Below are 1,153,433 nucleotides of genomic sequence, written 5' to 3'. Positions count from 1 at the left end.
ACCAATGGAAACACATCCCCTTATTTATGACACTTTAAGTTTAAAATCATCATATAAAACACAGATGTGACTGAACGAAGTGAACATCTTAAATCATTTCCTGCCATTAAGACACTGGTGTGAATTGTTTTCAAGATGATTAACCAATCAAGGTTAAACAAATTTGGATTTGGAGTTTGATAGGTCAAAACTTCTTTGTTTTATATACAAAATCAGTTTCTCTGTATTTCACTTTTTATACTTAAAATACCATAAATGCAGTTGCCTACTATCATGATTTCATCTATCAGCCTTTAGGTTATTTTGAAATGCCTGCTCTTATAATATATTACATATTATTTCAAATATTTCATATTATACTTTACATATATTTCAAATTATTCTTGTTAAATTTTCAATAGCAATGAGCTCTGCATTTGGACCCAACTTTATGTACATTTTAAATTCAAATAAATATTATAAACTAGTGATTATAGCATGTCCTATTTCCACAAATAGTATTACCAAGGTTGTAAATTTTTCCCTCCCCTCATGCCCTCCCCCAGTCCCTATGGCTTCTCATCATTTTGATTTTCATTCATACACTACTGGCCACAGGTGAACAAAGGGGCAAAGGTGATGTGTCTCTGTTTCAGAGGAGAAAGGGCACAGTGGGCTTCACCCTCAACTGTGTGGATTAACCAGTTCTGCTCAAGGTTGCAGTTCTTCCCCAGAGATACTAGAAGCCGCTTGCCCACTGTACCCTGGACCTGCTGACTCTACTGGCTGAATCTTGCCAATGGGACCTTGGCAAGGAGAGGGGGTCACAGACTGGAATCAGACTATCAACTTTCCCAGTTCCTTGTGTTTTCTTCATATGTGTGCCCAAAGATAGTGGCCACAGTTGTTCTCCATGAACTTAAAAATAAATTAACAAGTCCAGGCTACATAGAAGGTAAAGGGGAAAAAATATTTAACTACTAAATGTGAATCAACCCTTTATTAAGTTATTTAGAATAAAACACAAGCAAAATCTACTAAGCGATCTACCAGTTCTTCCAAATGCTAATCTTAAAGTCTAAGTTCTGTGTGTGTGTGTGGCGGGGGCGGGGGGGGGGCAATGCTGTGGCATGAAGACCATGACTTCCCAGCTTGAAATGTGAGAAATTCCTTTTACCATAATTATATCAGGGAAGTTGTGTCCAGCCAAGCAGGCTTCACTTTCTTACATCATAGAGCTTTATAAGGTCAGGCAACATTTCAGAACAACTTAATCTCATCTTTCATCATCTATTGTGGTGGAGCTGAAGCTGTCTACTTCCAAATTCATATGCTTGTAAGTTTTTCATGTTGTACTAAAATTAGGCACCTATGTGTTTACTCTCCAGGTAATCTTGTGTGGAATATAGAAGTTATTCTTTTTTATAACTGAGGTAATATTGTCTTTCAAAGCAAATGTTATAACTCAGTTCAGACACCTTCATTGTTTTACAGACTGATGACAATCTAACTAATCATCCTGTTTCCTATAGCCCAGTTCATCTCTGATCCCAGACTCTTCCTCTGAACTACATTAGTACCCCCATCTCTCTATATCATCTTCGATCTCTGTGCTGTTGGACTTCCTCATCAATCTCTTAGCTATAGAGGGAGGGCAGAGGGCTGCCTTCTGACCCAGTACCAGGAGCAGAGTGAGCACTCTCTCCCCAGCCTTCTCCAGCAGCTCTGCCCACCTGCCCTTCAGCTGGCTCTGCAGGTGGCTAACAGTCAGGTTAACTCAATATTCCCAGCTGTGTCACAGTTCATGAGCTATTAAAATTTGAAACATATTTATTCTCTAGTTAGGAAGGTTCAGATTTCTGGTACTAATATTAGACTAAGCCTTAGGCAAAGGGATGGTATCTCTCTCCTGAAAATGGGGCACTGAGATTCTAGTACATTTTTCAGAGATAAGATTTCCTAGCTTGGTGTCATTTTAGCCATTATACCTGATTGAAAATTCTGTTATTTCATTTCCAGGTGCATCTTATTCTTGTGGACTTAAATGGCTTATTCACATCATTGCAGACTTCCCATAAAATAAATTAACAAATTCAATTCACTTGTTTACCCATCTCAACATTTAACAAGTGTTTTTTATCTGCTAAGAATAGTGGGAAATTCCTGGAATCTTATAATCTGCCAAAAAGACAAGTATATGCCTAAATATAACCAAGGTTTGAACTAGGAGAAGTATCATAAGAAAGACACAAAACAAATTCTATAGCCACTTAAACATCTCTTCCAAATTGGGACAATACAGATTTCATAAAAGACTCAATAAGGAGATACATGTATCATATGAAATGCACTTTGAGTAACAGGTTAGATTTTCACAAGTGGATATGTGTATTCAGAACAGGATGTTGTGTGGTTTCCATGAAAGAGCCTGATGGTAGAGAGATACAGAATCAATTTGGGAATAACACTTAGTCCTGCTTTCCTTAAATATAAAAAAATATAAAGGAAACTAGCAAAACATAAAATGGAAAAGTAGATCTGAGGCCCTTGAAAACCAGGCAGCAATTTTACCTTTTACATACAGAAATAGGAAGCTGTTGAAAGTTAATGGACCAATGAGACTGGGTCAAAGATGGCAGCATACAAAGATCCTGAGCTCACTCTTCCTACAGAGACAACAAATATAGAGCTGCATGTGGAATAATTTTCCTCTGGAAAGAATCTGACAGCTACTTGAATATTGCCTCCACAATGAAATATAAAAGAGATGCATGGAGATGGGCAAGAGAGCAGAGACAGAATCTCTCCTGGGACCCCACCTAACCATGAAGACCCACAACTGGAAGGGATCAAAACAAATATGGAATTCTCCTCTGAAGAGTGAAGGGACTGTGCCTCACATCAGGCACCCTGACCCTTGGATTTGATGCTGGGAAGATGAGGCCCCCAAGTGACTGTTTTACAGAATTAATGAGGATTAAATCTAGGAGAACCACAGGACTGTAGGGAATAAAGAACCTGCTGGGTTTTTGGGTTTTTAAAAAAAATCTTTATGGGCACTTGATTCAAATGGCCGGCAATCTGAGAAGACTGCAGGTTTGTACCCTAACAGACCATCTTGAAGAACCTGCTCTTAAAGGGCACATGCATAGAGCCTTTCACCCTGAGATTCAGTGCAAAAGCAGCAGATTGAAAGTACCTATGTAACAGGGTGCAGCCAGGCCCCCCCCACCCCCCGCCTGAGTAGGGATTTGTAGTCGAGTCCAGAACTCAGGGTGTCCAGGAAATATTAAAAAAACTATAGGGTGTCCTCACCCCCACATGGGGGATGGGACATATGGAGCAGGAGCATTGAGAGTTGTTCTGCATAGCAACAGTTTTGCAACTAACCTCAGGAATGGTCATTTAATACATCTATAACTTTTTACTGGTTTCATGGATATGTTAAATAGCTATGGCCATGCTTGGAGCCAGGGAGATAGGAGTGACCTCAACCCATGATGTAACAAGGAGGCGACTCCCCCTGGCTACAGTGCCTGCATGAGAGCTTGGAGATGATTGGCTCCATGCCTGCCCAGACTTATTATGGCAGCCCAGTAAAGCTGGAAAAATACAGGGATGCTGGCAGGTGTAGTCGATTGTGGGAGGAGTTGGAAATGGGGTTGCATAGGAAGATTGGCACTGGCATTTAAACTCAGGTGCCATAATCATGCTAGGTTAGGGCCCACATGGCTTTGGCAAGAAGAGAGAACCACATGGCTTTGGGGTTCCCATGACATGCAGTTAGGAAGCTGGGAAGCAAGGTATAGCAGCAATGTAGAGCTCTCTCTTAGCAGTTTGGAAGAATGCAAGAGAGATGCTTCAGGAAGGAAAGGGGTGAAAGGACTCTTGCTGACAGGCCATTAGAAGGTACCACTCGGGTCTGGATTAAGAACTGGAGATCATGGGGGTGACACAGCTGATGGTGCTGGGAACCAAGGGAGGCCTGCCATGGCCAACAACAGACTAGTGGGAAGAATCAGGGGCTACCTGAGCTTCTATTTCTTTTCCTGAGATACAGTACCCCAGACTGGGCAAACAGGGGAAGGAAGGACTGTGTGTGCTCATGGGTGTTTTAAGAGACTTTGGGATTTTAATGAAAACATTAAGTCATTACTCTTAAGTCTGTATAACTTTTGAATAGATCATTTATTTCCTTTTCACCAATCTCTGACACTGAGAGCTATAATTCCCTGGTGGCGGGCAAGGCAAACATAGTACAGGGGGCCCTGAAAGAAGGGGAGGGGAGTCCATTTGGTAATAGTATATCATTCACTACCACCCCGGGCCTGTTCTGTAACATCTAGACAATAAGTAAGGGAGACACACTTACTAAACTTACAGCAACTGCCAGAGAAAAAGTAATCTACTGGGGCTTTCTCCAAGGATAGAACTGCTGGTGAGTGCCATTTTTACAATGCCATCCTCACATGCTGGTAACAGAGCTGGCTGGTGCCATTTTTTGGTGACCTTCCTCTATGCTGCTAATACTGGAAGGCATTCTCCACCTACTCCATGCAGCAGCTAGGCTGAACAAGCTCCCCACCCCTGCCTGCCCCACGGTGATCCACAACACAACTGAACCAGGTGAATATCCTGAGCCCTGCTCACTCCACAAGGCAGCTGCACTGCCACCAGACCAGGGCAGTACACCATGGCTCATATTCCCTGTGCCACAACAGCTAGGTAAGCATACCATGTCCTATCCTCACTTAGCAACCATGCCATAAATAAGCAGGGAGAGCACACCAAGCTCACCACACTCAGGAGAAAAATGGATGAACATAGTGAGAACTTGAACAAAGAGATAGAAAATTTAAAACAAAAATACCAAACAGAAGTTATAACAGAACTGAACAATACACTAGAGGGGTTCCACAGCAGACTAGATGAAGTAGATGTACATATGAATCAGTGAGCTGGAGGACAAAATGATGAACATACCCAGACATAGCAGCTAAATGAGAAAGTAATTTGAAACAGTGTTAATATCATAAGGGGCTTCTGGGATAGCATCAGGAATAAAATTTGCAATATAGGTGTCCCAGAGGCAAAGACAGAGAGGATCAGAAAAATTATTTTAAAAAATAAATGCTGAAAACTTCCCTAATCTGGGGAAAAAAACAAACATCCAGTCATAGTGTAGGGTAAATGGAGGCAGTCTGGCTTCCTCACCCAGATGTCTGGGAAACTAAGATAAGCTGTGTTCCCACAGCCTTGAGACTGGGTCCAATAAGCTGTTCCCATAGCCTTGAGTGGGCCAGCATGTGCAGAATCATACTGTATTATACAATATTCTGGCTCTCTGTTGTCTTTGTGTACAGGTAGCCTATTAGGGAGTTAGGGGCTTCCTGCTGGGGGACACATGTGACTCACACAGTGGGACACATAGCTTGCAGCATATGTGGATCACCCACCCTTGTATAAAGAAAGACATGTCAAGCATCCCCACGGCTCCATGCATTTTCTTCTGTCCAAATCCAGGGTGAGTCTCTCTGGCCTTGAATGGTTGCAACACCAGGAAGCCCAGAGAGTTCCAGATAATATAAACCCAAATTGAACTACACCAAGATACATTAGAATTAAAATGGTAAAAGTTAAAAATAACCTTAAATGTTAAAAGACAAGAGAAGAAAAATGAACTAAAATTACAATAATTATTACGGGAAGCATAAAATAGAAAGGTATAAAATGTGCCATTGAAAATACAAAACTTAAGGAAGAAGTAAAAGTGTAAAGCTTTGGAATGTGTTCAAATTTAATTTGCTATCAACTTAAAAGAGACTGTTATATATAGGATATTATATGTGAACCTCACAGTAACTACAAAGAAAAAATGTAAGCACACAAAAGAAAAAGAAAAAGGAATCTACTACAGAAAGTCATCAAACCATAAGGAAAGAGGGAAGAAGAAAGTAACAAAAAGGAATTACCAAAACAGCCAGAAAATAATGAACAGAATGGCATACTTACTTTTCAGTAGTTACTTTAAATGTAAATAGTCCAAATTTGCTAATCCAATGAAAGAGAGTAAGAATGCCTGCCCAGTCCAGGTGTGGATCATTTGGTTGGAGCTTCATCTCATAACCAAAAGCTTTCAGATTCAATTCCCCATCAGGACACATACCTAGGTTGCAGGTTCACTCCCTGGTCTGGGTGAGTATGGGAGGCAACTTATTGATGCTTCTCTCTTGCATCAGTGTTTCTCTCCCTTTCTCTCTCTCTAAAATAATGAAAAAATGTCCCAAGGTGAACAGAAGATAGAGAGAGAGAGTGAGAAAAGAAGAAGAAGAAGAAGAAGAAGAAGAAGAAGAAGAAGAAGAAGAAGAAGAAGAAGAAGAAGAAGAAGAAAGAAAGAAAGAAAGAAAGAAAGAAAGAAAGAAAGAAAGAAAGAAAGAAAGAAAGAAAGAAAGAAAGAAAGAAAGAAAGAAAGAAAGGTAGGAAGGAAGGAGGGAGGGAGGGAGGGAGGGGGAGGGACGGAGGGAGGGAGGGAAAGAGGCTAAATAGGTAAAAAAATACACAAGATGGAAATGCCACCTACAAGAGACTTCAGAAGTAAGGACACACATAGATGGAAAGTAAAGAGATGGAAAAAGATATTCCATGCAAATAGACACAAAAAGAAAGCTGGGCCACTATACTTACATCAAACAAAGTAGACTTTAAAACAAAGACTGTAATATAAGATGAAAGAAGGGCACTATATAATGATAAAGGGATCAATAGAGCAAGAAGACTTAGGACATAGGACAAGCAAAGTATAGAAAGCAAATATTAATAAACTAAATGGAGAAACTAAAATCAATACAATAATTGCAGGAACTTTAATCCCCTACTTAACAGCAATAGATAGACCACCTAGACAGAAAATCAATAAGGAAACATGGCAGAAAATTATTCTGAGTTCATCTGGAGGCAAGAAGAGTTCAGAGTGAGGGCAAGTCTCTCAGTTCATGTTGACCCTTTTGCAGAAATGCTGAGTAGATGAGTTTTTAGTAAAAAGTAACATTTTCACAGGTATGCCTCAAAAGTATGTAAATCTGCATTTCTTAAATGATTAGCAGAGTACTTGACAGCATTTATCACCTGCATGAACAGAAATATTTATTGTGCGTGGCACTCTTCCAAGGTCTGGAAAGTTGTGGGCAAAGGTTAGTTTTAAAATTAACAGTTAAAAACTGGAGTTTTTCTCAGTTGTAGTAAATGCAACAAGGGGCTACTGGAAGCAAAAGTATTGAGAAAAATCAATGTTCCCTTTACTTTATTCTGAGAGTGGCTGGACATGCCACAAAATACTAATCATGACTATTAAGCAAACCTGTGTAGACTTAGCATCTATGTAGTGAACACCACTGTACTTCAGATATTGTGCTAAATGCTTTACGTATGTCATCTAACTTTGTCTATTTATTATCATTTTTGTTGTTGTTGGTTTTCCTTTTTGCAGAGTGGATAGAGCAAGTTCCTATTCCATCTCCCAGCTGCAAAAAGTTATTTAATATTATGTCCTCAGATAGAGGACATATCAGATATTAAAGTGATAAGAACAGATACTATACTTGATCTTAGCCAAAAAGGCCAAGAAGCAATTATTTATTACCAGTGTTGAATCTGAGATATACAGTGCTTATCTTCTTGAGTAACTGGTGGTTTCTGATTGTGATCTCCTGTTTTGGTCATTATCTGTGGGAGTCCTGAGTTCTAAATTGGATGTCTTTCCTTCAGAGAAGTCAACAATTAGTGGCCATCACCAACCATGAACCAATTCAGTCCCTTAAAAATCTTAGGTCAATAGGAGAGTCACGTGTTCAGCTTCCAGAGGCCTAAGCCTCACAATTTGCTATTGGTACCCATTCTCAAGGTGATATCTCACCTGGGTATCCAGTTCTCACTTTTGGGGGATTTTATTTTGGTTTTTATCAGAGAGAATGGATTTCCTGGAGAGATCAATTACTTCTCACATGACCAACATTTTCTCCAAAAGTGTGATTTCTCCAAAACTGGTGGTTCCACAAAAGAGAAATTAATGTGGAAGAGGATATTGCTAGGAAATTGGATAAAGTAGATAAACTTAAAATATATTTTGGAGGAAGAAACTACTAACTTTGCTAGTGATTTTATATGTAGGTTTCATGAAAGGAAATATTCTTAGGACTTCCAGAGTTCACCCCTGAGAAATTGGGATGGTGGTAATATCTTTATAGAGGCTTCCTGGGACTGCAGACAAGGGTTGCATTTTGCACACATTAATTTTGCTAGCTCCTGCTTTTATTCAGAAAAAGCTTTAATGTTAAGTGCCAAGACCAACTTTGATATTTAATTTTTACCTTGTAAATTGATGAGAAAATGTCAGTAATATCTTGGGAATACATGTATGCCTGTTCTCAGGGAATGCTGATACTTCGTCTCTTTTTTAAAAAAAATATTATCATCCTCACTTGAGGACATTTTTCATTGTTTTTAGGGAGAGAGGAAGGGAGAGATAAAGCAATGTGAGAAATATCAATCGGTTGCCTCCCATATGCACCCCAATCGGGGATCAAACCCACAACCTAGGTACATGGCTTGACCGAGGACCAAATCTGCAACCTTTTGATCCATAGTACAATACCCCAACCAACTGAACTACACTTGCCAGGGTGGTATTTCATCTTGCAAATAAAACTTGGTTGGCCTGCTTTTCTATTTAAGATAAAAAGCTAGTGAATATTTCAAGCAAGTATGATTAAAGGAGATAAATGAATGCAAAATCTTACTATTTTTTAAATCTTTGTGGAAGGATTTATGGAAAAAGGGCTGTGGAATTTGTCCCCAAAGACTGAATGACAGGGATTTAATGTAGTTTAAGCTGTCTCTCTGTATCTTTATTTCTTGTTTGGTTTTTAATTTCTTTTTTTAACCAAATTCTGCAACCAGGAAACATAATCTGTGTGAAGGATCAGTACATGCTCTCCAGTTCCTCCCTGGAACCTGCTCTTCTTGTTGGTGTATCATGTATAATATCAGTAAATGGGTTTTGAGTCAGCTGTGTTGACTTTGGTTTTCAGAGAATCTAGAAGCTCCAGGGTGTTGAAAGGAGGTCCATGCTCAGAGACAACATATGCCCACATTATCATAGCCCTGGTGAAAGGAGCTATGTTGTGACTTCCACTAAGTGGTCAATAAGATGTGAGGTGCCTTTGCAAGCAGCTTCCACTGGGTTCTTGCACAAATGAAGAAAAACAGACAGCAACCATTGACAAAAGTGCTCTTTCCTTTCTGCAGCTTCCCCTTCTGCCACAGTGGATGGGGTAGAGGTGGGAGGTCATTCTACTTCATTTTCCTGGACTCGCTCATACAGCTTATGTAACTGGAATGTGGGCAAGTGGTGAATCTGATAGGGGAACTCAAGAGTTAAAGATTTTAGCCTTAGTTGGTAGGCTTAAGTGACTAATACATATGAAAGCTGTTATTCCAGGAACTGGAATGCATGATTTCAGGAGGTTGACAAGCAATTCAACCTTTCTGTTCCAGGGGTCTGCCAGTGATGGAGATGGTATCTTAGCCATTGCCTTCCAGGGAAGAAATGGCTCTGATGAAGATAAAGAATGGTGGATCAATAGGTAGTGTAGTAATAGAAAAATCAATTCTGAACTGCAACTCTTATCCAATTAACCTTTTCTTCTAAACTTCTTACCTACCCTTCTATCCAATTAACCTTTTTCCAAACCCTTTACTGACCATTTCTTCTCCTTATAAAAATGTCAGCTTGAAAGGAGATGTTAAGATGGTTTTTAAGGGTACCTAACCTGCCATCTTCTAAGATCACTGGCCATCTAAATAACATACCCGTAAAGATTCAGTCCTTGTCTCTACTTATTGGTTCTGGTAGTGACAGACAGCACAAACTCCAACTTTTCTAGTTTCAAGTCCATTTGAAACCCTGGGATAATATAGCCTAGCTCTCCAAGTAGTATTTCCCCTTGAAAAAGGTAGAAACTTGGCCAGGTTTTCTCACATAGTTTATGTGTGTTCTAAACACACACTTACCAAACTTCTGCTTGTGTTATCTGCTGATGTCCCATTGGCTAAAAATGTCATGTGACCAAGCCTATCATCAGTATGGTGGGGGATCCATGAGGACATGGATTCCAGAAGGCAGCATATTCAATGGATCCCTGGTGGCCAGTAATGTGACCAAACCCAAAACCCTGACTCATTTCCCAGAATACACCAAGATCTTTTTCACCTCAGGGTGTTTTCACAGTCCCTTCTTTTATTCATTCAGCCAGTGTTTTGAAACCCACCAATACTGGGCAAAATGCTCAGTGCTCTGGTGAATCTTCCCTTCTGAAGAGGGAAAGCACACAATTAGCAAGAGCAGAAATAAACCAGGTAACTTTAGATGTTGAGAAAAGCTCTGGAGAAATCAATCAGGGTAGTGGGTAGAAAGCACTTGCCTGGCAGAGTGGAGAAGTGGAGTGAAGTGAGGTCAGGAAGGCCTTCTGAAGGGATGGCACTGAAGTCTGAATGATGACAAGGCTGTGTGGCATAGAGGCTGTGAGTTCCAGACAAGACCCAGCTCATGCCCCTGCACCAAAGCCCTCTCTCACCTGCCCTTTCCCATGTCCTCTTGGCACAGCTGGTAGCTTCTCCTCTTAGCCTCATGCTCTCTTCCTTCCTTAGGGTTTCTCTGTCTGCCCAATGGAAAGTGGCCAGCCTGTCCTCACCACTCCCCACCTCATTTACTCCTTAGGAGAACTTACTACAATTCTTTATTTAAGTCCCCAATAAACTATAATTCTGTGAAGATAGTATTGTGTCTGAATTTTTCTGAAATGTTTTCATAGATTATGCTTATTCAACATTCAAAATAATTGCTAATAGAAAGCATACATGCATGCACAGTTACCCCACAGCTGGAAGTGTGACCACAGGGGTTTGGAGTGCTGGGTGGAGTAGGTTCCTGTGTCTGGTTCCTGATAACAATAACTTCTGCTGCCCCTGTCTCCAGACTGGGTTGGATTCCTTCTGGAGGCTTCATTGCAGGGGCTCTTCAGAAATTCCCTGACTCCACATTTAAGGTCAGCACTGCCCAATAGTTTTCAATAAATTTAAATCCTGGAGAGAAAGCCTCAAAGTCTTGACCATTCTTCCATAGTGGACTTTCCTGGGATTCTTACAAAAAATTCCTAACTCTTTCTCCTGCTGCCTTCAAATACTTCATTAAAAAAAAGATTTAATGATGTTTCATTAGACACTACTTCCTGTGAACAATGATAGCAGTTCTCAATCATAGTATGCTTTCCACATACCAGACACATGAACCATATTATCACCTCCCATTACTACAGTCCTACAATGTAGAAGTTCTCTTATCCAGCTTTCAGATGAGAAGGCAGAGGCTTGCTGAGGTCCAGCAACTTCCACAATGTTATTCAAGAACTAAATGGTAGATGGGGCCTTCAGACCCTCATGAGTCTGGATCTGATGATCTTCCTACCACCCCCACTACTGTTGTCGTGACCCATTCAGCATAGGAAATGGAAATACAGACCACTGTGCCTTGATCCCAAATCTGAAATCCAAAACTTTCTAAAAACCAAAAGTTTTTTCTGCGGAAAAACGGACCTGACTTGACCTGAGCTCATTTTTCAGTAAAACCTGAGTGGATGCAAATCTCTTTATAGAAATGGCTTATTTCATTTGTTATGACTATGCATGCTTTTTCCCTCAAAAATATAATGTGTTAGGGACTTCCAGTCAAAATGGAGGCATAGGTAAACACAACCCACCTCCTCACACAAATACAGAAAAAAATTAAAACTAGACCACAAAACAAATATCATCCAGAGCATCAGAAAATAGAGCTGTCTGATAGCCAAGGATTTAAAGAAGCCACATTTATCCAGATGGGTGCCTTTTCTATAACAGACCATGCTACTAAGACAAGGAGTCAAAGCAGCTCTACCTAATACAGAGAAACAAACACAGGGAGGCTGCCAAATTGAGGAGACAAAGAAATATGGCCCAAATGAAAGAACAGAACAAAACCCCAGAAAAAAAAAAACTAAACAAAATAGAGATAACCAACATATCAAATGCAGAGTTCAAAACACTGGTTTTCAGGATTCTCTAAGAACTTATTGAGTACAACAGGATGAAATGAAGCTTACATTAAATGAAATAAAGAAAAATCTACAGGGAACCAACAGTGGAGGGGCTTACTTTCCATCAGGCACTTAATATACATCATTAGACAGCCTTACAACTCCATAAGGTTGCTTTTATTATTTCTGTTTTACAAAAAAAGAAAATTGAGGTTCAATAAGCTTAAATATCTGCTTCCAATTGTACAGACAGAGGGTTAGGGTGAGCACTGAGGGTCCAGGTCCTCTCTGGAGCTTCACAGTAACATCTTCTGAGATCAGCACTCCCTGTGGATCAGCTTCAGGAGAGTTGTGGGAAGAAGGTACATTCTTTCTGCTCTTCTATTCTTACTAGCATTAAGTGATAAGATGAAATATGTTTTTAATCTTAATACTCCTGAATGTGGTAGGAAGAGCCCTTGACCTGGAGGGATCAAATATCAATACAGCTACTCTGGTGTGTGATTTAAGACAAGTGAAAAAATATTTTGGCCTCAATCTCTTCATTTGTGGAACAAAGACCATTATATTCAGTCCCCATGTTGTTATGGGGATTACATTAAGTAAGAGGAAGACTAAATGCATAGACCACTTTTCCCTCCACATAAGGGTCACTATTAGAATCTTAGTAGAACATAGCTGAAAAGACATTGAAAAGAACAAAAATCTACATTTATAAGGTTTTAATATTATCACTCCTTCTTTATACAGTACTTCTTTTCTCAGTGCTCAGTAAAATATGCCATTAATTTCAACATTGTTTATAATGACTAGCAGTAACCTTAAGCCCACCAATGGAGATGGCTAAATAAAGAGTGGTGATCCATACAATAGAATATTGTGAAGTCCCTAAAGAAGTGTTCTTTAGGTAGTGATACAACCACATTGAGGAGACAAAGAAATATGGCCCAAATGAAAGAACAGAACAAAACCCCAGAAAAAAAAAGTCCCCAAAGAAGTGTTCCCAAAGACATGCTAAGGGGAAAAAGTAAAGGCCAAAAAGTAATTATAGTATTTGTGTTTTTGGTTTTTTTTTAATTTTATTTATTTATTTTTAGAGAGGGAAGGGAGGGAGAAAGAGAGAGAGAGAAACATCAATGTGCAGTTGCTGGGGGCCGGGGCCTGTAACCCAGGCATGTGCCCTGACTGGGAATCGAACCTGTGACACTTTTGGTTCACAGCCCGCGCTCAATCCACTGAGCTATGCCAGCCAGGGTGTATTTGTGTTTTTAAAATGAGAAAACAGATCCATTTATTGTCATGTTAGACATCAAATACCTCTAAAAGAATATGAAAGAAATTGGCTTGGTTCTCTCTGGGCTGGAGGAGAGAAGGGAGATGTTTTTATTTAGTAGCTTTTTATTCCTTTCAATTTAGAACACCATGAATATATTATCCATTAAGCATTAAAGTTACAAATAAAAATATCTGTACATGACTTTTTGTCACATGGAGAACTCCAAGCTCAAATGCTACACAAATACACAGTCTTCTCTCATTATGTGTCATTAGAGTGGCTCATAGCTAATGGGCTCTGTTCTTAGTTTCACTGTGTTCTCATTTAGGTTGGATGTTTTTCCTCCCATTTTGGTCACTGGAGAGCATGCTGCTGGGTCAGGCCAGTCTACACTGTCCTCTTGCTGCTGGGGTCCCCATGCAGTATTGTTCCTTGGCCTGAACTCTCAGCCTCTGGTCCAAGCAATCACCTGGGCCTGGACTCAACCTTTGGTCAGTGTCAGGTCACAGAATTGGGGGACAAGAGGAACCTGAACTTGAAGATGGGCTAGACTGGTAGGCAGGAGCCCTGAGGGTCTGTGGTGACCAAAGCCAAAGGCAAGGTCAGAGCCTGGGGTAGAGTAGGAGGAGAAGGACTTGGGCCAAGGTCCAGAGAGCAAAGCTGCTCAGATGGCATCAGACAGGACTGAAACCCAGCACAAAAGTATAGGTTTGTCATTCAAGCTGGTACTAGGAAGAGAGGTCAATTTCCAGAAAAAACAGCTTCACTGATGTCCACACCAGGACAGACTATGACACTGGCCCTGGACTGGCTTTAAGCACTTTTCCTGCTGAGGACACATGGGAGACACAGGATTTTGTAAGTGCACAGGTTACATGTAGCGAGACAGAATGACATTCTCGCCTCTCCTACATCCAGTGTGTCTAGCCCAAATTTTACCCCCTAAGAAGCCATTGGTCATGGTGATCTCAACATACCTTTACCATCGGTTCCTTGGAGTTGGGTTGAATGATTGTGGGTCAGCACTGATGGTTCAGGAGGCAGACTGGTGATTTCAGTGGCATTGTGTAATTGTGTCACAAAATAAATTCCACAACCTGTATTGTGGGACTGAAGGCAGTGCCCAACTGCCGTGGAGCCATGTGTTCTTTGTTCCTATTATGATGAAGGGATTTACGTTGTGCCCAATTTAGTCCCACAATGCAAATCCTCTGTCAGAGCTGTTTTTCAGTCCTCCTGGATTCAACAGCCATAGTCAGAATCTCCAAGGTGCATCCATTGATCATCAATCTTTATGCTGGTTCAATAGCAGCCTTAAAGTGACAAATACTATATCAGGTCCCACCTGTAGGCTCTCTGCAGAGGTAGTACAAATGCCTGGATTGTCAAGTTCAGGTTGAAGAGACAAGTGGGAAGGAAAATGAACACAGATCATCATAAATCAGTTGTTTTAGGCAGGACACCTGCCCCATCAGTCTCTGTGACATCCAAAGGAAAAAATGGTGATCTAGGGTTACCCTCAGGCAATGCCAGCAGCCACAGCACTGAAAGGTCATATCTATTACCATCAGCATTTCTCTCCCCTGGGCTGTTTTTTGAGTGGATGTCAGTCATACTTATCTCATGCAGAAGGCACGTTCATCAGGCCACAACATTGCTGCTCATATTTGGTCTGATAAAATGTCTTTCTTTCTTTATACCCTGTCTTTCTTTTTTTCAGAATTTGTTTAGCTGCTGTTAAAAGGTGACTCCTTTCTTCCTCACCACTCCACCTTTATGTTTAAAGGACTCAAGTTCTTAAGCCAAGTTTTATTTGCCTCCTATTATTTTAAAGTTAAAAATGATTATTTTAAAAACATTATAGTAACCAAAACACCTGGTACTGTCATCCCCATGTCCAGAAGGGATCCATGCTTTTCTGGAAGAAGCCACTGGCCTTTACTAATCATATCATGTTCAGCAGAAAACAATTTGGCACTCTGTATGTAATATCAGAAGTCAGGGGAGGGCTCCAAACACAATCTTCACCAAAAACAAAATCAAGACAGAAAAGCGCAGCAACTGCTGGTGCCAGCTGCAAGCACCACACAGCAGAACCCTTCCAGCTCCGTAGAGGTCTCTGAGAATGGAGCAGGCAGGAGCACAAAAGACACACTGTGACAACCTCCAATGGAAGCCAACTAGCACCCCAGGGCCGACCAACAGGAAGAATTGATAGCACTGTCTGGAATTCTCCACCCCCAGATCAAGTCAGTGCATACTCAGCCTATTTGTTCTGAAAAGTCTGCGCTCTATGTGGCATACCAACTGAAGCTTCATCCTTAGTCACTCAGGCCCTCATGGACCCCTGTGGACTCTATAGGTCTCCTCTTTAAAAGCATTATTGACATGAACCTGGGAGGTGATTTTCCTGGCATTCTTTCTCACCAGACTCATTCCAGCTCCCTCCTAGCTGATGATAGAAAACTTTCCAACATGTCATTCTCTCATTTTGTCATCCTTGGGCAGCTGTACAAAGGTTATATGGAACTTTACTTGCTAGTTAAAGAGAATCTAGGACAGTCTTAGAGGGTTTAGGAATATTACTGCAATGTCTGACCGTTGCCTATTAAGAAACTCTGCCCCAGGGCCAGATAAACTAGGTATAAGGGGAGGTGGTTAGGAGGCTTTTACTGAACACTTTCCACTCTAAACCCTGGAGGTTTGAAAGTCAAGACCTTTCAAGTCACAGTTGAGAACCTTTGCCCAAGCAATCTATCCAAAGTTTTCTAATTCAGAAGGTAAAGAAGCCCTCAGAAACCATGGAAGACCATGTGCCCTCTGTCAGAGATCTTTCAGAGTTCTTAAAATTCTTCACTTACTTGCAGCCAAACCCATCTCAGAGATCAGCTTAGTATAGCATATATTTTTAGGTATCTCCTACTTGTTTGGAATAACTTGGAAAACAAATTGAAAAACAGAGCAAACTCAGACTAAAACACATAGCCTCTACTAACTAAATTAATTGCCAGAGTAATCTTTTGTATAAGAGAGACAGGATCATAGAGGACTTTCATTAAAATCTTGCTATTTTATCTTTAGTTAAAAAGACAGCTATCTTGTATCTTCTCTGAAATCTTGTCATGAGACGTTTCATATAAACTTACCTTTTTTTCTTCTCTCCCTAGAAATAGAAGGAAGGAAGATTTATTATGTTGCATCCTGTGTTCTGATCCTTCACCCCAGGACTAGGAGAAATGAAGTTGATTTTTGTGGAAATATGTGTTTACCAACTGCACTGGACACAAGGAGTTTAAATTATGTATTGTTGGTTTCTCCACAAAAATGCTGGAGAGATGTATATCATGCTCCATGGGCCTGGAGAGAATGGATTTTGGGACACAAACACCAGAGTACGCACTCATTCAGGAGAGCTAATGGCCCACATCATACCTGGACCCCCATGGACAAAACCAAGTCCTGTCTGTGTTGAAGGTGCGGTGTTAAAAGTGTGGGGTTAAAGGTGTGTTTTAGGGAAATTACAAATGACTTTTTGGGGGTAATAGATCACCAGATCACTGAACCCTTGTAGTAATGAATTACAAAGTGATAGGATAAAAAAAAAACTTTTGTTAGTTTGATTTTTATAATTTGTCTAATTTTTATAATTAGTGGAATGAATGCTTGGCACCATTTGAAGACCTGATATTCTAACACTCACATCTGACCTTGGATAAGTGGCTCAGGGTCTTCATCTGTGAAAGCCTTTTTCTTCATTTTGTAATAGGAATGCTGATATTTATTCTACACACCTCTCCAAAGCCATAAATAAGATCATGTGAGCAAAAGTACAGTGAGTAAAAGCCCTCATTTGATGGGCTATTTTGAAAAAAAGAATTTCTGTCTACAGAAGGCCTGTAATCATTTCATTTACTTCTTACCCATTTCTTAGCAAAAGCCCTGGAGAGAATTATGTCCTATGCTTTCAAGGCTGATTAGGCAATCACTTCATCTATCAAAGTCTTGGCAGTTCTGACACAGCCTCATGTCCTCCTTAACTCTCTCCCACCCACTTAACCAGAGTCCATGTAGTTTTCCATTATTACCAGTATATTCAGTAAAAAAATAATAGTAGTCTCTAGTGGTATGCCTGTTAATGTGTCTTTCTGTCATTCTCATAAAATTCTCTTCAAGGTGAGTATTATTATTAATTCAGTTCACATTAAAGAAATAGTATTACCCAAAGAATGGGGTAGGCAGATAGAGAATTTTATACTTAATGGCAACACCTGAAAATCGCTAGAAAAAAAGATAGTCTTTAGAGATGAAAGGGTTACTGTGTATATGGCTTCATATCCATAGGTGTCTGTGTTCACTGTTTAAGATCAATAAACAAGACCTGTGTATAGTACTTCTGTGCACTCCACCATTGAATAACATGGTATTCTGCAGACCCTTGGTTCAATTAGTGCTCTGGCCCATTTTCTTTGATAGACCAACCAGGACAAGGATCAGCTAAGATAATTTCCTGCAAGTAGCAGTTAGTATTTCCACTACAAAAAGCATTTGGTTATTAAGCCTTTCTTGAGCATTTTATTCAAATCCCACTACTGAGCAAGTCAGCACTATGTATTTACCATGCTGACCCAATGGATAAAAGGGCATTACAAAAAATAAATGTAAAAAAGAATTTGTTCTCTGGAATTGGTTACTAGTAAAACTATTACAGAATTTAAGAAATATTATGAGGGAAAAATTAATTTAGTAAAACAGTATTTTTTTAAGTGGCTGTGAAAATTCAGTATTGTTCCTAAAGGAGAAAGCATGAGAACAATAACATTTTGGGTCATTAAAAACTGTTTGTAAAAGTAACCAAATGTGTTTTTAAAATACAACTTGAGAATGTTTGTCAAAAATACAGGTTCCCAGGCCTCACGTGCAGCAATTTAGATGCAATAGGTGCTATATTTACATATTACCTCAGTACAAATAATGGTTTTGTTCATATAATCTAATGCATAATAAGAATGCTTAATAGGGACTTCCAGCCAAGATGGAGGCGTAGGTAGACACACTGTGCCTCCTTGTATGACCAAAATAAAGACAACAACAGTTTAGAAACAAAAAAAAAACCAATACTGAGAGAAAATTGAATTGTATGGAAGTCCAACAACCAAGAAGTTAAAGTAGACACATTCATCCAGATCAGTAGGAGGGGCAGAGTGAGGCAGTCAGGTGCACTCGGGTCACAGCAAAGCAGTGGCTAGCGGACCCCAGGCACAGAAGGTGACTGTAGGTGTTCCCAGTGAGGTGGCAGAGTGTGGAGGGGTGAGGGGCACAAGGCAGCTGGCAGACCAAGTAGTCCCACATTCTCTCTCAGATAAACCAGGCAAAACCGGGCAGCGAGACAGACCACATAAACCAGGGTTCCAGTGCAGGGAAATAAAGCCTCAAATCACCAATTGAAAACACCTGTGGGGGTTGAGGTGCCAGAAGAAACACCCAGCTTCACTGGAGAGTTCGTTGGAGAGACCCACAGGGTCTAGAAAGTACACAAACCCATGCACCCGGGAATCAGCACCAGAAGGGCCCAATTTGCTTGGGGGAAATGGTGAAAGTGAATGAAATCTGGCAGAAAGCAGAGCAAGCACCATAGTTCCCTCTCGGACCCTTGCCCCACATACAGCATCACAACCCAGTAAGTGGGTTGTCCTGCCCTGGTGAATACCTAAGGCTCCGCCCCTCACTATGTAACAGGCATGTCAAGGCAAAAAAAAAAAAAATGGCCCAAATGAAAGAACAGATCAAAGCTCCAGAACAAATACAACTAAATGACGAAGAAATAGCCAACCTATCAGATGCACAGTTCAAAGCACTGGTGACCAGGATGCTCACAGAACTGGTTAAATTTGGTCACAAATTAGATAAAAAAAATGAAGGCTATGCTAAGTGAAATAAAAGAAAATGTACAGGGAACCAATAGTGATGGGAAGGAAACTGGGACTCAAATCAATGGAGTGAACCAGAAGGAAGAAAAAAAATATGCAATCAGAAAAGGATGAAGAAACAAGAATTCAAGAAAATGAGGAGAGGCTTAGGACCCTCCAGGACATCTTTAAACATTTCAACATCCAAATTATAGGGGTACCAGAAGGGGAAGAGGAAGAGCAACAAGTGGAAAAGTGATTTGAACAAGTAATAAAGGAGAACTACCCCAATCTGGCAAAGGAAATAGACTTCCAGGAAGTCCAGGAAGCTCAGAGAACCCCAAAGAAGTTGGGCCCAAGGAAGCACACACCAAGGCACATCATAATGACCTTAGCCAAGATTAAAGATAAGGAGATAATCTTAAAAGCAGCAAGAGAAAAGGAGACAGTTATCTACAAAGGAGTTCCCAGAAGACTATCAGCTGATTCCTCAAAAGAGACTTTACAGGCAAGAAGGGGCTAGAAAGAAGTATTTGAAGTCATGAAAGGCAAGGATCTATATCCCAGATTACTCTATCCAGCAAAGCTTTCATTTAGAATGGAAGGGCAGATAAAGTGCTTCTCAGATAACGTCAAGTTAAAGGAATTCATCATCACCAAGCCCTTATTATATGAAATTGTGGAGGATATTGGCCAGCAGTATCCATCGCTGAAGATGCTCATCGAAACACGAGAAGAACATACACATGGACAACTGAGTCCTGTGGAGAAATAGGTACAAAATGGCCACTCTTTCTAGTGGAGAATGCCCTGAGTCACCGCCTGAGCAGGCTTTTGTTAAGAATACAGACACAATTTGTGGATTACAGTCTGGCAGGGAAGATCAAAAGGAATAGGTAGCTTTCAAAGGTGGTGATAGATCTCCCGCTGGGATTCTGGGCAGAGTTTGAGGTTTTATCACTTAAAAAGACTACAGGACCTAAAAGGCTAGTTTTGTTTCCTGCCTGTGCCTTCATATTCTAATTCAATAGCATCCTCCAGCAAGCAGATCTCACAGGATCTTGCATATTCTATGTCCCAGGCCTGATTACCCTGGAGGTCCGCCAACTCTGGTCTGGACTGCATCACCCCTGTTATTTCTGCAAGCCTGAGTCAGGCAGAGGAGACAAAGGCAGCCAGGAGACTTGGATTTCTCACAACTAAGAATAAGGACTCAGGCTTTGACAAAGCTGAGGGGGCAGGGGTTGATATCGATCACCCCTTAATTTCCATAGGTCCCTGAGCCTCTTCCCTGAGGCCTCCCTGTGATCATGCCTATCTTAGATGATTCCCCCCTTGGGAAATCTTACCCGTCATTGGCTAACTGATCAAGCATTGGGGGCCAGCACAGAACAGGCAGCGTTCATGCCAGGGAAATAAGTTTTGTCTCCTTAGTGTCTCCTGGTTTGAAGGTCTCTTACTCAGCCTTCGCCATGGGGGGTTACAGCTTCCTGAGACCAGGCAGGGTGGACCCCAACATGAAATGTTAAAGGAACTTATCTAAGAAAAAGATGATAAAAAACATGTACAGTAAAATGACAGCAAACACAATTATTAACAACCACACCTAAAACAAAAACAAAAACAAACTAAGCAAACAACTAGAACAGGAACAGAATCACAGAAATGGAGATCCCATGGAGGGTTAGCAACAGGGGAGTGGGAGGAGGAGAGGGGGGAAAAGGTACTGAGAATAAGTAGCATAGATGGTAGGTAGAAAATAAACAGGGGGAGGGTAAGAATAGTATGGTAAATGTAGAAGCTAAAGAACTTATAAGTATGACACATGGACATGAACTACAGGGGGGTAATGTGGGTGGGAGGGTGTTTTCAGAGTTGAGGGGAGTGAAGGGGGGGAAATGGGACGACTGTAATAGCATAATCAATGAAATATATTTTTAAAAAACGGAAAGAAAAGAAAAGAATGTGTAATAGCATTCTAACCAGGATGTAACACCTTCAGAAGTGGCTATATTTGCCACTGGAGGGTTTAATACTAAATTAACACTGGAAGGCTTCTAATTTACTACAAAAGATTTGAGAAATAATTTTATTTTGTTTAATTTTTTATACATTTTTTAAAAATTATTTTGTTGTTGTTGAAATACAGTTGTCTGCATTTACCCCACACCACTGCCTCCTACGCCAGCCATCCCCACCTTTTTCTGCCACTTCCACCCTGCCTTGGTTTGGTCCATTGTCCTTTATAGTTGTTCCTGAAAACCCTTCCCCACTTACCCCCATTATCCCCTCCCATCTCCCCTCTGGCTACTGCCAGATCATTCTTAATTTCAATGATTCTGGTTATATTTTGCTTACTTGTTTGTTTTGTTGAGTAGGTTCCAGCTAAAGGTGAGATCATATGCTATTTGTCCCTCACTGTATGGCTTATTTCACTTATCATAATGCTCTCCAGTTCCATCCATGCTGTTGCAAAGGGTAGGAGCTCCTTCTTTCTGCTGTGTAGTATTCCATTGTGTAAGTTTACCAGTTTTTTATCCACTCATTTACTGATGGTCACTTAGGTTGCTTCCAGCAGTTGGCTATTGTAAATTGTGATGCTATGAACATTGGGGTGCATAGGTTCTTTTGGATTAGGTTTTCAGGATTCTTAGGGTACAATCCCAGCAGCATAATTGCTGGATCAAAAGGCACTTCCACTTTTAGTTTAGGTTTTTTTTTTCCGGGAAATTCCATACTGTTTTCCACAATGGTTTCACCAGTCTGCATTCCCACCAACAGTGAACTAGAGTTTCCTTTTCTCCACATCCTCTCCAACACTTGTTGTTTGTTGCTTTGTTTATGATGGCCATTCTGACCACTGTGAAGTGGTATCTCATTGTGGTTTTAATTTGCATTTATCTGATGGCTAGTGATGCTTACCATCTTTTCATATGTCTCTGGGCCCTCTGTATGTCCTGCTTGGAGAAATGTCTGCTCAAGCCTTTTGCCCATTTCTTAATTGGGTTGTTTGTCTTCTTGGAGTGGAGTCGTGTGAGTTCTTTATACATTTTGGAAATCAAACCCTTGTCTGAGGTATCATTGGCAAGTATGATTTCCCATATGTGGGGGAGCTTTGTCCAGCAGAGACCCCTGGCCATGGTGGATGAGAATAAGTTTACCAAGACATGATCTTCTTGGAGAGATCTGCTCTCATAGAAGAAGAGCCTCGAACCTGTTCCTCAGTGTGCTTTTATTGGGTTCAATTTGCACAGGAATACAAGTAAAGTTCATCAATTATTGTCAGGTAGGAATGATCAAACAATAGATAACATTTAAGGAACTATGAGGGCTTATTCTGAATATGGTCGGTTAGCTAAAGGGCAATAAAACTTTGGGAAACTAACTCATTTTATGCTTGTGTTCTTATCAGAAAATTGAGGTCATTCTTAGCAAATCAAGTTTCAAAGGATTTTATGCATTCTTTCTTAGGCCTGATTGCACCGGTTAACCATCCATTCCTGCCCAGGGCTGCACTGCCCTCTGGCACTGTTTCAGGCTAAGTCAGGCAGGGAGAAGTAAGGCAGCCAAGAGATTAGGAGACTTCTTGCAGACAGAATGAGGACTCAGGCTATTTCAAAGCCAAGTGGTGAGAGTCCATCACCCCCTTTTTCTATAGTCCCCTAAGTCCTTCCCTGATGGCCCCTTCATGACCATGCCTGTCTTAGGCCTTCCCTACCTTGAGGACTCTTTCTGATCATTGTTTAACCAGTCATCTACCCAGGGCCAACCAGGGTGAAGTAAATGGGGAAGAGGAGGCTACCCTGTGAGAAGATAAGCTTTCTCTCCTTAGTGGCTTATGGTCTCAAGGTCTTTTATTCAGTCTTAGCCATGGAAGGGTTACGCTTCTGAAACCAGGCAGGGTGGTTCCCAACACTCATATAGTTGGCTCTCTTCTCATTTTAATGCTTTTATCTTTAGCCATGCAGAAGCTTTTTAATTTGATGAGGTCCCATTTGTTTATTCTTTCCTTTATGTACCTTGCTGTAGGAGACATATTGATGAAAACATTGCTGTGTGGAATATCTGAGATTTTCCTGCCTATGTTCTCCTGTAGGACTTTTATGGTGTCATGACTTATATTTAAATGTTTTATCCACCTTGAATTTATTTTTGTGTATGGTGTAAGTTGTGATTGAGTTTCATTTTTTGGCATGTAGCTGTACAGATCTCCTAACACCATTTGTTGAAAAGGCTATTTTAACTCCATTTTATGCTTCTTCCCCCTTTGCCAAATAGAGACTCAGGTTTATTTCTGGGCTCTCTATTTTGTTCCATTGGTCTATATGTCTATTCTTATGTCAGTACTAGTCTGTTTTGATTACAGTACCCTTGTAATACATTTTGATATCAGGTATTGTGATCCCTCCTACTTTGTTCTTTTTTCACAAAAGTGCTGTGGTTACTCGGGGTCATTTATGGTTAAATATAATCTTTTTAAATGTTTGCTCTATATCTATGAAATATATCATTGGTACTTTAATAGGGATTGCATTGAAACTATAGATTGCTTTCAGTAGTATGAACATTTTGATTATGTTAATTCTTCTAATCAAAGAACATGGTACATACTTTCATTTGTTCATGTGTCCCTTAATTTCTTTCTTCCATGTTGTGTAGTTTTCTGAGTATAGATCTTTTATATCCTTGGTTAGGTTTATTCCTAGGTACTTTATTTTTCTTGTTGCTATAGCAAATGGGATTTTTTTCCTGATTTCTGTTTCTGATATTTCATTGCTGGTGTACAAAAATGCCTTTGATTTCTCAATATTGATATTATATCCTGCTGTTTTGCCCAATTCACTTATTAGGTGGAGTGGTTTTTTGGTGGAGCCTATAGGATTTTCTATGTACACTATCATGTCATCTGCAAACAATGACAGTTTTGCTTTCTCTTTTCCAATTTAGATGTGTTTTATTTCTTTTTCTTGTTTGATTGCTGTGGTTAGGACTTCCAATACTATGTTGAATAAGAGTGGTGAAAGCAGACATCCTTGTCTTTTTTCTGGTCCTAGTGAAAAAACTTTTAGTTTTTGCCCATTGAGTATGAAGTTGTCTGTAGGTCTCTCATATATGGCCTTTATTATGTTGAGGAATGCTCCCTCTATTCCCACTTTGCTGATTGTTTTTATCATAAATGGGTGCTGTTCCTTATCAACTGCTTTTTCCCCATCCATTGATATGATCATGAGATTTTTGTCTTTCATTTTGTTTATGTGATGTATTACATTTATTGGTTTGCAAATGTTGTACCACCCTTGCATCCCTGGGATGAATCCCACTCGGTTATGGTGTATGATCTTTTTAATGCATTGCTGAATGAGGTTAGCCAATATTTGTTGAGGATTTTAGTGTCTATGTTCATCAGCAATATTGTCCTGTAGTTTTCTGTCTTTGTTGTTTCTTTATTTGTTTTTTGGATTAAGATGATGCTGGCTTCATAAAAAGAGTTTGGGAGTCTTCCATCTTGGATTTTTTGGAATAGTCTCTGAGGATAGGGGTTAGCTCTTCCTTAAATGCTTTGCAAAATTCTTCTACAAAACTGTCTGGTCCAGGGCTTTTGTGTTGGGAGTTTTGTGATTACTGGTTCACTTTCATTAGCTGTTATTGATCTGTTCCAGCTTTCTGCTTCTTCTTCATTCAGTTTTGGAAAATTATATTTTTCTAGGAATTTGTCCATTTCGCCCAGGCTTCAAATTTCTTGGCATATAGTTCTTTGTAGCAATCCTTCGTATTTCTGTGGTATGATTGTAATCTCTCCTCTTTCATTTCTGATTGTGTTTATTTGGGCCTTCTCTCATTTTTTCTAGATTAGTCTGCTTAAAGGCTTGTTGATGTTCTTTATCTTTTCAAAGAACCAGCTCCTGGATTTATTGATCCTTAGAATTGTGTTTGTATTCTCTACGTCATTTAGTTCTGCTCTGGTCTTGATTATTTCCTTCCTTCTACTTGCTCTGGGCTGACTTTATTGTTGTTCTTCCACTTCTTGTAGGTGTAGGGTTAGGTTGTTTATTTTAAATGTTTCTATTTTTTTTAGATAGTTTTGTATTGCTATGAACTTCTCTCTCAGGTCTGCCTTCACTGTGTCACACGAGTTTTTGGTTGTTGTGAGTTCATTTTCATTTGTTTCCAGTAACTTTTTGATTTCTTCCTTAATGTCATTCTTGACCCATTCATTATTTAATAAATAGCATTGTTTAATGCTATTCAATCTCCATGAGTTTGAGTGTTTTGTTTTTTTTTGCCTTGAGATTGGTTTCTATTTTCAGTCCCTTGTGGTTAGAGAAATTCTTGATATGATTTCAATTTTCTTGAATTTGCTGAGGTTTGTTTTGTGTCCTATCATGTGGTCTATCTTTAAAATGTTCCATGTGCATTTGAAAAAAATGTGCATTTTACTTCTTTGGGGTGAAAGGTTCTCAATATATGTTAAGTCCATTTGATCTGGAACTTTGTTAAGTGCCACAATATCTTTGTTGATATTTTGTTTGGAAGATTATCTGTTTTTGACATCAGGGTATTGCAATGCCCTAGTATAATTGTGTTGCTGTAAATACCTTTTTTGAAGTCTTCCAAGACTTTCCTTCTGTATTTGGGTGCTCCTATATTGGATGCATATATATTTACAATGTTTATGTCTTCTTGATGGTTTCTTCCATTGAGTTTTATGAAGTAACCTTCTGAGTCTCTTTTTATGGCTCTTGTTTTGAAGCCTGTTTTGTCTGATGTATTTCTACCCTGGATTTTTTTTTCCTGTCTGTTTGCTTGGAATATTTGTTTCCACCCCTTCAGTTTCAGCCTGTGTAGGTCTTTTGTTCTGAGGTGGGTCTCTTGTAGGTAGCATATGGATGGGTCACGATTTCTTATCCACTCAGCTATTCTATGTCTTTTGAATGGAGCATTTAATCCATTTACATTTAAGATTATTGATAGGGACTGATTCATTGCCATTTTACTTCCTTTTTGTACCTGTTTTTTTCTCTCTCTCTCTTTTTCTTTTTCTTAAAGGAGACCCTTTAGCATCTCTTGCAGAGCTGGTTTGAAGGAGGTGTATTCTTTGAGGCTTCTTTTGGAAGTTCCTTATTTGGTCTGGCTGTGTAGACTAGTTTTGGTTTCAATCCTTTGTTTTATATTACTTGCAATATTTCTTCCCATTCCCTTCTGGCTTGGAGCATTTTCATTGAGAAGTCAGTTGTTAGTCTTATTGGGGCTCCCTTGTATGTTACCTCCTGTTTCTCCCTTGCTGCCTTTAAGATTCTTTTTTTGTCTTTGAATTCTGCCATTTTAATTATGGTGTGTCTTGAAGTGATCCTCTTTGGGTTCCTCTTGTCTGGCATCCTCTGTGTTTCCTGGATTCATATGACTTTTTCTCTCATGAAATCAGGGAAGTTTTCCATCATTATTTTTTCAAATAGGTTTTCTATCCCTTGATCTTCTTCTTCTGCTTCTGGTATCCCTATTATATGGATATTATTATGTTTAATGTTGTCTTGCAGTTCCCTTAACACCTGTTCATTCTTTTTGAGTCTTTTTTCCTTTTCTTTCTCTTTCTGCATATTTTTTTTCTACCTTGTTCTCCAGCTTGTTGATATAATCCTCTGTTTCATTAAGCCTGCTTTTGATTCCTTCTACTATGTTCTTCAATTAAGAAATTGTATTCTTCATTTCTTCTTGGCCCTTATTGATAGTTTCTATTTCCTTCTTCATGTTGATATAGTTTGCAGTGAGTTAATTGTAGATTCCCTGTAGTTTTTGGTAATTCTCTGTGAGCTCATCGAGTTTCCTTATGACCACTGCTTTGAACTCAGTGTCTGATCATTGACTTGTCTCTATTTCATTTAGCATTCTTTCTGAGGCTTCCTCCTTTCCTTTCATTTGGGTTTTGTTTGTTTGTCTTCCCACTGTTTGTGAAACTCTTCTTGTTAGCCTTTGCTTCTAAATTGATCTGTTCTGACTCTCTAGGTTTGTGGTGTAAACTTCTATGGTAGGAGATCTGTGAGATTCAGTGGTGCATTCTCCTTGATCTCCTGAACTTGCTGGTTTTGGGCTGTTGTTTATGTTGGCTCCCTGGATGTTGGTGGGCCTTTCTTTGGTGGGTCCTTCCCTCAAGCTGCTTAGCTGAGGGTCACTATGCCCACCATATCTTATATGCTATTGTGCAGGTGTGGACAAGTTGTGTCAAACCTGGTTCTTCTGTCTGTCCAAAGTTTTGAGGGTTCTCTTTCACTATGGTTCAGATTTTTGTTTTGGGTAATTTATCCAGTATTTAGTTGTAGTTCCAGATTGCTCTTGGGTGGAAGTTAGTGTGGCTTTCACTCACTCCTTCACCATCTTCCTTTATTATCTGTTGGTGGTTCCTTTGTTGGTGGGTTCTCTCTTCAAGAAGGTATATTGGTGTTCACAGTTCCCACCTACTCTTTTATGTGGTCAGTTGGTTGGGGAAGGCAAAATGGATTAAGACAGTGTGAAAGTATTGTATGGGATTTGAAGTACCAACACGTAAAGAAGAAATAGGAGATCCTTTGGATAAGTATAGTGTTAACCTTGATATTTCACCCAACTAGCCAATTTTTAGAAAGGGTGGAGAAAAGATAAGACTCTTGTTAGTGGGGGGAGGATTGTGAGTTTAATCCGGAAAACATTGAACTTGTGGGAGGTCAGATTATGAGATATCCTGAGAGTAAAGGATGGAGAATAGGTACAGTATGTGAATGAATAGAGTTAACCACAACAGTAATAAAGTTCTGGAAGACAGTGAAATGGGCTAATCTGGGAGGGGTACTGTATAGTATTTGCAATTGTATGGAACAACAATTATTTACAATAATATTTGAACAATAATCATATGACAGAATCTATATGATTTGAATAACAAAAATAGGAACTACACGACCTAGAGTAGTGTGCTATTGGAACAGAAGTGAAGTGAAAGAAGGAAAATTTAAATACAATATGAAAGAGAGAATAAGGAAAAGCAGTCAACAATGCAATTAAACAAACAAAATGAAGAAAGAAGAGAAAACAGAAAGAAGAGAAATAGAAAAATACTAATAAAATAAAAAGTAAAAATAATGAAAAAATAATAATATAAATGAAGAAAAACTTGCAAGCTCTCTGGAATAGCAAAGTGAAATTTTTCTCAGTTTTTCAGTTGTTGGGATGATCCTTCTTTCAGTCTGACTCTGGTCCTTTCATAGCTCTAGGTCTTATTTCTCACTTGTGGGTGAAAAAATATTAAGGAAAAAAAGCCTCTTGCTGGTTTTAAACAGGCCAAGGGAGTTCTGCTAGTCTTCCTGGCTGCAGCAGGCTCAGGCAGGTTGGGTTTCTATTTTCTCCCTTCCTATGGTTTTACTAGATGGAGGCCAGATCTGGGTGGCTCTATTCATAGTTGCCCATCCTCCAGCCTAGTTCCTTAGTTTGTTCCCAGGCCCCCAAGTATCCTTCTGCACCAAGCCTGTGCCTTCAGCCCACCAGTTGTGCTGTCCTTGAGGTGCACCAGTTAGGGGCAACTGAAACACCACCTTCTCACTCTTTGCTGTCCTTGGTGCCAGGCACTCTCAAAGTGTCTTCAGAGTAGCTCAGCTTCCTCACTGAGTTAAGTCTCTCTGGTGACTGCTAACTCCCTGAGCCCTGCTGCTCTCCTCTGTGGGGACTGCCTCCTCCTTCCTCTTAGAGAGCTAGTCTGGTCCCGAAGGGTGGGGGTGCCACCATACCTATGGTGGTGGGTGCAGGTGCATGCCGCTGGGGCTCCAGGTGTGGGCAGGCACCCTCCGCTTCTGTAGCTGGTTGGAGGGTAACGGTGCATCTGTGGTCATGGTGGCAGGGGTCGGCTGGTGGCTGAGGCTCTGTTGGCTTCAGGGGCACAGCCAGGGAGGTAGGTGGCTGTGGGCACTACGGGAGAGTTCCCTAAATAGCCATCGAGAGCCTTTTTTTTGTTTGTTTGTTTTTAACAAAATCCTCCTGTTCAAGCCTGCCGCTCCTAATAAGCACCCCACCTCTCACACATGCCAACTTTCTGACCAGATCAGACACTATCTGGGTCAGGGTCCATTGTGGCCCAACTCTTTTCCCTTCTCCAAGTGTCACCCAGCTCCCCAGTTTCTCTGGTAATGACCCAGCTGGTGTCCATAGTCTTAACAGTTGAACACTGCCCCCGTGGGTTTGCCACTTCATCTTTATTCCCCCCAGCGACTTCAAGCATCCAAGTCTATCCTGGTGTTGTTCTAATCTGCCTATTTGGCAGGGGAAAGAGCTGTTGATTTGACTCTCTTCAAAGAATTCTGGGGCAGGCCTGGCAGGCACCAGGCCTGGGGCTGCAGTTGCCCTGGTCCCTGTGCTGGTCCCAGGGACCTTACCATCCCAAAGCAATCTTCTTACCATTTGTCTTTCAATGTCCTCTACAGTTTTGGCCTCCAACCTTCATATATGCTAGTTTACCACTGGCTGTTCACTCTGTTCTTCAGAAGATCAGCTAGATGTTCCACCTGTGAGCAGGGGGAAGTGGACTGTGCTCCCACTTATCTCGCCACCATCTTTTCTTCTTTGCCAGAAATAATTTTATACTCACTAATGGTATCAAGAGTAGTGACTAACTAGGAAGAATTTGCTCTTGAATAAACAAGACACATGAGTGGACAAGTTCTGCCCTTGAATGACATTGCTGTAGCATGTCAATCTAGGCCCACAGGACCCAGCTGCCTGACTTGCAATCAAGATTACCAGCCCTGATGTCACCAAAGCCTATTTACAGTGAATCCTTCCTGCCAGGTGCTGATGGGTGAGCTTTACTTGCAGCCAGCCTTCCTGACAAGTTGAATGATTATTTTGCAACTGTTGGCTAAGAACAAATATATACTTGGGGAGTTTAGTCAAACTCAAGTTTGGTCTGCTTTCATTGAAATATATACCTTTGGCTAATTAGATTGTGGAGGTAGATGCATATAGCCCCCAGATATGTCTAAAAAGGCTACCAATACTTACTGAAAAAGCTTGATAATTGTTAGCCTTCCAAATTAGCTTGGGTCACTTCACAAAAGTGAAGGACTGGATAAGACACACATATACATTTTAATTCACACACATGTGAGTCTGAGACAAGTGATCTACCAACCAGATATTAAAAAATACTGGTTTAAGAAAGGTCACATTCAATTACAAATGAGTTTTAGAAATCTAGTCTTTGATAAAAGAGTTTGAGATCTCCAGAAACTTTTTTTAAATCTTTAGATAACTTTTATGTAGATGGACCCCAAAAGAGGTTGCACAAAAGATGTTATGTCAAGGTGACTGGTTTATCTGACCTTTATCTCCCTTAATATTTACACTTGAGCACTTCTTACATAGTTACATGGAAGATTTGGTTAAATCTGTAGCAAGCAAGTTTCTGTTATGCAATAGTTTGAATTTCTGGCCACATGTAATCATTTTAATTATTTTATTTTATTTAATCATGTATTTACTTGAAAGTTAAAATCAATTTCTTTTTGAGGGTGAGGGACACTAAAGTTGATCATTTATATCTGTGCACTATTTTGTGGTTTATGAAAGATTATCCATTTTTTAGATGAAAAATCATGCTTAATAATGTTATCTTTTATAGAAGGACTCATCAATTCCCCTAAACAGTCATAGAAGATAAGATACAAATAGTATTTTGGCCAGTTGTAAAAAATAAATGTAAAAATACAATTAACACTTTCAGGTAACCCATTCATCCAGTAGAAGACATTCCTAGTCATTAGCTTGAAATTTACCAGCCTGTACTCTTAGTGTCTCAGTATATCTGTCCAAGCAGTAATTTCAATAAACATGAGAGTCAACCAGGTATATTTAAAATTTAATGTTTGCATAGGCATGATATTGTAAGACACTGAGAATGCCTCTATGCTGTGGATTAAAATAGCCACCAATGTAGAGTTGACTTAGTTGTTAACAAAAAATACTCATCAGTGGATTTAAAAATTGCCCTAAAAATAAATATAAAATGTTCCAAAACAGGAAATATAAGGTTGAAAGTGTTAGAGTGATTACAGTGATAAAAGCCATAAATTTTTGAAATTCATGTCAAAAAGTTCAAACCACATTGTAGGAGTTAAGTTTTGACACTTACAAAGACCAACTTACCACTCTCCTGGCAATGAGTGACAAATACACGTGGGTCACTTCATCTTTCCCATGCATAGAGATGAGAAAGGAAAGGCTTTTTCTGTTGGGAACCGCCCTGACTGGTATCAGAAGCTGAAACCCCCGCCTAGCTAAAGCTAAGGGAATGCCCTTGGAACCGTGAGCCAGCAAGGAGACAAAAGCTTATCTCCCTGGCAGGAATGCTGCTTCTGCTGCTTTATTCATGACTGAACCCCCAAAAGCTTGGTTGGTTAGCCAAAGACGGGTAAGATTCCCCACGGGGGGAATGACCTAAGCCAGGCACGATCACTTTGGGAGGCCCCCCAAAAGAAGGACTTGGGGGGCTGCAGCAAAAGGGGGTGATGGACCCTCACTCGTCGGCTTTGACAAAGTCTGAGTTCTCAGCATCTGGAAGAAAATCTCCTTATCTCTCAGTTGCCTTAGTTCCCTTGCTCCACCTAAGCCTAAAACAATGACAGGGTAGTACAGCTCGGTACTGAGAAGTGCGGATTTCCCAGGGTGATCAGGCCTAAGAAAGAATATGTAAATTACTGTGAAACCTTCTTTGTTTAGAATGCTCTCAGTTGAATGAGAAGGGTCTTAGGAGGAAGTTATTTTGTTCCTCAGTCTTACAGCTCTTTGACCCCCCAACTCAATAGACCGGCAGAGTTCTTTGTTTTCTATAGTTCCTTACTTCCCCCTAATGAGTACTGTACTTTACCTGAATTATTATGCAAAAATGAGCCTAATAAAAGCAGGTATGGATGGTAAATCAGCGCGCTCCCCACTAGGGGGGGTGGCCATTTCGTCCCTACTTCCCCACAGAAACTAGTTTGTCTCTGTGCATGTTGTTATTTCTCGCGTGTTTATTGTCGAGCCATCCACAGCGTTCCGTGGTCACTGCTGGCCGGTGACCCACATGCAACATTTTTCCTTAGTTCCAAATATGAGCATGAGTTCACCTGCAGCAAATCTCATTCACAGGTCCACACATCAGTGTGTCACACATCCCTGAGTTCAGATTAGCAGATCTAGGCCATTGCAAGCCCTGAAGAACATTCTTCCCTTCTAAGTCTTTATAAAACATAATCATTGAATTTAAAAATGACTATTTAATCATCCCCTCTCTGAGTATTTATTGGGCACCACTGTTTTCCAGGCATATTATAAATCAAATGAACAGTGTTTAAAAATATACTGAAGGTCCTATCATTTTAGAGATGGTTATAGACATGAAGCAAGTAAATTAATTTCAAGATGCAACAAATGTTGTGGAAGAAATAATGAAGAATTGTATAATGGAGTTGTTGGGAGGTCACGAATGTCATCTCTGTGCAAAGATCTGAATTCAGAGCAATACAAAGGGGACAGCAAGTGCAAAAGTCCAAACATGGAGAGAAGCTGGTTATGGCTGGAAACAAACACATCCATTGGAAAAAATAAAGCTGGTAAGACATCTTGTACCTGTGAATAAAAAGATCAGTTTGAAGGAAATGAGAGCTGTGAAACCCAGGTAAACCATCCTACCACTGAAATCAATTCATGGGATTTCCAGCTGTCTCACTGCAGAAATGCCTAAGCTAATGTGGAATGTTGATTTTCCAAAATCTACTTCTCCACCAGAAAAAAAAAAGCTTTATCTCACCATTCTAAACAATACCACTTGTGATGGGGAAGGGAAGTTAGGGGGCAACATGAGAAGCACTCCAAATTGAAATTAAGAACAAACTGACAATAACCAGAGGGGAGGTGGAATGGGATAAAGGAGGAAGGGTTTTCAGGAACATGTATAAAAGACACAGGGACAAAATCAAAGGGGAGGTAGGATCAAGGGTGGGAAGTGGGGATGGCTGGGGTGGGGGAAAATGGAGAAAACTTTACTTGAACAACAATAAAAAATGTGAAAAAATATTAGTCATAAGATAAAAAAATAAAAGCACCTGCAACCCTTTAAAAAAAAACAAATTTAATCATTTAAAATGACACTTGGGTTCTGGCTGGGTGGCTTAGTTGGTTGGAATGTAGTCCTATGCACCAGAAAGTTGCAGGTTCAATTCCCAGTCATGGCACATGCTTGGTTTGTGGGTCTGATCCCCCATGGGGGTACTTGTGGGAGGCAGCCAGTCAATGTTTTTCTCTCACATTGATGTTTCTCTCTCTCTTTCTCTCCCTCCCTCACTCTCTAAAATCAATAAAAACATATTTTTTAAATGGCACTTGGTTTTTCTTAAGCGTATTTCCTTATTTCTAAACTAACCCTCACCCCTTAGCATAATGCACTATGAAATATTTCTCCTCAATAATAATAGTAATGGTAAATATGTTAGCACTCTCCATATTTCTTTTTGTTTTTATTTTTTGTAAAAGAATTTATTTACTTTGAAGGGAGAGGTAAAATTCTAGTATATGGTTTAAAGGTGGTTCTTCTTAGAATAATATATCAACAATTTATCTTTTAAATGTTTTCAGCAGTATTTGGCCTCTGAAATGCCTTTTCATAAGGTAAAGGAAGATAATTTATCTCTTTTTCCCCTTCAGCCTACTAATACATTTTCATCAAATTTTAAAATTAAACCAATGAAATTATTAAAATTAAACCATTCTATACACCATTCTTCCAACATTTAAAAATCTCCCTTTGCTAAAATCTTTATGCTTATTTTTCCCACTTTCATTAAAACATAATTGACATATAACTTGACACTCTTTCATGTTATTAATTAAGCAATTCTGTATCAAATTTATATATGTAGTTTTGCACTACTTTTAAAAAAATATTTGTGTTTTGTTTTGTTTTTTTTCAGACAGCCTGGTTGGTCCTGATTCTGTTTCAAGTACATATGGATTTATTTGGCCGATTCTATCAGAAAAAACAAAGAACCTTCCCTCCTCACTGTGTGTTCATGTATTTGAGGCCTTTCAGAAATAAACTGTTGAGAAGAGCAGAGGCTGAGAGGCTGAACTCCTCACTATGCAAAAGCTGTCTGAAGACTACAGCCCAGGACAAGAACTTGGGAGGGGCCACAGTAAAGGTGAATTGCAACATGAGAAGTTGAAATTTTGTATGGATTTTTAAGTTGAAAAAGGCAAAGTTTATAAGCAGAAAAAGGGGTAAAATAAAAAATGGGTAGGGTGTTAGGACTCTAACCCTAGTGCTCATTAAATTTTACACCTTCTCTCTAGGGTTTTATGGTATGGGGATACAGGCACACCTTGGGTACACAATGCATTAAAGGGTCATGGTAGTTCAGATTCAAAGTAATTGTGCCTCAACTTCTGGCCAAAATGGAGGCATAGGTAGATACACTGTGGAGGCATAGGTAGATACCTCCTCACACAACGAAAAGGACAACAACAAATTTAAAAACAAAAAAACAACCAGAACTGCCAGAAAATCTAACTGTATGAAAGTCCAACAACCAAGGGGTTCAAGAAGAAGCATTCATCCAGACTGGTAGGAGGGGCAAAGACAGGCAGTGGGGGTGGGAAAGACTCATGGCAAGACAGAGGCTGGAGTACCAGGGAATGTGGTGGCCAACAGAACAGAGGCACCTGCTGGCAGAGTGGGCAGTCTCACATCTGTGTGTGGATAAACTGGGAAAACAACTGGGAAGTGAGACAGATTGTGCAACCCATGGTTCCAGCGTGGGGGAAATAAAGTCTCAAAATCTCTGGCTGTATAAACATGTGGGCATTGTGGCAGTGGGAGAAATTCCCAGCCTCATAGGAGAGTTTGTTGGAGAGACCCACAGCATCTTAGAACATACACAAAACCACCCACATGGGAATCAGCACCAGAAGGCCCCAATTTGTTTGTGGGTAGTGGGGGAAGTGACTGAAAGCTGGCCAAGAGCTGAGCAAGCAGCACTGTTCCTTCTCAGAGCGCTCCCCCACATACAGTGCCACAACAGACCTAAATGGGTTGCCTTACCCTGGTGAATACCTAAGGCTCTGCCCCTTACTATGTAACAGGTAAGCCCAGACCTCCCCCAAAAATATGCCCCCAATTTAATCTGTCCCAAAAATAGATCAAAGCTCCCCCCAAAATAAAACTAAGTGATGAAGAAATAGCCAACCTGTCAGATACAGGGTTCAAAACACTGGTAATCAGAAAGCTCACAGAAATTATTGAGCATGGTCACAAAATAGAGGAAAAAGTGAAGGCTATGAAAAGTGAAATAAAGGAAAATGCACAGGAAACCGAACAGTGTTGGGAAGGAAACTAGGACTCAAATCAATGGTTTGGAGCAGAAGGAGGGAATAAACATTCAACCAGAACAGAATGAAGAAACAAGAATTGAAAAAAAATGAGGAGAGGCTTAGGACCCTCCAGGATATCTTTAAACATTCCAACATCTAAATCAGGGATGCCAGAAGGAGAAGAGCAAGAGTAAGAAACTGAAAAATTTATTTGAAAACATAATGAAGGAGAACTTCCCAATCTGGCAAAGGAAATAGACTTCCAGGAAGTCCAGGAAGCTCAGAGAGTCCCCAAAAAGTTGGACTTAAGGAAGCACACAACAAGGCACATCATAATTACATTACCCAGGATTAAAGATAAGGAGAGAATCTTAAAAGCAACAAGAGAAAAGGAGACAGTTACCTACAAAGAAGTGCCCATAAGGCTATCAGCTGATTTCTTAAAAGAGACCTTACAGGCAAGAAGGGGCTAGAAAGAAGTATTTGAAGTCATGAAAGGCAAGGACCTACATCCAAGATTACTCTCTCCAGCAAAGCTATCATTTAGAATGGAAGGGCAGATAAAGTGCTTCTCAGATAAGGTCAAGTTAAAGGAATTCATAATCACCAAGCTCTTATTATATGAAATGTTAAAGGGACTTATCTAAGAAAAAGAAGATGATAAAAAATATCAACAGTAAAATTACAACAAACTCACAACTATCAACAACTGAATGTAAAAAAGCAAAAACTAAAACAAACTAAGTAAACAACTAGAACAGGAAAAGGATAAGAGAAATGGAGATCACATGGAGGGTTATCAGTGGGGAGGGGGAGAGGGGAGAATGGAGAAAAAGATACAGGGAATAAGTGTCATGAATGGTAGGTACAAAATAGAAAGGGGGAGGTTAAGAATAGCATAGGAAGTGGAGAAGCCAAAGAACTTATATGTATGACCCATGGACATGAGCTAAGGGAGGGGGAGACACAGAATGTGGGTGGGAGGGGGACTATAGGGCTGAGGGGAATTAAGGGGAGAAAATGGGACAACTGTAATAACATAATCAATAAAATATATTAAAAAACAAAGTAATTGTGTCTGAAACTTTAAATGAATTACCATCCTGTATGAATGTTGGTGAATCACCATGTCATCATGTAATCAAAAAGGGGGTTGTCTTTTTTTCAAATATGTTGGTTAATATATTGGCTTAGCTTAAAGTTATTTTTTATCAAATATTAGGAGGGAAATCATTTGGCAAAGCATTGCTTGCTGCTGTTACTGTAAATGCTTTGGCCACCTGTGCCTGCAAGGCTGGCATGCAGTGAGCCTGAGGATTAAACTTGACAACTGCTCATGTGAGCCAGACCAAACTAGATCCACAAATTCAACCCTCTAGAAAACAGAGTCAAGTGCAGGCCAACAGGCATCTGGTGATGGTGGATGGTTAAGAAACAGCATGTGGTTTGGAATTAGAGAGATCTAGCTTTAAAACTGAGTCTTATGGGATGTCAGCCACCTCTTACATGTTGTAACCGCAACAAGGTGTCCTTGCTTCTGTAAAGTGTCAATGTTTTCTTATGTAGAATACAAATTTGAATGCCAAATTTGGTTCTTATGAGAATTAAATGAATGCATGTAAAGTTTTCAGCATAGCATTTGAGATATGCTGGGTCCTCAATAAATTGAACCTTAAAAATAAATGTTTCGTTTTCAGTCAACTAGTTCCTTCTGCCTACTAGGACATGAAGAAAAAACCAGCGTCTTCCCGCTCTGTTCATGAGGTATAGTCACTCCACATCCCAGTTGACCATGATTAGCCAAAAAGAGGCAAACGACATGTCTGCTCTAGCTTGGTAAAGATTGCACCAGCCCTCCTCATCCACCAGAAAATTTCTGAGCAAGAGAGGAGTTCTGACCACCAGGCACAAAAAGCATCACTTTATTCTCTGGTGCTGAGTCCTCTGAACACAATTAAAGCATTGGAAGTGAAGACCCACCCAGGTTACAGGCAGTCAGATAAAGCACAAGTCATTGTAGGTTCCATACGGTTTATTAGGAAAAGATTCAACACTTTAAAGAGCAAAGAGAGAATTCTGTAATGTTACTGTATATTCAGAAAACTCAGGAAGATTCCAAATATTTCCTGCTGGACAAAGCTGACTGAGTCTAATCAAAGAGAGCTGGAGGACAGTGCAGCCTGCCCAGAAAACTCCTGACAGGCAGTATATATTGTAACCCAATTTTCTGTGACTTGATGGACTTGTGTGATGAGCTCCTTTGACTCAAGGAGACAGAGGCCAAGAAGCTGTTCATACTAGTACTAAACACAATTGTGCAACAGTATCAGACCAGTTTCACTGGGAACTTCTCTATATGACTATCAGTCTTTGGTAAGAATGCACTCACTTTGCAATTCAAAGTATTAAAACAATATCTTCAGATTAATTCACATGGAAATAAAGACATATGATAGTGTTGTTAAAATGCTGCGGACACAATTCACTACAACAAACATTTACTCAACAATCATAATGTGCTAGGCCCACCAACAGTACCTTATTCCAGAACTCTCCTAATCTTACTTGTCATTTCCATTTCCACAGCTCTGTCAAGGTCATTGTTTCCCCTGGGATCATGGCTTCCCCAACTGGTGTCTCTGCCTCTGTTCTTGGCCTTCTCCTGGGCACGATTCAATGTAAAGTAGTTCCTCTCCTGTAAAAACCCTGTAGGGTCTTCCTTGGCTCTTACAACTTCCATCTCCCAACGTAATTCTCCTACTTCACCTCCCACCACTTTCTGGTAGTTTCCTGTATTCCAGACGTGTTTGAAATTCCCTGAACAGGCCACACTACCAAATACCTCAGTGCCTTTGCATACACTGTCAGCATCATACCCCACATGGCTCTGCTCCAAGGTGCAAACAAACATCTGCCTCATCTAAAAAATTCCTTGGTCCTTTAGGTAGTGAGTACACAGTGTTTCCCTCAGACCCAAGCAAGAAGGACCCTCGGTGGGGCCCTGCACTGAGGAGGCCTTCACACATCATAAAAACAAGTTCAAGAAAGAATAGACAGACACCTCTTTAAGGATCTGGTGCTCAGCATTGGGCAAGAGTCACAACCCTAAACGTCTGCTCTCAGGACTAGCATGACTCACGCTCCAAGGAAACACGGCTCCATCTCTATGTCCGTGAAGCATAAAGCACTTCAGCTGGAAAATGCAGAGGTCTGTGGGTTGTGCCACTGCTGATGTGGGAAAAACTGCTTCAGAATGTGGGGAAAATCTGATCAGCAATTTTGCTTAAGTGACCGAGAGGCCGCAGTCATTACGCTTTCCAGATAGCATGTGCAGTAGATTCTCACAAAAGAAGCTGTGATTCCCAGTACAGCCAAATTCCCATTTTCTTGTTTGGCTATGTGCTCAAATTTATAGTTCCACAGCTACTCATGAATTAGCAAGTATTCACAATAGTTGTACACAGCAAATAGAAATGTTTTGAAACTTTAAACAATTCACTTGACTCTTAAATTTGTATAAAGATGTAACCTGGGATTTATCAGTCTGATTAGCAACTACATGGACATTGGTTTCTACAATCCAAAATCATTTTATCTTTATAAAAATATTTAATAAAATTTACTTAAAGCCCTGGCTACCGTGGCTCAGTTGGTTGAGCACTGTCTAGCAAAGTGAAGTGTGACTGGTTTGATTCCCAGTCAGGGCACATACATGCCTGGGTTGGGGGTTCAGTCCCCTGTCAGGGCATGTGCAAGAGGCAACCACCTCACATCGATGTTTCTCTCCCTCTCTTTCTCACTCCCTTCCCCTCTTTCTAAAAAATAAATAAATAATTAAAAAAAATAAACTTTATTTACATTTTCAAAACATTAAATTAGAAATTTAAATTTAAATTAAATTTCTAATTAAATTGCCAATTAAAATTTGTGTTTTCTTTTATATTTTATTTTCATGTATAACTATTAATACCTCTCATAAAAATAAATTTTTGAAAAATTATGAAAATAATTTAAATTTTGTGCACTTGTTTTAATTTATAATTTGATGATTATATATTCAAATTTTATATGCTTTGAACAAAAATATATATTTAGGCACATAATATTTATTTACAAATATATATTTATACATGTTTATATATAAATATACATAAAAATCCATATTTAGACACATACTATATAATTAAGAGAATTTTTTATTATAAAATTATTAGTTATTTTGATAAAATTAAAGTCATAACATTCACTTGTGGGATAAATAAATTTTATTTATAAATTATTTTTATTTTTATTTTATTACTCAAACAGAGCCTTTCAACAAAATATAGAGACATGCCATTAATATTTAATTCAGTTGTCTTTGATATTCTGCCAACTTTTAGTAATAAAAATTCATGGATTTATGCATACTTTTGATTTTTTTCATTATAAAAAGCAGCTTTGTGAAATTCAACTTATAATTTCAAATATTTGGACACATAGAATGTGGTGTTCTACCTCTTCCCCAGACCCTCCCATCTTAAGAGTGGGCCTTTGGTTACACTGCATCTCCGCTCAGATTCCATAGCCACTATGTATGTGTCTTCTATTGATAGACAACATTGTCTCTTTTCCCAAATCTCTCTTTACCACCACACTAAGACTTTATCTTTGGAACCCAAGGGCCTAGGACAACTCGCAACACATGGTAGGAGTTAAGTAATTGGTTGAATTAATACATAAATAAAACAAGGCAACACTAAGATCATGAATTCCTAAATCTAATTGCCCAGGTAGGAATCCTGGCTCTGATTTTCTTCTAACCTGGAGTATTTACCTTAACCTCTCAGCCCCTCAGTTTCCTCATCTATAAAGTAGAAATGACAAGAGTGTTGTTAAGTGTTGGTGTTAGCATTGAAATAATAAATGAATTAATACATTCATTAATATTTGCAAAGACTTAGAGCTGTGGTTGCACATTTTTAGCTAAATAAATGCCCAGTGAAGTCATTTTAACACATTCTTAGGTTTCTCTAGAAACTAATTTTTAGTTTTTTTTAAAAGATTGTATTTATTATTAGAGGGGAAGGGAAGGAGAAAGAGGAGAGAAACATCAATGTGTGGTTGCCCCTCACATGTCCACGAATGGGGACCTAGCCTGCAACCCAGGCATGTGCCCTAACTTTGGTTTGCAGGCCCATACTCAATCCATGGAGCTACATCAGCCAGGGCTAGAAACTAATTTTTCTTAAATTATCATAAAAAGATTTTAAAGGAAAAACATATTTTGAATCTCAGTAACAAAACAATAAAAGTTTAGTAGGCAATAAGTAAAAAAAAAAGTCATTTTATTGCTAAGTGTGATTAAAAGCAATGAGCTTAAATATTAGCCCCTAGAAATGCAGTATGCTCCTAAATGATCTTGGATATTACAGTATTTTATGAGTACTATTGTACTTATTCTATGGTAAAGGAAGTACATGAGAATTATGAGTATCTTCCTGGTGAAAAAAATTATATGAAATTACTTCTGTCAGGTCATGTTCAGAGCTTAGATGATGATTTCCATGCTCCTTCCCAGAACAAATTAGAATTATTTTAGCACCATAGATGTTTGTGACTAAGTGACTTCTCACTGTTTCTATGCCATTAAGTTCATAAACTTTTTGTGAGACATTCTCTACCCACAAAAATGTTATAATCTAACAGGACAATAAAATCAACAGGCAGAGGTTTCATAAAATGTACCTGCTGACAGGGCCAGACAGAGGGGGGATTTAATTTTATAAATCCAGGGATGCTGCATAATTCTTTGTTCATGCTGGCATTCTGAACTCAACAGTGTAGTCAGAAAGACACAGTGGGAAGTAGAGGAAATGTCACTGGAGGAATCATGCATGGAAGGAGAGGACCAGCCGTTTCCCTGCTGAAGCAAGAACACTGCACATGAGATATGGTCAAGAGGATGATGTCATACTAGGAATGTCATAGATTTGTACCAAATCCATAAACTGGTCATTTACCTGCCTGAACTGTAGGAAGGATCCACAAAAGGAGCAGAGAGAACCCCAAGATCATTGCATCTTGAAATGCAATTTTTCTTCTGTGAGCACTTTATCCTGTTTATGTATTTACTGTATATTCTTTAAGAATTTGTTTGCTGTACTTAAAGTGTATATCATAGACCACAGAAGCACAAATAACAGTAACTTTTAAGAGGAGTCATTAAAGAAAGAGAAAGAGTGAAAGTAATCAATGTCCCCATGGAGTCCATCTCCCCAGCACTTGCCACATTTGTAATTACTGACTGGTATTTGTGATCTCCATGAGGTCAGGGATCCTATCATTTCACTGCCACATTCCAACTCCCTAACCCATAGTAGGTGCTCCATAAATATTATTCATTTATACAGATAATTCCTTTGTCAATAAGGTAAGTTTGTTTTGTTTCTGTTATGGGTGAAATTTTGTTGTTCTTGGGAGAGGAAAAAGTAAAGCAGATTTGTGGAAACAAACAGAAAATGTCTGCCAGAATTCTCATGGAAGAGTAAGAAGGCTTACATAGAAAATACACTATATTCCTTATTAACTTCCAAAATCTTCCATTTCCTAAACTTTACAAATGGAACAAGTACACTTAAAAGAACATGACCAGGAAAAGAGGATGGACTGGAGTGGGGCAAATTAGGAGGAGGGAAAACAGATTAGTAGACAGACTAAAGCAACCACCTGCACCTTATTTTCTAATGTGCAAACTGGGAATAATTATTTGAGATGAGTAATTTTTGAATATTCTAAAGAACTACATATTAAAGAACAAAATGCAATATCCATATTCAATGCATGCTTGTTCAATCTATTTAGTAGAAATATTGTCTTTTAAAAGAGATAGTCTTAGGAGAAAAAGAGAAAGTTGATTAAGTTTAGGTAAGAACATGGGTACAGAAAACTTTAAGAGCCCATTAGAATGACCTTGCTAAGAAATTCCCCAAATCCACCAGAAGTTCTTAATCATTTTCCTGTTTACTGAGATGAAGATATGCTTCTTTCCTTAAACACTCTCAACCCGATTGAGGAAACAACCTAATCCTTGTCTGCATAGTTTCATTTTTTAAACATCCTCCTCCATCTGTGTCCTGATGCTTTTAGATCTGTTGTATTTCCCTTCAGGACCTTCTGAATGGGCGACTCTGGAAAAACAGATTTAGAGACCAAACACTTACCTGCTCAGCCCAACCTGTTTCAGAAGTAACTTTAAAAATTAATTTTAAAAATGCCCACATTTCACTCTGTGGTATAACATATTAAAGTTCAGTTTTAGTACTTTATTTAAATCTTCTAAATGAATATAAAGATGAACTAAGAAGTAGTGAGCTCATTCCTTACCACTGTACCCTATTGACAGCCTGAGTGCAATTAGATCAGCTAGTGTCAGTGTGGAAAAAAGATGATTTGGACATTCAATTAACAAAGCAACTGAAAGATGATACTCTGCTGAAATGAACTCTGAGCCAGTGCCTTTGTAGAACATTAAAGTTACCATAACACTGTTTGCTTACTTCCTGAACACATAAGTCACGTATAAGAACTGATTCTGTTGGCAAGAGCTAGACTCTTTATCCAGCAAAGGTTTTAATAGTTGTTAGTAATCACACTGAGCTCTGAATTTGGGTGGGTGTCCCTTGTTAAATCATCTGGCATGGAAACATTGCCCTAATAATTCTGAGCTAAAAAAATGCAGAATAAAAGGTATCTGACAGCAGTAACTGTCAGCATTCTCCTTTTCCGTGAGCAAACTAGGATGATTTGTCATTGCTGAACCATCTTCATCTTGGGCATCTGCTGCCCTGTGGGATTCTATCTTGCTGGTCTTCTCTAGGAAGAATTCAGAACTCTTTAAAGGTTACCCAGAATGCTATGCTGTCTTCTGAACCTATGGAAACCTGGAGGTATAACATTGTAGATATGCAGAAGCCGCTCCTTTGTGAGTAGAAGTGTGGGATTTTCCAGGATGTGAGAGTGGAAGACATGGGACTGTAAACAAGTTCATTGTATAAAATTTATGAAGTGTAAATAATCTTATGAATGAATAAAACATGTCCATTATCCTACTACCCAAATATTACTACTAAGATTTTAATCTTTGTCTCCCTATTTTGTCAGGCTCCTTGTGTTTGTTCCTATATATTATGTAGAGCTGCTATGACTCCCTGTCTTGGTAGCATGGCCTAATGTAGTAGGTATCCTATAGGGTCCACTGGTACTGCCTTCCCTATCACCCAAGCTGGGTATTCTAGGTGCACCCTTTTGTGGATTGTGTACACCTTCCTTTTATAGTTAAGACTTGATTGCTTTTGATAGGTCAATGGGAGGGATTTATCCAGGCTAGTCAATTGCAAGGACTGGCTGTGACCACTGATCACCAACCACCAGCCTCCACCCTACATCGAGGATCAGCTGTGTAGAAGTAGGGAGGTGGTGCTCCAATGTGGTCTGTAGCTGTCCACTGGGTGTGCAGGCTCTGGGGTTTCCCCAGGTGGTACAGTCCAAAGTCAGCCCCTATCTGTGTTCTGCCTGGGGTCACCCTGCCTGAGCTATAAAGCAATCTGAGATGGCTGCTACTTTTACTGGGCTTAGAGATTTCCAGGTGAAGCTGTGAGCCAAGCTATGAATCTAGGCTGCCTGCTGCTAATGTTGGGCCTGGGAACACTTATAAGAGGTACGGGGACTAAGGGATCACTGAGGCCAGCTGTTGCTTATTTGAAAGGATTTAGGAAGTTGTGAAGCATGAGCCAAGACAAGCCATTCATATGGAAAAATCAGTTAACAGTTTGGGTAGGTGTTGCGCGTGGGTCACCGGCCAGCAGTGACCACGGAACGCTGTGGATGGCTCGACGATAAATACGCGAGAAATAACAACACATGCACAGAGACAGACTAGTTTCTGTGGGGAAGTAGGGACAGAATGGCCACCCCCCCTAGTGGGGAGCGCCCTGATTTACCATCCATACCTGCTTTTATTGGGCTCATTCTGCATAATAATTCAGGTAAAGTACAGTACTCATTAGGGGGAAGTAAGGAACTATAGAAAACAAAGAACTCTGCGGGTCTATTGAGTTGGGAGTCAAAGAGCTGTAAGACTGAGGAACAAACTAACTTCCTCCTAAGACCCTTCTCATTCAACTGAGAGCATTCTAAACAAAGAAGGTTTCACAGTAATTTACATATTCTTTCTTAGGCCTGATCACCCAGGGAATCCACACTTCTCAGTACCGAGCTGCACCACCCTGTCATTGTTTTAGGCTTAGGTGGAGCAAGGGAACTAGGTAACCAAGAGATAAGGAGATTTTCTCCCAGACGATGAGAACTCAGGCTATGTCAAAGCCAAGGAGCGAGGGTCCATCACCCCCTTTTGCTGCAGCCCCCCAAGTCCTTCTTTTGGGGGGCCTCCCAAAGTGATCGTGCCTGGCTTAGGTCGTTCCCCCTGTGGGGAATCTTACCCGTCTTTGGCTAACCGACCAAGCTTTTGGGGGTTCAGTCATAAATAAAGCAGCAGAAGCAGCATTCCTGCCAGGGAGATAAGCTTTTGTCTCCTTGCTGGCTTACAGTTCCAGGGGCATTCCCTTAGCCTTAGCTAGGCGAGGATTTCAGCCTCTGATACCAGTCAGGGCGGTTCCCAACAGGTAGGACTGTAAATTGACTGGGACAGAGTCTCAGGGGATCTCCAGGGTGGAGATAATCATATTAGCTAGGTTGATGGAGTATCAGATACAGCACCCACCTCTTGGCTCTGTAGCTCTGTCAGGGGAGGGATCAGAAAAGGGACAGTGCCTTCTTTCTGCCCACCTTTCTGTCTGGAAGAAAGCTCTCCTCCAGTTCCCACCTTGTTTCCACACACTTCAGTTCCTCCCTGTATGCCACTAGGTGCCTTTCAGGCTACTACCCTGGTGCTAGAGCTCAGAGAGAATGAATCTGAGGGAGTCTGTGTGTGGGTTCTTTAAAGGGAACTGCTTGGGACTCCAGGAGTTTCTTCCAGCATCTCAATTCCCACTGGCTTTTCCAGACAGAAGTTATGGGGACTAGTTTCTCTGGCACTGGAACCCTGGGCTGTGGGTCATGGTGTGGGGCTGTGACTCCTCACTCCCAAGATATCACTGTAGAATATTTATCCACCCCATATGGGTGTGGGACCATCCCCTTCCACATCTCCACCCCTCCTATCAGTCTGGATAGATGTGGTTTCTTCAGTTCTGTAGTTGTCAGACTTCCATTCAACTCAATTCCTGATGTTTCTGAGTGATGGCTGTTCTATATTTTAGTTGTAATTTTGATGTGATGTGGAAGGAGGTGAACTGTGTTTACCTATGCCACCATCTTGACTGGAAGTACTCTCTTTCTTCTACATATTATATACACTTTTCTATTGCACAAAATTTGTCCATCTGCAGTTTATTCTCTGTGCCTGAATCTCCTGCTAAAGGACTGGATTTTCCTAAAACAGAGTCAGAGATAGAACACTGGAGATATGAAGGTAACTGGGGGAGTCATAGTGAATGCCTGATAATGATTTAAAGTGCACAAAACTGAAGGAAATTGAGGGAAGGAATCCAACCTTAACATCATGGAAAGACAACTTAGTTTCCGTTCATGGTAGTCAAAAATTTTAGCAAGTGCTTGAAGTTTAAAAGCTTATTGGCACAACACCACAACGAGATACCACATTACACCTACCAGGATGGTACTGGGAGGATATGAAGAAATTAGAACCCTTGTGTATTACTGGTGATCATGTAAAAATATGCATCCACTGTGGAAAACTGTTATACTAAATATAAAACTACCATATGGTTCAACAACTCTACTCCTAGATACATATATACCCCATAGAATCGAAAGCAAGGACTCAGATGGATATTTGCAGGTTAGTGTTCATAGCTGCATCATTCTCAACAGCCAAAAGGTGGAAGTAACCCAAATGTCCATCAGTAATGAACGGATAAACAAAATATGGTTATACATGCAATGAAATATTATTCAGCCATAAAAAGAAATGAAGTTCTGATATATGTTGCAACATGAATAAACCTTGAAAACACTATGGTAAGTAAACAAATCAGACAAAAAAAGGAAAAATATTATATGAGTCTACTTATACAAAATATCTAAAATAGAGAAATTCATAAAAACAGGAAGTGGATTAGAGTTTACCAGGGCTGGGAAGAGGAAGAAATGGAGAATTATTGCTTAATGGGTACAGAGTTCCCTTTTGTGGCGATGAAAATGTTTTGGAAACAGTGGTTATGGTTACACAACATTGTAAGTGTAATGAATGTCACTAATTTTTACACATAAAAATGGTCAAAACCAGAAAATTTGGATATATATATTTTATCACAACTTTTAAAAATCAGTAATGCAATACCAAAAGATATTGAATTGTATACTTTCCACAGGGTAAATTGTATGGTGTAGGGATTATATCTCCATAAAGATAATTTTTTAAAGTTCACTCATAAAAATTCTCCCTCCCTGCATCTGAATTACTATGATTAGAAGACTTAAGTAAATTTGAAAAATACTTTTAGAATTATGTTTCAGTAGCTAATTCTCCTTTTTATACTTTCAGTTCCTGGTAATACAGAAAAATGACTTTCCTGCACTGTGTTATATTTTAACCATATTTTTTAAGTGTGCATATATATTCCTATATATAGCAGCTTAACTCATGTTATTCGAATAAAACAATAGCTGATACTATTGGTTTCCATCAGAGCTGGGCTTCCTGCTATGAAAAGGATGAAAACCACTGTAATGAAGTTAGAAAGTATTAGCTAACCTGAGGCTGCATTAACCCCCATTTAAAAATTTTTTTAAATATGTTCAAAACAGTTTTGAGAAAGTAATATATATTCACTTTTGTTCCATACATGTAAAAGAAAACCCAGATTTTGGAGAAAATCTTTCTTGTGTCCCAATACTCAAGGATATATAATAAGATTAGGAAAGAGAATGACCATTCTATGGTACAAACTATCTGCTTTGAGAATCAAAGAGAATCTTCCTGGTATTGTGGTAGCTTTGAGCCCTTTCTCAACTCTGATGGATGGAACATTTAACATCTTACCCCTAGTTTCTGTTAACTTATGGCCTGAAGTTTTTATCATGTAAAATAGAAATGATACAAACCAGGATACTTGTGAAGATCAAATGAGACGCTTTGTAAAGTGATCAGTAAATGTTAATTTTCAGCAATGAACTAGAAAAATCAGCTGAGGGGAATTTGTATGATCTTCTCCAGATTTTTCAGGCAGGAGCTGAAGATTTATTTCCTCCTTATTCCAACAGAACAGTCAGATCCCTCCAACTAACCCACTAGACAGAGTGGGAGCTGCCTGCCCACAGCCCCATGAAGAACCACAAGGAGATGTGCACTGCATCCTTCTATGCATCAGACCCAACTCCTCTTGTCAGGTATTTATGATTATTATCATAATACAGCCAATTACAAGTTTTCTGTTGCTACCATAAAAAATTAGCAACTCCTAGTGGCTTAAAACAATACTGATGTATTATCTTACACTTTTTAGGTCAGAAATTCTACATAGCTCTCATTGAGCAAAAATCAAATTATTAGCAGGGCTGAATTCCTATTTTGGAAACTCTAAGAGTGAATCTACTTATTTAACTTTTGCAGCTTCTAGAGGAAGCTGCAGTCATCTGCATTCTTTGGCTCATATCTGTTGCCACCATCCTTAAAGCATACAGACATACAAATGGCCAACAGGTACATAAAAAGATGTTCAACATTACTAATTATCAGGGAAATACAAATCAAAACCACAATGAGATATCACTTCACACCTATTGAAATAGCAATCACACAAAAGACAAGAGATAACAGGTGTTGACCAGGCTGTGGAGAAAGTGGAACTCATCTACTGTTGGTGAGAATGAAGACTGGTACAGTCACTATGGAAAATAGTATGGAGGTTCCTCAAAAAATTAAAAATTGAACTGCCACATGACCCAGCAAACCCATTTATGGATAAATATCCATGGTAATGAAATCAGTATCTCAAAAAGATATCTGCACTTCTACATTCATTGCATAATCATTCATAATATTTGGATATGAAAATAACCTAAATGCTTGGCAATAGATAAGTAGATAAAGAAAATGTGTATGCATATAATTAATAAATACAAGAATGACCTCTGTTTTGCATACTCACAACTATTTATGCCTACCCCTGTGTATGCCATATATAATAATGTACTGTAATTTATTCAACCAGAAAAAAAGAAATTCTGCCATTTGTGACAACATAGATGAACCTGAAGGACATTATTCTAACTGAAATAGGCCAATACAGAAAGACAAATACTACATGATCTCACTTTTATATTAAATCTAAAAAGGTGAACTTATAGAAACAGGGTCAAATAGTGGTTACCAGGGACTAAGGGGTGGGGAAATTGAGGAGATGTTGGTCAAAAAGTACAAGCTTTTAGTTATAGATGAGTGAGTTCTGGGGATCTGATATATAGTATGATTAATAATAGTTAATATAGCTAATAATACTGTATTATATACTTAAAATTTGCTGAGTAGCAATTCTTAACACACAAGCAAAAAGGTAACCATTAACTTGATTATAGTAATCATTTCATAGTGTATACATATATTAAATCATCACATTGTATGTATTAAAAATCACATTGCATAGCCCTGACTGGCATGGCTCAGCTGGTTGAGCTGATCCTACAAAGCTAAAGGTCACCAGTTCAATTCCAAGTCAGGGCAAATGCCAGGGCTGTGGGCCAAGTTTCCAGTTGAGACATGTGTGAGAGGCAAACCTTTGACTATTTCCTTTCTTTCTCCCTCTGTTTCACTCTCTCTAAAAATAAATAAATAAAATCTTTTAAAAAGTCATATCATATAACTTAAATATATATTATTATTTGTCAAACATACCTCAACAAAGTTAGGGGAATATAGTAAAAAATATTTTTTTATTCCCCTACACCCTGTACCCACCACCTACCATCATTCCCCCACCTTAGTTCATGTCCATGGGTCATACATATAAGTTCTTTGGCTTCTCCATTTCCCTTACTATTCTTAACTTCCCCTTGTCTATTTTGTACTTACAATTTATGCTCCTTGTTCCCTGTACCATTTCCCCCATTTTTTCTCCTTACCCCTCCTCACTGATAATCCTCAATGTGATCTTTATTTCTGTGAATCTTTTTTTGTTCTAGTTGTTACTTAGTTCATTTTTATTTATGTTTTTGTTTTAGGGTTCAGTTGATGGTAGTTGTGAGTTTGTTGTAAGTTTACTGTTGATATTTTTTATCATCTTCTTTTTCTTAGATAAGTCCCTTTAACATTTCATATAATAAGAGCTTGGTGATTATGAATTCCTTTAATTTGACCTTATCTGAGAAGCACTTTATCTGCCCTTCCATTCTAAATGATAGCTTTGCTGGAGAGAGTAATCTTGGATGTAGGTCCTTGCCTTTCATGACTTCAAATACTTCTTTCTAGCCCCTTCTTGCCTGTAAAGTCTCTTTTAAGAAATCAGCTGATAGCCTTATGGGAACTCCTTTGTAGGTAACTATCTCCTTTTCTCTTGTTGCTTTTAAGATTCTCTCCTTATCTTTAATCCTGGGTAATGTAATTATGATGTGCCTTGTTGTGTGCTTCCTTGGGTCCAACTTCTTTGGGACTCTCTGAGCTTCCTGGACTTCCTGGAAGTCTATTTCCTTTGCCAGATTGGGGAAGTTCTCCTTCATTATGTTTTCAAATAAATTTTTCAGTTTCTTACTCTTGCTCTTCTCCTTCTGGCACCCCTATGAGTCAGATGTTGGAATGTTTAAAGATATCCTGGAGGGTCCTAAGCCTCTCCTCATTTTTTTGAGTTCTTGTTTCTTCATTCTGTTCTGGTTGAATGTTTATTCCCTCCTTCTGCTCCAAACCATTGATTTGAGTCCTGGTTTCCTTCCCTTCACTATTGGTTCCCTGTATATTTTCCTTTATTTCACTTTTCATAGCCTTCACTTTTTCCTCTATTTTACAACCATACTCAAAAATTTCTGTGAGCTTTCTGACTGCCAGTGTTTTGAACCCTGTATCTGAGATGTTGGCTATCTCTTCTTTGCTTAGTTGTATTTTTTCTGGAGCTTGAACTGTTCTTTCATTTGGAGCTTGAACTGTTCTTTCATATATATATATATATATATATATATATATATATATATATATATATTTATATTTATATTTATATTTATATTTTATATATTGTATTTTATTTTTTGGTCTGGGCTTGCCTGCTACACAGTAGGGGGTGGAGCCTTGGGTATTCTCCAGGGCAGGGCAACCCACTTCATTACACTGTGGCACTGTATGTGAGGGAGGGGTCTGAAAGGGAATAATGCCTTTTGCCTAGCTCTCGGCAACTTTCAGTCACTTCCAGGGCTACCCATAAGCAAAGTGGGCCCTTCTAGTGCTGATTCCTGAGTGGGTGGGTTTGTGTATGTTCTAGGACCCTGTGGGTCTCTCCAATGAACTCCCCTGTGAGACTGGGAATTTCTCCTGCTGCTTCAACCCCCACGGATCTTTTCAGTCAAAGATTTTCAGGCTTTATTTCCCTGCACTAGAATCCTGGGTTGTGGGGTCTGTCTCACTCTTTAGTTGTTCCTCCTGGTTTATCTGGATGCAAATGTGAGACCACCTGCTCCACCAGCAACCATATTGCCATGAGTCTTCTCCACCTCGATTGCCAGTCTCTGCCCCTCCTACTGGTTTGGATGAATATTTCGTCTTTAACTCCTTGGTTGTCGAACTTCCATACAGTTCAATTTTCTGGCAGTTCTGGTTGTTTTTTAAATTTGTTGTTGTCCTTTGTTTGGTTGTATGAGGAGGCAAAGTGTATCTACCTATGTCTCCATCTTGGCTAGAAGTTCTATTTTTTAATTAAGAATAAATAAATCACTACTAGGAATGGTTTTCTGCTTTCAAAGATTTATGTGACTAGATAGGACCCACATGTAATAGTGAGATAATTTTCCACCTCAAAGTCTGTACCTTTATTCACATTTGTAAAGTCCCTTTTGCCATGTGAGGTAACTGAGTTGTGGCTTCTAAGGATTAGGATGTGAGCATCTGTAAGGGCCAGTATTCTACCTATCAGAATTTTGAGCAATTCAAGGATTTTTAATAAAAATGAGCAGAGAAACCTCCATACAATACTCACAGAGAACGCTTTTCCCTACGCCTATCCCATAAAGCTCTCTGACCTCAAACTGAATACCTAGTCTACACAAGCATTGCGCAAGTCATGGTTGAATTATGAAGCCAAAACTTACCTTTTTTGTCATTATCCAGGACAATTTTACAGATTCTCACGTCACACATTGACAGACTAAATTTCCATTGTGCCTGTTACTCTTTTCTGGATAGTGGTAGCAAAAGGAATCATATTTTTCTCAAAAAAACTCTATTGAACTTTAAGAAAGGAGACAAGGGAGCGAAGAAAGACAATACATTAAATTAGTTAATTAAAATAGTTGCAAATAACACCACAGAAAGATTGGTAAATGATATTATTATTTATACTATGAAGAGCTTATTGTTGCTTTGCTGAAAATAACTGTTGCTTTATCTTCTTAATAAACTCTTCTGATTCTCTAGTCCATCCTATGTCAATGGGTTTTCATGTTCACACTTGGAGCCAATACTCACTCCTATGGCCCAAAGAAGTCCACTTCCCTCTACTGTAGGGTTGACATTTGTGCCTACAATGTCTTCAAAGGCCTTACAGGGTCATATTGTCTCACATTGTGATACAATAGCTGGAACACTGTATTATTTTCCATACTCTTAAAAGAGCTCACTCTCAAAAGATGAGCAAAGAAAACTAACAGTACAGGTAAAGAAATCATGAACTATCTTAAGGGTTCCATCTGTACTTCTAGCAGTTCAATGCTATTCTAGAACATCAGCTCACACACCATGCAGATGTTACCTGGGCCATTTGCTGGTAAAACATTTGTCTTCCAAAGTAAAATCCAGATTATTGTGTTCATTCTATTCGCCCTTGGATTTTGAATGTTTGAATGTCCTCCTATTCAATATAAGGGCTGTCTTACCTCATTTCCTGAAGTTCCTGCTAGTCTAGTCGCCTGGATTATCTTCCTTCTGATGGGAAAGAATGATAGCTGTCTCTGCATCTGTACTTTTAGAGGGATTTATGACTTTTACCAAGTACCAGTTGACTATCTCAGGCTGTCCCTTTAGCTAACACAGTTCATTTATAGCTGGCTTGCTTGGCCCAACTCTAGTAAACTCTTGCTCTAAGCCTGTGAGATGAGCTGATACTAAAATAAAGCCTGATGCAAGACTCCTATGCTTACTTGTTAAACTCTGTCCATGACAATGCCACACATTGGTGCCAGGCTGTAGATTGCTGGGCCCACAGAGTCTGGGTGGGGCTGTGGCCCTGGAGGAAGCTGCCTCTCTTGGGTGTCCATTCCTAGCACCCCTGCTCTTGTCTCTCAGTCCAGGCTGTGGCAGGGGTGGCTGCTGTGGGAGGACAGTGCCACTCCAAATATCCAGGAGAAACACTAGGATTGCCTCCTTGCTGGTAAAGGAAAGAGGAATTGCTCTTAAACACACCTTTTCTGGGAAGTGCAGATGAGAAATTAGATGTCATCTATGTATTTTTGCTACTAACACTCTTAAAATGACCCTATCCACTCTAATTTCATGAAGGAAACCATCCAAATTTAAGAACATCTTTCTATTACAGAATAAATAAATGGCCATAATTCATGCTTATAAGCCCATCTCTCTCACAAGACTGGTGATTTCAACTCAGGAGCAATGTCTACTCATCTTTACACAACAGCACTTGTCACAATGCCTGGCAGAGAGTGGGGACTCAGTAAAAGATAGCCGAATATGTAAATAACAAATACTGGAGAATAACCGCTACTTACTTTTTATTAATATACCAGTAGTTATAACCTATTTACAAATAAATAAGTTTGTTCAATAATATTAAATGTGCATGAACACTACTATATGCCTGACAATATAGTTCTGGGGATGGAAACATGAAGTAGACCTGACATACACCCATCCCTGAGGAGCTGCCATCAGCCAAGAGTGGGAGAGGCAGCTAGAGGCACCTGTATTTAAGGTGGGCTGAGTGTGAACAAAGCAGTCAAGGCTGAGATAAGGAGCTGTAGCTCTGCCCCACGGAAACAAAGAGTAACCAGGATACTCAGAGGAGGCTGCACATACACTGGTTTCCAGGACAAAGTAATAGAGGAAGGGGATTTAATGGGAGAGGAAGAAGCATGTGTGAGAAGGAGGAGGAGGAGCAGGGTGTGTAGAGAATGGCAGGTGTGTCTGGACACAGCACAGAGGGCTAGTGCTGGGGACCCTGCAGGCAGGACCTCTGGAGAGTTTGGATTCTGCTCTGAGGCTGTGGCCATCACCAAATGTGTGACCAGGGAGCATCACTAGCCCTGCATCTTAGAGATGATGAGTTCAGAGGTGAGTCAGCAGCTGAAAGCAAGAGAGGTAGATGGTGACAGCCTGAGTGGGGGCCATGGGTAAGGGTGAATCCCTGCTCCAAGGAGACCTTCATGGTACACACAGTTCTGGGACCCAAGTGAATGTGTGAGTTTGGGGATTCTGTGGCCCTATTAATCCACTCCTGATTGTGCCCCACAGAGACAAACTTAACATAAAATTTTCTATGTGAAAGACAAACATGACCCCAGTTAAAATCTGGGCATCTTCTCAAACACATATTTAATAAAGGCATTCTTTCCTTGTTTGTGTCATCCTTACTGCTGGCATCTGTGGACACTGGAATGTCTCTGCTTTATGAGAAGAGAGATTGCCACTTTGGGGCAGTGTGTGACATTCCCCAACCTTGGGCCACCACCTTGCCCTGGCTGATGTCACCTGGAGATGACAGAATGGTATAGCTGCACTGTTCTTTGCTGAGCTCGAAGGCAGAAAGGCCAGCGAGAGGGTTTACATGCTTGACTGAGGAAAGTAAAGTCATGCTTTAGAAAGCAGCCCTTGCCCTTAACATTATCAAGTGCATTGGAAATTACTGCAAAATGTGGGATTCACAAGCATGGAGTCACATCTGATTTATCTGGTTCCTTCAATACTCCACTGCTTTATTCAATTCATAAAAAGTAAAAAAAAATACCAAACCTTTATAAGAGCAAGATGCACTAGAGATTCACTTTTTAATCACTGAAAGGCAAAATGATCAGAGTTGTTAATTGGTGTGGAAGTGAGAATATGAGTGATTTTATATTTTTTTTCTTGCCTTTAATGTAATGTTTTAAATCCACTAACTGCATGAGTTAAATACATTAACATTTCCTGGTAGTGCTCTGATGATTCAGGCATTCTCATCTGTAGAATGGAAATAATGGCAGTGCCCATGTACCGAACGTTCAATAAGTTGATTTGTGCACAGTGCTGAGAACAGTCAGCAGGTTTTAGCTGTTATAAGTAATATCATTACTCATTGGACTCAGTTGTCGTAAAAAAGAGAGAGAGATTCCATCTCTTTCACTCAGGGTGGTAGGTTCCTGCCCAGCTCTGTAGGCTGGAGTGGAGACACCCCAGAACTCAGCAGTTGTGGTGCTTCCACAGACCTACCCCTTTGTAATACTTGAGAAAATAGCATTTCCATCCTCAGACAGAGGTCTGAGTACCCCATATAGTAAGTACACTCAGTACAGGGATTCAAAGCTCCATCTCACATAGATCCTGACCCCAGGAATTTTTACTTTAGACTGTAGTTTTTCCTTTAACCTGATATAGATACACAGATCAGAGAAGGGACTTAAAATAAGGTTTGAATATGTAAATACATCGACTACATATTGAATGGGAAGAAGATTCCTGTTTAGATAATGCTACCTGCCATACAAATAGTCTTGTGCCTCCTAAGGATGTTTTGGTCAACATTGGGCCCACATACAATGATGCACCCAACAGACTGCAATGTAGTGAGGAATTTCTACATCTAGAGAGTCCAGGAGTGCTGATGTCACAGTCATGCTGACATCTTAACATCATTACTTACATGTTTGTGGTATTGTTGGTACAAAGAGACCTACTGCACTGCCAGTCATATAAAAGTATAACACATACAGCTATGTATACTACATAGCACTTGATAATGATAATAAGTAACTGTGTTACTGGTTGGTGTACTTACTATAATTTTGATTGTTATTTTTGAGTGTAAATTTGCTGTAAACAGTAGCTGTGTTATAACAGCAACAGCCTCATGCATCTCGTGTTTACCATGTCTCTCAATGACATTTTCTCTTGTGCTTTATTAATCTCATGTTGTTTGTACAGTAATGTGCTGTGCAAGCTTGTAGCCCAAGAGCAATGACTACACCATGTAGCCCAGGTGTGCAGCAGGCTAAAACATCAAGATCTGTGTAAAGCCTTTATGATGTTCACACAATAATGAAATCACCTATCAACGCATTTTTCTGAACTTGTCCCTGTTATTAAGCCATGTGTGAAGATACAGGGGTAGTAGGATACTTTATCTGTTTTTTTCCTCCTGTTATGCAGCTGTTTGCTAATGTCCCCTACACATCCACATCCAAGCCTTTAATTTCAGGGTCACATCAGAAGTAGCCAGCTTCTTAAATATAGCATTAGCATCACTTTTGTATCAACATCACTCAGTGACTCTGCAAAGTGCACTGGTAAACTTGCTGTCTAAATATGTTGATTAAAGCCTTACAGTTTTTCTAAGGCTGAGTCACCTTTAATGTAGTATTTAGAGAAAAGCTTCCAGGCTTATGTTCTTACCAAAGTAATCCCCGCTTTACCCTCTTTTTTCTTTAGGACTTTCTAAACATGACTTTGGGGAGCATCAAACATGAACAGTGACACCTAGTGCCCGAATCTAGAAGGCACCTGGAATTACTCAATTATTATTCTATCTTCCTAGTTGACAGGTACTGAGGGTGCCAGGGCCTATGAAAACTCTACTGAGTGCCCCAGCTCCTCTCAGAGGTATGACATGTTTGTTATGTTGATACTATTCTGCTTTGTGTGTATGTGTTGGGGTGGGGGGCAGGAAAGTGAGACCTGGAGCAGTGCAGAGACTCACCACCACTGCTCTTCCTCCTCCTTCCTCCAGATGAAAATAGGTACTTTCTTCTTGGCCACTGCCCTTAACCTCAGATCCAAAATCCTGCAGAAAGAAGAGCTTAGAGTTGGCCTTGTGGAGTCTGTGGAGGAGAAACAAGCCCCAGAGGAGTAAGGACACCTAGGGCAGGTGGCAGGATGCTCCCAGCAGGGATGGTGACCTGGAGATGCACTCGGGGGAGGTGAGACTACATTAGAGGACACCTAGTGTGAGCTGATTTAACTTAACCTTGAGCTCAAATGAGACATTCCCTGGGAACACTTGGGGGGCTGTCAGCACCCACAGATGGAGCAAAGCAGTGGTCACGTGTTAAAGGCCATGTTGTCCAGTTTCCTGCCAGCCAGTCCAAGCCAGTAGAGCAAACCAGCTTTTCTTTTCCAACAGCACTGCTTGTGATTAATGAAGGAACAACCTCCTCTTGTCTAACACCTTCCCTTTTCACCCTTTAGGGAGATTATGCTAGTTTTTCCTCTTAAAGTTTAATTCCTGTTAAAATATTCTTTTTTCTTTTGCTGCATATTCTCCTTTTCAAATAGTGGCTATTCACTGTGAGGACATCTTCCTCCCTATCCCCTTTTGAGCTTCACCCTGGTAGTATTGTTCTGGATGGTAAGGGGTCCATGGCAAAGCTACCACCTGACTATGACAACATAGCATTCACTGAATTATGAGTGAGCGTCTTTGAGTGAATCCACTGCCTGGTAGTAAGAGTTACACCTTTGAACACTGCAAGAAAATTTTTGGAAACCTTTCAAGGTACTAAAGCACTATTAAAAATAACTTGTGAAGGTATAGATATAGATATAGATAGTTGCACTAACATCATAAAGACTTCTTTCTAAAGTATTTTTAAGATATTTATGGAATTCTGCATACTCTATATAAAGCAAAGTTAATATACAATTATAACTCTATACCCAGTCTTCTACAGAAGCACAAAACTAAACCAGAAAATTAAAGGTTATATTGTCAATCTATTTCATTTTTGTTGAGATGTAATTGACATATAACACTGTGTAAGTTTAAAATGTACAGTGTGTTGATTTGATATCATTATCTATCACAATGTGATTTCCACCATAGGGTTAGCTACCACCTCTACCACTTCATGTAATTATCATTTCCTTTTCTGTGGTGAGAACATTTATGATCTAGTCTTTCAGCAACTTTGAAGTTTATAATACAGTATTATTGACTGTTATCACTAGGATGGGCATTATATCCCAGGACTTATTCATCTTCTAATAGCAAGTTTGAGCCCTTTGAACAAATATGTATGTTATGTTAAATGTACATGGAAAAATATTCATTTTCTCATTAAATATTTATTGATATCTATCATATGCCAAGCACTACTAGATGCTGGGAACACTGGTTAGAAAAATAAAATCCCTGTTCTTAACAAGTTACATTCTGGTGGTACAGACAGAAAGACAACATTAGAAATCGATAGCCTAATGTTCTGTGCTTTACGTTAAGTGCTATGGAAGAACATAAAGCAAGGTCAGGAGAAACAGAATAATAGTGCAACTTGGGAGCAGTTAGGGAAAGCCTCTTTGAGGAGTTGACATTAGAAGAAATGAGGATGAACCATGTGAAAATCCAGGTGGGGGGCTTCTAGCACAAAAAGTCAGATATGAAGGTCAGGAGGTCTGGGGAGGAAGGAATGTGGGGGTCAGAGACTGGAGCATGGGACAGCAGCCGAAAGTGGGGCAGCAGATGCACAGGCCATGTAGAGCCCTGTAAGCCAACTCAGGACTTGGATTTTCTTCTAGTGGTCACTGAGCAAGGAGCTATGAGGAAAAGACTAGGGAGCTGAGAGCAGCGGGGAGCCCTGGGGTAGAAGGGACCTCAGGTCTTGCTCACAGATGAATGTGGTTCAAAGACAGCGTTGAACATGGTTTTGAGTCTTGAAGATATGCTTATGCCATTTGCTGACACAACACTCCTGGGAGGGGGAGGTCGCAGGAATGGAGGTTTCTATGTGGATGGGTGGTTGGGTTGTTAGGTGTCTATCACACATGCCAGGGGGCTGTCCCAAAGGCAGCTGGATAGTTAGAAGTTCAGGGAAAGGTCTGGGGCTGGAGATATGAATATAGGTGTAATCAATATAGTGAATGTTATATAAAGTAATAGGTCAGAAAAAAATCACCCAGAGAGGGAATGAAGTGGAGAAAGAAGTACAAACCATAATGGAGCAGTTGGAGGGGAGGGAGGAAACCAGATATCTCAGCAGAGGATGGAAGAGGTGGAGATGCACATCTGCACTTACATCTGTATGGGTGCACGTGTGTATTATGCATGTCTGGTAAGTCATTAAATTGATGCATATGGTATTTCTTGGATTCTGTGCCAAGACTAAGGGGGACTAAGGGATGTGGAGAGGAGCAGCAGAGGCAACTTTGGCTTTGTTTATGACTTAGTTGCAGAGTATTCACAGGTAAGCTCACCTGTATGAAATTATCACAGAACAACAGCATTTGAGTCATTTGAAAGATATTACTTGACTTGGTGGTAAATTAACACATTTACAATAAACATTAATCAGAGGGACTAATTCAAGTATTTATTTTTGAACACTAGAAAATAATAGATTATCTCAGTTCTTTCTCTTATTAAAAATTTCAAATGGAGTGTGTCTCTATATCATTTCCATCTTACTAATTGTTAACAAGGATATAGTTTCATTACCCATGACAAGGAGATTTTGCTTGCCATAGGAAGTATATCCTTGTAATCAGAAAACAGAGCTCTCTGCTCCCTCTTTTACTCGATATTGGTCAGAAGCCTGATTCAACTTTGCTTTTTCTTAATAGAGTCCATTAAGTAGAAGAATCATTGGGGCTCAAATTTCAGACTCGTGGTGAGTGAGCAAATGGCTAAATGTGCACCTCTAGAAAGCTACAAACACAACAGACAATTTCCTTGTTTAGTTGGGAGCACTCCAAGCCCATGTATGTCCAGCATCAGTTTCTAAAGAAAAAAGCTCAGACAATAAAGTGATGACACAGCTCACAGGACCAAGTAGATGGGGGCTGGGGCTGTGTTGTTTCACTGCCTCACTGCAGATGTCTAATGGGCACAGTTGCCATGCCAAGAGAAAGGTTAGGTCAGTGATACTGGGGGGACCCTTGGGATCAGGGCTGTAGGAGTTTCGTGGATCCCAAAGATTCTTATTATATAACAACCCTGAAAATTGTCTTCTAAAGTCTCTATACCTGCAAAACATCTACCTGGTCACAGAATTGTGACTAGCCTGACTCAAATGGATCAGTCAATGCCTCTCATGTCATCTATCTTCTTGATTTTATCCTACTGCTTCTCATCTGCATCAAAAGGTAAGTTTTCCTGGAAGAAAATTCCCATGGGAAAAAAAAACACAGTGAAATGAAGAAACAGGCTATTAAATTATTTTAGGTATGCTATATCACTTTATTTTTTTCTATAAAAATTAAACACCATTTTTGATACTATAACATCAACATTGTGTACTTGGGGACTCTATTGAGACTTTCCAAAAAAAATCTGAAAATAAGAAAAAGAAGTTTAAAGTTCTATACATCAGCCAAAGAGCTCTAAGAGTTGGGTCTTATAATCTACACCGTACAGATAAAAGCAGACATGTAAAATTTTTCTTAAAGGTCAGAGCATCCTTTAGATTTGAAACTACTTGATCTGAGTGAGTGTATTGACACATTCAAAGAACCAGGGAAAGGTTGATTTGTTACAGAAGAATAGAAAATGGAAAACCACAGAAGTACATATTAATGGAGTTTATCCAAGCATGATCCAACATTAAGAAAACATTATCCAACAAACAATTTTAGTCCTCTTAGAAAAATAATCCATATTTTGGAGATAATGCTGGGAGGTACAGCCAACAAAATTCTATTTTTATGAAGTCACTTTGAAAATCACCCTTTGGTGAGTTGGTGTTTTCAGACTATTCCAGGTCTAATAATATAAAGCACTTACTTCTATTTGTATCCTTTGTTCTGAGTTCCATACTCACCAAGCCAACTGCTGATTCTGTTGAACTATCATGCTGATTGAAATATTCCAGCTAATGCATTACTCATTATGCATCAATAACTTGACTTTTACTCTATATATCAGACTTGTAAACTCAGTTATGGTGTCTGCACCTGAGAAAGGAATTTATTTTGCTAACAAATTAGGTTTCTGACCTTGCACAGGTAAGGGCTTAACTCTGGACCTGAAGTATTTTATCAAGATGTATTGATTTACAAAACTCCTTAAGAAAATAGCCCCTTGACTTACACCCAGACACACATTCCCTTTTGCATGTATGACCTAGTAAGTGTTAGGGAGCTTTGCTCACAGAGTCCCCCGTCCATCGAGGATGAGAATAAGTCTACCAAGACATGATCTGCTTGGGGAGGAAAGGTGGCCAATCTCTCAGAGGAGAAGGACCAAGAGCCTTTTCCTCAATGGGCTTTTATTGGGTTCATTTTGCACAGGAATACAGGTAAAGCTTATTAATCATTATCAGGCAGTAAGGATCAAACAATAGATAACATACAAAGAACTCTGAGGGCCTATTTTGAGTCAGGGTCAGATAGCTAAAGAGCCATAAAACATTTTTTTTTTAAGAGAGGGAAGGGAGGGAGAAAGAGAGAGAAACATCAATGTGTGGTTGCTGGGGGTTATGGCCTGCAACCCAGGCATGTACCTTGGCTGGGAATTGAACCTGTGAAACTTTGGATCACAGCTGGAGCTCAATCCACTGAGCTACGTCAGCCAGGGCCACGAGCCATAAAACTTTGAGGAACAAACTCACTTCCTGCTTGGACCCTTATCATTTAATTGAGAGCATTCTAAACAAAGCAAGTTTCACAGGATTTTACATATTCCTTCTTAGGCCTGATCACCCTAGGGAACCCGCCTTTTCTAGCACCAAGGTGCAGCCATTGCACCCCACTTAAAGGCTTAAGGCATTGTTTCATGCTTAAGTCAGACAGGGGAAATAAGACAGCCAAGAGATTAGGAGACTTCTCAAGACAGAATAAGAACTCAGGCTATGTCAAAGCCAAGGGGTGCAGGCCCATCACCCCCTTTTGCTATAGCCCCCCAAGTCCTTCCCTGGGGCCTCCCCATGATTGTGCCTATCTTAGATCATTCCCCCTTAGGGAATCTTACCCGTCATTGGCTAACTGATCAAGCATTAGGGGCCAGGAAGGGTTAAGAAAAAGGAGCAGAAGCAGCACTCCTGCCAGGGAGATAAGCTTTGTCTCCTTAGTGGCTTATGGTCCTAAGGTCACTCACTCAGCCTTATCCATGGAGGGGTTATAGCTTCTGAAACCAGACAGGGCGGTTCCCAACAAGCAAGAAAGCTAGCTCATCACCAATCTGCCAAGATAGATTATGGCTTTTTCCTGAGAGAAGGAGCCAGAACTTGAAGAGAGGGCCCTGGACACTCTGTGAGGGTAAAGGAGAGGGACAAGAGCAAGGGCAGTAAAATACAAGGTGAGACTGGGACAGGATGTGGCACAGAAACATGGAATTCCTGGTCAGACCATACAAAAATACATGATCAGGAAAAGGGAGAGGGCTGAGAAGGAGTTTTTAAAAACTGAGTGCTCAGAACAGGAGTGACAATATGCTAGAAGCAAACATAGGTGAGAGATTTATGTTGGCAAAATCCAGGGAACTTCTCAGCCAGGACCTTGAGTGACAACAGTTTGCACTCGAATTTAAGTACTTAACCCAAATTTAGAGAAAATGATACAGTTCCTCCAGAACCTAACCAGAAATTAACACAAATCGGTTGGCTTAGAGTTGATGTTGGGAAGTAAAGTGACAAGAAAGATGTAACAGTAAAAGTGAGGAAGGGCCAGAAAGGAAGAGTGAACCCACAAGTACCTGAAACAATAATTAATCCTGTGTCAGATAATGTGAGATGATGGGATTGTGATTCACCTTTTATAGTAAATTGCATCAGAAAGCAAGGAAGTGGAAACATGATGAAGGACACAGGCCAGCTCGAAGACAATCCTATTGGCCAAATTAAAATCAATCTACCAGTGAAAACAGATGGCAATAATGATAATAGACTAGAGTCCACTGAATTAAATAAAAAATGCTAATTCCATACTGGAAATAAATGAATAAATTAGAAGTTTAATGAGGTACAGGATTATTTACGTGGTCTCAGTGCACATCCCTGCACAAATATGTTTCCTACAGAGGATAAAATAGTAAGCACAGTGGAGAAGACCCACAGATGCCACCTTAGCCAGTGATGAAAGTGAATGTATGCTATAAGAAAAGTCTGAGGAGGTTTCCTGATCACAGACAGTGTGGGGGGTGCAGCATGGGTATTGCTTTGGGAATAGTCCTGCCACCCATGCATAATCATAATCTAATCCCAATGAAGCAGGGAACAAACCCAAATTGAGGGACATTCTATAAAATAACTGGCCTTGCCCTGACCAGTGTGGCTCAGTTGGTGGGGCATCATCCTGCAGAGCAAAAGATTGCTGGTTCAGTTTCCAGTTAGGGCATATGCCTGGGTTGAGGGCATTGCTGTGGTTGGGGTGTGTACAAAAGGCAACCAGTTGATGCTTCTCGCTTGCATCAATGTTTCTCTCCCTCTCTTTCTTCCTCCCTTCCCTGCTCTGTAAAAATAAATAAATAAAATCTTAAAAATAATTTGCTTATCACCTTCAAAAGAGTAGGGTCCTGAAAAGCAAAGACAGACTGAGGAACGGTACCTAGTTTCTAAGGAAGAAGGTGATGACAAGGCCAGTTCACCTCACGGTCAGCTGTTTCATGTCATGTAGGATAAATGTGCTAGCTCGCAGGACAGATATTCAAGTTTGTAGCAGCAGGTTGGCAACTTACTGTCAAATAATTCAAAACAAAAATGTTTTTTGCTCTGCTTGCACTTTTTCTGTGAATTTGATATTATTTTCTAAATAAAAAGTGTAAAAATGTAATCTCATTTTGTGTCTTACAGATACAGGTCCCTAATACAGTTCAAAGTTTGTCTTATTTTCTTTATTGTGGTTGAATCCAATTTAAATTAAAATACAAAATGCCTAACAAACATACATCCAGTATATGTTGTGGGAAACAAGATAGAACTCTACTAGCTTTTACAGCTCTTTAATAGTCTCAGAAGATAACAACTTGAACACGTCCTGACAGCTTTTGCCTCTGAGAGAGAAATAAATTAGCAAACAATCTTCAAGGTAACATTTTTAGTCCATGAAAATCCAATTTGTAGCATGGAACCAACCCAACACTGTAGCATAAACCACAAGTTACAAAGAGGTACCTCTCACACCCAGTAATTAGAATCCCCACCCCACACAGGTACACCCCTCCAAGTACAACTTACCTTCTCTGAGTATAAAACACTTCTTTCTCAGACTAGGATACTTCACAACATGTCTTTCTAAACTAAAGAAGTGCCTTCCCATTGGTATTTTTAAAACCATTAGAATGGCTGGTTACACAAGTAGATTTAGTAAGTATTCTTTTAAGAAGAAACCATTTTCAAGAGACAGCTCACATTTTACTTGTTACATTAACTTAGAGGGCATTGATCCCAAGCAGTAAGAGAATTACCAAAGATAAAATAAAATTAGAAAAAAATAGTTGATTCATTAGATATTTATTACATCATTAGAATTCTCTGCAAGGTCTCAAGCTGGATACTGGGGTGTGGGGGTGGGGAGGGTAAGAATCACAGTGACTAAGCTGTCAGCCTCAGTCTCCAGAAGCCTGTCTTTTGCAACCACATGCATCACTATTACACAATTTAATGACACTCAGTTACCTTGTCAGGAAGACTATCACAGAATATTTTCAATGACAAAATCTACACCCAGAAGAAGAAAGGTGTCCTAAACAAATCATCAAAATCAAGGAAACTTGGTTAAACTTCTCTCAGAAGATGACAGCATGTGGTCAGGTCTTCTGTGTGGCTACTAAGTTAATGAATAATGTTACTCCTTGTACCAGAAAGAGCAAAGAGATCCCCCACCCCATCCTCCTTCACCCAAAACAAATACAAATATACCAGAGTAATAGGTTAAAGTGAACATTAAGAGCCACCTTGCAAAATTACTTAAAGACTAAAGGACATGGTTAAGGGGAGATGAGTTTTGCCCCAGAAATGGATGGGTTTATGGACGGCTTATACATTTATCTAAGACTCAGGTAAGTTTTCCCAGCCATTGACAGAAGAATGAGCTGCAAGAGATGGCCATGCTCTGTGGCCAAAATGCAGGGCAGAGTGGGCCATGCATCAATATGTCTCAGCAGCTTGCACTGTGTCTGTGAGCTGCTCCTTTCTAAGGACCTCTTGCCCTGAGTTGGCCAGCACTGCGTCTCATCAGTCTTCAGCCAGTTTATCATTAACATCACCAGTAAATGTGATGAGCAACAATTCATTCAAGTTTAAACAGACACTTATATCCTGAGGAATTCTTCACCAAAACTGTGTGGGCTATTGCTGAGCATGTAGTAGACACAGGAAGTGGTTATATTCCACCACCGCTCCCAACAACTCTCATATTGTTCATTTTGCCAAAGGCATCATCAATCAGCAACATAATCAAAACCAAATTCTCTTTAAAATTGGAAATATTATCAACTTTTTATGAACTGGAGTGATACCAAGATATTAAGCAGAATCACTCATTTAGAAAAAGGTGTTCCAATTCTATCATTCTGGAAATGAATTTACGTTTTTCACAAACATCAGACAGACACAATCAATTTGGTCTATACAACCAGGGAAAATATTTCATACATTCTAAGATTTGCCTTGCCAGCATGTTTTCCCTCAGGTTGAAGAGGACATATTTTATGGGTTTTAACACACGTGACACAAGTGTTTCCTGCTTGAAGACCCAAGAGTGCAAATCTGAGATGGACAAGTCAAGTCGGTTTGATTAAAGGGATCTGATTTTCTTGGTGTTCCTGGAACTCACAGCACAATGGTACCTGTAAACTAGAATTCTAGAAAAGAACCATCAGTAGGAATTTTTGTGTCCCAATTGGTTTTGTTTTCTCTCTGCAGGCATGTTTGGGGTGGTCCACTGGCAGCACCATTTAGTAGAATGAGGCCCTCACTTGTCGGCCCTTCAGAGGCTGAGGTGGACGGTGATTGCTCAGCAAGAAGGTGGCTGCTTCACCCTCCTCGGTGCAGAGGAGGGTGCGGAATGTGGCCAGCTGTCAATGAGAAGAGACCGTGTCAACATACAACGTGAGCAGTGTTAGTGCAGTGACCTGCTCAGAAAGCTGAGAAACATCACCTTCCCTCTACCAGGAACTAAAAATATTATAATGAAAATTTTCTAAGTTATAGGTCATATCTGATAAAGCAACTGTTTCTCTAAATTCTCACCATTGTACAAATACAATGGATTAAAAAATTAAGTATATCAGCATTCTTCATTTGAAGAGCGAAGTCATGAGAGGAAACATTTGGAGTGTTTGAAGTATACATATCCAGAAATCAGAGTGTTACCTCAAAGGCAGAATGGGACAGTGAAACGGGGCTCAGGCTTTCTGAGCAAGGACCCAGGTCTGGTTCTGCCACAACCTACATGACCTAGGCTTCACCTTCCTCAGCATGAAGGTCACCTCAGGGGGTGTCTTCAGCTCTTGGAATCACACTGAACACTTATAAGCTCCCCAGTATCACCCAGGCCCAATTTTCACAAGAACCATGTTCATCCTGAAACATTTTGACTTTTATGTATTATTTTCCTTTAACTAGAAAATGTTGCTTATTTTCAACATGTTTGTGCCTTGTAAACAACTATCTGTGGGAAAAGCCTGAGGCCTTTCAACTTCTGATAATGTTTAAGCACAATTTCAGTAGTATACACATATTTCTTACCAAAAGGGATTAGTTTTTCTTATCATAAAAAGCATACTTACTTTACAAACTTCATACAATACCCAAGTATCAAGAAAAAAATAGAAATTACTAGTAACTGCATCACAAGATGTAACCACTGTTAACATTATAAAGTATTTTCCTATATATAAACACACACACATATTTAAGATGTTTTATTACAAAAAGTGAGCTTAGCAAAAATGTTCTTTTGAAACCTTTTTTTTTCTATGTACAGGGTATGAAAAAGTAGGTTTACAGGTATGAGTATGCAAAACACAAAGTTTATTCTTGTATTATTATTAATTACTCCATTATTTTCCATAAGAATTATAAATCTACTTTTGCCCCACCCTGTGCATATACATCTCTGCATATCAATAAATATGAATCACTGTCACTATTCTTAATTTCTAAAAATTTTGTATTATAAGCATGTTTAATATTATTTATTAGATTTAGCATAGGTCTACAGCAGTAAAATAAAGATAGGGTAAATGCCTTGAGTAATTTTACTCAAAATAACTCAGGTCCTGCACTTGAGGGGAGGTTTCTAAGTTTCCCCTTTTAAGCTTTCAACATGTTTAATTGCACTTTGTTCAATAAAGTTGTTGCATTCCAAAACAAACAAACAAAAAGTCTTAAAAATGTTCACCAAGCTCTGGTCAGCATGGCTCAGTTGTTTGGATATCATCCCATAAAGTGAAAGGCCACTGCACTGGTTCAATTCCCAGTCAAGGCACATGCTTGGGCTGCAGATTTTGTTCCCTGTCAGGCTGTGTGCAAGAGGCAGCTGATGGATGTTTCTCACATTGATGTTTCTCTCCCTCTTTTTCTCCCTCCTTTCCCCTCTCCCTAAAAATAAATAAATATTAAAAGAAATGTTCACCAAAAAGATATTGCCAGTTAATACAAGTAAGTTTTTGATATTTGTTTTGCTGTTTTCAGTGAAAACAAATAATTAAATTACTGAGAATGACAGCCTCCATTCTGTAAGTTTTGCTAGTCACTTAATCACTAAGTCAAGCAAATTCAGACCAGGACCCTTCAGTTAGGTTCCCACCATCATCATGAACCTAAACCATTTCTCACAGAGCACTTGCCAGACTGGGAGGAAGAGGCAGGGAGGGCCCTTCTTATAAAAGGCAGCTTATAACCACACTTTGTGGATGTAAATTCAGATCATGTACAAGCAGCTGTGCATTTCCATAAGTGATATTTTGGAGTGTCCTTTAAAAGGGTATAGGTTTGGGAAGGATAAGACAAGTATTTACAATTTGCTGTCATTCATGTGTCATTAGACCAAACCATTGCAGGTAAGCCAGATGAGACAGGTTATTCTTAGAAAAGTCAAGCAGCAGAGGCCACAGGGAAGACTCCCCCAGCTTAGAGCAAACCCCAGTAACCCTGGTCTGTGTGAAGCAGCCATTCCAAGTGAGAGGCTGTACAGGAATCCAGAATTCTGAATCAGGGCACTGCTGCACCAGCCTCACAGAGCACAACCAGCCTCCCAGGGAAACTGAAGAGTCTCTCAAAAACCCCCTCCCCCTTCTTACCACCCTGCAAGCTCACCATGGCTCCCTACCTCTCTGATACATTAGCCTCATGGGTCTCAGGCTGGAACTTACTCTAGAACTTTCTCTGACCTGGTTGCTCATTTTGGTAAGACTTCCTGAACCTGTCTTGATGTCCCATTAAACCCCTTCCCTTCCTCACTCTGGATCTGCTTCCCACTTACTTAGCCCAGTGAGGTAGGCCCTGCACCTGCCAGTCCCCACTTATATTTCTCCCAGCTTCTCCCAGCTCTGGTGTTGACAGGTTAAAGGGACATTAAGAATCCTCCCTGTTTATGCCCAAGCCATGATCTTTATTGGAAGAATGAAATATAGGCATGCTGTCTCTCAGGGAGAGCTGGCCCTTCTCCCTGGGAGATTAATACCTTTAATATTTAACTCTTCCTTCACAGAGAACTGGCTCTTCTCCCAGAGGTACCTGTTGGTTAGTTAAGTTACACAAGGCCTTTGGTGCATAGCCACTTTTGTCTAAAACATATTTAACCATACCCCAAAAGTGAGACTTTGGATTCTCACCCAAGAGAAGAACGCTTCGCTTGGAACTTTCCCATTCAGACCCTGAATGCTGTCTCTGGGATTCCCCAGCATCTACATTAGGGTGTTGATGATTTCCCACCTGGTGATGTATGATCTTGATTCTTGCTTTCACTTTGCTCTCACCTAATAAAGTGCTTAGCTATTCACCTTTGACTTGGGGTTTTTATTGTCTGCACATCCAAACCTCCAAGTTAAGTGGCCAGGATGTTGTACCATGCCCCTTAACTACACAGGTGTCCCCTGCCACTGCCCTGGCCTCGAAATGCACACCTTGGTCAGTCCCTAACAGTCTCATCCCTTTGGTGCCCTAGCTTCGTTAAGGCAAAAAATCTACTCCTCTGCCACTAAAGCTGACTCCGCATTTACCTGGTTCTGGGCAGGGGCCTCCCAGGTGAGCCTGGAGGCTCAGGTGGGTGTGACTTGTTTTGCTATTTTCTTTGGCTCAATACTGCAATTTTTATTTCTTTCTGTAGTAACCCCAGTAAACAGAAATACAGGGTGTAGCATAAGTAATGCCCCTCTTTTATTACAAAACCATAAGCATGTAATTCTGTAACATAACAATGTCACACTCAAGCACACCATATGACATTTCAAGTGAAATGTTTGAATAGCTGTCCATTTAGTATGAGACATAAGTATGGTACCCTACCAACCACACTCAAGCGTTACTTGTGCTGGACCCTGTCCTCTTTTCTAGTGCTTTGCAAATAGATTTCTGTCACTCTGGTGCTCAAATGTCTGCCAAAGTTGAATCATAATAAAAATAAGCTCTATTATGGAACATGGTGGGACAGGCACTGTGCTAAGTGCTTTACATTACATTATCTCAACCCCCCAAACAACCCTGTCAATAATGTACTGTTATCCCCATTTAAAGGTGAGAAACTTGCCCTGGCTGGCGTAGCTCAGTGGATTGAGCATGGGCTGCGAACCAAAGTTTCACAGGTTCAATTCCCAGTCAAGGTATATGCCTGGGTTGCAGGCCATGACCCCCAGCAACTGCACATTGATGTTTCTCTCTCCCTTTCTCCCTCCCTTCCCTCTCTAAAAATAAATAAAATAAAATCTTAAAAAAAATAAAGATGAGAAACTTGAAGGATAGCAAGGAAGGTTTGTAGACAAGTCATCTGGCAAACAAGCCACAGCACCTTAGTGCATCTCTAACTTTGTCTATTTTTTCCTTTTTTCCCCCCATTTTCCCCCAATCTCTTTTTATTTACTTTTTATTATGAAAACTTTCAAACATGCACAAATGTAGAATAATAAAGCACAGTGAACCCATCACCAGCTTTAACAACTACCTATCCACACATGGCCAAGTTAACATCATCCATACTCTCACCTATTCTCTCTCTCTACCTCCTGCCTGTCCAACTGGATTATTTTGATGTAAATTCCAAATACTATATAATTTCAGGTATAAATATCTCAAAGTATAACTCTAAAATAAGTGACATTTCTACCTCTATAAAGGCACTTGTTACCATGGCTTCTGAACATCTCTACCACCCAGTTCCAACTAACCTAGATTATCTCCGGTCACTTCTATACACATTTCCCACTTTCAGCCACATTGGTGACAAGTGGTCCCTGAACATGTGAATGAACACCTGAACACCTTTGGGCTATTTTAAAAATTCAGGTACCTAGATCATCTCCCAGAGCTTCTGAATCAGAATTTCTGCTAAGGCCCAAGGATCGACATTCTGACAAGCTTTCCTAGGTCATTCTTGCAGGCACTGAATTTTGAGAACCTCAGGTATAGATTCACCACTTTCCCTTTCCTGCTGTTTCTTCTTGAAATTCCCCCTTATCCCGATTCCCCCCAGCCCATAGTCATCTTCTGACGAGGCCACATACCAGGCCTTTCATGAAGTTTTTTTCCTGATTTTCCAGTGAAAAATCATCTTGCCCCTTCTGGACTTCCCATATACCTATGCTCTCTTCTAGTACCAGGAACAGCCATGTTGTCACAGTTTTTATGCATTCCTTTTATCTGCTCTGTTAGATTATAAACTACTAGAGGACAAGTGATACTTTTTAATACCTCTTTGTATCTCTTGCATGAATTAGCAATTATTAAACAATTTTAGAGTTAACTTGTACTACCTCCTGTAGTTTAGAAATTTAATTTCAAAGCTAATCATACAGAATTTTATATATTGAATTAAAATTAATGTTCAAGTAAATGAATTCTTTCCTCATTTCATAACTAGTCTAAAGGTGCAGAAGTAAAAAAACACATTATTAGGTCATTAATTATCACTAATATAAAATATAAAATTTTACTATTAAAAAATGACACTAGGAGATTTGCTTCCAGATTTGCTAGACTAAGACCCTGCAGACAACCTCCACATAGAAAACAACTCTAAAACCAGCTATGGTGCAAAAGAATCTGGCTGCTGGAACTGCAGCAGGAACATAAGCACAGGGACTCAGCAGTGTTCACACTCATGGGAAGGAGTGGTGGGAGCTGTACAGTAAATTCTTGTCTCTCCAGTTTATCACCAGGAGCTGGGTGGAGTCTGCAATGAGGACACCTGTTTTACAAAAAATGAGCCAGAGAGAAATCTCCAACTCTATACCCACAAACCATGCAGGGCTGAACTGAAACAAGACCTGCAGTACAAGAAAAAAAACTGCAGTTCGAGCCTAGCCAAGAAAATTATGTGCTAACACCAAGGAAACAATACTCATCAGAGAAAAATAACAGAATCCAGAAACTCTATATCTTAACATTCATAATACATAGAATACAATTAAAAAATCACTCAATATGAAGAAAATGAAACACATTCTCAAAAAAAGAAAAATTAACAGAGTCCGACCCAAGATGAACCAAATTTGAAACTTACAAGGGTGTTAAATTGGCTACATGAAATTAAACAAAGCATCTATTTGGATGTATGAGAAATCTCAGCAGAGTAATGGGAAGTCTCAGCAGGAAACAGAAATAATAAAAGAAAACCAAACAGAAATTTTAGAACTAAAAATATTTTAAAACAAAAAGTTCACTGGATAGACTTAACAGTCATATTGATATGCCAGAGGAAAGCAAATGAACTTGAATACAGATAGATAGAAATTATCCACAGTGAAGAACAACAGAGATAAAAAAATTTAATAGAGCTTAAAGGATGATATTAAAAGGTTAAATATAGGTGTAATTAGAATATCAGAAAGAAAAGAAAGAGGGAATAGGGGCGGCATACATAAAATTGAACTCATAAATAATCAAAAACTTAAATGTAAAAGCTAAAACAATGTAGAAAAATATTCTGTCATATATAGTTAGGGAAAAACTTCTTAAACAGAGTTATTTTGCACAAACTATAAAAGATAAGTAGATAGAATGGATTTAATTACAATGAAGAACTTTTCCTCTTCAAAAAACAAAGTAAAAAAAAAAAGCAATCCACAGACTGTGAAAAAACTTTTACAGAAACATGTATTGAAAAGGGGCTTTTTCAGAAAACCAAAAATGGAACTGCCTTTTGACCTGGCAATTCCACTGCTGGGATTATATCCTAAGAACCCTGAAACACCAACCCAAGAGAACCTATGCACCCCAATGTTCACAGCAGTACAATTTACAATAGTCAAGTGCTGGAAGCAACCTAAGTGCCCATCAATAAATGCATGGATCAAACAACTATGGTACATTTACACAACAGAATACTACACAGCAGAAAGAAAGAAGGAGCTCCTACCCTTTGCCAGAGCATGAATGGAACTGGAGAGGATTATGCTAAGTGAAATAAGCCAGGCAGTGAGGGACAAATACCCTTTAACTAGAACCTAATCAACAAAACAAACAAGCAAGCAAAATATAACCAGAGACATTGAAATTAATTTTGCCCTGTCGGGCCTGTTTTTCTTTCTTCTTTTTCTCTTTCATCCTGCCATTTTTCCTTTTTTCCCTTTTTCTTTTTCCTTTTCATCTCAAATTTTAATTTTTCTTCTTAGCCTGGTTTTCATTCCTCACTCTGTATTCCTGCTTCCTCTCTCATCTCAAAATCACTTCCCATTCCTCTAACATCTCTTAAGCCTTTCTCTCTTTCTTTTTCCCCTGTTATTCTCATCCCACCTATATTAATTTTAGCTCATTTGTTGTTGATAGTGCTGTGGCAGATCTTTCTCTCCAATTAGGCTCCTATATTTTTATCATTTATTTAATTTTTCCTTCCTTTTTCTTTCTATCACTTTATATTATGTTAATATCTGTTTAAACCTAATACGATACACTTTCCTCCTCCTATTCCAAACTACCTTCTTCATTCCCGTTTTTATTTACTTTACAAATTTTACTTTCTCTCTTTGCATTGGTCTGATTCACAACTCTTATTCATGCTCCTCCCTCTATCCTCTCAAAATCATTTTTCTTTTAGTAGTCATCTCATATTCACTCTCCTTGCCTATAATAATAGTCTTAATCTCTTTATACCCTTATTTTGTTTTAAATTGAATTAGATGATTTTTTTAAAGATTTTATTTATTTATTTTTAGAGAGGGAAGGGGCGGAGAAAGAGAGAGAGAAAAAAACATCAATGCGCGGTTGTTGAGGGTCATGGCCTGCAACCCAGGCATGTACCCTGACTGGGAATCGAACCTGCGACACTTTGGTTCGCAGCCCGCAGTCAATCCACTGAGCCACGCCAGCCAGGGCCCTCTTTACACCCTTATTAATACTGGTTAATTTGCTGTTGATAGTGGGATTGAAGGAGGGAGTTATTTTGGTGGGTGTGGGTTTGTTTCCTGGGCTTTGTGTTTTTTTTCTGGCAGTACCTGCACAAGAGCATACAAGATGTCATGGTGGGCAGAGTGACCATCAGTCAATCAGCTGGAGGGAAGGATCCACCAAACGACCCAACAATCAAAACCCAATTACATCTAGAAAGGGTGTAATGGTATAAAATATAACTGGTATAAACAGTTATAAACCAATATAAATTATATAAAAGGCATCCCAAGAGCATAAAGTTCAGGAGATGAAGAAGACCGCACCACCGAATCACACAGGTCTCCTACCATAGAAGTTCACACCACAAATTCATGGAGTCAAAACAGATCTCCCAAAAAAATGGGAAGGCAAAGAAGCAACTCCCAATCCAAAAAAAAGTAGAAATTCTCAGAAACAGTAGTAAAGGAAATAGAGGCAAGTCAACTATCAGATATTGAGTTCAAAACAATGGTTACAAAAAGGCTCAATGAGCTCAGTAAGAATTACCAAAAACTACAGGGAAGCTACATGGAACTTATTGTGAACTGTATCAGCATGAAAAAGTACATAGAAACTGTCAACAAGAGCCATGAGGAAATGAAGAATACAATTCCTGAACTAAGTAGAGGAATTAAAGAACACAGTAGAAGAACACAGTAGAAGGAATTAAAGGCAGGCTGGATAACGCAGAGGATTGAATCAGCAAGCTGGAGGACAAAGTAGAAAAAGATTCCTGGAAAGAGCAAGAAAAGGAAAAAAGACACAAAAAGAATGAATAGGGGTTAAGGGAACTTCAGGACAACATGAAATGTAATAATATCCACATAATAGGGATACCAGGAGAAGAAGAGTAGCAAGGGATGGGAAACCTGTTTGAAAATGTAATGATGGAAAATTTCCCTAATTTGGTGAGAGAAAAGGTCATACAAGTCCAGGAAGTACATAGGCTACCAATCAGGATGAGCCCAAACAGGCCAACTCCAAGAAACTATTTATATGATTAAATAGTTAATCGTAATTAAAATGGCAAAATCCAAAAACAAAGAGAGAATCTTAAAGGCACCAAGGGAGACATAGGAAGTAACATATAAGGGAGCTCTGATAAGGCTAGCAACTTACTTATCAACAGAAACACAAGCCAGAAGGGAGTTGGAAGAAATATTCCAAGTAATGAAAAGCAAAGGCCTGCAACCAAGAGTACACTACCCAGCAAAGCTCTCAACTAAAATGGAAGGTGAAATAAGGAGTTTCCCAGACAAAAGAAGGCTAAAAGAATACCCCTCCAACAAACCAGCATTAAAAGGTATCCTAAAGGGACTGCTTTAAAAAAATAAAGACAAAGAGTGTGTGTGAGGGAGAGAGAGGAAACCAGGTACAAAGGGGAAAAATGAATAAACACCTATAAATAAACCACAAGTGTAAACAGATTAAATGCTCCAATCAAAAGACATAGGGTAGCTGAATGAATAAGAAAACATGAGCCACAATAATACTGCCTACAAGAGACCCACCTCAGAACAAAAGACCTACACAGACTGAAAGTGAAGGGTTGGAAAAAAATATTCCAAACAAATGGACAGGAAAAAAAAAGCTGGAATACCAATACTTATATCAGACAAACAGATTTCAAAAGGAAGGCCATAAACAGAGACCCAGAAGAACACTTCATAATACTCAAAGGAAGAATCCATAAAGAAGGCATAAATATTATAAACATATATGCACCCAACATAGGAGAATCCAAATATATAAGGAAAATCTTGGAGACTTCAAGAAAGATATTGACAACAACACAATTATAGTAGGAGGTTTTAACACCCCACTGTAAACAATGGATAGATCTTCCAAACAAACTATCAATAAAGATATTGTGGCACTGAACAATGTCCTAGATCAATTGGACTTAACTGACATATATAGAGCCTTTCATCCCAAAGAAGCAAAATACATATTCTTTTCAAATGCACATGGAACATTTTCAAAGACAGATCACATGATAGCACACAAAACAAGCCTCCACAAATTCAAGAAAATTGAAATCATATCAAGTATTTTCTCAGATCACAAGGGTTTGAAATGAGAAACCAACCTCAGGGAAAAAACTCAAAATTTTCAAACACATGGAGACTAAATAGCATGGTATTAAAAATGAATGGGTTAATAATGAGATCGAGGAGGAAATGGAAACAACACATGACAGTCCAAAACCTATGGGACACAGCAAAGGCAGTCCTGAGAGGGAAGTTCATAGCAATACAGGCCTATCTAAAAAACAGAAAAATTTCAAATAAACCACCTAACCCCACATCTACAAGAAGTGGAGGAACAACAACAAACAAAGCTCAGGGAGAATAGAAGGAATGAAATAATCATGACTGGAACAGAATTAAATGACATAGAGAATAAAAGAACAATTCAAAGGATCAATAAATCCAGGAGCTGGTTCTTTGAAAAGATTAACAAAATGGACAAACCTTTAACCAGAGTCATCAAGAAAAAAGAGAGAGTACCCAAGTAAATAAAATCAGAAATGAAAGAGGAGAAATTACAACCGATACCACAGAAATACAAAGGATTGTGAGAAATTACTACGAACAACTGTATGCCAGGAAATTTGAAAACCTAGGTGAAATGGACAAATTTCTAGAAACATATTATCTTTCCAAAATAAATCAAGAAGCAGAAAGCCTGAACAGACCAAGAAAGGCTAGTAAAATTGAAGCAGTAATAAAAAAAAAAATCCTGGCACACAAAAACCCTGGGCCAGGAAATTTCACAGGAGAATTTTACCAAACATTTAAGAAAGAGCTAACCCTGATCTTTCTCAAACTATTCCAAGAAATCCAAGAAGAGGGAAGACTCCAATACTCTTTTTAGGAGGCCACCATTATCCTGATCCTAAAATCAGACAAAGACACAACAAAGAAAGAAAACTGCAGGCCAATATTGCTGATGAACATAGATGCCAAAATCCTTAACAAAATATTGGCAAACTGGATCCAGCAATACAGTGAAAAGATCATACACCATAATCAAGTGGGATTCATCCCAGGGATGCAAGGATGGTACCATATTAACAATTCAATAAATGTAATACATAAACAAAAGGGAAGACAAAAATCACATGATGATATCAACAGATAAGGAAAAGCATTTGATAAGGTACAGCACCCATATATGAAAAAAAACCTCATTGAAGTGAAAGTAGAGGGAGCATACCTCAACATAATAAAGGCCATATAGGAGAAACCTATAACCAACATTTTACTCAATGGGCAAAACCTAAAAGTTTTCCCACTAAGATCAAGACAACTGTGTCTGCTTTCACCACTTCTATTCAACATAGTATTGGAAGTCCCTGCCACAGCAAGCAGACAAGAAAAAGAGATAAGAGGCATCCAAATTGGACAGAGGAAGCAAAACTGTCATTATTTGCAGATGACATGATAGTGTACATAGAAAATCCTATAGACTGCACCAAAAAAACTGCTTGACCTAATAAAGAAATCTGGCAAAACAGTGGGATACAAAGCCAATATCCAGAAATTAAAGGCATTTCTTGTATACCAACAATGAAACATCAGAAACAGAAATCAGGAAAAAAAAATCCCATTTGATATAGCAACAAGTAAAATAAAATACCTAGGAATAAACCTAACTAAGGAGGTAAAAAAAAAGACCTGTACTCAGAAAACTACACAACTTGAAGAAAGAAATTAAGGAAAACTCCTTAAGTATATACCATGGAAGTATATACCATGGAAGTATATACCATGTTCATGAATTCTAAGAATTAACATCATCAAAATGTCTATAAAACCCAAAGCAATCTATAGATTCAAGGCAATCACAATGACGTATTTCACAGATAGAGAAAAACACTTCAAAAATTTATATGAAACCATAAACAACTCCATATAGCCACAGAAATTTTGAGAGAGAAGAACAAAGTAGGAAGGATCACAATACATGCTATCAAACTATATTACAAGGCCACAGTAATCAAAACTGTCTGGTACTGGCATAAGAACAGACACATAGCTCAATGGAACAGAATAGAGAGCCCAGAAATAAACTCATGTCTCTGTGGTCAATTAATATTCAACAAAGGGAGCAGAAGCATAAAATGGAGTAAAAATAGCCTCTTCAAGAAATGGTGTTGGGAGATCTGCACAGCTACATGCAAAAAAAAAAAAAAAAAAAGAAACTTGATCACAAACTTATACCATACAAAAAATGAATTTAAGGTTGATAAAAGACTTAAACATAAGCCATAACACCATAAAAGTCCTAGAGAAGAACATAGGCAGGAGACTTTCAGTTATTCTACCCAGCAATATTTTCCCCAATATGTTCCCTAGAACAAGGGACATAAAGGAAAGAATAAACAAATGGGACCTCATCAAATTAAAAAGCTTCTGAATGGCTAAAGAAAAAATCAGCAAAATAAAAAGGGAACCAACTGTATGAGAAAATGTATTTGCCAGTGATACCTGAGACAAGGGTTTGATCTCCAAAACATATAAAGAACTCACATGACTCCACACCAGGAAGACAAACAGTCCAATTAAAAAATGGCAAAGGACTTTAACAAACACTTCTCCAAGGAGGACATACAGAGGGCCCAGGGGCATATGAAAGGATGCTCAGTATCAGAAGCCATTAGAGAGATAAAAATTAAAACCACAATGAGATACCACTTCACAGCAGTCAAAATGGCCATCAAAAATATATCAAGAAACAAGTGTTGGAAAGGATGTGCAGAAAAGGGAATCCTAGTGCACTGTTGGTGGGAATGCAGACTGGTGCAGCCACTGTGAAAAACAGTATGGAATTTCCTAAAAAAATCAAAGATGTAACTGCCTTTTGACCCAGCAATTCTACTGCTGGGATTATAACCTAAGAATCCTGAAACACCAATTCAAAAGGACCTATGGACCCCATTGTTCAAAGCAGCTCAACTTACAATAGTCAAGTTTTGGAAGAATCCTAAGTGCCCATTAGTAAATAAATGGATCAAAGAACTCTGGTACATTTACACAATAGAATACTATGAATTAGAAAGAAAGGAGTCCTACCCTTCTCAACATCATGGATGGAACTGGATAGCATTACGCTAAGTGAAAAAAGAAAGGCGCTGAAAGACAAATATCATATAATCTCACCTGTAAGTGGAACCTAATCAACAAAACAAACAAGCAAGCAAAATAGAACTGGAGACTTGGAAATAAAGAACAACCTGACAGTAACCAGGAGTTGGGGAAGGGGAATTACAAGGGAAAGAAGGGAAAGGGTCATCAAGGAACATGTATAAAGGACCCATGGACAATAAAAATAAGGACAGAGGAGACTGAATGTGGAAGGTGTGGGTGGGTTGGGTGGGGGAAAGTAATCGGGTAAAATGGGGACAACTGTAATTAAACAATAGAAAAATGTCTTTGGGAAAAAAGAAGACAATATGGCAGTGCCTTATAACATCAAACATGAGTTTATCCAGTAATGACAGTCCTAGGTATTGCCAGAAGACATAAAAATGTGTTCACAGAAGTGTGTATATCAATTATTCCTAACATATAAATATGGATAGCTACATTCATAACATCTCCAAACTAAAAGTTACCATAATATTCATCAATTGGTAAACAGATTTTTTAAAAGAGTTATTATAATATTCATACTATAGAATATTAGTAACAAAAATAAATAAATTGGGTGAATCTTTAAAACACTATACTGAGCAAAAGAAATAAACACAGAAGTGTATATCTGTATGACTCTATTTGAGTAAAATTCTAGTGACAGTATCTCAGTGGTGTCCCAAGGCCATGGGTGAATGGAATGCAAAGGGGTATGAGGAAACCCTCTTGCCCAGGGATGTATTCTTTATCTTGATTGTAGTGGTAGTGGTTGCTTTATTGCATAGTAATATACAATAACCACAACCATGAACTGCACACTGAAATTCATGAATGTTGTTATATGCAAATAATATCACACCAAAAAAAAGAATTTTAACAAAGAAACCTAGAATTAAAGCCAAGTATCTTACACATTGAGTTTCAGCAAATGAATAAGCCAAAGTAGATAATTTAGGATAACCCCAAAGACACTTGGCAAGAAAAGTTAGCCTGCCAAAGAGAATGACAGGTCTGTTACCCAAAGTGTCAGAAAACAGAGTACCTGTTTCCTGACCTGGCAGTTAAATCAAGCATTTCAATCAAGCATTTCTGGGGAGAAAAGTGGACTTAAATCAAGAAAAAGAAAAACAATAGAATCTGCCCTTTAGGTCAAACAGTGGCTTGACAAAAAAGAGCAATGGGAAAAAAACTGGCACCAACTTACTAGAAAGTGAATTTATGGTTGGATTAAAAAATTTTAAAAATGGCCTGGTTGGTGTGGCTCAGTGGATTGAGTGCCATCCTACAAAGCAAAGGGTTGCTGGTTCGATTCTCAATCAGGGCACATGCCTGGGTTGTGGACTAGGTCCCCAGTAGGGGGTATGTGAGAGGCAACCACACACTGATGCTTCTCTCCCTCTCTTTCTCCATTCTTTCCCCTCTCTCTCAAAATAAATAAAGAAAATCTTTTAAAAAATTAAAAAATGACATTTTCCATCAACTTCAAAAATAAAGAGCTGCCATTATCAAGACTAAAAGTCATGTTCTGAAAAGTACTTCTTAGGTCAGTGGCATGCACAAAAGACATTTTCATTTTATTTTATATAAAAGAGACTGGCAACTGAATAATCTTATCAACCCTCTTGTGTTTTGGATTTTTAAATGTATTTTTATAACAGTTTTAGGTTTACATAATTATTGCAAAGATAGTACAAAGGTTTCTCGTATACCTCACAATTTATTCTATTTTTACCATTTTTTATTAGTATGTTACATTTTCAAAATTAATGAACCAATATTAATCCTATCCTTAACTACTAAATTCATCCTTTATTCAGATTTCCTTTGTTTGTACCTAATGTCTTTCTCTGCTCCAGGATCCCACCAGGAAATAGCATTACACTTAGTAGCCATGTCTCCTTGAACATTTCTTTATTATGATGATTTCTCAGACCTCCCTTGTTTTCTGGTAATATTGACAGTTTTGCAGAATGTTCCTTACTTGGGTTTTGCCTGATGTTTTTCTCATGGTTAAGACTGGGATTGAACTTTTAAAATTTCTTTTTTTTTTAAAGATTTTATTTATTTATTTTTAGAGAGGGAAGGGAGGAGGAAAGAGAGAGAGAGAGAGAGAGAGAGAGAGAGAGAGAGAGAGAGAGAGAGACAGAGGGAGAGGGAGAGAAACATCAATGTGCGGTTGCTGGGGGTTCTGACCTGCAACCCAGGGATGTACCCTGGCTGGGAATCGAACCTGGGACACTTTGGTTCCCAGCCCGCGCTCAATCCACTGAGCTACGCCAGCCAGGGCTGAACTTTTAAAATTTCAATCCTTTATTCTTATATTGTTTTATCTTTTCCTTTATTCTTGTCTTAAAATCACTATAACATTACATTGTAGTAATTTGGATTATTACTCAGATAATCATTTTAATCTAGTTACAAATAAAAATGTCTGAAAGTGTTTCTGCTACTGCAGGTTTAAGTGAATGCTTGAAAGTGAATTATCAATCACACTAAAGTGCTAAAATTCAGCTATTATTTTATGTACTGTATTGTACAAAAAACAAATTAATAATTAACATTAACTAATTGAGCCTCAAAAAAGATACAGTAGTAAATCCACAGCCAGGCAACCATAATTTCAAAACTTGCAAAAAGTTACTCTTGATTAGGTTAACTTTATGCCTTTTAAGAGACAAATATATATTTTGATATATCTCTTTCAAATCCCATGTAGGTTTTTAAAAAGCTATTTTCCAAATGGCTTTAAGAAATAAAGATACCCTTGAAATATCAGAAAAAAACATGACCCCTTTACTGTTACTGCCTTGATATTATAATGTTTTAACTCTTACTATTTCTCTAACTCTTCAAATTTAACAATGAATTGTGAAAGTAAACACTTTGGCACATGACAGAGATAAAATAAAATCCATTAGTAAGGCCACTGACTCACTGACAGGTGATTATTCTCATTACACAACTCTCTTTATAACAGAATAAATTCACAGGAATTTTTGTGTCAGTCAAACTCTGGATTTCTATCCACACCTTTGTAAAATTTTTAATTAAGTATGTCCCAAGTATTATTTGGCTTTTATCCTAAAGACAAAGTCAACAGAATTTGCATGTGTTCCTCACACAAGGGGAAATATTCCCTCACACTCCCTTGGTAAATATCAACTAGCTCTAGCCTTTGGGGGAAAAGTAGACAGGTAGGCAGATGGGCCAGCCCCAAACAGAAGGGCTTTATTAGCTGCAAAAATTACTATACTATGTTCTTGCTATGGTTTTGTGCACATAATTCAAAAGGGAAAAAAATAAAACCTACTAAGCACAGCATTCCAGTATACATAGCATCTATCTGTCAGGTGGGTCAGCCACAGAGTTCCCAGCCCCTGAGCAGAGCCTCTGGGCAATGGCATCCTGAAGCTGCAGACTTACCAGAAAAGTGAGTGGGGAAGTGTTTTCACAAGAAGAGCACAAGGGGCCACCCACAACCTCTTAGTAAATGCTTAATGCTCCTGAGGCAGCCACACAGTCAACAAAGGGCAAAAAATCACATAGATTTCTTCTTATACTCAGCGGGCACCCACATTTGTGGCTGCTCTCACTATCTGTTCTGAATGTGAAACCTGTAGGAGGGGCAGGTCTAGGGACAGGTCGAAAGGAGAGTGCCACCTTTTAAGAGCAGCATCTCTCCTTATTTTTCTTTTATATCAGCCCCTTTATTTCCCAGGCCAAACAAAAGGAAGCAGAAGTAAAAAATGATGCCTTCAGCGAGGTGCCTCACTTCCACCAGTGTGCCCGTGGACATGGCATCTCTGAGAGGTGGGGAAGAAATCACCAAATCCCAGAAAGTCAAAAAAGAACAGGACATAAATCTCATCTGGTGCAACCCCATTTAATTAATGAGGGGAAAGCACAGACTTCATCTTGTAGCAGAAATTAGAGCAGAATTGAAAAAAAATCAGCCCAGTTTCTTCTAGGGCGATTTTCAACTGGTATGCCACAAACATCTTTAAAGTATGCAATACCTGATAACTTAGCCAGGGGCACTGACCTCTTTTCCCTTAGACTGTCAAATAATGAAATGACAACATCCAACACAACAATAGCCATCCAGTGGGAATAAATCAAAATTACACCCATTTTTTTGTTAGATTAAAAAAATATATTTTTTGGTGTGTTGCAGAATTTTAGTAATTAGTTTATGTGTGTCATGAGATGACAGGGTTGAAAATCGCTCCTCTAGGGGATTAGATGATCCTGGAGAAGTGAAGTACCTGTTGAGAGCTGATACTTATAGGTTCTTTTAAAATGATCCACGTGACACTCTCAAGAAGAGGTGGGACTGTAAGAGACCCAGGGTAAGTCCAGTAATCCCAGGATGGAGGAAGCAGACATAATGGGTCAAAATTCGTGAATCGAGTTTGTTTACCCTGGGGCAGAAAAGAAAATGCCACAGATTACATTGCGAAAACTTTCCAGAGACCTCAAAAACATACACCCAATGAAATATAATTTCACTGGAATTTATTAATTTATGGAATTATTTAGTGCTGCCTTTTGTATTTTGTAAATATATTTCATTGATTACGCTATTACAGTTGTCCCATTTTCCCCCTTCACTCCCCTCCATCCTGCATACCCTCTCCCACCCACATTCCCCCTCTTTAGTTCATGTCCATGTGTCATAAGTTCTTTATCTTCTACATTTCCCATACTATTCTTGCCGTCCCCCTGTCTATTTTCTACCTACTATCTATGCTACTTATTCTCTGTACCTTTTCCTCCCCTCTCCTCCTCCCACTCCCTTGTTGCTAACCCTCCATGTGATTTCTATTTCTGTGGTTCTGTTCCTGTTCTAGTTGTTTGCTTAGTTTGCTTTTGTTTTAGCTGTGGTAGTTAATAATTGTGAGTTTGCTATCATTTTACTGTACATGTTTTTTATCTTCTTTTTAGATAAGTCCTTTCAACATTTCATATAATAAGGGCTTGGTGATGATGAACTCCTTTAACTTGACCTTGTCTGAGAAGCACTTTATCTGCCCTTCCATTCTAAATGAAAGCTTTGCTGGATAGAGCAATCTGGGATGTAGGTCCTTGCCTTTCATGACTTGGAATACTTCTTTCCAGCCCCTTCTTGCCTGCAAGATCTCTTTTGAGAAATCAGCTGACAGTCCTATGGGCACTCCTTTGTAGGTAACTGTCTCCTTTTCTCTTGCTGCTTTTAAGATTCTCTCCTTCATTTTAATCTTGGCTAATGTAATTATGATGTGCCTTGGTGTGTTCCTCCTTGGGTCCAACTTCTTTGGGACCCTCTGAGCTTCCTGGACTTCCTGGAAGTCTATTTCCTTTGCCAGATTGGGGAAGTTCTCCATTATTTGTTCAAATAACTTTTCCACTTGCTGCTCTTCCTCTTCCCCTTCTGGTACCCCTTATAATTCATATGTCAGAAGATTTAAAGGTGTCCTGGAGGTTCCTAAGCCTCTCCTTGTTTTTTAAAATTCTTGTTTCTTCATTCTTTTCTGTTTGGTTGTTTCTTTCTTCCTTCTGGCCCATTCCATTAATTTGAGTCCCAGTTTTCTTCCCATCACTATTGGTTTCCTGTGCATTTTCCTTTATTTCACTTAGCATAGCCTTCATTTTTTCATCTAATTTGTGACCAAATTCAGCCAATTGTGTGAGCATCCTGGTCACCAGTGCTTTGAACTGTGCATCTGATAGGTTGGCTATCTCTTCGTTGCTTAGTTTTAATTTTTCCAGAGCTTTGATCTGTTCTGTCTTTTGGGCCATTTTTTTTGTCTTGATGACGCGCCTGTTACTTAGTGAGGGGCAGAGGCTTAGGTATTCCCAAAGGTGGGGCAACCCAGTTGCTAGGTTGTAATGTTATTTGTGGGGGAGGAGTCTGAGAGGGAACAATGGTGCTTGCTCTGCTCTCTGCTGGATTTCAGTCCCTTCCACAACTTCCCCCAAGAAAACTGGGCCTTTCTGGTGCTGATTCCCATGTGGGTGGGTTTGTGTATGTTCTAGGACCCTATAGGTCTTGCCAACTAACTCTCCTGTGAGGCTGGGAGTCTCTCCTGGCACCTCAACCCCCACAGTTTTTCAATTGATGTTTTGAGGCTTTATTTCCATGAGCTGGAGCCCTGGATTGTGCGATCTGTCTCGCTCCCCAGTTTTACCTGGTTTATCTGCACTCGAATGTGGGACCACCTGGCCCACCAGCTGCCTTGTGTGCTGCACCCCACCACAGTCCACTGCCTTGCTGGGCTTGCAAGCTGCCACCCCACACCCGGGGTCTGCCAGCCGCTGCCTGTGTACCTCGTGTCCACCAGCTTTTTTTGCCGTGACCCCTCTCTGCCCTGCCACCCGACTCCACCCCACCTACCATTCTGGATGAACATGTGTATTTTAAATTCTTGGTTGCTGGATTTCCATACAGTTCAATTTTCTGTCAGTACTGGTTGTTTTTTGTTTCTAAATTTTTGTTGTCCTTATTTTGGTTGTGTGAGGAGGCACACTGTGTCTACCTATGCCTCCATCATGGCTGGAAGTCTCTAGTGCTGCCTTTCATATTTTAAAAAGAGAATTTGCCTTAATCTAAACAATTTAGAGGAAGCTGAGTATCACTTAGATTTATTTGAAAAGGACAAGATTTTTTTTCATATAAGTGGTTTTAAAATGTGTTGCAGCTAAAGGCTTATTTTGTAACACTCCAATAACAGAAACTAATTATTCATAAATCGATTTCAGGAGATAAATGGTGACAGATTACTTCTGCTCTATTGGTCAAGGTTGCTCCAACCTGCATCAAAGAAGGCAGCACATATGTCATCTCAGGCCTACATTTTTAAAAGGAGATAAGAGAATTCAGCTGAAAACAGTGAATATATTAGTCATTAGTCAACAGGAATTAATTTTACCTTTTCTTTAATGGAATCCAAAAGGTCAATAATCTTTTGCAGTTGGGGATTAAATTCACCAATCTGAAAACATGAAATTTTATAAGAAGTGGTTACTGTCTCAGATCAGATCTGAATTATTCCATTTCAGTCATTATTTTAAAATTCCTTAAAAAACAAAACACATAAAACAAAACCAAGCCAGCCCAGAACAAACACTGATTATTCCATAATGAAACTCTCTTTCTACTTCTGGCCTTATCCTGCTTAAAGAATCTGAACAAGATAATATTACAGGGGCTTCCTGGACAAACTATAAGTTTCATTCCCAAACTGGTAGTAACAGCTTCCTATTTCTTCAGCTTCAGATGCAGGTGACCTTGAGAGAAGCCTGGCTTAGCAAACTCTCATCATACCTGCACTTTGAAACCAGGTGTGACTTTCAGACCCTCCACCCAAATGGACTATTGTGACATCAAAACATTAGAGAAAAAACTTCTCCCACATTCATCCTGAAATGATTGGAGGTCCTGAATCAAGGCAATGTGTCATCCTGAGCAGAATTCCTCAGAAAAATATATGTACTTCTTTCCTGTTAGAGTGGGTGTTGGAACAAAAAGGAACACCCTACAAGAATGTGGTCCCAGTAGGAGTAGAGTGACCGCACCCACCCACAGGTATGACCACAGCAACACCTGTCTGACCACATGTGAATAAGACACAAAAAAATACAACCAAAAAAATGGTCATTGCATTTGGGACAATAAGCCATTGTGGTCAAACCAGTGCTTCAAGAATCAGGGAGTTAAGCTCCACTCTCCCCTATGTCTCTAAATGCTGTGCAATCAGAAGAACCTAGAATAAAGATTTCCTTCTTGGGGGCTTAGTTGTTCCTTTGGGCACTACTGTTGTTGCTGCTAGTCAATAAAAATGATCAGTGGACAACAGGAGGGATCATAAGACAAAGTTCCCAGGGCAGTTCTGGGCCCTGAGATGAACTATAAACATATAGAATTTTAATATCCACTTCACAAGAAAAACATTAAACCTAGAACTAGTTTGCTATTAAAAAATAGTAGAATGTCTGCTCCATGACTGTAACTCTACCCGACACAGTTGATTAATTATTTCAAATGAAACCAGTGGGTTCTCACCTGTAAAAATACTCCCAAGACAGCTAGTCCATCAGGCTCATGAGCTGCCTCCACAAAGCTGGGGTATTTGTCAGAATTCCAGTGAACAACATGGAGCTGAGAAGGAAGAACACAGCTTCACTCCAACATTATTTTTTTAAAACATTCTCAAAAACATAAATGTAAATGAAGCATATATACAGATGTTCTGGGGCTGTGCATTTATATGTATAATGTACTATATACATTCATGTCTACATTGCTGTTTAGAAGGGCTACAAAGCTTCCTGCCACACCCCTGGAGCCCAAACAGTCTTCAGCCATTGTTCTGAAGTGACTTAGGGCTCCCACATATCCCACACCCAGGACTGTGATCGGGCAGCCTGAGATCAGACCCCAGCTAGTGGCAGAGTCAAGGCTGAGAGGCAGGTGGGAAGGTCAGTGGGTACCCAGGGACAATCCTGCCATGAGGACAGTGCCAGTGGTTCTTGGGACTGCCCAGTCAGATGCTCATCACTGTAGCTAAAGACTTTTTATGACTTGAAAATGTGAATTCCTCACAGGAGTAACTATTTTAAGTAGTATTCACATACTTACTACCTTCTTGGACTATGTTCAGATTCTTTACTAAGGTCACATTTTAATAGGGAAAAAGAGGCTTTGGGTCCTGGAAACAGCAGTGTCAGAGGAAGAAAAGGAGAGGCAGCTGCTCCTACTGAGGAAGGGGGAGAAAGAAGGGGAGGTGGGCAGTGGAGAACCTGGAACTCTAGAAAAGTGGCTTCACCAACTTCCAAACTCATCCCCACTGCATCTGGCCTTCTGCCAAACCCAAAGGTGTCCACATGTCCTCCCACCATATGCAACACAGTATCCTAAAGATATGGACAAGAGGACAGGCTACAGAATAGTACACATTAAGGCAGATAGCCATTCCTGGTAAGCCTGCATTCCTGGTTAAGGAAAGGACAAACTGAAATGGAAGCCACAGGACAATGTGACACATCCCAATGATGTGGCCAAGGTCATGACCAAGCCATGCTGTCCAAGGACCTGTGAGAGGGACCAGTTTAGATGAGACATCCTTCAAGTGACTTCTCTGGCCCTTCAGGGAGGAAACATGAAGGGCTTCAGGCACAAATCACCTTTCTAGCTAACTGTTAGAGAATTTAGCATACTCAGGCATGTTTTTATCTCATTCTTTAAATATAAATTACATCTTATGGGCAACTAATATGGGGGATTTCTGAATAATGAAGAATGACTATAAGCAGTGAACTATAAAACTATGAAACAGTGCACATTCCCCACCCCAAACAGTGGAGGAAGACTGGCTACCCAGACAGAGAGACAGTGTTTTCCATCTTCCAAGTTGTGAGACAGTGGGAGGAAGAAACCCTGAGATACTGGATAATGAAACACACTCCACTCAGCTCACAGAAGATAGGTAATGCTCCACCAGGAGGGCTAGGAAAGGATGTCAATGTTGATGCCCATGCACTAGCACACTTGGTAAGAGATGACACCACAGACAGAAACATGGGAAGCAACTTCTTACTTCATGACCACCACTGATTAGAAAATGAACATGTAACCAAAGAGAGAAGAACCTATATCCTTCCACTGGTTCAAGAGCAACGACTGTTTGAAACATTATGGGAAACTAGAGCAAGAAAAATCTTTTGTTTGTTTTAAATGAGTCCTTCTCTCTCCCACATACCTTGCTTAACTGTCTCCAATACCTTCAGAGGAGCTGGTGTCACCCCCATTAGCATTTGTGTTTGAACTGAGAAAGAGCCAACTCACATTTCCTGACTAACACTGAAAGCTGAAATGATTTGAGCTATAGGACAAGAAGTTATTGTAGCCAATGCAAAAATAGAAATGATTAAGATTCTCCCCTATTTGAAAACAATTTCTGAATAACAGTATCATTCACCTTGAGTATTTTTAAACTGTATTATTGACACAGAATATGCTTAGTATGCCAAAAATCACCATAATGTTGAAAACATAATTTTACGCTCAACTACATATTTAACATACTTATGTATACTAGGCATAAACTGTAATCAGATCAAGTTCCAAACATGCTGTGACTGTTAGCTTACTTTTCCTAGAAGTGTAACTCTTGGAATAAAGCTTTTTAGGATTTACATTCCGTCAATCTGTCTATAGCATCACAAGCCATCAGATTTGGCTCCAAATCAAATTTTAATATGTTACAGCTTTAAATGGTGTTTTCCTTTTGTTTTTTCTTTTCTTTTTCTTTTTTCTTTTCTGTTTATTAAGAGGACACAACATGATGATGGTCCTGAAGTCAGGTACAAAAGTAGCTGGAAAAACTGCTTCCACAACCTTCTAATCTTGTCTCCAGAGTTCCCAGTTAGTCCAGCCTCTTCTCCACAGAGAGCTAGTTGTGTTTATAAAATGTAGAGCATAGCACTGTCACCCCCCTGCTCAAAATCTCCCATTGTCTTTTCCCTGCTACACCTTTATGAATGTTTCAGATGGTTAACCCTAACTGCTTGCTGGGCCCTACACAGCTGACATGGCATGGCTCCATCTTCATCTCTAGGACATGGCTATGATTTTTATCCCATTAATTCCAATCCTAGAAGCCAACAACTTTGTCTTCTCAAAAATGCCAACCTCATTCCTGCCCAAGAGCACCTGTACCTACTATTCTCTCTCTTGCTGGATTTTCTCAGAGTGGCTTCTGGTCATTCTGTCTCAATTCATATAGCGTCTCAAAGGGACCCTTCCTAAGCACTCAGCCACTCTACAGGATCACATGGTAATGCTCCTGTCAGAGAATTTACCCTTTACCATTCATGTGGTTACTGTCTACCTGTAGCAGCATGCCAACCCTGAGCTGTCACCAGATTTCTCCCTCTCTAGCAGCATCCCTATGTCACAGCATACACCTGCCTCCTTCCTCTGTCACCCTCAAATCCCATCAACCAATGGATCCCATGGATCCTGCACCTCTTACCAGCCATCTGGCCACCAGCACTGTCACCTGGACTCCCCCAGAGCTGTGATCATTTTTTCACTTTAAAATACCATTCAAATCTTTTAAGTGCAAAAATAGGTGCAATTTAAAGACAGTCAGTGACTTAGTACAGTTCACAGCCCTACCAACCTCAGCCACTGAGCCTCTGCCACACCCACTATGGTCTGTGCTCTAATCACACTGCATTCTCTCTTTCCAGTGTATGGACTTTCTCCCAGCCTGAGTCACACATGATTCTGGGCAAGCCCACTGCAGTCTGTCCCACTGCCTGTCTCACTCCTGCTTTTCCAAGGGAATGCATCCCTGCCCATCCCCACTTCTGCCAGTCACTCCCTTTGGGACAAGCACAGAAAGCTGGGCAAAGGTGGGGGATGACTGGAATCTCAATGAGTTCTTGGAGTAAATGAAGGAATGCAGGAGTTCAGAGACAAATGAACTAATGAAACAAGAAAAATCTTCTAATGTACATTAAAGCCCAGTACGCAATTCCAGTTAAAGTCTTACCCACTTCAAAAGGAATCCCACAAAGAGTCCTTGCAAGTCAGAATTCTGAGCCTCTAGGCACAACTAAGGATAATGAGGTCATTCTTGGGAGACCATGTCAACTCAGAATAACCTCCCTGAGTGTTCACATTCAAGTGTGTGGAAGATGGAAACACTTTTCCAGACCTGCTTCAGAAAATGAAAAGTCAGTGACTCAAAGCCAGAGCTCTTCTGCCCCACAAAAGGTTTTGAGGTGTAGAATATGTTAAGTTTAGACACAACACTTTACAAAAGCAAACATAAAAACTACCTGACAATATAAACTGAGGCACCATACGGACTCAGGGTCCCACTTTCCACATTCTGGACATCTCTGTTCATTGTCACAGAGTAGTTCCCATACTGGGAGACCCTGGTCTCAAACAAACTGCTTCAGGAGGCAAGTGGACCTTTGGTTAATAGCCCCAAACAGCACATGTACATGTGCTACAAAGCAGGGTTTAACTTCTAAGTTCAGTAACCCTGAGAAAATGAAGGAACCTGCCTGGAACATCCTCTGTCTGCCTAGATGGCCCTCAGGCTATATGATTCTCTCTGAAATAGCCTTAGCTGAGTCATATGATAATTCACTTGTATCTCAGTCTCATGGTAAAGTTAGGGGTTAACAGTATCTAACTGTATTAAAACTTGAGCATAGTATGATTTTTCTTTTAGCCAGAGGATTAGAAAAAGTAGAATATGCTTAATGAATATAATCATAAAAAGAAAGAGCAACTTCCCAGTGAAAAAGAAGTCAGAGACACTTTATTGTGTTCTGTTTTACTGGCAACTAAATGATTCACAGAGATCCCATTTCATACTTGTAAATGTAGAGGTAATGGAGGGTTGAAGAGTTCATGTCTTTGTTTTTTTTCTCTAAGAGGAGCTTTGCCATTTATTTTCACCTCTGTAATATGGACTTTATCTGATATAAGCATATATCTGTGTCTAGACCAAATATGCACACATCTGGACCTAAGACAAACATTTCCCTTCTCACTGGTCTTTCAGGAAATAGGACAAACATTGTAGAGTCTATAACTGGTATCAGACAGACCTGATGCTTCCTGGATCAGTTACTTAATCTCCCCTAGTGTCTAGTTTGCTCATTTTTACAATGGGCACAAGACCCCAACTCTCAGAGTTGCTCTAAGGCTGGGAAGGGCCATTCACAGCTCTTACACTGACAAACTTTTATACTGATGGAATAAAGCAATTTCATAGACTGAGATACCTAATAGGCTTGGAACCTATTGGGGGTCGAGTAAGTCATTCTCCATGTCCCTTTCCTCCCACCAGAAAGGACATCCCTGAGTCATAAACCTGCACTGGATGGCTTACCTCGGCAGCATACCTCACTCCATCCACCACATGCTCCGAGCCGTGGTCATCAGCAGACCCCCAGTGCAGGTGAAATTGTCGCAACCTATATTTTCCAGTGAGTGGGCCCCCATGCAGAACTAAACATGAACATATTTTAAATTGTTAACAAGATAAAGTGTTTCTGTGTGCTCCCCAACCCACAATATCTCCCTGAATTGCTCAACATGCCCATGTCCTCCGAGGAATGTTTTACAAATGTGCCATTGAGTTTGCTGACAAGCATCCAACTTTTAAGTGTATGAAGAGTGAAAACAAACATTTTAAAAAGTGAGAGAGTTCAAAATATGGGTTGTATGGAACATGTGGTTAAGAATTTATTCTGCTTACTGGAGGATGTCACACTTTGTGCATAAGGACATGATATGCAGGGTTCATCGTGAACTCCATGGAGCAGCCCAGCTCTCCAAGATGGTTCACAGATAAATAACTTGAAAGGTACATATTCCTAAGTGATGGCAAACAGCCCGGATGCACCAATTGTTAAGTGAAATCAACACATTGGTTGTCCTGTTTTTTCTTTTCTGTGACACAATAAGATCTGAGCTGAGCCAGAAATTCACCATTTCACAACTAAAACCTGTATTAGATTGGATCAAGTAATCAGTGTGGAATTGACTTTGGGAGAACACATGAACAAGCTGGCTCTGGAGAAACACTGTGATACCAAAAAAAACACATCATCAGAGGAAAGTCCAAGCATCATGGCTGATCTCTGGCAAGCCTGCTTTGAATCCAGAGTTTAAACTCAGATTAGCACAGCTCCACTTAGTTACGCAGAAAAACTTGCCTGGCACTTTACATAACTGGACTCCACATGTGAGTGTTTCCTCTAAAATATCCAACTTATGACCATGACTGGAAAATGCCTAATGTGAAGACTACCTCTCAGAGCAGGGCTTTGTACAGGGTGGGGAAAATGAGTCAAAATATCATGGTTAACTCAGGACTAACTTTGAGATAGTTTGTAATAAAACAGTTAAACTATGGTATAAAATAAATAATGGTGGCAACATTATTTTTAGTGAGAATTATTTAGTGCTGTCAAGTGTCAATTCATCTTATTATCCAGCCTAGATAAGTAAATATATATCACTGACTCCATCTTAAGCCTAAAAATAAGAAATTATTTCTCCAAAATCACACTTGGCATACATATAGAGTTCACTTACCATTTTATTCAGAATTTTAAAAAAAATCTATTTCAAATAATGCACTCAGATAAATAGGGCTACACAGGTTAAGAAACCAGGGTTAAATGCCACAAAAGATTGGGAAACATGTAATATCATAGTAGAAGGGTCACTGTTATTTGCTATATGCCTCAAAGTTCAACAATGTTGTGATACTAAAAACATGTGTGGTACTCGATTGCATTTGACTTTTTCTTTTTATTTATTTAAAATTATATTTTACTGATTATGCTATTATAGTTATCCTGATTTTCCCCCTTTGCCATCCTCCACCAAGCACCCCTACTCCCTCAGGAAATCCCCCAACCATTGTTCATGTCTATGGGTCATGCACATAAGTTCTTTGGTTGCTCCATTTCCTATACTGTATGGTACATCCCCATGACTATTTGATACTACCTATTTGTACTTCTTAATCCCTTCACCTCTTCAACCATCCTCCCACACCACCTCCCATCTGACAACCATCAAAATATTCTCCATATCCATGATTCTGTCTCTGCTCTTCTTGTTTGCTTAGTTTGATTTTTACATTCAATTTTTTATAGATAGGTATTCTAGCCATTTCACTGTTCATAGTTTTAATTTTCTTTTTCTTAAATAAGTCCCTCTAACATTTCCTATAATAACAGTTTGGTGATGATAAACTCCTTTAGTTTTTTCTTGTCTGGGAAACTCTTTATCTGCCCTTAGATTCAAAATGTTATCTTTGCTGGGTAGAGCAATTTTGGCTGTAGGTCCCTGCTTTTCATGACTTTGCATATTTCTTGCCAATTCCTTCTAGCCTGCAAAGTTTCTTTTGAGAAATCAACTGACAGTCTTATGTGAACTCCTTTGTAGGTAACTCTCTGCTTTTCTCTTGCTACTTTTAAGATTCTCTCTTGATCTTTAACCTTTGGCATTTTGATTATAATATGTTTTGAAGTAGGCCTCTTTGAATCCATCTTGTCTGGGACTCTGTGTTTCCTAGACTCTCATGTCAATTTTCTTCACCAAATTAGGTAAGTTTTCTTTCATTATTTTTCCAAATAGATTTCCAGTGTCTTGTTCTTTTTCATCTCCTTTCTGGCACCCCTATAACGAAAATGTTGGACCTCTTGAAGTTGTCCCAAAGGCTCCTTACACTCTCCTCATTTTTTGGATCCTTTTTTCTTCTTGTTCTTCTGATTGGTTGTTTTTTGCTTCCTTACATTCCAAATCATTGATTTGATTCTTGACTTCATCCACTCTACTGTTGTTTCCCTGTAAATTATTTTTTTATTTCAATTAGTGTACCTTCATTTCTGACTGGATCTTTTTTTTATGTCGCTAAGGTCTTATTATGTCCCTTGAGCACCCTTATAACCAGGGTTTTGAACTCTGCATTTGATATATTGCTTATCTTCATTTCATTTAGCTCTTTTTCTGGAGTCTGATCTGTCCTTTCACTTGGGCCATATTTCTTTGTCTCCTCATTTTGGCAGCCTCCCTGTGTTTCTTTCTATGTATTAGGTAGAGCTGCTTTGACTCTGTGTCTTGGTAGTATGGCTTAATGTAGTAGGTCCTGTAGGGTCCAATGGCACAGCCTCCCCTATCACCCAAGCTGGGCACTCGAGGTGCGACCCTTATGTGAGTTGAGTACACCCTCCTCTTGTAGTTGAGCCTTTGTTGCTGTTGGCAGATCAATGGGAGGGATTTACCTAGGCCAATCAGCTGCAAAGATTGGCTGTGACCACTAACCACCACCCTCTGCCTTCCAAGGAGAATCAGCTGTGCAGCAGTAGGGTGGTGGTACTCTGATGTGGCATGTAGCACACTGGAACACATACAAGGCAGTCTACTGGGTGCACTGGCCCTGGGGTTTCCTGGGTAGTGCAGGCCAACGTCAGCCCCCTATCTGTGTTTTGCCCACGGACACCCTGCCTCAGCTATAAAGCAATCTGAGATGGATGCTGGGCTTGGAGATTTTCAGGCAAAGTCAAGCTGTGAATCTAGGCTGGCTTCTGTTAGTCCCAGGCCTGGGTGTGAAGAGGCAAGCAAGATAATGTGTGCCAAGGGAGTTGGAAGCAGGCCTCGGGTTCAGCACAGCTGCCCTAGGCCATGGACGACTGCTTGATAGATTATTCTAAGGAAAGAATGACTTGGCTGCTTGCTATATCACCGTACCAAGAAGGAGCAGCAAATATTCTTAAAAAAATGTAGCTAGCCTTGCGGTTTGTCTTTTTCATGCTCCGCTTCAAAGCTTACTCAATATATACAGCCTGACTTCACCAATAAACAGTTCCCTCCTCTGCATCCCAGAGAAGGGACTCCACCTGACCCCGCTTTGACTTTGTCTCTTTATTTCTTAATCCCCCATTGCCTTCCCTCAGGACCTGACCTGACTGATCCAGCCACGCAGATTGCAGCACCTGGGACTCACTGAGGCAAGCTGTTGCTTGTTTGAGAGGATTTAGAAAGTTGCACAGCATTGTGCTGCATGAGCCAAGATCAGCCATTCATATGGAAAAGCAGCTTGAGTGGGGGCAGAGTCTCTGGGGATCTTCAAGGTGAATCAAACAGCATTAACCAGGTTGATGGAATCTCAGATATGGCACAAGCTTGCTGGGTAGGTTTTAGAAAAGGGGCAATGACAACTGCTTGTCTTCATGCCAGATACTTCATTTTTCCCAGTATGCTGGTGCCATTTAAGCTGCTACCCTGGTTCTGGAGTTCAGCAGGCATGAGTCTGAGTAGGTGAGTCCATGGGTGGGTTCTTTAAGAGGAAGTTGTGGGGACTTACCTTCCTGGCACTGGAACCCTGGCTGAGTGGCCTGGTATGGGGCTAGGACTCCTCACTTCCAAGATATCCCCCTGCCCCCCGAATTTTTATCCACCATACTCAGTGTAGGACTAGACTGTTCCACATCAATGTCCCTCCTACCAGTCTGGATGGATGTGGTTTCTTCAATTCCATAGTTGTCAGACTTCCATTCAACTCAATTTCTGGCAGTTCTGAGTGATTGTTTTTGTATATTTTAGTTGTAATTTTGATGTGGTTATGCGAAGAGGTGAGCCATATCTGCCTATACTGCCAGCTAGACTAGAAAACTCTCATTTGACTTTTAACATTGTTAGTAACTTGCAAATCCTACTCATTTTCTGAAACTATATTGTAGTAAGCTGCCTTAAATAGTAAGCAAGGCTGGCAACACAATCAGAAAAAAAATAATTTAAAAACCACCACATTTGTGTCTTCATACAACTTCTGTCTATCCCATTAAGATACAAACTCCGTTAAGGTGGCTCTATCTTGTTCCTTTGTGTCCTCAATACCTAGGACAATAACCAATCAATTAATACACTGGCATAAGTGCAAGGTTGCTACTGAAGTGACCTGGGAATCACCAAAGAGCATACTCTAGGACCAGTGACAGTAATGGTGAAGTACAATCTAATCACTTCTTATTCTAGAACTAGCAGTGTAGCCTCAGTTTTTTTTTTTACATGTGAGATATTATAAACAGTATCCAGCTATGACTGTGGGTGGTGTAACTTTATATTGAAAGCCTTGGACTACTTATTGTATGACCACATCTATGAGCCCATTACATCAACCATCTCTATTAACTCAGATTCAAATGAGTGTATAAAAAAGACAATTGCACATATGAAAAGCAAGGTCCCTCCTCCCCCCAAAAGTTGAAAATACCAAGTGTTAATCTTTGTGCATTTTTGCAATGCTCTGAATAATAATGATCACTTTTACAAATTTGACAAGTATGAGGAAGAAATTTTATGGGCTTATAATTTTTACTAACAATATAGCATTACATTAATATAGGAAATATTTATGTAATTATTAAACCAAAGTTGAGCTTAGTAAGTGAAAACTTTCTTCCATTTAAGAATTAAAAAAATTTAACTATGTGTATCAAGTACGGCAACTACAGTGTCATCCTAATATTAGACTAAAAGTAAAAGTAATTTGTGAGAAGCCTTAAAATATTATTCTCTCTAATCTTTCATCTTGCTTTTAAACTCTGTAGCATCTAGTTCTCTGGACCGTAGCTCTGCTTGAAGAAGGATTATTTATTTTAAGGAAATACTTTTTTCTACTTCATTTAGCTAATTTGTTATATATAAATAATACTAAAGTTTTACTTGGTCAGTCCATTATTTATTGACAGTGTAAAAGACACTGTCCTATGAACTTCAAACAGAACTTTTATTATAAGTTCCAGCAAAGTAAAAACAAGGCCATACACTGCATAGGTGTTTCAAATATGAGAGAAAAGAAGGTATCATCCAAACACCCAAGTTCCTCATTTCTACCCCCAAAAAGCCAACCTGATTTGTCCTCCATGTCATCAAAGTCAACGTTGAAGGAATGGCCACTGTTACTGATGATTTTTGCTGAGCTTGCGTCATACTTGATACAAAGTGGTTGGAGGGAAGAGTCATACTTCACTTCCTTGGTTTTAATCTCAATTGGGGATTGCTGGTCCCCATCAGCAATAGGGAAAAGTTCATTCCAGTGAACAGGACCTTGAATACAGGGGGCCAAAAGAAAAGGACTAAACAAGTGATTTCATTCAACAGGTACTTGTTGCATGCAATGCATTGTGCTTGAGATTGAAGAGAGAATAAGGATTAATAAAATAAGATTTTCATGTTCAAGACCTTCACATTTAATTGTGTTGATGTTTTTAAAAGACTAGTTGCTCTTATTATAGGTATGGAAACTTCCTGGTTTACCTTCATTCATTTTCAGAATTAAACAAATCCTTGCAGACAAAAGAGCATGTACACTTTATAAGGTACTTTCCAAAGGTACTGTTCTACCAAAGCAAAAACAATAGCACAATTCTTCACTGAGAACAATGAGGTTCAGTCTCAGCTCCAAGAATGAGCTGTGGTAGCTGCAGAGCTCACCAAGTTTATGACTGAAAGAATTTAAAGACCTGAATAAGCACAGAGGGTGTGAGTTCTTAAGAATGCCTCCTTCTTTCTTCCATCACTTGGTGGTATCTTCAGGTGTCACCCAGCCCTTACTCAATGACCTGTGATATGCAACAGGCAACATATAAATTCTCACATGGGATAATCCAATACAATGGCTGCACCATGTTAGGAAATGTAGTATTGTAGATGATCTGCAGTGCAGTCAGGTAACAATTTATTATTCTTCTTCTACATTTCAGGATGTCCTTCTGTGGTTATTTTGCCTATGCTACATTTGAATTCCAAAACACAGGACAATGATCACCCTGATCCTCTACTCAAAGGCCAAAACTGCATCAAGTTCCCAAACCAGACATGTTTGGTAAATTAATGTGAACCAATAGGCCAACAATTCCCTTGTCTGGTCTCTGCATTTCTCTGGGAAAATCAGTGTGAGTTCTGCCTCTCGGAAGCAACAGCAAGGTGGCAGGCAGCTCTACATAAGCTCCAGGTCCATGGACAGAGCCTCATCATTCCTAGTCAGAGGGTATTGTCTCCTCCACTGATCTGTAGCCAAAACAGCCACCATCAGCTAAGAAAAGCTAATGGCCATTGGCTAAGCTCTTCTCTTCTTACCAACCAACTTACCTGGTTTCTCCAAAACTCAAGTACTTGTAAAAATGACACAGCATGACAATTAGCTAAACATTGGTGATTAACAACACAGATATTTTTAAAAGATAAGGTTAAGAATAATATTTCATGAAAGGTAAAAATATCACAATTAAAGATGGAGACATAGGTATACACACTGTGCCTCATTGCACAACCAAGATAGGGACAACAATAATTTAGAAACAGAATAACAACCAGAACTGACAGAAAATTCATCTGAATGGAAGTCGGACAACCAAGAAGTTAAAATAGACACTTTCATCCAGACCGGTAGGAAGGGTGGAGTCGGGCCACCAGGCTTGGGTTGAAGCGGAGAGCAGAGAGAGTTGAGACCGGGCACGTAAGGCATCCAGGGTGCACAAGACCGCAGCAGGTGGACACTGAGCATGCAAGCAGCAGCTGGCAGACCCCAGCTGAGAGGTGGCAACCTGCAGACCCAGCAAGGCGGTGATTGTGAAGCAAGGCACTGCGCGCAACCCAGGATCCCAGCGCTGGGAAATAGAGCGTTGGGCCACTGAATGAAAACACCTGTGGGGGTTGAGGAACAGGGCAAGACTCCCAGCCTCACAGGAGAGGTCCTTGGAAAGTCCCACGGGGTGCACAAGCTCACCCACATGGGAATTGGCACCAGAGGGGCCCAGTTTGCTCGGGGGAGGCAGAGGAAGGGACTGAGGTCTGACGGAGAGCAGAACAAATGCCATTGTTCCCTCTCAGATCCTGGCCCCACATACAACATCACATCCCAGCAACTGGGGTACCCTGCCTTGGTGAACACCTAAGGCTCTGCCCCTCATATGTAAAAAGCGCGACAAGACCAAAGGGTGGGGGGAGATGGCTCAAACAGAATTGAAAGGTCCACAACCAGTACTTTTAAGTGACCGAGAGATAGCCAACCTATCAGATGCACAGTTCCGAGCACTGGTGACCAGGATGCTCACAGAATTGGTTGATTTTGGTCGCAAATTAGATGAAAAAATGAAGGACAAAAAAAAAACATACAACCAGAAAAGAATGAAGAAATAAGAAATCAAGAAAATGAGGAGAGGCTTAGGAACCTCCAGGACATCTTGAAATGATCCAACATCTGAATTATAGGGGTACCAGAAGAAGAAGAGGAAGAGCAACAAGTAGAAAACTTATTTGAACAAATAATAAAGAACTTCCCCAATCTGGCAAAGGAAATAGACTTCCAGGAAGTCCAGGAAGCTCAGAGAGTCCCAAAGAAGTTAGATCCAAGAAGGAACACACCAAAGCACATCATAATTACATTAGCCAGATTAAAATGAAAGAGAGAATCCTAGAAGCAGCAAGAGAAAAGGAGACAATTACCTACAAAGGAGTGCCCATCAGACTGTCAGTTGATTTCTCAAAAGAGACCTTACAGGCAAGAAGGGGCTGGAAAGAAGTATTCCAAGTCATGAAATGCAAGCACCTACATCTCAGGTTGCTCTATCCAGCAAAGCTTTAATTTAGAATGGAAAGGCACAAAAAGTACTTCTCAGATAAGGTCAAGTTAAAGGATTTCATAATCACCAAGCCCTTATTATATGAAATGTTAAAGGGACTTATCTAAGAAAAAGAAGATAAAAAAAAAAGTACAGTAAAATGACAGCAAACTCACAATTATTAACAACCACACCTAAAACAAAAACAAAAACAAACTAAGCAAACAACTAGAACAGGAACAGAACCACAGAAATGGAGATCACATGGAGGGTTAGCAACAGGGGAGTGGGAGGAGGAGAGAAGGGGGAAAGTACTGAGAATAAGTAGCATAGATGGTAGGTAGAAAAAAGATGGGGGGGAGGCAAGAACAGTATGGGAAATGTATAAGAAAAAGAACTTATGACACATGGACATGAACTAAGGGGGGGAATGTGGGTGGGAGAGGGTGTGTGGGTGGAGGGGAATGAAGGGGGGAAATGAGACAACTGTAATAGCATAATCAATAAAATATATTTTTTTAAAATGTCACAATCAGTAACAACTTCGATCTCTAAATCTCATATCCCTGATTACTCATTTTGGCAAAAAAGGAAGCATAAGTGTCTTCCTTTACATAAGCTTCAGGTACAAAACTTCCCAACATGAATACATACCCACACACGCAAGTCAAAAGTTGTTCTCTCATGAATCTGACATTTTGGACTTCAAGGCAACTTGAACATTGGAAGTTCTTGCTTACAACTTACTACAGAAAAAATTGCTATTCCTTATTTATTAAGTATTCTCACATACCTTTCTAGTACTCTCAATGTCTACAATCTAGTCTTTTTTTATAAAAAGATTTTATTTATTTAGTTTTTGAGAGAAGGGAAGGGAAGGAGAAAGAGAGGGAGAGAAACATCAATGTGGGTTGCCTCTCGCGTGCCCCCTAGTGGGGACCTAGGCATGTGCCCTAGACTGGGAATTGAACCAACTACGCTTTGGTTTGCAGGCCTGTGCTCAATCCACTGAGCTATACCAGCCAGGGCTAGTTCTTTTTTTTTTTTTAACGCTCAAGTTTTCTATCTCACAGCCATCAAGTATGACTTAACAGAGAGAGAATTAGATTTCAAATATGCAGTGCACGTGTCACAACATGTTGTTGACTTTTTTCCAGTCAGGAAACAGTTTTTTTCGCCTCCTAATTACTTTACTCTCCTCTTTCCAGTTCTTTATAACCAAAACCATTTTGAAATACTCAATTTTAAATATTAACTATTAGGGTAGGTTCATTTCCCTGCCTTTTAAGAGACCCCTTTTTAGAAAGTTTTTCAAAACTTTCAACTTTAAAAACATTTAAACATGGTTCTTAAGGAGAGATATATGAGGTCTGTCCAGAAGGAATACAGCCATGTAATATGAAAAACAGAGACATTTATAGAAGATACAGGATATAAGAAACATTGTACATAGGGCAATGTCACCGCAGTCTCCTTCAAAGTAGGCACCTTAGAGCCTCACACAGTTCTCCCAGTCAACATCAGCTGCCGTATCAGATTTTCATGAATCTCAACAAAAGTCTGAAATCACTTCCCTTTCAAAGCTCATTTTGGCTTTGGGAAAAGCCAGAAGTCACAAGGCCCCAAATCTGGGCTGAATCTCCTGGGTGATTTGATGTTTTGCCAAAAACTGTGCATGAGATGTGATACATGAGCAAACATTTTGTTGTGATGAAGCTGCCAATCACCAGTTGCCCATAGCTGCAGCCTTCTGAACCATCAAAATAGTTTCTGCAGAGAAATGTTCAAGTTTAACACAAAATTTGATGCAGATTTGTTGCACTACTTGCTCAGTCATTTTGAATGTGATGGACACACAGTACACATGCTCACTCAATGGCATCTATCCCCCCACTGACTAGTACAGTGAAGCTGCCATTTTTCACACATGCACATTCCACCATTCCAGTCCAGTCTCCTTGGTTGACAGGTTACACTGATATCCCAGAAACAATTCTCGTTATATTAACAATGGCTGGACATTTTCTGGACAGACCTCATATGTTGTTTCTTCCTTTTATTCTGGAGCTTTTGAATATCCATAGTGATATATAGTTTTCAGTAATTGTCACACTTTCTAAACTAAGCCAATAAATCTTTCTAAGTTTAGTGGAAGATATTCTAAGTTGTTTGTGAAGGTGGTTGCCCCCTTCCAAAGCCTCGTGTCACCTGCTCATTCATGGCCTTTGCCAGTCTAAGCAGAAAAAGATAAGACCCACCAGCCAGGATGTATAACTTCCAGCACGATTTTTGGCACAGGTGAGCCTTTGGAGTGCTACTTCTTCTAAAGCAGGGAATGGCCCAGCAATTCGTAGAGAACTATGAAATCAGTCTTTGCTCATGGCTTTCCTGAGGATTTTTAAACTTTCTAAAGACAGCTTCAACGTTTTCTAACATATTAGAAAGTAATGAATACTCATTGATCAAAAATATTTTCCTAACCATAATTACTATTGTTGCATAGTAACTATTAATTAATAATAATAATACAACCCTAGCCAGGTGGCTCAGTTGGTTGGCATGTTGTCCAAAAGGTTACAGGTTCCATTACTGGTTATGGTACATACCTAGGTTGTGCCATACAATCCCTGGTTGGGGTACGTATGGGAGGCAAGTGACCCATGTTTTTCTCTTACACTGATGTTTCTCTGCCCCTCTCCAATCTCTCCCCCTCTCCCACTCTCTCCCCCTCCTCTCTCTTTAAAAATCAATAAACATATCCTAGGGTGAGGATTAAAAAGATAATACTACAAATTTTTCCAACAGAGAGGAAAATTTTTAAAAATTCAAACATAAATTAGAAATTAGCAAAATGTAAGATTATAATTGTAGCCTTTATCAAAAGTAATCTATCCAAATTATTTGTTTCATTTTTAAAGTCTTAAATTTTACCTGCTGCCATTTTTAATTGGCAAGTTAATCATAATTCAAAAGGCTAAAGTTAGAAGTGAAACTTTTCTGCCCTGGTCAGTGCAGCTCAGTTGGTTGGAGCTTAGTTCTGGAACTAAAGGGTTGTGGGTTTCCAGACCCAGCACATGCCTGGGTTATGGTGTTCGATCCCTGGTCCAGGTGTGTACAGGAAGCAACCAGTGGATATTTCTCTCTCTCCCTTCCTCTGTCTGTAAAAAGCAATGAGAAAAAATGTCCTCTGGTGAAATAAAAAAAAGAAGTGAAAGTTTCCTTTTTTGTGTGTGAAAGTTTTTATAAAACTATAGTATAGAGTACCATTCAATAATAAACACATTAGTCAAAAAATATTATTATCATTATGATTCTTAGGACTAATTTTGAGAGTGATTCACTATAAGGCTTTGTCGGTGTCACTTTGCAATTAGTTTAAATAAACAGTATTTGAAGCAATAAGTTTGGTTCAATTTAATATAAAAATAAGGAAATGTTTTACTTTCGATAGTTTAAAATAGATAAGAAGTATTGTACATGCCTAATTACTGCTGTACCCATCAGTAAATGCATTTTGCCCACCTGTTTTAATTTCAATAACACTTTGCTGATCATCAGTGTCCACAGGGTGTATGCCAAAGGAGAGAAAGGGAAGACTGGAAGAAGTCTGAACTCCTTCCAGAGAGAACCTAAGTCTGAGTCTGAGCCAAGTAGGGACTCAGGGCCGTGGCCAGTGTCATAGTTAACCCAGAAACCAGCAGCCTTGGGGTTCTCAAGAAGGCAGGCTGAATTTTCAGAACTGCAATTCAAGTTATTCAAATTTCTTAAATATATTTCCCCATGTTTCCATTATTTGTTTCCCCGGAGTGAATAATGAACTTACAAGACTGAAAGGAAAGTTGTCCTCGAGTCATTAAAGTGTGTCCTCAGACCAACTTTAACCCAAAGGTGCTGTCACTAGGGCAAGTCCCCCCACACAGTCCGCTTCCGAAGGGCAGTGCACGGACCAAGGTAAAGTTTGGGGTCTGGTAACCCCTGGCAGGCTGTCATCCCTGTACTAACACCCCGAGAGCCACCCCCGCACGCGGTCCGCGAGGGCCTCAGGGCAGGGGACCCTTGTGTCCTGGCGACTGTGTGCGCTAAGTGGGACTCCTAGCCCCCAACCCCCTGGCTCCCCAGGCCGTCTGTCAGCGGGACACTCACCGTTGTGCTCTGCATACCCCCAGCTGAGCCGAGACATGGTCCTGGCAGGAGGTTGGAAGGGCGGGATAGCAGGGAGCTTGGGCGGTGCCGAAGAAGTGGGGGTGGTGTGCATACGTGGCCGGTAGCCTGAGTGGTGGTCGGTCTGCTGCCAGGGGACTCGCACAGGGCTGGCTGAGCCAGGCGCCTGGGTCCCATGCTGCTCTGAACCCAGAAAAAGGTGGGTGGTGGGGAGGGGAAGGCAGGAGGAAAAGGACTCTGGGGACTTCCTGCCTGCTGCAGGAGTCCCGGGAAATGGAAGCACTGCCTGTAGGCTACACCAGATGGTGAGTCACAGGAGGTGGCCCTGGTGGGGGTTTAAGCCCAGAACTAGGACGGTGGCAAAGCCCAAAAACAACAGCAGTATTCATGAAGGGGACGCTCAGGTCAGGCCAGCACATTTATCCACATTTTACAAGACATCCTCCCAGCATCTGCTGAGGAAGATACGCCAAATGCCAGAGTCAGAAGGGCTCAGTGACCGTTTTTTGGCCCTATGGGGCCTGCAGGTCCCTCCCACACCCACATCCCATTGGCTCTCTGTCATCCTTTGCATTATTAGGCACTGGGTGCCTAATAATGCTGCCCTTTGCATCCCACAGGAGCAGGGTGTTCAGGCCTCTCCTGGATGCTCAGTGGCCTTGCTGCCCTGGACAGAAGTGAACTTTCTGTCTTGGAAGGTTGGCTGTGCTGAGCTCCCAGTGAAAAACAGACACAGTGTGATCTGCTGGGATTATAATTACTGTCCCAGAGATTAAGGCTTTGAGTTTAGTCCCTTGGAAATTTCAGACTGAACTCTGTAGTTTTTTATGAATAAACTAGTGCAAAGGGCTTCTTGATGGCCTGAAACTTCGATTAAGATGGAAGAGTGGCTGTTTAAATACCATCTTTCCTTTCCTCTTGAGGGGGGAGACAGCATAGGAAGAACTCTGAGACTGCAGTACTGTTACTGACCAGCATCTGGCATCCTGGTTGCCAGGGAATGCCTTTTATCACTTAGGTAGAATGAATAGTAAACTGAGGCAGGGAGGAGGAAGGAGACATGTCTCACACACTAACTCAGCAGTCCTGAGCCTGGTCTGATAATATTGCCAGGTGTTCCAGCATCACAAGAGACACTATTTTAGCAAGAAAGAAAGGAAGTCCTTGAAATTCTATGTAGTGTTCCCACTATCTGGGAAAGAAGGCCTCGAAAGTGTGCTTTCATCCCAAGGCCTGTAATGTGGGAGAGGGTACCCAGTGTCCAAAGAAGAAGCCCATTAAACAACTTTGGTTAATTGTCTACCTCTGGTCACTATCTGTTTTATGAGGGAGTCCCTGATGCTTACAGAAAGAGCCCATAAATAACTTTGGAAAGTGCCCCAATTTTAATTAACTGCCTCCTGTCACATATTTGTTTTACAATGAGATGAACAAATGGGGTCTGGAGCAAGATAAGGATTTGGGCTAACAGACCCCCACACATACCTAAGTTTAGGTAGTCACATTACCCCAGGAAAGCTGGCACCACATTTACTTGTTAATCAACATGTAACTCTTTTTCCCTCCTATTCCCACCAGCTATATAAATCCTCAGAATAAAAGACTTGTTCTCTCTCTTGGGGGTTGGGGTACTCCTGGTCTTCTTAGCTCTTGGGCCACGGGACCTCTGGCCACCTGGCCTTGAGCCACTTGGGGGCTTGCCACCCTGGTCTTCAGCTGCTCTTCCATGTTTGCTGCCCTTCTTTACCCTGAAACTTTGCCTTTCACCTGTCACATTTAGAAATGATCTGTTCCCATTCTATTTCATGGGAACAGATCACTAATAAACTGATTACATGCTAATATATTTGCTGTTCTATAATTCTTTACATGCATCAGCAAGAAGAACCAAGTCTCTCCCATCATACTCTTGCCCTCCACACAGCAGCTGCACAATGTGGTAACTGCATGTACCAGTAGGTACCTCTTTTGATACTGCTGTGTTGTTTAGGGATGACTAAAATAGGCTCAATTTGAACTATTCTTTAGATTTCACCTGAACATCTCATAGTGCAGCCTGCCTTCCTTCTTCTGCTTCTGTGATTATCACTGGGGTTATAGCACGGCAGGAGGAAAAGTTTTCTACAGAACTAAGTACAGTCAACTTCATGCTCCTCTTGCACCTAAGGAAAAGTCCTGCATCCTTCATCCACCTCTCTGGCACATTTGGGTTCATTTGTGCCAATATAATAGGAACCAAACTTTGAGGAATAAGTTTGAATATATATTAAAGGACTTATCCAAAATTACATAAAAACTCTTAAAAATCAAAATTAAGCAAACAAACAACCACTTGGGCCCATATAAAAATAGGCCAAAGACCTTAACAGATACCTCATCAAACAAGATACAATACACAGATGGCAAATGCGCATATAAAAGATGGTCCACAGCACCTGTCATTAGGGAACTGCCAATTATAACAACAGCAGGATCCCACTACACATCTATCGGAGTGTCCAAAATCCAGAACACTGACAACATGAAGTTCTGACCAGGTTGTGGAGTATCAGGAACACTGACTGACTCATAGCTTGTGGGGATGGGAATGGTTGCAGCCACTTTGGAAGACAGTTTGGTGGTTTCTTACAAAACAAAACATACTTTTTCTATGATCCAAATGAGCTGAAAACTGTTTATAGCAGCTTTGTTCATAATTGCCAAATCTAGGAAGCACCCATGATATCCATCAGTAGGTGAATGGCTGATTAAATTGTAGTTCATTGAGACAGTGGAATATTATTCAGCACTAAAGAGAAATGAGCTATTAAGTCATGAAAAGACACAGAGGCACATTAAATATATATTGCTAATTGAAAGAAGCCAATCTGAAAAGGCAACATACTGTATGATTTCAACTATGTGACATTCTGGAAAAGGCAAAACTATGGAGACAGTAAAGAGATCAGTGGTTGTCAAGGGCTGGGAAGATAGGGGATAAATAGAGCACAAAGGATTACAGGACAGTGAAAATAATCTATATGATTATTTGCATCTATAATGATGGATGCATGTCATTATGCATTTTTCCAAACCCACAGAATGTACAGCACCAAAAATGAACCTAAGGTAAGTTATGAACTTTGGGTGATAATAAGACATCAATGTAGATTCATCATTTGTAACAAATGTACCCTTTGGTGGGAGGAGTTAATAATAGAGGAAGCTATGCATTCATAGGGGCAAGGGGTATATGGGAAATATTCTGTATTTCCTTCTCAATATTCCCATGAACTTAAAGTTATTCTTAAAAAATAAAGTTTTAAAAAAAGGTAAACTCACAAAAAACTAACAGGGTCATGTAAAATATACACCTACACAGGAGCTAGATTATAAGAGGTCCCATACCAAATTTGGGATCATTCGGCTATCAAAAAGAATAATAATTGTAATAGATTATAATATCCTACCCCAAAAATACCCATGAGGGGGGAGGGAGGGAGGGAGGGAGGGAGGGAGAGAGAGAGAGAGAGAGAGAGAGAGAGAGAGAGAGAGAGAGAGAGAGAGAGAGAGAGAGAGAGAGAGGATGCTTCTTTATGAGAGAATGCCAACTATTGGATACAGATGAAATGATGAAATTTTAAAACAATCATTTTTGCAAGGCCAATGTAATATCTGGTTCAGGCAAAGCTCAGTCATGGGAGCTAAACCTTCTGGATAAAAGGTTATAGGCAGACAGGATATTTACACAGTCTAAGGTTCAGAGACAAAATATACATAAAAACCAAACACGATGTGTGATTCTCAGTTAAGTCCTACACTGGTAAAGGGGGTGGAGGGAAGCTAAAATAGGTGCTTTGGGTCAACTGGAGAAATGTTGATATGGACAGCATGTAGGTGGCCTCATTGAATTGATGATAATTTGTAGGTGCCATGATGTGCTGGGGAGACTGTAGAATATGAATGCCGAAGCCATCAGGCTGAAGTACCCTGGTGCCTGCAACTGACTCACATGTCTTGGTCAGTAACTGATGGATCCAACTGAAGGATATGTGGATGCTCAAGAGATTATTTTTATAATTTTTCTGTACATATTAAATTTTTTCAAAAAAATTTGGAGTCAATTAACTCATTAACTTGCTAAATAACCCTTCATAATTATTTGTGGGTTTTCTTCTTAAAAAAGAACCTGTTTTCTGATTCACAACCATCAAGTACAAACAAATAAAAGACTAACACTAACCAGTGAACTCAGGATTCCTGACCACGGTCATCATCTCCACTTCACTCTTGAACTGACTGGATCCAGCCCAATCTCTGTGCAGCAAACATGGTTAATCAGCTCTTCAAAGCATCAGACACTATGTTGTAAGCTGCACTCATTAAGTTATAACCTTTCATATAAAAATATTTAATGAAGTGTACTAATATAGTAAGGGAAAATCAAAGTGATGTTGTTGATACTGATGAATTGATCCTGTTTTATTAGAGCATATGCACAGGCTCTCTGAGGTGCACATTTTCCCCAAGTACTCCTTTTGGAAAGCCTAAATGTGAACCCAACTGGCTATTTTCATCTGATTTTACCAAGCAGAGAAATAGCTGAGTAAGATTCCTCAGTTACCCAGACAGGCCAGCCACACAGTGGGACATAGTGCCAGTCTGCAGAGTCCCAAGTCCAAGGTGCTCTCCAGTAGTGCCTGTTTCTTGCTTTCATTGTGTCCTGTGATTTGTACAGCTGGGACTTATTAACCACAGGAATGTCTTATCGTTTGCTATCTTGTGAAGGCTGTTGATTTTATGGAGCTGACGTATGGAGTTTCTATTATTTTACCTCCCCATTCTTCAGGTTACCCTACCATGGGGATGCATAATGCAAGCTGCCTAGGAGAGATCTCTCTGACAGATTGCACAGAGGCCCAAGGGGCCAAAGGACTTACTCAATGACCAAGGTTTCATGTCAGAAGGAGAATTCTCTGACCAAAATTGAAAGGGTAACTCCAGTGAATCATGGCTCAAGACACTTCTCAGATTCCAGTTTTAGAAACTGGAGGCAAACATTTTGTCAGATAAGAATACAATCATTGCTAAAACCCTACATTGTACATTTCTATTCTGTTTCTTCTCATACAGTTTTTAAATAATTTGTCCAAATCCTATTTTTAGTGTTTCATATCTTATTTGAGCATATCGCAAAAGTAAAGTATGAAAAATAAAAGGAGATAAGATTATTTAAAAGGAAGTGAAGTTGTATAGACATCAGATCAATGTTGAAAAGCCCTGATAATTCAGGCCAAAATAATCCAGCTGTCAAAGAATTTAGTTAATTATTCCCTGGATTCAATAAATAAGTCAGTCTTATTCTATGGCTATATTATAAATGTTCATAACCTTACATCATATTCCCAGACATGCTCCCTACAAAGCTTTATTTAAAATGGTGTTCATCATAATGGAGTTATAACAGAAAAAATCTAGAAACAGAAATGCAAATGGTAAGAATTGAAATAACTTATTGTATATCAAAAAGAGGTAATTTTAGAAAGACATGAAATACTGCATTTAAAAGTACACTTATTTGTGTTTATATTTATAAATTTTTATCTAGAGAGATAATTCTCATTTTTCATTAACAACATAGTATACTGCATAGAAAAAAAGGCTGCAAAGAAATCTATTTTTAAAAATCTGAGTGATGGAGTATCTTCATTGTTCAAAAATATTTGTTGGGTTCTCTTTATGTGCTGGCACTGTTTCCAGCACAGGGGCATAGCCAGCCCCTTGTGGCATCTCCTTCCTCCCTGAATTGGACTGGCAAGTTGACAGTGCGTGACTTCTGCATCCAAGTTACAAGAGACATTGCAGTGTCTTCCTCTCCTGGATCCTCAGTCTGGAGGCTGTCAGCTTCCATGTCATGGGGACACTCAGGCCTGCAGAAATGTCCTTCTAAAAGGAGTCGGGTACTTGGCAGTGGCCAGTGCCAGTGGCAGCCCTGAGCAATGTGCTTGGCTAGCCAATCCCCATCCCCAGCTGAGCCTTGAGGCGACTGCAACTCGGCCAACATCTAACTGAAACCTCATGAAAGACCTGAACCAGATCCATCCAGACAAGCCCCTTTCAAAGTCCATCCCCACAGAAATTATGAGATAATAAATGATGACTATTGTTTTGAGCAACTCAATTTTTAAGTGATTTGTTACACTTTAGAAAACAAATATAGCAGAAAACAAAGCCAGATAGAAAAGTTCTGCCTTTATGGAGCTTACATTCTAGCAGAAGACAGATAATAAGCAAAATATATAAACTATATGCGATATAATAATGGCATAGTAGGATGGGGGTAGGGGAGTAAGAGGACCCCTGATTTTACAGAGGTACTCATGAAGCCCTCTCTGAAAAGATGCCTTTTGAAATAAGACCTGAGAGGTAAGGGAGGAGCCTAGCAGATATTTAGGGGCAAATGCCCTGGCAGATGGTCCGGAGAAGCCGGAACACTCAGGTGCCATGATTAGAGGACAGTGAGAAACCAGTGGGGGTTGATGCATCAGAGGGGCCATAGAGGGGCTGCAGGCCCTTGTAAGTATTTGGCTTTTATTCTGAGTAATGTGGGAGCATCAGAAGTTTGGAGCTGATGAATGACATGATCTGATTGCCATTGCAGCAGGACTCTGGCTGGTGGGATGGGTACAGATGAAAGCAACCAGTTAGGAAGCTGTTACAACAATCTGAGTGAGACAAAGAAGATGGTGAGCTAGATCTGAACCCAGTCATGTCATGGCTGGTGGTGCATTTCTTTTTTATGCTTTTTTGAATTTCCAAGTTTCTAAATGACTCTCCATGACTTTTATAATCCAAAAGGAGAAAAAGAAGTTTTTAAGGAGCCACATGTTTGTTTTTGGTTCTATGTAATCACAGTATAGACACCCATGTAATTCTTAACAAAATTTCAGCACAACAGGGTTCTAAAACACCACAGAAGGTCAAAAACTGTTGACTTTGGTCTGTGAAAACTAACAATTTTAACTGAAAAACAAAATCACTGTTGAGCTTTAGAAAGTTTGAATGTTGACTTATCAACTAAACTTGATAATTACAAAGCACAGCATCTGCTTTTTTTTCTTTGAACACTGCTGAAAGGTCAAATTGAAAGGTCAAATCTTAATTTAATAACACACATCCTTCTCTGCCCTTGCCCATTTTCTGGGTTTTAAACACGTACCTGCTGCTTCACAATTCCTGTCCTTTTTTCACATTACTTTCATTTTAACCAAGCATCATAAAAAATGTGAAAGGACTTTATGTACCCTTTAAATATTTTTATGGCCTTTGTGATATGTATTTGATTGTTTCCAACCTTCAGCTATTGCATACGTCCTTGGTGACTGTCATTAGTTCAGATTCTGGATTTCTAGGTATTAGGCCAGGAGATTACTCTGGATAAAACCTGCTTCTTTAAATTGGAAACATATTTGTGGAGCACCAATCACTTGAAGGAACAGAGATAAAAAGAAGTATTCCTCTAGGTATTTTAGAGTCATTTTCCATGGACTGGCTACAGTCCCTGTTTCTTACACATCAGAGGATTTTCTGTCATTGAGGAAATGTTATGTCACAACTCTATGCACTGGAATTACAGAACCCTGGGTGGGATACAAACATGGCATAGTAAAAAACCCGACAGACTGCATGCGTGATTGCAGACAGACATACAGGTCATGTGATGTTTGAATTATAGAAAATGCAGAGTGATTCCAATTCTTGGCTATTGCAAATAACACTGCTATGAACATAGGGGTGCATAAGGTCTTTTGAGTGGATTAAAAAACTGTGGTACATTTACATAATGGAGTACTATGCAGCAGAAAGAAGGAATTCCTACTTTTTGTGACAGCATGGATGGAACAAAAGACTATCATGTTAGGTGAAACAAGCCAGTCAGTGAAAGACAAATACCATATGATCTCACCTATAAGGGGGACCTACTGAATAAAATAAACTAATGAGCAAAATAGAACCAGAGGCATAGAATCACAGAATAGACTGCTGGAGGTAGGAGGGGAGGAGGGAGGGTGGGGGGCTATTTGAAAGAAGGTGAAGGGATTATTAGTCAATGAACGTACATGAAAGACTCATGGACATGGACAATGGGGTGGGGATTGACTTTTGGAAGTTGTGGGGTGGGCTGGGCAGAAGGGGACTGAGGGGAAAATAATTGGAACTGTAAAATAGTAAAAAAAAAAAAAAAAGAAACAAAATACAGAGTGAACAGCTAACACCTGAGACCTGTGTCCTGTGGAAGGGAGTCATTTTCCTTCACTACAAACAGCTAACTGTTTTCTATTCAAAATGAAATCAGTACCTGTACCTTTGTTTGAAACCTGGCTTTTCTATGACAGTAACAAGGGAATTAGCAAAACACGTGACACTTTAATGCAGAGATGCTCTTGGAAGCATGGTATCACTTTCCTAGAAAAGTCAACCCAGAGGTCTTAACTGGGAAGTCTGCACACACACAGCCAGAAGGCAGACATCATCGGAATTCAGGCTGCCTGTCATGCACAGAATCCAATAAGCTGAGGCAGGGATTGAATTTTTAAGGGCGCTTTATTCAGATGGCCAGCAATCTGAGATGGAGGGTTTGCACCCTAACAAATTGTCTTACCTTTTCTTTCCAAGCCAGTGTTTTTATAACAGGGAATAAAGAAGGTGTGGTGAGTGTTCTTGAAATGCAGGGAAAATTTAGGTGAAAGAAACTGCAGCATTCTCGTGCCGGGCAGTTAGCTGTACCCATGGGGCATGTGGTTGTCTGTCTCTTCCTGGAACTCCATGGCCTGGATGCCTCCACCTGTTTCCCAGACGGTAATCTCTAACAGTACCCCAGGAAGTCGGCTGTCTCTCCTGGGAGTGGTGGGCCTTATCTGCAGTTCCTGAAACAATAGCTTTAACATATGCATTACCTCCTAGACTTATTAACTACTTACCTTAAACTAAAATTTTCCAATTCTTGAGTGGCCTATCATTTCCTGGGCGTTTTTGAAGCTCCCTGATACTCGTTTGACAACATCTTCAAAACGCCCTACACTCCTCCCCTGTTGCACACAGAACTCTGAAGCAGGGAAACAACCCGGAAGAAAAACACCTTGGCTCCTCCTGTGCGCCCACCGCCGGGGGTAGCGCGCCCACGACCGGACGAGAGCTTACGTCAGGGAGCGGAAGGCGCAGAAGGGCGGAAACAGGTCCGTTTTATTAAAGGGCGGGGTTTCATTTACAAGTTGGGCCGGGATTGTCTCCTAGGGACTGGTAGGACTTCGCTTTGTGGGCGGGGCACTTCAGGGTGGAACCACAAACTAAGAGAGGAAGCTTAATTGGCTGCCTCTCCTTAAACTTCCTGAATCCGGCGCGTAACGGAGTGCTGGGGCGACTGTTAGAGTCTCTGCCGTCAGTCTGGTGAGAGGCAGGTGGGTAGTTTCAGGGCCGGGGAGGGGCTGGCTGGACTCGCATCGCTGCAGCCCGAGGTCGGGATCCGCCGCGCTCCTTCAGGCTGTTCTCTTCAGGGGCGGCCCGGCCTGTGGGCCTCAGCCCTGGGCCAGGGATCAGTTTTTGGTTGTGTCTGTTGTATAATGGTTTCCATGTGGTTGGCAGGGATATTCCCCGTCCCCCCTGGATAGAATATGACCTTCTCCACGAACCTGCCTTTGATAGATCCTGTCATGTGTGTGCCATACCTGGTAAATAATAGTAATTGATTAATGAGTACTAGATGAGTGGTTGGATTTTGGTTAATATTGGGAGGATTGTAGATCATTTAATTTAATTTATTATGTGTATGTTCTGTTTCTTCTATATTAATGTATTTTTATCGTGTTCGTTATTTTTAAGTACTGTTGGGGTCAAAAGCGTTGCTGTTACGTAGTTGTCTGAGGTCAGACGTGGAGGATGTAAACTTTAGTCAAGAGATACAGTGTGAGCAAAGGGAAGAAAATAAGAATGTTCAAGTATCTTCAAAGAACAATATGCAGAGCAGGTGGGTGCAAATGGAGAGGTAGCAGGGTAGTGTGACAGATGTATTGTGGATCCGTGGTTCCAGCAGTAAAGACAGAGCATATTGCTTCTTGTGCCCTGGAGGAGCTGTCACAGGTTTTTAACATTGGAAGGTTCATTCCATAGATTATGCTGGACAGACTTTAATGCATGTGGCTCATGTCAGAGGTGAGCAATCTTTCTGTAAAGGTCCAGATAGTAAATACTTTAGGCTTTGTGGGTCACAGTTGTAGCAGGAAAGCATCCGTAGACATAATCGATTGGTCATAGATGTATTCTAATAATATTTTACAAAGACGGGTACCTGACCTGCTTTGGACTATAGGTATAGCTTGCCCAGCCAATTCTAACCAAATATACCTAGGGACTATAGCAGTAACCCAGTAAATATTATGTCATATTTTTGTATTGCATTTTTACTTATATAGGGTTGACCAAAGGCAGGTTTAGTTGTCTGTGGAGAAAATAATACAATAATTAATAAATAATACAAGAATAAATTGTCTCACATACTTACAACTGTAAACCTACTTATGCCCCTCCCTGTACAGGAGAGGCCACTGGGTCTACCTTTGAAACTTGACATTACCCGATTATTCCCGGTGTGATAATGGGCACATTAACTTCCCTTCACATCAGTTTTTCTTTTTTGTTAATTTGTAGAATGGGAATAAACAGTACCCTCAAGAAAGTTTTATGAGGAGTAAATTAGTCAAAACACATAAAACATAAGCATGGTACACCTAGTAAAAGCTCAGTAAATCTTAACTATTAATATTTTTAAATATATTTTGATTATGCTGTTATAGTTGTCACATTTTTTCTTTTATTCCCCTCCACCCAGCACCCACCATCATTCCCCATCCTTAGTTCATAGCCATGTGTTGTGCATATAAGTTCTTTGACTTCTCCATATCCTACATTATTTTTAACCTCCACTTGTCTACTTTGTATATACAATTTATGCTTCCTATTCCTTGTACTGTTGCCCCATGCTCCCATGCCCCCTCCCCACTAATAACCCGCCATGTGTTCTCCATTTCTGTGATTCTCTTCCTGTTCTACTTGTTTGCATAGTTTTTGTTTTTGTTGTTATTGTTGATAGTTGGGAGTTTGTTGTCACATCACTTTTATTATTTGTGATCATCTTTTTTTTTCATAGATAAGTCCCTTTAGTATTTCATATAATAAGGGCTTAGTGATGATAAATTCCTTTAACCCGACCTTATCTGGGAAGCACTTTATCTGCCCTTCTATTCTAAATGATAGCTTTGCTGGATAGAGTAATCTTGGATGTAGGCCCTTGCTTTTCATGACTTTGAATACATCTGTCCAGCCCCTTCTTGCCTGCAAGGTCTCTTTTGAGAAATCAGCTGATAGTCTTCTGGGAACTCCTTTGTAGGTAACTGTCTCCTTTTCTCTGGTGCTTTTAAGGTTCTCTCCTTATCTTATTTTTCTAAATATATTTTATTGATTGTGCTATTATAGTTGTCCCATTTTCCCCCCTTCATTCCCCTCCACACACTCTCCCACCCACATCCCCCCCCTTTAGTTCATGTCCATGTGTCATAGGTTCATCTTCTACATTTCCCATACTATTCTTGCCACCCCCCCGTCTTTTTTCTACCTACCGTCTATGCTACTTATTCTCCGTACCTTTCCTCCCTCTCTCCTCCCCCCACTCCCCTGTTGCTAACCCTCCATGTGATCTCCATTTCTGTGGTTCTGTTCCTGTTCCTGTTCTAGTTGTTTGCTTAGTTTCTTTTTGTTGTTGTTTTAGGTGTGGTTGTTAATAATTGTGAGTTTGCTGTCATTTTACTGTACATGTTTTTTATTTTCTTTTTCTTAGATAAGTCCCTTTAACATTTCATGAAATAAGGGCTTAGTGATTATGAAATCCTTTAACTTGACCTTATCTGAGAAACATTTTATCTGCCCTTCCATTCTAAATGAAAGCTTTGCTGGATAGAGCAATCTGAGATGTAAGTCCTTGCTTTTCATGACTTGGAATACTTCTTTCCAGCCCCTTCTTGCCTGCAAGGTCTCTTTTGAGAAATCAGCTGACAGTCTGATGGGAACTCCTTTGTAGGTAATTGTCTCCTTTTCTCTTGCTGCTTCTAGGATTCTCTCTTTCATTTTAATCTGGCTAATGTAATTATGATGTGCTTTGGTGTGTTCCTTCTTGGATCTAACTTCTTTGGGACTCTCTGAGCTTCCTGGACTTCCTGGAAGTCTATTTCCTTTGCCAGATTGGGGAAGTTCTCCTTTATTATTTGTTCAAATAAGTTTTCTACTTGTTGCTCTTCCTCTTCCCCTTCTGGTACCCCTATAATTCAGATGTTGGAATGTTTTAAGATGCCCTGGAGGTTCCTAAGCCTCTCCTCATTTTCTTGATTTCTTGTTTCTTCATTCTTTTCTGATTGTATGTTTTATTCTTCCTTCTGGTCCATTCCATTGTTTTGAGTCCCCGTTTTCTTCCCATCACTATTGGTTCCTGTGCATTTTCCTTTTTTTCACTTATCGTCGCCTGCATTTTTTCATCTAATTTGTGACCAAATTCAGCCAGTTCTGTGAGCATCCTGATCACCAGTGCTTTGAACTGTACGCCTGGTAGGTTGGCTATTTCTTCATTGCTTAGTTGCATTTGCTCTGGAGCTTTGATCTGTTCTTCCATTTGGGCCATGTTTTTTTTTTTTGTTTGTTTGTTTTTTGGTCTTGTCACACCTGTTATGTATGAGGGGCAGAGCCTTAGGTGTTCGTTCACCAGGGTGGGGCAACCCAAGTCACTGGGTTTTGAAGATGTATGTAGGGTCGGGGTCCAAGAGGGAACAATGGTGCTTGATCCACTCTGTGGGATTTTAGTCCCTTCCGCAGCTTCCCCCAAGCAAAGTGGACCTTTCTGGTGCAAATTCCTGTGTGGGTGGGCTTGTGTACGTTCTAGGACCCTGTAGGTCTCTCCAACTAACTCTCCTGGGTGGCTGGGAGTCTCTCCCTGCGCCTTAACCCCAACACAGGTGTTTTCAATTCGTGTTTTGAGGCTTTATTTCCCCACGCTGGAGCCCTGGGTTGTGCGGTCTGTCTTGCTCCCAAGTTTCACCTGGTTTATCTGCGTGTGAATGTGGGACCACCCAGTTAGCCAGCTGCCTTGTGCACCATGCCTTGTTTCACACTTGCCACCTCACTAGGTCTGCCTGCTGCCACCCTGTGCCCGGGGCCTGTCAGCCACCTGGGCACCCAGGGTCTACCCACTGCTCTCTTGCATGCCTGGGGTTTGTCATCTGCTGCCTTGTGCACCTGGTGCCACTGCTTTTTTGCCTCAACCCCTCTGTGCTAGGTAGCCCGACTCCACCCCTCCTACTGGTCTGGATGACTGTGCCTATTTTAACTCCCTGGTTGTCAGACTTCCATGCAGTTCAATTTTGTCAGTTTGCTTGTTATTTTGTTTCTACATTGTTGTTGTCCTTATTTTGGTTGTGGGAGGAGGCACAGTGTCTACCTATGCCTCCATCTTGGCTGGAAGGTCTCTCCTTATCTTTAATCTTGAGTTATGTAATTATGATGTGCCTGAGTGTGTGCTTCCTTGGATCCAACTTTGGGGCTCTCTGAGCTTCCTGGACTTTCCAGAAGTCTATTTGCTTTGCCAGATTAGGGAAGTTCTCCTTCATATTTTTTTCAAATAAGTTTTCAATTTCTTGCTCTTCCTCTTCTCCTTCTGGCACCCCTATGATTTGGATGTTGGAACATTTAAAGGTGTCCCAGAGGTTCCTAAGCCTCTCCTCATTTTTAAAAAAGTTTTTATCTACTTTGAGACAAGGGAGGGAGAAAGAGAAGGAAAGAAACACCAATGTGTGGTTGTTTCTCACACTCCCCTTACTGGAGACCTGGTCCGCAACCCAGGTATGTGCCCTGACTGGGAATCAAACTCGGGACCCTTTGGTTCGCAGGCTGACACTCAGTCTACTGAGCCATACCAGCCAGGGCCTTCTCATTTTTTTGAATTCTTGTTTCTTCATTCTGTTCTGGCTGAATGTTTATTTCTTCCTTCTGCTCCAAATTGTTGATTTGAGTCCTGGTTTCCTTCCTGTTACTGTTGGTTCACTATTTTTCTTTATTTCACTTTGCATATCCTTCACTTCCTCCTCTGTTTTGTGACCTTACTCAACCTTTTCTGTGAGCATCCTGATTACCAGTGTTTTGAACTCTGCATCTTGTAGGTTGGCTGTCTCTTCCTTGCTTAGGTCTGTTTTTAGATCTTTGATCTGTTCTTTCATTTGGGCCATTTTTTTTTGTCTTGGGGTGCCTGTTACGTTCTAAGAGGTGGAGCTTTAGGTATATGCTAGGGCAGGGCAACCCACGCCACCGAGGAGTGGTGCTGTATGTGGGGAAGGGGTCCAAAAGGGAACGATGTCTCTTGCTTAGCTCTGGGTCACCTTTCAGTCACTTCTCCTGCTTCCCACAAGCAAATCAGGCCCTTCTGGTGCTGAATATGGAGTGCATTGGTTTGTGTATGTTCTAGGACCCTGTGGGTCTCCCCAATAAACTCTCCTGTGAGGCTGGGAGTTTCTTCTGCCTCCACAGTTCCCACAGGTTCTGAGACTTTCTTTTTCTCCACCAGAACCCTGGGTTGTGGGCTGTCTTACTCCCCAGTTGTTCCTCCTGGTTTATCTGCATGTGAAAATGGGACCCCTGGGTTGACCAGCTGCTGCCTTGCCCACGTGGTCCTCCAGCCGTTGCCCTGCCCTGCATCCTGTCTGCCCTGTCCGCCCATCTGTGCCCCTTCTACCAGTGTGGATGAGTGTTTCTTCTTTAACACCTTGTCAGACTTCCACATAGTTTGATTTTCTGGCAATTGTAGTTTTTTGTTTTTATATTTGTTATCCTTTTGGTTGTGGGAGGCGGCGAAGTGTATTTAGCCATGCCTTCATCTGGGCTGGAAGTCCTTAACTATTAATATTTTAAAAATTATTCCTCATGTTCATTGCTAGATTGGAGAGCTGTGTCTGAGGTTGAATTTACAGGCTAAGTGCACATTTGGCTATAAAGTGAAGAATATCTGAAGTTTCAAGGCAAGAGCTTTACACAGAGAGGTGACCTGAAAATGGTGAAAGTAATTTAAGGGAGGGGAGGTAGGAAATGCAAGATTAATTACTAATTTTGAGGAGGGGCACACAGGAGAGGATGTCAGGTAAGTAGACAAGAATGGAAAGAAAGTAGGAATCAGTCCTAGGGTATGATGGGCACCAGGGTGATACAGTAGCATGTGAACTAGCAGGATGGATAGTGATGGTGCACTTGGTTGGATGTGCTGCAGGGAGCGGAAAAAACAATTGTGTTGATGTTAATAATTCAACCAGCAGAAATGAATGTGACGTCTTCTATGGGCCAGGTGCTGGAGATGCAGAAAAGACTTAGATACATACTCTGCACTCCAATAGCAGAAAAGACATGGAAATAATTTCATATATACAGCAAATTTAAAAAAAAAACAGAGTAGCCCTCACTGGTGTGGCTCAGGGGATTGAATGCTGGTCTGGAAACTTAAGGGTCGCCAGTTTGATTCCCAGTCGGCATGTGCCTGGATTGTGGGCTAGGTCCCCAGTTCGGGGCGCACGAGTGGCATCCACACACTGATGCTCTCTCCTTATCTTTCTCCCTCCCTTCCCCTCTCTCTAAAAATAAATAAATAAAATGTATTTATTTATTTAAAAAAAATAAAAATAATCAGCAGTGAGATGGAATTTTTTTTAATTTTTAATTATTGTTCAAGTAGTTTTCTGCCTTTTACTCCCATCCCAACCCCCCCCCCGCCCCGCTCTCCCTCCCTCCCACCCACCCCCCACCTCTTGTTTTTCTCCATGTGTCCTTTATACTTGTTCCTGCAAACCCCTCCCCTTTTCCCCTGAAATTTCCTCCCCTCTCTCCTCTGGTCACTGTCAGCATTTTCTCTATTCAGTGTCTTTGGTTATATTTTGCTTGTTTGTTTTGTTGATTAAGTTCCTGTTAAAGATGAGATCATATGGTATTTGTCTTCAACCCTAGTTCATTGTTGGTGGAATTTCTTAGATTTTAATTGGTCTCTTTACTCTAAAAACTCTGATTTCGTCATAAATGTGGGCAGCTTAATTGAGCTCCTTTTCTTTTCTAGACAATGGCTAAGAACAAACGAAAAGGGCAGAAGTCCAGGAATGTATTTCACATAGCCAGCCAAAAAAACTTTAAGGTTAAGAGTAAAGCAAAACCAGTTACCACTAAGCTTAAGAAGGTGAGTATTAAGCATCCTGACTTGAATGTTTACAAGCAAAGCATAATGGTCAAGCTACTGAGAAACTGAATGCTTTTATTTAAAACAGGTTGTTAGCCTTTCCTACGAGGGCAAGAGTATTTTAAACATTTGTTTTAAAAAATGGAGAAGAATAATGTCCCTTTCTTGAATCCAAATGTACAAAAAGAAAAAAATTAATTGTGAATCTGTGAGGCTGCAAATAACAGTTTGAGCACTTTATTAGAATATAGAAAAAAAAAGAAACCTGGTATCAGAACCAGTTCTTATCTCTGAACTCACATATTCAAGAACCTGTCAAATGAAGATAAAATATTGTTTCTTAAAATGCAAAATCTGAAAAGGAGCGTATCTTCTTTGTTTTTACTGAAAGTATTTGGGAAATGGGAAATTTCTTCATTAAGATATAGTATATTACTCAAGAAAATGTTTTGAAGTTTCAGTAATATGTGGTGGCAGCTCATTGGGTCTTGGTAATTATCATAATGGCCCACTGAAATGTAACATTTTATTTTTCAGTTTTCATGAACTAGTTAGGTTCAGCTTTCTGACTAAGCAGTTTTATGACTGGAAATCCTATAAAGGAAGTAAACCTGGGTAATATGATGGGGGTTTGGAGTGACAGTTGTCTTCCGAGTTGACACTGGAGCCAAGACCTGCGGGATATAAGGAGCTAGTGGTGCAGAGCAGGGAGGTGCTGGGAGCAGCATTTTCCAGGCAGTGGACAGCAAAGGTCCTGAATATTATTTCATTAGGTGAAAGTGCTGGAAGCTTCATGTATGCTGGTGGGAAACAGTGGAGAGGGAAGTCCGTGGGTAGGCAGCCTGATGGTGGTCTCTTAGAAAGGAGCCTAATTTATGAGGGGAGTGCATAAGGTTACCAGGCACCATGTAAATGGTAAGTTGAAGTTTGTGGCCATGGATTTAAAGAGAAGCCACTCACCTAATTAAGATTTTCTATGGCTTCCGTTGTAGGCTCAGGAAATTCTGAGAGTTGACTAGGTTGCCAAGCAAGTATGACTAAGGAAGAGAAGTTAAGGAAAGTTAAGTGATTGGTGAAGTAATGGTCATGGAGTTTGTGCTGGCTAAAGGAAAAAGTGAGGTGAGGGTAGGGAAGTGAAAAATAATGGAATTGGAGGTTTAGTGAGATTTAAGAATTGTGAATAAACTAGGTGAACAAGGATAGGAGATGAGCACCCAGAGAGGTGACAAGGCCATAGGGTTAGGTTTCTGCTGAAGCCACTAAGCAGTGACATCAGGCCTGAGAGATCAGTGAGCTGAGGTTCAACAACTTTCATGAAGGAACAAGTAATTCTGGAGTTTGCAGGTGACACTGGGGAAAGAGAGGGTAATAGGTCCGGGGGTGTAAGGTACACAGGAGGTGAGTTTTGAAGGAGAAATGGCTTGGGAGCAGCAGGAAGAATAGGACCACTATTCCACTGTTCACATTTAATAGAGGAGGGCTGCCAAGGTGGTTGGCTTGATTGCCAAGGACTTCTATCAGGCCAAGGCGGGGCTGAGAGGTACTGTTAGCAGGACACTAAGCATGGGATCTAGGCTCCTTATTTCACAGGTGAGAGATGACAGCTCTATCTAGAAAAAGTGTAGTCCATGCTTTGGTCTGCTTATACCAGTGAAATCAAGGTATGGGGTATTCCACATAATTCTTTTAAAAAATAGAAACTTTTGTCTAAAATTCCCCAATAAGACTAAGAGTTTTGGTGCAAATCCTCCCTGCAAATTGGTATGATTAAGTTTTTTTAGATTTTAGGCTAAAAAGGTTAAATTAAGATTGAATATATTTTAAGTTTAATGGTCAGGAGATCATGGATTAATGTTGTTTTTTCTTTTTAAAAAAGATGAACATTATGAATGATGAAAAAGTTAGCAGAATGAATAAAGCTTTTGTTGACATACAGAAGGAGCTCGCTCACTTCTCAAAAGGCCTTTCCCTCGAACCTCTGCAGAAACAGCTGGTGGGTAGAAATCATTTCCTTTTTTAAACTGAACACTAATAAATTAAATCTCAAATTTCCTAAGCTATAAGTTGCATGTAATTTTCAGTACTTGGTTCTCTGGTATACATGGCTATACAGTTTGTATAGCATATTCATAAACCATTGAGTGTGAACATGAGAACTTACTGTTCTATTTCCAAAGGTATGACTATAAGAAATTAAATTGGATAATAGATCATATGTCATTTTGTCCACCATTCTTATCTAAACTTCTAACTATTGTATAACGCTTTCCTCCCTCCAGATTCCTCAGCAGTGTCATGAAAATGAACCAGTTAATGTTGAAGAAGCTACAAGATTAATGGCTCAGTTGTAATGTACTGGCGATGCATCAAATTCCCCCAAAACACCAATAAATTAAGTATTTTATACATTTTTATTTTAAAAAATCTTGTTAATGTATAGGCATTGGCACATTTTAAAAACAAACTACATAAACAGATCTTTCCTATAATCTAGGAAAGTAGAATACCAGAAGTCAACCAAACGTGATAAACTTAAAGTGCTAAAATAGAAGGCACTTCACAAACTCTGTTCATGGAAACAGTGACTATATTTTAGTCTACACCCTTCACTTTATATGTGGCAGTGAATGTCTGTCTGGATTGGAACACAGAAATATGGAAAGTTTTGTGGCAGTACAAGCATAACACAAGTAAGTGATGAGTCCTTGGCCAACACTTTCATTTTTTGATGACCTTAAGCCTATTTTAACTTCCTCTCATTAAAGTAAGAAACAGGAGTCAGAATTGTAAGAAAAACTGAAGTCCCAGAATGCAATTACTAGAGGATGGGGTGTGTGTGGGTATTAAATCACTTTCACCTGAAGCAATAGAGCCCTTTGTGTTCATGGTTGAAGTTTTATGAAGAAAGTATTAGAGAAGGAGACTTAAAAATCAGCCAACTAAACAGGTGTTATCTTCATTATAAATACTTAGGTTATTAGGAAGTCTACAATATTACACAGTTAGAGGTAGATAACAGTCCCGAGTTTCCATGGAATCTAATAATTTAGTATCTGCACATCGAACAGGTCGCACACTCCTTCATTATCATCTAAATTAAAGTTGTAGTCATCCGCTGGGGTTGGAGAGAGCCGGAGGAGAGGGAACACTGCAAATAGCATAAGTTCAGGGTTAATGACAGCTTCTCCAAACACAAAACACAAAGCCGTCCATTAAATTATGGTTTCTGTATTATACAAGAATTTAAAATATACACTGGGAAAAGCAATTACAAATTATTTGTGTTTAATGTGTATTTGGGAAGATTGTTTAAAGATAATTATGCATTGATTATAAGCATAAGCTTGAGAAATAGGTTACAATTTTCATTGGTTGACTTGTCACTAAAATAACGATTAAAAAACATAAGTCCAAGTATGTTCTCTGATCTGCTAAATGAGCTACTACTTTGAAAACAGAATAAAGTAGGCTTAGGTTAATAAGTGTTGGTCTTCTCTTCAGAAATACTGAAGGAGTCCAAGTGGTACAGTTCAATCGGCTAACGTAACAATTGCTCCTTCTCAGGTCTCGACTATAGTTGTTAGGGGCCAGGACTCTAAATCCAAGAACTTACAGAAAGGTGAAACCAAGAGTAATCAGTGAAGTAATTACAGTGTTGTAGCTGTTGATTTTTACGAAGGATTTTAGATTAGATGATAACATGGCCTGTGTCAGGAACAGTGTAGTCACTTCATATCCCATGGTAGTGGGGGTGACTTACAAAACTGTTTTCCCCCCTTCACCTGAGGCCATTTTTTTCATCGTTTTTAGAGAGGAAGGGAAAGACAGAGAAACAATGATGGGGGTTGCCTTCTTGTAGGCACCCCCAACTAGGGATCAAAACCCATGACCTTTGTCTACAGTATGATGCACCAGCCAAGTCATACCAGCTAGGTCATAAAGCTGGGTTTTCAGACTGGTTACCTGTTGGCCAGATTCTTGAGGAGTGAAAGGGCTAGTGTGCCACCCACTTAGCAGTTTACTCAGTGCAGGGTAAGTGTCCCCTTATGGAGTCTTCCCTTGAAACAGAGGCAAAGACAAATAAATGCAAGAGGATACCTGTAATTTACTCTAAAATGTTATTAAAGGAGAATTTTTTATGACTTGTCATACTAAATTAAGTAAACAATAAATTATGTGCCATTATAAAGTCCAGAAAAACATTAATGATAAGGAATGATAATGATAAGGATAATGATGAATGATTAATGATAAGGAAGTTAAAATTACTTACCATCAGAAGACATCAACTCATCAATAATATCTCCACTAATAGATCCTGCTGGAAAGAGAAATGTGATAAATGTTCTGTGACATTTCTGTAATAGTAAAGGCAGTTAGTTGTATTTCAACACAGTATATACTAAACATAATTATATTTAATCAGCAGCAGCTTAACAGCACAAAGTTACGTACTAGAACTTTATGGAAAGATATCTTCATTCACACCTACTCTGCTTTTAAATTTACAAACTCAAGACGTAGACCAAAAGCCTCATCCTCCTCCTAAAACAGACTCCTGGGTTTTACAGTCAGTGGTACTGTAATTCTCTATCACCTGACCTTGAGCAGTTGTCACTTTCCATTCCTCCTATTAGTTTCATCTCCAGATCTCACACATCAGATAGTACTTATTTTGCCTAAACAGTATTTCTCACCTGTTCTTTCTCTTTCTACACCGTCACCATGTTACTTTGGCCTTAAGGTTCTCTGCCCTGTGCTTCTCAGGTACCTTCTCCCTCATCATGTCTGTCTGGCGTTCAGCACCCTGTGTAGTCCTCCACAAGCTACTTCCCTGGTCACAGACCCTCACTAGCTATCCACTACCTCCTCACTCAGTCTCACATATAATGCCCTCTTCAATCCAGCCCCAAATTACTTTCCTTACTATTTCCAAATACAAAATCATATACAGAAACTAACTACTCAGAATTTTTTGAATGCTAGTGGAAGCCGATGTACTAACTGGGTCTGAGTTAAACCTTACAAAGCTTGCTTGTTTTCTTCACCCCCTTTGGATTATACTTAAGAAGACAGGCTTTTTAAGGAGCATACTTGCTTTTGTGCATCCCCATGGCCTAAGGTAGAAATTCTTACAGGGAGCATAGGAGGGATGGTGTGGGAACACTATGCTGAGTGACATCCCATGTGCTGTCAGACCCTTACAGCCTCACACTGCACTACCATGAACAGCCAGGGCAGCAGACTCCTGCTACAACCCAGGACATGTTCCAAGGTACAGATAAAACTGGACAGTGCAGGTTGGAATAATCTGAAGCACTCCAACTAGACGGGCATTGATTGTCATTCACCGAGCAAGTATGCTCTCCAGATACAGCAATACAGACTGAAGGAAGAAGAGGCATATGTCACTGTATACTCTATAGCCTGACTGTTTTTCAAGATGGTTAGAGCACATGTCAATAATTTGTCCTCGAGGTACTGAGAGAGAACTGTACAAAGTAAACCTCAGATAAAAGCAGATGTGTAAATAGTAACAGGGATGCTGGCTACTTCTGAAAATGAAATCCTAAAGAAAACTGAGCTTTAGACCCATTAATCATCATTCTCTTGCTGAGTATTTACAGTTACATTCTACCACATTGTGTGTTTCTGAATACACAATCAGATGGTGTGTGTATAAAAAATATGTATCTTAAATCTGTAGTAATTAAAAAATATGATAATACATATAATTACAATCAAACATATAATAAATAATATAGCCTTGGCTGGTGTGGCTCAGTAGATTTGAGTGACGGCCTGTGACCCAAAAGGCTACAGGTTCTATTCCCAGTCCTGGCACATGCCTGGGTGGGCCAGGTCCCCAGTTGAAGGTTTGTGAAAGGCAACCAATCAATGCATCTCTCCCACATCGATGTTTCTCTCCCTCTGTTCCCCTCTCTCTAAAAATAAATAAAATCTTAAAAATATATATAAAAGACAGGTTTTTAAATCTCCCTAATAAAACCTGTCCCCATGCTGAACACATATAGTGTTAACTAAATTAACACATGTTGATTAAACTAAACTTCCTACTTTCCTCTTCTATCAGATAATAGTCACATAACAAGCTATGACTTTCTAAAATAAAGGTTCTGGGCCCACCTGAAGCTAAGTCCGTGGCTGGCATGTGCTGGGAGCCCTGGTCCTTTTCAGGTGTGGGCTGCTCAGGGGGGCTCCGAGTGGCTGGGCTGGGCTTGTGCGAAGTCCGGGGAGTGGAGGGCCGAGAGGAGGGCTGTGTGAGGTCATCCGGTGGGGGAACTGGGAAAACCACAGGTTGAGATGAACTGGACTCTTTATTTATAAGCAGCACGTGGATGGGGCCTGAATGACTCTTTAGGTTGATCTGGTATTTCTTCTGTCCATTCTGACCCTTGAAGTTAAGTATAACCAAATGAATAAATATTAACATTAAAAATGAGATCAAGTTACTAAGGACTAAGTAAATTTGCACAACAAAAGAGAGGCAGTAAATCAAGACACAAGAGTGGAGACCAAGAGTAGGACACGATATTAAGGCTCTAAGCCACCTATCTGAAAGCACGCTTTTTTTCAAAAATAGCATCAAAAGCTCTCAGTTGTAGAATTATGGCAATCTTCCATTTTTAATGTAATCACTCCTCACATTCTCCTTATATGTGAATACCACCCCGGCGGTTGTAGGCTGCTGTGGATGTGATCATCTCAACACGCTTTATTAAATGGCAACCATTTCACAAGTCAAACTCTGTTTTATAATCAGCAAGCATAAAAAACACTGGTTTTCCTACAGACATGTTGAGTGTACCATCCCTGTATTTTAAAAGATTATCTGCATCCTAAGGCTTCAGAATCTAGTCATATAAATGCTTAAAAACAAACCTCTAGAGTAGCTGAGGCAAGGAGGTAAATGAGAGTTACTATCTTTTTCCACTCCCTTCTTTGGTTGGTACAGCTTTCAAATCAGTTTTAGAAACTCTGAATCCAAAACTAAAATCATGAAATATATATTACACATAGTCAATATTATTTGACTCAATAAGCCAAAAAAAGTTTTTAAAAAGGCCTGATTTAAAGCAATATATTATTGTTATTTAAATTGAACTTCTTCAGTCAGGATTGGTACATCAGTTACAGATATAGTGAAATGAATTTTTTGTTTTAAGATTATTTATTATTTCTTGACTCATTCCTGTAGCCAAATAAAATCAAGTTAAAAATAAAATGTTATATAATTCATTCAGTCACATCTACAATTTCACTAAAGTAATGAAGACAACCCAAATTTAATATCAATACCCTAAACAGAAACCTGATGGTGTTCACACACACTTAGCTCATGTTCAGTGAAAGAAAACACATTTGTATCTCTTGAGACAGCAGGTTCATTGTAACAAGTCCCCCATGTACCATTTCTGGAATAGGAACCTCCAGTTGTGTACCAGAAGGTGCCTGAATGGCCAAAAGTGTGTCACCTGTCAAAAAAAAGAAATAGATTTTCACATTGTAGGAAATACCATCGATCCAGGAATAGAGTGGCAACAAGGTAGATCTTGGAGTCAGAACACTTGGGTTTACATCCCAGGCTCAGGCATGGGTTCCTACAGGGCATATGACTTACTGTGTAGGTTGTTCTGAGGATGATGAGGTCATAGATGTAGTAGATCTCAGAACAGGGTAAACACACAGTTAGATCTATTATTATTAATAAGTTCACTTCAAGTTAATTTTGCTTTCACTCAGTCTCATGTTAAGTTTGGGACTCTGGAAACCTTTTAACCTCAAGTAAATCACATTGTTTACTTGATTTAAACTACTTAAATGACTGGGGACATCATAGATAAAGTGTGACACACTGAAATCTTGAACTTAATTGAACTTACTTGTGAAGCCAAATTCTATAGCTGTCTCTGAGGAAGACTAAGAAGACTTCCCCCATGGTGGCCAAGTGGAGCAATAGCCATAAATCTGCCTGGAAAGTCAGTGACAGGCTGTGCTCTTGACAGGCACGATTAAATAAAATGTGCATGCACAATTTCATTTATTTGTGTTAGATACAATTACTGGCGAACAGCCCCACCCTTTCAACTATTAATCCACTATGTTGTCATTTCAGGGGAGATCACAAGGTGGAGTGGATGGGGTAAGGAATGGTTTTCCTGGTTATAAACCGATTCCCTAACTGTCCTCATGCTGTGTTCCATTTGTAACCAGCACACTCGCTGCAGTTTCATAAACAGAGCTGATGAGCACAGTGTTCATATTCAAGTTCTACCACTGACTGTGAAACTGTGACTTGAGACTATTGTTGCTTCATTCTTCTCTGACTTGGCTGCCCCTCCCACCCAGTTTATGGCCACCAATGCAGACAGTGATGTGACCTGTAAAAAGCAGTTACTGTCATGGAAACAGAAATATGAGTGGCCTACGAATACGGCACAGTGAAGAGTGAGATGAGATGTCCACTCCTGACAATAATGACTGGGGAATGCAAAGGATTCGGAGTCACTGCAGTGAATGGGCTGAGCAGAGAAGAACGTAGTTACCGTTAAAGCAACTGCAGATATCCTCATGAGTTACGTAGGAAAATGTACTGTCATAAGAGTTAAGGAACAATATTTGTATCAAAGTCTAGGCATTTCCATTAAGATAATAAATCAAAGGCCAAAATAAACAAAATGACAAATGCTTGTGGGGCTGTCAGCCATGGTTAGACTAAAAAGAACAGAAGTCTTCAGTCTGAAAAACCAAAGACAAACAAAAGTCCCCAAAAGGAAGATTCATCCTGGGCTCTGAGAAGAAGCCACTTTAGAGTTCTGTGATATCTGATGATCCTTGGGAGATAGATGGAAAACCTATTCATCAAAGAGACAGGCTTCTGGGGGAAAGGTACTGATGGGGAAAAGGAAGCTACAACCACAGAAATCTCCACATCCAAAACCTTCTTAGGCTGTGATTTGGGGAACTGGGAATGATCAGAACCTTGCAAAGCAGTGCAGCAAGGTCCAAGATCAGCTAATTCAATGGGTTTTGAACCTTGGGGATACACAGCACCCATCCTGAAAACCCACTGTTATAAAACTTAAGGAGCTCTTACCCACAGAAAGAAAATAACAAATGAGATCATGGACTTGTGCACCCAGGACAAGATAACATAAAACATAACTGTATACCTTAATCAGGAGCTCATGAAGGTACAAGATGGATGCAGTTAGGTGTTCCACAGAGCACAGGTATGCTCATGAATCATGAGCTTCACAGATATCCAAGAGAACAGCAATTGTAAGAAACATGGAGTGTATCACCCATCTTTCCAAAGATGACAAGATAACCATAGCCTTGGAACACTACCATCGTAGAGTTAGTATCAGGCTGAAAGTATCCTGGGTTGATTTCAAGGCCATGATATTTCATCTTCCAACCAACATTAATTTTTCAAAACTTTGAGAGTTGCTGACTGCCACTTCAGAGCATGGAACATAATGATTTAATGATAACCTATGTACTTCACAATGACATCTAAAGTTCACAGTCGCCCTGAGCATACTGGCGTGTGTATCACATCCTATCAATGGGTAGACCAAAAGTAGATGGAATGTTTTTTCTCAATACAATACAAGGATGATGTTACTAGATAAGACTATATAACAGAAAAAGATAAAATCTTTAAATTATTAGAAACATAAAACTAAAATGTTATATTTATTTCCTAAACTACATCTCTAAAAAAAGTACAACAAAGTACCCAATCTTCGACCTGGAACAATGTCAGGTAACATATCGTCTCTGGCGGTGTGTGCACGTGTAACTTATGGAAAAGGATATCTATTGTTAATGGAATCATCCATCACATTTTTGATGCTTTGCTGAAGCCATGCCTTCTGCTGATCCAGTTCTCTTTCCTTCAGTTCCAGGTCCTCAATCTCAGCTTTGAGATCTCGCAGTCTCTCCAGGACCTCTTTAGTGTTGCAGCCAGCACCTACACCTCTTAAAAAGAGGTGAGAATCAACATCCCCCTATTATACCCAGGTTAACATCAGTTGCTTTTTATAGTAATAAGATTGACTTAATTAGCAATGTATTCAAGACAAAAACCTTTACACTCTTCTAAAAATTAAGGATTAAAAAATTTAAATACCATACCTCTGAATGTGTTTGCTTAGAGTATTTTTTGGCAAGAACAACAAAACTACAAAAATTCTCAATATTTTAGAGTGCTTTTTGTCACCAGGAAGGTCGGGCTGGTGACAGATGCACCAAAAAGATGTCATGGCCAAACAGTCACACTGGGACATCTCATAGGTACACTGAGATACAAGTAAAATCAATTATGATATTTAAATATTAGAGTGAGATTTTGACTAATGAAAAAACAAACAAACAAAAAAAAAAACTAAGGTCAAAGGAAACAAATTTGCAAAACAGAAAGTATTTGTCACATTCAAAAGTACTGTAAAACCACACCAAAATTAACAGGACAAAATGTGTTTCAATCAATTATTATTTATAAGGTCCATATTTCTACATATTAAGATGCAGTTCCTGCTTGCAAGGCATTTATATTACTTAACTGGCCAACAAACACTTAGGGGGAGAGGGATTAAGAACACAAAGCAGTGTGCAGGGTGTGCCAAATGAGGGCTACAATTTGAATTTGGAGAGTATAAACTAAACAGCAGAGAGCAAGGGAATGGCCTAACTGAGCAGCAACAACATATGGGGACGTGCACAGAAGCCCTGAGAGGCAGGTCCCTGGAAAAGTGGGACCTAGTGTGTGGCGAGAGAACTTAGGAGACACAAACAGGGGAACGCCGGATTTTACAGAGCACTGGGAAGATAAAGCAGGGTTTCAGAACAGAACACTGATTTATAACTTACTTCCACTGGATGCTATTTTTTGACTTCTTTTCAATCAGGTCAATTCCTTCCAAGACATTGGTGATATCATAAATTCTTCTTTTTTGCCTCACAGCCAAAGTATCTGCAGCCTGTTTTAAAGAAAAATGGGGGGGGGGGGGGGGCATGGCACAAAGACCAATAACATAAATTACAATTCACATTTTAAAGCCCAAAACATTGGTTACTAAGTTCACAGCACCAGAGCCCAATCCCAGATCTAACCCAGGCAGCTGTTGGGAATAAGAGCTGGGTGTGTTCAAAAGCAGCTCTCACACCCTGGGAAGACCATAGAAATTATTCCATTTAAAAGCCAGCAGATGTTGAAATGGAAAGAAAATAAAGAAGTCAGGACACAAAGCCCACAGAAATGAAAGAACAGTGAGAACACTTCATATCATCTCATGGACTAATCCTGGGGGCTGCAAACTGCCGACCTGTCATGTCCTATCTCATTTCTCTGTTTATAAAGTCTTGTCTAGAGACAGCTTCAATTCTTCTTGGGAAAGTTTGAACAATCATAGCTCAGCAATTTTTTAAACAATTCAGTCCACTTATTTGGTGGCAAATTCTGAAGGATGGATACTTACATAGTGAAACCTTGAAATACACTATCAGCATTTTTTAAACTCACAGTAAAAACTGAACACACAGCATCATGCTCTAGTCTGAGATGGTACCAGCATATGGTACACAAGAGCTTGGTATTCTCACTCATATTTGACAAGTTCAATAAAAACATTCAAGTTATGACTGAATTCAGGAATGCTGACAGTTCCTCTAACTAGTTTTCACTCATATTTCTGACACTTGTTTCCTAAGATAATGAATGGAAACTTAAGGGGGACCCTACAGCTCTTTTTCAGTGGATTAGGCAAGAGCCTACCTGAAAGTGCAGTCACATTCTCAAATTCATGGCAGTCATGAAAAAACACCTTTGTGTACTTACTGACAACAGTTAGCAAGTTATTTAAATTAGTGAATGGTAATGGGCTTCATGTACTGGTTTATCAGCCATCTGAGGACATCACTACTTTCTTGATTACATAAAAAAGCAGCTCCTATAAAACCCAGTTTTGCAAGCTGGACCCTCCCTCCATGGGAGCATGTGTGACCAACAGCTCACCTCACAGGTATCTGGAGCCTGTAAGTGCAATGTCAGTCCTAGCAATCTATTTGTTGTGCCACCAAAATGTCCAGGTTACTCCTGCCCAGTCACTCAGGTCTTCAGGGAGGGGATCCATGCCTCAAAGAGTAGGCAGGAGAGTCAGCAGGATGTGGCAGAGACAAGGGAGGACCAGAAGTGAGGCTCTTCCATGCAGATAATTGTTAAGTAGGACAAAGTCTGGTCTCACTGGTGCCCTCTTCCCTTGTGTTCAGCAATCCCTTTCTGTTTATCTGCCTTCACTAGAGTTTCTGTTGTGTAGTGTGAGGCTGTTTTCCTGAGGAGCAGTAGTCACTGCCAAGTTAAACTGTAGAAATTGGAGTTGTGGGTACATTTCTCCCTTTCCTCCGATGAGGGCCCTTGAAAGGGAGCCCAGGCCTCCCAGGCTGCTGGGTCATCTGCATCCAAGTGCTCAAAGAGTATAGTGCTATGGCCACCCCATAGTTCACTGGTTAGAGCACCAGGACATGTTTGCATGAATCAGACTACAAGAGCTGTCCTAGGTCACTAGGCAAAGGGCCATCAGTTGTCACTTTTTGCCCAATCTTTAAAATTTCTTACTGCTTAACAACTATCAAGGTTAACCCTTGATTTCTAAAACTCAACATTATTTCCTAAATATTCTTCTAAGCACATGAGCATATAAATGGCCAACACGTATGCCCAAAGGCACATCACTTGGGTAGGACCTGTAGGAGGCTTGCACATTAGCAGCCATACCAGCGTTGGGAAGTCAGGTTGAAGCAGGGCATGCTAAGGTGTCCAAGTGTTGACTGGGGGAAACAAGGGGCAGCTGGCCCTAAACTCAGAGAAGGTGAGAGGTCCTAGAAGCCCAAGGGAAGAGTAAGAAAAGATAAATGCCTCAAGAACTGCTGTCAGGGAGTCAGGAGCACTGACAACTGATCCCTGGAGAGGACTGTGGAAGGACCACTGAGGACCATGTCCTAGCTGGACAATACCAGGGGCTCTTGGGCAGCAGCTGCAGGGAACTGTGGGGTCTCTCTCCACTAAGTGCTCTTTCAATAAAGATGCAGGTATGATGGTAGACAGGTATGGAGAGGTAGGATATCTCCTTGTGGTGGCTTTTTATTTTCTCATCAGTGGGAGTGCAGTGAAGGGAGAGGGGAGGTAATGGCTGAGAACACAGTGTGTAATTCCCCTATAGGAGCAGGAGGGAACAACAGAAGCAATGCTGGGCCCCTGCTGGGCTTCGGTTATCCCTGTAGTGAACTGCACTGACACCCCAGCATCACTGGTTTTCTCCACCCCTGGAGATGGGCCTGGGTACTGATGAGGTGTGCACAAGGCAGAGTGGCACATCCTCTTCCCACTCTGCCAGTCATGTGCTTCAGGTTTGCTTACAAAGGTGGTTATTTGAGTTACAGGATTTGACTTACACAGCCATGACGGAAGCATCTAATTGAACCACACTAACTCCACTTTCAGGGAAATATACAAGCAAATGTAACCCTCAGGAGGAACAGATCTCCCCTCCAAACATTAAATCCTGTTCTAATAGTGTCACCAGTGGTGAACAAAGTGATGTGTACAGGCAGAACAAAATCCGATCCAGGGATGCTGCTAGGAGTTGGGCAAGACAAAATTAGGAGAGGAGATCCCTTGTAAGGGCTAACAGGGCTTTCCCCCTTGTGCATTTTAAAGGAGCCCAGTGTGAGCTCTGGAAGAAGGGACAGATCCCAAGGTAGCTTTATTTGTTTAGGATTAGTTGCAGTTCATTTGCTCAAGGATGTTCAGATGGCATGAGGTCCTGAACATGAAAGAGTAACTAGGGAAACATCCTGTCTCTCAGGTTCTGCAGTGCAGGTCAGCTGTTCTCTGGAACTACAGCTGTCAGTACATGTGCTCTCAAGTATTTGGGCTACTGGATCCAAATCCACAAACAAATGTGACTGCATCCAGATCCACAAACATGCAAACAAATGTGACTGCATCCAAATCCACAAACATGCAAAAAGACACTACATATGACCAATTTGTTACACACACACGAAGTGGTGGTCTGGAAAGAAAGGTGGTATGACTCCATGTAACACAGCAAGACTGCCCATGAAATGTGTGTATAACTTTATATATGTCTATTTTATATACATATATTTTTAATCCTTATCAGAGGTTATGTTTATTGATTTTAGAGACAGAGGGTAAGAGGGGGACAGAGAGACAGAGACAAACATGGATGCGGAAGAAAAATATGGATCAGTTGCCTCCTGACAGGAGATTGAACCCCCAACCCAGGTATATGCCCTGACTGGGAAGCAAACACACCTTTCTGGGGTACAGGACGGATGTGCCAACGAACTGAGCCACCTGGCCAGGGCTGTCCATGAAATATTTTAATGAGAATTTCAAAAACCCTGAGTGAACACATTTTCAACTATGTCCCACAATGTGTTATGTCCATCTCAGGATTTTAGCTAATTTCAAACACAGAGAAATTAATATAGAACTTTCATAAGCCAGTAAAGGGATAATCATTATAGATCTTTCATAGATATTACTTAATTCAATGGTCACAACTGCTTTGTAAAGTAGCCATTGTTCTATTTCAGAGGAAACAACTTCAGAAAGTTAATGAATACTCAGGTACAATCTGGCATTAATTATATATTTGTGGAATACATTTGTGGCAAAACATTTTCAAATGGGCTTCCATAGTTTCAAAAACACTTAAACAGGTATGCAGTCAAAAGTTCCCCAGCTATTTAACTGCCCTGAAGGAGCAGTTCAGGTACCACTGATCCACAGGTGCTTTCGCCTGGAGTGTATGAAATAGTATGAAAAAGGAGCATTTTTATTTCCACTTATTTATTCATTGAAAATAATAAACAGTAACAAAAAATTGTATGTATGTCTAAGGCTTGGGGCTATAGTGACAAGTTGTACAACGAGGTTTAAAAAATTAACAGTCTCATAAAAAAAGAGGTTAGATGGAAGCTAATAAGAAAGAGTTCCTGGAAGAGGGTACTATGTGCTCTCAATTGAGACTATAGAGATGGAACATTAATCAGATAGGAAATTAAAAACCAAGAAATAAGCTTACTTCAGGGGCACAAAGGCTCCCCCTAGAAGCAGCACATTGTTTTAACTCCAACTCAGCACCCAGACCCACAGGAATCTCTCCTAGAAATGTAATCAGTGCATTCCCTACCACTGGACTCAGGATTTTTGAAATGCATATGCTTTAAATTTGCTCCATTTTTTATTTCTTGATTTATTTCTTGAATAAACTGCATACGCTTTTACAATGGAAGTTCATTTTTATTGTCTTACTCTTCAGTAGTATTGTATAGGTCACAAGTTAGAAAAGAAACTACATCCACATGGTTTGGGATATTTTATGTATCCAAGATATGTGGATATGAAGGTTGTTATAATTTTCATATTCATGATATTCACAAAAAATGATGCTTCTTTAACAGCTTCTTTAAAAATACCAAGTATATCCCCTGGCTGGCGTAGCTCAGTGGATTGAGCGCGGGCTGGGAACCAAAGTGTCCCAGGTTCGATTCCCAGCCAGGGTACATTCCTGGGTTGCAGGCCATAACCCTCAGCAACCACACATTGATGTTTCTCTCTCTCTCTCTCTCTATCTCCCTCACTTCCATCTCTAAAAATAAATAAATAAAATATTTAAAAAAAAATACCAAGTATATAACTCAAAAGTGTCAGTAACCTATGATGAAATAGACCCCCTCAAAATAAAAATGTAAGAAGAAATGTGATTTTTTACATTAGAGGAAACATCAAAAATGTGTTAATTATAAAAAAAAATTTAATGTGTTAATGATGTTTTACTATGGTACACAGTAAGAAACATCATTGGAAAGATTTTAATATAAGATTTTTAGACACATAAGATTTTACACACACATATATAAATGAATGAAAAATATATGTAAATGACATTTTTTCATACAAATGTGAAAGATTGTTCTCTAGAAGAATCACTAATAAGACAATGTTATTACAAAAACCTCTGAACTTTTAGGAAACTGAATAAATATCAAATCTCGTTCCTGATCACTGGCCCTGTGACTCCAGAGAGCAATTTCATGAAACCAAAGAACCCCCAAGGGCACATGGGTCTCAGCTGTGTCATATTCCCAGGCAAGTGGAGAGAGAAACCCTCCAAGTCAGCACTCAGAGTTCAGTTCGATCTGGAAAACCCCAAACTCGTGGTATTCCTTTTTCTCAAGTCACAGGCTACAGCTAAATTTCTAGATTTTCAACATGAGTTTGTAAGTTGTGTTATTGAAACATCCTCACGACTGTGAAATTTTTTAAACAGAATGCATTATTGCTCATGACCATTTTATTATGGTGTATTTGCCACAAAGCCATTTAGGGAGAGAAGGGGCTGTGGGAAATGAGAACAGGAATTTGCACAGGTGGGAAGGAACCTCAAGAACAACGCTTCATGCAAAACACGTGCAGTAGGCCCATTTGTTCAAAGCAGAGACAGAGACAGGTCACAGCCACTATCTCAACACGGAGGGCACCAAGGGAAGCGAGGACCTGAAGATACCCCACCCAGGGCAATCTCGGGTGTCAGTGGATATTCTGGTGGCCACAGTCACACTGTCCAGCCAGGTGGGCATCCTGGGCTCCCATGGGCGCGGGTAAAACACTTAGTGTTAGCCCAGGCTCACGACAGTGCCTCGGGCGGGGGGAGGGTGTCTGAAGTGACTGCGACAGATTGCTTAGTACTTAGTGTCATTTGTGTGTTTACAGCCTGGTTCTCACTTAAACTTGGCGCTGGGTGACTTTTCACTGTGGCGGTCACCTTGTGTCCCTGCGAGCTGTTGCATCCTGGCAAACTCTGGTTGGGGCGGTCAGGTCGCTGCGTGTTACCACCGGCCTTCCGTGCATGTTGTGGTTTGAAGGACCCGCGCTGGAGCCTAGGACAGGGAGCGCCCCCACGACACAAGCGACTTCGAAGGAACAGAAGAGCCCTTCTCGAGACATGGAAAACCCCACCTTAGAGACCTGCGACTGATGCCGAAATACGTCACACACCGAACGTTCCCCACAACTGCCGGACCGTGAAAAGTGGACGAGGAAGAGGATTTCGTCACCATTATTTTAGTGGGCAGGAGGGGGGAGGTGTTACATTTTTTCCTTCTTTCATCCGGAATGGATGGTTAAATAGCTTTTGTTTTTGTTTTGAGCAAGGCGGGGACGGTGGCCATCAGAACGGCCCATGGAAACCACCTAATCCCAACAGCGGTGACCTCGGGACGCGGGCCCGAAAAGCGGGACAGCGGCTCTTTGTGGAGCGCGGGCCGGGCTGTGGCCACGCGGCGGGTCAGGCTCCCCGCCAGCATCCCCTCCCCCCGCATCCCGCGGCGGTATCCTCACCGCCTTGAGGTCCAGCACGCCGTCCTGCGCCTCCTGAAGCAGCGACACGAACTTCGCGGTCAGCAGCCCCAGGCTCTTCTCGTGCCGGCTGCTCCCGCCCGCCGGGCCCCCGACCTGCGGTGGCGGAGCAGGAGACGAAGGGGGCGGCCGGTGGCTCTGCCCCTGGCTCTGCTGCGTCGCCTGCCCGGTGCTCCCGGGCTCGGCCGCCGCCATCCCTGATAGCGCCCCGCCGACGCCGAGTTTAAATGGCAGGAAGTGACGCCAACCGAGGTTGCTGGGAGACGCACGGGCGGCGGGGGTAGGGGCGGAGAAAGAAGGCGGGGCCTTGAGGAGGGGGCGGAGCCAGTGTCTCCACCTGCCTGGCCCGCAGCTCCTCAGCTCCACAGCTCCCCCACCCCCGCTCCAAACGAGTCGTTTCCAGATCGTTGAATTCCATCAATGAGCACATCCATCTTTATGCCAGTGACAGTCTCGGTTACTGGTTTTTCCAGTAAGTTTTGAAATCAGGAATGTGCGTTTCTCAACTTTGTTCTCCTTTTTCGACATGGTTTTAACTACTTTAGTTCCCTTTGATTTCTTTGAATTTTAGGATCATTTTAGAAACTTCTGCAAACAAGCTAGCTGGGGCTTTGATAAGGATTGCCCTGAATCTGTAGATAACTTTGGGGAGGATGACCATCTCAAGTCTTCCAACCCATGAATAGCTTTCTAACAATGTTTTGTACTTAAGATTCGCCCTTCCTTTGTTAAATTTAACCTAATAACTTCCTTTTTGATGACAATGCCAATGAAATATTTTTAAACCACTTCATTTAGGTAAAATTGGCATGTAAAACATTCACATATTATTCTTAATGAGTCATGAAATTATCACCGTGAAGACAATGAACATAGTTATCAACTCCCACTTTCCTCCCATCCCATTATTATTATGTCCTTGTTTTCATTGCTGATTGTGGTGACTTGAGTCTTGCTGGCTCCTCAAGCTTGGGGGAGAGGCTGTCAGCTTGAGCAGTCTGGTGACTGACAGACTGAGTGGATGGGAAACCTATCTTCTTGGCCATAACCATCCACCAATGAATCTCCCTTAGGATGAGCAGAAGGTGATGGGAGATGCATATGGTTCAGTGCTTCAGGCTTTTGCTGTTGACAGAGATTTAGTAAGTCTTATTCAATGAATGTCTTTACTTGCTATTGCTCTTAGGACAATTTTCAGAGTTTTTAAATAGGTGTTTTAAAATCTTCGGCAGATAAGGTTGTTTTGCTGGGAAACAGGCCAGCAGAGTTCCTTGTGCTCCTTTCCAGAAGTGGAATCTCCTCTGCTGACATTTTAACTATGATTACAATATGTATTTTAATTTATCAGTCTTCTTCAGATCAGTACTAATTTGGTAAAATAAGTTACTACAATATAGCTTTATTTCCCTCTTCCAATTCATGCTATTTTTTCACATATCCTATATATGCTATAAATCCAAGTGTTATAATTGCTTTACATAGTCTTCCAGTGGAAGAAAAATATACTTAAGATCTCATGTAAAAATTTACCCACATATGTTTCCAATATCCTTTATTTCTTCCAGTGGACTTGAGTTAGTGTCTGATAACATTTCCTTTTAGCCTTTAGGACAGTCTTTAACTTTTTTTTTCAGGCAGTTTGGCTAGCAATACATATTCTCTTTCCTCTGAAGGATGTAGCATTCTAGACTGACAGTTCCTTGTCTTTCCACACTTCAGGTATGTCATCTTCTATCTTTGGGCCTCCACTGTTTCTGATTAGGTCAATTGTTAATTATATTGCTCCTCTATATGAGATAAACCATATTTCCTTGTTGCTTTCAAGATTTTCCCAACAGTTTGACTATAAAGTGTGTAGGTGTGGTTCTCTTCCTGTCTGTCCTGGGTTTTATGGAAACTCTTAGGACTGTAGGTTGATCTTTTTAGGTTATTATTTTACCAAATATTTCTTATGTCCTCCTCTCCCCCTAACTTCCATTCCTCCTTGGTATGCTCAGTGCTGTCCCACAGATGTCAGTGTGAAGCTTGCCCATAATGAAATGTGATTCTCTCTTTTAGAAGCATTTACATTGTTTTCTGATTCCATCTAATTTTTAAAACTTAGTTCACTCAATATTTGTTAAAAACATAGTATCATATTCTTTTTCAAAAACAGTGAGGAGAATAGTATTTAGGTTTTTGTTCTGTATACATAGGAACGTAAGAAATGACAAAAGCAAAAGAGTAATAAATGACCAGACTAATGAAAGAAAATTGTTTCCAGTTGCAAAATAAGAATTCCCTTCATATATATAATGATTAAAAGGAAAAATGAAACAATAGAGGATGAAAGAGTAGTGTTCCTCTTGAGGAATAGACAATGTTTATGAAAACTTAAATGTAATGTTTAATAAAAAAGTCATATATATCATAAAAAAGGGGTCATTAGGAGTAATATGGAGATGGCAATATACGCTTTCTTATCAGTGTCACATCTTTTGATCATACAGATTTCAGATACCTTTTGGCTGTACGTATGAGCATTTTGAAAGAATGGAGCTACATCAACTAAAAGACAACCAATGAATATAATTAGTTCTTCATCAATACAATAAGGCAACAATTGTTAAAATACTTTCCCTAATATAGTTAAAAGCTAACGTAATGTTCATTTACATATTTATAGGCAAATGTGTAATTATCACACAATGTATAGCACAGAAACAAAGTGTCTTAACGTCTAGTTATTTTGATAGGTTTTTCTAATACACATATTTATAAACAATTTGTTATAAAAATCTACATATACAATTAAATACTTTTTCAAGTCTTTTAAAATATCAGAATGAAATGTGTAGAAAGAGACATTTCAAAGTCGTAGCAGTTACTACTATTACAATATTTAATCATTTTTACAATAGGTCAGCTGGTCCATTTCAATTAAATTCATTCTCAGAACCATTACAAGTCTTGTTGAATTTCATTTAGTGCAAAAGCCAGTTGCTTAATTTTTGCTTCCATTGCTTTTTTGTTCTTGCAGTTTTCTTGCAGAAGTTCACGCATTTCTTCTTCAACCTGATGAACCTAAATCAAATATAAATTTTACATTTAAATTTCTTAAATAGATTTTAAAATGCATTCTGAAAGAAAAAGGTCAAAAATTGATTCTATGCACTTTGCAACTGTGACATTTATTTAAAGCCAAGAAGTTGTAAAAGGTAACTTGTTCAAATACTAATTGGGAGTATGATGTTTATGCTGGATACAAAGTACATACGTGTGCATTATCTATTTCTCATAAGTTCTGGTGATGAACACATGGTAATTTATTTAAACTCTATTATAGAGCTTTAAAAAATCTGTTGAAAGTTGTGCAGCTTTCTCAGTACCATGTCTGGACAGAAAGTCTTCTGGCTTAATCTTTGTACTGTCCTGTGGTGCAGTGAAGGCTGAGACATGAATTTACCTTAAACACGAGACCCTTAAGGACTTTCAAACCTGACATAACCTCCCCTCCCTAATACTATAGTAAAGTTCCTTACTGCATTTCTACAGTTGCTGTTGGTGGTTATAAAGTACCTTCTATTCGAGAGGTCATCATTTATTCCTAACCTACACTTTCCTAGAATTTTCTGTAATTGATACTATTAATTTCTTGTTGAAATTCTCTTCTATGATACATAAAGCTCTCCCAACAGAACTATCACAAGGCCTGTCACTTTTCCTAATCCCTAATATAGATTTCCTATTCTTTATCCCGCAGAAAGCTAGTATTTCTCCTATTTTTCTTTCTTGTCACATGTAAGTTCTGGTGCCATTAATCTAACTCCTAAACAGACATATCCCTTTAATATTACACTGTATCAGCAGGAGGGGTCCAAATCAGAACTGTTTTCCCTTTAGCCAAGGGCCTAACCTTATGCTTTATTTAGCACCTAATAAACCCTAGCCAACACTCCTCATATTTTAAATAAAACATTTAAATCATCTGTTGACTTGACATGAAATAAAGAATTCTGAAGAAATTATACTTCCTTATTAATTGTGATTATTTCCAAAGCCCTCATCCATCTACCTTCACAGGCTCCTGAGGACAATCAATATCCACTAATAAAACCACCTTGATTATAATGATATGGAGTATGCCTTTCCCCTTCTGTTGTTTGACTCTTCCATCTGCTCATTTCTGAGTCTCCGATCTTACAGAAGACAGTCATCCCACTTATCCATGGGGATACCGTCCATGACCCCCCCACCGTGGCTGCCTAAAACCACAGATAGTACCAAACCCCATATATGCTACATTTTTTCCCTATATGTACATATATATGATAGAAGCTTAATTTATAAAATAAGCACAGCAAGAGATTAATAATAAAATAATCAGAGCAATATACTATAATAAAATTTATGTGATGTGATCTCTCTCAAAACATCTTACTGTACTGTACTTACCCTTCTTATTCTTGAGATGATGTGAGGTGATAAAATGCCAAACCTATTCCTGAATCTGTAACCATCCCTCACTTGCAGTAAATGGCCTCATGTCACTCGTTTGAGGGGCTCCCTTGCTGAAGTCCTCACACAGGCTCAGTGCTTTCTGAGCAACATGTTGCCATCAATCAGAACACATTTTCTGTTCATGTCTTCCACCCACAAATTTAATGCCTTTTTCATCTTAGCTAAGCACTCATCACACACTGTCGCTGTAACTTTTGCAGTTTGAGGTACAACAGCAGAACTAGTACAAATTTCTTTTTCCTTCTTCAGAATTTCATGATAGAAGATTCATTCTTAATGTAGATTTCAGCAACCTCAGCATACGATTTTTTTCTTTCTTTATTAAGTCCAGAATGTTTACCTTTCCACTTAAAGGAAGCTCTTTATGGCTTCTCTTTGGCATGTCCGAGTTGCCAGCATCACAACTCTTGCACTTTGAGGCCATTATTAAGTAAAATAAATGTTACTTGAACACAAGCACTGTGATACTGCGATATCATAACAGTCAGTCTGATCACCAAGGTGGCTACTAATGCTAATGGGAAGGGAGTACACGCAGCATGGAGACGCTGGATAAAAAGATGATTCACATCCAGGGCAAGATAGATTTCATCATGCTACTCAGAATGGTGCTCAATTTAAAACATATGAATTATTTCTGGAATTTTTTACTTACTATTTCAAACCACAATTGACCATGGGTAACTGAAACCTCAGAAAGCAAAAGGGTGGATTTGCATAGAGGGGACTACTGTATTTGTTTCTTACTACCACTTCAAAATCAGGGAAATATAAAATTTCGTAACTGTCTGCTCAGCTGGCGGATCTCAACATAGGAGTCACATCTGAATCAACTGTTGAGTTTTAAAAATACCTAGATCTGGCCTGGCTAGTGTGGCTTAGTGGATTGAGTACCAACCTGTGAACCACAGGGTTGCGGGTTTGATTCCCAGTCAGGGCACATGCCTCTGTTGTGGGCCAGGTCCCTGGTATGGGACACACTAGAGGCAACCACACAGATGTTTCTCTCCCTTTCTCCTTTCCTTCCCCTCTTTCTAAAAATATATAAATAAAATCTTTAAAAATAAATAAATAAATAAAAATACCTGGATCCGCTCCCAGACTTAGTAAACAAAAATTTCAGGGGGAAGCTCATGCACATGTATTATTAAAAGCTCCTTTGTAAGTGATATTAATATGATAAACTTGATAGTCCTGAACCCTAATTATTAATAAAATACTTCTTGAGAATTTTTCCAGAGTAGTGATGGATTGTACTTGATACATTCAATTTTCACCCTGCTTATGTATAAGCAAATGGGCTTTGCTCTGAGACTGGTTAGGGAGATGGCAATTTTTATCGAGAGATCACAGAGCAGGTGCACACGAGAATCAAACTTTCAATTTTGGTTTAATTAGAATTCTATTCTATAACCACTTTAAGAATTACCAATATTTTGGCCTGGCTTCATGATAGTCTTGGCAACATTCGTCACATTTATTTGGTTATTAAATGATGCTGCCTTTTTTCTTTATAATTCTCAATTTATTTAGCTGTTACAATTCAATACTCATAATCAAAGTGCATTTTACTTACAGTACCTTTAAATTTGCAGAATCAATATATTTCTGCTTTTCATTTTCCAATTGTATAATTTCAGCTTGATGAGCTTCAACAATTGCTTCAACTTGTTTTTTAAAGGCATCATCCATACTAGAAAGCTTCTCCATAGCATCCCTTAAAAACAGAAAAAAAACCACACATCTCTGTGCATAAAAGTTAGGATGTTTTTCTTTTACTTCTGAGATGGCAGCTTGTATATTCATTTTTTAAAAATACATGCCTGAGAATATATTTATTGATTTTAGAGGGAGAGAAACATCAATCGGCTGCCTCCCATACCTGCCCAGAATGTGGACCGAATCCACAACCTAGGAATGTGCCCGGACTGGGAATTAAACCCATGATCTTTTGGTGCACAGACTGATGCTCCAACCAACTGAACCACCTGGCCAGGGTAACAAGCATATTTTAATAGAAGCATAACTCCATTAAATAGCAAAGGGTTATCTATCTCAGGTAACTCTGGGGAGATATGAGCAGTTCACCACACAGGAGGACCAGTTAGTAGCAGAATAGGATAGGGTAACCTCTGCATACCCACCCTCTGAAAGTTTTGAGTACTCTGGTTCTCATTTATTCTGAGTCTAAGGAAATTGTTTATAAGCACCTTCACAGATATCTATCATCACTTCTTTTTCCCTCCATGTATTTGTGGTGTGATAATAATTTGAGAAGTAAACCACAGGCAGGTTTACATTTATAAACAGGTATGTCTGGCTTCCCTGTGCTAATACTTATTAGATAAAACCCTAGGTTAATAAACACACTAAGTAGTATTCACAAAATTTTAGTGCTAAAAGCTTGAGCCAAAACATCAATATGAATGATTATTAAATATGAATGATTTTATGTAAAAAGTTAAGTCCACAATGAAACATTTTCTGGTTTTGGCATCACCCATAAAAACAGCAGATTGAACATCAGGACCACAAATCAGAGCCTCTTTTATTCCCAGTTACAACACAGTAACCATGTAACTGAAGGGAAGTTAAACTCTCCAGTCTACACTGAGGTTGTTCACTATAAAAATGGAATAATCCTGCCAACCTCACTGCTGGGTTAAAAAAATACAAGAAAAAAAGTCAATTTATATATTAAAAAGCTATACAAGTAAAAATGTTTTTATTAACAAGAACTCATTTTATTAAAATTCCATTGAATTAAAAATCATATCTACCAATCTTAGTCATAAAGGTATTAACACATAAAATCAAGTCTATTGTTTTGCCATGAATGAATAACACGCTCAACAACGTAATGTAAGGGATTCTAAAACTTGTCAGGCTTTATGATTTTTATTAAGTTTAGGAATTGCTATTTATAAGGATGATTCTTTCTTACAGTATCTAAAGGACTGCCAATTGCAAAGCTCTGACAGGCAGGGGAGAGAGTTGAACAGGTTCCAAGCTGAGGACTCTGGAACAGTTGGTTAAAAACAAAGTATAACAGGGTGTGTTAGCAGACAAATGAGTAACTACTGTCAATCAATCAATCAAATCTTTCTGGAGAGGATTAACACTTTTTTTAAAAGATTTTATTTATTTATTTTTAGGGAGGGAAGGGAGGGAGAGAGAGAGAGAGAGAGAGAGAGAGAGAGAGAGAGAGAGAGAGAAACATCAATGTGCGGTTGCTGGGGGTTATGGCCTGCAACCCAGGAATGTACCCTGGCTGGGAATCGAACCTGGAACACTTTGGTTCCTAGCCTGCGCTCAGGATTAACACTTTCAATTACGTGGAGTTAAAATCTGAGGACTCCAACTCCAGGTCCTATGAGGTATGCTAGAATGGGGACCACCCCTATGTGAGTCCGTGTGCGCTGCTGTCTATACCACTCTATATCTCAACATGAGACTGATGGTGAAACTGCACTACCTATTTCCAAGGCAATAAACTTTATAAATTATTTTAAAAGATTTAGCTATAGATCTTAGAAGGTAAAACCTGCATTTCCTCTAGAGCATTTATGAAACCCACACAACCAGAACCTTGGAACACATTTTCTTCCCCTTTGAAATCAGCAGTTGCTTCTGTCACTCAGTGCCTGCGGAGGTCAGGCGACTTACTCCTCTGAAGCCCACACACAATGGCCAAAAATACCACTGGCTACTATCAATCAAAGAGCATGAAAACATATGGAATGATAAAAGGGAAAGAAAGTATTTGCCAAATAACTGCCTCCAACATGATTTTGAGGCAGGAGACAGCATAGGAAGAACTCTGAGACTGCAGTACTGTTACAGACCAGCATTTAGCACCCTGGTTATAAGGAAATGCCTTTTACCAATTAGGTAGAATAAATAGTAAACTGAGGCAGGGAGGAGGAAGGAGACAAGTCTCACACACTAACTCAGCAGTCCTGAGCCTGGTCTGATAATATTGCCAGGTGTTCCAGCATCACAAGAGACACTATTTTAGCAAGAAAGAAGGGAAGTCCTTGAAATTCTATGTAGTGTTCCTACTATCTGGGAAAGAAGGCCTCGAAAGTGTGCTTTCATCCCAGGGCCTGTAATGTGGGAGAGGGTACCCAGTGTCCAAAGAAGAAGCCCATTAAACAACTTTGGTTAATTGTCTACCTCTGGTCACTATCTGTTTTATGAGGGAGTCCCTGATGCTTACAGAAAGAGCCCATAAATAACTTTGGAAAGTGCCCCAATTTTAATTAACTGCCTCCTGTCACATATTTGTTTTACAATGAGATGAACAAATGGGGTCTGGAGCAAGATAAGGATTTGAGCTAACAGACCCCCACACATACCTAAGTTTGGGTAGTCACATTCCCCCAGGAAAGCTGGCACCACATTTACCCGTTAATCAATATGTAACTTTTTTTCCCTCCTATCCCACCAGCTATATAAGTCCTCATAACAAAGGACTTGCTCTTTCTTGGGGGCTCAGGGTGCTCTTGGCTCTTGGGCCATTGGGCCTCTGGCCAGCCGGCCTCAGGCTGCCCAGGGGCTTGCCACCCTGGTCTTCAGCCACTCTTGCTTATGTCACCTGTTTTGCCCTGAAACTTTGCCTTTCACCCCCTACTCTACCCAGTCCTGTTCTCTTCCATGGGAATGGGCCACTAATAAACTGATTACATGCTACTAGATTTGCTGATATGTAATTCTTTACATGAATCAGCAAGAAGAACCAGATCTTTCCCCTCAACCATTTCAGCTTCCTCCCTCCTTTCCTCCCCGTCCCTTTTTCTTTTTATGCATTTCACTCATCCCAATCCAATGTTTCCATTTAACAGAGGGCTCTGCCACTTGAGGACTTAATGCTTACTTTTGTAGTTCAATACTTTTGTCTCTCTCCGCTTTGAGTTTCCTTTCCTTGTTTTCAAATTTCTCTTTTACTTCCTTTACTTGCATTTCCAGATTACAGAGAAGTTCCCCTTTATCATGCCACTTTTGATTAAGTGTACTGAATGAGAAGAGATAATGTTAGAGATAAAACCGGTTATACAAAATTATTAAGGCACATTTTACTTCTCAATGGGAAACACTGTAGAATACCTGTAAGCTTTTCTAATTTCTTCAAGTTCTAATTCCTTTATTTGCAACTGCTGTTTTAGTTTTTCTTTCCTTTCATTGTGTCTTTCTAGTTTCTCAATTATGTCATCCAGTTGTGAAGATTTTTCATTAAGTTGTTCTTGAGTACATTTCTGTATTTCAGTGATCTTTTCCTGTAATATTTTGACTTGTTCCTCTCTTTCCTGTAAACACTTCAAGAAAATAATCAATACGTTATTAATCCAGGGTGTCTCATTTCCTAATTAATTAGATATGGTTTAAGATTGTTATAAAAAGTACAAGTTAGAAATAAATTGAATGTTCAATGTGTGTTTTAGAAAAGACTTACAGAATATTGTTTATCACCATCACTAAGAAACATCACTACTACTTTAAGTGCTATTAACAAAGAAAATTTTTGTCCTATTCACACTTTCCACTTCATGAAGTTAGTAACTGTTACCCACACAGGGAGTAGAAGGGAAAGAGAAAGCAGCAGAATGAAAATTTCAATTAACATTATCTTGCATTTGAAAGAATCTGTGTTCTCATGACAGGGAGAGAAAGAAAACCCTGCTACATGGCTGATAGCAATACAACAAAGGCTGATGGTCATTGGATGCAATGGTATAAATCAAACTATTTCTATTGTGCAAATACTTTGAAATGATGATTTCATTGCTACTAAAATTTCACATGCAAACAGGCTTTATATCTCCCCAAACTTCCTTTTATTATGTCTTCTGTAATGTGAGTCAGACTCATAGGAGGATCAAACCACCTGAAGCTCTGTGCAATGTTGCAGATTCTAGGCCTCACATAGGCTGTTTATCCCAATGAACTTGGTCTTCTGAATCGGGCTCTCTGGGCCTCTGGGACAGCCTGCTGCACACTAGCATTGGGTTACAGGTGAGAAGATGGAAATGGATCTTACTTTTGCCCTTATTCTTCCCTGCCCCCCTTGCCTTTGCCTTTTGTTCCTCTTGGAAAGATGGAGGCAAACAAATGCTGGGCAAGTCTAATTGAAGTACAGATTCTTAAGTCTCATACAGAATGTGGTTCAGTTTCTCACAATGTTACAGAATTAAAAAATTCTGAGCAAAGGTAGTCAGGTAGTCTTGATCAACATTTGCATAAGTCATGAATTGTTTATTTTCTCGCATAACTCCCTGAACTACTTAGGAGTGAGCAGTCTTGGTATATATTACCAAGAAACCACAAAAGCCATAAAGGATTCTTATAAAATAACCCTATTAACAATAACATTGCAGCATCAGAGTCTTATGATCCATATATGCTGAAAAGTACCAAAATAATACATGGAGAGGAAACAGAATTTCAAAAAATAGATCTGTTTCTGACTTCCATAATCAGAAGCTAACTATACAATTTACTTAGTTGAAAACATCAAACTCGAAATTTTTCTGATTAGGTCAATATCCCTTTAAGTTATTAGTTATGTTGACTGTTAGAATGTACTGGGACCTGGGCCTAACCCATCACCAGCTAAACACCTGACCATGAGATTCCCCATATCAGAAGCAACTGAGGCACAGCCTCTAGCTTCCTGCTGGAAACCAGTTGAATCCTCTCTGCCTTCTCCCTCTCTTCTTCTACCTTTCTACAGAATAAGCCCTCCCTGATCAGATACCCAGGACACCTGGAGCAGATCAGCAGGATGACTCATCCTCCCCCCAAAGGTCCACTACATACTTTAAGAGCTCTTCTACTTTTGCCCTTGGGGCTGCCATCCATTCAGACCCAGCCTGCCTTGAATAAAAGCCTTTAGCCCTTAATTGGACTTTTCTGGTTCCAGGTCTCTTCTTAGCCACCTTGGCTACCTAACACTGACTCTACTGCTGAAAAAAATTATGCCTGGCTACCTCTGTATGTTATGTGATTATTTGGAAGTACCATTAACACTCATATCTTTGAGGCTGACAGAATGTTAGTTAAAGTAAATGTATTAGATTGTGGAGAAAAAATATTGGGTAAAAATCTAAAAATCTTTTGTATATTTTACTAAAAATCTAAAACTAAATCTATCTTGTTGTTTGGCTCCACTGTGTCATTATGTCATTTTCTTCTAAAACTCTGCTCAGATTGAGAAGGCATCAGTCTTACTGTGTGGTTAAGTCAAACACAATATACTATGCCAAATGTATCACCTGCTTTGCCTTGTGAAACTTAAATACAAATCACTAGCCTTTCTGTTTCATATATTACTTTAATTCAAAAGAAAATAAGCTTGGCTAGATTTCTAAAACAAGAAAAAAGGCCTACTTCTAAAAAAATTTATTAATTTTCAGTGCAGTTTGGCACAAATGACCAATATATTTGAAATACTGACTATACTGAGACCAAATTTTCAACTGAGTTAAGGATAGTTCAAGCATTCATACCTATATCTAGCTATGGATAAAGCAATATGGGGATAAATAGGTTTCTTTATTTTCTGTACTTGATGATGTTAGCTTCTCAAGAAGTTTCTTAAAAATGACTAAGGAAAAAATCTTAGGTAGTTATAATTTCTCTAAAGAGTGAGTTCCTAATTTTATGAGTGATAACCCCATTAAGAAGTTTCTTAAAAAAATCCCCTTTCAGTTATTTTTACACTTTAAGATATAACCTCTAGAAGAAAATTTTGAAATTCAAGTTTGATTTAATGCTCAAGATTATTTTCAGTAAATTTCTCTGGAGAATTTTCATGTAAGATGCTTTGAAACAAGCGATATTTGTTAGTATTCTCTCAAGATAGGCCCAACTGAAGAAAAGGGTATACACAGTGTCCTTGGGAACTAGGATGAATCTTGTAATCTATTCATATACCTTTAAGGAGAGCAGGTTTGTCATACCTTTGAGAAGTGAGTTAGCAATATTGAATGATACTAAACAATGCTTTTAAAGAATATTTTAAACATATAAAACATTATTGACACTATTTCCAGTTATTTCAAAGGATCCTAAAAACATTCTCCATAAAATTTTGAAGTGAAAGTAATTTTAAGTTAATAAATGAGTGCCCAATACCACTTTTAAAAGTAAAGGGGCAAATACTGCAAAAGGAAACAAATGATAATCTGTCATAAAAATCACAATGGTTGGGATTCAGAGACAAGCATTAATTGGATATTCTGATCCACAGAATCAATGTTTTTCAAACCTGCCATACGCCCTTTCCCCAAAATAAAACATCAAACTTACAACTTTTAATTTTCTGATAGTCTCAGTTTGGTCTTCTATGATTTTGCACTTAATTCTTAACGTGTCACTGTCACGTTCATTTGCCTTCCGCAGAGATTCATTTTCTCTACATAAATTTTCAATCTGCTCCTCTAGTTTCCCATGGTCCTGGGCTAGAGAGGATCCTGAGAAACAAACATCACCAGTAACAAACTTTAGAAGGCCATGGAGGATTTGTATTTTATAAACACACACATTTTAACAATGCATAATAGAGTAACACAAAAGAACTGATTAAAAAAAGAAGATAGATTAGCACAATATGAAGAGGAAGGGCCAGAGAATAAAAAGGCCTTTTAAATACCTGTAGCTATTTGAAAACCTCAAACAACAAACTGAGAACAAGTAACTCAGGCAGATACTATCACATTTAATTAATCATGTTATGGCACACAACCAACCCAAACCACGTGAAAAATATTCTTATGTGGAATGACAGATGAATCATGCTCCATTAAAACCAATATCTGTCAACTGTCCATGAAAGTCCTAAAATGAGCCATCTCCTGTTGTACTGCGATTGGAAAGGGAATGGACTGAAGGTAAGTTTACCTAAGCAGACAGTGGTTTTCATCGATAGACCATTTCACATTTCTCCATGTATAACAAGATAACTATTACCAACATTTTTAGAAAAAACCTGAATGCTGTTGCATCTGTACAAATATTCAAAATCACTGTATAGGAAGTAATTATTTTCAACAACTCATTCAACAGATAGCACTCTAGAGGTAGACCTGTTGAGAAAAGTAACCCAATTATACTGGGAAGAAAAGCAACAACAAAAGAATCAGAGTGATAACCTATAGTTGGTATAATAACCTATTTCCTGTTCCCAAGAGGTGCATAGAGAATGTGGCCATGGCTCTTGGTTGTAGGAGCAGGAAAGCCCTTCCTTTTCTCTCTAATACACAGATTTGTTCCTTTAGAAAAATGGGCTATTTTCCCATTAAAAATTTGAGAATTTTACCCTGTTGTGCCAGTTCATGTCCCCACACTTTTCTTTCTGTCCTTAAACCATAAATTAGTGATTCCTTGGCTGCTAGCTCAGAAATAAGCTGGACCTTTTCATGCTTGAGAAGTTCAATTTGGATACTCTTCTGCTTGTCATCTTCAATCAGGATTTCAAGGGTGTTGATTTGATTCTGTATACTCCCCAAAAACATTGAAAAAAATGCAAAATAATCATTATATTTGAATCCTTTATTTTCTATTTTTGCATTTTATAAGAAAAAGTGTTATTTAAGCAAATACCAAGTCAATGTTCCTCAGTTTTATATAAGAAAAAGTTTTAGTTTTATTAACTAAAGACAAATGTAGGTGAGGAAATAAAAAGTCAAATTAGAAGAGGCTACTCCTTCTAACACTCTGAATTTTATTCTAATACCCTAAAAGAGGAACTAGACCTGTAACACTAAAGATTTCTCAGCATTTATATCAGTAGTCTAAAGGTTACCTGCAGGAAGGAAGTCCTCTTGGGCAAAATATCCCTAAAGTTTAAAATGGCGATAACAGAAATTAATTTAAAAAGTATTACAGTAGTTATACTAAAAAGCTGGCACTACCACAAAAGTAGTTCTAGTGACTCACTGGCTATTTCCCAAACTTCAACTATTTGAGTATTGCCATCAGAATTTTTGCTGTCACTGTGCAACTGCCACCTATTTACTATGTTTCTTAAAATTAATTCACTTATTTTATTTAAATACTATTTTAGTGTAAACAGCATGTTCCAAAATCACATTACTCTCCTAGTTTTATTATTTTTCTCATAGGCATCAAATACACAATTAGTATTTGTTAAAACTGTGCACTTCCTAAAAATTACTTCAGGTCCTTGAGAAGATGAAACAATTTGAAAAGAAAGTGTTACAATGTCTTACCTGCAAATTTGCTGCTGTTTCCTGTTTCAATTTGGAAACTTCTGCAAGTTTTGTCTTCTGCTCCTTCACCATGCAAGTCAGATCTTCAATTAAAGAGGAAGACTCGTTTTCTTTCCGTTGAGCCCAAACAAGAGCATGTTTGCTCTTTGCTAACTCAGTTGCAACACTTTCAAAACCATCTTTAACCTATATTGCAAAATTGCATTATAAATAGAAGTTCTCCAAATACTTAGAAAATATTTGTTTCTGGAAACAGTTTACTTGTTTTATGTCTAGAATCACACAAGTTTAGCATAAGAAAAAAATTCACAGATAACTGGATTTGCAGGCTAGGCCAGGTGATCTGTGTTGACAGTACACAATAGCATAGCTGTTTTCTAGTAACACTTGGCAAACGGAGGCCAAAGCTGGGGTTTAGTATGCCAATGTCTGCTCTACAGAAACCACAGATTCAGGTTTCCAAATCCTCTCTGTACCTGACCATTTACAATCTCACTGACTTTGAGAACAGCTCTGACAAGAAGTTATTATTTCAGCAGAACAACTAAGGCTCTAAGATTTTAAGTGATCTGCTTAAGGTCAGATAGCCAACATGTCAACAAAGCTAGAACTCTAAAGTGTGGTTCTCTCATCAAACCATATGCTGCTGGTTCTGTTTTCAATAAAAACCTAAATACCAATTCTTACGTCTTTAAATCTTCTGGCTTCAAGAGTTAAAGCTATACGAAATTCATTCTCTAAATCCAGGTACTGCTGGTTTAATGTGTCAATTTTTTCTTGGTATTCTTTTATCTCTTGCTCATGCTTTGTCTCTTCTTTAGCTACTTCCTTGGCTAAGGCTTCCCGGAACTCAGCATCACTAAAATACTCCCTTGTTTCAAGTTCTTTCCTAGAATTAAAAAAAAAAATCACAGGATGTTGTTCCCCTGGAAAGTACACTTTTAAATGTCTTTAATTTTTTTTATTTTAATTGTTGTGAAAGTACAGTTTTCTGCCTTTTACTCCCATCCCAGCCCACAACCCAGCACTCCCCACCTCCCTCCCATTTCCAACCCCTTGTTTTTGTACATGTGTCCTTTATACTTGTTCCTGTAAACCCTTCCCCTTTTCCCCTGAAATTCCCTCCACTCTGCCTCTGATCACTGTCAGCCTATTCTCTACTTCAGTGTCTTTGGTTATATTTTGCTTGTTTGTTTGTTTTGATGATTAGATTCCCACTAAAGGTGAGATCATATGATATTTGTATTTCACTGAGTGGCTTACTTCGCTTAGCATAATGCTTTCCAGTTCCATCCATGGAATATTGCTGTTGCAAACGGTAGGAGCTTCTTCTTTCTTTCTACTGCATAGAATTCCATTGTGTAAATGTACCATAGTTTTTTCATCCATTCATTTACTGATGGGTACCTCGGTTGCTTCCAACACTTGGCTATTGTAAATTGTGCTGCTATGAACATTGGGGTGCATAGGTTCTTTTGGATTGGTGTTTTAGGGTTCTTAGGATATAATCCTAGCAGTGAAATTGCTGGGTCAAAAGGCAGATCCATTTTTAGTTTTCTGAGAAAAATTCCATACTGTTTTCTGTAGGAGAACTTTCTGCGTGGCGTGGGCCCAGCTGCCACTTGGAGATGCACAGGACCCATGCCCGTGGATAGGATCTCCCGTGGGGAATCAGGCCTGCAATGTGCCTAGGCCACTTTGAGTCTTGCTCTTGTTAAAAAACTCCCTCAACCCTGAATTGAGGACATTTACTGCAGTTAACTTCCTAAACTCCATGCTAAACGTTCCAAGGATTAGTGTAACCAGTTCAACCACTTTTGCATTTTCATTTGCAAATATTCCTCTTCTGTGATTAGCAGCATTGGCTCCTTGGTTTTCAATAAAAGGTAACCACCTAAAGCGAACCTGTGCATAGTAAATAAGGACCATCATGTAATCTGCTGAGAAACCCAATAAAGGCTGGTCACGGCAAGGACCAAGGCCTTTGCTTCCCTTGAGAGAAAGGCCATGCTGTCCATTTTTCTGAACTGGAATTGGTAGTCGTCCATGTTAATATCTCATTTCGTCCATAATGACGTGGACACTGTTGGCCAGAGTCTGCATCAGTTTTCTATAGTGGTTATACCAGTCTACAATCCCACCAACAGTGCACTAGGGTTCCCTTTTCTCCAGAACCTCTCTAACACTTGTTTGTTAATTTGGTTATGATGGTCATTCTGACCATTGTGAAGTACTGTCTCATTGTGGTTTTAATTTCCATCTCTCTAATAGCTAGTGATACTGAGCATCTTTTCATTTGTCTCCAGATACTCTGTATGTCCTCCTTGGAGAAGTGTCTGTTCAAGTCCTTTACCCATTTTCTTTCTGTTTTAAAAAATTTCTATTTAAATTGTTGTTGCAATACAATTTCCTATCTTTTACTCCCATCCCAACCCACCCTCCCAGCCCTCCCCTCCTCCCTCCCATTTCCACCTGCCCCTAGTTTTTATCCATGTGTCCTTTATACTCAGTCCTGTAAACCCTTCCTCTTTCCCCCTGAAATTCCCTCTCCTCTCCCTTCTGAACTCTGTCAGTCTATTCTTTATTTCAGTGTCTTTGGTTATATTTTGCTTGTTTCTCTGTTTTGTTGTTTAGGTTCCTGTTAAAGGTGAGATCATATGGTATTTGTCTTTCAGTGCCTGGCTTATTTCGCTTAGCATAATACTTTCCAGTTGCATCCATGCTGTTGCAAAGGATAGGAGCTCCTTCTTTCTTTCTGCTGCATAGAATTCCATTGTGTAAATGTACCATAGTTTTTTCATCCATTCATTTACTGATGTGTATCTATGTTGCTTCCAACACTTGGCTATTGTAAATTGTGCTACTATAAACATTAGGGTGCATAGGTTCTTTTGGATTGGTGTTTTAGGGTTCTTAGGACATAATCCTAGCAGTGAAATTGCTAGGTCAAAAGGCAGACCCATTTTCAAATTGGGTTGTCTTCTTAGAGTGGAGTTGTGTGAGTTCTTTATATATTTTGGAGATTAAACCCTTGTCTGAGGTATCGTTGGAAATGTTCTCCCATACAGTTGGTTCTCTTTTTATTTTAATACCGTTTCTTTAGTCATGCAGAAGCTTTTTATTTTGATGAGATCCCATTTGTTTATTCTTTCCTTTATGTCCCTTCCTTTAGGGGACATAACTGAAAATGTTCCTGTGTGAAATATCTGAGATTTTCCTGCCTACGTTCTCCTCTAGGACTTTAATGGTGTCATGACTTATATTTAAATCTTTTATTCACCTTGAATTTATTTTGTGTATGGTGTAAGTTGGTGCTCGAGTTTCATTTTTTTGCATGTAGCTGTCCAGTTCTCCCAATACCATTTGTTGAAGAGGCTATTTTTAATCAATTTTATGTTGCTGCCCCCTTTGTCAAATATTAATTGACTGTAGAGACTTGGGTTTATTTCTGGGCTCTCTGTTCTGTTCCATTGGTCTATATGCCTGTTTTTATGCCAGTCCCAGGCTGTTTTGATTAAAGTGGCCTTGTAATAATATAGTTTGGTATCAGGTATTGTGATCCTTCCTACTTTGCTCTTCTTTCTTAAAATTGCAGCAGCTATTCGGGGTCATTAATGGTTCTATATAAATTTTTGAAGGGTTTGTTCTATGTCTGTGAAATATGCCATTGGTACTTTAATATATATTGCATTGAATCTGTAAATTGCTTTAGGTAGTATGGACATTTTGATGATGTTAATTCTTACGATCCATGAACACGGTATATGTTTCCATTTCTTTGTGTCTTTCTTAATTTCTTTCTTCAGTGTTATATAGTTTCCTGAGTACAGGTCTTTTACCTCCTTGGTTAGGTTTATTCCTACGTATTTTATTTTTCTTGTTGCTATATCAAATGGGATTTTTTTTTCTTGATTTCTGCTTATGCTGTTTCATTGTTGGTATACAAAAATGCCTTTGATTTCTGGACATTGACTTTGTATCCCACTGTTTTCCCAAATTCATTTACTAGGTTGAGAAATTTTTTGGCAGAGTTTATAGGATTTTCTATGTATACTATCATGTCATCTGCAAACAGTGACAGTTTTGTTTCCTCCTTTCCAATTTGTTGCCTTTTATTTCCTTTTCTTGTCTGATCATTGTGGTTAAAACTGCCAAAGCTGTGTTGAATAGAAGTGGTGAAAGTGGCCAACCTTGTCTTGTTCCTCACCTTAGTGGAAAAGATTTTAGTTTTTGCCCATTGAGTATGACGTTGGTTGTAGGTCTCCCATATATGGCCTTTATTATGTTGAGGAATGCTCCCTCTGTTCCCACTTTGCTGAGTGTTTTTATTATAAACAGGTGCTATACCTTATCAAGTGCTTTTTCCGCCTCTATTGAAATGGTCATATGATTTTTGTCTTTGTTTTTGTTTATGTAATATATTACACTTACTGATTTGTGAATATTGTACCATCCTTGCATCCTTGAGATAAATCCCACTTGGTCATGGTGTATGATCTTTTTAATTTATTCGTGGATGTGGTTTAACAATATTTTGTTGAAGATTTTAGAGTCTATGCTCATCAGTGATATTGGTCTAAGGTTTTCTTTTCTTGTTGTGTCTTTTTCTGGTTTTGGGATTAGGATGATGCTGGCTTCATAAAAAGAGTTTGGGAATCTTCCATCTTTTTGGATTTTTTGGAATAGTCTGTGAAGGATGGGGGTTAGCTCTTCCTTAAATATTTTGTAGAATTCTGTGAATCGGTCTGGTCTAGGGCCTTTGTGTTGTCGGAATTTTTTGATTACTACTTCCATTTTCTCAGCTGTTTTTGGTCTGTCGAGGCTTTATGCTTCTTCTTTATTCAGTTATAGATTATATTTTTCTAGAAATTTGTGCATTTCACCTAGGTTTTCAAATTTCTTGGCATACAGTTCTTCATAGTAATTTCTTACAAATATTTGTATTTCTGTGGTGTCAGTTCTAACCTCTCCTTTCATTTCTGATTGTGTTTATTTGGGTCCTCCCCCTTTTTTTCTTAATGAGCCTGCTTAAAGGCTTGTTGATTTTGTTTATCTTTTCAAAGAACCAGCTACTGGGCTCATTGATCCTTAGAATTGTGCTTTTAGTCTCTATGTCATTTAATTCTGCTCTGGTCTTGGTTATTTCCTTCCTTCTACTTGTTCTGGACTGTCTTTGTTGTTGTTCCTCGTGTTCTTGTAGGCGTAGGGTTAGGTTGTTTATTTGAAATGCTTCTATCTTTTTTTTTTTTTGGTAGGCCTGTATTGCTATGAACTTCCCTCTCAGGACTGCCTGCAATGTGTCCCATAAATTCTGGATTGTTGTGAGTTCATTTTCATTTGTTTCCCAAAATTTTTTTATTTCTTTCCCAATCTCAATTTTGACCCACTCATTGTTTAATAGCATGCTGTTCAATCTCCGTAATTTTGAGTTTTTTTGTTTTTTTTTCCTTGGGGTTTGTTTCTAGTTTCAGTCCCTTGTGATTGAAGAAAATGCTTTCTATGAGTTTAATTTTCTTAAATTTCTGAGGCTTGTTTTGTGTCCTATCATGTGGTCTATCTTTGAAAATGTTCCATGTGCATTTGAAAAAAATGTGTATTTAACTTCTTGAGATGAAGGTTTCTATATATATCAGTTAAGTCCATTTCCTCTAGGGCATTGTTCAATGCCACAATGTCTTTGTTGATATTTTGTCTGGAAGATCTGTCCATTTTGACAGTGGGGTGTTAAAATGCCCTACTATAACTGTGTTGCTGTCAGTATCTTTCTTGAAGTCTTCTAACATTTTCTCTATGTATTTGGGTGCCCCTATGTTGGGTGCATATATATTTACAATGTTTATTTCTTTTTGGTGGATTCTTCCCTTGAGTATTATGAAGTGACCTTCTGGGTCTCACTTTATGGCCCTTTTTTTGAAGTCTAATTTGTCTGATATGAGTATTGCTACCCTCGCTTTTTTTCCTGTCCCTTTGCTTGGAAAATTTGTGTCCAGCCCTTCACTTTCAGTCTGTGTAGGTCTTTTGACTGAGGTGGGTCTCTTGTAGGCAGCATATGTGTGGGTCATGCTTTGTTATCCATTCTGCTATTTTATGTCTTTTGATTGGAGCATTTAATCCACTTACATTGAAGGTTACTACTGATAGGTAGTTATTCATCGCCATTTTCATACCTATGTCCCTCTCTTTCTCTCTCTCTCTTTTCCTTCTCTTCCTTAAAGCAGTCCCTTTAGCATCTCTTGCAAAGCTGATTGGGTGGAGGTGTATTCTTTTAGACTTCTTTTGTCTGGGAAGCTCCTTATTTGGCCTTCTACCTTGACTGAGAGACTTGGTGGGTAAAGGAGCCTTGGTTGCAGGCTCTGGTTCTCATTACTTGGAATATTTCTTGCCATTCTCTTCTGGCTTGGAGCATTTCCATTGAGAAGTCAGCTGCTAACTTTATCGTGGCTCCCTTTTATGTTACCTATTGTTTCTTCCTTGTTGCCTTTAAGAGTCTCTCTTTGTCTTGGAATTTTGCCATTTTAATTATGATGTGTTTTGAAGTGGGTTTCTTTGGGTTCCTCTTGACTGGGGATCTCTGTTTTTCATGGATTTGTGTGACTTTTTCTCTCTTCAAATTAGGGAAGTTTTCCATCATTACTTTTTCAAACAGGTTTTCTATCCCTTGCTCTTTTTCTCCTTCTGGTATCCCTATTATAGGGACATTATTACGTTTCATATTATCTTGCATTTCTCTTAATTCCTCTTCGTTCTTTCTGAGCCTCTTTTCCCTTTCTTGCTCTTTCTGGTTGTTGTTTTCTACTTTGTCCTCCAGCTCACTGATCCGATCTTCTGCTCCATTGATCCTGTTTGTGATTCCCTCTACTGTGTTCTTCAGTTCAGAAATTGTATTCTTCGTTTTCTCGTGGCCCTTGTTGATAGTTTCTATTTTATTTTTCACGATGATATCATTTCCAGTGAGTTCATTGTAGTTTCCCTGTAGTTTCTGGTTGCTCATTGTGAGCTCATTGAGCTTCCTGATAACCATTGCTTTGAACTCAATATCTGATAGTTGAGTTGCCTCTATTTCCCTTAGCAATCTTTCTGAGGCTTCCTCCTGTCCTTTCATTTGGGGATTGTTTCTTTGTCTTCCCATTGTTTGTGAGACTCTTCTTGTTAGCCTCAGCTTCTTAAATTGGTCTGCTCTGGCTCTCTGGGTTTATGTTGTGAACTTCTAAGGTGGAATATCTGTGAGCTTCAATGGTGCAGTCTACTTGATGTCCTGAGCACACTGGTCTTGGGCTGTATTTTAAATTGGCTCTGTGTTGTCTTTGGGTTTTGATTGTTGTTGGGTCTTTCTTTGGTGGGTTCTTCCCACCAGCTGATTAACTGAAGGTCACTCTATCCACTACCTCTTGTATTTTGTTGTGCTGGTGTGGGCAGGTTGTGTTGAAGTTGTTTCTTCTGTGTGTCAAGATTTGAGTATTCTCTCTTGTTCTTGTTCAATTGTTTGCTCTGGGTAATTTCTCCACTATTTAGCTGAATTTCCAGATAGGTCCTAGATTGAGGTTAGTGTGGCTTCCACTCCCTCCTTCACTTTCTTCTGTTTTAATCTGGTAGTGGTTCCTTTGTTGTTGGGTTTCCTCTTCCAGTTGGTATCCTGGTGTTCACAGCTTCCACCTACTCTTTTTTATGATCAGTTGGAGGGGGAAGGCAAAATGGTTTAAAACAGCAAGAGTGTATTCTATTATATTTACAGGAGCAGCCAGTAGAGAAGAGATAGGAGATCCTTTGGTTATGTATTGTGTTAACCGTGATACTCCACAAAACTAGCCACTTTTTAGAAAGGATGGAAAGAAGATAAGACTCTTCTTGGGGAGGGAAGGATTGTGAGTTGGATCTAGAAAGCAGTGAGGTTGTGGGAGGTCAGATTCTGAGGGAAAGTGAGAGTAAAGGATAGTAAATAGTTGTAGTGTGTGACAGAATAGAGTTAACCACTACAGTAATAGAGTTCAGGAAACCATGAAGTGGGCTAAGATCTTGGGAGGGGTTTTGTGTAGTATTTACAATTGTATAAAACAGCTATTATTTACAATAATATTAGAGCAAGAATCATATGACAGAATCTGTGTATTCTGGATAATAAGAATAGGAAAGTCAGACCTTGAGTAGTGTGCTCATGAAACACAAGTGAAGTGAAGGACAATAATTTAGCAATACACTATGATAAGAGAAGAGGGGAAAACTTTCAAATGATATAATATAACCAGCCAAGCAAAGAAGACTAAACAGAAAGAAGAGGAACACAAAAATACTATTAAAATAAAAGATGTAAGAATAATGAAAAAATAATATAAATATGCAACAACTTGCAGGTTCTCTGTAATAGCAAAGTGAAATTTGTCTCACTGTCTCAGCTGTTGGGATGACCCCTCTTTGGGTCCAACTGTGGTCTTCTCACAGTTCCATGTTTTTTTGTCTCACTTGTGGGTATTTTTAAAAAAAAAAAAGAAGAAGGAAGGAAGAAGAGATAAAATTTGAAAGGCAGAAGGAATAAAACAATAAAGAAGGAAAGAGAGAAAAAAGGAATTGAGACATAAAAAAATAATAAAAAGCAAAAAGTAAAGAAATACTTAAAATAAAAAATCCTCTTGCTGGTTTCCAACTCTCCAAACCGGTTCTGGTGGTCTTGCTGGCTGCAGCAGTCTGAGGGGCGATTAGTTTCACTTTTCTCTCTTCCTGATCCACACTCAGTCAGCCTCAGTTACACACTCTCCCCAGGGCTAGCCAGGCGCCTCTCCTTGGGGCTTTGGGTGTGGGATCCAGGCCTTCCTCAAAGCGCCCTCTCCCCAGGGTTACATGTGTGGGCTAGGGGTCCTTCTGCCACTTTCCTCAGTTGCAGGCACATGAGCTCAAGCAGGCTGCCTCTGGTCTCTCAGGTTTGGGTGCGTACCCTTACCAGGGCTATGGGAGTGCATGCAGGACCTTCCACGCCACCTCAGGAGTGCTGCCTGGCTGAGCTGGGAGGAGGCCGGAGTGACTAATGCAGGAGAATTCCCCAAACAGTGTATCTTTTTTCACTTTTTCTTTTTGAAAAATTCCTCCTACTAAAGCCTGCCACTCTGTACAGCGGCCTGGCCTCCCACACAGCCCGATTCTCCAACCAGATTGAGGACTCTCAGGGTCAGGGCCCGTCACAGTTTGACTCTCAACTCTCCCGAGCTGGTGTCCACAGACTCCGTGGGTGCTCACAGCCCCTGTATGTTTGCCACTTAGTCCTTATTCCCCTCTCTGCGACTTCAAGCAACCAGGTCTCTCCTGGTGCTGCTCAAACCTTGTTTGGCCAGGGTGGGAGCAGTTGATCCAGCTCTCTCCCAAGAGCCCTGTGGCAGACTTGGCAGGTGCCAGGCCTGGGGCTGCAGCTGCCCTGATCCTCGGGACCTTATTGTCCTGAAGCACTCTCCTTACTGTCTGGTTTTTTAATGTCAGCTACAATTTTTGGTCTCCTATTTTCATATATGTTGCAGTACTGTTGGCTATTTGCTCTGTTCTTTAGATCAGCTAGGTTTTTCTCCCATGTATAGGAGGGAAGTGGAATCTGCTCCCTCCCTCCTTGACACCATCTTCCTCCCTTTTAAATGTTTTTAAATAGTAATTAAATAGTCTATATTTCCTAATTTTAATTTAAGATGAGCTCTTCACTTTCACACAGAAACTGGGATAGGATAGAGAAGGAATATGAGTTTTACTTGACTGAGTGTTCAGTGGTGATGGGGATCAGAGGTGTACCCCATATCTAGGTTCATAGAGATAGTTCAAGGTCCCTGAACTATTACATTTTCTTTAAATGAGAGCTCATTCCTTAGAGTTCTCCATTATTTTTCTTGATTAAATCAAACCCATAAAACAAAATCCATTGTTTCTGGTTTGGGTTTCTTTAAATTAGAACAAGAAGTTAAAAAATATCTGTAAATGAAGCTAAGTACAAAATTTTAGATTTTTAAATTATTTCCCTCAATATTTTGCAGCTATTCTGCCCACACATAGGATATCAATTTTCACCAGAGCATCTACATTTAATTTATACATGAAATCACAGAATTAGCTGATGGTATTAGAAGATAAGCAGCTGAAAGTGTTCCCATCACTAGGGACTCAGAGCACAACAGGTACACTGCAGCCCATGGACCCAGATGGCCTGTGCCCTTTTCTGGAAACAAACTTTTATTGGCACACAGCCACAACATTCTGTCTTACATTCTGTCTGGCTTACATTCTGTCTACAGTAAAGGCAGTCAGGTGTGCAATGCAAAGCCTGAAATACTTCCTATCTGACCCTTCACAGAAAAAGTCTGTTAATACCTGCTTCACAGGAGTAAAAAGCATGGAGTAACTGAACATGCAGTGACCTGAAGGTCCATTAAAATAATTTTGTGTTGGGTTTGCAGAAATGCAAACACATCTTCCTTGTTGCAGCCCACACCTCAGTAATGTCACCTGTGTATCTGTAAAGTATTGGCTACAGTAGAAACCGACTTGGACAAGCACATCCCTTTCGGAGCTCCACCAATGGCCTTTCCACTGCTCAGTCCCTAGCTAGTGTTTGGGGATTGGGGAGGAATCAAGTGGCTTCTTTCCTGTACATGAATGACATTTCCTCATTTGTTTTCATTTACCTGTGCTCTTGTTCTTTCAGTGCAAGAAGCTCATGAAGCTGCTGTACTTGCTCCTTTTCTTGATGAAGGGAAGTTCGCAGTAAGCTTATTTCTTGGTCAGCAGCTGCAGCTTTGAGTTCCACCTCTTCAACAAGTCGCATCTGAGTAGAAGACACACAATTACATTCTTCAGATTCCTTCTGCTTCTATTTTAATACCAGTTACCCAAAGAAAGTTCCTTTTAAATAATGGAACCTAGTGCCCAAATTGATTTTCAAAATGTCATAGGAGAATGATGCTGTGATCACATGAGGTACAGCCTCAGACGCATCAGACACACTCTTGTTTTCACATACAGATCTTACCCAAAATCCTCACTCAGAAAGGTGAAATAACTTCAGAACAAAACAGAAATAGGCTCAAAGATACAGAGAACAGGCTGACAACTGTCAAAGGAGTGGGGGGCTGATGGATGGTATTAGAAAGTTGAAGGAATTAAGCAAAAAACAAAACAAAAAGAAACAAACAAACCTCATGGACAGAAAACAGTATGGTGATTACCAGAGGGAAAGGGGGTAAAGGGGATAAGTAGTGAGGGAAGGAGGCTTGACTGTGTGTGGTGAAAACACAGTACAAAATACAAATGGTGTAATATAGAATTGTACACCTGAAACCTATATAATTTTATTAACCAATGTCATCCCAATAAATTCAATAAAAACATAAAAGAAATATTTTGGGGTACCATCAGGTACCCCAAAGAGACTTTAAATACCGGCTCTTGGAACACAGCCCAACAACTTGCAATATGTCCACCAAGTCTTCTGGTTGCCTCGTGAATACCAATTGCTTTAACTCAGAAGTAACTCCACAAACTAAACTGCCATACTATTTAATTCTTGCACACTCTAAAATCTCAGTCTACCATATAACCAGAGTTGTTTCAGTACACAGCCAGGATTGGGTGTTAACTCAGTGACTAACAGACAGAACAGAGAAATACCTGGGCCGCTTGCTGCTGTCCTTTCTGCCTCTCCATCTTTTCTAATGCTCTCTCCAGGGCTCTCAAGTGTCTGATGTAATTTTCTTGCTGATCTCTTGCTTTAATTAATTCAATAGTTAGTTTTTTAATTTCATTTTGAAGTCTGTGAACCATAATTTCGAGTTGCACTTTGGAATTTCTTTCTTTAAAAATAATTTCCTTTAACCTAAAGTAGAAATCAGACATGTACATTATACATAAAAAAGGACAAAAACTCTCCTTTTTTTGTGTATAGTCAACATCAAAGCTCACAGTAGATAAGAAGATTTGAAGCATGTTTCTAACTCATCAAATTAAAAAAAAAAAGGCTGAAAAACAGAAAAACATGTCTCTTGCCCATTCCTGAAACTAACATTGTGTCAAAAGGAAAAACATTCTACCTGAGTTAATGAAACTTTATCTTATGTGAACTTTATTCAATTGCAAAGCTTTACTTAACATTTGTTTCAGGCACTGTGCTTGGTGTGGGCTTAAAAGTCAATAGCATGAGCCCTGGCCGGGTGGCTCAGTTGGTTGGAGCATTGTCCCATACACCAAAATGTTGCAGGTTTGGTCCCCGGTCAGAGTACATACCTGGATTGCAGGTTCAATCCCCAATCAGAGTGCATAAGGAAGGCAGCCAATCAATGTTTCTCTTCCTCTAAAAATCAATCAATATATCCTTGGGTGAGGATTAAAATAAAAAAATAAAATAGCCAGTAGTATGAATGAGGAACAGCCTGTTCCTTCAAGGAACTCTTGCTGGCTTTACTTGGAAGACTTACTAATCTGTCTGATGCCTGTAGCTAGAGGGCTGAAATAAATGTGGCCTGAACTCTTTATTTATGCAACAAGTTGATGAAGCACTAAATCTTTAAATACAATTAGTTCAATTTGAACTGAAACCACATACACCATAGGTGGCAAACACAAGGCTCTCGGGCCAAATCTGGCCCTCCACCATGTTTTATCTGGCCCAGCACCTTGTTTCTGCCCAGTGGCAGCACCAAGCTTTTTGCCCTTGGTTAAGGAGTAGTTACATTTATACAATCCTAAAATTACATTTGTCCCTTTGAAGGCAACCATGGGGCTGATGTGGCCCCTAGTGAAAATGAGTTTGACACCCTGACATATACTGTTTTAGTCTCACTACACTTGGTTTAAACAAAGGTGTTCCAGCTGTCAGTTCACTGTTGTTTGGGTGATAAGCTAGCTCCAGGTGTAGACCTTCCCCTCACCTATTTGTGGTGAGTAGAGCAAGGCTATGGATATCTTTCTTTTCATTTGCATGTTTATGTAGTTCATCAATATAATCCATAAGTTTCTTTTCAGCTTGTTCAGCTTTCCATCTCTTCTCTCTCTCCTGGTCTAGTTGTTCAACAAGTATCTGAAAGAAAATAGTAGTGTTATGTGAACTTGGAAAAGTTACCTAATCTCTCATTGTCCCAATGTTCTCATTTACAATACGAAAATAACAGCATCTCATTCAGAGGGCTGTGAGAGAATTAAACAAATTAAGGTAAGTGAAGCATACATAACAGTGACCATCACTGAATGACGACTCAAGAAGTGTTAGCTGCCACTACTACCATAATGACAATTACTGTTGTTTCTCTGAACATTAAAGCCTCTACACTGGAGAATAAAAGGAGGAAATCAATAGCGTGAAAAGTGAGAAATAGCTTAAAAAGCAATTATGATATTGGAAGAGTGCACGTTTCACTCAAAACCAGTACTTCACAAATAAAATTAGGGTAAGTTAATAAAATCACAAAGAAATCAATGTGTACTAAAAATTCTTAACACTTGAGAATGATTAAAGCAAATACTGAAGAATTTTTAAATCCTTAAATGCCTCTTAATCTGGAATCCATGGGTCCAAAACTGGGTTTTGGGAGAGTCTCTGACTTTACACACATTTTGTGAGTGTGCATAAAAGTAGACTTCTCTGAGAAGACCAATAGATTTCCTTAGATATTTAAAAATGTCCAAGGCCCAAAAGTTAGGAACCACTGCTTAATAAACAGGAATTTGAAAATTTAAATAAGTTTCTTCCTCCACAATTATTTAAATCAATTTCACTGAAATCTGATCTTAAATGAACATGTGATTTCCATTCCTTTATAAATTATTAAAGTACTAATATCACACAAAATCTAGAAACCAGGAAGAAAAAAATAAACTAACCACTCCAATAGAAATGCATACAATCTTTTGTGCTTATAAAAGCACAAAATATTTTTCTGAGATTGACTTCATTTAAAACTATTCACATTAGCCCTGGCTGGCATGGCTCAGTGGGTTGAGCATTGGCTGCAAAGCCAAAGGTTGCCAGTTCAATTCCTGGTCAGGGCACATGCCTGGACTGAGCACCTGGTCCCCAGTTGGGGCACTTTCAAGAGGCAACCAACAGATGTTTCTCTCACACACAATGTTTCTCTCCCTCTCTTTCTTCTTATCTTCCCCTCTCTCTAAAATAAATAAATCTTTTTAAAAAGAAGATTATTCACATTCATTTTTCCTCAATCTCTTGAATCCTACCCGGTACGTGTTGTCTTCAGGGCTGCTGTTGTCAACTTTAATTAGTTCTGTCTTCTGCTCTTCAGCTTCCTCTAATCTGTTACAGTTTGCTAGAGATGATCTTATATACAATTCTTTAAAAAAAGGCTGTTTCATTTTACGATTATAACTGCAAAGAATAAAACATAGACAATAACCCAGAGAAATGGGCAGTGTTTATGTCTTTTACAACAGAAGGACAATCTATCACAGATAAAGGGAGCTTTCTGTATAAATTTATAAGAATATACTGACCACATCTGAACTGGCAAGGCTGAAACTTATATCACTGGCATTAGAAGAGTAAAAAAATATCAACCACAAGATAACTAAGAAAGAAGCCAGAACATTAACTTCTGTGCACCTTATTTCAATTTCTAAAACTGAAACACATACCTTATAAATGGGTTGTTGTTTTTATTGTGGTGCTTAATAGTCTGAATTGTTTTGGAATAATATGGGATTTTTGATCTTCTAGGAATTTTTCTATTACATTCTTTTCTGTTTCCATAGTCACTTTCAGAAGTCATATCTGTGTCTCTTTTTGGTCTCAGGTCTTTCTCAGGAACATTATCTATTAAAGAACTAGAAGTCTAGAATTGAAAAACCAACATGGTTTGTTAAGAGGTTGATATGGTATAAAAGACTAAAATTTGCCCTGGCTGATGTGGCTCAGTGAATTGAGCACTAGACTTTGAAGTAAAGGGTCTCTTATTCAATTCCCAGTCAGGGTACATGCCTGGGTTGTGGGCCTGGGTCCCCGGTGTGGGGCATGTGAGAGGCAACCACACATTGATGTTTCTCTCCCTCTCTTTCTCCTTCCTTTCCCCTCTGTCTAAAAATAAATAAATACAATCTTTAAAAAAAAAGACTAAAATTTGAGATCTCCTAAAATATAATGACCTTTTACATGATTAAGGGTTTATAAAGTATGTTTGGAATTAAATACAGGGATTCTGCCTCTTGTATGACAAGTAAGTTCTTGTATGACAAGGTTGACTCTCTCACGGTAACAATGATAAACTCTGGGAAAAATACAAACAAAACCATGAACAAAAACTATTTGGAGGCCCTAAAAAGTGAACAAAAATAGGTTTATTCTAGAGAAGAGTTGACACTTTGGAAAATAACCAGAATGAGGTATTTCTGTCTTTCTGGTATTTAGCCTGAGAACATATCACAAAGCGTAGTTCCATGCAGGGGTGTCCAACCTGCAGCCTGCAGGCCACATGAGGCCCAGGGTGGCTATGAATGCAGCCTAACACAAAATCGTAAATTTACTTAAAACATTTTTTTTGCTCATAGTTTTCATTAGTGTTTGTGTACCTAATGTGTGGCCCAAGACAATTCTTCTTCCAGTGTGGCCCAGAGATGCCAAAATGTTAGATACACCTGATAAGAGTCTTAAATTCAGGTGGAAAAACTAGGTTTCAGGTTCTAAATAGTCAGAGGACAGTACAGAAATGGCAAGAAGTCCCATAAAGGACAAAATTCAGCAGCCCAAGAGACAAAATAATAGTTCAAATCAAAGCAAGCGAAATGCTTGCCACAACAAAAATACTGAACTCTTTGGAGACTCATAACAGTATCAGGTCTCCATAATGTAATGTTCACAATATCAGGAATAAAAGCCAATGACACTCACCATAGGAAGAGCCAGGAAAGTATGACCTACTCTCAAGAGAAAAGGCAATCAATGAGACCTAACCTGGGGGAACCCAAATGTCCAAATAAGAGATGATGACTTTAAAATAGTAATCATAGCTCTGCTCAATGATATAAAAATTATGCTTGTCATGAATAAAGAGAGAAGAAAATTCAGCAAAGAAATACAAATTATTTTTAAAAAGAGAATTTCATAGTGAAAAATAAAATGTCTGAAGTAAAAATTTACTGGCTGGGCTTCACAGAAGAATGAGTTAACAAAAATAAGAATACATGAACTTGAAGACAATTCAGTGGAAATTATTCAATAGGAAGACTACAGAGGAAAAAAGTTGCTAAGATACATGTTTACCGTCTCAGGGATCTATGGTTCAATATCAGAAGATCAAGTGGGATCTGAATAACAGGGGGAGAGAGAATGGGGCATGAAAATATTTGAGGAAATAATGTCCACATTTTCCTAAATGGATAAGGACATAATTTAAAGATTTAAAATGCTCAGAGAAACAAACCTTAGGCCGGATAACATGAAGAAAATCATCCTTAAGTGCAATAGTCAAACTGCTAAAAACCAGGAGTAAATGTTAAGAAAGTTAAAGGGACAAATAGAAAAGACAAATCCACAATCATAGTTGGACATTTTAATATCTCACATACAAACAACAGAACTCAAAACCAAGTCAGTAAAACATGAAACATCTGAAAATACTATCAAGCATCCTATCCTCATGTCACAACTGCAGGACACACATACTGTTCAAGCACACAGATAATAATCCACCAAGATAGGTGTATGCTGGACAATGAAAGAGGTCAGAGCAAATCAAATGACAGATATTACCCAGAATATGTTCTCTGACAAAAACAGAAGTAAATAAGACACTTCAAAATAATTCTTGGATAAAGTAAAAGAGCAATTGGACAATATTTCTAGCTAAAAAATAAAAGAATAATCTGTCAAAAGTGGCTCAAGCAGTGCTTTAAAAGAATATTCATCATTTTAAATGATTAAATTAGAAAACATGTCCAAAATCAATAATGTAAGCACTTACATTATGAAGATAGAAAATGGAATTTAATTTGGTTTCCAGCCAAGATGGAGGGGTAAGTAGATACACTGTGCCTCCTCACACAACCAAAAGAAGGATAACAACAAATTTAAAAACAAAAAAATAAGCAAGCAAAAATGCCAGAAAATTGAACTATATAGAAGTCCAACAACCAAGTAGTTAAAGGAGAAACATTCATTCAGACTAGGAGGAAGGGCAGAGATAGGCAGCCAGGGTAGAGAGGACGTGTGGCAAGGCAACGGCTGGCGGTCTCACTTTTTCATGTGGATAAACAGGAGGAACAGTGGGGAGGGAGACAGACTGCTCAACCCCGGATTCCAGTGCCAGAAAAGAAAGCCTCAAAACCTTTGGCTGTAAAAATTTGTGGGAATTGTGGCAGCAGGAGAAACCCCCAGACTCACAGGAGAGTAGCTTGGAGAGATCCACAGGGTCTTAGAATGTACCAAACTTACCCACCCGGGAACAAGCACCAGAAGGGCCCAATTTGCTGTGGGTAGCAGAGGAAGTGACTGAAAGCCAGCTGAGAGCCAAGCAAGAGGCATTGTTCTCTCTCTGGCCCCTCCCCCCACATACGGTGCTGAAAGGAAGCCAAGTGGGTTGCCTTGCCCTGGTGAATACCTAAGCTCCATCCCTTACAATGTAACAGGTGTGCCAAGACAAAGAAATATGGCCTAAATGAAGAACAGAGCAAAACTCCAAAAACAGAACTAAGTGATGAAGAGATAGCCAACCTCTCAGATGCAGAGTTCAGAACACTGATAATCAGGATGCTCACAGAAAAGGTTGAGCATGGTTGCAAAATAAAGGAAGAAGTGAAGGCTATGAAAAGTGAAATAAAGAAAAATATACAGGGAACCAACGGTGATGGGAAGGAAACCAGGATTCAAATCAATGATTTTGAGCAGAAGGAAGAAATAAACATTCAACCAGAACAGAATAAAGAAACAAGAATTCAAAAAAATGAGGATAAGCTTAGGAACCTCTGGGACACCTTTAAATGTCCAACATCCAAATCATAGGGGTGTCAGAAGGAGAAGAGCAAAAGGAAGAAATTGAAAAATATATTTGAAATCATAATGAAGGAGAACTTCCCCAATCTAGCAAAGGAAATAGATTTCCAGAAAGTCCAGAGAGTGCAGAAAGTCTCAAAGTTGGACCTAAGGAGGAACACACCAAGGCACATCATAATTACATTAGCCAAGATTAAAGATAAGGGGAGAATCTTAAAAGTAGCAAGAGAAAAGGAGACAGTTACTACAAAGGAGTGACCGTAAGACTGCCAGTTGATTTCTCAAAAGAAACTTTGCAGGCAAGAAGGGGCTAGAAAGAAATACTGGAAGTCATGAAAGGCAAGGACCTACATCCAAGATTACTCTATCCAGCAAAGCTATCATTTAGAATGGAAGGGCAGATAAAGTGCTTCCCAGATAAGGTCAAGTTAAAGGAGTTCACCATCACTAAGCCTTTATTATATAAAATGTTAAAAGGACTTATCTAAGAAAAAGCAGATGATCAAAAATATGAACAGTAAATGACAACAAACTCACAACTATCAACAATTGAACCTAAAAAAATACAGACAAAAACAAACTAAGCAAACAGCTAGAAAAAGAACAGAATCACAGAAATGGAGAACACATGGAGGATTATCAGTGGTGAGGAGGCAGAATGGGGGAAAAGGTACAGGGAATAAGAAGCATTAATGGTAGGTACAAAATAGACAGAGGGAGGTTAAGAATAGTGTAGGAAGTGCAGAAACCGAAGAACTTATATATACAACCCATGGATATGAACCTGGGAGGGGAATGCTGGTAGGAATAGGGGTGCAGGGCAGAGGGAAATAAAAGCATGAAAAAATGGGGCAACTGTAATAGCATAATCAATAAAATAAAATCATTTTTTATTTTTACTTAATAAAAATAAAAAATAAATTTAATTTGAACAAAAAAGCTAGAAAATGAGTAAATTAAAAGCGGAAGAAATAATAAAATGTAGAAATTGACAATTTAAAAAAGGTACATATAATAAACAAAGTTGATCTCTGTAGAAATCAATAACACCTCCAGCTAAATTGACTAAGAAAAATAAAGAGTTGCCTTAGAGTTAATAAAGAAATTGAATTCATTATTAAGAACCTCCTAGGCCCAGATGATTTCGCCAGTCAACTCTAGAACATTTAAGAAAGAAATAATTCAAGTCTTACAAAAACGCTTAGAAAACAGGAGGAAATGGTTCTCAACTCATTTATTTAGGCAGCGTTAACATATAACATTAAAACTAAAGACCCTACAGTAAAAGCATAAATCAATGTCCCTCATGAGCAAAGCCCAACAAATTGAGTTCAGGAGTATATATAAAAATATAATATGTCATAATTAAATGAGGTTTATGCCAAAAATGCAATGTTTAACATTAGAAAATTAATCAATGTAATTCACCCTATTAAATGAATACAGAGGAAAACCACATGATCCCTTCAATAGATGTAAAAACATTTGAAGAAAAAAAATTCAACATTATCAGAAAATTCAGCACATTGAGAACAGAAGTAAATTTAATTTGATGAAGAACATTTTTGCACAACATGCAACTAACATCACACTGAATGGTCATATAGACAGACCATGCTCTGGAACCAGGAAAAGTGCCCACCCCACCATTTTTCTTCACACTGCACTGGAGACCCTAGCTGTTGCAATAAAGCAAAAAGGAACAGCATAAAAATCAGGGAAGAATAACTAGTCTCTAGATGATTGTTCATGCAGAAAATAATAAGAAATATATAAAACAAGGACCAGAACTAATAACTTTAGCAAGGTCACAGGATACAAATTAAGTATACGGGAATCAACTACATTTTTACATACAAGCAGCCATCAATTGGGACACAAAACTACATAAATTATTCAGTTACAATCATGTTATAAAACAAAATTCTTAGGAACAAATTTAATAAAAGATGTGTAAAACCTGAATGTTGGAAACTACTGCTGAAAACAATGAAATGAATCTAAACAATAGAGATATGTTCAGATTTAAGACTCAGTATTAAGACATCAACTTTCAAGAAACATACAAGCTGATTCTAAAGCTTAAAGAAATTCAAAGAATCTAGAATACCCAAAGTAATTTGGAAAAAAAAAAAGAAAAAATTGGAAGACTTACATTACCAGACTTTGAAAAGTACTGTGAAGAAACAAAAATCAAGACAGTATGGTTCTGCCATAGGATCAAAATATGGATCAAAGAAACAGAAAAAAGGGATCAGGGATAATTCTGTAGTTTGTGAGGTCATGTGATTTTTTTCAACAGAGGCATCAAAATAACCCAGGAAAGAAAAGCCTTTCCAGCAAGTGGTGCTGGGAGAACTGAATATCCACATGGAGAAGAGCAGATTCAACCTTGCCTCATCGCAGACACAGACCTCAGTGCAAAAGTAAAACCATAGCTTTTTAGATAATAACACAGGGGAATATCTTTGTGAGTTGGGGATACACAATAGTTTTAAAATTCACAGAAAGCAATAATCATTAAAAAAGATAAACTGGGCTTCAATAAAATAAATGAATATGGAATTCACAATTTGAACAAAAATATTCATAAATATTTGACAAATATCTGACATTAGAATGCAGAAAATATAATGAATTCTTTCAACCCAGTAATAGACTAACAACTCAATAAAAATATGGGCAAAAAGTTTGAAAAGACACTTCACAAAAAGTTTATGAATATTCGATAAGCCCATAAAAAGTGCTCAACACTGACAATCATTAGTGATATTCAAATTAAAGTCACAATGAATACCCAAACATACCCAGCAGAATGGCTAAAATAAGATCAGTGCTTACACCCACACTGGTGAGGATGTGGGAAACTGGACAGTCACTTCTACACTGTTGGTGGGATTGAAATGTACTGACCATTCAGGTAATCTCTGGAAGTGTCTTATCTAACTGTATACACACCTAGCCTAGAATCCAGAAATTCAACTTCTAGCTATTTACTGAAGAAAAATGAAGACATAAGTTCACAAAAAGACTTGTACAGTGATTATCATAAACTGAGAAATAACTCATTGGAACCTCAAGAGGTTAATGTAAAATAAATGCTGTTATTCAATAGAACAACAGCTGTTGTTACTCAAAAACATGTTGTTATTCAATACATTCAATAGAACACTACACAGCAAAACCAAACTAGGGATAAACATATTCTGTGCATTGGTTTCAAGGTCATTGGGTAGGGTATCAGGAGATTTGGGATTGAAGCTCAATTCTATCTTACTAACAAAGAACTCTTAGATAAATTCCTGGGTTTCTTTTCCATGTAACAAGAACACTGACATATTAACTCCTACCAACTTGACTGGGTTGTAGTAAGAATGACATGATAGTGCAAGAGAAGCTACAAAGTTTACTTCAAATTTAACTTAAGCTGAAATATTAGTTTTGACACTGGTCAAAGAGTTGGCCATTAGACAAGATGGAGAGGAAACCTGAGGAAATGAAAGAGTCAAAAAGCTTAGCAATATGTCATCAGTGATGTCAAAGAACATTATGCCAGCACTGTTCCCCAGCTCTATCACTGTCTCCATCTGTAGCCCCAAATGAAATAAATCTCTGGGCTCTCTGGCATGAAGAATCCCTGCAGTCTCAGTCAGTCACTCACTCACTCACTCATCTACAGCAGATCTTGTTTATTTAGCATTATTAGTGTCAGACCTATGAAAATAGTTCAGGATGATTAAAAACCCACCGAACTATAAACAACCCATAAGCATTTTGTTTCTCATCCCCACCCTATCTTCAGAAAAAAAAAACATTAAATATTAAAATTATAAATTTGGAGGTAAAACTGATATTTGACTAACAGCCTAGCCTTTCTGGCCTATCCATAACCTTTCTACCCTATATCCAGGGAGGGGATAAAGTAATAGTCTGCTGCGTGCTGGGAGGTGTGGTGGTCAAGACAACATCTGCCTGTCAGAACAAGATTGTTGGAGCAAAAGCTGCAGACCCAAACAGCAATAAATTCTAGGAATTGTAGTTCATCCACAGGTTCAAAGATTCTAAAGTCAGTGTAAAGGGTAAAAAAGAATGAGTATCTTAGGGAAGTAGAGATTAATTTGGGGAAGGTCTACTGGAAATAGAAGTTGAAGCAGAAAGTATATAAATGAACTTGAATTCAGCTTTGAGTCCCAGAAGTGGTTTTGACCACCAAACAACTGAAGAGATAGGAGAGGTCAAAAGTGACTCATAATTCCCCATGTTAACAGACATAAATCCAAAGAGTTCTGTTTCCTTCAGTTTGAAACAATATAGGTAGGTCATTGGAAATAATGTGAAGTACAACAGAAATTACATAATGAAGGTTTGAAGGAGGATGACAAGGAAAATGAGGGAAGAAAGGGTGTCACCTTTTCCTACCACTAGTACTATAACAATTCCATTTCTAGAAAAGACAAAAATATGTATACACATGGATGCAGCAAAGACACTCCTAATTGGTCTACTTGTACCGATTTTTTGTTTTAAATTTTCTGAACTACTATTTATTCAACAAACACACTGCTTAGAAAAATAGAAAAAATAGTTACTTCATTAAGAAGCTGTAAAAACTGATCATCTAATTTCTGAAGTTTCATCTCATTCTGAAAATCGCCTTCATGATTAACCTTCTCTGGCTCAGAAGATGGACACACAGACATAAAGGACGGCAAACCAGTGTCAGTTGGTGTACTGGCAAACTGATCCAGGGGGGCCATTTCATCGATGGGGGCTGTTTCCACTGGCATGATGTCAATGATCTAGGACAGACACAACCCAAATCCTTAACATTTGTATTTACTAGTTAAAAGCTGAAGTTACCTTCATATTAGGAAAAAACCCAATACTGTACCTCGTCTTCACTTATATTTAGGGGAGAATCAGATGAAACTAAATTATCCAAAAGACCTTCAAAACACTGTAGACTCGATGAATTTATTTGTGACAGATTTACTGGTTCACCAAATATGTTCTTGCAATCCAGGATCCGAAGCTGTGGCAAGGTTTGGAGCATAACTGCTCTGTACCCTTAGTAACAAATCATTTAAAAGGAAAAGTCAGGCATTAAAAAACATTAATTACTTCTAGAATCAACTTGACTCATCAGCTACCAGATGCATCACCTACAGCGGCAATGTTGTACTATAAAATATATCATAATGACATAATTTAATTTTGAGGCACTTGGTTATCAAATATAGCTGTCTAAATATAATTAATCTGTTCACACTGTTTTTCTTTTAACAGCAATTTAATTTGTCTAAATGAAACAATTTATTTGCAACTATATTTTTCCAAATACATAAGAAGTTACAAAGCTTAAGACAAATAAAAGCAGGTTAGAACACCAGTTGCTTTGAACACTGTTAACAAAAATTTGAACATTGTTAGTTGTTCCCACCTGGTACACGGCAGACGGGATTATCCTCGCTATCCTTCTCCAGAACAAGATTCGTCAGGAAGTGCAAGCCCACCACACACTGAAGTAAATGATGAATGCTGTCTATGCAGTTACTGTGCAGGTCAATGTATCTAAGTTTATGTTTGATTCCATGAAGGGGCATCAAACCTGCAAGCCAAAAACACCCTGCTAATGCCACAGCAGCAACTTCCCCAACAGCTCACTAAACATCTGTATGTGGGTTCTATTTCGAGAGGCAAAGCAGTAGCATGAATGATGACTCGCTGTGAAAGCTGATCTCATGAGGAGGGTTCAGATGAGTCAACTGTTGTTTTTAAAGAACAGAAGTTCTTGGAGTCTGGTTCTCTTCAAACAAAACAAATGGGCCTCTCTAGGCCACACAGGTACTTACAGAACAGCATAAACGATGGCTCCAGGCTCCTTTTTCATAAGCAGACACTAACTACACTTCAATTTCTGGTTTGGGCATAAAATACAAACAGCAACCCTTTGATTTAATTCCCTGGTAATATCTGTAGCCCCTGCTTACCTAGTGTATGGTGATGCTAGGAATTCCATCTCTGGGCAGCCTCTGACTTGGCTCAGCTGTGGTGCCCCTGGGCCTTGCACCTTGCCTGTGTACCCCCGAAGCACTGGCTGTTTCTCTATTTTGCTTGCTAGTCCATTTTGTTCATTAGATTCCACATATGAGTGAAATCATATGGTACTTATCTTCCTCTGACTAGCTCATTTCACTTAGCACAATGTTCTCCAGGTACATCCATGCTATCACAAAGGGTAAGATTTCCTTCTTTTTTATGGCTGCGAACTATTCCATTGTACCACAGCTTTTATATCCACTTCTCCACTGATGGGCACTTGGGCTGTTTCCAAATCTTGGTGGTTGTAAGTAATGCTGCTATGAACATAGGGGTGCAACTGGCTGTTTCTCTCCTGCCTCAGAACTTGCTTCCAAGTGGAGCTTGCTGAGCAACAGTGCAGCATCTAAGTGTGAGGGCAACAATGCCTGCAGGGCTCCCTTCAGTCCTAGAGAAGGGATGTTGTCAGTGGACCACTGCCCCAGCCTCCCTTCTTCCGGAAGGCCCACCATGTCATGTGTCGGGGTCTCCAGCCCCAAATCCTGATTGCTCCCCCACCACACACGTCTAGCAGACTTCTCAACACCTCATTTTTATATTTTCCTTCCCAATCATCCCACATCTGAAAGCAGTCCCATCATCCGCCTGTGACTAGAGAAAACTTGTGTTCATTATCTTTGACACCTTTTCCTTCATTCCCTAATCTTATTCATCAGCAAGTCCTGTGATGTCTATCTGCAAAACATATTTACCAATCTCCACTGTCTCCACCCTAGTCCAAGTCTCCTTCATCTCTCTTCTGGACACTGGAGCAGCTTCCCACTGGACACCTGACTTCCATTCCTATACTTCTAAAATCCACTCTCCCTCCCTGAGCAGCCAAAGTAACCCTTTAAATACACACAGTATGTCACTTGTTTAAAACTTCCAATGGCTTCTTATTGTACCTATGAAAACAAGTAAACTTCACTCTTTGCCTAGTTCCTCATCTTTCTTCTTGCACACAAACCCCTTACTTGTTGTGCTCCAGGCACACTTCCTTCAGACCCTCTATCATGGCAAGCTTGAGCAAGCCTTAGTGTCTCTACATGCTGTAGCATATAAACTGCAATTATTTATCAAGGTGCTTCTGAACAAATAAAATACTACCATTCTAAAAATCATCTATTAGAACTTCTAGAGTGGACTACTACATTTTCTTCATATTCCTTATCATTATTAGTCACAAAAAATGCACTTTCACCAACATACAGTTGTTTAACCACTGCTATGACTGAGATATAGAATTTCTACCACCCAAACTGTTACAGCCCTATGTAACAATTTTCTCTCCCTATCTTCAAGCCCTGACAACTAATGATCTGACTCCTGCCTTTATAACTTTGCCTTTGTCAGAATGTCATATAAATGGATTCATACAGTATAGCCTTTTGGGTCTGGCTTTCACTTAGTATAATTCTTTCTAGATTTATCCATGTTGCTTCATGTATCAATAGTTCATTCCTTTTTATTGCCAAGTAGTATTCTATTGTGTGGATACATCACCATTTATCTGTTTACCAGGTGATAGATAGTGGGTACTTTCTGGTTTTTGGAGATTATATATAATCATAGAAACATGATGATATGAAAAGCTACATAATGATATAAATACTCATAAGTACAGGTTAGATTAGACATATTTTTATTTCTCTTTGGTAGATGCCTAGAGTGGGACTACATGATATGATAAGTTTACATTTAACATAAGAACACTTCAAACTGTTTTCCAAAGTACTTGTACCATTTTGAACTCTACCAGCAACTTACATAACTCCTAGCTGTTCCACAACCTCACCCGCACCATGTGCTATAGTTTTTAAAGCTACCTATTCCAGTAGGTGTGAAATGGGTCTCACTATGGTTTTAATATGCATTTCCTTAGTTACTAAGGATGCTTTTCATGTGCTTACTTGCTATTTGGAAATCCTCTTGGGGAATCATCTGCTCAAATATTTTGCCTATTTTGGGTGGCTGACATGATCTTACTTTTCTTCCTCACTACAGTATAAGCCCTGTAACAAGAACTTTATCTGTTTGATACGATGATTTTTAATAAATATTTGTTGAGTAAATAAATGAACTAGCTTATCCAACATTCACATTTTTCAGATAAGGAAATTGCATCCAAAAAGTAATAGCTCTACTCAACAGTATACAGCAGTGACAGACCTACAGCCAATACTCAATCCTAATACTTTCACATCTTTGGAGAAAAACGTTTAAAAAATTAAAATACTACTGCTACTCAGACTTAAGGGTAGGGATAAGATCATTTTATTTTTTTGTATAGTAAACATCTAATGTTGGGTAGCATTTTTCTAGCAGGGAGAAAACAAACAAATGAATAAGGCCGTTTCAAGTATTGATAAAGATTACAAGATAATTAGAGGAACTGAAGGGTCTAACTGGTTATTTGAAGAATAATTATGAATGCTAAAGTCAAAAAGAAAAATATATATATTCAGTCTTCAATTAGCCATAGCCTTTGGGATGCTATACACATATACTGTCCAATATGACAGAACAACCATAGGTGGCTTTGTAATCTTAAATGAATATTTTATTAAAATAAAATAAAATGACAAATTCAATACACATATACTGTTCAATATGACAGAACAACCATAGGTGGCTTTGTAATCTTATATGAATATTTTATTAAAATAAAATAAATGACAAATTTAATTCCTCAGTGCACTAGTCACATTTCAAGTGCTCAAAAGCCACATCTGGCTATTGGGTATCATCCCAGATGGCAGAGATATAGAATATTTTCATCACTGTAAAAAGTTCTATTGGAACTCTTCCTCTCTCTATATATAACAATATATTCATTAATTATCTAAGACTAAAATATTATTTCCCCCAAATGAGGTCCTTCTTATCCAAGTATTTCTGTTATGGATCACTCTAGTTTTTGTTCCAATTTTTCATTCAGCTGTAGCTGTGGCACCAATACATTCTCTAGATGAGGTTTTTGGTCAAAAATTGGACTATTCAGATTTTTGACATGCTGAGCTCAATCTAACTCACCACATGTGACAAATATTCACCATTATATAAAAATTAAGCACATCTACTTACCACTAAGATCATTTATGTGGTTATAGGATAAATTCAGTCTAGTCAGATTAATTAGTGCTTCAAGCCCTAAAATAAAATAAAATAAAAAATAAAATAAAACTTTTATAGGTTTCAAATAATTAATTAGAGCTACATAATACTATAATTCTAGTTTGCACTCTTTTGAAGAGTCTGTACAGTCTCAAATTAAATAATAGTAAAATCCATTTTATTGGTATTTTACAAAATACTCTTAAAAAGACTGATAACTTTGCTAGAAGTAAAAATTTTATACAATAAATTTGAGTCAGTTTTCAAAAGTTTAATGTTCATCCCATTCTTTTGGGAAGGAAAAGAAATGGACTTAAATGATCTTCCTTATTCATGTAAGATTACATGAAAATCACAAACCTTCTATTCTTGTGATCAAATTGCAGGACAAATTTAAAGTGCGTAGTTTTGTCAGTGTGCTTAGCCCTTCGATTTGATTTATTTGATTAGATGACAGATCTAAGTGTTGCAAATTCCAAACATGATCAATGGCTTCGATCTTCGAGATGTTGTTGCAATGCAGATTGATGGCATGGAGGGTTGAATCTAAGGATAACTCTGATATGCTATAAAACAAAATATGTGTTATCAAAAACAAGTAAAAATGGATTTTGAAATCATGACCAAAAAATTAAAATTAACCCAACAGCATGTCAATAAGTGTGACCTCTACTCACTCTATAATGAAATCCTTCCTACTTGTAGTAGCCTTGAAATGTCTCATAAGGTATAGTAATTTGTATCACAAACCAGCATTTTGGACCATTTACATAAACAAGAAACCCACTCAGCAGAGGCAAGTAACCCTGGGCACTTCTAGCTTCTCTATGCAAAATCATCAACACCCTGTAAAGGCATCAGTGTAAAAGCCCTGGATCCTAACAGCCCAGCTCAAATCTGCACTCTACCACTTCTGCAGTTATTTGAGTAAATGACTTAACCTCTCTAAGCCTCAGTTTCCTCATCTCATTCAATTCTTAAAATTCTTAAGAGTAGGTATCATAAGAAAACTAAAGTTTACAGAAATTAAGTAATGTGTCCAAGTTATTGTAGTTATTACCTAACTGAGCCAGTATAAATCCAGATTTGGCTCTGGAGTTTGTAATCTTACTTCACTGTCCACAATGGCTACTTAACCCAGAGTGTAGTTAATTTCTAAAAAAACCCACTAGGTATTGCTATTTCTACTGAAAAAGTGCCTATATTCCCTCTTGGACATTTGAAGTGTACCACCCCTAAATGGAAATTATCTTTCATTCTCTCAATTATTGTCATTTAAACCAGAACCTCTCTGAAGACAGCAGTTCCAGGAATATAAACTATTACACATAGTTGAGGGGAGTTGGATAGAGGTACAGTCAGGAACCAGGACACACAATGACATGTCATCTGTTCCATGTTCTGTGTACCCTTGAATAAAAAGATGCAGCATTTCTACAAGTCAAATTAGCAATCTCTACAGGTATGACTGAAATTTTCCCAATTATCTAGCATCTGTCATTTACTGAGCTATTTTTTAGTCCAGACTTTATGCTATTAACATGTGCTCTTAATGACCATTTGCTTTCTGAAACATCAGAGTTTCTGGAAATTAGTATTGTACAGATCATATGGCAGAGTAGAAAAAGCAGACAGGGAAATTAGAAATAGGTGTAAACTCGAACTCAATCGCCCATCGGGTGCATTAGGCTGGAAAAGTTATTTATATTCTCTGGGTCTCAGATTTGTCATTTGTAAAATTAACACCTTGCAGAATTGTTGTTGAGGACCAGTGATAATATATGTAACATGGGCACACAGATGACATTCAGTATATAACAGCTGCTATTAAATATAAATATTCCTTTGAAAAAATGTCTTCCTGGGGTCTTCTGGCAAATTTTAGGCCAGGATCCAGGGCAAGATGCTTTAGTTATGAGCAGTCAGGCTTGCAAAGGAACAGCACGTGCAAAGGAACAGAAGAGCAGAGGCTGGACCTGCTATCATTCAGCCCGGCAAATTAGACAGTTGGTGGGAAAACGGTTAAGAAAGAAATCTGGCTGAACAGCTGGGCAGGGGCCAGTTAGTAACACACAGAAACGGCCAGATACGCCATGCACAAGACTGGGCTGCACCAAAGAGGGAATCGGGGACCTCAATAGGGTTAAACTTAGTACTTGCAAAAAGCATGAGGGCACAAGCATCGTGGGGCTCTGCAAAGGAGGAATTGGAACCCAGGGAAAAAAGACCCCAGGCACAGCCAATGAAGGGGAGGTGAACGGGGCTCCTCAGCTGCCGGTGGCGTCAGGGTCAAAGAAGGGACAGCGCTAGGACAGGCAGGAACAGCGGAGATGGGGGAACTGGCAAAGCAGGGAGGATGCCAAGTGTCTGCCAAAGACCAACACGTCAGAGGTTGGAAGGGGAGCGATTCCCGAACCTCCGCGGGCACTTTCGGAATAAGTCCCAGGTCAGACGCCCGTCCCCAGAGCCCCCTTCACCTCCGCAGGCCTTTGTCCATGCAGCACAGGTCCCCGTAGCTGCTGTCGCCATCCTCATTCTCTACTTCCGCCTCCCCTGGTGCCTCCATGGACGCGGAGCTGTGTTTCAACCGGCGCCTGGCTCTGAGCGTGATCGCCGGAACAGGCCTCCTGGTGAGCGTAGGGGCGGCCTGCGGGGCGGGGCCAGGGCTCCCCCTAACCGCCGGCTGCACAGTCCCGCCCAGTCGATGCCGCTAAGCCGGAAGTCGAGGCTGGAAGTTGCGGCCTCCACGTCAGAAGCTTCCCTTCCTTTAACGGCAGACTTTGACACCAGGCCTCGAACTTGTCTTAAAGCGGGCAGCTTTTGGTGTGCAGTGCGGGAAACAAATGAGTCCTTTATTTGGCTCTTCTGTATCTTTTCTTCGTGTTGCTGGCACTGGCTTCTGGAGACGGTTTCACAACAGCTTATCTTTGCTGACCTAAAGTCTTACACATGCAAAAATTGGCCTCCACTGGCCACTGTTAACGTTGAAGATGCCTTCTAACGCCTGGCCTGCCCTCTGCAGCAGGAGACAGGGAGCCGATTTTTGCCCTGGGAGCTTTCACAATTCAGTGGGGGAAACAGTCAGATGGGGTGAGCACTGATGAAACGATGTAGGGGTGATGTAGTCTCTACCCTGATTGAAGGAATGAAAGTCTTATAAGCCTGACCATGACTCCTTACTTTCAGTAAAATTACAAGAATTTAACCTAAGCATCCTTAATGGAAAGAATGTACAATGACATCCTTTCTTACCATCAGTTCTGCAAAATAGTTATTTCGTCCAATGGTAACTAGAATGCTTGTGCAAGCATTATTTTACAGGCCTTTCAGGTGGTCCATTGACCATGGAAAACACCTTGTGACTACTTGGGGATCAACTTTAGTCTGATAATGATTACGGGACAATTGACCTCATCCCCATTCCCAGCCCTAAACTGATTCCAAGGCCCCTGTATAAGCCATCCACAAAATCTCTCAGAGAGTTCAACTTCGCTCCTCTGTCTGACTCTCTTGTGCACAAGCTCTTTTCAATTAACTCTATCTGCTTGATCTTGTACTGAATTCGGTGCTCATTTTTATCACATTAAGACTCAAGAACCTGGCACTGAAGGTCAGGTAACACTAGGAAGCATTGAAGCTGACTGCAAGTGCTATGGGTAGTAGGGTTAGTGCTATGAAAGGAAGTTACTGATGACTGAGCAGAGTCCTGCTAGGTCAGGGGAGCACTGACAAAGCATGATATTCCAAAAGGAAGAAAATACCTGAAGAAAGTCAAAGAACCTCCTCATTAGATTGCTCTCTGAGTCCAAGTTGTAGCTCAACTCTGGAGCTGTCACTACTGAAATAATATCTGATGTACCCCCTCATTACTTATCAAATAAAGGCCTCTCTCAATATTGAAAAATTTTACAGGCTTAACTGTTATTAGTTCATTGTTTAGCTGGCAGTTCTCTGCTTCTAAAATCACTACTGGTCATTCAGGAATAAATTCAAAAATTGGAAATTTTCTAAGTGTTCTTTATTGTCAATAAACTTTTATTGAATATCTGCTACGTGCCAGGCACTATGAGAAATGCTGGAGCCATAGGGATAAGCAATGCAGACATGGCCCTGTCCACATGCAATTTACTGGCAACAAGAATTCAGAAACAAAACAATGATTACAGATGATAAATTGGAACAGTTTCAAATACAAAGTTTGTGAAAAGACTTAAGATGCTACTGGGATTTAGATCAGGATATCTAGCACAGACCTCATGAAGGAAGGCTTCTGAAGAAGTGAGGTCCACTCTGGATCTGCAAGATGAAGACTGGCAAAGCAGCTGGTTGAAAACATGTCCTTTTAAGGCTGAGAGATGGGGGAGGATGTGGAACAGAGACAAGGCCTGCTGCCACTCCAGGAGCAAAAGTGGGTAGGGGAAGAGTGGGATACAAGGCTGGTGAGCTTCCCAGGGTCCTATTATGAAAGGTCTTGGGTTGAGTCTAGGGCAGGTGGGTAGCTAAGAATTATTGTGAGCACACTAATCTTGTGATTGCATTTACATTTTTTAACAGATAACTGTTGTCACCCTTGCAGTATGATTAGATCTTGTGAAGTTTCCAACTATTCTCAAGTTGCTCAAATCATTGGACTAAAACTGTTCACCAAAGAATAACTGAAATCAGTATATAGGAATAGTGGCTTTTGGGGTCTAACTTAGATCTAGTGACAGACAGGCCTTGGTTAGTGTAGCTCAGTGAACTGCAATTCCCAGTCAGAGCACATGCCTGGGTTGTGAGCCAGGTCCCCAGTATGGGGTACATGAGAGGCAACCACACATTGATGTTTCTCTCCCTCTCTTTCTCCTTCCCTTCCTCTGTCTCTAAAAACAAATAAAAATCTAAAACAAAATTTTTTTAGAGCTAGTGAGAAATGAAGAAGCTCCCAAAGTGAAACAATCAAAAGAAAAATTGGAAGAGGAATATGTATGAATATATAAATATACAAAGCATGTATAAGTATGTATAAATGTGTGTGTATATATGTATATACATACATATAAACACATACCATGGCTAAATGTTCATGGTCGATGTGACCTTTATTATAATTATTTTTATTTTCCTAATATTACTTTATCTTCAATTGATATTTGGTTGGAATTATAAGATATGAGGGATTCAGAATGAGTTAAATTGGCATGGCTTTGCCTACTTTTTGTCATTTCTTTTATATTATGGATAATATAATGTTTTTCTCTGCTATGAATCTATAGTAGTGTAGCCTTTATCATTGGAATCTTCCTTTAGCCTACATGAAAAACCCAAGCAATAGGAATACGTTGTATAACTTAATAGAATTTTGAGGGTTTTTAGAATTTTACATCTTAGTGATCATATATTTGGTGGATTTCACACTGTGTTTTGTAGAATCTTAAGCAGTTCCTTGAGGGTATCTCACAGTTTACTGGGAGGCAGAGGAGGGTTCAAGCTGACAGTACTCTGCCTCCCCTTCAGGGGAGGAGAAGGCAGGAGAAGCCCTGTTTATCTGTTCACCTTTCAAGCAACATTTTCTTTGAAGAGAGTTTTATGCTGTTACAAAGTTGGAAACACTCTGATCTCATCTATACACCCATTTTCATGGAGGACACTGAGAGCAATGTTGTAAAAGGATTTCCCAAGCTTTTCCCGGACATCTAGTGTAAGCAGCTCTCTAATTTTATGTCCCACAGGTATGCTGATATGAAATGAATTTATTTGAGTTATTTTATTGAGAAAATCCAATCATTTCAATAAGAAACAGAATTTCCAGAGGAAACTGGAATTTTGAGTTGATAATAGGCCCATGGGGAAGGGGGAAACATTACACCAGTGTGTGATAAAATAGTTTTATTGTTTCAACTGTGATGCTCCGTTTAGCTCTATGTTTATATATAATAGCTTTTACTATAGTCCCTTAGAGATAAATAAATGTCCAGTAAAAAATTTCTGGCTCTTTTTAGAAGTATTTAGAAGGAAGCTGCACAGGAATTAGTAGAAAAGAAGTAGCAAAATATTTTTCAGTTCAGAATTGGCAGAATCAACTGCAACCTCCATTGACTGCTGTATATCATTTTATAGTCATAATGCAAACATAAGGACATGGATGACATTTTCAGATTAATAAGACGTAAGTTTAAATGCTGTTATAACAGGATGGTTAAGAGCACCATGAAAGGTCAGTGGAGGCAACCTGTGGGAACGATTACTAACCACTGTACTTAACCACCAGTAGAATGTGGAAATAAAGCAGTTAGACTAGTTGTGGGTTATGGGGCTGGAAAAGGGTTTGGGGGCTTCTCTGCTGTGTCAGATATTATCACTTAAGTCGCTGGAATGCCGGGTTGGCTGGGAGGGATAGGGAATTTAGGACAGTAACCATTTACCAGTAGTATGAAAGTATTTCAATGGACTGGTGTGTGTGGCTGAGAGTTAGCCTTTGTTATGAGAATAAAGGCTCTCTCTTTGAAGAATATGGTGCTGGAAATTCACCTCAATCTCCCAGATTTGTTTCTTAACTCTCTGCAATTCCCATTTGTGCAATTTGTGCACTCATGCAAAATTTTATATAGATTTACTCTTTGGATTCAGATATCACTGTGGCTCATGATCTTATCTTGATCTCCCTTGCATTCACTGATATTTCAACCTTTGATGTATCAGCTATCTTTGCTTTTCCTTGTGACAGACCTCAGTTTATTGCTGTTGATCACTTTGCTAAAATTTTGGTGTTTCAAAGGATGCTATTGCACTATACAATATAACTTAACAAAGGTACAGAGATAACATAAGGATCTTAAAAATTTAAAAGGGAGGTGGAAGATGGAGGCCATGTAGATGGAAGCCAAGTCTATTTGCTCCTGCACCCGACTTGGACACTTAGGTAATTTTCTGAAAAATTAAGTGAACAGTCAACAGAATCTTAGCTGATATGAAGTTTGGAAGCCAAAGAGTACAGAAGACTCTAAACAGGGAGCAAGGAAGCTTTATGGGTGGTCAGGGAAAATCCCCAGACATAGAGCCAGTAGTCCCAGTGCTAGCAGCTATGTAGTGCATGTAGCTGGGGCACCTACATCTGTCATAGATTGTAGCTTAGCAGCCCCTTCTCTTCCCAGGACAGGGAATCCTCAGACCTGGGCCAGGAGCAACTTGGATATAAAAAGTCATTGGGAAGAACCAGGCTGTACACACACACACAGCTAGCTGCACACTCATAGCTGCAGCAGTAAATACCAACCAGGAGAGTGCCGGAGGGTGAGAGAGATACTATCTGCACCTGGATCTGGTGAAAGAGGAGGACCACAGCTGGCCATGACAGTCAAAGACTTTTGAATTTTGGAGAGGTGGTGTCTTGCAGCATTTCAAGGCCAGGCAGCTTCATACAGGATTTGGACAGATGGGAGAAAATTTGTAGAGATGTGAGAATGTCTGACACACTTTTATTCAAGGGTGGGGTGATCCATGCATGCCACAAGCCACTTGTTGCACTGCAGGAAGTCCCAACTCTCTTTTACACAAAAAGCACACAAAGTCAGCAGGATGACAAGATGTTATATAACAAAGCATCATTCTGCACACGTAGGCCCATTCTTAAGGTTATGGGAATACTGCTTCTCTTAGTTGCCTGGACATCCAGGTGAGGGAGCCTGAATGATTCTATTTCCCCTACAGGTGGTGTGTACAGGAAGCCAGACAGTAAGATGGAGCTACAGTGGGAGCACCCAGAGACACTTTTTTAAAAGGGGAGCTGAGGCATCCTAGCACCCAGACCATGTATGTACAGCTGCCCTGCCAACAAGGAAAAATGATTATGGATGTGATTTTCTCCCACTCAGTACATTTGGGTACACTGATCAAAAAGGTGCAAAGTGAGATGATTTCTTGGCCCCAGCTCAGTGCAGAGTGGAGAGTATAGGCCACTGTATGCTGTGAGGGCAGTGGGCTGGGAGGGACATACCTGAGATTATTTAAAACCTGACTGAGCCACCTTCCTTGGTGACCACAGGGAAGGGAAGGTTGTACCTAGCCCCCACGTCCTGCAGGAGTGGAGGGCAGGAGGCAGGGGATAGATGATGTGCAAAGCCAGCTGAGCAGGCTTAACAACCCTGCAAGAGGCATTTCCTCCACAAAAGAAAGAGACCAAGAGGAATGCCTAAAAGGGCCCATTTTGAAATCCTCACAGGGAGACAAAGTACAATAGGCTCCTAGGAAGGAGCCTATTTCACTTAGGCCATCAAAGCAAAAAGCTCAGAATGTGTACAGAAAGGGGAATTCAGGGCTCTGCCCAGCCATGGCTTGCACACAGAGCTACAGACCACAGCAAGTAGGAGAGAGCTGACACTTTTACACAGATTGTCCTCCTCCCCTGACCACCCACTGTGAAAAGGACAGCTATTTAATCAGAAACTATACATTATTGAAAATAAACTGGGACAGACCAAGATGGAAGCTGTAGGGGCATGTGGAACACACCCACAATTTTCCTAGAAGACTGAACAGTGCCTCCCATGGGAGACACAGAGGCCCCACCCTCTCAATCACAATAGACAATCCCTCTAGAGACAGATGAAGTAGATACAGGTTGTGTTGCCAGAAGTTGGATGACCCATCCTGGGACCTTGAGTTGATGAAAAACCAGAGATGGATCCAGAAGGTAGTCAGAAGATGAACACCAACAGCTGAGATGGTTTTCACCTTGGTCTTCCTCAGAACTTCCGTGGTTTATTTTTCTCTTTTCCTTTCATATAGCCTTTTAATATTTTTTTCTTTTGCTTCAGTTGCATTCCAACTAACTCATTACTCTTGGTCTTTTATTTTGTATTCTTTATTTAGATTATATATTTTTTTCATATTGTTATTTCAAATCCCATATTGCACCCTTCCCTGGTCTTACTCCATTTTGCCTTCTGCCCGACCTTTCTCATTGTTGTAAACTTTATTTTCTCCCACATTATGCTATGTTCCTATTCCTTACCCTTACTCTTACTATTTCTCCTCCATCTATCCTCGTAAAAGCATTCTTTCTTCCAAGGTCAGCTCATATTCTTCCCCGCCCCCCCCTTACATTAGTCTTATTCCCTTTCCACCTTTATAAAATGTAACTAGTTGGGAAAGGATATCATGGTCACTTCTGTTCTACTCCAATGGTATTCCTATTTGTTCACTATTTGACTGCAGTTCAAATCCCGTAAGATGCTCCCCCAGTCTTACTCCATTCTGCGTCCCCCCTGCCCTTGATCAGTTGAGTTAGGAATTTTATCTTAATTTTCCTCCTTTTTTAGTCTGGGTTCTATTCCTTACACTTATTAGTTTTCCTCCATCATCTATTCAAAATCATTTTTCTTTACTGTAGACATCTCACTTTTCTCCTTTGAATAATGTTCTTATATTCTTTCCACCTTTATTAATCTTCACGAAGCTGTCGTTATTGACTCTGCTGTGGTTTTTCTGCAATTTTGTCCCAGCTGGTTCAATAACTTTTTAATTTTACTTCAAACTTCATAGTATACTCTTCCCTTTTCTTACTCAATTTTTTCCATTGTTCTTCCCTGTTTTACCTACATTTTAAACTTTATTCTCTCCCTTTCTTTGCCTCGTTTCTACCCCCTACTCTTGTTATTTCTCTTCCCTCTACCCACTCAAAATCACTTCCTCTTTTAGTCATCTCATGTATCCTTTTTCCTATCTTATTCTTAATCTTTCTTCACCTTTATTAATCTTTGCTCAATTGCTATTGATATTGTTGGGGTGGTAGGGAGTATTTTTGCTGGCATGTGTTTGGTTTTCTGACACTATTGCTTTGTTAACCAATACCTATATAACAGCATCCAAGACAGAGCAGGAGTTATGACTACCAGTAATCCAGCTGTGGGGGAGAATCCACCAATGAATGAACTATCAACAAGAAGAGCTCAAGTACAACAAGAGAGGCTGCACAAATGGAAGAAGGGGGAAACCTAGAGCATCCAGATCAGGATATCAAAGAGACTACACCACTGAGTCACACAGAACTCCCACCACAGAAATCCCCCACACAAAAATGGGCAGGCAAAGCAGAGCATCCTGAGACACAGAAACAAACAAAGTCATCTAAAATTGGGAGACAAAGGAAGGACACCCAATTGAAAGGAATAAAGGAATCCATAGAAATGGAGCTAACTAAAATTGAGGCAAGCAATCTATCAGATGTAGAATTAACAAAAATAGTTATAATGATGCTCCAGGAACTCAGTCATAGCTACAAGCAACTAAGTGGGAATAACAACAGCATGAAAAGGAAAATAGAAACTATGAACAAAGGCCAAGAAGAAAGGAAGAATGCAATACCTGAAATGAAAAATATACTAGAAGGAATTAAAAGCAGGCTGGATGAAGCAGAGGACCAAATAGGTAATCTGGAAGACATGGTAGGAAGAAATACACAGGCAGAGGAAAAAAATGCAAAAAGACTCAAAATGAATGAGGATAGTTTAAAGGAACTTAAGCACAACATGAAACATAACAACATTCCACCATAGGAATATGAAAAGGAGAAGAAAATGAACAAGGGATAGAAAACCTGTTTGAGACTTCTGGGCAAGTTGGAGGCATAGGTAGATATGCTTTCATTCCTTGCACAACCAAAAGACGGAGAACAACATATTTAAGAACAAAACAAAAAACAACAACCAAAGCTGCCAGAATATTAGACTATATGGAAGTCTGTCAACCAAGGAGTTAAAGAAGAAACATTTATTCAGACTGATAGAAAGGGCGAAGGTGAGCAGTGGGGGTGGAGAGGACATGTGGCAAGGCAGCAGACCAGGAGGGTGAGGAGGAGCCTGGCAGACCTGGTGGTCCCACATTCATGTACACATAAGCCAGGAGGAACAACTGGGGAGTGAGACAAACCATGCAATCCAGGGTTCCACTGTGGAACATTTAAACCTAAAAACACCTGTTTGTGAAAAACTGTGGGGGTTGTGGTGGTGGAAGAAACTCCCAGACTTACAGGAGGGTTCATTGTAGAGATCCACAGGGTCCTAGAATGTACACAAACCCACCCACCTGTGAACCTAGGAATCAGCCCCAGAAATGCCAGATTTACTTATGGGTAGCAGAAGAAGTGGCTAAAGGCAGGGCAAGAGCGGAGGAGGCAGCACTGTTCTCTCTCTCACCACTCCCACAATGCAGCAAAGTGGGTGGTCCTGCCTTGGCAAATACCTAAAACTCTGCCCCTTATAATGTAACAGGTATGCCAAAACAAAGAAATATTGCCCAAATGAAAGAACAGGTCAAAACTCTAGAACAAGAACTAAGCAATGAGAAGATAGCCAACCTATCAGATGCAGAGTTCAAAACACTGATAATCAGGATGTTCATAGAAATGGTTGAGTACAGATGCAAAATAGAAGAAGTGAAGGCTATGCAAAGTGAAATAAAGAAAAATATACAGGGAACCAACAGTGAAGGGAAGGAAACCAAGACACAAATCAATGATTTGGAATAAAAGGAAGAACTAAATATCCAACTGGAACAGAATGAAGAAACAAGAATTTAAAACAATGTGGAAAGGCTTAGGAACCTCGAGGACAACCTTAAACATTCCAACATTCTAATCATAGTGATGCCAGAAGAAGAGGAAGAGCAAGAAATTTAAAAATTTTGAAAAAATAATGAAAGAGAACTTTCTCAATCTGGCAAAGGAAATACACTTCCAGGAAGTCCAGGAAGCTCATATACCCCCAAAGAAATTGGACCCAAGGAGGGAACACACCAAGACACATCATAATTAAATCAACCAAGATAGAAGTTAAGAAGAGAGTCTTAAAAGCATCAAGAGAAAAGGAGTTATCTACGAAAGAGTTACCATAAGACTACCAGCTGATTTGTCCAAAGAAACCTTACAGTCAAAAAGGGTTTGAAAGAAGTATTCAAAATCATGAAAAGCAAGGACCTACATCCAAGATTACTCTTTCCAGCAGAGTTATCATTTACAATGGAAAGGCAGATAGAATGCTTCCCAGATAAGAACAAGTTGAAGGAGTTCATCATCACTAAGCCCTTATTATATGAAAGTTTAAAGGGACATATCTAAGAAAAAGGAGGAGATGAGAACTATAAACAGTAAAATGACACCAAACTCATAACTATCAAGAACTAGAACATTAGAAACAAAACAAAAACAAAGAAAAGAGGTAGAACAGTAACAGTAACACAGAAATGGAGATCACATAGAGGGTTATCAGGGAGGACAGGGAGGGGGAGAATGGGGAAAAGGTACAGGGAATAGGAAGCATAAATGGTAGGTGCAAAATAGAAAGGGGTAAGTTAAGAATAGTATAGGAAATGAAGAAGTCAAAGAACTTACATGTATGACCCATGAACATAAACTAAGGTACAGGAAGGATGGTAGGAGGGGGTATGTAGGATGGAGGTGAATAAAAAGGAGAAAAAAATGGAACAATTGTATTAGCATAATCAATGAAATGAACTTTAAAAAAAGAAAACCTGCTTGAAAAATTAATGACTGAATACTTCCCTAACTTGGTAAGTGGAAAAGTCATACAAATTCAGGAAGCACAGAGGATCCCAAACAAAAGAACCTAAAGAGACTTATTCCAAGACACATCATAATTCAAATGCCAAATGTTATAGACAAAGAGAGACTTTCAAAGGCAGCAAGGGAGAAACAGCAAGTAACACACAAGGGAGTTCCAAAAAAACCATCAGTGGATTTCTCAACAGAAACACTACAAGCCAGAAGGGATTGGCAGGAATATTCCAGATAATGAAAAACAAGGACCCATAACCAAGACTGCTCTATCCAGCAAGGTTCTCATATAAAATAGATGGTGAATGAAAGAGCTTCCCAAAGAAAAGAAACCTAAAAGAGTTTCCACAAAGCCACCACTGCAAGATATGCTAAAGGGACTGTTATAAAAAACAAGAAAGGGAGAGAGAGACCAAGAGAGAGGGAGAGAGAGAGGCAGAGCAAGAGAGAGGGAGAGAAATAGAGAGCAAGAAAGAAAAGAGAAACACGGGTATAGAAAATGGCAATGAATAAGTACCTATCAATAATAACCTTAAATGTAAATAGATTAAATTCTCCAATCAAAAGTCATAGTATGGTTGAATGGATGAGAAAACATGAGCTACATATATATTTCCTACAAAAGACCAACCTCAGAACAAAAGACCTACACAGACTGAGAGTGAAGGGTTGGAAAAAAAATAGTCCAAGGAAATGGACAGGAAGAAAAAGCCAGGGTAGCAATACTTATATCAGACAAAATATACTTCAAAACAAAGAGCATAAAAAGAGACACAGAAGGACACTTCATAATACTCAAAGGAAGAATCCATAAAGGAGACAAATATTATAAACATATATGCACCCAACTTAGGAGCACCCAAATATATAAGGATAATATTGAAGGACTTCAAGAAAGATATAGATAGCAATATACTTATAGCAGGTGATTTGAACATCCCACTGATAACAGTGGACAGATCTTCCAAACAAAGAATCAATAAGAGTTTTGTGGCACTGAATGCCACACTAGATCAAATGGACTTAATTGATATACACAGAACATTTCACCCTAAAGAAGCAAAATACACATTCTTTTCAAATGCACATGGGACATTTTCAAAGATAGACAGCATGGTAATGCACAGAACAAGCTTTAGAAATCAAGAAAATTAAAATCATATCAAGCATTTTCTCAGACCATAACCGCTTGAAACTGGAAACCAAGCACAAGGAAAAAACTCAAAAACACTCAAACTCATGGAGATTGAATAGCATGCTATTAAACAATGAATGGGTTAAGAATGAGATTCTTATTATTATGAGGAAATCAAAAAGTTTCTGGAAACAAATGAAAATTAACTCACAACAATCCAAAACTTATGGGACACGATGAAGGCAGTCCTCAGACAGAAGATCATACATAGTAATACAGGGTTATCTAGAAAAAGATAAAAAAATTCAAATAAAGAGCCTAACCCTACATCTACAAGAAACAGAGGAACAACAACAAAAACAGTCCAGAGCAAGTAGAAAGAAGAAAATAATCAAGATCAAAGCCAAATTAAATGACATTGAGACTAAAAGAACTATTCAAAGGATCAATAAATATAGGAGATGATTCTTTGAAATGATAAACAAAATGACAAGCCTTTAGCCAGACTCATCGAGAACAAAGGAGAGACCCAAATAAATAAAATCAGAAACAAAAGAGCATAAGTTACAACCGATACCAAAGAAACAAGAAGGATCATAAGAAATTACTACAAAAAACTATAGGCCAAGATATTTGACAATCTGGGTGAAATGTGAAAATTTCAAGAATCATAATCTTCCAAAACAGAAACAAGAAGAAGGAAACCTGAATAGCCTGATAACAGCTAGGGAAATTGAAGCAGTAATCAAAAAACTCCTGGTACACAAAAGCCCTGGATCAGATGGCTTCACATGAGAATTTTACAAAACATTTAGAGACGAGCTAACCCCTGTCCTGCTCAAACTATTTCAAAAAATGCCAGAATAGGGATGCCCCCCAAACTCTTTTTATGAAGCCAGCATCATCCTAATTCCAAAACAGATAAAGAAAAAACAAAGAGAAAACTACAGGCCAACATCACTGGTAAACATAGATGCTAAAATCCTCAACAAAATATCTGCAAACCAGATCCAGCAATACATTAAAAAGATCATACAGTATGATCAAGTAGGATTATTCAGGGATACAAGGCAGGTACAATATTTGCAAATCAATAAACATAATATATCACATAAATGAAAGGAGAGACTAAAATTATGTGAGCATATCAATAGATGCTGAAAAAGCATTTGAAAAAAAATCAGCTACCATTTATTATAAAAGCACTCAGCAAAGTGGGAACAGAGGGAGCATACCTCAACCTAATAAAGACCATACACAAGAAACCTATAGCCAATATTATACTTAATGGGCAAAAGCTAAAAGTTTTCCTTCTAAGATCAGGAACAAAACAAGATTGTCTGCTTTCACCACTTCTATTGAACATAGTATTGGAAGTCCTAGACACAGTGATCAGACACTAGAAATAGAAATAAAAGGCCTCCAAATTGGAAAAGAGGAATTAAAACTATCATTATTTGCAGATGACATGATAGTGTACATAGAAAACCCCATAGGTTCCTCCAAAAAACTAAATTTGGCAAAACAGCAGATACAAAACAAATATTCAGAAATTAAAGGCATTTTTGTACACCAACAGTGAAATATCAGAAACAGAAACTAGGAAAAATTCCAATTTACTATAGCAACAAGAAAAGTAAAGTACCTAGGAATAAACCTAACCAAGAAAGTAAAAGAACTGTATCAGGAAACTACACAACACTGAAGAAAGAAATCAAGGAAGACACAAACAAATGGAAACATGTACCATGTTGGGAACCGCCCTGACTGGTATCAGAGGCTGAAACCCCCGCCTAGCTAAGGCTAAGGGAACGCCCTTGGAACCGTAAGCCAGCAAGGAGACAAAAGCTTATCTCCCTGGCAGGAATGCTGCTTCTGCTGCTGAACCCCAAAAAGCTTGGTCAGTTAGCCAAAGACGGGTAAGATTCCCCACGGGGGGAACGACCTAAGCCAGGCACGATCACTTTGGGAGGCCCCCCAAAAGAAGGACTTGGGGGGGCTGCAGCAAAAGGGGGTGATGGACCCTCACTCCTTGGCTCTGACATAGCCTGAGTTCTCAGCGTCTGGAAGAAAATCTCCTTATCTCTTGGTTGCCTTAGTTCCCTTGCTCCACCTAAGCCTGAAACAATGACAGGGTGGTACAGCTCGGTACTGAGAAGTGCGGATTTCCCAGGGTGATCAGGCCTAAGAAAGAATAGGTAAATTACTGTGAAACCTCCTTTGTTTAGAATGCTCTCAGTTGAATGAGAAGGGTCTTAGGAGGAAGTTAGTTAGTTCCTCAGTCTTACAGCTCTTTGACCCCAACTCAATAGACTGGCAGAGTTCTTTGTTTTCTATGGTTCCTTACTTCCCCCAAATGAGTACTGTACTTTACCTGAATTATTATGCAAAATGAGCCTAATAAAAGCAGAGATGGACGGTAAATCAGCGCGCTCCCCACTAGGGGGGGTGGCCATTCTGTCCCTACTTCCCCACAGAAACTAGTCTGTCTCTGTGCATGTGGTGTTTTTTCTCGCGTGTTTATCGTTGAGCCATCCACAGCGTTCCGTGGTCACTGCTGGCCGGTGACCCACACGCAACAGCTGGCGCCCAAACGTGGGGCAGCGATTCGGGACCACAGAGGTGGAACCCCGTTCGAGACCACTTGGAACCAGCGGCTACGAGCCGTCGCTGTGGACAACGCATCAACTTCGGGTGGATTTGCGCGCTAACAGCCCAGGTAAGGGCCGACGACCCCGAACTCTTTCTTGGGCATGTCGTAGGATGCGTTGAATTTTCAGGGAAGTAGGTCTTTCTTTTCTAGGTCGTTTCTCTCTTCGCGACCGCCTATAATTGGGTAAATGGTAATTTAATTCTCAAGTTTGGAAAAACAAACGATTTGCCTTGAAGAAAGTAATCAGGTGATTTGTTTTGGCCAATTAAAAATAAGTAAAAGGAAGCTTTTTCTTTAAAAAAAAAAAGGAAGGTAAACACGGGTTGTAATTTATCTAAAGGGCAGAAAGCTTTTCTGCGTATATTACAACAAGTTCTTAAAGAAGCAAAATATAAGGTGAAAGAAAAACATTTGGTTCAGCTTTTGCAATCTATAAGAAAACATTGTCCTTCGTTTCCTGATAAAGGGACATTAGACATTGATGTTTGGGAAAAAGTGGGTGAAAGGTTGAAATCTTTGCAAAACAGTGGTATATCTATTGGTGCACACACCTTTGTAACCTGGAGGCTTGTCAGGGATTCTCTTGAGTTCATTTGGACAAAGAAAACAGAGTTAGATGATGAGGAATATGATTCTGACAGTGAAACGGTGTGCAAATTGAGTGAGCAGATCACGGAGGCCCCACCTTCACCCCCCACAGAGAAGGATGGATTTTGCTCTGTATCTGCTCTGAAAAAGAAATTGAGGATTCCAGGGAAGGTTGAAACTTCACACTCTAGGAATGTAAATGGGAAACTGTAAAGATAAATGGAAAAGTAAAAGTTTTAGGAAAGCAGTTATGTGATGTTAGTTAATAATTGAAGGTATAAGGCATGGAGATGTAATCTTGGTGAATTTCAGAAGGGTTATGAAAGAAAGATTAGAAGGTTTGTGAATGTTGCAGAAAGTCTTTGGAAGTAAACGTTTTAAGAAAGAATTATGTGGTGTGTGTTAATAATTGAAGGTATAAGGAATGAAGATGCAATCTTGGTGGATATCAGAAAGTGTATGAAAAAGAATAGACAGTTTGTGAATGTTGCAGAAGGTCTGTGGAAGTGAAAGTTTTCAGAAGCCTGGTAGATATCAGAAGGAAAAGGATTTTCCTTCACACTTTATATTTTTCTCCCTACCTGATCCCTCCAGAATTTGGCATTCTAAAGGAGTAAGTAATGACGTAAGGTTTCTTTGCATAAATATAACAAGATCAGTCATTAATAGTAGTTATGATTTAATTGTGCCTTCCAACTCTTTCCAAATCTGTTATCTCCAGAATATGACCAAAAAATGAATGAATCCAAATGGCATTATAGCATTTAACAATGCACTGCTCTCCTTATGAGTCCGATAGTTCGTTAACACCTGGTTGCACTTATGGTTTAATCAGTGCTACTTTAGAATTAGTCCAACAGGTTCAATAGATCAGGAGATCCTGACCCGCCTTTCTGCAGTTGAATCAGCACTGGACTGGATTGGCGAACACCAGGACGCTCTCGTGACTTGTCAGCACCTAACCTGTGACCCTAGTTTCTCCAGACTGTGTGTCACACCGCTGCAGTGGCATTCCAGCCAACATACTTGGACTGATATACAACATCGCTTGAGGGGAGCTTTCTCCACTAACTTAAAAGGACAAATTGATAAATTGCAGTTGGAGTTACATCATCAGCTGCAGGACATTCAACGTTTAACCAAACAGGACATTTTTTGAGCCCTTAATGAAAATATTAATTGGCTGAATCCTAAAACATGGTTTGATGGAATTAATTTGAGAATTTGGGTTTTTGGGGCTGCTGGTTGTTTACTGATTGTGATATTGATTTGTGTACTTCGGTGTATTTGCAAATTGTTTTCCCAGGGTCGTATCAGAGACCAGCAAGTAGCCACCTTAATGGAACCCTTAGCAGTCCTAACTGAAAACAAGGGAGAAGGTATGAGAAACCACTCTGGCAGGCGTAAAATTAAAACTCAACACCCACATAAGAAAGTAGGTGATGAGTCGGTGCGCAGAACTGCACCTGTTAAGAAATCCTCTCATAAGAAGTCAGGCTTGCATTATGCTCAAACTGCCATGTGATTTGCCTTTCCTGATATCTATGTAATTTCTCTCAAAGATTGAAATGTAATCAGACCTATTACTTTTGTTTTTCCCTTAATATGTTTTCTTGCACTGAATTTAGAAATTTAGGTATTCACAACCCATAGAATTTAGTTTCTTCTTTATATTTCTATTATTGCCTTATGATGTATGTAGATGTTGCTTTTCTTCTGATTTGCATTCGAAAAACAGCAAAAGTAGGTTTCACAGGCTTAACAACCACAATTGATTTTAAAAACTAAAAAAGGGGGATATGTTGGGAACCGCCCTGACTGGTATCAGAGGCTGAAACCCCCGCCTAGCTAAGGCTAAGGGAACGCCCTTGGAACCGTAAGCCAGCAAGGAGACAAAAGCTTATCTCCCTGGCAGGAATGCTGCTTCTGCTGCTGAACCCCAAAAAGCTTGGTCGGTTAGCCAAAGACGGGTAAGATTCCCCACGGGGGGAACGACCTAAGCCAGGCACGATCACTTTGGGAGGCCCCCCCAAAAGAAGGACTTGAGGGGCTGCAGCAAAAGGGGGTGATGGACCCTCACTCCTTGGCTCTGACATAGCCTGAGTTCTCAGCGTCTGGAAGAAAATCTCCTTATCTCTTGGTTACCTTAGTTCCCTTGCTCCACCTAAGCCTGAAACAATGACAGGGTGGTACAGCTCGGTACTGAGAAGTGCGGATTTCCCAGGGTGATCAGGCCTAAGAAAGAATAGGTAAATTACTGTGAAACCTCCTTTGTTTAGAATGCTCTCAGTTGAATGAGAAGGGTCTTAGGAGGAAGTTAGTTAGTTCCTCAGTCTTACAGCTCTTTGACCCCAACTCAATAGACTGGCAGAGTTCTTTGTTTTCTATGGTTCCTTACTTCCCCCGAATGAGTACTGTACTTTACCTGAATTATTATGCAAAATGAGCCTAATAAAAGCAGAGATGGACGGTAAATCAGCGCGCTCCCCCACTGGGGGGGTGGCCATTCTGTCCCTACTTCCCCACAGAAACTAGTCTGTCTCTGTGCATGTGGTGTTTTTTCTCGCGTGTTTATCGTTGAGCCATCCACAGCGTTCCGTGGTCACTGCTGGCCGGTGACCCACGCGCAACAGTACCATGTTCATGGATTGGAAGAATTAACATCATCAAAATGTTTATATTACCCAAACCAATCTATAGATTCCAACATAATCACTATGAAAATACCAGTGAAATATTTTACAGGTATAGAAAAAACATTTCAAAAATTGATATGGAACCATAAATGACCCCAAATAGCTGCACCAATTTTGAGAAAGAAGAACAAAGTGGGAGGGATCACAATACCTGATGTCAAACTATATTACAAGGCCACTGTAATCGAAACAGTCTGGTATTGGCATAAGAGCAGACTCATGGGTCAATGGCACAGAATAGAGAGCCCAGAATAAAGCCATGTGTCTATGGTCAATTAATATTCAATAAAGAGAGCAGAAACATAAAATGGAGTAAATGGTCCTGAACCTGTACAGATACATGCAAAAATATGAACATAGACAACCAACTTTCACCATATACCAAGATAAAGTCAAGATGAATGAATGACTTAAATGTAAGTGGTAGCAGCATAAAAGTCCTAGAGGAAAACATAGACATTAAAATATATACCCTACACAGCAATATTTTTGCTGATATATACACTACGGTAAGGGATATAAAGGAAAGAACAAACAAATAGGACTACATTAACTTCTAAATATTCTGCATGGCTAAAGAAAACATCAGCAAAATGAAAAGAGAACTAACTGTATGTGAAAATATATTTGCCAATAGTACCTAGGACAAGGGTTTGATCTCCAAAATATATAAAGAACACACATGACCACACTTCAGGAAGTCAAAAAATCCAGTTAAAAAATGGGCAGAGGACCTGAACAGATACTTCTGCAAGGAGGACATACAGAGGGTCCATAGACATATAAAAGGATGCTCAGCATCATTAGCCATCAGAGAGAAGCAAATTAAACCACAATGAGATGCCACTTCACACCAGCCAGAAAGGCCATCAAAAGCAAACCAACAAACAACAAGTGCTGGTGATACTGTGGGGAAAAGGCAATCCTACTACACTACTGGTAGGAATGCAGACTGGAGCAGCCACTGTGGAAAACAATATGAACTTTCCTCAAAAACTAAAAGTGGAACTGCCTTTTGACTAGCAATTTTGCTGTTGGGATTATACCCTAAGAATCCTGAAACACCAATTTAAAAGAACCTATGGGCCTCATGTTCATAGAAGCATTATTTACAATAGTCAAGTGCTGAAAACAGCCTAAGTACCCATCAGTAAATGAGTGGATGAAAAAACTGTGCTACATTTACACAATGGAATACAATGCTGCAGAAAGAAAGAACTCCTATGCTTTGCAACAGTATGGATGGAATTGGAGAGCATTATCCTAAATGAAATAAGTAAGGTGGTGGAAGGCAAATACCATATGATCTCACCTATAATTGGAACCTAGTCAACAAAACAAGCAAGCAAAATAGAACCAGAGACATGGAAATAAAGAGAAAACTGACCATGACCAGAGGGGCAGGGTTAGAGGTATAACAGGGAAAAAGAAAAGGGTCATGCCAAGGAACATATATAAAGGATCCATGGACAAAGACAAAGAGGGGGTTGGAATATGCCAGATGGGAGGTGGGTAGGGCAAGAAAGAGTAAAGAGTAATGGGGGAAGAATTGGGACAACTGTAATTGAACAATAATAAATAATTTTTTAAAGGTTTAATTAATTAATTAATTTTTTAGAGAGGGAAGGTGTTACAGAACAAACAAGGGGGGCCTGGGACGATATAAAGAAGCCCCCAGGTCCGTTATGTCCGCCGCCAGAGGAAAGACGTCTCTCAATGCCAGAGATTTGTGTAAAGGAAAGGAAACGTTTATTTAATGCTATACAAACTTAAAGTAGGGACCTAATGTCTTCACCAAAAATCCTAAAGTCCCTTAAAGCACCCACAAACAGACACAGTCCTTCCTTCCTTCCCCCTTTGCCCAGTCCAGAGTACCGTATCTCCTAAAGCTGCAGGGGTCCCTACTCTGGCAAAGGCATGTGGTCCTCTCTCCCCGGACCATGGGAGTCCCCACTCTGCCAGAGCCACGTGGTTCTCTCCCTCAGGGTCACAAGAGTCTTCACTCTGCTAAAGCTGTGTGGTTTTCTCTTCTAGGGCTGCACATGATTCTCCCCCTCAAATGGCTGCCATGTCTTGGTTTAAATCCCAGCACCAACCTTCCTCTGAAGCCCCATTTCTGGCTCCTCTCACAATTGGCTACAGCTGCAAGATTCTGGGCAGGTGTGGCCCTGTGGTGTGGAGCCAATTATCTCCAGGGTCTTCTGGATCTTATTACAGATCCCTATTAGGCTCCCCTCTTGGCTGCACCCTGTTACAAAGGGAGGGAGAGGGAGAGGGAGAGGGAGAGGGAGAGGGAGAGGGAGAGGGAGAGGGAGAGGGAGAGGGAGAGGGAGAGGGAGAGGGATCTGGAAATACAACTAAATGGTGGAGAAATTACCCAGAACAAACAACTGAACAAGAGCGAGAGAGGAGCCTCAAAAGCTCATGCATACAGAAGAATCAGCTTCAATACAACCTGTCCACACCTGCACATCAGAATACAAGATGCGGTGGATGGACTGACCCTAAGTTAACCAGCTGGAGGAAAGTACCCACCACAGAAAAACCCAACAACAATCAAAAGCCAAAGACATACACAGAGCCAACATAAACGACAGCCCAAGACCAGCGAGCTCAGGAGGTCAAGGAGACTGCATCACTGAATCTCACAGGTCTTCTACCATAGAAGTTCACACCACAAACTCAAGGAATCAGAACAGATCAATTTAAGAAGCAGAGGCTAATGAGAAGAGTATCACAAACAATGGGAAGACAACGAAACAATCTTTAAAAGAAAGGAAAGGAGGAAGCCTCAGGAAGATGATAAATGAAACAGAGGAAAGTCTATGAACAGATATTGAGCTCTAAGCAATGGTTATCAGGAACCTCAATGAGCTCACAGAGAACCACTAAAAACTACAGGGAAATGACAATGAACTCACTGAAAACAATATCAACATAAAAAAGGAAATAGAAACTATCAAAAGGGGCCAAGAGGAAATGAAGAATACAATTTCTGATCTAAAGAACATAGTAGAAGGAATCAAAAGCAGGGTAGATAAAGCAGAGGATCATATCTCTGAACTATAAGACAAGGATAAAAAAGCACTCAGAAATATCAAGAAAAGGAGAGGAGGCTCAGAAAGAAAAAGAGGGGTTAAGGGAAATGCACAAAAACATGAAATGTAATAATATTGGTATAATAGGGATAACAGAAGGAGAAGAAGAAAGCAAGGGATAGAACACCTGTTTGAAAAAGTATTGATGGAAAACTTCCCTAATTTGATGAGAGAAAAAGTCACACAACTCCAGGAAACACAGAGAGTCCCACACAAGAGGATCCCAAAGAGGCCCACTTCAAGACACCTCATAATTAAAATGAAAAATTCTAAGACAAAGAGAGAATCGTAAAGGCAGCAAGGAAGAAACAGGAGGTGACATACAAGGGAGCCATGATAAGGTTAGCATCTGACTTCTCAATGGAAACACTCGAAGCCAGAAGAGAATGGCAAGAAATATTCCAAATAATGAAAACCAAACACCTGCAGCCACAACTAGTTTATCCAGCAAGGCTATAAATGAAAATGGAAGGCCAAATAAGGAGTTTCCCAGACAAAAGAAACCTCAAGGAATCCAAAACAGGCTCTCCAAACAAGCTCTGCAAGAGATGTTAAAGGGTCTGCTTTAAGAACAGGAAGAAAAGGAGTGAGAGAGGAACACAGGTAAAAAAAAAATGGCAATGAATAAGTACCTATCAATAATCTTAAATGTAAGCAGATTAAATGCTCTAATCAAAAAACATAGAAAATCTGAATGGATAAGAAAACATGACCCACACATATGCTGCCTACAAGAGACCCACCTCAGGACAAAAGACCTACACAGACTAAAAGTGAAAGGCTACAGACAAATATTCCATGCAAATGGATAGGGGAAAAAAGCTGGGGTAGCAATACTGATATCAGACAAAATAGACTTTTAAAAAAGATCCATAAAATGAGACCCAGAAGGTCACTTCATAATACTCAGGGGAAGAATCCATCAACAAGACATAAACATTGTAAATATATGTGCACCCAAAATATGAGCACCCAAACACATAAAGAAAACCTTGGAGGACTTCAAGAAAGATATTGACAGCAACAAAATTATAGTAGGGAATTTGAACACTCCACTGTCAAAAATGGACAGATATTCCAGGACTTCTGGTTAAGATGGAGGCATAGGTTGATACACTGTGCCTCCTTGCACAACCAAAAGAAGGACAACTACAATTTAAAAACAAAAAACAACCAGAACTGACAGACAATTGAACTGTATGGAAGTCTGACAACCAAGGAGTTAAAGAAGACACATTCATCCAGTCTGGTAGGAGGAGCAGAGATAGGCAGTGGCAGCAGAGAGGACTTGCAATCAGGAGGTGGCTGGAGGACCAAGGTGGTCAAGGAAGCAGTGGGTGGACCCAGCTAGGCAGCGGATTGAGGACTTGGCAGTCCCACATTTGCATGCAGATAAACAGGGAGAAACAAATGAGGAGTGGGACAGTCAGTGCAACCCAGGGCCTCAATGAGGGAGAAATAAAGCCTTAAACCACTGATTGAAAACATTTGTGGGGGTTGAGGCAGTGGAAGAAACTCCCAGTCTCACAGGAGAATTCATTGGAGAGACTCACAGAGTCCTAGAACACACACAAATCCACCCACATTGGAATCAGCACCAGAAGGGCCCAATTTGCTTGTGGGAAGTGGGGGAAATGACTGAAATCTGGCAGAGAGTGGACAAGCACCATTGTTTTCTTTCAGACCACTTCTTCATGTACAACTTCACAACACAGCAACATGGGTTATCCTGCCCTGGTGAACACCTAAGGTTCCACCCCTCACTATGTACCAGGTGCATTAAGACAAAAAAAATGGCCCAAATGACAGAACAGATCAAAACTCCAGAACAAATACAACCAAGTGATGAAGAAATAGCCAACCTATCAGATTCACAGTTCAAAACACTGGTGGTCAGGATGCTCACACAATTAATGGAATTTGCTCACAAATCAGATGAAAAAATGGAGGCTACACTAAGTGAAATAAAGAACAATGTACAGGGAACCAACAGTGATGGGAATGAAACTGGGACTCAAATTAATGGTGTGTACCAGAAGAAAGAAAGAAACATCCAGCCAGAAAAGAATGAAGAAACAAGAATTGAAAAAAATGAGGAGAGGCTTAGGAACCTTCAGGACATCTTTAAACGTTTCAACATCTGAATTATAGGGGTACCAGAAGAGGAAGAGGAAGAAAAACAAATGGAAAATTTATTTGAACAAATAATAAAGGAGAACTTCCTCAATCTGGAAAAAGAAATAGACTTGCAGGAAGTCCAGGAAGCTCAGAGAGTCCCAAAGAAGTTGAACCCAAGGAGGCACACATCAAGGCACATCATAATTACATTACCAGACATTAAAATGAAGGAGAGAATTCTAGAAGCAGCAAGAGAAATGGGGACAGTTACCTACAAAGGAGTGCCCATCAGACTGTCAGCTGATTTCTCAAAAGAGACCTTGCAGGCAAGAAGGGACTAGAAAGAAGTATTCCAAGTCATGAAAGGCAAGGACCTACCTCCAAGATTGCTCTATCCAGCAAAGCTTTCATTTAGAATGGAAGGGCAGATAAAGTGCTTCTCAGATATAAGGTCAAGTTAAAGGAATTCATTGTCACCAAGCCTTTATTTTATGAAATGTTAAAGGGACTTATCTAAGAAAAAGAAGATAAAAAATATGAACAGTAAAAAGACAGCAAACTCACAGTTATTAACAACCACACCTAAAACAAAAACAAAAAGAAACTAAGCAAACAATTAGAACAGGAACAGAGCCACAGAAATGGAGATCACATGGAGGGTTATCAACAGGTGAGTGGGAGAGGGAGAGAGGGAGAAAAGGGTACAGACAATAAGTTCCATAGATGGTAGGTAGAAATAGAAAGAGGGAGGGTAAGAATAGTATAGGAAATGTAGGAGCCACAGAACTTATATGTGTGACCATTGGACATGAACTAAAGGAGGGGAATGTAGGTGGGAGAGGTTGTGCAGCATGGAGGGGAGTGAAGGGGGGAAATGGGACAACTGTAATAGCATAATCAATAACATATATTTAAAGAAATAAATGGATATTCCAAACAGAAGATCAACAAAGTTATTGTGGCATTTAACAATACCCTAGATGAAATGGACTTAACTGACATATATAGAGAATTTCATCCCCCAAAAGCAAAATTCATTTTCTTTTTTTTTAAATATTTTATTTATTTATTTTTAGAGAGGGAAGGGAGGGAGGAAGAGAGAGAGAGAGAGAGAGAGAGAGAGAGAGAGAGAGAGAGAGAGAGAGAGAGAGGAAACATCAATGTGCAGTTGCTGGGGGTCATGGCCTGCAACCCAGGCATGTGTCCTGACTTGGAATCGAATCTGCGACACTTTGGTTCGCAGCCCGCGCTCAATCCACTGAGCTACGCCAGCCAGGGCTAAATTCATGTTCTTTAAAATTGCACATAGAACATCTGCAAAGATAGACCACATGATAGGACACAAAACATGCCTCAAAAAATTATAGAAAAGTGAAATCATAGAAAGCATTTTCTCTTAGCACAAGGGACTGAAACCAGACATCAATCTCAAGAAAAATAAAACCCAAAACACTGAAGTCATAGAGACTGAAAAGCATGCTATTAAACAATGAATGGGTCAAGAACAAGATTAGGGGAAAAGTCAAAAAGTTTCTGGAAAGAAAGGAACTCATGGCAGTCCAAAACTTATGGGACATAGTGAAGTCAGTACTCAGAGGGAAGCTCATAGCAATATAGGCCTACCTAAAAAATATAGAAACATTTCAAATAAACAATCTAACCCTATGCCTACAAGAACTCGAGGGATAACCCAAACACAGCCCAGAGCAAGTAGAAGGAAGGAAACAATCAAGATCAGAGCAGTATTAAATTCCATAAGAGACTAAAGGCACACTTCTAAGGATCAATAAGTCAGGAGCTGGTTCTTTGAAAAGATAAACAAAATCGACAACCCTTTAAGCAGACTCATTGAAAAAAAAATAGAGAAGACCCAAGTGAATGAAATCAGAAATGAAAGAGAAGAGATTACAGCTGATACCACTGAAGTGCAAAGGATTGTAAGAAATTACTACAAAGAACTATATACCAAGAATTTTGAAAACCTAGCTGGAATGGACAAATTTGTAGAAAAAACATATTCTTCCAAAACTCAATGAAGAAGAAACAGAAAGCCTGACGAGACTAGTAACAGCTGATGAAATTGAAACAGTAATCAATAAGCTTCTGACACACAAAAGCCCTGGACCAGATGATTTCAGAGGAGAATTCTACAAAGCATTTAAGGGAGAGGTAACCCCCATATTTCACAGATTATTCCAAAAAATTCAAGAAGATGGAAGACTCCCAAACTCTTTTTATGAAACCACCATCATCCTAATTTCAAAACCGGATAACGACATAACACAGAAAGAAAATTTCAGGTCAATATCGCTGATGAATATAGATGCTAAAATTCTCAATAAAATATTGGCAAACTTCATCCAGCAATATGTTAAAAAGGTCACACACTGTGATTAACTGGGGTTTATCCCAGAGATGCAAAGATGGTACAGTATTCACAAATCAATAAATGTAATACATCACATAAACAAAATGAAAGACACAAATCACATGGTCATATCAATAGATGTGGCAAATGCATCAGATAAGATACAGCACCCATTTATGATAAAAATCTTAGCAAAGTGGGTATAGAGGGTATATAGGTATATAGTTCCTCAACATAATAAAAAGGCCATATATGAGAGTCCTATAGTCAACATCATACTCAATGGGCAAAAACTAAAATCTTTTCCACTAACATAAGGAACAAGACAAGGTTGTTCACTTTCACCACTTCTATTCAATATAGTATTGGAACACCTAGCAATAGCAATCAAACAAGAAAAGGAAATAAAAGGCATCCAAATCTGAAAGGAGGAAGTAAACCTGTCATTGTTTGCAGGTGGCATGAAAGTATACATAGAATATCCTATAGACTCCACCAAAAAACTACTTGACCTAATAAATGAATATGGTAACACAGTGGAAAACAAAGTTAATATTCAGAAATCAAAGGCACATTTGTACAACAATGAAATATCAGAAACAGAAATTAGGAAAAAACCCATTTGATATAGGACAAGAAAAATAAAGTACGTAGGAATAAACCTAACTAAGGAGGTAAAGGAACTGTACTCTGAAAACTACAGAACACTCAAGAAAGAAATTAAGGAAGACACAAACAAATGGAAGCATATGCCATGTTCATGGACTGGAAAAATTAACATCACAAAAATGTGCATACTACACAAAGGGATTTATAGATTCAGTGCAATCCCTATTAAAGTACCAATGTTATACTTCACAGATATGAAACAAATATTTCAGAAATCTATATGGAACCATAAATGACTCCCCATAGCTGCAGCAATTTTGAGAAAGAAGCACAAAGGAGGAGGGATCAAATTACCAGATATCAAACTGTATTACAAGGGCACTGGAATCAAAACAGCCTGGTACTGGCATAGGAAAAGACAGAACAGAACAGAGAGCCCAGAAATAAAACCCAAGTCTCTATATTCAATTAATATTTGACAAAGAGGGAAGAAGCATAAAATGGAGTAAAAATAGCCTCTTCAGCAAATGGTGTTGGGAGAGCTGGACAGCTACATGGCAAAAAATGAAACTTGATCACTAACTTACGCCATACATAAAAATAAATTCAAGGTGGATAAGAAACTTAAATGTAAGTTGTAACACCATAAAAGTCCTAGAAAAAAAACATTGGCAGGAAAATCTCAGACATTCCATGCAGCAACATGTTCCCAGATATGTCCCCCAAAGCAAGGTACATAAAAGAAAGAATTAACAAATGGGACCTCATCAAGTTAAAAAGCTTCTGCATGGCTAAAGAAAACAGCATTGAAATGAAAAGTGAACCAACTGTATGGGAAAACATTTGCCAATGATACCTTAGACAAGGGTTTGATCTCCAAAATATACAAAGAACTCATATGACTCCACTCCAGGAAGATAAAAAAAAAACAATTAAAAAATGGGTAAAAGTCTTGAACAGACACTTCTAAAAGGAGACCATATGGAGGGCCCAGAGACTTATGTAAAGATGCTCAGCATCACTAGGGATCAGAGAGATACAAATTAAAACCACGATGAGATACTACTTCACACCAATGACAATGCTCATCATAAAAAAACAACAACAAACAAGTGTTGGAGAGGATGTGGGAAAAGGGAACCTTAGTGCACTGTTGGTAGGAATGTAGACTGGTGTAGCCATTGTGGAAAAAAGTATGGAATTTCCTCAGAAAACTAAAAATGGAACTGCCTTTTGATCCAGCAATTCCACTGCTGGACTATATCCTAAGAGCCCTATATCCTAAGAAACACCAATCCCACAGAACCTATGCACCCCAATGTTTATAACAGTACCATTTACACTAGCCAAGTGCCAGAAGCAACCTAAGTGTCCATCAGTAAATGAGTGAATCATAAAAATGTGGTACATTCACATGATGTAATACTACACAGCAGAGAGAAAGAAGGATCTCCTTCCCTTTGTGACAGCATGGATGGCACTGGAGTGATACAGACACTGGGCCACAGTGTCAGTGTCATTATGGGTGAAATGAGACATTCACACAGACTACCGAGTCTGGTGGAGAAAAAGGGACAGCATGGCTTTTCTCTCAAGGGGAACAAAAGCCTTGGCCCTGGCTGTGACCAGCCTTTATTGGGTTTCTTGGCACCATACATGATGGTCCTCATTTACTACGCACAGATTCACGTTAGGTGGTTACTTGTTACAGAAAACAAAGGAGTCAATGCTGCTAATCACATCACAGAAGAGGGATATTTGCAGATGAAAAGGTAAAAGTGGTTCAACTGGTTACACTCATCCTTGGAAGGTTTAGCATGGATTTTAGGAAGTTACTTTGCAGTAAATGTCCTCAATTCAGGGTAAGGGAGTTTTTTAGCAAGAGCAAGACTCAAAGCAGCCTAGGCAACTTGCAGGCTTGATTCCCCATGGGAAAACCTGTCCATGGGCATGGGTGTGAGTGGGAGCTGCATCCACACCATGCAGAATGGTCTCCTACACTGGAGAGAATTATGCTAAGTGAAATAAGCCATGTGGTGAGGGACAAATACCATAGGATCTCAACTTCAACTGGAACATAATCATTTAAAGAAAAAAGGAAACAAAATATATCCAGAGACAATGAAATTAAGAACAATCAAACAATAATTGGGGGAAGGGGACAATGGGGGAAAGGGTCTTCAGAAGCTATTATAAAGGACACATGGACAAAACCAAGAGGGAGGGTGAAAGCAAGGGAGGGAGGGTGTTTTGCTGGGGTGGGGGAAATTGGTGGAAGGAAAATGCAGATAACTGTAATCGAGCAACAAAATAATTTAAAAAATTAAAACATTAAGATGGCTAAACAAATCAACAAAATGAAGAATTATAGTCACATGGTCATCAAAAAGTTGCAGAAAAAGCATTTGGCAAAAATCAATATCAATTTATGATTAAACGACATTCTCAAATAAATACACAATGAAAATCCCTCAAATTGATAAAGGCTATATAGAATAAGCCCACAGCTATTATCATATGCAATTGTGGAAAACATGAAGCTTTCTTTTTAAGATCAGAAAAAGAATAAGAAATGTTCACTCTCTCCACTCTGTTTTAACATACTGCTAGAACTTGTAGCCACAACATACTAAAAACAAACAAAAATAATCAATGCATTTACTCTATAAGTGTAAAAGTAAAACTGCCCCTTTTTGCAAGTAATACCAGTATAGAGAAACCCAGAAGAATAAAAAAATTGATAGAATTCAAAAAACAAACTTAGTGAAGTATCAAAATACAATGTTGACATGCAGAAATTTGTCACAATAGTATTCACAAGTAACAAAAAATCTGAAGAACCCCGACTAGTATTACTCAGTGGGTTGGGCATCTTCTCAACAACTGAAAGTTACTAATTCACTTCAAAGTCAGAGCATGTGCCCACAATGCAGGCAAGGTGCCCAGTTGGGTATGTGTCAGAGGCAAGTGATCTATGCTTCTCTCACACATTGACGATTCTTTCTCTCTTCCTCCCTTTTCCACTATCTAAAAATTAACAAATAAAATTTAAACAAAAAAATCTGAGGAAGAAATAGAGGACATAATCGCACTTCCAGCTGCGTCAAAAAGAATCAAATGCTGGGAAACCAATGGAATTAAATATGCGAAAGTACTCTAGAACCCTAACTATAAGAAAACGAGTAAAAATTTGAAAAGGACACAGAAAAATCATGCTAATAAATACAAAAGGTTAGATTACTAAAAATGACCATACTTTCCACAGCAGTTTACAGGTTTTATGCAATCTATCATAATACAAATTTCAGTCCTCTCACAACCAGAATGAATAATTCTAAATTTTATATGGAACCAAAAAGACTCAAAATTGCCAAAACAATTGAGAAAGTAGAATAGAGTTGGAAAAGGTCAGAATCCTAGATCTCAAACCACATCACAAAGAAATGCTAATCACAACAGTATGTTATTGGTACAAAATGTCCACGAAGATTAATGGAAATAAATAGAGAGCCCAGAAATAAACCTTCACTTTTATGGACAAGGAATGTATGACAAACGATTAAAAAATATACACTGCAGTAATGACAGTCTCTTCAACAAGTGGTCTTCAGGAAATAGAACAGACCCATGCTCAATACAGACCTAAACAATCTCTCAAGGAAAATACAAGAATATACCTAAACTGCTCCAGCCCTACACAACTTTCCCAGAATTACAACTGATGCTAGCCCTGCTCACCACTTTTTGTCTTTAAACTGATGACAAAATTTCCACACCTGTTTATCTTCCAGCTGATACCAACCCTGCTCACATTTCTGAAATCCAGCTGATGATCTCCCTGCCTTCCATCTGATGCCAGCTCCACCTGTCTTATCCGAGACCTGCCTTCTGTTCTAATGTTTCTTTACACACCTCATTTTTCAAAAACTCAACACCTGGGATTACAAGTGATAAAGAATACCAGAACTGCAACACACCTATTCTGACTGAAGCCTGACCTGACTGTTTGAGATCTTCAGAGAAGATGTCTCAGAGAAGCACATTGGAGGTTCTTTTGGTTTCTAACACTAGGTCTTATGGCTTCAGCTCTTTCCAACTCTCCACCTGGGACTGCCACTGCCTCTCTGGCTACTGGCACCTGTAACCCACTAGTAACTTTTCTACCTTCCTGAGTCTCACAGCTTTCATGCTATATCTACCAAATTCAAAGTGAGAAAATGTAGCAACTCAGAAATGTTTACCAAATGTTCCTCATGGATGACTCAGCTTTGATTCATCATAGAGCTATATCAACAGCTGATGGTGCCTTCAAATGCACACCATATATAAATATTTTTGAAGACTAAAGAAGAGAAAACACTTAGTATGCATCTACATTATGGTTTTCAAGTATAGTAGCTATTGACATTCTAGGTCATGTATGCTTGTTCTGGGTGGCTGTCTTCTGAACCAAAGTATATTCATTAGCATACTGTCCTCTACCTCTTCAAAAGTCCTTGTAGTCCCACAACTTCTGATATAGATATAAAAAAGGAAACAGAGACCGGGAGAGAAACAATGAGAGACAAAACAAGAGACTGAACCAAAATAAAATAAGAAAAACAACTCAAATAGTAAATAAAGGTGGCATTTTCATTAAATATATCTTGTGTGTGACTTATCACCTTGGCTGTTGTCTGTTGTGGAGGATCTGGTTGGTGACCACTTAGTGGTGACACAAAGATGGACATATCAAAAGGTAAGGCTTACTGAGAGCCAAATAGGTGGCTGCCCACCGTGTACCCTTCTTTCAGGCACAAGGCCTGATGATAAATATAACAAGAGGGCATAAAATGTATGAAATAAATAACATCTTTGTCTTCTTAACTTTAAACTCTTTAAGGGGAAGAGCTAAAAATGTGGCCTAGTGTAGTATGCCTTTCTCAGGATCACATTGCTGAAATTCAAGCCTTCTTGTTATTTTGCCATCTCTGAGTTTTTGCATCAAACAGATGTAACAATGGCCCAGAGATGGTATAGGTTTTTTGTTATATGCACCTAACACTGTCTCTAGGAAATAGTTTCTTGCATCATCTCCACTGTGCAGCTATGGTTACTCAGGAGGTTCAGGAAGACATGTGCATTATGCAGGAAACTAAATGAATCAGATATCAAAGGTCTAACTGCAGCTCTCTCTCCTGAAAGATAGGATCATGGCTTCACTATTGAGAAGTCATGAGGAGGGCTGGGTTGGAAATCTTTGTATATTTATGGAGGTATTGTAAGTGAGCAGGTGCCCTGAGTGGTTTACAGGTAAGTCTTTTAAAGGAAAATCCCCATGGAATAGAATGTTGAAGAAGTTACTTCACTTCTTTGGTGACCAAACCATACAGACCTTAGAACTCTGGTAACCAGGTACCACATTTCTGAGACTGGCCCCTATTAACTTACTTGACTGAAGAGAGTTGAGAGAGCAGGATGTTTTTCCATCATCTCCAGAATTTCTTAGACTTTGACTTTTGGAAATCCTATACTAAAACTGTTTCACTCACTATAGACAGTGGCTCTAATCTCTTCTTTAAGGACTGAAGTCAATCAGCAGTGTGGAGCCTCAGGTCAGCTATGACAGCCCAGGGCAGACCAACCAAGGTAACACCATGACTGTGATCCCAGGTGAGAATCTTACCAGTCCTGCCACTTCTCCTGCTCCTGTGTGTGTTGGAGCGGATGAAACTGTGAGTAATTGTTCACAGCTTTCTTTAATGATTCTTATCTGTTGTGTCAGTTAAAAACTTTTTAAAGAAGTTATTTTTTAAAAAATTATTTATTTATTTTTAGAGAAGGAAGGGAGAGAGAGAGAGAGAGAGAGAGAGAGAGAGAGAGAGAGAGAGAGAGAGAGAGAGAGAGAGAGAGAGAGAGAGAGAGAGAGAGAGACATCAATGTGTGGTTGCTGGGGGCCATGGCCTGCAACCCAGGCATGTACTCTGACTGGGAATCGAACCTGCGATGCTTTGGTTTGCAGCCCGCGCTCAATCCACTGAACTATGCCAGGCAGGGCCTTTTTAAAGAAGTTTTGTTTATTTATTTGTCTTTCCCTGCTTGACAAGTTACAAGAAGCAGGTAAATTTTAAACTTTTTTCGGAAGAATTAGCACTTAGTTTCATTACCTGTTTCTTTGTATCCCAATTGTATTTATTTGTGCTCTGATATATGTTCTATTTATTCTTCGACGTGAATTGTTTTTTATTTTCTCTGGTTTCTTCAAGAATAATTTGAAATGGGTTTTTCATGTTTTCTCCTGTTGATATGGTCCTGAAATGTATACATTTTTTCTATAAATACTTTCACTCTGTTTCAGATTTAGTTGTTTTTCTATTTTCATGTGTTTCAAAATAGATTCTGTGTTGTTTGTTAGTATCTATAATTTATTGTTTGTTTAAAAAATGTTGGTTAATCTTCAATTACTTGTGTTGTTTCTGGTTTGTTTTCTTGATTCTAGATTTCAATTTCCTTATAATTGGGGTGAGATAACATGGTAGATATAATGTGACATGTTTTTAATTTACTGGGACTTGATATGTTGCCCAGTACAAGATTTGTCTTAGAAAATGTTCCATGTACACAAAAAATATGCATAAAATGTAGTTTTTATTTAAATGGGCTATAGAGGTCTTCAATAACATTCTGGTTCAAAGTTGTAGATAAGGTCATTATTATCATTTTAAATATTTTTAATCCTCAAATGAAAATATATTTTTCATTGATTTTGGAGCGTAATGAAGGGTAACAGAAATGTGGAGAGAGTTGTAGAGAGGGAGAGAGACAGAGAAGGAGAGAGAGAAAGAGTTGAAGAGAAACATTGATATTAGAGAGAAACGCTAATCAGTTGTCTTTCCTGTGCACATTGAGTGGGGTTCAAACCTGCAACACACGTATGTGCCCTGACCAGTTGAACTCACAATCTTTTGGTACAACACTTAAACCAGTTGGGCCACCTGGCCAAGGGGAATTCTTAAATGGCTAACAATACAGTATTTAGAAAATAAGAACTATACTTGAACAACAATAATAAAAGTAAAAAAAAGTAAAAAAATAAAATAACATTTCTTTAAAAACACAACTCATACCACATTAACTTTGATGGGAAACATTAGGTGACTTCACTTGGTGTGGTGGTCACAACACAAAATACATATGCCTTTTAGCATTATACACTTAAATATTTATAATTTTAATAATTATGCCACACCAATACATTTCATTTAAAATGTTAAAACATGACATTTGAGGTGTTTCTTAATCATGTTCTTATTAAAACATTTGATTGTCTTTATTATTATTCTATTTTAAAGGCTTAGGAATAAATTTAATAAGCATAAGGTGGATTAGAAGACCTTTTCTATGATCATCACAGTTTCTGCATAATGTCCCAGCGTGTGAAGGTGGCAGCATTGTCTGGTACCCAAGTTTTCACATTGACAACTCACAGGCTCCAGTAGCACCATTGCATGCAGAGTACAGAGCCTTGAAAAGCCAGAACTGTGGTGCTAGAATGCTGCTTCTGTGCAAGCATGTGCTTCCCCCCGCAACAAGTGTCAGAAAAAAACTGTAAGTAAGAAGCTTCTTTAAATGCTGCTCCAGTTGACAAGTGTTTCAAATGTTTTATCATCTCACTGCATAGCTTGTGTGCCCTGGACAGAATTCTTGACTATGTCATTCCCTAAAGAAACCCTAATATAAGAACAATAAAGAAGAAAAAAGAAATGTTGCTGCTAAAAAGGATTGTATCCTATAGGAAAAATAAAAGGGAGAAAAATGATGAAAGCTTCTGAAAACCATCATTTCTTTGGTTTCTTTTGTTTAACAGAAATGACAAAAGGATCCACAACTTGTGCCAAAAACATCTAGGTTGCCCCTTTTGCTCTGCTCTGTACCTTGGGTGCTTTCTGCAATCATATGTGAAATAAAGACTGAAAGACACAAATATCAGAACAAATAAGCATCCAGCTGTATATCCTTTACCATATGCTGCCAGACAGAAGGAAATATCAAAAGTCTCATCTAGAGATTGTTCTATATACAGCTTTTGCAACTAGTAGCAAACTAGAGCAAGTGTGATCAACTAGCTATAAGTGGATTTAATATTGTTTAATTAGAATGCCATTCACACTCCCCATTATCTCTCCTGTCCAGGTCTTCCCTCATAATTGTAGTTTTCATAATATCTCCTTTATTTATTCTATGGAAGATAATTTAAGATACTTTTTCTCTCCTATCTTGAATATTTCAGTTCAATATACAGGCAACTATCCAAACATTTTCTCTGTGTGCTGATGGCTGTTACCTAAATACACAAAATAAACTATTGTGGCACAGATTCTGTTTCTAATTCAGAAATTTCATAGAGTGAAGTTTCCTCTCTAGGGTTTATTTTATTTCCCACAAGCATATCACACATAGTGGAAATTATATTCACATTCAGTTAAGGTGTACAAATAGGGAACACATAGATGAAAAATTTCCCCTCTATATTTGAGGCTGAAAGAGATTAGGTCTTCAACCTGTTGATGATGCCCTTCTTAAATATGAAGATACAAATAATAATGACAGTAGTTCACCTTCCAAATAAAGTACTGTTTTGGGCTTGGATCCAAATGAGAGACCTCAGAGAAACAGCCTCAATATAAGTATAAACTAGCTTCATAATAATTAAACATATATATATATTTATTTATTTATTTTTATATATCACACAATAAAAAATAAACTGTTTTGCAGCCTGGGAGCATTTTCCCATCACAAATACAAAATATGGTCAAAAAGTGAGGTAATGAGGTCAACCGAAGGGACAATATGAAGCGGTGGATTCAGGGAAGTGTCTATTACTAGACTGAGGATGAGTCCTAGTTCCTTGATAAGCACATGCCCAAACATTGCACAGTGCACCGCTATAATACAGATTTCTATGTTCAAGTGGCAGATAAGTGAACATGCTCAACACACACTTGAGAAATAGAAATGCATGTTTCTATTTCCCAAAAGAGGAAATAAACTCCCAGGGGAATGCAAGACCTCCATGAATCTACAATACCTGGGTTTCTGAGGGGATCGGTGCTGCTCTCACTTAGGGGCAGCTGTGGCTGCTCAGAAGTGATTAGCCTGAGAAACCCAGTTTGGAATACAAGGGAAATGCCTCCTCGTCTCAAAGGTGGAAGAATTGTAGGAACTGTCATTGGAGATTTCTGACTTCAATTACTTGATGATGACACTTAATCCCAAGAGTTCAATGGGTTGTTTTTTTTTTTAAAGAAAATAGATTTTGGGGGAGAGCTATTTTACCTGAGGTTTTGGTGTTTGAATTACAAAACAAGAACCAGAGAAACATGTGGAGTTTTTATTTATTGTGTATTGAATTTATAGAGATGATGTGGCATAATAAATCAATAAGGGTTTCAAGTGTACAATTTTATAACACATTATTCATCTATATTATTGTGTTTTCATTATCCAAAGTCAAGTCTTTTTCTATCAATACTTATTTTTTCCCTATTCTACCTCTTCCCTTCTTTGATTATCATACGTTTTTCCTTGTCTATGAGGATTTTTCTTTCTATTTTTTCATTATTTCTTAAGAGCTTTCAAACCCATTTCTTCTGATATCTGTCAGTCTCTAGTTTCCATGATTCTGTTTGAATTTTTGTTTGTCTATTTTGTTAATATTGTACTAATAAATGAATCTATATTGTCCTTTTCTTCCTCTGCCTTATTTCAATTAGCGTTATATACCATACACCCATTGATGCCACTACAAATCACATCTTTTTTTTTTATGGTCAAGGAGTATTGAATTATGTAACTTTCTTCATGAACTTCTTTTTCAAAAGATTTTTATTTACTTCTTTTTAGAGATGGAGCAGGGAAAGAAAAAGAGAAAGAGGGAAACATCAATGTGTGGCTGCCTCGCACAAGTCCCCCACCAGTGTGGTGGTCAGCAAAACAGGCATGTGCCCTGACTGGGACTCGAACGGGCAACCCTTTGGCTTGCAGGGTGGTGCTCAGTCCACTGAGCCTCACCAGCCAGGGCCACATACACTATTTTGGGAATGTTAATTACTGCAGGAATCATAGAAAATTCTAGGTAGTTTCTTCAAAATATTAAAAATTAAATTGCCTAATGACCCACCATTCCCACTTCTGGAATTGTATCTGAAGAAACTGGAAACATTAATTGAAAAAAATATATGCACCCCTGATACAGATAGATCTGATTAAGATAACTCAGATCATTGGGGAAGTAAAGAGGGGCAATAGGATGTGTTTGCAAGGACAATGCTGGGTATTCAAGGACAGGATTGTCCAAGAAGCTGAAAGCTTCTAGAGCCAGTGGGAAAAAATGAGCACTGATTCTCTCTAACTGGGAGGTTCTAGAGCTTGCTGAAATTCTCTGGCTCCTGTGGTGGGGCTTTCTGTCTTGCACTTTTGGACTGTTTCTCCAGAAGTTGGCCTGAATGATTGTGCTGGAGCTTCCTAAATTTCTCAATGCATAACATTCTTTATGGGTAGGAACTCAGGGCAAACCTGAGGGTCTGGCTGACCTGGCAGAGGGTAACAGGTTTATTTTTTTGGTATTCTGCAGGGAGCAGGCTCTGAGGCAGAAGCCTGCCATTCTTCCAGAGTTGTGTAGTTTTTGTATATTATGTTATTTTTATTTTGTAAGGCAACCTTGTGGAAATAAGACAACTATTGAAATTAACAGAGAAAAGATAAGACAACGCAGGTATTAGAGGTTAGCTATACTTGGTGGGCTTAAGCGATTAAAGCTGTGATTTGATAGGCTTCAGTATCTGATTTCGAAAAGAGGCCTTTGCCTCTGAAGTTTTTGCTTCTGGCTTGTGGCAGTGGGCAGCAGAACCTAAAGTGCTGTTTGGTAACACCCCTATTTATTGTCATGTGATTTACATTAGCCAAGATTCATAGGCAGACTTAAAGCTCATCAGTATATGAATGGGGAAAAAAACCTGAGAAATTCTGTTTAAGTTATGCTCCTTCACTTATTTTGTTTACAATTATGGTGTTTCCCAGAAAACACAGTTTGTAGCAATAGCAATTATGTTTCAATTTTCCATTTCTTATATAGCTGATTCTAGTTTCCTACAATTCTGGCCATTATTATCTTAGTAATATTTTTTAAACTCAGTACCTTAAAATAAAACTATTGTTATTTAACCATTTTATTCCACATTGAACTGTCAAAAAAGCCCTCTAGGAAAAGTGCTTTTTAGCCCTGACTGGTGTAGCTCAGTGGATTGAGTGTGGGCCCTCAAACCAAAGGGCTGGTATAGATCAGTGGACTGAGTGCAGGCCTTCAAACTAAAGGATCGCGGTTTGATTCCCAGTTGGGGTATATGCCTGGGTTGCAGGCCAATTCCCAGCAGAGGGCACATGAGAAGCAACCATACATTGATATTTCTCTCCCTCTCTCCTTCCCTTTCCCGCTAAAGATAAATAAATAAAATCTTAAAAAAAGAAAAGTGCTTTTTAAAATCTCCTTATTAGAGAAGAAAGAGGCAAAATGCGACTTCTGTACTTTGTGGCAGTTTCAAGATTCTATTGTGAAATTTTCAGCCACATGATGCCTCAATATCTTTTTTAAACTGTAGCAAAAAAAACCTCATAGAGTGCAGAAACTGTGGGTAAAATAGGAATAGTCTTCTGAGGGATCTCATAATATTTTGTACAACTGTCTTTGTGGAGTTGAACTTCAGAGACTCTGCCCTCACAAACTGGTTGGCACAGGCCAGAAATAAAGAATCTGTGTGTGAAGGGCACAAGATCAAAGCCATCAGCTACACTGAAAAGGATAAAAAGAGTCCATGTCATAAGAGAGGCTTGGGCAGAATCCAGACTGTGGCTAGGACATCCTCACTTGCAGTGCAAGGCTTATCTTTCCAGCACATGCTCCGTGGTAACATGAAGCCCTTTTCCTAAAGTCAAAGCTTAATCACATTGTTAAATGTTCCTGTGATCCATCATTCTCGGCTGCGTTGGGAAAAACCCTTGAGGTACGTAGAAGGCTCCAAAGATACCATCTGTGCTACATGGAGAAGAGAAACATATGATGCCTATTTCCTCTAAATTTCTAGTAAAACTGAAGCTCCAGAATAGTGTTCATTTTTTTCATGAGTTATGCTGTGCCACAGAAAGTGCCTTCAGCTAGCATATCAAACTATGTTTATATGTATATATGTATATATATATGATTACATATATACACATACACACAGGCATATATAGGTAGTTGATTATATATGTAGTTGAATAAATATATATTTATACACATATATACATATGTGTGTGTGTGTAGCTGAATAAACTCCATGCAACATTGAACCAAATATGTGAGTTAGTTTGGGGCTTCTCTGCAGCCCCCAGATATTTTAACCTGGCCCCAATAAGGACAAAATCCATGATGAGAAAATTAGCATATATAATTTCTTCACAGGTTGCTTTCCAGGTGCTTTTCCAAAGTCTGAATGGCCACGGGTCAGTGAAGAAAAAAGGCAGAGAGCTTCTTATGACAAAGTGGAAAGTTATTAATGTGAAGAACCACCATATTTCCATCAGGATATTATGTACAACAAAGCACCAGCTATAGTGGTCATGGCTGATACAATTAATCTCACTAAAAATTACGCAAACTTTATTTAACTACTCACTTTCAGAGAGGCAAACTGAAGCTCAAAGAGATGATGAATATTCCCAGATAGAAGCTAAATGTAGATAGGGACATCTTGTGCTGTTGAGAAATCACCTAGTGAATAGCTGGTCCATGATACACTGTGTGGTATTAAATGCCATTTAGTTGAACAGCTAGGTAGTGATGTACATGGTTGTTCTACATTGAATGGTAAGTACTAGAGATACATGGGACACCATTTTCTAATCCTTCCTGGATAGCCCTTAAGGTGTAAGTTTTATTCACAGATAAGCTGGTGTTATCTTCAAACTAAGTAAGTAGAAAACAGACATAATGCGGGCAACATCCCTAGGAACCACCAAAAGGATCATGGTATGAGCATCACCCAGAAACACTGAGTTCCTTATGGACATGGCTGAAGGAATGGAGATTTTTAACATAAAAATATTCTGAGCAATAAATGTACAATTTCTGTTTATTGGTTTGAAAAAATACATACATGCATTTTTTCCTATACATGGAGATCACATGGAGGGTTATAAACAGGGGATTGGGAGGGGGAGAGTGGGGGAAAAGGTACAGAGAATAAGTAGCATTAATGGTAGATAGAAAATAGACAGGGGGAGGGTAAGAATAGTATAGGAAATGTAGAAACCAAAGAACTTATATGTATGACCCATGGACATGAACTAACATGGGAGGGTGTGGGTGGGAGGGGATGTGCAGTGGGGTGTGAAATGTGGAAAATGGGACAATTGTAATAGCATAATCAATAAAATATATTAAAGAAAACTTTTGAAGGTGAAGTGAATAAAGAAAAAGAAAAAATACATACAATTATTTTTACAGGGCATTTTGTTAGGTGAGGAACAACAGATCTTCCTGTAGGAAATGTGCCTTAACAGCATTGTCCCAGTGAGTCTGCAAGAATCACCCTGAGTATAGAGACTAGAATACAAAACCTTATGGATTTGAATGGCTGCTCAAGCTCCTTCATGTAAGAACTGACAACCGCCTAAAACACATCTCTCCACATTCCCTTTACCTTCTGAGGCTTGATCTGACCCTGACATGAAACAAAATGATCTGCAAGATGTTATCCTTTTTCAGTTTGGACACATTGTGCAAAAAAAAAGGACACATTGTAATAACTTTTAACATTTCAAGTAAGTATGTTGATTGTTCTTCCTTTTGCATTAAATCAATTTTTAATACCATCATTACGAACATTTTAGATTTAGCAAAGGGGTAATTGGACAATTCAGTTGGCAAGATAGTATACTACAGGGAAAGAATTTGAGCCAATAACACAGGAATAGAGAAGCCTTTATGTCGTCACTGAACATCTGATAAATCCTTACAATATTGATGGAATAAGGGGTTATGAAGGAGCACTGAGGGAGCATGAACAACCTGACACCAGGTAGGTTTAAAACTAAAACAATAATTATGCCTGCCTTGTAAGTCAAGTCCCTACTAGGGGGTGTGTGAGAGGTAAGTACATATTGAAGTTTCTCTCCTCTTTCTCCCTCCATTACCTTCTAAAAATAAAGAAATAAGACCTTAAAAACAAGAACTCAGAACTAGATGAATATTCCAGCCAAGATGGAAGGATAGGTAGAAACTCTTCACTTCCTCACACAACCAAAAGGAGAATAACAACCAAACTAAAATCAATAAGCAACCAGAAGTGCTGGAAAATCAAACTGCATGGAACTCTGAAAACCAAGGAATTAAAGAAATAGTCAACCAGACCAAGCAGAGCAGTGAGACAGTTGGATGGAGAGAACCTATGGTGAAGGTTTATAATGCGTGGGTGAAGCAGGCCTAGAGAAAAGTGGTATGGAAGTGGACCATGTGGGTGAGGCTGGATAAACTGGAAACTGAGACTCAGACCTGACTGTGGAGTATGGTGGGAGTTGCCATGATGTGAGAAATTCCCAGTCTCACACAAAGGTTCCTTGGAAAGTGAGCTATGGCAAAGAAGGTGATCTGCATGGTTCCCTCTCTGGTCCCTCCCATACAGGATGGCGAGGCAGAGATGGCAGGGACAGTGGAGAGTTTTAGCAGAAAGGCATTGGCTGCAGTACTAGGGCAGGCAAAGCAGTGACTGGTGGACCAGGTGAGGCGGTGGCTTTTGAAGCTCTTGGTCCCATATTTTCATGTGGATAAACTAGGAGGAACACCTGGGAAGTGAGACAGACTAATCAACCCACAGTTCCAGCATGGGAAAATAAAGCCTCAAAACCACTGACTGCAAAACCTGTGCAGAGTGAGGTGGAGGGAGCAACTCTCAGACTCACAGGAGGGTCCATTGAAGAGACCCACAGGTTACTAGAATGTGCACAAAACTACCCACGTAGGAATCAGGGCCAGAAGGGCCCAATTTCCTTGTCAGTAGCAGAAGTGACTGAAAGCAGCCGAGAATCAGGCAAGTTGCATTGGTTCCTCTTGGAACCCTCCCCAACTTACAGCCCCACAACACAGTGATGTGGGTTATCCCACCCTGGCAAACACCTAAGCCTCCACCCCTTACTACATAACAGGTGCTCTAAGACAAAAAAAAAATCTTCCTGAATGAAAGAACAGATCAGAGCTCCAGAAAAAGTACAACTAAATGATGAAAAGATAGCCATCTAGCAGATGCAAAGTTCAAAACACTGGTAATCAGGATGCTCAAAAAAATGGTTGACAATGGTCACAAAATAGAAGAAGAAGTGAAGACTATGCAAAGTGAAATAAAGGAAAATGTACAGGGAATCATCAGTGACAAGAAGGAAACTGGGACTCAAATCAATGATTTGTAAGGAAAAAGTGAGAAATAAACATTCAACCTAAACAGAATGAAGAAATCAGAATTCAGAAAAATGAGGAGAGGCTTAGGAACCTCCAGGAGAATTTTAAACATTCCAACATCTGAATCATAAAGATGCCAGAAGGAGAAGAGGAAGAGGAAGAAATTGAACACTTATCTGAAAACATAATGAAGGAGAACTTTCCTAATCAGGTGAAGGAAATAGACTTCCAGGAAGTCCAGCAAGCTCAGAGAGTCCCAAGGAAGTTGGAGCCAAGGAAGCACACACCAAGGCACTTCATAATTACTTTAACCAAGTTGAAAGACAAAGAGAAAATCTTAAAAGCAGCAAGACAAAAGGAGACAGTTACCTATGAAGGAGTTCCCATAAAACTATCAGCTGATTTCTCAAAAAGAAACAAACAAACAACAACAACAACCCACAAACATATGGGCAAGAAGGGGCTGGAAAGAAATATTCAAAAGCATGGAAGTCAAAGACCTATAAGGTAGACTACTCTACCCAGAAAAGCTATCATTTAGAAGGGAAGGGCAGATAAAGGGGTTCCCAGATAAGGTCAAGTTGAAGCAGTTCATCAACACCAAGTCTTTATTATATGAAATGTAAAAAGACTGATCTAACAAAATGAAGATGAAAAATATGCACAATAAAATGATTAACTTACAACTAACAACAACTGAACCTCAAAACAAAAACAAAAAAACAAACAAAGAAAACAGCTAGAACATGAATGGATTCACAGATATGGAGATCATTTTGAAGGTTATCGGGAGGGGGTGGGTGGGAAGCAGAATGAGGGTAAAGGTAGAGGGAATAAGAAGCATAAATGGTAGGTACAAAATAAACAGGGAGAGGTTAGGAATAGTATAGGGAAAGGAGAAGCCAAAGAACTTACATGTGTGACTAATGGACATGAACTAAGGCTGGTGAAAGGTGAGGTACAGGGTAGAGGAGAATAATAGGGACAAAAAAATGGGACAACTATGATAGCATAAGCAATAAAATAGATATAAAAGATGAAAAGGAAAATCTCAAAGGATGCCACAGGTTAAAAATTCATGAAAAACATTATGAACAATTGCATACAACCACGTTTGATTTTCTAGATAAAATGGAATTTCCTCAATAATATAGAGTCTCCCAAGGATCAAGTAGAAACAAACAGCGAAAGTCTACAGAGCTGTTCCCAGCAGTGAAAGTGAAACCATAATCAAAACTCCCAAATAACAAAATCCCAGGACCAGATGGCTTATAGGTGAAGTCTGCCAAATATTTAAATAGTAATTAGTACATTTTGTCTTCAAAGTATTTTAAAAACCATAGAATAACACTGGAGAGAGTGTATGAGGGCATTGTTACAGTGGCTTTGTGTATAAAGCATTGAGAAGGTACTAGGACCTCATTTTTGGTGAATCCTTCCATAAATCTTCCCTACTGCTGTGCTTTGATCCCCAGCCTCACATGTTCTGTCTGTACCCTGGGATCATTTCCTTGCATGGCATGTGGGTGTGGACCAAGTTACTTGCCAGATGGCAATCTGAACTTATTCTCATCCTGTCTGGGCAAAGAATCCACCAAATAAATGGGAACAGGTGGATGTGTAAGGGGTCTTCAGAGGCTTTCAAGGGAAATAATTTAGAGTGTCTCAGAGAAATGTGATGTCTGGGGGAGGTAGCAATGTCACCCAGTTTTGACATCACTAACACTTTATCTTCTGTTCCCTCAGTGACTGGGTGTCCACAAGGTGAAATGTGCAGATTGGCCCATGATCATATCAACGTGGTTGGGAAAAGAAAATGGAATTTGCCACTACATCTGATAGGAGTTTGACATCCAAAATTTATAAAGAATGTAGAAAATCAACACCAAAACAGTCGCTATGAAATTTAAAAAATTGGAAAACAACATGGAAAGACACTTCTGCAAAGAGGGCATTAAAGGTTAATAGACATATGAAAAGATTCTCAGTACCACTAATCATTAGATAAATGCAAATTAAAAGCTGTTAATATTAATAGTCCAAGGACTTGTGTTTTGAAGTGCTTTTTTCTTTTAGGTAATAAAACTTACACAGGGATTCACATAGTAAATTATTAAGCAAAGTCTTTTTATTAAAAAAATAGATTGTGTTTGTTTACTTTTAGAGAGAGAAGGGAGAAAGTAAGGGAGAGCAACATAAATGTGTGAGAGAAACATTGACCAGTTTCTTTTCAAGTGCTCCCAAAATGGGACCTGCATCCCAGACATTTGCCAGTGACCTTTCAGTTCACATGGACACTCATTATAGTGAGCCACACTGTCTAAGACAATAAAACCCTTTATAAATATTTATGATGTTAAGTGTTTTCATGTGGCAGTTAAGGCCAATATTTATAATTGATTTATTAACATAGAGTATTATAAATGAAAATTACTGCCCTTTAAAAATTGTATTCCATGTTTATTATCCCAGGGACATTTTGAGACAAGTCCATTTTAATCTCAGTATTTCAGATAAAAATCACAAAAGATAAGTTTTGTACATTGAAATGACCACCTATCTGTGGCAGTTCCAAAATTTTAGACTTGGAACTATGTATATTTTCAGCTCTTCATATCCTCTATAAATGTAGAAAACAACTCAAGGAGAGTTTGGATAAACCTGGAAAAGAAATGGGCTTTCTCACCAGTGGTTCTAACCAGGTTTTGTACCTGGTTAGACTCTGTGCAACTGGACTTTACATAGTCTGGCCACATGTATTCTTATGGCACAAACCAATGATGGTGAAGGTAATGATGATGGGTACTCTGTGAAGCCAGCACCTGAAATGAGATCAAATAGAAGACACAAAAATAGGATGGACTTGGACCAAATCTAGGATTCTGCCATGCCTTCCTCACCCACAAAGTAATGCTCTCCAATTAAGCCTATGTTCTGTAGAAACACAAGGTTTTTCTTCTGGAAACAAAAAACACTCCCTTTGTATATGGTCCTGTGATCCATCCTCATCCATCCCTCTAGTCACCACTTGAAAAATGCCACCAGATGCAACAAAGACTATGAAAATACCATAAGTGACCTATAGGAAGAGATTTTAAATAATGTCTTCTGTAAATGTTTACTCTCCTACTGAAACTTAGGTTACCAGATTTTGTCCTGCCTCCTTCACTAGTGTTGTAAGTTGTCTCAGAATGTGTATACATTAGCAGATGTATAATATAGAGTTTTATGAATGAAGTGTATTGAAAATCATATGAAAAATCTGAGTGGGCCTTGGGAGTTTGGCTGTCTGCATGAATGCCTTATCTGGCCAATGCAAAACACAAACCAGGACCCCTTAAATTGCATCAAAAGCTCCTTGAGGGTTGCTTTTCATGTACTTTTTAAAACTCATAATGGCCACAGGTAAATAAGAAAAAAGGTAAGTGATTCTATGGAAAGTTGAAATTTATGAAATACAATCACAGCTGGGCCAGCTACATATTCTGCAAGAAGAAGCATAAGGGGGGAAACCTGCCATGGCTGCTCCAATTAATACATCTAAAATTACACAAGGTTTATTTTACACTACCAAATTCTCAGACATGCAAAATGTGTCTCATGCAGATGATGAGCTACTCTCATGACACAAACTAGATGTTGGCAGAGCCACCTTGAGCCAAGGGGATGACCTAGTGCCCATTTTCTGAAAATCAAGTATGGAATGTGTTGTTTGGTGTTACGCCAGATAAGTAAGCATGTAGGTAGTCATGTAAGCAATGGTTTTACACAGGAAGGTTGGTATCATACAACACTTTATGTCAATAAATTCACTCAGAAATTGGGCTGTGCATAGAAAGATAGCCAGATGAAATGAAATTATATATATATGCTATAGCTTGATTCAAACTGGATAGGCTGGAGTTATCACATTGTTATCTCTGTTTGATTTTAGCTACTTTACTGAAAATGGCCTGTCAGTGAATTTATCATTCTTTTAAATGGAAACAGCCCTTGTGTACTAGTCCTCAAATGTGTTTTTTCTTTGGTCATGGATGAGCACTTCTTTTAATGATACTTTGAAGCACCTGTAAGCTGGGTTACCTGCAAAACAGATTTCTTCCCATCCTGAATCATCATATAGATTTCTTGTTGGAATGTGCTATTTCTCTTTGTGAAATCATTAAGTATTCGCCACTTTTAGCAATTTGGAATCTCCATAATAGAGGTATCAAAATTCAATTTAAAGTAAACCAAAAGCAATCTGTATCTTCATTTGAGGTCAAGAAGGCTCTCGCTGTGTGTGTTGTTCCTGACACTGTCTCTGGATTGGGAAGGAAAGGCATTCTGCAGATATTTTCCTCTGTTTCACAGGCAGATGAGGGTTCAGAGCTTCATCCAAATATGATTCTTCCAGACTTTAGGGGGTTTGTAATTCTGAGCTGTAAGCCTTTGAGGGACAATTTGAAATCTTGAGGCCTCTCTTTTCTTTTTTAATAATCTCTAAGCCTTTCCTTTTTATTGTACTCTTTATTCATTCATTTTTAATTTTATTTCATTCATTTTTATTGTTGTTCAAGTACAGTTGTTTGCCATTCTTATTTATATAATCAGGTTGTTGGTTTCAGACTCACTGGGACAATGCTCTTGATACAGACTACCCATAAGGGGGCAACCAGTTGTTCCTCAGCTAACAAAATGCCTTGAAGATAATCATTGAATAATTTTCCTCACCATTAAACTCAAATTATACATTTATAGCTGAGAGTTTTTTTGTCTTGTGTACATCTGTCCCTGCAAAATATCTTTGATGTGCTGAGTGTTCCTGGGTGACATCTGGAACTGTATACTTCTACTCGTTAAACGTAATGTGGCTGACATTTATGTCCCTTTTTGTATCATTTATTGTGAGCATGACATTATTTTGCCTGTGGATGAGGCTTGCATATTGAGGTCTCTCTGAAGGCATAATGGTGAAATGCCCATAGTGTCCATGGTACTAAACTTCACATGTAGGACCTTTGTTTCCATGACTGCCTACCTATTTTCTTTTCTGACATCCAACAGCACCCAAAATATCCTGGGACAGGTTTTCTCTAGGTGACCACTGGTCAACTTCATGTCACATGGTGACACTGCCCATTTCTAGGATTTGCCATGAGTCTACACCCTTATCTTTCTGAGCCTCAGTTTGCTTCTGTGAAAGTTGTTAGAAAATATATCTTATATGTATTTGGATGGATATATTGGATCAGCCATGGCTGGTGTTTACCTGGTACTTGGTTTTGGAGAACACATTGCTGGACCTGCTGTGCTTGTTCATTTTTGTAAATTTCCACTCAGACATAGAAGGCCTTCTGCCTCAATCTTCTCTTGCCCATGGCCTTCCAAAGTTGAGGATAACACCTTCCAAAGTTGAGGATAACACTGCCAAGGGGTTTCAGATGCCATTTATCTAGTCCAGGTTTTGGTTTTGGTGTGGCCTGTTTAGGAGTTTATAGGGGGGAGCTGAAAATCCCAAGGCCCACTCAAGATTTGTATCATTTTGGATGCAGTTCACTCTTTCAACTCTATATCTTATATATCTCATTGAAGCAAGCCCTCCCTGAAACACTTCCCATATCTCAGTAAAAAGAACAAGCAGACACAAGAATTGATCTTCACTTTTGATCAGAAGAGGATCTGGCAGTCAAACTATGCATCACTGTGTGTTTCCTGAACATATTTCTTTCTTTCTTTTTTTAAAGACTTTATTTATTTATTTTTAGAGAGAGAAGGGAGGGAGAAAGAGAGAGAGAAACATCAATGTGCAGTTGCTGGGGGTCATGGCCTGCAACCCAGGCATGTACCCTGACTAGGAATCGAACCTGCGTTACTTTGGTTCTCAGCCCACGCTCAATCCACTGAGCTATGCTAGCCAGGGCTAACATATTTCATATGTGGTATTTTCTTAGAATGCTTGTGTCTGGAGACATTTCCGAAATGTGGACTTGAGTGAGGAATTACAAGATAATAGATATAGGTTAGTGATCTTTGAGTCCAGAGGAAGCACCTCCATTTTTTAGTACATGTCCTGAGGAGGAGAGAATCACATATGGGTGAGGAGGGCATGATAGTAACCTGGTTATGGTCCATCCCCTTTCTAAACTCATTGCCACTTTGCTAATTTTTTACACTTTAACTGCTGCCCTTGTTCTAATATCTTTGCATGATCAACTGTATGATCTTCATCCTGTGCTATACAGACAATCTGTGGCTAGACTCTGTGAACTTCAGACCCAGAGAATCAGTTGTAAAAATACTGCTAAGAGCCCTTTGCTAGAGCCACCTAATTCACTTTTCCATCCATCTTGCTAATATTTTTAAACTTCTGTACTATATTATTACTAGATATAGATGGCTGAGGAACAGACAGTTTCTGGATGAAAAATTGGAAATCCTACTAATGGTGTGAATTTAAAATAGCTAAAAGGCCTTTTACTTTCCTTGTCTGTAATGCTGAGGTAAAAAAAACATTTATTTCAAGGGTTCCTTAGAGAATTAAATGTCCTATAGATGATTAAAGAAGAGTAATAATATTTTCAAAAACTGTGTTTTAGAAATTAAAAAAATAATATTAGATTAACTGCAAAAGAGGTTTCCTTGATAGATATTTATAGACCATTGCATGTAAAACTGCAGGCTACACATTTTCCTCTGTTTCACATGGAAAACTTTCCAAGATAGATCTTGTACTAGGAGAAAATTAACCCTAAATATATTCAAAAGTTTAAAGTTATGTGAACCATATTTTTGTTTTCTTTTTAAAATGCCTTTATTAATTTATTTTTAGAGAGGAGTGAGGGAAGGAAAAGGAGAGGGAAGGAAACATCAGTGTGTGATTTCTTTGCATCCACCCCCAGCTGGGGACCTGGTTTGCAGCTCATGTACGTGCCCTGAGAGGGAATCAAACTTGTGATCCTTCATTGGCAGGCCAGTGTTCAATCCACAGAGGAACACCAGGCAAAACTATATTAACCATATTCTCTGCTCACAGCGGTAAGTATCTGGAAATGAACTGTAGGAAAGAAAACAAAACAAACGATACATTTGGAGATTTATCAACATATTACCAAATAGACAATAAATCAAAAATTAAAATAAAAAGCTCTGGCTGGTGTTCCTCAGTGAACTGAGAGCTGGCCTGTGAGACAAAGGGCTACTGGTTTGATTCCCAATCATGGTACATCTAGGGTTGCAGTTCCATTCCCCTGTAAGGGACATGTGAAGGCAAAAAATACATTGATGTTTCTATCCCTATCTTTCTCTCTCCCTTCCCCTGGTCTAAAATAAATAAATAAATAACATATTTTTAAAAATTAAAGCAAACAGAAAACCCATAACTACACTTATGTTACAGAACACAACAAGGGGGGGCCTGAGACAATATACTATTATTGAAAGAAGGCCCCAGGTCCGTTATGTCCGCCACCCTAGGAAAGACGTGTCTCAATGCCAGAGATTTGTGAAAAGGAAAGGAAATGTTTATTTAATGCTATACAGACTTCAAGTAGCGAACTAATGTCTTTATCAAAATCCTAAAGTCCCTTAAAATACCCACAAACACAGTCACAGTCCTTCCTTCCTTCCCCCTTTGCCCAGTCCAGAGTACCGTATCTCAGGAAAGGAAATAGAAGTCCACGGCTCAGGCAGTCCTCTGGTTCTTCCCAGTTAGTCCTCCACCTTGACTGGGAGACCTGCCTGGGTTCCCGGCACCCTCGGCTGAGTCGCCGGGATCTCTGCTAAAACCAGGTGGTGGTTCCCCCTTCTAAAGCTGTGGGGGTCCCCACTCTGTCCAGGCCTCATGGTTCTCCCTCTCAGGGCTGTGGGAAGGGGAGAGTCCCCACTCTGCCAAAGCCGCGTGGTTCTCTCTCTCAGGGTTGCGGGAGTCTCCAGTCTGTTAAAGATGCATGGTTCTCTCCTCAATGGCCGCCAAGTCTGGGTTTTAAATCCCCGAGGCCAATCTTCCTCTGCAGCCTCATTTCCGACTCCTCCCACACTCGGCTTCACTTGCCAGAATTCATATCCTTCCAGCTTTACTGGGCTGCCATCATGAGTCTGGGCAGGTGTGGCCCCATGTCCTGGAGCCAATCTTCTCTGAGCTCCCACACAGGCGCTGTAGCTTGGGGGATCTGCCCCCAGTCACGTGTTGGTGGGGAAGTTACTTCCATTCCCCTGGCTCAGAGATGATCACAGCTATTTAACATATCTAAGCGACCAGCCAAAGGCTATAGATATGTTAAATGACCACGCCAGAGGGTAGCTGCAAGGCTGTTGCTATGCAAAACAGATCTCAATGGCCCTGCTCCATTTGTCCCTTCCCCCAACCCACACCCTGGGTGGGGGGGGGGGGGATGGAGACATCTTAAAATCTCCTGGACACCTTAAGTTCTGGACCCCATTTCAAATGCCTATTTGGGGTCCCCCCTCTTGGCTGCACCCTGTAACAATCCCTCCTTTCAGATATACACCCACTTTAAATTCTTTTAAAGGACAATGGACGAAGATCTCATCTTCTTGTAACTGCTTCCAGCTGGGAATGGACGTTGTTTTACCCACCCATGGGTCAGGGGTGCCCTGAAAGGGGAGGGGGGTGCAGCACAGAGGGAGTCCTTCCTGTAAGGGGAAGGACCTTACAGAATCCTGGTCAGTTGGCCATCACCAGGAAGTCACAGGCTCAGTGTCCAAAGGCTGGCACCACTGGACTGTTGGCATTCTGGTCATATTCTGGAGGTGACAGATTTGGAAAGAATTGGAAGGCACATTTAAATCATAACCACTAAATGACAAAGGCAGGGGCTTAGGTAAGGAATGGCTTATCAGGAGGAAGGTGTACAAGGCATGCTACACCTATCCGAAACTCTGGTGGCCCACTATACTTCACTCGGGCTGAGGGGAATATGTTAGGATTTCCCTCCTTTCAGATATTTGGGCCTTTTCTGTCCAAGCCATCGAGACAGAAAAGGCAAAATTAGTTCTAAAGTGAAGCCCACAGACCGCCCAAACCATTCACCAACCCAACCACTCAGTTCAGCCAAACCGTTGAGTCTCATGGGGAGATGATGAAAATGGGCTCCTTAAGCGAGGTTTATATTCACTCACTCATTCAACCAATTACTCAGGTAATGAAGTCATAGGCATATGCCCTATGAAAACGGAAGAACACACAGGTTAATTCACACAACAATCCCCAAGCCAGTCTCTGTGCCTGTGAGACTGTCTTTTGGGAAGACATTTAATTGCAAGGTTTTTCCTGTAATAACATTTAGCAATGGCAACTTCACAGGTCCTCCGTACCGCTAAATTGTACATGTTTGGTGACATTACAAACTCAGTTTCAACTTTCAAATGAAAACAAACTTTCAAGACAGTTAGCTGCACCATTCTGATGTCCAATACTAAGCATTGTGATTTTCCTTGAACCACAATTTTTCTCCTTAAGATCACCCTCACTGTTATTAAAGGACTACTTTGAGTTCCACTTTTAATTTTGACTGTTCGTTTGCATAAACACACCAAGAGCAGCCTGGATCACTTATGATCCTTGAGTCTACCTTGCTGGAACTCACACAGGGAGCCTTTAGATTGACTTCTCAGTCCACCCCTCTTGGGGCACCGAAGCAGAGCCACACATCTGCCATCTGGCTTCACCTGTACTAGTTGTTTCCCTCAAATCCTTGAGGATTCTATTGTGCTTACAGGTTCCTTTTGGCCATCTTTCAGGAAAGCAACCTTTGTTCCTTCCCTGGAAAGACTGCCATGAACCACACAACCAACCAAAGTACCAGGCTTTTTCGTGGGCTTACGCTAGCTTCGCAAGTCAATCCCAGGTCCTCAGGGCTTTCTGGTGATGACCAGAACCCATACATGCCTCCTTCAGGCGTGACATTCCAGTCAAAGTCTTGGTTAACAAAACCACTATTAAGGACCAGTCTTATTGGTTTTATGCAAAGAAACCTTATATTATCACTCACGCCTTCAGAATGCCAAATTCTGGAGGGATCAGGTAGGGAGAAAAATACAAAGTGTGAAGGAAGATCCTTTTCCTTCTGATGTCCACCAGGCTTCTCAAAACTTTCCTACAGAGTGTGAAGTTTCAACCTTCCCTGGAATCTTCAATTTCCTTTTTAGAGCAGATACAGAGCAAAATCCAAAACATAGAGTTCCAGAATAATACACAGGTAGAAGCATTCTCTGGCACCAATGCGTCCATCGGTGCCTTGCAGAGACATGCTCCTTCAGGTCCTGTCTCTTGGCAGAGACACGCCCCCTTTGCCTCTGGCTGAAGCACTCATCAGCCCCAAATGACCCTTCCTGGGTCCCGCGTGGCAAAGGCATGCTCCCCAGCTGGTTACAGGTGACCTTTCCTAGGTCTTCAAGTGACCTTAAACAGGTCCTCAAATACAGGTTTCTGATCAGAAACAAAACCAATGTGAGAAATTTGCTCTTTTCCCGTGAAACCATAAAACAAGTAGTTCAGGTTTCCTCTACTCCAGGTTTAAAATTTTCACAACCTTTACACATAATTTTACTCATCCAGATTTAACCATCAATCTCTTTTAACCCTGGTTCCTTTCCCACACTGGGAAGGACTATACTTAAACTCAGTACTTAAACTCAGCATATGGCAGCTAAAAGTCCCTAACACTACAGGTACCTTCCACTAAAAGTCCCTAGATTCGCAGGGACATCCTGCAGCTTTCTGAAGCTTAGATCTTGCAAACACCCTATATATCAGATGGTTACCTTTGGACCTCAGTTCATGACCTTCAGAACCAGAGCCATTCCAATCAGAACCAGTTACACAGAAAACCTGACTGATGCAATGCCAACACAGTAGGAGCACACAGCCCATAATCTGAAGAGAGCCCTTGGCCCACCACCTTGTCCAGTTCCAAGATGGTGGCACCCATGCATGCCAGGTCATCCAAGATGGCGGTGCCCATGCACAACCCACCCTCCACCGTGGGGTACTCACATGGCTCATCCTCCATTTTACCCAAAATGGCAACACACCCACATGGTTTGCTGTCTGATCCCCACCATACATGCAGGCTCGGCCTACAGAGCCCAGGGGTTTGCTTCCTCCCCAAACCTGAGTGCAGGTTCCCTTAGTGCCCCCTGGGCTCACCGAAACTGTAAGTGAGCAGACAGGGGCAACCTGGGAGCAGCACGCTAACCAAACTATTATCCACAGCTCCATTATTCCAAAACGGTGTTCAGAAACCAGTTTTCAACCAAACCATTTTCACATTTCTGCTCGCTCCCCGTTTCATTTCCCTTTCACCTTTCCAGGCCTGATAGGCAGCCGATGCCCTCAGGAGGAGTGCAGAGGAATTCTCGAGATGGGGAAACTCTGAGGTCTTGCTCTCTCGCACCTGAGGGGGTCGGTCAGCCACGGACAATTATTGTCCCATCTGGGTTGCCAAAAACTGTTACAGAACACAACAAGGGGGGGCCTGAGACAATATACTATTATTGAAAGAAGGCCCCAGGTCCGTTATGTCCGCCACCCTAGGAAAGACGTGTCTCAATGCCAGAGATTTGTGAAAAGGAAAGGAAATGTTTATTTAATGCTATACAGACTTCAAGTAGCGAACTAATGTCTTTATCAAAATCCTAAAGTCCCTTAAAATACCCACAAACACAGTCACAGTCCTTCCTTCCTTCCCCCTTTGCCCAGTCCAGAGTACCGTATCTCAGGAAAGGAAATAGAAGTCCACAGCTCAGGCAGTCCTCTGGTTCTTCCCAGTTAGTCCTCCACCTTGACTGGGAGACCTGCCTGGGTTCCCGGCACCCTCGGCTGAGTCGCCGGGATCTCTGCTAAAACCAGGTGGTGGTTCCCCCTTCTAAAGCTGTGGGGGTCCCCACTCTGTCCAGGCCTCGTGGTTCTCCCTCTCAGGGCTGTGGGAAGGGGAGAGTCCCCACTCTGCCAAAGCCGCGTGGTTCTCTCTCTCAGGGTTGCGGGAGTCTCCAGTCTGCTAAAGATGCATGGTTCTCTCCTCAATGGCCGCCAAGTCTGGGTTTTAAATCCCCGAGGCCAATCTTCCTCTGCAGCCTCATTTCCGACTCCTCCCACACTCGGCTTCACTTGCCAGAATTCATATCCTTCCAGCTTTACTGGGCTGCCATCATGAGTCTGGGCAGGTGTGGCCCCATGTCCTGGAGCCAATCTTCTCTGAGCTCCCACACAGGCGCTGTAGCTTGGGGGATCTGCCCCCAGTCACGTGTTGGTGGGGAAGTTACTTCCATTCCCCTGGCTCAGAGATGATCACAGCTATTTAACATATCTAAGCGACCAGCCAAAGGCTATAGATATGTTAAATGACCACGCCAGAGGGTAGCTGCAAGGCTGTTGCTATGCAAAACAGCTCTCAATGGCCCTGCTCCATTTGTCCCTTCCCCCAACCCACACCCTGGGGGGGGGGCGTGGTTGGAGACATCTTGAAATCTCCTGGACACCTTAAGTTCTGGACCCCATTTCAAATGCCTATTTGGGGTCCCCCCTCTTGGCTGCACCCTGTAACACTTAGATAAATAAAAATTTGAATATGGTCTTAGAAAACCTGCATGGACCATAAGCTCTTATAAAAGGAGCCTATAACAATAGAGTTATAACTAAAGAGTAAAAAAATTACAACAAAATCATTTGAGTTTCTAAATACATTAGAAAAGAAGTAACTAACCAAAAAGTAAGTTGAAATAAAAATAAAACAAAGATCACACCCAATTGAATAATATATTAAAATGATTATACATCCTGATCAAGTGTGAATTATACCAACGATGCAAGAAAGGTGCAACATCCAGGAAACAATTTATTTGATTCAACACATCAAAAATAATCATACAAATATTCAAGAAATAAAGAGAAAAAAGTTGAATACCATATGCATTACTGAAAGACCAGCCACCTGAATCCTTGTGCTTAGTCAACTCCCATATGCAGCAGCCAACCTGCTCAGGCAGACCACTCCCAAGCAGCAGCCGCCTGAAGGGATACAATAGCCACAACCCTAGGAGGAATTCTGCCCCACCCTACGGGACTTAAGCCTGACTGCTGAGTTCAAATTGACTAATTAACAACTGAAAGAGACAACTACAGACCACAGATCTCTGGTAGTCACTGAGCAGGCTATCTAGGTCAGAGTCAACATCTGACACCACTAGAGCAGGATCCAGATAGAAAAAAACAGTGCTAAGTACTGAAGGCTACCGAGATGAAATTGACTGTGGTATTCTTGATAATTAGTGATATTTTCTTTCTTGCATAGCTTTTCAATGTTCATTTCTTGTCCGGCAGTTAGTACATAGTAAGTCACTAGAATTTATACTATAGGTTAATTCTCTCCTTTCTTATAATAGTCTTAATCTCTTAATACCCTTATCAATACTTATTCATTTGCCATTGACACTGATAGTGGTGGTGAGATACTTTTGTGGAGGTGGGTGTTTTCCCTGGGACAAAGCAATTGATAGATTCAATGCAAACCCTATGAAAATACCAATGACGTATTTGACAGATATAGAACAAACATTTCAAAAATATATGTGGAACCATATATGACCCCAAATAGCTGCAGCAATTTTGAGAAAGAAGAGCAAAGTAGGAGAGATCACAATGCCTGATATCAAACTGTATCACAATGCCACTGTAATCAAAATACTCGGGTAGGGGTGTAAGCACAGACACATAGACAAGTGGAACAGAGACTGAGCCCAAAAATGAACCTAAGTCTCCATGGTCAATTAATATTTGATAAAGGTGGCAGAAGCATAAAATGGAGTAAAAAGAGCATCTTCAACAAAGAATGTTGTGAGACCTGGAAAGCTACATGCAAAAAAATGAAACTTAATTACCAACTTACACCATACACAAAAGTAAATTCAAGGTGGATAAAAGACAAATATAAGTCCTGACACCATAAAAGACCTAGATGGAAACGTAAGCCAAGAAAATCTAAGATATTCCCTGCTCAATATCTTCACCAATATGTCACCTAGAGCAGGGAAATAAAGGGACATATAAAGAAATGGTATCTCATCAAAATAAATATCATCTTCAGGACATAGAAAACAGCATTAAAATGAAAATAGAACCAATTTTGTGGGAAAAAATATTTGCCAATTATTCCTCAAACAAGGGTTTGATCTCCAAAATATATAAAAAACCCACGAGTCCCCTTGAAGACAAACAACAAAACTAAAAAGTGGGCAAAGGACTTAAACATACAATTCTCCAAGTAGGACATACAGAGATCCCAGAGACATATGAAAAGATGCTTAGTATCACTAGCCATCAGAGTGACGCAAATTAAAACAACAGTGAGATACTACTTCAGACCTGTGACAATAGCCATCATAAGCAAATCAATAAACAAAAGTGTTGAAGAGGATGTGGAAACAAGGGTGGGAGGTGGGTTTTGCTGAGTTGGGGGGTACTGGTGGGAGGTAAGTGCAGACAACTCTAATGGAACAACAATGAAATAATTTAAAAATTATGAAAAAGAGGATGTGGTGAAAAGGGAATCTTATTGCACTGTTGGTTCGGAATGCAGACTGGTGCCTACACTGTACTTAACAGTATGAAATTTCCTCAGAAAACTAAAAATGGAACAAACTTTTGACCTCGCAATTCCACTGCTGTAATTATACCCTAAGAACCCTGAAACACCAATTCAAAAGAACCTATCACCCCAATGTTCATAGCAGTGCAATTCACAAAGTCAAGTGCTGGAAGCAAACTAAGTGCCCATCAGTAAATGAATGGATCAAAAAAGCTGTGGTACATTTAAACAATGGAATACTATGCAAGAAAGAAGGAGCTCCTACCCTTTGAAAAGTGTGGATGGAACTGGAGAGCATACTGCTTAAGTGAAATAATCCAGATGGTAAAAGACAAATACCATAGGATCTCACCTATAAGTGGAACCTAATCAACAAAACCAATGAACAAACAATATAAGCAGAGACATTGAAATGAAGAACAATGTGACAGTAACCAAAAGGGTAATGGTGGGTGAGAAGGAAGGGTTTTCAGGAACATATTTACAAGACACATGGACAAAACCAAAGAGGGGTAGGATCGAGGGTGGAAGGTGGGGACTGTTGAGATGAGGGGAGAGTTGGAGGGAATTTGGGGACAAGGATTCTTAAACAAAAAAGAAGGAAGAAAAAGAAATTCTGTACAGAGTATCATGTCATTTACAATTGCTGACAGTTTTCTTTCTTTTTTATTTTGATGCATTTTATTGATGTTCCCTTTTTGATTGCTATGTCTAAGTATTCCATTATTATTTCTAATAATAGTAACAAAAGTAGATATTCTGGACATGTTCTTGGTCTTTAAAAATGTTTTCATTATTTCACAATTGAACATTATGTTAGCTGTGAAATTGACATATATAGCCTTTATCAAGCTGAGACCTTTCCTTCTATTACATTCTTTGAAAAATTTTTATCAGTAATGCATATTTAGTTCCTCAAAGGCTTTTCCTATAGCTCTCAAATAAACATATGATCTTTGTTTCTGCTTTTTGATGTGATGAATCTCATTGATTGTTTGCTGGATGTTAAGACATTCTTGACCCAGTGGTAAAATACACAGTTGATAAATGTACATAATCATTTAAAAAATTTTTGACCTGGACTTTTACTTTTATCAAAAATATAGACCTGTAAAACTAATTAACTAACTCTCTCTCTCTCTCTCTCTCTCTCTCTCTCTCTCTCTCTCTCTCTTCTTGCAGTGTCTCTGTGCAGTTTTGGTATCAGAGTAATGCTGGCCTTGTAAATTAAATTTGGTAGGGTCCTTCTTCAATTTATTAATTATTTTAAAATAAGTGTTAGAATTCTCCTGTAAATCTATCTGATCATGGGCTTTTCTTCATTGGGTATTGTGATTACTGCTTCAAATTTGTTGCTGGTAATTGTTTTGTTAAGAATATGCAATTTTTACTGATCTAGCATTTAAAGGGTGTATTTTCTAAAATTTCCCCATTTTCTTAAATTGTCAAATTAATTGAACATAATTGTTGGTGGTATTTCTCAAAATTTCTTTGTGCCTTTGTGGTATCAATAGTAGCTTGTACCTTTTCCTTATTTTATCTATTTATGTTTTTTCTATTAACTGCTTGATGAGTCTTACTAGGGGGTTTTCAAATTTATCATTTCAAAGAAGGAGTCATTGCATTGGTTTTATTAGTCGTTTTTATTATTTTTATACTTTATAATGGTAGTGATCTTTGTTTTATATCACTTCAATTTACTTTTTGTTTTGTCACTTCATTTTTAATATATTTAGAAATAAGTTCAAATTATTTTATTGAAAATTTTCAGCAATTTAGTTAGAATTGTATATGTATAATGTTTCTTGTTATAACAGCTTTTGCTAAATCCAGGTTTCCTAAGACTGTGTTTGCATTTTTATTTCTTTTAATATAGTTGCTGATTTTCAATTTTTATTTTTGATTTATTGTGTGTTTGGTAGCCTGATGATTTGTACTCTTTTTCTGTATTTGATTTCTAGTATCTTACTATTGTGGACAGAAAATGTGGTTAATATAACTTTAAATAGTTATAATTTAATGAGGATTGTTTTTCCTCCTAGCACAGAGCTATCTTGAGAAGTTCTGAATGTAAACTAGGGAAAAATATGTACCCTGCAGTTTTAAAGGCAATGCTCTATAAAAATTTATCAAGTAACACAGCACTTGAGTCTATTTATATTTTAATTCATTCTAAAACAGTATTTTTAACTAAAATTACTTTTCCTTAATCATCTCATATGCCACAAATATTTTTAAATGACCCTTTCATAAATGATTTAATAAATGATTGATTTATTTAATCATTTATTGATGATTTAAATAATGATTTTTCATCTCAGCATTAGAGATAGGAAAGTGAAAGGCATTACATCTGAAGTCACAACAGTTTTCAGTGTCCTTTCCAGTTTTTCAACCTGAAGCAATCTATTTCCCCAGCCATCCCTTGAAGGGTACAGAAAGGACATTTGAAAAGATTAAGAGAAAGCTGGAAAAGAGAAGGGGTTCTCAGCAAGGGACTCCGACTAGAGTCTCTACAACGAACTCTGTGGGTCTGAACTTCACAGTGTCTAGCTAGATATTCTCTGTAGGCACAGGATGAAGATAGTACAGTTTATGGTGAACCTGCATAATCAAAACACAATCATTTAAAGGAAATAAAACAAAGTGGCAACAATTTTGAAAGTTTCTTCAATAAGTGGTCTTCAAAAATCAGAAAATAATACATGCCAAAAATAAATGTGGGCAATTCCATAACAACATTAACAAGAAAAATAAAACTAATGTCAGGCCTGCCTCCTGTACCAAAATTTCAACAGATGGAAATTCAATGCACCTTAAATTTATTTCTTATTCATTCTAGCCCTGTCTAACTTCCATTTCTTCAACCTGACAGCAGCACCATCCCTCTCCCTGCCTTCCAGCTGATACTATTCCCACCCACCTGTCTTTATCTTCAAACTGACAGCAAGTCCACACACCATATTTAGGGGTTCAATTACTCCAGCCCCGCATACTTCTCCCTGTCTTCCAACTGAATCCAATCTCACCTATGTCTCCCTACTTCCAACTTGTGAGTGTCTCTCCTGTGTATGCTTAACTTTCAGCTAACAAGAGCCCTATTCATTTGATTCTTACCAGCCCTGTTTCTACTGAATTTTTTTCAGTAGAAAAAATTTCAGTGAGTGAAAAAATTTCAGTGTGTGCCTTCTTCAAAAGCACACAATGTGAAAACAGTTGAAATTGATGAAAACAACTGATGGAATCAGGTGGAAACAACCCAGTACTGGCTCCCCTTTATTCTTTCTGAAGACTGAGCTTCCTCAGGTGAGAAATCCAAAGAGGATGCCGAAGCAAGACACATCAGAGACTCTTGCTCCCAGTTCTCTAAAACTGGGTCTATTTTTATACTTAACTCTTTCTAGCTCTTTACCTAGCATGTATTTCTTTTTATAAGTCCCAATGCTTCCTTCTGAATGCTTCTATGCTTCACAGCCTAACATATCCCATGCAATATTTATTACATAGAATAGGACAAAATGTAGTAAAAGTTCTTTTCACCAAATGCCTCATAAAGGACACACCTTTGGTTCATCAGAGGCCACATCCACAGTTTACAGCATCTCAAAACACACATCACATATAAATATTTTGAAAGCTAATCCCGAAGAAGCACAGTGCATGAATCCATAATGGGGCTGCTGATGTGCATAAATTATTGACATTTTAAGTCAAATAATTTCTTTTTCAGTTTCCCTCCATATCAAAAATATTTGTCAGGACCTTGTTCCCTACAGAATAATCACCTCTAGAAACTCAACCCCACAAAGAGAAAGAGAAGAGAAAGATACGGATAAACCAAGAGAGGAAGAGGATAAGATTAAGTTGAAAACAAGTAGAGCCATGACTGATATGGCCCAGTGGGTTGGGCATCATCCTGTGAACCTAAATGTCACTAATTCAATTCTAGTCAGTGTTCATGCCTTGGCTGCAGGCCAGACCCCTCTTTGGATAATGGAAGGGCGTGCAAATTGATATTTCTCTCTCTTTTTTCCCTACTTTACTGTCTCTCTAAAAATAAATAATTTTTAAAAAAGCTGAAAATATTTAAGTGGAACCTAGTCAAAAAAAAAAGAGAAAGAAACAAGCAAGCAAAATATAACCAGAGGCATTGAAATAAAGAACAACCTGACACTAACAAGAGGAGAAGTGGTAGGGTATAATGGCAGGAAAGAAGGGAAGGGTTTTCGGGAATTTCTATAAAGGACACATGGACAAGAACAAAGGTGGGTGGAATCAGGGGAGGCAGGTGGGGATAGCTGGGGTGGGGAGCAGTGGTGGGGGGTAAATTTAGACAACTGTACATGAATAACAATGAAAAAATTTTTTTAAGATTTTTATTTATTTTTAGAGAGGGAAGGTAGGGGGAGAGAGAGAGAGAAACATCAATGTGTGGTTGCTGGGGGTCATGGCCTGCAACCCAGGCATGTACCTTGACTTGGAATCGAACCTGCAACACTTTGCTTCGCAGCCCATGCTCAGTCCACTGAGCTACGCCAGCCAGGGACAATAAAATAATTTTTAAAAATAGAAGAAAATATATTTGCAAGGTGAAACCCTTGAGGTCTCATTGGCAAATGTGTTTTCTCACACAGTTGGTTCCCTTTTCATTTTGCTAATGCTTTCTTTATCCAGGCACAACTTTATGTTCAGATGGAGTCCCACTTGACTATTCTTTCCTTTATGACACTTGCTCTAGGGGACATATTGGTGGAAATATTGCTTTGTGGAATGTCTGAGATTTTCCTGCCTATGTTCTCCTCTAGGACTTTTATGGGGTTGTGACTTATTTAAATCTTTTGTCCATATGGAATTTATTTTTGTTCATGGTTTAAGTTGGTGGTCGAGTTTCACTATTTTGAATGTAGTGGTGCAGATCTCCCAACACCATATTTTCAAGAGGTTATTTTCACTCCATCTTATGTTTCTGCCCCCTTTGGTGAATATTAATCGACCATAGAGACCTGGGCTTATTTCTGGGCTCTCTATTCTGTTCCATTGATCTATGTTTCTGTTCTTATGCTACTACCAGTCTGTTTTGGTTACCATGGCCTTATAATATTGTTTGATATCAGGTTTGTGATTCCTCTGACTTTGTTCTTCTTTCTAAAAATTGCTGCCAGTATTTGGGGTCATTTATGGTTCTAAATAAAGTTGTGAAATGTTAGTTCCATATCTGTGAAATATGTCACTGGTATTTTAATAGACATTGCATTGAATCCATAAGTTCCTTTGGGTAGTATGGACATTTTGATGATGTTTAAACAACCTACTTGTAAAGAATTAATAGATGAAAGAGGAAAACAAATAAAAAACTAAATCCACCATGAGACTCACAGATATTGAAAGACAACTGAACAAAATCTAGTACGATGAAAAAACATTTAAAAGAGAAAAGAGTATTGCTATATTGGGCTAACAAAAGAGAAGGAAAATAATCCACAAACCTGCTAAATTTATCCCTGAATTATCCAGAGAAATAAAAACTCACAAACAAATGAATAGAAGAAAATCTATAAGAAAGATCTGAGTACAAATAAGTCCAATGAAAATATAAGATAAAGACTAAAAAAGCAAAACCTGAATCACTAAAAAATAAATAGATGATCCTATAGTAAGACTCATCAAAGAGGGAACAAAAAATGAATAGAGCCAAAAATGAAAATGAAAATCTCAACCAATGCCACAGGGTAAAAAATCATTAAAAATATGAACCGTTACATACCAACACATTTGACCATCTAAGGAAAATGGATTTTTGGAAAATGGATTTTGCATAAAAAAATACAGTCTACCAAGGCTCAACTAGAGAGAAATAGAGAATCTCTATGGGTCAATTCCTAGCAATAAAATTGAAGCAGTGGTACAAACTTCCAACAGAACACAGACTCCCAGAACCACAACTTATAGGTGAAGCCTACCAAATCTTTAATTAGTAATTAGTACATTTTCTCTTCAAACTATTTTAAAAACCATACAATAACCTTCCAAATTCATATTCTGAGGACAGCATTAATCTGATACAAAACAAACACACAAAGACATATAACAAAGGAAAAGATTACAGGCCAATATTCCTAACAAATACAAGTGCCACAATTCTTAACAGAATAATAGCAAACTGAATTTATCAGGGTGTTCAAAGAATTATACATTATACTGGAGTAGGAATTAGACCAAAAGTACATATCTAGTTCAACATCTTTTAAACATTGAGGTGACTTATCAAATCAACAAAATCAAGAATTATACACACGTGATCATCAAAAAGTTGCAGAAAAGACATTTGGAAAAATTCAATGTCAATTTATGATTAAAAAGCACTCAAAAATGAATATACCATGAAAATTCCTCAACTTCGCAGGTTCGATTCCCAGTCAGGGCACATGCCTAGATTGCAGGCCACGGCCCCCAGCAACCGCACATTGATGTTTCTCTCTCTCTTTCTCCCTCCTTTCCCTCTCTAAAAATAAATAAATAAATAAAATCTTAAATAAAAAAGAAAATTCCTCAACTTGATAAAGGCTATATAGGATAATCGCACAGCTATTAGCATACTCAATTGTGGGAGAAAAGGAAGCTTTCTTTTTAAGATCAGACAAAAGAAAAAGAACATCCACTCTCTCCACTCTAATTCAAAGTAGTGCTAGAACTTCTAGCTACAGCATACTACAAAGAAAAAAAAGCAATACATTTATTCAATAAACAAAAAAGTCAAACTCACTTTTTGCAGCTTATACCAGAAGAAATAGAGAAATCCAAGAGAGTCAAACAACAAAATGGGTACAATTAATAAGACAAATTTACTGAGGTATTGAAATTCAACCTTAAAATGCCAAAATTTTTCACATTTCTATACAGAAATAACAAAAAATCTGAAGAAACATGAGTAGTGTGACTCAGTGGGTTGGGCATCATCTCAAAAATTAAAAGTCACCGATTCACTTCAAAGACAGGGCACGTGCCCAGAATCCAGGTAAGGTCCTAGATTGGGTATGTGTGGGAGGCAAGTGATCCATGCTTCTTTCATACATTGATGATTCTTTCCCTCTCTTCCTTGTTGTGGACACTGGCCTGCAGTGTCCGTGGCATTATGGATGAGACAAGACAAATTCACACGGACTACCGATTCCTGTGGAGAAAAAGGGATGGCACAGTCACTCTCTCAAGGGGAGAGCTCCCAAACCCTTGCCTTGACAAGCTTTTGTTGGCTTTCTAATGACATACATCAAAAAAGGTTTTCATTCATTATACTTAGGTTTGCTTTAGGTAATTAATTTTTACAGATAGCAACGGAAGGGATGTTACTGATTACTTCTTACAGATTAACAAGGAAAAATGTTGCAAATGCAAGGGAACAATAAGAATAATTGGTCTGGTTACACTTTAGTCCTTGGGAAAATTAGCACAGACTTCAGGAATTTACTTTAAAGATATGCAGTAAGTATTTGCTACTTCAACTAGGGTGAGAGAGTTTTAGCAAGAGCAAGTCACAAAATAGGCCTGATTTCCTATGGGAGAACCAATCCATGGGTTTTGCATCCTGCATGTCACCACACACTTATGTATTTTACCATAGGGCTGGGCTGCAATTGCCATTGCCAGGCAGATCAGTTCCCTACACTTCCTCCCTCCCCCTCTACCAGTGATGCAAGAATGGCTCAACATCCAGCAAACAATGTGTCATTTATTACATCAAAAACCAAAACAAAGAATCATATGATTATTTGAGAGACAAGAAATGCCTCTTAATAACTAAATATGCATTACTGATAAAAATATTTCAAAAGAATGCTAATAGAAGGAAAGATCTCAGTTTGATAAGGGCAATATATGACAACCTCACAGCTGACATAATACTCAATTGTGAAATAATGAAAACATTTTTAAAGGTCAAAATCATGTCAAAAATGTCTACTCTCATTATTATTACTAAAAATAATAATAGATTATTTAGACATGACAGTCAAAAAATAAATAAAATGCATCTAAATAAAAAAGAAAGAAAACTGTCAGCATTTGTAGATAACATGATACTCTGTACAGACTTTTTTTTTCTTTCTTTTTCCTTTTTTATTGTAGTTCAGGTGGCTCAATTTTCCCCAACCATTTCCCTCAGTCCAGTCATCCCCACCTTCCACCCTCAATCCTATGTCTCTTTGGTTTTCTCCATGTGTTGTTTACATATGTTCCTAAAAAACTTTCCCCATTTCCCCATCCACTATGCCCTCCCACCTCCTCTCTGATTACTGTCACATTGTTCTTAATCTCAATGTCTCTGGTTATATTTTGCTAGCTTGTATGTTTTGTTGATTTGGATCCACTTATAGGTGAGATCATATGGGATTTGTCCCTCAAGTCCTAGCTTATTTCACTTAGCATTATGTTCTCCAGTACCATCTGCACTGTCACAAAGGGTAGGAGCTCCTTCTTTCTTTCTGCTGTATAGGATTCCATCGTGTAAATGTACCATTGGTTTTTGATCTATTCATTTACTGATGAGTACTTAGGTTGTTTCCAGCACTTGGCTATTATGAAGTGTGCTGCCTGGAATATTGGGGTGCATACATTCTTTTGAATTGGTGTTTCAGGGTTCTTAGGATATAATCCCAGAAGTAGAATTGCCAGGTCAAAAGGCAGTTCCATTTTTATTTTTCTGAGGAAATTCCATAGTGTTTTCCACAGCGACTTTACCAATCTTCATTCCTACTAAGAGTGCACTAGGGTTCCATTTTCTCCACATTCACTTCAACACCTGTTGTTTGTCGATTTGTTTATTATGGCCATTGTCTCTGATATGAAGTGGTATTTCACTGTGGTTTCAATTTGCATCTCTCTGATGGCTGGTGATGCTGAGCATCTTCTCAAATGTCTCTGGGCCCTCTGTATGTTCTACTTGGAGAGGTGTCTGTTCAAGTCCTTTTCTCATTTTTTAAATTGGGTTGAAAGTCTTCCTGTTATTGAGTCATATAACTTCTTTATATACTTTGGAGATCAAACCCTTATCCAGGATATCATTGGCTAATAAGTTTTCCCATGTGGTAGGTTTTCTTTTCATTTTAATGTTGTTTTCTTTAGCTGTGCAGAAGCTTTTTATTTTGATGAGATCCCATGTGTGTATTTTTTCCTTGGTTTAGAGGACATATTGGTGAAAATATGGCTGTGTGGGATTTATGAGAATTTCCTCCCTATGCTCTCCTCTAGGACTTTTATTGTGTCATGACTTAACGTTTGTCTTTTATCCACAGTGAATTTATTTTTGTGTATGGTGTAAGTTGGTGATCAAATTTCATTTCTTCTGCATGTAGTTTTCCACCTCTCACAACACCATTTGTTGAAGAGGCTCTTTTTACTCCATTTTATGCTTCTGACCACTTTGTCAAGTATTAATTTGCCATGGAGATGTGGGTTTATTTCTGGGGTCTCTAATCTGTTCCATTGGTCTATTTGCCAGTTCTTATGCCTGTACCAGAGTGTTTTGACTATAGTGGACTTATAATACAGTTTGATATCAAGTATTGCTACCACTCCTACTTTGTTCCTCTTTCTCAAAATTGCTGCAGCTATTTGGGGTTGTTTTTGGTTCCATATAATTTTCAAAATGTTTCTTTTATATCTGTAAAATATGCCATTGGTACTTTAATAGGGACTGACTTCAATCTATCAATTGCTTTGGCCCAGGGAACAAACCCAGCTCCACAAAAATATCTGCCACCACAATCTCAGGATCAATGGCAAATGAACAGATATTAATAAGGATGTAAAGAGATTAAGGCTATTATTTAAAAAGGAGAAAAATAAACTGTGGTATAATTTCTAGTGACTTATTATGCACAAACTTGCTGGACCAGAAATGGACATTGAAGAGCAATGCAGAAATGATTATATCACTAATCATGGAGAAGACAAAAGTCTATTCAGTCTCAGTAGCCTTTAGCACTTAGCACTGTTTTTTTCTTTCTGGATCCACCTCTAGTGGTATCAGATGTTGACCCTATCTGACCTTAGGCAGTCTGCTCTAATACTGACAAAGATCTGCTGTTTACAGTTGTCTCTTTCAGTTGTTAGTCACTTTGCACTCAGTAGTCAGGCTTAAGCCCCATAGGGTTGGGCAGAATTCCTCCAGTGTTTAGGGCTATTGTTTGGGTACTCTCTCTGCACTCTCCTCAAAGGTTCCATCCCCAGTCTCTCCTCAGGTATCTCCATGTCGTCTCTTCCTATATTTGTTGCAACCCGGGTAAGTGACAGCAAATAAAAATTTGTGTGTTGGTCCTTTAAAGAGTTCTTTGTGTCTCCAGCCATCTGTCTCAGGCAGAGATAACTCTGTTGCTTTTCATTGAAGGTTGTTATCTGTATACCTTTTTGGCTCTGGTGTTCTACACTGGGCATCCCAGCTTATGGTTTAGATCCCATTCTTCTCATGGGAGGTCTAGTCTGCTGCTTAAGTATCCCTCCATTGCTGCCACCTCTGGGCACCCAGCAAGCACTCCCAAGTCTTCAACACACTCCTAACCAGACAGGTTGTGCTGAATATTATTTTTCTGTATGTCCAAGGTTATAAGGATTCTCTCTCATTATTCAGTTGTTCTGGGTAATTTCTCCACAATTTAGTTGTAATTACAGATTGGTCCTGGGAGGAGGTTAGTATGGCCTCCACTCATTCTTCTGCCATCTTGCTGCCCATCCATGATTTCTTAAAGAATTGAACAAAATTAATAGAATTAATAAAATAATTAATTAAGCAATGAAATACAAATGGAATGTACAGAAATCTGTCACATTCATAGCACCAATAAACAATGAAAGAAGAAGAAAAGTAAGTAATCCCATTTACAACTGTGTGGAAGAGAAATAAATGCCTTTGAATTAAAATAAACAAAGAGGTAAAGTACCTGTGCTCTCAAAATTAAAGGACATTGAAGAGAGAAAGTGAAAAGAACACAGAAATGCAAAAATTATTCCTATACAAAAATTATTCCTATACAATGGGAAGATTAAATTGTTATAATTGCAATATTTCCTATGGCCATTAGTTTAATTCACACCTTATGAAAGTACATCTCAGAAGAAAAAAATCCTTAAAATATATACAGAATCACAAATACCTTAAATAGACAAATATATTTGGACAGGAAAAAACAATGTTGGAGATACCATACTCTGTGTTCTTGTAACCAGAAAAGACACTGGCGTTCGGGCTGCCTGTCACTACCAAACCCAATAAGCAATGACAGTGATTGAATCTTTGATAGGCGCTTTATTCAGATGGCCGGCGATCTGAGAAGATGGCAGGTTCATACCCTAACAAACTATCTTACTCTTTCTTTCCCGGACAGATGTTTTATAAGGGGGTTGGGGAAGACCAAACAAGGTGTCAGCGAAAGCCTTTGAAATTCGACAGTTGCCTCCAAGGGGGGAAGAGTGGTCACTTGCATCTTCCTGGTACAGATGTCTCCAGGAGGTCAGCTGCTTATTCTCAGGTGCCAGGATGGGCCTTATCTGTAGTTACTGAAACGAAAACTTAACATACACATTACTTGCTAGATTTATGACTATTTACCTTAGGCTAAATTTTCCCAAGTCTTAGCCCCTATCATTCTCACTGTTCTATAAAAGTATACTTTAATAAATATATAGTATGAATTATATATAATTTATGTATGTATAATTATATATAATAAATATATAATGAAACTATAATAATAATTTAATATTATAATAAAGTATAACAACAGAAATATATTGGCACAAAACAGATTTCTAAATAAACAGAACAGTAATAGAGAATTCAGAATTAAACCCTCTTATATGAACAAGTAATCTATGATAGAGAAGGTAAAAATATACAATGAAGAGTTGACAGATCTTTCTCAAACTGGTCTTGGAAAAACAAAGTTTATGCATGCAATAAATTTTTTCTATATTCTTACACCATATACAAAAATAAACTGAAACCAATAACAGCTCTGCCCACCTCTTCCATATTTTCAACTGACACCAGCCCTGCTTCCCTCTTACCTACCTCTCCCTGCTTTGCCATTGAAGTCAGCACCTCACAAATCCCAGACTCACAGAAAATTGTAGACTACCCAGCTCTATTTGCCTTCCAGCTGACTCCATTCCTTCCTATATTCCCTGCTTTCCAACTGATGTCAGGCATGGTTAAATCTCCTTGTTTTTTAATTTATGCTAGTTTTGCTCCTCATTTTCAGTGTTCACCCTCTCCCTATTATTATCTTTCATTCAGCTCCTTTTCCTTCAACAGCTCAGAACCTGAGAACAGGAGTGTGTAAGAACACCTGTGTTTGCAGAATTTCATTGGGGCTGAAGACTGACCTTGCTCAGGTGACACCTTCTTAGATGATTTTGGAGCTTTACAACTGGGGCAGCCACTGTCTCTCAGGTTACTGGCCCCCAGGCCTTGCCCTGAACATTTCTATTCTTCTGAACCTCATATTTCCCTCATGCAGTAACAAGACAAAATTTAGCACCTCAGAGTTTTTTAGCATACAAGTCATAAAGAATGCACATCTGATCCAACAAAGAGGCCACATCCACAGCCTTCAGTGCTTCCAACCACATACCACATATAAAGAATCTGAAAACTAACACCCAGTAAGTACTTCATGTGCTTCAGTGTTGGGCCTGTAGTCATGTGTTAACCATCGACAATTTAAGCCAAATCACTTGTGTTTTGGGTGATGCATTCTTCATGGTAGGACATTTGGTAACATTGTCCACAACCAAATACATGCCTATAGAACACCAATCCCCTAAGGATATATATAAAAAGGAGAAAGACAGTTAGAAAAAGAGAGTGGTTAAAACAATATTAGAGAAATATAAGTATAATATTCAAGGAAGTAGATAAGTAAAAAGTGACATTTTTAAAAATAATTTTTTAAATCTTTATACAGAGATATATTTTATTTATTTTTCAGAGAAAGAGGAAGAAAAAGATAAACAGAGAGAGAGAGAATAACTGTATGACAGAGAAACATTGATCACTTGCTTTTTTGTATATCCTCCCTTATCAGAGATTGAATCCCTGACTGGGGACTAAACCAGCAACATTTTGGTGAATATTGCAACCATTCACCAAAATGATGCTGTAACCAACTGAGCTACCTGACCAGGATTACATTATTTTTTACTTGGAACACATATGTGACTTCACATCACATTGACTTTATTGTGGAGAAGCTGGTTCAAAATCACTTAGTGTTGACACAGACATGTTCATATTGACAGACACCACCCATGGGAAACCAATGTTAAGGCTGCTCACCATGTAAGCCTGTATGAGCAGAAGGTCTGATTCGAAGCATAATAGGAGTCCATGGAAAGTTATATGGCAGAAGTAATAACATTTAAATCTTCTCTCAATGTTAATCCCATGAAGGTGAGTACCAAAAAAATGTCCAGAGTAGTATGATTTTTCCAAAATCATATTGATGAACCTGAGACCTGATTTAATTAATATTTTCATCTACATTTTACTTTTAGAGGGATAATTTTATCATGTCTGATATTTTCCACCATACACATATAGCACCAGCCCACAGTGTTTTTGGTTGTATATGATACACCTGTGACAATGTCTCTAGGAAGTAGTTCCAGTCCTTATCCCCAGTGAGACAGGAGACTCCAATGAAACACAATGCCACTAAACTGACCAGAAAACAAATGTTTGAACTCAGCTCTTCCTTCTGAAACCTGGGACCCTTGTCATCTTCCTAGGAATCTGGGAAAACCTGTGCCTGATGCATTTGTATATTAGTGGAGGTGTTCTGTGTGAGCAGTCAAGAGCCCTGACAAACCTTTCAGCTAAATCTAGTTAGAAAACAGCACCCATGTAATGCAACTTTTAAAAAGTTGGCTTACTTCCTCATTGAGAGAACAAAAGAGGAGGAATCTGGTAATTAGACACCCACATTTTAGAGACAGGTCCATATCAAGTTTACTTTTCTGAAGATGGTTGAGAGAACGAAATGTTTGCCAGTTGTCTCGATACTTTCTCTGGATTGTCTTTTGGGAAAGGTCATAGTAAAACTGTTTCCTTCACTAGAAACAGTGAACCTGGCTTTCCCTCTAACAACTTTGTTCCTTCACCTGTGAGTATTCTCAGGCAATTTAGGCCATTACTGTGATTCCATGGGGGCAGCATTGTAGTCATTGCCAATTTGTTGTGTTGTGGGGAAAATGTCAAGAGAAGAGGGTGGCTTTCCTGGTCTGCCATTTGTGTTCCTCATGTCATGGCTTGCAGAATAAGAAGGAAGTGCTGGAGAACTTACTAATCTACACTTTTATAATCATAATGTACTGAGGTACCCTTTGGTTTGTTTTAAGGTTGGAAGTTTATGTAGTTTTTCCTCTGTGCCTGATCAGAATAAATTTTAACAAATTCTATCGGTGGTCCATTCTGTGGCACTGCCCAGGCAGCCCCCTGAAGTTACTTAACTGAATACCACACAGCATCTTTACAGAGCTCCATATAGAAACTCACAGTTAAGCAGTTAGACATGTACAAACTCTCTATAGCCTTAGACAGGGGGCAGGTACACCAAAACAACAACAGTCAAAAACTGTCAGAAGTGATTGTGTACACAAAAAGTCTGTACAGCCCAAATCTTAAGATGACAAGGGTTAGCTCATATCCAAGACTACAGTCTATGCAGTCATTGGGACACTCCCCGAGTCTCACATTAGGCATCACACTGTCCCACTCCCAATGAAATCTGAGCCTCCATTCTCTTCATCAGCAGCTGCTAAATGAAAGTGCAGAAAGTAAGTTTCCACGTATTTGTGGGAATATTAGAGAAAATGGTATGTTGTTTGACTTCACAGCAAGCCATAAACATCTTGCATTTGGCTACAGTTTTCATGGAACTCTCTTCCTAAGGTGTTTGTGTAGCAGTCACCTCCATTGTCCTTTCTGCCTTCTTAGACACATACCTACCATCACACCTAATAGCATCATTTATACATTTATACACAAAATGGTAGATGTGAAAAAGTTATTGCCACAGTTTTTGTGCAGCTTGTCTCATAACAAACCTAGAGCCCCAAGTCAGAAGCTACGACCTCACTTCTTTTCATGAATTCCCACAAGGGAGAGCATTTTTCACAGGGTCACAATCTAACAATGCTGCTATACTATGACTTGATTACATTCAGTTGCCATGTCTTCAGTTCTGCCAAAAAATATCTAAATTGTCTCCTGATAAGGAATATTAGTTTGCTTGTACTGTCAAAATGTAGTGCTATGTTGGCAAGTGTAAACAACATACCTCCTAACTTACAGTTCTGCAACCTCGAATTTGAGATCAGGTTGTGGGCTGGATTGTTTTCTCCTGAGGACCCTTTCCCTATCTTTCAGGTGAACATGTTTACAATTCTTGTTTTCAGATGTTTCCTCAGTACTTCTCTGTGACCTGACCATTTGGTAAAGGCTCCACTTTTACTGGATTAGGACACCTTCAAATTAACTCATTTAACATTATTCCCCTAAAAACTATCAATCCAAATACAGGCACACTGTGAAGTAAAGGGCCTTTAGACTTCAAATTGTGAACTTGGAAAACACATTTGAGCTCTTAACGCATGCCACAGCTTGGCTGAAGAGACTTACACAGAAATGAGGCTGCAGGTAGAAAGATATGCATATGTAATATATTCATGTGTTTCACAGATACAGCCAAATCTGAACCAAAAATTCTTTCCCAATGACATCGCCACCAGTAGTCTCTGATGGTGGTTGCTTTCTGAATCAAGCCTCACTTAAAATTAATAATTGTTTCAGACTCTATCTTCATGGTGTCAAGTTATCCAATGATATCATGGTTGTCATTGATGTACACAATTTTTTTTACCAATATTTTGTGTCAGATGTCAGCCATTTAGCAATGATGTGGATTTTTTATTTTACAAGTCATGTGATCAGATACTGTCCCTGGCAAAGGCTATATATCTTCTTTAAATGTCCAAGTATTTGTCTCTTTACTAAGTCTGTAATTTCTACAATGAAGGCATCAAAACTTGATAAAAGAAAAAAACACAATCACAGCCTTTGTGTGGAGAGCCAAGCAGGATGGTATGTGCCAAGGGAGTTGGAAGCAGGCCTCGGGTTCAGCACAGCTGCCCTAGGCCATGGACGACTGCCTGATAGATTGTTGTAAGGAAAGAATGACTTGGCTGCTTGCTATATCACTGTACCAAGAAGGAGTAGCAAATATTCTTAAAAAATAAAATATAGCTAGCCTTGCGGTTTGTCTTTCTCACGCTCTGCTTCAAAGCTGGCTCAATATATACAGACTGACTTCACCAATAAACAGTTCCCTCCTCTGCATCCCAGAGGAGGGACTCCACCTGACCCCGCCTTGACTCTGTCTCTTTATTTCTTAATCCCCCATTGCCTTCCCTTGGGACCTGACCGGTCCAGTCGCGCTGGTCCTGGCAGGTGGCACCTAGAACAGGGACCCGAGTACAAAGGAACTCCTCAGCCAGAAGACTAGGGGACACTCCCGAGTGGCCACGGTACAGTAAGTGGGGAATGAAAAGGATTTATAGCAACAGGTGTAAAATGGGGAATTCTGGGTATGAGGAGTGTCAGCTGTATATATAAATGCTGTGCTCCATGTTACTTGCACGAGGCACTCAAGTCCCTGCCACACAGCTGGAGCAATTCTTAACCTTTGTACAGCAAACTTGTCCTTGGTTTCCTGAAGAAGGTACAGTAAATGAACATATGTGGGCTCCGGTAGGCCTGAAAGTTAGAGAGAGAAATACAGCTGAAGGGCCTGGGTGCATTCCAATCTTTGCTTTCACTTTGTGGACCCTGATTAGGGAAGCTCTAGATCCTGAAAAAAGAGGAAGTTAGGCTGCAAAAAAACAGTAGCTGAAACCTTCGCTACTATGATAGAGGGATTTACTACTTTGAAGGCAACTGCTCCCCTGCTAGAGCCCGATGATGAGCCATTGCCGCCAGAGTTTGGACAAGAACTGAAACGGGAAGCTGCTGGGGACCAGAAGCAGAGAATGCAAGAGGATGAGTCCCCTAATAATTCTGATGATGAGCATTCAGTAGTAGGATTAGTAAAGCAAATATCTTAACTACCCTCTGGAGACCAAGCTAAACTCACTGAATTTCTTCCACTAATCCCTCATCTTTGAAAGCTCCTGCTCCTTATCATAATCCAGTAGGACCACCAGAAACTACTCCCTTACAAAAGGCTTTACTAAAAAGCTGTGGATCTGGGAGAGGACATACAGGGATTTATGCTATTCCTTGTTTGAGATAGCTGATCCACAAAATCCTAACAACAGACAAAGCTATCACAAGGTCCTCTCCTATAAAACTTTAAAAGACTTAAAAGCTGCTTGCAGTATGTATGAGCCAACACTCACCTCTTTCCTTGCTCTTCTGGATACCATTGACTCTGAAGCCATGACACCAAGAGACTGGATTGTGCTAGTCAAGTGCAGTAGTGAGAAGGGGGGAAGACTAGAAGCGAGAATTGAATCTGTAACTGACTGTGACAATCAATTGAGATAACTCACTACCTCTGAAATTTTTACAATGAAGGCGTCAAAACTTAATTAAAGAAAAAAATTAGTGCCTTTGTAAAAGAATCAAGTGGATTGCTCTCATGTGTATGTCCTATACACTGTCTTTAAATGGCAGAGGCATAAATTCCTCCACAACTTGTCCTTTCATGGCAGGGGAGGCCAAAGCTCAGTAGCTCAGAGGGAATGTGGTGTTGCCAGAATTTTGGTGGTTCTTAGTACTGGCCTGAAGAAACTTGAGGACCATTTGACATATTTAAGTCTGTGTTTTCCCATCCATGCATTTGGGTTATTTGTTGTGGATTCCCTAGGGAAATGCTCTTTATACAGACTATTCATACTTAGGAACAAGGGAGGTCTCTTTTTCCTAAGCTAAAAGTTGGGAACTGCCCTGCCTGGTTTCAGAAGCTGTAATGCCCCCCAAGGGCAAGGCTGAGTGAGCAACCTTCGGACCACAAGCCACTAAAGAGACAAAGCTTATCTCCCTGGCAGGAGTGCCGCTTCTGCTCCTTTTACTTCATCCATAACTGGCCCCCAATGCTTGGTTGGTTAGCCAATGACAGGTAAGAGTCCCCAAAGGGGAGAACGATCTAGGCCAGGCATGATCATGTGGGAGGCCCCCAAGGAAGGACTTGGGGGGCTACAGCAAAAGGGGGTAATGGACCCTTGCCCCTCGGCTTTGACATAGCCTGAGTCCTCATTCTGTCTGTGAGAAGTCTCCTAATCTCTTGGTTTCCTTACTTCCCCTGCCTGACTTAAGCTTAAAACAATGACAGAGGTTGGTGCAGCCCTGTGCTAGAAAGGGTGGGTTCCCCCGGGTGATCGGGCCTAAGAAAGAATATGTAAAATACTGTGAAACCTGCTTTGTTTAGAATGCTCTCAATTAAATGAAAAGGGTCCAAGCAAGAAATAAGTCTGTTCCTCAAAGTTTTACAGCTCTTTGGCTATCTGACCCTGACTCAAAATAAGCCCTCAGAGTTCTTTGTTATCTATTGTTTGATCCTTACTGCCTGACAATGATTAATGAGCTTCACCTGTATTCCTGTGCAAATGAACCTAATAAAAGCCCATTGAGGAAAAGGCTCTTGGCCCTTCTCCTTTGAGAGATTAGCCACCTTTCCTCCCCAAGCAGATCATGTCTTGGTAGACTTATTCTCATCTGTGGCAGCCAGGGCGGGGCCTGTGGGTGGATACCCCCCACAGCTAAAAAATTGCCTTGAAAAGAATGATCATCTAATTCCTCTTCATTGAGTATCTCATGATAGCTCATTTAAAGGTCAGAAATTGTTTCAGTTTGGGCACCCTGTCTTTATACATGTGTCCCTGAAGAACTTTGAGTTTCTGTAGAAACTCCACATTATCATTCTTTCTGTGGGTTTTGGTGATGTTGTTTTACATTGTGTCCCTTTGTGTTTAACTAAATATGAAGGTGACATCTGACCTTGTGGATCCTGTAGAATGCATAACACAGAGTATTTTCATAATGTCCATGGTAACAGCCCACCCCTATCAAAACATTTTTAAAGTGATGACCTGCCTCTTCATTAGTCTGGTATTTAGTACAGTACAACATATCCTCTACCAGCTTTTTACTATGTGAGCATTGGACACTTCCTTGGCATCATATGACTTTTTCCAACACCAGGTTGTGTCCTGGAAATATCCTTTATCTCTTGGAGACTCTGTTTGCTTATATACCAAAGGGTATTAGAAAGCAAACCTTGTATTATTCTGGTAGGATCAACTCGATCAGCCATGGCAGGTGCTTACATAGTACCTGGTCTTGTAATATATATTGTTAGACCTTTTGTGAGTTTTCATCTAAATAAATTTTCACTCTCCCATAAAATGTGTTCTGCCTTCTTCCTCACTGCCTTTGGGCCCTGTGAGGTAGAAAAAGAGATAGAATGCAATTTTTAAAGGAATTTGAGATGGTTTCCATCTGGTCTTAACGTTTGACCTTTGTGACCAGAAAAAAGACCTATCAGGGCAGTAGGTAAGTGTAACACCCACAGAGGTAACTGGTACTATTTTGGGTGAGCTTCACTCATTCAACTCTATATGATACATTTGGTGTGTTGTGACCATTCAAGGCCAGACAGGTCATGAGATTCTGGCAGATGGAAATATATTCATGGAGCTGTTGGGATGTCTGACATGCCATTATTCAAGGATGAGCAAAGCACACATGCTGCAAGCTGCATGTTCCACTGCATGGCACCTGTCCCTTTTGTGTAGCAACCCAGAGTGGCACCCAGTGTGAACCACTGCATGTGTCTCATCACCCAGTGTGGCACCCTGAGGGATCCACTACATACTTAAAAACTAGATTTTAGACAAAGCTGGCAAGGTGCCAACAGAATTATGCAACAGAGCTTCATACTATGCATTCAAGCCCACTCAAGGCTATGGGAACTGTGTATCTGACCCAGTCTCAAGGCTACAAGAACAATGCGTTTCAAAGCTGTTCTCAACATTATGGGAAACTACTTCCCTTAGTTGTCCAAACACCTCTGTGAAGAGCCAGTGTGCCCCCATTTACCTCACATCTGGCATAACTTAAGACATAAGGAGACTTAACCATGCCTGAGATCAGTTGCGAACCAGGGAATATATGCAGGAATGGAGTCAGTTGGCAGGCAAAACATGGCGGGTGGGTCTAGAATTATCTGTGAAGCAGGGAACATTGGGGTGCTAACTTCTGTTGAAGGCAAGCAGATGTGGGTAAAAGAGAAGCAGGGCTGCCATCAGTTGAAAATGTGGAGAGGTGGGTGATGCTGGTATTTAAATTTATTTTTGAATATGATGTAAGAGTATATCCTGTGTTTGTTGAATATATATATTTTGTTTTTCCAGGATGAGCTGCTGAAAAGTCTGTCAACTGTGCGGTGTATATCTTTACCTTCTCTGTCATACATTAATTGTACATGTAAGAGGGTTTAATCCTGGGCATTCTATACTGTTCCAATGTTTTACGTGTCTGTTTTGTGCCAATACCTTTCTGTTTTGATTATTGTAGCTTTATAGTATTGAAAACATGGGGAGTGATATCTATAACTTTGCTCTTTCTTCTCTAAATTTATTTGTTTATTTAAGGTATTTGTTGTTCCATATGCCTTTTAAGATTTTCTTTTCTGAGAAGAATGTGCGTAGTAGTTTGATAGGATTTCAGTTGAACCAATTGATTGTTTTGGGACATATTGCAATTATAACAATTTAAACATTCCAATATATAGGAATGGTTTGTCTTCCCATTTTTTGGTGTTATTTTCAATTTCTTCAATGTCCTATAATCTTGAGAATACATATCCTTAACTTCTTTGTTGATGGCAATTCAGAGGCATTTGTTTATTTTTTATTCAATTGTCAATGGCATTGCTTTCTTTACCTCTTCTTCCTGTGTTTATTATTGTATATGAATGTGAAAGATTTTGTATAGTTTGCATTATGTTTTTACTGAATAACATTATTAATTCAACTCTCTTGAATTCTTTAAGAAATTCTATATAGAGTATCATATCACCTGTAAATAGTGGCAGTTTTAATTCCTTTTCATTTAGATGTATTTTGTTTGTCTTCCCCCTCTTATTGTTATTTAATTATTCCAATCTCTTTCAAATGATAGTAATGAAAGTGGACATTTTTTTATGTTTTTCATTTTAAAGAGAACACTTTCTTTATTTCACAACTGAGTATACACTTAGTTTTGAGTTTGACATATATAATCTTTGTCTAGCTGAGATTTTTTCCTTCTATAAGTGTTCTTGGAAATATTTTTTATCAGTAATGGATATAGTATTCTATTTCTTTTTCTGTATCTCTTGAAAATTGATATAATTTTTTGATATGGTGAATAACATCAATTGTTTCCTGCATATTGAGCCATTTTTACATCCCTGGTATAATTCATACTTGATCAGGATATATATATCTATATATATACATTTATATATTGATTTATTACAATTTTTGAAAATTGTTTTTCAAGAAGAGTTTTCTGGCTTTCCCCCAACACTTCCCACCACCCCAAAACTTCCCGCCTCCCTCCCCCATTTCCACCCCTCCCTTGCTGTTGTCCACATATCCTTTATAATTGTTCCTGTAAACCCTTCACACTTTTCCTACTTTATCCTCTCCCCCTCTCCCTTCTGATCACTGTCAGCCTGTTCTCAATTTCAATGTCTTTGGCTATAATTTGCTTGATTGTTCGTTTTGTTGACTAGATTTCTGTTAACGGTGAGATCATAGGGTATTTGTCTTTCATCGCCTGGCTTATTTCACTTAGCATAATGCTCTCCAGTTCCACCCATGCTGTCACAAAGGGTAGGAACTCTTTCTTTCTTTCTGCTCCATAGTATTCCATCCTGTAAATGTACCATTGTTTTTTCATCCATTCATTTACTGGTGGGCACTTGGGATGCTTCTAGCGCTTCACTATTGTAAATTGTCCTGCTATGAACATTATCTCTACCCATTAGAGAGATGCGAATTAAAACCACAGTGAGATACCACTTCACACCAGTCAGAATGGCCATCGTAAAAAAAGCAACAAACAACAAATGTTGGAGAGGGTGTGGTGAAAAGGGAACCCTAGTGCACTGTTGGTGGAAATGGAAACTGGTGCTGCCACTGTGGAAAACAGTATGGAATTTACTCAGAAAACTAAAAATGGAAATGCCTTTTGACCTGGCAATTCTACTGCTAGGATTATATCCTAAGAGCCCTGAAACACCAATCCAAAAGAACTTATGCACCCCAGGATGTATAATTATTTTAATATATCATTCCATTTGGTTTGGTATAAGTTTTTGAGAATTGCAATGTGTACATTTATCCAGAATATAGACCTGTAGGGCTCGCTCTCACGCACGCTCGCTCTCTCTCTTTCTCTCTCTTGCAGTGTCTCACCTTAGTTTGAGTGAACTTCATCAATTTATGGATTAGTTGAGAAGTATATGTACTTCATTTTTAAATATTTGTTAGAATTCCTGTGTAAATCTATCTCAGCTTGAACTTTTCTTTTTGGGTGCTTTAATAACTGATTCAAATGCATTGCTAGTAATTGGTTTGTTCAGATAATGTGATTTGTCATGATTAAGCCTTCAAAGGGAGGATGATTTAAAATGTTTCCATTTTATGAGATGGTCAAATTGTTGTATATAGTTGTTGATGGTATTCTTTAAAAGTTCTTTCTGTTTTTGTAGTGTTGATTGTTTCTCACTTTTCTGGTTGTACTTATTTTGTTTCATCTCTTTACTGCTTGATAGGTTTTATGAGAGCCTTTTCAAATTTATTTACCATTTCAAAGAAGGAGCCATTAGTTTTATTGGTCTTTACATTGGTTCTCTTCCTTCTTTATTATGGCACTGATGTTTATTTTTTCAACTTACTTTTTGTTTTGTTACTTCTTTTTCTACTGCATTTAGAAATTGAAATGATTTTATTGAAATTTGTCTGCTCTTTAGTTAGAACTGTATAAGTATAGTCTCCTCTTATAAGAGCTTTTCATAAATGCAGATTTTCTAAGACCATAATTGCATTTTTACTTGTAGTTGTGGGTTTTCTGTTTCTTTTAATTTAAAAAAAAATTTTATTCATTTGCCCTGGCTGGCTCACTCAGTGGATTGAGCGTGGGCTGTGAACCAAAGTGTCATAGGTTCAATTCCCAGTCAGGGTGTTACAGAACAGAACAAGGGGGGGGGGCTGGGACAATATACTATTATTGAAAGAAGGCCCCGGGTCCGTTATGTCCGCCGCCCTAGGAAAAACGTCTCTCAATGCCAGAGATTCGTGAAAAGGAAAGGAAATGTTTATTTAATGCTATACAAACTTCAAGTAGTGACCTAATGTCTTTATCAAAAATCCCAAAGTCCCCCAAAACACCCACAAACAGACACAGTCCTTCCTTCCTTCCCCCTTTGCCCAGTCCAGAGTACCGTATCTCAGGGAAGGAAAATGAAGTCCATGGCTCAGGCAGCCCTCTGGTTCTTAGTTAGTCCTCCTTCTCGACTGGGAGACCTGCCTGGGTTCCCGGCACCCTCGGCTGAGTCGCCAGGATCTCTGCTAAAACCAGGTGGTGGTTCCCCCTTCTAAAGCTGTGGGGGTCCCCACTCTGCCAAAGCCGCATGGTTCTCTCCTCCTAAAGCAGCACGGTTCTCTCTGGGATGCAGGAGTCTCCACTCCGTCAAAGCCACGTGGTTCTCTCTTCTCAGGGATGCGGGAGTCTCCACTCTGCTAAAGATGCATGGTTCTCCCTCTCAGGGCTGCGGGAAGGGGAGAGTCCCCACTCTGCCAAAGCCGCGTGGTTCTCTTTCCTATGGCTGCCAAGTCTCGGTTTTAAATCCCCGCGGCCAATCTTCCTCTGCAGCCTCATTTCCGACTCCTCCCACACTCGGCTTCACTTGCCAGAACTCGTATCCTTCCAGCTTTACTGGGCTGCCATCACGAGTCTGGGCAGGCGTGGCCCCATGTCCTGGAGCCAATCTTCTCTGAGCTCCCATGCAGGCGCTGTAGCTTGGGGGATCTGCCCCCAGTCACGTGTTGGTGGGGAAGTTACTTCCATTCCCCTGGCTCAGAGATGATCACAGCTATTTAACATATCCATGCAACCAGCCAAAGGCTATAGATATGTTAAATGACCATGCCAGAGGGTAGCTGCAAGGCTGTTGCTATGCAAAACAGATCTCAATGGCCCTGCTCCATTTGTCCCTTCCCTCAACCCACACCCTGGGTGGGGGGTTGGAGACATCTTAAATCTCCTGGACACCTTAAGTTCTGGACCCCATTTCAAATGCCCATTTGGGGTCCCCCCTCTTGGCTGCACCCTGTAACAAGGGTACATGCATGGGTTGCAGGCCATGACCCCCAGCAACCACACATTGATGTTTCTCTCTCTCTTTCTCCCTCCCTTCCCTCTCTAAAAAACAAATAAATAAAATCTTTAAAAAAAAGATTTTATTCATTTTTCTTTTTAGACTGAGGAAAGTTAGGGAGAAAGAGAGGGATAGAACATCAATCAGTGGTTGCCTCTCACATGCCCCCTACTGGAGATCTGGCCTGAAACCCAGGCATGTGCTCTGATTGGGAATCCAACCAGCAAACTTCGGGTTCACAGGCTGGCACTAAATCCACCGAGCCACACCAGTCAGGGCTGTTTGTTTTAATTTTTGATTTCTTTAGTGTTTGATAGTACTTCGAATAAATTTTAAGTGTACTGTTTGTTTTTGTTTTCTTACCTAAATTTGATTTCCAGTTTCTTACAATTGTGGTCAGAAAATGTGGTTAGTAGAGCCCTAGCTGGTATGGTTTAGTGGATTGAACACTAGCTTGCAAATGAAGGGTCACCAGATAGAGACATAGGCCTGTATTGTTGAAAATTTTCCAGGTTGGATGTGGTTTGCCAGTATCTTGTTGAGGATTTTAGTGTCAATGTTCATCAGCGATATTGGCCTGAAGTTTTCTTTCTTTGTTGTGTCTTTATCTGGTTTTGAAATTAGGATGATGTTGGCCTCATAAAAAGAGTTTGGGAGTCTTCCATCTTTTTGGATTTTTTGAAATAGTCTGTGAAGGGTAGGGGTTAGTTCTTCCTTAAATGCTTTGTAGAATTCTCCTGTGAAACCATCTGGTCCAGGGCTTTTGTGTGTTGGGAGTTTTTTGATTACTGCTTCAATTTCTTTTGCTGTTATTGGTTTGTTCAGGCTTTCTGCTTCTTTTTTATTGAGTTTTGGAAGATTATATTTTTCTAGAAATTTGTCCATTTCATCTAGGTTTTCAAATTTTTTGGCATACAGTTCTTTGTAGTAATTTCTTACAAATCTTTGCATTTCTGTGGTATCTGTTGTAATCTCTCCTCTTTCATTTCTGATTGTGTTTATTTGGGTTTTCTCTCTTTTTTTCTTGATGAGTCTGCTTATAGGCTTGTCGATTTTGTTTATCTTTTCAAAGAACCAGCTCTTGGATTCATTGATCTTTAGAATTGTGCATTTAGTCTCTATGTCATTTAATTCTGCTCTGATCTTGTTTATTTCTTTCCTTCTGCTTGCTCTGGGCTGTCTTTGTTGTTGTTCCTCGAGTTCTTCTAGACATAGGGTTAGGTTGTTTGTTTGAAATGTTTCTAACTTTTTTAGGTGGGCCTGTATCGCTATGAACTTCCCTCTCAGGACTGCCTTGGCTGTGTCCCATAAGTTTTGGGTTGTTGTGAGTTCGTTTTCATTTGTTTCCAGAAACCTTTTGATTTCTTCCCTAATAACATTCTTGACTCATTCATTGTTTAATAGCATGCTATTTAATCTCCATGAATTTGAGTGTTTTGAGTTTTTTTCCTTGGGGTTGGTTTCTATATCCTAACAACACTGAAACACCAATACAAAAGAACCTTTGCACCCCGATGTTCATAGCAGCACAATTTACAATAGCTACATGCTGGAAGCAACCTAGATGCCCATCAGTAAATTAATGGATCAAAAAACTATGATACATTTACACAATGGAATTCTATGCAGCAGAAAGAAAGAAGGAGCTCCTACCCTTTGCAACAGCATGGATGGAGCTGGAAAGCATTATGCTAAGTGAAACAAGCCAGGCAGTGAAAGACAAATACCACATGATATCACCTTTAACAGGAACCTAAACAACAAAACAAAGAAACAAGCAAAATATAACCAAAGACACTGAAATAGGGGACAGACTGACAGTGACCAGAGGGGAGAGAAGAGGGAATTTCAGGGGGGAATGGGTAGGGTTTACAGGAACAAATTTGGAGGACATACGGACAAAAACTAGGGGTGGGGGGTAATGGGGGGAAGAGGGGAGGGTTGGGTGGGTGGGCTGGAATGGGAGTAAGTGGGAGAAAACTGTACTTGAACAATTATTAAAATAAAATTTAAAAAAATTTCCAGGTCAAAATTCTCAAAAAAAAATGTAAACAAATTTTAATAATATTTTTACAGGATTATGCACCCTGATCATTTATGAATTTTACCTCTAATACAAGAATGGCTCAACATGCAGGAAACAATCAATGTAATCCATCACATTGAAATCCAAAAACAAGAATCATATGATTATTTGAGAGATACAGGAAAAGCCTTTGAAGAACTAAATATGCATTACTGATAAAATGTTTCAAAGAATACTAATAGAAGAAAAGATCTCAACTTGATAACTGCTATATATAACAGCCTCACAGCTCACATTGTGGCAGGAAAACAAACTGCTCTCTGTAACACTTGCAAGTTTTGTCAGGACAAAAGCTGAGTAAAAGTTATTCTTAGGTAAGGAGCCAGCTAGCAGAGTTGCTAAGTAACGATGTCTGAAGGTCACTATGCCCCTGCTTCTGAATGCTTGCTTTCAGCAGCTGGTGCCCCCTCCCTTTCTGCCTGTGTAACTAGTATATAAAAAGGACCCCTAACCCAGCCTTTTTGGCTCAGGATTTGGGAATTGACCCCCTTGAGCCCTGCATGCGTAATAAAGTTTGTGCTTCATTATCTCCCGAGTGTGGGTGGATTTTCCACAACATTTTGGTGCATTGGCTGGGAAACCCCTCACGCGAGCAGGTATTTTGCCTCTGGTGAAGGCGACTGGGGGAGTCGGCGGGGGAGCCCTGCCGCATGGGAGGAGCACGTGCCCTGGTGATTCCAGGCTTCCCAGGGCAGAGACTCCGCATGCCGCATCCTCTACCACTCTAACACCCTGGTGGAGGGGAGAGACGAACCACGAACTGTCGGAGGCGCCAATCAGGTATCAGTAAGTGCCCCAGGGACCAGACTCGAGAATCAGGGAGGGGCTGATCACCCCTCAACTGGAAAATTCAGGAGTCTGGGCCAAGACCCAGACCATTGGACTCCTTCTCGAGGGAGAACTGTGTGACTGACTGTGTGTGAATGTGTTTGTGACTCCACGGAGGTGGCCAGGCTTACAAAGTCTGACTGGGCCCCCCACCTGCGGCGGGCATGTGAAAGATCCCCTTTTCCTTTGTTTGTCTGCGTCAGTTGGGAGAATTCATCATGGGTTGGGGGGACGGGTTTCTGCCACAGTACTATATTGCAGGTAAGTGGGTGTGCCGCCATTTTGGGTAAAATGGACGACGAGCCACGTGAGTGCCCCCTCCAGGGTGGAGGTGCACGGTTCTCGTCATTTTGGATGATGGGTCACATGAGAGCCCCTCCATCTTGGAAATGGGCAAGGTGCCAGGCTAAGGGCTCTCTCCAGACTGCATCAGTCTGGTTCTCTGTGTGACTGGTTCTGATAAGAATGGCTCTGAAGGACATGTACTGAAGTTTAAGGAAAACATCTGGTCTGTAGAGTGTTTGCAGGGTCTGAGCTTCAGAAAACTGCAGCCTGCAGTGCCAGGGACTTTCGGCTGTCCTTCCCAAAGTGGGAAAGGGACCAGGATTCAAAGAATAATGGTTAAATCTGAGTAAGTGAAATTATGTATAAAGAATGTAAAGTTTTAAACCTGGAGTAAAAGAAACCTCAACTATTTGTTTTCTGGTTTTGTGGGAAAAGAGAAGTGTTGTTTCTGATCAAAAACCCTCTGTACTTAAAATCTGTTTAAGGTTGCCTGTAACCGGTTGGGGAGGATGCCTTTGCCACTCGGGACCCAGGAAGGGTCATTTGGGGCTGATGAGTGCTTCAGCCAGAGGCAAAGCAGCATGTCTCTGCCAAAAGACCGGGCCTGAAGGAGCATGTCTCTGTGCGAGAGAATGCCCTACCTGTGTACTGTTCTGGAAACTCTGTGATTTGGGTTTTGCTCTGCATCTGCTCTGAAAAGGAAATTAAGGATTCCGGGGAAGGTTAAAACTTCATACTCTGTAGAAAAGTAAATAATTTTTATATATATATATAAATGAAGAAGGTCTGTGAGAAATTGTAAAGATAAATGGAAAAGTAAAAGTTTTAAAAGGAATTATGTGATGTTAGTTAATAATAAAAGGTATAAGGCATGGAAATACACTCTTTGTGGATATCAGAAAATGTATGAAAAAAATAAAAGGGTTGTAAATGTTGCAAAAGTCTGTAAAAGTAAAGGTTTTAAGAAGCCTGGTAAATATCAGAAGGGAAAAGATTTTCCTTTAGGCTTTGTATTTTTCTCCCTACCTGATCTGTACAGAATTTGGCATCCTGAAGGAGTAAGTGAAAACATAAGGTTTCTTTGCATAAGACCAATAAGACCAGTAGTTAATAGTGGTTTTGTTATAACCAAGACTTTGACTGGAACGTCACATCTGATAGAGGCATGTATGGGTTCTGGTCATCACCAGAAAGCCCTGAAGAACTGGGATTGACTTGTAAAGCTAGGGTAAACCCACAAGAAAAGCCTGGTACCTTGGTTGGTTGTGCAGTTCATGGCAGTCTTTCCAGGGAAGGAACGAAGGTTGCTTTCCTGAAAGATGGCTAGAAAGGAACCTGTGGGCACAATGAAAACCTCAAGGATCTGAGTAAAACAACTGGTACAGGTGAAGCCAGATGGTGGATGTGTGGCTCTGCTTCTGTGCCTTGAGGGGCAGACTAAGAAGTCAATCTGAAGGTTCTCTGTGTGAGTTCCAGCAAAGCAGAATTAAAGATCATAAGTAATCCAGGCTGCTCTTGGTGAGTTTATGCAAACAAACAGTCAAAATAAAAACCAGAACTCAAAGTAGTCCCTTTAATAACAGTGAGGGTGATCTTAAGGAGAAAAATTTTGGTTCAAGGAAAATCACTGTGCTCAGTATTAAACATCAGAATAACACAGCTAACTGTCTTAAAAGTTTGTTTTCATTTGAAGGTTAAAACTGGTTTTGTAATATCATCAAAATGTACAATTTACAGGTATGAAGGACCTGTCAAATTGCCATTGCTAAATGTTATTGCAAAAAGGAACTTGCAACTGAATGCCTTCCCAAAGACAGTCTCACAGGCACAGAGACTGGTTTGGGACTATTGTGTAAATTAACCTGTGTGTTCTGTTTTCATAGGACATATGCCTATGACTTCATTACCTGAGTGATTGGTTGCAATATAGGCCTCACTTAAGGAGCCCATTTTCCATCATCACCCCCTGGAGCGCAATGGTTTGGCTAAACTAAGTGGTTAGGTTAGTAAACAGTTTGGGCGATCTGTGGGCTTCACTTTAAAACTGATTTTCCTTTTTCTGTCTTAGTAGCTTGAACAGGAAAGGTTTAAATATCTAAAAGGAGGGAAATCATAATATATTCCCTCAGCCTGAGCAAAGTATAATGGACCATAAAAGCTTTGGATAAGTGTAGCATGCCTTGTACACCTTCCTCCAGATAAGCCATACCTAAGCCCCTGCCTTTGTCATTTAATGGTTATGATTTAATTGTGCCTTCCAACTCTTTCCAAATCTGTCACCTCCAGAATATAACCAGGATGCCAATGGTCCAGTAATGTCAGCCTTTGGACACCGAGCCTGCAACTTCCTGGTAACAGCCAACTGACCAGGATTCTGTAAGGTCCTTCCCCTTACAGGAAGGACTCCCTCTGTGCTGCACCCCCTTTTAGGGCACCCCAGGCCCATGGGTAGGTAAAACAACGTCCATTTCCAGCCAGAAGCAGTTACAAGAAGATGAGACCTTCGTCCATTGTCCTTTAAAAGAATTTAAAGTGGGTATATATCTAAAATGAAAGATTGTTACAAGGTGCAGCCAAGGGGGGGGACCCCAAATGGGCATTTGGGACGGGGTCCAGAACTCAAGGTGTCCAGGAAATTTTAAGATGTCTTCACCCCTTCACCCACAGGTGTAAGTTGGGGAGGGACACACAGAGCAAAATATGTGGGGCTGTTTTGTACAGCATCAGCTTTGCAGTTGACCCATGGCATGGTCATTTAACATGCCTATACCCTTCGGCTGATCACTTGGATATGCTAAATGGCTGTAGCCATGCTCTGGGCCAGGGAGATAAGGAAAGACTCCCCTGCCCAGGATGTGACTGGGAGGCAGGTCCCCCGAGTGGAAGCTTGAAGAGTTGGCTCCATGACATGGGGCCGCACCTGCCCAGACCCATGATGGTAGCCAGATGGGAGCGGGTACCGGCCTGTCCAGGATCTGAGGGCTGTTTACGAAGCAGCCAATAGCCACCACCCAGTGGTCCCGAACCCGTACACCCTCCCGAGCCAGCTTCCCCCAACAGCAACGTGGTATACCTGCCTTAATCTGAAGGATGCCTTCTCCTGCATTCCTGTGGCACCTTCCAGCTAACCCATTTTTGCCTTTGAATGAAAAAGATCCGCACACAGCGGTCAAGACTCAGTTAACCTAGACTAGACTGCCCCAGGGGTTTAAGAACTCCCCAACCCTATTTGGCAAAGCCCTAGCAGGAAACCCCTAACTAAGGAGAGATGGACCTGAGGATTCTGCTGTACATGAACGACCTCCTCCTGGTGGCCCTATCCCAGAAACGGTGCCAGGAGGGAACACACATGCTGCTAAAGTGCCCCCTACAGCCATCTGTGCAGACCTCTGTCATGGCCCTTCATGGTGCACGGTGCTCCATCGGGTTCGCCTGCCCCAGTGGCCTGCAAGCTCCCCTGGGGCTCCGGCAATGTCTCCAGGTACAGAGCTCAGCAACCAGGCTTGCCGGAAGTACTCACAGTGTGATCAGGGGCGAGGACAGAAAATGGCAGAGTTGCCAGCACCCTCCAGAACCTTGTCTAATTTCTGAGGAAAATGCTCGTTCTCCTGAGGAAAAGCCAGCCTGCATTCTGCGGCTATGGAACTCGGCCCTACTAGCAGGCTTTGAAGGGTCCAGACATTAAGAAAAAGCCTTCCAAAATATTAGGAGGTGCCTCAGTAATGTTCCTGCCCTTGGACTGTCAAAGCCGGGGCAGCCTTTTAATTTGTACACCCACAAGAGAGACAAGGTAGCCCTTGGGTCCTGGCCCAGCCTCTCAGACCATGGCAACACCCGGTGGCTCACCTGTCTAAACAGTTGGACCATGACACCACCGGCTGGCCACCTCATCTGAGGGCAGTCACTGTTGCCATAACCCTCTTGCAAGGGGCATAAGTGGCTGTCGAACCCCAGACTGACTCAATACCAGGGCATCCTCCAAGGAAACCCGAGGGTGCATGTTAAGACCATGAAACAAGTCAATCCAGCCACCTACTTACCGGCAGAACTTAGAGAGCTGGACCAAGACTGTCTTAGAGTAACCAAAGAGGTCCACGCCAGCCGGCCAGACCTCTAGGACCAGCCCCTGGCCCCACCTGATGTTGATGTCACCCACTACATGGATGGAAGCAGCTATATGGTTGAGGGGAAAAAAGTCTCTGAGTTTGCAGACCAGAAAACTGGACTGCCCTGGACAAACTTACTGCTGCAGGAGTCACCCCTTGGATCTACTACAGCTGGGCCAAGACAGCAGTAGATCCCGAAACCCCGAGGACTAGGCCTGTGCCAAAAACCCACGCTAAGACGCTGGAGGACGCCAACCAGTAAAAAAGACGCCAAGAAATAGACTGTTGTTCCACAGGATACCTGACTTTAATTGGCACCTTCACAGGAGTATTGACAATTGGACTAGTGACTGTGGCCCCTGAGGAATGGAATCCCTGCAAAGCGGGTCACCCTAGAAATAGTTTGTCTATGTTTAATCTCTGTATTTGGGTTTATTGTATGCTTTGCTTAACAAATGCGGCCCCTGTCTCAGCCCCAGCCTGCAAATGTAATACCCCCAGGCATAGGATTGTGCTCAGCGGTAAAGTGTTCTCTTACTATCTCCCAGGGTCAGCTTTCAGCTCCTCCACTGACATGCCATCGGGTTGCATTCAGTCACAGCAATCCCTCTGCACTTGGGGAGGAAAGGTATACTGGACTGGAGTAACATCCAGGACCATAAAGTACCAGACCCGGAGGTGTCAGGCATATAGGACCCTGCATCCTCTGGACATTAGTCCAATACCTAGGGCTACAGTGATTCATAGGGCAGTCGCCCCAGTGCTAGCCCTCCAGTGGTATCAACACCAGTATCAGCAGTTGTAACCTTCCCAAGGACCTCAGCCTTATAGGCAGGTATTAGTGATGCTAAAAGGGATAAAACACCTTATAGCATCAAAGAGGGGAATGTGGCAGGAAAAGAAACTGCTCTCTGTAACACTTGCAAGTTTTGTAGGGACAAAAGCTGAGTAAAAGTTATTTTTAGGTAAGGAGCCAGCTAGCAGAGTTGCTAAGTAAAGATATCTGAAGGTCACTATGCCCCTGCTTCTGAATGCTTGCTTTCAGCAGCTGGTTCCCCTTCCCTTTCTGCCAGGGTAACTAGTATATAAAAAGGACCCCTAACCCAGCCTTTTTGGCTCAGGATTTGGGAATTGACTCCCTTGAGCCCCGCGCTCACATAATAAAGTTTGTGCTTCGTTATTTCCCGAGTGTGGGTGGATTTTCCACAACAACATAATACTCAATTTTGAAATAATGAAAACATTTTTAAAGATCAAAAACATGTCAAGAATGTCTGCTCTCATTACTATTATTAAAAATAATAATGGAATATTTAGACATAGCAAAAAATAAATAAAATGCATCTAAATAAAAAAGAAAGTAAACTGTTAGCATTTGTAGATGACATGATACTCTATACAGAATTTCTTTTTCTTTTTTTTATTGTTGTTCAAGTACAGTTGTCTCCATTTTCTCTCCACCACTCCCATCAGCCCAATGATGCCCACCTTCAACCCACTTTTGGTTTTGTCCAAGTGTCCTTTACATATGTTCCTGAAAAATCTTCTCCCTTTTTCCTCCTCTTATCCCATTCCACCTCCCCTCTGGTTATTTTCACATTGTTCTTAATTTCAATGTTTCTGGTTATATTTTGCTTGTTTGTTGATTAGGTTCCACTTATAGGTTAGATCATATGGTATTTATCTTTCACCTCCTGGATTACTTCATTTTGAATTATCCTGTCCAGTTCCATCCTCACTTTTGTAAAGGATGGGAACTCCTTATTTCTTTCTGCTGCATAGTATTGTGTCATGTAAATGTACCATGGTTTTTTGATACACTAATTTACTGATGGGCAGTTACTTTGCTTCCAGCACATGGCTTTGTGAATTGTGCTTCTATGAACTTTGGGGCACATAGGTTTGTTTGAATTGGTATTTCAGTGTTCTTAGGTATAATCCCAGCAGTGGAATTGCCAGGTCAAAAGGCAGTTCCATTTTTAGTTTTCTGAGAAAATTCCATACTGTTTTCCACAATGGCAGCACCAGTTTCCATTTCCACCAACAGTGCACTAGGGTTCCCTTTTCTCCACATCCTCTCCAACATTTGTGACTTGATTTGTTTATGAAGGCCATTTTAACTGGTGTGAAGTGGCATCTCATTGTGACTTTAATTTACATCTCTTTGCAAATTAGTTAGTGATGCTCATCATCTTTTCATATGTTGCTTGCCCTCTTTACTTCCTACTTGGATAAGTGTCTGTTCAAGTCCTTTTCCCATTTTTTAATTGGGTTATTTGTCTTCTTCAAATGGACTCCTGTGAGTTCTTTATATATTTTGAAACTCAAACCCTTGTCTGAGGTATCATTGGCAAATACACTTTCCCATATAGTTGGTTCTCTTTCCATTTTAGTGCTGTTCTCTTTAGCCAACGACAAGTTTTTTATTTTGATGAGATAGTATTTCTCTTCACTTTGTTTATGTCCCTTGCTCCAGGGAACATATTGGTGAAGATTTTGATGCATGGAATATCTGAGATTTTCTTGTCTATGTTCTCCTCTAGGGCTTTAATGATTTCAGGACTTGTATTTAAGTGTTTTGTCCACATTGAATTTATTTTTGTATACGATGTAGGTAGCTGATCAAGATTCATTTCTTTGTATGTAGCTTTCCAGCTCTCCCAACAGCATTTATTGAAGAAACTCTTTTTATTCCTCTTTATGCTTCTGCCCCCTTTGTCAAATATTAAATTTCCATAGAGACTTGGGTTTATGTCTGGGCATTATATTCAGTTCCATTGGTCTATGTGTCTATTCTTACAACCCTACCAGAGTGTTTTGATTACAGTGGCCTTATAATACAGTTTGATATCAGGTACTGTGATCCCTATTACTTTGTTCTTCTTTCTCAAAATTGCTGCAGCCATTCAGAATCATTTATGGTTCCACATACATTTTTGAAATGTTTGTTCTGTATCTGTCAAATATGTCATTGGTATTTGAATAGGGTTTGCATTGAATCTATCAGTTGCTTTGGTCCAGGGAACACACCCACCTCCGCAAAAATATCTTATCCCCACAATCTCAGTAACAATGGCATATGAATTACTATTAATAAGGGTGTAAAGAGATTAAGACTATTATAAGAAAAGAGAGAATTAACCTATAGTATAAATTCTAGTGACTTACTATACACTAACTGCTGGACAAGAAATGAACATTGAAAAGCTATGCAGGGAAGAAAATATCACTAATCATCGAGAATACCATAGTCAATTTCATCTCTGTAGCCTTCAGTACTTAGCACTGTTTTTTACTTTCCAGATCCGCCTCTCATGGTGTTAGACATTGATCCTTTATGACCTTAGGCAGCCTGCTCTGTGACTACGAGATATCTGCTGTCTGTAGTTGTCTCTTTCAGTAGTTAATTACTCAATCTGAACTCAGCAGTCAGGCTTAAGTCCCATAGGGTGGGGCAGAATTCCTCCTGGGGTTGTGGCTATTGTATCCCTTCAGGCTGCTGCTGCTTGGGGGTAAGAAGTAGTCTGCCTGAGCAGGTTGGCTACTACATATGGGAGTTGACTAAGCACCAGGATTCAGGTGGCTGGTCTCTCAGTATTCTATTTTTATCCCTTTATTTCTTGAATATTCATATGATTATTTTTGATGTATTGAATCGCATCAATTGCTTCCTGCATGTTCAGTCTTTCTGCCATCGCTGGTATAATTCACACTAGATCAGGGTGTATAATCATTTTAATACATCATTCAATTTGGTTTGGTATATTTTATTGAGAATTTTGTTGTTAAATGTGCATTTATCAAGAATATCGGCCTGTAAGTCCCTTTGTTTTGCAGTCTCTTGCATTATTTTGGGTATCACAGTAATGGTGGCCCAGAAAACAAATTTGTAAGTGAATTTCATCAATTCATGGATTAGTTGAGAAGGATATGTACTGATCATTTTTAAAATATTCGTTAGAATCCCCCTGTAAATCTCTCTGGACCTGGGCTTTTCTTTTCAGGTGTTTTAATTACTGATTCACATATATTGCTAGTAATAGGTTTGTTCAGGTAATGCGATATTTCATCATTGATTCTTCAAAGGTGTATGTTTGGAAATTTTCTATTTTAAATGGTTAAATTTGTTGTATATGATTGTTGATGATATTCTTTAAACATTCTTTGTGATTTTTATAGTGTTGATTGTTGCTTCTCTTTTTCCTGTTTTATTTATTTTTGTTTTCTCTCTTTAGTGCTTGATGGGTCTTATTAGAGGCTTTTCAAACTTATTTACCATTTCAAAGGAGCCTTTAGTTTTATTATTCATTACACTATTTCTTTTTCTTTCTTTATCATGGCACTGATCTTTGTTTTATTTTTATTTCAGATTACTTTTTGGTTAGTCACTTGTTTTTCTAGAAACTCAAATGATTTTTTTGCAGTTTTTTTGCTCTTTAGTTAGAACTGTATTCTGATAGGCTCCTATTATAAGAGCATCTAATAAATGCAGGTTTTTGAAGACCATATTTGATACATTTTTTTGTCTGAGTGTAGTTGTGGGTTTTCTGTTTGCTTTCATTTTTTAAAAGATTTTATTTATTTATTTATTTTAGACCAGGGGAAGGGAGAGAGAAAGATAGGGAGAGAAACATCAATGTATTTTTTGCCTTCACATGTCCTTTACTGGGGAACAGGACTGCAACCGAAGCATGTGCCATGATTGCGAATCAAACCAGCAGCCCTTTCATTCACAGGCCAGCTCTCAGTCCACTGAGACACACCATCCAGGTCATTTATTTTAATTTTTGATTTGTTGAGTGTTTGGTAGTATGTTGATTAATTTCCAAATATATTGTTTGTCTTGTTTTCTTTCCCATATGTCATTTCCAGTTACTTACTACTGGGGGAAGAAAATATGGTTCACATAGCCCTGCCTGGTGTTCCTCTGTGGATTGAGCACTGGGCTGTAACTGAAGGATCACCAGTTCAATACCATGTCAGGGCATGTACATGGGCTGATGACCCGGTCCCCAGCGGGGGGTGCATGTGAACCAACCACACACTGATGTTTTTCTCCCTTTTTCCTTCCCTTTCACCCTCTCTAGAAATAAATGAATAATATCACTTAAAAAAGAAAACAAACATATGGTTCATATAACTTTAAACTTTTAAACTTATTTAGGGTTTTCTCCTAGTATAAGATCTATCTTAGAAAGTTTTCCATACAAAATAAAGAAAAATGTGTAGCCTGCAGTTTTAAATGCAATGGTCTACAAACACCTATCAAGGAAACCTCTTCTGCTGTTGGTCTAATATTATTTTTTTAATTGTCTAAAACACAGCGCTTTAAAATGTGAGTATTCTTTAATCATTCCATTCCACATTTAATTCTCAAAAGGAACCCTTGAAATAAATGGTTTTTCACCTCAGGATTACAGACAAGGAAAGTAAAAGGCTTTTAACTATTTTAAATTCAAAACACAATTAATAGGATTTCCAATTTGTCATCCAGAAACTGTTTCCCCAACCATCCATATCTAATCTAGTAATAATATAGTAAGAAAGTTTAAAAAGATTAGCAAGATGGATGAAAAAGAGAATTAGGTGGCTCTAGCAAGGGGCTTTTAGCAGTAGTTTTACACTTGACTCTGTGGGTCTGAAGTTCACAGAGTCTAGCCACAGGTTGTCTGTATGGCACAGGGTGAAGATCATACAGTTGATCATGCAAAGATATTAGAACAAGGCCAGCAGTTAAGGTGTAAAAGAATAGCAAAGTGGCAACGAGTTTAGAAAGGGGATGGACCACAACCAGGGTACTATCATGCCTTCCTCACCTATATGCAATTCTCTCCTCCTTAGGACATGTACTAAAAAAATGGAGGTGCTTCCTCTGGACTCAAAGATCACTAACCTATATCTATTGTCTTGTGATATTTCACTCAAGTCCACATTTGGAAAATGCCTCCAGATACAAACCATTCTAAGAAAACACCACATATGACATAAGTACAGGAAACATACAGTGATGCGTAGTTTGACTGCCAGATCCTCTGACCAAACCGAAGATCAATTGTGTGTCTGCTTTTTTTTTTTTTACTGAGATATGGGAAGTGTTTCAGGGAGGGCTTGCTTCAATGAGATATATAAGATATAGAGTTGAAAGAGTGAACTGCATCCAAAATGATACGAATCTTGAGTGGGCCTTGGGATTTTCAGCTCCCCCCTATAAACTCCTAAACAGGCCACACCAAAACCAAAACCTGGACTAGATAAATGGCATCTGAAACCCCTTGGCAGTGTTATCCTCAACTTTGGAAGGTGTTATCCTCAACTTTGGAAGGCCATGGGCAAGAGAAGATTGAGGCAGAAGGCCTTCTATGTCTGAGTGGAAATTTACAAAAATGAACAAGCACAGCAGGTCCAGCAATGTGTTCTCCAAAACCAAGTACCAGGTAAACACCAGCCATGGCTGATCCAATATATCCATCCAAATACATATAAGATATATTTTCTAACAACTTTCACAGAAGCAAACTGAGGCTCAGAAAGATAAGGGTGTAGACTCATGGCAAATCCTAGAAATGGGCAGTGTCACCATGTGACATGAAGTTGACCAGTGGTCACCTAGAGAAAACCTGTCCCAGGATATTTTGGGTGCTGTTGGATGTCAGAAAAGAAAATAGGTAGGCAGTCATGGAAACAAAGGTCCTACATGTGAAGTTTAGTACCATGGACACTATGGGCATTTCACCATTATGCCTTCAGAGAGACCTCAATATGCAAGCCTCATCCACAGGCAAAATAATGTCATGCTCACAATAAATGATACAAAAAGGGACATAAATGTCAGCCACATTACATTTAACGAGTAGAAGTATACAGTTCCAGATGTCACCCAGGAACACTCAGCACATCAAAGATATTTTGCAGGGACAGATGTACACAAGACAAAAAAACTCTCAGCTATAAATGTATAATTTGAGTTTAATGGTGAGGAAAATTATTCAATGATTATCTTCAAGGCATTTTGTTAGCTGAGGAACAACTGGTTGCCCCTTATGGGTAGTCTGTATCAAGAGCATTGTCCCAGTGAGTCTGAAACCAACAACCTGATTATATAAATAAGAATGGCAAACAACTGTACTTGAACAACAATAAAAATGAATGAAATAAAATTAAAAATGAATGAATAAAGAGTACAATAAAAAGAAAGGCTTAGAGATTATTAAAAAAGAAAAGAGAGGCCTCAAGATTTCAAATTGTCCCTCAAAGGCTTACAGCTCAGAATTACAAACCCCCTAAAGTCTGGAAGAATCATATTTGGATGAAGCTCTGAACCCTCATCTGCCTGTGAAACAGAGGAAAATATCTGCAGAATGCCTTTCCTTCCCAATCCAGAGACAGTGTCAGGAACAACACACACAGCGAGAGCCTTCTTGACCTCAAATGAAGATACAGATTGCTTTTGGTTTACTTTAAATTGAATTTTGATACCTCTATTATGGAGATTCCAAATTGCTAAAAGTGGCGAATACTTAATGATTTCACAAAGAGAAATAGCACATTCCAACAAGAAATCTATATGATGATTCAGGATGGAAGAAATCTGTTTTGCAGGTAACCCAGCTTACAGGTGCTTCAAAGTATCATTAAAAGAAGTGCTCATCCATGACCAAAGAAAAAACACATTTGAGGACTAGTACACAAGGGCTGTTTCCATTTAAAAGAATGATAAATTCACTGACAGGCCATTTTCAGTAAAGTAGCTAAAATCAAACAGAGATAACAATGTGATAACTCCAGCCTATCCAGTTTGAATCAAGCTATAGCATATATATATAATTTCATTTCATCTGGTTATCTTTCTATGCACAGCCCAATTTCTGAGTGAATTTATTGACATAAAGTGTTGTATGATACCAACCTTCCTGTGTAAAACCATTGCTTACATGACTACCTACATGCTTACTTATCTGGCGTAACACCAAACAACACATTCCATACTTGATTTTCAGAAAATGGGCACTAGGTCATCCCCTTGGCTCAAGGTGGCTCTGCCAACATCTAGTTTGTGTCATGAGAGTAGCTCATCATCTGCATGAGACACATTTTGCATGTCTGAGAATTTGGTAGTGTAAAATAAACCTTGTGTAATTTTAGATGTATTAATTGGAGCAGCCATGGCAGGTTTCCCCCTTATGCTTCTTCTTGCAGAATATGTAGCTGGCCCAGCTGTGATTGTATTTCATAAATTTCAACTTTCCATAGAATCACTTACCTTTTTTCTTATTTACCTGTGGCCATTATGAGTTTTAAAAAGTACATGAAAAGCAACCCTCAAGGAGCTTTTGATGCAATTTAAGGGGTCCTGGTTTGTGTTTTGCATTGGCCAGATAAGGCATTCATGCAGACAGCCAAACTCCCAAGGCCCACTCAGATTTTTCATATGATTTTCAATACACTTCATTCATAAAACTCTATATTATACATCTGCTAATGTATACACATTCTGAGACAACTTACAACACTAGTGAAGGAGGCAGGACAAAATCTGGTAACCTAAGTTTCAGTAGGAGAGTAAACATTTACAGAAGACATTATTTAAAATCTCTTCCTATAGGTCACTTATGGTATTTTCATAGTCTTTGTTGCATCTGGTGGCATTTTTCAAGTGGTGACTAGAGGGATGGATGAGGATGGATCACAGGACCATATACAAAGGGAGTGTTTTTTGTTTCCAGAAGAAAAACCTTGTGTTTCTACAGAACATAGGCTTAATTGGAGAGCATTACTTTGTGGGTGAGGAAGGCATGGCAGAATCCTAGATTTGGTCCAAGTCCATCCTATTTTTGTGTCTTCTATTTGATCTCATTTCAGGTGCTGGCTTCACAGAGTACCCATCATCATTACCTTCACCATCATTGGTTTGTGCCATAAGAATACATGTGGCCAGACTATGTAAAGTCCAGTTGCACAGAGTCTAACCAGGTACAAAACCTGGTTAGAACCACTGGTGAGAAAGCCCATTTCTTTTCCAGGTTTATCCAAACTCTCCTTGAGTTGTTTTCTACATTTATAGAGGATATGAAGAGCTGAAAATATACATAGTTCCAAGTCTAAAATTTTGGAACTGCCACAGATAGGTGGTCATTTCAATGTACAAAACTTATCTTTTGTGATTTTTATCTGAAATACTGAGATTAAAATGGACTTGTCTCAAAATGTCCCTGGGATAATAAACATGGAATACAATTTTTAAAGGGCAGTAATTTTCATTTATAATACTCTATGTTAATAAATCAATTATAAATATTGGCCTTAACTGCCACATGAAAACACTTGACATCATAAATATTTATAAAGGATTTATTGTCCTAGCCTGTGTGACTCAGCATATTGAGCTTCAGCTTGTGAACTGAAAGGTTTCTAGCACATGTCTTGAATGCTTGCCAGATCCTATTTTGGGAGCACTTGAGAGGCAACCAGATCAATGTTTCTCCCACATATTTATGTTGCTCCCCTTTTCTTTCTCCCTTAATTACCCTCTCTCTAAAACTAAGTAAACACAATCTTTTTTTAAGAAAAGACTTTGATTAAAAAATTACTATGTGAATCACTGTGTAAGTTTTATTGTCTAAAAAAGAAAACACTTGGAAATGCGGCATTTGACTATTTATATAACAGCTTTTAATTTTTATTATTCTAATGATTAGTGATATTGAGAATCTTTCATGTCTATTAACCTTTTATGCCCTCTTTGCAAAAGTGTCTGTTCAGGTTCTTTTCCAATTTTTAAAATCTATAAATTCTGTTTTGGTGTTGATTTTCTAACATTCTTTATAAATTTTGGATGTCAAACCCATATCAGACATAGTGGCAAATTCCATTTTCTTTTCTCAACCACATTGATGTGATGATCATGGGCCAATCTGCACATTTCACCTTGTGGACACTCAGTCAGTGAGGGAATAGAGGATAAAGTGTTAGGGATGTCAAAACTTAGTGACATTCCTACCTTCCACAAAGACATCACATTTCTCTGAGACACTCTAAATTATTTCTCTTCAAAGTCTCTGAGGATCCCTTACACATGCCCCTGTTCCCATTTTTTTGGTGGATTCTTTGTCCAGATAGGATGAGAATAAGTTCAAATTGCCATCTGGCAAGTAACTTGGTCCACACCCACATGCCATGCAAGGAAGTAAACCTACGTAAAGACAGTACATGGGAGGTTGGGGATCAAAGTACAGTGGTAGGGAAGATTTATGGAAGGATTCCCCCAAAATGAGGTCCCAGTACCTTCTCACTGGTTTACACACAAAGCCCCTATGACAATGCCCTCATACACTCTCTCCAGTGTTATTCTATGGTTTTTAAAATACTTTGAAGACAAAATGTACTAATTACTATTTAAATATTTGGCAGACTTCACCTATAAGCCATCTGGTCCTGGGATTTTGTTATTTGGGAGTTTTGATTACGGTTTCACTTTCACTGCTGGGAACAGCTCTGTAGACTTTCGCTGTTTCTACTTGATCCTTGGGAGGCTCTATGTTATTGAAGAAACTCCATTTCATCTAGATTGTCATATGTGTTCATATGTAATTGTTCATACTGTTTTTTCATGAATTTTTAAACTTGTGGCATTCTTTGAGGTTTTCCTTTTCATTTTTATATCTATTTTATTGATTATGCTCCTACAGTTTTTCAACTATTTTGTCCCTGTTATTCCCCTCCACCCTGTACCCCACCTCCCACCAGCATTCTCTCACCTTAGTTCATGCCCGTGGGTCATATATGCAACTTCTTTGGCTTCTCCTTTCCCTATACTATTCTTAACCTCTCCCTGTCTATTTTGTACCTACCATTTCTGCTTCTTATTCCCTGTACATTTAACCCCATGCTGCTCCCCACCCACCCTCCTACTGATAACATTGAATATGATCTCCATTTTTGTGAATCCATTCCTGTTCTAGCTGTTTCCTTAGTTTGTTGATTTTGTTTTTGTTTTGAAGTTCAGTTGTTGCTGGTTGTGTGTTTGTCATTTTACTGTGCATATTTTCAATCTCCTTTTTCCTAGATTAGTCCCTTTAACATTTTATATAATAAGGGTTTGGTGTTGATGAACTGCTTTAACTTTACCTGTCTGGGGAGCGCTTTGTCTGCACTTCCATCCTAAATTATAGTTTTGCTAGATAGAGTAATCTAGCTTGTAGGTTTTTGACTTTTATGACTATGAATACTGCTTTCCAGCCTCTTCTTGCCCATGTGGTTTCTTTTGAAACAACTGAGAGTTTTATGGGAACTTATTCCTAGGTAACTGTCTCCTTTTCTCTTGCTGCTTTGAAGATTCTCTCCTTATCTTTCATCTTAGTTAATGTAACTATGATGTGCTTTGGTGTGTGCTTCCTTGGGAACAACTTCCTTGGGACTCTTTGAGATTACTGGACTTCCTGGAATTCTATTTTCTTTGCCAGATTAGGGAAGTTCTCCTTCATTATGTTGTTAGAGAAGTGTTCAATTTCTTCCTCTTCCTCTTCTCCTTCTGGCATCCCTATGATTCAGATGTTGGAATGTTTAAAATTCTCCTGGAGGTTCCTAAGCCTCTCCTCATTCTGCTCTGGCTGAATGTTTATTTCTCCCTTTTGTTCCAAATCATTGATTTGAGTCTCAGTTTCCTTCCTGTCACTGTTGGTTCCCTGTACATTTTCCTTTATTTTGCTTTGCATAGCCTTCACTTTTTCCTCTATTTTGTGACCATACTGAACCATTTGTGTGAGCATCCTGATTACCAGTGTTTTGAATTGTGCATCTGATAGGTTGGCTATCTATTCATCTCTTAGTTGTACTTGTTCTGGAGCTCCGCTCTGTTCTTTCATTCGGGTAGTATTTTTTTGTCTCAGAGCACCTGTTATGTAGTAAGGGGTGGAGGCTTAGGTGTTTGCCAGGGTGGGACAACCCACAACACTGTGTGGTGGGGCTGTACATTGGGGAGGGGTTCAAGAGAAAACAATGACACTTGTCTGATTCTCAGCTGCTTGCAGTCACTTCCTCTGCTACCCACAAGCAAATTGAGCCCTTCTGGTCCTGATTCCTACATGGGTGGTTTTCTGTATGTTCCAGGACCCTGTGGGTCTCTCCAATGGACATTCCTGTGAGTCTGGGAGTTTCTTCCACCACCTCAACCCCCACAGGTTTTTCTAGTCAGTAGTTTTGAGGCTTTATTTCCCCACACTGGAACCCTGGGTTGGGTGGCCTCTCTCACTCCCCAGGTGTTTCTCCTGGTTTATCTACATGAAAATGTGGGACCACCAGCTTCAGAAGCCACCGCCTCACCTGTTCCACCAGCCAATGCCTTGCCTGCCCTGATACTGCAGCCAATGCCTTTCTGCTAAAACTCTGCACTGTGCCCACCATTTCTGCCCCTCCACCCTGTATGGGAGGGACTAGAGAGGGAAACATGCAGCTCACCTCCTCTGCCATAGCCCACTTTCCAAGGAACCTGCATCTGAGACTGGCAGTTTCTCCCACCATACTCCACAGTCAGGTCTGAGTCTCAGTTTCCAGTTTATCCACTTCACCCACATGGTCCACTTCCACACCACTTTTCTCTAGGTTTGCCCCACCCATGCGTTATAAAACCTCACCATGGATCCTATTCATCTGCCTGTCTTACTGGTCTGCTTGGTCTGGTTGACTATTTCTTTAATTCCTTGGTTGTCAGAGTTCCATCCAGTTTGATTTTCCAGCACTTCCAGTTGTTTATTGATTTTAGTTTGGTTGTTATTCTCCTTTTGGTTGTGTGAAGAAGCAAAGGGTTTCTACCTATGCCTCCATCTTGGCCAGAATGTGCCCCTATTTCTGAGTTCTTGTTTTTAAGGTTTTATTTCTTTATCTTTAGAGGGTAATGGAGGAAGAAAGAGAGGAAGAGAAACTTCAGTGTGTGGTTGCCTCTCATGCACCCCTAGTGGGGACTTGACCTACAAGGCAGGCATAATTATTGTTTTAGTTTTAAACCTACCTGGTGTCAGGTTGTTCATGCTCCCTCAATGCTCCTTCATAGCCCCTTATTCCATCAAATAAGTATTTGTCAGATGTTCATTGACCACATAAAGGCTTGTCTATTCCTGTGTTATTGGCTCAAATTCTTTTCCTGTATTGGACTATCTCGCCAACTGAATTGTCCAATTACCCCTTTGCTAAATCTAAAATGTTCATAATGACAGTATTAAAACTTGATTTACTGCAAAAGGAAGAACAATTAACATCCTTACTTGAGATGTTAAAAGTTATTATAATGTGTCTTTTTTGGGGAGGGAGGCACAGTGTCTTCACATTGGAAAAGGATGACATCTTGCATCATTTTGTTTCATGTCGGGCAAATCAAGCTTCAGTAGCTTAGAGGGAATGTGGAGAGATGTGTTTTAGGCGGTTGTCAGTTCTTACATGAAGGAGCTTGAGCAGCCATTCAAATCCATAGGTCTCTATTCTAGTCTCTATACTCAGGGTGTTTCTTGCAGACTCAAGGAAAATGCTCTTAAGACAGACTTCCTACAGGAAGAACTGTTGTTTTTCACCTAACAAAATGTCCTGAAGGGAATAATTGTTTTATTTTTTCTAACCAGCAAACATAAATTTTACATTTATAGTTCAGAATATTTTTATGTTAAAAATCTCCATTCCTAGCCCTGGCTGGCGTAGCTAAGTGGATTGAGCGCGGGCTGGGAATCAAAGTGTCCCAGGTTCGATTCCCAGCCAGGGTACATTCCTGGGTTGCAGGTCAGAACCCCCAGCAACCACACATGAATGTTTCTCTCCCTCTCCCACTCTCTCTCTCTCTCTTTCTCTCTCTCTTTCTCCCTCCCTCCTTCCCTCTCTAAAAATAAATAAATAAATCAAATCTTTAAAAAAAAAATCTCCATTCCTCTACCCATGAACATAAAGAACTTACAGTTACTGGGTGATGTTCACACCATGATCCTTTAGGTGGTTCCTAGGAATGTTGCCTGCATTATGTCTCTTTTCTACTTACTTAGCGTGAAGATAACACCAGCTTATCTGTGAATGAAACTTTTACCTTAAGGGCTATCTAGGAGGCATTAGAAAGCTGTGTGCCAGGTGTCTGTAGTACTTACGATTCAATGTAGAACATCCACCTATATGACTACCTAGCTGTTCAACTAAATGGCATTTAATACCACACAGTATATCATAGACCAGCTTTTCACTAGGTGATTACTGGCTTTCTCCACAGGACAAGATGACCCTGTCTACCTTGAGTTTCTATCTGGGAATATTCATCATCCCTTTGATCTTCAATTTACCTCTCTGAAAGTGGATAGTTAAATAAAATTTGTGTAATTTTTAGTGGAATTAATTGTATCAGCCATCGCCAGTGCATAAGTGGTAATTTTTTGTGCATAATATCCTGATGGAATATGGTGGTTCTTCACATTTATAACTTTCCACTTTGTCATGAGAAGTTCTCTGCCTTTTTCCTCACTGGCCTGTGGCCATTTGGACTTTGGCAAAGCACCTGGAAAGCAGTCTGTTAAGAAATTATATATGCTGATTTTCCCATCATAGATTTTGTCTTTATGGGACCAGATTAAAATCTCTGGGGGCTACAGAGAAGCCCCAGACTAATTCAGGTATTTGGTTCAATGTTGCATGGACTTTATTTATTCAAATACATATATACACACAGATACACACACACACAGGATTCTTTATGCTAGTTGCAGGCTGACACAGACCTCAGCTCATGGGGTCTATGGAGTTATGGATGAGACTCGAGGCAAATTCACAGGGACTATCGAGTTCTGTGGTTGAAAAAGGATGGCACAGTCACTCTCTCAAGAGAAGAATGACTCAACCTTTGCCTTGACAACTTTTATTGCTTTTCTGGGCACATTATGTTGGTGATGGTCCTCATTTATTATGCACAGGTTTGTTTTAGGTGGTTACCTTTTAGAGAAAACAAAGGACAGGATGCCAGTAATCACATCACAGAAGAAGGATATTTGCAAATGCAAAGGGAAAAGTGGTTGAACTGGTTACACTCATCCTTGGAAGGTTTAGCATAGATTTTAGGAAATTACTTTAAAGATATGCAGTAAACATTTTCTGCCTCAATTCAGGGTGAGGGAGTTTTAGCAAAAAGTAAGTCTCAAACAGGCCTAGGTACAATGCAGGCCTGGTTCCCCACAAGAGAACCTATCTATAGGCATGAGTCCTGTGCATTGGACCTCACTTTCCACTGGTCTTACCGAGTGAGAGCTGGGCCCACACCACATAGGACAATCTCCTATAGCAGGCACTTTCTGTGACACAGCATAACTCATGAAAAAATTGTACACGATTCTGGAGCTTCAGTTTTAGTAGAAATGTAGAGAAAATAGGCATCTTATAATTCTCTTCTCCATGTAGCCAGATGGTATCTTTGGAGCCTTCTATGTATCTGGAGGCGTATTCCCAACACTGCCCAGAATGATTAATTACAGGAACATTTAACAATGTGATTAAGCTTTGATTTTAGAAAAAGTGCCTCTTGTTACCATAGAGCATGTGTTGGAAAGAAAAGCCTTGCATTGTGAGTGAGGATGTCCTAGTCAAGTCTGGATTCTGTCTAAGCCTATCTTATGGCATGTACTGTTTTTATCCTTTTCAGTGCAGCTGATGGCTTTGTTCTTATGACCTTCACAAATTCTTCATTACCAACCTGTGCCAACCAGTTTGTGAGGCCAGGGTCTCTGGCATTCAGCTCCACAAAGACAGTTGTACAAAACATTATGAGATTCTTGAGAAGAATACTCCTATTTTCCCCACATTTCCTGCACTCTTGAGTTTTTCTGCTACAATTTAAAAAAGATATTGAGGGACAATGTGGCCGAAAATTTCATGTTAGAATCTTGAAACTGCCACTGAGTACAGAATTTGCATTTTGCCTCTTCCTTCTGTAATAAGGGGATTTAAAAAGCACTTGTATTAGAAGGCTGTTTTGAGAGTTCAATGTGGAATAAAATGGTTAAATAACAATAGTTTTATTTTAAAGTAATGAGTTTTAAAAAATATTACTAAGATAATAATGGCCAGAATTGTAGGAAACTGGAATCAGCTATATAAAAAAAGGACAATTGAAACATAATTGCTATTACCACAAACTGTGTTTTCTGAGAAACCCCATAATTGTAAACAAAATAAGTGAAGGAGCATAACTTAAACAGAATTCCTCGGACTTTTTTCCCCCATTCATATACTGATGGGCTCTAAGTCTGCCTATGAATCTTGGCTAATGTAAATCACATGACAATAAATAGGGGTGTTACCAAACAGCACTTTGGGTTCTGCTGCCCACTGCCACAAGCCAGAAGCAAAAACTTCAGAGGCAAAGGCCTCTTTTCAAAAACAGATACTGAAGCCTATCAAATCACACCTTTAATCACTGAAGCCCATCAATTAAGGCTAAATTCTAACTCTACAGTTGTCCTATGTTTTCCCTCTTAGTTTCTTTTTTTTATTGTTCAAGTACAGTTTTCTGTGCTTCCCTCCACCCCTCCCCACCATCCCAGTGCATTCCATCTCCTTCTCCTCTTTCCATCCCCCTTGTTATTGTCCATGTGTTCTTTATCATTATTCTTGTAAACCCTTCACCCTTTCCCACCATTATTACCTCCCCTCTCTCCTCTTTTCACTGTCAGCCAATTCTCAATTTCAATGTCTGTGGATATATTTTGTTTGCTTGTTTGGTTTGTTGATTAGGTTCCTGTTAAAGGTGAGATATTATGGTATTTGTCCCTCACCACCTGACTTATTTCACTTAGCATAATGCTCTCCAGTTTCATTCATGCTGTAACAAAGGGTAGGAGCTCCTTCTTTCTTTCTGCTGCATAGAATTCCATTGTGTAAATGTACCATAGTTTTTTGATTCTTTCATTTACTGATGGGCACTTGGGTTGCTTCCATGACTTAGCTATGGTAAATTGTGCTGCTATGAACATTGCAGTGCATAGGTTCTTTTGGATTGGTGTTTCAGGGTTCTTAGCATATAATACTAGCAGTGGAATTGCTGGGTCAAAAGGTAGTTCCATTTTTAGTTTTCTGAGGAAATTCCATAGTGTTTTCCACAGTGAATGAACCAGGCTGCATTCCCACCAACAGTGTACTAGGGTTCCCTTTTCTCCTCAACCTTCCCAACACTTATTGTTTGTTGCTTTGTTTATGATGGCCATTCTCAATGGTTTCAGGTGGTATCTCTCTGTAGATTTATTTTGCATTTCTCTGATGGCTAGCAAAACTGAGTATCTTCTTATATGTCTCTGGGTCCTCTGTATGTCCTCTTTGAAGCAGTGTCTGTTGAAGCCTTTGACCACTTTTTAATTAGGTTGCTTGTCCTCTTACCGTGCAGTTGTATGAGTTCTTTATATATTTTGGAGATCAAACCACTGTCTGAGGTATCATTGGCAAATATATTTTCCCATAGGATTGGTTCTCTTTTCACTTGAATGTTGTTTTCTTTAGCTGTGCAGAAGATTTTTATTTCGATGAGATGCCCTTTGTTTATGCTTTCCTTTATGTTTCTTTCTGTAGTGGATATATCAGTGAAAATCTTGCTCCATGAAATATCTGAGATTTTCCTGCTTATGTTCTCCTCTAGGAGTTTTATGGTATCATGATTTATATTTAAATCTTTTATCCATTTTGAATTTATACTTCTGTATTGTGTATGTTGGGGATCAAGTTTAATTTTTTTTTTTGCATGTAGCTGTCCAGTTTTCAAAACATCATATGTTGTAGAGGCTATTATACTACTGCCCCCTTTGTCAAATATTAACCGACCATAGATTCTTTGGCTTATTTCTGGACTCCCTATTCTGTTCCATTGGTCCATGTGTCTGTTCTTAAGCCATTACCAGGCTGTTTTGATTATAGTGGCCTTATAAATCTGTTTGATATCAGTATTGTGATCCCTCCTACTTTCCCTTTTCTTTCTCTGAATTGCTGCAGCTACTCAGGGTTGTTTTTGGTTCTATATACATTTTTGAAGTGTTTGTTCTATATCTTTGAAATATGCCATTGGTAATTTAAGAGGTATTGCATTCAATCTGTAATTCACTGTGGGTAGTATTTACATTTTGATGATGCTAATTTTTCTGATCCATGAACACGGTGCATGTTTCCATTTGTTTGTGTCTTCCTTAATTTCTTTCTTGAGTATTCTGTAGTTTTCTGAGCACAGGTCTTTTATCTCTTTGGATAAGTTTATTCCTAGGTATTTTATTTTCTTGTTGCTATATCTAATGGGATTTTTTTCCTGATTTCTCTTTCTGATATTTCATTGTTGGTATACAAAAGTGCCCTTGATTTCTGAATATTGACTTTGCATCCTGCTGTTTTTCCAAATTAATTTGTTAGGTCGAGCAGTTTTGGGGTGGAGTCTATAGAATTCACTATGTACACTCTCATGTCATCTTCAAACAATGACTTTTTTTTCCTTCTCTTTCAATTTGGATGTATTTTATTTCCTTTTCTTGTCTGACTGCTGTGTGTAGGACTTCCAATACTATGTTAAGTAGAAGTGGTGAAAATAGACAACCTTGTCTTTTCCAGATCTTAGGGGGGGAGATTTTAGATTTTGCCCATTGAGTATGATGTGGGCTGCAAGTCTCTAGTATATGGCCTTTATTAGGTTGAGGAATGCTCCCTCTATTCCCACTTTGCTGAGTGTTTTAATCATAAATGGGTGCTGTACATTATCGAATATTTTTTCAGCATCTTTTGATATGATCATGTGATTTTTGTCTTTGTTTTTGTTTATGTGATGAAATACATTTATCAATGAATATTGTACCTTCCTTGCATCCCTGAGACAAATCCTACTTGATCATGGTGTATGATCTTTTTAATGTATTCCTGGATGCAGTTTTTAAATATTTTTTTTGAGGATTAGAGCATCTATGTTCATCAGAGATATTGGACTCAAGTTTTTTTTTTCTTTCTTGTGCCCTTACCTAGTTTAGGGATTATGATGATGCTGGCTTCATAAAAAGAGTTTGGGAGTCTTCCATCTACTTGGAATTTTTGGAATAGTCTGAGAAAGATAGGGGTTAACTCTTCCTTAAATGCTTTGTAGAATATCCTGTGAAATCATCCAGTCCAGAGCTTTTGTGTGCCAGCAGTTTTTTTTTATTACTGCTTCAATTTTGTCAGCTGTTATTGGTGTTTTCAGGATTTCTGCCTCTTCTTCATTGAGATTTGGAAGATTATATTTTTTTCTAGAAATTTGTCCATTTCACCTAGGCTTTCAAATCTCTTGGCATATAGTTCTTCATAGTAATTTCTTAAACTCCTTTGAGTTTCTGTGGTATCAGTTGTAATCTCTCCTCTTTCATTTCTGATTGTATTTATGTGGGTCATCTCTCTTTTTTTCTTGTTTCTGCTTAAAGTCTTGTCAATTTTGTTTATCTTTTCAAAGAAACAGCTTCTGGATTTATTAATCCTTAGAAATGTGCTTTTAGATTCTATGTCATTTAATTGTCCACTGATCTTGGTTATTTCATGCCTTCTATTGTCTCTGGCTCTCTTTGTTGCTTGTCTTTAAGTTCTTGTAGATGTAGGTTTATGTTGTTTACTTAAAATGTTTCTATCTTTTTAAGGTAGGCCTATATCACTATGAACTTCCTTCTCAGAACTGCTTTCACTGTGTCCTGTAAGTTCTGGGTTGTTGTGAGTTCACAGTCATTGGTTTCCAGAGACCTTTTTTTTTCTTCCTTGGTCTCATTCTTGAACCATTCATTGTTTAATAGCATGCTATTCAATCTCCATGAGATTGAGTGGCTTTGAGTTTTGTCCTTGAGGTTGTTTCTTAGTGTCAGTCTCTTGTGATCTGTTGGGAACCACTCTGCCTGGTATCAGAAGCTGTAACCCCCGCCAAGGCTAAGGCTGAGGGAATGACATTGGACCATAAGCCAGTGAGGAGACAAAAGCTTATCTTCCTGTCAGGAGCACTGCTTCTGCTCCTTTTACTTCACCATGCCTGGCCCCCAATGCTTGGTCAGTTAGCCAATGACGGGTAAGATTCCCCAAGGGGGAAATGACCTAAGACAGGCACGGTCACGTGGGAGGCCCCCAAGGGAGGAGTTTCAGGGCTGCAGCAAAAGGGAGTGATGGACCCTCGCCCCTCGGCTTTGATATAGCCTGAGTCGTCATTGTTTGTGAGAAAATCTCCTTATCTCCTGGTTGCCTTAGTCCCTTTGCTCCACCTAAACCTGAAACAATGACAGAGGGTGGTGCAGCCCTGTGCTGGAAAGGGCAGATTTCCCGGGTGATCAGGCCTAAGAAAGAATATGTAAAATCCTGTGAAACCCGCTCTGTTTAGAATGCTCTCAATTAAATGATAAGCGTCCTAGCAAGAAGTAAGTTTGTTCCTCAAAGTTTTACAGCTCTTTAGCTTCTGACCCCGACTCAAAATGAGCCCTCAGAGTTCTTTGTTATCTATTGTTTGACCCTTACTGCCTGACAATGACTAATGAGCTTTATCTGTATAAATGAACTCAATGTGCAAATGAATCTAATAAAAACCTATTGAGAAACAGGCTCCTAGTCTTTCTCCTTTGAGAGATTGGCCACCCTTCCTCCCCAAGCAGATCATGTCTTGGTAGACTTATTCTCATCTGTGGCGGCTGGGGGGGCCCTGTGGGGCAGAGCCCCCCACATATAGTCTATAAGTCTCTCTCATTTTTTTTGGAGTTTCTTGCATTAGTTTTTGTATCAAAGTAATGCTGGGCTCTTAAGTTAAATTTGTGAGGGATATGTACTAATCATTGTTGTCATATTTGTTACAATCCCCCCATAAATCTCTGTTGGGCTTGGGTTTCTTGGGTGTTTTAGTTACTGATTCAAATGTATTTCTAGTAATTGATTTGTTCAGATAGTGTGATTTGTCATGTTTTAGCCTTCAAAGGGAATAGGATTTAATAATTTTCCATTTTATTAGACGGTTAAATGTGTTGTATATAATTGTTGATGGTATTCTTTAAAAATTCTTTGTGTTTTTTCCTAGTGTTGATTGTTGCTTCTCTTTTTTCTGCTTTTATTTATTTTGTTTTCTCTCTTTACTGCTTGATGGGTCTTCTTAGAGGCTTTTCAAATTTATTTATCATTTCAGAGAAGGAGTCATTAGTTTTATTTATCTTTATTTTTTTCTATATTTTTTCTTATGGCACTGACCTTTGTTTTATTTTTAATTCAACTTACCTTTTTGTTAATTCTTTTTGAATGTATTTAGAAATTCAAATGATTTTATTGAAATTTTTCTGGTCTTTAGTTAGAACTGTACAGTTATAGTCTCCTCTTATAAGAGCTTTTTATAAATGCACATTTTCTAAGACCATATTTGCATTTATATTTGTCTTAGTGTAGCTTTGTTTTTGGTTTCTTTTAATATTGTATTTATTTATTATGTTAGACTGGGAAAATTCGGGAGAAACAGAGAGAGAAACATCAATGTGTGGTTGCTTCTCACGCACCCTCTCCTGGGGATCTGGCCTGCAACATAGGTATGTGCCCTGATTGGGAATCCAACCAGCAACACTTTGGTTCACAGGCTGGCACTACATCCACTGAGCCACACCAGCTAGGACCTCTGTTTTTATTGATTTATTGAGTGTTTCATATTATATTGATTAATTTCCAAATATATTGCTTGTTTTGTTTTCTTTCCTATATTTGATTTTCAGTTTCTTACCATTATCGTAGTTAACATAGCCCATGCTGGTGTGGCTCAGTGGACTGAGCATCAGCCTGTGAATGAAAGGGTCACCAGTTGGATACGCTGTCAGGGCACATTCCTGGGTTGCAGGCCAGGTCCTCAGTTGTGGGCACATGAGAGGCAACCACACACCAATGTTTCTTTTTCTCACTTTTTTCTATCTTTTTGCTTTCTCTAAAAATAAATGAATAAAAGTTTTTTTAAAAAGCAAAGGAAAATATAATTAATATAACTTTAAAAATTTAAGTTTATGGAGGGTTGTTTTTCCTCCTAGTACAAATCTGTCATGGAAAGCATTCCATATGAGATAGAGAAAAACTGTGTACCTGGCATTTTTAATGCAATGGTCTATAAATATTTAACAAAGATACCTGTTTTTCAGTTAGTCTAATTTTATGTTTTTAATCATCTAAAACACAGTGTTTTAAAATAAGATTATTCATCTTTAATTATCTCATATTTTATTTAATTTTCAAAAGGAACCCTTGAAATGAATGTTTTTTTACCTTAGCATTACAGACAATGAAAGCAAAAAGCCTTTTAGCTACTTTAAAATTCACAACACCATTAATAGGATTTCCAGTTTTTCATCCAGGAACTGTCTGTTTCCCCAGCCATCCATATCTAGTAATAATAAGGAACAGTAAGGAACTTTAAATAGATTAACAAGATGGATAAAAAAGAGAATTAAGTGGTTCTAGGAAGGGGCTCTTAGTAGTATATTTAAAACTGACTGTGGGTCTGAAGTTCACAGAGTCTAGCCACAGATTGTCTATATGGCACAGGATGAAGATGAATCAGTTGATCATGAAAAGGCATTAGAACAAGGCCAGCAGTTGAAGTGTGAAAAATAACAAAGTGGCAACAAGTTGAGAAAGGGGTTGAACCAAATCCAGGGTATTTCCAGGCCCTTCTCACCCATAATGGCATTCTGTCCTCCCTAGGACATGCTATAAAAATGGGAGCTGCTTTCTCTGGATTCAAAGATCACTAACCTATATCTATTGTCTTGTGATTTTTAACTCAAGTCCACATTTGGAAAATGCCTTCAGACACAAAGCATTCTAAGACAATACCACATATGACTTATGTGGAGGAAACATCAAGTGATATGTATTTTGACTGCATAGTCCTCTGGCCAAAATTGAAGATCAATTGTTGTGTCTGATTTTTTTTTAACTGAGTTATGATAGTGTGTAAGGGTGGGCCTGTTTGAATGAGACATATAAGATATAGAGTTGAATGAGTGAACTGCATCCAAAATGATACCAAACATCTGAGTGGGCCTGGAGATTTCTGCTGCCCCCACAAATCCCTAAACAGGCCACACCAAAACCAAAAATCTTGACTATATAAACTACATGTGAAACTCCTTGGAAGTTTGCTTTCCAGGTGTTTGTTTCTAACTTCGGATGGCCATGGGCAAGTGAAGATGGAGGCAGAAGGTCTTTTATGAGTGAGTGGAAATTTATAAATATCGACAAGCACAACTAAGTACCAGGTAAACACTAGCCATGGCTAATCCAATATATCCATGGAAATTTATATAAAATATATATTCTAACATCTTTCATAGAAGCAAACTGAGACTCAGAGAGATGAGGGGTTAGCCCCAAGACACATCCTAGAAATCGGCAGAGTCACCATGTGACATGGAGTTGGCCAGTGCTCACCTAATGAAAAACTTCTCCAAGATATTTTGAGTGCTGTTGAATGTCAGCAAAGAAAAAAGATAGGTAGTCATGTAAACAAACGTCCTACATGTGAAGTTTTGTAGCGTGGACACTGTGGGCACTTCAAGCACTGTGCCTTTTGGAGGTTCCTCAATGTGCAAGCCTCATCCTGAGACAAATTTATGTCATGCTGACAATAAATGATAAAAAAAGGAACATAATGTTAGCCACATTACATTTTTAAACAGAATACTAAACTTCTGATGTCCACCCAGGAAAACTCAGCACTTCAGAAATGTTTTTGCAGGCAAAGGTATGCACAAGATGAAAAAACTCTAAGCTATAAATGTAGAATTTGAGTTTAATGGTGAGGAAAGTTATTCAATTATTGTTCTCAAGGCGTTTTGTTAGCTGAGGAACAACTGGTCCCCTTTTATGGGTAGTCTGTATTAAGACCATTGTCTCAGTGAGTCTGAAGCTAACAACCTGATTATAGAAATAAGAATATGAGACAACTATATTTAAACAACAATAAAGAAATGAATAAAATATAATTAAAAATAAATAAAGAGTACAATAATAAAAACCTAATGGCTTAGAGATTATTAAACAAAGAAAAGGTAGGCCTCAAGTTTCCAAATTGTCCCTCAAAGGCTTACAGGCCAGAAAAACAACCCCCTAAAGTCTGGATGAGCCACATTTGGTTTAAGCTCTGAACCTTCATCAAACATGAAAAGGAGGGAAATGTCTGCAGAATGCCATTCCTTCCCAATCTGGAGACAGTATTCAGGAACAACATGCACAATGAAAACCTTCTTGACCTCAAATGAAAATACTGATTGCTTTTTGATTTACTTTAAATTGAATTTTGATTCTCCTATTATGGAGATTCCAAATTTCTAAAAGTGGCAAATACTTAAGGAAGAGATTTCAGGAAGAGAAATAGTACATTCCAATGAAGAATCTGTATGATAACTCAGGACAGAAGAAATTTGATTTGCTGGTAAACCAGTTTACAGGTTCCTCAAAGTATCATTAAAAAAACTGCTCATCAGTGACAAATGGAAAAGCACATTTGAGGAGTGGAACACAAGGGTGGTTTCCATTTAAAAGAATGATAAATTAACAGTCATTTGTTTGCAATAAAGTAGCTAAAATTAGAGAGAGATAATGGCAATGTGACACAGCCTATTCAGTTTGGAATCAGGCTATAGCTATAATACATATAAATATTTCACCTGCCTATCTTTCTATCCACATCCCCATTTCTGAGTGAATTTATATAGTGTTGTATGATACCAGCCTTCCTCTGTACAACCAGCATTTACATGACTACCTACCTGCTCACTTATCTGGCATAACACCAAAAACACATTCTGGACCTGCTTTTCAAGAAAGTGGGCACTAGGTCATCCCCTTGGCTCAAGGTGACTCTGTCGACATCTCGTTAGTGTCATGGGAGTATCCCCGTATCTATATGAGACTCAGTTTGCATTTCTGAAAATTGGGATGTATAAAATAAACCTTGAGTAATTTTACATGGATTAAATGGATCAGTCATGGCAGGTTTCCCCTGATGCTTCTTCCTGCAGCATATGCAGCTGGCCCAGCTGTGGTTCTTGTATTTCATGAATGTCAATGTTCCATAAAAATCACTTGCCTTTTTTTTTTCACTGACCTGTGGCCATTATGAGTTTTAAAAAGTACATGAAAAGGCAACCCTCAAAGAGCATGTGATGCCACTTATGGGGTCCTGGTGTGGTTTTCTGTAGCCAGATTAGGCATTTAGGCAGGAGGCAAAAATCCCCAAGGCCCACTCAGATTTTTCATATGATTTTGAATACACTTCATTCATAAAACTATATATTATACACCTGATAATGCAGATACATTCTGAGACAACTTGCAACACTAGTGAAGGAGGCAGAACAAAATTTGTTAACTTCAGTTTTATTAAGAGAGTCAGGCAATTGTAGAAGACATTTCCTGAAATCTCTTTGCCATAGTTTACTTATGCTATTTTCTTTTCTTTCTTTTTTTTAAAAGATTTTATTTATTTATTTTTAGAGAGGGAATGGAGGGAGAAAGAGAGAGAAACATCAGTGTGCGGTTGCTGGGGGTCATGGCCTGCAACCCAAGCATGTACCCTGACTGGGAATCGAACCTGTGACACTTTGGTTCACAGCCCATGCTTAGTCCACTGAGCTACACCAGCCAGGGCCATACTTATGCTATTTTCATAAATTTGTTGCATCTGGTGACATTTTTCAAATGGCGACTAGAAGGGTGGTCAGGATGGGTCACAGGACCATATAAAAGGGGAGTGGTTTTTGTGTCCAGAAGAAAAACCTCATGTCTCTACAGAACATAGGATTAATTTGAGAGAATTAGTTTGTGGCTGACAGGATCCTGGATTTGCTCCAAGTCCATCCTAATTTGTGTCTTCTGTTCTCACTGGAGGTGCCATTCCCACTCTGATGTCCATCACTATTGCCTTCACCATCATTGTTTTGTGCCATAAGAGGACATGTGGCTAGACTCTGTAAAGTCAAGTTCCACAGAGTCACTTGTACAAACCTAAGTAGGACCACTAGCAAGAAAGCTCATTTCTTTTTTCAGGTTTGTCCAAACTCTCCTTGAGTTTTTTTTTTTTCTAAACTTATGGAGGATATGAAGAGCTGAAAGCATACATAGTTCCAAGTTTAAAACTGTGGAACAGCCAGAGGTAGGTGGTTATTTTAATGTACAAAATATACATTTTGTTTCTTTATCTGAAATACTGAGATTAAAAGGGACTTGACTGAAAATGTCCTTGTGATAATAAACACAGAGTGAAATTTTTCAAAGCAGTAATTTTAGTTTATAATTCTATATGTTAATAAACAAATTAAAATAATGACCTCAACTGCCACTTTAAAATAGTTGACATCATAGATATTTACAAAATATTTTTTTGCCCTGGCTGGTGTGGCTCAGAGGTTTCAACATCAGCCTGTGAACCAAATGGTAGCTGGCACATGCCTGGGTTACATGCCAGGTCCCCTTTTGGGAGCTCCTGAAAGGCAAAATATCAATGTTGCTCTCACACATTTATGTTACTCTCCCTCCCTTCCCCTCTCTCTGAAAGTAAGTAAACACAATCTTAAAAAAAGGCTTTTTTTATTAACAATTTACTATGTGAATCAGTGTGTAAGTTTTATTGACTAAAAAAAACACCTCAAAACAGCTGGCATTTGACTTTTATTATAACAGCTTTTAATTTGCATGTCTGTAATGATCAGAACCATTGAGATTCTTTTCAGTCTATTAACCTCTATTCCTTATTTGCAGAAGGGTCTATTAAGATTCTTTTTCTATCTTGTAAATTGCATTTCTGCATTTTTGGTGTTGGTTTTCTATGTCCTTTGTAAATTAAAGAAAGGGATATCAAACCCTTATCATATATATTGCAATCTCAGGGTGCTGGGAACTGCCCTGCTTGGTTTCAGAAGCTGTAACTCCCCATGGCTAAGGCTGAGTGAGAGACCTTAAGCCACTAAGGATACAAAGCTTATCCCCCTGGCAGGGGTGCTGCCTCTGTCCCCTTTACTTCACCCTGCTTGGCCTCAAGTGGATGATCAGATAGCCAATGATCAGGAAGACTCCTCAAGGGAGAGATGACCTAAGACAGGCATGGTCACAAAAGGGCCCTCAAAAAAGGACTTGGCGGGTATAAAAAAAAGAGGGTGATGGACCCTCGCCCCTTAGCTTTGACATAGCCTGAGTCCTCATTCTGTGTGCAAGAAGTCTCCTAATCTCTTGGCTGCTTTACTTCCCCTGCCTGACTTAAGTGTGAAACCATGCTGGAGGGTGCCGCAGACCTGGGCAGGAACTGGCACTTTCCTAGTGTGATCAGGCCTCAGAAAGAATACATAAAATCCTGTGAAACCTGATTTGCTAAGAATGCCCTCAATTTTCAGATAAAGGTTCAAACATGAAATCAATTTGTTTCCCAAAGATTTATAGCCCTTTTGCTAACTGGCCCTGACTCAGAATAAGCCCTCATAGTTCTTTGTATGTTATCTATTGTTTGATCCTTACTGCCTGACAATGATTGATTAGCTTTATCTGTATTCCTGTGTAAATTGAACCCAATAAAAGCCCATTGAGGAAAAGGCTCCTGGCCCTTCTCCTTTGAGAGATTGGCTACCATTCCATCCCAAGCAGATCATGCCTTGGTAGACTTATTTTCATCCATGGCAGACAGGGAAAGACAGAACATGTGAGGCTGGGGATCAAAGCACAGTGGTAGAGTAGAGTTATTCAAGGATTCCCCCAAAATGTGGTCCTAGTACCTTCTCACTGCTTTGCACCCAAAGCCACTGGGACAATGCCCTCATACACTCTCTCCACTCTGTCACAGTGCATGAGAGGCAGTGTGGTGTAGGAGAAAGCATTGGCAGTTGGTCACCCCAGACCTAGTGGGACTAGGCCATTGGCCATATGCTTCATTTTTGCTGCTGTGTCATTTTAAGCAGATCCTTTATTGCATATATACATTTTTAAAAATTTTTATTTTATGAATTTAAAGGTTTGGAGAGAGAAATGTAGAAAGAGAGTGAAAAACATCAGTTTGTTGTTTCACTTATTTAGGTATTCTTTGTTAAATTTTTGTATGCTGACTGTGGGCATGAGGCATATACAAAACCTACAGCCTCATAGGCTAGGGATGATGCTGTAACCAACTGAGCCACATTGACAGGACCAGATCAATTGATTTTTAAGTTTCAAGGAAGATTTCATCACTTATTTACCTTATTTCAAACACACATAATTCACACATTGCTCTCATGTTATTGTTATGGTAGGTAATGCTGAAATCCACGACCAACCGACATTGCACCAACATTGCCAACATCCATCCACTTGCTTTCTTTGGGCTTTGTTGTGGTATATGCAGAGATGGATTTCTCTTAAAAAGAATTTATTTATTTTTAGAGAGAGGGGAAGAGAGGGAGAAAGAGGGGGAGGAAAGCATCAATGTGCAGAAGCCTCTCCCCACCCCATAGTGGAGACCTGGCCCACAACCCAAGTAAGTCCCCTGACTGGGAATCTAACCAGTGACCCTTTGGTTTGCAGGCCAGTGCTCAATCCACTGAGGCACACCAGACAGGGCAGGTTTTTCTTAAAATTTTATGGGGTCTGGTTTATGGTTGTTTACCTATATGGCGTCCATTATCATTTGTATGCCTTGGAAAGACCTCCTACCTGTTCTGGATGTGGTAGATTTATGGTGGGATGGGGGAAACCAAAGACAACAAAGGAAAAACATGGGGATAGATCAGAAGGAAAAGAGACCTTATAACTTGTGCAGTGAGTGATAGATGAGGTTTCTTTGAGCTGTAGACTTAAATATCTATAGGGGTTTTTAGTTTTTAGGAGTTCCATAGAAGGATTCTCTATTCTGCTTTATTACTTTCTTTAAATCTGTATGTTTTTTTAATCAATGCACCTCCCCCAAATTCAATATTTAAAAGAGAAAAAACTAAAAGTAAAACCAGAGAATGGTTCTTCCGTTTGTTTTCCAGTGAATACTCACCTTGTTTAGGTCTTAGAGTCCCCAGACACATAAATTTTCCTAGGTGCACCTGGGAGCCCAGGAATAGCTGGTGTCCCACTGGGAATCTTGGGCCTGCATGAATCAGACTTCAGGGAAATCTTTCCAATCCATGATGCCTGGTTGATCCCCTGTTGTGACTGCTCCCCCAAAGAACCAATGATTTTCCATGTCCTCCTTTCCCCACTATGGTCACAATGTGCCAGCAGGGAACTCTCAGGTGGACTCCCCACCACCCACCAAGGGCTGAGAAACAAGATCTCAGTTATTTGGGGATGAGATCAGCCTGCAAAAAGGGCCAACTGGTTCAGTCCCACTGACATTCAAGCCTCTTGTTGTGCGACACCTGTTGGCTGCTTGCATGTTCTTTTCCTGCAGAGCCACGAAGGAGGTGATTTGGCAATAGTGGTGGAGAAGGATGACTTCTAGTGCACTAGTAGCACTGGGGCGATCGTGAAAGTGGTACAGGACATCAGCGCTCAGCCTGTGTTCCAGAGATTGGACCTGTAGGACTATTGAGAGACTGGTTCACTGCATCTCCAAAGACACCTGGATGGGTTGGCCTGCACTCGTTGATGCTGCCCCTTCTCCAACTGAAACCCAAAGACCAAATGGTGACGCTGCCTGACAACAGCAGATGTTGATGCCTGGAGTCTGCTCCAGAGGTGCCTATGGGCTCTGGGTGTATGGGGTGGATGGACAGGGTGGTACATACCTGGCCCCTTTTGTGCCTGGGGTCCTTCCCTTCCTTGGAAGCACCTCTAAAATTTTTCTAAGTCCTGATTTGAAGATGTAAAGAGAAAGGCCACACTCTGCCTACATGGGTTCCAGCTGATGTCTACCCAGTCAGTGTGTGTGTTGGCCTGGGTTCTGGTCACCAAAGCAGACTTTCTTGCCGAGTCAAGTTCCAGAGGTGGGGACAGCCATGGGCTCTGCATGGAGGCCCTCAGAGGGTGAGTTTGTTTGAACATGGGTAAGGCTGGGTCTCAGCCATTGGACTCAATTTTTCTACACTGTTTTCTCCAAAGTCTCCAATTTTGGGAGTATAGTGAAGCTGTCCTGTGGGTGAGGAAGGCTGGACACTGCTCTTGTCTTATCTGTTTTCTGCTCCCCTTCTTCCTATTCCCACATCCTTCCTAGGTGTCCAGCAGAGTAGGTGTCCACACCTGGTTCTCCAGTGCCACCCAACCATGGCTTTTGACTTTAGAAGGTGCATCTCTGGATGGCTTGATGACTGTTTACCTAGGTACTGAAGTTGACAAATTGACCAGTCCTGGACTTATACTGGTGGGCACAGCAACTGGATAGAGAAACTGACCTGTTAGTCTCATGCTTGCCAACTTGCTCACTTAAAAATACTGCTCATAGGATGGTTAAGCTTTCTCCAAGTGGAGGGGGATGGAAGGAAGAGGTATAAATGCTAAGTAACACTTTTTATTTTTTGCAAATATGGATGATAAAGAACAGCCTGTTACTTGCAGTTGTATAATACAGTGATTTGACATTTACCTTGCCTATAGTGCAATCAGCCCATAATATCTGTTCAGTTGTCACCATGCAATTTATGATGAGATTATTAAAGTTATACCTCTCTTTTTTAAAGAAGAGTAAACACATGACCATGTATCATATCATTATTGCCATGATTGCCATTCCTATAACTGCCTAACGTTAAAAGATGTTTAACAGTGGCATCTGCTACTACAATACAAAGTGTCTCCAGTCAAGTTTCTTTGCACACAAAGGGTACCCAGTTGACCCCCTTCTTTGAAGAAATTTCTAAATTGGCACAGAACCAGTTGTCCCAGGTGGCAGCCCTGTGTGACTTTTCCAAGTTCACCAAACTTGTATTCAAACAAAATTTTCAGTGGCCTTGTATTGCCACCGTGGAAGCACAGGGTAGGAGTCATTCCTTGACATGGTGAACATCCCAGAACAAGTGGTGTTAGAACAGGAACAAGAAAGGAAGGAAGAAAGGACAGAGGGAGACAGAGCAAGGAGGAGAGAGGAAGAGAGAGAATAAAGTTTTCAAAGTCCCCTTCTGCTGCCATGATACTAGGGGGAGACCTAGCTGCTGAGTGTCTGGCCATGTTTCCAACATCAAGGGCTCAGTATGGAGCCCAGTCGTTAATCCCCACTAGACTGATGGTCACTTTTATAGCTTCAGGAGGAAAAAGGTGGACTACATGGCTGGGCTGAGAGTGACAGAAGATATGGAGGGCTGATGGAGGCAAGCAGGGAAAGAGTACAGGGAATAAGGGGAGATGGGGGTGCACATTGTGCAGTGGAGAGCAGAAAGCAGTTTAGAGGTTAATGGTAGGTACCCATAACAGCCATTGCCATTGTTTTAATTTATTCACATCATTTAGAAGTAATATATAGAAGTAACTCAAATATAAATTTCCTTCATGTACATGTGAAATGAGGTCACATCACTTTCAGAATATTGATGCCTGGTACCTGCAGAAATGTAAATATGTGATTACTTCCCATTCCTCCCCCTGCTTTCACTTTTATTTTCTGCAAAACTCCAGTGGCAGTGTAGTGGCTGACCTTGCTTAACTCTACAGGTTATTTTTTCTTAGGTTCCAGGGAGAGAAAACATTAAAAAAATAAGCAAAGCATTCAGAATAATACCCACTCCTAGTGTCATTAAACACATGGCTTGTATGTTGCTCTCACTCTTCCTCCATTCCTGTTTCCCCTCCTACCCCATCCCAACCCATCCTACCCCACCTCACACCACATCACTATCACCAACACCGCCACTCTCCCAGTGCCAACTCCAGCACACTCAATCTGCTGTCTCACTCTAGAGTTTCACTCTTCTGGCTATGGCATAGGAATGGAATCATACTCTCTCATCTTTGAAGACTGGGCTCATATCATGTAGCACAAGGTTTATTTACATGTAGAGTCACCCACGTTTGTGGGTGATACAAAGCATGTATCAGTGCTTTGTTTCTTTGTGTGGCTTCAAAATTTCCCATCATAAGGCTTTCATCTAAAATAAATAGGTGATGGATTTTTCCACATGCTACCAAATCTGAGTCCCCCTTCTGCCTTTGAGAAAATGCAAGTCAAACAACCTGATTATAGAAAAGAGAGAAGCATAAAGATATCAGATGGCTACACGTGGTCCTAGAGGCCAGCACTGAGAACCCTCTTTCCTTTAACCACATTCCCTTTATGCTATGAGGCTTGATCTGCTTCTGACATGAAGCGGAATAATCTGGTGAATGTCACTTCTCCCCAATTTGGAGACAGTGTGCAGGAACAACACACACAATGAGAATGTTATTTTTAAATAAAGATACTGCCTGTTCTTTCTTTCACTTTAAGCTGAATTGTGATTCTCTCTTTTTGGATATTCCAGACTTACAAAAGGGATAAACACTTGAAGATTTCAGGAAGACAGCCCATTTCAGGGAAGGAATTTGAGATGACTCAGGAAAAAGCACATCGTTTTGATGTCAAATGCCTGACAGATGACTTAAAGTATCATTGAAAAAAGTGCACATAAGAACCACTGTGGTAGAATGGATCTTGAGCACAAGAGTAGTTAAAATTTAAAATAATGATAAATTCAATGTCAGGCTGCATGCAAGAAATTAGCCACCATCAAAGAGGGGTAATGACATTGTCACAAATAGGTATGTTTTCCTCAGGTAACATAAAGCTTTGAAGAAAATAATTGAAGAATATACCCACTAACTCATCTAAAATTGTAGTTTTCTAAGTCAGATTATTTTTTAATTCAGGATTTCATGTGTGTCAAAAACTAGACATTTCAGGGTGAGCACCGGATATTGGTTCTTTAAGGTGGTTTCTGGTGGTGTTCCTTATGTTCTGTTTTATTTCTCTTAGTGTGGGGAGCACATCAACTTGCTTTGGCTGAGGCTTGCATTTGGAAGGACCTTCAGAAAACCTAAAACCAGAGTTTTCTGCAGTGTCCACAATACCATCCTCTCATGCAGAACCATTGTTTTCATGACTACCTACCTGTTCACTTCTCTGACATTCAGCACCATCCAAAATGTCTTGTAGAGACTGGTTACTAAGTGAGCACCGTTTTGCTCCTCAGCACAAAATGACACAGCCCATCTCCAGCTTCTGTCTTTGAAATATCCCCTCATCTCTTTGAGATTCATTTAGATTCTCTAAACAAGTTTATTCTCTAAACAAGTTTATTTATTCTCTAAATAAACTTTGAATATATTGTGTAAATTTAATTGGATTAGACATGGCACGTGGTTCTCTGAGCCTCAGACTATAAAATATACTGCTTGACCCACTGTGTCTGTTTATCTTGTGAATTTTCCTTCCCCTATTACAAGCCTTCTTTGTCATTGGCCTGTGGTCATTGTGATTTTGGAGAACCTCATGGAAATAAATGTGTCCAAAGTTCATGGTGCCATGTATCTGGTCCCAGTTTGGGTTTTTGGTATGACAGATTAGAGATCTATGGCTGCAGCAGAGAAACACTAGGCCCACTCAGAGTACTTGCAGTGATTTTGGATGGATTTCATTCATGTATCTAGTATTTAAAATACCTGCTACCTGTGTTACTTTCTGTAACATGCAGCATAACTCAATAAAAGATGCAGAAACAAGCCTAGAGCTTAGTTTTGTCAGAGGGTCAGACAGTCACATTAGAAATTATTTGAAGTCACTTTTCCATTTAGATGCAGATGTTATTTTTATGATATTCTCTGCGTTTGGAAACATGGTATACATTATGGCCAGATTGACAAATCATAGGACATTGAAATGTGTGTGACCTTTGTGTCCAGCAGAAAGGCCTCATATATCAAAAAAGTCCTCTGGGTGGGGGAAGAATTTGAGGTGTTGGTGAAGAGGACCTGGCAGAAATTTAAATGTAACCCAATTCTGTCTTAAAGTGTGGACCTTTTATTCTTTTCCAGTAAAACTTCCTGCCCCATCTTGCTGCCCTTCACCCTCAAATTCACCATCACTGACCTTTGCAATACAGAAGGCATGAGGCCAGACTCTGTGAAAGTTCTACTGCACAAAGTCAGTTGTGAAAATTTGGTGAGAACACGTGACAAAGCTCTCCATTTTTTTCAGCTTTCTGCTCCCTCTCATTGAATTTTCTTTCTATACTTTATATTGATGTGGATTGATAAGGAACACTTTCAGGTCAAATCTGGAATTGCCACAAATAGGTGATGTGGCTTGAAAGTAGCAAACTTGCCTTTTGAATTCTTTATAAGTAATATTGTGTACTACAGAGCAATGATCCTACAGTGTTATTTTTCTAGCTAAATGTGGGAAATGTATTTATATTTTAAAATATTGTGTTTTAAAAATTAATAAGAAAATACTGGCCTACAAGCCATATTAGATCAGTTTGCCTTGACAGATATTTTTAGAACACTTCATCAAAAAGCTGCACTTTCACATTTTTCCAAGTGCACATGGAATATTATCAAAATAGATAATTTACAAAGTGACAAAACAAGACCCCCCAAATTAAAAACATTTGAAATTATATCAATATTGTTTTCTGAACATAGTGGTAACTAAAATTCCAATATAGGTAACAAAAAGCCAACAAAAATTATGAGAAAATTATACACCATGCTTCTAAACAATGAATACATCAGAGAAGAGAAAAAAATTTTAAAAATGAAAACATTCCTTGATACAAATGAAAAGGCTAATAACCTTACTAAATCAGAGATACATCATGAAGAGTTGTGGAAAAAAACCCACAAAGCTTTACATCTGTACAGGACTGTCAGCAGCATAAAAAATAAAAATCCTAGTGAAATATTTTAAATTTTCTAATAAGAAAAGCATACAAATTAAAAAGAAAGAAGAAGAAAAAGACACTAAACATCAGTGCAGAATGTAATGAAATTTAAAAGAAAGAAAGCTTATTACCCATAAGGATGGTTGTTTCAAAATATAAATACACTGACAAACAATAAGATTCATCACAGGAAAAGAAGAAGAGCTCAAATTAATAAAATCAGGAATTAAAAAAGATAAACTACAACTAACAGCAAACATAAGAAAAGGATCTTTAATGAATACTATGATCAGGGACAGGAGAAGGAAGCTCACTGTCACCACTAATATTCAACATAGCACTGTATTTTTCTGGCCATAGCAGTCAAACAAGAAAAATAATTTAAAGACAACAAAAATGTGGACAAAAATTGTCATTTTTGGCAAATGACATTGTAGTATAAATAGAAAACCTTTGAAAATCCCCCAAATTAACATAATTATGAAAGAATTCCATAGACCTGGCTGGTGTGCCTCAGTGCATTGACTGCCAGTTGGTGAAACAAAGTGTCCCTGGTTCCATTAACAGTCAAGGCAAATATCCGAGTTGCAAGCCAGATCTCCAGTAGGGGTTGCTCAAGAGGCAGCCACACATTGATGTTTCTCTCCCTCTCTTTCTCCCTCCCTTCCCCTCTAAAAATAAATAATTAAAATATTTAAAAACAAAATTCAGTAAAATAAAAAAAATAATATCTACCTATCTGTCATGTTTGTATACAATAATAACAATCAGGAGAAGATGGTGGTCACATAGGTGGGAGCAGAGTCCACTTTTCCATGCACACCACTGGAACACCTAGCTGATCTTCTGAGGAACAGTGTGAACAGCCAACAGTATGCCAGCATATATGAAGATTGGGGGAAAAAACTATAGAGGACATCAAAAAAATCAGATAGTAAGGAGAGTGCTTCAGGAAAATAAGGTCCCTGGGACCAGTTCAGGGACCAGGGCAGCTACAGCACCAGGCCCAGTGCCCACTGGGTCTGCCACAGGATTCTTGGGAGAGAGCCAGGCCAATGGCTCCCACCCATGCCAAACAAGTTTTGAGCAGCGCCAGGATGGACCTGGATGCTTGAAGTTACTGGGGAAAATAAGTACAAAGTGGCAAACACACAGGGGCAGTATGCACCTGCTGAAACTGTGGACGCTGGCTGGGAAGAGTTGGGCTGTGACAGACCCTGACCTGGTCAGTCCCCAGTTTGGAGAGGTAGGATGTGGGAGAGGCCAGGCTCGTTTGGAACAGCAGGTTTGAATAGGAAGAAGTTTTCAAAAAGAAAAAGAAAAAAAAAACAGGCACTCAGCAGCTGTTTGGGGAATTCTCCTGCAGCAGCTGACCCTGCTTTCCCCATCTGTGCCTGTGCAGCATCCACAACCTCAGCCATGGTCCCACCTCTGCTTCCAGGACCACAGTGGCAACACTACTCCTGGCTGCTGTGGTGGAATGAGCCCAAAAGTGCCCGCAACCACAGTGGTACCCCACTGTCCCACTGCCCCCACACCACTTTGGCTGCCACCACAGTAGCAGAGGCTTCTCAGGAACACACTGCCACCTGGTGACTGCACTCTCAGGGGAGGCATGCGACTCATCTATCACAGCAGCCATGGTGGTGCCTCCACCCTGTACTTTTGGCTGGTTTGCTAAGAGGAAGATGAAGATGCCCTCTTAGAGGAGAGCAACATGGATCAGGGAGTCAGCAATCCCCAGAAAGATTTAACTCAGTGAGCGGGGGCAAAGTACCCTGAAGAGACTCTGAGAGTCCCTAGCATCTAGGACAGCAGAGAACAAGAAGATGGAGTGTGAGTTGCCCCTAATTGGTGCAACTCAAGGACCTCACAACCAGTGAACTGAAGGTGTAGGCTGGGGGCAGAAGGGCATTGGGGGTCTAGCACTGAACTGAGGAACTGTCCTGGAGGCTGGGCAACTGCAAAGAGTGTGGTTCAGACTTGGCCCCCATCCCCCCCAAAAACACAGAAAGGGATAAAAGTGAAACCAATCCCCTGTCAGCCTGTTGCAGCCAGGAAGACCAGCAGAACTGGCTTGGCTTGTTTAAAGCCAGCAGGATGCGGTAACAGCTGCTGCTGCTGCTTCTTCTTCTTCTTCTTCTTCTTCTTCTTCTTCTTCTTCTTCATTTCTCCTTCATTTCTTTCCTTCTTTCTTTCTATTTTCCTTCCTTCCTTCCTTCCTTCCTTCCTTCCTTCCTTTCTTTTTTATTCCTTCCTTCCTTCCTTTGTTTTATTCCCACAAGCAACACAATAAAACCTGAAGCTGTGAAAGCACCAGAGTTAGACCCAAAGAGGGGTCATCCAACAACTGAGACAGTGAGACAAATTTCATTTTGCTACTCCAGAGAACTTGCAAGTTATTGTACATTTGTATTATGATTATTTTTTCATTATTTTTACATCTTTTATTTTGTTAATATTTTGTACTTCTTCCTGTTTAGTCTTCTTCACTTGGTTTGTTAAATTGCATGGTTTGACTGTTTTTCCTTGTTCTCTCTTCCAGTGTATTTTTAATTTTCTGTTTTTCTCTTCACTTGTGTTCCACTAGCACACTACTCTAGGTCCTGTACTCTCAATTCTTGCTATTCAGATCACATAGATTCTGTCATATCATGGTTGCCCCATTACTATTGTAAATAAATGCTGTTACATACAATTGTAAATACTACACAGTGTTGGGAACTACCGTGCCTGGTTTCAGGAGCTGTAACCTCCTCATGGCTAAGGTTGAGTGAGTGACCTTTGGACCTTAAGCCACTAAGGAGACAAAACTTATTTCCTTGGCAAGGGTGCCACCTCTGCCTCTTTTACTTTGCCCTGCCTGGCCCCCAGTGCTTGACCAGTTAGCCAATGATGGGTAAGATTCTTCAAGTGAGGGACAACCTAAGACAGGCATGATCATGGGGGCCCCTAGGGAAGGACTTGGGGGCTACAGAAAAGGGGTGATGGATCCTTGCCCCTTGGCTTTGACATAGCCTGAGTCCTCTTGTTTTTGAGAAGTCTCCTAATCTCTTGGCTGCTTTACTTCTCCTGCCTGACTTAAGCCTGAAACAATGCCTTAAGCTTGAAACAAAGCTGGTGGTGGGTGCAGCCCTGTGCTGGAAAGGGTGGGTTCCCCAGGGTGATCAGGCCTAAGAAGGAATATGTAAAATCCTGTGAAACCAGCTTTGTTTAGAATTCTCTCAATTAAATGATAAGGGTCTAAGTAGGAAGTGAGTTTGTTCCCCAAAGCTTTATGGCCATTTAACTATCTGACCCTGACTCAAAATAGGCCCTCAGAGTTCTTTGTATGTTATCTATTGTTTGATCCTTACTGCCTGATAATGATTAATAAGCTTTACATATACATCCTGTATTCCTATGTAAATTGAATTCAATAAAAACCTCTCAAGGCAAGGGTCGGGGCGCTCTCCTCTTGAGAGAGTGGCCGAGGTGCTCCAAGTCTTGCTCTGCCCTTGAGAGAGAAGTCACACCATCCCTTTTCCTCCACAAGACTCAGTAGTCTGTGTGAATTTATTTCATCTCATCCATAATACCGAAGACACTGCAGGCCAGTGTCTGTGTCAACACAGCACCCTTCTCGGATCTTAGCTCACTTCACTGTTTTTGAAACTTTATTACTGTTGTGGTGAACTCTATTCTCTTGCACACTATACCTATTTTCTATCCTTTACTCTCACTTTACTTCGTAACCTGACATTCTACAAGCCCACTGCTTTCTAGATCCAATTCACAATCTCTCACCCACAACAATAGTTTTATCTTTCTTCTGCCCTTTCTAAAAAGTGGCTAGTTGGATGAAATATCATGGTTAACACAATACATATCCAAAGGATCTCCTATCTTTTCTGTATAGGTTGGTACTTTAAATGTCATAGAATACACTCCCATTGTTTTAAGACATTTTGCCTTCCCTCTCCAAGTGATCACAAAAAAGAGTAGGAGGGAGCTGTGAACACCACTATCAAGGCTTGAAGAGGAAACTGACCAAAAAAGGAACCACCAACAGATAACAGTGGAAGAAGGTGAAGGAGGGAGTGGAAGCCATAGTAACCTCGACCCAGGACCAATCTGGAAATACAGCTAAATCATGGAGAAATTACCTGAAACAAATAACTGAACAAAAGCAAAAGAGAAACTTCAAAACCTCATACACACAGAAGACCAAATTCAATACAACCTGTCCATACTTGCACAACAGAATAAAAGATGTGGTGTAAAGAGTGACCCTCAGCTAACCGGCTGGAGGGAAGGGCCCATCAAAGAAAGACCCAATAACAACCAAAAACTAAAGACAAACAGAGAACTAACATAAACAACAGCTGGTGAGTGCAGGAGATCAAGGAGGCTGCACCACTGAATCTCACAGATCTTCTACCATAGAAGTTCACACTATAAACCCAGGGAGTCAGAACAGATAAAATTAAGAAGCAGAGGCTAACAAGAAAAGTCTCACAAACAATGCATCTAAAGCATTGTCCTATGCATCTATTCACTCACTTGCTGACGGAAAAGTGATTTCGGTAGCTTTCACAATTAAACTTACCAAGGGAGTGATCATCTTTCAGAAAGATACTTCAACCAAAGTGCTCAAAACAGTATGTATTGTCTGAGACAACATTCATTTCATCTTCTATAGAAATTATTACTTCTGTATGTCATTATAAATGCTACAGATGGGACTACCAGAAAACCTGCTTCAAAAAAAATCTTTGGATACCTGAGTGAATTTGTGGGATTCAAACTTCTCACTACTGTATTATCAGAGTGAAATGCCTTTGGTGCACTGAAATAGAAATGTTATGTTCATATTCACTTTCACATTCATAAGCCTGTAAAGTCGAATTCAGGTAGTATACTGTACATGCATTTCTTAGTTGGGCTATGCTTTTCTGCTAGAAAGACTATATTAGAGAAAACTGTGGTTTAGGAGCTAACTCTATTGCAAATATGACATAGTACTATGCATCTAGTCACTCATTTGCCTATGGAAGAGTGATTTTAGTAGTTCTTTTGCTATTATAATTCCATCTGAAATGATCACGTACTGAAAACAGTACATATTATCAGAGACACCATTCATTTCTTTTTCTACTTAAATGAATATATTCACATGGCATTATAAACACAGCATATGACTTTTTGTACCTAATACAGTAGTGAACTATATCCCTCTATATCACTTGGGAAAGAGAATATTTTATGCAAAGTGGGTTTTCAACAAAAGCCATTTACAGTGTTTAATGCCATGTCAATGTACTCACTTTAGTAGATTAAATGAGTGGTGTCTCAGATAATACATATGGTTTTCAGCATTCTGTGAAAGTATCTTTCTGAAATATGATCACTTCTGTGGTAAATTTGATAGGGAAAGAGTTGCTGAAATTGTTTTTCGTCAGCAAATGAGGTACTGAATGTGCAGGACTATGTGAGATTTGAAGGAGAATAAGCTTCTATACTACAGTTTTCTCTAATGTATTATTTCCATTAGAAAGGTGTAGGCCAGATAAGACATGCATGTAAAGTGTACTACGTGACTTGGACTCTATAGGTTTGTTAATGTCTACGTGACTATGAACCTAACAGTACATTATGGGAGCTCCAAGTGTGTTTAATTCTAATAATACAGTAATGAAGTGTTTGAAGTCCTCAAAAAAAATCTGGAATAAGAATATTTCATATGAAGCAGGTTTCCAGCAAAAGCCATCTACAGTGCTTAATGGCATGTCAATGTACTCATCTCAGAAGATGAAATGAGTGGTGCCTGAGATAAGACATAGTGTTTTCATCATTCTGTTGAAATATCTTTCTGAAATATCACTTCCATGGAAGTTTGATAGTGGAAGAGCTACTGAAATTATTTTTTCCATCAGCAAATGAGTGAACACATGCATAGGACCATGTGATCTTTAAAGGAGAATAAGCTTCTATAGTAGAGTTTTCTCCAGTGCATTCTCTACATCACAAAAATGTAGCCCAACTAAGACCTGAATTGGACAGAAGAGTTTTGTGAATGCCAAAATGAATATGAACCTAAGAGATCACTTTCTCTCACCAAGTGCATTTCTCTCTGAGATACAGAAAGGAATTGTTTGGACCCTTCCAAATCACTCCAGAATGAGACTGCTTTGTATGAAGTGGGTTTCAACCAAACACCTTCTGCAGTGTTTAAATCATCAGGTCAATGTACTCATTTCAGTTGAAGATGAAATGAATGACATCTCCAATAATACATAATGTCTTTAGCACTTCTGTTGAATTATCTTTCTGAAATATCACTTTCGCTGTAAGTTTCATAGCAAAAGAGCTCCTGAAATCACTTTTCTGTCCTCAAATTGGTGAACAGATGCATAAGACTATGTCATCTTAAAAGTATAATCAGCTTCTGCAGTACAGTTTCCTCCAAAGTATTCTTTCCTGTATAAGAACATAGGGAAGCTAAGAATGCATGTACTGTGTAGTACCTGACTTGGACAAAACAGTTTTGAGAATGTCAAAATGAATATGAAGCTAACAGTCCACTTTGTGGAACAAAGTGAATTTCTCTCTGATAGAAGAGTAATGACTTATTTGAAACCTTCCAAATCACTCAAGAATGAGGATATTTTATACAAAGCAGCTTTTAAGCAAACTGTGTCTACAGTATTCATAATGTTCAGTCAATGCACTCCTTTCAGTGGAAGATAAAATGAATGGTTTCTCAGGTAATATGCACTCTTTACACTTTTTAGCACTTCAGTTGAAATACGTTTCTGAAATGTCACTTTCATGGTATGTTTAATGGCAAAAGAGCTAGAGAATCCTTTGTCTGTCAGCAAATGAGTGAATGCATGCACAGGACTATGCCACCTATGAAATGGAATAAGTTTCAATACAACAGTTTTCTCTAACGTATTCTTTCCAGGAGAAATGCACAGCCTAACTAAGATATGCATGTATATTGTAGTACATAACTTAGACTTTACAGGTTTGTGAATGTCTAAGTGAATAAGAAACTAAAAGCACTCCTTTGGAGCTCCAAGTGAATTCTACTCTGTTAATACAATAGTGAAGAGTTTGCACTCTAAATCACTCAGGAATGAAAATATTTTGTACAAAGTGGGTTTTCAGCACAGCACTCTACACTGTTAAACACCCTCTTAATGTACTAATTTCAGTAGAAGTCGAAATGAATAATGTCTCCATTTATATATACTGTTTTTAACACCTCTGTTGAGTATTTTTTTGAAATGTCACTTGGGAAGTTTCATAGTGAAAGAGCTACTGAATTACTTTTCTGTCAGGAAATGAGTGAAGTCATGACAGGACTATCTCATCTATTAAATAGAGTAAGACTCCATACCACAGTTTTCCACAGGGTATTCTCTACAGGTGAAAAGCACAACCTAACTAAGAAATTCAGGTATACTGTTCTACATTACTTGGACTGTACCTGATTGTGATAATCTTAGTGAATATGACCCTAAAAGTACACTTTTGGGGCTCTGAGTGCCTTCCACACCGATAATACCCTAGGAAAGAGTTTGCATTCCTCTAAATCACTCAGGAATGAAAATATTTCATATGAAGCGGGTTTTCCACACCCTATTAATGTACTCATTTCAGTAGAAGTTGAAATGAATGGTGTCTCTGTTTATATTTACTGTTTTCAGCACTTCTGTTGGAGTATTTTTATGAAATGTCACTTTCTTGGTAAGTTTAATAGCACAAGAACTACTGAATTACTTTTATGTCAAAAAATGAGTAAATACCCTGGCTGGCATAGCTCAGTGGATTGAGTGCAGGCTGGGAACCAAAGTGTCCCAAGTTCAATTCCCAGCCAGGGTACATTCCTGCGTTGCAGGCCATAACCCCCAGCAACCGCACATTGATGTTTCTCTCTCTCTCTCTCTCTCTCTCTCTCTCTCTCTCTCTCTCTCTCCCTCCCTCCCTTCCCTCTCTAAAAATAAATAAATAAAATCTTTTAAAAAATGAGTAAATGCATGCAAGAACTATCCCATCTAGTATATAGCATAAGCCTCTATACCACAGTATTCCCCAGTGTATTCTCTGTAGGTGAAAAGTGTAACATAACTAAAAAATGCATGTATACTGTACTAGGTTACTTGGACTGTACTAGATTGTGATGGTCTTAGTGAATATGACCCAAAAAGTACAAGTTTGGGGCTCCAAGTGCATTCCACACTGATAATATAGTAGTAATGAGTTTGCACTCCTCTAAATCACCTGGAAATGAAAATGTTTTATAAGGAGTGGGTTTTCACCAAAGCAAACTACACTGTTGAATGCCTTATCAATGTACTAATTGTATTAGAATGTGAAATGAGTGGTGTCTTAGATAGTACGTACTATTTTCAGCATTCTGTTGAAGTATCTTTCTGAAAGATTGAGTCCATGGAGATTTTAACAGCTACTGAAATCGTTCTCTGTCAGCAAATTAGTGAAGCTAACAAAGAACTCAGTGATCTTTGAGTGAGAATGAGCCTCTATAGTAGAGTTTTCTTGAATGTATTTTTCCCAGCAGAAAAGCGTAGCCCCACTAAGACATGCAGGTACAGCCTACTACCTGATTTATAGAAAACAGATTTGTGAAAGTCAAAATAAATATGAAGCTAACAGTCCACTTTCTGTAACCATGTACATTTCACTCTGATAGAGCAGTAACAAATTCTTTGAACCCTTCCAAATCACTGGGCAATGAGCATGTTTCATAGAAAGCAGGTTTTAAGTAAACGCTTTCTATGGTGTTATAATGCTTCAATGTACTTATTTCAGTAAAAGTTGAAATGAATGGTGTCTCCGGTAACAGTTACTGTGTTTAGCATTTCAGTTGAAGTATTTTTCTGAAATGTCACTTTCATGGTATGTTTAATGGCAAAAGAGCTAGAGAATTCTTTGTCAGCAAATGAGTGAATGCATGCATAGGACTATGTCATTTAAGAAATACAGTAAGCTTCTATACCACAGTTTTCTTCAATGTATTCTTTCCAGGAGAAAAGTGTAGCCTAGGATATGCATGTATACTGTAATATATAACTGGGACTCTACAGGTTTGTGAATGTCTAAGTGAATATGAACCTTAAAGTACTCTTTTGAGTCTCCACATGCATTCCACACTGTTAATAGAGTAGTGAAGATTTTGCACTCAAAATTACTCAGGAATGAGTATATTTTGTACCAAGAGGGTTTACAACACAGCAGTCTACACTGTTGAATGTCTTATCAATGTACCCATTTCAGTAGAATTTGAAATAAGTGGTGTCCTGGTTATATATACTGTTTTTAGCACTTATGTAGAACTATTTTATGAGATATGACTTTGCTGGTAATTTGGTAGCAAAATAGCTTGTGAATCATTTTTCAGTCAGGATATGAGCGAATGCATGCACAGGACTATGCCATCTGTGAAAGAGAGTAAGCTTCTCTACCACAGTTTTCTCCAATGTATTCTTTTTAAGAGATAAGTGTAAGAAAAAATAAAATAAAGAATAAAAGCATAGCCTAAGAAATGTATGTAGGAGAGGAAGAGGGTGGCAAAGTAGGAGGGAGCAGATTCCACTTTCTCCTACACACCAGAGAAAAACCTACCTGATCTACAAAGGAACAGAGCCAACAGCGAACAGTACCCCAGCATATATGAAGATAGGAGACCAAACATTATAGTGGACATTGAAAAACCAGACAGTAATGAGAGTGCTTCAGGATAATAAAGTCCCTGGGACCAGCACGGGGACCAGAGCAGCTGCATCCCTAGGTCCGGCGCCTGCCCTGTCTGTCTCAGGGTTCTTGGGAAAGAGCTTGGTTGATGGCTCCCTCCCCTGCCGAACAAGGTTTGAGCAGCACTGGGAGAGACCTGGTTGCTTGAAGTAGCAGAGAGGGAAATAAGGACTAAGTGGCAAACACACAGGGGCTGTGAGCACACATGCAGTCTGTGAAGCTGGCTGGGGAGAGTTGAGAGTCAGGCTGTGATGGGTCCTGACCCCAGCAGTTCCCAGTCTGGTTGGAGAATTGAGCTGTGTGAGAGGCCAGACTGCTGTACAGAGCAGCAGGCTTGAGTAGGAGGAATTTCTCAAAAAGAAAAAGTGAAAAGAGATATTGTTTGGGGAATTCTCCTGTAGCAGTGGTTCCTGCTTCCTCCCCACCCAGCTGAGCAATACTCCCAAGGTGGCTCAGAAGGCCCTGCATACTGGAGCCTGAAAGACCAGAGGTGGCCTGGACGAGTGTGAGTGCCTGCAACCCGGTGAGAGTGTGCTCTGTGGGAGGCCCTGAGGCCACACCCAAAGCCCCGGGGAGAGGTGCTCAGCTAGCCCTGGGGAGAGTGTGCACCAGAGGCTGATGGAGTGCAGATCAGGAAGGGAAAAAAGCAAAACTAATCACGCATCAGCCTACTGCAGCCAGCAAGACCAGGAAAACTGGTTTGGCCAGTTTGAAATCACCAAGAGGCTTTTTTTTTAAAAGCAATTCTTTATTTTTTATTTTTAATCTCTCAATTCTTTCTTTCTTTCATTTTATTCCTTTTTCCTCTCTTTCCAACTTTATCTCTTCTTCCTCTTCTCCTTCCCCTCCTTCTTCCCCTTCTTATTCTTCTTTAAAATACCCACAAATGAGACAAAAAAACCTGGAACTGTGAAAAGACCAGAGTTGGACCCAAAGACAGGTCATCCCAATAGCTGACACAGTGAGACAAATTTCACTTTACTATTACAGAGAACCTGCAAGTTGTTGCATATTTATATTATTATTTTTTCATTATTCTTTTATTTTAATAAAATAAAAATTTTATTTTATTTTTTATTACATCTTTTATTTTAATAGTATTTTAGTATTCCTCTTCTTTCTGTTCAGTCTTCTTTGCATGGCTGGTTATATTCTATTGTTTGGCGGGTTTCCCCATTCTCTCTTTCATAGTGTATTGCTAAATTATTGTCCTTCACTTCAATTGTGTTTCATGAGCACACTACTCAAGGTCCAACTTTCCTATTCTTATTATCCAGAATACACAGATTCTGTCATATGATTGTTGCTGTAATATTATTGTAAATAATAGCTGTTTCATACAATTGTAAATACTACACAACACCCCTGCCAGGCCTTAGCTCACTTCATGGTTTTTGAACTCTATTACTGTAGTGCTTAACTCTATTTTCTCACACAGTACACCGATTTACTATCCTTTACTCTCACCTTACTTCAGAATGTGACCTCCCACAATCTCACTGCTTTCTAGATCCATCTCACAATCCTTCCATCCCCAACAAGAGTCTTATCTTCTTTCCATCCTTTCTAAAACATGGCTAGTTGGGTGGAATATCATGGTTAACACTATACATAACCAAAGGACCACCAATATCTTCTCTACCAGCTGCTATTGTAAATATCATACAATACACTCTTGCTGTCTTAAATCATTTGCCTTCTCCCTCCAACTGATCATAAAAAAGAGTAGGTGGAAGGTGTGAACACCAGGATACCTGCTGAAAGGGGAAACCCAAGAACAAATGAACCACACAAAGATAACAACAGAAGAAGGTGAAGGAGGAAGCAGAAGCCACATTAACCGCAATCCAGCACCTACCTGAAAATTCAACTAAACAGAGGAGAAATTACCTAGAACAAACAACTGAACAAGAGCAAGAGAGAATCCTCAAAACCTTGTACACACAGGAGAACCAGCTTCATACAACCTGCCCACAGAAGCACAACAAAATATAAGAGGTGGCAGACAGAGTGACCCTCAATTAACCAGCTGGTGGGAAGGACCCACAAAAGAAATACCCAACAACAATAAAAACCCAAAAACAAACACAGAGTCAACTTAAATGAAAGCCTGAGACCAGTGAGTTCGGGAGATCAAGGAGACTGTACCACTGAATCTCACACAGGTATTCTACCATACAAGTTTACACCATAAACCCAGGGAGCTAGAACAGATAAATTTAAGAAGCTAAAGCTAACAAAAAGAGCCTCACAAACAATGGGAAGACAAAGGAACAATTCCCAAATTAAAGGAAAGGAAGAAGCCTCAGAAAGAATGATAAATGAAATAGAGGCAACTCAACTATCAGATATGGAGTTCAAAGCAATGGTTATCAGGAAGCTCAACAAACTCACAGTGAATTACGAGAAACTGCAGGGAAACTACAATGAACTCACTGCAAACTATATCAATATGAAGAGGAAGTAGAAAGTACCAGAAAGGGCCAAGAGGATAAGAACACAATTTCTGAACTGAAGAACAGTAGGAGGAAGGAAAAGCAGGCTCAATGAAGTAGAAGATCGGATCAGTGAGCTAGAGGACAAAGTAGAAAAAAACACCCAGAAAGAGCAAGAAAGGGAAAAGAGGCTCAGAATGAAGAGGAATTAAGAGAAATGCAGGACAATATGAAACATAATAATACCCATATAATAGGGACACCAGAAGGAGAAGAAGAAGAGCAAGGGATAGAAAACCTGTCTGAAAAAGTAATGACAAAAAAATTCCCTAATTTAAAGAGAGAAAAAGCCAAGCAAACCCAGGAAACACAGAGAGTCCCATTCAAGAGGAACCCAAAGAAGCCCACTTCAAGACACATCATAATTTAAATGGCAAAATTCCAAGACAGAGAGAAAATCTTAAAGGCAGCAAGGGAGAAACAGGAAGTGCCATACAAGAGAGCCCAGATAAGGTTAGCAGCTGACTTCTCAATGGAAATGCTCCAAGCCAGAAGAGAATGGCAAGAAATATTCCAAGTAATGACAACCAGAGGACTGCATCCAAGGTCACTTTACCTAGCAAGGCTCTCAATCAAGATAGAAGGCCAAATAAGGAGCTTCCCAGACAAAGAAGTCTACAAGAATACACCTCCACCAAACCATCTCTGCAAGAGATGCTAAAGGGACTGCTTTAAGGAAAGGAAGGAAAAGAGAGAGAGAAAGAGGAACACAGGTATGAAAATGGCAAAAAATAAGTATCTATCAATAATAACCTTAAACATAAATGAATTCAATGATCCAATCAAAAGACAGAGAATAGCTGAATGTATAACAAAGTATGACCCACACATATGCTGTCTACAAGAGACCCACCTCAGGACAAAAGACTTACACAGATGGAAAGTGAAGGGCTGGAAAGAAATTTCCCAAGCAAATGAACAGGAAAAAGAAAAGCAGGGGTAGCAATACTCATATCACACTAAATAACTTTCAAAAAAAGGGCCATAAAGAGAGACCCAGAGAGTCACTTCTTAATACTCAAGGGAAGAATCCACTAAGAAGACATAAACATTGTAAATATATATACACCCAACATAGGAGCACCCCAATATATAGAGAAAATCATAGAGGACTTCAAAAAAGATATTGACAGCAACACAATTATAGTAGTGGGTTTTAACACCCCACTATAAAAAATGGACAGATCTTCCAACAAAATATCAACAAAGATATTGTGGCATTGGACAATGCCCTAGATCAAATGGACTTAACTGATATATATATATATATATATATATATATATATATAGAGCCCTTCATCCCAAAGAAGCAAAATACACATTTTTTTTCAAATGCACATGGGATATTTTCAAAGATAGACCACACGGTAGGACACAAAACAAGCCTCAACAAATTCAGGAAAATTGAAATCATATCAAGCATTTTCTCCAATTATAAGGGACTGAAACTAGAAACCAATCCTAAGGAAAAACACCCAAAACCCTCAAAATCATGGAGATTGAATAGCAGGGTATTAAACAATGAATGGGTCAAGAATAAAATTAGGGAAGAAATCAAAAAGGTTCTGGAAAGAAATGAAAATTATCTCACAACATCACAAAATATATAGGACAAGTGAAGGCAGTCCTAAGAGGGAAATTCATAACAATACAGGCATACCAAAAAAGAGAGAAACATTTTAAACAGGGTTGTTACCTAACCGTACACCTACATGAAGTCAAGGAACAACAAAGACAGTCCAGGGCAAGTAGAAGGAAGGCAATAACCAAGATCAGGGCAGAATGAAATGACATAGAAGCTAAAAGCACAATTCTAAGGAGCAATGAATCCAAGAGCTGGTTCTTTGAAAGGGTAAACAAAATTGACAAGCTTTGAAGCAGGCTCATCAAGAAAAAAAGAGAGAAGACCCAAATAAACACATTCAGAAATAAAAGAGAGATTACAACTGACATCTCAGAAATACAAAGGATTGTAAGAAATTACTATGAAGAACTGTATGCCAACAAATTTGAAAACCTAGGGGACATGAACAAATTTCTAGAAAAATATATCTTCTAAAGCTCAATGAGGAAGAAGCAGAAAGCCTGAACAGACCAACAACAGCTGAGAAAATGGAAGTAGTAATCAAAACACTCTTGCCACACAAAGGCCCTAGACCAGACCATTTCACAGGAGAATTCTACAAAATATTTAAGGGAGAGCTAACCCCTATGCTTCACAGACTATTCCAAAAAATCCAAAATGATGGAAGACTCCCAAACTCTTTTTTATGAAGGTAGGATCATCCTAACCTCAAAAACAGAAAAAAGACACAACAAAGAAAGAAAACTTAAGCCAATATCACTGATGAACAAATACACTAAAATCCTCAACAAAATATTGGCAAATCGCATCCAACAATACATTAAAAAGATCATAAACCATGACCAAGTGGGATTCATCCTAGGGATGAAAGGATTGTACAATATTCACAAATCAGTAAATGTAATACATCACATAAACAAAAGCAAAGACAAAAATCACATGATCATATCAATAGATGCAGAAAAAGCATTTAATAAGGTACAGCACCAATTATGATAAAAATACTCAGCAAAGTGAGAATAGAGGGAGCATTCCTTGACATAATAAAGGCCATATATGAGAAACCTATAGCCAACACGATACTGTATGGGCAAAAACTAAAATCTTTTCCACTAAGATCTGGAACAAGACAAGATTGTCCACTTTCACCACTTCTATTCAACATAGTATTGGAAGCTTTAGCCACAGTGATTAGACAAGAAAAGGAAATAAAGGGCACCTAAACCAGAAAGGAGGAAACAAACCTTTCATTGTTTGCAGGTGACATGATAGTATACATAGAAAATCCTATAGACTTGGCCAAAAAACTACTCCATCTAATAAATGAATTTGGCAAAACAGTGGGATACAAAGTCAATATCCAGAAATCAAAGGCATTTTTGTATACCAGCAATGAAATAGCAGAAGCAGAAATCAAGAAAAAAAATCCCATTTAATATAGCAACAAGAAAAATAAAATACCTAGGAATACAGGTAAAAGACCTGTATTCAGAAAACTACATAACACTGAGGAAAGAAATCAAGGAAGACACAAGCAAATGGAAATATATACTGTGTTCATGGATTGGAAGAATTAATATCATCAAAATGTCCATACTACCCAAAGCAGTGTACACATTCAATGCAATACCTATTAAAGTACCAATGGCTTCTTTCACAGACATAGAACAAACACTTCAACAATTTATGTGGAACCATAAACGACCCTGGATAGCTGCTGCAATTCTGAGAAAGAAGAGTAAAGTAGGAGGGAGCACAATACCTGATACCAAACTGTATTACAAGGCCACTGTAATCAAAACAGCCTGGTACTGGCATAAGAACAGGCACAAAGAGGAATGGAACAGAACAGAGAGCCCAGAAATAAACCCAAGTTTCTATAGTCTAATATTCAACAAAATGGACAGCAACATAAAATGGAGTAAAAATAGCCTGTTCAACAAATGGTGTTGGGAGAACTGGACACCTACGTGCAAAAAAATGAAACTCAAGCACCAACTCATACCATACACAAAGATAAATTTAAGGTGGATAAGAGATTTAAATGTAAGCTGTGACACCATTAAAGTCCTAGAGGAGAACATAGACAGGAAAATCTCAGATATTTCACACAGCAACATTTTCATTCATATGTCCTCTAGAGCAAGGGAGATAAAGGAAAGAATAAACAAATGGGATCTCATCAAAATAAAAAGCTTCTGTGCAGCAGAAGAAAACAGTATTAAATTAAAAAGAGAACCAACTGTGTGGGAAAACATATTTGCCAATGATACCTCAGACGTGGGTTTAATCTCTAAGATATATAAAGAATTCATACAACTCCACTCTAAGAAGACAAGCAACCCAATAAAAAATGGGCAAAGGACTTGAACAGACATTTCTCTAAGGAGGACATACAGAGGATCCAGAGGCACATGAAAAGATGCTCAGTATTGCTAGCTATCAGAGAGATGGAAATTAAAACCACAATGAGTCCTGGCTGGCGTAGCTCATTGGATTGAGCACGGGCTGAGAACCAAAGTGTCGCAGGTTTGATTCCCAGTCAGGGTACATTCCTGGGTTGCAGGTCATGACCCCCAGCAACCACACATTGATGTTTCTCTCTATCTGTTTCTCCCTCCCTTCCCTGTCTAAAAATAAATAAATAAAAATTTTAAAAATGAAAAAAAAAACCCACAATGAGATACCACCTCACACCAGTGAGAATGGCCATCATAAACAAAGCAATGAACAACAAGTATTGGAGAGGTTTTGGAGAAAAGGAACCCTAGTGCACTGTTGGTGGAATCGCAAACTGGTACAACCACTGTGGAAAACAGTATGGAATTTTCACAGAAACCTGAAAGTGGATCTCCCTTTTGACCCAGCAATTCCTCTGCTGGGATTATATTCTAAGAACCCTGAAACAGTAATCCAAAAGTACCTATACACCACAATGTTCATAGCAGCATGATTTACAATAGCCACATGTTGGAAACAACCTAGGTGGGCATCAGTAAATGAATGGATCAAAAACCTATGGTACATTTATGCAATGGAATTCTATGCAGCAGAAAGAAAGAAGGATCTCCTGCTCTTTACAACAGCATGGATGGAATTGGATAGCATTATGCTAAGTGAAATAAGCCAGACATTGAAAGACAAATAGCATATGATCTCACTTTTAACAGGAACCTAATCAACAGAACAAACAAATAAGCAAAATGTAACCAAAGACACTGAAATAGAGAGTCAGCTGGCAATGACCAGAGGGGAGAGGAGAAGGTATTTCAGGAGAAAAGGAGAAGGGTTTGCAGGAACAAATAGAGAGGGCACATGGTTGGAAACAAGGGGGTGTGGAAACTGAAGGGAGGTGGGTGGGCTGAGGGGTGGGCTGAGATGGGAAAAAGGGCAGAAAACTGTACTTGAACAATAATTAAAATAAAAAAATAGAAAGAAATGTATGTAAACTGTACTACGTAAGTGGACTCTACAAGTTTGCGAATGTCTAAGTGATTATGAACCTAAAAGTACAGTTTTGGCATTCCAAGTGAATTACACTCTGGTAATACAGTAATGAGGATTTTGCACTCCTCTAAATCAGTCAGGAATGAAAATATTTTGTAAAAAGTGGGTTTTCAACAAAGTAATCTATACTGTTGAATGCCTTTTCAGAGTACTCATTTCAGTAGAACATGAAACGAGTGGTATCTCAGATTATATGGACATATGTTTTAGGCATTCTGTTGAACTATCTTTCTGAAGGATCAATTTTGTGCAGTTTGTGATAGTGAAAGAATTACTGAAATTGTTCTCTGTCAGCAAATGATTGAACACTAACATATGACTTTGTGATCTCTGAAGGAGATTAAACCTCTATAGTAGAGTTTTCTGGTATGTATTTTACCCGGCAGAAAAGCATAGCCCACTAAAACATGTGGTACAGCCTACTAGCTGATTTGAACAAAATGGTTTTGTGAAAATCAAAATGAATATGAAGCTAACAGTTCACTTTCTATGACCAAGTACATCTCACTCTGATACAACAGTAATGAATTCATTGAAGCCTTCCAAATCACTTGGCAATGAGCATGTTTTGTAGAAAGTGAATTTTAAACAACCTCTTTCTTCAGTGTTATAACACTGGGTCAATGTACTTATTTCAGTGAAAGTTGAAATTAAAGGTGTCTCCGGTAATAGGTACCTTGTTTAGCACTTCAGTTGAAGTATTTTTCTAATTTGTCACATTCCTGGTAAGTTTGATGGTGAAAGAGCTACTGAGTCATTTGTCTGTCAGCAAATGAGTAAATGCATGCACAGGACCATATCATCTGTGAAAGAGAGGAAGCTTCCATACCACAGTTTTCTCCAATGTATTCTTAACAGGAGAAAAGTGCAGCCTAAGATAGGCTTGAATGCTGTAGTACATAACTTGGACTTTACAGGTTTGTGGAAATCTAAGTGTGTATGAAGCAGGAAGTACTCCTTTGGGAATCCAAGTGAATTCTGTGATAATACAATAGTGAAGAGTTTTCACTCTAAATCACTCAGGAATGAAAATATTTTGTATGAAGCAGATTTTCTTTTTTTTTTAATATATTTTATTGATTATGCTATTACAGTTGTCCCATTTCCCCCTTCACTCCCCTCTACCATGTACACCCTCTCCCACCCATATCCCCCCTTTAGTCATGTCCATGTGTCATACTTATAAGCTCTTTAGCTTCTACATTTCTCATACTATTCTTACCCTCCCCCTATCTATTTTCAACCTACAATCTATGCTACTTATTCTCTGTACCTTTTCCCCCTCTCTCCTCCTCCCACTCACCTGTTGATAACCCTCCATGTGATCTCCATTTCTGTGGTTCTGTTCCAGTTCTAGTTGTTTGCTTAGTTTCTTTTGGTTTTAAGTGTGGTTGTTAATAATTGTGAGTTTGCTGTTCTTTTACTATACATTTTTTAATCTTCTTTTCTTAGATAAGTCCCTTTAACATTTCATAAAATAAGGACATGGTGATGATGAACTCCTTTAACTTGACCTTATCTGAGAAGCACTTTATCTGCCCTTCCATTTTAAATGAAAGCTTTGCTGGATAGAGTAATCTGGGATATAGGTCCTTGTCTTTCATGACTTGGAACACTTCTTTCCAGCCCCTTCTTGCCTGTAAGGTCTCTTTTGAGAAATCAGCTGACAGTCTGATGGGCATTCCTTTGTAGGTTACTGTCCCCTTATCTCTTGCTGCTTCTAGGATTCCCTCCTTCATTTTTACCTTGGCTAATGTAATTATGATGTGCCTTGGTGTGTTTCTTCTTGGATCCAGCTTCTTTGGGGCTCTCTGAGCTTCCTGGATTTCCTGGAAGTCTATTTCCTTTGCCAGGATGGGGAAGTTCTCCTTTATTATTTGTTCAAATATGTGCTCAATCTGTTGCTTTTCCTCTTCCCCTTCTGGTACCCCTATAATTCGGATGTTGGAATGTTTCAAGATGTCCTGGAGGTTCCTAAGCTTCTCCTCATTTTTTGGAATTATTTCTTATTTCTTCATTCTTTCCTGTTTGGTTGTTTTTTTCTTCCTTCTGGTTCACTCTATTGTTTTGAGTCCCAGTTTCCTTCCCATCACTATTGGTTCTCTATGCATCTTCCTTCATCTCTTTTATGGTAACCTGCATTTTTTAATGTAATTTGTGCCCCAAATCAACCAATTCTGTGAGGTTTCTGATCACCAGTGTTTTGAACTGTGCATCTGATAGATTGGCTATCTCTTGGTTGCTCAAAAGGATGAGCCCGGGGGCTCTGATCTGTTTTTCTGTTTGAGACATCTCTCTCTCTCTCTCTCTCTCTCTTTTTTTTGTTCTGGTCGCTCCCGTTAAGGTGAGGGGTGGAGCCTTAGGTGTTCAACAGGGCCGGGCACCCCAGTCACTAGATTGTGACGTGTATGTGGGGGTGGGGGCACAGGCAGGAGGGAACAATGGCGGTAGCTCCACTCTCCTGAGACCACAGTTCCTTCCCTGGGATCCTGGGCTGCATGCTCTGCCCTGCTCCACAATCGCCACCTCACTGGGTCCTCCAGCTGGCTCACATACTCAGGGTCAACCCGCTGTGATCCTGCGCGCCCCGGATGCCTCACACACTCCTGGTTGCCTTATGCGCCCACTGCTCTCCGCTCTCAGTGTGCCACGACCTGCGCTGCAACCGGTGCCTGGCTGCTTGTTTCTGCCCCTCCTACCGGTCTGGATGAACAGGTCTACTTCAACTTCTTGGCTGTCTGACTTCCATTCAGATAAATTCTCTTTCAGTTCTGGGTGTTATTCTACCTCTAAATTGTTGTTGTTCTAATCTTGGTTGTGCATGGAGGTATGGTACTTCCACCTATTCCTCCATCTTGCCGGAAGTCACCTACTGAAGTGGATTTTCAATGATGCAATCTACACTGTTGAACACCCTATTGATGTATTCACTTCAGTAGAAGTTGAAATGAATGGTGTCTCCAGGCATATGTCTGTTTTTAGAACTTCTGTAGAAATATTTTTGTGAAATGTCACTTTTGTGTTAAGTTTGAGAGAGAAAGAGAAACTGATTCACTTTTCTCATAGCAAGTGAGTGAACACATGCAAGGACTATCTAATCTATTAAACAGAGTAAGGCTCTGTAGGACAGTTTTCCCCCAGTATACTCTGTATAGGTTAAAAGTGTAATGTAGCTAAGAAATGCATGTATACTGTACTACATCACTTGGACTGTACATGATTGTGAAGGTCTTTGTTAATATGACCCTAAAAGTACATGTTAGAGGCTACAAGTGCATTCCACACTGATAATATAGTAGTGATGAGTTTGTACTCTTCTAAATTACTAGGGAATGAAGATGTTAAGTACAAAGCAGGTTTTCAACAAAGCAATCTACACTGTTGAATGCCTTATCAATGTACTCATTTCAGTAGAACATGAAATGAGTGGTGTCTCAAATAGTATGTACTGCTTTCAGCATTCTGCTGAACTATCTTTCTGAAGGATCAATTCTATGGAGTTTGTGATAGTGAAAGAGCTAATGAAAGTTTTCTTTGTCAGCATATGAGTGAACACTAACACAGGACTCTGTGATCTTTGAAGGAGAATAAGCCTCTATAGTTGAGTTATCTGGTATGTATTTTTCCTATCAGAAAGCATAGCCCCACTAAGAAGTGCAGGTAGAGTCTACTACCTGATTTGGGACAAATGCTTTTCTGAAAGTGAGTATGTATATGAAGCTAACAGTCCACTTTCTGTAACGTAGGGCTTGTCACTCTGCTGGAGTACTAATGAATTGTTTGAACCCTTCCAAATCACTTGCTAATTAGCATGTTTGGTACAAAGCAGGTTTTAAGCAAACACTTTATGCAGTGTTATAACTCTGGGTCAATGTACTCACTTTAGTAGAAGTTGAAATGAATGGTGTCTAGGGGAATCAGTACTCTTTTTCCACTTCAGATAAAGTAATTTTGTGAAATGTCAGTTTCATGGTAAGTATGATGTCGAAAGAGTTCCTGAATCACTTGTCTGTCAGCAAATGAGTGAATGCATGTATAGGACTATGTCAACTATAAAAGAGAGTAAGCCTCTATACCACAGTTTCCCCCAGTGTATTCTCTACAGGTGAAAAGCATAACATAAGTAAGAAATGCATGTATAGTCTTCTATGTTACTTGGACTGTACATGATTGTGAAAATCTTGGTGAATATGACCCCAAAAGTACTCTTGTGGATCCAAGTGCATTACACACCAATAATACACTAAGAAAGAATTTGCACTTCTGTAAATCACTTGGGAATGAAAACAGTTTGTACAAAGTGTGTTTTCCACAAAGCAATTGACACTGTTAAACACCTATAAATGTACTCATTTCAGTACAAGTTGAAATGAAGAGTGCCTCTGGTCATATGTACAGTTTTTAGAACATTTTTTGAAGTATTTTTGTGAAATGCCAATTTCTTGGTAAGTTGGATAGCTAAAGAGATTCTGAATCACTTTTCTGTCAGGAAATGAGCAAACACACCCACAGGACGATGCCATCTGTGAAACACAGTAAGCTTCTGTACCACAATTTTCTCCAATGCATTCTTTTTAGAAATAAAACATAACCTAACTAAGAAATGCATGTAAACTGTACTACATATCTTGGACTCCACAGGTTTTTGAATGTCTAAATGAATATGAACCTAAAACTACAGTTTTGATGCTCCAAGTGCATTCCACTCTGATAATACAGTAGTGAAGTGTTTGCACACCCCTAAATCACCCAGGAATGAAAATATTTCATATGAAGTAGGTTTCCAATGAAAGCCATCTACACTGTTGAATGCCATAACAATGTAGTCATTTCAGTAGAACACGAAATTAGTGGTGTCTCAAGATGTGCATACTGTCTTCAGCATTCTGTTAAAGTAGCTTTCTGAAATATCATTTTGGTGGAGTGCATGATAGTGAAAGACCTACTGGAATTATTTTCTGTCAGCAGATGAGTGAATGCTAGCATAGGTCTCTGTGATCTTTGAAGGAGACAAAGCTTCTATGGTAAAATTATCTTCTGTTTTTTTTCTCCATCAGAGAAATGTACCCAACATGTGACATGCATATACAGCCTACCACCTCATTTGGAGAAAACAGTTTTGTGAAAGTTGAAACGAATATGAAGCTAACAGTTCCCTTTCTGTCATCTAGTGCATTTCTCTCTGATATAAGAGTAATGAATTGTTTGAACCACTCTACACCACTCGGGGATGAGAATGTTCATGTGAGGCATGCTTTTATCAAAACAGTTTGAAGTATTTATCATGCCAAGTCAATGTATTCATTACAATAGAAGTGTGAATCAGTGCTATGTCTGAAAATATATACTGTTTTCAGCACTTGTTTTGATGTATCTTTCAAAAACATGATCATTTCAGAGGAAAGCATGGAAACAAAAGAACTGAAATTACTTCTTGATGGGCAAATGAGCAAATGCATGCATAGGACTGTGTCATGATTTAAATTGAGCTAGTTTCTATACCACCATTTTCTCCAATGCATTCTTTCTAGGAAAAAAGCAAAGCTAAACTAAGAAATGCATGGACAGTGTACTACCTATATTGTACTCTACATGTCTGTGAATGTCAAAGTGATTATGAACATAACATTCCAATCTCAGTGCTCTGAGGGTATTTCACTCTAAAAATACAGTTGTGTGGAGGGTGAATCCCACAGAATATTCTGAATCAATCAGGAATCAGAGTATTTTGTATGAAGCAGGTTTTCTGGAAATATTTCTGATGCACTTATAGTGACACGTGGCAGTAGTCATTTTAGCAGAAGATGAAATGAGAGGTATCTCGCATAACATGTACTGTTTTCAGTCCTTCTCTTTAAGTATCAGTCTGAAAGATGATCACTTCCATGGTAAGTTTGATAGTAAAAGAATGACAAGAATTTTTTTCCATCAGCCAATGAGCAAGTGTATGCACAGGACTCTTTGGGCTTTGATGGAGAATAAGCTTTTATAGTACAGTTTTCTTTTCTATATTCCTTCCACAAGAGAGGGGGAGCTGAGTTAAGACATGCATGTACAGTGACCTATGTGAGTAGAACTCTACAGATTGGTGAATGCCTAAGTGAAAATGAATGTCACAGTGCATTTTTGGAGCTTCAAGTGCACCTCACTATGACAATACAGCAGTGAAAGGTTTTTATCCCTCATAACACCTTGGGAATGAAAATATGTTCCATGAAGCAGGTGTTCAACAAAAGCCATCTACTGTGTTTAAAGCCATGCCAATGTGCTCATTTCAGTAGAAGATGAAATGAGTGGTGTCTCAGATAATAAGTACTGTTTTCAGCATTCTTTTGAAGTATCTTTCTGCAAAATCACTTGTGTGGTAAGTTTGATAGTGAAATAGCTACTGAAGTTATTTTCCATCACCAAATGAGTGAACACATGCATAGGACTATGTGATCTTTGTAGGAGAATAAGCTTCTTCACCAGAGCTTTCTGTAATGTCTTCTTTAAAGCAGAAAAGCCTAGCCTTGATGAGACAGGCATGTACAGTTTAGTACCTGATTTGAACTCTTCAGGTTTCTGAATGTCTAATTGAATAAGAACCTAACTGTACCCTTCCGGGGCTCCAAGTTCATTTCACTGTGATAATACAGTAGTGAAGTGTTTGTATCCCTTCAAACCACTTGGGAATTAAAATATTCCAGGCAAAGCAGGTTTGAAACAAAAACCATCTGTAGTGTTTAACATTATGTTAATTTTTACTCATTTCAGTAGAAGATGAAATGAGTGGTGTCTCATATAGTACATACTCTTTTCAGCATTCTGATGAAGTGTCTTTCTGAAAGATCATTTCCATGGAAAGTTTCACAGGAAAAGAGCTACTGGAACCACTTTTCTGATGACAAATGAATGAACACATGCATAGGACTATGTCATCTATGAAATACAGTAAGCTTATATACCACTGTTTATAAGTATACACCACTGTATATAAACTTATATACAGTGGCCATGTAATACAGTCTGATATCAGGCATTGTGATCCCCCCTACTTTGTTCTTCTTTCTCAAAATTGCTGACACTATTTGGGGTTGTTTATGATTCCATAAAAATTCTTTTTTAAAATATATTTTGTTGGTTATGCTATTACAGTTGTCCCATTTCCCCCTTCACTCCCCTCTACCATGTACACCCTCTCCCACCCATATCCCCCCTTTAGTCATGTCCATGTGTCATACTTATAAGTTCTTTAGCTTCTACATTTCTCATACTATTCTTACCCTTCCCCTATCTATTTTCAACCTACAATCTATGCTACTTATTCTCTGTACCTTTTCCCCCTCTCTCCTCCTCCCACTCCCCTGTTGCTAACCCTCCATGTGATCTCCATTTCTGTGGTTCTGTTCCAGTTCTAGTTGTTTGCTTAGTTTCTTTTGGTTTTAAGTGTGGTTGTTAATAATTGTGAGTTTGCTGTTCTTTTACTATACATTTTTTAATCTTCTTTTCTTAGATAAGTCCCTTTAACATTTCATAAAATAAGGACATGGTGATGATGAACTCCTTTAACTTGACCTTATCTGAGAAGCACTTTATCTGCCCTTCCATTTTAAATGAAAGCTTTGCTGGATAGAGTAATCTGGGATATAGGTCCTTGTCTTTCATGACTTGGAACACTTCTTTCCAGCCCCTTCTTACCTGTAAGGTCTCTTTTGAGAAATCAGCTGACAGTCTGATGGGCATTCCTTTGTAGGTTACTGTCCCCTTATCTCTTGCTGCTTCTAGGATTCCCTCCTTCATTTTTACCTTGGCTAATGTAATTATGATGTGCCTTGGTGTGTTTCTTCTTGGATCCAGCTTCTTTGGGGCTCTCTGAGCTTCCTGGATTTCCTGGAAGTCTATTTCCTTTGCCAGGATGGGGAAGTTCTCCTTTATTATTTGTTCAAATGTGTGCTCAATCTGTTGCTTTTCCTCTTCCCCTTCTGGTACCCCTACAATTCAGATGTTGGAATGTTTCAAGATGTCCTGGAGGTTCCTAAGCTTTTCCTCATTTTTTTGAATTCTTATTTCTTCATTCTTTCCTGTTTGGTTGTTTTTTTCTTCCTTCTGGTCCACTCTCTTGTTTTGAGTCCCAGTTTCCTTCCCATCACTATTGGTTCTCTATGCATTTTCCTTCATCTCTTTTATGGTAACCTGCATTTTTTTATGTAATTTGTGCCCCAAATCAACCAATTCTGTGAGGTTCCTGATCACCAGTGTTTTGAACTGTGCATCTGATAGATTGGCTATCTCTCGGTCGCTTAAAATGATGAGTCCTGGGGCATTGATCTGTTCTGTTTGAGGCATGTCTCTCTCTCTCTCTCTTTAATTAATTAATTAATTAATTAATTAATTAATTTTTTTGTTCTGGTTGCTCCTGTTACAGTGAGTGGCGGAGCCTTAGGTGTTCACCAGGGCTGGACACCCCAGATGCTAGATTGTGATGTTGTATGTGGGGGCTGGGGCGGGAGGGAACCATGGTAGTAGCTGTGTTCTCCGTGGGACCTCAGTCCATTCTCTGGGATCCTGGGTTGCACACTCTGCCCTGCTCCACAATCGCTGCCTTACTGGGTCTGCCAGCTGCCACTTGCATACTCAGGGTCCACCACTGTGATCTTGGGTGCCCCAGATGCCTTACATGCCCCCAGTTGCCTTATATGCCCAACTCTCTCTGCTCTCCTCCTCGCGCCCCGTGCCGAGACCTATGCCCAGCTGCTTGTCTCTGCCCCTGCTACCAGCCTGGATGAACAGGTCTACTTCAACTTCTTGGCTGTCCGACTTCCATTCAGATAAATTCTCTATCAGTTCTAGGTGTTATTCTGCCTCTAAATTGTCGTTGTTCTAATCTTGGTTGTGCATAGAGGTACAGTGTGTCCACCTTTGCCTCCATCTTGGCCAGAAGTCCTAAATTCTTAAAATGTTAGTTCTATATCTGTAGAATATGTCATGGTACTTTAATTGATATTACATTGAAAATATACATTGCTTTGAGGAGTATGGGTATTTTATTATGTTAATTCTTCCAATACATGAGCATGGTACATGCTTCCATTTGTGTCTTCCTTAATTTCTTTTTTCAGTGTTGTATAGTATTCTGAGTACAGGTCTTTTAACTCTTTGGTCAGGTTTATTCCTAGGTACTTTATTTTTCTCATTGCTATATCAAATGGGATTTTCCCCCCTGATTTCTGTTTCTGATATTTCATTGATGGTGTACAAAAATGTCTTTGATTTATGACTGTTGACTTTGTTTCCTGCTGCTTTGCCAAGCTCACTTATTAGGTCGAGTAGTTTTTTGGTGGAGTCTATAGGATTTTCTATGTACACTATCATGCCATCTGCAAACAATGACAGTTTTGCTTTGTCCTTTCCAATTTGGATGCTTTTTATTTCTTTTTCTTGTTTGATAGGACTTCCAATACTATGTTGAACAGGAGTAATGAAAGCAGACATCCTTTTCTTGTTCATGATATTAGTGGGAAAGATTTTAGTTTTTCCCATTCAGTATAATATTTGCTGTAGGTCTCTCATACATGGCATTTATTATGTTGAGGAATCCTCCCTCTTTTCTCATTTTGCTGAGTGTTTTTGTCATAAATGGATGTGGTAACTTATCAAATGCTTTTTCCCCATCTATTGATATGATCATGTGATTGTTGTCTTTCCTTTTGTTTATGTGATGTATTACATTTATTGATTTGTGAATATTGTACAATCATTGCATCCCTGGGATGAATCCTACTGGATCGTGGTATATGATCTTTTTAGTGTATTGCTGGATGTGGTTTGCCAATATTTTGTTGAGGATTTTAGCATCTATGTTCATCGGTGATATTGGCCTGTAGTTTTCTTTCTTTGTTGTATCTTTTCTTCTGGCTTTGAGTTTAGGATAGGGCTGGCTTCATAAAAAGAGTTTGGGTGTCTTTCATCTTTTTGGATTTTTTGGAATAGTCTATGAAGGATAGAGGTTAGCACTTCCTGTAGTATTTTGTAAAATTCTGTGAAACCATTCAGTCCAGGGCTTTTGTGTGTTGGCAGTTTTTTATGACTGTTTTGATTTCATCAACTGTTATTGGTCTGTTCAAGCTTTCTGCTTTTTCTTCATTCAGTTTTGAAAGATTATATTTTTCTAGAAATTTGTCCATTTCACCCAGGTTTTCAAATTTCTTGGCATGTAGTTCTTCATAGTAATTTCTTACAATCCTTTGTATTTCTGTTGTATTAGTAGTATTTCCTCTTTCATTTCTGACTGTTTTTATTTGGGTCCTCTCATTTTCTTTCTTGATCAGTCTTCTTTAAAATTTTTGATTTTGTTTATCTTTTCAAAGAAACAGGTCCTGGATTTATTGATCCTCAGAATTGTTCCTTTAGTCTCTATGTCATTTAATTGTGCTCTCATCTTGTTTCTTCCTTCCTTCTACTTGTCTTTGTTGTTGTTCCTCCAGTTCTTGTAAATGTTGGGTTTGGTTGTTTATTTAAAATATTTGTATCTTTTTTTTAGGTAGCCCTGTATCACTATGAACTTCCCTCTCAGGAATGCCTTCACTATGTCTGATAAATTTTGGACTGTTGTAAGTTCATTTTCATTTGTTACCAGAAACTTTTTCATTTCTTCTCGATCTCATTGTTCACCCATTCATTGTTTAGTTGTATGCTCTTCAAACTCCATGAGTTTGAGTGTTTTGGAGTTTTTCCTTGAGGATGGTTCCTAGTTTCAGACCTTTGTGTCAGAGAAAATGCTTGATATGATTTCAATTTTCTTGAATTTGTTGAGGCTTGTTTTGTGTCCTATAATGTGGTCTTTCTTTGAAAATATTCCATGTTCATTTGAAAAGAATGTTTATTTTGGTTCTTTTGGATGAAAGTTTCTATATCGAAAGTTGAGTCCATTCGATCTAGGACATTGTTTAGTGCCACAATATCTTTGTTGATATTTCATTTGGAAGATGTATACATTTTTGACAGTGGGGTGTTAAAATCCCTTACTATAATTGCATTGCTGTCAATATCTTTCTTGAAATCCTCCAAGATATTCCTTAAATACTTGGGTGCACCTATGTTTGGTGCATATATGTTTATAATTTTTGTGTCTTCTTGATGTATTTTTTCCTTGAGATTATGAAGTGTCTTTCTGGGTCTCTTTTTATGACCCTTGTTTTGAAGTTTTTGTCTGGTCTGAGTATCACTACCCCAGCTTTTTTTTTTTCCTGTCTGTTTGCTTGGAATATTTTTTCTCAAAACTTCACTTTCAGTCTGTGTAGGTCTTTTGTTCTGAGGTGGGTCTCTTGTAGGCAGTATATGTGTGGGTCATGTTTTCTTATCCATTCAGCTACTCTATGTCTTTTGATCAGAGCATTTAATCCATTAACATTTAAGGTTATTATTGATAGGTACTTATTCATTGCCATTTTACTTCCTTTGTACCTGTGTTCCTTTCTCTCTCACTCTTTTTCTTCCTTTTCTTAAAGCAGTCCCTTTAGCATGCCTTGCAGTGTTGGTTTTGCGGAGATACATTATTTGAGCCTTCCTTTGTCTTGGAATCTCATTATTCGGCCTTCCATTTTAATTGAGGGCCTTGCTGAATAGTGTAGTCTTGGTTGTAGGCCTTTGTTTTTCATTACTTGGAATATTTCTTGCCCTTCCCTTCTAGCTTGTAGTGTTTCCATTGAGAAGTCATCTGCTAGGCTAATTGGGGCTCCCTTGTATATTACCTCGTGTTTTTCCCTTGTTGCCTGTAAGATATTCTTTGTTTTGGAATTTTGCCATTTTAATTATGATGTGTTTTGACTGGGCCTCTTTGGGTTCCTCTTGACTGGGATCCTCTGTGCTTCCTGGATTTGTGTGACTTTTTCCCTCATCAAATTAGTGAAGTAATGATGAAGTTTTCCATCATTACTTTTTCAAACAGCTTTTCTATCCCTTGCTCTTTTTCTTCTCCTTCTCATTTCCCTATTATGCAGATATTACTACATTTCATGCTGTCCTGTAGCTCCCTTAACACCTGTTCATTCTTTCTGAGTCTTTTTTCCTTTTCTTGCATTTTTTTAGGTATTTTTTTTCTATTTTGTCCTCCAGCTTGCTGATTTGATCTTCTTCCTCATCTGACTTAAACAGTTTTTAATTCTCAAGTGAAGATAACTTTAATTATTAGGAATAGACTTCTAAATATAACTCAATAGACTTTCCATACTTACTAGACTTGAAAAGAAATGAATTTTTTTGTTCCAAAAATAAAAGGCTACCAAAAGGATGAAAACTTTCCACCACTACATTCATTTAAAAGAATGTGCTACAGACTTAGAAAGTGATTCTAAAAGGGGCACATAAACAGCTTGAACATGGGAAGTATTTCAGGATTGTGTGTGGTGGGTAGACATCATTTTCTTTTCATCTGATGCCACCTGACTTCCAAAAGTTTTGAGAAAAGCTAGCACATTTAGACATACACTTTCTGATATTTTAAAAAAGACAGTCACATTACCTTATTACACTATTATCATACCTATACCATGAGAAACTTTACCATTCCACATTAATGAGACAAATGCAACCAATTCATTCAGTATATTATCCTTCTTTTTTGTTTGCATATGGATTTATGGAAAAAGTGTTTATTGATACTTTAAATAATTGTATTTTAAATTATGTTTTGGGTGATAATTTAATGAAGTGATTCATCTTATTTGTTTTCTTTCACCTAACAAAAATGATACATTCATAGAAATACCACTTGTAAAACATCAGAGTACAACTTCCATTAAAATGGTAAATTACTATAGTTTTACTAATAAAATTACTTGAAAGAAATCCCCTTGAAAGAATCATACTAGTTTTCAGTCATGGTTCAAAGATGTTCTTTTAGGATATTCAGTGATTTTTTGAAATAAATTCTGGAGCTCCACTTAGCAGCCCTGAATTTTCTGTTTTTATATAATCAGTGAAAGGAAAGCCTTGATTAATGAGGTTGTCCTCCTGCCCTTTGTCTCACCTGTGACACTGAAATAGTACATTTTTCCAAGTTTTCCAGCCTCCCCAAGCTTAATTGTTAACAGACTAAATTTCTGTGACTGCTTCAAAGCAATTAAGGCAGATAAGAGTAGTTCTCTGCCACTTTCTAAGTAATAATGTATAGTCACTGACCCACACTAATAAGACACTACTCTACTTACAAACTTCATGGGTTTTTAAGAAATGCACATTCTTCAAAAATTAGGGTGTATACTCAGAGAACTCATTCTGGTAGGTATCACACTGTAGAGTTAGGAGGATATAACACATCTTATTTAAGAATGTATGGCTTGATTTAGAACTTTATATATTTAGATGTGCGCTTGTAAGTTTATGCTACTACTCTTCCCCAAGTTCTCCAAATATTGGGGAAGTCAGATAGTTGGTCCTATTTAGAAATTCATCTTTCAAGTCCAAACAAGAGATATGCTTCCTCACATGTCTTGGGCTTTGTATACACTACTCTGTTTCTTATTTGAAGATTTCATTTGATATCTGCTATAATTAACTCTAAAGGGCATATCTTGTGACCTTAGAAAGAAAATGCATAGTGATATAGGTTATCTATTGAGCTATTCAGATGACTTCCATTCCTGACTTTGGGAAAATTTGACAGGACCTCCCAGCCTCAACTTTAGTATTAATACCCAAAGAGCTGGAGAAACTGGCTGGAGCTTAGGTTTTTGGATCCTAGGGAAAGATTTTAAATTTTGGAGGTTTAACATGATGGTTTTTCTATGTTGAGTCCCTAAAGAAAGGCAAGAATAAAAACAACTGTGTTTTTTAAAGAGAAATGTTTATTTTTAATCTTTAAGTATATTTTGATTATGCTATTACAGTTGTCCCATTTTTCTCCTCTTTTCCCCCCTCCTCTCTGTACCTCCCCTCCCTCCAGCATTTCCCCCCTTAGTTCATGTCCATTGGTTGTATATATAAATTCTTGGCTTCTACATTTACTATACTATTCTTAAGCTCTCCCTGTCTATTCTGTACTAAATAATTATGCTTCTTATCCCCTGTACATTTCCCCCCCATACTCCCTCCTTCCCCTACCTGCTAATAACCCTCCATGTGATCTTCATTTCTGTGTTTCTGTTTCTATTCTAGTTGTTTGCTTAGTTTGTTTTGTTTTTTATGTTCAGTTGTTGGTAGTTGTGAGTTTGTTGTCATTTTACTGTTCATAGTTTTGACCTTCTTTTTCTTAGGTAAGTCCCTTAAATATTTCATATAATAAAGGCTTGGTAATGATGAACTCCACTAACTTGACCTTATCAGGGAAACATTATATCTGCCCTTCCATGCTAAGTGATAGCTTTGCTGGATAGAGTAATGGATATAGGTCCTTGCTTTTCATGACTGTGAATACTTCTTTTCAGTCCCCTCTTGCCTGCAAGTTTTCTTTTTAGATATCAGTTGTTAATCTTAAGGGAACTCTTTTGTAAATAACTCTCTCCTTTTCTCTGGCTGCTTTTATGATTCTCTCCTTATCTTTCATCTTGACTAATGTAATTAAGATGTGTTTTGGTGTATTTATCCTTGGATTCAACTTCTTTGGGTCTCTATGAGCTTCCTGGACTTGTGTGTCTAGTTCCTTTGCCAGACTGAGGAAGTGTTCCTTCACTTCCTCAAGTCAGTTTTCAATTTCTTGCTCTTCTTTTTCTTTTTCTGGCACCACTATGATTCAGATATTGGAATGTTTAAAGTTGTCCCAGAGGTTCCTAAGCCTCTCCTCATTGATTTGAATTTTTGTTACTTTAATCTGTTCCAATTGAATGGTTATTTCCTCATTCTATTCCAAATCATTGATTTGGGTCCCAGTTTCCTTCCCTCCATTGTTGGTTCCCTACATGTTTTTCTTTATTTCACATTGCATAGTCTTTACTTCTTCCTCTGTTTTGTGATAGTACTCAATCATTTATGTTAGCATCCTGATAACCAGTGTTTTGAACCATGCATCTGATAGGTTGGCTATCTCCTGTTGCTTAGTTATTTCTCTGGAGTTTTGATCTGTTTTTTCATTTGGACCATATTTCTTGGTTTTGTTGCACCAGTTACATTGTAAGGGGTGGAGTCTTAGGTATTCACCAGTACAGGGCAACCCCCTTCACTGTGTTGTGGTGCTGTGTGGGGGTAAAGGCTCAGAGAGAGAACAATGACACTTGCTTGGCTCTCGGCAGCTTTCAGTCACTTTCCTGACTTCCCATAAGTGGAGGGAAGGGACTATCTGTATACTTGCCCTCAGAAACAATAGTATCTCAATAACAACCAGTTTTCAGAATGAAAGTAATTTACTGGTAGAATGATTAGAATGATTGTATTGACATCTTCAGGATAAGGGGGAAGAGAATTATCCACCAAAGAAATGGAAGGTGGGTAGGGGACAGGGGGCTGCCAGCAAATCTAAAATGATCAAGCAATAACTTTTCATGAAGGATTTTTACAACTTCTGCCTCATTGATTTTATCTATGTTCACCCAGTATTAAGTAGTGGTTTACTTTTTATGTGTATGCCATTATATATTTTTCTTTTTTTTTTTTGCAAATGTTATGGAATGAATGATTCAATTTTTAAAAAATAATATTGTCTAAGAATTGATGTACAAGAAGAAATAAAAATGGCTGACTGCTATTATACTGTCCCAAAGGTTCCCTATCTATTATCCACAAGATAGATTACCAACTCAATTTTCAAAATAATGTATATTATGGGTTGCTTTGAATCTATAAATTGCTTTGGGTAGTGTGAACATTTTGATGATATTAATTCTTCTCATCCATGAACATGGTATATGCTTCCATTTATTTGTGTCTTCCTTAATTTCATTCTTCGATGTTGTGTAGTTTTCTGAGTACAGGTCTTTTACTTCTGTGGTTAGGTTTATTCCTAGGTACTTAATTTTCTTGTTGCTATAGCACATGGGATTTTTTTCCTGGTCCAAAGTGGGGTAGGATTGAGGATGGGAGGTGGGCATGGGTGGGGTGGGGAAGCGTGGTGGGGGGAAATGGAGATAACTTTACTTTAAATAAAAAAATGTTTAAAAAGGAGTTGACTTACCTAACAGTATGACAATAGGAAAAATTAAGCAGAGATGTTAACCATTGTCATTGTAAATTCTTCCCTGTGAAATAGAATATGGAATGACTACTATTATATAACTTTTCTAAAACAAATTGTGGAACAACATATAGTAAATAGAGTTGCTAGTAGGATACAAAAAATATGATCATTTTCTCTTAAATCTAACAGGTCAATATTTGATATGTGAGCTGCCCACACTGTGCTTGAGCGTAGAATTTAGAGTTACAATTTAGATGAAAAATGAAAGATTCCTCAGAAGTTTTGTATTTCTACCTGGGAGCTGAATTCTGTATTCCTGAGACTGTAATTCCCCTAGAACATAGCTTTGGTGATGCCTTCTTATACTCTTAAAATACTGAGGTCCCTTTAGAGCTTTTCTTTGTGTAGGTTATTTCTACTGATATTTATTCTTCTAGGAATTAAAATAAACATTTAAACTATTTATATATTGATTCATTTAAAAGAAACAATAATAATCCCATTGCAGTTAACATTTTGACTAAAAAACCTACATTTTCCCAACAAAATAATTTTAGTGAGAATGGTAGTACTGCGCACTTTCATACACCTTTTTAATGTCTGGTTGAACAGAAGACAGTGAATTCTCAGGCATTTAAGTTGTTGCAATGTGGTGTTTTGGTTGAAATACAGGAAGATATTCTGAATGTAGCTTATGAAGTATAGAAAGCATTTGAAAAAGATTCTGAAGAAAACATGATGATCTGGGAGGACTGTAATAGCACACTTTCATTACTAAAAAGCACTAAGCAATGTTACATTGTGCTAGAAAAACCACAGGGTTTGGAAATGAAAATGAGATTATAAGAAAATGAGATTAGAGATATAGCACTCAAAATTCAATGACAACAAAAACACTGGATAGGAATCTGAAAAGCATCAGAGCACAGATGTAAACATTAAATGGTTAAAAATGAATAAATACTACAATAAATTGAGCACTCTACCATGAAAGAGACCTGAGATTTGTTTGTTGAACTGAGTGCCTACCAGGCCTATTCACCCAGCTCCCAGCCCCACCACCCCATGGCTGAGGAGAAAGAGAGAGAGAGAGAGAGAGAGAGAAAAAAGACATGAAGACAGAAAAGAACACAGAAAATAGAAGAAAAATACAAAATAGGCTGAGAACTTTTGCGTAGTGGTGGTGGCTGGTGATGTGAAGTCAACCGGAACACTGTGACAGTGGATGTGGACCAGGTGTCTCCGTGTTCCTGGGATATGTCCTTGCATTCCACATGGCTCACTTCAGCGGGGTACAGTTTCTACATTCATCTAGTGGTTCTTGATGGAATAAATTCAGATTTTTAAAACAAGCATTGAAATTGTTCTGACTGTGTTTTTGTACCCTTTTTAGATCACTGTGGATACTTTTTGCTTTTACACAAAAACTCAGTAAGTGATAGGTTCTTAAAGGATACCTCAATGTGGAATCTGAATTCATATCAATGAGTTTTTCTACTCATTTATCAAAATCTACAACATAGGTCACACTTTGGAAGTTTTTACCCATGTGTGATTTTGTAATATATTTTGGGCTTTTGGAAAGTTTTGGTTCATTGAGTCATGCAGATTTTCCAAATGGTGACATATTTTATCATACAATATTTAAAAAGTCACATTTGTTAATATCACCACTAAAACTGAGTTCACCAGAAAAGTCATTAGTGGAGAACTACGTGGTGGGAGACCAAATTTGCCCCAAATATTAATATATCCTTTCAATAATATACAAAAATGCTAGAGAGTTTTAATTGATATGTATTCAAGTTCATTATTTTACCACATCATCAAAACATTCTTTGGTGATACTGTTTCTTTTTTTTTAAGTTTAGAGTGTGTAAGTGTGAAGAAAAGATGAAGCTCATGCCATTGCCTTGATTCAGGCTGAAGAAGTGAGTTCTCACCCACCATTGCTTTTAGCACCACCTGAATGCAAACATCAAAATGTTGAAAAAGATCAAGAATGTCTTAGTAGTTTCATGAAAATATTTTTGAACTTTAGATCCCCAGAAAGTATCTCAGAGTTTGCAGAGTGTAATTTTAGAGCTGATGTTCCGTACCAAAGGATCTATAGCACAATCATTTATCTCTAAAAGTATACACATTGGAAGAAGCTCTGAAGTTACAGAATTTCCTAAACAGTTTTAAATAGCCACAGGAAATTCTTAGGGTAGTTTCCGGTCAATTCTTTCCAATCAACCATCTTGGATATTAGAAAAGAGGATAATAGAATATTTTTTTTTCTTCCAATCAAAGTAGTTTCAAAATTTAAAAATAAGTGATGTGGAAAAATGTTACATGTGCATATTTTATGTGAATATTGAATTTTAACAGTTAAAAGAAAGTATTTGATTTCATTGATGAGTTATCTCTGTTTAAGTTGACATTTCAGAATGTCAGTTGGCTTAAGTTTTAAGAAAAAGGATCATGAATGGTGCTTTGAAATATCACTTTCTCACCCCCACCCTATAACCACTGGTTATCATGACAGTAGACTTCCCAGAAACATTGTGTTAAAGCTGGAAAAAGTAGTAGAATGTCACCTAGGAAGAAGAAAGACAGACAAGAAAGAAAACTTTTTAGTAATCTTCACTCTCTGTTAACTGATACTTAATTAAAAGAGAGACAGGGGACCCAATAACCCCATCCTGAATAATTTCAGCCCATGTCTAACATTGGAGAGGCAGGACTATCTCAGTTCCCATAGTTTGTGGGGGAAAAACAACCCAGGTTTTTGTGGATTCTTGGCAAAAAGCTAGAACCTGGAAAAAAAAAAGCATGACCTCTGTAGGCACAGGACTGGTTACGGCCTGAGGACATGGTTTATATTCGGTAGGTGCAAAATTAATCTGTGGGCTTTGCAAGAATGCAGTGTCAGCAATGGGCAATTCTACAGGTTGCATAGGACCTGGGAATCTCTGAGGGTCTTTATTCATCTCACAACAACATCTAATGCTTACAAGGTTGTGGATAAGTGCCTTTTAAAGAGATTTTATTTATTTATTTTTAGAGAGAGGTGAAGGGAGGTAGAAAGAGAGGGAGACAAACATCAATGTGTGGTTGCCTCTCATGCACCCCCTACTGAGGACCTGGCCCCCAACCTGGGAGTGTTCCTTGACTGGGAATCAAAATAGTGACACTTTGGTTCACAGGCCAGCACTGATTCCACTGAGGTACACTAGCCAGGGCTGGAGAAGTGTTTTTATGGGCCAATATGGCAGTATGTAGAAAATGCAAAATATTTAGACTTTTGACCCAGTAATTTAACTTCTAGAAATTGATCTCATAGTAAAGGAGATAGATATAATGTAGAAGGATGGTTACATTTATGAGGGAAAAGAAGAGAAATTGTTAGAAGCATAGGGAATGGAATGAAAAATAATGTGGGGCCTGCTGGGGCTGTTACAGCTGTGACCATGATGAAGACTTTCACTTCAACCTCCCAAAATTTGCCCAAGTTCCTCTTTTGTCTCAAAACTTGCAGGGAAGGGCTCCTGGAAACATAATTTTCATTTTTAATTATGTGACACAAGTAAAGGGCAAACTTCTGCAGGGATGTACAAATTAAAAGTGAAACAGAAGTGAAATTTTATTACACAATTAATGGAGGCATAGGTAGGAGACCTAGGAAGTAGCACTGAAGGGATTCAGTAGTTTTATTTCATAGACAAGAAGGGTTAATAAAGTGATCTATATTCATGTACAGCTTAGGAGAAAGAAAGTAAGCCCTGCCTGTGACCTGAGGTTAACAACTAAATTTCTTCTTTGGAAATTGAATGTAAAACATAGGAGAGCCAAATTATGGCTTTTATGTATTCTGCCACTGACTAGCTCAGAATAATTCAACATATATTTGTGAACCAGATTTTATGTTTGACTAAAGATGTTACCCAGGTCTTCCTTCCCCTCTTACCAGGTTTCACCTCCAGAAGACCAGGTCACTGTGTTATCCAGTGTTCTCCATAGAAATGGAACCAAGAAAACTATTTTTATATTTTTATAAATGGCTGTATTATAGATTTATATACAAACATGCACACGTATAAAATTTCAACATTATTACTGTTAAGGAACCTTGACCTATAATACAGGGGCAATTTGAATATCAGTTTCAGCCTGCTGAAAGAGTTATCTCTTTTTTTTTTTAATTGAAAAAACATAGCCCTGGCTGGCGTAGCTCAGTGGATTGAGCGTGGGCTGGGAACCAAAGTGTCCCAGGTTCGATTCCCAGCCAGGGTACATTCCTGGGTTGCAGGCCATAACCCCCAGCAACCGCACATTGATGTTTCTCTCTCTCTCTCTCTCTCTCTCTCTCTCTCTCTCCCTCCCTTCCCTCCCTAAAGATAAATAAAAAAAATCTTAAAAAAAAAGAAAAAACATCAAATTGATATGATAAATGATTTCAGGAGCTAAACATGAAAATGAAAGTAGACCAGGTAGGACATTTTCAACAAAGAGGGATTCTCATAGAGATGACCATAGGCAGTCAGTGCTTTTAGAGGTCATCTTCCCCATTTTTAGGGAAGATGGTGGTTAGGTAGGTGGCAGTGGAGCCCACCTCCTCCTGTGCACAGGTGGAACACCTAGCCAAGCTTCTATGGAACACAGTGAACAGCCAACAGAATCCCAGCATATATGAAGGTTGAAGGTCAAAATTGTAGAGGACATCAAAAAACAGACAGTAAGGAGATTGCGTTGGAATGGTAAGGTCCCTGGGACCAGTGTGCAGGCCAGGGCTGCCACAGGAACATGGACAAGAGCTAAATCAATACCTTTTTCCCCTGCCAAACATGGAAGACAATGCTGCACCAGGATGGACCTGGATGCTTGAAGCCTCTGGGGGAGGGGGGGACATAAAGAGGAAGTGGGAGAAACACAGGGATGGTGTTCACCCGTTGGGACTGTGGACACCAACTGTGTCATTACCAGAGAAGTTGAGTTGAGGATCTGGGTGACTCCTGGAAAAGGGAGAAGAGTTGGACTGTGACAGACCCTGACCCAGATAGTTTCCAGTCTGGTTGGAAAGTAGGGCTGTGTGACAGGTTGGGTGCTTGTTAAGACTGGCAAGCTTGAACAGAAAGATTTTATAAAAAAAAAAAAAGGCTCTCTGTCGCCGTTTAGACAACTTTCAGGCAGCCTCTGCCCCTGCCCCCTCCCACCATCCCTACCTCAACATAGCCTGGCTGGCTCCATTCGAGGAAGGAAGAGGCATCCCTTAGCAGAGTGAGAAGCAGGGATCAGGGAGTTAGCAGTCCTCAGAAAGACTTAACTCAGTGCGGGGGGGATGAACTACCCTGAAGAGACTTTGAGAGTGCCTAGCACTAGGACAGCAAAGAAGGAGAAGGTTGTGTGTGAGATGCCCCTAATTAGTACACGTCAAGGACAGAACAACTAATGGATTGAAGGGACTGGGCTGGTGCAGGTGGGCAGTGGAAGCCCAGAAGCTCATTGAAGACATAAGCTGGAGGCTGGGCAACTGTGAACATTGCTACCCAGATTTGGGTCCCATTCTTGCAAAACTGTGGGAAGGGAGAAAAGCAAAACCTAGTCCCCCTCATCCTGCAGCATCCAGGAAGACCAGCAGAACTCCCCTGACAAGTTTAAAGTTAGCAGGAGACTTGTTTTTGTTTTTTTATTTTTCTCCCTCAAGTGAGACAATAAGACCTAGAGCTGTGAAAGGTCCAGAGATAGACCCAAAGGGGGAACTCAAAGATAACCCCAACAGCTAAGAAACAGATAAATTTCACTTTGCTATTTCTTAGAACTTGCTTGTTATTTTTTATTTGTATTATTATTATTTTTCATTATTTTTATTTCTTTTATTTTATTAGTATTTTTCTATTTCTCCTCTTTCTGTTTAGTTTTCTTCATTTTATTTGTTTGTTTAGTTGCATTGTTTGGTTTTCCTTGTTATCTCTTTCAAATTGTAATTTAATTTTCCTTCTTTTATTTCACTTGTGTTCCAATACCACACTACTCTAGGTTGTGTACTTCCTATTCTTGTTATTCAGATCATATCATCCCTGTAATATTATTGTTGTTCCAGTATTACTGTAGATAATTGTTGCTCCATATAATTGTAATACTACACAGCACCCAACCCTGATCTTAGCCCTTTTCACTATCTTCTGGAGCTTTATTACTGTTGTGGTTAACTCTATTCTCTTGCACACTAAACCTATTTTCTATCCTTTACTCTCACTATATCTCATAATCTGATCTCCCACAAGCACTCTGTTTTCTGGATTCAGCTCACAATTCTTCCCCTCTCTAACAAGAGCCTTATGTCTTTTCCACCCTTTATAAAAAGCGACCAGTTAGGTGAAATATCATGGCTAACACTATACTTATCCAAAGGATCCCCTATCTCTTCTCTATGTGTTGGTACATTAAATCCCATAGAATACATTTATGCTGTCTTAACTCATTTTGCCTTCCCCCTCCAACCAATCATATAAAAGAGTAGGTGGAAGATTTGAATACCAATATACCTGCTGTAAAAGAGACCCACCAACAAAGGAACCACCAACAGATAATAAAGGAAGATGGCAGATGAGCGAGTGGAAGTCACAGTAACCTCCACCCACGACTAATGTGGAATTACAACTATATGGTGGAGAAATTACCCAAAACAAACAACTGAACAACAGTGAGAAAGAAGCCTCAAAACCTCGGACAGAGAGAAGAATAACCTTCAACACAACCTGTCCACACTGGCACAACAGCATACAAGATGTGGTGGGCAGAATGACTCTCAGTCAATGAGCTGGAGGGAAGGACCCACTAAAGAAAACACCCAAATAGTCAAAACTCAAATATATCCAGAGAGTCGACATAAATGACATCCCAAGAGCAGCAACTTCAGGAGATCAAGGAGACTTCACCATTGAATCTCACAGGTCTCCTACCATAGACGTTCACACCACAAACCCAGGGAGTCAGAACAGACAAATTTAAGAAGCTAAGGCTAACATGAAGAGTTTCACAAACAATGGGAAGACAAGCAAACCCCAAATGAAAGGAAAGTAGGAAGCCTCAGGAACAATGCTAAATAAAATAGATGCAAGTCAACTATCAGATATTGAATACAAAGCAATGGTTATAAGGAAGCTCAATGAGCTTACTGAGAATTACCAAAAACTACAGGGAAACTAAGATGAACTCACTGCAAACTATATTAACATGAATAAGGAAATAGAAACTATCAACAAGAGCTAAGAGGAAATGAAGAATACAATTGTTGAATTGAAGAGCACAATAGAAGGAATCAAAAGCAGGTTAGATGAAGCAGTGGATCAAATCAGTGAGCTGGAGGACAAGGTAGAAGAATCACCCAAAAAGGGTAAGAAATGGAAAATAAGACTCAGAAAGAATGAACCAGTGTTAAGGGAACTGCAGGACAACATGAAATATAATAATATCTGTATAATAGGGATACCAGACCCAGAAGAAGAAGAGCAAGGGATAGAAAACCTGTTTGAAAAAATAATGATGGAAAACCTTCCTAATTTGGTGAGGGAAAAAGTCACACAGATCCAGGAAACACATTAGATCCCAGCCAAGAGGAGCCCAAAGAGCCCCACTCAAAGACACATCATAATTAAAATGATAAAATTCCAAGACAAAGAGAGAATCTTAAAGGTAGCAAGGGAGAAATAGGAAGTAACATGCAGGGGATACGTGATAAGGAAAGCAGCTGACTTCTCAATGGAAACATTCCAAGTCAGAAGAGAATGGCAAGAAATGTTCCAAGTAATAAAAAACAAATGCCTGCAACCAAGATTACTCTATCCAGCAAGGCTCTCAATTAAAATGGAAAGCCAAATAAGGAGTTTCTCCAACAAAAGAAACTCAAAGAATGCACCTTCACCAAATCAGCACTGCAAGACATGCTAAAGGAACTACTTTGAGAAAAGGAAGAAAAAGAGTGAGAGAGAAGAACACAGGTACAAAGGAAGTAAAATGGCAATGAATAAGTACTTATCAATAATAACCTTAAATGTTAATGGATTAAATGCTCCAATCAAAAAACATAGAGTAGCTAAATGGATAAGAAAACATGACCCACAAACACGCTGCTTACAAGAGACCCATCTCAGAACAAAAGACCTACACAGACTGAGAGTGAAGATTTGGAAAAAAATATTCCAAGCAAATGGACAGGGAAAAAAAAGCCAAGTTAGCACTACTTATATCAGACAAAATAGACTGCAAAACAAGGGCCATAAAAAGAGACTCAGAAGGTCATTTTATATTCAAGGGAAGAATCCATACAGAAGACATTAACATATGTACCCAACACAGGAGCACTCAAATATATAAGGAAAATCTTGGAAGACTTCAAGAAAAATATTGACAGCAACACAATTATAGTAGGGGACTTTAACACCTCACTGTCAAAAATGTATAGATCTTCCAAACAAAATATCAACAAACATATTGTGGCACTGAACAATATCCTAGATCAAATGGACTTATTTGGTATATCTAGATCTTTTCATCCCAAAGAAGCAAAGTACATATACTTTTCAAATGTACATGGAATATTTTTAATGATAGACCATATGATAGGACAGAAAACAAGCCTCAAAAAATTAAAAAAAAAAATTGCAACCATATCAAGCATGTTCTCAGATCACAAGGAACTGAAACTGGAAACCAACCTCAAAGAAAAAACTCAAAAACACTCAAACTTATGGAGATTGAATAGCATGCTACTAAACAATAAATGAGTTAATAATGAGATACAGGAAGAAATAAAAAATTTTCTGGAAAGAAATGAAAATGAACTCAGAACAATCCAAAACTTATGGGACACAGTAAAGGCAGTGCTGAAAGGAAAGTGTGTAGCAATACAAGCCTATTTAAAAAAGATAGAAACATTTGAAAAAAACAACCTAACCTTACACCTATAAGAACTCCAGGAACAATAAAGACAGCCCATAGGAAGTAGAAGGAAGGAAATAACCAATATCAAAGAAGAATTAAATGACATAGAAACTAAAAAAAACAATTCTAAGGATCTATAAATCCAGGAGCTGGTTCTTTGAAAAGATAAACAAAATTGACAAGCTTTAAGCAGACTCATCAAAGAGAGAGGGGGGGGGGAGAGAGAGAAAACAAATACAATCAGGAATGAAAGAGGAGCGATTACAACTGATACCATAGAAATACAAAGGAAAATACACTTTTCCAAATGGAATGAAGAAGAAGCAGAAAGCCTGAACATATCAATAACAGCTGATGAAATTGAAGCAGTAATCAAAAAATTCCCGGCATACAAAAGCCCTGAACTGGACAATTTCACAGGCATATTTTACAAAGCATTTAAGGGTGAGCTAACCCCTATCCTTCACAGACTATTCCAAAAAATCCAAGACACATAACTCCCAGATTCTTTTTATGAAGCCAGGATCATCCTAATCCCAAAACCAGATAAATACAAAACAAAGAAAGAAAACTGCAGTTAATATTGCTGATGAACATAGATGGTAAAATCCTCAACAAAATATTGGCAAACCATATCCAGCAATACATTAAGAAGATCATACACCACGATCCAGTGGGATTCATCCAAGGGATGCAAGGATGGTTCAATATTCACAAATCAATTAATGTAATATGTCACATAAACAAAGGGAAAGACAAAAATCACATGATCATATCAATAGATGGGGAAAAAGAATTTGATAAGGTACCTCATCCATTTATGACAAAAACACTCAGCAAAGTGGGAAAAGAGGGAGCATTCCTTAACATAAGAAAGGCCATATATGAGAGACCTACAACAAGCATACTCAATGGGCAAAAACTAAAAGCTTTCCCACTAATATCAGGAACGAGAATAGGATGTCTGCTTTCACCACTCCTGTTCAACATAGTTTGGAAGTCCTAGCCACAACTATCAAACAAGAAAAAGAAATAAGAGGCATCCAAATTGGAAAGGACAAAGCAAAACTGTTATTGTTTGCAGATGACATGATAGTGTACATAGAAAATCCTATAGACTCAACCAAACAACTATTCAACCTAATAAGTGAATTTGGCAAAGCAGCAGGATACAAAGTCAATATTCAGAAATCAAAGGCATTTTTATATACCAATGAAATATCAGAAACAGAAATCAGAAAAAAATCCATTTGATATAGCAACAGGAAATAAAGTACCTAGGCATAAATATAACCAAGAATGTAAAAGACCTGTACTCAGAAACTACACGAAACTGAAGAAAGAAATTAAGGAAGACACAAAGAAATGGAAGCATCTACCATGTTCATGGAGTGGAAGAATTAACACCACCCAAATGGCTATACTACACAAAGCAATTTATAGATTCAACACAATGCCTATTAAAGTACCAATGGCATATTTCACAGATATAGAACTAACATTTCAAAAATTTATATGGAATCATTAAGGACCCTCAATAGCTGGAGCAATTTTGGCAAAGAAGAACAAACCAGGAGGACTCACAATATCTGATACCAAACTGTAATACATAGCCACTGTTATGAAAACAACCTGGTACTGGCATAAGAACAGACACATAGATCAGTGGAAGATAATAGAGATCCCAGAAATATTCCCAAGTCTCTATCATCAATTAATATTTGACAAAGGTGCAGAAGCATAAAATTGAGTAAAAATAGCCTCTTTAGCAAATGATGTTGGGAGATCTGGACACCTACATGCAAAAAAAATAAACTTGATCACCCACTTACACCATACACAAAAATAAATTCAAGGTGGGTAAAAGACTTAATTATAAGTCGTGACATTATTAAAGTCCTACAGGAGAACAAAAAAAGGAAAATCTCAGATATTCCACATAGCAATATTTTCACTGATATTTTCCCTAGAGCAAAGGACATAAAGGAAAAAAAATAAACAAATGGAATCTCATCAAAATAAAAATCTTCTTCACAGCTAAAGAAAAGATCATTACAATGAAAAGAGAACCAACTATATGGGAAAACATATTTGCCAATGATAACTTGGGCAAGGGTTCGATCTCCAAAATATATAAATTACTCACTTGACTATACTCCAGAAAGACAAACAACCCAATTAAAAAATGGGCAAAGGACCTGAACAGACAATTCTCCAAGAAGGATGTAGAGATGGCCCAGAGATATATGAAAAGATGCTCAGCATCTCTAGCCATCAAAGGGATGGAAATTAAAACCACAATGAGATACCATTTCACACTGTTCAGAATGGCCTTCATAAACAAATCAACAAACAACAAGTGTTGGAGAGGATGTGGAGAAAAGGGAGCTCTAGTGCACTGTTGGTGGGAATGCAGACTGGTGCTGCCACTGGGGAAAACAGTACAGAATTTCCTCAGAAAACTAAAAATGGAACTGCCTTTTGACCCGGCAATTCCACTGCTGGGATTATACAATAAGAGCCCTAAAACACCAATTCGAAAGAATCTATGCACCCCTATGTCATAGCAGCACAATTTACCATAGCCAAGTGCTGGAAGCAACCTAGGGGCCCATCATTAAATGAATGGATCAGAAAACTATGGTATATTTACACAATGGAATACTATGCAGCAGAAAGAAAGAAGGAGCTCCTACCCTTTGTGATAGCGTGGATGGAACTGGAGAGCATTATGCTAAGTGAAATAATCCAGGTTTTGAAAGACAAATATCATATGATCTCACCTATAATTGGAACTTAATCAACAAAACTAACAAGCAAGCAAAATATAACCAGAGACATTGAAATTAAGAACAAACGGACAGTAAACAGAGGGGAGGTGGGAGAGGATAGTGAGGGTTAAAGGGGGAAGGGTTTTCAGGAACAACTATAAAAGACACATGAACAAAACCAAGTGGGGGTGGCATCAGGGGAGGGAGGTGGGGATGGCAGAGATCAGGGTGCGTGGTGGGGGAAAATGCAGACAAATGTACTTTAGCAAGAATAATAAAATAAAAGATCATCTTCCCTCCAAAGTTCACTGACTTGTTTTTCCATTTGGTTTACCAAGTCTCTCTTTGTTTGCTTAGTGTGAAAGCAGACCAATTGTCAGCCTTTGACAGGAAGTGCTCTTCTATTAATAAGCACTTTGGGAAGGGGGATCCTTTCATGTCAGTTACCAGGAAGCTGGCCACATGAGCAATTTTCTAGCAGTAATGATGGTCCACTATCTAGGAGTGATACTTGAATACCAAGCACGTGTGTCCTCTAAAAAATTTCAGGGGTGAAGTTTTACAACAATGGCCACTTCGAGGACCAATGCTCTTTCTGGTGGCATTTCTAAGGGCAGCTGTTCCAGGAGGATGTGTGTAGGGATACTGTCACATTTCCTGTCCACACTTTAGTTCACCATTGTTTCCATTGTTTCCTCCACCACACACACACACACACATACACACACACACACAGTGGTGCTTAGGTTGTGAATGTCTAGTTCCATAACCAAAATAACAAGTAAGAACATTATAGAAAAAAAGTAATCCTTTATAGAATAATAAGATTTTAAAACCATTATATTTTGGGAATGCATATCAGTGACTCTTCTTTTTAATGCAAGGAACTAGATAGTTGGAAAGGTGGTCAGTTTACTTTGTATGGGGCAACAGGCAGCATTTCCTCTTGTGAATTTATAGTCTCTAATGCCCTAATTTAATAAATTGGAGAGATACCAAGGTTATCATCTAAGTATTTTGTTTATGCTAACAAAGGGTTTCTATTTTACAGTTCATCTAAAATTAAAAGTTTTTGTACTTATGTTTTGATAGAACAGTGTCAATTGTTTTAGGCTTATTATGGAAAGGGCTGTATTGTAGATTTCTATTCTTGAAAGTGGAAATACAGATAGGCAAGTCATAAAAATACCAAAGAAAATACCCTCAATATGGTTATTGGTCACTAAAAAAGATAAGTTTATAATTGAGGTTCTTCTGAGAAATGAAGACCTGAGGATTTTAAAATGAGATAGTTTCTTCTGCTATATGGCAGGCTTCATTTTTACAAGTTCTGTTTTAATATACATATGGGTTATTTCATTCTCAGTTATTTTATTTCTACTATCTAGGGGACTATAGTATTTCATCTTTGAAAGTGACTGTGTAATATCTTGATAAATTTAAAATTTTCTATATTATGGTGTTAGCCATGTAGAAAAGCACATAAGTAATTGAAATTTCTTCTCTTTAAAAGAAGACATTGTATTATAATTAGATCATTAACTGCAGTGAATTGGTCATATTTACAGGAAAAAAAAGGAATTTATTTTTTCTTGCTCATGAACTTCTACTTTAGACCTAGACAAAAGAAATTGGACTTTTAATATTTTTTTCTGACCATCCTGATGAAAAATGTGGTCCCTCTGTGTCTTCTTGTACAACTATTTAATTCCAATGAATAACCATTAAGTAGTTGTCTATAGGTCACCTTTATAGGAAGCTAGGTACTTCAAAAATGCATTTTTGTCCCTGAATTACTTCACATTTTGGAGCTGATTTGAGGCAGTATTGTATAGTGACAATATTCAATTGGTGACAGCAACGTAAAGAAAAAACATTGTTTCCTGGATTCTTAAACAAATATTTACAGTCACTTCTAAAGAGGTGCCAACCCTCAGAATCCTCTACTCTTTGCAGCTACTATTACCATTGTTGGAGGTCAGAGCATCCTTGATGCATTTTCCTCAAGACAATATCATTTCTTTAAAAGAGTGAAGGCCTTTTCTTGCTTTGGGAGTTTGAAATGTCTGGCTTCACTGTCAACAGATTTTGCATTTGTCAGCTGATACATTATATGACTTGATTTACGTTAGTGAGAAGTTAGGGCTTGTCAAGTGGTTCCCATTTCAACTGTAGTGTAACTTCATTCATTTTAAAATTTAATTTAATTTTTTCCAAAAAGTTTTTCAAATGTTTAAAAGATGAGCTTCACTATTAAGACATCTACTAGCGATTGCCATTTTTTGGTATAGATTAGCTTTTATATTTGAGATAATAAAAGGTCAAGTTGGCACTCTAAAACATGCTCTTTGAAGGTTTTCTAACAGCATGCAACAATGAGGGGCCTGAATCACTGGGTTGGTTCTAATATGTGCAAATCTGAAATTTTACTACATATTGAGTAATTGTTCTCCACAGAAGTTTGGTAATTTCCACTTCAACCACAGTAGCTATTATTCATTCCCAACATCAACAGACATGGTACTGTCAAACTTAAAATGCTCTTTTTTTTCAGTATAATTAGAAGTAGCAATCCCATATTGTTTAATTTCTATTTTTAAAATACATTTACAAGACATTCTATGTTTTTCTATGAAAGGTCTATTCTTATGCTTTAACCTTTCTTACATACACTGTTGATCTTTTCCTTTTTGTTTTGTAGAAGCTTGTTTTTAAACATTATATGGATTACAAAAAATTCTCCTATATCATCACTTGTCTTTGAATAATTTCAGTGGGGACACAGAAGATGGCATGAAGTAGATGGGAGCTGAGGCCACATGCTCCTGCACCCAACTGGGACACTTAGCTGATCTTCCAAAACACAAAGTGAAAAGTCAACAGAATCTTACCTGATATGAAGTTTGGAAGCCAAACTGTGCAAAGGATGCTTCAAAACAGGCAATAAGAAGATTGTGTCAGTTGATGAGGAAAGTCCCCAAGCACAGTGTCAGAAACAGTGGCTGGGGCAGAGACTCTACAGGAGGAGAGCTGGGTAAATGACTGCACATTAGCAATTCCCTCCCTTCCTAGGGGGAGAAAATCCAAGACCTGTGCCAGGACCGACTTGAACATAGGTAAAGTCATAGGGGGGCAAGGGAAAAAGAATAAGCACACACAGCTGGTGGTGCACCTAGTCTGGGGTGGCAGTCTCAGGCTGGGACAGTGCCAAAGAATGGGCAGGGGGACCCTGGAGGCACCTGGAGCTAGGAGAAGTGGGCCATGACTGGCCATGACTGAGACAGACTCTGGACTTGCCAGAGAGTTGGACTGTTTGAAAAGCTGGGCAGTGGCTCAGAGTGGCAGCAGTGCCCACAGAGACTTTTTTCAAAAGGGGAACTGAGGTACACTGGGTAGGGACAGACCTCACATGTGCTGCTTCTAGGCCAAAAAGGAAGTAGGATTGTGGGTGCAATTTTCTCTCACTTAATGCACCTCACAGATTGATCAAAGGGGTGCAAAGCAAGGTGGTTTATGGGCACCAGCCCAGTGCAATTGAACAGAGTAGAGAATGTGGGCCTCAGAGTGCTCTGGGGGCACTGAGGCTGGAAAATGGGCACATGTGATTATTGTAGCCAAGACTGAGCCCCCTTAGTTGCCAAAACATCCAAAAGGGAAAACAAAGCCCAAACCCCTACTGAATGAGGGTGTCAGGAAGACCTGTAAAACTGGCTGGGTGGCCTTAAGCATCTGGGAGCTTTTTTTTTTTCAAGAGTAAGACAGAAAGACTGGAGCTGTGAGAAAACTAGAGACAGATCCAGAAAGGAGTCAGAAGGTGAATACAACAGCTGAGACAAAGTTTACCTTGCTCTTCACCAGAATTTGTGTTTTTTAAATTCTCTTTCTATTTTTTTTTTAGTTTTTTGTTCATTAGTTTGTTTTTTCTCTTTCATGTTATATTTTAATTTTTCTTCTTTCATTTCACTCATATTCCAAATAACTCACTACTCTTGGTCTTCTACTTTTTATTTTTTTATTCTGATTATATATTGTTTTATCATATTATTTTTATTCCAAATAATACCCACAGAGTACCCTTCCCTGGTCTTAATCCATTTTGTCATCTTCCTGAGCTTTGTTACTGTTGTAAACTTTATTTTCTCTCACACTATGCTATGTTCCTATCACTTACACTCACCATTCTCTTCCATCTAACTTTGCATAAGTGCTCTTCTTTCTTAAGTCAGTTCATATTCTATTTCTCCCCTTACAAAGTATTATTTCTTTTCCACCATTTATAAACAGTGGTTAGTTGGGCAAAATACCATGGTTATTACTATATTTCTTCAATGGAACTCCTATTTGTTCACCATTTGTTTGTACTTTAAATTCCATAGAATACTCTCCCCATCTTACTCCATCCAGTTCACCTCACTCTGCCCCTGATCAACTGAGTGAGGAATTTTATTTCATTTTCCCCCCTCTCTCAACCTGGGATTTACTCCTTCCTCTTATTAGTTTGCTTCCCTCACCCTCTCAAAATCATTTTCCTTTACAGTAGACATCTTGTATTTACTTTTTGCTCTCATAACATTTATATTATACTTCATTCAGCTGTTGTTGCCATCAACCCTGCTGTGGGTTTTGTTTTGTTTTTGTTTTTGTTTTTGCAATTTTGACCTTATTGGCCTAATACCCTTTCAATTTGACTTCAAACCTCATAGTATTCTCTTCTTTTTTCTTACCTCATTGTTCCCATTATGTTTTCTGTTTTAATTACATTTTAAATTTTGTTCTCTCCCTTTCTTTGCTTCAGCACTATCTCAATTTTTACCAATCTTCCCCCTCTTACCACTCAACAATATTTTCCCCTCTTTCAGTCATATCATATTTCCTTTGTCATAGCTTATAATAACCATAATCTCTCTTCAGCTTTATTAATCTTTGCTCAATTATGATTGGGATTACTGATGTGGTAGGGAGGTACTTTTTGTTGGTGTAGGTTTGTTTGTCTAGTAATAATGCAATACCTGTATAACAGCATACAAGACAAGGTGGGCATTGCGACTACTGCTAAGACCACTAGAGGAGAGAACCCACCAGAAAAGAAGCAACCAACAAGTAAAACCCAAGTACAACATGAGAGCCCACATGAATGGAAGAAAGGGCAACTCTAGAGCATCCAGACAAGGAGATCAAAGAGACCCAAAGAAGACCCACAACCCATGGAGTCCCACAGAATTTCTAACACAGAAGTCCACCCCATGGAGATAGGTAGGCAAAGCAGAGCATCCTGGGATGCAAAAACAAACAAAAGGAGTCACCTAAAGTAGGGGTCAAAGAAAGAACACTCAGTCAAAAGGAATGGAAGAATCCTCAGTAACAGAGTTAAAGGAAATTGAGACAAGCAATCTATCAGACATAAAATTCAAAAAAGTGGTTATAAGGATGCTCATGGAACTCAGTGACAACTACAAGGAACTTAGTGGGAACTACAACTGCATGAAGAAGGAAACAGAAGTTTTGAACAAGAATGAGGAAGAAATGAATAATACAATATATGAAATAAAAATACACTAAAAGAAATTATAAGCAGGCTGAATGAAGCAAAGGATCAAATTAGTGAGCTGGAAGACAAGGTAGAAAGAAATACCCAGGTGGAACACCACCATGAAAAAACACTCAAAAAGTATGAAGATAGATTAAGGGAATGTCAGGACAACATGAAACTTAACAACATTCATGTCACTGAAATATGAGTAGGAGAAGAAAAGGAGCAAGAGACAGAAAACCTGTTTGAAAAAATAATGGCAGAAAAATTCCCTAACTTGGAGAGGGGAAAAGTCATGTAAGTTCAGGAAGCACTGAAGATCCCAAACAAGATGAACCCAAAAAGACCTACTCCAAGGTACACTATAATTAAAAGGCAAAATTTTAAGACAATGAGAGAATTTTAAAATCAGCAAGAGAGAAAGAGGATGTAACATACAAGGGAGCTCCAATAAGGCTAGCAGCTGGTCTCTCAATAGAAACACTACAAGCCAGAAAGGAATGGCAAGACATATTCCAAGTAATGAAAAGCAAAGGCCTGCAGCCAAGACTAATCTATCCATCAAGCCTCTCAGTTAAAACAGATGGTGAAATAAAGAGTTTCCCAGAGAAAAGATGGTTAAAAGAACACACATCCACTAAACTGGCATTACAAGATATGCTAAAGGGACTGCTTTAAGAAAATAAAGAAAAAAGAGGGTGAGAAAGTGCAAAACAGGTACAAAGGGGAAAAAGAATAAGTACCTATCAATAATAACCTTAAATGTTAATGGATTAAATACTCCAATCAAAAGACATAGGGTAGCTGAATGGATAAGAAAATATGCCGTGCACATATGCTGCCTACAAGAAACCCACATCAGAAAAAAAGACCTACACAGACTAAAAGTGAAGGGTTGGAAAAATATTCCAAGCAAACAGACAGTTGAAATAAAAAAGCCATGGTAGCAATAATTAGACAAAATAGATTTCAAAACAAAGGCCATAAAAGAGATGAAGAAGACCATTTCATAATTCAAAAGGGAAGAATCAATCAGGAAGCTATAAACAGTGTAAATAAATATGCATCCTACATAGCAGCACCCAAATATATAAGGAAAATCCTGGAGGACTTCAAGAAAAATATTGACAGCAACACAATTATAGTAGGGGATTTTAACACCTTACTGTCAAAAATATATAGATCTTTCAAACAAAATATCAACAAACATTGTGGCACTGAAAGAATGGGCTTAACTGATATATAGAGAACTTTTCACCCCAGAGAAGCAATATATACATTATTTTCAAATGCACATGGAACATTTTCTAAGATAGATCACATGATAGGACACAAAACAAGCCTCAACAAATTCAAGAAAATGGAAATCATATGGAGTATTTTCTCAGACCACAAGGGTTGAAACCAGAAACCAACTTCAAGGGAAAAACTCAAAAATAGTCAACAATATGGAGACTGAATAACTTGTTATTTAACAATGAATGGTAAATAATGAGATCAAGGAAGAAATCAAAACTTCCCAGAAAAAAATGAAAAGGAATACACAACAGTCCAAAACCTATGAGACACAGCAAAAGGCAGTCCTGAGAGGGAAGTTCATAGTGACACAGGCCCACCTACAAAAGATAGAAATCTTTCAAATAAACAACCAAACCAGACATCTACAAGAACTGGAGGAACAACAACAAACAGCAAACACAGAGCAAGTAGAAGGAAGGAAGTAATCAAGAGCAGAGCAGAATTAAAAAACATAGACAGTAAAAGAACAATCCAAACAATAAATCTAGGAGCTGGGTCTTTGAAAAGATAAATAAAATGGACAACCATTTAACCAGACTCATCAAGAAAAAAAGAGAGACGATAGAAATAAATAAAATCAAAACAAAACAGGTGAAATTATATCTGATACCAGAGAAATACAAAGGTTCATAAGAAATTACTATGAACAACTATATGCCAAGAAATTTGAAAAACTGGGTGAAATGTACAAATTTCAAGAAACACATAATCTCCCAAAACTGAATCAAGAAGGAGAAACCTGAATAGACTGATAACAGCAAGTGAAATTGAAGCAATAATCAAAAAAACCCCAGCACATGAAAGCCCTCAGTCAGATGGAATCACAGGAGAATAATACCAAACAACTAGATAAGAGCTGACACCTATCTTTCTGAAACTATTTCAAAATATACAGGAAGGCCGAAGACTCTGAAACTCTTTTTATGAGGCCTGTATTATCCAATTTCAAAACATAACAAAGAAAGAAAATTACAGGCCAGCCCTGGTTGGTGTTGCTCAGTGGATTAAATGATGGCCTGCAAACCAAAAATTTGCCTATATGATTCTCAGGGCACATGCCTGGGTTGTAAGCCAGGTTTCCAGTAGGGGGTGCATGAGAGTCAACCACATATTGATGTTTCTCTCCTTTCTTTCTCCCTCTCTTCCCCTTTCCCTGAAAATAAATAAAACCTTTAAAGAAAAAAAGAACACTACAGGCCAATATTGCTTATGAACATAGATGATAAAATCCTCAATAAAATATTGTCAAACCGAGCCCTGGCTGGCATAGCTCAGTGGATTGAGCATAGTCTGTGAACCAAAGTGTCACAGGTTTGATTCCCAGTCAGGGTACATGCCTGGGTTGCAGGCCATGACCCCCAGCAACAGCACATTGATGTTTCTCTCTCTCTACCTCCCTCCCTTCCCTCTCTAAAAATAAATAAAAATCTTTAAAAAAATATTGTCAAACTGCATCCAGTAATACATTAAAAATATCATGCACATGATCAAGTGGGATTCTTCCCAGGGATGTGTGGATGGCACAATAGTTGCAAATCAGGGACATCAGGCCAAGATGGAGGCATAGGTAGACACACTTGCCTCCTCACACAACCAAAAGAAGGACAACAATAAATTTAAAAACAACAACAACAACAACAAAAAACTCCAAACTGACAGAAAATTGAACTGTATAGATCTGACAACCTAGGAGTTAAAGAAGAAACATTCATCCAGACCAGTAGAAGGGGAGAGATGGGCAGCTGGTCAGAGGACTTATAGCAAGGCAGGAACTGGAGGACTGGAGTGGGCAAGGCACCTCATTGGTCCACCAGTGAGGTGTTAGATTGAAGAATAGGCAGTCCCACACTCCCATGGAGATAAACTGTGAGGAACAACTGCAGAGTGAGACAGACCTCGCAACCCAGGGTTCCAGTATGGGGAAATAAAGTCTCAAACCTCTGATTGAAAATGCCTGTAGGGGTTGAGGCAGCAGAGGGAGAAACTCCCAGCCTCACAGGAGAGTTCATTGGAGAGACCAACAGGGTGCTAAAATGTACACAAGCACACCCACCCAGGAATCAGCACCAGAAGGGTCCAATTTGATTATGGGTAGTGGGGGGAGTGACTGAAAACTGGCAGAGAGCAGAACAAGTGGCAATGTTCCCTTTTGGACCCCTCGCCTATATATAGTGTCACAATGCAGTGAGGTGGGTTGCCCTACCCTGGTGAACACTTACTACATATCAGACACACTGATACAAAAAAAAAAAAAAGAAAGAAAGAAAAATGGCTCAAACGAGAGAACAGATCAAATCTCCTGAAAAAAATAAAACTAAATGACAAAAGAGATAGCCAACCTATCAGGTGCACAGTTCAAACCACTGGTAATTAATAATGCTCACAGAATTGGTTGAATATGGTCATGAATTATATGAAAAAATGAAGGCTATGCTAAGTGAAATAAAGGAAAATGTACAGGGAACCAAGAGTGATGGGAAGGAAGCTGGGATCAAATCAATGATGTGGACCAGAAGAAAGAAATAAACAGTCAACCAGAACAGAATGAAGAAATAAGAATCAAAAAATGAGGAGAGACTTAGGAACCTCTAGGACATCTTTAAATGTTCCAACATCTGAATCATAGGGGTGTCAGAAGGAGAAGACGAAGAGCAAGAAATTGAAAACTTATTTGAAAACATAATGATGAAGAACTTCCCCTATCTGGGAAAGGAAATAGACTTCCAGGAAGTCCAGGAAGCTCAGAGAGTCCCAAAGAAGTTGGACCCAAGGAGGAACACAAAAAGGCACATCATCATTACGTTACCCGAGATGAAAGATAAGGAGAGAATCTTAAAAGCAGCAAGAGAAAAGGAGACAGTTGCTTACAAAGGAGTGCCCATAAGACTGTCAGTTGATTTCTCAAAAGAAATCTTGCAGTCAAGAAGGGGCCAGAAAGAAGTATTCGAAGTCATGAAAGGCAAGGACCTATATTCAAGATTACTCTCTCCAGCAAAGCTTTCATTTAGAATGGAAGGGCAGATAAAGTGCCTCCCTGATAAGGTCAAGTTAAAGGAGTTCATTATCACCAAACTCTTATTATATGAAATACTAAAGAGACTTATCTAAGAAAAAGATAAAAAATGAACAGTAAAATGACAAAAACTCACAGTTATTAACAACCACACCTAAAACAAAAACAAACTAAGCAAACAAAACAGGAATAGAATCACAGAATTGAAGATCATGTGGAGGGTTATGAGTGGGGGAGTGAAAGTGGGAGAGAGGGGGAAAAGGTGCAGGTAATAAGTAGTATAAATTGTAGGTAGAAAATAGACAGGGGGAGGTAAAGAATAGTGTAGGAAATGTAGAAACCATAGAACTTATATGTATGACCCATAGACATGAACTAAAGAAGAAGAATGTTGGTGGGAAGGGGTGTACAGGGCAGAGGGGAATAAAGAGGGAAAATGGGACAACTGTAATAGCAAATCAATAAAGTATATTAAAATATTTGCAAATCAATAAACAATACATAACATAAACAAAAGACAAAAATCACATGATCATTTCAATTGATGTGGTAAAAGCATTTGAAAAGTTACAGCACCCATTTATAATAAAAACACTCAGCAAAGGGAAACAGAGGGAGCATACCTTAACATAATAAAAGCCATATATGAAAAACCTACAGCCAACATCATATTCAAAGGAAAAACCTAAAACTTTCCTGTTAAGACCAGGAACAAGACAAGGGTGTCCACTTTCACCACTTCCATTCAACATAGTATTTGAAGTCCTATCTACAGTGATCAGAGAAGAAAAAGAAATACAAGGCATCCAAATTGGAAAGGAAGAAGTAATTCTGTCATTGTTTGCAGATGACATGATAGTGTATATAGAAAACCCTCTAGATTCCACCAAAAAACTACCCGACCTAATAAGTGAATTTGGCAAAACGCCAGGATACAGAGTCAATATTCAGAAGTCAAAGGCATTTTTGTTCACCACCTACAAAATATCACAATCAGAAATCAGGGGGAAAAAAGTTCCATTTTCTGTAGCAGGAAGAGAAATAAAGTACCTAGGAAAAACCTAACCAAAGAGGTAAAAGATCTGTACTAAAAATACTACACAACACTGAAGAAAGAAATTAAGGAAGACAGAAATAAAAGGAAGCATTATACCATGTTCATGGATTGGAAGAATTAACATCATCAAAATGTCCATACTACCCAAAGCAATTTATAGAATCAACACAATCCCTATTAAAATACCAATGACATATTTCACAGATACAGAACAAACATTTCAAAAGTGATATGGAACCATAAATGACCCTGAATAGCCACCGCAATTTTGAGAAAGAAGAACAAAGGAGGGATCGCAATTCCTGGTATCAAGCTTTATTAAAAGATCACTTTAATCAAAGCAGTCTGGTACTGGCATAAGAACAGACACATAGACCAATGGAATAGAGATCCCAGAAATATTCCTTAGTCTCTATGGTCAATTAATATTTGACAAAGAGGTAGAAGCATAAAATTGAGTAAAAATAGCCTCTTTAGTAAGTGGTGTTTGGAGAACTGGACAGCTACATTCAAAAAAATGAAATTCAACCAATGACTTAAGCTGTACACAAGAAGAGACTCAAGATGGATAAAAGACTTAAGTATGAGTCGTGACACCATTGAAGTCCTAGGAGAACATAGACAGGAAAATTTCAGATATTCCATGCTGCAGTATTTTCACCAATACATCCCCTAGGCAAGGGATGTAAAAGAGAGAATGAACATGGGACTACATGATATTCAAAATCTTCTGCACAACCAAAGAAAACATCAAGAAAATGGAAAGGGAACCAATCATATTGGAAAATATATTTGCCAATGATACCTGGAGCAAGGGTTTGATCTCCAAAACATATAAAGAACTTACATAACTCTACAAAAGGAAGAGAAGCAATCTAATTAAAAAGTGGGCAAAGGACCTGAATAGACACTTCTCCAAGGAGGACATACAGGGGGCCCATGGAAAAAGTGCTCAACATCATTAGCCATTAGCCATGCAAATTAAAACCACAATGAGATACTACTTCACACTGGTCAGAATGGTCATCATTAAGAAGCCAACAAATAACTAATGCTGGCGAGGTTGTGGAGAAGGGGGAACCCTAGTTCTGTTGGTGGGAATGAAAACTGGTGCAGCCACTGTGGGAAACAGTATGGAATTTCCTCAACAAAATAAAAATGGAACTGCCTTTATATCTAGCGATTCCATTGCTGGTTCTATGCCCTAAGAATCTTGAATCACCAGTTCAAAGGAACTTACACACTCTAATGTTCATGGCAGTGTTATTTACAATAGCCAAGTGCTGAAAACAGCCCAAGTGCCCATCAGTAAATGATTGGATTAAAAAACTGTGGTACATTTATAAAAGGGAATACTACACAGCAGATAGAAAGAAGGAGCTCCTGTCCTTTGCAACAGCATGGATGGAACTGGAGAGCATTATGCTAAGTGAAATAAGCCAGGTGGTGAGGGACAAATATGATATCATAGTGATCAGAGAAGAGAAGTTAGGAGGGTAATGGGGGAAAGGAGAGGAAGGGGCAAGCAAGGGAACATAGAGGGCTCAGTAGGGGACTCTATTGAGGACTCATCAATAGAGGGCTCAGGGGCATGGCCAACGGGGTGGGACTGACTGTGGGAGTGTTGGGAATGGAGTATGAGTGAGCAATGGAGAAAAAGACAGGACAACTGCAACTGAACAGCAATAAATAAAAACAATAATTTTCAGTGGTGTTTATTTTCTTATCTTGTTTTATTGCATTGGCTAGTGTTGAATATTGCAATGCAAAGCTAAAACCTCTTTGTAATATTGACTAGAGATGAGGAAAAATACTTACCTAGGCTTTTAATAGATGTTCATTGTCACATTAAAGTTAACTTTGATGAGTTTATATTGTGAATAAATATCCTATTTTCTCAGTTTTTTCTTAATTGAATAATGTGGCCATAGGATATTTCTTCTAATATTTTCAAATGTTGAATTATATTTTCTATTTTAAAGTTCTTGCAATACAGAGAAATACCCTATGTGGTCATGATAAATTTTATATAATTTGATTTTTAAAAAATTTAGTTATGTCTTCCTTCATATCTGTTTCAGAGATGGCTAAGTTTCCACTAAAAAGTGTGCTCACTTTTCTTTTATGTGGAATTTTCTCTGGGAAGTGCCATTCTAGCCCCCTTGTACCTACTTAGAGTTCTGGGACTAGTTTTTTTTTTTTTAAGATTTTCAGATTTATTTTTAGAAAGAGGGGAAGGGATGGAGAAAGAGAGTGAGAGGAACATCAACCTGTGATTCCCTCTCATGTGACCCCCCACACTGGGGACTAGACCCACAACCTAGGCATATGCCCTGAATGGGAATCAAACCAGCAATCCTTTGGTTTGCAGGCTGGAACTCAATCCACTGAGCCACACAAGCCAGGGCTGGAATTAGTTGTTGTTAGTGGAATTTAAGCAGTATAATATAAGTCACCTATGAGTCAAGCCAGGATTTTTTTCACTTTATCTTTTTTCTTCTAGCATGTAGATCAGAAGTAGGAAAATATGGCCTATGCAATAAATCTGGTCCTTGGTTAATTTTTGTCATTTGTGAATTAAGGATATCTTTTATATTTTTAAGACTTTAAAAAAGGAATATGTAGCAGATGCCATAGGTCAGCTGCAAAGCCTGAAATATTTAGTATTTGACCCTTTAAGAAAAATATTTAGTCTATATGAAGAAGACTCACAAGCTCCTGGGGACGTTAGAGCTCTGAGATGGAGGACATCCTCCTGACCAGAATGATTGCCTTAGCTGGAAGAAACTTACTTTGCTAAGTCATTGACCTTTTGAAGTTTATTAGCAGTGAGCATTATCTAAATAATAAAATTGTTATTGTTAATAGAGCTAATTTATTGTTTTTTGTATTGATCAACCATGGCAAAGATTTCTCTGTTTTATTAATATTTTAAGAAACATCTGTGCTTGATACTATCCTCTATCATTTGTTTGCTTTCTATTTCATTAATTAAAACTGCTTTCAATATTTATCTCTTCTTATTTGGGTTTAGTCTTTTGTCTTTTTTTAAAGTCTTGAATTGCTTGCACAGATCATAATTCACAATATTTATATGTTTACACACAAATATATACACACATATACATACATATACATGTGTGCATATGTATATGTATATGTATAAGGGAGGGAGAGATAGAAAGAGAAACTTTGAAGTGAGAGAGAAGCATCTATTGGTTGCATTCTCAAAAGTGCCCTGAGGATTGAATCTGTACCCTCAGTATGCGCCCTGTTTGGACATCAAACCTGTGACCTTTTGGTCTGTAGGATGGCATTCCAACTAACTAAGCCACCCTGGCTCGGGCTATTTGTTATATTTTAATATATGCATTCAGGCCTATAATTCACCTTTAAATATTTAGTTGTACTTTATAGGTAGTTCTAATTATTTAGTAATAGCCATGATTTTAACCCATGTGTTTGTTATTTTTCTAAATGTATGAGCTTTGGAGGCCCAATTTTGTTATAGCTTTCTAGTTATAGTATACTGTGTTATGAGAAAAAAATAGTGTTTTTATTGAGGTTTGTTTTGCGGCCTAAGTCCTAGTCAGCTTTATAAATGTTTCATGATTGCTTCCAAAGCATAAATGTGAAGACATATTTATTAAGGGCTTTTTCTCTGACCCAGGGATCTGTCAGTATCAATACAATAATAACAGGCAAAATCATTAGAGTAAAATCTGAGACTTTTCATAGGCTGACTCATTTGTCATTCCCTCTAAATAAATTCATTAATAAATTATGTTTTTATTAACATGAATTAGCATTTTTCACTTTTGAAATGTGATCTGAAGGCATCAAACTTTAAAATGAAGTGTATTGACTGACTTACAGTTGAAATTGAGAAACAGTATTAAATTTACTGTGGGTTTATTAACAACTGGGTGTAGATAGATAAGCACTTGAGCTGGTGGAGTGGGCAGCAATGACTCAGTAATATTCAAACACTCTGGGCTAATGCAGTGATATAAATTATCCTGTCCCTTTTCTTTCTTGCTGTAGTCATCCAAGGTACAGTAGATAATTCTAAGTTCATTTAGTGACTTAAAAGAAGAGATTTATTTCACCTTTGTACACATTGATCTCCCCAATGAACTGCTGAATTTTCTTTCTATTCATTCCAGAATACCTTCTATAACTCTATTCTAAATACATTAGCTTTTGTATTATTTAAGATAAAAACAAGTAATTTATTGTAGGTCTATTAAAAAACTGCTTTTTAAAAATTGATGTTTATGGGAAAGAAAATAACTATAAAAGTAAAAGATTTGGAGATAAAAGACACTGTATTCACTGTGACATACAGTCTTTCTTGTATCATTTTCTTGTTTTGTTTTTAGTTTTTTAAAATAAACATTTAACCCAAATCATAAAAATAAAATTAGTATAATTAATAAGATAAGTATATTTTTAGATGTTAGTGAGCCTATGAATAGGACTGAAACCAAATTAATAACATATTCATATAGTGTTTACTATTTGCCAGGTCTTCCAGACACTGATGAAGAAATTAAGGCACAGAAGAGTCAGGCAAATTGTTCAGGTCACACAGTAAGTAAATGGACAAAGTTCTGACCTGAGGGTCCATATTCTCATCCTCCTCACTATGTCACCTCTCCCCCATTTCCTTCTATTCCCACATAAGAAACAAACAAAAAATACAATCTGCTTCTATCTTTCTGTCACCCTACATTAAATAATTATCATATACCTCAATCTACTTCCCTTTCCTCAAAAAAGCTGTGTATTTTCTTCAATTACAAAGTATTATAACTGAACACAAAACTATGCAGGGTATATTAATGCAAGACTTTAATAAAGATGAAGGATATGGAACAGCAGGGGAAAGATAACACAGGAAATATCAGAGGGAGTGAAACTCTCAGGCACAGCTCACACAGCTTTTCCTTTACACAAGAAAGGGCTTCCAGATTATAAACCACGAAAGAGAGTAATAATGCTTTGTCCCAGGGGAGCCAACACATGAATTTATCATGGGGTCATGGTATCATTTACAACACACTTGTCATGCACCTAAAGCCACTGGTCATGTAACTAAAACCAGACTGCATAAATGGTTAAACCAGGTACAAAATAATAATATATCCTGATGCAGACACCGGCCTGCAGTGTCCAGGTCATTATGGATGAAATGAGACATTCACACAGACTACTGAGTCCAGTGAAGGAAAAGGGACAACATGGCTTTTCTCTTAAGGGGAGCAAAAGCCTCAGCCTCCACCATGACAGGCCTTTATTGAGTTTCTCTGCCCATTACATGATGGTCCTCATTTACTATGCACACATTTGCTTTAGGTGGTTACCTTTTTCAGAAAACAAAGGAGCCAATATTGCTGATCACATCACAGAAGAGAGATATTTGCAAATGAAAGGCAAAAGTGGTTGAACCAGTTACACTCATCCTCGGAAGGTTTAGCATGGATCTTAGGAAGTTACTTTGCAGTAAATGTCCTCAGTTCAGGGTAAGGGAGCTTTTAGCAAAAAGCAAGACTCATAGCAGTCTAGGCACATTGCAGGCCTGATTCCCCATGGGAGAACCTATCCATGGGTGTGGGTCCTGTGCATCTCCGAGTGGGAGCTTGGCCCACACCACGCAGAATGGCCTCTACAATATCCTTTTAAAAATATATGAAAATGATGGAGATTTCTAACTGATATGTGTTCAAATTCACTAATCTTCTCTTTAACAATGCCTAATTTACTGTTAATCTCATGTGTATTTTTCATTTCAGATGTATTTTTTCTTTTCTAAAAGTTTGAGTTGGGTATTTAAAAATATTTTTCATGTCTCAACTTAGCACATTCAAATTTCTTCTAGCTTCTTGAACATAGGGAATAAAATAACTATTATGATATCCCTGTCTGAAAATTTTGTCATTTGTATCATTTTTTGGCTCTATTTTATTTATTTTTTTCCCATTTATTTATGGCTCATATCATCTATATTTTTTAAAATGTGTTTTTTTATTATACTATTACAGCCCCCATTTTCCCCTCTTCATTCCCCTCTGCCCTGCATACCCCTTCCCACCCACATTGCCTCCCTTTAGATGATGTCTGTGGATCATATATACAATTTTTTTGACTTCTCCATTTCCCATAATCTTCTTATCCTCTCCCTGTCCATTTTGTACCTACAATTTATGCTTCTTATTCCCTGTACCTTCTCTCCCTTTCTCCCCCCTCACCCCTCCTCCACTGATAACCCTCCATATATCACAATTTATGTGATTTTTTTTCCTGTTCTAGTTGTTTTCTTAGTTGATTTTTGTATTTGTTTTTGTTTTTTAGGTTTGGTTGTTGATAGTTGTGAATTTGTTGTAATTTTATTGCTCATATTTTTAATCTTCTTTTTATTAGATAAGTTCCTTTAACATTTCATATGATAAGGGCTGGGTGATGATGAACTACTTTAACTTGACCTTATCAGGGAAGCACTTTGTTTGCCTTTCCATTCTAAATGAAAGCTTTGCTGAAGAGAGTAATCTTGGATGTAGGTGCTTGCCTTTCATGACTTGGACTACTTCATTCCAGCTCCTTCTTGCCTGCAAGGTTTCTTTTGAGAAATCAACTGACAGTCTTATGGGCACTCCTTTGTAGGCAACTGTCTCCTTTCCTCTTGCTGCTTTTAAGATTCTCTCCTTATCTTTCTTCTTGGGTAATGTAATAATGATGTGCCTTTTTGTGTTTATTCTTGGGTCCAACTTCTTTGGGACTCTCTGAGCTTCCAGGATTTCCTGAAACTCTATTTCCTTTCCCAGATTGGGGAAGTTCTTCATCATTATGTTTTCAAATAAGCTTTCAATTTCTTGCTCTTCCTCTTCTCCTTCTGACACCCCTATGGTTCAGATGTTGGAATGTTTAAAGATGTCCTGGAGGTTCCTAAGTCTCTCCTCATTTTTTTGATTCTTATTTCTTCATTCTGTTCTGGTTGACTGTTTATTTCTTTCTTCTGATCCACACCATTGATTTGATCCCAGTTTCCTTCCCATCATTGTTGGTTCCCTGTACAGTTTCCTTTATTTCACTTTTCATAGCCTTCACTTTTTCCTCTATTTTATGACCATACTTAACCATTTTTGTGAGTATCCTGATTACTAGTTTTTTCAAGTGTGCATCTGATAGGTTGGCTATTTCTTTGTCTCTTAGTTGTATTTTTTCAGGAGATTTGATCTGTTCTTTCATTTGGGCCATATATATTTTTTTTTTTTGCCTCAGCAAGCCTGTTACATATTAAGAGGCTGAGCCTTAAGTATTCACCAGGGTGGGGCAACCCCCTTGCTGTGTTGTAGTGCTGCAAGTTAGGGAGGAGTCTGAAAGGGAACAATGGCACTAGCTCAGCTCTCTGTCGGCTTTTAGTCACTTCCACTGCTACCCACAAGCAAATTGGGCCCTTCTGGTTCTGAGTCCCATGTGGGGGTGTTTGTGTATGTTCTAGGACCCTGTTGGTCTCTCCAGTGAACTTTCTGGTGAGGATGGGAGTTTCTCTTGCTGCCTCAGCCCTCACAGATTTTATCAGTCAGAGGTTTTGAGGCTTTATTTCTCTGCACTAGAACCCTGGGTTGCACGGTCTTCCTTGCTCTCCAGTTGTTCCTCCTGGCTTATCTTCATGGAAATGTAGACCACCCACTCCATCAGCCTCTGCCTTGCCCACCATGGTCCTCTATGCGCCACCTTGCTGCAAATCCCTTCCACTCTAGCTGCTTGTCTTCGCTCCTCCTACCGATTTTGATGAATATTTCTTCTTTAAATCCTTGGTTGTCAGACTTCCATACAGTTCAATTTTCTGTCAGTTTTTTTTTTAAATTTGTTGTTGTCTTTCTTTTAGTTGTGTGAGGGAGCATAGTGTGTCTACCTATGCCTCCATCTTGGCTGGAAGTTTTCTATACTTTTTATGGCTGATGATTTTATTTAATGTCAGAAAAAGTTTGATGTTCTGAGTCTTCTTATAACATTTGTTAAGTGACACCAGACTAGCATTGAGTCCCAGGTTAATTTTTCCCCACTGCTGAGGCAAGATCCTTTTTAATACTGTAATCAATATCCAGTGGATTCTGAAGTTCCCCACTGTAACTGTTGGATATTGGCACTGTTAGTAGCACTAGCGTATTTCCTGGCACCATTCCTTTTTTGTGTGTTTCTTCAAGGTTAGGTAGTTACCTCAGACACAAATGTTGATCAGCTTTAGACCCAGCACTTGAGGAAGAGCCTCTGGTGATCTTTTACATACTCTCTGTGTGTAGCTCTTTTATCTTGTACATAGCTCTGTAAATAACCATTTTGACTTTCCAGAACTCCTAGCTCTAATGACTTCAATTCAAGAAGTCTAGCTCAGGGTTCTTCCTGGGTACCCCCTCACTGTCATCACCTTGAAACTATCTCCAAAGATAGCTGGAGCAATTGTAGGACTCACTCCACTTCTTTCTTGTATCTCAATGATCACTGTCTTCATTTAGCTATGTCCAACATCTTTCAAGCTATTGTTTTACATATTTTGTCAGATTTTTTGTTCCAATCCCTGGTACTCTATCATGGCAAGAGGTAGGAATTTATCCATCTTCAATAAGCAATGTAGACAAGCTAATACAGAGTGCCTCAGAAATTTCAGATGAAACAGCTAGTTTAATCACTGGTTAGCAAAACTTCCTCCTTTCTTTTTAATTGAATTTATTTGGGTTACATTGCTCAATAAAATTATATAGGTTTCAAGTGTACAAGTCTACAATATGTCATCTGCACATCGCATTGTGTACTCAACATCCAAAGTCTAGTCTCCTCTTGTCACCATTTATCCTTTTGACCAGGGCTTCTCTGGAGACAAGAATGGAATTACTACAGGGAACAAATTCAAACTACCTTTATGCTTGCATAGTTCCCTGGAAATGCTATTGTTTCAGACCTTCATATGAATGTAATAATGGGGAATTGTAACACACCCCACAATTCTTTTGACATCATTTCAGTAAATCTTGACACTGACTAATATGTAGCTTGCAAATAAACAGCATTTTTGCATAAGTATTCTAGGAACTCCTGAAAAAGATACAGACACTGACCTTCAGTCATCCCAGACCTGGGAGATTTGCTGACCTACATAAAATCAGGATGTTGTAAAACTATGAGGATGAAAACCAGGATGACACACGCAAGACCATTGCTTGACCAGATTTGAGGTCGTTATCAGAATGGACTGTGCTGGTCTGCCCATACAGCAATTTTCAACATCCTTCCTTGATCTCTTTTTGTCTTGCAGCCATTCAAGGGTGGGCAAGTTCATATGGGATTTCGGAAGATGGAAGAAAATTCATGGAGCCACTGGGATGTCTGACATGTCTTTACTCTAGGGTGGAGTGATCCATGCATGCCACAAGCTGCAAGTCACCCTGAGGGAAGTCCCAACTCCCTTATATACTAAGTGTACACAAAGTCAGCAAAGTGCCAATACTGACCTTTAGTTATACAACAGAGCTTCATTCTATGCATGCATACCCTTACTCAAGGCCACATGAACACTGCCAAGCCACAGTCTCCCAGACATCCAGGTGCAGGAGCCTGACTGACTTCATATTTTCTATAATCCACTCCTTTCAGGGTTCCTCACCATACACTCTATGTGGGTGTATTCCATGAGGGTTCCTTGGCAAGGAGGGCAGGGCCCTGTACCCATATACCACACAGCAGTATAGACTACAGCAACAAGTGACTAGGAGACAGGCACTGCCCCCCCCACACCAAATAGCAAGGACCCACCACCAGTACAACAGCCAGTTCAATTTCTGGGCAGGTAAGACCACCCATGTGAGCACATACCCAAAGGGCCCCAGTAGGAACTGCAGCCCATGTGTTATTACATACCTCCTAGTCATGCTTAAGAGTACACTTCTGATACAGACCTGTTGGAGTCTAGCACATTTGGGCTTTTCCTTTGAGGTTCTCAGTACGGAGGGGGGTTGGTCCAGCCAAATCCATGGCCTCAGCTGTAAGTCACCCTGAGTCATCCCATATGGAGTAGCTGACTAACAGCCAGGGCTGTCATTCTGCTGCTCTGCCCCAGCATAGATATCAGTCCAGGTCATATTCCACAAGGCATGTGTACTGTTCCACTGGAGCTATAACCAAGTCCAATTTGAGACAGAAGCTGGAAAGATGCATCATGGGAGGCCAGCAGATGTGCTCAGGGGAGTTCAGTACAGACCCAGCGTGTTGTTGGTTAGCCACTGAGGCATAGGTATGTACCCAGTCCACTAAGGTCCTAATTTACACCCTAGGGATGAAAAGACAATGCAGTTATTAAAACTAACAATGGCAAGTCACAACTCTCAGGCAACATTCAAGCAAGTTTCTGTTCAGCCGATAAGACAGTGGCTGGCAGAGGGAGCCTTTCTGGGTGCAAATACCATACCTTTTGTGCCTCAACTGAGGGGTCAGCATCTACTTACAACAACAATGGAGAACTCATAATGGTCCATAAGGATATCACAAAGGTGCCACAGAAAAGCATTTCATGGTCTGCTGATCCTGGGTATGTCACCTTTAAGATTGGGGGCTGTGTTGCGACCGTTCAAGTTGAGGAAGGTTCATGGTATTTGTGCAGATGGAAAAATATCCTCAGAGCCATTGGGATGTCTGCCATGCCTTTATTCATGGGTAGGTGAGCCACGCACACTGCAAACTGTGTGTCTATCTGCGTGTCTCTGCATGGCACATGTCATAGCCCTTTCTCCCCGGTGTGGCACCCATTGTGGCACCTGTCCCCTTGTGTGTGTCTCTCTCTAGTGAGAAGCCCCTATTTGTTTAAGTACTAGAGGGGAACAAAGCTGGAAAAACGCCATGACATAATATAGCATAACATAACATAACATAACATCACATCACATCACATCACGTCACGTCACATCATAACATAATATATAACATAACATAACATCATAACATAACGTAACATAATTCTGTGCATGAAAGCCCACTTCATGATATGGGAACCGTTTATTGGACCCAGTCTCAAGGCTATGAGAGCACTACTTAGGTCCATTCCAGGCTATGGGAACACTTAGTTACCCAGGCACCTGGGTGAGGAAGCCAGACTGCCTCAATGTACCATAGAGGGTCCATGTCCCAATCACCTAGGGCACTATTTGCAAGTTTCTCCCCACACCTTCTCTCCAAGGGGCAACAAGAGCCACCCAATGCATATGGGGGGCCTTTATTTCTCAAGGCCACTAGCCACATGGCTCACAGTTCTGCCCACTGGCTACTCATACCTACTCCAGTATCTAACCCGATTGTATCTGTTTCTGGTTGGATTGCTATATCAGTCCACATGGCAGGCTGGCCCCTGCTGGACCCATCAGTATACCATTCATCTGAGGGAGTAGGTGCCTGCTTTTCACAGAAGGGGCTAGCTTCCATTTCTTCTATAGTAGCTGAAATATCCTTATGTTCTTCAGGCAGCCAGTATGGCTTCACTGCCATAACTGTTGTAGGGATGGCACCTGTGGCAGCACTCATCGTGGTGAATGGGGGATGCTCAGAATGCCCCTGCAAAATATCTTTTACCACTTGAACTCTCAAGCAGAACTCCCTCACAGTGGTTTGCAGCCATAATTCTTGGAGCACATCCATGCCTAGGATATACTCAGGAATAAGGGACACATAAACAGTATATTTATAGGGGGAGCAAATGCCCAATACCCAGAGAGAACTGCATGGCCTTCACCTTTATACTAGGCACCCTGTAACCATCAATAGAGGCCTCAGGCCCTAGAAACTTCTCAGGGTTTCCATACACTAGCATAGACTCTGCTCTGGCATCTACTATAGCCAGGACCCATTGGACATTTGTAGGGGATCCATGGATGGCCAATTCTACATGCAGCCTCCAGTCCCTGTCCATCTCCTGCAGATGAGATCCTCAGCCCTCCCCCTATTCAAATTTCCAATGGATATCTCCTCCCTCTTCTCAGGAGGTTGGCATAGCCAGGTGGTCCTCCAGGTGAATAAGATAGGCCCCTTGGGTCACGTCCCCAGGTTTCTCCTTTCTCTCCTTCTTCTTCTGGGGTTGCAGGAAACATTGGTCAGCTTGCAATTGTTTCCACAGTTCTAAGAAGTAAGCATTTGGCTTCCCATAAATCTTATTTTAATTTACTCCAGCACCTAAAAGATCCACCCACATCAGAGTGCTAGTCACCCACATGGGTTCACTTGTTGGCTAAGGGACAAAAGGGGCTCAAGACGCTGTCCCACCTGCCTGCTAATGCATCCCCTTTGGCTGTCCTGCAGCCACAGCCACTCTGCCTCTGTGGTTCCAGCCATTGCCCTGGGCTCTGCCACCACCTCCATACCCCATCAGAGCACTCGGCATAGAGCTTTCTGGGTGCTGGCGCCACCATAGCCAGAGCACTGAACTTGGGCTGCAGCCCTCTGGCCCAGTTGCTCCAGGCAAATTTATTCCAGGTCTGGAATAAAGGAAGATTACTTTGTTTAATATTCACCACAACCCAAGAGAAAGTTAATATAACTCCATTAAATGGAGTTTCATGCAGAAACTCAATTTATTTAACAGGTCCCTTTCTCTTTTATGTCCATCCACATACTCGTAACCATTAAGCACTTAGGACATTAGATTCTGGTCAGCATCGAACAGTCTTAAGAACAAAGCCTCAGGTCTGTTGACCACAGAAACAGAGTTTTGGTCAAACTAGAGATAACAACTTGGCCTCAGTTGTGTTTCAGCCTTAGGCCCATGAAAGCAGACAAGCATTCGACCACACTCTCATGAAAATGGAAAGAACAATGCCATGGCTGACAGGAAGACCTGAAATAACCATCAACTATCCCTATCCCGAGTCCAACCAGTCAGTAGAGCCTACAATTCCAACCCCCTTAGCCACCATGATTAATCATTTTTCCATATACAATCTGTTTTTGTGTGAGCCATCAGGGAGCTAGGTTTTAGAGCAGGGGCATCAAACTCATTTTCACTGGGGGCCACATCAGCCTTGCAGTTGCCTTCAAAGGGCCAAAATAATTTTAGGACTGTATAAATGTAACTACTCCTTAACTGTTAAGGTGTTGAAATTACATTCAAATCTTGGAGGCAACTGCAAGGCTGATGTGGCTTCTGGTGAAAATGAATTTGACACCCCTGTTTTAGAGCATGAGCTCACCTGTGTCTCCAGGCTTGCTGCCATTCCTTAAATAAACCTTTATTTTCTTTGCTGCAAACTCCTGTTCACATATGGTTGCACATTTATGTGCTCATGCAAACCAATTCCTTTAGTTTGGTAACACTATGGGAACACATACCTTTTCAGATATCTCTGCTTTCTCTTATCATACCGTCAAACCTATATTGATATAGGAGAAGCTGCTTTTTGAAACCAATTGTGGTGTTAGAAATGTTCAAACCTGCAAAGATTTTTTATAAGAGTTTGAGCCAAACTAACAACATATGCTGGGGAGCAAGAGCTCAAACAACCCAGAGAATAACAATTTTGCACCAGCTTTTATGAATTTGAAATTAAGGTGAGAACTTAAGAAAGATTACATAAAGATGGGAGAAAGCAAAGCATGGATTGGATTACAGGTTAGATCACAAGATTATGTGTTCTTTTGTGGGTGATTACAGTTTATTCCAAAGGTGTGTTAACCTAGATTCACAGAAACAGTGGCCAGGGCTTGCTTAAGGCAAAGATAAACCTTTCACTAAAAGGGTTTATGCCCAGACGACACACCATTATCTGTCTATTTATAAATTTATGATCAGATAACCCTGCAAGGTTACTTTCCAGAGAATCCCTCTTTTTTTTTTGTTCACATAATAAACAAAATACAATGACTGGAGGCCAGTCACTACTTTCACAACACACGCTGATCCATAGCTTGGAGCTCAGACAGATGTAGTCTCAACAAAGGAAAAGGCTATGTAGCATAGCCTTTGATGTACGCTATGCTACATCAAAATTGTATATGATGACTGCTTTGTTAAGCCACCAAAAATAAGCATTTTACATAGCATTTTGCTTCACAGGTTTACCCACTTCTCAGTCAGGGCCTCACAGATCACCTGTATTTGAATCACCTGCCTCCACATGGAGGCTTCCAAGCAGTAACATGGCATTTTACCACAGTGTGTTCTAACACCTGCTGAAACTGTCATTCAGTAATCCTGGGAGGTAACAAAAGTGAGAAAAAAATGTTTTGTAACTGAGTCATCCTCAGGCCTCCCAAATTGTGAGGTCTTGTGTGCAAATGTGGGGTTTTCAGAAGTGAGCATTCAGTTGGTCCTCATCCTTTTTGGCTAGCCTTTAGCTTTAAGGTAGAAGCTGAATTTCTTTCTTGACATACTGATTTCAGGTCATCAAACACTGATATCCTTGGCTGTTGCACACTTCAGACATAGAAAGAAGCCCTTTTCCTGGAATATGAACTGAAACAGTCTTTACTTATTATATGTTTTCTTTTAGGCTATAGCTTGAACTCTTCTTTGAACTGCTTTTCAGTATTGGTCCATTAGGTAGGGATCTACATGAAACAGGTATTCAACAAATGCTCATGGACACAGCCTCACTGCTGTATTTAAATTACACATAGACTGCAGGTTAAGATAGGAAACATGCTTTGCTTCCCCACACAACTATAGAAGAAATTACAATCAGACCTAAAACAAATAACACCCAGGACCATCAGAAGATTGAGCTGTGGAAGTCCAGCAACCAAAGATTTAAAGAAGCCATATTCATCCAGACAGGTCAGAGGGGCAGAGATGTGGAGATGGTGGAAAAGTGTGGAGACACAATGTGGCATAGACAGATGGTGGACTGGGTAGTCCCTCATTCACATGTGGTGATTAAAAATCAGGAAGGAAGGATCTCAGTTAAGGGAGACCACACAGTCCAGGGTTCCAGTGCCAGGAAGACAAATTCCTATAACTTCTGATTGTAAAAACCAGTGGACGTTGTGGTAGCAGAAGAACATGCTGGATTTTCAGGAGACTGCTGAAAAGGCCCATATGGAGTTAGAACTTACACAGGCCCACCCCCTCTGGGATTCAGCTGGAAGGGCACTAGTTGCATTTGGGGAGCAAGTGAAGTGACTGCAAACAGGGTGAGTAGTGAGAAAACCTCCAGAAGCAAGGCAGTGGCATTGTCCCCTCTCTGAGTCCTCCCCACACAAAGTACAACAAAGCAGTGAGGTGGGTTGACCTGTCCTGGAGATTACCTAAGGCCCTGCCCCATACAATTTACAGGTACTTTTTCTACAATAGGCTATGCTACTAAGACGGAAAGTCAAAGCAGCTCTACCTAATTCACAGAAACAAACACAGAGAGGCTTCCAAATTGAGGAGACAAAAAAATATGGCTCAAGTGAAAGAACAAAAGAAAACACCAGAAAAATAACTAAACAAAACAGAGAACCAACCAACAGATACAGAGTTCAAATCACTGGTTATCAGGATGCTCAAAGAACTCGCTGAGTAGGGCAACAGCTTAAAAAAGACCCAGGCAGAAATGAAAGTTACATTAAGTGAAATTAAAAAATCTACAAGGAATCAACAACAGAGGGAATGATGCCAAGATTCAAATCAATGATTTGAACATAAGGAAGAAATAATCATTCAAGCAGAACAAGAAGAAGAAAAAAAATTAAAAACAAACAAATAAGGATAGCATAAAGAGCCTTTGGGACATTTCCAAATGTACCAATATCTGAATCACAGGGATATAGGGAGGAGTAGAGGAAGAACAAGAAATGGAAAACTTATTTGAAAAAATAATGAAAGAAAACTTCCCCAATTTGGTAAAGAAAATAGACATGCAAGTCCAGGAAGCACAGAGAGTCCCAAGCAAGTTGTATCTAAAAATGACCACGTCACAACACATCATAATTAAAATGCCAAAGGTTAAAATATAATGAGAAAAAATTTTAATGTAGCAAGAGAAAAGCAGAGTTACCTACAAAAGAGTTCCCATAAGACTGTCAACTGATTTCTCAAAAGAAACTTTGAAGGCTAGAATGGACTAACAAGGAATATTCAAAGTGATGAAAACAAGGACCTGAAACCCAGATTACCCTATCCCAGCAAAGCTATCATTTAGAATGGAAGGGCAGATGAAGTGCTTCCCAGATAAGGTAAAGCTAAAGGCGCTTATCATCACCAAACCATTATTACATTAAATGCTAAAAGGACTTATTTTTAAAAAGCAGATCAAAACTATGGAGATTAAAATGGCAATAAATTCACAACTATCAACAACTGAATCTAAAAACCAAACTAAGCAAAGAGCCATAACAGGAATAGAATCATAGATATAGAGATCATTTGGAGAGTTATCAGCTGGGATGGGGAAGAGGGTGGGGGAGAATGGAAGAAAAGATACAGGAATTAAGAAGCATAATTGGTAGGTAGAAAATATACATGGGGATGTTAAGATTAGTGTAGGAAATGGAGGAGCCAAAGAAGTTATATGAACAACCCATGGACATGAACTAAGGAGGGATTGTTGGAGAGAATGTGGGTACTAGGTGCAGGGGGGCAAGGGAGAATACTGGGACAACTGTCATAGCATAATCAATAAAATATATTAAAAATGATTTAAAAATTACACATAAAAATGAAAATGACAGTTTAATTGGCCTATGAAAAAGAGGAAGTTTACTATGTGCCAGCTCTGCAAACTCTTGAAAGGATGGAACTTTTGTTGAGTATGTGATGAAAGAGTCTAATCTCATTCATTGTATGTGATCTATGAGCTTTACAATAATTGTAACATTATTGTAATATTACAATTATTGATAGGTGTTTGTTAATTCATGTCTTAGTCATTGGGTCTGCATCTCTGCATGGTTTGAATCCATGTGTGAAAGGTGACCTTGTGAAAGGTGACCTTGAAGTGAAGTCCATATATAGGCTAGGCTTACACTTAGTATAAAATAAAAATATGAGCATAAGTCCTAGCAAGAAAGTTAAAACCGCATCCCCGGACCTGCTACAAACCAGTGAGTACACACACAAGCCCAACCAGGAGAGGATCCTGGTCCTTGGGATCCTGGTCCTTGAGATCCAAGTTACAAGAATGAATAAACAATGATCAACAGTGCCCACCTTAGGTCCTAGTGAAATCTAATGTATATAGATGTATGTGCACAAATATAGTTTTACTAAATAAAAATGAGCATTGATGGCTGCCAGAGCAGAATGTAGTTTTCTAACCAGATAGTGTATGTTATAATGCCTATTTTATGAATATTTAAAATATTTTTTCATTCTGAAATCAGAGGTTATCATGTTTTCATCTTTGCTAGCAACATGGAAGTAGGGAAAGAGAAGCCCAGGTGTATAAGTTGATTCCAGATATTATGGACCTTAAATTATGAAGGAATTTAACATTCTGGAGTTCTGGAGGAATGAGTCATTACCTTAAATTGAGGATTTAGGTAATAGCAAGCCACTGAGGTTTTAAATTGTAATTTTTTTCTTAAACAAGGAAACTGATGTAATGACATGTGTGCATTTGAGATATTCAGGCGGCAAGAATCTATGTTCTGTTTAACAGAGAAGGCTGCATATTGGTAAGCTGAAAATGTGCTGAAATAATATACGCCTCTTTGATGCCAGGCTGAGTAACTTACATGATGTTGCCAGACAGACAAGGTAAAAAATATCAAAATGAATAAAAGTCAGTAAAATTTCATTTGGTTTCTGGGAGTTTTATCACAGTTTTAACACTATTTAGAAGATAAAGCTTTTTATAATAACTAAAATGAACTAATCTTATTTGAATTGTTTTGAATCCTACAGTTGTCAGGAAAAAAATTTAATTTCTTAGCAAAAAAAAAAATCGGGAAAAGAAAGAGAAAGAGAAAGTGTTCTGCATAGACTTAGGATGAATTGTCAAAGGATGGCAGCCCCAAGGTTTTTTTTTTTTCATTTGTCTGTAAAGAGTAGGTGCTTTCAACCTTAGCACCGAATGATGAAAATTGCTACAAAGTTATTAATACTTTCTCCCAAGTGTAAGGATGAAACTAGAGTTTTTAAGATATCTAAAATTAATGTAAACAACACAATGCATGAAGGGGAATTATGCCTCTGGGGATGATTTTTACATCAAAACTTCTTTCACTGGAACAGAAAATTGACAGCCAAGCTGATCACATGGAGATGCTCTCTTTGTTTGTTTGGAGGCCATTGCAGAGGGGAGAAGCTGAGAGAACCAAAGCACTCTGGATTACCTGTTGTTTTTAAATTTTTAAAATTCGTCTGGCTCCAATAGTAGTAATGCTATACAGCAAGGAGTCAAAAAACTGTGAAACCTGTGAGTAGCTGTTGGTCACAATTTGCAGAGGAGTTTGGTGTTAGATTACTGGGCATAGGCAGAGTTGCAGATAGAACTGTATTTAGAAGGCACATTTTGAGCAGACTTCAGGTTACCTGGCATATCATTGATGAACAAAATAGGCAGGAAACTATGTTGCTCATCGGGCTAGTTTCACATATAGACTAGACCCTCTAGGAGGTGTGTAATCTGGTCATGCACCTGTGACAAGCTAAAAATTTGGACATTTTCTAATAGATGATCAGTAAATATTTCTGTGTGTGTGTGTGTGTGTGTGTGTGTGTGTGTGAAGGTAAATGAAGGAAGAATGGGGAAGGATATCTAGAGATTGAAGCCTCGCTTGATTCTTTCTTGAGCAGAAGAGAAGATCTAAAGTACTAGGATGACACCCCATCCTGTATTACTGCTGTTAGTGCATCCAGTTCTTTTTTCCAAGAGATGTCATGATCAACAAAACAAACTTTCTCCCATTTCTGATAAATAAGCTTAGCATATTTTATGGATTTTTGCCTTATTGTCTTGATCTCTTTTCTCACCCTTTAATTTAGCCCTGAACACCAGTGAATATGGCCTTTATCTACTCAAGATTACACTAAGTGGACTTCCAGCCAAGATGGAGGCATAGGTCTCTATACTTTGCCTCCTTGCACAACCAAAAGAAGGACAACAACATATTAAAAAACAAACAAACAAACAGAACTTCCAGAAAATTAAACTGTATAGAAGTCTGACAACCAAGGAGTTAAAGAAGAAACATTCTTTATGTTTCATCTCAAAGGGCAGAGATGGGCAGCTAGGATGGAGAGGACTTACAGCAAGGTAGTGGCTGGAGGACTGGGGCTGGCAAGCTGGCAGCTGGTGGACTGGTTGAAGTGGAAGCTGGAAGAGAGGGAGATCCCATATTTGCATGCAGATAAGCCAGAAGGAGCAACTGGGAAGCTAGAAAGACTGCTCAACCCAGGGTTCCAGTGTGGGTAAATAAAGCCTCAAAACCTCTGACTGAAAAAAACCTATGGGAGTTGAGGTGGTGGGAAAAACTCCAAGCCTCAGAAGAGAGTTTGTTGGAGAGATCCACAGGGTTCTAGAACATATACAAACACCCCCACATGGGTATCAGCACCAGAAGGGCCAAATTTACTTGTGGGTAGTGGCAGAAGTGTCTAAAGCTGGTAAAGAGCTGAACAAGTGCCATTGTTCCCTCTTGGACTCCTTCCCCAGACAGCACTACAACATAGCTAGGGGGTTGTCTCACCATGGTATATGCCTGAGGCTCTGCCCCTTTCTACATAACAGGTGTACCAAGACAAAAAATGTGGCCTAAATGAAGGAACAGATCAAAGCTCCGCAAAAAAATACAACTAAGCGATGAAGAGATAACCAACCTATCAGATGCATAGTTCAAAACACTCAAAATCAAGATGCTCACAGAAATGGTTGAATATGGTCACAAAATAGAGGAAAAATGAAGGCTATGAAAAGTGAAATAAAGGAAAACGCACAGGGAACCAACAGTGATGGGAAGGAAACTGGGACTCAAATCAACAGTTTGGAGCAGAAGAAAGACATAAACATTCAACCAGAACAGAATGAAGAAAGAAGAATTCCAAAAAACAAGGAGATGCTTAGGAACAAGCAGGTGCTAACTTTAAATATTCCAACATCCAAATCATAGGGGTGCCAGAAGGAGAAGAAGAAGAGCAAGAAATTGAAAACTTCATTGAAAATATAATGAAGAAGAATTTCCCCAAAGTGGCAAAAGAAATATATGTTCAGGAAGTTCAGCAAGCTCAGAGAGTCCCAAAGAAATTGGACCCAAGAAAGCAGACAAGACACATTATAATTACATTAGCTAAGATTAAAGATAAGGAGAGTATCTTAAAAGCAGCAAGAAGAAAGGAGACAGTTGCCTACAAAGGAATGCCCATAAGACTGTCATCTGAATTCTCAGAAGAAACCTTACAGTCAAGAAGGAGCTGGAAAGAAGTATTCAAAGTCATGAAAGGCAAGGACCTACATCCAAGATTACTCTCTCCAGCAAAGCTTTCATTTAGAATGGAAGGGCAGATAAAGTGCTTCTTAGATAAAATCAAGTTAAAGGCATTAATCATCACCAAGCCCTTATTATATGAAATGTTTAAGGGACCTATCTAAGGGAAAAAAGATAAAATATATGAACAGTGAAATTACAAAAACTCACAACTATCAACAACTGAACCTAAAATAAAAACAAAAACAAAAACAAACTAAGCAAACAACTAGAACAGGAACAGAAAAGGAGATCACATGGAGGGTTATCAGCAGGAGGGGTTGGGGGAAGAATGGGGGAAATGGGACAGGGAATAAAAAGCATAAATTGTAGGTACAAAATAGACCAGTAGAGGTTAAGAATAGTATGGGAAATGGAGAAGTCAAGGAACTTGTATGTATGACCCATGGACATAACTAAGATGGGGGAATGGTGGTGGGAGGGGTGACAGGGCAGAGGGGAAAAAGAGGGAGAAAAAATGGGACAACTGTAATAGTGTAATTAATAAAATACATTAAAAATAAGAGAAAAATTACACTAAGTGTTGATTGGTTTTCAAAGAGAAATTAGGAAGTAGGAATTGAGGTTGAGATTTGAGAGTCTAAAATGGGTCATCCTAGAAAAGGTTAGGAAGGTGGTGCATTGTAATCTGTGTGAAATGGAAACATTGTTTGTGATGTCTCCAATACAAGGAGGACTTCATCTAAAACATTTAAGAATACTTGCAACAATTTATAGCAAACTGTTGAAGTCTGCTGATTATTTTTCCTAATAGATCACTTACCCAAATTATATGGATTGTTATAAGATGACCATCTCTAGTTCAATAAAATGGTTTCCAGTTCAGTGAAACCAACTTTTTCCACTAATACATGTGGTATGGATATTGTGGGTACATGTTTGTATTTTGGTCACCAACTACCTTTTTCATTCCTGCTAGTAAACTTTGAAGAGGTTCTAGGCCCTTGGTCCTCTCTGTTCCCAGTTATTGGTGGTTTTGTTCATTCCTTCAGCTTTTCATGATGTCTCTGTGGATTATTTCCAATACAGCACTTTAAGTTCTGGTTACTTGCATAATATTTAGCCCACTTAATGCTGAAATTTTCATATTGGATGTGTTGATAGTCTCCTACCCCCAACATGTCTAAAATAAAATACATTATCTCCCAATCCCTTCTTGACTCACCATTTCTGTGAACAATACCACCTTCTGGTGACCAAAACCTGAATATATTCAAAGTGCAGAAAAGTGTAAAGATGGAGGAAAAAAACAGTTATAATTCCACAATTCTTTTTCTTTTTATGGGTGAAGGAATCCTGTATATATAATTTTTATCCTTCTTTTTTCCTAAAGTTTACGCCATTTCATTAGAAGTTCTACATAATTATAATTTTAATAGTTACATAATTTGTTAATGTTCTTGAAACATATTGTGATATATTGTCAAATTCATTTCCAGAAAGTTTGCCAATTATTGCTTCCACTAGCATTTTATGGGACTGCTTAAACACAAGAATTTAAGAGTTTAACCCCCACTGACTCCTAGCCACAACTGAGTATTATTGTTCTTTAATATTTTCTATTTCATAGTGGTAAAATAGAATTTCAGTGTTACTCTAATTTGCAGTCTTGTGTTTATTAGCTATTTACTCATTGCAGGATTGCAGATGACACAAATACATTGTTGAATAGTCCCAATCTGGCCAAGGGTACAGAATATATCAGAAAAAGATGGCTACCCAGAGCGAATGTAGTTGCAATCATGTCCATGCTACTTCCTCATTAATCCTCATGCAGTTGTTACTAGCTATTATCTAAAAGACCCTAACATTTCTCAAAACTTAATGCCACCAGCTATGCTTGCCTACAGGAAATGAAAAGGATTTCTGACCCAAAATGAAGAGAGCTGAGTACAATGACCAAGATGGAGATAGGGCATTGTGTACAAAGAGGACTGTGAGCAAAAGGGCCAAGTACAACACAAGAATGACTAAGCATCTGAAAGAATTAAATCACCATTGCTTCAGCCTATGAAGTGAGAGTATGAGCTAACTCTTCTCCATTCCTTGATCAAAGAATAAAGTTTCTGCTGTTTTAGTGAACTCGGCCTTGTTCTATTGGTGCCAATGCACTGGGCATTTGTTTGGGTCCCAATGCTGAAGGGTTGTTAACACCTGTGGGGCTGATGATCATAGTTTTTTTTCCAAAGGGGAGAAAGCAGAATTGTTACTTCACCAGTTTCTGTTAGCCTCAGAATTATATCACCATTGTTAAAGAATCATACTAACAATGTTTCTATAGGATTATATAGAAAAATATCAAGATTTTTAACTTTACCTGGATAAAGGGTTTCATCTCTTTTCTTCACTGATGTATCCTAAAGACCAAGAGGAGTGCCTGACACACAATATATGCTCAGTCACTGTTTGTTAGGTGAATTGACCTAGATAGTATTGACATAAGAAATGTCCAAACTTGTAGAAAATTTGTATTCATTTACTTATCCAAATTGATAACAATTGCTGGGAAAAAATCTCTAGAGACTGAGGAAATGCTCCAGAGAACAGCAGTTTTGCACCTTATTTTTTACAGTATAATTAAAGGAGGAGGGGTAAAGGGGTTACATGAAATCCATTGGGGGTAGGTAAGGGAGGTGGGAGAAAGCAAAGCAGTGGACTCTGTGGGGTTGGATAAAAAGTGAAAAGAATAAGCAAACACTTCTTTTACATTGGTGGGTTTAGGATAGTTAAAAATTAATGTTGACAGCACATAGAGAAGGTATGCAGGGAACAAGATATCAATGAGGTTCCATGGTCTCATGTTCTGGTGGGAGGTTGTACATTGAAGGGTATGGAGAAGGAGATTACTCTGATTTCAAAGGTATGTTATTGTAGATGCAAAAAGATAAGAAGAGACTCAGTTAAAGATTGATCTTTGCCAAGGAAGATATTGGCCTAGGATGTGACTACCCACCATGACTCACTTTTAGTTAGGAAGTTTTAATTTCAGACCATCCTAGGTGGTTACTTTAGGTCTCTGAGTTTATCAAGCCTGTCACACAGGCCTCCCCTGAGCTTGCCAGGTTCAGTATGTGACCCTTTTGTTGTCCACAAAAGGATTCTTTTAACATATTTCCTTCTCTTGTCTTCTCTTAATCAATTGTATTAACTCAGTTTGAAATTATAAAGGCAAGTTGTTAGCTGTAATTATATTTAGCTATAAATCATATTTTAAAGAATGTTTCTGTTTGCTATTTTATATTCCACTTTATAAATATCATTGTAAAAATTATGTATATGCAACTCTCATTAAATTGAGGTCTTCATTAGATATTTTTTCTAAAAATGTTTCTTGTACTTTGTTTTTAATCATGTGGTATAATATTTCAGGTAAATTGTTTCATAATGTTCTTAGGATTTCAGTATGAATAGTTTATGGTCTAAGTCTTTATATATCTGGTGCCTTCACACATTATTGCAAGTTTGCTGGGTGTAGTGCTTTTGAGCAGAATTTTCTCTCAGAACTTCAAGTTCCCCTATTTTGGAGAGACAGGAAATTTTCAAAGTAATATATCTTTAGTTTTATGAAAACTTGTTAGCTATTTGTTTGATTCAAAACATTTGATTTAATCCCTGGCTGGCATAGCTCAGTGGATTGAGCATGGGCTGCGAACCAAAGTGTCACAGGTTCGATTCCCAGTCAGGGTACATGTCTGGGTTGCAGGCCATGACCCCCAGCAACCGCACATTGATGTTTCTATCTCTTTCTCCCTCCCTTCCCTCTCTGAAAATAAATAAAATCTTAAAAAAAACATTTGATTTAAATATTTTACTAATAAATTAAATGTTATGGATTTTATTGAACACCCCTATTCTATTGTCTCTTATCTCACCAGAGGTAATCCTAAATTTGTTGCTTCTCATTACTGTAAGTTTACTTTGTAAACTTTTACAACTATTAAATCTTAGATCAAAATCACAGATATAGTTTCATTCACCTAGAGATTCTTATTAAAACAAAACAAAGTAGGATAACTCATTTGAAACTCTGGATGTCTACCTTGTGTTGAAAAGTCAGGAGACCTGACCAGTATAGGTCTGAGTTTCTGAGTCAGGCAGTCCCTGGAATGGAGAGCTGGCCGTCTCCTCATCCACACAGATGCATTGAGTGTCCACTAACTCATTTCAGGCACGGCTCACTAATTTAAATTTTTTATCTATTGGCATTTGCATTTGTAATTCCTGTTCTCTGAACTTTAAGCCATTTAAAATAGTTTCCTCTTTATTTTCTGCTTCATTTCTATCTAAATTTATTGTGTGTTTGAAAACTATTTTGTTGAAGATAATGTAAGCAAAATTGGTATTTTTCCCTTCACATTGTTACTAGTGACCAGTTAACCTGACTTCCCAAGTGGTGGCCTATTTTCCCACTTTTTTTTTGAACTGAAAACAGTGAATAATACCCCTTTGTTTTCCTTTAGCATTTTTGTTTTATGGGGCTAATTGTATTTTGTTTTATGGGACTAATTGCATTTTTAGAAGTCCATGCTTCCCTCCTCATCTCTTAAAAGCTTCCTTTTACCTTATTAAACTAAACCTTCAGGGACGGTAATCCCAAACAATCTATGTTCTGTTACTCTGGAATATATATTATTCCACCTTTGTCATCAAAAAGAATTCTGAAGTTAGGAATTGGTAACTATACAGGGAAAGACCCACCATGTCCAAAGTCAAGGCCTGATAGGAGAAAGTGAACCCCAATAATGGAGAATGATTTTACACATTTTAATTATTTATTTCATTTTGAGAACAGTTAATGAATGTCTGGGAAAGTATTATACTCTAAATTTATAATAATGTCATATTATAATTGTTACATTATTTATTGATTACCACGAGGACAGACAAGTACCATGTTGGGAAAAGTATCCACCTATGTATTTGGTAACGCTTAGTACCTGTGACACACTTCCTCTCTGGAGCAGCAGGTCATCTCAGGCACATGTATTTGTTTGGCAGAAAACCAAGAAATCACTCAGCTGATTTTATTATCTTATAGGAATACAAGTTCTCTTCATCTTGAGAATTCAGTCATAGCAGTCACAAATTCTTGCATCTTAACTATAACCGAAAATAATGTACACATTATGGTTTTCATATTTCCCTAGAGGGGAAATCCTAGAATCAAGGCCTTAAATTTTAGTGTGCAAATTTCTAATGAATGTTTTTACTATTTCAGTTTTTTGTAATAACTTTTAGTGGATGAAATTGTATAATTTTCATTATTTATATTTGAAAGACACAGAAAAAGATTATAAATTAGCTTAAAAGAGATTAAAGTACAAAAATAAAACATATCAATCTTATCTTACACTCAATATTTTTTTTTTGTTAAAATGAGGCCTCAATCCAACTAAGTATCTTGGTGACATTACATATGTTCTCTCTGCTCTTTAATGAGAAACTTGCAAATATAGTGGTGGAGTTTGGGTTGGACATAAATGCCTATGTTGCCATAGTTTTGCTTTCTATCCAGAATAGTTTTCTTAACTATTAAGAAAATAGTTTTTTTTTGCTTTCATTTCTATGTTTGGATTAAAAAAACATGCATTATAGAAGAAGTGTAAATTAGAGTGTGACTTCTATCAAGGACTGAGGGCTGCCACCTGGCTTTCTATCCCATGGCAAATTCACATGTTCCACAAGTCACTCAATGAAGAGTGTGGGCATATCAGACATATATATTTTAGTAAACTTACACTACTTTCATTACTGCACTGATATCCTGGCATTACAGTGACTTAAAAATAATCCAAACTGAACATTAAAACTAAGGGCACACCAAAAGAAAGACACACACCACCTTTGTTTGGAAAGAAAAATTTATTACAAAATTATACACTAATCAAAACAGTCTGGTACTGGCATGAGAACAGACACAGAGATCAATGGAACACAGTAGAGAGCCCAGAAATAAACCCAAGTCTCTATGGTCAATTAATATTTGACAAAGGGGACAGAAACATAAAATGGAATCAAAATAGCCTCTTCAACAAATGGTGTGGGGAGAGCTGGACAACTACTTGCAAAAAAATGAAAGTCGACCACCAACTTATATCATACACAAAAATAAACTCAAGATGGATAAAAGACTTAAATATAAGTCGTGATACCATAAAAGTCATAGAGGAGGAGATGGGCAGAAAAATCTCAGATATTCCATGCAGCAATGTTTTCACTGGTATGTCCCCTAGAGCAAGGGACATAAAGGAAAGAATAAACAAATGGATCTCATCAAAATAAAAAGCTTCTGCATGGCTAAAGAAAACATTAGCAAAATGAAAAGGGAACCAACTGTATGGAAAAACATATTTGCCAATGATACTTTCAGACAAGGGTTTGATCTCCAAAATATACAAACAACTCACACGACTCCACTCAGGGAAGACAAACAATCCAATTAAAAAATGGACAAAGGAAATGAACCAGGCATTTCTCCAAGGAGGATGTACAAAGGACCCAGCAACATATGAAAAGATGCTCAGCATCACTAGCCATCAGAGAGATGCAAATTCAAACCATGATGAGATACCACTTCACACCAGTCAGAATGGCCATCATAAACAAATTAACACACAATGAGTGCTGGCAGGGATGTGAAGAAAAGGGAACCCTAGTGTACTGTTGGTGGGAATGCAAACTAGTGCAGCCTCTGTAGAAAACAGTATGGAATTTCCTCAGAAAGCTAAAAATGAAACCGCCTTTAGACCAGTGTATCCCACTGCTGGGATTAAACCTTAAGAATCCTGAAATGCCAATTCAAAATAACCTATGCACCCCAATGTTCATAACAGCACAATTTACAATAGCCGAGTGCCGGAAGCAAACTAAGGGCTCATCAGTACATGAATGGATCAATAAAATATGGTACATTTACATAATGGAATACTACACAGCAGAAAGAAAGAAGGAGCTCCTGCCCTTCACAACAGCATGGATGAAACTAGAAAGCATTATGCTAAGTGAACTAAGCCAGGCAGTGAAAGAGAAATACCATATGATCTCACCTATAAGTGGAACCTAATTAACCAAATAAACTGGCAAGCAAAACATAACCAGAGACATTTAAATCAACAACAAACTGACAGTAACCAGAGGGGAGGGGAGAGGGAAATAACGTGGGAAAGAAGGGAAAAGGACATAAATGAACCTGTATGAGAGACCCATGAATGGAGCTAAGGTAGGGTGGGATTGTAGGTGGGAGGTGGGCATGGTAGGGTGGGGGAAAGTGGTGGTGGGAAAATAGAGACAACTGTACTCGAACATCAATAAAAAAAAGTTAAAGAAAAAATTTTAAAAAGTTATACACTGAATTCTCCTACAGTCTGTGAAGTTGAGGCCTTTTCCATAGTACAAGACAACAACTAGGAGTTTCTTGAAAACACTTGTGGTGCTCAAGGATGGAGAACTCCTTGTCACAGGAGATGGAGTGAAGGGATGTCCACACTAATTTAAATGTTTGGATCCAAAGACAAGACCATCCTTTACTTTCTCACCTGCATTAACATGAAAATCTGTCCATGGAATCTCCCACCCCAACTGAAGTACCAAGTATCAATAGGGTCATTACAGTTCAGTAAATCAGAGAATACTGAATTTAATCACAGGTCAAACTGACAATCCTATAACTCTTGAATCACATCTGAAATATTTATATTCTTTATTAATAAAAATGATGCTTATAGAAGGCAGAAATATAACCTTTTCAGTATTTTATCCTTATTATTTGAAGTCCTTTATACTATAAATTAAAAATAAATTATAAAAACTAGCATATGATGTATCTTTTCTTACATAACATTGTTGGAAATAAGCTTTAAACATAGAATTGCAATATCACCTGACTTTGTATATGATCAATGGTAAAACATGCTAGTCATAAAAATAGCTTTTACAAATATACATTTGTTTACAGTGTCTCCCTTATTATTCATAATATCTTTCACATTTTAAGACAAAAAAACTCCAAGCATAATTAGCAAAGGGAAACACACATTTACAATTTAAACCATAAAAACCTGACAATTATATAGCTTAGAACATAGAAGAAATAAAATTTCTAAGATCGAATAATACCGTTCTTATTATTTATTTAGGTATTTATATAACTTGAGCCAAAGATGCTGCTATCCAGTAAGGAACCTCCTTTCACATTTCTGGGGGTTGTCAGTTTCTCTTTTGTGTTTGCATCATTCAATTCAGATCACTTTACCTGTAGAAACTGAGAAAAGATAAAAGTATTTTAAACTATAGAATTTTGTGCTTCATTGTTGGTAGCATGCATATGTGTAAGTTAGATTTCAAGACTGCATCAGGAGAAGGATAAAAGAAGAATTAGATCTTTAGAGAACTTTAGGTTTTAGATCCTTTGTTGAAGGCAATACTAAGATCATTTATATGTATAGCATGCTATGATTTTTTTTAAAGTCCAGCTGATTTACTGCCTGCAATCAGCAACTATTTTTTAGCTTGAGCTCCTGTCCAAACCAGAGCAAAAATCTTGAAATTCTAAGCTTAGGGTTAGAACTGTGGGTTGTTCAAGAATGTTTCCTGTTCCTAACAAGAGCGACCATAGAGTGCTTTTCCTCTAAGAGGCTTTGAACAGTGCATCCCCAGACCTATGCAGAATAAAATGCCAATAAAGGTCCTGATATGAGCAATAGAATCTTGGTAGCAAACAAAAAAAGCTAGAGACAGGAAGGGCTGTGAAGGTCTCATGATGCAACCACAAGTAAGAAACACCATATAGGACCCAAAATTCAATTGGTTTCAGAATTGAATTGAAAAATTGAAGATCAAGACAAAAATAAAATAATGCAAGATTTCTGTAGTGGGGAAAGGTATTTATTGATCTTACAGTCTTATCAAGTTCCAGGTCTTTCTATTTAGGTAAAAAAATAAGTACACATTATTCCATTAACTTCAAAGGACTTCAGGAGTTCAATTGGAAATCTATCTTTATGTTTTAAGAGTCAAAGATACACAAATCAAAGAATCAGTGGAGACTGGAGTTGCTGTTGAGACTAAAATCTTATATCAGTTATCAGCCTTGGGGGGCAAAATATGGTATCCTGGTTGTCAGTCTCAAGGGAGGACCCCAAATATTGTATTTTGGTGTCAGAGTTCTGAAGGAAAACATAACACGGTCAAGTGTTGTGTGGAACAATGCTGACAGCTCCAATACTGTGTGCTGGTCCCTCACAGCTAGTTCCCCGCAGGCATGCAGGGTATTTGGCCAATGTATATCCCCCTCTTGCCACAGTAGGACCACTCCCTGTCCCTCATGGGGTTTGAAATACTGAAAGCTGGAAGCATGTTTGAGGGCCCTTTACATACACAATTAAGCAGAGCAAATGAGCACTCATTTAACTCAAAATAGGGAACAATACTTTCATAAAAGGTGATAAGAGCACCATAGGCTGTCTGGGCTCTGTATTTCTTGGAAGGAAGTTTTCCAGGCCCACCTGACTGTTGAAGACTGCCAACCATTGCTGGCTTCTATGAGTAATCAGATAATTAGGTAACTTGACCTTTTATTGCTATTCTGAAGCCTGTGATATAGAGATGATGAAAAACACTAGTATTGAAGTTGAGGTGGTAAGACTTGTTCTGGATGTCTGCAGCTCAAGGTCTCATGCCTGGCCAAGATCTCAGGTTGAAAGGAATTCTGTGTAACTGGATGGTGTTTTCCTCATGGGTGTGTAGCTTTCACAATTAAGAATATATATATCTCTAACTTTAGTTAATTGGGATTTATCTCCTTTAATTCTAGGAAGATTTAGGATTGAATGCAAAATGTTTACCAAAAGAGAAACCAGAGTACTAATATTTTTGTGTTAAGAAAAATAATCTGTGAACATTTTATATACCATAAATACTTGTATTACTTAAGAGAATTTAGCTTATTCATGTAGCAGTCTTGTGATTTCAGTCTAGAATATGCAGTTAAAAATTGATTGCATAGACATTGACATGTCTATTCAGGATCTCTTGTGATTTCATACAAATTTTAAAAATTCTATTGTAACTTTGATGGGGATTGCACTAAATCTGTATGCTGCTTTGATTAATATGCTCATTATAACTATGTTGATTCTTCCAGTCTGTGAACACAGAATATCTTTCCATTTCTTTGTGTCTTCTTTAATTTCTTTAAATAAATGTTTATTAGTTTTCAGGGTATTTGTCCTTCACTTCCTTTGTTAAGTTTATTCCTAGGTATTTTATTCTTTTTGTCAAAAATGCAAAAGAATGTTTTTTTTTTCATTTCTTTTTCTGAAATTTCATTTTTAGTATATAGAAATGCAATAGGTTTTTGTACATTGATTTTGTATCCTGAAAGTTTACTGTGTTTGTTTATTATTTGCAATAGTTTTTTTTTTGTGGAGTCTTTATGATTTTCTCTATAAAGAATCATGTTGTTTGCAAAAAGTGACAATTTTACTTTTTCATTTCCAATTTGGATGCCTTTTATTTCTTTCTCTTGCCTGGTAGCAGCCAGGCCAGGACTTCCCGTACTATGTTGAATAACAGTGGTGAGAGTGTCTGGTTCCTGATCTCAGAGGAAAAGCTCTCAATTTTCTTATCATTGAGTATTATATTAGCTAAAGGTTTGTGATATATGGACTTTATTATGATATTGACATAAAAACAGACACACAGACCAATGGACAGAATTGAAAGCCCAGAAATAAATACACATGTATATGGGAAAATAATTTTTGATAAAGGATCCAGAAGCATAAAATGGAGAAAAGAAAACCTCATCAATAAATGGTGCTGGGAAAATTAGAAAGCCACATGCAAAGAATAAAACTAGACTGCTATTTGTCACTATACACAAAAATTAATTCAAAATGAATCAAAGACCTAAATATAGAACTTAGAAGAAAACACTGAATCTAAATTTATAGAGATTGGTCTTAGGATTTGATGAATTTCACCTGAAAGGCAAGAGAAGTAAAAGCAAAGATAAATGGATAAGACTATATTAAACTAGAAAGCTTCTGCACAGCAAAATAAATCATTAGCAAAACAAAAAGGCAATCAACTTAATAGGAGAAAATATTTGTAAACAACAGCTATGATAAGTGGTTATTATCCAAAATATATAAAAAACTCATACAACTTAAAAACAAAAGTATACAATTAAGAAATGAGCAGAGGACCTGTACAGACACTTCTCTCAAGAAATACAAATGGCCAACAGATATATGAAAAAATGCTCAACTTTACTACTCATTAGGGAAATGCAAATCAAAACTACAGTGAGCTAATACCTCATACCTGTTAAAATGGCTATTATGGACAAGTCAAGTAATAAGAAGTGCTGGATGTTTGCAGAGAAAACAAAACCCTCATTTGCTGCTGTTGAGAATATAAGCTGGTACAGCCACTATGGAAAACAGCACTGTGGCTCCTCAAGAAGTTAAGAATAGAGTTACTCCATGATTCAACAACCCCTCTTCCAGTATCTACGTCCAAAATTTGAAAACATTTATTTGTAAAAGTATATGTACCTTTATGTTCATTGCATCATTATTCATGATGGCCAAGACATGGAAACTGAAGTGTCCTTCAATAGATGATTGAATAGAGAAGATGTGGTGTGTATATACAATGAAATACTACTCACACATAAAAATGATTAAATCCTGCTATTTATAACAACATGATTAGACCTTGAGAATATTGTGCAACATGAAATATGTCAGAAGGAAAAAGTCAAGAACCATATGATTTCACTCATACACAGCAAACAAAAAATTAATAAACAAGACAAACAGACACAAAATATTCATAGACACAGACAACAACATGGTGGTTACCAAAGAGAAAGGGGTGAGGGGAAGATGAAGAGGGTAAAGGGGGTCAAACTTATGATGATGGAAGGAGACTAGACTTTGGGTGGTGAGCACATAGCAATATACAGATGATGTGTAGCAGAACTGTACACTAGAAACTTATGTAATTTATTAATCAATGTCACCTCAATAAATTTATTATCAGATCCTCCCAAAACCCCCCAAAAGAGGCTTTACAAGAAAAAAATTGATTGAGATATAAGATTTAAAAACATTTTTAAAAACATTTTATTTTTATTTATTTTTTAATAAATAAAAGAGGAGAAGGGAGGGAGAAAAAGAGGGAGAGAAACATTAATCAGTTGCCTCCCATTTACCCCAAACGGGGGACCTGGCCCATAACCCAAGCATGTGCCCTGACTGGGAATTGAACTAGTGACCTATTAGTCTGTGGGACTGATGTCTAACCCACTGAGTCACACCAGTCAGGCAGGATTTCAGTTTTATGATTTGAAGTCTTATGTCAAAATCTTATGTTTGTACATGATATTGGAAAGTCTAGGAAAACTTTAGGTCATCATATTGATACATTTAAGTTATTGGATTTTAAGAATTATTTTATTCCCAGAATAATTTTGTTAAACCAGACAAATGGAGCACTTAAAAACACAATATAAAATTTACAAATGTCATTTACAATGTTTGAATGCATTAAATGAACTAATTTGGGACAATCATTTTTCAAAGTACTCCTAGAAGTACTTTGTAAATGTGCTATACTTGTAAATAGAATTCTAATAATAAATGCCTAACAACTTTGATTTTCAAACTTTGACAAATTAAGCAATTAAAAATAAATGGAATAAATATCATTAATAGTTTTTTCTCCAGTCACAATCATTAAAAACCTTGCATCCTTAGATAGAAAATTTTCATGGATAATGCTGAGTACAGTTTGGTATTTTGATGTTTTCTGTCACTCTATTTTTCTCTCCTTCCTCTCATCGTCCCTACCTTGATACTATGCTATATATGAAGTCTGTCTGGAAAAAGTGCAGCTATTGTTAATATAATAAGAACAGTTGATGTGACATCAATGTAATCTGGCATCCAAGGAGAGTGGACAGAATGTATATGTATGAACAATGATGACTTCACTGTACTAGTCAGTGGGGGCAGTAGACACTACCATTGAGTGGGCATGTGTACTGTGTAGCAGTCACATTCAAAATGATGGAGCAAGTAGAGCAACAAATCTGCATTAAATTTTGTGTTAAGCTTAAACATTCCTCTGCAGAATCTATTCGGGTAATTCAGAAGGCTGCAGCTACGGGCAACTCGTGATTGGCAGCTTCATCACAAGACACACATGTGCTCATGCATCACATCATATGCAGACTTTTTTGGTGAAACATCAAATCACCTAGGTGACTCAGCCCCCCTATAGCCCAGATTTGGCATCCTGGGACTTCTGTTTTGTTTCCACCAAAATAAAATCACCTTTTCAAGGGAAGAGATTTCATCCTTTTGATGAGATTCAGGAAAATATGATGGGGCAGCTGATGAAGACTGGGAGAACTGTGTGAGGTCCCAAGGTACCTGCTTTGAAGGAGTCTGAGGTGTCATTTTCCTATGTACAATGTGGTATCTTGTTCAATAAATGTCTGTATTTTTCATATTACATTGTTGGATAACTTCTGGAAAGACCTTATACTTTCTGATCACACGTGTATATTTTTAAAAATGAAACTTTATTTAAATGTGCTCTTCATAGAATGAATTCCAGGGTCTGTCCATGTACATGAGAAGTGCTGATTAGTCTTTAGAGCACAAAAGTTCGAACTTACATAACAAAGTAGTTGTGCTACCTTTTGTGTAGCATAAAGGAAGTTTTATACATTTCCTGTATGCATAGACCCCAACATATTCATGATCAATGTTAAAATGAATACCTTAGCAAATTAAATTTAACCTATAGAATGATGTGGACATGTAAACATCAGACCTTGTGACTTTTGGGTTTTGATTGATAGTGCCTATGTGCAGGACGGATCTAAGGCTTGTTATCTTGCAAATATATTCTTTCTCTAAGGCCTCAGTAGATTGCTTTCCCTATAGATGGAAGATGCTTGAAATACTATGCCCACTGTGTAGGTAAAGTTTACTATCATTGTGTTTCTTTGAGTTAAATCATGTCAAGTGATATTAACTTAGTCTTCTACTACTCTGATAATCTCAAAAGAGTGTTTGGCAAATACCTATCCTGTTAAAAAGAAAACAATATTCTACTCTTTTTTAATGCATATTCCATTACCCCAGTATGATTTCTCTTACCCCTACATTTGCTCCTTGATTATAAATACATAAAATCACTCTCCTGGGAAGAAGAATAGTAAGTAGGTTTGAAAATAATTTATTGTAGTATTATTTCCTCATCTAAAGCTTCAAATGATTTTTTTTGCATCGGGAGTAGAAAACAAAAGCTTCATGTATTATGCCTTGTCTAGTAGGTGCTGCTAATCATATGGCTGCACATCGTGACTATTATTTTCCTTACCTGAAAACTGGAAAATATATTCACCAAGCTTTCCGTAGAACTTCTAGTCTAGAGAAAGGCTTGCTGTTTGCTTCTAATGCTCAGACCAAAGAGGACAACTGTGATATTCTTGTTGCCTGTTTCTCAAGAATGACAGTCACTTAAGGTGCTGATTGGTTTGGTATAATGTGAAGTTAATTGTGCTTTCCTTCTCCTGTATAGTGGGTAATTTATCTGCTGGCTGTACAGGAGCCTGAATGCTTTTAAAACAAAATTTCCTGATAACGAATGTTTTTTGAACTCCCAATCTCTCCCATTTCTGAAAAACAACAAAATATGAGCCCCTCATTCAGCCTAGATTGTATTGAGTCAAGTGATTTACTTTTATTTTACAAAGATAAAAAGGATAGTATTAATCCACAGAGAAAACACATTTAATTTCAAACCTCATACATTAACATATTTGAAGTACAACAGGTGCAACAGAATGAGAAATAAACACATCTTATTTACAGCTCTATCAAAAAACCATATTTTAAAGAAGTCTTGTGACTTCCTTAACATCAGAAATGTTATGTCCTTTTTTCTAATTGAGATTTATAACTAATTAGTAATTTTAAAAGTATAGATAACCTGTATTTTTATATACCATCTACTTATAACAGCAAAAAAACATAAAACAAAGGAATTATCTGTATTCATTTTTACCACTGTTGATCTTAAACACATGGACAGCCAGATATTTCTCCAGCAAAAATACATTTGGGAAAAAAAAAGAATTGCAATTAGGCTCATGCATTCTGATAGTAAACCAGATATGAATCTGGAGGAAAAAAGAGAAGAAACTTTTATAGAGGGAAAAGAGAAGTTGGGAGGGTTATTACAACAGAGTTCTTCAAGTTGTGCTCTGATCCAAGTAGGGCATGACATCTTCCCCTATAGGCTCTCCCAATGCCAATTTACATGATATTTCTGTTTATTAAGTTTTACACTACTGATCATGTTTACTGAGTAATTGTTTAGCCATCCACTCATTATAAACAATGTGAATACATTTGTCTTTTAAAAAAATCTCTCATTACAAATAAGACACAATTCAATTCAAATTTCTAAATAACATACGGATTTGAAGCTGCTGCTCTGCATTATAACTTACAGCTTACCTTCTATTAATAAGCTCTTGGAACCAAAATTGCATTCTATGTTTAGACTAAAAGAATCACATCACCAAAACTGTAATAGAATGAAAAACAAGATGGCTAGAGACTTACTGGAATGGTGACAAATGAAGGCATCAGTTTTGTTGTATAGTTCTTGGTGGCTTTGATGGCCATTTGGGGTATAGGGGGAGGGGACAGGGAAAAAAGGAGAAGACAAAAGTGTAGTGACCTGCCACACACTTGGAAAGTAGCCCATCAGGCGTTTACTAAGATTTTAACTCTAAAAATCAAGATTGAAGTGACCAGAGCATAAAAAGAGCATGGCACTGAGAGGCTAAAGGATTCTGGGTCTTTGAGATTTAACTAGAAAATAACAGAAGCTCTGGCTTGGTTATCTCTGGGGACACAGAATTTGACCACACAAGGCTCCATGTAGATCGTCATGGTTAGAAAATAATTTGCTACCTGGAGTCTAAAAACTGCCAAACGTCTGAATTATATAAATTGAGTCAAAACCTAGAGAGCCCTAGAGAGTGTGGAAGACAAGGGGGGCAGCCTAGCAGAATTTGGGAAGAATGGAGTTACCAGGAGCATCTGTCTTTGGGACATGAATTCAGGTCAAAGTTCCTAAGATGGTGAAAGAGAGGGGAAGGCAGTCATCAAGTTCAGGGAAAGTGGATTGCTATTAGAACATTGATACAGACCCCAGCTTGTTGGGTCTGTGGCATTATGGATAAAATAGGACAAATTCACATGGACTACTGAGTCCTGTGGAGGAAAAGGGAAAGCAGAGCCACTTTCTCAAGAGAAGAGCATGCTGACCCTTGCCTTGACAAGCCTTTATTGCTTTTCTGGGCACATTATGTTGAGGATGGACCTCATTTACTATGCACAGGTTCACTTTAGGTTGTTACCTTTTACAGAAAACAAAGGAGAGGATGCCCACTAATCACATCACTGAAGGACATTTGCAAATGCAAAGGAAAAAGTGGTTGAACTGGTTACACTCATGTTTGAAGGTTTAGCATAGATTTTAGGAAGTTACTTTAAAGATATGCAGTAAAGATTTGCTGCCTCATTTCAAGGTGAGGAGTTTTAGCAAAAAGCAAATCTCAAAGCCGCCTAGGTACAATGCAGGTCTGATTCCCCATGGGAGAGCCTATCATGGCCGTGGGTCCTGTGCATCAGACCTTGCTTTCCACTGGCCTTTCCAAAATGGGAGCTAGACCCATGCCACACAGAACAGTTTCCTATAAACATTGAAGCAGGAATCTGAAGAATAAGACTTTGTTGTTTTGATTTATTTATTTGTATTTTGGAGGGGATCCCTTTTGTTCTCAATAATAAAGCAGGACACAGTTATTAGAATAAACCTACAATAATTGTAATAAGCTTGCAGCAAGTGAAATGGCAAGAATGTCTTAGAGTTCAAAGCACCTGAATTTCTTAGCTGAGGCTTCCTTAATTGTCTCTAAGTTTAGATTAGGTTTTAGTTACTCTTAGAATCTGGGCTAAGATGTGGGCAGGGTCATAGTCATCACAATAACTCCTGTTGATATAGTGTGTGGAATATTTTACATGTATAAAATATTTTTATGTATATTTTCATTGCAAACCAATGAGGCAGGTGGTTGGGCAAGAATAATCCCAAGGTTAGTTATTCATTAATTCTTGGATCATAGAGTGTCAAGACTAATTTCAACCCAGGCTGCTTTATTGAAGACAAGTGTTTTTCCTAATATTCTCTTTGCCCAGTTGTGGCAATGAGAACAGTAGGGAGGCAGGCTGGGCCCAGCAGTAACTATAACACAGATGAACTCATCTGAAATGTGAAAATATTAATACATAGGTTACATAGGTGCCTGATGATGAGTGGGAGAAGAGGTGTGGAATTACTGGGGAACTGCGAGGATTTGCATATGACTTATCACTTGCCCTTCCCTGATGTATAGCAGAACTGCCTAGATTTTTTTAATCCTTAACCAAGGATATATTTTTGTTGGTGAGAGATAGAGACAGAAGTAGAGATAGAGATAGAAAGATAGAGAGAGAGAGACATCAATTGGTTGCCTGTCTCCTGTACATGTACTGACCAGGGATGGAGCCGGCTATCTAGGCATGTGCCCTGAACAGGGATTGAAACACACCTTTTGTTAGGTAGAATGACACTGCAACCAACTAAACCATCTGGCCAGGGCAGAAGTGACTGGATCTTTTTAAAAGTTCTATTTTGAACCAATTCAAAACTATTTTAATTAAACTGGTTTTAAGCATCTATCTAAAAGAGACCTTTTATGTTGTGAAACTGAATTCAATTAAGAAAAAAATAACTTTAGACTAAAATTATTTAAAGTATGTGATATAATTTTATTTAAAATGTCTATATAAAAACTTAATTCATTTAATACTAAAAAATTTAATCACATTGGTCAATTTTATGATTATCAGAACTGGCATGTACTGTTACACATATGTTAACATTTTTAGATTTTTTTCCCCAAACTATTCCCTGATAGTTTTTGAAGATAATTATGACTATGTTTGAGGGTTTTGGGCTCACTGACAATCATAGTTGACTAGTTGAATTGCTAAATTATAGTAATTTTATTTGGTGCATAACATGTTTTATCAAGCATTTATTTATGCTTTGTCATGCTGATTTATAGGGTGGGGCAAAAGTAGGTTTACAGTTGTGAGTACTTGAAACAGTTTATTCTTGTATTATTGTTTATTAATTATTGTATTGTTTTCCATGTGAACAACTGGAAACCTACTTTTACCCAACTCTGTATAATGTCTAGCAATATTTACTTATTCTTAATGCTGGAAATGGTAATGATAATTTTCAGATAATAATCCAGATTGCTTAAGTTAATTCCAGTACTAGAAGCCAAATGATGATTAATGCTAAGATTATTGTAAACTTTAAAATTTTACCCATTTTACTGCTTTCCACAGTTCTTTGAATAATTGGTTTTGCCACTAAAAAAACCACTTTAAAAATCATTTTATATCTATCAATAAAATATGATTTAGAATTGATTTATAGGTTTACTTTTAAAAGCACTTGGAAATTTTGTAATTCTTCATTATTCAGAATAGCTTAGTAGAGGTGGTTATGACTATTTAATAATTCTCATTTAACTTAATTAAATTTAGTGTATATATCAGTCAAAAATTAGTATATAATAAAATAAGTTCAACTTTAAACTTGAGTGAAAATAATCTGAAAGTGTAAGTAAAATAGTTAAGAAATAAGTATGCTATTATTCTATTAATAAACCTTTACTTTTTATCAGTGTATTTCAGAAATATTGTTAATTTCAAAAATTATTAAGTTTTAATGCTTTGGAATATTGTCAAAAACTGTAAGCACTCAAATCATTCTGGATATAAAAGAATCCTGGATTATTCAAAAGAGATTTCAGAGTCTTATACTTCCTTGGATTTTCACGATTATTAAAAAGAATTCTAGAACTGTAACAGATGCCTAAGAAATTGAAAATTGGATGTCCTCTGTCTTATATATGACCAATTCTGTCATATCCTTTGGTGGTAACTTTTTCAAATAAAGATTTTGAAATATATTATGGGCAAAGTGGGAATAGAGGGAACATACCTCAACATAATAAAGCCCATATATGACAAAACCACAGCTAACACCATACTCAGTGGGCAAAAACTAAAAATGTTTCCTTTAAGATCAAGAACAAGATAGGGATGTCTGTTTTTCACTCTTATTCAACATAGTACTGGAAGTCCAAGCCACAAAATCATACAAAAAAAAAAGAAATAAAAGGCATACAAATTGGAAAGGAATAAATAAAACTGTTATTATTTTCAGATGACATAATACTGTATATAGAAAACACTAAAAGACTCCACCCAAAAACTACTAGAGCTGATAAATTAATTCAGTAATAACAGAATACAAAATTAATGTTCATAAATTGGTGGCATTTTTATGTACCACTAATGTACTATCAGAAAGAGAAACTAAAAAAAAATCCCATTTACAATTACAAAAAATAAAATAAAAAAGGTAACTAGGAATAAATTTAACTAAGGAAGTAAAAGACCTATACTTGAAAAAATATAGGACATTGAAGAAAAATTGAGAAAGAGTCAAATAAGTTGAAACACATACTATGTTTATGGAATGGAAGAATTAACATCATTAAAATGTTCATACTATCCAAAGCAATCTATATAGCCAACACAATACCTACTAAAATACCAATGGCATATATCACAGAACTGAGACAAATATTCCAAAAAAATATATGAAACCACAAAAAACCCTGAATAGCCTCAGCAATCGTGAGAAAGAAGAACAAAACTAGAGGTATTATCTGTTATCAAACTGTACTATGAGGTCACAGTAATCAAAACAGGCATATAGATCACTGGACCAGAATAGAGTCCAGAAGTAAACCCATGACTTTATGATCATTTAGTATTTGACAAAGGAGCTAAGAACATAACATGGGGTAAAGACAATATATTAAATAAATGGAGTTTGGAAAAATTGGATAAATACATTACAAAAAATGAAACTAGAACAGTTCCTTACACCATACACAAGAATAAACTCAAAATGGATCAATGACTTAAATGTAAGGTTTGAACCATAAAAATCCTAGAAGAAAGCACAGGCAGCAAAATCTTGGACATTTCTCATAGCAATAGTTTTTCTTATGTGTCTCCTTAGGCAAGGGAAATAAAAGAAAAAATAAACACAGGAAACCATCACTTCATATAACACAGGAAACCATCAACAAAATAAAAAGACAACCCACTGAATGGAAGAACATATTCACCAGTGATACATCTAATAAGGGGTGCATTTCCAAAATTTATAAAGAACTATACACCTCAACAGCAAGAAAATCCAATTTAAAAAATGGGCAGAGGACTTGAATAGACACTTTTCCAAAGAGGACATACAGATTGTCAATAGACATAGGAAAAGATGCCCAGCAGCACTAATCATCAGAGAAATGAAAATTAAAACCATAATAAGACTACCTCACACTTGTAAGAATGGCTACAATAATGGTGATCAATAAATCAACAAACAAGTGTTGGTGAGGATGTAGAGAAAAGGGAGCCCTAGTCCATTGTTTGTGAGAATGCAGACTAGTCCAGCCACCATGGAAAACAGTATGGAAGTTTCTTAAAAAATTAGAAATAAAACTGCCTTACAACCCAGCAATTCCACTTTTGGGAACCATAATAAGACTACCTCACACCTGTAAGAATGGCTACAGTAATGATGATTAATAAATCAACAAACAAGTGTTGGTGAGGATGTGGAGAAAAGGGAGCCCTAGTCCATTGTTTGTGAGAATGCAGACTTGTCCAGCCACCGTGGAAAACAGTATGGAAGTTTCTTAAAAAATTAAAAATGGAACTGCCTTATGACCCATCAATTCCACTTTTGGGAACATATCTGAAGAAACCTGAAACACTAATTCAAAAGAATATATGCACCCCTCTGTTAATAGCAGCTTTATTATTCACAAAAGCCAAGATCTGGAAGCAGCCCAAGTGTCCATCAGTAGAGGAGTGAATAAAAAAGCTATGGTACATTTACACAGTGGAGTACTATTCAACATTAAGAAAGAAAGAAATCTCATCCTTTGCAATAGCATGAATGGACCTGAAGGGTATTATGCTAGCTAAAATAAGACAAAGACAAAAACCATATGATTCCACTTACATATGTGTTGGGGACTGCCCTGCCTGGTCTCAGGAAGCTGTAACCCCCCATAACTTAGGCTGAGTGAGAGATCTCCGGACCAGGAGCCACTAAGGAGACAAAACTTATTTCCCTGGCATGAACACTGCCTGTTCTGTGCATGACCTCCTAAACTTGATCAGTTAGCCAATGATGGGTAAGATTTCCCATGGAGGGAATCATCTAAGACAGGCATGATCATGAGGAGGCCTCTGAGAAGAGATACGGGGCTGTGGAAATGAAGGGGTGATGGACATCAACCCCCGCCCCCTCGGCTTTGTCAAAGCCTGAATCCTTGTTCTTAGAAGTAAGAAATCCAAGTCTCCTGGTTGACTTTTCTCCTCTGTTGACTCAGGCCTGTGGAAATAACAGGGGCGGTGCATCCCAGACCAGAAATGGTGGACCCCCTGGGTAATCAGGCCTGGGACATAGAATATGCAAGATCCTTTGAGGTCTGTCTGCTGGAGGATGTTATTAAATTAGAAGATGAAGGCACACGCAGGAAACAAGACTAGCCTTTTAGGTCCTGTAGTGATAAAACCCCAAACTCTGCCCAGAATCACAGCGGGGGATCTGTCTGCACCTTTGCAAGTCACCTACTTCTTTTGATCTTTTCTGCCAGACTGTGAATCCACAAACTAAGTCTGTATTCTCAATAAAAATCTGCTTGGAAATGGAAACGAGGCACTCCCCACTAGAGAGGGTGGCCGTTCTGTCCCTATTTCCCCACAGGACCTGGATGTCTCTGTGTATGTTTTTCTTGTGTTTTCGACCAGCATCCACAGCAGAGGTGGATACTGCTTGCTGGTATCCACCACACATATGGAATCTAAAGAAAAAATAAATGAATAAACAAAAGAGAAACAGACTCATAGGCACATAGAATAGACTGACGGATGTCAGAGGAGAGGGGGTTGGGGGCTACATAAAAAAAAAACAAAGGAATTAAGCAAAACAAAAAGAAACAACAAAATAGACTCAGACAACAATGTGATGATTGCCAAAGGGAAAGGGGGATGGTGGTGTGACAGGACATAGCTGAGCAGCAGCCATTCTTAGGTAGGAGCTGACCAGCAGCCATTCCCAGACAGCAGCCATTCCCAGATAAGCAATTATCTCAAGGTCATATGCTAATCCCCACTTTTAGCTGCTGCATTCCTTACCCTCCTCCTTCTGCCTGTGTAATAAGCATATAAGGAAACTCCAGCTTAAGCTCAATGGCCAGAATTTGGAATTTTATCTCCTCTGGGTCCACATACGTGAATAAACCCCACTTTGTAAACTCCCAGGCCGTCTGAGTCATCTTTTCCATAACACTGGGAAGGTGGAAGAGGTCAAAGGGGGGATAAATGGTGATGGAAGAGACTTGACTTGAGTGGTGAGTGCATGATGCAGTATGCAGATGATGTGTTATTGAGTTGTACACTTGAAACCTGTATGGTTTTATTAATCAATATCACCCCAATAAATTCAATAAAAAAGAATATGTTTTGGATACCTATTCACTTGTGTATGTTTTCCTTTGTCTATGGTAAGAGAAAATACAATTTAGAAATGGTATCAGTTACATGATGATTCTTGTATGAATCATGATAAATAGGAGCTTGTAGCATCTTAATTTAATACATTGATGACATCATTTAACATAAGCTGAGTTCTCTCCTAGAGGATTTCTGTGAACAAATCTGTCCCCAATTCAGAAAAAAAACTTTTTATTTGACGAGATTTTCCTTTGTAATCAGATTCCTCTAGTAAGTCACACTTTAAGGGCCTGAACGGAATGCTTTGAAACATCATCTGTTCATTGATGTGACTTTGTGGATACCATGTCTGCCTGGTTTCTGTTTTATCACCTACACCTGGCAGGGTTAACTGAGTAAACACTGTGTTTTATGACTGGGCACATAAGTATAATATGTCCTACATCTGCACCCTACTTCTGAAACTAGACATTACTGTTACAGCATTTTATACGCACTCATCACAATGGAGAGAAGCCAAAGCACAAGGAAAGACAGCTTCTTGCCCAGGGTGTTGTTGAAAGTGGTTACATAAGTCCAGTCCAGAGCAGCAGTCACCTGCCCTGACTTGAAGACCACGTTAAGATAAATACTTAATTAGAAAGAAAACATCACAGAACAGACACACAGGTATGGAGGGAGACAGCCTGCTTCTAAGACACCTGGATCCTTGGTGGGAAATAGTGGTTCTGAGGAAGGTTTGGACAGAAAGTTTCAATTGACTTATGGGCCTTTGGAGTTGCATTTGGTCTAAAGGGGTTTTGGTAGATGAGTTTCGGGGCGTTGATAGGGAGGACACCTAGGACACTATTTTGGAGATTTATTTTGCTGCTGACAATATAGGCAAGTGTAAGAGCACAGGGAATTAGCTTCTGGGTCACAAAGAAGAATTGCAAATATTTGCTTGTATATGTGCATGTAGCCTTAATATATTTTAAATGAACTTTATGGACTTATTTTTAGGGGTTGATGGACAATGTTGTTTTGTAACTGGATTTCTATTTCAGTTTTTTTTTTTTTTACCTACAGGTTTATAAATGCCTTCAGACCTATAAAGCAATAATAACTGCTAACAATTATTGAATTTTCTAGTATAATTATTTCATTGTCAAGACCCATTTGGGCTATGAAAGGGAATAACCAATTTATCATTTTACAGAACTTAAGAAAATACTATACCTCATGGAACGAAAAAATCAATAATATGGCTGAACTTTTTCAACCTAATTAACTTCCAGATATACTCATTTTATGTTTACAGAGATAGTTCAATGAAAAACATCTTTACTTAGCATCAGTACTAAAATTTTCTCCTGACTATACCTGGCTTCTTTAAGAACTCTTGTCACTGTTTTACTGTTTTTTAGGTTTGATTTATTTGGTTAAAAATTAACATGTACTGAGGGCTTAGTGTATGCCAAGCACTCTTTTAAGTACTTTTAAATGCTTTATCTCATTTATTGCTCACACCAGCAAGAGGAGGATAGTGCTATTACTATCTCCATTTACAAATAAGGAAACAGGGAAAGAGAGGTAAATCACTTGTTCAAGTCACATAGTGGCTGATACTAACTCAGGGCTATAGCTGTGCAGCGTCGACACTCGTTAACTTTGTGCTATGGACATTCTCTCCTATTTTGTTTAAAGTAACTCACATCATGCCTAAGCTCTCAAAATCATTTTTGCCTGGATTGTATTATATTTCAGCAGCTAATGCTCACTCTATTTCTGTGTTATACACAGAAAGTTTATACAAAAATCAATCATATATGTCAGCATTTCTGGAGTCATTTATTCCCATTTCCTTTGGGCAGATATATGACATCCCTAGGAATGTTGAGACTTCACATCTGTGTAAAGGTAACACTAACAGGCCTCTAAAAGATATTTATGAACATCCAAGAGCACTTGGACATCAGGCTAGTAGCTTCTTCATATTCTACAGAAACAAATATGTGTAAAATATTTACATCTGTCTCATTTTCAAGTGTTGTTTTTCTTGTATCACAGATTTTCACTACAGAAAATGAGGAGATCTGAGAAGGCAATGTCCTATTTTGATGACTATAATTTGGTATTTCCTTAGCACATGTCCTAAAGAGAGGCCAGGTGAGGGGTTCCCTGCTGCCAGCCAATGGGAACCAAAGGGCATTTGACTCGTGAAATTGTCTGGGCATGAAAATGCACTTGCATTCTTACTAATTCTGAGGTCTTAAGTTCTATAAAATTTGGCACTTTCCGAATGTGAGCTAATCAATTTGCATGCAGAGTTGCTGCCAACTTCAAATACAAAGGTATGCAAGGCAGTGACTCCAGAAGGGTGACACCTCAACAGAATGCCATTTGGAGTTACCACTGCATCAAGCATGAGGTGTAGGTCAGCATGATGGGGCTCTGAGTTCCCAGAGTTGTGCGCACACTGCTGGAGGGCCAGGATGTTGTCATGTGGAAGCTGCATTCAGAACACTGGAGAGGGAGAGAATGACCCTTTTCAGGGCTCTGATTGCATTAGAGAGTTTCTGTTTATGCATGTCCTGAGAGAGACAGACAGATGATGGAAACTGGGTTTTTTTGGTCATAAAAACTACTAAGCTATATTTAAAAAAGTTTTGCCTTTTTTAATATTAATTTTAACTATACCACCTACTTATCCAACGAATACTTGGTTTTTCATTTATTGGGATGAATTAAAGTTTAGTTCTAAAAACATTTAAGTAAAAAAAGTCAATTTAATATAAAAATTTAGGCTAAAAGTACTACCAGTGATATATAGACATGGCAAAATCATAAGGGTATAACCCAAATTAAAATTAATAAAATTGATAAACACTAATGTGAAAATATGTAATGGTTCTAGGATCATATAGACCCTGCTGAATCTAGATTTTGCTTTTTATTAGCAGCATAACCTGAGGGATGTTAAGCTTTCTAAAATCAGTTATTTGTAAAATACCTACTCCCAAAGGCAGCTAGGCAATAAATGAAATAACGTACCTTAAAAAAACTCTGCATTATTCTTGGAAGGTAGTAGAAATGGAAGAAGTATCATTTTTGTCTTAGAGTGAAATTAAAGTCTCTTCTGTCTTTCCATGTGGTGTATAGGTGTGTGTGTGTGCGTGTGTGTGTGTGTTGTATTCTGTTGTATCATACTTTCTCAGCTTTCTGCCTTTCAGATAACTGTTTTACCTTTTTAAAGATAAGCCATTTTTCCATATTTCTGAGACAACAAAGGCCCAAACCAATTCCACCACTTAATACATTTCACCCACTTTAAATGGCAAGGGGAGCTGTTACTTCCAGTAGACAGACCCACAGACCCTAAGCTAGCTAAGTCTGCTTTTAGAAAATGTTACCTATCATTATGAAAATGTATTACTAAAAATGCAGCAAGAAAGAAAATATCAAACATGGAAATGGGATCCAGAATACTTATCTGGTTCTGTTGGATAAGAATTCTTATCACCTTTCCAAAGGCCTGAACTGTGATTTCCTCTCAAGCTACCTTAGAGCTTGTGGTTGTTCCATATTCAGAGCCACTGTAGAGACAGCCACGGTTTATGAAGGAAGATCCTGAGTGGAGTATGGCTGCTGGGAGCCTGGTCTGCACCTGTTTGAGGTTTAATGCAGGGGAGCAGCAGACTCAGTTCCTGGCTATTTGGGAGACAAAGGCTCACAAAGGAATTGGGTGAATTGAGAAGCCTCTTTGTAGCTTGAACACTACCTGGATAAACCTTTGTGCCATCCTAGGAAAATGCTTTTTTAAAAATTTAACTTCCAGAATATGGGAAAGAATTGTAAAAGGTCAGCACCATTTACACAGTTATTCTCTTTTCCACTGTGATTCTGTGAAGCTATGAATAAAATTGAAAATGTCAAGCCACTTTTTCCTTTCTTTCAGTTTCTGATTTAATGAAATGCTTTCCTACCTTCTGCCATTTCTCTGTCACAGATTATTAGATTCAGTGCAGTGAGCAGGTATGACATTATTTCCAACAGAAGTACTGTTGTTAATGACTTTCTTAGCTTGCTTGAATACAGAGTTCTTTTTTTATAGTTGTTCAAGTACATATTTCTTCCACTGATATTTATTAAATAAGGAGAGTCTTTTACTTATTTATTTCTTTTTATTTTGAGGAGCTTTTTAAGGCTAATCATATTTAATATTTTTAAAAGTAGCTAGAAAAATAACCACTAAAATATTATACTGGGTAATAAATCAACTATATTTGAAGGATTGAAAAATCCAAAACTTAAAAAAAATTGCTAGTAATTTGTCAGGACACTAAGTTCAATGCCCTCTGAAAAAGGCAATCAGGGGAGATCAATGTCTATAATTAAGTAACCATTCCCTGAAAACAGTGCTAACCTATCCAGTAAATACAATGTTGTAAAATCATCCTGCATTATTTTAATGTGTTAAAACACTTTAGATTAATGAATTGCCTGGTACATCTGAGAAACAGCTTTTATAGTGCCATATGGAATTTTGCTGTGCCCAACATTTTAGATTCAGAAAAAAACCTATATAACTAAAGTTTCTAGACTTTTTATAGATTCAATATTGCAAAAAATAGGAAGTATGACTAACACGAAAGTCTAGAAGGAAAATTATGATAATTTAAAAATAAATTTAGTATTCATATAATGTTTGTGCCCAAAAATTCAAGAACTAAATGAGTATTGTGTTAGGGCCCCAACACAACTAAACAGGATGAAGGCAATGGCATCTATGAGAATTCCTCAAACCTACCTCCTTTGGCTTTGTCCATGTGTCCTTTAGACATGTTCCTTGATGGCCCTTCCCTATTATCCCTCTTCCCCCTCCTCTCTGGTAACTGTCAGTTTGTTTTTTATTTCAATGTCTCTTGTTGTATTTTGCTTGCTTGTTTGTTTTGTTGATTACATTCCACCTACAGGTGAGATCATAAGGTATTTCTCTTTCACTGCCTGGCTTAGTTCACTTAGCATAATGCTTTCTAGTTTCATCCATGCTGTTGTGAAGGGCAGGAGCTCCTTCTTTCTTTCTGCTGTGTAGTATTCCATTATGTAAATGTACCATATTTTATTGATCCATTCATGTACTGATGAGCCCTTAGTTTGCTTCCAGCACTCGGCTATTGTAAATTGTGCTGTTATGAACATTGGGGTGCATAGGTTATTTTGAATTGGCGTTTCAGGATTCTTAAGGTTTAATCCCAGCAGTGGGATACACTGGTCTAAAGGCGGTTTCATTTTTAGCTTTCTGAGGAAATTCCATACTATTTTCCACAGAGGTTGCACTAGTTTGCATTCCCACCAACTGTATACTAGGGTTCCCTTTTCTTCACATCCCTGCCAGCACTCATTGTGTGTTAATTTGTTTATGATGGCCATTCTGACTGGTGTGAAGTGGTATCTCATCATGGTTTGAATTTGCATCTCTCTGATGGCTAGTGATGCTGAGCATCTTTTCATATGTTGCTGGGTCCTTTGTACATCCTCCTTGGAGAAATGCCTGGTTCATTTCCTTTGTCCATTTTTTAATTGGATTGTTTGTCTTCCCTGAGTGGAGTCGTGTGAGTTGCTTGTATATTTTGGAGATCAAACCCTTGTCTGAAAGTATCATTGGCAAATATGTTTTCCCATATGTTTGATTCTGTTTTAATTTTAATGCTATTTTCTTTAGCTGTGCAGAAGCTTTTTTATTTTGATGAGATCCTATTTGTTCATTCTTTCTTTTATGTCCCTTGATTTAGGGGACACATCAGTGAAAATATTGATATATGGAATATCTGAGATTTTCTTGCCTATATTCTCCTCTAGGGTTTTTATGGAGTAATGACCTATATTTAAGTCTTTTATCAACCTTGAATTTATTTTTGTGTATAGTGATCAAGTTTCATTTTGTTTTTTTGCATGTAGCTGTCCAGTTCTCCCAACACCATTTGTTGAACAGGCTATTTTTACTCAATTTTATGCTCCTGCTCACTTTGTCAAATATGAATTGACCATAGAGACTTGGATTTATTTCTGGGTTCTCTATTCTGTTCCATTGATTTCTGTGTCTGTTCTTATGACAGTACCATATTGCTTGGATTACAGTGGCCTTGTACTGTAATTTGATATTTGGTATTGTGACCCTCCTACTTTTCTCATCTTTCTCAAAATTGCTGGTGGTATTTGGGTTCATTCCATATAAATTTCTAAAATATTTGTTCTGTATCTGTGAAATATGTCATTGGTATTTTAATAGGGATTGCACTGAATCTGTAAATAGCTTTGGGTAATATGAACATTTTGATGATGTTAATTCTTCCGATCCATGAATAGAGTTTATGCTTCCATTTATTTGTGTCTTCCTTAATTTCTTCTTCAGTGTTGTATAGTTTTCTGAGTACAGGTCTTTTACCTTCCTGGTAAGGTTTATTCCTAGGTACTTTATTTTTCTTGTTATAGCTAATGGGATTCCCCCCCAGCTCCCCGATTTCTGATTTTGATCTTTCATTGTTGGTATATAAAAACACCTTTGATTTCTGAATGTTGACTTTGAACCCTGATGTTTTGACAAATTTGCTTCTTAGATTGAGTATTTTTTGGTGGCATCTATAGGGTTTTTTATGTACATCAAGCGTACAATTCTTTAATACATCATCTGTATGTCGTATTGTATGTTCACCACCATAAGTCAAGTCTCTCTGCATCACCATTTACCAATCCCCACCCCCCTTTCCCTGTGGTATTCACCATACTGTTGCTATATGTGTGTATCAGTTTTTTTTAAAAAATATTCTTATATACCCTTAATAAACTGTTTATTTAAAATATACATCATATCATCTTCTTCAGTGAATTCTTCATATTTTAATTGGCAAATTCAAATTTAAGTAATAGTGATGGAAGCAACCTAAGTGCCCATCAGTAAATGAGTGGACCAAAAAACTATGGTACATTTACACAATGGAATACAATGTAGCAGAGAGAAAGAAGGAGCTCCTACCCTTTGCGACAGCATGGATGGAACTGTAGAGCATTATGCTAAGTGAAATAAGCCAGGCAGTAAAAGACAAATACCATATAATTTCATTTTTAACTAGAACCTAATCAACAAAAGAAAAAAGCAAGCAAAATATAACCAGAGACATTGAAATTAAGAACAATCTGACTGTAACCAGAATGGAGGTAGGAGGGGATATTGAGGGGAAGGGTTTTTAGGAACAACTACCAAGGACACATGGACAAAACCAAGGGGCAGGGTAGAAGCAGGGGAGGGAGGTGGCGTTGGCTGGGGTGGGGCGGAGTGGTGGTGGGTAAATGTAGACAACTATAACTGAACAACAATAAAATAATTTAAAAAATAGTGAAGGGTGTTTAACAATGAAAAATCAAGTATGAATGAAATTAATACCTAGTCATTGTGTTATCTTTATGGAAGTTGTTCATATTGAAGGCTAGGTTTTAGAATGTAAGTCTTTAACTAGAATATAAGCTTCCATCTGAGAATGAAACACCTTCCAACCTAAACATAGGATTTTTCTTTTTTATTCAGAGCCTTTCACTACTGTTTAGAATACTATGCGGGCATAATAATAATTTAATAAGTATTTGTTGGCTGCCTGAATAAAACTGTCATAAATGAAAAAACAGCTAGAGAGGGAAGATGGTGGCTTTGTTGGAGGGAGTGTAATCCCCTTCTTCTATGCAGGGGAGAGAAACTCGAGGATCTGCAGAGGAACAGAGCAAGGGGCCTAGGATATTGCTATATTTATGAAAGCAGGACATCAAAAATTATAGCAGACATTGAAAAACCAGATGGTAAGGAGACTGCTTCAGGATAATAAGGACCCAGGGATCAGCATGAGGACCAGGGAGGTTGCAGATTCCAGGCCTGGTTCTCCCAGGTCTGCTTCAGGGCACCAGGGAGAGCGGAGTCACTGCTCCCTCCCTGGACAACAAGGATTGAGCAGCACCAGGAGAGGACTTGTTGCTTGAAGGGGAGTGAGACTGGAAGACAGTCACACAGGGGTTGGGAGCACCCACGCATAGCACTGGGAAGGGTGAGTGTCCCAGCCTGCTCGACCAGGGGTGGCCTGGCTGTGTGCCCGCGCCCACAACCTGGTGAGAGTGTGGTTCTGTGGAAGACCCAGACCCCACAGCCCTGAACAAGGAAAGGGCACGGGTGTTTGTGGGTTTCTGGAGCCTGTGGTGGTGAACTTGGTGGAGCACATGCCCCTTCAGGACTCCCAACTCTCATGCTGTGAACCTGGAAAGGACTCAGCACTTCCTGGGTTCCTGGAGCCCTCAGCAGGGAAGTTGGGGGAAGAGCACAATCCCTCACGGGAGCTTACACCCTGAATCCGGAAAAGGTTCGGGTGCTTCCCAAGAACACAGAGCCCACCGAGATGAAATCTGGGGGAAGTGCATGCCCCCTCGCAATCCCTGGAGCTTGCACCATGAACCTGGAAAAAATATGGACACTCTGCGGACCCTGGAGCCAGGGAGAACTTGGCAGTGAGCTCCGGAAAGTGTGCTTGGGAGTGCTCATAGCTGCACCCAGGGTCCTGTGGGAAGGCATTGGATCGCCTTTGGGGAAAGCGCTGGCCCTGGGGACAATATGGGAAAGACTGACTGAGTTCTGACTGGGAAGAGTGAAAAGCATTCTAAACGTCCCTCATCCTGCTGAAGCCAGCAAGACCAGAAAAACTGATTTGGCCAGTTAGAAACCAACAAGAGGTTCTTTGTTTTGTTTTTTTGTTTGTTTGTTTGGTTTTTTTTTTGGCTGTTGTTGTTTGATTGTTGGATTTTTCTTGTTTTTTAAGTGACTTTTTATTTTTTAATTCTTATTATTTTTATATCTCTCAATTCCTTATGTTTCTCTTCCTTTCATCCTAGTATTATTCCTTCCACTCCAAATTTATCTCTCCTGCATTCCAGCTTCTGCTCCCCCCCTTTTTTTAATCCTGCAAGTTACTGCAAATTTTTATTATCTTTTCCTCACTTTTCTGACATTTTTTATTTTGATAGTATTTTGGTATTCTTTTTCTTAATGTATAATTTTCTTTGCTTGGATGGTTATACTGTCATTTGATAGGTTCCCTCTGTTATCTCATTCACAGTGTGTTGATAATTTACTGTCCTTCATTTGTGTTCCATTAGTACACCACTCAAGGTTCTATACTCCTTATTATTGTTATCTAGATCTCTTAGATTCTGCCACATGATTGTTGCTTTAATATTAGTGTAAGTTACAATTGTAAATACTACACAACACTCCTCCCAGACCTCAGCCCACTTCGCAATTTCCTGAACTCTATTATTGTGGGCATTGTCTCTATTCTTTTACACACTACTCATATTTACTATTCTTTATTCCTATCCTACCTCAGAATCTGACATCCCACAGCCTCACAGCTTTCTAGATCCAACTAACAATCCTTTCTTCCCCAATAGGAGTCTTATCTTCTTTCCATCCTTTCTAAAATGTGGCTAGTGGCATGGGAGATCATGGTTAACACTATACATAGCCAAAGGATCTCCCATCTTTTCTCTACTCGCTGCTACTTTAAATATCATAGAATACTGTCTTCCTGTCTTACACCATTTTGCTTTACTCCTCCAAATGATCACAAAAAAAAAGTAGGGGGAAGCTGCGAACACCAGGATACACGAAGGAGACTGCGCCACTGAATCTCACAGGTATTCTACCACAGAAGTTCACACCATAATCACAGGGAACCAGAACAGATCAATTTAAGAAACAGAGGCTAACAAGAAGAGTCTCACGAACAATGAGAAGACAAAGAATAATCCCCAAATGAAGGGAAAGGAGGAAGCCTCAAAAAGAATGCTAAATAAAATAGAGGCAACTCAACTATCAGATATGGAGTTCAAAGCAATGGTTATCAGGAAGCCCTAAAAGCTCACAGTGAATTGCCAGAAATTACAGGAAAGCTACAATGATCTCACTGCAAACTATATCAACATGAAAAAGGAAATAGAAACTATCAACAAGGGTCAAGAGGAAATGAAGAATACAACTTCTGAACTGAAGAACACAGTAGAAGGAATGAAAAGCAGAATGGATGAAGTAGAAGACCAGATTAGTGAATTGGAGGATGAAGTAGAAAAAAAAACACCTAGAAAGAGCAAGAAAAGGAAAAAAGGCTCAGAAAGAATGAAGAGGGATTAAGACAAATGCAAGACAATATGGAATGTAATAATATCCGTATAATAGAAATACCAGAAGGAGAAGAAGAGCAAGGGATAGAAAACCTATTTGAAAAAAGCAATGATGGAAAACTTCCCTAATTTGAGGAGAGAAAAAGTCACACAAATCCAGGAAACACAGAGTCCCACTCAGGAGGAACCCAAAGAGGCCCACCTCAAGACACATCATAATTAAAATGGCAAAACTTCAAAACAAAGAGAGAATATTAAAGGCAGAAGGGAGAAACAGGAAGAAACATACAAGGGAGCCCCAATAAGGCTAACAGCTGACTTCTCAATGGAAACACTCCAAGCCAGAAGAGAATGGCAAGAAATATTCCAAGTAATGAGAACCAGAGGTCTGCAACCAAGGCTACTTCACCCAGCAAGGCTCTCAATCAAGATAGAAGGCCAAATAACAAGCTTCCCAGACAATAGAAATCTAGAAGAATATACCTCTACCAAACCAGCTCTGCAAGAGATGCTAAAGGGACTGCTTTAAGGAAAGGAAGGAAAAGAGAGAGACAGAGAGAGGAACACATGTATATAAATGGCAATGAATAAGCACCTATCAATAATAACCTTAAATGTAAATAAATTAAATGCTTCAATCAAAAGACATAGAATAGCTGAATGGATAAGAAAAAATGACCCACACATATGCTGCCTACAAGAGACCCATCTCAGGGTAAAATACCTGCACAGGCTGAAAGTGAAGGGCTGGAAACAAATTTTCCAAGCAAATGGACAGGGGAAAAAAAGCCGGGGTAGCAATACTCATATCAGACAAAATAGACTTCCAAAAAAGGGCCATAAAGAGAGACCCAGAAGGTCACTTCATAATACTCAAGGGAAGAATCCACCAAGAAGACATAAATATTGTAAATATATATGCATGCAACATAGGCGCACCCAAGTACATAAAGAAAATCTTAGAGGACTTCAAGAAAGATATTGACAGCAACACAATTATAGTGGGGGATTTTAATACCCCACTGTCAAAAATGGACAGATCTTCCAAACAAAATATCAACAAAGATATTGTGGCATTGAACAATACCCTAGATGAAGTGGACTTAACTGATATATACAGAGCCCTCCATCCCAAAGAAGCTAAATACACATCTTTTCAAATGTACACAGAACATTTTCAAAGATATACCACCTGATAGGACACAAAACAAGCTTCAACAACTTCAAGAAAATTGAAATCATGCCAAGCATTTTCTCGGATCACAAGGGACTGAAGCTAGAAATGAACCCCAAGGAAAAAAATTCAAAACACTCAAAATCACAGAGATTAAATAGCATGCTATTAAACAATGAATGGGTCAAGAATGAAATTAGTGAAGAAATCAAAAGGTATCTGGAAACAAATGGAAATGAACTCACAGTAACCCAAAACTTATGGAACACAGTGAATGCAGTCCTGGCAGGGAAGGTCATGGTGATACAGGCCTACCTAAAAAAGATAGAAATATTTGAAACAAATAACCTAACCCTGCACCTACAAGAACTCAAGGAACAACAAAAAAGACAGCCCAGAGCAAGGAGAAGGAAGGAAATAACAAAGATCAGAGCAGAATTAAAAGACAGAGACTAAAAGCACAATTCTAAGGATCAATGAATCCAAGAGCTGGTTCTTTGAAAAGATAGACAAAATTGACAAGCCTTTAAGCAGGCTCATCAGAAAAAAAGAGAGAAGACCCAAATAAACACAACCAGAAATGAAAGAGGAGAGATTGCAATTGATACCACAGAAATAAAAAGAATTATAAGAAATTACTAGTAAGAACTGTATGCCAAGAAATTTGAAAACCTAGGTGAAATGGACAAATTTCTAGAAAAATATAATCTTCCAAAACTCAATGAAAAAGCAGAAAGCCTGAACAGACGAATAACAGCAAAAGAAATTGAAGCAGTAATCAAAAAACTCCCAACACACAAAAGCCCTGGACCAGATGGTTTCACAGGAGAATTCTACAAAGCATTTAAGGAAGAGGTACCCCTATCCTTCACAGACTACTCCAAAAAAATCCAAAACGATGGAAGCCTCCCAAACTGTTTTTATGAGGCCAACATCATCCTAATTCCAAAACCAGATAAAGGCACAACAAAGAAAGAAAACTTCAGGCCAATATCACTGATGAACATTGACACTAAAATCCTCAACAAAATACTGGCAAACCGCATCCAACAATATAATAAAAAGATTATACACCATGACTAAGTGGGATTCATTCCAGGGATGCAAGGATGGTACAATATTTGCAAACCAATAAATGTAATACATCACATAAACAAAAGCAAAGACAAATAATACATGATCGTATCAACAGATGTGGAAAAAGCATTTGATAAGGTACAGCACCCATTTATGATAAAAACACTCAGCAAACTGGGAAGAGAGGGAGAATTCCTCAACATAATAAAGGCCATATATGAGAGACCTACAGCCAACATCATACTCAATGGGCAAAAATTAAAAGCTTTTCTACTAAGATCAGGAACAAGAAAAGGTTGTCTACTTTCACCACTTCTATTCAACATAGTATTGATAATTTTAGCCACAGCCATCAGACAAGAGAAGGAAATAAAAGGCATCCAGATTGGAAATGAGGAATCAAAACTGTCATTGTTTGCAGATGACATGATAGTGTACATAGAATATGCTATAGACCTGGGAAAAAAACTGATTGACCTAATAAATGAATTTGGCAAAACTGTGGGATACAAAGTCAATATCAAGAAATAAAAGGCATTTATGTACACCAACAATGAAACAGCAGAAGCAGAAATCAGGAAAAAAATCCCATTTGAAATAGCAAAAAGAAAAATAAAATACCTATGAATAAACCTAATGAAAGAGGTAAAAGATCTGTATTCAGAATACTACACAACACTGAGGAAAGAAATCAAGGAAGACAGAAGCAAATGGAAACACATACCGTGTTCATGGATTGGAAGAATTAATATCATCAAAATTTCCATACTACCCAAACAATTTACACATTCAGTGCAATACATATTAAAGTACCAATGGCTTCTTTTACAGACATAGAACAAACACTTCAAAAATTTATATGGAACCATAAATGACCCTGAATAGCTCCTGTAATTTTGAGAAAGAATAGTAAAGTAGGAGGGAGCACAATACCTGATACCAAACTGTATTACAAGGCCACTGTAATCAAAACAGCCTGGTACTGGCAAAAAACCAAGCACATGGACCAATGGAACAGAACAGAGAGCTCAGGAATAAACCCGAGTCTTTATGGTCAATTAATATTTGACAAAGGAGGCAGCAACATAAAATGGAGTAAAGATAGCCTCTTCAACAAATGGTGTTGGGAGAACTGGACACCTATGTGCAAAAAAATGAAACTCGAGCACCAACTTACACCATACACAAACATAAATTCAAGGTCGATAAAGGACTTAAATATAAACCGTGAAACCATTAAAGTCCTAGAGGAGAACATAGACAGGAAAATCTCAGGTATTTCATGCAGAAACTTTTTTACTAACATGTCCCCCAGAGCAAGGGACATAAAGGACAGAATAAAGAAATGGGACCTCATCAAAATAAAAAGCTTCTGCATGGCTAAAGAAAACAGTATCAAAATAAAAAGAGAACCAACTGTATGGGAAAACATATTTGTAAATGATACTTCAGACAAGGATTTAATCTCCAAAATATATATAGAACTTACACAACGCCACTCTAAGAAGACAAGCAACTCAATTAAAAAATGGGCAAAGGACTTGAACAAACACTTCTCCAAGGAAGGCATACAAAGGATCCAAAGACACATGAAATGATGTTCAATATCATTAGCAATCAGAGAGATGCAAATTAAAACCACAATGAGATACCACTTCACAACAGTCAGAATGGCCATCATAAACAACGCAACAAACAACAAGTGTTGGAGAGGTTGTGGAGAAAAGGGGACCCTAGTGCACTGTTGGTGGGACTGCAGTTTGGTACAACCACTATGGAAAACAGTATGGAACTTCCTCAGAAAACTAAAAATGGATCTGCCTTTTGACCCAGTAATTTTACTGCTGGGAGTATATCCTAAGAACCCTAAAACACCAATCCAAAAGAACCTATGCACCCCAATGTTCATAGCAGCACAATTTACAATAGCCAAGTGCTGGAAGCAACCTAGATGCCTATCAGTAAATGAATGGATCAAAAAACTATGGTACATTTACACAATGGAATTCTATGCAGCAGAAAGAAAGAAGGAGCTCATACACTTTGCAACAGCATGGATGGAGCTGGAAAGCATTATGCTAAGTGAACTAAGCCAGGTGGTAAAAGAGAAATACCATATGATTTCACCTTTAACAGGAACCTAAACAATAAAACAAAAAACATACAAAATATAGTCAAAGACAGTGAAATAGAGGACAGGCTGACAGTGACCAGAGGGGAGAGAAGAGGGAATTTCAGGGGAGAATGGGAAGGGTTTACAGGAACAAATTTAAAGGGCACATGAACAAAAACTAGGGGGAGGGTGGTAATGGCAGGGAAGTGGGGAGGGGTGGGTGGGTGGGCTGGAATGCAAGTAAAAGGGAGAAAACTGTACTTGAACAATGATTAAAATGAAATTTTTTTTAAAAAAGAAAAACACATATATAGGTTAAATTGTTACCATTGCACAAAACTCTTTAACATCATCAATACCCTCTATCCAATACCCTCTGTCCTTCTTGCCCTTTGGAATTTGAGAAAAATTTACAAGCAGAAAATTATGTTTTTGTCTCTTAGAATATAAGAAGAGTTTACTGATTTAATGTTGCTTGGCTAGACAATATCAGAACTAGGTTTGGGGTTCAACCACCTGCACAAAATAATGGTGTTCTAAAAAATCCGTATGTGTGGGCTATTTTAAAAGCCACATGTTGCAATATTAGTATCTAACATCTTCTTCAGCCTCATGGGAACAATGGCAGTTACCTCTTGGGCAGCCAGAATATGACAGCTATAACCCATAGAACTTATAATAAAATGGGTGTGTGTTTGATCAATTGGGAATCCTTCCTCATCAATAATCTGGTCTCAGATCAATGTGAGAGGATCAACACTGCAATGGTGAGGGTTGGGGGTAAGGAATGAGTGATATTCAAAGACTAAAATACAAAAATCTAGACTTTGTTAAGTCTGTGTATGTATGGTGAAATAAATGATAGACAAGTCCTTCTCTCTAAATAGGATAATTATGTTCCCTCTTACATCTTCTTGACCAGTTCATTTCTTTCTAGTTTTCCCATGAAAGTCATTCCCCAGCTGAAATCAATTGTAACTTTTCTCAGACATTTCAAATGGTTCCCTTAGCCTACAAAACCCTGTGCATCAGGTCAATGAAGATTATCTCAGAAGAGTATGTTGAGGTGTGAGATAACATTGCTAATAGAATGTGCTGGAATTTTAAGACAATGAACTTCACAAGGATATGTAAAAATAGCATAATGAAATAATTTAATTGTTTTCCTTACCAAGTTATTAAAATTTTCTACAACTGGCATTTCCACTAAAATTTATTTCTCGAGGAGAGAGATTAAGTTTTCCATTCACATAAATTTATAGTAGAGGTTTTTTATAAACATGGTCTTATTTAATCATCTTATAATAACCTGCAAAAACTTCCTTTAACATGTGTGGAAGTGAGCCTCTGAGACTCAGTGATTTGCTTTAAGGTCCTACAGCTATTAAAAGACTTGTCTATCTGAATCTAAAACCCATATAACTTTTCTTTGAACTGAATTGCTAAAGTTAAATAGTCACTTTGTAAAGTATTTATTTTATTGAATCTATTGGTTTGACATTGGTTAATTAAATTATATAGGTTTCAGGTATACAGCTCTATAATAGATCATCTGTATATTATATTATGTATTCACCACCTCAAGTCAAGACTCTTTCTATCAACATTTATCCACTTCTACCTCTCCCCAACATCATTTCCCTTTGGTAAATGCATTATTTTTTTCCTTTGCTTTTATCACGCAGGCCCCAACACCTTTACTGTCTAATAAACAAACTAACAAACAAAATAGAAACAGACTCATAGTTACAGAAAACATTTGCAATTTTAAGGGTAAATGAGAAGGCTCTTCTTCATGAAAAAAAAAAAGGCAGAGACCAATTTCCCCCTGCTCCTTTCCTTAAAGTGTCTCTTTGGGTCCTTCCTCTCACTTTTGATTTGCCAATGTTTATGGTGTAGAGAGAATAGGCCCAAGATCATGGGCCAAATAAATCTCTCTGACATATGATAATGTTGAATTTTACCTGTCCTCTGATCTTGAAAAAACAGTGAAGATTGAGGTTCACCCCTATTCCACCCCTTTTATTGTGGGAAATGGTGTAGGGTGAAGAACCATCCTTTCCCATATGGCTCAGGTAAGACTCACATAGTTAAACACAGATTTCCAAATTCCCATTCTTGGTCACATAATTGATTAGATTAATTGTTTTATCCCTGTTGATTAAAGAGAATAAAATGCTTATTCACCAATCTTTGGTTAAGCTTCTCTCTATCCAGGACCTTGCACCCCCCCACCCCTTGACCCATGTACAGCACTCTGGAAGGGCCCCTTCTGGAAAACAGGCTGGAACCAGAGTCAAACATGAGATGGTCTACTATCTAATATGGAATCAGTTCACCACACTTCTCCATGTCCAGTTCATTCTAGCCTTGTTTACACCTCTCTATATAATGAAGGCTTTCATTATATAGCTCAAAGGCTATATAAGTTCAAAGGCTTTTTGAGCCCAACTGTTGAGATGCTTATAGATCCTAATGTCAATGTTCTGAGTTGCAAGAGTCCCATCCTCCCTTGAAATAATCTTTTGACTAAAGCATCTTCTGACTAAGTCCCTATTTGTTTTTAATTCATCATATGCAACCACGTAGTTCTGAGATGTCTTAGGAATTGTGAAGAAGAATGTATCAGTTTTTTGTCTCTTGGGAAATAATTGTTCTACTTTGCTGTATAAAATGTGTGAGATTCTGTCCTAAAAACCAAGATGACTTTAAGTTATCCTCGGTGTGACTAAACATTAGACAAGTTTCTTCCTGACTATAGGCCTTCAACCTCCATTTTCTCAGACCCTGACTTTAGATAACTTGAAGTTGTAAATTGTTTCTCTGCCCCTTTTATAGGTAAATCTTCTCCCTGCTTTTTGCCAGTTTTACAACTCAGGTATTGCTTTCTTAAGGGCCTGGGAGCCATCCTTTTGAAATATGTTCATTGCAGCATTATTCATGGTGATCAAGACATTGAAACAACCAAAGTATCTTTCAATTGATGAATGGATAAAGAAAGTGTGATACATATATAGGGTGGGGCAAAAGTAGATTTATAGTTGTGAGTATATGAAACATAGAGTTTATTCTTGTATCATTATTTGTTATTGTATTATTTTTCACATAAAAAACTGAAAACCTACTTTTGCCCCATCCTCTTTACAATGAAATACTACTCAGCCATAAAAAAAAATGAAATACTGCCATTTGCTACAACAAGGATGGATCTGGAGAATGTTATGCTAAGCAAAATAAGTCAGACAGAAACAGTTAAGAAACACATGATTTCACTCATATGTGGGATATAAAACTCAAAGCAACAAATGAACAAATAAGACAAACAAACAGACAACTTATAATGTAACCAGAAGGAAGAGGGATGGGGGTAGTAAAGGGTAAATGGGTCAAATATATGTTGACAGAAAAATGGCCCAAGTGAAAAACAGTTCAAAACTCCAGAAAAATAACTAAACAAAATGGAGAGAAGCAATCTATCAGATGCAGAATTCAAAGCACTGGTTATAAGGGTGTTCAAGGAAATTAGTGAGAACCTCAAAAAAGATCCAATCAGAAATAAAGGATACACTAATTGAAATGAAGAACAATTTACAGGGAATCAACAGTAGAGTGAATGAAGCACAGAATCAAATCAATGATTTTAAAATAAGGAAGAAAAAACAACTAATCAAAACAGCAAGAAAAAAAAAGAATCCAAAGAAATGAGGATAGCATAAGGAGCCTCTAGGACAACTTCAAGCATACCAACATTTTCATTACAGGGTGCCAAAAAGAGAAGAGAAAGAACAAGAAATTTGGAATCTATTTGCAAAAAATAAGAAAGAAAAATTCCTTAATTTAGTGAAGGAAATAGACATGCAAATCCAGAAAGCACAGAGAGTCCCAAATAAAATGGACATAAACAGGTCTACATCAAGACATATCATAATTAAAATGCTAAAGATTACAGATAAAGAAAGAATCTTAAAAGCAGCAAGCAAAAAGCAGTTAGTTACCTACAGGGGAGTTCACATAATACTGTCAGCTGATTTTTCAAAAGAAACTTTGCAGGCGAGAAGGAATTGACAATAAATATTCAAAGTCATGAAAAGCAGGGACCTACAGCTAAGATTGCTCTACCCAGCAATTCAATTTAGAATTGAAGGGCAGATAAAGAGGTTCTCAGAGAAGAAAAAGCTAATTTATTTAGTGATGAAATTTATCATCACTAAACCATTATTATATGAAGTGTTAAAGGGATTTATGTAAGAAAAAAGATCAAAATTGTGAACAATAAAATGTATTTGTCAATAATTGAATCTAAAAAAACAAACTAAGCAAACAAGGAAAACTGAGACAGAATCATGGATATGGAGAGTGTTTTGATGATTGTGAGATAGGAGGGAATTCAGGGGAATGGATGGAGAGGTAAGGGGATTAAGAAATACAATTAGGTAGTTACAGAATATTCATGGGAATGTAACATACAGAATAGGAAATGGAGTAGTCAAAGAACTTATATCCATGGCACATGGACATGAACAAAAGTATGGAGATTACCTGAAGGAGTATGGGGTGCTGGGTGGAGTGGGGCAAAGGGGAAAAAATTGGGATAATTGTAACAGCATAATCAATATAATAAAATCAGTGTAGTCACTTTGATGCTATCTAATACACATGTAAATATGTGAATGTTTACTGAAATTACTGTATTTATATACAATATTTTATAGAATATTGTACTCTATTCTATTTTGTCAGGAAGGGCTTTTTGTTTTGGCAGAATTGCTTTATTTATCCAACAATTTTCATAACTAGACTTCTGAAATTTGACCTCATTAACACTTCAGATTTTTCTATTTACCTCTATCATTTCTAGGAAAGTAGCTCATTTTCCTTTTTTAAGTGTGTTTAAGGATTACTTTTGGGCTGCTTTATTTGCAAAGGACTTCAGAACATTTCTATTCTCTTCCTCTTTGTTTCTCTCTATATAGAAATTGTGGGGTTGTAGAAATATTTTATTTTGTTTGAATTTATACTCTATATTTTCTACCTTTTAACATCATTAGAGCACTTTGGAAATTGCATGGCAACCACAATACCTTTAACATTTCAAAAGCCCTTAGGTCTAGAGTCCATTTTCTAATGACTACATTGTTCTTCTGCCTGCATTTGGGGTCATAGGCTCTGCCATACATATATGGGCATTCTTTAATTCTGAATTTTCTAAGGTTTATTTTCTTATGAACATGTGACTTACAGCTTTCTCTAAACTGTTTGGGCTTAAAAACTGTGCCTCACAAGTGAGAGAGAGGCTTACTTTCTAGTTTGTTTTATAATTCAGTGTTCTAACTTTGCTAACTAAATTCAGATGACTTTAAATTTGCATTCGTATTACTCATGGGAGGTAATGATGTAAAACCAACTACACAACAGAGTCAATTCTGCTGTGTGGACTTGGATGTGCTGATATAAGCCTCCCCTTTCTTGTCAGTACCTCTAAGATGCAGGCTGCTGCTTGAGTGACCTGGTGAAGTTACAACAAAAGCTCTTTGCTTCTCTGCTTTGTATAAGAATCCTTTAAGTCACAGTGGGCATGCATACAAAAAGTAATATTTAGAACATGATCTGATTACAATACACAATAAAATGTGCTTAAAAATGAAGAGGGGGCTGAGCACATTTTCCTCTCTTTCTTTAACAAATATTCATTAACATGTGCTAAATACCATACTAAGGAAAAAAAACCAAATAAAATTAGCTCTGAGAAATTCATAAACCATTGAGAAGAAAGAAGGGAAATCACTAATTATAATAAAGCAAATTAAGTATGATGAAGTATGTACAGAGTATGGTCTAAAGAGAGAAGCAAACCCAAAATGACCAGGACAGGTTGGAGACCTTGTTCAGGGATGAATGGATGATGAGTGACAGTGGTATAAAGGACACAGGATGTATTGACCACTCAAACAAAATAGTGAGTGAAGAGAGTATTCAAGGAAGAAGAAAGAGTGTGTGCCTGCAGGTATAATACAGTGTTCAAAGCCCACCAGGTAATCAGTCTCCTTTATCCCCCATGCCTGACCATGTGCTGGAAACTGTGCTTTGCATGAGGTATCCCAAATCAAGAGGTCATCCAGCCTGTGGGAGGTTCTTAGTGTAGCTGGAGAGAGAGACATTTTTTTTCAAGTGTACAATTATAAAATACATCATCTGTATATGACATCATGCACCCAGCACCCAAACTCTAACCTCCTTCATTACTATATGTTTGACTCCTTTAATATTCTTCCCACCCCCTTTCCTTTTGGTAACCACCATACTGTTGTCTGTGTCAGTGCATTTGTTTGTTTACTTGTGGCTTTATGTTTTATATGGTTTTTGCGAGGTAGACATTTATAAAAAGTAGTAGCCATAAGGAAGTGAGTGTGCTCATAGGGGTTTGTGTGAGTTGTGACGATATCAGGGAGGTTTCTAGAAGGGTGTAGTATTAGTGATGGGTATTAAAACCAATGTGGATGCTCCCCAACATGAGAAAGAGAATGACATTGCAGGAAGATTAACCCCTGCCCATCACTCTCACACTCCAGGCAGCTCTGTTCATTTAAATGCAATGATACCATATTATCCTCTTTTTGCAAGTCTCCTTTTGCAAGCACACTGTTGAGATCATTCCATGCTGTTGCATGGCTCAGTGGTATGTGCCCTTTTACTGATGAGTAGTGTCTTTTGTATGAATAAAAACACACTGCATATCCCTTTCCCGACTGGTGAGCGGTTTCCAGTTTTTGATACCAAGAGTAAAGCTGCTAAAGCACTCTTATACAAACACTTTCTATACATATATTTTCATTTCTCTTGAAGACTCTGGAGTTGAACCACTGGCTCATCATGTCTGGTTTTATAAGACATTGCCAGACACTTCTGAGTGGTTGTAGCATTGCATCTGCCCACCAATAGTGTGGAGAGTTTCAGTGCTCCACATCTCTGCCACATTTGCTCCTATCATTCAACTTTGGCCATTCTGGAGGGTGTGGAGTATTACCTTATTGTATTTAAATTTCTATTTTCCTGAAGACTAATGATTTTGAGTGGTATTTCCTGTGCTCACTCTTTTGGTGAAGTATCCACCTGCACTTCTTCTTCATGGATCATGACCTCTATCTCCAGAGTTCTCAATCCTGGTTCTACACACAAAAAAAATCTTTGGACTTTTGCTTGGACCCCACACCCAAGGATTCTAATTTTATTGTTACAGCTCAAGACGCCCTTTTATGAAAAAGCACCTTGGTGATTCTCTGTGCATCTGGGTTTGAAAGCCCTGTTACTTTAGTCCACTGGTGGTTCTTAAACTTTAGTAGGATTCAGAATCACCAAGAAACACAGCGTCACCTGGGTGGCTTATTAAAACACAGATTGCTGAGATATATTCTCACAGTTTCTGATTCAGTGAGTCTGGGGTAGATCCTGAGACTTTGTTTTTTGTTATTTGTTTTTTTTTTCCTGAGAATTTGCATTTCCAAGAAGTTTCCACTGATGGGATGCTGCTGGTTCTGAGACCAAACCCTGACAACTAATGCTTCAGTTACACTAACCAGCCACTTTCTCAACAGATACCAAGTTCCTTCCAGCCTTCTTTACTGGAATGTTTTATTATCTGGTGGTGATGACATCTAACCCTTCGTTTTTCTCACACATGTTTCTTCATTCTTTAAGAACCAGCTCAAATGCCACAACCTTTGAGTAGTCTGTTCAGCTTCTGTCATTTCACCTCCCACACAGTGTTGTGATGTTTCATCTGATAATTGCACTTTTCACAGTTTTGTTAATAATATCTGTTTCTGTGTTCTGGTTTCAGCATTCCCTCTCCTGCTAAAGTTCTATAAAATCAGAAGCTTCTTGATCTTTGAGCCTTTAGAGGCTAAATATCTGGCACATTACCGAGTTCCCATTATTTTATTAAAATTATTTTTGGCTGTTGTTTTAATAAATGAATTGCTCAGTGACTGTAGAAAATGGGATACATAAGGCTTCTTACATGCTCAGATTCTTTAAAACCACAACTGACCATCTATTACTAAGTTGGCAGCTCATGTTACTAACATGAGCAAGAGAGCAAATCTATAGCAAAAGCTAAAATTAAAGCCATATATTATCACAGGCTACATTAGCATTATCTTTTTTATAAGTCATAAGAAGAAAACTTGAAAAGGAATTCTTTTGAATTGACTAAGTCAGCAAGTATAAAATGAAAAGAAAATTAACAGGATGAATATTACATTTGTTTCCTGAAGGATTGCTTATTAAATAGAAAGTGCTTCTTAACAAACTTGAACCTCTAGAGACTCTAAAGATACAAAATTCCATAAGAAGGTTATATTGCTGGAAATGTAATGCTTTATTGAAAGCTTCGTTTGCAAAATGAGGTGATGATAATCAGAATAAGGATAATAATGGCTGTAAAGTCTTTGTCCACATTGTGTCAGAGTATTTAGTGAAGTTCATTTAGTCCTTCCAAGATCCCTGGGAGGTGTGCATTTATTCCAGTTTCACAGGTGACAACACAGTCTGGAAGAAGTTAAAAATTTTGTTCAAGGCTAGTATTCTAAAGTATTTCTGTGGAGAGTTACCAGATATATTGCAGGAAGTCCAAGCTGAATTTGAGTTTCAGAGAGATTACACTTTCTTTTCTTAGCAGTATGTCTTGTAATATTTGGGACATGAATATGTTAAAAAGTAATCCTCATTGTGGTTTTAATTTGCATTTCTTTGATAATTAGTGATGTTGAGCATCTTTTCATATGTCTATTGGCCATCTGTATGCCCTCTTTGGAGAAGTGTCTATTCAGGTCCTTGTCCATTATTTAATTGAATTGTTTTTTTGGTGTTAAGTTTTATAAGTTATGATATTACTTCACACCAGTCAGAATGGCTATCATGCCTAAATCAACAAACAAGTAATGGTGAGGATGTAAAGAAAAGGGAACACTTTTGTACTGTTGGTGGTAATGCAAATTGGTGAAGACACTGTGGAAAGCAGCATAGAGATGTTTCAAAAAATATACTGTCATATACTATCATCTTCACCATATTTTCTTTCTGTCATTGTCTTCCTCCCAGTGTCATCATCACTTACATTCATGAACTAGTGGATTTTGATTCTAAGTGTGATAAAAGCACTGTAGGTTTTCAAGCAAGGGAGTAGTATTATTGTTGGATGCATATTTTATAAAGATTTTTTATACTTCTTGTGTGGAGAATGGATTGCATGACCGACATGAAAAGGGGGTTAGCTTTGGGCTGTGATTTGGAAATAGAATTAACAGGGAAGGTGGGGAGAAACAGAGGTAACCCTAGTCTTTTTTGGTGTTAATCACTGCATGGGTGATGATATTTTTACAAGAATGAGGAAGATGGGGGAGAGATAAGTTGGCTGGGAAAAATCAAGACTATTTCGGGCATGTTACATTTCAGATGTTTATTGGAGATCTGTGAGGAAATGGGCATTTAAATGCTTGAGTCTAGAATTCCAGGAAGAGATAAGAAATAGAAATCTATATTTAGGAATCTTTGGCCTACAGATAATATTTAATGCTCTGGTATTTGATGAGGTCACTTTGGAAAAGTATGCCAAAGGAGGAGGTGGCTCAGGACAAAGCCCTGGGCTGCTCCAGTCTAGAGGGAAAGTTTCTAGCAGAAGAAAGTGAGAATGAGCAACTTGTAACCAATTCTCAGCCAAATTCTGCAGTCAAATTAATTAAAGTAAGAACAGAGAGGTAACTATCGGAAATGGCAATATGGAGGCCTGAAGATACTTCAGTGAGAGCAGTCACAATGGAATGGCGACAACACAAGTCTGAAGAAAACAGATTGAAAAAAAAAACTATCCTGTGTGATTAAAATTCTGCTTAAGGAGAAGTTGAGAAACTTAGTCCTTCATTCATTCTAGTCCTGTTTCAACAGATTCCTATAATCAAAGAAATTATAAGAAAGGAACTTAAATCCTTCAGACTAATGCAGACTTTTGTAGAAATAAGGATGGTTCTTAAAAGCTCCCCTATTGGAAAAGTTTAAATGAAGGTACTGTGCAATTTAAACAGAATTGAAATGTGAAAATCAATGTTGGAGTGCAAGGGGAGACCCCCAAATCCCTGGTATTTATTTATAAAAATTGTGTATTTATTTTCACGTTTTAACTTCAGTCACCTTCAAAGTACTCCCCATTTGATGCAATACACTACTTAGACATTTTTTTCCACTGCTCAGAAGAGTTTTTAAACTCATCAATTTTGATGCCTTTTAGTGTTTCTGCTGTTTTTTTTTGTTTCACCTCTTCCACATTGGCAAAATGTTTCCTTTTGAAGATGTTTTTCATCTGGGAAAACAAAAGGTAGTTGTTTGGAGTGAGATCTGGTGAATAGGGAGGCTGGGGCATGGCAGTCATGTTTTGGTCAAAAACTGCTGAACACTCATTGTGGTGTGGGCAAGTATGCTCATAAATCACCCATTATAAAACAGGCAAATGTGTTGTCTTAAAAAAAATTAACTGGAGCTGAATGCATCCCCCCACAACATTGCCAGTTCGTACACTGATACATATGAGTTGTTAGAATGCTCACCTGACAGGGTAAGCCTGTACGACAAGGGACCTGCACTCCATAAGATAATTCCTTTTTCTGGGGGGATCCCTTTTGTAGAGTTATGCAAGTTAAACTACTAATAGGGTGGTTGTCATGACAAAGCAACAACTACTATGACAAAATTAGTAAGTGATAGTAGCTATCATAACAAACTAGGATCCGATATTACCTGGGATAAGTCAAGTTCAATGATTCTTTCATTGATATTTGAGAGTTGGCAGACACACATACACATATGCCTACCCTCTCATCATTATTGTTAGTCCCTTAGGAGAGAATGATTAATTTCATGGTTGATAAAATATGAGAACAAGCATCTTCATCAGCATATATTTACCAAGTCCCCAGTGTGTTATAGAGAAAAGGACATCTGGAAGTGAACACTATAATGATGACAACATTGGGAGAATAAAACATGTAAAGAATAAAGCTGCAGCTAATTCCCTGACACATAAGTACTGGTTATTCAGCCTCACAGGCATAGAAAATGTGACCTGGCCAGGTACCACGGGGTCAGGTTAATGAGCAGAGTACAGAAAGGACTGCTGGCCAGACAATGACCACAGACAGTCATTCACTGCAAATGATGCTGTTAGATGAGTCAAGGCACCAGGTAACTTCCTGTAAATGGTCATATTACCTAGATTTTACATCCATGTAAGTTCACATGTAATTGTACAAACACAAGATTCCTTTCATGATGGAGCATTTGGGGAATAAATCTTCTACTTGGAAGTTAAAGTATACCTAATCTCATATACAATATTCCTATTTTTTTCATTTGTCCCCTTGTATTTTAGGTTAGCAAAGATGTATTGAGCACTTATTATGTGCAAAGCACTGTACTGATTTCCTTAAATAAATTCATAGAAGAAAGAAATTAGCCCCAAATATTTAATCTTTCTTCTAAAATGAATAAGCTGCTGACATGCTTGTGCTACTCACAAAAGGTGTGGACACCAAATATTTTGTTCCTACCAGCTCATGACCCCCATCTTCATCGAAGTCCTCCTCTATCCCATCAGTCATCTCTTCTCCATCCATGTCTGGCCCTCCTTCAGCAGGCTCCTCTGTAGGATGATCTGCATTTTCTGACACACATTCATCTTGGATCAGCTCTATACTTTCTTCCAATTGCTTCTTCTGAGCTTCTGGTGGGGGGAAAAAGCAAATGACTACTACCTTGGGTTGCTCATGATCCATTTGGATAAATCATGAAAAAAAACCAAAACAGTCTATAAAAGAGTAAACTCTGCGTACTGTAAAGGATGTGAGAAAGATAAGGCCATATTATATTTCAGTCTAATTTATTCAGTCATGCATATTATTATATATCTATTTCACATGTATGCTTAATTATTTTTAATTGAATTAGAGAAAATGGGGGATCCAGCTGATACTAGTAGATAGAGAAGTAAAAATGTACAAAGATACATTGATCTTTCTAGCTATACAAGATGGGGGAAAAGGTTTAGCTTATTTTTGTGTGATTACTTATTAATTATTATATTATTTTACATGTGAACAACTGTAAACTTACTTTTGTCACACTGTGTATATAGTGCTTTCTAATAAGAATATTCTCTTTGAGGAGAAAATATACCAAAGAAAGAGAAGGGAGAGAAAAAAATCAGTTAAAGCACAGAACTTGTTCATTTGAGAAAAGAAGATGAGAAAGCTCAGTGACAAGTTCAAATCTATGTGAAAAGGACAAAATCTCATTGAAGAAAAAAATCATAAAGCCAAGTATGTTATTTTTCAGATAACATGTCTATGTGGGCAATCCTTTGAAATTTTAGTATAAATTCTGTTGGCAGATGTTGGTCACTGCAGTGGTTGAGAGTAAAATTCTGATATTAGCGGGCCTGGGTTCAACACTGAACCTCCTCCTTTTTCATCTTTGTAATGTTATGCAGTGAAATGTGAACCTTCCATGAGGCTGTTTTCTCATCCTTACAATTAGGAACTGCATAACTTTCAGGGTTAGAGTAGTAAATCAAAGTGCCTAGTACAGTGATTTGCAAACAATAAGTGCTCAAATATGTAAAGCAAAGAAAGTCATCTAAAGTGGTTATTAAAAAAATTAACCAAGATTTTTTTCTGAATCTAGAAAATTATCATCCAAATTACATAGGGAAATAGGAAGTTAATTTTAAAAAATGGTCTAATCTAGAGAAGATGACCCAGTACCTGGATTAAAAGAAAGGCAAATTAGGCAAAAGATATAAACCCCAAATATCCTAAGTTTAATTGCTATTGATCTTGAGCACATTATACTAAGTGAAGTAAGTCAGAAAGAGAAACACAAGTACTGGATATTACTTATATGTGGAATCTAAAAAGCCAAACTTGTAAAAACAGAGTAAAATGACCATTTCCAGAGGCCTGGGAGTGGGGGAGAAGACAGGACAGATGTTGTTTAAGCTTACAAATTTGCAATGAGTAGTAAATAAGTCCTAGAAACCTAATGCACAATATAGTAAATAAAGACAATATTGTATTACAGTCATCAAACTTGCTAAGAGACTGGAACTTAATTATTCCAACCACTAAAAAGAAAAAGAGCAAATGATAGATAGTAGGAGGGGGTGATTAGAAGTGGAGGATTTGAGCAAAAAAACTTAAATTTATACCATGTTATGTGTCAAATATATTTTAATAAAAACAAACAAACAAACAAACACAATCTCCCAGACAAAATTGCTAGGTTTCATTTATCTCATCTCCCTTCCACATATCATACTGCCCTCTACAATTTTAGACCTTTAACTTCTGCTGGTTGACCTATACACCCATGACCAGAACTCCCTGAGAAAAAGATGTGATGGACAGACTGGTTTGAGCACTGAAACCTTTGGAATCTTCTCCCATTAATCACATCTTTTGCTCTACCTTGTTACCTCTGCCATTGTTCATCCTTTGGACTGTACAATGGTTTGGATACTCTGGTTTGGCCCTCCACTCTCTTCTTCCTAAGAGTGTTTTTTGTACTTATTACCTGACCCCCTCATTTCTAGCCACTCTAGGTGATCATGCTGCTTGTTCAGATGCCCTGGATCTCAATTCCTAGGGTTGATATTTCAAGAAAGAGAGAGACGTGGAAGTTGGGGATCAGACAATTATTCCATGCAGTTGACCCTTGAACAATACGTGTTTGAAATGTGTAGGTCCACTTATAGGTAGATTTTAAAAATAAACACATACAATACTGTAAATGTACTTTATCTTTCTTATAATTTTATTAATAGCATTTTCTGTAGTTTATTCTATTGTAAGAATACTGTATATAATACATATAACATGCAAAATATATGTTAACCATTTGTGTTATAGGTAAGATTTCAATCAACAGTAGGTTATTACTATAGCTACAGTTTTTTTTTAATCCTCATGCAAGGATATATTTATTGATTTGAGAGAGAGAGAGAGAAACATTGATGTGAGAGAGAAATAGCAATTGGTTGACTCCTGCCTAGAGACCAAACCCACAATGTAGATATGTGTCCTGACCAGAGATGAAACCCACAACTTTTTGGTGAACCAGACAATGCTCCAACTAACTGAGTCACTCAGCCAGGACTATAGTTAAGTTTTTGATGAGTTAAAAGTTACATGTGGATTTTTGACTGCATGGGGGGTGGTTACTACCTCTACTCCCTTCATTGTTCAAGGGTCAACTGTAAATTGAAAACTGTTACAAACCTTACAACTCTTCCTAAAGACCAACTTTCTAAATTTTAGTTTATTGTGTTTTTTTGTCAATAACATAAATGGACTCTTGCTTAAAATTGATATTACATTGGAAATTCAGTTGGTATACATACTCATTTCTTCTCTAGTAGTTTCATAAATATTTTTCTGAGAACCATCATTTTTTGAAGTTGAAAGCAATGCTCCTTTTTTTTCCTTCTAGAATAATCTCTAGCCAAAGCAGTATAACAGATTTTCAGAGAACCTATTGGGACTAGACCTTAAAGATGCATAGGCCTCATTTAGTTTTCAGTATGAATTGTTTCAGTTATCTCTGGGGTTCAAGCTAACTTTGCTGATCTTGCAAGCTGGATTCACTCTCTCCTCCTTTGATCAATTGAAGCCCAGATCAAATGCTCTTATAACTGGTTCTATTGTTGTCTTTTGTTTGCTCATTAGTGTTGAAGTTTCCTTGAAACCTGAGCTATTGCCTTCAAAGGAGATGGTGTAGGTGTCGGTCTTTTGTGAAATGAAAACTACAAGTCAATTTTCAGACATATTTTGATGTGCTCTATAGCCTTCACTGAATGCTTTATAGAGAGACGGGATAATATAACATATTAGGGTATAGGGTTTGAGATAAATACGTTTGTTAATTATTAGCCCTGTTAGCTGTAGTTTTCTTCTCTAAAAGATGAGCATGAGAAATCCTTCAGAAAGTTGCGATATTCTCAAATGAAGAACAGAGGTGAATGTTTTTATACTATAAAGACCACATGAACATGTTATTATAAAGGCTCTAAATAGTTTTTGAGTTAAATCTATATTGATTACTTCTCAGGATAAATTGTGCATGTCAAAATAATTCATTACTATTAATCATCAAGAATCATATATTCTGGACTCCACTTCCCCCTACACATGGGAGAAAAACCTAGCCAATCTACGGAGGAACAGATCAAAGAGCCAACAGTACTCCAGCATATATGAAGACAGGAGACCAAAAATTGTAGGGGACATTGAAAAACCAGACAGGTAGGTGGGACCTGTGAACAACAGGATACCTGCTGGAAGAAGAAACCCACCAACAAAGGAATTACCAACAGAAAACAACAGAAGAAAGTGAAGGAGGGAGTGGAAGCCACACTAACCTCAATCCAGGATCTATCCGGAAATACAACTAGATGGAGGAGAAATTACCCAGAACAAACAACTGAACAAGAGCAAGAGAGAATCCTCAAAACCTTGTACACACAGAAGAACCAGCTTCACACAACCTACCCACATCAGCACAATGAAATTCAAGAGGTGGTAAACAGAGTGACCCTCAGTTAACCAGTTGATGGGAAGGACCCACCAAAGAAAGATCCAAAAACAATCAAAGCCCAAAGACAAACACAGAGCCAACATAAATGAAGGCCCAAGACCAGTGAGCTTGGGAGATCAAGGACATGGCACCACTGAATCTCACAGGTATTCTACCATACAAGTTCATGCTATAAACCCATGGAGTAAGAACAGATCAATTTAAGAAGGTGAGGCTAACAAGAAGAGTCTCACAAACAATGGGAAGACAAAGAAACAATCCCCAAATGAAAGGAGAGGAAGAAGCCTCAAAAGAATGCTAAATGAAATAGAGGCAACTCAACTATCAGATATGGAGTTCAAAGCAATGGTTATCAGGAGGCTCAATGAGTTCACAGTGAATTTCAGAAACTACAGGGAAGCTACAATGAACTAACTGCAAACTGTATCAACATGAGAAAGGAAATAGAAACTATCAACAAAGGCCAAGAGAAAAATTAAGAATACAATATCTGAACTGAAGAACACAGTAGAAAGAATCAAAAGTAGGATCCATAAGCAGAAGATTGGATCAGTGAGCTTGAGCACAAAGTAGAAAAAGCACCCAGAAAGAGCAAGAAAGGGAAAAAAGGCTCAGAAAGAATGAACAGTTGTTAAGGGAACTGCAGAACAACATGGAACATAATAACAGGGATACCAGAAGGAGAAGAAGAAGAGCAAGGGATAGAAAACCTATTTGAAAAAGCAATGATGGAAAACTTCCCTAATTTGATGAGAGAAAAAGTCACACAGACCTTGGAAACACAGAGAGTCCCACTAAAGAGGAACGCAAAGAGGCCCACTTCAAGACACATCATAATTAAAATGGCAAAATTCCAAGATAAAGAAAGAATCTTAAATGCAGCAAGGGAGAAAGTTAAAGGAACGTACAGAGGAGCCCAGATAAGGTTAGCAGCTGACTTCTCAATGGACATGCTCCAAGCCAGAAGGGAATGGCAAGGAATATTCCAAGTAATGAGAACCAGAGGACTGCAACCAAGGCTACTTTACCCAGCAAGGTTCTCAATCAACATAGAAAGCCAAATAAGGAGCTTCCCAGACAAAAGAAGTCTAGAAGAATACACCTCCATCAAACCAACTCTGTGAGAGATGCTAAAGGGACTGCTCTAAGGAAAGGAGGAAAAGAGAGAGAAAGAGAGGGACATAGGTATGAAAATGGCAAAAAATAAGTACCTATCAATAATAGCCTTAAACATAATTGGATTAAATGCTCCAATCAAAAGACATAGAATAACAGAATGGATAAGAAAGCATGACCCACACATATGCTGCCTACAAGAGACCCAACTCAGGAAAAAAAACCTACACAGACTGAAAGTGAAGGGCTGAAAACAAATTTTCCAAGCAAACACACAAGAAAAAACAAACAAACACCCGAGGTAGCAATACTCATATCATATAAAATAGACTTCCAAAAAAGGGCCATAAAAAGAGACCCAGAAGGTCACTTCATAATACACAAGGGAAGAATCCACCAAGAAGACATAAACATTGGAAATATATATGCATCTAATAGGAGAACCCAAATACATAAAGAAAATCTTAGAGGACTTCAAGAAAGATATTGCTAGCAACACAATTATACCAAAGGATTTTAACTCCCCACTGTCAAAAGTGGACAGATCCTCCAAGCAAAATATCAGGAAAAATATTGTGGAATTGAACAATGCCCTAGAGGAAATGGATTTAACTGATATATATAGAGTCTTTTATCCCAAAGAAGCTAAATACACATTCTTTTCAAATGAGGACACAAAACAAGCCTCAACAAATTCAGGAAAGTTGAAATCATATGAAGCAAAAATGAAAATCTCTGACCACAAGGGACTGAAACTAGAAAATAATCCTAAGGAAAAATTTCTAAAACACTCAAAATCATGGAGATTGAATAGCATGCTATTAAATAATGAATGGGTCAAGAATGAAATTAGGGAAGAAATCAAAAGTTTCTGGAAACAAACAAAAATGAACTCACAATAACCCAAAACTTATGGGAAACAGCAAAGGCAGTCCTGAGAGGGAACTTCATAGCAATACAGTTCTACTTAAAAAAGCTAGAAACATTTGAAACAAATAACGTAACCCTACACCTACAAGAACTCAAGGAACAACAACAAAGAAAGCCCAGAGCAAGGAGAAGGAAGGAAATAACAAAGATCAGAGCACAATTAAAAGACATAGAGACTAAAGGCACAATTCTAAGGATCAATGAACCCAGGAGCTGGTTCTTTGAAAAGATAAACAAAATTGACAAGCCTTTAAGCAGGCTCATCAAGAAAACAAGTGAGAGTACCCCAATAAACACAATCAGAAATGAAAGAGGAGAGATTGCAACTGACACCAAAAAATACAACGAATTGTAAGAAATTACTAGTAAGAACTGTATGCCAAGAAATTTGAAAACCTAGGTGAAATGGACAAATTTCTAGAAAAATATATCTTCTAAAACTCAATGAAGAGGAAGCAGAAAGTCATTAACAGCAGATGAAATTGAAGCAGTAATAAAAAAACTCCCAACACACAAAAGCCCTGGACCAGATGGTTTCACAGGAGAATTCTACAAAGCATTTAAGGAAGAGCTAACCCCTATCCTTCACAGACTACTCCAAAAAATCCAAAATGATGGAAGACTCTTAAACTCTTTTTATGAAGCCAGCATCACCTTAATCCCAAACCCATATAAAGACAAAACAAAGAAAGAAAACTTCAGGCCAATATCGCTGATGAACATTGACACTAAAATCCTCAACAAAATATTGGCAAACAACATCCAAGCATACATTAAAAAATCATACACCATGACCAAGTGGGATTCATCCCAGGGATGCAAGGATGGTACAATATTTGCAAATCAATAAATATAATACATCACATAAACAAAAGCAAAGACAAATATCACATGATCATATTAATAGATGTGGAAAAAGCATTTGATAAGGTACAGCACCCATTTATGATAAAAACACTCAGCAAACTGGGAATAGAGGGAGAATTCCTCAACATATAAAGGCCATATATGAGAGACCTACAGTCAACATCACATTCAATGGGAAAAATTAAAAGCTTTTCTACTAAGATCAGGAACAAGAAAAGGTTGTCTACTTTCACCACTTCTATTCAACATAGTATTGGAAATTTTAGCCACAGCCAACAGACAAGAGAAGGAAATAAAAGGCATCCAAATTGGAAAGGAGGAAACAAAACTGTCATTGTTTGCAGATGACATGATAGTGTACATAAAAAATCCTACAGATTCAGCCAAAAAACTGATTGACCTAATAAATGAATATGGCAAAACTGTGGGATACAAAGTTAATATCCAGAAATCAAAAGCATTTTTGTATATCAACAATGAAACATCAGAAGCAGAAATCAAGAAAAAAATCCCCTTTGATATAGCAGCAAGAAAAATAAAATACCTAGAAACAAACCTAACTAAGGAGGTAAAATACCTGTACTCAGAAAAGTACACCACACTGAAGAAATAAATCAAGGAAGACACAAATAAATGCAAACATATACTGTGTTCATGATCGCAAGAATTAACATCATGTAAATGTCCACACTACCCAAAGCAATGTACAGATTCAATGTAATACCTATTAGGTACCAATGGCATATTTCACAGACATAAAACAAATCCTTCAAAAATGTATATGGAACCATAAATGACCTTGAATAGCTGCTGCGATTTTGAGAAAGAAGAGCAATAGGAGGAGGGATCACAATACCTGGTTCCAAACTCTATTACAAGGCCACTGTTATCAAAACAGCCTGATACTGGCATAAAAACAGGCACATAGACCAATGGAACAGAACAGAGAACCCAGAAATAAACCCATGTCTGTACAGTCAATTAGTATTGGACAAAGTGGGCAGAAGCATAAAAAGGAATACAAATAGCATCTTCAACAAATGGTGTTGGGAGAACTGGACAGCTACATGCAAAAAAAAAAAAGAAACTTGAGCACCAACTTACACCATACACAAAAATAAATTCAAGGTGGATAAAAGATTTAAATATAAGTCAGGACACCATTAAAGTCCTAGAGGAGAACATGGGCAGGAAAAATCTCAGATATTTCACACGGCAATATTTTCACTGATATGTCCCCTAGAGTAAGGGACACAAAGAAAAGAATAAACAAATGGGATCTCATCAAAATAATAAGCTTCTGCATGGCTAAAGAAAACAGTATTAAAATAAAAATAGAACCAACTGTATGATAAAACATATTTGCCAATGATACCTCAGACAAGTGTCTAATCTCCAAAATATATAAAGAACTTACATGACTCCACTCTAAGAAGACAAGCAATCCAATTAAAAAATGGGCAAAGTGCTTGAACATAGAGAGGATCCAGAGACACATGAAAAGATGCTCAGTATTGCTAGCTATCAGAGAGATGCAAATTAAAACCACAATGAGATACCACTTCACACAGGTCAGAATGGCCATCATAAACTAAGCAACAAACAAGTGTTGGAGGGGATGTGGAGAAAAGGGAACCCTAGTGCATTGTTGGTGGGATTGCAGACTGGTACAACCACTATGGAAAACAGTATGAAATTTTCTCAGAAAACTAAAATTATATCTGCCTTTTGACCCAGCAACTCCACTGCGGGATTATATCCTAAGAACCCTGAAACACTAGTCCAAAAGAACCTATGCACCCCAATGCTCACAACAGCACAATTATCATAGGCAAGTGTTGGAAGCAACCTAGGTGCCCATCATTAAATGAGTGGATCAAAAAACTATGGTATATTTACCCAATGGAATTCTATGTAGCATAGAGAAAGAAGGAGCTCCTACCCTTTGCGACAGCATAGATGGAACTTGAAAGCATTATGCTAAGCCAAATAAGCCAGGCATTGAAAGACAAATACCATAGAATCTCACCTTTAAAAAGAACTTAATAAAAAAACAAACAAGCAAGCAAAATATGACCAAAGACACTGAAATAGAGAACAGGCTGACAGTGATCAGAGGGGACAGGGGAGGGAATTTCAGGGTAAAATGGAAAGGATTTACAGGAACAAGTGTAAAGGACACATGGACAATAAGAAGGGGGGGTAGAAATGGGAGAGAGGTGGGGAGGGCTGCAGGGTGGACTGGGATGGGGGTTAAAGTGAAAAAACTGCACTTGAACAGCAATTAAAATAAAATAAAATAAAAAATAATCATATATTCCAAAGACAACTTGGACTTTGAGGTAACCCCTTTATAGGGCACTGATCAGCATGGCATGGCAATGGCAATGTAGCCCAGTACTGACCCAGAAAACCAATCAATATGAGGTGGCACACAGGAGTCAGGTGAGCAGATCAGCTTTCCCATGGGGAATCAGGCCTGCATTGTGCCTAGGCTGCTATGAGATTTGCTGTTGCTAAAATTCCCTCACTATGAGCTAAGACTGCAGATGTTTAATGTATGTCTCTGAAGCAACTCCCTAAAGTCTGTGCTAAGACGTCCCAAGGACAAAATGTAACCAAATCAATCATTTTTATAGTTCCCTTGCATTTGTAACTTTTTTTCCTTTTTTATTATCTAAAAGTAGATAAGAACTAATCACTTTGTTATGTAAGAAGTAATCACTTAACTAAATCTAGAAATAATGAGAACCTTCTTTGATGTAACGTGACTGGAAACCAATAAAAGCCTGTCCAGGCAAGGGTCAACATGGCTCATAGGCACTCTCCCCTTGAGAGAGTGGCCTTGCTGTCCCTTTTTCTCCACAGGAATCGGTAGTCCATGTGAATTTGTGTACCACATGCACAACACGCCGACTCCAGAGTGCTGGAGTCTGCATCATCTGGCTCTAGGAACGGGGACCCAGAGGCTATGAGCTGTTGTTGTGGACAACACACCAACATGGTTGGAATGCACATCAGCCCAGGTAAGGGTCAATGACACCAGGTGATTTTCAGTAAGGTAGTAGGGTGTGTTGGATTTCAGAGGAAAAGCGTATTTTTCCAAGGTTGCTCTCTTTTGTGACTGCACTCTCTTTAGTAAGCAGAAGCCTTGCTCTCTCTCTCTGGCAATTGCTACACCCCGTGGGCATGGGTCAAGCATTTAAGAGCCACGAGGGCGCTTACTGAAACAAAGGCACTTGTGGGAGGAGGAGTTGGACGTGGACCAGGAAAGAACACTAGGTTTCCTGCCAACTGCAAGCAAAAGTCCATGCAACGAGAAGCACACTGTAAAAACACTCACAAGCGCATCCCTGCAGCACAATCCCTAATTAGGTTTTAAGCTTGGGAGAGAAAGCAATGCACTTTCCTTTCAATTAGCTTTTTTTCCTTACAAGCACCTCTGCACATTCTTTCTTTAAAAGCTGCTTCTTGTAGCCCTTTTGATTTTGCCTTTTCCCTCTGCCTGTTTGTAAACAGAAAAGCAGATAGATAGTAAATGACTGTTTTGGTTTCAACTGGATTCCGAAGATTGCTTTTAGAACTCAGTGATAGTTACAGGGTTATTTATGAGTGTTTCAGCTTCTTGCTGAAGCACTGAAGATCAGAGGCATTCCTCCCTCCACTTGAGCTCTCAGACATTCCTATGGTAGTAGGGGCCTTAAGGAGGTGTCTGAGGTCAATCCCCGAGAAGTAAAGGAGCCTCACAGGGAATCCCAATCATACTAATTTAACTCTTGGCTCATCCAGGGAATTGCGATATAAATGTTGGTCATCTACTGCTTTGAGACACTCCCTTGCAGTGTTTTACACTTGGGGGAGAACCTGAGACCCATAAGTGGGTTAGGGTACCCAAAATATTTGGCAGTCCTCCCTGAAGGTTTTTCACCAACAGCACATTTTTGACCCACCACACTATATCCTCCAACAGCTAGCTAGATAGAATTCAGCTTAAGCGATGGAGTTTGAAAGGATACAATTGAAAGTAAAAAGGAACCTCTTAATAACAAGAATGGGCTCTGGTTTATCTAAAGAGCAGGAAGTTTACCTGCATGCATTACACCAGCTTCTCCAGGGATCACGCTGTGCCATGAAAAAATGGCATCTCATTCTGCTTTTACAAACAATAAAGGGATATTACCCGGCTTTTCCTGATAAGAGAACCTTAGATATTGAGGTTTGGGAAAAGGCAGGCAACAAGCTAAAATCTTTACAGGACAGTGGTGCTTCAGTCAGAGCTCAAAACTTCTTAACTTGGGGACTATTCAGGACTACTCTCATGCCTATATGGGCTAAAAAACCAGAGTTAGTCATAGAAAAGGATAAGGAGTCTAGTTCAAAGGAAGAAGTGATATATAATGTAATAGGAGAACGGGCCACAGAAGTTCTGCCTACAGTCCCACTGAAGGACCTGCTGTATAGTCATTATTCTTTGTCCCAACTCTGGGAGCATTCCTCCTCACAGGGTGCATCGCCACCAAGAAAGCAAGAAAACTCACACAGATATCCTATCAGGTCTATGCAGCAGTGCCTTCGGCAGACAGTGGGGATTTAGATGACCTTTCGGCCTTCCCCATTATAATGAAGGGCTAAAGAAATGTCCATGAGCTCCTTCCCTTTTCTCTTTATAGGGACTTAAATAAAAGCATTAAAGAAAATGGGCTTCAGTTTCCTTTTACTAACTGGCTATTTCAAGCCATTACTGACAGTTATAAAATGGCCCCTTATGACTGGATTGCCCTCACTAGGACTGTTTTGACTCCTGCTCAATTTACTATCTGGCATTCAGAATACTCTCAAGGGGCCAGCACCCAAGAGGTTGAGAATGCACAAATGAATAATCCTGTCACCCTCCCTATGCTGCTTGGGTCTGGTGAGTTTGCTACCGCTGCGAATCAAGCCAGGCTTAACCTTCATGCTATGGTCAGAACACTCTGATTGCTCTCAGAGCCATGAAAGCCGTGCCTGATGCTCAGGCCAGGGAAACTTCTTCCTTCACCAATATCCATCAGGGTGCTATGGAGGCATATATTGACTTTATTGATTGCCTCCAAGAAGCTATTGAAAGACAAATAGATAATGACAGAGCAGCCAAAACTCTTTTGTGGCAGCTAGCTTATGAAAATGCTAATAAGAACTGCAGGGCCATCATAGGACCCCTGAGAACTACCACCAAAGACATCAGTGAATTTATCAAGGCTTGACAAGATGTTGGCACACAGCAGCATAAGGCCTTTCTCTTAGCTGCTGCAATTAAGGGAGATCCCAACTGTTATAATTGTGGAAAGCCTGGTCACCTACTCAAGGACTGTTTGTCCACACTAGGAGGGGGAAAAGGTAATTACAATCTTCCCCTAAAGAATTTTCCACACTGTGGCAAAGTCAAACATTGGGCAAATAAATGCTGCTCTAAATTTGACAAAAATGGCCAGCCCATTCAGGGAAACTTCCAGGGGGGCACCTGCTCCAGCACCCCCAACATCAATTGGAGCTTTCAGAACAGCAATCAATATCAGAGAATGCAGGGAAGTGCAGTTTCCAACCTTCATGCAGCCACCTGTGGAAGTGCAAGTCTGGACTTGGTCACCACCAATGAGCTCATCTTAAAGGAACAGGATCAAGTAATTGTAGCTCTCACTGGTGTCTGGGAACCTCTACCCCTGGGAACAGTTGGTCTAATTTTAGGGAGATCCAGTATTACTATGAAAGACATTTTTGTTCAGCCAGGAATCATTGACTCAGACTATCAAGGGGAAATTAAAATTATGCTTAAAGAATCTGGCTATCATATTATTCCTGCTCAAATGTGCATTGCCCAGATGCTCCTAACCCCCTACAAAGTCTCAAAGACTCAAAATACAGTGAGGAGGAATGAAGCTTTGGCAGTATAGACAATCAATCAGTTTTTTTGGACAGAATCAATTGAGTTAAATAAACCAATTTTACAAGTAAAAATAAAAGATAAAACTTTCCATGACCTCATAGATACAGGAACTGAGACCTCCGTTATCTCAAAACAATTTTGACCTCTTGAGTGGCCTTTAACAGACAGCGGAATGCCTGTCATAGGCATTGGGGGAGTCTCTCAACCACAAGTCAGCATATGGTCTCTTAGATGTTATGGGCCAGAAGCTCAGGTAGGGAGAATTCGACCATATATCTTGCCTATGCTCCTTAACATTTGGGTCTGGGATATCCTCAGTCAGTGGGGAATGCAAATCTCTCTTGCCACCTTTTCTCAAATAGCTACTGCTCATATAACTCCCCTGCCACTTACCTGGCTCTCCAAAACACCGGTATGGGTTGATCAATGGCCACTTAAAGGACAGCGACTTGAACAGACCTACTTCTTAGTTAAACAACAATTAGAAGCAGATCATATTGAACCCTTTAACAGCCCCTGGAATACTCCTATTTTTGTTGTACCAAAGAAATCTGGCGAATGGAGGCTTATTCATGATCTCAGAAAAATCAATGAATCCCTACAGTCCATGGGCCCCTTATAGCCAGGAGTCCCAAATCCAGCTTGTATTCCCAAAGACTAACAGCTTTTAACTATTGACCCAAAAGATTGTTTCTTTACGGTCCCTTTAGCAGAAAAGAATCGGGAGCATTTTGCATTTTTCCTCCCAGCCATTAATAACTCTCAGCCTTTATAGCAGCTTCAGTGGAAAGTTTTACCTCAGGGAATGCTTAACAGCCCAACTATCTGCCAGCATTTTGTTCATACAGCCATTCAGCCAGTAAGAGATCAGTTCCCTAATTCTATTATCTATCATTATATAGATGGCATTCTGATTGCAGCTCTCTCATAAAACATTCTCGCAAAAACTACCCCTTTCTTAAAAGCTCTGTGGCCTCTGCTGGACTAGTAATTGCTCCAGAAAAAATCCAAGATTCAGAGTCCTGGAAATATTTAGGCTATATTCTTTTTAATAGGACAATCCGGCCTCAAGTCCTTCAAATTAATCCATGTAAAGATTTAACTCTCAATCGCCTCCAACAACTCCTAGGAGCAATCAAGTGGGTGAGACCCAGCCTTGGAATACCTACCCAACAGCTAACTAATTTATTTAATGCCCTTAAGGGGGACCCTGATCTTGATTCCCCCAGAGAATTATCCCCTGAGGCTTTACAAGAATTGACTATAATAAATCAACATATCCGACACAGACAACTAACTAGAATTGATCCACAGTCTCCTGTTAGGCTTTTCTGCTTTTCAACCCCAGGTATTCCCACAGGCCTTATAGGACAATGGTCATCCAACTTAACTATGATAGAATGGCTTTTCTTGTCTCACCAGCCACAACGCACTATTACCACCTATGTAACTGCATTGTGCCATCTCATAATAAAAGGATGTGAGTGAGCACAGCAGTTATTTGGATATGATCTTGCCTTTATTCACATCCCCTTAACTCAGGTTTATTTACAACAGTTAACAGCTCAATCTTTAGAATTTCAGTGTGCCATAGCTGATTTTATAGGAGGACTGGAGATTAATCTACCCTCAGACAGACTGCTTCAAAACATCCCATCCCTTCAGATAAGGCTAGCAGAAAAAATCATCCCAATACCAATAACAGGAGCAAAGACTATATTTCTTGACAGGTCCGGAAAAACTGGACGGGCTGCTGTTGCCTGGAAAGAAGGCAATAGCTGGAAAAACTTTGTATCCTCAGGACATTCCTCTACTCAGACAGCGAGCTTTTCACTGCAATTGTGGCCCTGCGGCAATGGTGCCAGGAAGCTCTAAATATAGCCTGTGACCCAGGATATACCTTTTATACTAATCTGCATCTAGATCAAGCATTAATTAAAACTTCTATTGATTCTAATCTACTTAACTTATTTTTAACCCTAAAGTCTCTCCTTGATAAGTGAGAACACCCCCTCTTCATTACTCATATTTGATCTCACTCAGGCCTGCCTGGCCCCTTGGTGGATGGAAACAATAAGGCAGATGTCTTACTGTGTCCTTACTGCCTTTCAGCAGGCAGCAGCTTCTCACCACTTTTTTCATCAAAATAGCCAGGCACTCTGAAAGCAATTTAACATTCCTCGCTCCAAGCTAAGCAAATTATTAACGAATGCCCTGACTCTCAAGCCTTAACTAAGGCACCTCCATCTATAGGAGTTGACCCTTGAGGACTAAGTTCTCAAATGATTTGGCAAACAGATGTCACTCACTACTCTCCCTTTGGAAAACTCAAATACATTCATATTTCTATTGATACTTATTCCGGTGCCTTATACTTTACACTGTAAAGCATTCGCTTTAAGAGGAGAATCAGCAAAAAATATACAAGCCCATTGACTTGAAGCCTTTAGTCATTTAGGATGGCCTCAGCAAATTAAAACTGATAATGGCCCAGGATACCTTGCCTATTCTACTCAGGTTTTCCTTCAGTGTTGGAATATCCAGCATGAAACAGGAATACTTTACAATCCAATCAGTCAGGCAATTGTTGAACGGGCGCATCATACCTTTAAAAATCTACTTAAAAAACAAAAAAGGGGGAGTCAAGAGTCTACCCCCCAAATTTGATTATGTTAGCCATGTTCACCTATAATTTTTAAAAAATTGTGATGAATCACTCTGTACTCCAACTGAGAAGCATTTTCAGGGAAAAGAATCAAAACCACCTTACCCTTAAGTCTTATATAGAGATCCACTGGGAGATAGCTCTTGGAAGGGCCCTGTAGACCTCCTAACATGGGGAAGAGGGTATGTATGTGTTTCCATTCTTACAGGTCCTGTCTGGTTACCAGCTAAAAGAGTAAAGCCTATCATGAGTGGGATAGATGTGAAGCTCCACTACCTGGAGACAAGAACCAATCAACTTGCAGCCCAGGTGGCCCAGCGGACACTGAAAAACCAGAAGGAACACGAACACCCACGACGTCACACATGGGTGTGGGTCCACCAATGGAGGAGGATGGGGCCTGTCCCAATGACCGGGGTTGAGGCTCAGGCACCTCCTGTGGAGGGCAACAACTCCCCAATATCCCATAATGTTCCCTTTAAGCATGCCCCCACTTTGTGGGGGGACATTAAGGCTCTTAATGTTCGAGCTGAGGAAATTCTTACTGAAACAGGAGTAGAAACACCCCAGAAAACAGGTTTATTGCTTACCTAGTAGTGCTGTCAGCCAATCTGGTTAAAACTTTGCTTTTAATTGACATTCTACTTTGCTTAGGGGGGCAGGGCCTGGCTATGGAGGCTAATTCCTCTTGTATTTATTGGGCCCACATTATTGATACACCAGTATTTAAATTGCATACCTGGTGGAATGTTGAACCTCCCTTTTCCACTAATGATACTCAGTGGACAGGAGGAGTATGGATGCCTGCTGATGGCCCATTAGAAGAAAACAAACACTGGATACCAGTGCCAAACAATGCTGTTTGTGTTGATGAGTATTTACCAGTTTGTTTTTCTGTTCTTACTGACACTTTGTGCTTACCTATAAAAGAGCAGTTTTATGCTGCAAGCAAAGAGAAGTACAGTAATTACTATCAACTCTCCATGGTAACCACAGTGGGTCTGCATACCCAAAAGGAAGCTTATCATACTTTCAATCCCCTTCTGGTTCCTCCTTGCACCTTAGACACTAGCTGTAAAGACTCGGTCTTCTGGCCTTTACGCTAAGGACTGCATGCCACTATTGCTTATCTCTCCAAAAGTCCTTTTGTAGTGGAGAATTGGGGAGCTAACTGGAGAATATTAGCTAAGCCTGATAAAACAATAGTTCTGGCTCTACCTCTATTCGTACAAACTAATATGTAGTGGGAGGGGCCCAGCACCAGAGCACCTATTATCAGAATTGTTTCTCCTAACCACACTAGCCCGTGGCATTACAATTCTTGGAAAATGGGCTTGCCTTTTATTACTAGAATGCATCTGTATATAAGAATTGTATGTGACCCTAAAAGTGTCCAAAGATGTTTTTATCAAATTTACCCTCTGGAACAGAATTGGGTCACGGTTTGTACCTCTCACCCCTACTTGTTTTTAGCAACTCCAGGGACAGCTCAGATCTTTTATAATAAATCTGCAAAACTTTATTCTCTGCCTGTCCCTGCAGGTTCTGTATACGTCAGCTGCCTTACCTGTCTCAATGTTACTCTGTTAAACCTCACTAAAGTTTACATAGAACACAAACTCAAGAATGGGTACCATTTGATGTAACCAGAGAATGGGAAGATCCCAATGATATAATAGTATTTAACAATGCGCTGTCCTCCTTACAAGTTCAATGGTGTGTTGGCACCCTAATTGCATTCTTTGTCTCTGGTATAGTTGTTGCAGCTACTGCTGCCATGGCAACCGCTGCCCTCGTTGACTCAGTTTAAGCTGTTCATACTGTTGACGCTCTTGTTACCAATACTACCTTAGAAATGCTTCAACAGGCCCAGATTGATCAAGAGATCCTGACTAGCCTCTCTGCTGTTGAATCAGCATTCAACTGGATTGGCGAGCACCAGGATGCACTAATTACCTTCCAGCAGCTGACCTGTGATCCTGGATTCTCTAAGCTGTGCAACACTCCACTCCAGTGGAACTCCAGCCTGCACTCCTGGAGCAAAATTCAATATCACCTAAGGGGGTCTTTTTCTACCAATTTAAACAGACAAATTGATAAACTGCAGCTAGAGCTGCATCAACAGCTGCAAGATATTCAACGCTTGACTAAGCAAGAGGTTTTCCAAACCCCCAGTGACAATCTCTGTGACTTAATCCAAACTATTAGTTTGATGGACTTAACCTGAGAGTGTGGGCCCTTGGAGCTGCCAGTTGTTTATTGATTCTAATAATGCTCTGTATACTTTGCTGTATTTACAAATTATTTTCCCAGGATCGTATGAGAAACCAGCAAGTAGCAAGCTTTGTAGGCCTTGCTTCTGTAGCAGCCCTAACTAAAAACAAAGGGGGAATTATAGGGAACTGGTCAGCATGGCAATGGCTAATGTAGCCCAGTACTGACCTGGAAAACCAATCAATATGAGGCGGCACACAGGAGCCAGGTGTGCAGATCAGCTTTCCTATAGGGAATCAAGCCTGCTCTGTACCCAGGCTGCTATGAGACTTGTTTTTGCTAAAACTCCCTCACTATGAGCTAAGACTGCAGATGTTTAATGTATATCTCTGAAGCAACTCCCTAAAGTCTGTGCTAAGATGTCCCAAGGACAAAATGTAACCAAATCAATCATTTTTATAGTTCCCTTGCATTTGTAACTTTCTTCTCCTTTTTTGTTACCTGTAAGAAGTAATCACTTAACTAAATCTAGAAATAATGAGAACCTTCTTTGATGTAACGTGACTGGAAACCAACAAAAGCCTGTCCAGGCAAGGGTCAATGTGGCTCATAGGCACTCTCCCCTTGAGGGAGTGGCTGTGCTGTCCCTTTTTCTCCACAGGACTCGGTAGTCCATATGAATTTGTGTACCTCATCTACAACATGACTACAACAGACTCCGGAGGGCCAGAGTCTGAATCACCCCTTAATTTCTGTTTAGACAGATATAGTGTTTCCAGTTACTCTCTTTTTTGTATTAATATATAACCTATATGTAAATTTTCTGATAGCTTATTTCAAAAATGGTTGCATTTTAATGTGCTTCATTGCAACAAAAATCCTGTAATTCAGTCTCATTCACCCATTCATTAACTTGAAAGCTAAATGCATGGAAGACATTATCTGGATTGAGAAAAAAAGCTTTAATTAAAATGGCAATCAATTAGTAAAAGCTTAACAGAAACACAGTCAGCCTTTGCTTTAGTAACATGTGGATTCACAGACTTGTATCACTGCCTCAATGGGAAATGCTATATTACTGAGCAAATAAGTTCCATGAACAAAATCACACATGTTTATTAAACTGCTGGTTCAGCCTCATGGAGGGTTTGATCTGGTAATTATCTTGTTCAATAAAAAGAAAAAAGCAACTTTTTATTTTTTATGAATAATTATGTAACTTTACTTCCACTATAAATGAGGAATAGTTTTTGTTTATTCTTAACTTCACAAGCTCTTTATCTTAATATTTATCATAATATTTTATTATCATAATATTTTTCCTACTTTCACTTTGACTTTTTATTGTATGAGTGTGAATGTATTTTGTGTATGTGCACACATTTATGTCTCTACTGGTAAAGCTTTTTGGAGGGCAGAAACATGTTTATTTATCTTTACATTCCTGGTGGCTAACTCAGATTCTTACATGCAAATTAAATATTTGCTGAATATATTCATAAATTGTGAAACTAAAATATAAATGTCTGGGTGTCAAATTATTTTCATAGAGTTGAAGTGATTACTGAATCCAAAAGGAAGTTAAAAGAAACCTCCTTACAGTGTTCTATAGCACAGCTGCATACCACGAAATCGAAGTTAAATGTGGGATCTGAGAATGTTGTAGAAGAAAATCCTAAATTATGAATTTCAACAGAAAAAAAGGTTTGTTATGGTTGCAGGTTAGCAAGTGCATACAAAATGCTGACTGTGCAAAACTCACTACCTTTAGGCCTTGCAACATCTTGCAGGGTAGGTTTGTTTATTACCTTATGGATGGAGAAACTGAAGCATATATCCACCTAGTAAGGTGTCCATAGTTATACAGTTAATAAGTGTGAAAGTGGAAATTTCCACATAAGGTTTTTTGAGACATTGAAAATGTTTTGGCTTGCTTCTGTAATAAGACCATTTTAAAATCAAGAATGAATTAGTTGGTTGCATTAGGGGCACTTGTTAGAGCTGAACTATAATTGTCAAAATGGAAGATGTGAAAGTTATTAGTGCTCTGGCCAGGTAGCTCAGTTGGTTAGAGTATCATCCTGATACACCAAGGTTGTGGGTTTGATTCTTGGTCACAGCTGTGTAAACAAGTGGAACAACAAATTGATGTTTTTTTTTCTCTCTCTCCCTCCCTTCCACACTCTCTAAAAATCAACCCATCAATTAAAAAAAAAGAAAACAAAGTTATAGGTAGTACTCTATGTAATGGATAATGCCTCAGGCTCTAAAAAAGCCATAAAGAGTGAGAATGTGATCTTAAATTTCAGTCTTCATGGTGGACTTTTTTTTTCCTGCACCACTCATTTCTATTTCAAAAGCTACATATGATTTAGAAAACAAGTTAGAATTATTGGAATTTATGTTCAAAACATCTTTATAAAATTCAGTTTGCTGCATAGCTATTATCATTAATATAACTGAAAATTGGTTGATGGCAATTAAGTTTTTTGACATACTGGCTTAATTGCTAGCTAAATTGCACTTAGCAGATAGTTACAAGGAATGTTGATACAAAAAAAGTCACATTTATTCATTGAAACTAAGCTAGTATCCCAGAACCACTGGTTTTGCATACCAGTATCAACTATATTTTTAAAAATTCTACAACACCTGTATATAATCTGAATTTCACTCAATAATGCCATTTAGAAAGATGCCACTTATTATGGCTGGTTTGCTAGCAAGAACATAAATGAGCAGCAGGAAAGTTATATGGAGTAACATATCAATTACCTAAGCTCATTCTTGGAGAAAATGTTCTCCAACTTGTCCACACAGAATGCCTTGGATTGTTGAGGTCACCACAAATTCAATGTAAATTATTCAGAAAATTACTGAAATATTGCTTGAATTTAAAGGATTATGTATTAATTTTCCCCATTTTAATAACTTATACAAGTTGTGTATATGTTGTGCAGCTAGAAAATTTGGGACTAGATGCATGGTAGGATGTGAGCCTATTCTGTTTGGTTCCTAAGACCTCAGAAGTGTCTTCCAAGAGGAAGACAAATTAGGAAACAAAGGAACAATGAGCAGTGGAGACACCTGGTGATGCTTTGGGGGTGAAAATGTGCTAACTGACTTGTGGTGATGATTATACCACTTGATAGAATTACTAAGTCACTGAATTGTACTCTTGAAAGAGGCAAAATTTACACTGTGAGACACACCTCAATAAAGTTGTTGAAAAAAGGTGCAACAGAGCCAGCGAAAGTTGATGAGGGTTTTGAGTACTGGCAGTAACTTTGAGAAAAACAGAGAGCAGTGGAGTAAAGAGAAACCAAAGGTAAGATGTTGTAACATTGGCTATAGAAGAAATTGAAGTGTTGAGGTTGGCAGTTTGATTGGCAGGGTTTAAGTCATTCTGACGTGACAGAGGCAGGACACAGACAAGACTATATTTAGCTGAGAAAATGAGGAAAAAGCCCAATTTTGAAAGACTGTGATACAGTTACTCCCAAGGGCCTTAATGTTGCCCTCAGCCTGACTAAACTTATGGCAGTTTTCTTCCTGACTGTAGGTCCTGACAGCCTTTTTCTTCGAGCATTTACTTTAGAGAACTTGCCATTGTAAATTCTTTCTCTGCTCCTTTGAGATGTAAATCTTTTATAATTCAGACATGTTTTCTCAAGACTAAGAAACCATCTCTTTGAAATGAAACTATCAAGAAAGGGCACTGCCTCCAGTATCAGTGGGACAGTAGAAGCCTAACTTCCATGAGTCACTTAGCAAACACAAATGCCCTGGACCTGTTGACTAACCTCCTTACTGATACTTTTCTCCAATACTTTTCCATTAGCTTTCTCCAGTGTTTACAATTTCTCCTGCCTTTTCTATTAGTGGAGTGGAGTTCAAGTTCTATCCCTATCACAATAGCCTTGACCTCTATGCAAAAGTTTGGAATCGTCTTCCTTGCCACTTTTTAACAAGTCCAGTTCAATTTTTCTTTTATAGTTATCTGAGGAATAGCTATAGGAAGCTCTCCATAGCAGTTGGAAAAGTTTTGATCCAGTTATTAAAGACAAATAAATTTCTTCCCTGCCTCACCTGCAAATTTAGTTTCTTTGAAACATTTAATTTTTATAGTCCAATATTTCTGTGGGAGTTGCTATAAAAATAACACTCCTGTTCCTACCTGTGCTTCATTTTCAGGTCCTTAAATTCTTTCCACTCAGCTGATTTTTAAAATATATGCTTATATAATTCTATATAACATGTTTATATTGCTAATTCTTTTTTTTAAATTCTTACCCGAGGACATTTTTTTTCATTGCTATTTTAGAGACAGAGAAAGGGAGAGAGGAAGGAAGGAAAGAAACATGGATGTGAGAGAGAAACACCAATTTGCTGCCTTCCATATGCACCAGACCTGGATCGTACACACCTGGACTGGGGATCAGACCCACAACCTAGGTGTGTGCCCTGAATAGCAATTGACCCTGCAACCTTTTGGGTATGGGATGACACTCTAACCAACTGAGCCACACTGGCCAGGGCTATATTGCTACTTCTTGATCAGTTCTGTGCACTATTTGTTGACATTATACTTAGGAGGCTGAGGATTCAGTTCTCTGTCACACAGTCCCAACTTACTTGCCTTCTATTTTCCATTTCTGTTTTCTTCTATATTTTCTGAGAGAATTTCTCCAATTTATCTTCCAGTCCTGTGTTGAGTTATTTATTTGTTCCATCATATGTCAATTTCTGAAAAGCTCTTTACCTGCCTTCTGAACACTCAGTTTATGTTTCACGTACTTGTTTCATGAGTGTGATCTCTTCTCTTTTCCTCAGAGGGTATTAATCAATGGGTTTTATTTAAAAAAAATTTCCTGCACACTCTTGGTTTCTTCCAGTTTATTTGTTATTTATTGGTATTTGCTTTTTATGTTATGTCTCTTCTCCTGTCTGATGATTCTTGTCGGTGCATGGTTACAGTGGGTTATGAGAGTATTGACTAGCAGTGTTGTAAGCATGGGTGATCTGGTTGAGCATTTCCTTGGGTGGCACCCATGCCAGTATCTTTAAATCTTTTCTCTCAGGCTGCTCATATTCCCAATTAAGATCCCTTCTAGTGTATGCCCAGAATCTGACTCCTAAAGGGGAGAAAACACTTGGAATTTCTACAGTAATGGTCTAAAAGATATTTCCCCAGCCTTCTACTGGGTCAGGAACAGTTGGAAGGACAATACTAGAATCTGTTTCCTCAACAGACTTTCTGCCATTTTCTCTCTTTGTTCTTTTTTTTTTTTTTAAGATTTTATTTATTTATTTTTAGAGAGAGGGAAGGAAAGAGGGAGAGAAACATCAATGTGTGGTTATGTCTCACATGCCACCTACTGGGGACCTGGCCCTCAACCCAGGCATGAGCCCTGACTGGGAATCAACTCTTTTTTTTTTTTGCAGACTAGTGCTCAGTCCACTGAGCTTCACCAGCCAGGGCTTCTCTCTCAGTTCTTGAGGAATATGATGCCTTCAATGCTGAAATTTTGGGGAATTCAGTGACTAAGATGAGACATGTATTTTTCAGATATGCTAAGTCAGGTCCACTTCCCCATCTACTGTGTGGTTTCTTTAGCTTTGTGTCCATTCTCCTTAAAATGAGGGGTTTTCATTTTAAAAATCCCATCATAATTTGAATGCAGTTTCAGAAGGGAGCAGAACTCAATATATGTGATTAGTCCAACATCTCTAACCAGAAGCATCAACAATTGATCCAAACTGTAAATGGTAGTAAGGTATCAGAACAGAAACATAGTTGCATTATAGGCAGCAGCCAGGTCACACTGGAGTGGCATCTTCCCTCTTACAGCCACAATCTGTGGTCGGCAAATACAGAATGGCCAGAGAAGAGAGATGGTGGTGGTTCAAGATGCAAAACCCAATTACTGAGAAGCAACTGAAGGAATTACTGAGATTTACCTGGAGAAAAGATGTGGGCAAAATTTGAATGCAGCTAAGTTGGCAATCTGTGGGCCAATTAATTATATTGACTTTCTGTTCAAAGGTTGTGGAAAGGTAAGGATGTTATAGCTATTATTAAATATTTAATTGGTTGTTGCATTTACAACAGATTAGATATTAAGGTTGGTTTCCAGGGACATGAAAATGATAACTGAACCAAGTGAAATTAAATACCTTTGGCTCAGAAAAGAAAATCTACCACAGGTATTTGAGACACAGGTGTGACCATGCAAATGACATCAATGCATCCACTGGAGGCATAAAGATATTAGTGAACTGAAAAGTGTATACCATATATAAAGTGAGTAGCAGTATTGAAAGTCCAATGTTTCTAAAGAAATTATATATTTAAACATTTATTTATAATATTCCATTCTTGGACATTGATGTACTTGATGTCTGAGACATCAAGTACTTTGCGTCTGTATCAATTATGTATCTTTTACTAAGCATATGACAGGATGAATCTATCCAATAGGACTCTGGTAACCTCTCTAATGATTAGGTCTAACATTAATATTAACATTATCTATTATCATTGGAATTGTCCAAGAGAGATTGACTGGCCATATATTAGGCATACCCCTGAGCATAAAATAATGTCTAATCATCTTTTAATAGCAAATACTGTATGCCTAAAAGGTGATTTTTTTAAAAAATGTGGTAACCAATGGAATAATTAATTGTTTCCACTGTATAATACCCAGTCTTTAGTTTTCCTTTTCTCTCCTTTCACTCTTTTAGGTCATTTAACATCATTGTGTAAACCACAAAAATGTGGTAATTTACATGTGGTTCTTTTACAAAAAAAATCACCTAGCTACAATTACAGGGTAACCTGATGTTAAGTGTAATTTGTATTTGTTGTTTTCAATAAATAGTTACTACATTCCAAAGTTGTTATTTGAATTATCCAATGGAAAAAATAACAAAGGTATGGTGGATTCACACTAATTATAATTTAACAGTTGGGAATACATTTGACTCTATAACCCATTCCTCTAGCTTACACAAGAAGGCCTTGAGACCTCAAGAGAAGTCAAAGACTTGCTCAGTCCTGCCTAGGATGTGGTAGATGGTAGGGGGAGAGTTAGAAAGAAAGAGAAGACATGACATTTTTCTTGGTAAGTTTCCAATCCTGAAGGAAGAAACTGAATGCCATACTAATATCTATTAGAAGGAGTTTAAGGTGCAGAGAATCCAAAATATTGTAATTACACTTCTTTATAATTATTCCTGCTAACTTAGGAATTCGCATACAACAAAAAAGAAGAAAAGCTGGCACTCTGAAACTTGAACTCCAGGAAAGGTCTGTGTTGGGTGGCTTACCACCCAACCTCCTTCCTACAACTACTTCTATGCTGAAAACTTTCATCATTAAATGACTAAGAGTAAATTGGGAATGAGAGATAAATATAACAGTAATAATAAAAGTCAATGTTAGCTACCAAATAGTTAAATTGCAACCAAGTAAGCATGAAAATAAGTGCTCCTTAAATTTAATAGGTGGATACTGAGTCTTTTAAAGAATGTTATTATATTTCTCTCCAGCTTCCATAATGTAGGCTTGACTTTTTCATACAATCATGATTTCTTTTTATAAATAAATAAATATGTGTATATATATAAAATATATATTTTATATAATATATGTAAATATACCTGTCTATATATATAATGGTTATATACATATACACACATATACATATATGTATATATATATGTATATATATATATATATATATATATATATATATATATACGTGTGTGTGTGTGTGTGTGTGTATAAAATTGGTTATCTTAACTTCACAAGTATGAAATACTGTTCAGGACACAATTAAGAGAAAGGAATGACCCATTAAATAATTCCACTTTCTTCCTAACATGTGAAAGTAACAAGATGTTAGTATCACAGGACAAAGCTTTTCATTTTTAAAAAGTAACTGTTTCATGATCAGGAAAGTTTGAACATGTACAAAAATAAGGTGACAGCCTCTTGTGAAAAGGAAATGCAAGCTTTGAATTTTAGTGTTATGTTTACAGAACATTGCCCAAGAAGAGCTGTGGAAGGTATTATTCACTTCAGGAAAGCAGATGGTCTAATAAGATGGACTAAAGTATCATATTATCTCTTTGAGGTGATTTATATTTAAATGAGTTATCCACAATCCTTTAAACTGAAGTGGAAATTGCTTATCAATGTCATTTGCTGCAGGGGTTGTTTTACATAACAACAAATTTCACAGAAGTTTCTCAAAGGAAAATATTGATTTAAGGAACATCACAGGATATTTTGGCTCCAGAAATGCTTTAGATTACTGCCACAGACAACACGTGACAAACTTCCTAAAGCCTACATTTCTCTAGTAAGAAGTGTAGGCAGTGTATATTTGCTCAGTAGAAAATACATTTAAAGTAGAAAATTTTAATAAACATGACTATTTCTTTTCTTGTTCGTCATCCATATGAACTCAAAACAAGTCAGGGAGACTCTGCCACGTGCTGGGTAGACAACTGGCGGAAACATGGCAGGAAATGCTCATTTGCCTGGATATGTCTGTGTCACCACCAATCCCAGGTGTCTCCCACTGGAGCCTTTACCCAGTGTATGACTGTGAGACAGAACTTCCATAGGATGCCTTGTCATTTCTTACAGTGTGAGGCACAGTCACTGTGCTCATTTGAGTGAGCCTTGGGCAGTGGTGGGAGGCATTTGAACCCTAGTTTATTACTATCTCTCATAGGCCCCATGTGCCTCATCACTGAAGGTCTGCTTTGTCCTCAGCCCTCAACACAGTCAACAGAAGGCTGGTTCCTCTGTGTCATAGCTCAGGGCCCACATCCTAGCAGGTTCTCCCTAGGGAGGACTTCCCAGGTAGCCTCATGGTAGTGCAATCCTGGGACAAGGTCCTGGTAGCATCTGAGATTGACACTACAAATGGGAAAGGAGAGTGGGCTTACCCACAAGATCTGGGCTAGAGACCAGGTCTATCTTTAACTGGTTATGTGGTTGTGGTCATTAAGTGGTTTCTTCCTTGAGCTTTGTTTTCTCTTGGGAAAGTGAGGTGGCTAGAGTGCAGCAATGGCTTTCAAAACTGTATTATTTGTTTTTTAAGTGAAACTTTTTACAAATGAAGTTGTATGTTGAATCTGAGTAGATAAAACAGGTGGAGGTGACTCTACCCAGCTGGGAGCAAAGGCTGGACTGGAGGGACACAAGTTCATCTACCTCCTGTGCCCTCTAACCTCCTCTCATCTCTAAGAAGCCTCAGAGGATCTAAGGCTACACAGCAAAATGTCAGCCTGGGTACTGGGTCACCTCCAGGTTTATCCCAGTTCTCATATTCTGTGATTCTAAACAATATCTGTAGACACAGGAAAAGGGCATTAGAATTATATGAGAAGACAACTAGAAATTAAGGTCAGGGTTGATAATTCAGAGGAGACGTGATGTGGTAAAACATGTAATCAGTGACTTGGCTGGGAGTGGCCAGGGACACAGGGACACTGTGGGTGGTGAAATTCTAAACTGGGTCCTAAAATTTTTCAGGGTTGCAGTGATGGAAGTTGACCTTCATAATCATGGTTGTGAAACCTGTTAAATCTTGCTGCAGTTAATTTAATCACACAGAATTTTATTTGTAGCCTGATAGCATTAGTTCATTAATTTGCTTTATTTTCTTAAAGATTATTTGATATTGAGATATCAACTTCCAATTAAGATCCAACTATTACTTATTAACATCAACACACATTTTTACTTTTCCTTTTGTTAAAATATAAATTTTAAACAAATTTGGCACATGTTCTCTGAAAAATGAAAGACCATATCCCATTGTTGCAACCATAGCCTTATAAACTTTATGGTGGATCTGTATTAAAGTCTATTAAATCCTGCCAGTGCCTCTGGCTCTACATGTCTCTGTGATTGACAGTGTCTCTGGTTTCATTCTGACACATCTGTGGCCACACCCTGTTTACTTACCTGCCTCTGCCTTCTGCTGCTTTTCGATCTTCTCCAGACGCCCTAGCAAGGAGTCAATTTTAGTTTTGATCTGCGTTAACTCTTTCTTGATTGTCTGTAACTCATCTGATTTCACTGAAAAGGGGAAAAGGGACAGAAAGCAATAGAAATTCAAAGGTACCACACTCAGCATACATCTCCCAGTCACCCTGTGTTTTCTCCAGATGGTGTCAAACCTCAAATTGTACTTTTCACGTCTTATCAGATCCTCATTACCTTCAGCTTATTCTAGAATACCAGTAACTTGATTACAAATAGTGTTTCTCTGTGATATAAGCACCAAAGTTTATGCAGAGATAGAGGGATCTAGAAATATTTTTAAAAATATTTTATTTTTTTTAGAGAGAGGAGAAGGGAGGGTGAAAGAGAGGGAAAGAAATATCCATGTGTGAACATTGATGTGTGGTTGCCTCTCACGCTCCCTCAAATGGGGACCTGGCCCACAACGCAGGCATGTGCCCTGACTGGGAATCAAATTGGTGACCTTTCAGTTCACAGGCCAGTACTCAACCCACTGAGCAATACCAGCCAGGGTGGAATCTAGAAACATTTTATAAAATAACTTTGTTAATTCAGTTTTGGCCAATAGTTGAGTAATTAAAATAGACTCAGATTGAGGGAGGATTAAAGCATGACAGGTGTATTAGTGCTACTTTTAGAACCATGCTGTAATGTGTATTTTAGTAGTCAGTGATCTTTTTAAATCAGTTCTTTGATGATTGATTGAAGTCAAGATACCACATTTATCTTCTAAAGTGTGTTAGATGCTAGAGAAGTTTCTCCAGCTCACAGAACCCTTGCTATTTGACCTCTTAAAATCAAACAAAGATACAAAAAACAACATGGTAGTGGGTTATTCCTGTTTCTTTAATCCCTGATGCTAGAGGGAAAGAAAATTCACTGAAGTTCCCACTAATATTTTTGCAGTAATGGTTCCCATTCCAGGCTTTTGCTGTTTACTGTGATTTCAAAGATTAAAAAAAAATGAGACCAACAGAAGATTGACAATTTTTCATTTTGCCAAGTAAGAATGTAAAATAACAATCTTAGCAAACATTCTACTATCAACTATAATCATAAATAAAATTGTTTAGGAAAAGGACAATTTCATATTTACCAAACATTCCATTAAATGAAATATGTTAATGTTTATGAAAAATTTACTGCACCATCCTTGTTTTCTCACTTTGGTTAGAACCTTTGGAAATGTTGTTATAAACCCACAATAACTAGATCCTAAAGATCTTAAACTTGTCATTAAGGACCAGCTACACCTTCCCATGAGCACTTACTAGGTCGGTGGGATGTCTGTACCTCAGCAGAGAGCTATGCCCAAGGTCTGGGGCACAGATCTTGATGTCAGCAACTACACTTCTCTGTTACTTTTCCTTTCAATTTTATAAAAATCTCAGCTTGTATATTCCCCAGAAATTTTGGAAGAAAATAAGTGTTTAGCTTGATTCTTTAGTCTTCAGGAAATTTATTATAAATAACAAAAACTAAGTGCAATCTTTATTTGCTTGAAATAGAATTATTTGTCAACTAGGATACAACATAAAACATACATAATAAATTATGCATTAACATAAACTAATTTCTCAAGGAAGAACAGTTTTTGCAATATAAAAATAAAACATCCTTTTCTGTTATAAAATCACAAATTTTTCATAAAAAACAATTTTACTTGTAAAGTAGTTTACAAAATAAAAACTGCAAGAATCAGGGGCCCCATGGAGTGTTACTATTCTAGAAAACCCAACCTAAAGTAGAACATAGTTTAAAATAGAGAATTGCTCCTTAGATCAATTATTTCAGACATAAAAGTTCCATTGTTGAATTGTAGCTAAATTTGAAAAACATCATCTGTTAGAACTGAAAACTGATTCTTCTTTGAAGAATTATTTCCATTCCTTCTGATGAAAGAACATCATGTATTTTTACTTAAATCTATCAAATTTAACAGAAGATATTTTATCTTATGGCATTAGCTTTTAGTGCAGGAGAAATGAGGCTATGGTTGGAAAGTAACAGACTAGATTTCTTAGTAAGTGAAGCCACTCCTCAGCCCAGGACTAACTTTAGTTTATCTCCTTGAAAACATAAACAAATAAACTACAAATGTCCAGTTTTACAGAAACTACATTAAAAACCAATGAGAAATCTGGACTAACCAAGTAAGAACTTCTAAGTGTGCAGGCAGTTAAGGTTTCCTTTGTATAGACTCATGTCCACCACTATAGGAACACTTTTGATCAAAGCCCGATCATTATGAAGTTGAAGTCTAACTAGTTAATACTCTTTGAGCTTAGAGACAACAAGGATGTAACCACACAGGTTTTGTCTCTCTGTCCTGGCCCTTACCACGGCATGGTGAATTGATCTGCAGCCCTGTGTAGGTTGCCTGGTTCCTTTCTTGGAATGACTAGTAGCAAGTACTCAGATAGCCTGGAGGGTTCTGCTCTTGTGCCTGGATTCCAGAAAGGATCCCTAGGATGAGCCATCTCTGTGTCTATGTGCTTTTTCTCTAACTCTTCTCTGCCTTTTTTCTACTTTTTTTGACCCCTGTTAACAATTTCTCTATTGCTTGGTGGATGACAGTAATTCCCCACTGGTTTTTACCTACTCCATCAAAATTGACATACTTTGTGACACACTTCTGAGCTTAGAATTTTAAAAAATGTTTGCAAATTTGATTTCTGATATATTTTTTTAAAAGTCAGTTTAAAATTCAGATGAGTCTTAGGTCCAAAGCATCCCTGTCAAATTTTTTTTCTGATTTCTCATGCATTTTAATTGCACTGATCATTGGGTTTCTCCTTTCCATCTGCTGAGCCTCTTGTATGGGCCCTCAGATAATAAATACATGTGATAAGCCTTTCCTGCAGAAAATTCCAAACGTCCAAAATTTTATATGAAAAATACCAGAAACACTCACATGTGCACAAATCTCTCTAAACTAGTATTCACAGTCTACTCCAAAGGATATAATTCCAGGTATGTATTCTATTTTCTTTCATAGCAAACTCTTCACTTGAACAGAAAAGTTAGTGCTACCCAATGAGTTTGTGGAACCTGATAGATTCTACTACACATCTATGTCCCTAGGGGAATCACTTGTAACAGCTCAGATTTTGGTTCATCATCTACAAATTCCATTCTTGTTGTAAGAACTCAAGGAGATAATGCACATAAAGCAATTAGCACCCTGCCCACAACATTATCAGTGCCAATAAGTGGTAGAAGCAGAAGATATTTTTTCAATTATTATATTTATTTTTTATTTTTAATACATTTTATTGATTATGCTGTTACAGTTGTCTCATTGTTGTCTCCCCTTTATTCCCCTCCACCCTATACCTGTCTCCCATCATCATTCCCCACTTTAGTTCATGTCCATGGGTCATACATAGAAGTTCTTTGACTTCTCCATTTCCCACACTATTCTTAACCTCCCCATCTATTTTGTACCTACCATTTATGCTTCTTATTCCCTGTACCTTTTCCCTCCTCCCTCCCTCCCCCCTCCCCACCATTAACCCTCCATGTGATCTCTATTTCTGTGAATATATTCCTGTTTTAGTTGTTTGCTTAATTCATTTTTGTTTTGTTTTTGTTCTTTTAGGTTTGGTTGCTGATAGTTGTAAGTTTGTTGTCACTTTACTGTTCATAGTTTTGATCATCTTCTTTTTCTTATTTAAGTCCTTTTAACATTTCATATAATAAAGGCTTAGTGATGATGAACTCCTTTAACTTGACCTTATCTGGGAAGTACTTTATCTGCCCTTTCCATTCTAAATGATAGCTTTGCTGGATAAAGTCATCTTGGATGCAGGTCTTAGCCTTTTATGACTTCAAATATTTCTTCCCAACCCCTTCTGGCCTGCAAGGTTTCTTTTGAGAAATCAGCTGATAGTCTTATGGGAGCTCCTTTGTAGGTAAGTGTCTTCTTTTCTCTTGCTGCTTTTATGATTCTCTCTTTATCTTTAATCTTGGCTAATGTAATTATCATGTGCCTTGGTGTGTGCTTCCTTGGGTCCAACTTCTTTGGGACTCTCTGGGCTTCCTGGACTACCTGGAAGTCTATTAACTTTGCCAGATTGGGGAAATTCTCCTTCATTTTTTTCAATATCTAGCTTTTGCTTTTCTCCTTCTGGCACCCCTATGATTTAGATGTTGGAATGTTGAAAGTTGTCCTGGAAGTTCCTAAACCTCTCCTCATTTTTTTTTTTGAACTCTTGTTTCTTCATTCTGTTCTGGTTGAATGATTATTTCTTCTTTCCGCTCTAAATTGTTGATTTGGTCCCCATTTCCTTCCCTTCACTGTTGGTTCCCTTTATTTCACTTTTCATAGTCCTCACTTTTTCCTCTATTTTGTGACTATACTCAACCAATCCTGTTGAGCATCTTGATTACCAGTGTTTTGAACCCTGCCTCTGAAAATTTGGCCATCTCTTCCTCTCTTAGTTGTGTTTTTTTTTTTTCTGGAGCTTTTATCTGTTCTTTCATTTGGGCCATGTTTTTTGTCTTGGTGTGCCTATTACTTAGTATGGGGCAGAACCTTAGGTATTCCCCAGGGTGGTGTAACCCACTTTGCTGTGCTGTGGTGTGGCATGCATGTGGGGGAGGGGGTCTGAGAGGGAACAGTGCTGCTTGTTCAGCTTTCTGATAACTTTTAGTCACTTCCTCCACTACCCACAAGCAAATTGGGCCCTTATGATGCTGATTCCCCTGTGGGTAGGTTTGTGTACATTCTAGGACCCTGTGAGTTTCTCCAAAGAACTCTCCTGTGAGGATGGGAATTTCTCCTGCTGCCTCAACCCCCACCGGTTTTTTCAGTCAGAGGTTTTGAGGTTTTATTTCCCCAAGCTGGAACCCTGGGTTGTGCAGTCTGTTTTGCTCTCTGGTTGTTCCTCTGGGTTTGTCCACACACGAATTTGGGACTGCCCACTCCACCAGCTGCCACCTGGCCTCCAGTACTCCAGCCTGGTTGCTTGTCTCTGCCTCTCCTACTGGTTTGAATGAATGTTGCTTCTTTAACTCCTTGTTTGTTGGACTTCCATACAGTTAAATATTTGGCAGGTCTGGTTATTTTCTGTTTTTAATTTGTTGTTGTCCCTCTTTTAGTTGTGGGAGCAGGCAAAGTGTATTTACCTACACCTCCTTCTTGACCAGAAGTCTCCTGCTCCATTCTTAGTAGGACTTAGCTCAGCATCTTGAACACAGAAAAGGCTTAGCAAATATCACACAATCTGTAGGTATGTGTATATAGCTACAGTCACTACATGCCAATTTCAAGCAGACCAACAAAAGTGGTTAAAAGCTTTGTGTATGTGCTGGGCACTAAATTGGAGCTGACTATGTAATATGAAGTTAGATAAGCAAACAAAAAGTGCAGAAAGAAACTTAGTGTGGAAATACTTTTTTTCCATTTTCATAAGCACTATGACAAGAGTCAGAAAAGAACACCTGCTTTTGGCAAACACCATTTTGCATTTTTTCCCAATTCTACCTCAACTATTCAAAATCCATACTTCTGGTATTTAAAGACACATCACATTGACTAGAACACCTTTTTTAAAATGTACATCAAAATTAAATTAAATTAAATCTCGATAGCATTAGATATTGAGAGCAAGGAGTATTTCTCTTACTAAGAATAATACTGAATACTTTAATTGATTTGCTGTTGTACAATTGTTGTGTAACAGTCCCCTGATGTAGAGAAGTGGGGAGACTGGGCAATTAGAAATAATTATTAGATTATGAATTTTTCAATTTAAAAATTATGAGTGTGAGGATATGAGATACCATTTTACTTCTCAGTTGGCTCCCAGTCTTTTCCCCTTGCCTACTCCTCTATGGCTGTGGCCACAATGCTCACAAATCCTTTTCTGTGTCATATTTTTAGCATCCAGACTTTTGTTTCTGTGGTTTTTATTGGTCTGCTCCACTCTCTCATTCTTCCTAGTACATGCACTTTAATTCTTAAAGATGCAGCTCAAATGTTACCTCGGCTTTGAAGTCTCTCTCCATGCTTGGTCCTCTTCTTCACCATACTCCACCCCACCCATACTCCTTTCAGATGACACTTTGAATGACCATTTCTTTAAAGGTCTTTCTCTGACAGAGCTGACCACACCAGTCTTTTCTACATGCTGGGGTAGATAGTATAAAGTTACCATGTAGCTGATTCTACACAGTTGAGCTGCACTTGCTGGAAAAAAGCTCCTTAGGGAATATTTCCATAGTAATAAGGTATTTCTATTTGGTACAAAGGCTGAAGCTTGCCATTGGCATTTGTATGTGGAGATCAGGGATGTAAGTGTCCTGTAAAGCCAAGAATACTCTTACACAATGAAAAATTGCTATGGCCAATGGACCATTAGTGTTTCTATTGATAAACTTTGTCTTAAAACTGACCTCATGGCAAAGAATCCACAGACATTTGATATTTCTGCTTGAAATTAAGTTAATATTTCTATAGTAGAAAAAATGTTCCGTAAACCTAGAAGGCAATTCAACATTTAATTTTTCACAGCAAGAACCAAATTCAAGAACTTTTGTTGCTTTTGACAATAATCTGAAAGCATATAACACTGGTTGTGGATTACTTCTGAAACCATTTTCTTTTATTACTAAGACTCAGAAAGGGAATTCTTATTTATCTACTCACAGAACAGATAGATAAATGGGTAGATAAGTACATAACAATCTGTAAATCTATTTAATTTGCTATTTAGGTGATAGTAGCTAAGTCAAATTCTCAGTCACATTCTGAGAAAACTAATCTTTTGTCAGAGTTGCCAAACCATTGGTGCTTTCTTTCTCCCTGAACTACTTTTTGGACATTTTCATGTGAAAATGAAGTATTTCAGCAGTGATTCTGTCTTGGCATTTCTGATAGTACTGAAAGGTAAAGGGCAGTGTTCTACAGTAGACATAGCATATAGTATAAGAAGAAAGAGGTCCAGGTTGCAGTCTTAGATCTACCATTTACTAGCCATGTGACATCTCTGTGTTTACTTATCAATAAATTGGGATAACAGTGTTTGCCTTACATGTCTTAAAGGGTTGAGATGCAGAATAACCACAAAGTCCCTACAAGGGCCTCCCAAGCTGCACTGAATCTTGCCTCCTTCTATCTCTTTGCACTAATTATCAGTTACGGTTTCCTCCCTGGCTCTGCTGCACCCCACTGGCTCCTTTGCTGTTTCCTGACTATGCCAGTTTAACATGTTTGTTCATCATTCTCTCTGCCTAGAATGTTCTGCTATGATAGCTCCAGAGCACTCTCATACTGTGCACTTTCCTGAGGTCTCTGTTCACATATCAACAGGTCCAAGAGGTTGTCACAGTCTCTCCTATGATGTAGAGTTCTCCCAACTTTCTCTGTTGCTTTATTGTACTTTATTCTTGGACATAGTGATGATCTACCCTACATTATCTCATATCTTAATTTGTTTGCTTATTGTCTGTCTCTTCTTTGCTAGAATGTAATCTCAAAGAAGGCAGGATATTTTTCTTTCCTTTCCTTAGGAATAATATTCTAATAACAAGTTAGAATTTTTCCTGAATCAGTCTATGTAAAAATTTAGAAGTGTGTTTAGTTAGACATTTTGTGTCTTTTTAATAATGTAAAGTTATGTAAATATCATTTTATTTTTATGACATTAAATATGTTTTCAGGCACATAACTCTCAAAATAATTTTAGAATAGCATGACAAGATGCTTTTAAAATCTCCCCTATGTAGTTTGCCTATATTAATTATCTTAATGTATTTTCAAATACTCATACCTGCACTAATTTGGCATATTGTTTCTATGAAAAGTAACATGTATTTTATTCAGAAGTGAAATAATTTATTCACTGAAATTGGTATGTTCTATTTCAGTACTTTAATATATCACAAGCTAAGTTAGTAAACAGCTCATTATTTGCTCAGATAAAACAGTTTTTAAATTGGTCGTGAATTATCATCAGTCATATTTGTATCTATTTCCTCCCCTTCCCCATGTATTGTGATAGGAAGCAGATACCATTTCTTATCCATTTTATATTTTTCTAGTATTTTATACACAGCAGACATTTCATCATTGTTTGGTTATCTATTGAATATAGGCATCCATGAAATGATATTTATTTCCACCCTTCTTTAAAAGAAAATAAAGTAGATTACTTACATTTAGAGCCTGATGAAGAGGAACCGCTGATGGTAGATCTCGGTCCCCCTTTCATGGAAAAGACTCCTTTTCCCCGGCGTGTTGTTGTGACAGCTACCCTGGGGCGCTTCAGTGGGATGACCGCACGGGGAGGTGGAGGAACATGGCCATGGTAATCAAATAACCTGCACCAAACACAGATGTAATAAGATATGCTTATGCCTTAGTATTGTACCAAATATGGGAAATGATTAAGAGAATGGCCTTGTAGAAAATTTTAATAAATGTTTTGGTTATCGGTGTTCTTTAATATTTAGAAATGGGTATTGTTGAAAGATTAATTTTTCAAAAGAAATAAAAATATAGCCTATGCTTTGTGGACATTAGTATCTTACTCACCAATATGAGATCATTTGTCATGTACAAAAGGCCATATACACATCATGTGATTTATTTAGATTATACTGATCTTATATCAGCATAATTTGTTTTCTTGGTTTCTCCAATTTACCCTTCTTAGGAACAGAAATCTTCCATTTACATATCAGACACCTAGCAGCACACTAGTGTGTAAACAGGAAAAGATCATGGAAAATCAGGAACAAAGAAAAGTTTTTTCCAGTCAGAAAATAGCTTAGGAACTTCCATTCAGGATGGTGGCATATGTAAACACAGCTCATCTCCATGCACAACCACATCAGAATTGTAACTGAAATACAGAAGAACCATCACTCAGAACCATCACAGGTCAAGCTGAAAACTACAGAATTGAGGAAATCACATCCATCCAGAATGGGAGGAAGGAGGTGGAAACATGGAATGGGCAAGTCCTACATCTATGTGTGGTAGGTAAAAATTTAGGAGGGATATTTCGGCAGTGAAGAGTCCCGGCCACACACCAGGTCCCCTGGCCCAGGGCTCCAGTGCTAGGAAGATAAATCCACATACTTTCTGGCTGAAAAATCCAGTGAGGATTGTGTTGGTGAAGGAAAATGCTGGATTCTCACACAGTTGTTCTTAAAGAACATACAAACAGACCTGTTCCCTCTGAGTTCTAACATCAGGGTAGCAGCTTGCAAGGCACAGGTGGCATATGTGGAGGAACTGAAGTGTCTGGCATTGGGGTAAGAGCTGGGGAACATCTTTCTTCCAGACAGAGAGGTAGGCAGAGGCCCTTGTCCCTTTTCTGAGCCTTCCCCCCTGAGACATAGAGCCAGCATGGGGTACCATATTTGAGACTTGTAGAATAAGTAGAGTCAGTCTGGCTTCCTCACTCCAGTGTCTGGGTAGCTAAGGAAAAAAATGTTCCCATAGTCTTGGAGGGGCCTAATAACTAGTGTTCTCATAGCCTTGAGACTGGGTCCAATAAACTGTTCCTATAACATAAAGTGGGCTTGCATGCACAGAATTATGTTATGTTGTATAATTTCTGGCATCTTGCTGGCTTTATTCCCCTCTAGTACTTAGACAGGTAGGGACTCCCTGTTGGGGGCAATGATGATGAGAGACACACAAGGGGACAGGTGCCATGCTGGGGAGCAGGGGCCATGAGATGAAACATGCAGATAGACATGCAGCTTTCAGTGTGCATGGCTCACCCACCCGTGAATAAAGGCATATCAGACATCCCAACGGCTCTATGGATATTTTCCATCTGCATGAATACCAGGAACCTGCTTGGCCTTGGAGGGTCACAACACAAGATTCTATCAACCTGGCTAACACTCTTTGCCCTACCCTGAAGATCCCCTGAGACTCTGTCCCACCCAAATTATGAGCCTACTTAAATTGTTAACAGTGACTTTTCCATATGAATGACTGGTCTTGGCTTATGCTTCACACCTTCCCAAATCCTGTCAAACAAGCAGCAGCTGGTTTCAATGAGCCCTCAGTACCTGTACCTCTTGCTAAGCAGCCCCAACCTGGCATTAGCAGCAGCCAGCCTAGACTGACACCTTGACTTCTTTTGGGAACCTTCAAGCCCAGTATAATTAGCAGCCATCTCAGATTGTTTTAAAGCTCATATAGGGCAGCCCTAGGTAGAACACAAGTGGGAGTGGACCTTGGTCTGCACCACCTGGGAAAACCCAGAGCCTGGACACCCAGTGGACAGCTACATATCATGTCAGAGTACCACCACCATGCCCCTAAACAGCTGATTCTCCATGGAGGGCAGAGGTTTGTGGTCAGTGGTCATAGCAAGTCCTTGAACCTGACAGGCTTGGGTAAATCCATCCCATTGACCTTCCAACAATAATCAAGTCTCAACTATAAGAGGAGGGTGTACTCAGCCCATACAAAGGGTTCACCTCGAGTTCCCAGCTTCAGCTTGAGTGATAGGGGAGGCTGTGCTACTAGATCCTATAGGACACCTACTATATTAGGCCATGCTACCAAGATAGGGAGTCATAGCAACTCTACCTAATACATGGAAACAAACACAGGCAGGCTGCCAAAATCAGAAAACAAGGAAACATGGCCCAGATGAAAGAACAGAACAAAACTCCAGAAAAAGAACAAAACAAAATGAATAAAAGCAGTTTACCAGATGCAGAGCTCAAAACACTAGTTATAAGGATGCTCAAGGAACTTAGTGAGGACCTCAGCAGCATAAAAAAGATACAGTCAGAAACAAAGGATACACTAATTAAAATAAAGAACAATTTACAGGGAAATCAATAGTAGAGTGGGTAAAGCTGAGAATCAAATCAATGATTTCAAAATAAGGAAGCAAAAAAACAACTAATCAGAACAAGAAGAAGAAAAGAGAATCCCCACCAAATAATACCATAATGTAAGCAGCCTCTGGGACAACTTCAAGCATTCCAACATGCTCATCACAGTGGTGCCAGAAGAAGAAGAGAAAGAGCAAGAAATGGGAAATCTATTTGGAAAAAATAAGAAAGAAAAATTCCTTAATTTAGTGAAGGAAATAGACATTCAAGTCCAAGAAGCACAGAGAGTCCCAAACAAGATGGATGCAAAGAGGCCCTCACATATCACAGATATATATGAAACATATCATAATTAAAAGCCAAAGGTTAAAGAAAAAAAAAAGAGAATCTTAAAAGCACCAAGAGAAAAGAAGCTAGTTATCTACAGGGGAGTTCAAATAAGACTGTCAGCTGATTTCTCAAAAGAAACTTTGCTGGCCAGAAGGGGTTAGCAATAAATATTCAAAGTCATGAAAAATGAGGACCTACAGCCAAGAATGCTCTACATTAGCAAAGCTATCATTTAGAATTGAAGGGCAGAAAAAGAGCTTCCCAGACAAGAAAAAGCTAACGGAGTTCATCATCACTAAACCATTATTATAGGAAATGTTAAGGGGACTTATTTAAGAAAATGTAGATCAAAACCATGAACCATAAAATGGTAATAAATACATGTCTATCAACAATTGAATCTAAAAAACAAACTAAGGAAACAGGAAGAACAGAAACAGAATCATGGATACAGAGAACATTTTGGTTGTTGATAGATGGGAAAGGGTGTGGGAGAATGGCCAAAGAGGTGAGAGGACTAAGTATAAATAGGTAGTTAAAGAATAGCCATGGGGATGTAAAGTACAGAATAAGAAATGGAGTAGACAAAGAACTCATATGCATGACCTATGGACAGGAACAATTGTGTGGAGATTGCCTGAGGGAGTGAGCAGTACTGGTGGAGCAGAGCAAAGAGGGAAAAATTGGGAAAACTATAATAGCATAGTCAATAAAATATAATTAAACAAGAAAAATAGCTCAGAAGGAAAGAAAATGAGAAGATGAGCTTAAAGAAAATGGCTTTAAGAGATGAATCAATAAAATGTGTACCTCTCTATAGGCCCAGGGTGTCAAACTCATTTTCACCAGGGACCACATTAGCCCCATGGTTGTCTTCAAAGGGCCAAAATAATTTTAGGACCGTATAAATGTAACTAACTACTCCTTAACTGTTAAGGAGTTGAAAATACATTCGGCCCTTTGAAAGCAACTGAGAGGCTGATGTGGCTCCCAGTGAAAATGAGTTTGACACCCCTGCTCTAGGCATTTTTAAGAGAGGGAATGCTCTCCTGTAGTAAAAAGGGGACTGAGTTTGACTGGAATGATCTAGCATGAGACAAAACTGTTGACTGAAATACTTGTGGAAATATTCATCAGGAAATCTTTTTATTATTCTGACCACCTGTTACATGTGCTAATGGAGATTTAGAGATATTTGTATGGTTGGTTATTGAAAATTTTTCTAACAAGTAAGTATACCACTAAAACTCTTAGAAGATTTTGTTAAATGGTGAAAAATCATATGCACTGCAATTAAAACATTTCCATTAAATAATGAAAGGAATAAAAGTATGATATTTACTCACTTGTATAAATATGCAGTTCATAGATTCAAAAGCTTCTGATTATTTATATTGCATACACAAGTTTTTGCATGATTTAGCACATTTGAGAAGTATAAAAATTCAGAGGAAAAATAAAAGGATACATTTACTCATTTATTCAAAACTATATGTCCATGAAGCACATGTGTTATTATGTTATGCATTATACATAAAATAGTGTTATCACTTTAGGATGATGATTGTTATATATTTACTATAACACTGTTATGCAGGTTATATTCTCATAATTTCTTTAAAATGATCAATAGAAATAATCCAGTATAAATGTTAGAAATGAGAAAACTAAAATAGGAAGAGAAATTTTTTTTTAATTTAGCAACATACATTTTTAAATTTTTTTTAAGATTTATTTATTTATTTTTAGAGAGGGAAGGGAGGGAGAAAGAGAGAGAGAGAGAGAAACATCAATGTGTGGTTGTTGGGGGCCGTGGCCTGCAACCCAGGCATGTACCCTGACTGGGAATCAAACCTGTGACACTTTGGTTCATTGCCTGCGCTCAATCCACTGAGCTACGCCAGCCAGGGCTTAGGAAGAGAAATTTTAAGAGCATTTTATTATAAGTTCTTACATAAAATTACATATTTACACTTACAGATAAAAATGGAATAATTGTTTTTGGAGAATAAGATATAAAATACAATAACAATTGAGATAGGCAGATTTTCAAATATTCATTCAGTTGTGGGAAAAGAAGTAGCACATTTCTTTTCATTCAGTTGTGGGAAAAGAAGTAGCATAAACAACATTTAAAACAGAACTTAGTGTGGGGAATGTACACCACATGAAGGCTAAAATGTTCAAAAACATTTTGGAAACATACTATGGAAAAAACTAAAATATACCTAGAAAGGAAAAGACATGAAATGAGAGAATTCAAGGGAGGTGCCATCCACTGCCAATTAGCTAAAACCATTAAAGCCAAAGAACTGCTCTCCTTCTCATAAGTTTTCCTTCTCCAATGTCTATTTTAAAATAAAAACTGTAAAAACCTAAAAATACCCTTTTTCCCCTAATATTTACTGATAAAATAAATAATGGTTTACAATAAAGCCAAACATAATTTTTCCTTCTCCACGGTCTATTTTAAAATAAGAACTCTAAAGACGTCCTCTCAAGCATTAAATAAATAAATGTAGTTATATTTCAATAAAAGCAACCCTTGGAGGAAATTTGAGGATTTAAGTTGTTCTTTCTCATAAATATATCTACTTTTCATGTGCCCACTTCTTGTTTGGAATTTTGTTTGCTTTAATGATATTAGAAACATGTAGTTTTTATTATATAGCAAAAGTGAAAACTGGTGTATAATTTTAATATTGATTTACTTGATAAAATAAACATAACTTGTCTCTGGAAAAAATAAGGACATCAGCTATAAGAAATAGCTGTGTTTTGGACAAAGGCAACTTAAGTACTTGTTGACATAAAATGAATGAAAGTTTGATTTTTTTATTAAAAACTTGTTATTAGTTAATGTTAGCAATAATAAAGTGACATTTTAGGAAAAGTACATAAAAATAAAAACAACTCCCAGTCTCACACTGTGAAACAACTACTAGTATTCTCTAATCTTTTTTCCACAAGTATCCATATTTTTCACATAATTAAAAACATAATATATTTTAGTAATGTTTTACATGACTGAACATGTTTTACATGTTTTACATGACCACAGAAAACATTAGTCATGTTTTCTGGCTAATTCTCTTTGGCCTATACTAAAACATTCTCAAGCCTGCTCAATGGTCTTCCTAAGATTATTTTAATTGCTGTGATGCATTTTCTCAGGTAGATAAACCACATCCTAATAAATCATTGCCTGGTGGACTTTTAACCAAATGTTTATTTTTCACTGTCAGCTAATGCAATTTTAAAATTTAAGAAACAAATTTGAAAATGCAATACTTGCATATATTTTTGTCACTGAACACCAAATTTTTATTTTATATAAATAGTGAGCTTAAGAATTGACAATTACCTGTTTTTTTCTAAATTTCCTTCATGAAAAGAGTTCTTAATTTTTCTTATTTAAGAATCAAAGCTTATAGTCATTATGTGCTTAATGTCAATAAAAATATGTGGACTGGAGCAAGGGCTAAATAACTGGGCTGCCCAGAGTCAAAACCTGAAAACAGGTTCAGTGGCCATGTTCTCATTGGGGCCTTACAACACGTATGTAATGAATAACCAGGGGACCAAGGATGATCTTTCTCTGTGAGTTGATTCAACCTTGAACACTCCTCAGGACTGCATAACTTCTGAGATGTATGAGGCTTTTCTGGGAAAAGTCCAGCCATTATTAATATAACAAGAATAGTTTGCATGGCATCAATGTAACCTGGAAGCCAAGGAGAGTGGACTGGAATACATGTGCCTGCACAATGATGACTTCACTTTAGTAGTCAGTGGGGGCAGTAGACACTGTTGAGTGAGCATGTGTATTTTATGGACATTGCACTCAAAATGATTGAGATAGTAGAGCAACAAATCTGCATCAAATTTTGCATTAAGTCTGAACATTCCTTGGTGCAAACTATTCAGATGATTCAGAAGGCTTTTGAGGACAATGCAATGAGTGCAGTGCAAATAAAAATGTGGTATGATCATTTTAAATATGGTTGACAATCTATGGAAAGTGACCCATGTTCTGGAAGGCCTGCAACAAGCAGAACACCTGAAAACGTTGAATGTGTACAGGCTACAAACAACAAAAATCAATGACTTACAGTGCAAGAACTAGAAGCTGATCTGGGGATTCCCAAAACTACTGTGCTCAAGATTTTGACACAGAATCTTGTCATGAAATTTGTTGTAAAATTTGTTCTGTGGCTTCTGCTTCCACAGCAGAAGGGACATTGCACTGCAATGACTAATAACTTTTACCCATGAAAAAGATTTCCTCAAGCAGGCCATAACCAGAGATAAATGGTGAGTCTACAGCTATGATCTGGAAATGAAGGCTCAGTCATCCCAGTGGAGGTCACCTGGTTATCCATGATCAAAGAAGTCTTGGCAAACCCACAGCAAGATCATGACTGTGTTAACTGTGTTTTTTGTTTGGTGTTGTCCATCACGAGTATTTCCCTCCAAACCAAACAACTAATGAGTACTACCTCAGTGTTCTTCCTTGACTGAGAGATGCAGTATAATGAAAATGGCTACAGCTATGTGCAACTTGTGATTGGCAGCTTCATCATGACATGCCTGCTCACACGTCAGGTCTTGTGCAGAGATTTTTGGCAAAACATCAAATCACCCAGGTGACTCAGTCCCCTTACAGACCAGATTTGGTGCCCTGTGACCTCTCGCTTTTCCCAAAACTAAAATCACCTTTAAAAGAGAAGAGATTTCAGACCATCAATGAGATTGAGGAAAATACAATAGAGCAGCTGATGATGATTCCAACAAAGGATTTTGCAGAGTGTTTTGAACAGTGGAAGAGATGGTGGAAGAACTGTGTGAGGTCACATGGTGTCTACTTTGAAGAAGACTGAGGTGTCATTGTTCTATATACAATGTTTCTTGCATCTTCTTCAATAAAGGTCTCTTTTTCATAGTGTGTGGCTGGATACTTTCTGGACAGGCTTTGTGTGGTCTATAAAACCAAATTAAGATGCATATTTATTTTTAAGCAAGGATATATTTGAAATCCAGATAAATGATTTTTATAGCCTTTTAGTATATCTTCTTTCTCTACTCAAATTTCATAAATTCTCCTATAATTTCTACTGTGACTTCAAATAAGTTTTTGGTTACAACTGATCAGAAAACAATTTTTAAAGAATCACTTTGCTTTAGACTGGTAAATAAATAATTTATATTTGTTTTTTGTCTTTAAACTCTTTCAAGATTTTCACTGAGGTCTCCATTTCCCAGGTCTTTTGTGAATACTTCTTGAACTTGTATTTAAAGGCAAGCTTATCAAAATCTTGAATCATCATTCTTGCAATATTTTTACCTTAACATACCATTTATATTTTGTGAATTTTGCTATCTGCTATTGTTTGTATACAGCTTTGGGTAATTAAATAGTTAATATATTCAAATAGTGATAAAATAAATCTTTTATTTAAGCTTTATAATTCTGCAATGTAGTTATTGTTGAGCCATTTTGCCCATGAAGGAAACTTGCAAGAAAACTAGAATGTGACTTGCTCAAATTTAAGCCATCAATACATGCACACGTAGGCCTGCAACTCAGGTCTTTTGCCTCCAAATCATACCTTTTTTCAACTGTACTATACTGCTATTTCCAAATGTTTTCAGTGGAAGACCACTTTACCAGCTGGTAATTTAAATTTGCATAATGGCATAGTTCTTGCCTCTTGCTAATATGTTTTCCCAGTATTTATGAATGTAGACTGTGCTCTACAATCAGTGGTCTGAAATAACTGCAACCTGGAATTTTTTCATGAACCACAATTCTAGCAGCTTCTCTTCCATTAATGTATATGAGGTCGAAGGATTCTAGAGTTGAGCAATGCCCACTTGAATCATGGTCTAGCACCTCTGGTATTTCTTCTGTCTGTCTTAACAGTTCATTCATCCCTGGAATTTAAACTGCTTAGTGTTCTGCCTGATGTTATTGAATAAAGGCTGGTTTAAAAACTGCAAACATCTCAGAAATTGAAAACAATCCCTGGGGGGATTTATAATTTTGCAAACATCTCTTCTGTTGCTTTACTTAGAAGGATATAAATATTTATATTTATATTTTGTTTAATGACATGTAATGTCCTTCATTTAGAGCCATACTTGACCTTTTAGAAAAAAAATGTCAACAAATGCTGTAAATTACTGCTCAATGCTTTGTGTGATATAAAAAGATTCAAGTTTAGAATAACCACTCAAGTCTTATTTAATGATACTCTTCATCATTCCTGAAATTATGGATAGATATTGAAAGTTACTGCTGGGCCAGTATATCAAAACAACCACAGTGAGATGGAAATTTGTGTAAAGAAGTTTTCTAGATGTTTAAAACTACTGAAGGGTTGAAAATCCCCAAGTATGTATCAGAATCCCCAAATGGGGCAGAAATCAGATGACAGTACCATGTGGATGTAAGTTAGTTTCCAAGCTGCTATCTCTAAGCTTTAGTCATGTCTTTAGCCACAGCTGGGCTGGTACTCTGCAAACCATACCAATAAGGGACATAAAGGGACACAGCAAACTGGAACAGGAAGAGAGGATGTGTTGCTCCCTGACAGCTTCTTTTCTTTGCTTTGGTGTCCTGTTCTTGTCATCATCACTCTGGCCTTATTTCTTCACCCTGATAGCAATCATTCATTCCAGCAGCAGTGGCTGAGTCCAGTTTGTATGATTCTGCCCCACTGGTTGGCAGAAGAGTCTCTTCATGCCCCTGGAAGAGGCAGGAGTTCTCTTCTGGGCTCAGACATAGCAGGGTGCGCTGAGCAGAAGCCCCACTCAGCCCTAGCCTGAAAGTCCCTTTTTCCACATTAAGTTGTCAAAATCCCAACCTCTTTCTCCATTCTATGAGCCATAGAGGAGGTCAATGCTTCCTATTGTTGCTAACTCCATTGTATCACAGTTTCCTTTTTGTTTTTTCAGTCCCTTCATACCTAGCCAATCAGTTTTCACATACAATCATACCTGTGAAATGTAACAGTGTGATTTCTGTTTTCCTGACCCCAAACAAAGATGTTTCGAGTTAATGGAGATAGCTGAGACCTCTCTCTCTGCAGGTCAATTGAACTGAAGTGCTCTGGGAGCAGAAGGGGAAACTGAAAACTGATCCAGTGTGTTATAATGGACTGTTAGGGAAAGATGGCAGACCAGCCAGCTTGTTTCTCCATTCCTGGGACTTTGCTACTTGAACGTTAATATAAGAAATCCATTCACCACCATTGTCAATGGTTACTGATAACTGTCCTTAGTAGCTAACACTGATGAAGCTCTAAAAATATACCAGAAATAGCCCTGGCTGGCATAGCTCAGTGGATTGAGCGCGGGCTGGGAACCAAAGTGTCCCAGGTTCGATTCCCAGCCAGGTACATGTCCGGGTTGCAGGCTATAACCCCCAGAAACTGCACATTGATGTTTCTCTCTCTCTCTCTCTCTCTCTCTCTCTCTCTCTCTCTCTCTCTTTCTCTCTCTCTCTCTCCCCCTCCCTCCCTTCCCTCTCTAAAAATAAATAAATAAAATATTTTAAAAATCTTTAAAAAATAAAAAAATTAAAATATACCAGGCATAATGCTGATTGTTATACATATGTCACTTCATTTAATCCTTAACACAGTCTTATGAGGCAGGAATTAATTTCATACTCACTTCATGAGTGAGACAATAGGGTTAGTGTTATTAAATAACTTGTCCAAGTTTGAACAACCAATAAAAAAGAAAAAAAATAACCATATATATAAGCAGAGTATAACTGATGAGGAATCACTGTGGATAAAACTATTAGCACTGACTTTGTGAGCTATTTCTCTTGTCTGACCTCTTCACTTCTAGGAATCTGTGTTCACAGGGAATTCCTTACTCTACCCTGTATGGTAGGTACTTATGTCTTTCTCAGGCAAGTGCAAAAAAATGGAAGACAAACTAATGAGAGCACAGACTTCTCAGTCTGTTAGCAATGCAACCACACCAAACTTCTGCACACTTACATGCCAAACAGATTTTATTTAAGGCAAATAGGTTATTTAGAAATTGTTCAGAGTTAGCTATTTCTTTGTAGTAGAGAGTTATCTGAAAGCATCAGACTCTATAATTACTATATATCTATCTACTTATTTATCAAATGATACCAATTTATTTAATAATTTTATTGATCCCTTATTTATACACTGATGCAGCCACCGACCAGCAGTGACCATGGAACACTGTGGATGGCTCGTCGAAACACGAGAAAAACATACACAGAGATAACCAGGTCCTGAGGGGAAATAGGGATGGAGTGGCCACTCTCTCTAGTGGGGTGAGCCATGGCCACCCTCCCTAGGGGAGAGCGCCCCTAAGGAAGAGCACCTCGTTCTCCTGCCTGAGCAGGCTTTTATTCAGTTCCTTTACATCAGTATTCAGGTAAAGCTCATTACTCATTGCCAAGAAGTAAGGATGGAACAATAGGTAACAAGGAAGTCTGGGGGCCCATTTTGAGTCAGGATCAAAGAGCTGTAAAAAACTTTAAGGAACAAACTTACTTCTTCCTTGGACCCTTATCATTCAACTGAAAGCATTCTAAACAAAGCAGGTTTCACAGGATTTTACAAATTCTTTCTTAGGCCTGATCACCCGGGGAACCCGCCCTTTCCAGCACAGGGCTGTACCAACCTCTGTCATTGTTTTAGGCTTAGGTGGAACAACAGAAGTAAGGCAGCCAAGAGATTAGATTTTCTCGCAAGCAATGAGGACTCAGGCTTTGTCAAAGCCAAGGGGCGAGGGTCCATCACCCCCTTTTGCTGTAGCCCCCAAAGTCCTTCCTTGGGATCTTCCCACGTGATTGTGCCTGTCTTAGATCATTCCCCTTTTGGGGAATCTTACCTGTCATTGGCTAACTGACCAAGCATTGGGGGCCAGTTATAGATGAAGTAAAAGGAGCAGATATGGTATTCCTGCCAGGGAGATAAGCCTTTGTCTCCTTGCTGGCTTACGGTCCAAGGTCGTTTTCTCAGCCTTAGCCTTGGCGGGGGTTACAGCTTCTGATACCAGGCACGGCAGTTCCCAACAATACATGGTAAAAAAAATGAAGATCTTGTCTTCCTTTTAAAGATGATAGAACTAAAAACTTGACTACTTGTCCAAAACTTGGATCTCTTGCTATCTAAACTAAACTCCATTTAACTAGAAATTCTTTAAACGTGTAAGGAAGTCACATTAGAAAATACTTAAGACATTATAATGCTCAGTTTCATACTGACAGACTAAAAGACAATGTATATTGATTGAAAACTTCATTTACAGCAATTAGGACAGTGTTCTACAACTTGAAAAAAGCTATATTAGAAATGTCTTTAAAATTGTTAAACACTAAAATTTTCAAATAGTTTGAAGACTATCTAAATGTTATGTCTCCTTAATAGCAAATGAATTATTTTAACACTGTCAGAACTTCACATCATTTTTAGGGCAAGTTATTACAAGGTATTTAATATTTAAAATAATATAATATATTTTATAGAAATAATATAAATTATTTGAGAAAATAATTCTTTTTTAAAAAGATTTTATTTATTTATTTTTAGACAAAGGGGAAGGGAGAAAGAAAGGGGGGAAGAAACATCAATGTGTGGTTGCATTTCATGTGCTCCCAACTGGGGATCTGGCCTGCAACCCAATCTTGTGCCCTGGCTGGGTATTGAACCTGTGACCATTTGGTCCACAGGCCAGTGCTCAATCCACTGAGCCACACCAGCCAGGGCTTGAGAAAATAATTCTTAAAAATTCACATTTGGTCATGAAAGGATATTTAGTGAAGTAGACATGGTGGTCACAAAGGTGTTATTGTGAGTGTGGTTTCCACTTAGGTAAGGCTTCCTCCTGTTATTTAACTCCACTCTGTTGTTCATATTCATATAGGGGGTTATTGAATCTAAACTGATAGGTTGTGATTGCAGTTTTGTCACTCATTAACTGTGTGACTTTGGGAAAACCAGTCTGTTTAATATAAGAAGATGACTTAATAGCACAAACTGGGTTTCCATTGTGTGTTAGATTTCATGAAGGCACCTATGGATACAAAGATAAGTAAACCTGAATAAAATTTATAATTTAAGGCCTAAGAGGTATTTATGTCATTTTGGGGGCTCTAATGATCTATGTACAGTGAGTTCTTGCTTTGAATATTTCTGAATTTCAACCAATGGTTAATTAAATAACACCAGTCCCCCAAAAGCACAAATTAAATTTCAGTTTCCACAATATATGGTCTGTGAGAAATTTCAAAATGTCCAAACTTAGCTGCTAGGTTTTCAGTCCATAGATCATGATGCCTCCTGATCAGCCATCAGTCACATCACTTCTTTTAAAGGCTATCAGTGATGGGTTGCTGTCATCTCTCACTCAGGTCACATAGACAGGAGATGTTAGATTGTACTGTCTCCTGTCTCCTCATAACAAATGAATCAGGGGACATTTTACAAAAATGGATTATCAAAAGAGGGAACTAGTCAACAAAGATGAAAGTGCATCAAGAACTGAAGAGTATACCATTGGCAGTGAAATTAAAATATGTAATGGAATTATAGGACAAAAACCTAATATCAGGGTGGTTGACCTGCTTCCAGTTGAAACTCTAAATGTGGAGCTACAAAAATTTAGCAAAAGCAAACATATTGACATAAGTAGTAAAGTGGTTGTGATGTAATGAAAATTAAGAGAGATATCCCAGAAGAAGTGACAAAGGGAGAGAATTCCTCATTAAAGAACTGGGACACAGTTCTCAACACTGATAAATCCTCCAAGTTGATCCACTCTTAGGAGATGTACAACTCACCAGGCATGAAGCAGATGCTGGCTCCATACTGTAAGTTACACAAGAAGAAAACATTGCTCAAACTACTTTGGATAAGTATTTTTTACAAAAAAATAAAACACATTAACTCTTAATATTTTTAATGTTTTAAATAATAGTGTACTAAATAACTATTAGTTTTATACTTTTTCCCTACATAGTTATAACCTATAATAGGAGAGTTTTTAATGTTTTAACAAACATTTGTAAAGACCATGGAAAGTCTTATTTTTTTCCCCACTGATTATTAACATCACTTTGCATCATTTCTTTTTATGGTCCCACACTACTATGCATATCAAGTATATAGTATATTTTGCTGAATCTAACCAATGTAGCATTTTTGATGTGTTATGTGAAAACAGATGTATTTTAGAAGGTTGAAGTCATTGTCTAAGCTTAAAAAACTATCTTGAGGAATTCTAAGTCAACAAAGGACCTAGAAAATAATATTGGTTAATTAAATCTTTGAAATATTATCCAAACATCAGACACCAAATTATAGGCTTAAGCACCTCCAAATTCTTAAAAATCCAAGTTTTACTTTATTTTTTAATTATTTTGCTGTTCTATTATAGTTGTCTCAGTTTTTTACCCTTTGCCCAACCCACCCTTGACTCCCACAGTCAATCACCACCCTGTTGTCCATGTCCATGGGTTATTCATATATGTTCTTTGACTAGTCCCTTCCCCTTCTTTCCACCCTTATTCTCCTCCTCTCTCCCCTCTGGTCACTGTCAGTCTTTTCCCTCTTTCTATGCCTCTGGTTCTATTTTGCTCATTTGTTTTGTTCATTAGGTTCCTCTTATAGGTGAGATCATATGATATTTGTTTTTTACCATCTGGCTTATCTTACTTAGCATAATATTCTCCAGTTCCATCCATGTTGTCATGAAAGGTTAGGGGTTCCTTTCTTTCTACTGCATAGTATTCCATTGTGAAAATGTATGACACTTTGATCTAATCATTCATTGGTGGGTACTTAGGTTGTTTCCAGCACTTAGCACTTACCTCAGTGAATACAATGGAAAAAGGAAAATCTGTTTAAGTCATATTTTGGGGAACTTAGTATTTTCTTTTAATTTTTACTATAAAATGTCATTTTAAGTATATCAATGAAGAATATCTGTGAGTGAATGTACAAAACACTTAAAAGATAATTTAAATCAAAAGGAAACAAGGAGGAAAATTTACATACCGATTGTAGAAGTCATCTCTGTAGAATTCGTAGTCAAAGATGTAACCACTAAGGGGGAAACAAAGAATTAGTTGATATTTGTTTCAACCACATTGATTTTGGTGCTAATTTATGATGTTTTATCAATCAATTTAGGTCACTTAACGACTTATATTTCAATGTAATTATGTATCTGAAGAGTTTTACATGATGTTTCATTGGATAACATGCCACATCAAAGTACTGTCATGTATCTGATAATGTAGATACTGAAAATGGTTGGAATAGAAGATGAGAGCATGCAGCAAACTACATTTTTAAAATACCTGTAATTAGCCTTGGCTGGTGTGGCTCAGTGGGTTGAGTGCCAGACTATTAACCAAAAGTTCACCAATTAGATTCCCAGTCAGGGCACATAATTGGGCTGTGGGCCAGGTCCCCAGTAGGGAGTGCACGAAAGGCAACCACACATTCATGTTTCTCTGTCTCTCTTTCTCCCTCCTTTCCCCTCTCTCTAAAAGAACGAATAAATGAAATCTTTACAAAATACTTGCAATTAAAAAATTGAAACTTTTTTTTCTACACGAGATACAATATAGTTGTCCCTTCTTCCAAAGGTATGTACAATGAGGTTAAACAATGAACAAAATATATAGAAATAGCATAAATGAAAAAGTTTATTCACTCTAAGAATGGTAACTAAGAATGTGTTTCCTAAGAAAATTACCTTTTTTTTAAAGATTTTATTTATTTATTTTTAGAGAGGGAAGGGAGGGAGAGAGAGAGAGAGAGAGACATCAATGTGTGGTTACTGGGGGTTATGGCCTGCAACCCAGGCATGTACCCTGGCTGGGAATCGAACCTGGGACACTTTGGTTCCCAGCCCACGCTCACTCCACTGAGCTACACCTGCCAGGGCGAAAATTAGCTTTTTTAAAAAAAATTCTATAAACTATGATTTAATATTTTTCATAGAGAAAAATATGTTTAAAGCCACTTTGGCTGAATCTTACCAATAATAACAATATTATAGAGAATTTAAATAGCAAGTAATAAGTATATTTTAGTGATAAGTTTTTCATGACTAAACACCTTAAAGGACTATATAATACAAATTGCCCCCATGCACTAGTATAGTTGTGCGAGTTTATAAAGCACTTTCTATGCATTATTTCCTTTTAATTTTGTCCTCAAAACAATTCTGTTGGATACTGTAACTGGAAGAAACTAAAGCACAAAGGACCTCAGTGACTTATTCAAATATTTACTACTAGGAAGTGATCTAGCTAAGACTGGAGGAAAAAAATCTTTGAATTCACATATGGAGCTTTTTATGGGACTGTGTAACCATGTCCAAGGTGTTAGACATTTAGTCTCACTGTGAAGAGAATATCTGCTCTATGAGGAAGTGATTATTTTTTAGTGTTTAGTCATTTATTTTAATAGCCATAAATTTTACCATCTTAACCCTTTTTAGAAATATTTTATTTATTTATTTTTAGAGAGAGGGGAATGGAGGGAGGGAGGAAGAAAAACATCAATGTGTGGTTGCCTTTCATGTGCCCCCTAATAGGGACCTGACCCACAACCCAGGCATGTGCCCTGACTGGGAATCGAACCAGCAACCCTTTGCTTCTCAGTCTGGTGCTCAATCCACTGAGACACACCAGCCAGGGCTAACGCTTTTTAAGTATACAATTAAGTCTCATTAAGTACATTTACAATGTTGTGCGGGAAACACCTCTATCCACCTCCAGAATTTTTCATCATCCCAAACAGAAAACCTGTACCCCCTCTTTCCAGCCCCTGATAACCTCCATTCTACTTTATGTCTTTATGAATTTGCCTATTCTAGGTTCCTTAATAAGTGAAATCATACAGTGTATTTTTTGTCTGACTTATTTCAGTTATCACAATGTTTTCAAGGTTTATCCATATGATAGCACGTAACAGAATTTCATTTCTTGTTATGACTGAATAATATAACACTATATATATATATATACACACACATATATATACAGTGTTATATATACATATACATATATATGTATATATATGTATATAGGCATACACAACTTTTTGTCTAAAGTCATAGTACTTTTACTCATATTCATCACAACTAATCATCATTTTATCTTATGTTTGAGTATTTTCAAGAATATGTTCATGTAATAACTTGAAGTCTGTACCCTTGGACCAAGGTCTCCCCATCTTCCTCATCCCTGGGCACTACTGGCACCATTCCACTCTCTGTTTCTCAGATTATTTTTTCTGATTCCACATGTAAGTGAGATTGTAAAGTACTTGATTTTCTCTGTCTGACTTATTCACTTAGCATAATGCCCTCGAGGTCCATCCATGTTGTCACAAATGGCAGGAGGTTCTTCTTTTTCATGGCTGAATAATATTCCATCGTATATGTACCACATTTTTTATAGCCATTTGTCTGTTGACAGACACTTGAGAAGTGATAATTATGTTTTGTAATCTTTTTCTTCTGAAACCCTTTTTTCCCTATTATAACCTCAAACAGCACAGTCTAACAGCTAGACAAAACTATGACACACAAACCAATTAATGTTTTCCTAATGTGGATGACAGTGATAATTCATTCCACTCATGTTTTTTCAACCTTTAAGAAATATTTCAATAATTGAACAGCCTTCTGGTAACTTAAAAAATCACGAGAAAAAAAATAATCTGTTTTTATATTTCTTTGTGGCTACTTAAATTAACTTGCCCAATCTGCTTATACATTTTTTTTTTATCGTTACTGCTAAGGCATATTTACAGGAACAGGTGACAGCCAAGCCTCTAGAATTGTTTGACCTCCAAGCCCCATCATCTGCCATTATGAACTTATTTTACCTGTCAATTTAATAATGAAATGAAATGAAAAAACAGGCTTGTCTTTGTGATCACAACAAGCCTACTTTTGTCTTACTGGTTTGAATTTTGAGCAGACACACCAGGGATGTTGCTGGTTCAGGTCATAAGCTATAAAATCAGGTTGGGTTCTCAAGGAAATGAAGACATCTAAGGATATGGGTGAAGAGAGAACACCCTGGGGCATATCTGATGCCTGTTCCTTATACTTTGCTGGATATTTCTGCTGACCTCCTGAATTCATTTATTTGTCTTTGTGTTTTCCTCCTACAGATTGTATCTTTTTCACAAAAATCCCTCCTTTTTCTTTCTATGTAAATCTCTACTGAAAATTAGCTATCAAAAAATGGCATTTTCAGGAGTCACATTTAAATTTCTAAGGTATTTTATGTGTCTTAGAAATTTACTGTCAGAAAAAAAACTTGTCTTTCATATTTAAAAATATCCCCTTTTCCCTTTATAAGCCAAGAGTTGTTGCTGTTTTGCTTGGGGCTAATCTCTTTTGTTTTTTCAGGGAGAAACTTTGGCAAATTTCATTGCAGTAATTTTGTATGCCAGTCTGGTTATCAGTTTACTGAAAACAAAATGATAGTAAGTTAGATAGTTTAGGGCATTGTCCAGGAGATATCTAAGTCCAGTAAATATCAAAGTTTTTGTTGTTTTAGGGTAAGGTCAATAGCAAGGGTCAAGTATTTGACTTTCTGGAAAAGTGAAACAAAAGTTTTAAACATCTAACATAAATATTTTGTATTTTCATTCTTAAATCTGGTACACATTTATGACTTTTATTGTTCTTTTCAATATATCTTTATTCTGTTGCTCAGATTCCTTCAAAATTTAATGAGAAATCAGAATTGGTAAAGTAATTGTTAAGAGTCACACACACACAGGGACACACATAAATTTTCTTTTATTACTGAAGGTTAAATGAGACCTAGTAATTTTCCTGGAATTTCATCTAAACTTTTTCATTTATAGAAGAAATAATCACAACTCATTGGATTGTGCAATATATGAGACCAATTTTTTTCTAATCCCTTTGAATTCATAAACTAGCTTCATATGGGTAGACTAATACACAAAGTATTTCTTGTTATTTTCCATCACAAAATTTCATTAAAATATAATCTAAAGGTGATTCCATTTTTAGTTTCTTGAAGGAATTCCATATTGTTTTCCACAGAGGCTACCCCAGTCTGCATTCCCACCAACACTGTACTAGGGTTTCTTTTTCTCCACAACCCCACCAGCACTTACGTTTTGTTGATTTGTTTATGATGGCCATTCTGACCAGTGTGAAGTGGTATCTCATTGTGGTTTTAATTTGCACCTCTCTGATGGCTAGTGAGCTGAATATCCTTTCATATGTCTCTGGGCCTCGTATGTCCTTCTTGGAGAAGTGTTTGTTTGGGTCCTTTGCCCATTTTTTAATTGGATTGTTTGTTCTTAGCAGCACAATTTACAATAGTCAAGCACAGGAAGCAGCCTAGCTGGCCATTAGTAAATGAGTGGATCAATAAAATATGGTATATTTACACAATGGAATACTATGCAGCAGAAAGAAAGAAGGAGCTCTTACCCTTTGTGACAACACAAATGGAACTGGGAAGCATTATGCTAAGTGAAGTAAGCCACGTGATGAAAGGCAAATGCCATATGATCTCACCTTTAAGTAAAACCTAATTAACAAAACAAACTGGCAAGCAAAATATAGCCAGAGGCATTGAAATCAACAGTGATCTGACAGTAACCAGACAGGAAGGGAGAGGGAAATAACATGGGAAAGAAGGGAAAAGAACATAAATGAAGCTATATGAGGTACTCATAGATGGAGCCAAGGGGATGTGGGATTGAGGGTGTGAGGTGGGTGTGGGTAGGGCAGGGGAAAGTGGTGGTGGGAAAATGGAGACAATTGTATTTGAACATCTATAAAAAATTGAAAAAAATCTAAAGAATGTTAAACTGTTTAGGACAAGGAAGGAACACATTAATGATTTCCTAACAGATATTGTGCCAATAATGACTGTTACTGGAGTCTTCTTAATTACTACATTGAGCTCTCTAAAGTAAATTGAATAATCAATTATTGAGTACTTCCTGTAGGCACACTACTGGGAGTTGTTTATAATATTGGCAGAATATGGCTTCTAAATGTGAGGAAAGTCATCCAAACTATAAGGGATCAGACAAATACACATATTACCATAATTCAAAGCAGAATTTGATAAGTGCCAAAATACAAATAAAAACTACTAGGAGAGCTTATAGGATGTGGTTGGTCAGACACAAGGATCAAGCAAGGCTTCATGACAGTGATGGCATTTGAACTGGTCCTTTTGAATGTTTAACAGGTAGTCCTCCTAGATGACCAAGCATTAGCAGTAGAATAATGTGAAGCAAGCATGGTGAATGTAATTTAGGGAGTTCAATTTCTCTCTTTAGTATAGGTCTTCTTCACCATACCCATGGGAGAAATGAATGCAGATATGATGACATGGGCTAAATAACTGACTGTACATCCAGAGCATACTTCTCCATGGGTCAGGAAGTGTCCTCAGATGCACCTACACATTCTGCTTCTAACTTGTCATAAAATTTGGTGTAGGTTTCCAACTTTTAGAGTATACAAGGTATGTCCAGAAGGTATTGAGCCATATAACATGAAAAATAGAGACATTTATTGAAGAAGATATAAGAAATATTGTACATAAGAAAGTAGTGCTACAGTCCCCTTCAAAGTAGGCACCTTGGGATCTCACACAGTTCTCCCAATCTTCATCAGCTGCCCCAACATATTCTCCTGATCTCATTGACAATCTGAAATCTCTTCCTTTTCAAAAGTGATTTTAGTTGGAAAAGCCAGAAGTCATAGGGCACCAAATCTGGTCTCTGGGGAGGCTGAATCACCTGGGTGATTTGATTTCACAAAACATCTCTGCACGAGATGTGATGCATGAGCAGATGTGTTGTCATGATGAGGCTGCCAATCATTAGTTGTCCATAGCTGTGTCCCTCTTAATCATTGGAATAGTTTTTGCAGAGGCATGTTCAAGCTTAATGCAAAATTAGATGCAGATTCATTGCTCTACTCTCTCAGTCATTTTGAATGTGACAGCCACATAGTACACTCGCTCACTCAATGGTGTCTGTCACCCCCACTGACTAGTACAGTGAAGTCATCATTGTTCATGCATGTGCATTCCAGTCCACTCTCCTTGGCTGCCACATTACATCAATGTCCCCCAAACCATTCTCATTTTATTAACAATGGCTGGGCTTTTTTCAGACAGACTATGTATAAATTTGTTTGAGTATATATATAATTGAACAAATTTATAAACTTCACCAAAACGATACATAGAAAACAATCTGTCCATTTTCATTTGTATAAATAGTAAATTTACATTGGAGTCTGTGTATATGTGCAGTAGTTGCATAATCATACATAGATTTAAAATTAAAAAACAGTGAATTAAGTTGTTTAGTCTAAATCTCTTTGACAAAATACTTGATTTATTACCAAGGACCTTTGGATGAGGGAAGAGTCTAGCAGGAACCTAAAGGATTTGTAAAACTCCAGGCTGATTGTGAACCAGGACCTGACAAGTGACTGAGAAGTTCAAAAGATTAAAATAAGCCACACAGCCCATGTAAGAGTTCTGGTCTCTTACATGCTAGGAGTCAAGTTTACTGTCTCACACACCTAAAGGATGATTACTTTGATCCGAAGATATGTGAACAGTGAATTCTGGGAGCAAGGGAGAAAGAGAAGAAGAAAAATAATTCTTTTCTCTTCTGGATCAGTTAATACAGAGATTCTGATTTTGGAAGTATCACCCTATTCAGGGTGTTTGTTACCATTCTCTATGCTATGTTCTCTTAGGAATAACATTACATTTACACATGTAATTCCAAAACTGTGTTTAGTTTTCACTTCTGCCTTCTCGTCTAGAATGAATGAAAAGAAATAGATGTGTATATATACAATATAATCATCTTCAATTCATGATTACTTTATAAAGCTATCATGAGAATGAAAATTTATTTTTTGTAAACATCTTGACACATTTGATGAGAGAACTATAAATATGAAAATAGGTGAACCAAATATCCAGTTATTTTGAAGGCCTAGCCTAAAGATATATAGCTTGCTTGAACTGTGGCAGGAAAAGAAACTGCTCTCTGTAACACTTGCAAGTTTTGTCGAGACAAAAGCTGAGTAAAAGTTATTTTTAGGTAAGGATCTGGCTAGCAAGACGTTGCTATGTAACGTTATCTGAAGGTCACTAAACTAACCTTGCTCCTGCTTCTGAATGCTTGCTTTCAGCAGCTGGTTCCCCCTCCCTTTCTGCCTGTGTAACTGGTATATAAAAAGGAACCCTAACCCAGCCTTTTTGGCTCAGGATTTGTGAATTAACCCCCTCTTGAGCCCCACAAGTAATAAAGTTTGTGCTTCGTTATCTCTCTGAGTGTGGGTGGATTTTCCACAACATTTTGGTGCATTGGTCAGGAAATCCCTCACGCGAGCAGGTATTTTGCCTTCAGTGAAGGCGACCGGGGGAGTCAGCAGGGGAGCCCTGCCGCAGGGGAGGAGCACGTGCAGTGGTGATTCCAGGGTTCCTGGGGCAGAGACTCCCCGTGCGGTGTCCCTGACCGCTCTAAAACCCTGGTGGAGGGGAGAGACTAACCATGAACTGTTGGAGGCGCCAATCAGGAATCGGTTAGTGCCGGGACCAGACTCGAGTACTGGGGAGGGGGGGGTTGACCACCCCCCAACCAGAAAATTCAGGAGTCTGGGCCAAGACCCAGACCATCGGACTCCGACTGGAGGGAGAACTGAGTGACCTACTGTGTGTAAATGTATTTGTAACTCTATGGGCCGGCCAGGCTTACGGAGTCTGATTGGGCCCCCTACCTGCGGCGGGCTTGTGAAAGATCCCCTTTTCCTTTGTTTGTCTGCATCAGTTGGGAGAATTCATCATGGTTTGCAGGGGGTTTCTGGTCCAGTACTATTTTGCATGTATGTGGGTGCGCCGCCATTTTGGGTAAAATGGAGGACGAGCCATGTGAGTGCCCCCCCCAGGGTGGAGGTGCATGGTTGTCGTCATCTTGGATGATGGATCACGTGAGAGCCCCTCCATCTTGGAACTGAGCAAGGTGCCAGGCTAAGGGCTCTCTCTCCAGACTGCATCCATCTGGTTCTCTGTGTAACTGGTTCTGATATGAATGGCTCTGAAGGACATGTACTGAGGTTTAAGGAAAACATCTGGTCTGTAGGGTATTTGCAGGGTCTGAGCTTCAAAAAACTACAGAATGTCCCTGCAAATCTAGGGAATTTTAGTGAAAGGTACCTGCAGTGCCAGGGACTTTTGGCTGTCCTTCCCAGAGTGGGAAAGAAACCAGGATTAGAAGAATAATGGTTAAATCTGAATGAGTAAAATTATGTATAAAGAATGTAAAGTTTTAAACCTGGAGTAAAGGAAACCTCAACTAATTGTTTTCTGGTTTTGTGGGAAAACAGAAGGGTTGTTTCTGATCAAAAACCCTCTGTACATAAAATCTGTTTAAGGTTGCCTGTAACCGGTTGGGGAGGATGCCTTTGCCACTCGGGACCCAGGAAGGGTCATTTGGGGCTGATGAGTGCTTCAGCCAGAGGCAAAGCAGCATGTCTCTGCCAAAAGACCGGGCCTGAAGGAGCATGTCTCTGTGTGAGAGAATGCCCCTACCTGTGTACTGTTCTGGAAACTCTGTGTTTTGGGTTTTGCTCTCTATCTGCTGTGAAGAGAAAATAAAGGATTCCAGGGAAGGCTAAAACTTCACACTCTGTAAAAAAGTAAATTATATATATGTGTGTGTGTGTGTATATATATATATATATATATATATATATATATATATATATATATAGTAATATATTACTATATATTACTATATATAGTAATATAGTTCTCTATATATATTTACTTCTATATATATATAGAAGGTCTGTGGGAAACTGTAAAGATAAATAGAAAAGTTTTAGAAAGGAATTATGTGATGTTAATAATAAAAGGTATAAGGCATGGAAATACACTCTTGGTGGATATCAGAAAATGTATAAAAAAATAAAAGGGTTGTAAATGTTGCAAAAGTCTGTAGAAGTAAAGGTTTTAAGAAGACTGGTAAATATCAGAAGGGAAAAGATTTTCCTTCAGGCTTTGTATTTTTCTCCCTACCTGATCCCTCCAGAATTTGGCATTCTGAAGGAGTAAGTGAAAACAGACCAATAAGACCAGTAGTTAATAGTGGTTTTGTTAACCAAGACTTTGACTGAAACAGCACATCTGATGGAGGCATGTATGGGTTCTGGTCATCACCAGAAAGACCTGAGGAACTGGGATTGACTGGTGAAGCTAGTGTAAGCCCACGGAAAAAGCCTGGTACTTTGGTTGGTTGTGCAGTTCATGGCAGTCTTTCCAGGAAAGGAATGAAGGTTCCTTTCATGAAAGATGGCCAAAAAGGAACCTGTGGGCACAATGAAAACCTCAAGGATCTGAGTAAAACAACTGGTACAGGTGAAGCCAGATGGTGGATGTGTGGCTCTGCTTCTGTGCCCTGAGGGGCAGACCGAGAAGTCAATCTGCAGGTTCCCTGTGTAAGTTCCAGCAAAGCAGAATTAAAGATCATAAGTAATTCAGGCTGCTCTTGGTGTGTTTATGCAAATGAACAGTCAAAATAAAAAACAGAGCTCAAAGTAGTTCCTTTAATAACAGTGAGGGTGATCTTAAGGAGAAAAATTACGGTTCAAGGAAAATCACTGTGCTCAGTATTAAACATCAGAATAACGCAGCTAACTGTCTTAAAAGTTTGTTTTCATTTGAAGGTTAAAACTGGTTTTGTAATATCATCAAAATGTACAATTTACAGGTATAAAGGAACTGTCAAATTGCCATTGCTGAATGTCATTGCAGGAAAGACCTGGCAACTGAATGCCTTCCCAAAAGACAGTCTCACAGGCACAGAGACTGGTTTGGGGATTGTTGTGTAAATTAACCTGTGTGTTCTTCTGTTTTCATAGGACGTATGCCTATGACTTCATTACCTGAGTGATTGGTTGCAATATAGGCCTCACTTAAGGAGCCCATTTTTCATCATCCCCCCCTGGAGCTCAATGGTTTGGCTAAACTAACTGGTTGGGTTAGTAAGCAGTTTGGGCGATCTGTGGGCTTCAATTTAAAACTGATTTTCCCTTTTCTGTCTTAGTAGCTTGACAGGAAAGGTTTAGATATCTGAAAGGAGGGAAATCATAATATATTCCCTCAGCCTGAGTAAAGTATAATGGACCACAAAAGCTTTGGGTAAGTGTATCATGCCTTATACACCTTCCTTCAGATAAGCCATACATAAGCCTCTGCCTTTGTCATTTAATGGTTATGATTTAATTGTGCCTTCCAACTCTTTCCAAATCTGTCACCTCCAGAATATAACCAGGATGCCAACAGTCCAGTAATGCCAGCCTTTGGACACCGAGCCTGCAACTTCCTGGTAACAGCCAACTGACCAGGATTCTGTAAGGTCCTTCCCCTTACAGGAAGGACTCCCTCTGTGCTGCACCCCCTTTCAGGGCACCCCAGGCCCATGGGTAGGTAAAACAACGTCCATTTCCAGCCAGAAGCAGTTACAAGAAGATGAGACCTTCGTCCATTGTCCTTTAAAAGAATTTAAAGTGGGTATATATCTAAAATGAAAAATTGTTGCAAGGTTCAGCCAAGGGGGGGGTACCCCAAATGGGCATTTGGGACGGGGTCCAAAGCTCAAGGTGTCCAGGAAATTTTAGGATGTCTTCACCCCTTCCCCATAGGTGTAAGTTGGGGGAGGGACACACAGAGCAAAATATGTGGGGCTGTTTTGTGCAGCACCAGCTTTACAGTTGACCCATGGCATGGCCATTTAACATGCCTATACCCTTTGGCTGGTCACTTGGATATGCTAAATGGCTATGGCCATGCTCTGGGCCAGGAAGAAAAGGAAAGACTCCCCTGCCCAGGATGTGACTGGGAGTCAGGTCCCCCGAGTGGGGGCTTGAAAAAATTTGCTCCATAACCTGAGGCCACACCTGCCCAGACCCATGATAGCAGCCAGACAGGAGCAGGTACTGGCCTGTCCAGGATCTGTGGGCTGTCTACAAAGCAGCTGACAACTGCCACCCAGTGGTCCCGAACCCATACACCCTCCCGAGCCAGCTTTCCCCAACAGCAACATGGTTTACCTGCCTTAATCTGAAGGATGCCTTCTCCTCATTCCTGTGGCATCGTCCAGCCAACCCATTTTTGCCTTTGAATGAAAAGATCCGCAGACAGCGGTCAAGACTCAGTTGACCTGGACTAGACTGCCCCAGGGGTTTAAAAGCTCCCCAACCCTATTTGGGGAAGCCCTAGCAGGAAACCCCTCACTAAGGGGGGATGAACCTGATAATTCTGCAGTACATGGACCACCTCCTCCTGGTGGCCCCATCCCAGAAACAGTGCCAGGAGGGAACGCACACGTTGCTGAAGTACCCCCTACAGTCATCTGCACAGTCCTCTGTCATGGCCCTTCTCGTTGCTCTGTTGGGGTCGCCTGCCCCAGTGGCCTGCAAGCTCCCTTGGGGCTCTGGTAATGTCGCCAGGTGCAGAGCTCAGCAACCAGGCTTGCCGGGAGTACTCACAGTGTGATCAGGGGTGAGGACAGAAAATGGCAGAGTTGCCAACGCCCTCCAGAACCTTGTCTAATTTCTGAGGAAAATGCTCGTTCTCCTGAGGAAAAGCCAGCCTGCATTCTGTGGCTATGGCAGTCGGCCCTACTACCAGGCTTTGAAGGGTCCGGACATTAAGAAAAAGCCTTCCAAAGTATTAAGAGGTGCCTCAGTAATGGTCCTGCCCTCAGACTGTCAAAGCCGGGGCAGCCTTTTAATCTGTATACCCACAAGAGAGACAAGGTAGCCCTTGGGTCCTGGCCCAGCCTCTCAGACCATGGCAACACCTGGTGGCTCACCTGTCTAAGCAGTTGGACCATGCCGCCACCGGCTGGCCACCTCGTCTGAGGGCAGTCACTGCTGCCATAACCCTGTTGTAAGGGGCATAAGTGGCTGTCGAACCCCAGACTGACTCAATACCAGGGCATCCTCCAAGGAAACCCGAGGGTGCATGTTAAGACCATGAAACAAGTCAATCCAGCCACCTACTTACCGGCAGAACCTGGAGAGCTGGACCAAGACTGTCTTAGAGTAACCAAAGAGGTCCACGCCAGCTGGCCAGACCTCCAGGACCAGCCCCTGGCCCAACCTGATGTTGATGTCACCCACTACATGGATGGAAGCAGCTATATGGTTGAGGGGAAAAAAGTCTCTGAGTTTGCAGACCAGAAAACTGGACTGCCCTGGACAAACTTACTGCTGCAGGAGTCACCCTTTGGATCTACTACAGCCGGGCCAAGACAGCAGTAGATCCCGAAACCCCGAGGACTAGGCCTGTGCCAAAACCCATGCTAAGACGCTGGAGGACGCCAACCAGTAAAAAAAGATGCCAAGAAATAGACTGTTGTTCCACAGGGTATCTGACTTTAATTGGCACCTTCACAGGAGCATTGACAATTGGACTAGTGACTGTGGCCCCTGAGAAATGGAATCCCTGCAAAGCGGGTCACCCTAGAAATAGTTTGTCTATGTTTAATCTCTGTATTTGGGTTTATTGTATGCTTTGCTTAACAAATGCGGCCCCTGTCTCAGCTGCAGCCTGCAAATGTAATACCCCCAGGCATAGGATTGTGCTCAGTGGTAAAGTGGTCTCTTACTATCTCCCAGGGTCAGCTTTCAGCTCCTCCACTGACATGCCATCGGGTTGCATTCAGTCACAGCAATCCCTCTGCACTTGGGGAGGGAAGATATACCAGACTGGAGTAACATCCAGGACCATGAAGTACTAGACCCGGAGGTGTCAGGCATATAGAACCCTGCATCCTCTGGACATTAGTCCAACACCTAGGGCTACAGTGACTCATAGGGCAGCCACCCCAGTGCTAGCCCTCCAGTGGTAGCAACACCAGTATCAGCAGTTGTAACCCTCCCAAGGACCTCAGCCTTATAGCCAGGTATTAGTGATGCTAAAAGGGATAAAACACCTTATAGCATCAAAGGGGGAAATGTGGCAGGAAAAGAAACTGCTCTCTGTAACACTTGCAAGTTTTGTTGAGACAAAAGCTGAGTAAAAGTTATTTTTAGGTAAGGATCTGGCTAGCTAGACGTTGCTATGTAACGTTATCTGAAGGTCACTAAACTAACCTTGCTCCTGCTTCTGAATGCTTGCTTTCAGCAGCTGGTTCCCCCTCCCTTTCTGCCTGTGTAACTGGTATATAAAAAGGACCCCTAACCCAGCCTTTTTGGCTCAGGATTTGTGAATTAACCCCCTCTTGAGCCCCACAAGTAATAAAGTTTGTGCTTTGTTATCTCTCCAAGTGTGGGTGGATTTTCCACAACAGAACCAGTGAGGTTATTTCCCACCCTGAATTCCTGGTCTTAAGTATCTCCTCCTCTTCCACACACCATATAGGCTGCTAATGACTTAAAAACATTCTTTTACAAAGTGTCAAAATAAAGAACAACAACAGCTCTCCAACTACCTCACATGGCCTACAGGTAAGCTTCAAACTCTTCAAACTCCATTTGTCTCCAAAATGCAGCTGTTCCTTCCAACATTCTTTAACATTTTGTTTGATTACTCTAAACATTCAGGAGTTCCCAGCACCTACTTTGTCTGTGGCCCAAAGAAGCTCCTTGCTCTCAGAGAGAGGTCCTCCTCTCTCTACATAGCTTTTTTGTAACAGGGTGCAGCCAAGAGGGGGGCCTCAAATAGGGATTTGGAGTGGGGTCCAGAATTCAAGGTGTCCAGGGAATATTAGAAAGATATACAGGATGTTCTCCCCCCTACCCCTCCCCCCCCAGTGAGAGCTGGGGGAAGGGGCACATGGAGCAGGAACACACAGAGCTGTTTTGTACAGCAACAGCTTTGCAGCTAACCCCTGGCATGGTAATTTAACATATCTATAACCTTTAGCTGGTTTCATAGATATGTTAAATAGCTGAGGCCATGCCTTGAAGCCAGGAGGATGGGAGTGACTTCCACCCAAGATGTAACTGGGGGGCAGCTCCCCCTGGTTACAGCACCTGTGTGAGAGCTTGGAGAAGACTGGCTCCATGACATAGGGCCACACCTGCCAAGACTCATGATGGCAGCCCAGTAAACCTGGAATAATACAGGAATGCTGGCAGGTATAACTGATTGTAGGAGGAGTCAGAAATGGGTGTGCAGAGGAAGGTTGGCTCGGGGATTTAAACCCAGACTCAGCAGCCATGCAAGGAGAGAACCATGCAGTTTTGCCAGAGTGGGGACCCCTGCAGCTTTGATGGGGGAACCATGCAGCTTTGGCCAGAGTGGAGACCCCGCAGCTTTGGGGTGCTCCCTTTGGCCACATGGCTTAAGAAGTAGGAGAGACTTTGCCTGGAAGAGGGGTGCAAGGACTTTTATTGGTGTACCATGAGAAGGTGCCACATGGCTTTGGATTAACTGAAATCCTGGTAGGGACACAACTGATGGTGCCAGGAGCCTGGATCACAGACCTCTACTTTTCCTAAGATAGTGTACCCCAGTTTAGGGCAGAGGGAGAAGGAAGCACTGTGTGCATCTATGGGTATCCTAAAGGACTTTAATATTTTAACAAAGACATTGGGTCACTACTTTAAGTTATATAGCTTTAAATAAACATTTCCTTTCCTTTTCACAAATCTCTGGCATTGAGAGATGTCTCTCCTCTCGTGGCAGACAATGAAAACCTAGTGGGGGTACTTTCAGTAATAGTATATTGTACCCCCCTTGGATCTGTTTCTGTAATTTTTCATTAACTGGACTGGCTGCTCAAAAGAAAGTTTCCTATTAGAGGCTTTGCTCAGGGACTTTGCTCAACATGTATACCTGTCAATGTGTTGTGTTTTTTTTTTTTTTTGTGCTGAATATGCATCCATCCTTAAAGGCCTAACATCTTCCTCAATTAAAAAAATGTGTTGAGTTAGACTAAATTCCACCTATTATGCTATTGCTTATTTTTATTGTTTTATTTGTGTTATTATTTTTTAATTTTATTTATTTTTGGAGACTGGAAGGGAGGGAGAAAGAGAGGCAGAGAAACATCAATGTGTGTTTGCCTCTCATGCTCCCTCTAGGGGGGCCCTGACCTGCAACCCAGGCATGTGCCCTGACTGGGGAATCAAACTAGTGACCCTTTGGTTTGCAGGGTCACTAGTCAATCCACTGAGCCACACTGGCCAGGGCGTGTTTGTGTTATTATTTTTGTGTTTTTGTATTTGTATTGGACTCATGCTTGTCAGCTGTCTGCTGTTCCTATCACATAGCTATTCTATATAGATTTATTTCTGTTAGCCTTTTCTTTCACAAATTAATCTCTCTATTCCATTAATCATTCCTATCTTCCTTCTTTGAACTTAATCTAATTTGTCTGAGTTTTTCTTTCTTTCTCTTTCTTTCTTCTTCTTCTTCTTCTTCTTCTTCTTCTTCTTCTTCTTCTTCTTCTTCTTCTTCTTCTTCTTCTTCTCTCTTTCTCTCTCTCTCTCTCTCTCTCTCTCTCTCTCTCTCTTTCTCTCTCTCCCTCTCTCTCTCTCTCTCTCTCTCTCTTTCTCTTTCTCTCTCTCTCTTCTTTCTTTCCTTTCTTTCTTTCTTCACATTGAAGTTTACAGAGTAAAATATTCCAAAAGGACTCATGTCAAAATCTGGGAACAAATGATCCATCTCTTTGTGTTAACTGAACTTAGTCATAAATGTGCAGATCTCATTCTTATTGCTTCTCATGCACACTTCTAGCTGAACATATTATATATAATTGTCCATTTACACTCTACCTCACTAGATGGGGAAGTCTGAAAAGACAGGGTGTGTATAGTTACCCAGGAGACATTTTTTGATTTAAGTGTTACACGTTTGTGGAACTTTCTGCTATAACATTTACTATTATTATTACTTTTGTAAGAAAACAAAGTATCTACACTAGAATTTTCAAACACCTGAATATTACTATTAGAATTTTAGACCATTACAGCTGTCTCGTTGAGTTAGACCTTTCTTCCAGTAAATATCAATTTATTGCCTACCATCTCTCAACCCACTTTTCTTGTTGTTGTTCTTGCTTTGTGATAATGGGACTGGATCTTGTAACTCCAGTTAGCACTACTAGTGTCTGCCAGGGGGTGCTAGAGGGAACTGAAAGGCACAGAAAAGGATGGGCTTCTATTTTCCAGGTTCCACGTGCTTTTCTTCTTGTTCTTCCTGCATGGGGTCAGCACCATGTGGAGGACCCATTGATAGATGCTCACTGACACCCTAGCAGGAGGCTCCCTACTAATTAACCTCAGCCTGCCAATACCACAACAAACTCCCCCCAAACCCCCACCCCACCCCCACAGTAAGCTGCAGCCACACACCCTCTTTAGTGGGCTGTGACCCTTAGCCCAGGAAAGAGGCAAACACCCCTGGTTTATTCCTTCTTTGGTTCTCTCCCTCAGCCACAGAGACAGTAAGGGTTCCCTCATTTGCTTTTCTTTTCCTTTCCTTTCTTTTCTTTTCTCTGTCTTTCTTTTCTTTTTTAACCCTCACTTGAGGATATATTCATTGATTTTAGAGAGGAAGAGAGGAAGAGAGAGAGAAAGAGAAACATTGATATGAAAAAGAAACATTGTTTGCCTCCCATATGTGTACTGACTGGGGATTGAATTTACAATTTAGGGAATCAAACTCACAACCTTTTGGTGTACAGAATGACACTCCAGCCAACTGAGCCACCCAGTCAGGGCTGGTTCCCTACATTTTCAATTCTGATAGACTTCTGCTATCTCTCTTACCTTTTTTAAGTAGCTAACCATATTTTACTACTTAATAATTCCTCATACTAAATTCTCCTTTTAAAACAACTGATGTGGTGTCTGTCTGCAGTTTCCTGACTGGACCTTGAGTAACATAACCCAGTGTAAGAATTCTTATAGTCTACATATTTGTGCCCTGGCTGGTGTGGCTCAGTTGGTTGGAGCATTTTCTCATAACTGAAAGGTTATTGGTTCCATCCCCAGCTAGGGCATGTACAATCCTTAGTCCAGGTGTATATGGGAGACAATCAACCCATATTTCTCTCTCACATCAATGTTTTTCCCTCTCCCTCTCTCTCTCCCTTCTCTCTCTCTAAAAAGCAATGAAAAATGTTCTTGGGTAAGGATAATAATAATAATAACAACAATTATAATAATGTTAACAGTGAACACTTGCTCAATAGTTAGCATTTATCAATAACTGTTCAAGGTTCTTTACATATATCAAATTATTTAATTGTCTTAAAAATCCTGAGTTTGTATTAATATTATCTTGAGAGAACCAAGGCATCAACAGGACCTACTGAGGTCCAGAGCATAGCTCGTATCGTCTGCCTTACCAGATATTGACTTAAGAAATATTTAGGCATTTTTTGTCAATATTCACTACTAAGATTTCACTACCATAAAGCTAATGGAGATTAATTAACTTTAAAGAGGAGATTAATTATTATACCGGACTTTCACTTTTGAGGCATCCTTGGAAATATTTAGCTTAGTGTATTTCAGGAAAGTTTCAGACATGTTTTAAGCAACTGGAATACATGAAGATAAAGGAACTTAGAATGGCAAGCGGTTTCAAAGCAATGACCCTATAATGAAGATGGTTGGATTAAACAAGGATATTTGGTCTAGAGAAGAGAGGCTTTGGGAAGGAAGGCAGTCAATTGTACAGATATGCAAAAGGTTGGCTAGTGGAAAAAGCACTGAATTTGTTCACTGTGGCCCCAGATACAGAATGAGTATTAAAGAGCAGCAATGACAAGGAAAAATATTACTACTAAACAACCAAGACATAGAAGAATGCATTCATAATACCTTGAGCTGCTCAGTTTGGGGTAGAGATAAGAATCAGTAGAGAATCATTAGAGGCAAAACATCATGTGATCTAGCACAACCGTGGGTAACAGGCATGCATACCTCAAGAAGAGCCTTAAGATTATCTGCTATGGATGTCATAGAGCAGAGAATTAATACAATCAAATTACGAAGATCAAATTCCATTGTCAACATGGAAAATTGTGCTCTTCTCGTGCTTGGTTAGAAGTGGGTGACAAAGTCTGGCACCCTCTGTCTTTGGCACTAGTACCAGTCTTTTGACTCCTTTCAAATGGATACAGGATTCAAGAAGAAATCAAATGGAACTTTTATATTATCTAGGAAGAAATAAGAACACTTATTCTAAAACCTACGGGACACAATGAGAATCTGACTCAGAAAAATTAATAGTTTTACATACTTTAATTGTTAAAGAGGAAAAATAAAAAAGAAATGAACTCAGCCTTAATCTCATTTGAAAAAGAGCAACATCAGAAGTAAATCTCAGCCAGAGAGAGAAAATTAATATTGGGTTGAAGTCTGAACATCTATAAACATAATCTGGGACTGAAAGAAACAAAAGGAAAAAAATATGATTTTTTATCAGTAGTAGATTTTTATTTTTATGCTAAAGAGTCATTTGATGAAATTTGAGACATTCCTTATAGTATATTTTAGGTAAAAAAAAACAAACTTAAAACTAGTTAAACAAAATACATATGGTTCCAAAACAAGAAGAAATTATTGTCTAAACAAAAAATAGTAAAATTGTTTAAATTAAAATTAGGATGATAGCTTTGTTCACATTTATTATTCAAAATATCTTGAAGGTTTTGGCAATCTTAAATACTGTGTCTATGGCACACATGTCCTTGGTTTTTAAAACTTATTATTAAATTATTATTCTATAACCACAATTTTCTTTTTATTTTTTTGAAATATAAATTTTATTGATGTCTTTTAAAAATTATAACATGTTTGAAAGTTTTTTATTTAATTGAAAATTTTAAATGTAGTGCTATAGAATTGTTAATGTTATCTTAACATCATTTTAATATCTAAAATTTATGTAGTGCTGAACCCTTTTTCATTCCTTATAAGTTAATTGTACCTATTCTACATCAGCCTTGCTAGTGATCTATTAACTTTATTAGTCTTAAAAAACAACTCTAATTTGTTGATATTTTTTATAATTTCACTAATTTATAGTTTACTCTTTCCAATCTTTACATTTAGTTTGGGTTAATTAGCTTTTTTTAATACTTTGATTTTCATTGTTGTTCAAGTACAGTTTTCTGCTTTTCCCCCCACCCCTCCCCATCACCACAACCTTCCCCACCTCCCTCCGCTGTTTCTACCACCCTTGTTATTGTCCATGTGTCCTTCCTAGTTGTTCCTGTAAACCTTTTACCCTTTTCCCCCTTTACCCCCTACCCTCTCCTTTCTGGTTGCTATCAGCTTATTCCCAATTTCAATGTCTCTGGTTACCTTTTGCTTGCTTGTTTGTTTTGTTATGTTCCAGTTAAAGATGAGATCATATGGTATTTGTCCTACACCGCCTTGCTTGTTTCACTTAGCATAATGCTCTCCAGTTTCATCCATGTTGTGGCAAAGAGGTAGGAGCTCCTTCTTCCTTTATGCTGTGTAGAATTCCATTGTGTAAATGTACCACAGTCTTTTCATCTATTCATTTACTAATGCACACTTAGGTTGCTTCCAGCACTTGGCTATTGTAAATTGTGCTTCTATGAATATTGGAATGCATATCTTTTGGATTGGTGTTTCGGAGTTCTTAGGATATAATCCCTGCAGTGGAAGTGCCAGGTCAAAATGCAGTTCCATTTTTAGTTTTCTGAGAAAATTCCATATTGTTTTCCATAGTGGTTGCACAAACCTGCAATCCCACCAACAGTGCACTGGGGATTGCTTCTCTTTCAACAAGTGTTGGCACTTGTTGTTTGTTGATTTGTTTATGAAGGCCATTATGACCAGTGTGAAGTGGTATTTCAGTGTGGTTTTAATTTGCATCTCTCTGATAGCTAGTGATACTGAGCATCTTTTCAGTTGTCTCTGGACTCTCTTTATGTCCTCCTTCAAGAAGTGTCTGTTCAAGTACTTTGCACACTTTTTAATTTGGTTGCTTTTCTTCTTACAGTGGAATTGTGTGAGTTCTTTATATATTTTGGAAATCAAACTCTTGTCTGAAGGTATCATTGGCAAATATGTTTTTCCATACAGTTGGTTCTCTTTTCATTTTAATGCTGTTTTCTTTTTTTATAAGATTTTTTTTTTTTAGATTTTATTTATTTATATTTAGAGAGGGAAGGGAGGAAGAGAGAGGAACATCAATGTGTGGTTGCTGGGGGTCATGACCTGCAACCTAGGCATGTACCCTGGCTGGGAATCGAACCTGCGACACTTTGGTTCGCAGCCTGTGCTCAATCCACTGAGCTACGCCAGCCAGGGCTTAATGCTGTTTTCTTTAGCTATGCAAAAGCTTTTTATTTTGATGAGATCCCATTTGTTTATTCTTTCCTTTATATTCCTTGCTCTAGGGGACATATCAGTGAAAATATTGCTGCTTGGAATATCTGAGATTTTTCTGCCTATGTTCTCCTGAAGGACTTTAATGGTGTCATGGCGTATATTTAAATCTTGTATCCACCTTGAATTTATTTTCTGTATGGTGTAAGTTGGTGCTTGGGTTTTATTTTTTTGCATGTAATTGACTGGGTCTCCCAATACCATTTGTTGAAGAGGCTATTTTTACTCTATTTTATGCTCCTGCTCCCTTTGTCAAATATCAATTGACCATAGAAACTTGGGTTTATTTCTGAGCTCTCTGTTCTGTTCCATTGATCCATGAGTCTGTTCATATGCCAGTACCAGGCTGTTTTGATTACAGTGGCCTTGTAATACAGTTTGACATCAAGTATTATGATCCCTCCTACTTTGCTCTTCTTTCTCAAAATTGCAGCAGCTATTCGAGGTCATTTATGGTTCCATATAAATTTTTGAAGTGTTTGTTCTATGTCTGTGAAATATGCCATTGGTACTTTAATAGGTATTGCATTGAATCTGTAAATTGCTTTGGGTAGTATGGACATTTTATTATGTTAACTCTTCCAATCCATGAACATGGTATATGTTTCCATTTGTTTGTGTCTTTAAGATCATATTTATTTATTTTTAGAAAGAGAGGGAGGGAGGGAGAAAGAGAAGGAGAGAAATATCCACGTGTGGTTCCCTCTCACATGCCCTCTACTGGGGACCTGGCCTGCAACCCAGGCATGTGCCCTGACTGGGAATCAAACTGGCGACCCTTTGGTTCACAGGCCATTTGAGGCACACCAGCCAGGGCTGTTTGTGTCTTTCTTAATTTATTTCTTCTGTGTTGTGTAGTTTTCTGAGTACAAGTCTTTTACCTCCTTGGTTAGGTTTATTCCTAGGTATTTTATTTTTCTTGTTGCTAAATCAAATGGAATTTTTTTCTTCATCCTTTTCTGTTATTTCATTTTTGGTATACAAAAATTCCTTTGATTTCTGAATATTGACTTTGTATCCCATTGTTATGCCAAATTCATTTATTAGGGTGAGCATTTTTAGGAGGTCTGTAGGGTTTTCTATGTACACTATCATGTCATCTGCAAACAATGACAGTTTTGTTTCATCTTTTCCAATTTGAATGACTCTTATTTCTTTTTCTTGTCTGATTGCTGTGGCTAGGACTTCCAATACTATGTTGAATAGGAGTGGTGAAAGTGGACAGCCTTGTCTTGTTCCTGATCTTAGTGGGAAAGCTCTAAGTTTTTGTTTATTGAGTATTATAGTGGCTGTTCATTTGTCATATATGGCCTTTTTTATGTTGAGGAATGCTCCCTCTATTCCCACTTTGCTGAGTGTTTTTGTCATAAATGGTTGCTGTACCTTATAACATGCTTTCCCCCCACCTATTGATATGATCATGTGTTTTTCATCTTTCCTTTTGTTTATGTGAGGTATTACATTCACTGATATATGAATATTATACCACCCTTGCATCTCTGGGATAAATCCCACTTGGTCATGGTGTAGGATCTTTTTAACTATTGCTGGATGTGGTTTGCCAGTATTTGTTGAGGATTTTAGCGTCTATGTTCATCAGCAATATTGGCCTGAAGTTTTCTTTCTTTGTTGTGTCTCTTTCTGGTTTTAGGATTAGAATGATGCTGGCTTCATAAGAAGACCTTGGAAGTCTTCCATCTTGGATTTTTTTGAATAGTCTGTGAAGGATGGGGGTTATCTTGTCCTTAAATGCTTTATAGAATTCTCCTGTCAAACCATCCAGTCCAGGGCTTTTGTGTGGTTGAAGTTTTTTGATTATTGCTTCAATTTCATCTGCTGTTATTGGTCTGTTCAGGCTTTCTGCTTCTTCTATGACCACAATTTTCTAATGTTGAGAAGTTTGATGTTATCTTGTTAGATATTTGTCTTTGGGTGTGGCTTTAATTTCTGTATTTGAAGGTTTAAGATACTCATTTTAAAAAGTATTTATTGGCTTTTAGAGAGAGAAAGGAAGGAACGGAGAGGGAGAGAGGAAAAATGAGAGAAATATCTATTTGTTGTATATGTGCCCTGGCTGGGGATCAAACCCACAACTTTTATGTATGGGGATGAGGCTTTATCTAACTGAGCTACTCCACCAGAGTTTAAGGCCTTCTTATCCATATTAATTTATTTACCTTCATTTGAGTTCTGTTTTTTCTCACTGTGCTGAGTATTTCTCTATGTGAAAACTTCCATCTTTCAGTTTTAGGGAATTTCTCTCATTACTTATTTGATAATGTCCTGTGTTTTCTCTTTGTGAAAAAACTATTACTAGACACTGGCTTCCTGGAGTTAGTCTCTAATGGTTTTAAGTAATTTTACTTCTTTTCATGTCTTTGACAGTTTCATATTTTAAGTTCCTATTCCACACTTTTATTGAATTTTTCATGTATGCTATAATGTTTTTAGTATCTAAGAATTTTTCTTATTATCCATATATGTATTTTTAATAATATACTTGTCAGAGAAATATGACATTTTCCTATCTCCAGGGATATTATAGGTTTTTAGGGTTTTTGTTTAGTTTTATGCTTTCTATTTTTCTTTATTTGTGTGGAGTTATGATTTAATCTGAGGTTTCTTTCTTTCATGTCAGAGGATTTTCTCAAATAGCTGTCAGTTTTTGGTTGGTTGGTCATATTTCTGAGCAAGGCAGCAAATATTTGAGTGGAAACTCTATGTATGTGTGTATGTGTGCAGGCCTTGGTAACTATTGTGTCTCATTGGAGTGTGATGATGGGTTAGTGTCCTAGTGGTTTATTGAAATCTCTAGGTCTGGGATGCTCAGTTTTCTTACAGAGGGTAAACTGATATGTTTTAAATAAGGAAAGGACTCATTTTGGTTTAATGTTGAAAAATAATGGAAACTTTGGGTCTTCCTTATTTTTCTATAGTTCATTAAGATAGTGATAGATTTTTTTCTTAACTGTGGTACTAGAGGACAGGTTGGAATTGATGTGATTTTTGGTACCTAGCAAACATGTCACATATATTAACTTTCTTTCTAAAGGTGAAAATTATTGCAAAACAGAAGGGGTAGCAGAGGACCAGTAAAGAGGGCATAAGCTCCTTTTTGAAGACATCATTTTAAAAATGAAAGACAAGAAGTAAAAGGAGAAGGCAGGGGAGGGGAAGGAAGAACAGAAGGATGAAGTAGGAGAACTAGGAGGAAAGAGAGGAGGGGTGGGGAGAGTGGAGGAGAGACGGGATAAAGAAAGGTTGAAATGTCACCAGGGCTGTCTAGTCTCCCTTGATGTGGTCATTTTTTAGTTTTTCAGTTACGTCATCCAGTGTCTCTTCTAAGGTACCCTTTGGTGCAGGCCAGTGGAAGTTGCAGCTATCTTCAGAGTAGAAACCAAACCTGCCTGACCATGTTCCATCATGTGTTAATAGTCCCATGACTTTTGTTCATAACTTATCTCCCAAGAGCTATTAAGTAATAATGCCTTGTATTACAGAAAACAGCCTTTTAAAATTTGTCTTCCTTGACACAATACATAGAGTTACCAAACAATGCCTTGTGTAACAGATGACAACTTATTTGTTTTTATCCTCTTCATTAGATTCTAACGTCCTTGAAGGCAGTGACTTGGTCATGTCCAAGGCTTCTCAGTTTATTGTGGTGAAGGACCAGGATTTTATTTTTAAAATTTCCAGTCCAACTCAGACTGATAATTTCATAAAATACAAAATTGTACATGTAGACATCAGCAGTATCAAAATGCTATAAAGTTTCTCCTTTCTGCACTTCGGTAGCCACAAATGGTAAAATCTAGTTCACTGTTTTACTAGAGCTATGTGTTCATAGCTCTAGCCAGAGCTCTAGGCTCTGGCCTTTCCACCTTGATGTCATGCTTTGCCCTGGAGATGGGACCTGAACAGAATTCTGCACTGAATAAATCTCATACAAGAATAATTGATATTCTGAAATAAAGATAAAAATACTGAAAATGAAGTCTTGATTAGAAAGAAAGGGCATCACAGCATTCACTTCCTGTTTTCAACCCTTGGTTTGTTTGTTGAAGGTTTAAATGTTAAGCAATTAACTGTACCCCTAAAAAATAATGTGAATTGCAGAATTTTTCAAAAGATTAGATATTTAAGTTTAAATAATTTGGCACCACCCTTCACCTGTATTTATCAAAAATCAATGTCTAAACCCTTTACTAAACTCCTCAGCAGTGATAATTCAGTTTAGTGATCTTTATAATGTGGAAGGAAGCTCACCACTGAACTGTAGTACCAGCAAATAATTCCTGTCTGGTTTATAGCAGCCACTGTCTTTGTCATCACAGACTATTTTGCACACACATTCATGGTGCCCTTGTTCAAATAATGAATTGACATACTTCGTGAAACTGGACAACTGCTCATTGTACAAAGAGAAGAAGTGTTATCCAATTCTTGCCCACGAGCTCCAAACCAAATTCTGGACACTAAAGGAAGTTGGGGATGAATGCTTTAGTTCTTGGGGCAGCCCTCTGATCTGTGACTTGGCAGTTTCACATGGAATATAGAGCTCTTATACTGGCAGGGGCCTACTGACATGAATGTTGACAATCAAAGGCCCAGGATTAAGGAACACATTTTTTAAAGTAACTTCTCTAGGAAGTTTACTAAAAGCTTCACTTTTTAAAGGCTTTCAAAATTTGTGATATCCAATTGAGCTGTAACATACCCTTTACTGAAATATTGCTAGTGTGACATAATAATTTGATGAATATCTGGGAAAAATTTTTTCTCAAGTGTTTTATTTTTTGTTTTTCACTGAGGTGAAGGGGAAACTAGATTCGAGAGTTTCCTATCAAGGGTCTCCAAAATGACATGAATCAAACCTGTCATGTCATTTTGAAGCTGAACATGACCTTCAGGATCTAATGATGACTTCTGAATGTGACCCAGTAAAATTTTCACCAAAGAAACAATAAGATTTCTAAAACTGTGAAACATTTGGTGGCTGATTTTTTCCTTAATATCTGCCTTAGTTGGCATGCCGAAATATAGCTAGCTGCTCAATGTATTTTTTTCCCCTGATAAGCTCTTCAAGTGCAAGTGATGGGCTTTTGCTAATATTTGGCAGCTATCAGTGAAGTGAGTCTTCAAAACTTTTGCAAGCACTTTTATATACAAATTAGATATCTACAATGACTCTAAAAGCAGTAAATAACTTTTTGTGTACATAATTATTTTCCTGAGTAATTAAAGCCATTATTTAGACATTCATGATGATTGAAGTAAATACAGAACTCTTAAGAGTTCATAAAGTAGAAGAAAGATGGTGTCTGGGGTGTGGGATGCAGCTCAAGAGTCATGAAGGTTGTACCCCTCATATTTCTCCCTAGAGCCACTAACCCAAGTCTCTCCTCAGGCAATTCTAGTCAGCTCTGACCTCCCTCTGTAGGAGCCCAGGTATGAAAATGCAGATCTTACAAAGAATGCCAGATTCATGAAGTCAGTGAAAATGATGTTGGGGAGTCACTCCAATTATCAGCAAAGCCATTTGAATATGATGTGGAACAAAGAAAAGAGAAATCAATGAAGTGAGATTATTTGCCAGATCAATTTCAAAAAATGGAATAACTAGATCAAATTATGGCAAACATGGCCAAACTGCCTGTCCATCAGTAGGAGACTGGTCAAAAAAAATTCGGAATGTTCATATTAGAAAATATTATGCAACCATAAAAAACAATGAGGAGACATTTAACAGGCTGATATGGATACCTTCTGTCATATGCAGGTAAGCTCAACACCCACTGCATTCAGTGATATAGGGCTGGCATTATGCCCTCCTGGCCTCCTGACTCCCAGCCCTTCTTGTCTGAGATGTTCCTATTGTGTCTCTGAGCTGCTCCCCCTGTGTCTCTGGACTCCAGGAAAGACAGTATGGGGCTGAGTATTGGGAAGAAATGCCTCCTTTTTGTAGAGCTGGCTACAAAGGCATAGAGAGTTCCTGTTACAGCAAACATCACCTGGTTGTGAAATATTGTCCATAAACTGTATAGTCACAACATATTTATTGACTGCCACCAAGTACCATATTTACCTCCAGTAATCCTGAATTAAGCCCCTTGGTGTGAATGCTGAGGCCACCTCCCTAGGCTTGCCGACACCATTTACTCAGATATGGATCACTAACTGCAATGGTCTCCAAATCCTTTCCTTCATTTTTGACACCCATTCCCCAATCTCTCTTCCCAACTCTTTCTAAACATCAGTCAGATCATTGTGTCACTCTTCTGCTTAAACCCTTCATAGGCTGTTCATGGCAGAGTCTCAGGGATGCACCAAAAGACTCTGTGCTGGACTCAATAGAGAGACACTAGGAGAGAGAGATGGGGCTTGAAAAAGCAAAAGGTAACAATGTCAGCCCTTCCTCTACAGAGGCACATGCTGAAGATGACTTGGAGGTAGGAGACTGTCCCTATGGCAGCCTTGGGGCCATGAACTGAGGGTTGAGGGGCCATATTTGGGAAGGAGCCTGTGTCCCTAAGTCACCTCATCCAGAAATACTTAGTTTAATGGGATAAACTGGCTTCACACAAAAGCCATGAACTTGTAAGACTCGTGACTGGGTTCTTCTGAATCCTCATAATTGAATGGTCTCTTAGTTCACTTAGAGAGACCCTCCAGTCTTCTGTCACTACACGAACATTGACCAAACACAAGGACAGAGGATGGAGTCTTAGAGAAAGGCGATTCCTGACACCTTTATAGAGAAGATCAGCCTTCCCAGTGACAAAAGGAGCCTTGAAATAAGGAGAGTGAGCCTGATCCAAGGGTGAGGACTTACCACTCTGCTTCAACATGCTCACATGCAGAGGAAGGGGTGTGAAACAGCCACTGTGACTCTCTAGGTTTGCTGGACAGATCCATACAACCCCTAGCTGCAATCCACCCTGTCTACCCTTCAAAGGTATTGCATAGGTAATATCACTTCCTATGTGCACCATGAGCACAGCAGTTAGAAAACACTGTTTTCTAGGATCTGGATGGCCCCTCCTCCCCCAGTCCTAATAATGGTTTACTCCATTTGCTTAGCATTGGTTCATGTAAGCGATGGAACACTCTTCAGGGTTTTGTATGGTCATTTGTGGCCCAGAGGACAATGGCAATCAGAGGAAGAGCTCTGTTACCTGGGGAACTGGGGAAGGCTTGCTACTTGCTACCAATATCTCTGTACTGATCCTGGTGAAACTGTGAGATGTCCCACTGGTTGTGTCTGAAACTTTGAGACAAGACCCAGATATCTTGGGTATCCCTGGGAGATCCTGTTCTGTGTTACTCTGGTGGTTTTCATAATACAGAGTTGGTTAGAAGGTAGTCTAACCAGAATGAATTCCATGGAAAAGTCTGGAAAAAGACTGGACTGATAACACAAACCTACAAAGAAGCCCTCAAGACCTGTGGTGGTGGCCGGTTCTCCCAGGTTACAAACCCTGTGTTTGCTGGCACTGAATAAAAACCTGGACACATTGCCACTTGATGTGGAAGACTTCCTGGAGAAAAGCAAAAAAAAAAAAAATCACAACTGACTGATGATGGATCACTTTCAAGAAGGGATATAGTCACTGCCAGAGACATTAGAATCACACCAATCCCAAGCGACTAATGCAAAACACATCTTGAAAACACCTGAGAACAATGTTCAACACCTTCAGAAGAAAATCACAGGTGGCTTGAATGTACATATTCATTCATTCATTCTAGAGTCTAGAATTGCTCTTCTCCAAATGTGAAGAATGCAAGTGAAGGATGTAGGAGTGAATGCGTCTGAGTGCCCAAAGAAGAGGTGCAACAGCAACTGATTGAGAAAGAGAACCACTTCATTTCTCTGGCTGGAATCCAGCTGAAGGCTATCCAGAGGCCCCAGCTCCTGAAAGAAGGTCCTGTAGAGGCTGGCACCTTGGAAGCAGAGGAAAAGAGAGATACAGGAAGTGACCATCACCCCACCTCCCAATTGGAAACCAATGTGAAGACTATAATATTGGCTGCTAATTTAAAAGTGTACAAAACAATAAGATGGTGGTCAGATAGGTGGGAATCTACTTCCCACTGCGCACAGATAGAACATGTAGCCAATCTTCAGAGGAACAGAGTGAACAGCCAACAGTATCCCAGCATATATGAAGGTTGGAGGCCAAAATTGTAGAGGACATTGAAAAATCAGATGGTAAGGAGATTGGTTTGGGATGATAAAGTCCCTGGGACAAGCATGAGGACCAGGGCAGCTGTAGCCCCAAGTCTGGTGCCTACCAGGCTGGCCACAGGATTCTTGGAAGATAGCCAGGTCAACAGCTCCCTCCCTTGCCAAACAGAGAGGTTTGAGCAGCACCAGGATGGACCTGGATGCTTGAAGTTGCTGGGGGGGAATAAATATGAAGTGACAAACACACAGGGGCAGTGTGCACCTGCTGAGACTGTGGATGCTGGTTGGGTCATTACCAGAGAAATTAGGAAGCCAAGTGACACCTGGATAAAAGAGAAAGTTGGGTCATGATGGACCCTGACCCAGATAGTCTGTGGTCTGGTTGGAAAGTTGGGATGTGTGAGAGGCCAGGCACTTGATTGGAGCAGCAGGCTTGAACAGGAGGAATTTTGTTTTTATTTTTATATTTTTTTATTTTTTTTAAGATTTTATTTATTTATCTTTAAAGAGGGGAGGGAGAAAGAGAGAGAAAAACATCAATGTGTGGTTGCTGAGGGTCATGGCCTGCAACCCAGGCATGTACCCTGACTGGGAATCCAACCTGCAACACTTTGATTCGCAGCCCATGCTCAATCCACTGAGCTATGCCAGCCAGGGCTTAGGATTTTTTTTAAAGGTTCTCAGTTCTCAGTGGCTATTTAGGGAATTCTTTTACAGAGGAGTTCTCCCAGAGTGCCACCCAGACTCCCCTGGCTGCACCCCTGCCTGCTCCACAGCCTCGGAAGTGTCCTGCTTCTGCCCTCCCCTGGCCTCAGCAGTGGGGGTCCCACACCCAGGCCTGTGGCCCCAGTGGTGCAAGTCCCACCCAGCCATTGCCAAGGCTATGCCTCCCTACCCCCACCACAGTAGTAGAGGCCATGAACTCACAGCCAGAGCCCCAGAGGCATGTACCCTTATCTGCTGCAGCAGCTACTGTGGCATTCTCATCCTGAGGGGCCAGACTCGCTCCCTAAGAGGAAGATGAATGTGCCCCACACAGAAGAGAGCATCAAGGTTGAGGGAGTAAGCAGTGCCCAGAAAGCCTTAACTCAGTGGGGGGCTGAACTACCCTGAGGAAACTTTGAGAGTCCCTAGCACCTAGGACAGCAAAAAGCAAGAAGGTGGTATGTGAGTTGCCCCTAATTGGTGCACGTCTAGGACCACACAACTGGTCAACTGAAGAGATAGGCCTGGCGCAGAAGGGCACTGGGGGCCTGGCAGTGAACTGAGGAGCTGGGATGGAGGCTGGGCAACTGTGAAGAGTGCAGCTCAGACCTGGCCCCCCTCAGCACAAAACCACAGGGAAGGAGAAAAGCAAAACCCAATCCACCTTAGCCTACTGCAGCCAAGAAGATCAGCAGGACTTGCTTAGCTTGTTTAAACCCAGCAGGCTTCTTTATCTTTCTTTCTTTTTTCTTTCTCTCTCTTTTTTCCTCACAAGTGAGGCAATAAAACCTGGAGCTGTGAAAGGACCAGAGTCAGACTCAAAGAGGAGTCATCCCAGCAACTGAGAAATTGAGGCAAATTTCACTTTGCTATTCCAGAGAATTTGCAAGTATTATTATTTGCATTATTATTATTTCTCATTATTTTTACTTCTTTTATTTTATTAGTATATTTCATTTCTCTTCTTTCTGTTTAACTTTTTCCCATTTGTATGTTTAATTGAATTGTTTGACTGGTTTTCCTTCTCTTTTTCATAGTATAATTTTAATTTTCCTTTTTTTAGTTCACTTGTGTTCTAATAGCACACTACTCTAGGTTGTGTACTTCCAGTTCTTGTTATTCAGATCACAGAGATTCTTTCATATGATTGTTGCTCCATTACTATTGTAAATAACTGGTGTTCCATACAATTATAAATACAATGCATCATCCCTCCTGGGTTTCAGCTCATTTCACTGTTTTCTTTATTACTTTATTACTTTTGCGGTTAACTGTATTCTCTGGCACACTACACCTATTTTCTATCCCTTACTCTCACTATATCTCACAATCTGACCTCCCTTAAGCTCACAGTCTTCCGGGTCCAACTCACAATCTTTCCCATCCCAACAAGAGTCTTATCTTTTTTCCACCTTGTCAAAAAAGTGGGTAGTTGGATGATATCATGGTTAACATCATACTTATCCTAAGGATTTCCTATCTCTTCTCTACAGGTTGCTACCTTAAGTCCCATAGAATACATTCCTGTTGTCTTAATCTATTTTGCCTTCCCTCCCCAACTGATCACATAAAAAGTAAGTGGGAGTTGTGAACACCAGTGTACCTGCTGGAAGAGAGAACCCACCAGTAAAGGATGCACCAACAGATAATAACAGAAGAAAGTGAAAGAGTGAGTGGAAGCCACACTAACCTCCACCCAGGAGCAATCTGGAATTACAACTAAAAGGTGGAGAAATTACCCAGAAAAAACAACTGAACAATAGTGAGAGAGAAGCCTCAAAACTTTGGACAGACAGAAGAAAAAGCTTCAACACAAACTGTCCACACCTGAACAACAGAATACAAGACATTGTGGGTGGAGTGACCCTCAGTTAACCAACTGGAGGGAAGGACCCACCACAGAAAGACCCAATAACAATCAAAACCCAAGGACATACAGAGAGAAAACATAAATGACAGCCTAAGGCCAATGAACTCAGGAGATCAAGGAGACTGCACTACTGAATCTCACAGGTCCCCAACCACAGAAGTTCACATCGTAAACCCAGGGAGTCAGAACAGATCAATTTAAGAAGCAGAGGGTAACAAGAAGAGTCTCACAAACAATGGGAAAACAAAGAAACAATCCCCAAGTGAAAGGAAAGGAAGAAGCCTCAGGAAGAATGCTAAATGAAATAGAGGTAAGTCAACTATCAGATATGGAGCACAAAGCAATGGTTATAAGGAAGCTCAATGAGTTCACAGTGAATTACCAGAAACTACAGGGAAACTACAATGAACTCACTGCAACCTATATCAGCATGAAAAAGGAAATAGAAACTATAAATAAGGGCCAAGAGAAAATGAAGAATACAATTTCTGAACTGAAGAACACAGTAGAAGGAATCAAAAGCAGGATATGTCAAGCAGAAGGTTGGATCAGTGAGCTGGAGGACAAAGTAGAAAAAAACATCCAGAAAGAGCAAGAAAAGGAAAAGAGGCTCAGAAAGAATGAAGATGAATTAAGAGAAATGCAGGGCAATATGAAATGTAATAATATCCATATAATAGGGGTACCAGAAGAAGAGCAAGGGATAGAAAACCTGTTTGAAAAAGTAATCATGGAAAAATTCCCTAATTTGATGAGAGAAAAAAGCCACACATATCCAGGAAGTACAGAGAGTTCCAATCAAGAGAAACCCAAAGAGGCCCACTTCAAGACACATTATAATTTAACTGGCAAAATTCCAAGACAAAGAGAGAATCTTAAGGGCAGCAAGGGAGAAACAGGAAGTAACATGCAAGAGAGCTCCGATAAGACTAGCAGCTGACTTCTCAATGGAAACAATCCAAGCCAGAAGAGAATGGCAAGAAATATTCCAAGTAATGAAAAACAATGGCCTGCAACCAAGACTACTCTATCTAGCAAGGTTCTTAATTAAAATGGAAGGTGAAATAAAGAGTTTCCCAGACAAAAGAATCCTCAAAGAATACACCTCTTCCAAACCAGGTCTGCAAGAGATGTTAAAGGGTCTGCTTTAAGAAAAGAAAAAAAAATGAGTTAGAGAGAGAGGAACACAGGTGTGAAAAAAATGACAATGATTAAGTACCTATCAGTAATAACCTTAAACATAAATGGATTAAATGTTCCAACCAAAAGTCATAGAGTAGCTGAGTGGGTAAGAAATCATGACCCACACATATGCTGCCTACAAGAAACACACCTCAGGACAAAACACCTACACAGACTGAAAGTGAAAGGCTGAAAAAATATTCCAAGTAAACAGATAGGGGAAGGAAGCCAGGGCAGCAATACTCATATCAGACAACATAAACTTCAAAACAATGACCATAGAAAAAGACCCAAAGGATATTTCATAATACCCAAGGGGGAGGGGGAGGGGCAGGGGGTACATACAGACAACTATAATTGAACAATAATAAAGTAATTTTTTAAAAAAGGAAAAGAAATATTTATAGAGCTGCACACTGTCAGATGTTGTCTATAAATTCTTCACACACTTATATTCACTCTTCTGTGTGTGTATTCTACTTAATTCAAAGTGTGTGTGTGAAAAACATAAATGAAAGCATACAAAACAGAAAATATATCCATAAAACTCTGTGATAAAAATAAATGAATGACATGGTAGTGGGACAAAGGGACCATCTCCAAACAGAACAAGAATCTCTGGAGTCTGAAATTTTGAAGTATAACAGAGACCCAGAAACTCTGGTTGCAACTTCAGATGCAGCCAAAAATACACCAAAAGTACATGTAGCAGATTCTGAGATAATCAGTCAAAGGGCAAAGGCACTGCCTGGAAATTGAGAAGAGGTGTCACCAGGTGTATAGATACATGAAGTATTCCCATCAGAAGAAGCTCAAACTCTACTGGAAGATGGAAGAACTCATGGCAAAGGGATTGGAGAGAACCATCTTCTGTCAAAACAAGATTCTCTTCTATGAGGAAAGAGCTCAAGAAAAGTGGATGACACCTTGACTAGTGTGGCTCAGTGGACTGAGCATTGGCCTGAGATCCAGAGGATTGCTGGCTCAATTCCCAATTAGGGCACGTGCCTGGGTTGCGGACCAGGCTCCTGGTGGGAGGCATGCGAGAGGCAACCACACATGTTTCTCTCTTTCTCTTTTCACTCTCCCTTCCCCTCTCTCTAAAAATAAATAGATAAAATCTTTTAAAAAAGAGAGAGAAAGGTTGATGGCACCTGTCAGTCTAGAGACAGCTCAACAAGCTAAGAAAATGATCACATCAGAGAAATACTGGTTAATGTCCTGTTCAAGTCCATCCCTTTCCCAAATGGACATTTTGCATCTGATGTTACCCACACAGTCCATAGAGGTCCACAAGTACCACAGGATCCCCTGGGATACCACCCCTAGGAAGGAAGAAGATAATGTTGGGAGGGCTGAAGGATCAGGGTTCCCATGGAGGTTTAATGCATCTTTCAGAACCTCTGGACCCAAATATCCACCACCTTGGCAAGGCAGAGGCCTGCATCTTCTTTCTATAAAAGTATTTTGATTTTTTTCTCCATAATCTTACTTCTGTTATTCAATTGATGCTACCATGGCTCAATTTTAAGTTGAATAGGATTATAATGCTTAGGTAGTAGTCTTTCAAGTATAGATTTATGTAATATAATTTTTAGATTGCATTTTTTCATGTTATTGGACTGTCTAAAATTAAATAGTATAAGAATTATATTTTGATTTCAGTAAAATGTCTACTTTTATCAAAACCATCATTTAAGTTTGACATGGAGACTTTAAAGATTACAGAAAGATTACTTTCTGCATACTAAAACAATTAATAAATAAATAAGAATAGAACATAAATTGTCAGTATGCATGAAATTGCAGCTTTTTAGACAAGATCATGTACATTCAGGGTGGTATGGCTATAGGAAAATTGAAGCTTTTCAGGCAAAAGCTTCAGGCTTGACTCCATTCCAGAATGGCTACCAACATGCTATGTGTTGTTATGGAGGTTTCCCCACATCTCTGTGCCTCAGTTTTCCAGTATTAAGAGTTATAAGACTTATACTACCTGTTTTCTTTACATAAAAATCAGTCAAGAGTCATCAAACAACAGGAAATAAAGGCTAATCAATACTTTGAGCCCTCTAAGAAGAGTGCTGTTTTTATTGTCAGAAAAATATTTAGATAATCAAATATGACTCGATTGGAAAGTCAGTGTTAGGTACATTTTGTGAAGTTAAAATAAGGTGAAATTATTCTTTCCAAGTAAGCTTAATTTTCTTTCCTTTGAGGTGAATTGATTTCAAATAAAGAAATCAAAACACTTTATTTTGTAGACTAATTTCCAGTGAAGGATTGTTTTTAGAACAGCTTTTAAAAGTACATGACACCAAGATCTTAGTTAAAATTAAATCAACAGCACTCTCTTCATGCATTATTTCTACATATAACATATAAATAATCTAAGCCATCATTTCTATGTATATCATTCAATAAATATACCTTTCATCAGTCAGACTTCAGGTGTCAAGTCACCTGAAAAAACTCATGTTTCTTGAAAGCAAAGCTCATGTCACAAAGGAAACAGTGGTCCTAGTGTAAGTTAATACACCCATCAAATCTTCCATTGTTTTAGGTATGATTCCATAACACGTCACTTCAGAGTAGATACCATGAGTGAGACTCTACTTATGTCAAGTTTAGTTATTTATTTTCATACATAAAGATATCTATAAATTAAGACTTTCAGCTAAGATGGAGGCATACATAGATACACTGTGCCTCTTCACACAACCAAAAGAAGGACAACAACAAATTTAAAAACAAAAAACAACCAGAACTGACAGAAAATCAAACTGTATGGAACTATGACAACCAAGGAGTTAAAGAAGAAACATTCATCCAGACCAGTAGGAGGTGTGGAGATGGGCAACCAGGTGGAGAGGGCTTGTGGCAAGGCAGCAGCTGGTAGACCAGGCAAGGTGGTAGCTGGAGGAGAGGGAGGTCCCACATTTGAGTGCTAGTAAGCCAGGAGAAACAACTGGGGAGTGAGACAGACCACACAACCCAGGGTTCCAGTGTGGGGCAATAAAACCTCAAAACCTCTGACTGAAAAAGAAAACATGTGGGAGTTGAGGAGGTGGGAGAAACTCCCAGCTTCACAGGAGAGTTCACTGGAGGGACCCACAGAGTCCTAGAATGTACACAAAGCCACCCACCTGGGAATCAGCACCAGAAAGGCCCAATTTTCTTGTGGGTAGCAGGGAAAGTGACTGTAAACCAGCAGAGAGCTGAACAAGTGGCACTGTTCCCTCTTGGACCCCTCCCACACATATGGTGCCACAACACTGTGGCGTGTGTTGCCTTGACATGAGGATTACCTAAGGCTCTGCCCCTTGCTAGTAACAGGCATGTTGAGAAAAAAAACAATGGCCCAAATGAAAAAATAGATCAAAGTTCCAGAAAAAAATCCAATTCAGCAACAAAGAGATAGCCAACCTTTCAGATGCAGAGTTGAAAACACTGGTAATCAGGATGCTAAACAGAATTGGTTGAGTATGGTCACAAAATTCAGGAAAAAATGAAGGATATGAAAAGTGAAATAAAGGAAAATGTTCAGGGAACCAACAGGGATGGGAAGGAAACCAGGACTCAAATCAACAATTTGGACCAGGAGGAAGAAATAAACATTCAACTAGAACAGAATGAATAAACAAGAATTCAGAAAAATGAGGAGAGGCTTAGGGACCTCCAGGACAACGTTAAACATTACAACATCTGAATAATAGGGGTTCCAGAAGGAGAAAAGGAAGAGTAAGAAATTGAAAACTTGTTTTAACAAATAATGAAAGAGAACTTCCCCAATCTGGCAAAGGAAATAGACTTCCAGGTAGTCCAGGAAGCTCAGCGAGTCCCAAACAAGTTGCACCTAAAGAAGCACACACCAAAGCATATCATAATTAAGTTACCCAAAATTAAAGATAAGGAGATAATCTTAAAGCAGCAAGAGAAAGGGAGACACTTACCTACAAAGGAGTTCCCATAAGACTATCAGCTGATTTCTCAAAAGAAATCTTGCAGGCAAGATGGGGCTGGAAAGAAGTATTCAAAATCATGGAACGCAAGGACCTACATCCAAGATGACTCTATCCAGCAAAACTATCATTTACAATGGAAGGGAAGAAGAAATGCTTTCCAGATAAGGTCAAGTTAAAGGAGTTCATCATCACCAAGCCCTTATTATATAAAATGTTAAAGGGACTTACTTAAGAAAAAGAAGAAGATAAAAAATATGAACAGTAAACTCACAACAAACTCACAACTATCAACAATTGAACCAAAAACAAAACAAAACAAAATAAAACCAAACTCCAAAACAAAAACAAACTAAGCAAACAACTAGAGCAGGAGCAGAATCACAGAAACGAAGATCACATGGAGGGTTAGCAATGGGAAGGGAAGGGGATGAATGGGGGAAAATGTACAGGGAATAAGTAGCATAAATGGTAGGTAGAAAATAGAAAGGGAGAGGTTAAGAATAATATAGGAAATGTAGAATCCAAAGAACCTATATATACGACCCATGGACATGAACGAACTAAGTGGGGGGCGGGGAATGTGGGTGCGAAGGGGTGTGCAGGGCAGAGGGAAACAGAGAGGGGGAAATGGGATAACTATAATAGCATAATCAATAAAATATATTAAAAATAAAAATAAATTGGCAGTTACTTAAAAAAAGAAAAAAGATATCTATAAATTACTTTGGCTAATTTACAATCATGTGATATAAAGTGATCATAAATCCCCCAGAGTTTCTAAAGGACTTCTTATTAGACTTTTATTTAAAAAAATAATTAAGTAGTGAGATTTGCTATGGCTAAAATTTTAGGGGTGCAGCTAGGTTCTTTAGCCAATACTATTTAAGTTACAATTTTGACACCATTTTATCTTAAATACACATGGAGTCTGTATGCAACTGGGTTGAATTAATTTAATGACTAAGTAATGCCTCCCCCTCTCTCTCTATACACACATATATATATTGGAATATATGTGTATATATATGTATTATATCTCAAATGATAAATTACTTTTTAAATACCTTAATTTTTGATGATCAGAGATGCCATCCAAATTTGGGGGTGAGGTTGCTTGTGATATGTAATGATTTCAATTCTCCAAGTAAAAATGATATGGACTGTGACATTTGACTAAATTGTGACACTTTATTGCATGAACAAATGAAGTAGTATGGAAGTGCTGATGATACTATTTTAAAATATCATCAGCTATAAAATCTTGCACCACTGCTTTCTTTACATGCAGAACTTAGATAAATCTATTTAACAATGCTATGTATTTTCTTCCCTCTGAGTAAGATTCTTCCTACCTGCGATAATTGGCAATTACTTCCTTTCCTTGAGGAGAACATTTCACAGGAGAAATAAAAGTTGTTTCCATCACAGTCAGGTCCACTGTTTCCTAAGACATTTTTAAATTGGAAGGACTAAGGAAGGTTGTGTTTGATAGCTCTGCTGCACTTTATTATTGAGGAGCCATGATTTCTTGCTTCTGAGAAATGTGTCCTAGCACCCATGTATTCAAGACCCTACTGCCAAAATATACACATACATGATTGATTACCCAATTTATTGGTGATATTGTATATGCCATCAAGTGCAGTTTAAATGATCTTGACAAGTATAGAAGAGTATCACTGACAGGTGCAGCAATACACATCTGGCTTAAGATTTCACGTGTTTTTATAGCATTTGATGGAGTGGCAGGTTGATAAATTAAAATGACAATTGTAGCATCAGGCTTGAAAGCTTGACCACTTTAGATAACAGAAAATCTGTGCACTCGCCAGAGAAGCAGCCTGCAGGGCCTTGGAAAAATAACACAAGCACTGTTGCTGAAGGAATCATTAATTTTGTGATGGCACTGTCTAAGTCTAAAAAGTAAGAAAATAGGTTTTTAGAAGAAGAAAATGGCTTTGTCCTCTAATATTTGTTTCCCTGGAGACCTAGAGGAAATTGAAACCACACCATAAAAAATAGGCATTAAATTGGCCACTGGTGACTCCATAATGGCAGATGGGTGTGTTTAAAGCCTAGGGACAGTTTCTTGTTACCCTTCCCTTAGTTTTGAAACTACATCTGGATTTCAGCATGTCCTATGGTCACCATGATCCCACAAAGTTCAATTGAAAAACCTCTAAGACATCACCCCATCACTCACTAATTCTGATATTTTTAAAGAAAATATTTTATCAGGCATCTTATTTATTTTTTACAGATTTTATTTTTTGACAAGTGAAAACTGTATATATTTAAGATATACAATGTGATGCTTTTCTATACATACATATTGTGAAATGATTTCCACAATCAAGCTAATTAACCTATCCATCACCTCACATAGTTCATTTTTGGGGGGTGAGAACACTTAAGATTTACTTAAAAAAAACAAGTTTCAAGTATAAAATATGGTGCTATTAATGATAGTCACCATGCAGTAGGATAGTTACCAGAACTCAAAGTTTCAGTGTATAACTGAACTTCATCTTCCCAATTCCCCCACCTCCCTGGCAACTACTGTTTTACTCTCTGGTTCTGAGTTCAGCTATCTTAGCTTCCACATGTGAGTGAGATCATGCAGTATTTGTCTTTCTGTGTCTGGCATCTGACTTATTTCATTTACTATAACGTCCTCCAGGTTCACCCATTTTATGACAAATGGCAGGATTTCTTTCCTTTTAAAGGTTGAATAATATTCCATTATATAAAAATAGCAGTCATGCCCTCTGGTTTTGACTGAGTGGATAGGTCTCAGAGATCAGGAGATCAGGCTTTGCTGGGCCAGGATCAGCTCACTCACAGAGCCAGTGCCTCAAAAGAGTCAATATAATTATTGGTATTTGCATTCTGAATGTATTTTTGAATGCCTGTCAGCCAAGCTTGAAAACAAATATATTCTGAGCTATATCAATAGAATTTTTAAATTAGTCTGAATTATTTAAATTATTCTAATACAGATAAAAAGCCTGAAAAAGGTTTTTGCCCATGCAATAAATAATCATTCTCATAATAAAGCCACTTATACAAAAATTCATCCACTAAAAACTCATGTGAATCAAAGTTTCAGTTCTAAAATACAACCAACTCATATCAAAGTCTTCTCTTAGAAAGGTCAACTTCAGCTAAAGAGGTAAGAAGAAAGAATTTACATGTAGATTTTCTTTTAATGCCTTGAGTATATTTTTTAAGTGGCTCAGGGTTTACAATGTCGACAGCCACTTGTACTGGAAGAAGACTCAGGTACTGTCCCAACACGTACTTTTACACTGTGAATCTTGGATAACAAAAGAATAGGAACTTCCTTGTCCCTTCCCCGTATTGTTCATTAAGAGACTGTGAAAAGCTTTTTCAATGCAAAACTGGTTTCAAACTAAGATTTAGAGTCTTAACTGGAACAATTACTCCATTCTTGTTCACTTCTATAAATGCAAACTTGATGCCTGTTTTCACCCAGCTTACTTCCAAAATCTGAATCTATCTGATGCCACATAAGGGAAAGTGCTTGCCAGAAGAGTTATTATAATTGCTTTAACATGTAATGGTTGGAGGATGAGCAGAATATCAGCCACTTAATACTCATCTAGCATACAAGCCTACACTCTATGCTGAAATTCAAGGCTGTTCAGCTGGTACTTTTTACTGTTAGGTGAGATGGGAAAAAGCTTCCATTTTTAAATCTTTTCATTAAATTTATTTTATTTATATAAAAGTATTTATATTGTACATTTGTAATAAATAATATATGTAATACATATTAAAAATATATTTATAATAATTTAAAATATAAACCTATGCATGGCTGTAAGGGAATGATGGGGAGGATACAAAATGATGTAGACAGCGGTTTTCAGGCCTGACTGGTACCACAATTGCTAGCTATTCCAGAAAGACACTGCATGTATTGACACACCCTGAGAAACAGAATCAGACTGTAGGATGATCCTTTATAACTCATGCTGGACTAAAGTTTATATTTTATTTCTCCAATGACATTATTTTATTAATCACTGACTTGTGCATATAAAAGTCCTTTTATCAACATAGAGTTGAAGGTCGGAAATCTGAGATTTCCTTTCACATTTCCCTAACCTTTTCCATAAGCCAATATTTCCTTGCGTTTTAACTGTCTTTGACAAATTTGTTGATTGGTATATTCAGATTGAGTTTATGTTGTGACATTTAAAATGGTATTTCATAATTCCTATAGCACATTTACACACAGAGAAATTTTGCTCCCATATTTGCATTAGGAAGAGATGCACATCAAAATTTATCAATATTTCTTTTCATTCAAAGAATTTAAATAACAATTATTAGCATTAATTATTGAAATATGAAACAACATCTTTGTTTATCTTGATAGCTGGTTTCATGAACAAGTATTTTTTTCTCTGCTTTGTAAAAACTTCGTTTGGTTTCCACAAGTAACTCAAAGCATGGCCTGCAGAAGTATGGAATTTTATTCTCAGATTGACTTTTTAGAATATAACACAAGAATACACCTCTAGAACAGTAATAATAGGTAACATTTATGAATAATTCCTGTGTGTCAAGAACAGTGCTAAATACTTGATCTGAATTTTGTTATTAATCCCCATTTCAAAAGTAAGGACCAGAAGCTTGGGAGTTTAAGTAACTGCCTAAATTCATACAGCTAGTTTGTAAGGGTCAGAGCCTATGAGGGTGAAAGAAATTCCTAAAAGTACATGTTAACCAGTTTTTAAGACACTAGCAGGCAATGGACTGAAGTATGAAATATTTAGCACTGAGTTTTTCATTAATATATCTTTTTTATTCAACATAGGATTAAAATAATCTACAGGAGGTATGAAAAGTCCTGGAAGAACCCAGTATTATATATTCATATGCCCGCTAATATCATAGACTATATACACCATGCATTTATTCCCTTTGGCAAACAACTAAGTAAAAGTCACAACTTTGAATAATGGTTCTGGCTGTAGATTACCTATTTCCTGGTAGGATCCTGTGTGTCTTTTATGGTCATGATTACTCTGTTCTCCTACTGAAAAGGGTCATGAGAAAGATTCATAAATACTTTTGGACAATTTTATTTAAAATCATTTGCTTGGAGGGGAATGGAGAAATTTCTCTATGACATAAAAAGTCCAGTCAACAGAAATCTTTGGGTGTTTCGTCCCAATTTACTTTTGAGTCCTATCTATGTCCAATATCTCAATCATACCTCAGTCATACCTAGGTCATATCTAAGTCATATCATCATCTGTCAAGTCAGTTTTCCCATTTTGAGTACTTGCTAAGTTATAAATCATTCTTCTTTGGAGACTTTTTCCTCAGGGCTCTACTAGTGAGTTCTAAAACCTGATAAATTTAAAACAAAGATTACTGAGGGTGTGCAATAAAAAATGACTTCAGAGTATTTGGAGGATAAGGAATGCCTCTGAGAAACCATACTAGGTGAAGAATAAAAAGAAGCTATTTCAACCCCCTTGATTGGAGGGCAGGACATGCATGCATTCCAAATAAAAGATTTCCTCCATGGGTGGAACTGGAAAACATTATGCTAAGTGAAATAAGCCAGGCAGTAAAAGAGAAATGCCATATGATCTCACCTTTAAGTGGAAACTAATCAATAAAACAAACAAGCAAGCAAAATATAACCAGAGATATTGAAATAAAGAAGACTCTGACAGTAACCAGAGGGGAGGTGGGAGGCAATAACAGGAGGGAGGGGGAAAGGGTTTTCAGTAACAACTATAAAGGACACATGGACAAAACCAAGGTGGGGTGGAATGAGGGGAGGGAGGTGGGGATGGCTGGGATGGGGCAAGAGTGGTAAGGGGTGGAGACACACAAATGTACTTGAACAACAATAAAAAAAAAAGATTTCTTCAGGCTTAAAGATTTTTAACAATAGCATTGGATGACCAATGAAAGAAAGAAGCATGCTCTAACAATTTCTTTGGACCAGATCAACTTGACATGCCATTTTTCATGAACTCCAATAAATCACCTGCTCCATTTTTCCCCAGTATCCCAAACAATTATTTCAATTCCCGTGATTCAAATGGCTTCCTATGATGCTTTCTACAGAGTAGAAGGGGGCAGGGAACCATGTGCTCAATGAGTGACAGAAATATTCAAAGGCCACAAACAAAGTCATAAAAGAAAATTAATATGATAGTTTAAAAATCTAACTCCATCCACGTTTTTGGTTATTGAGCATGGGTACAGTGACTGCCTAGGTGTCATTTTTTTTTTTAAATAAAATACCACATAACTTCTTCAAAGTCAGACATCCCATCATTGTCCAACATTTTCTGAAACTTTGCAACATTGACCATAATGCTGAGCATGCAGAAGTCCTGTAAGTGGACATTTTAATGCAGTAAAAGGATTATTGGATAGAGCTGATAAAAAAAAAAAACTTTGCTCATTCTTAACTAGTTCTAAATGGCTGAAAATTGTACATGTGTTCTTGTCCACAATATATTATTATTAGATCATGTATTGTGACTTGGGATGATACCATCAGCTCTGTGTTCAGACAGGCCATCATTGTGAGTGGAATGGAGAAATAAAAGTGAAATGAGAAAAGAGAGAACAGATAGAGATTTGGGAGGTAGATTTAGAGAAAACAGGAAAAGAAATACTGAGTAGAAAACACTGAAATAAAACTGCAAAGATAAGTAAATGGATTAGGAAACAGTGAAGGTATAGTTCAGAGGAATTTTTAGAACCAACCTGAGCATATGTTTATATGATGAGAATACAGATAATTACTGTCAATGCTGTTGGTTGCATATTGATGATACACAATTTTTATACATTCACTAGCTGAATTTCTGAGGTCACAAAACAGGTCAGGATATATGTTACTTAAGTCTTTATAAAATGCAGATTACAAAGTTGCAGAAAGGTGGTGCATTTAATGGTATGTTATGGATCTGAATATGGGATTAAATGATTGAAATACCATATCAGTAAATCTTGTTAATTTGAATTAAAAATTGATTAAAGAATTGAGATTTAAAATATTTAGACATATACTCACCCAACAGATAAGAAAGACTCCTTTGACTCAAGTCTGTGAAAAAATATTTTTAAAATATTTTAATATAACAATATGCTATGTACTTAAAAATTGCTTTTGCATAAATCTGACAAAATTATTATACTTGTTGGTATTAAAATACACAATTTAGTACTAGTAAAAAGCTATCAATAATATATTAAGATCTAATCTAGACTAATTCAAATTCTAACTGGATTAATGGAGAGGGTAAAAAGAATGAGAGAAACTTAGTATAGAATGTGGCATTTGAAGGTTGCATTAGGATAATATTAGTCTAATTCTGATTTGCACCTTCAAAGAAGCAGCTCTTGGATTCATCGATCTTTTGTATCATTTTTAAAAACTACTTCCTTTATTTCTGTTCTGATCTTTATTATTTCCTTTCTTCTACTCACTTTGGGCTTTCTTTGTTATTCTTTTTCAAGTCTCTTTAAGTGTAAAGTTAGATTGTTTATTTGAGCTTTCTCTTGTTTTATTTCTTTATAGGTCTGTAATGCTTTGAATTTCCCTTTTAGCAGTGCTATCCCTGTGTCCCATAGGTTTGGGGTTGTTCTTTCATTTGTTTCAAGGTATTTTTTGATTTCTTCCTCAATCTCATTGTTGACCCATTAATTGTGCAATATGTTATTTAGCTTCTATGTCTTCATGTGTTTTTCAGTGTTCTTGTGAATGATTTCTAGTTTTATAGCACTATGTTCAGAGAAGATGCTTGATATAGTTTTAATCTTCTTAAATTGGTTGAGACTTGTTTTGTGTCCTAACACATGGTCCAACCTAGAAAACATTCCATGCGGACTTGAAAATTATGTATATTCTGCTACTTTGGGGTGAAATGCCCTGAAGATAACAATTAAATGCATTTGATCTAGTGTGTCATTTAAGGTCCCTGTCTCCTTGTTGATTTTCTGTCTGGGAGATTTATCCATTGAAGTCACTGAGGTTTTAAAATTCCTTACTATCACTGTATTTCTGTTGATCTCTACCTTTGTGTCCATCAAGATTTGCTTTACATATTTAGATGCTCCTATGTTGGGTCCACAAATTCTGAATTGTTCCTTTGATCATTATGTAGTGTCCTTCTTTGTCTCTTACTATAGCCTTCATTTTAAAGTCTATTTTGTTGAATAAAAGTATTGCTACCCAAGTCTTTTTCCCATTTGCATGAAATATCATCTATCTTAGTTGGGTTTCTGTGGATTTTATTTTCTATCCATTCAGCTACCCCATGTCTTTTGGTAGGAGCATTTAAGCCATTTACAGTTAAGGTGATTATTGATAGATATGCATTTATTGCCATTTTAATTTTTAACTATTTTCCTATGTTTCCTTCTTCTTCTTCTCCTTCTTCTTCGTTTTCTTAAAGCAGGGATGTCAAACTCATTTTCACAGGGGGCCATATCAGCCTCATGGTTGACTTCAAATGGCCAAAATAAGTTTAAGGTTGTATAAATGTAACTACTACTTAACTGTTAAGGAATTCAAATTACAGCTGGCCCTTTGAAGGCAACCGTGAGGCTAATGTGGCCCCCAGTGAAAATGAGTTTGACACCCCTGTCTTAATGCAACTTTTTTTAACATTTGTGGCAGCACTGGTTTGATGTTAACAAACTCCTTTAGCTTTTCTTGTCTGGGGAGGTCTATTTCTCCTTCAATTGTAAATGATAGCCTTGCTGGGTAAAGTAGCCTTGGTTGTAGGTCCCTGCTTTTTATCACCTTGAATATTTCATGCCAATCCCTTCTGGCCTGAAATGTTTTTGTTGAGAAATGAAATGACAGTCTAATTGGAGCTTCTTTGTAGGTAACTACCTAGTTTTCTCTTTCTACTTTTAGGATTCTCTCCTTGTTTTCAAGCTTTGTCAATTTATTTATGACGTGTCTTGGTGTAGGCCTCTTTGGGTCTGTCTTGTTTGGTACTCTCTGAGCTTCTTGGACTTGTGTGTCTTATTTCTTCACCAGATTAGGGAAGTTTTCAGTCATCATTTCTTCAAATAGGTTCTTGACCCCTTGCTTATTCTCTTCATCTGATATTCCCATGATGTGGATGTTGTTACACTTCATTTTCTCCCAGAGTTTTCTTAAGCTCTCCTCCTTTTTTTAGAATTATTTTTTCTTTTTGTTGCTCTGCTTGGATGTTTTTTTTCCCACTTTTTCTTCCAAATCACTGATTCCATCCTCTGCTTTAGATGTTGCATTCTTTATTTATGATTGCTTTTTAAATTGTTTCTGTATTTTTTCAGTATACTTACAGTCATTACTCAATTACATATCTGATGCATTGCTTGCCTCCATTTCATTTGGTTCTTCTTTTGGGGAAGTCTCTTATTCTTTCATTTGTGGCTGCTTCTTTGTCTTCCCATTTTGGCTGGTTCTTTGTACTTGCTTCTGTGTGTTAGGTATATCTGCAAAGACTCTAGTGTAATCCTATGACAGATGCTGCCTGTGACTGGCCCTGGGCAACCTGTTTGGAGCTATCAGCCATTCAAAACTTGTGGCTCCCTGTGCTGGGCCTGCATGTATGCAGAAAGAACCAAGCTGTGCACCAATACCACCTTTTACTAGCACCAGGCCTAGGGCAGGGTCAGGTAATGTCTCAGAGCTCCCAAGGATCCACCTTTGCTCTTAGACTTCATCACTAATCTAGTCTCCAGGTCTACTCAGCAGCTTGGCTGAAGGTCCACAAGGTGGGACCAGAGGAATATTTGTGGGCAGGGATATTGCTTCCCCTCAGACAGATGCCACTTAGAAGGGAGTTCTCTGTCTGAAAAAGATGACTTCTGCATTATGGGGAATGACTCAGCACAGAGATCCTAGGAGCTTTTTCTTCCATTCTCTCCCCAGAGCTACCAAAACCAGACTTTCCTCATGTATCTCTAGTCCACGCTACCCTCCCTATGGTGGAGGCTAGGGTTAAGTGGCTGCAAATGAGATTTTGTGCATTGGTCCTTCAGGGGGCTCTCTCTCTCTCTCTTTCTTCCTGGAAGGCTAAAACCCCTCTTCTTTTCACAGTTGGATATTATTAGTGTTCCTTTCCCAGTCCTGGTGCTGTAGGCTGGAGAACTGAGCTTGGGGTTTAGACCCCACATTTCTGAGGGGCACCCTGCCCAAAGCCACTAAAATATCCCTCTGACACTTTATCTGCCACCTGTAGGAGCCCAGCCAGTCCTCTCATACCTCTTCTGCACTCCCTACCACCTCGTAGTGGTGAAGTAGTTTCTTCCTTCTGTTCTTGGTTATAAGGCTTCTCTCCAGCTACTCTTTAGGTGGTTATTCAGGATGATTTTTCTATAATTTAGTTTGATTCCAGTTTGGTCCTGGAAGGAGATGAGTAACTTTCAATTACTTCTCCACCATCTTAACATCCTCCACACTCTCTATATTTGCTTATTTTCTGTTTTTTTACAGTGTTTTTTTTGTAGAAGTTTTTATATATCTATTTGTAATTATTGGAGTATTACAGTTCATAATGCAGTTGGCTACATATTAATTGAATAATTTATTTCCAGTAAGTCTTTCAGCAAGAAGATCTAAACATCATGACATTCACGGTCACTTAGTGGCAACGACACCACCCAGGGAAGGAGGAGTCAGGTCACAGATGAGGGTCTTCTTGCCTCCTTGTGTCCTAAGAACCAGGTATATTTTGTAGCTCTCATATATTAAGGGAGAATATAATTTTGAAGTCTCTGCTTGGTTGTGGCATCCTGAGCAAGCCACTTAATAAATATTCTAGGGCTTACTTTTCTCATTATAAAATAAGGTAGAATTGCATCCAGTGCATTTTCTTTTTTCCTAAATTAACTATATACCCTTTTAAAAGGTAAATCAATCAGAAAATTATTCACTTCTAAATATTTCCTAATTAATAGTTAAGGATACTGGTTGGTAGTTTATATATTGGCCACTTTATTTTAATGTTTCTTGTCATATGATTATAGGTTAAATGTAGGCAAATATTGAAGACATTTTTATCTAAATCCCGATGCTTAAGATTTTTAAAAAAGCCTTCATGCTTTAAAATATCTTGTTTACGTATATGTCACCACCCCTGTAGGGTAAGTGGAGGCAGTCTGGTTTCCTCACCCAGGTGTCTGTGTAGCTAAGGGAGGCAGTGTTACAATAGCTTTGGAGGCACCTGATAACTAGTGTTCTCATGGCTTTGAGACTGGGTCTGATAAACTGTTCCCATAACATGAAATGGGCTCATGTGGGCAGAATTATGTCATATTATGTAATGTTCTGGCATCTTGCCAGCTTTGTTACCCTCTAGTACTTAAAACAGGTAGAGACTCCTTGCTGGGGGCAATGATGATGAGAGACATGGAAAGGGACAGGTGCCACAATGGGTGCCATGCTGGGTGCCACACTGGAGAGCAAGAGTCATGACATGAGACATGTAGATAGACACGTAGCTTGCATCATGCATGGCTTGCTCACCTGTGAATAAAAGCATGCCAGACATCCCAACGGCTCCATGAATATTATTCTGTCTGCACAAATACCATGAACCCACCTGGCCATAAAGGGTGGTGACACAACCCCTCTTGACAGTTTCAATAACCAAATGATGATGCCAAAACTTATACTTGTCATATTAAAGCTCTCCACAAACCTCAAGTTTCCATGTTGTTCATTATTGCTTCTCTTACCAACCACTTTATTGCAGGAAATTTGACTACTTATTGTGTGAACAGATTTGGCTTAGCTTTGACTTCATGTCTTTAGCATTCCATTTCTATATAAGTACTGATTTTTTCCCCTTTCTTTCCCTATGTATGATCTATTTATCTTTTGAGTTTCTCTAGCACCTTCTTAAAGCCAATCTTGACACCTTTATCTTATGGGGATAATTCTGTCTGCATTTCTGTTACTTTTATTTCCATCACTATGACATATTCTCAAGACAAGAGTCCTGGATTAAAAGGTTAACTGAGAGTTCCATAAAAACTGATAAGAACACTAGCCATGCCTCTATGCTTAGACAAGAAGCTCCTGACAGTTTTGTGTTAAGCCTTCTAATAGGTCCAGGTTGGGGAGCTTGCTGGCACTCTGTGAGCTGAGCAGAAAGAAAAGATAATTATCCAGTGAAGACAAGCCCCAGGTGCTAGGGCTCACAAGAATTTTCAGTGGTGACATAGAACAGAAAATATTAGTGGGAAGCCACCACCAGGCCATTCTACCTCAATCTCATCCTCAGAAATGTGACAAGTGACCCACATTGAATCATGTTCTGCTTTGTAACCAACTGCTTATCTGTGATTCATTAATTTCCTTAGCCTTGAGAAGATTCAGAGATGTTTACATTTTTCTCACTATTATATAACAAACATCATAGCCAACTCAAGGGGCTATTGTGAAGAACATTAAATTATGTATTTAGAACAATCTGAAGGGTTCCTGGCACAGAGCTGGCCAGGTTGGCCACAACTGTACCAAAGTTGGGTCATAACTCTAAGAACTAAAAATGGCTGGAACATAGAAAAAACTCACTTTTGTCATTTTAGTCCTGAAAAGTGAAAAGAATAAGTAAAAGAAGAAAACTACTGGGAGGAACATCACTTTGGAGAAAATTGTTCATCAGTTTAAGCCTTAGAAACAGATAGTTACATTCCAATATATCCAGAGAGAACCTTTCTGAGTTTTTAATAAGGTACTTGTTTTGTGAAGAAAATAACTGATTTCATCTTTCCTAAGATTTACTTTTTATAGGAAATAGGTAATGAATTTAATAATACTTCATTCAGGATCTGCTAGCATTATGAGGAGAGTAACAAAAACAAACCATAGCCTTCCAAAACATAGGCACAGTAGAGAAATAAAATAGAATACAAAATTAAGATCAATATTTGGGGCTAAAGGATTTATAATATTATATATTTAACTCCAATGAAAAACTAAGCTGTATTTACTGAGAACCAGGCATTACTCAAAATGCTTTATAAACATTGATTTATTTAAGCATCATGATACTCTCTGAGGTGGATTTCATTGTACAGACGAGGACACTGATACCTAAAGATACTAAGTGTCTTGCTCAAGGCCACAGAGTTAAAAGCTGGTGGAGACAGGATTTGAATTTAGGTATTCTGGCCCCAAAGTTCATGAACTCATGTCTAAGAGGTGCATTGCATCTAGCCAATTTGTTTTGCTTGCTTTGTTTACAGGTTCTTGATTGCATTCCCATATGTCTTCGTCCATTCTTTTGTAATTCTACTGAGAGATATTTTTTCTTGATAACATTTTTCTTTAAATTTTAATTGTTGTTCAAGTAGAGTTTTCTGTCTTTTACTCCCATCACAGCCCAACCCCTCAGTGCTCCCCACCTCCCTCCCATTTCCATCCCCCCTAGTTTTTGTCCATGTATCCTTTATACTTCTTACTGTAAATACTTCCCCTTTTCCCCTGAAATTCCCTCCCCTCTCTGCTCTTGTCATTGCCAGCCTGATCTCTATTTCAATGTCTTTGGTTATATTTTCCTTGTTTGCTTGTTTTGTTGTTTAGGTTCCTGTTAAAGGTGAGATCATATGGTATTTGTCTTTCACCGCCTGGCTTATTTCACTCAGCATAACACTTTCCAATTACATCCATGTTGTTGCAAAGGGTAGGAGCTCCTTCTTCCTTTCTGATGCATAGAATTCCATTGTGTAAATGTACCATAGTTTTTTTTGATCCATTTATTTAATGATGGGCACCTAGATTGCTTCCACACTTGGCTATTGTAAATTCTGCTGCTATGAACATTGGGGTGCATAGGTTCTTTTAGATTGGTGTTTCAGGGTTTTTAGGATATAATCCTAGCAGTGGAATTGCTGGGTCAAAAGGCAGATCGATTTTTAGTTTTCTGAGAAAATTCCATACTGTTTTCCATAGTGGTTGTACCAGTCTGAAATCCCACCAACAGTGCACTAGGGTCCCCTTTTCTCCACAGTTGTTTGTTGCTTAGTTTATGATGGCCATTCTGACCAGTGTAAAGTGGTAACTCCTTGTAGTTTTAATTTGCATCTCTCTGATAGCTAGCAATACTGAGCACCTTTTCATGTGTCTCTGGATCCTCTGTATGTCCTCCTTGGAGAAGTGTCTCTTCAAGTCCTTTGCCCATTTTTTTCCATATAGTTGGTTCTATTTTTATTTTAATACTGCTTTTTTTTCAGCAGTACAGAAGTTTTTTTTTATTTTGATGAGATCCAATTTGTTTATTCTTTCCTTTATGTCCCTTGATTTATGGAACATATCAGTAAAAATGTTGCTGCATAAAATATCTGAAATTTTCCTGCCTATGTTCTCCTCTAGGACTTTAATGGTGTCACAGTTTATATTTAAATCTTTTATCCACCTTGAATTCATTTTTGTGTATGGTGTAAGTTGGTGCTCGAGTTTCTTTGTTTTTTGCACATAGGTGTCCAGTTCTCCCAATACCATTTGTTGAAGAGGCTATTTTTACCCCACTTTATGTTGCTGCCCCCTTTGTCCAATATTAATTGGCCATAGAGACTTGGGTTTATTTCTGGGCTCTCTGTTCTGTTCCACTGGTCCATGTGCCTGTTTTTATGCCAGTACCAGGCTATTTTGATTACAGTGGCCTTGTAATAGAGTTTGGAACCAGGTATTGTGATCCCTCCTACTTTGCTCTTCTTTCTCAAAATTGTAGCAGCTATTTGGGGTTGTTTAAGGTTCCATATGAATTTTGAAGTGTTTGTTCTATGTCTGTGAAATATGCCATTGGTAATTTAATAGGTATTGCATTGAATCTGTAAATTGCTTTGGGTAGTATAAACATTTTGATGATGTTAATTCTTCCTATCATGAACACAATGTATGTTTCTATTTGTTTGTGTCTTCCTTGATTCCTATCTTCAGTGTTGTGTAGTTTTCTGAATACAGGTCTTTTACCTCCCTGGTTAGGTTTATTCCTAGGTATTTTATTTTTCTTGTTGCTATATCAAAAGGGATATTTTTCTTGATTTCTGCTTCTGCTGTTTCATTGTTGGTTCACAAAAATGCCTTTAATTTCTAGATATTGTCTTTGCATCCTGCTGTTTTGCCCAATTCATTTATTAAGTTGAGCAGTTTTTTGGTGCAGTCTATAGGATTTTCTATGTACACTATCATGTCATCTGCAAACAATGACAGTTTTCTTTTCTCCTTTCTGATTTGTATGCCTTTTATTTCCTTTTCTTTTCTGATCACTGGGGCTAAAACTTCCAATGATATATTGAATAGAAGTGGTGAAAATAGACAACCTTATCTTGTCCCTGATATTAGTGGAAAAGATTTGTTTTCCCATTGAGTATGATGTGTTAGCTTTGGTCTCTCATACATGGTCTTTATTATGTTGAGGAATACTCCCTCTATCCCCACTTTTCTGAGTAGTATCATAAATGGATGCTGTACCTTACCAAATGCTTTTTCTGCATCTATTGATATGATCATGTGATTTTTGTCTTTCCTTTTGTTTATGTGATGTATTACATTTACTGATTTCTGAATATTGAACTATCCTTGCATCCCTGGAATGAATCCTACTTGGTCATGGTGTATGCACTTTTTAATGTATTGTTGGATGTGGTTTGCCAATATTTTGTTGAGGATTTTAGTGTCTATGTTCATCAGCACTATTGGCCTAAAAATTTCTTTTTTTTGTTGTGTCTTTTTTTTTGGTTTAAAGATTATTAATTTACTTATTTTTAGAGAGGGAAGGGAGGGAGAGAGAGAGAGAGAAAGAGAAACATCAATGTGTGGTTGCTGGGGGTTATGGCCTGCAACCCAGGCATGTACCCTGGCGGGGAATTGAACTTGTGACACTTTGGTTTGCAGCCCGTGCTGAGTCCACTCAGCTATGCCAGCCAGGGCTTTTTTGTTGTGTCTGTATCTGGTTTTGGGATTAAGGTGATGCTGGCTTCATAAAAAGAGTTTGAGAGTCTTCTATAATTTTGGAGTTTTTGCAGTAGTCTGTGAAGGATAGGGGTTAGTTCTTCCTTAAATGCTTTGTAGAATTCTCCTGTGAAACCATCTGGTCCAGGGCTTTTGTGTGTGGGAGTTTTTTGATTACTGCTTTAGTTTCATCTGCTGTTATTGGTCTGTTCAGGCTTTCTGCTTCTTCATTGAGTTTTGGAAGATTATATTTTTCTAGAAAGTTGTCCATATCACCTAGGTTTTCAAATTTCTTGGCATACAGTTCTTACTAGTAATTTCTTACATTTTTTTTGTATTTCTGTGGTGTTAGTTGTAATTCCTCCTCTTTCATTTCTGATTGTGTTTATTGGGGTACTCTCTTTATTTTTCTTGATGACCCTGCTTCAAGGCTTGTCAATTTTGTTGATCCTTTTAAAGAACCAGCTCCTGGATTCATTGATCCTTAGAATAGTGTTTTTAGTTTCTATGTCATTTAATTCTGCTCTGATCTTGGTTATTTTCCTCCTTCTACTTGCTCTGGGCTATCTGTGTTGTTATTCCTGGAGTTCTTGTAGACGTAGGGTTAGGTTGTTTGTTTGAAATGTTTCTATCTTTTTTAGGTAGGCCTGTATCACCATGAACTTTCCTATCAGGACTGCTTTCACTGTGTCCCCTAAGTTTAGGGTTGTTGTGAGTTCATTTTTTTTGTTTCCAGAAACTTTTTGATTTCTTCCCTAATTTCATGCTTCACCCATTCATTGTTTTATAGCATGGTATTCAATCTCCATGATTTGGGGTGTTTTGGATTTTTATCCTTGGGGATGGTTTCTAGTTTCAGTCCCTTGTGGTCCAAGAAAATGCTTGGTATGATTTCAATTTTCTTGAATTTGTTGAGGTTTGTTTTGTGTCCTATCATGTGGTCTATCTTTGAAAACGTTCCATGTGCATTTGAAAAGAATGTGTATTTACCTTCTTTGGGATGGAGGGCTCTATATATCTCAGTTAAGTACATTTGATCTAGGGTATTGTTCAATGCCATAATATCTTTGTTGATATTTTGATTGGAGGATCTGTACATTTTTGACAGTGGGGTGTTAAAATCCCTTGGTATAATTGTGTTGCTTTCAATATCTTTCTTGAAGTCCTCCTATATTTTATTTACATATTTGCATGCCCCTATATTGGGTGCATATATATTTTAATGTTTATGTCTTCTTGGTGGATTCTTCCCTTGAGTATTATGAAGTGGCCTTCTGGGTCTCTCTTTATGACCCATTTTTGGAAGTCAATTTTGTCTGATATGAGTATTTTTACCCCGGCTTTTTTTCCTGTCCATTTGCTTGAAAAATTTCTTTCCAGTCCTTCACTTTCATTCTGTATAGGTCTTTTTTCCTGAGGTGGGTTTCTTGTAGGCAGCATATGTGTGGGTCATGCTTTCTTATCTATTCTCCTATTCTATATCTTTTGACTGGAACATTTAATCCATTTATGTTTAAGGTTATTATTGATAGGTACTTATTTTTTTGCCATTTTTGAACCCGTGTTCCTCTCTGTCTCTCTCTTTTCCTTCCTTTCTTTATAACAATCCCTGTAACATCTCTTGCAGAGCTGGTTTGGTGGAGGTGTACTCTTTTAGACATCTTTTGTCTGGGAAGCTTCTTATTTGGCCTTCATTCTTGATGGAGAGCCTTGCTGGGTAAAGTAGCCTTGGTTGCAGACCTCTGGTTCTCATCACTTGGAATATTTCTTGCTATTCTTTTCTGGCTTGGAACATTTCCATTGAGAAGTCAGCTGCTAACCTTATCTGGGCTCCCTTGTATGTCACTTCCTGTTTCTCCCTTGCTGCCTTTAAGATTCTCTCTTTATCTTGGAATTTTGCCATTTAAATTATGATGTGTCTTGAGGTGGGCCTCTTTGCATTCCTCTTGATTGGGACTCTCTGTGTTTCCTGGATTTGTGTGGTTTTTTTCTCTTATCAAACTAGGAAAGTTTTCCATCATTGCTTCTTCAAATAAGTTTTCTATCAGTTGTGTTTCTTCACCTTCTGGTATCCCTATTATATGGATATTATTATGCTTCATATTGTCCAGCATTTCTCTTGATTCCTCTTGATTCTGAGCCTCTTTTCCCTTTCTTGCTCTTTCTGGGTGTTTTTTTTCTACTTTGTCCTGCAGCTCACTGATACAATCTACTTCATTGAGAGTGCTTCATTCCTCCTACTGTGTTCTTCAGTTCAGAAATTGCATTCTTCATTTCCTCTTGGTCCTTGTTGACAGTTTCTATTTCCTTTTTCATATTGATATAGTTTGCATTGAGTTCATTGTATCTTCCCTGTAGTTTCTGGTAGCTCATTGTGAGCTCATTGAGCTTCCTAATAACCACTGCTTTGAATTCCGTATCTGATAGTTGAGTTGCCTCTATTTCATTTAACATTCTTTCTGATGCCTCCTCCTTTCCTTTCATTTGGGGATTGTTTCTTTGTCTTCCCAGTTTTTGTGAAACTCTTCTTGTTAGCCTCAGATTCTTAAATTGATTTGTTCTGGCTCGCTGGGTTTATGGTGTTATCTTCAGTGGTAGAACACCTGTGAGATTCAGTTGTGCAGTCTCCTTGATCTCCCGAGCTCACTAGTCTTGGGCTTTCATTTATGTTGGCTTTGTGTTTGTCTTTGGGTTTTGATCGTTGTTGGGCCTTTCTTTGGTGGTTCCTTCCCATCCGGTGTTTAAATGAGGGTCACTCTGTCCACTACCTCTTGTACTTTGTTGTGCTGATGAGGGCAGGTTGTGTTAAAGCTGGTTCCTCTATGTGTCCAAAGTTTTGAGGATTCTCTCTTGCTCTTGTTCAGTTGTTTGTACTGGGTATTTTCTCCACTATTTAGTTGTATTTCCAGATAGGTCCTGTATTGAGGTTTGTGTGGTTTCTACTCCCTTCTTCACCTTCTTCTGTTGTTATCTGTTGGTGGTTCCTTTGTTGTTGGGTTTCCTCTTCCAGTGAGTATCTTGTTGTTCACCCCTTCCACCTATTCTGTTTGTGATCAGTTGGAGGGGGAAGGCAAAATCGTTTAAAGCAGCAAGTGAGTATTCTATGATGTTTACAGTAGCAGCCGGTAGAGAAGAGGTAGAAGATCCTTTGGCTATGTATAGTGTTAACCGTGATCTTCCATTCAACTAGCCACTTTTTAGAAAGGATGGAAAGAAGATAAGACTCTTTTGGGGGAGGGAAGGATCATGAGTCATATCTAGAAAGCAGTGAGTTTGTGGGAGGTCAGATTCTGAGGTAAGGTGAGAGTAAAGGATAGTAAATAGGTTTAGTGTGTGAGAAAATAGAGTTAACCACTACAGTAATAGAGTTCCGGGAACTGTGAAGTGGGCTAAGATCTGGGAGGGGTGTTGTGAAGTATTTACAATTGTATGGAACAGCTATTATTTATAATAATATTAGATCAACAATCATATCTATGATCATATCTTATTTAGAATCTATGTGATCTGGATAACAAGAATATGGAGTATAGGACCTTGAGTAGTGTGCTAAAGGAACACAAGGGACATGAAGGACAGTAAATTAGCAATACACTATGAAAGAGAGAACAGGAGAAACCTGTCTAATGATACAATATAACCCAGCCAAGCAAAGAAGACTATACAGAAAGAAGAGGAATACAAAAATATTATTAAAATAAAAGATGTGTGAATAATAAAAAAAACAGTAATACAAATATGCAATAACTTTCAGGTTCTCTGTAATAGCAAACTGAATTTTGTCTCACTGTCTCAACTGTTGGGATGCCCCCTCCCTCTTTGGGTTCAACTCTTGTCTTTTCACAGTTCCAGGGTTTTTCTGTCTCACTTGTGGATATTTAAAAAAAAAAGGAAGAAGAAGGGAGGAAGAAGAGATGAATTGGAAAGAAAGGAAGAAGGAATAAAAGAATAAAGAATGAAAGAGAAGAAAATGATATTGAAAGATAAAAGAATAATAAAAAAACAAAATAAATAAGAGATTACTTAAAAAACAACAACAGAAAAACAACCCTGTTGTTGGTTTCAAACTAGCAAAACTGGTGTTTCTGGTCTTTCTGGCTGCAGCAGGCTGAGGGGCAATTGGTATGGTTTTTCTCCCTTCCTGCTCTGCACTCAGCCAGTCTTGTGCCCACTCTCCCCAGAGCTAGCCTGATGCCTCTCTCCGAAGGAGGAGGAGTGGCTGTTACAGGAGTATTCCTGAAACAGTTTTTCTTTTTGAGAAATTCCTCCTACTCAAACCTGCCACTCCATACACCCCAATTCTCCAGCCAGACCAGTGACTATCGTGGTCAGTGCTCCTCACTGTGTGACTCTCAACTCTCCCAGGCCTGCGTCCACAGACTCTGAGGGTAATCACTGCCCCTGTGTGTTTGCCACTTTGTCCTTTTCCCCCTCTCTGCCACTTCAAGCAACCGGGTCTCCCCCAGTGCTGTTTAAACCTTGATTTGCCAAGAAGGGAGGGAGCAGTTGATCTAGCTCTCTCCCAAGGACTCTGTGGCAGGCCTGGGGGTGGATGCTAGGCCTCGGGCTACAGCTTCCCTGGTTCCCGTGCTGGTCCCTTGAACCTTATTGATCTGAAGTACTGTCCTTACTGTCTGGTTTCACAGTGTCCACTACAATTTTTGGTCTCTTATTTTCATATATGCTGGGGTACTGGTGGCTGTTTTCTCTGTTCCTCCATAGATCAGTTGGGTTTTTCTCCTGTGTGTAGGGGGAAGTGGAATCTGCTTCCTCTTACCCCATCACCACCTTCCCTTCTATTGAGAGATCTTATCTGATTTCAAATATTTCCAACATTCTGGATGTTTCCAAACTTCCATCTCTGGCATTACTCCATTTATGAAGCATGCCTACATATGACCCTCAACACATCCTGAAATAAATTCCTTGCTTACCTCCCTCATTGTTCTCTTTACCCCCTACTCAAAGGCATCATTAACCCTTCAGGTGACTAAGCGAGAAAGAGTAGAATGTTTCTCATTAACTCCTTGCCAATAACACTCACATACAGCAGACTCCCCTAGTTCCATTGTTTCCACTGCCAAAGTTCTTTTGGTCAACCTCTTAGTTCCTATCATTATAGTCCACATGCTCGTTATCTTTCATGTGGGCTGTTAGAGTCATCTCTCCAGTGACCTTCCTTCTGCAGTGTGCCCTCATAGCAGCTGCAGATATTATTAGTAGAACCATCCCTGAGATGGTGTCCAGGTTGTGACAGGACATAGCTGAACAGTAGCCATTCTTAGGTAGGATCTGACCAGCAGCCATTCCCAGACAGCAGCCTTTCCTAGACAAGCAATTATCTCAAGGTCGTACACTAACTTTTGTTTTCTGCTTGCTAACAGCAGCTGCCTTCCTCCTCCCCTTTCTGCCTGTATAACAAGCATATAAGGAAGCTCTAGCTTAGGCTGGGTGCCCAGAATTTGGAATTTATCTCCTCTGTGTCCACATGTGTGAATAAACTCCATTTCATAAACTCCCAGGCTGTCCGAGTCTTCTTTTCCGTAATATTTTGGTTCCCTGACCGGGAAGTGACTCACACAAGCAGGCTGCCTCTGGTGAAGGTGGCCTTGGGAAGGCTGGCAGGGCCCAGCAGTGATAAGGAGGCGTGTGCGCCCCTGTGATTTTGGGTCCTGAACATCCCGGGCTGCGCAGGCTCGGCCCCTGGACCACTCTTTGACCCAGGCTGGCAGGGTGCAAAACTGGTGGAATCTGGAAAGGTGTCAATCTGGTAAGTGCCCCCGGGACCAGGAGCCTGAAAACCAGGCCCACTCTTGGAGTGGAAGGAGGGACTGATCACCCCTCAGGCCGGAAGGCCCAGGCAGGGCTCCCACAGTTCAGACAGGTGGGAATGTAATAAACTTGGTGTGTTTGTGTGAATGGCTGTGTTTGTTGCCCCCCAGGTGGAAGCCTATGGAGCGTGAGTGAGCCCTAACCTGCCGTTCCTCCGTCTATCATACAGCATAATGGCTAGGAGTTTAACCTGAATTCTATATGGGCAGCCTTAGATAAGACAGACCCTAAGTGCCTGGAGAGGGGAGAGGCCAGGTGTGCAACCTGAGAGTCCTTTCCCTTGTCTGTCAGCGCCAATCGGGAGAATTCATGGGGGGGCGGGGTTCTGCCACAGTACTATTGCATGTATGTTGGAGATCGGACAGCAAACCTTGTGGGTATGCCACCATTTGGGGTAAAATGGAGAACAAGCCATGTGAGTACCCCACCATGGAGGGTGGAGGGTGCATGATTGTCACCATCTTGGATGATGGATCACGTGAGAGCCCCTCCATCTTGGAACTGGGCAAGGTGCCAGGCTAAGGGCTCTCTTCAGATTATAGGTTGTATGCTGCTGCTGTGTGGGCACTGCATCAGTCTGATTCTCTATGTAACTGGTTCTGATAAGAATGGCTCTGGTTCTGAAGGACATGAACTGAGGTACAAGGGTGAGCATCTGACATATAGGGTGTTTGCAGGGTCTGAGCTTCAGAAAGCTGCAGGATGTCCCTGCAAATCTAGGGAATTTTAGTGGAAGGTACCTGCAGTGCCAGGGACTTTTGGCTGCCAAATACTGAGTTTAAGTATAGTCCTTCCCAGAGTGGGAAAGGAACCAGGATTAAAAGAGAATGACGGTTAAATCTGAATGAGTAAAACTATGTATACAGAATGTAACAGTTTTAAACCTGGAGTAAAGGAAACCTCAACTATTTGTTTTCTGGTTTTGTGGGAAAAGAACAAATTTCTAACATTGGTGTTGTTTCTGATCAGAAACCCTCTGTACTTGAAGACATGTTTAAAGTCACCTGTAAGACCTAAGAAAGGTTCACTGTAACTGGTCAGGGAGAATGTCTTTGCCACTCAGGACCCAGGAAGGGTAATTAGGGGCTGATGAGTGCTTCAGCCAGAGGCAAAGGAGCATGTCTCTGCCAAAAGACCAGGCCTGAAGGAGCATGTCTCTGCAACACACTGATGGACACATTGGTACAAGAGAATGCCCCTACTTGTGTATTGTTTTGGAATTCCGTGTTTTGGATTTTGCTCTGTGTCTGCTCTAAAAGGGAAATTGAGGATTCCAGAGAAGGTTGAAACTTCACAGTCTGTAGGAAAGTAAATAAAAAATATAATATATATAAATGAAGAAAGTCTGTGGAAAACTGCAAAAATAAATAGAAAAGTAAAAGTTTTAGAAAGGAATTACATAGTATTAGTTAATAATAGAAGGTATAAGGCATGGAGATGCAATCTTGGTGGATATCAGAAGCTGTATGAAAGAAAGAATAGAGGGTTTGTGAGTGTTGCAGAATCTCTGGAAGTGAAGGTTTTGAGAAGCCTGGTGGATATCAGGAGGGAAAGGATTTTCTTTCATGCTTTGTATTTTTCTCCCTACCTGATCCTTCCAGAATTTGGCATTCTGAAAGAGTGAGTGAAGACATAAGGTTTCTTTGCATAAAACCAAAAAGACCAGTTGTTAACAGTGGTTTTGAATGGAATGTCATGCCTGAAGGAAGCATGTATGAGTTCTGATTGTCTGACCGTCTGACCAGAAAACCCTGAGGAACTGGGATTGACTTGGGAAGCTAGTGTAAGCCCACAAGAAAAGCCTGGTACATTGGTTAATTGGGCTGTTCATGGAAGTCTTTCCAGGGAAGGAATGAAGGTTGCTTTTGTGAAAGATGGCCAAAAAGGAACCTGTGGGCACAATGGAAGCCTCAAGGATCTGCGTGAAACAACTGGTACAGGTGAAGCCAGATGGCGGATGTGTAGCTCTGCTTCTGTGCCTTGAGGGGCGGACTGAGAAGTCAATCTAAAGGTTCCCTGTGTAAGTTCCAGCAAAGCAGACTTAAAGACCACTAGTGATCCAGGCTGCTCTTGGTGTGTTTATGCAAACGAACAGTCAAAATGAAAAGCGGAACTCAAAGTAGTCCCTTTAATAACAGTGAGGGTGATCTTAAGGAGAAAAAATATGGTTCAAGGAAAATCACAATGCTCAGTATTGGACATCAGAATGATGCAGCTACCTGTCTTTAAAGTGTCCTTTTGTTTGAAAGTTGAAACTGGTTTTGTAATATCACCAAAGATGTACAATTTACAGGTACAGAGGACCTGTCAAATTGCCATTGCTAAATGTCATTGCAGGAAGGACCTTGCAACTGAATGTCTTCCCCAAAGACAGTCTCACAGGCACAGAGACTGGTTTGGGGACTATTGTGTGAATTAACCTGTGTGTTCTTCTGTTTTCATAGGATGTATGCCTATGACTTCATTACCTGAGTGATTGGTTGCAATATAAGCCTCACTTAAGGAGCCCATTTTTCATCATCGCCCCTGAAACTCAATGGTTTGGCTGAACTAAGTGGTTGGGTTGGTGAGCGTTTTGCGCGATCTGTGGGCTTCACTTTACAACTGATTTTCCCTTTTCTGTCTTGATGGCTTGGACAGGATGGGTTCAGATATCTGAAAGGAGGGAAATCCTAATATATTCCCCTCAGTCTGAGTGAAGTATAATGGCCACAAGAGTTTTGGATAGGTGTAGCATGCCTTGTATATCTTCCTCCAGATAAGCCATTCTTTACTTAAGTTCCTGCCTTTGTCATTTAGTGGTTATGATTTAATTGTGCCTTCCTACTATTTCCAAATCTATCATCTCCAGAATATGACCAGGATGCCAATGGTCCAGTAATGCCAGTCTTTGGACACCAATCCTGCGAGTTTCTGGTGACAAGATTCTGTAAGGTCCTGCCCTTTATAGGAAGGACTCCCTCCGTACTGCATTGATGACCAGATTTCTGTAAGGCCCTGCCCTTTATAGGAAGGACTCCCTCCCTACTGCACTACCCCCCCTTCAGGGCACCCCTGACCTATGGGTAGGTAGGACAACGTCCATGTCCAGCTGGAAGTAGTTAAAGAAGAAGAGACCTTCATCCATTTTCCTTTAAAAGAATTTAAAGTGGGTGTATATCTGAAATGAGAGATTGTTATAGGGTGGAGCCAAGAGAGGGGACCCCAAATGGGCATTTAAAATGGGGTCCAGAACTCAAGGCATCCAAGAGATTTTAAGATGTCTTCACCCCTTCCCCGACAAGTGTGAGTTGGGGGAAAGGGACACACAGAGCAAGAACATGAAGGGCTGTTTTGTACAGCAACAGCTTTACAACTAATCCATGGCATAGTCATTTGACATACCTGTAGCCTTCAGCTGGTCACTTAGATATGCTGAATAGCTGTGGCCATGCTCTGGGCCAGGGAAATAAAAAAGACTCCCCCTGCCCAAGATGTGACTGGGAGGCAGGTTCCCCAAGTTACAGCACCTGCGTAGGAGCTCGGAGAAGACTGGCTCCATGACATGGGGCCACACCTGCCCAGACCCATGATGGCAGCCGGACAGGAGTGGGTACCGGCCCGTCCAGGATCTGCAGGCCATCAACCAAGCAACCGTCATCCTCCACTTGGTCGTCCGGAACCTGTATACCCTCCTGAGGCAGCTTCCCCCAACAGCAACATGGTTTACCTGCCTTGATCTGAAGGATGCCTTCTCCTGCATTCCTGTGGCACTTTCCGGCCAACCCATTTTTGCCTTTGAATGGAAAGATCCACACACAGCAGTCAAGACTCAGTTGACCTGGACTAGACTGCCCCAGGGGTTTAAAAACTCCCCAACCTTATTTGGGGAAGCCCTAGCAGGAGAACTGAAGCCCCTCACTAAGGGGGCCAGACCTGATGATTCTGCAGTACATGGATGACTTCCTTCTGGTGGCTCCATCCCAGGAACAGTGCTGGGAGGGAACACACACACTGCTGAAGTGCCTGGCTGAATTAAGGAAAGAACACCAGAAGCACATCCTGAACACACTTCTACTCTTCACGTCGAGTTGCAGAAGGCACGCGTTGTGTATCTGAAGTGCCCCCACAGCTGTTCATGCAGTCCTCTGTCATGGCCCTTCATGTTGCTCCATCGGGTTCACCTGCTCCAGCAGCCTGCAAGCTCCCTTGGTGTTCCAGCCGTGTCACCCAGTGCAGAGCTCAGCAACCAGGCTTGTCGGAAGTACTCACGGTGTGATCAGGGGTGCAGATGGAAAATGGCAGAGTTGCCAACACCCTCCAGAATCTCATCTGATTTCTGAGAAAAATGCTCGTTTTCCTGAGAAAAAGCCAGCCTGCACCCTGCTGCTGTGGAACTTGGCCCCTCTACCAGGTTTTGAAGGGTCTGGAAATTAACCCGCTGGAATGGGCAGAAAATGAAGAGAAAGCCTTACAAGATATCAAGGGGCACCTCAGTGATGTTCCTGCTCTTGGAGTGCCAGATCGGGGGTGGCCTTTTGATCTGTATACCCGCAAGAGAGACAAGGTAGCCCCTGGGTCCTGACCCAGCCTGTTGGACCATGGTAACACCTGGTGGCTTACCTGTCTAAGCAGTTGGACTATGTCACCTTGTCTGAAGCACTTGCCAAAGCACTTGCTAAATGTGTCCAAAAGATGATAATTTTGATCAAAGAGAAGCCCTTGTGATTCTTAGATGCTTTCTTTTACTGAACATTTTGCATATTAAAACATCTCACAATTCTATCAGTATCCTTAAAAATTCATTTATTGTTAAACATTAAAACAAGTAAAAGTCTTCCTTGTGTCATGGGGACAGACTATTCATAGATAACTGTAGATGGATTTTTTGTCATCCTGTGAAAATTAGAATCTGTCTTTGGACTCTCCTTTAATCATCTGAAGAGAAAAAAACAAAAGCAAAAGCAACCCAGTCTTCTACTGTAAGGAGCAAGGAACCTCTGAGAAGGACAAGTTTCCCTGGTGCTCATTGTGTGGAGCAGCAATGGCCATTATGGGCACTACATGCCCACCTGCCCAAGGAAGTCTGAGCATGATTCGGTGACCAAGAGTTCAGTTATAGAACAGTCCCTGGCTCGTAAAGTACAGCATGAGGAACAGAGTCAATAAAATCATAATAACTATGCATGGGGCCAGGTGGGTACTGGAAATACCAAAGGAACTCTCTGCAAAGTACACGATCGTCTAAAGTACAGCATATACTATGCTGTATATCTGAAACTAATACAGAATTTGAATGTAAACTAATTTAAAAAAAGATGCTTAGTTCAATGGCCATGATCAGGCACTCTGAGGGCATTCTTGTGGCAGATAGAGCCCTTTTCCAGGTGCAGCTACATACAATGGTACCGTGTTAAAATAGATATCCAAGGATTACCCCAACTGTAGCTTGTTATTGTATCCTGTCAACCACATTGAGATGTTTGTGGCAAGACAGAGCTCTAGGAGACCATGAGAGCAATCATTTCCTTAAAATCTTGTATGCTCTGAAGCTGAGAGGTCAAAAAGGTTTTAATTTTTGTGTCAGTTTCTAACTAATTGATGCTGGCTGCTGGGAGCAACATGTTGACAAGAATTTTAAAACCTACTCAGGCCCACAGGTGTAAGAGGGCTGTAATTAACCCATGTCTGCTTCACAGATAGGAAAGCAAAGGATAAGAATGTATATTTACCAACTCTGGGCTGATGGATGCTACAGAAAATCCCTCCAACTTACAAAGGGAATAGAGAGGGATAAAGTCTGCAGGAGAAGCTAGATTTCTAGGCATATGGTTCATCTGCCAATATGTGCAAATCATATTGTATACTTAATGCCTCATATAATAGTCAATATTAGGAATTTGACAAGCTAGACTAAACATTTTAGTACATTTAATACTCATAATCTCCCTATGATGTTGGTACCATTATTATCTCTATTTTTTAGATAGGAAACTGAGGCAGAGAAGGGTTGAGTAACTCTCCCGAAACCTTAAAGGTACAAAGTCATAAAGGAAGACAATGACCTGGGCAGTCTGATTAAGACCTTGGCTTCTTAATATTATAGTTTATTTAGAACATTTTTCTATATGATATTTGTTAGCCATTCAAAGAACATCAGAGTCACCTTGAAGGTAAGGATTTGTCCACAACAGATTCCATTTGCCTGGAGGAAAAGCAGCTGCTCCTCCATTTCCTGGGATGCATTTTTCCAAGGGCTTGTGTTGCTTAGCTGAAATGCCTGCTTCCAGCTCTCACCAGGCCCCCAGGAAAGTTCCATTTCCTGTCACCACTGTCTGAGCTCCTCACTCCCAGTGACAGGCTAAACAGGTGAATCTCCCTGAGATGTCAGAGAGAATCTTGGTGTGGTGCTAACCTGCATAATCACAAATCTCCCATGCTGGAAATGGACACTGAGGCATTCATCTCCCATGTACTCTTCTAACTTTCCCAGAAAATAAATTGCAGGTAGAGGAATGGATATGAAGGGAAGAGAAGGCCCTCCTGGCAAGAAAAAAACTAAGCACTGTCAGATTCCCCAGGAAGACTAGAAACTTAGTCCAACAGCCCAGGGGCATGGCTGTGGTAGGGGTGGCTAGGGCAGAGGACAAAGTCACCCTTGCTGTGCTGTGACTCCAGAAGTAACATCACCACCCCTCATGCTGGAAGGGGACTCACACAACTCTGTTCACCTTTCCATTCATATAAGAGAAATTATTTTTTTAAAAAAAGAACTTTCAAATTCAATTATTTGAACATTGGTGGATTTGCTTATCTCAGTTCCAGCCCTATGTGGTGAAAGGAAGTAAATTTATGACACACCAGCCAGTGGCTGTTCAGCTGTCTTTTACTTTTGTCTCAAGCTGTTCTTGGCTAATAGCTGGTAAATCCAGTGGACACCTGGCACCTGCCAAGAGCGCTGACAGAGGAAGATGGTCATTAGTGAGTCATCCCATTTCAGATTTCAATCCATAGTCCTGCTCTTTGCAGAATCCTGAGGTAATTTATTTTGTTCCTCTATCCCACTATAAGGCATCAGAGTCAATAAAATCCTATGTAGTCTTCTGATGGCCAGTGGTAATATGTTGTACAGTGTGAATGGTGCTAAATGACATAAAATACGTATTCATATGGCAGCCCTAGTAAATTGATATGACCAGTTGACTTTGGTCCTCACCTCCTTCACCCAATCCCTCCCACATCCACATCTTATACCAGTGTCCCACACTAACAACTGTTTAGGTTCCAGGTGTAACCACACTCTCCTCCACATTCTTTTTTTTTCATACTTTTTAAAAGTATATTTTAATGATTATGCGGACTTCCGGCAAGATGGATGCATAGGTGGACGCACTACACCTCCACGCACAACCAAGATCAGAACAACAACAATTTAGAGGCAGAATAACACCCAGAACTGATAGAGAATTTATTTGAATGGAAGTCGGACAGCCAAGAAGTTGAAGTAGACCTGTTCATCCAGACCAGTAGGAGGGGTGGACACAAGCACGGGTCCCAGTGGCGGAGTGCGGGGAGAGCTGGGCACCTAAGGCAACCAGGAGCAAGTAGGCCATCCGGGGCACGCAGCAGGTGGACCCTGAGTATGCAGGCGGTGACTGGCGGACCCAGTGAGGCTGCAGTTGTGGACCAGGGCAGCGCACGCAGCCCAGGATCCCAGGGAAGGTACTGGGATCCCAGGAGAGTGTGGCTGCTGCCATTGTTCCCTCCTGCCCCTGCCCCCACATACAATGTCACAATCTAGCGACTGGGGTGCCCAGCCCCAGTGAACAACTAAGGCTCCGCCCCTCACCATAAGAAGAGCAACCAGACTGAAAAAAAAGAGAGAGAGATCGCTCAAATAGAAGAACAAATCAGTGCCTCAGAACTCATCCTTTTGAGTGACCAAGAAATAGCTAACCTATCAGATACACAGTTCAAAACACTGGTGATCAGGAAGCTCACAGAATTGGTTGACTCTGGGCGCAAATTACATGAAAAAATGCAGGTCACCATAAAAGAGATGAAGGAAGATACACGGAGAACCAACAGTGATGGGAAGGAAACTGGGACTCAAAACAATAGAGTGGACCAGAAGGAAGAAAAAAAAAACAAACAGGAAATAATGAAGAAATAAGAATTCAAAAAAAAAAAAAAAAACAAGGAGAGGCTTAGGAACCTCCAGGACATCTTTAAATGTCCCAACATCCGAATTATAGGGGTACCAGCAGGGGAAGAGGAAAAGCAACAGATTGAGCACGTATTTGAACAAATAATAAAGGAGAACTTCCCCATTCTGGCAAAGGAAATAGACTTCCAGTAAATCCAGGAAGCTCAGTGAGCCCCAAAGAAGTTGGATCCAAGAAGAAACACACCAAGGCACATCATAATTACTTTAGCCAAGGTAAAAATGAAGGAGAGAATCCTAGAAGCAGCAAGAGATAAGGGGACAGTAAGCTACAAAGGAGTTCCCATCAGACTGTCAGCTGATTTCTCAAAAGGGACCTTACAGGCAAGAAGGGGCTGGAAAGAAAGATTCCAAGTCATGAAAGACAAGGACCTGTATCCCAGATTACTCTATCCAGCAAAGCTCTCATTTAGAATGGAAGGGCAGATAAAGTGCTTCTCAGATAAGGTCAAGTTAAAGGAGTTCATCATCACCAAGCCCTTATTTTATGAAATATTAAAGGGACTTATCTAAGAAAAGAAGATAAAGAAAAGACATGTACAGTAAAAGGACAGCAAACTCACAATTATTAACAATCACACCTAAAGCAAAACCAAAAGAAACTAAGCAAACAACTAGAACAGGAACAGAACCACAGAAATGGAGATCACATGGAGGATTAGCAACAGGGGAGTGGGAGGAGGAGAGAGGGGGAAAAGGTACAGAGAATAAGTAGTATAGATTGTAGGTTGAAAATAGATAGGGGGAGGGTAAGAATAGTATGGGAAATGTAGAAGCTCAAGAACTTATAAGTATGACACATGGACATGAACTAAAGGGGGGAATGTGGGTGGGAGAGGGTGTACAGGGTGGAGGAGAGTGAAGGGAGGAAAATGGGACAACTGTAATAGCATAATCAATAAAATATATTTAAAATGATTATGCTATTACAGTTTTTTCCCAATGTCTCCCCCTTTATCCCCCCTCCACCCTGCACCCCCAACCCTCCAGCATCCCCCACCTTAGTTCATGTCCATGGGTTCCACATATAAGTTCTTTGAGTTCTCTGTTTCCTATACCATTTTTTATCTCTCCCCATCTATTTTATGCCTACCAATTAGGTTACTTCTTCCCTGTACCTTTCCCTCCTATTCCTCCCTTCCTGCTCCCCACTGAAATCTATCCATGTGGTGCCCATTTCTTTGATTCGGTTTCTGTTCTAGTTGTTGGCTTAGTTTTTGTTTTCATTCTTTTTCTTTTAGACTGATTTGTTGATAGTTATGTTTGCTGTCATTTTATTGTTCATATTTTTTATTCTCTTTTTCTTAGGTAAGTCCCTTTAATATTTCATATAATAATGGCTTGGTGATGATGAACTCCTTTAACTTGACCTTATCTGGGAAACACTTTATCTGTCCTTCCATTTTAAATGAAAGCTTTGCTGGATAGAGTAATCTTGGATATAGGTCCTCGCCTTTCATGACTTCAAATACTTCTTTCCAGCCCTTTCTTTCCTGTTAGGTTAGTTTTGAGAAATCAGCTGATAGTCTTATGGGCACTCCGTTGTAGGTAACTATCTCCTTTCCTCTTGCATCTTTTAGGACTCTTTATTTATATTTAATCTTGGGTAACTTAATGATGATGTGCCTTGGTGTGTTCCTCTTTGGGTCCAACTTCTTTGGGACTCTCTGAGCTTCCTGGACTACCTGGAATTCTATTTCCTCCTCCAGATTGAGGAAGTTTTCCTTCATTATTTGTTCAAATAAATTTTCAATTTCTTGCCATTGTTCTTCTCCTTCTGGCACCCCTATAATTCGGATATTGGAACATTTCAGGTTGTCCCAGAGAATCCTCAGCCTCTCTACATTTTTTTGAATTCTTGTTTCTTGATTCTGTTTTGGTTGAATGTTTATTTTTTTCTTTTGATCCAAATAGTTGCTTTGAGTCCTGGTTTCCTTCCTGTCACTGTTGTTCCCTGAATATTTTGCTTTATTTCATTTTGGGTATCTTTCAATTGTTTTTTCATTTTTTGACCAAGTTCAATCAGTTCTGTGAGCATTTTGGTTACCAGGGCTTTAAATTATCCATCAGATAGGTTGGCTGTCTTCTCAACACTTATCTCTCTTTCTGAAACTTTGCTCTGTTTTTTCATTTGGGCCATATTTCTTTGTCTCAGTGCACCAGTCTGGTTGTTCTGGTTGACTCTTTCTTTAATTCCTTGGTTATCAGAGATTGATGCAGTTTGACTTTCTGGCACTTCTGGTTGTTTATTGATTTTAGATTGGTTGTTATCCTCCTTTTGGTTGTGTGAGGAAGCAAAGGGTTTCTACCTATGCTTCCATCTTGGGTGGAACACTCCTCCACATTCTTTTAGTGAAACACATAAAAACTAGTTAGCCTAAGATGTAGTTAATGTCTAATACAGGCTTGGAAACAACTCATTTTTGCATGTGTCTTGCTTAACTCTATGGCTGCCCCCTTCCTAGTGACACATATGACTAACAAATTAATCTCCCATCCAAGTTCCTATTTGGGTAACCTCAGCTCCTTTCAGATCCAGCGTCTTTTACCCACACCCAATGCCTTCACTCAGATCTTTGGAAAATTAAATCCTAGAACTAAAAGTCAAAATTTAATGACTTCAACTGCCACATGCTGACAAAATTGTATGATGCTGATCACCTACCTGGATTGCTCTTTATTACCACCTCCAGAGCATGCTGATAGCTCAACAAGACTGGTAAGGGGCTGCATGTTAGTGTCCTTCTACCCCTGTAGGTACAGGTGTCTCACAAAAGCATAGGTTTATAATTCTAGGAAACATTCCCTTCTGGGCTGCTCCCTAAGTTAGTTGTGAGGCATCAAGCATGAGCCATGACCCCAAACCTGATAGATACAATCTTGTCAAAGTCTCTAATCCTGAGAGTTAATTCACAATTTATAATACCAAGATAAATTGTTAGTTAATATGAACTTTGGAGACTGCTTGGCCAAATTAATTACTTCTTCCTGCAAACACGTTTGCCACTGGGTTTCATATTACTCACTTTAGCTACCTCTTTAGTTGTCTTCTGGCACTTTTGCCAGTTCTTGACTTCGAATACCAGCGTGTTCTACAACTCAGTCCTTGGATTTCTTCCCTTTCTCTTTTGAATTACTTCATTTGAGTTTGTTCTCCTCCAGTCTTCTGGCTGCAAGTACCAACCACATGCTGGTGACTCACAAATGAGCATATCCAGTCCTACCATCTCCCTGAACTCCAGGCTGTGTCAACTTTTATCTTGATATCTCCATTCAGCTATCTAACAGATATCCTGGCTTTAACATGTTTAAAAGCTGAACTCATTTCCACCTCCCACCTGGCCTGCCCCAACCTTTGCTGCAAGTACTACTCATCCCATGTAATTGCAACTTCATATATTCAGATGCTTGGTCTCCAAACCTTGGAGATACCTGTGGTGGACAGTCCAGCCATAATGAATTCTTTCCCCTCACTGATCCAGAGATGAAGTCCATTTGTCCTCATCTTGTACATGGACTAGACTTATAACTTGCCCTCAAATGTGATATTGTGGAACTTCCACCCTAGGTTTTTGGAGGGCAGGCAGCTGCTTCTTCCTTCTTTAACTCAGTCACTATGTAAAACTGATCACTCTGAGACCACTGTACTGTGAAGGCATTGAAACTAACCATGTGGAGATACCACACAGAGAGAGATGCTTGGCCCAGAGCTGTTCCAGGCATCCCTCACTGGGGCACTTGAGGTATCAACACGGAGACAGTGTTGGACACTTCACAGAGTAGAACTGCCCAACCAAACCCAGCCCAGGCTGCTGGACAGGACAAAGAGGAAGGTTCATTTTTAAGCCAGTAAATTTCATCAAGCAGTAGATAATATCCTTAACCCTGTTCTTTCTCCCACAGTCCACATCCAGTCTGTTAGCAAGTTTGTTGGCTCTATTTTCAAAACACATCCATGACATAACCACCAGTTTCTCCATAGCCACTACCTGAGTCACCATCACCTCCTGCCTGTTTTCCCCTGTTCCTCCCTGTTCTTTCCTAACCTATTCTTAACACAGAGCTCAAATGATCTCTAAAATGTATGTCCTGCCACAGTACTCTTTTGCTTAAAATCTTCCAAAGGCTTCCCATTTCACTCTAGTAAAAGCTGAAGTACTTTGTCCATAAGGTTTTACATGGTTTGACAGCCCCATTACATCTCTGCCATCACCTGCTCACTTCTTGTAGTTCCCCAGCTTTGCCTGACTCAGCTTCAGAAATACTGGCCTTCTGCTTTTTATTAAACATGTGGGTATGCTTCTACTTTAAGACCTTTGTGCCAATAGTCCCTCTTCCCAGAATGCTTTTCCACCAGGTAAAACCTTACCTGCCTGCTCATCACTTCCTTTAAGTCTTGGCTCAGTATCACCTTCTCAGCTTGGTCTTCACTGAGCACCCTATTCAAGATAGCAATACCCTCATCTTCCTAGTCCCTCTGCTTAACACCTCCCACATTCTCACAGATGCTTAAGTTAATTGTTTAGTTTTGTTTATTATCACTTACCTCACACTTGAAGGTCAGGAATTCTTATTCATTTTGTTAACTGGTATAGCCTCAGTGCCCAGAACAATGTCCAGTAGGTGCTTAATAATTGATAAATGACTAGTTACTGATTCTCTGTTATCTTCTCCTCTACCAGATCCAGAGAATCTAATACAGGCTGAGTGGTCAATCCCTGAGTCAGCATTGTTTATAGAGGCTTAAAGTTAAGTTATCTTTGTGGGCTTGAGATTGTGTAGTCCACTCAGAATTGCTGAGACAGAAATTCTTCTCTAAGTCACCAGCTCTTTCACAGACCCTCCAGGCTGACCTCAAGAGACCTTCATTTCTCTTTCTACTAATTTGTTGTTATTTTCTCTCTACCAATTTCTGTTGCCTCACCTTTACTAGGAGGTTCTTATGGTTGCCAACCCAAGATCTGTCATGCAGAGCAGTTGACCAGGTTGCCTGGCTTCCTTCCCAGCCCTTTTCACTCAAATTGAAGGCCTGGAGCTTTGTTTTGAATCTGGGTCTACAGCAAGGGACCTGGAACTCACCAACCAGCCCTATGATGACAACTCTTTCCAACTAGACTGAGTGCAGACTGTCTAATACCTGGTATCCACATTGTACCCCACCTACACATAGCACTACTTTCCTTGCTCTTTGTTTTTTTGGTATCACATTATAAATATAATTCCCTCTAAATATGATATTTGCAATATTGAGTTAAGATCATAAACAGTTAGAAAAATGAGGGAAGGACAATCTTCAGTATGGTTTTGTGAAAAATGTCACCCCAATAAATTCAATAAAAAAGACATAAGTATAAATAAACAAGACATTTTCAGAAGTGAAAAAAAGAAATTAGAAGTTATAATGCCACTGGAATTCTTCTATAATTCCCACTAAATTACCATGATGTCTTCAACATCAGTTGTGGACAATTTTAGTAAGAAAAGACTTGAAGTGCCTCTAACAGCTGCTCAGCAATCCAACTCAAAATACTATTTCACACATGACTTCTGTATTTCATGGTTCATCATCTATTTCCATTTCAAACTGAGCTATTGGTTGGTGTGTCACTTTCTTAAAAAGCACATTTTGATCCATTTACTGTCCTCAGACCCTCAGCATGGTTTGTTCTGCGGCCACAGATTATCACCGCTAAGAGTTGAGGACATAGCCCTGTTCTTCTTTCCCAGTTATGTGTATGCCCTGTCCATTATGCCATTTCAAAGCAGCAGTGGAAAAAAACTGAGCTTTTGATACAATGGAGGGCAGTTACTCTGGAGCAGGTGCCACTGTCATTACTGACTCACTAATCTATAATCAGATCTGCTATCACCCTATGTTCCTGATTACTTATTTTATTGCACAACTTAAGGGCTCATGAATTTTGACTTTTTAATTTTTGAAGATTAGATGATGTCAGTTGCTCCCCCTCCCCCTGCCCTGAGCTCCTGACCCTGCTGTGTGGTGACTGACAGTGACTGCTTCTCCACACAGGGCTGCTGGACCAGACAGACTCATGTTAATAAAGTTGCCCTTTCAGAAAATCAACTTTTCTAATAAACATGGTGACTAAAGGAGTGTAGCACTTAGATGAAGGGCTATATCTGTTGAGGTGGTTTGTACAGTAATGACAAAGGATCCTCATTGTTGCCCATATGAGTGCTTTTCTGGGATGTTTATTGGTTACAACAGGAAAAATCTAGCTTTTAAATCTCTCTCTCTTTTTTTTTTTATTTTGGTTATAGAATTCTCATTAAATAAAATGTTCACTAGTTATTGAAATTACAAAAATTATCATCCATATTCTCCATGTTCAAAGACAATGAGAGCTAATAGTTTGAGCTCTATTTTTTCTCAGTATGTTTGTTTCACTTATTAAATAATTTTGGTTTTCTGTTTATATAACATGTACTTTTATACAATTATATGTTGTTCATATATTTTTTCTTTTTTTGGTTACTCAAATTGTAAAACTTTCCCATGTCAGAATGAACACCTTATTTTAAATATTTCATCTAATAGAAGTGCCATACCCACTATTGTATGATATTTTGGTCAGGTTAGATTACTCAGTATTATAAATAAAACTGCAAAGAACATTTGGAGAATACTTTAAATATTTTTTTACATTTTTAAAATAGGATTTTTTAGATACATTTTCAAAAATGGAATTGCTTTTTGAAATGGAAAGATATGAATATTTTCAGATCTTAGATAAATTTGAAAGAAAAAAAAGGGGGTAGTCTCAATAAAGAAGCAGCTGTCCCTTACATTAGTCTCTGGATTGGAAAGCCAACAGCAGAATTCCAGAATGTCAGAAATGGGAATACACTAAGGAGTGGCTTAGCTCTACTCCTTTGTGTTATGAGAAAGCTGGGCTTAAAAGAGGTTTGTTGCTTAAAAGAAGTTTGTCAACTAGCTGGCTTCCATACTGTGGATGCAGGTTTCCTGATTTCTAATCCAGCTCACTGTGATGACCATTAATGTTTTCTGGGACTGAGTAGTTCTAACAGAGATTTTCCCAAAGAGAAGATGTTTCAAACAAATATTGAAGTGCAAATGTTGTAGCATCTAGTTTCACTCAAATAAGCCCCTTGTGCTTTTATTCAATTTCACAGACATCCATGAACTCCATGTCAACACTAGGGTTTGGAAGATCCCTTACACTCCCGAGTATTCTGATTTTTAACAATATCAACAAGGATAAATTATCAATCATGGTATCATTTCAGTAAAAAGAAATTTTGAAAGTTTTATAGAGTTAGTGAATTTCTTCCAAAAAACCCATTTTGAGTAGAAGCATTCATCATGTATGGCTGACATAAACTAGTGAGACTTGGCTGCTTCTTTTTCCTTCATCTATCTAGACTTTGAAGAGTGAGGCATTTTGCTTTCCTTTTAGTACTTATAACTAAATCAGAAAATTACAAAGAAAAGAAGTAGTTTAAATAATTTTTATTAAAATGTGTAATCTGTCTTCTAATCAATATATTTAAAGCCACCCCAAAATAACAAACTTATAAACCACTTTTTAATTTGCTCATAATTAAAACTTCATAAAGATCTTCTTAAAATCAGTCTTTTAGCTTATGATTGTGATCAGTATTTTCACACTTGAATTGACCCAGGAAATACAATTTTGTAAAGATAATAGAACTAGTACATTTTATAAAATAATGACTGTCTAGTTTCTCATTAATCCACTACATCCATCTATAGGACAGATATTCAATCCATCTTTTCTCCTCTCACATTTTGCATGGCTCAGACATTCTTCTACATCATGACACATTTCTTATTTCTGTAATTCCCAGTTGTTAGAAGAGAAGCAGTCAGCGTGACCATGAAGCGTCCTCGTGTGTGTGATAGTAACATGACAAGGGAGCCAGTGCTTAAGAGGAGCCATCAGTAAGATGGCTCAAAACCTCATGCTCTGGGAAGGAGCTTAATAAAAGGAATTTCTCATCACTCCTTAAATACCAGTCCTTGAAAAACCCAGTCTTTAAATACCACTTTGCTTTAAAAAATTTTCAGACAAAAACCTAAACACTTAAAACTTAATACTTTCTTAGAAGTAAGGGAAGAGATTTCCTCCTTCTCCTTTTTCTTTAGTTTAGAAAATTTGCATTGTGAAAACTTTATCCTCTCTTTGAAAAAATATAAATACTTTCAAAGATTAGATAGGCTTTCACGACCCAAGAATGTCTTTTCTTGAAAATCTAGAGGCCATCTCTGAGATGTGGGCATTGGGGAAGACAGAACCCCATTTCCCAGTCTCCATGGAAGAGCAGAGAGTGAGGCCTGGTTTTGGTGGACACCTGGCTTTAAGTTGCAAAATCACTACCTGTCCTAAAGATACAAAATGTTAACTTTCCTCTGGATAGAGCCATCTGCCAATTGGTTAAAACAGATGGTCACCCCAATTACCAGGTGAGTCTATGGTGAACTACATGTGGTAAAGAGTGCTGTCCAGTTCTCTAATTTTGAGGACTGGCTATTGTTTACCTTGAGAACATGTGTGGACTGGGTTATATTTGTTTTCCTATATCAAAGCATGAGACTTCTGATTTTTCTTTTTCTTTTTTTTTTTATTGTTGTTCAAGTACAGTTGTGTCCATTTTTACCCCACCACATCCCCTGCCCCACACAGCCCCTCCTCCTACCCTTGAACCTCCTTGCTTTGGCTTTGTTCATGTTTCCTTTATACATGTTCCTTAATGGACCTTACCTTTTTCCTCATTATCTCTCTCCTCCTTTCCCTCTGGTACTGTCTGTTTGTTCTTTATTTCAGTGTTTCTGGTTATATTTGCTTGCTAATATTTGACATTAAGGAATGGCACAATCCAGTCTCCTTTTACCACCACCACGTTCTTCTCATATTCAAGAAGGCATTCATGGATATTTGTGTATAAAAACATAATAGAAGACTGCAAATTGGTCATTCTTTAACCTAACAGGGAAGTACATGCAGCATGTCCACTTTAATGGGTATTGTGTAAGCATTTTTTCAAGCATTTTATTTTTGGGCTTTTTTTTTTACCTCACATAATTTTTGTATTATATTGTAGTTTTTAAAAATATTTTTATTGATTATGCTATTAGTTTTCCCAATTTCCGCCCTTTTATCCCCCTTCTACCCCGTACCTCCCAACCCTCCAGCATTTCCCCTGGTTCATGTCCATGTGTTGTACATATAAGTTCTTTGAGTCTTCTGTTTCCTATACCATTTTTTATCTCTCCCCCTTACTAATTATGCTTCTTCTTCCTTGTACCTCCCCCCCCCCCCGCATTTCTTCCCTCCCACTCCCCACTGAAATCCCTCCATGTGATGTCCATTTCTCTGATTCTGTTCCTTTTCTGGTTATTTGCTTAGTTTTTGTTTTCATTGTTTTTCTTTTCTTTTAGGCTCATTTGTTGATAATTTCAATTTGTTGTCATTTCACTGTTCATAGTTTTAATCATTCTCTTTTTCTTAGATAAGTCCCTTTAACATTTCCTATAATAAGGGTTTGGTGATGATGAACTCCTCTAACTTGACCTTATCTGGAAAGCACTTTATCTGTTCTTCCATTCTAAATGATAGCTTTGCTGGATAGTCATCTTGGATGTAGGTCTTAAGCCTTTCATGACTTCAAATACTTCTTTCCATCCCTTTCTTTCCTGTTAGGTTAGGTTTGAGAAATCAGCTGATAGCCTGTGGGCACTCCTTTGTAGGTAACTCTCTCCTTTCCTCTTGCTTCTTTAGGACTCTTTATTTATATTTAATCTTGGGTAACTTAATGATGATGTACCTTGGTGTGTTCCTCTCTTTGGGTCCAACTTCTTTGGGACTCTCTGATTTTCCTGGACTTACTAGAAGTCTATTTTCTTCTCCAGATTGGGGAAGTTTTCCTTCACTATTTGTTCAAATAAGTTTTCAATTTCTTGTTCTTCTCCTTTTGGCACCCCTAAAATTCAGATATTAGAATGTTTCAGGTTGTCCCAGAGATTTGTAAAACTCTCTTCACTTTTTTGAATTCTTGTTTCTTCATTTTGTTCTGTTTGGATGTTTATTTCTTCATTTTGTTCCAAATCATTGCTTTGAGTCCTGATTTCCTTCCTGTCACTGGTTCCCTGAATATTTTGCTTTATTTCATTTTGGGTATCTTTAATTTGTTTTATCATCTTTATACCAAGCTCAATTAGTTCTGTGAGCACTTTGATTGCCAAGGCTTTAAATTCTCCATCAGATAGGTTGGTTGTCACCTTATCACTTAGTTTCTTTTTGAGGTTTTGGTCTATTCTTTCATTTGGGCCATATTTCTTTGTCTTGAAGCAACTGATAAGTTGTAAGGGGCAGGGCCTTAGGTATTCATAAGGGCAGGGCAACCCTCTTTGTTGCACTGCTGCACTGCCTGTGGGGGAGGGGCCAGAGAAGGAACAATGCAGCTCACCTGCTGGGCTCTAGCATACTTTCCAAGGAACACTTGGACTCTTGGGTGAGACTGGGAGTTTCCCCCACTGCAGCAACCACCATAGTCCACAGTCAACTCTGAGTCTCAGTTTTGCCTTCAGCCAGCCCCACTCACCCAGTTTGCTGCCTTGCCACGGTTTTTCTGAGTTGGCCTGTGTGGTCTGCTGCCTTACCAGTCTGGTTGTTTTGCTTGATTTTTTCTTTAATTTCTTGGTTGTCAGTGTTCCATGCTGTTTGATTTTTCTGGTGCTTTTGGTTGTTTATTGATTTTAGATTGGTTGTTATCCTCCTTTTGGTTGTGTGAGGAAGCAAAGGGTTTCTACCTGCATCTCCATCTTGGCCAGAATTCTTTCTTCAAGCATGCCAAATTAAAAGGTTTATAAATTACATTTGTTTATGTGAAATGTGTCTTTTAAAAAATCTTCTTTAGGCAATTATAGGAACTGCTGATTTGTTTACTTGACTGTGTGAATTTTAGCAACATTATCATAGCCCAAGGCTCATTAAAAATAATTTCTTTAAGTATTTTATTATCAACCTTTGAATAATCATCAGAATGAGAGTAACTAAAACTTGTAGAACATCTGTAACAGATCCAGGCTCATTAAATATATCACCTTTCAGGAAACTTCTATTCTGTCTTTAGGTGCCAGGCATGTCTAACACTCTTTCCACCAAACACACTCATTTAAGACATTTGAATAATTAAAACTATCCAAAAAAGAGTAAGTGGGACCTTTTCTGCTTTAACAGTAGCTCATATTCTCTTGGGAAGTGTGAATTAAAGGGAACTAACTCACAGTTACTTAGATGTATAAATATTCAGCTTTAAGTGTTAGAAGTGGACTTTTGTTTTTTGTATTTTCTCTTGCAGATATCAACAATCACACTTTTCCATACCTGTAATTTGGTTGAAAATATTGGATAGGGAGCAAAAAAGAGACTGTGGTTGCTACACAGACCCTTCAACAACCTACTTTAAAATATTATATGCAACCTTGAGAAAGAATAACAAAGTTAGAGGTGTTATGCTACCTGATATCAACCTATACTACAAGGCTATGGTAACAAAAGCAGCATGTTGCTGGCATAAAAACAGACACATAGAGCAATGGAACAGAATTGCTCCAGGGAGCCCAGAAATAAACCCACACATATATAAGCAAATAGTCTATGACAAAGGAGGTATGTTTACAACCTACAATGAAGTAAAGATAATGCATTTAATAAACAGTGTTGGGATAGACAGATACAGAAAAAATGAAACTAGACCACTTTCTTACACCATATACAAGAATAAACTCAGAATAGATTAAAAACTTAAATATAAGACTTGAAGCCACAAAACTCCTGGAAGAAAATCCAGTACACACTTTGATATCACTCTTAGTAATATTTTTTTGATATATCTGCTTATGTAAGGGACACACAAAAATAAACAAATAGGACTACATCAAACTAAAAGTTTTGCACAACAAAGGAAACCATTAACAAAATGAAAAGACAACTTACCAAATGGAAGAACATATTTGCCAATGATACATCAAATAAGGGGTTAATATCCAGAATATACAAAAAACTCCAACAGTCTACTTTCAAATGACGTTCATGGGTGTGTCAATGCTAAGGCTTGTGTCCATTTCAGAAGGACAGGATTTAGTGCAGGGACAGGAGCAACATTTCCTTGATGTCCTCACACTCCATTTAAAACTAGAGTGTACCCCTGGATTGCTTTCTGAGTGGGCCCACCTGACCAGATAGGTGAAGTGAAGCTGTTACCAGTGCAAAGGGAGACATTGAAACAGAAAGCATGCAGCTTCTGAAAGTGAATGTGTATTATCCTTGATATTATAAAAGGAGATAGAAAGTACTTAAAGTAATCAACAAGTAATTGGTAAACATTTCTCAGCACGCAGAGCAAGTCAATGCAGCAGAGGTGTCCAGGAGACTTTTCTTCCATATTGATTTTTGCTACTTAGCATTAGCTGAAATCAGCTTCTATTACTTTCATTTCCATTCAAGGTTGTAGGGGAAATTTTGGGTCCCCTGAGGATTTCGTTTCCCATGATGTGACAGAATCACCAGGAAAGGTGATAAAAGACTTACAAAGGTCAAGTGTCAAATCACCAGAGTTTGCTGAACAGTTACCTTGCTTGGCCTGTGTTTTGAAAGTTTTTTAATCACTGAAGTTCCTACAACATAACCCCACTTATGGCTACTACCACCAATTGTGGTGACCTTAAAATGATGATACCATAGTTTATCTTGTGACAATCTTGATTTCCATGGTCACCTTTCTTGGGTGGGAAGGTTGCTATGAAAAGTATCTATAGAACATCATAGACCACATTTGGGAATGATACTGAGTAATATCCATGCAATGAGTGGGATAAAGTGCTATGTTTTCTATATCTTTCTGAGCTAGGATGGCTGCACTTAGGTGAATGAAAACCTGATCTTGCTCAGCTTTGATAAATTGTCAGCTTTTCTCAGAGATGAAAGGCCTGCCTCCTCTACAAGCAGAAGTGAAACCATCACATAATTCTTCTCATTCAGCAATGATTTAGCACTAATTAGAAGTTAGCATGCTGGTAAACTCACTTTCTGGGGGATCATCATTATTTTGGAACATCACAGACATAGTATGATGTACACAGCAAATTTGAAGCAGCCAGTTATTAAAAGTTACAATATTATTTCCAGAGAATGCTTTTACTGTTCACCATTAAGACAAGGTCCAATATTTATGGAATGTACACAAAGGACTAATTATCTTTCCTATACAAATGGCCTCTAATGAGAAACATTTTTATTTCAGTTGCTATATTCATGAATTGTTTGTCTTTATGAATTCATGTCCAAGACAGAAATCATTTCTTTTCCCTCAACCTCAACCCTACACTGCAGACTGCTGCTTATCACGTCTTTCTTATTTCTTTCATCAGAGCCATGTGATCATTCCCCCGGCTGCCTAAGCTGGAAACCTTGGATATGTCTGTGACTTTCACTCATCCTACACCCTATTTCTACTCACTCACCACATTCAAATGGCTCCTTGTTGCCTGTGGAATAAAAGCTGTATTGCTTTCATCTGATGTGCAGGCCTACAGGGATCCAGACGGGCTGGGTCACCATAACATTCCAGTTACTCATTCTTTGCAAGTGGTCTATCTTAGCTCCATCACAAGAGACTCTTCTTGATCTCTGTGCCTGGGCCCTGTGCATACTCTGTCTCATGTGTTCTCCCCTTTGTCTGCCGAGTGACTGCCTGCTTGTTCAGAAGCCAGCTCAAACGGTCTTCAGATTTCCCACTTGCTTCTCTGCTGGCAGAATCAGTACTGCTCTCATTTGTTTTCTTACAGCATGGAATGAATTTATGTTAATTAATGTACCTTATTTATAGGTACAACACCTGTCCATAAAGTATCCAGCCACACATTATTAAAAATAGGAACATTAATTAGAGAAGATACAAGAAACATTGTACAAAGGATGATGATGCTTCAGTCCTCTTCAAAGTAGGCACCTTGGAACTTCACATGGTTCTCTCACCATCTCTTCTACTGTTCAAAACACTCTGCAAAATCCTTTGTTGGAATCTCCATCAGCTGCCCCATTGTTATTTTCTTAAATCTCACCAATGGTCTGAAATCTCTTCTCTTTCAAAGGTGATTTTAGTTTTGGGAAAAGCCAGAAGTTACAGGGTGCCAAAGATGGACTGTAGGGGGCTGAATCACTTGGGTAGCCACACTTTGTTGATTGCAGCCCATACATGTTCAACATTCTCAGGTGTTTGGCTTGTTGCCTGACTTCCAGAATGTGGATCACTTTGAACAGATTCTTGACCATCTTTGAGGCATTTATGCCATAATTTTATCTGTGCTGCCCTCATTGCATTGTCCCTGAAAGCCTTCTGAATCATCTGAATAATTTCTTCAGAGGTCAAACTTAATGTAAAATTTGATGCAAATTCATTGTTCTACTTGCTCAGTCATTTTGAATGTGAGGGCCACACAGTACACATGCACACTCAATGGCATCTACCACCCCCATTGACTAGTACAGTGAAGCCATCATTGTTCACTCATATGCATTCCAGTCCACTCTTCTTGGCTGCCAGGTTACATCAATGTTCTATAAATCACTCTTGTTTTCTTAACAATGACTGGGCTTTTTCTGTAGAGACCTCATATACCTAATTCATGTATAAGACAAGAAATATTTTACAGTTGCACTATGTTTTAAAAACATTTTGTGTCTTCTCTGTATACCATGTTAGTTCAGCACATGGAAATTGCTTAGGACACCCTGTTGGGCTAAATCAAAAGCTTGATTACTAGAAGTAACAAGGCAAGTGATGTCTCAGTGGATATTTGATGTCAATATTGCTTTGTGGTTGATGATGGTAAGGAAATGGACATTAATAGGGAGGAAAGTCTGACGGCAAGCCATTTCCATCCCCAACTAAGCAAATGGATACAGAGGCATAAATCAGAGGTTTCCAATAACCATAAAATTAATTACTCTTATTTCATTATCTTCTCTCTTTGCCCTCTGCAACCTAGGCATTTTTTCTGTGCCAAGAAAATCAGCTACGACAGTGCTCAGACTAGAAGAAATACACAATAAATATGTCTTATATGAGTGAATGAATGAACAAATGACACCATTCCAGCCCTTTCACTTTATAGGTAAAGCAGACCCAAAGATGCAAAGAACAGGAAAGCAGAAAGCACCTCTCTTCAACTGCTAATGTGGCAGGAAAAGAAAACTCCAAAAGTTTCTTATGCTCTGTAACTGTAACACTTGCAAAATTTCACACAGGACTGTAGAAGCTGACAAGTCCTAACCAAAGCAACGGCCAGTTACTCAAGGTCATACACAGACTCCCATGATAAGCTCCTGTGCTCTTTAGCTTCTGCAAATTCCTCCTGCGTTTTCTCTTTGTCTCCCATATAAGGTAGCTGGACCTAACTTCCGCATTTGGCTTCTGTAACCTTGCTTCACCATGTAGGTAGGAAGCCCGGGACTATTTAAACCCCAGGAGAGTGAGGATCAGTGCTCAGAGGATTTGGATGTTAACCACCCCTTCTGGGCCCCCAGGTAATAAAGTTTGTGCTTCATTATCTCCCCGCGTGTGGGTAGATTTTCCACAACACTACCACCTTCTCATTCCCTACACTGAGTTTCACCCTACCAAGAAAATTATCCAGCTATTATGTTAGATAAAGAACTTGAAGCTCAAAGCTGTGCTCTGTGCTCAAACAAATAGGTGGTAACACATGTTCTTATGTGACATACAATGTAGTCATGGACAAAAATATAACTGATTAAGTGTTTTGGTTGGCAGAAATCTCTGCTTTTCATAACCGGTGCTGTTTAGATGATAGTAGGTGAGGCGATAGCTATAAGCTAGTAGCAAGATCACCAGACTTTAAGGCTGTCCACCAGAGTTCAGTTCCTGATCTTATTACCTGACTCCAGGTAAATCCTTTCTTTTCTCAGAAGCTTACTTTTCTCATCTGTAAAGCCAGGCACATAAGACCAACCTGGAGTTTGGTGGTGAACAGATAAATAATAACTATGAAAACACAGTTAGTTTACACAACAATGAGATATTGTTCTTATTAAGCTTATGTAAGGATGAGAAAGCATGAGTGAAAGGCTTTCTCAGAGGCACTCTCCCCTCTTTGTTCCTTTTGTTTCCAGTCGGCAATTTCAGTGCATCTCAGAATTTGTGTGCACAGATAAAAATAGCATTAATATGTATTTCCCCACTGTTGTGGTTTGTGTACAGTATGTCCGATTGAAATGAAGTTCTGGTTCTAATTCTTTTGAATTCACAATTCAACATAACAGTAATAGAGAAATAACAGTTACAAAGATATTTATTTCTTCTCATAAGCATCTATTCTCATAAGAAAATCAAATCACTCTAAGAACAGGGAAAATGGGAAAATTAACATCATTGCATGGATAGTGGTAACTCTGATAAGAAAGAAGTCCATTGATTTTTTTTAATAACTTAAATATTAACCTTTCAAATATTCTTCATTAGATGCAGTTTTGTGCATCTATTTATAAATGAACCTGATCAGAAAATAATTTCCATTTCTCAGCTGTATAAACATTTCCTTTGGTTGGTAACTTTACCTCCTACCTTTCATGGCAATACTGCCCTATGACCAATTATCAGCATTTGTTAATTCCTGTTGCTTTCCATTTTATGTTAAAAAATTAAGTTAAAATAAATAAATTTACACAAATAAAATAATAAAATCAATTAAGGTACATTTCCAAAATACCTTTTAAGATTTCTGATGGTCATTCATTAGAGAGCATTGGGGTATCAGGCATGAATAGAATCTCAGAAGTCACCTGGTTCTGACCCTTTTGTTTTATATAGTTTGGAAAATGAGGCTGTGAGTGGCTAAAAAAAAAAAGAAATGCTGGTTTTCAGAAAACAGGGTAAAGCTCCCAGCTGTCTTTTGAGCACATCATATTGTATCCGTTGTGATCACACATAATCAATTGTGACATGTATAACTCAATTCTCCTTTATCCAAATGATATCGGGAAAAAGGGGCCTTGTTCAACTTTTGCATTAGCTCATTGGATGTGGGCACTGATAGAGTGAAGATATGAATCTGGGAGAGGCCTGAATCAATTGGATTATAGGAGATTTTAATAGCCTGGGACAGTTGGCTACATTTAGCAGGGAATTTAGCAGAGAGAGATGCAAAGTCAGTACTTACAGCACAGAAACCAATGGAAAATGTACATTAAGTGGGGCACATGACTTAATAGTAGAACATGACTTTTTTAAAAATGGCTGTTTAAAAAAAAAGTGCCAAAAATTTATTTTTGTTTTCTTCCCCAAATTGACCAAATTTTATTTAATTTAAGAAAGGTACACCCAGAACAATAAAGCTGCTAAATATAGTGTAATCTATCCAGCAGGTATTGAGATTATAAGTCTGGGCACTGATAAATAGAAGGGGACAATAGTGGGGGAAACCAGAATGTTAAATTGACTCAAACCAATGAATATTAGGAAACATTAAAGGAATCAAAGCTATCTCTCTGGAAAAGTGAAATACTGTATTGTTTGGAGGAAATGAAAATGCAGGGAACATGTACTTTGTCACAAATGAGGCTGATGACCAGGTGGATAGAATTCAGGGTGTGGTATTGGAAAGCATGAGTCAATACTGGTGCCATCATTTCCCAGTGGTATGGCCAGGGGAATCTCTCAGACACTGCAGATCAGCTTCTTAATCTCTAAGATGAAAGTTGCAATATCTCCAATACAGCATTGCTGTGAACAACTTGTGTGAAACTACAGTACAGACATGTGATAGTCAACAAATGCTGACCTTTGTACTTGTCAGGTAGTCATGGGAGATTTGTATTAGATTTTATTAATAAAATATCTTGTAGAAGTTTAAGTGATGAGAAGTTTAGGCATCCAAGATCCTAGTCAATGCTGTGTGATATATTTGTGTTGACCACCAGAATTTTGTTGTACTTTATGCCAGTAAAGATTTTTCCTGTTTTGATTCCTTATGGGTTATATGTATTGCCTTTTAAAGTTGGTCAACATTTTCACTACTACATATTGAAACATAGTACTTACTGACTCACCTATAAAGTGCAGAAAGGGGCCTCTTGTTTCCAGGTTTTGGTCTGTAGGGTTTGGGTTCTCCTGCCATGTTGATATCTGGAAGCATAAAATTAAATATCATGGGTTAAGAATACATGAAACCATTTGATGAAAGTAAACCATGAAGTTTGATTTTTCTTCCTGCTATTTGTTAGTGCAAATGTTATATGTCATTTATTCATTCAACAAGTATTTATTGAGCGCCTACTCTAGGCCAGGCACTATTTGAGTTACATTATGTACTGAGCAGATTAGATCCACAGCATTGTAGAAGTAATCTTCTACAGGGGAAAATAGATTTGTAGGCAACAGACATAATAATTAAGAATAATGCATAACATATCAGAAGATTATAAGTAGTTAAAAAAAGAAAATATTGAACAAGGTAAGGGAATGAAGAATGCTAACTAAAAATGAAGAAGGACAGCAAGAGGGGAGAGAAGAGAGAAGGGAAATAGAGAAACACATATTTTGCTATAGGAACTAAAACTCTGACAAGTTCTCAGGCCAAAACAAGAAGCTTAAACACATGACAAAAGAGTATTTGCATACAATTGACCAGTATCAATCTTTAAAAAAATGTGTCAAACATAAGAAATTGGAAAGTTGAGTGACAAAAGTTGGAGAAATGACATAAACCACTCGATTTAATACAGTTAACATTTTCAAAGGATGATAAAAAGGAAAATCTAAAAGAGACAAACTTAAAGAAAAATTTGAAAGAAGTGAGGGACATTATTTTACAAGAAAAGAAAGAGAAGACTTCTATTTCTTGTGGAGTGGATTCAATATACTGTATTAAGGATGGTTGAGCTACCCATAGTAAAGACAACCAAAGTTTCTAGATAAAATACATTTCTTTTTGAAAAGCTACCAAGAAATATCCTTACAAACATTGAATGCTGTTCAAAGGCATAATTTCCCTTTGAGTATATGGACATTTATTCTAAAATATGCCAATTAATATGTTTTACACTGCTTTACTGGCCATCATCCAAAATCTGAGTGGACAGGGATGAGGGTGAAAGGGGTTGATTGTGGTCAAAGGACAAAGGACAGCAGGCAGGGAGCTCAGTTAATCAGTGAACATAAATTCTTGCTAAGGATGTGATGAAGGAGCATTTCCTTTATATTGAAATTTATGAAGACAGAATTTAATTGTGTCTTCAGAATGACCCAGTTTCTTTAGAAGACAAAGCTTAGGTCATCATATCTCAAGAGCTATTGGCCTTAAAGAGACCATAAAAACTAAGTAAATGGCCTCTTAACAGTACACTGTGTGGTTGGTGACAGAGAAACCACTGAGACTTTCTTCTTTGACTGTCCTGGTAGTCTGTAAATGACTCAGAGGTGAAGCAAGAAGAAAGACCAAAGTTCCATTTTTTTTCCAGTCTGATAAGATAAGGCAAGGGTGTCAAACTCATTTTCACCAGGGGCCACATCAGCCTTGTGGTTACCTTCAAAGGGCTGAAATAATTCTAGGACAGTATAAATGTAACTACCCCTTAACTGTTAAGGAGTTGAAATTACATTTGGCCCTTTGAAGGCAATCATGAGGCTGATGTGGCTCCTGGTAAAAATGAGTTTAACCTCCTGAGGTAGGGGCTTTGGAGCAGAATGTTAAGGTACAGAAGTTAAGATGTCATTTCTTAAATTCTTGAATTTTCAAACAGATTCATACCAAAATACTAATATTTAGAAATCTGATAGTATCCTCAAAAAAAGATGTGGGTTAAATCATCCTCCACAAATTCTTTTGAGATAGTCCACAAAATTCTAGTTGTATTCTTATGTGTTATACAGAAGCACCTCTGGAAGTATACCAAGCTGATGGATTCTAGTCTCTGAGTATTAGAATCATATTTTTGTAGAGAAGGTTGGCAAAACTGGGTAAGCACCATTAAAAGCAGTCTTTTGAAGAGTTTTTATTTGGGTTCATTTGTGTGGAGAAACTGCCCGGACCCCTTTCCAGGCACAAGGACAAAGCAGGGGAACTAAAGATTTGCCCATGTTCAGGTGATGACTGGATATAGCAGACTTCCACATGGAGGGAGGACAGGCATGTGACATTATGAATCTATGTATGGACCAACTTGGAAGCTTATAGAATGGAATATATCTATTTTGAGGTTCCAATATTTCAAGTTAACATGAAAAAAAAACATGGAAAAGATAAAATTTAATCCAAAATTATCCTTCTAATACTAAACTTCAGATTCAAACTTTTGAAAAATATTTTGTTGAGGGAGGTAGAAGAGGGTAAAAGGGAGATAAATTGTGATAGAAGGAGACTTGATCTAAGGGAATGAATACACAATATAATATACGGATGATATATTATACAATTGTATGCCTGAAAACTATATAATTTTATTAAGTAACATCACCCCAATAAATTGAGTAAAAAAGTAAAAAAAATATTCTGTTGGGCTACAAACTATATCTTTTCAGGGTGAATTGCTTAAAATATATTAAATGTTCTAAAAATTTTAATGAGTTTTCTTTTCTTCTTTAAACTAAATAAGCAATATCAATATACCATGGCAGAAATAACTAGAAAGTTATAGACTGGAAGAAATCAATAAACTGAACTTCTTAGGATTTGAGGTACGTGAAACACAGCAGAGGGGAGTCAGGTATTTTGAAGTGTCATCTTCAGGAATGACAGCCAACATGTGGAAATATGTTTACATGGCTAATTCTAGGTAACATACTACTAGAATTGATAGAGCATTTCATTGTTTTATGCTTTGACTCAGGAATATACCTCCAATTCTACACCCAAGCAAGTAAGACTCTCCTCTCTGCTCCCCCATTTCACTTATTCTATTGTTCCAACGGCACTGACTTGACTGTTCCTTTGACTTAGGATTTCTAAAGGGAAGTCATCATTTCACCCCACTTCTTATACCCTCAGTCTCCTGCCAAGTGTTGTTTGTCCAGCAGGTGCTCAATTGTTACAGAACAAACAAGGGGGGGCCTTGGGACGGTATATTATTACTGAAAGAAGCCCCCAGGTCCGTTACGTCCGCCGCCAGAGGAAAGACATCTCTCAATGCCAGAGATTCATGAAAAGGAAAGGAAATGTTTATTTAATGCTATACAGACTTAAAGTAGTGAACTAATGTCTTGACCCAAATCCCAAAGTCCCTTAAAACACCCACAAACACACACAGTCCTTCTTCCCCCCTTTGCCCAGTCCAGGGTACTGTATCTCAGGAAAGGAAATAGAAATCCATGGCTCAGGCAGTCCTCTGGTTATTCCCAGTTACCACTCTAACTCGACTGGGAGACCTCCCTGGGTTCTTGGCACCCTCAGCTGAGTCGCTGGGATCTCTGCTAAAGCCAGGTGGTGGTTCCCCCTTCTAAAGCTGCGGGGGCCCCTACTCTGGCAAAGGCACGTGGTCCTCTCTCCCAGGGCCATGGGAGTCCTCACTCAGCCAAAACCGAGTACTTCTCCCTCTGCACAATGGCTGCAACAGGGGGATGTCGCCACTCTGCCAAAGCTGAGTGGTGGTTCTCATCTAAAGCCTCATGGTGATTCTCTCTCACAGTGATGCGGGAGTCTCCACTCTGCTAAAGACAAGTGGTTCTCTCTCCTCAATAGCTGTGATCCTCTCTGCACTTCCACAGCCCCATGGTTCTCCCTCTCAATAGCTGCCGCCTTTGGGTTTAAATCCCCGTGCCAGTCTTCCTCTGCAGCCCCGTTTCCAACTCCTCCCACACTCGGCTTCACATGCCAGAACTTATATCCTTCCAGCTTTACTGGTTGCCATTGTGGGTCTGGGCAGGTGTGACCCCATGTCATGGAGCCAATCTTCTCTGAGCTCCCATGCAGGCACTGTTAACTCAGGCGACCTGCCCTCCAGTTACATCTTGGTGGGGTAGTTACTTCCATTCCCCTGGCTCAGAGCAAGGCCACAGCTATTTAACATATCTAAGCGACCAGCCAAAGGCTATAGATATGTTAAATGACCATGCTAGAGGTTAGCTACAAGGCTGTTGCTATGCAAATCAGCTCTGAAAGGCCCTGCTCCACTTGTCCCTTCCCCCAACCCACACCTGGGGAGTGGGAGTGAGGGCAGCTAAAACTCTCCTGGACACCTTGAGTTCTGGACCCCATTTTAAATGCCCATTTGGGGTCCCCCCTCTTGGCTGCACCCTGTAACACAATGAGTCTTTGAGTCAACTCAGACCAGCAGGTGTATCCTTGCATGGTTTGTTGTGAGGCTAGCCAGACATACTTGGTAAGCACTTTCCTAGTGTGGTATTTATCTGAACAATGTTTGAAAGATGCTGTTAGGTATGTTAACAAACAAATAAATTGTGATAAAACAAGTTGTTAAAAATGTCATAATATATCCTTTTCTCAGTTATTTATAATGGATATTAAAGCATAAGATTCTGGAAGAAGAACCATTCTGTTACCTTTCACTCAAATATTTTTATATATTTGTGAACACAGAGATATTTTGGGACAGCGCTCCTATTTAATATCCAGCCAAAAAGAATACCCTTGGAACCAGCCCTTGGAACACCAGTTTATGAGACACCTTGAAATATATAGAAAAATATTTAACATTTATTTCTTTGCCAAGTATTCAATCTGGAATATCCTCATTTAAAAAGTCAACTTAATCTTTTAAATCACCTATTATTTACACTGTTACAATAAATGAGCACTTGCTATCCACCTTTATCACTTGTGGTCTCTGCAGGCATCTGTCATGTCTAGAGAAATTTAACCTTGATATCAAAGTGAAGTCTATGTCATGGAATAATAAAGCATCCACATTACAAATATGATGTTTAGATGCACAAAAAAGTTAAAGGAAAAAATTTTCTAAAGGAATTAGTGAAAAGAAATATTATTTTTGGAATTTTTCTGTTTTGCTTGCTTCCCCAGGATCAAATAAATGTTTAAATAATTCAGCCATGGCATAGAGATTGCCAGAAAAAAAAGTCATTTAAAGTATTTTTATTCACATTTGGAAGATTTAGGGATTCATTCCTGTTCCATTGAATAAAAACTCAGGAGATTTTAACAGACTGTTAAACTTGACAAGTCTTAAAACCATATATTACACTAGTATAAGCACCACACCATTAAAATGTGGTTTTTAGTTATTATTAGTTTAGATCCTCACAACAATCCTGTGAAATAACCAGAGTGGGGATCATTATTCCCATATCATGTATAAAGATGTTTGAGAGACAGAGGAATTAAATGGCTCCCATAATGATGTCATTAGTTCATTTTATGACAACTGCCTATTGTTGAATTTGGTCCATTGCCAGGCACTGAACTAATGAGAGAGGGGAACTCTTCTCTGGGAGAGGACAGTCCAAGCATCAGCAACAACCAGGAAGCATAGCACCATCAGACTCAGTCTAGAACATTCTCCACTGTCTTGTGGCTCTTAACGAAATTTGGATATCACATTTTCTCTTCCACTCACACCTAGCCTCTCTGTGGAAAGCAGCATGTACAGTAATGTGCTCTGAGTTCCAGGAGTTCTGGCATCATGGGAGGCAGTATGATTGAAGGAATGCTATGGGAGATTTTCTGGCAGCAATGGGGAAATCCATCTGACTCTCAGCTGAGCTGCCTGAGATTTCTTGTCTAGGTAGGTTCACAACAGTATGGTTAGATAGGGCTGCCTGGAGGCGCTCTTACCCTAAGGAAAGAATGCACCAGACTTGCAAATGCAAGCTCAGCTCACCCGATGCTCTAAAAGGGGAACATTGCAAGCATTTTGAGCCTGAAGCTGAGTGAGAGTAGTGCCAATTTTGTACCAAAGCAAATGGCGTTCTAACCTTGTTGTTTTTCCCTTTGCAGAATCAAAGCTAGTTTTAACATCTGAAATATGTTCTTAATGGCATGTTAAAATATCCACTGTTATGAGACTGAAATTGTAGTCTCATTTTACTGGGCAGTCACTGAATTGTGACCATTTTAATGAACATTTGGACATAGTTTCATAAATTAGTTGTGACTCAGCACTACAGCAGGATGGCCTTGGTTATTAGATTGCTAATGTAAAGATCACTGGTTGGCCAGACTCCCATTTGTTACCAGAAAATGTGCTCACGGGCTCTGTGTGCAAGGACAGATAAAAGTGGAAACTTGAACTTCTAAATAATTACATGGTAAGCTGATCATTGCCTGTGATTGCTTTCTCCCCAATCAAAACTGAAGTAAAAAGAAGTGTGCATGTATCCATACTTAGCTGCCCTTTTAAAATTTATTGTCTTTTGACAACAATAAGGGTCCATTCCTAGTGTGTGAGTTGCTGGTTGTGAGTAGTACCATAGACTCACATCCATCAGCCAACTCTGAAAAAGCCTCAGCTCTATCTGTTGAGCTAGAGAGACCTGTTTCTTTTATTTTGTTGCTTTTATTTTTTTCCCATTAAATCTGCCACTAGCCAATTGTCAAAGTACCTTTGATTGGCCTTGAAATGTAATTGGCAATGAAACTGAATAAAACTCTGTGGCTTTGGTGCATGTTTGCTCAATGTCTATTTTAAAGTGAATTAACAAAGAGCATATGCACACTTTCCCACAAATACAAACCAAACATCAAATGGGAATAACTATCAAGTGTGATTAATTCCTAAAACTTTTCATTAGTATCACATTTTCCCCTATTCTTTGGTCTCTTATTTTATCTGGAATAGAGTTTTTGAAGAATGCTTTTCTACATTTCATGAACATCTCTCAATTCTTTAAAAAAGTTGAAGGACATGTTTTGTTGAAATAAAACCTCTAGGTCAGAAAATGGTGTTGGAGTAGGAAGGAGATTTAGCATCACTCTGCGCATGGGAGAGAATCCTGGCCGATCTATGGAGTGGAGAAGTAAGCAACCAACACACCTCAGCATATGTGAAAATAGGGGACCAAGGATTGTGGCGGAACCAAAACACCAGTTGGTGAGAGGAGTGCTGTAATGCAGTAGGGTCCCAGGGACCAGTGTGGGGCTGGGGGGCTGCAGCCCCAGGCCCAGCGCCCATTGCTGGGTGTGCCACAGTCCTTGGGAGAGAGCCGGGACAACTGCTCCCTCCCCAGCCAAACAGGGTCTGAGTGGCACTGAGAGGAACCCAGTTGCTAGCAAACACACAAGGGCTGTGACCACCCTCAGAGTCTGTGGACACCGGCGGGGCTGGGTCACACAACAGGCCCTGACTCCCACGGTCACCGGTCTGGCTGGAGAGTTAGGTTGTGGGAGAAGCTGGGCCACAGTATGGAGAGGCAGGCTTGAACAGGAGGAATTTCTCAAGAGGAAGGAGTGAAAAGACAGACACTGTTTGGGGAATTCTACTACAGCAATCTTGGCCTCCCTGCCACCCAGCCAGGCAGCCATCTGAGTTTGCACAGAGGGTTGTGCTTGTGTGGAGGACCTGCGCACCCCCATAGCACTGGGAAGGGTGAGGCCTTGGCTGAGGGAGCACACACTCGCTCACGGGAGTGCATCACAGCACCCCAGTCCACAGCAGTAACCCTGCAAAAAGACCTGATTCCCACACCCAGGGTGCAGGGCCCAGGAGCCACCATAGTTCCCCAGAGAGTGGGCACCGCTGACCCAGTGCTGATTCCGAAGGAAGAAAAGCCATACCAATCACCCTTCAGCCTGCTGCAGCAGGAGAGACCAGAAAAAACAGTTTGACCACTATGAAGCCAAGAGACTTTTTAATTTTATTCTATATTTTTAAAACAATTCTTAATTTTTTAAATTTTTTATTATTTTTTATTCTCTTTTAATTTCTTTCTCCTATCTTTCATGCTTTCTTGTTTTATTCCTTCCTCCTTTCTTTCCTCCAATTTTATCTCTTCTTTCTTCCTTTGTCTGCCTTTTTTATTTTTATTTTTTTAAATACCTACAAGTGAGACAAAAACCTGGATCTGTGCAAAGACCAGAGTTGAACCCAAAGAAGGGGAATCACAATAGCTGCGACAGTGAGACAAATTTCACTCTGCTATTAGAGAACCTGCAAGTTATTGCATATTTGTATTATTATTTTTCTATTACTCTTACATCTTTTTAAAATAGTATTTTTGTATTCCTCTTTTTTCTGTATAGTATGCTTTGCTAGGCTGGTATATTGTATCACTTGACAGGTTTCCCCTGATATCTCTTTTATAGTGTGTTGCTAATGTACTGTCCTTCACGTCACCAGTGTCCCATTAGCACACTACTCAGAGTTCTGTACTCCATATTCTTGTTATCTAGATCTCATAGATTCTGTCATATGATTGTTGCTCTAATATTATTGTAAATAATTGCTGTTCCATGCGGTTGTAAATACTTCACAATACCCCTCCCAGATCTTAGCCCACTTCAAAATTTCCTGCACTCTATTACTGTAGTGGTTAACTCTATTCTCTCACATACTACATCTATTTACTATCCTTTACTCTCACCTTACCTCAGAATCTGACCTCCCACAACCTCGCTGCTTTCTAGATCCAACTCACAATCCTTCCTTCCCCAACAAGAGTCTTATCTTCTTTCCGTCCTTTCTAAAAATCAGCTAGCTGGGTGGAAGATCACGGTTAATACTACACATAGCCAAAGGATTTCCCATCTCTTCTCTTCTGGCTGCTACTGTAAATATCATACAATACTCTCTTGCTGTCTTAAACCATTTTGCCTTCCCCCTCCAACGGGTCACAAAAAAGTGTAGGTGGAAGTGGTGAACACCAGGATACCCACCGGAAGAGGAAACCCAACAACAAAGGAACCACTAACAGATAACAACAGAAGAAGGTGAAGGAGGGAGTGGAAACCACATAAACCTCAATCAAGGACCTAGCTGGAAATACAACTAAACAGCAGAGACAGTACCCAGTACAAACAACTGAAGAAGAGCAAGAAAGAATCCTCAAAACCTTATACACACAGAAGAATCAGCTTCAACAAAATCTGCCCTCACCAAAAGAACAAAATACAAGAGGTGGTGGACAGAGTGACCCTCATTTAACAACCGGGTGAAAAGGAACCAACAAACAAAGATGCAACAACAATCAAAATCCAAAGACAAACACAGAGCCACCGTAAATGACAGCCCAAGACCAGTGAGCTTGGGAGATCAAGGAGACTGCACCACTGAAACTCACTGGTATTCTACCACAGAAGTTCACACCACAAACCCAGGGAGCCAGAACAAATCAATTTAAGAAGCTGAGGCCAACAAGAAGTGTCTCACAAACAATGGGAAGACAAAGAAACAATCCCCAAGTGAAAGGAAAGGAGGAAGCCTCAGAAAGAATGCTAAATGAAATAGAGGCAACTCAACTATCAGATATGGAGTTCAAAGCAATGGTTATCAGGGAGCTCAATGAGCTCACAATGAGCTACCAGAAACTACAGGGAAGATACAATGAGCTCAGTGCAAACTATATCAACATGAAAAAGGAAATAGAAATTATCAACAAGGGCCAAGAAGAAATGAAGAATACAATTTCTGAACTGAAGAACACAGTAGAAGGAATCAAAAGCAGGATTGATGAAGCAGAAGATCGGATCAGTGAGCTAGAGGACAAAGTAGAAGAAATCATCCAGAAGGGTCAACAAAAGGAGAAGAGGCTCAAAAGAATGAAGAGGGATTAAGAGAAATGCAAGACAATATGAAACATAATAATATCCGTATAATAGGGAGACCAGAAGGAGAAGAGAAAGAGCAAGGGGTAGATAACCTATTTGAAAAAAAATGATGGAAAACTTCCCTAATTTGATGAGAGAAAAAGTCACACAAATTCAGGAAGCACAGAGAGTTCCAATCAAGAGGAACCCAAAGAGGATCACTTCAAGACACATCATAATTAAAATGGCAAAATACCAAGACAAAGAGAGAATCTTAAAACCAGCAAGGGAGAAACAGGAGGTAACATACAAGAGAGCCCCAATAAGGTTGGTAGCTGACTTCTCCATGGGAACACTCCAAGCCAGAAGAGAATGGCAAGAAATATGCCAAGTAATGAGAACTAGAGGCCAGCAACCAAGGCTACTTTACCCAGCAAGGTTCTCAATCAAGATAGAAGGCCAAATAACAAGCTTCCCAGACAATAGAAATCTAGAAGAATACACCTCTACCAAACCAGCTGTGCAAGAGATGCTAAAGGGATGGCTTTAAGGAAAGGAAGGAAAAGAGAGAGAGAGAGAGAGAAACAAAGGTATGAAAATGGCAATGAATAACTACCTATCAGTAATAACCTTAAATGTAAATGGATTAAAGGCTCCAATCAAAAGACCTAGAATAGCTGAATGGATAAGAAAGTATAACCCACACATATGTTGCCTACAAGAGACCCACCTCAGGACAAAAGATATGCACAAGCTAAAAGTGGAGGTCTGGAAACAAATTTTCCAAGCAAATGGACAGGAAAAAAACAGCCAGGGTAGCAATACTCACATCAGACAAAATAGACTTTTTTGAAGTCTATTTTGAATAGACTTCAAAAAAGGGGCCATTTAAAGAGACCCAGAAGGTCACTTCATAATACTCAAGGGAAGAATACATCATGAAGACTTGAATATTGTAGATATATATGCACCCAACATAGGAGCACCCAAATACATAAAGAAAATCTAGGAGGACTTCAAGAAGGATATTGACAGCAACACAATTATAGTAGGGGATTTTAACACACCACTGTCTAAAATGGACAGATCTTCCAAACAAAATATCAACAAAGATATTGTGACACTGAACAATGTCCTAGAGGAAATGGACTTAACTGATACATATAGAGCCCTTCATCCCAACGAAGCTAAATACACATTCTTTTCAAACTCAAATGGAACATTTTCAAAGAAAGACCACATGATAGGACACAAAACAAGCCTCAACAAATTCAAAAACATTGAAATTATACCAAGCATTTTGTTTGACCACAAAAGACTGAAACTAGAAACAAACCCCAAGGGAAGAAACCCAAAACACTCAAAATCATGGAGATCGAATAGCATGCTATTAAATAATGAATGGGTCAAGAATGAAATAAAGGAAGAAATCAAAAAGTTTCTGGAAACAAACAAAAATGAACTCACAACAATCCCAAACCTATGGGACACAGCCAAGGCAGTCCTGAGAGGGAAGTTCATAGTGATACAGACCTACCTAAAAAAGATAGAAACATTTCAAACAAACAACCTAGCCTTATGCCTACAAGAACTCAAGGAACAACAACAAAGACAGAGCAAGCAGAAGGAAAAAAATAACCAAGATTAAAGCTTTGGGAATGGGAGAATGGAGCCATGACGAAAGTACGGTGGAAACCTCCAGAAGCAGGGAAAGACAAGGAAGTATCCTTCTAAGAATCTCCAGATAGAAACACAGCCCTGCTGACATCTTAGCTTTTGCACTGCAAGACCTGTGTTAGATTTCTGACCCACTGACCCGTAAGATACTAAATTCAAATGATTGTATTAGCCACTAAGTTTATGGTAATTTGTTCTAGCAACAAAAGAAAACTAATACAATGCTATGTCCTCTGCTTGGGTGTAGGATGGATTTAGTGACTCACTTCTAGTAAATAGAATGTGCAGAAATGAGATGACACTTTCTGGATTGGGTTATAAAAATACTGGATTTTTCATTTTGGGCAAATTCTCACTTTCCCTTGGATTTGCCTCTTACACTAAAGGATCCAAAGACATGTCATCAGGCACCCTGTGGACAGGCCGCATGGTGAGGAACTGAGCCCTCCCAGCAACCACATGGATGACTTGAAAGAATATCCTGATCCTCAAGCCCTTAAGTGATTGAAGCCCCACCTGTCACCCTAATGGTTTCCTTGCAAGAGACTCTAAGCCAGAACCAGCCAGGGAAGCAAGTAAGATACCCTGAGATTTTCAACCCACAGAAATTGTGAAATAATACATGTTGTTATTTGGGACTGTGAAGTTTTGGGATAACTTGTTGTGTAGCACCAGATAACTAGTACAATTCCTCTAAATTTTATTTAGCTACCAAAAAACCCCCAGAAATTAACCAGAAAAGAACAATAATTAGGAGAGTATTGCTTTAAATAAACTCTGATGTGAATACACATTCCATCAAAAGTTATGAGAAAATCTTCTAATATTTTACCATACCAATGCACACATATAAAAGCTGACACATCTATAAGTACAGTCAGATTTTTTTTCAAATTAAAAATGGAATTAAAACTTCAGTGTTGAGAATAAAGTTTCTCAAAACACACAACTTTACTCAGAGTACACTCATTTACTTTTACACATATTTTAATGGATCAGAGCTGTCAAAACTGCTGTGAATCAACAGAGGCAATTAACCTCTATTTTTCCTCTGTTCTTTTTTCTCTTATATTTTTGCTTTTCCTGTGAAGTCTTTACTTCATGGAACAAAGCATATCACAAACTGAGATAAATTAATGGGTTCCTTAATTTGTTATATAGAAATATTCTCTAGATTGTAATTTATAAAATTTAATGATTTTCATTTATATACATATCTGCATAACTACTAAATAACAAAATTAACCACTCACTTTATAATATTTTTATGTTAAATTTCAACTTGAGAATGATTATTAAATTAGAGTATCTTTTTCTCTTTCCTTTATCAGTGTAATTTGTCTCAGCTAACCAAATATGTGTACTAGCCACACTATAGTAGAGGACAAGTAGGCAGGTTCTCTTCCCACATTTTATTTAATTTTACTGACATTCAGATCACAGCTTCTTTTAAATTGAATTGTTAGTTAATCAAATCCATGCTCCTGCATCGCTAAAATATAATTCCCCAAATCCAGTTTAATGTTGACTTGTATATAAATCATCTCAATGGGCAAATATAGAAGAAACAAGCAAGTTACAGACTACGAATATTTTCCCCATGAAGTTGAATGAATTTCCTTTCCTAAATGTTGAAATAGGGAAAATTGTCTTTTTATAAATTAATGTCCATCATTATTTTCTCTGTGAAATCATAACTAGTTTTATCTTTTGAGACTAACTTCTAAGGAAATTTGCAGTGGATAGAGATTATGTATTTTTATTTTGTAATGGCCTCTTTTGTGATAGGGATATTTGCTATCACATATTATCAAAAGTATTTCTACAATCTACTTATATTCAACAACAACAGTTTAGATCCTTGTTTTTACATAGAGAATATGGAATTTTCCTTATCAAGAGCCAGTTTTCTCCTTAAATTTTCCTTCATTAGTGTGTAAATCCATATATCATTGTTACAGAACAGACCCGGGGAATGTGTGTATGACATACTATTACCGAAAGGATCCCCACTTTTTTCTCTGGGGGATCCTCCCCCATACTAGTTTTGCTTTGCCACCAGAGGAAAGACATCTCTCAATGCCAGAGACTAGTGAAAAGGAAAGGAATTATTATTTATTTAAAAGTTATACAGACTAAAGTTCTTTAGAATACTCACAAATGCACACAGTCCTTCCTTCTCCCTCTGCCCAGTCTCGGGTACCATATCTCAGGAAAGAAATAGAAGTCTATGATTCAGGCTCCCAGCACCATCCACATGGCAAAAAGGGTGCACTTCCAAAGCTGCGTGGTCCTGACTCTCACCCAAGCTGCATGGTCCTCACTCTGCCACAGCTGTGTGGTCCCAACAAGATGCCAAAACAGCGTGGTCCTCCTCTACTATGACTGGTGTGCCTCAGTTTAAGTCCCCATGCCAGTCTTCCTCTGCAGGCCCATTTCCAATTCCTCCCGCAATCAGTTACACCTGCCAGCATCCCTGTATTCTTCTAGCTTTTCTGGGCTGCCATAGTAAGTCTGGGCAAGTGTGGTCCCATGGAATGGAGCCAGTCTTCTTCAAGCTCTCACACAGATGCTGTGACCAGGCAGAGTTGCTTCCCAGTTACATCTTGGGTGGAAGTCACTTCCATCCCCCTGGCTCAAAGCATGGGCACAGCTATTTAACATATCTATGCAACCAGTTAAAGGTTATAGATATGTTAAATGACCATGCCAGGGGTTAGCCACAAAGCTGTTGCTATACAAAACAGCTGTGAATTGTGTGGCTTCATGTGTCCCATCCCCCAGCTCAGACTTGTGGGAGTGAGGACATCATTCATATATATATAATATTTCCTGGACACCTTGAGTTCTGGACCCCATTATAAATCCCTATTTGGGGTACCCCTATTGGCTGCACCCTGTTACATCATCATTACCTCATTAAGAGGGGAACAAGACATAGCACAATAGGAAATTTCAAATAAGAATAGTTCATATTCACTATCCCTTAAGTAAGAAATGGGGAAAGAAGAAAAATAATTTTTGTACATTTAAAAAAGAGAATAGTAATTGTGATTTAATTCACAGAGTAATCAAAATATGTTTCCATTTTGGTGAGGAAATCATGCCCATCTGCACATTAATTGCTTCTGCTGATGAAATGCTGGAACAGTCTTTTATAATGTCATTGCCTGGCACATGAAGTGTAGATAAATCATGACAAGAAAACCTCATCAGTAATATGAATATGAACATAAAACCATAATTAATTATGCACACTGCTCTTCTCATCAGTGTAGGTGATGGGGACTCAAAACTTAGAAAATTTTAGCTTAAGGTAAAAAGCTGTAAATCTAACAAGTAATCTGTATGTTAAGCTTTTGTTTCAGAAACTACGGATAAGGCCCATCCTGGCTCCTGGGAAAAGCAGTGTACCTCCTGGGGCACTAACTAGAGATTACCGCCTGGGGACATGTTGGAAGCACGTGGGCCTTTTGTGTGACATCCCCCCCCCCCCACCCCTTGGGAACAGCTAACTGCTGAAAACAGGAATGCTGCAGTTTTGCTCACCTAATCCTCCCTGAATTTCAAAGCCCACACTGTACCTTGTTTGTTCCCCCCCATCCCATTATAAAAGATCTGGCCAGGAAAGAGAAGGCAAGATGGTTTGTTAGGGTATGAACTGGTCATCTTCTCAGATCGCCAGCCATCTGAATAAAGCATCCATAAAAGATTGAATCGCTGTCATTGCTTATTGGATTTGATAGTGACAGGAAGCCTGAATGCCAGTGTCTTTTCCGGTTACACAGGCTCCAGGATCAACATGAAATGTTATATAAATTATGTTGTTAAAAGTTTGACTATTGGGAAGACTGGCATGTGTTATAGTGGCTTCTTAAAATACGCACATCAAGTGGCATTAGCCATCAATATTTATTCTTAGAAAAGTGACAATTCAAAAATGGCGAAGCAATTATTTTTCTATCATAAAAATGGTTCGTGACTAGTATTTAACTGTCATTTTGTAACAAGGTGCTGAGCTAGAAGGCTCATTGGGAACCTGGGAAATGGGCAGGACTTTAACCTTTGATGCAGCCAGAGTTGGTCCTCTGGTGGCTGTGCCTGCACAGAGCAGGAAGGAGTTTATCCTATGTTATAGAGCCAAGCCTGCCCAGACTAACAATGGAAGCAGAGAAAGGCAGAAGAAACCAGAGTACTGGCAGGTATAATACTTTGTGGGAGGAATTAGAAATGGGGTTATGGAGGAGGAGCAGGGTGAGGATTTAAACCCAAGCACAGGGTAGCTATGCTCTCTTAGCCATATGGAGGTCTCTGCCATGCAGCTTAGAAAGGAGCAGAATGGCAGGATGTGGTATCCATGCAGGGATCTTGGCCATGCTGTTTGAAAGGATGCAGAAGGACCCTCACCAGCTCACCACAAGGAGGGGCCATGTGGTTTTGGATTAAGAGCAGGGGCCTAACCAAGAATGGATGACTATGAGAAGCTGGAACATTAAAATGGGAATCTGCCTAGCTAAGCTACAGACTTCTGTTTCTTTTCTTGAGAGATGATACCTCTGACTGGCCTGGTTTGGCAAGGGGAGGCAGGACTGTGTGTGTGTGTGGCATTTAGTTTTAAGGGACTTGGGATCTTAAAACAGAATTCTGCCATGGTTCTGAACCTGTATAACTTTAAAATAAATAGCTCTTTTCCTTTTCATAAAACTCTGGCATTGGGAGTCATGTTTTATTTTATCGGCATCAGGCAATAGAACTCAATGGTTCTGTTTCAGTTTGAATGTATTAACATATGTTAGCTTCTATCTAAGGAAAGGAAAGGGACCACCATTGAGGGACTACATAGTTCACTTAAGTTGTCAGGGTGGTTTTGGAGGATGATCCCACAATCTATCACTTCATTTTGAGGGGTACCTATCAATAAATTTGTACTTCCCTACCTCAAACCTCTGTTATTTTGTGAATTCTATTTCTTTTCCTTTTTATTAGAATTTACTCATCTAAAAACATATCTGACATATTTCATCACTCCACACTTTAACTATCCCTATTGTTTTTTATAGAGTTGACCATTGTAGATGCCATTGGGGTAATAAAATTCATGGCATATTGGCCCAGGTAATGTAGTCCCTATGCTTTATAGGTATATTACTAATTGTAAACATTCATAAAAATGTTGGTTGCTTCTATTTGCTCATGGCAACAAAATATAACAAATATCCTGTAATCCCTTTTGGAAAAGCTCAGCTTAACTACAGCTCACATGATTTAAAACTCTGTCTTCAATAGTTTTAGCTTAATGACATTGTCAAATGTTAAGAACGTTTGGTAAGAGGTTTTTTTTTAAACAATGTACAATATATTACCTTTTTTATGATAGCTGTCAAGCCAGAAAACACTTGTAGTAAAGAGTAAATAAACTAAGTGCTTTAGAAATTTAGTCTATATATCATAGAACTAGAATCATCTTGGCTTTCTACTATGGCCACATAATTTCATTACCTTTGTAATAATATTTAAATATCTGTGCTTTAATATTACAAAACAACCTAAGATTGACTGATAACTTACTATTTCCCCAAAAGGAAGTTTCATACAGAAACAGTACTTACACACTAATTCAACCATGTTACAAAATCTACTAATTCTGTAAACACAACTCTTTGCCAGTTCTATCTAGAATATATTAAATGTTTTAATTAGACATGAAAGGCTAAAGCCCAGTTTATTTATGGTGACAGCAGACATGCTACACAATGATACAGTAAATATAAAATGGGGACTATTGAGATTTAAAGGACATGTTATACATTAGTGTCCTTGATGCCTTGAGAAGATGCTTCTGTTGACAGTATGTGATCCATGTGTATAGTTGATACAAAAAAGACTGATATGGGGTCAACAAGGATCTCCACAGCATGTCTACACAAAAAGATTGCTACTCAGTTTAGGAGACAGCATCTGTTTGTAGAAGATACAGCTGCTTCCTTATCTGATGAACCCCACCAGTATTTTATTCTGTTCCCACCCCTATTTCATAGTTTAATAGAAAACTTATGTGGCTTTGCCTGATTGCAACAGCTTTTTACACTTCAGGTCTACTCTCTTCCTATGTCACCTTGACAGTTGTACTTCAATGTTCCACAGTGCCTAAGCATCAATATATTCATAGTTGGTCTTAGGACAAGGCTTGGGTCAAATTCTAGCTCAGTACTTATTATATTGTAAAAGGAAAAATTACCTAACCTTATCCATCAAAAATTGTTTTACTTCATAATGCTGTGGGGAGGAATTAAATAAATCAATATGTGTAAAACACTTAGATCTTGGCATAGAATATACTCCATAGTTAACTGTTTTGGTTATTCTTATTTTTACTATGTCATCTACCCTTCCAGGTCTACTGGATGCAATCCAGCACTCCTTCCTTATTTCTCTATCTCCAATTCAAGAAAAGAGAAACTATTGGGATAGGTAGAGTTGCCTTTGGGGTATACACCTCTTATGAACCATTCTCTCCTTCCATCTTCATATTGAGAAAGGAGAGGCTGCTACCCAACTGGAGATATCAGAAAATTACTCATGAAGTGAGAGGATTTTGATGTAAAAGGAAGATTATATTCAGCTCCCCTCCTTGAATGATGACTTAACCACTTAACTTGTCTGATCTTCCTGGTGCTACCTGCAGAGTAGACAGGGAGCTGGGAGGATGGTCAAGTTGAGTGGGCCAAGAATTCATAATTTCAATCCAGAGTCTTATGGGCTCACCAACAAGCATGAGTTAGCCATGAAGAGTAGTGATATTGGTGGCCCTAGGATTGACTGAAATGTCTCAACATGGGGGCAAAAAGGTACACATATCAGAATATTTTGGAGTGATGCATTAACTAGGTATCAGACCAAAGACCCGGTCTCAACAAACACTGAACTCCTTGTCAAGAGAGCTATTTTAGGCCATCACTTATATTTATCATGATCACCTAAAATGGGCTAAAAAGCAGACCAATGTGTCTATAGTTCTTTTGTCTCCTCTCCTCCTCACATAAGCAAAGTAAATGCAGGGAAGAAAGAGGAGGCCTGAGAGCAGGTGGGCCATGCCTCACCCATTGGCTGGAATGACTAAGTGACCATCTTTAGCCATGAGCAGAAGCACAACATTCTAGGGGTAAAATAATGGTGAGAGAGAAAGTGCCTATGTCCCCACAAGTACCAAATCAGTCCTGACAGCTGCACTCAGACTTCCACGTGTGAAAGAATTTCTGTCTTGTTAAAATCACTGCAGGTTGCCCTGGCTGGTGTAGCTCAGTGGATTGAACATGGGTCTGTGAACCAAAGGTTCAGTTCCCATTCAGGACACATGCCTGGGTTGTGGGCTAGGTCCCCAGTTGGGGGCGCATGTGGGGCAACCACACATTGATGTTTCTCTACCTCTCTTTCTCCTTTCCTTCCCTTCTCTCTAAATAAATAAATAAATAAATAAAATCTTTAAAAAAAACACTTCCTGTTTTTATAGTTGCCTAATCTGTAGTATAACATCAATAAGTCATTTTAAAAAAGATCATTTTCTTTAACCAATTAACCAAAATTTGATTTTAATAATGTTAAATAAAAAGGTTTGTTTGTTTTTTTTTTACCATATTACAGATGTTATATAGATACCCAATGATACTAAGTCCTTTCTCTTACTAATTTGTGCCCTGTGATTTTTTTTGGCCTCATTAGTTGAAAATTCAGTTTAGCTTAATTGCCTGTGGACAATTTTTTTCCGACTTCTTAGTAAGGATTCTTTACCTACTCTGTTTGGATTTTTTGTTCCATCATGTAAGAACATTATATACATTAGTGACCTTCTTTAAGAGACAGAGCCTAATGGTTCCTCAGCACATAATAAGTGCTCAAAAGTGATTTGTGAAATAAGTGAATACATACCTGAAAAGGATAACAGATTCATAATTGTATTCAAGTAAAGTGATGTTGCCACAAGACTGGAGGGAAAGTGCTATGATCAATCCATTAGACAGAGACATCAGTTAAGACACTATTAAAATAATGTGGATGGAAGTGAAAAGGTTTTAACAGCTATAATGTCTGGGGTAAGGAACATTGAAAAAAGGTTATGATACTTACTTTCTTTCACTTCCCATGACCTGCTATCAAATAGTTCCTCTGCCTATATTTCAATCTCCATTTCACTGAACATATGGCACATAAACTTAGTTTAACTTTATCGTCCCCCTTAACTACCATATTTTGCTGTGTGTAATGCACACCATGTTTTTGGCCCATACTTTGAGGAAAAAATGTTTTAATTTTTTAATTCAATTATTTATTGATTGATTGACTGATACTTGTTTTTGTATTATAAAGGAATTTTAGCATTTATTTTTGAACATATTATGGTATGGAAATTTTATGTAACAAATAATTATAAAACACAAGAACAGATGTATTTTATTGCTTTCTAGAGTTACACTTTTAATGCATACAGGTAAATAAAATAATTAAAACTATTTATATAAAATAAGAATCACTACTACTCATATATAATGTGCATCTTTATTTTTCCCTCAAAAATTTGGGCAAAAAGTATTCATTATACATGGCAATATATGGTAGTTATTAGACAATGGGGAGGTTAATTCATTATGCAGGTCCAGTGTCAGAGCAGTGTTGATGCCATCACAGAGAATTCTCATTTCAGAAAGTAGCAAAAACAAAAATGATCCTGTTAATGGCAAAAAGGCAGATGTTTGGGAAGTTGAGGATTACTATGGGAAGTAGACAGGAATGAAGGACACAAAGGACAGAAGAGAAAACTGGGGAGAATACCTGCTCAATGATATTTTGCATTAAATCAAATTTGTATCAAAATACAATTAATAAGTTAAAAAGTGATGTCTTGTGTTAGTAACAGTATTTGGGAAATTTTGATCATGGTTACATAGTTTTCTATATTATCAAACAATTATTAATTAAACATTTGTACTCAAGCAGGAGCAGATTCCAGATTCTGAAGACAAGACTGAATACTAGCATAGTTGGTCTGTTTGAAGTGATCCATTCATTTAGAATGATAACAAGAGACAGAGAAGTTTTGCTGCAAGCTATACTTTTTTTTTTTTTTTTTGCTATAGTAGCCACTGGCTTCAAAAATGTTCAGGAAAATATATCACTTCCTTTGTTTTGTAAAGTAGATACAAGAATTTCAGATATAGGTCCATGGGGCAGGATTATAAGAGACCATCTTGTCCTTAAAGATTTTCCCAAAGATGAAAAACCAGACAAGAACTAGACTTCAAATTTTATCTGAGTTTCTCCTCTCCTTTCTTACACATCTTCCTTCCATATTATCCAAATATTATTTAAGCTCATACAATGGTGACTGAAAGCTGCATTTTTTTTTACAGTTGAGAAAACTGTGCTTACCATTCCATTCCAGACCTACCATTTCTACCTGCAAACATATGCTTCTTTTCATCAGTTGTCTGTTGAATCATGGCCAAGTGTTAGAAGAGAAAAATACTGTCACAAGAAATCAGAATCCTGCAGGAAGTAAGAAGATTAGATGAATCCCTTTCAGGGGTTTAGGATTTACCTGGAACTTAAGTGGGGTTATAAAACTATGCTTCCCTACTTCATCAACTAAAATCAGCTAACAAAATGAAGGTACAACAGGACAAAATGGTTCTTTAAGTTGTGAAACTTATTTTCTGCTAAATACATGGACTTTGTTTTTGACCTACCATTTAGAAACCAACTCTAAATTTCAGGATGTTTACATGTAATTTGGCTAGAACTTGAAATAATGTAGGGTCCAAGGTTTCTCTTTGGTCTCAGATATGTGATTATAAGATAAATAAATATATATATCATCATCTTGGATTCTGTCTACAATCAAAACTTTGTTCTCTTTGCCTAAGTATTTTTAAAATACTGAAAAGATTAAAAAATAAGTAGAGAAGTAACAAATGAAATCAAGCTATAACTACTATTTTTCTGTTAACTTTAAAGTATTTAGTGTTGTCTTTTTAATTTGTTATTTATTTGAAATGACTATATTTTAATAATGTTTATGGGAACTGCTTACAAAAAATTTGCATGCTAGGTTTATAAGTCTTCTCTTTCTGGTATTTAAAATATTAAGAGAATTAGTGTTACTAAAGTTATAGATCTAGTGTCAGTCATAAATATTCAAGAAAATATAATTAACTGTAAATGTGGTTAACTTTATAAGGAAGTTTAATCTCTTAAAAGATAATTAGTTTGAACATTAATCAAATAACATGTAATCATCTTATTTTAATATAATTACCAAGTGTATAAATTGAATTTAGAATATCTAAGATGAATGAAACTAAGTTATTCAGAAAATTAAGACTTGAATGTGTAACTTTAATAAAAAGAATACTAACTTAAATTAAATATTAAAAAAATCTACCAAAAACCCTCAAATTAGACATTAAAATCTTAAATAATAGCCTACTTTTAGGTTATTAAGTACATTTTGTAAATTGTTTAAATGACTTGCTGCTGAGTGTATGAGATTCAGGTATCTTCTGACAGATTTATAAATATTCCTTCAGGTTTATGCATTGAGTTCATTTTTTGCAGAGCTAGTTTGGGGAACCATTAGACCATGTTAATATTATTTCTTAAAAGGGACTAAATAGAATGTACTTTTCTAAGAACAACCTGTAAGAACAAGAGTGGTGTGTGGTGGTACAGTCAGATAAAACACAAAGGACTCAGGACCGTCCTCATGGATCAGCATTGGTCACTTCTCTTGACCAAATGCCATGCTTGGGCTATGACTGGATAAACAATTGCTATGTTCTTTCTGCAATAGAAAACTACTCTCAGCAAAATTGTTGGATTTGAATTAGAACTTTAGAAAGGTAATATTTTTCTCAGTGTGCTCAAAGCATCATTAACATTTCAAAGTTGTATATGTTTTCCAATGTTTATATATTTTTCCTTTCTGATAGAAAATTTTGTACCTATGCCAACCCAAAGAGAAGGTCATATACCTGTAACAGAACTAATATTTGTTGAAAACATTAATATTATAACTTAACATTTTCTTCTGAGTGATGCCCCTCATTCTATGAAAGATATCTACTGCTTTTGGAGAGGGTTCTCTTTGCTACTACAGGAGTGTAAAGAGAAAAACAGCCCACTTTCACATTTTGATATCCGTGGTAGGATTTTTGAAACTGTAGCCAGAAAATAATCTTGAACATCAGGTTTTGTTCAGGGATAAAAGGATTTCCTTTATTCCTTTACTCTTAGTAAATATTGAGACATACCTGCAGACTCATCCTCCCATAGCTGGAGTAGTTATTTTCCCATGAATCTGCCTTAATCATGAGGCTGGTTGCCAATGGAAGAGGAATAATAAGAGGAAAAGTTCATGCCAGGTAAGACAGAGAAAATAGTGGTTTATCCCCAGGAGGTATGGGAAGGAGGACACAGGAACAGAAGTAGGAGGTAGGTAGTGATATACACACATCATAGAGACAATAACTGGGTTGAAGGGAAAGACAAAATTTCAGGGTTTTGGCCAGTTTTGTTTGGGATTCTGGAAGGATAGCGCATGGAAGGCCATCCGTAGCCTAAGTGAGTTGCCTCACAACAGTGGAAGCCTCCGCAGAAAGTGGAAGCCTTATGAAGGCGACTGAAGAGTTGTAGAACAATGAAGGAGCCACTGGGCTTTGGGGAGTGAATTTCTGTCATAGCACTTGTGTCCCTGATGTCATTGTATTTGCCATGTGACACAATTGAACTACAGGGCTTCTGGAAAAATTGCATAACACTCAACTTTACCAGAGATCCATTAAAAAAAGATCCTAATAAAACTGATAGCACTATTTCACACATGAGAAACTTAAGAGATACATAAGCATTATAGTAAATGTGACACTGTCTTCAAAAAAGGCCTGACACTTATTTGTGGAAGGTGGCCTTTGAAGGGGGCAGCTTGTGAGGTACTATGAGGTGCTGAGGTGGGGTCAGAAATCATAGGAATGGTTGTGACATCAGATAAGGATGGACTGAGGTGGCTGCTGACTGAGAAAGTGATAGATATTTAAGGGGTGTGTTTGAGATGCGTGTGTGTGTTTGGGGGTGATGTGTGTGTTTGTGGTATATTTGTGTGTGTTTGCATGGGGTGGTATGTTTTCAGGGGTGGGCTATGTTTCTATTTGGCTCAGCTCTCCTGGGTGAGTTTCTATGTCCTCTAATATTCCTCTAAATGAACTCACTTGCGCAAACAGAAACATTCACACTACTATGCTTAATTCCTCTCACTCTATTATTTCCTGTGGAACAGAGCAGTTTTGCACCAGGAACCATGACTAAACTGCCTGTATCTCAATGGCCCTAATGCCACCCTCTGCCCTTGTACTAAGGTACTAAGACAGTACTAAGTACTTAGTACTTAGAGTACTAAGAGTATTAAGACAGTACTCTTCCAGGTCTCTGCTGCCTCACAGGAGGTGCCTCGTCCAATTTCAACATCAGCAAAATAGACGGCAATCCTGGACCACAGGTAGTGACACTCCTTTAAAAACCTTGAATGAACTTGATCTTATTGTGTGTGGTGTGAATTAACAATTCTCAAAGTGTGATTCATAACAACACTTGACTGAGCTGCATGTTTAGTGAGACTGCTGTACAATCTATGGAATCTGGTCTTCCCTACTGAGGTGAGTGGCTGGTGCTCTTAGTGTACTGGGCTAAGTTTACCTTTTTTTGGCTCCACAGCCTAGTTTCCTGCTTTGCTTGGCTGGGATCTACCATGACGAGAAAATGTCAGGCTCCATTCAGCAGCACTTGGTTTGTGTCTGGGTGTCACACAGTGGGGCTCACACTGTCCCCTGCTCTTGTCTAGTCAGAGTGGGACCAGGATCTGTGGGGTCAGGGCTGTCTTAGAGCTTGGAGCTCAGAATGATGGGTTGCATAATGAGCAGTAGCTAAGGAATTATCTACTGTTTCTTCCATCCTTCTCACAATTCTTCAGTATTCTTCAGTATCACTCTCATTTCCTTTTATTTTCACTTTTTATGTTGTGATAATATGTATGTAACCTAATATACTATATTAATCATTTCTAAGTGTGTAATTTAGTGGCATTAAGTACATTCACATTAATGTGCAATTATCCCCACCATCATCCCCAGAACTTTTTCCTCTTTCCAAATGGAACACCATACTCATTCAACACTAACTCTCCAGTCTCCAGCCCTCGGCCCTGAAAACCCTTATCCCACCATCTGTTTCTAAGAGTTTGAATACTTCGGTAGCTCTTATTAGTGGAATTATACATTTTTCTTGTTTATTTAACTGAGCATCATGTCTTCAAAGGTTCACTTATGTGGTTGCCTGGGTCAGAATTTTTTAGCACTGAGTAATATCACTCTGTCTGATTTTATTTTGATTAGGAACTAAAAAGTGCGTACTTATTTCTAGACATTTTATGTTGTGGTATTCTGGATTACAGCACTTGCATAAAGTGACCCAATACTCTAAGTTGTCTTAATAAGCTTGGGGATCTTCAGTTATGCTTCAAACTATTCTTCTGTAGCATGTCTAAGACAGTACTATTGGGGAATCTCCAACTATGAATGAAACTGGTGACCAAAACATTGGAACACTTTTCTTAGACCAATGTATCTTTAAATATTGAGCAGAAATCAACAATGTTTCCAAAGAGACACTTTTAGCTTAGTGAGGGGAAGAAATCAGCAAAAAAGCTGAAAAGATATTTCCTTTGGAGTATCTTTGATTTTTCTGATACAATGGTCAAATTCTGTTTCAAATGATGGAGGCAAGAAGAGAACTCAGCTGCAAATGACCTTTGAAGCAGAGGAAAGAACAGAGTAAAAACCATCTCTATTTAGTTTTATCCCATGTTGGGGAAATAGATCTTTAAGACATAGATCAAAGTATTTCTCCTTGAAAAATTTCTAAGTGCTAGAAGCAACTTATATGGCCATAAGTAAATGAGTGGATCAAAAAATTTGGTATTTACAGGATGGAATACTATGCAGCAGAAAGAAAGAAGAAACTCATGTTCTTTGTGATAGCATGGATAGATCTGAAGAGCATTATGCTAAGTGAAATAAGCCAGGTGGTGAAAGACAAATACCATATGATCTCACCTATAAGTGGAACCTAATCAACAAAACAAACAAGAAAGCAAAATATAACCAGAGATGTTGAAATAAAGAACAAACTGACAGTAACCAGAGGGAAGGTGGATGAGATAGTGGGAGAAAAGGGGAAGGGTCATCAAGGAACATGCATAAAGGACATATGGACAAAACCAAAGCAGGGAAGGATTGAGGATGGGAGGTGGGGATAGCTGGGGTTGGGGCAGTGATGGGGTGAAAATGGAGACAACTGCACTTGACCAACAAGAAAATTTTCTCTAATCCATATCTCTTCATATATATACATACATACATATATATATATATTTCATTTCCTTAGCATTTGTCAGGTTTTACTTATCTTATTTTACATGTTTCTATTTGCTCTCAATTTGTACTGATTTCTTTCATACTAAAATATGACCTCTTTAATTAAATTGGTTAACTAATAGCTGAGATAGTTCTCTTTTCAGTGATAATACAATGTGAAGCATTTGATAATTGATCATGAGCCAAGAAAAGCATTTGATAATTACTTAGGAACCAATAAAAGGAAAGCATAGCATTAAGAGCTGAATATTTTCAGCCAAGTGTAACAGCCCAATGAGCTTAATTCTCAGTGGGAACTACAGAAGAAGAAACATACAAATTTAAACTCTCAGAATAAAAATTGTGCCCTTTTAATGGACTTCTACTAAATTTTCAAATTTCAATTTTTTAATTTTATTTATTTTATACTTAATCTTTATTGTATTTTTTCCATTACCATTTACTCCCCTTATATCCCTCTCCCCCAGCAATCACCACATGGTTGTCCATGTTCATGAGTCCTCTTTTCTTTTTGTTTAATCCTTCCATTTCTTCATCTGCCTTCTCCCACTAGCTGTCATCTTGCTTTCCATGTATGTATCTGTTCGCATTTTCCTTGTTAGTTCAGTTTTTTCATTTAATTCACTTATAAGTGAAATCATATGGTATTTGTCTTTCTCTGACTAGCTTATTTCATTTAGCATAATGTTTTCCAGGTCCACCCATACTCTTGCAAGGGGTTGAATTTTCTTCCTCTTTTTTTTTCATAGATGAGTAGTACTCCATTGTTTAAAAGTCCCATAGTTGTTTTATCCACTCATCTACTGATGGATATTTGTGCTATTTCCATATCTTGGCAATTGTAAATAATGCTGCAGTGAACATAGGGGTGCTTATGTCCTTTCTAATTGGTGTTTTGGGTTCATTTGCATATATTTCCAGAAGTGGGATCTCTGGGTCAAAAAACAGATCAATTTTTAATTTTTTGAAGTTATCTCCATACTGCTTTCCACAGTGGCTGAACCAGTCTGCATTCCCACCAACAATGCAAAAGGGTTCTCCTTTCTCCACATCCTTGCCAGCACTTGTTGTTTGTTAATTTATTAATGATAGCCATTGTGATAGGTGTGAGGTATATCTCACTGAAATTTTTATTTGCATTTCTCTGATGATTAGAGACTTTGAGAACATTTTCATATGTCTTTTGGCTTTCTGTATGTCTTCTCTGGAGAAGTATCTATTCAGTTTTTTTGCCCATGTTTTATTTGTGTTATTTTCTTTGGTGTAGAGTTTTGCATATTCTTTATAAATTTTGGATATAGTCAACTATCATGTGTATCAGCAAATATATCCTTCCATTCCATGGGTTGTCTTTTTATTTTGTTGATGATTTCTTTTGCTATGCAAAAACTTTTTAGTTTGGTATAGTCCTGTTTGGTTATTTTTCCATTGTTTCCCTTGCTTGGGGAGATACATCGATGACATATTTCTACAAGCAATGTCAGAGATTTTGCTACCTACATTTTCTTCCATGATATTTATGATTTCAGGTCTAACACATAAGTCTTTTTTCCATTTTGAATTTATTCTTGTGCATGGTGTAAGAAGGTAGTATAATTTCATTTTTCTGCATGTTTGTGCAATTTTCTCAACATGGTTTATTGAATGAACTATCATTAGCCCTTTGTATGTGCTTATTTCCTCTGTCAAATATTAATTGACTATAAAGGTGTGGGTTTATTTCTGGGCTCTATATTCTGTTCCATTGATCTGTTCCAATGTGTATGTCTACTTTTATGCCAGTATGATGCCATTTTGATTACTATGACCTTACAGTATAGTCTGATATTAGGGTAGCATGATTCCTCCAACTTTATTCTTTCTCAGGATTGCCGTTGGTATGTGGGGCCTTTGGTGGTTCCATATAAATTTTTGAAATATTTGTTATACTTCTGTAAAATACCTCATTGGAATCTAGGTAGGAATTGCACTGAATCTACAGATTTCTTTAGGCAGCATGAACATTTTCATGATGTTGATTCTTCCTAACCTTGAACATAGTCCTTGAATAGCAAGAATTCTTCCTATTCTTTATTCTTCTGCTTCCACTTAGTTGTATATTCTTCTATTTCTTTCTTCAGTGTCTTATAATTTTCCAAGAACAGATCTTTTACATCCTTGGTTAGGCGTATACCTAGGTATTTTACTCTATTTTAGCAATTGTGAATGGGATTATTTTTAAAATTTTCCTGTTTATATTAGCATATAGAAATGCAACTGATTTCTAGATATTAATTTTGTATCCTGCTACTATGCTGAATTCATTTATCAGTTCTAATAGTTTCTTAGTGCAATCTTTGGGATTCTCTATGTAGAACATCATGTCATCTGCAAATAATGGCAGCTTTCCTACTTCCTTTCAATTTGGTTGCCTATCATTTCTTCTTCTTGTCTGATTGCTGGGGTTAGGACTTCCAGTGCTATGTTAACAAGAGAGGTGAAAGCAGACATCCCTGTCTTATTCCCAGTCTTAAGTGGAACACATCAAGTTTTTGCCCATTGAGTATGATGTTGGCAGTGGATTTGTCATATATGGTCTTTATTATCTTTAGGTATATTCCCTTTATTCCCAGTTTGCTGATAATTTTTATCATATAGGAACTTGATTTTACTAAATATATGGGTGCTGGAATTCATCAAATGCTTTTTGTGCATCTATTGATATGATCATGTAGTTTATATTCTTCATTGTGTTTATGTGGTTAATTATATTTATTGATTTGTGAATGTTGTACCAACCTTTCATTCCCAGGATAAATCCCACTTGATCATGATATATGATCTTTTTGAACATTGCTGTATTGAATTTGCTAATATTTTATTGAGAATTTAGTGCCTATCTTCATCAGGGACATTGGTCTATAATTTCCTTTCTTTGTAGTATATTTATCTGGTTTTGGATTTAGAATAATGCAGGCATTACAAAATGAGTTGGGAGCTTTCCCTGCTCCTGAATTATATGAAATAGTTTGAAAAGGAAAGGTGTTAGTTCTTCTAGGAATGTTTGGTAAAATTCATTTGTGAACCTTTCCGATCCAAGGCTTTGGTTTGTAGGGAGTATTTTTATTACTGCTTCAATTTTATTACATGTAATCTATTCATATTTTCTGATTTAGTTTAGTTTAAACTATATCTGGTTTAATTTAGGAAGGATGTATGTTTCTAGGAATGTGTCCATTTTGTCCAGGTTGTCCAGTTTGTTGGTGTGTAATTGTTCATAATATTTTCTTACAATGTTTTGTATTTCTTTGGCATCAGTTGCTATTTCTTCTCTTTCATTTCTATGTTTATTTATCTGTGTCCTTTATCTATTTTTCTTGATGAGCCTAGTTAACAGTTTGTCAATCTTGTTTATTTTTTTAAAGAACAAACTCTTGGATTCATTAATCTTTTGTATCATTTTTTATACTTTACTTTGTTAATTTCTGCTCTGATCTTTATCATTTCCTTCCTTCTATTCACTTAGGGATTTTTTCAGATTCCTTTAAGTGTGAACTTAAATTGTTTATTTAAGGATGTGTGCTCTCTCTCTCCTTCCCTCTCATTCTTTCTTCCTTCCTTTTCTTGATAAAGACCTCTAATGCTATGAATTTCCCTCTTAGGATTGCTTTCCTAGTGTCACACAGATTTTGGATTGTTGTCATCATTTTCATTTGTTACACAGTATCTTTTGATTTCTTTTTGATCTCATTGTTGACCCATACATTGTTTAATATAATGTTATTTAGCTTCCATGTCTTCATGTGTTTTTCAGAGGTCTTCTTGTGACTGATTTCTAGTTTCATAAATTGTGGTCAGAGAACATGCTTGATATGACTTCAGTCTTCTTAAATTAATTGAGACTTGTTTTGTGTCCTAAAGTGTTCTACTCTAGAAAACACTCCATGTGCACTAGAAAACTGTGTATATTCTGCTGCTTTGGGATGAAATGCTCTGAAGATATCAATTAAATCCATTTGATTTAGTGGGTCATTTAAGACCACTATCTCCATGAGATTTTCTGCCTGGAAGATTTATCCACTGAAGTCAATAGAGTGTTAAAATCCCCAACTATAACTATATTTTTATCTATCCCTTTATGTCCATCAAAATGTACTTCACATATGTAGATGCTCCTATATTGGGTACATAAATGTTTACTAGGGTTATATCCTCTTGTTTGATTGTTCCCTTTATTATTATGTAGTGTCCTTCTTTGTCTCTTACTATAGCCTTGGTTTTAAAGTCTATTTTGTTGGATATTAGTACTACTATCCCAGCCTTTTTTTCTTTTCTGTTTGTATGAAATACCTTTTTCCATCCCTTTACATTTAGTCTGTGTGTGTTTCGATTTGAGATGGGTTTCTTGTAGGCAGCATATATATGGGTCTTGTTTTCTTATCCATTCAACTACCCTATGTCTTTTGGTCAGAGCATGAAAGCCATTTACATTTAAGGTGATGATTTTTATTTATTTATTAAAAAATTTTTTTTTAAGATTTTATTTCTTTTTTAGAGAGGGAAGGGAGGGAGGGAGGGATGGAGAGAGAGAGAGAGAGAGAGAGAGAGAGAGAGAGAGAGAGAGAGAGAGAGAGAGAAACATCAATGTGCGGTTGCTGGGGGTCATGGCCTGCAACCCAGGCATATACCCTGGCTGGGAATTGAACCTGGGACACTGTGGTTCCCAGCCCACGCTCAATCCACTGAGCTACACCAGCCAGGGCTTATTTTTTTTAATTTTATTTTAGTCATTGTTCAAGTACAGTTTTCTGTCTTTTATTCCCATCCCAGCCCACCCACCCATCCCTCCCCATCTCCTACCTATTTCCACCCCCCCTAGTTTGTGTATGTGTCCTTTATATTTGTTCCTGTAAACCTTCTCCTTTTTCACTGAAATTCCCCTAAAATTCCCTCTCTCTCCCCTCTGGTCACTGTCAGCCTGTACTCTATTTCAGTGTCTTTGGTTATATTTTGCTTGTTTGTTTGTTTTGTTGTTTAGGTTCCTGTTAAAGGTGATATCATATGGTATTTGTCTTTCACTATCTGGCTTATTTTGCTTAACATAATGTTTTCCAGTTATTTATTTATTTGTTTGTTTGTTTGTTTATATTCAAGTACAGTTGTGTCCATTTTCATTCCATCACACCACCAACCCAATCCATCTCTGCCTCTCACCATTGAACCTAAACCTTTTGGCTTTGTCCATGTGTCCTTTACATGTTCATTGATGGTCCTTCCCCTATTTTACCCCATTATCTCTCATGCCCCTACCCTCTTTTTAGTGTCAGTTTGTTCTTTATTTCAATGTCTCTAGTTATATTTTGCTTGATAATTTGTTTCCAGTTACAGGTGAGATCATATGTTATTCATCTATCAATGCCTGGCCTTTTTCACTTAGTATAATGTTCTTCAGTTCCATCCATGCTGTCGTGAAGAGTAGGAGCTCCTCCTTTCTGCTACATAGTATTCCACTGTGAAAATGTACATAGATTTTTTTATCCACTAATTTACTGATGGGCACTTAGGTTGCTTCTAACACTTGGCTATTGTAAATTATGCTGCTATGAAAATTGAGATGAATAGGATCTTTTGAATTGGTATTTCAGGATTCTTATGGTATGATTCAATCAGTGGTATAACTGGGTCAAAAGGAAATTCCATTTTTAGTTTTCTGGGAAATTCCATACTGTTTTCCACAGTGGCTGCACCATTTTGGATTCCCACCAATGCAGCACTAGGGTCCACTTTTCTACTTGCCAGCACTTGTTTGTTGATGGCCATTCTGACTGGTGTGAAGTGTTATCTCATTGTATTTTTAATTTGCATCACTCTGATGGCTAGTGATATTGAGCATCCTTTCATATACATCTGGGCCCACTGTATGTCTTCCTTGGAGAAGTGTCTGTTCAGGTCCTTTTCCCATTTTTAAATTGGGTTGTTTGTCTTCCTGGAGGGAGTTGTGTGAGTTCTTCATATGTTTTGGAGATCAAACTATGGTCCAAAGTATCATTTTCAAAAATACTTTTCTGTATGATTGCTTCTCTTTTCATTTTACCAGTGTTTTCTCTAGCCACGCAGCAACTTTCTATTTTGATGAGGTCCTATTTATATATTATTTCTTTTATATCCCTTCCTCTAAGGAACATATTAGTGAAAATATTGCTGTGTGCAATATTTGATATTTTCCTGACTATGTTCTTCTCTAGAACTTTTATTCTATCAGGACTTATATTTAAGTCTTTTATCCATCTTGTAATTTATTCTTGTGTATGATACAAGTTGCAGTCAAGTTTCATTTTTTTTTTTTGCATGTCACTGTCCAGATCTCCCACCAGCATTTGTTGAGGAAATTATTTTTACTCCATTTTATGCTTCTGCACTTTTTGTTGAATATTAATTGACCATAGAGACTTGGGTTTGTTTCTAGGCTCTCTGTTTTGAGCCATTGGTCTATATGTCTGTTTTTATGCCAGTATCAGACTGTTTTGATTAGTATGGCCTTGTAATATAGTTTAATATCAGGTATTGTGATCCCTCCTATTTTGCTTTTCTTTCTCAAAATTGCCGTGGCTGTTTTGGGTCCTTTATGTTTCCATATAAATTTTTGAAATGTTTGTTCTATATCTGTGAAATATGTCATTAGTGTTTTAATAAGGATTGGATTGAATCTATAAATTTCTTTGTGTAATATGGATATTTTGTTGATGTTAATTCTTCCAATCCATTAAAATGGTACAAGTTTTCATTGATTTGTGTCTTCCTTAATTTCTTTCTTCAGTGTTGTGTAGTTTTCTGAGTACAGGTCTTTTACCTCTTTGATAAGGTTTATTACTAAGTATTTTTTCTTGCTGTTATAGAAAATGGGATGTTTTTGCTGATTTCTCTTTCTGATATTTCATTGTTGGTATACAAAATGCCATCAGTTTCTGAATATTGACTATGTATCCTGCTGTATTGCCAAATTCATTCATTAGGTAGAGTACTTTTTTGGTGGAGTCTATAGGATTTTTTATGTACACAGTCATGTCATCTGTAAACAATAAGAGTTTTGCCTCCTCCTCTGCAATTTGGATGACTTTTATTTCTTTTTTACTTTTTTGTCAGACTGCTGTAAGTAGAAGTTCCAATACAATGATAAATAGAAGTGGTGAAAGCAGACATTCTTGTCTTGTCCTGAAATGGGAAAGGTTTCAGTTTTTGCCTATTGAGTGTGATGCTGGCTGTAGGTTTCTCTTACATGGCCTTTATTATGTTGAGATATGCTTCCCTTACTCCCACTTTGCTGAGTGTTTTTATCAGAAATGGGTTCTGTAACTTATGAAATGCTTTTTCTGCATCTATTGATATGATCATGTGATTTTTATTTTCCTTTTCTTTGTGTGATACATTATGTTTATTGATTTGTGAATATTGCACCATCCTTGCATCCCTGGGATGAATCCCACTTGATCATGGTGTGTGATCTTTTTAATATCTTGCTGGATGCAGTTTGTCAATATTTTGTTGAGGATTTCCATGTCTATGTTCATAAGTGATATTGGCCTGTAGTTTTCTTTCTTTGTTATGCCTTTATTTCTTTTTGGCATTAGGAAGACTCTGGCTTTATAAAAGGAGTTTTGGAGTCTTCTTCCTTCTTGGATTTTTTGGAATAGTCTGAGAAGGATAGGGGTTAGCTCTTCCTTAAATGCTTTGTAAAATTCTCCTGTGCGACCCTCTGGTTTTGGGCTTTTGTGTGCCAGGAATTTTTTGATTACTTCTTCAATTTTGTCAAGGGTTTCCTTTTGTTCAGGCTTTCTGCTTTTTCATCATTCAGTTTTGGGAGATTATATTTTTCTGGAAATGTATACATTTCACCCTGGTTTTGAAATTTATTGGGACATAATTGTTCATAATAATTTCTTATAATGCTTTGTATTTTTGTGGTACCAGTTGTAGTCTCTCCTGTTTCATTTCTGCTTTTGTTTATTTGGGTCCTTTCTCTTATTTTTTCTTAATGTGTTTGCCTAAAGGCTTCTTCATTTTGTTTTATTTTGAAAGAACCAGCTTTTGGATTTATTAACCTTTTGGATTATTCCTTTTGTCTGTATGTCATTTAATTCTATTTTGATCTTGGTTATTTCCTTCCGTCTACTCACTCTGGGCTTTGTTTGTTGTTGTTTTCTCCAGTTCTTGTTGATGTAGAGTTAGGTTGTTTATTCTAAATGTTTCTATTTTTTCTAGGTAGGCCTATATCACTATGAACTTTCCTTTCAGGACTGCCTTCACTGTTTCCTGTAAGTTTTGGACTTGTGAGTTCATTTTCATTTGTTTCCAGCAACTTATTGGTTTCTTCCTTGATCTCATTATGAATCCCTTTGTTGTTTAATAGTTTAATAGCATGCTATTTCATCTCCATGAATTTGAGTGATTTTGAGTTTTTTCTTTTAGGTCGGTTTCTTGTTTTAGGCCCTTGTGTTCCAAGAAAGGGCTTGATATGATTTCAGCTTTCTTGGATTTGTTGAGGCTTGTTTTGTGTCCTATCTTGTTGTCCATCTTTAAAAATATTTCAGGTGCATGTGAAAAGAATGTGTATTTTGCTTCTTTGTGATGAAAGGTTCTCTCTCTCTCTCTCTCTCTCCCTCTCTCCCTCTCTCTCTCTCTCTCTCTCTCTCTCTCTCTCTCTCTATATATATATATATATATATATATATATATATATATAACCTTTCATATATCATGAACTGTATATATATTATGCCCATTTAATCTAAGGCATTGTTCAATACCACAATATCTTTGTTGATATTTTGTTTGCAGGAGCTATCCATTTTTTATAGTAGGGGGTCAAATTCTGCTAGTATAAGTGTGTTGCTGTCTATATATCCCTTGAAGTCCTTCAAGATTTTCTTTATATTTGGGTGGTCTTATGTTGGGTACATATATATTTACAATGTTTATGTCTTCTTGATGGATTTTTCTCTTGAGTATTAGGAAGTGTCCTTCTGGGTCTCTTTTTATGGCTTTTGGTTTAAGTCTATTTTGTCTGCTACAAGTATTGGTACCCCAGCTTTTTTTATCCTGTCCATTTTCTGGAATATTTTTTTCTAACACTTCAATACGTCTTTTGTTCTGATATGTGTCTCTTTTAAGCAGCATGTGGGGGTCATATTTTCTTATCCATTCAGCCACCCTATGTCTTTTGATTGCAGCATTTAATCCATTAACATCTAAGGTTATTATTCTAGGTAGTTATTAATTTTTCCCCCTTTGTATGTGTGTTTCTCTCCATTTCACTTTTTTCCTTTGTCTTTTTATAGCAGTCCCTTTGGTATATCTTGCAGTACTGGTTTGGTGGAAGTATATTCTTTCAGTCTTCTTTTATTTGGGAAACTCCTTATTTGACTTTTCATTTTAATTTAGAGCTTTTCTAGATAGAGTAGTCTTGGTTGCACACATTTGCTTTTCATTTCTTAGGATATTTATTGCCGTTTCTTTCTGGCTTGTAGTGTTTATGTTGAGAACTCAGCAGCTAGTCTTATTGGAGCTCCTTTGTATGTTACTTCTTGTTTCTACTTTGTTGCTTTTAAGATTCTTTCTTTGCCTTTAGAACTTGGAATTTTAATTATGATGTGTAGGCCTCTTTGGGTTCATCTTGATTGGGACCCTCTGTGCTTCCAGAACTTGTGTGGTTTTTCCCCTCTCCAAGTTTGGAAAGTTTTCTGTCATTATTTTTTCAAACAGGGTTTCTATTCCTTGCTCCTTTTCTTCTCCTTCTGCTATTCCTATGAGTCAAATGTCAAATTCCTATGAGTTCCTATGTTGTTGTGTTTTATGTTATTTTGGAGATCCCTTAAGCTATGTTAATATTTTTTTAATCTTTTTCCATGCAGCTTCTCTACCTGGGTATTTCTTTCTATCTTGTCTTCCAGCTCACTAATTTGGTTCTCTCCTTCATTCAGTCTCCTTGTAATTCCTTCTAGTGTATTTTTTTATTTCACTAATTGTATCCTTCATTTCTTCCTGGTTGTATTTTATAGTATATATTTCCTTTCTCATATTGTTTTAGTTCTTAATTCTCTGTAGTTGTCTGTGAATTCCTTGAGCATCCTTATATATATCTGAATTGTGTGTATATATGTGTGTGTATATACACAATTCATTTATACATGCATATATATGTGTGTGTATATATATATATTTGAATTCTATATCTGATAGTTTGCTTGTCTCCATTTCATTTAGCTCTTTTAGTGAGGAGTCTTCCATTCTTTTCAATTAAAGATTCTTTCTTTGTCTCCCCATTTTAGTTGAGTATCTTTGTTTGTTTCTGTGATTCCCTATGCTCTGCTTTGCTAGCTGTCTTCACAGGGTGAACTTCTATGATAGGAGTTCTGTGAAACTCAGTGGTCTGCTCTCTTTGATTTTCTTGTGGATGCTCTAAGGTTGCCCTGTCTTCTGTTTGTGTGGGCTCTCTTGTTATACTTGGATTTTCCCTGCTGGTGGCTCCTTTGTTGGTGGGTTCTTTCCTCCAGTGGATTTACCATATTCACAACTCCCACCTTATGTTGTATGTGATCAGTGGTAGGGCAAAGGTGAAATGAATTAAGACAGTTGGACAGTATTTTATGGGATTTAAAGTACCGGCAAGTAGAAAACAGATGAAAAATCCTTTGGAGAAGTATAGCAATAACCATGATATTTCACTCAACTAGCCGCCTTTTATAACATGTGAAAAAGAGCTAAAACTCTTGTTAGAGGGGAAAAAGAATGTGATCTGATTTCAGAAAGTAGAGTGCTTATGTGAGGTTAGATGGTGAGACATAGTGAGAGTAAGAGCAAGAAACTAATAGCGTGTGAGAGAATTAAATTAACCACAACAGTAATAAAGCTCAGGCATATAGTGAAATGGACCAAGACCAGGGATGGGTGCTGTGTGGGAACTGGAACAATAATAATATGACAAAAAATACATGATCTGAATAAGAAGAATAAAAATTAGGACCATAGTGGCAGCAGCCCCAGGCCCAGGGCTTGTAAGGTCTGCCGCAGGGTTCTTGGGAGAGAGCCAGGTCAACCACTCCCTCCCCAGCCAAACAAGGTTTGAGCAGCACCAGGAGAGACCTGGTTGCTTGAAGTTGCAGGGAGGGGAATAAGGACGAAGTGGCAAACACATGGGGACTATGTGTGCCAACTGGGAAGAGTTGAGAATTGGGCCATGACAGGCTCTAACCCAGATAGTCCCCAGTCTGGTTGGAGAATTGGATTGTGTGAGAGGCCAGGTCTTTGTATGGAGCAGCAGGCTTGAGCAAGGGGAATTTTTCAAAAAGAAAACATTGAAAAAGAGACACTAGGGGGGATGTTTGTGGAATTCTCCTGCAGCAGGCAACTGGGCCTTCACCCCACCCAGCCATGTAGTGCTCCCATGGTGGCACAGAAGGTCCTGCACTAACACCTGAAATCCCCAGGGAGAGTGCGCAACTTGGAAGGCCCCACACCCACACACAAAGCCCTGGGGAGAGTGTGAACCACGGAAGTCCCTGCACATAAGCCAGCAGCACTGGGGACAGTGTGAACCTGAACTTATGGGACTGGCAGCTGATCATCCCTCCACACCTGCAGACCCTGGATGAAGTGCACCTGACCCTGCCACCCAGAGACAACTGTGCCCCCAACCACTGTGCATCCAACCCATGTGTCCCCAGGGAAACAGCACAGGAGGCACACACTGGCATCTGCAGTGGCAGCCATGGTGGCACTCCTGCCCTGCAGGGCCAACTGGCTCTCTAAGAGGAAAGTAGGGATCCCCCTGAAGAGGAGCACTGTGGGGCTCAGGGAGTCAGCAATCCCCAGAAAGCCTTAACACAGTGGGGGTGCTGAACTAGCCTGAAGGGGCACTGAGAGTCCCTAGCATCTAGGACAGCAAAGAGCATGAAGGAGGTGTGTGAATTACCTCTAGCTGATAGACCTCAAGGACAGCGCAACTGGTGGACTGAAGGCCTAGGCTTGGTGCAGAAGGGACATGGGACTCCTGCAGTGAACTGAGGAACTGGGCTGGAAGCTGGGCGAGTGTCACTCAGGCAGGGAGAAAAGCAAAACAAATTCCCCCTCAGCCTGCTGCAACCAAGAAGACCAGGAGAACTTGCTTGGCCAGTTTGAAGCCAGCAGGAGGATTTTTTTTTCTTCTAAAGTATCTTTTTTCTTTTAACTCCTTCTTTCCTTTCTTTCTTTCTTTCTTTCTTTCTTTCTTTCTTTCTTTCTTTCTTTCTTTCTTTCTTTTTTATTCCTTCTTCCTTTCTCCCCCTTTTTACCTCTTCTTCCTTCCTCCTCTTTTTGAAAAAAATTCCAACTGTGACAATAAAACCTAGAACTGTGATAAGAGCAGAGTTGGATGCAAACAGGGTTCATCCCAACAGCTGAGACAGTGAGACAAATTTCACTTTGTTACTCAAAAGAACATGCAAGTTATTGTATATTTGTATTATTATTTTTTCATTATTCTTACATCTTACATTTTATTAGTATTTTTGTATTTTTCTTCTTTCTGTTTAGTCTTCTTTGCTTGGTTTGTTAAATTGCATTGTTTGAATTATTTCCCTTGTTCTCTCTTTCACAATGTATTTTTAATTTCCCATCTTGTTGGGAACTTCCCTGCCTGGTCTCAGAAGCTGTAAGCTCCCCCCCAACCCCCACCCCATGGCTAAGGCTGAGTGAGCGACCTTCAGACTATAAGCCACTAAAGAGACAAAGTTTATCTCCCTGGCAGGGGTGCAACTTCTGCTCATTTTACTTCACCCTGCCTGGCCCGCAATGCTTGATCAGTTAGCCAATGATGGGTAAGATTCCCCAAGGGGGGAATGACCTAAGACAGGCACGATCACATGGAGGCCCCAGGGAAGGACTTGGGGGCTATAGCAAAAGGGGGTGATGGACCCTTGCCCCTCGGCTTTGACATAGACTGAGTCCTCATTCTGTCTGCAAGAAGTCTCCTAATCTCTTGGTTGCCTTACTTCCCATGCCTGACTTAAGCCTGAAACAATGCTGGAGGTGGGTGGGCTGTTTGCTGAAAAGGGCAGTTCCCCAGGGCAAATAAATTCAAGGTGGATAAAAAACTTAAAAATAAGTCGTGACACCATAAAAGTCCTAGATGAAAACATCATCAGAAAATCTCAGACATTCCACACAGGAACATCTTCAGTGATATGTCCCCTAAAGCAAGGGACATAAAGGAAAGCATTAACAAATGGGACTTCATCAAATTAAAATGCTTTGGCATGACTAAAGAAAACAGCATTGAAATGAAAAGAGAACCAACTATATGGGAAAACATATTTGTCAATGATACCACAGACAAGGGTTTGATCTCCAAAATATATAAAGAACTCACATGACTCCACTCTAAGAAGATAAGAAACCCAATTAAAAAATGGGCATAAGACTTGAACAGACACTTCTTCAAGGAGGACATACAGAGGGCCTAGAGACATATGAAAAGATGCTCAGCATCACTAGCTATCAGAGAGATGCAAATTAAAACCACAATGAGATACCACCTTACACTGGTCAGAATGGCCACCATAAACAAATCACAAGTGTTGGAGAGGATGTGGAGAAAAGGGAAGCCTTTTGCACTGTTGGTGGGAATGCAGACTGGTGCAGCTACTGTGGAAAACAGTATGGAATTTCCTCAGAAAACTAAAAATGGAATTTCCTTTTGACCCAGTAATTCCACTGCTGACATTATACCCTAGGAGCCCTGAAACTCCAATCCAAAAGAACCTATGCACCCCAATGTTCACAGTAGCACAAATTACAATAGCCAAGTGCTGGAAGCCACCTAAGTGCCCATCAGCAAATGAGTGGCTCAAAAATCTATGGTACATTTACACAATGGAATTCTATGCTGCAGAGAGAATGAAGGAGCTTATACCCTTTGCATGGGTGGAACTGAAGAGCATTATGCTAAGTGAAATAAGCCAGGTAGTGAGGGACAAATACCAAATGATATCATCTTTAACTGGAACTTACTCAACAAGAGAAAAAAGCAAACAAACTATGACCAGAGACATTGAAATCAAGAACAATCTAACAACAGCCAGAGGGGAAGGAAGAGGGAAAAGTGAGACGTGTTTTCAGGAACTACTATAAAGGACATATGGAGAAAACCAAGGGGGAGGGTTGAAGCAAGGGAAGGAGGTGGTTGTGGCTGGGGTAGGGGGGTGGGGAGAAAATGCAGACAACTGTAATCAAACAACAATAAAGTAATTTATGGAGAAAAAACTTAAAATACCAAGAGTAGTGTGTTAATGGAATACGAGTGATGTGAAAGAAATTAAAATGCAGTATGACAGGAAGAACAAAGAAAACCAGTCAAACAATGCAATCAAACAAAGAAAACTACATGGAAGGAAAAGAAATAAACAAAATAATAATAAAAATAATAACAAAAAGTTAAATATGAAAAGTAAAAAAATAAAATGCAAGTTCTGTAGGATAACAAAGTGAATTTTGTATCAGTTGTTGGCATTAATCTTTTAACCTCTCTCTGAATCTGTCTTTCACAGCTCCAGGTTATTATTTTACACTTGGAAGAAGAAAAAAAAAAGCTTCCTGTTAACTTTAAACCTACCAAGTGGGTTCTGCTAGTCTTCCTGGATGCTGTTGACAGAGGGGGACTGGGCTTCATTATTTTTTCCTTTCCTATGGTTCTGAGTTGGTGGCTGCATTTGAGCTACAATATTCACAAGTATCCAGTCTCCAGCCCAAGCCCTCACAGCATTGCGTGGCCCCACTGTCCATATGTGCCAGGCTGGCATCTTTAATCTACCTCATTATTCCATCCTTTTGATTAGTCCATGAGATGCACTGAATGGGAACAACTCACATCCCTCCTCCCTTTTTGCTGGCCCAGCAGAGGCACACCAGAGTTCCTTGTACTGTGCCTGAGAGCTTTTTTTCAGTGAATTCCCCTTGTTTGCAACATTCTGCTCTTTTCATACAGACCAACTCTCTGACCAGTCCCAAGACTATCTGGATCAGGGTCCATCGTGGCCCTACTCTTCTCCCATCTCCAAGCATCACTCAACTCCCCAATTTATCTGGTAGTCTCAGCTGGCAACCCCAGTCCCAGCCGGGCAATGCTGCCTCTGTGGGTCTCCCACTGCATCTTTACCACCCCCCCTCCATGACTTAAGGCATCCAGGTCACTCCTGGTGCAGGATGGGCTACCCTGTTCTGGGAGGGAAGGGAGCTGCAAAGTTAAAATCATGGATCCTGCTCTCTTCCAAAGCTCTTGCAACAACTGTGGTCCCTTGTGCCAGGCCCAGGGACCACAGCAGCCATAATCCTGAGGCATGTCCCAGGGACCTTCTTTGGCCTACACAATCTCCTTACTATCTGTTTTTTCTTTCTTTCTTTTTTGTTGTTGTTCAAGTACAGTTGTCTCCATTTTCCTTTCTCCACTCCTCCCCACCTTAGCCATCCCCACTTCCCATCTTTGATCCGACCCACCTTTGGCTTTGTCCATGGGTCCTTCACACATATTCCTTGACAACCCTTCCCCTTTTCCCCCCATTATCCTCTCCCACCTCCCCTCTGGTTACTGTCAGTTTGTTCTTTATTTCAGTGTCTCTGGTTATATTTTGCTTGTTTGTTCATTTAATGTCCTCTGCAATCATTGGCTTCCAAAGTTCATTTAAGCTGGGATTCCACTGACTGTGCACGCTGTTCTTCAGAAAGTCAGCTAGGTGTTTCAGTTCAGTGGATAGGCAAGTGGGTTCAGCTCCCATCTACCTCACTGACATCTCTAAGGTGTTTATTGATAGATATGTATTTTGTACCATTTTATTGTTAGAGTATTTTCCTCTGTGTTTTTTTTTCTTTCTCTTTTTCTTCTCCTTAGAGCAAGCCCTTTAACATTTGTTGCAGTACTGGTTTTGTGTTAAGAAACTCCTTTAGCTTTTTCTTGTCTGGGAAGCTCTTTATTTCTCCTTCAATTTTAAATGGTAGCCTCACTGGGTAAAGTAACCTTGGTTGTAGGTCCCTGGTTTTCATCACCTTGAATATTTCATGCCAGTTTCTTCTGGCTTGAAATGTTTCTGTTGAGAAATCAGGTAACAGTCTAATTGATGCTCCCTTGTAGGTAATTATCTTCTTTTCTCTTGTGGCTTTTATGATTCTCTCCTTATTTTTAAGCCTTGTAATTTTAATTATGATATGTCTCCATCTAGACCTGTTTAGGTCCAAATTGTTTGGGTCTCTCTGAGCTTACTATACTTCTGTGTCTTTATCCTTCATCAGATGAGGGAAGTTTTCAGTCATTATTTCTTGAAATAGGTCCTTGATCCCCTGCTTGTTCTCTTCTTGTTATTTAATTCCCATGATGCAGATGTTGTTGTTTCATGTTGTGCAAAATGTTTTTTAAGCACTCCTCCTTTTTTAAAACTTCTTTTTTCTTTCTGCTGCTGTGCCTGGGTGTTTTCTTGTACCTTGTCTCCCAAATCACTGACTCAATCATCTTCTTCATCTACCCTACTGTTTATTCTTTGAAGTGTATTATTTATCTCAGATATTTCATTCTTTATTTCTGAGCAGTCTTTTTATGGTTTCTATGTCTTTTTTCATGCTCTTGAGTATTCTTATAATCATTACTCTAAACTAACTGATAATTTGCTTGCCTCCATCTCATCCAACACTTCCTCTAGAGAATTCTGTTGTTGTTTCATTTGGTGTCTGTGTCTTTGTCTTCACATTTTGGCTGCTTTATTTGTTTCTATGCATTAGGTATATCTGCAAGACTCTGGTGAATACCTAAGTGAAACCCTGCCTGTGACTGGCCATGGACAATCTTTTTGGAGCTATCACTGATCCATAGCATCTGGCTTCCTCTGCTTGGCCTGGGCATATTTAGAAGGCATGAGGGTGCACATTAAGACTGGCTTTTACTACCACAAGGCCCAGGGACATGCCAGCTGAAATCTCAGAGCCACCAACAATCTGCCTCTGCCTGTAGGCCTTCTGTAGAGCTAATCAGTGAATGTCTTCCAGCTCTTCTCTTCAGCAGCAGGGCTTAAGAACCACAGTGTGTAGCAGAATAATTTCTGTAGGTATGGCTACTGCTTCCCCTCAGGCTAATAACACCTTTCTCTCCCTGAGAAAGGTGGCCCCTGTGGTATGGGGAATGACTCAGCACAGGAAATCTGGCAACTGTTCCTTCGGCTCTCTCCCTAGAGCCACCAGTCCTAGACTCTCTTCAAGTGTTTCTAGTCTACTCTGCCCTCCTTCTGCTGGAGCCCAGGGTAAGTGGCTGCAAATGGAATTTTATGCATTGGCCCTTTATGTCTATGTGTCTCCAATCTTCTCTCCCTGGCAGAAAGAAACCCTAATGCTTTTCACAACTGGATGTTACCATTTTCCGGTTTTTGTGCCATAGGCTTGGGAGCTCAGATTGGTGTTTAGACCCCACACTTCTCAGGGGCAACTCCCCAGCCACTGAAAACCCTTGCAGGACTTCAGGTGTTGCCCGTGGGATCCCAGCCATCCCTCTTTTGCTTCCTCTGCACTACCTACCAGTCATGCTGTGGTGATGCGGCTTCTTCTGTCTGTGGTTGTAAGACTTCTCTCCAGCTAGTGTTAAGTTGATTATTCAGAATGATTTTTCTATAATTTAGTTGTAATTCCAGATTGGCCCTGGGAGGAGGTTAGTGTAGCTTCCACTTACTCCTCTGCTATCTTGGGTTTCTTAACCTCTTTAAGACACAATTTCCTCATCTGTAAAATGAAAATTGCCTTTGTACAGAATCTGGCCACTAAGTACTCCATGAATTTAGTCTTATTTTAGTACTAATTTTAGGATCTCTCTGTCTTTCAAAATTTGGAGAAAAAAAATAATGAAATATTTATTTCAAAAATACTTTCATATTAGGAGTTGGTGAAGGGATATTTGATGTCTTTCATGAAGTAGATAACATGAAGAACAATAATTTCTCTAAACATTAGGTGAAAAAGCTTACAACTGTAGACACTAAAATACAATAAAATGGTTGAGTATTTTTTTAGAATACATAATGTTTTGAATCAACAATCATATTCAATTGTAAACTTCCTGAGAATGGACCTCTAAGTTTTCATTTGAGGGAATTATAGTTCCATGAAAACAGAAACAATTACCTAATAACATTCAGAGATGGTAGGTGATATGAAAATCTAAGCTATTCGTACACACTTTGCATGTTTACTCCATATTTCAATGGACCCATAAAGCTTTTTCAATCTCTTACTTTCTATAATACAGAAATATTACTAAAATTTCCACTGGTCTGTAATTGTGTCTTATACTGTCCATTTGCTTGCTTTAAGTAATTCCCCAAATTGTAATTTCTAAGTATAGATGATGGGCTTTTATGTTATCTTCTTATCATAAAAGATACAGTAGTTTGGCTACTGTATGAAACACCTTGTGCAGAGCTGGTTGTCAAGATACTTAACATATACTTTTTATGCTGATGTGGAATTCAGGCTTCTTTGGAAAGAACACTAACTCTTCCCAGTATATGAGTATATTTACTGCACTGAGAAAAAACAAATTGGAATAGGGTGCTAATTATTGTACTTACTTGTTCCCTATTCAATGAAAATGAACTGGTCTCAAATCTGCCTTCCATGTCTCTTACATTGCTAGGAATGTCTCTCTAGTTAGTGTTTCAGTATTGCAGTTTTGGGAGAGTATTTTAGGAAATAATGTTTCAATTTGTGCTATTTTGGGGCTGACTGATAAGCTCATCTCCAAGAAGCAAGGTCAGAAATAAAATTGCAACATCCTGAGTAACACCCCTGAATGCATATTTTCTCTTTCTGTATTTGGGTATTGAGCAAAGGAGCAAGCTTTTTACTCTTAGTTGAACAGCATCATCCTCTTTTTAAGGAAGGTTGATTCAAATTCAACCCAAAGCTTAAATAATGGCTGGAGAAAACCTCATTGTGTGAGGTCCTGATAAAAAGGGTATAATGTCAGTGTTCCAGTCAAGCACACCAGCTAAGAAAGGAAGTGGAACATTAAGGTATAACCAAGTTAGAGGTTAACTTGTTTAGATGAGCAGGTGCAGATGGGCTGAGGTTTACTTGGGAGATGGCACTTGGGAAACTCCTGTTGGGATAAAGGGTGACTGATACATAGTGCAACTGGGTTCTCTTTGATTTTAGGAGCCATGGATGGTAGGATTTGTATTAACAAATCCTATTAACAGGGATTTATAACAGGGGTAACAAATATATTAACAGGGATTTAAAAAGTTCTTCATGTATGAGTTGTGCTGGTTTTCAACTCAAGAAACTCCATTATGAGTTGGACAGGATCTCTCTCCTCTGTCCTTCATTAATTTAATTGTATGACCCCTTTGTGGCAGACACTGATACAGGTGAAGAACTTGCAACAATATCACAGGCAAAAGTACAAAGAATTCATTATCCAGGCTGCTGACATCCGGCTAATTTTGGAGGGTCATTGTTCCTCTTAGCAGTGAGGAGTGTCTGAGGTGTTGATGCACAGTCCATTAATATGACAAGTGAAACTTTGCTTTTGCCCTTTTGTGGCCAGTAAAAAGGTCACTGAACTTCCTGAAAAATGGGATGTGTTATATATACATATAAAATCTCACATTGTGTATTATATTGTTTTAAGCCATGACACATACAACAACATATTTACATTAGTCTTCTCTAAGCCCATGTGTTTTATTTAAAATTAACTATTTAATGTTAGCTCTTTCCATGTTTATTCCTGGGTACCTTGGTATAACTAGTACTATACTATAGTACTTCCAAACCATTCATGTTTTTACACTTATCTGTACCTTTAATATTAATGCTAATTAAACCGTCATACATCATTTCCCCTATTTCAAAGACAGCACTATTTGCAGGTAGGACAGCCAAGATACAGGGACTCTAATTGGATTATTCTAATCAGAATCATCAACATGTCTTTAGTGGCCGACAAGAGCAGAATATCACAAAACAGTAGAATGCATTTTGGCATTCCAGGACTAAGTATATTGCTTGTAAAATTCTATTATATACATGTAATGAATGGCATAAACCTTTTTGCTCTGGAATCTTGATATTTATATCCATAATACCCCAAATATAACTGTGTTATATTATACAATTTTAACAATAAAGAAAAGGTCAGTGAAAGACTTTTATGAGGTTATATCTTGAAAATGAAAGAAAAATTCATTGTCATAAATATATATTCTCTTAGGGTCAAACTAATAAAAACAGAAACTATAAGCAAATTTGTTCTTTTAGCCAATTATTATTTTTTAAAGATGAGTAACTTTTTCACTTTAAATTGGTTTGTCAGAGATTTAGGTTATGTGGTGATATTCACAATGGGAACAGAAAATGGAATTAACAATGAAACTGATTCCAGGATAGGCAGGGATACATTTGGCTCCCCACTGGCTGATTCAAAAAGACTATACAGAAATTGCATATTATACTTAGTATTTCATAAATCATGTAGTTCCTACAAAAAGGGTAAGACTTATTTGCAACAATGTCCTCAAATAAAATAATGGCATTTATTGTGAAATAAACAAATGAACAAACAAAAAACCACTTTGTATATATGTCAAAACTCATATTGATTTTGCAGCAACAGCTAACAGTGGTTTTGCCTTTTTAATCTGTTAGTGTCCTTTAAGTATTTATTCCAGAGGTGGGTGATACTTTATGTGCAGGCTCATCACTCACATCTCTTGCATGTGGCTGAATGTCCAGACCAGGGGTTTCTGTGCTGACTGCCATTTGTTAGCTGGTCACTGTGGCTGTGCACAGGACTAAAGGTTTTACAGCTAACCTGTAAAACCTTTAGAGGTTTTGTTAGATGATTTTCTCATCTAACAAAACCATCATATGATGAAAACCCTGTTGTCATTACTACTATACAGATGAGGAAACAGGCTAACAGTGTACAGAGGGATTCAAACTTTGGACCACTCAATTCCAAGGCCAGCACTTTAAAGCTCAGGTTAAATTTTAGGGTTTCTTTTTTTCTCTTGTAAACGCCGCTGTATCATTTTCCTACTTGCTGCATCTTTAAAACTGATTTCATCACTCTGTTTCCAGTTTTAAAACTAATATCACATTTTTTTCATGATATACCTTCACATAAAGCATTGTGGGATCAATTCAACATGATGTGGTACACAGATCAGGGATAAAACCACAGCTGTCAGAATAGAAGGGAATGCTACAGTTAGGCTAGGTGAAATTTCTTAATTTGATGACATGAGGAACTTTTTGGATGAGATAAGTGAATGAGAAAGTATATCCTATAAAGAAGATATGTGAATATTACTCAGCCATAAGAAAAGATAAACTGGCATCTGTGACAACATGGGTAGTTCTTGCAAGTATCATGCTATACAGGGAACTGTTACGCATGGCGTGGGAATGTAGCCCAGCTCCTACTCAGAAAAGCCAGTGGGAAGTGAGGTCTGGCACACAGAAGCCAGGCCCATGGATAGGTTTTCCTGTGGGGAATCAGGCCTGCATTGTACTTAGTTTACTATGAGGTTTGCTTTTGCTAAAACTCCCTCATCCTGAATTGAGGCAGCAAATGTTTTCTGCATGTCATTAACTTCCTAAAATCTGTGTTAAACTTCCCAAGTATGGAATGTAACGAGTTCAACCAGTTTTCTTCTTGGTCTGCGACATCCTTCTCTTTGAAGTAATTAGCAACATTCTTTCCTGTGTTATTTGTAAAAGGTAATCACCTACAGCAAACCTGTGCATAGTAAACGAGGACCATCCTCAATGTAATGTACCCAGAAAAGCAATGAAAGCCTGTCCAGGCAGGGGTCAGGGCCCTCTATCTCACTTAGAGAGTGGCCATACCATCTCTTTTCCTCCACAAGACTTCTCATTGCAGCCACACACAGACCCTGCTAGCCAGTGTCTGCATCAATGCTACGCAAAGTAAGTCAGACAGAGAAGGACAGGAACCATTTATTTCACTCATATGTGGGATACAAAACAGAAAGCAACAAACAAATAAAACAAACTCATAGACACAGACAGCAGAGTGGATGTTACCAGATGGGAAGGGGAATGGAGAGGTGAAAGAGTGTAAAGTGGAAATTTATCCCCTTTTATCCCCCCTTTATCTCCTTCCATCAACATTTAGGTGATGGAGGGAGAGGTGATGTGGGGTGGTGAACACACTACAATATACAGATGATGGATTGTAGAACTGTTTACTTGAAACTTTTATAATGATAATAAACAGTGTCACCCCAATAAATTCAGTTTTTTAATAAGTAACTCCTGAGGTCTGACACAAATAATATACAAATGCCAGGACCAAAGCTGAGTGCTTTGGTTTATTGCCCTAGATTTGCATTCTGAACCAAAGCTAGTGGTTCCTCTGAATTCTTCTCACAACATCTGTTTCCTTGATAACAGTAGCATCACTATATCAAAAAAATCACTTGGTAGTATGGTGGGCTAGTTTCCATTTTTATTGGTCATTCTGAGTTTTCCCTAAATTCATATCTTACTCTTGGCCCCAAAAGGACCAGCATAGAAAGTGTATTAATTTATCAAAATAAGCATTTAAAAATTATGATTATTAAATTAGACTTGTCAAGTACAGTACATCTTACCCTTTTTAGGCACTACTTAAACTTTAAAATATTTTATCTTTTAAATATATTTTATTGATTATGCTAATAGAGTTGTTCCAATTTTTCTCTTTTTGTCTCCCTCCACTTGGTAACCCTCATTCCCTTTAGCAATCTATCCTCTTAGTTCATGTTCATGGATCATACATATAAGTTCTTTGGCTACTGCATTTTTATGCTATTCTTAACATCCCCCTGTCTATTTTGTATCTACCAATTATGCTTCTTAATCCCTGCACCTTTTTCTCTATTTCTCCTTCCACTTCCCAACTGATAACCCTCCAAATGATCTCCATATCTATGATTCTGTTCTGCTTGTTTCATTAGTTTATTTAGATTTAGTTGTTGACAGGTGTGAATTTATTGCCATTTTAATGTTCACAGATTTTTATTGTTGTTCAGGTACAGTTGTCTCTATCCCCCTACCACTACCCCCTACCCCAGCCATATCCCCCTCCCACCCTCAATCCTGCCTACCTTTGGCTTTGTCCATGTATCATTTTACATGTTCCTTGACAATCCTTCCCCCAATCTCCCCAATCTCCCCTCTCACCTCCTCTCTGGTTACTATCAGTTTGTTCTCTATTTCAATGACTCTGGTTATATTTTACTTGATTGTTTTGTTGATTAGGTTCATAGTTTTGATCTTCTTCTTTTTCTTAAATAAGTCCTGTTAACATATCATGTAACAATGGCTTGCTGATAATGAACTCCTTTAGCTTTACCTTGTCTGGGAAGCACTTTATCGGTCTTTCCATTCTAAATGATAGCTTTGCTGGACAGCATAATCTAGGCTTTAGGTCTTGCTTTTCATCACTTTGAATACTTCTTGCCAGTCCCTTCTAGCCTGCAAGCACCTTTTTTTGAGAAATCAGCTGACAGTCTTATGGGAACTCCTTTGTAGGGAACTCTTGGTTTTTCTCTTGCTACTTTTAAGATCCTTTCTTTATCTTTAACTTTTGACATTTTAATTATGATGTGTCTTGGTGTGGTCCTTGTTGAGTCCATCTTGTTTGGGACTTTCTGTGCTTCCTGCACTTGTACACCCATTTCCTTCACCAAGTTAGGGAAGTTTTCTTTCATTATTTTTTCAAATAAGTTTTCAATTTTTTGCTCTTTATCTTCTTCTTATACCTGCATTATTTGAATGTTGGTATATTTGAAGTTGTCCCAGGGGCTCTTTAGCTTATCTTTATTTTTTTGGGTTTCTTTTTTATTCTTGCTGTTCTGATTGAATGTTTTTTCTCCCTAATGTTCCAAATCATTTATTTGATTCTGAGCTTCATCCACATCACTGTTGTTTCCTGTAAATTTTTCTTCACTTCACCTAGTGTAACCTTCATTTCTGCCAGGTCTTTTTTATGTTGTTGAAGTACCCAAGTGGTTCCTGAGCATCTTAATAACCAGTGTTTTGAACTTTGCATCTAATAGATTGCTTATCTCCATTTTTGTTTAGTTCTTTTTATGGAGTTTTGTTCTATTCTTTCATTTGGGCCATATTCCTTTGTCTTCTCATTTTGGCAGCCTCTTTGTGTTTGTTTGTATGTATTAGGTAGAGCTGCTTTGACTCCCTGTCTTAGTAGTGTGACCTATTGTAGAAAAGCATACCAATAAATTGGATGAAGTGGATTCTTAGGTAGTCTCTAAAAAGGGTAACCCATGTCAACCAGGTTGATGGAGACTCCGATATGGTGTTGCTGCTCTGGGGCTCAGAAAGGGGACAATGGCTGCTTCCTGACCTCTGGTGTTTTTTTTTTTTTTCCAGGAGGAAGCTGTCCTTTGGTACTTTCCCTGATGCCAGACATCTCAGTTTCTTCCTGTATGCCACTGGTGCCCTTCCAGCTACAGATCTGGTGATGGAGACCAGAGGAAGTGAGTCTGCATAAGTCCTAAGTCCATTATGGGCCCTTTAAGAGGAGATGCTTGAGAATACCTGTTTCTTCTGCTGTCCCAATCCCCACTGGTTTTTATAGCTGGAAGTTATGCAGACTTACCTTCCTGGCACTGGAGCCCTGGGTTGGGGCCAAGATCCCTCACCCCTGAGGTATCCCTCCTGATTTTTACCCCCCACAAGTGGGTGTGGGACAACCCATTCTGTGTCTCCATGTCTCTACACCTTCACATCTCCTCCTCTCCTACCTGTATGAATAAGTGTGTCTGTTTTATTTATTTATTTTTGTTTTTTAGACATCCACACAGATAAATTTTCTGATGATTCTTGGTGACAATTGTTTTGTAGTTTAGTGGTAATTTTTGCTGTGGTTGTGCGAGGAGGCAAGCCATGTTTAGCTACACTTCAATCACAAATCTGCTTTTGTGTTTCATTCTGTACCCTCCTTCCTACATCCAAGGACCACAGTCTTCCTGTACTTCAAGCTCTAATACTGAGGCAAAATAATCTTATTCTATCAAGACTGTGAGGGGAACTTCCAGCCAAGATGGAGGCATAGGTAGATACACTTTGCCTCCTTGCACAACCAAGATAGGGACAACAATAATTTAGAAACAGAATAACAACCAGAATGACAGAAAATTGATCTGAATGGAAGTTGGACAATCAAGAAGTTAAAATAGACACATTCATCCAGATAGGTAGGAGGGGCAGAGCCAGACAACCAGCTTGGGTCGAGGCACAGAGAGCAGGGAGTGTTGGGACTGGGTGAGTAAGGTATCCGGGGCACACAAGACCACAGCGGGTAGACCCTGAGCATGCAAGTGGAAGCTGGCACACTCCAGCTGAGGGGTGGCAAATGGCAGGCCCTTGTGAAGCAAGGCATTGCATGCAACCCAGGATCACAGTGCTGGGAAATAGAGCCTTGGGGCACTGATTGAAAACACCTGTGGGGGTTGAGGTGCAGGAAGATACTCCCAGCCTCACAGGAGAGATTCTTGGAAAGTCCCACAGCATGCACAAGCCCACCCACATGAAAATTGGCACCAGAGGGGCCTAGTTTGCTCAGGGGAAGCAGTGGAAGAGACTTAGGTCCTACAGCAAGTGGAGCAAGTGCCATGGTTCCCTCTCAGATCCCGCCCCCACATACAATGTCACAACCCAGCAACTGGGGTGCCCCACTCTGGTGAACACCTAAGGCTCTGCCCCTCATATGTAACAGGCATGACCAGACCAAAGGCGGGGGGGACTGGTTCAAACAGAATTGAAAGGTCTGCAACCAGTACTTTTAAGCAATCAAGAGATGGCCAACCTATCAGATGCAGAGTTCAAAGCAATGGTGATCAGGATGCTCATAGAATTGGTTGATTTTTGTCGCAAATTAGATGAAAAAATGAAGGCTACACTAAGTGAAATGAAGAAAAATGCACAGGGAACCAATGGTGATGGAATGAAAGCTGGGTCTCACATTAATAGAGTGGACCAGAAGGAAGAAAAATACATACAACCAGAAAAGAATGAAGAAATAAGAATTCAAAAAATGAGGAGAGGCTTAGGAATCTCCAGGACATCTTTAAATGATCCAACATCCGAATTATAGAGGTACCAGAAGGAGAAGAAGAACAACAAGTGGAAAAGTTATTTGGACAAATAATAAAGGAGACCTTCCCCATTCTGGCAAAGGAAATAGACTTCCAGGAAGTCCAGGAAGCTCAGAGAGTCCCAAAGAAGTTGGACCCAAGAAGGAGCACACCAAGGCACATCATAATTACATTAGCCAAGGTAAAAATGAAGGAGAGAATCCTAGAAGCAGCAAGAGATAAGGAGACAGTCACCTACAAAGGAGTTCCCATCAGACTATCAGCTGATTTCTCAAAAGAGACCTTTCAGGCAAGAAGGGGCTGGAAAGAAGTATTCCAAGTCATGAAATGCAAGCACCTACATCCAAGATTGCTCTATCCAGCAAAGCTTTCATTTAGAATGGAAGGGCAGATAAAGTGCTTCTCAGATAAGGTCAAGTTAAAGGAGTTCATCATCACCAAGCCCTTATTTTTATGAAATGTTAAAGGGTCTTATCTAAGAAAAAGAAGATAAAAAACATGTATAGTAAAAGGACAGCAAACTCACAATTATTAACAACCGCACCTAAAACAAAAACGAAAAGAAACTAAGCAAACAACTAGAACAGGAAAAGAACCACAGAAATGGAGATCACATAGACGGTTAGCAACAGAGGAGTGGGAGGAGGAGAGAGGGGGGAAAAGGTATGGAGAATAAGAAGCATGGATAGTAGGTAGAACATAGACAGGGGGAGGGCAAGAATAGTATGGGAAATGTAGAAGCTAAAGAACTCATGACACATGGACATGAACTAAAGGGGAAGAATGTGGGTGGGAGGGTGTGTGCAAGGTGGAGGGGAATGAAGGGGGGAAATGGGGCAACTGTAATAACATAATCATTAAAATATATTTAAAAAATAAAAAATAGAATAAAATAAAACAACAACAACAGCAACAACAACAAAGACTGTGAAGTAATTTCCTGCACCAGTTTATATTGTGTTTGTGTAAACTTCTTGAGGATGGACACCATCTTATGTATTTAGCGCCCTTACAAGGACAAGCAAAATGCATTTCTCATTCAATAAATGTTTGCTAAACATATGAATGAATTTAATGCTTTTATCATGTAAAAGCTGAGAGGATTTTGGATTGGAACTATAAAAAGTACCTGGGGAAAATCTGATAAGAGGAGAAAAAATATAAAACATTTTTGAAATTGGCTATTTTAGACCATGAATAAGAAAGTAGGTTATTTTTTAAAATATTTTTTTTTCAGAGAGAGGAGAAGGGAGGGAGAAAGAGAAGGAGAGAAACATCAATGTGAGAGAGAAACATAAATTGGTTGCCTTTTGCTTGTCCCCAACTGGAGACCTGGCCTGCAACCCAGACATGTATCCTGAAAGAGAATCAAACCGGCAACCTTTTGTTTTGCTGGCTGGTGTTCATTCAACTGAGCCACACCAGCCAGGGTGAAAGTAGATTCTTCATACACCTATTTTTTGGGTATTTTATATATAGTACACATTCTGTTTTCAAATGTGGATTTAAGCCAATTTCTGTTTTGTACATCTTGTTGGTTAATATGGTTTAGAGCTATTTTTCTCTTTCAAAAGTCTAAATAGACCTCTAATGATGTTACATTAGTGATTATCCATGAGTTATAGTCCACAAAAGCAAATAAACTGCTAAGCAGTAACTAAACACCTCTTTTGAACTTCCTTTATTTTTTCAACCATTATCGGTAGGAAAGACATTACAAAGGACTGAAATTCCAAACATACAGTTACATAAGTGTAATCTTAAATCAATTATGGTACCCGTGAGAAGCTCATCTAACTATGCAGTTATTGAAAATGATGGTTGCTTAAGGATTTGTTGATTGTATACATTTAAGTTGTTCTAAGACCATTTCACATATCTGAGTTTACTTTTATAGTAAATATTTTAGTTGTCTTAAAATTGTTGTGAGTTGTTAATATTTTATTGTTCTATATCCTATGAAAATATAAACCTATGTGCTTGTGAAGCATAATTATTTCCATAATCCTCATTTTATATTTAAAGGAGATTGAAGACTTCAAGCTATGATTGCTTAATATTAATAAATGGGTTTGCTATTCCTATATGCATCCAGGATAAAAACATAAAATATATTCATGCAGGTTGTTTAAAGCTAGATTAAGCTTTTCATCATTCCAATGTTTATGAGCAGAGTACATAAAAATTTGTATTATTCATTATGTTTCACATAGCTGGGTTTGGCAACTTTATTATCTCTCAAAGTAATTCATATTTCTAAATTAAGGACTCATAGATATATTTTACATAGTATTAACAACCAACTAGAACATGGTGAATACAAAAATTATTAAATAAATGGAAATCATGATTTTTAAAGGAACATTCTTTCATGTGTGAACAGATACATTATCCTCTACTAAAGATATTACAAACATGGCTTTGCTTAATGCGTGCACCAAACTAATTAATGTATTTTAGTAGCTCATTCCAATCTTGTCAAAATTCTTGTTTAATACTCTCCTTTCTCCTTGGTGAACTGACTAGATTGATTGGATTTATAGTTCAAAAAAAATTAACTACCATTATCACATCACATTTCTACAGTAATGGGAAGAGAAACAAGTGTGGCCTAGGTCCATTCTTGATTGGTTTCTGTCATGACAATGTGTCTTCATATATTAATTAATGACCTTGGTATTATATTATATATAGAAGGAAAATAAAACACAACTGTGCTTAAGCCACCTCCTGAAAGATGAAAATTAGATTTTTTTTTTTGACAAAACATAGTTTAATAACATTGCTACTCAGATGATTAAAGAATGGTAGTGGTTTCAGTAGATCTTAGGCAGTGGAAAAATCATAGAGTATTATAATTATACATAATATATAATTATATGTATAAGAATATATAATAATATTATAATTTATATAATTATATAAATATATAGAATTACATAGAATCATGTAAAAGAAATTTATAGAATGATAAATCATAAACTATTACAATATTCTTATATATTCTTATACATATAACTACATAGTATAATATATATAATTATAATAGTATATGATTTTCCCACAACCTAAGATCTACTAAAACCACTACCATTCTTTAAATCTATAAATCATAGAATCTTTAATTATATAAATCATAGAATATTATAAATATATATAATTAAAGTACATATAACCATTTTAAGTGCCATAAAATCTAGAACATGATAAACAACAGGTTGATTGTTCATTAAGAAAAAAATGAATGAAACTATGCTTCATAATTAATAGGTGATTTCAAGATAAAATATTCTTAAATCTCACAATATCTTTCCAATTATGAAAATAGCATTGAAGTGTTCCATTGGGGAAGATTAATTAAGCATTATAAAATATACAGAGTTCAACTTAGAGTTTAATTATACACTATTGATTTGAAAGTCATCTGGTGAACTTCCAAGCACAAATTCCAGGGAAGTAGGAGACTTGTGAAACTATTTAATGTACATAGTGTAGGGGGAAATGAAGAAATAGAATCCAAAGGAATAATTGAGAATTTTGGTTGTTACATTGATAAAATATGGAGGAGGAGGGGTTTTTTTGTTTGTTTATTTTTGGCTTGGCTTTAAAAAAATTTGCCAAGGGACAGAGATGAGAACAAAACAAATTTCTTGAGAATTCCCCAGAAAACCTTGAGGCTTTGAGTGAACAGAGATCTAGGAGATGGACCTAAAATGTATGTCAAAGGTGCTACTTTTTCAGTTTTCCGGCAATTGGAGCAGTAAGTCAAGTGACTTGGACATTTTTCCTAGAAAACACATAAGTGTATAACTAACTGAATACCTTTAACACATGTGCTTAGCACTCTAAAGAGGTGAACAAGTGATGATGAATTATTTCTAATTAAGATATGAAAACTACGTTTTATATGGTCACTGAAAGATAATGTGAACTTTTTAAAATGATGTACTTGCAATACTCATTAGATTGCCAACCCACAGAAGAGTGTAGGTTTAAACCTTTGTAGCCATGTGCATTTTTAGACATTACCAAAAATATTGTGGGACAATTTTATTAGAAAGATAAGTATATGTGTTAATACATCCATATTACTGAAATGAATCAAGATAAGTTTAAAAATATAATAAGAATAGAAGATAAACAACTAAGGCCACAGACTCAAGAATATTAGTGAATTTATTAATTTACTCACTCATCAAAGGCTCATTGAGTGCCTACCATGGAGCCAGGAACAGAGCCAGGTAAGGCAATACAATAATGTAATGTTAATTTTCATAGTTTACCAGAGAGATCTATGAAAAGAAAGAAATAGGATTCACAGTATGGTACACACTTTAATAGAGATGACAGACAATGAAAAAGAATATAGGAAAGAGTGGTGTGGGGAGGGTGAGTAGAGACAAAGAGGCTGAAAACAGGAAGATAGAATATTGGAAAAGAAAATGAACTACTTGAAATTTGATATTAATTATTAAAATATAAGAATAGTGTCATGTGTATTTCTATTAAACCTTAGATTTTTCATAACAACATTATCATTATTATTTAAAAATGAAACAGTGCAGAATAAACTCTTAGTCCCCCAAAGAAGGGGGTGGGCAGGCACATTGATCAGTATCCACTTCTGATGGGCATGAAATAAACCCTGCCCTTCTCTACCAAATGTGGAAGTTAACCTACATAGTTCTGCAGTGTTTTTGCTTGACTCCACATCATTATTAGGTTACATTTATTAAAACATGAGCATAGAATCAAGTGGAAGTCCTAACCATTCTGTCCAACTGAATCTAAGTTTATTAAACACTGTGATTAAGTGTGATGCATGTGATAACTTTATGCCCAAACTCGAAATAAATCCATAGTTCATGGTTTACAATGTTAGTAGGAGTGTAAGACACATGCTTAATAAAAAAAATATGCCATGGTACACTGTTGTCCCAGCTAGATAAAATAAAAAAATTTCCTGTGAGTTCTACTGAAATCAGTCCCTGAACCCATTTGAATGAAACAAACCTTACATTCTCTCCTGGTTAAGAAAGTAATATTTCTTAGTATATGTGCTGCAGAAACACATCTCACAGAAATTTAATCACATTCAGCTGCCTCTGGGAAGGGCAACATACTTTACTAGTTCAGTGTCCTTTAAAGTTACTAAAATTTAATGTATGCCTGCTAAAATGAAAAGATGAAAAAGGAAAATTGAAACTAACTTTTCATCCCTCTGTGAAGCAAGCTATTTTGAAATTACAGATATTTTATATTCTACAAAATTCCAAGTGTATAAACCTGACACTTGATCAAAAAGAAAGCTAAGCTGGCTGAATTTTGCCACTCTAACAAATTAAAATGAAAACCAATAATAGTTTATTCAAACATAGGTGTGTTCTTTTTTGTATCTAAAGGTGACACAGACAATATGACACAAATTATATGTAACATATAATACATATATTTACTTAGAACAGCAATATATTCACTTTGAGACACTGAAGTTATGGTGACAGAATACTGGCCCTAGTCTGGTCTGTCTTCCCTCTTTCATTAGCTGCTATCTAAGAACCAGGTCCTTCTTTGAAAGACAAGCTGGTCATGGTGACTACAGTGGTCCCTGATCCAGAATGAGAGTAAACCTCTCATGCCCCACAGAGTTCACACCTGTGACCTTGGATGCATTAGCTTGGTGCTCCAACCAATTCAGGAAAGAAGTCTGAAATAAATGTACCAAGCATATGATATTTTGCTTTTAATTCTTTATTAAATTCTTTATTGCTCCTCTAAGAGTTTTAACTTTTTTCAATTACCAAGTCTAGGAGGTAAAATGACTCCATAAAAATTCTTGAAAAGTTCCATTATACTAAGAAAAGAAAAGTGTTGCATGGGGATCCTTTCCATTTCTCTGCACTAGTCTAACAGTTTTCATTTTATTCTAAGCTTTTATGTCAGAAACTTGCCAATATGAAAAAAAAGTTTGTACTATATCCATTCAGGTCAATTTAATGTATGGTATTTATTATTGGCACAGATTGTACATACATTTTTGGAACAGTGAAAGCTCATGAGACAGCTGTCACCTGCAATGATTTTAAATGCTTTGGAAATGAAGTCACTTCTAGCTATCATTTAAGAATTTCCAGTTGATACTAATACTAGGTAGCAAGAATAAAGAAAAGAAGAATGAAAGAAGAGAATAGAAATTAGGCAGTGAAGCTACTTTATATGACCATTCTAATTATATCCCAAAATTTAAAAGTGGCATAATGAATTAGTGACACAGATTTATTATATATGTCATGAAGTCTTAATTTTCATAGATTCAACCAGTATGTCCTGCACTTGGTTCAAGTTACTCCTTCTAATCTATGTCTTTGTGATGTTGAGGTCTGAAAAAAATCAATCACTGAGTTCCCATTGAGATTAATAGCTACAAATCTGCAGAGAAACAAACAATTTATTCCTCTGATACAAAATTTATTTAAGGAATAATGAAAGCTAGCAACAAAGCAGTCCTGGATGGGAGAGACACTGATCATGTAGAGAGGCAAGCTTTCGTTCTGAATGTGTTATCAGCCATAAGTTTTCAGTTCTTAAAACATAATACACAGCATCTAGAAGCTTTAAAGTAACTAGAAACCAGCCTGGTTGCTCAATGATTATTGCAACAAGAATCTTTTGGAGAAAGCCATGCTATGCATCACATGTTCCTAAGTGTACCTTAAATTTTTGTTAAAGACTGTTCAATCACTCAGCACACAGTATAAGTATTTTAAAAGTATTTTTAATACTTCTTATGAAATAAGGAAAATAGAGGTATTATTAGACAATATAATCATAAAAGCTGAGAACAAAAAGACCTTAGCAGATGAACATCATCTTTGGAGATTTATGAATATAAAAAGGCTAAAGATATTTTTTCAATAGACTATGCCATATGTTTATTTGGGGCAAGTGGCTGAAATTTCTAGTTGCTGAGAAATGTTCATAAGTAATTATTATTCCTTTCAACCCTCGGCAACTGTGGATCAAGGACATCCTAGTACCAGACCACACTGGGGACACACAGGGGGATCTGTCTTCTGGGGGTGTAACCAAATAACTGAATGCATTATAGTTCACATACAAGACACTCATGGGGTACAAAGGAATATATAGAAAGATAAACTCTACTAACCACTAGGAGCTTAGAGAAATCAACTTTCTCTAAGTTGAGGTGATTATCTTAGCTGGCACCTGAGGGATGAGAAACAGGAGTGTCCAACCTGTGGCCCATGGGCCCCATGCAGCCCAGGATGGCTGTGAATGTGGCCTAACATAAAATCATAAATTTACTTAAAACATTATGAGATTTTCTGTGTGTGATTATGTGACACAATATACTTAATGTGTGGCCTAAGATAACTCTTCTTTTTCCAGTGTGGTGCACAGAAGCCAAAAGGTTGGCACCCCCAAAAGCAACCTAAGAGGATAATGATGCAGAACAGAAAGAAAATTTAGCATCATACACTAAACTGGAATACAGAAAGTAGAATGGCAGCAAATGAATTTGCAAAGTAAGATAATACCCAACCAAGAAATGTCTTCTAAATCTTTTTAAAGTCATAAAATTAGTCAGTGTTTACTAATATGTTTTTTGTGCAATGATGGAAAATTTGTTCACTATGACAACTAATTAGATGGGTAAATAACATTAAGGCTTTCCATTAATACCAATGTAGGGATTGACCCAGAATAACTTAAAGGAATAACTAATAAAACTGTTACTCAATGACACAAGAGATGATGCTTACTTATTGACTGAGATTACCTCTAGACTTATTAGTTTATCAGGATATTTGGCAGTTAAATTTTGTTTAAATTAGGATAGGTAATGGAGATAAAGTATACTGCCATCCAAGAAATGCAACAAAATTTTAACAAGTAATAACCTGACTGAAAGGTCCTACTATTTTACATATTTGGATGGAAGATAATAAAATACCCAAAACATAACAATCAAAAGAATTCTATTTCTTATTTCTATTTGTCATGTTAGTCATGACAAATAAAGATAGGGGAGAAGTTTATAATTTTCTTTAAGTCATGCCCTTATGTGTAATAGTCATAAACACTCCCTAATGACTGAAAGGCACATATGACTTCATAAAGAGTATGTCTAACTTACTGCCACATAAATATATCAGTGGTAGGTATCTGTGATAAAGCTATACTGATCTTAAGTACCTGAAGAGCTACAACAATGTACAAAAAAAAACTTCACTAGACAGTCTCCAAAGCTAAGAACAGCTGAAAATTCTATTTCCAGTCCAGTCTATGCCATTGATTGGGGTATTAGTCTCAGAGATGAATGGGACAGTCATCGTTGCCTCATGCCTTATGCATTTTCAGATGGAATGATCCTGGTCCCAGATGAAGTTACATTGACCTGATGTAATTACACTGAATGACAATATTTAGAATATGTTCTTGAAAACAGTACAAATATTACAAACAGTACAAACAGTACAAAAACAACAAATATTTTATCTAATATTTGTATCTAATTAACATGAGTAAATATTTGTAATTAATATGAGTAATATTTGTATGTAGGTTAACATGAGTAAAATTAATAATGCAAGCAACTTACTGAGAATTTCAATCTCCAAGCCACTTGCTCCTTTAACCCCCAATAAACAAGGCAAGACTTACTTCCTCGTGCTTAAAGTATATGGTAAATTACTACAACTGTTGATTTAATTCTTGTCAGTAGTAATTGAGGAGAAATGGTATTACTAATGATTAGTAGCCTCCCTAAACAACTAAAATTTGAGATAATTGTTTCCATAAGACAAAACCAACTTAGAGTGACATTAACCTGATAGACAAATGTTTTTTGATATAAGAGAACTGGTTAACTTCACATGGCTACAGTTTTTATGGGCCTATTCCCATAGACCCAAAAGAAAGTCTTAGAAACAAACATCTATGATCTGCATGACACATTTTCTTTTTTTCTTCTATTCATACTTATGTTTATATTTTATATTGTTTTTCAAGTATAGTTGTCTCAATTTTCCCCTCACCACTCTCCCTCACCCCACCCATCCCCATCTCCCACCTCAATCCTACCTGTTTGGTTTTGTCCATGGGTCCTTTATATATGTTCCTTGATGACCCTTTCCCTTTTTTTCCTATTATCCTCTTCCTGTCCCCACCTCTGGTTACTGTCAGTTTGTTCTTTAGTTCAATGTCTCTGGTTATGTTTTGCTTGCTTGTTTGTTTTGTTGATTAGGTTCCACTTATAGGTAAGACCATATGATATTTGTCTTTCACTGCCTGGTTTATTTCACTTAGCATAATGCTCTCAAGATCCATCCATGCTGTTGCAATGGGTAGGAGCTCCTTCTTTCTTTCTGCTATGTAGTATTCCATTATGTAAATGTACCATAGTTTTTTTATCAACTAATTTACTGATGGGCACTTAGGTTGCTTTCAACACTTGGCTATTATAAATTGTGCTGCTATGAACATTGGGCTGCATAGGTCTTTTGAATTGGTGTTTCAGGATTGTAAGGGTATAATCCTAGCAGCGGAATTGCTGGATCAAAAGGCAGTTCCATTTTTAGTTTTCTGAGGAAATTCCATACTGTTTCCCACAGTGGCTGCATCGGTCTGCATTCCCACCGATTGTACTAGGGTTCCCTTTTCTCCACAACCTCACCAACACTTGTTTGTTGATTTGGTTATGATGGCCATTCTGACCAGTGTAAGGTGATATCTCACTGTGGTTTTAGGGATCATTTCTATATTTTGTTGTATGATACTACTTTTATATCTTATTTCTGTGATTGATTATTTACTTCTTTCTTAAATATCCAAGTAACAAAGAATATATAGGGTTTGGCACAAATAATACCCCTCTTTACTACAAAATCCTTATTACAAAATCATAAGCATATAATTCTATAACATAACAATATCACACTCAAGCACACCATATCAGATTACCACTTACAAAATTCAAGTGACCATTTTTCTCTTACCTTAACAAAGCCAAAACAGAAAAAAAAGTAAATAAATTTTTCATGCCTCAATTAAAAATAAATGTTTTCTGATTTTGTGTAAGTGAATTATTTGATTATAAACTATCCCCTCATTAATTACTGACACTATTAATTAGCCAGAACTAGATGTTCCAGGTATCCTGTGTGCATTTACAAGCATCATATAAGTTTGATATATGATTTTATGTTGCATTTAATGATCATTTAAAATAAAATAACAAAAATGTTACATTCTGAATGTGTAGGGTAAAGGATAAGTTATGACTATGTGCTGTACATTCAAAAACAAATTTGCATTGAAGGATTCTGTTCAAATATGGAAGGAAAAGAAAAGGTAGAAAGTAAACATCCATAGCAGAGGACTTCAAAGTCAAGATTCCCATCGCCTGTGGAGCCTATTAAGAATACAGATACTAGCAATTTGAAGAACAATGTGTGTTTGTTTAAGGAAATATTGAATACATCCAGCTGTTCTTCTAAGGCTGTTTCAAGTTTACTAGAGGTCAAAAAATCATATAATATAAAGTCTACTTATAACACTGTCCAATGATAAGCAGCCTAAGGCATGAAACATTTAAAAAATATGTGCCGCACTCTCTATAAGGAAGTTAAAGAAACAGATGTGGATTTTATCTTTATTTTCAACACAAATGAAGTTCTAGAGATAACATAATGTCAATGATAAGATATTATTAAGACCTTGAGCTAACATTAATGCATATATAACATAGCTCTATATAACTGAAGATGTCAGAAATTCCATTGTCAGAATGAGAGTACAATTCAGAAAACAATGCCAAAAAAGTCAATAGCTATGACAGGAAAATGAATCAGTTTATGCCATACAATTTAGCTGTTAAAGACCAAGAAGGGGATCACAACTCACTATGATCTATTAAATCACCACAGAGCACTTTGCTCTTTGAAGTTCTGGAAACTTTCTTTTTACATAAAGATAGCATATTAGTCAAATGTATTCATAGGTGAATGTTTCATTTGCATACATGTGTGTAAAACTTTTCCTCAGGATTTTTTTCTGTTTTTATATGATTCAGAGAATAGGGTGAAACAATATATTATACAAACAATATATTTTGACTTTTAAGATTAATTTTTAGAGTATATTTTATTGATTATGCTATTAGAGTTGTCCCAATTTTTTCCTCCCCTTTATCCCCCTTCCACCCTGTACCCCTCCCAACCTCCAGCATTCCCTCCACTTAGTTCATGTCCATGGGTTGTACATATAAGTTCTTTGGCTTCTCTATTTCCTATACTATACTTAACCTACCTCTGTCTATTTTATGCCTATCATATATATTTCTTATTTCCTGTACCTTTCCCCACATTCTCCTCTAACACTCCCATTGATAACCCTCCGTATGCTCTCCATTTCTGTGATTTTGTTCCTAATCTAGTTGTTTGCTTAGTTTTTGATTTTTAAGTTAAGTTGTTGATAGTCATGAGTTTATTGTCATTTTATTGTTGATAGTTTTGATCTTCTTCTATTTCTTAGATAAATCCCTTAAAGTTAAAGGAGTTCATCATAACCAAACCCTTATAATAAAGTTAATTTCTTAGTTTCCTCAAGGAACATATAAGTTTATTATCTCAGCAAGGCAAATATATATATATATATATATATATATATATATATATATATATATATATATATACACACACACACACACATATACACATATATATGTATTTAATCTAATTTTGTCTACATATATTTATTCTAATCACATAATATATGTCTATATATATTTAATCTAATCATATATGTATATATATTTAATCTAATTTTGTATTCAATTTCCTAGAAATTAGATAAAAATTATAAATAACATTTTGAAATTGCAATAAAATTAAAAGTGACATAAATAACTAATTACTTTTATATGTTTGATTATTGCTCTGTTACATAAATTAAATTAGTCATGTATAACAAAGTACTTAAAACAGTACTTGATAGTAGGTTTCAAGAAATATCAAATGGCCCTGGCTGGCATAGCTCAGTGGATTGAGCTTGGGGTGTGAACCAAAGTGTCATAGGTTCAATTCCCAGTCAGGGCATTCCCAGTCAGGGCACATGCCTGGGTTGCAGGCCACAGCTCCCAGCAACCACACATTGATGTTTCTCTCTCTGTCTCTCACTCCCTTCCCTCTCTAAAGATAACTAAATAAAATCTTTAAAAAAAAAGAAATATAATATGTTATTTTTATCATTTTTGTTTTCCTATTAATTCATTTACAGGTGTCCCACTTGCATTTGGATGAAACCAAAGTTCAAATTAAAAAAAATTATGTAAAATTAGAATTGAAATTCTTTTCTTTTTTTGCATGTTTTTTATTGTTGAAATACACGTGTCTCCATTTCCCTACCACTATTTTCCCTGCCTCACCCACCCCCACTCCCACCATATATCCTTCTCCACTTTGGCTTTGTCCTTGGCTCCTTTATACCTGTTCCTGAATGACATCTCTCCTTCATTCCCCCATTATCAGCCTCACCCCTCCCCTCTGGTTACTGTCAGGTTGTTCTTTATTTCAATGTCTCTGGTTATATTTTGCTTGCTTGTTTGTTTTGTTGATTAGGTTCCACTTATAGGTGAGATTATATGACATTTGTCATTCACTACCTGGATTATTTCAGTTAGCATGATGCTTTCCAGTTTCATCCATGCTGTTGGGAAGGGTAGGAGCTACTTCTTTCTTTCTGATACATAGTTTTCCATTGTGTAATTATACTGTAATTTTTTTATTCACTCATTCACTGATGGGTGCTTAGGTTGCTTTCAACACTTGGCTATTGTAAATTGTTCTACTATGAACATTAGGGTTCATGGGTTCCTTTGAATTGGTGTTTCAGCATTCTTAGGGTATCCCAGCAGTGGAAATGTTGGGTCAAAAGGCAGTTCTATTTTTAGTTTTCTGAGGATATTCCATACTGTTTTCCACAGTAGCTGCACCCATCTGCATTCCCACCAACAGTGCAATAGGGTTCCCTTTTCTCTGCATCCTCTCCAACACTTGTTTGTGATTTGTTTATGGTGGCCATTCTGACCAGTGTAAGGTGGTATCTCATCGTGGTTTTAATTTGCATCTCTTCCATGGCTAGTGATGCTGAGGCTTCTTTCATATGTGTCCAGGCCACCTGTATGTCCTCCTTGAAGAAGTATTTGTTCAGGTCATATGCCTTTTTTTTTTTTTTAACTGGATTGTTTGTCTTCCTGGAGTGGAGTTGTGTGAGTTCTTTTATATATTTTGGAGGGCAAATACTTGCCTGAGGTATCAAGCAAATATGTTTTTTCCATACAGTTGGTTCCCTTTTCATTTTGCTGATTTTTTTAGCCTTACAGAAGCTTTTTAATTTGAGAAATTCCATTTGTTTATTCTTTATGCCCCTTGCTCTAGGGGACATATATGTGAAAATATTGCTGCATGGGATATCTTAGATTTCCTGCCTATGTTCTCTTCTATGACTTTTATAGTGTTGAGGCTTATATTAAAGTCTTTTATCCATCTTGAGTTTATTTTTGTGTATGGTGTAAGTCGGTGGTTGAGTTCCAATTTTTTTTTTTTTGCCCAGATATCCCAACACCATTTGTTAAGAGGCTATTTTTACTCCATTTTATGCTTCTGCCCCTTTGTCAAATATTAATTGACCATAGCAACATGCATTTATTTCTCACCCTCCCTTCTGTTCCATTCATCTATGTATTTGTTTTTATGCCAGTACCTGACTGTTTTGATTACAGTGTCCTTGTAATACAGTTTGATGTCAGGTATTGTGATCCTTCCTACTTTGTTCTTCTTTCTCAAAACTGCTTCAGGTATTTGGGGTCATTTATGTTTTCATATAAGTTGCTGAAATTTTTGTTCTATATCTGTGAAATATGTCATTGGTATTTTAATAGGGATTGAGTTGAATCTATAGATTGTTTGGGTAGTATGGACATTTTGATGATGTTAATTCTTCCAATCCATGAACATGGTATATGCTTTCATTATTTGTGTCTTCCTTAATTTCTTTGTTCAGTATTGTGTAGTTTTCTGAGTATGGGTCTTTTGCCTCCTTGGTAAAGTTTATTCCTAGGTACTTCATTTTTCTTGTTAGTATAGCAAATGGGATTTCCCCCCTGATTTCTGTTTCTGATATTTCATTGCTGGTGTAAAAAATACCTTTGATTTCTTAATATTGACTTTGTATCCTACTGCTTTGCCAGATCCACTTATTAGGTAAAATACTTTTTGGTGGAGTCAATAGGGTTTTCTATGTGCACTATAATGTCATCTACAAACAATTACAGGATTATTTTTCCTCCTTTCTGATTTAGATGCCTTTTATTTCTTTTTCTTGTCTAGGTCACTGTGGGTAGAAGTTCCAATACAATATTGAATAGAAGTAGTAAAAGAGGATATCCTTGTCTTTTTCCTGATCTTAGTGGGAAAGCTTTTAGTTTTTGTCCATTGAGTAAGATAATGAGGGTAGGTTTTTCCTATGTAGTCTTTATCATGTTGAGGAATGCTCCCTCTACCCCCACTTTGCTGAATGTTTTTTATCATAAATGGGTACATTATCAAATGCTTTTTCTGTATCTATTGATATGCTCATGTGTTGGGAACTGCCCTGCCTGGTATCAAAAGCTGTAACCCCACCAAGGCTAAGGCTGAGGGAGTGGCCTTGGACCATAAGCCAGCAAGGAGACAAAAGCTTATCTCCCTGGCAGGAGCGTTGCTTCTGCTGCTTCATTCATAACTGAACCCCAAAGCTTGGTCAGTTAGCCAATGATGGGTAAGATTCCCCAAGGGGGTAACGACCTAAGACAGGCATGATCACGTGAGAGGCTCCCAAGAAAGGAATTTGGGGGCTACAGCAAAAGGGGGTGATGGACCCTCGCTCCTCGTAGCCTGAGTCCTCATCTTCTGGGAGAAAATCTCCTTATCTCTTGGTTGCCTTAGTTCCCTTGCTCCACCTAAGCCTGAAATAATGACAGGGTGGTGCAGCTCTGTGCTGGAAAGGGCGGGTTCCCCGGTGAGGTGATCAGGCCTAAGAAAGAACATGTAAATTCCTGTGAAACCTTCTTTGTTTAGAATGCTCTCAGCTGAATGAGAAGGGTCCAGGGAGGAAGTTAGTTTGTTCCTTAAAGTCTTACAGCTCTTTGACCCTGACTCAAAATAGGCCCTCAGACTTCCTTGTTATCTATTGTTTGATCCTTACTTCCTAGCAATGAGCAATGAGTAATGAGCTTTTACCTGAATTCTTATTCAAACGAAACCAATAAAAAGCCTCTCCGGAGGGGAAATGGCATGCTCTCCCCACCAGGGAGGGTGGCCAAGCAGTGCACTCCCCTCATGAGGAGTGGCCATGGTGCTCCTATTTCCCCACAGGACCTGGTTGTCTCTGTATGTGTTTCTCGGGTGTTGAACATCTGCAGCCGCGATGGATACTGCTGGCCAGTATCTTCCACACTTGTGGTCCAAGGAAATACTTGATATGATTTAAATTTTCTTAAATTTGTTGATGCTTGTTTTTGACCTACCATGTGCATTTGAAAATAATGTGTATTGTATTTCTTTGAGATGAAAGGTTCTGTATATATCAGATAGGTCCATTTGATCTAATGGGTTGTTCACTTGCACAATATCCTTGTTGATATTTTGTTTGGGAGATCTATCATTGCTGACAGTAGGGTGTTAAAATCCCCTAGTATAAGTGTACTACTCTATATTGTTCTTGAAGTCCTCCAAGATTTCCCTTGTGCTTTTGAGTGCTCCTATGTTGGGTGAATATCTGTTTACAATATATATGTATTCTTGATGGATTCTTCTCTTGAGTATTATGAAGTGTCTTTCAATGTCATTTTTTATGGCTTTTGTCTTGAAGTTTATTTTGTCTGATATAAATGTTGCTATCTTGGCTTTTTTGTCCCTGTCAATTTGCTTGGAGTAAATTTTTACCAATCTTCCACTTTCAGTCTGTGTAGTTTTTTGTTCTGAGATGGGCTCTTATATGGAACATATGTGCAGGTCATGTTTTCTTATCCATTCAGCTATTCTATGTACTTTGATTGGAGAATTTAATTCATTTACATTTCAGGCCATTATTGATAGGTACTTAGAATTCAAATTTTTATAATAACCATTTAAGTTTGGTGTAAGATAAACAATTTCTAACATTTTGATGCTATTAAAGACTAGTTAGATAGGTCACTTGCAAAGGAAAAGTCATCTAATTAGGCCCTGGCTGGCGTAGATCAGTGGATTGAGCGTGGGCTGTGAACCAAAGTGTTGCAGGTTCAATTCCCAGACAGGGTACATGCCTGGGTTGCAGGCCATGACCCCCATCAACCTCACATTGATGTTTCTCTTTCTCTCTCTCTGTCTCCTTCACTTCCCTCTCTAAAAATAAATAAATAAAATCTTAAAAAAAAAGAAAAGTCATCTAATTAATCTAAGTGGATAAGCCTCAGTACATACTTTCTATTCCTTTGAAGTAGATTTAACCTTACACACCCAAAAGAACAGCAGCGAATACATATCCTTACCTATGTTCTTTTAGTGCACCGACTACTCACCCTTAGTTTAACTATAAATGCCCTTGACTTTGTTTAGTGTGAAATGAAATGAAAACTCATATATTGATAGTGGAAGTATAAAATAAAATATGCTATAGATAATGCCACATTTTAGCATCATTGTCAAGAGCTTTGAAGCTTAATAATGTTCAATAAACAGTTAAATTAATAAAAGATTTATATAAGGCCTTGAGTTTTAATGCCAACTAGTGTTCATGTGATGACTTTTCATTTAGGTAAATCCCTTTTTTTGGCTGAGTTTTGTGATAGCTTGTATTTATATTTAATGATATGAAACTACTAATTTTCACTTACAAAAATGATAATTTAATGTAGCTTAACCAAATAGATAGACTGTTCAAAAACATAATTACACCAGACCAAGGCTTTTAAGAAAGTTGCTTTCTAAGCTTCTCAAGGCAGGTTATGTTAGACTCCATAAAGACTCCTTCAGATGTTTCCCCTCTCTATCACAGTGTTTGAATGGCCATCTTGTCTTATCAGCATGTAAAAATCTCTGCACATGTGTCAGGATTTAAAAAATATACATTGATATCTACTTCAACACCAATCTTATTCTGCTAAGAGTTTAGTTGCTTCACATGTATCATGTGTTCTCAAAAAATGCAAACCCCTAACATTTTTAACTGTAACATTCTTTGAGAAGTAGATGCCTTTATGTAGAGAACATTAATCTGAACAACTTGGGTAGGAGGGGCAGGGTCAACACCAAGGTTTCTGTGTAGGTCTAGATAAATGTGCATCGCAGATTCTCAGAAGAGAAAAACTAAACAAGCAGTTGGTGGATGAGAGCCTAATTCAAAGGAAATATACAAATGGTCACCTTCTACAAAAGTGAACTTTGACTATTGGGATCATGGTGAAATAGGAAAATACATGGAAGAATAAGGGTGAGAGTGAGAACAAGCGAGAGAGAGAATATAAAAGTATTCTTTCAGAGCACCCAGTCACAAGCTGGAACCTGTAAAAGCAGAGGACATGATACAGAAGGAGAGGCAGACTGGTATGTATCAGGGGTTTCATCAACCAGTATAGGAGACGGCTTCATGTGGCATGGGCCCAGCTCCCACACAGAGATGCACAGGACCCACAGCTATGGATAGGTTCTTCCGTAGGGAATCAGGCCTGCACTGTACCTAGACTGCTATGAGACTTCCTTTTGCTAAAACTCTCTCACCCTGAATTGAGGCAACAAACATTTACTGCAAAGTAACTTCCTAAAATACATGCTAAACCTTCCAAGGACAAGTGTAACCAATTCAAGCACTTTTTCCTTTTCATTTGCAAATATCCATCTTCTGTGATGTGATTAGCAGCATCCTCTCCTTTGTTTTCTGTAAAAGGTATCCACCTAAAGTGAACCTGTGCATAGTTAATGAGGACCTTCATGTAATGTGCCCAGAAAGACAATACAAGCTCATCAGATCAAGGGCCAAAGCTTTTGGCTCCTTTTGAGAGCGAAGCCATCTACCCATTTTCTCCACAGGGTTCGGTATTCTGTGTGAATTTCTTTTGTCTCAGCTACAGCACCATGTACCCCACGAGTAGGGGTGCGCAACAAGCCAACCTTTGTACATCTCTGCTTCCAAACTTCAACTATGGTTCCATCAAGCATGCTTAACCAGACCATCCTGATTCTATCTGTGCAGACTTGAGTCCATGGAGTAAAGTACAACATTATAAGTTCTCAGTCTATACCAATTATAGATTTCATATAAGGAATTTGAGGGAAGAAAGCTTGAAGAAATTTCAGATGTCAGACCATAGTTTTCAACAAACATTAATAATTTAAAAATCAAGGATTGAATTTAATAGAGTCCTCTAGAGAACTTTACCTGTTAAACCTCAAATCATTTGTTTAGTGTAAATTTTAAAAAAGTATTTTTAACCTAGATCATATGGCTCTTTAACTAGTTTTGTAATTAAATAATATCAACATTTGAGATGTGATCTAATTAGGGAATAAAGAGTGATGTTTACTTTCATCTGCACAATTACATGTGTTATCAACATAAATATTTGTTTTGAATGATAATCCATTTTTATATTAGTTACCCTATTTTTATTAATTTCAAAAAATGCTTCAATTAAGATTTATATAAAGTGGAACGTAGTAATAAAGATGTATGTGGCAATCAAGGCAGCCCATATTCCAACAATTCCAGAACATCAAACCAATTATCCAGCTTGACCACTAACACATCAATTCTGTACCAATTAGGAGTTTCTTCCTGCCGATGCTTTAAGAAAACATACAACAACTCCATCAAATTATGAATTTATTTGTTTTTCATAGCAAGATTTTTAGTAAGAGAGAGGGTTAATATATCAAGAATATACAAATATTGATAAAAAGATAAATCAGAAAATATTCTTGTTCAGATAATATTTTCTGGGTCTGGATGACCATAGTTCAATTCTCCTTCAATTAATATCAGACGCTTTAACTAGTATAAAGTGTATTTGTTTTAAAACTTCATTTTTATTATTTTCATTTTAATAAAACTATTTCATAGTCATTTAGAAGAACCTAATCAACAAAACAAACAAACGAGCAAAATAGAATCAGAGACATGGAAATAAAGAACAAACTTGCAGTAACCAGAGGGGAGAAGGCAGTGGGATAATGGGGGTAAGAAGCAGAAGGGTCAAGACAAGGAATATTGTATAAAGGACCCATGGACAAAGACAACAGTGGAGAGGATTGAAAGTGGAAGGTGGGTGGGTGGGTAAGACAGGGGAGAGTAATATGGGGGGTGGGGAATGAGGACAACTGTAACTGAACAACAATACATTTTAAAAAAGTTAATAGATACATATTATGTCTGGATTTGGTTACAAATAAATGTATTATTCCATTTAATTCTATGTCTTACTCTACCCATCCAATGGCCTGGTGGTTTATGATGTCATATCTTTTCAGTAACTCTGTGTGTTGACTCCTCAGTTGTCCTCCAATATCCCAAGAACCCCAGGGACTTTGCCCATACTGTTTATGCCTGGACCTATTTAGGAAGAAGCATAACTCACTACTTCATTTTTTGTGAGTGTCTGATCAAATGTCACCTTAATCACAGAGCCTTTTTCTATTTATCTTATAGAAAAGAGCAGCTCCCCACTCTACCTTCCCAAGTTGTCTTTCCCTCTAGCTTGCTTTGTTTTTCTCCATAGTACTTAGCATCACATGGAATATTATACATTTACTCATATTTACATTTCACTTTCCTTCCCCCAATAGAACTTTGGTTTGTACATTGCTACAGTCATAGCATAAGAGCAGTGTCTGGAAAGTAATATAATAGGTGATCAATAACTATTTCTTTAAGTGACTAAACTTCATTAAACAGATATGGATTTTTATGGCCAAACCATTGGACTATGCTCTGAGGACACTTCAAACAAGAATAAAATAGAGTGAAGAGGAGAATCAACACATAAATTTCAATGTACAAGAGAGAATCATAGAAAGTATAAGAAAATTATAATTATCTGAAAAGAGAGAAGAAAAAGAGAAAATTGACTTGGAAATGGGAGAGACCTTTAAGAAGGATGTGGCTTTTGAGTGAAACGATTTCTCTTCATGAAGATGTCGATGAGTTTGTCCTTTAACAAGAGATGTGTGAGCAAAACCAGGAACAATTGCATAGTCTGATAAAGCCTAGAACTAGGGGACATCAGGGAGGCAGTATGCAGTGAGTGATGATGATGCAAATGTCTGTGTGATAATGTCATGCTTGCATTTGATTTTCCAGTTCAGTGAATCTTAATATTTGGGAATACAAGAACAACTTCTTTAAACATTTAAACATAATTATATCTAATGTGATGTATTATTTTAAATAAAATATAAAATATATGACATACTTTTACAAATTTAGTACCACCTTTTAAATATATTTGATTAAACATATCACTTTAGAAGCAACATCAGTCTATGTCTATATATGTGTGTGATACATATGGGTATATATACATGTAAGTATATTTTTCACCATTATACAGGCAATGAATAATGTTTTTATGGATTCTAGGACCTTCTGCAGTAAGTCCATGGCCACATGCATGTGAGAACATGGGCCTAGAGCCCCAGTCTAGGCAATGAAAACCATACAATGTCTTTGAGGAAAAGACTCATATAATGAAAACTAGGTTGTGGAAATGCTGACCATTAGAGATGAAGACACTTTAGAAAACATCTGTACATTGTCCACTGAAGTTATGGAGGAAAATATTGCAACCATCAGAGATAACAGGCATTGGCCACAATTACAGGGAGAGACCAATGATTGGTATTCAGGTTCCTGAAGTGATCTCATCAAGTATTCCCATAATAAAATGGATAAGGTCACCTAAAAGTATCATTAGCAATCAGAAAGCAATATCTGCTGCTATTTAGTAAAATAAGATAAAATATTACACACCTAGAATTAGAGGTACACTGTTCACTGTGGTATGGGGATTGCAGCATTTTCAAAAATCTGTATCTATATCCTACTCTAATGCTTCTCTAAGTATATATTTAAAAAACATACTCATTTTTAAGAGTTTATCCCTATGTATTTTTTAACTTTTTAAATTGTTGTTCAAGTAGTTGTCTCCATTTTCCCTTTACCTCCCCACAATCCCAGACATCCCCACTTCCTACACTTGATAATACCCCCCTTTGGTTTTGTCCATGTGTCTTTTATAGTTGTTCCTGAAAACTTTTCCTCCTTTTCCTCCCATTATCCCCTCACACCTCCCCTCTGGTTAATGTCAGTTTGTTAAAAAAAAACAGATATTTTCTCAAGGTCATCTGGAATTTCATCAAGTGAAGTTACAGGTATACCTTGTTTTATACATGACATGAGTTTTTGAAAGTGTAAATACAAACTGCACATTTTAATAAATAGAATTATGTAATATATGTGAAAAATTCCATACTTAAACTTTTAAAGAAAGTTATACAAATGATGACTCCACCTCAATCTAATTTGTAAAAACAGGTTTCCATATATTAAAGTTTCTTAAAGTGATTTCTACCTATTTGGCTATGGTAAAAACAATGTCTGGCATAAGCAAATATTTTTTAATGCCCACCCTCTCCACCCTGTTCTGTATTTAATCGACAGTCATTATGCAGTTACACACCAGAAAGGTCTGCCATCTGAATGAACATGGAAGCTGTTTCATTTTCCATAGCAATTGCTCCAATCTCCCCTTTCCTGTTCCTCCTCAGAGAATTATAAATAACCAACCTCAATAGGAGGAATGGATTTCAAAGTCCCTCATGAATTTTCAGAGGCTTCGTGCAGTTTATATTTTAAAATATCTTTTATAAGAGTATTTGTTCTGCCCCCCTTTAAACCTCTGGCAGAGCCCCAGGCACCTTTGCTACTCTCTTGTCAGGTTCTCTCAAAGAAAGTTGTATTATTTTTACTAGACATTATCATATTAAATCTTTATAGAATGAGAATATTGAAAAGTTTATTTATATACTTTTTCAATTTTAAAGAAATCATAAGAATACTTTCTTTCCCATATTACATTGAAATTTTAAATGTACAATTATTGCTGTAATTGGATTAAAATTGCCTCTAGAATAGTTTGTGCCTTTACATGAGCAAACACACATAAAATATATGATTTAAAATGGAGATGCTCTGGATTTAGTGAGGGGATAATTCAAATATGTTATATATCCACTGGATAGTAAACAGTTGCATTACATTCTACTTTTGCAAATATTGTTAGTGTAAGATAGACATTTATTTAAGGTTTCCATTTGTTTTTGTTGCTAAGCATTCTTTATAATTTAATTTTATTACATTTCTATTGTCCAATATTTTATATGCTCAGAATATAGAACAGTTAATGCAGTATAATACAGTTATCTGATACAGTTAAACATAAGTAACACATTGGATTTTTTAAAAAAACTAAACCATTTAGTACACCCTCCTGTGTTCTAGCTGTATAATTATGTATCTTCTGACTTGCATCATGTAATCATCATTTCTTCCTGCTGCTTAATCTCAGATTTTAGTAAGCATACTTTAGGGAGAGAGACAGCACAGTTTTTCTGTTACTCTGTGATTTTCCATGTGCATTAAAGTGATGATTATCCATATGGAAAAAATGAGGGAGTGTATAAGTCATGGGAGAAAAGGGGCATTACTTAGATTCATTCTTATAGAAGGAAATCACAAGGAAATAGTCAGCAATAGCCTTGTTTGTTTTGCACCAATCATTTTGTAAGAAAAAGTAGCTGTTATCATACATTTTTCCTCAAACACAAGAAAGAAAAGGAATAAGGCATTGAAATCCAACTGGCAGTCCTAGCCCTCAGAGCACTCTGTGGCACATAAAACTTCTTTCAACAAGAGAAATATTGGTATTCAGGTTGTAGGTGACAATGGATGAAAGAATACATTGTCACACTAAAATAATACTGGGTTTCTATTGTTGTTTGGCCTTGATAGAGTAATTGCTGCTGATGGTCTTTCTATGTTTTAAATATATGATAACACCTAAAGACTTCAGGTTGAATACAAAGAATGTCAACTTTGACAATGGGACAAGTTGTAGTTACCTAAGACAAGCAGACACAGTCAGTGCAGGACCACTGAGCTCAATAGGCAACATTTACTTTAGACACCACAGAAGATTAAGTGATAAAAAGCCAGGCTTGTTAGAGAGATGTGTTGGAGAGTTTTTCCTAACATGCACAGTGCTTTACCATAAAACTATTATTATAAAACTCTGATTTTCAGGTAAATCTGAATGCCTGCCAGTCCCATAAGCATCTTTGTTCTGGACTTTCAGCCAGAATAACTGTGATACTTCTGTCAGAATCAGCCCCTTTAGGGTAGATCACAGCTGACTCCTTTTAACCTTTTGAAATAGTGCCTGTTGTGAATTATGGTACAAATATGCCCTGGACCAAAAAGTTTGACAATGAATAATATCCTGTTAAATATTCAGCCTATTGTTCATAATGAACAGTCTCCCACCATTCTGGAGTTTTTTGTTTCCTCTGAGAGTTATAACTGAAATTGGATGAATAAATAGAAGTTTTAGGCTCACTTCCCAAACCTTTCAATAGACTTCTAGGATACAAAATCTATCACTCCTATAAAAGCTGAGATAGGCGGGGGTAGCGGGAGAGAAAGAAAGGGAGAAAGAGAGAACTACTTAGTGATCATGCCTGAATAAAGGTTGCAGACCTGGATTGAAATTGCATTTGAACAGTTTCTCTGTTGATTTTGTTACCCTTTCCAAGGGTTTCCATAGTAACAAGTGAATTCTCCCTTCTCTTGCCCAGCATCTTTCCAGCATGTAACAGGGATGAAGATAAAAGCTAGTGTGATAAAAACTACAATATCTTTTCTACTCCTAGGAAATATCTGAAGAAGTCATGGTTAGTCTCCTAACAAATCAAGTATGTTTCTCCCACCACTGTCTCATGAAAAAGTTGGGTCAGAATTTACTTACATCTCTGATGTCTGCGTTTGCTTCTGTACATGGTCATTCTGAAAAAAATCCGACTTTATAAGGAATAATTGCTTTGCCCACACAGACAAAGAGCTGGGTTGGGCTCGTGCTTTGCAGTATGACTGTTGCTCACTGACAGGAGGCACCAGGGATCACACAGTGAAAGCCAGGGTAATACCATTCTCATAAAATTACGGGGGTGATGCCACTGCCTGTCATCACTATATATAACACAAATCTTCTGGAGGAAAATGGCATTTCCTTCACCCAACTGATATAAGTGAGATTCTCTAACAAAATCTGCACCATTCAAGTGCTATGCTTGAAGCAATGTTATATTGAGACCAAATTCATATATTTAACAAGAACATGAAAATGGGAAAAATCCAAATCTGAAATCAAAATGCCCTTGTTTGATATTTACAGATATTACAAACTATCCTTTGGGTTCCTATGTCTTGCAGCCACTCTAGAATATTTCAGTTTTTGTTTTATTTTGAAAATCTGCTCAATTCTTTCCATCTCTGAGCTCCAACTGCTTTGCATGTTTACTTATCAAAGCAATTATCACTTTTAGGTTTTTTTAACTTTTTAAATTGCTGTTCAAATACAGTTTTCTCCATTCTCCCCCCGCTACCATTCCCCCAACCCCAGTCATCCCCACTTCCCACCCTTGATCCTACCCACTATTGGTTTTCTCCATGTGTTTTTTAGGGATCTTCCTGAAAACCCTTCACCCTTCTCTTCTCATTATCTCCTCTCACCACCCCTATGGTTATTGTCAGTTTGTTCCTAATTTCAATACCCCTGGTTATATTTGGCTTGCTTGTTTGTTTTGTTCAGTGGGTTCCATTTAGAGGTGAGATCATTTGGTACTTGTCTTTCACCACCTAGTTTATTTCACTTAGCATAATGCTTTCCAGTTCCATCCATGCTGTTGCAAAGGATACAAGCTCCTTTTTTCTTTATGCTGGATAGTATTATCTCTTTATCTAGATTGACTGCTTCTCAGGCAAAGCAGGAATGACATATTTTCATGATACCCCAGGCCTGTCTGGGTGGGATGCATAGTGTGGTGTCAAGCTCAGGGAGTGCCTAGTGTGTGCTGGGCACTTTACCCCCTCCTGGGGGAGGCTCATCTGCAGCCACTGCCTCACTGGAGTCCTCAGAACTCTATTTTCCCAGTATTTGGATCACCTCTATTGGACTGTATAGAAGTTCTGTCTTTGTGTCTTGTCCTCTCCACTCGAAGAGTGATACATACCACTCATATACTCCAAAAGTGCATGATTTCAAATCTCCTTTATGGGCAATTATGGTGTCTGAAACACAGTTCTTAGTTAAAATGCAGAAGGACTTATACTAAAACTTCCTGATTATGCATGAATTTTCATCTTGTAGCTAAACACAAAAGACATATTTGATGGCCAACATTGCTTTCTGGTGAAACAAACTCAGTCATTAAATTGATAATAGGAGAAATTATCTCCACAACCCTTCTTACTAGAATTTTTTTCAGTGTCAAGAATATTTTTATGCTTAAGTAATCGCTATATTTCATGATCACATATATTAAGAATAGTTCAACAAGTTTTTGGCAGGATTTCCATCTAATTTCATTGACTGGGGATGAATGAGCCACACTGTTTAGTAATAGTGGGCCTTACCACTGTGCTTGTATCTTACTCTAAGTCATTGTCAGTATCCGTATTTATCCACATACAATGTAAAGCATGACAAGAATTTTCCTTGCAATTTCTCTACTACTGAGATTAAAATACTTCAATAAATCAAATAAGTAGTACTTTTATAATTAACACATAATATACCTCACATTCCACAAGCCCCTCCCTGCTTCATTTTTTTTCCACAGTGCTTTATAATCACCTGAAATAGTCTGTATTCACTTGGCTTTTCTTTGTTTGCCTCTGCCTATCAAAACACAAAATTTCTGAGAATTGGGGTATCTTTTCCTCAGAGATGTCTGTCCAAGGTCAGATATCTGCAGGCACAAAGGAGGCTCTCAGTAAATATTTTCCTGAATAAATGACTTTTTACAAACAAGATTTTTTTGCAAAGTAGAATTTTTAAAAATTAATATTTATTGTATTTTTCCATTACTATTTAGTCCTCTTATACCCTTTTCCCCTAGCAGTCACCACACTGTTGTCCATGTCCATGAGTCCTTTTCCTTTTTGCTCAATCCCTGCATCCCCACCCATTCCACTAACTAGCTGTCATCTCCTCTCCATCTATGAGTCTGTCTGTTTTGCTTGTTAGTTTAGTTTGTTCATTAGATTCCACATATGAGTGAAATAATATGGTGTTTGTCTTTCTCTGACTGGTTTATTTTACATAGCCTAATGTTCCCTAGATCCACCCATGCCATCACAAAAGGTAAAATTTTCTTCTTTTTTCAGCCAAATAGAATTCCATTGTGTAAATATCCCATAGTTATTTCATCCACTCACTTACTGATGGACACTTAGGCTGCTTCCATACCCTGGCAAATGTACATAATGCTGCAATGAACATAAGGGTGTTTATGTTCTTTTGAATTAATGTTTTGGGTTCCTTCGGATATATTCCCAGAAGTGGGATTGTTGGATCAAAAAGTGGATCCAATTTTAATTTTTGAAGCACCAGTCTGCATTTCCACCAACAGTGCAGAAGGGTTCCCTTTTCTTTACAACCTTACCAGCAGGTTGTTGTTGATTTATTGAAGATAGCCATTCTGACAGGTATGAGACGATATCTCATTGTCGTTTTAATTTGCATTTCTCTGATGATTAGTGACTTTGAGCGTCTTTCTATATGTCTATTGGCCATCCATATGTCTTCTTTGGAGAAGTGTCTATTCAAGTCCTTTGCCCATTTTTTAATTGGGTTGTTTGTTTTTGGGGGGTTTAGTTTTATAAGTACTTTATAAATTTTGGATATTAACCCCTTATCAGATATATCAGAGAATATGTTCTCCCAGAGTGTGGGTTGTCTTTTTATTTTTTGGTGTTTTCCTTTGTTGTTCAAAAACATTTTAGTTTGATAAAGTCCCATTTGTTTATTTTTTCCTTGGTTTCCCTTGCCTGGGCTGATATATCCAGTAACAAGTTTCTATGAGCAATTTTGCTGCAAGATTTTGCTACAAGATTTTGCTGCCTATGTTTTGTTCTAGGATTTTTAAGGTTTTGGGTCTAACATTTAAGTTCTTGATTCACTTTGAATTTATTCTTGTGTGGGGGGTAAGAAGGTGGTCTAGTTTCATTTTTCTGCATGTATCTGTCCAATTTTTCCAACACCATTTATTGAATAAACTGTAGTTAGCCCATTGTATGTACTTGCTTCCTCTGTCAAACATTAATTTGACTATAAAGGTGTGGGTTTATTTCTGAGCTGTCTATTCTGTTTCATTGATCTATGTGTTTGTTTTTATGCCATTGCAATGGTGTTTTAATTACTATGGTCTTGTAGTATAGTTTGAAATTAGATAATGTGATTCCTCCAACTTTGTTCTTCTTTCTCAGGATCACTGTTGCTCCTCGGGGTGTTTTGTGGTACCATTTAAGTTATTGAAATATTTGTTATACTTCTGTGAAATATGTATTGGAATCTCAATGGGAATTGCATTGAATGTATAGAATGCTTTGGTAATATGGACATTTTAATGATGTTAATTCTCCCTATCCATGAACAGGGTATGAGTGCTTCCCTGTACTTGTAGCTTCTTTGGTTCTTTCTTCAGTGTCATAATTTTCCAAGTATAGTTCTTTTGCATCTTGGTTAGGTTTATTCCTAGGTATTTTATTCTTTTTGAAGTAATGTGGATGGGATTGTTTTCTTAATTTCTCTTTCTGTTAGTTTGTCATGGCATATAAAGTGCAAGAGATTTATGAATATTAATTTTGTATCCTGCTACTCTGCTGGATTCATTTATCACTTCTAGTAGTTTCTTGGTAGAATTTTTGGGGTTCTCTATATACAATACAATGTCATCTGGAAATAAAAATAGTTTTACTTCTTCCTTTCCAATTTGGATATCTTTATTTCTTCTTATCTGATTGCTATAGTTAGGACTTCCAGTACTATGTTGAATAAGGAAGGTGAAAGCATATATCCTTGTCTTGTTCCTGACCTTAAGGGAAAACTTATAGTTGGTACACCTTGAGCATGATGCTGGCACTGTGTTTATCATATATGGCCTCTATTATGTTTATTTACGTTCCCTCTGTTCCCACTTTGCTGACAATCTTGATCATAAGTAGGTGCTGGATTGTATCAAAAGCTTTTTCTGCATCTATTGATATGATCATGTGGTTTTTATCTTTCATTTTGTTTATGTCATGAATCTCATGTATTGATTTGCAAATGTTGCACCTACCTTTCATTCCCAGAATAAATCCCACTTCATCATGATGTATTGTCTTTTTGGTGCATTTCTTTATTCAGTTTGCTAATATTTTGTTGAGGATTTTAGCATCTTTGCTCATCAGCAATATTGGCCTATTATTTTCTTTCTTTGTAGAATGTTTATCAGGTTTTGGAATTAGGATGAAGCTGGCCTCATAAAATTAATTTGGGAAACTTCCCTCCTCTTGAATTTTATGAAATAGTTTGAGAAAGATAGACTCTAGTTCTTGGAATGTTTGTTAAAATTCACCTGTGAAGGCATCTGGTCAAGGGCTTTTGTTTGTTGGGAGTTTTTTTATTACTGCTTCAATTTCACTAGGTATAATCTGTCTATTCAGATTTTCTGATTCTTCTTGATTTATTTTGGAAGTCTGTATGTTTCTAGGAAAGTATCTATTTTGTCCAGGTTGTCCAGTTTGTTGGCATATAGTTGTTCATAATATTTTCTTACATTCCTTTGTATTTCTTTGGGGTCAGTTGATATTTCTCCTATTTCATTTGTGCTTTTATTTATTTGTGTCTTTTATCTTTTTTTTGATGAGTCTGGTTAAAGGTTTGCCAATTTTGTTTATCTTTTCAAAGAACAAGCTCTTGCATTCTTTTGCTTTTTGTATCAGTTTTTAGACTCTATGTTGTTTATTTCTGCTCTGATCTTGATTATTTCTTTCCTTTTACTCACTTTGGGCTTTGTTAGTTGTTTGTTTTCAAGTTCTTTTAAGTGTGAAGTTAGATTGTTTATTTGAACCTTTTCTTGTTGTTGTTTTTTTTTTTTTTGGATAGGCCTATTAATGCTATGAATTTCCTTCTTAAAATGATTTTACCAGTGTCCCACAGATTTTGGATTGTTGTGTCTTCATTTTCATTTGTTTCAAGGTATCTTTTTATTTCTTCCTCAATCTTGTTGTTGATCCATTTATAATTTAATAACATGTTATTTAGCTCCCATGTCTTCATGTGTTTTTCAGTGATCTTCTTATGATTCATTTCTAGTTTCATAGCATTGTGGTCAGAGATGCTTGATATGATTTCAATTTTCTTAAATTTATTGAGACTTGTTCTGTGTCACAACATGTGGTCTACCTATCCTAGAAAATGTTCTACATGTACTTGAAAAATATGTATATTCTTCTGCTTTGGGTTGAAATGCACTGAAGATATCAATAAAATCCATTTGCTCTAGTGTGTCATTTATGCCTGGAAGATCTATCCATTGAAGTCAATGGGGTGTTAAAATACCCAGCTATGACTGTGTTGCTGTCTATCTCTCCTTTTATGTCCATCAAGATTTGCTTTACATATTTAGGTGCACTTAGGCTGGGTGTATAAATATTTATTTAATTTATTGGGTGGGCATATAAATATTTACCAGGGTTATGGCCTCTTGTTGAATTGTTTCCTTTACCATAATGTAGTATCCTTCTTTGTCTTTATTATAGCTTAATTTTAAAGTTTATTTTGTTAGATATAAGTACTGCTACCCCAGCTGTTTTAATTTTCCATTTGCATGAAATATCTTTTTCCATCCCTTTACTTTTAGTCTGTGTATATTTTAATATAAGATGGGCCTCTTAGAGGCAGCAAACATATGAGTCTCATTTTCTTATCCATTCAGCTACCCTCTGTCTTTTGGTTGGAGCACTTAAGAGCTTGGAGCACATTTACTTTTAAGATGATTATTGATAGATAGGTATGTAGTGCCATTTTATTGTTAGACTATTTTCCTCTGTTTTTTTTTTCTTTTTCTTTTAAATATTTTATTTATTTTTTTTTTAGAGAGGGAAGGGAGGGGGAGAGAGAGAGAGAGAGAGAGAGAGAGAGAGAGAAACATCAATGTATGGTTGCTGGGGGTTATGGCCTGCAAACCAGGAATGTACCCTGGCTGGGAATCGAACCTGGGACACTTTGGTTCCCAGCCCGCGCTCAATCCACTGAGCTACACCAGCCAAGGCTCTTTTTCCTTCTTAAAGCAAGCCCTTTATCCTATGTTGCAGTAGTTGTTTGCTGTTAGCAAACTCCTTTAGCTTTTTCTTGCCTTAAAAGCTCCTGATTTTTTCTTCAATTTTAAATGATAACCTCACTGGGTAAATTAGCCTTGGTTGCAGGTCCTTGTTTTTATCACATTGAATATTTCATGCCACTCCCTTCTGGCCTGAAATATCTGTTGAGTAATCACATGGTGGTCTAATTGATGCTCCCTTGTAGGTAATTGCCTGCTTTTGTGTGTTTTAGTATTCTCTCCTTGTCTTTAAGCTTTGACATTTTAATTATGATATGTCTAGGTATAGGCCTGTTTGTGTCTAAGTTGTTAAGGACTCTCTGAGCTTCCAGGACTTGTGTGACATTTTCCTCTAACAGATTAGGGGTGTTTCTCATTTCTTCAAAGAAGTCCTTGATCCCTTGCTCACTCTTTTCTCCTTTTCATATTTCCATGATGGTATTCCCATGATGTTGTTACATTTCATGTTATCCAAATGTTAAGCTCTCTTAATTTTTTAAGTTCTTTTTACTTTTTGCTGCTCTTCCATTGTGTTTTTATACCATGTTTTCCAAAATACTTACTCTGTCCTCTGCTTCACCTAGCCTACTGTTTATTCCTTCCAGTGTATTGTTTACCTCAGATTTGCATTCTTTATTTCTGAACAGTCTTTTTTTATGGTTTCTATGTCTTTTTTTATGTTGATGAGTATCTGTATAATCACTACTGTAAACTATCTGATAAATTGCTTGCCTTCATTTCATCTAGTACTTCTAGAGATTTCTCTTATTTTTTCATTTGGGGCCTGTTTCTTTGCCTCTCATTTTGGCTGCTTCTTTGTATTTTCTGCCTTAAATCCTAAATAAATCAGCTGCTTAAAAATGATTTTCTGTTAATCTACTCAAGCTGTGACCAGCAGTTCAGTTTAAGCACCACAGGCTCAGGCAGAATAATTCCTGTGATCAGGGCTACTGCTTCCCCTCAGGGTGATGGCTGTTGGAGTGGAGTGCTTGGCCTGAGAAAGATGGCTTCTGCAGTATGGGTGATGACTCAGCATAGGGTTCTTCATAGCTGTTTTTTTCAGTTCTCTCCCCAAAGACAAAAACTCAGAATATCCTCAGCATCTCTGGTCCACTCTGCCTTCCCTCTGCAGGAGCCCAGGGTAAGTGGCTGTAAATGATATTTTTTGTGTTGGCCCTTTAAGAGTCCCTCTGCATCTTCCAGTAATTTCCCCCTCATAGACAGACACCCTGTTGCTTTTCACAGCTGGATGTTATCTGGGTTCCTTTCCAGCTCTTCTGGAAAGTCCAGCAGAAAAGTAATCTAGCTGGAAAGTAGGCTGGGGAGTCCAGCTTGGGGTTTAGACCTCAAACTTCTAAGGGGGAACGTCTTGACCCCTGAAATATCCCTTCAGGACTTTAGCTGCCACCCCTGGAAGCACAGCCAGCACTCTTGTATCTCCTCCATGCTCCCTGCCAGTCATGTTGTGCCAAAGTGGTTTCTTCCAACTGTCCATGGTCATAAAGCTTCTCTCCAGCTGGTGTCCAGTTGGTTATTCAGGATGATTTTTCTATAATTAAGTAGTAATTCCAGATTTGTCTTAGGAGGAGGTCCATGTAGCTTCCACTTACTCCTCTACCATCTTGGATCACAAAGAAACATTTAAATTATAAAGACAATACACACAGTTTATTTTTCAGTGATTTCAGATAATGGTCAAATTCACACTCATTGACAGAAGTTGTTTTCTTACTTAAACCAAATACCTGTTATTTTCTTTCTATCTTTAGGTCCTAGGGTTAATTTGAGTGAGTTCACTGGTTTGAATATTGTATATATTCACAGATATAAAGGTGTATTTTAAATTTACTGAACCAAAGTCACAACCAGTAAGCAAAATCTCCTTAATAAGTTACCTTTGTCATAAACTAATAAACCAAAACCTAAAACTATTACTCATTAAGTGCTGAAAGCCATCCTATTATGGATGGATGAATGATTATCATCATCCTTATTTTAGTATTATTGTCCTCATTTTATATTTACATCAAGTGAGGATGAGAGATGAAAGCTTCTGACAAAAGTCTCACAGGAAGCAAGAGAACACACCATGCTTGAAAATGCTGACCCCTCTCCAGAGCCAGCATGGCATGACATTCCACAGGAGGTTGAAGGGCCTCAGGATGCACAAGGGACAAGTCTTCTAAGGGTTTTGTGGGAGCGGGGTGGACATTCAAGTTTAGAACTATAGCAAACCTCTTGGAACCACAGAACTCCATGCAGCTCTGCAGCAGGGGGGACATATCACCTAACCTGCCTCTTCTCATACCCTGATCCTTGTCCTTTACTCCAAATAAAACATGAAAATTATATTTAAAGACTACCCTAGAGTATCAAATATTAGCCCATTCACAGTTATCAAATTCTTTTCTGATTTAAAAATTATAATCTTGCTCCTGGCTGGGTGGTTCAGTTGGTTGGAGCATCCAAAAAGTTGTGGGTTCAATCCCTGGTCAGGATGTATATGGGAGGCAACCAATCAATGTTTCTCACTCTCATCCCCCTTTCTCTAAAAGTCAATAAAAACATATGCAGGTGAGAGTTAAAAATTATAACCTGTGTTGCTTTTGATCATTTTAAAAGAATTATATCAAACATAGAACATAGACTGTATAGAAATATTTAACTTGAACCATGTGATATTTACATTTTAGAAACATAATGAAACAATAGAGAATTAAAACTGAACAGGTATAAAGAAGGTATGTTGCCCTCATTCCTCATTTCTTGATGTCTGAAATCCAACACACAGCTCTTAACACATTTGCTGGATGAGACTGCAAATCCGTTAGGGGCAGGATCTCAAGCAATCAATTTGAACCAGGCACTCTACCAGAGGCTCAAGTGTAAGGGGTCCCAAGAGTTATCTCAGAGATTTTCCCTCTGAACACATTACCCCTGAAATTATGTCCTTAAGTGATACAGGTGATATCTGAACTTTTCTTTGGGCAGTTTTTCTCAGGTTGGACAGAACATGACCCAAATTAACCTTTCTCTAATGTCATTCTCTGATGATGAATGAACAGAGTGAACTTCCTCTTCCTGTCAGGCCAGCTGTCCCTGTGGTCACTCTGCCTTTTTTCCTCTCAGATACAAATTCTGTCTTTACTGAAACAACTCCTTGCTAGTACAACACCTATAAATTCCTGACAAAAATTCTTTCCTCTGGTATTTTCAGGGATAACAACCAAATACTTTTAAACCCTAGTATAATCACCAATACATCTCTTTGATAACTAAAAATATATCTATAATTTTTTGCATGTTTATGTTTAGCTGCTGTTTTGTCAAATGCCTCTGGAACTGCACCCACATTTATTTGCCAAAGTCAAGTGCTCTCCTGTTAGTGGGCAATATAAAAATAGTTATTTATTAAAATATTCAATGGCTGTCATATTAACATACTAAATCAAAATTGAAATGTAAGGTATTTTATTTTAAAAGGTAAACATTTTCTTGCCATTTCATCCAGTACTTCAGTTTATTAGTATACTTATGATTGTTCTTTTTTAAATCTGAGGAAACAAAAATTTCTAATGTTTGGTCCAAGTCTTCATTTGTAATACTGGTTCAAATTAGAGAAAGAAGCATCATTCTGGACTTTTCCCCCATAGTTGGTTCATTAAATGTTTTTATGTATCTCCAAAAGACTTTTCTAATTTTTTTGTAAATCATAGTAGGCTCATATTAATCATTATTCATTTCTTTTGACTTTCTCTAGTGCTCTGGCCTCAAAGAAGTCTTTGAAATCATTATTTTTTGATGGAACTGGAGAGCATTATGTTAAGTGAAATAAGCCAGGTGGTGAGAGACAAATACCATATGATCTCACCTATTAGTGTAACCTAATCAATAAAACAAACAAGCACGCAAAATATAACCTGAGACATGGAAATAAAGAACAAACTGACAGTAACCAGAGGGGAGGGAGAAGGGGGATAATGGGGGAAAGAAAGGGAAAGGTTGTCAAGGAACATGTATAAAGGACCCATGGACAAAGCCAAAGGGGAGTAGGATTGAGGGTAGGAGAAGGGGGTGTGTGGGGTGGGGGAGTGTGGTGGGGGGAAATGGAGACAATTGTACTTGAACAATAAAAAAGGAACTGCAAAAAAGAGAAATCATTAGTTTTGAAATATTTAATACTTACAAATATTCAACATAGTTGAAATGTTTCTCCACTATAACTCAATTTATAATGGATTGCATTTCACTGAGCTGATGGTCATTGTTTTGGGGTATTCTCCATTTTCCTGCTTCCCTTTCTTTGTACAGTTTCTTTTCCATTTTATCTTACTTTTATATTTCCTTTATATCTTACTTTTATATTTCCTTCCCTTTATAACTTTGATTATTCAGACTTAGTTTTATCTTCTTGACAATATTATTTTCACATTCATATCTGGATAAATTTGCATGTGTTAAGGGAGTGACCTTATATCTTTTTTTAATCACATCCATTGCCTGGGTCTATTTTATTTTATTTTATTTTATTTTATTAAATTCATTGGGGTGACATTGGTTCATAAGGTCATATTATAGGTTCAAGTATACATTTCTATGATACATACACTTTATATCACATTGTGTTCTCACCACTCAAAGTCAAATCTTCTTCCATCACCATATATTAGGTCCACTCCACACCTGACCTGCACTCTTTTCCTTTTGGTAACCACCATGCTGTTGTCTGTCTGTGTCTGTGAGTTTCAGTTTTGTATCCCGCATATAAGTGAACTCATATGATTCTTAGCTTTTCCTGACTGATGTATTTTGCTTTGCACAATATTCTCAAGATTCATCCATGTTGTCACACATTACAGTATTTCATGCTTTCTTATGACTGTGTTATACTCCATTGTATATATGTACCATATCTTCTTTATCCAATCCTCTATTAAAAGAAATTTGTTTGTCTCCATGTCTTGACCACTGTGAATAATGTCACAATGAATATTGGGGTGCATATATCTTTGTGAATAAGTGTTTTTAATTTTGTGTGGTAGATACCCAGAAGAAGGATTGCTAGGTCATATGGTAACTCTATTCTTAAATTTTTGAGGAGCCACTATACTGTTTTTCATAGTAGTTGTACCAGTCTACATTTATAGCAGCAGTGAATGAGAGTTCCTTTTTCTCTGTAACCTCTCCAACACTTGTCATTACTTGTCTTGTTGATAATGGTCATTCTGTTACAGGGTGAAGCCAAGAGGGGAGCGCTGAATAGGGATTTGGAATGGGGCCCAGAACTCAGGGTGTCCAGGAAATATTAGAAACACATGTAAGATGTCTTCACCCCTTTCCCCTTCAGGTGTGGGTTGGGGGAAGGGATAGATGGAGCAGAGCCATTGAGAGCTGTTTTGCATAGCAGCAGCCTTGAAGCTAACCACTGATGTGGTCATTTAACATATCTATAACCTTTAACTGGTTGCATAGATATGTTAAATAGCTGTGGCCAGGCTCTGAGCCAGGGGGGATGGAAATAACTTCCCCCCAAGATGAAACTGGGAGACAACTCCCCTGAGTTACAGTGCCTGCATGAGAGCTTGGAGATGATTGGCTCCATGAAATGGGGCCATGCCTGCCCAAACTCACTATGGCAACCCAGTAAAGCTGGAAGGATAAGAGAGTGCTGGCAAGTGTAGCCGATTGTGGGAGGAGTCGGAAATGGGGCTGTAGAGGAAGATTGGCTCGGGGATTTAAACGGAGATGCAGCAACCATTGAAGGGAGAACCATGCGGTTTTGGCAGAGTGGAGAATCCCACAGCCATTATGCCAAGAGGACCATGCAGATGTAGACATGTAAGAGAACCATGCAGTGTTCCCAGAGTGGGGACCCCCACAACTTTAGTAGGGGGAACCACCACCTAGCTTTAGCAGAGATCCCGGTGACACAGCTGATGGTGCCAGGAACCAAGGGAGGCCTACCAGCAGAGCATGGATTACTGGGAAGAACTGGGGGCTGCATGAGCCATGGACTTCTATTTCTTTTGCAGAGTAACAGTACCCCAGACTGGGCATAGGGGGAAGGAAGGACTATGTGTGTTTGTGGGTGTTTTAAGGGACTTCGGGATTTTGATGAAGACATTAGGTCGCTATTTTAAGTCTGTACAGCATTAAATAAACATTTCCTTTCCTTTTCACAAATCTCTGGCATTGAGAGATGTCTTTCCTATAAGGTGGTGGACATAACGAACCTGGGGGTATCCTTTTGGTAATAGTATATCACCTTTGGCCCCCCAACCCCTTGTGTTCTGTAACAATTCTAACGGGTGTGATGTGGTATTTCACTGTAATTTTGATTTGCATTATCCTAATAAGTGAAGTTAAACATTTTTAATATATCTATTGGCCACTTGGATATGTTTTTAGGAGAGGTGGCTGTTAAGGTCCTCTGTCCATTTTTTAATTAGATTGCTTGTTTGGTTTTGAGTTGTATGACTTCTTTATATATTTTGGATATTGACCCTTTATTGAAGCTGTTGTTTGCAAATATCTCCCATTCTGTTAGTTGCCTTTTTTTTTGTCAGTTTGTTTTATGTGCAGAAGCTTTGCAGTTTAATAAAGTGTCATTTATTAATTTCTGCCTTTACTTCCTTTGCCTTTGGGGTCAAATTGTTCTCTATCAAAGTCTATAAGTTTATCACCTATGTTTTCTTCTATGTACTTTATTGTTTCAGTACTTTATGTACTTTAGTCTTTAGTACTTTAGACTTTCAGTCCTCTATGTACTTTATTGTATCTTATGTTTAGGTCTTTGATCCATTTTGAATTAATTTTGTTTCAAGGGAACAAACTAACCTAGTCTCATTTTTTTGCATGTGACTTTTCAGTTCTCTCAGCACCATTCCTTGAAGATTTCTTTTCTCCATTGTGTGTTTTTTTACTCCTTTTCAAAAATTATTTACCTATATACCTGTGGCTTTATTTCTGGGCTCTCAATTCTGTTCTACTGATCTATGTATCTGTTTTCTTGCCAACACCATGCTGTTTTGATTATCATAATTTTGTAGTATTATTTGAAGATAGCGTTACACCTCTAGCTATGTTCTTTTTTCTCAGGTTTGCTTTGCCTATTTGGGGTCTTTTGTGGTTCTATACAAATCTAACATTTATTGTTCTATTTCTTTAGAAAATGCCTTTGGGATTTTGATAGAGTTTTTATTAAATTTGTATACTGCTTTGGGTAATATGACCATTTAAATTATGTTGATTCTTCCAATCCATGTCATTTTGTCTTTTTAAATCTCTTTTAATAATGCTTTGTAGTTTTCAGTATATATATCCTTCATATCCTTTGTTGAGTTTATTCCTAGACATTTTATTCTTTTGTTTGAAATTCCAAAAAGGATTTTTTAATCATTTCCCTTTCTGAAGTTTCATTGTTAGCATTTAGGAAAACAGTGAAATTTTATACATTGATTTTGGGCCCTGCAACTTTACTGTATTTGTTTATTGTTTTTACTACTCCTATAGTTTTTTGGTGGTCTTTAGGATTTTCTATATACAGAATACTGTCATCTGCAAGAAGGTGACACTTTTACTTCTTTCCCAGTTTGGATGCCCTTTATGTCTTTCTCTTGTGGAATTGCTCTGTCTAGGACTTCCAGAACTATATTAAATAAGAGAGGTGAGAGTGGGCACACTTGTCTTGTTCCTGATGTTAGAGGAAAAGCTTTCAGTTTTTCACCATTGAGTTTAAATTTGGAGATGGTTTGAGGCAATGCTTCCTAATGCATTTTATGAGGTTAACATAACCCTCATACCAAAGGCTGACAAGAATAACATTAGAAAAGAAAACTATAGACCAATATCTCTGATGAACATGGATGCAAAAACCCTAGACAAAATACTAGCAAACCAAATACAACAATACATTACAAAATAATGCCTGATGGTCAAGTGGAGTTTATTTAAAGGGGACAAGGATAGTTCCACATATGCTAATCTATCAATGTAATGCACCACATTAACTAAACAAAGAATAAAGATCATATAAAAATTATAAAACATATAATATTTAAAATAGACAAAGCCAATGCTTAGATGTGTGATTCTTCATAGACTTTTAAAACATACTACCTAAATATAAATTTCTATTTATGGATCACATTCAGCATATTTTGGTTTCTAATGATTCTATCATAATTGTTATTCTAAAATTTCTAATAATCTCCAACATAAAATAGCTTAATATGTATTAATTTTGTTCATTTCAGCCTGTCTACAGAGAAGAATCTACAGTAGTCCTGTTCTCCTAATTCCTTTTCTGTTCATATTTAATTATAATTATCACATTGATGAGCTACTTCAGCCTGCTGAGTTGAATAGACTAAGTTTTAAGGTATAATTTAGCATTGCATAGCCAAGGGAATTTCATCCTGCTCCCATCCTCATTTTTGTGTGTATTTGTCTCTGCTAATGGACTTGAGACCACTTGGATAGTCTCTGACCTCTCATATGTGTTCAAGGACAACTATTTGAATAAACTCTGCACTGGTCATCACTAGCATAGAAGTATGTGAACAGGAAACATGTAAATGAAATTCACGATTCTCTTACTGTTAAAAAAACATTTTTAGATGTTTATCTAAATGACTTTGGATATAGAAACAGGAGCTATGAGTGGAAGAGAGTCTCAATTTTATTTCCCAAACTGTCTCCTTTAGTTGGGTGAACACTGTATCTTGTGTTATCTTTAAATCACACCTTGAAAAGCTTTAGAAAGCCCACTTGGGCTGCACAATAAATATTTAAATGAGTTGTTAGTGGGCTCACAAAATATGAACACAAATGTAGCATGTGAGAAAGTGGTTATTCAATTTTAGGAAGCTTTTGTTTCCAACTTCTAAGACTATCAAATGAAATGTTTGTAGGAAAATAATATAACAGAAAATGATCTGAAATACCAGCTTTTAACTACCTGACCTTGATTCAATGAGAAAAAATTCTGTGTTTTGCTTTTACTATATTCTGACGGGGGTCAGTGGATGGTATGTGTTTCCAGTAATATAAATACCTAGGTTCCTACCTGGATCAGATTAACCTGACTCATTATAAAATTTAGGATTCTACCTATGATTACTCATTGAAGTTAAGTTAATTTAACATTTTTCATATATCCAACACATACACTTTGTGCATTCACATTATGCATTTAGATTATGTAATCACATGACTTTTATTTTAGTGGGGAATACAGGCATTAACGGAAAGACAACATGACAAAATGTAACCAAAAATAAGTGCTCTGAAAGTATATGCATGGTTCTGAGAAAATAACATTGTACTAAAAAAACACCCCTTTACTCAAGAGTTGGGCCCTCTTCCCTGAGGCTATGTGACTGAGTGTTGTGGAGGATTGCTGAAAGAATAGAATCATGGGTAACCAGAAAGTATTTGTGACAGAGTTACTGAGATCTGTGGGAAGCTTACAGAAATATGTTCGTGTCTAAATGGATGATGGTACACAATTGGTATTCAAGAAATCATGTTGATAGATGTTATTCTTAGGTTGTTTGTTACCAATTTTAATCATACTCCAAACAATTGCTCATTACATAAATTAAGAAAAAGAGAGTTAATAGAATTCTATGCCTCATTACTCTACTCCACAAATACTTGTTGAGTGCATACTTGTACCAGATGCAAGGAGGCAGAGGAAGATAGGCAGTTGTGGTCTAATCTTGAAATTTTATTTACTAATAGATGCTATGTGAATTCAAAAGTTTTAAAAAATGTTTTGATGAAAATAGCAGTTAAAATATCTGTCCATAGCAGGGAGGATAGATGTATCCAGTATTCTGTTACACATGCTAGTTATAGTTTTGAAAAATGGCAGTGAGTGATGTTAGAAAGTGAGGTAATACTCCAGTAAAAACCTGACAAGACCTCATTCCATTGATATCATTGGACAAGACATCCTGAGAAATTTCACTGGAAGCAAAATGAAGTATATCAGGCTTGGAGGACATCATAGAAATGCAAGCCAAGATCAATCTGAAATTAACTTGTAGGTAGTACTGCAATTCATCTGGAAGTTTCAGAGTAGAATCAGGTGGATCCATTTTCTCACTTTTCCAAGCTTCTAGAAGCTGCTAACATTTTCCAACTTATGCCTTCTTCCTCATCTACAATGTGCAGTGGGTTTCATTGTCGTATGTCCATCTCCTTGCCTCAATCTCCTGTCCCTCCTGCCTCAATCTTATAAGAACATTGTAATTATGTGGTCCATGCAGATAATTCAGGAAAAGCTTCCCACATCCCCAAAATCTTCAATCTAACCACACACGCAAAGTCTCTTTTGCCATTTATGTTCAGATATTTACAGGTACCAGGGGTTAGGACATGGATGTCTCAAGGGTAACATTGTTCTGTCTATCACATTGAGGGAGTGATATACCACATTCAAGTTTTCCACTGCTCCTTCACCCATAACTTGTCCCATTGTTACTAATTTACCAACACATCTCTCTTATGTAGGTTGCTCCTCTCCATTACTATTACCACCACCCTTCCCCATGCAAATCTATCCACTAGTAATGTAGAGGGCTCTCAGCTCCATTGTTTCAATTGGTCAAGACAGTTTCACATTGTTTCCAGAATGTTCTTTCTAATACCCTCACATCTAAGTACCTTGTTTAAGTGGCCTCCAAATAGCTAGATAATAACATTTAAAATTCTTAGCCTGACATTCATGATCTTCCATAATCTTGTCTTAACCATCTTACCTTTCCACATTGTCCACCCTATTAGCATAGGCAAGGCACAGAGACTTAGGATGTTCCATGAACCTAATTGTCTTTTAATAATATTTCTTCAGCAGTAGAATTGCCAGGTCAAAAGGCAGTTCCATTTTTAGTTTTCTGAGGAAACTCCACACTGTTTTCCACAGTGGCTGTAGCAGTCTGCAATCCCACCAACAGTGTACTAGGGTTCCCTTTTCTCCACAACCTCTCCAGCACTTGTTGTTTGTTAATTTGTTTACGATAGCCATTCTGACCAGTGTGAGATGGTATCTCATTGTGGTTTTAATCTGCATCTCTCTGATGGCTAGTTATGTTGAACATCCTTTCATGTTTCTGGGCCCTCTATATATCCTCCTTGGAGAAATGTCTGTTCAGGTTCTTTGCCCATTTTTTAAATGGGGAAATCAAAGAATCATTGTACCCCAATGTTCATAGCAGCACAATTTACAATAGCGAAATGTTGGAAGAATCCTAAGTGCCTATCAGTAAATGAGTGGATCAAAAATCCATGGTACATTTACACAGTGTAATACTATGTGGCAGAAAAAAAGAAGGAGCTCCTACTCTTTGCAACAGCATGGATGGAACTGAAGAGCATTATGCTAAGTGAAATAAGCCAGGTGGTGAAAGACAAATACCATATAATCTAACCTATAAGTGGAACTTAACCAACAAAACAAGCAAGCAAGCAAAATATAACCAGAGACTTTGAAATAAAGAACAAACTGACAGTAACCACAGGGTAGCGGGGAGAGGGATAATGGAGGAAAATAGGAGAAGGGTCATCAAGGAATATGTATAAAGGACACATGGACAAAGCCAAAGGGAATAGGGTCGTGGGTAGGAGGCAGGGATGGGTGGGGCAGAAGGGAGTGCTGGGAGGAAAATGGAGACAACTGTACTTGAACAACAATAGAAAATATTTCATTATGGTGTTTATTTTGGAAAGGTGTTTTATTCAATATTATTCAACTCAAACAAAACATCTGTCTTAACTCTTCAATACTCTCATTTTGTAATCTCCCTCTTTTATACCTACGTAACAATTTATTTATAATATTGACCACAATATACAGTAACAAACTATAGTGTGTTTTTTGTAACTAAATGTAAATATTTATGTCTGCCTTTCCCACCATATTATAGGGTCTTTGAGGATAGAGAAGCACGGGGAAATAAAACCTCAAATCACTGATTGAAAACACCTATGTGGGTTGAGGTGCTAGGAGAAACTCCAAGCCTCACAGGAGAGTTCATTGGAAAGACCCCCAGAGTCCTAGAATGTACACAAACCCACTCACATGGGAATCAGCACCAGAAGGGCCCAATTTGCCTGTGGGACATGGAGGAAGTGACTGAAATCTGGCAGAGAGCAGAACAAGTGCCATTGATCCCTCTCAGACCCCTTCCCCACATATAGCGTCACAACCCAGCGATGTGGGTTACCCTGCCTGAGTGAGTACCTAAGGCTCTGCCCATCATTACATAACAGTCACATCAAGACAGAAAAAAAAGGCCCAAATGAAAGAACAGATCAAATCTCCAGAAAAAATACAACTAAGCGATGAAGAGATAGTCAACCTATCAGATGCACAGTTCAAAACACTGGTAGTCAGGATGCTCACAGAACTGGCTGAATTTCTTCACAAATTAGATGAAAAAATGAAGGCTATGCTAAGTTAAATAAAGGAAAATGTACAGGGAGCCAATAGTGATGGGAAGGAAATTGGAACTCAAATCAATGGTGTGGACCAGAAAAAGAAAGAAACATCGAACCTGAAAAGAATGAAGAAACAAGAATTCAAAAAATAAAAAATGAGGAGAAGCTCAGGAACCTCCAGGACAATTTTTTAAACATTCCAACATCTGAATTATAGGGATACCAGAAGGAGAAGAGGAAGAGCAACAAGTGGAAAAGTTATTTGAGCAAACAGTAAAGGGGAACTTCTCCAATCTGGCAAAGGAAATAGACTTCCAGGTCGTCCAGGAAGCTCAGAGTGTCCCAAAGAAGTTGGACCTAAGGAGGAACACACAAAGGCACATCATAATTACATTACCCAAGATTAAAATGAAGGAGAGAATCCTAGAAGCAGCAAGGGATAAGGAGACAATAACCTACAAAGGAGTTCCCATCAGACTGTCAGCTGATTTCTCAAAAGAGACCTTACAGGCAAGATGGGGCTGGAAAGAAGTATTCCAAATCATGAAAGGCAAGGACCTACCTCCAAGATTGCTCTATCCAGCAAAGCTTTCATTTAGAATGGAAGGGAAGAAGAAATGCTTTCCAGATAAGGTCAAGGTAAAGGAGTTCATCATCACCAAACCCTTATTATATGAAATGTTCAAGGGAATTATCTACGAAAAAAATATAAAAACATGTACAGTAAAGTGACAGTAACCTCACAATTATTAACAACCACACCTAAAACAAAAACAGAAACAAACTAAGCAAACATCTAGAACAGGAACAGAAACACAGAAAAGATCACATGGAGGGTTATCAACAGGGGAGCGGGATGGGGAGAGAAGAGGAAAAGATACAGAGAATAAGTAGCATAGATGGTAGGTAGAAAATAGAAATGGGGAGGGTAAGAATAGTATGGGAAATGTAGAAGCCAAATAATTTATAAGTATGGCACAAGGATATGAACTAAAGGGGGGGAATGTAGGTGGGATGGTGTGTGCAGGGTGGAGAGCGGGAAAACGGGACAACTGTAATAACAATCAATACAATATATTAAAAATCATGTTAATAAAGTTTTTATTACTTCTGCAGTGTCTGTGACATCCAATGTAATAATGGATATGAGTAGACATTTTCTCTCTCTTGATTTAGGGCAAAAAGTTTCAATAATTTACCATTAAGTATGACTTTGATGTTGTATGAATATAGTTGATTTTTAGGGACTCCTTCTTATAGTAAAGATATTCCCTTCTATGTTTAAGAGTTGGTAACATGATCAAATCTTGAATTTTGTTATATAGTTTTCTACATTTATGGATTCCTACTTTTTTGCTTAGTTTTTCTAAAATGTTTTGGTTGATTTTTCAATGTTGCACCAGACCATCATTTCTAGAAGAAATCCAATGTGATCCTGATACATCATCCTTTTTATGGTTCTCTGCACTTGATTTGCTAATATTTCTTTATTTAGATGTCTGCATCTATGCACATGACAGAGCTTAGACATTGCTTTCCTACTGCACTGGTATTAGCATCCCTGCTATGCCTGTGCTTTCTTTCTGTGTACCACCCTCCCGGCTTTTTCCCCAGGAGAGTTAGAGCCGCCCATTCTGTGGTTTTCACAGCACTTGGGCTTTCATCCCTCTGTGATAGTCCTCCCATCTCCCCACTAGTCTTTGGGGGACCAAAACTGCCAGCATCTGTAGTTCAGGAGGTGTGCTCCTAAGCTTCCTTAAATTAAATGGAGCTGAGCTCAATTCCTTAGGGATATAATAAGATAATAATTTAGAGGTCTTACTCTTCACTTTTGAGTCTTATTATAGCCTTTCTTAATTCACTCTCACTTCAACTACTTAAGAATGAATATAAACTGTTCTCATGAAAATGCAGAATTTAATTTTCCTCCAGCAAAGAGATTCAGAAAGCCAAAACATAATCTATACTTTCAGCTAGCCAGAGATGGTTAGACTGCCCCAGACTAGATCTTAAGAGAGCTCTGTTGAAAGAAATAAATCTCCTTGAAATCAGAATACAATACTTTATCTGTGACAGAAACCACAGTCGCTTTGGCTTTCCTTCAGGGGCAACAGCTCATCACAGAACATTTATCATTTTCAGATCTTTTATAAAGTTATCCTGACAAGGAATATAAAATGTCTGCACTCCAATAACACTAAAGAAAGTAATTTCAACTTTGAGATTTAATAAACACCAGCCATGTGGAAATTCTCCACACAGTGCTTTTCCCATGTTGTTAAAAATGTCCTAACTATAAAATGCTTACAGATGCTGGACAGCTTTCCCTTTAACATCCAAGATCATTTTTAAAAGGATAAGAATTCTGGCAATCACACTATTTTAAAGCAGTTATGTCTTTTTTTTCTCACCAGAAGATTTAACTTTATCTTCCTTCACTGCACTGATAAATTCATAAAAATATATGAAATAACAGATGCTATCTCTAAAAACTGAGTCTTTTACCATCCGCATTTCATATAATTTTCTTGTATTTGTTTTAGTCATTTGATATTCAGCTGTAAAACTTTAACACTGATTCCATCTTCTCCTTTATAAAATATATATTATTGTTCTTTTACATTAGTAATTTCTGGTTTACTTTATTTGCATCTTATTCTTGGACACATATTTGACTTTTTTTGTACCTTTCAAGGTCTCTGCCACATAAATTCTATACAATGCAATATGTCATATTATTGGAAACATGAAGGTAAGCTTTATCTAGCATTGTTTTATTTCACAAACATTCATTCTAAAGCTAGAGGGAAAACATATGAGGAATAGAGAAGTAGCTAGGTTAATCAATGGCTTTTGGAGGGAAAGCCTGGATAAATGAATGAATGGAATACTTAGAATTCTCATTTATCCATTTTAATCCTTTTTCTTTGCTGTATCCTGATAAAGAGTAGTAAGATTAACTGATAAGAACTTAATATCTTTCTCATATTGTTCCCATATGTAAAGTACCCAAAATGAGCAAAGTGAGATATGTGAAATAAGCAACAGGACAGGTGGCAGAATGAAATGGAGAACCAAATGTCTACACAATAGCCCTTGGAGGATAAAAATTGTCTTAGGGATTTCTGTAAACCAAGTGTCCTTGATTTTTTAATGATGGCGATTTTGGCAGGTGTGAGGTGATATCTCATTTTGGTTTTAACTTGCATCTCTCTAATGGCTAGAGTTGCTGAGCGTCTTTTCATATGTCTATGGGCTATGTCCTCCTTGAAGAACAAGTTCTGGAGAGGATGTGGAGAAAAGGGAGCCCTAGGTGCACTGTTGGTGGGAATGCAGACTGGTGAAGCCACCATGGAAAACAGTATGGAATTTCCTAAAGAAACTAAAAATGGAACTGCCTTTTGACTCAGTGATTCCACTGCTGGTAATATACCTGAAGAATCCCAAAACACAAATTCAAAAAAAATTTTTGCACCCCCACATTTATAGCAGCACTATTTACTATAGCCAAGATTTGGAAACAACCTAAATGCCCATTATTAGATTAGTGGATTAAAAAAAAAAACCCTGTACATCCTCACAATGGAATACTATGCAGCAGAAAGAAAGAAGGAATTCTTACCTTTTGCCACACCATGGATAGAACTGAAGACTATTATGCTAAGTGAAATAAGCCAGTTGGTGAAAGACAAATACCATATGATCTCATTTTAAGAAGACTCTAATGAACAAAACAAAGAAAAAGTAGAACCAGAAGCATAGAATCTTTGAACAGACTGATAGCTATAATAGAGGAGGAGGGAGGCAGGGACTGATTGAAATAAGGTGAAGGAACTAGTCAAAGAACATATATGAAGGACCCATGAACATGGACAATAGTGTGAAGATTGACTATGAAAGTGAGGGGTGGGCTGGGTGGAGAGGGGCAAAGGTAGAAAATTGGGACAACTGTAATAGCATAAACAATAAAATATTTAAAAAACAAGTGTCTTTGAGATGTAGCTAGAGAATTAATGAATAAGCAGAACAATAACATAGTACACAATTTTTTAGAAAATAAAAGGAAGCATCTAGAATACTGCTGTAGAATACATCATAGACCCTACAGGACACAATGTATGACATGGAGTTTGAAAAGGCACAGTGGTTTTGCTGACCATGCAATACATGTTTTCATTATCACAGTACTTTGTATCTCTGGTGACTGCTCCATCCATTAAAGATATTGTCACTATGAAGTTATGGAAGACTTAGATTACAATGTCCTCAAAGGATTACACTCTAAAAAATTTTGATTATCCATGTGAAACAAAAAGACCATGTCTATCAGGAAATCAATGAACACAGTCATTTGAGTAAATAAAATAATACTGATTTACATTAAAGTATTTTTCACATTAGGGTGCATTCATCAGAACAGTACTGAGTACATACCCACCATACTCAGCACAGAAGGTTGCACTAGAAATAGTAATGTATGAATTGAAATAAAATAGAATAACAGTCCCAAAGATCATATTGTGACAGACATTTAATAAATGGTTGTTAATTGATTTAATACATTCATGTAATATAAGAACAAGTTATTAACTTGTAATAGAGTAAGTTAAATTAAACCCCCAAGAGCAATATTTCTTTGGTAAAATTGAAAATTCTAACATTAATTTTGGCCTTCAGTTTGTATTATTCCAGAATATGGATAAAATGAATACAGATTACCTATTAACTGGAATTCTTAAAGTTACCATTTTAGTCATTTCCAATATATGAATGTTGTTGCTTATTTTTGGACCTGGTAGGACTGTTTCTAATATTTTACATCCAGGCACACCAATTTAGTTGTTAGGAATAAAGGCATTTGCAATGTTGCACTGGTGAATTACACAAAAATAAAAGGAAAATAATTTACTCCAAATTATGAAAAATGAAGAATAAAATGTTGGAAAAAGGGACAAATTAGGGCAACTACTAAGAAAAAATAATTTTCAGAAAAGAAAAACTATAATTAATTAACAGGGAGAATCACACATAGAACAACTGGACAAACATTATATTCTCTTCATGCCTAGTTCCCTTCCTCTTCTCTGCCAGTACATGCTTCAAAACTTGGTCATGTCCTACCTTTGTGACACTTTTTCTAACTGCTCTGGGCATGATTATACTCTGTTCTGCTATGTTGCTTGCTTTGAAACTGTGAATTTGTTCCAATGTGATTAATATAAGTGACCAGTCTGAGAATGCTTATGTGTGATTTCCCTCATTAGAAACATTAGGTGAACACAAACAAGGGCACCTACTGAGCTGGAGGCAGGTGGGAAAACACCACTCATCTGCAAAACCCAGACATGCTCCCTCAGTTCCTGTGTTCAGCTCCCCATCTCTTCTCTCCCTCCCAATCAGTCACCACTCACAACTACAATCCTTCTAACTCCAGGAGCAAATTGAAGATGTATGATAATAATTCCCTGTTGCATTATTTATATATCCCCTAACTATATACATATATATAATGTATATTAATACATAAAATACAGTACATATTAATTATATATAATATGTAAATCATATATAATGTACACATCACATATAATTATATATTATATACATTATATATCATGAACAGGATATACAATATAATGTATATTATATACATTATATATAATTATGTTTTATACATTATATAATGCATATTATATACTAATATACATATATTATGTATAAATAAATGCCTGGTGACTCCTGGAAAGCTTTAGATATCCATCTCAATTTCTGTTTCTTCATTTTTTTTTTGTTCTTTTAACAGGCCTGTCCCTATGGGTGGTGTCTAAGAAATAGAAATGCCTTGGTTTTGTGTTGATTGAGCTGACAGCAGCAATCAGTTTTATGCAAAGTAGGCCCATATAGGGGCTCCTGATTGGTGGCTGATGGCCTCTCCCATTGGCTTTGGCCAGACCATACACTTAACATGGTTTTACATGTTTCTGTGCAATTATAAAATTCATTTATAAAAGCAGTAAAGCTATCTATCTTTGAAACTGTATATTTTGTAAATAAAGATATTGCTCCTTTTAGGCTCCTTTTAGGCTTCAGATGTTTGTGTTCTGTGCTAAAGGACAATACTACCATTCTTATTTTTCATTAGGTTCTTATCACCTTTTAAAAAAATGTCATTAATGAAATTTTTGAATGCTGTGCTCCAAACTCTGAATTTCTCATTAGTGCTATGTTTGTTTGTTTTTTCTTATTGCACATTTTTGCACAGTGCAGTGATTTGGAGAAAGTATATGCTGTGTTTCAGCGGCACTGACTGCACTTCATTCCTGACTTTCTCTGTGATTCAGGAGGACTGAGCATGTTGGGTTGTATTTGTGTACTTGTTTTATCCACAAGGATATGCATACACCCTGTGTGGGAAAGAAACATGCAGCACCACTATGGGTAGAGGTGCAAGGAAGGTCAGTGGGGGAGGGCTGGGTAAAGTTCAGAGAACAAACCAGGACCAAGACCAGTGCAGCAGTCTCTTTTAGTAGCCTGCAGTTGATGAATGCAATGAAGATGGGGGAAAAAATGGATTGCTTTTTCTCTCTCAGTTCCCATCAATTAACCACCAAAACCCATTGATTTTACCTTGTAGCTCCTATTTGTTCTTTCTATGAACCTTATCAGCTCCAGTTCAAGGCTTCATTATTACTACCCTTTATTATGACAGTGGCTTTTTTCTCTCCTGTTATGAAGTTGTATGTTAAACCCCTAACCCCAAATGCTATGATATTTGAAGACAAGGCCTTTGGGAGATGGTTAAGATTGGATGAGCTCACAGTGTGGGGCCCCATGATAGGATTAGGTTCCTTATAAGAAGAGACACAGGTCCTAGCTGGTATAGCTCAGTGGATTGAGTGCGGGCCTGTGAACCAAAGGGTTGTCGATTGGATTTCCAGTCTAGGACACATGCCTGGGTTGCAGGCCAGGTCCCCTGTAGGGGATACGTGAGAAGCAACCACACATTGATGTTTCTCTCCCTTTATTTCTCCTTCCCTTTCCCACTTTCTAAAAATAAATAAATAAAATCTTTAAAAAAAGAAGAGATACCACATAGATTTTTCTCCCTGGTCTCAAGAACAAAGAAGAGGTCATGTGAGCACATGGTGGTTGTCTGAAAGTCAAGCAAAGAGGCTAGTAAATGAACCTGCCATGCCAGTACCTTGATCTTGGATTTCCCAGCCTTCAGAGCTGTGACAAAATAAATGTCTGCTGTTGAAGGTTCTTTAGCTATGTTAATTTGTTTTGGCAGCCTTAGCAATCACATCCCCACAAATACACACTCTACTCTGACACAAGCAGAAGATATATGTATGAACAATGCAGAAACTTTGAAGTTTTGATTAGCTTCCCAAACCTATATGATAAAGTTTAAATACCTTAACATGTCATCCCAGTTCTCTCACAATTTTAACTTTACATATCTTTTTAACCTTAGTTTTGCCAGTCCCAATGCTCCCAATGCCAAATTCTTCATAGTTTCTTAAACGCATATATTTTCCCATCAATAAATTTGTTTACACAGTTGCTTAGATTACATTGTCATTTCTCTTCATGTTAGGTGCAGATCTTCTAAAGTTATCCTTTAATACATAGCTCAGTCCTAAACTTCTCCAGAAAGCTTTGCCTCAGACAATTCTATGATTTTATAATTCCCATTGCATATCTTTATATGGCCTTGGACACATCTTTCAATATTAGAAATTCTCTGAGGTCAGTGATCAACTCTCTTTTCCTCATTCCTTCTGTACTACATGGTGGGTAGTCAATAAGTATTTATTATAAATGTACCCCACATGGGGACTTGGCACAAGTATCAAGTTCTCAATAAATGACAGTGGTTACTATTACTTCTTATATGTGCTAATGCTAGTTCAGGAAATGTGAAAAATAAGAAAAGAGATTCAAGAAAGAAGCACTTGTTCAAGTCGATTCAAATATTATTTCTGACTTTTTGTGTTCTTCCTTTAAATTCTTTATTACACATGTGTTGTTGGTTATATTAAAAAGTGCCACCTGCCATGCAGACTAGGAGGCCTTTGTGTGGGAGGCAATTCATATACTGACAATGTGGCCATGGTAATCAGGAGTTGTCCTTCTTCATAGAGACAATGTTTAAAAAAAGGAAAGTAAAGATGCTCTTGTGTAATTTACAAGAATTTGAAATTTGAAATTTGGTAGAATTTGAAATTTGGAACTAATTATGTTCTTTCTGATCATCTGGTAATTTGAGAAAAAAGTAGTATCACTTGACTTCAAACTGAAGCACATATTCTGAAAAATCTATGGTTCTGGAAGTTCTAGTTGTTCAACCTCCCCCAAATGAAGAAAAAAAAGAGGCTTTATTGTCTGCTTGTGCTGTCTGTGCTTATTTCTTCCAAAATTCTATCTGAAGTGGGTAAAGTGAAGGCAGTTTAGGTCAATATTTGAGACTATAAGCACATTGAAGGTACATTGAAAAAAGTCACCTCATGTGGATGAAGCCAGGCAAGCTATTGCTCTGAGAAGTTTTCCTTCAAAACAGATTTGAAAAAGTAGCTGAAGTAATTGCATCTTTTATTGAACAAAATATCAATAAATACTACTGACTGTAAGGGTTTTCCATTTAGAAAATATCTTTATTCATTTCTATTTCCAGATTTATCACCAGTTTAAATCATTAGATAGAATATGTTGTAGGCACACTTCTCAGATTCAAAAAGCCTCTGAAAAACATTTTGTTGTGATCATTAAGGAATAGGTAAATTACTTATTTTTGATATTACAAAATACTGTTTCTTCATAGGTAATCTATTCTTATTCCTACATACCATACTTTTATTTTCACTTAAGGTAATAGGTAGTACTTTGAAAAGTTTTAAATGCTTATCATTTTCAACCTATATTTAGTACTGTCTAAAAATAACTGAACCACATTATTTATAATGCACTTACAATGCAACAATTTGTAACCCTTTGTTAGTCTACTTAATAAAATTTTATTTTATCCAGGACACCTGACAGCTAGAGAAAAGCAAATTAAGCTTTTGAGTCTTAACTCAAATGGCTTCATCAACATGAATTTTTTTGCTTGTTTATTCTTCTACTTCCTCACTTGTTCCTCCAGGTGCAAGAGTCCATCAAACTTAACCATGTATATGTAATTAAGTCTGTGCAACTGAAATCTTAATTCATAATTTAGTTTTGGAAATATTCTGCAACTTTAGGGTGGTAATTTTGTTAGTTATAAAACAAATTTCATATTAATATTTGGGGAATTAGGCAATTCTATTCAATTTCCCCATATCATTATTTAAGGAGTATTTTGTAAGACTCTATTAAGACAAATTACTTTAAAAAATATTAGTGGAAAAACAATATAATTAGTAAATTGATTATATTTGAATATACTTTTAAATCTGTTTTTTAAAAAATTATTTTTGTTCAGCTACAGTTGTCCCACCTGTTTTCCCCTTGCTCACCCTAAACCCCATCTCCCCTAACTCCCACAGCCAATAACCCCCACATGAGTCCTCTACTCATATTCCTTGACTTTCTCCTTCTCCTTCTTTCCCCCATTGTGGGGGACCAATTTGTGTGGTTTCGGAGACTGTAGCCCTGCGTGAATCAGGCCTTGCCTATAAGTCTCGACCAGAAAGGTGGGAAGGCTGGTGGCAGGCATAACCCGATACTAACACAGCTAGTTCCCATGGGAAATCAGGCCTGAAGATTACATAGTATCCTTTGAAACTTGCTATAGCTCTACTGGTGTAAGCCAGATGTTGAAATTCAAAGCATAAGGAGTGAACTCCTTAACTTAGGAAATACACCTTAACAACCATCTGGCACCAGCAAGTCTAACCAACCCTGACCTGAGGCCGATCTCTGTGTCTCTTCAATTATCTTCAATAGATAATATCAGTTTTTTTATAACTATAGCCTTTGGACATTGATTGATGAGCTATGCATATATGCTGTATATCTCTACACATACTGATTCCAATAAAAGCCTTTTTGGAGAAGCACTTGGGTGTCGGGAACCACCCTGCCCGGTATCAGAAGCTGTAACCCCCGCCTAGGCTAAGGCTAAGGGAATGCCCTTGGAACCGTAAGCCAGCAAGGAGACAAAAGCTTATCTCCCTGGCAGGAGCGCTGCTTCTGCTGCTTTATTCATAACTGAACCCCAAAAAGCTTGGTCAGTTAGCCAAAGACAGGTAAGATTCCTTAAGGGGGGAATGACCTAAGACAGCCACGATCACATGAGAGGCCCCCAAAGGAAGGACTTTGGAGGCTACAGCAAAAGGGGGTGATGGACCCTCGCTCCTCGGCTTTGACATAGCCTAAGGTCTCTTTGGCTGGGAGAAAATCTCCTTATCTCTTGGTTGCCTTAGTTCCCTTGCTCCACCTAAGCCTGAAACAATGACAGGATGGTGTAGCTCTGTGCTGAAAAGGGTGGATTCCCGGGGTGATCAAGCCTAAGAAAGAACATGTAAATTACTGTGAAACCTGCTTTGTTTAGAATGTTCTCAGTTGAATGAGAAGAGTCCAAGGAGGAAGTTAGTTTGTTCCTCAAAGTCTTACAGTTCTTTGACCCTGACTCAAAATAGACCTGCAGAGTTCCTTGTTATCTATTGTTCCTTACTTCCCCCTAATGAGTACTGTACTTTACCTGAATTATTATGCAAAATGAGCCCAATAAAAGCAGGTTTGGACGGTAAATTGGCACGCTCCCCACTAGAGGGGGTGGCCATTCTGTCCCTACTTCTCCACAGAAACTAGTCTGTCTCTGTGCATGTTTTTTCTCATGTTTTGACGAGCCATCTGCAGCATTCTGTGATCACTGCTTGCTGGTGACCCACACATCACTTGGGGCATTCTCCACTAGAGGGAATCCCCATCCCCTTTCCTGCCAGAACGACAATTGTTTCCAGGACAACTTATTCTCATCCATGGCAGCTGGGAGAGCTCTGTGAGCTGGAGTACCCCACACACTGTTACATCCCTCCCTCATTCCCCTATTGTTACTGTTATTATTTTTTTATTTCTAAGTCCCTGGTTCTACTTCACTGATTTCCTTATTTTGTTGATTATGTTGCACTTTGGTGAGATCATATGGTATTTGTTTTTCACCACCTGGCTTATTTCACTTAGCATAATGCTCTTCAGTTCCTTCCATGCTGTTGCGAAGGGTGGGAGCTCATTCTTTCTTTCTGCTGTGTCGTGTTCCATTGTGTGAATGTCTCACAGTATTTTTGTCCACTCATTTACTGATGGGCACTTAGACTGTTTCTGTCACTTGCTTTGTAAATAATGCTGCTATGAACATTGGGGTGCATAGCTTCTTTTGCATTGCTGTTTCAGGATTCCTAAGGTGTAATCCCACAACTGGAATCACTGAGTCAAAAGGAAGTTCCATCTTTAGATTTCTGAGGAAATTCCATAATGTTTTCCACAGTGGCTGCACCAGTCTGCATCCCCAACAGTGTACTAGGGTTCCCTTTTCTTCACATCCTCACCAGCACTTGTCATTTGTTGATTTGTTAATGATGGCCACTTTCACCAGTGTGAAGGGGTATCACATTGTAGTTTTAATATGCAACTCTTCAATGGCTAGTGGTGTTCAGCATTTTTTTTCATTTTTTCATGGGTTGTCTTGGAGAAGTGTCTGCTCAGATCCTTTGCCCACTTTTTAATTGGATTGCATACATATTTTCTTTAAAAATAAATCCCTTAATGTTATCACTAAAACACCAAAATTAATAAAAATCACACAATTACAAATAAAATAGTTAAAAAAGCATACCTAAGAACTTTCATGGAAAATGCAAATTAATTTTCAGTTGAAATATTTATTTGCTAAGCTCTCAGAATAACATTTTACTTAAATATTTCAGAACTAGCAGTACAATAAATCTTATCTGTTATGGGTTTGACATTTTAAAAGGCCTTCATTTTAAATATTTAACTAAGCATGTTTATGTATTGAGAACTCAAAGGTGAGAGAGACAAGATGGCAGAGGAGTGAATGAAAGCCACATTAACTTCCTCACAGGACCAATCTGGATTTACACTTAAATTGTGGAGAAATCATCCAGAACAAATAACTGAACAATAGCAAGAGAGAAGCCTTATAATCTTGGACAGACAGAAAAATCATCTTTGGCACTGACAGGTAAGGAGTGTGGTGGAGACTTGAGAGGGCTGGCTGGGAACCCACAGGCAGCAGCACTGAAGGGATAATTAAGCAACTGGTTGGATTCCCCTGAGAAGTGTGGGGTATAAACCCTAACTGGGATCCCCAGCTTAGAGGACTAGAGTCCAAAAAGTACACGGATAACAACAGGTGGCAAAAAGCTGCACAGTTGCTCTCTGCCAGAGATGGAAAGCTGGAAACTCAAAGAGCCATTTAAAGGACCAACACACAGATTTTCATTTGCAGCTACTTACCCATGGTTCTGTCAAAGGTTGGGGCAGAGTGTGCTAGAGACACCCAAGGAGAGACTGGGGATGAAAACTTTGGGGAGAGAACTGAGAGAGTAGCCACCAGGATCTTGGTGCTGAGTCATCCTCCATATGGCAGCAGCTATCCTGCTCAGGCAGACCACTCTCTTCTGAGCAGCAGCAGCATGAGAATAAACAATAATCCCAGTACCAGCAAGGATTCTGCCCCACCCTATGGGGCTTAAACCTGACTTTTGAGTGAATAGTGACTAGATTAACAACTGAAGGAGATAGCCACAGACAGTAGATACCTGTCAGTCTTGGAGAAGGCTATATAAGGTCAGAGGTGATCAACATCTTATATCACAAGGAAAGAAAAACAGTGGTAAATACTAGAGCCTACCTACATGAAATCCACTGTCTTGTCCATGATTAGTGATATTCTTTTCCTCCATACCTTTTTAATATTTTCTCATCCATCAAGCTTGTGCATATTAAGTCGCTAGATTTTATACTGTAGTTTATTTCTCGCCTTTCTTATAATAGTCTTACCCTCTTTATACCCACATTAATACTGGCCCATTTGCTGTTTATAGTGGAATTACAAGAGGGAGCTATTTTTTCAGATGTGGGTCTGTTCCCTGGGCTTTGTCCTTTTTTGTTCTTGCAGTACCTGTAGAAGAGCATACAAGATGTGGTGAGTGCAGTGAACCAGCTGGCAGGAAAATTCCCCCCAAAAAACTCAACAACAATCAAAACCCAGTTACATCAAGAAAGCCAACATAAATGGCCTAAAGGGCATCTCATGGGCAACATGTTCTGGAGATCAAGGAGAGTGCACTACTGAATCTCACAGGCCTCCTACCATAGAAGTTCACACCACAAACTAAGGGATACAGAACAGATCAATTTAAGAAGCAGAGGCAAACAAGAAGGGTCTCACAAATATGAGAAAGAAAAGAAACAACCCCTAATCCTAAGGAAAGGAGAAATCCTCAGAAACAATACTAAATGAAATAGAGGCAAGTCAACTGTCAGATATTAAGTTCAAAACAATGATTATAAGGCAGTTCAGTAAGCTCACTGAAAACTACCCAAAACTACAGGGATCTACAAGGAACTTACTGTGAATTACACTAGCATGAACAAGGACATAGAAACTACCAACAAGATCCAAGAGAAAATAAGGATACAATTTCTGAATCTCAGAACACATTAGAAGGAATCAAAATCAGGCTTGATGAAGCAGAGGATCAAATCAGTGAGGTGGAGGACAAGGTAGAAAAAAACTCCCCAAAAGAGAAAGAAAAGAAAAAAAAATGACTCCAAAAGAATGAAGAGGGGTTAAGGGAAATGCAGGACAACATGACACATAATAATGTCCATATAATGGGAATACCAGCAGGAGAAGAAGAGAAGCAAGGGATAGAAAACCTGTATGAAAAAGTAATGTTGGAAAACTTCCTTAATTTGATGAGGGAAAAAGTCATACAAATCCAGGAAGCAGAGAAGGTCCCAATTAAGAGAAAACCAAAGACACCTATGCCAAGATATACTATAATTAAAGTGGGAAAATTCCAAGGCAAAGAAAGAATCTTAAAGGCAGCAAGGAAGAAAAAGGAAGTAACATACAAGGATACCCTGATAAGGCTAGCAACTGACTTCTAAACAGAAACACTACAAGCCAGAAGGGAATGTCAAGAAATGTTCCAAGTAATGAAAAACAAAGGCATACAACAAAGACTACTCTATCCAAGAGGATCTCAATTAAAATGGAAAGTCAAATAAAGAATTTCCCAGACAAAAGAAAGCTGAAAGAATATAGGTCCACCAAACCAGCCTGCAAAATATGCTAAAGGGATTGCTTTAAGAAAAGGAAGAAAAAAAAATGAGAGAAAGTGGAATACAAATATGAACGAAGTAAAATGGCAATGAATAAGTACCTATCAATAACAACCTTAAATGTAAATGTATTAAATATTGCAATCAAAAGTCACAAGTTAGCCAAATGAATAAGAAAGCGTGACCTACACATATGCTGCCTACAAGCGACCCTGCTCAGAACAAAACACCTTCACAAACTGATAGTGAAGAGCTGGAAAAAAATATTTCCAGCGAATGCACAGAAAAAAAGCTGAAGTAGCAATACTTATATCATACAAAATAGATTTCAAAACAAAGGTCATAAAAAGATACCCAGAAGTTCATAATACTCAAGGGAAGAATATATCAAGAAAGCATAAACATTATAAATTCATATGCACCCAATATAGGAGCACCCAAATACATAAGGAAAATTTTGGAAGACTCCTAGAAAGGTATAGACAGAAAAACACTTACAATAAGATATTTTGACACATCACTGTCAAAAATGGATAGATCTTCCAAATAAAATATCAACAAGGATATTGTGGTATTAATGCTGTAGATCAAGCGGACTTAAAGATATATAGATATATATCTATAGAAGCAAGCAAAATACACATTAATGCACATGGAACATTTTCAAAGATAGACCATATAATAGGACACAAAACAAGCCTCAACAAATTTGAGAAAACTGCAATTATATCAAGAATTTCTCAGACCACAAAGGCTTGAAAATAGAAAACAGCCACAAGGAAAAATGCAAAAACACTCAAACTCATGGAGATTGAATAGTATGCTATTAAACAATGAATGGGTTAATGATGAGATCAAGGAAGAAATCAAAAAGTTTCTGGCAACAAATTAAAATGAACTCACAACAGTACAAAACTTATGGGACACAGCAAAGGCAGTCCCAAGAGGAAGTTCATAGTGATACAGGCCTACCTAAAAAAGATAGAAACATTTCAAATAAACAACCTAACCCTACATCTATAAGAAATGGAGAAACACTAACAACAAAGCCAAGAATGAGTAGAAAGAAGGAAATAACCAAGATCAAAGCCAAATTAAAGGATAAAGAGACTAAAAGAACATTTCTAAGGATCAATAAATCCAGGAGTTGGTTCTTTGAAAAAATAAACAAAATTGATAAGCCTTTAAGCTGACTTGTTGGGGACTGCCCTACCTGGTCTCAGGAAGTTGTAACCCCCTGTGACTTAAGCTGAGTGAAAGACCTCCAGACCAGGAGCCACTAAGGAGACAAAACTTATTTCCCTGGCATGAACACTGCCTGTTCTAATGCCTGGCTCCCTTTGCATGATCAACAGTCAATGATGGGTAACAATTCTCTAAGAAAGAGAATGAATCTAAGACAGATGCAATCATGTGGGAATGCCTTAGGGGAAGAGACACAGGGCTGTGGATATGAAGGGGTAATGGACATCAACCCCTGCCCCTTCGGCTTTGTCAAAGCCTGAATCCTTGTTCTTAGATGTGAGAAATCCAAATCCCCTGGCTTCCTTTGTCTCTGTTAACTCAGACCTGCGGAAATGGCAGGGGTGGTGCAGTCCAGACCAGAAACGGTGGACCCCCAGGGTAATCAGGCCTGGAACATAGAATATGGAAGATCCTGTGAGATCTGTTTGCTGGAGAATGTCATTACATTAGAATTTGAAGGCACAGACAGGAAACCAAAACTAGCTCTTTAAGCAATATGTTAAAACTCCAATCTGCCCAGAATCACAGCAGGGGTTCTGTCTGCACCTTTGTAAGTCACCTACTTCTTTTGATCTTTTCTGCCAGACTGTGAATCCACAAACTAAGTCTGTATTCTCAATAAAAATCTGCTTGGGAATGGAGACTTGGCGCTCCCCACTAGAGAGAGTGGCACCTCCATTCCTATTTCCCCACAGGACCTGGATGTCTCTGTGTATGTTTTTCTCGTGTTTTCGACGAGCGTCTGCAGCAGAGATGGATACTGCTGGCTGGTCCACCACACTGACTCATTAAGAAAAAAAGAGAAAGGACCCAAATAAACAAAATAAAAAATGAAAGAGGAGAGATTACAGCTGATAGCACAGAAATACAAATGATTGTAAAAAAAAAAAACTACGAATACCTATATGTTAAGAAATTGGAAAACCTGTGTGAAAGGACAAATTTCTAGAAAAATATAATCTTCCAGAACTGAATGGAGTAGAAGCAGAAAGCTTGAACAGGCTGATAACAGTTGGTAAATGGAAGCAGTACTAAAAAACAAACAAACAAACAAAAACACACACAAAAAAACTCCTGGCACACAAATGCCCTGTATTGTATGGTTAAATGAGAATTTTACAAAACATATAAGGAAGAGCTAGCCCCCCTCCTTTAGAGACTATTACAAAAATCCACAACAGAGGAGTATCCCAAACTTTTTTTTTTATGAAGCCTGCATTATCCTACTCCAAAAACAAGATAAAGACACAAGAAAAGAGAAAATTACAGGTCAATACTGATGATGAATATAGATGCTAAATTCTTAAAAAAATTGGCAAACCGCATCCAGCAATACATTAAAAAGATCATAGACCATGACCAAGTGAGATACATCACAGGGATGTAAGGATGGTACAATATTCACAAATCAATAAATGTGAAACCTCACATAAGCAAAAGGAAAGATAAAAATCACACAATCATATCAATACATGTGAAAAATCATTTGATAAGTTACAGCACCCATTTATGATAAAAACACTCAGAAAAGTGGGAGTAGAGAGAGTATATCTTAACATGATATAAAGGCCATATAAGAGAAACCCACAGCCAGCATCATACTCAATGGGCAAAAACTAAAAACTTTCCTACTATGAGTAGTAACAAGACAAGGATGTCTGCTTTCACCACTTCTATTTAACATAGTATTGGAAGTCCTAGCCACAGTGATAAGAGAAGAAAAAGAAATAAAAGACATCCAAATTGGCAAAGATGAAGTAAAACTCATTGTTTACAGATGACATGATAGTTTACATAGAAAATCCTATAGACTATACCAAAAAACTATTCAATCTAATTAATGAATTTGGAAAAACAGCAGGGTACAAAGTCAATATTCAGAAATCAAAGGCATTTTTATACACCAACAATGAAATATTAGAAGCAGAATTCAGGAAAAAAGTCTCATTTGCTATAGCAACAAGACATTAAGTACCTGGGAATAATCCCAACCAAGGAGGTAAAAGACCTGTACTCAGAAAACTACTCAACACTGAAGAAAGAAATTAAGAAAGACATAAGCAAATGGAAGCATATACCATGTTCATGGACTGGATGAATTAACATCATCTAAATGTCCATACCACCTAAAGTAACTGATAGATTCAATGAAATCCCTATTAAAATATCAATGACATATTTCACAGACATAGAACAAACATTTCAAAATTTATATGGAACCATAAAGGATCCTGAATAGTCTCAGCAATTTTGAGAAAGAAGAACAAAGTAGGAGGGAACACAATACCTGACATCAAACTATACTACAAGGCTACTGTAATCAAAACTGTCTGGTACTGGCATAAAAAATGACATGTAGATCAATGTAGCAGAATAGAGAGCCCAGAAATAAGCCAAAGTCTCTATCATCAATTAATATTTGACAAAGGGAGGCAAAGCATAAAATGGAATCAAAGTAGCCTCTTCAACAAATGCTGTTGGGAGATCTGGACAGCTGAATGCAAAAAATGAAACTCAACCACCAATTTAAACCATACACAAAAATAAACTCAAGGTGGATAAAAATCTTAAAAATAAGTCATGATACCATAAAACTCCTAGAGGAGAATGTAGACGGGAAAATCTCAGATATTCCATGCAGCAATATTTTCATCAATATGTCCCCAAAAGCAAGAGACATAATGGAAAAAATAAACAAATGGGATTTCATCAAAATAAAATGCTTCTGTATGACTAAAGAAAACCACAGCAAAATGAAAAGGAAACCAACCATATGGGAAAATGTATTTGCAAATGAAACCGCTGATAATGTTTTGATTTCCAAAATATATACAAAGGACTTGTACGATTCCATTCCAGGAAGACATATAACCCATATAAAAAGTGAACAAAGAACCTGAACAGACACTTATTCAAGGAGGACATGCATAGGGTGTAGGGACATATGAAAGGATGCTCAGCAGCTCTAGCTATCAGAGAGATGCAAACTAAAACCACAATGAGATACCACTTCACACCAGTCAGAATGACCATCATGAACAAATCAACAAACAAGTGCTGGAGAGGTTGTGATGAAAAGGGAACCCTACTTCACTGCTGGTGGGAATGCATACTGCTGCAGCCATTGTGGAAAACAGTATGGAATATCAGAAAACTAAAAATGGAACTGCCCTTTGACCTGGCAATTCCAGTGCTGGGATTATACCCTAAAAATCCTGAAACACCAATTTAAAAGAACTTATGCTCCCAATGTTCATAGCAACATAATTTACAGTAGCCATTTGCTGGAAATAACCTAATTGCCCATCATTAAAGGAATGCATCAAAAAACTATGGTACATTTACACAATGGAACACTACACAGCAGAAAGAAAGAAAGAGCTCCTACCCTTTGTGACAACATAGTTGGATTTGCAGGGCATTATGCTAAGTTTAATAAGCCAGGTGGTAAAAAGCAAATACTATATGACGTCTCCTGTAAACAAAAAAGCAATCAAAATATAAACAGAGTGACTGATATAAAGAACAAACTGACAGTAACCAGAGGGTTGGTGGGATGAGATCATGGTGGGAGATAGGGAAGGGTCAACAAGGAACATGTATAAAAGGCACATGGACAAAGCCAAAGGGGGTAGGATGAAAGGTGAAAGTTGGGGATGCCTGTGGTTGGGAGGCAGTGGTAGGGGAAAAAGAGAGACAACTGTACTGTAACAACATAAAAAGAGAGAGTGAAAGAAATTTTAAAAAGTGAAAAGAAAAAAGTTCTGAAGTCCACTTAAAATTAGATAGTACTGAATTCCATGTATTCCTTTTTTTTCTAAAGCATTAGTATATACCTTGTTATCAAATTTTAAGTAAAAATAAGTGAGACTAAACCTAAGAAACAATTTCAGTCAAACTGTGTTTACTCTGAAGACAATCTTCTGTGATCTTGAACTTCTCTTGTTTTCTTTTTCTTTTTTTAAATGCATTTTATTGATTATGCTATTACAGTTGTCCCATTTCCCCCTTCTCTCCCCTCCACCCTGTACCCCCTCTCCCACCCACGTTCCCCACCCTTTAGTTCATGTCCATGTGTCATTCTTATGAGTTCTTTAGCTTCCACATTTCCCATACTATTCTTGCCCTCCCCCTATCTATTAGCAACCTACATTCTATGCTACTTATTCTCTATACCTTTCCCCCCTCTCTCCTCCTCCCACTCCCCTGCTGCTAGCCCTCCATGTGCCCTCCATTTCTGTGGTTCTGTTCCTGTTCTAGTTGTTTACTTAGTTTCTTTTGGTTTTGCTTTAGGTGTGGTTGTTAATAATTGTGAGTTTGCTGTCCTTTTACTATACATGTCTTTTTCTTTATCTTCTTTTCTTAGATAAGTCCCTTTAGCATTTCATAAAATAAGGGCTTGGTGATGATGAACTCCTTTAACTTGACCTTATCTGAAAAGCACTTTATCTTCCCTTCCATTCTAAATGAGAGCTTTGCTGGATAGAGCAATCTGGGATGTAGGTCCTCTTTCATGACTTGGAATATTTCTTTCCAGCCCCTTCTTGCCTGTAAGGTATCTTTTGAGAAATCAGCTGACAGTCTGATGGGAACTCCTTTGTAGGTTACTGTCCCCTTATCCCTTGCTGCTTCTAGAATTCTCTCCTTCGTTTTTACCTTGGCTAATGTAATTATGATGTTCCTTGGTGTGTTTCTTCTTGGGTTCAACTTCTTTGGGGCTCTCTGAGCTTCTTGGATTTCTTGGAAGATTGTTCCCTTTGCCAGATTGGGGAAGTTCTCCTTTATTATTTGTTCAAGTACGTGCTCCATCTGTTGCTTTTCTCCTTCCTGTTCTGGTACCCCTATAACTCGGATGTTGGAACGTTTAAAGGTGTCCTGGATGCTCTTAAGCTTTTCCTCAATTTTTTGAATTCTTATTTCATCATGCTTTCGTGCTTGGTTAATTCTATCTTCCTTCTGGTCCACTGTATTGTTTTGAGACTCAGATTCCTTCCTTTCACTATTAGCTCTCCTCCGCGTATCTTCCTGCATCTCTTTTATGGTAACCTGCATCCTTTCATCTAAATTGCGCCCAAAATCAACCAATTCCGTGAGCTTTCTGAACACCAGTGTTTTGAACTGCGCATCTGATAGATTGGCTAATTCTTGGTCACTCAAAAGGATGAGTCCTGGGGGACTGATCTGTTCTGTTACGAGAACTTCTCTTGTTTTCTGATAAATAAGAATGAACCACACACTACAGGCAGAAGTGTGTGGTCATTTAATTTATATTAATAGAGTATCCAGTACATGCAAAAAAAAAAAAAGAATGCTAAGGATAAAAGGTACATTTTCTTATCCACTAGGATTATTCAGTCTTGATGAGATAATGGTAATAAAAACAATCTTTATCATACTTATCCTGTGCAATCATCTGATGGTACAGCCCAGCCCTGACAGAAGTGGGGAGGCTGGAGGGAACCACAAAGTGGTATTTGGATGGATTATGAAAACTGTGGTCAGAATAAAGAGCAGTGTGCAGGGACCAGGAAACCTGCATAGGACAGAAGAGCTTAGCTTTCTGTAGACCTCAGTTTCATCACCTGAATAATGAGAAATTTAAACTGTCCAAAATCTAAGATCTCTTCTCATTCTAAAAATTCTGTAAAGCAAGATCTGTGCAAATTTCCTCAAGAGTATTAGATGAACACAGTCCTAGAAACAAGAACTTCTTGGCGAGAATAAATTATTAAAATACTAATGTTTTTGTAATCATCTCTTTAAGAAAGATCAGATTCCTGATGTTTCCTTCCCAGGGCCCCTTCTAACTGGTTTACAAGCATTTTATTCAAAATAAGTTGAACGCCAGTCAGGAAGAGTTATGGATAATTTTTTAAATTAGAAAAATAGAAAAACAATTCAAAAGACTCTTGAAGTCCTTTAAGTGTCTTTTCAGGAGAAAAAGTCAGAACTGATCCCAGGGAGAAATCCATAATTACAATCTTAATTGCTGTGGGAAGTCAGGGTGAAAGAGAAGATGGCGTCATTATTTTTCATCAATGGAAAATAGTTAGAGGAGATGCCAGAAAGTGAAAAAACTACACCCTGCTGTGGAGGCACAATCTCTCAAATGCCAAATAAGCTAGAATCAGCACCACATGCCTGGGGGTGTTTTCAGACTAAATAAAGAAGATGAATATAACCAGAGCCTGAAAGGACTAAGAATAAGGTTTAGTGCACTCTTTTAGTTTGTGACCTGCTCTATTTACAGATATGCATTAAGAAATAAAGTATTTAACTTTAGTATCTGGTGGAAAATAAATGAAGTTATGTTTATTTAATAAACACATTTAAAAAATAATTTGTCAGTTACTAATCTATGGTATGGAGCAAAGTTAAACACATCTACTGCACTGATAATGGGAGCACAGTCTTTACTTAAGGCCTGGACAGTACAGGTGACCTGCTATACCATCCTGGGCAGGTATTATTAATTACTGACATTTCCTTTGGGCAGAGTTGATCAGAAACATGCTCAAAAGCACAAGTGTTTGAAATGGAAAATTCCAAAAAGGTCCTGTCAAAGCAGAGACTATGCATGGTCTACTAGGATATCAACATTTAACAAAGTAGGCAAATATCATGATACCTTTTATTTAAAATATAAAGTCAAAATATGGCCATTTTATTTTATAATTATTTTCCTGTTTGTTTTTTTTCTTCTTCATCTTCTTAAAGCAAACCCTTTAACATTTGTGGCAGCACTGGTTTGGTGTTAACAAAGTTCTTTAGGTTTTTCTTGTCTGGGAAGCTCTTTATTTATCCTTCAATTTTAAATGACAGCCTCATTGGGTAAAGTAGCCTCGGTTATAGGTCTTTGCTTTTTATCACTTTGTATATTTCACACCATTCCTGGCCTGAAATGTTTTTGTGGAGAAATGAGATGACAAAATTGGAGCTCCATCATAGGTAAATAACTACTATTCTCTTGCAGCTTTTAGAATTCTCTCCTTGTCTTTAAGCTTTGCCATTCTAATTATGATGGGTCTCAGTGTAGGCCTTGTTGGGTCCAACTTGTTTGGAACTCTCTGAGCTTCCTGGACTTGTGTAACTCATTCCTTCACAAGATCAGGGAAGTTTTGGAACATTATTTCTCAAATGTTTTCTCTATCCTTTGCTCACTCTCTTCTCCTTTTGGTATTGCTATGATGTTGTTACATTTCATGTTGTCCAAAATGTTTTTTAAGCTCTCCTCATTTTTTTTTTCTTTCTACTGCTCTCCTTGGGTGTTTTATTCTACCTTCTTCCAAATTGCTGACTCTGTCTTCTGCTTCATCTAACCTACTGTTTATTTCTTCCAGTGTATTATTTATTTCTGATATTGCATTTGTTTGTTTCTGACTGGTTCTTTTGTGTGGTTTATATATCTTTTTTCATGCTGTTGAGTATCATTATAATTATTATTCTAATCTCTATATCTGATAGATTGCTTGTTTCCATTTCATTTAGTTATTCTTTGTAGAATTCTTTTGTTCTTCCACTTGGGATCTGTTTCTATGTGTTCATATTCTGGCTGGTACTTTGTATTTGTTTCTGTGTATTCTGGTTTTCTGCAAAGACTCTGCTGCTGACCTATGGCAGACACTGCCTGCAACTGGCCCTGGGCAACCTGTTTGGAGCTATCAGTGATCCACAGCTTGTTACTCTTTCTGCTATGTATATGTGTGCAGAATGAACAAGGCTATGTAGCAAGTCTGGCCTTTACCAGCACCAGGCTGGAAAAATAGTCAACTGAAGTCTCAGAGCTCCCAGAGATGTGCCTTTGTTGTTAGGCTTAATCTCTAAATAGTGTCCAACTGTACTTAATAGCCTGGATGAAACTCCACTGGTGGGGCAAGAGTAACTCATGTGGTGGGACTAAAGCTTTTACTCAGGCTGATGCAACTTTGAAGGGAGTGCTCTGCCCAAGAAAGATAACCTTTGCAGTTTGGGGAATTGACTCAGCACAGGGTTCCTGGTAACTGATCCTTCAGTTCTCTCCCAGAGCCACCAATCCCAGACTCTCCTCATGTGTCTCTAGTCTACTCTGCCTTCCCTCTGCCAGAGCCCAGAGTAAGTGCCTGCAAACAAAATATTGTTCATTGTCCTTTAAGAGACGCTCTTTATTTCTAGCTGTGTCTCCCTAATGGGCAGAAACTCTGATGTCTTTTACAGCCAAGTGTTATTTAAGTTATTTTCCAGGTCTGGTGCTCTAGGCTAGGGAGCTTAGCTTGGGGTTTAGACTCCACACTTCTCAGTAGGAATCCCCTGACCCCTGAAATATCCCTCTAGCACTTCAGCTGCTGCTCTTGGGAGCCCAGCCAGCTTTCTCATGCCTCTGTACTTCCTACCATTCTTATTGTGGTAAAGTGGTTTCTTCTGTATGTCCTTGGTGATAAGGCTTTTCTCCAGCTACTGTTCTATTAGTGATTCAGGAGGATTTTTCTTTAATGTAGTTGTAATACCAGTTTGGTTCTGGGATGAGGTTAGTGTGGCTTCCACCTACTACTCTGCCATCTTGGTTCTCTGTTGCCTATTTTTAATTGGGTTGCTTATTTTTTCTATTGATGTTTTATAAAAAATATATTTCTAATTATAACCCTTGTCAGATATATAATTTGAAAACATTTTCCCCAATTCTGCAGATTGACTCTTTGTTGATTATTTCCTTTCCTGTGCAAAAGGTTTCTAGTTTGATGGAGTCCCACTTGTCTATGCTTGAGGTTGTTGCCTTGCTTTTGGTGTCATACCCAGGGAGTAATTGCCAAGACCAATGTCAAGAAGCTTCTCTTTGTTTCTTCTAGGGGCTTTATAGTTTTAGGTCTTAAGTTTAAGTCTTTGATTGATTTAGAGTTCATTTTTGTGTAAGGTAGAAGATAAGGGTCCAAATTAATGCTTTTGCAGGTAGGTACCCAGTTTTCCTATTTGTTGAAGAGACTGATTGTGTGTTCTCTTGCACCCTTGTTGAAAATGAGTTGACTATATATGTGTGGATTCAATTTTGGGCTCTCTATTCTGAACCATTGGTCCATATGTCTGTCTTGCAACCAGTTCAAAACCCTTAAAGGCAACTAAGAAAATAATTTCATTTATAATGTTTCAAAAAGATAAAATACATAGGAATAAACTTGTGAAAGAGTGAAAGCATTGTACACTGAAAACTACAAAACATTTATGAAAGAAAGACACAGAAAAATGGAAAGATATCCCATGTTCATGCAATGAAAGACTTAATATTGTTAAAATGTTCATATTTCCCAAAACAATTCACAGATTAAATGCAATGCTTATTAACATTTTTATGGGATTTTTTACAGAAATACAAAATACAATTCTAGAATTCATTTGGAACCCCAAAGGATCCCAAAGTGCTAAAACAGTCTAGAGAAAGAAGAATCAAGCTGAAGGCATCACACTTCTTAATTTCAAAGTATATAATGAAGCTACAGTAATTAAAACAGTCATTTTTAGCTCTTGATAATACAAACATTTACATATTTTAATCTTCTAATACTATCTGAAGCTCCTTGTTTATTAAAAAATGTAATCTAATGTGCAGGGTTTTTTTTCTGCATTGTAGGATTTAATTCCTTGCAAATGCAAATGAGTTTACTAAATATTTATTGTTCCCTGTTAATATTTGCATTTCTGTTCCCCTTTGCAGACTGACATCACAATCATGACCCCTTGCTTCCTAGTTTAGTAAAGAAACTGGAGCAAGAAAACATTGTCTCCCCAACACCAGTTCTTATACTTCTTAATGTGAAGTTGAGCTTTATTGAGGAAAAACATGGACATAAAATGGATATTGTATCATTCATCTTTTCCACTTTTAATGAAGTTCAGTGGATCCTTGAATGAGGTCATTCCTTTCCATATATTTTCATTATAATGTTGAGTCAGAAGTGAAGAAAACTGAGAAAGACTGATCTGAAATGTCGCAAAAAAACTGAGAACACCATGTCAGAGGAAGAAAGTAACCTTATGCACATTGATGGGAGACTCTGAGATTAAAAAACTAAAAAATGTCCATTACTCTGTCAGTCTGGCTACTGTTGGTGAATTCAACAAGACTTCTTTCTGGACAGTGATGAGGTAGACCTTAGGTGACAGTGACATCAAGAATGCAGGTATAACCACTGAGGCTTCCTCCAAATAATGCATCACACAGAGATTTTACCTAGCAGAGAAATACCAGGGTCCAGATTCTGAGCAGACAACTGGGAAGTCTTGTGGTCTAGAGATGACATCTTTCCAAAGGGACTGCCTGCTTAGTCAGAACAAATAGGATTCTTTGAACTGGGGATTGGAATGATGAATTTTCATATTTTAGAAGTCCTTGTTAGGTTATTCAATCCAGTCCCCAAAAGATAAGAATCATGATCTATTGCAGCAATAATTTAAAAGAATTCTAACATATTTAGGTTATGAATAAAGAACAAGGGTTCTCTGGGGATGGTATAAACATACGAGCTGAAGGGAAGTAATGCTACTAATTTTCAGTTTGTTCCGAATATGTTAAGACTTTAAATTTTCCCTGGAGTAAGGATTTTATGCATCCTCAGCTTCACATGAAATAAAGCTTGGGATACTGCAAAAAAATAAGGTGCTTCACCAAACAGATGTCATCATTATTACTTATATAACCCATTACTCATCAAAATGCAAAGCCTCATATTCTCTGGTAAATACATTAAAACATCGAAGAAACATACATCAGTAAATGTCACTTGATATATTTGTGTACAATTACTCAACTATTTTAAATTCTAAATTCAAAACTTGATTTAAACAAAGTTTGTATTAAATCAATCACTAGAAACAACATTCTGTTCTCTATCAGTTATATATTTGTGCTTTCTTGGTGTCTCTTTTCAGAATTTTGAAAAACAATGCTTCTAAATTAATTAATAATTTTCAGCAATGTCAAATTTCATCAGAAATAATATGCTGCTGTTTGTGAATATTCACTGAATTAATTTTCATTATCTTTGTTAATTGGAACCTAATTTTTTCAGAAGAATATTCAGATAGATTAAATATCTTTATTTACAGCTAGTCTACCTGGACAGATTTTCTTGAAACTCAGAACCTGGGAAGGTGGAACAAGTGAGCCCTCGTGTGGTCAGAAAGTAATAATACAACAGCAGTAGAGCAAGTGAGCCAATTTTCTATGTTCTTAGGATATTTCAGAATTTTACTGACAAATCCTTCAAAGAGTAAAGTGAGGAAGAATTAACACAATGCAGCTGCCTGGTGGCCTGTCCTGGAATTCCTCCATGCTCTATATGTCAATAGTCTCATCATTAAGTCAGTTTCTGCCCTCCTGTGTGCTCTAACCTAGTGAACAAAAATGTTTCAAAGATCATTTGCAATTCATAATTCTGTGTTGCCACCCTCTCCTTAAACCCCCTGAGAATTTTTTCCCATACACTTTCCCAAAAGGACAGCAACCAAAGTTGGTAACAATCTCAATATTAAGAGAATATAAATTGACTTTTGCTCACTGTTGATGACTTACCTCTAGGCTACAAGAGACCTCAGTGGTAAAATGTTAATAAAAATACTAATTTGGGGGGCTTCCAGCCAAGATGGAGGTATAGGTGGATGCACCGTACCTCTACCCACAATCAAGTTGGAACAACAACAATTTAGAGGCAGAATAACACCCAGCACTGATAGAAAATTTATCTGAATGGAAGTCAGACAGCCAAGAAGTTGAAATAGACCCATTCATCAAGACCAGAAGGAGGGGCAGAGACAAGCAGCCAGGCACTGGTCACGGCACGGGAGAGCAGAGATAGTTGGGCACATAAGGCAACTGGGAGCGTGTAAGGCATCTGGGGCACGCAAGATCACAGCGAGTGGACCCTGAGTATGCAAGCAGCAGCTGGCAGACCCAGTGAGGTGGCAATTGTGGAGCAGGGCAGAGCACACAACCCAAGATCCCAGGGAAGGGACTGAGGTCCCACGGAGAACGGAACTACCGCCATGGTTCCCTCTTCACTCCGCCCCCACATACAACATTATAGTCTAGCAACTGGGGTGCCCTGCCCTGGAGAACACCTAAGGCTCTGCCCCTCACCATAACAGGAGTGACCAGACCAAAAAAAAAAAGAGGGAGAGATGGCTTAAACAGAAGAACAAATCAGTGCCCCAGAACTCATCCTTTTGAGCGACCAAGAGATAGCTAACCTATCAGATGCACAGTTCAAAACACTGGTGATCAGGAAGCTCACAGAATTGGTTGATTTTTGGTCGCAAATTAGATGAAAAAATGCAGGTTACCATAAAAGAAATGAAGGAAAATGCACAGGGAACCAATAGTGATGGGAAGAAAACTGGGACTCAAAACTATAGAGTGGACCAGAAGGAAGAAAGAAACAACCAAACAGGAAAGAATGAAGAATAAGAATTAAAAAAAATGAGGAGAAGTTTAGGAACCTCCAGGATATCTTAAAACATTCCAACATCTGAATTATAGGGGTACCAGAAGGGGAAGAGGTAGAGCAATAGATTTAAAATGTGTTTGAACAAATAATAAAGGAGAATTTCTCCATTCTGGCAAAGGAAATAGACTTCCAGGAAGTCCAGGAAGCTCAGAGAGTCCCAAAGAAGTTGGACCCAAGAAGGAATACACCAAGGCACGTCGTAATTACATTAGCCAAGGTAAAAATGAAGGAGAGAATTCTAGAAGCAGCAGGAGATAAGGGGACAGTAACCTACAAAGGAGTTCCCATCAGACTGTCAGCTGATTTCTCAAAAGAGACCTTACAGGCAAGAAGGGGCTGGAAAGAAGTGTTCCAAGTCATGAAAGACAAGGACCTATATCCCAGATTACTCTATCCAGCAAAGCTTTCATTTAAAATGGAAGGGCAGATAAAGTGCTTCTCAGATAAGATCAAGTTAAAGGAGTTCATCATCACCAAGCCCTTATTTTATGAAATGTTAAAAGGACTTATCTAAGAAAAGAAGATAAAAAAGAACATGTATAGTAAAAGGACAGCAAACTCACAATTATTAACAACCACACCTAAAGTAAAAACAAAAGAAACTAAGCAAACAACTAGAACAGGAACAGAAGCACATAAATGGAGATCATATGGGGTTTGGCAACAGGGGAGTGGGAGGAGGAGAGAGGGGGAAAAGGTACAGAGAATAAGTAGCATAGATTGTAGTTTGAAAATAGACACGGGGAGGGTAAGAATAATATGAGAAATGTAGAAGCTGAAGAACTTACAAGTATGACACATGGACATGAACTAAAGCGGGGGGAAGTGGGAGGGAGAGGATGTACAGTGTGGAGGGGAGTGAAGGGGGGAAATGGGACAACTGTAATAGCATAATCAATAAACTATATTAAAACAATAAAAAACAAAAAAACAAACAAACAAAATACCAATTTTGGGAGTCATCAATGTCACAAACACATTTACCCTCACCACTAAACTTCCCAGTAATTTGACTCATTAATTCTGTTCCCACTGAAGGTTTTTTAAACAATGAAACAGAAGAACAAATTGAGCTTCACACATAGCCAAGTGATGGACCTGAGCTGATATTTGATGATGGAGTAAAACTAACAAAGATTCTCTATTTGGGGTGGCATCTAAATTTCAGTGAGATCCATAATTTTAATCCTATGTTTGTAAGAACTGTGCATGTTATAATCATAGCTGACTCTGAGTTAATCATTAGCTTCTTAAATTTTTAAGCATATGTGAGGTGTCCAATTCTTTGCACTGCTATATAGAAAAAGAGACATCCAATTAACTTTGAAATGACTGTCTCAAAAGATATAGAGTTTAATTCTTACTTTTATAAAAGACTTCACATCTTACGATGATAAATCAATCTATTAATAGTTTTTAAAAATACAGTTAACATGAGATAAATACCTCAAATCTTACAATTTGAAACAAGGGTATGCCTATTCAAACTGAAAGTATTTCTGCTGCTTTCAATTCCATTAATTCTTTCATGGACTGTCTGTGACCCTGGGGATGTGATGTTGGAAGAGTCCACACACAACACCGAGGCTCCGACATTTCCGGTGGGACAGTGAGGCTGTCAGACAGGGTTCAGTTTATGGCCTTTAAAGAGATTTGTCTAGACTAATGACACAAATACCCACAAGAGACTGCTGAGCACGTAACCTGACACCATGGACACATTAATCCCAAAGACATTTTTCTCCCCATGTTTCCAAGAAATGATAGCACACTGTGTAAAATCCTGCTCAGAGTTCAATGGCCCCAATTAAGTTCTAAAATGTTTCAATGTCTGGAACACAGTCAGACCAAATAAATAACTGTTTGTGTATGGGACTGAATTGTGAACATACACACACAAAATACTCTGGGGTTTATTTGACATCAGCCATGAAGCAAACACCTTTATATTCTTCCCCACTGATTCTCCCCAGGTTGGATCCTCTTTCCACCCCAGCCAATCCTCACTGCTTTCTGGCTTCAAACACACCTTTCTTCCCCCTCCTGCACCAAACAGCTCCATATTCGCTCACTGCTCTGTCTGCCTTCAATTGTCTCCCCACAATAGCCAGTGATTCTATCACTAATTCAAGAATATCAACTTGTTTCTTTCTGTAGCAGAAAGAAAGAAGGAGCTCCTACCCTTTGCAACAGCTTGGATGGATCTGGAGAGCAATATGCTAAGTGAAATAATTCAGGTGGTGAAAGATAAATACCATATGATCTCACCTATAAGTGGAACCTAATCAACAAAACAAACAAGCAAGCAAAATATAACCAGAGACATTGAACGTAAGAACAAACTGACAGTAACCAGAGGGGAGGTGAGAGGGGATAATGGGAGAGGGAAAAGTTGTGAAGGAACATGTAAAAAGGACACATGGAAAAAGCCAAAGGGGGTAGTGCCAAGGGTGGGAAGCGGGGATGACTGGTGGGTGGGGAGTGATGAGGGGGAGGAATGGAGACAATTGTACTTGAACGACAACAAAAACAACAACAAAAGAATGTCAACTTGCTGTGGCCTCTCCTAGTTAATGTGATGCCTCTGCAATTTTCACTCAGACATTTAAATGAAAGTACTCATATTATTAATAATAATTATGTAGCTATAATCTCATAAGTGACATGCACTCTGACTAGAGCAGCCTTTGCAAAGGTTCACAGTAAAGAAATTTCACAGAGGAAGGACTGGAAAATCATGGCTAAATCAGAAGTGCGAGAATTCAGGAGTCCACCTAGGGCTGACACTGCATGTATTAGTATTGTTAATAGTAACTTCTTGGCGGCGGACTGGAATTGAGACCCACCCTGTCTTTGCATTCTTGGGGTCATTGCTACCTGCAGCCAAAATCAATACATCAAAGGCTGATGTCATTAGACAAATGTTTTAGCAATGAAATTGTTTTTACAAAGCTCCTGTATGTTATGAAAGTTCTAGATTCATGATCTAGTCATGTTATCATAGAATATATTGATTTAGAACTGTAGTAGATTATTTAAGCTGATGAGTCAAACTTGACTTAACTCTATAACACTTTTGTTGAGAGTTTAGGCAGTTGTCATTCTTTTCTGCAATAAGGTAGTATACAAATTCATGGCAAGATTGACTGCTTATCATGTGTAAAGTTTCACACTATGACACTGTCTGGCTTTCTCTTACCTTTTTCTCCTTTTATTTTTCTTTGAGTGTTTTTAACATGATAGCAGGAAAGAGGGCTCCTTAATGCTGATGGAGTTGGGAAATAAGAACTAATAAGAGGGATAGAATCCATAACAGTTCTTTGAGGCAACTTAACTTAGGCAAAATTAACTAAGTTTTGTAAAGGAATAGAGTAAAAGAGTAATTATACATTTTAGAAAAATAGATATAAAATTTTACAAAGTATGTTAATGTGGAACTTTATGAGATGGTTCTACTTAAAAGGAAATGTGCTTATGCTTACTTGTGAAATATTTCTAAGACCCCTATTATACATCAGGGACTGTGAAAAAGACTAGAAATATAACAGCAAATAAGAAAATATAATCTTCTGCTTCCACAACAGATTTTATAAGAATTTTTTATACTCTCACCTAAAGATATGTTTATTGGTTTTAGAGAGAGAGGATGGGAAAGAGAGAAACATTGATGTGAGAAAGAAACATTGATTGGTTTCTTCCCATACACACCCCAACCAGGGATCAAACTCACCTTTTGGTGTACAGGTTGACACTCCATCCAACTGAGCCACCCAGACAAGGCTGATGTTTTTTGCTGCCATTGTTTAAGGGCAGATGTCAGGGAGATGTGTTTTTATTGAGGTTGGGAAACACCATGTGTGACATCCACGCCACACCCTCCTTGGAGCTAAAATATGTCAATGTCCCTGGTAGCTCTATTATTAATTTTTTGAGAAACCAACGTGCTAATTTCCATAGTGGCTGTGCCAGTCTACATTCCCACCAGCAGAGAATGAGGGTTACATTTTCTCTGTAACCTCTCCAACACATGTCATTCACTACCTGCCGTGTTGATAATAGCCTTTCTAATAGGAGTGAGGTGGTATCTCATTGTAGTTTTGATTTGCATTTTCTTAATAGCTAGTGAAGTTGAACATCTTTTCACATATCTGTTTGCAATTTGTATGTCTTCCTGGGAGAAATGTCTGTTCAGATATGAGTGTCTACCTGAAAAATTTGAAAACATTTATTCTTAAAGTTATATATATGTACCCCTACATTCATTGCAGCATTATTTGTGGTAACCAAGACATGGGAGCAACCAAAGTGTCCTTCAGTGGAGAATTGGATGAAGAACATGTTGTACATACATTCAGTGGGATATTAGCCATAAGAAAAGATGAAATACTGTTATTTGTAACACCATTGATGGACCTTGAAAATATCATGCTAAGGAAATAAATGAGTCAGAAAAAGCTAAGAGTCATATGATTTCATTCACATGTGGGATATAAAACTGAAAGCAATGAATGAACAAACAAGAAAAACAAAAAAAACTCATGGACACAGACAACAGATGGTGGTTATCAGAAGGAAGGTGGTAGAAGGGTAGCAGCAGGTAAAGTCGGTCAAATATATGGTGATAGAAGATGATTTGACTCTTGGTGGTGGGCACTCCAATGAAACATAAAGATCATGTATCACAACATAGTACATTTGAAACCTATGTAATCTTTTTAAACAGTGTCACCGCAATACACTTAAATTAAAAATAAATAAAATATGTAAATGTTTCAAAAGAAGAAAAGGGAAGAAGGAAAGAGGGAAGAAACATGTGACCATGATCTCAGCTCTTTCATTTGTAAGCATACTTGGATTTCTCAGCATCAGCAGAAACTAAATGACACTTAAGGTCCCCCCCAGACTCGAACATCTAATAATGTATAAACTATTTCTCAGGTAACTTTAGCAACTTCTCCTGGGGGAAGGTCAACGGGCCCAGCCAAGACTCTACCTGGCAAGTTTTGTTAGACAAAAAGCAAGGACCATCCCCTCCAACTTTGTGTCTTCAGATTATGTAAAGTAGCCTCAAGCCAGGAAAGACCCATACTGAGTGGTAGCCTTTGTGAGTTTGTTCTTAATTTTAGCACCAAATTTGAGAGTAGAGAGAATCACTTTTTCTCTGTCCCTGTAAGATTAATTCTGACACTGGCATTAAAACATACACTGAGAATAATACTAATATTAATAACAACAGCAACAGCTAAGACAAACTGAGTCCCTACTATAAGCTGGACATAAAGATAGTGCTTCAACTTTATTACCTTTGAAAAGTAATTTTAACAAACAATAATGTTAATATTGAGTCTATATGGTAGGTACTATTAATGGTCACTTTTACAGACAAAAGTACTGAGGCTTAATGACTAATTGGGGACAAAAGCTCATAAATTGTTCACCTTTAACTTGAAAGGGAGGGCCCTAGCAGGGAAGTTGGCACAGCAGGCATATGAACTTGAGCTTAGTATAACCATTGCTCTTACATTATGACTTCACTACTACCTTTTGCTCTTTTGAAAATATTACTAAGATGTTCAAGGGCTGAAAACTTGCTTTGCCAAATATGCTATCAAATACATCACTGCTTTGTTTTAATAAATAATGTTTGCCTAAGGCTAGTCATATATAAAAATGAGTTTCTTCTTTCCTTTTTAGTATGGTGGATCCCTCTTTCATTTGGAGAGAGGTTGTAAGCAATTTTCCAGTGTTTTTCAATAGGACATGAGTTTTCTCTGGAAACAAAACCTGTCCAGACAAGCTTCTACCGAACACACTTGAGTGCAGGAAACTGTTCTCCATCCAGGAAAAAGCCACTCAAATATCTAGGGGCGCAGCCCTGTAAATCTTATTTTAATAGTATTTTCATCTGTAATTCTGTTACATAATATAGTTAAACAATCATTGCTCTAAGAAGGGTCTGTAGCCATTAAATGCAGTTTCATGAGAGTGAACAGTTGGGAAAAAAATCCAAGCAAATGGACAGGAAAAAAAGCTGGGGTAGCAATACTTATATCTGACAAAATAGACTACAAAACAAAGGACATAAAAAGAGACACAAAAGGACTCTTCATAATACTCAAGGGGAGAATTCACGAAGAAGACATGAATATTGTAAACATATATGCACCTAACATAAGAGCACCCAAATATAAAAGGAAAATCTTGGAGGACTTTAAGAAAATTATAGACAGAAACACACTTATACTAGGGGATTTTAATGCCCTACAGTTAAAAATGGATAGATCTTCCAAACAAAATACCAACAAGGATATTAAGCATGAACAATGCCCTAGATCAAATGGACTTAACTGATATATATAGAACCTTTCACACCAAAGAAGCAAAATACACATTCTTTTCAAATGCACATGGAACATTTTAAAAAAATATACTACGTGATAGGACAGCAAACAAGCCTCAAAATTTCAGGAAAATTGAAAATAATATCAAGCATCTCTTCAGACCACAAGGTCCTGAATCTAAAAACCAACCTCAAGGTAAAAATTCAAAAACACTCAAACTCATAGAGATTGAATAGCATACTATTGAACAATGAATGGGTCAATAATGAGATCAAGGAAGAAATAAAAAAGTTTCTGGCAATAAATGAAAATGAACTCACAACAGTCCAAAACTTATAGGACACAGTGAAGGCAGTCCTGAGAGGGAAGTTTATAGTGATACAGGCCTACCTAAAAAAGATAGAAACATTTCAAACATGAACTGGAGGAACAACAACAAAGAAAGCCCAGACTAGGTAGAATGAAGGAAATAACCAAGATCAGAGCAGAATTAAATGACATAGAGACTAAAGGCACAATTCTAAGGATCAAGGAATCCAGGAGCTGGTTCTCTGAAAAGATAAATGAAATGAACAAGTCTTTAAGCAGAGTAATGAAGAAAAAAAGAGAGAAGAACCAAATAAGCACAATCAGAAATGAAAGAGGAGAGATTACAACTGATATCACAGAAATACAAAGGACTGTAAGAAAATTACTACAATGAACTATATGCCAAGAAATTTGAAAACCTATGTGAAATGGACACATTTCTAAAAGAACATAATCTTCCAAAATTGAATGAAGAAGAAGCAGAAAGCTTGAACAGGCTGATAACAACTGGAGAAATTGAAGCAATAATCAAAAACTTCCATCACACAAAAACCCTGGAGTGTACAGTTTCATGGGAGAATTTTACAAAATATTTAAGGAAGAGCAAGCACATATACTTCTCATCAATTCTAAAAAATCCAATAAGAGGGAAGACTCCCAAACTCTTTTTATGAAGCCAGCATCATCCTAATCCCCAAACCAGACAAAGACACAACAAAGAAAGAAAACTACAGGCCAATATTGCTGATGAACATAGATGCTAAAATCCTCAACAAAATATTGGCAAACTAGATCCAGCAATACAGTGAAAAGATAGTACACCATTATCAAGTGGGATTCATCCCAGGGATGCAAAGATGGTACAATATTCATAAATCAATAAATGTAACACTTCACATAAACAAAAGGAAAGACAAAAATAATATGATCATATCAATAGATGTGGAAAAGGCATTTGATAAGGTACAGTACCCGTTTATGATAAAAGTGCTCAGCAGAGTGGGAGTAGAGAGAGCATACCTCAATACAACAAAGGCCATATATGAAAAACCTACAGCCAATATCATACTCAATGGACAAAAACTAAAAACTTTGCCACTAAGATAAGGAACAAGTCAAAGTATGTCTGCTGTCACCACTTCTATTCAACATAGTATTGAAAGTCCTATACTCAGCAATCAGACAAGAAGAAATATAAAGCACCCAAATTGGAAAGGAGGAAGTAAAACTGTCATTGTTTGCAGATGCCATAATAGTGTACATAGATAACTCTATGGACTCCACCAAAAAACTACTCAACCTAATAAATGAATTTGGCAAAATAATGGGATACAAAATCAATATTCAGAAATTGAAGGCATTTTTGTATACCAACAATTAAATATCAGAAACAGAAACCAGGAAATATGCCCCATTTGCTATAGCAACAAGACAAATAAAGTATCCAGGAATAAACCTTACCAAGGAGATAAAAGACCTCTACTCAGAAAACTACACAACACTGAAGACAGAAACTAAGGTAGAAACAAACAAATGGAAGTGAGTACCATGTTCATGGATTGGAAGAAATAACATCATCAAAATGGCCATACTACTCAAAGTGATTTATAGATTCAATGCAATTCCTATTAAAGTACCAATGTCATGTTTCACAGATATAGAACAAATATTTTAAAAATTTATATAGAACCATAAATGACCCTGAATAGCTGCAACAATTTTGAAAAAGAAGAGCCAAATACGAGGGATCACAATACCTGATACCAAAATATATTACAAGACCACCGTAATCAAAACAGCCTTGTACTTGCATAGGAACAGACACATAGACCAATGGAACAGATTAGAAAGCCCATACATAAACCTAAGTCTCTATGGTTAATTAATATTCAACATAGGGGGCAGAAGCATAAAATTGAGCAAATATAGCCTATTCAACAATTGATGTTGGGAGAGCTTGTCAGCTACATGTAAAAAATAAATAAATAAATAAAGCTCAATCACCAACTTACACCACACACAGAAATAAATTAAGGTGGATAAAAGACTGAAATATAAGTTGCGATACCATAAAAGTCCTAGAGGCAAGAAATCTCAGATATTCCATACCACAGTATTTTCACCAATATATACCCTAGAGTAAGATACATAAAAGAAAGAATAAACAAATGGGATCTCATCAAAATAAAAAGCTTCTGTATGGCTAAAAAAAAACAGCATTAAAATGAAAAGAGAACTAATCATATGGGGAAACATATTTGCTAATGATCTCCAAAATATATAAACAACTCACATGACTCCACTCCAGGAAGACAAACAGCCCACTTAAAAAAATGTGCATAGTACTTGAATAGACACTTCTCTGAAAAGGACATACAGAGGGCCCAGATATATATGAAAAGATGTTCAGCATCATGAGCCACCAAAGAGATGAAAATTAAAACCACAATGAGATGACACTGGTCAGAATTGCCATAATAAACAAATCAAAAAACAAGTGTCGGAGAGAATGTGGAGAAAAGGGAACCCTAGTGCAATGTTGGTGAGATTTCAGACTGGTACAACCACTGGGGAAAACAGTATGGAATTTCCTCAGAAAACTAAAAATGGAACTGCCTTTTACACAGTAATTCCACTGCTGGGATTACACCCCAAGAAACCTGAAACATCAATCCAAAAGAACATACACACTGCAATGTTTATAGCAGCAGATTTACAATACCCAAGTGCTACAGGCAACCTAAGTGCCCATCAGTAAATGAATAGATCAAAGGACAGTGGTACATTTACACAACAGAATACTATGTAGCAGAAAGAAATAAGGAGCTCCTACCCTATGCAACAGCATGGATGGAACTTGAAAACATTATGGTAAGTGAAATAAGCCAAGTGAAGAAAGACAAATACCATATGATCTCACCTATAAGTGGAGCATAATTAACAAAGCAGACAAACAAGCAAAATATAACCAGAGACATTGGTTATATTTGGTTATAACAAACTGACAGTAACCAGAGGGGAGGTGGAAGGGGATAATGGGTGGGGGGAAAGCTTGTCAAGGAGCAGGTATAAAGGACACATGGACAAAACCAAAGGGGTGTAGGATCAAGGGTGGGAAGTGGGGAGGGCTGTGGTGGGGGGAAGTGGTGGAAGGAAAATTGAGACAACTATACTTGAACAACAATTTTAAAAAGTTAAAAAATAAAAATGAGCTAAAGACCTGAACAGATACTTCTCCAAGGAGGACATACAGAGGGTCCAGGGACATATGAAAGGATGCTCACCATCACTATCCACTAGAGAGATGCAAATTAAAGCCACAATGAGATGCCACTTCACACTGGTCAGAATGGCCATCATAAACAAATCAACAAACAATAAGTGCTGGCAAACTTGTGGAGAAAAAGGAACCCTGGTACATTGTTGGTGGGGATGCAGACTTGTTCAGCCAGTGTGGAAAACAATATGGAATTTCCTTAAAAAACTAAAAACAGAGTTGCCTTTTGACCCAGCACCTTACCTAGGTGCCCATCAATAAATGAGTGGATCAAAAACTGTGGTACATTTACATAATGGAATACTACACAGTGGAAAGAAAGAAGGAGCTCCCACCCTGTGTGACATTATGGATGGAACTGGAGAGCATTATGATACGTAAGCCAGGCAGTGAAATACAAATACCATATGGTTTCACCTGTAAGTGGAACCTAATTAACAAACAAGTAAGCAAAATATAGTCAGAGACATTGAAATTAAGAACAAACTGAAAGTAACCAGAGGGGTGGGGGAAGGAAATAACGTGGGAAGGAATGGAAAGGGTGATAAATGAACATGTATAAAGGACCCATGGACAAGCCAAATGGGGCTAGGATTGGGGGTAGGAGATGGGGGTTGGTGGGTGAGGGAACATGGTGGTGAGAAAATGGAGACAACTGTATTTGAACATTAATAAAAATATCAAAAAAGTTGATTATCATAACTTTTTTTCCTTCTGGACAATTTATATATTTGTATACAATTAGTAATCAATAAATAATAAGTATCCTTCCAAAAATATAAATGCTGTTTCAGTGATTCAGAAGTAATAACTGACAATCTGGAAAGATATATGTATAATGCTTTTTTGGATTGCACTAGCCAGTAGCTCAGTTATACTCCTATCTCGTAATTATTTTCCCAGGGTTATAAAATGTAATTATATAATTTATTTATTGGGACCAATTACCAATTTTCTACAATGAACTGGTGTCTACTCCATTACTCAGTGACCTCAGATAACTTACTTAACCTCTCTGTGTCTATATTTTGTCATCTTAAATGGGAATAATGGTAGCACAAGGACTCAATAAGGTACCAAGTAAGAGTCAGTGGCTTAATCACAATATTCTGTTATTATGATTTTCATCCTTAAAGGTCAGAAAAATATCACATGAGTTTTCTGCCAAAACATTTAGGATCAAAGATTTCTTGAAATATACAATACACAGCAGAAATATCATGGATGTGCTGTATCCAAATAAGACTTTACTGTGCCAAAATTGACTTTTTTAATGGATTTGTTTTTAGTTCTTATAAAAATAGAGGCTTCAGGGTGTCTGACATAATTCTGTAAGACAAGCATAATTCTGCTCATTTTAAATCTTTTATATTGAAATTCTGTGTTTGCTCAGTTATTTTATATTTCCCAGCATTTTAGTAATGTTATTATCTAATGCTACTCACAAGACCCTAGCCTTTTCAAGAGCCTTTCACTCCATGAACTTGGATCATAGCAAACACACTTTGGAAACACCTTTAAAGGGAAGAGTGCACACACTTCATTTTTCACTATAAATTTTACTACTATAACTACGTTGTATTTAGTGGAAAATGCAAGCAATCTGCATGCAGTGACAGTTTTCTTCTTTGTACAGTGTCACTGTGGAGTCACAAATGTCCATTTTAAAGGGACATAGTCCATGTTGCTCCAAGTGAATTGAATGCAAATTGCCTGACTCTGTCCCTTGTTTGTTTAGAGGATTTTAAGTGATTTTTGTAATTTCTCCCTTTACACCAAATCACATGAAGCAATACTCCCAAGTAGCACAAAGTATACATTTTCCAAAAGTTTTTATATTGTAATAAGACTAAAATTAGATATCTCAAGTAAAAGAATCATAGTCTCTCAAAAAGGAATCCTGATGCCTATTAATCTTTAGATTCCCTGTATGTCCCCCTTCTGAACTATAGTGATAGGCTGAATCTATATTCTTTCTCACAGCTGCTAATCAGCTTTCTTCAATTCATTAGTGGTCTTGTTCTGGCTCATGGGTAAGTTCCATGCAGACTATTAACAAAGCATGCAAACAGGAGATGTCAGCACAGGAACTGTGCTTGTCTCTGTGACTCTGATGTTTGCCATTCTGGTAACTGATGCTGCTAGGTGTTGATGACTTAGGTGACCACAGACAACTCATGGGCCACTCTTTTACCGTTTATATAACAAGTAGCATTTTATAAGTTTCACAAATTACACCAGAGCCAGAAACAATAAGAAAATAATACATTTGACTACTTGAAATGAACAGAAACACAATCCCACATATGGCTTCCTTCACCCCTAGAATGAATGTGGATGAGAGGCTCCAGGCCTTTAGAGCTGGCTTAGGACTTCCTGAGAGGGAATATGTGGGTCCTGAGAATGGGCATTGTGGTTTAGAACACTGCTGTTCACTTTCAGCCTACTATTTCTTATTGGAACTTGAGGCAATAGCTATAAAAAATTAAGAGTAAGAGCTTGGAAACAGGAAGAAGGAAGATGGCATCAGAGTAGGAGGGAGCAGATTTGGCTTCTCCCTGCACATGGGAGAAAATCCTGAAAATCCTGGCAGATCTACGGAGTGGAGGAGCAAGCAACCAACATACCTCAGCATATGTGAAAATAGGGGACCAAGGATTGTGGCAGAACCGAAAAGCCAGATGGTGAGAGGAGTGCTGCGATATGGTAGGGTCCCAGGGACCAGTGAAGGGTTGGGGGGCTGCAGCCCCAGGCCCAGTGCCTGCTGCTGTGTTTGCCACAGAGTCCTTGGGAGAGAGCTGGGACAACTGCTCCCTTCCCACCCTAACAGGGTCTGAGTGGCACTGGGAGGAACCCAGTTGCTAGCAAACACAAAAGGGCTGTGAGCACCCTCAGAGTCTATGGACACCAGCGGGGTTGGGTCATGCAACAGGCCCTGACCCCCATGGTCACCAGTCTAGCTGGAGAGTTAGGTTGCAGGAGAAGCCAGGCCACAGTATAGAGAGGCAGGCTTGAATAGGAGGAATTTCTCAAGAGGAAGGAGTGAAAAGACAGCCACTGTTTGGGGAATTCTCCTACAGCAATCACCAGCCTCCCTGCAACCTAGCCAGGGAGTGATCCAGAGTTTGCACAGAGGGTTGTGCTTGTGTGAAGGACCTGCACACCCCCATAGTGCTGGGAAGGGTGAGGCAGTCTGGCAGAGGGAGCGGTGCAGGAGTGCATCCCCACACCCCAGTCCACAGCAGTAACCATGCAGAAAGACCTGATTCCTACACCCAGGGCTCAGGGCTCAGGAGCCACGATATCTCCCTAGACACTGAATGCCACTGACCAAGTGCAGATCCCAAAGGAAGAAAAGCCATACCAATCACCCCTCAGTCTGCCACAAATGGCAAGATCAGAAAAACCAGTTTGGCCACTATGAAACCAAGAGACTTTTTAATTTTATTCTACTTTTTTAACAATTCTTAATTTTTTAATTTCTATTATTTTTATTCTCTTTTAATTTCTTTCTCTTCTCTTTCCTGCTTTCCTGTTTTATTCCTTCATCTTTTCTTTCCTCCAATTTCATCTCTTCTTCCTTCCTTTGTCTGCCTTTTTTATTTTATTTTTTTAAATACCTACAAGTGAGACAAAATCCTGGATCTGCGAAAAAACCAAAGTTGAACCCAAAGAAAAAGCATCACAACAGCTGCGACAGTGAGACAAATTTCACTCTGCTATTACAGAGAACATGCAAGTTATTGAATTTAGTATTATTATTCCATTATTCTTACATATTTTTTAAAATAGCATTTGTGTATTCCTCTTTTTTCTGTATAGTATGCTTTGCTAGGCTGGTTATATTATATCATCTGACAGGTTTCCCCTGATACTTATTTCTTCCTGTATTGCTAATCCTTCAACTCACCTGTGTCCCATTAGCACACTAGTCAAGGTTCTATACTCCATATTCTTGTTATCCAGATCTCATAGATTCTGTCATATGTCTGTTGCTCGAATACTACTGTAAATAATTGCTGTTCCATGCAATTGTAAATACTTCAAAACACCCCTCCCAGATCTTAGCCCACTTCAGAGTTTCCTGAACTCTAATACTGTAGTGGTTAACTCTATTTTCTCACACACTACACCTATTTACTATCCTTTACTCTCACCTTACCACAAAATCTGACCTCCCAAAACCTCACTGCTTTCTAGATCCAACTCACAATCCTTCCTTCTACAACAAGAATCTTATCTTCTTTCCATCCTTCTAAAAATCAGCTAGCTGGGTGGAAGATCATGGTTAATACTATACATAGGCAAAGGATCTCCTATCTCTTCCCTACTTGCTGCTACAGTAAATATCATAGAATACTCTCTTACTGTGTTAAACCATTTTGCCTTCCACCTCCAACTGATCACAAAAAAGAGTAGGTGGGAGTGGTGAACGCTGGGATACCCATTGGAAGAGGAAAGCCAACAACAAAGGAACCACCAACAGATAACAAAAGAAGGTGAAGGAGGGAGTAGAAATCACACAAACCTCAATACAGGACCTATTTGGAAATACAACTAAACAGTAGAGACAGTACCCAGTACAAACAACTGAACAAGAGCAAGAGAGAACCCTCAAAACCTTAAACACACAAAAGTACCAGCTTCAACACAACCTGCCCTCACCAACACAACAAAATACAAAAGGTGGTGGACAGAGCAACCCTCATTTAACCAGCTGGTGGGAAGGAACCACCAAAGAAAGACCCAACAACAATCAAAACCCAAAGACAAACACAGAGCCAATTTAAATCACAGCCTAAGACCAGTGAGCTTGGGAGATCAAGGAAACTGCACCACTGAAACTCACTGGTATTCTACCACAGAAGTTCACACCACAAACCCAGGGAACCAGAACAAAACAATTTAAGAAGCTGAGGATAACAAGAAGAGTCTCACAAACAATGGGAGGACAAAGAAACAATCCCCAAATGAAAGGAAAGGAGGAAGCCTCAGAAAGAATGCTAAATGAAATAGAGGCAATTTGACTATCAGATATAGAGTTTAACGCAACGGTTATCAGGAAGCTCAATGAGCTCACAGTGAGCTACCAGAAACTACAGGGAAGCTACAATGAACTAATTGCACACTGTATCAACATAAAAAAGGAGACAGAAACTCTCAACAAGGGCCAACAGGAAATGAAGAATACAATTTCTGAACTGAAGAACACAGAAGAAGGAATGAAAAGCAGGATTGATGAAGTAGAAGATCGATCAGCGAGCTAGAGGACAAAATAGAAGAAATCACCCAGAAGGAGCAACAAAGGGAAAAGAGGCTCAAAAATAATGAAGAGGGATTAAGAGAAATGCAAGACAATATGAAACATAATAATATCCATATAATAGGGATACCAGAAGGTGAAGAAGAAAAGCAAGGGATAGAAAACTTATTTGAAAAAGTAATGATGGAAAACATCCCTAATTTGATGAGAGAAAAAGTCACACAAATCCAGAAAACACACAGAGTTCCAATCAAGAGTAACCCAAAGAGGGTCACTTCAAGACATATTATAATTAAAATGGAAAAATACCAAGACAAAGAGAGAATCTTAAAAGCAGCAAGGGAGAAACAGGAAGTAACATACAAGAGAACCCCAATAAGTTTAGCAGCTGACTTCTCAATGGAAACACTCCAAGCCAGAGGAGAATGGCAAGAAATATTCCAAGTAATGAGAACCAGAGGCCTGCAACCAAGGCTACTTTACCCAGCAAGGCTCTCAATCAAGATAGAAGGCCAATTAATGAGCTTTCCAGTCAAAAGAAGTCTAAAAGAATACACCTCCACCAAACCAGCACTGCAAGAGAAGCTAAAGGGCCTGCTATAAGGAAAACAAGAAAGAGAGAGAGAGAGAGAGAGAGAGAGAGAGAGAGAGAGAGAGAGAGAGAGAGAGAGAGAGAGGAACACAGGTACAAAAATGTCAAAGGAATAAGTACCTATCAGTAATAACCTTAAATGTAAATGGATTAAATGCTCCAATCAAAAGACATAGAATAGCTGAAAAGATAAGAAAGCATGATCCACATGTATGTTGCCTATAAGAGACCCATGTCAGGACAAAAGACCTACACAGACTGAAAGTGAAGGGCTGGAAAGAAATTTTCCAAGCAAATGGACAGGGAAAAAAACTGGGATAGCAATATTCATATCAACAAAATAGACTTCAAAAAAAGGGCCATAAAAAGAGACCCAGAAGGTCACTTCATAATACTCAAGGGAAAAACCCACCAAGAAGAATTAAACATTGTAAATATGCACTCAACATAGGTGTACCCAAATACATAAAGAAAATCTTAGAGGACTTCAAGAAAGATATTGACAGCAACACAATTTTAGTAGGGGATTTTAACACCCCACCATCAAAAATGGACAGATCTTCCAAACAAAATATCAACAAAGATATTGTGGCATTGAACAATGTCCTAGAGGAAATGGACTTAACATACATACAGAGCCCTTCATCCCAAAGAAGCTAAATACACATTCTTTTCAAATGCACATGGAACATTTTCAAAGAGAGACCACATGATAGGACACAAAGCAAGCCTCAACAAATTCAAGAAAATTGAAATTATACCAAGCATTTTCTCTGACCACAAAGGACTGAAACTAGAAACCAACCCCAAGGGAAGAAACCCGAAACACTCAAATTTATGAAGATTGAACAGCATGCTATTAAATAATGAATGGGTCAAGAATGAAGTAAAGGAAGAAATCAAAAAGTTTCTGGAAACAAATAAAAATGAAGTCACAACAACCCAAAACTTATGGGACACAGCCAAGGCACTCCTGAGAGGGAAGTTTATAGTGATACAGGCCTACCTAAAAAAGATAGAAACATTTGAAACAAACAACCTAATGCTACATCTACAAGAACTTGAGTAACAACAACAAAGACATCCCAGAGCAAGCAGAAGGAAGAAAATAACCAAGATCAGAGCAGAATTAAATGACATAGAGACTAAAAGTACAATTCTAAGGATCAAGGAATCCAGGAGCTGGTTCTTTGAAAAGACAAACAAAATTGACAAGCCTTTAAGCAGGCTCATCAAGAAAAAAAGGGAAAGGATCCAAATAAGCACAATCAGTATTGAAAGAGGAGAGATTACAACTGACACCACAGAAATACAAGGGATTGTAAGAAATTACTATGAAGAACTATATGCCAGGAAATTTGAAAACCGAGGTGATATGGATAAATTTCTAGAAAAATATAATCTTCCAGAACTCAATAAAAAAGAAGCAGAAAGCCTGGACATACCAACAACAGCAGATGAAATTGAAGCAGTAATCAAAAAGCTTCCGATACACAAAAGCCCTGGACCAGATGGTTTCACAGGAGAATTCTACAAAGCATTTAAGGAAGAGATAACCCTTATCCTTCATAGACTATTCCAAAAACAAAAAACAAAAAACAAAAAAAAAAAAACCAAAATGATGTAAGACTCCCAAACGTTTTTATGAAGCCAGCATCATCCTGATCCCAAAACCAGAATAAGACACAACGAAGAAAGAAAACTTCAGACCAAAATCGCTGATGAACATAGATGCTAAAATCCTCAACAAAATGTTGGCAAACTGCATCCAATAATACATTAAAAAGATCATACACCATGACCAAATGGGGTTTATCCCAGGGATGCAAAGATGGTTCAATATTCACAAATCAGTAAATGTAATACATCACATACAAAAGCAAATACAAAGATCACATGATTATATCAATAGACGCAGAAAAAGCATTTGATAAGGTATAGGACCCATTTATGATAAAAAACACTCTGCAAAGTGAGAATAGAGGGAGCATTCCTCAACATAATAAAGGCCATATATGAGAGACCTACAGCCAACATCATACTCAACGCATAAAAACTAAAATCTTTGCCACTAAGATCAGGAACAAGACAAGGTTGTCCACTTTCACCACTTCTATTCAATATAGTATTGGAAGTTTTAGCCACAGCAATCAGACAAGAAAAGGAAATAAAAGGCATCCAAATCAGAAAGGAGGAAACAAAACTGTCATTGTTTGCAGATGACATGATAGTGCACATAGAAAATCCTATAGACTCCACCAAGAAACTGGTTGACTTAATAAATGAATTGGGAAAAACTGCAGGATATAAAGTCAATATCCAGAAATCAAAGGCATTTTTGTGTACCAACAATGAAACATCAGAAGCAGAAATCAAGAAAAAAAATCTCATTTGATATAGCCACAAGAAAAATAAAATACCTGGGAATAAATCTAACCAGGTAAGTTAAAGACCTGTATGCAGAAAACTATACAACACTGAAGAAAGAAATGAAGGAAGACATAAATAAATGGGAACATATACCATGTTCATGGATTGGAAGAATTAACATCATCAAAATGTCCACACTACCCAAAGCAATTTACACATTCAATGCAATACCTATTAAAGTACCAATGGCATGTTTCACAGACATAGAACAAACATTTCAAAAATATATATGGAACCAGAAACAACCCCAAATAGCTGCTGCAATTTTTAGAAAGATGAGCAAAATAGAAGGGATCACAATACCTCATACCAAACTGTATTACAAGGCCACTGTAATCAAAACAGCCTGGTACTGGCATAAAAACAGGCACATGGAACAAATGAAACAGAACAGAGAGCTCAGGAATAAGCCCAACTCTCTATGGCCAATTAATATTTGACAAAGGGGGCAGCAACATAAAATGGAATAAGAACAGTCTCTTCGACAAATGGAGTTGGGAGAACTGGACAGCTACGTGCAAAAAAATGAATCTTGAGCACCAGCTTACACCATACACAAAATAAATTCAATGTGGAAAAAAGACTTAAATATAAGCCATGCCACTATTAAAGTCCTAGAGGAGAACATAGGCAGGAAAATCTCATATATTTCACACAGAAACTTTTTTACTGATGCGTCCCCCAGAGCAAGGGACATAAAGGAAAGAATAAACAAATGGGATCTCATCAAAATAAAAAGCTTCTGCACAGCTAAAGAAAACAGTATTAAAATAAAAAGTGAACCATATGAGGTATCATATGAGAAAACATACTTGCCAATGATACCTCAGACAAGGGTTTAATCTCCAAAATACATAAAGAACTTACCCGACTCCATTCTAAGACAAGCAACCCAATTAAAAAATGAGCATAGGACTTGAACAGACACTTCTCCAAGGAGGACATACAGAGGATCCAGAGACACATGAAAAGATGCTCAATATCACTAGCTATCAGACAGATGCAAATTAAAACCACAGTAAGACACCACTTTACACCACTCAGAATGACCATCATAAACAAAGCAACAAACAACAAGTGTTGGAGAGGTTGTGGAGAAAAGGGAACCCTAGTGCACTGTTGGTGGGATTTCAGACTGGTACAACCACTGTGGAAAACAGTATGGAATTTCCTCAGAAAACTAAAAATGGAACTGCCTTTTGACCCAGCAATTCCACTGCTGGGATTATATCCTAAGAACCCTGAAACACCAATCTAAAAGAACCTATGCACCCCAGTGTTCATAATAGCACAATTTACAATAGCCAAATGCTTTAAGCAACCTAAGTCCCCATCAGTAAATGAATGGATCAAAAAACTATGGTATGTTTATGATGGAATACTCTGCAGCAGAAAGAAAGAAGGAGCTCCTACATTTTGCAACAGCATGGATGGAACTGGAAAGCATTATGCTAAGCAAAATAAGCCAGGTGGTGAAAGACAAATACCATATGATTTCACCTTTAAAAGGAACATAAAGAACAAAATGAAGAAACAAGAAAAATATAACCAAAGACACTGAAATAGAGGACAGGCTGACAGTGAACAGAGAAGAGAGAAGAGGGAATTTCAGGGGAGAATGGGAAGGGTTTACAGGAACAAGTATAAAGGGCACATAGATAAAAACTAGGGGCGGGTGGAAATGGGCGGGAGGTGGGAAGGGCTTGGTTGGTGGGTTGGGATGGGAGTAAAAGATAGAAAATTGTACTGCAACAACAATTAAACAATTAAAATTTTAAAAAAAATGAAAAAGAGCTTAGAAAATCATAGCCACTTGACCAAATAATTTTATGCCTTCAGAAGCTAAGAATAAAACATTAAAAATTTACAATTTATATTTTTAAAAATGAATTTTATCTTCCTAGAAGTTTTTTTTTAATTGTATTTTATCAATGTTTTGACTGTCAACTGAGTGGGAAATGAAGACTGGTCCTTCACCTTAATCCTAGAGAGTCTGAGAAACATCTGTTGAGAAGTCAGATGCAGGTTCCAAGTACCCACACACTCTGGATCTACAGGTTCCTCACCAGGTGAGGAGAAAAATAGCTTGTTGTCCAAGGAAGGTAAATCAGCTGCCCTCACTGACTGAGTGGTCTGCTTCCTACAGTTCCCCAATGGCTGTGAGCAGAGCTTACACCACCGTGGGGATTCTGCCCAGCTATGAGTTTAGGGATGTTAGGACACTTTTGAAAAAATTGTTGGATATCTGTCCTGATTGCACATTTTATTTTTTAAGTATATTTTATTGATTCTATTACAGTTGTCCCATTTTTTTCTCCTCTTTATCCCCCTCCACCTGGCAGCCCCATTCCCTCTAGCATTCCCCACCCCCTTAGTTAATGTCCATGGATTGTACAAATAAGTTCCTTGGCTTTTCCATTTCCGACACTATTCTTAACCTTCTCCGGTCTATTTTGTACCTACTAGTTATGCTTCTTATTCCCTGTTCCTTTTCCCACCTTCCCATCGCTACTGATAACCCTACATGTGATCTCCATTCTGTGATTCTGTTCCCATTCTAGTTGTTTGCTTAGTCTGTTTTTTTTTTTTTTTAGGTTCAGCTGTTGATAGTCATGAGTTTGTTCTCATTTTACCGTTCATAATTGTTATCTTCTTTTTCTTAGATAAGTCCCTTTTACATTTCATATAATAAGGGCTTGGTGATGAAGAACTCCTTTAACTTGACCTTATCTGGAAAGCACTTTATCTGCCCTTCCATTCTAAATGATAGCTTTGCTGGATAGAGTAATCTTGGATGTAGGTTCTTGCCTTTCATGACTTTGAATACTTCTTTCCAGCCCCTTCTTGCCTGCATGTTTTCTTTTGAGAAACAAGCTGATAGTCTTATGGGCACTTCTTTGTAGGTAACTCTCTTTTTTCCTCTTGCTGCTTTTATGATTATCTCTTTATCTTAAACCTTTGGAAATTTCATTATGATGTATCTTGGTGTGGCCCTTTTAAAGGAAAATATGCTTGCTGAAATAACTTTTGTTAACCACATAATTTCTTACCAAGTGCACGTGCCTGAATTGGCCTCATCTATAACTATACAAAGGAAAAAAGGTCTCAAAATACAGGTATTACTATGATGTCCTCAAAACACTGGTTCTGAATCGAATAAGCACCCCAGCATCACATAGCAGTTAACATTCCATGATGTGGTATCTCCAAGCCATACACCCAACAGCTTCAGAACAACACTGTTATCTTATTTTTGCTATTGACTGATGGTTTGCAATTTCTCTAACAGTCTACCTTTTAACATTTCTCTAGTTTGATTACAAATTATGCAATTATACATATTTTCATGCTTTCTATGGGTTTTATATTTATGTGTATGCATGTATATGCATATAAAACATTTCCTTAAAATTGGCTTGTCACTAGTGTTTCAATCTTTAGCATAAATAACTCACATTTTTTACATTTACTGAATTTTACTAATGTACTGAGTCAGTCATTAACTAAATATATGTTTAAATTAAATATTTAAATAGAAGTTAAATAGCCTTAGGAGGTCTGTTTTTCTTTAAACATAAAATATGTTTTGTTTAAAAAACCTGAATGTAGATATATTTTTCAGAATCTTTGATAAATTTGGAAGGAGCAGGACTTGCTGAAGCTGTGAAAAATTAGAAAATAGTATCACACAAAGGTTTCAAAGTTATGCATCAAGAATAAAGGTAAGATTATTAGTTTCTCTTAATATGCTGAAAAATATATTCTAAATTATACCCTTCTCAACTTTTATAATTAATTATATTATTAGAGGACCTCTTCTAATAATATAGAGGTTTTTGAAGGCCATTCAGATGTACTGTATCTGTCAACTTTTATTCTCATAATAAAACTGGCTAAGACAGGTGGAGCAAACATTTACAATTCTATATTTCAGAAATTTAAGAAAAATTGTCAGCCAGGGACCTCCCAGACAGGGAACTGCCCTAGGGAGCCACCAACACCTCCCCCAGGACTGCTGACCTGACCAGTGTTCTTTCTCAACTTCTGCAAAGTTTCCTTCTTCCTGACTTATCATTTTGCTAAATCACTGTTGTTGTTTTTGTCTTAACCTAGAACCTGAAATGTATTTCTCAGATTCAAAAATCTATCAGGAGTCCTGAATTTGTATTTAATTACTGTCCAGCCAAATTTGCTTTTGGATGTTTGTAAAGTTAGTGTCAAATTACTGCCATTTATATCTATACTCCGGCCTGAGAGGCTCTGAAGGGAAATTAAGCAACTGGTCTATGAAAATGTAAGACTCATGCTTCTATCCCATAGTTTATTGCTTTCTAGGAGGAAAGAGAGGTAAGAGAAGAGAAGCAGAAGAGGAGGAAAAAGAAAAAATGGGAGAGACATAGGAAAGCATAAAAAGGAGTCAGAAATGCTGTTTTAGTTTTACTGAATTAAAAATTGAGTCATTATAGAACAACTAAAATATAGCAGTTGTGTGTATGACAATTCTGACTCTTTATCTTTAATTACACACACACACACACACACACACACACACACACACATACACACACATAGCTCATCCAGATGAAGAGCGCTCTTTTCCCAATCTACAAAAAATTTTCCCTGATATAAAATACTGATAAGTTAGGGGTAGAATTATAATTCCATTCTGTGATTTCAAATCTTCCCGCTACCTTGCGCTGAGTTTTTCTACCTTAGTCATATGTACATACACTATATTGTCCTTTAGTGACTAATTTTTTTTATACCCTTCTTGCAAAAAATTATGCATTATCACAGGACAACACCCTCTTGGCTGTAAAAAAACAGGCCATATATGGGTCTCTGGCTATGTACCATCAGGTTGAATAGACATTTAGAAGTATATACCACCCATATATGATTATATGACTTCAATGCAAAGACCCCCAAATTTTGTAGAGAAACACTAAAAATACACTGGTACCCTCAAAGGAGAGTTCAAATAAACAACACTCAACTAAATTATTCAGGACTTTGTTATTTTCTGCATACAGAGCATGATACCAGGCTCTAAATATGTTCTTGTGCTTTTTAAGTTAAAACAACATAAATATATCCCCAGTTTTTTCACTTTCAAGAGTTTAGACACATATGCAAACAAACACTAAATTTATGGATATTCTCAAGAGCAAAGTGTCTAGTATGTGTGGCATGTTCCTGCTTAAATGATTCAGGGTGTTTGTTTTTGCTGGTGGTGATATATTCTATTTCCTATGTAAAGTTCTGAATCAAACCACTGTACTAGGGGTCACTTTGGGAAAAATGGGGAGAGCAGGCAGCAGCATTTTGAACAGGGAGGTGTCTGACACCTGTGAGAGTGAGGCAGCCTCACGTGGGGAGAGCTGTCCTGCCACGGAGAGCAGAGGTTACCTGGGTTAACCTGGGTACAAAACCCACTGTGATGTCCACAGCATGTACTGAGGATTTGTAAGATAGAGGCTAGATCGGCACAATAAAGTGGGCTTATGCAGGGAGCACCTGCCCACTAAGGAACCTGCAAGTGCTCTTCCTAGCAAGTTTGTCTCTGGCAGGCTTAACTTGGCATTGGGGACATTTCAGCAGAAGGATTGATATCAGCTGACCACAGGCACCCTAGTTCAACTTTTCAAATGAGGTCAGAATCCAGGGTTGGGCTCCTGCCCAGTGGGGGATGGTCAGAAGGCAAGAGTTCATGCTGCCTGTGCCAACCGCATAACGGGGAGAATAAGAGAGATAGTGTACCTGGGTGTTCACAAGGGATGTGCCAGTACAACAGACTCTAGATTTGGAGCAAAAGGATTAGAAATGCATCCCAGGTACAGAATGATACTGCAGCTGATGATGTGGACCCTGACTACCCTAATGGGGATCATCTGTACAAACTAACAGGGTTGACCCTGTGGATGGAGAACATTTGTGGCAGGTGGGAGGCTCTGCAGAAGGTAGAAGCTGGTACTGGCCAGCAATGGGCAGTGAGGAGGGGGTCTCAATGGAAGAAACTGCAAACAGGTGTTAAAAGAATGAAATTGGGGTTTATCGTGGTGGTTGCAGCATCTGCTACCAGGGGTTGCCAGAAGGATTAAATATTAGTTTCAATGGGTTGCTTAGAATAGTGCCTCTTCCTACAATAGTTAATTAGCCACATTAATGTTCTTAAATAAATGCAGTCAGAGGAATGACAATTTATTAAATGAGAACACAGGTTTGCACTAAGATAGAAACCCAAGTCCAAGCTGATTTGTTTTATAATAATCTACCTTTTCAAGGATGATGGGAAACTGGATTTTAGGAAGGTGATTGAACAAGAATTATGTAGTGGAGTTGGAACAAAAAGTCCCATGATAACTTGGAAAATACCAAATGACCACAAGGTGGCACCCCAGTGCTTTGCAAAGGTTTCCCCGCTTGCCTTCATACAAGTTGTCTTTGCTGTTCCTCCATCACCTGTAATAAGAAAAAGCTATAAAGCATTCTTCACCCCCAAAAGGGAACAACAAACCTGACAGTTAAGTTTCTCTTGGTAACGAATCCTGAATATGATACACCCATGGATTTCTAATTGATGTGAGGCTAAGGTAGGGAACAAGAATAGTTGGATAATAGCCCTATAAAATGTGCTACAATTTCAAAGACAATGCTCTCTAGAAGGGTGTGTACTGAATCTCTGCACTGGCAATATATTTGGAGAAATACAGCAAATGATTGGCAGAAATTCAAATCAGAAGTACGAGGCTTTCTTGTGTGGAAGCAGAGTAGTCCCTGCTGGAGAAGCAGTTCTGAGAGACAGTGTCTATGACCTGAGGGGGAGGGGCACAGACAGTCTCCAATGCCTCATACATCAAGTCACATGTGCACAGAGGGCAGTCCCAATGAGCTCACTGCATTGTTAACACCTGCCCTTCATTGGGCAGCAAAGGCTTCAAATAACGTGGCTGAGATAAACAAAGATGCAGCCAATATGGAAATTCTGTGCTGATGGACAAAAAGCTTCACATGGCTTAGTTTATTTTTTCAGCTTTCACGGTTTAGGAGCAACCCAAAATAAAACATTAGAGTAAGGACATGAACATTCACTGTTTATTGTTAGAAATTTGACTGGATTAGTTTAATGCTGCTCTGTTGGGAGAAGGGCACTCTATAAAAGGAGGAAAATAACCACATGATTTCCAGGTGGTCATGCAGGATGAAGAACTAGGTATTGTCTTTGTCACTGACATCATTGGCTCCATAAACATATTGAGTTCCCGGTTCTGCTCTTATAAAAAGTAGGCCAAGGAATAGACAATGCCAAGTAGGGAGGCATGATATTACAAAAAAAAAAAAGCTGAGAAAGAGGGACTAGAGCAGGGAAGATGAGTTTCCCTTAATGTGGACTCAGGAAAAACATTTCACCAGAGGTGACATTTTAGCACAGGCCTGAATGAGGTGACAGTGAGATACACAGATAACAGCTTTAATCAAATGATAACAATAAGAAACATATATGTAGCTCACAGTTAAATGCCCTGTTTGTAGGAGATAAGGTTATTTAGTATGAAGTCTAGTTTTCACAATGAGAGGTCATTTGCTTGTGGCCAGCCATGGGGGTGTCATACCTCTGCCCTTTCTCTCCCTCTGGCCAGTTGGGTGGTGCTTCCTTTGGCTCACTTGCTCCCTGGGCTCTGGAGTGTGGAGAAGGACAGCCTCACCCCATAGACGCATGTGATCCACTTGAAGTCATACCCACAGCAAGTCCTTCCTTCCTCTCCCCCTTGTCTCAGATTCTTCTAATATTTTCTCAATATACAGTACTGAAAGTACAATGTCCACATTTTTCATTCATTCATCCATTTACCCAACAGGCATTCATTAGGTTCTAATTCTACCCTAGGTTCTCTGCTAGACATCTTTGATTTAAAGATGAACAGTGTGGAGGCTCCTCAAAAAATTAAGAATAGAGTTACCATATGACCCAGAAACACTTATTCTGGGTATCTACCTTCAACATTTGGAAATATTTATTTGCAAAGATATATCTATGCTTATGTTCATTGCAGCACTTTTCACGGTGGCCAAGACATGTATACAACTGAAATGTCCCTCAATAGATGATTGAATAAAGAAGATATGGTACATATATACAATGGAATATTACTCTGCCATAAGATGAAATACTGCCATTTGCTACAACATGGATATATCTTGAGAAAATCATGCTAACTGAAATAAGTCAGACATAAAAAATTAAAAGCTGTATGATTTCATTCACACATGGGATATAAAACTGAAAGCAACAAATGAACAAACAAGAAAAACAAACACACAAAAACTCATAAACACAGATAACTACATGGTGGTTACCAGAGGGAAGAGGTGGGAGGCTGTAAAGGGTAAAGGGGGTCAAATATATGGTGACAGAAGATTTGACTTTATTTGGTAAACACAATGCAATATACAGATCATGGATCATTGAGTTATACACTTGAAACTACAGAATTTTATTAACCAATGTCACCTCAATAGGTCCCATGATAAGTATACAAAGAGGGTAGTCTAATGGGGGAGACAAAAAAATAATTACACTGGAATATGTTAGTTACTATTCCAGTTGTTCACAACATGATGTGAGCAGATAGGAAAGGGGTACCTAAGGAATTTGAAATGGCCTCTGCAGGATCCTCCCCTGTAAAATTGGTAACCTGTTATATTAAACTGAGATCGTATAGATCTCAGTTTAGTGTACTTTAGTGTACTTTAGTGTAGTAGTAATATAGAGCACTAAGATGTAAGTGATATCAATATTCACAGGATTCTATTGGGAGACATCAAATGCATTTATGTTATTCTCTGAATACATCTGAGCCCTGCTGTGTCAAGTGTGGAAACTTCTTGAAGGAAGAAACCACTCTAAGATTTTCTATAACTTTGCTTTATCCATTATACAAATTCAGAAAATATTTTTGGAATCTTTTGTTAAGTTTAATCAAGTTCCTGATGATAGCACAGCACCATGGTGGCAACACCCCAGGATGCCAATTGTTGAATGGAAACACATAAAAAATGACCTCTAATACCTTCCAGACACAAAGGCATATTTCAACTGGCCTTGTTTGACGTTTATTTCTAATATCATGTAGGCAATTAGCTCAGAATGGCAGAATCACCTGTGTCCCAACCATGAGGTCTGCAGTCAAAACAAACATGAACTATGAAAGTAAGTTTTCCAACTCCCTCTCCTTCCTTTCAGTCATACCCATACCAGCTTGGCACAAGTTTCCTCTGAGGATGGGCTGTGCATAGAATGCCAGGGGCCACCAATTCTGACTGTGCATTGGAAAGGAAAGCAAGTGTCAGCAATGAGGATCCTCCTAGGAAAACATTTGCCTCAAATACCAACCTCTCTTTTCCTACTAACAGATTTTTCCACACAGAGTGCAAAGGCCACAGTATATGTTTGCAGGCCAATAGCAGAGATGGGATAGTCACAAGATAAATGACTAGATTATGCAGAGAAAGAGTCAAGCAGAAACCAAACATGTAGGAAAGAACTCACCATCAGTCTGTGACATGCCTGTGCATAATGGAGCCAAATACTTCAGCTCAGCCCCCAGAGAGGCATTATTATTTTACGTAGTTAAAAAAAGATTGCATTGGGTGAACTGAGGATGAGTCCTACTTAGGGGAAAGAATGTAACTAAAGATTGCAGTAGCTGTTTTGTCTTTAAAAAAGCAAAATAATAAAGCTAATATTTGATCAAAAGAATAAGAGCAAGTTTACAAATGAAGAATTTCAGGAATAAATGAGTCAAATAGTGATGAAAACATTGTAGCAACCCATGAGTGAACATATTTAGGATATTATCCATCAACTTAGCAGAGATTGGTAATGTAAAGATTAGAGTGAAAACAGAAAGCAACCCCATCCTCAAATGAGATCAGGCCATGAAAATTAATGGGGTTTAAGGAGGTAATGACAAAGGAAAAATATTTCTATATATCCTGCTAAACTTTGGACCTATTTCTCATATCACTTTGCAACAATGAAAACAGAGTGTGTGTTTAGAGCAATTAATATGAAGGAGAAGCATTTTTTTTCATATCTGAAACAAAGTTTTCTTTTTTAAGAAGCATACTTTCACATGTAATTGGAAATCTACTTTTCTGGAGAGGGTAAGAGAAAAAATAATGATTAAAACACTTAAAACATGCCATCATAAAAGATAAGGGTTCCTTTTTTGTATACTACTGTGTAGTATTCCATTGTGTAAATGTGCCACAGATTTTTCATCCACTTCCCTACTGATGGGCAGGCACTTAGGCTATTTCCTAATCTTGGCTATTGTAAAAAATGCTGCTATGAACATAAGGATGTATATATTTTTTCATATTGTTTTTTTGAGATTCTTAGGAGACTATTATGCCAAGTGAAATAAGCCAGTGAGTGAAAGACAAATACCATATGATCTCACTTATATGAGTACTCTAATGAACAAAATAAACTAATAAACAGAATAGAAACAGAAGCATATACACATGAAACAGATTGACAGCTGTCGGAAGGAAGGGGCAGGGAACTGGATGAGAGAGGGTGAAAGGATTAGCCAAAGAATATATATGCAAGATCTGTGGGCAGGGACAAAGATATGTGTTATAGAAAGATCAAGTAAGTCATAGATTGGCCTGTAAAGAAAGAATTAAGAAAGTGAAGAAAAGGAAAGTGTAGGATTATGAAGGAGAAGGGTAAGAAGGAATAACGGAAAAAGATAGACACCATATTCATGTATGGCATGGAAAGAAAGAACATTAGAGTAAATAACTAAAGAAGGGAAGTGGATGTGGAAAAGAAATAAGAGGAATAATAAGCATCTAAGTCTTTTTGAAACACTGCAAATTCTAGACCTAGGAACTACCAGGTTCTGAGAACAATAGAGTAATTAACTCCCTGCTCAAACTCATTGCAGCTTGCAGAAACAGCAGGGACACAGCAGTGTCTTTCCAAGCAGACACTTATTGGGTGCTCCATAGGTCCCTCCACTCACTGGGGAATCAGCAAAGAATGTTAGAGCTCATTGGCTCGAGGCTTTCAGCCTCAAGTCCACAAGAAATCAAGAATGATAATGGCCCAGGATATATTGCATAAGACACTCCAGCTTTCTTAGAAAAATGAGGAATTCGGCAAAAAACAGGTATCCCCTATAATTCTACAGGTCAAGCAATTGTTGAAAGGGCTAATCAGACCTTTAAAACATTATTAAACAAAAAAAGTGGCGGGAGTCAGGAAACATCCCCCAGGAATTTAACCATGCTAGCAATATATACATACAATTTTTTGAATTGTGATGATAATATGAAGTCACCCATAGACAAACACTTTCTGCAAAACAGTCCTGCAGGCCCATACTTTTTGGTCTTATACAAAGATCTGTTAGGGGAAGAAAGATGGGAAGGCCCAGTTGAACTATTAACTTGGGGAAGAGGGTACGCTTGTGTTTACTCTCCATAAGGACCTTTGGAGATGTTGGCAAAGAGGGTGAAGCCATATCATAGAAAAGCCTTCTCTGGTCTTGACCCACCTCTGTTCCATTGGACTCCCCTGATCCAGACTTCCCTAAACTGCATGTCACACTTTGAAGTGGAATTCCAGTCAACATTCATCATCGCCTATAGGGTGTGTTCTCTACCAGTCTCAAGGGACAGATTGATCAGCTCAGCGACATCAAACACCTCACTGAATAGAAGATGTTTCAGACCCTCCATGATAATCTACAATGGCTGAACCCTAAGAACTGGTTTGATGGGCAGAATTTATGAGTTTGGGTCATGGCAGCCCTTGGGTGCTTCCTTGTCTTTCTCTTTATCTGTGCTTTACGTTGTATATGGATGTAGTTTTCTCAAGATTGCATTCAGGAATAGCAAATAGTAGGTTTCACAGGCTTAGCAATTACAATTGCATTCACAAACAAAAAAAGGAGGAGATGTTGGGAGCTGCCTTGCCTAGTTTCAGAAGCTGTAACCCCCCATTGCTAAGGCTGAGTAAGAGACCTTGGGACCATAAGCCACTAAGGTGAAAAAGCTTATCTTCTTGGCAGGGGTGCTGTCTCTGTCCCCTTTTACTTTATCCTGCTTGGCTTCAGGTGGATGACTGGTTAGCCAATGGTGGGTAAGATTCCTCCAGGGAGGGACGACCTAAGACAGGTGTGGTCATGAAGTGGCCCTCAGAGAAGGACTTGGCGGTTTTAGAAAAAGGGGGTGATGGACCCTGGCCCCTTGGATTTGACATAGCCTGAGTCCTCATTCTGTCTGTAAGAAGTCTGCTAATCTCTTGGCTGCCTTACTTCCCCTGCCTGACTTAAGCCTGAAACAATGCTGGAAGACTGTGCAGTCCTGGGCAGGAATGGGTGGTTTCCCAGGGCAATCAGGCCTAAGAAAGAGTGCATAAAATCCTGTGAAACCTGCTTTGCTAAAAATGTCCTCAATTTTCTGATAAGGGTCCAAGCATAAAATGAGTTTGTTTCCCAAAGTTTTATGGCCCTTTAGCTAACTGATCCTGACTCAGAATAAGCCCTCATAGTTCTTTGAATGTTAAACTATTGTTTGATCATTACTGTCTGACAATGATGAATTAGGACCTTCCTTGAGGTAATGCTCCCAGAAAAGCAATAAAAGCCTGTCCAGGCAAGTGTCAGGGAACTCTCTCACTCAGAGAGTGGTCATGCCACCCCTTTTTCTACATAGAACTTCTGCAGTCTGTGTGAATTTATTGATAGCATCCACAACACCTTGGACGCCACTGGTCAGAGTGCACATCAGGTATGGGGATTGCCTGGAATGGGGTTGGGTGGAGGTGGGCAAAGGGGGAAAAAGTGGGGACAATTGAAATAGCATAAACAATAAAATACAATAAAAATGCTTAAAGAAATCATTGGATTTCTTTCCTAGTTAATTATCAAAGGAAGTAATTCTTTTTTATGTTTCATAATTAAGAGTTCATATATATCATTTTAGATTTTTAAATGACATTTAACTGATATTTAAATTGTGATGTATTTACTGTGATTATTTTAGTAATTACTATGGGACAAAGCTGGTTATTTTGAAATACAATTTTTTTTAGGTTTTATTTATTTATTTTCAGAGAGGGAAGGGAGGGAGAAAGAGAGAGAGAAACATCAATGTGCAGTTGCTGGAGGTCATGGCCTGCAACCCAGGCATGTACCCTGACTGGGAATCAAACCTGCAACACTTTGGTTCACAGCCCATGCTCAATCCACTGAGCTATGTCAGCCAGGGCGTAAAATACAATTTTTTGATTTACAAAATAAATTTAAGGTAACACCAAGAACTTTAATGCTACCACACTAAATCTTTTCTCCTAGAAAAGATTATGCATATAAATTATTTCAACTACATGAGGTTTCCCTCCTCTATTTATAATCATAAAACATTTAAGAAAATTTTAATGGACAGTGATACCTGATAAGTGATAATGGCAAACTGATTTGTTTAAATATTTATTGTGTCATTCAGGCCTATGATAAAAATTAATTTGCATATAAGTAATTTGGCTTGTATTTATATGTTTCTTGCTGCAATGTCCTCAAACTGAAAACTATCTTATCTGTAATATTTTATCAAAATTAAATGTTTGTATATAATTTATGTTACATTTTTGTTATAGAATATTTTAAAAAATTATATATGAAGTCATCTTTTAAACCTAGTTTTGTTACTTTATTTGTCAGAGATCTTAACTTATTCAACAAAGACTGAGCCAATATTAAGTGTGAGACATGGTGATACTGAGTACACTAAGGCCAGGTAGCTTAGCTGGTTAGAAGGTTGTTCTGTTACGCTAAGGTTGTGGGTTCTATTCCCAGTCTGGACACATACAAAAATCAACCAATGAATGCATAAATAAGTGGAACAACAGATTGATGTTTTTCTCTCTCTCAAATCAATTTTTAAAAAATAAATAATAAATAAAGACCAGATAATAGGCTTGAAATCCAGAGCTTGGTACTTAGATCTGCAGAAATCAATGTTTATAAAATAGTGTGGTGTGTGGACAACAGTTGTTAGAGAGAACACATCCTTGTGCAGGGAGGTCTAGAGAGAGTTCCTAAAGGAGATGACCTCAGTTTTCCTTCTAATGGGATGGGAAAAATTTCACTCAGCAAAAAGAGAAAAGTATGGCATTTAAGGGACATAACAAGGATGGTGTTCCCAGTTAGCAGAAGGCAATGTCACCAAGAACACTGAGGCAGAGAGACATAGAGTTCAGGAAGCAGAGGTCTACATGTCATGCTCAGGAGCTGGGGTGATCTTGCAGGTGATGGAAGATGATCAAAAGTTTTTGAGCAGAGGAATGATGTGTTATCTCTATGCTTTAGAGCAGGGGAGGGCAAACTTTTATACAAAGGGCCGGATAGTAAATATTTTAGATCCCATGTATCCCCTGGTTTCTGCTGCAAATGCTCATGTCCACTGTTAAAGCACAAAGATACTCACAGACAATAAGCAAGCAAAGGATGGTGGCTTGTTCCAGTAAAACTATTTATTACCCTGGCCAGGTGGCTCAGTTGGTTAAACTGTTGTTCTGTACACCAAAAGGTTGAGGGTTCAATTTTCAGTCAGGGTGCATACCTGGGTTGAATATTCAATCCCTGGTTGGGGTGTGTATGGGAGGCAGCCTTTCAATGTTTCTCTCTCACACTGATGTTTCTCTCTCTCTCCACTCTCTAATGTCAATGAACATATCCTTAGGTGAGAATTAAAAAAAAAAAACTTTATTCATTGATAGTGAAATCTGAACTTCATATTGTTTTCATGGGTCACAAAATATTACTCTTCTTTGAGTTTTTCAAAGCCATTTGAAAATGTGAAATTCATTTTTTCCCATGGGTTCTACAAAAGTAGACAGAAGGTCAGATTTGGTTTCCAAGTGGTAGTTTTCTCACCTGGTTTAGATACATCACTCTGGCCAGATCTGTGGAGTGTGGATTTGCATGAGATGAGACTGGGGTCATGGTGATTTATCAAGAAGCATTTTCAGGCACTTGGTATAAGAATTACATGAGTCTGAATGAGGTTATTGGTAGTAGAGGTTAAACAGAAGGCAAAAAATAATAAAATAAAATAAAATAAAATAAAAACCCAAGAATGTTTGGGCAATAAGTCCGTCGAATTTGGTGATTAAGAGATAAACAAAGGAGGAATTGCAAAAAATATATAGGTTTCTGGAGTGAACTAGGTAGATGGTAGTATCACCAAATAAAAGTGATAATTAGAAGAAGCCACTTCAGGGCTAAAAATGAGAGAATTCTGAAACCTATAGGGACCTGGATATCAAGCTTATTCCACTGGACTAACCACACTCTTGTTTTACTTGAGAAAGCTTTGATTTTAAATTTACAAATGCACTTCACTATCTTGGACAATCTGCATTATTTCAAAATTTTATTTCAGAGAAACTAGCTCTTAAAATGGTTCATTTTTCCTATTGAAGCTTATACTCATTTTATCAAATCTGTAGCCTCTTGTTTTCTATCTTTTTATTTACTTTACATTATATTATTTCAGCTTTCATCCTGCTTCTTTAAGTGATAGAAAGAACCTACCAATCTCTCCCTTTCTGCTCTTTGATCCATAAGAGTTTTGCAATTGCTTGACACAAATCAAATCCCAGGGCAGAGTGGAGGAAGGAAGCTAGGGCAACTGCAAAGCAAAGAAAATCACTGGAAGAAAAAAATGCTGTAAACCCAGAATTCCTTTCTTCTGTACTCCCCAAATGTATGATTCGGGATTATGCAAGGGAGATTGGACCAGTAAATATTTACCTGTAGTTACCAGTGAGCAGCTTGGAGAGAAACTACAGACATAACCATAAGGAACTTATTTCTGCTTCTGGAATTTGGTCAGGTTGGCTTCACTGTGACCCTTGCTCTGACAAGTCAGTTTCTCCACAAGAGGATCAGAAAACAACAAAGCTATTAAGGTCAATGAGTGTAGTGTTGCTTAAATTAACTAGAAGCAGAGCTTAAAACATATGGTGTTCTTTGCTGGGCCAGACTCTTAACTTTGGAAAACATGTAGTTTCAGCCCAGGTTCTCCTGAGAATTTAGAACCAAGTGTCAGAGGGCCATCCATAATGAGACTGTCAGGAGACGAGAGGCATGCTTTCAAATCATTGTGTCACCAAAACAAACAAGCAAACAAACAAACAAAACCCAACTTCTGAAAGAGCAAAATATGGGTCAACAAAATATAGTAAGTGATGTGACTACAAAGCCACATTAACTGCCAACAACAGGACAAAGGGCAATTGTATTCCACAGTGATTGCACAGACCTGTTTAAGGTGACAGCACATTTGTGTTGAACCCAAATATCCTGAGTTGTCCTTGAATTTTACACTGAGGCAAAGTAAAGAGAATTGTGACTTAGGTGTCACAACTACATAGCTGATTTTGTTGGTCCATTCCATTGTAAACTAATAGGATACCTAAGAATTCTTAGCTGAGCAAACTCTCATGTCAGTCCAAGGAACATGTGTGATGTTTATGTAATGTAATTATTAGGAGGAAAGAGTGGGTGTTTTGGGAAGAATTTCTGAGTTTTCCCAACCCTGCTCTTGGAAGGGTTACCTGTGCTAAAGATCTCTGCTCAGTTTTCATGAAAATTGTTATTTTCTATTTTGGAGATATGCCTAAAACATTGGACTCATAGTTTAATTCCTCCTTGTTCTTATGTGTTGGACACCCAAAAACATCTGAATTTTTTTCAGGTAACTTAGCCTTTATTTATATATTTTTAATGTTATTAAATTTATTGATGACACTGGTCAATAAGATTATATAGGTTTTAAATGTACACTTCTATGATACATCATCTGTATATCCTGTTGTGTGTTCATTTAAAATCAAGTATTCTTTTTTCACCACATATTTGACCCCCTTTAACCTTTAATACTTCCCCCACTTTACTTCCCTCTGGTAACCACCATCTTGTTGTCTGTGTCCATGAGTTTTTGTTTGCTTGTTTATTTGATTGAAGTGTTTTTTGATAGATAAAGAAAATGTGGTACCTTCATTCAATGGAATACTACTCAGTCTTAAGAAAAGATGAAATAGTGCCATTTGTAACAGCATGGATGGATCTTATCCAACATCATATCCACAATATGATCTCACCATATGTGGGATATAAAACTGAAAGCAACAAATGAACAAACAAGATAAGCAAAGAAACAAAAATCTGATTTTATCTTACTCTCTGTAATTTCACACAGAGGAAAAAAGTGCTGGGGCCAGAATGTGGGATTTTCTATGGCCTTTGATAGTTAGGTTTTGTATTTTATTGTCACTACTTATAGAGGGACTCTGTTTTAGACAGAGTTACACACATATAACATTCATCTCCGTGAAAGCACATCATTCACACTTTAAAGGGTTAGTGGAGATTAAGACATTTAACCAAACAGAAATCATTTTTGAGTGCTGTTGACAAGATTTAAATCTGGATATACAGGGCTCCAAATCTGCATTCTAGCTACTCCATCAAGTGTCAGTCAAATCAGTTTTCCAGTAAGTATTATAGTCCAGTTAATTCTGAGCACAAAACTACAGATCAGGTAAATCACATGCAAAGAGTGCCCTTCTCCTAATGCCTAAAGAGACAAGACATACAGTTAATTGCATGTTCCAGATATTTTAAACTGTTCATAAACATGTTCCAAAAATTTATTAACTAGAGATGTCTTGATTTGGTGGAAAAAATAATCATTGGGGAATTAGCGTTTTTACCAGTGTTTTTCTTTCCTTTTTTTTAGAGTTATCAGTATGCATTGTGTCCTAGAAGCTTTCCAATGGCAACAACTTCCTACTTACAGCTCTGTGAGTTACCCAGCTCATGTATTTAAATGTGTACATTGTTAATTTTGTTTGTATCTGGGGAGGTTATGTACACAGTTAGTTTTAATTCCCATACCCTAGCTTGTCCATGATATAAAATGTAACCAGAGGGGATCTCTCTCTCTCTCTCTTCTCCCCCTCCCCTTCTTTCTCTGTCTCTGTCTCCATCCCCCAGAGCAACCGTGTTCTAATAAAACTCAAGGTTAATAAAAGTATTACATGAAGACCAATTTTCTTTTTTTTTATAGTTTCTTTTTTTTTTAAAGATTTTATTTATTTATTTTTAGAGAGGGAAGGGAGGGAGAGAGAGAGAAACATCAATGTGCGGTTGCTGGGGGTTATGGCCTGCAACCCAGGCATGTACCCTGGCTGGGAATCGAACCTGGGACACTTTGGTTCCCAGCCCGCGCTCCATCCACAGAGCTACGCCAGCCAGGGCTGAAGACCGATTTTCTAAACAGAGATGGTTCATTCATATTGAAATATTAACTTGATAGATATCTTGAGTTTAAATGTCATTTAATGAAATAAATCAGTTTTATTTGAAGATTTAGATCTAGGATCAATAGTTTGGAATCACTTAAGTTAAAAAAAATCTCAGGGATGTGAACATGAAAATGTCTCCTTGCTTATATTAGCTAAAAGCATATTTGGTTTTAACTATAGTAACGATCATGGCAGGCAGGAGAAATAATGTTTTGTGCTATAACAGAAAATTTATTCTCTATGAAAATAGTCAGGGTGATTGTTGTTTGCACATTTTTAAGAAAAAGTAGAATGCTTCATGCATTTACTACTCAATGTTTTTTCTATTCCTCACCTGAAGATACGCTTATTGATTTTAGAAAGAAGGGAAAAGAGAGAGAGAGGGAGAGGGAGAGAGAAATTAAGAAAGAGACATCATGTGATTGACTCCTATACATTAACTGACTAGAGATTGAACCTGCAACTTAGGTATGTGCCCTCAGCAGGAATTTAACCCAGAACATTATGGTGTACCACCCAACCAACTGAGCCACCAGGCAAGGACTTTCCTCAATATTATTAATACAAAATATAAATATTCTGAATATTGAAATTTTAACAAATTATGTTCATTTTTATGTATATATGGATTTCAAGATATTCTGTTTATAGAATAAATTCCTAAAAATCTTTCTAATTAGGATCAAAGAGAATAACTTTTTTGTCTTATGATGGATAATTTAATAATTTAGATTTTTAGTATATCACTAGATGAAACATGATTATATTGGTGAAAATATCCTTTGTCTAATTTATTGTACATTGCACTGTGATACTTACCATCCATGACTGGAAGTTATTGAGAGTAACAATTTCAGAGATATTTTTGCTTTATAGGTTTTGGGTTGATTGACAGATGATACTGAAAGGCTGGGAAATTAGAAGCCTAATATACAAACTGAATAAGGACTGGGGCTTATATATGGATATAAAGGAAGTTAAGAAGAAAATGTTGAGATCTGTAAGAAATTATAATGGTGTATGGTGTAAATTGGTGGTCTAGTTTCATTTTTTTTGTATGTATGAATCCAGTTTTCCCAACACCATTATTTAAAAAGGCTACTTATACTCCATTGTATCCTGGTGCTTCGTCATATATTAATTGACCATAGAGACATGGGTTTATTTCTGGGCTATCTATTATGTTCCATTGATATATGTGTATGTTTTATGCCAGTAGCAGACTGTTTTGATTACATTGGCCTTGTAATACAGCTTTATATCATGTATTGTAATCCCTCCTATTTATTCTTCCTTCTCATAATTGCTGTGGCCACTCAGGGTCTTTTTGGTTCCATATAAGTTTTTGAAGTATTTGTTCTAGATCTCTGAAGTATGCCATGGGTACCTAATAGGAAATGCATTGAATCTATAGATTGCTTTGGGTAGTATGGACATTTTGATGATGTTAATACTTCCAATCTCTGAATAGGGTATATGCTTCCATTTATTTGCAACAAACTCAGTTTCTTTCTTCAGTGTCTTGTAGTTTTCTGAGTACAAGTCCTTTAGCTCCTAGATTAAATTTATTCCTAGGTACTTCAGTTTTTTGTTGCTAGAGTAGGGGGAATTTTTATCTTAGTCTCTTTTTTTCTTTTAATTGTTGTTCAACTACAGTTTTCTGCCTTTTACTCCCATACCAGCTCACCCCACAGCCCTCCCCACCTCCTTCCCATTTCCACCCTCCCTTGTTTTTGTCCATGTGTCCTTTATACTTGTTCCTGAAAAACCTTCCCCTTTTCCCTCTATAAATCCCACCCCTATCCCTTCTGGTCACTGTCAGCCTGTTCTCAATTTCAGGGTCTTTGGTTATATTTTGCATATTTGTTTGTTTTGTTGATTAGGTTCCTGTTAAAGGTGAGATCATATGGTATTTGTCTTTCACCACCTGGCTTATTTTGCTTAGCAAAATGCTTTCCAGTTCCATCCATGCTGTTGCAAAATGTAGGAGCTCCTTCTTTCTTTCTGCTGCAGAGTATTCCATCATAAATATACCACAGTTTTTTGATCCATTCATTTACTGATGGGGACTTAGGTTGCTTAAAGCATTTGGCTATTGTAAATTGTGCTGTTATGAACACTGGGGTGCATAGGTTCTTTTAGATTGGTGTTTCAGGGTTCTTAGGATATAATCCCAGCAGTGGAATTGCTGGGTCAAAAGGCAGTTCCATTTTTAGTTTTCTGAGGAAATTCCATACTGTTTTCCACAGTGGTTATACCAGTCTGAAATCCCACCAACAGTGCACTAGGGTTCCCTTTTCTCCACAGCCTCTCTAACACTTGCTGTTTGTTGCTTTGTTTATGATGGCCATTCAGACTGGTGTAAAGTGGTGTCTTACTGTGGTTTTAATTTGCATCTGTCTGATAGCTAGTGATATTGAGCATCTTTTCATGTGTCTCTGGATCCTCTGTATGTCCTCCTTGGAGAAGTGTCTGTTCAAGTTCTTTGCCCATTTTTTAATTGGGTTGCTTGTCTTCTTAGAGTGGAGTCATGTAAGTTCCTTACATGTTTTGGAGATTAAACCCTTGTCTGAGGTATCGTTGTCAAATATGTTTTCCCATATGGTCAGTTCTCTTTTTATTTCAATACTGTTTTCTTTAGCCATACAGAAGCTTTTTATTTTGATGAGATCCCGTTTGTTTATTATTTTCTTTGTGCCCCTTACTCTAGGGGACATATCAGTGAACAAGTTGCTGCATAAAATATCTGAGATTTTCCTGCCTATGCTCTCCTCTAGGACTTTAATGGTGTCATGACTTATATTTAAATATTTTATCCACCTTGAATTTATTTTTGTGTACAGTGAAAGTTGGTGGTCCAGTTCCATTTTTTTGCATGTAGCTGTCCAGATGTCCTAATACCATTTGTTGAAGAGGCTATTTTTATTCCATTTTATGTTGATGCCCTCTTTGTCAAATATTAATTCACTGTAGAGACTCAGGTTTGTTTCTGGGCTCTCTGTTCTGTTCCATTGGTTTGTGTACCTTTTTTGAAGCTAGTACCAAGCTGTTTTGATTACAGTGGCCTTGTAATACAGTTTGGTATGAGGTATTGTGATCCCTCCTACTTTGTTCATCTTTCTCAAAATTACAGCAGCCATTTGGGGTCGTTTATGGTTCCATATAAATTTTTGAAATGTTTGTTCTATGTCTGTGAAATATGCCATTGGTACTTTAATAGGTATTGCACTGAATGTGTAAATTGCTTTGGGTAGTATGGACATTTTGATGATAATTCTTCCAATCCATGAACATGGTGTATGTTTCCATTTGTTTGTGTCTTCCTTCATTTCTTTCTTCAGTGTTGTATAGTTTTCTGTGTACAAGTTTTTTACTTCCCTGGTTACATTTATTCCTAGGTATTTTATTTTTCTTGTAGCTATATCAAATGGGATTTTTTTTCTTGATTTCTGCTTCTGCTGTTTCATTGTTAGTGCACAAAAATGCCTTTCATTTATGGATATTGACTTTGTATCCTGCTGTTTTGCCAAATTCATTTATTAGGTCAAGCAATTTTTTTGGTGGAGTCATTAGGATTTTCTATGTACACTATCTTGCCATCTGTAAACAATGAAAGTTTTGTTTTCCTCCTTTCTGATTTGGATGTCTTTCATTTCCTTTCCTGTCTGATCACTGTGGCTAAAACTTCCAATACATTGTTGAATAGAAGTGGTGAATGTAGACAACCTTGTCTTGTTCCTGATCTTAATGAAAAGATTTTAGTTTTTGACCATTGAGTATGATGTTGGCTGTAGGTTCCTCATATGTGGCCTTTATTATGTTGAGGAATGCTCCTTCTATTCCCACTTTGCTAAGTGTCTTTGTCATAAATAAATGCTATGCATTATCAAATACTGTTTCCATATGATCTATTCATCTATTCATATGATCATGTGACTTTTGTCTTTGTTTTTATGTGATGTATTACATTTACTGATTTGTGACTATTGTACCATCGTTGCATTCCTGGGATAAATCCCTCTTGGTGATGGTGTATGATCTTTTTAATGTATTGTTGGATGCGTTTGCCAATATTTTGTTGAGGATTTTAGCATCTATGTTCATCAGTGATTTTGGCCTGAAGTTTTCTTTCTTTGTTGTGTCTTAATCTGGTTTTGGGATCAGGATGATGCTGGCTTCATAAAAAGAGTTTGGGAGTCTTACATAATTTTGGGTTTTGTTTTTTTTTTTTTTTTGAATAATCTATGAAGGATATGGGTTATCTCTTCCTTAAATGCTTTGTAGAATTCTCCTGTGAAATCATCTGGTCAGGGCTTTTGTGTGTCGAAGCTTTTTGATTACTGCTTCAATTTCATCTGCTGTTGTTGGTATGTCCAGGCTTTCTGCTTCTTTTTTATTGAGTTTTGGGAAATTATATTTTTCTAAAAATTTGTCCATTTTACCTAGGTTTTCAAATTTGTTGACATACAATTCTTCTTGGTAATTTCTTACAATCTTTTGTATTTCTGTGGTGTCAGTTGTAATCTCTCCTCTTTCATTTCTGATTGTATTTATTGGGGTCCTCTCTCTTTTTTTCTTTATGAGCCTGCTTAAAGGCTTGTTGCTTTTATTTATCTTTTCAAAGAACCAGCTTCTGGATTAATTGATCCTTAGAATTGTGCTTTTAGTATCTATGTTATTTAATTCTTCTCCAATTTTGGTTATTTCCTTCTACCTGCTCTGGGGTGTCTTTGCTGTTGTTCCTAAAGTTTTCATAGGTGTACAATTAGGTTGTTTGTTTGAAATGATTCTATTTCTTTTTGGTAGGTCTGTATCATTATTAACTTCCCCCTCAGGACTGCCTCCACTGTGTCCCATAAGTTTTGTTTTTCTGTGACTTCATTTTTATTTGTTTCCAGGAACTTTTTTATTTCATCCCTAATTTCATTCTTGACCCATTCATTGTTTAATAGCATGCTATTCAATCTCCATGATTTTGAGTGTTTTGGGGTTTTTTTCCTTGGAGTTGGTTTCTAGTTTCAGTACTTTGTGGTCAGAGAAAATGCTTGATTTCAATTTTATTGAATTTATTGAAGCTTGTTTTCTGTCCTGTCATGTAGTCTATTTTGAAAATGTTCCATGTGCATTTGAAAAGAATGTGTATTTAGCTTCTTTGGGATGAAGGGCTCTCTATATATCAGTTAAGTCTATTTCATTTAGGGCATTGTTTAATGCCACAATATCTTTGTTGATATTTTGTTTGGAAGATATGTCCATTTTTGACGGCGGGGTGTTAAAATCCCCTATTATAATTGTGTTGCTGTCAATATCTTTCTTAAAGTCCTCTAAGGTTTTCTTTATGTATTTGGATCCTCCTAATTTGGATGCATATTTACAATGTTTATGTCTCCTTGGTGAATTCTTCCCTTAAGTATTATGAAGTGACCTTCTGGGTCTCTCTTCATGGCCCTTTTTTTTTGAAGTCTATTTTGAATGATATGAGTATTGCTATCCCAGCTTTTTTTCCTTGTCCATTTGCTTGGAAAACATTTTTCTAGCCCTTCATTTTCAGTCTGTGTAGATCTTTTGTCCTGAGGTATGTCTCTTGCAGGCAACATATGTGTGGGTCATGCTTTCTTATCCATTCAGCTATTCTATGTCTTTTGTTTGGAGCATTTAATCCATTTATGTTTATGGTTATTTTTTGCAACTGTGTTCCTCTCTCTCTCTCTCTCTTCTCCTTCCTTTCCTTAAAGAAGTCCCTTTAGCATCTCTTGCAGAGCTGGTTTGGTGGAGGTGTATTCTTTTAGACTTCTTTTGACTGGGAAGGTCCTTAATTGGCCTTCTATCTTGATTGAGAGCCTTTCTGGGTAAAGTAGACTTGGTTGCAGGCCTCTGGTTCTCATTACTTGGAGTATTTCTTGCCATTCTCTTCTTGCTTGCAGCGTTTCCATTCAGATGTCAGCCTCTAACCTCATCTGGGCTCCCTTGTATGTTGTTTTTTTTTTCCTCCTGTGCTGCCTTTAAGATTCTTTCTTTGTCTTGAAATTTTGCCATTTAAATTATGATGTATCTTCACCTGGGTTTCTTTGGGTTCCTCTTGATTGGGACTCTGTGTTTCCTTTATTTGTGTGACTTTTTCTCTCATCAAATTAGGGAAGTTTTCCATCACTACTTTTTCAAACACATTTTCTATCCTTTGCTCTTCTTCTTCTCCCCCTTTTGTTATCCCTATTATACCGATTCATTACATTTCATATTGTCCTGCATTTATCTTAATCCTTTTTCATTCTTTCTGAGCCTCTTTTCCTTTTGTTGCTCTTTCTGGGTGTTTTTTTCTACTTTGTCCTTCAGCTCACTGATCTGATCTTCTGCTTGATTGATCCTGCTTTTGATTCTTTCTACTGTGTTCTTCTGTTCAGAAATTGTATTCTTCCTCTTGGCTTTTGTTGATAGTTTCTGTTTCCTTTTTCATGTTGATATAGTTTTCAGTGAGTTTATTGTAGTTTCCCTGTAGTTTCTGGTAATTCACTGTGAGCTCATTGAGCTTCCTGATAATCATTGCTTTGAACTCAACATCTGATCATTGAGTTGCCTCTATTTCATTTAGCATTCTTTTTGATGCTTCCTACTTTCCTTTCATTTGAGGATTGTTTCTTTGTCTTCCCATTGTTTGTGAGACTCTTCTTGTTATCCTCAGCTTCTTAAATTTATCTGTTCTTACCCCTGGGTTTATGGTGTTATCTTCTATGGTAGAATACCTATGAGATTCAGTGGTGCAGTCTCCTTGATTTCCCTAGCTCACTGGTCTTGGGCTGTCATTTAAGTTGGCTCTGTGTTTGTCTTTGGGTTTTGATTGTTGCTGGGCCTTTCTTTTGTGGGTTCTTCCCACCAGCTGGTTACCTGAGGGTTACTCTGTCCACCACCTCTTGTATTTTGTTTTGCTGATGTGGGAAGGTTGTGTTGAGGCTGGTTCTTCCATATGTACATGGTTTTGAGGATTCTCTCTTGCTCTTGTTCGGTTGTTTGTTCTGGGTAATTTTCCACTATTTAGTTGTATTTCCAGATAGATACTGGATTGAGGTTAGTATGGCTTCTACTCTTTCCTTCACCTTCTGTTGTTATCTGTTGGTTTCTTTTTTGTTGGGTTTCCTCTTTCAGTGGGTATCCTGGTGTTCACTGCTTCCACCTACACTTGTTTTGATCTTTGGAGGGGGAAGGGAAAATGGTTTAAGACAGCAAGAGTGTATTCTATGATATTTATAGCAACAGGTGGTAGAGAAGGGTTAGGAGATCATTTGGCTATGTATAGTGTTAACCATGATATTCCACCCAACTAGCCACTTTTTAGAAATGGTGGAGGGGAGATAAGACTCTTGTTGGGGTGGGAAGGATTGTGAGTTGGATCTAGAAAGCAGTGAAGTTGTGGTAGGTCAGATTTTGAGGTAAGGTGAGGGTAAAAGATAGTAAATATGCATAGTGTGTAAGAGAATAGAGTTAACCACTACAGTAATAGAGTTCAGAAAATTGTGAAGTGGGCTACGATCTGGGAGGGGGGTGTCATGTAGTATTTACAATTGTATGGAACAGCTATTATTTATAATAATAATGGAGCATCAATCATATGACAGAATCTGTGTGATCTGGATAAAAAGAATGGGGAGTATAGGACCTTGAGTAGTGTGTTAGTGGAACACAAAAGAAATGATGGACAGTAAATTAGCAATACACCCTGAAAGAGAGAACAGGGGAAACCTGTCAAGCAATACAGTTTAACCAGCCAAGCAAAGAAGACTAAACAGAAAGAAGAGGAATACAAAAATACTATTAAAATAAAAAGTATGCAATAACTTGCAGGATCTCTGTAATAGCAAAGTGGAATTTGTCTCACTGTCTCAGCTGTTAGGATGACCCCTCTTTGGGTCCAACTCTGGTCTTTTCACAGTTCCACATTTTTTTTTGTCTCACTTGTGGGAATTAACAGAAAAAGAAGGAGGAGGGAAGAAGAGATAAAATTGGAAATAAAGGAAGAAGGCATAAAACAAGAAAGAAGGAAAGAGAGGAAAGGAGTTGAAAGATAAAAAATAGTAAGAATGAAAAATAAAGAATTACCTGAAAAAAAATCCTCTTGCTGGTTTCAAACTGGCCAAACCAGTTTGCTGATATTGCTGGCTGTAGCAGCCTGAGGAGTGATTGGTTTGGCTTTTCTCCCTTCCTGATCCACACTCAGTCAGCCTCCAGTCCAATCCCCAACAGCCTATGTTCTACCAGATTCCACAGGTTTGGGCACACACTCTCCCCAGGGCTAGCCAGTGCCTCTCCCTGGGTCTTTGGGTGTGGGATCCAGGCCTTCCTCAGCGTACACTCTCCCTGGGTTTATGGGTGTGGGCTCAGGGCCTTCTGCAGAGTGCACTCTCCCTGGGCTGCCCATGTGCGCACTTGTCCAGGCCGCTTCAGGTCCCTCAGGTTCGGTAAGCACTCTTCCCAGGGCTATGGGGGTGCGCAGGACCCTCTGCACCACCTCAAGTGTGCTGCCCAGCTGGGTGGAGAGGAGACTGGAATGGCTGCTGCAGGAGAACTCCCCAAACAGTCTCTTCTTTCACTTTTTCTTTTTGAGAAATTCCTCCTACTCAAGCCTGCTGCTCCATACAACTGTCTGGCCTCTCACAGTGCCCAATTCTCCAAACAGACCAGGGAGTATCCATTTTAGGGCCCATCCTGGCCCAACTTTCAACTCTCCCCAGCCAGCGTCCACAGATTCTATGGGTGCTCACAGCCCCTGTGTGTTTGCCACTTAGTCCTTATTGCCCTCTCTGCGACTTTAAGGAACCAGGTCTCTCCTGGTGCTGCTCAAATCTTGTTTGGCCAGGGAGGGATCCTTTGACTCAGCTCTCTCCCAAGTACCCTGTGGCAGACCTGGCAGGCACCAGGTCTGGGGCTGCAGCCACCCTGGTCCCGGGGACCTTATTGTCCTGAAGCACTCTCCTTACAATCTTGTTGTTCAATGCCCGCTACAGTTTTTGGTCTCCTATCTTCATATATGCTGGGGTACTTTTGGCTGTTTGCTCTGTTCCTCCATAGATCGGCTAGGTTTTTCTCCCATGTGTAGGGGAAAGTGGAATCCACTCCCTCCTACCTTGTTGCCATCTTCAGTTGCCTGTCTTAGGTTCTCTTTATGATAGTTTATTGTTGGTACAGAGAAATGCCATCGATTTCTGAATATTGACTTTGTATCTCATTACTTTGTTCCAAAATAAAAATTGATGAAAGACTGAAAGACTGAAACATGTCATGATACCATAAAAGTCCTAGTGGAAAAAATAGGCAGTAAAATTTCAGATATCTCACATAGCAATATTTTTTGCTAAAATATCCCCTAGGACAAGGGAAATAAAAGAAAAAAAATAAACAACTGAGACTACGTCAAATTTAAAAGTTTCTGCATGGCTAAAGAAAACATCAGTAAAACAGAAAGGGAACTGACTGTATAAGAGGACATACTTGCCAATAGTACATCAGACAAGGGTTTAATCTCCCAAATATACAAAGAATTTATATCACTCAACACCAGGAAGACAAAGAATCCAATAAAAAATGGGAAAAGGACCTGAATGAATACTTCTCCAAGGAGGACATACAGATCACCCACAGATATATGAAAAAAGTGCTCAATGTTACTAGCCAACAGAGAAGTGAAAATTAAAACCACAGTGAGATACCACTTCACACTGACCAAAATGGCTGTCATTATTAAATCAACAAACAAGTGCTGGTGAGGATGTGGACAAAAGGGAACACTAGTGCACAGCTGGTAGGAATGCAGACTGGTTTATCCACTATGTAAAACAGTATGGAATTTCCTCAGAAAAATAAAAATGGATCTGCCTTTTGACCCAGCAATTCCACTGCTGGGACTATATCCGAAGAGCCCTGCAACACCAATACAAAATAACCAATGTACCTCAATGTTCATAGCAGCATGATTTACAATAGCCAAGTGCTGGAAGCAACCTAAGTGCCCATCAGTAAATGAATAGATCAAAAAACTATGGTACATTTACACAATGGAATACTATGCAGCAGAAAGAAAGAAGAAAGCATTCCTGTCCTTTGCAACACCATGGATGGAACTGGAAACTATTATGCTAAGTGAAATAAACGAGGTGGTGAAAGACAAAATCATATAATCTCACTTATAAGATGAATCTGATGAACAAAATAAACTAATGAACAAAACAGAACCAGAGACATGGAAACAGGGAACAGACTGACGACTGCCAGAGGAAAGGGGAGAAGGAAAATGGTGCAAAGAAAGGGAAGGGATTAGTCAAAGAACATGCGTGAATGACCTGTGGATGTAGACAACAGTGTTGAGATGGACTGGGGATGCAGCGAGTAGGCAGAACAGTGGGGAGAAAAAGGAGAAAAATTATGACAACTGTAATAGAATAAAATATACATAAAAAAGAAATTATAATTGGAGTTGGTATAATAAGAGCTAAAAAACATTAAAATGGACAAAAATTGTACAGTGACTGAGAAAGTGAGCCACAGAAACATGGAAGATGAATATGAACAGCATAGAGTGGTGCACATATGGGTGCAGTCAATCTAGGAAAAGGTAGTGAGGACAGAACTGTACTCACAACTATGAAGGAAGATGCTCATTGTGCAAAGGAAAAGTTACATCTGAAACCAAAGAAATACATGCAGCATTTCCTTATAAGCCTAAGGTAAAGGTGAAAAATCTAACCTGGTGTCCATTTGACATGAATCAGCTTGGTGACAGAAAATACAATCTATAAAACTAGACATGATGAGTGTAAATCAGAGATTCACACTGGATACATCAAACCACAAATGCCTGAAATGTGTGAAACTTACTTTCTAACATGTCTATGACTTCTGCTCTGAGAAGACACATGGCTACATGTTATTCAGTATACTAAATGTCCACATCCTGTTTCATATAGTCCTCTATCTAGGAGTAAATGCAAAAAGTATGTAACTTCACTGGAGAAAAGCCAATTGATAAGCTGCCAGGAATCTTTTCAACAGCTCTACCCAAATAAAGTTCATGGTATTTAGTGTCAGCCAGATTTTGCTTTTCAGGACTCAACTGAAGATTGAAGATTGAAGATGCATTAGGAAATTTATCATTTGATAGAACAGAAGCCAAGAATCCTTAAGACAGAACACAGATAATATCAAACAGCCAAAAACTTGAATTTCAGAAACTATGAACAAAAAATAGAAGTTATGAGTGAGCCAAATTCATGATGTAGTGATCTGATATTGGAGAGTGCAAATTAGACAAGAGCTATAGAAAGAGAAAAATTTATTTGGACTTCTACCTTACACTATGTACAAAAGTAACTCAACATGGATCAAATATCAAAATGTAAGAGCTAAAACTATTAAAATCTTAGAGAAAAACAGATGTAAATCTTTTTGATCTTGAATCAGGCAATATGTTCTCAGATATGATACAATGTACAAGCAACCAAAGAAAAATAGAAAAATTTGACTTCATCAAAATTAAAATTTTTGTGTTTTAAAGGACACCACTGAGAAAGTAAAACGTCAACCCACAGAATGTGGGAAAAAGTTAAATCATATATCTGATAAAAGTAAGCATTTCCAAAAAGAATAGGTGAATGGTCAATAAGTGCATTAAAAGATGCCCAACGTAATTATCTAGCCAGAAGAAAAATGCAAATTAAAATAACAATGAAATACCACTTCATTCTGCTAGCATAGCTATAATCACAGACAGTAATAAGTGTTGACATGGATGAGAAGAATTGGAACACATACATTGTTGATAGGAATGTAACAAAGAGGCACTTTAGAACACAGTCTGGTAGTTTCTCCAAAAATTAGGCATAAAGTTACTATTAAAGTCAGCAAACCTATTCCTAAGTGTATACCTAAGAGCAATGAAAAAATGTGAACACAAAAATTTGTACACCCATGTGTATAATTACATTATCCATAACAGCCAAATAGTAGAAAAACCCAAATTTATATCAACTGATGAATGCACAAATAAAATGAGGTATATCTACATGCTACCTGATGGATGAAACCTGAAAATATTATGCTAAGGGAAATAAGTCAGTCACCAAGACCACGAGTTATATGATTTCATTTATATAGAATGTCCACAGATAAAAAGTAGAATAGTTATTGTCTAGGAAGAAGGCTGCTAAAAATATGGGCTCTCTCTCTGGGTAATGAGAATGTTCCAAAATTAATTATGGTGATAATTGCACAACCCAATGGATATACTAAAAAATAATTGGCTTGTATTCTTTATATGGATGAACTACATGATATGTAATTATATCCCAATAGGCTATCATCATCATAAAAAAACAAAAGGCTGGATTATATCAATTTCTTAATGACTTTTAAGTGTTTTCAATATAGCAAGATTTTTTTTCCTGTTTTCTTGAATTCTGGCTTTGTAACAAACACCTATCCAAGACATTCTCTCTTGTTGCAATGCAAGAATCACCCTTGTTGCCACAATTATTTGTTTGTCTCTAGTATATGAATCTAAAACATGTTTGGAATCCAGAAGTTTTGCATGAAAATGTCTGTAATTTCACAGTATACACTGTCTCAGTGTCTTACAAGTTTATAGCATTATGCAGAAAAAGCTATAATACAAATTAAAGGGAAAATCTCAAAATCTAAAGAGGAGAAGCCATTCTTCCTTTGGGTGTCAGCAGTAAGTGTCCAACAGAAAGCTTCTACAGGCTTCACTGGGGCAGGAATTGGTTAAAGTGGGGATTCTATTATTATTATATAATTTTAAAATTACATAATTTTTTCATGAGTTTTCTTTTTTAAATCATTTTTATTGTTATTCCATTACAGTTGTCCTAATTTTCCCCCTTTACCCTCCTCTACCCATCCCACCCCCACTCCCATGCTTAATTCCCATACTGTTGTCCATGTCCATAGGGTCATTCATACCTGTTTTTTGTCTAGTCTCTTCCTCTTATCTCTACCATTATTCCCCTCTCCCTTCCCCTCTGGTCACTTTCAGTCTGTTCCATGTTTCCATGCTTGTAGTTCTATTTTGTTTGTTAGTTTATTTTGTTCATTAGATTCCTCTTAATTAACAAAACAAACAAGTAAGCAAAATATAACCAGATACATTGAAATAAAGAACAAACTGACAGTGACCAGAGGGGATGGAGGAGGGAGATAACAGGGAAAGAAGCGGAAAGGTAGTCAAGGAACATGTGTAAAGGACTCATGGACAAAGCCAAAGTGGGGAAGGATTGAATATGGGAGGCGGGGGTGGGTGGGGAGGAGGACAGTGCTGGAAGGGAAATGGAGACAACTGTACTTGAACAACAATTTTTTAAAAAGAAGATTCCTCTTACACATAAGATCCTGTGGTATTTGTCTTTCACTGACTGGCTTACTTCACTTAGCATAACATTCTCCACAAGTCTTTATGGTCATTTAATATCTGACAAAGGGGACATGAGCATACAACAGAGTAAAGATAGCATCTTCAATAAATGGTGTTAGGAGAAATGTAGTGGTACATGCAAAAAAAATGAAACTAGACCACCAATTTATATGATACACCAGAATAAACTCAAATGGATAAAAGATTTAAATATAAGTCATGACAATATGAAAGTCCTAGAGGCAAACATAGACAGGACAATTTCAGATATCCCACATAACATTATTTTTGCCAATATATCTCCTAGGCCAAGTGAAATAAAGGAAAAAATTAACAGGACTACATCAAAGTAAAAAGTTTCTGCATGTCTAAACAAGTCATCATCAAAATGGAAAAGGAAAAAAATTACATAATTTTTAAAGTTACATTAGCCTTGGTTAAAGTGAAGATTTCATTATTATTATGTAATTTCAAAATTTTACTTGTTAAGAAAGAATCAATCTATCAATACATATTATAAGCATCTCTCTGGACTTCTTTATTAACAAATTAAATTTTGATTAAATAGCTTAAGAAACTAGCCTGAGTTTCAATATTCATATTGTCAATAGCATCTTATACTAAAATGTTGAGTATCTAGACCACAAGTACAAAGATGTTTCTGTTTTTTTTAAAGTTAATTTTAAAAGTTTTTTTATGTGTGTTTAAAATGATGTTATGCCCAACTGTTTTCTTAATATAAAGTAAATATACCAACACACATGGAGAAAAGACCCTGAAACACTCAACAGTGGTTTTTAGTATAGTTAACTATGATTTTCAAGAAATATCTGTCTTTGGTTTTCTGGTACTGGAACTGAAAACTCTAACTCAGCTTTCTAGTTGTGCCTATTAGGGCTTGAAGTGTGTCCTCCAAACACATATCTGTGATATGAAAAAATGTGCTGAGGTCAAACCCCTAGTACCTGGGAATGTAACCTTATTTGGATATAGGGCCTTTGAACACGTAATGAGGTTAATGTGAGGTCCATAGAATGAGTCCTAATCTGATATGACTGGTGATCTTGTAATAAAAGACAGACAGAGGCAGGAGAATTCCATGATAAAAGAATGCCAAGGACTGCTGCTGTCACCAGAAGCTCAGAAGGATCCAACCCTGTTCACACCTCAATTGCAGACTTCTAACTTCCCAGAACAGTGAGAAGATAAAAATTTTGTTTGTTTGAAGCCACCCAGTTTGTGGTACTTAGTTATAGCAGCCCTAGGAATCTAATCGAATGCCCAAAGGTGACATATTTGACATGTATAATAAATCTACTGTGGCCTCAACTTTCTTTCAAGGACCTTATTTCACCTCAGGAGTCCTGAGATTTATAGTTAGACCATTCTTTAAAACTATGATATTGAAGATATCACAGGAAAAGGTCTATTATATAATGGTGTTTTATGTGAGCATTTTCAAAGTAAAAAACTTTCAAAATATCAAACATTTGCTCAGTAAATGCTTTCTCTGTCATGAGTATACAGATAATTTCAGATGCAGAGATAAATTTTTAATTATATGGCATGGCAAAGAATACATATTTTTAGAAGCAGATGTATTCTGTAATCTTATACTGGTAACAATCAGCCAATTCTGAAAAGAGCAAAAACATTTCTTTCCCTTGGGAATAATATAGGGGAAGATTATTTGAAAAGCTGAATCTTTGGAAATAATAATTCATAGATCATAAATTTAAAGTATTCTATCCTGTTCATTATCCATTGGGCTGGACACAGGTCATACAGGACTGGGGAAGGGACCCTTATTGTGACACAACCAAGAGATGGCCATTGTTGGTTGAACGAGGTAATCCACAGTTTAACAAAAAAGTCAAAGGCAAAGATAACAGACTGAAATACAAACTGATGACTGTTCTAATAAAACTGTTTGCAAAATATTGTGACCTTACTGAGGACCTTTAAACTAACTGTGACTGTGGAATTTCAGGAGAGAATCACATAAGAAGGGACACTTTATGAATTTCTTGGAGAAGGAAGGTACATTCCCCACAACATGGAAGAAATGAAGCAGACTAGCTTATTTATAGTGTAGCACTAAGTTGCAGAGATAGAAGTTACTTGGGGGTCTTTTGATTATAGCTAAGAAAAAAAAGTGTTTGATGCCGTTCAGATGAGTCTTAGAGGTCCCAACTTCAGTTGGAAGACCACACGGAAGATCCTTTGGAGAAGCCAACCCAACTTTTTTATGAGCAAAAGTACACAAGATGAATAGAAATATTTTAAATAGACACTAAGATATTAATATATGAGATAATAATATGACTTTAAATTTTTAAATCAATACAGAAAATCAATGTCCAATTTTATCTTGTTCATCACACATTTTGTCAGTGGAATGGATGGATGATGGCATATCATGTGTTCTCCTGTTAAATAAATGACTAAGACATTGTCCTCTCATTCTTTATAATCTCAGAAAGCAAGAGGGATAGATCAGATATATTAGCAAGCCCCAAATTTATAAACATGTTGGGACACAAGAGAAAATGCCATCTGGACTTCTGCAGAGTACAGTGGTCCTGAAGCCATTTACTACTTATATGCATATGTATGAATCTCCTCCACTGAAAAAAATCTGTACTTACGACCTCAAAAAATAGATGTACATTTTATGAAAATAGGTAATTATTGAGTCATATGCTTCCTATTTAAATTCTAAATTTCCTCTCTCGTGATTTTTTTCATTAAAGATACTAGAGACACCACTGAGTACCATTTTTCATGCCAAAAGGAGGGTCTCTAAACTACTTTAAGTGTTAAATATAGTATCAAATAATGTCTAGACTTTAAGAGACAATTAAGTTCACAGTGTAAATGTTTGGTCAATGGCCTTTAACCATGTGGGGCTCTTTTTGCATATCAAGAGCTGTTCTTAAAAAAAAACATGGTCTGTATCTGAGCTTGAATTCTGTTAGAAACTGTGGTTCCTGTCATACCCTAACCCTCATTCTTTATAGTCATAATCTCAGTGGAATCCAGGTTGTGGAATCTGTCTCTGTCACTGTCACTGTCTCTGTATTCTCTCTCTTTGTCTCTGTCTCGCTGGTCTTTATCAAGGGTCTAGTTATTAAATGGGAATGAGAGCCAGGAGAGTAGCAAGACTGTGCATGAAAAGTTTGCACTTACCTTGGTATCGGGTCTCTGTCATGAGGGTATGGTATACATTCATGATCATACATCTGTGTTCTAGTCCTCAGGCTCCACATACTCAGTGGCTTTTTAAAAATTGCATTAGAAAGATGGCAAAAGTGAGCAGAATCATAGGCAATACCAAATGAGGAGCTCCAGGTAAAAATCCAGAGCAGAATTTGCACATAAAATCAGTCTAGAAAGGCCTTAGAGATCATATAATCTAACCTTATTTTTAGAGTTAAATAAATTAAAACCTATAGAAGCTGAAATCATACAATTTAATATGCTCAAATGTCTGTGCTCCATCCTTTGCCTATAAGGTCTCCTTTGATATGTATGACCCTAATATGGTTGGTAACTTCACTATCAAACAGAATGATTAAAAAGTACAAAGCAGTCACAAAGATATAAATTACAGCATAGGAAATAATATTATAATAACTGTGTATGGTGCCAGGTGGGCATTGGGCTTATCAGGGGTAACACTTAGTAAATTATATAGATTTTAACTACTATGCTTTATACCTGAAATAATATAAAATAATACTGAAGGTAAACTGTAACTGAAAAATAAATAAACCAGAGAAAATGGGATTAAATTGGAGTGACTAATTAATTTGCCATAGGTCACACAAAGAATTACGGGTAGAGTTGGGGTTGCATAACTGCCTTTTCTCCAATGCTTGTGCTCAGAACCATGGCATTTTACTGCAGGGATAGGGGACAGTTTATAGGTCTGGGACCTCATTCTGGTCTTTAAACACTTCATTTGTTTCTTTGGAAATTAATAAAATATTCATTTAATTATATTTATTTGAAAGCAAAAGGATAAGCTCCAAACAAGTGCATTTGAAATTTCACTGTAAGGAGATGCTGTTTAAAGCAGTCATGTGTGATAATAGATAGAGTCTGATGCTGAGTTCTCTGTGTAGTTCTGGAGTTCACTGATGCAGCCCATTCCCCCAGGAACATGCCTCAGTGACTTCCAAACAGCCTGTAGGCCAAACATGTTTCTATTAACATTATAATAAGCAATGTTTGCTATTAGGGGACTATATTTATCCTTGGGTGAAAATGAGAGAACTGTGAAGGCAGAAATGACAAATGTAATAGAAGAATATGACATTCGCTTCTTTTTATGATTGTTGGAAATGTTTACAAAAGTTGTAATTTTTATTGTTTGTGGTCAGAAATCTGCACAATTCAACCTGAGTTATGGGGTATTTCCTGTGTTCCAGGTAATATTGTGGGAGAATATATGTCATAATCACCTCCTTGATTTTGGTATGTATTAATTACCCTTGTTCAATAGCATTTAAAAGCCCACATTCAATTAAGTACTCTATAAATAGCATTTGATACTAATGATGACAACAAATTCAGTGAGATTAAAATTAGTAATTAATTATAGCAAAAAGTTCTATAGCATTCAAGGTAATTTAGACTATATATTTCAGATATTCTAAATAGATCTGTATCAACTTACAAACCTCCTATCTACAGAGGGAAAAAAAGGGAAGGAACCAAAATGGTTATTTTGATTAGAGTAAATCAAAATACTTGGTTATTTCTGAATAGAGTAAAAACTGTTATTTTCTTTAAAGAAACTTGCTATCTATAAAACTTTTAAAGCAAAACATAATGTTTCATCCCTGAATATTTCCATTATAATATCTACCACATATTTTTATGGCTTTTAAATAGAATTGCTGCTGGTCTCTGGGATATGGAAACCAACCAATTTATAATAATGTTTCTCGAAGACTTGACTTTTTGAAAATTACATTTTATAGGTCAATTTTTAAAAAGTCTTCCATCCAGGTTTGATCACCTTCTCCCAAAATGCACTGGCTAGCTGCTCACCAGTGTGGTTAGTAAAATAAGATGAACAAAGGTAGAAAAGTAACAATTTAACAACAAGAAGAAAGAAATGATTGTAAAATTAAAATTAGAGGTGCTCTACAATAGATAAAATCCACTGATCTTATCAGAGTCAGTAGATAGCTGCTGTCTGTACACCATGCAAATTTTTTATCTAGAAGGAATTCATAATCTTGAGGTCATTTCTAAAACTCTGGATCTACAAATGTCACTTTCCATGTGCTTTCATTTTTCCCATCACTGTCACACATCAAAATCTGGCACAAACACTGGCCTCTTTCACTCACAATGTAGAAGTGTGTTATAAGTGATACTGTCAGGAGAAGATTCTCTGTGGGTCTCTTGTGTTTCTGTATGTCTTGTGAGAGGAACTAGCTAAATTTTATTTGAATTATCTTTGCAAAGATATTTATATAGCAACAGCCTATGAAGATGGAGATAATTTCTCCCTTTGAAGCAGACAAAAACATGGTTACTACCCATTATAAAATATTTGAAGTTTCCTATGCAAAGGTCAGGTTCCTGTCCTATAATACAGTCCACCGAGCATGTGTACACCATCTCACCTGCATTATCTCCTGAGATCTGGGGCAGGGGCACAGACTCATATCTGTTGATGCTCACCCTGTTAGCTGTATTTTGAGTAATCAAGTTCTTTGTCTCTAACTCAGGAATCTTGGCTCTTTTGGCAACATTTATGAGGCTGTGATATTCATTGATTCAAGAATCTTGTATGCTCAGGTTAGGTGGGCTAATCTGTCAGCATGCAAGTTAAGTAAAACCTCATATTCTTCAGAGTTACTGAAAATTATCTCTCATAAAAATGTTATTTTAATAGTATAGTAACTATTTCTCTCACATGTCATTCATTAAAGTACTATTATATCCATATATTGATTTTATAATATACTCCAATTGTTTTGGTGCATGTCTCTGTTTAAGGCTTCTAGGCCTCCTGAAGGAGAGAAGAATGTAAGTAAAATGCAGTTGCTAATCTTATGAAATTTTCTATTTAGGAAAAAATCTAGCAAGAAACTGAACATGTACATACATATGTAAAATTAATAAGACAAGATAAATGTTAATGAGAGAGATGATGGGTTATGTAAGTGAAAAAACACAATCCAGGAATCTTAAAATTAGAAGGGACCCTAGAAGTAACGTCATCATTTCTTTCAGATTTGATTGCACAAATGCCTTTTATATAATCAGCTTTCCTGACATAGTTTATCATCATTGGTTGGAAATAGCCAAGGATACTAGTGAGAAAGCACTCACCATCTTGCAAAGCAGTCATTTTTATATTTGATGGTTCTGGTAGTAAACATGTTATTTCTTGAATTAAAATGCGTCTAAAAGGAAATTCTATAGTTTTGCTTCCCTAAAGCTCTAATTCTTTTTCCACATGAGCTTCCTTCACATGTTCAACATTCTCATTTTAAACTGGGCTCCTATTCAGACCTTCACTTGTCAGCATGTGTCTCCTTGAGCCACATTTGCATCAAAGATCATTTAAGCCCAATGCCCAAGTTTTCATTTCCCTAGTTAAATTTTGTCTTACTGGTTTCACCCCTGAAGTCCAGCCTGTTGAAATAATTTTGAATCTTGATTCTGTTTCATGGTGATGGAAGGTTACAACATAATTTTATGATCACAAGAAATTACTGAATGAGTTTTATGTGTTGAACCAATCATTTATCCACAGCTTAATGTTTGTTACCAACCAAAGATTAGCAAGGACCAGAAAAAAATTGAAGTATGAAACCTCTGTTCACCATTGAGTGGATCATGTGATATTCTCACTTGCTATTTTTAGGAGGATGACAAATTAACTATTTGACCTTTCTCTAAAGAAATAGGACAACCATATGGTCTGAAGTGTTCAGAACAGGTATTAAACCACACAGGGTTAAGTGTTATTACTGATAATATGTGGCCATTGGAGCTAAAGAGCTTTCATATATCTTCACTTCTATAAATAATTGGATCCTCTCATTAGAACAAAATCAATTTATCATGTTCAATATACAGATAATATGATGATTGATGTCTTTGCAACCAGCTATATGGTATAGAAACATTATATATAACTTTTTAATAATTTTGCAAAACAAAGTATCTGAGTTTAGTTCATATTCATGTGTTTCTTTTACCTTTTAACATTCTTATTGTTCTCCTAAAATTTGACACGGATGGTTAAGTTTAGTTGCCATTAGCTTTGTGGTCCTGACATTACTAGATATGATGAGCTGCATATGAGTAATATAATAACTGGGCTTTTAGCTATGAATTTGGATAATAAAATACAAGACTAGCTATTTAAAAATATTCTCCTGATATATAAGCTGATGTTCTAAAATACATATTCTTACAGTACATTATGTTCATTAATGTTTCACAAGCTAATATATATATATATGTATATATATGATAATAAATTATTCACCTGTATGTGAAACATATGCTACTTCTAAGTTTGTGGTGTAATTAACCACATCTGAAGTTAGTAAATTTGTGTTATTTTGGTTAATTAATATAATAATTTGATAATAAAACACAAATTTAAAACAAGGAAATTAAACCTAATATCTCTCACTGGCATATTGGACAGGCTGAATCTAACAGTACATGATTAGCAAAAGACTTATTTTCCACAAATCCATACATTTCCTCTGGCCTTTGGGGAACTTGTTAGACCCCCTGGAAGTCTTTCCACGGACTTTAGACCTTCATGGCTGGTGGCTGTCAATCATTAGAACAAGTGTCATATCAGGGGGTGAGGAGGCCCAAAAACAAAAACAAAAGCCACCATTAGTTACTAATAACTGTAATCCTAAATAGTCAAAAATTCACATTTGCATTCAGTTAAAGGTCCTTCTTCCCTTTCATCTTTGTCCTGAACCTTGGGTCTGTACCACAAGTGGGGAAGAGTGTGGTTTAATCATTAGCTCCCCTGTGCCTCTGTCTCTGAATTTTTCAGGGTCCATGCCAGCAGGAGGGGCAGATGTGAAGTTTTTCTGTAGTCCCTCTTGGCTAATACTGGCTGATTGTCATGCCTTTCATGACCACTAATCTACAAACACTGGTTTTTGTGGGCACATTTGTGGTTTACATAACACTCTACCTCTGCTCAGCATTGCACATTCCCCTCATGTGGTTAGGTCTCCCTAATGCTCGTTTTGCCCTAGCCACCATCCCAGGGGTGCACCACATGCTTCCTTCTCCTTAGCAGGTAGCCTTTATACTCTGGCTGTCCTGATGATCACTGGGATCCACTGGCCCACTGCAAACTCACACATGCAACATATTCTGGAAATGCAGAAACACACACCTCTTTTTTTACCCTGTCTTTTTTTTCCACGTAACTGCCCACAGCTTGGAAAAGCTGAGGTGTGAGAATCAGGTACTAGTCTCTGTGTCCCTAGTAACCTATTTAATTTAGTAACCTAGATAAAGATCTTTTGAGAAATCTCTTGCTGAGTGTCCCTCCAATGCATGTGTTAGTACTGCATATTTCTATAGCTCTGTACCTCATCAGTCGAGGAGACTGAAGCCACTTGGACCTCTGTGAAAACCTTGATGTTTGAATGTGGATCAAACATCCACATTCAATGTGGCTGAGAGGAGGGAGCAGGAATCTCCTCCTGTGTGTGTGCATGTGTGTAGTGTGGGTGAGGAATAGGAGAAGTACACATATGAAATGACATAACATTCTTCATGAGTCTGACAACTTCACTTTCACAGTTTTGTAACACCATCCTGCTGAATTTCTGGCCTCGTCTTATGTGTACTGAAGGAGAGTTAAAAACTGCTGTCATCTTGTATTCAGTTATTAGGAAATTGCTAGCCATTCTTAGTAGACTGTGGGCTAGTTATAATCTGTTATTTTCAGTTTTGGATTTTCAGCAACATTCTGAGACATCCAGAAAGTCCCATTCAGCTGGTCCTTATGTTTTATATAAATACTTAATTTAAAATTTCAGTTAGTACCTATAGCACATTACACATATTATAGTACTTTGACTATAAAGTCTTTTTTTGGATTTCAATCATAAAATAGCAACTCAGGTTGGAAATGCTGCATACTATAATGGTTCTTAGGGAGGTGAAAACTTCTAAAAATGGATACTGAAAAAATACTTATTTAATTTTATTCACACAATTCAATATTTTTTTTTCTACATAAACTAGTATTACATGTCTTACGGAACTAGTATCTCTGGAACACAATTTGTGGAAGAGACACTTAAAAATAACATTTAAAAAGTAATGTAAAGCATTCTGAAGTTCCATGGGATTGTTCTGAAGAGAGAACTGACTGTGGGACACAGTCTGTTACCAATGCCTGAAGAAGTCAGTGACTTTCTGGGACATACATTCTTGCTATTGCACTTCAAAGAAGCTTGCAACCTCAAGTAAATCCAGGAATTAACAGAAAATCAAGTACTCTAATATTTAGCTGAAAATGCTATATTTCAGTTTTGCCATTGTAATGAGTAGGGAAAAGGTCCCTTTTTTATTGTTTCTTTATTTCATAGCCCTATGTTCTGTGGATAGAACAAATAAACAGCAAATAAAAACAAATCTGCAGTTAACAGGGCTATATCCATGATTTTTTCTTCTCCATCATTGAGTACTACTACTTGAAGTATGAGCTGTTGTGTGTAATGATACGTTCAGTAAGAATCCATTTTTCAGCCTCGGACAGCTGAGACACCAATGTTGCTCTTTAATGCAGATGAAGTGAACAAAAGTGAGTCCTATAATTTTCTTATAGTGATGTGGGGATCATAAAAACACATTATGTGGCACTGTAACAATACTAAGTCACAGTATAAGAAAAGTACAGAATATTATCAGGTCAGGAATTTTTCTTTTAAATAAGAAGAATGAGATTTACCTCTAGCCTCAGTACCATACAGAAACCTCCAAGGGACTTTTTTTTTTAAAGAAAACACTATGTAGTGTGATCTTCCAGCTTAACTTTACCATATTAGCTTGAGACTAAGCATTTAATCTTCTCTGGATAACAACTATTAGTAATTCACATTATAGGTTCATTATTCATCCATTAATACATCAATGAGAGCAGGCTTCTAATTGTCTAATTAGTTAGAACTTAAGGCTTTATTTAGGGTGTCATTAGGAGATAGAAAAAATTCAGACCTTAGGCATGATATTGACCTGGGTTCAAACCTCTCCTGTGTGACCTTGGGCAAAGTAATCACAAATTTCACTAAGCTGTAGAGTTCTTATATAAAAACGGAAAACAAATACACCCTCAGGTTCTCTGATGCTTAAATACAAAGTAGTTCTCAACAGGGTCAGTCACCTTTTGGAATCAGGAAAGCATCTTAAACAGCAAATTTCCTAAAGAATTCCTCCACACCTTTCTCCTTACCACACCTGAGAGCGTGTTTCAGCCTTTGGCACCATGGACAGCAAAGCTTCTGCTCTTCCACATGCACATCATCCAATGTACAACTTGGAGACATGAACTCTTTCTTCTTTCTCCTTTGTCTCCAATACACAACAGAGTATTCAGTTAACTTAGCATATATATTAATGTATAAATAAAAGGCATTTCTGAATAACTCAAGTGTCAGTGCAAACCATATTTAGATGTATTTTTCTTACTTTAATGATTATATTAAATTAAATTATATTCAAATGAAGCATAATATGTATATCTAATAACTATTTTCTATTATTATGTGGATGTGAAAAACAACAATTTTGAATATATATACACACATATATACATATGTGTATGCTTATACATATAATATATACACATATGTACAAAGTATATACACATTAACTGTATCCCCTCATTAATGAAACTTAGGTCTAGTTACCTCCTTCTGGAAATAATCAATGCTTATTATTATCACTACTATTTCTTTTAAAGATTTTATTTATTTATTTTTAGAGAGGGAAGGGAGGGAGATAGAGAGAGAGAAACATCAATGTGTGGTTGCTGGGGGTCATGGCCTGCAACCTAGGCATGTACCCTGACTGGGAATCCAACCTGCGACACTTTGGTTCGCAGCCCACGCTCAAGCCACTGAGCTACGTCAGCCAGGGTCACTACTATTAATCAATAACATTAACTAATAATGTTGACAATATCCATTAATTAATATTTACTGGGCTCATGCAGTGACTTTAGAATACACATGACACCAAAATAGACTTTTCTCAGAGGGCTTTTATTTCAAATTAGATAGACAGATCAGTCACAAACACAGAGACTGAAGGTTAACATATTCATGGAAGAATGAATGACATCATGACATATACATCAATACCTGATAACTTAAGAGTAAAGTGAGAGATTCTAAATTGCTAACAACTATGGGATACTACTCAGTGGTAAAAGAGAAAAAATATATATCCTCTGCAAAACATGGATAGGCCTGGAGATCACTACACTAAGTGAAATAAGCCTGTCAGAGAAAGACAAATAACCAAATTATTTCACTCATATGTGGAATCTAAGGAGCAAACAGAACTAAAAAGCAAAATAGAGACAGACTCATGGATAGAGAGCAGGATGACAGCTATGTGGGGGACTTTAGGGGTTAGAGGGATCAAACAAAAAAGTAAAAGACTCATGGACATTGACAAGAGTGTGAAAATTGCAGGAGGGGAGGAGGATATAAGGAGGCTAAATGGCAACAGAAAAATACAATAAAAATAAGTTAAAATGTGAATTGCTCAATGAAATTTCATCACCATTATCAAAACTACTCTTAACAACCACACAGACTCAAGCTCCCATTCTGAGGGAATGTGGACCAGAATGTCTCAAGTCAAGGAAGGACCAGATACACCAATCATTGGAGAGCCAGTGATGCTGAAACAGGGTTAATTCATTCTAGACTGAGTAACATGGCACAGAACAGAGGTGCTCTATGGAAAGCCGTTCATAGAAAGTTTTCACAGGAAGTAAAAAGCCATTTGTGTAGCAGTTTCTTCATGATCCTAAAACAACATGAGGAGATGGAAAAAGATGTGTTTTAGTGGATCTATTATCTCTATGTTATTGTTATTGTCTCTTTTTTTAAACTCATGGATATTAAACTTTAGTCAATTTTCTTTGCTTCTGCACATCTCAGAGGATTATAAAATGATATTATTTTATGGAAAAAGAAGCTTGAAAGAAAATACACTAAAAGCTTCATAACTTTTAAAAAGAATAACAAATAATCAACATTATTCAATCCCTATCAAATATATTTAACTCCTAAATATTTATTAAACATTAAATCATTGAGGATATTAAAAGGAGGTATAAAACTATGTGAATGTGACACATTTATTTTAATAAATTCATCTGTGTTCTTTATCTGTTCTGATATCACCTAGATTTTTTCCAAATTAAAATATATTTTAATTTATGTTTTCCAGTTTCATCAGATACATGGGTAAGCTAAGCTTTGCAATCAGGTTATACATAGGCTCTAAACTTTTCTGGCTGAATAACTTAACTATTTAAAAGCTTTTGTTTTCTTGGCTCTTCAAAAATAACCTATATCACCTTTTGTTGCTAAGATTGAATAATGCAAAGTATTTTAGCTTCTATGTAATGGCTGGCATATATTATGCCATCAAAAATGCTAGGTTTTGCTCTGGCTGGGTGGCTCAGTTTATTGGAGCATTGTGCCATATGCCAAAAGTTGCAGGTTTCATCCCTGGTCAGGGAACATACCTAGGTTGTGGATTTGATCCCAGATCAGGTCATGTACAGGAGGCAACGTATCAATGGTTCTCTCTCACATTCTTTCTCTCTCCCTCTCTCTCAAATTAATAAACATACCCTTGGGTATGGATAAAAAAATGTTAGGGTTTTTTAAAATAAGTTTTTTAATTGTGTAGGGATATTTCTTTATTCTTCCACATATATAATACAATTATAGACTACTGTAAGATCTAAAAGTAGACAGATGCAGCTTTCATCAATTAATTTTATTACTCATATTAAGGAATTTAAGAATTAATTTGGAAAACCTTCAAACTCAACCCTCTGCAGCCACTTTCAGCCTAACCAGCCACAATTCTGACATTGGTAGGGTCACATTTAAACTAAAGGGGAAGGGGAAGGGTCATCAAGGACATGTATACAGTACCCATGGACAAAGCCAACAGGGGGTAGGATTGAGTGTGAGAGGTGGGGGTGGGAAGGCCAGGGGAGTGTGGTAGAGAGAAAATGGGAACAACTGTTGTTAAACAACAATAAGAAAAGAAACAAATATAAATCTAAAAAACAAAAAGTAAACTGAAGTGTAAATAGTCTATATAATGTTACTTTATTTTATGGAAAGAGCATTGTTATTTATCAGAAGATCAAAAAATGTTGGATCAGTTTTTACCAGAATAATAGAACATAGGGACAAGGAAGCCAAAGAACAAATCAGTATCATTGATCTCTCTTATTGAGGCAGCTCACTGTCTCTTATAATGTGGAGAGATGGAGTTAGGAAATAAGTTAAGAATATCATCAACAATTTAGAAATTAAAAAAAAAAACAACCTTTAGTGTTTCATAGTATCCCAAACTATATGTAGTCTTTTTAATCTATAAAACTGTATTTAATATTGGTCATTACAATGAGATACAAATTTGTAGCATATTTTATGAAATCAAAGACATTTGCAGGTTCTGGATCATACCAATGGCTATATACCAAACTACCCTGAAGGGGCTAGAGCATACTCAAAATCAGCCAGTGGACTAACAGGTAAAGGAGGACTGGGGCACATTTTCTGTTACATTGTGGGGAAAGGAAAGAGCACCAGGCTGAGAGACCATTTGCAACATGGTATGACTCACTATTCAGAAAATAAAAGTAACATTCAAACAAAAGTCCAGGTTACATTCACTGTAACAGAAATTATCATTACATTTAGAATACTCCTCAGTATTTATTGGTAAAATTAAGCCATTTTGAATTTTGATAGCCATCGCTGGAGTATGAAGTTATGATTAAAACATATATGAACACCAAAACCATTGGCACTTTCTTAGCAACTTAGAAAGAATTCAGAGAAACTAAAATTTATAGACCAGGAAATCACAAGGAAACTTTGTATGGAACTCTTTTTTCTCAATATTTTATACTAAGGTAAAAATTAGTCATGTACAAAGATACCCAGTTATCCTAATTTCACTTAATTATAAATGTTTTAAATAGAGGTAAAATGAATATTAATATTAATCTAGAAATTTACTTGATTAGTCTTTAGACTATTTTAAGAACACAAATGATCTTATATAATAAAATATATAATTAATCTGCTTCAGAATTGTCCTGTCTCTATGGATTGAAAGAAAAAAACTAACACTTCCCCTATTTTTTTTTAATTTTAAACATTTTATTATTTTAAATTTAGGTAAAATACACATAATAGAAAATTTACCACCCTAACCATTTTTTCTTTTTTTAAAATCCTCACTCAAAGACATGCTTATTAATTTAATTTTATTTTTTATTAAAAGTCCTTTGTGAAATAATCCATGGAGAAATTTGTTGGAGTTATGAACAAATATTTATAAAATACTTGACTGAAGATGTATCAGCAATATCATAAGCATTTTATACAGATATTACATTTAATACTACTAATATCCTATAAAATGGACTATTATTATCTTCATTTTTTACAAAAGGGAAACAGAGACTTACAGAATTCAAGTGATTTAAGGGACAATGTGTCACAAATGCTGCAGCTAGAATGCAAAGATTTATTAACATGATGACCATTGTGGAGCATCCACAGTATGCCAAGCCTTTGTGGATACCTACTATGTTACAGTTAATGCAGTCCTCACAACTCTTCACATTAATGTGTACAATTATATCAGACTTGGGGTATCCAGAAATGAAATCTCTAATGTCCAATCAACTCTGCAGCTACAGCAGATACAGACTGAGAAGCACTCACAGGTTACACGTAATGTGGATATGGCAAAGATAAGTATTCAGAAAAAAAATTATATGGTGTTTTTCAAACATTTTCTCTAGTCATTTCACACTCAAGTGGAGAGATGAGGTCTACATCACCTCCATTTGCATTTGGATTGACCTTAATGACTTACCTGTAACCAACAGAAAGGAGTGAAAATGACATCTGTAGGACTTCTAAGGCTGAGTCCCATAAAACAATGAAACTTGGATCTTATCTGCTGGCACACCTGCCTTCAGAGCCCTGAGTCCCTTGAGAAAAGCCGAAGTACCCAGGTGCCAAGCTGTGAGGAGCCATGCCACGTGGTGAGAACATATGCAGCAGCTATGGTTGGTGGCTCTCATCTGAGTTCTCCCTGGTTAGGCACCAGACTTGTGACTGAACCAAGATTCTAGATGACTCCAGCTGTCCAGTCTCCAATTCAAGGCCCCAGAAATTGCATATTAGAGACTCCTACTCTTCCCTTTTGAATACTGACCATGGGATCTGAGTATAATGAATTGGTTGTCTTATCCTGACAAAATCTGGGGTAATTTTGTTATATAAATGGAACACATTCAATAATTTTAACAATATTCATAATGATAAGATATGTCTGAAATATACCTCCAATAGTGCCCAACTGCAGCTGAATTAGAATATTACCAAAAAGTATCTGAAAATACTGTCTAGTACAGGGGTGTAAAACTCATTTTCAACAGAGGCCACATGAGCCTTGTGGTTGCCTTCAAAGGGCTGAAATAACTTTAGGACTGTATAAATGTAACTACTCCTTAACTGTTAAGGAGTTGAAATTGCATTCTGCCCTTTGAAGGCAACCGTGAGCCTGATATGGTCCCCAGTGAAAATGAGCTTGACACTCCTGGTCTAGTATATAATATAGACTTTAAATACACATCTGCCATTAATTAACATGTCACATAGGGATTTCAAGCACACAGTAACTGAATGAGTGGAATGAAGGTAAATGATCCAAAGCTGTGCAGCTACCTGTGGCTGTTGATGAGATATGGAACTGTGCTAACTATAAAATATTGCACTAGCACTGGAAAGCTAGCATTTTTCAGATTGAAACTACTTTTTAAAAAAAATCTCAGTAGTAATTTTATTTGTTTAACCATCCAAATAATATTTTGAATATTAATCAATAATTTTTATATTGATTATATGTCTAAATGGTAATATTTTGGGTAGTGGTTTAACTAGAATATGTTACAAAGTAATCTCACCTGTTTCTTTTTACTTATTTTTGTTAAATTTGACTCCTAGAAAACAGAATATTTAATTGTAGTTCATATGGTATATTTATGATATGACTAAACTAAACTATTATTATTTCTTAAAAATTATTAGCTGCTTTCTAATGAAAGAAAATGAGACAGGACTTAATTAATAATTCTCATCTTGACACAATTTTCTCCAAATCTAAAAAGCAAGAAGCCTGATTTTAGTTTATTCAATAATTTCTGTTATCCAAGTCTCTGACATATAAACTTTAATTGCTAATCATTCCAAAATGAGAGGAAAATAGGACTTGGTATTAGAAAGACACACAGTAAAGCTAATGGTGTCACAGTAGATGCTGATTTTATTAAAGTAAGGATGCACCATTTACTATTTCATTGTGTTATTTAAAATTCTGGTTATTTTAAATTATTTTCTTTATTTCAAACCAAAAACCATGCATCAAACATTTTCAAATATTTTCTTTATTTTTTCAGTAACTTTAAATTTATTTTCTCTTCTCTCTGACCTCTTATCAATGTAACTTATTTCCATCTTACTAGATTTTCATACCTCTTAAAGAAAAGAGATAAAAATGTAATAAATAAAATCATCTTTAAACAAAGTCTCAATATCTTGGGAACTGTTTTTTAAAAAGGAAATTTATACAAACATTTTAAAAGTAAGGAGATTTGAAGTTTTATTTTAGAAAAATCATGGAAGTTTTTCTTTTGAATGTTGAAATAATTGTACAAACATAAATGAGTCTTTTCTACTCCAGTCTAAACTCACAACAGTAACTGCAGGCAACTTTCTTTTCTGCTGTTAACGTTGCTCTGCACTATGTGTGCCCTCTGTCACTGTCACTCTCAGTTCTAAACTCCACTCCATTGCAGGCTGCCAGAGACCTGACACCAGCTTCATCCTAAACCCTGACATTTAGCCTTTCCTCCTCTGCTTCAATCCATCAACCATTTGAACTTTGTGAATGTACCTTGCAAAATAAGTGGATAGTTTCAGCCTGACTAAGCATTGTGATATGGACTGTGTCCTTCTCCAGGAAGTGTGTGATTGTGCCACCTGCAGATGCTGGCCTGCCCATCATGCACTCTCCTCAGAAGGACCTGAAAACTGTCAGATAACACCTGTGGGGAAACACCTGTCAGCTTCTATGTATAGTCAGAAGTTCAGTGAATAAGTAGATAGTCTAAGTGGAAGAATTATGAATGGAGAAGTAGGTAAGCAGCAGTCACTAGGATCTGGAACTGTGTAGAATACTGCCTAAGGTTGAGAGCTTCTCTCACAAAGTCCACTGTATTTAGGTACAGGCAGGTGAGTGTTTTTGTGAAGAGGCTGGATATTATTATTACCTCTACTGTGCTTTTATGGTCATGGCCACTTTGCTATGTGTCAGGTATAGATTAAGCAATATATATACATTCATTTAAGTTTACAGAAATGCTATAAGGTAGATACTGTGCTTCTCTTTATTTTGCAAATAAAATAAACTAAGGCAGAGAGCAGTGTGTCAAGGCCACACAGTGAGCAAACATGAGATCAAGTTTAATCTGTCCACCACTGGAGGCTGTACTCCTACCCTTAGGTCACACTACTTTGGGGATTGGTGGCATTTATGTCAACCTGAAGAGCAAATATATTGCCTGGAAGCATTCAGTTTGTTCACTGAAAACAAATGTATCTGCCATCCAATTCAGTGACTAATTTGTCCACAATCATAAGGAAAATAAAAGTTGGCACAATTATTTTAAATTCCACCCATGTGTTCTCATGCTATGTGAAATTACATATAATATCTCAATTGTGAAACTGAGTTTTAGTTTTAGTAATCAAAACAATTAGTTTAAAAAGTTCTTTCTATGTTTATGACTTCCTCATAATATCCCTGACTACTAAAGCTCAGTGTCTGTTTTATTTATATGTCTAAAGGAAAGGAGAAGCTAATACAAATTTCTCATGAATATAAGAAAAAGTTGTTCACTTTCACAGCCTACAATAGAGAGATTTAAGGAGTCTTTTTTTCCCCAACCCAACAAGTAAATGACTGATGGGAAAAAGAAAATGTTGGCTCCTTATAGTCACTCATTTCATGGTCAAATCTATGCCTCTGACACTGTACTTCTCATACTAACTGTTGGATAAACAATTAAAAATAATCTTCTTTTTATATAATTAAGGAAAAGTATGATAGAAGCATCATGTGTTTCACACCCACTGTTTGCATCTGTGAAGGCTGTAGGTGATCCAAGCTGGGGCTGCTTCCTGACACTTGTCTTAACTCCTGGATATGCAGTGAGGGAATCATTTCCCATCTGATAGACCCAAATCATAAAAGAAGGTTATGTTCATGTCTGTGTTCAGCTGGCATGTATGTAGTCAGTGGTATACCTGAGCATTAAGCATGAGCTCTTGTGGCCTTCAGCAGGACAAGCCCCAAAGAATGATGCTTTATTGACTGAATTGTCCTTCTGCATTTTGGAGGGAGAATACCTTCCATGCTGCACTAGACAATTATCGACCAGCAATTACTGATGCCTACAAATGTAAGCTAAGTTGTTTCCTGGAATAATTTATTCTTAACCCAAACTAAAGCATAAATAAGGATACCCCTTCTAGGATTCTACAGAAGGAAGTCTTTCAAATGATCTTTAGTTACATTTTTAAATATGAGCTCTCACTATTTTGTATAAAGGCACATACAAAAAAACTATGGAATATTATGGAAAATGATGGAATACTGTGCAGCAGAAAGAAAGAAGCTCCTACCCTTTGCCACAGCATGGATGGAGCTAGAGAGCATTATGCTAAGTGAAATAAACCAAGAAGTGAAAGACAAATACCATATCATCTCACCTATAAGTGGAACCTAATCAACAACAACAAAAAAAAAGCAAGCAAAATATAGTTACAAACATTGAAATTAAGAACTAACTGACAGTAACCAGAGGGGAGGTGGGAGAAGATAATGGGGGTTTGGGTTGTCAAGGAACATGTATGAAGGACACATGGACAAAGCCAAAGAGGGGTAGGATGGAGGGTGGGTAGTGGGGATGGCTGGGGTGGGAGTAGTTGTTAGGGAGAAAACGGAGACAACTGTGCTTGAACAATAATAAAAAATATTTTAAAAATTAGAAATAAAACCAATGTGGTTTGGAAAGAAAAGAAAATAAATAAAGTAAATATATATAGAAAAAGGCATATATTTCAAGCATGCTACTTTATGTTTATATTTGATTATAAAAACAATAGAGACATTTTTAGTTTTAACTTATAAATAAGAAACAGACATGCATGAAATTTTAATGGGAGATTAACTGGAAGATTCAGAGGCACTGAAATAAAGAAAAAAACTTTTAACTTCCACTACTGAATATCAATGTAATGCTTTTATTTTAATCCAGCGCATTTTTTCCCCTTTTAAATTTGCAAATCTGAGCTTTCTGTATTATCAGGGGTGTGAAGCAAAAGCAAAACCTTGTTGTGATTATTGTGGCGCTGGGTGAAAGTACCCAGGATTTTCTGCATTCAAGGATCTTTTACCTTACATGTCACATAAAGCACGGTGGTTCCATTGTGGACACAATAATAATAATGGTATGAAAATCCTTAATTAAGTTTCGGTCTTATGACAGACAAAGGAAGACATATCCAAATACTTGGCTTTGTTGACACTTTTTAAAATGTATTTATTTTTTGAGAAACAGGAAGGGGGAATAAAGAGAGGGAGAGAAACATCGATGTGCAAGAGATATATCCATCGGGTGCCTCTCCCACGCCCCCATCAGGGGACCCGACCACAGTTCTGGCATGTGCCCTGACTGGGAATCAAACACATTACCTTTCAGTTTGCAGGCCAGAGCTCAATCCACTGAGCCACACTAGCCAAGTCTGTTGATGGTTTTAAGCAAGAAAGTAAAGCATTATTTACTCCAATTTTCAGCCAAGACAATTACTGAAAATCACCTCACCCCATTGCCATAATGGAACTGATGAACAACATACATGAAACACACAGGTTCAGACACTGAACAGTAGACAACATAGCATCAAGAACACAGAAAAGAAAATGATAGATTCCTATGATACATCACAGTTATATATCAGGGGGCATATTCCAGATCACTGAGCAGGGGAGGTGGGACAAAGGTGCAGCTGAGCAGAGTAGGTAGGCTTGTCGAGTCCATGAGGTATAGACACATTTGGGAAATTGAGGCAGCTTGGATACCCTAGGCAAAGGAGTGAAGGACATGTAGCTATGAGGATAAAGAGGCCCAAAATCTGCATGGGGTGTCCCTAAAGGTGCTGACCACTCTAATAGGTGTGGCGTGGCATCTCATTATACTTTGCATTTCCCTGATAACATATGACATCTCTTCACATCCTTTTTAAATTTTTGTTCTATTATAATTGTCCCAGTGTTCACCCATTGCCCTTCCCTGTCCCACCCACCTCCTGCTCCCACAGTCAATCCCACCTTGTTATCCATTTCTGTGGGTCATTTATACCTGTTCCTTGACTAGCACTTTCCTCTTCTTTTGCCCCTTATTCCTCTCTCCTCACCCCTCTGGTCACTGTCAGTCTGTTCCTTGTTTTCATGCCTACAGTTCCATTTTGCTCATTTGTTTGTTTTGTTCACTAGGTTCTTTTCATAGGAGAGATGATATGGTATTCGTCTTTTGCCACCTGACTTATTTCATTTAGCATAATGTTCTCCAGGTCTATCAATGCTGTGGTGAAGGGTAGAAGCTCCTTCCTTCTCTCTGCTGCATAGTCCATTGTGTAAATGTACCATGGTTTTTGATCCATTTTTTTACTGGTGGGAATTTAGTCTGTTTCTAGCACTTGGCTATTGTAAACAATGCTGCTATGAACATTGGGGTGCATAGGTTCTTTTGAATTGGTGTTTCAGGATTCTTAGGTTATAATACCAGCAGAAGGATGCTGTATAAAAGGCAGTTCTATTTTTTTAAGGAAATTCTGTATTATTTACCACAGTGGATACACCAGTCTGCATTCTCACCAACAGTGTACTAGGGTCCCTTTTTTTCCCATCCTCTCCAGCATTTGCTGTTTGTTGATTTACTAATGATAGCCATTCTGACTAGTGTGAGGTGGTACTTCATTGTGGTTTTAATTTGCATCTCTTTGACAGCTAGTGATGTTGAGCATCCTTTCATATACTTGTGGGCCCTCTGTTTGTCCTCCTTGGAGAAATGTCTGTTGAGGTCCTTTTCCCATTTTCTAATTGTATTGTTTGTCTTCCTGATGTTGAGTTGTATGCATTCTTTATATATTTTGGAGATCAAACCCTTGTCTGAGGTATCATTGGCAAATATGTTTTCCCATATAATTGGTTCCCTTTCCATTTTGCTGATGTTTCCTTTAGTCATGCAGAAGCTTTTAAATTTAATATAGTCCCATTGGTTCTTTTCCTTTGCCCTAGAGCACAGGTGGCAAACACAAGGCCTGTAGATCAAATCCAGCCCTTCAACTGTTTTATTTGGCCTGACACCTCATTTCTACCTGCCAGCAGCACCAAGCTCTCTCTCAACTGTTAAGGAGTAGTTACATTTTTTTTTTTAACATGGAGGGAAGTTTCATGTTTATTTTTATTTTTAAACATTTTTATTGTTGTTTAAGTATAGTTTTCTGCTTTTTCTTCATTCCTCCCCATTGCCCTAGGCCTCCCCTCCTCCTTCCCCTGTTTCCACCCCTCCTTGTTATTGTCCATGTGTCCTTTATAATAGTTCCTGCAAACTCTTCACCTTTTCCCCGTATAATCCCCTCCCCACTCCCCTCTGGTCACTGTCAGCCTGTTCTCAGTTTCAGTGTCTTTGGTTATATTTTGCTTGCTTGTTCATTTGTTGATTAGGTTCCTGTTAAAGGTGATGTCATATGGTATTTGTCTTTCATCACCTGGCTTACTTCACTTAGCATAATGCTTTCCAGCTCCATCCATTCTGTAGCAAAGGGGAGGAACTCCTTCTTTCTGTAGCAAAGGGGAGGAACTCCTTCTGCTGCATAGAATTCCATTGTGTAAAGGTACCATAGTTTTTTGATCCTTTCATTTACTGATAGGCACTTAGGTTGCTTCCAGCACTTGGCTATTGTAAATTGTGCTGCTATGAACATTAGGGCACAGATATAGAACAAACACTTCAACAATTTATAGGAACCATAAAGGATCCTGGATAGCTACAGCAGTTTTGAGAAGAACAAAGTAGTAGGGATCACAATACCTGATATAAAACTGTGTTACAAGGCCACCCTAATCAAAACAGCCTGGTACTGGCATGGAAACAGACACATAGGCCAATGGAACAGGATAGAGAGCCCAGAAATAAACCCAAGTCTCTACGGTCAATTAATATAGGGGTAGTTACATTTACACAGTGCTAAAATTACATTTGGCCCTTTGAAGGCAACTGTGAGGCTAATGTGGTTCCCGGTAAAAATGAGATTGGCACCTCTGCATTAGAAGATATATGGGCAAAATTTTGCTGCATGGGATATCTGCAATTTACTACCTATGTTTTGCTCTTGGACTTTTATGGTGTCATGGCTTATGTTTAAATCTTTTGTGTATTTTGAGTTTATTCTGACACATGGTAATAAGTTGGTCTAGTTTCATTATTTTCATGTACCATTTTAGTTCTCCAAATACTGTTTGTTGAAGATGCTATTTTTACTCCATTTTATGCTTCTATTTCCATTGTCAAATATTAATTGACCATAGAGACATGGGTTTATTTCTTGGCTCTCTATTCTGTTCCATTGTTCTGTGTTTGTCCTTATGCCAGTACTAAGGTGATTTGATTACAGTAGCCTTATAATAATATAGTTTGAACCAGGTATTGTGATCCTTCCTACTTTGTTTTTCTTTCTCAAGATTGCTGAGGTTATTCAGGGTCATTTTTTGTTCCATATAAGATCTTGAGATATTTGTTATAAATCTATGAAATGTGTCATTGGTATTTTAATAGGGATTGTGTTGAATCTATAGATTGCTTTGGGTAGTATGGGCATTTAATGTTAATTCTTCCAATCCATGAACATGGTATATGCTTCCATTTATTTGTATCCTCTTTAATTTATTTCTTCAGTGTTCTGTAGTTGTACGAGTATAGGTTTTTACCTCCTTGGTTAAAATTTATCCCTAGTTACTTTATTGTTCTTGTTGCTATATTGAATAAGATTGTTTTCCCTAATTTCTGTTTCTGATATTTCATTGTTGGTATACAAAATGACTTCAATTTTTTATTTTGACTTTTTATCTCAGAGTTTTGCCACTTTCACTTGTTAAGTCAAGTAGTTTTTTGGTGAAGCCTGTAGGGTTTTCTATGTACACTATGATGTCCCGTGCAAATAATGAGAATTTTCTCTTTGAAATTTGGATGCTTTTATTTATTTGTTTGTTTATTTATTTTACTGTTGTTCAGTTACAGTTGTCTGCATTTTCCCTCCACCTCTCCCCCCAACTCCAGCCAAACCCATTTCCCTCTCTTGCTTCTACCCTCCCCCTTGGTTTTGTCCATGTGTCCTTTATAGTAGTTCCTAAAAAACATTCTCCCATTGTCCCCTCCCCCTCCCCTTTGGCTATTATTATATTGTACTTAATTTCAGTGTCTCTGGTTATATTTTGTTTGCTTTTTTCTTTTGTTGATTATGTTCCAGTTAAAGGTGAAATCATATGGTATTTGTCCCTCACCACTTGGTTTATTGCTTTTTCTTTCTTTTTCTTGTCTGATCATTGTGACTAGAACTTCCAATATTATGCTGAATAAAAGTGGTGAAAGTGGACACCCTTGTCTTGTTCCTGATCTTCAGGGGAACACTTTTATTTAACAGCATGTTATATATCTCCATGAATTAGAATTTTTTGAGTTTTTTCATTGAGGTTGGTTTCTAGTTTCAGGCCCTTATGATCTGAGAAGATACTTGATATAGTTTCAACTTTCTTGAATTTTTTTAGGCTTGTTTTGTGTCCTACCATGTAGTCTATCTTTAAACATGTCCCATGTGCATTTGAAAAGAATGTATATTTTGCTTTTTAGGGTTGAAAGGTTCTGTATATATCAATTAAGTCGATCTGATCTAGAATATTTTTCAGTGCTACAATATCCTTGTTGATTCTTTGTTTGGAAGATCTATCCAATGTTGACAATGGAGTGTTAAAATCCCCTACTATGAGTGTGCTGCTGTCAATATCCTTCTTGGAGTCCTCCAAGATTTTTCTTATATATTTGGGGGCTCCTATGTTGTGTGAATATATGTTTACAAGGGTTATATCTTCTTAATGGATTATTCCCTTAAATATTATGCAATGTCCTCCTTTGTCTCTTTTTATGGCCTTTCTTTTGAAATCTATTTTTTCTGATGTAAGCAATGCTACCCCAGCTTCTTTTTTCATGTTCTTTTGCTTGGATTATTTTTTCCATCCCTTCACTTTCAATCTTTGTAGACTTTTATTCTGAGATGAGTCTTTTATAGACATCATATGTGTGTCATGTTTTCTTATCCTTTAAGGTATCTTATGTCTTTAGATTGGAGCATTGAATCCATGTACATTTAAGGTTATTATTGATAGGTACTTATTCATTTTCATTTTTACTTTGTACCTGTATTCATCACTCTTTCTGTTTCTTCTTCTTAAAGCAGTCCCTTTAGCACATGTTGCATTTTTGGTTTGGTGGAGATGTATTTATTTAGCCTTTTATTTATTTACTTTTTTGAAAAATTATATTGCCTTACATTTATAATGAGGGACTTGCTTAGTATAGTAGTATTTGTTGTACGCCTTTGCTTTTCATTACTTGGAATATTTTTTTGCCATTCCCTTCTGTCTTGTTATGTTTCTGTTGAGTAGTCTGCTGACAGTCCTTGTATGTTACTAGCTGTTTCTCACTATCTGCCTTAAAGATTCTCTCTTTGTCTTTAAAATTTGCCATTTCAATTATGATGTGTCTTAGAGTGGGCTTCTTTGGGTTCATCTTGATTGAGACTTTCTGTGCTTCCTGAACTTGTACGACTTTTTCTCTTGGCAAGTTCGGGACGTTTTCTGTCACTTTTTCAGACATGTTATCTCTGCATTACTCATATTTTTCTTCTTCTGGTATGCGTATGATATGTATATGATTCTGTTTCATGTTGTCCTGTAGCTCCCTTAACCCTCTTTGTTGTTTTTGAGTTTTTTGTTTTGTTTTGTTTTATTTCTCTGGGAATTTTTTTTTTTCTACCTTGTCCTCCAGTTCACTGATTCAATGCTCTGCTTCATCCAACCTACTTTTAATTACTTCTATTGTTTTATTCACTGCAGATATTGTATTCTTCATTTCCTCCTGGCTCTTATTTATATGTCCTTTTTCATGCTGGTATAGTATGCATTAAGTTCCTTGTAGCTTCTCTGGGGATCTTTGTAGTTCTCATTGAACTTTCTTTTAACCAATATTTTGAACTCAGTGTCTGAGAGTTTGCTTGCCTCTATTTCATTTAGCACTCTTTCTGGGGAGTCCTGTTTTCTTTTTGATTAGGGTTTTTTTTTTCGATTAGGGGTTGTTTCTTTGTCTCCTCATTTTAGGTGACTGTTCTTATTTATTCCTTCTTAGATTGATCTGCTTTGATGCCCTGTCTTTTTGGTATGAATTTTTGTGGGAAGAGACATGTGGAATTCAGTGGTGCAGTATCTTTGATCTCCTGAACTTGATGCTCTTGGGATACCCTTTATATCATTTACGTGGGCTCTCTGCTTGTAATTGGGTTTTGGTTGGTTTGGTCATTTTTCAGTGTGTCTTTCCTTCTGGCTGGTTGACTGTAGGTCATTCTGGCCACCATGACTTGTATGCTGTTGTGCAGGTGGTGCCAGAACAAAACCAAACAGCCCAAGCAACAAACCCACATCTACAAAAATTGCCCCCACCCACAATCTTAATATCAACAACAAATGAGCCAATATTAATAAAGGTGTAAAGAGTTTAAGACTATTGTAAGAAAGGAAAAATTAATATGAGATGACTACTGAAAGAAAAATGATTTTGAGAGGATAGAGGGAGAAGCAATAATAAGAGTAAGGAATAGAGACAATGTGAAGAAAGAAAGTAAAGTTTACATTGTAAATAAAAAAGGGAGGGAAGAAAGAAGAATAGAGTAAGAAAAGGAAAGCATATAGTATTAGGTTAAACAGAAATTAATAAGATATATAGCAAGAGAGAGAAAAAACAGGAACCAAATTGGAGAAAAAAAAATACACCACAGTCCTATCAAAAACAAATGAGCAAAGATTAATACAGTTGGAATAAAAGTAAGAGGGAAAAAAGAAAGAAACATAAAGGCTTAAGAGATGTCTAGATGAAAGAGAAGTGATTTTGAGAGGCTCCTGGTGGCTGCTCCCTCAGTTCTCTCCAAAGCCACTATCCCCAGACTCTTCTCAAGCATCTCTATTCTCCTCTGTCACCCTTTTGCCAGAGCCCAGGGTAAGTGGTTGAAAATGAAACTTATGTGTTGGTCCTTTAAGAAGCTCTCTCTATGTCTAGCCACCTGTCCCTGGCAGACAGGAACCCCACCACTTTTCACAGCTGAATGCTATTTGGTTTCTTTTCTGGCTCTGGTGCTGTCGTCTGGGAAGCCCAGCTTGGGATTTAGATCCTACAGTTCTCAGTGGGAACCCATTTGGCCACTGAAAATTTCCTCCAGCACTTCAGCTGTTGCCTGCAGGAACCCAGCCAGCTCTCTTGCATCTCCTCTGCACTCCCTACTAGTCACATTGTGGTGAAGTGGTTTCTTCTGTTTGTGTCCTTATAAGGCTCCTCTCCACCTATTGTTCAGTTGTTTATTCCAAATGATTTCTCTACAATTTAGTTGTTATTTCAGATTAATCCTGAGAGGAAGTTAGTGTAGCTTCTACTTACTCCCCCAACTATCTTGGGTCCCCCTCTTCATATTCTTATCTGCCACCTCTACACCTTCTCGAGAAAAGTTGCTGTTAAGGTCTTTGACCATTTCTTAATCGGGTTGTTTTGGCACAAATTTTTAAATAGATGTTCTATGTAGGCTCAAGATTTAAAGGAAAACATAAATATAACCAAGAGGAAATGTCAGGTATATAAAAAACTAAGCTAAACTTCTATAGATTAAAATGACAATGTCAGAAATGAAGAACTCAATAGGTGGGATTAATAGTTTATTTGAATTATACTTAAAAAGTAGACAGAAATATCAAATATCCAAACTGACTTACAAATAAAATAAATAGAAAAAATCAAGTACTTTAGGAACTTGCTAAAAATATCAGAATGTTTAACATAAATTATTGGGGTCCAACTAAGAGGGGGGAATTAAGAATATATTTGAAAAATACTCCAAATTTAATAAAATCAATAAACTTAAAGATCCAAAATCTGTTAAAACCCTAAGCTGAATAAACCAGCTTGGGAAAGGAGCAGTTTAAAAGAAATATTACCCAGTGTGAGATACACAGGTGAACTGATTGAAAAAGAAGTTACTTCCTTTTTGTGCAAGAGGAACAATGTTTCTCAGTTCTTTCTTACAGAATTTCTACTACTTTGAGTTTTGAGTGATCCCATGAAAAGGTTATGTGTTAAGTATTGGTCCTGATTTGTTCCAGAATTTCTGTTTTATGCCTTTTGTGCTGATATAATTATTGAAGAGAGATCCCACTCTCTCTCAACTGAGCCTCAGTTTAGAGGCTAAATTTTATGATCCATCTAAGTCAAATGTGAAGGTGTGCCAATATTTAAGCAGAGAATACTGGTGTATGACAATGGGTAAATTCAGATGCATCAGAATCTTCTGGAAAGCCTATTAAAATATATCTGTCCCCAATTCCCTCCCTGACCTAGTAAGTCTGGGGAAGGCATTCGACCTTTAAAAATGTAAGTTATTTGATACAACCCAAATTTAAGAACCACTAATATGTATATTCCAAAAAAAAAGAAAGAAAAACTTAAAACAAAAATAACCCTTAGGCTAGTGATATGAACTACTATAATGTTGGGAACCACCCTGCCTGGTTTCAGGGCTGTAAGCCCCCCATGGCCAAGGCTGAGTGAGTGTCCTTCAGACCAAAAGCCACTAAGGAGACAAAGCTTATCTCCCTGGCAGGAGCACTGCTTCTGCTTCTTTTTTTATAACTGGCCCCAATGCATGATGAGTTAGCCAAAGACGGGTAAGATTCCCCAAGGGGGGAATGACCTAAGACAGGCATAATCACATGGAGGACCCAGGGAAGCCCTTGGGGGGCTGTGGAGAAAGGGACCCTCGTTCCTCAGCTTTGTCAAAGCCTGAGTCCTCATTTTGCCTGTGAAAAGTCTCCTATCTTTTGGCTGTCTTACTTCCCCTGCCTGACTTAATCCTAAAACAATGACAGAGGGTGGTGCAGCCCTATACTAGAAAGGGCAGGTTTCCCAGGTGATCAGACCTGAGAAAGAATACATAAACTCTTGTGAAACCTGCTTTGATAAGAATGCTCTTAATTAAATGATAAAGGTCTGGGCAGGAAATGAGTTTATCTCCCAAAGTTTTGTAGCCTGTTAGCTAACAGACCCTGACTCAGCATAGAACCTCAGAGTTCTTTGTATGTTATCTATTGTTTGATCCTTACTGCCTGACAATGACTAATGAATTTTACCTGTATTCCTGGGCAAATTAAAAGCCAATAAAGACCCTGTGAAAGAAGGATTGGGGTACTCTCCTTTAAGAGAGTGGCCAGGCTGCTCCAAGGCATCCTCCACTTGAGAGGGTAGCCATGCTGTCCCTTTTCCTCCACACAGGACTCGATAGTCTGTGTGAATGTCTCATGTCTCATTCATGATGCCGTGGACACTGCGGGCCCGTGTCTGCATCACTTTAAGGTGTAATTTTATCCACATTCAATAGAAATGAGGAATGAGAAGTTGTTCTAGGAGTTGGGAGAAGTTCAAAAAGAAAGTGTAAATAAGAAAATTATAATCAAATATATGGGCACAGTCATTTTGAAAAGCCTAATATAATCACAGACTTTAGAGTATGTTAGTTGTAGAAGATAGTGTTAATTCTCTTATTTTGGAGGGTTAAGGACACTGAAGCCCAATATTTCAAATATTTAAATAACTTATCCAAAAATAATGACTGGTTTCAGGAAAAATATATGTCTATTTTATCTAAATCTTTTTTTTTAAATACTATTATTACCCAATAACTTTTGGATTATCTACTCTCAAGACTGTTTGATTCCGGTCCTTCATTAACTTGGATAATGGAACAATAAATGTCAGAAACCAGTGAAAACATCATGGGCATGATGCCTCAGTTGCACTATTTTTGAATAGGCATCCAGGGGTTCAACATGCATTTGTCATATTTAAATAAAATGATTAAGGAAAGCAAACATGCCTACTGTATATAGTAAGTATAATGTGAATTAAACAAAACACAAGTGGCTATAGCTTATATAAAGAAGAAAAAAGAAATCTTAGGGTTTGCCACAGGATTCTAAGTTCTCAGGCATAAAGATTAAATTCGGTTTCTAATTCAGGAACAGATCCACTGTTTTGATTGTTTGTTCATAGTTCCAATGCCTGCTCTATCTACCACTCATTCATAGTGTGGATTGATTTGGGTATTTGTCATTTTTTGGTGTCCAATATAGCAAAATATTCACAGGATATAGTTTTAAAATTTTCTTGTTGCAGAAGAACTTCCTGTTAAAAAGGCAAAGAATAAAGGTATAGCATGAGAAGACACAGAATGTTCTATGCATTTCAGTGTAACCATTCTTTCTTCTAAAAACATCCAAGTGGCTTATAGTCAGTCTAATGGTCCCTTTGAAAAAATACACACTGAGATTTTCCATTATGGATAGGTGCCAGTAGCCAAATGGCTGAACTTCTGCTTGACCTGATTCAAATGAATTGGTTTTATGTTAAATGTACTAAGGCACAAGGCAATTAATTCTTTTCACCTTCAGTTACTGAGGGAAAGATGGGGTAAGGAAAAAGAAAAAGAGATCAAACCATTTTGAGGTGTTCTATTTGGTCTATATCAATTATTTTGTTGAATCTTAATAATCCTCTGAGGTGGGTGATACTACTCACACTTTACAGATGAGGATGTTGAAGCAGCTATTAAAGTTGATGTAAATTGTCCACAATTCACAGCATAAGTAAACAGTCAAGTTAAACTCTGTAGTGAATATTATAAGTATAAACCCAGTCACTATACCAGGCTGGAAATAAAGGCCCCTCAACTGCAGCTTAATGACAGTTCAGAGGTTAACTTGTCCCTAGAAAGAGTTCTGTTTCAGCTACTCCTTAAAATACATAACCAGTTATAATATCTACATGGTTCACGTAAAAAGAGCTTGAAATATCTTCTTTTGCAAAGCCCTTTACATTCCATACTTTCCTGGATTTGCTCAGTTTGACCTCATTTATACCGTGTGCACTGCATGACAGATGACAACTGCCCTCAACCAGCCTCTGGCTAAGGGAATCAGGCAACAATCAGTTCAAATTCCAAAGCTTCCACCACACAAACCTTTAATGTCTAAGGGTTAGATGTTCAATTTCTACCAAGGCCCCTTTGCAGACTAGAAGCTGTTTCTCCAAAGAAGGTAATTATCTGCAAAAGAAGGCATCAACATGAACCAAAACCTAGATGTCTGCTCACCAGAGGCTCCACAAAGCAATCTTCTTTGCCATGGACAGTTCAGTTCTATTTCAAGATCTGCTGGATCATTAAGGCTTTGTGGTAGGGAAGCTCAGACTGAAGCCAGAACTGCTGCAGATGCCCCTCTTTTTCTAGTCCCCACTCAGTCTAGCAGACTGATGGGTCATTTTGTAAATGGGTTGAAATTACACACTCAAATGCAATACTTGTGATAGGTCCACAGCCTTTTGCAGAAGAGCTGGAGGGAGATTTACAGTGAGGATTTTCACCCAGGGTGCAAGGTACTCTCTCAAGGGGCCTTGACCTCCTGCTAAATCAAGGAACTTTGATCTGTGATTGACAGAGGCGTGGAAAGGGAGTGAGAAGCCATCACTCATCATTGTGGAGACTGGAGCCAGGTTTATGGCTATGAGACCTAGAACTTTTTCAGTTAAATAGATCAGGTCATACTTGAGTAGTCTCCTCATATGTTTTGCTCCCAGGGACACCATGATCAATTGCTATCTCCAAAGATCTCCACGGGCTAAGGTGTGATTGCCTGTCTGTTATACCTTTCTTTGCCAATTAAATGCTGTCACAAGCTTCTGCTACCCTGGGTTCCTATAATTCCAGTTGAAATCAGGGAACACATTTTAATGGTAGTGTGGTAGGCTGTATAATGCCTCCCTTCCTCTCTGCAATGATGTCCTTACCCTAATTTCAGGAACCTGTGCTACATTATATTACATGGCAAAATGGACATTGCACATCTGGTTGAGGGTTTGAGATAGAGAAATTATACTGGATTATCTGGGTGCATCCAATACAATCACCTGTATTCTTTTAAGAGAAAGATTGGAGGTCACAGAAAGAAGATGCCATACTGGCTTTGAGTATGGAGAAAGAAGTTGGCATCTTTTTTCAAGATATTCTACCCAGATAAGGCTATCATAGGGGATTTCATCAGAAGGCTAATCTCAGATATTGGAGGGGAAGCTACTTCCAAAGGGATGGGAAAAGGGATGGGAGGGTCAAAGTGATTTGTCAGCTCAAGATTGTCTGTTTCCTCTGTGTCCAATAACAGATGTACCCATTCCAAAATCCAGAGTCCTGTTCTTCACCAATAAAGGCCCTAACTTTCACATAAGACTATGAATCCAACTAGTTTTGTAATACATCAACCCACACATTGACATTTGTGTTTGATTTTCAGCAATATCAACCCTGCAGTCACCGGAAGTGAGAACTGAGTTTCGGGTTATTATGGAAGTTCTCAGATTCTCAGATAGTGATTGAATTAGAGAGTTAATGGGCCTGAACTTGTCATTTTCTCAAGGGCATGCAGGGAAGAATCCAACCCACATCAGTCTTGTAGTCATTCTCACTGTCCTACTGGCCAAATGCAGCTACCACCTGGGCATCCAAGGTACCTACTTCAGTGTGCACTTTATTACAATCAATGGTAGGAATTCATTTCCACATTAATTTCACAAATATTTGTGGAGATTTTTTATTTACTAGTTCTTTCTCTAGGAGTTGCTGAGCAGTCTAAAAACTCCTGAACCACGTATTGAATGCTATCTTCAGGAAAAAAAATTAGAACAGATAAGTAAACAGATCTTTTTTCAACATTTTGTAATCTCTCATCATGTATACAGTATGTAAAATTTATGTAACTTTTTTATGTACAGCATTATCTTAATCATAGGAAGTCTCACTAGAAACTACCAAGAGTTTAGAAAGATTAAATGATACTAAAATAAATATTTCCTGTTTTGATACTAGAAATGGTCTACAAGTTAAATGCTACAGAAATTGAAAATCTTAATTTTGATAAGGCATTTTGTGAATTTTCCTGTGCTAGCCAAATAGGCCACATTAAAAATGTTTGGCTACATAAACATTTACTTTGTCAGAATTGTAAGTCTTGAAATTCTGCAATCAAGCAGTATTCATTAATTAAGCTATTTTGTCACCATCTACATATATAATTTATGTAGTTCTGGAGAGATTTTTTGGATATAATTTAATATTTTCGCATTTATTAGTCACCAGAAGATAGTGGTTCAAGTCTGAGAGAAGCTGCTAATATATTGGAAAATGGAATAGAATGTTAACAGAATTTTATAAGGCAACATTATAAAACAAAGATATCAAAATGAATGTCAGCAGTTAGAAACAGAAGTATAAGTACAAAACATTCTTTTTATATCTAGATAAGTGATGTGTATAAACACAGCATGAAAGGACACTGCCTAAATAGTATTTTGTATGAATGAAACTTTCATATTTTATTATTGAAAAGTCATTACATGGTAAAACAGAAAAAGCATTGCTCGATAAATACCCATTAAACTTGGGTTGAATTAATAGAAATATGAAATGTAGCTTGAAAGAGTTTGGCCTCTTGGAAACCTTCCTTTCTAGTGTTCTGTCAATAATTGAAAAAAAATTCTATACATTTAAAATTCTACTGTTTACAAAAGTTACCAACAATTTGAGGAGAATCAAGGCCAAAACAATCAGGAAAATAATTAAAGGTCCAGAAATTATTCATGGGAAGAATGTTGAAGAGACAAGGGGTGTTTAGAGGAGAGAAAATATGACTTTCATAGCATGATGGTTGTAGTCTTGAAGTATCTGAATAAATATTTTATGGACAAAATGTTAGGCTTCTTTAACAATGCCAATGGCAAGGACAATAAGCATTACAAAGCTTCAGATTTAAGCTAGTCTGAATAATAGTCATGCTTGAAAGTGTTCAAGAAAAGTGAAATTTCCATTTGTAACAGGTGTCATACAAGTATGTTTTTGCACTGAGTATGAGGTTGGGCTGGTGCTGCCTAAGATATTGCTGAGATTCACTATTCTGAGTACATAAAACCACCTACTTAAAGCAGGTTTCTATCAAAGGTCCAGTGAGAAAGGAAAAGATATTTAGCTCATATTTTTGAACAACTTTTTTCATCACTTATATTGATGTTAAGGCTAGAACTGATAGAACAAACATGGTTAAAAGAATAAAATCTGAGAAAGGAAGGACAGCTATTGGATAATACACAGTCACTTGAGAGCAGTTTATGTAAAGACATTTTTTTTCTTTTTGCATTGTCCATATCCTCAATTTTTCCAGTGACATTTTTAAATACATGTTCACACAAATGTAAAAAATCTAGAAACTCCTGAATTCATGGTGGAATCTGTTTATATTGTTAAAATCATGACCCTCAAATATCAAAATAAAAAAACAAACAAAAACAGCATTTGGCAAAAATCTATAATAAAGCATATCTCTAAAATATAATATACAGAATCTTGTTATTAAAATAAGCAACAAATTCATAATAGCATAAGCTAAAAAGTGAAATAACAGAGAGGCATCCCTTTAAAATGAGGGTCCTATAAACAGCCTCTGGGACGGCTTCAAGAAGTACAACATTCACATCATAGGGGTGCTAGAAAGAGGAAAGAGCAAGAAACAGGAAATCTATTTGAAAAAAATGATGAAAGAAAAGTTCCCTAATTTGATGAAGGAAACAGACATGCAAGTCCAGTAAGCTCAGAAAGTCCCAAACAAGTTGGACCCAGAGAGGATCACACCAAGATACATCATAATTAAAATGTCAAGGGTTAAAGATAAAGAGAGAACCTTACAAGCAGCAAAAAGTAGGGAGTTACCTACAAAGGATTTCCCATACAAATGTCAGTTGATTTCTTAAAAGAAACTTTTCAGGCAAGAAGAGGCTGTCAAGAAGTATTCAAAGTAATGAAAAGCAAGGACCTACAACAAGATTATCCAGCAAAACTATCATCAAAATTAGAAGGACAGATGGAGTGCTTCTCAGACAAGCTAAAGCTAAAGGAATTCATCATCACCAAGCCATATTACATGAAATGTTAAAGGGACTTATTTAAGAAAAAGAAGATACAAACTATGAATATTAAAATAAAATGACAACAAACTCACAACTCTCAAAAACTGAATCTAAAAAATAAAAACAAAAACAAACTAAGCAAACAACCAGAACAGGAACAGAAACACAGAAATGTAGATCACATGGAGGGTTATTAGCTGGGAGGGTGAAGGGGAAAAATGGGGAAATGGTGCAGGGATCAAGAAGCATATGGTAGGAACAAAATAGCCAGGGGGTGTTACGAATAGTATAGGAAAGGGAGAAGCCAAAGAACTTACATGCATGACTCATGGACATACACAAAGGAGAAGGTAATTACTGGAAGGAAGTTGGGTACTGAGCAGAGATGGGCAAAGGGAAAAAAATTGGGACAATTGTAACAGCATAATCAATGAAATAACTTAAAAAAACATTATTTTTAGCAACAGTTTAAAAGGAGAAAAGGTTTATTTCCAGGGAAGCAATCTCCTGCTCATACAAACAACTCTGAAAAAAATCTAAGTTTACCACAGCAGAGTGATGGCTGGGAATTAAGGGAAAAAAATGTTGCCCAATTTAATCACTCAGCTTTTGTTTACATGAAAGTTTTTAAATCTGTCCTCAACTACTGGTGTTTCTAAGTTGAAACACAGTTTCCCCTGAGGTTGCCTGAGACCTGAAGTTATATTTGCACATTAAATTGCCCCAAGAATTAGAGTAAATATAGAAAGATTACATCTCTTTATATGCTAACAACTGTTTTCAAGATAACAAAGAACAAATAATAACTTGTAATCATATAATTATTTTACATTTCTAAGATCAACTTCCACAAGATTATACCTGTATTTTATATTTTCAGGGACTTGACTTTCTTAATATGTAATTATGTGGAGTTGCTGGATGCAATGAGGATTATGGGAACTGTGGAGTAAGGAGAATATTTTCATTTTTTATAAACCATACCCCATCCCTGTCCCAAAGATTTCCATATGGTTGTATTATTTGTGGCAAATTTAGAACAATTCACCATTCTTGGGCTTTCTTCAACAAAGACGTCTCTTTCTGTTCCTCTTTTTGAACATATACATCTTCTGGGGCAGATTTAGCCAGGATTTAAGACATGACATCATATTGACACACTCCTGCTGGCAAAATGTCCTCTGCTTCTGGTTACAGGGCCTCTGTGAAAGTGACAGAGCAAGTGGAAGCAGCAGATTCTGAAGTGAGGATGCAGACTGACTCAGACATCCAGGACTGTTCATATTTAAATCATTCACATTTTATAGATGAGAAACTGAGGTTTAGATAATATACACTCACATCCCATTGGCATGCATACACTTTATTTCCTGAACTTGGCCCAGTTAAATATTGGAAGATTTACATTCAGAAGATTAACAACCACATAGAATAACAGGCTACCATTGGAAGAAAAGAATCATGAACTTCAGATGTGTATTCTAAGATTCCAACTATAAATATCAACAATGGCATTTAATTTTTCTGGTAACTTTCACTTCTAAAAAAAGAACTTTGCCTAGCTGTAGGCCTAACTGTATTTTTGCTAATGTTTTCCTCTATAAAAATCATTACCTTGAGACATTCCTTAGGTATTCATATTTAGCTAGCTCTAACTAGTTACTATACTTAAAATTTTAGATTAACTGCTATTCATTAACTTTGGTATTTTTGATAAGAGGTTTTCATAGTACTTTTTGGTATCATGACCATTAATTAATTAATTTTTACATCTTTTAAATGGAAAATATGCATAACATTAAGTTTATAATTTTAACCATTTTTGGGTGTACATTTCTCTGGCAGTTAGTACATTCACATTGTTCTGCACAAATGATTTTCACCATTTAACTTCAGAACTTTTTTATCTTCTCCAACTGAAATTCTGTACTAACTTCTCATTAAATATTAACTTTGTATTCTCCTATCCCCACCCCTCGCCCTTCCAGGCCCTGGCAACCACCATTACAGTTTGTTTCTATAAATTTGACTATTATATCATGGCCATTTATTGAAGAAAAATGTGATAAGCATCAATCCTAAGTATTGCTATTGTTGAGTCCTGGCTTAAGAAAGATTAGATTTTCAGAGATTGGTATTAATTGACACAATGCCTGATCTATTGTACATATTAAAGACTTGTTAAAGAAAAAAATCTTCTGGAAAATATAATAAAACTTCTAAGACTTTGGAGTTCCCTAATTGCACTCAATCCAAAAGTTGATTCCTTTGCTGCATGGGCATAAAATCTAGCAGAAAAGAGACAATATCCTTTTGATAACTAGAGGAACCCAGGAAAAGAGAAGAGCTAACTGGTCAAGCCAAGAGCACTGAATATAAAAGTTATCAGACTGACTTGAAACCCTTTCCTAGAACATCCTCCCAAACAGATAATCAGGGTGTCGGGTTGCCTTCCTGTGAAGCCCTTCCCACCTCCATTGCATCTGTGCCCATCTTATCCTTTCTTCTTGACTTTGAAATTTGACCTCCAGTCCCAGTTACCATCAACACAATCATTAACCTAATCTGTATTACCTTGAGCCAACATTTTTATGCATGCAGAGGAGGTGAGTCTGTCTGAAGAGAATATTCTAACAAAGAGAATCATTAGGTGTTAGGGTAAGAAAAGCATTGCCACACATACAGATACAGAAATGAACAAATGAATGAATGATGGTGGCTTCTTACATAAGAACATCATTGCTATGATGTTCTTGCTATGATGTTCACCCTTGCTATGGTGTCTCCACTGTTGTGTTACTCCTTCATAAGCTGGTAGGTGCCGTAGAATTCGCCAATGACACCAGAGAGTTTCTAAATTTTGTTGCTGGTATTATTATTATTTGTCATGTTGTTATTTAGTATTCATTTCAACAACTTTTGGTAACTTCTTTTTTTGAGAAACTGTCTCTTCCATTGTTCTTAGCTCAGGGAGAGCTTCATTTGAAATGTGGTGCCATTGTCTAGTCAACAGGTAGATGGGAAACTGATGCTTGGCATTTGGACACTCTTTCCTTATAATCTGAATCATACATGAAAGTGACAATTGAAAATGTGCCCCAGTGACTCTAACAAGTAGTCATACCTTTTAGACCCAAGAGTCACTCTGGGTTTATTGTTTTTCATGTATGTTCCTCAAATATTTTTATGGGTGCTATAAGGTCTCATATAGCTTTTCAGTAAATTCTGTTTGCTTACATTAGCAAGAGATACTGCTTTTGCATGATTGGAGTTCAGAACTGTGTCGCATGGTGCCTCTACAGCTCCCTTGGAACTTGTCACTGAACTCTCAATATCTCCTAGCAGCTTCCTCTCCCTCATGCCTTCCTTTCATAACTGACCTGTGATACCTCCCTGTTCTGTCCTGATTTTATCTATTGTAAATACTTGACTACAGCCTGGTCACATCCTGATATGTAACTTTTCTTCACCTGAGCCTCTTATATTCTGAAATAAGTTATCACTGTCATTAAAAGTATTTTTATTTTTATGCCAGCTCTTTGCCTTGTTACTCTCTACTTGGTTATCATATATTAATTTTCCCATTTTATCATACCATTTTTAATATTCCCATGACTAACCAAAGTAATAAATAGTCTAACTTAATAAGTTAAAGTCACAATCACTTCTATAAAAAATGAGTCAGCATGAAATGCAAATTTAATTCCATTAGAAATTAGTATTTTTTGAACTAGAAGATGGATTATAGCAAAGGCTATAGCATAAAGACCTCAAATTTACAAAATGAATGACTAAAAACTTCTCATTTCTTCTGTTTGAGATTACCCTGAGATGTATTTTATGGCTGCATAGTAGGTTAAACAAAATTCCTGTTTGCTTATACAAAATTTCCACTCTAACTTATGTAAGTGCAATTATTTCCCACATGTCTTCACACTGTGCTTTCATAGCATCAAAATAATTCTTACAGAAAATACTTATAAATGTGATATAGAAGCACTTCATTCATCAAATTGCTAACATAAAGAAAAAAAACTATTTTACCATCTTTTTCCCAAATAAATAGAAAATATTGCTCAGTAATTTAAACAAAAATATTTCATGAAGAACCAACCACACAAATGAATAAAACATGCTATTGTTGGCCTCTGACAATGAGCATTCAATTATTTTTTGAGAAATGAAATATGATGACAATTACTAATGTATTAATGTTTCATGTGATTTCATTATATTATTATTTTATACTCCTGTGTGTTCCTTCAGTCTTGAAACAGAGCAGAGCAGAGCAGAGCAGAGAGCAAAGGCTAGTGACTTTCTCCAGAAGAAGGAAAATGGTGTGTTTCAGATGTTGCAGAGGTCAAAGCATCATACCAAGGACAAAACTCAGAAGGTGACGAAAGCAAGTACAGAGGACAATCCTTACTGAAATCTACAGCACTTGTTGAAAATTCCAACCATTTTGCCTAATTATCTCCACAGGATAACTTTCATCTTCAATGACAGAAATTTTAAATTCAAATTTACACACACACACACACACACATACACACGCCCCCCCCCCCAAAAAAAAAGAAGAAAAGAAAGCTGATAATTAGAAAACTGGGAAATAAAATCAACTACAGAAGTGTGTTCAGCTAACAGAAATAGCAACTATCATTCCAAAACAATTTTTTAAAATGATTCTTAAAGGTAACATAAGAAATGATATTATTTTCTATAATGAAAAACAATTGTATAAATGAAACAACCAGGGCAGTTCACAATTGTGAGTTCTCACCTTTTAAATGTCAGTTTTGCAGAGTCCTTTTCACAAGGAAACATCCATCTCGAATGAATCATAAAGGCCAGTTGAAAAAGAGAAAGAAGGAGTTGACACATTTTTTTCCAGTAGAGAATAGTTTGGATCACTTGCATTTGAGGGGAACATGACCAGGGACACAGATGCTTTGGCTGGATCAATTTCAAGAAGAAATTTCTGTGCTAAAATTCCAGGATCCAATATTACTTTTAATAACAGTTTAAAGTGATCAGACTAAGAGCTGGGCTCATTTACTCACAAAATACTCAGACATTCCACTGAACAACCTGCATTAGTCCAGAGAGAAGAGGATGTTGCAAGGTATTGTCACTCACTGAGCTATGCAGGGGGTTGGGTTGTAGTTCAGAGCACCACAGAACATCTAACAGGTCCCAGCTCTACAGGAGATTGTCTGGAAAAATCAACCTGGGCTGATGTGTACAACAGCTGGATGCATGATAAACTCGGGGAGTCAGCAGTGAAGGATGGACTGAACCTGGGGCAAGAAATTCTTTCTTCAGCATGAGCAGGTATGCCCTCAAGAACATGTCAATGTTCTCAGAATCTGGCATCGAGACACATACCTTTTATTGCTGTTGTTACACTAAATTGAACGATAGCCTTTAAGGGATTCTAAATTTTATCAGTAGTGATTTCAGAATTTCAAACAAAAAACCTCATTTATCATTAGGTTAACTGTTATTAGATATCACAATTCACATAAAATTAAAACAGAGCACTGTCAAGAATGACTGCACCACCACCACTCACTGAACCCCCTTGAAGGAGAGTGGATTACGGGCTCAGGACTCCCAATCTTACTCTTTCAAAATGTTCATTTACTCAACTCAGACTCTCTGATCCTCAGAGTAGAGACAATTTGTAAAGTGAATCACTCAAGAATCTCAGCTGGAAATTCCATAGTTTTCTCTCTTTGTAAGTTTAAATATTATCTTTGAAAATATTTCTTGTAATGAGTAGAATTCTAAAAAGCAAAAGCAAGATAGAGGCATAGGTAAACATGGCTCACCTCCTCACACAACTACATTAAAATTACAACTAAACTATAGAATATTCATTACTCAGAACCATCAGATATCTAGTTGAATGAAAGTCTGACAACTACAAAAATTAAAGAAGAGATTACATCCATCCAGACTAGTAGGAGGGGCAGAGATGTGGAATGGGCTGCTTCCACACCCACAAGTGGTAGACAAAAATCAGAAGGAATACCTTAGGGGTGAGGAATCCCAGCCCCACACCAGGCCTCCCAGACCAGAGTTCCAGTGTCAGGAAGATAAGATCCCATAACTTATGGCTGTAAAAACCAGCAGGGACTGAGTTGGTGGAAGAAACTGCTGGATTCCCAAGAAGTTCCTCTTAAAGGGCCTACCCACAGACTTACTCAGACTTATTCCCTTTGAGATCCAGCACTGGGACAGCAGATTGAAAGGCACCAGTGGCATATGGGGAGCAACTGAAGTGTTGTGCATCAGGGTGATATCTGGGGGACAGCCTTTCTGTCAGACAGAACTGTGGGCAGAGGCTATTGTTCTTTTTTTGGAGCATTCCCCTCACACAGCCACAGAACTGGCAGGTGGGCACCATATCTGAGACTCCATCAATCTGGCTCACACTGTTTTCCATGTTCTGGTGATTCTTTGAGGCTCTGCCCCACCCAACTTACAGGCCCACCCAACCTGTTAACAGTGGCTTTTCAATATGAATGGATTGCTCTGGCTCAAGCTTCAGATCTTCCTAAATCTTCTCACACAAGCAACAGTCAGGCTCAGGTGAGCCCCTAGACTCCTTTCCTCTTGCTAAGCAGCCCCAGGCCCAGCCCTGGAAGCAGCTGACCTTGGTTCACAGACTGTCCTTGCTTAGGCACCTCCAAGCCCACTACAATTAGCAGCCCTCTCCAAATCACTTTGTAGCTTATGACAAGTGGCCCCAGAGAGAACACAGGCAGTGGCTGATCTTGGCCTGCACCACCCCAGAAACCTCAGAGGCATGTGCACCCACAGGATAGCTACAGACCACATTGGAGCACCACTACTCAATCCCCTCCATGAGTGACATGCTTAAGGGGTGAACTCAGCAGGCTCCATAGTCCTGCTGAAGTAAGTTCTGCTCTGTGGAGTGGGCACCTACACACCTGATACTCCACAGAGGGTGGAGTCTGGTGGTCAGTGTTCACAGCCAGTCCATGCAGCTGACTGGCCTGGGTAAATCTCTCATTGAACTGTCACAGGAATCAAGGCTCAAATACAAGAGAAGGGTGTACTCAGCCCAAACAGAAGAAGCACTTCAAGTACCCACTTGCATAATAGGGGAGGCTGTGCCACTTGACCTTATAGGACATCTACTATATTAGGTCATGCTATCAAGACAGGGAGTCATAGCCACTTTAGCTAATACATAGAAACAAACACAGGGAGGCTGTCAAAATGAGGAGACAAAGAAACATGGCCCAGATGAAAGAACAGATCAAAACTCCAGAAAAAGAACTAAACAAAATGGACATAAGCAATCTATCAGAGACAGAGTTCAAAACACTGGTTGTAAGGAGGATAAGGAACTTAGTGAGGACCTCAGTAACATAAAAAAGACCTAGTCAGAAATGCAGGATGCACTCATTATAATATTAGAGTAATTTACAGGGAATCAACAGTAGAGTGAATGAAGCAGAGAATTATATCAATGATATGGAACATAAGGAAGCAAAAAACAACTAACCAGAACACCAAGAAGAAAGAATCCAAAAAAAGAGGACAGGGTAAGGAGCCTCTGGGAAAACTTCAAACATTCCACCTTTATATCATAAAGGTGACAGAAGGGGAAGAGAAAGAGGAAGAAACTGGAAACCTCTTTTTAAAAATAATGAAAGATCAGGAAGATGGCAACAAGGTAGGTGGGAGCAGAACCCACTTGTTCATGCACCCAACTGAGACACCTAGCCAATCTTCTGAAGAAAAGAGTGAACAGTCAATGGTATCCCAGCTTATATGAAGTCTGGAAGCCAAAGACTACATGCAGAGGACATTGAAAAACAGACAGTAAGGGGATTGCATAGGGAAGAAAAGGTCCCTGGGTTCTGCACCAGGACCACAGAAGCTGCAGTCCACAGTCTGGCAGTAGGGATGGCAGCTGCCACAGGAGCTTTGGAGGACAGCCAGATCAGCTATTGTAACTCTGCAGTTCCCTCCCCTCCCAGAGTTGGAAAGCCAGTCCCACACCAGGAGAGACCTAGATGCTTGAAGTCACTGGGGGAATAAAGATGCAGTAGGAGACACACAGAGGCGGTGTTCCCCCAGTGGGATTATGGAGGTTAACTGGGACAGTACCAGAGAAATTGGGGAACTGGGTGACACCTGGATATGTGAGAAGAGTTGGGCCATGATGGACCCTGACCCAGATAGTCTCGGGACTGGTCAGAGAATTGGGCTGTGTAAGAAGACTAGCACTTGTTAAGAGTGGCCAGCACAAACAAGGGGAATTTGCTAAAAAAAAAAAAAAGGCTCTAAGCTGCTGTTTAAGGAACTCTCATGTGCCTTGGCCAGGACAATGAAGAGGGAGGAGCAGGGGGATGGTTTGCTCCAAATCAGGGTACCTCATGGACTGCCCAAAGTGGGGCAGCAGGGGCTCAGAGAGGTAGCAGTCACCAGAGAGATTTAATTTAACAGGAGAACTAAACTGCCCTGAAAGGACTTTGTACGTGCACAGAGCCCAGAACAGCAAATAGAGAGGAAGGGTGCAAATTGCTCCTACTTAGTGTACCTCACAGACTAATCAAAAGGTGGCACAATGAGGTAGATTAAAGGTTCTGGCTTGTTGCATGTGGACAGTAGGGGACGTGCAGCTCTCTGAGGGCTTGAGCTGGAGGCTGTAAACCTCGCAATATTGTAGCCCAGAGGGATCCCCTAACACAGAACCACAGGAATTGGAAAAAACAGTGCCTTGTCCCCCTCTACCTACAGAATCCAGGAAGACCAGCAGGAACTACTTGGCCAGTTTGAAATCAGTAAGGGGCTTTTTTTTTTCTCTTCCAAATGTAAGATAGTAAGACCTAGAGCTGTGAAAGGATCAAAGACAGATCCAGAGAGAGATCAGGATGCTAATGACAAAAGCTAAGAAAAACTTCCCTTAGTTATCCTATAGAACTTATATTTTATTTTTTACTTTTTATATTTATTTTGATTTTTAGTTATTATTATTTTATTTCTCTTCCTCTGTGTAGTTTTCTTTGTTTTGTTTATTTGATTTCATTCTTTGACTAGTTTTCTTTGTTCTCCCTTTCATATTGCATTTTAATTTCTCTTCTTTCACTTCACTTATATGCCAATACTACATTACTCTTGGTCCTTTACTTTTTTATTATTTTTACTCAGATCATATATTTCTTGTTATACTATTGTTTTTCCCATTCCTACACAGCACTCTTTCTTGGTCTTGGTCTATTTCACTATCTTCCTGAGCTTTATTACTGTTGTGGTTCATTTCATTCTCTTGCACACTATGCCAGGGTTCTATTCCTTACTCTCAGTATATCTCACCATCTAACCTAGCATAAGTGCTTTGCTTTCTGAAGTCAGCTCAAATTCTTTTTCCCCTCAAACAAGAGTCTTATCTCTTTTTCACCTTTTAAAAAAAGTGGATAGTTGAGTGAAATATCACAGTTATTGCTGTACTTCTCCAAAGGATCTCTCATACGTTCTCTACTTGTTGATACTTCAAATCACATAGAATACTCTACTGCTGTCATAATCCACTATACTTTTGCCCTGTCCCAGATCACATACGTGATAAGGTGGGAGTTGTGAACACCAGGTCACATGCTAGAGGAGAGAACCCACCAACGAAGGAGCCACCAACAAGGGAAACCCAAGTAAAACAAGAGAGCCCACTCAAAGGAAAAAAAAGGCAATTCTAGAGCATCCAGATAAGGAGATCAGAGGTGACACGACTGAATCCCATAAAACTCCTACCATAGAATATTACTCTACACAAACAGCTAGAAAAGCAGGGCATCAAGAAGCACAGAAGCAAACAAAAAGTGTCATTAAATGAGGAGACAAAGAAATAACCCATAATCAAAAGGAATAGAAGACTCCCCAATAAAAGAGTTAATTGAAATGGAGGCAAGCAAACTATCAGATACAGAATTCAAAACAATGGTAATAAGGATGCTCAGGGAACTCACAGGCAATTACAAGATACTGAGTGGGAACGACAACAGTATGCAAAAGGAAATAGAAACTATAAACAACAAACAGGAAGAAATGAAAAATACAATTTCTGAAGTTAAAAATACACTAGAAGGAATTACAAACAGGCTGGATGAAGCAGAGGACTGAATTAGTGAGCTGGAAGACAGGGTAAAAAGAAATACCCAGGTACAGAAGCTACACACACACAAAAAGACTCACAAAATATGAAGACAACATGAAACAGAACAACATTCAAATCATAGGAATACCAGAAGGAGAAGAAAAGAAGCAAAGGATAGAAACCCTGTTTGGGAAAATAATGACAGAAAACTTTTTGAACTTGGAAAGGGAAAAAGTCACACAAGGTCATGAAAAACAGAGGGCCCCAATGAAGAAAACCCAAAAAGGTCAATCCAAGACACATCATAATTAAAATGCAAAGTATTAAAGACAAAGAGAGGATCTTAAAAGCAGCAAGGGAGAAGCAAGAAGTGACATACAAAGGGCTCCAATTAGACTAGCAGTTGATTTCTCAACAGAAACATTACAAGCCAGGAGAGAATGGCAAGAAATATTCCAAGCAATGATAAGCAAAGGTCTGCAACCAAGACTACTCTCAAACCAGTGAGGCTCTCAATTGCAATGGAAGGCAAAATAAGGTGTTTCCCAGACAAAAGAAAGCTGAAAGAATACATCTCCACCAAACTAGCACGACAAGATATGCTAAGGAAGGAAAAGAGTGAGAGAGACAGGAACACAGGTACAAAGGGGGAAAAATGAACAAATACCTATGGATAATAATTTTAAATGCAAATGGATTAAATGCTGCAATCAAAAGAAATAGGGTAGCTGAATGGATAAGAAAACATGAACTCCACATATGCTGCCTATAGGAGACTCACTTCAGAACAAAAGACATATACAGACTAAAAGTGAAGGGATGGAAAAAAATATTCCAAGCAAATAGACAAGGAAAGGACAGCTGAGGCAGTAATATATCAGACAAAATAGACTTCAAATCAAAAGCCATAAAAAGTCACTGAAGGCACTGAAGGACACTTCATAATACTCAATAGAAGAATCCATGAAGATGACATAAACATTGTAAACATATATGCGCCCAACATAGAATCACACAAATATAGAAGAAAATGTGGGAGGACATCAAAGGAGATATAGAAAGAAGCATACTTACACTAAAGGATTTCAACATTCCACTGTCAAAATAGATAGATTTTCTAAACAAAATATCAACACGAATATTGTAGCACTGAACAATGCAAATGAACTTAACAGATACATATATAGAACAGTTCATTCCCCCAAAGCAAAATGCACATTCTTTTCAAATGCATATGGAACATTTTCAAAGATAGACTCCGTAATGGGACATAAAACAAGCCTCAACATTCAAGAAAATTGAAATCATGTCAAGCATCTTCAGACTACAAGGGCCTGAAACTAGAAACCAACCTCAAGGAAAACACTCAAAAACACTCAGATTCATGGAGATTGAATAGCATGTTATTGAACAATGAATGGGTTGAGAATGAGATCAAGGAAGAAATCAAAAAGTTTCTGAAAAAAAAATGAAAATGACCACACAACAGACCAAAACTTATGGGACAAAGTGAAGGCAGTCTTGAGTGGGAAGTTCATAGAAATACAGGCCTACCTAAAAAATATAGAAACATTTAAAGTAAACAACCTAACCCTATATCTACAAGAACTAGAGGAACAACAACAAACAAAGCACAGAGCAAGTAGAAGGAAGGAAATAACCAAGAAGGAAGGGAATAACCAAGATAACCAAAATGATACAGAGAAAAAGAACAATAAAAGCATCAATAAATCTATGAGCTGGTTGTTTGAAAAGATTAACAAAATGCACAAGTTTTTAAGCAAACTCATCAGGAAAAAGGAAGAAAGAACCCAAATGAACAAAATAAAAAATGAAAGAGGAGATTAAAACTGATGCAACAGAAATACAAAGGGTTGTAAGAAATTATTATGAACAATATGCCAAGAAATCATATGCCCAGGGTGAAATGGGCAAATATGTAGAAAAATATAATTTCCCAAAATTGACTAAAGAAGAAGCAGAAAGCCTGAACAGTCTGATAACAGCTAGTTAAATTGAAGCAGTAATCAAAAACTCCTGGTACACTATAGCCCTAGACAAGATAGTTTCACAGGAGAATGTTACAAAATATATAAGGAAGGGCTAACCTCTATCCTTCTCAGGCTATTCCAAAAGATCCAAGAAAAGGAAAGATGTCCAAACCCTTTTTATGAAGGCACCATCATCCTAATTCCAAAACCAGACAGGTCACAACAAAAAAGAAAACTACAGTCCAATATCGCTGATGAACATAGGCCCCAAAAATCCTCAACAAAATATTTGCAAACTCCATCCAGCAATACATAAAAAAGATCATACATCATGCCCTGGCTGGTATGGCTCAATGGATTGGGTGCCAGCCTACAACACAAAGGGTTGCTGGTTCGTGTCCCAGTCAGGGTACATGCCTGGGTTGTGGGCCATGTCCCCAGTTGGGAGCATGCAAGAGGCAACCACACATTCATGTTTCTCTCCCTTTCTTTCCCCCTCCCTTCCCCTCTCTCTGGAAATAAATAAATAAAATCTTTAAAAAAAAGATCATATATCACGATCAAGTGGGATACATCCTAGGGATGAATGGGTGGTACAATACTCACAAATTAACAAATGTAATACACCACATAAACAAAGAAAAATTATAACAATTACATGATCATATCAATAGATTAAAAAAGGTCATTTGATAAGATATAGCACTCATTTATGATAAAAAGTCTCACCAAAGTAGGAGTAGGTGGTGTATGCCCCCACATAATAAAGGCCATATATGAGAATTCTATAGTCAATATCATATTCAATGGGCAAAAAATAGAACTTTACCACTAACATCAGGAACAACACAAGGATGATCACTTTCACCATTTCTATTCAACATAGTATTGTAAGTCCTAGCCACAATGATCAGACAAAAAAAAAAAGGCATCTAAATTGGAAAGGAGGAAGTAAAACTTCCACTGTTTGCAGAAGACATGATAGTGTACATAGAAAACCCTATAGACTCCACAAAAAAACTACTCAACTAATAAGTAAATTTGGCAAAACAGCAAGATTCAAAGTCAATATTCAGAAACTGAAGGCGTTTTTATACACCAACAATGAAATATCACATCAGAAATCAGGAAAAAAATCCCATTTTCTATGGCAACAAGAAAGATAAAGTACCTAGGAATAAGTCGAACTAAGGAGGTTAAGGTTAGGGTTGGGGTTGGGGGAAGTGGTGGGAGGAAAATGGAGACAACTGTACTTGAACAACAATATAAAAAGACTTTTGAAATAAAAAAAAGCAGCTAAACAGAGACAGAATCATGGAAATGGAGGGCATTTTGATGGTTGCCAAATGAGTGGGGCATTTGGGGAAATGGGTGAAGAACTGAGGGGATTAAGAAGTACATATTGGAAAAAAAGTATAAATTAGTAGTTTTAGAATAGCTATGGGGATGTCAAGTACATACAGGAAATGGAGTAGCCTAATAACTTATATGTATGACTCATGGACATGAACAAAGATGTCAGATTGCCTGAGGGAGTGGAGGGTGCTTCGTGGAAGGGGAGAGGAAACAAATTGGTATAATTGTAATAGCACATTCAATAAATTATAATTAAAAATAAAAAGCAAAAGCAAAATTCTTACAAAATTGCTTTGAATTAGATTATCTTCATTACACTATTAAAACATACAAACATGAAACTAGTTGTACAGTATACATGAAATTAAGTATAGACTCTTTACGCATATACAAAGAAATAAAACAGACATTAATTAAAATATAAAAGCATAATATTAATACATTCATGTTATCTATAGTAATTTAATGTGATGGATAGTTTTGTACCATGAAAATAAGTCAGCTTACAAAATGAACATATTACCTACCTGTGTGGTAATAGTTCTTTAGACTTCATCATCATTGTTGTCTTAATCCCCAGGGATACACCCCTAATGGCAGTATTGGATGTTTTTTTCTTGTGAAATTCTTGCAAATGTCTTCTCTCAAAAATGTGACTTGGTCTTTTAACTTTCACTTTACTCAAATGTGTCTATGAATCAGCATTTGTTTTCTCATTAGCCCAGGAAATCACATCTGTCACACCTGGAGCCAACTCTACAGTAAATGTAAACTTCTGCCAACTTCTGCACTGAAGTAGTGTGATAAACACTTTCAAAAGGTGGACCTTCCCACATATCATAACAGATATATTAAGTTGATCACAGAGTGTGCATAAGCTCAAAGAATATGCATGTGATGTAAAGTGATCAGTTATGTAAGGAAGTTGCAATTGTCCTTTTATTCCTCAGCTTCTGCCACTGCCTCTGCTGTCAGATTCCTGTCCTTTCTGCCCCTTCAGTGACACCCATGGCTCTGGGTCCACCCCAAGCCAGTCCAGTCCAATCGTGGAGAAAATTACTTTGATCAACACATGCGCAGTAAAGCACTGCCCACATCATCAGGAACCATGCTGGGATTATGCATAAAAACTTCCCACCTGGAGCACCTGATGCTGAAATAAAATTAATGACTCCTATTGTTACAGGGTGCAGCCAAGAGGGGGGACCCCGAATGGGCATTTGAAATGGGGTCCAGAACTTAAGGTGTCGAGGAGATTTTAAGAGTCTCCACCCGCCCCCCAGGGTGTGGGTTGGGGGAAGGGACAAATGGAGCAGGGCCATTGAGAGGTGTTTTGCATAGCAATGGCCTTGCAGCTACCCTCTGGTGTGGTCATTTAACATATCTATAGCCTTTGGCTGGTTGCGTGGATATGTTAAATAGCTGTGATCATCTCTGAGCCAGGGGAATGGAAGTAACTTCCCCACCAAGACGTGACTGGGGGCAGATCCCCCAAGCTACAGCACCTGCATCGGAGCTCAGAGAAGATTGGCTCCAGGACATGGGGCCACACCTGCCCAGACTCATGATGGCAGCCCAGTAAACCTGGAAGGATACAAGTTCTGGCATGTGAAGCCGAGTGTGGGAAGAGTCGGAAATGAGGCTGCAGAGGAAGATTGGCCACGGGGATTTAAAACCCAGACTTGGCAGCCATTAAGAGGGAGAACCACGCGGCTTTGGCAGAGTAGAGACTCCCGTGGCCCTGGGAGAGAGGACCACGTGCCTGTGACAGAGTGGAGACCCCCACAGCTTTAGAAGGGGAACCACCACCTGGTTTTACCAGAGATCCCGGCGACTCAGAAGAGAGTGCCGGGAACCTAGGGAGGTCTCCCAGTCCAGATGGAGTACTAACTGTGAAGAACCAGAGGACTGCCTGAGCCATGGACTTCTATTTCCTTTCCTAAGATACGGTACTCTGGACTGGGCAAAGGGGGAAGGAAGGACCGTGTCTGTTTGTGGGTGTTTTAAGGGACTTTAGGATTTTTGATGAAGACATTAAGTCACTACTTGAAGTCTGTATAGCATTAAATAAACATTTCCTTTCCTTTTCACGAATCTCTGGCATTGAGAGACGTCTTTCCTCTGGCGGTGGACATAACGGACCCGGGGCCTTCTTTCAATAATAGTATATTGTCTCAGGCCCCCCTTCTTGTCTGTTCTGTAACACTATCACCTGACATTCTGAGGATATCTGTTTCCATAGAAGCCCTTTCTTGCCATTAAGGAACTAAACTACATTGAAAAACAGTATTTGATGTCAAATAAGCATATTTTTCTAGAAAAACTTTCTGCTCTCCATATACATTAAAAAGAGAACTATGACAAGTTAGGTTTTTTACTGTAATTTGCTGGCAATGATCAATTTAGATATGAGACCCTGTCCTAGATGCTCTAAAATGAATTGTCATATTTCTCTAAATTATGTTGTATATTGCTGACTCCATAATATCAGGAGCTTTGAGATGTCTTTCTCATTCACATGCTATGTGCATGGCTATAGTTCTGCTGCCCTGTGGTGATTCAGGCTGTGGTCCCTATGGCCAGTACTCACATCTGTGTTGTTTGTGGTCTTCTCAGGTTCTGGCTGGGGGTGCCCTACCAGCACATGCCCTTGTCCTAAGTCAAGAACGGATGAAGCAACAGCAATTACAGGAGCATATTTCCACCTTCTCCTTGGCAGTAACAGTATCCTGTCCACTCATTGTATTAGTACAAACTAATTTAATCACAGCCTTGACCTCAGGGTTATAGACTGCCCTCAAGGAGTCATGGCCATGGTATGGAAGTCAAAACTTGAGCCTAAGGTTGCAAAAATGACCACTGTGAAATAATGTGTTTGGGATGTGACTGCACAATAAAGATAACTTTCCTGACTTTTATGAATCCCTTATGGAGTCTAGGAGCTCAGTCTCTGGAGTCATGCAGTCTGGAAAAAGACTGCATCTCAGACAAATGCTCTCTGCCTCAGTTTTCTCATCTGAAAGATAAACTAATAGTATTTGTCTTGCAGCTTTATTTTAAGTATTAAGTGAGGTTCTTAATGTAAAACTCTTGAATATATTTGCAGAAGCTTTAAGCAGTTTTATAAATTAATATGCTTACCATTGCCCTTCATCCATCATCTCTGCACATCACACCACTTTGCTTTAATGCTGGGAAGAGGAACCAATGTGCTATTTAAATAATCAGTTTTAATGCTACTTTGCATAAATCACTCTTGTCCTTAATCAAATAAAATGACCTTATTTTGTTTATCATTTGTCACATTGTTCCTGCAAATGTATATGTTATGAAAATGATTAATCTGGTAAGGAAGTGTAAAAAATGCCCTAAAACACCTGTTGTAGAGGCAAGCTCAGGTGAGCAGGTCATTTTAAGTTCTGATGGTCTACCTAATGTTAATTATTGTTTATGAGAGCAAATTATCCAAAAGAGTAAAAACATGCAATACCCTTGAACTGCTTTTTTCTAGAGCAAGCCTCTCCTTGTTATATTTATTTCACTCTCAACAGTCAGCTAGTGGTTTGACTGACTATTATGTCTATACTGTTGAGATATTTAAATGAAGAAAATGTTTTAGAAGCTATAATGATCCTCACATACTCAGGAGATTGTCTATATGGTGAGCATAAGACTGTTTCCAGAAGATAAGAAGCAAGATTTTAAAAGCTAAGATTATTTCCTAAACATTAAATGAAACATTAGAACATATTCTTAAATAAGATTTTCTAGCCAAAACCTTAGCATTACTTTTATTCATTCAAACAGAATTGTATACTTGAAACCTATATAATTTTATTAACCAATGTCACCCCAATAATTTTAATAAAAAAGAAAAACAAATGTTTATTGCTTAGGAAAATAGCTCCTAGAATGGAGTTGCACCAGTCATTGAAAAAGAAGGAAGAGATTTCTCTTATGAGTTTGTGGTATGGAACAACCTTGTGAGCCTACACAGGACCCATTCAACGTTCCTCAAGTGAGTGAGTGCACATAGGGACTACATGCCAACCATCAGGAATGTGCTGCTGTATCAGACAGAGATATGCCCCTATCATCATGTAAACTACTGTTTAGATGAGGAAGAAAACACTAATTATATAACTATAGGAGAGTGAACATGTCCAGAGTTCAGATCTAGAGACAAAACATAAGGGCACAAAGTTGTAGAGACTCAAATTATCTTTGAGAAATTCCTTAAGCAGGCCAAAAGCATAGGACTTACATTATGAAAGGTGATACAGTCACAGGGTGCAGCCAAGAGGGGGGACCCCAAATAGGCATTTGAAATGGGGTCCAGAACTTAAGATGTCCAGGAGATTTTAAGATGTCTTCACCCCCACCCCCCAGGTGTGGGTTGAAAAAGGGACAAATGGAGCAGGGCCATTGAGAGCTGTTTTGCACAGCAATGGCCTTGCAGCTAACTTCTGGTGTGGTCATTTAACATATCTAAAGCCTTTGGCTGGTCGCTTAGATATGTTAAATAGCTGTGGCCATGCTCAGAGCCAAGGGAATGGAAGGAACTACCCCACCAAGATGTGACTGGGGGGCAGGTTCCCCAAGTTAACAGCACCTGCACCTACGTGGGAGCTTGGAGAAGATTGGCTCCAGGACATGGGGCCACACCTGCCCAGACTCATGATGACAGCCCAGTAAAGCTGGAAGGATATGAGTTCTGGCATGTGTAGCTGATTGTAGGAGGAGTAGGAAATGGGGCTGCAGACGAAGATTGGCAAGGGGACTTTTAAGCCCAGACATGGCAGCCATTGGGGGGGAGAACCACGCGGCCTTGACAGAGTGGAGACTCCCGCAGCCCTGGGAGAGAGAATCACCATGCGGCTTTAGCAGAGAACCGCCACTTGGCTTTGGTAGAGTGGCGACCCCGCCTCCCTTGCAGCCATTGTGCAGGGGGAGAAGCACACAGTTTTGGCTGAGTGGGGACTCCCATGGCCCTGGGAGAGAGGACCACATGCCTTTGCCAGAGTGGGGACCCCCCACAGCTTTAGAAGGGGGAACCACCACCTGGTTTTAGCAGAGATCCTGGCGACTCAGCTGACAGTTCCAGGAACCCAGGGAGGTCTCCCAGTCGAGATGGAGTACTAACTGGGAATAACCAGAGGACTGCCTGAGCCATGGACTTCTATTTCCTTTCCTGAGATACGGTACTCTGGACTGAGCAAAGGGGGAAGTAAGAAAGGACTGTGTGTATTTGTGGGTGTTTTAAAGGACTTTAGGATTTTTGATAAAGACATTAGGTCACTACTTTAAGTTTCAATAGCATTAAATAAACATTCCCTTTCCTTTTCACGAATCTCTGGTATTGAAAGACGTCTTTCCTCTGGCGGCGGACATGATGATGGACCTGGGGACTTTTTTTAAATAATAGTATATCGTCCCAGGGCCCCCCCTTGTTTATTCTGTAACAATACTTTGCCATACTTTTATGTTTTGGAAGAAATAATTTATCAAAAATTCTATTTAGGCCTAAAGAATGGTTCCCACATTTAGCTTTCATATAAATGGATTGATCTAGGATTATTCATCCAGGGTATGAGGGACTGTTGTTTATGAAGACCTGTCTACAAAGCAGTTAGTGACATGGGAGTGAAAATGATTGAGGTCTGGTTTGTGACAAGAAAATGGAAAATGTTGTGGGCAAAAGGATTCTTGTGAGTCAGGAGAGCAAGATCCCCCCAAACTACCAGGTGGTAAAGAAAACTATATCTGAGAGGTCATAAGTGTTATTAGAATTACATATGTAGAATCTCTTTGGCATTTGATTGACACCAAAATTAATCAGAAAGAAAACTTGCTGGGAAGGTAGGAGGTGGTGGTGGCCAAGACATAGATTCATAGTCAGTAGCCTGGTCCAGCCAGGATTTTAGTTACTAATTAACAAGAATCATAGAACATAGTGTTCTTTTATGCATTATTTACATAGTATCAGCACAGTCAAGATTATTGATGTCAGAGTTTTGCGGGGGTGGGCTCTCTGAAGATGGAGGAATGAATGGAAGTCATACTAACCACCCAGGACCAATCTGGAATTAAAACTCAATTGTGGAGAAATCACCTGGAACAAACAACTGAGCAAGAGCCAGAGAGAAGCATATAACTTCGGACATACAGAACCAGCTTCAGCACAACCAATCTGGTAAGGAGTGCAGTGGAGACTCAAAAAGGCTGGCTGGATGCCCACAAGTGGCAGCACTGGTGAGATAATTAAGAGGCTGGTTGGATCCCCCTAAGAAGATTGGGGTCTAAACTCTAAGCTACAATTCCCAGCCTAGAACACCAAAGCCCAAAAAAGTACACAGATAATAGCCAGTGGAAAAAGCAGCAGGGTTGCTCTCTGCCAGAGACAGACAGTTGGACATGCAAGGGCTGTTTAAAGGGCCAACACACAAATTTTAATTTTCAGCCACTTACCCTGGGGTCAGGCAAAGGCAGGGGCAGCATGGACTAGAGATGGTTGAGGAAAGACTGGGTACAGAGGCTCTGGGGAGAGAACTGAGAAGGTAGCCACTGGGATCCCAGTGCTGAGTCATCCCTCACCCCAGATGCCAGCAGCCTTTGTGCTCAGGCAGACCACTCCCCTCTGAATGGCAGTAGCTTGAGGGGAAGCAATAGCCCTGACCCAAGAAGGGTGTCTGTCCTGGCCCTTTGGTGCTTAAGCCTGAGTACTGTGTTCTACTGACCAGATGAACAACCAAAGGAGACAGCCAGAGACACTAGATCACTGGCAAATGAGGGGCAGAGTAGACTAGAGAGACTTGAGGAAAGACTGGGAATGGAGGCTTTGGGGAGAGAACTGAGAAAGTAGCTGCTGGGATCTGGTGCAGAGCCAACCCCCATACACAGCAATCATCCTGCTCAGGAATACTACCCCCTCCAAGCAGCAGCTACCTAAGGGGAAACAATAGCTCCCACTGCAGAAAGGGTTCAGTCCCGCCCTATGGTGCTTAAGCCCTACTGCTGAATGCAGAGTGACCAGATTAACAATTCAAAGAGACAGCAGATCACTGGAAGTATCTAACAGGCTGCCTAAGGTCAGACGGGGTCAACATCTGACATCACCAGAAGCAGATTCAGAAAGAAAAAAAAAAACAGTGGTAAATACAGGAGACTACAGAGATGAAAGTCACTGTGGTCTCCTTCAAGATTTGTGATATTTCCTTTCCTGCATAGATTTATAACATTCATTTCCCATCCAGCGAATTTGTATAGAATAAGTCACTAGATTTTATACCATAGTGTATTTCAATCCCCATATTTTGCCTCTCCCTTCTCTTAGCCCATCTTACTTTCCTCTTTCCTTGTAATATTCTCATTTCAAATTTTGTTTTCTCTCTAGCTACAACTTGTTCCCCATTCCATTCCCATTCCATGCTCTTACTATTTCTCCCCTGTCCAAACACTCAAAATGAATTCTCTTGTCAAGGGTAATTTCACATTCTTTTGCCCATCTATTAAAATACCCGTGTTCTTTCTACACCTCTAACAAATTTGCTTGTTGGTTGTGTGTAGGGTAGTTGTTGCACTGTTTCTCAAGGTTATCTATAGAGCTTCACTAATTCTATATTTCAAATAACAAATTTTACTGGACCCCTCTTCTATTCTTTTTTTTTTTTACTCAAACATTAATTATGCCCTCTTAGCCTGTTTTTTCTTTTTTTCTTTTTTTGTCTTTTTTCTGTTTCTCTTCATCCTGACCTTTTATTATTCTTTGTTCTCCTGTTTTTCTTTTACACCCCAAATAATTTTTTCCTCACTTAGTCTAGTTTTTGTCATTCACTCTTAGTATTACCTCTCCTTCTATCATTACAAAATCATTTCCCATTCCTCTAAACATCTCTTAAACTTTTCTGTTTCTTCCCCCCACCCCCTTATTCCCATACCACTTATATTAATTTTAGCTCATTTGTTGTTGATAGTACTCTGGTGGATCTTTCTCTCCAATTTGGCTCCTACATTTCTATTAATTATTTAATATTTTTCCTTCCTTTTTCTTTTTCTCTATTGCTTTATTTTATTTTATACTATTTTAATTTCTGTTTAAATCTAATATTATATGCTTCCCTTCTCATACTCCATTCCACAGTTTTCATTCCCTTTCCTTATTAATGAGGTAAACTTTACTTTCTCTCCTTCCATTGCTTCAACTCACAACTCCCATTAGTGCTCCTCCTTCTACCCTCTCAAAATCATTTTCTTTCGATAGGTCATCTCATATCCACTCTTTTCTTATAATAATCTTGATCTTGTAACACCCTTATTAATACTGATTCATTTGCTATTGATAGTGGAATTGTTGGGGGGAAATATATTTAAGGGTGTGGGTTTGTTTCTTGGACTCGGTGGTTTTGTTCAGACAGCACCTGCACAACAGCACAGAAGACATGGTGGGTGAAGTGACCCTCAGGCAACCAGCAACAGGAAAAAGCCCACAAAAGAATGACTCAACAACAATCAAAACCCAATTACAACTGAAAAACCAGTATAAAGGCATAAGGGACATTCCAAGAACAACAAGTTCAGGTGATCAAGTGTAGGAGACTGTTCTGTGTGGCATGGGCCCAGCTCCCATGCAGAAATGTACAGGACCCACAACCACGGATAGGTTCTTTCATGGAGAATCAGGCCTGCAATGTACCTAGGCCACTTTGAGTCTTGCTCTTGTTAAAAAACTCCTCACCCTGAATTGAGGACATTTACTGCAAAGTCACTTCCCAAAATCCATGCTAAACCTCCCAAGGATGAGTGTAACTAGTTCAACCACTTTTGCCTTTTCATTTGCAAATATCTTTCTTCTGTGATGTGATTAGCAGCACTGGCTCCTTTGTTTTCTGTAAAAGGTAACCACCTAAAGTGAATTTGTGCATAGTAAATGAAGACAATCATGTAATGTGCCCAGAGACAGAAATAGGGGCCTGTCATGGCAGAGGCCATGGCTTTTGCTCCCCTTGAGAGAAAAGCTATGCTGTCCCTTTTCCTCCACTGGACTTGTCTGTGTGAATGTCTCATTTCATCCATAATGACTCGAACACTGTGATCCGGTGTCTGCATCAATCAAGGAGCCTGCACTACTGTATCTCACAGCCCTCACACCATAGAAGTTCACACCACAAAGTCAGAAGGTCAAAACAGATCAATTTAAGAAAAGGAGGCAAACAAGAAGAGTCCCAACAATAATGGGAAGAGACAAACCCCCATCTAAAGGAAAAGAGAAATCCTCAGAAAGAATGATAAATGAAATAGAGGCAAGTCAACTATCAGATATTGAGTTCAAAACAATGGTTATAAGGAAGCTCAATGAACTGAGTGAGAACTACCCAAAACTACACAAAATTACCAGGATCTTCCTGCAAACTATAGCAGCATAAAAAAGTACATAGAAACAATCAACAAGGGCCAAGAAGAAATGAAGAATTTCTGGAGCTACCCAAACAAAAGAAGCCTCAAAAAATAAACCTCCAAACCAGCATGGTTTGATCCCACCAAACCAGCATGGAAGGATATGCTAAAGGGACAGCTTTAAGAAGAGGAATAAAAACAGTGAGAGAGAATGGAACAAAGATACAGAGGGATTAAAATGGCAATGGATAAGTCCCTATTAATAATAACCTTAAACACAAATGGAATAGTGCTCCAATCAAAAGACATAGAATAGCTGAATGGATAAGAAAGCATGACCCATGCATATGTTACCTATAAGAGACCCACCTAAAAACAAAAAAACCTACACAGACTGAAAGTGAAGGGCTAGAAAAAAAATCTCTTGCAAACAGACAGGGGGAAAAAAAAGCCCAGATAGCAATACTTATGTCTGACAAAATAGACTTCAAAACAAAGGCCATAAAAAGAGACACAGAAGGACACTTCATAATACTCAAGGGAAGAATCAATCAAGAAGATATAAACATAATTAACATATATGCACCCAAAATAGCAGCACCCAAATACATTAGGAAATTTTTGGAGGATTTTAAGGAAGATATAGATAGCAACACACTTATACTAGGGGATTTTAACACTCCACTGTCAAAAATGGATAGATCTTCCAAACAAAATATCAACAGGGATATTGAGCATTGAACAATGACCTGGATCAAATGGAATTTACTGATATACATCAGTAAAGTATATATCCCAAAGTATATATACATAAAGTATATATACATTTTGTTTCATCCCAAAGAAACAAAATGTATATTATTTTCAAATGCACATGGAGCATTTTCAAAGGGAGACCACATGATAGAACACAACACCAACCTCAACAAATTCAAGAAAATTGAAATCATATCAAGCATCTTCTCAGACCACAAGGGCCTGAAACTAGAAACCAACTCCAAGGAAAAGACTCAAAAGCACTCTGACTCATGGAGATTGAATAGCATGGTATTAAACAATGAATGGGCTAAGAATGAGATCAAGGAAGAAATAAAAAAGTTTCTGAAAACAAATAAAAATTAACTCACAACAGTCCAAAACTTATGAGACACAGAGAAAGCAATACTGAGAGAGAAGTTCATAATGACACAGGCTTACCTAAAAGAGACAGAAACATTTCAAATAAACAACCTAACCCTACATCTACAAGAACTTGAGGAACAGCAATGAAGACAGCCCAGAGCAGGTAGAAGGAAGGAAATAATCAAGGTCAAAGCAAAATTAAACAATGTAGAAACTAATTTAAGAAACAAATTTAAGGATCAATAAATCCAGGAGCTGGTTCTTTGAAAAGATGAACAAAATGGGCGAACCTTTAAGCAGATTCACCAAAAAAAAAAAAAAAAAGACAGAGAGGACCCAAATAAACCCAATCAGAAACTAAAGTGGAGAAATTACAACTGACAGCAGAGAAAAACAAGGGATTGTAAGAAATTGCTATAAAGAACTATCTGCCAAGAAATTTGAAAACCTAGGTGAAATGGACATATTTCTAGAAAAATATAATCTTCCAAAACTGAATGAAGAAGTAGAAAGTGTGAACAGACCAATAACAGCTGATGAAATTGAAGCAGTAATCAAAAAATTCCCAGTACACAAAAGCCCTGTACCAGATCATTTCACAGGAGAATTTTACAAAATATTTAAGGAAGAGCTAACCCCTATCCTTCACAGACTTTTCCAAAAAATCCAAGGAGACAGAAGACTCCCAAACTCTTTTTATGAAGCTAGAATCATCCAAATCCCAAAACCATATAAAGGTACAACAAAGAAAGAAAACTATAGGCCAATATCGCTGATCATATGAATAGATGCAGAAAAAGCATTTGATAAGGTACAGCACCTATTTGTGATGAAAGCACTCAGCAAAGTGGGCATAAAGGGAGCATACCTCAGTATGATATAGGACATATACAAGAGGCCTACAGCCAATATCTTACTCAATAGGCAAAAACTCAAAGCTTTCCCACTAAGATCAAGAACAAGACAACGTTGTAGGCTTTCACCACTTCTATTCAACATAATCTTGGAAATTTTAGCCACAGCAATCAGACAAGAAGAAGAAACAAATGGCACCTAAATTGGAAAGGAGGAAGTAAAACTTTAATTGTTTGTAGATGACATGGTAGTGTACATAGAAAATACTATACACTCCACCTCCATCTAATAAGTGAATTTGGCAACACAGAAGTATACAAAGTCAATATTCAGAAATCAAAGGCATTTTTGTACACCAACAATGAAATATCAGAAACAGAAATTAGGGAAAAAATTCCTTTCGCTACAGCAACAAGAAAAAACAAAATACCTCAGAATAAAGCTAACCAAGGAGGTAGAAGACCCATACTCAGAAAACTACACAACACTGAATAAAAAAATTAAGGAAGACACCAATAAATGGAAGTATATACCATGTTCATGGACTGGAAGAATTAATATCATCAAAATGTCTATACTACCCAAAGCAATTTATAGATACAATGTAATCCTTATTAAAATACCAATGACATATTTCACAGATATAGAACACTTCAAAAATTTATATGACACCATAAAATGACCCTGAATAGCTGTAGCAATTTTGAGAGAGAACGATGTAGATGGGATCACCATACCTGACATCAAACTGTATTACAAGGCCATGGTTATCAAAACACTATGGTACTGGCATAAGAACAGAAACATAGATCAATAGAACAGAATAGAGAGCCCAGAAATAAACCCAAGTCTCTACGGTCAATTAATATTCCACAAAGGGAGCAGAAGCATAAAAATGGAATCGAAGCCTCTTCAAGAAATAGTGTTGAGAGATCTGGACAGCTACATGCAAAAAAAGGAAACTTGACAACCAACTTACACCATACACAAAAATAAACTCAAGATGGATAAAAGACTTAAATATAAATCATGATACCATAAAAGTCCTAAAGAAGAAGATAGGCAGGAAAATCTCAGATATTCAATGCTGCAGTATTTTCACCTGTATATCCCCTAGAGCAAGGGATATAAAGGAAAGAATAAACAAATGGGACTTCATCAAAACAAAAAGATGCATGGCTAAAAGAAACATTAGCAAAATGAAAAGGGAACCAGCTGTATGGGAAAACATATTGCCAATAATACCTGGGACAAGGGTTTGATCTCCAAAATACACAAAAAACACACATGACACCACACCAGAAAGGCAAACTATCCAATTAAAAAATGGGAAAATGACCAGAACAGACAGTTCTCCAAGGAGGACATGCGGAGGGTCCAGAAACATATGAAAGGATGTTCAGCATCACTAGCCATCAGAGAGATGCAGATTAAAACCACAGTGAGATACCACTTCACACTAGTGAGAATGGCCATCATAAACAAATCAACAAACGAAAAGTGTTGGACAGGATACGAAGAAAGAGGAACCCTAGTGCACTGTTGGTGGGAATGCAAAGTGGTGCAGCCTCTGTGGAAAACAGTATGGAATTTCCTCAAGAAACAAAAAATGGAATTGCCTTTTAAACCAGCAATTTCACTGCTAGTTTATACCTAAAAATTCTGAAACATGAATTCAAAAAAACCTATGCACCCCAATGTTCATAGCAGTACAATTTATAATAGTCAAATGCTAGAAGTAGCTTTGGTGCCCATCTGCAAATGAGTGGATCAAAAAACTGTGGTACATTTACAGGATGGAATACTATGCAGCATAAAGAAATAATGAGCTCCTACTCTTTGGGATAGTGTGGATAGCACTGGAGAGCATTATGCAAAGTGAGGTAAGCCAAGCAGTGAAAGACAAATACCATATGATCTCACCTGTTGGGAACTGCCCTGACTGGTATCAGAGGCTGAAACCCCCGCCTAGCTAAGGCTAAGGGAACGCCCTTGGAACTGTAAGCCAGCAAGGAGACAAAAGCTTATCTCCCTGGCAGGAATGCTGCTTCTGCTGCTTTATTCATAACTGAACCCCAAAAAGCTTGGTTGGTTAGCCAAAGACGGGTAAGATTCCCCACGGGGGAACGACCTAAGCCAGGCACGATCACTTTGGGAGGCCCCCCAAAAGAAGGACTTGGGGGGGGGGCTGCAGCAAAAGGGGGTGATGGACCCTCACTCCTCGGCTTTGACAAAGTCTGAGTTCTCAGCGTCCGGAAGAAAATCTCCTTATCTCTTGGTTGCCTTAGTTCCCTTGCTCCACCTAAGCCTGAAACAATGACAGGGTGGTGCAGCTCGGTACTGAGAAGTGCGGGTTTCCCGGGGTGATCTGGCCTAAGAAAGAATATGTAAATTACTGTGAAACCTTCTTTGTTTAGAATGCTCTCAGTTGAATGAGAAGGGTCTTAGGAGGAAGTTAGTTAGTTCCTCAGTCTTACAGCTCTTTGACCCCAACTCAATAGACCTGCAGAGTTCTTTGTTTTCTATAGTTCCTTACTTCCCCCTAATGAGTACTGTACTTTACCTGAATTATTATGCAAAATGAGCCCAATAAAAGCAGGTATGGACGGTAAATCAGCGCGCTCCCCACTAGGGGGGGTGGCCATTTCGTCCCTACTTCCCCACAGAAACTAGTTTGTCTCTGTGCATGTTGTTTTTTCTCGCGTGTTTATCGTCGAGCCATCCACAGCGTTCCGTGGTCACTGCTGGCCGGTGACCCACACGCAACACTCACCTATAAGTGGAGCCTAATTAACCAAACAAATTGGCAAGGAAAATATAGCCAGAGACTTTGAAACAAATTGAATTGACAACAAACTGACAGTAACCAGAGGTGGGTGGAGAGGAAAATAACTTGGGAAGAAGGGAAAGGGACATAAATGAACAAGAATTAGGGACCCATGGATGGAAGCAAGGGGTGGTGAGATTGAAGGTGGGAGGTGGGCTTCGGTAAAGTGGTGTTGGAAAATGGAGACAACTGTATTCAAAGATCAATAAAAGAGTAAAAAAAATAAATTAATCAATAAATAAACAATAGTGTCTGATGGAAAAAAAACTTGCAATGTTTTATATTTTTGTTTCTTTAGACTGTGTTTATTTGTAAATGGTCCTTGCAGAAGCAAAGACATTTGGTAACTGGATTTGTAAATTTTATACTCATGCATAATAGAACACTGGACAATGGTTAGCACAGTTCCTTGGCTGTTACTTTTTCTTCAAAAGATGTACACTTGCATTTGAGTGAACACAATCTGGCTGAAAAATAAAACACAATGAATTGCTAGAAATTCCAAACACTTGTTACATTTCTTATTTCTTCAATGTGTAATAGTATATTATGTTAAGATGAAAAAATACTGAGATGATTTCAACTAATGATAAAATATTGTTGCCTACAGACATGAATAAATGTCTTTCACCATGATTACTTAATTTTGGAAGGAATTTGTTATTATTAAACCCCTATTGCATCATGATAATGGAGTTTCTAAAAGAAGCATATTAAGTTTCAATTCAGTGTCATAATTAAAGGAATATGAGAACATAAAACTGTATTAAGAATGTGATTGTCACATTAATTATTTGATTTAAAGTTTTCTTAGAGGTTAATTTAATATTCTAAAGTATTCTAAAATAGTTATGAGTATAGAAAGTTGATTCATATTACAGCAAACATTTATACAATAGTTACTTTTTCAGTCACTGCCACTTTGTAGTGCTAAGTTAATAGTGTATAAATATCTACTAACAAGATACACATATAAAGAAGGAAATAGGAACAAAGGCCAAGAATATTCATTTTCTTAAAGGTCCACTGTCTCCTATAACTTTACTTTTGTTTATGACTCAATTTTTATGAAATTCTTATTCATTTTTTTCCAGGCACAGAGGCCAGGAAATGAATAATTTTCATGGCATTCTAAATACATCAAGGAGATGTTATGCTACTTTTTTAAAGAGTTTATTAAATAATTTAATAAACAATATTTGGGGTACACTTGTAAGGCTTAGTTTTGTCATTTTACTTCCAAATAATTTGAGGTGCAAAACTCAGTCCCCACAATGTGCTTCCCCTGAGGGGTAGTGTGAGGCTGAGGAGTGGTATCTGTAAGGAACCATATCCTCCACCTGCCAGTGGGGTTTCCTCTGCTCTTGGCAACAAGGACTGGCTTCTTTTCCTTATCAATTTATTGAACATTTGATTTATGTAAACTTGAAGTTGTTTAAAATTTGTATATTTAACATTTATTTTTTTTCAAATAATGGCATATAATTTCTTTTTTCCTCATGCAGCTCACTTATGTATGTATCTGTGTGTACCAGTGTGCATATATGTATATGTATCTGTATGTACCTGTGTGTATATGTAACTGTGTGTACTTGTGCATGTGTATGGACTTTCCTCTCTTCTGCCCTTTGACCTCACCTCCAACTAAACATATTTAACCACTTTATTTACTGACTACTTCTCCATTATCACTCTGTCTTATGTTGAGGATACTTTAATATCTTGCATATTTTAAAGGCTACTTCTTCTATATAAACATTTGATAAAAATATTTGAAATAGGACTCTGGTGAATTGGGCTGATACAACATAAGTTGTGGAGAAGGCAAGATCGTGGAGGAGTGAATGAAAGCCACACTAACCTCCTTCTAGGACAAATCTGGAATTACAACTAAATTGTGGACAAATAACACAGAACAAACAATGGAACAATATTGAGAGAGATGCCTTATAACCTTGGATGGACAAAATAATTAGTTTTAGCACAACCCATGTGGTAAGGAGTGCAGTGGAGACTCAAGAGGTCTGGCTGAGCAACCACAGGCAGCAGGGCTGGAGGGATATTTAAGTGGCCTGTTGGGTCCCCTTGAGAATAATGGGGTTGAAACCCTAAGCTGGGATCCCCAGACTACAGTATTAGACCCAAAAATATACAGATGGCAACCAGCAGTGAAATACAGCAGACTTGCTCCCTGCCAGAGATGGATGGCTTAAAGGGCAAAGAGCAATTTGAAGGGCCAACACACAAATTTTCATAGATAGCCACTTACCCAGAGCTCCAGAAAGGGTGAGGGCAGAGAAGGCTAAAGGTGCTTGAGAGACTGGGGACAGAGACAGAGGGTATATAACTGAGAGAGAAGCTGCTATGATCCTGGTGTTGAGTCATCAACCCTAGGTTAGTAACCATCCTGCTTAGGCAGACCATGCCTCTCCAAACTGCAGCACCTTGATAGAAAACAATAGCCCCAACCCCAGGAGGGATTCTGCCCCACACTATGGGGCTTAAGCCTCAATGCGGAGTGCAAAGTGACTAAACTAACAATTGAAAGAGACAGCTAATGACAGCAGATCACTGGAAGTATCTACCAGAATGCCTAAGGTCAGGCAAAGTCAACATCTGACACCACCAGAGGCAGATTCAGAAAGGAAAAACAATCATAAATATTAGAATCTACCTAAACAAAATCCACTGTGGTCTTCTCCATGATTAGCAATATTTTCTTTCCTGCATAGCTTTTTAGCATTCATTTCTTATCCAGCAAGGTTGTACATATTAAGTAACTAGAGTTTGTATTATAGCTTATTTGTATCCTTTCTTATGATAGTCTTAATGTTTTTACACCTTTATTAATACCAGTTCATTTACTGTTGATAGCGGAATTGTAGGGGGAAATATTTTTGTGTATGTGTGTTTGTTCCCTGGGCCTTCTGCTTTTGTTCTGGCAGAACCTGTATGACAGCATACAAGATTAGCAGGTGGGCTGACTCTCAGTCAACAAGCTAGAGGGAAAGACTCACCAAAGAAATCCCAACAACATTCAAAACCCAATTATATCCAGAGAGCCAACATAAATGGAACAAACAGCATCCCAATAAAGAAAGTTCAGGAGATCAAGGATACTACACTCTGAATCTCACAGGTCTTCTACCATAGAAGTTCACACCACAAACCCAGGGAGTCAAAACAGATCAATTTAAGAAGCAGAGGCTAACAAGTAGTCTTAATAACAATGGGAAGACAAAGAAACAAACCCCAAATGATAGGAAAGGAGGAAGCCTCAGAAAGAATGCTAAATGAAATGGAGCCAAGTCAACTATCAGATATTGAGTTCAAACAATGGTTATAAGGAAGCTCAATGAGCTCACTGAGAATTACCAAAAACTACAGGGAAACTATGAGGAGCTTACTGGAAACTATATCAACATGAAAAAGGAAAATAGAAACTGTCAAGAAGAGCCAATGGGAAATAAAGAATACAATTTCTGAATTGAAGGACACAGGAGGAACAATCAAAAGCAGGGTAGATGAAGCAGGGGATCTAATCAGTGAGCTGGAGGACAAGGTAGAAAAAAACATCCAGAAAGAGCAAGAAAAGCAAAAAAGACTCAAAAAGAATGAAGAGGGGTTAAGGGAACCACAGGATAACATGAAACATAATAATATCCATATAATAGGGATACCAAAAGGAGAAGAGCAAGGCATGGAAAGCCTGTTTAAAAAAATAATAATGGAAAACATCCCTAATTTGATAGGACAAAAAAGTCACACAAATTCAGGAAGCACAGAGGGTCCTAATCAAGAGGAACCCAAAGAGGGACATTCCAAGACACAATGAAAACAAAAAAATTCTGAGACAAAAAGAGAATCTTTTTTTTTTTTTTAAATGTTGTCAGATTCATAGTGCTCTCCACAGAGGCTGTACTTTTTTTTTAAAGATTTTTTATTTATTTATTTTTAGAGAGGGAAGGGAGGGAAAAAGAGAGAGAGAGACATCAATGTGCAGTTGCTTGGGGTCATGGCCTGCAACCCAGGCATGTACGCTGATTGGGAATCGAACCTGTGACATTTTGGTTCGCAGCCTATGCTCAATCCACTGAGCTATGCCAGCCAGGGCACAAAAAGAGAATTTTAAAGACCCAAGGATGAAACAGGAAGTACGGCTAACAGCTGACTTCTCAACAGAAACATTACAAGCCAGAAGGGAATGGCAAGAAATATTCCAATCAATGAAAAGCAAAGGCCTGCAACCAAGAATTCTCTATACAGCAAGGCTCTCAAATAAAATGGAAGTCGATAGAAGGAGCTTCCTGGACAAAGGAAAACTAAAAGAATATGTTTCCATGAAACCAGCATTGCAAGATATGCTAAAGAGACTGCTCTTAGAAAAGGAAGTAAAAGAATGAGAGGGAGAGGACACAGGTACGAAGGGAGTAAAATGGCAATGAATAAGTACCTATCAGTAATAACCTTAAATGTAAATGGATTAAATGCTCCAATCAAAAGATATAGAGTAGCTGAATGGATAAGAAAACCTCACACACACATTTGCTGCCTACCTGGGACTCACCTCAGAATTAAAGACCTACACAGACTGAAAATGAAGCATTTGAAAAAAATATTCCAAGCAACTGGACTGGAAAAAAAAGCCAGGGTAGCAATACTTATATCTGACGAAATAGACTTCAAAACAAAGGCCATAAAAAGAGACCCAGAAGTTCACTTCATAATACTCAAGGGAAGAAACCATCAGGAAGACATAAACATTGTAAAGATATATGCACCAAATACAGAAGCAAAATCTTGAAGGACTTTAAGGAAGATATAGACAGCAACACACTTATGCTGGGGGATTTTAACACCCCGCTGTCAAAAAAAGAATAGATCTTCCAAACAAAATGTCAACAAGGATACTGAAGCATTGAATGATGTTATAGATCAAATGGAGTTAACAGATATATATATAGAATCTTTCATCCCCCAAAAGCAAAATACGCATTCTTTTTGAAAGCACATGGGACATTTTCAAAGATAGACCACATGATAGGACATAAAACCAACCTCAACAAATTCAAGAAAATCAAAATTATATCAAGCATCTTCTGAGACAACAAAGGCCTGAAACTAGAAATCAACCTACAGGAAAAAACTCAAAAACATTCAAATCCCTGGACATTGAACAAGATGCTATTAAATGATGAATGGGTTAAGAATGAGAATCAGGAAGGAATAAAAAATTTTCTGGGAACAAGTGAAAATGAACTCACAACAGACCAGAACTTATGGGATACAGTGAAGGCAGTCCTGAGAAGAAGTTCATAGCAATACAGGCCTATCTAAAAAATATAAAAATACTTCAAATAAACAACTCAATCCCACATCTACAAGAACTGGAGGAACAATAACAAACAAAGCCCAGAGGGAGTGGAAGGAAAGAAATAACCAAGATCAGAGCAGAATTGAATGACATACAGACTAAAACAATACTCCACAGGATCAATAATTCCAGGAGTTAGTTCTTTGAATAAATAAAATTGACAAGCCTTTAAGCAGATTCATCAAGTAAAAAAGAGAAAGGACTCAAATAAGGAAAATCAAAGATGAAAGATGAGAGATTACAACTGATACCACAGAAATACAAAGTATTGTAAGAAATTACTACAAAGAACTATATGCCAAGATATTTAAAAACCTTGGTGAAATGGACAAATTTCTAGAAAAATATAATCTCCCAACACTGAATAAAGAAGAAGCAGAAAGACTGAACAGATTTATAACAGTTGAAAAAATCAAAGCAATAGTCAAAAAAATCTCCCAACACACAAAACCCCTGGACCAGATGGCTTCACAGGAGAACTTAAAAAACTTTTAAGGAAGAGTTAACCCCTTCACAGACTATTCCACAAAATCTAAGAAGAAGGAAGACTCTGAATCTCTTTTTATGAAACCAGCATCATTCTAATCCCAAAAACAGATAGACACAACAAAGAAAGAAAGCTACAGCCAATATTTCTGATGACATAGAGGCTAAAATTCTAAACAAAATGTTGGCAAACTGCATCCAGCAACACACTAACAAGATCATACACAGTGATCAAGTGGGATTTATCCCAGGGATGCAAGAATGGCACAGCTAACACAAATCAATAAATGTAATACAACATATAAAGAAAAAGATAGACAAAATTTACATGATCATGTCAACAGATGAGGAAAAAGCATTTGATAAGGTACAGCACCCATTTATGATAAAATCACTTAGCAAAGTGGGAATAGAGGGAGCATTCCTAAATATAATAAAGGCCATTTAAGAGAACCCTACAGCCAACATCATAGTCAATGGGCAAAAACTAAAATCTTTCCCACTAAGATCACAAACAAGATAAGGATGTTAGCTTTCACCACTTCTATTCAACATAATATTAGAAATCCTAGCCATAGCAATTAGACAAAAGAAAGAAATAATTGGCATCCAAACTGGAAAGGAGGAAGCAAAATGGTCATTTTTTTGTGGATAACATGTGAGTGTATATAGAAAATCCTATCGACTTCACCAAAAAATTACTCAGTCTAATAAATGAATTTGAAAAAGCAGCAGGGTTCAGAAATCAAAGGCATTTTTGTACACCAACAATGAAATATCAGAAAATTAAATCAGGAAAAAAAATCCGATTTTATATAGCAACAAGAAAAATAAAGTACCTAGCAATAAACCTAACCAAGGAGTTGTACTCAGAAAATACACAACACTGAAGAAAGAAATTAAGGAAGACACAAATAAATGGAAGCATGTAACATATTCATGGATTGGAAGAATTAACACCCTCAAAATGTCCATACTACCCAAAGCAAATATAGGTTCAATGCAATCACTATTAAAATACCAGTGCCACATTTCACAGATATGGAACAAATATTTCAAAAATTTATATACAACCATAAACAACCCCAAATAGCTGCAACAATATTGAGAATGAAGGATATAGTAGGAGGGATCACAATACCTGATATCAAATTATATTACAAAGGCACAGTAATCAAAAACAGTCAGGGACTGGCATAAGAACAGACACATGGATCAAAGGAACAGAGTAGAGAGCCTAGAAATAAACCCAAGTCTCTGTGGTCCATTAAAATTGGACAAAGGGGACAAAAGCATAATGTGGAATAAAAATAGCTTCTTTAACAAATGGTTTTGGGAGATCTGGAGAGCAACATGCAAAGAAAATGAAACTTGACCACCAACTTACACTATACACAAAAATAAACTCATGATGGATTAAAGACTTAAATATAAGTCTCGAAACTATAAAAGTCCTAGAAGAGAACATAGGCAGGAAAATCTCAGATTCTCCATGAAGCAATATTTTTCCAATACATCCCCAAGAGCAAGGGACATAAAGGAAAAAAATAAACAAATGGACTTCATCAAAATAAAAAGCTTCTGTAAGGCTAAAGAAAACATCAGCAAAATGAAAAGGGAACCAACTGTATAGGAAAGTATATTTGCCAATGATACCTTGGACAAGTGTTCTCCAAAATGTATAAAGAAGTCACACAACCCCACTCCAGTAAGACAAACAACCCGGTTAAAAAATGGGCAAAGATCCTGAATGGACACTTCTCCGGGGAGACATGCAGAGAATCCAGAGATATTTGAAGTATGCTCAGCATCACTATCCATCAGAGGGATGCAAATTAAAACCACACTGAGATACCACTTCACCGTGGTGAGAATGTCCTTCATAAACAAGTGAACATACCACAAGTGCTGGGGAGGTTGTGGAGAAAAGGAACCCTAGTGCATAGTTGGTGGAAATGCGGATTGGTGCAGCCACTATGGAAAACAGATAGAATTTCCTCAGAAAATTAGAAATGGAATTGCCTTTTGACCAAGCAGTTCCACTGTTGGGACTATACCCTAAAAATCCTGAAACATGAATTCAAAATAACCTATGCACCCCAATTTTCATAGCAGCAGAATTTATAATAGCTAAGTGTTGGAAGCAACATACATTCCCATGAGTAAGTGAGTGGATAAAAATTTTGCATATTTCCACGAAGGAATACTATGCAGCAGAAAGAAAGAATGAGCTCCCACCTTTTGAAACAGCTTGGATGGATCTGCAGAGCATTGTGCTAAGTGAAGTAAGTCAGGCAGTGAATGATAAATATCATATGATCTCACCTAAAAGTGGAACCTAATGGACAAAACAAAACAAACAAGCAATTACTGAAATTACTGACAGTAACCAGAGGGGAGGTGAGAGTGGATAATGGGAGTAAAAGGGGGAAGGATTCTCATGGAACATGTGTAAAGGACATGTGGACAAACACACATCTTACTGTAGCTTCCATGATAGGTAAAATATTTTATTTTTAAAGTTCTAAATTTAAGAATCATGGATGGGAGGTGGGGATGTCTGGGGTAGTGGTGTGGGCAAATGTGGTGACATCTGTACTTGTACAATAAAAATATTTTTAAAAATTGCAAGTTCCTATGACATGAAGCTGCAACAAGAAGTGGGGATATGAAGTAGATAGTGAATTTAATTGGATCCATGGTCAAAACAAGATTAAAAATCAGTACAGCAGGCTAGAACAATAGTCAAGATATGAAGACTGAGTTGTGTCAATAAAGGAGCCACAGATATCAAAGCAGATCACTTAGCTTATAAGTGGCACTACCCTCATCTGTAGGATTGGGCAGTTTGCTTTATCTTGTAAGAACAGCATTTGTAAATCGGGCCGGCTACACTGAGAGACAGGGGCACCAGGCTAATCACCAACAGTTGATTCACTTTATTTTTTAAAAGATTTTATTAATTTATTTTTAGAAAGAGGGGAAGGGAAGGAGAAAGAGAGGGAGAGAAACATCAATGTGTGGTTGTCTCTTGCACGCTCCTACTGGGGACCTGGCCAGCAACTCAGGCATGTGTCCTGACTGGGAATTGAACCAGTGACCCTTTGGTTTACAGGTCCATGCTCAGTCCATTGAGCTACATCAGCCAGGGCAACAATTGATTCACTTTATGCAGCTGTCACTCTGTCACCATTTTCCAAACAAACACATATCTTACTGTAGCTTCCATTATGGATAAAATATTTTTAAAGTTCTAAATTTAAGTGGAAGTATAACCATCTTCTGTGTTCTAGAATGTTTCTCAAATCCAGGTTGCTCAGATTTGGAATGATTTTTAAACTCATTTTGCTCACAATTTTTTTCCACTTTCCATATGCAATAACCATGCCATAAAACTTCCTCTCCTAAATATTTCCAACAATTACTTCTTCCCTTTACTCATATCTCTACTTTTGAGCTTGTCAAAATGTATTGAAATTGTACAGAATCTTGTCATTCTGTAGCCTTCAGAAAATTGTGAAGATTTGTAGAACCAGGGCAATCTTTTAATTCTCTTTGGGTTCAGCATTCAAAGCAGAGTTGAAAATAAAGAAATAATCAAATGATTTATTTTCATATTCACACAGTTGTATCTTGGTCCAGCCATGGAAGAAATGACATGGACTCATGTCAATATTTACTTAGCAATGTGTACCCTTCTAGGAGATAGGGACACAACCATGAACAAACAAGACATGGCTCTCTGTCCCCAACATGTCCTCACTACATTTATTTTTATTTTATATGTATTGGAGTTACATTGGTTAATAAAATTATATAGGTTTCAATTGTACAATTCTAAATACATCACGTGAATATTGCAGTGTGTATTCACCATCCAAAGTCAAATCTCCTACCATCACCACACATTTTACCTTCTATTCCCTTAACTACCTTCCCCCTACCTCCTTTCCTTCTGATAACAACCATACTGTTGTCTGTGTCTATGAGTTTTTATTTGTTTGTCTATCTTGTTTGTTCATTTGTTGTTTTCAGTTTCATATTCCACACATGAGTGAAATTATATCTTTTTGTCTTTTTCTGTCTGACTTATTTCAGTTAGTATAATATTTCCAAGATTCACCACTAATTCGAATATTTCATATTTTCATATGGCTGAGTAATATTCCCTTTTGTATATGTACCACACCTTCTTTACCCAGTAATTTATCATAGAACACTTGGTTGTTTCCATGTCTTGCTCACCATGAACAATGTTGCAATGAATATAGGGGTGTACACGTCTTTATGAATAAATGTTTCTATAATTATCTTTCCTTGTTCCCCAATCTTATCACTCACTGTTAATCCACTTTTCTTTCCTTACAGCTCTTTATTGCTCAAAATATTCCTCTTAACTAGAATCTGCTTAACCACCAACTCTACCAAGTCATTACATAATTAAATTTTTAAATTATATTTTGATTATGCTATTACAATCGTCCTGATTTCCCCCCCTTCTCCCTCCCTCCAACCAGCAATTTTTCCTCCTCATGCAATTTTTCCTCATGCAATTTTTCCCACCATTGTTCATGTCCATGGTTCATGTGTTTAAGTTCTTTGGCTATTCCACTTCCTTTACTGTACTTGACATCCCATAGCTATTCTGTAACTACAAGTTTGTACTTCTTAATCCTCTTACTTCTTCTCCCACTCCCTCACACACCCCTACCATTTGGCAACCATCAAAATGCTCTCTGTATCCATGATTCTGCCTCTGTTCTTCTTGTTGGCTTAGTTTGAGGTTTAGATTTAATTGTTGATGATTATTGTGGCCATTTTATTGTTCATAGTTTTGATATTCTTTTTCTTAAATAAGCCCCTTTAATATTTTATATAATGATACTTTGGTGATGATAAACTCCTTTAGGCTTGTCTGGGGAGCTCTTTATCTCCCCATCAATTATAAATGATATCTTAGCTGAGTAGAGCAATGTTGGTTGTAGGTCCCTGCTTTTCATGACTTTGAATAGTTCTTGCCAATCCCTTCTAGCCTGCAAAGTTTTTTTTTTTTTTTTCTTTTGAGAAATCAACTGAGAGTCTTATGGGAACTCCCCTGTAGGTAACTAATTGCTTTTCTCTTGCTGCTTTTAAGATTCTCTCTTTATCTTTAACCATTGGCATTTTAATTATGATGTGTCTTGGAGTGGGCCTCTTTGCACCCATCTTGTTTGGGATTCTCTGTGTTTCTTAGGCTTGTATGTCTATTTCCTTTACCAAATTGGGGAAGTTTTTTCCATTACTTTTTCAAGTAGATTTCCAATGCCTTGGTCTTTCTCTTTTCCTTCTGGCACCCCCATGATATGAATGTTAGACCTCTTAAAGTTGTCCCAAACACTGCTTATTTTTTGGATTCTTTTTTCTTATAGTTGTTCTGATGTTTTTTTTTGTGTGTGTTTTTTTGTTTGTTTGTTTGTTGTTTTGTTTTGTTTTTTTGCTTCCTCACATTCTATATCATTGATTTGACTCTTGGCTTCATACACTCTACTATTGTTTCCCTGTAAATTATTCTTTATTTTAATTAGTGTATTCTTCTTTTCTGACTGGATCTTTTTTTTTTTTTTATGTTGTTGGGGTCTCCACGAAGTTCCTTTGATCATCCATATAACCAGTATTTTTAACCCTGCCTCTGATAGATTGCTTATCTCCATTTCATTTAGCTCTTTTTCTAGATTTTTGATCTGTTCTTTCATTTGGGCCATATTTCTTTGTCTCCTCATTTTGGCAGCCTCCCTGTGTTTGTTTCTATGTGTTGGGTAGAACTGCTTTGACTCTGTGTTTGGTACTATTGCCTAATGCAATAGGTCTCCTATAGGGTCCTGTAGCATAGACTCTTGTTTCACTCAAGCTGTTTACTCAAGCTGAGCCCTTCATGTGGGTGAAGTGTACCCTCCTTTTGTAGTTAAACTTTGGTTGCTATTGGCAGATCAATGGGAGGGGTTTACCCAGGCCAGTTAGCTGCATGGGTTTGTTGTAACCACTTACCACCAACCTTCACCATCCATGGATAACCAGTTGTGAAGGGGAAGGATGGTGGTGCTCCTACTTGGTCTTTAGCTGTCCACTGGGTGTGCTGACCCTGGGCTTTCCTGGATGGTACAGGCCAAGGTCAACCCCAACTGTGTTTTTCCCAGGGTTACCTTGCCTGAGTTATAGAGCAATCTGAGATGGCTGCTACTTGTGCTGGACTTAGAAATTCCCAGGCAAAGCCAGGCTCTGAATCTAGGCTGGCTGCTACTATTGACAGGCTTGAGGCCAGCTGAGGTCAACTGTTGTGTGTTTGATAAGATTTAGGAAGTTGTGAAACATGAACCAAGACAAGTCGCTCATGAGTCATTATGGGCTTGGATGGGCCCATAACTTGGGTGGGGCTGAGTCTCTAGGGATCTCCAAGGCAGGTCAAGCATTATTAGCCAAGTTGATAGAGTCTCAGAAATGGCATCAGGTTGCTACCTCTGTGGTAGGAGGATTTAGAAAGTGGACAATGACCTCTGTTCACATTGATGCCAGACACTTCAATTTTCACTATGTCCCACTAGTACCTTTGAAGCTGCTACCTTGGTGTGGGAACTCAGAGGGAGTGAGTCTGAGTAGGTGAGTCAGTATGTGCTTTCATTAAGAGAAACTCCTTGGGTTTCCAGCATTCCTTCCACTGACTTAAACCCTGTTGGTTTTTGCAGCCAGAAGTTGTAGGAACTTATTTTCCTGGCACTGGAACCCTGGACTGAGGGGCCTGGTGTAGGGCTGGGACTCCTCGCTCCTGAGATATTCCTCTCAAATTTTTATCTACCACATATGGATGAGGGACCAGTCCATTCTGCATCTGTGCCCCTCTTACCAGTCTGGATGGATGTGGTTTCTTTAATTCCATGGTTGTCAGACTTTTATTCAACTTTATTTCTGATAATTCGAAGTGATGGTTATAATTTTGATGTGGTTTTGCAAAGAGGTGGGCCATGTCTGCCTATGTTGCCATCTTGACTGGAAATAGTCTGTTTAACTTTTTAACTCAAAAGTCACCTTTTAGAGAGTAAATCACTTACCAAATTTACCTGATCTCAACTTCCTCCCTAATTATACCATATTCATCCAGCACATATATATATATGAAACAATCTATTTATACTAAGGGTATAGAAAGTGTCTATACTATTTTCATCTTCAAACCAGAAAGCATTATGATGATGAATAAATCATTAAAAAATACAAACCTGTTAACTAAAAAATAAAACTTACATTGTAAAAAAATCCTGACATTTCTATTATAAATATTTTATTGCAAAATGCCTATTTTATGTACTATTTGCATTTGTCTTTAGTACAAATCTAAATTTCAACAGGGAAACAAAATAGGGAATTATATTAAATATAATAAATTTAGTTTTAATAAAATTCCTATGTTAATAAAGAACAGTCATTCAGTGGCAAACCTGGGGAAAATTGCCATATTCTAATTTCTAGGAATTTATCTCAAAGTATCCCAAGTAAAATCTGAAAGAATGTATCATAGGCTATTTACTGCAGCATTATTTGTAATAGGAAAAAACTAGGAAAACTCAAATGCCCATCTCAAAGGCTCTATTGAATAAAGTACATAGAGTACATAGAAAATCTACACAATAGAGTACTATGTAGCTATAAAAAATAACAATAATACCTCAGAGATTTGGAATTATTACCAGAATAAACTTTTAAGCATAAATAAAACATGGATACAAATATTTTTAGTATGTCATCATTTATCTAAAATGGAGAGTTTATAGATAGGTAGGTTAGATTTTAGATAAAATACAAGTAGATAAATCTAAATACATAGGTAAGTAAATAGCTATTTTTAACAAAATTATAAATGGAGGGCAGAGAGCATTGGCTCAAGGGGACAGAGATAGAAGCTAAACTACCTTGAATATATCTAGTTTTTAATTTGATTTGACATCATGTAAGTAAGGTACCCACTTATAAAACAAAGTAAGTGTAAGAAGAGAAAAGGGAAGGAGTTCCTTTTTTAAGGCTGATATACCACATCTTCTTTATCAACTTATCTGTCAATAGATATCCAGTTGTTTCCTTATCTTGCCTATTGTAAATAATGCTGCAATGAACATGGAGGTGTAAGTATCTTGGGATCCTGACTTCAATTCTTTTGAATAAATATATAGCTGGACTCTATGGTGGTTCTATTTTTAATTTTTTGAGGAACATCTATAGATTTTTTATAGTGACTGCACAATATTACATTGTTAACACTAGTGTACAAGGGTTTCAATTTCTCTACATCATCACCAACATTTTTTATCTTTTGCATTTTTGATAATAGTCATCTTAATAGGTGTGAGGTGATATCATCTCATTATGTTTTTTAACTGCATTTTCCTGAAGTAACTAGAGGGGAGAGGAGAGGGGGTAATAGGGAAAAGAAGAAGAAGAGTCATCAAGTATATAAATGACCCCTGGATAAAGACAATGGGGGGAAAGATTGAATGTAGGAGGTGGGGGTCGGTAGGGCAGGGTGGGGAAAAATGGGGACATTTGTATTTGAACAATAAAAAAAATAAAAGGTTAGTGATGTTGAACACTTTTTTGTTTACCTGGTGGTCATTTGAATGTTTTCTTAGGAGAAATGTCTATTGAATTCATGGGACCATTTTTAAATTAGGAATTATTATTATTATTATTATTATTATTATTATTATTATTATTATTAATTAGCTATTGAGTTGTAGGAGATTCATATGTGTTTTGTATAGTAACATCTTCTAGGTAGATGGTTTGCAAATATTTTCTCTGACCGTTTCCTTTGCTGTGCACATGATTTCTAGTTTGATGGAGATGGATCTTAAAGATTTTATAGTGAGTATAAGAAGCCAGAGACAGAAGGACAAACACTGCATGATTCCACTTATATGAAGTATCTAAAATAATGAGGCTCATGGAAGCAAAGAGTAGAATAATGATTGCCAGGGGCCAGGAGAAAAGAGGAATTGTTGCTCAATGAATATATAGTCTCTGTTATACAAAATGAATAAGTTCTAGAGATCTGCTGTACAACATAGTATCTATAGTTAGTAGTATTGTGCTGTACTATATAATGTGTTGAGAGAATAGATATCATTTTAAGTGTTCTTGCTACAAAAATAATAACTGTAACATAAACTAATAAATAAATTAAAACAACAGGGAACATAAGGACATTTTTGTAAGTGATGGATAATATCCTATCTTGGTCATGGTAACAATATCATTAATATGCCCAAACTCATGATGATGTATGTCTGTCAAAAAGATATTCAGTTGTGCAATATGAAAAATACAGACATTTATTGAAAGAGATATAAGAAATATTGATCTCAGGACAATGATGCCATTTCAAAGTAGGCACCTAGGGACCTCCCAAAGTTCTCCCAATTGCAATCAGCTGCCCTGCTGTATTTTCCTGAATCTTATCCATGGTCTGAAAGCTTTTTCCTTTCAAAGGTGATTTTAATTTTTGAGAAAAGCCAGAAGTCTCAGGGTGCCAAATCTGCGTTGTAAGGAGGCTGAGTCGTGTGGGCAATTTGATGTTTTTCCAAAAATCTCTGCATGAGATATAATGCATGAGTGGGTAGGTTGTTGTGATGTAGCTGTCAATAACCAGTTTCCCATAGCTATGGCCTTCTGAACCATCCTAATAGTTTCCATAAAGGAATCTTCAAGTTAATGAAAAATTTGATGCAGATTCGTTGCTTTACTTACTCAGTCATTTTGAATGAAATGTCTACACAATGCACATGTTCACTCAATAGCATCTATTGACCCCATTGACTAGTGCAGTGAAGTCATCACTGTTCATGAATGTGCATTCTTGTCCACTCTGTTTGGCTGCCAGTTTACAATGATGCTGTGCAAACTGTTCTCATTATGTCAACAATGGCTGGACTTTCTCCATACATACCTCATATAAATTAAATGTGTGCTATTTTATATAAATTATACCTCAATAAAGCTAAAAATGAAAATTAAATGCAATTCCTAATAATCAAATATTATAATTGTATGTCTACTTGGTGACAGAGAAGAACCACGCCAAGTGATTTTAAAGCATAATGATTTTGTTGTTCTTACCAGTTGAATATTCTTATGGAAAGAAAAAAGGGCTAAATAAAATATGTATCTATTATCAGAATATTAATGATGTTGCTGATGATGGTAATGATTTTCTGAGACTCTTATATGTATATGAGTATTATTGGATGATCAAATATATAAGGTGTAGCTAAGAAGAGAGATTTCTGGCAATGTTGAAGGGAAATGTAGATGTAACACTGAGGACGTTAAATTCCTGTAGTCCTAACTATTAATAGGAAATATCAAGGTAAACTGATATTTTGCATTTTGTGTGTGTGTATCTCTTAGCTCTGACTACTGAAGCAATTGAGAAACAATGAAAATTTCAGTAGCAATGAGCTTTCTTAACATCTGGAATGGATCTAAATAATATTTCCCACTAAGTGGTCCAGAGCTCTTTGGAGATTAGGCTGATTACCACTTTGAAGCAAAAAATTATGTTCCTGGAACATTCTATCATATCAGAAATAAGGCAAATATCAAAGACTACTAAAGTTGTGTCAAAATGACCTAGAAAACAATGTGGATTTGGTGCCACATAAAGTCAGGATAATCTGATTGGTAATTGACATTATAACTTCAAGGGATGGAAACATATCAACTATCATTATTCTTGAGCTAAAAAACTATCAACAATTTTTAAACACATTTTTAATCAGTAAAGTCTAGAAAACTATGTTATAAATATTAGTATAAATGGAAAGAGTCAATGCTATCCTCTTTTTTCTACAGAATAATAATTCAGGGTAACCAAGTACATGAAAGAAATACCCCTTTTAGAATAATTACAGCTAATTATAAAAAATATTATAGAAATATATTACCATACTCATTGGCTATTAGGAGAGAAAACCAGACATGTACTTTCTGATAGAAATGGATACAACCACACATGAAGAAATCTTTAAAAATTCTATCTAAATTTTATCAAGCCTCTAGATATCACTAACAATTTTCAAGGAATATAAGGAAGAGAGAGCATGTTCAATGGTACCACAGGGAATCAATCACTAAATAGCAGGACCTGTGAAACTTTATAGGACAAACGACCAGGTTCTTACAATAGATAAAATGTAGAGGATATGACGAATATATTAGGATATCCGTAAAAGAGATTTTAGGGATATATCAATGAATCTCAATCTTTGTATCATATTTAAATTGCAACTCAAAAAACTAATTTTAAATTAAAGTTTAAGAGAGGGATTTATGGAAAAGAGATTTACTACTAGATTGGTATTGAGGAATGGTAGCATTTATATTTGTTACAATCATTATATTATAGTTAAGCATTCTTTAAAATTCATATTTTATGTATTCAAAATGAAGTATTTGTACTTTAAATTATATATCAGGGATTTGCTTCACACCAATTCAGGGAGTAAAAAGGAAATGACTGAGTATAAAAAACACAATATGCTTGTTAAGTGCTAATTGCTAAAGATAAAATTACAATTAATGAGATAAAAACAAATATGAATCCAGTTCTTCATTGTGCCCTTCTCTTTATTTTTGTATATGGTTGGAAATCTCCAAAACATAAAGTTAATAAATGAAGCAAATTATGAGCAAAATTTAAATTCATGACATATCACAAAAGATGAGGAGGGATGAAAAAACAAAATATTTTATGCATATGGGGTATCAGGAAAGAATAATATAAATATAATATAAATATAAATAAATATATATATAAATAATATAAATATAATATAGTAGAAAGAATAATATACATTAAACTAATAAATCATGCATATCATTTGCAATCTCTAAAGTAATGGTACGGGATTAGTAAATGATTGTATAACTCATAAGCTAACAGAATGGAAAATACAAAACAAAAAAAGATAATCTTACAAAGGCAAAAAATAACATGAGATCCACAGACAAATTGAAAAACTAGCAAACTTGTAATATAAATTCAAATATATCATAATTAAATGTGAGTAAATTTTTATAAGTAAAACACAAAATCTGTGGTACTGTATTTTTTACTTTTTTATTGTTGTTCAAGTACATTTGTCTCCATTTTCACCCCACCCATCCCCATCTCCTACCCTTGAACCTACCTCTTATGTCTTTGTCCATGTGTCCTTTATACATGTTCCCTGATGGACCTTCCCCTATTTTCCCCCATTATCCCTTTCCCACTCCCCTCTGGTTACTGTCAGTTTGTTCTTTATTTCAATGTTTCTGGTTATATTTTGCTTGCTTGTTTGTTTTGTTTTTAGGTTTCACTTATAAGTGAGATCATATGGTATTTGTCTTATTATATTTTGTTTACAAGCATGCTTTAAATATTAAGACACATGATCACTAAAATTAAAATGGATGAAAAATGATATACCATAAAAACACTAATCAAAAGGAAGTGAGGTCAGCTATACTAAGTTCACCACTGTTTTTCCTTAAGACAAAAATAATTATTGGAAATAGAGACACATCATACTAATAAAAAGATGAACTCATTAAAAAGATACAATAATTTTAAATGTACCTTTGCCAAATATTAGTGCTTCATATGTAAGGAAAATATTAAAAGAACTAAAAAGATAGATGAATCCATAATCAAAATCACCTCTCTTAATAATTGATGGAAAAGAAGATGAAAATCAATAATTATAACAATAGATAAATTCAATTAGCAATTTTTTCCTGAGCAATGTATAAAGACATTTGCACAAAATAACAGCCAAATACACATACACATGCTGTTTATCACCTGCATATTGAACACATAAAAACCACCAAATAAAGAGCCATAAAAAAGTTCTCAGTGTATTTTAATTAACTTATTCTCTGGTTACAATGCAATAAAGCTAAAATCAATTAAAATGATAAATTCAGTAACAAACTTCAAAATAACCAATAGATCAAAGAAGAAATATTAGTGTGAGTTAGGAAATACTTAACTAATTTATTCTGAATGTATGAGGTGTTAGAGGTTGTGGGGTAAAACAAAAAGGTATTCAAAATCAAATAATTAAATGCATTTTCAGAAAACAAGAATAGCTGAAAATCAGTTATCTAAGTTTTCACCCATGAAGTTATAGAAAGAGTAGAAAACTAAACTAGAGTAAAAGAAAAAATAATAAAAATAAGATTACAATTAATGAGACAAAATCAAATATGCAATTGATAAAATATATGAAGCCATAATTTGAATAAATGACTAAACTCACTAAAGAAGAAATGTTTAAGCCAAAAATTACCAACATTAAGATTAGCAAATAGACATCACTTAAAGCTCCTAATGATAATAAATTATGGGAACACAATGAATAATTTTATATCCATACCTCAAAAAATATATATCAACTTAGCATATCTCTTGGAAAATTTCTCTCTCCAAACCTGGCACAAGAATAATTTTAGAAATCTGAATTGTCCTACCTCTGTTAAAACAACTAAGTTTGCATTAATGGTCTTTCCACAAAATACTATTGGTTCAAATGGACCATTTGTGAATTTTCCAAATTGTTATGAAAGAAATAACATAAATCATACACAAACTTCTGGAGAACAGGAAAAGAAGGAGTACTCCCTGGTTCATTTTATGAGGCCTGCATATCCTCAATAGCAAAATTGGTAAGGGCACAAAAAAAATTCCAAGCCCCAATCTCTAAATTCTATTATGAATATATATATATGTGTGTGTGTGTGTGTATGTATATATATGTATATGCACACACACACACACACATATAGACTATGCTGTATTTGATTCCAGAAGTGTGAAATTGATGTAACATTCAAAGATCAATGGTAGTTTTTCATATAAAAGAATAAAGAAAAATCAAATATTAATTTCTACAGGGGACTGTTCTGCATGGTGCGGGAAATGTAGCCCAGCTCCCAGCTGGAAAAGCCAGTGGGGAGTGAGGTCTGGTACACAAGACCCACACCCACGGATAGCTTCTCCCATGGGGAATCAGGCCTGCATTGTATCTAGACTGCTATGAGACTTGCTTTTGCTAAAACTCCCTCACCCTGAATTAAGGCAGCAAATATTTACTGTATATCTCTAAAGTAACTTCTTAAAGTCTATGCTAAACCTCCCAAGTATGGAGTGTAACCAGTTCAACCACTTTTCCCCTTGATCTGTAACACCCTTCTCTTAGAAGTAACTAGCAACATTCTTTCTTTTGTTATCTGTAAAAGGTAATCACCTACAGTGAACCTGTGCATAGTAAAAGAGGACCATCCTCAATGTAATGTACCCAGAAAAGCAATAAAAGCCTGTCCAGGCAGGGGTCAGGGGTCTCTCTCTCTCTCTTAGAGAGTAGCCAAGCTGTCCTTTTTTCTCCACAGGACTCTTTTAGTCCATATGAATTTGTCAATCACAGCCACAACACATGGACATTGTGGGCAGGAGTCCACATCAAATTTCCATATGTACAGTAAAAGTACTGAATAAAGTTCATTAAAAATAGCCAGCTCGAAATATAAAAAGAACTTGCTTAATATGATGGGGGCATTGACAAAAATAAAATCCTGTAGCAAATGATAACAGCAAAATGTTGACAGCTTCTTCATGTAATAAGAAAAACAAACCTGTGACCACCACAATTCTTCAGCACTATTCTACAGGTACTAGCCAATGTGATGCAAGAGAAAAAATGTATGCATATTGGAAGATAAAGAATAAAAGTGTCATTATTTGCAAGAGACTTCATTGTACACACTAAATATCCCTAAACCTCCAAAACACAAAACCAGAGTAAACTGTTAGAATCATTAAATAAATTAAGAAAATTGTGAGTATATTAATGAATATATTAGTCATGAACAAATATAAAATGAAATGTCCAGCCCTGGCTGGCATAGCTCAGTGGATTGAGTGCGGGCTGCAAACCAAAGTGTCACAGGTTTGATTCCCAGTCAGGGTGCATGCCTGGGTTGCAGGCCATGACCCCCAGCAACCGCACATTGATGTTTCTTTCTCTCTCTCTATCTCCCTCCCTTGCCTCTCTAAAAAATAAATTTAAAAAATTTTTTAAAAATCTCCCCTTTAAAAAAAAATGAAATGTCCAAGATGGTGCCATTTATACTATTATCAGTACTATTTATAATAGCTACAGCAATATGATAATATAAACATAAATTAATATTAAATAAAGTTCTATATATTCCATGTAAAATATGTGGTATATTATATACATATATATGTACATATGTATAATATATGTATATATGTGTATAATATATATGTGAACATATGTGTATATTAAGAGCACTATCAGCAAAGCTAACTACTAGACATATGGAGTTTTAGTAGTGGAGGATGACTTGGCATGGCTTGGCATTCTTGTGTCCCATTGTCTGTAGGGCATGGAAATCATTTGTTTTTCTATCTCTGTGGGAACTGCCCTCCTCCTCTTTGATGTCTCAGGTACCTCCCCATTTTCCTTGGTTCAGAATGGCATCTAAGTCCCAACTGCCTGACTGACTATTTGCCTTCATCTTAAGAAGCTTCTGTAAGTACAAAATTAAATTTTTTTTCTTCCTGCTAATCAGTCTTATGTTAATTTGATTATTAGATCAGCCAAGGAACCTGGAAGGATAGAGGGAAAATATTTCCACCCCAATAGTTTAAGTATATATAATATACCCCTTGCTCTATGTCCAAACTGACATTTCAAGGCAGAGAGGAAAGAATAATTTTCTGCAAAAATAGAGCTGATAGGATATTCAGATAAAATAAGCTAATTTATTGAATAAAATGCACCATGCAAAAACTTCAGTTTGATATGTTAAAATCTAAATGTTAACTGTAAAACGAACAAGCAAAGTGTCATTATTTGCAAGAGACTTCATATTTCACGACTTCATATTGCAAGAGACTTCATTTTTCAAGACTTCATATTGCAAGAGACTTTATATTTCCTTCCTAGAAGGAAATATAAAATGATGTCTTCATGACCACAGAGTAGGTAAAGATTTCTTTAACAGTACAGAAAAAGCACAAACCATAAGGAAAATTAGGGTTCCTGGGGGCCTTCAGCCTTGGTCTCCTTGCATAAAAATAAACCCAAGCCCAGGATGGATAAATTCTTGTACAGGATAAACACTTCCATAGGACTCCAAGTTTCTGACTTTATTTTTAGAAAGCATTGAGAACCATAAACAATAAGATTGATAGGATGCCTAATCTTTTCACTTCCCTTAGGTTTTTATAGCACTTCATATGTCCCAAGCAGCATTTCAAGAACTTTACCTACACTGATGCATTTAATCTTCACTACTTTATGAGGTGGTCTTTTATAATTATCTCCACTTTACAGATAAGGCAACAACACCGAGACCTTTAGTAACTTGCTTCAAATTATGTAGTGGTAAGTGGAAAGGCAGGATTCCAACATAGGAAGTCTGAATTCAGAGCCTATACTCTTAACCACCAACTTTCATAAACTTTTGATAAAAATTTCAATTTCTTTGTTTCCCACCAGAAGTCATCTATTTTATTGTGTTATTTTACTTTACATTAAGTTTAACTTCATTTTTATGAGGCTTTGTTTTTCTATGTGTCTTTACAGCGTAGCACATTTTGGCAAAAGTCTAACACAATTCCAAACATACCATGAAGTTCCTATTAATAAAGTTCCTATTATTACAGTATCCTGAAATTAGTTCACAAGTGAGTTTTGGACATTTTATTAACAGGATTAAAGGTAATGTGAGGTATTATATTTCATATAGTATTATGTCCAACTTTGTTCTAGGGAGTAAGAACAAGTTAGAACTAAAACAATTCTTATAAATGTTGCTCGGGAGTTTCCAGTGATGGTGAATAAATTGCTCATGGGCACACCTTCCTCCACTGCTTCTGCTAATTTAGGTTCAGCCACTGAATCCAATAACCAATTTTACAGACATAGAAAAAATCCCCTAGGCTTTCCATCACATATGGGGACATGCATCTCCTTGGCTGACAAAACATTAGTTCTATAATTCACTCTGGTATGGAAGCTTGCTAATAAGCATTTGTTTATAGCATATTAACTAGCTCTGTTTAATTACTGGAAACCCAAAATGTGTGCTGGGCTTTGCAGCCCATGGAGTCTTGTTTCTAATACTTTCTGAGAATAGTAGAAGATAAGGAAGAAGATGGAAAGCAATGAAGACTGCTTGAACTCCCAGATAGTATATATGTGCTTTGGAGAGTAGAATTAAAAGCAATTTACAGTAATTTTGAAAAATATTAGAAAGAAGTTCAAAGACTATTGTCTTCATGAAAACATGCTCTCTTTACTATTCAGTATGTCATAGGCTTCCTTATTTGTAAAACGGGATTAGTGAAATCCATTCTTTAGCTTCCATGGAAGATATTGGAAAGGCAACTTTTAAAATGTAACAGAGTATATCCTAAATCTCTTTGAGAAGTTTGATAGCTGAAAATATATAAAAAAAGCATTATGACTAAAATCAGCTGCTTAAAATGGCAACATATTCCTCCTGTCAACCACAGCAAACAGAAACTTATACTGAATACCATGTCCTAAGTATTGCACCAATTCTTTACTCCTCTGTCCATGTATACAATTCAAGACCCTTCACAACCCTGTAAATATATTTTGGAAACAAACATAATAGTCATCCAAACACAAAATTCTGTAGTTGATAACCACTTTGATTATCTATATAATCTAAAATATGTTGGAAAATGAGTTATTTTTTCTCATTTTCTTTTCACATTTTTTATTTTATTTTATTTTTTTAGATTTTATTTATTTATTTTTAGAGAGAGAAGGGAGGGAGAAAGAGAGAGAGAGAGAGAAACATCAATGTGTGGTTGCTGGGGGCTGTGGCCTGCAACCCAGGCATGTGCCCTGACTGGGAATCAAACCTGCGATGCTTTGGTTCACAGCCAGCACTCAATCCACTGAGCTATGTCAGCCAGGGCTTCTTTTCACATTTTTTTATTGTTGTTCAAGAACAGTTGTCTCCATTTCCCCCACACCACTCCACCCCACCCCAGCCATTCCCACATCCCCCCTTGATCCTACTCCCCTTTGATTTTGTCCATGTGTCCTTTATACTTGTTCCTGAAAATGCTCCCCCCTATTGTCTTCTCCCACCTCCCTTCTGGTTACTGTCAGTTTGTTCTTAATTTCAATGTCTCTGGTTATATTTTGCTTGCTTGTTTGTTTTGTTGATTAGGTACCATATGATCTCACCTATAAGTGGAACCTCACCCACTAATCATAAAATTGGTTGTTTAAAATATAGAGGTGCATTGCGCATTTCTTTAGTGCAGAAAGAAAGCTGGAATGGTAATAGTTTCAAAGGAAGAAAAATTCAATTATTTACTAATTCAAACTTCTTATTCTCCTTATAGCTAATGTTGAACCTAACTAAGGATTAACTTACAATTTATATCTTGGGAACTGGAAGCTTTGTCAAACTTGCAAGTTGAGGAAGTATGATGACAATATGTTCTCTAGACATTAAAGCAAAAGCTAAACTTTTTCCCTTATTTTTGTATTAGTATAAATTGTAATAGGTTTACATAATACTGCCTTGCTAAAAGTGTTTTTTTAATCACCTGCATCATTCTTGGGATTTTTAAATGATATTTTCATAGCTTAGAAGCCTCCACATGATTTGTGTACTTCTCAAGAGGTTCTGCAATAGACCACATAGTCCAAATTGATTATCGGTGCTCAGTATTGCAGCCCTGGCTCTCTGTCAATGTGTCCTTACCACACATGCAGATAATGCATCTCACTTGTACCCTAAAGGCATGCATACATGAGAATAATACAAACCAAAATGGATTGGGATGGATGAAGAAGAAGGACTAATGTATTTGTTAGAGAAAACTTCACCCAAGGATGCTGCAAGTTTTACTGTCTTTGCTTTAACAAGCTTTTAGTGGTATTGCTAAAAAAATACATATTTGAACATTATCCTGAGAGTCTGAGTAGTCTCAGAACTCAGTATTTTTTATTTAAAACTTTCACAAGGCTTTCTTTTCCTTCATAATTTTTAGTGTGACCTGAAATATCTGAATGGAAGGATTTAATGAAAAATATTAAAAAATGGACCTGTTTTATGACCCAGTGATTCCACTACTGGGAATATACCTTAAAAATCCTGAAACATTAGCCCTGGCTGGTGTAGCTCAGTGGATTGAGTGCAGGCTGCAAACCAAAGGGTCGTCGGTTTGATTCCCAGTCAGGGCACATGCCTAGGTTGCAGGCCGGGTCCCCAGTGGGGGCCACATAAGAGGCAACCACACATTGATGTTTCTCTCCCTCTCTTTCTCCCTCCCTTCTCCTGTCTCTAAAAATAAATAAATAAAACATAAAATAAAATAAAATAAGTTACAAAAAAGAATCCTGAAACATTAATTCAAAAGAATTTATGCACCCCTATATTCATAGCAGCACTATTTATAATACCTAAGTGTTGAAAACAGAGCAAGTGCCCATCAGAAGATAAGTGGATTAAAAAAGTGGTATGTTTATATAATGGAAAATTATGCAGCAAAAAGAAAGAAGGAACTCCTACCTTTTGTGACAACATGGATATAACTAGAGAATATTATGTTAAGTGAAATAAGCCAGTTGGTGTCATACAAATAATGTATGACATCATTTATAACTGTAATATAATGAACACAATAAACCAATGAGAAAAATAGAACCAGAGATATAGAAACATGGAACAGATTGATAGCTGTAGGAGGGGAGGAGGAAGGTGGGAATAGTGAAAGGAAGGGGAAGGAACTAGTCAAAGAAAACATATCAGTGATTCATGGGCATGAACAGAGAGGGGATTAACTGTGGGCTAGAGGAGAGGGTCCCATTTTTTTATACCTTTGCAAGTATTTTTTTGTTGATTTATTGATGACAGCCATTCTGAAAGGTGTGAAGTGATATCTCATTGTGATTTTAATTTGCATTTCTCTGATGATTAGTGATGTTTGCATCTCTTCATATGCCTATTGGCCATCTGTATGTCCTCTTTGGAGAAGTGTCTATTCTGATCCGTTGCCCATTTTTCATTGGGTTGTCTGTCTTCCTGGTGTTGAATTGTATAAGTCCTTTATATATTTTGGAAGTCAGCCTCTTATCAGATGTATCATTGGTAAATGAGTTCTCCCATTAAGTGGGTTGCCTTTTCATTTTGTCGACGGTTTCTTGTGCCATGCAAAAGCTTTTTAGTTTGATATGATCCCATTTTAAACATTATTTCCTCTATTTCCCTTGCCTGAGGAGATATGCCAGCAAAAATAATTGCTTCTTATGTGAGGAAGAAATACATTTCTTTTTTATTAACTACTGAAATGTCAGGTTTTATATCTGATACTGTGAATGGTTTACTTTAACTAATATACGATAACATATTTGTTACATGAGAAATACCAGGTAAGTTGACAGTTGGCTTCAAGTACAAATGCTATAGATAGTGAAGACTATGCATTCAAGTTCCCCTCTGGTCATTCTGGTTTAAACCTGATGTCATGGCATAATCATTAATAGCATCTCTTCTCACTCCCAGAAGTATCCTAGCTTGGATGATAAAGTGAACTGTCCTCTACTGATATATTGATATGAAAAGAATTGCTGGCAAGAATAAAAAGTAAAAATGATTAGGGTCATGTGGGGAACCAAGCCCCCAGGAAGGGGTCAAGAGTTAGGGTCCTGCATTGTGAGAATGATGCTTGGGCCTGTTCCTTGGCCTCGGGGGAGGTGACCTGACATCACCCCGGCCTTGTTTGTTATCGGATTGTGCCCAAGAGAAGGACGGGGAGGTGCTGGAGCCTTGAGGCGATGCGTCGTGTCCTTGGAGTTAATCTAAACCAGAATGTTTGTCATGTCTCGGGATGTTCTGTACGTGACCTGGAGGGTGTGTAAACTTTCTTGAACAAAGACTCTCTTCGTGTAGCAAGCATTCTATTTTTAGAACATCTCACTATATAATGACAAGAGTTTTCAATAAACTTGCCTTTTGCCACCAGAGCAACTGGTCGCTCTCTCTTTTCAGTCCGTCACTGCGCGTCTCGAACCCATTGCCTCGCTGGCCGCGGCAAGTGGCGCCCGAACAAGGGACCGGAACCAGAGGTCTTCGGGGGGACCACCAGAGTCCTGAGATTGACGACAGCAGAGCCTGACAGGACCGCTGCTACAGGGGGCCCAGTAAGTATACGAAAGAAAAAAGAAAAACGGAAGTAGCAGGGAGTAGACGAAGAGAGCTAATAAAAATGGGGGGTTTCACTTTCTACCGAGAGGGAACTCTTTGAGCAGGTATTATGTTCCCTATTGAGGGGACGGGGAATTTCCACGTCGAAAGGGCAAATCCATCACTTTGTAGATTTCATTCAGCAGATCTGCCCGTGGTTTCCGGAAGAAGGGACTATAAATATAGATACGTGGAAGAAAGTGGGGGAGCGCATCAAAGAGCATTATCAAACTAATGGTCCTGAGAAGACACCTGTAGATGCGTTCTCTCTTTGGTCTCTTGTTCGAGACTGCTTAAGGGGGGGATTCTGAGCTTGCCAAGTGGGAGCGCAGCACGCGGGGCAGTCTCCGTGCTGCTCGCTCGGCGGAGAATCTATATTCCCCACCACCTCCGCCCGACCGCACCCCCCTAAAATGGGAACCGCCCAAGTATGATCAGTCAGAAGTGAACTTATCGGAGAAATCGCGGGTTCCCGGTCCAGCAGAAGTTGATTGGGGGGGGGGACCTTGCTGACCAGACAGCATCGTATCACCCCCCCCTCAGGAGGTGTTCCTCGCCTCGGCTGAGGATAAGAAGCCGGCCGGCGAGGCGGATCCAACCCTGAAAGAATTATTGTCTGTGCTTAAAGAATTAAGGGATGAGCGAGTTCAAGAGGGCGTAAAACCGTTAAGAGGTAAACGGGTGGGGGTCCGCGCAGTCCGCCCGGAGGATTCAACCCGGCGGCGGGTCCGGCCGTGCCGGCGACCCGGCGGATCTTTCCCGCTTCCCCGTGCCTCCCGGTCCCTCCCCCGCCCTTCCCCTCCCCCGCCACCCGGCGGGTGCGTGGGGCCGGGCGGGCGGGGCCGGGGGTGGGGTCGCCGGGGGACCACCCCCCGGCCGGTGACCGGCCGCCGCAGGGCGCATTTCCGCCGCGGCGGCGGTGCGCCACGACCGGCTCCGGGACGGCTGGGAAGGCCGGCGGGGAAGGTGGCTCGGGGGGGCCCCATCTCGTTCCCCCCTCGCGGGGGGGGTCGGGCGGGGGCCCGCCCTCCCGAGTGTTACAGCCCCCCGGCAGCAGCGCTCGCCGCATCCCGGGGCCGAGGAAGCCGAGACCGTCGCCGCGCTCGGCCCTGGCAGTTAATTATCATTCCCACCTCGCTGACACCAACGGGCGTTCTCTACCAACAGGGTGTTTTGCAATGGCTTCATGGCTCTGCCACCCCGCGGAAAGCCCTTCTTTCCTATCCTACCCTGGTGGCAGAGCGCGTTCAGCAAGGCCGTAAATTATCTGTACAAGTCCTGGGTAGGGATCCTCCCACAATTATTATCCCCTATACTGCAGAGCAATATTCTTGGTTAATGAATTTTAATGACTCCTTTGCTCTTGCTTTTGAAGGGTTTGCAGGTGAAATAGCTCATCACCTCCCGCATGACAAGATTCTACAGTTCGCGCACGTTGCCTCTTTCATTTTTCCTAAGGTTGTCGTCAGTGACCCCATCGCAGGAGCCATTTCTCTCTTCACCGACGGCTCCTCTAATGGCAGAGCATCTTTAGTTACTCCTGATAAAACTTATGTATGGTCCACCTCCTTTTCATCTGCACAGGAAGTTGAGCTTTATGCAGTGTCCCGCGCGTTGGAGCTTTTTCAGCAGGCAATCAATCTTTACACTGACAGTCAATATATCGTTCGTGCCTTATCTGTCCTTGAAACAGTCCCTCTGATCCATACTCACAACCCTACTATTTTCCAATTATTCCTTACAATTCAATCCCTCCTTCAATCTCGTTCTTCCCCTTGTTTTGTCGGACATATTCGAGGTCACTCCCGACTCCCTGGTCCTCTTACGCAAGGTAATCATTTTGCTGATCTTCATACACAAGTCTATCTATCACAGGTACAGCAAGCTACGGATTCTCATGCCCTTCACCATCAGTCAGCCCGCTCGTTACGATATCAATTCCGCTTGACCAAGGATGCTGCACGACAGATTGTCAAGTCATGCTCTTCCTGTGCTCCCTTATCCCCTGTTCCTCATTTTGGCGTCAACCCTAGGGGCCTTCGCCCTAACGATCTCTGGCAAATGGATGTAACCCACCTTCCCTCCTTCGGAAAGCTTCAATATTTGCATGTTACGATTGACACCTGTTCTCATTTTTTATGCGCTACAGCTCTTCCCGGCGAAAATACCCGTAACGTTATTCTTCACCTCCTTTCCTGTTTTGCTATTTTAGGAACCCCTCGTGTACTGAAAACTGATAATGCTCCCGCCTATGCCAGCCGTACTTTTCACAATTTTTGTCTCTCTTTTCGAATTATTCACAAAACCGGTATCCCTTATAATCCACAGGGCCAAGGACTTGTTGAACGTGCCCATCTTACTTTGAAACACCAGCTTACTAAACTAAAAGGGGGGAGATGGTATGATCCTCGGTCCCCGAAGTTACTGTTAGCCCATTCTCTTTTCGTTTTAAATTTCCTCACTCTAGATACCGAGGGGCGCTCTGCAGCTGACCGTCATTGGAGCCCACGTATGAGTCAATACCCACAAGTTTATTGGAGAGATCCCATTGACGGGTCACGCCATGGCCCAGACCCAGTATTAGTATGGGGGAAGAGGGTATGTGTGTGTTTTTCCCACAGATGCTGAGACTCCTCGTTGGCTGCCTGAACGCTGTGTTCGTCATGCCCAGGAGCAAAATTCGCAAGCTGACGAGAAGGATGGAGAAGATGTCGCTGACGACACAGCCTCGGATCAGGAGGCCGGAGAAGAAGCTGCGCCGGCTGGCGCTGTTACTTAGCCTTATCTGGCTCTTGAGGCTGTCGGTGAGCGCGGAGGTGTATTGGGCTTTCGTCCCGAACCCCCCTGTCATGCACCCAGTCACTTGGGAAGACAACGAGTTCATTCCAGTTTATGTCAACAACACCCAGGTACTGGGCACCCCTTCCGTCGGACACGTGATACCAGTGAGTGCGATGGTCAATTATTCAGGCATATCTATGACGCAGCCGCTTTGCTTCTCCACCTCTCTGGCAAACTGTACTCTTATTCAGAGGTATGAGGACTGGGACAGTGACTTTAGTAATGGGACTCACTGGGGTGTTGATATGCTGTATTTGAAACGCAACAATACCTCCGCCACGATTGGCGTAGGAACTCCCCCCTGCTGACATTCCAACTTGCAGAAGTCGGACCCCATCGCCCAGCCAATGGGGACCGGCCTGGAGGATTTGCCATCTCAATCAAACAGTTTGCGACCAAGGGGTTTGTGACTGGAGTGACTTTCGCAACGGCTCGTTGCGGCCTCCAAAATCTTCTCTACGGAATTTGGACCAAAAACAATAGAACCTATCAGACTATGTTGTGGAAAGCTGTGGCCTCTCTTCAGTATATTACCATAGCAAAGAGAGCGGTCCAGTGGATGCACATAGGAGCCCAAGACGCCATCTCTTGGTCTGGAAATCAGAAGAATGTTTCTGTGATAGCTTGTGTACCCGACCCTTTCGCGTTCATTGCTGGAGACTTGCAGGTCTCTCATAATACTGTATATAACCTAACCTGTGATCAGTGCTATCTAACTAACTGCCTTAATCTATCTATGAATGTTAGTTCATTTGCTGTATTGAAACAACCTTCTTTTGCCTTTGTACCTGTTAACCTTTCCACCCCTTGGTATGAGGACCCTGGTTTTGCTATCATCCAAAAGGTTAATGACTTAATGTTGGCCCGCACAAAACGGTTCGTAGGAATGCTCATTACAGGAATATCTGCCTTAATTGCCCTTATAGCTACGGCCGCCACCGCCGCCATAGCACTAACAGAAGAGGTTCAGACCGCGGACTTCGTTAACGAGCTAGCTCGCAATGTGTCTGTTGCATTTCAGACCCAAGAGGAATGGGATCGAAAAAATAGAGCAGAAGTTGAATGCTCTGTACGATACCGTAAGGGTTGTCGGAGAGGAACTGAACTCTCTCGAGGTCCGCTCCTCTCTAAAATGTCACTTCCAATACTCACATATTTGTGTTACCCCGTTTCCTTACAATTCTTCTCGATTCCCTTGGGATAAGGTGCGGAATCACCTGACGGGAATCTGGCATAATTGTAACACTTCTTTGGACCTCGCCGCCTTGCACAAAGAGATACAGGATCTAGTCAATGCCCCCCCATTGGACGTCGACATTGCTCGAGATGCCGAAAAATTCTTTAACACTTTAGCTGGTTATTTTCCCTCCATTCACCAACTCTTGTACAATTGGCTAGGAACCGGAGTCGTTGTCCTTATCTTACTGCTTTGCCTTCCGTGCATTTTGCGATATCTACTTGGGCACATCCAAAATCTATACCTCGATTTAAAAAGACAAAGATTGGATTATAAAAGTCATGAGGCACCTATTGCCTTGTTTTAAACAAGAAAGGGGGAGATGTGGGGAACCAAGCCCCCAGGAAGGGGTCAAGAGTTAGGGTCCTGCATTGTGAGAATGATGCTTGGGCCTGTTCCTTGGCCTCGGGGGAGGTGACCTGACATCACCCCGGCCTTGTTTGTTATCGGATTGTGCCCAAGAGAAGGACGGGGAGGTGCTGGAGCCTTGAGGCGATGCGTCGTGTCCTTGGAGTTAATCTAAACCAGAATGTTTGTCATGTCTCGGGATGTTCTGTACGTGACCTGGAGGGGTGTGTAAACTTTCTTGAACAAAGACTCTCTTCGTGTAGCAAGCATTCTATTTTTAGAACATCTCACTATATAATGACAAGAGTTTTCAATAAACTTGCCTTTTGCCACCAGAGCAACTGGTCGCTCTCTCTTTTCAGTCCGTCACTGCGCGTCTCGAACCCATTGCCTCGCTGGCCGCGGCAGGGTCAGAATGTGTGAGTGTGATATCCTACACCACCATTTGTGTGATGTAACACAAGTTAATTTCTGAGCTTCAGTTCCTAGCAGCCAAATCACTTATTTCTTAGCATTGTGGGAATCAAAGAAGATAATCTCTGCCCTGAAAGAGCTTTGACAATGATGAAATTCTACTATTATCTAGTCATTAATAATAAAATTACAAAAGAATGCCATTTTAAGAAATGTAGAGGAAGTCTTCCATGATAAATATCTTTCTTTAAACCAATATATCATATACTACAACCTTTGAGTAAAATATAGATGTGTTAATATTTGATGCTTATTGAAGGCTGGATTATATTTAAAAAAAATTGGATCTGGCCTATTAGCTACCTCTGGGGTGCTGACTTCAGAAAGACTGAATACTTACTTGCCTCACAATGAGACCACAATGCTTTCTCTTTAGAGCTGTAGTTTCTCACTTTCCAGAGAACTTGATCCTGCCCCTCATCTTCCTCCTCCTTTTCTTCTCTTCCCTCTTCTCCTGCTCCCTCTCTGTCCTCATTTTATTGTGTTGGGAGGGGTGGTGAAGAGCCCTTTAGTTAGTTCCATCTATTCCACCAGCCATCAAACCCTTCTTTCTCCACACATGTACTGAGCTTTTATAATGGAAGCATCAACACTCTGCTATGTGCTAAGAAGATTATTATAAACAGGTTTAGTCAATGTTTTCAAGGAACTTAGCCTAGAGGAAGAAAGAATGAATACCAGTGACTGAACAGTAAATATAGAAATATATTTGAAAAGAAGATACATGCTAGAAAGGAAAGTAAAACATTCCACCTGGCTTAAGCTATCAAAGTAGGTTTCATTAAGTATTGACACTTGATCTGAGATCTAAAGAATGAATAGTCAAGTGAAGGAAGTGAAGAACTGGGGGAGGGAGGAGAGATGGTGTGGAACTTGGTAGGAAGAACATTTCACATAGTCAAACAGCACATGCAAAGGTCCTGGGGATGAAAATAAGTGACTTGTTTAGAGAATACATAAAATTCAACTTGGATAAAGACCAAGCAAGGCTGAAAGGGTGCTGATCTAAGAAAGCAGATGAGCAAGAAGCAAATCACACACAAAGTGTTGGTCACAGGAAGGTACTCAGTCCTTTTTCCTGAGAACAGAAATTGCTGAAAGTTTATCAGACAGTGACATGATTAGATTTGTATATTGAAAAGATCACTCTGGATGCAAAATGGTAACTAAGAATAAAAACACACTTGAAATCCATTACTCCTTGGTCATGCTTGATGTGTCACACAAGCATTGGTCTCTTCTTGTTTGACCTTACATAGCATTACTCACCAATACCTTCCTTTCTATCAGCACATTTCCATTAGTTCCTTCATGATCAGGATTAAGAATATCCACCAGATTTACTTATAAGTAACAGTCTGTATTCATCATGCTGTTCCTTTGAAGTTCTTCAGCATTTGTAAGATGTTTATAATGTAGTGAATTAACTTAATTCTCTATTTAATGCATTCCTTTTCTACGCTAGACTTTATTTAGAAACAACAGGGGCCTATATACAGGTTTTAGAGTTTCAAGGCCTAGGGCAGGCCACCCCCAATTATCCAATGGTGACACATTGATTACTTTGAATTCAAGTTACTTAATAAGCAGCTAGTGCAAGAAGGACACATTGACCCTCCCCTGTCCCCTTCAATGCAGGAATAAATCTCTCCTATTAAAGGCACCCTCCTTGGTGCAGGTTGCTGAGAGAGATACCTTTACCACTAGAGTTAAGGAAGAAAAGTCAAGAAACCCATATAAACAAATCTCTCTACTCCTGTACTAATTTACTCTCCTAAGCCCTCTTTTTGTTCAGATCCCTTACCAATGAGCACCCAAACCTAAGTTTTCTTGTCCTGTCCAACTTATTTTGACAAAATCTATCCTGTCAAAAACAAACGAACAGTTTCTTTGTTCAAAATTAAAAACTGTCTACTTCAGCACAATTTATAATAGCCAAGTGCTAGAAGCAACCTAAGTGCCTATCAGTAAACACATGGATCAAAAAACAATGTATTTACACAATGGAATACTATGCAGCAGAAAGAAAGAAGGAGTTCCTACCCTTTGCTGGATGGAGCTGGAGAGCATTATGCTAAGTGAAATAAGTTAGGCAGTGAAAGACAAATTCCATATGATCTCACCTATAAGTGGAACCTAATAACAAAACAAACGAGCAAGCAAAATATAACCAGAGTCATTGAAATTAAGAACAAACTGACAGTAACCAGATGGAGTGATAATGGGAGGGAAGGGAGAAGGGTTTTCAGGAATATCTATAAAGGACACATGGACAAAACTAAAGGGAGTAGGATCAAGGGTGGGAAGTGAGGATGGCTGTGGTGGGGGGAGTGATGGGGGCAAATGGAGACAACTATATTTGAACAACAATTTAAAAAGTTAAAGAATTAAAAACTGCCTGCTTCAATCATTCCTCTGACATTACTTATAATCTCCAGTGTGCACATATTAAATTGCTTTTTTCTTCTGTTAATATTATGTCAATTTTACTACTAGTCTAGCCATAAGAACTCAGGAAGGGTAGAGGAAGATTTCCTCCTTACACACAAGAATAAGGTCATTTTTATAGATAAGTCATTTTTTTAGTGTTGGCTTACTCCTACTATTAATAATAGATTTCTTCAGTTTGTAAACTATGTTTTTTGCAAGCATCATAACAGTGAAATAATCTAAAAATAGATATTACAAATGATTATTTAAAGCAGCTGTGTAATCAATTCAGTATAATCAGTAGAAATTAACACTGATCTAGACTTGGTCTCCAACCTCTGCAGTATATTTTATACAAAATCTTATTTTGTGTATGAACTCATATAAAAATTGTCAGTGATAAACATTAAAAAGTTTGCTTCACATTTCACATAATATGAGAAGAAAACATTCCAATGACTAGATTTAGATTAAAAACATAATAAACACTATTAATATAACAAAATTTGTAATCCAAATTCAATAAAATATTAAAAGGCTACATTAGTATTTCACGTTTTATTTTATTTTTTACATATTTTTTATTGTTGTTCAAGTACAGTTGTCTCCATTTTCTCCCCACCACTTTCCCCTTCCCCACCCCCACACCTTCCACCCTCAATCCTACCTCTCTTTGGCTTTGTCCATAGTTCCATTATACATGTTCCTTGATGACCCATCCCCTTCTTTCCCTCGTTATCTCTCCCCTCTCTGGTTACTATCAGTTTGTTCTTTTTTTCCCAACATCTCTGGTTCTATTTTGTTCACTTGTTTTGTTGATTAGGGTCCACTTACAGATGAGGTCATATGGTATTTGTGTTTTACCACCCGGCTTATTTCACTTATCATAATGTTCTCCAGTTCCAACCATGACCTGGCAATTCCACTGTTGGGATTATGCCCTAAGAATCCTGAAACACCCGTTTAAAAGAACCTACAGACTCCAATGTTAATAGCTGCACACTTTACAATAGCCAGACTCTGGAAGTAACCTAAGTGATCATCAGTAAATGAGTGGATCAGAGATGAGTGGATCAAAATTCCTTGTACATTTATACACAGAATACTATACAGCAGAAAGAAAGAAGGAGCTCCTACCATTCATGACAGCATGGATGGATGGAACTGGAAAGTATTTCACCTTTTTAAATTTAAATTTTATGAAATAACCAAGATAAATTTTATAAGGAGTTTCACATTATAGACATTGCGCTTTAATATTTTTTAATTTGAGAAGAACTTCACAGCTTGATTTTAACTTTTTAAAAATCCTGAAATAATGTGGGTCAAATGTAATCCATTGTTCTTTTCCAAAGAAAATTTAGGGATCTCCCTTACATATCAAAACCAGGAAGCCAGGGGTAGATCAATAAGTGGAGATATCCTTTATTCACTATTGTACAAAAGGAATGTGAGCATACAAAAACAGCTAAATTAATTTAAGGCCAAGTTTCCTTTTTTGTATAATATCCACAGGCATCATATTACATTTTAGATAAGTTTGTCAGGTAAAGCCTCTCTGGGGAAGTAGAGTGTGAGCACAGCCCACAATAAAGCAGGGAGCAAATAATTAGCAAAGACCTGTATTTTGCACAGAAGAAATGGAAAATCCAAAGCTGTGAGGTAGGAGCAATCTTGGAATGTGTGAGGAATAGTGAGGTCACCAATATTAACAGTAGTCAAGAAGGTAAAGAGAATTATCAGATGGAGTCAAGGATGTAGTGATGTAGTAGTAAGAGGCATGGTAGGAACAATATAGAAGATAAATCTTACTCTGGATGAGATGGAAAGGTATTGAAGGTTTAAGAGCAGGATCATGGCACAATCTCATTTATGTTTCTCAAGAACTCTGTGACAAGAGTGGAAAGAGGCAGACCAATTCGAGGGTTATATTGTAGTTCACCTGATATACCATGATGGCTTGTGTGAGATAGCTATTGTTCTGTAGAGATTTCAAAGGTGGCAAAGGTTGGGACATATTGAGGACAAGAAAGTTGATGATGAATGTTGGAGTGTTGGGGAAAGAGAAGAATCAGGTTTGACCCCCTAAGTTTTTGTTTGAAAAAGTGGATAGATAAAGGTCCTATTTATTATGTTGGAGAGCATGGGGGTGATGCAGGTTGAGGATGTAGGCATTCAAGAGTTTTTGCTGCATTTAAAGCTTAAATGCCTGTAGATATCCAAGAGATGGTGTTGTATGATCAGTTTGATACATGGATCTGGTCATAAATTATGGAATCACTGTGATATTCATTATCTTTTCCTCATGTAAAAGATGAAAAATTTTATCTATACATTAATTACAAATATATTCTTTTGAATATATTTTACTTCAGACTGTATTCTCCTTTCTTTGAAATAAACTGTATTACATCTTGGACATTGGGCATAATTCTGATAATTTTCCATGATTGAACAGGTATGGTGTACAAGATCCCTGAAAAGATAAGAAACATTGGTTATATTGCTTTTCCAGTTCTGAAAATTTACCTTCTTTTGCTATTTTCCTATCCATTCTCTCCAAAAAGTAGAAAAAAAAGATTATAAGGAAAATACATTAGCTCCCTAAATGTAAATAGTATAAGTATGGGAACTAAAAGGGACCTTATAATAAGTCTGACAAGTTCAGTGACTGAAAGTAAACTCACAGAGTGACCTTGTAATAAATCCCTCCTGGCTGGGCAGGTCATAGTGAGTAGTTATACCACAGGCCTATAACTTCCTTAATGAAAGGTTTTTGAGCAAGTCCTGTCCACTGTTTTTGTGCATCCACATTCACACATCTTTCAAATGCCAGAAGTAATCCTTTTTTTCAGACACCCTCAGAAGTGAACTACCCTGAAGGAAACACATAATCTTGTTAGCTATCCTATACCTTATTTTCTCCCACCTTCATGTAATCTTTCTTATTTCCCCTTATTCATTCCATATGTATTATAAAACCTCATAACTGTCATTCTCCAGCACATTTCAGATCTTGCTTCCCAGCAATATCATCAGTTTGGCTCCAATAAACTCTCAGAAAAATCCCTTACAGGTTGGCCATTATTGCATTAACAAGTATATTAAGTTTATATTTTTTCTTATTTATTTCATTTTATTATTTAATTTTTTCATAGCATAGTGCCTCCTGGAAGATAGACACCATTTCAAATCAAATCAAGTTAGATACAATGTCTGTTTTTCATCTGCTGCCTCTGTTACGATTGATGGAGGTAACAAGTATTATAAGCATACTTGACCTCGTTTCAAAACATATAAACAAAATAAGAAATGTATGTGTAAAAGCATATGAGAACAAAAAATATAATATTGTAAATTTAAAATATATGAGCACTGTAATTGTTTAAATAAGAGGTAGATACTATGATCCTACTGGCTCTTACATAGTAAAACTACATCCAATATGTGCGGAGATGGTAACAGCAGTGTGAAAGCCATGGCTGAATATCACTTACCAAGGGGCTGGCCTGCGATGATTCTGGCATTTTCTCCAGCGACTGCTGCCCTTGCATGCCGCTCACTCATGTATTGTACAAATGCGTAACCTTTGTGAACTGAGCATCCAACTATTTTCCCATACTTTGAAAAAATGGCTTCAATGTCAACTTTCTTGACAATGGCTGTGTTTAGATTGCCAATGAAAACACGGGAGTTGATGGACTTGGGGTCATTCTTATTGGTGACGTTGCTGGTCTGTGTTTTGCCAGTCATGGTAGGGTCACCTTGTTTTAATCCTAAAACAAATAAACAAACAAAAATGCTCAAAAAGTAAATAATTAGATGGAATGGACATCACTGGCAGTTTTGCAATATATAGTAGGTAAACTTCAATTATCTAAGTATGACTGATTTTCTTGAAAAGAAAATTTAGCAAGGTAAAAGGTGAATATTACATTGCAGAATGTGATAGAAAAATACTTATAACCACTTAGCATAGAAGTATAAGTAGATGAGTTCCTGATTTCTTCATCCACAATTAAGCCCTGAGTAATAACTAAACCTTTTATAATTTTTTAAGTCTCATTTTTTTAGAAGGAAGTTGTAGAATAAATCACCTTATTATATCAACAAAGGAAAACCCAACATGGCTAAGGCCAGATGATGAAATATATAAGTGACCTCCCTTTATTGTTAAGAACATGCATTTTTATCTCTTCATTTTCTTTAATGGGTAGACATATTGACTATTCATTCTCAGAACAATCCTGCTAGAAACTAACAATCCATTTCATTGAATGCTGTGGGAAAAAAAGGGTGGTAAAAAAAAATTCAATTATAAAACTTAACATAAGAAAAACATGACTCTGAAAATAAAGAAATTAAGCAGAATGAATTTTTTACATTCTTTTTAATTGAACCAGTATCACATGTCAGTTTCCCAAAACAAGCAGCCTATGCAGCTAATTTTTCATCAATAATCAGCAAATTAGTAAATTGGGAATCTGTGTTAAAGTTTCTATTCTCAACCTCATTTTTAATTCATTTAACTAATGGTTCCTATGTTGCCTAAAGACAGTTAATGTTTCAAAGACTACTTTGTGGGCTTGGAATAGTGTTTAATTGTGCTTAATTAAGTGGAATAGCTTTTATTTCTAAGCATTCTAGCACCTACAGGTTTAGTTTTAAAGATTTTAAAAATTCATTCATTCAACAATGTTTATTAAGCATCTATGTAACTTCCTGGTGTTGTCTTTTAAAGTGCCTATCAAGTTAAAATTTAATGAAACTAAATTTCTACAAAGACACAATCTCTGACATTGATAAGCATGGTTGAACATTAGCTAACTGATACATTTTATCATTGAAAAAATATTTTTATATGAAGGATCTCTTTTATAGCCCTAGAGTTATAAAAATAAAGTGTCTCTTAGTTAAAAAATAGTTTTAAATGACATTTCTAATTTGAGCAGTAATGTTTGGAAATCTTAAAGGCATGTAAACTGCATGTACTAATAAATTTACTATGCATTTAAACCAGCAACTTTTGAAATTAAGAGAGACAAAATGAGAGTGCTCATTATTACATGTTGGATGGTTAAATTTTTACTAAATATTAGACCCTCAACATTACATGTATCTTCTTATAAGGAAGGTGAACTTTGTAAGCATTTATTCACATAAAAATTAAGAGAATGACATCATTACAAACAAGGATTATATTGCTGCTTTGCTTTGTTTCAGCTTAGCTGCATTTTAGTGGTTGCTTTATGAATCATTCAAGGTATTCAGTATTAGGGTTGAAGGGATAAAAATGTGATAACTTTTTAAAATTTTTGCAATTTGAGTTATAGCATACTTCAAGACAAATGCCGAGAATCAACTGAAACAAGAAAAACCAAGATGTACATATGTATTTTAAACATTTAGCTTCTTCATATAATCCAGTGTACTTAATCACACAGAAGGAGAAAATTAAGCTAAAAGACCTATTTTTTTTTTTTTGGCTATGGAATAGATTGATGGTTACTTTCCTTACCCCTCCAGGCCAACATCAGTAATATTATCCACTGAAATAATATTTTCTTTTAGCTCTTATGTGATATTTTTTGATGTATTGTAGCATTATTTTCAAGAATAAACTATTTATGTGGCTGACATTTTATTTCCTGGGCAGGGGTTAGTTGGTTAAGAAGCAAATACAAACATTGTTAGATTAAGACAGACCCATGGTTACAGAATCCAGTGGTCTGTCTTTGACAGTGACCCTGTCTCATATTTAATATGAGGACACAAATGTACTCTGAATTCTCACTATAAACACCACCATAACCTCATTGACTCTGTCCTTTGACTCCACGGATAACTCTCATAACTTAACTCCAGAGTTATTATAGAATTCTACTTTATGACTCTTAATCTCCTTAAAATCTGTACATGTCTAACTTTTCACACAAAGTCTGACTTGCCAATTCCCATCAGTGTTTATAACCAAGAAAGATTTTTGTGGTAGTGTTGTCCATTACCATTTCAACACTGCAAAATCAAGACTCAGCTCACAGGATAATATTTAGCTTATGCTTCTCTGTTATATTAATTTTCAGTCTGTTGAAGGATGTTCACTGTCAGCCATGATGGACTAATGAGTTGAATGAACCCTCCTGATTCAAACAACTAGAAAACTAGGCTCATGTAGATATTAAACCATAGGCAGTGCAAATCCCAGGTGCTCAACAGACAAAAAGTAAAGGAAGGTTTAGTCTGGCCCCAGCTTTCTGTCTGGAAAGTGTTTTGAGTCACAGAGCTGGGGTGTATGTATATATATGTGTAATGGAAAGTAAGCAACTTTACTGAGTTGAGGTGACAGAGATCAGAGTTCAGGACATCTGAGAAGGCAGGGATTTGTGGGCATGTTCCCAGAGAGAAGAGAGCTATGCAGAATGTAACCAGATATTGTCTCAGGAGTCCCTCGAATATGTGCTGACTCACGATATATGTATGCAAGGTGAACTTCATGAGGTTAGTTAGAGTTATTGGAAAGCTGTGAGCTGATTGGCTCCCAATCCACAAAAGGCCAAGGATCATTCAAGTTTCCACCAGCAACAGTGTAGAATCTAAAACGATTTCTGCAGCACAATGTTAGACACTAAAGGACCAGGCCTTAGTAATAAGGAAAAAGAGTCCTTATGGCAAAAGATACTCTGGGACCCCAATGATAAATCTTAAAAACAAGTCTCAAGATGATCAAACTAGCCCACACACCTGAATGTCTACAGAGCACAGCACAATAATTCTTTAAAAAGTAGAACTCATTCAGCTATGTAAAATATAAAAACTTTACCGTCCAATAAAATACTCCTAGACACTCCAAGAATCAAAAAACTGAACCAAAACCAGGAGAGAAATAAATATATAAAAAAGAACCAGATGGAACACATAAATATGAAAACTATATTATCAAACATAAAAAATATACTTAATTAATATTGAAAGTGATAAGACTCTTCAGAAGAACTGGTATGTGAATGTGAAGCTATAAGAAGAGAATAAGTGCTGGCTGGTGTAGCTCAGTGGCAGAGTGATGGCCCGTCAATCAAAGGGTCACTGGTTCAATTCCCAGTCAGGGCACATGCCTGAGTTGCAGGCCAGGTCTTTGGTTGGTGATGCGAAAGGCAACCACACATTGATGTTTCTCTTCTTTTCTTTCTTCCTCCCTTCCCCTCTCTAAAAAATAAATAAATGAAATCTTTGGAGAGTACCCAAAATGTGTCATAAAGATAAAACACTAGGAAAAATAATAAAAGAGCATCAGTATAACCTACATGTATATGGAGTGCCAGAGGGACAAAAATATTTTTAAAATAATGACCAAAAATCTTCCACATTTGATGAAAATTATGAATCTAATAGATCCCAGAATATCACTGAACCCCAATCAGAATAAACATAAAGAAAAGCACAGGCAGAGAAATCATAATTGAATACTGAGAATCAATGATAAAGAGAAAAATCAGGGAACTCTCTGACATTGGAAAAATGCCTACATTATAAGAAAAAAATGGACAACAGTTCAGAAAAAGTTGCAACTACAAAACAAATGACAAGGGAAAAGACAATTATTTAGCAAAAATGAAACTAGCCTAGAACTTGTCTGTTTTTAAGTTAGAGGTTTGAGTGGAGCTAGGGTTAGATGTCTGTGAAGGTTGCTGTATAATAAAACATGCACTATAACCCATGGCTGCTCCACAGAAACTTCTGTAATTATGGAAACATTGTACATCTACACCATCCAAAAAGGAAGTCTATAACCCCATGTGACTTTGAGGACTTGGAATGTGATAGTGTAGTGTAGTTGATAGTGTGTTTGAAATTTTAATTTTACTTAATTAAATTAAAGGCAACATTTCCCTGGATTGCTCTACTCAAAAAGGTTAACAGGGCTCTGGTCCTTTAAAAATATAGTGTAAATATAAAATGGAGATAATTTGACTGTGCATATTTTAGGTCCTCAAATCTCACAAACAATAAATAATTTGGAATAAAAACAAAAATTTCAAGTAGCTGCCATGTAAGGAATTATTTACAGGTAGACTTTTTATTATGGAAATATTATACTGAAATGATGAATGCTGTGTAAAATTTTTTAAACATATGTTTTGAATAAATATAGCCTTTTTCTTTATGTTTGAGAGAGATTTTTACTCTTGAGTCTCAAAGGGATGTGATCTCAACTATAAGTGGAATCTAATCAACAAAATAAACCATTGAGCAAAATAGAACCAGAGACTTTGAAATAAAGAACAAACAGACAGTGATCAGAGGGGCAGGGAAAAGGAGACAACAGGGGAAATAAGGGGAAGGGTCATCAAGGAACCATAAGTGTCATAAAGGACCCATGAACAAAGACAATGGGGGGAGGATTGAATGTGAAAGGTGGGGTGGTTAGGGAAGAGGGGAGTAATGAGGGGGGCAATGGGGACAATTGTAATTGTATGACAATAATAAAAAATAAAAGCATTGTAGAAAGTAAAAATAATAAAACGAATACATTAATTATGAAATATAGGCAATGTTAAATTGAGCCCTAGAGAAGACATTTTGGGAGCAAAATTAATAGGACAGTATATTCCACCCTTCTAATTTAAGTGGTCATGATTTTCCAATCTAAACTTTAGATATCCTCAGACACTCATACTGAACAAAGAAGGAACAACAAAACAATATCAACAATGAGAAATACCAGGTATTCAAGAATGTCAACCAACAATATTCATACATACTACATTCAAGAATCTGGTAAAATATTAAAGGAATGAAAATGAATAAGAAAGAACAGATTGTACCCTAAATGTTAACACCTGAAGCCTGCAGCTAGTACTCATACAAATGCTACAATATAAGGTAAAATCTGGAAAATGCTACAAGGTATGAAGCATTGTAATTTCTGAAAAATAGAGAGATCATGTCCATTTGAGAAGATCAGATAAAAATTCTTAAAGTAGATGATACTTGAATTAATCATTAAAAAGGGTATTTTAAGAATTCAATTTGAATACAGTAAATGTCTATGTGCTCAAAAAGACAGTTGCTTTCCTATTTTTTTAACTCATCTACATGCTTCAATAATGTTTTTCATTAAACAAGTTGGTAAAAAAATTACTTAGATTTGTAATTAGAAAAAAGGGAAAACTGACCTGAAATAAATGAATGCTACTAAGTATATCTTCTTGGACAGAATAAACCAAAAGACAGCCAAAAAAGGGGTCTAAATTTATTCTTGAGAAAAACATCTATAATTTTTTTAGGTTCTTTTAAAAAATTACTTTAATTGTTGTTCAAGTACAGTTTTCTGTCTTTTACTCCCATCCCAGCCCATCCCCCAGCCCTCCTTACCTCCCTCCCATTTCCACCCCCCCAGTTTTTGTCCATATATACTTTATACTTGTTCCAACATCTATAATTTTAAAAGATAGAATTTATATCACCCAAAGCAGTTTCAGTTATTCAAGAATCTTCTGATGTCCATTTTTCATGGGAAATCACCAAGTGTATTTGGTACAAAATAAAGATCAATACTGTAGTTATGATGATGATTCAATTTTAAGCCCTAAACATCTTCTTGAAATACGATAAACTCAGCTTTTTAAAAGTAAAGATTTTAGGGGATAGGTACATATAAAGGGTAATACATACACATGCAGAAAGGAAAAAGTGTAATACCAACTGAGGACAATTACTATTAAAAATATCGTGTTTTCTTTGTCATTCTTTTTGTAGTACTTAGAAAAAAGTTCTTAAAATCTGCATACCAATTGCCACTACTTATTATCTGAACATCCATTTTATTGTTTTTAAATAATCTTATTGTATACAATAATGCATAGTAATAAAACAATACCATCATTTCCTCCCTTCTCTTGATTAGCATTTAGCTTGTTTCCAATTTTTTCAGATTGCAAAAATATCTCAGAAAAACATTTTAACAAACTTAGGAAGGATAAATTTCAAGTACTGAAATTCCTTTGTAAATAGGCTAGGAGAAACCTCTAGTTATCAATTCTCACCTATTTCCTAGAAAGGTCCAACATCCTTCTACTCCCACCAGGAGAGTGGGATATTTTTTAGCAAAGTCAAGCTGGTTGTGATGCCTGGCAGCTCTCCCCTAACGCTACATTCAGTATTTTCTGATATATCAGGTTGAACAGGAGAAATGGGCAAATCATAAATTTCATAAGAGAGGGAGTCTGCAATGAGGAATGGAATTTGTTTACAAGGTTAGTGAGGCCGGTGCCATAACAGAAACCGCATCATTTCCTTGTATTCAGAGAAAGATGAAATCTGTGTCTCTGGTTATATTTTGCTTGCTTGTTTGTTTTGTTAATTAGGTTCCACTTATAGGTGAGATCATATGGTATTTGTCTTTCAACACCTGGTTTTCTTCACTTAGCATAATGCTTTCCAGTTCTATCCATGTTGTTGCACTGGGTAGGAGCTCCTTCTTTCTTTTTGCTGAGTAGCATTCCATTGTGTAAATGTACCACAGTTTATTGATCCACTCATAATTTTAAATGAGTGGATCAGCACTTGGTATTGTAAATTGTGGTGGGGATGGGTAGGGTAGGGGAAAGTGGTGGTGGGAAAATGGAAACAACTGTATTTGAACATCAATAAAAAATTAAAAAAAAAGAGAAAGATGAAATCATGTTTTGGAGCTTCATAGGAATTATCTCCAAAGTCATTAGTACTTAAAAATGTAATAAAAATTATTCTAGTTTTCTTTGTTAAGTGCACACTTTGTTAAGTCTATAAATTCTATTTTAATATGTTGGGGTGTTACAAGAGTATGTGGCCAATGTTTATTAAAAATGTAATGGATGATTAAAAGAATTAAAAATGCTGCATATTAAAATTGTTTTTCCACAGTTCTATCTCAGAATCACAATCCAGTTACTGTAAATACAAATAACATTCAGAACAAAAGTGAAATTCTTACACATAAAGTTCTTGAAAATATATTAATTATATTCACATCAAATTATTCTTTATACTTTTCTTAAAACTATGCACCTCAGGCACTGTATATAGTGTTGTGGCAACAGCACTAAATAAGAACCTAAAAATGAAATTTCCATTTTCTTTTTTAACTAATTTGTGTATAAAAATGTAAAGATATATTGAAAGGGGGAATGGAGACAACCGTATGTGAACAACAATAAAATTAATCAATCAATCAATAAAAATGTAAATATATAAAATATTTTGCTTTTAATAAGGAACCACTGATAATAAAGGCAATATAGTAAATTTCAAAGAAAATTGATTACTATAAGAGATTTAAAAGTATCATTTAATAAGATGTAGAGAGTTTAGAAATCAAGCAAATGAAAGTATTGCATTCAGCAGCTTGAGGTAGAACATAAACATTGACTAAGACTATTTAAGCAACAGAAAAATAAAATTACTGTATAAAATTAAGAATATCATTCATTTGTGAAGCATATAATGCTAGCTAAAATATCTTGGTAGTAATTAGATTTTGATAGGACTATTAGTTACAAAGAAATAAGTATTTTTTTATCTGGAGATTGAGGTTAAGTCTTTGGAGAGAAAAAATAAATAAATATAAACATATAGATATAGACAATGTAATAACAACTGTAGTGACAAAAGTAATGATTTTGTATTGGCTATTTTAAATATAAAATTGGAAATCAATGAATATTGTTAACATATCAAACTTAAGAATTTGAAACATTAAACTTTATGTTAAACAAAATTATTTTGGAAAATCTAAATTAGAAATGTAATTTTGTAAATAAGAAGTAATGGTATGTGTTTAACTGTCTCTTGGGAAATGTTTCATGGGGGGCTGCATTGCCAACCACTATGTAGCAAAGGGCTATGGTCTACAAAAGACAATCACTCAAGTTCATGAGGGGTTGGACACATCCATGTGAAAATTGAGACCAATTTGGTAGATGCTGGCACAGTCCAAGCATCAAGATTAAAGTAAGGAAAAAATAATTAGCAAATTCTTTGTTCATGCATTAGTCAACTTGAGCTGTTATAACAAATACCCCAGACTGAGTGTCTTATACAGAAGTTATTTCTCAAAGTCCTGGAGATTGGAAGTCCATGATCAAGGTGCCACCTGATAGAGTTCCTGGGAAAACTTTCCTCCTGACTTGAAGATGGCCAGCTATAGATGAAGATTTATATTCTCATTGTGTCCTCACATGGTGGAGAGAGGCAGATCTCTGGCCTCTCTTCCTTTCTTATAGGGACACTTATCCCATCATGGGAGCCCTACCCTCATGACCTCAACTAAACTTAATTACTACTTCCTAGAGAACCCTCCCTCCAAATAACATCATATTGGGGGGGGCATGGTTAGGGCTTCAACACATAAACTTTGAGGGAACATAATTTAGCCCATAAAATCACATGGCCTATGTCATCCCATTTGTGTTTGGAGTTTTGGGAAATGGAACAAGCTTCCTCTGAGCCTTTAAACATTGTGACTAGTGGTATATCTATTCTATAAGGAAGCACATAATCATTGACTATTTCTCCAAGTACTAAATTCCATGTAAAAATACCATTTTTACAAATAAGAAATCAGTATCAACTTTAATTTTAAAATACAAATATTCCATGAGATAAATACATATGGTGGTAAAACTCAAAAATATTCACTTCATCCTGAAGTACACTCATATTTTCTAGAACATGAGCAAACTAGGAATGTGAAATTCATAAAAGCTTTTTCCTCTGCTAAATAGAGTCATTACAAGTTGCTCAAGATGCTGACTATAATTATGTTTCCAAAATAACTTTCTGCTGGTCAATATGACTTAGAAAAAGATTGTTTTGAGTTACATAGAGAAATCAAATCAACAATAAATAAACTCTTCCTGCTTGATTTGGGGAGACTGGTAAGTTAAAATTAGTGTTTACTTGTGTTATAAGGATCTTGGGAAATGGAACAATTAAGTCATATGCTTCTTCTGCATTGCTGGAGATGCTGTGATTGGTGCTCTGTCTCTACTCTCAGGGGTTGTGCACCAAGAACAGACACAATTTTGTGACACTGGTTATTTTTTGAACCTTTATTTAGCAGAGAACCATAGACAATGAGGCACCATTACCTTGGTCTGTGATTGGGCAGCTTATCCATGCAGAAATCAGCACCTTTTGGGAAAGATCCCTTCTGGGTTAGGATCAGGCAGTCAGAATAAAGTGGATTAAAAGCAATGAGTGCTACTCTACTCTTTGTCACATAATGCTTCTTATTGAATGCCAATTGTAAACATCACTGAAAGGGGCTCCATTTAGGGAATTTGAGTTTTAAAATACAGTCTATCAATTATTAAAACTAAAAAGCAGTTGTGCAACTTTATATCTAACAAGCAAGGAGCACTTATTATCTAACCCGCCATTAATTTAAGTGCATAGTAAATATTTATTTCCTTATAATAATAAGAGTGTTCGTCCTTTTCCTTTAATTTCCTCTGGGATGTGAAATATCTCCAGAAAGGTGCTCCAAATTACTTAAATAGGACAGCAATCCCAATAATGCCCAAGGGTTCTTCACTGAAAGAACTTTTCATGTTATGCTGAAGGGAATAGCCACAAACTGCTAAATCTTAGTCTGTAATTTCTATTAAGAGAGAGAATGTCAAGTAACACAGTATCTTGACAATGCCCAGAGATCATCCTGATAATTTTTCCTCAGAAACTGTAAGACCCATCAATTGACCAAGTCCAACTAGAGTTTTGCTGAAATACTATAAAATAGAGTAGAAACATAAAACTTTGTATTCATCTTTTCTGTGAGTCATAGAAAAATAATAGTATGAATGTTTCATGTTAATGACACTTAATAAGACTATGGAGAGTCAGCAAAGCATCATCATGTTTACTTCTAACTGGTACATTTATGAGGCCAGCAATAGAGAAAGGGGATTCTTTTCTTTTTTTTGCATTCACCAGAAACTCAGCTCTATCTTCCATATTCTCCTACTAAATAAGTTATCTATTTCCATTGTTAAACACTCAGGTCACTTAGATCTAAACTATAGGAGGTAAAGACTGCCGTGCCCATGGGAGAAATTCAATCACTCCAAGTTAAGGGTCCATTCTACTCTTGTTTTCTTTGTTCAAACTGTCAAATAGGACAGTTTCTTGAGGAGCTGAATTCAGACTACTAAGTAATTTCATGGAGGCCAGTAAACTCCCTGGAAAGATGAACACGTTTCCATCATTATCAACGTGACTTGAAGACTGGTCCTGGGTTCAAAGGTCTCATATCCTACAACCAAACGCCGGAAATGTGTGTAATCTAAAATATAAATTAATGCCCCATATTTTGGACAATGGTGAATTTATTTCCACACACTACAGTGTTCAGGGTTGTATTAAGTAGCAATAGAAAGGAAAGGTTCCTGTTAAAGGTGAGATTGTATGGTATTTGTCTTTTACTGCCTGGTTTATTTCACTCAGCATAATGCTTTCCAAACAACAAAACAAACAAGCAAGCAAAATACAACCAAAAACACTGAAATAGAGAGCAGGCTGACAATGATCAGAGGGGAGAGGGGAGGGAATTTCAGGGGAAAAGGGGAAGGGTTTACAGGAACAAGTGTAAAGGACACATGGACAAAAACTAGTGGGGTAGAAGTGGGAGGGAGGTGAGGAGGGCTGGGGGCACTGGGATGGGAGTAAAAGACAGAAAACTGTACTTGAACAACAATTAAAATTAAAAAATAAAGGTAGGATGGAAAATCCATAAGAAAAAAGAAAGGATATAGTGAAAATGCCTATTGTATGTCTGGATCAGATAAAAATCCTGTTTACCAATTCCTCAAACTCAACTGCTATGAGTGCAAATGCATTGTTACAAATGATCACATCTACAATCCATGTATTGCAAATAATGAACTCAGAACATAATTTTTCTTTGGTGGGACAAATCCTATCTCTGAAGATACAATGTGATGACATTCAAGACTTGCTAATTCTCTCCTCTCTTCATCTATATAACTCAGGATATCTACAAATGATTAGAAAATCCATACAATGAAGAAATGTAAAATTATGGATTCTCCTTAATGAGTAAGATCTATGGAGTTATTTTTAATGATCACCCCTTTATAAGCTCAGTAAATGTTAAGATTTGTTAAGGTCTAACTCCAGAAATAATAGTGAGGAAGGGTTTGACTGTAGGTATGATGTAAGCATGGCACTTAAATGTGTTAATTCACTAGACATTTGTATCTTCCACAGAAACTTTGCACTAGGTTTTAATACTAGCATCACTAGAAGGACTTGTCAGACTGGGGAGGAAGTGCACCTTGGTTTTCAAGAACACTGTCCTCAGAGTTAGACACACAAGAATTCCTTCTCAGCTCTATTTCTAGATGAATAACTGAGCAATTTTTAACCTCTGATGTTCAGTTTTCTATCTGTAATTTAGGAATACTAATAGCAACTACTGATATATGATTTTTAAGAGGCTTAAATGAGATATAGTAAAGAACTAAACACTTTACTTGTCACATAGGAATTATGTGACAAGTAAACTATACTTGTCACATAAATTATCTGTGATTAATGTATCTGTGAGTAATAGCTTTGTTATTACTCACAATATATGGATATGTTAGAAATTCATGCCCTCTATTGCTTTTCTTCAAAGAGATTATAATTATATATTTGCAGGTACCTTGAGTTCACCTAAGGACCATTTACATCTGCCCTTTGCATATTCCACATTCTCAGGCAATTCTCTGGTAATCTGATTAATTTATCTGTGGCTGGATTTTGACACTGATTTCTAGTGTGTTCAAACAGGTGCTTCCAAAGCATTTGCATGGCCCTCCAGAGTTAGGATGCAGTTTCAAGTAATATCATATCTAAGACCTTTTTAATTGTGAAACTAGCACCTTATTCTCAACAGGTTTCTTGTGAATCAGCATACTTGATAGGTTTTAATTAACAAATGACAGATCACAGGCATGGCTGATATTTATCTTGTACTCATGAGCAATTGTGATTTTATAGGTTTCTTGCCTTTGGTATTATGACCTTGAGCTCACTGGCATATATGTGATAAAGGCCTGATGTTACAGAAGCCCTCATGTTTGCCTCTTCACAAACACCCTCAGAAATAACCTTCATGTTTTATGCATATTTCTGAGTCCTTGATTTTGCAAGCAGAGCCTGCAATGTCATTGGGGATAAGATCATTATGTGGAGTTAAGCTTCATTGGCAGTGTGGACAGGGCTTTTTTGAACATTTACATTAGGAATGTCTCCTGCCAATTTGAGATAATAGCACAAATAATGCAACAGTTTCTGCTACAGATAATGAGGTAGTCTATGGGGGTGATATTTCAGGAAGGTAGAATGGCAAAAATCAGTCAATTCTATGCACACTGCTAGATTTATTCAGAAATATGCTATATGAGACTCCCATTAACTCCAAACTAATGAGACAGATAGAGATTGATATTCACATGGTAAATTGCCCAGGCTCTAATAGAAATGGCTTATAATGCACAAATGTCTGCACTAAACCCACATGACAGTATGTAGTCAGAACAGATCTATATCTCTCAGAATGACATGAAATCTGGATCAGCAGCTGGAGAGATCACTCCTTGGACAGTGTAAAACCTGTACTGGGACCTTCCCCTGGGATCTTGATCACCAGGTACCTTGCACTTGTGAAATGGAGAATGGTGTTGAGTCCCCTGGTGTTAAAACCGTTGTCTTGCAGTTAAAGTTCCTTATCCTTTCTTCTAATTAAAGAGACTCTTAACCTTCACTTAGTTTACTGACATCCACTTTGGTTCAATAGAATTGTCACTGAAGGGTTTAAAATTGAATGTCACATGTAACTTCTCAGAGCATATTATTATTTAAAATATTTGAAACAACAATGCTAAGATTGATCATGCACTACAAATATAAGAAGCAAAATAACTTCTCCAGGCTATAGCTTATTTAAGATATTTGAATCTTGGTCAATGAGCTATATACAATGGCAATCAGGGACAAACTACATTTCCACTTGAATTTTATAGATCGTTTTAGGAAACATATGTAGGAACAAAACTACTAGGCCATGAACTACTTATGGCCTATATCTCTCCTTTAGATTTGTCTTATTTGCATTATTTTTCTTAGTAAGTTAAATGCAAAGTTTATGAATATTATACCTTATATATGTTAATAATATATGTTTTAACTCTTCCTTATATATTTTAGCTCAGGATTGTTGGGAACAAGGAAATTAAGAACTAAATTTAACCTTAATAGACAAGAACCACATTGTAGCTAAAAAGAAATGATAAAAGAGCCAGAGTACAGTTAAGTAAACATCCTGTGTCTAGCAGATGCTCTCCCCCGGGTAGGCTAGATAAGCAATGCTTTGTAGTTTTAATCAGAAAATAAGAACTTAGCTAGCTAGAGCCAGGAGATTACTAGGTTAATGAACAAACATCCTGCCTTCCCGCCTTATGCAAGAATGCTTGGTTTGAAATTCCCGCACGCGGTCTTTGTAAGCGAATTACTAACTGCCACGTCTGCTTCTGTATAACGCTTGCTTGCCCGCCCATATATAAGAACGTAGTTGTAAGCGCTAGGGGCAACTCTCGTTTGCAGCTCCTTGTGGGCACTGTGTCGCTGGACACTTTGAGAGTTCGCCCCTGTGCAGGTTAAACTTGGCCAATAAAGTAACATCTTTGATACCCTGAAAGTCTCTGATATTTGTTCTCGCATTTGCTGGATGCTACAAGGATATCCTATGAAAATTAAATACATATGTGAATTAAATAGCTTTATGTAAGTAATCTAGCAGGGATTATCATATTTCTGGAAATCACAGAATTACAATGTTTAAAAATCAGAGATATATAAGAAATATTGTTAACTACTATTGTTAATTGTACAATTTTAAACCTCTTCATGATTTTTGTGAACAGTGTTGAAAGGAATATATACTCAGTACAGAATTAAGGGCAGGCGATTCTATATTTGAAATGGATCTCATTATTTTAAAATGGTATATGAAAACAGTTCTCTCTACAAAAACATTTTAGCACCCATGATGCACAATAGATTCAGATAAAAATGAAGAGCTCTTAAAAAAATTGAATGAGGAGTGTTTCTCTCCATTTATAACAAAAGCTTGTCTTTTACTGAAGTATATTTAGAAATAATAGCTCTCACTATGGAGCTATTGTTTAGTCGGTAGCTATGTAGTTTATTCAGTAAAGTAAAATTAAATATTACTTAGGGTCATAAACACAAATAGTAATGACCTCAACATTACAAAGATTTATACAGAAAATCATAGATTATTGCGACTACATAGGTAGGTTTTATAGGCTTAAGGATTCAGAAACCAAAATGATTTTTAAAAGAATGCTATACTTTCTTATCTATTGCATATTCAGTAGGCATTAATTGTAGTGTTATCCGATTATCTCTTATAAGTTTCCATAAAACACTTTACATAGAGCAACCACTTTTCAGAAGCCATCTGCCAGAACTCTCAGTCTCGCCAGAGGACTTTATCATCTATAGTAACACCAGCACCTGCACAGGCCTTCCTGGGGAAGCCCACTTCCATACACCGAAATACACACACAAAAATAAGGTTGCTGAGAATTATGGCTCAGGACACTCTCTCCTGTCGTCCAGTTGGGTTATTAACAGCTGTGTCTTGCTGTGCTCCCACACTTGTCCTATTCTGATGTAGATAGATCCTAAGTTATAACTGAACTCTATACTACCGCAAAGCCAAGTAGTATTATTCACACTGCACAGATCAATGAAACGATGCACAGAGGCTAACTTGCCCACCATGACACAGTGCAATACTGGCATCTGAACTCAGACCAGTGCCTGCTCATTGCATTCCGTCATCCTCTGATGCCTCAGACAGTAGCAGAACTCATTTTAACATTTTAGTACTGGAGGTTCTGACAAGGAACAGAAAGCCTCAAAAGCACCTCATCTCAGGTTGCTCCTCCTCGTTCTGAGATGATCCTTCCTTTGATGCACTGATGCACCAGCATAAGCCCTGGTGAACTGTCCATCAGAAGATGGCCTATCCAGGCAGGTAACCCCCCTTTATAAACTGTAGCAGACAACACACTGTATTGTTTTTAGGAATTTGTGTTTCTCCAACCAAATACCTTTTATAATGTAATGTATATGTAATCAACATGTTAGGTATATTTTTTAAAGTATTTAAGTAAGCAAATGTAAGTAGAAAGTATCTTTAGAATCCCACAATTTGTTATTTATTTAAGACATATAGTCATTATTATGGTCATGGATATTTACCCTAATTAAAATTCTAATTATAATTAAACCTTAAATTCTATAAAATAAAATTAATTTGCACTCCTTTATTATTAGAATTTTTATTTATTTGTTTTTCAAAATTATTTATTTATTTTTTAAAAGGGGACAGGAGGGAGAAAAAAGGAAAGAGAAACACCAACAGGTTGCCTTTTGCATGCCTCCAAGTGGGGACCTGGCCCACACTCAGGTATGTGCCCTGATGTGGAATCAAACCAGAACATTTTAGTTTAAAGGCCAGTGCTCAATCCAGTGAGCCACACCAGCTGGGGCAAATTATTAGAATTTTTATAATGCATCATCAGTTGGGTATAATAGGGATAGTAGTAGCCTAAGGATTATGATGAAGGCAAAATGCTTATTCTTTGCATTCTTAATTTCCTCCAAGTAGAATGTGTTATACCTTTCATAAGATAAAACCCCATGACGAGTTTTTCAAAACTTTGAAAAAGTCAGTTTTTAAAAAAATGTTACAGATAATTTGCACAGTACTTATCATGTAGTACCAATTTAATCAATGTTAATGATCAGAATATCTATCACACCACAGTAATTTTCAAAATAACTAAATTGACTTGCATTTATTGTTGTTCAAGTACAGTAGTCTATATTTACCTCCCACCACTCCCCATCCACCCTATCCATTCTCACCTTCCTCCCCTGCTTCCACCCCAACTTGGTTTTGTCCATGTGTCCTTTATAGTTGTTCCTGGAAACCCTTCCCCCTTGCCCCCTCATTAACCCTTCCCATCTCCCCTCTGGTTACTGTGAGTTTGTACTTTTTTAAAAAAAATTACTTTATTGTTGTTCAATTACAGTTGTCTGCATTTTACCCCCACCATTGCCCCACCCCAGCCAATCCTACCTCTCTCCCTTGCTTCCACCCTCCCCCTTGGTTTTGTCCATGCGTCCTTTATAGTAGTTCTTGAAAACCCTACCCCCCACTGTCCCCTCCCTTCTCCCCTCTGGCTATTGTTAGAAGATTGTTCTTAATTTCAATATCTCTGGTTATATTTTGCTTGTTTGCTTGTTTTGTTGATTAGGTTCCACTTAAAGGTAAGATCATATGGTATTTGTCCCTCATTGCCTGGCTTATTTCACTTGGCATGATGCTCTCCAGCTGATGGATAATAATCTTTAAAAAATAGTGTTTCTGTAACACTATAAGGTCTTTTCATGTGTCCAGCAAATCTTCTTTTTTTTTTCTCTGAATCATTTCTCTTTACAATGTGAACAGCAAGAGAACATTGACTCTAATGCATCAAATTAACAAGTTTATTTAAATTTATGGATGAGACAATAGAGTCTTAGAAATACCAGTCATTCATCTACTGCCAACTCATAAAATGTGTCCCTAATTTTTTTCCTCAGGAAAGGATCTGCATTGCACCTAAGACCTGCAGAGCAAAAACCTAAAATTCTCTGTCAGCTAATTGTGACACACACTGTCATTAAGATCTAATAATTACTATGTAAACTATAAACTGAAGCCAATGGCTTGTGATTGACTACAAAATGTCCAAAGTCAGTGACTAGGGCTCATCTCTATGAGTGCAGGGTGAGACCTTCTCAGTGCCAAACACTTGCCCTGCTATTGGGGGGAACGATAAATCTCTATTAGGTGTGGAGTCACTTGACCTTATCTTTTGTGTCACAGAGCAACTAAAGGACAAACAAAAACCCCGTGTTTAATGAGACTTGACAGTTCATCTTTGATGGCAAATTAATATACTGTGTACTTAGGTAGACCTTTTTATTTCCCCTAATCACAATATCCTAACCAGATGGTACAGCCTGCATTTCTGACTGAAAGCCTATGAGTCCATCCCACACAGCCACAATTTCTTCACATCGCTTCACTAGAGAACTGCACATTTGGAAAATGCATAATTACATCTTGTAACTGATAATTAAATAATTAATCAAAATAACATGAGCCATGCATGGACCAATGGTACCTGTGCTTCCTGAACTTAGAGTTATTCTTTATTTATGTGCATCTGTAGTCAACAAGGATCAATCACAGCAGAATATTACATGCAAATAATTTTATTTCTAGATCTGATGGGTAAATAGGATTTGAGGATAGTATCCTAGTAATTGTAGAACATTTTTGTTTTTTCTTCATAAAGGTAGGAGAAGTAGAAAAAAGGGGAACAATGCAAACCACCATCATTACTTTGCCTGATTAATGAAAAAATTAAAAAACTAGTTCTATAGTATGTTCTAGACATCTTTGTCAAATACATTGGCTTCTAGATAAATACCAGCTAGATGAAAGCTTTCCCCTGGTTACTTATGTATATACAATTTTTGGTTAAATTGAGCACTGCCTTGTGACTAGGCTTAGACATAGAAACTTACATTATCATCATTACCTTCAGAAGAGAGAAAAATACTGGGCATCATGAAAATTTAAAGAACATATTGATTTAGGCTAACAATATTCAATCTAAAAATGATATTACCACCAGATAAAATTTTACCTGTATTCTAGCTCAACTAAACTACTTAAAAATCACACTGTATTGGTATACTATAAATGTAGATTAATTTTTTACCTGCACAATAATTTAAATCATATTGTCAGCTAAAATACAAAGTTACTGGATGTTAGTCTACTGTGACCTAACATAATATATTGTTTTACTTAAATTTCCAAACCATTTTTATTTCTAATGATATTTAGAAAAACTAAATACTTACCTTCCTTTTCATAATAAAAACCATATAAGTAAGTTATACTATGTCATATATTTAATATAAGTGAATGTATCTCCAAACCTAAAAAATTCTAATAACCTGCAGAGACTGAAGATGGCAGTGAGGTAAGTGGGAGGTAAACCCATTTGCTCATGCACCCAACTGGGACACCTAACCTATCTTCTGAAGAACAGAATGAACAACTAATGGAATCTCAGCTTATATGAAGTTTGGGAGCCAAAATTGTAGAGGATGTTGAAAAACAGATGGTAAGGAGACTGCATTGGGACCTGTGCTGCATTGGGACCAAGGTTGCTGTTGTCCCCAGTCCCTAGCATGGAACCTGGTGCTGGGGTCAGTGGCTGTCACAGGAGCTTTAGAGGATGGCCAGATCAATGATTGTAACTTTGCAGCTCCTTACACCTGATAGGGGACTCAAGACTTGGAAAATTTTAGCTTAAGGTAAAAAGTTGTAAATCTAGCAAGTAATGTGTATGTTAAAGCTTTTGTTTCAGAAACTACAGATGAGGCCCATCCTGGCTCCTGGGAAAACAGCTGACCTCCTGGGGCACTGTTAAAGGATTTCTGCCTGGGGACATCCGGACCTTTTGTACTCCAAGAAGATAGAGATGACCGCCATTCCTAGGAAAAGCTAACTGCCCAGAACAGGAATGTTGCAGCTTCACTCACCTAATCCTCCATGAATTTCAAAGCCCTCACTGCACCTGGTTTATTCCCTGTTATAAAAAATATGGCCAGAAAAGGGAAGACTAGATGTCTGTTAGGGTATGAACCCACCATCTTCTCGGATCGCCAGCCATCTGAATAAAGTGCCCATGAAAGATTCAATTGCTGTCATTACTTATTGGATTTGGTAGTGACAGGCAGCCTGAATGCCAATGTTTTCTGGTTACACCCCTACCAGAGCAGGGAAGGCAGCCCTGCACCAGGAGAGACCTGGATGCTTGAAATCTCTGGGGGGATAAAGATACAGTGGGAGACGCACAAAAGAGGTGTTCCCCGTCTGGAACTGTGGGTGCCGGCTAGGACGTTACCAGAGAAATTGGGGAGCTGGTGACACCTGGAAAAGGGAGAAGAGTTGGGCCATGATGGACCCTGGCCAAGATAATCTCCTGAGTGGTCAAAGAACTGGGCTGTGTGGAAAGTCAGGCACTTGTTAAGAATGGCAGGCACAAACAAGAGGAATTTATGCAAAAAAAAAAAGGCTCTCAGCTGTTGTTTAAGGAACTCTTGCAGTGGCTGTGCCAGCCAAGAGGGAGAAAGAGGGGAGTGATTTGCTCCAAATCAGTGAGCCTCACAGACTGATCAAAGTGGGGCTCAGAGGAGTAGCAGTCCCCAGAGGGGTAGCAGTCCCCAGAAGGATAGCAGTCTCCAGAGAGACTTAATTTAATAGGGGAACTAAATGGCCCTGAAGGGACTTTGAGAGTGTGCAGAACCCAGGCCAGCAAAGAGGGAGGTGGAAGGGTGTGAGTTGTTCCAAACCAGGGCACCTTAGAGGTGGTACAACCTGGTGAATTAAAGGCACTGGCCTGGCACAGATGGACAATGGGGGCCCAGCAGTGCTCTAAAGCCCTGGGCTGGAGACTAGGCACCTGTGCATATTGTAGCCCAGACCTAGCCCCCATCCTCTCAAAACCACAGGAAAGGAAAAAAGTGAAGCCCCGACCCTCTCTGCCTGCAGCATCCAGGAAGACCTGCAGACTTGTTTAGCAGGTTTAAAGTCAGCAGGAGACTTTTTTTTTCTTTTCATAAGTGTGAGACAATAAGGCCTGGAGCTGTGAAAGGACCCAAAACAAACCCAGAGAGGGATCACAAGGCAAAAAAGCCAACAAGTGAGAAACTGAGACAAATTTCATTTTGCTATCCTATAGAACTTGCATTTTATTGTTTATTTATATATTTTTGATATTTTTATTTCATTATTATTCTTTATTTTCTTCTTTCTGTTTAATTTTCTTCATTTTGTTGGTTTGATAGGGGACTCAAGGCTTGGAAAATTTTAGCTTAAGGTGAAAAGTTATAAGTCTAGAAAGCAATGTGTATGTTAAAGCTTTTGTTTCAGAAACTACAGATAAGGCTGGTCCTGACTCCTGGGTAAACAGCTGACCTCTGGGGGCACTGCTAAAGATTACCACCTGGCAACAACTGGAGGCATCTGGACCTTTGTGTTCCAGTGAGAGACAGATGAACACCGCCCCTGGGAACAGCTAACTGCCCAGGACAGTAGTGTTGCAGCTTCCATCACCTAGTCTTCCCTAAATATCAAAGCCTTCACCGCACCTTATTTATTCCCTTGTATAAAAAATCTGGCCTGGAACAAGAAGGCAAGATGGTCTGTTAGGGTATGAACCCATCATCTTCTCAGATCAATCTCTGTCATTGTTTATTGGGTTTGGTAGTGACAAGCAGCCCAAACGCTGGTCTCTTTTCCCATTACAGGTTTGTTTAATTTCATTGTTTGACTGGTTTTCCTTGTTCCCTCTTTCATATTGTATTTCAATTCTTCTTTCACTTCACTCATATTCCAAAAACACACTGCTCTTGGTCTTTTATTTTCTATTCTTTTTATTCAGATCATATATGTCTTATCATATTATTACTGTTCCAGTATTATTATAGTTGTTGTTCCATACTACTGTAAATACTACACAGCACCCCTCCCTGGTCTTGGTCCACTTCATATCTTCCTGAGCTTTATTACTGTTGTGGTTAACTCTATTCTCTAATACAATGCTTAGCTTCTATTCTTTACTCTCAGGATACCTCACCATCTAAACTTGAACAAGCATTCTGTTTTCTGGATTCAGCTTGCATTCCTTCTCCCCTCTAATAAGAGTCTTATCTCCTTTTTAACTTTTATAAAAAGTGGCTAGTTGGGTGAAATATCACGGTTACTGCTGTAATTCTCCAAAGGATCTGTCCTCTATCTGTCCTCTACTTGTTGGTATTTTAAATCCCATAGAATACTCTCCTGCTGTCTTAATCTGTTTTGTCTTCACACTGCCACCAATCACATATAAGACAAGGTGGTCCATGTGAAAACCAGTAAACCCACTGGAGGAGAGAACCCACCAACAAAGGAACCACCAACAGATAAAAACCAAGTACAGCAAGAGAGCCCACAAAAACAGAAAAATCCAGACAAGGACATAAAAGAGACCACACCACTGAATCCCATAGAACTCCTATCATAGAAGTTCACCCTACAAGTGTAGCTAGCAAAGCAGAGGATCAGGAAGCACAGAAACAAACAAAAAAAGAGACACCTAAAATGGGGAGATAAAAAAAGAACCTCCAATCCAAAGGAATGGAAGACTCTCCAATAAAATAACTAAATAAAATGGAGGCAAGGAAACTATCAGTTATAGATTTCGAAACAATGCTGATAAGATGCTCAAGGAGCTCACAGACAACTACAAGGAACTGGAGTGGAAACTACAGTATTATGAAAAAGGAAATAGAAACCATAAACAACAAACAGGAAGAAATGAAGAATACAATTTCTGAAATTAAAGATACACTAGAAAGAATTACAAACAGGCTGAATGAAGCAGAGGACTGAATCAGTGAGCTGGAAGACAAGGTGGAAAAAAACACCCAGGTAGAGCAGCTACATGGAAAAAAAAAGACTAAAAAAACATGAAATTAGTTTAAGGGAACTCCAAGACAACATTCGAATCATAGGAATACCAGAAGGAGAAGAAAAGGAACAAGGGAGTGAAATCCTGTTTGACAAAATAATTACAGAAAACTTTCTGAACTTGGAGAGGGGAAAAACCACACAAGTTCAGGAATCACAGAGGGTCCCAATCAAGTTACAATGCCAATTTTTAAGGACAAAGACTGAATATTAAAAGCAGGAAGGGGGAAATAAGAAGCAACATGCAACAGAGTTCTGATAAGGCTAGCAGTTGATTTCTCAACAAACACACTTCAGGCCAGGAAAGAATGGCAAAAAAATATTCCAAGTAATGAAAGGCAAAGGTCTGCAACCAAGACTACCCAATAACCAAGGATTTCAATTAAAATAGAAGACAAAATAAGGAGTTTCCCAGACAAAAGAAGGCTGAAAAAATACACCTCCACCAAACCAGCACTCCATATACTAAAGGGATTGGTATAAGAAGAGGAAGGGAAAGACTGAGAGAGAGAGGAACACAAGCACAAAGGGGGGACATGATTAAGTATTTATCAATAATACCATAAATTTTAATGGATTAAATACTCCAATCAACAGAAATAGGGCAGCTGAATGGATAAGAAAACATGGCCTGCACATACACTGCCTGCAAGAGACCCACCACAGAAATAAAGACCTACACAGACTGGAAGAGAAGGGTTGGAAAAAAATATTCCAAGGAAATAGACACAAAACAAAGCTGGAGCAGCAATACTTATATCAGACAAAATAGACTTCAAAACAAAAGCCATAGAAAGAGACACTGAAGGGCACTTTGTAGGAGACCATTCTGCGTGGTGTGGGCCCAGCTCCCACTGGAAGATGCACAGGGCCCATGCCATGGCTAGGTTCTCCCATGGGGAATCAAGCCTACATTGTACCTAGACTGCTATGAGACTTGCTTTTGCTAAAACTCCCTCACCCTGAATTGAGACAGCAAGTGCTTACTGTAACTTCCTAAAATCCATGCTAAAACTCCCCAGTGTGGAGTGTAACAGGTTCTACCACTTTTCCCTTTTCATTTGCAAATATCCTTCTTCTGTGATGTGATTAGTGGCATTGTCTCCTTTGTTTTCCTGTAAAAGGTAACCACCTAAAGCCTGTGTATAGTAAATGAGGACCATTATGTAATGTGCTGAGAAACCCAATAAAGACCGGTCATGACAAGGGCTGTGGCTTTTGCTCCCCTTGAGAGAAAAGCCATGCTCACCCTTCTTCTCCACAGGACTTGGTAGTCTGTGTGAATGTCTCTCCCCCATCCACAAAGCGGTGGAGCCCACAAGCCAAGGTCTGCTTCAAGACTTCATAATACTTGAGAAAAAATCCATTAAGAAGACATAAACATTGTAAACATATATGCACCCAACACAAGAGCACCCAAATATATAACAAAAATCTTGGAGGACTTCAAGAAAGATATTGACAGCAACAAAATTATTGTAGGGGATTTTAAGAGCCCACTGTCAGAAATATATAGATCTTCCAAACAAAATATCAACAAGGATATTGCAGCATTGAACAATGCCTTAGGTTGAATGGACTTAACTAATAAATATAGAAACTTTCATCCCAAACAAGCAAAGTACACATTTTTTAAATATACACAGAACATTTTCTTTTCTTTTTTAAAAATATTTTTATTGACTGTGATATTACAGTTTTCCCAATCCCCCCCCTTTATCTCTTTTCCACCCTATGTCCCCAACCCTCCAGCAACCCCCCACCATTGGTTCATAACCATGGGTTGTACATATAAGTTCTTCGAGTTCTCTGTTTCCTATACCATTTTTATCTTTCCCTGTCTATTTTATGCCTACTAATTATGATTTTTTCTCCCTGTACCTTTTTCCCTCTATTCCTCCCTTCCTCCTCCCCACTGAATTCCCTCTGTGTAATGTCCATTTCTCTGATTCTGCTCCATTCTGGTTATTCGCTTAGTTTGTTTTTGTTTTTCTTTTCTTTTAGGTTCATTTGTTAATAGTTGGGAGCTTGTTGTCATTTTTATTGTTCATATTTTTTATCTTCTTTTTCTTAGAGAACTTCCACTAACAGTTCATATAATAAGGGCTTGGTGATGATGAACTCCTTTAACTTGACCTTATCTGGGAAACACTTTATCTGCCCTTCCACTCTAAATGATAGCTTTGCTGGATAGAGTAATCTTGGATATAGGTCTTTGCCTTTCATGACTTCAAATACTTCTTTCCATCCCTTTCTTGCCTGCAAGTTTTCTTTTGAGAAATCAGCTGATAGCTTTATGGGGACTCCTTTGTAGATAACTGTCTCCTTTTCTCTTGCTGCTTTTAGGATTTTCTCTTAGTCTTTCTTCTTGTGTTACTTAATGATGATGTGCCTTGGTGTTCTCCTCTTTGGGTACAACTTCTTTGGGACTCTGTGTTTCCGGGACTTCCTGGAAGTCTATTTCCTTTGCTAGATTGGGAAAGTTTTCCTTCATTATTTGTTCAAACAAGTTTTCAATTCCTTGCTGTTGTTGTTCTCATTCTGGCACCCCTATAATTCAGATATTGGAATGTTTCAGGTTGTGCCAGAGAATCCTCACCCTCTTTTTATTGTTTTGGATTTTTGTTTCTTCATTCTGATCCAGTTGAATGTTTCTTTTCTTTTCTTTTCTTTTCTTTTCTTTTCTTTTCTTTTCTTTTCTTTTCTTTTCTTTTCTTTTCTTTTCTTTTTCCCAAATCATTGCTTTGAATCCTGGTTTCCTTGTCACTGTTAGTTCCCTGAATATCTTGCTTTATTTCATTTTGGGTATCTTTCATTTTGTTTTGCAACCAAGCTCAATCATTTCTGTGAGCATTTTGATTAACAGGACTTTAAATTCTCCATAAGATAAGTTGGCAATCTCCTCATCACTTAATTCTGAGGTTTTGCTGTTCTTTCATTTGGGCCACATTTCTTTGTCTTGGTGTACCTGATAAGTTGTAAGGGGCAGGGTCTTAGATATTCTCCTGGGCAGGGCAACCCTCTTTGCTGCACTGCAAGTCTGGTTGTTCTGGTTGATTTTTTCTTTAATTCCTGGGTTGTCAGAGTTCCATGCAGTTTGATTTTACTTTTGGTTCTTTATTGATTTTAGATAGGTTGTTATCCTCCTTTTGGTTGTGCAAAGAAGGGAAGGGTTTCTACCCGTGCTTCCATCTTGGCCAAAACTCTGTACACAAAACATTTTAAAAGATAGACCATATAATGAGACACAAAACCAACTTCAACAAATTCAAGAAAGTTTAAATCATATCAAGCATATTCTCAGACTGCAAGGGCTTGAAACTAGAAACCAATTCTGGAAAATAATAAGAAACACTCAAATTCATGGAGATTGAAAAGCATTCTATTAAACAATGAATTGGTTAAGAATGAGATCAAGACAGAAATCAACAAGTTTCTGGAAACAAGTAAAAATGAATTCACAACAGACCAAAATGTATGGGACACATCAAAGACAGTCCTGAGAGGGAAGTTCATAGTGTTACAGGCCTACCTAAAAAAGATAGAAACATTTCAAACAAACAACCTAACCGTACACCTACAAGAAGTGGAGGAACAATAACAAACAAAGCCTGCAGTGAGTGGAAGGAAAGAAATAACCAAGATCAGAGCAGAATTAAATGACATAGAGACTAAAAGCACAATTCTAAGGATCAGTAAGTCCAGGAGCTTGTTCTTTGAAAAGATAAACAAAATGGACAAGCCTTTAAGCTGACTTATGAAGAAAAGAGAGGGAGAACCCAAATAAACAGAATCAGAAATGAAAGAGGAGAGACTACAACTGACACCACAGAAATACAAAGGATTGTATAAAATTACTAGAAACAAGCACATTCTCAGAAATTTGAAAACCAGGGTGAAATGGAAAAATTTCTAAAAACAATTATCTCCCAAAACTGAATGAAGAAGAAGCAGAAAGCTGGGCCAGACCAATCACAACTGATATGTAATATATCTCATGAAAAAGGAATGACAAAAATCACATGATCATATCAATAGATGCAGAAAAAGCATTTGATAAGGTAAAGCACCCATTTATGATAAAAAAACACTCAGCAAATGGAGAATAGAGGGAGCATACCTCAACATAATAAGGCCATTTCCATAAATCTCCAGTGAACATCACACAGGCAAAAACTAAAAGCTTTTCCATTTATATCAGGAACAAGGCAAGGACTTCTGCTTTCACCACTTCTATTCAACATAGCATTGGAAGTCTTAGACACAGCAATCATATAAGAAGAAGAAATAAATTGCACACAAATTGGAAAAGAGGAAGTAAACCTGTCATTGTTTGCAGATGATGTGATAATGTACATAGAAAACACTAAAGCCTCCACCAAAAAAACTACTCAACCTAAGTAAATTTGTCAAAACATAAGAGTTCAAAATCAATAGTCAGTAATCAAAGGCATTTTTATACACCAACAATAGAAGATCAGAATCAGAAATCAGGAAAACAGTCCCATTTTCTAAAGCAAAGAGAAAAATAAAGTACTTAGGAATAAACCTTACCAAGGAGGTGAAAGACCTATACTCAGAATACTACACAACACTGAAGAAAGAAATTAAGGAAGACACAAGTAAATGGAAGCATATACAATGTTCATGGACAAGAAAAATTAATATCATCAAAATGTCTATACTGCCCAAACTAATTTATAGACTCTGAAATCCCTATTAAAATACCAATGACATATTTCACAGATATAGAACAAACATTTCACAAATTTATATGGAACTGTGAATAACCCCAAGTAGATATGGCAATTTTGAGGAAGACGAACAAAGTAGGAGGGATCACAATACCTGATATCAAAACATTTTACAAAGCCAGTGTATTCAAAACACTATGGTACTGGCATGAGAATAGACACATAGACCAATGGAAAAGAATAGAGAGCCCAGAAATAAACACAAGTCTCTATGGTCAATTAATATTCAACAGGGCAGAAGCATAAAACTGAGTAAAAATGGCCTTTTCAACAAATGATTTCGGGGCATCTGGACACCCATATGACAAAAAAAAAAACCAAAAAACTCTATCACAGACTTACACCAGCCACAAAAATTAATTCAAGGTGGATAAAAGACTTAAAAGTGGTGACAACATGAAAATCCTAGAGGAGAACATAAGCAGGAAAATCTCAGATATTCTATGCAGCAATATTTTCACTGATATGTTCCCAAGAGCAAGGAATATAAGGGAAAGGATTAACAAATGGAATCTCATCAAAATAAAAAGCTTCTCTACAGCTAAAGAAAACAGCATTAAAATGAAAAGAGAACCAACCGTAAGGCTAAACACATTGGTAAATGGTACATCAGATAAAGTTTTGATTTCCAAAATATATAATAAAATCACACAACTCCACTGCAATAAGACAAAAAATCCAATTAAAAAATTACCAAAGGACTTCAGTGGTCACTTCTCCAAGGAGCACATACAGAGGGCCGAGAGATATATGAAGAGACGTTCAGCATCACTAGTCATCAGAGAGATACAAATTCAAACCTCTATAAGAATCTGCTTCACACCAGTGTGAATGGCCATCATAAAAAAATCATGAAACAATTTTTGGAGAGGATGTGGAGAAAAGGGAACCCTAGTGCACTGTTGGTGGGAATGCAGACTCGTGCAGCTGCTGTGGAAAACAGTATGGAATTTCTTCAGGAAACTAAAAACAGAACTGCCTTTTCCACCCAGCAATTCCACTATGAGGATTGTGTCCTAAGAACCCTGAAACACCAATTCAAAAGAACCAATGCACCCCAATGTTCATAGCAGCACAATCTACATTAGTCAAGTGCTGGAAGAAACCTAAATGCACATCAATAAATGAGTGAATCAAAAACAGTTACACAATGGAATAATGCACAGCAAGGAGAAAGAAGGAGCTCCTACCCTTTTTGACAGCATGGATGTACCTGGAGAGCATTAGGCGAAGTGAAATAAACTAGACAGTAAAAGACAAAAATACCATATGATCTCACCTTTAACAGAAACCTAATCAACAAAACAAACAAGCAAAATATAACCAAAGACACTGAAATTGAGGACAGGCTGACAGTGACCAGAGGGGAGAAGGGAGGGAATTTCAGGGGGAAAAGGTGAAAGGTTTGCAGGAACAATTACAAAGGGCACATGGACAATAATGGGGTGAGGTGGAAGTAGGAGGGAAGTAGGGAGGGCTAGGGTGTTGAGCTGGGGTGGGGGGAAAAGGCAGAAAACTGTACTAGAAAAATAAAAAAACAGTGGTACATTTACACAATGGAATACTATGCAACAGAAATAAAGAAGGGGCTCCTACCATCCACAATATTGTGAATGGAACTGGATATCACTTCGGTAAGTGAAATAAGCCAGATTGTGAAAGACAAATATCATATGATCTCCCCTGTAAGTGGAACCTAATCAACAAAATGAAGAAGCAAACAAAATATAACTAGAGACACTGAAATAAAGAACAAACTGATGGTTACCAGTGAGGAGAGGAGTGAGGGATAATAGGGGATCATAGGGAAAGGACCATCAAGGAACATGTATAAAGGACACATGGACAAAGCTAAGGGGGGCAGGTTCCAAGGTGAGAAGCCAGGATGGATAGGGCAGAGGGCATTGTAGGGTGAAAGGGGAGAAAACTATACTTAAACAACCCCCCAAAATATCTAATAACCTAATACTTCACAAAGCAGCTCAAGTATTAGTGTTTTAGAAAATAGTAACTTGAATTTGAAGTTTTGTTATAATTAATGACAGGGTTAGAATATTAAAAAATTCAATCTTCTGTTTAAGTTAGAGATATGGAAGTAATAACAGAATATTTAGTGTGTACAATCTGGAATCAGGCAGCCTTTGTACAAATGGCAGCATTTCCTATTAGCTGCATGTCTTTGAGAAAGTTACTTAACTGCCTTCATCTTCATTTTTTGTACTGTAAAATCACATAATGATACCACTCTTTTCATAAAGCTTGAATGGAGACAAAGGCAGTTATTATACTTGGGAACATGGTAAACACTTAAAATATTAGTGACAGCATAGTAATATATTTGGAACAGTTGATTATAAAGGAAAAGTCACTGTTGACAATACATGGAAACAGTTCAGAAGTTCAGAGAATAGTACCATTCTAATGTTATGATCAAGTTTATCAGTGTTAAATTTGTCACTGCTACCACTAAAATCTTATGGTGTGGAGCCCAGATGCACCTAGGTTTTAAAGGAAGAGAATAGGGGAAAATTTTGAAGCAAAAAATGTGGTAAAAAAGTGTGGCTTATAGTCCAAAAAATACAGTAATTATGGAAGTCTGGTCACAATATGCTAACAAATCCAAATGAGATACACAAAATAGAAAACCAAACTTTGACACATAATGATAGTTACACATGAGTAAAGTGACAGTACATATGTAAATAAAAATAGCCACCATATATTTAGTGCCCCATGCACAATGGATTCTACCAACATTTTTATGAACCTTATTTATTTAATCCTAAGAACAATTATTAAAACTAACAAATTCCCCTTAAAGCTTTTTATTTTTTTTTATTTTGAGGTTACCACTTTAAAACTATTTCCAATGACATGCAAGTTTAGATTTTGTTTGTTTGTTTTTCCACCAAAACCTGTCGGGGTATCAATTTCCCCATTCCCACAAAAGCACTAAATGTTATTAAAAGTTGAACATTAATAGTTTAATCTTAAAGGACCATTTACTGAACAATCATTTTTTATCTAATGGTGCACAACAATTCTACATATTCTTATAGACATCAAGATTATGCTAGTTACCATATGTACCAAAGTGTACATGTGTGAATATGTAACAGTGCTACTCTTTTTGCTGCATTGCTTTTCCAATAATACACAGAAATATATCTACTCTTAGATAAGAACTCTCAAATCACTTGTCATTGCCAAATTATTGAAAAAAATGTTATTTTGATCGGATTGCTATAAAAGCATAAATTAACTTATAAAAATCTATATCTTTACAATAGTCAAATTTGCTTTAAAAAACATGGATACTAGATTTTCATTTGGTTAAAACTTTTAAAAAATCGTTGAGTAAAATTATAATTTTTTAAAAAATACAAGATGAACAGATCCAAATCCTGGCTGTACTAAAGAACCACATAAGGATGTTTTTTTTTAATGACACCTGTGAGCCATCCTCCAAAATTTTTGATTTTACAAGAGAGAGAAAGAGAGAGAGACAGAGACAGAGACAGAGAGGGAGAGAGAGAAAGCAGGGGAATGGGCATAGATCAACATGATCTAACTTCCCTGAACACTCATATTTATTCTAGTGATTTTTTTAGTCTATATATTGGTCTTCATGTAGTTTGCAGGCAATGATCATTCTGAAAAATAATATTATGTTTATGTTTTACTGTGTTGACAATGGGCATATAGAATAAACTTAAATGGAAGTATTTTAATTGCAATATCACCAAAGTTTCACCAACTATAAAGAATTTTGTTGGCTAATAAATAAATTTTGTGTTTGTGTGTATATGTTAGCACATGATTTATTATTTTTAGTGTTCTAAAACATCCATGGGGAAAGTTAATTGGATGTAACGGCATTTGAAGGGCAAACAATATTTATTTTTCAAATATTACCTAACTCTGGAGAACAAGAGAAATGCAGCAGTTTGAATAACTGGACCACTTTAAAGAACTTCAGAAAATAGTATATAAAATTTGAATGTGGCTTTCAACTTATCTTCTGGTGAAGTGCAGTGTTTTATAAAAACTAACACTTCCTATACACATACATATGCAACACCACATTCAGTGACTACAATAAATATCCATCTATAAATGATATTATATATGATGAATCATATGTTACCTTCAAGGTTATTCACGTAAATCTCAGAAGCACTGAAAAGAATAATCTGATCAAATTTGACAGCCAAAATTGAAGATTATTATTTAATATCATCTTGTCATTCCAATTAATTTTAATATATATGAAAAGTTGCATATTCTCTATTTAATGTTGTCAACAAAATTATTTTTTTGACAGAACTAATTATTTTAAGAATCAAAACCTGTTCAGTGGGGACAGAAATGGTATTTTTACATGCAAACCTAACTCCCTGGACACAGTGCCAGAACACCAACATTTAGTTTCCATTAGTGAAGCTAGTAATTATTTTAATATGATTACACAATGTTGTAAAATGCCATTTTTTTATGAAAAGCAATTAATTTTCACTTAGTGACATTTTGGACACCAAGTATTTAGAAGTGACTTTTTAAAATATAGCTTTTCCTACAAATATCTGTATTAACCCTCAAATCAATATTAGATTAGAGACAAGGAGAAAAAATAGAAGATAAAGACCTCAATTTTAATTGCCTTCATTAATACCACATTAATTTTGAATATTCCTATTCATTCCAGGACATCAATATAAAAAGCACTATCTTAGTTCCAAAGCTATAGGATTAAATATTAAATAGCAGTGCTTAAAAATAGTTTGTTGAATATATATACATATATATAGTTGAAATATATAATTGAATATACATATTTAGTTGAATATACATATGTAGTTGAATATATGTACATAGTTGAATATATATACATATGTATTCAGAGAAATGAAATGAGCAGGCATAAATGTTTTTTTTTCATCAGATTTGATTACATACTGATTGTACATAAGTTATTCAGCCTTGATTACCAGTAAAACTTACCAGAGGTTATGGGTAAAAGACAAGGAAAAGATTATAAAATAAACACTGTAGTTCTACAAGACACTAAAATGCAACCACTTGCAACATTTTGGAAATTAAGTTTTTTAAGTTATCATATCTCAGGTTAATAGAAAGTTGTCTTATGTGTTACATAGATGGTGATGCATGTATATTGCTTCAGAATATCCTGTGTGTAGGAGAAAAGAGATTATTTTAAACCATTTTATTTACTCTATCCTCAAATCAACAGAACTGGTTGTTTCTCAAGAAATGCCAATGGGTTTTATGATCAGTCATTAAAGTCCAATGTTAGATCTTCTCCCTGGAAATGTGAGGAAACACCACACTTCCTTCTAGGTTGGCTTTGCCTGCTGGGGAGCTCCCTAAAATCACACACCAGGTACAAGATTCATAGCAGGTTTCTACCACTTGTGTCCAATGCTTAAAATACACAACTGCTTCACTGCTTAAATGGTGATAATATGATAAATTAAATTTAAATAGGAAATGATTCTCTGATCTTGTTAGTGATTTTCAGTGTCTTCCATTTTTTCTTGTTTCTTTTTTCTTTACTGAGGTATAACTGACAAATAAAAACTGCATATATTTAAGTAATTCAACTTGGTGTTTTGATATATGTATACATTATGATTTTCACTTATATGCAGAATCTTTAATAGTCAAGCTCATAGAAGTATAGAGTAGTATGGTGGTTGTCAGAGGCTGCAAGGAGAGGCTAAATCAGGAGATATTTGTCAAAGCTACAAAGTTTCAGCAATGAAAGGAGTAAGTTCTGAGAATCTAAAGAGCAGCATAGTGACTAAATATAGTTAATAATATTGTGTTGTATACTTGAAATTTGCCAGGAGGATTAGATAAGCTTCTCAAGGGTGAGAGGATGGTAACTATGTGAGGTTATGCATATATTAAAGTACTTGATAGTGGTGACCATTCTATTTATGATTTCCTAATAAACTTCATAATTTACTATCTTATTTGTAGTACTATTTTCCTTAAACTAGAATTATACTGATTAAAAGGAGGGACATTTAGTTTGAAGAAGATATCAAAAAATTATTTTAGGCTCCACCACCACAATGAAAGCTACTGAAGAAAGCTAATCATGTATTTTTATAGTGTCTTTCTACCTTTTACTCACAAGACCATTCACACAATAAATACTAAATCCATTTTTGCCTTAAAAAAACATGTATTTGATAGTCTGCATACAAAAGAAAAACATCGAGACTTCCAGCCAAGATGGAGGCATAGATAGATACACTGTGCCCCCTCACACAACCAAAAGAAGGACAATAAATTTAAAAACAAATGAACAAACAAACAAACAAACAAAAACCCCCAGAACTGACAGAAAATCCAACTGTATGCAAGTCCAATAACCAAGAAGTTAAAAAAAAAACATTCATCCAGACCAGTAGGAGGGGCAGGAAAGGGCAGCTGGGTTGGAGAGGACTCTCAGCAAGACATCTGTTAGAGGACTAGGGTGGGTGAGGCAGTGACTGGTGGACTGGGTGAGGCAGAGGCTGGTTGAACGGGCAATCCCATATCTGTGTGAGGATAAACTAGAAAGAAAAACTAGAGAGTGAGACAGATTATACAACACAGCATCCCAGCACCAGGAAATGAGGCCTCAAAACTTCTGAAAAAAACTGTGTGTGTTGTGGCTGTTGGAGATACTCCCAAGCCTCACAGGATATTTTATTGGAATGAGTGATCCTAGAACATACAGAAACCCACACACCTGGGAATCAGCACCAGAAGGGCCCAATTTACTTGTGGGTCACAGAGGAAGCTACTGAAAGCCATCCCAGAGCCTAGCAACTGGCATTGTTCCCTCTTGGAACCCTCCCCCGCATACAGCTCCACAAAGTAGCAATGTGGTAGCTCCACCCTGTCCAATACCTAAGGTTCCACCCCTTACTACATAACAAGTGTGCCAAGACAAAAAAAAATGGCGCAAATGAAAGAACACATCAAAGCTCCAGAAAAAATACAATTAAGTGATAAAGAGATAGCCAACCTATCATGTACAGAGTTCAAAACACTGGTAATCAGAATGCTCACAGAAATGGTTGAGTATGGTTGCAAAATGAAAGAAAAAGTGAAGACTATGAAAAGTGAAATAAAGGAAAATACAAAGGGAACCAACAATGGCAGGAAGGAAACCAGGACTCAAATCAACGCTTTGGACCAGAAGGAAGAAATAAACATTCAGTCGGAACAGAACAAAGAAACAAGCATTCAAAAATATGAGGAAAGGCTTAGGAACCTCCAGGACATCTTTAAATGTTCCAGTATCTGAATCATAAAGATGTCAGAAGAACAAGAGGAAGACCAAGAAATGGAAAACTTATTTGAAAAAATAATGAAGGAGAACTTCCCCAATCTAGCAAAGGAAATAGACTCCAAAGAAGTCCAGGAAGCTCAGAGAACCCTTAAGAAGTTGGACCCAAGAGAATAAACACCAAACACATCATAATTACATCATCCAAGATTAAAGAGAAGGAGATAATCTTAAAAGCAACAAGAGAGAAAGAGATACTTAACCTACAAAGGAGTTCCCATAAGCTTATCAGCTGATCTATCAAAAGAAACCTTGGAGGCAAGAAGGGTCTGGAAAGAAGTATTCATAGTCTTAAAAGGCAAGGACTTACATCCAAGATTAGTCTATCTGACAAAGCTATCATTTAGAATGGAAGGGCAGATAAAGTGCTTCCCAGATAAGGTCAAGTTAAAGGAGTTCATCATCACCAAGCCCTTTTTATTATATGAAGTGTTAAAGAGACTTACCTAAGGAAAAGAGTAAGATAAAAAATATGAAGAGTAAAATGACATCAAACTCACAACTGTCAACAACTGGACCTAAAAAACAAAAACAAACTAAGCAAACAACTAAAATAGGAACAGAATCACAGAAATGGAGATTACATGGAAGGCTATCAGCATTGTGGGGGAATGGGGGAAAAGTTACAGGGAATAAGTAGCATAAATGGTAGGTACAAAATAGTCAAGGAGAGGTTAAGAATAGTATAAGAAATGTAGAAGCCAAAGTACTTATGGGTACGACCCATGGACATGAACTAAAGGGGTAGGGCTGTGGGTGGGGGAGTACATGGCATAGGGGAATAAAGTGGGGAAAAATGGTACAACTGCAATAGCCTGATCAATAAAATATATTTTAAAAATGAAAATAATATTCTGAAGCAGAACACATAAAATGCTTGTATTGTAGATGGGGATGATCATATCTAGTAGATTTTAAGGAACAAGATGAGAGTAGGATTACCAGGTAGGGTTGCCAAAAAAAAAAAAAAAGCAGAAAGATCTTTATCCCTTGAATAAATAGTTGTTCCCTAATCAAGATAGGTAAGAGAAAAACAAACTATGGATATAATTATCATAGCAGAGATACATTTTAACCTTGTTCTTTAGGAATTATATAAGGTTTTTCTCTCCTCTCTCTTCTCTCAAGAACTGTTATAATTCAACTTTCTTAGTGTTTTGGCTATGGTTTTCTTTCATATCTTTGATCACATGTAACAGCCTATTGAATTTATGAATTTATGAATTTATGAATTCATCATCACTGTTCCTCTTAAAATAATGTATGGGTTTTCTCTGTTTTTTAAAGTTCACGCCTTTCCACTCTGCTTTTATGGAAGCCCTGCATTAGTACCTATATTAGCTAACCAAAAGAAATCCTACAAAGATTTTCACTTTCATGAAAAAAATGCAACATGAAAAAAGTATTCAAAGTTTGTTTTGCAGTGAGCAAAAAAGCCTAGGAGACTGGCAAGTGTTAAGGTTAGTGTAGAACTGGATATAATTAACCATTTTGTTTGGGATAAATGACAAGAAGACGTGTATGTACATTGAATTTGGGGTCTCAGAATGCTAAAAATTGTTTTATATAAATTAATGATACATAATTGTTTTTTCAGTTTATACCATTTTGACTTTCAAAAGGTTTTATAGGAACACTCTACTTTCAGATCATGGGGGAAACCTGTATTAGAAAAAGGAAATTTTGTTGGATGTGATAAAATTTTATAGTGTTCTGTGGGAGCTTTGATGATGAGACTTGAATGGACAACAATTGCAGCATCTTGTACTTTCCTCATTAGATGTTAAAACTTTAATGGGCACAGTGAACACCAGGAGCATTTGGTGAGCATCTTGCTATCAGACACTGAGTGCTTCAGTTGAGGTGTGGTGATAACAAGCCCTAAAAGGAAATCCATTAGTAGCTGCAATAAGGCTTTTAGTTAAAAGTGATTAATGAAATTACAAATAATGGATATTATGCCACCAATCACAGAAAATTACACTGAATATGAAAAGGACTTGATATTGCTTGATAGAGTAGCTAGAATTTTGAAGAGCTAATCATGTAATGGAAAAAATATCCTTGGGTGATGATACTCAGTCCAGATGATGCAAACTAAATAGCTTATTTCTTTGAAGCACAAAACTCTGTCATGAATTTCTAATTTATAAATTTGTCCATATTATATGATACTAGCTTCTACAGAACACATGAAAATCACATGCCTGTTGATTAATAATTACAACCAAGTTATGTTGGCTTCCAGTAAAAAGGCATGGGAAGATTTCTTTACAAGTCAAAAATAAAAGTAAACCTAAAAATCATTCATGATAAAATGTTCCAGATGAAATGACAGTGATGGTCACACAATGTAAATATACTAATAACTACTGAATTATACAAGTTTGAACAGGGAAAATTTTATGATTTGTGTATCATATCTAAGTAAAGATGTTATTTTAAAATGTCATTCATTTGCTTTTCTGAAATTGTGTGTATGATATAGATGAAGAAAACACTGTTAATAATCTGTACAATGCTATCTCTATGTATGCAACATGAATTGTTTGCTTTATTATGAAAAGGCAGAAAGTTAACCCTCTGACTCCACTATTTCCACTCTATATGTATGTAGAAATTAGGAGGGAGTAGTTAAATTGGTGAATTATTTTGAGTCATCTGATAACCATATTGTGAAAAGTACAAACCCGTACTCAGCTCTCTGTTTTGTGGACCTAAGTGAGTAAGTGAATTCAGGCCTTATATGAGCCAGTCTGTTCCCTCTGTCTTGTCCTACCTCCACATATATGTTTTTGAGTAGTGATCACAGGAGAAAGTGTCTGTATCAAGCTGTAGTATCTATCAGTTCTCTATCTACTACCACAATGCAGTAGGATCACAAGACCTGGATGGAGGTTCTAATGGAGGTTAAGAGATCCCATCTTAGATCATGAACCAAAGTATAATTATGACTCATTTTTCCCAGAGCATTGACTTAGAATATTGAGCACTCAAGCAGCTACTACAAAAGCATAATGGGTTTTTAATAATTTTTTTAAAAATGTGGTTAGCTTCTTTGGGAAGTCCAATGGAACTTAGAGGAACATTTCCCTTCATTCTTCTCTTTCTTCCTTCTAGTCTTGCTTCCTTTCTTCCTTCCTTCTCTCCCTCTTTTCTTCCTTCCTTCCTTCCTTCCTTCCTCCCTCCCTCCCTCCTTCCCTCCCGCCCTCCCTCCCTCGCTCCCTTCCTTCCTTTTAGATTTCAAGACCATAATACCAAGGGAAAAATGTTGGGAACCTCCCTACCTGGTTTCAGAAGCTGTAACCCCCTATGGCTAAGGCTGAGTAAAAAGACCTTGGGACTCTAAGCCACTAAGGAGACAAAGCTTATCTCCCTGGCAGGGGTGTCACCTCTGTACCCTTTATTTTACCCTGCCTGGAGCCAGTGGATGACCAGTTAGCCAATGATGGATAAGATTCCTCAAAGAAGAAACAACCTAATATAGGCATGGTCACAAGGGCGCTGTCAGGGAAGGACTTGGGGGACCATAGAAGAAGGGGGTGATGGACCCTCGCTCCTCAGCTTTGACATAGCCTGAGTCCCCATTCTGTCTGCAAGAAGTGTCCTAATCTCTTGGCTGTCTTACTTCCTCTGCCTGACTTAAGCCTGAAACAATGCCGGGGGTGTGTGCAGCCCTGTGCTGCAAAGGGTGGGCTCCCCAGGAGATCAGGCCTAAGAAAGAATGCATAAAATCCTGTGAAACCTGCTTTGCTAATACCCTCAATTTAAATGATAAAGGTCCAAACATGAAATGAGTTTGTTTCCTCAAAGTTTGATGGCCCTTTAGCTATCTGACCCTGATTCAAAATAGGCCCTCATAGTTCTTTGAATGTTATTTATTGTTTGATCATTACTGCCTGAGAATGATTGATGAGCTTTACATATGTATGCCCTGTATTCCAATGCAAATGAACCCAATAAAAGCCCATTGAGGAAAAGGTTCCTGGCCCTTCTCCTTTGAGAGTTCAGCCATCTTTCCTCCCCAAGCCGATCATGTCTTCACAGACTTATTTTCATCTGTGGCAGATGGGGGGCTCTGTGGGCAAAACTCCCTCACAGAAAAATATCATCACGGTCCTAATACTATACTTATTACTTATAATAAATGCTTAAAAGCAAGAAAAGTTTTGAAATAAAATTGCAATTATATTACTTTGCATATAATTGTGATGTGAAGTGTTCTTGGAAGTCTAGGTTAGGTCTGGATATGTGTGTATTTTATTTGTATAAATATGTATGTATGTTTATTTAAGTATATGTATTATATATATTTAGATATGTATTTATAGATATTTATATATAAGAATATACTAATGTTTTCCATGGATATAGATAATGTAATGTTTGCCTCAGCAGGAGGGCTTGCTCTGAGAATGATAATTATGCCTTGACATGAATTAAGCATATACTCAGTAGCTTCATTTGCTTGGTTAAATAATTGTGCCAATAAAGTCACAGTTATGAGTTGCTTGTTATTAAATCAACAATCAACACTGGAAAGGGCAAGGTCCTGTCAATCCTGTCAAACTTCCTTTTTAAGGTATCAACAGCATTCCAAGTGCAGTCATACAATCCAAAACTGAACCCTAGTGATAGTATGACTTGGTTTGAATGCTTTGGACTATGACTATTTATATTTCATATATAACCAGTTCTTCCCTTGTATTCATAGAAAAGAGACTGGGGTCTCAATGGTCCAATAGTAACTAACATGAGGTCTAAAACTGAAATAAAATAAAAAATAATGAATTCAATAAAGTTTTCTTGTTTTGCTTCTATTGATAATCTTATTAACTGAAATACGGTGATGGAAGCTCAGAGAAGTTCAAGATTTGTTATGAAGCACATAGCTAGTAAGTGATGCAATAGTCTGTTTGTATACCTTCAAAGTTAAATGTCTTTCCACAACAAAATACTTGATAGCAACTAGTAACTGGTAACCCAATGGTTTCCTACACTTGCTTCTGTTTGTTTCCATACTGGTGAAGAAGAGATGAAGGTTACAGACAGATGGAAGAGAAAATATAAAAGTCTGCTTAATTTTAAGTTTGAAAAAGTAAGATGATAAAAACATGAGTACTTAAAGTTTCCAGAGTAAAGATCATTGGGAATAAAAGATCAATGAGATAGTTAATACAATTTCCAAATGCCATATGCTTTGCATGTATGAATTAGTGACCTATTTCTAAAAGTCTCCATATGCCACATAAATATGAAAAATTATGAAAATGTATTTTTATTTTAAAGTATATTTCCTTAAAATACCATCTTTTGATATTTTCAAAACATAAGCAATAGTGAGTGCTAAAAACAGAAAACAATTTTTTTAAATCAAGAGAGTTTTTCATAAACCAAGACAAGATAAAATGATACTTTCAAATTGATGTCTCAAAGTATTTAATACCCCTCTACATTGTTCCAGTTACCCTGGAAAGAGGCCAAAGCAGGCAGGACATTAGAAACATTTAAGAAAGGCATATCAGGTAGGCACCAGTTGCTAATTTGCAGATTTTTATTTTATTATTTTATTTTATATTTTATTTTATTTATTATATTTTATTATTTTATTTTATTTATTTTATTTTATTATTTTATTTTATTATTTTATTTTAGTTGAGACATGTTCCCCAAGGAAGAGGTGGAGTAAAAATAGTCTTTATCATGTACATCAAAGATGAGTGTCTGTTGTCTCCACTCTAAGTACATGATATGGTGTGGAAAGTGTGTAGTAATAGAGTCCCTCTGAGAGTTTGGAATTTATCAAGGGGCAAATATAACCATAAATACAAATGTAACTAAAACACAAACAACTCTATTATATGTAATGCCTTGTTAGAGATGTCCATGCATAGATATAATATGTACCCATTTGTATTATGGGTATTCATAAGGAAGAAAATCCCCAATCTTATGGTATCCAGTATGCTTTATGGAGATGGAGGCATTTGAATGGTGAGTTAAAAAATAGGATTTCAACAATTAAAAAAAAACATGAACAGCTGCATAGAATATTCTATTTAATGCTGACAGCACATACATATAAAGTTTGGAGAACTGCTGAAGAAACAAATTGAGGACAGACTGTGAAGATTTTTCAGTGCTAGCAAGAGGGTTGGAATCTAATTTGGTAAACAAGGTGGATTTATTTAATTTTTTGTTTGCTTTAGGGGCATGGATCTCATTACATCTACATATTTGCAAAAATATTTTGTAACCAAATTTTTTTCAAAGTTCTGATATAGATGCACAATTGAATTATACAAATAAGTTGTGTTTTAAGACTGGTTGCTTCTAAGGGCAGGAGTTATTGTTTTGGGCTTCGATTGGAAAGTTACTTTTTGAACAACTATTAAAATTTAAAAACAAACAAGAAAAAAGAAATCAACAGTTTAGGTAATAAGCAGCTAGAAACATAATGAAATGCAATAACACAGCTTAAAAATTACCCTAGAAGTAACATGTAGTAAGAAAGACAAATACCATATGATCTCACCTATAAGCGGAACCTAATCAACAACAACAACAAAAAAACAAACAAGCAAGCAAAATAGAACTGAGACTTTGAAATAAAGAACAAAACTGACAGTAACTGGATGGGAAGGGAAGGGGGATAATAGGGAAAGAAGGGGAAGGGTTGTCAAAAAACATGTACAAAGTCAAAGAGGGGATAAGATTGAGGGTGGGGGTCAGGGGAGTGGTTGGGGGAAAACGGAGACAACTGTACTTGAACAACATTAAAAAGGTTAAAAAAAGAAAAAGAAAGTTACTTTTCATTATGTATCATTTATTTTTATTTTTTAAAACTATGGTTCTGTATTATTTTTGCAATTAAAAAAAGTAAAGAGGAAAATAAGGGGAAAATGCCTTATTACACTATACAATGTATATTTGAATCTTGCATTTTTTTGAATTAGTTATTTGTTTATGTCAAGTGGCAGTGTCAGGGCAGTAAAAAAAGCTCATCATATTTCTAAGTTAAATATTCATTCTATAATAGGATTATTGTGTGACTTTTAGGAAATTGCTTTATTTCTCTGAAAATCTTTGCCTCTAAAACTAGTATAGTGCTAACTGCCATTTACCTATGCTTTTCCGTAATTTAAAAAAAAACATAGTCAAATGAGGATTTAGGGAGTGAGAGTAAGGTAAGGGACTGAATTTAATGCTCTGACATAAACACAGAACTGGAAAGAAATCTACAACTGCTTTGGGATTAATTTCTTCCCAACATAGGATTGATCCTATAACTTATGTGGGTGATTACCATAAAAAATAGGTGTATAAGACTGCATATCTATTAGAATGATCAAAATCTAGAACATTAACAACACTAAGTGCTGACGAGGATGTGAAGCAAGAGGGACCCACATAGCTGATGGTAATGCAAGTGAAACAGACACTTTGGGAATTTGGCAGTTTCTTAAAAAACTAAACATACTCTTACTCTGTTTTCCAGCCACCATGCTCCTTGGAATTTTTCCAAAGGACTTGAAAAGTGATGTCTACATAAAAACCTACATATGGATATTTATAGCAGCTTTATAGTTAATTTATAGTTAATTCATAACTGCCAAACTTGGGAGCATCCAAGATGGACTTCAGTAAGTGAATAAATAAATCAAATGTGGTCCATCCAGACAATGGAATATTATTCAGTGTTGAAAAAAAATGAACTATCAAGCCAAAAAAAAAAAAAGACATGGAGAAATGTTACAAGCATATGACTAAGTGAAAGAAGCTGTTCTGGATAGTGTAATTGCAACTCTATGACATTCTGGAAAAGACAAAACCACAGAGACAAGAAAAAAAAGAGTTGCTAGAGGAATGGGGCTGGTGATGAAAATGTAGAGCTCAGAGGATTTTTAGATCCATGAAATTATGCTGTATGATACTGTAATGATAGATACATGTCATTATACATTTGTCAGAACTTACAGAACTTAGAACACCACAAGTGAAAGCTAATGTAAACAGTAAACTTTGGGAGGTTATCATTTGTTAATGTGGGTTCCTCAATTCAATGTACCATTCTAAGGGTGGTGTTATGTAATGGAGGAGGCTGTATGTGTAGTACAAGGGGTACATGAGAAATTTCTACACCCTCCTCTCAGTTTTGTCCTAAAACTGCACTAAAAATAGACTTTAAAAATATCTGCAAGACTAGTATTGAAAATAGGTAGTACTTATTCTATAAGACATTTGAAGTTATTTAATTTTAATTATTTTTGTTGTTTAAGAACAGTTGTTTCTGTTTTCCCCCAGCACTCCCCCCAAGCCAAGCCACTCTATCTCCCACCCTCCATCCTTCTTCCAATTGGCTTTGTCCATGTGTCTTTTATATATGTTCCTTGACCACCCTTTCCCTTCCCCCCCCCCCCATTATACTCCCATCCCCTCTGGTTATTGTCTGTTTTTTAGTATTTCAATGTTGCTGGTTATATTTTGCTTACTTTTTTTTCTTTTGCTGATTAGGTTCCAATATTAGGTGAGGTCACATTGTATTTGTCTTTCAATGCCTGGATTATTTCACTAACCATAATGCTCTCCAGATCCATTCATGATGTCACGAATGGTAGGAGCTCCTTCTTTCTCTCTGCTGTGTAGTATTCCATTCTATAAATGTACAATGTTTTTTTGATCCACTCATTTACTGATGGGCACTTACATTTCTTCCAACAGTTGGCTATTGTAAATTGTGCTGTTATGAACATTGGAGTGCATAGGTTCTTTTGAATAGATGTTTCAGAATTCTTAGGGTACAATCCCAGCAGTGGAATTGCTGGGTCAAAAGGCAGTTCCATTTTCAGTTTTTAGAGGAAATTCCATACTATTTTGCACAGTGGCTGCAACAGTCTGCATTCCCACGAACAGTGCACTAGGGTTCACTTTCCTCCACAACCTCACTGGCACTTATTATTTGTTGATTTGGTTATGATGGCCATTCTCTCTTGTGTGAAGTAGCATCTCATTGTGGCTTTACTTTGTACCTCTTTGATGGTTAGTGATGCTGAGCGTCTTTTATTTTCTTTTTTTTTAAGATGTATACTTTTTTAAATTTCATTTTAATCATTGTTCAAGTACAGTTTTCTCCCTTTTACTCCCATTCCAGCCCACCCACCCAAACCTCCCTACTTCCCTCCCATTACCACCCACCCCTAGTTTTTGACCATGTGTCCCTTAAATTTGTTCCTGTAAACCTTACCCATTCCCCCTGAAATTCCCTCTTCTCTCCCCTCTGGTCATTGCAGGTCTGTCCCCTATTTCAGTGTCTTTGGTTATATTTTGCTTGTTTCTTTGTTTTGTTGTTTAGGTTCCTGTTAAAGGTGATATCATGTGGTATTTGTCTTTCACTGCCTGGCTTGTTTCGCTTAGCATAATGCTTTCTAGCTCCATCCATGCTGTTGCAAAGGGTAGGAGCTCCTTCTTTCTTTCTGCTGCATAGAATTCCATTGTGTAAATGTACCATAGTTTTTTGATCCATTCATTTACTGAAGGGCATCTAGGTTGCTTCCAGCACGTAGGTATTGTAAATTGTGCTGCTATGAACATAGGGGTGCAAAGGTTCTTTTGTACTGGTGTTTTAGAGTTCTTAGGATATAGGCCCAGCAGTGGAATTGCAGGGTCAAAAGGCAGATCCATTTGTAATTTTCTGAGGAAGTTCCATACTGCTTTCCATAGTGGTTGTACCAGTCTCGGATCCCACCAACAGTGCACTAGGGTCCCCTTTTCTCCACCTCTCCAACACTTGTTGTTTGTTGATTTGTTTATGATGCCCATTCTGACTGGTGTGAAGTGGTATCTCATTGTGGTTTTAATCTACATCTCTCTGATAGCTAGCGATATTGAACATCATTTCATGTGTCTTTGGATCTTCTGTATGTCCTCCTTGGAGAAGTGTCTGTTCAAGTCCTTTGCCCATTTTTTTAATTGGGTTGCTTGTCTTCTTAGAGTGGAGTCCTGTAAGTTCTTTATATATTTTGGAGATTAATCCCTTGTCTGAGGCATCATTGGCAAATATGTTTTCCCATACAGTTGGTTCTCTTTTTATTTTGATACTGTTTTCTTTAGCTGTGAAAAAAGCTTTCTATTTTCATGAGGTCCCATTTATTTACTCTTTCCTTTATGTCCCTTGCTCTAGGAGACATGTCAGTAAAAAAAGTTTCTGCGTGAAATATCTGAGATTTTCCTACCTATGTTCTCTTCTAGGACTTTAATGGTGTCATGGTTTATATTTAAGTCTTTTATCCACCTTGAATTTATTTTTGTATAAGGTGTAAGTTGGTGCTCGAGTTTCATTTCTTTTCAGGTAGCTGTCCAGTTCTCCCAACACCATTTGTTGAAGAGGCTATTTTTATTCCATTTTTATGTTGCTGCTTCCTTTGTCAAATATTAATTGACTGTATAGATTCGGGTTTATTTCTGGGCTCGCTGTTCTGTTCCATTGGTCCACGTGCCTGTTTTTATGCCAGTACCAGGCTGTTTTCATTACAGTGGCCTTGTAATAGAGTTTAGTGTCAGGTGTTGTCTTCCTTCCTACTTTACTCTTCTTTCTCAAAATCGCAGCAGCTATTTGGGGGTCGTTTATGGTTCCATATAAATTTTTGAAGTGTTTGTTCTATGTCTGTGAAATAAGCCATTGGTACTTTAATAGGTATTGCATCGAATGTGTAAATTGCTTTGGGTAGTATGGACATTTTGACGATATTAATTCTTCCAATCCATGAATACGGTATATGTTTCCATTTGTTTGTGTCTTCCTTGATATCTTTCCTGAGTGTTATGTAGTTTTCTGAATACAGGTCTTTTACCTCTTTGGTTAGGTTTATCCTAGGTATTTTATTTTTCTTTTTGCTATTTCAAATGGGATTTTTTTCTTGATTTTTGCTTCTGCTGTTTCATTGTTGGTGTACAGAAATGCCTTTGATTTCTGGATATTGACATTGTATCCCACTGTTTTGCCACATTTATTTATTAGGTCGAGCAGTTTTTTGGTGGAGTCTATAGGATTTTCTGTGTACACTATCATGTCATCTGCAAACAGTGACAGTTTTGTTTCCTCCTTTCCAATTTGGATGCCTTTTATTTCTTTTTCTTGTTTGATTGCTGTGGCTAAAGCTTCCAGTACTGTATTGAATAGAAGTGGTGAAAGTGGACAGCCTTGTCTTGTTCCTGATCTTAGTAGAAAAGGTTTTATTTTTTTCCCATTGAGTATGATGTTGGCTGTAGGTCTCTCATATATGGCCTTTATTATGTTGAGGAATGCTCCCTCTATTCCTACTTTGCTGAGTGTTTTTTATCATAAATGGGTGCTGTACCTTATCAAATGCTTTTTCTGCATCTATTGGTATGATCATGCGGTTTTTGTCTTTGCTTTTGTTTATGTGATGTGTTACATTTACTGATTTGCAAATATTGTACCATCCTTGCATCCCTGGGATGAATCCCACTTGGTCATGTTGTATGATCTTTTTAATGTATTGTTGGATGCGGTTTGCCAGTATTTTGTTGAGGATTTTAGCATCAATGTTCATTAGCGATATTGGCCTGAAGTTTTCTTTCTTTGTTGTGTCTTTATCTGGCTTCGGAATTAGGATGATGTTGGCCTCATAAAAAAGAGTTTGGAAGTCTTCCATCTTTTTTGGATTTTTTTGAAATAGTCTGTGAAGGATTGGGGTTAGCTCTTCCTTAAATGCTTTGTAGAATTCTCCTGTGAAACCATCTGGTCCAGGGCTTTTGTGTGTTGGGAGTTTTTGGATTACTGCTTCAATTTCTTTTGCCGTTATTGGTTTGTTCAGGCTTTCTGCTTCTTTTCCATTGAGTTTTGGAAGATTATATTTTCCTAGAAATTTGTCCATTTCATCTAGGTTTTCAAATTTCTTCGCATACAGATCTTCGTAGTAACTTCTTACAATGTTTTGTATTTCTGTAGTATCTGCTGTAATCGCTCCTCTTTCATTTCTGATTGTGTTTATTAGGGTTTTCTCTCTTTTTTTTCTTGATGAGTCTGCTTAAAGGCTTGTCGATTTTGTTTATCTTTTCGAAGAATCAGCTCTTGGATCCATTGATGCTTAGAATTGTGCTTTTAGTCTCTATGTCATTTAATTCTGCTATGATCTTGGTTATTTCCTTCCTTCTGCTTGCTCTGGGCTGTCTTTGTTGTTGTTCCTCGAGTCTTGTAGACGTAGGGTTAGGTTGTTTGTTTGAAATGTTTCTAACTTTTTTAGGTGGGCCTGTATCATTATGAACTTCCCTCTCAGGACTGCCTTGGCTGTGTCCCATAAGTTTTGGGTTGTTGTGAGTTCGTTTTCATTTGTTTCCAGAAACTTTTTTATTTCTTCCCTAATATCATTCTTGACTCATTCGTTGTTTAATAGAATGCTACTTAATCTCCATGATTTTGAGTGTTTTGGGTTTTTTCCCTTGGGGTTGGTTTCTAGCTTCAGTCCCTTGTGATCCGAGAAAATGCTTGGTATGATTTCAATTTATTTTTGAAATTATTGAGGCTGGTTTTGTGTCCTATCATGTGGTCTATCTTTGAAAAGGTTCTGTGTACATTGGAAAAGAATGTGTATTTACCTTCTTTGGGATGGAGGGCTCTATATGTATGTTAAGTCCATTTCCTCTAGGACATTGTTCAATGTCACAATATCTTTGTTGATATCTTGTTTGGAAGATCTGTCCATTTTTGACAGTGGGGTGTTAAAATCCCCTACTAAAATTGTGTTGCTGTCAATATCTCGAAGTCCTCTAAGATTTTCTTTATGTATTTGGGTACGCCTATGTTGGGTGCATATTTGCAATGTTTAATTCTTCTTGGTGGGTTTTTCCCTTGAGTATTATGAAGTGACCTTCTGGGTCTCTTTTTATGGCCCTTTTTTTGAAGTCTGTTTGTCTGATATGAGTATTGCTACCCCAGTTTTTTTTTTCCTGTCCATTTGCTTGGAAAATTTTTTTCCAGCCCTTCACTTTCAGTCTGTGTAGGTCTTTTGTCCTCACGTGGGTCTCTTCTCTTATAGGCAACATACATGTGGATCATGCTTTCTTATCTTTTCAGCTATTCCATGTCTTTTGATTGGAGCATTTAATCCATTTACATTTAAGGTTATTACTGATAGGTACTTACTTTTTTGCCATTTTCGTACCTGTGTTTCTCTCTCTCTCTTTCTTGTTTTCCTTAAAGCAGGCCCTTTAGCTTCTCTTGCAGAGCTGGTTTGGTGGAGGTGTATTCTTTTAGACTTCTTTTGACTGGAAAGCTCATTAATTGGCCTTCTATCTTGATTGAGAGCCTTGCTGGGTAAAGTAGCCTTGGTTGCAGGCCTCTGGTTCTCATTACTTGGAATATTTCTTGCCATTCTCTTCTGGCTTGGAGTGTTTCCATTGAGAAGTCAGCTGCTAACCTTATTGGGGTTCTCTTGTATGTTACTTCCTGTTTCTCCCTTGCTGCTTTTAAGATTCTCTCTTTGTCTTGGTATTTTGCCATTTTAATTATAATATGTCCTGAAGTGACCCTCTTTGGGTTACTCTTGATTGGAACTCTCTGTGTTTCCTGGATTTGTGTGACTTTTTCTCTCATCAAATTAGGGAAGTTTTCCATCATTACTTTTTCAAATATGTTTTCTATCCCATGCTCCTCTTCTTCGGCTTCTGGTATCCTCATTATACGGATATTATTACGTTTCATCTTGTCTTGCATTTCTCTTAATCCCTCTTCATTCTTTCTGAGCCTCTTTTCCTTTTCTTGCTCTTTCAGGGTGTTTTCTTCTACTTTGTCCTTTAGCTCCCTGGTCCGATCTTCTGCTTCACCAATCCTGCTTTTCATTCCTTCTACTGTGTTCTTCAGTTCAGAAACTGTATTCTTCATTTCCTGTTGGCCCTTGTTGAGAGTTTCTATTTCCTTTTTCGTGCTGATGTAGTTTTCAGTGAGGTCATTGTAGCTTCTCTGTAGTTTCTGGTAGCTCATTGTGAGCTCATTGAGCTTCCTGATGATCATTGCTTTGAATTCAATATCTGATAGTTGAGTTGCCTCTATTTCATTTAGCCTTCTCTCTCAGGCTTCCTCCTTTCCTTTCATTTGGGGATTGTTTCTTTGTCTTCCGATTGTTTGTGAGACTCTTCTTGTTAGCCTCAGATTCTTAAATTGATCTGTTCTGGCTCCCTGGGTTTGTGGTGTGAACTTCTGCAGTAGAATAGCAGTGAGTTTCAGTGGTGCAGTTTCCTTGATCTCCCAAGCTCACTGGTCTTGGGATGTAATTTAAGTTGGCTCTGTGTTTGTCTTTGGGTTTTGATTGTTGTTGGGTCTTTCTTTGGTGGTTCCTTCCCACCAGCTGGTTAAATGAGGGTCACTCTCTCCACCACCTGTTGTATTTTGTTGTGCTGGTGAGGGCAGTTTGTGTTGAAGCTGGTTCTTCTGTGTGTAAAAGGTTTTAAGGATTCTCTCTTGCTCTTGTTCACTTGTTTGTATTGGGTACTGCCTCTACTGTTTAGTCATATTTCCAGATAGGTCCTGTATTGAGGTTTGTGTGGTTACCGCTCCCTCCTTCACCTTCTTCTGTTGTTATCTGTTAATTTGTTGGGTTTCCTCTTCCAGTGGGTATCCCGGTGTTCACCGCTTCCACCTACTCTTTTTTGTGATCAGTTGGAGGGGGAGGCAAAATGGTTTAAGACAGCAAGAAAATATTCTATGATATCTACAGTAGCAGCCAGTAGAGAAGAGATAGGAGATCCTTTGACTATGTATAGTGTTAACCGTGATCTTCCACCCAGCTAGCTGATTTTTAGAAAGGATGGAAAGAATATAAGACTCTTGTTGGGGAAGGAAGGCTTGTGAGTTGGATCTAGAAAGCAGTGAGGTTGTGGGAGGTCAGATTCTAAGTTAAGGTGGGAGTAAAAGATAGTAAATAAGTTTAGTGTGTTTGAGAATGTAGTTAACCACTACAGTATTAGAGTTCAGGAATCTTTGAAATGGGCTAAGTTCTGAGAGGGGTGTTGTGAGGTAATTACAATTGCATGGAACAGCAATTATTTACAATAATATTAGGCCAACAATCATATGACAGAATCCATGACATCTACATAAGAAGAATAGGGAGTACAGAACCTCAAGTAGGGTGCTAATGGGACACAGGTGACTTAAAGGACAGTAGATTAACAATACAGTATGGAAAGAGAAATCAGGGGAAAGCTGTCAGGTCATACAATATATCCAGCCTAGCAAAGCAGACTATACAAAATGAAGAGGGATATAAAAATACTATTTAAAAAGATGTAGGAATACTGGAAAAATAATAATACAAATATGCAATAACTTTCAGGTTCTCTGTAATAGCAGAGTGAAATTTATCTCACTGTCCCAGCTGTTGTGATGCCCCTTCTTTGGGTTCAACTTTGGTCTTTTCACAGATCCAGGGTTTTGTCTCACTTGTAGGTAGTTAGACAAAATTTAAAAAAGTAAAAATAGAAAAGGCAGATGAAGGAAGGAAGAAGAGATAAAATTGGAGGACAGGAAGGAGGATGGAATAAAATAAGAAATCATGTAAGAGAGGAAAAAGAAATCAAAAGAATAAAAACAATAAAAATTTAAAAATTAAAAATTATTAAAAAATAGAATCAAATTAAAAAGTCTCTTGGTTTCAAGGGGGACAAACTGGTTTTTCTGCTCTTGCTGGCTGAGGTAGGCTGAAGGGTGATTGGTATGGCTTTTCTCCCTGGGCCAACGGAGCTCGCACTGGCTCCTCAGCCTTGCACCCTGCGTGTGGGAATCAGGTCTTTCCCCAGGGTTACTGCTGTGGACTGGGGTGAGGGGATGCTCTCCCCTCTCCCTGCATGCACACCCGTGCGCCCACGCGCCCTTGGCTGGGTGGCAGAGAGGCTGGAGCCACTGATCACTTTAGGAGAATTCCCCAAACAGTGTCTGTGTCTATTCACTCCTTCCTCTTGAGGAATTCCTCCTGTTAAAGCCTACGGCTCCCCACAGTGGCCTGGCTTCTCCCACTGCCAAACGCTCCAGCCAGACCAGTGACTGTGGGAGTCGGGCTTGCTGCATGACCCAGCCTCTCTGGTGTCTACAGCCTCCAAAGGTGCTCACAGCCCTTGTGTGTTTGCTAGTACCTGGATTCCTCCCAGTGCTGCTCAGACCTTGTTTGGCTGGGGAGGGAGCAGTTGTCCTGGCTCTCTCCCAAGGACTCTGTGGCAAACCCAGCAGCAGGCACTGGGCCTTGGGCTGCAGCCCCCGGGCCACATGCTGGTCCCCAGGACCCTACCTTGTTGCAGCACTCTTCTTAGGGTCTGGTTTTTCGGTTCTGCCACAATCCTTGGTCCCCTATTTTCAAAAATGCTAAGGTATGTTGGTTGCTTGCTTCTCTACTCCATAGATTGGTCAGGATTTTCTCCCCTGAGCAGAGGGAAGCAGAATCTGCTCTTTCCTACTCTGACACCATCTTAGCCCACCCCCCTGGAGCATCTTTTCATATGCCTCTGGGCCCTCTGTATGTACTCCTTGGAGAAGTGTCTGTTTAGGTTCTTTACCCATTTTTTAATTGGGTTGCTTCTCTTTCTGAAATGGAGTAGTATGAGTTCTTTATACATTTTGGAGATCAAACCCTTGACCAAGGTGTATCATTTGCAAATATACTTTTTCCATATGATTGGTTCCCTTTTCATTTTGCTGATATTTTTAAGCTGTGCAGAAGCCTTTTATATTGATGAGATCCCATTTGTTTAATGTTTCCTTTATGTCCCTTGTTCTAGGGGACAAATCAGTAAAAATATGGCAGAGTGGAATGTCAGATTTTCCTGCCTATATTCTCCTCTAAGACTTTTATGGTGTTACAACTTACATTTAAGTCTTTTATCTATCTTGAGTTTGTTTTTGTGTATGGTGTAAGTTGGTGGTCAAGTTTCACTTTTATGCATGTAGATGTCCAGATGTCCCAACACCATTTGTTGAAGAGTCTATTTTTCCTCCACTTTATGCTTCTGCCCCTTTGTCAAATATTAATTGACCATAGAGGCTTGAGTTTATTTCTGGGCTCTCTTTTCTGTTCCATTGATCTGTGTCTGTTCTTACACTAGTACCAAATGGTTTTGATTACCATGGCCTGTAATATATTTTGATGTCAGTTTGTGAACACCCCTACTTTGTTTTCCCTCAAAATTGTTGCCCGTGTTTGGGGTCATTAATGGTTCCATATATATTTTTGAAATGTTTGTTTTATGTCTGAAATATGTCATTGGTATTTTAATAAGGATTGTGTTGAATCTATAAATTGCTTTGGGTCATCTGGACATTTTGATGATGTTAATTCTTCCACTCCATGAACACAGTATATGCTTCCATTTATCTGTGTCTTCCTTAATTTTTTTTCTTCAGTGTTTTGTCATTATCTGAGGACAGGTCTTTTACCTCTTTGGTTAGATTTATTTCTAGGTACTTTATTTTTCTTGTTGTTATAGCAAATGCAACTGTTTTCCTGATTTCTGTTTCTGATATTTCATTGTTGGTGTACAAAAATGCCTTCAATTTCTGAATATTGATTTTGTGTTTCACACTTTTGCACAATTTACTTATTAGAGTAGTTTTTTTTGGTGCTGTGTGTAGGATTTTCTATGTATGCTATCATGTCATCTGCAAACAATGACAGTTTTGCTTCTTGTTTTCTGATTAAGATGCAATTTATTTATTTTTCTTGTCTGATTTCTGTGGCTACGATTTTCAATATTATGTCAAATAGAAGCATTGAATGCGGACACACTTGTCTAGTTCCTGATATTAGTGGTAAAGGTTTTAGTTTTAGCCCATTGTTTATAATGATGTTTGTACGTTTTTCATATATGACCTTTATTATATTGAGGTATGCTCCTTCTACTCCCACTTTGCTGAGTGTTTTTTTTATCATAAATGGGTGCTGTATCTTATCAAGTGCTTTTTCTGCATCTATTCATATGATCATGTGATTTTTGTCTTTCCTTTTGTTTATATGATGTGTTACATTTGTTGATTTGTAAATCCTTGCATCCCTGGATGAATCTCACTTAATCATGGTGTATGATCTTTTAAATGTATTGCTGGATGTGGTTTTCAAATATTGTTGAGGATTTTAGCATCTATGTTCATCAGTAATATTGTCTTATAGTTTTATTTTCTGTTGTGTCTTTATCTGGTTTTGGGATTAGGATGTTGCTGGCTTCATAAAATAGCTTGGAAGTCTTCACTCTTCTTGGATTTTTTTGAATAGTCTTAAAAGGATAAGGTTTAATAATTTCTTAAATGTTTTATAAAATTCTCCCAAGAACCATCTGCTCCAGGGCTTTTGTGTGAGGGGAGTTTCTTTTTTTATTGCTGCTTCAACTTTGTCAGTTGTTATGGTGCTGTTCAGAGTTTCTGCTACTTCTTCATTCATTTTTGGAAAGATATTTTTCTAGAAATTTTTCCATTCTCAAAAATAAATAAATTGTGTCAAAGGTTCTCAAATTTCTTGGAGTGTACTTGTTTCTAGTAATTTCTTACAATCCTTTGTATTTCTGTGGTATCAGTTGTAATCTCTCTTCTTTCATGTCTGTTGGTGTTTATTTGGTTCCATTCCCTTTTTTTCTTAGTGAGTCTGCTTAAACACTTGTCCATTTTGTTTATCTTTTCAAAGAAGCTCCTCCTAGATTTACTGATGTTTAGAATTGTTCTTTCTGCCTCTATGTCATTTAATTCTGCTCTGATCTTGGTTATTTCCTTCCTTCTATTCTCTCTGGAATTTGTTTGTTGTTGTTCCTCCAGTTCTTATAGATGTAGGGTTAGGTTATTTATTTGAAAAAATTTCTATCTCCTTTAGGTAGGCCTGTATCACTGTGAACTTCCCTCTCAGGATTGCCTTTGTTGTGACCTATAAATTTTGGTCTATTTTGAGTTCATTTTTGTTTGTTTCCAGAAACCTTTTGATTTCTTTCTTGATCTAATTTTAACCCATTCATGGTTTAATAGAGTGCTATTTAATCTCTATGAATTTGAGTGTTTTTGAAGTTTTTTTTCCTTAAGTTTAGTTTCTAGTTTCAGGCTCTGTGGTCTGAGAAAATGCTTGATCTGATTTTAATTTTCTTGAATTAGTTGAGGTTGTTTTATGTCCTATTATGTGGTTTATCTTCAAAAATGTTCCATGTGCATTTGAAAAGAATTTGTATTTTGCTTCTTTGGGGTGAAAGGTTTTATATATATCAGTTAAATTCATTTGATCAAAGGCATTGTTCAACACTGCAATATCATTATTGATATTTTGTTTGGAAGATCTGTCCATTTTTTATAGTGGAGTGTAAATCACCTAGAGTAAGTTGTTGCTCTCTGTATCTTCCTTGAAGTTCTACAAGATTTTCTTTATATATTTGGGTGCTCCTATGTTGGGTACATACACACACACACACGCATATATATGTGTGTGTGTATATATATATATATATATATATATATATATATATATATGTGTGTGTGTGTGTGTGTGTGTGTGTGTATATAAATGTAATGCTTATGTCTTCTTAATGAGTTTTTCCTTTGAGTATCATAAAGTTTCTTTCTGCATCTCTTTCTATGGCCCTTGTTTTGAAGTCTATTTTGTCAGACATAAATATTTCCACCCTGGATTTTTTTCCCTGTCCATTTGCTTGGAATGTTTTTTTCCAATCATTCACTTTGAGTTTGTATAGGTCTTTTGTTCTGAAGTTAATCTTTTTTTTAACTTTTTAAAAAATGTCATTCATGTACAGTTGTCTCCATTTCCCTCTACTACTCTGCCCGACTCCAGCCAACCCCATTTCCCACCCTTGTTTCGACCTGCCTTTGTTTTCTTCCATGTGTCCTTTATGGGTGTTCCTGAAAACCCTCTCCCCTTGTCCCCTCATTAACCCTTCTGGTTACTGTCAGTTGTCAGTTTGTTGTTAATTTCAGTATCTCTGGTTATATTTTACTAGCTTGTTTGTTTTGTTCATTAGGTTTCACTTACAGGTGAGATCATATGGCATTTGTCTTTTACCACTGGCTTATTGCTCTTGGCATAATGCTCTCCAGTTCCATGCATGCTATTGCAAAGGGCAAGAACCCCTCTCTGCTGTGTAGTACTCCATCATGTAAATATACCATAGTTTTTAAAATTCATTTATTAACTGCTGGGCATTTAAATTGCTTCCTGCACTTGGCTATTGTAAATTGTGTTGCTATGTGGTGTCTCTTGTAGGCAGCATATATGAGGGTCATAATTTCTTATCCATTCAATTACCATATGTCTTTTGATTGGAGCATTTAATCTATTTACATTTAAGGTTATTATTGATAGGTACTTATTCATTGACATTTTACTTCCTTCATACCTGTGTTCCTCTCTCTCACTCTTTTTCTTTCTTTTCTTTTTCAAAAGATTTTATTTATTTATTTTTAGGGAGAGGAGAATGCGAGAAAAAAGTGAGAAAGAGAAAGAGCTATGTGTCATTGCCCATCATATAGCCCTACTGGGGACCTGCCCTGAAACAAAAGCATGTGCCCTGACTGGGAATCTAACCATCTACCCTTTGCTTCAAAGTCCAGTACTCAATCCTCTTAGCCACACTAGCCTTTGCTTTTTCTTCCTTTTCTTAAACCAGTCCCTTTAGCATATCTTGCAGTTCTGGTTTGGTAGAGGTGTATTCTTTCAGCATTCTTTTGTCTTGGAAACTCATTTTTTGCCTTCCATTTTAACTGAGAACCTTGACGGCAAGAGTAGTCTTCATTGCAGGCCTTTGCTTTTCATTACTTGAACTATTTCTTGCCATTCCCATCAGGCTTTTAGTGTTTCTTTTGAGAAGTCAGCTGCTAGCCTAATCTTGGCTCCACTGTACATTACTTCTTGTTTCTGCCTTGCTGCCCTTAAGATTCTCTCTTTGTCTTTTTAATTACAATGTGTCTTGGAATGGGCCTCTTTGTGTTCCTCTTCTTTGGGACTCTGTTTCCTGGATTTCTGTGACTTTTTGTCAAATCAAATTAGGTAAGTTTTCTGTCATTATTTTTTTCAAACCGGTTTTCTATCTCCTGTTTCACTTCTGATATCCCTATTATATGGTACTATTACATTTCATGTTTTCCTGCATTTCCCTTAACCAGTCTTTATTCTTTTTGAGATTTTTTCCCCTTTCCTCTTCTTTCTGGGAGTTTTTTTCTACATTGTCCTCCAGCTCACTGATTTGATTGATCCTCTGCTTCATCTAGCCTGCTTTTGATTCCTTCTCCTATGTTCTTCAATTCAGAAATTGTATTCTTTATTTTCTCTGGGCTCTTGTTGATGGTTTCTATGTCCTTTTTCATGTTGGTTTAATTCTCAGTAAGTTTCTTATAGATTCTCTGTAGTCTTTGTCAGTTCTCAGTGAGCTCATTGAGTTGCTTATAACCATTTTTTGAACTCAATGTCTGATAGTTGACTTGCCTCTGTTTAATTTAACATTCTTTCACAGGATCCCTCCTTTCCTTTGGACTGGGGATTCTTTGACTTTTCTTTATTTGTGAGAATCTTTTTCTTTGCCTCAGTTTCTTAAATTGATCTGTTTTGACTAATGAGTTTGTAATGTGAACTTTTATGGTATGAGACCTGTGAGATTCAGTGTTGCAGTCTCCTTGATCTCCTGAACTTGATGCTCTTGGAATTCCCTTGTTGGCATTTATGTTGGCTCTCTGGATGCAATTCGGTTTTGCTTGTTGTTGATTCATTCTCTGTTGGATCTTTCCCTCCAGCTTATTGACTGAGGGTCACTCCACCTACCACGTCTTGTATGCTGTTGTACAGGTGCTGTGAGAACAAACCATGAAGCTCAGGGAACAAACCCACTTCTGCAAAAATTTCAGTATCAACCACAAATGACCCAGTGTTAATAAGGGTGTAAATAGATTAAGATTCTTATAAGAAAGGAGAGAAATAAACAATAGTATAAAATCTAGTGACTTAATATGCACAAAATTGATGGATAAGAAATGAACATCAAAAAACTATTCAGGAAAGAGAATATCCTAATCATGGAAAAGACAAGAGTGGATTTCTTCTTCATAGGCTTTAGTATATACCACTGTTTTTTCTTTCTGTATGTTTCTCTGGTGATGTGAGATGTTAACCCAATCTGACCTTAGGCACCTTGCTCTGAGACTGCCATATAGCTGCTGTCTGTGGATGCCTCCTTCAGTTTTTAATCTAGTCACTCTGCACTCAGTAATCTGGCTTAAACCCCAGACCTCAGGAAATAATCCTTCTTTGGGTCAGAGCTCCTGTTTCTCCTCAGGCTGCTGCTGCTCTGTGTGGAGTGGTATGCCTGAACAGGATGTCTGTTGCTGTATGGGGGTTGGCTCAGCACTGGGATCCCAGCAGCTACTCTCTAGTTCTCTCCCCAAGGCATCCATCACCAGTCTCTCCTCAAGCAGTTTTAGTCCACTCTGCCCCCACACCCTTTGCCAGGGATCTACTGTCTGTGGCTGTCTCTTTCAGTTGTTAATCTAGTCACTCTGCACTCAGCATTCAGGCTTAAGCACCACAGAGCTGGGTCAGAATATCTCCTTTGGTCAGAGGTACTGTTTCTCCTCAGGCTGCTGCTGCTCTGAGGGGAGTGATCTGCCTCAGTAGGATTGCTATTACTGTATGGGTGTTGGCTCAGCACTGGGATCCTGGTGGCTACTCTCTCAGTTCTCTCCCCAAAGCTTCTGTTTGCAGTCTCTCCTCAGGTGTCTGTATCTCACGCTTCCCCAGCCTTTGCCATAGCCCCAGGTAAGTGGCTATAAATGAAAATTTGTGTTGGCCCTTTAAAGAGTTCGTTGCATCTCTAGTCCTCTGTTTCTGGAAGAGAACAACCCTGCAGCTTTTTGCTGCCTGTTGTTATCTGTGAATTTGGGGGCTCTAATGCACTAGGTTGTGGGTCCCAGCTTAGGGTTTAGACCCCACAGTTCTCTGGTGGATCCAACCACTTGCTTAATTCTCCTTCTAGAGCTGCCACCTGTGGGTGCCCAGCCAGCCTTCTAGAGTCTCCATTGCCCTCCTTACCAATCAGTTAATTCTAAAGATGATTCTTCTATTTGTCTATGGTTATAAGGCTTCTCTCTATCTATTGTTCATTTTTTTTGTTCTGGATGACTTCTCCATAATTTAGTTACAATTCCAGATTGGTCCTGAAGGAGGTTATCGTGTTATCCATTCACTCCTCCACCATCTTGTCTCTCCCTTGAATTTATTTTTAAAATATATCCTTAGATATTTTTTATCTAAGATAGAAAAATGTTTTTCTTTACCTTTATGAAAAATTCTATTTTCAAGATGGTCTTTCATGGTTTGATTCCTTCTAATTTCTTAGGCCTGTTTCTTGTCATTTTGGAACAAAAAAACTCATTCCAGTCAATGTAGTTCATCTGTAGCCCACAGATGTTCTGTGCATATTTGTGCATGTGCACTTCATTGCTGTTTACATTCTTAACATGGAATTCACCACCATCCTTAATTCTTATCTCATGTCATGTCTTTGCCTGGCTTATTCTGATTTGTCTTGAAAGAATGAGGCTCTGGGAAGAATGTGCAGACAACCTTTCTTTTATTGCTATGTACAATTTTTTTTAATTGCTCTTTCTAGATGATTCCATACTCTTTGCTTATGCCCATCAATTAATAAGTATATACTTTTCAGAAATTCCCTAGTTGTCAGTTTTTCCAGTTGGACTGTATACTCCCTGTGGGTCTTGTGTCTTATATGTTTAAATCCCATTTTGCCATATGCACTTACTGGCTATTAAATGTTTGTTGACTATATGATATGAACTTTATGATTTAAAATATTGAGAACTTAATTTATGAAATTTCAAATATGTATATATAAACTTTGATGTTTGAAGTAAATTCTTTTTTGTGAGACTTAATGTCTGAGTCTTAATTGGATATTATTCCTGGTAAAGTCATTAAGACACAGGTTTATGAACTGGGTTTCAGATTTCTTAAAATAAGACCTGACAAAAAGACCAGTTATGTCATTCAACAATAAAACAAAAATTCCACAAAATAAAGAGAAAAAGGAAGAAAAGACAATAGTTGCTAGCATTGTTTAAACTTATACTGTAAAAACAGAGATTAAACATTTGTTTATGGTCATGTTTGATAGGATGTCTCTAGACTTTATAGCTTGGATATACAAATAATGGAACAATATTCTACGTAAGTATAGGTAGTAAGTGAAAATAGTGAATACATATTGAATATTTGGTTAAATAAGTATATGTCCTTATTCAGTCTTTGCATGGCTTCTGTTATTGTGATAATTGAGATTATTATCAGTGTTTCACCCAAAATTAATGAAGTGACTTCTTAAATACATTGTTGGCTTTTTTATACTAGAAAGCACATATTACTTACAATTATGCTTCTTAATAATACCATTTATAAAATGTATTAGGGTAGTTTGTAAGGTAGATAGATGTTCATAGTATTTTAAAAACAAGAAGCTGTTGCCCACTTCTTGCCAAGGTTGGCCCAGTGTTACTTTGAAAATGCTCTTTGTATAAGTCACCCAAGTGGCCTTCTGAGGGACTCAAGGGCATGACAAGTACTCTTCCTACTGAGAATAGGGAGCAAGGGCAATTTGATCTTCAATGGTATTATTAAAACTTCCCCAACCAATTTTCTTCATTAATAACAAAATATTTTAAAGAAGGAAACAGATCATTTTGAATAGTTCATGGAGCCTCCTAAGAAGAAAAAGAGCAAAGCTCAGAGGTCCACCCCAGGGCTCAGAGAAGTTTTATACTTTGTGGCAGTGAGCAGGGAACACAATAGGAGCCAGGAGCATTTGCAAACAAAATCTCCTATACATCTAGCCCAAGAAGCACCCCACAGCTATCCTCATAGCTACCCCCATAGCTATCCATATGTGTGTTTTTTAGACTAAGAAAGCCTCTGAGTAATCTGGATGGTGAAAAGTTCTCAAAAATCCGATGGTAAGCTTTTGCTAAAATAGATAGGTGATAACTTATGCAATTAATTGGACAAGTACAATATTCAACCATATTTCTACCACCAAACTAGTGAATCAAGTGATATTACTCATGCTCAAGGGAAAAAAAGAACACATTTGTTATCATCTTTTTCACATATGAAGTATTTGTACCATGAAAGTAACTGTCTCTAAAAAGTGAGGTTATAAATCATCTCTTGATAAGTTATTTCATGTTACTCTACCTTATATGGATAATAACACTTCAATCATTCTTCTCTATAAATGCTATTTTGGTTCCAATATTAATATAAACACAAGGTCAATATTTCATAATCTCATATCATAGACATAAACATTTTTCCTGTGTTGACATCACAGTCATATTAAAAAAAAAACCACTATTGCATCAGTGACACTTTCCTCCAAGAGTAAATCACTTACTGAATATATCTTAGCCAGACTAGCTCACTTTGCTTTTCCTCTTTCTCATTGCCACAGTTCAATAAATAAATTCATTATAGAATAAATTCTAATACCCCATTCTTTGTATAAAATAGAATAAATAAAATGTTTGCAACCTTTTGTCTGTAGAGGAACAGATAATAAAAATATTAGGCCTTACAGGCCATTTAATATCTGTTTCAATGATTCCATTTTACCTAGAAGCTAGAAAGCAGCCATAGATAATATGTAAACATAGACAATATGTAAAAGTTTCCATAAACTTTACTTAGAAAAATTGGTGGCAGGCCAAATTTAACCAATGGGCCATGTTTGTTGACTTTTGCCCTATATTAATAGATGAGGAAATGATTTTACACTTTAAAGAACTTTTTCCATTAAACCAGAATCAGTCCAGAGTGTGTGTATTATATTTTGAAGATTCAGCAAGGCAGAAATGTAGTGAAACAGAATGCGATTTCTGCAAATGTATCTGAAGAATTCTGTTAAATAAAATATAATTATCCAGGTTTCTTATTATACCATAATCCAGTAGCTTCCTGAGGTCAGAACAGTTCACCTGTGTGCAGGCAGTTCTAGCCAATGTCCATGAAAGATCCTTTCCTTAAAAAAAAAACTAAACTAAACAAAAACTCTTTCTTGATCTATTTTCTAGACAATTGTTTGGATTATTTTTAACTTTTAAAGCTTTATTTGTAAGCTTATAATGGTCATGTTTTACTACTTAAATTAAAAAATGCAGCAATTTTTTTTTTGGATTTGATATGAAAAGCAAAGGCAACAAAAGCAAAAATAAGTGAGATTACATCAAACTAAGAAGGTTCTTTTTAACAAAGGAAACCATCAACAAAATGAAAAAGGCAACCTATTGAATGAAGGGAGATATTTACAAATCATATAGCTGGAAAGGGTTTAATATCCAAAATATGTAAAAGACCACTACAACTCAATAGAAAAAAAATCTGATTAAAGATGTACAAAAGGTATGAATAGAAATTTTTTCAAAGAAGATATACAAATGGTTAACAGTTACTTGAAAAGATGCTTAACATCACTAACCATCAGGGAAATGTAAATCAAAACTGCAATGAGATAAGAGCTCAAGCCAGTCAGAGTGGCTAGCATCAAAATGACAAAAAATAACCAGTGTGGGCAAGGACATGGAGAAAGTGGCAGCACACCCTGGCTGGGACGGTGGTCGATGGCTGGAGTGGTGGTCACCAAATGGAATAATACTAGAGAAATCAGGGAGCCAGGGTGACATCTGGAGATGGAAAAAGAGATGGGTTGTTACTGGATGGGACCCAGATAAATTCTGGACTTATGAGAGAGTTGGTCTGTGTGGTAAGCTGGGTGACTGTTAGAAATGGCAGATGGCACCCATAGGGATTTCTCTCAAAAGAGGACCTCAGCCACTGTGCAAGGACCTTGTGTGCAAAGATACATTATGCATGCAGCAGCAGCCTAGTCAGGGAACAGGAAGGCGTGGGGGCACTATATGTTCCCACTCAGGGTGCCTCATGGATTGAACAAAGTGGAGGCAGCAAGGGCTCAGAGAGGTAGCAGTTCCCAGTGAGACTTATTTCAATGGGGGAACTGAACACAGATCCCAGGCCAACAAAAAGGGAGGAATGGAGGAGGTGATTTGCTTCCACTCAGCACACCTCATGGACTAATTAAAGGGTTGTAAAGTGAGGTGGATTATTGGAATCCACAGGGTGATCAGAGTGGATAGTGTGGGCTACACAATGCTCTGAGGGCATGGGTTGGAAACTGGGCACTGGTGATTTTTGTAGCCCAGACTGAATGCTCATCCTTGAGGAACCACAAGAAAGGAAAAAAAAAAATGGAGCCCAGCCCTGCTCAGCCTGAAGGATCCAGGAAGACCTGCAAAATCCGCTTGGCAGACATAGTCAATAGAAGGTGGTTTTTTTTTTTTTGGTTTATTTTTGTTTTCTTTTCCCCCCAAGAGTAAGACAACAAGATCTGGAGCTGTGAGAAAAAACAGAGATGGATGCAGAAAGAAGTCCAAAGGTGAACACCAAGAACTGACACAAATTTCACTTTGATATTCTTCAGAGCTTGCATGCATTTTTTAATTTTTCTTTTTTTTCATTTTAATTAGTTGTTTAGTTTAGTTTAGTTTTGTTTGTTTAATTTCATTATTTGATTTGTTTTCTTTATTCTCCTTTTCATATTGCAATTTAATTTTTCTTCTTTCACTTCACCCATATTCCAATAAAAACCCACTTTTCTTGGTCTTTTACTCTTTCTTCTTTTTATTCAGATTATATATTTATCATCATACTATTGTTATTCCAAATCCCACACAACACTCTTCCCTGGCCTTAATCCCTTTCATCATCTTCCTGAGCTATATGACTGTTGTGGTTAACTTTATCTTCTCACACACTATGCCAAGTTTTATTTCTATCCCTTACTCTCACTATTTCTCTTCCATCTAATCTTGCATAAACACTCTGCTTGCTAAACTCAACTCACATTCTTTTCCCCTTGTACTATGAGTCTTATCTCTTTTTCACCTTTTATAAAAATGTCCAGTTGCATGAAATATCAGAGTTATTACTGTACCTCTCCAAAGGATCTCCTATTTGTTCCTTACTTGTTAGTACTTTAAATCCCATAGAATACTCTCCCACTGTCTTATTCCATTTCTCCTTGACCCTACCCCTTATCATCTGAATGAGGAATTTCATCTTATTGTTTTCTCTTTCACTTTTTTCTTCTTTTATTCTTTCTTTTGTCCCCTCTGGCAACCTGGCCTTTAGTCCATACTGTTATTACTTTGCTTTCCTTGTCCTCTTAAAATCATTTTTTCTTTACTATAGACATCTCATATTTACTTTTCACTTTTCTAAAGTATTCTTATTCCTGTTCCACCTTTATTAAATTTCATTCAACTGTCATCACTATCGATCCTGCTGTGGGTTTTCTGTAACTTTGCTCTTGTTGGTCCAGTACTATTTCAATTTTACTTCAAACTTCATATACTCTTCCCTTATCTTACCCCATTGTTCCCATTGCCCTTTAGTGTTTTACTTATGCTTTAAATTTTGTTCTCTTCTTTTCTTCACCTTGGTTCTATGCTGACTCTTATCACTTCTCCTCTCTCTTACCAAACAACAACATTCTCTCGTCTTTTAGTGATCTCATATTCCCTTTGTCATAACATATAATATATGCAATCTCCCTTCACATTTATTAATTTTATTTCTATTGTAGTTGAGACTGCTGTTGTGGTAGGGGGGGCAGGTATTACTGCCATAGGTTTGAAGGATTGCTAATATTGTTTTTTTAACCAACACCTCTACAACTCCATACAAGACAAAGTGGGAGTTGTGACTATCAGTAACACCACTAAAAAAGAATCCACCAATAAGTAAAACCCAAGTACAACAAGAAAGCCAACACAAATGGAAGAAAGGGCAACCCTACAGCATCCAGAAAAGGAAACCAAAGAGATTGTACCACTGAGTCCCACAATATTCCTACCACAGAAGTCCACCTCGTAAAGACAGGCAGGCAAAGCAGAGAATCCTGAGATGGAGAAGCAAACAAAGGAAGTCACCTAAAGTGGGGAGACAAAGAAGGAACACCCAATCAAAAAGAATGGAAGAATCCCTAGTAAAAGAGCTAAATGAAATAGAAGCAAGCAAACTATCAGATATAGAATTCAAAACAATGGTGATAAGGATGTTCAAAGAACTCTCTGACAACAACAAGGAACAGAGTGGGGACTACAACAATATGAAAAAGGAAATAGAAACTATAAGCAAGAACTAGGGAGAAATGAAGAATGAAATATCTGAAATAAAGCATACCCTAGAAGGAGTTGCAAGCAGGTTGAATAAAGCAGAGGATCAAATTAGTGAGCTGGAAGATAAAGTAGAAAGAAATACCTAGGTAGAGAAGCTGCATGAAAAAAGACTGAAAAAATATGAAGATAGCTTAAAGGAACTGCAAGAGAACACGAAACAAAACAACATTCTAATCATAGGAATACCAAAAGAAAAAGAGCAAGGGATAGAAACCCTGTTTGAAAAAATAATGACAGAAAACTTCCTTAACCTGGAGAGGAGAAAAGCCATGAAAGTTCAGGAAGCACAGAGGATCCAAATCAAGATGAACCAAAAAAGGCCTGTTCAAAGACACATCATAATTAAAACGCCAAACTTTAAAAACAGAGAGATGATCTTAAAGGCAAGAAGGAAGAAACAGGAAGTAACATACAAGCCCTCATAGGCTAGCAGTTTATTTTTCAACAGAAACACTACAGTCAGAAGGGAATGGTGAAAAATACTCCATGTAATGAAAAGCAAAAGCCTGCAACCAAGACTACTCTACCCAGTAAGGCTCAATTAAAATGGAAGGCAAAACAAGGAGTTTTCTAGACAAAAGTAGGGTGAAAGAATACACCTCCACCAAACCAGTACTGCAAGACATGCTAAAGGGACTACTTTAAGAAGAGGAAGAAAAACAGTAAGAGAGAGAGGGACACAGGTACAAAAGTGTTAAATGGCAGTGAATAAATACCTATCAATAATATCCTTAAATGTAAATGGATTAAATGCTCCAAACAAAAGACATAAGGTAGCTGAATATATAAGAAAATATGACTTGCATATATGCAGCCTAGAAGAGACTTACCTCAGAAGAAAAGATCCACACAGACTGAAAGTAAAGGCTTGGGAAAAAATATTACAAGCAAAAGGACAGGAAAAGAAAAAGCCAGGGTAGAAATACTTATATCAGACAAAAAAAGACTTCAAAACAAAGGCCATATAAAAAGACATAGAAAGACACTTCATAATATTCAAGGGAAGAATCCATCAAAAAGACATAAACATTGAAAATATATATACACCCAAATATATAAGAAAAATCTTGGAGGAGTTCAAGAAGGATATAGACAGCGACATACTTATACTCGGGGATTTTAACACCAACTGTCAAAAATAGATAGACTTTCCAAACACAGTATCAATAAATATAAAATGCTTTGAACGATGCATTAGATCAAATGCATTAGATCAAATAGATTATGTGTGTGTGTGCATCTCCCTAAACCTAACCCTATATATAGATACCCAACTTTTCATCCCAAAGAAGCAAAATACACATTCTTTTCAAATGCAAATGGAACATTTTTAAAGATAGACCACATGATAGGACACAAAAAAGCCACAACAAATTCAAGAAAATTGAAATAATATCAAGCATTTTCTTAGATCATAAGAGTCTGAAACTAGAAACTACCCACAAGGAAAGAAACCTCAAAAACACTCAAATTCATAGAGATTGAATAGCGTGCTATTAAACAATGAATGGGTTAAAATGAGATCAAGAAAGAAATCAACAAGTTTCTGGAAACAAACAAAAATTAGCTCACAAAAAACAAAACTTATAGGACACAGCGAAGGCAGTCTGAGAAGGAAGTTCATAGCTATACAGGCCTGGAATACTATGGAACAGAAGGAAAGAAGGAACTTCTACCCTTTGCAACAGCATGACTAGATCTGGAGAGCATTATGCTACATGAAATTAGCCAGGCTGTGAAAGACAAATGCCATATGATCTCACCTATTAGTATAATCTAATCAACAAAACAAATAAGCAAGCAAAATATAACCATGGAAAGTGAAATTAAGAACAAACTGACAGTAACCAGAGGAGAGGTGGAAGAGACAAAGTGGGGAAAATGGGAGGGGATTTCAGGAACACATATAAAGGGGACATGGACAAAACCAAAGGGGGATAGGATCTAGGGAGGAAAGTGGGGATGACTGGGGTTGGGGGGAGTAGAGGGGTGGGGAATGCAGACAACTGTACTTAACCAACAACAACAAAAAAGAAAAAAATAAAATAAATTTTTAAAAATTAATATGCTAAAAAACAAAGAAAAGTAAAAAAGAAAATCCAAGAAGAAAAAATACTCCCAAACTCTTTTTATGAAGCCAGCACCATCCTAATCCCAAAACCAGATAAAGACACAAGAAAGAAAGAAAACTACAGGAGAATATTGCTGGTGAATATGGATGCTAAAATCCTCACAAAATATTGGCAAACAACATCCAGCAATACATTGAAAAGATCATACACCATGGTCAAGTGGGATGCATCCCAGGGATGCAAGATTGTATAATATTTGCAAATCAATAAATGTAATGTCATATAAACAAAAGGAAAGACAAAAATCACATGATCATTATCAATAGATGCAGAAAAAGCATTTGATAAGGTATAGAACCCATTTATGATATAAAAAAAAACAGCAAAGTGGGAGTAGAGGGAACATTCCTCAACATAATAAAGGCCATATATGAGAGACATGCAGCAAACATCATACCCAATGGGCAAGAACTAAAAGCTTTCTGGTTAAAATCAGAAACAAGATAAGGTTGTCCACTTTCTGTACTTCTATTAACATAGTAGTGGAAGTCATAGCCACAGTGATCAGACAAGAGAAAGAAATAAAATACATTCAAATTGGAAAGGGGGACACACAAGTGTTCTTGTTTGCATATGACATGATAGTGTACATAGGACACTCTATAGACTCCAACAAAAATCCATTCAATCTAATAAGCAAAATTGGCAAAATAGTAGGATACAAAGTCAATATTCAGAAATCAAAGGCATTTTTTTACACCAACAGTGAAATATCAGAAATGGAAATAAAAAAAAATCCCATTTGATATAGCACAAGAAATATAAAGTAACTAGGAATAAAACTAATCAAGGAAGTAAAAGACCTGCATTCAGAAAAGTACAGATCACTGAATAAAGAAATTAAGGAAAATACAAATAAATGGAAGCATATACTGTGTTCATGGGTTGGAAGAATTAACATCATCAAAATGTCTATACTAACCAAAACAATTTATAGATTTAATGCAATCCCTATTAAGATACCAATGAAATATTTCACAGATATAAAAGAAATATTTCAAAAATTTATGTAAAACAATAAATGACCCTGAATAGCAGCACCAATTTTGCGAAAGAAGAACAAAGTAGGAGCAATCACAATACCTGATATTGAACTATATTACAAGCCCACAGTAATCAAAAGTGTCAGATACTGGCATAAGAACAGACACATAGATCAATGGAAGAGAATGGAGAGCCCAGAAAGAACCCCAAGTCTATGGTCAATTAAGGTTGACAAAGTGAGTAGAAGCATAAAATGGAAGAAAAATAGCCTCTACAACAAATTATGTTGGGAGAAATGAACAGCTAACATGCAAAAAAATAAAACTCATCCACCAACTTATACCATAGAGAAAAATGAACTCAAGATGGACAAATGACTTATAAGTTAAAACACCATAAAAATCCTAGAGGAGAACAGAGGCAGGGAAATCTCAGATATTCCACATAGCAATATTTTCACCCATATGTCCCCTAGAGCAAGGGACATAAAGAAAAGAATAAACAAATTGCACTTCATACAAATAAAAAGCTTCCAAAAAGCCTTCTCCAAGGACATACAAAGGGCTCAGAGACATATGACAGGATGCTCAGCATCCCTAGCCATCAGAGAGATGAAAATTAAAACCACTATGAGACAGCACCTCACACCATTGAGAATGGCCGTCATAAACAAATAAACAAGCCACAAGTGCTGGAGAGGTTGTGGAGAAAAGGGAGCCATGGTATACTGTTGGGAATGCAGACTGGTGCAGCCACTGTGGAAAACAGTATGGAATTTCTTCAGAGAACTACCTTTTGACATAGTCATTCCATGGCTGGGATTATACCCTAAGAATCCTGAAACACCAATTCAAAACAACCTATGAACCCTTATGTTCACAGCAGCACAATTTACAACAGACAAGTGCTAGAAGCAATCTAAGTGCCCATAAGTAAATGAGTGGATTAAAAAAACATGGTTAATTTACACAATGGAATACCACACAGCTGAAAAAAAGAAGGATCTCCTACTCTTTGTGACAGCATGGATGGAACTGGAGAGCATTATGGTAAGTGAAATAAGCCAGGCAGTGAAAGACAAATATTATATGATTGTACCTATAAGTGGAACCTTGTCAACAAAACAAATAAGCAAGCAAAATATAGTCATGACATTGAAATAAAGAACAAACTGACAGTTACCAGAGGGAAGGGAGAAGGGGTGTAATGGAGGAAAGAAGGGGGAGAGTCATCAAGGAATATGTATAGAGGACACATGGACAAAGCCAAAGGAGTGTAAGATCGAGGATGGGACATGAGGATAGTTGGGGTGAGGGTGAGTGGTGGGCAGCAAATGGAGAAAACTGTGATTGAACAACAATAAAAAAAAAGGATGTGGAGAAATAGGAAACCTCCTGCACTGCTGGTGGGAATGTAAATTAGTTCAGCCAAAGTGAGAACAGTATGGAGATTCCTCAAAAAATTAAAAATAAAACTACTACATAATTCAGCAATTCCACTTCTGTGTGTTTATCTGAAAAAAATTAAATCACTCTCTGAAAAAGATATTTGCATCCCCATGGTCATTTCAGTATTATTTACAACCACCAAGACAAAGAAACAATGTAATATATACAATGCAATATCATTCATCCATAAAAAGAAGGAAATTCCACTATTTCCAACAACATGAATGGATATTCAGGGCATTATGCTAACTGATATAAGTCAGAGTGAGAAATACAGATACTATATAATTTTATATGTAGGATCTAAAAAAAAGAACTCAAAGATACAGTGAAAAAAGCACTCATAGATTGTAGGTTGCCAAGGGTGGGAAAATGTGTAAAATGGGGGAAGATGGTCAAAAAAGAAAAATTTAAAGAGAAAAAACATTGTGTTCTACAAGGGGATTAATTTAGACAACTTCATTATATGGTCAGTTTCTGAGACACCTCCCAATATAACTTTCAAGAGTCAAGGTGTGACGTGTATAAACTGAACATACTTGAGGCAGAGTTGTGGTACTTCACATCCCTGCATGTGAACAATAGGTTATATTTAAACCAGAATGATGCTTAGATCAGAAAGAGGAATAAAACAAATTTGAGATACTTCATTTTTGTCATTTGATGTAATCACTTGATATTTTTATGGTTTTGTAAATTTTCTGGTATTTATTGTATGTCCTTTCAAATTTAGTCTGACGTTAAGAAAATGTTTTTCTAATTTGGTCTATATGTCTTTTTCATGTAAAAGAAACTTTTTTTAAAAGGTTAACTTTATTTATTTATTTATTTATTTATTTATTTTAAATATTTTATTTATTTACTTTTAGAGAGGGAAGGGAGGGTGAAAGAGAGAGAGACAGAGAAACATCATTGTGTAGTTACTGGGGGCTGTGGCCTGCAACCCAGGTATATGCCCTGACTGGGAATCGAACCTATGATGCTTTGGTCACAGCCTGCGCTCAATCCACTGAGCTATGCCAGCCAGTCAAGGCTAAGAAACTTTTTGAAATCAAAACTAATAGAACATGTTCAACAACTATTTATGTCTACTGACATAAATACAGTAAATAAAATTTACTTTAAAATTTTCTTATACAAATCAAAATTGTATATTTACATAGAAAAATTCTATACAAATAAATTAATTTGGACAAAGTCACTGACTATTTACAAAATTAAGGATGGAAACTGTAATGTTACTAATTATTCATGCAACTCCTAATTGTAGGTATAAGTTTTTATTTGTTTCCAAAAATATAAAATATAATTTAGAAGTATTAAGCATCATGTTTGGCTTTTTTTTGGACTGAACAGTTGTTTCATTTAAAATTTTTAAATTTACTGTCATGAAAATGTATACAAAGTTCAATACAAGAAAATTTTCACTGGGTTTATTTTCTGGCTATTAGAATTATCTCTTCATAATTATCACTCAGTATAATTTGTTGCATTGAGAAGAGGAGTCTGAAAAATGATCCACTATGTGTGTCAAATCTATTAGACAGAGGTATGCCATACACCATAATATGGAGAGTCAGAGGCAGATCATGGAGGGTCCTGTAAGGTATTGTCAGAATTTTGACTGTTACTAAAATACTAAAAAAAAAAAAGAAGAAGAAGCTAGCTTTTTTTATCTTTTAAACTAGAGGAGTGACGTAATATACCTTACATGAAAAAAGTCATCATTCTCTCACTTTTCTTGAGAATATGCCATAACAGATTATAGAGAATACATGTGGAAACATGAATCCTGCTTACTAGGCTACTGAAAAAAACACAGATGAGATATAACAGTGAAACAGACAAGACACATAATGGGAGCTGTGAGAGCAGGCTTTTTCTGGATACATTTTGAAGGTAAGCCTACTTCAAAAAGAACTTGGATTTGAGATGGGAGAAAAAAATAATAAAAAAATGCAAGGTTTTTGCCTTGAAAATCTGTAAGAATAGAATTTTCATCAACTGAGATGATAAAAAGTTGTCACAGGAACAAATTTGGTGAGACCAGGAATGCAAATTTGGGTGTCTTGAGCATATATTTATTTGCTCCCCACCCCAAGCGATGATGTCAAGTAGTTGTTTAATATAGAACTTCAGAGTTTGGAAGAGATGTCTTGGTTGGATATAGATGTGACAAGTTCTAGGATTTAGAGGGACATGAAATTCATGAGACCAAGTTAGATTACCAAAACAGATATTTAGAACCAAAGATAGGTTCCTCAAACTCTCCAATGTAAGCAAGTTAGAGAAAAGGATAACTCAGCAAAGGTGCCTGGAGAGGCAACCAGAAAGGTAAGAGGAAATGTAGAAGACTTGGATATATGGGCAGCTGCTTGAAAACATCTTTGCAAGAATATGAGATTGCCTGAAAAAAGGTCAGTACTAGGTTTGACATATAATTAAGACTCAATGACAGTAGCCTTTTTGTTAGCCATAATTATAATGCTATCATATTTTAAGACATATTTAAATTGTTGGGCCTATCCAATTCACATATCACTGAGTAAGCTAGTTAAAAAATGAGTTCACTGTGCTCCAAAAAAAACACTCACATATCACTTTAAATTAATGTTGATAATTAGGTCTGAGTAAGTTTTGTGATTCTGTTCTTATTTAATGAATAAATATGTTTTGTACCTTTACTGCTGTCAAATAAAAGAAATATTACGTATATACAAATAATAATAAAAATCATTTGAGATAATACTACAGATTAACAAGGTAGTTCTTTCCTTGGAAAGGGTTCTATTCATTATTCATGTTGAGAGAGATTCCTGGACACTACAGTTGGACCAGATGACTCGGCCACCTGCACACACCCTAATGTTTTACACTCCCTGTCTTTGCTTACATTTTTGCCTTGCCTGATATCCTGATGAGTCCTTTCTCTGAGAGCATATATGGAATGGTATCTCCCTCTTTGGTAACACTACAGCATTTAAAATACATCTGCAAGAGGCTGCAGGGGACTTTTACTAGATTGTATTCCATTAATACTTAATTGTTTTTATACTTATTTTACCTTAAGAATTCAAGAAGATTGAAACTCCATCTGTCCTTACTGAGGATTTCTTAGCATCTAGCTTCATCCTGACAGAGGAGTTACTCGAGAAATATTTCTCAAATGAATGAGTTTATTGAATAACCCTCTTTTTCTTGATTTCTATGGTGCATTTTCAAGAAAACGTGCCAACTCAATGAAATTTTTTCAGGAAAGAGAAGCTGTATTAAGCGTGTACCAATTAAAAATGCATCTTAATTCAGAAATATTAAAATAGAAAATGAGTTATATCTCTGATTTATGCAATTCAGTGATATTTATCCAAAAGGGAATCTAAAGAGAGAAACAGGAAAACATAAAGTGAATGAAAGAATATGTGAAATATTCCAGAATAAAACTATATATTCTGTCTCAGAAAATGATACGGCACATAAAAATGACAGGCTTTTATTCAGAAATGCCTTTCCATTCCAATCTAGGCTGTTTTGTCTCTTAACAGCTTTGCAAGAAAATAATAGCTTCTATGTCTGTTCTTTCTTGATGATAACTGCGCTCCCAATTAATCATAACATCTTTCATAAATGTATTCCATTTCCTGCCCTCAAGTCGATGAGGCCCTTCTTTGGTTGCATATAGGCTGAATTAACCTTAAGGACAAAGGCACATGATTTAAATAATTTTCAATCATGTGTGTTATTATTACATAGAGAGCAGATGACTATTAAGGTGACATTGAAATGTTCAGAATATTAGCATACCAAGAAAGTATTAATCAGTCCTGGCATTGTCATCTGATGGACCACATGTACTCATAGATCTTTAGTAATTCAGAGTCTACACTAGAGCCCCAACTAACTCTGCATCTCAAAGAGAAGATAAAGAGGAAGAATATACTGACTCCCATGTTTGAAAATCTGATGTCTAATCTCCAGAGGAAAATGGTCAATGATCTACCTTCTTAGAGTATCAGAAAAACATCATTCCATGTTATATAGGCATGTACATTGGAGAAAAGTAAAACCACATGTAGAAGTAACACTAAAATCTGCAATTAGAAACTGGAAAAAATAATTTTGTCTTTATATTAAATGCTAATTCTCCATAAATAATGAATTTCATGTTGATTTTATTCTACTTCTCTGGTTTTATATTTCACAAGCTTTAAAAATTATCTTATACAGGAAAGAATCACAAATTGTCTCACACATAAGGTAGTTCATGTAGACACAATATAGAAAAATAATTTCAAGAATAGTTATTTTTATTATTATTAATTATTGCTCAGTTATAGTTGTCCCCATTCCCCCCACCCCCGTGGCATTTCCCTGCCTTGTCCAAATCCCTGCTCCCAAAGACACTCCCCACCCCATTGTCCTTGACCATGGGTCTTTTAAACATGTTCCTTGACTTTACCCTTCCCCTTCTTTACCTCATTATTCTCCTCCCTGCTCCACTCTGGTTGCTGTCACCCTGTTTCACGTTTCTATGTCTATGATTCTTTTTTGCTTGTTTTCTTGATTAGGTTCCATTTATAGGTGAGATCATATGGTATTTTTCTTTCACTGCCTGTTTTTTTTCACTTAGCAAAATACTTTCCAGTTTCACCCATTCTGTCACAAAGAGTAGGAGATCCTTCAATCTACTGCCTAGTATTCGATTGTGTAAATGTACCATCATTCTTTTAAATATATTTTATTGATTATGCTACTATAGTCGTCCCATTTCCCCCTTCACTCCCCTCCACCCTGCACACCCTCTCCCACCCATATTCCCCCCTTTAGTTCATGTTCATGTGCCATAAATATAAGTTCTTTAGCTTCTACATTCCCCATATTATTCTTGCCTTCCCCCTGTCTATTTTCTACCTACCATCTATGCTACTTATTCTCTGTACTTCCCCACTCTCTCCTCCCATTCCCCTGTTGCTAACTCTCCATGTGATCTCAATTTCTGTGGTTCTGTTCCTATTCTAGTTGTTTGCTTAGTTTGTTTTTGTTTTAGGTGTGGTTGTTAATAATTGTGAGGTTGCTGTCATTTTACTGTACATGTTTTTTATCTTCTTTTTCTTAGATAGTTCCCTTTAACATTTCATATAATAAGGGCTTGGTGATGATGAACTCTTTTAACTTCACCTTATTTGAGAAGCACTTTATCTGCCCTTCCATTCTACATGAAAGCTTTGCTGGATAAATGTACCATAATTTTTTTCATCCATTTTTTATTCTTTCCAGAATTTGGCTATTGTAAATTGTGCTATAACCATAGGGGTACATAAGTTATTTTGAATTGGTGTTTCAGGATTCTTAGGATATAAACCAGCGGTGGAATTGCTGGATCAAAAGGTAGTTTCATTTTTAGTTCTCTGAGGAAATTCCATATTGTTTTCCACAGTGGCTACACAATTCTGCATTCCCACCAACAGTGTACCAGGATTTCCTTTTCTCTACAACCTCTCCAGCACTTGTGGTTTGTTGAATTGTTTATGGTGGCCATTCTGACTGGTGTGAAGTGGTATCTCATAGTGGTTTTAGTTTGCATTTCTCTGATGGCTAGTGATGTTGAGGATCCTTTCATATGTCTCTGGGCCCACTATATATCCTTCCTGGACAAGTGTCTGTACAAATCCTTTGTCCATTTTTAAAAATTAGATTGTTTGTCTTCCTGGTGTGAAGTCATGTGAGTTCTTCATATATTTTGGAGATCAAACCATTGTCCAAGGTATCATTAGCAAATATGTTTTCACATATGGTGGATTCCATTATTATTTTGCTGTTTTCTTTAGTCATGCAGAAGCTTTTTAATTTGATGTAGTCCTATTTTTTTATTCTTTTCTTTATATCTTCTGCCCTAGGGGACATATTGATGAAAATATTGCTGGGTGGGATATCTGAAATTTTCTTGCCTCTAGGACATTTATGGTGTCGTGACTTTTATTTAAGTCTTTTATCCATGTTGAGTTTTTTTGTGTATGGTGTAAGTTGGTGGTTTAGTTTCATTTTTTGCATGTACCTATCCAGATCTCCTGACACAATTTTGAAGAGGCTATTTTTACTGCATTTTATGCTTTTGCCCACTTTGTCAAATATTGATTGAACATAAAGACTTGCACTTCTTTCTGGGCTCTCTATTTTGTTCCATTAATCTATGTATCTGTTCATATACCAGGGCCAGATCATTTTGGTTATTGTGGCCTTGCAATATAGTTTGATATCAGGTATTGCAATTGCTCCTACTTTGTTCTTCTTTCTCAAAATTGCTGCAGCTATTTGGGATCATTTATGGGTCTTATACATTTTTGAAGTATTTGTTCTAGATCTGTGCAATATGCCATTGGCATTTAATAGAAATTGCACAGTGAATCAGTGACCTACAAGAATGTTATTATTTTTGATAAAAGTGGAGATACCTTTCAACCTCTGCCATGGCACACCATGTTATCTGGTTATAATGCAATTCTCATACGGATGAGTACATTGGTGGTGATCATCTTATATCTGCAAGAGCATCAGATGAAACAGACACACTCAGTTCCCTTTAGCTACTTTAAAAATAAAAGTAATGTGAGTCACTATTGAAAAACATTTGCACTGACATACACAGTTCTTTGTGTGCATGTTTATATATTGTTGGTCTCTTTGTATTAGCATTTTCAGCAACTTGAGTGTAGGCAATTATGGACTGAAGAAGAATTTTGACATTGTGAACTGCTGAATGGAATTTAAAAGTTGCTACTTGCTTGCAGATAAGTACAGATAAACAGTTAATTATTAAATACTATGTTAATAGTAAAAATATTATTTGAGCACAAGTGAACACATAAAATTGTCATGAACAAAATAGAACTGGTTGTGTTGAACATTCATTAGAACTGGACCAGCAAAGTACTTTGATGATAGACCTCTGGATTAAATATGAATATAACTGTTACACAAGATTTTTTTCAAAAATGTTATCTAATATGGCATGCTACATTTATCCTCATTTGGAAAATACAAAAAGGTGTTATTCCTCTTAATGTGTTTCTACCAATTACTTTTTCACTTTCTGCTTTTATCAGGTACTAAAGTACATTAACCAAAGAAAACCCACTCTGGAATAAATGTATCAATTTTTCTTACACCATTTTTGACATGTCTACAGAACAATATTAGAACACAATTTCTTTATATATTTAGAGGTTTTTGTTTTCTTTTAAAACTTAAGTATTATTCATACATTAAAATTATCTCTTAAATATTCAAAATTATGAAGGTTGACAATTGTATACATTTCCACAAGGTATACTGGGAATTTTCATCACCCAGAGTATTCTCTTATCTTTTTTAAATGAAAACCTCCAAGGGAATAGGGACTAGACTGTACCCAAAATCTGGATTCTCAGTGGTGAAGTAGATGCTTCTCCCATGGGTTGTGTGTAAAACAACCCAGGAAGACTAGATTCTGTTATTTCTGATCTTTGCTGTGAGAAGTCTATATTTCAGCCAACATTAAATGTTTTTCAATTCTGGATAGGAAATAACAAAGCAGTTATTTTTTACTCTTTATATTTTTATCCTTACCAGAGGACATTTTTTTCATTACTTTTAGGAAAAGAGAAAGGGAGAGGAAGAAACATTGGTGTGAGAGAGAAGCACCTATTGGTTGCTTCCCATATGCAAATGGACAGAAGATTGACGCATCAGGACCTGAGATCGATCTGCAACCTAGGTATGTACTCAGACTGGGAACTGAACTCTGCAAATGTTCAGAGGATCACTAGAAAAAATAAGCAGCATTCATATCTGATGTGCCTCACAAAAAGGTTGGCAGGCCCAGTGTCAGTAAAACATTAAATTACCATCAAGATTTCATGTTGCTACTAAAATTTGAAGCATGCAATTACTTTAATTTTATATCTTTCTTCTTCAACTCAAAAAGACTTTTTCTTTGAAACAGGGGAATAAAAAAACCTATATAATCAATCACACCTTGACCTTTCAATCCCATGTTTCAAGAAAATCACCTCTTGTTTTTAATTTCTTCTTAAAATGTAAGACTACAAATGTTACAAAATTATATTTTTTGAAAAGTATGCTGCTGGGAATTCAGTTTTCATTCAAAAGAAATCAATATTTCTAAAATCATGGTGCAGGGCTTAAGAGAACTATGAAAATGCTCTTGTCGATATCCTATGCTAGTATATGCATGTTTTCATTCAGTGAAATTATGTAATAATAATTTAGTTTTAAAAAGTAATCATTTTAATTTTTCAAACAAGCAAGCAAAATATAACCAGAGACATTGAAATAGGGGACAGACTGACAGTGGTCAGGGTGGAGGTGGGAGGGGATACCAGGGAGAACAGGGGGAAGGGTCATCAAGGAGCATGTATGGAGGACACATGGACAGGGCCAAAGACAGGTAGGATCAAGGGTGAAAGGTGGGGTTGGCTGGGCTTGGGGGAGTGGTGGGGAGAAATGGGGACAACTGTACTTGAACAACAATAAAAAAGAGAAAGAAATAAATTAATTGGATTTGAATACAATTTTAAAAATCTCTTTTTCATATATGAACAAAAAGGACAAACCACTGATAAATCCTACAGTGTGGGTGATTCTAAAATAATATTATTAAAAGTGAAGGAAGCCCTGGCTGGTGTGGCTCAGTTGGTTAAAGCATCATCCTGTAAACCAAAATGTTGCAGGTCAGATTCCCGCTCAGGGCACATGCCTGCATTGCAGGTTCAGTCCCTTCTTGGGGTATGTATGAGAGGCAACTGATTTATGTTTTTCTTTCACATTGATGTTTCTCTCCCTCTCTATCTCCCTCCCTTCCCCTCTCTCTAAAATCAATAAGCATGTCATTGAGTAAGGACTTTTAAAAAAATGAAGGAAACCATGCCCAGTATGATTCTATTTATGCACCATTCTGCAAAAGGTTAAATATAGAGGGGGCCAAATATATGTGAAAGAAGGAGACTAAACTTTGGGAGATGAGTACAGAATGCAATATACAGATGATACTTGAAGTTTATATAATCTTATTAAGCAATGTCATCCCAGTAAATTTTAATTAGAAAATACAGGAATACGAAGTAGATTAGTGGTTGCTGGAGGTGCACTGTGAAGAGGCAGTGGGAACATGTTGGTGATGAAACTGGTCTACACTATGATGGTGCAAATGTAATTATATGATTTGTTAAAACTAATAGAACCATACATCAAAAAGGGTGATTTTTTACTAATGTCAGCAATTTTTCTTCTGTGAACTTTATTTAAAAATTACTTTCATAGATTTTCCCACATTAATTTCTCAAAACTCACCAGAAGATAGATTGGGAAAGAATTGTTGTTGACCTTATTTTACAGAGTAAACTGATGCTCAAAGTTAAATTACTTGAGGATCTACTCTCTGAATTTGGCCTTCTCAATGCCAACTTCAGCATTTCCCCTCTTATGGTATACATTGCCTCTTTGGACACTTTGGTATAATGTTCAATCCAATAAAAATTAGTCCCCCTCCTACATTCCCCTGGGCATTTTACATTGAGATTTTTCCATACTTACCATACAATATTGAATGTGACCACCAAGTACATGTTAATTTCATAATGAATTTAATATAATGGTCCATTATGACATTTTGGCAGCAAAAGTACCTATGATGTAGGCTTAATTAACAGTATGATGTCCAAAGCACAGAAAATAGACTATTGTGCATTACACCAGATGGATGACTTCTAGAGCAATATTACGTCTGAGTAAATAATACTTTGAGAGGAACACAGGCAAATGAAACTGCACACTGATAAATATATATCAACATCACATTAGGGATATCTGATAGAGCAGGAAAGTGTTAAAGTGAGATAATGAGAGGCTCTCTAACATACTCATACATCAAAATAAATGATATGTGAGATAAAATAGATGTTTGTGTATTGCTCAAGAGAATCAAACCAGAATCATGTAATTTTAAGCTCAGTATAATAAAATTTAGTCCCATATCTGACACAGATTGGGTGCACAATATGTTGAATGAATGCATGAATGAAATACATTTTGGGTTATCCAGCACAGGAACAAGCTGCTTTATTAAACCATCATCTACCCATTAAAGATAATTTGATGATGAGCCTCAGAGCTGCAGAAGAGATTCCTACATTAGAAAGCTGGTTGGAAAAACAAGGAAGATTTATTCTAAAAGGCTCTTGTGAGGAGGAAAATTGGAGTGGAGAGTAGAAATTATGTTGAAACTATGCAATTTGTTAGTGGCACTGGAAAGTCAGCAAATAAAATAGGAAAATATATTTTTAATGAGGACTTTTTCAACAAACAATATTCAAATAATCAGATATGCATTTAAAAATCCTAGACACCTTACATCTTTCACAAAATTAAAATGAATCACAGAGCTGAATGAAAAATGCAAAACTCTAAAATTCTTAGAAGATAGTATAGTTGGAAATCTACTGACCTTAGGTTTAGTGTTGACTTCCTATGCACAAAAACAATAGCATAATCCATGAAAGGAAAAAATAGGTTGGACTTCATTAAAATGAAACTTCTGCTCTGTGACAGAACCTGCTCAGAGAATGGAGTCACAGACTGAGAGAAAATACCTTCTTTCTCTATATATATACTATACACACTATAGTGTGTACACACTATACACACTATATATATCTGCACTATATATTTGCTATAGTGTGTACACACTATACATACTATATATATCTGCACTATATATTTGCTATATATGCTTGCTATATAAAGTATATACATATATAGCAATATGTATTTATTATATGTATTGTGATATATACATACATGTACACACACACACATAATCAGGGAAGACCTGGTATGTAAAATACACACAAAAAACTCATGTAACTGAACAATAAAAGAACTTAAAAAGCAGGCAAAATATCTGAATAAGCACCTCACCAAAGAAGACATACAGATCACAAATAAACATATGCAAAGATGATCAATGTCTTATATGAATAGGGGATTGAAACTAAAGCATCAGTGAGATGCTATTATACAGCTGTACTAATAGCAAAAATCCAAACACTGAAAATCCAAAACAGCAAATGCTGGCCAGGCAGTGTAGCCACAGGAACTTTTATTGATTTCTAGTGGGAACAGAAAATGATGCTGCCATTTGCACAAATGGAATATTAGTTCAGTGAAAATATTCCACATAATATTGAATTGGGGAGCACCTGTCATCACACACTTGTCAGAACTCATGGAATGTATTTCCAATATAAACAGTGAACCTTAACGTAAACTATGAACTTTAGGTAATAATAATATATAAATATTGGTTCCTAAATTGTAGCAAATGTACCACTCTAATCCAAGATATTAATAGTGGAGCCCTGGCTGGTGTGGCTTAGTGGATTGAGTGCTAGCCTGCAAACCAAAGGGTTACTGGTTCGATTCCCGGTCAGGGCACATGCCTGGGTTTCAGGGCAAGTTCCCAGTAGAAGACGTGTGAGAGGCAACCACACATTGATGTTTCTGTCCCTCTCTTTCTCCCTCCTTTCTCCTCTGTCTAAAAATAAATAAACAAAATCTTTTTAAATTTTTTAAACAATTTAAAAAAAGATGTTAATAGTGGAGTTGGTGGTGGGGGAGATGAAGGCTTATATAACCAGTTTTAGTACTTAGGCATTTACAAAAGTTTCTAAAAACATTCAAGTAAAGGATATTTCTGAGAACCTAATCAGAATTACAATAGGTGTATTAAATATAAGCTTTAAACATAATTATTTTGTGCCATGAACACATAACTCTTTTTGGTCTCTTTCATGACTATACATTTACTAGATTTGTGAATTAGCAAGTTCAAAAATACAGTGGTATTTTAGATTTTATTTTACAATCAAACTGAAATTCCTAACTTCTGCCTAAGATCAAGATTTTTCAAGACACTGTACCTCTAGGATGTGTTCATTTATCTGAATGTTAAAGGTAAATTATTTGTCAATTATGCTGAAGATGTAAAGGAAGATCACCATTTATTTTGTGAATTATGTGTGCCTTCTCAAAACCTATACTGTTCTTCAATAGGTTTCTCTTTGAGACTAATTTTTGCAATACTTTTAAATTTAGATAAGTGAATATATTTTATTTATGATGCAATATACAAGTTCTTAGTAGGTACATCTGTCCAAAGACTGGCCTTTTATTCAAATGGAAGATGCTATAGAAGATCCCAATTTATCTTTATTAAATTTTATTGAGAAGTATCTAAAACATGGTTTCCACACTTGAAAGAAAAGAGATTGAGTGATTACTCAAAAGTAATTTCTGAAAATACTTCCCTTTAATAATGAAATTCATGGTACATCGGTCCAATTTACCAAAGTGTAAATAATGCATGTACACTGAGATATATTTAAAACACATTGTAAAAAAAAGAGAGAACAAAAGTTGCTTGCAATCCAATCCTAACACCATTTATATTCAGTATGGATATTTTGGGTGGATACTTTCCTATAGTTTTCCTATAGGAAATATAGTGTTTTATAATACTCTTATAATTTTCTCTCTCCTGCTCCCAGGCTCATTATTTAAATATATTTCCGCATCACTAAAGTAACATTTATAATAAGTTTTATGCTTGTTACATGAGTAGTTTGAGTTTTTTAAATTTCCAAATGGTAATATATTCTCACAATTAAAAAATCATAAAGAAATACATGTGATATAATGGCTATTAAAGTTTCTTCACCATTTTGGTCCTCTTCCAAATTCTCTTCTCAGCAGTATCTAATGTTATATATATGTAAATATATATATGTAAATGCATCTATGGATTTTTCAATTTTTTCAATAGATACTCTGTTATGAATTTCATTAAATTTCATTAAATTTCCTTTTATGAATTTCATTAAATTTCCTTTTAAATTAACAATGTACCTTGGAGAACATTTCACATGAGTAAAGAGTTTTCACAGTTCTATAATATCCCATTTAATGGATGTATCATTCTGTACTCAGGCAGTTCCCTACTGATGGGCATTTCACTCACAGAAGCAATACAGCACAAAATACATGTGCATTCTTCCATTTGCATGTGAATAAATTTATCTGTAGGGCAAATTTTCACAAATGAAATTACCAATTGAATGGCATTTGCATTTAAAATTGATAGGGCCATATTGCTTCCATAAAGGTTTATCAATTTACACTTCCACAGATACTTTGATTTATCATAATTTATTTAAGCCCTCATCTGTTATTGCACTTTTTGAATTGTTTGCAACCATTCACAAGGCTCTGATCAACATCCTATGTTGTTAATAATATTTGTACTGTCCTACATTAATTCATGGTGAATAAATCCTAGAAATGAAAATAATTAGATGCTCTAAGACTTGTTTCATTTTTACTCTGCTTTTTTAAAAAATTAAATTATTTTTCCAGTTTTTTAGATTAATCTCTTGGAATTTTCCAGAATTTCTCCACCTTTAATATTTTAAGCTCCACAATTCTACATTTTCAACACACCTTCTATCCTTCCAAGGTTCTCATAACCTTTTTCTTCTGCATGTATTCTGGACTCCTCAGTTTAAATGTCTAATGCTGAATCTTTCCCATCCTATCTCTACTCCTGTATCCAGTCAGGATCCCACAGTTTACCACTTTGCCTACTCTCCTTCACCCAGTTTCTGTTTCATGTATCTGGTGAATCTTAGATTTCAGAGCCACCTAACAATCTAGATTTTTGTGCTTTTAGGGACTTAGCTCCATGGTGAATGGAAGAGGAAGGTCTATGTTGCATAGTGGCCACATCACATTGATTGCCTGGTCAGTTCTTTGTCCCATTTTCACATAGGTGATATTTAAGTCTTCAACACCTCATAAAATCACATCTATCCATCTTCCTTCTCACTCAAAGGAAGCAATTTCAACAATTTATTTACATAGAAGACAGCAGCTGTCACAAGGGGATCCTTACCCTTTTCTGTAGCCTCCCCTTCCCCTTAGTCACAAATACCTTTGCCTACCTTCCTCCAGTGAAAAGGATGAGAGAAGGACATAGGCCCTCTGCTTGGCCTTCTTCAGTGACTCCCCACTGTTATTATGGTGAATTCCTTAGCATGACTTAGCATGCACTTAGGGTTTGAATGCTCATTTTTATGTCTCTTCACTTTTACTTAAAGCTTATACTCTCAGCAATTCCCTGATTGGCCATAGTTGCCTCAATTTCTTCACTGTCTTTTTGGAATACATTTCCCTTTTTACCTATTCACCTAATTTATGCTCCCTACTTTTTCAAGACTCAACTCAGATGCAACATTTTCTAGAAAAATTTCCTAGACCCCTTAGTCTTAAGTGTCACTTGTATGTGGTCTCAGAACCCTTTTGTAGACTTACATCAGAACATTTTTGACACCACATAAGACCATCTTTATAGAGACATCTCTTCCATTAGAATATACACACAAAGTAGAACACAATGAATATTTTATAAGCTATTTATGAACATATTAAATTGAATTGTTTGGGCTTATTTTTATTGTTTTTACCTGCTACTTTTATTATGTCTCAACAATTTCTAATGCCAGATGCTTTGACTTGAAAACAATCCAATTTATTTTTTATGATGATTTCTGTTCACTGAGAATTCATTCTCATGCCTTTTCATTTCATTTTAAGAAAAATAAATAAATATATACTTTATTGGGGTGAAGAATGCTCTGTTAAAAACTATCTGCTTATAATATAGCTTCGTAAATATCCATTTATCAACACTAATGTTTTTTTATTTTAAATTTTAATCCAAAATAAATAAAATCTTATTATTTTCCAAGTTAAGTTAAACAGTCTTTATGTTATACATCATTCTTCTGATCGTTTATATATTTAAGGTAGCATTATAAACACTAGTAGATTACAACTTTGACCTATGCTTTCTTTTCATATCATTGTGAAACATATTTTGTATATAAAAGCTTTTTCCCTCAAAAAAGAAAAGATAATGGAGCATCTGTATATTAATAGTAAGCATATACCATGGCCAGCATATTGATAGTTTGGAGCATCCTTCCATACACCAAAAGACGGAAGGTTCAATTCCCAGTCAGGGCACATACCTAGGGAGCAGATTTGATCCCTGGTTAATGCACATGCTGGAGGCAACTGATCGATATTTCTCCCTCAAATTGATGTCTCTCTCTCTCTCTCTCTCTCTCTCTCTCTTTCTCTCCCCCTCTTCTTGTCCCTCTCCCTCTACCCTTTCTTCTCTCTCTAAAATCAATAAACATATCCTGGGGTGAGAATGAAAAAGGAAAATAAATATAGGAGTAAGCATATAACAAATACAAATTTGAAAAGAAAAATGAATTTATGTTCTGAGATTCAAGATTCAGTATAATTAAACATAAACATAAGAATAGTTTCCATTGTTTCCTGAATGCCAGAAATTGTGATACATACCTTGCTTAATTATATTAATAATCTTATCAGGAAAGTGAGATGATAGGATGGATAGATTTGGGAATCTTAAAGTAGTTAAGTAACTTCTTAGCAACAGCACAAATGCATACATCAATCATATTTTCAACAGTAAAAATCTAAGCACAGCACTAAATCTTGCCTTTTGCCTCATTAGTTGCCATTCAAAATAACATTAATAGATTTCAATCAGTGACCTAAAAGAGTATACTGAAATAGTCAAGGTTTATCTCTAGAAGATTTACATTAAAACATTTTTCTTAAAATAGCATAATTAGTAAATTATAAAAAATTATAATTGTACTTTTGCAGAAAATTGTTTGTTATCAACAAAAATATAAAATAATGGGATTAGTGCTGAGATTTAAAAAAAGACATTAGGACTAAGCAATAGCTGAGTGATTCCATAGTTGGGGTAATGAAGTAAAACAAGGAAGAGAGTATAAGAAAATGCATAAAATGCACACAAGCTGCAAAGTTTTATAAATCTACAATAATGTCACAAGACAGCCAATTATAAAGTGGCTCTGTTCTTGTGAAAAACTGTTTCTAAATGTGTAAATGTTAATACATCTCTTTTCTGGCATAGAGTAAAATAACATAATACATAGTTAAACCTCCTCAGGACATTTGATGACAAGTGAAATGGCTACAAGATTACAGTTTAAGTAAGGAAAATTCTATCAATAAAAATAAATATGACAGCTACTCCTGGCCATCAAAAAGCATGTAAAAATTTAAAAGTATACTGTAATATTTATATTATCCAAAGCTAGGTTTTGAAAAGTAATGTGAAAATGACATCTTGTAATATTCCTTCTCTACTCTATGAGTCATTGCTATATCATTTGGGGATGGGGGAAAAACAGCTTCACTGTCTTTATTAATGCAGGGTAAATACAACTTTGAAATCTTGGATTCCATTCATTCTGCAAAATGACTACTGGAAAGGAAACTAAGATTCTACAAGGGTCATATTTTATTTGGTTATGCAAAGGGAATAAAATAAGAATTTTTTTCCAGATAAACATTTGTATTGTTAGTAAAAAAATAAAATAGAGATTCTTAGTTTTAGATCCATCCTTTTATTTTATGATACTTTTATATACTCTGTTGTAAAGAAATGTATGAACATTCAAAGCAAGTCCTAAAATTGAGCATCTACAGAGGGCCATTATGATAATTCACTACCATATATACTTTGATGTCTTTGTCAGTCAAATGCCTAAATGATAGAGGATGAAACTTTAATTTTTTTGAGTACTGTAATTGTAGTTATTCTAAGATGAATTAATGCAGACCAAATGTTTTTGTGATGAAAAGTTAACACAATGCAGAATGTTAATAATATGATTTGCACTATGAATCTCAGTCACCTGCAGTCAGGGCTTATTTGTTTAAATATTCCAAGTGCTTGTCTTGTAGTAGGGGTACAATAAATATTTATTAAATTAATGACTAGAAATTGGTTAATATTCAGAGCATGCATGATCAATAAATCATTAATTCAGCATTCTCTTTGGAACAAAGTCATTAATTCAGTACCCTCAAGGATATAATCAGGTCATGGAATAGGGTATAACAACCTGATGCACAGGGTCAGTATTGTGATTGTACCACTGGCCAGTTGTCTGACCTCAGAAAAGGAGCACACCCTCTTTAAAATATAGTAGCCTCTTTGGTATGAGTAATACCAAGTTCAGAGGATGCAGTGTTACATGAGCTAATACACATAGAGAGCTTAGAATAGGCATGAGATTAGAACTTGAACTGAAAAACTTTTATGAACCTTAAATGGTCCAACATCAGTGTTAGAGACAGGGAGTAACCCCCTTGAAGTCTCGAGTGGCTAAAGTGGAGCAGAAAGACACCTGTATTTTAGAATTGTCTACCTTTTGCTCAAGACCAGAGGGCAGAGACATCTAACAGACGGAAAGAGAAGACATGGTATACCTGACCCACATTGTAAGGGATGAGTACGGCCTGGATAATTATCAAAGTTGAGGTTGAGGGTTAAGGTTAGGGTTCTGAGCAGAGGAAGCAGCATGGATGAACACAAGTTGGACCTGACATGCCACCAGAAAGATTTTAAGTAATTAGACCAGATTAATTGAGCATGTGTACACTTTCATGTAAATTGTTTGAGGGAGAAATACACTTCTAAGATTGCAAGTATGATGATAAAACAGATGTGGAGATTTATGTGGAAACTTAACTCAGAGCTTGTGAGAGGGTCAATAAACCCTCCTACTAATACCCTCCTACTGGTAACCCTCTTACTAATAAACCCTGAACTAATACAATTTTTTTTAAAAAAAGAAAATATAATAAAGCTTTTGATATTTAATTATTGTGGTTTTTGTGACTGATTTTGTTTTCTGATTTTAGGTTAAATCTCCTTTTTTATGTATTAAAATCCTAAATGGCATTATCCTTTGATACACAGAAAAATGGTTCAGAATCCTATAAAATAATCTATTTTCTCTACAAATACCAAAATCTGAACAATTTGGGGCACTACTGCAAACAACAGTCATTTTGGAAGATGGCTAAATCACAGATTTATTCTTTTTGGACTTATTATCCTTACTCTGATTACAGACTTTTACTCTCACAGTATAGTTTTTTTTTTCCTATCAGAAGAAAATAATCTCATTTTTTCTGGTTTTGTATTTCACGGTGAATGCGTTATCTTTTATACCAGACTCCAGGTACGTCTTAGCCAGTTCTGACAATTTCAACATGGTAAAAAGAGCTAACCTGCAGAAAGCAGTCTGTTTTGAAGTGACATTAGTAGAAATAATCAGGGCTGAGTGATTAACTCAGACAGAGATTTACTTACACAATAGACCTCAACTTCAGAGTGATTCCCAAGTTCTGTGTTAAGCCTGCTTTATTTTTGTTCTCCTTTGCAGGCAAAGCCTTTTATATTACAGTACATATAGTTATCCCAATCCAATCCCTATAAAACAACTTATTTAAGATTATAGGAATCTTTATGTATTGATTTTGTCTTTCATAAGCTGTGGACTCCCCTATTTTCTAGTCTAGATTAAACTCTGCTAGACACAATTGTTGGCTTTGAGTCATTCATAAAATACTGCATAGGCATACCATCCACACAGCCTATTTTACCTGGAGAAGTTCCGCCTCCTTCCTGCTGGTATTCATCTGGCAGGACCCTCATAGTACAGTGTCCTCATTTTGCTTCTGGTCGAAGCACCCAGCTGACCTAGAGTCCAGAGTTGTGCTACTTCTGACACTGGAATTCTAAAAGCTTATTAAGTGTGTTTATTTTATCTAATCCTAAGCATCATTTTAAATCCAAATCATAACTTTCACCAGCATTGTACACTTGATACTGAGTTAGCCTGCACCTGGGTTTGTCAAAAATACATACAAACATATACAAAATGGTACAACATTTTGCAAAGAGAAAGGTGGCAATGTTTCACTTTCACTTAATGCTGTCAAATGTTCTCTATGTCTGCTTATGTCTATATGTTCCCATGGTATACAAAGTTCTTTTTGAAGTCAATGAAACTTGTTTGTGATAAAATTGATGAAACTAACTTGCCTATTTATTCATTTCTGAATAAGAGATGCTCATGTCATTAACACAGTACCCCAGTACCCCTGACTGGGGACTACATCAACACCCATCTGAGACAACTGCTCAAGGCAAAATTAATAGCCTGTTCCTTTCTCTCTGTTGCCTGAGAATGTTGAGTACATTTCTCTGATCTCAACTTTTTGTTTTGACAGTGTGTAATGGGTGTTCATCCATCTCTCTTATTAGAATCCAAACTCTTTGTGGGCACTGACTCTGGCTGCTGTGTATATTCCTTACCCCTTAAGTGCATTCTTGGTATGTAGCTCAATAAAGTCAGCAGAGCATGTACATAAATTGTACAATAAGATGGTGCTTCCTCACCATTCATTCCATATTCATTCTGCTCCCACTGAATTTCCCAGATAGCAGTTTGACATGGCTCAAAGACCAGTCTCTTATTTAGGAAATTGTTAGTAAATATAGCCAAGAACTCTAATTATATATCTATATTTGTACACAAAAAACCCATGAACACACTCACGTTCATGTATCTATGTAAGTGTGAGTACAACATTACTTACTCATATAATGTAGTATCACATATCAAGAAATTATGAATAGAAGTCCTAGCACTCAAAGGCATCAAATTCTATGGCAGTCTAATTTACCAACATACCATGTCTATATTGACAACAAATTTTTGTTTTATTTTCTAGTAGTGAGAACAGAACCAAATAATTTTATAATATAAACAAAAATATATTATTGGGTTTTACAATGTTGGCAAAACTCTAACTACATGTGACTTTTATCTCTAACTTGTTACAGATACATTTATTCACTTTGTAATAGATGTTTTTTTTTGGTTCTGTTTTTTAGGATATAAACAATTAGCATTGCATTAAATAGAGAGGTATGAACTACAAACCTGAAGACAGTCAGGGGCCTCAGAAGGACAGCACAACATTCTGTTAAGAATTCTAGTTAGCAACTTGGAAAAAATAACCAACAACCAGCCAACTGTCACCTGGAGCAAAGATAGAAAGGACAGTGTGATGCTCTGATGGTTAGACAGACTGCCTTGTGGGTAAGAAACTTTGTTTAAAAGCATTTGTAGGAAAAGGAAGATTTGTAGTCCTATCTGTGGGAAATCATTTATTAAATGGGTCAAGGAACACATATTTTGAGTACAACTGTTGGCAATAAAGGGCACAGAATCCGTCCTTAATAAATACAGCATGATGTTCCTGAAATAACACTGTCAGGGATGTCCTTTAGAATATTGATCCAGTACTGGTGAGTACCAGTTATAAGAACAGTACAGCAAGAACACATCAGGGCTTTTGTCAAATTATGCCAAATCTTCTTCCTTTTGTCACTCTAGTTAAAAATTCTTTGTTGTAAGCAAATGGGTCTGATAATGTCAACAAATACTAAAAGCACTCATTTTCATATATTAGGAATGGAAAAACTAAATATTTCAGACTTTTTAAATTTGTTATCCTAAGCATTTTGTTTCTCCTTCTCATTGTGAAAATTATCCAGTCTTCATTACATCCATCACAAAGTCGAAACTTTATCAGCTACTTGGATATGCCAAATCTAAATAAGGCATATCTTTAAGTCAAATTTTTAAAAAAATCTTATTTGTTGATTTGAGAAAGAGAGGAAAGAAGAGAGAGAGATCAATTTATCATTCCACTTATTTATGTATTCATTGGTTGATTCTTGTATGTGCCCTGACAAGGGATTAAACCTGCAATCTTGGCATGTCAGGACAGAGCCCTAATGAACTGAGCTACCTTGTTAGGGATAAATCTTAATTTATCATGTCACTCAACTATTTGGCCAATCTGTCTACATATATAAATAAGGAAAATAAATATAATTAAATTGAAATGGTTCTTTGAATTTAATTGATCAATTAAATTTTAGGCAGCAGACCTGAAATTATTGGATTAGTGAGGATTTTTTAGTATATCATAATATTAACTTCTCTCTCCCTGATTTACTTTCTTACCACTATCTTACCATTACCTAAAGGCTGATGGGAATGTTGAACTAAAAAAAGTGTTTATGAAGATGACAAATATGTTAAGATACAACCATTATTTCATGACAAACCCAGCACAGTAGCTGGGATACTGAAGGACTTCAGTGAATTTAAAAGGGATCATTCCAGGGCCAAAATGTACCCATAGTGACTCAATTGCACTTTCTTGGATTAGAATCGACCAGAGTTACTCAAATAGAAATAGGAGATGACACTAGAATCTTCCTAGAATCTGACAACTATTGACTTGTTTGTGTACCACATCAACCAGGGTGGAAGCGGGAACAGTGTACCCAGCGGCCTCCTCTTAGGTTCTGAGAATAGCTACCCAGGCATATACAGAAGGCATGTCTGGGGTGGAAATGGACAGAACAGGAAGGTGAATTATCAACTGCTCAGTGTCTTTCTGGGACATGGAATTTGGCAGCTGTTCAATTCGGTCACTTAGACTCATTTAAAAATTTTTCACCCTTTCCACCCACAAAATTAAAAGAAAACAATTAAGCCTAACGAAATAGGACTTACTAAGATGTCATTTTTCTGCCCTTTAATGTTAAATAAAATTTCAGAAAGTACCTAACTTTTGCATGAAATACATGTAGGAGAAAATGCAAGGATGTTTGCTCTTTGATAAGCCTTCAGAAGATCAATTTATAATTGAGTAAAGAGAAAGAACAGTAGGTATTGTGAAAACTGGGCTGCAAAAATTAAAATATTAGTTCGCGCCACAGCCATAAATTGCTAAACTAATTATCTAGTAGCAGCATAACTGAATCATTCAGAGGGGCAATTAGCAATCAGACATAATGAGCACTGCTACTGTTCCTTGTCATTCTGTATTTAGCTCCCATGAGCCAAAAGAAACAAAAGTCATTTCCTATCCTTCTCAGAGGGCATTACCACTATACAGAGTGCATCAGCCCATGTTATTATTCCCAGGAGCTTGACTTTTCTCTGAACTGCACATTTCTGGCTTCACCTACCCAAAGTCTCCCCCTTCCTTGGGTCCTTGAAAGCCATCATCTTCTTAACCATCATTTTTATTAAAAATGTATACTGCACCAGAACAAAATTATATATTTTCTTTACTGGTTTTACTGAATCCTGATGTGGTCACTGATGCTATATCACTTTGAATAGTATTTTCTGGAGTAATATCTGAAGTTTTAATTGTAAGATAATATTAAAATACTTTTAGCATTTTTCATATGTATTTTAGATAAAAATGTAAACAGTGATATAACTCATCCATTCATCTTTTTTTTTTTTTTTTTTTTACTGAGCATCTTGTACAATCTCAGACAGGAGCCAGTGTCCTGGGACACTGAAATGAGTAAGACATGATCCCTGTGTCTAGGATCACAGTCTGCTGAAAGGCTGGTGGAGTGGCTACTGAAATATTTGCACCACAATGTGGTGAAAGCAATAATGAGGTTAGAGAAACTGTGTATCAACACCCTACTCTATGTCACTTCCCCTCAGTGCCTTCTCATATTATGAGCAGATTCAAAAGATTAGATGGAAGAATAATACAAATAATACAAATTAAGGGAGAGAGTAGATTGGGGGGAATAAAAATTTAATTCAGTCTATTTGTTTTAATTCAGTTGAGATTTGTTAAACACCCACCTCATAAAAATGCACTGATTTCATACCTTACCTTTAAAAGACTGATGTTCTGAGAAATTCTCAAAGTGGAGAGACCAAGGCAGGACAAGACCAGTGCACAAAGACTAGCACACAACAGCTAGTGCTGCACATCCCTTGCTCAGGAGCTATTTGAACCAAAGAATGTGTAGGGGCATTTGTCATGGATGACAGAACACAGCCCTAAAGAAAGGGTGAGAACTAATGGGAGAGAGCTTTGTGGGAGGGTGGCCCCAAAGGATCATATGCTTCTTCCTTCCTAAATCTACTAGGAATGGAGGCCCTTTTCTTCCCCCTGCTGTGGGGATGCCTGGTACCTCAAGAGTACAAAGAGAGGACTGTACCTCCTGCTGCCCTGCTCTGGCCTGAACTAAAGCAGCAATTACTAAAAACCAGAAAGACTGATAGAAATACAGGCATGTTTTAGGACAGGCAAAGTTATGCTCTATGAGGACTTATTTTTAACCACCTGAAAGAAGCTCATTCTGTAGTTAGCTCAAGAGTTATGAGACCAGAGAAACCAGCAGTCCACAGCTCTGTGCACTGAGCACAGGTTTCCGTTACATTCTGATTCCAGTATCTGGACAGGACTGGATCTCATATTTGCTGGGTACTGCATGTTATCATTACACCTGAGGACACACACTTGCACACATGCATGCTCATACATACTCTCACACATGCACATACTTATACACATGGATACACTCACCCACATGCACACAAACATGCCATATAATGCTTAGGGAAGAAAATAGGTATGTGTGTTGGGGCACGTGCACTGGAGAGTGGTTGCTCACAAACATTAGGTCTCTCCTTCCATCTACAGACACCCTCCTACTAATTTATATATTTTAACAACTATGACTACTAAAATTTGATATTGGCTCTAGTTTCTCATGCATAAACTCACTTAGATATTAAGCCTTACAAAAGCCTTCTCTGAGTACAAAAGTTACTGTCAGGTTGGAGGGTCTGGCTGCTGCTTACACACCAGATTTCGCATGTCTCCTGCCCCCCTCCCTCATGATGTAAGGTACGATACAATGTACTCACTTCCTCCGTGTCTGTCTTTCTCAGTAGAATCTTCAAACAATATTCAACACACAGAGGCAAGGAACAGCTGTTCTTGAATAAACAAAAGCACACATGCATATTTAGCTCTGGCTTTCCTCACTCATATACACACATCACTGTTTTCCATATCTCACTGAATAGTCAGACCCATCTCAGGCCTCAGATTCCCACAAATGCTCTTCATCAGGACCACATTTCTTTTTTTTTTAAGTTTTATTTTTTAAAAAATATTTTATTCATTTTCATTTTTAGAGAGAGGAGAAAGAGGGCAGAAACGGAGGGAGAGAATGTGTGGTTGTCAGACATGTGCCCCCTACTGAGGACCTGACCAGCAACCCAGGCATGTGTCCTGACTAGGAATTGAACCAGGGACCCTTTGGTTCACAGGCTGGCACTCAATCCACTGAGCCACACCAGCCCACGCAGGCCACATTTGTTGATGTCATTACTAAACTGGAGTAACTCAAGAAGTATTTTGAGCCTAATGGAAGACTAAATGGATGACTATTAAACACCAAGGTGTAGCCACCCACCACTGCTGCTCATTCTGGGTCTGATTGATCCACCCTCTCAGATGAATCAGAATTTAGGTGACATGTGGGGGAAAGGAAGGACTGGCCTTCAGGTGAGAGACTGTCCCTGTGCATGCTCTGAGATATGGAGTCCAGAAATAAAGGGAAACTCAAAGGTAAGGCAGGTTATACACCAAAAAAGAGAGAAACCCAAGGTCCAGACAAGAAGGTTAAGCAGAGGAGAGTGTACCTTAGAAAGTGCAACATGGGGCAGTTATTCCCTGGAGGAGCCCGGTTTTCCCTTGATGGGGCAGGTGGCACAGAAGTGCTCAGGCAACCCCGGTGATGGTTGCTAAAAAACAGGTTCTGACTGTCTATTGGGGTGGCAAACTAAAATGCCTCCTGGAGCCCGACAGTAGGACAAATGGAGGAAGCAGGCTAGTCTGTGCAAGGAAAGCAGATAGACAGGATCAGGGTAGAGAGGAAAACTTCCATCCTGCATCTTAAGGTTTGGGAATTGATGGTCAAAATACAGCCAGTTTGTGACTCTGGCAACATGCTGGCCATATGAATTAAAGAAATAAAAAAAATAATGAATCAGAGAGTAAAACTCCAGTCCTGGTTCTCATACCTGACCATCAACCTGGCTTTGCCAAAATGTTTAGCCTTTACTGAATCTTAGGATATAAACCTGAGAATCTAGTTTATTTATTGTTAACTGGTGGAGAAGTCCCCATCCATGGGACCCCCCAGCTTCCTTATATCACAGTTGTCTCAGACTGTGCTTTCATAGCCTTGACTCCACAAGTCCCTACACCATCACCTACAGACATAGTCTCTGTAATTAATACTCCATTGAGTTATGGAAATACGCCATTTCCCACAGATATGTTCCTCCACAGAATATACTAAAAAGCATGGAATTAGTCCAATTGCCTTATTATGCAGGTGAGAAAGGAGACATTCCAGGAAGGAACAGGACTTGCTTTGGGCCATGCAGGTAGCTCAGGATGAAGCCAAGATTCACTCCAGTTCTTTATGAATTTGCATTCTGGTACTGTCATGACCTTAAAAGGCCCTTACAGAACTCAGTCCATGCATATGACTATTAAGTGTTTTTCTTTTGGGTTTTTTTTTCACTACCCTCTCTCACACATACAGAAACACACAAGGACAGAGACACACAGCATATAATCTTTCATTTTAAAGATGATTTGTCATTTGTATTCTTTCTTGGTTAAACCTTCTCACATGGGCATTCCCAGAGGTCAGATTGAATGCTGCTTCCTTGACAACTGTGGAAACAACTCACATGAACAGTGTGCAGAGCAAAGCAGAGAGAAACACCACCCATATGGGGGAAATTCAAGCACACTACAATGCAGAGGACTCACAAAGTATAATGCCAGTGACATGCAAACACATCTAGGTATACATATAATACAAAAAAGGAAATCAAATTTTTTTCCTTTTTCTTCTATATTTTCAACACATTTGAAATTCAGTATTTTAAAATACTATGTACATTTTAAAACACAAAATAGAACCAAATATAGGTAACTTTTTTAAAAGCTGGAAGAAATAATTATCATACAAAAATAACATTAATCATTAAATAATTTTATATGTAATATTTAAAAACAATTAAAAGGGCATTAATATATGATTTAGTTTGGCATCAAAAAGTTTTAAAATCATTGATTACATCACAAGAGGGAGCCCATGTTTTTCAATTAATTCCAACACACTGTGAATAAATAAAATGAAGGTAAATTGACCCTGACTCTATATGAAGCTGTAAAGTTTACAGCATAATCTATTATTAATAAGCAAATATAAATTAGGGTTAAAGATCAGCAGTAACCTCCTGTCTATTTCAGTTTGGCTACAAGAGGAGAAAAAGGATTTTTAAATGATTTATTTCCCAAACAAAACTAGAACTATCATATGAAGGAAGCAAACAAAACATGTAATATAGTCATATGTATTAGTATAACATGCTGTAAAGAAAAGAGTGGAGAGTACTATCTTCTGGTTTATACTTATGTATAAATATACATAAACTTGTAAAATGTATAAATTATACATATTTATAAATATGTATAAATTATACATATACTTATGTATAATTTCTTCTAAATTATCTTAAATCTTTCTGGAACAGCTGTTGGGTGGATAGCAAGCAAAAAGAAAAATATTGATTATAAGGTTATGGAACTTCCTGGAGAAAAATTAAATTCCTATGAAACAAACTTTCCCACATCTATAATAGGACACTTGGCAATGTACATGTCTTCAGAGTTGTGGGAAATGATGAGATAACTTAAAGACATTTAGAAATGGCATTTGGTATTTGTTAATAAAAGTCAGTTTCCTTCTGCCTTTTGAGTAAACATTACAGACATGTCACTGGTAACAAATATTTTCAAGTCTCACTCATAAAGATAAATCCTTTCCTAATACCTAATTCCTCTTCTATCCATTGACTTTCAATTCCTGTTCTCCCCTTTGTAATCTCAGCTTCTTACAAGAGTAGCATCTATTAGCCATGATAATTCTTCCATTCAACCAAAACGCTTTGTATTAAATTTTCAATGTAGAAAAGCTATAAAATTAAAGGATTGTTTTTCAGTCTATACCTTACTGGGGCTTTCTGAAGCTTCTGATGTTTCTTTGTTCTTACATTTATCTCTTCTGTCTGATCAGCCCTTGTTCCTTCCAGGATCTCTTCTTAAATTATTGGTTATGCCCAGGGTTCAACCACAGACTCTCTCTGTCCCACTGTCTCTATGTCTCTGGAAATCTTATCTTTGTTCCTGGTTTCACTACAACCTCTAGATTGATAACACAGGTAGACTAATAGGTATGAAGAATGATCTATCTAACATACAAATATAACCATTTCTCTTTTCTTCTAAAATTTCTCCTGGTATCCACTTTTCCTAGATAGAGATATCTAACTGGGAGGTCCAACAATGTGTTTCTTTAGATTGGCTTACATAATGTTGGTCTATGGAATGCTTTTATTTTTTATTTTAGTTATTTATCCACAAAAAGAAATAGACAATAAAACATAAATCCCACTTCTCCAGCTTCCATTGGAAAACAGAAAGTGAAAATATTAGATGCTCAGCCATCAGCAATGAAGCAAAACTACAGTACTTTTGTTTAGGTTTAGCATGTTTCCCTAATTCATCCTCCCTATAATGAACCACCTGCTAGTCTTAAATGTTGCTTTCATCATCATGATTGTGTTATTTTATTTATTAGGATAGAATTAAGAAAAAAGTAAAGTACTTTTTATATTCACATCAATATCAAAAGTGGGAAGTTAAAGCAAAGACTGGAGCTGTAAGCTTCAAGAAAATTTCAAAGAAAAACATTCTGTTTCCAAAGAGTGAATTTCAGAAACAGTTCTGGAATTCAGCCAGGGGATTCACTGTCTATCTGGTTCCTCTAGGCACTGAGAATGTGATCACTGGGTGTGATCCCAGCACATACTCTGCACCATGCAGGGCACTAAAGTTTACACGCAGATGATGAGTGAAAGTGAAGGGGCATGAAGATTATGCATCTCAGCTCTTTATGTATGATGAGATTCTCAGTCCATATTCCTACCATAGGCAACCAACCAACTAGCTTGACTGCTCACTTTTGAATGAGACAGAGCTGCAGGCTGGAATAGGTGAGTGCTCAAATATGAACTAAAAATTAAAACTCCCTGGACTCACTAGTTGTTCTCCTGGTATTCACTTTAGGTTTTTTTCCCTGCTCACCATCATGGCCCCAAAATTCATGGGGTCACAGAGGCATTGCTGCCTATCACAGAAAAAGAGTACCTCTGATGGTGCTTTGTTAGGCAGTTAAGTTCCTTCCTGTATGAGATTGGGCTGGTCAGTTTCCCTGATAATGAGTTTTTCTTCTGTAAAATAGGGCATTATATACATCTCATGAAAACTGTGGGAATAATTAACTAACCAATGTAGAACTGTAGGAATGGTGGTTGGCTTGTACTAAGTACTGAACAATATGTCCACTGTCATCTCACCTTACAGGCAATGACACAAGTATTCTTCACAGCAGCCTATTAAGTATGTCTGTGCAGTCACCTCCTATCACAGATGAGGACACTGATGAGCAGATGGTCAGGACCAGCACTGGGTGCAAGGCATTCGATGTCAAAAATCAAAGTCCTTGACTACTACAGTGTGCTGATGCCCACTCAGCAGTGGTACAGAGAGGCTTATATGTGGAAGGACACACATGTTCATTAACAACCAAACCAACCCTGTTTGTTTTCTATCATTCCTTGCATTGATCGTCACAATACAAAAACACATGCAATATTTGCTACCTCAAGAATGCACCTAGACATGCACCTCAGAACTTGGTTGGCCCTTTAAGTGCTGAATCTTGGACAGGAAAGTACTATCTATCCTTCAGTATAGCCAGGAAATGACAGCCAACCTCTGCCTCTCTCCTTCCATGGGCTCCCACATTTCATCATGATGCCTTGGGGTTAGCAACAAGATGTCACTCAGCTTTGTGTCCTTGGAGATTTTTATGGCTCTTCATAGGTAAAAATAAGGAGAAAATGGTTGTTGTATAAGGATAAAGGAATGAACAAATAATAAAAGCTCTACAAAGGTTATGATATTGAGAGAAACAGATTCTATATGCAGCATTTAAATGTAAATATTTAATTAGAATTAAATTATGATTCTAGAATAAAGTGATCCTAATTTGGAAAGAGCATCCATTCAAGATTTTGTTACCACTTAGTTTTAGCTATGTCATCATAATGAAGAAAGCTTCTCTCATGCTCATAGGCTTCTCTCATGTTAACACAAGTGAGCATAGCAAGAAAATTTAAATTTTAGAAGAGCTTAAAAAGTAAAACCACATAAGAGAGTAACACATACCTTAAATGCATTTTGATAGCTTTTCCTGCTTTTCTTCCTTTTTTGCTGCTGCATAATGTCCAAATGCTCAGTGTTATTCATGGATGTTTACAATAACATGTCCATAAATAAGATTCATTTTTATATTCCAATAATGAGCTATCAGAAAGGGAAACTAAGAAAACAATCCTATTCCCAATTGCTTCAAAAATAACAAAGTGAATAGGAATAAATTCAACCAAAATGTAAAAGGCATGAACTTGGAAAATTATAAGACATTGAAGAAAGAAACTGAAGAAGATATAAGTAAGTGGAAGTATATACCATGTGCATGAATAGAAGAATTAACATCATTAAAACATCCATACTATCCAAAACAATCTATAGATTCAAAGTAATTCCTATCAAAATATCAATGGTGTATTTCAAAGAACTAGAACAAATACCCCCCCCAAAATTATATGAAACCACAAAAGACCCTGAGTAGTACTAGCAATCTTGAGAAAAAAAAAAGAACAAAGTTGAAGGAATCACACCACTTAATATCAAACTATATTACAAAGCTATAGTAATCAAAACAGCATGGTGCTGGCATAAAGACTGATATATAGATCAATGGAACAGAATAAAGAGCCTAGAAATAAACTCATGCTTTTATAGTCAATTAATATTTGACAAAGAAGTAATGAACATACAATGGGCTAAAGAGAGTCTAATCAATAAATAGTGTTAGGATACACTATTTATTGTAAATTAATACATGCAAAACAATGACACTAGATTACCTTACTACACCACACACAAGAATAAACTCAAAATGTATTAAAGACTTACATGTTAGACTTGAAACCACAGATATCTCAGAAGAAAACATAAGTAGTAAGGTCTCAGACACTTCTCACAGCAATACTTTTTCTGATATATCTCTTTGGGCAGGGAAGACAAGAAAACAAATGGGACTACATCAAACTAAAAAGTTTTGTGTTTTGCATAGCAAATAAAACCATCAACAAAATGAAAAGACAACCACACAATGGGAGAACATATCTGCCAATACATATGAGAAGGGGTTAATGTCCAACATTTATAAAGAACTTACAAAACTCAATACCAAAAAGCCCAAACAACTCAATTAAAAAATGTGCAAAGGATATGAATAGACACTTCTCCAAGAAGGACATACAAATGGCCAATAGACATATGAAAAGATGTTCAGTGTCACTAATCATCAGAGAAATGCAAATTAAAATCATAATGAGATATTACCTCACACCTGTCAGAATAGCTATCATTAATAAATCAACAAACAACCAGTGTTGGTGAGAATGTGGAGAAAGGAACCCTTGTATACTGTTGGTGGGAATGAAGATCGGTGCAGACATTGTGGAAAACAGTATAGTGTTACCTCAAAAAAGTAAAAATATATTTGCCTTATGACTCATAGATTTCACTTCTGGGAATTTATCCAAAGAAACCTGAAACACTAATTCAAAGGAACATATGCACCTTTATGTTCATTGCAGTGTTATTTACAATAGCCAAGATTTGGAAGCAGCTTAAGTGTCCATCAGTAGATGAGCAGATAAAACAATTATGGTGCATTTACTAAATGGAATATTGCTTGATGGTAAAAAAGAAGAAAATTTTACCCTTTGGGTCAGCATTGATGGACATGGAGAACATTATGTGAAAGAAGCCTGTCAGAGAAAGACAAATATGATATGAATTCACTCATGTGTAATCTAATGAACAAGCTGAAGTAACAAGCAAAACAGAGACAGACTCATAGATAGAGAGCCAGCTGATACCTTGGGTGGGAAGGGGTGCTGCAGGGATGAGGAGTAGCACAACCAAGAAAAAAAAACAAAGAGAAAGAAATCAAGAACACAGGCAACAGTATAGTGATGGAGGGGTAGGGGAGTGGGTAGAGGTCGAAGAGGACATGAGGCAATAAATGGTGATGCAAAAAATATAAATTAAATTAAATTTTAAAAATTTTGTCACCACCCAAAAATAAATAAATAAAAGTGCATGTTTAGAAAGCATTTCTTTTTCTTTGTATTTTTACTTAAAGTTTATAATTTGCTAGTTCATTTTAAACAGCGGTCAGAGGAATAAATATATTTGGCTATGAGAAGAACATTGGGATGTACTCTGATACAGAGGAGGATTTTCAAAGCCAATTGGGAGATGCTAAATTCTGCCCTAGCGTATTAAGAACCCACAAAAATGGCTGAAGAACAATTCTAAGGACAAGGGGCAACCATTTAAAGACCATAGTCATAAAGGAAAGCCCATTTTTCCTGGAAAAGGCCCTGATGCTTATTATGAGATGTAAATTGCAGCAAGCTGAGCTGAATCAGAAGTTATTATGAAACAACAGAAAATACTTAATTTTTAAATTCAGTCATTTCATTAAAATTTTATGTTTAAATAGATCATACTATGCAAGAATTTGCCAATTCAAAATGGCATAGAGCTAAGGTTTTGGTTTTTTGTATCTTTTCTTGGTTCTTTTATCCATGCAGCTCAGCATTCTGCCTGCTCCACAGATTGGTTACATTACTGCTCATGTTTAAGGGATCAAACCAAAAAGAATAAATGTTATTGAAGTTCTCTCAAAAATAAAGGTAATTTTGAGTTTTCAAATCTGACCTCTCAGAACTTTCTTCAGCCCTATTGTCATCAACATTGCAAATAGTTTTCTAATCTCTGTTGACCAGTACAAAAAATTCCCCCATTTTATTGCTGAACTGGCTGTGGATTCTTGCCTAAACAGGCTTGGGCCTGTATTGAGGGTTCTACATCAGAAATTCTAATAAACTATTAGATAATTGAATATGGGACCATTTATTATGAAATGTTGAATCCTCAGATATCTCATAGAACCTTATAAAAACTACAGAAGAGAAAATAAAAAAAATCCTTCTGAATGCCTCAAGTAAAGCAGTAAATGTGAGAATTTGTAATTCCATGTTAGTTTGAAGGCTGTTTTTATTTATTTTTTTATTTTTTAAAAGATTTTATTTTTTTTTTAGAGAGGGAAGGAAGGGAGAAAGAGAGAGAGAGAGAAACATCAATGTGCGGTTGCTCAGGGTCATGGCCTGCAACCCAGGCGTGTACCCTGACTGGGAATCAAACCTGCAACATTTTGATTCGCAGCCCGCACTCAACCCACTTAGCTACACCAGCCAGGGCTTCTGTTTTTATTTTTTTTAATATTTGAAGAGAATATACTTTTCTTATGGAAAAAATCTATCACTGCTACATAACTATTAGAATTGCAAAACACATAAACTGACAAAAACTTAATGATGCTAAGTAAGGATAAAATGTGAAGCAACTGGAACTACCATTCATTTCTTGTGAGAATATAAAATTGTAAAACTACTTCACAAAGATTTTTTTCTTGTACTGTTAAACATTAACCATACCACCCAGTAATACCACTCCTAGAGATTTAACCAAATTAAATAAAAAAGAATGTTCACTTAAAAATATACATAGATATTTATAGTGTCTTTGTTCATAATCACCCCAAACTAAAAACAAGTCAAATATCCCTTTATCAGTAATGGATAGACAGACTGTATCCACAAAATGAAATACTATACAATGTTATTGATGGAAGGAAAAAATGGATGAATCTCAAATGCTGTATAAAAGAAATGCTATATAAAATTTGAACTTAGAAACAGACATACAGTATGTTATATTTATACAACATTCCTGCAAATGTAATCCTATAAGGGCAGAGAATAGGTTTGTTCTTACCAGGGTCTGTAGAATACAGTAGGCAATTGTGAAGCAGCTACATTCCTAAGCACTGGGCAGGTCCTATTGTCTTATTCAATCCCCCCAACAACATATCACATGAAGTAGAAACCTTTTTTATCTCCTTTCCTCAGAAGACACTGAAGTTTAAAAATATTCAGAATTTAAAAATTTGAACTCAGTCCTTGTAGGTTACTGAATTCACTATTCTTTATCAGAGTTAGGGACATGCCAACATTTTGGGTACAACTGTGACCACTAACAAGTATTGGGAACCATCTTGCCTAGTTTCAGAAGTTGTAACCCCACCATGGATAAGGCTGAGTAAAAGACCTTGGGACCATAAGCCACTAAGGAAACAAAGCTTACCTTTTGGCTGGGGTGCCACCTCTGCGCCCTTTACCCACTTGGCCCCAGGCAGATGACTGCTTAGCCAATGATGGGTAAGATTCCTCCAAGGAGGGACAACATTGTAAGAAAGGCTTGATTGCCATGGGGCCATCAGGGAAGGATTTGGGAGACTATAGAAAAAGAGGGTGATGGACCCTCACCCCTCAGCTTTGACATAGCCTGAGTCCTCATTCAGTCTGAAAGAAGTCTCCTAATCTCTTGGCAGCCTTACTTCCCCTGCCTGAGTTAAGCCTGAAACAATACTGGAGGGCTGTGCAGCCCTGGGCAGGAATGGGCGGTTCCCTGGGGCAATCAAGCCCAAGGAAGAATGCATGAAATCCTGTGCAACCTGCTTTGCTAAAAATGTCCTCAATTTTCTGATAAGAGTCCAAGAGTAAAATGAGTTTCTTTTCCAGAGTTTTATGGCCCTTTAGCTAACCGATTCTGATTCAGAATAAGCCCTCATAGTTCTTTGAATGTTACCTATTGTTTGATCATTAATGCTTGACAATAATTAATGATCTTTACATGTATTCCTGTGCAAATCGAACAAATAAAAGCCCATTGAGGAACAGGCTGATGGCCTTTCTCCTTTGAGAGACTGGCCACCATTCCTCCCTGAGCAGATCATGTCTTGGTAGAATTATTCTCATCTGTGATGGCTGGGGGTCTCTGCTAGACAAAGCTCCCCCATGAACAAGTGCATATTATTTTTTCACTGTTTGAAAAAATTGTACATGCAAAGTTAGGAAAATAAACATCACTAGTGTCTTCCAACTGACTACTCCAGCTTATTACCTACCTCAAATTCTAAGGTCACTTACATATAAAATGTTGCATTATCTTTCATAAAATTTCATAGTGATTTCCTATATTCTGACTTAATTATAATGACTTACAAGTGTAAAATAATATACAGATATTATAAGTTAATAATGATTCTACTATATAACTATAATATTTAGATTTTGTTTCTGAAGGTAATTATGACTGCACATATAATTATGCATTACATTACTTTAGAATGTTTGAAATTTAGGCTAAATACTTAAGATTATTGGTATACATGAGTAAAGAATTATCAAGCATAAATCCAGTGAATTTTTTATTTGTGAAGAAATCCAGCCCTGGCTGGTATAGCTCAGTGTATTGAGCATGGGCATTTGAATCAAGGGGTTGCCAGTTCGATTCCCAGTTAGGGCATAGGCCTGGGTTGCAGGCCATGTCCCCAGTTGGGGGTGTGCAAGAGGCAACCACATGTTGATGTTTCTCTCCTCTTTCTCCCTTCCTTCCTCTCTCTCTAAAAGTAAATAAATAAAATCTTAAAAGAAAAGAAATCCAAATATTAACACATTTTCAAACATACTTGTCTTAAATGTGGCCACAAGAATCTGATAAGTTATTAAATTCAGTTGAAGAAAATGCTTGTATAGTCATCATATTTTAGTTATTAAATTCAGGAACATAAATCAAATAAGAACTATGATCAAAATAAAATCACAATATGAAAAACAACAAACTACCAATCACAGTTAATCTAGCCCGCATGCTGCAGAAAAAATATTACAGAAGACAGATGTACAGATGATACAGTGCTTATAGGAACAAGAGCCCCTCAAAAAGGATGATATGAAAATAACAAACAAAAGAGAACCACAGGTATGGAAATATGAAACAGACTGAAAGTGACCAGAAGGGAGGGGTATAACAATGGAAAGAAGTAGAAGGGGTTAGACAAAGTACATGTATGAAAGATCTACAGACATGGACAACAGTGTGGGAATTGACAGTGGGAACAGGGGATGGGATGGGTAGAGTAGGGCAAAGGGGGAAAAATTGGGACAACTGTAATAAAATAATATTAAAAGTGATTTAATAAAACAAAAATAATGAGGATTAATAAGTATATGAAGCAATTTGTTTCTAATACACTTCTGGTCAGAGTACAAATTGGTAGAACCAATTTGGGAGATGATTTGGCCTTTTAAAGCTATACATACTGTCTTAGTTGTAAAAGAAATATAATATATGACTGGGTGGCTAATGAACAACAGAAATTTCTCACAGTTCTGGAGGCTGGGAAGTTCAAGATGAAGGTGCCTACAGATTCTCTATCTGGTGTAGCCCACTTCCTGTTTCATATATGACACCTTCTAGCTGTGATCTCACATGGTGAAAGGGGAGAGGAGGCTCTCAGGGGTCTCTTCTGTCAGGGTACCAATCCCATGCCTGTGGGCTCCATACTTAAGACCTACTCACCTCCCAAAGGTTCCACTTCCTAACACATCACATTGGGGGTTAAGTTTCACCATGAATTTTTTTGGGGGACACAAACATTCCATCTGTAGTGCAGATCCATCCCAGATAAACCAGCAATACCATTGCTATGTACATACCTAGAGAATTATTCAATAGTATTCATCATACCTATAAAGTAGAAACAACTAAATGTATATCATAGTAAAAAGGACAAGTATATGGAAGTATCTGGAATACTATAAAGTAATACAAATGAATGAATTCTGGCTGCACATAAAAATGGAAGATTCTCACATCTTGTTGAACAAAAGAACTAAAGAATGTATGTTGTATAATTGCATTTTTATAAACTTCTTTACAGCAAAATGAGTAACAGTGTTTGTGGATGGTTATTTATGTGGTGAAAGAATAAGAAAAATAAGGAAATGTTATAAATGGATAGAAATTACCTTTTGGGAGTTTGGAAGGGGTACTGATTGTAGGGGACATGAATGGGTTTTCTAGGGTCCTGGTAAAATTCTATTTTCTTTGCTTCGGTGGTTGATGGAACTGTTTAATTTATGATAATTCAACAAGTTGTCCTTTTCTTTGTAATTTACTGTGTCATATATTTCACAATACAAAGGGCTGGAAATAAATTTAAACAGGTTCAAGATTTTTAAAAATCTCTTAATAAGTTATATACATTTCTAACCACTATACTATACATATGAAATTAATCTATCAGATGCTAACTGTAATTGAAAAATAAGAAAAATTAAAAATAACTTTAAGCATAAGAAATAAGAATGAATGAAAGCAAGTAGAACAAATCCAATCATAAAAAAGCAAAGAAACAAACTCAAGCAATACTGACATCAAAGTGCATATTGAGAAGGCTGATGTCACAGTGCAACCTCCTGTATGCAGTATACCTAGGCTTGAAGTTATCATTTAATTGAGATGGCAATCTCTAGACACATCCCTGGTATCAGGTAAAATGGGGGTATACTTACCAGGACAGATGGAAAGACATCAGAGAAAAGGAAGAAAGTTAGAATAAAATAAACTCTTAAGACTGCTAGAAAGACATCACTAATCCCCACAACAATGCTTCCAGAGAAGAAAGCATCCTTTCAATCCAGTTCTGCAGCTCCATCAGAACGATAGCTCTCAGGGTATGAGTGTGAGGGAAAAATTCCCAGAAGGAGTGGGGAAGACCAGGTTTAGACAAATACAATTCATGCCTAATTTTCAGGAGTGAAAACAAAACTCGTTAGAATAAGGACTAACAGACTTCAGGGAATATGGGCTGGCCTCAGTTTCCCTGGTGAGTATGGTAGTGATTGCCCTGGATAGCCAATTCCTGAGAACAAGGAAAATGAGGGTCTATAATATATTGACATGAAATGATAAAATCTAAGGAGAGCACCTCCACAATGCAATCTTGTCATACTATGGGTATTATAAAGTCACTGTGGTACATGAGTAATTTTGATGTGTTAACATATGCATGTGGAGCCAATTAAAATGTACCTTCTGGCTAAGATACTTTCCTCTATTTTCTCTGAAAATTCTGAAAACTACAAATTCTGGTTTAATATTCTTCCTTTCAGATAATTTCTGATGTTAATTGATACACTAAGCATGGCCAATTTGTACTTTGAGAACAAAATTTTCACCCATGATTTGTAACATCTCAAACAATAAAAAGGTGATAATGTCATGACTACTAGATGATTTTTAGAACATCATTTCTCACACATAGAAATGAATGTGAGTTACATGTATCTGTGAATTCTAATACCTGTGTAGGCTATTAAGCCCTGGTATAGAGAGACATAATAGGATTCCTATCATCACAGAATCCTACATATCAAAGCATGTAAAATCTTTCTTTTTTCACACTAGAAGTTTTTCTTAACTCTTTAAAGTTCCTTAGAGACAGAGCATCTTTAAAAGACTAATGCATTTTGATTCCATCCAAAATTTGACAGATCATGTCATATTCATAGAATAGATGTGTTAATGCCTTCAGAATATCAGATTACCACCTTCTCATTCATTACTTTTAGATATTGTAATGTGGAATAATAGAGTTTACTACAATGGAATCAAAACATGCATGGGAGAGATCTAAGATAGTGGAAGAATAAGTGGAAGCTATACTAACCTGCTCCCATGACCAATCTGGAATTACAACTAAACAGTAGAGAAATCATCTTGAGTAACCAACTGAACACTACTTGGAGAGAAGCCTTATAACCAAGGACAGACAGAAGAAACCACTTCATCACAACAAGACTGGTAGGAAGTGTGGAGGAAGCTCTCATGAACATCAGATGTCATTCTGGAGGGATGTTTCATCAGCCAGGGGCTTCCGCCTGAGAACTATGAAGTCTAAACCCCAAGCTGGGCTTCCCAGTCTACAGCACCAAAGCCAGAAATGAACCCAGATAACATGCAGCTATAAAAAGAAGTAAGGTTTATGTCTTCCAGGGAGAGGCAGCTGGAGACTCAGGGAGGGTCTCTGGGAGCTCTATGAGACTTCAGCAGACCCTGCCCAGTACCTAGTGCTGATAAAAGCTGGCCTTGGTGCATAGCCTGGGTCTTTCTATACACAAATGGGCCCAGTAGAGGGCACCACATGCTGTGGATCACTGACAGTTCTAAACAGGTTGACTAGGGTCAGTCACAAGCAGCATCTGAGAAGGGCCTAAGCCAGAGTCTTTGCAGATCTACCTAAAACATAGAAACATATACAAAGACCCAGTCAAAATGGAAAGAAAAACAAACAAACAAACAAACAAACAAAAACCAGACTCTATATGAAAGAACAAAAGAATTCTCCAGAAGAGCTAGATTAAATGAAGGCAAGTGATTTATCAGATAGAGTTTAAAGTAATGATTATAAGGATACTCAACAGCATGAAAAAAAACACATAGAAATAATAAAAAAGGGGCCAGTCAGACATAAAGAATGCAATATCTGAAATAAATAATTACTGGAAGGAATAAACAGCAGGTTAGATGAAGCAGAGGAATGAATCAGTGATTTGTAAGACAAGATAGAAAAAACACTGAGGCAGAGGAGCAAAAACAAAAAAAAAAAAGAATTTTAAAAATGAGGAGAGCCAAAGAAACATTTTGAACAATATGAAACATAAAAACATCTTCATCCTGGGAATACCAGAAGGAGATGAGAATAAGCATGGGCTTGAGAACACATTTGAAGAAATAATGACCAAAAACTTCCCTAATCTGGTGAAGGAAAAAGACACACAATTCCAAGAATTTCAGAGAGTCCAAACAAATAGAACACAAAGAGGCCTACACAGAGACACATTGTAATTAAAATGACAAAACTTAAAGATAAGAAAAGATCCCTAAAAGCCATAAGAAAAATTAGGTAGTTACATACAAGGGAGCACCAATTACACCATCATCTGATTTCACAACAGAAGCATTTCAGGCTAGAAGGGAGTGGCATGGAATATTCAAGGTGATGAAAAGCACAGACCTCCAACCAAGGCTTCTTTACCAAACGAGGCTATCATTTAAAATTGAAAGAGAAATAAGAAGCTTCCAAGCAAGAAAAAGCTAAAGAAGTTTGTTAAACACCAAACCAGTACAGCAACAAATGTTGAAAGGCTTGCTTGAAGAAGAAGGAGGAGGAGGAAGAAGTAGAGGAAGAGAAAGGGAAAATAAAAAAAAAAACAGAGAAGAATAGTCTAATAACAAAATGGCACTAAATTCATATCTTTCAAAAATCACCTTAAATATAAGTGGCTTAAATACATCAACCAAGGGACATAAGGTAGGTGAATGGATAAGAAAACATGATCCATATACATGCTGCCTCCAAGAGACCCACCTCAGATTGAAAGATACACACAGACTAAAAGTAAAGGGATGGAAAATGGTATTTCATGCAAATGGAAAGAAAAAATAAAGCTGAGGTAGCAGTGCCTATATCAGACAAAAAAGACTTTAAAACCAAGGCTATTATGAGACAAAGTATGACACTACATAATGATAAAGGGTACAATCCAACAAGAATATAACCCTAGTAAACATTTACATACTCAACAAAGGAGCATGTAAATATGTGAAACAAATCTTGATGGAGAAAAAGGGAGAGAATGAGGTAAATATAATCATAGTCATGGATTTTTAACATGGCATTGACTTTAATGTATAGATCTTCCAGGCAGAAAATCATCAAGGAGACAGTGACCTTTAATGATACACTAGGTCAAGTAGATTTAATTGATATCTGCAGGGTATTTTACCCAAAAGCAGTAAAATATAAATACTTTTCAAGTGCACATGGAACATTTTCTAGGTTAGACCACATGTTAGGACACAAAACAAGTATCGTTAAATTTAAGAAGATTGAAATCATATCGAGCATCTTCTCTGACCACAATACTATGAAACTAGAAATCAAGTGCAAAAAGAACAGTGAAAAACATGCAAAGACGTTGAACCTAAATAACATGTTATTGAGCAATGAGTGGGTCAACAATTAGATCAAGGAAGAAATCAAAGGTTACCTTGAAACAAATGAAAATAAGGGCACAAAAATCCAAAATCCGTGAAACACTGGGAAAGCAATCCTAAGAGGAGAATTCATAGCATTATAAGCCTATCTCAAAAAAAAAAAAGAAAAAGAAAAGAAAGAGCTCAAATGAACAATTTAACTTCACACTTAAAAGAATTTGAAAAAGAACAACAAACAAAGCCCAAAATGAGTAGCAGGAAGGAAATAATAAAGATCAGAACCAAAATAAACAAAATAGAGTCCAACAAATGATACAAAAAATCAATGAATCCAAGAGCTTTGAAAGCATAAACAAAATTGACAAGCTTTTAACCAGAGTCATTAAGAAAAAAAGAAAGAGGACCCAAATAAATAAAATTAGAAATGAAAAAAGGTGAAATAACAACTGACACCAAAAAATACAAAAGATTGTAAGAAAATATTATGAACAACTATATGCCAACAAACTGGACAACATGGATGACATGGATAATTTCCTTGAAACATATAATATTCTAAAACTATGTCAGGAAGAATCAGAGAACCTGAATAGATAGATTATGCCTAGTGAAACTGAAGTAGTAATTTAAAAATTCCAAACAAACAAAAGCTCTGGACCACATGGCTTCAAAGCTTAATTAAACCAAACATTCAAAGAACTAACATCACTCCCTCTCAAACAATTTCATAACATTCAAGAGGAGGGAAGGTTCCCAAACTAATTTTAGGAGGCCAGCATTATCCTAATTCTGAAATAAGATAAAGACACTACAAATGATAGGGGACTCAAAACTGGAAAATTTTAGCTTAAGGTAAATAGCCATAAATCTAGCAAGTAATATGTATGTTAAGCTTTTTGTTTCAGAAACTACAGATAAGACCCATCTGGTGCCTGAGGAAGAAAAAATGGCTGACCTTCTGGGGTGCTGGCTGGAGATACCACATGGAGACATCCGTACCAAGCGACTACCCCTCCCCTTGGAATTTGAAGGCCCGTTTGTCTTCCCCCAACCCCCTTATAAAAGATCTGGCCAGGAAAGAAAGGGGAAGATGATTTGTTAGGGTATGAGCCCGCCATCTTCTCGGATCGCTGGCCATCTGAATAAAGTGCCTATAAAAGATTCAATAGCTGTCATTGTTTATTGGATTTGGTAGTGACAGGCAGCTCGACGCTGGTGTCTTTTCCGGTTACACAAAGAAAGAAAATTATAGGCAAATATCCCTAATGAACATGGATGCTAAAATCCTCAACAAAATAGCCAATCTGAATACAGCAATGCATCAAAAAGATCATACACCATGATCAAGTGGGATTAATTTGAGGAATGTAAGGTTTGTCTAACATTTGCAAATCAAAAAAAATGTGACTCACCACATAAGCAAAATGAAGTATAAAAACCACATGATGATATCAATAGCCACACAAAAAGTATTTGATAAAATCCAGCAGCCCATTTATAAAAAAATTCTCATCAAAGTTGGATTATAAGGAATATACCTAAACATAACAAAGGCCATATATGAGAAACCCACTGCCAGCATCATACTCAAGGGGCATAAATTACAAGTGTTTCCCTTAAGATATGGAACAAAAAAGGGATGTCTGTTTTTTCTTTTATTCAACATAGTACTGGAAGTCCTAGCCACAGAAATCAAACAAAAAGAAGAAATGAAGGTATCCAAATTAGAAACAAAGAAGTAAAACTGTCATTATTTTCAGATGGCATGATACTGTATATAAGAAACCCAAAGATTCCACAAAGAAACTACCAGAACTGATACACAAATTAAGCAATGTAGCAGCATACAAAATTAATATCTAGAAATCAGTTACATTTATATAATAATAACAAACTAACAAAAGAAAAAGTAAGAAAACAATCCCTTTCACAATTGTTACAAAAGTAATGAAATACCTAGGAATAAACCTAATCAAGGCTGTAAAAGACCTGTACTTGGAAAATTATAAGACACTGAAGAAAGAAATAGAAGAGAATACAAATAAATGGAAGCACATAGCATGTTCATTGACAGAAAAAAAATAATATCACTAAACTGTCCATAATACACTAACCAAGGTATAGATTCAATGCAATCCCTATCAAGATTCCAATGATGTATTTCACAGAACTAAAACAAATATTTCAAAGACTTACATGGAACCACAAAAGGCCCAACATGATAAGAACAACCTTGAGAAAGAAGAACAAAATTGGATGAATCTCACTACCTAATATCAAACATACTATAAAGCCATGACAATCAAAACTGCATGATATTTGCATAAAAACAGACACATAGATCAATGGAACAGAATAGAGAACCCAGATGTAAACCCACACCTCTATAGTCAAATGATGTTCAAAATAGGAAGAAAGCACATGCAGTAGGCTGAAGATAGTTTATTCAATAAATGGTTTTGGGAATTTTGGACAGAATTGTGCAGAAAAATAAAACTAGACCACCTTCTTACACCACACACAAAAATAAATTAAAAATGGATCAGAGTCTTAAATGTTGGACCCGAAACCATAAAACTCATACAAGAAAATATAGGCAGCAAAATCTTGGACACTGCTTGTAGCTTTTTTTAATCTAATATATCTCCCCAGGCAAGGGAAACAAATTAAGTAAATGGAATTACATCAAACTAAAAATTTTTTGTATAGCAAAAGAAATCAACAAAATAAAATGATAACCCACAGAATGGGAGAACATATTTTCCAATACACCTAAAAAGGGGTTAATATCCAAAATTTATAAAAAAGTAACAAAACTCAATGTCAAAAAAAGAAACGATTAAAAACAGGCAAAGGACCTAACTAGACACTCTCCAAAAGGGACATACAGATCGCCAAGAGAAATATCAAAAGATGCTCATCGTCACTAATCATCAGAGTGATGCAAATAAAAAGCTCACTGAGATACCATCTCACACCTGTCAGAATGGCTATCATGAATAAATCAACAAACAATGAGTGCTGGCAAGGATTCAGAGAAAGGGGAAAGCTTTTACATTGTTTGTGGGAATGCAGATTGCTGTAACCACTGTGGAAAACAGTATGGAGATACCTCAGAAAATTAAAAGTAGATCTGCCTTTTGACTCAGTTATCCTACTTCTGGTAATATATCCAAATGAACCTAAAACACTAACTGGAAAAAAAAAACATAAGGACCCCTATGTTCATTGCAGCATTATTTATAATCACCAAAATATGGAAACAGCCCAAATGTCCATCAGTAGATGAGTGGATAAAACAGCTATGGGATATTTACACAAAGGAATACTGCTCAGCCATAAAAAAGAAGAAAATTTTACCCTTTGCAATAGCATGCAAAATTGGGGAACATTATGCCAAGTGAGTGAAAGAAAAATACCACATGATTTCACTCATATGTGGAATTTAATGAACAAACTGAATTAATAAGGAAAATGGGGACAGACTCATAGACAAAGAACAGGATGACAGCTGGGTGGGTTAGGGAGTGGATGGATTGAGCCAAAAGGAGAAAAGAACTCATGAAAATGGACAACAGTGTGGTAATTGCTGAGGGTCGGGGAATACAAGGAAACTAAATGGCAATGGAAAAAAATACAATAAAGTTTAAAAAACATTCATGGCCTATTTGGTTAGGCATTTCAACATAATAAATAAAAATTCTCAAATCTCTCATATAAGTTAATTATATTATTTTCCTATCTCAAGAAAATTACCATTTGGACAAATAATTCTATTACTAATATACTTCGACTTTGTTTATGATTGTACTACATTTGCTTTTAAAGAAAGTGTTAGCTACTCATATCAATTCCATATTCAGATTTTTCACAGGGTTTCTAGTTAGTTAGGTCCTTAGCTGAAAATGTGTACAGACGCAAAGGTATTCCATGCCTTGTGGTTTGGGCTGAATTTCGTCCCCCTAAAATTTATATGTTGAAATCCTAACCCCTAGGGCATCAGAATGTGACTGTAGTTGGAACAGGGCCTTTAAAGAAGTAAGTAAGGTAGAATGAGGTCATTAGGTTGGGCCCTAACACAGTATGGCTGATCTCTTTAAAAGAAGAGGAGATTAGAACACAGCTATGCACAGAGGAATTCGATGTGAAAACACAGGAGGAGGACACCTCTGGTAATTCAAGGAGAGGGGCTTCTCAAAAAACAATTCTGCTTGCACACTGACCTCATAGTTCCAGCCTACAGAACTTGAAGCAATGTATTTCTGTGTTTAGCCTACAGTATGCAGCACTTTGTTATGGCAACCCAGCAAACTGATGCACTTTCCTTCAAGGTTCTCTTTGTGTATGGAAGACACCTGCAAACTGAACAACGGCGGTCCCCACATACAACCACACAGTGTCAATACCACAGATTGAAAGAATAGTTCTTGCCAAGGTTTAAAATTTGAAAAAAATATATTATATACCATGTATAAACATCACTCTGTTTTAGTTGTTACATATTTATCAAATGTATAAAATATAACCCCTACCCTTTAAGAATTTGCAATGTAAATATAAAAAGAAAATAATATATATGAAATAAAAGAAATATTATGTGACAGGACAGAGCTTAGTGCTCATCTGAGTGCCATAAATTGTAAGTGCTGTAGGAATTATGAAGGGCAAGTCCTGGGTATGTTTGCTACTTGGCTAAAAGGAAAAGAAACACTTACATCTACAGATATACTATCTGTCTCCTGGTGGAGTATACTGGAATCCCAAGGTTTTATAGATTTATCTTTAGAAAATGATATATAGGAAGAGTTTTTTTTTTTATTTCTATAGCACAGATTCCTTTATTACTGACTTATAAAAATTAGGAACACACATTTAATGAGTGATTATTATACTTGATATTTTGCTCACAACTATAGATGTGTATGCATATACATATTATATAGATTGTGTATACATATGTATATACCTATTATATACATATGTGTGTATATATGTATGTGTATATAAACATTAAGTGATTGCTATATATTAGTTCCCCAGAGCTGCCCTAATAAAATACCACAAACTAACAATCTAGCTGTCTTAAAACAGGAATTTATTATATCACAGCTTTGGAGCTTTGGTGTTTGAAATTATGTCAGCAGGGCATTTTCCCTGAGACTCTGGGCCCTTCCTTGTCTTGTGAGCTCCTTGTGGCCTAAAATCCTTGCTGCAGCTGCAGAAGGATTCCCCATCTCTGTCTCCATCTTCACATCATGTTTCCTTTGTATGTTTACATTATCTTATACAAGGACACCAGTAACCCTAGATGATGGGCTGACCCTACTCCAGAATAATTTCACCTTAACTAGTACATTTGCAACGACCCTATTTCCAAATAAGGTCACATTTTATGGTCCTGGGGCATAGGATTTCAACATATCATTTTGTGGGAAATAATTCAACACACAACTGATACATAGGTACATGAATACCTAGATAGAGATACTTTAAAAATAAATAAATTTTAGCTGTAGCTGGTGGGAGTCAGTACATCGTATTGGTACTTCGGTTTGTGGTGTCAAATGCCTGGCATCCAGTGCTGGTCTAATCCTTTGCCCATCAGTGTCCCCATCTGTAGAGGAAGGTGGCCAAACAAACCTAATCAGCTGCTGTGAGGACTAGTTGTGCCTATGCCTGTAAAGTAAAAGGATGGTGGACACACCATTAAGTACTTAGTTTGTGCCAGCCATCATTATCACAGTGCTACATTGGTCAGTTAATCCTTCTCACAATGTTTTTGAGCTGAGCATTAATGTCCTCATTTGCAGAAAAGAAATTCATAACTGACAAACCTAACATCACACAGTGGGGACACGGTCTATCATGGAACTCAGCTGAGTGGTTCTGAGGCTCACAATGTGTCTTCTCTGACATGTTGCCCAGAAGGTGTTGCAGGCACTATCCCAGCTCAGGGAACAGTGAGAAGTAAGTGCAATTACTTCCAGTTATAAAAGGTTACATTAGACACATTTTCCTCATTACTGTAACCTGCTTTGAAAGCTAGTAATTGACATATTTTACTTGTATATTATGAATATACCTAGAGATTTTAAAAACAAACATTGCTCACAATACTTAATAATTGAAACTATTATAGCTTTACTTTAAAAAGTACATCTATGCCATGTGTTGTATAATGTTATAAGCAATAAAGCTTTTTCTATAGCTGGGTGAGTTTTATTTTATTTTACTTTATTTTATTTATTTTTTAATGCTCACCTGAGCATGCATGTTTTTATTCATTTGAGAGAGATCAATGTGAGAGAGAGACATTGCTCCACTATCTCCAGTACACTCCCTGATCTGGAATCAAACCTGAAACCTAGGTATGTGTCCTGACCAGGGATCAAACCCACAACATTTTCATGTGAAACATTACTCCAACCAGCTGAGACACCCAGCCAGGGCTAATTTTGATTTTATACCTCAAAATATTTTTGGTAAGTAAGGAAGCACAAACATATTCTTTGGGAAAAAGAGAAAATTGCATTTGAATGTTTGCTTCAAATGAATATCTAAGGCTGGTTATTAGTACACTTAAACAAAGCCTGGCCTGAAGTGACAGTTCATGGATAAAACATGAAGGTTTTAATTTCTACAATTTCCTTCCTGAAAATCCTTTTATGAAATCATTTTGAGTTTTGCTGGGGAGAAAACCACACACATCACCAGAATACATACCACGGTTCCTACTGTGTCTGTAAAGCCAGGTCTCAGGTGCAGAGGAAGAATGCTTTTCTGATCCCTGCACATCACTGCATTGTGACTTTCCTTCCTTTCTTTGAACAAAAAGAGTACATTTGCATTTCAGCTTAACAGCAGAGCACAGAAATGAAAAGACTCTCCAGAAAGCAATGAATATTCCCCAAAGACAATATTATCTCCAAATATAACTCATGCTTAAAATATATGACTGCATGATAGGGAGAAGATGTGGTTTTGAGTCAGATAGGACTGGCTTGGAATCCTCACTATGGTGTCCCTGAGAAATTTTCATCACCATCTGGGTTGTCCACTCCCTCACTATAAAATAAAGAAAAAGTTTTCATGAGGAATATATTCAACATGTGATTAAGGTGACTTGCAAATTGTCTAGCATAGAGTATGCACTCAACAAATGTGCTTTCTGTGGCAAATTTAATAAAGATAAGTAAAATACACATTGTGTATTTCCATGAGAAATAAATCAATTTGTTTAGCAAACTCCCCTACAAATCTGTTCTGTGTTTTATTGTTCTCTCCTGCTTCTGTTAGAGCAAAATATTAAAATTTGAAGTGAAAACAACACAATTAAGTTATGGGAAGGAAGAGTATTACCCAAAACTTCATAGATGAAGTCCAGGAGAATGTATAAAAAAGAAAACAATAGGCAACTTCTTCCTTAACATTGTGTTTAGCCTACCTCAAGGTGGTTTAGGAATTATGAATCAAAATGTTTTACTTGGCGTAACCAACACATAATTTCTTTCCCATTTAAATTCTAGTGTGTCAAAGAAATTAGGAGATTCCAAGTAGAGGGTTACATAGTAATCATGTGATTAAAGGTAACTTCCCATTTATATGTGTTTTGTTCAAATTTCTTCACCTGAGACATATATATATATCATATATCATATATATATGCGTGTGTCATATATTTGATGTGTGTATATTATGTGCATGTATGCACATGAGCATGTATGTAGGGGAAAATAAAAGATAAGCAAAATAAGCAAAGTTCATATGTGAAAGGTAGTGGGTCAGTAACTTTGAAGAGAGGGCTAGGGGACATGTCTTAAACTCCATCAATACACTAAATGCAATGTATTCCTTTAAATTGCTGATGGGAATTTAATTGGAGATTTTAAAAGGTTAATATCCTTCCTTTCCCCTACCTCCAACACCTAAGTCCCCTAAATTATTTGTAAATGTTTAATGTCTGTCCAGCCAATCATTCTAGATGAAGGCTCAGGGACATAGGGATCTTTTGATATTTTAAGAATAGTAATCCCACTGACTCAGCATAAACATGTGAAAGAAACTAAAAACAGAGACATATACCTGCCCACACCTATTTTTTTTCATACAGAAGTATAATGTAGCTTTTGGAGAAAAAATGTTTTATTTCTGTAAAAGCATTTAAAAGGTCTAATTTATTTCAGACCTCTTTTAAGATAGTGGTCCAAAATGCTTGGGACTTTATTCAATAAAGGAATAAAGATTAAAACTCCAGATACAATATCAAGTTTGTAAAGATGTCAAATCTCAACAGCACTACACCAGGTCTCCATTGTTCCTTATGTTATTCTTATTTTGTAAGTACTCAGCCAGCCTGTGCAATTCTTCACTGCTTCTTTTCTGCAATGATTTCCTTTTCAATGATTTAAGCAGTCTATTCTCAAAAGCAATACTCAGAAATCCAATTACCATTCCAACACGACGCTTTTGTAAGCCCGAAGCATTAAACCACAGAATATGATTCTTCTTGCCCCTCCTTGCCTCTCAGTCAGGCACTCTGCGTTTTCCTGTCAAAAAGGGTTTGGGTTTTGTTATGCTTTGCTTGGCTTTCCTTGGATAAAGAAAAGTGGCCATAAATTACCTTAAAACAAACAGGAAAAAAAAACGCTATAAATGTTTCATGTGAAAATGCATTCAAGAAAATATAGAAAAAAAAGAAAAATTAAACAGTAGGCAATTTCTCCCATAAAACAGTGTTTGTCTATCCTACCTTAATGTGGTTTGTGAATTCTGAATCATAATGTTTTAGTAGGCATAACCAACACTTATTTTTTTTCATGTATAATTTCAAATGTGTCAGATAAATTAGGAGATTATAGTAGGGGGTCCCATGGTAATTATATCATAAAAAGGTAACTTTCCATTTTTTCCTTCATCTTGTCAATACATCATATGTGTGTGTGTCTTTATTTGCACTTTTGTGCATGTGAGCAGGTACAAGGGTGGAACAAAAGTAGGTTTACAGTTGTTCATATGAAAAATAATAATAATAACATAAGAATAAATGCTAGTTTTGCATATTCACAGCTGAAAACTTACTTTTACCTCACCATGTATGTGTGAGCAAATAAAATGAAAAATAGGAAATTCTAGAAATATTACAGCAAAATTTATAATTTAATATTTTGAAGCAATAGGCGAAGACATTGACAAAGGGTCAAGGAAAGAATTTTAAACTGATTTAAGGCTGACTAAATCCATCTAGTTCCACAAGAACTCTGCTTTAAAACTTTGTTTAAGCATGAGCCATTCCTGACCAGCTGTATTCTAAAAAAAAAAGAAGACAAAGGAATTTAAATGACCTAAGCACTAAATCCGAATTGAAACCATTTTTTCATAGCCAATGTTAGAGTGAAGCCAAGATATGGATAAGACTCCTTAGAAATGATGGAGATTTTACAAATACAGAATCAAAAGTTATGATCAATGATCATCTGGCTGCCTGAATATCTTGTTAGTTTAACATTAGCTTTGGGAAATAAAAAGATGTAAAAAATTAGAAGAAAATTATTATTATTATTAATGTATATGTAATCCATAGAACTCTTCATTTTTAAAACAATTTTGCTATAAACAAAATATATTGAAGCACATTTTGTGTATGTGTGTCTATGTAAGTACATACACATATGTAGTGATACATGTAGAGTAGAAGGAGAACATGGGAAGATAGTCCTATGTAAAGCCAGGATGTTTAAGGGATGATAGCAGAAAATGATAACAAAGCATGGACTTTGAAAGATCTCTCATTTTATGTAAATATGTTTGGACATCATTATGAACGTCAGTGCTTTGCAAACTGTGATTCTGGCAGCAGTGGCAATAGAGAAACAAAGAATGCCTAATTAATTAAGGGCAAATTACTGGGGCAAGCTCAGAATCTAAATCTATAGGATGTGCTTTAGACATCATCATTTTCCAAGTTCCTCAGATGCTTCTGTGAAAGTTTAATTGTGAGAGCCACTCTTAGATTCAGTATAATGTGGACACAGAATTATCAGTTTTCTTTATGCAAATAAGGCTCTGGAGTCAGTGAGGGGATGACACAAAAGGCAGTTGTCTAGTTGAGAAGTCATTCCTATAGCTGAGGCAATGGTGAGACACGCCATCGGGTGAAGAGTTAATGCTCAGACTTCAGCCATGTTCCCATCTGCTGTTTTTTTTTTTTCCTGAACATCTCTGGTCAAATCCTTCTTTGGTTTTTATCTTAGTAAACAGGCTTTTAAATTAGTAACATACTCTGGGATCTCAGTTTTATAAAATGTTTGGAGAAATTGTCAGCCAAAGATGAAGTGAAAGGACACATTGCTCTTCTGGATTTCTTTAGACTTTGCATAACACATGTGCACTCTATTTCCTAGTGTCAACACCCCAAGTGAGGCTGCACCAATAAACTGACTGGAGTAACCAACCCAAAACTGCCTGTCATCTTGAGGACTGTCACTTGCTCACATACACATACACATACACATACACACAGATACACAAAGACACATACACAGACACATGAAGACACACATTCAGACACACAAATACACACAGACTCACACACACTTATAAACACACACAAACTCATTTTCATATACACACACAGGCATATTCAGAGACGCTGACAGGCACACACAGACACAGAACATGCACAGACACAGATACACAGAGACACACACAGGCACAAATATACACATAATACACAGACATAGACAGACATACACACACATCTTGCTTCCTAACAACTGATGCTGTAGTGGAGTCCAAGGCTGGGCTGACAATCTGTCAGTAAAGTCAGGACAGAATATCAAGTTTATATTAATTGGAGAGACACATTTGGAATTATCATGTTGCAAAATTAGACAGGAAGGTATTGAAGAACATGTGAAAGTTAAGATTACATGTACAATTGTCTAAGCAGTTCTTTTCTATTGCTGTTCAAGTACAGTTGTCTCTATTTCCCCCCTATTCTGCCCACCCCACACATCCCCACCTCCCACTCTTGATCCTATCCCCCTTTGGCTTCGACCATGTGTCCTTTATACATTTCCCTTGGCCTCTCCATATAGGACAAGAAAAAAAAATTGAGATGAAAGCCGATCTGAAAGACAATGGTGCAGGTGCAGAATGGGGTAAGGAAGTTGAAATGGATGGTCAGACACTGAATTCCAGGCAGAACAAAGGAAGTAAAACCTAAGGTATGACACTGAGTGGGTTTCCTGAAGCAGAATGGAGTTAATGGACATGGATATCAAAAGGGTGCAGGAAGTTCAAGGTGCCCTAGTTATGGCATAACTTATGGTGCTGTTCCCACTGAATTTGCTAGAGGGCCACCAAATAAACACAGTGTGGCTGGAGAGCATCAGCCAAGGTGAAAGGGGACTGGATGGAAAAGCTGGAACACAACAGAGGGAATGGAAGATCTAGGATATCTTCTGAGCCTCTCAACATGGTCTTACATGGACCTGGGGAGGAAGCACAGATACACAGAGAGGGCTGTGAGGGACATGGTATACAGAGGTTGGGACTAGGTTGTACTTGTACATAAGAATGTTGGAAATTGTTAAGAAGCCATTAAAACAACACAAGGGAGGCCCACGTATAATGAAAGAAGATTCAGTGGATAAAATGGAAGATTCTGAAAGCTCTTAGCACTGGGAGATTTAAGGACAAGAAATGGACCAAGAGGGTTTCTGGAGGGAGACAGACACTGAATCAATGGGATTCAAGGATCTTAATGGAATTACATTAAAACTAGAAGATTAAATTTAGGGTCCCACATACTCAAGTGAATATAAATTTTAGTTAATACTGAATTTGAAGTTTATAAAGTCTTAGCTGCATTTTAGCAACAGAATGATTCATTTATATTGGGGAGAGGGAGGTCTGTGGTCAGAGTCTTCCCTCCTTCTGATAAACTTATCCTATTCAGACATTAGCAGTTCTGGACAGCCTGCAAATGAAGCTATCATTAAACATTTTAACACTAGTGGACATTTACTGAGTGCCTAATATTTGCCAAGGACTGTGCTGAGTGTTTCATGAGAATGGCCTCATTGTATTCCCAGCAGAAGTCTATGAGAAAGGCTGCACTATTACATCTAATTTATAGAAGGAGAAACAGATATATAGAAAGGTTAAGTCATGTGATTAAAGTCCATCATTAGTAAATAAGAGAGTCAGAATTCAGACCCAACTACCTGACTCCAGAGTCCAGATTTGAAGCACCAGGCTGTGTGAGGACACCTGTATCAAACACCATATATCTTGTCTACATGAGGACTTGGGGACTTTAATCAGATTATGAAGATGTTAGCAACTGCTGTGTGCCAGCAAAACCAGGTGACACATGGTTTTCTATTCTCATATTTCCTTCAGGCCCTTTGATCATCACCTGTGCAACCTCTTAGTGGGGAAAAAAAAGCTTTCTGTCTTCAAGAAGTTGCTTTTGCTTCAAAATCAGACAGAACAGAAAAGCAAAATTCTGGGCATTTTGGTTTCCAAACAATTAAGGTTCTGAGAGAAGCAACATAATTAAAAAATACTTGCTAGAATTTTGTTATATTTCTAGTTGACTATTAGGGTTTCTTCAGAATATGACCAAATTGGAAATGAGAGCAACATATAAATAAATACATGAAGTGTGTCTCTGATGTGACCCACAGCCTTGCTGTCTGCCCTCCCCTGAGATAAGGTTAGGATATTTAAGTGTGCAGAAGGCAGCGGAAAGGGAATCCATACCTGCTTCCTGACCTGATATCTGAAGGGAGCAACCTCACACTGTGCCCACTCAACCATGCAATGAGAACCACAGAGATGATAACGGTCTCAGCAAAGAGGAATGATACAATCTCTGTCCACTTAGGAAAGCACATCACAACAACCAGGAGCTGGGTGCCTCCATCTGCTCTCCTGACAGTGTATCAACCCTCTGACTTTAGTTGCAACCTAGGAAAAAATATGAATGTCACCATCAAAAGAAAATAGTACACACACAACAAGAAGGTGTTTCTAAAATTTTTCACCCATCTACCAGGCTGAGGATTTTGTATTCTCCAGAGATGGTCCTGCCTTGCCAACGTGGTTCTTGTGGCTTTAGCATGAAGAATCAGGAGGAAGAGATTTTCTTAGTATTTTTGGAGTGCCAAGAAAAAGGACAATAGTCTGCAATGGTACTCCTAAGAACATCCTTCCTTTCTCTCCTAAAGTGCACATAATACAGCTGGTCGGATGCTCTCACCAAAGCCTCACATTGAACCTGTTTCCTCTTTTTTTGTGTGTGCTAGCTCCTCCCTGTTTCATTACTGTATAGCACAGACCCCCTATACATATAGGTTTCACTTTGAAAAAAGAATAAGAAAAGAAAAAAAGCGAGGGAAAAAGTGAAAATGTTGGTTGGTTGGTTATTTGGCAGCTTATTACTCTGTACCAAAAACAACACCCAAGAAGGTTATGAGCATAAAATTTACCATCCAAACTTGAACACATCTGAAAGTAAAAAAGGTCTCCATTAATAACTATGTCAGAAAAAGTGTATGCTAAGACTGTTACACTAGGGCCATTTTCTAAATGGCCCTGGTGTTTGATGATCTTAAGAAAAACTGAACTCCTTAGAATTCGATACATTGCCCATACAAGAATAAGTAATTCTGTAATAAAACTTATGAAAAATTGTTCAAACTAATACTTGTAAAAATCCCAGTTTCCATTTCTTTCTTCCAGGTCCTTGAAAGTATTAAATCTTCTAATTTACTCTCGAGAACCATTGTCTACTGTCTGACTATTTAATGTCTCCTTATTTATTTGGAGCCTGTTTAAATGCCACCTTCTCAGGGAAGCCTTCCTTTCCATCCTTTGTTCACCCCACTCCTACCCCTGGGCTATGGCATTTATAAGAGGTTGAAATCTACATTTATGTGTGTGACATTTAATGTGTGTCTTGACCAGTAGCTTACATGTGTAATAAGGATAAGCATGAGGTATAATTTTGCTTATCTTAGTATTTCAGCTTTTAAGTTGCATTTGGCTTAAAATAAATGCTCAATAAATGTTGAATGAATAAAAATTTAGTAGACATATGAAGAAGAGGAGTCTATTTTATTTCCAAAGGAAAATTATTATGTAAGAAGTCTTAGAGTGCCAAATGAGCAGTAAATTTATGATACAAAGATTTCTACAAATTGTAACTCATCTTTAAATTGTGCTCAATCACTCACTTTTGTTGGCATTAAATAAGTCTAATGTTGGTATCTGATAGTATCAACAGATGTGTTTTAGGTTTAATTCTTAATGAATGAGAAGGAAATGTGTTGACAGGAGAAAATCAGTGCATTTCTTATGAAAATAAATATACAAAATTCTATATACTATGTACACATCAAATAATTAAGTAATATCCTTAAAGCAGGACAGTAATGTGTTTTTGCTAACTATGTAAAAATATTGTCTTCCCTTTCTCAATGTGTTGTGAACATATGGACACAATGCCTTGAGGACACAGGCAGGTGTCATCACTCGTTTGGAATTGCAGAATGGGCTGGCAGATTCACACAAGGAGACTGGTTACCAGGTTTCTGATTTAACTAAAAATGTGTTGACATTTAGAAAACTTCCATTCTTTTGAGAACAGAGACAGTATATTACAGTGAAGGGAGAACAAAGTGGTTTAATTCTAATTACAGTTTTTCTAGGAAGACATCATGTGAATTCTTGATTCCTTTCTGGAAGACAAATTCAATACTGGTACTAGTGATTTTTTTTAAACTGTTAGATTTTTAATTATAAGGTAAATATTGAGCATCCTTTCATATGTCTCTGGGTCCTCTATATGTCCTCCTTGGAGAAGTGTCTGTCCAGGTCCTTTGCTCATTTTTTTAATTGGGTTTTTTGTCTTCTTATAGAGGAGTCCTGTGAGTTCTTTATGTATTTTGGAGGCTGGGATGGGTGGGGCAGGGAGTCTTGGTGGGGTGAAAATGGAGACAACTGTGGTTGAACAACAATAAAAATGTAATAAAAGTAAAAAATAATAAACATAGTTGAATCTTAAATATGTATACACATCATATTTAACTCTGTCTAAAATCATATACTTTAGATGCAATAAAATTATAATGAAAGGGACAAAAACAGAGGAATAATAGGTGACTTAACTAAGCTATGCAGCAATCAGCTGAAGCACTTAGTCTACTACTTAGTTCACTTCCCTTCACCTGCCCTAATAGAAACCAAAGGTAGTCATTTGAAACACAGATGTAAGTAAATGCTGTGAGCCAAAGTCACATGTGGTAATAGTAGCTATTTTCAGCAAGGTTTCTCCTAGGAAATTCACATTAGTGATCTATGAATAAAATAGAAGTATGGCCATCAGAAAGAGATCAAAAGTGAATAAAATGGGATACTACTAACTTTACTATGAAAATGATCATTGATGTAGAATATATATTAATGAACTAATATGATTTTCAGAAAATTTGCAAATTAGTAAAGTATTACTACCAGGTTATGAGAAAATGATAAGCCTCATGGAGGTGTCACATGGGGCAAAGAATGTAAGACCATTTTTTTAAACACACTAGATGCTAAGTTTAAATATGTGCATTTATTAATCCATATTTAGATTTCAACAAAAGGGTTTGAAATTACATTAAGAAGTAAAAATAATATATTGAAATAAGATTTTCAACAAATAGAAAACCACTATGATGTATATGCCTTATGTGGAAAATCATGATTAGAAATAATAATATACCTGTCAGGCCACAAAACATATGCTACAGATTTGATGAAGAATTTGGTTCATGACTTAAAATAAGAAACACTAAAATGATCTTGATTACATTAGGAACTCCCTATAATAACACCCATTCTATATGCAAATCATTTCTGAAATGATTATCACTCATTCATATAAAAATTTATGCATTTCTCCTTCACTTTGAGTGATGCATACAGTAGAAGTTATAACAATTTGTACCTTTATGCATGTTTTAAGTGAAGATGAATTGTGTTTGCAACCTTATAAGGCTTTCTACATGGAACATAAGGCAAAGTTAGATAAATTATCTCTTTTTAGATGCCAAGGATATAGTAAAAGATGTTGGAATATCCAAAAGAGTTTAGTGGCTCACCAAAAAAACACATTTAAACATATAGAATTTTGGTATCAATTTGGCTGTGAGTAGAAGAGGAAGAAAACATTTTTCTTCTGTCTATTATCAGAAAATGGCCAGTCAGAATAACAACTACTTTCACCTAAAAAAACCTTAATATTTTGAAATAAATATCACTAATGTTCAGTTATAATTATTTAAAATATTGCACAAGATATAAAGATGAGAAATACATAACTAAAAATATTAAAAATGTAAGAAGTATCTACAGTTTTTTTTAAAGTCCCAGAACTTGCTCTTTGTGGTCTTAAAAGTGACCTCCAGTTTGGATGGAGACTTCAAATTCTTACAATGTGTTTGAAGAACTTGAATATTTCTTTTTTTATTTTCAGGGTTGATCTTCTTTATTTTGATTTCAGATAAAATGTATATGAAGTATTAGGTTTGTGTTGTGAATTTATTTATTCATAGGCATTAATGAGTATACTAAAGGTAAAAGATATCAAAACAGATCATCGATGAGTCATGACAACAGAAGCAGAACTAGAATATTTCATTTCAAATATGTATACAATTATATATGTAGTATGTATATAATTAACTATAGGCATCATTAATATTATAAAATAGCAATTAGAAAAGAATTACAGTAAATATATCTTTAGCAAAACCTTTATTACTCTTTGTTTGCTTTGTTTCTGTTGTAGTCTTCCTTTATTTTTCTTTCTCTTTGTCTCCTCTTCTCTCCTTTCCTTTTAGTGAACTTGCCATTTATCCCCCAAAGTCTGTAGGGTTTGCTTTCATGAGCAGGTACTAAGTTCATCAATTCCTGAACACACCTTGTACCACCAACTGTTAGAGAATTGTAGTTACCTAAGTCCTTAATGACAAAGGTTTCCCTACATGTATAAACCTATTTTCTCTCTACAGAGCCAAGAAGATATCTACCTAATTGTTTTCAGCATACAAGTTATTTGACAGAGATTGCAGATAACTTTTATCATTAGCACAAAGGCCAAAATTAAAGGAAAAGAAATCTATAGTTAAAAGTTTATTAAAGGATAAAAATGGAACATTAGTATCCTAAGTACTAATTTCATCTTAAAAATGTAAAAAAAAAGGCTTTGGGGTTAGCAATTCACTTGTGATATGTAAATGAAACCCACAGTGAAGTCTCCCTGTGCCAAATGTGTCCCACTTATCTCAATAAAGCACAATCTCAAATCCAAAAGAGAGGCTGTGTGAACCTTCTGATAAAAGCAGATAATATTTGGCTTTTATTTTATTAAGAAAATGAAACATCATTACTATCAGAAAATATAAAATGAAATACAGTTCTAGTAAGTGTTTTCTCATCTGTATGGTCTCAGACTTACTTTACTTTCCAAATTTGACCAGACTCCCTCAGTCCACTCAAAACTTTCCTTCCTAGAGTTTGTAGTTTTTGTGTTTATTAGATTAATATTTGCTCCTATCTAAACTATTAGGGATATATTTTTTAATTATTTTTGTACTCTAAAACCAAAAATTAATTAGCCAATTAACCAAGCAAGAATTGACAGTGTTTTAAAAATATTTGCTGAAATACTAAGTGTTGAATACTCTGAAAACAGTAATAACTAATACTTTTTTGGTGCCAAGAAGAGAGCAGGGTTTAGAAAAACCTTGGGACTCAATCTTGCCCAGATGTAACCTGAGATTTTAATAGATAAATACAGTAATCACTTATACAAAAGAGAGCTCTTTTCAGGAAATATGTCCATTATATAATTCCATTTTTATGTAGTTTGTGTGACATTTCTCAGTGAGGAATATTCTTTAAATTAATAAATTTGCATGCAATCCTGATCAGACCAAGAAAGTTCCATATACAGGAGTAAAAAAAAGTAGATTTACAGTTGTGACAATGTGAAACACAAAGTTAATAAAACTATTGTAATACAAACTGCATGTCTTTTTCCATTTGAAGAGCTGTAAACCTATTTTTTGCCCACCCTTGTAATAAAACAAATGAATAAAAACACTCTTGATGGTAAATATCACCAGTGTAGTGTTTTCCTAGACTGCTGTTATTAAACAACCTGCTTTTAATAGATTTGACTTATTCACCTTTTTTTCTTTTCGGTGTCCCCCAGCAAGGCTGGTGATACATTTAATCTATTGCAAATTGCTTCCTTTCAAAGTCAGGTGAAATGGAAGAGGCTTAGCTTCCTGGGTCCCTACATGACTGAATGGAGGATTGATGCCTGGACACTTGTTCACCCACTACTCCAGCAGAATGAACACAAAAAGGCTTTCTGATGATTGTGACATTACATGTACTCAGTTCTATTAGTTCAATAGTTGGCCTTAAATAAATAATATAACTTAAAAGTGACATAATTATGGGCACAATTAAAATTATAAATATACCAAAAACTTCTTTTAAATAAGGTAATATTTCACAGCTTTCTTATTTCTGGATTATTAGACTAAGGGCAGGAAAATGCTTTGAGATACATCACAGTGGTTAGGAATGGTCTCTGGAAACAGCCCCAGACATATATTCTTGTCCTGTCATTTGCCATGGACAATTAACCAGGAATACACCATAATTTATTTACCTAAATAATGACAATTACATACCCATTAATGAATAGGGTTTCTGTGAGAATTGATATGGTGCTGAGCTTACTTTAAACTAAAAAATCAATATTTACAGCTAATGTTATTATTGTTATCATGTTGATGAAAGATATATCAACATGTTCTATTAATAGAACCAGTTTTACAAACTGAACATATTTTAGGAACTTAAAGTTAAACTTTCACTTTCCAGTAAAAGTTGATTTTGCATTCAGATCATTTGTTTTCCCCAAACCTTTCTGTCTAAAGGCAGAACAACATCAGCACACACATTTCTCTGTCATAAAGACCTAGGAAAATTAATTACATGAAGAGGTACATGAAATGGTCCTGGCTGGTGTAGCTCAGTGGATTGAGCATGGGCTGTAAACCAAAGGGTCACTGGTTCAATTCCCAGTCAGAGCACATGCCTGGGTTGTGGGCCAGGTCCCCAATGAGGTCCATGTGAGAGGCAACCATACATTGATGTTTCTTTCCCTCTCTTTTTCCCTCCCTTCCTCTCTCTCTAAAATAAATACATTCTTAAAAAAGACACAGATTTAAAAAAAAAGAGGTACATGAAATGCACGGATACTGAACTTGTGCTGTCTGGAATCAAAACAGAGTACAGTTGTGCCCCCTTATCCACAGGGGACAAGTTCCAGGACCTCCAGTAATATTATATTCTCAAATGTAACTCAGTAAACCAAACATAAAGAGAATTTTAAAAATTTATCGTGATGGTCACTTTTACCCACATGACTTCATATTGCCAAACTGATTTCTAAGGTCTCAATAAGAAATATAACTGGACATCCTAAACTATGGAAAGTCATACTCTAACTAGAAAAAAAAATAATAATCACCTAGGTATAAACATACATTGGGTTAAACAAAAATTTTGTTTGATTTTTCTGTAAAATGGCTCTAGTAGCACTTAGTTATCTTTATTAACTTCATTTGAAACAATTTTTAGATTGTATTGTGACAGCTGTCATATCAGCATTAATTAAAAAATAACATCAAAATTGGTGAATTTTTATGTAACCATTTCATTATTGAAGATGGAAGAAAATATGCAACATTTTTGGCATATTATGCTTTATTATTTCAAGAAATTTACCAAGTGAAACACAAAAAATGGTCTGTGCAGTGTGTGGAGAAGGTGCTGTGACCAATGAAATGTGTCAAAAGTGTTTGTGAAGTTGCGTGCTAGCGATTTCTCACTGGACAATGCTCCACAGTCAGGTTAGACCCTTTGAAGTTGGTAGCTATCAAATTGAGACATTAATTGAGAATAATCAACATTATATCATGCAGGAGATAGCCAACAAAACTCAAAAATGCAAAACAAGTGTTGAAAATCATTTCACCATCTTGGTTACATTAATTGCTTTGATTTTGAGGTTCCACATAAGTTAAGAAAAAAAAGTTTCTGAAGACAGCGTCAGAGTAGGAAGGAGCAGATTTGGCTTCCCTCTGCTCAGGGGAGAAATTCCTGACCAATCTATGGAGTAGAGAAGCAAGCAACCAACATACTTCAGCATTTTTGAAAATAGGGAACCAAGGATTGTGGCGGAACCGAAAAACCGGACCCTAAGAAGAGTGCTGCAACAAGGTAGGGTCCTGGGGACCAGCATGTGGCCCGGGGGCTGCAGCCCAAGGCCCAGTGCCTGCTGCTGGGTTTGCCACAGAGTCCTTGGGAGAGAGCCAGGACAACTGCTCCCTCCCCAGCCAAACAAGGTCTGAGCGGCACTGGGAGGAATCCAGGTGCTAGCAAACACACAAGGGCTGTGAGCACCTTTGGAGGCTGTGGACACTGGAGGGGCTGGGTCGCTCAGTGGGCCCTGATCCCCACAGTCACTGGTCTGGCTGGAGAGTTTGGCGGGGGGAAGAGCCAGGCCACTGTGTGGAGCAGCAGGCTTGAACGGGAGGAATTCCTCAAGAGGAAGGAGTGAATAGACAGACACTGTTTGGGGAATTCTTCTAAAGTGATCAATCCCTCCAGCCTCCCTGCCACCCAGCCAAGGGCACACAGGCACGGGAGCAACGGCAGAGCATCCCCGCACTCCAGTCCACAGCAGTAACCCTGGGAAAGGGCCTGATTCCCACACCCAGGGTGCAGGGCTGAGGAGCCACTTTAGCTTCCAAGAAAAGCCATACCAATGACCCCTCAGTCGGCTGCAGCCAGCAAGAGCAGAAAAACCGGTTTGACCACTTTGAAACCAAGAGACTTTTTAAATTGATTCTATTTTTTTAACAATTCTTATTTTTTTAATTTTTATTATTTTTATTCTCCTTTAATTTCTCTTTCCTGCTTTCTTATTTTATTCCTTCCTCCTTTCTTTCCTCCAATTTGATCTCTTCCTCCTTCCTTTGTCTCTCTGTTTTATTTTTTTTAAATACCTACAAGTGAGACAAAACCCTGGATCTGTGCAAAGACCAAAGTTGAACCCAAAGAAGGGGCATCACAACAGCTGGGACAGTGAGATAAATTTCACTCTGCTATTACAGAGAACCTGAAAGTTATTGCATATTTGTATTATTATTTTTTCCAGTATTCCTACATCTTTTTAAATAGTATTTTTATATCCCTCTTCATTTTGTATAGTCTGCTTTGCTAGGCTGGATATATTGTATGACCTGACAGCTTTCCCCTGATTTCTCTTTCCATACTGTATTGTTAATCTACTGTCCTTTAAGTCACCTGTGTCCCATTAGCACCCTACTTGAGGTTCTGTACTCCCTATTCTTCTTATGTAGATGTCATGGATTCTGTCATATGATTGTTGGCCTAATATTATTGTAAATAATTGCTGTTCCATGCAATTGTAATTACCTCACAACACCCCTCTCAGAACTTAGCCCATTTCAAAGATTCCTGAACTCTAATACTGTAGTGGTTAACTACATTCTCAAACACACTAAACTTATTTACTATCTTTTACTCCCACCTTAACTTAGAATCTGACCTCCCACAACCTCACTGCTTTCTAGATCCAACTCACAAGCCTTCCTTCCCCAACAAGAGTCTTATATTCTTTCCATCCTTTCTAAAAATCAGCTAGCTGGGTGGAAGATCACGGTTAACACTATACATAGTCAAAGGATCTCCTATCTCTTCTCTACTGGCTGCTACTGTAGATATCATAGAATATTATCTTGCTGTCTTAAACCATTTTGCCTCCCCCTCCAACTGATCACAAAAAAGAGTAGGTGGAAGCGGTGAACACCAGGATACCCACTGGAAGAGGAAACCCAACAAATTAACAGATAACAACAGAAGAAGGTGAAGGAGGGAGCGGTAACCACACAAACCTCAATACAGGACCTATCTGGAAATACGACTAAACAGTAGAGGCAGTACCCAATACAAACAAGTGAACAAGAGCAAGAGAGAATCCTTAAAACCTTTTACACACAGAAGAACCAGCTTCAACACAAACTGCCCTCACCAGCACAACAAAATACAACAGGTGGTGGAGAGAGTGACCCTCATTTAACCAGCTGGTGGGAAGGAACCACCAAAGAAAGACCCAACAACAATCAAAACCCAAAGACAAACACAGAGCCAACTTAAATTACAGCCCAAGACCAGTGAGCTTGGGAGATCAAGGAAACTGCACCACTGAAACTCACTGCTATTCTACTGAAGAAGTTCACACCACAAACCCAGGGAGCCAGAACAGATCAATTTAAGAATCTGAGGCTAACAAGAAGAGTCTCACAAACAATCGGAAGACAAAGAAACAATCCCCAAATGAAAGGAAAGGAGGAAGCCTGAGAGAGAAGGCTAAATGAAATAGAGGCAACTCAACTATCAGATATTGAATTCAAAGCAATGATCATCAGGAAGCTCAATGAGCTCACAATGAGCTACCAGAAACTACAGAGAAGCTACAATGACCTCACTGAAAACTACATCAGCACGAAAAAGGAAATAGAAACTCTCAACAAGGGCCAACAGGAAATGAAGAATACAATTTCTGAACTGAAGAACACAGTAGAAGGAATGAAAAGCAGGATTGGTGAAGCAGAAGATCGGACCAGGGAGCTAAAGGACAAAGTAGAAGAAAACACCCTGAAAGAGCAAGAAAAGGAAAAGAGGCTCAGAAAGAATGAAGAGGGATTAAGAGAAATGCAAGACAAGATGAAACGTAATAATATCCGTATAATGCGGATACCAGAAGCCGAAGAAGAGGAGCATGGGATAGAAAACGTATTTGAAAAAGTAATGATGGAAAACTTCCCTAATTTGATGAGAGAAAAAGTCACACAAATCCAGGAAACACAGAGAGTTCCAATCAAGAGTAACCCAAAGAGGGTCACTTCAGGACATATTATAATTAAAATGGCAAAATACCAAGACAAAGAGAGAATCTTAAAAGCAGCAAGGGAGAAACAGGAAGTAACATACAAGAGAACCCCCAATAAGGTTAGCAGCTGACTTCTCAATGGAAACACTCCAAGCCAGAAGAGAATGGCAAGAAATATTCCAAGTAATGAGAACCAGAGGCCTGCAACCAAGGCTACTTTACCCAGCAAGGCTCTCAATCAAGATAGAAGGCCAATTAATGAGCTTTCCAGTCAAAAAGAAGTCTAAAAGAATACACCTCCACCAAACCAGCTCTGCAAGAGAAGCTAAAGGGCCTGCTTTAAGGAAAACAAGAAAGAGAGAGAGAGAAACACAGGTACGAAAATGGCAAAAAAGTAAGTACCTATCAGTAATAACCTTAAATGTAAATGGATTAAATGCTCCAATCAAAAGACATGGAATAGCTGAAAAGATAAGAAAGCATGATCCACATGTATGTTGCCTATAAGAGAAGAGACCCACGTGAGGACAAAAGACCTACACAGACTGAAAGTGAAGGGCTGGAAAAAAATTTTCCAAGCAAATGGACAGGAAAAAAATCTGGGGTAGCAATACTCATATCAGACAAACAGACTTCAAAAAAAGGGCCATAAAAAGAGACCCAGAAGGTCACTTCATAATACTCAAGGGAAAAACCCACCAAGAAGAATTAAACATTGCAAATATGCACCCAACATAGGCGTACCCAAATACATAAAGAAAATCTTAGAGGACTTCGAGATATTGACAGCAACACAATTTTAGTAGGGGATTTTAACACCCCACTGTCAAAAAATGGACAGATCTTCCAAACAAGATATCAACAAAGATATTGTGACATTGAACAATGTCCTAGAGGAAATGGACTTAACATACATATAGAGCCCTCCATCCCAAAGAAGGTAAATACACATTCTTTTCCAATGTACACGGAACCTTTTCAAAGATAGACCACATGATAGGACACAAAACCAGCCTCAATAATTTCAAAAATAAATTGAAATCATACCAAGCATTTTCTCGGATCACAAGGGACTGAAGCTAGAAACCAACCCCAAGGGAAAAAAAACCCAAAACACTCAAAATCATGGAGATTAAGTAGCATTCTATTAAACAACGAATGAGTCAAGAATGATATTAGGGAAGAAATAAAAAAGTTTCTGGAAACAAATGAAAACGAACTCACAACAACCCAAAACTTATGGGACACAGCCAAGGCAGTCCTGAGAGGGAAGTTCATAATGATACAGGCCCACCTAAAAAAGTTAGAAACATTTCAAACAAACAACCTAACCCTACGTCTACAAGACTCGAGGAACAACAACAAAGACAGCCCAGAGCAAGCAGAAGGAAGGAAATAACCAAGATCATAGCAGAATTAAATGACATAGAGACTAAAAGCACAATTCTAAGCATCAATGGATCCAAGAGCTGATTCTTCGAAAAGATAAACAAAATCGACAAGCCTTTAAGCAGACTCATCAAGAAAAAAAAGAGAGAAAACCCTAATAAACACAATCAGAAATGAAAGAGGAGCGATTACAGCAGATGCTACAGAAATACAAAACATTGTAAGAAGTTACTACGAATATCTGTATGCGAAGAAATTTGAAAACCTAGATGAAATTGACAAATTTCTAGGAAAATATAATCTTCCAAAACTCAATGGAAAAGAAGCAGAAAGCCTGAACAAACCAATAACGGCAAAAGAAATTGAAGCAGTAATCCAAAAACTCCCAACACACCAAAAGCCCTGGACCAGATGGTTTCACAGGAGAATTCTACAAAGCATTTAAGGAAGAGCTAACCCCAATCCTTCACAGACTATTTCAAAAAATCCAAAAAGATGGAAGACTTCCAAACTCTTTTTATGAGGCCAACATCATCCTAATTCCGAAGCCAGATAAAGACACAACAAAGAAAGAAAACTTCAGGCCAATATCGCTAATGAACATTGATGCTAAAATCCTCAACAAAATACTGGCAAACCGCATCCAACAATACATTAAAAAGATCATACAACATGACCAAGTGGGATTCATCCCAGGGATGCAAGGATGGTACAATACTTGCAAATCAGTAAATGTAACACATCACATAAACAAAAGCAAAGACAAAAACCACATGATCATACCAATAGATGCAGAAAAAGCATTTGATAAGGTACAGCACCCATTTATGATAAAAAACACTCAGCAAAGTAGGAATAGAGGGAGCATTCCTCAACATAATAAAGGCCATATATGAGAGACCTACAGCCAACATCATACTCAATGGGAAAAAAATAAAACCTTTTCTACTAAGATCAGGAACAAGACAAGGCTGTCCACTTTCACCACTTCTATTCAATACAGTACTGGAAGCTTTAGCCACAGCAATCAAACAAGAAAAAGAAATAAAAGGCATCCAAATTGGAAAGGAGGAAACAAAACTGTCACTGTTTGCAGATGACATGATAGTGCACACAGAAAATCCTATAGACTCCACCAAAAAACTGCTCGACCTAATAAATAAATGTGGCAAAACAGTGGGATACAATGTCAATATCCAGAAATCAAAGGCATTTCTGTACACCAACAATGAAACAGCAGAAGCAAAAATCAAGAAAAAAAATCCCATTTGAAATAGCAAAAAGAAAAAATAAAATACCTAGGATAAACCTAACCAAAGAGGTAAAAGACCTGTATTCAGAAAACTACATAACACTCAGGAAAGATATCAAGGAAGACACAAACAAATGGAAACATATACCGTATTCATGGATTGGAAGAATTAATATCGTCAAAATGTCCATACTACCCAAAGCAATTTACACATTCGATGCAATACCTATTAAAGTACCAATGGCTTATTTCACAGACATAGAACAAACACTTCAAAAATTTATATGGAACCATAAACGACCCCAAATAGCTGCTGCGATTTTGAGAAAGAAGAGTAAAGTAGGAAGGAAGACAACACCTGACACTAAACTCTATTACAAGGCCACTGTAATGAAAACAGCCTGGTACTGGCATAAAAACAGGCACGTGGACCAATGGAACAGAACAGCGAGCCCAGAAATAAACCCGAATCTATACAGTCAATTAATATTTGACAAAGGAAGCAGCAACATAAAATGGAATAAAAATAGCCTCTTCAACAAATGGTGTTGGGAGAACTGGACAGCTACCTGAAAAGAAATGAAACTCGAGCACCAACTTACACCTTATACAAAAATAAATTCAAGGTGGATAAAAGACTTAAATATAAACCATGACACCATTAAAGTCCTAGAAGAGAACATAGGTAGGAAAATCTCAGATATTTCACGCAGAAACTTTTTTACTGACATGTCTCCTAGAGCAAGGGACATAAAGGAAAGAGTAAATAAATGGGACCTCATGAAAATAGAAAGCTTTTTCACAGCTAAAGAAAACAGTATCAAAATAAAAAGAGAACCAACTGTATGGGAAAACATATTTGCCAATGATGCCTCAGACAAGGGATTAATCTCCAAAATATATAAAGAACTTACAGGACTCCACTCAGAAGACACGCAACCCAATTAAAAAAATGGGCAAAGGACTTGAACAGACACTTCTCCAAGGAGGACATACAGAAGATCCAAAAACACAGGAAACAATGTTCAATATCCCTAGCTATCAGAGAGATGCAAATTAAAACCACAATTAGATACCACTTCACACCATTCAGAATAGCCATCATAAACAAAGCAACAAACAAGTGTTGAAGAGGTTGTGGAGAAAAGGGGACCCTAGTGCATTGGTGATGGGACTGCAGACTGGTACAACCACTATGGAAAGCAGTATGGAACTTCCTCAAAAAACTAAAAATGGATCTGCCTTTTGACCCAGCAATTCCATTGCTGGGACTATAACCTAAGACCACTGAAACACCAATACAAAAGAACCTTTGCACCCCGATGTTCATAGCAGCACAATTTACAATAGCTAGGTGCTGGAAGCAACCTATATGACCATCAATAAATGAATGGATCAAAAAACTATGGTACATTTACATAGTGGAATTCTATGCAGCAGAAAGAAAGAAGGAGTTGCTGCCCTTTGCAACAGCTTGGATGGAGCTGGAAAGCATTATGCTAAGCGAAACAAGCCAGGCAGTGAAAGACAAATACCATATGATCTCACCTTAACAGGAACCTAAACAACAAAACAAAGAAAAAGCAAAATATAAACAAAGTCACTGAAATAGAGGACAGACTGACAGTGACCAGAGGGAGAGAAGAGGGAATTTCAGGGGAGAATGGGCAGCGTTTACAGGAACAAATTTAAAGGACACATGGATAAAAACTAGGGCGAGAGTGGTAATGGGAGGGAAGTGGGGAGGGTTGGATGGGTGGGCTGGAATGGGAGTAAAAGGGAGAAAACTGTACTTGAACAAATATTAAAAAAGAAAATAAAATAAACAGAAAACCTTTCTTGCCTGTATCTCCACATGTGGTGATCCTCTGTTTAAATGTAACAAAAATGTTTTGTAAATAAAGAACAAACTGATAGCAACCAGAGAGGAGGGAATTGGGTTAATGCGGGAAAATTGGGAAAGGTCCATCCACGAACATGTATAAAGGACACAGGGACAAAACTAAAGGGGATAGGTTCAAGGGTGGGAGGCAGAAGTCAGTGGGGTTGGGGACCTTGATGTGGTGAAGATGGAGACAAGTGTATTTGAAGAACAATAAAATATTCTAACGTGAAAAAAATAGCCAAATGTAAAATTTTTTTTAAAAGTTCTGTTTTAAAACTAATTGTGGTGAGCAATAAAAAGTGGGCAGTTCACAATAATGTGGAATGAAAAGACTGTGGGGCAAGTGAAATGAACCACCACCAACCACACCAAAGGGTGATCTTCATCCAAAGAAGGAAACGTTGTGTTTATAGTGGAATTATAGGGGACTCCTCTACTATGAGCTCCTGCTGGAAAACTAAATGATTAATTCCAACAAGCACTACTCCCAATTAGACCAACTAGAAGCAACACTCAATGAAAAGTGTTTGGACTTAGTCAACAGAAAATGCATAATCTTCCATCAGGATAACACAAGACTGTATGTTTCTTTTATGACTAGATGAAAATTGTTATAGCTTTACTGAGAAGTTCTGATTCACCCATTGTATTCACCAGACAGAGCCTCTTCAGATTTCCATTTATTTTGGTCTTGACAAAATTCTATTAATGGAAAAAAAATTAAGTTCCTAGAAGTCTGCAAAAGACACCTGGAACAGTTCTTTGCTCAAAAAGGTAAAACATTTTGGGAAGATGGAATTATGAAGTTGACTGAAAAATGGCAAAAAGTAGTGAAACAAAATGGTGAGTTCATTATTCAATAAAGTTATTGGTGAAGGCCTGGCTGGTGTAGCTCAGTGGATTGAGTGGCTACTTGTGAACCAAGGGGTTGCTGGTTGGATTCCCAATTAGGGCACATGCCTGGGTTGTGGGCCAGGTCCCTAGTTAGGGGTGCATGTGAAGCAACAACACATTAATGTTTCTCTCCTTCACTTTCTTCCCTCCTTCCCCTCTCTCTAAAAATAAATGAATATAATCTTATTTAAAAAAGTACTGGTGAAAATGAAAAATGTGTCTTTTATTTCTACTCTAAAACTAAATGAACCTTTTGGCCAACCCAATATATAACAGTTAAATACACATACAGAACTCCAGACTATTTGTGTAGCCATCTAAGAATGTGGAAATAGTCAAGGCCCTAAAGGTGCCTTAAACAACACAAATGTATACCCAATAGTCCCTGACTTAAGCAAAACACTGTGACCATTATTCAGGATAAAAAAGATGCAAGAGTTCATTGAACTATTTTTCTTTTCTTTCTTTTTTAGGTATTAAATAGAAGAGAGTTATCCTTCTTCCTTCATATTTAGTAAAACTCTAAACAAGGTGGGGACCTCACCCCCCAAAACAGAATTATCTTCACTAAAATTCATCAAAATCAGCAAGTTCAAAAACTGTTCTGAGCAGTGGGAAAAAAAGTCTCAATAGGTGTATTGCATCAAATGGAGAGTATTTGGAAGATGACTGAGGTTTAAACATATAAAATAAATATATAACATTTTATAAATAAATTCCATTTTGCCCCCTTTGTATTTCTCTTACATTATTTTTGTTTGGTTTATGTCCATAATCTATCAAGAGTAAAAATACCAATTTCCAAGCCAATTTCTGGCTTGGCTCAGAAAAACCAAGGCAAGGAGGTAGACTGGGTGGGCAGGAGGGACTGGATGAAGGCGAAACTGAGACTCAGAGCTGACTGTGAACTACCATGGGGGTTGCCGCGAGAGACTCCCAGTCTCACACAAGAGCCCATTGGAAAGTGCCCTTGAGATGAGCAGGTGAGCTGCATTGTTTCCTCTCTGGCCCCTCCCTCACAGGCAGTATGGAGGGTTGCCATGCCCAGGTAAACACCTAAGGCCCCAGCCCCTTAAACTTAGCTGCACCAAGACAGTGAAATATGGCCCAAATGAAAGAACGGAGCGAAACTTCAGAAAGAGAATTAAGCAATGAGGATATAGCCAACATATCTGATGGAGAATTTAAAGCCCTGGTAATCAAAATGCTCACAGAACTGATTGAGCGTGGTCAAAAAATGAAAAAACAAAAACAAACAAACAAAAAAAAACAAATAAAAGATACCCAAAATGAAATAAAGCAAAATACTCAGGGAACCAACAGCAACAGGAAGGAAAGTAGGACTCAAAGCAATGATTTGGAACAAAAGGAAAAAATAAACATCCAGCTGGAACAAAATGAAGAAACAAGAATTCAAAAAAGTGAAGAGAGACTTACAAATTTCTGGGACAACTGAAATGTTTCAATACATGAATTACAGGGGTGCCAGAAAGAGAAGAACAACTTCAAGACATTGAAGACTTATTTGAACAAATAATGAAGGAAAAATTCCCCAATCTAGCAAAGGAAATAGACTTCTAGGAAGCCCAGAGAGTTCCAAAGAAGTTGGACCCAAAGAGGAACACACCAAAGCACATCATTATTACATTACCCAAGATTAAATATAAAGAAACAATCTTAAAAGAAGCAAGAGGAAAGGAGAAAGTTACCTACAAAGGAGTGCTCACAAGGCTATCAGCTGGTTTCTCAAAAGAAACCTTGCAGGCAAGAAGGGACTGGAAAGAAATATTTGAAGTCATGAAAGGCAAGGACCTACATCCAAGATTACTTTATACAGCAAAGCTTTCATTTAGAATGGAAGGGAAGATAAAGTGTTTCCCAGATAAGGTCAAGTTAAAGGAATTCATCATCACCAAGTCATTACTATATGAAATGTTAAAGGGACTTATCTAAGAAAAAGAAGATAAAAAATATGAACAGTAAAATGACAACAAACTCACAGCTATCAACAAATGAACCTAAAAGAAAGAAAAATAATGAAAACAAAAAGTAAGCAAACAACTAGAACAGGAACAGAATTAGAGAAATGGACCTCACATAGAGGGATTTCAGTGGGGAGTGGAAGGGGAGAAATAGGGGGGCAAAGATATGGGGAAGAAGCATAATTAGTAGGTATAAAATAGACAAGGAGAGATAAAAATGTTATAGGAAACAGAGGACTCAAAGAACTTATATGGACATAAACTAAGGTCAGGGGGAATGCTGGAGGGTTGGGGATCTGGGTAGAGGGGCGATAAAGGGGGAAAGTTTTAGAAAACTGTAATAGCATAACCAGTCAAAATACTTTAAAAATAATAAAAATATCATTAGTGTTCAGGGAAATGCAAATCAAATCCATGATGAGATCTCATCTCACACCTGTTAGAATGACTAGTATCAAAAAGACAAGAAATAAATATATTGTCAAGGTTGTAGAGAAAAGGAAATCCTTGTCACTGCTGATGAGAAAATAAACTGGTGCAGCCACTATGAAAAAAAGTACGGAGATTCCTCAGTTTTTTTTTTTTTTTTAAACAGCTATTGTGTGACTCAGCAGTTTCATTTCTGAGTATTTATCCGAAAAAAGGAAAATGTTATCTTGAAAATATGTATGCTCTCTCATGTTCATTGCAGGATCATTTACAATAGTCAAGATGTGGAAGTAACCTAAGGGTCTATTGATAGATGAATGAATAAAAAATACACACATATACACACATGCAGAAATATTATTCAGCCATAAAAAGGAAAATCTTTCTGTCCACGAAAACATGGATAAACCTTGAGGGCATTATTTTCAGTGAAATAAGTCAGACAGAGAAAGACAAATATCATATGATCTCACTTATACAGGGTAGGGCAAAAGTAGATGTATAGTTATGAGACACAGGGTTTATTCTTGTGTTTGTTTATTAATTATTATATCATTTTCCACATGACCAACTGTAAGTCGACTTTTGCTGAATCTTGTATATAAAATTTAAAAACAAAACCAAGTCAGAAAAACAAGCTCATGGTTACAGAGAACAGACTGGTGGTTGACGGGTGTGAGAAAAATGGGTGAAGGGGGTTAATAAGGAAAAACTTCCACTTATAAAATAAGTAAGTTTTGGGGATGTAACATACAGCACAGTGATTATTATTGACAATACTGTGTTATATATTTTAAAGTTGCTAAGAGATTAGATGTAAAAGTTCTTATCACAAAAAAAAATTTGTAACTATGTGTGATAATGGAATTTAACTAGACTTATTGTGGTGGTCATTTCATAATATATAGAAATAACAAAACATTATGTTGTATACCTGAAACTAATATAATATAATGTTATTTGTCAATTATACCTCATTACAAATAATGAAAATGTATGAATCATCAAACTAATTTCATACTTAAAATAATCTCATTATCTATAATTTTAAATAATATTCTACAAAAATAAACTAATATATTCAAAGATATAATTCTATTCTTTTATTAAATCTTTAATATCAAAGTTGCTTTTTAAACTATAACTCAAAGGAAATATTAATCTTTAGGGGATAAGTTGAAAATATTAAAGAGTACGTAGTTTCCTAATATGTCTTAGAAGTTATGTTTGAAACAGCTACTGTCACTACCAACAACTGGGAGGAGTCAAGCACTTCCTGTTTCATAAAGCTAATATCATGAGGCTGAAGATTGTGTGCATTCCTTTACTGAGTACAAACTGGAACAGAGGACCAATGACACCTGGTATTATTTTGATCAACTGGTAGGTAGGTGATGACATATTTTTTAACTTTTAAGAGAAGCCCTGAAAACTATCTTTATTTCTAGAAAAAATTTATTACTCTATATATCAGGTACTCTATATATTGAATTTATTCAAGATGCAACCAACAGCAAAAGCTATTAAAGAAGAGATTTCACATTCTACTGTCAATGGGGTTTCTGACATAAACTGACCACAAATGAATAATCATGTCTGTAGGAGACTGTTCTGCATGGTGTGGGCCCAGCTTCCACTTGGAGATGCATAGGACCCACGCCCATGGATAGGTTCTCCTATAGAGAATCAGGCCTGCAATGTACCTAGGCTGCTTTAAGACTTGCTTTTGCTAAAACTCCCTCACCCTAAATTGAGGCAGCAAATGTTTACTGCAAAGTAACTTTCTAAAACCCATGCTAAACCTTCCAAGGACAAGTGTAACTGGTTCAACTACTTTTCCCTTTTCATTTGCAAATATCTTTCTTCTGTGATGTGATTAGCAGCATTCACTCCTTTGTTTTCTGTAAAAGGTAACCACCTAAAGCCAACCTGTACATAGTAAATGAGGACCATCCTGTAATGTGCTGAGAAACCCAATAAAGGCCTGTCACAGCAAGGGCCGAGGCTTTTGCTCACCTTGATAGAAAAGCTATGCTTACCCTTTTCCTCCACAGGACTCAGTAGTCCATGTGAATGTCTCATGTCTCATCCACAATGTGGCGGACCCCACAAGCGGGGTCTGCATCAATGTAAGCTCTCAGGCTTGTTTATCTTAAGCAGCATGTCTAACATGATGATATTTTTGTGGGTAAGGATGAGTCATTATTATTTCATTATTTATTATCTAATTCTCTATAGAAGCATCAATTTAATATAAATAAAGTAAAACAAAAATAAAAGCTATCTTACAAGGCACTTTGCCAAACTTGATGTGAATGAAGAGTAGAAATGGAGATGTGAGTGACATGTCCTTCAAGTTGCCTACATGCCTTTGGAGATTATTCAAGTTTGCATTCAAGAGACAGATTATATAAGGGCAATCAAGCAGGAGAAAGATCTCTGAGTGAGAGGTTTACAAGTGATTCCGTAAAGGAGATGAGATCTGAGCTAAGCCTTAACAAACAGGATTTCCACAGGGTAACTGGGAAGGCACTTAAAGGCAGAGGCAGTGTAAACTGAAAAATGAAAAGTCCTCATCAGAAGAGGATTAGTTTTATTGCCACTTTTTTTCCAACTTCGTAGTCATGTGCCATTACACTATTTCTCAAAAAGGATATTCTCCAACTGCAGGAGGATATTCTCCAACTGCAGGAGGATATTTAATATCTGTGACCTCTGATTACTAAATGCTAGAGGTAAGGCCCCCTTTATTCTATTAGTTATGGAGAAAATCCCAAATTCCCTTAAGTGTTTTCAAATGTCCCAAATGGAGAGTGAGTCTTTCCCATATCCATCCACTGAGTCACAAATTCAATGAAATTCATTTTTCAATAGAATGTAAAGAAATAGAAGGGGAAGGGGAAAAATAAATTGTATTAAGTGCATTATAGTAGAAAAGGTTACCAAGTATGGAAAATCCTTGTTTTAAACCACTGTTGAGCTGTTGAGTTAGATGGATAGTGATTTGATCGAGCAGTCTCAGAGATTTCAAATTTTATTTTATATCAGCACATTCAGAGGAAAAAACACTTATAAATCACACACCCAACTTCATGGAGATTAAAGATCAGAAACCGTAAGAAACATCAAATTAAGGATGTCTACTCCAAATAAAATGAGAAACTATTAGATTTTTGAGAAATGATAATTTAATTAATATATTCAGAAAATTTGTATTAATTCACAAACAAATTTCTTGCTTAAATAATCAAGTGAAATATCAAATGTTTTCCTACCATTCTTTGGTTTTTGACACATGGGCAATGAATATCTCCTAAATGAACTTCCATAACTAAAGAAACTAATGGTACCCATACAGTTTTGCTATAGCTTTTACTTAAAGCAGTGATGTCAAACTAATTTTCACTGGGGACCACATCAGCCTCACTGTTGCCTTCAAAGGGCTGAGTGTAATTTTAGGACTGCATAAATGTTGACTACTCCTTAACTAGGGGCAAGGAGGTCTACATTCGGCCCTTTGAAGGCAACCATGAAGCTGATGTGGCCCACTGTGAAAATGAACTTGCCACCCCTGGCTTAGAGAATTGAAACACCTTGTGTAAATTTAAATATTGATATGCAAAATTTACATACACTTCATCTCATATCCCTTCAGAATGACCATGGCTTGGACATTTACCTAAGAATCTTCTGTCCTGAGACCAGAGAGAACATATGCCTGGGCTAATGCAGGCCTTCACTAAGAAAAGATAATAATACAATATAGTTCTGTTCACATTCTGTTCATATTCCCTAATAAACTTAAATAAGATGGAAATAAAGGCATAATTATGCATGTAAATAGATGCTTTTAAAAGTAGTATGGATTTGTGTAGACTTTAAAACCAGAGGCTGAAAGCTAAGGACAGTTAACAAATATGCATTGGTTGCTCAATGTGTAGTTTAAATAGATATGCATTAAAATTGGGAACAATTTGCCACAGTCTTCACCACTCAATATAGCCTTAGAGTAGGCAACTTCATCAATCTGTGTTCTAGTGAGTGTTTGAATTTGCCATCATTGGCAGAGTATTTAAGTGGATGGGTTTTGATTCAAAACTGCTTTGCAAGCTAATTTCTAGCTACCAAATGGGGTATTATCAGAATTATCCTAGACTTACAGTAATAATTAACTTAGATAATGCATGTAATGTAGTTAGCACAAGCTCTAGCATCTAGTAATTAATAAACACTAGTTCTTACCATTCTTCAGCATAAGAGAAATCCTGCTGCTAATGAAATTGTGTTTGAGCAGGGACGTGAATAAAATGCTTTACCTAAAAGCAGTACCACCTGGACACAATTTCATAAATATAATTTTAAAAAGATTGCTGTAACAAAAATTGACATTACAGAAGTGAATTTTAGCAGATGACAGAACTATAATAAAATTTCCTTGAATTGGTTTTTAAATGTGCTACATTCCACTGAACCAGTTCTTCTCATTAATTCCAAAGCAGTGCAGTTTCAGCTAAGTGTTCCATAGATCCCTTTATCAAGTATACAATCCATGAGCTACTTGTTTAAATAATTAAAATTAAAAACAGAATCCAGGATGCAATGGCTACTATGAAAGAAAAAATTAGGCTTACCATGCATTTTATAAAAATGAAATGTTCCTAGGTCTGCCTAGCTGTCACATTATTTATTGAAAGAAGAACTCGAGATTTAGACCTCATTTTATCCAAGAGAAACATCTATGCTAAAAATAGTTTGCTTGGTATATAATACCTAAAAAGCAATAGAGATGCATAATTCACTAAGGTTAACTAAAATTTAAAAAAATTTCCTTTTTAAAATCCAAAAATATTCTGCTGAAAACAGGATTAGTTAGTGTTCAAAGTGTTTGGGGACTGAGCACTCTATGAAGTCTGATTTATACTGCAGTAATTGTAATGCCTACTTGCTTCAGAATGACAAATGGGACCAGGCTTAGTTGCAACAGCAGCCCCAGACCATTCACTGCAAATGTCTTCTATCTTACTAGTCAAGTCTCTGCCACTCCATGCACTTGAAATTCTGAGCATTTAACACATCCTGTCATATCTAAATCCAGATACAAAAATTTTCAAATCAAACTATTTACCTCAACTGAAGTTTGCCTTGAACAATTCATAATAAGGAAGAAAGATGGCAGTGAAGAAAGCCAAAGGGAGTTTTAATGAACTCCGGAGTTTCAAAAATAATGGCATAGATACCCTCACAACTTTTCAATCCTCCCTGTAAAAAAAAGAACTGGTCTCCCTGACAAGGAATTGCCCCAGGAAACAGGAGAAGCTGTGCAGGGCTCAGTGTCCTGCTTATTTACTGATGATAGACCAACAGCACCACACACATCACTACCAGGAGAGAAAGGCTGCATTTTTAACGTGTGACTGTCAAGGAAACATCCCCAATATTTACAGTCACAGGTTTTATTCTTATGTTGCTTTCTAAAACTCCAGTGGTATTTGGACACTCCCTTAAAAAGAAATGATTACAATCAATAAATGGAATGGCTCTGGCTGATATAACAACACCAATACATGTTTTTATGTGGCTTTGCTGCCCTTGAAGATGGCATGATAGGCAGATAGCAGCCATCCTACCTACATTTCTCTGGAAATAACAAAAAAATTTCCCCATTCTACTCTAATATAGATGCATCTCTGTAGTAAGTCATCTGGTGAATGAACCTAGGATTTTTATTAAGTAGAGGCCATTTGAAAACCTTGTATGTTTGTATTAGTTTCTTATGGCTGCCATAACAAATTACCACAAACAGTGACTTAAAAACAACACTAAAGTATTCTCTACAATTTGGGAGGACAGAAGTCCAAAATGAGTCTTAAGGGGCTCAAATGAAGGTGTAGCAGTATTGCATTCCTTCTGTGGGCTGCAGACAGAAATTGGGGCCCTGCCTTTTCTGGCTCCTGGAGGTTTCCCACACTAAGGGCTGGATCCCTTTCCTCAGTTTCCTAGGCCATCACTCTGACCTCTGCTTCTCCATCCCACCTCCTTCTGTCCATGGTCTCCTCATTTCTATCTTATAAGAACCCTGAAATTACATTGGGGTCAACTGGATAATCTGGGATTATTTTCCCACCTCAACATCCTTAATTTAATCCTATCTGCAAAGTCCTAATTGTTCTATTCACAATTTCTGGGGATTACAACCTAGACAATTTGTGGGGCCATTATGCGGTCTACAAGGTTGTAATAACTAAGTTAATTGCTTAACAGAAATATATTTACCCATTATATATTAGACCCCATGTCTTGATTATAAACAAAACTAGAAACAATCTTAATAATTGTAACATGATCAATAGTTTGCAAAATAATACTTAATAAAATGATAGTTCATAAAACTTTAGAAAGCTTATTGACAACCTTTTAAATATATACATTTCTGAGTTTCTACTCTGTGTTAGTTAGGACTAACTGGGTATTTCAAATATAGATAAGATCAAAGTATCTATATCAAAGCAATTTTCATTAATTTTTTTAACGTGTCCATCATTTCCCCTCTGGCTTGCAATTGCTTGGATACCTGGTACCTAGAAAAAAAATATGGACTTTTAAATATTTATTGAATGAATGAGTGAATGGATTAAACTATTTCAGATGGTTATATGTTAAAATATAAAAATTTACTTTTATCTTTCCAGAGTTTTAAAGCAAAACAGCATTGCTGGATGAAATATTAAATGCAGACCTGATATTCAATCAGCTTTGAAATCTCTATGATTTTTTTAGATAATGCTCATTTTAAATATTTGGGAGTATTCTCAAAGACATCCTTAATAAAACAAGTCAGTCATCTGAAGAAAAAATTTTCAAATTAAAATGATCCATTGCTATTATTCCAGGTAATTTGAAAGGTTCTGGTATAGGATCAAAGTACATGCATCCGACATGCTCAGACATGTTTCTAACAACTTACTGAGTCTGAGAGCAGATAGCACACTTTTTGCAAAAATTCTATCAAAACACAAGAGGAATATTTTAATTGATAAAACAATATATATAACACAAACAATAAATTCAATTTATTTATTTTTTATTGTTGTTCAAATACAGTTGTCTCCATTTTCACCCCACCTTTACCCCCCACCCCACCCATCACCGCCTCCCACCCTCAAACCCATCCCCTTTGCTTTGTTCATGTGTCCTTTATACATGTTCCTTGATGGACTTTCCCCTGTTTTTCCCCATTATCCAATTCCCCCTCCCCCTCTGGTTACTGTCAGTTTGTTCTTAAATTCAATGTTTCTGGTTGTATTTTTACTTTTATAACTGTTTATTCAGGTTTCAAATTAAAATATAATCATATTAAGAATTGCATGTACATCTCAGAAGACCATTTTAATAAATGACCATAGATTAAAATCAATGTACTTAAATTTATAGAAAAAATGTATAAAGTAGATTCCTTATAGATATATTTAATCTTTTAAATATGATACTCTTGATATTCCTCATTCTAGAAATTTTTACCAAAGACAAGGTATTCCTTTCAAAATCAGTTTAAAAAAGGATAGAAAATTTATTTAAATAAAATAGTTTCTCCATATAGGAATGTTCTGTTATTAGACTCTACCTCAAGATGCTATGTACAGATTAAACTCTGAGGTTTATAAGGAATGTTGGTGATCATGTTAATCTTTGTAATATTAAATGTTATTCAGTATAAAATAATAAAATGCTATTGATTTGAGTTTCTAGTGTATCTGAAACAAGTACTGATGGTGATTCCATTTACAGATTACATTGAAGATTTTTTAGAACTCATTATATCAGCATTTTTTCTCCAAAAAGAAAACAAATATAAATATTTGATCACAGGGTTCTTCACTTTTGATTTGTGAACTAGTAAGACCCATTCACTTAAGAAAATAGTATTTAAGTCTACTTTTATTTTTTTCTGAAAATCCTCTGCACAAAATGATAAATTATCAAAAAATATATATTTTATTGAGTCATAGATTCAAAGTAAAAATATTTATAGATTTATCTTCAGTAAATACACATCACATTTATATCTGATAAAGATTTCATATTGCATATTGATACATAGCATACTTATAATAAAAATTATCTCTGAGAAAGCTATTAAATGCTTTTATGCAGTGACATAGTTTATTCAAAAGATAAGAATATCTTTTCCTTTGAAGAGGGGAATGAATTATAATTCAAAACCTGAGGTTGCTTTTAGGCTTGAATTAATATTGAGCAATGATAGAAACTGGGAGTCTTATTCAGAGTCCTGATTATATTATTGCTAAATCATCTGACATACATTAAGTAAAACAGATAAAAAGAGAACCAAGAGGTACCAAAACTGTATTCCTGTACCTGGCTTTCAGCATGAGTTTAATGTCTATTTGGATGAATCTTTGTGAAAGTATGGAAAGTTAAATTATATTAATACCCCAATAAGATCATTACTAAAGTACTCTCATTTCCAAGAACATACATGAATATGGTTATGTTAATTAAAATCTAGGTAATCAAAATAGTTTGGAATTAGAGAATATCCATGCCATTAATAACCCATCTATAACCTATTTACTAATAACATTCCCTTTTCCATGGATTAATCTTTTTTTTAGAAGTTAATCCAAACCCACCTCCCTCCCTTGCTTCTACCCTCCCCGTGGCTTTGTCCATGTGTCCTTTACAGTAGTCCCTGAAAGCCCTCCCCCCAATTATCCCCTCCACCTTCCTCTCTGGTTACTGTCAGATTGTTTCTTAATTTCAGTGTCTCTGGTTGTATTTTGTTTGCTTTGTTCTTTTGTTGATTATGTTACAGTTAAAGGAGAGATCATATCATATTTGTCTCTCACTGCCTGGCCTATTTCACTTTGCCCATTTTTTATTTGGATTGTTTGTCTTACTGGAGTGGAGTTGTGTGAGTTCTTTATATATTTTGGAGATCACACCCTTGTCAAGGTATCATTGGCAAATATATTTGCCCATATGGTTAGTTCCCTTCTCATTTTGCTGATGTTTTCTTTAGCCATGCAGAAAATTTTTATTTTGATGAAGTCCCATTTGTTTATTCTTCCTTTTATGACCCTTGCTCTAGAGGACATATTGGTATAAATATTTCTGCATAGAATATCTGAGATTTTCCTGCCTTTGGTCTCCTCTAGGACTTTTATGATGTCACCACTTATATGTAAGTCTTTTATCCATCTTGAGTTTATTTTTATGTATGGTGTAAGTTCATGGTCAAGTTTCATTTTTACACATGTTGCTGTCTAGATCTCCCAACCCTATTTGTTGAAGAGACTATTCCACTTTGTACTTCTGTGCCCTTTGTCAAATATTAATTAATCATTGACTTAGGTTTATTTCTGGGCTCTCTATTCTGTTCCATTGATCTCTACCTGTGTCTTATTATGCCAGCACCAGACTGTTTTGATTACCGTGACATTGTAATATAGTTTGATGGCAGGTATAACACACACACACACACACACACACACCAGTTAAGTTCATTTGATCTAAGGCATTGTTCAAGGTCATAATATCATTGTTGATAATTAGTTTTGAAGATCTATTCATTGTTGACAGTGGGATGTTAAAATCTACTAGTATAAGTGTGTTGCTATCTATATCTTTCTTCCTTTCTTAAAGTCTTCCAAGATTTTCCTTATGTATTTGGGTGCGCCTATGTTGGGTGTATATATGTTTATAATGTTCATGTTCTTGATGGATTCTTCCCTTGAGTATTATGAAGTGTCCTTCTTTGTCTCATTTTATGACCTTTGTTTTGAAGCCTATTTTGTATGATATAAGTATTGCTGCCCCAGCATTTTTTCCCTGTCTGTTTGCTTGGAATAATTTTTCTAACTCTTCACTTTTAGTCTGTGTTGGTCTTTTGTTCTGAGGTGGATCTCTTGTAGGTTACATATGTGTGGGTCATGTTTTCTTATACATTCAATTACCCAATGTTTTTTGATTGGAACATTTAATCCATTTACATTTAAAGTTATTATTTATAGGTACTTATTCATTGTCATTTTACCCCTGTTGTACCTGTGCTCCTCACTCTTGTGCACTCTTTTTCTTCCTCTTCTTAAAGCAGTCCCTTTAGAATATCTTGCAGTGCTGATTTGGTAGAGGTGTGTTATTTCAGCTTTTTTTTTTTGTCTGGGAAACTCCTTATTTTGCCTTGTATCTTAGCTGAGAAGTTTGCTGGGTGGAGTAGTCTTGATTGCAGGACTTTTCTTTTCATTATTTGGAATATTTCTTGCAATTCCCTTCTGGCTTGTAGTGTTTCTGTTTAGAAGTCAGTTGCTAGCCTTATCAGAGCTCCCTTGTATGTTACCTCCTTTTCTCTCTAGCTGCCTTTAAAATTCACTCTTTGTCTTTGAATTTTACCATTTTAATTATGATGTGTCTTGGAGTGGGCCCCTTTGTGTTCATCTTGATTGCAACCTCTGTGCTTCCTGGATTTGTGTGACTTTTTCTACCATCAAATTAGGGAAGTTTTCCATCATTACTTTTTCAAAAATATTTTCTATCCCTTGCTCTTCTTCTCTTTATGGTATCCCTTTTATACAGATATTATTATGTTTCATGTTGTCCTGCAGTTCCCTTAACTCCTCTTCATTCTTTTTGAGTCTTTTTTGGGTTTTTTTGCTCTTTTTGGGAGTGTTTTTCTAACTTGACCTCCAAGTTTACTGATTCAATCCTCTGCTTCATCTAGTCTGCTTTTGATTATTTCTAATGTGTTCTTTAATTCAGAAATTATATTCTTAATTTTTTCTTGGATTTGCTTGATAGTTTTTATGTCCTTTCCGTGTGAATATAGTTTACAGTAAGTTCCTCATAGCTTCCCTATAGCTTTTGGCAATTCTTACTCAGCTCATTGAGCTTCCTTATAACCATTGTTTTGAACTCACTATATGGTAGTTGACTTGTCTCTATTTTTTTAAGCAGTCTTTCTGAGGATTCTCCTTTCCTTTCATTTGGCAGTTGTTTCTTTTCTTCCCATTGTTTGTGAAACTTTTCTGGTTTGCTTCTGATTCTTAAATTGATCTGTTTTGAATCCTGGGTTTGATGTATGAACTTCTATGGTAGGAGGCCTGTGAGATTCAGTGATGCCATCTCCTTGATCTCCTGAGCTTGATGATCTTGGGATGCCCTTGATGCCATTTATGTTTGCTTTCTGGATGTAACTGGGTTTTAATTGTTGTTGGGTCATTCTGTTTTGGATATTTCCCTCCAGCTGGTTGACTGAGGGTCACTCTGCCCATCATGTCTTGTATGCTGTTGTGCACATCCTACCAGAACAAAACCACAAAGCCCAGGAAACAAACCCACATCTGCAAAAATAAGTCACTCCTGTAATCCCACCATCAATGGCAAATGAACCAGTATTAATGTGGGTGTAAAAAGGGTAAGACTATTATAAGAAAGGAGAGAAACAAACTACAGTATAAAATTTGATGATTTAATAAGCACAAAACTGATAGATAAGAAATGAATGTTAAAAAGCAATACAGGAAATCAAATATCACTAATCGTGGAAAAGACCACAAGGGATTTCATCTCGGTAGCCTCTTGTATTTACCATGGTTTTTTCTTTCTGGATCCGCCTCTGGTGGTGTCAGAATTTGACCCCATCTGACCTTAGACAGCCTTCTCTGAGACTTCCAGGGATCTACTGTCTATGGCTGACTCCTTTGGTCGTTAATATGGTCACTCTGCACTCGGCAGTCAGGCTTAAGCACCACAGAGCCCCAGCAGAGTGTCTCCTGGGGTCAGGGCTAGTGTTTCCCATCAGGCTGCTGCTGCTCTTAGGGGAGTGGTTTGCCCTAGCAGGATGGCTGCTGCCATATGGGGGATGACTCAGCACCGGATTCCAGCATCTAGTCTTAGTACTCCCCCCAAAGCTTCCTTCCCCAGTCTTTCCTCAGGCTTCTCTAGCCTACTCTGTCCCTACTTTTTCCAGAGCCCAGAGTATGTGGTTACAGATGAAAATTTATGCACTGGCCCTTTAAAAAGCCCACTGTGAATTCAGCAGTCTATCTCTGACAGAGAGCAACCCTGCTGCTTTTTACCACTGGTTGTTACTGTGTACTTTTTGGGCTCTGGTGCCTTATACTGAGGATCCCAGTGTAGGGTTTAGATCACCCACTTCTCGGGGGGATCCAACTGACTCCTTATTCATCCCTCTGGTACTGAAGCCTGTGGGTACCAAGCCAGCCTTCTTGAGTCTCTGCCATACTCCTTCCCAGACAGGTTGTACTGAAGCTGATTCTTCTGTATGTCGGAGATTATAAGGTGTTTGGGGTGATTTCTCCACAATTTATTTGTAATTCCAGATTGGTCCTGGGAGGAAGTTAATGTGGCTTCTATTCATTCCTTTTCCACCTTGTGCCTCCCTGCATGGGTTAATCTCATCATGGAATTTATTCTTCAGTTTTGTGTGATGACTTACAAGTATATTATAATCTAACAAGCTTATGGAGAAAAGATTGACATGTAGGCTTTAAATCACATTCTATAAGGACCATCTATAGACACAGGATAAGACTGGAGTGTGCAGGGAGGGAGAAAGTAAGGGTAATGTGTACCCGTTTTCTAATGTTAAAGGCAAGGCTGGAATTTGAAAGTGAGTAAGTCTTGATCAGTATTTCAACTCAGTCAATAGAAAGATGTTTCAGAGAGCTAGATGTCAGGTCAGAAATAAGATTTGTACAAGACAATAACTAAAAATAATTAACACCCTTGCTTACTATTTGCAAGGCACCATGCTCAGAGCTTCACATTCATTATGATGTTTAATTTTCATAGCAACTTCATCAGTTATGTACTATTTTGTGGTGAGGTAACTGATGCTTAACGAGTTTATGAAATTTACAGGTGTGGCTAGTGAGTGGTAGATAAGAATTTAAACAACTTTGGTTGTAAAACCCCTGCTCTTAATCCTATTCTGCATAATAAAAGGAATTAAAGCTCTTGCTAGATCACTCTTGATGAATGAAACCTGGATAGTGAGTTGAAACCACCAAGCTTCTTGTGGTAAGTAGCCTTTAAGCTGTCTGCTTGTGAGCCCACCTTTTTTTACTGATTTCCTTGTTAATTCCTTTCTCTCAACTAACTTGTTTCTATCCAATAGTACACAGCAATGTTGAGGGCATGTCATTTCTGTGGCTGGTTATAAAAGACTGCAACTTCACTTTCCTGACTGGTTCTCTCATCTCCTTCTCCATTTGTACTGTTTGAAGAAGAGGAAACCCTGACATTAGAAAGGATGTCAAGGTATCAAGCGCAATCAAGTTAACAGCCAGCAAGAAAGGGAGTCCCAGGTGCAGCAGCACTCAAGGTTGAGTTCCGGCAACAACCACAACAGTGATCTTGGAAGCAGGTCCTTCACCTTTTGAATTTTCAGATGAGACCCAGAACCAGCTATGGTCTTACCTGCAGCCTTGCCAGACATCTGTGAACAGCAAACACAGGTAAGTGAACCTGGATTTCTGACTCACAGAAATGGCCAAATGATAAATGAGCATTGTTTTAGGCCACTAAATTTTGGGGTAATATTTTTAACACAGCAATAGATGCCTAATACACTTAGTGAATTACCCACATTAACCAAGGCAAGGACTATGCCTTACTTAACTTTGTGTATCCAGCAACTAGAAGGTAGCTCATTTACACTACATAACATAGTGAAGAGTGAACGGAGGATTAGACTAAATGACTTTTAAGATTATTTGAAACTTGAGATTCTATTATCATTCCATTTAGAACTTAATTAGATTGTCTAACACGGTCCTATCCACTGTATCAGAATAAAATATATTGCAAGTAAAATAGGCTGAACTTAATAACAAACGTTTTCTTCCCCAAGAACTTCCTAGGTTTGTTGAGATACAGATAACAAAAAATTCACCCATTATAAATGTACCATTTTATAAATGTTAGCCACTGGGCAATATTCATGTAACCATCATTCTAATTACCATATAGAGTCTTTCCAACTCCTGAAAAATTGCCCTTGTGACCTTTGCAATCAAGTCTCTTCCCTGATGTCCTCAGGCAACTACTGCTCAGCTATCTTGCACTATAGTTTTGCATTTTCTAGAATTCCATATATGAAGATATGTTTTTATATGTTTGAGGCATTCTGCAAATGCACTAGATATAAAGATACAAGACCATATAAAGCAGCTATAGTTATATTTTATATTTTTGTTTTGACTCAATTTTACATGTAAATATCTTCAATAAATTTTCTCTACAAAATAAATAATTTTATCTATAAGAACTAAATATTTCCCAATGACATTTTTGCTGATTGATCTCCAATAAACTAACCTAACAGGATAGTTTCTAAAACTCCTCACAAACCCCAAATTCTTTTCCCTGTGAACATTGAAAGAAACATAAGAATAACTATTAAACTATATTAAACTCTTCTGCATGGCCATTGATCAGTATTTTTTAAGCTGAAAAAATTGATGCTATAGTGGAACACAAAATGATTTTATATTTAAAGTTGGAATTGTTTAGATTTTGATACAACTTGGCTCTTTTAAATTGGTTATTGCTGACTAAATTTTCAACTATGACACAGTGAGGCTTTTTTCAAAAGCCTGGTATTTCTCCTCATTTCCTGTAAGAAGCATGCAGTCAATCAATAAAAATGCTACAGATAATTTCTTCAATGTAAGTGTTGGTGATGGATGGATGAACACTGTGAAAGCACTCAACACAGCTCCACAGTAGCCACTCTTTGCTAGAAGTAGTTGAATCACCAGACTTGAAACTTGGGCAGCCTCTCATTTAACAAATATTTATTGAATTCTCACAATGAGCTAGGCACTGCACAAGCTATTCAAACATTCTTTCACTGACTAATAGTTACTAATACAAGTGTAGGAGTCAATTAACTAGGATAAGTCTTGATATGCTTACAGCATTAAGACTCAATTTTATGTTGTTAATTGTATAAATAGAACCCCAAATGTGCTTTTGCTGTCCACCCCAACTTGCGAACACCTTTGGTAACTTCTTACAATTGAACTCACTCTGATGTAGACAGTAAGTGAACACAACAGTTATTGTGGAATCAGATTCATATGGATACAAACTGGGTTTTGACTTTTATTAGGTTTAGTGGCCAGAGGAAAAACAGTCTAACTTCTAGAGTCACAGTTTCTTGAAATGTAAATAAGTCCTTTATGTATAATTAGCTATGATGCAGGATTTTGTCAGTTACTTCAAATATTTCGGCTAACATCTTAATTGAGAGCAATAAGAGAAAAATTCTAAGAAAAAGCTGCTAGGTGCCTCTCCTAGGATTTTCCTACAAGTAGCCAAAATGACTCTACCTCCTCAGAGCTCTCAAAAGCAGAATTATGGTGTGAACCAAGACATTCATCAAGGCAATGACATGTCATTCAAGACAGGGGCAGGCTTATCTCCTTTCCTCCACAATTGGTCCACACACATATACAAGGGGAAGCTCCAGGACATCTAAGAGGGAGTTGAGCTATTTCAAAATAGGAGACTAGGGTCTTAGTTCTGACCATGGGCTTGTGAGCTACAGAAATGTGCAGAACAATCTTGATCATGACCATGGTGATGAAAAGATGCCAGAACAAACTGCTTGTGGCCCCTAGTGTTTGAGGGAATATGTGAACACTGTGACTGCCACTTTCATTCTGATTGTTTGGAAAGCAGGATCCTAGATGCAACAGTCTATCCGAGCAGAAAGGAAAGAGGACAGTAGACAAGCAGACTGGATTTCCTTGGACTCAGTACATCCCACAGAAAGTAACTTGTTATCTGTATGGGATCTTACTGAAAAGAACCATCTAACAAAGAGAACCCCAGCAGAAGGAGGAAATTGTGGGCTGAAGCTGAGTGATAGCTAAAATGCATATGCCCCTTGTCAGATAGCTGAAGTCCCCACAGGGATGGTATGGGGGAGGGGCAGGGCTTTAAAAAACCTGCCAGTGTTCACTGGGCGGTGGCTCCTCCTGCAACAGAGCCACCTACCACCATACACTAGAAGACCCCAGCCAAGTCAAAGAGGATTCCCAAATGTAGGGCTAGAGCTATAAGTCAAGGGAAGTCAGGGGGAAGGTAAGAGCTGAACTGAGGAGAAGGAAGATATTTTGTATTTTATTAGAATTCAGCACTGTCTGGAAGTTTTAATAACTGAAAACATATTTTAATTATTGAAATTAAATCATGTTTATAACTGAAGGTATGAAAAACAATGGTGTCTGCATAACATATATCAAACTTCAGGGTCAAAAGATTGTATGACATGGTTGAAAAAGCAAAGAAAATGTGCTTTGTGCTTATACTGGCTTTGAGTTCAGGCCCCTGAATGAAATCATTACATATGGATTATAGATAATGCATGTTAAATGTCTACCACAGTATCTGTCACACTGAAAATGAGTTTAATAAATATGAGTTATTGTTTGTTTTATAACCATGTCTCTGGCACTGTTACTTTACTTACATATATTATCTATATTCCTCCCAATAAATGTACACTATAACTATTATTATATTTAGTTTACAGATGAAGAAAAATAGGGAACAAAAATGGAAGAGTCATTGTCTACTTGCAGAAGCATAACTGCAGGGAACCATATGGCAGGAATGTCTCCAATAGAAATGGCACAAGACAGCTTGTGGGCCAGGGCCACCTTCAACTATGCTCAGGCTTTTCAGAAAGGTCTGGTGCCCCAAATAGGAGTCAGTGATTGAAGTGAAAAGGAGGGGTCTATCCAGCAAGGGACAGAGTGAGCAAGGAGCAGAGCTGCGGATTGACTGGTATAATGAATCCCTCCTTGGCCGTTTACCTTGAAAACATTGTGGAGCTAATGGACAAATTTAAGCCAAGAAGTAGTTACTACTATGTAGGTATCATGACACAAGACCCAGAAAGAAGTAAAGTATTGCTGTCTGATAGTCCTTGGTGCCTGATCAGGCACAGGCTTTCTGACCTCTGGTATCCTTATTTGAAATGCCCATGAACATCCTCATCTTGAACACAGAATAAAGGTAACACCTCTATCATGCAACTACACTGAATTGCTGAGTTACAAGGTGCCATCTAAGTCTCCTATTATGAACTAAAACTCTGAATAAGTCAGTAACATCTCTCCAATATTTATAAAAATGAACATTAATTATATTACCATCAATCAAATTTCTGGTCCACACTTTGATGTTAAGCGTCAAATAAATTTAAAAAATATTTTTTGCACTAGTCTAAAAACTTTCAACTGCATTTTAAAATTTCTATTCATACTATCAACTTTAACAAAGGCAAAGGCAGAAAAATAGGCAGGAATTTCAGGATAGATAAGGATGAGGCTAACTCTGGAGGCTCCACTTGAGGTACCCAGTGTGGTGACAGTAATTGTAGGTTTTGAGATTCTGGCAATTATAGAAAATTCTCAAATGTGGTGTTTCTTTTTCCTTATAAATCTGCAGTGACATGGTGACCTCATCCAAGTATCAGAGATTACCCAGCTCTGACAGCATGCCCTCTTCCTTAAGTGGATATTTGTACATTTTTGTATAAGTGGCAAGAAAAAAGAAGGAGAAAGAGGAGGAGTTAAAGTTATTAGGAAGAAGTGGAATAAGATAATTTGGGGAGTCAGCAGAATGATACACTGGGAAGAATGTGACATCTTGTCCTGGGGTCCATTCCTCACTAAGTTGTCCTAGGTATAAGATGAGATGGTGAAACTCATGGCCAGCCACAGAGCAGCTCCTTGGGTGCAGTCTGTGGGATGCCTGAGATTTATCTAACACCAAAGGCTGGCACTGACAGCAGCAGCTAGGAAGGCCACAGTGCAGAAACCAAGCAGATTCATAAGCTCAGCAACCCTTTATTCAAATTCTGACAAAAAAGGTCAACTCTGAAGAGCAGCTATGGGGAGGGTATTAGGAAAGGGGAACAAAGATGGAAGACAGAAGCTGTGTGATGCTCCAGGACCATGTGACTATTCCTCCCAGGACAAGGAAGCTAGGAAGAAGCCCTTCTGAATCAAAACCTAACAGTGAATGAATGGGGAATCAAAGTCCTTGTCCCTGCTATTCTAAAATCATCCCCTTCATAAAGTATATTAAGTAAAAATGATACCTAAGTTTAATTTTATTATAATTTTCTTCTCTCTCATAGTCAGTTGGTTTTTAAGGGCTTCTTTAAAAAAAATAATGGGACATATTTAAACTTTGGCTTATTTAAAAACCTACTTATATAGCTCTCAGAAGTCAACTGAATTTAAATTCTTGCATTTAATATTCCAATCAACAATGCTTCGAATGCTTTTATTCCAATGCTTGGAATGCTTTTATTCAATGCTAAGAATGCTTTTATTCTTTAAGAAACTTGGAAAGTAAAATTAATCCAGTATTATAATAATTACATTTGCTATTTTTTCCAAAAATAGAAATTTTCAAATATTTCAATGAAGCATTTCATTACTCATGCACATATAAAATGCTCTAATGCATATTGTGTACCTCAAGAAATTGACTGAACTGTTTACTTTATTTTCCTGATTGAAGGGGGCAGAAGGACAATGTAATTATAATATCTGTGTTTACCCACAGGATTCTGTCACTCTTGTGATCATTGTCAATGGCCAAAACTTACACGGGAAGCACTGAGGCAGAACTAAATTGATGAATGAGAAGAAAGAGAGAGACTCAAGGAAAATTAGAACTTTCTTTGACATAACATCATTTGGGTCCGGTTGTTACCAATCCCCATATCCAAACCACACTACATTATGAGACTGACAGTGCTACATTCTTAAAACATCCTTAATGTTTGGTTTGAATCCTAGGACAGACCTGTGTCAGTGGGTAGAGCCTATGGGTAAGTTATATCAGAGAATTCCAACTCACAGACTGGGAAAGGACAAAGTAAAGGGAAAGAGGATGGGTCTGACAGTTAAATTTTTCTGTGGTACTTTACCTGATGAAATCATTTCACTGCACCCATGTAATATGGAAAGAAAGAAGCTATACAATGAAAGAGATAGGAAAAAATTCTCAGAAGTATAATGGTGCTTGAAATGTGTATTACTCTTCATCCAGAGTTCAAAGACTATCTATTATAGAAACAATATTATGCTTGCATGAAAATGCATTTGTCGTTGATTAAAATAGAGTCCTCTGATAAAAATCTTGTGGGACATGCTCTATAGGAATTAAAAGACTGACATGATAGATGAAAATTGAGAACTGTTTCAGGTTCACACAGAGGGCACTGTATAATCATAATAATGATAGCTTGCATTTGTAAAGGATTTTAGTTTTCAAAGTGCTTTCTCAGTCATCATCTCTTGTGATCCTTACAACCACCCTATGAGTGCAGCAAGGCAAGAATTATCAGCCCCATTTTAAAGGAAAGAAAATTTTATATCTTTATCAAATAGGTAATTTTGCATTTAAAGGGTTCATACAACATTTTACTCTTCTTGATATCTGCACTAATCTACTGACATATTTATGGCATTCATAACATAGTTTATAAAAGTTAGAGTAAGAGAAAATTAAATAAAACTTAGAAGATTAAAATGTCTTGGAAGGAAAATCCACAATTAAAAAGAACAAACTTTGCAATATATATGTATACCTGATATGTGAGGTGGGATAAGGAAATTATTTTGCATAATATAGCTTACATAGCTTTCTTATCCTTGGAGACATTTCCTTTGAACTATCTGGTTGTCATGTCAAGTTTCATGTGTCAAAACTCTCCCTCATATATCAGATTTCCTATCCCTAATAACAGAACCTCAGTTCATTTCTTTACCCAAATTTAACAAGTTGGTTTGATTTTGGTTACCTCTTTCTTATGTACCTCTGTGAAATCAGTCACCCCATCTTTTCTTCCTTTCCTTAATTGAGGTCTTCATGTACTCAGTCCCATACTGTCCTTAAGTCTGATTTCCAATATACCTCAGGTACTGAAATGCATGGTCAGGTGGTTTGTTTCCTCACAATACTCATAAGATCCCTGCTTTTTCTCCCCACAGCGTAAAAAAGGACTTCATCTGCCTTTCAGACTCATCTATCATTAAAGTGCAATGCCACCCAGTTTCTGAACACCGTCTTTCCCTTTCTTTTTTTTTTAAGGTTTTATTTATTTATTTTTAGAGAGGGAAGGGAGGGAGAAAGAGAGAGAGAGAGAAACATCGATGTGCAGTTACTGGGGGTCATGGCCTGCAACCCAGGCATGTACCCTGACTGGGGATCAAACCTGCGACACTTTGGTTCACAGCCTGTGCTCAATCCACTGAGCTATGCCAGCCAGGGCTCCTCTTTCCCTTTCTAATGAGCTTGGGTCCTCCCAGCATCTCCAATGGTTAGTGATCTTTCCTTCTTCACTTTCTCCATGTCTTGCTCCATTCATGTGGAAAGCGAAGTTCTGGGTTGCTGCAAATATTTTTTCTCTAAGTTCTACTCAACAATCACATCCATGGTTCTGGTTCTCTGTGAAAAACCATCTTTTATGAACACCTACATGGTTTATACTCTGTGATATTCAGTAGAATCTTCATTATGTAATGTCTTGTACTGATCCACACACATTCATCTGTATCTTGTTATATTGGAGGCCTCTGACACCCTCAGGTGCCTAGCAGCAATGAGAAAATCAGGGTGGATCATTTTAATTAATAACTATACCCAGAAGATAAAAACTAAATATCTGATAATGAACACACACCTCCATGTTAAATATGCATTATTTTAAGTGCTGAGACTATAAGTAAGAGAAACCCACTGCCTGTCCTCACTGAGCTGATGGTCTATCCCATGGAGAAAACAAGCACCCTCAAAGGAGAACTCTGACTACATACTATCTTTTAAAGTCACAGAAAAAAAATAAGATAAGAGAGTTATCAGTATTTATAATGAAAAAGCTCACAAATGAAACAATGCTTTTTGCTTCATGAAGCATAAAAGGTGGATGAGTATTGCTATTTCCCATGAGCAATACAGGAACCAAAAATGGTTCAATGTGACATGAACTATGAAGATCAGTGCTATGGTGACATTTAAAGTTGGCAGCTGCAGGCAAGATAATTTATAATGCAATGATACATATTTTTATATTCATCAAGCACTGTATGTTTAACATATTTAATTTTTAAATAAAAATGAGTAATTGCAATTACCTTAGTAAGCACAGAAAATAGCTTGAAAAACACTAAAATTTTGGTTATTTTCTAACAGAAAAAATAAACAATGTTAATTTCAATTAATTCTTTAAATTTATACAGTAGTACTGGATTTAACTTGCAAATGTTGATGCATTTTCATTATGCATTAGACTAGATTATGTACAGAGTTTTGAAGGATGAAGATATTTGGAAATGTTAAACCATGGGAAACAATTAAGACAACCTTAGGATGATGATTTCAAAAGATGTGCCAATCACATTTCAGTTAATAAAAACTTCACTGTAGTATTATTTTATCTTAGTGCTGGTTTAATGTTGATAAAGAACATATATTTAATTTCTATCCTGGCTGTAAATATTTTAACCAACTCATGTTCATTTTTTGAAATTCTTATGTACAATTTTCCCAATAATTATAGAGACAAAAAAGACTGAAAACAACTCTAGTGCAAAAATAAGTAATTTTTTATGTTAATTACATAATTTTTTATTGTTGTACAAGTACAGTTGTCTCCATTTTCCTGCCACCACATTCCCCCACCCCACCCACTTCCATCTCCCACCCTTAATCCTACTCTCCTTTGACTTTGTCCATGGGTCCTTTATACATATTCCTTGATGACCCTTCTCCTTCTTGCCCCAGTTATCCTCCTACTTTTTCCCCTCCATTTACTGTCCATTTGTTCTTTATTTGAATGTCTCTGGTTATGTTTTACTTGCTTGTTTGTTCTGTTGATTAGGTTCCCCTTATAGGTGAGATTATATGGTATCTGTCTTTCACTGCCTGGCTTATTTCACTTAGCATAATGCTCTCCAGATGTATCCAAGCTGTCATGAAGGGTACAAGCTCCTTTCTTTCTGCTGCATAGTATTTCATCATGTAAATATAACATAGTTTTTTGATCCACTCTTTTACTGATGGACACTTACATTGCTTCCAGCACTTGGCTATTGTAAATTATGCTGCTATGAGCATTGGGGTGCATAGGTTCTTTTGGATTGGTCTTTCAGGGTTCTTAGGATATAATCCTAGCAGTGGAATTGCCAGGTCAAGTGGCAGTTCCATTTTTAGTTTTCTGAGGAAATTCTATACTGTTTTCCACAGTGACTTCACCACAATTACTTAATTACTCACATAATTAATTTAAAATTTATAGGCATTCAAGAGCCAGATTAAACAGAGATTATATTTCCAATTATCAGTAAAACAAACAACAGACCTTTAATGTTTCAAATGATGACATCTTACTTTTTCCATTGTACAAATTCATTTACAGGGCTTGGGGGGAAGCAAGAAAAAACCCATAGAAATAATGATCAGGTAGATAGAAAGGAAATTAAAGAAAAAATAGTCTCAGAAATGAATGAAAATTCTATCAAAAAGAGTCAAGCCATTTTAGATGCATCAAGTAGGTTAAAGTGAAGAAAGGGTTAAAACAGGTTAATTGACTATGTAATTATTAGGTCATAGGTAAACTATGGAGATTGAATGGTTTGAGGAGGGAGTTGAGGTCCTGAGTATCGAACCTTCTCCAACCCTTCAAAAGGCTATATGTTAAATGAACAAAGTAAGTGGCCGCCTGGAGTGTAAATGCAAATTGAATGAATTGTAGGGAACAGAAGCATAATGATGTTTGAAAGCAAGTAATATAAAAGAAATAGTTGATGAAAAATAAAATAGAATAAGTAATGGAGGAATATTGTGAAGAAGCTGGAAAGATGATGAACAGAAAATAGGTGGACAGGTTGGGATTAGAAAGGACACCTCTTATTTTGAGTTTTAAAGGTGATTAGAAGAATTAAGAGACAAATGTGTAAATTCTCAAGTGGAGAGCAGATGAGGACCAGTCCAAATGCTGAGAAATGAGGGGGCCTGAAATAAGTTTTAAAAATAATAACAATAAATACAGAGAATGTAAGGGAAATGTAAAAGATGATAAAGTAATACTGCCACCAGAGTATTATTCAACATGAAAAAATCTACTAAAGTAACATTTCATTTTATAAGTTAAAAGAAACCATGGAACAATCTCAATATAAGAAAAGAATACTGCATAAAATATAAAGTCTATTGGATAAAAATGCCCTTAGAAAAGAAAAAAAGTTAAATTCTTTAACTTGATAAAAAACAGCTATCAACATGTAAAGTAAGCACAATGCTTAATAGAGGCATTTAAAAAAGTATTCGATAAAGATCAAATACTTTTTTACTTCAACCATCTAAATTGCTATTAATATTAAAATTGGTAAGGAAGAGACAAAACTGTATTTGTTAACTATAAGTTTCCTTATATATGCAATAGAATATCACTCAGCCATAAAAAAGGATTAAATTCTCTCATTTGTGACAACGTGGATAGGTCTTGAGAATGTCATGCTAAGTGAAATTAGACTGAAAAGGACAAGAACAATATACTTCCATTCATATGGAGGATATGAAAACAACAAATGAAAACACTAAACAAACTCACAGACACAGATAACAGAGTGGTGGTTACCAGAGGAAGGAGGATGGGTAAAAGATGGAGAAGGTAAAGGAGGGCAAAATGTGTGGTGATGGAAAGAGACAAGATTTTGGGAGGTGTGCACTCAATGCAATGTACAAATGTTATGAAATTGTTGACCTTAAAATTGCATAATGTTATTGATCAATGTTACACCAATAAATTTAATTTTGAAAAGATTAGAGAGGAAGAAGTTTTAAAAAATCCCAGAGAACTAGTATTATAACTACTAAGATGCTTCATGCAGTATCAACCTACAAAATTAATAATGTGCCCTATTACAAAAATAACTGATTTGAGAGAAAAAGTTGAAAAAACGCACCCTTTCCCAATAGCAACAAAATAAAAAAGTACCAGGAAATGTCCAACAAAAGATATGCAAGCTGTGCTTTGATAATTTACCAAACATTACTGAGGGACTTTAGCAGACCAGGAAAAGCAGACTGTTAGAGAGTTGTTGGATGCAAGACAGGAAATATTGCAAATATACCCGTTATCTCAGAACTAATCACAAATTGACATCGATTTCAACCAAAGTATTAGCAATGTTTCTAACACAATTAGAGAATCTGACCCTAAAATTTGTAACCAAGTAAACTGCCAAGAAGAGTTGGGACGCATTCCAATGTTGAAGGTAAGAACAAAGTTAAGACTTAGCCCCTATCAGATACCAAGATTAATTTTAAAATTATAGCAATTGAGTTATACAGAAGTGAACAAAAAGATCACTGGAATAACTTGAATCTATAAACAGATATATGATAGATGCTAGATATATAGATAGATGATAATATATAAATGATAAGTAGGTAGGCAGATAGATGATAGAGGTATATAGGTAGATAGGTAGGTAGATAGACATACAGACAGACAGATAAATAACTTGGAGAAAAATACTGTATGATAATGGTAGCATTACAATTCAATATAGAATAAAATGCCTTTTTAATAAATGGTGTTGGAAACAGAAGTTATCCATGTGGAAAATGGTAAAATTAGTTCCTGACTACACTGACACAGACACCGGCTGGCAGTGTCCACAGTGTTATGGATGGGATGCGAGACCGATTCACAGGGACTACTGAGTCCTGTGGAGGAAAAGGGGCAGGCCACTCTCTCTAGGGGACAGCACATCCGTGCCCCTGCCTAGACAGGCTTTTTTGTTTTGTTTTGTTTTGTTTTTTTGGACAGAAATACAGATACAGCTTATTAATCATTGTCTGGCAGTAGGGATCAAAGGATAGATAACACACAAAGAACTATTAAGGTTCATTCTGAGTCAGGGTCTATCACCTAAAACTTAAGGGACCAAACTCATTTCCTGCTTGGGCCTTTATCATTTAATTAAGAGCATTCTTAGCAAAGCAGATTTCACAGGATTTTACATATATTTTCTCAGGCCTGATTACTTGGGGAGCTATCCTATCTAGCACAGGGCTGCACCACCTTCTGTCATTGTTTCTGGCCTAAGTCAGGCAAAGGAGGCAAGATAGCCAGGTAATTAGGAGACTTCTCGCAGGCAGAATGAGGACTCAGGCTTTGTCGAAGCCGAGGAGTGAGGGTCCATCAACCCCTTTTCTCCATAGTCCCCCAAGTTTTTTCCTGGGGCCTCCACGTGATCATGCCTATCTTAGGTCATTCCCCCCTTGGGGAATCTTACCCATCATTGGCTAACTGATCAAGCATTGGGGCCCAGTTATGGAAAACGAGCAGAAGCAGTGCTCCTGCCAGGGAGATAAGCTTTGCCTCCTTAGTGGCTTCTAGTCTAAAGGTCTCTCACTCAGCCTTAGCCATGCAGGAGTTACAGCTCCTGAAACCAGGCAGGGCAGCTCCTAACACTACACTTTACAGAGATACACATGGATACACAAATCATAGTGAATTAGAGACCTAGATATAAGCGGTGCAACTTTAAAAGTGTACAAAATACCAAAGGAGAATGTGACTTTGGTGATAGAGAATGCTTAAATGTGCACATTGAGAGTAGAGGAGACTGGAGACAAAGCTACACACTGGGTGTTCTCTTTCTCTTTGCTGACTTCTCTGTACTACCTGGTAGTTTGGAGTCTCCCCGGCTTTTCTAACTGGGATCTGTTCCTGATGGGATATTGTTCTACTGCATTATGTATGTTAGAACTTAGAGTCTTTATCTCACTAATTTGGCCTCCCCCTGACTCTTGGAGGTAATGGTGAACCTTCTGAAATCAACCATATACTCCATCAGCTCCTGTAGGGAGTGACCCCAGGCTCAGTCACAAAAAACATGTTGCAGCCCCCTAGTCCCTTCTAGGATGACTAATTTAGACCCTCTCTTCCCTTGAACACTTTGTGATACCACATTTCAACCCTCTAATATATCTTAGAGGAAGAAACTATATGACTCCATATGGATTGTATGTAAAGAGTGGGGGCATATGTAAAATAGGCATCATTCTTCCCACCATAAAAATGAATAAACCAAAGCTGGAGAGGAATTAACCTGACCAACATCAAATGGGGCAAAGTTAGACTTCTAACAGGGCTGTGACCCAATCTATATTCTCTCTACAGGAATAAATTAGCTTATATTTTGAAAAACATACAGACTACCAGTATTAAATTTTCTTATCACTTAATGGAGTAATAAATAAAACACAATTAGCTAAACATCTTATGAAATCAGGGTTTTCATGAAAATTATCAATATAAGCCTTCTAACAAACAGTAGTAAAGCAGATAAAAGATATATTTTCATAGATCTTGGGGAAGTATATAGATAAAAAAATTATTTTGGAAACTGGAACCTGTTTGATATTTTAAATTTTTCAATAAAATTTGTTCAAGTTTTATTTAATATTCAGGATGATATTAAAACATATACAAATTCACTGTCACAGTAATGTGATTGCTAGAAAGTATTACTCTTTAATTTACAAGTACTTTGCAAGTAAAGTGTACTCAAGGAAAAACACTTTAATCCCAGTGTTTGACCCTCTCTTACCTGTTATTATTGATAATAATTATAATTAAATAGTCATCATTAACTCATTCATTAGGTGATTCCTAAAATTTTAAGAATCTGCTCAATGCCTCCGACAGTGAGCTTTCCCATGGAGGCAATTGGAATTTTGTTTCTTTTAATGTACTGCTCAAATGTCAGTTTTCTTTGTCCAGTCTGCAGCCTGATCTCATTGAGACATTTATTAGGGACATGTCCACAGAACACACTGCTGAATCTGAGGAGACTAGCAACCAATAGCAAAACAGCTTCCAGGAGCAACAATGAACCTGAAATCCACAGATCACAGACAATTCAGTGTACAGGGTCTAGAATAGAAGCCCAGAGCTAGTGTGTTGAACACTCAATAAACAGGAAGACTGTATGAATTCACCTGAAGCAATGAACTAGGATGCAAAATAATGATATGCCATATCACAGCAGAGTCAAAGAAGGGGATGGAGCTTGATATTGCTCTGGATTATCAGTGGAAAAGGCCTCCAGAAGTATCTTCAAAACAGAAGTTACCGTCTCAACATGGAATGTCAGCTAGATCTTGTGGGAATAATATTGTTATAATTCTAGACTTTGCTCACCATTACAAAAAGCTGTGAATTTTGAGTAATGCATTTTCCCATCTTTTAAATAAATGGCTCAACCACAATTGCGGTGAGATTTTTACGAAGACCAGTTCTTGACAGTGGTGTTTGTGAAACTGAATTTTAAATGTGTATATGTCTTCTTCTATTTCTAAAAAGACAAGAAATACTAAAGAGAAAAAGAAAATAAACGTTCAAATGTACACTTATTTTTGTAAATAAGAATTTAATTCACAGGCTAAATGTATTGAAAGGGTCAAATGTACTAAGTCATGACCAATGTTATTTTCATACTGTGAATTAAAAGCACCAGAGATAGGAACAAATGGCTGAATTCATGATATAACTTTATTTATACAACATTTCTTTTTTTGCTTCAAAATTTTTATATATTTTGTTGATTACGCTATTACAGTTGTCCCATTTCCCACCCTTCACTTCCCTCCCACCCACATTCCCCCCCTTTAGTTCATGTCCATGTGTTATACATATAAGTTCTTTGGCTTCTACTTTTCCCATATTATTTTTACCCTTCCACTGTCTATTTTCTACATACCACCTATGCTACTTAATCTCTGTACCATTTCCCCCTCTCTCCCGCTCCTCCTCCCTTGTTGATAACCCTCCATGTGATCTCCATTTCTGTGGTTCTGTTCTTGTTCTAGTTGTTTGCTTAGTTTGCTTTTGTTTTTGTTTTAGGTGTGGTTGTTATTAACTGTAAATTTGTGTTATTTTACGGTTCATATTTTTTCTTCTTTTTCTTAGATAAATCACTTTAACATTTCATATTATAAGGGCCTGGTGATGATGAACTCCTTTAGTTTGACCTTATCTGAGAAGCACTTTATCTGCCTTTCCATTCTGAATGAAAGCTTTGTTGGAGAGAGTAATCATGGATGTAGGTCCTTGCTTTTCATGACTTGGAATACTTCTTTCCAGACCCTTCTTGCCTATAAGGCCTCTTTTGAGAAATCAGCTGGCAGTCTTATGGGTACTCCTTTGTAGATAATTCTCTCCTTTTGTCTTGCTGCTTTTGAAATTCTCTCCTTATCTTTAACCTTGGGTGATGTACTTATGATGTGCCTTGGTGAGTTCCTCCTTGGGTCCAACTTCTTTGGGACTCTCTGAGCTTCCTGGACTTCCTGGAAATCTATTTCCTTTACCAGATTGTGGAAATTCTCCTTCATTATTTGTTCAAATAAGTTTTTGATGTGTTGCTCTTCCTCTTCTCCTTCTGGTACCCCTATAATTCAGAACTTGGAATGTTTAAAGATGTCCTGGAGGTTCCTAAGCCTCTCCTCATTTTTTTTTGAATTCTTGTTTCTTAATTCTTTTCTGATTGATGTTTCTTTCTTCCATCTGGTCCGCACTGTTGGTCTGAGTCCCACTTTCCTTCTGATCGCTGTTGATTCCCTGTGCATTTTCCTTTATTTTATTTAGCATAGCTTTCATTTTTTCATCCAATTTGTGACCAAATTCAACCAATTCTGTGAGCATTCTGATTACCAGTGTTTTAAACTGTGCATCTGATAGGCTGGCTACCTCTTTCTCACTTAGTTGTATTTTTGCTGGAGCTTAGCTCTGTTCCTTCATTTGGGCCATTTTTTCTTTCTCAGTGTGCCTGTTACATAGTGAGGGGCTGAGCCTTGAGTATTCAGCAGGGCAGGGTAACCCACATCACTGGGTTCTGATGCTGTATGTGGATAAGGTGTCTGAGAGGAAACAATTGTGCTTGCTTCACTTTCTGCTGGATTTCAGTCACTTCCCCTGTTTCCCACAATCAAATTGGGCCCTTCTGATGCTGATTCCCATGTGGGTGGGTTTGTGTACATTCTAGGACCCTGTGGATCTCTCCAACTAACTTTGCTGTGAGGTGGGTAGTTTCTCCCCCTGCTTCCTCAATGCCCACAGGTGTTTTCAATAACTGGTTTGATGCTTTATTTCCCCATACTAGGACTCTGAGTTGTGCAGTCCATCCTGCTCCCCCTTTGTTTCACTTGGATTATCTGCACGTGAATGTAGGACCACTGGGTCTCCAGTTGCTGCCCTGAGGGCCAGCTGAAGCCTTGCTCGCCCTGTTCTAGTCTGCCCCCTGGCTGGGTCCACCAGCTGCCGCTTTGCCGTGAGTCCTCTCTGCCCAGACTGCCCAACTCTGCTCCTCCTACCTGTCTGGATGAATATGTCTTCTTTAACTCCTTGGTTACTGGACTCCCATACAGTTTGATTTTCTATCAGTTCTGGTTGTTTTTTGTTTTTAAATTGTTGTTGTCCTTTTGGTTGTGTAAGGAGGCACAGTGTGTCTACCTATGCCTCCATTTTGGCTGGAAGTCTGTTTATACAACATTTAAAAATTTATGTTGTTTACAGAGAATTAAGATTGTGTAAAGGGATAGAATAATAAATATCATTAGCTTGAAGGTAAAACTATTAAGTGGAAATCTACTTTGTAATCTATTACAGTTATTTATGCATAATTAAAGACACAACACAGTTCATCCTTTGAAACAAGAATTTTTCAACATAATATGTTCTAGAAAGATGCTTCTGTATTAAACATTATTTCAAAACTACTAATGGCCAGCAGCATTCAGTCAACAATGTTATTGCTTGCTCAAATTATTTAAATAAATAAAAAGAAAATAGTTCACCATTTTCATGCTGTATTATTGCTTTTTCAAGATGGTGTATGCTGACAATTCCATTAATATTGGTAATTGTAATTTATTTGTATCTTGAAAACCTTGGGAAGCTCTATGCTAAGCTTAATGTCAGCCAGCACTGGTTTTATGGATTTAGAATTTCACATTTGCTTGGAACCATTTGAATTTACAACTGTTCACATGAAAATGATACTATTTCCCTAGTTCCTAGGATGATTAGGGATATATCTAAGGGATGGATAGATAAAATACAAGAATCCTTAGTTAGTATGAAAAAATTCCTCATCACCTCAGACTATAAAAGGTGGTCTTATTTACAAAAAATGCTTTGTGGGAAAACACAGTTGCCCTTAATGGTGTTACCTCAAAATGTTAGGGCAGTTTGCCAACTCAATATACGCAGTTTCCATTAATAACCCATCATGGATATAACTATGCTATTCATTAATTTCCCTAAACTATTTTCTAACTTTGTTTATTGTTGCCACTATTAGAGATGTCCCTATATTCCTTGCCCTTTGCCCACCTTCACTCAGTCCCTGCCTCTTCTTTCCTCTGGCCATTACCTCACTGTTGTCTGTGTCTATGGGTCATGCATATGCTCTTTGGCTAATCCCTTCACTTACTTTCATCCAGTCCCCCCTCACCTCTGACAGCCATCAGTCTGTTCCATGTATTCATGACTGTTTGTATTTTGTTCATCAGTTTATTTTGTTCATTAGATTCCACATATGAGATCTGTCTTTCTCTGACTGGGTTATTTAACTTAACATAATAATCTCCAGGTATATCCATCAGGATGGAAAAGGTAAGATTTCCCTTTTTTATGACTACATAGTATTCCATTGTGTAAATGTACCATAGTTATTTTAATCTACTCATAAACTGATGGGTAGTTTCCTGATCTTGGCTATTGTTGATAACACTGCAATGAACATAAAGGTGCATATGTTCTTTCAAATTTGTGTTTTGAAATTCTTTGAATATTGTCCCAGAAATAAATTCACTGTGTCAAAAGGTGGTTCCATTTTTTAATTTTTTTTTGTGGAAACTCCATACTGTTTTACACAGTGGCTGAATCAGTCTGTATTCCCACCAACAGTGCATGAGGGTTTCCTTTTCTCCATATCCTCCTCAGGACCTGTTATATGCTGATTTATTGATGATAGCCATTCTGGTAAGTATAAAGTAATATCTCATTGTGGTTTTATTTGCATCTCTCTGATGATTAGAAACATTTTTTGAACATTTTTTCATGTGCTTATTGTACATCTATATATCCAGGTCCATCTATATTCAGGTCCTTTGCCCATTTTTTTAAATTGGATGGTTGGTCTTCTTGGTGTTGAGTTGTATAAATTCTTTATATAGTTTTGAAATTAATGCCTTATCAGATGCACCATTGGTGAATATGTTCTCCCACTCCATGAGTTGTTTTTCATTTTGCTGATGGTTTATTTTGCTGTTAAGAAGCTTTTTAATTTGATGTAGTCCCATTTGTTTATTTTTTCCTTTATTTTCCTTGCCCTAAGAGATATGTTGGCAATAATATTGCTACAAAAAATGTATGAGATCTTACAGCCTGTGTTTTCTTATAGGATTTTTATTGTTTCATGACTTACATTTAAGTCTTTTATCCACTTTGGGTTTATTCTTGTGTATAGTTTAAGTTGGTAGTATACTTTCATTTTTTTGCATAGATCTGTTCAATTTTCCCAGCGTCGTTTGTTGAAGAGACTGTCTTTACTCTGTTGTACACTCTCACCTCCCTTGTCAAATATTAATTGATCATATAGGTGTGGGTTGATTTCTGGTCTCTCTGTTGTGTTCCATTGATCTGTATGTCTGTTCTTATGCCAGTACCAAGCTGTTTTGATTACAATGGTCTTGTAGTATCATTTCATATCATGTGTTGTGAAACCTCCAACTTTTTTTCTTTTTCAAGATTGCTGAGGGCATTAGAGGTATTTTTTGGTTCTGTATACATTTGGGGGATATTTGTTCTATATCTCTAAAATATGCCATATTATTTTAATAGGAATTGCATTTAATCTGTAGATCACTTTGGGTAATATGGACATTTTAATGATGTTAATTCTTTCCATACATGAACACAGACAGTATTAGTTTCCCTAAACTCTTGAAGATTCTACTTACTGTTCAGTCTACACCACCACAGTCCAAAGGCATGAGATTAATAAATTAAATACACAATTTGTATGTCAATATGTCCCAAGCTTGCCTGCTCCAGAGACTTGCTCAAAGTACTTGATTCAGATTTCAAAGCCATCATAGACTGACCTCTACACACCACTCCTGACACTTAAAATGAGGAGTTCAGAATCCCCTGATGTGTCATTTTCCCCAAATGATTCCAAGGTTTAGATAATGTGTCTCGGATTAGTCTGTCAGTAACAGCCACAAATTTGTTACTTTATTTACCTCTTTCCCCTAAGATACTACATTTTAGATTATTTTTGAATTTTTTTTCAAAAACCAAGCTCCTTTTTTTTTCATTTCAGTTGTTTCTCCTTGTTGCATTGTATTTGTCTTCAGATCTGAGGTCAGAGTTCACTGTCATGTCCAAGGCAAGCAAAGTGTTCTTAGCCCAGGCCCATGATGCTAAAAGGCAGAACACAGTCCCGTAGATCAGAAACTAATATGAACTTTAATTAGAAAAATAGGCAGATGCTCTTAATAAATAAGAAATGAAGAAATTCATGATCAATTGTGGAAGAGAATTTACAGTAAGTTCTTATCGAGCCTTGGCCCTTTTCTCCACTGACTTAGCTATTCCATATCCAATTTCCAGTAATTAAATTTCTTTTATTGTAGTTATCTGATGCTCAGTCTTGACAATTTGCCACATTCCCAGTGTCCTCAATGGGAGGATCCATGCCATATATACTCACTCTGGGTGGGTAAGTGCCTCTGATGTAGGCAGCAAAAGTAATCATGTTCTGGACTTACACATATTGCTGGCTTCCCAAGCATTACCTTTCATGTGTTGACAATAAAACTCACATACAATTTTATTTTCTTCACTCATGTCTACCTGAAATAATTCTGGCTCTCCTGAAAATCCTTAGTGTTATCTGCCAAATTATAAATTATACTAGTCACACACTCTCGTCAGATCTTCTGAAAAATATAAAATGAAACTATTCCCATTACAGAGCTGTAGTTCACATTTTCTCATGCAAAGAAGTATCAGTTTCCCCTCACCTATAGGTAGGTACATTTTCTACCCATGACAAAAGAAGCCATTCTATGATGACTTCAATCTTAAATGGTCTTTGGTGTTTGGCCTTCATAAAGTTGCAAATATATTATATATGGTACATTTTCCTTGTAAACATATTGACCTACTCCTTCAGAGTTCTAGAAGTTTTCCTCTTTCTGAAACTGTTACCTTTCCGCAAACTATTCTGCGTATTTTAGTTCACCAGTTTGTGAGACAAGAAAATGGAAATCATGTCTTTTGGGTGCTCTGATAGATGGTGGTCACTCTGCTACACTGATCATTGTACAATGGATACACTTCAGTTAAGGACATTACATTTCACCCTTAGATATTTTTAAAGTCCTTTGTTGGATGATGTATTTATAAATTATGTATATCAACTTTAGCAAAGTGGGTTGACTGTTCATTATTGTTTATTGCCACATTTATTAGCAAAGTGATTCAAAATTATTATTAATAATGCTAGTCTTTAGCATATGTGATACATTTGCATTCCACTGTTACACCATTAACATACTTGTGCCCAACTTTCACGAAAAATATGGTAAAGTAATTTTCTCTCTAGCTGCCTGTTACTGGCTGTCATGTTATATAAAATAGCCTTGAAACTGGTGGAATCGAATGTCCACTCAATTATTAAAAAAACGACTTCTTCATGTTTTCTCTAAAGAGATTATATCATGCCCTAGTCAGTATGGCTAAGTTGGTTGGAGTGTTGTCCTGTAAACTGAAAGGTTGTGGGTTTGATTCTTGGTTTGGAAACATGCCTTGGTTGTGGGTTTATCTCTAGTCAGGGTGCATATGAGAGGCAATTGATGTTTCTCTCACACATCAATGTTTCTCTCCCTCTGTCCCTCTCTTTCCTTCTCCCTCTCTCTCGTAAAAAAAAGGAATAAGCATATTCTCAGGTAAAAATAATTTTTTAAAGGAGGTTACATCACTATGAGCCCTATCCCAGACTGTAAGCAGTACAATTTAGGCAAGATACCCTTCTAAACTTTAAGAAACTCAAAAGAACAAAGCACCTTTTGGTGCACCAGAGATTTGGCTCACAGGGGGAAGTGAGATGACTGGTATCTATGACAGTATTTGGGTATCATATGTGAACTGTAGTCATGATTCCTGATGTTAAATAATAGAAAATGTCTGTGGATGTCTTGATCGGATAATGACCTTAATGGAAAGATGATGAGTGGCTCAGGATCAATGGGAATGAGGGTGGTTCAGGCTTGAAAATGTTCAGCAATAAAGGAAGTCCAATGGTTAGAACCACAGCTGCAATATCCTTAGAAAGACTGTGTTTTTCAACTACTTCTGGCTCTTTTGTGCCAAACAGTTCTGTTTCTTATGATTTATCAACATTAAGCAAACACAAGGGGAATGCTCATGATGGCTGGGTATAGGGCAGTGTTTGCTCCTCAATTGCCAGAATTCTCAGAAAGCAAATACATTTTTTTTCCTGTAATGGTAGATTTTAGTCACAGATGTTCATGAACATGCACCCAGTATTCTTTATTTCATTCAGATCTTTAAAGGAACCTGGGCTTCCTCCACTAGTGGTCAAGAGTACCATGTCTCCTGTTGTGTTTCCCTTCTTTAAACCTTGAAAATTGTCCATAAAACATCCAGCCATTGTTAATATAAAAAATGGTTTGTGCAACATATATGTGACCTGGTAGCTAAGGAGAGTGGACTGGAGTGCACATGTGTGAACAATGACAACTTCACTGTACTAGTCAGTGGGGGTGGTAGATATCATTGAGTAAGCATGTGTACTGTGTGGCTGTGGTGTTCAAAATGAGCAAGTAGAGCAAAAAATCCTTATCAAATTTTGCATTAATCTTGAACATTCCTCCAAGGAAACAATTCACATGATTCAGAAGGCTGCAGCTATAGGCAATTGGTGATTGGCAGCTTTATCACCTCCATGTACCCACTCATGCATCATGTCTTGTGCTGAGTTTTTGGTGAAACATCGAATCACCCAGGTGACTCAGTCCCCCTACAGCACAGATTTTGTGCGCTGCAAATTCCGGCTTTTCCCAAAACTGAAATCTCCTTTGAAAGGGAAAAGATTTCAGACAGTCAACGAGGTTCAGTGAAAATACAATGGGGCAGCTAATGGAGATTGGAAGGACTGTGTGAGGTCCCTAGGTGAGTACTTTAAAGGGGACTGAGGTGTCACTGTCCTGTGTACAATGTTTCTTGTATCTTGTATCTTCTTTAATAAATGTCCCTAGTTTTCATATTACATGGCTGAATACCTTCTGGACAGACCACACACACACACACACACACACACACACACACACACACACACACACCTTTGGTTGCTGCTAAGGAATTTAAATATTTTTGGTGGGGTTTTTTTGTTGCTTGTTTTTGTTTCTGTATTCTTAGAATTGATGTAGAAGACTTCATACTTCATCCAGCCAAGGCTTCTTTTCTGGTGATCATGGCTCATAAGTGCCCTGTAAACTGGATGCATAAGTTGTCATCATTTTTTATTCACAAAATTCTCACTGACTACATTTCTCAATTTATCAAAATGAAACTATGCCAACTTTAATTTTTTTACAAGAACATTGTCCATTAGGGCAAATGTCTTCAAAGGATTTACCTTTAGGGACAGTTCTCCGAATTGCTGATAGATCTGAAGTTTTTCTCATTTCTAATGATTTTCTTAATATTATGAGACAGTGTTTCAGAATGTAGGTTCCTTCAGATCTTGGGTATTAGTGCCCAGTAAGCTCATTTACATAAGATATCAAAAGTTTCCTCAATAACAAGTGATTACTCAAATTTGTTTTCTATTTTTCCTGAATTTGAGCTGCAGGTTTTACGTTCCTGTGTTTTCTCTATACTTACTGTACAATTAGATAATATCCAATGTAGAAATATAATGAGGAAATAATAATTCATGGGTAGTTTGTTGTTTTTTGTTTATTGGTTTGGTGGTGAGGGAGAATGAGAGGCAAAAATGCCCCTAACTCACTGTTTTACACTAAAAATCTCTAAATATCTTCCTCCTAGGATATTGTCTCATGGTGGTAATAGGATAATGTCAACACTTGTTATCACAAGTTTATTTAAACAGATAATATTAAATTCATTGATGTGTTTATCCAGTTTCTGCCACACAGTAAACATGAATAAATGGGAACTGAAAATGTTTCAGTTAGCAGAAAAATAGAAGATGGTAGGTATAGAGATTCTGGGAAACTCTTATGAAACTAAACATGATGCAGATTCCATGAGCTTCTGTGAGGAGGATCCAGAGAAATGCACAATGAAGAATAGCACAATTGATCTCTGTTCACAGACAAAGTTTTGTTTGCCTCATCACTTAATCTTTCAGTACTTGCACTCTGTGGGATTTTTACTCAGAGACAATCAATAATCACCTCTGTAGTTAGACCCTTTCTATAATTTTTCTGGAGCAAGGCAGTTCTGCACCATCTGATAATCTGAGGCATTCTGTGCTTATTGATCCCATAGCAACTTTCACAGTCCAGTTCCACAAAGTGACTGTATCATACTACCCTCATCCTACCAGCAGGCTTCTGCAAGTTTGCTCATTTACAGTACAGTACTGAAGATGTTTCTGACTGCCTATCCACCTGCAGTCTGTGTAATTACCAAGTTTTCACACATGGAGGTAATCACTGCATGAAGCTACATGCCAAGATTCCCCACTGAATTACTTGCAACTATTTTGTAGCATGGAAGGTTCTTTGGTTTCCTTCTTCCCTGTTCTTGTCCCTTCATGCTCTAAACATTCATTTTACTGAAAAAATCATATGACTCTCCACCTATAAGACTTATGGTCAGTACACACTCAAACATAAAATACTACCATATGCATGTATAGTTGTATGTGCCTGTGCGTGTAATTTCCTGGTATTAGCTCTAACTGCTCTAAATAAACCTTACATATGCCCTGGCTAGGTGGCTAAGTTGGTTGGAACATCATCCTGTACATCAAAAGGTTGCAGTTTAGATTCCTGCTCAGGACACATGCCTACGTTGCAGGTTCCATTCCCGGTAAGGGTGCATATGGGAGGCAATTGATCAATGTTTCTCTCTCACATAGATGTATCTCTGTCTCTCACTCCACAACTTCCTCCCTCTCTAAAAATCAATAAAACATATCCTTTGGTGAGGAAAAAAATCTTACATTTATGTAAAATTAATAACTTCTTATTCTTGAGAATCCTGTTATTTCAGTAGTGGGTTTAGAGGTTAGATAAGTCATCTTAGTCTTCTCACTTAACCAGATGTTCACTCCTAAACAAGTTAAATAAGATTGGTAATATATCCCTTATACACAGTGAAATTAAATACCCACTGTCTTTTAAAATTTAAATCCTCAATGCCCACTGGGATTGAGTCTTTCATCCTAGCAAAGTAATATAAATACATACTCTTAGAAACACAATGATGACAAAGACCAAAATTATTCAGAGCTTATAAGGTTTTGTAAAGCATCACTGTTGGAATTTTTGTGTCCCATAGCTGTTAATAAAATTTGAAATTAATGGAATTAAAATGAAAAAGGCCAAATAAACCCCCCTGCTGAAATCATAGTTTGTGTTGAAAGTTCAGTATTTTAATATCTCTAATCCTTCTGTTTTGGAAGTCTACCAGTAAAATGATGTTCTATTTTAATACATTATAGTAACTGATTGAAACTTAAATAGTTTTCTTTAGGAAGAAAGGATTCATTAAAATTTTTAATGATTTGCTATAAGTTAATGTATTTTAATAGAAGAGCTATTTCCTACAGCTACTTAAACTAAAGAACATTCTGTGAGAGATTGTCATTCTCTACTTCCTAGTGACATTTGTTTCCTGTTCTTCTAGAATATGAAATTAAGTTCATTCACAGTGTTAAACAGTTTCAAAATAAATATATTTTTGATTTGAGAAAGTCTAAACTAACATGCTTGACTGAAGTAAAACTAGTCATTAAAGGAACAGTGAAATCCTTCCAGAAGTGTTTCCACAACTTACTCCCCTCCTCCCAAATTCCCTCTCTCTGCCCTTTTAATTTAGATCAGAAGACCTGGATAAAACAACTGAACTGGATTGAAAACACGTCCAGACAGGAGACAAAATGTGCAAGAGATACAACTCCAATCAGAAGCACTAGTAGGCACAATGCTGGCACATGAGCTCCTACCAAGGCTGTTTTCAAACAAGCTCATTTTGCTTGGCTCCCCAACCATTAATTCTTTTCAAAGGAAAAAGTTTTTCCATCACAATTGTTCAGTGTCGTACTATTACTTCAGGGTGGATTTTTTTCAGTATTTTTTTAACAATTTTATTTTAATTGTTGTTCAAATACAATTTTCTATCTTTTATTCCCATCCCAGCCCAGTTTCCCAGAGCTCCCCACCTCCATCCCATTTCCACCCACCCCTAGTTTTTGTCCATGTGTCCTTTATACTTGTTCCTGTAAACCCTTCCCCTTTTCCCCTGAAATTCCCCTGAAATTCCCTCCCCTCTCCCCTCTGAACACTGTCAGCCTGTTCTCTATTTCAGTGTCTTTGGTTATATTTTGCTTGTCTATTTGTTTTGTTGATTAGGTTCCTGTTAAAGGTGAGATCATGTGGTATTTGTTTTTCAAATACCGCCTGGCTTATTTCGCTTGGCATAATGGGATTCATCCCAGGGATGCAAGGATGGTTCAATATTCACAAAACAGTAAATGTAATATATCACATAAATAAAAGCAAAGACAAAAATCACATGATCATATCAACAGATGCAGAAAAAGCATTTGAAAAGGTACAGCACCCATTTATGATAAAAACTCTCAGCAAAGTGGGAATAGAGGGAGCATTCCTCAACATAATAAAGGCCATATATGAGAGACCTAAAGCCAACATCAACTAAAATCTTTTCCACGAAGATCAGGAACAAGAAAAGGTTGTCCACTTTTACCACTTCTATTCAATATAGTATTGGAAGTCTTAACCACAGTGATCAGACAAGAAAAGGAAATAAAAGGCATCCAAATCAGAAAGGAGGAAACAAAACTCATTGTTTGCAGATGACATGATAGTGTATGTAGAAAGTCCTATATACTCTGCCAAAAAACTGCTTGACCTAATAAATGAATTTGGCAGGGTAGATTTTTTTTTAATTCCAAGAGGATGGTATAGATGGTCTCATAATATCACCAGTGTTTCCTGTGTCACTTGGCCCTCACTTTGCAGTCAATAGTTGTTGACCCTTTCTGGAAAATAGTATGTACAGAGAATTGGTGAGTGTCACTCATGGTACATGCATTTCCCCTCAGTCATCTCCTCTTCTTTGCAGTGACCAGGAGCTACACTGCCCAGATAGAAAACATGGCAGAACCTCAGTTAGCCTGGACCACAAGTAACCCTGGGAACCAGAGCTCTCTACAAACTGATTTAGATGTACTGTAAACAAGAAATACACTTTTGTTGTGTTAAGCAAATGAGACTAATTCAGAGTTAATTTGTTTAAGCACAGCATTACCTCTGATTAAACAGGTATGCCACTTAGAGGTTGAGGGCACCTGGGATCCTCTGCAGGATTCTGAGACAAACAGAAGTGCTCCAATATTAACATGAATGTTTGTGGCTCAACAAAGTTACTTCCATTCTTAGTTAGGGTTCTTCTTTTTCTTCTTCTTTTTCATCATATGGCTTTATCACAGTTTTTTTAAATCCATTTATCTTATGACTGTATCCAGTTTGGTGCTTTGATAAATAAAACTGCAATGAACATTCAAATACAAGTTTGTTAACTAGAGCATATATTTTCATTTCTCTAGGATAAATATTTAGGACTGAATTGCTGGATTATATGGTATGTATGTGTTTAACTTTGTAAGAGACTGAGACTGCCAAATGATTTTCAAAACTAGCCTTGCCACTTTCACTCCATCCAGCAATATATGAGAGTTCTCTTTCTTTTCAATACTTGATATGAATGGTTTATTTATTTTAGAAGGTCTACTGAATATGTAGTATCCCATTTTGTGTGTGTGTGTTTTTTTTTACTTATTTTTAGCACCAGTTTTTAAATAACATTTTTCTGTGTGCATGGAAAAAATTCTATCAAAGCATTCCATAAGATGGCGAGTTCCATGTAGACATAGACATTAAAAAAAAAAGAGTGTTTTCCAATGTTGTTGGGTATAGCAAAAGAGGATATTACATACTAATCCATGAGTATGAGCCATTGATAAATTTATTTTTTTCACTGAATTCAGCCAAATGTATTATTGAACAGGGTACTCAATAATTCCACTTAAGATTAAAAAAAAATAAGAAGAGATGTAAGGAAACACTATGATTTTTGAAAGTAGAATTTACTTTTTGTTGTTAATTTGAATTTTTTAATTGTTGTTCAAGTACAGTTGTCTACATTTTCCCCCCACCACTCCCACTCACCCCAGCCATACCCACCTCCCTTCCCTGACTCCACCCCCCATGGTTTTGTCCATGTGTCCTTTGTAGTTGTTTCTGAAAATCCTTCCCCACTTTTTCCCCATTATGCCCTCCTACCTCCCCTCAGGTTACTGTCAGTTTGTTCTTAATTTCAGTGTCTCTGGTTATATTTTGCTTGCTTGCTTGTTTTGTTGATTAGGTTCCACTTATAGGTGAGATCATATGGTATTTTTCTTTCACCTCCTGGCTTATTTCACTTACCATAATGCTCCCCAGATGCATCCATGCTGTTGCAAAGGGTAGGAGCTCCTTCTTTCTTCTGCAGAGTATTCCATTGTGTAAATGTACCATAATTTTTTGATCTATTAATTTACTGATGGGCACTTAGGCTGCTTCCAGCATTTGGCTATTGTAAATTGTGCTGCTATGAACACTGGGGTGCATAGGTTCTTTTGGATTGTCATTTCAGGGTTCTTAGGATATAATCCCAGCAGTGAAGTTGCTGGGTCAAAAGGCAGATTCATTTTTAGTTTTCTGAGGAAATTTCATACTGTTTTCCACAGTGGCTGCACCAACCTGCATTAGTTAGGGCTCTTCTGAATGAAAGTACTTGGAACCCCACTTAAACTATTATAGGAAAATGAGAATATATTATTTCATTAAATCCATGGGAGACACAAAACTGTTGGAAAGGTAATGGTAGCACATGGGATGCCTGAGGCACAAGGAGAGACTGCAAGGCTGACAGACACTGTTTCTTGCCACTGCATGTCCACACAGGTGCCCTTCAACCTGTCTCCATGCAGCCACACTATTTCCACAAGCAAGAAACATGTCTTCTGATGGTTCTCATACCTCTGCCCTCAGAGAAAAAGTGGCAGGTTTGCTCATATCTTTGTGCACCAATTAAAAATCACAAAGAAGAACAGGATTGTCCTAGTTGGGATTAAATGCCCTAGGATGATGACGCAACTGTGTCTAGCAAAGGATGTGACCAGTAGATAGCACTAAGCTTTGATAAAAATATATAGTTTTAACAGAAGCAAACCCAAAATTCTTTCCAAAAAGAGGTGATTTCTGGACAGACAAAACTTTCCTATACATGTTCAAAATTCCTTATTTATATAACTAAAATCCAAACATCTCTTAAAAGTTTTGTTTTCTAGTTCATTTGGCAAAACTTGACTTGATCTGCCCTAATCTGGCGGACAAACTTGCCATAAATTTGATGTGAGGCTACTGTATTTAAAAACATCAAAGTTTTATTTTCTAAATACAGTATGCTGCAACTTTAAAAAAAGGATTTTGATTTTAAGTGTAATGTACACACACAGTAAAAATTCAAATGTGGTGTTGATTTTTGAATATTAAATATATTTTAATATAGAATTTTCACTTGTTTTATTATGGGTTGCTGCTCAAATGCTTCTGGGGGTGATATTTAAAACATGATATGCACATTACATTAGTTTTCTAATATAAATTCCATAACAAGTCTCCAAGGATTTTAAAATAGGAATTGTGTATCAGAATTACAGTAGTACAAATATAAAAGCCCATAAAAATAAGTATGTGTATCATGACTTAAGAAAAAGAGAATACATATCTAAATAGATATATGGACATTTGTATTTCTTACACATATAATTTCCTATTTTCAGCTACAAATTCTCAACATCAGATTTAAATATGTCAAGAAACATGAGCTGGATGCTACTTTTGCATCAGGTACAAGTATGTGACATGTTGAAGTAAAGAGTGTTATGACCAAATCCATACATTTAGAGATGAAGGTGGTCTCAGAAGTTATTTCCTCCTTTCCCTATGAGGAAACAAAACAAGGGAGGGAAAGTGGCCTTCCTAAGGCTCAAAATGTCAGTGATAGCATACATGTAGAGCCCCTTTTTTCTAAATGTTTGTCAGCGAAATGTCTTTTTTAAAATTCTGGTCCAGGACTTCTGCTCAAGATGGTGGCATAGCAGACATGGCTTGCCTCTTTGCACAACCACAACAAAATTACAACTAAAATATAGAGCAACCATTGCTCAGAACTGACAGAAATCAAGTAGAATGGAAGTGTGACAACTATGGAATTAAAGAAACCACATCCATCCAGACTGGTAGGAGGGATGCAGATGCAGAATGGGCTGGTCCCACATCCATGTCTTAAAATTCCATGAATAGATTTGGGAGGGATGTCTTGAGAGTGAGGAGTCCCAGCCCCACACCAGGGACCCCAACCCAGGGTTCTAGTGCCAGGAAGAAAAGTCCCTACCCCTGCTCCTGCTTTTTGGAAAAAACAATGGGGATTGAATCGGTGGAAGAAATTTCTAGAGCCCCAAGCAGTTCCTCTTAAAGAGCACACACACGGACTTGCCTAATCAGACTCATTCCCTATGGACTCTGGCACCAGGAAGGCAGCTTGTAGGGCTCCAGTGGCATGCAGGGGGAGGCTGAGGTGGCTCGTATCAAGGTGAGTAGAGGTCATTGACCCTTTTCTAGGCCCTTCCCCTACAGAGTTGGCAGACAGGTGCTATATCTAAGATTTCATCAATCTGGCTAACCCTATTTGACCCATCTTGGAGATCTCCAGAGATTCCACCTCACCCAATTTATGGACTCACACAAGCTACTTTTCCATATGAATGGATCATGCTTCAAAACTTCCTAAATTATCTCACACAAGAAGCAGCTGGTCCCAGTGAGCCCATAACTAGCAACCTAAATTCACTTGGCTATGCCAGAGAATCTCCATGCCCAACACAAGAAGCAGCCATCTCAGATTGCTTTATAAATCAGGCAGGGTGGCCCCGGGCAAAACACAGGTAGGGGCTGATCTTGGCCTGCACGATCTGGGAAACCCTGGGGCAAACACACTCACTGGACAGCTATAGACCATGTTGGAGTACCACTACCCTGCCCCTAAATAACTGATCCTCCCCAGAGGGCACAGAGTGATGGTAAGTGGTCAAAGCCAATCCTTGCAGCTGACTGGTCTGGGTAACTCTATCCCACTGATCTTCCAACAGCAACTGAGGCTTAACTACAAGAGAAGGGTATATTGAGCTCACATGAAGGGAGCCCCTCAAGCTTGGTGATAGGGGAGGCTGTGCCATTGGACCATATGGGACACCTACTACCTTAGGCTACACTACAAACACATGGAGTCAAAGCAGCTCTATCTAATACATAGAAATAAACACAAGGAGGCTGCCAAAATGAGGAGACAAAGAAACATGACCCAAATGAAGGGACAGATCAAAACTCCAGAAAAAGAGCTAAAAAAAATAGAGATAAGCAATCTATCAGATGCAGAGTTCAAAACACTGGTTATAAAGATGCTCAAGGAACTTAGTAAGTAACACAACAGCATGAAAATATTGTTAGAAGTGAAGGATACACTAACTGAAAGAACAATTTACAGGGACACAACAGTAGAGTGGATAAAGCCAAGAATCACATCAATGATTTGGAATGTAAGGAAGCAAAAAACAACCAATCTGAACAAGAAGAAAAGATAATTAAAGAAATGAGGATAGTGTAAGCAGTCTGTGGAACAACTTTAAGGAATACAATATTCACTTCATAGGAGTGCCAGAAGGAGAAGAGCAAGAGTAAGACATTAGAAATCTATTTTTAAAAATAACGAAAGAAAACTTCATTAATTTGTTGAAGGACATAGGCATGAAAGTCTGGGAAGTACGGAGAGTCCCAAACAAGATGGATACAAAGAGGACACTCCAAGACACATCATAATTAAAATACCAAAGTTTAATGTTAAAGAGTTGAGAGGGGGATGTGGGAGAATGGGTGAGAGGTGAAAGGATTCAGATGTACCATTAGACAGTTAGAGAATAGTCATGGGGATGTAAAGTACAGTATAGGAAAGAGAGAAGCCAAAGAACTTACATATATTACCTGTACAAATGAACAAGAATTGGGGGACTTTTGGAGGGAGTGGGGGTGGTGGGTGGAGGGGAGAAAAGGGGGGAAAATCAGGGCAACTATAATAGTATAATCAATTTAAAATCAATAGCAAAATATTGTTTAAAAATATGATAAAATAAAATTGTAGTCCATTGTGGTGTGATACTTTAATACTTTGATGAGATACTTTGATGAGATAAAGCAGAAGGGTAGGGATTAAATGTTATCAGTGTTATTTTGTATGAGAGGAAAAATATGAGGGAGCCTGTTATGTCTTGTAAGGGAATATGCTAAAAATCAAAATATTCAGAAAAATACTTGAGTACTTTGATGCTGAGCCTAATTTCTGGACTTTTTTTTATCAGGGATCTGAAAAACAGTGTGTGTTTTTTTTTCTGACAGATGTAAGCTACATTGAAAGATAGAAAATATGTATTATGAAACAACATTTACATAATGGTATTATGAGAAAATGAGATACATTTCTCTCAAATTTCTAAGTAGGTGGCTTTGTTTTCAAGGGAGTTACTGTAGTGTTTTAGTCCCAACTCCACAGTATAGTTCACCCATTTTCTGTTGTGAATAACCTGAAGGACCACTCTGTTCTGTCACATAAAGTCTATTTCCCACTATTCCCCAATTCTCTCACCCTGTTCACCACTCTTGTGAAAATTTGCTTTTAAAGAAATTATATGTAGCTGTTATTGTGGCATTTAGGGATGTGGTAGACAGTACACATTGTGTAGGTTCAGAGTGACCCATTCCCATGCCATCCAGGCTGACATCCCAGCTTACAGGATGCCAGCTTCCTCCTCTATCTCTGATATCTACAGTTATCAAATGCTGTACATATGTGCCTTATATGCTATAATTTTCATCCCACTGGTTCTGATACTCATTTGTGGTTGTTTGCATAATGTGTTTGCTTTATCTTCCTAACTGAACTTAAGTTCTCTGCTGTTTTAAGGTAGACATTGTCCATTTATCAGTCTTTATTTTACTGATCTAAAAATTATAGCCAGAGAAGTAGAGTGATTTGCCATTAGATCACACAACATTTTAATGATGCTGGTGTTCCTTAGTCATTGAGAGACACATGTACCACCTTCCCATTTTGGAGACTCTGTCTTCCTGCATGTTTGGTTAGAGGTAAGGTCTTTACTCCCACAATAGCAGAACCTGAAAATTTCAGTTAATTGTTTCCCTGGCTCCAGCCATCAGAGCCTAAGCATGTGACTCTGGTCACAAATTGGGAGATATCACCTGATACCAGAAGCTAGAAGTGGTCCACAGAATGAAGTGCAGGTAAGACATACTCCAAAAAACAGCAACTGCATGAAGTGTGCCATGGGTTGTCACAACCAACAGCAATGGTAGGGTCAGTGCAGTGTCCCATATCAGAAACAGGGACATCCTAGCCATGAGCACAAGGCATGATATTGCCAAATAGATTATTTGGTTCACAGTCATTTCTAAGGCAGTGGTTTATGCCAATTTTCCAACCTCCCATTCAATTCTATAAACTAACCATTTTCTTTGGAAAAGTTCCTTTTGTGTTTAAAATCCATATTGTTTTCTGTTGTTTGTGACTAACACCTATGATTGTTATTTAGTACATACTGAGTTAGTACAGACTCACTGATGCTGAAAGCTTTAGTCTTCTTCCATTGCAGTACCTCACTCCTTTTATAAAATATATTTAGTTTTCTAGAAACTATCAGTAGTACATTTCACTGCCAGTTATTTATTTTTTTCTTTTGTTATTGTTTTCAAGTACATTTTCCCTCAACCAAAACCCCTCACCCCACCCATCCTTACCTCCCACACTCAATTGTGTCACCTTTGGCTTTTTCCATGTGCCCTTTATAATGTTCCTTGATGACCCTTGCCCTATTTTACCCCATTATCCATTTCCCTCCTCACCTCTGGTTACTGTCCATTTGTCCTTTATTTCAATGTCTCTGGTTATGTTTTTCTAGCTTCTTTGTTTTGTTAATTAGGTTCCAATTATAGGTGAGATCATGTGGTATTTGTTTGTCTTTTTAAAATATATTTTATTGATTATGCTATTACAGTTGTCCCATTTTTTTCTTCCCTTTATTCTCCTCCACCCTGCACCCTCACCCACCAGCATTCCCCTACATTACTTAATGTCCATGGGTCATATATATAAGTTCTTTGGCTTCACTATTTCCCATACCATTCTTAACCTCCCCCTGTCTATTTTCTACTTACCATTTATGCTTCTTATTCACTGTACTGTTTCCCCTATTCTCCCCTGTCCCTCTCCCCACTAATAACCCTCCATGTTATATCTATTTCTGTGAATCTGTTCCTGTTCTACTTGTTTGCTTACTTCATTTTTGTTTTTGTTTTTGTAGGTTCAGTTGTTGATAGTTGTGAGTTTGTTGTTATTTTACAGTTCATGGTTTTTGATCTTCATTTCCTTAGATAAGTCCCTTTAACATTTTGTATAATAAGTGTTTGGTGATGAGGAACTCCTTTAACTTGACCTTATCAGAGAAGCACTTTATCTGCCCTTCCACTCTAAATGATAGCTTTGCTGGATAGAGTAATCTTGGATGTAGGCCCTTGCCTTTCATGGCTTTGACCTTCTTTCCAGCTCCTTCTTTCCTGCAAGGTTTCTTTTGAGGAATCAGCTGATAGTTTTATGGGCACTCCTTTGTAGGTAACTCTCTCCTTTTCTCTGATTGCTTTTAAGATTCCTTCCTTATCTTTAATCTTGGGTAATGTACTTATGATGTACCTTGGTGTGTGCTTCCTTGGGTCTAACTTCTTTGGGACTCTGAGCTTCCTGGACTTCCTGGAAGTCTGCTTTCTTTGCCAGATTATGGAAGTTCTCCTTCATTATGTTTTCAAATAAGTTTTCCATTTCTTGCTCTTCCTCTTCTCCTTGTGGCACCCTTATGATTCAGATGTTAGAATGTTTAAAGTTGTCCCAGAAGCTCCAAAGTCTCTCCTCATTTTTATGAATTCTTGTTTCTTCATTCTGTTCTGGTTGAATCTTTATTCCCTCCTTCTGCTGCAAACCATTGATTTGAGTCCCAGTTTCCTTCCTGTCAATATTGGTACCCTGAACATTTTCCTTTATTTTACTTTTCATAGCCTTCACTTTTTCCTCTATTTTGTGACCATACTCAATCAATTCTGTAAGAATCCTGATTACCAGTGTTTTGAACTATGCACCTGATAGGTTGTCTACCTCTTCATTGCTTGGTTGTATTTTTTATGGAGCTTTGATCCATTTTTTCAATTGGGTCATATTTTTTTTTGTCTCAGTGCTCTGGTAATGTAGTAAGTGGCTGAGTCTTGGGTATTCACCAGGGTGGGGAAACCCACATCACTGCCTTGTGGTGCTGTATATGGCGGAGCAGTCCAAGAGGGAGCTATGCTGCTTGCTGAGCTCTCAGCCAGCTTTCAGGCACTTCCTCCTCTACCCACAAGCAAATTGGGCTCTTCAGTTGCTGATTACTGGGTGGGTGGTTTTGTGTATGTTCTAGGACCCTGTGGTTCTCTCCAAGGAACTCTCCTGTGAGACTGGGCATTTCTTCTGCTACCTCAACCTCTGCAGATTTTTTCAGTCAGAGGTTTTGAGGCTTTATTTCTCCACACTGGGACCCTGGGTTGCGAGGTCTGTCTTGCTCCCCAGTTGTTCCTCCCAGTTCATCTGCACTTAAATTTGGGACCACCCGCTCTGCCAGCCTTTGTTTTACTCACTCCAGTCCTCCAGCTGCCACCTTACTGTGAATCCTCTCCACCCCAGCTGCCCATTTCTGTCCCTCCTATCAGTATGGATAAATGTTTTGTCTTTAACTCCCTGGTCACTGGACTTACATACAGTTCAAATTTCTGGCAATTCTGGTTATTTTTTGTTTTTAAATTTGTTGTCCTTCTTTTGGTTGTGTGAGGAGGTAAGTATATCTACCTATACCTCTGTCTTGGCCAGAAGTCCCAGTTATTTATTTTTAATTTATTTTTATCCTTTTATTTATAACATATATTGGGTTATAATTGTTAACATTATTTTTTATGGAAATAGTTTATATACTGTAGGCAATATATTGATTTTTGTGGTCAACATTAATTTGGCCACACTGTATATCTGTTTCATCCTACAGATGAGGATTGATTTATAGGGCATTAACACAACTTGCAAAGGAAAAATAAGTATTGTCTAACTGGAAATGAGAAATACATTAGATGAATATATAAATGAAATAGTTGAGTCTTTGATACATTAGAAAAGATTGGTAAGACATCATCAAATATCATAGATGTATATCTCAGAACTCCAAACAGCTATTTATTTTAATAACTGACTAGTAGTTTTCCATTAAAAGGAAGACTAGATGAGCAATCAAAGGATGAAAATCCTTTATTTACTAATTCACTTATTCATTTACTTACTTTTTCATTCATTTATTTACTTATTCATTCAAGTATTTGTTCATCATTAAACCCTTTGAAAGCACCAACTAGGTGCTAGCTGAGCCTCTGGTTTATTACTGATCAAAATTTAATAGTGCTTATCTGTGCCAGATTAGGTTTGTGCAAGGAAATGCATGGGGGTGTGTTAAAAATAATTTTTCAAAACTATTTATTTGGGTCTAAAAATAAGATTTTCTCTAAATTTCTGTATTCCATGTATGATAGACTTTTCTGAATCATACCTTACTGTCCATTGAGGTGTTTTCAATTAACTTTCCAATGTAATACTTCAGCAACACTTGAAAAACTTAATATGAACAATTAGAAAAATTATGAACTAAAGAACTACTTATAATTTCCTAATAAGTATTTTTTTGCAACCTTGTTCTTTTTTTAATACATTTTATTGCTTATGCTATTACAGTTGTCCCATTTCCCCCCTTTATTCCCCTCCACCCAGCATACCACCTCCCCACATATCACCCCCCTGCACTTTAGTTCATGTCCATGTGTCATACATATAAGTTCTTTGGCTTCTACTTTTCCCATATTATTTTTACCCTTCCACTATCTATTTTCTACATACCACCTATGCTACTTAATCTCTGTACCATTTTCCCCTCTCTCCCGCTCCTCCTCTCTTGTTGATAACCCTCCATGAGATCTCCATTTCTGTGGTTCTGTTCTTGTTCTAGTTGTTTGCTTAGTTTGCTTTTGTTTTTGTTTTAGGTGTGGTTGTTATTAACTGTAAGTTTGTATCATTTTACAGTTCATATTGTTTCTTCTTTTTCTTAGATAAATCACTTTAACATTTCATATTATAAGGGCCTGGTGATGATGAACTCCTTTAGTTTGACCTTATCTGAGAAGCACTTTATCTGCCTCTCCATTCTGAATGAAAGCTTTGTTGGAGAGAGTAATCATGGATGTAGGTCCTTGCTTTTCATGACTTGGAATACTTCTTTCCAGACCCTTCTTGCCTATAAGGTCTCTTTTGAGAAATCAGCTGGCAGTCTTATGGGTACTCCTTTGTAGATAATTCTCTCCTTTTGTCTTGCTGCTTTTGAAATTCTCTCCTTATTTTTAATCTTGGGCAGTGTACTTATGATGTGCCTTGGTGAGTTCCACCTTGGGTCCAACTTCTTTGGGACTCTCTGAGCTTCCTGGACTTCCTGGAAATCTATTTCCTTTACCAGATTGTGGAAATTCTCCTTCATTATTTGTTCAAATAAGTTTTTGATGTGTCGCTTTTCCTCTTCTCCTTCTGGTACCCCTATAATTCGAATGTTGGAATATTCAAAGATGTCCTGGAGGTTCTTACTTCTTTATTCTTTTCTGATTGGATGTTTCTTTCTTCCTTCTGGTCTGCACTGTTGGTTTGAGTCCCACTTTCCTTCCCATCACTACTGATTCCCTATACATTTTCCTTTATTTCATTTAGTGTAGCCTTCACTTTTTTTCATCTAATTTACAGCCAAATTCAACCAATTCTGTGAGCATCCTTATTACCAGTGTTTTGAACTGTGCATCTGATAGGTTGGCTATCTCTCTGTCACTTAGTTGTATTTTTTTTCTGGAGCTTAGATATGTTCCTTCATTTGGGTCATTTTTTCCTTCTCAGTGTTCCTGTTATGTAGTAAGGGGCAGAGCTTTAGGTGTTCACCAGGACAGTGTAACCCAAGTCACTGCATTGTGATACTGTATGTGGCTAAGGTGTCTGAGAGGAAACAATGGTGCTTGCTCCACTCTCTACTGGATTTCAGTCACTTTCCCCACTACCCACAATCAAATTGGCCCCTTCTGGTGCAGATAACCCCATGGGTGGGCTTGTGTGCATTCTAACACCCTGTGGGTCTCTCCAATGAATTCTCCTGTGAAGCTGGGAGTTTCTCTTGATGCCTCAACATCCACAGGTGTTTTTAATCAGTGGTTAGAGGCTTTATTTTCCCAGGCTGGGACCTTGGGTTGTGCAGCCTGTTTTGTTCTTCAGCTGTTCCTCCTGCTCTATCTGCACATGAATGTGGGACCACCTGCTCCACCAGTTGTTGCCTTGCTGGGTTTGCCAGTGGCCATCTTGTTGGCCAGCTGCAGCCTTGCCTACCCTGCTCCACAATCACCATCTCACTGGGTTCACCAGCAGCTGCCTTGCCATGAATCTTCTGTGCTGGGCTGCTGTCTCTGCCCCTCCTATGGGTTTGGATGAATGTGTCTTATTTAACTCTTTGGTTGTCGAACTTCCGTACAGTTTGATTTTCTGTCAGTTCTGTTTTTTTTTTTGTTTGTTTTAAAATTGTTGTTGTCCTTCTTTTGGGTGTGTGAGGAGGCATAATGTGTCTATGTACACCTCCATCTTGGCCAGCAGGCCCTGGTAAGTATTGTTTTTAAAATAAAAATGCAATGCAATATTTTATGTTAGTATTTATGATATGTGTATCATAACACAGAGAATTTTACTAACAGAAATAACTAATTCAGCATCATTTACCCTCTTAGTAACTTAGTTTAATCATAGCAGTAAGTGACATTTTATTCAACAGCAAACATAATCACATTTTTTAATGTCATGAAACTCCTAACATCTTATCAGTTTGAGGGAAAGAATAAACCAAAGTTATGTGTTAATACACTTATTTTTTTCTTATCTTCTCTCGGTATCAATAACATAATTTTTTAGGCCATATGCTGATTCATTTTAAATATAACAACCTAGAAGATTAGAATTATTATTGGAACTTTACAGAGGGAAATGGAGATTTAACTTGGTCAGCATCACACAGCCTATGTGTGAGAATAAACTTGGGTCTGTCTCATCCAAAGCTTGTTTTACTATGCACCTGTCAAAAGACACTTGCTCTGGTGAAGCCTCACACAATGTACCTGAACATCCTCACCCACCCATCTCCTTTGAGAATATTTTCTTTCCACTGTCCCTTTTCATAGTTTTCTTTGTGTTTTGGGTAGGCTATTCCCAAACACTGTTTCTGCAGATTTAGAATGTCATTTGCCTCTAGACTTTGATTCCTGCTTCCCCCAGACCTGCTTTGTGACTCTGACTCAGCCTCACCTGCTTCTGCTTTCCATTTTAAACCTGGCTGAGAATGACATCAACAGATGAGAAAGAGTCACTGGCTTTTCAGGCCAGTCTTGACTTTGGGTTCCTTCTTTGATGTGCCAGACATATGACAACATTCATTGACTCTGAGCAGCCATACCACCCTCCACAGAAGCAATCTCAGTCCACTGTCCAAGCTTCCCCTCCATCCACTTTGCCCTGAAAGCCTCCCAGGTGAGGGTGCCTGGGCCCCTTCCCAATGCCCTGATCCCACTGGTTCTGTCCTGGGCACCCCTACTTCATTGCCAGCACAGCCACAGGTTTGATGGAATGCTCAGACATACTCTGGGTGGCTGAAACACTGAACTTGGGCAAGTCTAATAGCATATTTTTACACAAAGTGGCAAATGGAGCTTACAGTGTACAACTAATTTTGTCAGCACAATCATGAGTTCATATGCATTTTCAAATGACAGTAAATACAATTTTTCTTCAACTCAGTAGAGTAATAGAATTGGAGATTTTCCATTCTGGTGCTTACCAAATCATTTCCTTTTTCCTAGGGAAGAGGAGATACTAGTCTACATCAAGAAACACTGCTTCATACAATGGCAAAGCACTAGTATTCTGTATTTTTCAGGTTGTTTTCTTTCTTGTATTTTAAAAGTTGTTGAATGTAAGGTAGTATTTTGGCACTGATTCACTGTTAGAAAAAGCAGTCTGGAAACCTGACTCCCTGAAAAACACAATGAGAATTATCTAATTGTATTGTCCTCTACAGATTCATAGAATTGTTCATGTTGAAAAAACCATGACAATGAATAAAATTCATCCCCACACTCAATGCCTACAGGCCTAGCACATACCTCTCTGGAAAGACCAAAATGTATTCCCTTTTTGAAGGTTTCCAAAGATGTCACAACCATACTCAGTAAACCCTTCCAATGTGTCATTACTTTCCACACCAGGAAACATTTCCTTACATCTAACCAAAATCTCTTATTCTGTGGTATCTTTGTGCCCTCTGCTTCTTGTCTTATTTGTTGTCAAGATTAAGAGTAGATGCTTACTGTATTGTCTTATTTATTGAGATTCAGTAATCAGTGGAGTGAATAATTCATTAAAACGTTCACTAGAAAGTTCTTGAATACTTCAACATCTTTTACAAGTAAGGAGTCTTTAAGTGAATACTAAATTTTATAAGATTCATAATGACAGAGAGTTAATGCAAAATGTTCATATTCATCATTTGGCATGAATGTTCACCTGGGATGATCTTAGAAAATATTTCTTGATAGTTTCTAAATTCTAGCATTAGCTTAAACAAATAAACTACAAAAAGATCAGAGTAATCAAATAACACTATTGTGCTTCATAGCAAGAGGCAAACATACACTATTTTAACTTTATTTAATTTTCATCAATTTAAGTTAAATGATTGCAGAGTGCAGGTATGGTAAATATGCTTATAAAATTGCATATTAGAAACAAGATGAATACTAGACTTATCAAGGGGATCACTTCATAAGTTATATACATATTAAATCATATGTTGTACAGATGAAACATATTGTATGTCAGCTGTAAATGAAAAAATAAAATTGTTTGGAATAAAGAGGTAAATTTTAGAAAAGCGAAGAATTGATTTTTTTTTAAAGATTTTATTTATTTATTCCCAGAGAGGGAATGGAGGGAGAAAGAGAAAGAGAGAGAGAGAGAGAGAGAGAGAGAGAGAGAGAGAGAGAGAGAGAGAGAAACATCAATGTGCAGTTGCTGGGGGTCATGGCCTGCAACCCAGGCATGTACCCTGACTGGGAATCGAAACTGCGACACTTTGGTTCACAGCCCGCGCTACATCCACTGAGCTATGCCAGCCAGGGCTAAGAATTGATTTTTGTTTTTGTTTTTTCCTTTTACAGCATATCTTGCTTCTGCAAAAGTTAATTCAGATTTGTAAAAGTGTCTATTTGTTATACACAAACAGGAAGAATTTGGTCTTTATTATTATATAATTATTTTAGCAAAATTGGTATTTTCAAATTGATTAGACAAAATTTGAAAATGTAGAGGTATGATTATTAGCCATGACTAAAAAATGCTTCTATTTTATATTTAAGGTTTTATTTTTCATTTACAGTTGACATTCAATATTATTTTGTACTAGTGTCAGGTATACAGCATAGTGGTTAGAAATTGTATTTCCAGTACCCACCTGGCACCATACAGAATTATTATAAAATGCCTCTCTTTTAAACTAAAATAAAAGAAATTCTGGAGATAGTTAAGGTCATTAAATATTTAAATATTAAAACATATGTTTATAATACAGATGGACAAAAGTAGTTTTACAGTTGTGAGTACATGAACACAGTTTATTCTTGAATTATTATTAATTATTGTACTATTTTCTAAATGAACAACAGCAAACCTACTTTTCCCCACCCTATTGTGTTTCTAATACATGTTTTATTATGTATTAGAAATGTAATGTTTTATTATTTTACACAGATACAGATAAACAGTAAGTTTATCTGTGAATCCACAAATAAGTCATTACTGATTCTGTAGCAAAAGCTAGGCTTCACAAGGCTATATGGTTATTTCAACAAATGTGGTTTATGCTGATTCAGTACAAAACTACAAGGTAATAGTGCTCAGTTATGGAAATATTTATGTGGGTTTGTTTGCACTTTTAAAGCCATGTGTCAAAATAATTTAAGGATCTTTACCTTCACTCCCACTTCATCCCCCAGAAAATAAAATTAGGGATATACAGTGTGAAGTAATGGAAAAAATTTTGCTTAATTCATATTTAATACAGTTAATTATTGTGGTTAAGTAGTACACATATATACTATTACACACATGAACCTCCAAATGTTTTCAGTTTTTTCAGCAGGTTCTATTTCTATCATCTACATATTTCTGTCATCTGTCTAATCAACAAGTCCTTGATACTTCCTGTGTGAACTGCTTCAACAATGCTACATCTGCTTAGCTCCCCCTCGCCCTGCCTGACTCCTATAAGACATCAGCAAAACCACTTCACTTCTAGTTCTTGTAACACCACCTGAGTCTCTAAAACATCTCTCAAAGACCTTGACATTTTTGTCATCTGAATCTAGGACATTCAATCAACCACCTCCTCATTCTCTTAACATTCATATTTTGGGACATATTTTTATTCCTCTTTAATACACCATGTTCCTCAGATGTTCAGTTTGGGGCTGCCTTCTTTTCTCCATTTTTTTCTCTGCCTGCATCATCATCTCAATATCATCCCCACTTGACAGCCATCATTTCCTTTAAGCCCTTAGAGAAACCATGCTTATCACTTGCTAATCCATCACTCACTAATTTCTTCTTCAATATTTTGCTAATCAATCCTGTTTTATAGTTCCTTTACCTCACAACAACAAACTACATAATTTCACATATGCACAGAGGTATGCTTTTTATTATTTTATAGAACACATGAGCACACACACACAGATACACTTTTCCTGCCAAAAAGCTATGATTCTGGGATATTCTCCAAATTCCACTATAAAGTCCTGTTTCCATAATGTTTCATCTTTGCTTTATAAATTAATAAAATGACCATTTTTACCTAATCTTAATTTTAAAGGAGATTATGGAATTTCATGACCAATGGCTTCACTAAAAGACTCAAAATCACCTTTAAGTGGAACCTAATCAACAAAACAAACAAGCAAGAAAAATATAACCGGAGACACTGAAATTAAGAACAATCTGACAGTAACAGAGGGGAGGTGGGAAGGGATAATAGGGGTGAAGGGGGAGAGAGTTGTCAGGAACAACTATAAAGGACACATGGATAAAACCAAGGCGGGTAGAAGCAGGGGAGGGAGGTGGAGATGGCTTGGGTGGGGGCAGACAACTGTACTTGACCAACAATAAAATAATTTAACAAAAGACTCAAAATGAAAAACAATAAAACATAACTAATGTAATCCATTCTTCAACATCTATTTCTATTTGCTACTTAAAATTGCTTGACCTGGTGAAATAATTCTAATTACCTTAAATGCAAAATGTAATGTGCATGGTGACTAATATTACCAAGGTGTTTTTCAAAATTAGTCTGCCTTCCCTTATTAGTCTGTCCATGAAGATGGAAAAGCAGGTCATAAAGAAAAATCTATCCTTTCATGTTGTAGAGTAAAAAAGTTAAACATTTAAACTTTAATGAAACCAACCTTCATTATACCAATTAAACTTATTTTGGTGTTTGTTAACTATTTTCAAGATTAACTACCTTTAACCATTAATTTCCAATGGCCAAATAAGCATCAGCAAAAACATTTATCAAGTTAGATTAAAATGAATAATAAGAAACAAAAGTTGAAGTCTTGGTCATTCAGTAGAGAATGGTAAAATTTAGCAGCCAATATCTTAAAAGAAAATGAACTCAAATGATGAAAAATTTAGAGATCCAAAAATATAAATCAGATATTTCATTGAAAGTCCTTAAACTATGAATTAAAAGTATTTCTTTTTCTTTAAATAAAAGCACTTGAACTCACTGGCATACATTTCTTCAGTGCCTAAGTTATTGAGCAAGATTTCCCAAAGATACTTATGCTTACAATTAGTGTTATCCTGAATGAAATTAATCAGACTCCTCAAGGCCAAACACATAATGAGAATCAGTTCAGGGAGACTTTTAATTTAGTTTTGTAGTAAATGTCTGTATCAGCTCTAGGTGGTGTGTGTGAATATACCACTCAAAATCAGCAAAATCTATCTTTCTTCACCTTCAGTTGATCTTACATTTCTACTGTGATCTATAGTATGTCAAATATACTTTATTTTTCTTGGAAATATGCTTGCTATAATGATTAAGGGAAATATTGACATAGGTTGGTGGGGTCTAGGGAGCAAACTGAGGTGGGGGAGTACATATCAAGAAGTTGTACTCTATTCCACGCACTCTTAAATGTGCCACCAGGACTGCAGCTGGCATGTTAATCAAGAAAACAGTATAGTTTGTTTTATTCACAGTGTTACCAAGAGTTTTTCAACATTTTAGAAAAGGTGATGGCAACCCCACTCACAGTGTGTGTAGCACCAATACAAGTCAGATGTGTGGGTCTGTGATACCACCATGGAGTAGGGGTGATTCAATGTATTGCTGCAAATGCCATTTACCCTGTTTTTATATATACAGTTACAAACATCCAATTACCTCATTTTGAATCTGGCCTGGATATTCCTCTATTCTTTTATTTTTCTATTTTATGACAATTAGGGCATTGTATATTTTCTTTTTTTTTGCAAGGTTACCTATGTAAGTAAATTATATTGTGTATGAATGTCATTTCCAATTACTAAAAGGAGGTGTGGTGTTTCACAGGGTTGAGAAGCAACGTTCTAAGCCAGTTCTTCTCTTTTTAAGATTTTATTTATTTATTTTTAGAGAAGGAAGGAAGAGAGAAAGGGAGAGACAAATATCAATGTGCGGTTTCTGGGGGCTATGGCCTGCAACCTAGGCATGTGCCCCGACTGGGAATTGAACCTGGATGCCTAGTTCATAGCCCACGCTCAATCCACTGAGCTACACCAGCCAGGGTTTAAGCCAGTTCTGATGATCCCCTTCTTTCCTACCAAACACTAAGTATCTTTTTTCTGTGAGGTTGGCCAACACTGGTGAAACCCACATGGAAGTCACCTGGTGATCTGGGGGAAAACATTTACTGATTGCTCATTCTAGATGAGCAATGAGTAAGAGGCTGGCCTGTTAAAACTTTTCCATCCTCATGTCTTTGATGAGAGTATGACATTTATGCAAGCATTTACTGATGATGCTACAAGCTTAGGACAAAAGAGTAAATGCCACTGAAACAATGGACCACCTTGTAGCTATTCTCTCAATCTTCTTGATTTTAGTGGGTAGGAGAGTTTACATAGTTTAAATGACTGGTATTCCAATTTTATATGCAGCCTGAATCTGTTTCACCTGGTACAAAATTGAACTTAGTATCTTACCTTCAAACCTGGTTGCATGCCACCATTTACTCAGATTCCAATGCCAGTAATGTTAGTTACTTCTCTCACTATTCACCCCGTATTTAATCAGTCCTAAATACTGTTGATATGACCTTATAAACATAGGAAAATCTATCTATATGTCTTGCTGTCCACTTGCAACATCTTAAACCAAATCACCATCACATTCTATCTGCTATAGCCTCCTTGCAAATGGGCCTTACTGAGTTTGCCTGGTGCTCAGCCACATTCTTTACCCACTGGAGACTTAACTTTTTAAAATACAAATTTAATCCTCTCAGGAAAAGAACCTTTCTGCAGCTGCCACACAAATTCCCAAATCCTTAACCAGCTCTACAACAGCAATCCTATAATGAATTCATGAGCCATGCTGGTCACCTTGCCTAAAAGCTCTTCTTCCCACTATCACCACCATGACCATGCAACACACAAACTCACTTTTTTTGTCACTAATTCATACTTGGTTTCTGCTGACATCAGCTTTAAATATCATTTCTTTGGAAAAGCCATACAGTCAGAGAGTCAGAAGATATTCACTCTCACTGAACACTCATTTTCCTTTAAAATTATTTTTTGTACTTGTTACTTATGGATGTCTCCTTGACTAAAGTACATGACATGAGAGAAGTGGTGTGACATTTATCATTGTTATTCTAGTTCCATGCACAGCCCTTCTCTTAGACTAAGTGACCAAATGATAAGGTAGAAGGGATAGAAGAATTAACTATTTAACCCTTCTTGTTCTGACTCTAGACAAAGCAAACCATTATCCTAAGTAAAATCTGGCTTTCTCCCTAGATCTTCCTCAGGTTGAAAATGAAGTAGGCATGTCAAACAAAGAATCTGACTGTCCTATAAATTGTAATTGCTACTATAAATTAAACACTCTGACTTTAGTCACAGGTCTCATACAATGGTGACTGATTATGAGACAGAAACACTCGGTACACTGGCAAAAATCAGGATTCATTACAAAGCTGAGAGCTTTTCCCTGGAAGGTAGTAAATTTATCCAAGTAAAGACATCTTGTGAGGCCTTGATGGTGTCACCTTCCCAAAGAACTAAACTGAAATCTTAAACATTCACTGATCTCTATTCACTGATTCACTAATCTTAAACATTCACTGTGATAAACACAAAAATATTAAAGTATAAATAAGCATGAGCTTTCAGTATCCACAACCTTCCAAGGAGGGCTTTTCCATTCTAGAGACATTGACTCCAATGTCTTTAGAACTTATTTAGGAATTCAATGTGGGAAAAAGTGAGAAGTAGCCTTAGATGCTACATTGATTTATACAAGAATGAATCACATGACATAGAAAAAGAAAAGTTAAGAATGTGATAAAATGGGGTCCAACTGGAATGTGAAGGGCCTGGAGCTACAACTGGAATTTTGAAAGAGATGGAGGAGCAATTGGGTTGATGTGACTCTGGAGAGTTGTCTGAGGAAACTGACTCTGGAAATAAAGAGAATAGGAAAAGACATTCTTAGGAGGTTTACTTCATGTTTTATAGTGAGTGATCCCAAGCCCACCACACACCAAATGCATTGAGTAAAAACTTGTAAGAACTGCCCTGAGTTGGTTTTATATTTTATCAAAAGGATGATCATGCCTTTGGGCAGAAGTGTAATGTTTTCCAATAAATTTACTAAAGTGATTTCTAGGAATGGAAAACTCTAGCAAATAATTTCAGTCAGAGTAGTTTTCACCAAATTGGGAATTTGGTGTAATGATAATAAATTATCATTACATGAAGTTATAATTCTTAATATTGTTTTTAATAATTTTTAAGATAGCCACAATGAACTGTCTTTTAAAGAGGCTGTGGTCAAAAAAATTACAGCATAGGTTGTGTGTATCTGAAAGATGCATTAATTACTAGTATGTACTGAAATGCAAAAAAGAAAAAGAAAGAAATAAAAACACTGGAAATTTGTATTTAGTATATTTATATAATAAAATACATTATTTTTATTAATTTTCAGTTATTTCAGTTTTTATTTATTTTCTACATTTAAAAGTTATTAAACAATGTAAAAACATAAATAAAAATTTCCCTTTCAAATAACAGAAACATAGATATTGCTAAAAAGTACAACCAAAAATATCTTTAACATTAATTAATCAGAATCTTTAATAGTTGGCTTTGCAAAATATTTGTAACAGTCATTGCAGACAATATTGCTCTGCTCAAAGTATACTTTTAAGAACACTTGCAAACATATTTTGATAAGTGACTTGTTTTGGATGCATAGCATCTTTTTCTTTTTCCTCTTGTTGAGGGAGCCATAACTATGTAATTATTAGAATTTGCTTCAATCTGTGTTAGTAACATACAAATGTGTAGCTAGTCATGACCTTGAACCCATGGACTCAATATATGTAAAAATATTGAAGAAAAGAGTTTGTATCTCTCAGAATAACCATGAATTTTACAGGGTTAAAAGGCCATGTGAAATGACAAAGATCAGAACAGAAATAAATGAAATAGACTAAAAAATAGAAAAAAACTAATGAAAGTAAGACTTTTTAAAAGGGTAAACACAATAAACATGCCATTAGCTAGACTTACCTAGAAAAAAGAGAGAAGAAGGAAATAAACTTAGAAATGAAAGAGGAGACATTGCAACTGATACCACATGTATACAAAGGGTAATGAGAGACTACTATGAATAACTATACATCAAAAAATTGGACAAACTAAAAGAAACAGATAAATTACTGGAAACATACAACCTCAGAAGTCTGAATTATGAAGTAATATCACACCTAAACAGACCAGTAACTAGTAAAGACACTCAATCAATAATCAAAACCCTTCCAAAAACCTTTAAAAACCTCCCAGAAAAGAAGTCTAGGACCAGATAATTTTGCTAGTGATTTCTACTAAACATTAAGAGGAATGAATAACAACCCTTCTCAAGATCTTCCAACAAGTAGAAGAGGAGGAAACAATTCCTAAACTAATTTTATGTGACCAGCATTAACCTGATACCAAATCCAGAAAGGCACACTACAAGAAAATAAAATTGTAGGCTAATATACCTGATAAACATAGATGCAGATTCCTCAACAAAAAATCAGTGAACCTAATTCAACAGCACGTCAAAAAGATCATACACCACGATCAAGTATTATTTCAGGGATGCAAGGATGGTTCCACATTCACAAATGAAGGTCAAAAATCATGATTGTCTCAATAGAGATATGATAAAATTCAAAATTTGATAAAAATTTAATATTCTGTCATGATAAAAACTCTCAACAAAGTGGGTATAGAGGGAAAGTACCTCAACACAATAAAAAACAAGCCCACAGCTTAACAGCTAACATCATACTCAATGCTGAAAAGCTAAAAGCCTTTCTGCTAAGATCAGAAACAGGACAAGGATAACCATTCTCTCCAGTTTTACTTAACCCAGTACTGGAAGTTTTATTTAGGCAAGAAAAATAAATAAAAGGCATCTATTGGAAAATGAAGAAGTAAAATGTTCTCTATTTGCAAATGGCATGCTCTTATATGTAGAAAATATTATTACTCCATCAAAAGAACTGTTAGAACTAAAAATAATTGTGGTAATATTTTAGGATACAAAATCAATATGCAAAAATCAGTTTCCTTTATATACACCAACAAGAAATCATAAGAAAGAGAAATTAAGTCTATAATTCCATTTAAAAATGCATCAAAAATTAAAACACTTAGAAATAAACTGAACCAAGGAGGAGAGAGATCTGTACACTATAAGTTATGATAAATTGATAAAATAAATTAAATTAAATATGACACAAATAAATTGAAAGATATTCCATGCTCATGGGTTGGAACAATTAAAATTGTTAAAAATGCTCATACTGCCCAAAGAGAATTACAGATTCAATGCAATCCCTATCAAAATTCCAATGTTATTTTTCACAGAAATAGAGAACGAACCCAATCCTAAAATTTGTATGGAATCACAATAAACTACAAGTAGCCATATAAATCTTGAGAAAAAATAATACTTGAGGAATCACATTTCATGTTCTCAAACTGTGTTACAAAGCTATGGTATCAAAATACTATGGCACTGGCATAAAAACAAACACACAGATCAGTGGACTAGGATAGAGAGCCCAGAACTAAACTCATACATATATGGTCAATTAATTTGTGACAAAATAACAAGAATATAAAATGGGGAAAGGATAGTCTCTTCAATAAGTGATGATGGGAAAATTGGATAGTTACTTGATAAAAAAATGAAACTGGACTGCATCTTATTCCACACAGAAAAATCAACTCAACTTGGCTTAAAGGTTTCAATGTAAGAACTGAAACCATAAATCTCCTAAAAGAAAACATAGATGGTAATTTCCTTGACATTCATCATGTCATTGAGTTTTTGAATTTTACACTAAAAGCAAAAGCAACAAAAGTAAAAGTTAAAAAAATTGAACTATATCAAACAAAAAAATACTTCTGCACAAGAAAGGAAACCATCAACAAATGAAAAGACAACATATAGAATGGAAGGAAATATTTGTATGTTACATATCTGATAGATAATTAAATAATATCCAAAATAGTGAAAGAACTCATAAAGCTTAATAGCAAAAAAAACAACAAATAATTCAATTAAAATGGGCATGGAGTCTAAACATACACTCCTTTTTAAAAAGATTCTATTTAGTTAGTATTAGAAAGATGGAAAGGGAGGGAGAGAGTGAGGGAGAGAAACATCAATGTATAGTTGCCTCTCACGTTCTCTGCACTGGGGACTTGGCCCACAACCCACACATGTGCCCTGACTGAGAATTGAACCAGTGACCTTTTGGTTTGCAGCCCACACTCAATCCCCTGAGCTACACCATCCAGTGCTAAACAGACACTCTTTTAAAGACATATAAATGTCTAACAGGTCCATGAAAACATGCTCTACCTCACTATCCATCAGGAAAGTGCAAATAAAAAACCACAAGGAGATACTATACTGCCTTTCATCTGTTAGAATGGACATTGTCAAAAGGCAAGAGATAACAAAATATTGGTGAGGATGTGGAAAAAAAGGAACCTCTGTGAACAGTTGGTGGGAATGTAAATTGGCTTAAGGACTGTGGAAAACAGTATGGAGTTTCCTCAAAAATTAAAAATAGAACTGCCATATGATCCAGCAACTCCACTTTTGAGTATCAGTCCTAAGGGAATGAAATCAGGATCTCAATAAGAACAAACTAGTAGTAACTAGGAGGGAGGTGGATAAAAGGGGGAAAAGGGGTCTTCAGGAACATGTATAAAGGACACCTGGACAAAACCAAAGCAGGGCAGGATCAAGGGTGGAAAGTGGGGATGGCTGGGGTGGTGGGGAGTGGTGAGGGGAATGTGGAGACAACTGTACTTGAACAACAATAAAAGAATGTAAAAAAATATCATTCAGCCTTAAAAGAGAATGAAATTTTATCATTTTCACAATAGGTGTGTAACTAGAAGCCATTATGCCAACTGGAAAAAAATCAGACAGAGATAGACAAATACTGCATGGTTTCACTTAAATATGGAATCTTAAAAAAGAAGGGAGGAAGGCAAGAAGGGAGGGAGGGAGGGAGGAAGGGAAGGGAGCAATAGATAAAAGTCAAACTCATAGAAAGAGAGTAGAGAAGTGGTTGCCAAGGTGGAGGGTGGGGAAGATAGGGAGAGTTATAGGAAAGGGCACACACTTTCAGCTGTAGATGAATAAGGTCTGAGGGTCTAATGTATAATATGGTGACTATAGTTGAAAATGTTGTATTCTGTAATTGAAACACGCTAAGAGAGGAGGACTTAATTATATATCCATACCTATACCTATATATGATGTGATGGATATGTTAACTTGACGGGGAAAACATTTTCCAATATATGAAGTATATAAAATCATGACACTGTACACTTCAAATATCACACAATTTTGTCAATTATATCTTGATAAATCTTAAAAGCAATCTTGAGAAAAAGGCCATGTGAAGATTTTTATTTTTAAAAAATTGTTAATTGCCTCAGTCATACAACTCTGCAATGGGTAGTCATTGGCAATAACTGCCAACTTTCAAAATTTTTCCTGGCATTTTTAACAAATTGTTAAAACCTCTTATGCAAAAGAATTATTTAGTAATATGTTTTTGAAAAGAAACATTTTTGACATTACCAAGTAGAAATGAAAATATTTGTATGTCATTTTAGAAGACTATTTATTTATTTATTTATTATTGTTGTTCAATTACAGGTGTTCACATTTTCCTCCCCTTACTCTCCCCCTGCCATACCCACCCCCACCTCCCACATTCAATCCTCCCTCACCCTTTTGTCTTTGTCCATGCGTCCTTTATACATGTTCCTTGACAGTCCTTCCCCTTCTTTCTCCCATTATCCCCATTCCCACCTCCCCTCTGGTTACTGAAAGTTTGTCTTCATTTTCATGTCTCTGGTTATATCTTGCTTGCTTGTTTGTTTTGTTGATTAGGTTCCAGTTATAGGTGAGAGGCACTTTGAGAGTTCGCCCCTGCGCAGGTTAAACTTGGCCAATAAAGCAACATCTTTGATACCCTGAAAGTCTCCGATATTTGTTCTCGCATTTGTTGGATGCAACATTGGATGTTGGATGCAATAATTTGATGCCTACCAAGTGGACAATGTGGGTAGATGGCTTAACCCTCCAAGCCTGTGTTTCATTATTTGCAAAATGGACGCAATAATATCCAATCCACTGGGTGGTGGTGAGAAATAATTAAGCATCCAATGACAGAAGATTGTCAGAGAGTTCATTCAACAGATATGTGCTCTCTTGCTATTTCACCAGCAGTTCTTAAAAGCAGCCTAATTCCATATTTAATAAGATGATCTAGTCTCAACCACCTGCCAGTCATATGACTCTGCAGAAGTGATTTCAACTCTCTGATCTTCAGTTTCCTCACTTATAAAATGGAAATCCAAGTGGTGCCCACCTACCTACAGTGAGCACGGAACGCTGTGGATGGTTTGTTGAAACGTGCTAAAAACATACACAGAGACAACCAGGTCCTGTGGGGGAATAGGAACAGAAGGGCCACTCCTCATGTGGGGAGCACCTTGGACACCCTCTCTCCTGGAGGGTGCCATGGCCACTCCCTCTCATGGGGAGCACGCCCCATGTCCATACCCAAACAGATTTTTATTGAGAAAACAGACATAGTTCATGGATTCACAGTTTGGCAGAAAAGATCACAAGATATAAACAACTTACAAAGGTGGGGGCAGAACTCCTGCTTAGATTCTGGGCAAGGTGTGTGGTCTTTAACATATGAAAGGGCTACAGGTTCCAAAGGTTTCCTGCCTGTGCTTTTAAATTCCAAGATAATAATATCCTAAAGCAAACAGATCTCACAGGATCTTGCATATTCTGTGTCCCAGGCCTGGCATTTCTGGTCTGGGCTGTTTCGCCCCTGCAGGCCTGAGAAGACAAATGTAGTCAGGAGACTTGGATTTCTCACATCCAAGAGCAAAGACTCAGGCTTTGACAAAGCCAAAGGGGGCAGGGGTTGATGTTGATCACCCCTTCATTTCCACAGCCCCTTCTCTCAGGGCATTCCCATGTGATCGCATCTATCTTTGGTTCATTCTCTTTCTTAGAGAATTGTTACTTGTCATTGACTGCCGATCATGCCAGGGAAATAAGTTTTGTCTCCTTTAGTGGCTCCTGGTCCTGAGGTCTTTCACTCAGCCTAAGACACGGGGAGGTTACAGCTTCCTGAGACCTGGTAGGGCGGTCCCTAACACACAGGCATTCCAATCAGCACATCAAGTACCCTAATTTTATGTGATCTCTGTCTATTGGGATTTTTAAAGATTTGTTTCCTCCTAGTATTTATAAAGTGTACCTCCTATTATTAGCTTTAATTTCTCATTTCTCCTTAATTCTGGTGAGTCAGTTGTCCACTGGCCAGCATTGTAGTGGAAGAAAATTGAAGTCACCCCCAAGAGGCACAAATGTTCCTCTGCATCACAGCATTTTGTAATGCTAAATACAAATACTAGAGCACTAGCCACCTTTAAAAATAAATAGACAAATACAAAATTCATATTCAAATCACAATAAGCAACATTCTGAGGAAACAACTGTATCGACGTAAGTACACAATATCATGATTGCTGTTAGAAAATGATATGGGAAGTGAATTCATATATTCAGTTTCCTCTTACTTATTGATTAGTTTAAAATATTCTAAGAAAAGTATCTACTTAATTGGAGATAAGCTAACAGTAAATTATTATTTGGTATTGAACTGGTTTTAATGATTTATCATAAACACATTTCTCTGTAATGCAATATTGGATAATATTTAAAGTTCAAAGAAATAATAATGCAGACCCAACAGAAGGGGATAAATCATGTATCATTATTAGTTTTGATGGCTTGTTTTGCTATTAACAACATGATTTCAAAATACCTTGCCATAACAAACTCCCCAGAACCGATCCCCTCCCCAATACAAGTCAGTCCATCTCCTTAGATCCCAGAGCCATTTTATACTCTGAAATTACCCTATTTTACCACTGAACAAAGACAACTGAAAAAGCTCTTCTGAGCAGAGAAAATAACTCTATCGACCCCTCTCCTCAAACAGTGCTCCAAATCCTTCCCTCTAATGATAGCACAGAAGTCCCCACAAAACCTTCTGTTCCTCATTATCCTTAGCCATTTTCCACTGGAGAGTCTTCCTTGTATTTTGTTTATTTGGCAATATTGTCACAATAAGAATGAGAACAGTGCAGCACTATGATGAATGTGCCTTTGTGAAGACTACCAGTGGTTTTATTTTACAAGGAGTCATTCAGAATAGTAAGACTCTACCTGAACTGTCTGCACAATATGGCAGAATCCAGGTGACAATTAAAGCTTGCACTGGAGGCCTAACCTACATTGCAGGTCACTGAATTGGTGAACTTGAGGAGACATTCAGGGTGAGGGGTATATGAGGGAACTGAGTTACAGGGCTAGTCAACTGTTGTGGTTGTTGGTCATGCATGGGAATGCACATTCTCTTTTGAAAAGCCCTTCGGTGCCTGAAGAAATATTCAAAATATGAGTTTTGCCATTCCAATTTAGAATCCCAGATTGCAATCCCCAAATTCCCTGCCATTGGGATGTAGGCATGGGGTCCAGGTTCATGAAATCAAATGCAGAACTCAAGAGGCTTGTGTTCAAACAGGAAATGATATGATGAATAAGCTCCTGCTTCTGTTGGGAGTTTGAGAGTTCTCCAGTGGTGCCTGGATATTCCTGGTGATAGTGAATGTCAGGGGCCATAATGACCCAAATGAGACAAAGTGAAGTTTATCACCCACTGGGGCAGCAGACATTCATCCATGGTCACAGTGGTCACTAGACCAATGCTCTTTTGGAGTATTTCCCAGCTTATCTCCTGAAGACTCAGCCCCAAGCCTGCTTCTTCTGGACTCCCACCAATTCTGTGAGCTTTCAAATACCTTCTAACCAATACCTCCTCTACTTAAATCTCTATTTGTTGACTGCAATGAAAAACAATGACTGTTGCTGACTGAATCCTAGACTGAAGTGGGGGGAGAGAAAATTTCCAGGCAGATTCTACACTTTGAGGCTTAGGTGACCACACATAATTGACCTGGTGACCAAAGGTACTTATCTACTCAGGAGGGTACAGCAGCAATTCTATGGGACTGCAAGTACCCAATTAAGTCAGAAACTGCTGTGGGCTTAGATTTCAACTCTGCTACTTGTTCAACTTCTTCAACTGTAATACATCACATTATTGTGAGAACTGGATAAAATCTCTAAGTTAAACTGCCTGGCACAATTCTCAGTACACACTATCATTATATAGACAAGACTGGGTAGGGACCAGTGTAGTTCTGGATAAATGACCTGATTTTTGGACCCAGCCTCAGAGAGGTCAGATGGTAAGTACTAAAGAGAGTATCTGCAATCCTAACCAAATAAAAAGGGTTTGGGTTCCTGATTCTGGTTCTGGGTGTGGTCTGAAAATATTATAACATGTAGGTTAGAAGAAAAACCCAGGAGCAATCAAGAAATACAGTCTCTGAATAGTTTCTTTCTGGGAAGGGGAGCACCAGAGACTAACCTCAGACCCAGCGATCCCAAGGCACAGAGCAGCCAACCTCCACAGAAGTGTCTGGCTGTTCTTCCCTGCCCAGCCTCAGTCAAGGCTCCCAGGAGAATGGGCAGGACATAGCCAGCAGATGAGGAACTTCAACCACAGGTGAGTGGGCCAGAGAGGTCAGACTCTGCACCAATTACATTAATTTACAGACACATGTGTATACACACACACACACAAACCACATACCTTCACCCTCACAACTTTCTATCATGAACCTGGTACTTGTGAACAAGTTGGTTCTCAATAAATATTTGTAGCACTGGTATAAATTTTAAACTGAATACCTTTGAGAAGCTGCTAGAACATAGTTTTCTTGTTATTTTGAACTCCAGAAAAATGTTGAAGTTCAATAAAGCAATACTGGTTCCTGGTGGTTTAATTAGCTGGTATTGTGTAGTTATTTGATCACTTCTACTCAGACACTCTGTGCAACTAATGGACAACTGACTAGGTAAAATGACCAGGTTTGTAAAGTGACATTCATGGCAGTCCAGCAGGAAAATGGCCTAGGATGGGTGTGCATTAGTAGGACACTGAGCTCTTACTAGGTGAACTGATATGAGCCACAGTAAACACAGGACAGAGGACACAATGCAAGCAAGACAATGTCTCACTCAGTGACTGCATCACACAGCAAACCTGACCTCTGGGAAAGCCACAGCCTTGGATGAGATGGCACAAGGTGGCCAGGCACAAAGATATCAAATGGTGGGTTCTTGTATCAGGAGTGATTTTGGCAGCAGAGCTTAAGAAACAAAACTGAGGGTATACACCTTCTGCAGAGAAGCTGAAATTACTTATTCCAGTCCCTGTCAAGCAACACAAATAATGAGAGGGCTCAAATATTTGGCTGCACTTTATACACACTTCATTCTTGCTGCTCAGAAATGGGACAGAGGAGACCTCTATCCTTTGCTGGATGACAACCAAGGTGAAACTATAGGTAAACAGAACCTTTGGAGAACAGAAGAAAAATGTCTTAGATCAAAACTAAACAAGAACAGATTCTAAGTAATCAACAAGGGACAGGATATTCACCTCAGAGGGGACAGTCAGGAAAGCTCCTCTGAGGCTCAGAATCCAGAAGTAGGACTAGACAGAAAGTGAAGCCATGATGCTGAGAGAGGAAGGAGAAGCCTAACCTTGTGAAGGTGGCAGATAACCATAGAAAAGATATGAATGGGCTGGCAGGAAATGCAGAATCTAGCATCTGCATGAGAAACGTAGGCTGAAAAAGAAGTGGAAAGGACAGCAAAACAAAGAAGTCAGGGGCTTAGTCCTGGCCAGGTGGCTCAGTTGGTTGGAGCATCATCCCATATAACAAAACATTCTGGGTTTGATCCCTGGTCAGGGTGCATCTGGGAGGCAACTGATCCATGTTTGCACATATTTCTCTCTTACATTGATCTCTCTCTATCTCTCTCTCTCTCTCTCTCCACACCCTCTTCCTCTCTAAAATTAATTAATATATTTTTAAAATGTTTTTAAAAAGATAGGAGCTTAGAAGTTCTTAATAATAAGATGGAGAAGCTAAAAATACTTCACTAGCAAACATGCTTATTTATTACAAATAATTCATAAATGGCCATTCCTTATCATAAGAAATTTTCATTATATATGCTTTTGTGTATTCTGGGCACATTGTAAGAGAAATCTGTTTATCTTTGGGGGAATTTTTTAAAGATTTTATTTATTTATTTTTAGAGAGGGAAGGGAGGGAGATAGAGAGAGAAAAAGAGAAACATCAATGTGCGGTTGCTGGGGTTCATGGCCTGCAACCCAGGCATGTACCCTGAGTGGGAATTGAACCTGACACTGGTTTGCAGCCCGCGCTCAATCCACTGAGCTACGCCAGCCAGGGCTGGGGGAATTTTTTTAATGTTAAACAAAATAGTTGGTTTTGAGGGCACATTAGAGTAGTTCTGTATGTAAATGAATATTATCAGAGGATTATAAATATATAAATTCAATATTGGCATTACAAATAAATAGTTGATAAAGAAAAAATAAGGGATTGTATGTCTTCTAGCTTCAATTATGCCTCAGATAACAATTATCTCAATTTCAAAACCAAGGAAACTGAGGGTCCAAGAGCCAGAATTTTAACAACAGATTTTTACAGGTTAACCAGCTCATTTAATTAAGTTAAGAGGAAGATTAACATGATTCTGTTAATGCTAAAGACCATGATGCATAAAAAAAAATCTCAAGAAAATGGTAATGTTTAGTCTATAAAAGGCAAGGCTTAGCAGAGACACAGAAGTGTCCTCACCAAGTGTACTGCCAGACTTGTGAAAGGTCTTCCTGTTGACAATGCTGTGTGTGGGTTTTAGCTAATTGCAGTGCCCTTTTTTTTTTTCCCTGTGCTAATGGCCAAATTGTTTCTAGTACATCTAGGTTGCACCCTTTGGCAGTTCTGGTTGATGCAGAAGATTAAGCTGCCATTTTGTTCACATCAGCAAACAAGCCTCTGGACTGACACTGACCACAGTGACCCCTTAGCCCTGACTCAACCCCACCTTCAAGTTATGTGTGACTCATCCTAGTTTGGGATCCTCTTTTGGTTTTTCACTTCTGAGGATTTCCCTTAATTATTTGTGAGCATATCTATGCCTTTTTATAAGAGAGGTTTGTTATATTTTATTTAAGATGCATAGGCTCTTGTTTCAGGTTACTAATTTTGACCTATATCCAGAAGCATCAAAATGAATTTGCTTGGAAACAGTGATGTTCCATAAAAGCATAAGGTCCCATTATTTTTACGTCTATTAGTTAGATTCCAAATTATGTTCACTGGAACTTTGCTGGAAGGCACAAGTGAACAGAAATCAATGTGTTAATCAACATTGGACCTCTATTTTTTTGTAGAAATATTATATCATATAGAATCTGAAAGTATCAAACAGATCAAAGAGGGCTGGTTGGCTTGAAAGACTGGTGTTTGCTGGACAACTTGAACACTAATTTTCTTTTCCACTCAAAGTTCACAAGACATATATCATCATCATTCTTATAATAAATCACTTATTGTCTTACAGAAAAACCAACAAAAAAGGTATTTACAATATGTATATTAGAGGACAAGAGTCTGCACTGTGGTGCCACTCTGTGACTACATTCATCTCTATGTGACTTCCCTCACAGGATGATTATCAAGATTTGTGTTGTAAACATATTCTTCAAAGTTGTATAGAAGTTTGAGGAATGGAAGATATCTTTTATTTTGTCAAAGTAATTTATGTTAAAAACAACAAAAAAGACAAGTATTTCATGTGAAAATACTTTAAAGAATATGTAATTTCTTAGTGCTCACATTTACTATTTTAGCTGATGCATACTTTCAATCTTTTTTTCTTTGAGCTGACTTGAGCCATAATACTATCCAATAGATAGTATATATTATGGTACCCTGAATAATGCTGGAATTTATTAAGCACCTCATGAATACTAGTCCTTTCTTTATATTATCTTCCCTTAAAAGAAACATTGATGGTAAACCTTAGAGAAAGAGCAAATAGAAAATTCCATGTGCTTAAAAGGTGAGTTCAGTATCTTTTACCAGCTTTTACAAGGTGTATCACATGCCTTGAAAAAGTACAAGGTGTATCACTTTCCTTACAAAAGTAAGGAAACTGTCAATTTGATGAAGTACAACTCACAACTCATTAGTGTTAAACACAGAAGAAGTATTCCACATCTAAAATGACTGCAGAAATATTCACAATTATGAGCTGCTCAGAAACCATTTTATATGGATAAAAAACATGTCACATTTAATTTATCAGATGCTCTCTACTATCATACTTCCTTTTGGTTCAATGTACTGAACAGTTTTACAAACAACTTGAGTCAGTCTTGCTGTAGCCATGTATAGACATTAAGAATAACACAGATCTATTATCTACCACAATATAATTGTATCTACATGGATGAATAATTTTTGCAGCTCTTTGCACTCAATTCTGAATTAAGTATTGCTTTAAAGATACTTGAGTACACAACATTCAGTATCTCTATTAGAAAAGCTACTATTTCAATAAAGAGGAAAAAAATCATTGTTGAAGCTATATTCCTTGAATGAGCTGGCACTATTACCCAGTTTTTATAGTGGAAATCCCATCAGAAAAAATAATGCAATATTAATTTTCTAACGGCATTGAAATGAGTCAAATATGCACTTAGTACTTGTGAAAGTAAAATAATAGTCTAGCTTTCTATTATGTGAAAATCTGTGACTTGAGCTTCAAGTACAAATGTAACATGGTTGTCTCTCAGTACCCACAGGGGAAGGGTTCCAGGATCCCCACCAATACCAAAATCTGCAGGTGCTTAAGTCTGTCATATAAAATGGGCAGTATCTATGTACAACCTAACCACAATTCCCATATAACTTAAATATCATCTCTAGATCACTTATAATATATAATATAATACATGCTGTGTAAAGTCAGTTTACTATTTAGAGAATAATAACAAAAAATGTACATTTTCAGTATAAGAGACAACTATCTTAGCTCTAAATACATAGTACACATCAGCAACAAAGCAAAATAGTTTCTGAATATTTTCTATCTTAAGTTGGTTGAGTCCACAGATGGAGAACCTGTGGATAAGAAGGGTGGACTATGATTGAATTAACCCTTTTTAAGATTATCAGATATCAGACACAGCCAATTGCTGTAACATAACAACTCCACTTTAGAAGTCCAACAATAAGCAGACTAAACAACCACACACACACACACACACACACACACACACACACACACACACACTTATACCCAAATAAAAACAAATCCTTAAGCAAACAACCCATGTGTAGGTTTCGGTCTTAAATTTCACCCACCATGCATGTAGTGGTGTTCAAGCCTGTGTCTGATCAGGCCCTGCCTTCTGTGCCTTGCTTAGGGTGTGAGAACATCATCTCCACCCCATGGCACTGGCGCTACAACTGCAGCTCAGTCATGGTCTTCTTCATGGGTGGCCCTCACTGCCTGCAGTTATGTTCTGGCTCTGTTTAAACTGTTGGCAGAAGCTGTTGAAAATATGGAAGAGAAATGAGGCCTGTTTCCTTAGAGTTTGTAATCTAAAGAAAGATGAAAATTTCCTACTTATGGATTTGTGTTGCCTTATTTTTAAAAATATTTTATTTATTTATTTTTAGAGAAAGGGGAAGGGAGGGAAAAAGAGAGGGCAAGAAACATCAATGTATGGTTGCTTCTTGTGCACCCCCTATTGGCGACCTGGCCTGCAATCTAGGCATGTGCCTTGACTGAGAATCAACCAGCAACCCCTATATTTGCAGACCCTGCTCAGTCCACTGAGCCACACCAGCCAGGGCTTGTCTTGCCTCACTTTTAAATGATTCCCCAACCACTCTAAAAAGATATGTGCAATATGTAAACACTTTGCTTTTTATAGACTTCAAAAACATGCTGTCCTGTCCCTAAAGCATGTAATGTAGAAAGTACAGATGAGGTTCTTTGATGAATGAAATAAAACATTAATATCTATCCTTCCAATAAATTAATGCACACTTTCCTTTGCAGCAAAAAGGGTTGTAAACATATAGCCTAGCATTTTATTTTTAAATGCTAGGCTATTAGTGAAGAAAAAAGTGAGAAAAGTCAAAGAAAGGAAAAAGAAGGAAAGAAAAATTAAATAAGCCTGGGCTATATCTGTAGATATAACACAAATTTTTCAGTTTTCCACATTTTCTACAGGAGAATAGCCATGCCAGGTGCAGTGAAACAGTGTTTATCACAGCTGAAAAACATTAAATTGCAGGATCCATAGTGTTTGAAAAAATTAACTAATTAGAATAAATATAACAGTTCCTGTAATTAAAGACAGAAAAAAATTATCCTGCAAACCAACTAAAGAAGGCACTTCACTACAGAGAGTAGTATAAACAAACACAGAAAGCTGCCCAGGAAAATTTGAACCACTCACTGAACGTCCAGGTATGTTAATACACCAGACTATTAGGATTATTAGTCTTAGTCTTCTTACTTGTGTGCAAGACTTTTCCATTAGAAATTAAATGTCACATCTGTTTTTCTCTCTAGAAGGACAGGGGCTACACAGGTTTACTTAATTGCTTTGGAAGAATAAATTCCCCATATAGATGTTACATGGGCCTCTTTCTGTTTCAGGTTTTACTGAAACCCCTAAAGCAGAGAACAAAACCACAAGGCACATGTTCCTACATTCCAAAGTGAAATGTTCGACCACTTCGGCTGGTCAGACAAAGTATGTCCAAGTATGTTACAAAAGTAGATTTTGTGACACTCAGACCAATACTTTTTTCTAGGGTATAGGTTAAAAAGCTTAGGAACAAAGATGTCAAATCTGAATCCATGCTTGCTTTTAGATAAAGCGGGGTGGTGTTTTATCTGATCCCCTTGGGGATGGCGGGGAGAGGATGACTGTCTGCCTCTCATTTCCACTCAGGAGAAAGCAAATCCAGTGACAGACTCAAAAAGCTTGGCATTGTACTTTGGAATTTGGGGAACAGGTTTCAGACTCAGGAGCCCCAAAAGATTTAAAGATAAATTTAGCAGAACTGTATGCTCAGCTATAAAGGAAGAATAAGCAGCCATGAAAGAAGCCAGATGTTCTTCCAAAGTCACCAGGGAAGATGTTTGCTTCCAGTGGACCCAATGAATGTTGGCCACACAGCAGGATGCTGGAACCAGATGGCTTCATCCAGGAGCAGGAGATAATAGCATAGAAAGTCAGAGAGTTTGATGTGTTTGGGATTTTACTAAGTTCCTTGAACAGAAAAAAAGCTGAACTAATTCTATACTTCAAACCATATTGGAGGAAAGGTACACCCCAATTAAAATGCTGGTGAGAAGACTACATTTAATGTGGACCATGCTTTTAACTGTAGGACTGTAGAAGGTACAGAAGAGCTAACTGATATATAATCAATGATGTTGACATCCAGGATAAAAGCACCGTAAGAATGTCTTTGACAATTATCCTACATGCTACCTACCATTCATCAACATCCTGTTATTAAAATACATATATAAAAAGAAATTTTCTATTTAGAAAAGTTGTGATTAATGCCTTTAAGTCTAGAAGAATGACCTAAAGTTTTTCTTTCTCAAAGTCTCAATGCCCCATTATACCCAGAGTCACTGCTAAGATCATTAATTCTGCAACAGTGCAGACAGGATAAGTCAGACTTTCCATACATATCCAGATGTACATGCAAATACATAGACTTAAAAGGCAGACACCATGTCAATATGAAAGTGCTTGCAGCTTGACAGGAAACAAATGCAATCAGGAAACAAGATTTCCCCATGAGAATAGAGAGAGGTCACCAGCTGCTCCACTGAGGTGGACATAGGGTGAAAAAAAATTCACCCTTCCAACTGCCAGTAGTTTTCTTGATGATACAACATATAAATTATTTAAAATGCTTAATATGGTAACCTAAATATTCTGATATCTATATTTTAAAAAGATAAAACACAGATTCCTGAGAACTAGAATATCTGGTCAAATTCTTTTTAAAAATCTACTACTACAGAAATGTATACTGTGGGAGATTACCTATATCTGAAACCACTCAACCAAAACTATGCAACTCTTTCCAAAGATAACTGTCACAGCCACTGATTTCCTTAGAAGCTGTCTAATTCAGTTCTAGAAAGTAAAGTTCACCTGTTCCATACTTGGGCACATCAGAAACTTTTCTGGAAACAAAAGGAGTCAGCAAGCTTTTTGGACCAACATCCCTGTATTGACCAACCAGAAAAGTAAGATAAGGGAAATCCTATGGGCTACTATTAGGAAAATGGAGGTAGAAAATGAGTGCTCATTTCAAAGTCAGTGGTCAAAAGACTCTATCTGTGTCCCTCCTAATATTTTCTATTTTAGCTATTTCTAATATGCAGGTATTGTTTTTCATTGTTAGATTGAGCACTTTCTAAGGATAGATTTTGGTCTTAATTCTTCTTAAAAATAGAATCACACTTTATTAAAGCCCAAAAGAAATAGCCCACATATCCATCTACAGGAGAGAAATAAATTGCGTGGAATACTATACAGTAATATGAACAAATGAACTAACATGCACACCTCAATAAGATGCACAACCACAAATATGATGTTGAGTGAAAGGAGCTGCACACAAATGGGTACACATCTCTGATATGGAAGATGAAGATAGTTATTATCTTGAGGGGTGGGTAGCAATTGAAAAGGAGCCCAGAGGGGTTCTAGATGCTGGGACACGGGTTTACTTTGGAGATATTGTGGGTTTGGTTCCAGACCACAGCAATAAAGTATGACAATGAAGCAAGTCTTAATATTTTTGCTGGTGGAGGGTCTTGCTTTCAATTTGTAAATAATGCCATATCCCTGAAGAACAATAAAGTGAAATGAAATAAAATGAAGTATGCCAGTATTCTATTTCTTGATCCAGGTGCTTGTTATAGCAAGATGTCCTACTGCATAAAAATTAACTGTTCCTCACTTACAAAAATTAATCATGTACTCTTCTGCATGTATGTTTTACCCCAATAAAAATGTTTTTAAAATTTTGCCATGTTGGGTACATTTTATATAGTATTCATAGTGCCTAACACTGGGTATCTCATTTATAAGAAGACCAGTATTAAAGGGTACTTGTGTCCTGTCAGGTTCTTTACTGGGCACTTTCATATGTTATCTCACTGACAGTCACAAAAGATTGATCAAACAACCAAAACAACGAAGTTAGGTGCCCATAAATGATATGCAAAGGCAAGGTCAGGAGTTGGTTATGTGATATGTGAATTCAGGATGGAAGGGGAAAATAGGGCATCAAATCGGTAAAATAAGATGAGGAAGATATAAAGTTATGCTGCAGATCATTGTACATAGTATCAGTAATAATGTATTATACACTTAAAGTTTGTTGCAAGGACAGATCTCATATTACGTGTTCTTACCACAATCTAAAAAAGTGTTAATTCAAAGTTAGGCTTGAGACCATTATCCTGGCAGGGAACAACAAAAGAACAAGAACAACAAAAAAGCAAAAACAAACAAAAAAAGCAACATATTATTAACTTAAGGTAAATGGAGTCTGGAGCAGCTATGAGTACTCCTCTATAAAATATTTAAGAGTATTTCTGTCTTCCTCTCCCCTTCTGGAAATTTTGTTCCTTACTTAGCTCAGGAAGGTACAGGCTACCAACGTGGCCTGAAATAATAGGACTTCTGATATATTTTTAGGGAAATCACCAAAGGACCTTCTGTGAGATATAACTGCCTGGATTCACTTCTGGATCTTAGCTTAGTTTGAAGGTCACCCTCCTCTCTCTGCTCTTCTCTGAATCCAAGAAATGGCCTTCATGGATTTGTCCTTGCTTCCATGATCTGGGAAAACTTCCACTAGAACTTCTCAGTTCTCAGGTCCTCTTTTAAAGGCCAGTAGGAAGATAGACACAGCAGCTGGCAATAATAGGGAAGTAGATAAAAGTTTAAAAATAATAAACTTGGAGACAGTTTAAGAACTCTTTAAAAACCTAGTATATTATTACAAATGATCTTCACTAAATACAGATTTAAGATTGTATTTCATTATTTACTTCATTATTGCTGGTCACTTGCTTTTTCTTTGATTTTTTTAAAAAATAAGATCAAACCTTGTATAACACATTTATTTATATTTCTCATGCTTCTGCTTGTCTTCTTCCCCTTTGTCCTATCTTTTGTTTGGAATCAAACTACATATACATATAAAAATGCTGGCACTCAATCAAGCCTTTGAAAAGCCTTTTATTCTTTCTCAAGCTGCAGGGGAGGGAGAATATTCTATATTTACATGTCTTATTCTGTATTGTCTTGAGAATCAGATCCTAAATATAGTTTAAAGAAAAAGAAAAGGTATGTGATAGGCATTCAGACCTGTAAGTCTCAAAAGGAAAAGTGAAATGATACATTGAACAAACATTTTAAGAAAACAACCTTCTGCTTTACTCATAAAAGCCATCTTTTTCTTACAAGGAAAGACATTATTTGAAAAAGCCACATTGCTTACAGCACTGAAATTTATATCCCATGAGGCACTGAAGGAAGAAACCTAGTAAGTACTAGATTCCAGAATCCAAAATGCTGGGGCAGTTCATGCAGAGTTAAATATCTTCAAATATTTAAATAACTTTATAATATAAACATGCAATTTCACATAATTCAAATAATAAAATATCTATTTATTATAATATATCCTATTATTTTAAAAATTATGACTTTTACCTGGCTGGTGTAGCTCAGTGGATTGAGTGTGGGCTTCAAACCAAAGCACGGAAGATTCAATTCCCAGTCAGGGCACATGCCTGGGTTGCAGGCTACGGCCCCCAGCAACCACACATTGATATTTCTCTCTCTCTCTCTTTTTCCCTCCCTTCCCTCTCTAAAAATAAATAAATAAAATCTTAAAAAATATAAAAAATTATGATTTATAAAAAACTACAATGGTAGTTTTATTATTATTTTTATTTTGTTCTTATTCTTATTCCTTCTTATTCATGAAGAAAAGATGAAAGTTACATGTTTGATTACAGAGTATTATGCTTAATAAGCCAGGGCATAGTACATTTTAGAATTTATTCAAACATTATCACCCAAATGAGAAAAGATAATGGTAAACCAATCAACTGCATTTCTGCACCTAAATTTAGTCATACCTAAGTTTAGTCATAGCTAACTTTACTTCTGTGACAAACATTTTTGGAGGAAATTAATTTGCATAGGCTTTTCAGGTAAGCTTTTCTTGTCCAGAAAGCCTTCATTCATCCATGCCATGGACTCTGGCTATGTACATACTACTGACCAAAACTTGAGGAAGCTTAATGAAAACCAAGCTTTTATGGAATTTCTGAAGATGGCTTCAGAAAGAAGTACAATCCAATGTCAGTGTCCTAAAACCAGTGCAATATAGCTACTACTTCTAAAGGTAGAATTAGGTTTTACTGTATGCAAATTATATGAGGATTACCATAAAATTTTTTTGCTGTGGCTTCAGAGTTACACATATAACTATAAAGGATAAGACAAATCTTCTTTGTATGACTCAGACACACATGCTTTGGGCTACCGAGTTAAAAATAAAGAGCATAGAGAGTTGTTGTAAATGCAAAAACCCTGAGAATACAATGATAAATATTATGGTGACTGGCTGCTCAAATAGGTCCTAATAAATTATTGATATAAGCTCAGTCTCTGCAGATATGTTTTGGTAAACCTGGATATCATCCTAGCAATTAGGATATGCTAGAATGTCTTATTTACACTTCTAGTAAATGGAATAGGTATGTACTGTTCTTCCTTTTGATAAAGACAGTCAGTGTATTAAATTTGTCAGTAATATACAGCCTAAAATACCAATGTCTCTTCATAATTTTTAAGATAGAACACTATCTATTTTGCACAGCACACAATGCCCTCTGTGGCCTTTCTCATCAGGCTCAAGTCCGTGAATTTGTCCATATCAACATAATGGTTTAGTTTTATAGAACTGCTTGAAATTCCTCAAACATACCACCAGTTCCAGACCTTTTGCCAGGCTATTTCTTTCCAGCAAATGTTTAAAATGGTACTACTCATTATGTTGAATTCATGCCCCAGGACTGATTCACCACTTGCAGTTTGAAACAATGATGATTAAAGGAGGGAGTATGAGAAAGTGAGTCTTGGGTAGAACTTTGTAAAATCCAAAATTTATCTCCTAGTTACAGGGGATGAACCTTCAAAGAGAGGCAAAAATCCATGAGTATTAGAGGAAAACGCTATGAAGGAACACAGAGGAGTATTTGAAAAAGAAAGGAACTGTTACTTTTACTTGTCACTTAAAGTAGCTAAATGCTACCCATTTTAGGAATGCACCATACAGAATTCTGCCAACCCCCAGCAAATGATCACTTTGGTTGTTTCTAGTTTATTATCAGTAACAACAATGCTGTGATGAGCAGTCTTATGCAAGCATTTTTATCTCTTGTTCTATTTCCTTAACATCAATTCTTATGTAATTACTAAAATGGCTATGCAAATAGCATATACTTAAAATATGGCATACATAGCCAAACTCTCTTCCAGAAAGAGTAAAAACTGTACTCTTGTGAACCCATATCAGTGTGCTCATGTTTTTAGGTACTCAGGCTACTACTGGTGTTTAGTCACCTTTCCAGTCAAGTCAAATATTTGTATTTCATTATACTTTTAATATGTCTTCTTTTTATACAAATGAGGTTATGCATCTCTTCACAGATTTGTTAGCCATTTGTGTCAACATTGTGAATTGAATATCCACATTTTTAATTTAATTTCCATTGAGATAGGAGTTATTTGATTTTCATGAGTCTTAATTATGAAAAAAGCTTTAAAAATAAATCCAATATGTTTTCCAATTAAGCAGAGTGCCACTGAGAACAGAAAGACTCCATGCTGCATCTAAAGTCCATATTCTCACTATGCAAAACTAAAGGTAGTCTCTGGAATGCTTGTCATTTAAAATCCAAGGACTTGATGGGAAATCAAAATATTATGAGGAATACAGAAGTTCTCTTTCATTAATAACATGCCACTGTGAATTATATTGCATTCATAAGGAAAATAATTTAATTTACAATGATAGTATAGAATAAATTATACAAGTAACACTAAACCATAAAATCTTATGGAAAAAAAAAAGATAATTTATGAAGCAAACCTCAGTGCAAAGGCTTGCAGCTGAAAGCATTACCTTTCCAGTGCACACTGGCCAAGGCAAGACTCATATCTACAAATCTCACATTCTAAAGTGACAATCGATGGCACATGACATGTGAATTTAAGCTCATAAAGTGAGGCAGGAGATAGTCAGGAAGGAGGAAACTCCAGAGGTTCCCCAGGGCTAAGATAAAGGACATAGATACAGGACAGAGACCTCATTCTAAGACGGGCTGTTTGCACTTTTTGGAAAAGTGCTGAATCATGGTGACTCATGAATGTACCTGTGCAGAAGATACTATGTGACCCTGCTTCATTATAATAGCATCATAATAAATTAACATTGTGAGACCCCCTTCTCCGGTGGCTAATCATGGGAGGAAAATCATAGGAGACCACCCGCACAGTAGCTTTAAAGTAATACAAATACTTGTACATATACAATAAAAGCCCACTAAAACTAGCCAGGAAAGATCTACCCTATAAGTATAGAATCCTTCCAGCCCCAGAGGTCAATGTCTCTCTGCTTGGAGTTTGCCTGCTTCCATGATCTGTAGAGTGTATTATCACTTAATAAATCTGCTCTCTTTCTTTCTGCTATAAATTTTGTGTGTTTGGTTCAATTCTTTGTCTGTGATCACCAAGAACCCAGTTACCTGAGCCCACCTGTGACAAAAGGACAAAGGTAAAGCAGTAGGCAGTAATTATGTGAAGTATAATGTCTGTCAGATTAATGGAGACATAAGGAATGATGCTCATTGTGCCCTAATACCATATGACAACTTCATGAAGAGCTCTGAAAAAGCTTCAAGTTTAAGAAAACCTTCAGTGACTTGGTTTCAACAGAAGTCATTCCAAAAGCTGACAAATTTCTGAGTCTAGGGATGGGAAGCAAACTAACACAAATGCTCTCTGCATTCCTCAGTATCTGTCATGGCCCAGATCACTTTCCTGTAATAGCTGCCATTGTCATGGTGTGACCAGGGACACAGCCCCCAAATTAACATGGCTGTGAAAGCTCAAAATGAAAGACAGACTCAAGTTTTAGCTGAAACAGCAACCAAATCCCATCCATTTCTTCAATGTAAAAGTTATGGTCTTTAAACAAACTCTGACACCTTTTTTGGCAAACTCTGTAAACTCTTGAATTGCTTTCCTAGGGGTAGTAATCAAACTATATATAGTGGATTATTTCATGATTCTTCTGTATTCTAGTCTTCCAGCATAGTCTCTATTCACAAAAAAAGCAAAGTAAAACAAAAAATATTTCATCAAGATATCCAAAAATGAGTTATTATTCCGCATGCTCTTAAAAGAACTCCATGCATGGTTTCTCCTGTCTTAAATCCCCCAAAGAGAAATCATTGTTGGGGCTGGTCATCTTTTTCTGTGAAGAGCCAGGGAGAAAGTATTTTAGGTTTTGTAGACCTTGCTATATCTGTCATAACCACTCAGCTCTGCCAGTGTACCAGGAAGGTGACCATAGACACTAAGGTAAACAGGTGGGTTTGACTGATTCCAATAAAATTTTACAAAAACAGGTGTTTGGCAGGATTTGACCCAGGGCCTTAGTTTGTGGGTCCCTAACCTGTATGATGGAAATCAAACATATACAGCTTTTCACATCACAAGATACCTCTGTAGGCTCACCTTCTACCACAACCCCCCTACAAATTCTCCATACAGCCATATTGGACCCACTCCTATTCTCTATATTAAACCATTTTGTGACAAAGCTTATTTCATAATACTGCATTGATGTAGAAGAGGAAAATTCTTTTTGAGGTCTTTGTAGGAAAAATATTTCCCTCTATTCTGAGTTCTTGACTAAAAATGCCTGTAACAAAAGACAGGTTTACATGAAAATAATAAATAGAAGTTTATTAACATGTACATGGACACATTGGGAGGTACTCAGACATAACTCAGGCATAATTGAGTAACTCCCTAAAGTGACTTACAATTGGACTATGTATCAACTTAGTAGGGAAAGAGGAAGGGGCGTGCAGAATTTTGGGGGACAGTAAATAATTTTTAGGAAAGATGCCCGGGCCTTTAGAAGAACAGAATTTTGGGGGACAGTAAATAATTTTTAGGAAAGATGCCCGGGCCTTTAGAAGAACAAAGTTTGTCTAGGGCATGGGTACTTACCATTCTCTTCTCCTGGGGTAAGAGTGGATCTTCTCTGATTGATGAAACTTCTGGAGAGGGGACTGTTGATAAGTGAGTTCCTTTTGGAGGATTTGTCTTTACATAGAGAAGGGGAGCTCAGAGAAACTCTGTCCCTGCATTTGCTATTTTTCAAGTGTCTACAGCTCAAAATGATCAATATATCCAACCAGCATATTTTGACATGGTATATTCTGCTACCCTTTACTGTCTCAAATGTCTCATCTATTCTTCACCTGGAAAACTCAAATTAAAATTTATTTCCTAATGCCAAATCTCCTCTGAAGTATTTCTCATTACCTTCCCAACCCCAAGCTGTGTTAAAGTTGCCCCTGTGCCTGAGTGCACACCCTATTGTCCTGTGCTTCATCACCCCAATTACAAGCACTTTTTACTGCCTTCAGGATAAGGACTGTTTCATTCAACTATGTTCCATTCACTGTCCAATCTCCAGAATCTGGCATATGGTGGGAGACCAACCAATTTTTTTAATGACTTGAGAAATCTTATTAACAATAGGAGTAAGAGAATGTTGCTTCCCAGTATCCAGGAACTCTTTAATCCTTAGCAGGAGACTCTATTTCAAGTCAAGCTCATAGCTGCCTAGACAAATGACTATATTTAAAGCTTCTTTTGCAAGTGAATTCTGTCCAATGGCATTAGCACAGAAGTAATGTATGCAAATTCTGGGTTGTGCCCTTAAGTGGAAAGAACACAGATTTTTATGTGAGAAAATAATTATGCTTTTAAACTACTCTCATTTTAGTGTTTGTCAGACATGATTACATTTTTATCTTAAAGATATAAAAATAAACTTAATGTAGTTATAATTAATATACTTAGTGCCAGTGTTTTGATCTTAAAATATGTTGTTACAGAAATATGAAAATGTTTATTAAACTGGTATATTACTTTAAAATTTTCCTTGGACATGGACAACAGTGTGGTGATTACATGGGGAGAATGGCTTAAGGGCATAAGGGGGATAAATGGTAATGGAAAAATACAATAAAAAGTTAAAATAAATAAAAATTAGCTAAATGTTTAGGGCATCAACTATAGAAATACATTTTCAACTGTTTATGTATTCTACACATTATTTCAATTACAAAAAGTTAAGCAGTAAGCTAAGCACAGAGAGAAAGCACTCTTAATTTTATCTCCTAGAAAAGGAGTGAACAGTCTAAGTGCATCAGTAAGACATGAACACAGAAGCAATCAGGAGACTAGCATCTGACCCAGTTTAAAATGGACCATAAAAGAGATGTGTTATATAAAACATTATATTAAGTTTAAGGATTGCAAATACACACAATTTTCATTGAATTCCAGGCATTATAATTTATATAAATATGTATTGCACTATAATGTATGCAGTCATACACACACACACACATACACATACACATATTCACTACTATGAAATAAATCATAAATCTAGAATATTTTAACAAGTATTGTTATCCTTCATATTTTTCTCCCAGAGGTACACACCAAAAATTACCTGCAGCCTATATAAAATAGTGTTCTCACAGTACAACTTTCAAAGGCTAAAAAGCAAGCCATCTTGAGATACTAAAACAAATAATCTTCCTCTCTAGTTTAGGAAGAAAGATGGATAAATGAAGATTATGCAGGAGGGTTAAATGAAGACCCAAATTTGTCATTTGTCAGCTCAGTGTCCGTCGTCTGTCAAGAAGGTAAAGATACATAATAGTCACTATGTATCTTTGAGACTGTCAGCTTGAAAGAGGAGACCTTCTGAGTCATGACACTCTTTGAGACTTGTCATCACCACTGGTGGCTGAAATAAAAGAATGCCAAAAGCCAGAGGAGCAGAGGTATCAGTGAACTCTGAGTCTAGGAGAGGTCACCAGTTGAGAAGAGTGATTCTGCAGTCAAGCAGAGCTGTAGGGAGAGTAGTGTGATGACTGAATTCACTAGGAAAGGGGAAATATAAAATTCAGTGAATGAAATTGACTATGACATCAAGAATGAAATAAGGGAGAATCATTCGGTGACTAAAAATATATACATTGTTGGTGGATAATGAAATAATGCAGGTGGTATTTGAGAATGAGTTGTGGGGTCCTCTCTTTTGTCTCTTTCATCCTTTTATTTCATAAAGGATGAAAGTGGACATGGTGATCTCCACTGAAACTTCCACAGAAACATGATATAGGAAATATTCAGAGGAATACCACCCAACTCTAACAAGCACAACCTCCTCATACTACAGTGGCAATGGCTATTTGAGGGCTGGGTGTGGGCATATATGTCTACGTAGCTTGATCCAAGCTTCACAGAATCAGAGCAGCACAGGAATTATGGGCCAGGGTAAAAAGGAAAAAGAACCTTTGCATGATATGACTAGAAGCAGTTCCTGGTAAAAGCACAGGATTCTGGTTTATGCAAGAGGACCTGGTAGAGACAGAATTATGGATTTAACACCTTCAGAATCCAGTTCAGAGGTTAAGTGGCTACTATGTTTTCCCCAAGTGAGAAACCTTGCATAAGTTCACTTTCACTGACCTGTGAGGTCAGAATGAAGCAAGATCTGGGGAAACATTAATAGATCCATAATTGGAATACTAATAAATGTAAAAACAACAATATCATACCAATAACCAAAAATTGACTTTTTAAAATGAAATGTTTACTGAAAAATATTATTTACTGAACAAAAATATAAACAGGGACTTGGAACATTCCAAAAGGAACATAATCTTTGAAATGAAGTTATACTAAATTGGTTCTCACTATATCGATAATTTATAGGTTTCAGGAACTTTTAAGGGAACTTGATGAGGGCAATGCTACATGAAGGAACTGAGTCATGGAATGGTTAAGAAAGGTGACTTGGAAAGAATTTAAACTATGCTGGCACTCAAAGTATATATTGCTGGAAATACGAGGTCTGTCTAGAAGTGATCTAGTCATGTAATATGAAAAAGAGACATTTATTGAAGAAGATACAAGAAACAAGAAGCATTGTACAAAGGACAATGGGGACTCAGTCCCCTTCAAAGTTGCCACCTTGGGACCTCACACAGTTCTCCCGATAGCCATAAGCTGCCCTGTTATAATTTTCTGAACTTCACTAATGGTCTGAAATCTCTTCCCTTTCAAAGGTTATTTTAGTTTTAGGAAAAGTCAGAAGTCACAGGGCACCAAAACTGAGCTGTACTGGGGATGATTCACCTGGGTGATTTGATGTTTCACCAGAAACTCTGTATATGATATGATGCACTAGCAGACACATTGTCATGATGAGGCTGACAATTGCCAGTTGCCCATAGCTGCAGCCTTCTGAATCATCTGAATAGTTTCCATGGAGGAATGTTCAAGCTTAACACAAAATCTGATGCAGATTCTTTGCTCCACTTGCTCAGTCATTTGAATGTGACAGACACACGATAAACATACTCATTCAATGATATCTACCATGCCCACTGACTGCTATAGTGAAGTTGTCATTGTTCATGCATGCACAGTCCAGTCTACTCGCCTTAGCTGCCAGGTTATATGAGTGTCACACAAACCATTCTCAACATATTAAAAAACAGCTAGACTTTTCCCAGACAGATCTCATATAAGCTGTGGATGATGCTATCCACATTCTAGGAAAGAAAGAAGGAAGAGAGGCAGGGAGGGAGGAAGGGAGGGAAGCAGGAAAGAAAGAAAGGAGGAAGCAAGGAAGGGTGGAAGGAAAAAAGGAATTTAACTACATATATTAAAACATGATTGATTCAACAGTGAAACAACAGACTGACTTAGTTGGATAATTCAAACCACCAGCCTACAAATTTGAAACCAGTTAGACAATAGAAGGACCTTTTATTCATTAAAATACTTGCTTACTACATACAGCATAATTATTCACAATCAACACACTAACACAAACACACCCCCCTCCCCCCTTCAAAATGCATTGCAGCACAGTCCTGTGGTTTCAAATAAGCTATTAACTCTATTACATGATACAACTACATTACTCAAGAGACTCAAAGAGAAAATATTTAAAAAGATGATCACAGAGAGGGAAGATGGTGGAGGAATGAATGGAAGTCACACTGACCTCCCCTCAAGGCAAATCTAGAATTACAACTCAACTGTGGAAAAACAACCCAGAACAAACAACTGAGCAATAGCCAGAGAGGAGCCATATAATTTAAGACAGACAGAAGAACCAGCTTTGGCACGATCTGTCTCGTAAGGATTGTGGTAGAAATTCAAGAGGGCAGAATGGACACCCACAGGAAGCAGCAGCAGAAGGATAATTAAGCAACTGGTTGGATTCCCAATAGAAGAATGGGGTCTAAACTCTAAGACAGGATTCCCAGTCTCAGAGCATCAGAGCCCAAAAAGTACACAGATAACAACCAGCTGAGAAAAGTGGCAGGGCTGCAAAGATGGATGGCTGGAGACACAAGAGTCATTTAAAAGGCCAACACATAAATATTTCATTTGCAGCCAATTACCCTGGGCTCTGGCAAAGGAAGAGGCAGAATGAGCTGGAGGTGTGTGAGGATAGACTGGGGATGGAAGCTTTGAGGAGAGAGTAGAAGCTGGGGTCCCAGTGCTGAATCATCCCCAGATGGCAGCAGCCTTTGTCCTCAGGCAGAATACTCCCCTCTGAGAGGCAGCAGCCTGAGGGGAAATAATAGCCCCTACCACAGGAAGGTCTCTGTTCTGGCCCTTTGGAGTTTAAGTCTGACTGCTGAGTGCAGAGTGATCAGATTAACAACCAATGAGATAGTCAGAGATGATAGATCCCTGACAAAGAGGGGGCAGAATGGACTAGAGAGACTTGAGGAGAAACTGGGAATGGAGACTTTGGGGAGAGAACTGAGAGAGTAGGTGCCTGGATCCCGGTGCTGAGCCAACCCTCAGATGACAACAACCATCCTGCTCAGGCAGACAACTCCCTTCTGTGTGACAGCAGCCTTAGGAAAAACAATAGCCCAACCTCAGGAGGGATTTGGCCCTACCCTGTGGTGCTTAAACTTGGATGCTGAGTACTGAGTGACTAGATTAACAATTGAAGGAAACAGTGAGGGACAGATCACTGGAAGTGTCAAAGAGTCTGTCCAAGGTCAGATGGGTCAACATCTGACATCACCAGAGGCAGATCCAGAAGGAAAAAAAAAAAACAGCAGTGGTAAATACAACCGGCTACTAAGAAGAAAGCCATTGTGGTCTTCTTCATGATTTGTGATATTTTCTTTCTTGCATAGCTTTTTAACATTCATTTCTTGTCCAGTAAGTTTGTGTATCCTAAGTCACTAGATTTTATACTATAGTGTATTTCAATTCACATATTTTGCTCCTCCTTCCTCTAGCCCACTTTACCTTCCTCTTTCCTCATATTATTTTCATTTCAATTTTTTTCTCTCTAGCTACAACTTGTTTCCATTCCACACTGTTACTGTTTCTCCCCCATCTAGAAACACGAAACCAATTTGCTCATTAAGGGTCATTTCACATTCTTTTGCCCTGCTCTACAAATAGTCATGTTCTCCTCCACCTTTAACAAGCTTTGCCAGTTGGTTGTAGGTAGGGTAGTTGTTGTTGCATTGTTTCTTCAAGGTTATCTTTAGAGCTTCACTAATTCTGTATTTCTAATAACAAATTTTACTGGATGGACCCCTCTCCTACTTTTTTTTAAATCAAATTTTAATTCTGCTGCCTTAGCCTGTTCTTTTTGTCTTTTTCTTTTTGTCTTTCTTCTATTTCTCTTCAATCCTATCCTTTTATTGTTTTTGTTTTCCTTTTTTCTTTTCCTTTACATCCCAAGTTTTAATTTTTCCCTCACTTAGTCTAGTTTTTGTTCCTCACTTTTAGTATTCCCCCTCCATCTATCATTACAAAATCACTTCTCATTCCTCTAAACATCTCTTAGACTTTTCTTTGTTTCTTTTTTCCCTCTTATTCCCATACCACCTATATTAATTTTAACTCACTTGTTGTTGATAGTACTCTGGTGGATCTTTCTCTCCAATTTGGCTCCTATATTTTTATTAATTATTTAATATTTTGCTTTATCTCTCTCACTTTATTTTATACTATTTTAATTTCTGTCTAAACCTAATATTATAAGCTTCCCTTTTCATACTCCATTCCACACTCTTCATTCCTTTTCTTTATTCATGAAGTTAAATTTACCTTCTCTCTTTCCATTGCTCAACTCTTAACTCTGATTAGTGCTCCTCCCTATACCTTCTCAAAATCATTTTTCTTTCAGTAGGTCATCTCATATCTACTCTCCTTTCTTATAATAGTCTTAATCTCATTACACCCTTATTAATACTGGTTCTTTTACTGTTGATAGTGGGATTGTAGAGGGAGTTATATTTACAGGTGTGGCTTTTTTTCTTGGACTTTATGGCTTTGTTCTGGCAGCACCAGCACAACAGCACACAAGACATGGTTGGTAGAGTGACTCTCAGTCAACCAGCTGGAGGGGAGGACCCACCAAAGAAAGACCCAAGAACAATCAAAACCCAATTACATCCAGAGAACCAGTATAAAAGCCTAACAGGGCATCCAAAGAGCATCAAGTTCAGATGATCAAGGAGACTGCATCTCTGAATCTCACAGAGCTTCTACCTTAGAATATCACACCACAAAGTCAGAAAGAAAAAAACATATCAATTTAAGAAACAGGCAACCAAAAGGAGTCCTACAAATAATGGGAAGACAAAGAAACAATCCCCAATCAAAAGAAAAGGAGGCATCCTCAGAAAGAAGGCTAACTGAAATAAAGGGAAGTCAACTATAAGATACTGAGTTCAAAACAATGGTTATAATGAAGCTCAATGAGCTCAATGTGAATTCATCAGAAACTACAGGGAAACTACAAGTAACTAACTACAAACTATATCAGCATAAAAAAGGATGTAGAAATAATCCATAAGAGCTAAGAGGAAATGAAGATTACAATTTCTGAATTAAAGAACATGGTTGAAGAATCAAAAGCAGGCTCAATGAAGTAGAGGATTAAATCAGTAAGCTGGAGGGCAAGTAGAAAAAACATGCAGAAAGATTTAAAAAAGGATAAAAGACTCAAAAAGAGTGAAGGAGAGTTAAGGGAAATGTAAGATAACATGAAATGGAATAATATCCTTATAATAGGGATACCAGAAAGAGAAGAAGAGGACAAAGGAATAGAAATACTGTTTTAAAAAGTAATGATGGAAAACATCTCTAATTTGATGAGAGAAAAAGCAAAACAAGTACAGGAAGAAGAGAGGGTCCCACAAAAGAGGAACCCAAAGAGTCTCACTCAAAGACATATCATAATTAAAATTACAAAATTCCAAGACAAAGAGAGAATCTTAAAGGCAGCAAAGGAGAAACAGAAAGTAACATACAAGGGAGCTCCCATAAGGGGCTCTCAACAAAAACATTACAAACCAGAAAAGAATGGCAAGAAATATTCAAAGTAATGAAAAGCAAAGGCCTGCAACCAAGACTATGCTTTCCAGCAAGGCTCTGAATTAAAATGGAAGGCAAAATAAGGAGATTTCAAACACTGTCAGCCTGTTCTCTATTTCAATGGCTTTGGTTATATTTTGCTTGTTTCTTTGTTTTGTTGATTAGGTTCCTGTTAAAGGTGAGAGGGGAGAGGGAAGGGAGTTTCAGGGGAATTTTAGGGGGAAAGGAGGAGGGTTTAGAAGAACAAGTATAAAGAACACATAGACAAAAACTAGGGGCAGGTGGAAATGGGAGAGAGGTGGGGACGGCTGGGTGGGTGGGCCAGGATGGGAGTAAAAGATACAAAACTGTACTTGAACAATAATTAAAATAAAATAAAAAAAAAGAAATAAAAAATAAGGAGTTTCCCAGACAGAAGAACGCTGGAAGAATACACCTCCACCAAATCAATACTGGAAAAAATGCTAAAGGGACTGCTTTAAGAAGAGGAAGTAAAACACAGTGGGAGAGAAAGAAACAAAGATACAAAGGGAGGAAGATGGTAATGAATAAGTACTATCAGTAATAACCTTAAATGGTTATGGATTAAGTGTTTCAATCAAAATACATGGGAGGGGGGGCTGAATGGATAAGAAAGCATGACCCAAACATATGCTGCCTACAAGACACACCTCAGAACAAAACACCTACACAGACTGAAAGTGAAGGGCTGAAAAAAAGTCTGTTTTGTCAAACAAACAGACAGGGAAAAAAAGCCAGGGCAGCAGTACTCATATCAGACAAAACAGACTTCAAAACAAGGGCCATAAAAAGAGAGCCAGAAGGACACTTCATAATATTCAAGGGACAATCCATCAAGAAGACATAAAAATTACAAATATACATGAACCTAACATAGGACTACCCAAACATGTAAGGAAACTTTTGGAGGACTTCAAGAAAGATATAGACTGCAACAAACTTATAAGGGATTTTAATACACCAATGCAAAAATGGATAGATCTTCCAAACAAAATATCAACAAAGATATTGCAGCATTGAACAATGCCATAAATCATATGGACTTAATTGATATATCTAGAACCTTTCATCCTAAATAAGCAAAGTACACATTCTTTTTAAATGTACATGGAACATTTTCAAAGATAGACCACATTATAGGACTCAAAACAAGCCTCAACAAATTAAAGAAAGTTCAAATCATATCAAGTATCTTCTCAGACCACAAGGACCTAAAACCAGAAACCGACTTCAAAAAAAAAACCCTCCTCAAAAACACTCAATTCATGGAGATTGAATAGCATGTTATTAAATAATGAATGGGTTAAATATGATATCAAGGAGAAATAGAAAAGTTTCTGGAAACAGGTGAAAATGAACACACAAGAGCCCAAAACTTATAGTAGACAGTGAAGGCAGTACTGAAAGTGAAGTCATAGTAATACAGGCCTACCTAAAAGAGATAAAAACATTTGAAATAAACAACCTAACCCTATATGTACAAGAACTTGAGGAACAACAACAAAGAAAGCTCAGAGGAAGTAGAAGAAAAGAAATAACCAAGATCAGAGCAGAATTAAAAAACATAGATAATAAAAGAGCAATTCCAATGATCAATAACTACAGGAGCTGGTTCTTTGAAAAGATAAACAAAATTGACAAGCTTTGAAGCAGGCTCATCAAGAGAAAATGAGAAAAGACCCAAATAAACACAATCAGAACTAAAAGATGATAGATTACAACTGATAGCACAGAAATACAAAGGATTTTAAGAAATTACTACAAGGAAGTATATGCCAAGAAATTTGAAAACCTAGATGAAATGGACAAATTTCTAGAAAAACATAATCTTCCAAAACTCAATGAAGAAGCAGAAAGCCTGAACAGACCAATAACAGCAGATAAAATTGAAACAGAAAAAACTACCCCCCACACAAAAGCTCTGAACCAGATTGTTTCACAGGAGAATTCTAGAAAGCATTTAAGGAAGAGCTAACCCCTAACCTTCACAGACTATTCCAAAAAATCCTAAATGATGGAAGACTCCAAAACTCTTTTTATGTGCCAGCATCATCCTAATCCCCAAACCATACAAAGACACAACAAAGAAAGAAAACTTCAGGCCAATATCACTGATGAACATTGACACTAAAATCCTCAACAAAATATTGGTAAACCACATCGGACATCACATTAAAAAGATCATACACCATGATCAAGTGGGATTCATCCCAAGGATACAAGAATGGTTTAGTATTTGCAAATCAGTAAATGTAATACATCACATAAACAAAAGCAAAGACAAAAATCACATGGTCTTATCAATAGATGCAGAAAAAGCATTTGATAAGGTACGGCACCCATTTATGATAAAAACACTCAGCAAAGTGGGAATAGAGGGAATATTCCTCAACATAATAAAGGCCATATATGAGAGACCTACAGCCAACATCATACTCAATGGGCAAAAACTAAAAGCTTTCCCACTAACATCAGAAACAAGACAAGGATGTCCACTTTAAACCAGTTCTCTTCAATGTAGTATTGGAAGTTGAAGCCACAGCAATTAGACAGGAAAAAGAAATAAAAGACATCCAAACTGGAAAAGAGGAAACAAAACTTTTATTGTTTGCAGATTACATCATAGTGTACATAGAAAACCCTATAGACTCCACTAAAAATCTACTCCACCTAATAAGTGAATTTGGCAAAACAGCAGGATACAAAATCAATATACAGAAATTGAAACATTCTTGTACACCACCAATAAAATATTGGAAGAAGAAATCAGTAAAAAAAATACCATTTGCTATAGCAACAAGAAAGATAAAGTACCTGGGACTAAACCTAACCAAAGAGTGAAAAGACCTGTACTCAGAAATCTACACAACAATGAAGAAAGAAATTAAAGAAGACACAAATGGGCATGTATCATGTTCATGTATTGGAAGAATTAACATCATCAAAATGTTCATACTATCCAAGAAATTTATAGATTCAGTGCAATCCCTACTAAAATAATAATGACATCATTGATAGATATAGAACAAACATTTCAAAAATGTGTATGGAACCATTAATAACCCCAATTAGCTGCAGCAGTGTTAAGAAGGGAGAAAAAGTAGAAAGGATCACCATACCTGGTATTTCAAACTAGATTAAGTGGTTATCAAAACAGTCTGGTACTGGCAAAAGCACACACATATAGATCATAGGAACAGAATAAAAAGCCCAGAAATAAACCCAAGTCTCTATAGATAATTAATATTGTACAAAAGGGGCAGAAGCATAACATTGAGGAAAAATAGTCTCTTCAGCAAATCCTGTTGTGAGATCTGGACTGCTACATACAAAAAAAAAATGAAACCATCCACTAAATTATACCATACACAAAAATAGACTCAAGATGGATAAAATACTTAAACATTAGATTTCATATAATAAAAGTCCTGGAGGAGAACGTAGGCAGGAAAATCTCAGACATTCCATGCAGCAATATTTTCACCGATATGTCCTCTAGTGGAAGGGACATAAAGGAAAGAATAAACAAATGGGACTTCATCAAAATAAAAAGCTTCTCTACAGCTAAAGAAAACATCAGCAAAATGAAAAGGGAACCAACCATATGGGATCAACCATATGGGAAAACATATTTATCAATGATATCTTGGACAAGGGTTTGATATCCAAAATATATAAAGAACTCCCACAACTCCACTCAGGGAAGACAAACAAATCAATTAAAAAATGGGCAAAGGACCTGAACAGACACTTCTTCAAGGAGGACATACAAAGGGCTAAGAGACATATGAAAGGATGCTCAGCATCACTAGCCATCAGAGAGATGCAAATTAAAACCACACTAGATACCACTTCACATAGGTCAGAATGGCCATCATAAAAAAATCAACAAACAAAAAGTGCTGGAAAGGTTGTGGAAAAAAGGGAACCCTAGTACATTGCTGGTAGGAATGCAGACTGGTGAAGTCACTGTGGAAAACAGTATGAAACTTCCTCAAAAAAGTGAAAATGAAATTGCCTCTTGACCCAGCAATTCCACTGCTTAGAGATTATACCCTAGGAATCCTGAAACACTAATTCAAAAGAACCTATACACCCCAATGTTCATAATTGCACAATTTACAATAGCCAATTGCTGGAAGCATCCTAGATGCCCATCAGTCAATGAATGAATCAAAACACTGTGGTACATTAAAACAATGGAATACTACACAGTAAAAAGAAAGAGGGAGCCCCTACCCTTTGCAACAACATGCATGGAACTGGAGAACCTTATGCTGAATGAAGTGAGCCAAACAGTGAAAGACAAATACCATATGATATGTTCACATATAAGTGGAACCCAATTAACAAAACAAACAACCAAGGCAAATGTAACCAGAGACATTGAAATTAAGTACAGACTGACATTTAAGCAGATGGGAGGGGGAGGGAAATATCATAGGAAATAAGGGGAAGGGTTATTAATGAACATGTAGAAAGGACCCATGGACAAAGCCAAAGGTGGGTAGGATTGAGAGTGGGAGGTTGGGGTGGGTAGGGTGAGGGAAAGTGGTGGTAGTGAAATAAAGACAACTGTATTTACACATTAACAATAAAAAAAATAAAAGTTAAAAAATAAAAAAGAAAGAAAGATGATCACATAACTGCTGTAGTGACACTCCCATCTCTTTTACCAAATTCTAGTATTCCAAGCCTGTGATTACAGGAATAATCAGTACACTGAGTCACCCTGCAGTACTCATCTGTTGTTAGATGGCATAGTTAACATTTTAACTGATGAAACAATTGTTTGATGATGAATGATGGAAATCAGAAGACAAGAAATACTTCCTTTCTTAGTGAGTCTCAGGAATTTAGTATGTGTGGATCATATAGGCAGTGCACAATTTTCCTCATTTGTTTTATTTCAAGATACTTAATTTCAAGCTTCATTTTAAGTGCCTTTACATACTATCATGCTGGTTTACCAATTTAACACTGTGTTTTGAAGAACCCTGAAACACCAATCCAAAAGAACCTATGCACCCCAATGTTCATAGCAGCACAATTTGCAATAGCTAGGTGCTGGAAGCAACCTAGGTGTCCATCGGTAAATTAATGGATCAAAACACTGTGGTACATTTTCACAATGGAATTCTATGCAGAAGAAAGAAAGGAGCACCTACCCTTTGTGACAGCATGGATGGAACTGGAAAGCATTATGCTAAGCAAAATAAGCCAAGCAGTGAAAGACAAATACCATATGATCTCACCTTTAACAGGAACCTAAACAACAAAACAAACAAGCAAAATATAACCAAAGGCACTGAAATAGAGAACAGGTTGTTTCCTTTTTTTGATTCTGAGTTTTCTCTTGCTGATCTGTTTATATATGGTTTGTGCTTCAGAGTTATGGTCTAAATTAAGTGGAATTATTTTTTCCCCCTGGAGTTTTGGGTCAAGGTTCAATTAGTCTTTACTTCTTAACAGCGAATAGGCAACTAATTTTCTGTTAATAATTCTGGAATTTCCTTATTTCCACTGCTATTCAGATAGACTTCTTTCTAAAACTATGGCTTGGGTGCATATTCTTTATTTACCCTCATCTTTTGTTTGTGAGAGACAAACTGTATGCTGGGAAGTTCCTGATTCAAGCCACAGTACCGCATTTTAACCTCTTCAAATGAAGGACCTAGAATTGTGTCTCAGAAGGAACTGTGCACCTTTGAAAGGAAACCTTGGTTAGGTTTTCGAGATGTGCAGCTGTGGGCAGGGCGGGGGGTGAAGGGGACTCCCCTCTCCTACTTCTTCATGTGTGTAGCAGCCCTTCTAACTTACTGGAACAAAAAATATACTTAGAAGTTTGTTTTCTATTCTCCTTATGACTGAGTTATTTTCATAATAAGAAAGAGGGAATGTTCATTCTGAATGTCATTTTTAATCAATACTACCTTAATCAATGAAGGAATTTAATTTAAAAAGTATGGTTATACATTTTTAAAAATTTGTGAAGAGTAAAAACAAATAAATCAGAACTAAGAAGGGAGGGAGGCTTTCTCATCTCTCTTTAATTTCCTGTTGATCCAGCTTAGCTCACAACTTGAGTGCTAACTAATGATACTCAGTGAAAACCCACTGTTTGCATTTTTCTGGGTTTTAAAGCAAAGCTGCTTGTCCAGGTGGGTTCAGAGATTGATTTATGGTGCTACAGACCAAGATGAAGTGTACCCATCCTGGGCTGAGTCAAAAGGGAAGAAAGAAAGGCAAGTCTGCTTTCCATATAAATGCACAAGGGAATTCTTGAAGTGGGGTCTCCATGTTCCTCCTAACTCTTGGGAAGGCCACTGCCTCTCCCTCTGTACTGAGTGCAAATACACATGGCAGCTCCTAATGCAGTCCTCCAGTCACAGTGGCTTCAAGACACAGGTGCTGCTTCTGGAAGAAATGGGCAAGTAAGCTTTGACCATTTCTATCCAAAACTTTTAGTTCTCACATCCATTGTTCTGAGCAATGCTTGTGACTGCCAAACAGTGGACCTTCCTTTATAGTCACTTAAACTGAAACAAGGGCCCAAGCCTTAGTGTTCTTGCACTTGTGATTATTTGCTGTCCTCTGAAAGAAAGCTTAACCTTGTCCTAAGCTGTTTCCTGAACTTGAAGTGAGGTTCCACTGGTACTCCAGGTATCTGGGGATGATGAGGGACCAACCAGAGATGCCATGCATCCACTACAACACCAAAGCTTGACCTGTACTTAGTACAAGATGGTCTGAAAAGACTCAGCCACATAGACAGGGTTCCAGAATCAATCTAGCTAGCAGATCCACCACAAATCTAGCTTTAGAAACAATATTCTTCCTCCTTTGTGATTATTTATTAGTTCTACAGTCCTCATCACAATCAAAATATTTGCTTAAGAAATACAATTTGGACAAAGTTATAGATAACTAAGATTTATTGTCATCATTGTTGGGATAATTTTGCCACTGAAAAAGATTACTAATGTCTGAAAAATCTCTTCCTTTAACAATTGGAGTCATATGTACTTCTCTTTCCATTTTCTTTCCCTGACTAATTGACTATAGAATGTCTTCCTTCATTTTGTATTAATATTTTACTGCACCTTCAGTATCCAATGCAGATTTTCCTCCTGGAACTACTCAGTGATAAACACTATGTCACTTCTGAGATGAATGATCATAATGATATTCAATTTTAAACCATGTGGTTTCCTTACCATTAATGGGGGAAGGGTGGGAATGAGGTTACAGGTGAAATATGAAGTTTTTAATATACTATATGACAAATGAGGCATGATGAATCCAATTTATGATCCTAAATAAACAACAAAAAAATAAACTTATGCAATTCAAGGAAGTTGGAAAAATGTAAAATTTTTTGATTTGCTTGTGATATAACTTCTGTTCCCCTTCTTTATTTCACATAAATTTATGCAGATTTTTTCTAATTGCTCCCACATTTATTCCACTACAGTAAAGCTTATTCATATTTTCTAATAACCTTGTACTTTTCATTTCATCCAATTTCTGAACATATGGTTTCTTATTTTATGTAAATGAGCATCTGTTGATGAATAAATGATCAGTTTAAGTGGTGAGATGAATTATTAAAGGCAGAGAGCTAGAGGTGTATAAAAGGCTTATTATTTTTAATGAAAACAATTCACTCTCTGATTCAATTTTCACATGATCAAACATTATATGCTTAGTAAATATTGGTTAAATGCTTGGATTTAAAAAAAGAATAAATTGGTAGCATTTTCTAAACTTAATGGTTCAGAGATTACCCAGGTTTTATGCTCAAAACAGAAAAACTAAAGCTATGTTCCAGTTTTATCATCTCAATTTATCAGTTAGGTGCAAATACTTTTCACAAATCAGCTCTGTGACTTTTGTTTCCTAAAAGTCATATGAAAAATAGTTTTAATAAAAATCTAATGTAATTTGGCAACAGAAAATTTCATCACTAGTACATAATGACTTAAAATCAGAAAGTGTTTAATGAGGTTACCATAATCAAGTCAGCATTTAGAATTCCCTAGAATAAGTGTTATATTAAGGTTCTTATTTAAAACCCTAAGTCGAGGACTGCTATGCTGGGACGACCCGAGTCCTGAGCTGTCAGTATCAGAATCACTCACTGCACAGGGAAAGTGTGCCTGCACCTGAAAGGAATGAGAGCCACAGATGCAGAGTTGTACATAAATAAAATCTTTTGAAAAAAGTACCTTTAGAGGGAGTGTGATCCCCTTCCTCTGTGCAGGAGACAGAAACTCTCAGATCAGCGGAGGATCAGAGCAAGAGTCCTAGGTTATCGAAATATTTATGAAAACAGGACATCAAAAATTATAGCGGATATTGAAAAACCAGACGGTAAGGAGGTTGCTTCAGGACAACAGGGACCCAGGGATCGGTGTGGGGACCAGGGGAGGTTTTAGCCCCCAGGCCTGGTGCTCCTGAGTCTGCCTCAGGGTGCCTGGGAAAGTGGAGTCACTGCTCCCTCCCCAGACAATGGGGGTTGAGCAACACCATGGGAGGCCTTGTTGCTTGAAGGCACAGAGAGGAGAGTTGGACTGGGAGACAGTCGAGCAGGGGCTGCAGACACCCAGGCATAGCCATGGGAGGGGTGAGTGTCCCCAGCCTCCATGACCAGGGGTGGCCTGGATGTGCGCCCACGCCCCCAGCCTGGTGGGAATGTGGATCTGTGGAAAACCCAGATAGCCCAACCCTGAACAAGGAAAGGGTGTGGGGGTTTCTCCGGTTTCTGGAGCCTGCAGTGGTGAACTCAAGGAAGCCTGTGCCCCTTAGGGGTTCCTGATTCTCGAGCTGTGAACCTGGAAGGGACTCGGCGCATCTGCTTCCGGGGTTCCTGGACCTCGCAACAGGGAAATTGGTGGAATTGGTGCCCCTTCTTCATCCCCGGAGCTTGCGCCATGAACGCGGAAAAGATGAAGGAGCTCTATGGGGGGGCCCCCCGGAGCAGGGAGACCACGGCAGTGATCTCTGGAGATCGTACTCTTGAGCGCCTGTACCCACTTCCAGGGTCCTGCAATGGGACATGGGATTGGCTCTGGGGAGAGTGCCCTGCTGGCCCTGGGGACAGTACCCCAGAGACTGACCGAGTTTTGACTGTGAAGAGTGATAACCATTCCAAACACCCCTCAGCCTGCTGAAGCCAGCAAGATCAGAAAAACTGGTCTGGCCAGTTAGAAACCAACAAGGGGGGGGGGGGTTGGTCTCTTTTTTTTTGGCTGTTGTTTCATTGTTTGATTGTATCTTGTTTTTTAAGTAACTTTTTATTTTTTAATTCTTATTATTTTTATATCTCTCAATTCCTTATGTTTCTCTCCCTTTCATCTTAGTATTATTCCTTCCACTCCAAATTTATCTCTCCTGCATTTCATCTTCTGCTTCCCCCCCGCTTTTTTTTGAGCTTGCAAGTTACTGCATATTCGTATTACCTTTTTCTCACTTTTCTGACATTTTTTATTTTAATAGTATTTTGGTATTCTTTTTCTTTTTGTATAATCTTCTCTGCTTGGCTGGTTATACTGTAATTTGATAGGTTCCCCCTGTTATCTCAGTAACAGTGTGTTGATAATGTACTGTCCTTCACTTGTGTTCATTTGTACCCCTCTCAAGGTTCTATACTCCTTATTCTTATTATCTGAATCTCATAAATTCTGCCACATGATTGTCGATTTAATATTACTGTAAATAAGACCTAGTTCATACAATTGTAAATACTACTCAACACCCCTCCCTGATCTCACCCCACTTCGCAATTTCCTGAAATATATTATTGAGGGGATTGTCTCTATTCTTTCACACACTACTCCTATTAACTAATCTTTATTCCCACCCTACCTCAGAATCTGAACTCCCACAGCCTCACAGCTTTCTAGATCCAAGTAATAATCCTGTCTTCCCTAATTAGAGTCTTATCTTCTTTCCATCCTTTCTAAATCGTGGATAGAGGGGTGGAAGGTCACGGTTAACACTATAAGTAGCCAAGGGATATCCCATCTCTTCTCTACTGGCTGCTACTGTAAATATCACAGAATACTCTCTTGCTGTCTTAAACCATTTTGCCTTACTCCTCTAACTGATCACAAAAAAAGAGTAGGGGGAAGCTGTGAACACCAGGATACATGAAGGAGACTGCACCACTGAATCTCACAGGTATTCTACCACAGAAGTTCACACCATAATCACAGAGAACCAGAACAGATCAATTTAAGAAACAGAGGCTAACAAGAAGAATCCCACAAATGATGAGAAGACAAAGAAACAATTCCCAAATGAAGGGAAAGGAGGAAGCCTCAGAAACAATGCTAAATGAAATAGAAGCAACTCAACTATCAGATATTGAGTTCAAAACAATAATGATCAGAAAGCTCAATGAACTCACAATGAGCTACCAGAAACTACATGGAAGGTACAACAACCTCACTGCAAACTGTATCAACATGAAAAAGGAAATAGAAACTATCAACAAGGGCCAAGAGGAAATGGAGAATACAATTTCTGAACTGAAGAACACAGTAGAAGGAATGAAAAGCAGTATTGATGAAGCAGAAGACTGGATCAGTGAGTTGGAGGACAAAGTAGAAAAGAACACCCAGCAAGAGCAAGAAAAGGAAAAAGAGGCTCAGAAAGAATGAAGAAGGATTAAGACAAAAGCAAGAAAATATGAAATGTACTAATATCCATATAATAGGGATACCAGAAGGAGAAGAAGAAGAGTAAGGGATAGAAAACCTATTTGAAAAAGTAATAATGGAAAACTTCCCTAATTTGATGAGAGAAAAAGTCACACAAATTCAGGAAACACAGAAAGTCCCAATCAAGAGGAACCCAAAGAGGCCCACCTCAAGACACATCATAATTAAAATGGCAACATTTCAAGACAAAGAGAGTCTTAAAAGCAGCAAGGCAGCTTAAAGGCATCTTAAAGGCAGCAAGGGAGAAACAGGAAGTAACATACAAGGGAACCCCAATAAAGCTAACAGCTGACTTCTCAATGGAAACACTCCAAGCCAGAAGAGAATGGCAAGAAATATTCCAAGTAATGAGAACCAGAGGTCTGCAACCAAGCCTACTTTACCCAGCAAGGCTCTCAATCAAGATAGAAGGCGAAATAAGAAGCTTCCCAGACAAAAGAAGTCTAAAAATATACACCTCCACCAAACTAGCTCTGCAAGAAATGCCAAAGAGACTGCTTTAAGGAAAGGAAGGAAAAGAGAGAGAGAGGGACACACATAGAGAAAAGGCAATGAATAAGTACCTATCAATAATAACCTTAAATGTAAATGCATTAAATGCTCCAATCAAAAGACATAGAATAGCTGAATGGGTAAGAAAACATGATCTACACATATGTTGCCTACAAGAGACCCACCTCAGGATAACAGACCTGCACAGGCTGAAAGTGAAAGGATGGAAACAAATTTTCCAAGCAAATGGAGAGTAAAAAAAAAAAGCCGGGGTAGCAATACTCATATCTGATAAAATAGACTTCTAAAAAGGGTCCTAAAGAGAGACCCAGTGGGTCCCTTCATAATACTCAAGGGAAGAATACACCAAGAAGACATAAATATTGTAAATATATATGCACCCAACATAGGAGCACACAAATACATAAAGAAAATCTTAGAGGACTTCAAGAAAGATATTTGTAGCAACACAATTATAGTGGGGGATTTTAACACCCCACTGTCAAAAATGAACAGATCTTCCAAACAAAATATCAACAAAGATATTGTGGCATTGAACAATACCCTAGATGAAATGGACTTAACTGGTATACACAGAGCCCTTCATCCCAAAGAAGCCAAATACACATTCTTTTCAAGTGTACACGAAACATTTTCAAAGATAGACCACATGATAGGACACAAAGCAAGCCTCAACAAATTCAAAAACATTGAAATCATACCAAGCATTTTCTCAGATCACAAGGGACTGAAGCTAGAAACCAATCCCAAGGAAAAAAAAGCCCAAAACACTCGAAATCATGGAGATTAAATAGCATGCTATTAAACAATGAATAGGTCAAGAATGAAATTAGGGAAGAAATCAAAAGGTTTCTGGAAACAAATGAAAATGAACTCATAACAACCCAAAACTTACGGGACACAGAGAAGGCAGTCCTGAGAGGGAAGTACATAGTGATACAGGCCCACCTAAAGAAGTCAGAAACATTTCAAACAAACAGCCCAACCCTATGTCTACAAGAACTTCAGGAACAACAACAAAGACAGTCCAGAGCAAGCAGAAGGAAGGAAATAACCAAGATCAGAGCAGAATTAAATGACATAGAGACTAAAAGCACAATTCTAAGTATCAATGAATTCAAGAGCTTGTTCTTTGAAAAGATAAACAAAATCGACAAGCCTTTAAGGAAACTCATTAAGAAAAAAAGAGAGAAGACCCAAATAAACACAATCAGAAATGAAAGAAGAGAGATTACAACAGATACCACAGAAATACAAAGGATTGTAAGAAATTACTATGAAGAACTGTATGCCAAGAAATTTGAAAACCTAGGTGAAATGGACAAATTTCTAGAAAAATATTATGTTCCAAAACTCAATGAAAAAGAAGCAGGAAGCCTGAACAGATGAATAACAGCAAAACAAATTGAAGCAGTAATAAAAAAACTCCAAACACACAAAAGCCTTGAACCAGATGGTTTCACAGGAGAATTCTACTAAGCATTTAAGGAAGAGCTAACCCCCATCCTCCACAGACTATTCCAAAAAAATCCAAAAGGATGAAAGTCTACCAAACTCTTTTTATGAGGCCAACATCATCCTAATTCCAAAGCCAGATAAAGACACAACAAAGAAAGAAAACTTCAGGCCAGTATCACTGATGAACACTGACACTAAAATCCTCAACAAAATACTGGCAAACCACATCCAACAATACATTAAAAAGATCATACATCATGACCAAGTGGCATTCATTCCAGGGATGCAAGGATGGTACAATATTCACAAATCAGTAAACATAATACATCACATAAACAAAACCAAAGACAAAAACCACATGATCATACCAATAGATGCAAAAAAGCATTTGATAAGGTACAAAACCCATTTATGATAAAAACACTCAGCAAAGTGGGAATAGAGGGAGCATTCCTGGACATAATAAAGGCCATATATAAGAGACATACAGCCAACACCATACTCAATGGGCAAAAATCAAAATCTTTTCCACTAAGATTAGGAACAAGACAACGCTGTCCACTTTCACCACTTCTATTCAATATAGTACTGGAAGTTTTAGCCACAGTGATCAGACAAGAAACAGAAATAAAAAGCATCAAAATCAGAAAGGAGGAAACAAAACTGTCACTTTTTGCAGATGACATGATAGTGTACATAGAAAATCCTATAGACTCTGGCAAAAAGCTGATTGACCTAATAAATGAATTTGGCAAAACAGTGGGATACAAAGTCAATATCCAGAAATTGAAGGCATTTCTGTACACCATCGATGAAAGAGCAGAAGCAGAAATCAAGAAAAAAATTCCATTCAATATAGCAAAAAGAAAAATAAAATACCTAGGAATAAACCTAACCAGGGAGGTAAAAGACCTGTATGCAGAAAACTACACAACACTGAAGATAGGAATCAAGGAAGACAGAAACAAATGGAAACATACACTGTGTTCATGATAGTAAGAATTAACATCATCAAAATGTTTATACTACCCAAAGCAATTTACAGATTCAATGCAATACCTATTAAAGTACCAATGGCATATTTCGCAGACATAGAACAAACACTTCAAAATTCATATGGAACCTTAAACAACCCCAAATAGCTGCTACAATTTTGAGAAGGAAGAGCAAAGTAGGAGGGATCACAATACCTGATTCCAAACTCTATTACAAGGCCACTGTAATCAAAATAGCCTGGTACTGGCATAAAAACAGGCACATGGACCAGTGGAACAGAACAGAGAGCCCAGAAATAAACCCAAGTCTCTATGGACAATTAATATTTGACAAAGGAGGCAGCAACATAAAATGGAGTAAAAATAGCCTCTTCAACAAGTGCTGTTGGGAGAAATGGACAGCTATGTGCAAAAAAAAAATAATGAAACTAGAGATCCAACTTACACTTTATACAAAAATAAATTCAAGGTGGATAAAAGACTTAAATATAAACCGTGACACCATTAAAGTCCTAGAGGAGAACATAGGTAGGAAAATCTCAGATATTTCACAAGGAAACTTTTTTATTGACATGTCCCCTAGAACAAGGGACATGAAGGAATAAACCAATGGCATCTCATCAAAATAAAAAGCTTCTGCACAGCTAAAGAAAACAGTATCGCCCTGGCTGGCATAGCTCAGTGGATTGAGCATGGGCTGTGAACCAAATCATGACAGTTTCGATTCCCAATAAGGCACATGCCTGGGTTGTAGGCCATGTCTCCTGGTAGCCGCACATTGATGTCTCTCTCTCTCTCTCTCTCTCTCTCTCTCTCTCTCCCCCCCCTCTCTCTTTCTCCTTCCCTTCCCTCTCTAAAAATAAATAAATAAAATATTAAAAAAAAAGAAAAAGAAAACAGTATCAAAATAAAAAGAAAACCAACTCTATGGGAAAACATATTTGCCTATGATATCTCAGACAAGGGTTTAATATCTAAAAGATATAAAGAACTGACATGACTACACTCTAAGAAGACAAGCAACCCAATTAAAAAATGGGCAAAGGACTTAAACAGACACTTCTCTAAGGAGGACATACAGATGATCCAAAGACACATGAAATGATGTTCAATATTGCTAGCTATCAGAGAGATGCAAATTAAAACTGCAGAGAGACACCACTTCACACCAGTCAGAATGGCCATGATAAAGAAAGCAACAAATAAGTGTTGGGGAGGTTGTGGAGAAAAGGGGCCCCTAGTGCACTGTTGGTGGGACTGCAGACTGGTACAACCACTATGGAAAGCAGTATGGAACTTCCTCAGAAAACTCAAAATGGATCTGCCTCTTGACCCAGCAATTCCACTGCTAGGATTATATCCTAAGAACCCAGAAACACCAATACAAAAGAACCTTTGCACTCCAATGTTCATAGCAGCACAATTTACAATAGCTAGGTGCTGGAAGCAACCTATATGCCCATCAGTAAATGAATGGATCAAAAAACTATGGTACATTTACACAATAGAATTCTATGCAGCAGAAAGAAAGAAAGAGCTCCTACCCTTTGCAACAGCGTGGATGGAGCTGGAAAGCATTATGCTAAGCGAAATAAGCCAGGCAGTGAAAGACAAATACCATATGATCTCACCTTTAACAGGAACCTAAACAGTAAAACAAAGAAACAAGCAAAATATAACCAAAGACACTGAAATAGAGGACTGGCTGACAGTGACCAGAGGGGAGAGAAGAGGGAATTTCAGGGGAGAATGGGAAGGGATTACAGGAACAAATTTAAAGGACACATGGACAAAAACTAGGGGGAGGGTGGTAATGGGAGGGAAGTGGGGAGGGATGCGTTGGTGGGCTGGAATGGAAGTAAAAGGGAGAAAACTGTACTTGAACAATGATTAAAATAAAATAATAAAAAAAGAAAAAAGTACCTTTACAATCTTAGAAAATTTATATTAAAATGTTAATATTGTTGACCTAAGCTCCCTGCTAATTTCCAGTTGCTTGTAAAACTGTAAATATTTATTTCATAAAGGTTCTATATCTTCACCAAAAAAAAACAACTAAGTTAATCACACACCATTAACATTCTGCTTTGCCTACTGCATAATCCCAGCTATTCTGATTCATTTTGATAAACTAACTTTAAGAAAAAAAAAAGGGGCAGCATACCATCTAATAACATGTGCGGTTATGCTAAAGAACCAACATGCCCTGGCTGGCCTAGCTCAGTGGATTGAGTGTGGGCTGTGAACCAAAGTGTCGCAGGTTCTATTCCCAGTCAGGGTACATGCCTGGGTTGCAGGCCATGACCCCCAGCAACCGCACATTGATGTTTCTCTCTATCTCTTTCTTTCTGCCTTCCCTCTCTGAAAATAAATAAATAAAATCTAAAAAAACCCCAACATAATCCTATGCCTTTTCTTTAAAAATGTGTGATTATGAGAGAAGTAGAAAATTAGAAGTCACTCTGTTCTTTAAAAAAATAATGTAAAATATTTGTGGGTTTTCATTTTACACAGAACAGAGAAGAATAAGATTTCAAAGAGTCCTATTGACTTTGAAATGATCAGAGAGAGAGGGAGAGGGATAGGAAGAGAGAGAGACGGAGAGAATTAATTTTCAAAAGAAGATAATAGAGGGTAAATAATTATTAGGTAAAGAATTTCAGTAATATCACCTTATACTAGTAAATAGCTGAACAAAATCAAAATTTATTTAGATTTAAAATATAAGTTTAAAACAGGCATTTTATCAACACATTACTAATAAATAGAGAAAGTGTCAGAACTGAAATGTATTTAATGTATATAGGCAACAGGAATGTGTATATATTTCCATTAATCTAAGATTCAAACAGAAATTGAAATGCCCATTTAATCATACATGTGAATATGTGATATTTTTCTCCATCCAATGGAACAAAAGTATCTTTATTCTGAAGAAGAAAAAATATTGAACTGTGACTATTTTACTTATTATGATTGATTATTGCATTATATCCATGGTCCTCAGGAGCTCCTTGCTAAGCTTTAGTTTCAGGTCACATATTTCTGTTTAAATTTCTCAGTAGGGTTTAATGAGACTCCTAAATACCTACATTTCTTCCTGATTAGCCATCTTGGAAAACTAATTAAGTAATCAATAAACACAACTAGTATAAGTCAGTAACATCTCTGATAAGCTTGTATGATCTTCAACCTACAACGACACACTGCCAGCAATTACAGGGGAAGTTATATCTTAAAGTTCATTACAACACACTTGTATGGCTATTAAATGTTATCTGGAAATGTTTTTGTACTATTTGTAATGCAGCTCTTTGTTACTAACTTTTAACTGGCAGTTTATTTTTAGGCAAGGTAAATTTCAAACTGTACACTTACTCAATTGAGTGTAATTTGAGTAACAACTACATACTACATTCACTTGTTCAATTCGTTGAGCTAATGTGTATCTTGATTCTTACACGTGCCAGATGCTGTGCTATTATGAAGATAGAAACATCATATGTCACTGTATCAACTGAATTCAGGTGGCAGTTTGTAGAAGAGACAGACACATATGGAGAATGATTTAATTTCTTATAAATGAACATGTACCCTGAATGTGCCCTAATGCTAATAGAATGTTGTGAAAAATTAAATCATCATAGGATTAATATTCAGTTTCTCTGGTTTGCAGACTCCCATCTACATGACCATAGGACTTAGGATTCTCCATCTCAGTGTCTTCCAAATAATTTCTGGGGCCCTCTCAGGTGTCCAGTATGAGTTCTTGACTGTCAACTCTTAATCACTCTGTTCCAGCATCTCGTTAATGCTCTTGGCCTTAAGGCCCTCAGGAGGGCTCCTTTCAGCCAAGTGTCTCCTCCCTGAGGTACTATCTCCTGTTTCCCAAACACTATTCACCCTCAAGCAGCCAAACATGCTGACTTGTTCCAGAGTCAGATTTTAGTTTGCACATGAATGATGACAACGCCACTAACTTGAACTCTGGCCACACATGGTCACCTGTGTGTTGAGGCACCTATGTCTGTTATCTAGTCCTTCATAAAAGAGCATGAATTTCTCTAAGGCTTTGACCTGGCCATTAGGGAAGAGTCAAAAAGCAGTTACTAAGTCTTTCCATCATCCCTGACACTCCCTGAGAGAATCTTGGCAGAAAAATATCCTCTCTTTGGAATCCCCAAACTTACCACATTCACACACTTCAGTTCATGCATGCCAATACCCAGCAGACCTGGCAATCATTTAGGTCCACAACCTGCTGAGTTCCTGCCTCAGTGCATACAAAGTATGTGCATACATAGTGTATACTTCATTGTTTAAGCCCTATCTGTTGCATTAATTGTTAATTCTTCTCCCCTTACTCCTACTTCCCCCATTTGATTCACAATTTAACCCCCTCCAGATCCCACAGCCCCTTCTCGACACTATTCCATCTTCTAAAATGCTGCACAGATCTTTATAAGAATGCAAACTGCTTATTTCACTTCTCTGCCAACAAAAACCCTTGAATGGCTTTCAACAGCCTATGTAAGATAGTCCAGACTCCAGCTTCCATTAATGAAACTCTCAGATATGTTTTATGATATAAAATACTGGACACTGATGCAGACTTAGGAAGGAGGTATTCTTCAAATAGTACTTAATAAGTTATTGAAAAGAACTGACACTTTCTTAATGTTCCTAATATTTTATTATTTTTTATTTTTAAATATTTTATTATTTATTTTTAGAGAGGGGGAAGGAGAAAGAGATAGAGAGAAACATCAAAGTGTGGTTGTCTCTCACGTGCACCCCACTGGGGACCTGATGTGCAACCCAGGCATGTGCCCTAGACTAGGAATAGAACCAGGGACTCTTTGGTTTGCAGGCCCAGGCTCAATTCACTGAGCTACGCCAGCCAGGGCAATGTTCCTAATATTTTTAATTATAGTGCACTAAAATATTTGTTTTACCATTTTTAATTTCCTTATACATTTATAATTTAGAATGAGAGTTTTGATGTTTTGACAAAAATGCAGAAGCCACAAAGCAATCATAATTTTTCCCATGGATTTTTAAGTTTGTTTTGCATTGTTTTAGTGTGTACAGTCTTTTTATGGTCTTAGATTACCATACAAAGTAATAAATAGTTGTACTCTCTTGATTCTAATCTTACAACACTTTAATCCAAAGTTTTTTGATTTCTTCTACATCATCTAGTGTCAAATTTGTTTAACTTTTCCATCGCATGTGCATTTACTCCATAAAAGCCACATGCCAACCCTTCCAAGGCAGCACACCACAGTAGCATAATCAGCTAGCCAACAGTATATGCTCATTCAATTCTGCAGTAGTATGTGGGTGCTTCTACCAGATCCTCATTATGTGATTGATAGACTCTCTTTTTTAAGCAAGAACTACAAATTACTTCCGATTCAAGAACTGGGTTAGTTTGGAGATATAATTTTTCTTGAGTGTTTCTTAACTCTTTGGTTTGCAGGCTCAGGCTCAATCCAAATAAATTCAAGAGAATTTTGCTGTCTTAGGAAATGAGGAAAAGGAACAATTTTCATGACTAACATGCCACAATTTTGCATGCAGAGCTCTGTAAACTTGATGGGATAATTAACATAAGGCACTTGGAGCCTTTTCATGGAAGGCAAAGATGAATATAGTGAACAGAATAAGATGGCACAACCCTAGGAAAGAGGCGTCCTGGCACATAAGTGTAGGATCAAAGCCGTTCACTAATACTCTGGTTGTTTGGCAATCTTTCGGTCTTGAACTCTGTGATTTGAGTTTATTATTAGGGAAATTCCTGTGCCTTGAGTAATTACTATCTTCGTAAGGAAACTTCCATGTAGTAGATGATAAATTATGACTTGATTGACAATGTACCTTTAAGGCACTTGCAAGACACCTACAGAAAAAAAAGAAAAGAGTGCTTGCTTGTCACATAAACACAGCTTCATGAAATATCTCCTTCATAGGCAGTATGTAGTCAACCATGATTTTCCCTCCATTAGAATGACAAAAAGTTGGCATAATTGGAACCACTTTAATATGGAGTTAGGAAAGAAATCCCAGAGAAACTTCTTTAAATGTCTTACTTGTTGAACCTTTGTAATGTTTGAACTAGGAAAAGTAACCTTTGGACTGGCCAAAGCAGCACTATCTTCCAAACAACTATAAAGCAAACAGGAAAGAGGTACCCTGACTCTAGGACATTGTTTAAAATTAGCACCAAAGTATATAGCTAAGGGATAACTTAGCTTATCAAAACCAATACAAATTCCTGCCTTCTATTCATACAATTAGTTCTGTTACCTTTCTTGAAAAAAGCCCTTGCCTTCACCCATAATTGGAACACTATTAGGGTACCTGCCTGAATCTCTACTTCTCAAATGCTATTCTCAAACAAATTCTTGTTGTATCTCACCTTAGCTTTGTGGTTTTAAGCTAACAGAACCACACCTACAATGCCACTACACATCAGAGCTCCAAGTTTCCCAGTACCAGCTGCATAAGAAAGCAGAATTCAAGCTACCGTGCTTCAGACATACAAACTTCACTGACTGCATTTGACCCAGAGAAAGTGCCCCTTCTGTCATCAGCATCAACAAAAAAGGTCATTCTAAATGACACCAGGATTCTTGGACCCACATGCAAGAACTTTAGGTAGAACAGAGAATACTTGGAGAGAATGTTACCCTGAAATGGAACAGAGTGTACATATCTGACAAATTACTTTGTGTAAATGTGACTATGAATTTAACATGGCTATTTCATATATTATGCAATTTCTAACACAGGACTATGGCATCTGAAGGAACAAAAAATATGTGGTTCAAGTAAAAAGAAAGAACAAAAATTGTTCACTCTCACTCAGTCTGCATTCTCAGAACCAAGAGCACACCTGGCTGTCTTTCCAACATGGATTTTCTCATCCCCTGTCTTCATTAGCATGACTCTGTCTCAGGAGTCCCCTGGCCAGGGAAACGATTTGACTGATCATTACAATACCTTTCCTACAGATCTCATGAGCAGACAATACCCACAGGCAGCTGAATCATTCAGTTACACCATGGTCCTGCTGTTGAAACCAATTCTAGATGTTCATATCCTTATCCTCACTCAATTGTATTCAACCTTTCTCTCACTTGGAAAGACTAATAAAGAAAAATTCCAATTCTCAGCAAATCCTGACTTGAACTCCCTTCCTCACCAAAACACTGCCAAAGCTCTGAAATGTAGAAATCTCCTCACCCAGACGAGCAATGAACTCAATTTTGACTGTCATCAGGTTCTATGGGTAATGTTTGGGGACATTACTAACAGAGTTTTATATGACACCAGAGCTCTGACCCACAGCTTCTGCAGCAACCAACTCAGAAGGTCAGGACTTAGTTGGTCAATGACTGCATTTCCTTGATTTCTGGCCTTGCCTCTAACTCAGGAACAGAGAAAAGTCAAATAAGTTGCCCAGCCAGTCACGAAAGGTGATTCTAGATGCCCTCTTCTTAGTGTCTTCATGCCAACAGAATAAACTAACACCTTCCAGACACACTATACTACATCTACCACTCCCCTCTGCCTTTGAGGCTCTGCCAAACACAGGTGATGGTGCTGACTACATTGTTGTAACAAGCTCTGATTAAATGGCCTGTCTTTGTCCTCAGTATAATGGGCTTTGTTTTTTACAAGAGCCAGCTTTTGACAAAAGGATCCAAAAAACACAAGAGAAGCTTCTGAAAATATTGGGGAAAATTCTTTGTAAAATATATGATCGTCTAACCACTATGTTGTACACCTGGAACTAATATAAAATAATACTGAATGCAAACTATAATTAAAAATAAAATTTAAAAAAGAATAAATTGACAGCATAATCTTCAGAACTATCAATTTTCTGTCAAGTTTTTAATAAAAATTGGTGACCCCCTATGAATCCAAGAGTTTAAACATCAAATTAGCTCTGGATATGACTGATATCCTCACATGGAGTGGAGGACAGGACAAAATAAACATTCCTGGACAATATATAAATTGTCAAATCCTGCCACTTAAAAAAATTAGCTATCTTCTACACCATTCATTTTTCATTTTTCACAATAATGATTATCTAATCACAATTCACTTTATCTCCCTCAGCACTACTTACAATAATTCTCAATTGCCCATTTATTATCCTTAACCCTTCTTAAATGCCAGTGGCATTTTGTAAGTATCCATTAAAAAATTTTGAAAAAGATACCAAAGTATCTATTGGTAAAAAGTTACCAAAGTGTCTTTGCTAAAGTATCCATTACCTATTTTTGGAAAAGGTACCAAAACAAATTTAAAAAGTAGAATATAAAGGACTACAAATATTTTATCTTATATATATATAGAATGGAGAGGGGGTAAATACCCTATAATTTTTTATGCAAGAGGGAGAGAAAATATACATCATGCCTTCCAAGAGAGGCACATGTTTTTTTCTCCATGGTGGATGACTGCTAAGAAAAGTAACATGACAGGTTGTTTTTGATATAAAAAGTCAGAGACTCCTGCAACAAGAAAAAAAGAGAACTAAATTTCATATGCAGTAAAAAGCAAGAACGAAAGATGATGTTAGAAGAAGGCGAAATAGTGAGGAAGGTCTCATTGCATGGAGGTTGGGGTTGTGCATCTCAGCAATTACCACTAGAGGTGAGGAAATGAGGACATCGATGTCTGCAGACAATGATAGCCTGTGAGAAATCCCATGAGCAGGAATGACTGCTGTACCATGAAGAATGGTATTCTAATAATATTCTAGTAATCAATTTGGTGTTTTCTATGCTGTACTACCCAAAACATTTTAGAAAGCCGTGCTAAATTCAACAACTTTGTGGTCATGAATGATTTGAGGAACCAAAGAAAAAATATATGTGTGCTTCTATCAACACAAAAAGTATGAAAGGTATCAGAAGATGGAGGACTCAGTGGAAATGTAAAATCAGGCCAAGAGGTGCCGGAGAAATTTTGATCTCCAGTATTTCTATAGATAATGTGGGGGAATTGCTGATTTTTCTATAATAATTGGTATGGAAATATACCTAAAATTTACTTACATATTAAAGGAAGAAAAACCTCACAAGGAGGAGGGTTTGGGAACCCCCAGGCTACTATGGGCCTTTAGGTAACATGTCATTCTATAATTGTCACCATATAAATGTTCATCAACAAATCAGGATTTGTTCTTTTATTGCTTCTTTTTATTTATTTTTTAAATATTTTATTTATTTATTTTTAGACAGAGGAGAAGGGAGGGGGAAAGAGAGGGACAGGAACATCAATGTGTGGTTACCTCTCACAAGCCCCACACCGGGGGAACTTGGCCTGCAACCCAGGCTTGTGCCCTGACTGGCAATCAAACTGGTGACACTGGTTTGCAGGCACTCAATCCACTGAGCCACACCAGACAGGGAATCTCTCTTTCATTTTAAATTTTCCTATATTGGTGAGTTGTTGGTATTTTTAATTTATTATCTGCTTTGCAGTTTAAATCTAGAAGTAGTTTCTTTTCAATTCCTCTTTTCACTTTTTCCATCACCATATTAAACAAAAATGTAACACTGAATAAAAATTTGAAAGGAATTCATTTGCATTATCAATATTCAAAAATAAGAACATAAAGTTGAGAGAGAGGGATGAATGAGGGGCTATTTCACCGAGGTTTGAGGCCAGATTTCTTAAAGTGAGTATTCTCTGTTAATGGTCCCATGTTGGTAAGAAAAATCTGTGATAAATTTCAAATCAGCAATATGGGAAAAGAGTAGTAACCATTTGTAACTTTGTAGCTGGGGCTCAAGGGTAGACAAAATAGCCAATTTTATGTGCATATACATAAGTATTTAACATATATATGTTCCACATATGTGCATATTTCATATATATCTAATATATATTCCTAATATACATTATACAATATTATAGAGTAGTTCAAGACATAGTTCCACCACAACCTCACACACAGGTGACCACTTGGCTAGCAGCCATAAGGAGAGAGGAAAACAGTGTGTACCTGGAGTCCCAGCCTTCTCAACTCCCCTTTGTTTCTTATAACCCTGTAGCATTTTTATATGCTATTGTGGCTCTCTCCCTCTGCTGCCACTCCCTCCTTGACCCCATAAGTAGTGGTTTTTCACCTGAATCTGCCACCTTCTGTGCACTCCCCTGTAAAGTGAATAATAAATTGTATGTCACATCTGCTCATCAACTGAGTGGTTTTTTAGGAATATCATGAACAAAAGTGGAGCTTCCTGGCTTGGAGCTCAAGTGTTACAACTGGCATAGTGGTCAGGATATTCCAGGAAATACCCCTGTTGAGATGACCTGATATGTTAACATGCTGGGTTGAGGAGTCTGTGGGGGGGACCCGGGAATAGCTGTTGGGGGAACCTGGATATGACAGGGGTAAACCAAGAATGGCGGGGGAATCCTGGGGTGGTCTCTCAGTTCAATATGTTATGAGGCGGCATGCCTATTAGACTCCTGGGGCCCAGTTTGGGATTGGGTGATGGCACCAACAATCCTGTGGGCCTTGTAGAACTTTTGAAGGCAGTGGATGAAAGCTGCCACTGGGGAAAGAAAAAGGGAGTGCATGTTGCAGTGACAACAGTGGACTAGCTGCTGTTGAATGCACTGAGAGATTGTACTGCCAAGTAGCTAGCCAAAAATAAGACAGGTAGAGGGGGAGCTGATGCTGGATAAGGCTATGAGGTTCACTCAAGCAGAATGTAAGGAAGCTGTAGGGCAATAGCTGGAGTAGACTACTGAGCAGCTGCAGGATCTGGCTCGTTAGTTTGCGTGCATTGATTCCTGGACATAAGTTGACCAGAGCTAGAGTGAGGATGCTCACAGTAGCCCAGTCAGACTGGAATCCCTACAAGTGGAATCCTTTGGCAGAAAGTAAAATTGACTCAGATGAAGAGGTAGAGATCAGAAGGAGGGAGGCAAATAAGAGCCCATGCTGCTTTGCCAGTCATTAACTGAAAACACAGCAGGAGAGGCCTGGTGAACAGGATCCAGCTCTCTTGCCACAAGCCTAAAAGTTTATGCACACATCAGCTCAGCCATACCCATCACTCAGCTCATGGAGCTGGTGGCAAGCTCAGAAAGAAGTGTTCTGAGTTGATTATAGAGTGGCTGTTGCATCTCTGGAACACAGGCACTGATGGTATGGTGTTATCTACAGATGACACAAATGGCGTCAGTGACCACACATTTGCTATGGCAGCATATTCATGGGCGCCATAAAATATGATGAAAATGTATCATTCCTCTTCCAGCTCATGGCAGGCTGACAAGCTGCCTGGCCCAATGAGGGAGACCTCCCCACTATAGCTGTGCTGGACCTCCATGCCCAGTTACAAGCATTTTTCCGAGAAATGGACATGTGCCAAGCCACTTATGTGAATAGGTTTACAGGACCTGATACAGTCCCATTTACTGCTGGGATATGAAATCTTATCATGCAGACCATGCCTCCCACCTACTACAGAACTTTACTACCTGTTCTGTTTACTCTGGTGGGTGAGACAGTCCAATGAGCAGCCCATACCACAGCAGATTTGGGGGAGGTGGAATTGCCAAGGCAGAATAAGGTACAGGAAGTACAAGAAAGAAATGCTCCTGAAGTGTTTATAGTCAAGGCTGAGGGGAAAGGCGAACCAGTGAAAACAACCTGTAAGTAGCTGTGGATAGATATGACCACTGCAGGGATGTAGCCCAGAAAAATTCACATGCAGTCTGTGTGCTGGTGGTCTTCTGGCAACACCTTCAACCACACCAATGTTTCCAATCCCTACCCGGGGAAAAACTGAAGTTCCTTATTTTGGAATGAACTTCCTCTTCCTCAGGGGCCTGACAGGAAGCAGCCCCTTCATTTCCTCCTTTGTCTTCACTGGTTGATTTCATGGGTTCACAATAGGACAAGGAGCTGAAGGTACGCCTCCCTCTGGCTCACCAGGAAGGCAATCTTTGGGTTGGCTTGCACAGCTAGGGAGGAGGCCAAGGACCCTGGAAGGTGGGGGACTTAACCTTCAAAGACCAGAGGTTGCATGTGGAAATAGTTATTTACTGGTCTGTCCTGCAGTATACAGTGGACACTGACCCTCAGGGACATAGGGGCCAAGTGTACCCTTATTTATGGCTACCCAGATGGGTATGGAGGTCAATCTGTCAGTGTATATAAGGTCACCCTAACTCTGGGAATCTGTCATCTGAATCCTTAGCCCTATGCAGTCCATACTTCCTCCATCCCCAACCACATCCTAGGGGTGGATATCCACTTGATATTGCAGCTACAGACAACTGCAGTCAAATTTCACCTGTGGATCCAGGTGGTCAAGGCAGTTCTCTGAAGGTATGCCAAATATTCCCCTGTACAGCTCTTTATCCCTTGCCTGGTAGTTGTAGTGAGGCCATATAGGCTGCCTGGGGAACACCAGGAAATTGGGGAAACTATCCAGGAGCTGGCAAAAGTAGGCATCAGTCATCCCATACACTGTCCCTACAACACTCTGGTGTGGCTCATTTGAAAAACTGATGGAACCTTGCAGGTGATAGTAAACTACTGGGAGTTGAACAAAGTAATTCCCCTTCTGTATGCTATAGTGCTTAATATCACAGACCTCCTAGACACATTGAGCCAAAGATCAGGCTCCTAACATTTTGTTCTGGACCTTGCTAATGCCTTTTTCTCTATTGACATCCATCCAGATTGCCAGGAAAAGTTTGCCTTTACTTGGAGGGCTGGCAGTGGATATTCACCATCTTACCACAGGAGTATTTACATAGCCCCACCATCTTCCATGGCTTAGTGGTGGAGGACCTGGCAGCCTGGCACCATCCAGAAACCAAAGCTGTATCACTACATTGATGATATCATGTTAACCTCTTATTCTATTCCAGACTTAGAGAAGGCTGCCCCACTCCCAGTTCATCACCTACAAAAGCAAGGGTGGGCAGTCAACACCAACAAATTAGAGGGACCTGGTTTCTCTGTCAAATTATTGGGGGTTGTCTTATTAGGCAAGACAAAAATCATGCCTTTTGTGGTGGTAGACAAAATCCAAGTTTTTCCCAGCCCAGCAACCCCACAACAATTGTAGGAGGTCCTTGGGCTCTTAGTATGTTGGAGAGCCTTTATGCCCCTTTTAGCTCAGTTGCTGTGTCCCCTATAGTGGTTACTCCAGAAAGGAGCCAGACACCTGGAAATGGAGAGAAATGCAACAAGAAGCCTTCACAGCTGCTGAAAAGACAGTAGCCACTGTCCAAGCCTTGGTGGCCCTAGATCAGATCCAGCCTTGTGACCTGAATCTTAATGTAACACTGGATGGCTATGTCCAGGTGGTCTGGCAACAACAAGGATAGACCTGGGGTCCTATCGGTTTCTGGTCACAGCTATGGAAAGGGGAAGAAACAATGTACAATCCCATTTAACAACAAATTAATGCTGTGTACCAGACTCTTTTGGCATTGGAATCACTAACAAAGACTGTGGCAGTCATAGACCAGACCACCTACCCTATAGCAGTATGGATCCACAACATGACAACATGGTCATGCAGTTTGGTAGCACAAACATCCACCATCTCCAAATACAGTGTCTACCTGTTACAATGCAGTGTGCTCTTCAGCAGCCCTCTGAATCACAAACTGGAACAACTGTTGGGACCTGCCATATATTGTGCTGAACATAATGTACCTCTGACTAACTTGCCCCCACTAGAATCCCCAACCAAGAGGGCCATCTGCAAATCCCTGAGGATAGCTGGTACACAGATGGCACCTGCAAAGGACAACCAGGATCCTGGAGAGCTGTGGCCTACCAACCACAGACTGACAGTATCTAGATGCAAGGCAGAATGAAACACAGCAGCCAGTGGGCTGAACTACATGCTGTTTGAATTGTCATTACTCGAGAACATGGACTATATTGTAAGTTAAAATTTTGGAACAAAAGACTTTCTGGGAAGTGTACAAAGCTTGGGTACTAAAGTTGTACTATGTTGACACCATCAGTTCCTGTCAATCCTATCTGGTGTGTACTTCCTTAAGCATCTGAAGGTCTCCTGGGTGAAGATGTTCCCCTCACATGCTGGCAGGGCTGGCAGGTTGACTACATTGGCCCTTTAACCAGATCTGAGGGGCCTAATTTGCTCTGACCAGTGTGGACACCACAACTGATCTTCTTCAGGCCTATCTATGCTGGTGTGCCACTCAGTGGGCTACCATTTGAGGCCTTTGACAGCTGTGCACAGTTTATGGCACCCCTGAAATCATTGAAAGTGACCAAGGAACCCATTTCATAGGCTACCAGGCCCAGCAATGGGTGGGCCAGATGAAGATTGATTGGCGATTCCATCTCCCCTGCAATCCCACAGGAGTGTAACTGATTGAATGGTACATTGGTGTGCTGAAGGACACCCTCCACACCAATAACCACTCTTTTGTGGGGTGGATGACATGCCTACGTGAAGCATCCCAGGCAATCAACAATCAGCCCAGAGCAGGCCAAGATACCCCTGTGAACCTGTTCACCCAGCCCTAGGCTTCCCCCGTCAGGCTGCAGATCCATACCACCATAAGGTGATAGGACCTTATGACCTAAGAGAGGCCAACAGGATAATGTGGTGTGGCCAGCACTCTGAGACATACCCCCAGGGAAGTCTACCCTACTCTGGCCCTGAAAAATGCAGGTTGCTACACATTGGTGTTCACTGGTGGCTCCTTAGGAGGATGGGCTGAGACCTCCTGTTCCAAACATTAATTTCCAGTACCTGGCCACTTGTCATTTAATGTCAGAACTCAGGGAACCCTCCCATTCCTCAGGGAATGTTTATTGCATCCTCATGACAAATATGAATTCCCCATCCCCCCTTTAGCTTTAACTGTCTGTGATCACACCCACCCAGAACCTGACCAGGCTTGTTATGCCTGACCCAAGAAAGTTCGTATGGTGGCCACATTTCTTACTCGACTGAATGGTTGCATGTGTCTTACCAGGTGGGCAGGATCTTCCCTGCTTGTGCCCCTTAAGCATCTTTCCATTCACCCTTAGATTCTGTAGAAGCAACACCATTCTCCAGTGGGCAAGAAAGCTAGTGCTATGCACATCTGCTCAGACTGTTGGGTCTTCACAAAGTTCCCAACTGTGGCCTTGGTAGGACTCTCCTGTTGGATCCATCCCACCAACCAGACCAAATGGGATTGGCTGTGATAATGCAACTACTCCAATCCTTTCTACAGCTGCATACATGCCTGAGTATTTGCATGTCCAAGAACAGGTAAACCAGACCAAACTGTGGCTTAGCTATGTAGTTTTGGACAGATTTGGGTGGTTGGCTACCCTACAGGCAGATCTGTGGCAACATGTGCCACTGTGCATTGAATGTTGCAGTGGAACCACCAATGAAACTGCCCAACTGATGGGATGGACCCCCAGGGACCTCTGTCAGCACATCATCATCTTGGCAGCAGAGGATAACTAGGGGAACAGAATGCTGCAATCTGAGTGGGGGCCCACCTTGTTCCATGGGGAACCCTCTTGGCTTGTGAATCCTATGGGTGGCCCAACCTGCCCTAAAATTGGACTGGACTCTGCACCTGGGCAAAGCCCTGCATCCTGAGGCAAGTGCTAGACACCTCCCCAGGTACCCACCAGAACTGCATGCCTGTTACAAATATGGATTCCCCCCTTTAGCTTGGGCTCCATCTGGACTCCTTTTGGGCCCACCACTGTGTCAAAGGGACTGACTGGCAGTTTTGCCCATTGGCCCTATTTGTTTCCCCTGGTGGAACAATTCTTATGCAAACTGCCATAACTGCTTTGGCAAATCATACTGCTTTCACTCTAAACCACACTAGAAATGCTGTATCCCTAGTGTCTGAAGAAGTCTTATAGATGAGAAAAGTTATTTTGCAGAACTGCATGGCCCTAGACCTTTTAATGGAAGCTCAGGGAGGGACCTTTACCATACTACATACTGAATGTTGTATATATATACCCGATAACTCCCAGAAGGTGTCTCAGGCCTTAGCCACATTGGGTAATGAAATACACATTTCAGCATTGGCCTCAGACTCCTTCATCTCCTGGTGGGAAGAGGGTGGCATCATGCCCTCCTTAGCCTTTTTAGCCTCTGCTTTTTTCTTCTCCTCCTAAGGTATAGCCTCTGCTGTATTTATGGCATATGGATGCAATGTGCCAACACCCTCACCACCCAGGAACTTCCTGTCTGGAAGAACTAATGCAAAGGTTGTGAGGTGGAGGAGCAATGTTCGGTCCGAGTATGGCATAGCTCAAGACAGAGCCCCACCATGACCTCAGAACACAGGTGACCAGCAGCCATAGAGTGAGGAAAATAGTGTGTATTTGGACTCCCAGCCTTCCCAAGGCCCCTGTGTTTATCACACACAACCCTGTAGATTTTCACACACTACCATGACTCTCTTCCTGCTTCTGCTCCCTCCCTAACCCAATAAGTAGCCCCAAGACTGGAGGTGGGCCACAAAGGTGCACTCTCCTGTAAAGTCAGTAATAAATGGCATGTCCATATCTGCAGGTCCTCCAGGTGTTTTTATCAGAATATCACAAACAAAAGTGGAGCTCCCTGGTTTGGAGCTTCTGCATTACAAATATACATAAGCCCTATAAGTAGATCATGTGTGTGTGTGTATAACTACACACACACACACAATTTTATATATATAAAATATATATATATAATTTTATTTTATTTACTTATAATTGGATCACAACAAATTTTAGATATCCTCCCTTATCTAACCAAGAGCTAATTAGAGAAAATAATTTATTATTAATTAGCTTCACTGAAATTCTATGAAAATGTAGTCATTTTATTGATTATGAATTAAGACCCAAACCATCATTTTTCAAAGGCAAGTCCTCCTCATTCAAATGATGAGCCCTCCCAAAACTAGATGCATATTTGTATTAAGCAAATTCTCACAATATGTATCACATACTATTTCACTAGTTTTAACTATTCCCAATCAGTAATATAGTCATGTTATTAATCAATCTATAGGATGTCAGCTTTAGGTTTTTAGCCATGAGTTAAAAGTCAACATTTTGATAATTAATATTTATTAGACAGGAATATAATTCAATTGATATTTTGATATCCATAAAATTATTAAAAGATACACTGTATTAAATAATTTTACAGATTAAACAATACCTATTTATTCCATGTATCCTTCAAGAATAGCTCAAATGGACTTTGCTTCCCTAATTTCTATAGATTTCTACTCAACAAACATTTATTCAGTGCCTATTATTTGCCAGGTTTCATGGTGGATGCTGAAAAGACAAATTTAATATAAAACACTGTTCCTCAAGGATCCTGAAGTCCATACTACTCCTTATTTAAACGAGATTGTACTTTTCCACTTAGAAGATACCCTATATGCTTTAGCTCCCCTCTCCTAATTCCTTTATTTCACATTTCCTACCTTAATTGGTATCTATGCTTAAACACATTGGTCTGGAATTATCTACTTGTCTAACTGTTCCCTCTACAATGAGCTTGCAGAGCATCAGTTCAGTTCTTCTTCCCTAAACCATAGTATCTATTTCAGAATAGGAGTTCAATTCATTAATTATTTGGAAGGAGACAGGAGGATAAAAAAACAGATGTAGAAAAGAAAGAGACCTGGAAGATATCAAAAGTAGAATCACATTCCTGCTTACTGATTTTCTTCAGTAATTTGTGGCTCTTTCTGTGAAAAATTGAAGCCTTTAAAATTTAATCAATATACAAAAAGGGAGGACTTCAAAAAGTTGAGAGTATGCAAAGAGAGGTGACAGGGACTCTGACAACTTGGAATATTTAACATTACAAGTTGATACACATTTAATATGTTGCAACCAAGAATACTTAATTTAACAAGTTGGATACAGGTAAGATCAGTATCCTGGCATGCTGAGGTAAGGGTAGAGGTCTCTGGGGAAGGTTGGGCAAGCACAGGGCTGGGGGGTTAGTTTTCCCTTAGTCATAGTTTTGGATGTTATCTAAAATATTTACTCTTTGCCCTAGCTGGTGTGCGTCAGTGAACTGGGTACTGGCCTATGAAGCAAAGGGTCATTGGTTCGGTTCCTAGTCAGGGCACATGCCTGGGCTGCAGGCTAGGTCTCCTGTAGAGGGTGTGCAAGAGGCAACCACACATTGATGTTTCTCTTTCTCCCTCTTTCCCCTCTAAAAATAAATAAATAAAACCTTAAAAAAATAAAATATTTACACTCACCTCTCCTCCCTCCAACAAGCAGTCTTCTACACAACAGAAATGTCAGCATCTAATGTATTGCTAAAGCTAAGACATACCAATTCCTTTGTGAAGGAACACTGAAGTAGCCTCAAACTAGATTTATTCACTCACTGTGGTTGTTCTGATTCATAACAGAGGAATCCAGTGGAAATTGAGGTCTGAAATTTACAGGGGAATAAAACCACCTAGATGTGTAGTTAGCTCTTGGTACACTATAGTGATTTCTCTTTCATTGATGACCCATTAAACAGGATAACACTGTAGCTTTCTTAAAAAAATAATATAAATATTACAAAACAAAAATTTATTAAATGGCAATTCTCAATAGAGAGATTGCAAATGGATGATAAATGCATTGAAAGTCAATTGCATTGCTAATTGAAAGTGTAATATACCATTCTTCACTTAAAAATCGATCAAAATCAAAATTAAAGCTGAAAATTGGCTCCCTTAAGAAGCTACACACATAGGAAAATAAAAAAACTCACATTTATTAGTGAGAGTATAAATTTTTAAAAAATCAGATGGCAGTTTTCCTATGTGAATCAAATGCTTTAGAAGTATTCTTGTACTCACCTGGCAATTCACAACTCTTCCTAAAGAAATAAATTGAGGCGTACTATTGATCAAAATAGTCTTAATCTCCTTTTAGCTTGATTATACTTTAGAAGGGTTTCTTCCTGACTCTAGGTCCTAATCTCCCTTTTCTTAGAGCATTTATTTACTTTGGAAAACTTCCTATTGTAAATTCTCTCCCTGAGAATTTTGAGATATATCTCCCCTCCCCTCCCCTCCCCTCCCCTCCCCTCCACTCCCGTTTTTTCTTTTCTTTTTTCTTTTTTCTCTTCTCTTCTCTTCTCTTCTTCTTTTCTTTTTTCTTTTCTTTCTTTTCTTATTTCTTTTCTTCCTTTTTTAGAGGCTTCCTTGCCAGTTTTACAACCCAACAAGATCTTTCAAAGGGACCAGGGAATCATCTCTTTGAAATGTAATCATCCAGGGACCCAGGCCCTCCCCTCCCCCTGTGGAAGGGTATGTACCTGCAGGTGCGTGGCTCCAAATTACAAAATTACCTCCTATCACTAAGATAAAAAGAGAAAATTTACCTTTCCTTTGAGTAAAGCCAGTTAGCAGACACAGATGGCTTCTGGTCTGCCTCTCACCCCAGCTGTTAAAACTCCCCCTGCTCTTTGTTAGAGCTGAATTCAGTTCTGGTCTCTCTACATTATAGTGATAGTATAAACAAAATCTGCCTTGCCTGTTTAACTTGGTGAAGGGTAATTTTTGCTTTGAAAGTATAAAAAGGTATGCATTATTACACTTATGAATGTGTGACTTGTAATAGCATAAAATAAAAGTCTAATAATACAATTGCTTAAACAAAAGATAAGTATTGTGAAGCAAATGAAATACAGAAGATAAAAATATTTTCCTGTTACAAATCTCCACATACAGGTTTCTAGGCAGGGAAGGAAAGAAATTGTAAAATGAAAATATCTTGCATCTGTTCTCATTCTTGATGCCAACATCTATGTTGGCTTATTATGATTTCAACTGTGGCAATAAAATGCAAGAGGATGATAATATGCAACTAAAATGCACATGGAGCACAATGTGACATTACAAATCCCCAGATGCAGAACTTCATGTAACTGATGAATGTCACTTTCTGCAACTATTTATATGGCAAACTAGGCCATTGAGAAATGAGACCCTGTCATAATTTGAACCATAATAACTAAAGTAGAGAAAATCAGAAATGATGACATGACAGATGCTTCCAATGAGTTAAATATTGTAGATCAGGAGACACCAAAGCACATTGGTCCTTGAACTTCACTGCCCACTGGAGTCCACCAAGGAGAGTCAAAACATATTGATGCCTGGGGTGTGGTGGCCTTGGTGTTTGGATTATTTAAAGCTCCCTGATGTTTCTAATGTGCAGAAATATTACAGAATCACTGATATGCTCAATACTCAGTGTAATGTATACATCTTTCAGCACAGCTTAAAATTTCCAGGTGCACAACCTGAGACTCAGCCTGTGGGCTTTATCTGCCCACTGGAGCCAGGTTAATTTCTTTTTTCTTTTTTTTTGTCAGAATATTAGCAGTCCTATAATAACTGTGATTCAATGGTAACATGGTTTAATCTCAGTCACCACAGAACTGGATGAAGTGAGGATGCTCTGTACATTAGTCATCACAAGAAGCCCAGGATCCAAACTTATCCTTCAACCCCAACAAAAATCTTTTCAGCCCTGGACATGCCCCTGCTTGACCCCATTAGCCATTGCTCTAGAATCTGCAAACCACTGTATCTTCTAGAATTCATGTTTAATTATCAAAATACTTTATTCACATACCTTCTTCCTCTGATTAAGTTCTATCTGCCCCTGAGAATAATGTTTCTCATATAACCCTTAAGGTGGTGCTTTCTCTCCCATGGTCATCAAAACAATAGATTTTTTTCTCTTTTTGCTGCCTTCAGTCCATTACCCTTATTCTTCCAAAAATCTCCTTTTTAAATGTTATGGAATCAGATACCACCCATGACACTTCATCAATTTATCTATCTACCAATCATGTGGTTAATCCCCTTCCTTTCTGGAGGGTCTCAGCATCTGGCTGACTCTGTCCAGCACTAACTACTAATGGTTGGTGATTTATGATATTCTCAATAACCTGCTCTCACAGATCCTTGACCTCCTCTTCCCATGATGCAATCTCTACCCTACTTCATCCATTCCAACCCCATCACATCTCTACCTTTTTACTTATCCAGATTAAATAAATTATTGGTCCCCCATTATGATGATTTTTGGCATATTTATTCGATTCTCTAATCTGTCTCCTGTTTCATTCACTCACACAGCAACAGAACAATCTTGGTTAGCTCTAACTCTTAACCAACTCTGACTCTGCTTCCCTATAAATAAACATGACCAGAGAAGAAGACACAGCTGTGCCATTTGATGGCACCTCCACCCTTGTAGTCATCCTTGACTTCCATCCTTCTCCTATTCCACAAATGTAATCATTAGCAATGTTGTCAGTTACACCATTATTGTATTCGTGAATCTGATCATTTTATCACCATCCTACTGCTACCACTGTGGTCTCCGCCACCATCACTTTTCACTGGTTATTATTGTAATAGCCTCCTTGGGGGTCTTACTGCTTTACTGTCCAACTCAAAAACTCTCCAATAACATCCCTTCTTACTTGACTTTGCCTACAATTGTCCTGATGATTCTGTCTGACCCTACTTCTATGACTGTTCATCTATACTTACTTTCCATCAGTCACACTGATCTCCTTGCTCTTCTGCTAACATGTCACACATGCTCTCATCCAGGGCCTCTGCACATGCTAGTCCTTGAGATAAGGATCCTTTTCTTAAAATAGCCATATAACTAACCCTCTTAAGGCCTTTTTCAAATGTCATCTTCTCACTCATTAACTTGTTAAAATTATAACTTCCATATCCCAGCACTGTTGATCCCCTCTCCAAGCACAACAGCATTATAACCATCCATCCCACCATATGGTTTTAATTATTTATTCTCTGTCTCCCACTAGTATGCTTGTCCTTAGGTTTAGTTCCCACACCTTAAAAAACTGAGTGAAATGTAGATCTCAGGAACAACTGTCATCTAACATTAACCCTCTATGCATTATTAGTTCATGATAACTCTCAAAGTATGACATGTTTTTATTCTCTGAAATAGGTAATATTTAAATAGGTATACTTAATTTTTAAAAAAAAATATTCAGGTTCCTTTTAAATGTTGTAGACAATATTGAGTAAGAATAGAAGTTGTTGGAGAGTTTTGAGTTGAAGGGTAAAAATATTTTTGAATTGTAGAATTAAATGCATCACTGTATGTATTATAGGTATGCCAGAGTATAAGATGGAACTGTGCTTGGAGGCTAAATTAATATGTCTTCCAACACCATATACAATTACATTTCTCTTCTCTTTTCTTTTCATTTTTTTAACAGAGTAAGAAATTTAATTAGTTCAGTTGAAACACAGACACCCAGGCAGGCCTACTGTTGAATATTGTTCCTCACATCAGAAATGACACTAATTTTAGGTTTCTCAATTATTACATCTTTCATTGCAATTAATATAATTCAAAGTAGATAGTTTAAGTTAATGGAAAAAATACTGGTTAGAGAGAAAGAGGTTGGCCCTAATCATCTTTTGCCATTACAGGGTATGTGGGCATGTGAAGTGTTAAGATGAGTTTTCACCCTTGCCTGCTTTCATCTAATGACTTCTCAGGATCCTTTAATCCAAAACTCTCCAGGGATACTCAGCCTGACTGTGATAAGGTTAAATACTGTTAATGATCTAGAAGCCCTGTGCATTGAAAATCTCCCTATATGTGCTCTCTATGAAGTGGCAAAAACATCTGTAAACTAGGAAAAATTGAAAGCTACATAACTGGTCCTTAGATATTTCTAAGTGCTATATTTAACAATCTAAACATTTCATTGTTTAGCTTGAAATGCACTGGCTTGTTTAACAAAACACCATTGTCACTATTATAAAAGAATAAAATGAATTTTATATAGCCTAACATCATACATTTCTCTAATGTTGAACTACAGATGATGTTAGAAGCTAAAAAACAATCATTCAAACAGAACAATTTTCTGCATTACTGCTTGACTTTCTCAAAATAACTAACCTTTTACCTAATGGAAAATAGGAACAAAACAGTATTACTAAATAAGATATTTTCACACCTGGTAATCACAGAAAGGAGAGACTCTGTGGCTAACACTGAATGAGACTGCTTCTCATTATATTATATTCTTTAGTCACATTTTATTATAATACAGGAGAAAGTCTCTAAAGCTTACTTTGTTAACCATTTTTATCTATTTAATTTGTTCTATCTTTTTATTTAGTTTTTAAAACAAAATTATAATATATATTACAGAATAGTATCCTATTTTAATTGATTTCTTTAATTTGTGGCCCTACAAGCTTTTCAAAATTTGTTAACTGGCCTGAAAGTAATGCTCCATTTAATAAATTTAACCAACACCTAGTCTTATCCCCCTATAATGTGTATTCATTTGGGTGTCAGTTACTTCCCTAATCATGACCATGAGAATTGCATGACACTATATATGTTTCAAGTCTGCACCACTGAGGAAACTGTGAATCCCTTACATATGTTACCCCACCTGTGTCTTGTGGAAGCCCCAGATCTAAGAGATAAGAACTGAGATCTAAGAAAAACCTCCTTCTAACATGTTAATTAACACCCTCTGTGCACTGTGTCCCGTCAGTGTGGACTTCTCTCACACACACACCTCTCTTCTATTGAAAATGCACCTCCTTCCCAGGCATATCCAAGTGTGAAACACAGTAGCACAGCACGGCAGATGTTTAAAGCTGGAAAATAGAACTAAATGAAAAAGAAGGTTGGTCTACTCTCTTGGGATGACAACAAAAATGATGACATTCTCCCAAAGGATTTTAGGGAAGATAACACTCCTCTTCTAGTTTGTGTCTGTGTATACACACACAACACACACATGCATGTACATGCACACATATATATGCATGTAATGTATAGGTAACACATGTTATCTGTATGTTGTATACTTGTACATAAATGAGACATGCATGTGTATGTGTGTGTGTTTCATAAATATGTGAAAGCATGAACTTTCAACCCAAAGTTTCTCTAGGAAATTGCATTGTGGATTACCTGAAATGTACCAGTGCCCCTCTGGGTACTATGTATTCAAAGCTGAGATATGATATATTCAAGGAAGCATGACAATGGAAGATGGATCAAGGTCTTTGAAATTTCATGGGACACCATGTAATGTGTATGGTGTTCACTGTATGCATGGTGTTAAGTTAAAAAATAAAATGATATTATATTATCAAGTTTTTATGATATTTTCACTTGAAAATTTTAGCTCCCTCCATTAAAAATATAAGCATATTTTGTTATGTAAACTTGGGAAGTAAAAAAACAAAATGGCACAGTATTGTATAGGTTAGTGTTTCAGGGAAAGTAAGGGGATAAGGACATCTTGCCTTTCAATATGATTTTTAAAACTCTGTTTCTATGTGTAAAGTTTGGCATATTGTTGTCTGCCATATGAGCAATTCTTATGTAGCAACCTCAGAGGTGGTATCATTAGTTGCTGAGATTTAATATAAATACTTAACTGTTGAAAGTTCTCAAGGGCAAACAAAGAGTACCACTGTGTATTCATACATGAGACACAAATTTAATGCTGTTGTCACACAAATCAGTAGACTCCATCCTCTCATATGTACTAATAACTCTTTTCAGTGAAACCATGTCAATATGAGTCCCTGAACCTTATAACTGATGGCTTTACTCACCAGAATAACCATTAGGGCTCAAGATTTGTTCTCTTGCACTCCTGAGGACCCCAACACTGGCCCTTGGCAATGAGGAAATGGAAATAATGACACATTCTATAGTAATTCAATCAGTACTGGTTCTATTGGGTTGGCTAAAAAGTCCATTTAGTTTTTTCCATAAAATAAAAGATATGTTTTTCATTTTCAACAATAACTTTATTGATTTGGATATTTTTAGCAGTATGTCAGCTATCTTCCACATGGTGTAACATTGACTATTCTTAATTAAATGTATTGATTTGATCACTATCAATTTCAACTGGTCTACCTGACTGTGGAGCATTGTCCAGCTAGAAAGCTCCAGCATGGAACTTCACAAGCCACTTTTGGCATGTTTGATCATTCACAGCACCTTCTCCATACACTGCACAAATCTTTTTTCTTTTATTTCAATTTTTGCATTTCAGTTGCATTTTTATCATTTTTGAAAGAATAAAGCATAATATACCAAAATGTTGCATATTTTCTTCCATCTTCAATATTAAGATGGCTACAAAAGAACTCAGCAGCTTCAATGCTTTTTTAAATGTACACTGATATGTCAGCTATCACAATATAATCTAACAAAATTCTTTCAAATGAAGTTAAAGACAACTAAGAGCTGTAAGAGCCATCTTATAGAAAACAAACAAATAAACAAACAAACATTTTGGCCAATCCAATACTAACAAAATGGTGGCCAAATACAAGGAATACATTTTTCACTTTAAGAGTAGTTCACAATGGCCCTGGATGGCATAGCTCAGTGGATTGAGCACGGGCTGTGAACAAAAATGTCGCAGGTTAGATTCCCAGCCAGGGCACATGCCTGGGTTGCAGGCCATAACCCCCAGCAACCCCACATTGATGTTTCTCTATCTCTCTCTATCTCCCTTCCTTACCTCTCTAAAAATAAATAAATAACAAAAAAGAGTAGTTCACAATATACAAATGCTTCAAATACATATTTTTGCAGCATTTTGGACTTCAGCTCAGCTATTCTCATTTTACATAAATCATCCATGACCCACATTTTAAGTGCCCACCCATTTAAATCATTCTCTCACATAGCTTCACCCAGGAGGCTGAAAAATGACCCCAACCAAGGTGTCCATGACCTAGTTCCAACAAGCTATGAGTTTTGCCCTACCTGGCAAAATATAATGCAGGTGAGATTAAGTTAAGGATTTTGAGATAGGAGATTATCATGTCAGGTTATATCATTCGTGCAGCTTTGTTTTTCAATCATCTATTCAGTAATATAGGAATCTTTCAATAAGATATCAATTATGTCTGTGCTCATTTGAATTGGATTTCCATAACTTATAAACATAAAATTCTTGAATTATACAAAAAAAATGTTAAGACCAAAGGAATGGTGCCTCGTGGTATCAGCAAACTGTATTAATGGATATGACATTTTTTAAAAACTGGTTTTGAATTACTTTAGTGTTCCAAAAAGACATTAACAAAAATTTTTGTGCTTTCAGTTTTGCTCTAGAAAATAAAATGCTATTCTTCCCTTTCAACTACTTCTCTAAGTATTACATAAGAAAAAATGAGTAATTTCAGTTTCATGATACTGTGTAAGACTATGCAAAATCCTCAGTAGAGAATATTCAGGTTTCCTGAAGTTAACTGAGAGAGAACATCAGTGTTTTTGCTCTCTCAGTTATTCTATATAACATTCCTATTAAATGGCAAAATAAAAAACAATAGTAAAGATCATTTAAATTATTATGGAAAAATGTTACTCAGACTTGTAATGTGTATCAATGGCTGATAAACTAAGGAATGACCAACATTACCACAGCATTTAAGTATTAAGGTTTTTTGAGGTTGACATTTCACTTTTACATTTGAGCAAAATGCCATTTTTGGCATTTGGTCATGACCCTGGACTTGGCGGGCCTTCACAACAGCTTGATGGGGGAGAAATGTGTTTTCTGTCAATTAACTGATCAAAAAAATGAGTATGTGTTCAGAATGAAAAAGAAAAAAGAACTAAGGGGGCAGTGGACAAGGGAGATGAAAAGGTATCTTTTCTGTGGTTCCTCGTCCTTAAGTTTTCTTATGCCTTCATCAGGCTGATGATAAATTAAAAATTAACAATCACACTGCAGCTAGATGCATATGTTGTTTTGGTAACCTTGTACCTTTCACTCCCTGCAGCCAAATAAGACATATCGCCTCTCCTTTCTTATCATTATACTATAGTCTGACATTTAATAAAAAAGGCTTTTGCTTTTCAATTGTTAACAAAAGAACTTTACACCTACATCAAATATAATCTTTCTTGAAGGAGCTATGTATTTTTACCTTTGATGGCATTGCAAATGATGCTAGAAGCTAAAGCAAGGCTTCCCTCCAAACACATAAACCAAAATGTGGCCAGCATCCTCTACCATGACTCCCAAATGATCCCCATATCCCTATTTAGGCCCTTGTGTAATGGTATCCTCTTGAATAAGATATAATGACTCATGTTTTTAGAATACAATGTAAGAGAGGCAACTGGATTTACTTCTGAGGTTAATAAAGGGACTGTGGCTTCCACTTGGGTGTTCTTTCTAGCTGAGGGAAGTGGGCTGTCATACTGTGAGATGCCCTCTGGAGAGGCTCATGTGGCAGTTGCCTGGCCAAAACATTAACTTTCAGTGCTGAAAAATGCAAATTTACCTAACCAAGCTGAATAACTGTTCAACTGAAGGAAGTCAATCTTGCAAATATATATAACTCTATCATCTCCATATGCACATCTGTATCTATACCTCTATCATCTGTCTGGTTGGTCATGAAAAAGGCTATCCCTGCTAGGAAATGGATTAAACAAGCTATTGTACCCTGACTATCAATTTTAGGTAATTAATTCCACTAGTTTTGAGTCTGTGTTTGTCAAGACATTTTCTGATTATGATGTAGCATATGAGCCACTCACACAGGTTGAAATTCTTACTCCTTTATTTCCTGAAATGTTCCAATGGATTTTCATGATACGTTATAAATGAAATTGTCATTCCACTTACTGTGTAGTTCTGTCTACAGTAATAAACAAGCCTCTTACATGTACACTAGCATTCTTGCCCATGTGACATTGGTATTTTTCATGTTACTGATAAAATCATTTTCTCAGACACACATTTCATCACAGTCAATTTATCAAGTTAATGAAAGTCACTCTGAAGTCTCACAGGTAGTGTTTTTCTATCTTCTTTCCAGATGGACACTTTTGCCTTCAATATCTCTCTTTTGTATATACCCTTTTCCACTAATAATATAAAATAATCCTAAAAATTTCATTTTGAGGTCACAGCCAGTGTGGCTCAGTCAGTTGAGCATTGTCCCATGAACCAAAATGTCACTGGTTCAATTTCAGGTCAGGACACAAGCCCAGGTTGCAGGATCAGTCCCCTAGGGCACATACGAAAGGCAGCCAAATGAAGTTTCTCTCACATTGATATTTCTTGCCTTTTCTACCTCCTTTCCCCTCTCTCTAAAATCAAAAATAAAATATTTTTTAAAAATTTCATTTTGAAGGTAGCCTAACAATTTATCACAATTCTACTGAGTTAACTGAGTACCATAAAATTAATCTACTTAAATGCACAATTTGATTTTAGGATATCACTATAATATACTTTCATTTTCTTAAATGTCACTTCATCTTTTTCAAAAATATTTTATTTTATTTTTGACAGAGGGAAAGGGAGGGAGAAAGAGAGGGAGATAAACTTCAATGTGTGGTTGCCTCTCGTGTGCCCCCTACTGGGTACCTGGCCCCATAACCCAGGCATGTGCACTGATTGGAAATCAAACCAGCAACCCTTTGGTTTGCAGGCTGGTGCTCCATCCACTCAGCTACAACTAGCCAGGGCCTATAATATACTTCAAAAATACCTTCATTAACCCAGATTTGCTTTGTGCTCATTCACAGTCAATCCCGTCTCCCACTCAAGCCTCAGGCAACGATACATCTACTTCTGCCTCTCCACCTTTGCCTTTCCTACAACTTCAGTATAAGTGAAGTAATATAACTGGCCTGTTTCATTTAGAATAATATTTTTGAGAACCATTCATTCTATTTGTTACTGGGTAGTATTCCATTATTTACACAAAGAGGTTAAAGTTTATGTCCTTACAAAAACCTGCATTCAATTGTCTATAGTTGCTTTATTTCTAATCATCAAAACTTAGAGGCAACTAAGATATTTTAGTAGGTGAGTGGATAAACATCCAGACAAGGAAATATTATTCAGCCTTGAAATGACATATCTAAGCCATAAAAAGACATGGAGGAAAGTTAAATGTATATTACTTAAGGAAGATAGGCCAGCCTCAAAAGACTACCTACATGCTGTATAATTCCAAGTATAAGACATTCTGGAAAAGGCAACACTATAAAACACTAAAAAGATCAGTTTTGGTTAGGTGTAAGGAGTTGTGTGGGAGATGAATAGGCTGAGCACAGAGGATTTTTAGGGCAGTGAAAATGCTCTGTATGCTATTAGTGGTCATTAGTGGCTATTAGTGGTCAGATGCATGTCATTATATATTTGTCTAAACACAGAGAATGTATAACACCAAGAGTGGACTCTAATGTAACACTATGAATTTTGGTTAATTAAGATGTGTCAATGTACATTAATATTTGGTAAAAAAGGTGCCATGCTGATGAGAGGATGTGTATGTATGGGGTCAAGGAGATACATAGGGAATTCCCAAATCTCCATCAGTGTTACTGTCAATATTAATCTGCTCTAAAAATTGTCTTTAAAAATTATTTACCTATTTTGAAATACAAGTCTTTTATCAGATACATGTTCTGCAAATGTTTTCTTCAACTCTCTGGCTTGTCCTTTATAATCTTGTCTTTTGAAGAGCATACATTTTAAGTTTTGATAAAGTTCAATTTATCATTTTTTTAACTTTTGTCATACTAGAAAATCTTTCCCTAATCTATAGATTGCAAGTATTCTGCCTTTGTTTTGTTTTAGAAGTTTCATGTTAATGTTTATATCTACATCTTTTAGATGCTATTGCAAATGGAATTCTTATTGATTTTTAATGCTATTTCTGGATTGTTTGTTTCTAATTCTGTGTATTTGTGTGTGTAACTTATACTATAGTTAACTTAATAATTATGTTAATAATTATCTTTTTCTGTGACCCAGAAAGCTTTCAAATAGAAAGATGCAACACAATTATAACCATACCAAAGAGACAAAATTAAAGGTATTTAATTTTAATCACAGATGTCTACAGAAAAAGTTAATTTTTTTCATATAAGAAGAGAAAAGTCTACATAATTTTTAAAAATTAAGTAAGGAAAGCTGTAATGAAGGGAAAAGAGAATGTGCCTGGTAGCACTGTGGATGTCCTCAGATTGAGTTCACTCTGTGAGACTGTTCTCACACTGGCATGAAATCCTTCTACTTCTGAATTCCAATTTGATGTAACTTGTTAGATTAAGCCCATTAAAATGACTTTTATTGAGTTAGTAAAAAAAAATTGTTCAGTTTTTTTTGTATGATGGCTATAGTAGTGCTCAGTTGTCTTTAACTTCACTCTACACAATTTTGTTAGATTGTATTGTGACAGCTGTCATATCAGCATGTATTAAAAAACATCAAAGTTGGAACATTAGAATTTTTGTGCAGCCATGTTAATGTTGAAGATGGAAGAAAACACACAACATTTTGGCATATTATTATTTATTATTTCAAGAAAGGTAAAAATGCAACTGAAACACGCAAAAAGATTTGTGCTATGTACAGAGAAGATGTTGTGACTGATCAAACTTGTCAAAAGTGGTTTGTAAGCTTCTTGATATTATTGACATTTTGACCAAATAATTCTTTGCTGTAGGGCTGACTTAGGCATTGGAAAATGTTTAGCAGTACCCTTGGCCTCTACACACTGGAGGCCATTAGTGGGAGATAGCTGACATACTCAAAATAACTAAATCAATAAAGCTATTGGTGAAAATTTTAAAAATGTGCCTTTTATTTTATAGGAAAAAGTAAACAACTTTTGGCCAACCCAATATATTTAAGTATGTTTAATTTCCTATCTTCAAGACTTTAAGAAATGTGAAATTTATTCTACTTTCCTATTTTACACACGAATAATTAGGAGTAAAAATAATTAAGAAACAAAACTAGAAATCATAAACAGTGACAACAGTGTGGTGATTGCTTGGGCAGGGAGGTGCATGGAGGTAGTAGAGGGTATATGAGGGATAAATGGTAATAGAAAAAATACAATAAAGATGAACTATTCAAAAAATAAAAACAAAGTGAAAATGAATAAAAGTGCCAAGTAAAATGAGGCATTCAATATGAGCATTACACTATTACAGTTGTCCTAGGCCAGTACAGTGAATAATATCTTATAGAAAGGTATATGGGAATAATACACATGTATACATACACATAAATTCATGCCAAGTAGTCAGTTGAAAATTCAATCCAAAATGTCTGTACTATTACCCTCCCTTGAAAAAACAAAATCCCTTCACTGCTCTTCAAATCAGGTATCTTCATCTTTGTCTCTGAACAATTATTTTTAAAGACTTTTAAAAATGTTAACCTTTGTTTTCAAAATCTCAAATCTTAACCTCAATCAAAATCTATATTTGCTTTTGTCTTCTGTGAGTCTTCCCAGTAGCACCTTTGAAACTTCTTATGATGAGTCCCAGCATGGCCAGTCCAAATGCCCATTATTTGTGCCCTTTCTTTCTTCTTGGAGACTGACCGGTTCTCCACTCTCCTGCAGTTGTTCACAAGGCAAATTTGAAAGATCTTGGAAACTGCAGATAAACAGTCTCCTCTTTTGACTTGGGAAGAGCTGGGCTCACATGGTTCAGTCCTTCATTGTGAATGCCCATCTTTGCCTTCCTGCAATGTGACTCATGTTATCTGAACCTGTGCTTTTTTTTAACAATAGAATTATTATGAATAGCTATAAGGTATTTGCTATAATTAAGGCATTTTAACAGTAAAGTCACATGGTGGAAAACTTTTTTGCATTCGGTACTTAAATTTTTGAAATAATCAAGATAAACATTTCTGCTATAATTTTTATCAATGATCAAGAAAATGTGCTTCAATTAAATGTCTACATTATTATTTTTTTACTTTTCCAACCATATATCAAGATATTAATATCTATGATTCAAATATTAACACCCTTTTCTCCCAACAAATGTTTATAAAAATTGGGAAAATATTGACCATAAATATACTATTGACTCACCAACATTCAGAGTTGATGATCTTTATTAAATAATAATTAAAAATGTTGGTACACATAATACATTACTGAAGTCACTTTGATATGATTCAGCCATTACTAATCAGTTGGAAATATTAATTAAACATAATGGGCTATATTTTCCCTCCATCAACAACATGTAGTTTATAATTTCTACAGAATTTAGATATCAGAATGGAAACAGAAAGATCAGAAATTCAAAACAAGTAGTCTTCATGCAGACAACAATTAAATAAGATATTTTACAGGATGCAACCATTTAATAGAGACTAAAGGAAAAAGCTCCCTGAGGTTCCATCTGTATCCAGGACAGGAGGATCTACAACCCCTCATTTGTCAATCACTCCCACTAAGACCTCTGTTAAATAATGCAGCACTCAGCAGAGCACTCACCCTGTCATGGCATAAGTGGCCACCAGTCCATACATTTCAAATTAATTAGTTTTTATGTATCTGTATTCACCAATATACTTCTGGTCTCAGTTTGCAGTGCAGTAACTCTTTCCCCTATTAAGTATGTAATTATTATGATATAAAAATAAGAAATGTTGGAAGAGCTAAAACATTTAGAGAAAGAATGGGTTATAAACTCACTCATAACAAGCACCTAAACATCAGTAAGGGAGCAGTTTGTTACATCTGTAAATACAATGCGATTTTACCCTTATTGCCCAGTACTAATTACTTACTACTCTTTCAGCTTCTGGATCTATTATGCATAGTAGTGACAGTGTCCAAAAACCTTTTAAAAATGTTCTTAACTATAGATGCTATCAGATTATTGTATAACATTTGAGCCTTTCTTTTCCTTCTCCCTATGAAACAATATGCTTCTCCTGCCTTAGAAGAACTTACATGCCAAATAATATGGGGGATATTCACTAGATGTAAGATAGCAAGGACCCATCCAGTTTTTCCTCTGTGGAGAAGGTTAAATCATATGACTACTAGGGACACTTTGATATAAAATTGCTTTGATGGAGTGGATGAAACAATCACCTGGGCAGAAAGGGGGATTCCTGAGATGGTCTCTGTTCTGTAGTTTTACTTCCAAGTAACCCTGAAAATTGTGACTATACTGTAATTGTAGTTTTTTATTAATTTGTGAAATGCATATTTCTACAAGCAAAGAAAGGAAATAACACAGTAGTATAATAAACTACAGAATAATGCATTTTTCATCACTACTTCCCTTATCAATATTATTATTTTCTATTTTACTAAATTTTATTTTACTTTCAGCCAGATTTCCTCCAAAGGGGGAAATAGTAATAATTTAGTAAATAATTTTCATTATTTTATGAAAATAACAGTATAACCAACATGTTATATGTAGGGCTGCAGATTTATTTTTCCCCCCAACAACTCAACACAACAGAGTTGTATCTTATTTAAAGACATTTTCTTCACCCCCAAAATCTCAATATGCATTAGCCCCCTTTACCCCTAGATCCTAGCACTCATTTATCTAATCTTTCTGTGGATTTGCCTGTTCTAGACACTTCTTAAGAATGCAGCTATACTATTGGTTTTGTGCCCGGCTTCTTTCACTTAGTATATTGTTTTCAGATTCATCCATGTTGCAGCATGTGTCAGTATTTCATTCCTTTTTTATTTTAAATAATATATTTAAATTTTAGGTAGTAGAGATCAAAGGATTTATAATTATAGCTGTATATTGTGAAGCAATCTCAGGAAAAGAATCAAAAGTTTCCCCAGTCTCACAGATAACCATGAAATGATTTTTCTTTCGTATGTGAAAGATGAAAAGAATAGATTATGATCATTCTTTTTTACCAAGACTGCCAAGCAAGATCATTCTCCATTTTCTTATAAGATTCCTGCAGATCAGCTCAGTGAATAAGAAGCCGATCTGATGGTAAGGCCCATATTTACACTCAGTCTCTATGCAAGTCCTTGCAGACTAAACAGGGAGCCAGATATCCACCTTTCTGTTTCTCACACCAGTTGTAAGGATTGGCCATTTATCTACTGAGTTCACCAAGAGCTCTCAATCTCTGTCCCTGAGAAAGTAATAAAAAAAAGGGTTAAAACATCCCTTGAAGGAAGGCTAACCTGAGCTAACGTGACCAGCTTTGAAGTCTAGCTAACATGACCAGCTTTGAAATATAAATAGTTTTATATTTGAAGATCCTCATTTTGAGTTTAAAGACAAAAATTATATTGGAAAAATCTTAGCATTATTTGACAGTGCATTTGATAGGGAGGAAAATAAATCCCATGCCATTCTTCTCATTCTCTTGGAGCTCCAAAATTTCTTTTGTATTGTTATTACCAGAATAGGAGCATGGTGTATTCCAGGGGCAACACAATTCCTAGTTCAAAAGGCAATAAACACAAAAGAACTTGAGTTTGAATAGGCAATGTGTACCAGGGGGCACACTGAAGGTGAGAGGAACCAGGCAGGCAAAATGCACTGGCAACAAACCAAGAGGTATATTTAGTGATTTTGAAGGAGCCAAGTTGGCTGGTGAACATGATTTCTACAGAAATATAATGGGATATGAGGCATGATATATGGAGGCTGGAACTGAGCTACAGAGTACCTTGAAAGATATACTACCAGAAAACCATTGGAAGTTTTGACTCAGGAAGCAACGAGATCAAAAGGAATCTTAAAGGATTATTGCAGGGCTATATCTAGGTGAGACTGGATGGAAAAGATGAGAAAAAAGAGGCTCAGGTGACTGGTAAATCAAGATATAATCAGGCCAGGATCAGGACTGTAAGAAAAATAAAGGGAAGAAAGAACTAAATATGAGAACTGGAACTATTCAAAGGTGAAATATCTAGTCTTAATAAATCTATGTCAGTGGATAGAAGGCTGGGAGGGGTAGGTTTTAAGACTGGTTCACTAGGGAAAAGGCGGTACCTATTAAAACCAATCAGAGTTTTTATCAGTTGCCTGACCCTTCAACTGAGGCCCTTAAACCTTAGGCACCATAACAGAAAGAATCAGCATCATATTCTTCTAAAATGACACTGCCTTGGGAAAAGGGACCCATCATACTTGTAATTCTCAATATGCTTCCACAAATGAGGTCTTTATTGGTTATCCTCCCATCTTTCTGTCTCTTCTCTTTCTCCCTTCTTTAGCTCAGTTTCTTCTTTTGGAATTCTCTATATTAAATGATTTAAACTGGTTTTGTCAATGACTACTCACAGATAATGTTCATGTTTCATTTCAGCTTGTTGGGATTTCAATGAAGATTCCCTTAAATTACCTAAAGGAAAAACAGGTGCATTGGAAGAATATCTATAGACTACAATGAGTACTGTACTTTGCAAAGGGCCCCTCCCTCCACCTTCACATCCAGGACTGTGAGGTCTTTGCTTTTCTCAGAACACCCTGTGGACAGCTATTCCTGGTAGCTCCTGGTTTCCTAATCTCCATGACATCAACTTGTACCTACACCATCATGGACTTCAGCTCTGATCTACCTCCTACTCTTTTAGCAAAGCTAGTATCCCAAATGATAAACTTCTTTCTGTGTTTATTGACTAGCATAAAGTCCAGAGGAAGACACTGAGTGAATTTAATTGGCCAAGTTTATTTGATGTCACTGTCTGACCCAGAGTTTATAGGCATTGTCTAGCTTGTGCGTAGGATGCCTTTGGGTCAGACTTTCACTTCTGTTTCCAGAGATGCAAATAGAGATACGGTGGTTTTCCAAACCTCACCATCACTGTATTAGAGTCTATGCTTCTGTAACAAACTACCACAAACTCCTTGGCTAAATAACACAACTTATTTTATGGTTCTGTTTATATCACAAGTCTGTCACAGAAATCACCAAGCCAAAATCAAGGCATCACATGGCTACATTCCCTCCTGGAGGCTTTAGAGGATAATCTATTTCTTAGTTCATTTAGGCTATTGGCAGAATTTAGTTCCACTTGATTGCAGAACTTAGGTACCTGTTCCCTTCCTGGATGTCAGCTGAGGTCTGATTCCAGCTTTTAGGGCCACCCACACTCCTTGTCTCATGGCCCCTTCCTCCAATGTCAAAGCCAGCCATAGGGGTTTAAGTATCTCCTATGGTTTGAATCTTTCTTCCTCTGTCAAAGCATCATTCTCTGATCATAGCCAGAAAATTTATCTGCTTTTAAGGACTAATGTGATTAGTTTGGTCCCATCTGGAGAGTCTAGGATTACTTCTCTATCTCAAGGTCTAGACCCTTAAACATTTCCACAAAAAACCTGTTGTGTGTGCAGCAGTATCAATCAGTCGTGTGAATTAGCATGTAGACAACTGGAGCGTGCCATGATTCTGCCTACATGACCACTATGGGGGACCATTCCATGTGGTATGGGGAATTTAGCCCAGCCCCTGATTTGGAAAACCAGTGGGGAGTGAGGTCAGCACACAGGACCCACATCCACAGATAGGTTTTCCCATGGGGAATTAGGCCTTTATTGTATCTAGGCTACTTTGAGGTTTGCTTTTGCTAAAACTCCCTCACCCTGAATTGAGGCAGCAAATGTTTATGGCACATCTCTAAAGTAACTTCTTAAAGTCTGTGCTAAACCTCCCAAGTATGGAGTGTAACCAGTTCAACCACTTTTCCCCTTGATCTACAACATTTTTCTCTTTGAAATAATTAGCAACATTCTTTCCTTTGTTATCTGTAAAGGTAATCACCTACAGTGAACTTGTACATAGTAAATGAGGACCATCCTTGATGTAATGTACCCAGAAAAGCAATAAAAGCCTGTCCAGACATGGGTCAGGGCCCTCTCTCACTTAGAAAGTGGCCATGCTGTCCCTTTTCCTCCACAGGAATTTTGTAGTCCCTGTGAATTTGTCCATCGCAGCCACAACACTTGGACCTCACAGGCCAGGGTCTGCATCAGACGACCTAGATATCAAAGCCTATAGAGAAAGTTATTTTCCTTTAGCAAAAGAATGGGTAAGAAAGGGCAGGTTTTATAAATATATCTAGTTTATGATGGCAATTTTATTCAGTCCATCCTCCACTTCCATCTAGAACTCCTTATTTCTGTACTTTAAATTCAGCTATAGTTCAATCTCCTTCAAAACCTCTTCCAAACTTGAGCTCGTCCTTTCTCAGGCCGTATGGTACACTCATGTGCAATGACACTGTTCCCCTGACATTGTTTAAATTAAGTTGTTCAGTCATCCTTTCATTCAGTAATAGTTCTGAGATTTTGTTAAAGGACCTCTTGAAGGTGTAAGAGCTCTAAATATAAATAGACACCATGTCGACTTCAAGGAATGCCTGAATTCCATGAACATTTATTGTCTTCCAGCTTCATGAAGGAAACATCAAACCTTTGGTACTCTAGCAGAATGCTAAACAAAAGCACAATCATGAAATAAATAGATGACAAATGACTAAAAATATTTTAAAAGTCAGCCTTGAATCACAAAGCAATACATTAATCTTTGACTAACAACTACAAACATTAAAATAGTGATTTAAATTGTCTTAAGAATGGAATAATTGGCATTACTTATGACATAGATTTCTTATATACATCATATCATTTTGAAAATATCAGTTCATGGTTACATAAATTTTAATAGGATGTTATTATTTCTTAATACTACAACTGTTTGTTCCTGTAAATCAATACAGTTACTCTCATCAATGGGAGGTGATCTGTGAAAATACTTCAAGAATGACTGATAATTGTCATAGGTAACGAATAATACACTGGAAACTTAGAGGTAAACCAATAGATAAGTTCTAGGAATTTGAATATAAAATATAAGCATTTCATACAGGAAGAAAATATTTAATTAAATCTTGTAAGACCAGAATTTCACACTTTTTTGTGTTTAACGATAAGTCACCTTTAAAGTAATTTGTATTTTATCAAAATACAGTTGGAGGCCTTGACTCTTAAGTTCAGGAAAGTCACTTCATAGATAATATCAGCCTCATTGTGTTGATTAGAGCATCTCACAGGTCAGCTCAGATGAAAGGGGCCAACTGAGAAATAGTGACATATAGAGAAGAAGGACAAGAGCTCTGAAGTGCTCTTAGTTAACTTAGTTCAACAGTGAGCCTTAATTTGTTAAAGAACTAAATAAAGGTAGCATTGAAAATGATTTGACCACCACCCTCAGCTAGAGACATATTTTACACAGTAACCAACCACATATAAATGTAGAAAACTGAAACAAAGCTATCATGAATCATTACTCTTTATTGTGTGCCTATGTACTCTATATTCTATGTGATCTATTTTAGTTCTATTCCACTCCTTTAAAAATGCTGACTTTATCCTAAAAAACATGACTTGATGACCCATTAATAGATCACCAATAGATTGGAAAACTATTGTTCCAGAACATTGTACACACTACATCTAAGAACTTAGAACCATTTTTCCTCTTTATCAATTCAAACATCTATAAAAAAATTAACTCATGGTAATTATATTACAGAAGAGGATGAAATAATTGTTAAATTATATGTATTAACTTTTATTATAAAAAGTTATAGAAGCCAAAAAATTATAGTTTTATTTACAGAAATGCTCAAGAAACAGATTCAGACCTTATTCAATATTTATTATTTCATGTCACCAGAAAAATAAATTATAAGCATTTTGATAAACATATTGAAAGACTATGTGTTTTCAGGTTAGATTTGTAAATAATCTTAGCTCATAAGCAAACTGAAATGTTATTTTGAGTTGCCAGTGTGAATGAGAATAAACATTTTTATGTATATAAAAGCCTCAATTTAAAAAGTTCACTATATTTTTCCACTAATGAAAGGACACACTTGCTGGAATGAAATGTTAAATCAGAAATTTAGGCTTAAAACACTGAAATTAATAACATTTACAAACTGACGACCTTATCAAAAATTTCTGACCTGGAACCATGACTTGTACAATCACTGGTGTCATGCAGATTTCCATCATTGGAAAAGAAAAGAGTTTATTACTGTGAAAATATTCTAAGTATGTTGCTATGAAATAGAATATTTTTTAAATATAGCTTTGAGTTTAATAAATGTTGAGACAAAGTTTCTTTTGTCAAGTATTTTATTATATTTATGAAGTCTATTGCCAGTTAATTAATTTACACACACTATATTATTTTTTTTAACTTACGGAAACCTGAATTAAGACAATGAAATTTGAAAAAAGCAGTCTATATAAATTAAAATCACTAAGATGGCTATTTTAATGTCATGTTATAAATAGAGCAATAAAATATATTAAAAATAAAATTTCTAAACATTGAAAGTCTAGATCAATAAATATATGTAGAATTAATTTTAAAAAGTTCAAATAATTTGTATTAAAATCATAGAGCCATATTTTTAGATTTCAAAATTGTATGTAAAGACAACTGAACTTTTGTTACATATTGATCAATAAGTGGTAAATGAAAGCAAATATGACTCATAACCTTGCTGAGATTACCTAAAAAATCAGATATTTATTGAATAATTTGATTTATAGTTCCATTTAAAATTAATCTAATTATATCTCAATAAAATTCATTAATTAATCAAAAACTAAGTAATGAACTACAGTAATGATAAATGACTCTTTGGAAATAATTTATTGTAGTTACAGCAAAGTGAGTGGACTGATTATCTATAAACATAATTAAAGTATCTTAAGGCAGCACAAACAGTTAAATAAGCAATATATGAATGATAGAAACTGTGATCCCAAAATTATCAGCTGTTCTATTTCTGAAAGTATTTATCACATCCCCAAATTATAAAAATAACTAAATAAATGGGAAAAGCCTATCATAAACAACAGAATCCATGGAAAATTGGTTTACTCAAGGAAAATCAAGATTGTTGGGGCTTTTACTCAATGTAGAAGCATAATTCACACAATTTTTAGGTGATTGTTTCTAGGATCTTGATGAATAAGCAATGCACTTCAGAGCCCTTGTCCTCCTTCTCTATATGTCACTATTTCCCAGTTGGCCCCTTTCATCTGAGCTGACCTGTGAGATTCTCTAATCAACACAATGAGGCTGATATTATCTATGAAGTGACTTTCCTGAACTTAAGAGTCAAGGCCTTTGTAAAACTGGCAGCTTCTCTCTGTCTAGACCCCACAGACCACCCTGCAGATGGCCGCACAAGCCATATACAGGTGAACTAATGGTCTAAAATCCCAGTCCAACCACCTGCTGAATGCAGCTTCCTGAGGGATGGGACGACATGTGGGACCAGTGTCTGGTGGAGGAACAGTCTATACACAGAATCATGAGAAGAAAAAATACAAAACAAAAGAAATTGTTTTTGTGTTAAGCCACTTAGTCTCCAGGTGGCTTGTTATACAAGAATAGGTATGAAGTGATTGACTTACTTTCCTCACATAGCCTAAAACTCACTTCAGGAAATATCTAAACTTAAGCACAACCCTTCTTTTATAGGCTCCAGACTAAGAACCCAAGCAAAACATAAATTAAAATGCATAATACATTACATAGGTAATTAAAACAATCTGAGAAGACTCCTCTCTACCTATAACATTTCCAGGGAATGCTCTAGAGCTTGGTAACTCTGCCAAATCTGATCACTTACTGGCAACAACCCAGCTACCCAGTCTGGGAAAGGGTGTAGAAAGTCATAAGCAACAACAACAAAAAACATACTTCAGGGAGAGGAGAAAGATGGTGGTGAGGTAGGAGGAAGCAGATTTCACTCCCCCTATACATGAGAGGAGCCAACAGTACCCCAGGATACATGAAAATAAGACACCAAAAATTGTAGCAGACATTGAAGAGCTAGATGGTAAGGAGAATGCTTCAGGACAGTAAGGTTCCAGGGACCAGCCTGGGTACCAGGGCGGCTGCAGCATCGGGCCCCATGCCTGCCAGGTCTGCCACAGGGTCCTTGGGAGAGAGCTGGGTCAACTGCTCCCTCCCTGACCAAATGAGGTTTAAGCAGTGCCAGAAGAGACCTGGTTGCTTAAAGTCGCAGAGAGGGGAATAAGGACTAAGTGGCAAACACACAGGGGTTGTGAGCACTCAAGGAGTCTGTAGATGCCAGTTGGGGAGATTTGAGAGTCACACAGTGACTGGCCCAGACCCCTATGGTGCCAAACTGGCCGGATAATTGGGCTGTACAAGAGGCCAGGCTGCTGTGCAGAGCGGCATGCTTGAGTAGGAGGAATTTCTCAGAAAAAAAAAAGTGAAAAGAGAGACACTATTTGGGGTATTCTCCTGCAGCAATCGGTTCCACCTTCTCCTCACCTAGCGAGGCAGTGATCCCGAGGTGGAGCAGAAGGTTGCACAGAAGGCCCTGAACACTCCCACAGCACTGGGAGGGGTGCATGCTCAAACCTGTGGAATCCAGGCAGCCCGGCCAAGTATGCACGCACAAGCACTCCAGACCATAGCAGTAACCCCAGGAAAAGAGCGCTCTGAGGAAGGCCTGGATCCCAAACCCAAGGCTCCAGGGAGAGGCACCAGAATAGTTCTGGGGAGAGTGCACAGGAAGCTGACAGAGTGCCAATGGGGAAGGGAGAAAAGCCATACCAAACACCCCTCAGCCTGATGTAGCCAGCTAGACCACAAAAACTGGTTTAGCCAGTTTGAAACCCAGAGGCTTTTTTTAAAGTAATTTTTAAATTTGTCTTATTTTTTTATTTTTCAATTCCTTTTCCCTCTCTTTTCTTCTTTCTTGTTTTCTCCCTTCTTCCCTTCTTTCCAATTTTATCTCTTCTTCCTTCCTTCTTCTGCTTTTTTTTTTAAATACCCACAAGTGAGACAAAAAAATCTGGAACTGTGAAAAGACAAGAGTTGGAACCAAAGAGGGAGAATCCCAAAAGCTGAGACAGTGAGACAAATTTCACTTTGCTATTACAGAGAACCTATAAATTATGAGATATTTGTATTATTATTTTTCTTTATTCTTTCTTTTATTATAATAGTATTTTTGTATTCCTCTTCTTTCTGTTTAGTCTTCTTTGCTTGGCTGGTTATATTATATCATTTGACAAGTTTCCCCTATTCTCTCTTTAATAGTGTGTTGCTAATTTACTGTTTTTCCTTTCGTGTTCCATTAGCACACTATTCAAGGTCCTATACTCCTTGTTCTTGTTATCCAGATCACATAGATTCTGTCATATGATTGTTGTTCCATTGTTATTTTAAATAATAGTTGTTCCATACAATTGTAAAGACTTCACAACATCCCTCCCAGATTGTAGCCCACTTCATGGTTTCCTGAACTCTATTACTGTAGTGGTTAACTCTGTTCTCTCACACACTACACCTATTTACTAACCTTTAATCTCACATTACCTCAAAATCTGACCTCCCACAAGCTCACTGCTTTCTAGATCCAACTCACAATCAATCCCTCCCCCACAAGAGTCTTATCTTCTTTCCACCATTTCTAAAAACTGGCTAGTTACATGGAATATCACAGTTAACACTATACATAGCCAAATGATCTCCTATCTCTTTTCTACCGGCTGCTACTGTAAATATCATAGAATACTCTCCTGCTGTCTTAAACTATTTGGCCTTTCCCCTCCAACTAATCACAAAAAAGAGTAGGTAAAGAAGTGAACACCAGGAAACCCACTGGAAGAGGAAATCCAAAAATGAAGGAACTGCCAACACATAATGACCTAAGAACGTGGAGGGTGTGAAAACCACACAAACCTCAACCCAGGACCTATATGCAAATACCACTAAATAGTGCAGAAACTACCCAGTACTAACAACTGAACAAGAGCAAGGGAGAATTCTCAAAACCTTGTACACACAGAAGAACCAGCATCAAAACTACCTGCCCTCACCAGCACAGCAAAATATAAGAGGTGGTGGACAGAGTGACCCTTAGTTAACCAGCTTGTGGGAAGGACCCATGAAAGAAAGACCCAAAGAGAATCAAAACCCGAAGACAAACAGAGAGCCAACCTAATAAACAGCCCAAGACCAGTGAGCTTGGGAGATCAAGGATACTGCACCACTGAATCTCACAGGTATTGTACGAGAGAAGATAACACCATAAACCCAGGGAGCCAGAACAGATCAAATTTAGGAAGCTGAGGCTAACAAGAAGTGTCTCACAATCAAAGGGAAGACAAAGAAACAATCCCCAAATGAAAGGAAAGTAGGAAGCCCCAGAAAGAATGCTAAAGTAAATAGAGGCAACTCAACTATCAGATATTGAGGAATGGATATTAGGAAGCTCAATGAGCTCACAATGAATTGCCAGAAACTACAGGGAAACTACAAGTAACTCATCACAAACTATATCAACATGAACAAGGAAACAGAAACTATCAACAAGGGCCAAGAGGAAATGAAGAATACAATTTCTGAGCTGAAGAACACAGTGGAAGGAATCAAAAGCAGGATTGACGAAACAGAAAATTGGATCAGTCAGCTGGAGGACAAAGTAGAAAATAATACCCAGACAGAGCAAGAAAAGGAAAAGAGACTGAGAAAGAATGAAGAGGGATTAAGAGAAATGCAAGACAATATGAAATGTAATAATATCTGTATAATAGAGATGCCAGGAGGAGAAGAAGAGCAAGGGATAAAAAACCTATTTGAAAAAGTAATAATGGAAAACTTCCTTAATTTGATGAGAGAAAAAGTCACACAAATCCAGGAACCACAGAGTTCCAAACAAGAGGAACCTAAAGAGGCCTACTTCAATTCACATCACAATTAAAAGGCCAAAATTCCAAGACAAAGAGAGAATCTTAAGGGCAGCAATGGAGAAGCAGGAAGTAACACATAAGGGAGTGGAGATAAAGTTAGCAGCTGACTTCTCAATGGAAAAGCTACAAGCTGAAAGTGAATGGCAAGAAATATTCCAAGTAATGAAAACAAGAGGTCTGCAACCAAGCCTACTTTACCCAGCAAGGCTCTCAATCAAGATAGAAGGCCAAATAAGAAGCTTTCCAGACAAAAGAGGTCTAGGGAATATACCTCCACCAAACCAGCTCTGCAAGAGATGCTAAAGGGACTGCTTGAAGGAAAGGAAGGAAAAGAGAGAGAGATAGAGAAACACAGGTACGGAAATGGCCATGAATAAGTACCTATCAATAATAACCTTAATGCAAATGGATTAAATGCTCCCATCAAAAGACACAGACTAGCTGAATGGATAAGATATCATGACCCACACATATGCTGCCTACAAGATACCCACCTCAGGACAGAAGACCTACACACATTGAACATAGAGGGCTGGAAAGAAATTTTCCAAGAAAATGGAAAGGGAAAAAAAAAAGCCAGAGTAGCAATACTCATATCAGACAAAATAGACTTCCAAAAAAGGGTCCTAAAGAGAGACCCAGAAGGTCACATCTTAATACTCAAGGGAAGAATCCACCAAGAAGACATAAAGATTGTAAATATGTATGCACCCAACATAGGAGCACACAAATACATAAAGAAAATCTTAGAGGACTTCAAGAAAGATATTTGCAGCAACACAACTATAGTGGGGGATTTTAACACCCCACTTTCAAAAATGGACAGATCTTCCAAACAAAATATCAACAGAGATATTGTGGCATTGAACAATGCCCTAGATGAAATGGACTTAACTGATATATACAAAGCCCTTCTCCCCAAAGAAGCCAAATACACATTCTTTTCAAATGCACATAGAATATTTTCAAAGATAGACCACATGATAGGACACAAAGCAAGCCTCAACAAATTCAAGAAAATTCAGATTATACCAAGCATTTCTTCTGACCACAAGGGACTGAAACTAGAAAACAACTCCAAGATAAAAAACCCAAAACACTCAAAATCATGGAGATTGAATACCATGCCATTAAACAATGAATGGGTCAGGAATGAAATTAGGAAAGAAATCAAAAGGTTTCTGGAAACAAACAAAAATGAACTCACAACAACCCAAAACTTATGGGACACAGTGAAGGCAGTCCTGGGAGAGAAGTTCATAGTGATAAAGGCCTACCTAAAAGAGATAGAAACATTTCCTAACCTATGCCTACAGGAACTTGAGGAACAACAACAAAGACAACCCAGGGCAAGTAGAAGGAAGGAAATAACCAAGATCAAAGCAGAATTAAATAACATAGAGGCTAAAAGCAAAATTCAAAGGATCAATGAATCCAAGAGCTGGTTCTTTGAAAAGATAAAAAAAAATTGACAAATCTTTAAGCAGGTTCATCAAGAAAAAAAGGAGAGAGGACCCCAATAAACACAATCAGAAACAAAAGAGGAGAGATTACAACTGATTGCACAGAAATACAAAGGATTGTAAGAAATTACTACAAGGAAGTATATGCCAAGAAATTTGAAAACCTAGGTGAAATGGACAAATTTCTAGAAAAACATAATCTTCCAAAACTCAATGAAGAAGCAGAAAGCCTGAATAGACCAATAACAGCAGATGAAATTGAAGAAGTACTCAAAAAACTCCTGACACACAAAAGCCCCGGACTAGACAGTTTCACAGGAGAATTCTACAAAGCATTTAAGGAAGAGCTAACCCCTATCCTTCACAGACTATTCCAAAAAAATCCAAAATGATGGAAGACTCCCAAACTCTTTATATGTGCCAGCATCATCCTAATCCCAAAACTAGATACAGACACAACAAAGAAAGAAAACTTCAGGCCAATATCACTGATGAATATAGATGCTAAAATCCTCAACAAAATATTGGCAAACTGCATCCAACAACTCATTAAAAAGATCATACACCATGACCAAGTGGGATTCATCCCAGGGATGCAAGGATGGTTCAATATTTGCAAATCAGTAAATGTAACACATCACATAAACAAAAGCAAAGACAAAAATTGCATGATCATATCAATAGATGCAGAAAAAGCATTTGATAAGGTACAGCACCCATTTATGATAAATACACTCAGCAAAGTGGGAATAGAGAGAGCATTCCTCAACATAATAAAGGCCATATATGAGAAACCTACAGCCAACATCATACTCAGTGGACAAAAACTAAAATCTTTGCCACCAAGGTCGGGAACAAGACAAGGCTGTCCACTTTCACCACTTCTATTCAATATAGTATTGGAAATTTTAGCCACAGCAATCATACAAGAAAAGGAAATAAAAGGCATCCAAATTGGAAGGAGGAAACAAAACTGTCATTGTTTGCAGATGGCATGATTGTGTACATAGAAAATCCTATAGACTCCACCAAAAAACTGCTAGACTTAATAAATGAATTTGGCAAAACAGTGGGGTACAAGTCATTATCCGTAAATGAAAGGCATTTTTGTATACCAACAATGAAACAGCAGAAGCAGAAATCAAGAAAAAAATTCCATTCCATATAGCAAAAAGAAAAATAAAATACCTAGGAATAAACCTAACCAAGGAGGTAAAAGACCTATACTCAGAAAACTACCCAACACTGAGGAAGGAAATCAAGGAAGACACAAACAAATGGAAACATATACCATGTTCCATGATTGAAAGAATTAACATAATCAAAATGTCCATACTACCAAAAACAATTTACAGATTCAATGCAATACCTATTAAAGAACAAATGGCTTATTTCACAGACATAGAACAAACACTTCAAAAATTTATATGGAACCATAAATGACCCCAAATAGCTGCTTCTTTTTGAAAAAGAAGAGTAAAGTAGGATGGCTCACAATGCCTGATACCAAACTGTATTATATGGCCACTGTAATCAAAACAGCCTGGTACTGGCATAAAAACAGGCACATGGCCCAGTGGAGCAGAACAGAGAATCCAGAAATAAACCCAAGTCTCTACGGTCAATTAATATTTGACAAAGGGGGAAGCAACATAAAGTGGAGTAAAAATAGCCTCTTCAACAAATGGTGTTGGGAGAGCTAGACAGCTACGTGCAAAATGAAACTCAAGCACCAACTTACACCATACACAAAAATATATTCAAGGTATACAATAGATTTAAATATAAGTCAGGACACTATTAAAGTCCTAGAGGAGAACATAGGCAGGAAGATCTCAGATATTTCATGCAGCAACATTTTTACTGATATGTCCCTTAGAGCAAGGGACATAAAGGAAAGAATAAACAAATAGGAGCTCATCAAGATAAAAATCTTCTGCAGGGCTAAAGAAAATAGTGTTAAAATAAAAAGGGAACCAACTGTATTGGAAATATATATTTGCCAATGATACTTCAGACAAGGGTTTAATCTCCAAAATATATGAGGAACTTACACAACTGGACTCTAAGAAGATAAGCAACCCAATTAAAAAATGGCAAAGGACTTGAACAGACACTTCTCCAAGGAGGACATACAGAGAACGCTGAGATACATGAAAAGATGCTCAGTATCACTAGCTGTCAGAGTGATGCAAATTAAAACCAGAATGAGATACCATTTCGCACCAGTCAGAATGGCTATCATAAACAAAGCACAAACAAGTGTTGCAGAGGTTGTGGAGAAAAGGGAACCCTAAGGCACTGTTTGTGGGATTTCAGGCTGGTACAACCAGTACGGAAAACAATATGGAATTTTCTCAGAAAACTAAAAATGGATCTGCCTTTTGACCCAGCAATTCCACTGCTAGGAGTATATCCTAAGAACCCGGAAAGACCAAACCAAAAGAACCCATGCATCCCAATGTTCATAGCAGCATAATTTACAATAGCCAATTGTTGGAAGCAACCTAGGTGCCCTTCAGTAAATGAATGGATCAAAACATTGTGGTACATTTACACAATGAGATTCTATGCAGCACAAATAAAGAAGGAGCTCCTACCCTTTGCAGCAGCATGGATGGAACAGGAGAGCATTATGCTAAGTGACATAAGTCAGGAGGTAAAAGACAAATACCATATGATATCACCTTTAACAGGAACTTTAACAACAAAACAAACAAACTCACAGAATATAACCAAAAACACCGTAATGGAGAACAGGCTTCCAGTGACCAGAGAGGGAGGGGAGGGAATTTCAGGGGAAAAGGGTGACAGGTTTACAGGAACAAGCATAAAGGACACATGGACAAAAACTGGGGGTTGGAAATGGGAGGAAGGCTGGGAGAGCTGGGGGGTTGGCTGGGATGGGAGTAAAAGAAAGAAAACTGTACTCGAACAACAATTAAAATAAAAAATTACACAACCAAAAAAAAAAAGTAGAAACATACTTCATGACTCTTGGAATGACTATGTATTCACAATATCCTAATCCAGTAGTTTATAATTTAGAATTTCGTACCTAAAAAATAACTTAAAAAATGAAGCACCATGAGGACAATTATATCTTGACTGAAGTAAATAAATAAATTAATTAATTTTACACATATTTCATTTATTGTAGTTTTCATTAGGAATTAAATATAGGACAGTATCTTAGAGGGGGGAGAAAAGGAAAATGAAAAGAAAGTATGCTTCTGTATTTTTAATTTCTTCAAAATACTTTATTGTTTCAAATTATTTTTTACCCAAAGGGAAATTTGAAAATTCTAGTCTGTTATGTAGAGAGCAGTAATACAAAAAGTCTTATGTTTCTGTACGTGTGTGGGTGTGTTTGCTTGTGTGTGTTTTACAGGCAGACATACCTCACAGTTCTTACACCCCTTTTTTGCTTGGCCTGAAATTTAATGATGATGGAAGTCTCTAATATCATCATGCTTCATTTTGCTGAACAAACTAGAGTGATAATGCCGGCCCTATATCTATCACAGGGAAGTTGTTCTAATAAATGAGATAGCATCAAAAAATACTTCTGAAGACTCTCCAAAAGGGAAGTTGAGGACAAATGACAAAAATATAATGCAGAGGATACAGGAAGTGGAGGGACAGTTAGAAGTCAAGACTAAGCTATATCAGTATTATTCAACTTGAGCTTGACCTACATGGTAAAGGTGGGTCCTTTCATTTGCCCACAGTGCTAATTGTTAGTAATAAGCCTAAATATTCTGTGCCCTTGTACTGACTGCCCTTTGGTCTCATTTTTTTTCCTCCAGAACAACACAAAGCACTCCTATTCCACTCCTAGTTCAATTCAGCACAAAACTATCTTGTCAAAAATTAAACTAAGATTTGAGCTTCAGATATGAATAACACATTACGCAGATGAGGTCTGTGCTCTTATGTCCTTCAAAGGCTAGCAGACACAGACACTCATGTCAATAAATTAGTGTCCCTCAATGTGGTGAGTGCTAAAACTCTAAGGACGGGGAATGGACACAAGAAAAACATAAAAGATGGCATGGTCACCCACCTGGGACATCAGGCAGGTCCTCACCAAGAGGTTGTTTCTAGAACTGTCTTGAAAGATGATTATGGGAATATGTTTGTGGAGAGATATAAAAACGTAAATTTATGGGGAAAAATAAACAGTAATGACTTTTCAATTATTTGTAGGTAGCTATTAAGCTTCCAATATCACCTTGATGAAAATCTCTTTAACATCATTTGCAAAACTTTACATAATCTACTGATTCATACCATATTTTTTGGACTATAAGATGCACTTTTTTACCACATTTTTTGCTTCAAAAATTTTCCCCTATTTTCCTCTAAAACCTAGGTGCATCTGGGGTCTACACCATAAGATGCACCTAGATTTTAGAGGAGGAAAATAGGGGGAAAATGAAGCAAAAAAATGGTAAAAAGTGCATCTTACAGTCTGAAAAATATGGCAATTACCCAGGCAGACTGGGATCACTTTTCTAAATGTTACAGATCCAAAGAAGAGTGAGGAGAACAGAAGCAACAAACCAAGTCCCAGACATAGACTGCACAGAGTCATTCTTTTCTGACATGTAATACTGCAGCTTATTTATTTGGATGGAAGAGAAAAGGGGACAAGTTAGCAGAAGGAAGTGCACACTTGTGTACAAGAAATATCTTATCCAGGCTTTGCTAGCATTCCTATCAGGCTTATTTAATATTTCAACCTAAATGTAAAATTAAATATTTATTCCTTTAAGTTTTCATTTTGTTTTCAAACAATGATTTCAGGCAAACAAAAATAACTACATTTTGATTTTCTTTCACCCGAGGCCTCATTATGCCACTCATTTTGATGATTTCTGAAATCCTGACAAACCCACCCTCTTTCTATGTGCTCATTTATCACTGAAAAGTAGTGGAAAAGGGACATAAGCACACCAGAATTCTCCACCTTGCTAAAAACCTGGTGAAGAACACCGTGCGAATGGTCACTTCAGCTCCCAAACTTCAGGTACCAGTAAGTTGATGATTCTCAAATCAATGTCCACAGTCATATGTTTCCTCTAAGTTCCAGAACTTATGTCTGGTTACCTTTGAGTATTTTTACACAGATTCCCAACAGGGAGTCTAAACTCAATGTTCCAAACCTCTGTCCTCTAAACCTGCTTTTCTGTCATCACTATCTGACTTTCTCAAAGGCAGCCTCTTCCTAATAGTTTCATCTAGAAATGACAGTTCATTTTTTTTTTCACAAAACATGGTAGTCCCCAAATAATAAATGAGTTTAAATACTCATGGACCTATATCCTTAGCAAACACTTCTACCTATTTTAAGTCTTGACTGGAAAAAGCAAGCCAATGAAAATTCAGGAAATACAGCCATTCAGTTTGAAAGCTTCTGGGATCAGACAGAGAAAAGATGCCTTGGGCATGAGGTGACTCTACTGCCTTCTGCTCTGGAGTCACTCCTAGTCAGCCAACAACTGCCTACAACCAGAAGAATATAATTTCTGATCTGGTGCTAGAACAAATATGTTAGAATCACCATGATTATGCTGGTGAAAATTTATAACACCAAAAGATTTATCTGGTATGGACTTTCAGCATTTTATGATTATCCTTGTCATTGTCTAGTCCCATTAAGTAATTAAGTGTGTCTTCATTTCTTCCAAATGTCATTGCTGCATGACCTTTCAACTCCAGGCAGATTCTTTGGTAATTGGCATTTAAATGAGAAAAAAACAGTGAAGCCCTCCATAAATTTTTCTCTGTAATTCTAAGATTCAATCATCTGTAACCTAATGCTTGATAAAGTGATTCAGGTTGAACGTGGTGCTTCACAAACCAACTGAAAGTGTTCCAATTGCTTTTCCTGGCCAGGTTGTTCATGCGATGCTTTGCCCAGCAAGTTTTCTTTAGATTATCAAGAATCATTTTTGTTGTTTTAAAAAATAACTATTTTTTGAATCTCTACTTTCCAAAAGTTTATATTCAGAGTCAAAATCCATTTGATAAACATCTACTGTATTCATACATTATCTTATTGAATCCTCAAGGAATCTTACAAAGTAGAGAGCATTCTTCCTATCAAGATGGAGGCATAGGTAGAAGCATTATGCCTTCTTGCACAACCAAAAGAAGGACAACAATACATTTAAAAACAAAAAACAACTAGAACTCACAAAAAATAAAACTGTATAGAAGTCCAACAACCAAGGAGTTAAAGAAGAAACATTAATCCAGGCCAGTAGGAGGGGCAGGGACAAGCAGCCAGGCATAGACAACTCACAGAAAAGTGGTGGCTGGTGGAGGAGGTGGTCCCACATTTGCATGCAGATAAACCAGGAGGGACAACTGGGGAGTGAGACAGATCAGGCAACCCAGGGTTCCAGCACAGGGCAATAAAGCCTCAAATCTTCTGATTGAAAAAAACTTGTGAGGTTTGAGTTGGTGGGAGAAACTCCCAGCCTCACAGGAAAGGCACCAGAGAGGCCCACAGGGCCCTAGAACATACACAAACACACCCACCCAGAAATCAGCATGGGAATGGCCCATATTGCTTGTAGGTGGTGGCGGAAATGAATGAAAGCCATCAGAGAGCTGAACAACCTGCATTGTTCCCTCTTGGGGCCCTCCCCCACATATAGTGTGACAAGGCAGTGATGTGGGTTTCCCTACCCTGGCAAATAGCTAAGGCTCCACCCATTACTATGTAACAGCTGTGCTTATATAAAAAAAAATGGCCCAAATGAAAGAACAGATCAAAGCTCCAGAAAAAAATGCTTCTAAGTGACAAAGAGATAGCTAACCTATCAGGATATCAGATGCACAGTTGAAAACACTGGTAATCAGGAAGCTCACAAAATTTGCTGAGTAAGGTCTCAAATTAGAGGAAAAAGTGAAGGCTATGAAAAGTGAAATGAAGGAAAATGCACAGGGAATCAACAGTGATGGGAAGGAAACCATGACTCAAATCAATGGTTTGGACCAAAAAGAAGAAATAAACATTCAACCAGAACAGAATGAAGAATGAAGAATTCAAAAAAATGAGGAGAGGCTTAAGAACCTCCAGGATAACCTTAAAGGTTCCAACATCTGAATCACAGGGGTGCCAGAAGGAGAAGAAGAGCAAGAAAATGAAAACAATGAAGAAGAACTTGACTAATCTGGCAAAGGAAAGAGACTTGCAGGCAATCCAGGAAGCTCAGAAAGTCCCAAAGAAGTTGGACCATAGGAAGCACACACCAAGGCACATCATAATTACATTACACAACTTTAAAGATAAAGAGAGAATCTCAAAGATAGTAATAGAAAAGGAGACTGTTACCTACAAAGGAGTTCCCTTGAGACTGTCAGATGATTTCTCAAAAGAAACTTTGCAGGCAAGAAGGAGTTGGAAAGAAGTATTCAAAGTCCTGAAAGGTAAGGACCTACATTCAATATTATTCTATCCAGCAAAGCTATCATTTAGAGTGGAAGGGCAGATAAAGTGCTTCCCTGATAAGGCAAAGTTAAAGGAGCTCAACATCACCAAACCCTTATTATATGAAATGTTAAAGGGACTTATCTAAGAAAGAGAGGAAGATCAAAAATATAAACAGTAAAATGACAACAAACTCACAACTATCAACATCTGAACCTAAAGTCAAAACCAAAAACGAACTAAGCAAACAACTAGAACAGGAACAGAATCACAGAAATGGAGATCACATGAAGGGCTATCAGTGGGAAATGGGAGGGGAGAATAGGGGAATCAGGGAATAAGTAGCATAAATGGTAGGTAGAAAATAGACAGGGGGAGGTTAAGAATATTATAGGGGATATAGAAGCCAAAGAACTTATATGTACCACTCAGGGACATGAACTAAGGGGGTGGGGAATGTGGTGGAAATTGGTATGCAGGAAAGAGGGGAATAAAGGGGGGGAGTGGGACAATTGTAATAGCATGATCAATAAAATATATTTAAAAAAACAAAGTAGAGAGTATTAGATAAATATGGAAGAAAGTGGGTATAGCAGCCTGGTTTCATTTCTAGGCTTCCATGCTATCCGACTGAGCAAATTAAGCTCTTTGCATTCCGATCCCTAGTTTAGAAAGTGGGGATGTCTGCTGTGGCATATACTACCTTGAGTTGTCTAAGAATGAAATAAGTAATTCAGTTCAGGCCCTTAGAATAAGAAAAGTGAACTCAGACACACACAGGTTGAATCATTTGTTGAAAGTTTTACAATATGTAGAATTTCCCTGATTTGGATATCTTTTTGTTACCAAAGTCCAGTTCTTTTTCTCCAACATGGTTTCATGAAGATCCCATTTTTTTTCTTTTTTTCCCTCACCTGAGGATATGTTTTATTGGTTTTTTAGAAAGAGAGGAAGGGGGAGAGAAAGAAACATTGATGTGAGGGAGAAACATCAATTACTTGTGTCCTAACTGGGAATAAAACCTGCAGCCTAGGTATGTGCCCAGACCTGGGATCAAACCTGAAACTTTCAGGTGCACAGGATGATGCTTCAAACCACTGAAAAACTCAGCCAGGGCAAGATCCCATTTTTTAAAGGATGTAGAGGCCATTACACATAGCAACATAGCTCTGAAATTTCTCTGGCCCTGGCCAGTGTAGCTCAGTGGGTTGGAGCTTTGACCCATAATGGAAGGACTGTGGGTCTGATTCCCCATCAGGGTATGTACCTTGGTTGCAGATTTGATCCACCTGACTGGAGGCATGATCCCTAGTCTTGGCACATGCAGGAGGCAACTCATAAGTGTTTCACCCTCATACTGATGTTTCTCTCTCCCCTTTACTCTCTCTCTCTCTCTCTCTCTCTCTCTCTCTCTCTCTCTCTCTCTCTGTCTCTCTCTCTCCAAACAATTAAAAAATGTCTTTGGGTAAGAAATAAAATAAATATATATATACATAAATAGGTCCTCTGGAAAACATCATAACCTTCAGACATGGTTTTATGCCAGAGAATGTCTTTTAATGTAGTACTCCCCCATATTACACAGGAAACACTTTACCTGTTTTTCCATTTAAGAACATAGCCCGACTTAATGAAAACAGTTACATGTCAAAACATACATTTCTGCTGGCATAAAAAATATCTGTTCAGAAATAAATTTTCTGCTTGGTGGAAGAACATATATTCAGAGAAGAACCTGCATATACATCTGCATATAACATTACTCTTGCCTAGAATATTTGAACATATTATATTAAGGTAAAAACTAGAACAAAATATATGGAATCCTAAAACAGCTGACAGGTATAGGTAAGTGAGTCATCACACATGACTCCTTTAAACCTCAGAGCTAATTACACCCTAACCCTTTACAGCTCTGGCCTCTGGTGGACCTGTGGCAAACTGGGGCAAACTGCTTCTTTTGCCATGACACTGGGCATTTCATGATAGTCAATCTATGTCTTTCATTATACTAAGTGAAACAAGCAAGGTGGTGAAACACAAATACCATAAGACCTCACCTATTAGTGGAACCTAATCAATAAAACAAACAAGCAAGCAAGATATAACCAGAGACACTGAAATTAAGAAACAAACTGACAATAACCAGAGGGGAGGTGGAAAGGGATAATGGGGGAAAAGGGGGAAGGGTTTTCAGGAACATGTATAAAGGACACATGAACAAAACCAAAGGGGGTGGGATCAAGGGCGGGAAGTGGGGATAGCTGGGGTTGGGGGCAGTTTTTTGGGGGAAATGGAAATAACTGTACTTGAACAATAAAAAAGTGTGAAAAATTTAAATGAAACCCTTCTCATAATGATTATAATTGTGTTAAGTGGTATCCTTACTTATGTACCTGGTTGTGAAAGGTGTGTGTGTGGGGGGGGGGGTCTTCTAATTTAGTCTACAGTGAAATTATATGCAATATGTTCTTCTAGTTCTATGAAATTGATTTTGAAAAATCCAAATGATATTTCTGGGGGGAAATGCTACATAAGTGCATTTAAGTACTATCAAGTCATTTCAGATGTGCAATTACAATTATGTAACTATTATTTCATTTTCCATGTTTTATTGAATGTCTACTATTAGGTAATATTCTATAGATAGAAAATATAAATAAGGCAAAGTTCTCTATTAAAAAGTTTAGGTAAGTTTTTTTAAAAGTCAGACTCCTAAGTCTCGATTTCAAACCCTCTATTCATCCATGGATCTTAACAGAACTTTTCAGAATAACTTGCCCTAATCTCCATCAATGACCTGCATCATCAGTTAAACTCAGATGCTTCTGAGTTTACAGATACTCCTCAAATCTCCCCACACCATGGTGTTTTTCTAATGTTTTCATATACTTTCCCCCATATCATCTATTTTTTATTGTTGTTCAGTTAGAGTTGTACCAATTTTTCACTGTTGTGCTCCCCTGGCCCACCCACCCCCACAGTCATTTCCCATGCTATTGTCCATTATCATGGGGTTTTTTTTTCATGTTCCTTGACTAGACCTTCTGCCTTTTTTCCCCCATTATCCCTCTCTCTCCCACTCTGGTCACTGTCAGTTTTTTCTTTATTTCCATGTCTCTGGTTTTGTTTTGCTCCTTTGTTTGTTTTGTTCATTTGATTCCATTTATAGGTGAGATCAAATGGTATTTGTCTTTTGACACCCAGTTTATTTCACTTAGGATAATACTCTCCAGTTCTATCCATGCTGTCACAAAGGGTAGGAGTTCCTTCTTTCTTTCTGCTATACAGTATTCCATCATGTAATTATACCATAGTTTTTTGATACACCACTCTCTATCTAGATTCAACATATCATTTAACATTATCTTAAATAATTGTACTGTGACCCCACCCACTAGAAATCAGGTATTTTCCTAGCTCTTTTAAATTACTTGCATGCCCTCCCAGGCCTTGCAGTTAGTAGTCTGGGTCTGGCAAGTCTTACTAATATAAGGGCATTTCTGGAAAGACAGAGTCTGTATTGAAAGTTTTATTCCCCATACATTCTGGTATAGTACTTTATACATACAAGGGATTCATTAAGGATTTTTTGAATGAAGTTTTAGAAATAACTAAGACTTTCAGTTTAGGCATGCAATAATTTATGATACAAAACTGACATGCCTTCAATTCTTCATTTCATTCAAAATTTAAACTTCAGAATTACCAAAGTACATTGATCCTGAACAAGGGTTTTGAACCATGTGGGTTCACTTATGTGCATTTTTTAATCAAATACACTCAGCCATTAGTAGGTCTGGGTTTCACATCCACAGATTCAACAAATAGTGGGTTAAAAACAGTATTTTCATATTCCCAACTGCAGATTCCCAACTGCAGATTTGTAACTGCTGATCAAAGATACTGTTTTCCACTGAGGCTGGTTGAATCCTCAGATAATGAGGACTGACTATAGTTAAGTTTTGGAGAGTCAAAGTTATATGTGGAGTTTCAACCATGGGGCTTACCCTCCAAGGGCTTACCCATGCATTGTTCAAGGGTCACCTGTATGATATTCTGTAATTCAGATTATATTTTCAAAAGCCAAGAGTAGGTGGAGTCCTAGTAAGAGCACAGGCTAGACCCAGATAAAGGAGAATTTACCCACCCGTAACCACCTGCATGTCGCAGTGTCAAAAGCCCAAGGGCTTCACTCACCACAGAGCCTGGAAACCTCACAGACTTTTCTAGGACAAATTGTTGAAAAGACTGTATTAGTTAGGGTTCTACAAAGAAACAGAACCAACTCTCCTCATATATATAAACATATACATACACACACACACACACACACACACATATATATGTATATGGATTTATTATAAGAATTGGCTCATGGAGGCAAAGAAGTCCTACAATCTGCCATCTGCAAGCTGGAAACCTAAGAAAGCTAGTGGTGTGATTCAATCCGAGTCTGAAGGCGTGAGAATCAGGGAAGTGGTACTGTGAGATTCAAATCAAGTCTTCAGGCCTGAGAATAACAGAGTGCTGATGTCCAAAGACAGAAGAAAATGCATGTCCCTGCTCCAACTGAGAGAATGAAATTGGTCCTTCCTCTGTCTTTTTGTTCTATTTAGGTCAACAATAAATTGTTCTATTTAGGTCATCAATAAACTGGATGAAGCCCCACACTGGAGAAGGCTATCTGACTTACTCAGTTCACCAATGCAAGTGCCAGTCCCTTCCAGAAACACCCTCACAAGCACACCCAGAAATAAAGTTTTACTTGCTAGCTTAGCATCCCTTAGTCCAGTGAAGCTGACATGTAAAATTAACTTACAGAAACAAACTTCACTTTTCCATTCTTGCCATTTGTACTTCTTTCTATACATCATCAGAGGAAGGTGAGGTAAGCAGCAGCATTGCCTGGCTTGGAAAGGCATCTACAATTTTGAACAGGTATATTAAATTGTATGCAATGTATGTATTGTTCTTACAGCTTTAAAACAAAAATAAATGTTTCATTGATTTCAAAACATAAACAACAGATAATAAAATCAATTTGGCTAATGTTGATACTAAAAGGATAATTTTCAGTGCAGGTAAAAGAACATGCCCCACTGGAAGTATCAGAATCTCTTCAAAGTTTGGGATTTTATGTTTATTAAAAGGTGGCATAGGTTGCAAATAAGGTCACCAACCATTCCACTTTTTCTGGAATTGTGTATATCTCCAGGACATGAGACTTCATGTCTTATGTTTAGCTGTGCTAAAACTGGTAAAATTCTGGGTAGATGTGGATGAATTGGTCTCCCTAGTTTCAAAAGAATAAGTAATAATATTTTCATTCACTTAGTAATATTAATTCCCCAAATGTCATTGTGGATTGGGTTGATCTGGAAGAGCAATAATATGAATCTTGGAATGGGGAAATCCTTCTCTGTACCAATGGTGTAAAAGGAAGAAATATTGATTTATATTATTCAGAAATAAATTCTACTTGGCCAAAGAGTAGCTGAGATATTTCCTAACTCATCCATGAGCCCCTGGCAACAACCTATCTACTCTCTGATTTTCTATGAATTATTTTTTTTTTCAGATTCCACATTTAAGAGGGATTATGTGGTATTTGTATTTCTCTGTCTGGCTCATTTCACTTGGCACAATGTTGTCACAAACAGCAGGATTGCCTTCTTTGTCGTGGCTGAATAATATTCCATTATTTATATATGCTGCCTCTTCTTTATCCGTTGACCTTTAAATGGATACTTAGGTTGTTTCTATAACTTGGCTATTATCAATAGTGCTGCAGTGAACACGTGGTACAGATATCTCTTTTAGATAGTGATTGATCTTCAGATATATACTCAGAAGCGGGATTGCTGGATCATATGGTACTTCTATTTTTAATTTTTTGAGGAACCTCTATATTGTTTCTAAAGTGGTTTCACCAGTTTATATCCACACCAATAGTGATAAGAGCAAACCCATTTTTTTAGATGTTACCTGCTTCAGTTTTCACAATCCTATAAAAATACAATAATGCCTCTATATTTTACAGGGCTATGGTGAAATAAAACAGGCATACCAAGGAAAAATGATTTACTCCATTACCTGGAGCATCCTGATATGTCATGTTGATCATAGGAAACATTCTTCCAACATTACACCTTTTAGACCTTTAAGACTGTATCTAATATTGGAGAATTAGCATCAAATGGCTTTACAAATAAAAAGTATAAAAATCATCTGATGTCCTAAAACCTGAGAAGGAATGGAAAAGGGAGACATGGCTCCAAAGTCTAACTTCAGAATGGTCACTTTCCTTTTTTTTTAAGTAAATGCATTTTATTGATTGTGCTATTAGAGTTGTACAAATTTTCCCCTTTGCCACCCTCCACCCAGTACCCCATCCCCTCTAGCAATGACCCTCTTAATTCACGTTCATGGGTCATGCATGTAAGTTCTTTGGCTTCTCCATTTCCTATACTGTTCTTAATATCCCCATTTATTCTGTGCTTGCCAATTTATGCTTCTTAAACCCTGCACCTTTCCGTTCTCCCAACTGATAACCCATCAAGTGATCTCCATATCTATGACTCTATTCCTGTTCTGCTTGTTTGCTTAGTTTGTTTTTAGATTCAATTGTTGATAGTTGTGAATTTATTGCCATTTTAATGTTCATAGTTTCGATTTTCTTTTTCTTATATAATTCCCTTTAGCATTTCTTATAATAATAGCTTGGTGATGATGAACTCCTTTGATTTTACCTTGTCTGGGAAACAATTTATCTGCCCTTCAATTCTACATGATAGCTTTGCTGGACAGAGTAATTCAGGTTATAGGGTCTTGCTTTTCATCACTTTGAATACTTCTTGCCAGTCCTTTCTAGCCTGCAAAGTTTCTTGAGAAATCAACTGAAAGTCTTACAATAACTCCTTTGTAGGTAACTCTCTGCTTTTCTCCTGCTGTTTTTAAGATTGAAATTAAGAACAAACAGACTGAAACCAGAGAGGAGTTTGGAGGGGATAATGGGGAGAAAAAGGAGAGGGGTTTTTAGGAACAATTATAAAGGACACACGGACAAAACCAAGGGTGGGAGGGATCAGGGGAAGAAGGTGGAGATGGCTGGGGTGAAGGGGGAGTTGTGGAGGGAAAATGCATACAACTATACTTAAACAACAATAAAATTTTAAAAAAATCTCTAAATGGAGATAGCCATTTAGATAGCATATCAGGTGTACAGTTTAAAACACTGGGTATCAGGATGCTCAAGGAACTCTTTGGGTACTTCAATAGCATAAAAAAAAGAAAACGACCTAGGCAAAACTGAAGGCTACATTAAGTGTAACAAAGAAAAATCTACAGAGTGACATCAGTGGAGAGGATGAGGCCAAGAATCAAATAAACAATTTGAAAGATAAGGAAGCATAAAGCATTCAATCAGAACAGCAATAAGAAAAAATAATTCAAGAAAATAAGGATAGGCTAACGAGCCTCTGGGTACATCTTCAAACATACCAACATCCAAACCATAGAGGTGCCAGGAGAAGAGGAAGAGCAAGAAGCTGAGAACTTGTTTGAAAAAATAATTAAAGAACACTTCACTAATTTAGTGAAGGAAATAGACATACAAATCAAGAGCACAGAGAGTCACAAACAAGATGGACCCAAACAGGACCACACCAACAATGGTCACTTTTTAATACACAAAGGTTGGGAGTGGAAACTGAGCTGCTTAGTGCTCTATTTTCAAATGATTACAACATATTTTACCTTTAACCTACAGTACAAATCTCTAAGAAAGTACATGACAGACTCTATATGAAAAATCACCTTTTACACTAAGGAAAACCAGGAATGATTACAGTATTAAATTTTGTATATGATTTTGTCAAGCAATTCAGCAATAGGTGTTTATTCCTTGTTTCCATTATTTCAAAGTACAATCCATATAATTCTATATTTCTATCTCATAATTTCCCATAATTAATATATCAAGCAAAGTTTTGTTCATAACAATATCAAAAATAGCCATTATTTCTCTGAGCTAAAGGGAAAAAAGGCACTTAAAACTGAAGCATAACACTGCCACACTAAATTTGCATATAAATTAAATATGTACCAGAATATGTACGAATATACCAGAATATACCAGAATATGTATGAAACATGAGGATAGGACACACCTGAAGTACCAATGGCTCAGTTGCTTTTCTAAATTTGGAGTTCACATATAAACTAATTTTTAATTCCAAGACAAGATATCAACACTATTTGACTATCATATTAAATTTTTTGAGGGCTAAAAAGCCTGTTTCCCTAAAATTAAAGAGTATATATCACACACACATTGATTTTCAGAGTCCTTTCTTATAATCATCTTAGCTGTTCAATTAAGCAAGACATTAGCCTTTGTAATAAACTAATTTAAAATAGGAATAAAATCAGAAATTCTGTACTAATGTTTTTACAAAATTTTGGACTAGTTTCCAAACATTTCCTTACTATAAAAAGTAGTTTTTTATATTTTCCTGTTATTGTTTTATTAGCTCAATTATGTATGTATAAATAAAGAAAAAACTTTGAACTATACAATAATAATAAATTAATCCAGGTATTATTTCTCATATTTTCTCTCTCTGGAAATTTTTCTTTCAACACTCAGAATCTTCTAAACGTAGTACAGAATAGTGGAAAAGACACTCTTAAGATACCAAAACACCTGAATTTCATTTTAAAACAACCCAATGACATCCTTTAATTTTCTAGAATTCAATTTAGTTTATTATAAGATGCAGAATATTCAATACTTTATTAATAATTTTAAGGCATTCACCTTTTTCCACTTCATCAAGTCATTGTCTATTGACCTTTAAAATTAGTAGAATTGTAAAAATAACGTTTAAAGTTTCACTGAGTATCTGAGAAATTTGTTAGTAAAGTTATAAATTTTAATCCCTTTTTGATAAAATTTAAATTGCTGGAGTACCTTAAAGAGAACATTTTAAATGAGAGTTGGACTAGGGTTTCTCCACATAGATGTGACTCCTAGGTAATGAGGAATAATGTTTATGCAATCTCTCCTACTACTTCTACATCATTGAAAAAATTAGCAAAATCCTAATAGATATCAAATCACTATACCTGCTAACTACAGTAAGTTCTAGCACAGCAAAGGAAGAACTTAAGTAACTTTTTAATTGAATTTTTCAAATCTCAGATGCTCTTTTAATGACTTACCTCCATTGGGTAATATCAGGTTGTTGTTTTTTTAGTATCTCCTTTCTTATATTTTTATATTTAGCTGTGTCAGTGTTGTCTACACAGTTCATTGTTGTTCATAATGTCCCTTTTACACAATGAATGAGTACTTTAGTTCAACAACTAGCCCCTTCATGACTATGAAATAAAAAATATATTTAAAAAGAGAGGCATGAATACAAAGTGATAGTCCTTTCCCTTTCCCTGCCCCTTCTCTGATTCTCAACTCAAAATCTCCAATAATGGAACAGGTGACAGGAGAGACGTGAGAGGAAGAATTTGTTTCCCATATGTAGCATCACAATGCAAATGTACAAACAGGAGGAAGTTTTAGAGGAAAGCACATGACTCAGGACTACGCAAAAGCAGACTGTATTAACAGCAAAAGAGAGACAGCGAATGACTGCTGTGATCCTATGGGACACCAATACCAGAACGACTGTTAATGATGTCTGAATTCTGACAACCAAGCTACTGGGACCCATCAGGTGTTGGCCACAGGAAAGGTATATCATTGCTTACCTGCCCACTGACAATTTGGCTAAGGCTACAGAGTTGCTGGATAGGATCATTACTGACTAATCTTTACTTCATGAGTCCTTGAGTTGTTCCTCAAGGTGCATGCCTAGACCCGGCCAATTTCTTTAGAATTGTCCTGAGAGCTGTCTCCTGACATCCTGATGTACCCCAGTCAGGTATTTTAGTACCTAGCATAAAGGTGGTGACCTTTCCCTCTAAGGTACATAAAGGTATCCCCTAAGTATATTAAGGGAGGTATAAATCTACATATACCTTATTAACGAGGAGTATTATTATTAATAGAATTATAATGTATTCATTTAGTAATCTGAAGCACAGAAAGTGTTTATATTTTGAAAACTTCATTTGACAAAGATCTTGTATAAAATATATTAATTGCCAAGGCAATGCATAGAGGGACTATTTCTATTTGAGAGTCCCTTTTAAGAGTTATAAATTAATGCAAACTGAGGACAATCTGGGTCTCCCATATATTTGCATAACTGAAACTCTGGCAGACTGTTTCTTCTGTTAAACTTGCCTAAAGAGCAGAGCTGTGAACAGATGGTGAGTGGGTTGCTTTCATTTAATCATGGCTAGATGATGACACTTAAAGTGGTATTTTATTTACATTCTTAGAAAATGATTAAAAAATTCCTTTTTGAATATACCTTTAGAATGGCATTTAGAATAACTAAAATAACCCCAAATTTATTCAACAACTCACTAATAATTAAAGCCTGAACTCTATTGTGTATTTTCCAAGTTTGGGACAAGTTTTTTTTTTTTTTAATACAAATTCACTTATTAAGTCATTGCACAAAGCTGCAGGAAGAAACTGTAAGCAGACTGAAATCTTTGACATGCTAAGGAAAACCACAGTGTGTATGCTAACCTTGAGAAAAATGCAGTGATATACTGGAAACTTGGATACAAGTTACATGCACCTGAAGAGCATGACATGAACTCACGACCAACCAAAACGATGTAAGATGTCATGGAAGAATGGCACTCAACATGGAAAGAGACTTAATAGTGGGTGGATGCTGTGCACAGCTGATCTCCTGAAGACATGGGACATCTGCTCCTCTGTGAGGACAAGGGGAAGTCTCTTGTGATGTACAACCATTGTCATCCAATAATTTTTTACAAAAAATTAAAGAAACTTGCATGTTTTGCAGGTGGTGACTCTGCACAAATTATCATCACCATATGGGCAACCTCACAAGCTCTAAAAAATGGGCACTTCCATATAGCTTATTTTAAAAGTGAGGGATCTGAAGGCCAGACTCACCCAAGCTTACACAGCTAGAAAAGGGTGTAGTGTGCAGGGACACAGTCAGTCTCACTGCAGAGCCTGTGGGTTCAGCTATCATGATATGTGAGGGCCACACACACTAATGACAATGAGGAAATAATCCTGGTGGGTGGTATTAAAAAGCATACACCCATGTACCTCCCCCTCCAAGGCCAACTCTTTACTCAGGCCACCAATCATGCCTCGTTCCATGCACTGTGGCAACAGTCACCAGGATGTTCATCCCATGTGCTCCTAGTCACCACAATTCCAGTCTCCAAGCAGAGCCAACTTCAGCCTTTGGGTTCTTCCCAACTCTCCAACTTCCCTGCAGATCCCTTGCCTCATATCAACTTTGCTCCAGGCACACAATGGCCATATCTCAGTTTCCAAAGATGCTAAGGTTTTCCCAGCCATGTCTTCTATAACAGTCCCCTCTTTCCTTACCCAGCAGTCTTATATTTAGTTTGGGGTCTCAGCTGCAGTGTTTCTCCCCAGTCTCCTCAGAAACTTTCATGCTTCCACTCTAACTCAGTTCCCCCTTGTACATCTCTTTCACTCTGCTCTGTATCTCTGTCTGAGTAACAATGATCTACAATCATTTTTGTTGTTTCTCTCACTAACTTGTAAGTTTCTTGACAGCTAAGACTATAAAAAATTCCATTCACTACTCTGACCTTTGGTCAGGGCACAGTGCCTGGCACAAAGCAGATGTTTATATGATGAAAGAAAAGGAATAAAGGGTGGGAAAAGAGATGGAGGGAGGAAGAAATGGGAGAGGAGAGAGGCTCATTCCTGAGTCAGCTTCACCTGTCTTTACTGGTGGCATTGCCTGCCTCTCAGGGGTCCACCCTGGACCTTGACAGTTAACTGCAGGGCACTGAGCCTTCTTTGGTTTGCCCCTGTCAAATCTAAATTGAACAAATACTTGTTTTTTCTTACACAGAGCAGTTCTCTCCTAACACCAGCACCATGGCTACTATTTCCCTATCTCACTTTAGCTTCTGAACACCCATGATGTTATGGTATTCAGGCCTTGATTCCACCACCTCTTTCTCTTGTGAAGCTCTTTCTGCTTTTGCCTTCAAAGCTGCACTTCTTTGTCAGTTAAGATTCCTCCCAGACTGTGCTTTAATTATTAAAAGGTTCTTCTTTGTAGTGAGGGTAAATCTGCCTCCCCACCACCCTTATACATTGATTTTGATTCTGCACTCTGGCACTGTCCAATCCTCCCTCCCCATCACTCTCAAGCATCACTCCAGATTCTGTAAACATGGCACCATGCACAGTCCAGCCTGTCCTTCCTCAGGCCAAACACTTCCTTTAATGTTAATAAATGTGGAAAAGATTCCATCCCAAGCTATTCAAGTATCATAGATGGATAAGTGATATGCATGTGTGCAAACAGCTAAACACAGTGTTGGGTAGGAGAAACTATTAAGAGGTTTAGATCTCCTCAGTGTCTAATCTTCTCCCTTCAAGCATTTTTTTTGTGAAGTCTTCTCTGAATCAAAGCCTCCATGCAGAATTGGCCCCACTGACTTTAGGCCACCAGTATAAAAACTTCAAATTCTTTGGTAGAATTACTTTTTTATTACTTGGTCAAACCTGATAGTGAGTCAGAAGCTGCTAATTATTTTTCAATATAAATTCTCCTCTTGTTTCTTAAAGGAGAGGAACTTCTCAGTGGGCTTCTTGGTTTATGCACACCTTACTAGCAGAAATTCTGACTGCCCTTGGTTTTATATTTTCTTTCCAATGATGTTTTTGTACCAAACAATTTTGAAGTAGATTTGTTGCTGACTAGTCTAATTATAGAGACCATGTTGCCCTGTTGCACGAAGTTCAGGGAAGTTTGCTTGCGACCCCTTTAAAAGATGGAGGCTTCCTAAGATCAGGGTTCCTCAGTTGTGATGTATACTCTACACGTGCAGCACATACCAGAGTTTCTCCATATCCTCCCTCAAGGGTCTTAACGACCAGAGCAACTATGTGAACTTGAAAATCAGGCTTCTAGCTGTTTTATTCATGTGGCAATAAACCATGTAATCACCTTGACTTTTCTTACATCAGCCTGAAGAATTAAACTGTCCTATAGTAGCACATGTTCTCTGAAGACACTTATTTCATTGTAACAGTGTTGCACTTAGTAGAAGTTCAACAAATATTCTGATAGGAATTGATCATAAGAAGGACTTTCCATATTCTAGACTAAGGAAGTCAGGGAGTCAAAATCAGCAATACCACATTGGCACTCAGTAAAATTTTGGAAGACAACCTAACACACCAGATCAGAGCCACAAGTATACAGAATTCCAGACAGAACAATTTTCTGGAGAATCTAAATCTTACATCACTTAATTAAAAAATAAATGATCAAGGACATAACTTATTTACAATTATTAAATTGTATATTTTTCACACACCAGGGCCAGATGCCTTGGTGTGAACCTTGACAACTACTAGCTGAGTGGTCTGAGCAAGTGAACTCATTGTACCTCACTTTCCTCATCAGAACAATGGGAATAATAATTACTAGTAGATAATACCATGAGGAGTTGGTGAGCTAACAAATATAAAGGCTTTGAGCAGTTTCAGGCACATTATAAACACAATTTTTATTAACTGAATGAAGTTTTCTCCAGATAAGCATATACTGGTTTGATTACAATATGTTTACTTTTCTGGTGGAATCAGAACATGTCCCAGTAGTTCTATTCAAGAAGAGAATCAATTCCAGTTATCAAATTATCAGAATCTGTTTTTTGTTCATGAGTGAATTACCAACTTTACAAAAACTTGGTAAAAATTTGTTATTCTCTCCATCATGAAAACATCTTAGCTTCTGAAAATACACTTTCCAGTGCTGGCTGGCATAGCTCAGTGGATTGAGCATGGGCTGTGAACCAAAGTGTCACAGGTTTGATTCCCAGTCAGGGCACATGCCTGGGTTGCAGGCCATGACCCCCAACAGCCGCACATTGATGTTTCTCTCTCTCTCTCTACCCCTCCCTTCCCTCTCTAAAAATAAATGAATAAAATATTTTTAAAAAAGAAAATACACTTTCCATTAACTAAGAATTGTCAAACCTTACAACAAAGGAAAACACCAACAAAATTTATGTGGTTTCAGGCAGTTTTGAGATGTTGCCACCCAGCACCTGTAATAAAGAAATCTGCTACATGTGATAGGGCAGCCTATGTCTGACATGAGAAAGATGTTTTTGTTTTTTTTTTCACCTTGACAGCCTAGGTACAGTCAAAGGTTCACAGAAGAGCCTCTAATTCTGAGCCTCAGCTTTTAGCAGGAAACAAGGTGCCAGCTAAAGATTGTCATAAACCAGTCTATGTGGAATTCATTACATTTATTTCAGACCCAAAATTAATTCACTGAGAGTCACCAGCTGCTACTGTGTCTATGCCTTCTGCCATGTGGTTACAGTCACTTTGTGCCCACTTATAATGTGTCAATCCCACTAAGGCCAACATCACAAGCTCTCTCTGGTCCCTCCTCTCCCTTTTTACACCATTACTGCTCTGACCGCTCAAGGCTTCACCACTCTCCAGTCTCCCTCCCTGCTAAGCTTGGTCAACACCAAGCCTGGATCTCATTCACTGGGTCCACCATAAATTTCAAGATAGAATAGAAAGTTCTTCTCTACTAAAAACAATAGACTTTCTGCTCTAAGGTAAGTAGTAGCTGGTTGATATGATATGAATCAAACCTAACTGTGCACCTAGGATGCACATGGCAGATCTTGAAAAGATCTGGAAATAGAAATAGAAATATCAAAGGACAGGGTCTGCCTGAAGAAACTTGTAGCCATTGGAGAGAAAAAGTACACACGTGTGCACACACAGATTGATACCATACAATGAAACCCTTTGCAACAAAATAATTTATTGATTGTTATGCACTGATTGGATCAAACTCTGGAAATCACCACACAGATGTTTTAAAATATTTCCCAATTTTCATTCACTACTAATGTCAGACTGCCTGCAAAAAAAATGTACCTCCATTTTTGAAAATAGGTCATTATTGTTTTATGAAGGGGAAAATATTCAAAATATTTCAATCTCACTAAGTGATGTACAAGCAATTTCAGATTAATGTAACAATTAATGTTTTCCTGCAGGTTCATGTCTTTACAGTGATTTTCCATTTATTTATATTTTTGAAAGAAACTAACTTTTTCTGGGATGATATTACTTTTTCTTATATTTCCTAAACTCTAATTTCATATCCTCCAGTTTTTTGTCCACTCAAATTCTGAGTCTTTGAAGTCGACTGAGGACCAAACCCATAACCCAGGAATAACCCTGACTGGGAATTGAACTGGTGACCTTTCACTTTGCGGGATGATGCCCAATCACCTGAGCCACATGAGTCAGGGCTCTCTTGTCTCTTAATTATCCTTAGTACTGACCACCTGCACTGTCCCCTTCTCACTCCTCTCAGCCTCAGAGAGAGATCCCTCCTCTTTTCTTCTCCCCAAGAGCAGTGACTTCCAAGATCCACCTGTGTTTGTGAGTCCCTTTAAGGTTCTTCCTATGATTCCTTTCAGCCAGTGCTGTGATCCAGCAGGGAAAATAGGGCTTTCTAGAAGGAATACCATTAATAAGTTGATAAAAGGACAACACTAAAAAAATACACCAAAATTATAATATCAAAGTTATTATCTTGTGATATTCCAATTGTATCTGTTAGTCTCAGAGAAGAGCAATTCATTGAATTAGTGTTAAAAGGCAGAGTCAGGATAAGGGTCAGGAGGAGGAAAGAAAGAGGATTACTTCTGAACCTTCATCCTCACACAGTACAAAAAAAAGGGAAGATTTCAAAATCATGCTGCAGGAGAGGGAGACAAGTAATAGACCCCCATGTATGAAGCAGATCAGTTTCCTTAAACCAGTTTGCCTCAATAACTTCTACTATATTTAAAACACTTCTGAATATTTTTATGTTGATAAAAATGCCTTATAAAAAGAAATTGCATTAGAGTTAGCCAAAAGTATAATTCATATTACAATTAAATGAAAATAAATGTTAAAGTGTGCAAACATCAAGTGAAAATTCCATGAAATAATTCAAAATTGATACATAAAAAAAGCCCAAGTAGAACAAAGCAAAAATTTTCTAGTATTTCGAAAATGTTTCAAATTCAGTAAATAATCTAACAAAATTAGGTCATGTGTCCTTTTTAAAAATTGATTTTAAGATGTTGAAGGTTTTATAAGCCATCAATAAAAGGAAAGGTAACCTATGAAATGAGAAAATATTGGATTGGCCAAGAAGTCCAGTTAGTTTTTTGTGTAAAATAAGACACATTTTTCATTTTTGCCAATAACTTTATTGATTTGGATATTTTGAGTATGTCAGCTATCTCCTGCATGGTATAATGTTGATTATTCTCAGTTAATATCTGGCTTTGATTGCTATCAACTTCAACTGGTCTACCTGACCCTGGAGCATCATCCAGAGACAAATCTCCAGCACAAAACTTCCCAAATCACTTTTGACACATTTGATCAATCACAGCATCTTCTCTATATACTGCAGAAATCTTGGTTTTGTGTTTAAGTTGTGTTTTCACCTTTCTTGAAATAATAAAGCATAAAATGCTGAAAAGTTGTGTGTTTTTTCCATCTCCAATATTAAAATGGCCACACAAAAATTCACCAATTTTGATAAGTTTTTTTAAATGCATGCTGTCACAGTACAATCTAATAAAATTGTTTCAAATGAAGTTAAAGATGCTAAGTGCCACTAAAGCCATCTTACAGGAAAAAAATGAACTTTTATACCAACTCAATATTTGCAAATCATATATCTATTAAGGGGTTACTACACAAAATGTATAGAGAAGTCATACAAATAAACAGTAAAATAAAACCATCTAACCAAAAATGGGCAGCATAACTAAATAGACATTGCCAAAGAAGACATACAGAGGGTCAAGAGATACATGAAAAGGTGCTCAACATCGCTATCAGAAAAATGCAAAATACAATAATTTTTAAAAATGCTCCAACAAGTCCTAATAACAACCACAAGGGGCTATCACCTCACCACTATTAGAATGCTCATGTCAATAAGTCAAGAGATAAGTATCAAAACAATGTGGAAAAAAGAGAATCCTCGTGAACTGTTGGTGAGAATGTAAATTGGTACAGCCTTTAAAAAACAGAAGTACCATATAATCGAGCAGTTTCACTTTTGGGCATATTTCCAAAAGCAATGAAAACAAGATTTCAAAGACAGATTTGCACCCACATGTTCATTGCAGTATTATTTACAATAGCCAAGATAAAGAAACAATGTATGCGTCCATCAATGGATAAATAGAAAAGATGTGGTATACACAATGCAAAATGATTCAATCTGCCTTTCTCATATGATTCAATATGAGAAAGAAGAAAATCCTGCCATTTATGATAACATGAATCAACCTTGAGGGCATTTTGCGAAGTGAAACAAGTCAGACAGAGAAAGACAAATACTGTATGATCTTAGTTATATATGGAATCTAAAAAAAACAAACTCACAGAATCAGAGACCAGAATGGTGGTTACCAGGAACTACCATACCTGGGGGTAGCAGAAAAGAGGATATGTTGGTTAAAGAGTACAAACTTCTAGTTATAAGATTAATAAATTCTGGGATTCTGATGTACCCCAGTGATATAGTGATTATAGTTAATAATAGTGTGAATTGTATACTTAAAAGTTACTAAGAAAAGAGAGTTTAAATGTTCTCACCACACAAAAAGATGTAATTATGTGAGGTAATGTGGAGGTTAACTAATACTACAGTAACAATCATTTTGCAATATAAGTGTATCAAAACAACATGTTGAACACCATAAACTTATACAATGTTATATATCAATACATCTGGAAAAGATAAATTTTAAAAAATCTTACAAATCAGTAATAAAGGGATGGAATGATACCAGGAATAAATGGGCAAAGGCACAAAATAGTAAATTTACAAACTAAAAGATTCTAAAAAGTTTTAAAAATTGACAGGAAGGAAAAGACATTCCTGTAAAGTCAAAAACTCACTCAAATGTATTAGCTCTATCCAGATAAGGAAACTGAACCCTAAAGAGGTAAAATAATTTGCTCTCAGTTATTCATCTGGGTCAATTAAGAGAGAGATATTTATATCAGTTAAATCTATCAACTCAATCACTCTATCATTACAGATCAAGTATTTAGTCCCCATGCTATCTTGGATCTTGGTCAACAGAGGATCAAGCCTAGAGATCCAGGTGAAGAAACCTTGAAGGAAGATATATTTTTGTTGGAGATATAAGTCAGAAACACATCATTTTGTCACATGAAATAAGGGGAAAAGATGTTATATTCAATAGTGTTCTTAGAAGCAGGAATTCATTTTTTTCAGAGGGATCAAAAGGCAAATGGACAAATGGTACAACCTGCCAAAGATAAGAAATGCCAAGCAAAAATGACTAATTAGCAATGGCTAGACATTCAAGAGTACCTGAACAATTTAATGGTGGATTTTTTCCAAAAATTCCTAATACACTGAAAATTAGGGGAGTTATCTAGCTATCCTTTATGATATTTCTGTTTTTAATTTGTTCCATGGAGAGGAAGAAAAAATAGATAAATAAAAGGCTACCAGAAAGAGGAAAAACACAGGAAAGGCAAGGTAATTAAAAATGCAGGGAGATATTCCAGGCAAATGAGACTGGGAGCCAAGTGTACATCAGTGGTACAAGGGCTGCCCAATGAAAAGTCTCCATCAAACTCTGAAGCACAAAAGTAAAGGAAGCCACTCTCCAGTATGTCATAGGAAGTAACTAAGAGTTTGAGCTGTATTATGGCGTTTTCAACATTACTTTAGCAGTTGTGTTGAGATCGAGAAAGAGACAATCCCATATGGAAAGTTAGCTCGTCATCAACACAAAGGATCATTCAGCATATGATGAATTTGGTACCAGAACAGATAAA

At 37.8% G+C, this 1,153,433-nt stretch overlaps 5 protein-coding genes and 1 pseudogene across 12 annotated transcripts; 1 reads left to right on the top strand and 5 right to left on the bottom strand.

Annotated features, from left to right (window-relative positions):
- Positions 1–7,445: 7,445 nt before the first annotated feature.
- Positions 7,446–7,608, bottom strand: LOC123825877 (annotated as a pseudogene).
- Positions 7,609–63,427: 55,819 nt separating this feature from the next.
- Positions 63,428–113,191, bottom strand: CA13 (carbonic anhydrase 13). 4 transcript variants are annotated; one of them, XM_045849373.1, is made up of 7 exons: positions 112,653–112,959; positions 97,137–97,334; positions 91,597–91,715; positions 86,742–86,837; positions 85,609–85,671; positions 82,966–83,121; positions 63,429–66,052 (listed from the first exon to the last, which is right to left on the bottom strand). In XM_045849373.1, exons 1-7 carry the CDS (start codon positions 112,750–112,752, stop codon positions 65,933–65,935), a joined length of 852 nt encoding a protein of 283 aa, XP_045705329.1. In that variant the 5' UTR covers positions 112,753–112,959; the 3' UTR covers positions 63,429–65,932. The 4 variants fall into 4 exon arrangements, with proteins under 4 accessions (XP_045705330.1, XP_045705329.1, XP_045705331.1 ...); XM_045849375.1 differs by lacking the exon at positions 112,653–112,959 and adding an exon at positions 112,972–113,191 and having other exon boundaries at positions 63,430–66,052; XM_045849372.1 differs by lacking the exon at positions 112,653–112,959 and adding an exon at positions 103,994–104,287 and having other exon boundaries at positions 63,430–66,052.
- A 97-nt stretch (positions 113,192–113,288) lies between these two features.
- Positions 113,289–122,701, top strand: RBIS (ribosomal biogenesis factor). Of its 3 annotated transcripts, none has more exons than XM_045849379.1 (4): positions 113,289–113,437; positions 120,177–120,293; positions 122,170–122,286; positions 122,573–122,701. In XM_045849379.1, the coding sequence occupies exons 2-4, from the start codon at positions 120,180–120,182 to the stop codon at positions 122,642–122,644; spliced, it is 303 nt and encodes a 100-aa protein (XP_045705335.1). In that variant the 5' UTR covers positions 113,289–113,437; positions 120,177–120,179; the 3' UTR covers positions 122,645–122,701. The 3 variants fall into 3 exon arrangements, with proteins under 3 accessions (XP_045705335.1, XP_045705334.1, XP_045705332.1); XM_045849378.1 differs by having other exon boundaries at positions 113,291–113,448; XM_045849376.1 differs by lacking the exon at positions 113,289–113,437 and adding an exon at positions 113,480–113,718.
- Positions 122,686–137,991, bottom strand: E2F5 (E2F transcription factor 5). 2 transcript variants are annotated; one of them, XM_045849370.1, is made up of 8 exons: positions 137,755–137,991; positions 131,193–131,302; positions 130,140–130,301; positions 128,861–128,904; positions 127,725–127,789; positions 126,441–126,708; positions 124,567–124,614; positions 122,686–123,441 (listed from the first exon to the last, which is right to left on the bottom strand). In XM_045849370.1, the coding sequence occupies exons 1-8, from the start codon at positions 137,965–137,967 to the stop codon at positions 123,332–123,334; spliced, it is 1,020 nt and encodes a 339-aa protein (XP_045705326.1). In that variant the 5' UTR covers positions 137,968–137,991; the 3' UTR covers positions 122,686–123,331. The 2 variants fall into 2 exon arrangements, with proteins under 2 accessions (XP_045705326.1, XP_045705327.1); XM_045849371.1 differs by having other exon boundaries at positions 124,567–124,611.
- A 2,149-nt stretch (positions 137,992–140,140) lies between these two features.
- LRRCC1 (leucine rich repeat and coiled-coil centrosomal protein 1) lies at positions 140,141–182,307 on the bottom strand. Of its 2 annotated transcripts, XM_045849474.1 has the most exons (19): positions 182,127–182,306; positions 180,010–180,215; positions 179,620–179,685; positions 175,895–176,062; positions 175,346–175,521; positions 175,122–175,253; positions 167,106–167,302; positions 166,692–166,839; positions 165,389–165,537; positions 164,133–164,337; positions 163,151–163,290; positions 153,189–153,390; positions 152,502–152,687; positions 151,589–151,763; positions 150,580–150,743; positions 147,379–147,587; positions 147,149–147,286; positions 143,854–143,989; positions 140,141–140,835 (listed from the first exon to the last, which is right to left on the bottom strand). In XM_045849474.1, exons 1-19 carry the CDS (start codon positions 182,213–182,215, stop codon positions 140,713–140,715), a joined length of 3,009 nt encoding a protein of 1,002 aa, XP_045705430.1. In that variant the 5' UTR covers positions 182,216–182,306; the 3' UTR covers positions 140,141–140,712. The 2 variants fall into 2 exon arrangements, with proteins under 2 accessions (XP_045705430.1, XP_045705431.1); XM_045849475.1 differs by lacking the exon at positions 147,149–147,286 and having other exon boundaries at positions 175,044–175,253; positions 182,127–182,307.
- A 206,152-nt stretch (positions 182,308–388,459) lies between these two features.
- RALYL (RALY RNA binding protein like) lies at positions 388,460–838,599 on the bottom strand. Its single transcript, XM_045849466.1, has 7 exons — positions 838,344–838,599; positions 564,934–565,009; positions 523,876–523,908; positions 480,493–480,540; positions 465,453–465,616; positions 457,232–457,345; positions 388,460–388,834 (listed from the first exon to the last, which is right to left on the bottom strand). The coding sequence occupies exons 1-7, from the start codon at positions 838,597–838,599 to the stop codon at positions 388,812–388,814; spliced, it is 714 nt and encodes a 237-aa protein (XP_045705422.1). The 3' UTR covers positions 388,460–388,811.
- Positions 838,600–1,153,433: the final 314,834 nt, after the last annotated feature.

Source organism: Phyllostomus hastatus, unplaced genomic scaffold (genome assembly GCF_019186645.2).
Source record: "Phyllostomus hastatus isolate PE091 unplaced genomic scaffold, TTU_PhHast_1.1 phas_contig_65, whole genome shotgun sequence".
Taxonomy (NCBI): Eukaryota; Metazoa; Chordata; class Mammalia; order Chiroptera; family Phyllostomidae; genus Phyllostomus; species Phyllostomus hastatus.
Note: the sequence above shows the minus strand (reverse complement) of the source record. Positions and strands in the feature narration are given on the sequence as shown.

Excerpts from the sequence above, each read along its gene's own strand:
- E2F5 (XM_045849370.1), bottom strand. The coding sequence starts at position 137,967 with ATGGCGGCGGCCGAGCCCGGGAGCACCGGGCAGGCGACGCAGCAGAGC. Across the intron at positions 127,790-128,860 it reads TATCTGCAGTTGCTTTAACG|GTGACACACTTTTGGCCATT; the intron begins GTAACTACGTTC and ends TTTTTTTGACAG. Across the intron at positions 124,615-126,440 it reads AGCCACGGACTTAGCTTCAG|CAGGATCTATTAGTGGAGAT; the intron begins GTGGGCCCAGAA and ends TTCTCTTTCCAG.
- CA13 (XM_045849372.1), bottom strand. The coding sequence starts at position 104,105 with ATGCACACCACCCCCACTTCTTCGGCACCGCCCAAGCTCCCTGCTATC. Across the intron at positions 85,672-86,741 it reads TCTTGGGAGTATTTTTACAG|ATTGGTGAATTTAATCCCCA; the intron begins GTGAGAACCCAC and ends TCATGTTTTCAG. Across the intron at positions 83,122-85,608 it reads TGGATTCCATTAAAGAAAAG|GGTAAACAAACTCGATTCAC; the intron begins GTAAAATTAATT and ends TTTCTGCCCCAG.
- LRRCC1 (XM_045849474.1), bottom strand. The coding sequence starts at position 182,215 with ATGGAGGCACCAGGGGAGGCGGAAGTAGAGAATGAGGATGGCGACAGC. Across the intron at positions 164,338-165,388 it reads GCTCTACTCACCACAAATAG|GTTAAAGGAAATTATTTTTA; the intron begins GTGAGGGGAAGG and ends TTTCTACTTTAG. Across the intron at positions 147,588-150,579 it reads CTATCAGAAAATTAAAAGTT|TGTTTACAGGAAAGAGAGGA; the intron begins GTAAGTTTGATG and ends ATTTTCTTGAAG.
- RBIS (XM_045849376.1), top strand. The coding sequence starts at position 113,662 with ATGACCTTCTCCACGAACCTGCCTTTGATAGATCCTGTCATGTGTGTG. Across the intron at positions 113,719-120,176 it reads TCATGTGTGTGCCATACCTG|ACAATGGCTAAGAACAAACG; the intron begins GTAAATAATAGT and ends TTTCTTTTCTAG. Across the intron at positions 120,294-122,169 it reads TTACCACTAAGCTTAAGAAG|ATGAACATTATGAATGATGA; the intron begins GTGAGTATTAAG and ends TTTTTAAAAAAG.
- RALYL (XM_045849466.1), bottom strand. The coding sequence starts at position 838,599 with ATGACTGGCAAAACACAGACCAGCAACGTCACCAATAAGAATGACCCC. Across the intron at positions 480,541-523,875 it reads GAGTCTTTCTTATCTGTTGG|TGGTTACATCTTTGACTACG; the intron begins GTGAGTATATGT and ends TTTCCCCCTTAG. Across the intron at positions 388,835-457,231 it reads GCAGCAGAAGGCAGAGGCAG|TTTCTACAGGTAAAGTGATC; the intron begins GTAAGTAAACAG and ends ATCTTTTCTCAG.